Source organism: Vulpes vulpes, chromosome 2 (assembly GCF_048418805.1).
Source record: "Vulpes vulpes isolate BD-2025 chromosome 2, VulVul3, whole genome shotgun sequence".
In the NCBI taxonomy this organism is placed as follows: Eukaryota; Metazoa; Chordata; class Mammalia; order Carnivora; family Canidae; genus Vulpes; species Vulpes vulpes.
Genome location: NC_132781.1, coordinates 14,997,905 through 16,151,337, shown reverse-complemented (window position 1 = coordinate 16,151,337; position 1,153,433 = coordinate 14,997,905). Strand labels below are relative to the sequence as shown.

Sequence of the window (1,153,433 nt, the reverse complement as noted above, 5' to 3'; positions counted from 1 at the left end):
TTATTATATGTGTGATATGTGTAACTTTTATCCTCTCTACAAGTATCGTGGTTAGTAGTCTTTCCAATTTTGGATGCAAGAATGCAGATTCTTTAGACACACTCAACTTCTGAATAACTTCCTCTTACTAACACAAATAAATCTGAGCTATTATAGGCCATATTGCATCATTGCAATTGTATGGTTTTCATGTTTTGAATTTTCTTCTTATACATGCTTGTCTTAAAATAAAAATTGGGTAGAATACTAATTTGGAAAGTGTATTAAAAATATTTGTTAAATAAATATATAAAGCAATTAGAATGGGGCCTGACACATAGCAAGTGCAACTATTATAGTTGTTTCTATGTTTTTCCACAAAGTTTTGCATTATATCATAATATATTAGATCTATATAATATATAAGGTCTATAACATATAAGATCTATAATATAATATACTGTGATTTTGATCTTCTCCTATAGTTTAAGGGAAAATTCCTCTAGAAACATTGATGGAAAATGTCACAGATTTTACAGGCAAGTGAAAAGTTACCGTAAATTAGGATTTCAATTATCTACATTAAATTTTGTTTTTTCTTGGTATTTCCTAGTATTCTACCATTGACTTATAAATTGTTATTTCTCTATATTTATTAATGAAATATTTGCCTCTAGTGTTTCATGTATTGATATAAAATTGTCTGTTTTTGCAATGAAATCACCATACTATTTCTTGCTTTCAAGTTCTGTAATCTCTGTTGTTTATATTAATAATATAATTCACTTCACCAGTGTTTAATAACTACAGTGTAGAATGACACAGCAAATCAGAAAATGAAGCATAAAATTGATTGAGGTAATGTCTTCATTGTATTTATCATATAATTCTTATTTTTTTAATTAAAATACTTTTTCGGGCAGCCCGGGTGACTCAGTGGTTTAGTGCCACCTTCGGCCCAGGGCGTGATCCTGGAGACCCGAGATTGAGTCCCGCGTTGGGCTCCCTGCATGAAGCCTGCTTCTCCTTCTTGCCTATGTCTCTGCCTCTCTCTATGTCTCTCATAAATAAATAAAATCTTTAATAAAATAAATAAAAATAAAATAAATAAAAGACTTTTCAAAGAAAAATTCATGCAAGCATCTATTTTTTTAATTATTAGATCAAATTTTATTCCAAAAGTAGTCCCTGATTTTAGAAGAAACTTTCTTGTTCAAATTAAGGAAATAAATTTGACCTAACATCTACATTGATTCTGTATTTGAAAATGTCTTATTTTTACTTTAATCTTCAATCTGAAAATGAGATATTAATTATCCTAAAATAATGTTTTCATTAGAAATAACTACTGCTATGTAAAATGAAAATGTGTACCAAATTTCTTATTTTCAAAGGTGAGAAGATTGACTCAAGTGCTCTAAAAAAATGTTCTGGGAAATCTCGGAATTGAGCTTACAGATAAGGAACTAGAGAAGCAGCTGAAAATACTGCCAATCGATGGTGAGTCATACAAGTGTCTATGGAGCTTCCAGGGAACTTGGATTTTTGTAGATCTGTATGAAAATTTTAATTTTTTTCTAAAACATGATAGAACATTTTTTAAAAACTAAAATGTAAGCTACATATAAAAACTGTAAGTTTCATTTAGAGTTTATTTCAGAAGCCGAGAAATTCCTCAAATATAAGTTGCCTTCAAAGCTAACAAATGCCTACTATTGTCCTTCACAGCTTGTACCATAAGAAGTAAAAAGAGATAAGAGATTAGTGGAAGAAATAAAAGATAAAAGTCAGAATTAAAAAGAAAAGGAAGATATATTTATACAGTACAATAAGCCCACTCAATGAGACAAGTTTATCATATTGAAAAAGGCTTCTCTTCCTTAATTTTATTGTTATATAAAAATGAAAACTTTGGGTAAAACATTTTTAACAGCATTACTGAGATATCATCCACATACCATATCAATTAACCCAATAAAGTAAACAATTCAGTGAATTCTAATATATTTACAAAGTTGTGCATTCTTCACCATGATCAATTTTAGAATATTTTTATTATCCCAGAAAAGTACCCCATATCTATTGATAACCACCTCCCAATTTCTCCATCCCCTCAGCTCTGAGCAACCGGTAATCTATTTTCTGTCTCCACAATTTTCCTATTCTGAAATTTCCACATAAATGGAATCATACAATATGTACTCCTTTGTGACTAGTTTCACTTAGCATGTTTTCAAGGTTCATCCTTGTTCTGTTATGTGTTAATACAGTTGACCTTTGAACAACCTGGGGGTTAGGAGCACTGACTCCCTGTGCAGTCAAAAATCCGTGTAAAACTTTTGACTCTCCAAAAACTTAACTAATTGCCTACTGTTGACCAAAAGACTTACTGATAATATAAACAGTCAATATATATTTTGTAGGCTATCTATATCGTATACCCTATTCTTACAATAGGTAAGCTAGAGAAAAGAAAGTGTTATTAAGAAAATCATAAGGAAGAGAGGGGCACCTGGGTGGCTCAGTCTGTTAAGCCTCCAACTCTTGATTACAGCTCAGGTCATGATCTCACAGTCCTGGGACTGAGCCCCACATCAAGCTCCAAGCTTAACACAGTCTGCTTGAGACTCTTTCCCTCTGCCTCTGCCCTTTCACACTCCCTCTGCTCGTACTCTTTTTCTCTAAATAAAAATCTTTTTTTAAAAAAGGAAATCATAAGGAAGAAAAATACACTTACAGTACTATAAAAACTCCATGTATGATTGGACCTGTACAGTTCAAACCCCTATTTTTCAAAGGTCAACTGTACTTTGTTTCTTTTCACTGCTGAATAATATGCTATTATATGGATATACCACATTTTATTTATCCATTTTTGGTTAATGGACGTTTGGATGGTTTCCACATTCTATCTATTATGAATTATACTCCTCTGAACATTCATGTACAAGTTTTTTCATGGATACACATCTTCTTTTGTCTTGGGTATACACCTTAAGAGTAAAATTGTTGGGTCATATGATAACTATGTTTAACCTTTTGAGGAAGCCAGGCTGTTTTCCAAAGCGGCTACCCTACTTTACATTTCCACCAGCAGTGTATCAGAGTTCCAATTTCTACACTTCCTAGTTGACACTTGTTATTTGCCCTTTGATTATATTATAGTGAGTGTGAGGTAGTATGTTATTCTGGTTTTGATTTTCCTGATGGCTAATGATGTTAAGCACCTCATCATGCGCACATTGGTTAAATGTATATCTCTTCTGGAGAAAAATCTATTCATATCCCTTGTACATTTTTAATTTGATTGTCTTTATTATTGAATCATAGGAGTTTTTTATATATTCTAGATACAAGTTCCTTATCAAATATAAGTTTGCAAAAGTTTTCTCACATTCTGTGAATTATCTTTTTTACTTTCTTGATAGTATTCCTTGATGCGCAAAAGTTTTTAATTTTGATGATGTCCAGATTATAATTTTTTTCTTTTGTGCTTTGGGTGTCATATATAAAAAAAACCATTGTATAATCTAAGGTTAAGAAAATTTACTGCTGTGTTTTCTTCTAACATTTTTATAGTTTTAACACTTGTAATTAGGTCTTTGATCTATCTTGAATTAATTTTTTATTTTTTTATTTTTTTATTTTACAGAGAGACAGAGAGTGCAAGCAGGGGCAGCAGGAGAGGGAGAGAGAATCCCAAGCTGGCTCCACACCCAGCATGAAGCCCTATGTGGGGCTCAGTCCCATGACCTTGAGATCATAACCCCAGCCAAAATCAAGAGTCAGACACTTAACTGACTGAGCCACCCTGGTGCCCCATCTTGAGTTAATTTTTGTATATGGTGTGGGTTAGGGATCCAAAGAAATATTCTCTTTGCACATGAATATCCAGTTGTCCTAGCACCATTTGTTGAAAAGACCCTTCTTTCTTCATTGAATAGTGCTGATAGCCTTGTCAAAAATCAATTGACTATAAATTGGAAGGTTTATTTTTGGACCTAAATTCTATTTTTTGATTGATCTACATATCTAGTTCTATGCCTGTACCTCACTGTCTTGATTCCTGTCATTTTGTAGTTTTTAAACTGACAAGTGTGAGGGGTGCCTGGGTGGCTCAGTTGGTTAAGTGTACAACCATTGGTTTCATCTCAAATCATGATCTCATGGGTTATGGGATTGAGCCTTGTATGAGGTCCTGCACTCAGCAGGGAGTTTGCCTGAGATTCTTTACCTCTGCCTGTGCCCCTCACCCATGCACACTTGTGAGCATACATGCTCTTCTCTCAAATAAATAAATCTTTTTTAAAAAAAAGGAAGAAAGAAAAGTGTGAGCCCCCCACTTCATTTTCCTTTTCAAGATTATTTTTTCTATTTGGGGCTCCAGCTTTACCATATGAATATTGGGATCGGCTCATCAATTTCTGCAAACAAACCAGCTAGAATTTTTTATAAAATTGCATTGAATCCATGGATCAATTTGGGGAGCATTGCCATATTCACAATATTAAGTTTTCCAATCCATAAACATAGGATATCTTTTCATTTATTGAGGTCATCCACAATGTTTTATAGTTTCCAAAGTTTAGGTTTTGTACTTCTTTTGTTAAATTTATTCTTAAGCATTTTATTCTTTTTGATGCTCTTGTAAATGGAATTGCTTTTTTAGTTTCCTTTTTGGTTTGCTTTTTGCGACAGTATGGAAATACAATTGATTTATATATGTTGTTAAAAGGCTACAATTTCTGTTTCTGAAATTATTCCATTCATGCTCTTCTTGTGAATCTCATATTCATTCTACCATTACATGAATTATGACTTTTCTTACAGCTAATGGAAAGTTATATCATAATAGATTACTGAAGGCTATGAAGTCTCTCAAAGGTAAGTAAGAAACAAAATTATAAGGCATGTTATTTAGGTTCTCCAGATATATCATCCAAGCATGAATCTTGGCCCCATATAAGTTTTCACTTATGATTCTTTCAGCATAACTACATTTTATCTGCTGTTAATATACACTTTCTCCTGGCAGAAAGTCTAGAATCCTCTTAGATTTCTTTTCAACTTTTTCTCAGAAAGAAAAATCAACCCTAGCAAATACAAACAAAAAATGCTGGTCATTACTGAAGAGCAATGGTCAGCTACAATGTTAACTAATATGTCAAGTCAATTAAAAAAAAATTTACTACTACTTTTGTGCTGAGTAATTGAGTTAGTTGTCTGCAGTTCTATTTGTTCAAGCCCCTTAACCCTGTTTTATTATGTAGGTTTCTCAACAAAAATAGATGAAAGGAAATACAATTCTAATTCTGATTCTCTTGACTTTCTCTTTGGTTCTTCCAGTGGACAAGTCTATTTGGGGTTTCAGTCTTGTTGAGATGTAATGATAACGGAGGCATGAAATATATTTTATCTTTTGTCTCTTTTTTTATAATATATTAAACTATTAAAGTTAATAGTTTTACTAAAAATATTTTTTTAGTTTTGCTATATAGAACTTTTTTTCAAATGTTTCTTTACTGTCACTTTCCTAAGATGGGAAGATTAAAAAGAATAACCTCCATACTAGCTTGGAAAATATGGGAATGAGGCTCACAGAAGAGGAGCTTGCTGAATTGTCAGGACAACTACAAGTTGATGGTGAGTACTAGAAATAGCACTAGGGCATCTGTTTCTCTTTTATTTGAAGGAATGTCAATTAAAATTAGGAGGTGAGTCAAATTTAGCTGGACTTTATTATTCTATATGAATAATTTATATCTTTTTCTAAGCTAACGTCATTGATTATATGTATCTTTTGGACTTACATAGCAAATGGGAATGTTGATCTGCCTAATTTGATGGAAGTAGTGAAAGCTATTACAGGTGAATTTAAGTCACTATAAACATATAATTAATTGCCATGTTGATTCTGTTAGTATACTCCCCCTATTATAAATATTTGTCTAGAGTTGGACTTTGTGATATTCATGTTTTAGTAATAAAATTTTAGTTTTATTTCTTGATAGACCCATATTCTCTAAAAAAATTTTAAAATTAATAACCTTTTTAGTAACTAAATTTTCCTCACAGGCCTTTCTCTTTTTGATTAAAGGAAGTTTGACATCAAGAACCTGGAAACCATTCTAGGCAACATGGGAATAAATCTCACTGACAAGGAACTTGAAGATCTGAAACAAAATCTGCCAGTCAGTGGTGAGCATATGAGATACCATTGGTTTTTTGTTTTTGTTTTTGTTTTTGTTTTGTTTTGTTTTTTTACCATTGGGTTTTGAGCTTTAGGTTTTATGTACCTTTAGCAATGAAAGGAATGGAATACAGAATTTTTTATGCAGATGTCAAGATTGGAGATGAGGCAATAACACTGACAAAGAAGTTAGGAATGTAGAAGTTGGACACAGGTGGCATTGTCACTAGAAGAGTCTCCCAAATTCTGAAAACAAGATAGCCACGTTTGAATCCCATCTTTTCATCATCAAGTTCTAGTTGATATTTTATTAAATAGAAAGTCAAATTTACATTTTTTAAATAAATATATTTTAATATATTAAATATTTTCTTCTACTCTATGCTCATCACATATTCTGATTAAACATTTGTTGAATGACTATTTAAAGTGCTTAATAAAATGCCTGGGACACAAGTGCTGTTATAATCTGAAGGGGAAAAGAATGTTCTTATGCTATTTTACATCATTTTATGAGCTTCAAGTTACAGTTTTTTTTTGTTACAGTTGATAAGAAAGTTGCTCTGAAAACTTTGAAGGATGAAGTAAAAGCTTTTACAGGTAAGAATTTGTTATAAATGATTTGCAGTAAATCATGACTTACATTAAAATTTTAATAGCATTTTCTCTATAAATTGTATTAGTGGCTTATAAATTCACGTATTTTCAGTATTCATTTTAATTAATATTTGTATCTACTGATCGGCAGTTCAATCTAATATTACCTAGGTTTATAAGTAAAATAAAAGATAATTTCCTCATAAGAAGTCTTATATTCTTTGATGCTTTTTTAAAAAGATTTATTTATTTATTCATGAGAGACACAGAGAGAGAGAAAGGCAGAGACATAGGCAGAGGGAGAAGCAGACTCTCTGTGGGGAGCCCAATATAGGACTTGATCCCAGGACCCAGGATCATGCCCTGAGCCAAAGGCAGACACTCAGCCACTGAGCCACCAAGGCACCTGATGCTTTTTTTCAATGAAAGTATCTGGCTGGTACTTATAAACCCAAAAACTAGATGGACACAGTAAAAACAGGGTAGAACCCAAAAATAGTGAGTCCATTGCCAATAGCTAATCACATAGAGTTAACATATTCAGTAAAATATGTCGTAGTTTGTTAATTGTGTATTATATTATACTAACCATCTCTTGACCTTATTTCTGGATAATTATATGACCAGATTTGCTTCTGCACTATGTGGTATGATTCTCAGTGTTAAGAATACAATCTATTTATTAACATTAAGGGACAAATGCTGATTTTTATTTACCATTTGATTCTTTTTATCAGGAAATCCTTAACTTTGCCTTTTCCTTTTCATTCTGGTATTATAAAAAGACTAGAGCAGGAAAAATATATGTTTAGATGATTTTAAATAATTAGAACATCCCTTGGTATTTTAACTTATAACTATTCCATCTTTTCAAAGGAGAAAAGATTGATTCTAGTGACCTACAAGATATTCTGAAAGACATGGGGATTGAGCTTGCAGATAAGGAGTACAAGCAACTGCTGAAAACACTGCCCTTTGATGGTAAGTAAATAAATGCCATATAAATGCCAACATGCCTTCCAGGGAACTTGATTTTATGGGTCAGTGTGAGCCATTCTCAATATTTTAACAGTACAGTTTTGTCTTTAAAATGCCATAAATTAATATAAAGTCACATCTGACTTGAAAAGAAATTCTATCATTACTTCTTCAAACACAATTTGAGACATCACTACATTGCTGTATAGTTGTCTAGGTGACTAATACTACTCCCTCAGATCAGCATTAGTTTTGCAATAAGGGCAATGAAAAATAATGGAGAAATGGAACATCTGTGGAATAAAAAGAAAGAAAGATTTTAATGTGTTTTTGAGAATTGCACCATAAGAGAGTTTAACAAATGTCTCTACACCTAACTCTGGCAAATGAACAAGGGGTAGTGGAATGGGAGGTGGGCGGAGGGTTGGAGTGACTGGGTGATGGGCACTGAGGGGGGCACTTGGTGGGAGCACTGGTTGTTATGCTATATGTTGGCAAATTGAACATAAATAAATAAATAAATAAATAACTGAAAGGGAGAAGGTGGGAAGCGGAGAAATCAATTAGGAGACTATTTCAATACTCTAGGTAAGAACTGAAAGTGGGGATCCCTGGGTGGCGCAGCGGTTTAGCGCCAGCCTTTGGCCTGGGGCGCGATCCTGGAGACCCGGGATCGAATCCCATGTTGGGCTCCCGGTGCATGGAGCCTGCTTCTCCCTCTGCCTATGTCTCTGCCTCTCTCTCTCTCTCTGTGTGTGTGTCTATCATAAATAAATAAAAATTAATAAAAAAGAACTGAAAGTGATACAAACAGGGTGGAGGCATAGACATAGCAATAGGAAAAAAATGTCTCTAATTCCAAAGAATGGGTAAGTTTGTCACTGTTGAAAATACTTATATTTTTAAATGTCCGGTTTGTACAACTATAAAATAGATTATTTTTATAGCAAATCATTGAAATATATCTTTCTACAATCATATAATTGGTAATGTTTTGGTGAATCTTCATATCAATTTTCTAGAGATCTGAATTGTACCTTTTCTTACAGCTCATGAAAAGGTGTTTTAAAACAGGTTGCTGAAGGATGTGAGATTTTTATAATAAAAGTGAGTAAGAAGTGCGAAGAGGAGGCATATGAAATATCCTTAAGCATTAAGTTTTTAAATTTTTATTTAAATTCAAGTTAGTTAACATGTGGTATATTATTAGTTTCAGGAGTAGAATGTAGTGATTCATCACTTACATATAATACCTAGTGCTCATTATATCACGTGCCTTCCTGAATCCCCATCACTGATTTAGTTCATCCCCCAACCCACCTCCCCTCCAGCAACCCTCTCTATCTTTAAGAGTTTCTTATGGTTTGGCTCCCTCTCTCTTTTCATCTTATTGTATTTTTCCTTCTCTTTCCCCTGTGTTCATGTTTTGTTTCTTAATTCCACATAAGAGTAAAATCATGAAGTATTTTTATTTCTCTGACTGACTTCATTTAGCATAATACACTCTGGTTCCATCCACATCATTGCAAATGGCAAGATTTCATTCTTTTTGGTGGCTGAGTCATAACCCATTGTGTGTGTGTGTATACATCTGTATACACATATATGCATACCACATCTTCTTTTTCCATTCATCAGTTGAAGGACATTTGGGCTCTCCCCTTATTAGCATTCAATTTATATCAATAGAATATAACACATTATTTTGCTGCTTGTATCACATCTGTGGGGTTTTTTGGTAATAACCCTTACTTTATGTTAGATGAAAGCTCTCCACTGGTTTGCACTTTTCAATATTTCTCTAAAGTAAGATATGAACAGAAATAAAGATAGGAGGGAAGAAAGGGAGCAAAGAAAGAAGGGTAGGGAGGGAGGAAGGGAGGGAGGAGAGAGGAAGGTTTAGCATTTATTCCAAAATGTGAGCAGTAGCAGAGAAAACAATCTGAGAATAAGAATAGGAAACACATACAATCTCTATTTCTTTGTGGAGATTATTGATTAGTGCTCTTTAGTTGCAATTGTATAGCCCTGTCCCACCTAACTTTTTCCTAGGCCCATATGTTTAACATTCAAGGAAACAAATCCTAACTTTTAACTCTTAAATTGTGACTTTGCTCGCAAAGAATTGTGCAGATCTATTGTAGTTTTGTTCTTTGTTTGAAAATTTTAGCAGTTATACTAGATTATAAAGCAATTCTCTTTTAGCAGTGTATATTTATGTAACAGTAACAACTAGTACTATCTTAAAGAGATACTTGCACCCCCATGTTCATTAGAGCATTATTTATAATACCAAGACACAGAAACAATGTGTCTATGCACAGATGAATGAATAAAGAAAATAGGACGTGTATGTACACACTTACACACACACATACATACATACATAAATAATAGAATATTATTCAGCTTTAAAAAACAATAAAAGAGGGAAGTCCTGCCATTTACAGCAACATGGATGAACCTTGAGGGCACTATGCTACGTGAAATAAGTCAGACAGAAAAAAAACCAGTATATGATATCACTTATAATGTAGAATCTAAAAAAAAAATCAAACTCATAGAAACAGAGCTGACTGGTAGTTGCCAGAAGCAGGGGGATGGATGGGGAAAGGAATGGGCGAAGGTGGTCAAAGGATACAAACTTCCAGCTATAAGAGGAGTTAGTTCTGGAGATATAATGTACAACATGGTGACTATAGTTGACAACACTGTGGAAAACACTAAAAGAGTAAACCTTACTCTTACTCTCACCTTACTCTCACCACACACACACACACACACACACACACACACACACAAATATAACTATGTGAGATGGTGGATGTGCTAACTAACTATGTGGTAATCATTTTGCAGTATACATATATCAAAATAATTACATTGTACACCTTAAACTTATATAATATTATATGTCAATTATATCTCAGAAAATCTGGGTAAAAACAGTAATGCCTATTAGTTGAAGATAATAATTTGTGTTTATGAATTTTTCTAAATATTTTATCATCATTCCATTTTTTTCCTTTTCCTTTCATGTTTTCAAGGAGGGAAGGTTGATGTAAATAAGCTGGATCCTGTTTTAGAAGCCATAGAGGTCAAGCTTACAGAAGAGGAACTTGATCTGATAAAGGATCTTCTGAGGGGTGAGCACTGTGAAAAACAATGTGATTTTTAAACAGATGTTGAGCTTGCAGGATTAATTATGACTGTTTCAAAGGTTTAAATTATTTGTTGCCCAAAGCCATTTGAGCTTTCAGAAGAACTCAAGGGAAAAAAGGCTGTTCATTTTTGTTGCTTTAAAACCTGTAATCTATTTCTTTATACATCTCAGAGTAGAGATGGGTGCTAGTGAGAAGGGGAGGAGTTCTTGTTGTCTGGTTTTACAAAAATAGGATCTGCAACATGTTTTTTCATCTTTCTGCTTTATTATTAAATGAAGGAGTTTAAGGCCATACATTTTCTTCTGAATGCAGCTTCACTAAGTCCTGTTCATTTTGATATGAAGAGTTCTTACTTGTTACTTTCTACTAGTTGATACAAAGATACATTTCTTACTTTCTTTTTCTTTTTAAGTCTTTTAAGTTTTTATTATATATAAACTTTGGAGTTCTATCAGATAATGCGGCCACTAAGATATTAAGAAGAATCTCTGTTTTGATAAAGTTTTCATTAAAACCATTACTTAATCAATTTTTGTTAAGTTTGTAGGCATATAAAAATAATTTATAGTCTCTAGTGAGTACATGTGGACTTCTATATATGTATTATGAAATCAAGTTTATCAGTAGTATTATTCAATTCCTTTGTGTCGCGACTACTGTAGCAGATCATACAGGTGGTGGAGGAGGAGGAGGATGGAGAGCTGCTCAAGATAGGGATCAGATTACAGAAGGCAGTCACCTTCTCCTTACTATAGTCGTGGAGGATACAGATCACGTTCTAGATCTCGATTGTACTCACCTTGTGGCTATTAAAGCATGAAGATGAAGACTTTCTGAAACCTACCCTAAAGTTGGGATATTGTTTGTAGACAATATTTTTTATTGTCTCCTGTTTAAAAAGTGAACAGTGCCTAGTGAAGTTAGGTGACTTTTACACCTTTTATGATGACTGCTTTTGGTGGAGTTGAAATGCTGTTTTCATTCTGCATTTGTGTAGTTCGGTGCTCTGTTCAAAGTTAAGTGTTTTCAGAAAAGTATGTTTTGCATGTATTTTTTTACAGTCTAAATTTTGAGTGCTGAGAAGTTTCTATTGTACAAAACTTCATTTAAAAGGTTTTTCTACTGAATCCAGGGTATTCTGAAGATCGAAGCCTGTGTGTAAAAATGTTACCAAATGGTAAAAAGCAACAATAAAGTTTGGTTTTTACTTTTCTTTCTAAAAAAAAGGACCTTTTGTCCTATGTATCTTTTCTCTGAGTCCATGTTATTGTTTTTCTCTGATTAAACTTTGTCTTACAGCCTAGAAGAGAGTTGATCTGAAAATGCTGTTGGATAAAGTGGAGGCTGTTACAGGTAAGAAAGAAGTTATCAAATACATATGATTCCAATTCTTTATACATATTGTATATTCTTTCCTGTCATTCCCTTTAAATTATGCTATTTTTAATAAACTGATTGTAGTTTGATTTCCTAGACTTGGACTTTGATTTGTCAGTGTTTCAGCAACAAAACACAGTGCCACATTTTGTTAGGCCCTATGATCTCATTTTTTTTCCAAATTAAGGTATTTACTGAAAATATGTTAGTGTAAAAAAAAGAGACTAAAGTTTCATTACCTATTATTAATCTCTCATAATAGAAAATTATGAAATGCATTATTATGCAAACATATTTTGTCTTTATTATTACTAAAGTTATGGAAATAAACACTTCAGTGTTATGCCATAACTATACTGAAACAAGATTCATTTGACTTTATTATGCATTAAGTAGTTGGAGCTAATACTTAAACAGTATTAGAAGATTTCATCTATTTTAGAATAATTAGATGGTTCTTTAAAATCATACATTACTATTTCTATCCTTTTGAAGGAGAGGAAGTTGTTGATGTCAACGACATAGGAACGGTTCTAGGAAACATGGGAGTAGAACTCACTGATAAGGAACTCTTGCAACTGGTGAAAAACCTGCCAGTTGATAGTGAGTATTTCAAAATAAAATATAGTCATCCAGGGAAGCATATTATTAAATTGCAAAAATTTCTAAAATTGTCTCCATCTTATTGCTTATCAGAAGTAATCTTATGATCAATGTTATATAATTTAAAATGACTCTATTATATCTTGGGATGCCTGAGTGGCTCAGTGGTTGAGCATCTCCCTTTGGCTCAGATCATGATCCCGGGGTCCTGGGATTGGGTCCCACATCGGGCTCCCTTCAGGCAGCCTGCTTCTCCCTCTGCCTATGTCTCTGCCACTCTCTCTGTGTGTCTCTAATGAACAAATGAATAAAATCTTTAAAAATAATAAAAAATAAAAATAAAATAAATGTGTCTTTAATTTTATAAGAATCTGTTAGATATTTTTCCAAAGTGAATGTATGCTCCCACCAACAATGTCTGAAGGTTCTCATAGCTCAACTCCTCACCACCATTTGTTATTATCATTATTTTTAATTTTAGTCCTCCTGTTAGTGTGTGGTGCTATCTCAATATGGCCTTAATTTACATTTCCCTGATAACTAATGATATTGAGTACTTTTTCAAGTCCTTATTAGACATTTATACTTCCTTTATAAAGTATCTGTTCAAATTGTTTGCCCACTTTTTATCTAATTGTTTGTCCCACCACTTGGGGAATGCTTGTTTCTCTTTCATACCACTCTGCTAGGATTACTAAGTCTTAAAAGGTTATCTGTGCCGTTTAATCTTTTTTTAAGATTTTATTTATTTACTTGAGAGAGAGAGAGAACATGAGGGAGAGAAAGATTACAAGCAAGAGGGGAGGGATAGAGGGAGAAGCCGACTCCTGACTGAGCAGGGAGCCTGACTCTGGACTTGATCCCAGCCAAGAGCAGATGCTTAACCAAGTGAGCCACCCATGCACCCTGTGCCATTTAATCTTTAGTTTAGAATCAATAATTATGTCATCATGATTCCTATCATCAGGGTTTGATTATATCTTTTATATATCTTTTATAACTTTTGAGTCTATCAAAAGATCTGAAATTTAAGCCAGAATAAATGAGAAAAATAAAGAGCAATATAATAAGGGAAAATGAAAATATCACAAAATTAAAGGAAAAGAGATGTTTCAGAATGGTAGAGTGTCAGTATCCCTATGCCCTATAATTTCATTATTTGCCACTAAATCAGAAAATTTCTACAGTAGTTCATAAAATATGTCTTATTAAATTGCTGGTTTCTTACCATCTATGAAACTCCACATTGTAAGTTTCTATGACCTGAACAGTGCTTTTCCTTACAGATGGAAAGGTCTATCAAAGAAGGTTGCTGGATGGTATAAATTTTCTTAAAGGTAAGGGGGAAACTTAATAGAACACAAATCAATCTGAGATCATCACGTTTGGCATTTCTACAAATTTCTTGTAATTAAATTGTCAACCCTATTAACACATTATTACCTACTTTTGTTTTGTCTACAAAATAGATCTTCTATTAAGAGGGTTAAGATCTCTTACTTTAATTGAATTTTTATAAAATTCTTGGGACACTTGGGTGGCTCTGTTGGTTGGGTGTCTGACTCTTGATTCTGGCTCAGGTCATATTCTCAGGGTCCTGGGATTGAGCCCCATGTCAGGCTCCTCACTCAGCAGGGAGTCTGCTTGAGATTCTCTCTCCTTCTGCCCCTCTCCCCACTCATACACACTCACTCTCACTCGTGCTCTCTCTCTCTCAAATAAATCTTTTTTTAAAATTCCTTAAATTACTAATAGTCTTTGCTTTATAGGTCTATACTGTTATAATATTCTTCATAAATTGTACCTTTTGATGTCCTTCTTTATCTACATCTATTTTGATGATTTGACACTAAGTTTTACTTTGATATTAACAATTGCCAGCACTGGTTTCTTTTTGCTTGTATATGCCTTATATATCTTTGCCCATTCCTTTATTTCCAATCTTCTTTATCATGTCGTTGAAATATATTTTGTGAAATCATTATATAGCTGGGTTTTTAAGGAACCCATCTGATAATCTTTTCTTTTTTAATGAGGAATTTCAGTTTGTTCAAATTTAGTGTAATACTGGATATATGTATTATTTTCATCTTGTTTTATGTTTATTAGTCATTTTCTACTCTTGTTTTCTCTTTTCTCTTACTGGTTTGTTCAAGTTATCATTCATTATATTTCTTTTCTTCCTAATTAATTTTGAAGTTCCAGAAGAGGGTCACATTTCATTAATTCTTGCATTTCTTTTCTTTTCTTTTTTTTAATTTGTGACTATGTGGAGCAACAGGAACTCTTAAACACTGATGTTGGAAGCGGCAGTTGGTACAACTTTGATAGGCAATTTAGTAGTCTCCAGTAAAATTGAAAGTACACATACTTTATGAGCCAGATTCCACTCCTAGGTGTGGGGTTATCTGATCTGATGGAGGCTGTTGGTGCTGCCAGTGAAAGAGTTCACCCAAGGCAGAAAAAAAGAGATAGAAGTTTATCGAATACATGCAATACAAGATGACAAGATGGAGAGGGAAGTATAACAAAGAAGAGACTGCAATGAGGCTGTGGGGAGGGGCCACAATTATAGGGTAGCATAAACGAGTATGGGAACTTAGGGAATTTTCCCTTATTTGGTAATATTAGGAACTGTACCTGGGTGTGATTGGTCACTTAGGGCCTATGGCTATTTCAAGGTGGGTTACTTAGCCTGTACGTATTCATCTCCTTCCTGGTCGCTGCCTTGGGGCCTTTTGCCTTGCTGCCTTTTGCCTTGCTCAAGTTTCCATCACTCAAACCTGTTGCCTTTTTTTTTTTAATTTAATTTAATTTTTTTAAAATTTCTTTTTATTGGAGTTCAATTTACCAACACATAGCATAACACCCAGTGCTCATCCCATCAAGTGCCCCCCTCAGTGCCCATCACCCAGTCACCCCAACCCCCCACCCACCTCCCTTTCCACCACCCCGTTTGTTTCCCAGAGTTAGGAGTCTCTCATGTTCTGTCACCCTCTCTGATATTTCCCACTCATTTTCTCTGAATGGTAAAGAAGATGTGGTATATGTATACAATGGAATATTACTCAGCCATTAGAAACGACAAATACCCACCATTTGCTTCGAGGTGGAGGGACCTGGAGGGTATTATGCTGAGTGAAATAAGTCAGAGAAGGACAAACATTATATGGTCTCATTCACTTGGGGAATATAAAAATAGTGAAAGGAAATAAAGGGGAAAGGAGAGAAAATGAGTGGAAAATTGCATTTCTTTTCTTCTCATTCATTGTCATACTTACATACATAACTTAATTATTAATGGCAACAAAATACTGCTTTATTCTCCATCAGGATGCTTGTACCCATCAGATATTTCATTCACCTTTATCCCTTCTTCCACTCCATCCCCACCCCCAATCCCAATAAGCGGAAACTTTTAGAATACTCATTCCTCCCACCATTTCCCCTACTCCCCACCATGAGACCTTTGGAATGTCTTTACTTCCCTAGCTATACATTTTCAATTTTATAATCAATTCCTAAGATTTCTCTTACATAATTTTCCTTCAACTTCAAGATTCTTTATTTAGCACTTAATATTATATATTCCATAACACTGTTTTCAAACTTATAGAAAAGAAGGTAGCATTTGTTCTGGTATGTCTGTATTTCCACCACCTGAGGGAAATAAATGTTTCTGCCCACCTGTTTTATTCCTTCTTGATCTTTTAGAGGTCAGAGGAATTAGAATGCCCTCATGCTGGCCTTTAATTGACCTTCAGCAGGGCCTTCAGGATTCTAAACGCAAAGCATTTCCCAGCTTTCCAGTTCTGTTCATGTGTTCTGACACCTCTCTGATGCTTCCCTCGTATTAGAGTGGAAAGAAGCCCATTCTCATTCTTTCTTCCAGAACATAACCAGAACCCAAGTTTTGATATAGCCCTAGCAGCCTAGAAAGACCATCAACATTTGAATTTCAAAAGGCAACTGCTTTGAGGCAGTAAAAAAGGGTATGAGCCATGCTCCAGTCTCTATGTTCATAAAAGCCCTTCCAAATTTTTATTAAATACAGAAGAGTAAGAATAAAGTTATAAGTAAAATTGAAAATGACCAACTTTGGTTTAAAAAAATTTCCTTTATCACACAGATGTTTTAATTCCTACTACTAGGTTCTTCCTCAGCTGAGATGAACTTGGAATATTTTAATGAAAGAGAACTTCCCTGAATTAGATGGCCTATGGCAGAGAGCCCTTTCATCTTGGGTCAGAATTTTACCAGTAATAAACCAGATGGACAAAGAAAAGGATGAATAGACAACCATAGAGATGCATATACAAAGACAGGCAAAAAAATTGTAATCCCCTCCAAGGATCCCATCTCTTTTTCATGATAGGCTTGGTTCCCTATAATAGCCCAGATAAACCAACAGATGTTTTCCATTTTGCCCTGACTGTAGCTTTGTATTGATGCAGAAGTTATTGGTGGCCAAGAATACTTTAATATACAAAGAATAAGGCCCACAAATTCTCACCACAGAATTACCAACATTATTGGTAACTGATAGACTTTTTCTGGCCGTTCTACTGTTACTTTGTGGGTACTCAAAAACAAGTTCATTAAATTTATGATTAACTCTATTTTATTCCACGTTTCCTAGGTTACGGCTAGATTTTTCTCATCAACATGGAGTATTATTTTGCTGCAGGGGCGGGGAGCACTTTTCTCTTCAGAAATTAAATGACAGGAATTAGCCACTTTTCTTCCCTGAGCACAATATATTGGAATAATCACGCTTATTATCACTCAGGCTGTCATCCTTCCTCTTTTACCTTCCTGTAAAAGATGTAGCAAGAGGTTAAGTTTTCGTGTGTGTGTGTGTGTGTGTGTGTGTGTGTGTGTGTGTGTGTGTATGAAACCAGCTTCTGTATTTTATATTGAGGTATAATTGACAGTTTAGTTAAATAACATAATTTTTCAATATTTATATGTATTGCAAAATGATCACCACAGTAAGTCTAGTTAACATCCATCATTATACATACAGTTACAATTTTTTGTTGTGATGAGAACTTTTAAAATCTACTCTCTTAGATAACTTTCAGATATTATTTCAATATTAACTATAATCATCATACTATATATTACATCCCCATGATTTACTTTTTAACTGAAAGTGTGTACCTGCAAAAGGTTAAATTTTCTAGAGCAAATAAATATTGCTAAGTTTTTTGCTCCATGTTCTTGGCCTCATTGTCATGTTTCTATCCAATTAATTCCTTGTCTTACAGTTAAAGGTAAAGTTGATCTGGAAAAGCTGATAAATGAAGTGAAATCTTTTTCAGGTGAGTAAAACATTACTAAGACATTTTTAATTAAATTCTAACCTTGTATTATATTTTGCATAGTGTTTTCTCAATATTATATCATAAATTTATTAATGTTGATATTTTACATATTTTAATGAAATATTTATATTCAACTTTACTTTTGCCTTTGATTTTGAATTATCTAGGATTTGGCTGTAAAATAAAGGGGTGAGGGGCACCTGGGTGGCTCAGTTGATTAAGCATCTACCTTTGGCTCAAGTCATGAGCCCGACATCCAGGCTCCCTGCTTAGCGGGGAGTCTGCTTCTTCCTTTACCTCTTCCCGCTCCCTACTTGTGCATGCGCATGCACGTGCTCTCTCTCTCATATAAATAAATTAAATAAATAAATAATTAATTAATTAAAATATTTTAAATAAATAAAGGTGATGCTTAAGTAATAAATTATATTTTCTGTAGTTTCTGCCAGTATTTTTTTAAGATTTTATTTATTTATTCATGAGAGACACAGAGACATAGGCAGAAGGAGAAGCAGGCTCCCTGTAAGGAGCCTGATGTGGGACTTGATCCTAGGACCCCAGGATCACAACCTGAGCCAAAGGCAAATGCTCAACCACGGAGCCACCCAGGTGCCCCGGTTTCTACCAGTATTATACTGATCTTAACTAGTGTTTAAATCAGAGGTTTAACAAATTGGCCATCCATGAATTGAGTCCAATCTGTAGTCAAGTTTTCTAAGATCTAGTAACACTGGTCCTGTATTCCCTCACAATAACTGATGCATTTTCTTTTTGGACAAGGCATGTGCTGTCTAGTTTACCACAGCCAGTTTCACTCATTTCTTCTACTTCTAAGCTCCTACAAACTTTTGAATTAATAACTGCTAGCTTAAATAACCAAATGTAGGTAGGCACAGAATATAAGATGAATATTTTTATAAAATTAAGTTAGTAGGATTGCTTTAAATAATAATCACATGATTCAGCATTAAAATTTTTAAAAGACTAGATATCCTAAATTACAGGCCAATTATGGTATGGTATCTTGCCATCTAGGAGACCACTCTCTCTTTATGAAGAATCAAGAAATAAGTTCTGCCTCATTATCCTTAAACACTATTGAAATATGTGAGAATATATGTTAGGATGACATTCTTTAAACCAGCTTTTTCATTATTTTACATCATTATAATATCCTAAAGTTGCCATGTGTCAATACTCCATTTTTCTTTTAAAGGAGACAAAGTTGATGCTAATAAACTTGAAAGTTTTGGGAAACTTGGGGACTGAGCTCACACCTAATGAACATTTGAACTTGCTGAAGACACTGCCACTTAATGGTGAGTCTTATGGGTGCTATAGGCCTAGTTTTGTGGAACTATTTACATATGTGAGAAGTTATGAAATAAACTAAACATGCTAAACTGTTAAAACTAGAACTGTTTAAATCTAATGTTAAAAATCTGTTTAACTGTTAAAAATCTAATGAAAATACAAAGAAAAATCTCATCATTTAGATTTTCATTTAAAAATCATCAATCTGGGGGATCTCTGGGTGGCTCAGCGGTTTAGCGCCTGCCTTCAGCCCAGGGCGCAATCCTGGAGTCTCGGAATCGAGTCCCACATTGGGCTCCCTGCATGGAGCCTGCTTCTCCCTCCTCCTGTGTCTCTGCCTCTCTCTCTCTCTCTCCCTATGACTATCATAAATAAATAAATACATAAATCTTTTAAAAAATTAAAATAAAATAAAAATCATCAACCTGGGCAGCCCAGGTGGCTCAGCGCGGTTTAGCACCGCGTTCAGTCCAGGGCATGATCCTGGAAACCCAGGATCAAGTCCCATATCAGGCTCGTGGAGCCTGCTTCTCCCTCTGCCTGTGTCTCTGCCTCTCTCTCTCTCTCTCTCTCTCTCTCTCTGTCTCTCATGAGTAAATAAATAAAATCTTAAAAAAATAAAAATCATCAGTCTAACCCATTTCAGTTTAAGTTGCTATCAAAGGCAAAGTTCAATATTCAGCCCTCAAGTTGCTGATCAGCTGAATTTGAAAAAAAAAAAAAAAGAAGAAGAAGAAGAAGAAGAAAGGATTAAAAAAAAGAAGAGGGAGAGAGGCATCCAGTTTTCCCAGCACCCACTAATAATGTAGCTATGTGCGTTTCTGCAACATCAAATATATAGTTTACCAATAAATGGGTAATTTTGTACACTGAGAAAAGGCTTCAGTTCTTAACTTCCTCATTAGCTTAAATAAAACAAAAAACATTATTTAAAAATGCTTTTTAATCCCATAACCCAAAGATAACCATTATTAATATTTTGGTACACTTACTTTTAGTGCTCAGTAGATAATTTGATAGATAATATTTATGTGTATATTAATTTACTTATAATTCTTATCTCTTCACAATGTTAACATGCATATTTATCAATGGAAACCTTGATAATACAGATAAGTAAAAATAAAACATCTCTATTCCCAACTCAAAGTGATAACTACTGTGAAAATTCTCATGTGTATTTTTCTAGTTCTACATCTATGAATATATATCCTTCTTTTTATTTGGCAACCTGTGGATAAATCTTTGCAAACATTCTAAAATTTCTTAAGATTAAATTCCTTTAAGGAGAGTTACAAAATGGAAGATATTTTGTTTGTTTTCTCACGTTTCCTTCCAGAATATTGTAATTTGAACTCTCACAGCCAGCATTTGAGGATTTATTTTCTCTACATTGTCAATACAAAGAAAAAAAAAGAGCATCTCATACTATGTGTTACAATTCACTCCTTTACCACTGAAGTGAACATTTTGGCATATCTATTTATCTATTTGCATTTGAATGTTCCTTAGGCAAAGATTTCTAAATTCTTTCTTTCTGAAATTAAAAAATGTATACTATCTTTCTGACTCCATTTTCAAAATATCCCATTTGTTATAGCTGATGGAAAAGTATATCTAAAAAGGCTGATGAAGGACATAAAGTCTCTCAAACGTGAGTAAGAAGCATAGTGAAAAGATTGACTCTGAAACATTTATTTGTGTTGTTAAACTATGAATCATTGTTTCCTATATTTTTATTTATGCTTTCTTCAGTAGATCTGCACTTTACCAGGTAAACCAAGTAGTTCCTGCACTAGGATTTAGCAGAAAGTGTTAAACTTTCTTGGATTTTCCTAATTCAGCCCCAAAGAAACAAAATAAAAACACAAAGCAAAAGGTGAAGAATGAACTGTCAGATAAAGATTTCAGTCAAAAGCAGAGGCATAAAATTTGAAAATACAGACAACAAAAACAACTCCTGTTTTATAAAATACTAGTCCTCTCTAGCTCTCACTTTTCAAAATCCTAACATAAAATTGAGACAAATTTTTATTCTCCTATTAACTGAACAAAACTAGTTTCCTGGTATTCATCTTGAAAATCTTAACAATAATACTAAGAAATATGTGAACTGTTTTTTATTGTAATAAAACACATGCTTGATAAAGAAAAATAATAACAGAGTGAATGCGTGGTCCAGTTTAGAAACATTCAATTTACTATATTCCTTTCCTGCTCCTTACTTAGGAGGCAATTTTGATGTCAATAAGCTGGATACTCTTTTAGAAAACATGGGAATCAGCATCAAAGAAAGAGAATTCATGGACCTGATAGAAAGACTGCCAGATGCTGGTAAGCACCCCTGTGCTTTTTAAGGAGTACTTATTGTTTTCATCTTTACTGAGATATAACTGACATATAACATTGTGTAAGTTTAAGGTATACAACTGTTGATTTGATATACTTGTATATTGCAAAATGATTACCACTATAGCCAACACCTCTGAGACATCACATAATTATTTCTTTTTTTTATGGTAAGAACATTTAAGATCTATTCATAGGAACTTTCAAGTATATAATACAGTGTTATTAACTATAATCACCATTCTGTATTATGTTCTCAGAATTTATTCACATTAGAAATGGGAGTTTGTACCTTTTACCTAACATCTCTACATTTCCCCAACTCCTCCCTCTGCCCCTGATAATGACCATTCTGCTCTGTTTCTATGAGTTCAACATTTTTGTCTTTGTTCTTTTTTAAAGATCTTTTCATTTGAGAGGGGGGAGGGCTAAACAGGGAGAGAGAGAGTCTTAACCAGACTCCACACTGAGCTCCCTAAAATCACAATGTGAGCTAAAACCAAGAGTTGGATGTTCATCCAGCTGTGCCACCCACACACCCCAAGTTCAGCATTTTTAGATTCCACATATCAGTGGTATACAGTATTGGTATTTCTCTGTCCAACTTATTTCACTTAGCATAATGCCCTCAAAGTTTATCCATGGTGTCACAAATGGCAAGATTTCCTTCTTTCTCATGGCTGAGTAATTTTTTATTTTACATAATGCACCACATCTTCTTTATACATTCATCCACTGACAGACATATATCTTGGCTAATGTGATTAATGTTGCAATAAACATAAGAGTGCAGATATCTTTCTGAAATCCTATTTCCAAGTGGGATTTTGAATTACATGCTATGCTGTGGGATTAATGGCTCATATGATAGTTCTATTTTTAATTTCTTAAGGAACTGATATACTGTTTCCCACAATGACTGCACCAATTTATAGTCCCACCAAGAATGACTTTTTAAAACATTCTAGTCTGCTTTTATGATAATAACTCCCTTTTCTATTTATAGTTCATCAGTTTATATAATGTTATCATCAATTTAATAATAAGTACAACTCTTTATAAAAAAGCCTGGAAACAAACTCAACAACTCAACCCATAAGAACACAAATGCGCTGACTTGCTAAAAGTGTAGACTACTAATGCAAAGTTTAGCATGCCATCATTATCAGTATGTATGTTTTACAGTAGGAATGAAGAATATAGTTCAGGCCATCAGGGTGGATAAATGGAGGTCAATTAAGAGATCTCCTATATCAACAAACCTCTGCTGACACATACATTTCCCACTGGAAATCCAAATTCAACATAAAAAGTAAACTATCTTCCCGGTTAAATTCATTTATTCATTCATGTAAAATACCTATTGAACACCTAACACTTAGCAGTCTCTGTTTTGGTCTTAGGAATACAGCCATAAATAAAACAAATTAATGTAAATTTTGTGGAGCTAGGATTTTTATCTTATTTTTTTTCATTGCTCTATTCCCAAATCCAAGCAGTCTGATGTCAAAGTCTAAACTGTTAGCTCCAACCAATCTCTTTCAACTCATTTTTCCACTCCCTACATGGCCTTTTTCCCTCAAGCACAATTTAAAAGCTTTAGTTTACCACACACTGTGCTCTTCATTGCTCCTTTTCCTGGGCTTCTTTGTCTTTCTCCAATGATAAAAAAAAAAACAATACCATGAACAATGGTTTTAAATGTATACCAATCATGTGTTATCAGCCATTCCTAGAGAAATATGGAGTTAGGAATAGAATGAAACCAAAAGACTTGAGAGAACATTTTTCCTAAGGTAGACTTTATGGTTCAAAGAATTTTAGTGCCCCTTGCAGATAATGGAGCTATCTATTAAAATTCAAGAATTATAAATTTAAAAATGACAAGATATAGTGAATAGTTTTCAACTAGGCTCTATTTCATAATTTACATGTTTTGCGCTGTCTGCTTTTTTCCTGAGTTTGGATTACCAGTGTCTAAATTTTGTCTTGATTTACAGATGAAGGGAAGGTCAAACTAAATACACTGATGGAAGAATTGAATACTGTTCTAGGTAAGTGAAAAATTACTTAATTCTTTTTACTGTTATAATATTTTCTACCGTCCCTTAATTTCCTTGTTAATTTCACCATTTTAATCCTTCACTAATTAAACATTTTCATTAATTAACATTAATTAAACATTTCTATCTGCTCTGATAACCTATTTTTTTTTATAATCTATGCTTTTGCAAAAAAGGTACCAGGTCTTAGCATATGACAAGGAATTTTAAAATTCAGATTATAAATTGATACTATGTATAAACATAATTATTTGTATAGGTCATCAACAATATAATTTCTTAGGCAATTATATTAGCCTTATATTATTATATGTAGTATTTTTCTCTAATATTGTGAAGATATGCCTTTTATTATAAATAAGGGACAATGTTATATTTTTAAGTCTAATATTCACTCTGCATAATACAGCAGGTGACCTTAAGTCATTGTTGTTCCTCTAGCAATAGAAGATGGTACTGTACAAACACATCTTGTTTTTCATAATTTATATTCATTTGATAATGTTCTATTATAGTCATGGCAACAGCTTTTTCTTAATAATGTGGGAATGTTTTTATTCCTAATTCTACCTTTTGATCTTCATTTAACCAAAGCCATAGGAGAGATATGAGGAACTGTCCAGACTTTCACTATTGTTGATTTTCCCGAATGTCAGGATAATTTCATCTTGGTTTTGTCTTTGAATTATTTGTTTAATTATTTGTACAGTGACTACATAGAAGCATTTAATCCCTGAAAAACAGACCTCAAACAGCTCTCAGACAAACAAAACTAGCTGAAGGTACACTAGAATTTTAGTCCAATATTTCCTCAGGCCTAAAAAAAAAATAACTAGTCCTAATAATGCCTTGAGTCTATCTTACATACCCAAGTTGTCTGTTCCTTTCTTAGATAATTAAATCTATAGTGTAAATCCAAGTATAATATGCATTATGTATATGGTACAAATCCCCCTAGTTGGTGAAAAGAAAATTCAAGACAATTCTGTCATTTATCTAGGAAATTTTAATTGGCTTATTTTACTAAATAATAGGGCATGAACTGTATTATATGCTAGGTCAGCCACAAATGTATCTATTACTGTGAATAGAATACATTATACTTAGGAATCTCTTCCACCAGACATTATTTCCCCCAGAAAAGTTTCTGTCCCCTTGGACTAAGAAGACAAGATCCATTAGTACTGTTGGAAAGTCATCCACAATTCATACACATAAATTTTCCATTAACCCTACAGTAATTCTTTAAATTGGTTTACTAGTAAAAGGCTGAGTTATAGAGTTAGGATTGTCCTAACTCTAGCAAAGTGATTGTCTCTAGTAAAACTAGACATCATATGTCATTAGGGAATTGCAACTTAAAATAATGCAGGAATGCTACACACCTATTAGAATGGCCAGTAAGAGGAACTCTCATTCATGGCTAGTGGGAGGGCAAAATGGTATAGTTACTTTGGAAGACAGTTTGCCAGTTTCTTACAAAGCTAAATTTAATATTACCATAAGATCCAATAATCACAAATTAGGTATTTACCCAAATGACCTGAAAACATGTACACAAAAACCTGCTCACAAGTATTTATAGCAGTTTTATTTATAATTGCCAAAATTTGCAAGCAAATAATATGTCCTTGAATACAAAAATGGATAAACAAACTGTGGTACATCCATATAATGAAATATTATTCAATGATAAAAAAGAAATGAGCTATCAATCTATGAAAAGACATGGAAAGATCCGTGGTTGCCAAGAGTTTAGGAGGGTGGAATAGGGAAGAGAGATGAATATAAGGGCCCAGTGTTGCCGTGTGTGCCCAGGGAAGCCCACTGGAGACTCAGTGCCCAAGGTTTTTTATTTGGGGCTACTCACATAGGCACACTCTGCCTATCAACTACAAATATACCAGAATCCCAGAAGAAAAACAAATAAGTATTCACCATAAATCACATTGTTTACACAAGTCTAGACACAGTGAACTAGCCTTTTCAGTTGGTATTTTAGGGAACATTCTAAAATCCAAGTTCCCAGTGCCAGCCAAGTACCAACATGCAAGCAGGCTCTTCTAAATATAGCAGCCTCAGGCCTGTTTTGTTAACCCTTTTCTGTACAGTTTATTTAGTAAGATCTGCTAAAGCATTTTCTCTAGTCTTTATATAATCTGTTTACTGTGAGCTTCTACCTTTAATATAGCAATTTCTTTGAGCAGTATCAAAGTATCAAGTAATAATTACTATAAAAGTATATTGCCTATAATTTAGTTTACCAATTTAAAATCTCTAGAAAGGGCCAATGTTCAGACACTTGAACCAATCTTGTATCTGCTAAGGACTTGGATCTTTCAAAAGAAACTAAACTTTATTGCATCTTTAGCCTACAATGGTTCCTTTTCATCAACAAATAATATTAAGTCAGAATGGTGTTAAAATACCCAAAAGATCTGTTTAGGACAGAAATACTATTACAGAAATTAAAATAATAGAAGTAGAAAACTTCTTCATGGAGTAAAGGTAATAGAGTCACTGGATTGAGAGTATCATACCAATGGATAGTAATGTGGGGAGAAAGTAGCAGTATTCCATAATTAGTAACCAACTAGCCAAAAAATATTGGATCATTTCAGTCAGCAATAGAGATTATTGTTGCACAGTACCATAAGATTTAAATATGAATTTAATATGAGATTGAAGATGTTTTAACTAACTTTAGAAACCACAGTTGTGGGAACCCTGGGTGGCGCAGCGGTTTGGCGCCTGCCTTTGGCCCAGGGCCCGATCCTGGAGACCGGGGATCGAATTCCACGTCGGGCCCCCCGGTGCATGGAGCCTGCTTCTCCCTCTGCCTGTGTCTCTGCCTCTCTCTCCCTTTCTCTCTCTCTCTCTGTGTGTGACTATCATAAATAAGTAGAAATTTTAAAACTTTTTTTAAAAATTAAAAAAAAAAGAAACTGCAGTTGCTCTGAAGCAAGAATATAGTCAAGGCCACTGAATTAAGAGAAGCTATAATAAGTAATGGGTCTTTAACGTACACTATTGATGTACTCTGTTAACACTCCTGAAGCATGGCCTAAATTCATGCACTGATAATCTAGAATGAATCAATCTGACTCTCTAAAGGATACTGTTCTTCTTAAAACAAAATTTCAGGGCAGCCCCGGTGGCGCAGCGGTTTAGCACCGCCTGCAGCCAGGGATGTGATCCTGGAGACCCAGGATCCAGTCCCACATCAGGCTTCCTGCACGGAGCCTGCTTCTCCCTCTGCCTGTGTCTCTGCCTCTCTCTCTCTCTCTCTCTCGTTCTCTCTCTCTGTGTGTGTGTCTCTATGAATAAATAAACAAAATCTTTTAAAAATTTTTTCACATAAAGAGCAATTCATAGTTTAAAATTATTAAATATAGAAGGAAATGAGGCAACATGAGTGAGACACCCCTCATGAACAACAGCAGAATCAGATCAGCAAAGGTTTTAGATTTTGGAATTATCAGACCAAAAATTATTAAATAAGCATGCTTAATATAATTTAATAATTTAAGGAGAAGCTTGAATACATTTGAGAAAGAGCATGCAGATTTGATAAAGAACCAAATAGACTTTTGAGCAATGAAAATACTAAAAATTTAAAACATTTGAAGGATTTAACAGTAATTTATAAACAGCTGAAGAAAGAACTAAGGAACTTAAGAAATTACAAGGTATATAACACAGAAAGATAAAAGATAAAGAGAAAAAAAAATAAATAAAAGATAAAGAAATAGGAAATATAAAAGTAAATTTATATTACTAGTTATATTTTATAAAAACATAAAAGACACAGAGGATAGGTAAGAAAATCTAAGATATATCTAATTGAAATTCTAGGAAGAAAAGAGAAAGAGAAACAAGACAGAGGCAATATTTGAAGAGAACTTTCCAGAATAGGTAAAAGTGCCAATTTGAAGAAGCCAAGTAACTCCTAAGCATAATAAATAAAAAGAAATCCATTCTAGACATATACATTTAAAATATGCAACATATCTAATTTATGGATTAAAGTTTAGGATTCTAGAAAGTAAGCTTTCAGAGATTCAGTTTCCACTGATTTAAACCAAAAGACTTAATTAAACCAAAATTATTTTGCCTTTCTAAAGTTACAAAGTATAAAACTATTTACAATAATCAAAAGATTATTTACCATAAAAATAGTACAAAACAAAAAATTATTATGGAAGCCTGAGGCCCTGTTTTTGAAACATACTTTCTAACAAACATTAACTATGTGCATTTAATATATATAGTGTGTTAATTATTTAATTCATATAAGCATGTAATCTATGTATATGTCTATATTTATGTGCCTAACATCCTGCTCCTAAAGTAATTATAATTTCAAAGTATCAGGAAAACTACTTTTCTATTTTGTGAAGGAAAGACCCAAATTATTATTTGTCTCATTTCTTACATTTTATATAATCACTCAAGGTGACAATAAATTTTAATGTTTTTAGAATACATAATTGTTAACTACCCATGAAATTATTTTAATGGCACATAAGTGAAAATATTGCTAGTTAACAGCATTTGATTTAATAACTCATTAATTTTGTATTCTTAGATTCTCCTTTGTCACCATTTCTATCTTTTCTAGGAGAGCAGGTAGATGTCAATGATGTATGTGATGCTCTGAAAGACATGAAAGTTGAGGTCACAGACAAGGAATACTTTAATTTAGTAAAAACTCTACCACTTGATGGTAAGTATTTAAAATATATATATATATATTTCAAGGAGCTTTAGAATGCTGTAGGATTTTCTTCTAAAATGATACCAGATTGTTACCAGGTTGTTTTTGTTTAATCATTTTTGAAGACTTAGAATTATTTAATTTTTGCCAAAGAAAATTTGGGTTATTTAGTTTTTATTATGGTAGGCAATAGCTATTTCACTTAATCCTGCCAATAACATGTGTATTGTTCTCCTTAGTTCCATAAATATTCCTAAGAGTAAGTAGAAAGATGTAAAAATGGAATAAAGAGTGTAAGGAAAGAAATTAGAGATAAATGTAAATCAAAAGAGATATATGTTTTATAAGTTTTAAGCCATAATCCTTGCCTTTTATGCAAGAGTGAATAAATTTGCCTCATTAAAATATTTCTCCAAACAAATTTTGTGATTATTTGAGAACAAATTAGGTAAATTTCAGAAAAATCATTAAAGTCTATCTTTTTGAAATTTATGGAATTAGAGGAAAATTGTAGAATATTTATTGTTTAGGTGAAAGTCCCTTATTATTTTTCTCTGACCTGAATTATGCCTTTTCCTACAGCTGAAGGAAAGGTGTATCAAAAAAGGTTGCTAGATGGTGTGAAGACTCTTAAAAGTGAGTGAGAAGTATGATGAGAAAGCAGATAAATCTGAGATATTCTCTTATTTTTCATATATACTAGTTTATTTTTATTACATTAAAAAGTTCACATATGTATTTACAAATATTTATGGATATGGTACATATATGTATATATAACATGCATACATGTATACATATGTGTATACATATACATATATAACATATCTATACATATATAACATACATATATACATATATATAACATACATACATATATGTATGTTATGTATATAACACTTTCACTGTGTTGATATAACAAAAGATATAGTCAGAGGATGAAACTCTATATATGTTTTTAATATTGACCCTCCTTGTATGCCTAACTAGGTCTTACTGGACCTTAATGTCTTTATGATAATCTAGATTTAAAAAAATGTCTTTATGAGTAAAGTGATAACCATAATATATATGAATTAATGAGGAATTTTTCACATCTTGGTTTTTTATGATATGTTGTCTCCCCTAAGGAGGAAAGGTTAATATGAATAACCTGAACACATTTCTGAAAAATACAGGGATTAAGCTCTCACCTAAAGAACTTGAAGATTTTTCACAAGACCTACCAGTTGATGGTGAGTATTGTACATAAAAATGTATTCTCTTTAGGACAGCCTGGGTTTGAGAATATCAAGAGACCAGTGATAGTGTTTATTTAGTATCAACAGGACTTTTTTTTTAAGATTGTATTTATTTATTAGAGAGAGAGAGAGAGAGTAAAAGGGCATGGACAGAGGGAGGAGCAGAAGGAGAGAGAGAAGCATACTCCCCACTGCTTCTGGCTCCATCCCAGGACCCTGGGATCATGACCTGAGCCAAAGGCAGACGCTTAACCAACTGAGCCACCTAGGCACCTTTCAACAGAACATTTTTAAAGCATGTATCTGAATTCAGGTCTCAAATGAAAGCACATCCTGGCTCTTCATTAACAGAGTATATGAATAATGAAAATTAGAGTTCTGCCAAGCCATTCTTAGGTCAAAGCATGAAGAAGAAAAGGAAAGTAGAATGTGAAACATTTAAAAGGAATATTAAAAAGTAAGTAAGAGAACAGTCTACAATGAAGAATGATTAAATTGCCTGATGGTTATTTCCAGTAGGTATGCCTTGGCTGTATGCCTGGAAAGGGATAGAGAGAAACATACTAAGAATTTTAAAAGAGAGATAACTCTGGATATCGAACATAATACTGCTATGACAGTAAGAAACCATGTATAACATGAGATTAAGATGTTAAATATATTAGTAAAGTGAACACTTTTCCAGAACAAAAGAAATAAATTACCAATATTGATCAATAAGAAGTGAAAAATATAGACAGACCAATAATGATAGTTGAAAAAAGTATCAAATAATTACATCTATCAATTTTCCAGCACCGCTCAGCACTCTAACAAAAGGTAACAGACCCAGAGGGTTTTAAGAGTAAGTTCTTTCAAATCTTTAAGGAACTGTTTATAGCAGTTACTGTTTAACAGTAATGCTTACTGATCCAGAGGGCTTCAGTTTAAGATGATAAAGAAACCAAAATCTGCCTAGTTTTTCTTTCCTCCAATACCTAACAAAGTGAACGAGAACAAAAAAGTAAAAATCAGCAAAGGAAATTCAGCACCAATCAAATAATAAAAGGAGGCCAATCTAATGCCATAAATGTTTAATGAGGACAACCAAAGAAATAAAAGATTTTAGAGTAGTACAGCAGAACTAGCCTTCTCTTAGCCTTTCTCCTCCCTCAGAAACAAAAATGGTGAAATCCAGAGATTTCTTACTAAAATGCCCAGATCTGGAGTGAAGCAAATTGGATAAATTTCTCTCTCCTCCTTCTCCTCCTGCCTCCGTCCCTCCCTCCCTCCCTCCCTCCTAGGAAGGAATAGAAACCACTGCTGGGGAAAAAAATCAATAAAATGGGAGAAATGAATAATAGGAATCACTAATTAGTGAAAGTAAATGCCTCAGGACCACAGGCAGAATTGGAGATCTGATGTGAAGCTCAAGAATACCATCCCATGCACGGATCTATGGTTTGGTTAAATGTCTTTACCAGGGTTCATTCTACTTAATTAGAGCAATGAACCCTGTTGGGACATTTGACCAGACCTCTCATATGAGAGCAGGGCTCAAGTATAACACGTAATACCTCACCACACCCTCAGATTACGGCAGAAGTGAGTAGAACAGTTTTCCTCAACTGCATTTCACTGAGGAAAGCAAAGTGGCCTTGGATGCTACAGAAAGAGCAACTAAAGATCACATTAAACTCTGAAACTAAAATGAAGATCTGAACAGAACTGCTGAAGCCAATGCAATATAAAAAGAAGGGACAAGGCAACTCTCCTAGCATTAACATAGCAAAGAAAAATAGCCAAAGGGAAATAAGAAAGAAAGAAGACAGAATGGAAGGAAGATAGCATGTGAAAAACAAATAACCCAGTCTAGTAGTACAATCAGTATAACATAAGGAACAACCAAAAAGAAGTACTTGACAATTCATAATACAGAGCAACTTGTCAACTAAAAGAATCTAAATCAGATTGAGATCCCATCTTTGAGCAGACTTTACAGTGGCAAAAGAAATGTATTAAAAGACAAATATTTCTCTTTTTTTTAAGATTTTATTTATTTACTCATGAGAGACACATGGGGGCGGGGGGCGGATGCAGAGACACAGTCAGAGGGAGAAGCAGACTCCATGCAGGGAGCCTGATGCAGGACTGGATCCTGGGACTCCAGGATCACGCTCTGTGCCAAAGGCAGGCATTGAACTGCTGAGCCACCCAGAGATCCCCCAGATAAGTATTTCTTATCTTTTGATACCATAACTCAGAACTATTCTGCACTACCAATCAAGAAAATCTTTGCCTGATACTTTAATCGAATGGCTGCTTAAAAAAGAAGTCAATGAGGCATCAATGAAAATTTTTATAACAATGTAAAATGACTGGGCCAAGTTTGGATTAAAATTTTTTTTCGTGGGCAGCCCGGGTGGCTCAGGGGTTTAGCGCTGCCTTCAGCCCAGGACCTGATCCTGGAGACCTGGAATAGAGTCCCATGTTGGGCCGCCTGCATGGAGCCTACTTCTCCCTCTGCCTGTATCTCTGCCTCTCTCTGTGTCTCTCGTGAATAAATAAATAAAATCTTTTAAAAAATTATTTTTTAATTTTTTTTTCGTGATTGACAGGACTTCCTACCTCTGAATTTTATTTTTTTTATTTTTTTTTAATTAATTTTTATTGGTGTTCAATTTACCAACATACAGAAAAACACCCAGTGCTCATCCCGTCAAGTGTCCACCTCAGTGCCCGTCACCCATTCCCCTCCAACACCCGCCCTCCTCCCCCTCCACCACCCCTAGTTCGTTTCCCCGAGTTAGGAGTCTTTATGTTCTGTCTCCCTTCCTGATATTTCCCAACATTTCTTCTCCCTTCCCTTATATTCCCTTTCACTATTATTCATATTCCCCAAATGAATGAGAACATACACTGTTTGTCCTTCTCCGACTGACTTATTTCACTCAGCATAATACCCTCCAGTTCCATCCACGTTGAAGCAAATGGTGGGTATTTGTTGTTTCTAATTGCTGAGTAATATTCCATTGTATACATAAACCACATCTTCTTTATCCATTCATCTTTCGATGGACACCGAGGCTCCTTCCACAGTTTGGCTATTGTGGCCATTGCTGATAGAAACATCGGGGTGCAGGTGCTACCTCTGAATTTAAAAGCCATCACTCTGGGAGCACCTGGATGACTCCGTTGGTTGAGCATCCAACTCTTGGTTTTGGCTCAGGTCATGATGTTAGGATTGTGAGTTGGAGCCCCAAGTTAGGATCCACGCTCAACCCAGATCTTGGAGAGATTGTCCTCTTTCTTTATCCCTCTGCCCCTCCCCCTGCTCATACGATAGATAGATAGATAGATAGATAGATAGATAGATAGATAGATAGATAGATAAAATCTTTTTTAAAAAATAAAATAAAAACCATCACTCTGATCAGGATATCACCAAGGGAGATGCAATTTCAGGCCATTCAACAGAGATCTAATGACTGCACATCTATTAAGAATACACTTCTGGTAATCCTTCCAGAAAAGGCAACTGTTTTTTAAAGATTTTATTTATTTATTCATGAGAGACACAGAGCGAGAGAGAGAGAGAGAGAGAGAGGCAGAGACACAGGGAGAGGGAGAAGCAGGCTCCATGCAGGGAGCCCAACGTGGGACTCAATCCCAGGTCTCCAAGATCACAACCTGGGCCAAAGGCAGCGCTAAACCGCTGAGCCAACCAAGCTGCCCAGAAAAAGCAACTTTAATGAAATTAGTTTAGAAAGGATGCAAGGAAGTCAAGTGCAGTGTAAGATTTCGTGTTTTTTTACCTTTAAAAAACAGAAAAATGGGTGGGACAGATGGATGAGCTAGGTAAAGGAGATTAAGACTACAATTATCTTGATGAGCTCTGAGAAATGTATAGAATGGCTTAATCATTATATTATACACCTGAATCTAATATAATACATGAATTTTTAAAAAGGGGGGAAAACAGAAAAATAACCCCCCAAAAGCGATTTCTTATTTTCTCTCCCCTAAAAAGAATACAAACGTCATTTCTCAAATCTAACAGTGGCTTCATTTTCAAAATGCATCACTGTATTTTCCTCATAAGGCAGCCATACATTACAAACCTTCAGCACATAACAGTCACATGATTTCTTCAGTAAGCCTGAAGGCTTCCACAAACCTCCTGGAGCTTACATCCAGACTAGTTCTGAGGTTTCAAATATTAAAGTTTTTTCCACAGTCACAAGTTTCTTTCATGTTTGGGTTATTGAACACAAACTTGGGATAAGTTGTCTTCAACCTAGTCCAATTCTGTTCCTTAAAGTGTTAACTGTTCTTTCTTTTCTTTTTTTTTTTTAATTCTTTTTTTTTTAATTTTTATTTATTTATGATAGTCACACAAAGAGAGAGAGAGGGGCAGAGACATAGGCAGAGGGAGAAGCAGGCTCCAACACTGGGAGCCCGATGTGGGATTCGATCCCGGGTCTCCAGGATCACGCCCCGGGCCAAAGGCAGGCGCTAAACCGCTGTGCCACCCAGGGATCCCTGTTCTTTCTTTTCAATGAACATTCTGACTCCATCTTAAACAACTTCTCCATCCGAATATACTTTTGTCTTTGTATATTCTAGACTATAAGAAAAGCTATTACAACCCTCAGTTTGAAGTGTAAAAATTTAAGCTTCTTTTTAAGAAGTTCTTTACTGCTGAGAGTGTCAGGGTGAGGGCAGACTGGGCGGGTTGTCAGCTTCCTCTTGCTCACAGCCCAAACAGTGGCTTGGATTAGCAATGCCAACATCTTTACCTTCCTGGTGACTTAGTGCCCTAGACTGGCTATTTTATAATTTTATATGTAAAGTTTTACATTTAATTCAATGGGTTTATTCCTAGGTATTTTTTATATTATTGTAAATAGTATTTCTTAAAATTTTCTTTTTTCAGCTTGTTGCTGATACATAAAAAATTATTGATTTTTGTGTAATGAGCTTGTATCCAGCAACCTGTCTTCACTTTTATAAATTATAATTATCTGAATATTCTCATATATAATCATGTTTCCAAATAATAGACAGTTTTCTTTTTCTCTTTTCAATAATTATATCTTTTAGTCTTTGTCTTGCCTTACTGCATCAGTTAGGATTTCTAGTATAATATTGTCAAAATGCAATGATAATGGGCATCCTTATCTCATTTCTAATCTCAAAGAGAAGTATTTCCATATTTCACCTTAAGTATTACTTTGCTGAAGGTATATATATATATATATATATATAACTTTTATTAGATTAGAGGAGTTCTATTCCTATTTTGCTAAGAGATTTTTTTTTTATCTTACTGCTGTCAACAAAATTTTGTAGTGTTTGAAGTATGAATTTTGTGCTTCTTTTGTTAGATTTATTCCTAGGTGACTTATTCTATTGTGCTATTGTAAATAAAACTTAATATTTTTGGGTTGTTTTTTGCCATTGCTTTTAAATTTATTGAGATTTGACTTTATAATACAGGATATTGTCATTTTTTTCTAAATATTCCCTATGTGAAGAAATACATATCCTGAAATTATTGGGTTGTCTATATGTCCATTAAATCAAGTTTGTTAAATTTATTGTTCAAATTTCCTAAAGTCATAAAGATTTTTCTCTGCTTATTCTATTAACTACTGACAAATATGTATCAAAATCTTCAACTATAATTTTTGATTTTTCTATTTCTCAATGTAATTTTAAATTTTTCTTTATGTATTTTGAGGCCATATTATTAGGAGCATACAAGTTTAGAATTATGACATCTTCATGTTGAATTAAACCTTTTTGTTATCTTTAGAAATGCTTTTTCTTTTTTTCTTACAAATGCTTTTTCTTAAAGTTTATTTTGTTTGACATTAATATTCCTACACTATTTTACATATTTCTTTAGAAATGCTTTTTCTTTTTTTCTTAGAAATGCTTTTTCTTAAAGTTTATTTTGTTTGACATTAATATTCCTACACTATTTTACAGCCCATTTGTATAGTCCATAGTTATCCATCCTTTTACATTCAACCTCTCTGAATCCTTAGACTTAAGATATTTTTAATTCTTAGGTTTTAGAGGCTTAGATCACTTCCTTGATGAATTTTATCTAGTATATGCATAATAAATAATGCCCATGTTACTCAGCTCTTCAAAAACACAAAATCAAAGAACACTTCCCAGCTTGATTTATGAAACTATCATAATCTTGATATCAAATTTTGATGAAAACAATACAAAAAAAGGAAGATCACAGGCTAATCTCTCTCATAAGTAAATGCAAAAATCCTAAACAATTAGCAATCTGAAATCATTTACATTTTTACAATATTAGTAGTAATTATGAAATTACTGACATATCTGTTTTCAAATCTACTTTTACTGAATACCTGTACTTATATCACATGTTCAATATTCTATTTCCTTCCATTCTTGCCTGCCTTTTGGAATGATTATATTTTATTTTTCTTGTTAATTTGGAAGTTTTAAAGGTTACTGTAAAAATTACAATATGCATCCTTAATTTATCATAATCCAATTTTATATTAGATTTTTATCCTCATTCAAGATGACTGTCTTATCCCCTTCCCAATTTATTGTTTTTGTTTTATATAATGTGTTCCCTGAATTACTCACATATTATCATTTCATTTCTTCTTATCCTTCCCTGTAGTCCTATATTGAAAGGGAACACAGAGCTAAGTTGGATTACAAAACTTTTCCAAAAAAATTTTTTCATCCTATGCCTAAACATCCTTATAAAATTTAATAACATCAGGAACAAAGAGAAATTTATACATAACAGGAGAAAAAAACAGACTACACACAAAATAAAAAAAGATATGTATGAATACAAGAGAAAATACTGGGATGAACCAAAGTGGAGGAAAGAACTTTTAAAAACTTATATCTCAGGATGCCGGAGTGGCTCAGCGGTCAGGCATCTGCCTTTGGCTCAGATCATGTTCCCGTACACCCAGGATCAAGTCCCACATTGGGCTCCCTGCGTGGAGCCTGCTTTTCTCTCTGCCTCTCTCTCTCTCTCTCTCTCTGTCTCTCATGAATAAATAAATAAAATCTTAAAAAAAAACTTATATCTCAGTAAGTATGATGAAAAATGTAACATAATAGTCTAGAACTAAAATTCAAGATGATATCAACATTCTAGTGGAGGGACAGATGTCATAGGAAGAGAAAAAAGAAGGAACAGTCTCATTTTTGGTCTGTGACTGCTCTTTGTCTTAGAGTTGATGGGAAGGTTGATCTGGAAAATATGACACTGAAAATGAAAGATTCTACAGGTGAGTGTTCTATAATAAATTATATTTTAAATGTTATTCTCCCAGTAGTCTATTCATACTAATTTTGCCATCTTACCTACTTATTATAAAATATTTCTGCCTGATAAAATCCATTTGATCTTGGATTATCTATTTTAAAAATAAACCACAGAACTTGTTTTTGATAACAAGTCCTATATACTGTAGAGGTGTTTTTCTCACATATGTATATATGTCTTTGCCTACATGTAAATAGCTAAATTTTAGGTAAACACATGAATAAAATAAGGCAAAGTTTTATAAAGCTCAAGATAATGTGGATTTGAACTTGAACTTTTCTTACAGATAATAAGAAAGTTTTTCAGAATAGATTGCTATCAGCTTTGAAGTCATTCAAAGGTGAGTAAGAAACAATGAGAAAGTATGTAAAATTGAGATTTTTAATCTCTGTATTTATTTTCCTAGTTACTAGATCATGATTCCTCTGCCATTCCTTCTATATATTATTAATCTTATCATCTTTTTTTTTTTATCCTGTGTAGGCTTAATTCCAGGGTCAGACAAAAAAATCAGTACTCAGGATCTCCACAGTTATCTTTCTATGTACTTTTGGATAGGTCTAATTAGACTATTAGCCTTCATAGTACTGAAAATAATCATGATAATGCTCAACTGGGAATTGTTAGTTTTCTTCTATTTTTCTTTCTTTTCTTTTTTAGTTTTTTTAGAGAGAGAGAACAAGAGAGTAAGCCAGGGAGAGGGGCAGAAGGAGAGGGAGAGAGAGAATATTAAGCAGACTCCATTACCAATGCAGAGCCCAATGCAAGGCTCAGTCTCAGGAACCCTGAGATCATGACCTGAGCTGAAATCAAGAGTCGGACACTTAGGGCAGCCTGGGTGGCTCAGCGGTTTAGCACCGCCTTCAGCCCAGGGTGTGGTCCTGGAGACTCGGGATCGAGTCCCACATCAGGCTCCCTGCATGGGGCCTGCTTTACCCTCTGCTTGTGTCTCTGCCTCTCTCATGAATAAATATATAAAATCTTAAAAAAAAAAAAAAAGAGTCGGACACTTAAGCAACTGAGCCACTCAGGCACCCTTCTTCTTCTATTTTTTCAATATAAAAGGTGTTACATGACCAATAAATATAAATTAAGGATAAAATAATCACTCATAATCTTGCTATCCAATCATTACCATTCTTAATATTATGAAACCCTATATAGTTAAAATAGTAATAATCTCATTGAGTCAAAAGTGCTCTGAAATTCCATTGGAAGACTCTGTAAGAGATACCAACATACTAGTCACTTTTTCTTCCAGTGATGGAATACATTGTTATTGCTATAGTTAAGCAATTATATAGTTTACTTGCCTAAGAGCCATAATATTAAAAAACTGCATCTAATACTAGAATCGCATTGACTTAAGATACTTACAATATGATAGACATAGGGGAAATGAATCCATATGATGGAATAATAAATTGATGTTATCCACCTAAGGTTCATTCTATTTATGTGTTTGCTAACTACAGAATGTCAGAGTCAAATGCATTTACATTGTTCTTTTTATGTGTATTTTCACTGTGCATATGATTTTAATTCATATGTTAAATGATTGCATGATGGAACTTCATCCTATAAAATAACAGTTTTTTTGCCTCTGGTAGTCACCTTTTGTACCAGCTATGGTTATGTAACTTTCTGTAGATTGAAGATACATTGGTTTACTTTCCAGTACCTTGTCATTAGAAATTTAAATTGTGGGTTCTTTCTTTCTTTCTTTCTTTCTTTCTTTCTTTCTTTCCTTCTTTCCTTCTTTCTTTCCTTATTACAAGTAAGATTATAATGAACATTTCCCTCTCCCCTTTGGCATAGCCTTTTCTGCATTCCCATAAATGGAATTAGTGGGCTAAAAGTTATAAACATTTCAAAGAACCATAATAGTTACTACCAAACCACTTTCCAATAAGGTAATTCCAGTTAACATTCTAACCAGCAGCCAGGCCTATTGAGAATTGAATTAACTCATCAGCACAAGAATTATTTGTTCATATTGTGTCTTAACTGGTTTTTTCTTACATCTCCATCCCTTTCTAAGGAGGAAAGATCGATGTCAATAACCTGAACACACTTCTGAGGAACATGGGGATCAAGCTCAAAAATAAAGAATTTAAAAGTGTAGTACATCAACCTATGGATGGTGAGCATTGTAAACAATTATTTTGCCTTTTAGAGAACTTAGAATCTTGGGATCCATGTATAAGAATTTCTAAAACTAGGGCAGCCCCAGTGGTGCAGCGGTTTAGCGCCACCTGCAGCCCAGGGTGTGATCCTGGAGACCTGGGATCAAGTCCCACATCGGGCTCCCTGCAAGGAGCCTGCTTCTCCTTCTGCCTGTGTCTCTGCCTCTTTGTGTGTCTCTCATGAATAAACAAATAAAATCTTTAAAAAATAAAAAAAAGAATTTCTAAAACTAGATTGGTTTGAGGAGTTTAAGATATTTTTAAGAGTCATGGAGAAGAACTTGGCCTTCAATAAAAAGAAATCCTGTCTTTTTTCATTTGTATTCATCTGAAATTAGAACAAGAGAGTAGCCAGGGGGGGAGGGGCAGAAGGAGAGAGTGAAAGAGAATCTCAAGCAGTGCTCCCAGCACAGAGCCTGATGCGAGACTCAGTCTCATGACCCTGAGATCAAGACCTGAGCCAAAATCAAGAGTCAGACACTTATGCAACTCTTCTTCTCCTATTTTTTCAATATAAAAGGTATTACCAACGATGTAACGGTGTTACCAATTAATCCTACTCAACGATGATTACTGCTGAGAAGGTATTCACAGCTGTTATCATGCCAGAGAATGGTAGAGAGAAACAACATGGGAGCAGTGGGGGAAATAAATGCATGTCTAATCAAGAAAGCCTGGAATACTTGAGAGAAAAATATCCATAATAGGAACTAGTAGAAGATCATTAATTATTTCCTCAAATATCCAACAAGTACATGTCACCACCATTTTAAGATAGATTCAGGAGTTGAAATACTTGAGAAAAGCTTATTGCAAATAGCTGGAAGATGTGAAGACCCTTCCTTATCTGTGTTAGATGTAAGGTTCACCAAAAACAAACAAAACAAAATAAACTGACTTCTATAGATACCATCTTTGGCTGTGCTTAAAAGAAAACAAGAACTAGAAATATAATACATTTGTCATAGTCAGAGCCTGTGTTCAAGGGACATGGGCCAAATGCCATTGTTCTTCTTATTAATAAAGAATCAAGCACTCAAACAAGGAAATATAAATTTAAGGTGAACACAAATTATTTAATAGAATATATGGATTTTCATTGGACCCTATATCACATTTTTCCTGATTGGTGTCATTGTCCAAATTTTTTATTTTGTATTACAGCTGTTGGAAATGTTTCTCTGAAAAAAGTGGTGAGTGATGTGACAGCAGTTACAGGCAAGTTAAAAGTTATCATAAAGATTAAAATTCTAATTCTTTAATGACATTTTCCTATCTTGTCTTTTCAGTGAACACATAATTCCATGACTCCACTTCAACAAAGTGACTAGAATATTTCCAATATCATTGCATCAACACATGGTTGTTTCCCTATCCCTTTACCATGTATCCCCACTTTTTGAGATAACACTATCCTGAATTTTATATTGCCTATTCTTCTTTTAAAAAAATCATAGTTCTAAAAAAAAATAAAAATTTAAAAGTCATAGTCCTATTACCTACATAATAACAACATAGTCTTTCATTTTGCTTCATTTGCCTCTATAAAAATGCTATCATAAATAATGTGTAGTGTTCCATAACCCTAATAATGTGCAGGTTCTTCCAGAAACAATAACTTGTTTTCTTAAGATAGTTGTGAGAAGTGTATAGAGAAAAGCAAGAAATCAGTGTCCAAAAATGATAGTAATAAACTCTAGAGAAAGATTGTGGATAAGGATTGGAAAAGAGTATGAGAGACCCTCAGAGTGTTATCTGTGTTTTATTTCTTACCTAGATGGTTGTTACAAGGGTGTTGTTACAAGTCTTGTGTCTAATTGTGTCAGTCTTTGGGTTATCTGGATTTTAAAATTTTCTCATTTCTCCATAGCAAGTTCTATATCCTCTAAAATACTTATCAGTAATAATGCTTCTGGTCTTCACCACTGAAAAAACTGAAAATCTATATCAAGGATAAACAAACTACTGGTCACACAACAAATCTAGTCCTCTGCCTCTTTTATAAATAAAGTTTTATTGGAACACAGTCATATTCTTCATCTATGTATTATTAATGGCTGCCTTCTGCTAAAATACCAGAGTTTAGTAGCTAGAACAGAGGAAATATATCCTGCAAATTCTAAAACATTTACTGTCTGGCTCTTTACAGAAAAGATTTTGCTAATCCTTGATCTAGATCATTAGAATAATAATTAAAGTAAAAATTAGGATATTGGCCAAATAATCTAATGATTTTAGGAAAAACAGAGAGCAATATTAGGTTAACCTTTACATTCTAATTTATAAGACAATTACGTAAATCCCCAGTTTACTGAGAATTACACCTTCTTATCCAATGTTATGAAAGTGCATCTTTCCCTAGGGTCAAGGAAATATGTTCTAATTCTCTGCCTGCCTTTCCCCCTATAGCAGGTCTTGCTATATCTTTGTCTTTTATCTAGCAGCCAGGAATGGTGATGTGTAAACATGGGCAATTTTGTTTCATCTTTTTGAATAATTAGATAATTCTTAAAATTGTCAACTGTACTTGCCATTTCTCTTTTTTAAAGGAGAAAAAGTTAATATCAAAGATGTGAAAAATATTCTGGAAGGCATTGGGATAGAATTCACACCTAAAGAATACCTGGAACTGGTGAAAAATCTTCAAGGTGATAGTTAACATTTCAAATACTACTAGAGCTTTCAAGGGAGGTTGGTCCTGTGTGTTTAATACAACTTTTTAAAAAAACTATATTTATAACATATCCTTTAAGACAACAACAAAATGAATGTCTAAGGAATGTTAGCATGGCTTTGTTTTTCCTTTGGAAAGTGTAATTTAGTTCTTTCTTTGGGAATCAGCAACTCTATTTTCTTGAATCCTGCCTTTGGATGTAAAATTTTCAACTATATTGTTTTCACCTTCAAAACTAAAAGTAGAGGGAGTAGAAAGGAGTAAGAGAAAGAAGGAAAAGTCAAAGAAAGTAAAAGAAATATGGGTTCATATTCCATTTTGCTATTTGCCATCAATTATTGGCTTTGCCCTCCATCACACACAGCACTCAGAGAATTTTCCCCATTCTGTGGTTTCAGATTTTTTTTTTAATTATTTATTTACGATAGTCACAGAGAGAGAGAGAGAGAGGCAGAGACACAGGCAGAGGGAGAAGCAGGCTCCATGCACCGGGAGCCCGACGTGGGATTCGATCCCAGGTCTCCAGGATCGCGCCCTGGGCCAAAGGCAGGCGCCAAACCACTGCGCCACCCAGGGATCCCCCATTCTGTGGTTTCAGATACACTGAAGGGTAAAATCAAAGTTATCTCTAAGGCAAATCATTTAAAAGTATCTTTGTGAAATGATACATTTGTTCTGTCTCTTTAAATCTCTATATTACTTTATCTGTGATGTCAATTGTGCCTTTTCTTACAGATTATGGAAATGTATATAAAAATAGATTGCTAGATGATGTGAAATCTTTCAAAGGTAAGTAACATGATAAAAAGAAAGATAAATAAGATTCCCCTGCCTCATATTTGTATTATCATTTAGCTTTTCTCTTGTGGATCTTATTACCTCTCATCTGAACTAATTTTGCTATTTTGAATATAGCCTTGCTCAAAATCTTTCATTTTGCTGCTTAGTAAGTATGGTTTTTGTCAAATTTAGTTTAAGAGCAGATTTAAATCTGGGTCTACACTCTCTTTCACCATACACAAAGATAAACTCAAAATGGATGAGAGATCTAAATGTGAGACAAGAGTCCATCAAAATCATAGAAGAGAACACAGGCAACACCCTTTTTGAACTCGGCCACAGTAACTTCTTGCAAGATACATCCACAAAGGCAAAAGAAACAAAAGCAAAAATGAACTATTGGGACTTCATCAAGATAAGAAGCTTTTGCACAGCAAAGGATACAGTCAACAGAACTAAACGACAACCTACAGAATGGGAGAAGATATTTGCAAATGACGTATCAGATAAAGGACTAGTTTCCAAGATCTATAAAGGACTTATTAAACTCAACAGCAAAGAAACAAACAATCCAATCATGAAATGGGCAAAAGACATGAAGAGAAATCTCAGAGGAAGACATGGACATGGCCAACATGCACATGAGAAAATGCTCTGCATCACTTGCCATCAGGGAAATACAAATCAAAACCACAATGAGATACCACCTCACACCAGTGAGAATGGGGAAAATTAACAAGGCAGGAAACAACAAATGTTGGAGAGGATGCGGAGAAAAGGGAACCCTCTTACACTGTTGGTGGGAATGTGAACTGTGATGCAGCCACTCTGGAAAACTGTGTGGAGGTTCCTCAAAGAGTTAAAAATAGACCTGCCCTATGACCCAGCAATTGCACTGTTGGGGTTTTACCCCAAAGATTCAGATGCAATGAAATGCCGGGACACCTGCACCCCGATGTTTCTAGCAGCAATGTCCACAATAGCCAAACTGTGGAAGGAGCCTCGGTGTCCATCGAAAGATGAATGGATAAAGAAGATGTGGTTTATGTATACAATGGAATATTACTCAGCAATTAGAAATGACAAATACCCACCATTTGCTTCAATGTGGATGGAACTGGAGGGTATTATGCTGAGTGAAATAAGTCAATCGGAGAAGGACAAACAGTGTATGTTCTCATTCATTTGGGGAATATAAATAATAGTGAAAGGGAATATAAAGGAAGGGAAAAGAAATGTTGGGAAATATCAGGAAGGGAGACAGAACATAAAGACTCCTAACTCTGGGAAACGAACTAGGGGTGGTGGAAGGGGAGGAGGGCGGGTGTTGGAGGGGAATGGGTGACGGGCACTGAGGCGGATACTTGACGGGATGAGCACTGGGTGTTTTTCTGTATGTTGGTAAATTGAACACCAATAAAAATTAATTTAAAAAAATAAAAATAAAAATAAATAAATCTGGGCCTACATAGAAAATGTGAAGTGAAGAATTGGCAGTTATTCAAGGCATTTCAGTTGACTAGAAGAACTAAATTGGGCATCTATGCCCTACCTAACCAGAAAGAAGTTTTCAATTTGTTGTTCTACCATTATAATTCATTGGAGAATGAATTTGTACTTTGCAAGATTGCCCTCAAGCCTAAGGAAGAGGTTACAATTCTAATTTCATTTTGTCTACCTTTGTGCACTTGAATGTGTTGCCAGTGATATTTATTCTGCTAGCCATGGTGCACAGGGATTTATTGAAATTTTCTCCTTCAGGGAAGTCATTAAATTTCTCTTGTGTTCCTGATTCTTTAGGTGGAAAGGTTGATGTCAGTAACCTGGAAGACGCTTTAGAAAACATGAAAATCAAGCTCCCGGATAAGAAACTTAAAGATTTGTCACAAAACCTACCAACTGATGGTGAGCATCATAGATATTAGAGATCTTTTAAGGGAAATTTAGATTTATAAGCTTATGTCTGAGAATTTCTGGAACTAGATCTACTTGGGTGCTAATATGACTTTTAAACTCTTTATAACTCTTTGGACATAAAAGAATATTATGATTCAGGGTATTTTCATTAATCTCATGGTGCATGGTACAGGTGTTAGAGTGAGTTATAGGTGATAAGTATTTACTTGAAAGAAGCTGAAAGAGGACTTATTCTCTCAGAGAAGAGGTTGCTAATTTCAGATTAAGTACATGATTTAAATATCTTTTTAAAGTCTTGTCACCCAAATACCATATGATTTTTTCCATATATGGAATTTAAGAAACAAAACAGATGAACATAGAAGGGAAAAAAAGAAAGAGAGGCAAACCGTAAAACAGACTCTTAACTCTAGAGAACAAACTGAGAGTTGCTGGAGGAGAGGTAAACGGGGGTGGGTTAAATAGGTGATGGGTATTAAGGAAAGCATGTGTTGTGATGAGCACTGGGTGTTGTATGAAAGTGATGAATCACTAAATTCTATACCTGAAGCTAATATTACACTGTAAGTTAACTAACTGGAATTTAAATAAAAACTGAAAAAGAAAAAAAGTCTTGTCACCCAACTATACATTCCTATTGGAGGAGGTAATCAAAAGGTTGTAACTACTGGTTGACCCTTTAGCCAGACCCAGGCAACCAGAGGCTCCTCACTCCCTCCTCTGTCTCTGGAATGTATCCTCTGCCCTCCATTCTTACAGTGGGAGCCATGTTCAAGTATGTAATGTTGAAGGAGCAATGTGTTTTGAAGCCATCTGGACAGTATACATGACTGAACCTGGTTAAGGCCTCTATATGAACTTTTAAGATACCAGAGGGTAGATGCAAAGATCTACTCATCTTGTGGCCACCCAGGAAAAGTGTTGTATGTAAGCTCCTTTGCTTAATATATCTGCTGTCTACCAATCTGGATTGGTCTGCCTGTTCCTTTGGTCTTTCTTGATCACTGTTTATGGGGGCCAGTTTTAGACTTCATCCAGGTAGCTTTCAAGGTTGTGAGCCAACAGTTCCTCTATACTTTTGTGATAACCAACTTCTGATCCCTTCTCCCCATGTTTTGGCACTGGCTTACATTATTCCTTCCTGGTCTACCTTAGGAACTTTAAGCCACAGGTTTTACCTTCTCTTTAAAATAGCTTTCTAGGAGTACCTGGCTGGCTCAGTCAAAAGGACAGGCAACTGCTTGATCTCAGGGTTGTTAGTTCGAGCCCCACATTGGGTGCAAAGATTTCATACGTATATTATATATACATTTAAAAAGAGCCTTCTAGGGGCACCTGGGGGGCTGAGTCTGTTGAGCATCCAACTCCTGGTTTTGGCTCAGATCATGATATCAGGGTCCTGAGATGGAGCCCATTTTGGGCTCTGCACTGGATGCAGAGTCTGCTTGTCCCTCCCCATGATTGCTTACTCTTTTTCGCTTGCTTTCTCTCTCTCTCAAATAAATAAAATCTTTTTTTTAATAGACTTACAATTTTCTTACTCTGATTACCAAGAAATATACTCTTCATATTCATCAAAAATAATCCCCGCATTTCTACATTTTCTTTCAATACATAACTATCTTTTAACTTCTTTTACTGTCCAACTACTCTCTGTTCTCACCTGCTCTATAAAAATTTGCAACATTTGATCACCTCAGTCATTCAAATCTTCACTTCTATTGCTGAGCCTTGCTAAGGAAAATCATATAAACTTGCATATTAGAGCCCCTCCAAATTCATTTCCTCCTAAATAGTACAGGACCTGGGATCCCTGGGTGGCGCAGCGGTTTGGCGCCTGCCTTTGGCCCGGGGCGCGATCCTGGAGACCCGGGATCGAATCCCACGTCGGGCTCCCGGTGCATGGAGCCTGCTTCTCCCTCTGCCTATGTCTCTGCTTCTCTCTCTCTCACTGTGTGCCTATCATAAATAAATAAAATTTAAAAAAAATTAAAAAAAAAAAAAATAGTACAGGACCTAAGAACATTTTAACTCCAGGGGCACCTGAGTGGCTCAGTTCAGTTAAGCATTTACCTTTGGCTCAGGTCATGATCTCTTGTCCTAAAATCAGCCCCTTACCGGGCTACCTGCTTATTGGGGAGTCTGCTTCTCCCTTTCTCTCTGTCACTCCCCCCAATCATGCACATGCTCTCTCTCTCTCAAATAAATAAATCCTTAAAAGAAGGAACATTTTAACTCCATTTCCCCTTCCCTACATTAATATTGTTTCATATATTTTAATACTAACTTATATTCTTTTAACTCAGCAAAATATTATTAGTAACAATGTTTTATGAGGCCAGTATTCGTTCAGATTTATCCACTTTTGCCTTTTCTTTGCTATTAATCCTTTTTTATTTATTTATTTTTTTACTTCAGACCTTTCATTTGAGATAACTTTGCTTGATGTAACTTCCATATTTAGGATCTGCTAGTAACAAATAATGATATGGAAGGCATTTTGGCATAAAAACATCTTTATTGGGGATCCCTGGGTGGCTCAGCGGTTTGGCGCCTGCCTTTGGCCCAGGGCGCAATCCTGGAGTCCCGGGATCGAGTCCCACGTCAGGCTCCCTGCATGGAGCCTGCTTCTCCCTCTGCCTGTGTCTCTGCCTCTCTCTCTCTCTCTCTCTCTCTCTCTCTCTCTGTCTATCATAAATAAATAAATGAATCTTTAAAAAAAATAACATCTTTATTTTACCCTTACTTTTGAAATATATTTTCTCTGGGTTTAGAATTCTAGATGGACAGTTATGCTCTTTTAGCTCATTGAAGATATCATTCCACTATATTCTGCTTTATAACATTGCTGATGAGAAGTCAGCTGTGAATCTACTGATCTTTGGAAAATAATCTTTTTCTTTTAAAAAAAATTATCTTTAGTTTAAAAGTTTCACTACAATATGGAAGATAGGAATGGATTTTTTTCCATTTATTCTCCTTGGGATTCTTTGGAACTTCTGAGTCTGAGAATTGGGATCACTCATAAGATCTGGAAAATTCTCAGCCACTATCTCTTCCAGTATCGTCTCTATCCCATAGTCTTTTTTCCCCCTGGAACTCCAGCTAAATGTATATTAAACCTTTTTCCTCCATCTTCCATGACACTTAACCCCTCTTCAGTATTTTCTATATTTTTTTCCTGTGCATCATTCTGGAGGGTTTTGCCTGACTTGACTTCTAGTACACTAACTCTAGTTAGTCTAATTTGCTATTGCATCTAGCTATTTACCTCTTGATTTTATTTCTTGTATTTCTATTGTTTGTATTCCTTTTTTGCATTTTGCCTTGCATTCCTTTGTGTTTTATTCTCAATTTCTAGGAACTCGACTTAGTTCTCTTTCAAATCTAATAGCCTATTTTTTATTTTTTGCAGATATTTTCAAATTTACATAGTTATCTTATAATCTTGGTGTCATAATTCCAGTTAATGAATTGTTTGGGGGGTTTTCTTTACTCTCTGTTGTTTCTTCTGATTTTCACTTACAGTGTCCTTGTTTCCCTATGTGTTTGGTTATTTCCTGTATGCTATTCAATGTCACTGAAAAATTACTGTAAGAATTCTGAGACCTGAAATGAAATGCATTCCTCCAGAAAGGATTTGCTTTTCAACTATGACTTTTCATTTCTATCCCCTCATATGCTTTTCAGGTTATAATTTCCTTTCTTCAGCTGTACTAATTTAGTTATCACTACTTTACTTGCTTTCTAATTTCTAAATATTACTGAAATTTCTTGTTCATTGATATCTCCTCTCCTATATTGTTGCAATCTTTTGTGAGTGATCATAGTTTTTATTCCTTACCTATCATTTTATTGAAGTTTGCAAAAAGAAGAGAAAATAAATACTTGAGAATAGTAAAAAAAATAAAAAGTTTTGAGACATTACCCTAGTCAACAAATTGATCAAACTATTTTTTTCTGAAAAACAATTAAATAACTAAAATCCATGGGGCACCTGGGTGGTTCAGTTGTTGAGCATCTCCCTTTGGCTCAGGTCATGATCCCAGTAGTCCTGAGTTTGAGTCCCACATCAGCCTCCCTGAAGGGAGCCTACTTCTCCCTCTGCCTATGTCTTTACCTCTCTCTGTGTGTGTCTCTCATGAACAAATAAAATAATCTAAATAAATAAATACCTAATAAATAATACCCTATTTATTAATAAATAAATAAATATCCAGACTGAGATCTCCAATTAAAAATTGAGATATGATATACACTAATATAATGAGACTGAAGGAGAGAAATTAAGGAGTCAATCCCATTTACAATTGCACCCAAAAGCATAAGATACCTAGGAATAAACCTAACCAAAGAGGTGAAGGATCTATACCCTAAAAACTACAGAACATTTCTGAAAGAAATTGAGGAAGACACAAAGAGATGGAAAAATAATAATAAATAAAATAAATAATCCATGAGCATGGATTAGAAGAATACTGTGAAAATGTCAATGCTACCCAGGGCAATTTACATGTTCAAGGCAATCCCTATCAAAATGCCATGGACTTTCTTCAGAGAGTTGGAACAAATCATCTTAAGATTTGTGTGGAATTAGAAAAGAGCTTGAATAGCCAGGGGGATGTTGAAAAAGAAAACTAAAGCCGGGGACATCACAATGCTGGATTTCAAGCTGTATTACAAAGCTGTGATTATCAAGACAGTGTGGTACTGGCAAAAAAAAAAAAAAAAACAGACATATAGTTCAATGGAACAGAATAGAGAACCCAGAAGTGGGCCCTCAATTCTATGGTCAACTAATATTCAACAAAGCAGGAAAGACCATCCACTGGAAAAAGGACAGTCTCTTCAATAAATGGTGCTGGGAAAAATTGGACAGCCACATGCAGAAGAATGAAACTAGACCATTCTCTTATACCATACACAAAGATAAACTCAGAATGGATGAAAGATCTAAATGTGAGACAAGAATCCATCAAAATCCTAGAGGAGAACACAGGCAATACCCTTTTTGAACTTGGCTATAGCAACTTCTTGCAAGATACATCTATGAAGGCAAAGGAAACAAAAGCAAAAATGAACTATTGGGACTTCATCAAGATAAAAAGCTTCTGCACAGCAAAAGAAACTGTCAACAAAACTAAAAGACAGCCTACAGGTTGGGAAAATGCTGTGCGTCACTTGCCATCAGGAAAATATAAATCAAAACCACAATGAGAAACCACTTCACACCCATGAGAATGGTGAAAATTAACAAGACAGGAAACATCAAATGTTGGAGAGGATGTGGAGAAAGGGGAACCCTCTTGCTCTGTTGGTGGGAATGTGAACTGGTACAGCCACTCTGGAAAACTGTGTGGAGGTTCCTCAAAGAGTTAAAAACAAAGCTACCCTACAACCCAGCAATTGCACTACTGGGGATTTGCCCCCAAAAATACAGATGCAGTGAAATGCTGGGACTCTTGCACCCCAATGTTTATAGCAGCAATGTCCACAATAGCCAAACTGTGGAAGGAGCCACAATGTCCTTCAACAGATGAATAGATAAAGAAGAAAGAAGATGTGGTCTATATATACTCAGCCTTTAGAAAGGACGAATACCCACCATTTGCTTCGACATGGATGGAACTGGAGGATATTATGCTGAGTGAAGTAAATCAGTTGGAGAAGGACAATCATTATACAGTTTCACTCATATGGGCAATATAAGAAATAGTGAAAAGAATTATAGGGGAAAGGAGGGAAAATGAGTGGGAAAAATTAGAGTGACAAAACATGAGAGACTCCTAACTCTGGGAAACGAACAAGGGGTAATGGAAGGGGAGGCAGGCAGGGGGATGGGGTGACTGGGTGCTGGGCACTGAGGAGGGCATTTGACAGGATAAGCATTGGGTATTCTACTATATGTTGGCAAATCGAGCTTCAATTAAACATATATATATGTTTATACTTTATATAAACATATACAAAATATTTTATACATTTTATATATATGTGTGTATATATATTTATATACATATAAATTGAGAGGTGAGAAGCTATTGGGTTTGATCCTCAGGCTAGAGCATATTATGTTACACATGAAGCAAAAATAAGTATTTACACACGCAGATCAAATAAACAGTACTCTGCTTCCCTCAGTGATTCCCATCATATACATGATTAGCTAATATACCTTTGCAGTTGTTCCTAGGAAATCAGCACAAATTTTCCTTGATATCTTAGAATAAAAAACTGAAAGAGATTTCTGAAGGTCCGTCCTGATAGAGAAGCTGAAAGAAATTTCAAAGGTTTCTTCTTACTTAAACACAGTGAAATAAGTAATAAATGAAGGCTCTCTGAGGACAGGAGCCATTTCTGTGTTGCTCACTATTGTATCCCAGTGCCTAGCACAGGTATGCAGATATTTGATACTATATAAATACTTGTTGAATGAACAAGAAATGAAATTAATTACATAATGTGTTTAGCAACACTATTCAAGGCTTTCAACAACGACTTTCCAGTTAAAGTAATTAGTAGGTATTAACTGATAGTTAACTGGATATTTTATGTAAAATGACATTGTGCTATACATATAGCAAGAGCCCCCAAGGTGCAAATCTGCTAAATAAATGTATGGCGAGGAGGTGCCTGGGTGGCCCAGTCAGTTAAGAATTTGTCTTTGGCTCACATGATCTCAGGGTCCCTGTTCTGCAGGGAGTCTGCTTCTCACTCTCCCTCTGCTCGCTGTCTCTCTCTCTGTCTCTCTCTCTTAAATTTATATATTTATTTAAATGTATGGAGAAGGTATACTGGAAACTACTTCAAAAGAAGAAGGGCACTGGAGGGTATTATGCTGAGTGAAGTAAGTCCATCAGAGAAGGACAAACATATGATTTCATACATTCGGGGAATATAAAAAATAGTGAAAGGGATTACAGGGAAAAGGAGAGAAAATGAGTGGGAATATCAGAGAGGGTGACAGAACGTGAGAGACTCCTAACTGTGAAATGAACAAGGGGTAGTGGAAGGGGAGGTGGGCAGGGGGTTGGGGTGACTGGGTGATGGGCACTGAGGGGGGCACTTGACTGAGCACTGGGTGTTATACTATATGTTAACAAATCAAACTCCAATAAAAAAATATACAAACAGGGAGGAGGGGCAAGATGGCGGAAGAGTAGGGTCCCCAAGTCACCTGTCCCCAACAAATTACCTAGATAACCTTCAAATCATCCTGAAAATCTACGAATTCGGCCTGAGATTTAAAGAGAGAACAGCTGGAATGCTACAGTGAGAAGAGTTCGCGCTTCTATCAAGGTTGGAAGACCGGGAAAAAGAAATAAACAAAAGGCCTCCAGGGGGAGGGGCCCCGCAAGGAGCCGGGCTGAGGCCGGGGCGAGTGTCCCAGGACAGGAGAGCCCCGTCCGGGAGAAGCAGGAGCTGCACCAACCTTCCCGGGTGGATAGGGGCTCACAGGGAGTTAGAACAGGACCCAGGAGGGCGGGGATGCCCTCGGGCTCCCTGGGACACTAACTGGCACCTGCGGCGCGCGCAGGAGAGTGCGCCGAGCTCCCTAAGGGCTGCAGCGCCCATGGCGGGACCGGAGCAGCTTGGAGGGGCTCCGGCGGCTCTGCGGAGGGGGCTGCGCGGCCGGGAGCGCGAATCGAACAGCGCAGGCCCCGGAGCACAGGGCGCCGGGACACAGCCCAGGATCCGGCCTCCCCCGGGACAGGCAGAGGCCGGGAGGGCCCAGGACAGCGAGGACGCTCCTGCCTGGAACTGAGCAGATCAGCGGCCCCGCCCCGGAGCCTCCAGGCCCTGCAGACGGAGAGCCCCGGAGTTACTGCCGGGGCTGAATCCAGGTTTCCAGAGCTGCCACCGCCACTGTGGCTGTTCCTCCTGGGCCTCACGGGGTAAACAACCCCCACTGAGCCCTGCACCAGGCAGGGGGCAGAGGAGCTCCCCCAAGTGCTAACACCTGAAAATCAGCACAGCAGGCCCCTCCCCCAGAAGACCAGCGAGACGGACCAGGTCCAGGGGAAGTCAAGGGACTTAAAGTAGACAGAATCAGAAGATACTCCCCCGTGGTTTTTGTTTTTTTCTTTTTTTCTTTTTTTTTCTTTCTTTTTAATTTCTGATTGCTTCCCCCACCCCCTTTTTTTTCACCTTTCTCTTTCTCCTTTTCTTCGTTTTTACTTTTTTTTCTTCTTTCTCTTATTTCTTTTTCTCTTTTATTTCCTTCTCTCTCTCTCTTTTTCTCCTTTTCCCAATACAACTTATTTTTCGCCACTCTGCACTGAGCAAAATGACTAGAAGGAAAACCTCACCTCAAAAGAAAGAATCAGAAACAGTCCTCTCTCCCACAGAGTTACAAAATTTGGATTACAATTCAATGTCAGAAAGCCAATTCAGAAGCACTATTATAAAGCTACTGGTGGCTCTAGAAAAAAGCATAAAGGACTCAAGAGACTTAATGACTGCAGAATTTAGATCCAATCAGGCAGAAATTAAAAATCAATTGAATGAGATGCAATCCAAACTAGAAGTCCTAACGACGAGGGTTAATGAGGTGGAAGAACGAGTGAGTGACATAGAAGACAAGTTGATGGCAAAGAGGGAAACTGAGGAAAAAAGAGACAGACAAGAGACCATGAAGACAGATTAAGGGAAATAAACAACAGCCTGAGGAAGAAAAACCTATGTTTAATTGGGGTTCCTGAGGGCGCCGAAAGGGACAGAGGGCCAGAATATGTATTTGAACAAATCCTAGCTGAAAACTTTCCAAATCTGGGAAGGGAAACAGGCATTCAGATCCAGGAAATAGAGAGATCCCCGCCCCTAAAATCAATAAAAACCTTTCAACACCTCCACATCTAATAGTTAAGCTTGCAAATTCCAAAGATAAAGAGAAGATCCTTAAAGCAGCAAGAGACAAAAAGTCCCTGACTTTTATGGGGAGGAGTATTAGGGTAACAGCAGACCTCTCCACTGAGAACTGGCAGACCAGAAAGGGCTGGCAGGATATATTCAGGGTCCTAAATGAGAAGAACATGCAACCAAGAATACTTTATGCAGCAAGGCTCTCATTCAAAATGGAAGGAGAGATAAAGAGCTTCCAAGACAGGCAGGAACTGAAAGAATATGTGGAGCTCTTGCAGAGCTCCAAACCAGCTCTGCAAGAAATTTTAAGGGGGACTCTTAAAATTCCCCTTTAAGAAGAAGTTCAGTGGAACAATCCACAAAAACAAGGACTGAATATATATCATGATGACACTAAACTCATATCTGTCAATAGTAACTCTGAACGTGAACGGGCTTAATGACCCCATCAGAAGGCGCAGGGTTTCAGACTGGATAAAAAAGCAGGACCCATCTATTTGCTGTCTACAAGAGACTCATTTTAGACAGAAGGACACCTACAACCTGAAAATAAAAGGTTGGAGAACCATTTACCATTCAAATGGTCCTCAAAAGGGGGTATAGCTCAGTGGTAGAGCATTTGACTGCAAATGGTCCTCAAAAGAAGGCAGGGGTAGCCATCCTTATATCAGATAAACTAAAATTTACCCTGAAGACTATAGTGAGAGATGAAGAGGGACACTATATCATACTCAAAGGATCTATCCAACAAGAGGACTTAACAATCCTCAATATATATGCCCCGAACGTGGGAGCTGACAAATATTTAAACCAATTAATAACCAAACTGAAGAAATACTTAGATAAAAAAAAAAGAAATACTTAGATAATAATAACTTATACTTGGGGACTTCAATCTAGCTCTTTCTACCCTCGATAGGTCTTCTAAGCACAACATCTCCAAAGAAACGAGAACTTTAAATGATACACTGGACCAGATGGATTTCACAGATATCTACAGAACTTTATATCCAAACTCAACTGAATACACATTCTTCTCAAGTGCACATGGAACTTTCTCCAGAATAGACCACATACTGGGTCACAAATCAGGTCTGAACCAATACCAAAAGAGCGGGATAGTCCCCTGTATATTCTCAGACCATAATGCCTTGAAATTAGAACTAAATCACAACAAGAAGTTTGGAAGGACCTCAAACACATGGAGGTTAAGGACTATCTTGTTAAAAGATGAAAAGGTCAACCAGGAAATTAAGGAAGAATTAAAAAGATTCATGGAAACTAATGAGAATGACGATACAACCATTCAAAATCTTTGGGATGCAGCAAAAGCAGTCCTGAGGGGGAAATACATCGCAATACAAGCATCCATTCAAAAACTGGAAAGAACTCAAATACAAAAGGTCACCTTACACCTAAAGGAGCTAGAGAAAAAATAGCAAATGGACCCCATGCCCAGCAGAAGAAGAGAATTAATTAAAATTCGAGCAGAACTCAATGAAATTGAGACCAAAAGAACTGTGGAACAGATCAACAGGACCAGGAGTTCGTTCTTTGAAAGAATTAATAAGAAAGATAAACCATTAGCCAGCCTTATTAAAAAGGAGAGAGAGAAGACTCAAATTAATAAAATCATGAATGAGAAAGGAGAGATCACTACCAACACCAAGGAAATACAAACGATTTTAAAAACATATTATGAACAGCTATACGCCAATAAATTAGGCAATCTAGAAGAAATGGACGCATTCCTGGAAAGCCACAAACTACCAAAACTGGAGCAGGAAGAAATAGAAAACCTGAACAGGCCAATAACCAGGGAGGAAATTGAAGCAGTCATCAAAAACCTCCCAAGTCACAAGAGTCCAGGGCCAGATGTCTTCCTGGGGGAATTCTATCAAACGTTTAAAGAAGAAATCATACCTATTCTACTAAAGCTGTTTGGAAAGATAGAAAGAGATGGAGTACTTCCAAATTCGTTCATGAGGCCAGCATCACCTTAATTCCAAAACCAGACAAAGACCCCACCAAAAAGGAGAATTACAGACCAATATCCCTGATGAACATTGGATGCAAAAATTCTCAACAAGATACTAGCCAATAGGATCCAACAACACATTAAAAAAATTATTCACCATGACCAAGTAGGATTTATCCCCGGGACACAAGGCTGGTTCAACACTCGTAAAACAATCAATGTAATTCATCATATCAGCAAGAGAAAAACCAAGAACCATATGATCCTCTCATTAGATGCAGAGAAGCATTTGACAAAATACAGCATCCATTCCTGATCAAAACTCTTCAGAGAAATGCTATAATATGCATAATTTGTAAGTTGGAGGCATTGCCCTAAAATACACTGCATCTGCAATCCTGGAAAAATATACCGATAAAAGCTAATTCTGTCATTCTAACATGTTCCATTTCACTGTTTAAAATGTTTAATATTACCATGTGCAAAACATTATGCTACTTATTGGACTAGAATGTCTAGGTGGGATAAGGAATACATACATTCTTTTCATTTAAAGGCACTCGCAATCTTTGAGCATGCAATGAACATATCTACTAGAAAAAATGTAATAAACTAAGCTAACCTGGCAGTGTCTGACTGGAGAGTGTTAAATTGGGAAATTGCTAGACTTAAAATTCCACTTGCTCTTGTTCCAGGGATCTGGTATAGTAGGTGGTATAAAGTGAAGAGAACAAGCCTGAGGAGAGAGATGTTACATGGTGTGTAGAGTTGGGATATTAAAAGAAAGTAGAGAATAAATAATGAAACTAAAGTTAACGTTTTTAGAGGATAGTTTTCCTTTTTTTTTCTTTTTTTAATTTTTATTTATTTATGATAGTCACACAGAGAGAGAGAGAAGCAGAGACACAGGCAGAGGGAGAAGCAGGCTCCATGCACAGGGAGCCCGACGTGGGATTCGATCACCGGGTCTCCAGGATCACACCCTGGGCCAAAAGCAAGGGCTAAACCGCTGCGCCACCCAGGGATCCCTAGAGTATAGTTTTCCATTTCATGCTTATCTGCATGTGTGTATTCAACAACAAATCATAAAAAATTAATTCTTTTGCTCTACTTAACAATATTTCTCAATCAGTGCACAATTGTGTCTGTCTGAATTGTGGCTTATTTTTTAGCTTCCATGGGATGGTTGATCTGCATAAACTGCTAAAAGGAATAAAGAAATTCACAGGTGAGCAAATTGTTTTGTTAAAAGAAGTATAACTAAAATGCAAACACTTCGCATTCACAAACATATTTAAGGTTGTGTTTTCTTATTCTGTTATTGACCTTTAACTTCTACTTTTTTAACAATTAAAGTTTGATTCTAATGACATGAAAATTACTTTGGATTATTTATGTTTTGGCAAAAATGTTGTGGCACTCTCAATAACAAGTTCTATATTCTCTGAAACTTCATTTTTTAATAATAAATTTATTTTTTATTGGTGTTCAATTTGCCAACATACAGAATAACACCCAGTGCTCATTCCGTCAAGTGCCCCCCTCAGTGCCCGTCACCCATTCACCCCCACCCCCTGCCCTCCTCCCCTTCCACCACCCCTAGTTCATTTCCCAGAGTTAGGAGTCTTCATGTTCTGTCTCCCTTTCTGTTATTTCCTATGAAACTTCATTTTTTATGTTGTGATTCACTCCAATGGGCAACCTGTTCATTCACTTATTTAACTAACATCTACTATCACCCAGTTAATTTTAAGGTGAAATTTTAGCAGGGATACAAATAATGTGGGCAGTGAAGATCATCTATCTCACAAGTCAGGCAAAGTGAAGAGTAACAGATTTTAGTGATGATAATAAAATTTAGATTAGGTAGCTGCCTATACATAACTTAGATCACTTTGCCTCCTATATGTTCCTTTACTCTAATCTGGGTTAACTCCTCTGAGGTTATTAAGAGCATTAGAAATAAGTATTTTATTTAGAACTCACATGATAACTTCTGATAATTGTAGATAACCCTGTGCAAGCTTAGACACTTCATCATTTGGATTCAGAAGGCAATTCTCATCTGTTACCATTCCTGTCTTTTAAAGGAGGAAAAGTTGAAGCCAAAGACATACACAAAGTGCTGGGAAACATGGGGATAGAACTCACAGATAGCTCTGGAGGTTGTTGAAAATGTTGCCAATGACTAGTAGGTAGTTTACATACTGTGTATGTAAAGAGTATCTCTGTGCTAGTGTAAACCTCAGTGTGAAGCATAAAAGAATGGTTTCTTATAAAAGTCTAAAAGGCAAAAAGATCAACTTTAGTTGTAAAGAAATTATGACTTTGACATTTTAGGTATATATTTTTGAGAGAGTATAATATCTTCATACCTGGGCCCTGCCATTAGGAGTATCATTACTCTGGTGCCTGGCTGGCTCAGTCAGTAGAGCATGTGACACTTGATTTCATGGTTGTAAGTTAAAGCCCCACATTGTGTGTAGAGATTTCTTAAAAATAAAGTCTTTTTAAAAAGAGTATAGGGATGCCTAGGTGGCCCAGTGGTTGAACCTCTGCCTTTGGCTCAGGGCATGATCCCAGGGTCCTGGGATTGAGTCCCACATGGGCTCCCCTTGGGGAGCCTGCTTCTTCCTCTGCCTATATCTCTGCCTATCTCTGTGTGTCTCTCTGTGAATAAATAACATCTTTTAAAAAAAAAAAAGAGTATCATTACTCTGAGGTTAATGAAGCTTAATCAGGGCAAAGATAAAAAGAAGGCTAAATTAGTAGGTCGTAGAGGAAGGAAAAGGAGAAATCAGTTTGAGGAAAAAGGTATATCTGTTTCAGTGTAGAATGGACAGATGGTTCACATTAAGAATTTTACTTTTTTTCTTATTTATGAAGAGGTATGTGGGCCTGGGAAATGTAGGCATAGAACTTAAGATATTTTTAAAGTATATATTTATGAAATTATGCTCTTCCTACTCCCTTTTTTTAACTATCCATATAACCTTTTTTTTTTTTACCTTAAATGTATCTTATTTCACAGCTGATGGAAAGGTAAAGAAAAATACATTGCTCAATTATATAAAAGCTTTTCCTGGTAAGTGAGAATCTTAACAAATGGCAAGTAAAACTAAGATCTGCAGACTTTACCTTAATTTTTAAAAGACCTTACCATTACACAATAATTAGATTATTGATTTTACTATCCCTTTAGCCTGTAAATCTACTTTAGATGCAACTATATCCAATTAATTTATAGTTCTCTGACACTGAAAAAGTTTCAAAATTTATTTGCTATCCAGAGCTCTAGTTATTGTCCAAAATAATCAGGTTGACCATATATATTACATATATATATGTATAATATAATATAAAAAGATAGTATGTGGAATTGATATGTAAGTACAATTATATATAATTTATATATTATTTTCTTCTAAATACCTCTTTCCTGCAAACTATATAAAGAACCCCTAGGATGAGATTGGCAGAATATATTCTATTTCTGGCTTCCACAATAAATCTCTGTTGTGCAATGTGTTGAACATGTCCCACATGTAGCTGAAAACAGGTTTTGTGGGGTTTTTTAGTTATTGTGCTCTGGCTTTGTTCCATTCAGTTGGTGTGTGAATATGGCCAGTATTTTTCTTGGATACAGTTATTTTTTATCCCTATTTCTTCTTCTCTGAGGTGGAAAGTGTCGCATCTCTAAAATAGAAAGCATCCTGGAAAACTTGGGTTATGAGCTGGAGGGTGAGGAAGTTGAGGACCTGCGGAACCAACTGCCAACTGATGGTAAGCATGTTGTTGTGCCTTCAGGGAGAGTGAGCTCCTCTAATAAAATTTGCAAGTGTATTCATATGGGAAAAGATATTACCTCAGATCATTAGTGTCTAAATCAGAAATCAGTAATCTGTTAAAACAGTGACAGCCACCTGCAGAACTGAATTCCTAGATGCCAACTAGAAATTGACAGATCTAAGAAGCAAGTGAAGAAATGAAACAAAGGAAAGTCAAGAAATTTTACAGTCAGAGAAAAAAAAGTAAAAATCCCTTAAATCATCATAAATTTTAACTAGACTAAACAAAGGAACATATAATGGCAGAAAAGACAAGTAATCACTTCCCCAAATCTTTACTTATCTTGAAGATTATCTTCAGATGAGAGATATTTTTCATTGGTCCTGCTTATTTCTGGGATTTTCTCCAGCATTGTATGGATATACCTGCTCCATGCTTCTTGCTCCCTCTTCTGGCACAATTCTTTTTTTTTTTTTTTTTTAATTGAAGTTCAATTTGCCAACATACAGTATAACACCCAGTGCTGGGCAGCCCCGGTGGCGCAGCGGTTTAGCACCACCTGCAGCCCAGGGTGTGATTCTGGAGACCCTGAATCGAGTCCCACTTCTCCCTGTGCCTCTGCCTCTCTCTCTCTCTCTCTCTCTCTCTCTCTCTCTCTCTGTGTGTGTGTCTCTATGAACAAATAAACTTTTAAAAATTTAAAAAAAATAAAAATAAAAAACACTCAGTGCTCATCCCGTCAAATGCATGCCGCCCTCAGTCCCCATCACCCAGTCACCCCATCACCCCCACCCACCTCCCCTTCCACTACTCTTTGTTCGTTTCCCAGAGTTAGGAGTCTCTCATGTTTTGTCACCCTCTCTGATATTTCCCACTCATTTTCCCTCCTTTCCCCTATAATCCCTTTCACTATTTGTTATATTTCCCCATATGAGTGAAAGCATATAATGATTATCCTTCTCTGATTGACTGACTTCACCCAGCATAATACCCTCCAGTTCCATCCACATAGAAGCAAATGGTGGGTATTCATCATTTCTAATGGCTGAGTAATATTCCACTGTATACATAGACCACATCTTCCTTATCCATTCATCTGTCGAAGGACATCGAGGCTCCTTCTGTTTCTTCTCTGGTTCTTACAACACACCAGGCTGGCTATTGAAAACCTCTCTTTTGTTTTCCAAAATGTGGATATACAAGCTCAAATTTATGGTTTCTCCCTCGCCCACAGACCCTAGTGTGTTTTCTGAAGGCACTCACTGTTTACTCTCACCACTATATTCACGAATATGCACAAGGAGCTTGCGGCAGAGTGAGGGGTGTGGGGTTAGCACTATGGGTGTTGGAACTGCCCCTAGGCCAGGTGTGGGGTTCTTCCAGTGAGGTTCCTCCAACGATTCATGGACAGGCTTCTCTACTGAGTCTTGAAGGCAGTCAGCAGAGACTACACTTGTTTAATGCTCTTTAATGTTATCTGCCTATTCCTGATCTCCCCCTTTTCCCCAGTCATAGAAGTCCCACCTCAACACTTTGGGTGCTGCAGGAAAAAAACTGGCTTCTCTAGCAGCATTCCACACAGCTTGGGTAGCTAGGAAATCACAACCCTCCCTCCCCCTCATCCCCATCCCAGGGAAAGATTGCCACCAGCTGGTGCAGCCCAGCACACTGTTGCCTTAGGAGTGGGGCAGCACTGTCAGGATTCCCCTTACCTCTCCAATGCCTCCAAACTCATTGTTAGCTCCTGTGGAGGGCTGGAATCTCTCCTCTTAAAAGCTGGACCTCCACAAAGCCCTCTCGTTTGGGTGTCTGCCCAAGTCATCACTCTCCTGAATTTTCCCAACCACAACTGAGAGGAGCTGTGGCTGGTTTGCAAGTTCCTGCTGATTCTGCCGCCTGCACTAAAGTCTTTCTCCTTGTTACTCAATACCCATGTGGGCAAATTCCTGTGGGATTTCTTGGTATATGGTGCTGGATCCCATAATGCCCACAGAGATACTTTTGTTCATAAATAGATGCTGAATTTAGTAGTTTAAAAGGGGGACAAGGGGATCCCTGGGTGGCGCAGCGGTTTGGCGCCTGCCTTTGGCCCAGGGCGCGATCCTGGAGACCCAGGATCGAATCCCACGTCGGGCTTCCAGTGCCTGGAGCCCGCTTCTCCCTCTGCCTATGTCTCTGCATCTCTCTCTCTCTCTGTGTGACTATCATAAATAAAAAATAAAAAAATAAAAATAAAATAAAATAAAATAAAAAAAAAAGGGGGACAAGAAAGAGGGATGTCTTATGCTGCCATGATGCTGATATCATTCCTCAGTAATTATAAAGTATTAAGTGCCTGCTATATGCCACAAACAGTATTTGGCACTTGAAGTATGTTATAAATAGTCCTCAAACAACTTTGAGAAATAGATTGTTATCTTAGTTTCCCTGATTGGAAATTGAGGGTCAGCCACAGAAGTCAATTGACTTGCTCAAAGCCACGTGACTGCTAAGTGGCAGAGAGAAGATGTCAACCCTGTAGAAGTCTATATAGGTTTATATAACTTCAAAGTTTTGTCCTATCTACTAAATAATATAGCCTTGTATAAGAGAGGTAAGCAGTGCTTCAAAGACAATGATATGAGTGATACCCTCAGGGGGCTGTGTGATATGGCCTGAGAAATGAGGATTTTCAACCAGTAATCACACAAATTAAATGAAGGATTCAGAAAAGATTGGAAAAAAAAAGAAAAGATTGGAAATCTTGATGGCTGTGGAATTGTAAGCATAAAGAATGTGCTGAGTAAGCATTGCACATGGAAGTAGCCATCTACAATATTTTAGGTAGGTGAACCCACTGATACTATAATATACATTGCTTTTAAATCCTGTGATAGTAAGGTGGCCAAACATCAGAGTACTCCTGGATTCTAAAGTAGAATAAGCCGAATGGAAAGCAGGTCCAGCAATGCTTTTAAAACTTCCTAGCTAAAAAATAATGAAAGGGATTTTAGGGGAAAGGAGAGAAAATGAGTGGGAAAAATTGGAGAGGGTAACAAAACATGAGAGACTCCTAACTCTGGAAAATGAACAAGGGGTAGTGAAAGGGGAGGTGGGCAGGGGTTGGGTGACTGGGTGATGGGCACTGAGGAGGACACTTGATGGGATGAGCACTGGGTATTATATTATATGTTGGCAAATCAAACTCCAATAAAAAATATACATATATATAAAATAATAATAATAATAATAAAACTTCCTAACACTGCTGGTATTTACCAGCAAAGAATACAAAAATACTAATTTAAAGGGACACATGCACCACAATATTTATAGCAGCATTATCAACAATAGCCAAACTATGAAAAGAGCCCAAATATCCATGGATTGATGAATGGATAAAGAAGATGGGGTATGGGGATCCCTGGGTGGCGCAGCGGTTTAGCGCCTGCCTTTGGCCCAGGGCGCGATCCTGGAGACCCGGGATCAAATCCCACGTCAGGCTCCCGGTGCATGGAGCCTGCTTCTCCCTCTGCCTATGTCTCTGCCTCTCTCTCTCTCTCTCTCTCTGTGACTATCATAAATAAATTTTAAAAAAAAGAAGATGGGGTATGTATTTAATGTATTTAAATATATAATGGAATATTACCCATAAAAAAAGAATGAAATCCTGCCATTTGCAATGACATGGATGGAGCTAGAGAGAATTATGCTAAGTGAAATAAGTCAGTCAAAGAAAGACAAATACCATACAATTTCACTCATCTGTGCAAATGAAGAAACAAAACAATCAATCTTGGGAAAAGAAAAGAGAGAGGAAAACCACGAAACTGACTTTTAACTATATCTAACAAACTGATGGTTACCAGAGGGAAGGTGGATAGGTGTATGGGTTAAATAGGTGATGGGGATTAAGGAGTGCACTTGTGATGAGCACAGGATGATGTATTGAAGTGTTAAATCAGTAAATTGTACATCTGAAACTAAAAGCAAACAAAAAGAACTTCCTAACACTGCTATGTATAGAATTTTATGCTACAATTTTTTCTTCTGTGTTATATATTTATCATATTTATAATTTGATTCTTCAATTCCATGCTTATCTGGGATACATTTATAAAACAAATTTGGATAAATTTTTAAATTTCAGTGTTATTTTCTACAATATAAAGTTTTTATAATGTTTTCTGGATCTGAGTCATTATGGCTGGGTCTCGTTTGCACATTATCTTACAGGTGAAAAGGTTAAACTGAATACACTCCTGGAAAATGTAAGGCCATTCAAAGGTGAGTGAAATCTTATAGGGAAAAGTTATTTTAAATACCAATATCCTGATGCTTTTCTATTATGCTTTTAAACATTTTATTCCTGATACTGACATTGTTATTCTTGTTGGTACATTAGTGGTATATTTTATATAATGATCCAGATTGGTTTGGGGCTATATGCTTTTTGAGCAAACTACTGATTTTTTATATCTTAGTAAAATATCTTATGTTCTCTGGATTTTTTTTCAATAATGCATATCACTTTCCATTGTTTGAACAGCCAAAAATCTATGTTACCACAATAATTGGCATGATAAAACATTAGTATAAATCCTTTTTCTGAATAACTTATCACATAGGCAAATAAAAAGTAATATACATGCCATCTTTACAGAGTAATTTATATAAGCCTTTGTATAAGTGGTTCTAGTCTCTTATACAACTCCCACTTCAGAGTTTTTATTTATCCCACTTTTATTATATTAGAGCATTCAGAAAGTACTTTTTTCTCTCCAGAATTATGAGATTTAGTTCTGTTTTTGACATTCCCTTAGAGTACTGACTCAGCACTTTTATCAACCCTGCTCTCAATTCTGCAATTAAACTTCGATGAAATTCATAATTAAGAATCATTCATCATTCTTAAATTTTCATCAGTCATAATTTCCATCTTTTCAAAGGAATCAAGATTCATGTTGATGAAGTAAGTGACATTTTGAAAAACACAGGGCTAGAACTCACACCTAAGGAACGCTGGAAGCTGCTAAGAACTCTGCCAATTACTTGTAAGCATTTATGATACTGCTATGGCCTTTAGGAAAATATATTTTGAGTATAAATATTGTTGGGGTAGGTAGGGAATCATTAAACATTGATTAATCAGAGAAGGACAAACATTATATGGTCTCATTCATTTGGGGAAAATAAAAAGAGTGAAAGGGAATAAAGGGGAAAGGAGAGAAAATGAGTGAAAATATCAGAGAGGGTGAAAGAACATGAGAGACTCCTAACTCTGGGAAACAAAAAAGGGGTAGTGGAAAGGGAGGTGGGCGGGGTGTTGGGGTGACTGGGTGACAGACACTGAGGGAGGCACTTGACGAGATGAGCACTGGGTGATATGCTGTATGTTGGCAAATTGAACTCCAATTTAAAAAAATAAAATTAAAATTAAAAAATAAATTAATAAATTAAATAAAAATTTAGTAAATGTATATTTATATTCAATGTATTTATTGAGAACTTCTTAGGTTGTGGGATTAAAGACAAAAATCCTTGCCTTCATGGAGGCTACTGTAGGGGATGGAACTGACTGTATTGTGATTTAGAACTTCATAAAGAAATTAAGATTTTTAAAGTGATAAATTTTAATTCAGGATATTAACTTTGAAATGTCTGACAGTCCTAAAACATAGTGAGAAAGAAGTGGGACAAAAAAAGAGAGGAAATCAGGTAAAAAGTGTCAAATCAAAGAGATGTAAAGTTTTAGAACTGTAAAATGGATAAATTTAAAATCTTACTCTGTTCCTTCCCTTTATTCTTTTTTTTAATAATAAATTTATTTTTAAAAAAAATAAAAAATAAATTTATTTTTTATTGGTGTTCAATTTGCCAACATACAGAATAACACTCAGTGCTCATTCCGTCAAGTGCCCCCCACAGTGCCCGCCACCCAGTTACCCCCACCCCCCGACCTCCTCCCCTTCTACCACCTCTAGTTCATTTTCCAGAGTTAGGAGTCTTCCATGTTCTGTCTCCCTTTCTGATATTTCCTTCCCATTTCTTCTCCCTTCCCCCTATTCCCTTTCACTATTATTTATATTCCCCAAATGAATGAGACCATATAATGTTTGTCCTTCTCTGACTGACTTATTTCACTCAGCATAATACCCTCCAGTTCCATCCACGTCGAAGCAAATGGTGGGTATTTGTCGTTTCTAAAGGCTGAGTCATATTCCATTGTATACATACACCACCTCTTCTTTATCCATTCATCTTTCGATGGACACCAAGGCTCCTTCCACAGTTTGGCTATTGTGGACATTGCTGCTAGAAACATCGGGGTGCAGGTGTCCCGGCGTTTCATTGCATCTGTATCTTTGGGGTAAATTCCCAGCACTGCAATTGCTGGGTCGTAGGGCAGATTTATCTTTAACTCTTTGAGGAACCTCCACACAGTTTTCCAGAGTGGCTGCACCAGTTCACATTCCCACCAACAGTGCAAGAGGGTTCCCTTTTCTACACATCCTCTCCAACATTTGTTGTTTCCTGCCTTGTTAATTTTCCCCATTCTCACTGGTGTGAGATGGTATCTCATTGTGGTTTTGATTTGTATTTCCCTGATGGCAAGTGATGCGGAGCATTTTCTCATGTGCTTGTTGGCCATGTCTATGTCTTCCTCCGTGGGATTTCTCTTCATGTCTTTTCTCATTTCATGATTGGATTGTTTGTTTCTTTGGTGTTGAGTTTAATAAGTTCTCTATAGATGTTGGATACTAGCCCTTTATCTGATAGGTCATTTGCAAATATCTTCTCCCATTCTGTAGGTTGTCTTTTAGTTTTGTTGACTGTATCCTTTGCTGTGCAAAAGCTTCTTATCTTGATGAAGTCCCAATAGTTCATTTTTGCTTTTGTTTCTTTTGCCTTTGTGGATGTATCTTGCAAGAAGTTACTGTGGCCAAGTTCAAAAAGGGTGTTGCCTGTGTTCTCCTCTAGGATTTTGATGGAATCTTGTCTCACATTTAGATCTTTCATCCATTTTGAGTTTATCTTTGTGTATGGTGCAAGAGAGTAGTCTAGTTTCATTCTTCTGCATGTGGATGTCCAATTTTCCCAGCACCATTTATTGAAGAGACTGTCTTTCTTCCAATGGATAGTCTTTCCTCCTTTGTCGAATATTAGTTGACCATAAAGTTGAGGGTCCACTTCTGGATTCTCTATTTTGTTCCATTGATCTATGTATCTGTTTTTGTGCCAGTACCACACTGTCTTGATGACCACAGCTTTGTAATACAACTTGAAATCTGGCATTGTGATGCCCCAGCTACGGTTTTCTTTTTTAAAATTCCCCTGGCTATTCGGGGTCTTTTCTGATTCCACGCCAATCTTAAAATAATTTGTTTTAACTCTCTGAAGAAAGTCCATGGTATTTTGATAGGGATTGCATTAAACATGTAAATTGCCCTGGGTAACATTGACATTTTCACAATATTAATTCTGCCAATCCATGAGCAGCATATTTTTCCATCTCTTTGTGTCTTCCTCAATTTCTTTCAGAAGTGTTCTATAGTTTTTAGGGTATAGATCCTTTACCTCTTTGGTTAGGTTTATTCCTAGGTATCTTATGCTTTTGGGTGCAATTGTAAATGGGATTGACTCCTTAATTTCTCTTTCTTCAGTCTCATTGTTAGTGTATAGAAATGCCATTGATTTCTGGGCATTGATTTTGTATCCTGCCACACTGCCAAATTGCTGTATGAGTTCTAGCAATCTTGGGGTGGAGCCTTTTGGGTTTTCTATGTAGAGTATCATGTCATCGGCGAAGAGGGAGAGTTTGACTTCTTCTTTGCCAATTTAAATGCCTTTAATGTCTTTTTGTTGTCTGATTGCTGAGGCTAGGACTTCCAGTACTATGTTGAATAGCAGTGGTGAGAGTGGACATCCCTGTCTTATTCCTGATCTTAGGGGAAAGGCTCCCAGTACTTCCCCATTGAGAATGATATTTGCTGTGGGCTTTTCGTAGATGGCTTTTAGGGTGTTAAGGAATGTTCCCTCTATCCCTACACTCTGAAGAGTTTGATCAGGAATGGATGCTGTATTTTGTCAAATGCTTTCTCTGCATCTATTGAGAGGATCATATGGTTCTTGGTTTTTCTCTTGCTGATATGATGAATCACATTGATTGTTTTACGAGTGTTGAACCAGCCTTGCGTCCCAGGAATAAATCCTACTTGGTCATGGTGAATAATTTTCTTAATGTGATGTTGGATCCTATTGGCAAGTATATTGTTGAGAATTTTTGCATCCATGTTCATCAGGGATATTGGTCTGTAATTCTCCTTTTTGGTGGGGTCTTTGTCTGGTTTTGGAATTAAGGTGATGCTGGCCTCATAGAACGATTTTGGAAGTACTCCATCTCTTTCTATCTTTCCAAACAGTTTTCATAGAAAGGGTATGGTTTCTTCTTTAAACGTTTGCTAGAATTCCCCAGGGAAGCCATCTGGCCCTGGACTTTTGTGTCTTGGGAGATTTTTGATGACTGCTTCAATTTCCTCCCTGGTATTGGCCTGTTCAGGTTTTCTATTTCTTCCTGTTCCAGTTTTGGTAGTTTGTGGCTTTCCAGAAATGCATCCATTTCTTCTAGATTGCCTAATTTATTGGCGTATAGCTGTTCATAATATGTTTTTAAAATCGTTTGTATTTCCTTGGTATTGGTAGTGATATCTCCTTTCTCATTCATGATTTTATTTTTTTTTTAAGATTTTATTTATTTATCCACGATAGATAAAGAGAGAGAGAGAGAGAGAGGCAGAGACACAGGCAGAGAGAGATGCAGACTCCATGCCAGGCCCCGACGCGGGACTTGATCCTGGGACTCAGGACTCAGGGACTTGTGATCAGGTAGTGATCTCTCCTTTCTCATTCATGATTTTATTTTTTTTAAAGATTTTATTTATTTATTCACGATAGATAGAGAAAGAGAGAGAGAGGCAGAGACACAGGCAGAGAGAGATGCAGGCTCCATGCTGGGAGCCCAGATGCGGGACTTGATCCTGGGACTCAGGACTCAGGGACTTGTGCCCTGGGCCAAAGGCAGGCGCTAAACCACTGAGCCACCCAGGGATCCCTCATTCATGATTTTATTAATTTGAGTCTTCTCTCTCTCCTTTTTAATAAGGCTGGCTAATGGTTTATCTATCTTATTAATTCTTTCAAAGAACCAACTCCTGGTTTTGTTGATCTGTTCCACAGTTCTTCTGGTCTCGATTTCATTGAGTTCTGCTTGAATATTAACTCTCTTCTTCTGCTGGATGCGGGATCTATTTGCTGTTTTTTCTCTAGCTCCTTTAGGTGTAAGGTTAGCTTTTGTATTTGAGTTCTTTCCAGTTTTTGGATGGATGCTTGTATTGCGATGTATTTCCCCCTCAGGACTGCTTTTGCTGTATCCCAAAGATTTTGAACGGTTGTATCTTCATTCTCATTTGTTTCCATGAATCTTTTTAATTCTTCCTTAATTTCCTGGTTGACCTTTTCATCTTTTAACAAGATAGTCCTTAACCTCCACGTGTTTGAAGTCCTTCCAAACTTCTTGTTGTGATTTAGTTCTAATCTCAAGGCATTATGGTCTGAGAATACACAGGGGATGATCCCAATCGTTTGGTATCGATTCAGACCTGATTTGTGACCCAGTATGTAATCTAGTCTGGAGAAAGTTCCATGCGCACTTGAGAAGAATGTGTATTCAGTTGAGTTTGGATGTAAAGTTCTGTAGATATCTGTGAAATCCATCTGGTCAAGTGTATCATTTAAAGCTCTCGTTTCTTTGGAGATGTTGTATTTAGAAGACCTATCAGGTGTAGAAAGTGCTAGATTGAAGTCACCAAGTATACGTGTATTATTATCTAAGTATGTCTTAATTTTGGTTATTAATTGATATATTTGGCAGCTCCCCCATTCGGGGCATATATATTGATGATTGTTAAGTCCTCTTGTTGGATAGATCCTTTAAGTATGATATAGTGTCCCTCTTGATCTCTTACTACAGTCTTTGGTATAAACTTTAATTTATCTGATATGAGGATGGCTACCCCTGCTTTCTTTTGAGGACCATTTGAATGGTAAATGGTTCTCCAACCTTTTTTTTTCAGGCTGTAGGTGTCCTTCTGTCTAAAATGAGTCTCTTGTAGACAGCAAATAGATGGGTCTTGCTTTTTTATACAGTCTGACACCCTGTGCCTTTTGATGGGGTCATTAAGCCCATTCATGTTCAGAGTTACTATTGAAAGATATGAGTTTAGTGTCATCATAATATCTATTCAGTCCCTGTTTTTGTGAATTGTTCCATTGGACTTCTTCTTAATGGGGAATTTTAAGAGTCCCCCTTAGAATTTCTTGCAGAGCTGGTTTGGAGGTCACATACTCTTTCAGTTCCTGCCTGTCTTGGAAGCTCTTTATCTGTCCTTCCATTCTGAATGAGAGCCTTGCTGCATAAAGTATTCTTGGTTGCATTTTTTTCTCATTTAGGACCCTGAATATATCTTGTCAGCCCTTTCTGGCCTGCCAGGTCTCAGTGGAGAGGTCTGTTGTTACCCTAATACTTCTCCCCATAAAAGTTAGGGATTTCTTGTCTCTTGCTGCTTTAAGGATCTTCTCTTTATCTTTGGAATTTGCAAGCTTAACTATTAGATGTCGAAGTGTTGAAAGGTTTTTATTGATTTTAGGCGGGGGGGGGGAATCTCTCTATTTCCTGGATCTGAATGCCTGTTTCCCTCCTTCCCAGATTAGGAAAGTGTTCAGCTAGGATTTGTTCAAATACATATTCTGGACCTCTGTCCCTTTCAGCGCCCTCGGGAACCCCAATTAAACATAGGTTTTTCTTCCTCAGGCCGTCACTTATTTCCCTTAATCTGTCCTCATGATCTTTTAATTGTTTGTTTCTTTTTTCCTCAGTTTCCCTCTTTGCCATCAACTTGTCTTCTCTGTCACTCACTCGTTCTTCCACCTCATTAACCCTCATCGTTAGGACCTCTAGTTTGGATTGCATCTCATTCAATTGATTTTTAATTTCTGCCTGATTAGATCTAAATTCTGTAGTCATTAAGTCTCTTGAGTCCTTTATGCTTTTTTCTAGAGCCACCAGTAGCTTTATAATAGTGCTTCTGAATTGGCTTTCTGACATTGAATTTTAATCCAAATTTTGCAACTCTGTGGGAGAGAGGACTGTTTCTGATTCTTTCTTTTGAGGTGAGGTTTTCCTTCTAGTCATTTTGCTCAGTGCAGAGTGGCGAAAAATAAGTTGTATTGGGAAAAGGAGAAACAGAGAGAAGAGGAAGAAGGGAAGAAAAAGAGAAAAGGAAGAAAAAAGAAAAAGAGGAAAAAAAAGAAAAAAGGAGGGAAGCAAACAGAAATCAAAAAGAAAAAAGCAAAAACAAAAACAAAAAACAAGGGGGAGTATCCTCTGATTCTGTATACTGTAAGTCCCTTGACTTCCCCTGGAACTTTCCAGTGCTGCTTGGTCAATAATTTGTTTTTCCTCTGTCTGTCTAGCTGGTCTTCTGGGGAGAGGGGCCTGTTGTGCTGATTTTCATGTGTTAGCACTTGGAGGAGCTGCTCTGCCCCCTGCCTGGTACAGGGCTCAGTGAGTGATGTTTATCCTGTTTATCCTGTGAGGCCACTGTGAGGTTCAGTAGGGGTTGTTTACCCTGTGAGGCCCCAGGAGGAACAGCAACAGTGGCAGCGGACAGCTCTGGAGCCCTGGATTCAGCTCCCACAGTCACTACAGAGCTCTCAGTGTGCAGGGCCTGGATGCTCCGGGGGTGAGGCCGCTAATCTGCTCAGCTTGGGGCAGGAGTGTCCTTGCTGTCCTGTGCCCTCCTGGCCTCTGCCTGTCCCGGGGGGAGGCCGGATCCTGGGCTGTGTCCCCGGTGCCCCGTGCTCCCGGGCCTGCGCTGTTGGATTGGTGCTCCCGGCTGGGCAGCTCCCTCTCGGTGGGGCCGCCGCCTGAGCCCCTCCAAGCTGCTCCCGGGCTGCGGGGCGCATGCTGCAGCCCTTTAGGGAGCTCGGCTACGGGGTGTGGTGCTCTCCCCGGGGCGCAGGTGTCTGTTAGTGTCCCAGGGAGCCTGAGGGCATCCCCGCCCCCCTGGGGTCCTGCTCTAACTCTCTGCAAGCACCTTTCCGCCTGTGAAGCTCCTGCTTCTCCCTGACGGTGCTTTCCTGTCCTGGGGACACGCGTCCCCGCCTTAGCCCGGCTCCTCGCAGGGCCCCTCCCCCTTAGATGCCTTTTGTTTCTTTATTTCTTTTTTCCCCGTGTTCCTACCTTGATAGAAGCGTGAACTCTTCTCACTGTAGCATTCCAGCTGTTCTCTCTTTAAATCTCAGGCCGAATTCGTAGATTTTCAGGATGATTTGAAGGTTATCTAGGTAATTTGGTAGGGACAGGTGACTTGGGGACCCTACTCTTCCACCATCTTGCCCCACCTCCCTTCCCTTTATTTTTAAAGCCAAAGAAGAGAAGGATGTGTGAATAAGAAATGAGATAAATTTGTAAGGCCAATCATGGTACATTATGTCTTTAAGAAATAGTCTAGGGGCACCTAGGTTAAACATCCAACTCTTGGTTTTAGCCAGAGTCCTGGAATAGAGCCCAGTGTAGTTGGGTTCTGTGCTCAGCAGGGAGTCTGCTTCCCCTCTGCATCTCCCACTGCCCCTACCCCCCACTCATGCTCTCTCTCTCTAAAATAAATACATAAATGTTTTAAAAATAATAATCTGTACTCTTGTTATGAATTGCTGTTTTACTTTCTCTGTTACATCAATTATGACTTTTCTTATAGCTGATGGAAAGGTATATCGCAGTCGATTGCTAGATGGCTTAAAGACTTTCCAAGGTGAGCGATAAGCATTATAAGAAGTCAAGTAAAAATGAGATCTTTAAGTTTTGTGCTTCCTTTTGGAAATCCCTTTAATTGCTTAATGATAACAATAGCTAATTTCTCTTGGTTATAATGCCATGCACTATCCTAAATACATCTAGCAACTCATTTAATTATCACAAAACTCCTAAGAGATCATGTTCTTATATTAGCACCATTTTATAGATGGAAGATATTAACTCACTTGCGTAAGGTCACACAGTTTGAACTTGGGAAGAGGATTTAAACCCATATTTGAGCCTATTCTGTTAAATATAACAATTAGGCTATTAACCTTTTTCATTCTCCTTTATGACTTATAACTCAAGCTCAAGTAATCACTAAGTTTATAGAAATAACTTACTGTTATAAGAGCAGGCTACAAACTCAGTAGCCAGAATTATAGCTATTGTTTCTGACATATTCCTTTATGAATAATAAGTGAAGAAGGAGTAATAGGCCTCATTTATTTTATTTGCTTTAGAAGTCTACAACCAGTTTTAGCAAAGTGTATTATAACATGTAAAGGACATGTTCTTTTCTTCACATTCCCCAGCTCTATCCCTTGCCCCCTTAGTTTTATGTTTTCCTTGAACATCTGCATTGCAACTTTGCTTTTCTCTTTCCCATTGGGGTTTGATGCATAGACTTATCTAGAATTTTTAATTTTAGACATAGTTTCACATTTTAATTTTACCTCTTTATTAAGGTTGGAAAATTTTAGAGAATAAAATAGAATTCCTTCTGGAAAACTTGAACTATGATCTTGAAGAGAAAGAAATCCAAGATCTACACAATCATCTAAAAATTGACAGTGAGTATTTCATTTAACCACTTACCACTTCCTGTCAGAAAAAAATCTTTGAAATATTCTCATGAAATCTGAGTATTCTTATTCAATTCCACTGAGAAAGTTAGAAGTACTTATAGAGTTTTTATCCTCAGTGGTGAGAAATATGACTTCTGATTATTATTCTCAATATTGTCAGAGGACCAACATGGCACTGGTAGATTTAAATTTAGCTAGGAATAACAAAAGAGCTCTTAGAGGAAAATAACAGAAGTTATTGAAATAGATGTCAGAAAAGATCAGAGATTGACAAAACCAAGTGAGGAAGTAGGATTGTTTGGTATGTAATATACAAATAGAGGCAATCATATTCTCATTTAACAAATATGAATGTCAGGTTGGGTTGAAGTAGAGGCTCAGTGATATCTGACTTTAGACTAATAATGTGGCCCCAAAGAGATAGCTTTTAAGTGAAAAGGATCAAGTGGAAAAGAATTAAGATCTAATTTAGCATGTTAAAACAACTTCTTTAGAATTCTATAAGGTGGTTGGACATAAAAAAATTTTTTTAAAGAACCTATTTCCTCTATGTAAGGAATGACAACTTAGAAATTTTCATAGAAAAAAAGGGACCCTATTCCCAATAATAGTACATGTTTTGTTTAAATACGATTTATGATTTGCATTTTAGATAATGGAAATATTTCACTGACCTCCTTTATGAGTACAGCAAAGTTATTTTCTGGTGAGTGAGAAGTAATGATGAAAAGATATAAAATTTAAAAAAAAGAAAAGATATAAAATTAAGATCCTTTGTTGTATGTACATACCATATTTTAATTGCATATCCCAATATTCCAAAACTATACACAAGCCTTATTTTACCAATATGCTGATGGCATGTTTGTTTTTAAGAATGTAGATGGACTTTTTATTACCTGTGGTTTTAGAAGTATCATTTTTTTAAGAAGTATATTTTATTATAGGCTGGTTGGCTTGTCCCTGTTTTTTTAGAGCAGTAATAAAAGCATTCTTTTGACGAGGCTTAAAGGAAGCATGTTATTTCTTAACCCCTTCTTGTGATAGTTAGATAAGCTTCATTGTTTCCTTGTTCTTCTGCAGTTACATCTCTAGCAAGTTGAAATACTGCTCTTTTATTATAACTATCTTAAAGTAGATATGAAAATTTACATATTTCCCATCTTTTTAAAGGTGGTAAAATTAATGCCAGTGACAAACAACTCTATCTGGAAAATGTAGGAATTGAACTAACAAGGAAAGAAAGCCAGGATCTACTGAACATACTGCCACTGGATGGTAAGCATTTTAGGCACTGCATTTAGATTTTAGAGAATATTGGCCTTGTGAGTTATTATATAAAATTCTGGAAGTGTAACTATTTAAAGTCCCATTAAAATTTTTTTAAAGGAATGACATCACCAACATGGCACAAGTTGTTTCTCCTCTTAATCCCCCTTTTTTATCAATGAGTTGTACACCCACACACAAACAAGAGTACCTGTGTGAGTGTTTTGGAAACTGGCACCTTACCACAAGGGACCCAGGAGGAGTCTCACTCCTCACTCACCAATCCAATTGGTAAGAGAAAGACAACCACCCAACAAGGCTGCAGAACCAACAGTCAGCAAAACCGCCTACACCTCTCTCATTGCTGTCAGGCAAAGATCAGGTGAGTGCTGATCCAGGCATGAGAACTTGCAGAAATCCAGCCTTCCTGAAGGGAGACTCCAGCACACCATCAGAGAAAAAGAAAGAGAGAAAAGAAAAATATGAGTTTGGCCACAGTGGAGGCAGTAATTATCTCAAGGAGAGATATATTGGCCACCATGACCTCTCCCACAAAGGAAAGGAAAGCAGTGAGTGAGTGCCTGGCTACCCACCCCAGCACATCAGGACCAGCTGGAAAACCCTATTCCTCTCCACCAGCATCCGGAGCATTAAGGTGGTTGCTCTCTGACTGGGAAAGAGGCAGAGAGACAAATTTCAACTGGCTTTAAGGAGATTGTGCTCAGCAGGAAGTCGACCCATGGGCCTTTGGGAGTACCACTCCTTGGGATCTCCCTGTAGTTGTCTAGCATCTCCAATGGCCAAGTGCTAAACCCACACCTCCCATTCTGCTGCTAGGTCACAAGTGCAACCTCTAGAGTGAGCTACAGTAGTAAGCACGCTCAGCAAACAAGCTATCAGAAGTCACAAGGAAGAAACCATAAACTTAAGCTATATCGCCACCTAGTGGAAAACAAGTTTTCAGTAGCCAACCTGGTGAATTCTAAGAACCAGAAAAAAATACAAAGGCTTAAAATTTGGCCTCAAAGGCAGTCTGACAGTATAAGGTAACATCTCACTGTGGTTCTGATTTACATTTCCCTGAGATATTACCTTATACCTGTCAGAATGGCTAGAATCAAAAAGACAAGAAATAACAAGTGTTGACAAGGACATGCAGAAAATGGAACCCTCATGCACTATTAGTGGGAATGTAAATGATGCAGCCATGGTGGAAAACGTATGGAAGTTCCTCAAAAAGTTAAAAGGAGAAATACCATATGATCCAGTAATTCCACCACTGGATATTTACCCAAAGAAATACAAACACTAATTTGAAAAGATATGTGTACCCCTGTTTATCGCAGCATTATTTACAATAACCCAGATATAGAAACAGCCCAAGTGTCCATCAATAGATGAATGGATAAAGATGTGATACACACACACACACACACACACACACACAATGGAATATTACTCAGCTATTAAAAATGAGATCTTTCCATTTGTTTTTGTTTTTGTTTTTGTTTTTATTTATGATAGTCACAGAGAGAGAGAGAGGCAGAGACACAGGCAGAGGGAGAAGCAGGCTCCATGCACCGGGAGCCTGACGTGGGATTCGATCCCGGGTCTCCAGGATCGCACCCTGGGCCAAAGGCAAGCGCCAAACCGCTGCGCCACCCAGGGATCCCCCAGATCTTTCCATTTGTTTGGGGTTTTTTTTATTTTTATTTATTTATCAATGAGAGACACAGAGAGAGGCAGAGACACAGGCAGAGGGAGAAGCAGGCTCCATGCAGGGAGCCCAACGTGGGACTCAATCCTGGGTCTCCAGGATCACACCCTGGGCTGAAGGTGGTGCAAAACCACTGAGCCACCCAGGCTACCCATATCTTTGCATTTGTAATAACATGGATGGGCCTAGAGGGTATTATGCTAAGTGAAATAAGTCAGACAGAGAAGCAAATACCATTTGATTTCACTCATATCTGAATCTAAAAAGAAAATATTAAACAAATAAACAAAAAGCAGAATCAGACCTATAAATACAGAGAATACATGGTTGCCAGAGGTGGGGAAAGTGGGAGATGGGCAAACTGGATGAGGAGGAGATAACTGGAGATGCAGGCATCCAGTTATGAAATGAACTGTAACTGGAGATACAGGCATCCAGTTATGAAGTGAATGAGTCATAAGTACAGCACAGAGAATTTAGTCAGTGGTATTGTAATAGTGTTGCATGGTGACAGATGGTAGCTACACTGTAGTGAGAATATCATAAAGTATAGAATTATTTGAATCACTATGTTATATACCAGAAACTAATGTAACATGTATCAACTATGCTCAAATTAAAAAATAAAAATAAGATAAATATTGGGAAAGTTAAAATTAAATTTAGCTACAAAATAAACAAGAAGAGTGAAGGAAGCATACCTTCACAAAGACAAAGGAAAAATTCATAATAACAGCACCATAGAATATAACACTCCATCTGAAAGCACTAGGCAAAAAGTTAAGTTACCTACTTAACTTCAAATGCAATAGAAGCGAGGCATCTGGGTGGCTCAGTGAGTTAAGCAGCCAGTTCTGGATTTCAGCTCAGGTCATGATGTCAGGGTCCTGGGACTGAGGCCCACATGGGGCTCTGTACTCAGTAGAGAGTATGCCAGAGAATTCTTTCTCCTTCTTCTTCTGCCCCTTCCCCTGCTCTCTCTCTCTCTCTCTCTCTGAAATAAATAGATAAACCTTTAAAAAAAATGCAAAAGCACCAACACATAACTACAAGGATTATTTAAAATCAAAGAAATATGACATCACCAAAAGAAAATTATAATTCTCCAACTGAGCTCAAAGGCATGGATATTAAGATCTAATGGATAAAGAATTCAAAATAATTGTTTTGAAGAAACTCAGTGAGCTACAAGAAAACTCAGAAAGAAAATTCAGGGACGCCTGGATGGCTCAGCAGTTGAGCGCCTGCCTTCAGCCCGGGGCGTGGTCCTGGAGTCCCAGGTTCGAGTCCCATGTCAGGCTCCTTGCATGGAGCCTGCTTCTCCCTCTGCCTGTGTCTCTGCCTCTCTCTCTGTGTGTGTCTCTCATGAATAAATAAATAAAATTTAAAAAAAAAGAAAGATGGGATCCCTGGGTGGTGCAGTGGTTTAGTGCCTGCCTTTGCCCCAGGGCGCGATCCTGGAGACCCAGGATCGAGTCCCACGTCGGGCTCCCGGTGCATGGAGCCTGCTTCTCCCTCTGCCTATGTCTCTGCCTCTCTCTCTGTGTGTGTGTGACTATCATAAATAAATAAATAAAAATTTAAAAATAAATAAATAAATAAATAAAAAAAAGAAAGAAAATTCAATGACATCAGGAATAAAATGTATGAACAAAATGAGTTCTTTACCAAAGAAATTGAAATTATGAAAAAGAACCAAACAGTAATTCTGGAGCTGAAAAATTCAGTGAGTGAGATGAAGAATGCAATTGAATGCATCAGTAGCAGGGCATACAAGATGCAAGAAAGAATACATTATCTAGAGAATAGAAATTTTGAAATAATACAGAAGAAAATAAATAAATTTTAAAAGCAGAGAAAGCCTATTTGAGCTACAGAATTCTAATCAAAAGACAAACATTAGAATAATCAGTCTCCGGAAGGAGAAAAAAAAAAAAGGGAAAAGGGGACAGAGAATTTATTTAATAGCTGAGGGTACTTAGGTAACTTGGTTGGTTAAATGTCACACTCTTGATTTGGTCTCTGGTCATGATCTCAGTCGTGAGATCAAGCCCTGAATCGGGTTCTGCCTGGAGTCTGCTTAAGATTCTCTTCCTCGAGGGGGGAGGGGCAAGATGGCGGCAGAGCAGGGTCTCCAGGTCACCTGTCCTCAACAAATTACCTAGAAAACCTTCCAATCATCCTGAAAATCTACGAATTCGGCCTGAGATTTAAAGAGAGACCAGCTGGAATGCTCCAGTGAGAAGAGTTCGCGCTTCTATCAAGGTAGGAAGACGGGAAAAAAGAAATAAAGAAACAAAAGGCCTCCAAGGGGGAGGGGCCCGCGAGGAGCCGGGCTGAGGCCGGGGCGAGTGTCCCCAGGACAGGAGAGCCCCGTCCCGGAGGAGCAGGAGCTGCACCGACCTTCCCCGCGTAAAGGCCTCCCGGGGAATTGGAGCAGGATCCCCAGAAAGGCGGGGATGCCCTCGGGCTCCCTGGGACAGTAACAGAGGAACTGCGCCCCGGGGAGATGCGCCGAGCTCCCTAAGGGCTGCAGCGCACGGCGGGACCGGGAGCAGCTCGGAGGGGCTCGGGCGGCGGCTCGGTGGAGGGGGCTGCGGGGCTCCGGGAGCAGCTCAGCGGCGGGGGCTCGGGCGGAGGAAGAAGCTCCGCGCGGAGGGGGCGGCGCGGCTCCGGGAACAGCTCGGAGGGGCTCGGGCGGCGGCTCCGCGGAGGGGGCTGCGGGGCGGGAGCGCGAATCGAACAGCGCAGGCTCCGGAGCACAGGGCGCCGGGACACAGCCCAGGATCCGGCCTCCCCCGGGACAGGCAGAGGCCGGGAGGGCCCAGGACAGCGAGGACGCTCCTGCCCGGAGCTGAGCAGATCAGCGGCCCCGCCCGGGAGCCCCCAGGCCCTGCAGACGGAGAGCCCCGGAGCTACTGCGGGGGCTGATTCCAGGGTCCCAGAGCTGCCCCCGCCACTGTGGCTTCCTCCCGGGGCCTCACGGGGTGAACACCCCCACTGAGCCATGCACCAGGCAGGGGCAGAGCAGCTCCCCCAAGTGCTAACACCTGAGAATCAGCACAGCAGGCCCCTCCCCCAGAAGACCAGCGAGACGGACCAGGTCCAGGGGAAGTCAAGGGACTTAAAGTATACAGAATCGGAAGATACTCCCCCGTGTTTTTTTGTTGTTGTTGTTTTGTTTTGTGCTTTTTTTTCTTTCTTTCTTCTTGATTTCTGATTGCTTTCCCCAACACACACACACCTTTTTTTTCCTTTTTTCTCCTTTCTTTCTTTTTCTTTCTCTTTTTCTTCTCTTTTCCCCCCTTTTTTTCTTCTTTCTCTTTCTTTTTCTCTTTTCTTTCCTTCTCTCTCTTTTTCTCCTTTTCCCAATACAACTTGTTTTTGGCCACTCTGCACTGAGCAAAATGACTAGAAGGAAAAACCTTACCTCAAAAAAAAGAATCAGAAACAGCCCTCTCTCCCACAGAGTTACAAAATATGGATTACAATTCAATGTCAAAAGCCAATTTAGAAGCACTATTATACAGCTACTGGTGGCTCTAGAAAAAACCATAAAGGACTCAAGAGACTTCATGACTGCAGAATTTAGATCCAATCAGGCAGAAATTAAAAATCAATTAAATGAGATGCAATCCAAGCTAGAAGTCCTAACGACAAGGCTTAACGAGGTGGAAGAACGAGTGAGTGACAGAGAAGACAAGTTGATGGCAAAGAGGGAAACTGAGGAAAAAAGAGACAGGCAATTAAAAGACCATGAGGATAGATTAAGGGAAATAAACAACAGCCTGAGGAAGAAAAACCTATGTTTAATTGGGGTTCCTGAGGGCGCCGAAAGGGACAGAGGGCCAAAATATGTATTTGAACAAATCCTAGCTGAAAACTTTCCGAATCTGGGAAGGGAAACAGGCATTCAGATCCAGGAAATAGAGAGATCCTCCCTTAAAATCAACAAAAACCGTTCAACACCTCGACATTTAATAGTGAAGCTTGCAAATTCCAAAGATAAAGAGAAGATCCTTAAAGCAGCAAGAGAAAAAAATCCCTGACTTTTATGGGGAGGAATATTAGGGTAACAGCAGACCTCTCCACAGAGACCTGGCAGGCCAGAAAGGGCTGGCAGGATATATTCAGGGTACTAAATGAAAAGAACATGCAACCAAGAATACTTTATCCAGCAAGGCTTTCATTCAAAATGGAAGGAGAGATAAAGAGCTTCCAAGACAGGCAGGAACTGAAAGAATATGTAACCTCCAAACCAGCTCTGCAAGAAATTTTAAAGGGGACTCTTAAAATTCCCCTTTAAGAAGAAGTTCAGTGGAACAATCCACAAAAACAAGGACTGAATAGATATGATGACACTAAACTCATATCTCTCAATAGTAATTCTGAACGTGAACGGGCTTAATGACCCCATCAGAAGGCGCAGGGTTTCAGACTGGATAAAAAAGCAGGACCCATCTATTTGCTGTCTACAAGAGACTCATTTTAGACAGAAGGACACCTACAACCTGAAAATAAAAGGTTGGAGAACCATTTACCATTCAAATGGTCCTCAAAAGAAAGCAGGGGTAGCCATCCTTATATCAGATAAATTAAAATTTACCCCGAAGACTATAGTGAGAGATGAAGAGGGACACTATCTCATACTCAAAGGATCTATCCAACAAGAGGACTTAACAATCCTCAATATATATGCCCCGAATGTGGGAGCTGCCAAATATTTAAACCAATTAATAACCAAACAGAGGAAATACTTTGATAATAATACACTTATACTTGGTGACTTCAATCTAGCTCTCTCTATACTAGATAGGTCTTCTAAGCACAACATATCCAAAGAAACGAGAGCTTTAAATGATACACTGGACCAGATGGATTTCACAGATATCTACAGAACTTTACATCCAAACTCAACTGAATACACATTCTTCTCAAATGCACATGGAACTTTCTCCAGAATAGACCACATACTGGGTCACAAATCGGGTCTGAACCGATACCAAAAGATGGGGATAATCCCCTGTATATTCTCAGACCATAATGCCTTGAAATTAGAACTTAATCACAACAAGAAGTTTGGAAGGACCTCAAACACGTGGAGGTTAAGGAGCATCCTGCTAAAAGATGAAAAGGTCAACCAGGAAATTAAGGAAGAATTAAAAAGATTCATGGAAACTAATGAGAATGAAGATACAACCGTTCAAAATCTTTGGGATGCAGCAAAAGCAGTCCTGAGGGGGAAATCGCAATACAAGCATCCATTCAAAAACTGGAAAGAACTCAAATTCAAAAGCTCACCTTACACATAAAGGAACTAGAGAAAAAGCAACAAATAGACCCCACCCCCAGCAGAAGAAGACAGTTAATTAAAATTCGAGCAGAACTAAATGATATCGAGACCAAAGAACTGTGGAACAGATCAACAGAACCAGGAGTTGGTTCTTTGAAAGAATTAATAAGATAGATAAACCATTAGCCAACCTTATTAAAAAGAGGAGAGAGAAGACTCAAATTAATAAAATCATGAATGAAAAAAAATTAAAAAAATAAAATCATGAATGAGAAAGGAGAGATCACTACCAACACCAAGGAAATACAAACGATTTTAAAAACATATTATGAACAGCTGTACGCCAATAAATTAGGCAATCTAGAAGAAATGGACGCATTCCTGGAAAGCCACAAACTACCAAAACTGGGGCAGGAAGAAATAGAAAACCTGAACAGGCCAATAACCAGTGAGGAAATTGAAGCAGTCATCAAAAACCTCCCAAGACACAAGAGTCCAGGGCCAGATGGCTTCCTGGGGGAATTCTATCAAACGTTTAAAGAAGAAATCATACCTATTCTACTAAAGCTGTTTGGAAAGATAGAAAGAGATGGAGTACTTCCAAATTCGTTCTATGAGGCCAGCATCACCTTAATTCCGAAACCAGACAAAGACCCCACCAAAAAGGAGAATTACAGACCAATATCCCTGATGAACATGGATGCAAAAATTCTCAACAATATACTTGCCAATAGGATCCAACAACACATTAAGAAAATTATTCACCATGACCAAGTAGGATTTATCCCCGGGACACAAGGCTGGTTCAACATTCATAAAACCATCAGTGTGATTCATCATATCAGCAAGAGAAAAACCAAGAACCATATGATACTCTCATTAGATGCAGAGAAAGCATTTGACAAAATACAGCATCCATTCCTGATCAAAACCCTTCAGAGTGTTGGGATAGAGGGAACTTTCCTTGACATCTTAAAAGCCATTTACGAAAAGCCCACAGCAAATATCATTCTCAATGGGGAAGTACTGGGAGCCTTTCCCCTAAGATCAGGAACAAGACAGGGTTGTCCACTCTCACCACTGCTGTTCAACATAGTTCTGGAAGTCCTTGCCTCAGCAGTCAGACAACAAAAAGACATTAAAGGCATTCAAATTGGCAAAGAAGAAGTCAAACTCTCCCTCTTCGCCGATGACATGATACTCTACTTAGAAAACCCAAAAGCCTCCACCCCAAGATTGCTAGAACTCATACAGCAATTTGGTAGCGTGGCAGGATACAAAATCAATGCCCAGAAATCAATGGCATTTCTATACACTAACAATGAGACTGAAGAAAGAGAAATTAAGGAGTCAATCCCATTTACAATTGCACCCAAAAGCATAAGATACCTAGGAATAAACCTAACCAAAGAGCTAAAAGATCTATACCCTAAAAACTATAGAACGCTTCTGAAAGAAATTGAGGAAGACACAAAGAGATGGAAAAATATTCCATGCTCATGGATTGGCAGAATTAATATTGTGAAAATGTCAATGTTACCCAGGGCAATTTACACGTTTAATGCTATCCCTATCAAAATACCATGGACTTTCTTCAGAGAGTTAGAACAAATTATTTTAAGATTTGTGTGGAATCAGAAAAGACCCCGAATAGCCAGGGGAATTTTAAAAAAGAAAACCATAGCTGGGGGCATCACAATGCCAGATTTCAGGTTGTACTACAAAGCTGTGGTCATCAAGACAGTGTGGTACTGGCACAAAAAAAGACACATAGATCAATGGAACAGAATAGAGAACCCAGAAGTGGACCCTGAACTTTATGGTCAACTAATATTCGATAAAGGAGGAAAGACTATCCATTGGAAGAAAGACAGCTCTTCAATAAATGGTGTTGGGAAAATTGGACATCCACGTGCAGAAGAATGAAACTGGACCACTCTCTTTCACCATACACAAAGATAAACTCAAAATGGATGAGAGATCTAAATGTGAGACAAGAGTCCATCAAAATCATAGAAGAGAACACAGGCAACACCCTTTTTGAACTCGGCCACAGTAACTTCTTGCAAGATACATCCACAAAGACAAAAGAAACAAAAGCAAAAATGAACTATTGGGACTTCATCAAGATAAGAAGCTTTTGCACAGCAAAAGAAGCTTTTGCACAGTCAACAAAACTAAAAGACAACCTACAGAATGAGAGAAGATATTTGCAAATGACATATCAGATAAAGGGCTAGTTTCCAAAATCTATAAAGAACTTATTAAACTCAACACCAAAGAAACAAACAATCCAATCATGAAATGGGCAAAAGACATGAAGAAAAATCTCACAGAGGAAGACATGGACATGGCCAACACGCACATGAGAAAATGCTCTGCATCACTTGCCATCAGGGAAATACAAATCAAAACCACAATGAGATACCACCTCACACCAGTGAGAATAGGGAAAATTAACAAGGCAGGAACCCACAAATGTTGGAGAGGATGCGGAGAAAAGGGAACCCTCTTACACTGTTGGTGGGAATGTGAACTGGTGCAGCCACTCTGGAAAACTGTGTGGAGGTTCCTCAAAGAGTTAAAAATAGACCTGCCCTATGACCCAGCAATTGCATTGTTGGGGATTTACCCCAAAGATTCAGATGCAATGAAACGTCGGGACACCTGCACCCCGATGTTTCTATCAGCAATGGCCACAATAGCCAAACTGGAAGGAGCCTCGGTGTCCATCGAAAGATGAATGGATAAAGAAGATGTGGTTTATGTATACAATGGAATATGACTCAGCAATTAGAAACGACAAATACCCACCATTTGCTTCAACGTGGATGGAACTGGAGGGTATTATGCTGAGTGAAATAAGTCAATCGGAGAAGGACAAACAGTGTATGTTCTCATTCATTTGGGGAATATAAATAATAGTGAAAGGGAATATAAAGGAAGGGAAAAGAAATGTTGGGAAATATCAGGAAGGGAGACAGAACATAAAGACTCCTAACTCTGGGAAACGAACTAGGAGTGGTGGAAGGGGAGGAGGGCGGGTGTTGGAGGGGAATGGGTGACGGGCACTGAGGTGGACACTTGATGGGATGAGCACTGGGTGTTTTTCTGTATGTTGGTAAATTGAACACCAATAAAAATTAATTAAAAAAAAAAAAGATTCTCTTCCTCCTGGGGATCCTTGGGTGGCTCAGCGGTTGAGCACCTGCCTTTGGCCTCAGGCATGATCCTGGAGACCTGGGATCAAGTCCCATGTCAGGCTCCCTGCATGGAGTCTGCTTCTCCCTCTGCCTGTGTCTCTGCCTCTCTCTCTCTCTCTCTCTCTCTCTCTCTTTTTCTCATAAATAAATAAATAAATAAAATCTTTAAAAAAAATTTCTCTTCCTCCTCTCCTGCTGCCCCTCCCCCCAACTTGCACTGTTCTCGCTAAATAAATAAATAAATATTTTAAATCTTTAAAAAGAAAGGAAGGAAGGAAGAGCTGAGAACTTCCCAAACCTGGAGAAAGAGCTCGATGTAAAAGTCCACAAAGCTAATAGATCACCCTATTATCTCAATGGAAAAAGAGTTTCTCCAAGACACCTTATTTTGAAACTGTCAAAAATCAATAATATTAACTAGACTTAACTGTGATCACTTTGCAATATATACAAATATAAAATTATTATGTTGTAAACCTGAAACTACTATGTTATATGTCAATTATATCTCAATTTTAAAAATTAATGATAAAAAATCCTAAAGAAAAGAGGAAAAAGCAAATGTAACCTAGAAAGGAACCCCTACTATATACTATCAACAAATTTCTCAGCAGAAACTCCGCAGAGTTTAATCACAGATTCAAAGCATTGAAAGATAAAACTTGCCAGCCAAGAATACTTTATCCAGCAAAGTTATCCTTTACATATGAAAAAGGAATACAGGCTTTCCCAGACAAACAAAAGCTGAGGGAGTTCACCAATAATAGACCTGTCTTGCAAGAAATACTTAAAGGGGTTATTAAGCTTAAATGAAAAGACACTAACCAGTAACATGAAAACATACAAAGGTATACAACATACTGGTAAAGGCGGAAAATATGTTAGACTTAGAAAACTTTAATTCTACAATAGGATGGTATGTTAATCACTCAACTATAGCATAAAGGTTAAAAGAAAAGTAGTAAAAATAACTAGAGCTACTATAAATTGTTAACAAATATGCATATTAAAAATAGGTAAATTGTGGCATCAGTGATGTGAAAGGGAGAAGTATAACGGTGAAGCCTTTGTAGGTGATTGACGTAAGTTGCTATAAGCCTAGAGTGAACTATTTTATCTATAAGATATTTTCTGTAAACCTGTGGTGTCGTAACAAAGCAAAAATCTAAATTAAACTTAGATTAATTTAAAAGATAAAAAGAAGGGAATCAGAGGACAGCACCACCGAAACTTACCAATTTACAAAGGTAGGCAGAAACAGAGGTGAAAAGAAACAATGAATAAGCCAGAAAGCAATGAATAAGATGGCATTAGTAAGTCCTTGCATACCAATAATTACTCTAAATGTGAATGGATTGAAATCACCGATCAAAAGTAATTGGATGTTTAAAAACAAGATCCAACTATATGCTGCCTATAAGAGACTCACTTCAGCTTTAAAGAAACACATAGACTCAAAGTGAAGAGATGGAAAAAGGCATTTCATGTGAGTGGAAACCAAAAGAAAGTGGGGATAACTATGATTATATCAGACAAACTAGATTTTAAACCAAAAATGGTAACAAGAGACAAAGTCATTATATAATGATAAGGTGGTAAAATCATTAAGAATATATAATAGTCATAAATATATACAAGCTCACCATCAGAGTATCCAAATATAGTAAGTAAATACTAACAGATCTGAAGGGAGAAATAGACAATACAATAATAGTAGGGAACTTCAGTGCCCTGCTTTCAATAGTGAAATAAGTTCATTATCCAAAGACAATGGTATGAAACTAGAAATCAACATGAGGAAAACTGGAAAATCTACAAATATGTGGAAACTAAACAACATACTCTTGGTGAACCAATGGGTCAAAGAAATCAAAGGGAAATCAAAGAATACCTTGAAACAAATGAAAATGGAAATACAGCATACCAAAATCTATGGGATGTCTTAAAAGCAGTTCTGTTAGAGAAGTTTAAAGTGATGAATAGGGCAGGCCCCACTGGCTCAGCAGCTGAGCAACACCTTCAGCCCAGGGCCTGATCCTAGAGACCTGGGATTGAGTCCTGTGTCAGGCTCCCTGCATGGAGCCTCCTTCTCCCTCTGTCTGTGTCTCTGCCTCTGTGAGTGTGTGTATGTCTCTCATGAATAAATAAATAAAATCTTTCCCAAAAAAAGTATTTTAAAAATTTTTTAAAAATAAAGTGATAAATATGTCAGGAAATTAGATCACAAATAAACTATCTTATTTTATCTCTAAAGAAACTAGAAAAAAAAGAATAATTAAGCTTGAATTTAGCAGAAGGAAGAAATAACAAAAATCAGAGTGCAAAGAGTGGAAGTTTGACTTCTTTGCCAGCCTATATGCCTTTTATTTCTTTTCGTTGACTGATTGCTGAGACTAGGACTACCAGTACTATGTTGAACAACAGTGAAGAGAGTGGACGTCCCTATCATGTTCCTGACCTTAGGGGGAAAGCTCTGTTTTTCCCCATTGAGGATGATATTTGCTGTGGGTCTTTCACATATGGCCTTTATGATGTTGAAAAATGTTCCTTCTATCCCTACTTTCTTTAGGGTTTTTATCAAGAAAGGATGCTGTATTTTGTCAAATGCTTTTTCTGCATCTATTGAGAGGATCATATGGTTCTTATCCTTTCTTTTGTTAATGCAGTATATCACATTGATTCATTTGTGGATGTTGAACCACCTCTGCAGCCCACGAGTAAATCCCACTTGGTCATGGTGAATAATCCTTTTAATGTACTGTTGGATCCAATTAGCTAGTATCTTGAGAATTTTTGCATTCATGTTCAAAAAGGGATATTGGTCTATTATCCTCCTTTTTAGTGGGGTGTTTGGTTTTGGGATCAGGGTAATGCTGGCCTCATAGAATGAGTTTGGAAGTTTGCAGAAGAATGAAACTGGACCACTTTCTTACACCATACACAAAAATAAACTCAAAGTGAGACAGTAATCCATCAAAATCCTAAAGGAGAACAAAGGCAACAATCTCTTTGACCTAATCCACAGCAGCTTCCTACTAGACATGTCTCCAAAGGCTAGGGAAACAAAAGCAAAAATGAACTATTGGGACTTCATCAAGATTAAATGCTTCTACCTAGCAAATGAAACAATAAACAAAAATAAAAGCCAACCTATGGAATCAGAGAAGATATTTGCAAATAATATATCAGATAAAGGGCTAGTATCCAAAATCTATAAAGAACTTATCAAACTTGGGGATCCCTGGGTGGCTCAGCAGTTTAGCGCCCTGCCTTTGGCCCAGGGCATGGTCCTGGAGTCCCGAGATGGAGTCCCCCACAGGCTCCCTGCATGGGGCCAGCTTCTCACTCTGCCTGTGTGTCTCTCTCTCTCTCTCTTTCTCTCTCTCTCTGTCGTGAATAAATAAATAAAATCTTTTTTAAAAATTAAGAGAAAAGTAAATGTAGAAAGAGCCACTTCTGACATAAAATATTCTGTGCTTACCATTTAAGTCTTAATTTGAGAGTAATGTTCTCTCTGGGATATTCCTGTTATGGATAAACATTTTTAAATGTTGGATCCAGCATCTACAGCAAGTCTAAAGCTAAAGATACGGAAAAGGTGATAAAACAGTTGTAGAAAGGAAAGAAGGGACACTTTAGAAAAAGAAAAAAGAAAAGAAAAGAAAAAATCTGTTTCAATGTGTTGGAGTTCCACCAATAGTATATCTGATGCCAGAGAATGGATAGTTACCTTGAGAATCTTAGTCATTCCTTTGCTGCCTTCTTCGGATTATAACATAATAACTTATAAAATCTACAAATATCTAAATATTACTATCTTTCTCAATTTCCACTTCTTGGTAAACTAAATTAACTTTTATGTTACAGATCATATAAAAGTGTATAAAAATAGATTGATGGATGGAGTGAAGACATACAGAGGTGAGTGAGAAGCATGCTGGGAAAGAGAAAACATCTTCATTTCAGCTTTTGCATTTACTATTCTCAAATCTTATTTCTCAATTATTAGATAGCTAATTGTGTTACTCTTCTTTGTAATAAGCTAGCATTCTCAGTTGTATACAATCATATTTGGGAAAATTGCCTATGCTATTTTGTCATTGTAGCAAATTTGAAGTCTTATTTATTGGTAAGAAATTTGTGTATTGGTTGTCTCTTTGGCTATAACTCATCTGTCTTGCCTGGTTTTCTCTTTCTTCTGGGTAAACTCACCCTAGAAACTGCTGTGGTTGTGTTTTCTGGAAAATTGATAGGGAGAAGTTTTCCACTCCTAATCCTTAACTAATATTTTGATCATTCCAAGAGCTTTATGGTGACATTGCTTTTTACTTCCTGTTTCTGTTGGTCAATTTATATGACCAAACATTTTTTCCCTCTTTGGCATAAATACAAATTTATTTTATTCTTATGTCTTTCTTTCTTAAAGAGGAAAGGTTAATGTCAATAAACTAGATGATACTCTTGAAAACATGGGTTTCTCACTTGAAGAGGAAGAAATGGAGGAATTATGCAGTCACCTGTCAATTGATGGTGAGCATTTCAAATACACAGTGAAAGGAAGTTTTTATTTTTTTGTGGAAACCTCTCAAACATATTGATTTCATGGGAAAAACCAGAAGTTTATATAGATCCAATGCTAAAGAGTGGAGATATATTGTCTCAATATTAATCTTAGATAAAACATCAGTAATTGCTCATGTTGCTGCTTACAGAGTTCATATGCCAGAGAATATTAAAATGAGATGACAGTCAGTGCTGGGATCAAGTAAATATTAAAAAATAAAACAGAAAATTATATTTGAGGGGTGGAAGAGAAATTTATAAAGGAATTCAGAGGGCAACAAAAAGAAATGGGGTAGAAGAGTGCTGGAAACTATTAAATGCTATTTGTACTGTTGCAAAATATATATAACATATATCTAACAATTGCATTAAGTAAACTCATAGGTATCGAATTTTAAATTACACAGATATTACCCACTTCCTCAATACTATGATCAAGTAGCCCATGAATCTTAATTTTAAATAAGCAATCCCCCCTACAGTTAACTTGCTGAAATAGCTAACCTTTATGATATAAAGAAATACATATTTTAGTAAATTTATGTGAGATTAGTACTTTTTGGCATGATTATTAGCAACATCATCTGATCAAAGCACTCTATAAAACTCTTAGTGTCTTGAACATCTTAACATCATTAGCTTCTTGAAATGATTCTGTAGACTGATTAGTAGTTTGATAAGCACCTTAGAAGTGTTGGTTTACCTAAGCTTACCTAATATGATCTGATGAATGCTTGAAATCAAGACTTTCTGCTTGTCAAAAAAGTAATCTCCTATTTTTTTTCGAATTCTAACCCTTTTTCACAACTCTGTCTGTAATATATGAGCCAAGCAAGATTATATAAAACTCCTATTGGAATTGGAATATGGCCCCAGCTGAATGTCTCAAAATAAATATTATTGCTTCTGCTCAGTAAAGGTACCAAGAACTGAGTTTTAAATATATAACCAAAGAAACAAAGATACAGTAATAAACCAAAGAGATCCAAGGAACAGAGAGACAGTAAAAGCACTTTAAACAAATTTCTGCTCTAATGCAATGCTCTATTGTTTGATCTGAAGTTATTCATAAACCACTGGTTGCTTTGACATTAGCAATTGCTGCCACAGAAGCAGAGACTTTGTATTATTTGCTTTGTATTGCCAGCACTGAAAATAGGGCCTGGCATATAAGTAGGCATCCAGCAAATAGTTGATGAGTTAAAAATGAAAAAAATCAGCCTACATCTAGGTGTTGACTGAGATCCTCCATTTTGGGATGCTGACAAGAATTGGCACACCCTCAACTACTGTAGCTGCTGAAAACAAAGAAGGCAGCTTAGATAATCACAAAGGTTTGAGACAATAAGGAGCTCAGACTAAGCTGAACAATAAGGTTTATCTCCTACATGAGACCACTCTGTTAAGACATTGATGAATGGATAAAGAAGATGTGGTATACATATATCGATCCCAGCACCTGGGGATATATATATATATTATATATAATATATATATAATATATATATATCAAATAAATAAATTATTTTAAAAGAGTTTTCCAGACAAGCAGAAGCTGAAGGAGTCCATCACTACTAGAGTAGCCTTGCAAGAAATGCTAAAGAAACTTCTTCACAAAATAAAAAGAAACTTCTTTAAACTGAAACAAAAGGATGCTAATTAGTAATAAAAAAACATATGAAAATATAAATTTCACTAGTAAAGGAAAATATATACTTAATTTCAGAATATTCTAATATAATAGTAGGGTATAATTCACTAATCTAATGTAAACATTAAAAAAGTATTGAAAATTATAACTACATTAATTTGTTAGTGGACACACAGGTAAAAGATGTAAGTTGTAATAAAAACTTTATAAAAGAGTGGGAAAGTAAAAATGTATACCTTTGATATGCATTCTTGGTTAAGTTCTTATAAGCTTAAAATAGACTGTTATAAATATGTTTTGTGTAAGCCTCATGGTAACCACAAAGCAAAAACCTATAATGGATGCACAAAAGATAAAGAGAACAGAATCTAAGCATACCACTAAGAAAATAATCAAATTACAAATGAAGACCCCCAAGAGAAAAAAGGATCAAAGAAACTGTGAAACAGCTAGAAAGCAATTATTAACAAAATGGCAATAGGGCATAAACTCTTTACTAGAAGATGAGTAAGGTCAGAGGACCTAATGTAAAGCATGGTTGATAACACTATATTTATCATTGAAATTTGCTAAGAGTAGAAAATGTAAATATTCTCACACACACACCAAAAGACAAATTTGTGAGGTGATAGATGTGTTATCTAGATGGGGGATTCCTTTCATGTGTAGGTATATCAAATCACCATGATGGACACTTTAAATATATTACAATTTTATTGGCTGATTATACTTCAATAAAGCTAATATAAAAGACAAAAAATGAAAATAATTTCTCTTCTTCCATTCTGACGAACGAGGAACACACAAAAAAATTGAATAGATGTATCTACCATATTTAGTTTTTTTCTTTTTTCAACCTTATGCTTATATAGTGTGAAAATAATTAGAAAAAAAAGACTTTAGGCAACTAGTAAGTCCTTATACTTTATTCTACAGTTTAAGAATTTTATGTAGGGGACCTGTATTAGTTCACTCAGGCAGCCATAACAAAACACTGTAGTCTGTGTGACTCACACAACAGAAATATATTTTCTCACAGTTCTGGATACAGGGAAATCCAAGATCAAGATACCAGCTGATTCAGTTTCTGATGGGGATTCTCTTCCATGATTGCAGAGCCTGTCTTCTCACTGTGTCTTCTCATGACATGGAGATAGAAAAGATGGAGAAAACAGAGAGAGACACAGGGGGAGAAATACAGACAGAGAGAGAAAGAGGTATCTTACAATCCTGTCAGATTAGGGCCTCACCCTTATGACCTCACAACCTTAGTTACCTCTTAAAGACCTTATCTCCAAATAGTCATATCAGAAGTTAGGGCTTCAAAATATGAATTTGAGGGGACACAGTTCCATAGTAGGACTATATCTAAATTTTGTCTTATCTTGCAGAAGAGAGAAGAGTTAAACTGGATGAACTTCTGGATGAAGTACATGAACTTTTAGGTGAGTGAGAAGAAATGATGATGATGCATAATAAAAATAATCTCAATATTTAAGAAAAGTTATATTTAAGTATTTTCTGTTATTCTATGCATGACACATTAATCCTGTCATTATATATCTTTCAACTGGTAATGTATATATAACTAAAGAAACAGCCTTATAAATTAAATGTTATTATTATAATCAATTGTTACCTCCATCTTATTCAAAAGGCCACAGTGTAATACCTAAATAATAACCCCTATCTTCTTTGGAGTTTTTCAGTGATATAATTTTATTTTCTACTGTTTGAATAACAAAATGCCAAGGCAAATTACACATACAGGTAATATAACCATCTGAACAAGCTCATAATTTAGGTAAAAATAAAACAATAGTGCAAATACTACATGCTGGCAGAATTATTTACACCAGTTAATTTAGTGGGATGTTAAAACACCAACTTTCTGCATGCTGTATTAGTTCCTTGTTCCCAACATTAAGGAACTCCTTTTTAACAGAAAGAAGTTCCATTTCTGAAAAAAAAAGTTCCATTTCTGAATCTCCTGTCTAATTTTATGTAATTAGCAACACTTAATATTTCCATTGCTTTTTATCATATACTTGAGAATGATATGACACAGAAATAGTTGATATGATGATGGTGATGATGATTTAAAGCTTCAAATTTGACTTTTTACTATTGTTTTCTTTTTTAAGGGGAAGAAATTAACTATGAAGACCTGGAAAATATTCTGAAAAACATAGGGTTAAGACTCAAACTGAAGGAGAACTCTGTGTTGATGAAAAGTTTGCCACTTGATGCTGAGTATTTAATTTACCAATGAGGTATTCGTCCACCCAGTAAAAGTTAATTGGTTGCCATTGTACTAGACATAATACTAGGCTCTGAGTTACAAAGATGCATGAGACAAAGTCCAGTTTCTGAAAACACTCAGTGTAGAGATGGACAGCACATACAAAATGAAAACAGAAACAAATGCTATCCACTATCTATACTGCTATAAAAGTGTAAAGAAGTTGTTGACCAACTATGCCTGGAGTTTCTAAGACTTCACAGAGTGGTTATTACTTCAAATAGGCCTGAAAGGTTTGATGGTAAGAGGTGCCAAGAACTAAAAATAAAAGCATTGAAAAAGGCATAGACATACCTGACCATGGCAGGTATGCAGAACTATGTATAATTTCATGTTGATCTAATATAGAGTACACATTCACATTATGTGAAGATATACTTTATTAACTTGAATCAATCTGATCAATAATTTAGATATAATCTGTCTGTGAAATAGGATAATAACAATGCCCAGCTATGGTGATGGTGAGGATAAATAAAATGATAGGTATGGAAATCTGAGAAATTTATAAATTTTTTGAAATACAAAATAAAGATATTAGTTATTAGATTTTCTATTTCAAAAACCCAGTAATGTTTATTAAATAATTTCTATATTCAAGTCATTTTTCTAGATTCAGGAGCTATGAAGATATATGCCAGAATCTTACTATTCAAAATAACAATTTCTGCTTTTAAAAAGTTCATAATCTAGGGATCCCTGGGTGGTGCAGCGGTTTGGCGCCTGCCTTTGGCCCAGGGCGCGATCCTGGAGACCCAGGATCGAGTCCCACGTCGGGCTCCCGGTGCATGGAGCCTGCTTCTCCCTCTGCCTGTGTCTCTGCCTCTCTCTCTCTCACTGTGTGCCTATCATAAATAAATTAAAAAAAAAAAAAACGTTTAAAAAAAATAAAATAAAATAAAAAATAAAAAGTTCATAATCTAGTTGAGTAGATAAGACAGAAATAGATATTTTAAGCTTCTGGATAAACAGCACTTTTTTCAATATATGCATTAGCTTTACTTCTTCCTAAAATACTAAAAAGGCGCAAAAGAAATTAAAAAGGCATAATCCACAAAGACTAAGAGAAGAGAACATTATAGCAGATAAGAGATATCAGTTAAATTTCAAAAAACAGAAAGTGGATGAAAGACCATAAAGATGAAAACTGAGCCTGAAAGGGGAAACAAACAGAAGGCCACTGCAAGGGCACTTGGTTGACTCAGTCAGTAGAGACTGTGACTTCTGATCTCAGGATTGTGAGTTCAAACTCCATGTTGGATGTAGAGATTACTTAAAAATAAAATATTTTTTAAAGGCAGCCATTTCACATCACAGAACCATAAATGGGGAGATCCCTGGGTGGCTCAGTGGTTTATCACCGGCCTTCAGCCCAGAGCGTGATCCTGGAGTCCCAGGATTGAGTCCCACATCAGGCTCCCTGCAAGGAGCCTGCATCTTCCTCTGCCTGTGTCTCTGCCTCTCTCTCTCTCTCTCTCTGTCTCTCATGAATAAATAAATAAAATCTTTTTAAAATATTTTAAAAACAAAACAAAAACAAAACTATAAATGGCTCAGGAAGTGGAGTCACCAATTACCTCCAAAGTCAGGAATATGAGTATGGTTGAAAGTAGAAGAACTGATAGAAAATCTTTTAAAAGAGCAATGTGAGGTAGCGGGGGGTGGGGGGCCCTCAATCAGTTGCGCATCTGCCTTTGTCTCAGGTCATGATCTCAAGGTCCTGGATCAGCCCTGCATCGGGCTCCCTGCTCAGTGGGGAGTCTGCTTCTCCCTCTGTCCTTTCCCTCTGCTTGTGATTTCTCTCACCCTCACTCTCTCTCTCTCAAAAAAAAAAAATTTAACTGTAACAATAGGCATAGATCATTATATAATGATAAAAGTCAGTTAATCAAGAGGATATAACAATTATAAACGCATATGCACCCAATATCAGAGCACCTAAATATAGTTAGCAACTACAACAGATCTGAAGGGAGAAGTAGAAAACGTACAATAATAGTAGGGGACTTCAGTATCCCACTTTGAACATTAAATATATCATCTAGACAAAAAAAAAATCAATAAGGAAATAGTGGGCTTGAACTGTACCTTATACCAAATAGAACTAATAGACTTATACAGAACATTCTATCCAACATCAAGCAAAATACACATTCTTCTCAAATGCACAAACAACATTTCCCAGAAGAGGTTATACGTTAGGTGACAAAAAAAAAAAAAAAAAAAGTCTTAGCAAATTAAAGGTTAAAATCATAGTAAATGGAGCACCTGGGTAGCTCAGTGGTTGAACCTTTTGGTCAGGTCATGATCTTGGAGTCCTATGATCGAGTCCCACATCAGGCTCCCCACATGGAGACTGCTTTTCCCTCTGTCTATGTCTCTGCCTCTCTGTGTGTGTTTCTCATGAATAAATAAATAAAATCTTTTTTAAAAATCATACTATATTTTTTCACTGCAATGATATGAAACTAGAAATCAGGAAATCCCCTACTATTACTGTACATTTTTCTATTTAAGATTTACTCCCTTAGCAAATTTCAAGCATACAATGCAGTATTGTTAACTATAGTCACCATGCTGTGTATCTCCAGAATTTATTCCTTTTATAACTGGCATTTCTACCTTTGACCAACATGTTCTCATTACCACCTTGCTCCCTGGCTTGTGGTAATCCCCTGCTACTCTCTGCTTCTATCAGCTTGACTTTTTTAGAGTCCACATATAATTGAGATCATCTAATATTTGCCTTTCTGTTTTTGTCTTATTTTACTTAGCATAGTGTCCTCTAGGTTTATCTGTATTGTCAAAAATGACAGATTCATACATATTTATAGTGAAAATATCTTTTGTTCTATTGATCCTCTTACAGATCCTTCTGTCCCTTATGATACATATTTTGCCTTAAATCATATTTTGTCAGGTATAGTACTGTTACCCCAGCTGCCTTTTGGTTCATATCCATGCTTTTGTTTTCAAACTTTTGTATCTTTTTGTTCTAAGTGTGTCACTTGTAGACAATATATTCTTTGATTTTGTCTTTTAATATCATCTGATAGCTTATATTTTGTAGTTGAGTTAAATGCATTTATAATTGTCATAATTATTGTTATATAGGACATAATTCTGCTATCATATTTCAGTTTCCATTTATACTGTTCTTCTTTTGTTACTTTTTTTCTGCCTTTATATTTCCCTTTAGATTCATTCAGCAGGTTGAAAAATTACAGTGGTTGTCCTTAAGACCCATATTCATGGCCACTTTCCTTATTGACTTCTTAAATTTACCAATCTGTATCATCCCCCAGATAAGCCAAGGATTTTATTACACTCTCACATCCTATTTGTCACCCCTACCTTGCCTACTATCCCAACACATTGGTATTTATCTAGGATTTAAGTTTGGGTTACAATGGATAAGATGCCTTCTCTTCTTTTTCTTGATTTTTTTAAATCAATATACTTCACCAGATATGTGATCATTTTTTCTTTCCATACTTCTTGTAACATCCCCTAGATGTGTTTAACTTATTGAGTACTCTTTTTTTTTAAAGTATTCAGTATGGGTCTCTGTGTGATAAATCATAAACCTTGAATCCCTGAGAATTTTGATTATTATTTTGATTATGCCTTCATGCTTAAATAACAGTTTGTATTTAAGTTCAAGGCCCTTTTAATATTTCAGATAATTTTACTCCATTGCCTTTAAACATCTAGAATGATTGTTGAGAAATCTGATGTCAATCTGGTTTTTCTTCTTTTATAGATGTCCTCCTTTTCTCTCTGAAGAATTTTAGAAATTTTTTATTTGATATTGTTAAAATCACTATAATGTATATCTAGGTTAGGATTTTCCCTCTTTTATTTAGATTTATATGAGCTGTTTTAATATAAAGTCTTTCATGTTTCTTTAATCCTGGAAATTTTAAATGATAATTTTGTCCAGTAGTTTCTCTTCACAATTTTTTTTTCTCTCTTTTGGAATGCCTATTACCCAGAGATTAACACTGCTGCCTCTATACTCATCACTTATAATTTTCCTTTTTCCACCTCTTTGGCCCTTTTCTGCTGCCCTCTGAGAGAATTCTTCAATTGGATCAGACTACCCACTAATTAATTTTTCAGCTGTTTCCATTGTATTCTTTCTCAATGAAAACATCTAAAAAAATATCCATTTTCTGTCATGTGAAAAGCATGTAGATATATTCACTACTATTACTCAAAGATGTCCTGTCATGTTCATCAGGTTGGTAAGCTCAGAAATCATCCATCTCTTCGCTGATGAATCCTACTATATCTATTGTTACCCTCAGGAGCATTAATACGTGCAATCTTATGCAAAAGAGTAGAAAATGAGAAATAGATGAAAAGAGAAATATAAGAAAAGTATAGCAAGGCACCAATAATCGTTTCAATCGCCAAATCAAAAAGTGGGTAGATTTTCTTGAGAGCTTTCTCCCATTGGTCTAACTCTTAAGTTGGGATATAAACAGAAAAAAATGAATAAAATTATAAGAATTGTCCTTTCTGAAATTGCTAGATTTTGAATTATTACAACAGGTCCCCTTACCAATTACTGAATTGTGTCCTATCTTACAGCTGCTGGAAAGCTGTATAAGCATAGGTTGCTGGATGGCATAAGGTCTCTCAAAGGTGAGTGAGCAATCAGGTAGAATTGAGACTCTGTAATATGTTTTGTATTTACATTTTAAAACCCACATTTATTTTTGATGATGACAAATTTGTCAATCTAACCTGTTTTTGTCTCATCATTTACTCCATTTAACATAACCACCTTAGAATGAATTATTTTTGTCTTTATTACTTCATTTCAATTTCTATTTTTGAGTAGAATTTTAAAGGCAATGTTTTGGGACGCCTTGGTGGCTCAGTGGTTGAGCGTCTGCCTTCCGCTCAGGGCATGATCCCGGAGTCCTGGGATCAAGTCCTACACTGAGCTCCCTGTGGGGAGCCTGCTTCTCCCTCTGCCTATGTCTCTGCCTCTCTCTGTGTGTCTCTCATGAATAAATAAAATCTTTAAAAATAAAAAATAAATAAAGGCAATGTTTTACCAAATTGCCTAATCCTTTAGTTTTCTCCTTATAAATGTCTCATGAGAGCATAGTCAAATCCTCTGAACAAAAATGAAGAGCAGATTCTTTTTTTTTTTTAAAGATTTTATTTATTTATTCATGAGAGACAGAAAGAGAGAGAGAGAGAGAGAAAGGCAGAGGGAGAAGCAGGCTCTATGCAAGAAGCCTGACGTGGGACTCAGTCCTGGGTCTCCACGATCAGGCCCTGGGCTGAATGAAGGTGGCACTAAACCACTGAGCTACCTGGGCTGCCCTGAAGAGCAGATTCTGTTCTTGACTTCCATGATAGCTCTTTTCATTTAAACAAACTTAACTGTTTGATTGTCCTCCCTCTAATTAATTCACAGACATGCCCAGCATTTTTTACTTTATCATTATTGTTTGGTTTCCTCACTCCCATCCTTTTTTTCACTAAGGAGTGGAGCTTGATATTAATAACTTAGGACCCTTCGTGGAAAATATGGACTTTGACCTGAAAAAGAGGAATTTCATGACCTGCTCAGCAACCTGCCTGCTGATGGTAAGCTGCTCCTATAGTGAAACTTTGCATTCATTTATGAGAACTTCTGAGAGTATATTTAGAGCATGCAAAAACATTGAAAAACAGAAAGATAAGGAAGGACCAGTCCTCAAGAACTCATCAGTCCTGCAGTGGACTTTACTGAGTGCCTAATATACATTGCTCTTAGGAGCATGAAAATGAAAATGACAGGTTCTCTGTCCTATAGGAGTTCACAGTCTAGTAAGGAAGCTTACATGCTGACAGGTCATCATAACACTATGTGGTTGTTCTATAATACTAAAATGCATTTAGTAAGATCCTAAGGGATTGAAAGCTAAGTTGGCCAGGTAGAGAATTGGAGACAGACTTGTCAGAAGATATATAGAAATTCTCCAGTAAAATAAGACATTCTTTGGGAATTAAGGAGTATACTTGTCACGGTGAGCACTGCAAAATGTGTAGAATTGTTGAATCACTATATTGTACACCTGAAACTAATATAATACTGTATGTTAACTATACTGGAATTAAACGTTTTTAAAAAGCTGAAACAACCCCTAGAAAACAATCACCCACAAGAAACTCCAGCAGGCTACATGTATGAAGTACATATCCATATGTATGTATACATGCCTATACTTGCCTATACTTTCCTATACTTGCAAGTGCTTACTTACATGGGGAACCTCAAGGATAGGGGGGAAAGGCATTCCAGATGAGGAAAGCAATGCATACAAAAGCATAAAATCATGCAAAATCATGAATGTTAAGAGAGCAGCAAGTATTTCTTTGTGACTAGGCTATAAACTTCATGTTACAAAGTAGCAGGAAACAAGGCTGGAAAGGTATCCTGGTGAGACCAAAAAGACCTTACACCAGGCTGTGGAGTTGAACCTTCATCATCTTGAGATAGTTCACAGAATTCCTTTATAATTCTTTTAGTTAATGTAGAGTTGATGGTGATCTTATCACTCCTGATTTTGATCCGTGTCTTTTCTCTTTGTATTTGGTTACCCTAGCTAAAGGTTTGTCAATTTTGTTGATCTTTTCAAAGAACCAATATCAATTTTCCCTAGTGATTTTCTGCTTTCCTTTTTATTGATTTCAGCTCTAATCTCTATTATTTCCTTCTTTCAGCTTACATTGGGTTTAGTTTGCTCTTCTTTTTCTCTATTCTTAAAATGAAAATCTAGGTTATTAATTGGTGATTTTTCTTCTTTTCTAATTTGGTGTTTATTTATAACTATAAGTTTCCTCGGGATCCCTGGGTGGCGCAGCGGTTTGGCGCCTGCCTTTGGCCCAGGGCGCGATCCTGGAGACCCGGGATCGAATCCCACGTCGGGCTCTGGGTGCATGGAGCCTGCTTCTCCCTCTGCCTGTGTCTCTGCCTCTCTATCTCTCTGTGACTATCATAAATAAATAAAAATTTTTTAAAAAATTAAAAAAAAAAACTATAAGTTTCCTCAAAACACTCTAGTGCATTCCAAAAATGTTGATATGTTGTATTTTCATTTAATTAGAAATACTTTCTAATTTTCAATATGATTTCTTCTTTGATCCATGGTTACTTAGAAATGTGTTTTTTAACTTCCAAATATTTGTGAATTTCCCAAATTTCCATCTGCTGTTGATTTTTAATTAATTCCTCTCTAGTTAGAGAACATAGTTTCTATGATTTTAGTCCTTTTAAACTGAATGAGACTTGTTTTATGACCTAGTATATAGTCTATCCTGGAGAATGTTTCATGGTTGGTAATATTGTTCAAATCTCCTTTATCTTACTGATTTTTCTGTTTAGTTACTCTATCCTTTATTGAAAGTGGGATATTAAAGTCCCCAACTATTGTTCTTGAATTGCCTGTTTCTCTCCTGGATCTCAGACTTTAACCTACTGGCAGTGATATATCTAGAGTATTCCTCATTTAGAAATCAATACTGATGACAATGCAGGGGCATTATTGAAAGCAAAGGCTCAAATTTAGAAGATATCGCTATGCTCCAAAAAAAGATGATGAGGGCTTGAGCAAGAGAAGTACACTTAATAACAGATAAGAGATTAATTTGGGATACATTTTAGAATTAAATGAATAGAATTTGATGACTGATCACATGCGAGTTAGGAAAAACAAGAAAATTTTTAAGAAAACAAAGACCCTTTGGTGGCTAAGTCATCAGTTATATTATCATCCAATTAAAGAATTTAGGGAGACATTCAGGTTACAATGTCAAGAGAATAGTTTTAGTTTTAGACAGGTTTACTTTAAGAGACCTACATTCATCTAGAAATATGGATGAATATGGTTGGAAATGAATACTCTAATAATTCAACTTTACTTAGGAAGTTAGCAACCCACAGATTCAACAAAGCTTAGCAACATATCAGAGGGCTAATGAGATTATTAGCAGACCAAAAGAAGCAGTGAAAAAAATCAATGAATGAAGGAAATATTTGATAAGAAAAGTTTGAAAGTAAGCAAATCATATAAGGAGGAAATGGTATTAAGAGAAAGACAGAAAAACATTTACCTAGAGTAGATTCAGAACTAAGTTCAGAACAAATTCGAGACGGAGAATAATTTTCGAAGTAATATACATTTATATCAATCACATCTAGCATATGTTATCATGACCTAATAGTGAGAGCAACAAGTACCGACTAGGAAAGTTTCCAAGATAACAGTTCTCATGGGAAAAACAGCAAAAACCTGCGATTAATCTCACCAATTCCTCTGATTATATGCCATTGTGGAAAAAATTTAGGAATTGGAATAAGATGCCAATTTAAACCTCAGTTCTGAAAATTCCTGACTGTGCAAGATTGGTCAAATTAACCCCTCTGAGTCTTAGTTTCCTTTTGTTAAAAATAAATTAATGGCTACCTTTCATAAACAGAAGTTCCTAGTGTAGAGCTTTTATACTAGTAATAATAACCAGTATGCATTCATCTCAACACAATGCCACTTAATTATGCCTTTGCCCTGGCCAGAGAAAGTAAATTTTCCACAGGATAGTTATTTATTACTGGAAATATATAATTTCCCGATATTTTTGATCTGCCTGTGAAAGGATGTAGATATTTTTCTTATCACATTTTCCAGGTATCTTGAAAGTTTACTGAAATGCCACAACTGTGATTTTAGTGGTGAAAGGATAAGCCATCTCCCTGAATACTACTTTTCAGGTCAATAAGCCCACAGGAAATAGCATTAGAGACCTGCTTCAGACTATTATAAGTCTTCTGTGGGACTAATTGAAATACATGAAAATGGATGAGACATTTTCATGTGAGGCACTGACCACCTATCAGGCTGTTCCTTCTAAATACCCCCATTTAAAAGGAAAATACAAAATAAAGATTTAAAAAATAAAATTTTTTTAAAAATTGTTATTCAAGCCCAATTAGATTGATCAGAGCTTTTTCAAATATATATTGAGTGTGGATAGTAGAAGAAGACAGCTAAGTGTTGCCTGTCATTTGAGTATTGAAATAGGCATTATCAATGTTCCAAGTCAGATTTTCCTACTGTACTATTTGCCCCTTTTAAGATGCATATCAGCCTCATAATCAGTAAAATGTAGGTCTTCCAGATCTGAAAACAGAAAAGGCTACTCTTTAAATGTCAGTCCAGTGCTCTGCTATGTAGAGCTTATCTTAAAAGAATAAAAACTGAGGTTAGAAGTGTGAAATTAAGTATTTTTTTATAATCAGACCTTTATCTTTCCACATTTTCCATTTGATAAGAACATAGGATAAAATTCCAGAGCAAATAATTAAAATTTGCTGAATTTTGCGTTGTACTTCAATGTATGACTTTTATTATGTCTTCTTTTTTTTTTTTTTTTTTGACTTTTATGTCTTCTATTTCTCTCTATTACTGTTTCATGCATAAAATTCTGTCTTACAGATGAGGGGAAAATTGAAGTAAATGTGGTAATGGACGAAGGAAAACTTTTTACAGGTGGGTTAGATCTTTATTACCTCATTATTCAACATCTATATATCCCAAGTGTGGATCTACAAAAACCAACCTTCCAAGAGCTCATTTAGCTAGAGCAAGAAAAAAAACATGTAAATAAATGCAATAAAATGTTATCAGTGCTATGTTAAAAACTATACAAAGTAAAGAATGGCCACTTGCGCCTGAGGAAGAGAAATTGGGAAACGCTTTAATAGAATGGGCAACACATGAGGTGATCTTTAAACTATAAGTCAGGCTTACCAGGAAGAGTAGGATGGGCATACCTGATAGAGAAAAAAATAATAATAAAGGCACCAAAATGAGAAACCATATGATGCTTTAAGGAACTAGAAAAAATCTGGAGTAGCTAAAGCATAAATGCTATCAGGAGTTTGGCAAAGAATAAACTTAGAGAGTATGATGTAGGATGTGGTGGGCTGAGTAATGGCTCCCAAAGATATCCAGGTCCTAATCTCCAGAACTTGAGGAATGTTACCTTATATAGGCAAAGGGACCATGGTGATGTGACTAAGGATCTTGAGATGGGGAAGTTATCCTTGATTATACAGTTCGGCCCTAAATATAATCACAAGTATCCTTAGGAAAGCAAGGTGACTGTTGATAACAGAAAAAGTAGAGGGCAGTGCAACAGCAGAAGCAAGATGCTGCATTGCTGACTTTGAAGATGGAAGAAGGGGAGTAAGTTAAGGAGTGTAAGTGGTCTCTAGAAGTAGAACATGGAACCATCCCACCTAATACATTGACTTTAGCAGAGTAAAACTAATTTTGGGCTTCTAATCTCCAGAAGTATAAAAGAAACTGTATTGTTTTAGGCCACCATGTTTTTGGTAATTTGTTACAGTAATAGGAAACAAATATAAGAGACAAATCACAAATGGCCTTGAATATCTAGTAAAGGAGTATTAATTTCATCCTGCACAGAGTGGGGAGTCATTCTAGGATTTTAAGCAGGGGACCATGTGATTAAATTTACAAATTAGAAAATATTGCTCTAGCAGCAATTATATAAGGGATGGATGGAGGTGTGTGTACAAGAATAGAGTAAAGGAAAGTATCTAGAAAACATATTGTAACTGTCCAGGCAAAAGAAAATAAAGGGCAGAAGTAAATAATTCTCTATGAGACTTGAGAGGAAGGGACATATAGAAGAGATGTTACAGATATAGAACCTATAGAATTTGGTTACTGATCAGGTATAGAGATAGTGCAAAAGGATTGAATGAAGGATGATGCCTCAGTTTCTGAGCTGGGTAGTTGGATGGGTGACAGTGACATTGACCAAAATAAGGAATTCAGTAAAATAAATTTAGAAATAAAGATATAGTTTTCATTTTGTTCGTATCGAGTTTGAGGTTCCCGTAAGACATCTAAGGGAGACTGAACCCAGGCAGTTAAATATGTAAGAATCTGAGGCCACCTTTTTTTCTGAGACAAGCAGACTTCAAGTCAGGAAGGATACAGATACAGAGAATCTACATACATATGGGAATAAAATTCAGAGGACTTTACCTAAAAGCTTCAAGTTTCCCAATATAGTAGGAAACAATCATCTACTAAAAGAAAGGGCCCAGTGGTGGGGTAGAGGACTTTAAGGAAAGTGTTGATGATTTTGGATAACTCTGATAGAGAATAGGAACTAAAGTTGGTGAGGAATATATGAAAGCCTTGCTGAGAAGTGCCAAGAGTCTAACCAAAGTCAGATATTATAAATAAGTAATGGCAACTTTTCACATGATTATGATATTCTTCAGTTGGACCAAAGTAGGAGATTATGAAGGCAGATGTGCTGAAAGAGTAAAAGCATAGAGACATTAAAAGTATAGTCAAGAGAGTGGTTAAGTAGTCTAGAGTGGATAACAGAGGAAGTGAGGTTATGATGGAAATTATGAACTTGGAGAAAAGTGAGAGAGGAGGGAATGAAAGTCTCTATAGAAACACTATAATGGGTGTGGTAGGAGTAAGGAAGTAAAAGATTAGTATGAGGTTCTGGCCAAAAAGTAATAAGTATGTTAGAATTTAAGATTTTAGAGGCAAAACATCTCCAGGTGATGACAAAGTTCAGGATATCCATGACGGCTAACTAGTACAGAATTTAGGAGACAATCACTGAGAATAAAGAGCTCAAGAAATTTGGAAGCCATATTGTGGAGTTAACTATCCAGATAAAGACTGGAATTCCCTATAATGATGCCAGGAATTTGGGTGCAAGAAGTCTATAAGTAATAGGACAAGTTCCTGAAGTGACCAAAAAGTCAGTGACAATAAAAAGAAAGCCAAATACCATAATTCTAACAAGAGAAGAGGTTTGAGTATGGCCAGAAAGCAGCAATCTGGATCTAGGAGATTGCAAGCCCTAAGGCAAATGAGATATAGAAAAAAGAGAAGTTTTCTCTCAGAAGAGAGAAAAGGAAAAAGAAAAATCTATCAGGAACAGGCAGTGTTCAGTTGGGGAAGAAGAGTCTGTAAAGAGACTAAAGATATAGAGAAATTCATATTCAATGAAATAATGAGTCCAAGAAGGCACTTTGGAAAGAGTGAAAAAAAATCCTAACAATGGAAAGAAAAATCAAAGTGGTAAAACACAGAATAGATTTGAGAGGACATATAATTTTGCAGACTTACATTTTGAAGAATGGGGATGATACAGATAAAAGGTGTGATTAGACTGATAATCTTGAAGCAAAGGGCCCATGTATGTCAAAACATGATCAAGTTGGTAGACTAGGAAATTGCTCTGTTTTGTCTGAAGAGTTATTCCCTTGGCTGGTTACAGGGGGATAGTAGAAGTTCCAATAGTCCAAGGTGTCACATAAGAGGTCTGAAGCAGTTAGGGGAAAACAACTCTTGTGTACACTTCCTACCAGGCACTTATGCAGAAGACTGGCTAACTCCCTAGATATTATCCTCCCAATGGAAGCACTGCAGTATGGTTCCAGAGGACTACAAGCAAGAGTTTTCTTTTTCTGGAATTGGAAATGATTAGGAGGTCCAAACTGTCTACCTAAATGGCATCTTCCCCCCCCCCACACACACACACACGGGCTTTATTGAGATATAATTGATATATAACATTGTATAAGTTTAAGGTACACAATGAGATGATTTGATATACATATGTATTTCAGAATGTTTACCACAATATGGTTAACACATTCTTCACCTCACATAATTACCATTTTGTTGTTTTTGTTGCTAAACTGCATCTTCAAGCTAGAGGGAAGAGCCATCATGAAGGGAAGTTTCACATAACCATCTTACAAGTGGATTGGGAAATGGCTAAGGGGGGCAGAGCTAAGTGGTAATTACCACCCTTCTAGCCAGGAACTAAAACCAAGTCCATTACCAAACAAAACTTGTTAGCTTTGTGTGTTGTCCATTTTTAGGACAGTCTGGTATTCCCTTGTCTGTCTCCCTTTGGCACTTTACATTAAAGCCCTAAGAATAAAAATATCCATGTGCTAGTTTTTCTGGGACACTCAAAAGAAGGTAGCTTAGAAGACTACATCTAATTTCCCAGCAACACTTACTGGAAGTCCAAAAAGTATACTGGGCGATAGTAGCTGCCAAGAAGAGAAGAAACCAAGCCCACCAAATCCCTGAGGCATGACAGAGAGCCAGTCTGGGTTAAGAAAGTAGCCCCTGAGAAAAGCTCTGTGTGGTTCCATGTTATATAATTAAGAAGACTCTGCAAGGGACACCTGGGTGGCCCAGTGGTTGAGCATCTACCTTCGGCTCAAGGTCCGATCCCAGGGTTCTGGGATCAGGTCCCACATCAGGCTTCCTGTGAGGAGTCTGCTTCTCCTTCTTCCTATATCTCTGCCTCTCTTTCTGTGTGTTTCTCTTGAATAAATAAAATAAACCTTAAAAAAAGACTCTGCAAAACCAAGATTTTAATGTTTACACAAAATTATACTTCAATAGCATTGTTTTCCTTATTGATTATTCTCTCACTCTACCTATATATATTTACATCTACTGACTCCTAGCCTAAATTTGATCGTCACTGTTTTAGCCAGAAAGCTCTAGGAATATGTCTTTGCTAGCATTCTTGTCAGCTTTACGTCATTGTTTAATCAACAAATGCCATATCGGCATTTTTTTATAATATAGGATCATTATTCCTCAATTTTCAACCATTACCACCTTTTACTTTTTAAAGGTGAGAAGGTTGATATGAGTAACCTGAAAACCTTTCTAGGAAATATGGGGATAATGTTCACAGAAGATAAAGGCCTGAAACTACAGAATAAGCTTCCAGTTGATGGTAAGCACTAAAAATATCACAGTGGGAGGAAAAACAAATTACAGTGGCCTTCAAGGAAAGTTGAGTGTGTGAACTTTTGTAACTAATACTCTCTACTTAAGGAATGTTTCATCCCCCCAAGCCCCATCTCTAAAATGATTTCACCAAACTGAGAAATGTTTCCACCCTTAAGTTTTATTCCTGGAAGTGAAATAATATGAATTTTTAGAATAAAACACTTAAAAGTCTGTGTTTCTGAATTTATGCATGTTTTACTTAAATTCATTTAAATATCAACAGTACTGCCTGAAACTGAATTTTTCCCCTTCTTGCAGCCAAGGGAAAGGTGTATGTGAACAGATTGATGAAAGAGTTAAGGTTTCTTGAAGGTGAGTAAGAAGCATGATGCAAGGGCAAGTAAAACTGGTCATCAAGCTTTGCTTTTATTTTCAAAAACTCTTACTATTTTACAATTTTCAGATTATTAATCCCACCTACCCCAGCCGTTTAAGTCAGTGTTTATTCTTTATATACTTTAAGCACACTATAGTCACCAAAATGTTTTAAATATAGTAACCCAAAAGCAGTGGTTCCCAAATAAAATTGTACATCAGAATCATAAGGGGGAAAATACAGCATTCAAAACACTAGGCCCCTTTCTAGTCATATTGACCTTGAATTTCCAGAGATAGTATCTAGAAACATATGTCCTCAAAAAGTTTCCCAGAGGATTGTGATACAGTAAATCCATGGATTGCTGTCTATCTGGCTCAACAGATGGCTGGTTGAATGGGTGGATGGATGGATGGATGAATGGATGGATTTATAGTTAATCCATTGATTTAGCAAGTTTTGAATTCTGTGCAAACACACGTATAAAGGCTGATTTTTAGTCTTTGCCTTGACTTACAAATACCCTTAACTCCTTACTTTTTTCTCTTAGATATTTTCCTAAAAGTCCTAACAGAATCTCACAGATCAGGATTTAAGAATTTCTGACTTACATACCAAAACCACATTTACTTGGATAGTTTAACTGTTCTTTGCTCTTCATTGTATATGTAGTACTGATATCTAAGAATGACCTAGAATAACCCACTCTTTACATTACAAATATTTTTCATATCCCATCCCTTTCTCTCCTAAGAGGTGAAGGTATCTCCAAGTAAGGTAGACATTTTCTTGAAAAACATGGGAATTGATCTTAAGGAGAAAGAAATCAAGGAACTGAAGGATCGCCTACCAGTTGATGGTGAGAGTTTTGAGTGTCAATATATCCCTTAGCCAAACTTTGGACTTGAGGCTAGTCTCAGGCCTGGAATGACTGAAGATAGGATGTATATGAAAAGAAGAAAAACAAAGAGTGAGGAGGCCTTTATCATAGCTATCAAACTGGGCCCAATGGCTATCACTAGGGAAGGATCACCAAGAATCCTACCCCATATAGATGACAAGTGTCACTCTTCACAGGAAATGCCAGGATCTAACAGAATACTAAAGATTTTAATCTTTGAGTCCCTATTGCTAATCCAGCATTAAATAGAAATGGCCAACACTACAGTCCTGACACATTCAAGGTACTGTTTTAAGCATTTTACATATATTGTCTTATTAGATCTTGCAAAAAACTCTACAAGTCAGGTTCTATTTTTACCCACATTTTACATATAAGGAAACTAAGGCACAGAGAAGTCAAGTAGTGTGCCTACTGGAATTTAATTATTTAGTAAACATTTATGGAGCATCAATCTTGTGCAGACCTTTAAACTAATGCTGAGATAATTGGAATACAAATGATTCTTGGTATCTCACCCTTAGGGGAATTTACAATCTTAGGATTATTATTACACATAAAACAAGAGTGTGAACACATTTGAGTAGTGATGGATTACCACCTTGACCAAGTCATAAATGGAGAAAGAGCATGTCTCATAGGCAGCTTTAAGGTTCCAAACTAAATCTTGCCTATTAGAGCAATAACATCTTTTAAGTACTATCTTAACATTTCAATCCAGTCTTTCTCAAACTTGCAGGTTTTACAAACTACTAAAACTGTATCCATTGACTTCTAGTAACGTCAGATTTTGAGAAACAGACTAAAGGAACTAAAACTAAGTACATCAATTATGAAAAAGTCTTTCAACTAAGGATAGGTATTACAAAACAAAAGCTTTGTCATCATACTTAGGAACTTAACTGAATATATCAACATGATGATTATCATGTTGGCAACCTAAGACAGCCAGACAAGCATACCAGCATTCTGTCCTTTAAGGGGATCACTTGATGCCAAAGTGATCATAAGCCCAGAGGTAAAATCAGCACTGACAAAATGGAAACATAATTTTTAAATAAAATCTTTTAACTCTTTGTTTTTCCTTCTCATTTATAATTTTAATGAAGAAGAATTTTCCTTCTCATTTATTCATTTTTTCCTTCTCATTTATTCATTTTTTCTTACCTCTTTCTTATAAGCACCAAATTTTAATATCTAGGTCAATTTTGGGGGGAAAGAAACACACGTCAAAGAACTTCCCTCCAGAATAAAACAATGATGCTCATTCCTCCAAACAACCGAATTTGAAGTCTACTGAAACAAAACAAAAAAGCACCCCCCTCCACACACACACACAGAAAAGTAACAAAAATCACATTCTAGGAGTTCAGTGCATTTAGCAGCTTTCGCTGTGCTGTCTAATCATCCTTCAGCTGACTTTTTTTTAAATTGGAGTTCAATTTGCCAACATATATCATAACACCCAGTGCTCATCCCAACAAGTGCCCCCCTCAGTGCCTGTCACCCAGTCACCCCCACCCCCCCGCCCACCTCTCTTTCCACCACCAGCTGACTTTCAAAAAAATTAACACCCTAACGCATCAAAATATACATTTTCCATTTGCTTTGTTTAAATTAAAAATAATAATTAAAAAAAAGAAAACTTGAAGGAATTCACAATCAATTGCCTGACTCATTTCTATGTCATGTATAGCCTATGAAGGTCAGGAAGGCTATTTGCAGCACACATGATTAGAAGAGATTGGTCTTCAAGGTTTAGCTTTCTTCCAAACAGTGTAAAATACCCACAATTCCAAGTATGAGGGAACACAGATGATCTCCTTTGAGAATTCCACAGGACAATACAAGTGCCCAAGCTGTTCTTCATAGAGCAACAAGGCTTCTGTCAAATTCACACAGTTACCCTGTGTAAAATATTTCCCATCTTGTTTCAGTACTTTCATTAAGAGGTCAATAATCAGTCTGAGAAACTCCCATGTGGAATCTTCTTCTGGAGATGTGGAGATTGGAACAGCTGTCAAATCATTAATCACATAATCAAACTCTCTCCCTTCTTTGGCGTACCTCTTCAGTACTGGAATACAGTCTTCTATTAGAACCTGATAGCAGTCTCCTTTAAGATTGTTTAAGATGTCACCACATGTTTTCTGCATGTATTTCTTATATTCATCAATCACCATTTGGTCAATCTCTACCATAGTGACCATCTTTGGTTTCAGTTTGACTATTTCACATAATATGCCCCATCTCCACCCCTGAGAATCAGTACATCTTTGCCACTGTAGTCTTCTTTTCCACTGCCCATGATGGCCTGGGTATACGCCAAATCACTCTCCGCCAGATTAACATCCCCACTAAGGAGAATATATCCAAACTGCTTCGAGTATAGAATTTTAGTGTTCTGATAAGGTGAATCTTCATCATTCACTACTTCATCTATGTCATACTAACCAGGCGACCATGAGCAGTGGGCCAGTATCTGTCAATGGCCCCTCCTCAAAGTATGGGTGGTAATTGCTTACCTGCCCAGTACTGTCCTGACTCAGTCTTTCATTCTTTCTTCTACTTTGTTCAAAAGACTGTTAACTTCTTGGCCTTGCAAATCGCCATCATAACTCTGAAGATCCAACAACACGAATCCATGTGGGTAAATTATCAAATTGGCAAAGCTGCCATTTTTGTTTATGTAGGTTGAAAGATAACCATGGTCTTGCCAGGTGTGCACCAACTCCGTCATCCCTTGCTCCTGGAAAACGAACTGGAGGCCTTTTAGAATGGTCTCGCCATCAGCTCTGGCACCGAGCTTGAAGTCGAGCATGCTGTGCCGTGCTGCAGCCATAGTGAGGCGAGGCCCTGCGCCATGCCTGGGGCAGGCGGCAGTGGGAGACGGAGAGGGGGCGGGGGGCGGGGGAGGCCAGGGGTGGGGTGTGGCACGTTGGGATGCGGCGGGCGGGGAGTGGGGCGCGCGGGGTGGCCAGGCGAGGAGGAAATAAAATTTTTTAACTCTTAAGACATTTCAGACCCATGCCTGAAAAAGAGTAGCCTAATAAATAATAGATTGTCTTGAAGGAAAAGAGAGTGCTTTAAACCTTGCTAATGTGTTGTGCTGTATGGATTTTGATAGTGTAAAATACAGGAGCCATATTAATTTAAATTGATGACATGAAAAATAATAAACTTCTAGCAAAAATTTTTAAATGGTTGAATTTGGAGTTTCTATTTCACAATTTTTCTAAAAATCTTTTTGATGCTTTTTTGCCTTAAAGATAATGGGAATATTGACTTAAATGTGTTGATGGATGAAGTTAAAAATATTACAGGTGAGCAAGATGTTACAGTGATGATTATATTATGTGGTCTTAAGGTTTTATATGGAACTATATTTTTAACACAATAGTGTTTTATCCCTCCATTTATTCACTTAAGAACTGTTTGCTCAGCACTTACTACATGCCAAGCATTGTTCTAGACACTTAGGATTCATCAGCAAACACAGCAAAGATCATTGCTCCCCTGGAGCTTAAATATTAGCAGGGAAACAAGCAATAAACAATTGACATTATAAGTCATTATAAAATATGTTAGAAAGTGATAGATGCTATAGAAAACAATGAAAAGTAGACTGAAGGAGATTGGAAGGGCAAGGCATATTGGGGAAAGAGTCACTTGTGGCTTTAAACAGCTAATCAGGCCTCCTTGAGAAGGTGACATTTGAGCAAATACTTGAAGGAGGTGAGGGTTTTGTCCATGTAGAGACTTCTAGAAAAGGAATTTTAGGAAGAAGGGGCAGGGACTAAGACCCAAAGGCAAGAACAGGTCTGGACTATTCAAGGAACAGCAAGAAGACCAATGTAGCTGAAGCTGAATAAGGAAGGAAAAAAATAATAAGAGATGAGGAGAGGCAGGTGATGAAAGCAAGATTAGTCAGGACTCTGAAAGCTCTGCCAGGATTTAGGCTTTCTTCTGAGAGAAATGGAAAGCCACTGTAGGTTTTAGACCAGAGGCATGATATGATCTGATCTATGCTTTCATCAGCATCTTCCTGGATTCTGTGTGGAGAACAGACTCAAGGAGTGGGGGAGGAGTAGTGAGTAGAGCCCTAAAAGGGCTCTTAAAGTAATGTTAGAAATTATGGTGATTCATACCAGCATAGAAATCAATGAAAATGATAAAAAGTGGCTGGATTCTGAATATATTTTAAAAGGAGTTATTGTGATGATGGATTTTAACTAGACTTCTTGTGGTGGTCATTTCATAATTTATTCCAATATCAAACCATTATGTTGTACACCTGAAACTAAAATAATGATATATGTCAATTATATCTCAATTTAAAAAAATAAAAAGAGTCAACAGGATTTCCTCATGGAAACTAGATAGAGGGAGAAGTCAGGGATGACTCTTAAGATTTTTGTCCTGAACAACTGACTGGACAGACTTGCCCTTGGAGTCTGGAGAAAGTTGACAGAAATACAAGTTTAGTTGGAAAAAAACTAGGAGTTCAGTTTGAGACATTTTAAGATTCCTATTAGACTCCGAAATAGAGATATCAGGTAAAAGTTACCAGACAGTCACAAGTTCAAGAGATATCTTAGCTGAAAATATAGAATTGAAAGCAATAGGCATATAGATGGTATTTAAAGCCATGAGATTGAATGAATTCACCCAAGGAGTGAATATATATGGAGAAGGAAAGAGAACTAAAGAGTAATGCTAGAGCACTTCAACATTAAATGTTAAAGCAAAAGAAACCAAGAAGTGACCAGTAAAGTAGGTAGAAAACCAAGAGAATATGGTGTTCTGAAATCCAAATAAGTATATTAGGTCGGGTATCCCCAGACACAAACCCTGAGACAAGGATCATGTATACAGGTAGTTTACATGGGAGGTGAGCCCAGAAAACACAGGACTCTGAAAACTTCAGCAAACTTCAAACTTCAGCAAAGAGAAGTTTCAGGTAGTGAAGAGAGTTAAAGAGAAAATGGTAAGGTAAATATAAATCACAGGGGAGTAGAGAAGTGAAACGTGAATGAAGGCAGCAAATAAAATATGGGTTTATCAGGCAAGTTACCAAGAAGGTAACTGGAACTTAATTCCACTGGAGAATATCTGGGAAATTCTAGGTTACTTTTACACAAACCCCTCTCAGTCATTGGTTGAGAAATGCTCAAGGAGAAGGAGGCAATATTGCTCCACTGGCATTTCTAGCAGTAGAGCATAAGCAGAGTGAGCTCTGGCAACTGAAGAAATCCCTCAGACAAAGAGACACCAGCAATTGAAACTTGGACTAGCATGCATTAACTGGTAAGTGTTGAAGAGAAATGATCCAGGCATCTATAGCATCTGCTACAGGTATCAGCCAGGAAGACAAATCAACAGTCAAACAGATCAATAGGTCAAGTAAGATAAGACCTGAAAAGTGGCCATCGCATGTGGCCACGTTAGTGATCTCAATCACAAAATACCAAAAATATCATAAAATCAGTGATACCAAAAAGAGAAGTTTCAGGTAGTGAGGGTGGAAAGAAGCCTGACTGAAGAGAGTTTAAGAGAAAATGGTAAGGTAAATATAAATCAAAACCACCATGACATACCAACTCACATCAGTTAGAATGGCTAAAATGAACAACTAGGGAAACAACAAATGTTGGTGAAGATACAGAGAAAGGGGAACCCTCTTCGACTGTAAGTGGGAATGCAAACTGGTACAGCCACTCTGGAAAATACTATGGAGGTTCCTCAAAAATCTGAAAATAGAGCTACCCCACAATTGCACTATTAGGTATTTATCCAAAAGATATAAACATAGTGATTCAAAGGGGCATATGCACTCCAGTGTATATAACAGCAATATTGACAATAGCCAAAATAAGGAAAGAGCCCAGATGTCCATCAACAGATGTATGGAGATATAGATAGATAGATAGATAGATAGATAGATAGATACACACACACTAGAATATTACTCAGCCAACAAAAAGAATGAAATCTTGCCATTTGCAATGATGTGGGTGGAACTAGAGGGTATTATGCTAAGCGAAATAAGTCAGTTGGAGAAAGACAAATACCATATGATTTGTTTTTTAAAGATTTTATTTATTCATGAGAGAGAGAGAGAGAGAGAGGCAGAGACATAGGCAGAGAGAGAAGCAGGTTCCTGTGGGGATCCTGATGTGGGATTCAATTCCAGGACCCTGGGATCACAACCAGAGCCAAAGACAGAGGCTCAACCACTGAGCCACCCAGGCGTCCCAATACCATATGATTTCACCAACAATGTAGAATTTAAGAAATAAAACAGATGAACATAGGGGAACGGAAGGAAAAATAAAATAAGATAAAAACAGAGAGGGAGACAAACCATAAGAGACTTTTAACTATAAGAAATAAACTGAGGGTGGCTGGAGGAGAAGTGCCTGGGGGTATGGGGTAACAGGGTGATGGGCATTAAGGAGGGCACTTGATGTAATGAGCACTAGGTGTTAAATGCAACTGATGAATCACTAAATTCTACCCTTGAAACTAATAATACAGTATATGTTAACTAAATTGAATTCAGGCTAAATTTAAAAAAAAAAGAAAATGGGAAGACAGGATTTAGAAAAGGTGTAAATATCTGAGAAATTTTGCTGCAATGGGAGCAAAGAAGTGGAACAAAGAGGCAAGTAAGTTGAAAGTGGTGTCAAGAGAAGGCTTTTTTTTTTTAATTAAAGAGATAAAAGAATTTATGATCAAATGGAAGAGGAGGAAGTGGTGGTTTGAAAAGAAAAAAAAGTGATATAGTCAGCAAGAAGAGCAGGAAAGATAATACACTAGCAAAGTGTAATGTGGTCATCCAGAAGAATTAAGGACTCACCTGAGGTTCATGATCCATTTAAAATGAGAACAGTCAGCACAGTTCACTTCAACTCTAATTCAGCTGCCTGGCTGCAGCACAGAGTAAGCACAAACTTGTATTTAAACAGGATTGAGCTTTTGCCAAGTGGATATATTGAAAGCAAGGGCAGAGCAATTTCAATCCAGTCTTTCAAAAAACTTAAATACACTTAGCACTTTCTTTGCTCACCATTGCTTTTTACTTCTGTTCTTTTTTGGGTTCAGTTTCATTCTTCCTGAAGTACATCAGTCTTAGTCATTTCAACAAGAGTTAGTCTTTGAAAATATCTTTATTTTACACTCAGCCTTGAGTCATGCATGCTTTGACTATGTCAAAGACTCCTAGATTATCATTCTACCTAGAACCCTGAAGTGTGCTGCTAGTATCTCTGAAAAGTGTAATGATACTGGTTCCACAAAGTTGAAACTGGATTCATCTATTGCTACAGGGAAGGAACTTCTGACAGCTTTTCAGACTCTCTCTCTCTCCCCCTCTCTCTCTCTTTCCCTCCCTCCCCTGTCCCACCACCCATACATTGGCAGAATTTAATATAGAACCAGCCAGTGAAAGAGAAATGTGATCTAGAGTCCCAGCCTCAGCATCCCAAAGCAGAGGTTAGAAGGGTAGGATTGGAGCTAAGAGATAATAATTAAACAGCTGAAATAGCCTACGCTTTGGGCTACTCAGCTATGCACCCTTCTACACATATTTGAACTCAACTTCCATATAACAAAATAACTCTGCATTTCCAAGTTGTAAGAGGCAACTGTCCTTTATACAAATGAAGAGGTCTTCATTCACTCCCCAGAATGCGGAGAAACAAAGTTCTAACAGTCTCTGAGAGAGAGTCATGCTATCTCTGGGCTATGTTAATTCTCAAATTTAGTTACAGTCCCATCTGAATATTTAACCTAAAGACCAACCTGTAAAGTCAACCTATAATAAATGTGTATTCAAATTTAAAAGGGGGAAAAAAGGGAGAAAGAAGAAAATACACACAATATATGTAGATGATGGACTGTTTTCTGGCCTCTCTTTTTGCTGCTAAAAGTCAGCTGTAAGTCTTCATTGTTTGTTTAGAGTTAATCTCTTTTTCTCTTGTAACTCTTAAGATTATCTCTATCTTTGAAATTCTCATTATCATGTGGCCAAGTGTGGACTTCTTTTCATTTTTCCTACTTGGAACTTATGATTCCTGAAACTGAACATTTATGCCTCTCATCAAGTTTTAGAATCTCTCAGACCTCATGTTTCACATATTGCCTCTCTTTTGGAAACTCCTAGTACATGTTTGTTGAACCTTCTCATTCTGCTCTTCATGTCTTTCTTTCCATATTTTCCCTATTTTTATGTTTTTGGCTTTTCTTAAACCTCTCTTCCAGTTTGCTGTCTCTACAACTGTGCAATAAGTATATTTTTATTTCTAAATATTGTTTTAGTTCTTTTCCAAATTGGCCCATTCTTTTCCCTGACTTCTTGTTCTTATGGTTTCTATGCTTTCTTTTCTCTTCGGTGGATTTTTAGATATGTGATTTCAAATATATCCCCAATCTGATATGCCCAGCTTACAGTGTAATCATGTATATATAATTTTTTTTACATTTACATGAAAATTTTTACAGAGAACCAGGTTTTATTGTCATTTTTAAAACTAGTCCCATTATCCAGGTAAAAGAAGACGAGGAAGGGGAAGGGAAAAGGCACAGGGAGGCTTAGAGGAGGGGAAGGAGAAGAGGGAAAAGAGAGAAAATACAGATATTACATTAGTGATTGAATAGTTATTCATCAAACACATATAAATCCCTGTTTTATTGATTATATATGAAATTGTCTTACATTGAGGATATCCTCTTAGGTTAAAAAAATATCTGACTCCTGGGGCACCTGGGTGGCTCAGTGGTTGAGCATCTGCCTTTGGCTCAGGTCATGATCCCGGGGTCCTGGGATCAAGTCTCGCATCAGGCTCCCTCAAGGGAGCCTGCTTCTCCCTCTGCTTATGTCTCTGCCTCTCTGTGTGCATCTCTCATAAATAAATAAATAAATAAATAAATAAATAAATAAATAAATAAAATATTTTTAAAAAAGATTTTCTAACTCCCTTCTTGATTCTGAATAGCTAAACAAGGCTTCATTATGCCTAGCTCTTCCCCTGTACCTGAGAAGGATGTTTCATTTATGTAAATGTATTTCTTACCAAAGGAGAGAAGATTCCTACTGAGGACCTGAAAAATGTTCTAAAAGACATGGGAATAGAGATTACAAACAAGGAACATAAAAAGCTTCTGAAAACTCTGCCAGTTTCTGGTAAGCATTGAAGTTCTACTTCACTGATACCTAAAAACTTACTCATTTAAAAAAAAAAAAAACTTACTCATTTGACAAATATTTATTGAAAATCTGTTCTGTGCATGGCACTATCCTAAACTCTGGGAGAACAGGGACCATGTTTGCAATGACCATGTATCCTCATGGAAGGTTTCTTTTAAGGTTTCATATTAGAAATTTTACTATTTGGTGGCTCAGTCAGTTAAGCGGCTGACTCTTGGTTTCAGCTCAAGTCATGACCTCGGGCCCTGGGACTGAGCCCTAAATCAGGCTCCACACTCAGCAGGGAGTCAGCTTGAGGGTTCTCTCTCTCCCTCCCCCTCTGCCCATCCTCCCACTCAAGTGCTCTCTCTTGCTTTCTCTCTCTGTCTCTCTAAAATAAGTAAATAAATCTCATTTTTTTAAAAAAAGAAAGAATTCTACTGTTTGAAACATTTTATGTCAATTAAATCATTTTTTTAAAAGACTCAATCCTAGCATTTAAAAAAATTCTGTTCTTATTATTTAAAGAACTGGGACCTCTTCAGTCAGAGGTCCTATCATAAGACAAACGTATTCTTTTGTTCCTTTTGGGGAAATCTAAGGTCTAAGCCTGAAGAAGATGAAAGGGCAGGAAAGCTGAACAAAGAAAAGGTGAAGTCAAACTGGGGAAGAGAAAATGAGAAAGAAAAAGCTGTGTGTATTCAGCAAACTAGCTACGAACAATAGCCTTGTATACTTTGCATTTCATTGAAAATGAATTGTGATAAATTTCTAAATTTTCCCTTTCTGAAAGTAAAGACTTTAATTTCTATAATCATCAAAAACTCAGTAATGTTTTATCTTACAGCTGATAAAACGGTGTTTGAGAAAGAATTACTGGAGGGTGTGAAATCTTTCAAAGGTAAGTGAGGAAAAGGATAAGGACAATAAAATCAAATTGTCGTAACTATTTTTTCTGATAAACATTTTACTCAACAAATATCCAAGTCTCTACTGTGTGTTAGGTACTTGAGAAAAATCTGGAATATATAAAGTAGCATACAGAAAAAAAATGCAATTACCCATAATCCCAGGTAATAGTACCTTTTTCATTATAGCTCTCTCTATTCTTTTCTTCTGTGTATATGTATGTATAGATAATTAAACTCCTACTGTATATTTTATGTAACCTACACTTAATCCTAAAATTTGAGTGTAAGAATTCCACCATGTCAATAACTTCTTTAGAGGGAATCCCTGGGTGGCTCAGCAGTTTAGCGCCTGCCTTTGGCCCAGGGCATGATCCTGGAGTCCCGGGATCGAGTCCCACATCAGGCTCCCGGCATGGAGCCTGCTTCTCCCTCTGCCTGTGTCTCTGCCTCTCTCTCTCTGTGTCTTTCATAAATAAATAAATAAAATCTTTAAAAAAAAGAAGAAGAAACTGATTTTTTAAAAAAACTTCTTTATAAACACCATTTTTTAAAAAGTTTTTTTTTTTTATTTATTCATGAGAGACACAGAGAGAGAGGCAGAGACACAGGCAGAGGGAGAAGCAGGCTCCATGCAGGAAGCCTGATGTAGGACTCGATCCCAGGACCCCGGGGCCTGAGCCAAAGGCAGACGCTCAACCTCTGAGCCACTCAGGCATCCCAATACAAACACTATTTTTAATGACTCTATCATCAGGTTGTATTTATGATTAATCATTCCTTTCTTTTAAACACTTAGGTAGTCTCCAGTGTTTTGCTCTTATATATCTGTGATCTTTGTCCAACTTTAAGCCATTTTCTTTGCATAGATTCTTCTGGTAGATCCTGTAAATCTTACCATGTTTAAGGCTGTGATATATACAAATGGATAAAAATACTGGTTCCCATTATGCCCTGGCCACAATAAGTTATTTTCACATTTTTTGATCCTTGCCAATTTGAAAAATGAAAAATGGAATCTAATTAATGTTTAGATTTTTTGTTATCAATGAAGTTAAAAACTGCTTTTATATCATTGTCTTTCAGTCTTTTATTATTCGTTCCTGCCTTTTGCCCATTATCCTATTAGAATATGAGCTTTTTCCTATTAATTTGAGTGTCCTCTTTATAAATTAAAGATATTAGCACAATTGTCATAGCTACAGAAAATATTTTCACAGTTGGTTATTTGTACTTATACTTTATTATGTTGTATTTTTTACAACAATTTATTGAAATGTATTTTACATACCATGCAATTCACCCATTTAAAGTGTATAATTTGGGGCAGCCTGGGTGGCTCAGTGGTTTAGTGTCACCTTCGGCTCAGGGCATGATCCTGGAGACCCAGGATCGAGTCCCACGTCGGGCTCCCTGCATGGAGCCTGCTTCTCCCTCTGCCTGTGACTCTGCCTCTCTCTATGAATCTCTCTGTGTCTCTCATGGATAAATGAATAAAAATCTTTAAAAATAAATAAAGTGTATAATTCAGTGGTTTTTAGTATATTAACAATTGCATGACCATCAGCACTATCAATTTAGAACATTTTCATCACCCTAAAAAGATACTATATCCATTAGCCATCACTCCTCATTCCCCACAGCCCTCCCAGACTAAAAAACCACAAATCTACTCTCTGTCCATTATGTTGTATTTTGATATACATTTTTAATTTTTGTGTATTTAATTATGTCAGTCATTTCTTCTGTGATTTCTTCTTTTTCATATTTAGAAAGTCCCTTACTATCTAGATAGCATATAAAACTTATGTATATTTTATCTTTGATTTCCTAAGATTTTACTTTCTTCATTTATTATTTAACTCATCTGAAATTGACTCTGTAAGTCCTCCTATTTTATAGTGATTTGATCAAAACTACACCAGTAGTTTTCAGTCATTTTGCCTCATTAACTCGAATTTTTCTTTATGTATATATTATGAAGGCAATTTGTTGTTACTGTAGGGAGTTTCAAATCTTACTTTTTGGCCAGAATAACATGATATGGTTGTGTCTTTGCCTAATTTACCAGTAGCCAAACTTGTTCTTTACTTTATTTCTCTCTTGTATAAACTTCTCTCAAAAGTTTAGTTATGGTATCATGTGCTCTTCCTGACTCCCACACAACTTAATGTGAAGAGCTTCTTTTGCTTTCATTTCTAGATAAGGTTGATGGCCTGCGTTTTTCATTTTGTGACATCCTTATCTACTTTTTCTTTCCTGATTCTAGCTAGGAAATGTTCTACAAAATACTGGGTTCAGACTTGAGAAAACGAAATCCAGAACCTGCAGAGTCACCTACTACCAGTTATTGGTGAGCATTTTAAGATTCCTTGGTCTGGGGCACCTGGTTGGCATAGTCAATAGAACATGAAACTCTTAATCTCAGAGACATGAGTTCAAGCCCCATGTTTGTTGTGGAGCCAGATAGATAGATACATACATACATACATACATACATACATACATACCTTTATCCTGTAGATAATGACTAGTCTACCTCTCTCCAGCAGAGAGAGAAAAAACAGGGGCAGAGAGGCTGCTGCCAAGGTCCAGATGATAAGGGTCTTTATTAAGGAACTTCACTGGTGATAGAAGGGGAGGGCTGATGGGACGTGGTAGGTTAAAGGGAGAGGGATACTAGAAGTGTGAAGCAGAAGTTCATAGCTTATATGATTGGCATAAACACACACACACAGGCAGGGTAGAGGAGAAACAGAAAAAGGAGCAAAATGAAAATGAATGAATGAATGAGCAAAAAGTTTAGAATAGAGGTGCCTGGGTGACTCAGTCAGTTAAGCGTCTTAACTCTTGGTTTCAGCTCAGGTCTTAATCTCAGGGTTCTGTGATCAAGCTCCAAAACAGACTCCTTGCTCAGCAGGAAGACTGCTTCTTTCTCTCCCTCTGACCCTCCCTCCCCTGCTCAAGCTCTTGCTTTCTCTCATTTTCTCTCTCTCAAATGAATAAATTTATTAAATTTTTTTTAAATCACATTTGTTAATATCACCACCAATCCAGTCAAAAAAGTGTTTAAGTATTAGGAACCTATCAAGTCATAGGGTGGATATAAGATCTTCTAAATTTAAATTTTCATTTGAAAACTCAGACTCTACCATTAAATATCTACTGTCAGTTGTTTTTTTACAATAATAGGCTCACTTTGTTCATTTTCAGGAAGATGCTTCACAAATACCAAATACTCTGAACACCTAGATTTTGTACATTTTTGCAAATGAAAATAATGTTTATGAAAAAAGCAGCTACTTTGCTTGAAACTCAAACAATCACACAAGTTCTTTTTCTCAAGAAATCATTGTATTTTAGTATGTGACTGATGTGCTTTATACAAACTTTTCAGTTCATTATACAGAATATTTAAAAATGTGTTCTCAAGGGTTAGGATGTAATAAAATAAATACCTTTTGCTATATTATCAGGAACATTCTTTTTTTAAAAGATTTTATTTATTTATTCATGAGAGATGGCGGGGGGGGGGGGGGTGCAGAGAGAGAAGCAGGCTCCATACAGAGAGCCTGGTGCAAGACTTGATCCCGGGACTCCAGGATCACGCCCTGGACGGAAGGCAGGCACTAAACCACTGAGCCACCCAGAGATCCCCTATCAGGAACATTTTTTTATATATATAAATTTATACTTTATTGGTGTTCAATTTGCCAAAATATAGAATGACACCCAGTGCTCATCCCATCAAGTGCCCCCATCACCCAGTCACCCCCACTCCCTGCCCACCTCCTCTTCCCCCCCTCCCCCAGTTCATTTCCCAGAGTTAGGAGTCTCCCATGTTCTGTCTCCCTTTCTGATATTTCCGACTCATTTTTTCTATCAGGAATATTCTTAAGTGAAACTGACATTCTTTTACTACAAGCATGTACAGTGAAGAACACAATGACTGCAAGTATATTTGTTGCCATGGCCTTGATTTATGCACAGATGCCAGCAGTTTCACCCACCACTGCTTTTGCATCATCAGTGCAAATGTCAAAAGTATAAGAGACAAAGGATATTGGGCGACTCCAGAGGTCCCTGGATCACATTTTGAGAACTGTGGCTCTAACCATCTCAGCCTTCTACTCAGTGTAAGAGAACTAGGCCTGAAAGAAGGAAAACTAACATTTGGGATGGACCTGACTTCAAACAAACAAAACATTCCATTCATCATAACATTCTAAAGATTTTTAATAGCTCGTAAAGTAAAAAAAGAAGTTATATTAATTGAATGGATATATACTTAAAGCTCAGACTTTTTGTTATATGTTTCTGTGATTGAAAATATAATAAAAATTTTAGAATAAAACATGGACAATTATTGGGGTTTCATACACCAAATCTCTATTTAGGAATTTTATATAGGGGCACCTGGCTGGCTTAGTCAGTAGAGCCTGTGACTCTTGATCTTGGGGTTATGAGTTCAAGCCCCATGTTGGTTGTAGAGATTACTTAAAATTGTCTTTAATCTTCAAAAAAAAATTTTATTTAATTGTTCAAGTCTAGTTATCTTCAACTGAATCTAAATTCTGAATTTTCCTACAGAAAATGAAAAAGTTGATTTGGATGTGTTGATGGAAGCAGCTAGTGCTTTTACAGGTGAGTGAGAACTTGTATACAACATCATAAAATTGAGATCTTGATGCCTTGTAGAGAATTACCTTTTTAAAGCAGTAGTTTACCCCCTCTAGCCATCAATAGTAAGTTTGCTTTGCTCTTTTATCTATTTTCTTATTTATTGATGATTTTGTCTTATTGACAATAATTTAAATCATTAGAGATTTAGGAGAAGCATGGGCACTCTCAAATATTTTGGCCAGTAACGTGTCCATTTCTCTAGTGTTTAAAGAATCAAAAGGTAGGTGAACATAGTGAATCTCTATGTGAAGTTTTTGCATCAGGGGTTATGAGCACTATGAACAGTACAGTTAAGCCCCATAATTCAAGTCATAAAGCAGTAACAGAGGTATTACTTGCCAGCATAATTATGTCTATTCTGTATACCATCATAAGTCATTGGGCAGTTACACTCCATGCTATACTGACCCAGACACGGAATAGGAGTGTTATCTTCTTATTTTGATTAAAAATTTTTTCAGGGGAACCCTGGGTGGCGCAGCGGTTTGGTGCCTGCCTTTGGCCCAGGGCGCGATCCCGGAGATCTGGGATCGAGTCCCATGTCGGGCTCCCGGTGCATGGAGCCTGCTTCTCCCTCTGCCTGTGTATCTGCCTCTCTCTCTCTCTCTGTGTGACTATTATAAATAAATAAAAATTTTTTAAAAAAAATTTTTTCAGGTATTGAATTTTACAATAACTCATGTATTTCAACTTCATCCTGCAGTTAGAAATAATGCTGTACTGGATTATGTTTTTCATAATTTAGAATAATTGTATTTTTTAATATTGTCACCTGAAATGATTCCCATCTATTCAAAGGAGAAAAGGTTGAAGCCAGTGACTTAAAAAATGTGCTGGGAAACATGGGAATTGAGATTACTGAAGAAGAACAGTTGATGCTGTCAAAAACTGTGCCAATCTCTAGTGAGTATTTAATATGCCATCATGGTGCTCAGGGAAATGGGGCACTGTGGGCTTCTGGGTGAGAATTGTCTAATGCCCTAAGAAACCTCCGAAGGAAAATGCAATCCAGACATAATAAACCCCATTCTTGTCCCTTGTGTTTTAGTTTGGAAGTGAGAAATTTACAGGTGAGAAATTCCTGTCTTTTTCATTCAGTCAATGGACATCTTGCTATATATTATACATATTATGAATGCTACACAGCTAAATTCTTCTTTAGTCCCTTGAGTGTACTCCATATTCTCAGTCCTTCCCCTGAGAGCCCTCCCATCTCCCCATAATCCAGCAACTAAAAAATAAACATCTGAGAGCAGGGAACCTCCAGGACCATATGCCTAAGCTGTCAGTATTTGATTCTGATTGGTCAATGATCCAACCGGTCAGTCCCTCAAAAATTCTACCTCCTGGGCACCTGCATATACTCGCCCCCAGAGACCCTACCAGGCCAGCCTGTGCTTCACCTGGGCCTCCTGCCCAGTCTCAAGGACCTCTATGTAGACATCCCTCCACTCTCCAGCTTGTATCCCCCAAGCAAGAGCAAGCCTGATCACCCACATCAGGGTGAGTGCTAGCACCCCTTATGGCAGAAGCAGCAGCCCAAGCAACAAATGCTCAATGCCCATCTATATTCTCCTCACATATACCAAAGGCTGTGGCCACTCCCTATGTCTAGCATTCCCCCAGATTGCTCTCAAGGGGCCAATTATGAGAATTGGAGCATAGTTAGGATATCAGCTCTGAGCGAACAGGGTAGAGATGCCGAAAGAAGCAGATGGACTATAATGGAGATGGCCACGTACATATGCCAGGCGCTGAGTATTCAGTCAATGCTTCAGACACTCCTTCCACAGGAAAGGGCACTCTGAGACAGCACCTATGGAGATGGACTGGGCTGGCAAATGTCCCTTGTTCTCTGTCCCTGTTGAATTCCATTTGTGAAAAGAGTTTGCTGAGAGAACAAAATTTAAATATTGTTTTATACTACTGTTTGGGTTGATAACTATTTTTAATAAAATCCCTTTATAGGCTCTACCATCCAAGCTAAACATACATTTATAAGAATACCTTATGGGCCTAGAGCAGAGGCAAGAAAAAGAGAAAGACAAAGAGGTCAAAGTACAGTTAAAGAAGGGAAAAATTAGAAGCACATATGTGGGTGTATTTGTGGCCTGCATCAGCTACTGCCGTGTGTTCCAACTAGGAAATAGATTGACCACATTGTGGGCATTCCTTTTATTATTATTTGACGGTGAAACAATAAATTTCTAGGGAATTATATAAAATGTCTTACAAAATTATAGAGTTCCTTATCCTTTTTTTCTCTTGACTTGAATTTTACCCTATTGCACAGGAGATGGAAAGGTGTATAAGAAGAGATTACTGAATACTGTGAAGCCTCTCAAAAGTAAGAATCATGAGAACAGCAGCTAAAATGTATTATGCTTTGCATTTGCTTTTTTTAAATTTCCAATTAGAATAATGCTATTCCATTATTCCACTGGTTTACTGACACTGAACTTGAACTTTATAACCTACCACTCTTCTGTAGGTATAACTACATTAGAGGAAGTTATTCTTAGTAATATGCAGCAAGTTCAAGATTCTGATTTCATTTACGTTGGTTATCTTTATCAATTCATCAGACTTATCACTCTTCTTTTTCATCCATGACTATTTCAATTAAAAGTTATAGCACAAAAAAAAAAAAAAAGGTTATAGCACAATGTTGAGGGCGCATTTTCTCTTCTCAGCTCAAACACTGACTATCTGGGTTCAGTTAAATGGCCATTATTTCACTCTGCAGTTACAGCAGATGCATACTCAAGACTAGCATCTTCCACTTCTTGTACTAACTTGTATTATTTACATCCTCTTTTTTCCTAAGGAAAACATGTCAGTGTCAAGAACCTGAACGCTATTGTAAAGAACATGGGGATTCAGCTTGAGAAAGAGGACTACCAGGATTTACTGACCCAGCTGCCCATTGATGGTAAGTATTTCAGATACCACCATACCTCAGGGCAAATCTTAGGGCTTCTATATGAGGGCTTCTGAAAGTCAAGCTATTTTTTTAATCTCTTTGAAAAAATTTATGAAATATTTCAAACATCTATCAAAACAGAAAACAAACAGTACAATGAACACTTCTGTAGCCACTGGCTAGAGTTAACAAATATTACCATTTTGCCATATTTCTTTCATATATCTTCCTTCCTTTCTTTCCCTCCTTGAACACTTTTTTTAATAAGAAAGGGTTTCATTACTAATCAAATAAGACCAATTTAGTTGGATAAAAATGTCACACAGAGGCCAAGGAGAATTCATTAGAAAGAATTTGCTAAGGGGTAAGTCCCGGGCTAAAAGTCCCTGAATTAGAGAGCTCTTAGATTCAAACGCAGAGCCAGTGGCTCTGCCAATTAAAACTTGATGAAAGGGGCACCTGAGTGGAGTAGACCTAGGTGTCTGTTCATGTCATGATCTGGGGTTCTGGAATTGAGCTTTGCCTCAGGCTCCCTGCTTAGCGAGAGGAGTAGGCTTCTCCTTCTGCCCCTCCCCCTGCTCATGTTCTCTATCTCTATCTCTCTCTGTGTCTCTGTGCGTGTGTGTGTGTGTGTGTTTCTCTGTCTCTCTCAAGTAAATAAATAAAATCTTTTTAAAAATTTGATGAAAAACAACTTGTTAAGAGAGTCAGACAGCACATCTTTCAGCACAGCCAGCACAGGCCAAACCAAAATAGTTCTTCCCTAATTCAGGGTTTGTATCTTCAACCAATGGGAAGCTGGCAAATGTAGCTAAGGCAGGCCACTGTCAGCAGCAAACACCATTGCTGCCCCTCCCTGTAGCTGGCCTTACCATAGAAAATAGTTTTAGCCTACCCTATAGTTTAAAACTTCACTTCCCTGGGTGATTATTCATTAGGTTGTCTGGTGCCTCTTCTTATCATGTAAAAATCACTATGAATTATTTTTCAGTTGTGACATTGTCCCCACATATTAGCCAGGGCCCCTTAACATGCTTCATACCAGGAAAGGTGTTGTTACCGATGAGTATTTTGAGACCCTTGATTTAAAAAAATTTAAAAAGGGGACGTCTAGGTGGCTCAGCGGTTGAGTGTCTGCTTTCAGCCCAGAGCGTGATCCTGGAGCCCCAGGATGAAGTCCCACATTGGGCTCCCTGCATGGAGCTTGCTTCTCTCTGTCTGTGTCCCTGCTTCTCTCTCTCTCTGTCTCTCTTATGAATGAATAAATAAATAAAATATTTTAATGAATTAATTAATTAAAATAAAAAATTTTTAAAGAACAACAATTTTTTCTATTCCAAAAGTGACTACTGTAACCCTGGAATTTATTCATTCATTTAGCTAGCACAACTCTATATCCAAGATACTGAGCTGACAGTTTATACTTGGTTGTACAAAGAAAATTAAGGCATGATCTCTGCTCTCAAATAGTTTAATGTCGTGAGGGGTGGAGGTGAGGAACATAAAATTTAGAGAGTAAGATGATGGCATCCTGTTAAGGTTTAAGGGTCAGCTGCTATGTAAATAAATGATGTCTAGGTTTCAAATTCCATCTTGTCTATTGAAATATACCTCCTTATTGGGTCTGAAGAAACGGAGATCCTATTAGGAGGGACTACAGGTGATCCTTGAACAACACAGGTTTGACTGTGTGGATCCACTTCCATGCAGACCTTTTTTTTAAATAAATATAGTACAGTGGTATAAATGTCTTTTCCTTATGATTTCCTTAGTAACATTTTCTTTTCTCTAGCTTGCTTCATTGTAGGAATACAGTTTAGAATACATATGACATACAGAATATGTGTTAATTGATTGTTTATGTTATCTGTGAGGCTTCAGGTCAACAGTAGGCTCTTAGTAAAGTATTTGAGCAGTCGAAGGTAACACATGGATTTTGAACTCTGTAGGGGGGTTGGCACCTGTAATCCCCACATTGTTCCAGGGTCAACTATACTATTAAACCTGCTTAACCTCTGTGTTAAGGGTCATTTGATACTTTGTACAAAGTGGTATTCATTAAAGGGATGTTCACTTAAACTTTTTAATCTTTTTCTTTCTTCTTATTTTGAATTAAAAAGAGTAACTAAAGAAAACTATGAAAAACAGCTGAATTTGAACACTTTATATTACAACTTAAATTTTTCATATCATTTTTCCAAGTCTGTGCGCCCAAATTGTCTTTTCTTAGAGAATAAAATGGTTGAGTTGAATGTTGTGATGGATGACACAAAAGCTTTTACAGGTAAGAAGTTGTGGGAAAAGGGAATTCATTATTAACTAAGATGTTAATGCTTTTTTAATATCTTATTTTATTTAAATTCAATTAGTTAACATATGGTTAATGTTAATTATAATGTATCATTAGTTTCAGACGTAGAATTCGGTTCTCATCAGTCATACAACGCCCAGTGCTGATTATATCATATACCCTCCTTAATGTCCATCAACCAGTTACTCCAACTCCCCACTCCTGCGCCTCCAGTGACCATCAGTGTGTTTCCTATGATTAAGAGTCTCATGGTTTTTCTCCCTCTCTGATTTCGTTTTATTTTTCCTTCCTTTCCCCAATGGTCCTTTGTTTTGTTTCTAAAATTCCACATGTGAGTGAAACCATATGATATTTGCCTTTCTCTGACTAACTTATTTTGTTCAGATAATACCCTCTAGTTCCATCCACGTTGTAAATGGTAAGATTTCATGCTTTTTGATGACTAATATTACATTGTATATATACCACATCTTCTTTATCCATACATCTTTTTTGTTTTGTTTTGTTTTTTATTATTTTTTTGGAGTTCAATTTGCCAACATATAGCATAACACCCAGTGCTCATCCCGTCAAGTGGCCCCCTCAGTGCCTGTCACTCAGTCACCCCAACCCCCCGCCCACCTCCCTTTCCACACCCCTTGTTTGTTTCCCAGAGTTAGGAGTCTCTCATGTTCTATCACCCTCACTCTTCATACATCTATCGATGGACATCTGGGCTCTTTCCACCGTTTAGCTATTGTAAACATTGCTCCTATAAACATTGGGGTGCAAGTGCCCCTTCAAATCACAATGTTTGTATCCTTTAGATAAATACCTAGTAGTGCAATTACTGGTCATAGGGTAGCTCTATTTTTAACTTTTTGAGGAACCTCATACTGTTTTCCAGAGTGGCTGCACCAGCTTGCATTCCTACCAATGCTGTAAAAGGGTTTCCCTTTCTCCTCATCCTGACATTTGTTGTTTCCTGACTTGTTAATTTTAGCCATTCTGACTGGTGTGAGGTGGTGTTTCATTGTGGTTTTGATTTGTATTTTCCTAATGCCAAATAACCTTGAGCATTTTTTCATGTATCTGTTGGCCGTTTGTATGTCTTCTTTAATGCTTTATAGAAAAAATATGTTTTTTAAAATATTTTATTTATTTATTCATGAGAGACACAGAGAGAGAGGCAGAGACACAGGCAGAGGGAGAAGCAGGCTCCGTTCAGAGAGCCTGATGTGGGACTTGATCCCGGGACTCCAGGATCATGCCGTGGGCCGAAGGCAGGCACTAAACCGCTGAGCACCCAGGGATCCCCAAAAAGATATTTTTAAATAGTAGTTTTCTCTTCAGGCTATTATTGGCATGCTAAATTGACCCTCTACAGATTTACTGGTTAAATGTTTGTTTGATAACCTTACTGTTTGATTTGGTATTTTTCCTGTATAGACCTATATTATGTAGAGTTTGGGCCAATGTTTTCTGCTTCGCTATTGTTTAAACAATCAAACTATACCCTGAACACTGTTCAATCTCAAGATAAAGCCAGGAAATATGGTCACTATATCAGAAAACCCCACAATCCAGGAAATATAATGGCATTTGACTTAAACCTGGGATTATATATGCTTTTGCTTGAGTTAAAAGTATAAATTCTATTTCTGACATAATCTGTACACCCACATGTACTCTGAATCTACATAGGTTAACAAGTTTCACTGTCAATTTGCTCTCCTAATTAAGCTTATACCACATAGGTAATCTTTTTCATAATTTGAAATCCTTCCTAAAAAAATTTTTTTTAAGATTTTGTTTATTTATTTATAGAGACACAGAGAGAGAATGAGAGGCAGAGGGAGAAGCAGGCTCCATGCAGAGCCCGCCGCAGGACTCGATCCAGGGTCTCGAGGATCACGCCCCAGGCTGCAGGGGGCGCCAAACCACTGCGCCACGGGGGCTGCCCCTAAAATTCTTACATGTTAACAATTTCCATCTTTCCAAAGGAGAGATAGTTAATGTCAATGATCTGAACAATGTGCTGAGGAAAATGGGGCTAGTACTCACTGATAAGGAAAAGCAGCAGCTGCTGAAAACTTTCCCCATTCATAGTGAGTATTTAGCACATCTTTGAAACCGGGATTGATGGGCATGTGTGTGTGTGTGAAAACTGCTAAAATTATATGTATATGTCCAATAAAACTCATTTAGAAAACACAGTTACACATAAGAAATCCTATTCTTGTCACTCCCTTTTGAACATTGAAATTGGTAACATCTTTCACTGGTTTCCATCATCAAGGTTAAATTATCCTGTCCCCCTGGAGTACTGCGCCACCTTAGTCATGACCCAAGGGAAAGAGGAAAGGCAGGGGAGTAAGAGTAGGAAGAAAAGAGAGTAGAAAAGAAATAGGGAGATAAAGACTGTTTTTAATTCAACCACTAGGTAGATTTATATCCATGAAGGTTTTATCTTTGGTTTCATTCCTACTTGAGGGTAAAATAAAATAAAATCCTAAACAATTCTGAAGGGGTTTTTTCCCTCTGAAATTATGGATGTCATATTGTCCTTGTGCTGTCTTTGTTAACCTTCCCTTCACTTAATCTCTATTCTTAATTGTGTCTTGTCTTACAGCCAATGGAAAAGTACATAAAAATAGATTGCTAAAAGGTGTGAAGGCCATCAATGGTGAGAAACATAATGAAAGAGCTAATAAAAATAAAATCCTTATGTTTACCATTTGCTTTTAAATGCTCCAACTTTGTTTTTTCCCATTTAACATATGAAGATACTAACATTTAGTTGAGTTAAATTGTCAGCAATTTAGTTCCAGAACAAGGAGGAGGCCTCAGCACAAAGAAATACTATATACTATAGATGAGGCATGTATGCTTTGATTCACCAGGGAAAAGGAAAAGGATTTTTTATTTCCCGTGTAGATACTGCCAAATGACCTTTCCAAGTTGGTATCTAGCAATGGTAACTCTCACTTGAAATGTGTCAGGGAGTCCCTTCCCTCAGGGAAAAGGAAAAGGATTTTTTATTTCCCGTGTAGATACTGCCAAATGACTTTTCCAAGATGGTATCTAGCAATGGTAACTCTCACTTGAAATGTGTCAGGGAGTCCCTTCCCTCATATCCAAGTAGATGTCTTCAATTTTGCTAATTTTTGCCTGTCTAATGAGCGAAAATAATACTGTATTTTACTTGTATTTTCATGGTTATTGATAAGGTTAGACATCTTTTCATATGTTACTGGCCATTTATATTCCTCTTATGAATTATCTATTTGTATATTTGCCTGTTTTTCTATTCTCAGTATGTTTTTTTTATATATATATCAATGTGTGAGGGCTTTTTTTCTACCTTTGATGATGATCTTTATATAAATAAATAGATGAAATGCAACTAGAGTATGTTACAAGAAATAGCACTGGACTCACTCACTGTCCACTACTCCTATTCTTATTCTTGGCAACTTCAATATCTTCCATATAGATCAGAGTTTTTGACTTTACCATGCAATAGACCCCTTTGACAGTATGATGAATGGATCACTTCCTAGTATAATACTTTTAAATGCATAAAACAAAATATGTAAGATTACAAAGAAACTATATTAAAATACAATTTATCAAAACATTGAAGATATCAATTATTAGTACTTACTGACACATTTAACAAGTTCTAGTAGTAGATCTAATAATTATTAGAATTTTTAAATAGTGAGGAGCATAAGCAACATACTACCATATACCAATATACCAATATATTTGCAACAACTACCATATAATATGAAAATGTCAGTGATCTGTATTAGTAACAAAGTCATAGGTTTTGCTACTCCATGGTTTATTGCCTGCACTAATAATTGAAGAAAATGCTAGATTTAAGTTAGTGACTAGTGGAAATAAAGATGTACAGTTGACCCTCAGATGGTATGGGAATTAGGGGCACCAGTCCCCTTTGCAGTCAGAAATCAGCATATTACTTTGACTCCCCAAAAACTTAAAACTACTAATAGCTTACTGTTGACCGAAAACCTTACCAGTTACATAAGTAAACCAACACATATTTTGTTATATGTATTATATATTGTATTCTTACAATAAACTAAAGAAAATGTTATTAAGAAAATCATAAGAAAAAATACATTTACAATACTGTACAGTATTTACCAAAAAAGTCCACATAAAAGTGACCCCCTGCAGTGCAAACCCATGTCATTCAAGGGTCAACTATATTTTTTCACAAACTCAAAGATTCCTTGAATTCTATCATTAAACGGTCCATAACCCCAGGTTAAGAAATCCTGATTAAATCCTAATTAACTCCTGATATAAGTCACTCATCCAACACCCTGACCACCTATTCCTTGACCTCTCTAATTTCAGTCATCTTTTACTCCCATCCCCTTAATTGTTCCTCACATGGTGATGGCCTAGAGCTTATCCTCACCTAATACTTCATCAACCCCAAAATCTCTATTTCATATACCCACTTTCTGACCTTTATCCTTCCAGTTTATTTACTATGCAGACATTTCTGCCATAACACAATGTAGGAATGCCTGAAAAACCTCCCTTTCTATAAAACTTAAATTACCCACTAAAGTAATGGAGTTTATGGGGAAAATTGGAGAAGTCCATTCAAAATGTGTGCCATTTGTAACCAGAACACTAACAAAAGCAACAATACTGTGTGAGGAAGCTTAGCCCAGGTAAATAGCTCAGAGTAACTGGAGACTATTTAAAAAAATAGATATGCAGATCCACAAGGAAAGAGTTGAAAAGCTGGCTTGCAGCTCTGAAATAGTATAGATGAAAGCAGAACTCTGAGCCAATGAACCTGGTTCCCCTTCCTATATTACAGGCACTTATTTTAAAATTTTATTAAAATAGAACTGAAAAGGCCCCTGCTGTATCCAAACCAGAATTTTTTCTTTTCCTTCTGACATTTGTAATTCTAATTCTTTCACTTAGGAAAAAATGTGTGTGAACCAACACACCCTCCACATTGCTGTGACATTATTCCATTCAGCAGTTGAAATCTTAAACTGATGCTGTTGAACAGGTGTGGTAGCAGAACAGAATGCAAAACTTCAATTCGAGCTATTCACCAGCCACCTGTAATCTCAGCTCGCTTTGTAGGCTGGCCCTTCCACTTGTGCCCTAGATCTCCTTTCCACCTGCCTTCTCAAAGACTTAGGTCCTGCAGCTTTCCCCCTTTCTCTCTTGCATCATCAATTTCTCGCTCTATAGATTCCACTGACATGCAGATAATGCTTTCCTATTTCCCTTGTCCCCTGCCAGTTACCACTCCATCTCTTGGTTCCTCTTCACAGCAGAACCTTTCAAAAAGTTGTCTGGTGACTAATTGTAGCTACACTTGTGGTGAGCACAGCATAATGTATAAACTTGTCAAATCAGATGTTGTACACCTGAAACTAATGTAACATTGTGTTAAGTATGCTTCAAAAAAGAAGGAAGGAAGGAAGGGAGGGAGGGAGGGAGGGAGGGAAGAAAGAAAGAAAGAAAGAAAGAAAGAAAGAAAGAAAGAAAGAAAGAAAGAGAAAGAAAGAAAGAAAGAAAGAAAGAAAGAAAGAAAGAAAGAAAGAAAGAAAGAAAGAAAGAAAGAAGGGAAAGAAAGAAAGAAAGAAAGAAAGAAAGAAAGAAAAGAAAAAAGAAAGAAAGAAAGAAAAGAAAGAAACCCAAACTTGTGGTTACTCTTTGTCTCCACTTCCTCACTGCTCCCATTCACCCTTTAGTGCTCCTTTCCTACCTTGGAATTGAACCAGCTCTCAATCATCAATGACCTCTATCTCTTGCCAAGGTTCATGGTCAAGTCTCTGTTCTTATTTTACTTGATATCTCAGCAGCATTTGACATAGTGACTAACCCCTCTTTATTGAAACATTTTTTTCTCCAGACTTTTGAAGCCCCATACTCACCTGGTTTTTTCCTTTCCTCACAGAGAGCTGCTTCTCAGTTTCTTTTTCAGTCTCTGACTTTTTCCCCTGCAAGATCTGTAAATAATGACCTGTCTAGGACAAGACTCTTGGCTATGATTTTTTACCTGTATCTTCTTCCTAGGGGCTTGCATCCAGTCTCACTGGATCAGATACCTCCTTTAAGCTGATAAAAGCAAATTTATAACTCCAGTTCAACCTCCCTAAGTCAGGAATGGTATCTCAAACTAGCTATTTGAGTATCTCCACTTGGATGTCCAAAAGTCATCACAAATTTAATGGAATAGTAATTAATTCCCCTAAAAAGCCTTAAGCCCTCCTCATCTCAGTAATGGCATCCCATCTACCCTGCTGAGTGAGAAGGGGGGCGGGGTTAGGGGGAGATGAGGGGAAATGAATAGTTTTCTTCCTTGATTTCTCCTTTCCCTTATATCCCACATTTATTTTTTTAAAGATTTTATTAATTTATTCATGAGAGACACAGAGAGAGAGAGAGACAGACAGACAGACAGAGGGAGAAGCAGGCTCCATGCAGGGATCCTGATGTGGGACTCGATCCCGAGACTCCAGGATCACGCCCCAGCTGAAGGCAGGTGCTAAACTGCTGAACCACCCAGGGGTCCCTATATCCCACATTTAAATCTAGGTTCTACCTGAGAAATATGTCCTAAATCCATTTATCACCACCTATACTGCTGCAACCATAGCCCAAGACACGAGCATCCTTTTCCTGGGACACTCAGATCATCTCCTCTCTAATCCCCATTCCTCCAGTTTCCATATCCTGCATACAGTAGCCAGAGTGATCTTCTGAAAGCTGAAATCAGATCAAATTACTCCCCTTCTTCAGGGCCTCCAATGAATTCCACTACAACTAGAACAAAAATCACAACTTTATCATCAGGCCAACAATGCCCTTCACAATTTGGCCCGTGTCACACCAGCCTTTTCTCTGCCTCTCAATCATATCAAATTCTTCCCTGTCTTAGGGCTGTCACATGTACTGTTTTTCTAATTAGAATGCTCCTCCCCTAATTCTTTATATAACTATCCTCTTCCCAATCATTCAGGCCTCAACCCAAATAGATCCTCCTCAGAGAGGCCTTCCCTGACTTCCCTGTCTAAAGCAATCCTAACGTTACATTTTATTATATAACTCTATGTTATTTTTATAACATCTTAACAGTTTCTGAAATGATCTTTTTTGTTTTACATGTTGTCTGTTTCCCTCTGCTAGATGTATACTCCTTGACATCAAGAATTCTGCCAGCTGGTTTACTTTTGTATCCCCAAAGATTAGCAAAGTGCCTGACATATAGAAGCTACCCCCTATATGTTTGTTGATTAACTGATTACAATAAAAAAATACTCGAGGTCAGGTTCATTTGTTGTGTCTCCCTATACTGACCTCTAACCAATCACTGCTTAATTTAATCTTAACTCTGGTGGTCTCTAAAGCAAAGGGAAAAAAAAGAGATACAAGAATGATTCATTAGAAATTGAAAACTTGGGCAGCCCTGGTGGCCCAGCGATTTAGCGCCTGCCTGATCCTGCAGACCCGGGATGGAGTCCCACGTCGGGCTCCCTGCACGGATCCTGCTTCTCCCTCTGCCTGTGTCTCTGCCTCTCTCTCTCTCTCTGTGTGTCTCTCATGAATAAATAAATAAAATCTTAAAAAAAAAAAAAAGAAATTGAAAACTTTCTTTATTTCTAAGATAACACTATTATCTCTGAGTCTGTAAAGTTCTAAGGAAAATTTGGGGGGAAAATGCTGAATTCTTCTAGCCTTCATAGTTTCAGAATTTATGCATCATAAATTTTGTGGGTCTCAGTAAGACCAGCTTATCTGATTCTTAAGCTTATCCTATCTGCCTTACAGGTGATAGAACAATTGGACTGAATCACTTGATGGATGCTATCAGTTACATCAAGGGTAAGTTGCAAGCTATGATGAAAGGATATTATAAGTAACACCTTAATGTTTTGCAGTTGGTAGGGAAAAATATTTCCCCTTCATATATGTTTAAATTCTTGCATATATATTCCATTTTTATGGATGTTTCTGAACTTGGGTAAACAGTAATTACTGTATGTTTATGTAACAATGCCCATATTCTCTGAAATTTTCCCCAAAGAGTTTTTCAACATAGTAATAGGTATCAAGAGCCAAAGAACTATTCTTTTTCCCCCACAAACCCCACTCACAGGAATTTATCCTCTGAAAATAATTAAGCTGAATAAAAGAAAAAAATCTTGGCCTAAAGCCCTTCAGAGAAATTTGAAACAGCCTAAATATCTAACAGTATGGGATTCACTACAGACACCATGGCCTGTTAGGCTAGTGGGATATTTGTGTTGAAATGTTAACCATAAAGATTATGTGGCAACTTGGTAATACGTTAATGATATCATATTAGGTTGGAAAAGCAAAATACAGAATTGTGTATATATTAAATTTCCACACAGTGAAAGTATAGCCTTATTGTCAAAGGCCAGAAGTAAAATATGAAAAACTACAAATGGTTTTTGTGGTAGGGTAGTAGAATTATATTTTTACCCTTTATTAATCTTTAATGTTGTTGCATTATTTTTATAATGAATGAGAAAAAATTACTTCTGTGTTGAGATGAATAAAATTCTTGGAATGCATAGTGATCAGAGAAGCAAACTCCAAGCAAATATTTTTAAATAAAAATAAAATTTTAAAAAATGGTCCAGAGAAACTGAATTTTCAAGTAGGGTAGGAGGAAGGGTAAAAAGAAAACCAAATCCCTGTATGTAGTTTAACTTGCTATGGATTTTGCAATACCTCACCTGTCAATTCCTAACCTTGTAATGTACTTTCTTTTTTGTAGCCACCAGAATTAAAGACACAGGAATTTTTTCTTTTACGATTCATTCATTCATTTTAAAGAGAGAGAGAGAGCACAAGCGGAAGGAGAAGGGAGAGAGAGAGAGAATTTCCAGCAGGCTCCAGGTGCAGACTTTGTGCTGAACACAGATTCTGTCTCAGGACCCTAAGATCAAACCAAGAGTTGGATGCTTAACCAACTGCACCACAAGGGGCCCTGACACAGGACTTTTTCCGAACCTCCTGTTGATTTGGGGTATATATGTGGGCGATCATATGTATATAAGTACAGATAACATTTTTCATCTTTTATAGATAGTTCTATAATATTTCCACTATTTGTTTCTTAATTTTTCTAAGGAGAGGTGATTGATATCCATGACTTAGAAAACTTTCTAGCAAGTGAAGGAATCAAGCTCACAGAAGAAGACATGAAGGAGCTGATGCCTCATTTGACAGTTAATGGCAAGTGTTTTAAAAATTCTCTTCTCTTCCCAGAAGTGTCTTTGTTATCCTGTATATATGATCCTCAGAAATGATCTTTGTCTTTTTATCACCTCAACAATGCTTCTCAAACTTGAACATGCATATGAATCACCTGGGCATTTGTTAAAATGCAGATTATGATTTGGGTCTAGGTTGGAGCCTGAAAAATTCTGCATTTCTAACAAGTTCTCAATGATGCCAATGCTACTGGTCCATGGACCACACTTTGCCTATAAAGGTCCTCAAAGATGAAGAAATGATACATTAAGATTGTGCCCAGCCTTTCATTTTTTTAAGTCACAAGTACAAGCAATATGTTAAGGTATGATTCCAGTCCAAAAATAAGAATGAAAAATATTAGAGTAATTGAAATTTAAAAATAAAAATGAGTATTAAAGAAAGATATACAAGAGGAACCCAGGGAAGTTAAGGATTAATTGATTTCATTTATGTTTGCTCTTTGGTTTGCTTATTGCAATTTGTATTATTGAATCTGGCTACATGCTTATCTGCTGGCTCTTCTGTTCTATAGCTACTTTATTTTTTTTTCTATAGCTACTTTAGATGAGTCTTTTTCTTTTCTATTTTCTTTGCTGTTCTAATTTTTTTTTTTTAAGGTGATCTTGGAGCATTTGCAGAGTAGCATTTCTTACTATCATGCTTCAGTGATGTTTCTGTGCATCTCTGACCTTCAGTGTAAAAGATTGTATATTGACTTCTTCAACCAACAAATATTTATTGATTACTGAATATGTCCAGGCACTATACTAGGCACAGGAATATAAGAGTGAAGCAGGGAGTACAGACTTGGTTTCTCTGCTAAACCTAACTGAAAGTAGGAAGTAAAACACTGAACCAGTATGTTTCTCAAATCTTGGTTTTAAAGCAATAAATTTGAACTTACTCATTGCAAACATCACTTTCTGTTCTCTCCAGCTTCTATATCTTCTTATTCACCTAGACTTTCTTCCTCCCCTCTCTCCAATGGAGGAGAAGAGGCTCCTTTCAACACCTCCAAATCCATCGTTCTTGACCTGATCATTTCCTAGTTCTTCAAAAATTATTTTCTAAATTGAGATATTATTGACATATAACATTATATTTCAAGTGTACAACATGATGGTTCAGTTATTTTTATTTTAAAAGAATCGTTTCTTCAATAATTCCTTTCCAACACATTCAATTTCATCTTTCTTTCTTCTCTATGAAGAGGCCACATAGTCCACCACTGCTTTTTTTTTAAGTTGTTATTTATTTATTCATAAGAGACACAGAGAGAGAGGCAGAGTCATAGGCAGAGGGAGAAGCAGGCTTCCCTCAGGGAACCTGATGCAAGACTCAATCCCAGGACACCGGGATCACGCCCTGAGCCAAAGGCAGACACTCAACCACTGAGCCACCCAGGTGCCCCCTCCCACCACTGCTTTTAAAAACTAACCTTCAACTGGTTCTTCTGCCTTATAATCATAATCACTCATCCCTCATTCCTTTCTCAGCTCACTTTTATAGGAGCCACTTCTGCTCCCTCTGTTCACATTCTCTCTGAATCCTTGCAATTGGCTTCTCTGCTCACATAGCCCTTGACTCAACTGAAATAGCCCTCAGAATCCGAAATTACTAATGATTTTCTTTGCCAGCTTCACATATTCTAGCTTCCAAATGTGGGAACAACTGAGGGTTTATTTCTCAGTCTTCTCAGTTTTAATTCCTTCCCACCCTTGATTATATCACTTCCTGAGGTGGCTTCATTATCAACTCTCCATGGCAGCAGATCTCAATTCATAGTGCAGGGACACTCTCTCTTTTGAGAGGTCCATGAGATTGAAACTATTTTTAAAATAACAGTAAAGGGCAGCCCAGGTGGCTCAGCGGTTTAGCGCCACTTCAGCCCAGGGCGTGATCCTGGAGACCTGGGATCAAGTCCCATGTCAGGCTCCCTGCATGGAGCCTGCTTCTCCCTCTGCCTGTGTCTCTGTGCCTCTGTCTCTCTCTCTCTCTCTCTCTCTCTCTCTCTCTCTGTATTCTCATGAATAAATAAAATCTTTAAAAAAATAAAAATAAATAAAATAAAATAACAGTAAGACATTATTTGCCTTTGCCATTCTCATTCATTCACAAATGTACAATAGATTTTCTAATAAGCTACATGACATATCCACACATGATATCTGAAAAACCTATTAAAATATTTCTTTTCTGGGTGCCTGAGTGGTTCAGTTGGTTGAGCAGCAAGCTCTTGATTTCCACTCAGGTCATAATCTCAGAGTTGTGAGATCAAGTCCCACATCCAGCTCACACGCACATACAGCCTGCTTAAGAGTCTCTCTCTCTCTCTCTCTCTCTTTCTCCCTCTGCCCCTCCCTTTGCCTCACACTCTCTGCCTCTCAATCAAAAATAATAATAATAATAAAATATTTTTTTCTGACTACATAACTCTGAGGCCAGATTTTCTTCAACAGAAGAAATATATCATAGCAAAATAAATGCAGAAACAGATTGAGAATCCCAGCTGTCTTCTATTAAGCCAGACATTAAAGAGATTTGCAAAAATGTAAAACAATGCTATTTTAGTTTAGGCTGCTATAACAAAAATACCATAGGCCGGGTGGCTTATAAACAACAGAAATGTATTTCTCACAGTTCTGGGACCAGAAGTCCTGAGATCAGGGTGCCAGCAAGGTTGAGTTCTGGTGAGAGCCCTCTTCTGGGCTTCAGATTGTCACCTTCTTATGGTATCCTCACATGGCAGAGAGAACAGAGCAGCAGGCTTTCTCCTGACTAATCCATTCATAAGGGTCTGGCTTCACAATCTCATCCTATCCTAATCACTTCCCCAAAGCCCCGCCTCCTAATACTTTCACACTGGAGATAGGATTTTAATATCCGAATCTGGAGAGACACATTCAGTCAGTAATACTACCTTTCCCACTAAATTTTAATGCCTTAATTTTCTCATTTCCAACTGACACATATTTTTCATTAAAAAGTATGTTAACATGTACTGGATTTATTATTGCTATTTTATTTTATTTTATTTTTTTATTGCTATTTTAAAACCTTTTTGGGGAACGCCTGGGTGGCTCAATGATTGAGCATCTGCCTTTGGTCCAGGGCATGATCCCAGAGTCCTGGGATTAAATCCCACACTGGGCTCCCTACAAGGAGCCTGCTGCTCCCTCTGCCTGTGTCTCTGCCTCTCTCTCTGTGCTTCTCATGAATAAATAAATAAATAATCTTTAAAAAAGAAATAAATAAAACCTTTTTTAAATTTCTCAGTTTTAATATCTAATATGGTAATTATAACCCACGTAATAGCTATAACACACAAACCTTTTGGAGGTCCTCAAAAATTTTTAAGAATGTAAAGAAGTCCTGAGACTAACATGTTTGTTCTCTGATTATTCTTTCTCACCACAGTGTTTTCAGTTGCCTGCTAGATCTTTTTTTTTTTTCTTTTTCTTTTTTAAATGTCAGCTGAGTCTGGAAAAGATACTGCCAGATCCAAGTCCTGTAATATCCCTTCTCCACATGTAACCTTTGGAGTGTCATACCTTGAAACACAGAAAAGAGGAACTGTATTGAAAAAGTAGAGAGATTTGTCTCACTAAGATTTATCCTTTCTTCCAATACACTCACCTGAGGGAAAAATGAATCTAATTCCCAAGCAAACCAGTGTCTCTAGTTCTTCTAACTCATGGGAGAAGTTCCAGCCTGCCATGGCATTTTAATAATTTCACAACTTTTATCAGTTTTTATGAGTTTTTTTATTTAAATTCAATTAAATTAACATATAGTATATTATTAGTTTCAGAGGTAGAGTTTAGTGATTCATCAGCTCATATAACACCCAGTGCTCATTACATCACATGCTTTCCTTAATGCCTGTTACCCAGTTAACCTTTCGCCCACCCCCCTCCCCTCCAGCAACCCTCACTTTGTTTCCTCTAGTTAAGAGTGTCTTATGGTTTTGCTCCTTCTCTGATTTAATCTTATTTCATTTTTCCCTCCCTTCCCCTATGATCCTCAGTTTTGTTTCTTAAATTGCACACATGAGTGAAATCATATGATAATTATCTTTTTCTGACTTATTTTGCTTAGCATAATACCCTCTAGTTCCATCCACATTGGATGCAGAGAAGAGGAACCCTCTTGCACTGTTGGTGGGAATGCAAGCTGGTACAGCCACTCTGGAAAACAGTATGGAGGTTCCTCAAAAAGTTAAAAATAGAGCTACCTTATGACTCAGCAATTGCACTACTGAGTATTTACCCAAAAGATATAAACATAGTGATCCAAAGGGGCACCTGCACCCCAACGTTTACAGTAGCCATGTCCACAATAGCCAAAATATGGAAAGAGCCCAGATGTCTATCAATAGATGATCAGATAAAGAAGATATGGTATATATACACATGGAATATTAATTACTCACTTTTTATGTGACTTCTCTGTGTCTGATTCAAATGCTTTACAGGAAATGGGAAAGTTAGAGTACATTCAATAATAGAGGGCCTGAAGAAGTTTAAACGTGAGTGGAAATTCATGATTCACTTTATAAAAATGGATAATCTGGTGCTATGAGTTTATTTTTATATGTGTTTTCTCAGTTAAAAAAAGTAATACATATTCATTATAGGAAATTTCTATGTTCAAAAAGTGAAAGAATGAAAAAAAAAGTGAAAGAATGGAAAAGGAAAATTTTAATAATTTCTAATCCTCTCAATGATAATCTATAACTTTTCTCACCCTTAATTTTTCCCCTTATACATACAAAATTTTTGAACAAATTTGTGCTTTAAAGTCCTGCTTTCAAAGTACATTTCCATTTTCTTATTAATACTTGAAACTTACCTATTGATAGGTACATCTGATGACCCCAAATTCCTTTTTGGATGCCTGTGAAATTTAACACATAACCTCAGTACTTTCTGTTTGCAGGCCTCTTAACATGTTTATTTCTAAAATAAGTTTCCCAATGCCAAATACCACCGTCTGTACTTACTTAGAAAAGAATGAATGGGAGGTTTGAAAATGATGCTGTGAAACTCGTCAGGAGAGGCAAGTTAAAACTTGTCTTCTGCCCTCTTGCTCCTAACACAACCTCAATCCGTACTTCAGTCTCCAGTCATTTTGATTTGCTCTCTATACCAGCATTTTTCAATGAGAATGATTTTTTTTAATTGATGTATCTCTGAAAGCCTGCTTGTGTTTCAAAAAGAAGAACTTAAGAATAATTTAAGGTGTTTTATGTAAGTATCTACAAAATGAATCTTAATAAGAGAAGATAAATTTAAATTCTGGGCACCCACACTTAAATTTCCAAATGAGTCCTGTTGTCTGTTGTATTTTATTATTTGCAAAAGAAAAAAAGATGTCTTTGAATAGGTCCCATTCTATCCCATATATTGCTGCTTCTGACGCTGGTGCCAGAAAACTTTCAAAAATGTCTGCTTAGTAGCTTTTAACCCCAGCATTTAAAATCATGATGATAAATTTAGAGATATTAGAAGCAATCCTCTGTGATCCTGTATAAGATCAGTGTTCATCTGGGCAGCCCAGGTGGCTCAGCGGTTTAGTGCCACCTTCGGTCCAGGGCCTGACCCTGGAGACCCCGGATTGAGTCCCACGTCGGGCTCCCTGCATGGAGCCTGCTTTTCCCTCTGCCTTTCTCTCTCTCTCTCTCTCTCTCATGAAAAAATAAATAATTTTTAAAAATCAGTGTTCATCAATAAGCATTTATTGAGTACCTAGGCACTGTGAAAAAGAAAGTTCAGCAATAAAAAAGAGACAAGCTAAGTTCCTGCTCTCAGCAAGACTGTTTTGAGTAGATAGTATATGCTCAATAAATGCTTGCGGATTTGACTAATAGAAGTTCTAGTCTCCTGCTTTCAGATAATGGAAGATGCACTAACCCAAGCAGCTTTATCAAGGTCATTCTCATAGTAACCCTCCCAATCTGGGCCACTCAAAAGAAGTAGTTATATAACGCTATATAAAATCCCAGGGGACCTAAGTGAGTCACCCAAATCAGAATCCATCATTAAAAACCTTTTACAAAACAGAAAGAATACAACTTGCCAGTCCTGTCTGCTTGCTTTTCCATCCTTCTTTTTTATCCTCTTCCATTTCTTCTTTCTACCTGTTTTTCTTCTCTTTTCCCTGTCTCTATTAATAGACTATTTTTCTCTCACTCCTGCTGCCACTTGTTTCCCTAGTACTGTTGCCTTTTACTCTTGTGTTTCCAGTCTCTATTAAACATACATGTTTCACATGCCTACCCTGCTCTCCAAGCACTTGCTTTTTTCACTACATAACCCCATTCCACTTGTTGCCACCAAAAGTATCTTATTCTGTGAGGTCCACTGTGCATTAAAGAATATGTAGACATTGAAAAGTATGTTTCATAATTTTAGAAACTTCCAACAGTAGTGTCTATTACACAAATTCACCAGATACTACTTAAAGTCCACTTATTAACTTTTCTTATGGATATAGGTATTAAGGGAACAGATTTATTTCTAAATACAGTATTAACATTTTTTGTACATTCAAACACATGCTACCTATGATTTAATTTTTCACTCTCACATTTCTGATGACTAGACTCATTTTTTAGAGAGTGGCATTTTTTTTTACACTTATGTATCTTTTTCTCTCCAATTTCCATTTCACCATTTCTATTTTTCTAAGGAATAAAAGTAAATTTCAGCTAAGTGTAATAATATGAATATGACACTTCTATGTGAACATCAAGACCTGTCAATAATTCATGTCATTTGATGTTAAACATTCAAATTTCACCTCTGGCCTGCAGTGGTATAGGTTGTAGGGTTCTATATGAGATTTTCTAAAACCATACTTACTAGGTCTATAGGGGAAAACTCTAATATACATTTAGAAAAAGCCTACTGTGTAAAATCTGCCTCTTGTCAGAAACAGTAATCTTCCATGTCACATTGCTAACCAGAGTGGTACCACATGCAATATTCTAGGATGGCATAGGATGCCACCAGCAAACTAATATCTAGGCAGGGAGAAGAACCAAGCAATAGAGAAAAAGAGAAGAATGAGAGGGAAGGGAGGGAATAAAGGTGTTTGGTAGGTTTTTCTTAATCCTACGAATAATGTATTTTGTATTAGTATTAATCTTTCCCTTTGCATAAAGAAAATAAACCTATTTTATCTGTACTGCCTTCTACATGATATATTACCCTGTATAGCCTTCACAGTCTAAAGGTACTACCAAAACTTTTCCATGTTTCCATAGCATAACCTGCAACTGAGCTTTCTTGACATTAAAATATATATTATTGACTTTACCTGGACAAACTAAACCAAACTTAGGGAATTGAACTATTATACCCAGCACTTTTCTCCTGAGTTAATCTCCTTGTGTATATAAAATGAAACTACACAACATTTTGAGGGAAAAAAAGAAAAGAACCAGTAATATTAAAGTACTTGTTTGGTTGTTGTTCTGGCCATGGGATGAGGTAGAGCAAGGAGGGGAGATTTTATAGTCAATATTATAACATATATTGCATGCACACATTTCACAGGAGAATTCACTAGAAAGAAATCTCTATACCATTAAAAGGCATATAATTAGTCAACAGTTCATAACCAAAGCACTAAGGAAAATGAAATGGATAGTAGGTCATTCTCCTCAAGTCAACAAGTTTTCAAAGTCACTTCACTTCCTTTTATCCTAAATGATGATAAATGAATAGTCTTAGGGCAGTCCCTGTGGCGCAGCAGTTTAGCGCTGCCTGCAGCCTGGGGTGTGATCCTGGAGCTCCCTGCATGGAGCCTGCTTCTCCCTCTGCCTCTCTCTCTCTCTCTCTGTGTCTCTATGAATAAATAAATAAAAATCTTTAAAAAAAAATGAATAGTCTTACCTTCAATGTTGACTCTATAATGCTTTTTCAAAAACAAATTTTTGGAGTTTGATACATTAAGGCACCAAAAATGGCTGTATAAATTAAGAGGTTTATCACTAACCAGAGATGAAAGAGTGCACTTGTCATGATGAGCACCAGTGTTGTATGGAAGTGTTGAATCACTGAAACTGAATATACAACTGAAACTAATATTGTACTGAATGGTAACTAACTGGAATTTAAATTAAAATTATTTTTAAAAAAAAAGAGGTATGTCATATATTACTGACATTTTCTTCACTTTCCCACTCATCAGAAGAAAAGTTAAAAGAAAAATTATAATGTCCTCCTATACTACTTTTCAAAACTTTAGAAATGCATATAATTTTGACTCTTAATCTTGTCTTTAAGCAAAAGGGATGGTGCCACCACATAAGTTGGTGAAAACTGGACATGATACTGAAGGTGAGTATCAGACCTAATGTGAAAGCATCGTCATGATGGGATTTAATACTCCAGCTATTTTTCTGAGTTCCTTTTGCTTTTATAGTCCACACCACACTGCATCACATGTGATTTATCAGATATTTTCCATTGTTTTTTAATGGATTTGTTTGTGATTAATTTTTTTTTAAGATTTCATTTATTTGAGAGGGCAGAACAGGAGAGAGAAAGAGCCACGTGAGCGACAGTGGGGTGGGAGAGCACAGAGGGAGAGGGAGAAGCAGGCTCCCCATAGCAGGGAGCCCAATGTGGAGCTTAATCCCAGGACCCTGGGATCATGACCTGAGCAGAAGGCAGAGATTAATTTACTGAGACACCCAGGAGCCCCCATGATGAATTTCTTTTCATCTCTAGTTACTTTGTATCTTATTTGGTACAATTTATAGTGCAACTACACAGAGCAAATGATCCTAACTCTGCTACTAAAGAGATTAATTCAATTCACTGTGCTTTAGTGGTCTTATCAATAAAATGAAAAATGTGAATTAGATTAATGATGTTAGTTCTGTTTTCAGCTGCAAAATTCTAACTTTTGTGGTTGAAAAGACATCAAGAAAGTGAAACAACAACCCACAAAACAGGAGAAATATTTGTAAATTATGTATCTGATAAGGGTCTGATATCCAAATCAAAACATAACAATTTAAGACACTTGTAACTCAACAATAAAAAGACAAATAACCTAACTTTTTAAATGGGCAAAAGATCTAAAATCATATAAAAATGACTGATAATCACATGAAAAGATGTTCAACGTCATTAGTAGTTAAAGAAATGCAAATCAGGGCAACCTCCCCCCCCCCTCCCCCGTGGCGCAGCGGTTTGGCGCCACCTGCAGCCTGGGGTGTGATCCTGGAAACCCAGGATCGAGTCCTGCATCGGGCTCCCTGCATGGAGCCTGCTTCTCCCTCTGCCTCTCTCTCTCTCTCACTGTCTCTATGAATAATAAATAAAATCTTAAAAAAAAAAAAAGAAATGCAAATCAAAACTTCAAGCTACCACTTCACACCCACTTGGATGTCTACAAAAAAAAAAAAAAAAGACAATAACGAATGTTAATGGAGGCATGGAGAAATTGAGAGTCCTCATATATTGCCAGTGGGAGTGTAAAATGGTGCAGCTGCTGTGGAAAACAATTTGGTAGTCCCCAAAATGTGAAATATAGTTACAATATTACCCAGCAATTCCACTCCATGGGATATACCCAAGAAAAATGAAAACATATGTCCACACAAGAATTCTTACAAGAATGTTCATAGATAGAAACAAGACCTGTAATAGTTAAAAAGTGAAGAAAATCCAAATTGTCTTCAACTGATAAGTGGATACACAAAACGTGGCCTATCGATAAAAATGGAATATTGTTCAGCCATAAAAAGAAATAAGGGGATCCCTGGGTGGCTCAGCAGTTTGGCGCCTGCCTTCAGCCCAGGACGTGATCCTGGAGTCCCAGGATAGAGTCCTGTGTCAGGCTCCCTGCATGAAGCCTGCTTCTCCCTCTGCCTGTGTCTCTGCCTCTCTCTCTCTCTCTCTCTCTCTCTCTCTCTCTCTCTCTGTCTCTCATGAATAAATAAATAAAATCTTTAAAAAAATAAAAAAATAAAAAGAAGTATAGATACATGCCAATGCTGATGAACCTTAAAAACATTATGCCAAGTGAAAGAAGCCAGACATAAAGGCCACATATTATATTGTTCTGTTTATATTAAATATCAAGAATAGGCAAATTGATAGAAATAGAAGATAGATTGCCTACAGGCAACCATATGGGGAGTAGCTGCTAGTGGTACAGGGCTTCTTTCTACATGATGGAAGTATTCTAGAAGTAGATGGTGGTGATGGTTATACAACTTTGTGAATATACTAAAAACCACTAAACTCACCCTTTTAAAAGAGTGAGTTTTATGGTATGTGAATTATGTTTAATTGTCTTTAAAGTATAGGACTGACCAAAAAAAAAAAAAAAAAACCACAAGAATGCCAAATCTGTACCTGTTTACTTGTCAATCTCTATAAATGGAAAAAATAAACAATAGGCTGACCCCAAATATAAATCTTAGTCCCAAAGCACCTTCCATATACCCAGTGTATCTATCTGTGGAATCCCACTTATGTCCTGGAACTATCAGCCCCACAGATATCACACCAATCTACCAGTTCTAAACTACCTAGGATATGCCCACAAGTAAATTAAATGAAATTGCTCTTCATCCCATGTGGTTCTGGTTAGATAACTATTGGTGCACCTAAATTATAATACATGCCTATTCCCTGGGATATTTTAATTTCTTATGTATACCACCCTATTAATTTTGATGACTTCTGTCACCAATATTCACTCACAGATCATGGAAACCTGAATTTGGGTGAACTGGTCCCACTTCCCTGTCAGCTACTTTTGCCATCTTTTATATCATTATTCTTTGTTCCTAGCAGATACTAGGTATCTGCTGAAGGAATGAATGGATGCCTGTATCCATTCATTTAAACAATCAGTTAGTGTCTGCCATGTGCCAAGCATTATTCTACATGCCTAGGACAAAAATCCCTACCCTCACAGAACTCACACTCCAGTGAAGAGATATATCTAACAACAACAACAACAACAACAAAATAATAGTATGACAGAGACTACAAAGCATAAAATAAAGCAAGGATACTTTTCCAAAGAAGATATCCTGATGACATGAAAAAATACTCAACATCACTCATCATCAGGGAAATACAAATCAAAACCACAATGAGAGACTACCTCATACCCATCAGAATGGCTAAATTAACAACACAAGACACAGGTGTTGGCAAGGGTGCAGATAAAGGGGAACCCTCTTGTGCTGCTGCTTGGAATGCAAACTGGTGCAGCCACTCTGGAAAACGTATGGAGGTCCCTCAAAAAGTTAAAATTATAACAACCCTACGATCCAGTAATTGCACTACTAGGTATTTACCCAAAGGATACAAAAATACAGATTCGAAAGGGTACATGCACCTCAATGTTTATAGCAGCATTATCAACAATAGCCAAACTATGGAGATAACCCAAGTGTCTATCAACTGATGAATAGGTAAAGAAGATGTGGTGTATATATACAATGGAATATTACTCAGCCATCAAAAAATGAAATCTTACCATTTGCAATGATGTGGATGGAGCTAGAGTGTATTAGCTAGGTGAAATAAATCAGAGAAAGACAAACACTATATGATCTCATTCATATGTGGAATTTAAGCAAGAAAACAGATGAACATATGGGAAGGGAGGAAAAAAGGAGAGAGAAGCCATAAGAGACTTTTTTTAAGATTTTGTTTATTTATTCTTAGAGTGCCGGCAGGGGGAGGAGCTGAAGGGATAGGAGAGAGAGGGGAAAGAACCTCAAGCAGACTCCATGCTGAGCACAAAGCCGGATGTGGGGCTCCATCTCACCACCCTGAGACCATGACCCAAGCCAGAACCAAGAGTTGGATACTAGATAAACTAAACCACCCAGATGCCCCAAGATTCTTGACAATAGAGAACAACCTGAGGGTTGATGGAGGAAGGTAGGTGAGTAAAATGGGTGATGGGTATTAAGGAGAGCACTTGTGATGAGCACTGGGTGTTGTATGTAAGTATGTATCACTGAATTCTACTCCAGAAACCAATATTGCACACTATGTTAACTACCTAAAATATAAATTTTAAAAATGAAAAAATAAATAAAGCAAGGAAGGGGGGAATAGGGAACTCTGGGAGCGGGGGAAGATAATCAAGAAAGGCCTTGCTGATAAAGGACATTTAAGCAGAAATATAAAAAGGTAGGGAGTGAGCCATGAATAATCTGAGGCAAGAGCACTCCGTGTAGAGGGCAAAGCAAGTGTAAATGCCTTTTTATAAGAGCATGTTTGCAGTATTTGAGAAAAGGCAAACTGGCCATTCTGGCTAGAACAGAGTGAACAAGGGCAATGGGGGACATAAGATCATAAAACTAGGAGACAGGGCTATCATGTTTAGTCACATAGTCTATGCAATGCACAATTGCAGGGTTGTGCAATAAGGTATCCCAATAAGGGTGTAGTGCAGGTGCAACCAGTAAAGATCATATAAGTCTTGAAGGCTATTGTAAAGGTTGGATTTTTACCAAGTGACATAGGAAATTACTGGAGAATTTGAGCAGAGACATGATGTGATCTGACTTAAGTTTTGAAAGGATTATCCTGGCTTCTATGTTTAGGATAAACTTGACAGGTAGTGGACAAGGCAAGAGCAGAAGCAGGGAGACCTGAACAGCAGGTAGAGGTGGAGATAGTGGAAAGTAATTTGGTTACATTTATATTTTGAAGATGGAATCAACAATATTTCCTGCTAGATATATTCCCTGATGTATCCCAGGGCCTAGAACAAAATAGGCACTAATAAAATATTTACAGAATAAATTGATTGGATTAGATGTCAAATGCAAGAGAAGAGGATTGAGCATATTCCATATTAATCTTTATTAAGATTTTAATAAAATCTTTAAGAAAAAAGAATGAAATTGCTATTTCCTAACATGAAGAGATGAATGAATAGGTGACTGGATACATGGTGTTATACTTGTTGAGTTAGTAAATTCATTCAAATCCATATGGATACAAATATTATGAAAAGAAGAGCTATTAAAAATCAGAGCATTTAGTGGTTTTCAGAACATGGGTTAAGCAATTTAATATTAAAACTTGCTATAAAGTTGATGTGAAATTTTCTCATATTTGGGGGGGGCATTTAAAGATTTTATTTATTTATTCATGAGGGACACAGAGAGAGAGGCGGAGACACAGGCAGAGGGAGAAGCAGGCCCCATGCAGGGAGCCTGATGTGGGACTCGATTCCAGGACTCCAGGATCATACCCTGGGCTGAAGGTAGGCACTAAACTGCTGAGCCACCTAGGGATCCCCGAAATTTTCTGATATTTTGGATTAATTCTCAAGAATAAACCAAACAGGAGGAATATAGTTTATGTTTTCCCCTTATTGCCTTATAAGTATTATTCTTATAATCCCCCACACACCCTTGCACCGCATGCCTTGTTTGAATGGTATGGGGGCCAGGGTTTATTGCTGCTCCAAAAAAACCCATCCATGTATTTGTACATAAATTTTTAAATTATAACTATTGGTCTGAATGAGTGATAACTAAAGTCATATTGTGTAAAGGGGAGTAAGACTTTTAATTTCTGCAAATATTTCCATTATCCTTAATCTAGACTAGTCAGGAGGGAGCAAGAGAGGAATTGGGGCTCATCAGGATTAGGCCATCCCAGAGGATTTTGCCTACCCAGGCTACCAGAGTTGAGGGTAGGAAATAATATTTCCTTCATGCTGACATACCCTGATGATTTCTAGATCATAAAGATTAAGACAAGCCAAAGGGGAGGGAGTAATGATGAAGCACAATATCTCTGTCCAAAAAGGAAAGAACACCTTGCCTTTACCAAGTCATTCATTGAACACCTCCTATGATTCTGTCATAGAACACTGAGCTTCTGACCTCAAGGTGCTTACAGTCAGTGAAAGCAAAACAGCCAGGGAGAAAAAAGAGAAACTCTGCCTGTAAAGAAATTGGCCTACTGGGGCAGTATCTCTAACAGAGAGGTAGCTACTTTTTTATTATTCTGAAAAGTCCAGTTCCCATCAATCTGGTAAATGATAGAACTTGTAAAATGTTCGTCTCTTTAAGGCTCATATATCTTTATCTGTACAAGATGGATCAGATATTATATATTAGGTTTTCAGAACTTACAAATTATAAATCACACTGAGACACAACATTTTGTCATGCAGTTTTCCTGCTTTAGCAAACAGTACTACATAGGAAGAAGCCTAATACCAGATATCCTGCCCCATCTAATATTCACTTCCTTTTTATTACTTATAAGATCAGAAGAGAATATGAGCCTAAATAACTATTAGAGTAATATGGTTGAATTAATTCCCATATAAAACAGCTATATTCATTCAACATTCCTACTCAAATATCTTTAGGATTCCCCAGTACTAATAAAGTGCAGACTGCCTTAGCTTAACAATGAAGATGTGTATATGTCTAAAAAAAAAAAACAAACAAAAAAAAACAGATTAAATAAATGACATGCATGGTATAAGAAACTAGAAAAATTAATAGGGACTATGGCAATCAGGAATCTTAATGATTTTAGCTAAAAGGTTGACACTTGTTCTGCTCTAGACAATTACTGCTATGCCAGAATGTGAGCCATTTTCTGATCTTTGGGTTTTTCATGCAAAGTCCTAAACTGATAACTCTTAATTTATCCATGTTTTCATTTGTGAAATTTAAATCTTTTAAATGTTCTGTAAGGCAAATGAAACTTGTGTGAGACTCAGATTCACAATCTCTGCTTCTGTTTACCACCCAATCCAACATACCTAATCTTTTTTGCTTCCACTATCTCACTTCATGTAATGCTATCCTCTAATGTAGCTGAACTGTTCCTCATCTCCTAATCTTTATGATTATTCTACATGCTTTTGCTCTTTTTTCACTCTAAATTGCTCTTCCGGGATCCCTGGGTGGCGCAGCGGTTTGGCGCCTGCCTTTGGCCCAGGGCGCGATCCTGGAGACCCAGGATCGAATCAATCCCACGTCAGGCTTCCGGTGCATGGAGCCTGCTTCTCCCTCTGCCTGTGTCTCTGCCTCTCTCTCTCTCTCTATCATAAATAAAAAAATAATAAAAAAATTTTAAAAAAATAAATTGCTCTTCCCTCAGTGCTACATGTTAAAAATTCTGCTTCTCCATACATATAAGACCCAAAGCAGTAAACTCTTAGAAGAAAACGTAGGAGAAAAGCTTCATGACAGTGGGTCTGGGAATGAGCCCTTGGATATGACACCAAAAGTAAAAATTTTTAAATTGGACTGCATAAAAATCTAAAACTACTGTGCATCAAAGAACACAATCAACAGAGTGAAAAGGCATCCTACAGAATGGAAGACAGTATTTGCAAATATTTCAAATAATAAGGGATAAATATCTAAAATATGTAAAGAACTCCTACAACTCAACAATAACAACAGAAAAAAAAAGCGGACAAAAGAACTGAAGAGACAGTTTTCCACAGAAGATATACAAATAGCCATTAAGTATATGAAAAGATACTCAGGGTGTCTGGGTGGCTCAGTCAGTTGAGCCGTCAGCTCTTTTTTTTTTTTTTTTAAGATTTTATTTTATTTATTCATGAGAAACACAGAGAGAGAGGCAGAGACACAGGTAGAGGGAGAAGCAGGCTCCATGCAGGGAGCCAGATGTGGGACTGGATCCTGGGTCTCCAGGATCACGCCCTACGCCTAAGGCAGCACTAAACCACTGAGCCACCTGGGTTTCCTGAGCCATCAGCTCTTGATTTCAACTCAGGTCATGATCTCAGGGTCTTGGGATTGAGCCCCATGTCAGGCTTCATACTCAGCAGGAAGTCTGCTTGAGGATTCTCTCTCTCTTCCTGCCCCTCTGCCCCATCCCTGCTCATATGCCTGCTCTCTCAATAAAATAAAAAAATTAAAAATTAAAAAAAAGATTCTTAACATTACTAATCACTAGGGAAATATAATTTAAAACCACAGCGAGATATATCACCTCACACCCATCAGGGTGGCTACTGTCAAAAAAAAAAAAAAACAGAAAATGATCTAGAAAAATTAAAACCCTTGTGCACTTAGTGGAAGTGTAAAATGGTGGCAACTATGGAAAACAATATTTCTTTAAAAAACTGAAAATGGAATTACCATGTGATCCAGCAATTTACTTCTTGGTATATATCCAAAAGATTGAAAGCAAGGTCTCAGAGAGACATTTGTACACCAATGTGTCATAGCAACTTTATTCATAGTAGCCCAAAGGTGAAAGCAATCCAAGTGTCCATTGGCAGATAAATGGATAAATAAAATGTGGTACATATAATTAAATATAATTCAGCCTTAAAAAAGAAGGAAATTCTACAACATGGATGAACCTTGAGGACATTATGCTAAGTGAAATAAGCCAGTCACAAAAAGACAAATACTGTGTGATTCCACTTAGATTTCTAAAGTCAAATTCATAGAAAATAGAATAGGATTAAGGGGAAGGGTAAATGGAATGCTATTATTTAATAATTTTAGAAGCTCATTTTTGCAAGATAAAAAAGTTCTGGAACTTGGTTGCACAACAGTGTGAATATACTTAACAATACTAAACTGTATGCTTGAAATGGTTAAGGTAGTAGATTTTATGGTTTTTTACCACAATTTAAAATAATAATATTAATATTAATATTAATATACTTCTCAACAATCCCATCCAATAGGAACTGCCAGTATTTCCATTTTAATCCTGGTAGGCTCTAACAAAGTAGGTCCTTATTAAATACTTGTTTAATTAATTTATTAATTACACCATCCCTTTCTTTCCCTTTGCATCACAAAGCAGAATAGGAGGCAATGTACTAAGTTCAGAAACACTAGGGAAATGTCAAATTATGCTCACAATAGGGATGTTTGGGTGGCTCAGCAGTTGAGAATCTGCCTTCCACTCAAGGTGTGATCCTGGGTCCCGGGATGGAGTCCCACATTGGGCTCCTTGCGAGGAGCCTGATTCTCCCTCTGACTATGTTTCTGCCTCTCTCTCTGTGTCTCTCATGAATAAATAAATAAGGTCTTTAAAAAAATTATTCTCATAATAAATAAACTCTGAGAGCAGAGATAGGAAGCCTATAAAACTGCAGCTACTAAGTGAGGCCTGAAACAATTTTGAGGACTCAAGCTAAACCTTGGGTGTCAAAGGTATCTATCTGTGCTTGGTCATGAGGAAGATTAAAGACATGCCCAATTCCTGTGCTAAATGATTTATAATGCCATGAGACATTTAAGACCTTGAATATTAAAGTTTCTAATTTTAGAAATATTTTAGAATTTTTTTAGAAATATTTTTCTGTTAAAGTTTCTAAAGTTTCTAATTATACAGTAATAATTTTAATTACTTTTTAAAATTACTCCTTCCAATAATATTATAGTCTTCAACCCTATGAGAGTTTTTGTTTTGTCCTTCCTAAGCTTAAGCAATGAATGAAATGGTTCTTAATCACCATTCAATCAAGGCATTTAGGTAAAAATTTTCATTTGAACAACTTCAGCTCACTAATGTTTAACATGGAATACAAAATTAAAAAAAAAAAAAACTTCCCCTTCCCTGAAATCCCCACAATGTCAAAATGTTCTCATTCTGCAAATCACACCCACACATACCCCAGGGGTGCTAAGTAAACCACAGTGAAAACATGGTTGCTCTAAAGCTGGAAGGGGCTTGTAGGTCATTGTCACCTGGGCCTGAGCCTGAGAAGTGAATGAGGTCACAGTTGTATGATGGAACAAACCCCCTTATTGGATTCTTGATCTGATTGAAGCCCAGAGGTGGAAGGTAGCATGGCTTTAAAGTAGGCAAATATCTGGATTTTGTAGGAGTCTACGCTGAGTCTTTTTTTTTTTTAATCTATCATCTCTATGAGAGATTGAAGGTAGTTTTTTAAAGTAATGATTATTTTGCACTATGAGGATGATTTCACAGCACCTTTCAAGTGCCTAAATTATTGAGCCTCTCCGGAGTTCCAGCTCTGTGGTAGGTTTCTAGATTTTGAATACATGTAATGGAGTTGTTTAGAAATGACTGGCTTTCCAGGCTCTGAGATGAAGACTTGGGAAAATGGACCAAACTGTAACTAAACCTTCAAAGACTTTTCTTTGTGGCTTCCTAGTAGTTATCTATTATTCCTAAATCAGCAATCCAGTGTTCTTGCCAGTGAACCACCTAATACAGTCTATACTTTGGAAATTCCAATTGGAGAGGTAAAACCAACAATAAAAGGGGGAAGCCCTACCAACCCAGCTTCTGATCTATAGGCCCTGATGCCCAAACTCTGCCTAAGTGGAAAGGCAGGACGAGGGAGGCTCTAGTGGTTAAAAGTCCATTTGGGAGGTTTGAGAGTGGCAAAACAGCATTGTATCCCACCTCCACTCCTACATTTAAGAAAGACCAATGCACTCATAAGAATTGACAGGGCAGGGACAGACCTCCCAGAAGGAAATCCTGGGAAAATCTTACTACCAGGCAGGTATCCAAGATATAAACAATTAGGTAAATATTTTAGAAATGCTGTCACATTTTATTCTCTGTCAATTATGACATGAAATTGTCTACTGATTTCAAAAATAAATTTTGTTTTTACTTAAAGTTACTTAAATAACTTTTCCACACACTTCCAGGATGCTTTATCTATGTCACACGGTACCATTTACTTTTATACATGATCAGAGTGACACTATTTGAAGGGGGAGACAACAGTAAGATATTTTGCTTAGAGATCTCAGGACAGTGAAGGGGTCCTTACACATGGCCTTCCAACTTTGCACATACCTCTAACTTGAATTTGCACATATTACTGTTCCTCAAGGCCCTGGACTTCAAACTCTAGGTCTTGAGCTAGAATAGTTGCTAAAGAAAATAGAGGAATTCGGACAGCCCAGGTGGCTCAGCAGTTTAGCGCCACCTTCAGCCCAGGGTGTGATCCTGGAGACCTGGGATTGAGTCCCACGTCAGGCTCCCTGCATGGAGCCTGCTTCTCCCTCTGCCTGTGTCTCTGCCTCTCTCTCTCTCTCTCTCTCCCCTCTGTGTTTCTCATGAATAAATAAATAAAATCTTTAAAAAAAGGAAAAGAGAGGAATTCATCTGTGATTTGATCCTATTTGTATCTTCTGAATTCCAGACAGAGTTACTGGCCCCATGGCAGTTTCTGACATTAAATCAAAACTTAAGCTGAATCCTCTAACAAAAATACCCAGCTTCCATGGCAAGAGGTAAGTAATGAATGTCTTCAGGTGATAAATAGATTAAGGTAAAGAATTTTTTTTTAAGATTTTACTTATTTAGAGAGCACGAGCAGGGAGAGGGGCAGAGGGAAAGAGAATCTCAAGCCAACTCTGTGCCAAGCACAGAGCCTGAGTTGGGGCTTGATCTCATGAACCTGAGATCAAGACCTGTACTGAAACCAAGAGTCAGACACCCAACCAACTAAGCTAGCTACCCAGGTGCCCCAAATAGATTAAGGTGAAGAACTATTAAGGTGATAAAAAATTTTTAAATACCCACAAGGCTATGGGGAAACAAACTAGAAGGCTCTTCAAGTACCCAAAGATAAATTTATTTATAAAACTAAGCATATGAAAAAAAAAACTAAGCATATGAATTGAAGATAAAGTTTTTTTTTAAGATTTTATTATTCATTCATGGGAGACACAGAGAGAGAGGCAGAGACACAGGCAGAGAGAGAAGCAGGCTCCCTGCAGGGAGCCCAATGTGGGACTCAATCCCAGGACTTCAGGGACTCCAATCCCATGCCCTGGGCGGAAGGCAGGTGCTCAACTGCTGAGCCACCCAGGTATCCCAAAGATAAAGATTCTTTATGAAAAGAAAAAAATATATGTCCTTTTAGATTGGAGAAACAAAAAGTTCTCTTTCCTGTTCCCCTCAAATGAGAGGGAATTTTTGCATAAGAGGACAGACTACCCTAGAGGGTTTAAGAAGTTGTCAGTAATACATTAAGATATTTTGAGTGCCAGTTTAACAGAGAATAAAGTTAGAGGATCAGAAAGAAGACCTAATCCCTTAAGCAAGTCAGTCCAGAGAAAGGGTCTGTAGCTCAACCATGGCCAGAAAAATGAAACTGGGTAAATTGGCTGTGACTAACCTTACGTTAAAAATGGGAAAGGAGATATGTCTGTGACATTAAAAATAGCTTTTTTCAGGGCAGCCTGGGTGGCTTAGCGGTTTAGCGCCGCCTTCAGCCCAGGGCATGATCCTGGAGACCCAGGATCGAATCCCATGTCAGGCTCCCTGCATGCAGCCTGCTTCTCCCTCTGCCTGTGTCTCTGCCTCTCTCTGTGTCTCTCATGAATAAATAAATAAAATCTTTAAAAAAAATAAAAATAGCTTTTTTTCTTAGTCTGATAATTACAAATTCCAGTAAACTGTAGCCACGAATGACCAAAAGAAAGAGCTTGGTCTATATTTTATCACAGCATAAGAAAAAAAGCCTCTCTTCTCTCTCAAACCAACCACTTTCTGTGCCATTTTGAGTGTATTTCTCCTACTGTACTTGACTATGCCACTGCTACAGAAGTAGATTACCGACCTTTTTAGAGGGACGTGAGTAAGACAACCTTAAAGCTGCCAGATCCCTTGATCTCATTGTTCCCTTACCCTGAATTACAAGCTGTCTCTTGAACTAGTGACATCCTCGTCACGGAAAGTAGTCAAGCACAGACTCGATAATACCACACATAGAGGGAATTCCTCCATGAGATGAGAGGCTAGATTGGGCTCATTCCAAATCTAAGGTACTTCAAATCTTTGAAACATTATAAAATAAAAAGACTTTCCCATGCATGAGCCAAGGTAAGATTTGAAATTCTGCGAAGAGTATCCTTTTTAAAATATATATATATATTTTATTTATTCATAAGAGACAGAGAGAGAGAGAGATGCAAGGACATAGGCAGAGGGAGAAGCAGGCTCCATGAAGGGAGCCTGATGTGGGACTCGATCCTGGGACTCCAGGATCATGCGCTGGGCCGAAGGCAGGCACTAAACTGCTGAGCCACTCAGGCATCCCAAGAGTATCCTTTTTTTTATGTAACTAATAAAAACACACTGCCTGGCCTTCTACTTTCCTCTTGCTTCTTGAGAAATCCATATTTCTCCATCTACTGCATCTTTTATATCATGCAAAAGAAATTCATTTCTATTTAGAAACACAACAAATATAAAATGCCGTATCCGAGTAAGGGCCAACTTAAGTTTTCAGATAATAGAACAGAAATATCAGAAGAAGAAATCAGTGTTATTAAAGCAGAGAAAATTAAAGGTAAAATTCCACACCTAAAAAGTTAGAAATGGTACATTTTGAGACCTTATCACTTCCTTTTTTCCCAGGTGCCTCTTTAAAAATGAGTTGATGGGGGCACCTGGGTGCCTCAGTGATTGAGCATCTGCCTTTGGCTCAGGTTGTGATCCCAAAGACGGGGGATAAAGTCCCACATGGGGCTTCCCTCAAGGAGACTGCTTCTCCCCCTACCTATGTCTCTGCCTCTCTCTGTATCTCTCATGAATAAATAAATAAAACTTAAAAAAAAAGAAAGAAAAAATTAGTTGAACCTACTGGAGACTGTAGAGGATACTAAATTCATAAACCATAACTTTTTAAATTTACCCATGTTTAGTATTTCTTCCCCTTTTACTTTTTTAACTGCTTCCTGTAGAAATAAAAACAGAAGATTCCATATTAAAACTTTAAGCTTAGAAAAAAATTTAAAAATAAAACTTTTAGCTTAGGATCAAAGCTAAATGTATTTTAAGTAAAATTAATTTATAAAATCATGATTATTTAAATCTACTTTTAAATGACTGTATTATAAGCAAACCCAGTTTTAGGTAATATATTTTTATGTTCCTAAATTAATAACCTCCTGCAGATCTATACAAACTATCTGCGAATATTAATATGTTTTCTCTCTTTCCAGATTTTATTTTTCTGAGAAAATGAAAAGTCACCCAAGGTTCCAAACTTTTAGAAGCACTCTCTGCATCAGATGATAGATAGAAAGTTAGAAAGGTAGATGATAGATAGATAGATAGATAGATAGTTGATACACATAGAGATAATGTATAGCTATACTACCTCTATTTTATATGCTGGTAAAAATACAATTTGGCAGTTAAAGTCATAAAATAACTACAGTTACAAAGCTTTCAGTATAAAGATATTCACCATAAGATTATTTATACCATTTAAAAATTTAAAACATGGGGATCCCTGGGTGGCTCAGCAGTTTGGTGCCTGCCTTTGGCCCAGGGCGCGATCCTGGGGTCCCGGGATGGAGTCCCGCATTGGGCTCCCAGCATGGAGCCTGCTTCTCCTTCCTCCTGTGTCTGTCTGTCTCTCTCTCTCTCTCTCTCTCTATGTCTATCATATATAAATAAATAAATAAATCTTAAAAAAAATAAAATAAAATAAAAATTTAAAACAACTTATATTTCTAGCAATAGGAATAGTATAGGGCTTATATCCTTGACCTTTGGAGTCAGATAAACCTGAATTTGAATCCCAGGACTTTCACCTATTATCTGCGCAATTTGGGACAAGTTATTTAATCCCTCTGAGCCTCAGTTTCCACTTTTGTAAAATGAAGAAAATCAGATTTTTTAAGGGTATAAGGGCAACACAGGGATAGGGCAGATATGGACCTCAGCAGCCAGCATTTTTTCACTGCCCGTCCTGTAACTATTGGCGAGTGACAGTAACAGGTCCCTTAGGAGGTACACTGTGATGCTTACAGTCATCCCAGTCAACAAAAACTGATAAATGGAACTAATATTTGCTGGTTTCATATATGTATTAAATCTTTTCATGTCTTTTGTCAGGTATAAAGATTTACCAGGATCTCTCCCCTGCCAATTACAACACAAAGAAAAGAGGCTGAATACTTCACAAATTCAAGGTAATGAAAATTAGCCCTCAAATGAAAGCATAAACAATGACCCCTTGATAAATCTGATCACTTTTTCTCTAAGAGAGATCTGTGATTTCAAGAGTTTTCTGTAGTACTCTGCTATTTGAGAGCAAAAGTTCTAATTCAGTGCCTAATTTGTGGAAAGGAAGGGGGATTACTTTTAAACAAACATCTTCCTTGGATTTGGACAGTCCTAGATAAATATTTTTATTCAATTAAGAACTTGTGGGTATACAAAAGAAAAAATGCAAAGTCAAATGGAAATCAAGTAATGGGGCAGTATAAATAGCTATACTGTCTATAGTTTATTAATCCAAACAGCAAATATTTATTTAAAGCCCATAGTATACTAAGCATAGGAAACATAACAAGTAACAAATCAGACATGGTCACTGTCACTGCCCTGATAGGAATTATTTCAGGGAACCCGGACCATTAAACCATGAATTTTATTTTTTATTTTTTTTTAAACCATGAATTTTAGACTGAAACATTTAAATCACAATATGACACAAGTTATGAGGAAGTATAAAGTATTTGGGGAGCATGAAAGATAGTCTCCTGACTTAGTATTGGTCAGATAAGAGAGGAGTCCTAGAGAAGGCTGGATAGTGAGTAGGAAGCAAATAGTGCAAGGGAAGTATTCTGGACAGAAAGAGTGGAATCTGCAAAGGCCCAAAGGAAAGGGAAGGCATGACTCGCTAGAAAAAAGAAAAGAAAGAAAATAAATAAATAAAGTTAATCATGGCTGTTTTTGGTTCTGAGAAGGCTAATGCTTTACTCCTCCAAGCTTGGAACCAATTGAAAACAAAACAGAAATCAAAGAATCACGTTTATTGCTGGGAAAGCTGGCTTAAAAACAAGAGATTGTCAAAATCAGAATTGCATTTTTCATTGTAAAACTGAGCTAAATACCTTGATAATAACTTCTAAAACTTTAAGGTTTCTATCGTGCATTAATATACATTGGTGCTTGTTTTAAGGTTCCCAATATCTATTTTTTTAAGATTTTATTTATTTTATTTGAGAGAGAGAGAGCATGTAAGCAGGGGAAGGGACAGAGGGAGAGAATTTCAAGCAGACTCCACAGTCCATGCTAAGGCAGGGCTCAATCCCATGACCTGAACCAAAGAGATCTTAACCTGAGATCATTACCTGAACCAACCAAGAGTTGGACACACAACCAACTGATTCCCCAGGCGTCCCCCAAGGATCTATTTTAATCAGGTATTTTCAGACATACAGACACAGATGTGACTGTTAAAGAGGAAGAAGTGTTTTATATTCATAGATCCCTAGAGGTAAGAGACACAGCACACCATGAAGGGCTGTACAGGGGCAGCACCAGAGTCACTCAGGAGGCAAGGAGTGGGTAAGAGTGGGCAAGAGCCTTCCTTACATGTGGTTTCTGCAGGAAGGAACAGGTTCTAAACATCATCTATATGCTGACAATTCTCAAATGTGTGTCCAACCAAAGCCTCTCTCCCCAGCTCCAGGCTCATTTCTGACTGCCTCCTCAACATTTCCAATTGTATGTCTAGTAGACACCTCAAAATCAACATGTCCAAAACTGAACTCCTGATGTGTTCCTCATACTCTCTTTTCTATTGTAGCTAAATATATATAACATAAAAATTACAATTTTAACCATTTTCAAGTGTATATGTACAGGTCAACACATTAAATATATTTGTATGTTCTATAGCAATCACCACATCCACCTCCAGACATTTTCATCTTCCCAAACTGAACCTCCACACCCACTAAGCAATAACTCCCTATTCTTCCTTCACCTCAGCCTTTTACTCTTAAAATATGCTCTACCCATAGCCTTCCCCATCTCCTTTGACTGTTCTGGAAAAAGTTTTGGAGACATCCTTGACTCTTCTGTCTCAGCCTACTGATCAGTCCACCAGGAAACCTCATTGGCTCTCCCTTTATTTTTTTTTTTAATTATTGGAGGCTTCTTTTTTTTTAAGATTTTATTTATTCATGAGAGACATACACAGAGAGAGAGGCAGAGACACAGGCAGAAGCAGGTTCCATGCAGGAAGCCCGACGTGGGACCCAATCCCACCCCGTCTCCAGGATCATGCCCTGGGCGGAAGGCGGCACTAAACTGCTAAGCCCCCCAAGCTGCCCTGGCTCTCCCTTTAAAATATATCTAGAAGCAGCCAATTTGTACCACCTCTGCTACAACCCTGATCTGAGATACATTGTTGTTCACCCACAACAGCCCCCTGATGCTCCATACTTCTACCCAAACGTAATGACACCTAGAGTGATCTTGCTAAAACATAAGTCAGGGAGCGGTAAGGGGAGGACTGACCTGCGGGACTTTGAAAATAGTGTTTTGACTACAAACTCTAACACAAAACACAAAGGAACTATACATAAACAACGTACTCTAGACAGTACAGTTGTTTCTCATAGGGGTATAGCTTAAAAATTCTACAATTGTTATACTTGTATACTAGGATGGAATAACTCAGGAAATGGACGGTGGACGGTGAGAGCCAGGTTTCTCACTGTTGGAGTGGGAAGGTGTGAAGTTACAGAGAAACTGGGTGAGAAGGCTAAAGTGAACCAGCAGTACTGGGTTAGGTTTGAGACATCAGTGTGAACCCCTGTGAACTCATGTTTAGCTTCACAGGAATACACACAGGTAAATCAAGAAATAAATATGTGTATATATGTGTATCAGCATTCATACACATATTTCCTAGCTCTGTCTGCTGAAAGGACTTAAGCACTAACACCCCCACAGCAACAAGCATACCCACCACCCAGTACTTTAAATGCCCTTTTCCTATAAAAGAAGCAGAGTTGCTTGGATAAATGGTTGATTCTAGGGCCTGGGTAGGGAATATACAAGACAAACCTGCAACATCTTACAATGACAAAGTAAGGAAGTTCTCAAAAAACAAAAGGATGGGATCCCTGGGTGGCTCAGCGGTTTAGTGCCTGCCTTTGGCCCCGGGAGTGATCCTGGAGTCCTGGGATCCGGTCCTGTGTCGGGTTCCCTGCATGGAGCCTGCTTCTCCCTCTCTCTCTCTGCCTGTGTCTCTGCCTCTCTCTCTCTCTCTCTCTGTCTCTCATGAATAAATAAAATCTTAAAAAAAAAAAAAAAGGACACAGGAGCTTTTCAAAGGGATGCAGAAGCCAACCTCAAAGGGGGTTCACAGTGGTTAAGACTAGAGCAATTTGGGCAACAAAAATAAAATAGTATTGGATTATAACTAAAAGTATAAAATATAAATACCTGCAAGTCCCTACTGACAGAATGGAGACTGAATTTTTTAATGGAAAAGAGATAAATCTCTCTTACAAAAGAATTCCAGGGGATCCCTGGGTGGCTCAGCGGTTCAGCACCTGCCTTTGGCCCAGGGCATGATCCTGGAGTCCCAGGATCGAGTCCCACGTCGGGCTTCTGGCATGGATCCTGCTCCTCCCTCTGCCTGTGTCTCTGCCCTCTCTCTCTCTCTCTCTCTCTCTCTCTCTCTCTCATTAATAAATAAATAAATAAAATCTTAAAAAAAAAAAAAAAAGAATTCCAAATAATGAATGTAGATATTACCTCCTCCAGGAGGTAGAACTTAGATCTCCTGTCCCCAACTCTCGGTCCCTTGAGTATGGACTTCCTTTAGTGACTTACTCCAAAGAGTAAAATATGAAAAGGAGGGAAGTAACTTTATAGTGGAAGACCCCAACAGACACTCCCTCAGCCAAGGAATCAAGATAAATATCAGTGATAAGTCATATTGATAATACATAACCTTAATATAATGATGAGAATGGCACTTCACTTTGGTCTTCTTTCTAAAAATCCCTCATCTCAAGCAAACCATGAGAAAAACATTAGAAAACCCCAAACTGAGGGACTTCCACAAAATACCTGAACAATATTCCTCAAAACTGTTAAGGTCTTCCAAAACAAGGAAATCCTGAGAAGCTGTTACAGAAAAGAGGCTAAAAAGATAAAACAACTAAATGTACTATGATCCTGGAAAAGAAAAATGGCCTTAGGGAAAAACTAAATAAATCTGATTAATATCTAAAGTTTAGTTAATAGCACTAAACCACTGTTGGCTTCTTAGATGTGATAAATTGAATCAGAGTACTCTAAGATGCTAACATTAGGGGAAACTGGGTGAGGGATCTACAGGAATTCTCTGGGCTATCTTTGCAATTATATCTAAAACCAATCCAAAAGTAAAATTTGCAACTATATCTAAAACCAACCTAAAATAAAATAAAAAATAAATAAAATTGTAAAAACGTTACTGTGCATGCACACACACAAACACACACACACATTATCTTTCTGACCTCTCCAACTCCTCTCCTGTTGCTCACTCTGCTCCAGCCACACTAGCCTTTTGCTGTCCCTGGAACATATCAGGCCCATTCCCCTTTGTGCCTTTGCTCTTGCTCTTCCCTCTGTCTGGTCCTCTCTTCTCCCAGATATCCACTCCCTCACCCCCATCAAGTCTTTGCTCAGATCTCACCTATTTAATACAAGCAACTTACCCCCCAACTCCTGGAACCGCCAAGTCCCTCGACCTGCATTATTTTTTCTTTTTTCCAGAGCACTTAACATCTTCTAACCTTCTTTTTTTTTTTTAAGATTTTATTTATTTTTTCATGAGAGACACAGAGAGAGAGAGAGGCAGAGCCATAGGCAAAGGAAGAAACAGGCTCCATGCAGGGAACCCGATGTGGAACTCGATCCCAGGACTCCAGGATTACACCCTGAGCCAAAGGCAGATGCTCAACCACTGAGCCCCCCAGGCGTCACCATCTTCTAACCTTCTAACGTGCTATCCAACTTACCTAGTCATTTCATTTATAGAAGGGCAAAGATCTCTGTTTAGGGCACTAATGTACCCTAAGCACCTGAAGCAGCACCTGGTACATGCCTACTGACATGATAGAAATACTGGGAGAAATTAGAAACAAGTTAGAGATGACTCCAGCCCTAGAGAAGCCTTCCTTCAACCAAGGGAGAAAAATGTTACCTACTCACACAGTTTTAAGGCAGGTATCATTATATCTCCACAAGATGAATCACTCTCATACATACAGACGCTAACACTTGAATGTGATATGAAATAAGTTTTATTCTGGTGCCATTTGAGATATACTTTATTCTGGGTTAATTTCTTCATTCACTAATTTTAGAAAATACATGTCTAACTTTGGTTCCATTTAATGCCCTGAGTATGTCTTTGAAAAAAACCTTTGAATCTATTCAACACATTCACATACATATAATTTGGGTCCATTTTGGTGCATCCATTTTCTGTTGCTGCCACAACAAATTGCTACAAACTTAGCAACTTAAAACAACACAAATTCATTATCTCACAGTTCTGTGGGCCAGAAGTCCAGCTCGGCTAGTTCCCCTTTTCTGGGTCTTGCAAGGTCAGAATGAAGGAGCTGGCCAGCCTGATTTCTTATCAAGAGGCTCTGAAGGAAAATCTGCTTTCAAGCTTATTCAGGTTCTTGGCGGAACCTAGTTCCTTGTAGTTCTAGGGCTGAAGTGCCACTTCCTTACTGGCTATCAGCCAAGAGACTCTCTCACTCCTTAAGGCTCTGGCTCTCTGTGTGTCACATCACTGTGCCCCTTCCATCTTCAAGCCAGCAACAGAGTCAAGTCCTTCTCACATCTCTCTTGCTTCTAGCTGCCTAAGGGACCCTGTGATTAGATTGGGCCCACTCAGTAATCCAGGATGACTTATCTTAATTATATCTGCAAAGTCCATTTTGTCCTATAAGTAATACATTCACAGGTTCCAAGAATTAAGGTGTGGACAGCTTTCAAAGGCCATTTTAGCAATATATTTGGTTTTCCACCAAGTAGTTTATTCTAGTTCAAATCTCTTGGAAGGATGCTGTCCTTTATATGAGATATCTATTAAGGGGTGCCTGGGTGGCTCAGTTGTTTAAGTGTCTGCCTTTGGCTGAGGTCATGATCCTCAGAGTCCTGGGACAGAGCCCTATATGGGGCTCCCTGCTCATTGGGGAGCCTGTTCTCCCTCTCCCTCTGGCCCTTCCCCCTGCTAACGCACATACATGCACACTCTCTTTCAAATAAATAAATAAAATCTTTTTTAAAAAATGTCTGTTAAGTACGCATTTTTCTCTCAATACTTTTCCAGAACATGATCTCCAGTCAACCATATAGTCTGTCCTAGTTACTAGAATATGTACTTATTCTTGAATAACTGCCTAACTTAATTACATTTCCTCAGCCTTCCAAGATGCCTACAACTTCTTTAACAAGGATAAAACTGGCTGTATTGATTTACATGGAATGATGTGCACTTTAGCTAAGTTGGGAATGAATCTAACCAAGCGTGATGTCTATAATGAATTAAGATGTGCTGATATTGATCGTGAGTATTTGACTTATGATTATTTTTCTCATAAAAGGTTTTTATAAATATATTTTTTCTTTCATAAGAAATCTCATTTATTATCAAAGGTACATATATGTGTTTCCCTTTGAGGGTATCAATAAGGTATATGTACAAGTCACAAAATCAAAGTAAAGCAGAAAAAATCAAATTAATGCTACAAAATGGACTATTCTTTGAAAAATCCTGTGTGGAAACTAAAAGTGACTGTCACATTCAATATTAAATTCAGATTACCTGTCATGACATACATTTCCAAGGGTGCCTTGAAATAACAGATACAAAGGCATTGAGAATTTCAAAACTGACATGTTACCAAGAAAATCTAAGCCCTTTGTTTCCGTTTGAATCATATAGTACAAATTTTCCTTCAATCCTTAGATGCCACCTAAATTGAATTTTTAATGCTACAGCATTTTTGTTTATATTCTTATTTTTTAAAAGATTTTATTTATTTACTCATGAGACACACACAGAGAGAGAGAGAGGAGAGAGAGAGAGAGAGGCAGAGGGAGAAGCAGGCCCCATGCAGGGAACCCGACGTGGGACTTGATCCCGGGACTCCAGGATCACACCCTGGGCTGAAGGCAGGCACCAAACTGCTGAGCCACCCAGGGATCCCTTGTTTATATTTTTAAAGCTTTGAGATACTTCCTTTGAATATACTGACTAGTGATTACAGCCCAAGCTGATATGTTGTATGGAATATATATTCAGTGCATTATCTCCTTTCACCTCTCCCCACCCAACTACCAGTGCCTCATTAAATTAGCATAAGTTCCACCTATGAATCAATGTCACCAGTTAATTAAGGTGTCACTGGTTTCTACTAACTCTGCCCAATTTTCCTGTTCTTGCATCAAAACACACACACATGCCTCTAATAGCACTAGCCTATACATTAGAGGAGAGTGGGTACAATTTTGGGGTGTTATAATAATAGAAACATCAGGGGATCCCTGGGTGGCTCAGCGGTTTAGTGCCTGCCTTCGGCCCAGGGTATGATCCTGAAGTCCCAGGATCGAGTCCTGCATCAGGCTCCCTGCATGGAGCCTGCTTCTCCCTGTGCCTATATCTCTGCCTCTCTCTGTGTGTGTCTCTCATGAATAAATAAATAAAATCTTTTTTAAAAAATAATAGAAATAATCAGAGGTGGGTATGGAGTGGGAAAGCAGGAATGGATTCCTTGAAAAAATGGCAAGTCTCTAGGAAAGGAGTGAGTAGATAGGACTGCAGGGCTGAAACCCCCTAGTTTGACGTTTATACTCCCACCATTGCTTCTGGTGGCTGTGGGTCATTCAAATTCTGGTGCTAAAACCACTTCAAGACCAATTCTCCCCTGAGAAAGTCTCCAGCTTTTTTTTTAAGATTTTATTTATTCATTCATTCATGAGAGACACGGAGAGAGAGGCAGAGATATAGGCAGAGGGAGAAGCAGGCTCCCTGCAGGGAGCCCTATGCAGAACTCGATCCCAGGACCCCAGGATCACTCCCTGAGCCAAAGGCAGACAGATGCTCAACCACTGAGCCACCCAGGCATCCTGCAAGTCTCCAGCTTTAACATGCTGTCTGATTTTAACTATTGAATAGTCCAAGGTGTTTTTATTTTTTCTTTAATATATAATTTGATTACTGAAATGCATCTTATGTCCTTGTTCTGAGCCTTAGATTTCTGTTGCAGGAGATGGGAAGGTGAATTTCTCAGACTTTATAAAGGTGCTAACTGATAAGAACCTCTTCCTTAAAGCTGTGGGTAAGTAGAGATATTACTGAACAGATGGTGGTTGGGTGGCTGCAATTCACTGCATAGTAACCATTATTCATTTAGGCCTCAGATCAGGAGACAAGTGAGGAAGGCATATTCTGGGATGAGATTTACTGTCTTACTGCTTCTCCAAAACAATATTTGCTAAGCAAATTGATACAAGTTTAGAATTTTAACTTAAATGTGTCAAGTCCTTCTGCAGGAGACACTGCTTTTTCGCCTCCAATGCGGAACACTTAGAATAGTGTAGAAAAATTCAGTCACCTTTTATAATATTCTTTACCAAATGCATGTGCCACTTTGGGAGGTACTCTCTTTACAAATGAATTTTTTTTTTTTTTAGAAAAAGAAAAATGCTCTCTCTCATGCAAATTTGGGGTATAGACCATTCACTATTCCAAAAATATCCTCCTTACCCTGATGAAGTCTGCCCTCAGTACAAGGACTGGAGAGTCAGCTGGAGGTTAAAGAGCATATTCTCACACAAGGTCATAAATGAGGTGGAGGTGTCCTTAACATACTGTTATTAGTCCTCTGAGGATTTGTTTATGAGTTTAACAGTCCTCATGGGAAAACTAACTACAATTTGTGTCATGTTTTCTAGGGTAAATATATTCCAAATTCCAAATACTGTATATGGTTTTGAAAATACATTCATTCGTGACGCCTGGGTGGCTCAGCGGTTGAGCATCTACCCCTGGCTCAGGGCATGATCCGCAGTCTCAGGATCGAGTCCCACATCAGGTTCCCTGCCTGGAGCCTGCTTCTCCCTCTGCCTTTCTCTCTGTGTGTCTTTCATGAATAAATAAATTTAAAAAAAAATACATTCATTCATAGGCAGTGAACTGTCCTTAAAAGAGGCAGAAGCTACTGCTTCAAGTACTACTGTAATAATGAGGGTTTGCCTGCAAGCCTGAGATATGTTTATCAGCAATTCCTTTACCCAGAAGAACAAGACAATAGTCCTTAATGCATAGGTCGTGTTTATGTTAAATGTATTAACTTATAAGTCAATATTTATTTAGAAGTCATGGAACTAAAGTATTTTTTAATGATTAATCAGTCTATTCAGTAATCAAAATTACCTTTCTACCAAATGAAATGGATTTTGAATGTTTTTCTATAATTTTCTAGTACCTGGATTAGTATTAATATTGTAAATAAAATAAAAAGACTGTAAAAGGCTTATTACTTCTTTGGATAGATATTTTTTCAGAAGGCATTTTGAATTTTTTCCCCTTCATAGTTCCAGAAAAGGAGAAATGTTTAGATTTAGCTGGCAACCCAGGGATCCTGTTGTTTGAAATCCTATCAAAGCTTGTAGAGACTTCAGCTTTACCAAGAAAGGCTATAATGGAAATAGTAAGGTAAGTGGCAAAGAAGGATAAAATCAGCCTTCATAGAAGCACTTATGAAGATATTTACAAAGCAGTCACATCTGATTAACATCCTAGTCCACAGGGTATGCTCCAAAACAAAGGAGAAGGGGTCTGTGGCAATGCTCACATGCCACATGAGACCTGTTCCTTCACCCCCACTCTACTAACTCCAAAATCACTAGATAGACCTCAGACCATCTCAGGGCCTACTGAGGGCATAAGATGGCCAAAAAAGTTCAGACTCTCCTACCCTAGGCTACAGAATCCAAGAAGAGTAAGACTTTTCCAGGGATGACTTTGGGTGGCCTTGGAAATCTAGTTTGGAAGATGTTTCCATTCATGCTGGAACTACCAGGGGCTCCCAAGAGATCTTTTGACTCTGGGATAATGTAGAGCGATTCCAGACCTCCCAAAGTAGCCTTTGGACTGTAGCTGAGCCAGAACTGGACTTGCAAATAGAGGATGAGGAAACATTCTCACACCCAAATGTGCTTTATTCCAGTAAATACCACTAAAGATAAATTTCCTCAATCTATTTTCATCATTGTATTATAGATATTTAATATTGCTGTTATCAGTCCTTTTAGCTCATACTCTTTCAAAGCATCCTGCTTTCCCTCTTAGACTTAAAAATACAGAATGTTTTCAGAATCTTCAATGGGTAATCTCTCTATGCTATCCTATATCTGTCAGATATAGAATCAAAGGGTACATAAAATTCTACTCTTTATTCCAGTTCAAAGGCATTTATTAAATGCCTGCTATTGGTACACAAATTAGGCACATTGCTTAACTTCTCAGCCTTGGTTTCCTCACCTATAAAATGGAAACAATAATAATACCTACCTTACAATAATAAAAATAAAAATACCTACTTTATAGGACAGTTGTGGGGATATGTGATAATGCAGGTGAAGTGGTTCAATAAATATTCCTAGAGCTCAATAAATATTATTTTGTGGACTATTCTAGCTGAATAGTCATAGAACATATATATTATTTATTTTAATCCTCACCTCCTTAATGGATACTATTATCCTCATTTTACAAATGAAAAACCTGAAGTACAGGTAGTTAAGTAACTTGCCCAAGGAGCAATGGCACCTGGATTTTAGCACAGTCTAATTCTAGAACCCATGCTCTTATCCATTCCCCTAGACTGCCTTTCACACCCAGTAGTGCTCAGGAAATCTTAGCTAGTGTTTTTATTATGACAAGGATTTTGGCTGTTACTTATCATAAACCTGGTTTCTAAGGAAATCAAGTGTTTAATACATAGCATTTGCATGTAAGGAACTTAAAATATAAATTGAGAGAAAAGCCATAAGTATGTAGATAACTAAATATGCAGAAGTGAAGTGACACAAAATATATCACATAATTAATTGTCAAATGAGGGGCAAAGAATCATTCATTCCTGAGAAAGCTGATCTTGAGTTGGTTAATCCTAGATTTTTATAGGTATGCCCATAGTTGATTATAGCATTTATTGAGCATAGCATGCTGAGTGTGCACTTTACATGCATTAGCTTTTTTGTGGATTACTGTCTCCTCCCCACCTCCATGACTTGCCCACTCCACCATCTATTCTCAGCACACCCTCTGCCTACCTGATGTCTTGACACGTACAGCACCAAATGATCCTTTTAAAACATTATCAGATCATGTTGTTTCTCTGCTCAAAACCTTCAAAACTCTCCATTCCCCTCAGAGTACAAGCCTCACACTTTACATGACTTACTGGCCCTCTAGGTGATCTGCACTCACCTCTGAACTCTTTGACTTCATCTCCTGCTACTCTGTTCAACCCATGCTGGCCTCCTTGCTATTCCTCAAATAGACCAGACATGCTCCCACCTCCAGGCTTTTGCACTTGCTGCTCCCCCTATCTGGAATGCTCTTTGCCCAGATATCCACATGAGTCACTATCTCCCTACCTCCAGGTCTTTGTTCAAATACTGTCATATAGTAGGGACTTCTCTGTCCCCCCATCTAAAATTCAGCCCTCCTACCACTCCCTGTCTCCCTTTCTCTTTTTTTCCACACTATCACCTTCTAGTATAGTATATAATTTACTTACTTATTTTGTTATGTATTTTCTCATGCTGCTCTCCATGAGAACAGGGATTATTTTTGTCTGTTTTATTCACTGTTATATCCTTAGTGTCTAGAAAAAATTATTTATACTCAATAGCCCTCTGTTGAATGACCTCATTTAATCACTACTTCAACCATGTGAGGTAGGCTCCAACACCCGTTTGACAGGCAAGGAGAACATGGCGTAGAGAAGATCAGGCTGTATACCTAGCCCAGATCCCTCTCTAGGGTTCCATCTGCTTACTGGGCAGTTCCATAGGTACCTCAAACTCAAAATGTCAAAACCTAATTAATCTCCCTCACCCAACCCCACTTCTACTAGTTCTTCCACTTGGCTTCCAAATGTCAGTGAGTGACTCCACTGTCTCACTGTGTTTATCCAATTGCCAAAGACCCAGCATCCTTCTCAGCTGCTGCTGCTGCTCTGTCAATCCCCACATCCAACCAATCATGAAATCCTATTTGACCTCCTAAACCTACCTCTTAACTGTGCACTTCCCTCTATCCCCATGGTGGGGAGGGGGTGAGGAAAAAAGCAAAGGACTGAGGACAGAACCATGAGCAATTCCCATACTTATGGAATGGAAAGAAAAAGAGAAGTCAGCAAACGAAATATGAGTCAAAACATTAGTCATCATGAAGGGAACCATGACAGTGTGAAGTCAAAGAAGCCAGAGCCACAGAGAAATCCAAACCAGGATAGACCTTCCCCCAGTATTAAATGCTAAAGTGAGGCCAGATGAAGTCAGAACTAAATGGGTAGAGTTAGATCTGACAGTTAAGATGGTAGTTAAGAAATCATAAGGGAGGGGCACCTGGGTGGGCTCAATTAACTAAGTGTCTCCCTTCAGCTCAGGTCATGACCCCAGGGTCCTGGGATAGAGCCTCAGGTTGGGCTCCCTACTCATCGGGGAATCTGCTTATCCCTCTCCCTTTGCCCCTCCCCCTGCTTGTTCTCTCTCTCTCTCTCTCTCTCTCTCTCTCTCTCTCTCTCAGTAAAATCTTCAAGAAAATAAACTTTAAAAAAAAAAAGAATTTTAGAGGGCAGTTAGGGAAAACACTGGACAAGAGATATCAACATAATTTGGGAAACTGAAAAGGAAATGGATGACTGTTTACCCACTGGTGAGCTCAGAACAAGTTGACACCTGAACACCTGCTGTGGAGAAGGTCAAGAAGCCAGTTCTCATCATAGAACACCTGACAGGCTCAGGAACTGAGGCACCAACAACCTCTGAAAGTAGGGAGCAGGAGAATCCTGAAACAGAAAGACTGGTTTTTATTATGACAAGGATTTTGGCTGTTACTTATCATAAACCTGGTTTATGTTTATGAAAGTAACATGGAAGCATGTTACTTATGGAAGTAACATGAGAAGCAGGTTGACCCTTAGATTCTTTTCCCTAACCCCACACAACCAAGGGACTGCCTTGACAATTACCTTTCTGAAGAAGATGTACCAGAAGTATTGTTTGGACTCAGGGATATCAGACATAACTAAGTATGAAGGTATCAGAGTGGAAACCCAGAATTATGTGAAAGTCCACTTATTGAATGATGAGGCCCCCACACACACCAGTCACCTTCCCCTTCCCTAGGTCCCAATGTGCTGACAGCTAGATTCATACCACTCAATTAAAATATCAGACAATCCCTCACCAGGGTAACTGACTAGCCAAGAGAGCAAAAACCATGGATAATCACAATTAAAAGGCCTCTTAAGGGCATCTGGGTGGCTCAGTCCATTAAGCCTCTGCCTTCTGCTCAGGTCATGATCTTGGGAATCTCAGGATCAAGTTTCTGCATCAGGCTCCCCGCTCAATGGAGAGTCTGCTTCTCCCTCTGCCCCTCACCCCGCTCAAGCTCTCTTGGTCTCACTCAGTCTCTCTCAAATAAATAAAATCTTTTTTTTAATCTCTTTAATTGGGCTCCACCCAATTAGCTGACAGTGAAGTTCCCACTCAATACGACCCACCATACCAAAAAGCTTCTAATTGGTCTTAAAGAATGTTTACTCTCACTTTTAAATATGAATAGGCATCCAGGAACCAAAAGGGATTTCAGGAAAATCTGTGTTATTAAAGAAAGATCACAAAAGGAAATAAGGGAAGAAGAAGGGGAGGAAGCCACTAGTTATAAATACAACATGGTATGTAACCGGTGAGCAAAGATTAGTGTGTCAGGGAAGGGGAGAATATAGACTGCAGCAGTGTTCTCAAATTCTAGCACACATCAGATCATCTGGAGTGATTGTTTCAACATTGCTGGATCCTAGGGTTTCTGATTCAATAGATTTATGTGAGGATCAAGAATTTGTATTTTGAGGGGTCAGTTTCTTATTTTGGCTCAGTTGGTTAAGCTGCTGCCTTTGGCTCAGGTCATGATTTCAGGGTCCTGGGATGGAGCTCCATGTTGGGCTCCCTATTTAGCAGGAAGTCTGCTTCTCCTCCCTCTGCCACTCACTCGCCATGCTTGTCCTCTCTGTCTAATAAATAAATAAAATCTTAAAAAAAAAAAAATTTGCACTTCTGGCAAGTCTCCAGTGCTGCCGATGCTGCTGGCCTGCAAACCACACTCAGACCTGTAGAGTATGCAGAGGATACTTGGAGGGGAAGGAAAGGTGAACCTTGAAGGACCTGGTAGGAATTAAATTACACTAAGTGTTAATATGTTTTCAGAGAAGAGTGAAAGCACTGGGGATGGTTGGTTTCAAGGACAGGGAAGGAATTTTCTGATTATAAGCCAACGCTAGGAATTCCTGGGTGGCTCAGTAGATTAGACATCCAACTCTTGATTTTGGCTCAGATCATGATCTCAGAGTCATGGGATGGAGGCTTGTGTTGGGCTCTGCTCCCAGCAGAGAGTCTGCTTGGATTCTCCCTCTCCCGCTGTTCCTCCCCCACTCGTGCTTCCTCTCTCTTGCTCTCTCAAATAATCTTTTTTTTTTTTTAATAAATAAATAATCCAGGCTTCAATCAGAATGCTATTGGCACATCTACCAAACCACTGCTGCAGCTCCAAAGTTTAGAATGAGTTCTTTCCCTCTTTCTGAGAAGAAAAGAGAAAAAAAAGTTGCCTGTCATCATCTCAGATCCCATTGCTATAAAAGAAAAACCTGTCTACATAATGATGAGAAACCAAGGTGTTATATTTTGTCCTCTGGGACATTAAGAAGTGATGCTCCTCTGCCCAGCATGCTGAGAAGTGTGAGGTCTTCCACATTTGTACTGAAGCCCCACTACACCAAGTCAGTAAGAAACAAGTCCTTCCCTCTCAGCAGCCAGATCTCTACCACAGCTGCAAGGGAAATCCACCATTCTAGCTACAAGAAGGAATCTGATCTACCATTAATATTTAAGGCATGCATGTCTGTACATCAGATGTTATGTTTGGGGATGTTTGTGCTATGAATGAGAGTCCTTTAGCATACATAGCCTGATGTAATTTTAGAATTTATAACATAAATGCATACCAATAGATCTACTAGATCTGTTTATACACATGTTCATACACATACACACACACACAACTGCAAAGAAATGTAATCAGTAGTGATTTACCAAATAGTAAGATTACAGGTGATATTTTCTTTTTTATACTTTTATTTTTCAAACTCTATGCAATAGGATTTCTTTTAACTAAAAGTTGCATTTTAAACTCAACATAGGGCAGCCCCGGTGGCGCAGCGGTTTAGCGCCGCCTGCAGCCCAGGGCATGATCCTGGAGACCCTGGATCGAGTCCCACGTCGGGCTTCCTGCATGGAGCCTGCTTCTCCCTCTGCCTGTGTCTCTGCCTCTCTCTCTGCATCTCTATGAATAAATATATAAAATCTTAAAAAAAATTAAAAAAAATAAACTCAACATAAAGTAATATAATCATAGGTATGGGGATCCCTGGGTGGCGCAGCGGTTTGGCGCCTGCCTTTGGCCCAGGGCGCGATCCTGGAGACCCGGGATCGAATCCCACGTCGGGCTCCCGGTGCATGGGGCCTGCTTCTCCCTCTGCCTGTGTCTCTGCCTCTCTCTCTCTCTCTCTGTGACTATCATAAATAAATAAAATTAAAAAAAAAATCATAGGTATGTTTAATATTTGCATTCAAGCTGGTACCACTTAAGGTTTTGTCAATGATCACAATCAATAGATATTTTTCTAGACAGGACTGAGGAGTTTGGGGCAGAGGAAGGAAACTAAAGCCCAGAGACTAGAAATATAAACTAGCCAAATAGCCTGTGCAAAGTATTAATAGATAATCTATAAATGTCACAGAAATAAGCATTCAATAATATTGAACAAATATACAAATTAACTTTAAAATAAATATATTCATCATGCAACTTGCAACTGGACTTTTTTTTTTTCTTTTTGTCTAACAGACACTTTTTCAGTAGGACTATACAGCACTTTTTATTCTTTTATGGATTAATTTTTTTTTTAGCTATTTCCAAAGAAAATTCCAGGAAACCACATCAGGAATGTCGTGGAGCCCCTACACTACGGGTTATGGAAAAAGGAGATTTAAACTAGATATATGCACACCTCCAAGTTCAAGCACAGCTGCCTTTGCAAATGCTGCCCGGATTGCAATAATGAGAGAAAAGGATTTACTTAAATTTCTTGAAGAGCTCAAGAGTAAGAACCATTTGTCCTCTCCCATTGTTGTAAAGGACTTATCTGTACATTACTAGTCAGAAATAAATAGTAGAGGCCAAGTGCTATAAAAGCAGAACCACAGTCTATTCTGAGTGACAGATATCATTTGAAAACAAATCTACATCCTCACCTGAGTCCTCCTGATACAAGTGAAGCCTAGAGTCTGGATGAAGCCTAGATTCTGTGGATGGGGAGGGAGGTCAAAAGAGTGAAAAAAGGGGTCATGGCCACTGAGAAGACTAGGCACAGAGCAAAACAGGCACTGCATGCATGTCTTCTATGTAAATTTATTCCTACACTGTTCATAATACCATTTTTGTTTTTATTTTTTAAGGGTGCAATCCTCCTTCAGGTAGCCCATATTCAAAAATACCCGTCTTTCCATTGTTTCCTAATGTGGACGGGGTGGTGATGGGAAAGCCATTCAAAGACATACAGAAATTAGAAATGCTAAGGAAAAGAGAGCCGCTGAACTTCTTTGAGAACTATTTTTTCCATAAAAGGGATTGGAAAACACAGGTAAGATGCTGGTTATGTCACATTACTTAATTTAAATACTTAGGTTTTCAAGTCCTAATTTAACAGAAGAACATCTTTTTTGAGATTTTCGGTTTTCATTTATTTTTTTTTAATTTTTTGTATTGGAGTTCAATTTGCCAACATATAGCATAACACCTGGTGCTCCTCCCTCCAAGTGCCCCCCTCATTGCCCATCACCCAGTCACCCCAACCCATTTTTAATGACATTTTCAGTCATTATATTTCAAGATTTCTATTTATTCACGAGAGACACATAGAGAGAGGCAGAGACATAGGCAAAGACACAGGCAGATGAAGCAGGCTCTCTGCAAGGAGCCTGATGTGGGACTCAATCCCAGGACCCCAGATCACAACCTGAGCTGAAGGCAGACACTCAACCACTGAACCACCAAGGTGCCCCTTAGTCATTATATTTCAAACCAGATTCCATAGCTGTGCTCCTAAATTTAAGCCCAGGTATAAATATTTCATTTAATTTCAACAAATAGTTAAACTTACTGAAAACTACCTTACACTTGGGGATAGAGGTGAGGAGTATAAGAATAACAATAAAAAGCTCCTTAAATCCTACCTATGCCTGCTCTCCCTTCAACTTAGTGGCCAGAAGCTGCATTTTGGGCTCCCTCAACTGGCTCTAGATCCTGGTTGGGCCAGACACCATGGGATGAGAGGACCAGATCCTCAACTGAGTGGAATGATGCTGTGACAGAGGCACCACCCTGCCCTTGGACTAGAACTCTACTTATAGTCCAGCTACATCTTCTGGCCTCCTTCAAGCTCTGAGTTTTATGCTGTCAGGCCACCATGCCTTGGTTTCTAGAAATTCTCTGAGGAAACTCTGGCCTTACTCCTGGTTTATGACAGGCCTCCCAGCCTGCAAAACAACATCAAGATTTGACTGGAGACCAGCCCACCCTGTGAGGCATCTCCGGGTTCCAGAAGTCCACGTGGTGTCCACATCACAATAGAACCTCTTAGAAGAAAAATAAATAAATAAATAAATAAATAAATAAATAAATAAATAAATAAATAATAAATTTTAAAAAAAAAAGAACCTCTTAGAAGGCCTTCCAGGCATAGGGTTTAAGAGTCTCCAAGGCTGGAATGAGGGGGTAATGGGGAGTTGCTAATCAGCAGGCATACAATCTCAGTTATGCAAGATGAATAATTCTAGAGATATGCTGTACAACATTGTGCCTGTAATTAACAAAATGTACACCTAAAAAAAAGGGTTAAGAGCATAGATCTCATGTTAAGTATTCTTACCACAGTAAAATAAAAAATTTTTAAAGATTCTAGAAGAAAACAACAGGTGTTGGCAAGGATATAGAGAAAAGGGAAAGCTCATACACACACCCACACACACACACACACACATATACATAATGGAATATTGCTCAGTCATAAAAAAGAATGAAATCTTGCCATTTGGGGGCAGCCCGGGTGGCTCAGCGGTTTGGCGCTGCCTTCAGTCCAGGTTGTGATCCTGGAGACCCAGGATCAAGTCCCATGTCGGGCTTCCTGCATGAAGCCTGCCTCTCCCTCTGCCTGTGTCTCTATGTCTCTTATGAATAAATAAATAAAATCTTAAAAAAAAAAAAAAAGAAATCTTGCCTTTATGCAACAATGTGGATGGAGCTAGAATGTATTATGCTAAGGAAAAGAAGTCAGTCAGAGAAAGACAAATACCATATGATTTCACTTATATGTGGAATTTAAGAAACAAAGGGGGAAAAATAAGAGAGAAGAAACAGACTCTTAACTATGAAGAACAAACAGATGGTAACCAGAAGGGGATGGGTAGGAGGATACGTTAAATAGGTGATGGGGATTAAGGAGGGCACTTGTGATGAGCTCCAGGTGTTGCATGCAAGTGTTAAATCACTATATTGAACACATGAAACTGATGTTACTGTATGTTAACTAACCAGAATTTGAATAAAAACTTTTAAAAAAATAAAGACTCTTGGAACGCCTGGGTGGTGCAGCAGTTGGGCTACCTTCATTTCAGGTCGTGATCCCAGAATCTGGGATCAAGTTCCACGTCGGGCTCTCTGTGGCAAGCCTGCTTCTCCTTCTGCCTGTGTCTCTGTGTCTCTGCCTCTCTCTCTCTCTCTCTCCCTCTCTCTCTCTCTCTCTGTGTCTCATGAATAAATAAATAAATCTTTAAAAAAAATAAAAAATACAATAGAAGAGTATCACAGTAGCAGACTTGATCTTTATCTCTCCAGATGAACTCATCATATCCACAGGCAGATATTATGGACAAGTTGGACATTAGGGAAACTTTATTCCCCTTTAAATTTATTTCCCGGGATCCCTGGGTGGCACAGCGGTTTAGCGCCTGCCTTTGGCCCAGGGCGCGATCCTGGACACCCAGGATCGAATCCCACATCGGGCTCCTGGTGCATGGAGCCTGCTTCTCCCTCTGCCTATGTCTCTGCCTCTCTCTCTCTGTGACTATCATAAATTTTTTTAAAAAAAAGATATAAATTTATTTCCCAACACTAAGCCCTCCACCTGTGATCCTTATCTGTTTACTGTCAATCTCTTCAGAATATAAGGGTCATTTAGGCAAGTACTTTCTTTCACGATCCCTATCACCTAGAAGATTGTCTCTAATCATATCAGCAGAGAAAGTGTCAATAGCTTCCTAAATGGTCCCCTTTTATCTTTGTCCTCTGCAGTCTATTCTCAACACTGCAACCAAAGTGGCTCCACTAAAATCAACTCAAAACTTTCCAAAGGCTTTTCATATCATTCAGAGTAAAAGCCAAAATCTTTACTATAACTCACAGAATCCTACACAATCTAAGCCTGAGACTTCCAATAATGGTAGCCACAGTGGCTATTTAAATTTAAAGAATTGGGCAGCCCTGGTGGCTCAGCGGTTTGGTGCTGCCTTCAGCCCAGGGCCTGATCCTGGGGACCTGGGATCGAGTCCCATGTGGGCTCACTGCATGGAGCCTGCTTCTCCCTCTGCCTCTCTCTCTCTCTCTCTCTCAGAAATAAATATGTTTTAAATGTTTTAAAAAAATAAATTTAAAGAATCACCTGGGTGGCCCAGGAGGTTAAGCGTCTCCTGATTTTGGCTCAGGTCATGATCTGAGAGTCCTGGGATGGAGCCCTGCAACTCGGCTGTCCGCTCAGCAAGAGGTCTGCTCGCTCTCCATCTGCCCTCCCCACCCTACACTCTCTCTTTTTCTCTCTCTCTCAGTAAATAAATCTTTTTTTAAAAAGAGAAAGAGGGGCAGCCCTGGTGGCGCAGCAGTTTAGCGCCACCTGCAGCCCGGGGTGTGATCCTGGAGACCTGGGATCGAGTCCCAATGTCAGGCTTCCTGCATGGAGCCTGCTTCTTCTTCCTCTGCCTCTCTCTCTCTCTGAATGAATAAATAAATAAGTCTTTTTTAAAAATAATAAAAAAGGAGAAAGAAAAAAGAAGAATTACTGGTTTGGGGAGTACTAATCAACAAGAACTAAAATACCATACACCACAGTGACAAGGGAGATGAGGAGGGTTGTACTCAGAATTAAAGTTTTCCAAGATCATTTTATTGTTTGAGTAGAGACTTAGGATATTGGCCAAATCTATATTTCATTAAAGTTATAATAAGTGTTTAAAATGTGAGGATAATCAGTAAAATGAATCATGAATGATTTAATGAATAATTATTAAAACGAGTAACTCAAATAGAAGGGGAAAGAACAAGAAAAAAAGGGAAAACATGGAATAATAGAAAGTACAAAAAAAATAGGCAGAAAAATCCAAATATATAAGCAATCACAATAAAAGATAAAATATACTAGTTTTTAAAAAAGTATTAAAAAGGGAAAAACAAACAATGGATCATCTTTCAAAGTCTAAAAGGATACTAAGACTGATTTTTAATAATTTTCAGGCATATATTCTTTAAAGGAGACATACCTAAAATATAACACAGAAAGTTTGAAAGTAAAAGGACAGAAAAAGATACATCAGGCAAATACAAATCAAAGTGAGCCAGTATCAATCTATTAAATGGGGAAAGTAAAATTTAAGGAAAACATAACTAAAGATAAAGATGATATTTAATTTTTTAACTCATCAGGAAGATATATAACTATCCTGATCGTGTATGCACCTAGCAAATTGACAGATAAGGTGACAGTTAACAGAATTGTAAGGATTAGACTTTTTAAAGGCATTATGCATGCTAAAAAAGTGAATAGGTAAATCCATAGTCACAATGGGAGATATTTATCATGCATCTCCAGAAACATAAAGCAAACATAAAAAACACAAAATCTTTTATTTAAAAAATTAAAAATTAAAAAAGGAAATCAACTGATTTTACAAAAAAAAAAATGTTATCTGTTTAAGGAAAAGAGATATGGAACATTGCAGAATCAGAATCTAGGAAAAGTTGTTTCAGGACAGGGGGAGCTTGAATACATTAGTATCCGGGAAGAAGGGCCCTGAGAATGATTCTCCTTTAAAAAAATATATATTTATTTATTCATGAGAGACACACAGAGAGAGAGAGAGAGAGAGAGGAAGAGGGAGAAGCAGGCTCTGTGCAGGGAGCCTGATGTGGAACTCGGTCCCGGGACCCCAGGATAACAGCCTGAGCCGAAGGCAGACACTTAACAGCTGAGCCACCCAGGCTTCCCGAGCCGTGATTCTCAATCCTGGCTGCACAACAGAACTACCAAGGAGAACCTTGAACAACCCTGTGTTCAGGCCACAACCCTATCCAATTAGAGCTGGGGATGGGGCTTAGGCTTCAGTATTTTTAGAAGTTCCAACATGCAGCCAAAGCTGGCAACCACTGCCCAAGGAAGAGAAACTGAAGATGGAAGAGGGGGCAGGACTAGCTACGGAATTTGTGGAGCCAGGGGCAAAATGGAAATTTAGGGCCCCTTCTCCAAAAATTACTAAGAATTTAAAGACAGCAACAGCAGAGCAATAAACCAAATTCAGGGATCTTCTAAGCGCATAATCCTATGGGATTGCACAGGTCACACACCCATGAAGCCAGCCATGGAACAAGGAAAATCTAAGGGAAATGGTCCAGGAGGGGAATTAATAAAGATACAGGGGCCTTGGAAATCAGGAAAAACTCTTACATATAAGAGGCAAGGGCAGAAGGGTACCTGGGTGGCTCAGTTGGCTAAACATCTGCCTTCAGCTCAGGTATGATCCCCTGGGTCCTGGAATCAAGTGCTATGTTGGACTCTCTGCTCAGTGGGGAATCTGCTTCTCTCCCTTTGCTTCTCCCACTCCCCAAGCTTGCACACTTCCTCTGTGTCTCTCTCTCAAATAAATAAGATCTTTTAAAAAGAAGAAGCAACAGGGCAGCAGGGCAACCTGGGTGGCTCAGTGGTTTAGCGCCTGCCTTCCCCCCAGGGCGTAATCCTGGAGTCCTGGGATCAAGTCCCACATCAGGCTACCTGCATGGAGCCTGCTCCTCCTGCCTGTGTCTCTGCCTCTCTCTCTCTGTCTCTCAAGAATAAATAAATAAAATCTTTAAAAAAAAAAAAAAGAAGAAGAAGAAGAAGAAGCAACAGCAAAGAGGAAAAATCAGGCAACACAATGGAGAAATCCTAAGGTGCAAAAAAGAGTTAAAAGAATTAATGTTATCTAGTCCTGGTGAGACGATCATTAGCTGAGGGAGTGTGCAGATCTGGTTTTCTTTTTCTTTTTTCTTTTTTTTTTTTTTTTCAGATCTGGTTTTCCAGCAGCCACTAGGAGGACAGCTATGAATGTCTATAAGAGGGTTAAGAGCATTCAATGAAGAAAAGTAATGTCAATCAGTCCCAAGGGCCTGGATGAAACTGGGTACTACACGTTTTCAAAGAAAGCAATCTGGGGCACCTGGCTGGCTCAGTTAGTAGAGCATACAACTCTTAATCTCGGGGTTGTGAGTTCAAGCCCCACACTGGGTGTAGAGATTACTTAAAAATAAAATCTTTGAGAAAATAAAGAAGAAAGAAGAAAGAAAGAAAGAAAGAAAAAGAAAGAAGAAAGGAAGAAAGTTTCTACCAGCATTGTTCAGCAGCCCAGGAACAGGGAAAACAGCCAGTTCCCCAGTTGAAGTTTGGAAAGTAATTGAGGTTGTACTCTGTGGAGGGCACCTTCTTCATTTTTCAGTGCTTTGTGATGGCTTCGAAAATTTGGCCAGGACAGAGTTGGTTCCCCTCCACCCTACATATCTATCCCACACATAAACCATCTTCTGGTCTACATTTCTGAGTAAGTTTCATTATGAAAGAGAATTTGCTAAATGCTCATTTATACACAGCGCTATACCAGGAGCCCACAAAATATGGACAGGTGGCTTAGCAATAACCTTATAAATCAATACAAACCCCTTCCTAATATGATGTGTTTCTGTTTATTATGTCTTTGTTGTATAATTCAACCCAAAATATATCATTAATCTTCTTTTTTTAATGCATAAAGGCAGAAAATATAAAGCCTATCGACCCAGTCTCAGGCTATCCAAGTGACATCCTGGCTATTGACCAAATATTCAAGAAGAAGCAGAATTGGACGGTGATGGATGCAACTGCTATTAAACAGCATGTGAGTGTTCACTGTTGCATCCCTTCCCAGAATATGTTGACAAGAATATTTTCCACTTCAATACTACAACCATACATCCCAAAGATTTTTTTTCCAGCTCTACGTCTTTAAAATAAGACAAGATCATTTCTCATTATAATGATGCTTCTTGCTCTATGATCCAGTGGATTCAAATGTTAGCTGTTATAATTCATCCTGCTAATCACCCATGGAACCATACCTAGCATTGTTTCTGGGACATTTGTTTGTGTCTTGCTGGAAATAGCAACTAGTTAAAGCAGTAAACCAGCAGTTATAGTGAGCAGGTGTACTAAGGGAATCATGATTGAGTGCCATTTCTTATAGCAGCTAAAAGAAGAAGAGTTTAAGTGCACTTCCTAGGTGCCAGGCATTAGCACTCTACAAGTACTCTACAGGCACTAATTCATTTACTTATCACAACAATCCTTCCAGATGTTATCACTGTCACTTTATAGATCTGTGTAGAGAGATTGACTTGTCTAAAGGCAGAAGTAATAGAGGAAGTAATAGAGCCAGAATTATAAATATGAGGAGCTTGGCTCCTTGAATCCACACTCTTAACCATAACTCTACGCTGCCTGTCTACTTTTGTGTCCTGACATATTAGCAACTTTTGTACTCCACAGAGACAGACTAGGGTGTTAGTATTTCATGGCACCTCCCTTCTACATTTGACACTAACGATCAAACTCTCCTCGACATTTTCTGCTTCCTTGGCTTTTTTTTTTTAAGATTTTATTTATTTATTCATAGAGATGCAGAGAGAGAGAGGCAGAGACACAGGCAGAGGGAGAAGCAGGCTCCATACAGAGAGCCTGATGTGGGACTCGATCCAGGGTCTCCAGGATCACGCCCTGGGCTGCAGGCGGCACTAAACTGCTGCGCCACCGGGGCTGCCCTTCCTTGGCCTTTATAATACTGCATCTTGCAACTCTGTGTCCCTCCCTCTTCCTTTTCTTACTTGAATGTTCATCCCTTAAGTCTTGGTATTTCCTTGTTTTCTAGTCCCATCCTACTGCTCTTCCTGTTATATGCATTCATCCATTCATTTGTTTAGTAGATATTTATACACTATTAACAAAGTTCTAGGGCAGCCTGGGTGGCTTAGCAGTTTAGTGCCGCCTTCAGCCCAGGGGGTGATGCTGGAGACCCAGGATCGAGTTCCGCGTCGGGCTCCCTGCATGGAGCCTGCTTCTCCCTCTGCCTCTGTCTGTGCCTCTGTGTGTGTGTGTCTCTCTCTCATGAATAAATAAATAAAAATCTTAAAAAAAAAAAATGTTCTAGGAGCAGGGAATACCACAGCAGGGGGGAGGGGGGCATAGTTCCTCCACTCCATGAGCTTGGAGTGAAGGTGGAAGATAAGAGAAGGAAATATACAGTGGTGATATATGAGGATCAATGAAACTACAGGTGGTCAATACTGCATGCCACAAAAAGACAAAGGAGTGGGCCCAACCTCTGTCTCATCATGGTGCATATTCATGCTGAAGTACATGGAGGCTACTTATAGCCAGAGACCTCCAGCCTACAGCAGCAGCTATCTTAAGGGCTAAGAAGCTTGAGAAAATCAGTAAGGTGGCATACCTGTAACCCAGCAGAACACTGGGGATCTCTGAGTTAAGTGAAGGAAAAGCTAGGGCAAGTATTCTTCAGATGATCTCAGTCTCTACCCTCAGTGTTTCAGCTGCCACCTATATACTGATAAGGTATAAGTTAAGTTTGTCACTAACCTAGACTTCTCTCCAGTACCTTTGACTCATCTCAATGCCTGATGAACATTTTGACCTGTCTTAGCATATCAAACTCTATACATGTCCAATTCAAACGCATCATCTTGCATCAAACTGGCTCTTCATTGGGGATTCTGTATCTCAGGGGTTGATATCACCATCTACCGTGTCACTGAAACTAGAAGGCCAGGAGTCATCCTTAATTTATATTTTGTCCTTGCTCCTCATATCCATCATGACCAAATGTGGCGATTCTTGTTCTACTGAAGATTTTTCAAATCTCTCCCCTTCATCCTCTCCCTACTGCCTTAACTGAGGCCCTCATTAGGTCTTGCCTGGACGATACCCTCCAACCTCCTATCCCTCTCTCACAGCTGCTCACCTCACCCATTCTCCACACAGCTGCTGATCTAATGTGAAGCTCTAGCTACATCCCTGTCCTCCTTGCAGATGAATGTTTCCCTCTCCATAGTGGCAGGATTTTCAACTATATATTCTGCTCCACACACTGAGATTTGTCTTGCTTCCATCAGCAACAGTGGCTTACTACTACTACTTACACTCAGTGATTTTCACTTAGAAAAGGGCTCTCAGCCTCACTGAGATAAGTCTAAGGGCCATGACAGCAGACAACACTTTGCCCACCTTATCTTCATCATTCCCTCCCTCTCACTTTCAAAACTTGATATTTTAGCAAAACCGTGCTTGTGCCTCCTACCAACTCCAGAGGCTTATCAGCTTTGACCCTTTATTTATGCTGTCTCCTTTCCCTGGAATGGACCCCCTCAATCTGGTCAAATCCTTAAGGAACTATTCAGCATCTTCTCCCTCCCTGCCCTAGGTTGGATTGAATGCCATCCTTGGCACTCCTTTTAGAACCAGAGACTATTTCCATCCCACATTTCCTCCTTGGTTTAGTATATTGTGTTTTTAATATTGTCATAAATGTGTTATCTCATTATTCCCAAAGTGGACATTTTGATTGCCCACCAACTCCTAATTCACATGTCCTCAAGAGGTTCCACCCAATGTATAACCTCTCTGATTTTCAACTAGCCTGGAAATGTAAGTCTTGAGATATCTAGAATTGTGGTTCATAAGTCAAAGATATGTTACAGTAACTACTGCAAACGTCTGTTCTCTCACTGCAGGTGAAGAGGGCTACAGATACCTATAACTTGGGAATTGCCCTTGAACACCGGAAAAACATGCTAAACCTCTGGCGGAAGATCCGAGGGGATCTGATTGGAATAGACACTAAAAATGAGTCCTTTTATGACACCTTTTCTACCTATACGTGGTCCTGGAATGTTTGCCAAGAATTACTTTCACCGAAGGACTTAAGGTTATATGATGCATACATGAATAGGAATACCTACCACAACTTTGTATTCTCTTCATCCTCAGATATCAGTGAATGTGATACAGAGACAGGAAGAAAAAGAAAACAGAAAGGTTTCAAAGGGTCTCAACAATGAAATTTCTACATTTTCTAAACAGCTCACTGCAAACTACTTTTTCATAGATCTCAAAACTATGGTTTCTTGCTTTTGTCTAGTACATTCTTAGCACCTGGAAATGTTGACATCTTTTGAATTCTGACCAGTAAAAAAGTTTAAGTCATAATGTGGTTTCCGTTTCCTTTTAATTTTTTTTACATTTTTTAAATTTAAATTCAATTTGCCAACATTTAATATAACACCCAGTGTTCATCCCATCAAGTGCCCACCTTAGTGCCTATCACCCAGTTACCCTATTCCCCTTCCCACCTCCCCTTCCACAACCCTTTGTTTCCCAGAGTTAGGAGTTTCTCGTGGTTTGTCTCCCTCTCTAATTTTCCCCACTAGGTTCCCTTCCTTTGCCTTATAATCCCTTTCACTATTTCTTATATTCCTCATATGAGTGAAACCATATGATGATTGTCCTTCTCCATTTGACTCACTTCATTCATTCCATTGTGTGTGTGTGTGTGTGTATATATATATATATATATATATATATATATATATATATATATATTACATCTACTTTATTCATCTGTTGAAGGACATTGTGACTCCTTCCACAGTTTGGCTTTTGTGGACATTGCTGCTATGAACTGAGGGTTGCAGGCATCCTGGCATTTCACTATATCAGTATCTTGGGGTAAATCCCCAGTAGTGCAATTTTGGGGTCATAGGGTAGCTCTATTTTTAAATTCTTGAGGAACTTCCACACAGCTTTCCAGAGTGGCTGTACCAGTTCCCATTCCCACCAACAGTGCAAGGGGGTCCCCCTTTCTCCACATCTCTCTCCAACATTTGTTGTTTCCTGCCTTGTTAATTTTCCCCATTCTCACTGGTGTGAAGTGGTATCTCACCGTGGTTTTGATTTGTATTTCCCTGATGGCAAGTGATGCGCAGCATTTTCTCATGTGCTTTTTGGCCATGTGTATGTCTTCTTTGGAGGAATTTCTGTTCAGGTCTTCTGCCCATTTCATGATTGGATTGTTTGTTTCTTTGCTGTTGAGTTTACTAAGTTCTTTATAGATCTTGGATACTAGCCCTTTATCTGATATGTCATTTGCAAATATCTTCTCCCATTCTGTAGGTTGTCTTTTAGTTTTGTTGACAGTTTCTTTTGCTGTGAAGAAGCTTTTTATGTTGATTAAGGTCCCAATAGTTCATTTTTGCTTTTGTTTCCCTTGCCTTCATAGACATGTCTTGCAAGAAGTTGCTATAGCCAAGTTCAAAAAGGTTGTTGCCTGAGTTTTCCTCTAGGACTTTGATGGATTCTTGTCTCACATTTATATCTTTCATATATTTTGAGTTTATCTTTGTGTATGGTGTAAGAGAATGGTCTAGTTTCATTCTTCTGTGTGTGGCTGTCCAATTTTCCCAGTACCATTTATTGAAAAGACTATCCTTTTTCCAGTGGATATTCTTTCCTGCTTTGTTGAATATTAGTTGACCATAGAGTTGAGTGCCCATTCCTGGGTTCTCTATTCTGTTCCATTGATCTATGTATCTTTTTTTGTGCCAGTACCATACTGTCTTGATGATCACAGCTTTGTGATACAGCTTGAAATCCGGCATTCTGATGCCCCCAGCATTGGTTTTCTTTTTCAATATTCCTCTGACTATTCAGCCTCACTGAGATAAGTTTAAGGGCCATGACAGCAAACAACACTTTGCCCACCTTACCTTCATCATTCCCTCCCTCTCACTTTCAACACTTGACATTTTAGCAAAACCATGCTTGTGCCTCCTACCAACTCTAGAAAGACTCCATTCGGGGGTCTTTTCTTATTCCATACAAATATTAAGATTATTTGTTCCAACTCTATGAAGAAAGTCCATGGTATTTCGATAGGGATTGCACCGAACTTGTAAATTGCCCTGGATAGCATAGACATTTTCACAGTATTTATTCTTCCAATCCATGAGCATGGAATGTTTTTCCACCTCTTTATGTCTTCCTCATTTTATTTCAGAAGTGTTCTGTAGTTTTTAGGGTATAGATCCTTTACCTCTTTGTTAGGTTTATTCTTAAGTTTTGGGTGCAATTGTAAATGGGATTGGTTCCTTAATTTCTCTTTCTTCAGTCTCATTGTTAGCATATAGAAATGCCACTGATTTCTGTGCATTGATTTTGTATCATGCCACATTGCTGAATTGCTGTATGAGTTCTAGAAATCTTGGGGTGGAGTCTTTTGGGTGTTCTATATACAGTATCTTGTTATCTGCAAAGAGGGAGAGTTTGACTTCTTCTTTGCCAATTTGAATGCCTTTTATTTCTTTTTATTGTCTGATTGCTGAGGCTAGGACTTCTAGTACTATGTTGAATAACAATGATGAGAGTGGACATCCCTGTCGTGTTTCCTGATCTTAGGGGAAGGCCTCTCAGTTTTTCCCCACTGAGAATGATATTCACTGTGGACTTTTCATAAATGGCTTTTTAAGATATTGAGGAATGTTCCTTCTATCCCTACACTTTGAAAGGTTTTAATCAGGAATGGATGCTGTATTTTCCAGAAATGGATGCTTTCTCTGTATATACTGAGAGGATCATATGGTTGTTTTTTTTTTGTCTTATTGATGTGATCTATCACGTTGATTATTTTGGTTTCCTTTTCCTAATTCTTAACTAGTATATAGAGGTCATGCGGTTATCTCCCCAGCGAACAGCTGCGCTCTGCTGCCTCCACCTGGCTCAAAAGTGCCTGGGCAGAAGAAAAGCCAAATGCCGGCACTTATCTCAATACAGAGCCACTCCTATGAGCCCCTAATGGCTCCCCTAGTAATAAGCATCTGAGTTTATGTGACCATAAATCACATTAGGTTTTTGATTATTTGTAAAAGAGGCCAGAGGCAGCAAATGACATGATCTTTCAGTTCCAGGGAATAATATCACCATCTCCCAGGGACTCTTTTTTTTTTAATAAATTTATTTTTTATTGGTGTTCCATTTGCCAACATAGAGAATAACACCCAGTGCTCATCCCGTCAAGTGCCCACCACCCAGTCACCCCCACCCCCTGCCCACCTCCCCTTCCACCACCCCTAGTTCGTTTCCCAGAGTTAGGAGTCTTCCATGTTCTGTCTCCCTTTCTGATATTTCCCACTTATTTTTGCTCCTTTCCCCTTTATTCCTTTTCACTATTATTTATATTCCCCAAATGAATGACCATATAATGTTTGTCCTTCTCTGATTGACTTATTTCACTCAGCATAATACCCTCCAGTTCCATCCACGTCAAAGCAAATGGTGGGTATTTGTCGTTTCTAATGGCTGAGTAATATTCCATTGTATATATACACCACATCTTCTTTATCCATTCATCTTTCGATGGACACCGAGGCTCCTTCCACAGTTTGGCTATTGTGGCCATTGCTGCTAGAAACATCGGGGTGCAGGTGTCCTGGCATTTCATTGCATCTTATCTTTGGGGTAAATCCCCAGCAGTGCAATTGCTGGGTCATAGGGCAGATCTCTTTTTAACTCTTTGAGGAACCTCACACAGTTTTCCAGAGTGGCTGCACCAGTTCACATTCCCACCAACAGTGCAAGAGGGTTCCCTTTTCTCCGCATCCTCTCCAACATTTGTGGTTTCCTGCCTTGTTAATTTTCCCCATTCTCACTGGTTTAAGGTGGTATCTCATTGTGGTTTTGATTTGTATTTCCCTGATTCTCCCAGGGACTCTTGATTAAATTTGGGTGCTCCTATGGCTCCTTAGTCACGCGTCATCAGGCTCATCTCTTGGATCCCTCTTAAAAATAGTTGATCTCATCCATTACACTTGTTGCTGTTGTTCTTTAGTGCATTTAATAAAGATGTGCATGTATAACTATTACAAGTTTGGGAGGTGTACTTTTTTATTGTGGAAAAAATATGCATACAATTTACTATTTTAATACTGTTAAGGTGTATATCATCCATTACATTTTTTTTCCTGTTAGAAAAAGGAAAAGACATGTCCCATATTGATGGAGAAGTGGCTTATAATATGAAATCATACCATGCCAGAAAAAAACAATGAAGGTCGTGAAGGCTCCTAAAACTATTTAATGAATTGGGCTTGAAGCAAATTTATGTTACCTTGCATATTCAAAACTATCTAAAACTATTTACTATTCTTTACAATATTATGATGTTGAGAAACAGAACCTTGGGGCACCTGGGTGGCTCAGTAGGATAAGTGTCTGCCTTCAGCTCAGGTCATAATCCCGGGGTCCTGGGACTGAGCCTGGTGTCAGGCTCCCTGATTGGCGAGGAGTCTGCTTTTCCCTCTCCCTCTGCCCCTTGGCCTGCTCATGCTCTCTCTCACTCGCTGTCTCAAATAAATAAAATATTTTTTAAAAAAAGAATCTTATAGATAAGTGACCATGTTCCTACCTCAAAAACAAGTTTTATGGTTTGACAGATTTTTTTTGATATGGTTATGACTGTAATGGCAATCTAAGAGCTGTAATTTCGATGCCAAAATATTCAAATTCCTGGAATATTTTCTTGAATCAATAGGACAACAGGACAGAATATTTTTCTGTCCTGGAAATTCTAAAATGTACAGCAATATGGTCTATCAATCTGTCCCACACTGTGGTTGACAGTAGAAACTGGCATCTTGCAGATGGAATACAGTTTAGCAACAGGTATTCAGCCATTCGTTCAACAATTATTTATTGAGTTGCATACTGCATGCTGGCCCCTATTCTAGGACCTGGATATATAACAATGAATGAACAGATAAAATGCCCTGACCTTACAGCTGAGTAATGCAGCTAATTATAACCACTGACTCAGTACTTCCACTTCTAGAAATTATTTCTAAAGAAGCAATCGTGAATATACAAATCATTTAGTTAGGGAATCCCGGGTGGCTCAGCGGTTTAGTGCCGCCTTCAGCCCAGGGCCTGATCCTGGAGATCCGGGATGGAGTCCCACGTCGGGCTCCCTGCATGGAGCCTGCTTCCCTCTCTGCCACTCTCTCTCTCTCTCTCTGTGTCTCATTAATAAATAAAATCTTTAAAAAAATGATTTAGTTATAAAGATGTTTATAATGTTGGATTTATAAAAGTAAGAAACTTAAAGTAGCTTAAATGGCCAGTAAATCATGATACAGCTCTATTAAACAATACCAGGGTCATTAAAACAATGTTAGAAAAGAACATTCCAAAAAAAAAAAAAAGAGAGGGCAGCCCCGGTGGCACAGCGGTTTAGCGCTGCCTGCAGCCCGGGGTGTGATCCTGGAGACCTGGGATCGAGTCCCACGTTGGGCTTCCTGCATGGAGCCAGCTTCTCCCTCTGCCTGTGTCTCTGCCTCTCTCTCTCTCTGTCTCTCTCTGTCTCTGAATAAATAAATTTAAAAAGAGAGAGAACATTCAAGCAAAAGAATGATATTCACAAGGTATTATCAAGTTATAAAACAGACTACAACTGCTCAGAGCCATGAGAAAACTTTATGGGGTTGTTCTAGAACCTAATTATGGTGGTAGTTGCACAAGTATAGATTTTTTAATGAAAATCTGTCAAACTGTACACTTAAAATGGATGAAATTAATTGTATGTAAACTATACCTCAATGAAGCTGTGAAAAAAGAAGGCAGAAAGCAGTTCTAAAACTATTTTAACTTAAAAGTGACTTCTATAAATAAATTAGAAAAAAAAAAAAAAGAGTGGAAGGATACAAGCCAAAGAGTTTAATGGGTTAAATTAAGGATGGAATGGGGTAGTTTCTTTTTTTTCTTTTGTCTAAATGTTCTACAATAAACATGTATTTATTTTGCAATAAGAAAAGAACCACAAAAAAAAAAAAAAAAGAAAAGAACCACAAAGTCTGTTTAAAGTTGTTAAACCAGCTTACTCAATTATCTAGGGCTGCTACATGTTCTGTGAAACTTTAAGGAGAACAAATTAGGACACCCCTCCCCACCTTTCAGTTCCAGAACATATGCTTACACAGACCAGTATTTCCACTGATTGGAACTCAAAGGAAAGCATGAAATAATTAACTACCCATGTCCCAGGTTGACGCCCAAGGCCATAATTCAGTCTGAGTGTTCTTAACCTTTCCAGGCTTTGAACCCATGCCACCCAGCTAGAAGAGCTCCTGCAGCTCACCAGCAGAGGGACCCCATAGGTCCCCTGAGAAGTATTGCTGAAGATACAGTTCAGTATATAGTCTGATACAAAAAGGACTCAACAGCCATGTCTTCCAAATTTCTTCAGAAAAATGCTTTTGGGTGTTTCAAATTTCAGAGAAAAATAAGTTTTACAGGTCAACCAACCAATTCTATAAAAGTTAGGTTTAGGATACTTTTACCACATTTTGTCAAAAGGGCCCAAGTTGTTTGACATTTTAAATGACTGATTATTGGAACTAATATAGTAAGTGACTTCAAGTGAAAACAGAGTGAATGCTATGTGAGGAAATATGCAGTGGGGCTATTGACTGGGAGCATTAACAGCTTTTGGTGTAAGAAGAAAAAAGCATGTAGAAGAGACAAGATGCCAAGAATAAATATAAAGCAACCACTATATCAAACAATTGGCCTTGAGAAAAAAAAAATCCTTGTACTTGCTTTTTGGAAAGGAGGTTTTGTTCAAATGTTTCAGAAGACCATGAGCATGGCAGAAGTGCTTTCAAATAAAGTACAAGTTCTTTACTATCTTATCTTCTCGACTCACTCCCATATTTTTCTTTGTGATTAGAGAGGGTTTAGGGCTTGTTCGTATTTCTTTTCTGAGAAAGATTACAGAATCGCGCAGAGCTCCCTTCTGCCTGTGGAAAGAATCTGCAATGAAAATAAATGGTCACTGGTTACCAGTGTGCCGGCTAGTACTGTTCCACTTAAAAAACTAACCCTTTCCTTAACTTCTTTCAAATGGTAGTCGTTACTCCCCTGGAACTCTTCAATTAACCTTATACCGACAGGGTACTTTCTTCTAGATTCTTTTGAGAATCCATCTATAGTAATTATCGAAATAGAAATGGAAGGCTGAAAACGTATTAATCTAACAAACTATGTGCGTTATATTACAATGCAGATTGTGTGAACAAGCTCGGGTATGGGTAATTCCAAAAAGTAAGTGGTTACAGATTATGAACTTATAGGGGCGCCATGTGGCTCAGTGGGTTAAGCATCTGCCTTCCGCTGAGGTCATGATCTCAGGGTCTACTTCTCCCTCTCCCTCGTTCTCTCTCTCTAATAAGTAAATAATCTTAAAAAACAAAATTAAAAAAAAAAAAAAACAGAAACAAGGGATGCCTGGGTGCTGGCTCAGTGGTTGTGCGTTAGGTTCAAGTCCCAGGATCGTCCCACGTCGGGCCTCCTGCATGGAGCCTGCTTCTCCCTCTGCCTATGTCTCTGCCTCTCTCTCTCTCTGTCTCTCATGAATAAATAAAATCTTTAAAAAATATATCTTTAAAAAATTATGTAAATTAACCGCAGGTTCTCAGAATTCATTCTATAGCCTTCCCCAACAGAAACATCTTTTTTTTTTTTTCCAGAGCTTTCCACACTATAAAAAGCTGACTATAAAAGCTGGAAAACTCCCCTATTTCGTCAGCCAGCTTGCAATCTTGCTCAAATTCTTCTGCCATCAGGTCTACCATGAGACTACGCATCCTTAATTCTCAAAGTGATTCAAGACGCTTCCTGTCTTAAAACTTGAGGGATGGGGACGCCTGGGTGGCTCAGCGGTTTAGCGCCGCCTTCGGCCCAGGGCGTGATCCTGGAGTCCCGGGATCGAGTCCCACGTCGGGCTCCTGGTACGGAGCCTGCTTCTCCATCTGCCTGTGTCTCTGCCTCTCTCCCTGTCTTTCGTGAATAAATAAATAAAATCTTAAAAAAAAAAAAAAAAAAAACTTGAGAGAAACTAGCGAACCTGTTGGAGGGCCCAAGCACAGAAAGGAGCCTCAAGCCTAATGTCTCCCACTTTCCTGACGGCCTGCACCGTCACCAGCACCTTTTCCGAGTGGAGGAAAAATCCGGCTCTGACCAATTCCGCGGCCACGAGCCGGGTCCCCAGAGCGCGCTGCCCCGCCCCAGAGGCGGAGCTTGAGCTCCAACCCCGGCGGGGCCCTTCAGAGCCGCCCCGCCCCGCCTCGCTTTGCTCTTTTCCCGCCCAGACCCCGCGACTTCCGGAAGGGGCGTGGACTCGCAGGAAGTTCTCGCGTTACCGAAAGGGAGGCCCATCCGGCTCCGGTGTCATGGCCGACCCTTATCGTGAATGCGCGCTGGCTGCGGTCGGCGAGAAGAGGCAGCAGTTTGGGAGCAGATTTCTGAGCGATCCGGCGCGCGTCTTCCACCATAATGCCTGGTAACCGCCCTGCCCCTCCCGGCCTGTGGCTCGCCCTCTGTCCCGCCGCCCCGTGCGCTCTGAGAAGCCCCTGACCGCCGGCCACGAGTCCCGCTGCCCTGCTCGAGGCGCTCTCCTTCCACGGGAGAGGCCCTGTGGGGCCAGCGACTCATCCCGCTCGCAGCTGGAACGTGAGGCCCCTAAGCTGCTCGTTTGATTTTCCCAGGGACAATGTGGAGTGGTCGGAAGAGCAGGCCGCCGCGGCGGAGAGGAAAGTCCGGGAGAACAGTACCCAGCGGGTGTGCCAGGAGAAGCAAGGTGCGCCCAGGTGTGGACCCTCAGTGGTAGCAGCAGCCAGCGTGCCAGTGGACGCGCTCTCCCCTAGAGGCCAGAGACCGAGACCGCCAAGAGCCTTTATTACCGGACTGATACCGAACTCGGGGGTGGGATGGGAGGGACAGGGGATGGGTAAGGATGGCAAAGGGCTTCACCCAAAATCTTATTAGGGCAAAGAGGGACTTTAGATTTTGGCTTTATTCGAGAGGGAGGAACTGTATCCTGATGTATTTTCTAGCGGATACATTTTTAGTTAGGTCGACTAGACCCATATTAATAGGACTGGCCTGTGGCAGCCGTGTGGTCACGTGATCGACTTAGAGGCTGTGCTTCCCGTGATTACACTCCGGCTAAAGAAATGTCACTGAAGCTAGATTCTAGCGACCAGATTCTAAACATCGTTGGGGGAGGGAGCTAACTATGGTGAATTATATGTCTTTTTCTTGGATGATGGCTATGAGGATTTAGGGCTTCGTCCAAGGAAAGCTGGGTGAAGAGGAGTGTATGTAGGTAAGCCTCGCCAAAGTCAGAGAGACCCCTTTCTGTAGAGGTGGATGATTTCACTGCAAAACATCTCAAAGTACTAAAACTAGGACTGGCAGGTCCTATGTCCTAAAAGACCATTCAAAGCAGGACTAGAAATTGGGAGAGTGGTATCCCACAGTTCACGGTAACAATTAGAAGATTCCAGTTACAAAATATTCACCTGACATAGTTTGACAGGGACTAGTTCAAGGCAAATTAGAGCTGAAAGGGATTTTGAAAATCATGTAGTCCAATATCCTCTTTTTACAGTTAAAGAAACTTGGACCACAGGACATTAAGTGCCTTACCCAGAGGTAAGCAGTTAGTTAGTAGTAGGAGTGGTGGAACTAAAATCCAATTTGTTAGATTTTTGTTCTCTTCTACTACACTAATCAAAGCCCTGTATTGGCAAAGAGCAGAAAACTGAAGTCTGGGACTGCCAGCTGCCTTGATGGCCTTAAACTACGATGGAAGCAGTCTACCCTTAAGTCTCTCCTGTTGTCTCTCATCAGAACTCTTCTCACCTGAAGACATTTTTCCTTCTTGTCTCTGTTTTCTCCTTTCCTTTTAGCCTTATTTCTGTTTTTAGGATCTTTTAGTAGTATTAAATTCATTCCTTAGCTCTACTTTCGATAAGACCCACAGGCAGAGGAGTGTATATAAAACAAAAAAGCTGCATGTATCATAATCATTGAGTTCACATGGGGAATGACTGAAGAACCTGGTACGTTTCGCCTGTAAAAGAAAAGGTTTAGCGGTGAAAATAACTGCATAACCGCCCTTAAATCAAAAGAGTTGTTCTGTATGGCCCTAAGAAAGTAGGACTTTTGACCAGGAGACAGACTTTCTGCTTAATGTTAGAATTTTTTTTTCTCTCTCTCTCTTTTTTTTTTTTTCCTTAATGTTAGAATTCTCTAATAGCTAAGAGCCACCCAAAAACGTGGGTGGAGAATTGGTAGTAAGTTCCCTGGTAAAAGTTCCTCCTAAGAAGGGCAAGATACAGAGGGAATTTATGTAGGGTAGGTGGTAGAACTCAGAGATTTCCAGTTCTGAGGTTATGGCTCTACTTGAGGATACTTTTAGTATAAAATGACATTCAGTGAAGCAGGATGACGTTTGACATGAGGGACACATAAATATTGGGAGATGGTTTTTTAAATTCTTTCTTTAATATTTACAGTTGATTATGAGGTCAATGCCCACAAATATTGGAATGAATTCTACAAAATCCACGAAAATGGATTTTTCAAAGATAGACATTGGCTTTTCACTGAATTCCCAGAGTTGGCACCCAGCCAAAACCAAAATCACTTGAATGATTTGCTCCCAGAGAACAAGAGGAGTAAAGTACCTGAATGTAGAAGCAATGAGGATGGACCTGGCTTACAAATAGAAGAACAACACAAGTGTTCTTCAAATAGCCTTGGACATAAAATGCAGATGCCTCCTGTGGAAGAAAACGTAACTCAGAAACTCAGTCACCTGGAAATCTGTGTGGATGAGTTCCCTGGGTCCTCAGCTACCTACAGAATACTTGAGGTAACTCCCCTTTTTTGTCCTGATAGTGGGGTTAATGAGGCTGTTGTATTGTACATGTGGATGGTGCAGAGAGGCTGACCACAAAAGTGATTGTGTCTGAAGAAGCTGACTAGACTTGACTCATATTGGCTTGGAAACCCCTCGATTTTTGAACGAATGACATGTCTTAAATTCAAACCAGATATCTGGTGGGTGTGGCAAACAAAGATATTACCTGAGGTGTTACCTGGAAACATCCTGTTGTATCTGAACATTGTAGAATTGTGCTATACCTGCCACCTGAAGAGAGTCCCGAGTCAAAAGACAGATTCTTTTACCTCTCTTGTAATATAGGATGGAGGGGAGGGGTTAGTTGGGTTGGTGCCTGCTTCTCAGGCATGGAGGAGTTCATGTCTTCCTAGTTTGGATGGTGTTGCTGAGGTAAAGCTAGACCTGGAAACGTTGTCTGGGTGGGTACTGTGATGCAGATTTATAAGTGGTGACTGCACTTCGACTGGAAGCTCGCCTTGGGGTTGAGTACTCTAGCCTGAGCTTGTTATAGCCCCGTCCCCTCCCCAAGCAGAAAAGGACCTCTGCCTCGTAGTTATGAGAATTACATACATTGAGATAATGATGTAATATCACTAAAAATAGTGTCTGACATGTAGTAAGCCCTTAGTAAATGGTCACTGTCTTTTTTGGGGGGTTGGGGTTTTTTTTGTTTTTATTATTTTTTTTTTAATTTTTTTAATTTTTATTTATTTATGATAGTCACACAGAGAGAGAGAGAGGCAGAGACACAGGCAGAGGGAGAAGCAGGCTCCATGCACCGGGAGCCCGACGTGGGATTCGATCCCGGGTCTCCAGGATCGCGCCCTGGGCCAAAGGCAGGCGCTAAACCGCTGCGCCACCCAGGGATCCCTTTTTTTTGTTTTTAAAGATTTATTTTGGAGAGAGTTTATGAGAGCAGGAGGAGGAGCAGAGGGAAGGGGAGATAATCTCTAGCCAACTCTGCACTCAGCGCAGAGCCAACTGCCCCAAATAGTCACTGTTCTTAGTAGCACCCGGTTGAGGATAATGTAATCCATGGTTCCTTTTTTTTTTTTTAAGATTTTATTTATTTATTCATTAGAGAGAGAGAGAGGCAGAGACACAGGCAGAGGGAGAAGCAGACTCCATGCAGGGAGCCTGACATGGGACTCGATCCTGGGTCTCCAGGATCGTGCCCTGGGCTGAAGGTGGTGCTAAACCACCGAGCCACCCGGGCTGCCCCCATGGTTCCTTTTTCATGAATTTTTTCACTTAGCCTATGAAAGACATTTTTCCAATAATAAAGTGCAGTTCAGGATCCCTGGGTGGCCCTGGTGTGATCCCACTGTCCCAGGATCAAGTCCCACATCGGGCTCCCTGCATGGGGCCTCCTCCTCCCTCTGCCTGTGTTTCTGCATCTCTCATGAATAAATAAATAAAATCTTAAAAAAAAAAATTATCGTTAGGACTATTTGCTAAAACTCAAAAAGTAAAAGGAATTCATGCCCCTTTTTTTCCACAGCAGCTCCTTTGTGCTGCTGAGAGCCCATGCTCTTGTCTTTTATGGCTCCCCCCACTTTAGACTTCCTGAGATCAAAGTCAGGGTATGTCATGTGTACTGTTTAGCTCTGGTCTCTGCACTTTCCCTGCTAATACAATGAAACAAGATTATCTACTGTTGATTATTTATCTAGCTCTAGGGAATAAATTCTTTGGAACTTCCTGTAACTAAAAGTTCATTTTTGTCTGCAGGTTGGTTGTGGTGTGGGAAACACAGTCTTTCCGATTTTACAAACTAACAAGTAAGTGTGTTGTAAAGTTAAACTGTAGGACAGCAAAGAGGAGAAAGGGTGTGTGGTTTCTCAAAACTGCAGCAAACTGTTAATAGTGGTTATTGGGAATGCTGGGGATAGGAGATGATTTCTGTTATCCGCTAATGATTTGATTGAATTTGATTTCTCAGTTACCTTTGTCATCAGGAAAACTAATGAGCTTCAAAACCTATTCCACTTTAATATGTGGTCCCTTTGATATTTTAATTCTGCTACACAGGAGAGAGAACAGACATAATTCAGTTTGTAGTCTTAATTGTGCTGCTGTTTTTTCCGTTCATTTCAGTGACCCAGGACTCTTTGTTTACTGTTGTGATTTTTCTTCCACGGCTGTGGAACTGGTCCAGGTAAGTACAATGGCTCCTATCTGTAATTTTCACTAATTAACGGGGAAATGGTTTCCTAAAATTCAAGGTTTTTAGCACTTTTTTTTTTAATTTCTTATTCTTATGTGGTCTGAAAGTAAAAGATTTCCTGAAACAGCTGGGAGTAGAGGAAAGAACCAAACATGAACATGGAACCTGTTACTGACCAGCTATGGAACTTTGGTTAGATCTCCTGACCTTTCCAAACTTAGATTTTATGGATTAAAATGAGACTTTTTTTTTCTAGTCAGGGTACTTTGAGTTACAAGTCACAGAAACATCTACACAAACTCAACCAATGAAAGAGACAGTCATAGAACCCAAAGGCATAAAGTGTAGCCAGGGCTGTCACTCTGCCCTGAAAAGGTGGCAGATACCAAGGCAAGTTGGCTAAGCTGATAAGATGTTGCCACCCTCTCTTCTTCCTATCACAATACCTCCCTCAAGCTCATGGTTTCCTATCTCTCATAGCCCAGAGCCCATTTGTCCTTTGTCTACAGACCAGCTTTCTGTAATAAGTTTTTCATGTGACCTCTAACATGGCTTGCCCCCTTACAAGTCCACCTGTTCAGACATTCTCAGAACCTCACCAGAATTACTTATTGTCCTTCCAAAGTCCCCAGAGTCTGATTGACCCAATCTAAAACTTGCTCTGTTTTAATTAGCTGTGGTCAGTGAGCAACAAAGTCATTTTTGGGGAAGAGAGATACGGAAAGAGAAATTACCCTAAAATGTGTATAATCATGTCTAATGCTTATAGCACAGGGGCTCTGGAATTGGTAGTTCCCTGTCTTTCTGGAGTGAATTACTTTTATAGATCTAGACCAGGTGAATACTGGGCTTATTTTTAATTAATTATATTTTTTTCTTTAGTTAATTTTTTTTTTGTTTTTTTAAGGATTTTATTTATTTGAGAGAGCATACACTAGTGGGGTGAAGGCTAGAGGGAGAAGCAGTCTCCCCTCTGAGCAGGAAGTCCAATGCAGGGCTCAATCCCAGGACCCCGAGGTTGTGACCTGAGCCGAAGGCAGACACTTAACTGACTGAGCCACCCAGGCACCCCAGGAGTTGTTTTATTTTTTATTTTGTTTTAAAGATTTTATTTATTCATGAGAGACACGGAGAGAGGGAGGCAGAGACACAGGCAGAGGGAGAAGCAGGTTCCATGCAGGAAGCCTGACGCAGGACTTGATCCCAGGTCTCCAGGATCAGGGCCTGGGCTGAAGGTGGCGCTAAACCGCTGAGCCACCTGGGCTGCCTTCCCCACCCACCCCAATCCCAGGAGTTGTTTTAAATCATGCTTTAGGGCAGCCCAGGTGGCTCAGTTTAGCAGTTTAGCACCACTAAACAGTGGTCTCAGTGGTCTACCCACTAAGCCAGCCAGGTGCCCCAAAAACATTACATTTTATTTATTTATTTATTTATCTATCTATCTATCTATCTGTTTGTTTATTTATTTATTTTAGAAGAGAATATCTTCTTTTTTTTTTTTTTAAATACATGTTTGGAATAAGACTTTTTTTTTTTTTTTTAAATTTTATTTTATTTATTTATGATAGGCACACAGTGAGAGAGAGAGAGAGGCAGAGACACAGGCAGAGGGAGAAGCAGACTCCATGCAGGGAGCCTGATGTGGGACTCGATCCCGGGACTCCAGGATCACGCCCTGGGCCAAAGGCAGGCACTAAACCGCTGAGCCACCCGGAGATCCCAAACATTACATTTTAAAAGTACCAGTTGGGGCACCTGGCTAGCCCAGTGGGTAGGGCATGTGACTCTTGAACTCAGGGTCATAAGTTTGAGCCCCATGTTGGGTGCAGAGATAATATAATCTTTTTAAAAATAAATGTCATAAAAATACCAGTTAGATTCCACAGGCTCCTCCCTGGAATTGTTCAACATTCTGGGCCTTTGACTAAGAATACATGCCTTCATGATTAGAATGATAACCCTCAGCGGCAGTAGCAGCAGTTACACTTAACACAAGATAAGCTTTCCCTAAGGCTGTGTGAACATTTTCTTTTGTGTGTGTGTGAACATTTTCTAACCTATGTGACTTTCAACTGTCTGCAGACAAATTCAGCATATGATCCTTGTCGGTGCTTTGCCTTTGTTCACGATCTATGTGACGAAGATAAGAGTTACCCAGTGCCCAGGGATAGCCTTGATATCATCATCCTTATATTTGTTCTTTCAGCGGTTGTTCCAGACAAGTAAGTTTTAGGTCCTTTAACCAATAGTGTAACAAAAACAAAGCTGGGATCGGGGACCTTGATCCCAGAGTTGGACCCTAAGTGAGCAGGGTGATCTGATAGGCAGGAGGAAGCCACTCTGTCAGAATGATGGCAGTATCTCGGCCCTTTTCCTAAATCTGTGTGCCTCTAAACCTCTGCCAGTTGATTGCAGCGGGTGGGTTAGCTTTTCGATGCTGTGGTTGAACATCCGCCAGGAACGGGAGCACTGTCTCTAGTGGGTGTGGGGGCGTCCCCTGCTGATAATCTCAGCGTGCTGTTTTAGAACAGTGGGTGCACAGCTGTTTGGTACCATCCCCTCATTGGTTTTTTTATTTTAAGCTATTTCTAAGTAATCTCTTCACCCAACATGAGGCTCAAACTTACAGCCCCGAGATCAAGAGCCACACACTCAATCAACTAAGCCAGTTACTTGGGCTTTTTAAATGCTTTCAGTAAATCAGGCTTTTTTTTTTTTTTTTTTAATTTTTTTTTTTTTTTTTTTTAATGATAGTCATACAGAGAGAGAGGCAGAGACACAGGCAGAGGGAGAAGCAGGCTCCATGCACCAGGAGCCTGATGTGGGACTCGATCCCCGGTCTCCAGGATCACGCCCTGGGCCAAAGGCAGGCGCCAAACCGCTGCGCCACCCAGGGATCCCAGTAAATCAGGCTTATTAACAACACAGAATTTACAGTGAAGCTTAACTCAGATGTTCCTTTATGTTTAAGCTCTTCAGAAAACTGCAGTACTGGGGAATTCCATAAAATCAAGTTTAGGTGAAAGGAAAGTCCTTTGCTGAACCCTACAAGATACTGTTAAAAGTTGCTTAGATGTGGGCAGCCAGCTGTCCTAATGAGATACTGTCCTCAGGAAGCAGTGTCAGCTAGAGACCTAGGGGAATGATTGATTGTCTCTGTCCCACATTTCCTTGAGGAGAGCACTGAGTCATCTGACCTGACGGCATTATGAGTGTGTGTGTATAAAGGCAGGTGCAGGCCAGCCCAAAAGGCCGGGCATGGTTCTAAACTTTCAGAACTGCAGAAATCTCCGGGTGCCCAGCTGTCTCAGTTGGTAGAGCATGCGACTCTAGATCTCAGGGTCATGAGTTCAAGCCCCATGTTTGGAGGATAGAGATTGATTGATTGATTGATAAAATATCAGTAGAAGTTTAAACCCTACAAACTTAAAAACTGATGTGACTGAAACAAATCATTAAATTAAACTCTTTATTCTGTATTTAAGCAGATTTTGTAGCACTTATACTTCTGAGGTTAGTACAGCTAAAACCTGCACTTTTGTATGCAGAGTGCAGTCAGAATGTAAAGCTCTCTGCCCTTGGCACTCATTTGCATACTGACTCACCATGTAAATTGTAAGTTCTTAAAGTTTCGACTTCACTTAACAAATGGAAAGATACAGTCTCTGCCTTCAAAGCGCTCAGGCCTGGGGGGCAGGCGGATGAGTCAGCTAACTAGCTAGTCTGCACCGCAAGTTTTCAGGGCTGTGCTCCGGGAGCCCTGGGAGCACAGGGCAGGGATGGCTTCCCCGTGAGATAATCCCGAAAGGAATACGAAGTGAACCAGATGCAGAGTAAGTGGCGCACTCTAACAGAAGCAGGTTATCCTCAGGCCTCTTCATCCTGAAGGGAGTGGGTCAAAGCCACAGTCATGAGCAGACAGCAGAAGACACATGAGAAGCTTGGGTGTGTGCTCCCACTCTCACTGAAGCAGGAGCAGAGGAGCTAAGATTTCAGGGTTCGTGTGTCAGGGTTAAGAAGTCCACTGGCTTTTACAGACATGCTTCAAGGAAAAGGAATCCTGTCCTTAAAGGAGACCTGATCTTCATTCCTTGTTGTCCCGCAGGATGCAGAAGGCTATCAACAGGCTGAGCAGACTTCTGAAACCGGGAGGGTTGATGCTTCTGCGAGATTATGGCCGCTATGACATGGCTCAGCTTCGGTTTAAAAAAGGTATTTTGGTGCACCTGGGTGGCTCAGTCATTCATCTTCAGCTCAGGTCATGATTCCAGAGTACTGGGATTGAGCCCCACGTCAGGCTCCCTGCTCAGCAGAGGGCTTGCTTCTCTCTCTCCCTCTGCCCCTCCCCTGCTTGCACACATACTCTGTCAAATGAATGAATGAATGAATGAATGTATGAAATGAAATAAAATAAATTTTTTAAATGAATAATTATGGCATTTTGCTACTATAAGCAAAACAAGAAGTTTTGCCATCCTGTTAGACTTATGAATCAGTGAAATCGAATAAAAATTCTTGAATTAATAGCTCCATATATAAGGCCACTTAATACATGACAGGGTGGTATGTTTTTGAAGATTTGTATAATTAGATATTGGGGAGATCTTTTAACCAAGACAACTACTTTTAGAATAGCTACTTTTAGAAAAAGATTTGATTATATGAATAATTTTAAATGTGGCATGCCAAAAGGTGTCTTTAAAAAATTGAAAGAGGGCAGCCCAGGTGGCTCAGTGGTTTAGTGCTGCCTTCAGCCCAGGGCCTGATCCTGAAGACCTGGGATGGAGTCCCACGTTGGGATCCCTGCATGGAGCCTGCTTCTCCCTCTGCCTGTGTCTCTGTCTCTGCCCCTCTCCCTCCCTCCCTCCCTCCCTCCTTCCCTCCCTCCCTCTCTCTCTCTCTCTTTCTTTTTCTCTTGTGAATAAATAAATAAAATCTTTTTAAAAATAAAATAAGAAAAAAATTGAAAGATGGGACACCTGAGTGGCTCAGTGGTGGAACGTCTGCTTTTGGCTCAGGACGTGATCCAGAGTCCTGGAACTGAGTTGTGCATCGGGTTCTCTGCTAGAGCCTGCTTCTCCTCCCTCTTCCTACATCTCTGCCTCTCTCTGTGTGTCTCTCATGAATAAATAAGTAAATTCTTTTAATAAATAAAATAAATAATTGAAAGACAAATTTTGGTGCCTGGAACAGATAAAGACTTAATTATTATCTGTGTTCTTCAAGGCCCTGTTGGCAAATTGATAAGCAGATCAATAACCCACCCAAAAAAACGGGAAAGGGAAATTTTAGAGTTGATTCACTGAAGGGCAGATCCAAATGGCCAAAAACAAACTTCAAGGTAACAAAGCCTACAGTGAGATAATCACTTCTTAAAACTACTGCTGGCCAGTTCAAAGAAGGAGATATACTTCTCCATTACTGGTAGAAATAACAAGTTGTTAGTGGTGTTTGGGGCTTGGGGTTTTTTATTTTAAGCACACTGGTGTTCTCTACCCAGTCTTTTAACTCTTTTGGGAGTTACTCAAGACCTAGCATGTACTATGTGTGTTGCCAAAATTTTGGGAACAAAACGAATGCCTCTGGAGAGGGTAACACTGCCTGCTGCTTGAGGTAGACCCCATACCAGTAGTCTTGGAGGGGTTTCCATTCTGCATTCCCGATGAGAAAATCAGTGTGCAGATGTGTATTTTAAACTTGATTGCACATATAAGAGTAGCTGAGGAGAACTAAGCAAAGCAAGTAAAATACTGACATTCCAAAGGTGTAGAAGGATTACATAGTGGGTTGGTGAATTGGCATTATGTCAGAGGGCTTGGCAGCTAAAGGGAGAGTGTCCATGATAGAAACAGCAGATGTGTTGTATTGTGAATGTGCGTGGACACGTGCAGAGACATGGGACATGGTCATGGCGGCTATCTCAGGTTTCCTTTCCGTAAGTCACTATGGTCCCTGGCTTTTAGTTATTTATTTTTGTTTTACAAAGAGTACATGGTGTTTATTTAATGAGGGAGGGGAAAGAACACTGTTGTCAACCTGAAACTGCTCTCAAACAGAAGGCTGAGAATGTGTGATCTAAGTCTGAAATTGGATCACGCCACCCCTCTCCAAAGCACCGTTCCTTTGTAGGAGGGAAATGATAGAGTCCTACAAAGCGCCCACAGTAACCAAGACAGGAGTCTGTTCTCTAAGAAATCGGTATCATGATGCACATTTGATTGGCAGTGAAATTCAAAGAAGTGCTTTCAAGTTTGATTTTTATCACATTGCTCCACAGGTCAGTGTCTGTCTGAAAATTTCTATGTGAGAGGTGATGGTACTAGAGTTTACTTCTTCACACAAGGTAGGAAGACGTTCCTCTTTACATATGTCGGTGGTCCCCAAAACCCCAGCTGCAGTGCTGCTCTGTGTCCTCGACATACAGCTGTTGAGCCCCTCCTACCTTTTGCAGCCTTTTCCTGCCCTTGGTGGCCCAGGGCCCATTGTCCAAGCAGGCTCCACTTCAGTCTCCACCTTGCCCTTCTGCTGTGTGCTCTTTCTCCCTGTCACTTTGTCCAGAACAGGGGGAGCCTACCCCATTTTGCAAGATTTTGATGCAGTTGGCTTCACCCTGAGGCTGGGTTCTCCCGGGGTCCAGGTGTAACCCTGAATTGCTCTCCACAGTTTGCCCTGGTCATGTGTTCAGTGTCGTCCCTGGGCCCTTTATTGTGTCACATACTTTCTTAAGCTTTCAGTTAGCGTGGTGGAACCTCTCCCCTAAAAAAGTGACTGTGAAGTTAACATTTTTGTAGATTTTTGCATGTCATCTTCAGGTGCCCATAAAGCCCTTCTGGCAAATACCCCCCCATCAGCTGACTTATTAGGCTCTCTCTCTGGACACCAAGCTGCCCTTCCCAGATAGTTTGGCTTCTTCTGTGTAAATACGAATTTGCTATTACCAAGCTGCTACTGTGCTTATAAACAAACAGCCCGGCTAAAGCCACTTAAAATAGATAAATACTGTCTCACAGTGGCCCTTTCAACATAGGAAGTGGTAGGCAATGTTTTTTCTTCAGCAGAAAATATATAAACATCTCTTTCCCAAATCAGATGAGCTGGATACACTTTTCACTAATGCTGGACTGGAAAAGGTTCAGAACCTGGTGGATCGCCGATTGCAAGTGAACCGAGGGAAACAACTGACAATGTACCGCGTTTGGATTCAGTGCAAATACCGCAAGCCTCTCCTGTCCGGCACTGGCTAAGAAGCACCTGCTCCTGCCATGATAGGAGTTCTTGGGAGTTTTTTAAAAAGAACATTCACGAATGGTGTCTTGTTGATGTTGGGAAGTTCAAGGATTCAGACTTGAGCATTGAACCTAGAACAGGTTGCTTTTTATCAAGTTTCTAATAATTGTCCTTCATATTTGTGAAGTCCTTTTATATATACTTTCCTCAAGGTTGTTGGGCTGCTTTGGTTTTGGGGGTTTTTTTGTGGGCTCTGTGCCCGGCATGGAGTCCACTGCCAAGCTTGAAGTCACAACCTTGAGATCAAGAGTTGGATGCTTAACCAACTGAGCTACCCAGGCACCTCCTCCTACTTAAGTTTCTTTCTTACTTTGAGATCTCAAAGAATCTTTCTTGGCATTTTGTAATTAATTATAACAAACTTTCCTAAGAATCATGAATTTAAAGGCATCAAGAATTTATTATATATGAACATAATAAAGAAGTATTATGTATGATAAAGTGTCATTTGACTGGGAGTTACATTAAATTATTTCAGAGTTCACATACCTAAGCGAGGCAGTTGATACATTCAAGGGTAAATAAAAGTGTTGTTCAGCGAGAGACACATGAAGAACAATCATCTTTCTTTGGATATTTTCCTGACTCAAAAATACTACTTTAGGGTGGCCCAGGTGGCTCAGCGGTTTAGCACTGCCTTCAGCCCAGGGCCTGATCCTGGAGTCCTGGGAAAGATCTTGATTTTTGCAAAATTGTCTCCACCCCCCCCCTTTTTTTTTTGTGCCCTTAAATGTTTGATACAAAAGGAACTGAGAGAATTTTATTTTAGCCACATGACCGAATGAATGATAGAAGTGAGCATTGGCAGTATTACTTTCTTTATGTTCTGCTTTTTTTTAATTACGACTTTTACCTGAGCTGAAATCAAGAGTTGGATATTTAACCAAATGTGCCACCCAGGTGCCCCTAAAAAATTTCAAATTAAAGAAAAGTACCAATTACCAAGACTGTTGCAGGAATAGTCCTTTTCTTTTCGGAGTGATTTTTTTTTTTTTAAGATTTTATTTATTTATTCATGAGAGACACAGAGAGAGAGGCAGAGACACAGGCAGAGGGAGAAGCAGGCTCCATACAGGAAGCTGGACGTGGGACTCGATCCCGGGCCTCCAGGCTCACACCCTGGACTGAAGGCGGTGCTACACCGCTGAGCCACCCGGGCTGCCCTTTCTGAGTAATTTTTAAGAGTGGGTTGTAAGGTTATGTCCCAACACTCCCACATATTTTAGTGTATAATTCCTATAACTGAATATATTCTGTATCACCAAATAAATCCATCAGGAGTAAAAACCTGAAAACGCTACCACCCGCAGATTTTCCCAACATCCCCAATATCTTCTACCACCAGAGAAAAGTTGCACTTAGTCATGTCTCAATCTCCTGCTCTCTGGAACAATCCAGGCTTATTTTAATGACCTTGACATTTGAAGATTCCAGGCTATTTTGCAGGCTGTCCCTCAATTTGGGTTCCTTGATGCTTTCTCATGGTTTGGTTCAGGTTACACATTTCTGGCAGGAACATCAAGTGGAGCTTTGCCCCTCCTGTTACATCCTATCAGGATAATGTTTTGAATTCCTGATAATGTTAACCTTGATCACTTACCTGAAGTGGTATCTGCTGGGTTTCTCCACTGAAAAGTTACTAATAAGCATCTTGTGGGATTGTGCTTTGAAATCGGGTAAAAACCCATTCCTCATCAAACTCCAGCCCCTAATTCGGTATCTGTGATGCAGTTTCTTGGCTGAACTACTGCTATGATGGTAGCCTGAGGGGGTTTCCTAATCCCTCCATTCTTTCTATATTATTGGTTGGCATTCTATAGGGAAAGCTTTCTTTTTTCTATTCATTTATGTAACGTGGACTCAGACTTCTATTTTATTAAATGATCATTGTATATACTATCATTATTTTGATGCTCATATTATTCCAGATTTGGCCAGTGGGGGCCTCTTCAAATGCTTCTGTGACCTCGTGACTCCCCATTATTCTTTGAGCATTTTAAGCACAGGTTGTTTAGGCTCATACATTTTTTCTTGCCCCAGTCAATCTGCCATATCCCCCAAGGAGTTCTGGTGTCTTTTAGTGCAGAAAGGTATTTAGAAACCAAGCTAAGTGTGCTTATTGGCTTTGGCGTGTTCTATTCCCAACCCCCATCAGTGGATGGAGCCTTCAGGTATTTGCATATATGTACATACATACATGCATACTTGCAACTGTATTTCGATACTTAAACATAGATCTTGAAAACCATTCAGATTAATGCCTTCAATTCCAACCCAACACCACAAGATTTCTTCTGGTTGTTATTCTAGTTTTTCTCTGTACTTGTAATCTCTTTCCAACAATCCCAAACTCCCATGACCTTCAATACATTAGGTCAATGCCCGCATATATAACATTCTCCTTTGCTACCACTCCCATGTGGATGGCCTCCTCACCTCTTGGGCTCTAACACCTTGCTCCAAGTCACTACCACCACAGCTCCCTGCCTCCCACAAACACCCTCCTCACCCTGCCTGGGGTCCAACAACCTACCACCACCACCACCATCCCTTTGCCCTTGCACTAACATCCACCTTGCTGAGCTTTATTAGTGAGGTGTGGGGTTTTTTATTTTTATTTATTTGAGAGAAAGAGTGAGGGAGAGCTTGAGCAGGGAGGAGCGACAGTGGGAGAAGCAGACTCCTCACTGAGCAGGGAGCAATGTGGAACTCCATCCCAGGACCCCAGGATCATGACCGAGCCAAAGGCAGACACCCAACCAACTGAGCCACCAGGCACCCCTATTAGTTTTAAAGAGTGGGAGGAAAGGAGATTCCCATTTCTTCCATTACACTGAATATATTTAAAGCTAAAAAAAGTCACTGGAAGGGTATGTCATGAGGCATTCAAAGTAACAGGAAGAGCATCTTTGAAGACCTAGCTTAGGCTTTGGGCTTTAGGTATAAAAAATGAGCCTCTTCCTGCCTGCTGCTCTGCTTTCTTCTCTGACATCTACTAAGCTCTCTTCCCTTGCTCTTTGACTTTTTATCTGTCATGCTACCTTAAACTCCATTAGGGACTTGACATAATCTTTTAGCCTTGGAATCTCTAATAATGGTCAGAGGACAATTAAACATGGTGAAGGTAGGGCAGTCCGGGGGGCTCAGCGGTTTAGCGCCGCCTTCAGCCCAGGATGTGATCCTGGAGACTCGGGATCGAGTCCTAGGTCGGGTTCCCTGCATGGGGCCTGCTTCTCCCTCTGCCTGTGTGTCTCTGCCTCTCTCTCTCTGTATCTCTCATGAATAAATAATTAAAATCTTTAAAAATAAACATGGTGAAGGTAGATTAAAATATGATTTTGGTGTGCCACTCAAAAACAGTCTAGACTATGGCTCTGACTCCCAACAGCATCTCTGGTATTTTTTTAATCAACACACAATGTTGCATTAGTTTCAGGTATACAACATAGTGATTCAACAGTTCTATGTTATGCTATATTCAGTGGAGCTGCAGTCTCACCATACAACACTATTATAGTACCATTGACTACATTCCCAACACAGTGCCTTTCATCCCCATAACTTATCCATTCCATACCTGGAAGCCTGTGCCCCCCCCTCCCCCTCACTTAGTTTGTCCTTCCCCTCTACCCTTCTTCCCCTCTGGCAACCACCAGTTTGTACTTTGTATTTTCAGGTCTGATCTCTTGATATTCTTGGTGCAAGAAAAGTGCTGTGTTGGCGGGGAAGGTAACTCCACGTGTGAAGCTACTCAGGAAGTTATGTGGTTTAGATTCAAGTCTAATGGACAAGTTTCTCAAACTGCTCTGCCAATAGTAGTCATTTGGCTGAGGAGATAAATTCGATGTTGCTTGAAAAATGAATAATAGTTTAACTTGAGAGAGGTGCACTGGACCTGCTGGTGTAAAACCACAGTCGTGAAGGTGGTATGCAGGGTCAGGATGTAACCTGGGAGAGTGTGGATTTGTGCCCCAAGAACTCATTCATTATCAGAGATTCATCGTCCCATTTGTGTTCTTCATCTTGAGCCTGGCCTCTGCTAATTATGTCAAATTTATGCTTTGCCTTGCTTTCATGTAAGTTTGCACTCTCTTGGGCTCTGGTTGGCAAATAGGGTCTTAGAAACTTAAGAGGAAAAGGAAAAGCTGATGTATTAGGACATCCTACTTTCCTCCAATTGATTCCTATCTTTGCCTAAAGATGTCACTTTAGTAATAGTGGGGAGCTGTATCAGTGGCTTAAAAGATGAGCTCAGGACAAACAGCTTCTTTCACTCTGCTCACAAAGGTCTGTTCTCTGGTTTGTGGCTTCAGCTGCTATTTTTGGAGCCCAACTGCATCGATGCGTGGCAGGCTGTTTTATATGCTGCTTAATTTGGTGTGCAGGTTGATTTGGGAACCTGGGTTAGCAAGTAGAAGCAGCACTGGCTGTTAAGTTTCACAGGTAAAAACACTGAAATGGTGCGTCACAGCCACCCTGCTCTATTTCTGTGAATTTCTAGGTCCAAGATTGGACATCATCTCACCTGCCATCAGTGGAACACAGTGCATGATCAAGTTACAGAGCAAACAGCCATAGTCAAATTCCATGCTTGATGGGGGTGGGAGGTTGAGGAGTGGGAATCCTGAAACATGGTGGCCAGTAGACTCACCAAAGGCTCAAGCATGGCATCTTCACCCCAACATGAGCCCCAAATTGCATTCAGTCCTTCATTCCCCACTTTCCTGAGTTTGGATTTCTTCACTAAAACTTAAAATATCCAAAAAAATAATAATAAAAATAAAACTTAAAATATCCTGGGGCGCCAGTCAAAGTCCAACTCTTGATTTTGGCTCAGGTCGTGAGTTCACATGATGGGTGGGCATGAAGCCTGCTTTAGGAGTCTCTCTTTCCAAATAATAATAAAAATAAAATAACTTACATTCTTAAATTTATTTTGAAAGGAAACTTTAAATCACTACTAAAAATATAAAACAAGTATCACTTGACATTAACAGAAGGTATTTTTAAATATTTTTTATTGATGGGACACCTGGGTGGCTTAGCAGTTTGGGTGTCTGCCTTTGGGTCAGGGTGTGATCCTGGAGTCCTGGGATTGAGTCCCACATCGGGCTCCCTGCATGGAGCCTACTTCTCCCTCTGCCTGTGTCTCTGCCTCTCTCTCTCTCTCTCTCTCTCTCTCTCTCTCTCTCTGTGTGTGTGTGTCTCACAAATAAATAGATAAAATCATTAAAAAAATAAATAAGATTATTTATTGATTTTAGAGAAAGAGAGTGTGCATGCAAGTTAGGGAAGGAGCAGAGGGAGAGAGAATCCTCAGACTCCTCACCAAACGGAGAGCCCTTCTCGGGGCGATCCCAGGACCCTGAAATCATGACCTGAGCTGAAATCAAGAGTCGGCCACTTGGGGCACCCAGATGGCTCAGTGGTTGAGCATCTGCCTTGGCTCAGGGCATGATCCTGGAGACCTGGGATCGAGTCCCACATCAGGCTCCTACATGGAGCCTGCTTCTCCCTCTGCCTGTGTCTGTGTCTCTCATGAATAAATAAATAAAATCTTAAAAAAAAAATCAGACACTTAAATGACTGAGCCACCCAAGGGCACCAACATAAGGTATCTTTAAAAATAAATACAATGATGGGTGCCTGGGTGGCACAGTGGGTTAAGCATCTGACTTTTGGTTTTGGCTCAGGTCTTGACCTCAGGGTCTTGAGATCCAGCTCCATGTCGGGCTCCACACTCAGCACAGAGTCTGCTTAGATTCTCTCCTGTTCTCCTTCTGCCTCTCCCCACCCTGTGCTCTCTCTCTCTCTCTCTCTCTCTCTCTAGGAAGTAAATAAATAAATACGATGAAAACAAAACAGTCTTAGAAGTTCTAGCTGGATCCCACTGCTGCCCAAAGGCTCTGGACCCTATGCCTAGGAACAGTACCGCTAACACAGCAGAGTCACAGCTCTGTTGGAGCTCACATCTGGACTCTGAGACTCCAAGTAAGCCCATGATATATGACTCAGGTGGGCATATGCCAGAGAGAATTGAGCAGGGCAGGCAGAGGTAGAGGCGGGGAGCAGAGGAAAGAGCCCACTGAGATGTGGCCTCCTGGAGGAGGTGACATCCCTGCATGTCTGAGTGAAGAGCCTTCTAGGCAGAAGAACAGGCATTGTGCAGGCGGGGACGTAGACTCCCACACTCTCCACCCCCAGCCGGGAGTGCTGCATGGCTCACTCTTGTCATAAATGCATCTGCCTTTAGCACATTTTAATGAGACTGTTACTCAAATGCACTGTGTACTAAGAAATGAGTAAGTATGATTGTCTCCTACTGACCCTCACATCCAGGGTCTAGATTCTTCGAGGGACAATTAAGATTATGAAGCCAGCCCAACTCAAAATGATCTGGCACATAAAGCAGGATTATTGATCTGTGATCTCAAACATAACTGAGAGGCAAGGGGATCCCCCCAGGAAAGGAAGCTACTTGAGAAACTGAAGATCAGAAGTTGATTGTTAAGAACACACCAGAGCCCAGCAGTCAGGTGGCCTGGGGGTTTCTGACAAGCTGCGGCTGAACCAAGGTCCCCCACCTGCACCCATGAGGTTGCTGCTGAGCAGATCTGTAGTAACATGAACTGGCGTTTTAGACCTTAATACTCTTGAAAAAGCTTTTCATATAATTTAATCCTCACAGCACCCCTGTGAGATAGAAGTATAATTATCTCCATTTTACAGATGAGGAAATCTGATGTTCAGGGAGGATAAATGGTTTACCAAGGTCAGACAACTAGTGTTAATTTTAAGGTAATTCGCTTAAGATTAAGGAGGGGTATTTTGATATAAATGGTATTTGACGCAAGGTATGGGTCCAAACATTCTTGGCTCCAGCCAACTGTGCCTTCTGGAAAATGCTCCACCGGCTCAGAGGTGTTGCCTGCCATGGGCTGGAGGGAAAAGAAGGGGCACTGGCCCCATCTCTACCCACCACCCTCCCAAACCTCCCAGGAAAAAAGCTGCAACTCTCAGATGTGTGAATAATTATGGATTCTCCATGAAATCAGCTACATAAATTGTGCTGGTTTTACAACATTGTACAATTTGCAACATTTTCATCAAAGTTAGAAAAATGTAATCCACCAGGCTTACCCTGCACCCTGGGCCTATGAGGCCCAGCCTCCCCTGAGGAGAAAGGAAGACCTGCTCCTCATCTTCTCAGAAGGGCTCCTCCCAGCCCAGGCCAGGCCTCGGGCTGTGTCCTGTTCTGTCTCTGAGGCCAGGCACTCTGTAGGGCCAGGTAGGCTCAGTGCTCTGCTATTGCCATCTGGAAATTTTTTAAAAGATTTTATTTATTTATTCATAAGAGACACAGGGAGAGGCAGAGACACAGGCAGAGGGAGAAGCAGGCTCCCTGCTGAGCAGAGAGCCTGCCATGGGGATCAATCCCAGGACCCTGAGATCATGACCTGAGCTGAAGGCAGACACATAACTGACTGAGCCACCCAGGTGTCCCAACCTTTAAACCATTCTGACTGGGCCTCCTCTCTTGGAGAGCTGGGCAGCCTTGCTCCCTTGGTGGCTCTTGCTCCCTACTCTGTCCTAGGGATGGTCTGAGAAAAACCTAGGGGGCCCCTTCCATCCACAGGCCCAGGACTTCCATCCCCAGACCCACTACTCAGCTGGGTTAGATGACAGAATTTGACTTTCCTCACTTCAGTGCCTGACATGCTCTAGGGACCCAGTTCGTGGGTGACAGTCTATGTACTCACTCACCTCAGAAGTATTTACTGAGCACCTACTATGTACCAGACATCATTATAGGTACTGAGGATACAATTTTGATCAAAGTAGACAAAACCTCTGACCCCAAAGAGCTCATATCATAGTATAGAGGCAGGAGGTGGCTAATAAAAAATGAAGGACAATGCTGTATGTCATGAGGAAGGTAAGGCCACATACTGTGTATGACTGAGGTGGGGAGAGGGCTTGGGGTCGGGGGGATTGACACTGGCCAAGGGCATCAGTGGAGGACTCTCACAAGTTGGGAACATTCAAGTTGAAACCTGAATGAGGAGAAGCCATAAGTCATGAGAAGGTGGGGTACATGCAGGACCCTGAAGGCGGGAGCAGCACATCCTGAGGGGGCCGGGTATGGTGTATCTGGAAAGCCTACCTGACAGGAGAATGGAAGGGGGCTTGGAAAGGCAGGAAGAGCCCAAGGCAGGCAGGAGGTCCTGCCCTGGGCAAGAAGACCCAACCCAGGGCAGCCAAGGATCAGCTGATAGGTGGGAAGGGAAACGTAAGTCCAGTGAATACCACTCTTTCCTGAGGAAGGAGAAACAGGGAGGAAGAAGGAGCAAGAAGGAAGGAACAGCAGGACTGGCACACAATTTGCAAGGCCCTTTGTTAAAACTTATCAAGAATTTCCAGATGGTGGGATCCCTGGGTGGTTCAGTGGTTGAGCATCTGCCTTCAGCTCAGGTCATGATCCGAGGGTCCTGGGATGAGTTCCACATCGGGCTCCCTGTGGGGGAGCCTGCTTTCCCCTCTGCCTGAGTCTCTGCCTCTCTTTGTGTGTGTCTCTCATGAATAAATAAATAGAATATTTTTTAAAATATATTTTTTTGAATGGAAGAAAGGACCCGTGAAAGCAGAAATGCTTAGAACCCATGGAAGTCACAGTGTGGGGCAGAGTTGACAGAGGTAAATGTGGGTGAACCCCTCACTCCACCTTCTCTCTTTCCAACTCACACTGACTCAGGGAAACATATTTGTGGAATAAGTCTAAGTGGGAGAAGTATCTGTGGGTGAAGAGTTTGGCATGGAGGCACCCAGGGCATCAAGGAACAAAATCCAGACTTTTGCATTTATTCTTACAGAAATGATTTCTATTTATACGTTTCTTGCTATAAATTCCATGTTCTCAGAGCACAGAAAAGCAGGACTTCTCAGGGAGGATGTCACAAGCTGGTAACCCTCAGGCAGGGTCTTGGAAGGTGAAGTTTTTCGTTTGTTTTTTTTTTTTTTTAAGATTTTATTTATTTATTCATGAGAGACATAGAGAGAGAAAGAGAGAGAGAGAGGCAGAGACACAGGCAGAGGGAGAAGCAGGCTCCATGCCAGGAGCCCGACGTGGGACTGGATCCTGGGTCTCCAGGATCACACCCTGGGCTGAAGGCAGCGCTAAACCGCTGAGCCACCCGGGCTGCCCTGTGTTGTTGTTGTTGTTTAAGATTTATTTACTTATTTGAGAAAGAGAGAAAGAGAGAAAGAGTGCAAGCATGCACGCACGAGCAGGGGGAGGGGCAGAGCAAGAAGGAGAGGGACAAGCAGACTCCTCCTCCCTGAGCGCAGAGCCTGAAGCTGGGCTCAATTCCAGGACCCTGAGATCACCACCTGAGCGGAAATCAAGAGCCTGCCGCTTAGCCAACTGAGCTACCCAGGTGCCCCGAGGGCGAAGCTTTTCCTGGTGAACAGGGATGAGGTGTCTGATCAAAGGAATGGAATTTCACAAAGACCCATTTACTGGGAAGAGGAGCAAATGGACAGGATTGCCGATGTTCCAAAAGGACACTGCATAGGGCAGGTCTTGGAGTGTCACCTGAGAATACAAATGTCTTCCAGTCAGTTCCTCCCAGATAGACTGTGGAGGCCCCAGATGCCATGCTGAGGAGGTGGAGCTTTATCCTGTGGGCAGCAGAGGGCCACTGGAGAAACTAAAAAGAGGACAACAGAATTACATGGACATTCAAGAAAGTTACCTCTGGCAATAATTCAGAGAGATAACCACAGGTATATGAAAGGGTACATTGGGGGGGGGGGGGGGCAGGGGCAGGGGAGACCAGAGCCAGGGAGGTTAGGAAGAAGATTCCACTAGTTCCAACAAGATGGAGAACCAATGCTGTGGAAGTGAAGGCGGAAAGGTGGGAACAGGGCCAGCCACATTTAACCAGTACAATGGATAGGATGGATGATGGGTATGAGGTCAGGGAGGCAGGGAGTGAGAAAAACAATCATCTAGAAGTTTCTGGCTTTAACCAGGGGGGGGATGTTGATGCCATAATTAGAGTTTCAATTGAGAAAGAGGAAGAGATTTGAGGATTTGGAGGCAAGCCTATAGTTTGAGCCACCCACAGGCATCTAATGGAGATGCCAGGTCCAATAGACACAAATTTGTAATGAAGAAAAAGGCAAGAAAAGACTTTTCCTTAAAGGTTTGAGAGACAGAGCAAGCCCGAGAGAGCACGAGCAGAGGGGTGGGGCAGAGGCAGAAGTAGACTCCCCACTAATCAGGGAGCCTGATGTGGGGCTTGATCCCAGGATCATCATCTGAGCCAAATGCAGACACTTAACCAACTGAGCCACCCAGGTGCCCCAGCAGGGGAGACCTGAATGAGGATCACTAGCACAAAGGTGGTGAATTGAAGCCACAGCAGCAGATGAGTGAGAATTAGAAAGAATGGGGTTAAGAATCAGCTCCTGGGGAACTGAACTGGTCAAGCATCCAAGTCTTGATTTCAGCTCAGGTCATGATGTCAATGTTACCCTGAGCTCCAAGCTAGGAATGGAGCCTGTCTCAGGTTGTCGTCTGAGTGCCTTAATCGTTAAGCAACCCAGTCTCAGCTCAGGTCTTCATCTCTGGGTCTTCAGGTCAGACCCCACATTGAGGGTGGAGCTTCCTTAAAAAAAAAAAAAAAAAAGGAATCGCAACTGCGCTCTGCGGAAGCTAGGAGAGGGGCCCTTCCGGTTCACGGATGGAGATGGTCCACAGAGAGGACAAGAGCCGTTGGAGGCTAACGGTGCTTGTCATCAGCTGGTCGATATCTGGAGTCTCTTTCCTCACTATTTGCTGTATTTTTTAACTCTTTCATCAGTAACTATATATTGCCCTTTTTTGGTTAAAATATTCCTGGGTCAAACGAAAGAGGCTAAGCGCTGCTGACCGGCCCAGCGCCCTGATGCCTGAGCAGAGCGGTAGAGAAGGCAAACCGCGGCCCACCACACAACCCCCTTCTCCAGGACCGGGCCCCCCCCTTTTCCAGGACCTGCTCCCTTTCTCTAGGAACAGCTCCCCTCTCCGCCCTCCGACCCCGGAAGAACCCGGGCAGCCGTGTTCCCGCCCTATGACCTCTGTGGCCCCAGATGATTGGACGGGGGTGTGCATGTGACACCGGCCGAGCCAATCAGAGCCTCTCCCGGGACGGCGGCGCGAGAGCGCCCCTGGCGCTGGTGGCGGGTCCGAGGGCCTCGAGCTTAGGGGCTCTTGGTTGCCTTGAAGGTCGAGGACAGGACAGACTTTGACGTTGTGGGTGAGAGGGAGCCTGGCAGGCCGAGGGAGAAGCCCCTACCAACAAAAGCCCCGAGGGAGGCCAGGGTTGGGTCACCAGAAACAACGGTGGAGGAGGCGGGAGAGAGGCGGGGCTGAGTTGGGATGATTTCTCATTGCAATGAGAAGTTGCTGGAGAGTTTTTAAGAGAGGGAGTGGCCCGATCTGGATGACCTTCTAAAAGGTTAACACGGTGGGGTGGGGGGTGTATTGTGGGGGCGGGGCAAGGGTGGAGAGTTGTACGGTGGCCCCCGGGTATCCAGGCCGCTAAGGGTGGACCAGACTTCTGGGGTGGTGGCCGGGAAGATGGAGGGAGGGAGTCCATGCAACACCCGGGGCGGGTGTGTGTGTGGGGGGGGGGTGGAATCAGGTCCAGATGGGGTGATGGTGATGCTGTTACTGAGGTGGGAAAGAAGCCAAACATCAAGGCTTCCATTTGGACATTGTAGGTTGGAGGTGCATGTCCCAGGGAAGATGGAGAGGAAGGCAGTGGGGTACATGGGTCTGCAGTTGGGGAAGCTGGATGCCCGTGTGTGGGGTGGCATCCGTCTGCAGCTGGTGTTAAAGCCATGGGCCTAGATGAGACCACGTGGGAGCTGGAGAGGAGGGCCTAGCACAGAGGATTGGGAGAGGGGAAGGAGCAAGGAAGGAGGGAGGAAAGGAATGTGCAGCGACCCAGAGGTCCAGAGGAGACTGCCCTGGCCAAGCCTCCACAGAGAAGGACCCTTTGGATTTGGTGATGAACCTACCTGACCTTGGACAGCCTGGGTGGAGATTTAATCTGGAAGTTAAATTGGGGTGGGCTTCATCCGTCACTGGAATCTGGATTTAAAAATAGTTTTGAAGGACATTTTGGGGGCAAATGGCTAGATCTGAAAATGGATTTTATATAAATAATATTGTACTAGCATTTGATTTCTTGTAATAATGGTCTGTGGTTAAGTAAGAGAATCCTGCCTCTTAGGAGACATGCATTGTAGTATTTGTCGTGGTAATGAGCAGTGAAGGAGCAGGATGCGTGCAACTTTCCAATGGTTCAACAGTAACAACTAGATATAGCCACCTACGTATGTTTATATACGTAATTTATATATGCTCACCTATGTGTCTATTACCTATATATAAATTATATACTATATATAGGTGTCTTACCTGTTAGAGAAAAGGAAAGCAAATGTGGCAAAATGCTAATTAGGGAAAATCTAGGTCGAGGGTATTTTAATACTTTTCAACTCTTGTGTAGGCTCCTAGAAAAAAAAAATGGGAAAAAAAGCAACTTAGAAGAATGAGTGATAGGTGATGAGGAAAGGGAACCCACAGAATTTTGAAAGAGAAAATGGTACAGTAGCTGGAGGAGAATGCGAGGTCGAGGCAGGATTTTACACAAAATTTTTCAAAATGAAAAAAATTTTAATAAGAGCATGTGTATGTTGACAGACATGATCCTGTGGAAAGAGAAACTGATGATGTAAGAAAGTGCTGAGAGGTACAGGACAAGGTCCTTGGGTAGGAAGGTGGCAGACCAGGGCCACCAGCACACAGAGGGTGGCCTTTGGCCCGAGGGGATGCTGTTGCATGCAGGGCCGGGCTCTGGGGTCACTGGTGCTAGATGGTCCTGTCTGAAGGCTTCCATTTTCTTCACGAAGTAGATCTGGGGCTGCCAGCTGGCTGACAGGACCCCGAGGGCAAGTGAGAGGTTCAAGCAGATTGGGGCACCGGGCCAAGAAAAAACTGGCAAATTTGTTATTTTGTGTTTAGGATCTGAATGAAGGGTATTCGCTGGTTTAAGGAAGGAGCCAAGAGAGGAGAGATATAAGCCCTTACACCTCAGTCTTTCCGTCTGTAGCATAAGGGGATCATAGTGGGAGATCTCAAAGAATCTCACTCCTGTAGGCTCAGGGTCCCTTTGTGACAAGCACCTGCTGCGGGGCTTTACTGAATAGCATGTATTTGCATTGTTTAAGAATTAGAGATAGCTAGTAAAGACTGGACGCTTGCCTAGAGAGATTTCTAATTGAGGGTAAGAACGAATATATACAGAGAGACACTTGAAAGGCAGACTGGGTAAGCCTCCAGGGCACCCCTGGGGGGTGCAGGGGTGGCCCAGAGGTCCCTGGGCCTCTGAGATGCCTTGATGAGGCGCCGTTTGGGTGAGCGCAGCATGAAGCCCTTTGAGAGTAAATTCTGCTCTCTCCTGGCTCTCACTGAAGTTGGCATCACACAGCGTGAAATGAAACAGCAGATTAATGTGATTAACACTGAATAAACCTCTGTGTGCGAGCAAATATAGCATGAAGTGGGTTCGGGAATTTTAAAATATCTATTATTAAAGACAGCCCGCAGGGCCGCCGTGGCACCAATGACAAAGCCAGAGGCTGCCCGGGAACTTGATATTCCCACGGTCCTTTCCTCAGCAAGGTGCCGTTGCGGGGTGTCCCTACTGATGCTCTTTCCAGATCCTGTCGGGGGATTACCACCTGTACCCCATTTTAGAGAGGAAGAATCTCGAGCACTCAACAGCAGGTTTCCAGTATCACGTGAGCAGAGACCGTGGATGTCATCACTGGCTCCCTGTGACCCACTGAGCACCAGAGGGAGGGAAGGCACCTCTCAGTCCCCTCCCACCCCCACCCCAACCCCAGAGCCCAGTGTGCCCTACTGGGATGTCCATTTCTGGCGTGCTTGCTGGGCGCCGGGCTCTGTGCTGAATGCTTTGTGCAGATGGTCTCATTTGGTCTTGATGACAACCCTTGGCGGCTGGTATTATTATTATTTTTTTTAATTTTTATTTATTTATGATAGTCACAGAGAGAGAGAGAGAGGCAGAGACACAGGCAGAGGGAGAAGCAGGCTCCATGCACCAGGAGCCCGACGTGGGATTCGATCCCGGGTCTCCAGGATCGCGCCCCGGGCCAAAGGCAGGCGCCAAACCGCTGCGCCACCCAGGGATCCCGGCGGCTGGTATTATTAACCCCAAGAGGAAACGAAGGGCAGAGAGGTTAAATACCTTGCCAAAGGCCACAGGGCAGAATCACGATTCAAACTCGGATTTTCGGATTTGTCTGAACCAGAGCTTGTGCTCTTGTCTGCCCGGCCAGCTGCCATCTTCCAGGAGAGCACAGTGTGGTGCAGACATTGGAGTTCCTGAAACCCTTTGCTGGGAAGCCTTAGCACAGCGCCCAGTGCAGGTAACAGGGCGCTTGACAAGTACCAGGGACTGTGGACAGAAGGATGACAGTCCAAACGGATGAATGAATGAATGGGAATGTGACTGCCTGCTTTGTGGGGTCTTTCTCTTCCAAAGGAAGATTTCCCCATAGCTTATGAACAATCTAATTAAGGCAAAGAGGCATCAGAGAATTGCTGGGCCTTTCCTTTATTAACTGTCAGGTCCAATCTGTAGGCTGTTTATATGCCAAGGTCAGAGATCAGTCTTTAGCTGCTGCTCTCCTTTGATTCATTCTGCAAAGCCCTGAACATAAAGTTTATTGATGCAAAACTGATTGGCAGGTAGAGGTAACAAGGTGGCAGGGATAGGGCGTATTAGAGTCTCAGCCACTCTGGGGTCGGTCCCACTCCTTTGCTGTGTTCCTTTTTTTTTTTTTTTTTTGGTAGTCACACGGAGAGAGAGGCAGAGACACAGGCAGAGAGAGAAGCAGGCTCCATGCACCGGGAGCCCTACGTGGGATTCGATCCAGGGTCTCCAGGATTGTGCCCTGGGCCAAAGGCAGGCGCTAAACCGCTGCGCCACCCAGGGATTCCTTTTGCTGTGTTCCTAAGCCATGCTCCGGTTGCTGGGTCATAGCTGTGAGCACTACAGTCCAGATGAGCAGTAAATGTCTGGACCTTTGGCCGTGTTCAGGGAGCCCATCGAGATGAGGAGGAGAAGGAGTCCTTATCCCTGGTTTTGTCTATTAATTTGGCAAGGAGAGAGAAAGGAACAGAACTTACATAGGGATGGTCTTGAAACTTCACAGACCAAAGGAAATCCTTGGTAAGGCCTCCCTCAGACAGGCCTGGGAATCGGAAGGAGGGGGGTCATTGTTACATCTGCACTTTGCAGCCAGCGCAGGACTAGGATTACCCCGTTACCCCGGTGCTCAGCCCTGTCTCTCTGTCGCGCCCCTGCCAATGCGTCCTCCGCAAAGGGGGTGGGGGGTAGGGGAGCATTCGAGACTCCGCTTGCTCATGCTGCTTGCAGAGCGTCTTGGGATAAAAACCAGGAGGTAGGCTGTGAGTTCCAGGAGAGGGTGGATTCAGGAGTTGATGAAGCTCGTGCCATTCAAGATATGGAAAGGTCTCTAATATTATTCCCTTGTATCAAAACCAAACTTGATTCCGTCTGATCTGAGAAAAAGCCAGGCTGCAGTTCATTTTATTATTTATTATTATTTTTAAGATTTTTATTTGACAGAGTGAGAGAGCACAAGGGAGGGAGAGGGAGAAGCAGGCTCCCGCGGGGAGTCCGATGCGAGACTAGATTCCAGGACCTGGGATCACGCCCTGAGCCAAAGGCAGGTGCTCAATGGCTGAGCCACCTAGGCATCACCTCCTGCAGTTCATTTTATTTTATTTTATTTTTCTGCAGTTCATTTTAAATGTAATTTAGAAATAGTGGTTTTCCACAGCAAACAGCTATCTGGATTTAACCCCACCCTCCCTTACAAATTAAACAGTCCATTTAGAAGCAAAGTAACAATAATGATGATAGTAACAAAATTTAACCAACCCCCACCCTCCCTTTTTTATTTCCTTAGGAAATAATCCAGGTTCAAGGTCTAGGCTGAGCAGGGAATGTCTCCTTTCCTGGTCTGTTTCTGGACAGGTAGGGAGACAAAATTCCTTTCCTCTTCTGTGGCAGGGCTGGGCCCAGGTTGCACAGAGCTCCAGACCGAAATGTCCACCAAGGAGCAGGGAGGGACCTGGGGCTTCCATGGCTGTACCCTCCCTTGAATTCACTGAATGCTGAGCAATTGTTATTGTCAGGCACTGGGATAGGAAGGTACGGAAGGAAGGATCCCAGAGGGGTGCCAGTCGATAATACTCTTGCTCTCCTGGTCATGAGTTCAAGCCCCACATTGGGGGTCGAGCGTGCTCAAAAATTCTTTAGAAAAGGATTATGGAGACCCCCACACTGACCACTAACCATAATGGAACATAATAAATGCTATATTCGCAACAAGAATAAAGTGTTTTAGGTGCATAGAGAAAGAAGGAGAGTGGGACTGGCTACAGTGGTTCTGGGAGTGGTTCCCAGGCCAGCAGCAACAGCCATACCTGGGAAATTAGAAATGCAAATGACAGGCTCTACCACAGACCCACTGAATTAGAAACTCTGGAGGTGGGGCCAAGTGAACAGATTTGAAGAAGCCCCCAGGTGATTGTTATGTAAACTATAGTCCTGGGATTAATACAGGGCTTGGCAAACCACCTTGCACCAGCAGTTTATTTTTGCAAATAGAGTTTAACTGGGAATAGCCACAGTCCTTCATTTACACATCATCTGTGGCTATTTTCCTGCTGGCACATAGAGTTAAGTAGTTGTGACAGAGACAATAGTAGCCTGAAATATTTACAATATCCAGCCCTTTATAGAAAATGTTTGCTGCCTCCCAAGGAGTAGGGGTGAGGAGAGGTGGGTCCCCTGCTTGCCCAACCCCTCTCATGGCTGGTGCTGCTAGTGCCTCTGGCAGTCATACTTGAGGCAGCAGTGCGGGACTCAGCTCTAGTTTGGAGACTTCCTGAAAACTCTATAAACCAAGTCAATTCTATGTATCATAAATAGGTATCGGTCAACACAATTAGGAAGGTGGTTTTTTAAAAGTCAAATGAGCTAAAAGAAGTCTTCATTCCAGGAAGCCCCATGTTACTCCCTGCCTCTTTGGCCAAGCACTGTGCTTGATGCTTTAAGCATACCTTTCTGGATGGGTATCCTGTCCTCATTTTACAGATAAGGAAGTTGAAGCTCGGAAGATGAAGTAACCAGCCCAAGTTCACAGAGCTCAGCAGAGTAGAACTTGGATCAGATCCTGGTTCAGGCTTGCTCCCATGTCAGGATCTTTGCCCCATGCTCACCAGCTGTTTTCCTAGAGGTAGGGCAATGCCCCCAGTTGACAATGGGACACTCCACAGGAATCTGTTAACATACTACATACACTTTTCATACTTTTTCTAGTAAAAGAGACAAATCAGCAGGCATTGGAGAACCAAACCCAGGCCCACTTCTTGGGGGTGGGGTGTGCTCTGGGGAACAGGGGGAAGAGATGGAGGGCCTGCAAGAGCATAGGACCAGCTCCCCCACTGCAGGCGCCCAGTGGGGCAAGTGCTGCATCAGTGCCAGGTGTGATGCTGGCTTTCAGGCAGTGTGAACACCAGAGGCCTCCCAGCCCCCTTCCCTTTCCTCAAGTACCATTATGGCAGGTGGCTTAGCCTCTGCTCAGCTACTTGTTGTCAACGTGAAGGTATGTATAAGGGCGCCCCAGGGAAGAAGGACTTGGTCAGGTGAATCTCGTGTCCATGCGAGAAGAAAAAAGAACCTACCAGGGTGTTTCCTGCTCTGATATAGGAATGGAATGGATGGGCTGGTCTATAGGTGCCAAGTTTGCAGTTAGACTGAGGAAGTAGTTTCTGTGTGATATCCTTGCAAGGTTGATGCTAGAGACTAGAACAAAAGTAAAATCTTGTCCTGTGACCCCTTGAGCAACCTGGGAGCCAATACACCATTGTCTGGGTAGCAAAAGCAGTGACCAAGGAAGTCCACCCTCTTGTACACAATTACCTGTTTTGGCTTCCACATATTTTTGTTAGATTAGGAAGACAACATTCCTTTGTATGTGTGTGTGTGTGTGTGTGTGTGTGTGTGCGTGCGTGTGACAAAAACATTCTTAACAATAGAGCTTGGGATGTGAGGCAAAAGTTAAAACCTCAGAAAACAGCAAGTGGGTTTTTAAATTTATTTTAAAGGTTTTATTTATTTATTCATGAGACACACAGAGAAAGAGAGAGGCAGAGACACAGGCAGAGGGAGAAGCAGGCTCCATGCAGGGAGCCCGACGTGGAACTCGATCCCCGGACTCCAGGATCATGCCCTGGGCTGAAGGCGGGCGCCAAACTGCTGAGCCACCCAGGTGTCCCTGTTTTTTGTTTTTAAAGATTTTATTTATTTATTCATGAGAGGCAGAGACATAGGCAGAAGGAGAAGCAAGCTCCTTGTGGGGATTCTGATCCGGGACTCGATTCCAGAACCCCAGGATCACAACCTGAGCCAAAGGCAGACCACTGAGCTACCCAGACATCCTGATAGCAAGTGTTTTGAGGAGACTAATGATAAACTCTTTTATCAAACTAATCAGTGGCCATGATCAGACATTTTTATTGTTAATATTTTTTAAATGATTTTATTTATTTGACAGAGTGCTCACACATGTGCACGTGCTGGGGAAAGGGCAGAGGGAGAGAATCTCAAGCAGACTCCCCACTGATCAGAGAGGTGGAGGGGTGCTCGATCCCACAACCCTGAGATCACAACCTGAGCCAAAAATCAAGAGTCAGATGCTTAATTGACTGAGCCAGCCAGGTGCTCCTGATTTTTTATTATTTTAAACAAACTTCTTTGAAAAAATAAGCATCTCAGAGTGTCTTCTACATGCCAGCCTCCGTGCTAGTCTCTCTTAGCCTAGGTCACCCAGCCTTACAGCAACTCTGAGGGGTCCCTTTACAGATGGAGTGGCTGGGAAAAAAAAAGATGGGGTGGCTGGGGCTCAGTCAGGGGAATGACACTGGACTGGGCCTCACTGACGGGGAGGGAGAGCTGAGTTTTGAACCAGGTCTTATGACTCTGTGTCTTCTATTCCTTTCACAGCATCACATTTACTTTGCACCAAACTCTGGATTTGGGAGGCACCTGGGTGGCTTAGTTGGTTAAGTGTCTGCCTTTAGCTCAGGTCATGATCTTAGGGTCCTGGGATCGAGCCCCACATTGGGCTCTGTGCTCAGGGAGGAGTGTGAGATTCTCTCTCTCTGCCCCTCCTCCCTTCACATTCTCTCTCTCTCTCTCTCTCTCTCTCTCTCTCAAATAGATAAATCTTTAAAAAAAAAAAAATCAAGATACTGGGCAGCCTGGGTGGCTCAGTGGTTTGGCGCCGCCTTCAGCCGAGGGCCTGATCCTGGAGACCTGGGATCGAGTCTCGCATCAGGCTCCCTGTGTGGAGCCTGCTTCTCCCTCTGCCTGTGTTTCTGCCTCTCTCTCTCTCTCTCTTTCTCTCTCCGTGTCTCCCATGAATAAATAAATAAAATCTTAAAAGAAAATCAAGATACTAAAGTATATTTTAGGGTGGTGGTTCTTGGACCAGATGGAACCACACTCCCATCAATAACAGACCCTGGGGCTCTGGATAGTCTGTAAAGGCTGTACACTATGCGCAGGTTTCTGGGGCCAGCTGTGATGTCAACTTCTTTTTCCCTGTTGCAACTGTTGTTTTAGGGAGATCTTGCCTTGAAAAATCATTTCGTTTTGCATTTACATGATCCTTTTTTTTTTTCTTCCAAATCTCAAAAAGCTTTATTGTGTTAACAGGCTTCATCCTCGGAGCAAGCTTGGGAGGAGAACAGGTGTTAGCTGTCAGCTTGATAGATGAGGAAATTGAAGTAACTTTCCTAAAGTCTTCGGCTAATAAATGTTAAAGCAGAGCCTAAAACTGGAAGCCTCACCAAGATACCTGCAAACCCCTGAGAACAAGACTTGGAAGACTCAACAAGTGTAGGATGAGATCAGCCACCTACAAAGAAGCAGGGTTGGCTAAAAATGGGCGATCCAAATGTCTAAGAAAATGTAAGCCTCTACATTGCTTGTGGTTTCAGAAGAGCTGTCATCTGCCCACCCAGCATCTAAGAGAGGAGTCTAAAAAGAAGGGCTCTGGTGTAATTCCACAACAGGGACAGACCAACACCCTGGCTTTTTAGAAGACAGTGTCCTGTTTCGAGGAATTGGAAACGGCAGCTGAACGTAGCTTGACACAGTGGAGCCAGTAAGATTAGCCCAGTCATCCCCCTGGCCTGCGGAGGAACCTCCTGGTGTGGTTTGCCTTCCTGAGTAGCTTTTCTGTGAGCAGAGTCAGCTGGTCAAATGTCGCTGCTTGGCAGTCTTGTTCTTTTAAAGGGAGTGAGTTGACATCATGGGTGTGTACCATTCTCTCAGCATTTTCATTACATTCTTCCTGAGTTAGATTAACTCCGAAGCAAGGGACCTGAAGAACTGAGAACCGGGTTCTGAGTGATGTGACTTCGATAAGAGTTGTTTGGTTATTACCTAAATAACCAAACAACTGCCCATGCGTGGTAAGCCATCACAGGAAGTGCAAAGCAGCTGCCAGCTAGGGAAGGCAGGGAACGCAATAAATATGGGGTCATGAAACGAGACCCCAGAACGGGGTGGAAGAAAGTTAGAGTTAACTGAACCAAACTAGAAAAGTAGGTGGAACCTGGGACAGGCCAGGAGGGGCAGAAGGGAACCCTAGCCCCCACCCCATACAGCGGAGACCCCAGTGCAGCAGGGGGCCAACTGCACTGGCTTTGTAGAATCCCGGCCCCCTGCCTCTGAGCTGGCTGGGGACCTCATACCTCTTCTGCACTTTCTCCTCCTCATCTGTATGGTGGGCCTCCCTTAAGGTGGAAGGGATTAAATGTGATAATGAACATGCTCTCATTCTAGTGCCTGCCCTATAAATGCTCAATAAGTGCTTTTTGTCATAATCCCTATCCTTTGGGATTAGACATTAAACACAGACTCAAAACTGTTGAAACACACTACAGCATTAAGTACCCTGCTGCACCAGAACCTTGCTGCAATTGTGGTCTGCCTGTTTGCTGTGCTCCATGGCTGGCACAGTTCTCACTAGCACCAGAGAGCCCAGAAACAAAGTTGGCCTGCAAGTTCTGGGCCCGGGGCATTTTCATTTACTGTTTCCCCTTCCTGGAAGGCTCTTGCCCTAGACAGTGACAGGGTTTGCACGTTCATTTCATTTAGGCATCTGCTCAGATGGCACATTATCAGAGAAAAGCTGTGCTTGACCTACCTCTCTATAGAAAGTAGCATCTCTACTGCCACCAGGGCCTAGTGCTCTATTCATGTTTCCTGCCTGCTTTCTCCTCACACACTCATTACCCTTGACATTCAATCACGAGTTTATTGTTTCTCCAAGTGGCATGCACATGAGAGCAAGCATTTGATTTGGGGCTATGCTCTTCTTTTTAACATGCCCTCCTCACTTCCTTCTACTCAAAAGCCTAGAATGGTTGTCCCGTGAAAGAGGTGGGAGGCTCTTCTCATTCTATCACCTAAAGGCAGATACTTGCCAGTTCCATATTGTTATCACGCATACACAGAAGATAGGACACACTTCCTGTGATGTAAAAATCTGTGGCCATGCCAGTTAGGTAGCTGATGGACAGCATTCCGGGGAGAAGGATGGTAAGTGCAAAGGCTCTGAGGTGGGAGCAGACAGCGAGGCTGGAGTAGAGGAGCTGGGGGCTGAAGTAGAAGTTAATTCCAAGGTTCTGGTCTAGATGGTGAAAGAATAGAATTGACGTTTGCTAAAATGAGTCAGCTCTGGGGAAGAGCAGGTTTTGGGTATGTGAAGTTTTCAGATGCTTGCAGTTTGAAAGTATCTGCCACAAATCCAGTGGCATACCAAGTGCTTTACATACATTATGCCCATTGCACAGGTAGGAAAGTTGAGGCACCAGAACTTGCATCTCATAACATGTATATAGAAGGGCTAGGCTTTGAACCCTGGCTGTCCTCCAAAGGCCTGTCACTCTGAGAAGTGCTGGTCATTAAAGGAAAAGCTAAGAGAGGAGACTTGCCTCATTTTGGAAACATCAATAATTGGGTATGGTGAACTCACAAAGGTCTTTCTGGATTTGGAATGGTAACTTTATGGAAATTAAAAGGGAGCCTGATATCACGGGAGTTTTGGGGCTGCAATCCCTTTGGCCTCAGCAAGGTTGCTGGCAAATCCATTTCCACGTCCATCAGGCCATCATCACATGATGCCAAAACAATGGAATGAAATGTGGAAAATCTGTTTGAGGTTATTATCCTGGGTTATACTCCCAAGTTTTCATATTTTCTAAGATTTGCTTACTTAGAAATCATTCACAAAAATTAGCATTAAACAGACAAACCTTTCAAGGCCTTGATACGCAGTATGGTCTGCAGACCAGCAGCAAGAGCATCACCTGGGAGCTGCCGGAAATGCAGAGCCTCAGGTTCCATCCCAGACTTTCCTTTCTTTTTTTTTTTTTTTTTTTTAAAGATTTATTTGAGAGACAGAGAGTGAACGAGAGGGAGCATGAGCGAGGTGAGGGACAGAGGGAGAAGCAGGCTCCCCGTTGAGCAAGGATCCTGAAACCAGGCTCGATCCTGGGACTCTGGGATCATGACCTGAGCCAAAGGTAGATAGATGCTTAACCGACTAAACCACCCAGGGGCCCCCCATCCCAGACTTATTAAGTCAGAACCTGCATTTAGCAAGATGCCCAAGGGATACAGATGCTCATTACAATTTGAGAAGTCCTTGGCCCGGAGCCGACACGGACAAACTTTTTCTGTAAAAGACTAGATAGTAAATATTTCAGGTTTTACTGGCCTGTCACAATTATTGTTTTGTTTTTGTGGTGCAAAAGCAGCCACAGACAACATGTAAAGGATTAGTGTGACTGTGTTCTAATGAAACTTTTATGGATGCCAAAATTAGAATTTTATGTAATTTTCATGTGTCATACTATTCTTTTTATTTTCTTTCAACTGTTTAAAAATGTAAAGCTCATTCTTAGCTCAGAGGCTGTACCAAAAGGCACTCATTTTCTGACTTGCCTTTTGGGGGCTGACCATGCTCAAGCCTCCTGCCCCTCACTGGGTGATCCCCTTCTTTCCTCCCTACGAACATGGGGCTTGGGCTCCCATCCCCTCATGACCTATGTCAGAAGGTTGATGGCTTAAGCCTAATATAAAAAGCCATAGAAGAGGGGCGCCTGGCTGGCTCAATCAAGATCTGACTCTTGATCTTGGGGTCATGAGTTCAAGTCCCATGTTGGGTGTAGAAATTACAAAAATAATTATAAACTTTAAAGACACCTATTTTTGTTTTTAAAGCCAACAGAGGAACTGAGATTTTAAAAATATACTTTTGGGATCCCTGGGTGGCGCAGCGGTTTAGCGCCTGCCTTTGGCCCAGGGCGCGATCCTGGAGACCCGGGATCGAGTCCCACGTCGGGCTCCCGGTGCATGGAGCCTGCTTCTCCCTCTGCCTGTGCCTCTGCCTCTCTCTCTCTCTCTATCATAAATAAATAAAAATTAAAAAAAAAATACTTTTGCTAGTTACCACAAATACGGGGGAATCAGTAGCTAAGGGAGGGGGCTTGTGACATTGAAGTGCATTTGCTCTCTTTTTTTTTTTTTTAAGACTTTATTTCTTCAGGAGAGGGAGAGAGAGAGAGACAGGCAGAGGGAGAAGCAGGTTCCACGCAGGGAGCCCAACGTGGGACTCGATCCGGGGTCTCCAGGATCATGCCCTGGGCTGAGGGCAAGTGCTAAACCGCTAAGCCACCCAGGGATCCCCTCTTTTGCTCTTCTATTTGTCTATCTTGCATTTCAGCTGCTGGGAAGAAGGAACACACAATGCAGAGGAAAGACAATTATTAAAAAATAACTTTTGGGGAGGGAGTTGGAAGAGGAAATAAGAAAAGGGAGGTACTCTCCAGGAGAATAAGATCGTTCCGCGGTCAGTGGGCTGTGGGGGAGAATGGATTACTTGATAAATAAAGCAAATGGTGTCAAGGGCACTTGCTCAAGAGTTTGTGAAGCAAGCTAGGCGGGAGGAGGCTATGACAAACAGAGACAGGAGACTGACTGGCAGAGTCAGATGAAGGCCGAGACCTGAATTTTAAAAATCTGTAGTGTATGTTTATGGCAACCAACCACTTTTCCATTTGGTAGGAATGGGGAGAAGGGGGGAAATAAGGTTGACTCAACACTTACTATAGGTCACGTCAGGCATGGTTGGAAGACATTTCCCATCGTTTCCATTTTAATTAAAGCAACTCACGGAATTAGGTGTGCTGGCCAGTTTTTAGAGAACCCCAGAGGTGAAGAAGCAGGATTGGAACTGAGTTTGGTCCGGTCACAAATACTTTAGTATTTCATAGTGTCCTGCCTAGTGCAATGTCTAGCGGAAATACTGCCTTCATGAAATTCCTTATTTATTCTTATGTTGAGAAACCCTCAATTCTCAGGGTCTCAGGGGTGGGGGAACAATATAGAGACTGGGCAGGTGACTTGTTTTTCTCTACTCCCCGCACCACCCTGCACCCCCCCCCCCACCCCGGCAACAAATGTAATGCTTTCATTAAAAAGACGTTAAGTCCTTTTTCTTTATTTTTTGGTCCTTTTCCTGTTATGAAACAAAACATCTAAACAACTCAGAACACTAGCAGCCTGGTTTCCAAAGTTAAATTGTGCGCCCTTAAACCAATCTAATGGCAAACATACATAAACCCTTTGCAGAAATGTAGAGTTTGGTGGCCATTTATTCAGGAATTACTCTATCAGGCATATATATAGATATATCTCATTTAATCCTCCCAGAGTCCTGGGAGATGTTAACACCATTTTGTGGATAAAGAAACTGAGGCATGGAGAACTTAAGTATCTTGCTTAAGGCTACACAGCTGATAAGAGTCTGGAAGGATTAAAATCAAGGACCTTGCCTAGTAAGTTTGTCCTCTTAGCCACCACATTGCAGGCTCCTTTTAGAAAAGGTGCAATCACGCTAGGACTATCAACCTGCTCAGTATCATATGCCAGGATCTTTTTGTTGCAGCTGGTGGATATTGTGAAACATTCAAGGAGATGCTGGACAATCATTAGTGTGGTACAAGTCAAAAAGCCAAAGGTTAAACCAGTTTCTCCCGGTGTCTTCCTCAGAACAACACCTTTTCCAGGACTACACTCAACCAACCAACCAACCAACCCACCCAAACTAGAGTGGTAGTTCCAAAATTAAATGGAAAAATACTGAAAAACTCCACCTCCCTCACCTCCGAGATTGCTATATGCATATTACACATTTTAGGCTCCAAGTAGTACTGAAATAATGGATTCCATTTAGTTTTAACCAACAGTTTCCCAAGGACCCAAGTACAATGTCTACTCTCTTTAAAGCCTATTAACCAATCAAGGTTTGCAGAGTACATCTTGGGGAACACCAGAACCAGCCTGAGGCATGTCCAGCCAGTTCCACGGTCTTCTCTGTGACTATGGACATGAACCTGGAGGAGCTGTCATGCATTCCCCTGAAGACAGGAGCAGATGATCAACGTGCATGGCTTCTGACTGGATCCCTGTCTGAGCCTTCTACAGCTAATGGGAATTGGGCCTTTGCATGGGGCATGTCACCATTTGCCAGTCTGGGACAAGGGAGTCTGATAAAGTTGCCATGTGAGTACACACATTTTAAACAAGTTGATTCACGAACCCAAGGTTCAGTTGCATTGTGAGAGGTACCATCTGACAAGATAATTTACTTTGAAATTACCCATCTTTCTCTGGGAAAGGGTAAGGTTCTTTTCCCTCGCTGTTGATATTTGATATCTTCATTTCTACAATGCTTATAAATAGAAGCACCCAATCTTTGTGGTAAGCAAATTCATTAAATTCCTACAAGCAATTCCTAATAGGACCAGTGTTAAATCCAGAGTGGGGCTGTGAATAGATCTACACCAGTGTGAGTTCTTTGACACGCAGAGAAAAACACACCAGGAAAAGCGAAACTAAAAATATCACCTTTCCCTGTATTGCAATGATTATTCGAAATAATTACCTCATCAAATGGAATCCTAGCCTTTTCGACCTGGAAAGGCCTTTGTAAATCTAGTCCAAACCCTTCCTTCATAGATGAGGTTGGCAAAGCTTGAAAAGGGTGAGTGACAGGTCCATGCAGCTTGTCTGTGGAACAGCTGGACTGAACTCGGCTCTCTCTGTCCAGCGCTCTTTCTCCTAAACTCTTTTCTCCCCATTTAAGACATTCCAGTGTTGTTTTAAGGAGTTGCTTTCTTGATCATTCACTATAATGCAAAAGCTTGCCTCATTTGCTGTTTTTGTGTGTGTGTGTGTGTGTGTGTGTTGGAGGGGAAGGCAAGTCCTACCTATATCATCTGCCCCTTGGTTCTCTAGCTAGCCCTCCACCTTGACCTCTCCTCCTACCCTCTGCCCCCAGCTGGCTCTCCCCCTCCCCTTCAAACATTGTTATCTTTGGCAATATGTGTGTGCACTTTCCAACCTGGCTGGGATCTGGGGCAAGGTGACTCTTGGTTTAATGGATTTTTTTCCCACAGTGCCCGAATTGGTCCAAGGGTATGGAAGGTCAGACAAGGAACAAAAAGTAAACTGCCATCCTCGGCCCTTTCAGCAGGTCTGTGTTCTGTTAATACAACAAGAATTAAGAAAAAATAAGAGAAAAAGGCAGAAACTCCACTTGAAGTACTTGCCTACCCCCTGGAAAAGTTCAAGGCTGTTGTTCATTGTCTGAATTTTCCCCTTGTGATTCACTTGTATTCCTTAAATCATCTTCAGATGTCTGATCATGGAAGCGTCAGAGGAAAATACAAAGTTGAGTATTTGCGTTGAAGTCAGTGTCCTGGCTCCTAGGAGTCAGTGGAGAATGTGCTCCCCCCGCCCCCCCTTTGGGCTGAGAGATCAGAGTGGGAGTCTCTTCTTCCCACGCTGGAGGCCCTCCAGGCTGCGGGGGCTACTGGGCACAAGAGCTCACCTCTTCCTAGTTCTCATTGCCCAGGAGACATTCTGTGTGGGCCAGGCCTGTGTTTTCTATGCTAGTCCTACCCGCAGGTCCCGCTAAGTACCCAGGAGGGCCGTGTTTTTTTTTTTTTTTTTAATCAGAGGTTGCAATGGAACCTCCCCTTGGGTGCCCGGGGCGTCCCTTTGGGGTAGCGCCCCCCCTTCCGGAGGGCAGCATCCTGGCGGGGGTGGGGGCTCAGCTTTGATCCCTGGGCACCTTTTGTCCCTAGAGGCGCCCTCCGCCAGCCAGGTACGTGGAGGGAAAGTGCTGTCCGTTTTCCAGGGTTTGGGGAGCCGGACGGTCCCTTAGCAGAGCGGCGGGGCGTGCGAGAGGCCAACGCGGTGGGCACGGCGAACTCACTAGCTGGGCGTCTCCGAGGAAGTTCGGGCGGGGTCCGCCGGCTCCCGGGCTTTCTTCCTCCAAAATCCATTCCTGGGCAGAGCAAGCCCGCTTCTCACCCAAACTCGTGGAGGCGAGGGGCTGGGCGGGCGCGGGGCTCCGCGAGGCGGATCGGGGAGCGCCCGGCCCAGGCGGCGAGGCCCCTCCAGCGCCGGTCCGCGGCCCAGGGCGCCGGCCCGAGCGCCTCGGCCAGGCCGGTCGGTCCCGCGGGCGGGGGCCGGTGACAGACGATCGGCGGCGGGGGCTCCCGGACTCCGGCCCGGGTCGAGCTCGGGGCGGACCGTCGCCGGCGCCGCCCGCGCGCCCGCCCTCAGCCGCCCGGCGAGGCGGCGGCCTCCTCCGCCGGCGCGGGGTCCCCTGGTTAACCCCTGCCCGCCAGCCTGGCCGCTGATTGGAGGAGGCGGGGCGCCGGGGCAGCGGGGACCCCCCCACCTTCCTCGTCCCCTCCCCCTCCTCCCCCACTGCCGGCTCTTCCCCCACCCCCCCAGGACCCCCCCTGCCTCCCAGCCGTGCAAATCTCGCGAGGAAACACGCGGTTTCACTAGTGTGTTTACACCGATCACTACTAATCCGGACCGAACCGATCCGGATTAAGGGGCCGGAGGCGGGTCCTGGGCACCAGCGGTTCCGACCCCCCCCCCCCCGCCCTCCGCGCCGCACCCGAGTGGCCCCCAGCCGAGCGGGCCCCCACCTCCCGGCCCGGCCTGGGCCCTCTTGCGCCTCCCTTGGCCTTTGTCCGGCGCCAGGAGGCCGGTCCCGCGCCCCCCGCGGCCGCCCGGGCCCGGGCCCGCGTCAGGCGCCTGGCTCTGTACGCGAGCCCGGGGATCTGCGGCCTCCGCGGCCCCCCTCCCCCGCCCGCCCTCTCGTGGAGCCCGGCGCCGGCGGCGGCTGCCCGGGCGGGGGGTTGCGGCGCTCAGGAGAGGCCCCGGCTCCGCCCCGGGCCTGCCCAAGGGGAGAGCCGAGCGGTCCGCGGCCGGGTCGGGTCGGGGCCCCTCCCGGGAGGAGCGTGGAGCGGCGGCGGCGGCGGCAGGTGAGAGGCTGAGCCCGGGGCGGGGGAGGGCGCCGGGCCTGGGGCATTAACCGTCCGGGGGACCCCCTCAGCTGAGGAGGCTGCGGCCCGGGCCCACCCGGGGGCCGCCGCCGGGCCGCAGCTCCTCGGCGCTGAGGCGGGAGGGGCTCCCCGAGGGCTGCGGGTCGCCGAGGGGCCGGACTGAAGATGGGGGAGGCCCAGGCGGCCCCGGCCTGGGAGTGGGGCCGGCGGCCGGCAGGGCGAAGGGGACGCCCCGGCAGCTGGAGGCCCCGGCAGCCTCCCGGGCGCCCCCGAGAGCCGGCCCGCCCTCCCTCCGTGACAGGTGGGCCTGGAGTTGGGGAAAGTTTGGAGCCGGCGGAAGGCGAGGGGCGCCGGGACCAGGCCCCATCGGTTCTGCTTCCCGGCTGTGGGCTGCAGGGAGGATCCCGGTCCAAGGCCCTGCTGGAATGAGACAGAGTGGAGATTTCCTCAACATGAGTTGACATTAAATGGAATAACCGCTGGGGCGTTATTTTCCGGTCCAGGCCTGGGGATGGAGGTTTAGGAAATGTTCCGAGAGACCCTAGGGTGTGAGGGAGGCTGCAACCTCTGCCATTCAGGCCTTGATTAGGGCAGGGCGAGACGCGAGGAAGGCCACTTACGGGGAAGCACTCTCTCTCTCTCAATCCCCTTCTCGCTTTCTTTCTTTTTCTTTTTTAAGATGCCTTTCTGCCTTCTGGAGAATTTCCTTATTCCCTCGCTAACCTGCACTTGTGTGGGTGAAACTTTAATTTGTCACCCTTTCATTCCCCTTTGCCCCAGGCTCTCAATCCAGGAAGGGAAATGAAACTGGAGGACTGGTAGGGGTGGTTACAGTTAACGTGGAGTTGTTAGATTGCAGAGGAGAATGTTTAATTCATGTTCTCAGTGAACTTTTAAATCATGCCCATCGTTCCAAAAGCTGTTTAATAATATGTTCGGAGGGGTTCTCTGTAATGGTGTATGCTCCCATTCCACTTTTAATATTAGATTTCCAATGGGTTCTGCAAGAGCTGATCTCTTGCAATGGATGGACGCGTTTGCTGAAAGTAGCCTGTGCATTTATTTTATTGGTCGTGGAAGGAGTTTAAAAATGGTGTCCTCCTGCCCTTCCCTGCTTGGAAGGAGTGCTAAAAGCAGATGTCTAGAGAAACCTACTGCTCCAGGGAGTGGTCAGAAAAAGATTTTGTAAAGGGATGGTTATGGAGCTCTACTGATTTCCTGAGTGAATGCTGGTTGATGGTTTTACCATGGGTTCTCTATTAAATTTAAGATAATTAATTCCTTTTTTCATGAGCTACTGTGAGCTCTTCAGAGAAGGGAGCTATATAATAGAGTTATTTGAAGTTATTTGTGGCTTCTGATTCATGCTACATTATTTTTAAATTATTATTAGCAATTCATATTTTTAGTTTTAAGGACTAGTTCCTGTGGGTTGGGAAAACCTATCGAAAAGTACTTAAATTAAAAGGTCGATAGAAGGAATTTTTCTGTTTTTGTTTTGTAAGTTAGTCCTTGCTCAACTTTTACTGAGATTATATGAAGGGTTTGAGGTTTTTTGCTGTTAAAATCAGATCAGAACTGGACAAGGATAAGAAGCCCTCTGAAGAGGACTTCTGAGCCATTTTTAACTTTAAACGTATTGCTATTTGAGGGAGCATGTTGTAGTTTATCACTTGAATGCTGTATTTACTTGTGGTTTACCTATGTGTGATCATCCAATGAAATAATCACTGCATTTTCTTATATCTAAAAATTGGTACCTCATGTTTTAGCTTCTACGGTCTCACAACCTACTTTGTCTTTTTCAATAGAAATGATGGAAGAATTGCATAGCCTGGACCCTCGACGGCAGGAATTATTAGAGGCCAGGTTTACAGGAGTTGGTGTTAGTAAGGTGAGTAGAATGCTGATAATGAGCGCTGTTCATAGTCTAATTGAAAGACAATTAGAAAGCAATTAAGATCAGTTTGGGTGGGCCATACTGATCCATTGCAGGTGAGATGGGCTCATGATTTCAGCGAACTTTTAGATTTACCAGTCATTCCACTAACTTAACAGTATTAAAAAGATTCTAAAGGAGAGTATATGCTGCTCTTTCTCCTCTAATATGGGAGAGGTTTCCCATGGGTCTTGTTGCAAGGTTACTAATGGGATGTGTATCTGGATTTTGTGCCATGTTTTGTCAAAACTCCTCAGTCATTCAAAAAAAAAAAAAACCTGTTAATGAAAGGATTTTGGCATAGATTCATTACAGTGGGGGTATTTCAGATAGTTTTATACTAGAGTTCTGAAAAATCTGCTTCTGCGAAGTTTGTCAGTTCTCCCAATCTGCAGTTCAGCAGATTCCTCCTGGTTGCACCCCCAGACTGCCTTTTCTCTCCTCATTTTGTCCTTCTTGCTCACTCTTTATTATTTTTGTTCTGGGAGCATAAAGTAAGATCAAGCCCCTCTTGATGGTCAGGTGGTTCATTTAAGCAATGTTATGGCTTCCTCTGCATCCTCCTGTAGTTTACCCCTTTGCTTTCATAAGATGGTTTTAGTGGAATATATTTATGGTTTTAATACAACATGTAAAAGGTATTTGTGATGTCTTATTTAAAAACTTCAGGAGTCCAAGATTGTTGTATTACTTGGGCTTGAGACTTGTGCATTTTTGATCTTTGACTTCATGTGATACATTTCTTTCTGTGCTTTGCAAGAAATCTTATTTCTCATGGCAATCTAAACATTAGTCTCATGCTTCGGTTAGTAGCTTCTTAAGGGAGAAGGTGTCAAGGTTTAGTTGGAAAAACTGGCTGCTTTGAGAGATCTTGTAGATTTGGTGAACTGGAATAGCTTGATAATTTTTGTTCATTCAACAGCTGTTGAGTGCCTGCTGCATACGAGGCATTGTGCAGGGTATCAGGAATGACAGCTCAGTCTGTCCAAGCCTCCTTTGTGGAGTAAGTGAGAGGGAGATGGTACTGTGGTGAGATCTGTGTTAGAACTGTGACAAGGTGCTGTGGGAACACAGGATTCATTACACGTTTACAGTTCTTGGTTTCTCTGGCCACTTTTACTAAGTAATTGACTTGTGGTACTTTGGAGTGGCTATACTGACTGTTCATATATTAAAGATGTATGTATAAATGTGAGTTCTTTGATCTGGGAGAAGTAGCTTCAGCTGGAAGTGAGCAGTATATTTGAGTATTAAATTGATCTCTGATTCAGTTGATTACCTACAAAGAACTTTGATGTGTCTTTTAATTTGGGAATTCAGCAGATGGTTCATATCCAAATCTGTCTGTTCAAGTGGTCACCTATGGAATAAAAGTAAGTGTGTATTCAGGTTGTATGTGGTTTTGACTCATTGGGTTTTGTTGTTAGTATGCCTTTCTTTAGTTTTTAAGGTAATGATAGCTATATCCAAGTATACTTTTGATGGAGTAGGGCATAAGTGATGGGGATAATTGACGCTGTGAATCTTGTTGCCTAGGCCCGACTTAAAATCGTGTAATTAAGGTGTCAGAAAACTTAATCTGCCTACTTATTTATTTATTTATTAAAAGATTTTATTTATTTATTCATGAGAGACACAGACAGGCAGAGACACAGGCAGAGGGAGGAGAAGCAGGCTCCATGGAAGGAGCCCAATGTGGGGCTCAATCCCGGGAATCTGGGATCACGCCCTGAGCCAAAGGCAGATGCTCAACCAATGAGCCACCCAGGCGTCCCTAATCTGCCTATTTAATAGAAAATTTTTCCTTTTATATGTAATGAAGTTTATTTATATCCAAATGTTTTTATGTCACTAATTGTATGTTATTTTGATGTTTTTAGTCATAGTTAAGTATATTGATTACAATAAATGTTCAAGGGGCAGCAAGAGATTGGTTTGTTTTTTCCCTATAGCAAACACACTTGGGGGGAAAAAGTAAATTTTTCTGTAGTTTGGAGTTAGGAGGAAGAAAAGGAAATCTCCATTTTGTAGGACTTTTTTTGCCTGCAAGCCATGGTATTCCTCAGACCACTAATTTGAAATAGAACTGGGGAGGAGGAGGCGGCCATGGTCCTGGCAGAAAAGGTGCTTTGAGAAAAACTCCTCCTCCCAGCTTTGATTTCCTCATTATGGGTTGTAATTTCCCAATGAGGATGTCATTGAATTGATAGTTTTCAGTTTTGCAGAGATCAAGAGCTTTCAGCCCCTGCTCCAAATGGGAGAAGAGTGACTTTCCTGTGATAGTGCCATCTAGTGGGAGTGGTACGGCCTTCAGGGGCTGTCTGTTGAGTTTCTCCTAACTATTCATAACATTTTCAGTACTTTTTGATGTCCATAGAAGGAAGAAAGTTAGTGCCACTGTGGATTCTTTCCTAGTGGACAAGAGTGTTTTAAGTAGCTACGGTGTTTGAACTTCAGGTGGTTAATAGATCTTCTGTCATGTTGCTTCAAGTTTTTTACACCTGCAGATTAGATCTGTATCACAAAGTTAAGGCTCAAACAAAATGGTCAGGCTACCATTTAAAATTTTCTGTATATTGCATTTATATACAGTTCCACAATTAGTGTATTTAATTTATAATTGGTAAACCAGAAGGCTTTGTTTTGTGCCTTGGGATACACTGCATGGGCATTTATTTATTTATTTATTTTTTAAGAGATTCATGTTTTCTATCATTAGTGGATTGATGATAGAGGAAAGTAGCCTAATATGCACTAAGAAAATATAGCTGGTTTTCCTTCCCTACCTAGCTGCCACTTTTTTAGGAGGGCATGTAACCATCCTCTTAACATTTTTGAGGTGATAAGGTTAAATTGGGTTGTGAACCTACTTTTACATTTCTTTTTGACCTGATACGTGAGCTAGCCTACATTTTTTTTGTTTTAAATCTCCTCACTTAAGCACTGGATAGTCCACTTCTAGTTATGTGAAACTGACTCTACCTTATATTCATATGTTTTCAGTGGGGACCTATTGCAGCTTATATTGATACTCTGCTTTAGCTCTCTCTCTCAACATTTTATTTTTTTTATTTTTATTTTTTTTTAATTTTTATTTATTTATTTATGATAGTCACAGAGAGAGAGAGAGGCAGAGACATAGGCAGAGGGAGAAGCAGGCTCCATGCACCGGGAGCTCGATGTGGGATTCGATCCCGGGTCTCCAGGATCGCGCCCTGGGCCAAAGGCAGGCGCCAAACCGCTGCGCCACCCAGGGATCCCAACATTTTATTTTTTAAAGTAATCTCTACATCCAATGTGGAGCTTGAACTTAACCCCAAGATCAAGAGTTACATGCTCTACGACAGAGCCAGCCAGGAACCCCATTTTGACAGTTTAAGTACAGGTAGTCTCTGTGACTTCAGAGGCTGTGTAAAGTAGGTAGGATTCCACCATTGCGTGTACTGTATCTAGCTAGTTTAGTGTTTTTGTTTGTTTGTTTGTTTTTTAAGGTTTATTTATTTAGAGAGTGTGTGAGAATGGGGGGAGTGGCAGGGGAAGAGAATCTTCAAGCAGACTCCCTGCTGAGCATGGAGCCTGATGGTGGGCTGTATCTCAGGACCTATGAGATCATGACCTGAGCTGAAACCAAGAGTCAGCCACTTAACTGACAGCCATCCAGTCACCTAGTGTAATTTTGTTTTTGCTTGTTTGTTTAAATAACGTCTCCACCCAATGTGGACCTCAAACTCACAACCATAAGTTTAAGAAAGATTAAGAGTTGCATGTTCTTCCTACACTGAGCCAGCCAGGCATCCTTCTGTAACTAGTTTAGTTTTAAGGCTAATATAGTAGCACATACTTATATAATACTTACTATGTGCCAGGTACTGTTCCAAGTACAATAAAAGCAATAAGTGAATTTAAGTATTTTCTAACAGGTATGCTAGTCTTAATAAACTCTGTTCTCTTTTCGTAAGACATACTGATGCACACTGCATTGCTCGCACTGGTTAAATTATGGATTTACAAAGGATCACACCATGACACTTGCACTTGTAATTATATAATTTAATTTAAATTTCATAAGCCAAAGGAATATAATAGTAAAATATAAGAATTGTTGATTCTATGAAAACTAAGTTAACTATCTTGGAAAGACAGGCCAGTAAGGAAATGCATATAAATGTTTACAAATTACTGTTTTTTATAATCTAAAAGGATTCTTCGTTTAGATCCTTGGCAAGTATCTTTTAAGTCTCACTTCACTTTTAAAGAAATTGAAACTAGAAATTGTGGATGATGCAGTATGGGTGTGGTTTGTGTGAGACTAGAACTATAGTCATTGGATCTATAACTCAAAGGGCCTGCATCAAAAAACTGGCAACAGAATATGGATTTATAAGTTTCAAGTTTAAAGAAAATGTTTAAGGCGTAATTTTTTTTAGATTCCCCATCACAGTCTACTGTTTGGATTAGTATTATTAGTTTCAGTTGTATTGAATAAAAAGGATTATGTAGTATGTGATGATATCGAAAAGAAGAACAAAATGAGAAGCCATGAAGGTGGGACAGTCTGTTTTGGCACAGCAAGAACCTTATACATTATAGAGCCTGAAGTAAGATGGTATACTTTAAAGTATTATCACATAGTAGATTTTTGATGTCTTAAAGAAAAATCTATTTTCCTACCTTCTATAAATTTGTGTTACACAGTCACTTTTTTTTTTTTTTAAGATTTTATTTATTTATTCATGAGAGACACAGAGAAAGGGGCAGAGACATAGGCAGAGAGAGAAGCAGGCTCCATGCAGGGAGCCCGATGTGGGACTCGATCCCAGGACTCCAGGATCACGCCCTGGGCCAAAGGCAGACACTCAACCGCTGAGCCACCCAGGGATCCCAACAATCACTTTTTTTTTTAAATTTTTTTTTTAATTTTTTAAAATTTATTTATTATTTATAATAGTAACACACAGAGAGAGAGAGAGAGAGAGAGAGGCAGAGACATAGGCAGAGGGAGAAGCAGGCTCCATGCAGGGAGCCCGACGTGGGATTCGATCCCGGGTCTCCAGGATCGCGCCCTGGGCCAAAGGCAGGTGCCAAACCGCTGTGCCACCCAGGGATCCCCCAACAATCACTTTTTTAAAAAAAATTTTGTTTATATTGAGACAGCACACATGTGAACAGTGGGAGGGGCAGAGGGAGAAAAAGAATCTCAAGCAAACCCCACACTGAGCACCACATGGGACTCATCTCACAACCCTGAACTCACGACCTGAGATGAAATCAAGAGTCAGATGTTTAACATACTGAGCCACTCGGGTGCCCCATGATGATCACTTTAAATTTATTTTTATTTTATTTATTTTTTGATACATGATCACTTTAAATGATCAAATTTGACTTCTGAAAAGATGTTTAACTTAACTGATACCTTTTTCTCCTGCCATTTAGGTACTAATTGCATTAATTAGAATGTGTTAGTTATGGGGGTACCTCAGTGGTTTAGTTAAGCGCCCAATTGGTGATTTCAGCTTGGGTCACGAAATCAAGCTCTGCGACTTGCTCCATGCGGGGTATGGAGCCTGCTTAAGATTTTCCCTCTCCCTCTGCCTGCCCCTCCTCCCATCTCTCTCTTAAAAAAAAAAGATGTCAGAAAAAAACGTCAGTTATGGATATCTAGTGTTAGCTATTTTACATACCAATCCAGTAATTTAAAAAAATACATGTTTCGGTGTTTTACATTTAATACATAGTTAGACAGTGCTCAGTAAGCATAATTCTGAGAAACAGTCTACGTTTACACCATTGAATTTTAAGGCACTGTTAAATTTATTACTGTTTGCCTTTATGTTGTCTTCTCCCTTTCATTTACTTAGTATTTGTTAAATTCTCCTCTCATTTCACATGTAGTCAAGTATCAACTCATGTCTCTTCTTTTTCTGAAATGTTTCAAGCAGTTTTCTGTCCTCCCTGCCACTTTCTCAGTCCTTCCTCATTCATAACTCTAGTAGCCAGTTTCTCCTACCCCCATTTTTCTTTCTGTAAACTGTTTCCATTTATATTTCTAAGAATAGGGGTGTCTAGGTAGCTCAGTCGGTTAGGTGTCCGCCTCTTGGTTTTGGCTCAGGTCATGTTATGATCTCAGGGGTAGTGGGATTGAGCATTCTGTGGGGGCTCCAGTCTCAGGCAGGAATGTGCTTGAGGATTCTCTCTCTGTCCCTCCCCTTCCCCATGCATGCGCTCTCTCTCTCTCTAAAGTAAAGAAATATTTAAAAAATAGATTTTGGGGATCCCTGGGTGGTTCAGCGCTTTAGCGCCTGCCTTGGGCCCAGGGCGTGATCCTGGAGTCCCAGGATCGAGTCCCACATCAAACTCCCTGCATGGAGTCTGCTTCTCCCTCTGCCTGCGTCTCTGCCTCTCTTTCTTTGTGTCTCTCATGAATAAATAAATAAAATATTAAAAAATAAAATAAAATAAAGGGATCCCTGGGTGGTGCAGCGGTTTGGCGCCTGCCTTTGGCCCAGGGCGTGATCCTGGAGACCCGGGATTGAATCCCACATCGGGCTCCCTGCTTCATGGAGCCTGCTTCTCCCTCTGCCTATGTCTCTGCCCCTCTCTCTCTCTCTCTCTCTCTCTCACTGTGTGCTTATCATAAATTAAAAAAATTTTTTTTAAAAAATAAAATAAAAAATAGATTTCTAAAAATCCCAGCATTATTGTCTTAATCCCTTGCTTTAAAGTCTCCCTGTTACCTGTTGGACAGAGTTAAAGCTCCTATCCTAATTTTTCAACTTCATTCCCAGTTGTTTTCTCTCCTACTTCATTGCTCTACACCCTTAAACCGTGACTGATCTCCTGACCTGTAATGTTAGCAAAGAAGTTCATACTTTCTCCTTTTCCTTTCCTTTTTTATTTGCCGGATGAACTTTCAGCTTAACCTTCAAAGCATAATCTAGATATATTGTCTTTATAGCTTTTCAAGATATCTGCACTATTCTAGTTGCAATATTTTATTAGCACTGGATAACATATTTTTATTATGATGTATTATTTGTTTCTCCTATTAGTCTCCTTGGGAGAATGTTTGATATCTTTATCTCTGACTATTGAAATGCTCAGCATGTTGTATACGTTGAATAAGTTTTTGTTGAATGGAAAAGGAATATTGAGAAGATGAAAGTAGAGTTAGTTGTCATCCATATCGGTAGACATGGTCTGCTCTAGCTTATTGTTTTACTCCACTCAGAATTCTTATCTTTCAATTAGAAGATTTAGTTCATTTACATTTAATGCAATGATACCTTTAGGCTTAACTGTTCTTGGTGTTTCTTTTTAAATCTTTCTTATGCCTTTTTTACTTTCTTTTGAAATGATTTTTTTCATTAATTTTTTACAATGAAGGATAAAGAAATAAGCATTTAATACTTCTCTACAGATTTTTGTCAGTTATTATTTTTAACATTCCATTATTCCCTTTTCTACTTTGTTGTTGTTGTTGTTTTTAAGATTTTTATTTATTCATGAGAGAGACAGAGAGAGGCAGAGACATAGGCAGAGGAAGAAGCAGGCTCCATGAAGGGAGCCCGATGTGGGACTCGATCCCAGAACTCCAGGATCATGCCCTGAGCCAAAGGCAGACACTCAACCGCTGAGCCACCCAGGCGTCCCCCGTCTTCTAATTTGAAAATTATGTACTCTTCTATTGGTTACCACAGAAATTACATGTATCGATTATCAAAGATTAATGTTAATCATTTTGTCCTGTTGTTTGTCAGTACAAGGGGCTTGAAGATTTAATTCCATTATTTCTCTCCCAGCTAACATGCTGTATTTCATATTTAATTATACGCACATATATATATTAAAGATTTTATTTATGTATTTGACAGAGAGAGAGAGAAAGCCAGAGAGAGAGAGAGATAGAGAGAGAGTGCGTGCAAGTGAGCCAGAGAGCACAAGCAGGGGGAATGGCAGAGGGAGAGGGAGAAGCAGACTCCCTGCTGAGTGGGGAGCCTGATGTCGGGCTGAATCCCAGGACTCTGGGATCATGCCCTGCATTGAAGGCAGATGTTTAACCAACAGAGCCACCCAGGTGCTCCTAGACTTTTATTATTTCTTAAAGATTTTATTTATTTATTTGAGAGAGACAAGCGTGTGCACAAACAGGGGATAGGGGCAGAGAGAGAGAAGCAGTCTCCCTGCTGAGCAAGGAGCCCGTATGGGACTCCATCCCAGGATTCTGGGATCATGACCTGAGCCGAAGGCAGACACTTGCTTAACTGACTGAGCCACCCAGGCACCCTGGACTTTTTTAGAACAGTTTTAGGTTTATAGAAAATTGAGCAGATAGTACCCAGTTCTTGTATACTTCTTCACTGTTTTTCTAGTTTCTGCCCACTTTTTTTTTTTTTTAGTAAGCTCTGTGTCTAATGTAGGCTTGAACTCATGACCCTGAGATTAAGAGTTACATACTCCATGGTCTGAGCCAGCCAGGCACCTCTAGTTTTCCCTACTATTAATATTTTACATTAGTGTGGTAGATTTGTTACAATTGATGAACCAATATTGATATGTTAGTATTAACCAAAGTCTATAGTTTTGTTTTGTTTTTTAAAGATTTTATTTATTAATGAGAGAGACACACAGAAGCAGAGACACAGGCAGAGGGAGAAGCAGGCTCCATACAGGGAACTCAGCGTGGGACTCGATCCCGGATCCTGGGATCACGCCATGAACCAAAGGCAGACACTCAACCGCTGAGCCACGCAGGCGTCTCCCAAGTCTATAGTTTAACATTAGGGTTTACACTTTGTGTTGCACAATTATAGATTTTGGTGAAATGCAAGAAATGTCACGTATTCACTATTTGTCTATATATTTTTAAGAGTCTATATTATTTTTGAATCTGCTTATGTAGTCAGTGTTATTTTAGCCTAACCTGCATGTTTATTACCATTTTGTTCTTCATTCCTTTTTGTGTCTGACCTTTTATTTGGAACACTTTTTCTTCTAAGATATAATAAATATTTATATTCCTAAAATATATCTGTCCTTTAGTGTGGGTTTGCCAGTGATTGTCTCCCTATTTCATCTGCTTTAAATATCTGGGTTTTTTTTTTTTTTTTTTTTTGCTATATTCTTTTTTTTTTTAAGGGAGCAAAGGGACAGAGGGAGAGGGATGGGGAGAGAGAATCTTAAGCGAGTTCTTTTTTTAAAAAAAAATATTTTATTTATTTATTCATGAGAGACAGAGAGAGAGAGAGAGAGAGAGAGAGAGAGGCAGAGACACAAGCAGAGGGAGAAGCAGGCTCCATGTAAGGAACCGGATGCGGGACTCCATCCCAGGTCCCCGGGATCTCAACCTAGGCCGAAGGCAGTGCTAAACCGCTGAGCCACCCGGGCTGCCCTTACGTGGGTTCTATGCTCAGTGTAACTCAGGGCTCAATCTCACAACTCTGAGATCATCACTTGAGCTGAAATCAAGAGTCTGGTGCTTAACCAACTGAGCCACCTAGGTACACCTTTGCTGTATTCTTTAATAGTATTTTTGTGAGGTTTAAAATTCTAGATAGGCTATTATATTCTTTCAGTATTGTTCACTGTTGCTTTTAATTTTTAGGCTCGTTGCCATTCTGTTGAAGGTAATCTACCTTTTCCTTGCCCATTTTTGAGATTTTGTCTTCATCTTTGATTTTCTATATTATAAAGTGGGGTTGGGTGATATGTCTAGGTTGGATTACCTTTTTCCTTTATTATTTTCCTGTGCTTTATTTACATTTGAGTTTTTTGGGGGAACCTGAGCATACATACACTTAAAAAATAGATTTTAGGTGTTTGGGTTTTTTTTAGATTTTAGTTTTTTTTTTTTTTAACTTTTTTTTTTTTTTTTTTAATTTATTTATGATAGTCACACAGAGAGAGAGAGAGAGGCAGAGACACAGGCAGAGGGAGAAGCAGGCTCCATGCACCGGGAGCCCGACGTGGGATTCGATCCCGGGTCTCCAGGATTGCGCCCTGGGCCAAAGGCAGGCGCCAAACCGCTGCGCCACCCAGGGATCCCTAGATTTTAGTTTTTAAAGAAATTGTAGGCTCATGGCAAAATTGGGTGTAAGGTGCTTTCATTTAACCATCTACTCACACATGCATAGCCTCCCACAGTATCAACATCTACTACCAGAGTAGTACATTTGTCACAATTGATGAATCTATATTGACACATCATTATCACCCAAAGTCCATAGTTAACATTAAGGTTCAGTCTTGGTGTTGTACATTTTATGGGTTTCGACAAATGTATAATGATCTTTCTTTATTATAGTATCATACAGAGTAGTTCTACTGCCCTAAAAATCCCCTCTGCTCCAGCTGTTTATCCCTCCTTCCAGTAAGCCTTGGCAACTACTGATCTTTTTACTCTTGTCATAGTTTTATCATTTATGGAATGTTGTATAGTTGGAATCACACAGTTTGTAGCCTTTCAGATTGGCTTCTATCACTTTGTAATATTTACTTGTTTTTTCCGTGACTTGTTAGCTCATTTCCTTTTAGCACTAAATAATATTCCATTGTCTATATGTATTACATTTTATTATCCATCCACCAAGGGTATCTTGGTTGCATTCATTTTTTAGCAATTATTAATAAAGCTGCTTTAAATATCTATATGTAGATTTTTGTGAATGATAGAATTAGTTTTATTCTGTTGGGATTCATTGGGATTCTTGAATCTGTGGATTGTTGTTGATCAGTTCTAGAATATTCTCAGCCATTGTCTCTTCATATGTTGCCTCTGCCTTACTCTTGGTCTTCTCCTTGCACTCTCTTTAAGCATATTAGATCTTAGAATATTTGCTCTGCCTTCCACCCTTTTTTTTTGGATTACTGGTCTTTATTTCCCAGGGCTGAATACTAGGCAGTTTCTTCTGACCTATCTTCTGCTGCTTATTTTTTTTTAAATTTGTCTAATCTGCGTAAACCTATCCATGAGTTTCCACGAAGGCTGATTTGTTTCTGGGTCACTCTTGTCCTGTAAAGGTAGCCCTATGCTCCTTGTTGGATTTCCCAGACTCCCCTCTGGGGAGGGCCTGGGCTTTGACTTCATTCTCTCCCTACACCCCTAGACTTCCTAAAGTAGAGCTCAGTTTCACAGTTTTTTTTGGAATTAAGTCAGCAAATGCCCTTAAATAGAATTAAATTTTGAGTGCTGAGCTTACCTTTCTGAGTTGTGTCTTCTCATGGATTTTGGTACAGTAATTCCTGATTTCACTTTTTTACAGTTAGTAATACAAACCTATTTAATACTCATAAAATGTGCATGGACTCTTGTGCCATAGTAAGAATGCATACCTAGGTTTCTCCCTTGTGAGTTTTCACTTTGCATCTGCTTTCTTACTTTTTTTTTTTTTTTTTTTTTTTAATTTTTATTTATTTATGATAGTCACAGAGAGAGAGAGAGAGAGAGGCAGAGACACAGGCAGAGGGAGAAGCAGGCTCCATGCACCGGGAGCCCGATGTGGGATTCGATCCCGGGTCTCCAGGATCGCGCCCTGGGCCAAAGGCAGGCGCCAAACCGCTGCGCTACCCAGGGATCCCATGCTTTCTTACTTTTATTTTTTTATTTTTATTTTTATTTTTTTTATTTTTTTTTTAATTTTTATTTATTTATGATAGTCAAAGACAGAGAGAGAGAGGCAGAGACACAGGCAGAGGGAGAAGCAGGCTCCATGCACCGGGAGCCCGATGTGGGACTCGATCCCGGGTCTCCAGGATCGCGCCCTGGGCCAAAGGCAGGCGCCAAACCGCTGCGCCACCCAGGGATCCCCTTTCTTACTTTTATATAAAGTGTTGTCATTGTCATCACTCCTGGCCATTAGAGTCATTGGTGCTATTTCTTATTCTCTGTTTACTTTTGGTTAAATAAAGCAGGAATTGAAATATTCCTTAAAACTATTTTTTAAAAAGCCAAGGAGGAGAATTAATAAGGTATATTATCAATGATTTTGTATTTCAGCCCTGAGTCTAGGGATGATTGGCTTGATCAGTCTTGTTCTTCTCTACCTTGTCTAGGTTTCAAATTGCTAGGTCCCTTTTGGTGGTAGGTTTCACTTGACCTTGACTATTACTAGATGTGTTGGAATTGGATTAGTGTAGAATCTGCATCCTCGTATGTTAGCTTTGTTAAATGTTTCATAGGCTCTTCTCTTTGGCTTTTTTTTTTTTTTTTTTTTTTTTACAGGGCAGTTGCCCAGTTTCCCTAACTCAGACAGAAACTTTACTTTTTCTAGTCCCAGATATTCCTTCCTTAGACTTCAGACATACTTAAAAAAAAAAATTATTCCTGGAATATTTGCTGACTTTGCTCTACAGAGGGTCTTTCTTACCTTCCTCTCTCTCTGTTCTTTTTGGTTCATTTGAGGGTAGTCTTTTGGCTTAGTGTGGGCCCCCAGAGCTTCTTATCATAGGTTTATTTGTCTTAGCACCTGCCTGCCTGCCCCTGGTCAGCTTTCTTTTCCCTTACAGACTTTCATAGGAAATCCTATTTCAGGGATGCCTGGGTGGCTCAGTGGTTTAGCCCCTGCCTTTGGCCCGGGGCATGATCCTGGAGTCCTGCATCAAGTCCCATGTTGGGCTCCTTGCATGGAGCCTGCTTCTCCCTCTGCCTATGTCTCTGCCTCTCTCTCTCTTCTCTTTCTCTGTGTCTCTCATGAATAAATAAATAAAATCTTTAAAAAAAAAAGAAGGAAATCTTATAATTTGGACTTTTTTTTTTTAAATTTTTATTTATTTATGATAGTCACACAGGGAGAGAGAGAGAGAGGCAGAGACACAGGCAGAGGGAGAAGCAGGCTCCATGCACCGGAAGCCCGATGTGGGATTCGATCCCGGGTCTCCAGGATCGCGCCCTGGGCCAAAGGCAGGCGCCAAACCGCTGCGCCACCCAGGGATCCCACTTTTTTTTTTTTTTTTAATTTTTATTTATTTAAGTTTTTAATTTTAATTCCAGTAGAGTTAACAGTATTATATTAGTTTCAGGTGTATAATATAGTGATTTACCAATTCTATACATTACTCAGTGCTCATCAGGATAAGTGTGTGTTCTTTTTTTTTTTTTTTTTTTTTTTTAAGATTTTATTTATTTATTCATGAGAGACAGAGAGAGGCAGAGACACAGGCAGAGGGAGAAACAGGCCCCGTGCAGGGAGCCTTTCACGGGACCTGATCCCAGGTCTCCAGGATCATGCCCCATGCCAAAGGCAGTGCTAAACCACTGGGCCACCAGGGCTGCCCCCCCCTTTTTTTAAATCTTGCCGTCTGTGTGGGGCTCTAACTCATGACCCCAAGATCAAGAGTTGCATGCTCTACCAACTGAGCCAGCTGAGTATTCTGCGATAAGTGTACTCTTCGTGGGCTGTTCTTGCTTTAAACCCAAGGAACACTCCTTTGCAGATTAGAGCAGTCTAGAGGATCAGTAGTACCAGTGGGAGCGCTTCTCAGTTTGGTTTATTAGTTTTGCCTGTTTTCCAAGGTTCTCATGACTAAGTCAACCTTTTTTGCTTTCTTCCCACTCCCACTACTTTAGTTTTCTAGAATTTTATCTTTATTGTGTGTGTGTGGGCGTGTGTGTGTATTTTAAGTGAGCTCTGTGCATAATACGGGGCTCGAACTCACAACCCTGAGATCAAGAGTTGCACACTCCATTGCCTAAGCCAGCCAGGTGTCCCTTATCTTTACTGATGTTTAACAATGGAAATAGGTACACTACATTAGCTATCAGGTATAAGAAGTATCATTCCCCTCACAGATAGACCTTATGCTGAGGAATGCTTGTGGTCAAATGCTAAGTAAAAGAGAATTTTGGTTGTTTTGACGTTTTAGCAGCTTAATTGGTAGTTTCCTGTGCAGTTTGGGATATAGCTAAGGATGAAATTTTCATTGTAGTCCTATCTTACTCTTTTAACATAATCTTTTTTTTTCTTTATATATACCAAAATGGGAATAATTTATCTTTGGTCCTGAAACCGTCTAAGAAGTTAACTAGCTGTATGACTTGGAAGTCCGTTCGACTCTGGACACTTCCAGTTTAAAAAATTCTTTGATGAACTATACCAAAAGGGGGGGACCATATTTGAGATAGAGAAAATAAAATTCAAAAATTCCATTTAGAGGGATCCCTGGGTGGCGCAGCGGTTTGGCGCCTGCCTTTGGCCCAGGGCGCGATCCTGGAGACCCAGGATCGAATCCCACATCAGGCTCCCGGTGCATGGAGCCTGCTTCTCCCTCTGCCTATGTCTCTGCCTCTTTCTCTGTGTGACTATCAAAAATAAATAAAAATTAAAAAAAAATTCCATTTAGGAATTAATATTCTCAGAGAATAAGTAGTGGTGTTGAAATATAAAAGCCTCAGGGACAAAGGTAGAACAAAATCTTGCCAAAATCTATCTTTTTCTTTTCTTTTTCTCTTTTTCTCTTTTTCTTTCTTTCTTTCTTTCTTTCTTTCTTTCTTTCTTTCTTTCTTTCTTTCTTTCTTTCTTTTCTTCTTTCCAAAATCTTCTAATAAGCCTTTCATTTTGTATATGTTTGCTTTTGGGAATTTAGGTTACAAATTAACATAGGAACATGAAAAGTACCTTGCTCTATTAAGTGTACTCCAAAGACGGCAGGGAAGAAAATAGAACTGGAGCATTTTTCTGAAAATATTCTCAAAGAAAGGATGATGTCTGTTTCTTAATCTTAACTCGATGAAGGAGATAAAGAGGTTGGTCATTAAACTTTACTTTTTTATTGTAGTAAATACACATACAATTAACCATTTTAATTATTCTTCAGTGTATGGTGACATTAAGTTTATTCATTTTGTTGTACAGGTGTCACCACCATCTCTCTCAAGAACCTTTTCATCTTGCAAAAATGAAACTCTGTACTCATTGAATAATAACTCCCCATCTACCCCTCCCATCAGTCCCTGGCAACTACGATTCTGTTTTCTGTTTCTATGGATTTGACTACTTTAGAAATCTCATATAAGCGGATTTATATAGTATTTGTCTTCTTGTGACTGGCTTATTTCACTTGGCATTGTATCCTCAAGGTTCATCCACTTTGTAATGTCAGAACTTCCTTTTTAAAGCTGAATAATATTCCATTATATGTACCACATTTTATTTATCCATTTATCTGACGGTGGACACTTGGATTACTTCTTCCTTTTGGCTACTATGAATACTGCTGCTGTGAACATGGGTGTACAGAAGTCTGTTTGAGTCCCTGCTTTTATTTCTTTTGGGTGCACATGCAGAAGTGGAATGGCTGGATCATATTAAAATTCATTATTTTGTTGGAGTTTGACCTTCTCAGCCCTTATAATCGATCAAGGGTGGCTAAAAATGGTGATTGGGTTTGCCTGGGTGGCTCAGTTGGTTAAGTATTTGCCTTTGGCTCAAATCATGATCTCAGGGCCTTGGGGTCGAGCTCTATGTCAGGCTCCCTGCTCAGCGAGGAGCCTGCTTCTTCTTCTCCCTCTTGCCTCTTCTTCATTCATGCTCTCTGTCTCACTCACTATATCTCAAATAAATAAAAATCTTTTTTAAAAATGGCGATTCTTTTTCTTTTAGTTCATATCCAGCAAAAAGCCTTAAAACTCTTAGAAATTTCATTAATATCTATAGAAGAACTAGTAATAATACTCAAACTGCAGTTTTTGCAAATAATACTATTGGCCTGGAAAGTGGAAGAATCAAACCATCATGTAATTTGGTGAGTTACATAGGATAACCTTTTATTTTAACCAATTTTAGAATAATAATAGCAAGCTATCCAAATTTGGCGTCCTAGATTTTAGTTTAACCAGTATTGCCTTAATTGTTAAGTTCTATGAAGACTATTTGTTTTTTAAATTTATTTATTTATTTATTTATTTATTTATTTATTTATTTATTCATGAGAGACACAGAGAGAGGGAGGCAGAGAGACATAGGCAGAGGGAGAAGCAGGCTCCATACAGGGAGCCCGAGGTGGGACTCGATCCTGGGTCTCCAGGATCATGCTCTGGGCTGAAGGCAGCGCTAAACTGCTGAGCCACCCAGGCTGCCCCAGGTTCTCTGAAGACTATTAATGTTGACCACATAAAGATAACAAGATGTTGGTGTCTGCTGTAATGGATGTGACCTGTATGACTGATAACTTGGCTTATATGAAGAGTAAATATGTGACTTATCACATAAACTGCTGCCAGAGTTGGTGTTAATTTAGTTCCTGTTTTGTCTGACTCCGGAGGAATACTAAGGATTAATTGTGGAATTAAAATGTAATCTGAAGGGCCGTTGATCTCAGGAGATGGTGGCTCCAGTTCAGGATATCTTCTGTTAATTAACTCTAACAGACAGATTTAATGTTCAAATTTAGCAGAAGCTACTAGCATCAAACCAAAACTAACTTATCCAGTCTGCATTATATTACCAATTGACCAGCTAGTAACAAGATACAAAATATTCTATCAATATCTTATGAACCATTTGACCTGCTTGTGTGATAATCTAGATAAGATGAAGGAAAAGAGCTGTAGTGAAATTTTAATACTCAAATTTTTCAGCAGTTGAGTTCAACCAACTTTGAGTCTGTACTATGTCTAACAGGTGTTAAGGAGGGTTTTAAAAAAACAGGATTCACTGTATACTCTTGAAGCACTTAAAATCAGGCATACGTGGACTCATGTCTATGGCACATAGCTGAGGGTGGATAAAGAGATGTGAAAGTACTGTGAGCCTAAAAGAAGGGAGTGTAATTTGCTCAGGAGTCAGATTGTGTGTGGAAAGGTGAGACTTTTTCTATGTTGCTCAGAAAGATCACTCTAAGATACACTGTAAATAACCTAAAGAAAGTTATTTTTTTAAAATAAAGATTTTATTATTTATTTGGCAGAGAGCACAAGCAGGGGGAGCTGCAGAAGGAGAGGGAGAAGCAGGCTCCCCTCTTCACTGAGTAGGGAGCCCAATGCAGGGCTCTATGCCAGGACACTGAGATCATGACCTGAGAGCCAAAGGAGATGCTTAACTGACTGAGCCACCCAGGAGCTCTCTTAAGAAAAGGTCTGATAAAATATTACAGAGTAAGTCACAGAATGATAGTACAGATTAGCTTGGTTTTTAAACTTAACAAAACTGCTTAGGGTCTGGGTACAGGTTCTTTTTTAAAGAATTAATTTCGATTAGGTGATATAGTCAGTACAAAATTCGAAAGATTTCAAAGATACACAATGAAACATTTCTTTGACACTTTTCCCATGTCCATCTGATTCCCTTCCTTGGAGACAGTTATTGGTAGCAGTTTCCTTAATTTATATGATGGTATATGTTTATAAATCATATATATTTGATGTATATGTGACATGTTTTATATATGTGTGTGTGTGCATATGTGCAAATAAATTGGTATATTAGCCCCCTCCATTTAAAAAAAACACAGTGACAGATATTTTATACAGTATCGTATGTTTTGCTTTTTGTGCTTAAAATCTTAGAAATTGTCTTATAGTAGCATATGTAGGGCTTCCTTGCTGTATTTGCCAAAGGTTGCTTAATATTCCAAGGTACAGGGACGCCTGGGTGGCTCAGGGGTTGGGCGCCTGCCTTCGGCTCAGATTGTGATCCCGGGATCCGGAATTGAGTCCTGAATCAGGCTCCCTTCGAAGACCTGCTTCTCCCTCTGCCCAAGTCTCTGCCTTTCTCTCTCAGTCTGTGTCTCTCATGAGTAAATAAATAAATCTTAAAAAAAAAAAAATTCCAATGTACAGCTGAACCGTAATTCAGCCAATTTCTTGTTGATGGACACCTAACTGGACAACAGAATTTTGTTGATAGAAGCAAGTGCTGTAGTGAATAGTCTTGAGCATTAATGATATTTCACACATGTTCATGCATGTTTACAAAATACATCCCTAGAAGTGGAATTGCTGAGTCAAAGGATATGAATGAGCATTTGTAATTTTGGTAGTTAGAGCCATATTTCTCTCCATAGTGGGGAGTAATATATTTTTATACCTGTCAATCAGTCCAGCCATGTATGTATCAATGAATGAAAACATTGGCTTCTCCATAGTCGGTTATGGCAAAGGAGTCCATGGACAGGCATTAGGGTTCTTGAACCTTGTAAAATGGTAGGTAAAATATATATATACTAATGGATGTGTCTTAGGTAAAATTTATATATATTTATGGATGTATCGTTTTTAGGAGATAAGGGTTCCATGATTTTCATAAACAGTTTTGTGACTCAAAATAGACTTAAAAAGTACAAAACTGCTTAGGGTCTGGGTACAGGTTCTTTACTTCAAATTAGAACACATATTTGTCTTTTACAGGAAGTATTTGAGCATGTGAGTAGTTATTAGAGATATTGTATGGAGAGTTACTGTGCAAGAGACTTGCTTCTAATTCCCAACCTTTTATTATTACTCCCTTTACTCCCAGGGAGGTCATGTTTTAAAAGGTTATTTTTTTTCTTTTAAACTGAGTTTATTAAGCAATATTTTGTTTCCTTCATTTTATTAATCAGCGCTTTTGAGCTTTTAAGATGAGTTCTACTGCAAGGATTTGAAATTCTTTCATCCATATGGAGTCAGTAAAATTTTAGCTACTGAGTCAGTTTGACATTTTATTTATTTATGAAAGATTTCATTTATCAGAGAGTGTGTATGAGTGGGGAAGTGGGGGGAGGAAAGGGGAAAGAGAGGGCTCCTCACTGAGTGGGGGTGGCCCCCCGCAATGTGGAGTGGTCCCAGGACCCTGAGATCATGACCTGAGCAGAAGTCAGATGCTCAACTGAGCCACCCAGGTGCCCTTCAATTTGGCATTTTATTTTACTATCTATCTATCTATCTATCTATCTATCTATCTATCTATCTATCTATCTATATCGATTTTATTTATTTATTCATGAGAAACACACACAGAGAGAGAGATGCATAAGACACAGGCAGAGGGAGAAGCAGGCTCCATGCAGAGAGCCCGACGTGGGACTCGATCCCGGGTCTCCAGGATCACACTCTGGGCTGCAGGAGGTGCTAAACTTCTGTGCCACCAGGGCTGCCCCAATTTGGTATTTTAAATGGGCTGTGCAGATAAACAGTACCCTGTTGTTATGTTTGGTTCTTTTTGGAGGATCTAAGGAATAAGCCTCTACCAGATAACCTCCAAGGCTCTTTTGAGTTCTGTGTATGTGTCAATAATATATATTTTGTGATTTAGATGAGGACCTATAAGTTCTGCTACAAATGCTATTACAGATTTTATGTATTTTATTTTATTATTTTTAAAAAAAATTTTGTTATTCATGAGAGACACAGAGAGGAAGAGACATAGACAGAGGGAGAAGCTGGCTCCTCTCAGGGAGCCCAGTGCGGGACTCGGATCCCCGGACCCAGGATCACACCCTGAGCTGAAGGCAGATGCTCAACCGCTGAGCCACCCAGGGTCCCACAGATATTTATTTTAGAGTGAGAGAGAGATAGCGAGTGAGTGTGTAAGCAGGGAGGGGTAGAGGGAAAAGCACGCTGCTCGGTGAGCTGGGAGCCTGATGTGGGGCTCAGTTGCGGGACCCAAGGATCATGACCTGAGCCGAAGGCAGATGCTTAACTGACTGAGCCACCTAGGCATCCCTGTAGGCACTATTAAAGGTAAACTCTCACCATAACAAATTCCATAGTCCTTTCATGGTTTGGGATAATGGAATTAATTGGTGATATACATAGTATTGCAAGTCAGAAATATGTAAGTCCTGGAGAGAAACAGAAACTCCATATAATGAATTAGAAAGTTAAGAGATATTATTGATTGATTGGCTTCATGCCTAGTCTAGGACTTGAACACAGGACCCTGAGATCAAGAGTTGAATATGTTTTACTAACTGAACCACCCAGATGCCCTGAGATTTAATTTATTTAGAGATAGTTGATGGTGTTCTATAAAACTCTCTTTTTAAATACTGCATTATTATTTGGTGGCTTATTTTGAAAGAGGATTTTTCTAGAGGAATAGTCTATGTGGGAAAAAATGATGTGAATGTTTATGTCATGCTAGATAGTGGAGCAAAATTAAAAGGTCTTAGTTGTAATAGAACTCAGGAAAACTTTTATTATTATTATTTTTAAGATTTTATATTTATTCATGAGAGACACAGAGAGAGTCAGAGACACAGGCAGAGGGAGAAGCAGGCTCCACTCAGGGAGCCCGATGTGGGACTCGATCCCAGGTCTCCAGGATCAGGCCCTGGGCTGAAGGCAGGCGCTAAACTGCTGAGCTGAGGGATCCCCCTCAGGAAAATTTTTAAAAAGTGATTGTGACATACTCTGGAACAGAACTGGTAGAGTTTTTGTTATACAGACTTGTGGTAGATAGCTTATTTTTATTTTTTTAAAAGATGTATTTATTCATTTCAGAGAGAGAGTGGGAGAGGGAGAGGGACAAGTAGACTCTGTACTGAGTGCAGAGCCCAGGCGAGGCTTGATCCCAAGGCCCTGAGATCATAACCTGAGGTGGAAACCAAGAGTTCTATGCTTAACCAATTGAGCTACCCAGGTGCCCTGGTAGATAACTTATTTTAACTAGTTCTCTAAAGTCTTTTATTTCTGAAACAGAAGGTTGGGACCATATTCTTATAGAATTTTTTTTTAAGTTTTTTATTTAAGTAATCTCTACACCCAGCATGGCGCTCAAACTCAGAACCCCGAGATCAAGAGCCACATGTTCTTCTGCCTGAGCCAGCCAGGTGCTCTAGAATTTTTTATAGTGACATTTGTTATAATGGGATTCTGCCTTTATAACCAAGCCTTTAATTAGAGTGAATTTCTAAGATTTGGTCTATGTTACTGATTGCAGATAATATTTATTAGGTTATTTGATTGTCATTTGAAGGTAGACTGATAAATTAAATACCAATAAAAAAATAATACAACAAAGAAGTAATAGCTAATAATCCCTCAGTGGAGATAAAATGGAATACTTAAAGAAAAATACACCTCAGTCTTAAGGAAGGTAGAGAGGGAAAAGAAACAAGAAGATGTGATAAATAAGGGGATGCCTGGGTGACTCAGCGGTTTAGCGCCACCTTCAGCCCAGGGCCTGATCCTGGAGTCCCGGGATCGAGTCCCACCTCAGGCTCCCAGCATGGAGCCTGCTTCTCCCTCTGCCTGTGTCTCAGCCTCTCTCTCTCTCTCTCTCTCTCTCTCTCTCTCTGTCTCTCATGAATAAATAAATAAAATCTTAAAATAAAATATGTGATAGAGAAAAAATTAGCAATATGGCAGATCTAAATCCAAATATATTGGTATTAAATAAATTGTTAATGGTCTAGCACTCCCTTTAGAAGGAAGTGTCAGGGGGATCCCTGGGTGGCGCAGCAGTTTGGCGCCTGCCTTTGGCCCAGGGCACGATCCTGGAGACCCGGGATCGAATCCCACGTCGGGCTCCCGGTGCATGGAGCCTGCTTCTCCCTCTGCCTGTGTCTCTGCCCCCCTCTCTCTCTCTCTCTCTGTGTGACTATCATAAATAAATAAAAATTAAAAAAAAAAAAAAGGAAGTGTCAGGTTAGGTCATTGTTATATGACTCATCTGTATGCTGTCTACAAGAAACTCACTTTATTTTTTTTAACCTGAATCTCTGTAATTAAAAGGATGGGAAAAGATATATATAAACACCAAGGAGGCTGGAGTGACTATATTTGTATTAGACAAAGGCGATTTCAGAACAAGGAAAATATTACGAGGAATAAAAAGTACGTTTCACAATGAAAGAAAAAAGGATCAATTCATTGGGAAGACCCAGCAGTTCCAAATGTGTGTGCATCCAATGACAGCAGAGCAAAAACTGACAGCTGAAAGGAGTAATAGACAAATCCATAATTGTAGTTACAAATTGCAACAGTCTCTCTCAATAATTGATAGAACAAGCAGGCAAAAAAATCAGTAAGGATATAAAACAATCGGACTATCAGTGGACTGTACCTAATTGACATTTATAGAATACTGTGCCCACATTCTTTTCAAGTGCACAGGTAACGTTTATCAAAATGGACTATATGGTGGACTGTAAAACATGTTTCAACAGATGTAAAAGGATTTAAATTATAAAGGAGTACTCTGAGTACAATGGAATTAAATAATAAATTTTAAAAAATGATATCTGGGGGCACCCGGGGTGGCTCAGTGATTTGGCGCCGCCTTCAGCCCAGGGCCTGATCCTCTGATCCTGGAGACCTGGGATCGAGTCCCACGTTGGGCTCCCTGCATGGAGCCTGCTTCTCTCTCTGCCTCTCTCTCTCTCTTTCTCTCTCTCTCTCATAAATAAAATCTTAAAAAAAAAGAAAAAGATAACGGGGAAATTGCTGAATATTTGAAAGTTAAATAACATTTCTAAGTAAATGTATGTCAAAGAAGACTTCACAAGGAGGGAGGAATTCACAAGAAAAATTAGAAAATATTTAGAAATAAATGAAAATGAAAACCATATCAAAATTTGTGGGATGCAGCTAAAGCAATGTTTTAGAAGGAAACTTAAAGCTTCAAAAGAAAGGTCTAAAATCAATGACCTAATATTCTGCCTTCAGAAACTTAAAAAAAAAAAGAGCAAACTGAAAGGAAAGAAAGAGCTGAAATAAATAAAATAGAAAGTAAATCTGAATAACCTTGTATTTATTTTTAAAAATTGGATTTGTAATTAAAAGCTTTTCCACAAACGAAAGTTCAGACTCACGTGGTTTTATTGGTGAATTCTATCAAAGATTTAAGGAAGAAATAGTAACAAAATTTTTACAAATTTCAGAAAACTTATGAGGACAGCATAATCTTTTTTTTTTTTAACTTTTTTATTTATTCATGAGAGACACACACAGAGAGAGAGAGAGAGAGAGAGAGAGAGAGAGAGAGGCGCAGAAACACAGGCAGAGGGAGAAGCAGGCTCCATGCAGGAAGCCTGATGTTGATCCCGGGTCTCCAGGATCACAACCCTGGGCTGAAGGCGGTGCTAAACTGCTGAGCCACCTGGGCTGCCCAGGACAGCATTATCTTGTTATCAAATCAGGCAAAGACATGAGGAAAAAAGAAAACTATAGCTCAATATCCCTCATGAATATATACTAAAAAATCATTAAAAAGTGTTAGCAAATTGAATTTACATATATACACACACACACATACTCAAATATAAAGGATAATATATCATGACTAATTGGTTTAATCCCAGTTGCAAGGTTGATTTAACATTAGAAGTCAATGTAATTCACCATATTAATAAAATAAAGCAGAAAAGCCAAATGACCTTGTAACAGATGCATGAAAAGCATTTAAACAAAGTTCACTAATTTATGCTAAAAGCTCTTAGCTAACTAGGAATAGAAGCGAACTTCGTCAATTTGATAAAAGGCATCTGTGAAGAACCTACAGTGAACCTCATACTTAATGGTGAAAGATGGCGTGTTTTCAACCTGATGTCCAAAAGAAATCAAGGATATTTGTTTCACAACTTTTGTTTATCCTATTCTCAAGATCCTAACTGATGTATTAAGGCAAATAAAAGGAATAAGCTCACACAGATTGGAATGGAAAAGTAAAGCTATGTTTATTTTTTAGATGTCTTATAAATGACATGATTGCACATGTAGAAAGTTCTAACTAGGGACACCTGGGTGGCTGGGACACCTGGGTGGCTGAGCGGTTGAGCGTCTGCCTTCGACTCCGGGCGTGATCCTGAAGTCCTGGGATCAGGTACCCCATCGGACTCCCTGCATGGAGCCTGCTTCTCCCTCTGCCTGTGTCTCTGCTTCTCTCTTTGTCTCTCATGAATAAATAAAATCTTTTTTTTTTTAAAGGAGAAAATTCTAACTAATTTATATATAAAAAAAAGGGATGCCAGTGTGGCTCATTGCTTGAGCATCTGCCTTGTGCTCAGGATATGATCTTGGGGTCCTGGGAGCAAGTCCTGCATTGGGATCCTCGCAGGGAGCCTGCTTCTCCCTCTCCCTGTGTCTCTGCCTCTCTCTCTCTCTGTGTGTCTCTCATGAATAAATAAAATCTTTAAAAAAAATTTATAAAAAAAACACTAGAGGGGTGCCTGGGTGGCTAAGTCAGTTAAGCATCTGTCTTTGGCTCAGGTCATGATCCCAGGGTCGTGGGATCGAGCCCCCACGTTGGGCTCCCTGCCTAGTGGGGAGTCTGCTTCTCCCTCTCTCTCTTCTTCTCCCCCTGCTTATGCTCTCTCACTCGTGCTCTCTCTCTCTCAAATGAATAAATAAAATCTTTTTAAAAACCTATTAGAGTTTAAGTTTAGCTGGGATACAAGATCAATTTATGAAAATCTGTTGTAATTCTGTATACTAGTGATGTACAGTTGGCAGTAGAAATTTGAGAAACAATACCAGGGATGCCTGGGTGGTTCAGCGGTTAAGGGGACTGCCTTCGGCCCAGGGTGTGATCCTGGAGTTCCAGGATCGAGTCCCACATCAGATCAGACTCCCTGCATGGAGTCTGCTTCTCTCTCTGCCTTTGTCTCTGCGTCTCTCTCTCTCTGTGTGTCTCTCATGAATAAATAAAATGTTAAAAAAAAAGAAAAAAGCAATACCATTTGCAGTAGCATCAAGTAATATAAATATAAAAACATTCCCCAAGAACAGAAGAGTGAAGAATATTAGAATTCCTTATAATAGAATTTACCTTGTATTTTCGTTTCATTGATGAGGGCATTGAGGTACAAAGGATTATAGAACATTTGTTTAAGTAATCTCTACACCCAACATGGGGCTTGAACTCATGACCTGGAGATCAAGAGTCATATGCTCTATGAACTGAGTCAGCCAGGCGCCCTGCATTTTTAATTTAGGTGAATGGTTCAAAGTCTTTACCTTTTAGTTATACCTGAAATATTGCAACTTGTTGAATATTCTGGCCTGGCCTCTGTGTGGGGTAAACTATTTTATTGTAATACATGCTTGATGGTTTATAGGGTGATTAAAACTGGTTAGCTTGGTCTCTTAAACTGTTGGTGGGAATACAAATTGATGCAGCCATTGTTGAAAACAGTATAGAGGTTCCTCAAAAAATTAAAAATAAAACTACCCTACAATCCAGGAATCACACTATTGGGTATTTACATGAAAAATGCAAAAACACTAATTCAGAGGGACACATGCACCCCTATGTTTATTGCAGCATTATTTATAATAGCCAAACTATGGAAGTAGCCCAAGTATCCATCGATAAATGAATGGATAAAGCAGATGTGTGTAGATAGAATGGAATTCAGCCATAAAAAAGAATGAAATCTTGCCATTTGCAACAACATGGTTGGAGCTAGAGAATATAATGCTAAGCGAAATAAGTCAGAGAAAGACAAATACCACATGATTTTACTTACGTGGAATTTAAGAAACAGAACAAATGAGCAAAGGAAAAAAAGAGAGATAAATCAACAAATAGACTCTAAACTTTGGGGAACAGACTGATGGTTATCAGAGGGGAGGTAGGTGAGGAGATGGGGGAAATAGAGGATAGGGATTAAATAATACACTTACCATGATAAAAAAAAAAAAAGGATGTGTACCTTTGATTAATCCTTCTAGCAGTGAGTCCTTTTTACAGTGCTGTTGAAATAAACATTAAGTCGTGCAAAACTGATAACAGTGTGGAAAAAGAAAATTCGTTGGTTTAGTTGGTTAAAGTTTCATGTTAAAGATGGTCCTTGAATATCCTCCTGTACTCCCAGAGCGAGGGGAAAGTAATAACAAATCTTCATTGACCACCAGCTATATTTCAGGCACTGTTTTTCTCTTTTCCCCAATATATAGTATTATTTTATTTAATCCTTGCAATAACCATAGGTGGGTGTTCTTTTTTATCACAGATGAGAAGACCAGAGTTCATATATCATATAGCTTAAGTGATTTGCTTAGTTTCATGCGGTGGTTCGGTGATTCAGTCCTACATCTATCAAATTTTAAACTGTTGATACCAGCTGTTTTCAGTAATTTTGCTATTGTTCACACTCCTGGACCATCCCATTCTTTCCCATTCAGGAAATGCAAATAAGTGAGATTAATTTTTACAGTGCTAACTTGGAATCTGTTCCTTATTTTAGAAGTAAATCACTCAGAAAAAAAAGTCAGTGATGTAATTTGTGATATTTCTCACAGCTGATATGTCAAGACATCAGTTTTTTGTGTTTTTTTTTTTTTTTTTTTTTAAGTAGGCTCCAAACCCAGTCCCCCAGGCCCCAGTGTGGGGCCTAATGTGGGACTCAAATTCATGACCCTGAGATTGAGACCTGAGCTGAGACCAAGAGTTAGATGCTTAACTGACTGAGCCACCCAGGTGCCCCAAGACACCAGTCTTAAAGTAGTTTTGATAAAGTTTAATTCAATTCACTGTCTATATTTTTTAATTGTTGTGCTTAACTCTGAGCTCTAGGAGCTATCATGTGCCTTAGGAAATAATGTGCTTTAGAGGTATAATAAGTAGCAGTAACCTAGCTAAGAGTATTTTACTTGGGTTATACCAAAAAATTTTTTTAATATTTATTTATGTATTTATTTGTTTGTTTTTATTTATTTTTATTTATGATAGTCACACAGAGAGAGAGAGAGGCAGAGACACACACAGGCAGGGGGAGAGGCAGGCTCCTTGCACCGGGAGCCCGATGTGGGACTCGATCCCGGGTCTCCAGGATCGTGCCCCGGGCCAAAGGCAGGCGCCAAACCGCTGCGCCACCCAGGGATCCCCCTGAATTTTTTTTTTTTAAGATTTTATTTATTCATTCATAAGAGACACACACACAGAGAGAGAGACAGAGAAAGAGAGAGAGAAAGAGAGGCAGAGACACAGGCAGAGGGAGAAGCAGCCTCCATGTAGGGAGCCCAATATGGGATTTGATCCTGGGACCTCAGGAGCCGAAGGTAGACGCTCAACCGCTGAGCCACCCAGGTGTCCCGGGTTATACCAAATGTACCTCCCACTTTGATGATAGGTTAGTAGTGTAATTTTTGGAATTGGAGGGTAAGCAAATGAAGATTGCCATGGCTTAGTGGAAAATCCCTGAATTATTTTTTCCTAAACCAGATAGGTAGAAACTGGGAAGGGCTAAGATGTATGTGTAGGAGGTATAGTCATTGATTATATAAACTTAAAATTACTGTGTTAAATTCTAGCTTTTGAAGGGTCAGAGAGAGCATTAGGGTTGTCTGCCTGGCTTTTCTCTCTCTCTCTCCACCCCCCCTTCTCTTTTTCTCTTTTTTTCTCTCTTTCTTTCTGTTTGTTTCTTTTTTTCTGCCTGGCTTTTTGCATATGATTAAATTGAGGCTCAGAGAGCAGTTGACTTGCTTAAGGTTATGTCACAATCAGTATGCCAATATATTGTGTTCCTCAATAGAAATTTGTTATAGTTTCCTGTATGAGATGGCATTAGGTTTGTTTCTTACAGATTGAAGATCTCTTCAAAACAGTAAAAGCCAGGAGCTTAAACTTACTGATCATCAAACTTTCTTCAGGGTTACATATTTTTGGGATATTTGAAATCTGGATTATAGTGATCTTTATATTTAAGTGATGTTTATATTTTTGTTCTTAAGACTATTTCTTCTGTCTTGTCTTAACTGTGAAACTTCCATAGAACTTCTCTTTTCTATCTGTAAATATTGAATTTGTAGTTTTTAATCTGTGAAGGTGTTTCATAGCATAAAGGAGAAAGACTGAGGCTAAACTGCAAACTTTATAATGAAATACACAGTCCACATGACTGTTGCTTCTATATATTTTGAAATCATGCTCCTTTCCTCTACATTTTGCCTTTTTTAATGATTAATTTTTAGTTATATAAGGAATGCATACATACTTTTGTAATAATGAGAACAGTAATTGCTCTGAGAAGTTTGAGATATATCTATATTTTTAAATACTGTACTTATCCACTTGCATGCATATTTATGCATAGAAAACACCTTACTGATTTTTATGTGTAATTTTTACAGAAATTAAATTATACTCTTGTTTTGCAACTTATTATTTATTTATTTTTTAAAAATATTTTATTTATTTATTCATGAGAGACACAGAGAGGCAGAAACACAGGCAGAGGGATAAGCAGGCTCCGTGCGAGGAGCCTGACATGGGACTCCATCCTGGGTCTCCAGAATCATACCCTGGGCTGAAGGCGGTGCTAAACCGCTGAGCCACCTGGGCTGCCCAACAACTTGTTTATTTTTTACTCAACAGGTGATTTTGAGATCTACCATTTAGATGTGGCTACATGTTCTTTAAACAGTCATCCTATAAACACATCTGTTAGGACAGTGTTTTATCTCTTATGTAAAGTAATATGAGGGGCCTGGCTGGCTCAGCCAGTGGAGCATGGAACTCTTGATCTCAGGGTTATAAGTTCAAGCCCCACATCGGACGTGGAGGGAGCCTACTTAAAAGATGAGGGGCACTCGGGTGGCTCAGTTGGTTCAGAATCTGATTCTTGGTTTCTGCTCAGGTCATGATCTCACAGTTGTTAGATCGAGTGGGGAGTCTGCTCGAAGAGTCTGTCTGCCCCTGCCCCTATCCCTGTCTGCTCATGCCTTCTTTCTCTGAAATAAATAAATAAATACATAAACAAACAAACAAATAAATAAATAAAATATGAAGTGAGATAAAGGATTAAAAATTAGGGGGAGAAAACCTAATCCTTTCCATGGATGATCAGGATTAGGTTTGATAGTCTTCTCTGTCCACCACGGTTGCAGTGCCTCCTATGGTTGAAAGTAGCTTTCTGTATGGAGCAAAATTGTGCTGGATTTTTTTTTTCTTTTAAAAGCATTATTGAAACGTGATTCACACACCACACACACACACTTCGTCATTTATACAATTCAGTGGCTGGGTGTATTTACAAAGTTGTGCAACCATGATCATGATCAATTGTAGAACATTTTATCACTTCAAAGAGAAACGTTTATGCCTCAGATGTCACCCTCAAAACCCCCATCCCCCTCAGCTGTAGTCAACCACCAGTCCACTTTTTTGTCTCTATAGATTTGCATATTCTGAACATTTCATGTAAATGGAATCATACAATATGTGGCCCTTTGTAAGTGGCTTCTTTGATTTAGCATCTTGTTTTCAGGGTTCATTCATGTTATAGCATGTATCAGCACTTTATTTCTTTCCATTGCCAAAGAATACTTCACTGTATGGGTATGCCATATTTTTATTCATTCTTCAGTGTGATGGACATTTGGGTTTTTTTCCCCATTTTTTGGCTATTATGAATAATGGTGCTGTGAATATTCATGTGTGTATTTCTGGGTGCACATATGTTTTCATTTCTCTTGGCTGTATTCCTGGGCATAGAATTGCTGGATCTTCTGGTTAAGAGATACCCTGTTAAGGGCTAGAGCTAATGTAAGACTCCAGGATCTCATTTTTAGTCATTAGTTTAACCAAATTAGAAGCTGCCAGACTTTTCTAGTGTGGCTGCACCATTTTATATCCCTACCAGCAGTACATGATGGATAAACTTTCTTCATATCCATGCTGACACGTTATTATCTGTTTTTCTTTCTTTTTGTTATATGCATCAGATCCTGAATGAATTAATGTAGACTTTTATGAGGAGGTTTCCAGGAGAGAGGATAAAGGATTTCTTGTTTTTCTTCTTATTGTTGGGCTTGCTTGTTGTCTGGAAATGGGTTTTATTAAATTACATCGTTAGGATTTGGCATGACTAAAATATTACAAAAATCATTACTATTAATTAAGGATTTTCTTGACAGTGTACTGTAATATTTTTGTTTTCTTACTAAAACACAATTATCATTCATTGAAAATCATTTTCTTTTTTTTTTTTTTTTTTTGTTGAAGGGTGTTGTTTTGACCTGGTATATTCATTTTAAGTTTCAGTTAATCTAAAAGAAAAAAAAAAAGTTTCAGTTAATCTGATTTTTTGTTTGTTTGGGAGGAGGTTGGGCTTTTAAAAAAATATATTTAATTTTTTAAAAGATTTTATTCATTTATTCATGAGAGACACAGACAGACAGGCAGAGGCACAGGCAGAGGGAGAAGCAGGCTCCCTGCAGGGAGCCTGATGTGGGACTTTATCCTGGAACTCCAGGATTGCCCCCTGGGTGGAAGGCAGGCGCTAAACCGCTGAGTCACCCAGGCATCCCTGGGCTTTTTTTTTTTTTTTTAATTATTTATTTATTATTATTATTTTTGAGGTTGGGCTTTTTAATTTTTTAATCCACAATATAGTTAACATACAGTGTGATATTAAATTCAGGTGTACAAAATAGTGATTCAGTAGTTCTATATATTACTCGATGCTCATCGTAAGTGTACTCTTAAGGCTTTTTTTTTAAGAGGTGTAATTGACATACAACACTATATTAGTTTCAGATACATAATAGAATTACCCTACGCTGGTCAAAATCAAATGGAAGTAAAAAAAAAATGAAGTAAAAAATAAACTTCATTATATCTATGCCACCCAAAGTATGTTTGCTACTGTTATTATTAGAGTTAAACCAATTGATTGAATTGAATATTTTTCCTGGCTTTCTAGATAGCTTCACCTGGAATCGAGATTGATTATCATAGTAAAAGAGCTACCTCAGTTACATTGGCTTACAGTTATAAAAATTGTATTGAAATACATTAAAATGGTGCTGCCATCTTTTAAATACATCAAATTGATTTTGTTCTTTAAAAATAATTTTTCTTGAGAACGTTGCTGAAGATGGTTCTGTAAGTTAAGAGTATAGCAGTCCCTGCTAAATTGGGAACATTCCGGAAGTAGTGGGATTCTGCCAGTTGCTGAGTATGCTTATTCTGAGTATGCATTCTGCAGCTGGGGAAATAACCACATCAGTGTTCATGTCCCACTATTAGGTGGACCTGGGCTAAAATTCGACTGATCCCCTGACATCCCTAAGCCCCTCTTTTGACTGGTGGATCACAGTGATGTTTTGGGTCTTCTGGAATTAGTGTCTGTTCAGAGCCAGTGTCTAGTAATCCTCAAAGAATCTTTGATTATTTCATTTTACCCCATGCAGAATCACCTTGGTAGACAGTGGTAGTCCTTTTGGGGAAAGCTTGTGGAGAGAAAAATTAACAGTGTAAATTTTTCGTGGCATAGTGGGATCCTTCCTCAAGAAGACTGCTTCATTCACTGATTCTGGGTCTATAAAGTGACTCAAATCTTGGGATTAAGGGGCCCTGGCTCTGTGCTTGTTTGTTTCTTTTTTAAAAAAAAATTTATTTATTTATTTATTTGAGAGAGGAGTGCATAAGCAGGTGGAGGGCAGAGGGAGAGGGAGAAGTAGGCTCCCCCACTGAGCAGGGAGCCTGATGCAGGGTTAGGTCCCAGGACCTTGGGATCATGACCTGAGTTTAAGGCAGATGTTTAACTGACTGAGCCAACCCGGCACCCCCCACCCCCTGTGTTTTTAATGATTGAAATTAAGCTTTTGTTCCCTTGACCTAGACTCTTCTGCTTATACAGATCAGGTAAGAATTTAATAGATTTCCCTTGGGGCACCTGGGTAGCTCAGTTGATTAAGCTCCCCACTCTTGATTTCAACTTAGGTTATGATCTCAGAGTTGTGAGCCTGAGCCCTGTGTCAGGCTCTGCTTTGACATGGAGCCTACTTAAGATTCTCTCTCCCTTTCTTGCTGCCCCTCCCCCCTGCTTGCACATACATGCTCTCTCAAATAAATTCATTCATTCATTCATTCATTCTTAAAAGAAAAAAGAATTTATTAGACTTCCAATCTATTTCACTTTTAGTAAACACTGATCAACTAGCCAGTGCCCAGCATCTCTGGGAATCAGACTGTTCTAAATGCTGACTTAACTCTGCTAGGGTATGAAAGGGTGGTGCTACCAATGTTTAAAAAAAAGTATGAAAAAAAAAAAAAAAACGTATGGAGACCCTTAGTTTTTATTTTAGCTTTTTATTTTTATTTTTTTCCAAGTTTTTATTTAAATTCAAGTTAGTTAATGTATAGTGTAGTATTGGTTTCAGGAGTAGAATTTAGCAATTCATCACTTAAATGTAACACCTAGTGCTTATTGCGGCAAGTGCTCTCCTTAATGCCCATCATCCACGTAGCCCATCCCTCCACCCACCCACCATCCTCCAGTAATCCTCAGCTTGTTCTCTGTGGTTATGAGTCTCATATGGTTTGCCTCCCTCTCTATTTTTATCTTATTTTCTTTCCCTTTCCCTGTGTTCATCTGTGATGTTTCTTAAATTCCACACGAGTGAAATCATATGGTATTTGTCTTTCTTTGACTGACTTATTTCATTTAGCATAATATACTCTAGTTCCACCCACATTGTTGCAAATGGCAAGATTTCATTCTTTTTGCTGGCTGAATAATATTCCTCTGTATGTATACGTGTCTGTGTGTGTGCGCACAGATCACATTTTAATCCATTCATCAGTTGATGGACACTTGGGCTCTTTTCATAGTTTGGCTGTTGTTGATAATGCTGCTATAAACATTGGGGTGCAGGGGCACCTGGGTGGCTCACCTATCGAGCATCTGCCTTTGGCTCAGGGTGTTCATTCCAGGTCCTGGGATTGAGCCCCATGTCGGGCTCCATGCAGGGAGTCAGTCTGCTTCTCCCTCTGCCTGTATCTGCTTCTCTCTCTGTGTCTCTCATGAATGAATAAATTTTAAAAAATCTTTAAAAAATTGGGGTGTGTGTACTCAAATCGGTATTTCTGTATCCTTTGGGTAAATACCTAGGAGTGCAACTGCTAGATTGTAGGGTAGTTCTATTTCTACCTTTTTGAGGAACCTCTATACTGTTTTCCAGAGAGGCTATACCAGTTTGCATTCCCACCAACAGTGCAAGAGGGTTCCCCTTGGGAGGCCCTTAGTTTTAATTTCCATTAGGTATAACCTTTAATAGAGTATCTTAACTACTTCAGGTAGTTTGACCCTGTCATCAGCTATGTTCCTCTGTACTTAATCAAGTTTAACTTTTGTCTGTTGTTCTCAATTCTTAAATTCCTTTTAAGATGCCAATTTAGTCTACTAGAGTGAAAAAGATTAACCTTTGGCCCCTACTTCTACAAGTTTTTCTTAGTTTATATGGGCTTTATCATGTGCTAAAGTCTGGTTGTCAACATTTGTATTTTAACCTCAATTTTCATAGGTTTATAACTTATACACAAAGTTTTCTTTCTTTCTTTTCTTTTCTTTTTTTTTTTTTTAAGATTTTATTTATTTATTCATGAGAGACACAAAGAGAGAGGCAGAGGGAGAAGCAGGCTCCTTGCAAGGAGCCGTACGTGGGACTCGATCCCGGGACCCTGGGATCACACCCTGGGCTGAAGGCAGGCGCTATACCGCTGAGCCACCCAGGGATCCCTACACAAAGTTTTCTTTGGCTTGTGACTAAAGTACTCTTTTAAAGCTCCCTCCCCCCCAATACATTTTTAAGTATATTAGAAAATTTTTTATTTGGTTTTAGAAATCATACTTTTTAAAACAAGAAAATCGGCTTTTCAATTTTTTAAACCGTCCATTGACTTGTCTGTTTTTTACTTATGAAGAAATGATTAAACGAAGACAGGGTAGGGATCCCTGGGTGGCTCAGCAATTTAGTGCCTGCCTTCAGCCCACGGCATGATCCTGGAGTCCCAGGATCGAGTTCCGCATTAGGCTACCTGCATGGAGCCTGCTTTTCCCTCTGCCTGTGTCTATGCCTCTCCCTCTCTTTCTGTGTCTCTCATGAATAAATAAATAAAATCTTAAAAAAAAAAAAAAAAAACAAGACAGGGTAAATAGTTTAAATGTTGGCATGGAAAATGAGGCTTTTGCTAAGGAGTCTTATTATCATACATTGTTAAAAATTTTTTTCTAGCTTCTATTTGAACCTGAGATGACTCTTTGAAGGGACAGTTTCCCCTCCCCAGTGACTTGGATATTAGTAAGTGTTCTAAATAGCTATTGTATATCAAATAACAAGTGACAGACTATTTTACTTAAAAATATATGAAAAATATGATATAATTGTTAAACTTGGGTGGATGAAGATGTTCTTAATATACAAGAGTGTGAATTTACCATTACAGTTTAAGGTTTCAGAAAAAAAAAGAACAAAATAATAAAAGTAGAATAAGAAATAAATATACTGCAAAACAGACAACTAAGAACCCAGAGTTGGAAAATTGGGAAACACGGGATGCCTGGGTGGCTCAGCGGTTGAGCATCTGCCTTCAGCTCAAGATGTGATCCCAGAGTTCCAGGATGGAGTCCCACATCGGGCTCCTGCATAGAGCCTGCTTCTCCTTCCTCTGCCTGTGTCTCTGCCTCTCTCTCTGTGTCTTTCATGAATAAATAAATAAAATCTTAAAAAAAAAAAAAAAAAAGGAAAATTGGGAAACAGCAGGAAAAATTGAGGGATAAATTGGGATAACAAAAGATACTGAGGACTTACAAAGTGAAAAAACTGGAAATGGATGCATTATATCCTATTAATATGAAAGTCTCAGCGGAATAGGGATCCCTGGGTGGCGCAGCGGTTTGGCGCAGCCTTCAGCCCAGGGCGCGATCCTGGAGACCCGGGATCGAATCCCACATCGGGCTCCGGGTGCATGGAGCCTGCTTCTCCCTCTGCCTGTGTCTCTGCCTCTCTCTCTGTGACTATCATAAATAAATAAAAATTTAAAAAAAAAAAAAAAAAAAATCTCAGCGGAATAGATGATTTCACTGGAAGTAGGAATTCATGTTGACAATATGTAAAAATCAAGATAGATTCCTATAACCAAGTAAAAATCAAGATTTATAAAATTATCTTTTCCTCTCCTATTCCTTGAAGTAGAGCAAAAATCCAGTCCCTAGTTACATGCTTTCTCCTAATCTTTTAAAGAATAGGGAGTTTTCATGTTAAATAATAACATAGAAATAATAAATTCCAATAGCAAAATCTGACAAATATGAGGAATTAAAAATATAGCCTACTTTCATTTATGAATATATAGATGTTTATTTATTTTTTCTTCTAAAGATTTTATTTATTCATTCATGAGAATACACCCAGAGAGAGAGGCAGAGACACAGGCAGAGGGAGAAGCAGGCTCCATGCCGGGAGCCCGACGTGGGACTCGATCCTGGGACTCCAGGATCGCGCCCTGGGCCCAAGGCAGGCACTAAACTGCTGAGTCACCCAGGGATCCCCTGTTACCTTAAAAATTGATTAATATAGGGATCCCTGGGTGGCTCAGCGGTTTAACGCCTGCATTGGGCCCAGGGCATGATCCTGGGTCCTGGGGTTGAGTCCCACATCGGGCTCCATGCATAGAGCCTGCTTTTCCTTCTGCCTGTGTCTCTCCCTCTCTCTCTGTGTCTCTCATGACTAAATAAATAAGATCTTTAAAAAAATTGATTAATATATCTAGTGTGAGTATAGCTCAAAGGCTAGTAGCACATATTTTGAAGCCACACTGCTTAGGTCTGTATCCTGGCTCTGCTTACCAGCTGTGTGACCTTGGGGAGTTTAGTTTACTAAGTTTTCTTATGATTTCTTCATCTATAAATGAGAGTAATTACAGCAGCTGTCTTAAGCTGTGCATAGTGTGCTAGGACTGCCATAACAGACTGGGTGGTTTAAAGAACAGAAACTTATTTTTTCACTGTTCCGAGGCTGTTAAGTCCAAGATCAAGGTGTTAGCCGGGTTGGAGTTTTTTCTGAGGCTTTCCCTCCTTGGCTTACAGATGGCCACCTTCTCACTGTGTCCTCATATGATGTTTCCTCAGTATGTGTGCATGTCTGGTGTCTGTGTCCTCATTTCCTTTTCATAAAGACATCAGTCATACTGGATTAGGGCCCACTTTAACAATCCCATTTTAACTTAATTTCTTCTATTTATTATTTTTTTTAAGATTTTATTTCTTTATTCATGACAGACACAGGCAGAGGGAGAAGCAGGTTCCATGCAGGGAGCCTGATGTGGGACTCGATCCCGGAACTCCAGGATCACGCCCTGAGCTAAAGGCAGGCGCTTAACCGCTGAGCCACCCTGGAGTCCCTAATTTCTTCTTTTAAAGGCCCTATCTCCAAATACATTCTGATGTCTTGGGGGTTAGGTCTTCAACATAAATTTGAGGAGGACACAGTTGAGCCCATAGCAGGTTGTTACCAGGATTAAATATTATAGAATGCCTTGCCTCTGTAGCAATTCTTACCTAAGTATCGTTTATCATTATTGATTAACTATAGCAAGTAAATGATACATAAAAACTTAAAAAAACTTTATTTCAAAATAATTACAGATTTAAAGGGAATTGCAAAAGATTTGCATGGAGGTTTCATGTAGTTTCCCTCCCTAATGTAACCATTTTGCATAGTTACAGTACTAAAACTAGGAAATGAGCACTGATAAAATCCACACAACTCATTCAGATGTCACATTATACATGCACCATTTGTGTGTGTGAATGTACACATCTGTTTACTTTTATTATTTGTGTAGCTTCTTTTTTTATGAGTTATTTTAGAGAGTGGGGGGCGGGGCAGAGGGAACAAATCTTCAAGTAGACCCCCATTAAGTGTGAACCCTGATGCAGGGCTTGTTCTCACTCATGCAGTACTCCATCTCACGACCCTGAGATCACAACCTGAGCTGAAATCAAGAGTTGCCTGCTTAACCAACTGAGCCACCCATGTGCCCATGTATAGCTTCTTATAACCACAATCAAGATGCAGAACTGCTCCATCACCACAAGGCTCTCTTGCTACTCCTTTTTAGCTATCCCTACCTCCTCTTCTTTGAAATCCTAACCCTTGACAACCACTAATCTGTTTACATCCTTGTAAATTTATTATTTTGAGAAGTACATATATATGTTTTATATATATATATGTATGTATATATATATAATATACAAATGGAATCATTTAGTGTATATTCTTTGGAGATTGGCTTTTTTTACTTGGCATTATTTCCTTGAAGTCCATCCAAGTTGTTGCATGTGTAAATAGTTCATTCCTTTTGATTGCTGAGTAGTAGTCCATGGTGTGGATATACCACAGTTTGTTTAACCATTTACCCATTAAAGGGCTGGTTTCTTTCCAGTTTTTGGCTGTTATGGGTGTTGATTTTGTAAGTTCTTCATAGAGTTTGGATACTGACCCTTTATCTGATACATAATTTGCAAATATCTTCTCCCCTTCTGCCCATTTCTTAGCTGATTGTTTTTTGGGTGTTGAGTTTGATAAAGTTCGTAGTAGATTTTGAGGTTTTGGCTATTTAAAAAATTTTTATTCATGAGAGAAACACAGAGACAGAGACATAGGCAGAGGGAGAAGATATTTGGCTCCTCACGGGGAGCCCTATATGGAATTTGATCCCCAAACTCCAAGATCACGCCCTGAGCCAAAGGCAGATGCTGAACCACTGAGCCACCCAGACATCCCGAGGTTTTGGCTATTATGAATAAAATCATTATGAACATTTGTGTACAGGTTTGTATGTGAACATTATTTCTCTGGAACAAATGTCCAGTAGTATACAGTTCTTGGGATATGATATGTGTTAAGTACAATTTTAGTTTTTAAAGAAACTGCCAAACAATTTTCTAATTTGGCTCTACCTTTTTACATTCTCACCAGCAATGTATGAGTGATTCAGTTTTTCTATATACTTGGCCAGCATTTAAATTTGTCACTGTATTTTATTTTAGTATTCTGATAGGTGTATAAGGACATTTTGTTGCAGTTTGAATTTGTACTTCCCTAATGGCTAATGATGTTGAACATCTTTGTCATGCTTATTAGCCCATCTTTGTATCTTTGTCAGTGAAATGGCTGTTCATGTCTTTTGCCAGTTTTCTATTGGATTAAAAATTACTGTTTTAAGTGTTTTATATAGTCTAATTTTAAGCCCTTTGCCAGATATATGTGGTTAGGAAATATTTTAGTCTGTGATTTGTCTCTTTGTCCTACAAGGTCTTTTGCTGAGTAAAAGTTTTAAATGTTGAGGAGGTTCCATTTATTAATTTTTCCTTTTATAGATCAAGCTTTTGGTGTCAAGTCTAAGACCTCTTCTCCTAGTCCTGTGTTGTGAAGATTTTCTCCCCCATTTTTCCCCCTAAACGTTTTATGGTTTTGTTTTACATTTAAGTCCTTTTTTTTTTTTTTTTTTTTTTAAGATTTTATTTATTTATTTGAGAGAGAGAGAGCATGAGCCAGGGGAGAGGGAGAGGGAGAAGCCTACTTACTCCCTGCTGATAGGGAACCAGAAGCATGGCTGGATCCCAGGACCCTGAGATTATAACCTGAGCTGAAGGCAGACACTTAACGGACTGAGCCACTCAGGAGCCTCTACATTTAAGTTCTTGATCTCATTTTTTTTTTTTTTAAGATTTTATTTATTTATTCATGAGAGGCAGAGGCAGAGGGAGAAGCAGGCTCCATGCAGGAAGCCTAATGCGGGACTCGATCCTGGACATAGGCATAGGCATGAATAAATAAATAAATAGGCATAGGCAGACACTCAGCCACTGAGCCACCCAGGTGTCCCTTGATCTCAGTTGAGTTAGTTCTTTAAATAAGTTATGAGGTTTAAGTTGAGGTTCATTTTTTGTGTGTGTGTATGTCTAATTGCTCCAGCACCAGTTTGTTGAAAAGTCTATCAAATTGTTTTTGTGCTTTTGTCAAAAACTAGTTGGGCATATTTGTGTTGGTCTGTTTTTATCAGTTGTGAGAATTAAATATGCTAATGTATAATGCTCAGCCCATGCAAGTGCTACTACATAAGTGTTGGCTATTATTATTATTATTATTATTATTACAATGGCAAATAAGTAATAGCTTTTTAAAAAGCATTTGGATGAACTCAGTAGCCATCTCAACTTTCAAATTTAAAAAACAATATAGTTTTTAAAAAATATTTATTTGAGAGAAAGAGAGAACATGCGTGCATGTGTTCATGAGCTGGGGGAGGGGCAAAGAGAGAGAGAAATCTCATGCAGGCCCCTGTGCTCAATCCCATGACCTCGAGATCATAAGGTGAGCTGAAACCAAGAGTCACTTAACCAACTGAGCCACGCAGGTACCCCAGTACAGTTTTTATTTTTATTATTATTTTCTAAATTTTTAAAATATTTTATTTATTTATTCATGAGAGACACACACAGAGAGAAGCAGAGACAGAGGCAGAGGGAGAAGCAGGCTCCATGCAGGGAGCCTCATGTGGGACTCGACCCCAGATCCCGGCATCATGCCCTGAGCAGAAGGCAGATGATGCTCAACCTCTGAGCCACTTAGGCGTCCCTCATTGTAGTTTTGATTTGTTTTCCCTAATGATTAGTAATGTTGAGTCTCTTTGTGTGCTTATTGGCCTTTTTGTGTATCTTTGGGCAAATGTTTGTTCAGGTCCTTTGCCCTTCTTAAAAAATTTCTAAGTAAACTCTATCCCCAACGTGGGGCTGAACTCACAATCCTGAGATTTAAGAGTCACAAGCTCTACCAACTGAGCTAGCCCCTATCCAGTTGTTTTTTTAAAGATTTATTTATTTATTTATTTATTTATTTATTTATGAGAGAGAGAGAGAGAGAGAGAGAGAGAGAGAGGCAGAGACACAGGAGGAGGGAGAAGCAGGCTCCATGCCGGAAGCCCGACGTGGGACTCGATCCTGGGACTCCAGGATCACGCCCTGGGCCAAAGGCAGGCGCCAAACCACTGATCCACCGAGGGATCCCCCCCTATCCAGTTTTTAATTAGGTTGTTTGTTGTATTCTTTTTGATTTGTAGGAAGGAATTCTTTGTATATTCTGGATATTAACCCCTTATCATAGGGTATATGATTTGCAAATATTTTCTCCCATTTGCAAATATGATTACTCTGTTGATCATGTTCTTTGATGCACAGAGGTTTTTAATTTTGATGTAGTCCAGTATATCTATTTTTTTGTAGTTGATGCCTGTACTTCTGGAGTTCTCGATTTTGAATTCATTTCTGTATGTGGAGTAAGATAAGAGTCCAACTTCATTTTCTTGAATTTGGATATCCACTTTTCCCAATACCCACTTGCTGAGAAGACTGTCCTTTCATCATTGGATGGTCTTGAAAATTATCTTATATCGAGTCATTATGCAGTACACCTTAAACTTATGCATAGTCGTGTATCAATTATATCTCCGTAAAACTGAAAAAAAATCAAAAGAAAACATTGGAAAAAAACATATGAAAGGGTTTATTTCTGGGCTTTCAATTTTATTCCATTTTTCTCTATGTCTGTCTTTATGCCAGTGTCATCTTACTTTGATTATTATAGCTTTGTAGTAAATTTTGAAATTAGGAAGTGGAAGGCTTCCAACTTTGTTCTTTTACAAGATTGTTTTGGCTGTTTGAGGTCTTAATACAACTTTTAATGGTAAAGCACTAGAGGAGTTACCTTGAAAAAGAACAAAACCTTTATGCTTATTATTTCAGTCAGTAAAATGTGAAACATATGAGATATATATTGTGGAAAGGAAGATATAAACTTATTTACAAATGATGTGGTTTTATATCTAAACAACTAAATCAAAAGGAACAAACTAATAGATGATTAGAAAGAATAATCAGTAAAGTGGGATCTCATTTCGGTTCTGATTTGTATTTCCCCCTTACCTAATGATGTTGAACTTATTTTCATGTGCTTATTGACCATTTGTATATAGTTTTTGGAGAAATGTCTGTTCAGATCTTTTGCCATTTTTAAATTGTTTTTGCTCAGAAGTCAGCTGTTAATGTTACTGTGATTCCCTTGTAAGTGATGTGTTATATTTCTGCTTTCAAGATTTTCTCCTGTCTTTGCCTTTGAGCATTTTTCCTATGATGTGTCTCTTTGTGAATCTCTTTGTGTTTATCCTGCTAAGAATTCATTAAGCTTCCTGGATGAGTATGTTATTGCTTTTCAATAAATTTGAGAAGTTTTCAGCCATTATTTCTTTGAGTATTTTTTTCTGCTCCTTTCTTGCTCTCCTCTCTCTCTGGTACTCCAGTTTATTTGCATGGTGATGTACTTAACACTTTCCCACATTTCTCTGAAGCTGTTTGTGTTTGTTCTTTCTTCTATTTTTTCTTCTGTTCTCAGCTTGCATAATTTCTATTGATCTATCTTCAGATTTGCTAATTATTTCTTTTGACACTTCATTTCTGCCCTTGAGCCTCTTGTGCATTTTTTTTTTTAATTTTTTTAATTTATTTATGATAGGCACACAGTGAGAGAGAGGGGCAGAGACACAGGCAGAGGGAGAAGCAGGCTCCGTGCACTGGGAGCCCGACGTGGGATTCGATCCCGGGTCTCCAGGATTGCGCCCTGGGCCAAAGGCAGGCGCCAAACCGCTGCGCCACCCAGGGATCCCTGCTTTTTTTTTTAAAGACTTATTTATTTGTTTGAGAGAGCAAGCGAGCGCACTCTTGCCCACCTACAAGTGGGAAGGGCAGAGGGAAAGAGAGAAAGAATCCCAAGTAGACTCAGTACTGAGCGAAGAGTCCTATTTGGGGCTTGATGTCAGGATCTTGAGATCACAACCTGAGCCAAAAACCAAGAGTCGGATGCCCAGATGACTGAGTGCATTTTTTATTTCAGTTACTACAGTTTTCAACTCCAGAATTCCCTTTTTAAAAATATATATAATTTCTGTGTTTCTTTTGGTACTCTCTATTTGATACAACATTGTCATTCATACCTTTATTTACTACTTTAATTATGGTTTCCTTTGTCTCTGTGAACATTTATAATTGGCTATTTTGAACTTTTTTTCTGTTAAATTTAACATCTCACTCTCATAGTGCCTATGGTCACTCTCATAGGCAGTTTCTATTGCGTGCTTGCTTTGTTTCCTCCCTGTTATATGGGTCATACTTTTCTATTTCTTTGTATGCCTCATGATTTTTTGTTGGAAACCAGTCATTTTAGTTGATATGCCAACTCTGGGTACTGATTTTTCATCCTGGTATTGGGACTTGTTATTGCTATTTGCTTGTTTTTTTGTTTAGTGACTGAATTATTTTCTCTTTCTTGCTATTCTTCCAGTGTCAAGCCTCTGGGGGTAGCTTTAGGGAGTCACAGCTTTAAGTCGGTTTGGGATGACTGGTACTTATAGGGCTTTCTTTTCCTGACCAATGCAGCTGTTAAACTCCACTAATGGTCCAGATTGCTCTATTGTTTTCAACAATACCCTGAGACTTAAATTCCTCCACAAACTAATCAGATCAAATTGGGGCTCCCTGGAACGGAGAGTTTCTGAGGTCAATGTCTGCTATTTGTTCTTAACCCAGGAGTACTTCTCCCCTGTGTCTTACTCTTGGGTTCTCTTCTGCAAACTAGCTGGCTTACAGTCTAAGTTGTGTGTGTTTATTACCTCCACAGATCTTCCAGTTGCCTTTTACCACGACTTCCACCATTCTTGAGAATACCCTTCAGAGTTAAGCTTGTCTATGGTACTTTGGGAATGAAGTCAAGTCTTTTGGGAAGAGATTTGTTAGCATGTGTTCCTGCCTTTCTCCTGAGGCAAAATATCTGAGTCAGGGTTCTGGAGCTGGAGACAGGGACAATGGCAATCTTTTCTGAGTGACATCCTGGTTCTGGGAGCTGAGTGCTGGGGCTGGGCAATGGGAGTAGGGTGGGAGTGAAGTGCATGCAGCAACTTGCTTCTCTTGGTGTGGAACTCCCACCATTTCATGAGCTGGGCAGAAGGGCTTTTGGGGCCTCACTGTTTTCAGTGTGCCATGCCTGAGGTGTAGCCTCTGTTCCACAAGTAGGGGTTGTAAATGGGGAGCCCTTGCTTTTGATGTACTTGCCTAGGATTTAGTATCAGCAGCATGGGCTGGCGATAGTCCTGTTCCTTGCAGGAAGAAGGCTCTTGGACTTAGCTGGGGGAGGAGGTTGACCACAGCAGGAACTGGAACCTTGCTGAGATGGGAGAGGGTAGGAGTGAGAGTGATCCTGGTTCCAAAACCACAGGCTTTGACCTTTCAGTCTGAATTTTCATAGATTTTTATTGAATAGTTTTCTTTATTTACTGTTTGCACTCAGAGACCATTTCTAGAGGTTTTGAATGGTTGTTTTTTAAAATAATTTTCACCAATTTCACTGGGGAGTGGGCCAGCAGAGCTCCTCGTACTGTGAGGCTAGGAATCAGTCTCTTGTAACTTTGTTTTGTTGAGCTAGTGGTCATACCTCCTTAAAGCTTGACTCAAAAAAGGATTTCCTTCCTTATGGTCCCTGACCACTCCTCCTAACATACTCCTTAACATATCAAGTTTCAGATGATGCTTGTATGATATGGAAGGCCAAGAGAATTGATTTCCCCTGCTTATGTTCCTTAAAAAATGAATTCACTACATGTGGAGGTACTCTAGAAGGGAAAATTTGCACATGACTACAAGTTGGTTAAGGAAAAGAAAATAATAGTAGCTAGCGAATTTTTTTTAAAGATTTTATTCTTTTATTCTAAAGTAATCTTTACACCCAACAAGGGGCTCTAGCTTACAACCCTAAGATCAAGAGTCACGTGTTCTACTGACTGAGCCTAGAGAATTTTTTTTTTTAATTTTTATTTATTTATGATAGTCACAGAGAGAGAAAGAGAGGGAGGCAGAGACATAGGCAGAGGGAGAAGCAGGCTCCATGCAGGGAGCCTGATGTGGGATTTGATTCTGGGTCTCCAGGATCACGCCCTGGGCCAAAGGCAGGCGCCAAACCGCTGCGCCACCCAGGGATCCCGAGCCTAGAGAATTTTAACATGAGGGCACCTTAGTATACTTAATTTTTTTCAAGTTGGCTTGTAGGTGTTATAGTTAATTCTTGATTTCTTTGACCTGACTTACACATCAAAATCAGCAGGCTTCGTCCTCAGTTTTGCTGTCATCTTAAATTAGTTTCTTTTGATTCCTTTTTTATTTTATTTTTTTTCCTTTCCAGGGGCCACTCAACAGTGAGTCTTCCAACCAGAGCTTGTGCAGCGTGGGGTCCTTGAGTGATAAAGAAGTAGAGGTAAGAGGCCATGTTCATTGTGAGACTTTACATGTTTCCATACTTTCAGTCTGGGTTGAAAGATAGCACTGCATAACTACAGGACACTGATTCACTTGTCTGTGCCTTATATCTCCTTATAAGTTTGATATTTTGTACATACTCTCAAAATTTTATAATGTGAAAAATTTAACAAAATGCTAATTGTAATGTATATGGTGTTTAACAGACTCCTGAGAAAAAACAGAATGACCAGCGAAACCGGAAAAGAAAAGCTGAACCATATGAAACTAGCCAAGGTAGTAATAATTTCACACCAATAAAAATACTAAATTCTTATGTACTTAGAATTTTCCAATTCACGCTAAATAATTAGTTCAGATACAGGGATTCCTAACAAAGGAGATTTTTTTGTACCTTAAGGGAATAGCAGGCTGTTTATTATAGACTTGCCATTTGATATACACCTGACAAAAGTGTCAGTTCTCTGGGGACTTTTTGTTTTCCCTGTTGTAAGTTAACGATCTTCTCACAGGTTTTTCTTCAGATTAAGCACGTATTATACAGAAAAGAAGTTACTTTGGCGTTTTAACCATGTCTTGCATTAGCTCAGTGATTTGTTAATAAAAGATAACCAGAAATAGTTTTATTTACATGGCTGTCCTTTCTACCTCCTCTTCTTCTGTGGCAATTATCTAGTTGAACATTGGCACCCAGTGGGATCATTCTGTAAATATGAGGATTATGATGCTAAATATCCATATGTAACGAAGGAGGGAATAAATGGTTTGTTTCGCCCACCTACCCCTCTGAGGAATGGAAGTCTTAGTCTTTTTAACATTTTTCTTTTTTTATCTACAAATTATTTTTTACTTTTGAGGGAAAAATTTTCCCAAAGTGACATGGCCACACAGTTTTTTGTGGTGTAGAATAAACTCTTTAGTTCTGATGAGTTTGTTTTGAATTCTTTGTTCTCCTAATTGAGGGCATGGACTATAAATTAATTTTATTTTGATTCACAGTTATGGCATAGGTTTTGTTAGTATGTTATAAAAGAAAGATTAGCAAATCTTAAAGGAGAGCAAGCTCAGAAAAAAATCTTTTCACTGCTTTATTAAGTCTTTTTATTAGATGAGAAAACTCTGTTCTTATGAAACAGGTAATTTGGCTTTTATTTGTTAAAAGTAAAGCCAACATTTGAATTGATAACGTATGCAGTTATTGAATTCATAGTACATTTAGTGAATGATGGTTTACATATGTTATTGGAAAAACTATACTTACTTTGGTTTCATTTTCAGGGAAAGGCACTCCTAGGGGACATAAAATTAGTGATTACTTTGAGGTAAGTTAAATTTTTGGAAAAAAAATCTATAGTGATTTTTTAAAGAACTAAATCCTTGCGTTCATTTAAAGCTTTAGAAAGCAATATTTTGCCTTTACTGTGCTCTTCTCCCCTTCTTCCCCATCTTCATCAATCTGATGGTGCCCCATCTCTCTCCATTAAGAGGAAACTGCTGCTGACTTCCTAAATTTAAATTTGTTTATGATGTGTCTTGTCTGTGATGATATAAAAATTCACAAATGAAGTGATTTTTCTCTTGGCCAGACTAGGTTTTGGGTCTTACAAAGATTGAAATGGAGTGACTTGGACTCTTCTTTTGTCCTCTTCCCTTTAGTTCAGTGGGACATGTAGTGAGCTTGTTGACCAATCGTTAGTGGTTCCTAAAAAAGACACTAACATCCACTATATCACTGTATTCTGCTTTCGGGTGTTTTGAGACAAGAAGGGAAAACATTCTTCTCTGATGTCCTTTCAAAACCATGTGTACCTTCAGCTTTCTAGCCATGTTTTCTTTATATCTTGGTACATTTCTGCTGGAGCTCCTTCTTAAAATCTGATTGAAAAAAGCAAAATTTGACTTACATGGCATTTTTTCTTTAGCATAAGATGTATTGACTTATTAAAGGGGCCATATAATTAAGACCTGTTTGTGTGTTAATCTTTTACTCTCCTTATCTGAAGCATAGTACTGTTTTGAATTATTCATATCCATTTTTCCCTGTTGGCCAGTTTGCTGGGGGAAGCGGGCCAGGAACCAGCCCTGGCAGAAGTGTTCCACCAGTTGCACGATCCTCACCGCAACATTCCTTATCCAATCCCTTACCGGTAAGCATTCACCTGGAGAAATTTGACACCTGTTGTAGGAGACAAGAAGCCCAGGAACACTCAAGCAGTTTCTCTTCCATTAATTACCCAAGGGGAATGAGACATTAAGGAGAAACATTCATAGTATTACCTGTGAATCGCTTTAGATTCAAGTCTGTATCCGTAAATTTATGTTTTACAAGAGCTAACCCTATTTTGCAGTATAAGTTTCCTCTATGCTTACAGCTCGGTGTCCTGTCAAGGAAATAATTGCCAGTTCAAATATTAGGTTTTTATCCTTGCCAAGCTTATATGTTCCTGTAACTGAATTCTGTTTTTTTTTTTTTTAAATTGGTCAGCCCCTGGCATTTGATTTATTTTCAAGTCTTTCTCAGTGATGTGGTAGAGAAGCTAATGTTACACAAATTTGAGATAAGTTTGTTTCCTTTCTTCCTTTTTTTTTTTTCTTTTAAGATTTAAAAAAATAATCTCTACACTCAGTGTGGGGCTTGAACTCAGAACCCTGAGATCAAGAGTTGTAGGCTCTACCGACTGAGCCTGGCAGGCAGCCCTGTTCCCTTCCTTTAAGTGAGAATTGAAGGTCTTAAAAAAACATTTTAGCCAAGTTAGTGGTTCTCAACTGGGGGGTAATTTTACTTGTTAGAGGACATGGAGCAATGTTGGAGTAGTTTTTTATCACAACTAGAGGATGGGAGGAGGAGCTGTGGGCATCTAGTAGGCAGAGGCCAGAGATGCTGGCAAACATCTTACACAACAGGCCCCACAATAAAGAGTTACCTGCTCCAGGTGTCACTGGTGCCAAGATGGCAACTCCCTGAGCTACCTAACTAATACGGGGTTTTGTGTTAATTTACTTGAGTGCCTTTGGAAAATTTGTTGATACAAGATCTTTGTACTCAATCAAGAGTGTGTTCTGGCCGCTGATGTCTCAGGTATTGTTTTGGGATCTTGGAGAAAAGGGGTCTTCCAGAGATCAGCTTCTGTGCTAGGTCTCTTTTTAGGAATTTCGTTTAACTGTGCTGCTTCAGCAGAGTTGGGTAATAGTGTTCTTTTTCCTAAGTGATTTAGTTGGCTGCGTTAGAATATTCAGAATGCACTTCTTTCCCTCTTCCGCATCATAAAGTCATGCGTTCATTAGAGTGACTACAATTATTAAAGCACTGAGGAAAATATATTCAACTTGAAAATTTGGCTATCATTTTGTCATCCTTGTCAATCTTTAAAAATGTTAGAAATATTTGATATGTAGAACTGTTTGGTTAGATTTGAGGTTTGTAAGGTAATTGTCTAAGAGGCTTATGTACCTATTTTTTTTAACTATTTATTTATTAAAACGAAACAATTTTTTTAAAGTGATCTTTACACCCAATGTGGAGCTCAGACTTACAGCCCTGAAGATCAAAAGTCACATGTTCTACTGACTGAGCCAGCCAGGCACCCCTATTTTTCTTAGCTTTTCAACCAATTAAAGTGTTTAAAGTATTCCAACACAAGAAAGAAATATTACTAGCCCTCCTCCCAACCCTTTTATGCTCCCTGCCAGTTATTAGCCCCCTCCCTGCCACTGGGGATGGGCACTATCCTGACTTCTAACAGCATAGATGTTGTTTTTTGTTTTTCTGTTTTTGTACTTTGTATGAAAAGAATCATACGATATATAATCTTATGTCTGGCTTCTTTTATTCAACAGTTCTTCTATGAGATGCATCCATATTGTTGTATGTTGTTGTAGATCATTCACTGTCATTGTTGTGTGGTATAAGTTTAATATTTTTATTTAATAACATTTTTAACCATATGGTTAATCTGTTGTCCATCTTCTTCCACTAGAATGTTAATCCCATGAGAGCAGGGACTTTGCTTTGTTGTTTATTGCTGTTTCCATCTCTCAGTACTTCTTACATAAAGGTATAATTTTTTTTACTCTTTCCTCAACTTGACATGAAGAGGTAGTATCTTGTTCAGTTTTCAATCTCTAACACCCCAAATAGTACTTGGCACACACAGTAGATGCTCAAAACTGTGGAAAGGAAAAATTGATAGATAAAAGAATTACTTTAGCTTTTCTCCCCCTAAGTGACTCTTTTGTATTTTTTATTGAAAACAAAAAAGAACCTAAAACATGAGCCTTTTAATGCAGAACTTTGGTAAACTACACCCCATACCTGGCAAGCTAAGAATGAGTTTTAGATTTTTAAAGAATTGTAAAGACAGGGATCCCTGGGTGGCGCAGCGGTTTGGCGCCTGCCTTTGGCCCAGGGCGTGATCCTGGAGACCCAGGATCGAGTCCCACGTCGGGCTCCCGGTGCATGGAGCCTGCTTCTCCCTCTGCCTATGTCTCTGTCTCTCTCTCTCTCTCTCTCTGTGTGACTATCATAAATAAAAATTTAAAAAAAAAAAAAAAAAGAATTGTAAAGACAAAGAATATATCACAGACATGATATGTGGCCTTTTAAGAAGCCTGAAATTTTTGTCTGGCCCTTCACAAAAAAAATCTTTCCGGGAAATCATTATAAAGTTAGCTCCATGTAATCATTACTTAGGTCAAAAAGTAAAATATTTCCAGCACCCTGGAAACCTGCATGGTCTTTTCTGATTACAACTCTCTCCCTCTACCCTGGAATCAACCGCTGTCCTAATTTTTGTGATTATAATTTGCTATTCCTTACCAGTTAACTATGTATGCATCCCTAAACAAAATAGTTTCATTTTGTTATTAAATCAATTTTGTTAATCGTGGCATTTAATCACAGTGGTTAAATTTTCTGTATTCTGATTTTGGGCTGTTTGTTCTAGCAGTTACTAAGAGAGATGTATTCATATCTCTCATGGTTGTGAGAGTTCTTATATTTTTGTTTTGTGTATTAAGTGACTCTCTTCATCTTTTTGATACATTGTGTTCTAAATGCATTATTTCAGATATTCAGTATATCCAAATCATTGTATGATATAGATATTTCCATTTTTATCCTATTAGCTTTTCATTATTATGTTTTCAATATACCTGAAAAATATCTAACTGAATTTTTTATTCAGTCTAAAGTAGTTTTTTAACTTTAGCATTTATTTTATTTGCATTTAATTTAATTATCATTATATTGGGTTTAAATATACCATCTTTTTTTTTTTTAATTTTTATTTATTTATGATAGTCACAGAGAGAGAGAAAGAGGCAGAGACACAGGCAGAGGGAGAAGCAGGCTCCATGTACCGGGAGCCTGATGTGGGATTCGATCCGGGGTCTCCAGGATCGCGCCCTGGGCCAAAGGCAGGCGCCAAACCGCTGCGCCACCCAGGGATCCCCAAATATACCATCTTTTGATGTGTTTTATACTTATCCTGCATGTTCTCTGTTCCTTTTTCTTTCATTTCTTGCTTTTATTTGGGTTGGGTTTTTTTGTGGGGGGTAATAATTTCATATTCTCATCCTCTACTAGTAGCTAGGTCCTACTCTGTGTTTCTCTTAGAAATTACCACATGTATCTTCAGTTTACTTAAGTTTGATGTTAATAGTATCTTTAGCCTCCTCTCAGAGAAAGGATGACATCAGAACATTAACTCCATTTACTTGCTTCTAACTTGGCGGTGGTGGTGCATGTTTTTGTATTTTGCTTTTTTTTTCCAGCCTCATAAAACGTTATTATTTCATACTGTCAGTGTTCATTTACCTCAAAGAAGCAATAGCTTCTTTCCTTTTTGGATTTTATATCTTCCACTTAGGGTCATTTTTCCTCTGCTTAAAGTGCTCCTTTAGTATTCTTTTATATGTATCTGCTGCAGAGTTAACTCTTTAGGTTTTTGTTTGCTTAAATAATTTTATTTTGCTTTTATTCTTTCTTGTTTATTTTTTAAGATTTTATTTATTTATTTTTAAGAGATACACTGAGAGGTACAGAGACATAGGCCAAGGGAGAAGCAGGTTCCCTGTGGGAAGCTCAATATGGGACTAGATCCCAGGACTTCGGGATCATGCCCTTGAGCCGAAGGCAGATGCTCAGCAACTAAGCCACCCAGGTGTCCCGTTTGTTTTTATTTTTATTTTTATTTTTTTTTAAGATTTTATTCATTTATTCATGAGAGACAAAGAGAGAGAGGCAGAGACACAGGCAGAGGGAGAAGCAGGCTCCACACAGGGAGCCCGATGTGGGACTGACTCAATCCTGGGACCCTGGGATCATGCCCTGAGCCGAAGACAGACGCTCAACCACTGAGCCACCCAGGTGTTCCCAGTTTGTTTTTAATCTTGAAATACATTTTTGCTGTGTATATTAGTATGGCATTTTTTTCTCTTAATAATTGAATATATCATTACCATCTTCTGGCTCCCATTATTACTATTGAGAAAATGGCTTTCATTTACTTCTTATTTCTATGAAAGTATTGGTTTTTTTTTCCCCCCTGGCTGCTTCACAAATCTTTATATGTGGTGTTCTGTAGTTTCACTATGATGTGTCCTTTTATTTTTCTTGTCATTTGTTGGATTTCTTTGTTGGGTATCATACCAGTTCTGGATAATTATTAGGCATTGTCTCTTCAGATATGATCTCTGCCCTGTTCTCTTTTTCTTCTTCCTATGATACTCCAATTAATTTTATGTTAGACCATGTGACTTTGTTTACTTCTTTTTTCTATTTTATTTTTGTCTCCATAATGCTCCATTCTGGATAGTTTCTTGCCTTTCAGTTCCCAGATTCTCTGTTTTGTTTTATCTAATTGCTGTTAACCCCGGTTAATTCTTATTTTTGTTATTTTATGTTCCATGCTGATATTTTCAAGCTTGCCTTCTATTATCATTTTTTTTTAAATCTAGTAGACCTTGTTTTATAATCTGTATTTGGTAATTCTGACATTTGAAGTTTTTATGAATCTACTTGTTTCTTATTTTTCTTAGCTGTTGCTCTGGGCTTTATTTCTTTTATGCTTCATTTTATTGACTGTGTGCCGCTCATTGTTCCTGAAAAATTATTTGTGAAATTTCTTTAGGATCTAAGACAAAGATGTGTTCCTCCAGGGAAAAATTTTATTTGCTTCTTCCAAGTACCTAGAAATTTTACTCATCCAGTACTACTTTCAGTTACTGAATTCTTGGCTTTCATTTTGTTTGTTTGATTTATTTTGTTTGTTTCATTCACCCATTCAGTATTGATCTGGATTGTGTTAACATTTCTCAGGGGAGCCCTTGCCTCCTTCATTGCCAAGGCAACTTCCTTGTAGTTCCCTGAAGGTGGAGGAAAGTTTTCTTTGGTTTACACTTTCCCTGACTGAGTATAACACTTTAGAAGCCCTGGAAACTTGAAGTGTGAAGGGTATCCTTTTGAACCCCCTGCCATCAGTGGACCTGTGATTATCTGCTTGGCATATTATACCCTGGAAATGGAGATTCAAGATCTGCAGGTACCCGTAGGGCAAATGTGACTTTGGTGCTTCATTTATGTGTCTTGTATTCCTAATTTCCCTTAGAATTTGCCCTGGCAGATCCCTACTATTTTATCAACTCTTCAGTGCTTTTAATATCTTTTTTTCTTATTTTGCCCTGTTTTTATGATTATTTCCTAAGAAAAGTTTTAGACATTCTAGCCTGCTGTATTTCCAGAAATACTCTAAAATCTTTCAGCCCTTGGCAAATATTTATTGATTATATAACAGAATGATTAATTTTAGTATTGCAGCTTCAGAGATACAAGTAGTGCAAATATTGCCGTGATTGGGTATCCCAGTGCTTTGTAGCCTGTATTGAAATAGTTGCATTTGTTTGGGATAGGAATGTTGGTCTCAAGGAATGGGATTCTACTTACAGATTAAAAAACTAAATTCTTTTGTTGGGATCATTTCAGTTAGTTTCTTTTCTTTCTTTTTTTTTCTTTTTTTTTTTTTTTAGTTAGTTTATTTTCTAAAATGAGTGTTACGTAGTTTTTCCTAATGAAGTGATACATGCTGACTATGAAAGCCCAAGTCGAAGTAGTAAAATAGAAAGTCTCCTCCAGAAGAATTATTATTGAAGAATTTAGTGGGCATAAACATATAGTGTATGTTCACTTGATAGATTTCCTCATTTCTGTTGTTTATTTATTTAACCAATATCCTATGAACATTTTTGTGTCCTATAAATAGTGCTGTAATGAATGTACTTGTTATATATCTGTACTTTAGGCATTTCTTTTCCTTCGGATAAATTTCCAAACTGTAATTCCCTAGTCAAAGAATATGCTTACTTTAGGTGTCATCACCTAATTGCTAGCAGATTATCAGCAGTTTGTGGGTTCCAGTTTCTGCATAGCCTCCTAATACTGAAGTTTCATTGTAGTCTTTGTCAGTGAGAAGAATACCTTGTTTTACCTTGGATTTCTTCTTCAGTGATATTAAACATCTTTTTACAAGTTTAATGGCCTCTTTTAATGCTTATTTAGGCTCTTTGCCATTTATTTATTGGAGTATTTGTTTTTTTTCTTCCTGATGAATAAGAATACATTATTTTTTAAGATTGTTAACTCATTATCATTTATATGGTAAACATTTTTACCTGTTTGTACTTTTATCTTTTAACTTTATGTTGACTTGCCATTCAGGGGTAAAAAAAATTTGGAATCAAATTTATTGGTGCTTTTCCTTTATGTCTTAATGGTTTTGTGTTATTCTAAGATGTTCCTATATGGTTTGTATTTTTAACGTCTTGTTTAAAAAGTCCTTCACCACAGAAAATCATAAAAGTACTTGTTTATATTTTCTTGTAATTTTTATGTGTACTATGAGGAAGCAATCTACTTTTCCCATTTTTTCTAATACCTGCAAAATATCCTGCCATCTTTTTAGTAAGTTCCTACTAATCTGAAATACACATTAAATCACAAATTTTTTAAAAAATTTTTATTTATTTATTCATGACAGACACAGAAAGAGAGAGAGGCAGAGACACGGGCAGAGGGAGACAGGCTTCATGCAGGGAGCCCGACAAAGTACTCGATCCCTGGTCTCCAGGATCATATTCCAGGCCGAAGGTGGCACTAAACCGCTGGGCCACCAGGGCTGCCCTAAATCACAAATTTTATATCCAAATTATAGGGGTCTGTTCCTGATTTTTCTGTTCTGTGCCACTGATTGATCAGTCTGCTCACGTACCAGTGTTATACTGATGTAGTTATGTTGTTTTGTAGTGTGTTTTAATAACTAGTCAAGTTTCCCTGATATTCTTTTTTAAGATTTTATTTATTGATTCATGAGAGACACAGAGAGAGGCAGAGACAGAGGCAGAGGGAGAAGCAGGCTCCGTGCAGGGAGCCCGGGAGCCCAATGTGGGACTCGATTCTGGGACTCCAGGATCACGCTCTGAGCTGAAGGCAGGCGCTCAACTGCTGAGCCACCTAGGCATCCCATCCCTGCTATTTTTTTTAAGAGTTTTATTCATTTATTTGTGAGAGACACAGAGAGAGAGAGAGAGACAGAGACACAGGCGGAAAGAGAAGCATGTTCCACGCAGGGAGCCCGATGTGGGACTTGTTCCCGGGACTCCAGGATCATGCCCTGAGCCTAAATGCAGGTGCTCAGCCGCTGAGCCACCCAGGTGTCCCCATCCCTGCTATTCTTTATCAAAACTTATATGGCTAATTTTGTTTGTATTTCCAAGTGAACCTCAGAATTAATGTGTGAAATTCCACAAAAACAACCCTCCAAAAGAGAGCAAGAGTTAACCTCTATGATGATTATACCACTATAATACTTTTTCTTGGGGGTGAGGGAGAAACATGAAAAAGGAAAAAAAAAAAAAAACCAAAGGGAAATGAAAACCCCTAAGCATTGGGTTTTATTTTTTTAAAAGATTTATTTATTTATTTATGATAGACATGGAGAGTGAGAGAGAGAGAGAGGCAGAGACACAGGAGGAGGGAGAAGCAGGCTCCATGCCGGGAGCCCGATGTGGGACTCGATCCTGGCACTCCAGGATCGCGCCCCGGGCCAAAGGCAGGCGCTAAACCGCTGAGCCGCCCAGGGATCCCATAAGCATTGGGTTTTAGAGAAATTTGACATCTGTGAAATTTGAATGCAGGAGAGTGGTATCACTGTGTAGGTCATGATTTACATGTCTGTGACGCTGTGCTTTTTCTTTATATGTAACCCCCGTATTTCTTAAGTTTATTTCTAAACATTTCTATTTTATAGAATTTTTAAAAATTTGAATCTACTTTTTCTTCCATCACATGTTCTGATAATAATAAATTGTATATGGGGAAGCTATTGTTTTTTTGTATGTTTATTTAATATTTGGCCATCTTACCCAACTCTTTATTATTTTGCAGTTGATTTGCTTAGTTTTCTTTGTGAATACTTATATCATCCAAAAATGACACTTTTTAATCTTGTATCTCATTTTTCCCCCTTATCACATCAGCTAAAACTTGTATAATAATGTTGAGATGATTGTGATATTAATGTTAGCCCTTGTCTAGTTTTCCTAACTTTGATGAAAGTGTCTCTGGTATGACACCATTAATTTATGCTGTTTCTGAAGAAATACTCTCTTGTATTAAAGATGGATACTTCCAGTGTTTTTTGTTTTTGTTTTTTAAAAGTTGCCCAACAATGCTAATCCTTTTTGGCATCTAAAGGGAAGAATCTTGATTCCCCCCCGCCCCGTCCCCACCATTAACGTAATGAATTATATCAGTTTTGCTAAAAATGAATCAGTTTTACATTTCTGAAATAAACCATACATAATTGTGTTGTTGTTATTCTTTTAGTGTTCTATGGAACTTGTTTTGCTTGTATTTATTTTCAGTTTTTGCATCTAAGTATAGTATGGTGAGGATAGAATTGAGAGTGAAATAAGCTCTGCCTATTAGGGGACAAATGTGTTAATCTTCATTTACCTACAGGATAAAAATAACATTTCTTTTGTAGGTTTAAGGGAATTATGAAGTTGATTTGTTGAACTCTACAAAGTAAACTGCAAATGCAGTTATTTAAATACAGAACAATTAAAATGTAATTTTACAGGATTCAAGTAAGATAACACAGATTTATAGATAGGCTATAATCCAGTGGTACTTCTGTTATGCTTTCCATATTTGTTTTCAGAAAAGGTGTTTTTCAAAAATACTCTTATTTTTGATAACTGTGTTCTAGTCTGTTGACATATTTTGGCAGTTTCAGGTTTTCTTTCTCATGTAATTTGTGTGTTTTCTTTAATGTTTTTCAGCGGCGAGTAGAACAGCCCCTCTATGGCTTAGATGGCAGCGCTGCAAAGGAGGTGTCAGAGGAGCAATCTGCTCTGCCCACCCTGATGTCAGTGATGCTAGCAAAACCTCGGCTTGACACGGAGCAGCTGGCACAGAGGGGAGCTGGCCTCTGCTTCACTTTTGTTTCAGTGAGTACTGAGGCTGAGTTGATTGCAGATCCTTTCCTTATTGCTCTGGAGCTCCTTGATGAAGTTTGAGTAATTATTTTGGTGAAGAGATGATGACATTTCTAACTATGTGACTTCTAAAGGTAGTGTGAATTTACTCGTCTCCCTTGATATGAGGGGCTGAGAGAGACTGCTTTGTTAAAATCTGAGCAGATCAGGGGCTGCATTTTGGGCTTTGCACTCAGCATAGAGTCTGCTTGTCCCTCTTCCTCCCCCCCAACTTGTGCACTCTTGCTCTCAAATAAAATCCTTAAAAACAAACAAATTTTTAAAAGAAAAAAGTCTGAGTACATCAAGGGAGAGGAAATGTGGTTTTAGGTTGACAGAGAAATAAAGAAGGTACAGACCAAATTCCATTATAGCCAAAGTACTTGTCTAATTAAAAAAACAAACAAAAATCTTCAAACTCCTGGCATCACTTATTTGAAGCATTATCAGATCAGTTAGATTTTTAGCGTGTAGGTAGGCATCCTGTATCCTGTTTGCCAGTCATTCCCCTCTGTGGTATTTGGGTGACCTGTATGCTCTCACCTCTTCACAGTTACTTTTTCCAAAAATATTTGGCTACCCATTGGCTGCTTTCACCTTGCTGCTTCCTCTCTCCTTGAAGAATCAAGAATTTGAGTATTATGAAAATTTGACCCTGTTTGTATTTGCCAAATTATAATTTAGTTTGACTCAAAAGTTGTTATTTTTCTTGTTTTCTATGCCCAACCATGGATGGTGTAAATGCAAAAAGAAAGCCCCATTGCCCTATTCCATTTTTCGGGGCCTCTTTAGAGCTCATGTCACCACTGATCCAAATTTCTTTCTCTTCTGCTGGTTTACTTTCTCCACTTATAACCTGAATTTCCTCTTTATTTGCTCTGTGGATTCTGAGTCAATGACCCGCCTGTAGTTGTATATTCAAAGAGGCCATGAGAATGGTGGGTGTCTTAAGGAAAGGAAATAAAAATTATAAAATAATTAGCTAGGGACCCATTGTACACTCTTGGGTTTGCTTTCTTTCTTTCTTTCTTTCTTTCTTTCTTTCTTTCTCTCTTTCCTTCCTTCCTTCCTTCCTTCCTTCCTTCCTTCCTTCCTCTCTCTCTCCCTTCCTTCCTTCCTTCCTTCCTTCCTTCCTTCCTTCCTTCCTCTCTCTCTCCCTTCCTTCCTTCCTTCCTTCCTTCCTTCCTTCCTTCCTTCCTTCCTCTCTCTCTCCCTTCCTTCCTTCCTTCCTTCCTTCCTTCCTTCCTTCCTTCCTTCCTTCCTTCCCCTTCCTTCCTTCCTTCCTTCCTTCCTTCCTTCCTTCCTTCCTTTCTCTTTCTTTCTTCTTCCTTTTCTTTCTTCATGAGAGACACAGAAGGCAGAGACATAGGCAGAGGGAGAAGCAGGCCCATCGCAGGGAGCCTGGTGTGGGACTCGATCCTGGAACTCTGGGATCATGCCCTGGGCGGAAGGCAGACTCAACTACTGAGCCACCCAGGCGTCCCCTGTTTGGAGTACTTTCTTACAGTTATTGCTCTTCCTCAAAGAAGAGATACTACAACTTTTAAACTTACAGAATTTTTTAGGAATGGAGAGACTTGTTGTATGAAGACAGTATACTTTTATCTGTGGGTGGCAAAAGAAGCACAACATAAACATAAATATACTGACAGAGTGCCTCGGTGGCTAAGCGGAGGCTAAAGATCTGCTTTCGGCTCAGGTCATGATCCCAAGGCCCTGGGAGTCCTGCCCGCATTGGGCTCCTCCACAGAGAACCTGCTTCTCCCTCTGCCCCTCTGTGACTCCTCCCCCAAATAAATATATATATATGTGTGTGTGTGTGTGTGTGTGTGTGTGTGTGTGTGTGTGTGTATATATATATGTGTGTGTGTGTGTGTGTATATATATATATATACACACACACACACACACTCACAGCAGTATGCCATAGTTTGAGAATGTCATGGTTCTCTATAGTATTGTTTTAAAGAATCTGTCTGTGTGTGTATATGTAAATTACATTGTGTGTTTACTATTCACTGACTATTAAATCTTCATCTTAGATCTAACATTCTTAGGTAAAACCTTGGATAATCAGAGGTTTCTTTGCCTTAGAAGCTACCTCCATTTCACTTGAGGGGAGTTCCCTTTCTTCATTGCACAAATGCTTACTGAGTGCCCACTATTTGACAGACATGTTAAGTACACAGGGGGGCTCCTGGGTGGCTCAGTTGGTTAAGCATCTGCCTTCACCTTAGGTCATGATCTTGGGGTCCTGGGATTGAGCCCCACATCTTGGTTCCCTGCTTGGCAAGGAGTTTGCTTCTCCATCTCCCTTTGCCCCTCTCCACAGCTTGTGTTCTCTCTTTCACTCTTTCTCAAATAAATAAATAAAATCTTAAACAAGTACACAGGATTTTGATCAGCAAAACTCAGTCCCCTAATATGAGTCTTCCATAAAAGGTATGGGGATGCAGGCTTGGGATGGGTGCACATGGATAACCACCCGCTCAGTCCTATCAGCTAGTACACTCAGGCTGTCAGAGAAGTTGCAGATGCTACAGCCAGATTGTTCTCATGTATAAAAGACATGGCAGAGGAGTTAGAAAATGATCACGTCCGAAGAAGGAACAGGGAAATAGTATGAAAACCAAAGACCTAAGTGGTTTGGTACAGTTCTGAATCTCTTTGCTTCTCTGTAGCTCTAGCCAGGATATAAGCTTATTAATATAAAGAAAGCAGAAAGCAAAAGTTGACAATAATATATAAGAAATGTTTTGAATCAATAAAGACAGTTTCCAAAAGAATAGGCAAAAAAGGCCATGAGAGACCATTTTACAGGGAGAAAAAAGACAAATGACTAATAACATGAAAAATGCAAAATATAACAAAATAAAACTTTTGACCTATCAGTGTCAAGAATTGATATATTTGATAATTCTCAGTGTGGTTTATAGTTTGACACACATGCAGGTTTGCATGATTGGTTCAGTCACTTGGACCAATTAGTAATCTATCTGAGTGTTAAATTTACATATCCTGGGGTCTAGAAACTCCATTCCCATAAAACTATACGAAGATTTTTATTGTATTGTTTATAATTGCAGAAACCTGGAAGCATTTCCCTTCATCAGTGTTTCAGAGGAACTTAGAACAAGGATATTTGTGACCTCCACACTGCTAACCCCAGTGATCATTCTCAGAACTAATCTGTCCAGCATGATTCATAAGCCACATGTAATGACTCCCTTCTCCCAGCACATGCTTTTCTCTTGGCTTCCACTCTTGGATCTTTCTCATTTCCCAGACCACTAGACAGTGGAGTGTCCCAGGGCTCAGTCTTGAGACTTTTGTCTACCTTTACTCTCTACCTAATCTCATTTAGTTTCTTTGCTCTAATTATCAGCCATATGCGGATCATTTCCAAGTTTCTATCTCTAGCCCAGAGCCCTGCCCTGAATTCCAAACCTGTGTGGTCAGTCACTGCTAGTCTTTGTGTCTCATAAGTATATCAGATCTAATATGTCCCCAATGGAATTTTTCATTTTTGTGCCCTTGTTCCAAACCCATTTCTTCCATAGCCTTCCACCTCTCAGTAACCTTCAGCTCTCCTTTTAATTGTTTCAAAACCTTGGAGTCATTCTCTTTTTCTTTTTTTTTTTTAAGATTTTATTTATTTATTCATGAGAGACATAGAGCAAGAGGCAGAGACATAGACAGAGGGAGAGGCAGGCTCCCTGCAGGGAGCCTGATGTGGGACTCGATCCCAGGACCGGGATCATGCCCTGAGCCAAAGGCAGCTGCTCAACTGCTGAGCCACCCAGGCATCCCTCTTTTCTTTATTTTATATCCGAATTACAAGTCCATCAGCAAATCTCACTATTAAGAATATGTTCAGAATCCTCCTATTTCTAACCTTTTCACTATTACTGACTGCTTGAACTAAACCATTGTCTCCCACTGAGGATATGGTAGGAGCCTCCCAGCCTGATTGTTTTCTCTGACCTCTGTTTCCTTTTAATCTGTTCTCAACAGATTAGAGTGTTTCAGTCAGGCCTACTCAGAGGTGCTTAAAATGGCACAGAAAACTTTGCATGGGCGGTTTCCCCCATTGTGCTGTATGTTACTAGTCTCCCTTCCCTACCGGATTCCGTCCACACTGGCTACCTTACCGCCTCAAATACTACCTTGTCATGTTCTCACCTCAGGACCCTTGCACTTGATGTTGCCTTTGCCTTCACATTCTTCTCCCAGTTACTAAGCGTGCTCTGTTTCCTCAGTTCTCTAGTCTCTGCATCAATCTACACTATTAGAGGGGCATACCCTAACTACACTGTAGAATAACACAGCTCCTCTCTGCCCATCCCACACAGTGTCTAGCTCCTGTGTCTTGCTTTGTCTTTCTCCTTCGTCTTATCACCAGCTGACCTGCCATAATTTACTTCGTCTGACTCTTGCCCTCCCCCACTAGAATGTAAACTCCATCAGGTCAGGGACTTTGCTTTGTTCACTTTTGTATCTCCAATGCCAGAACTGGAACTACTCAAACAAGATAGTCCTATATTGCATGAATTGATAAAGGTATCCTTCATGTAGGGTCTAGTGAAATGCTGTATAGTGGACAGAAAAAGTGAGATAGGTGTATATAGTTTGTTATTTTTAAAAGATTTTATTTATACAAGAGACAGCATGTACATGTACAAGCCTGTACATATAAAGCATGTACATGCGCAAGGAGTTGTGGGGGCTGAGAGAGGGAGAAGACGACTCCGCACTGAGCAGGAAGCCTGATATGGGGCTCAATATGAGGACCCAGAGATCATAACCCGAGCCAAAGGCAGAAGCTTAAATAACTGAGCCACCCAGGACCCCCTAAGTATATATAGTTGACTTACATATTTGACTCTTGAACAACACAAGGATTGGGGCACCCACCACCCCCCCATGCAGTCAAAAATCATGCAGTATAAATTTTGACTCCCTAAAACTTAACTGCTGATAGCCTACTATTGACCAGAAACCTTACTGATAACAGAAACAGCTGGTCAACACAAATTTTGTATGCTATTTGTATTGTATATGGTATTAGAATAAAGTAAGCTAGAGAAAAATGTTATTAAGAAAATCATAGGAGAGGGTGCTTGGGTGGCTCAGTTGGTTAAGCATCTGCCTTCCAGGCTCTCAGGTCATGATCCCAGAGTCCTCAGAACTAGCCTCGTGTTAGGATCCCTGCTCAGCGGGATGTCTACTTCTCCCTCTCTCTCACCCCTCCTCCACACTCGTACTCTCTGTGTCTCTCTCTCTCAAATAAAATCTTAAAAAAAAAAAAAATTCATATGAGGGGGGCACCCATGTAGTTCAGTCAGTTAAGTGTCTGACTTCATTCAGCTCAGGTCATGGTCTATCTCAGACTCCTGGGATGGAGCACACCTTTGAGCTCTGCACTCAGTGAGAAGTCTGCTGTCACTCTCCCTCTTGCTCTGTCTCTCCCCAGCCACCTGCTGCTTGTGCTGTCTTTCAAATAAATAAATAAAATCTTTAAAAAGGGTGAGGGGGGCACCTGGGTGGCTCAGTTGGTTAAGTGTCTTCCTTTGGCTCTCAGGTCATCATACTGGGGTCCTGGGATCAGCCCTCAAGTTGGGCTCCTGCTTGATGGGGGGGTCTACTTCCCCCTCTCTTTCTGCCCTCCCCCCCACTCATGCTCTCTCTCGCCTGCACTCTCTCTTTCTCTCTCGCTGTCTCTCGCCCTCTCTCAAATAAATACAAACTTTTAAAAAATGGGTTATGCTTTAGTATTTTATTAATTTTTTTAAGAGATTTTATTTATTTATCCATGAGAGACAGAGAGAGAGGGAGGCAGAGACACAGGCAGAGGGAGAAGCAGGCTCCATGCAGAGAGCCTGATGTGGGACTCGCTCCTGGGACCCCGGGATCACACCCTGAGCCACCCAGGTGTCCTTGTTTTGGTATTTTAAAGTACATTTCAGAAATCCTGACTTCTTATCTTTGAATAACTTAACAGGCATTTCCTAAGAAATATTAACATTTTCCTGGATAGTGAATTAACATTATCACACTTTTATTGGTAAGTGTGATTTTTTTTTTTTTTTAGATTTTATTTTATTTATTCATGAGAGACACAGAGACACAGAGAGACAGAGACCTAGGCAGAGGGAGAACAGGTCCCTGCGGGGAGCCTGATGTGGCACTCACTCCAGGGACCCCGGATCACGCCCTGAGCCAGATCTGAGCCAGATCACGCCCTGAACTGAAGGCAGATGCTCAGCTCAACCACTGAGCCACCAGGTGTCCCTATTGGTGTCACTTCTTATGTAAGATAGAACTTTGCTCTCATCATCTGAGATGATGAGCCCTTTTTGGCTGCATTGACATATAGTTCCTTTGGAAAGGCAGGTTAAATGCTTAATTCTTACAGTTTAATTAACAATTTAAATTTTTTAAAGAAAATTTTAATTTTTAAAGTAAGGGATAATAGCTGTATGAAATGGTGACAACTTCTGCTTTCATTTTTATTTTATTTTATTTTATTTATTTTTTTTAATTTTTATTTATTTATGATAGGCACACAGTGAGAGAGAGAGAGGCAGAGACATAGGCAGAGGGAGAAGCAGGCTCCATGCACTGGGAGCCCGACGTGGGATTCGATCCCGGGTCTCCAGGATCGTGCCCTGGGCCAAAGGCAGGCGCCAAACCGCTGCGCCACCCAGGGATCCCCATTTTTATTTTGAATTTGTGGGCTTTCATGGATGTGTATCCATCGATAGAATTATTTCTTCTGGTGTTCAGCTGGTCACAGCCTTTTACCTTTTCATCAGTTGATGAACATTTGCATTGTTTACAATTTTTGGTTATTATGAATAGTACTGCTTTGAACATTCATGTCCCAAGTTTTTGTATAGGCATATATTTTTATTCTTTTAGGTACATACTGAGGAGTGGAATTGTTGGATCATATATAGTAACTTTCTGAGGAACTCTGAACACTTTCCAAAGCTGGTGTACCATTTTGCAAACCCAGCAGCAGTGTATGAGGTCCTCCATATCCTTGTCAACACTTGTTGTCTGTTTTGATTCTAGCCACCCTAGTAGGGGTGAAGTGATGTCTCATTGTGGCTTTGATATGCATTTCCTGAATACTAATGATATTGGACCTTTTTTCCACTTGCCAAGTATATATCTTCTTTGAAGAAATGTCTATGTAAATCCTTTGGACATTTTTAAATTGGATTGTCTTTTAATTGTTGAGTTGTAAGGTTTTGAGTTTAATTTCGAAGAAGTCTAATTTAACTTTTTTTTCTTTTGTGGCTTATGTTTAGTGTTGTAGCTAAGAAGGCTTTACCTGACATAAGGTCATGACTCTACTCCTGTTTGTTCTTCTCACTGTTTTTTTAGCCCTTACATTTAGGTCTATGATCCATTCTGTATCATTTTTGTATGTGTATGTGGTGTCAGGAATGAAGTCCAACTTTATTCTTTTGCATATGGATATCCAGTTGTCCCAGCAACATTTGTGTGAAAAGACTATTCTTTCTCCATTGAATTGTCTTGGCACCCTTGTCAAAAATCAGTTGACCATAAATGTAAGGGGTTTATTTCTGGACTCTCAATTCTACTCTGTCAATCTGTAAGCCTATGCTTATGTTAGTACCACAGTCTTAATTATTGTAGCTTTGTAGTAATTTAAATTTTGAAATAAGGCAGTGTGATTCCTTCAACTTTGTTCTTTTTCAGGATTATTTTGGCTGTGGGATCCCCTGCATTTCCATAAGAATGTTAGGATCAGCTTTTCAGTTTCTACAAATAAACCAGCTGGGATTTATAGCAGCTGTGCAGAATCTATTGATCAATTTGGGGAGTATTGCCCTCCTAAGTCTTCTACTTCATGAACATGAGATAAATGTCTCATGAACATGAACTTCATGAACATGAGATAAATGTCTCATGAACATAAATAAATTTATTTAGGTCCCTTTATTTTCTTTTAATGATCTTTGCAGTTTTCAGCGTATAGATCTTGCTCTTTTATTTTTATTTTTTTTTAATTTTTATTTATTTATGATAGTCACAGAGAGAGAGAGAGGCAGAGACACAGGCAGAGGGAGAAGCAGGCTCCATGCACTGGGAGCCCGATGTGGGATTCGATCCCAGGTCTCCAGGATCGCGCCCTGGGCCAAAGGCAGGCACCAAACCGCTGCGCCACCCAGGGATCCCAGATCTTGCCCTTTTATTAAAATTATTTCTGAGTATTTATTCTTTTTGATGCTATTGCAAATAAAAGTTTTAAAAATTTTTATTTATTTTCAGATTGCCCTGTGCTAGAGAAATATGGTAAATTTTTATATATTGATCTTATATCCTCCAGTCTTGTTGAGTGTGGTTTTTTTTGTTCTAATAATTTTCAGGTATGATTTTCTGTATAAAGCATCATGTCACCTGCAAATAGAGATAGTTTTACTTCTTTTTTAGTCTGGAGGCCTTTTATTTTATTTTCTTGCCTAATTGCCCTCTAATACAATGTTGAATAGAAGTGGTTCAAATGGATATCCTGTCTTGTCTTGTTCCTGATCATAGGAGGAAAGCATGTGATCTTTGACAGTGTTAGGTTAGCTGTGTATTTTTTTCCAGAGATAACCTTTTTTGGGGAAGATATATTTCCATTCTGAGTTTGTTGAGTGTCTTTATCATGAAAGAGTGCTGGATCAGAGAAATACAAATCAAAGCCACAATGAGGTAGCACCTCACACAGGTCAAGATAGCTAAATTTAACAAGTCAGGAAACATGTTGGTGAGGATGTGGAGAAAGAGAAACTCTCTTACACTGTTGGTGGGAATGTAAGCTGGTGCAGTCACTCTGGAAAATAGTAAGGAGGTTCCTCAAAAAAGTTAGAAATGGAACTACCCACAATTGCACTACGTGGTATACCCCAAAGATACAAATGTAGTGATCCAAAGGGGCATCTGCACCCCAAACTGTGGAAAGAGCCCATATGTCCATCAACAGATGAATGGATAAAGAAGATATGATATATTACTCAGCCATCAAAACAAAATTAAATCTTGCCATTTGCAACAACTTAGATGGAACTAGAAGCTATATATTATGGCTGAGCAAAATAAGTCAGAGAAAGACAATTATCATATGATCTCACTCATGTGGAATTTAAGAAACAAAACAGGATCATAGGAAAGAGAGGGGAAAATAAAAAGACGAAATCAGAGAGGGAGAACAACCGTATGAGACACGTAATCATAGGAAACAAACAGGGTTGCTGGAGGGGTGGGGGTGGAGGGATGGGGTAACTGGATGATGGCATTAAGGTGGGCATGTGATACAGTAGCACTGGGTACTATATAAGACTGAAGAATCACTGACCTACCTCTGAAACTAATAATACATCATATGGTAATTAATTGAATTTAAATTTAAAAAAATGAAAGAGTGCTAGATGCTTTTTGTATATCTGCTGAGATGATCATATGGTATCTTTTTGTTCTTGAAGTTTCTCCACTATTTTTTTTCTTCATTAATGCTGCTTGTCATATAGTAGGCTTTTTTACTCTTAAAACATACTTTTTTTAAAAAAAGATTTTATTAATCTGTTCCTTGATTATTTTTTCTCTTTATCCTTTTCCTCTGGAAAGTCTAATTGTTTTGGAGCTGTGTTGTTCACATTTCTTAACTTTACTTTCCTGCTTTATTTGAATTCTTGTTTTATTTTCTGGGAGATTTTCTTGATTTTCTTGTCTTCCAGATGACTGATTCTGTCTTCAACTATGTTCATTTTATTGTTTAGCTAATCTATTCAGTTTTCAAATTTTTTATAATCTTATACTTTGTTACAAGTTCATTTTTTCATGTTCTTTGCTGCTTTTTCATTTTTATAGCTGTAGTATCCTTCGGCCCTCTTTGAACTTAACTTTTTATTTTTAAAGTTGTTTTTATTGAATTATCTGTTTTCTCTTGGATCTTTGTCTTTTCATGTTGGATCTTCCCTTTTGTGCTGTTGGATTCTTGAAAATGTGTATTTAGTATTTGTTGAATGAATTTAGAGTGGTTAATAGAGATCTTTGGCATGGATTTTTCTGTACAAGTAACATAGTGCTGCTTCCCAAATGGTGAGGGAGCTGTGAGCTCTCTGTAGTGTCTGGTCTGGGCACAAAGACCAGCTCCTCTACAAGCATCAAAATAAGGAGGGCTTTGTTTTGATGCATAAACTGTTTTACTCTCTACAGTACATTCCATTTCTTTCTCCATTATATCAGTTGTGGAGGGCAGGAGTACTGTACATTCTTTGCTTTTTTTCTTCAAGCCACAATATTCACACCAGGAGCCCTCTGTCCCCTGGGCCCACTTTTTTTTTTCTTTCTAAATAATTTTGGGGCAGCTTCGGTGGCTTAGACTACCTTCAGCCCAGGGTGTGATCCTGGAGACCTGGGATTGAGTCCCACATCGGGCTCCCTGCATGGGGCCTGCTTCTCCCTCTGCCCGTGTCTCTGCCTCTCTCTCTCGAACAAATAAAATCTTTTAAAAAATAATAATTCTTTTTTTTTAATAACTACTTTTCCTCCCCACTTTTTCTATCAGTTTTAACCCAACTACTTTTGTTTGTTTCTTTAAATTTAAATTTATTATTTAAAAAATTTTTTTTTAATTTAAATTTGAAAATATTTCTGCGGACACCTGGGTGGCTCAGCAGTTGAGCATCTGCCTTTGGCTCATGGCATGATCCCTGGTCTGGGTTTTGAGTCCCACATCGGGCTCCCCATAGGGAGCCTGCTTATCCCTCTGCCTATGTCTCTGCCTCTCTACGTCTATCATGAATAAATAAATAAAATCTTTTAAAAAATAAAAATATTTCTGAACCTAGATGCTCTTTTATTTCTTAGTGCTATTATGATTTCATTTTAAAAATATGTTTGCATGTCAGGGGCACCTACCTGGGTGGCTTATCAGTTAAGCATCCCACTCTTGATTTTGGCTCAGATCATGATCTCAGAGTTGTGAGATCAAGCCCTGCATGGGGCTCTGTGCCTGGCATGGAGCCTGCTTAAGATTCTTTCTCCACCTCTCCATACGCCCCCTTTCCCTCCCTCTCTATTAAAAAAAAAAAAAACTTTGTTTATCAGTAGGACTTGGTAGATCAGCTTATCATCATGAATTAGAAGCCATGTTCCTTTTATATAATAGGAATAAAGAATACAGACATCTGGGGAGTTTTGCAAGGTGGGGGTTGGACTAAATTTACAACTACAGTGGCCTGCTTAGCAAGGCCAGCAACTTCTGTTCTTATTTGGGAGACTGTAAGCTCTCTTTGTTTTCCAGTTTTGCATTTTTAGAGTTTAACCAGGAGGTTCACAGTTAATATGAACGAATTCTGAATGATCAGAATTAAAGCATTTTGCTGTAGACTCGCTCGTCATAATAGGTCCTTCTTTATCTGTAGTTCTTTTACCTTTTGAAGGTATTATTTTCATTTTTATGAGGATTTGTTACCTTATAACCTGTTTCCATTTATTCGGCTAACTTTTTGCATTTTACTTATCATTGAGCTATTCGTACATGTTTTTACAGAAGGCTTTAATTTGGAAAGACCCCACTGAATTACATTCTTGCACCCCGTTTGCTGGAAGAAAACCTACAATCAGAAATGAGCACATATAAAAAGGGCATTTTAGCAAAGCTTGTATACCAAAGCCTAGAAGTTAATAGAAGAGCCTTTTAGTCATGTGATTCTTTTTTTAAGGGAGGAAGAGGAGAGAGAAAATCTCAAACAGGACATCACCCTCTCCCCCATGGAGCACAGAACCCTTTCATTCCTGGGGCTCAATCTCATGACCCTGAGCTGAAGTCAAGAGTTGGCTGCTTAACTGACTGAGCCACCTAGGTGCTCCAGTCATGTAATTCTTATTGACTCATCATAATTATAGTTCTAACAGTCATATTTGTTTAGAAATACGCTTTAAAGGGTGCCTGGGTGGCTCAGTCGGTTAAGCGTCTGCCTTCAGCTCAGGTCATGATCTCAGGGTCCTGGGATCAAGTCCCATGTTGGGCTCCCTGCTCAGGGGAGGCTCTTCCTCTTGTGTACTCACCCAAGTGCTTGCACTCACTTGGGCATATTCTCTCTCTCTCTCTCTCCCCTTCCCTCCCTCCCTCCCTCCCTCCCTCCCTCTGTCTCTGTCAAATAAATAAAGTCTTAAAATTTTTTTAAAAAAGAAATACAGGGATCCCTGGGTGGCGCAGCGGTTTGGCGCCTGCCTTTGGCCCAGGGCGCGATCCTGGAGACCCGGGATCGAATCCCACGTCGGGCTCCCAGTGCATGGAGCCTGCTTCTCCCTCTGCCTGTGTCTCTGCCTCTCTCTCTCTCTCTCTGTGACTATCATAAATAAATAAAAAAAATAAAATAAATAAATAAAAAAAAAATTAAAAAAGAAATACACTTCAAAAGGAAAGGATTATAAGAGGAATCTAATGATACCTAAAGGAGATAATGCTCCTATAGTTCAATATAATACTTGAGGTTCATAATGATGACCTTTATTAACTAACTAGTAAGTAAAAAATTTGTTGCATGATAGAGTAAAGAACACTTTCATTTTTTGAATTTTTCTATACCTGGCTCTAATCACAGCTCTGGCACTTATAGGCTGTGCATATTATTCAACCTCTTTGAGATTGGTTTCTCAGTTTTTACTTCTTTGATCCCCACATCAGTCTTTTCTCTTCCCCTTGTGTTTACATACATGTGCTCTCTGGGGAATGACCTGATCGTTTCCTTCAAGTCTTAACTCATACTATGTTCCTGAGGAATTCATCCCTGACTTTAGTTTAGATTATGTGCCCTGTTGTATACTCTATAGCACTTATCTCAATTGGAATTTTGTGTTTATTATATGATTATTTAAGTTTGTTTCAATAAATATTAGCTGAGTGCCTAATAAATCTTCTCTGGGATTGTAAGCTTTACTAAGGCAGAATAATGACTAAGTCTGTGGGCTTTGTGTCTTTAATTTTTAAAGATTTTATGTATTCATTCTTGAGAGAGGCAGAGACAGGCAGAGGAAGAAGCAGGCTCCCTGCAAGGAGCCCAGTGCGGGACTTGATCCCAGGACCCTGGGATCATGCCCTGAGCCGAAGGTGTCCCGGTTTTGTGTCTGTTTTACTTAGTCTTTGTGTCCCTGACACCTAACATATGCTTAGACATAGGGAGTGAGCAGTTGTTGAATGAACACAAATGGAAATAATACCATTGTTTACCCTACTTACAAAGCTGTTGTGAGCCTTCAAGATGATTATGTGGATGAAGTGTTTATTAGTTTGCTTGTGGTCTGGTTGGGACAGTATCCCTAACTTAATAATTAACTGCTCTGCTGTTGGCCCACAAGAGGCAGCTCTCGTGGATACAGGGAGTCCTGAATTCATGCTCTCCCACTTACTGGTTCTGTGACGCTGCATAGGTGCTTAATATCTTTGATTTGCATTTTCTTTATGTATAAATGGAAATAATAACTACCATAGGGTTTTATAAAGATTGGCGTGTGGCTATCACAGTGAAGCAGTTAGCAGACAGTAGCTATGCAGTAGGTAGTGGGCATAGCATTGGTCCTATGTTAATGAATAAGTGAAATAGTTTAAGGAATGTATAGAAAGTATCAGAAAATTCACATATATGGAAACATTATATTCTCTGATAGATGGTAACAGTGGATGTATTGTCATTAGCCCATAATCCTCAGAATATCCAATATTTCCTAATTATGCCTGTGATGGATTGTATTGTGTTAGGTTCAGTCTTTTTTAAGAGGACTTTTGGTGGGGGTGCCTGAGTGGCATAGTCAGTTAAGTATCTGACATTGGCTCAGGTCATGATCTTGGGATCATGGATCAAGCCCCCACATCTGGCTCCCTGCTCAGCAGGGAGTCTGCTTCTCCCTCTGCCTCAGTTACCCCCTCATCATGTTCTCTCTAGACTCTTTCTCTCTCTCTCTCTCTCTCTCTCATCCTCAAATAAATAAAATCTTAAAAAAAAAAAGTAGAAGGACTTTTGAAAGTATGATTGTATATTCCTAAATAGTTGAATTATATTAAGGCTTAGGCTTTATAAATTTTAAAATGCTTTAGAATGCCCTATCCATTGTGTATAAAAATTACAGTCAGCAAATGACAATATTAGAAATCATCCTGCAGTTTTGGACCACAGTGTGTTCATGGGTAATATTTGCAGATTTAGAAGATTATTCTGAATAGTAGTTCACAGTTCTTTTCTGCCCAGAGTCATGAACATTCCCTGTGCATGGAATGCTTTGCCAGCCTTTTCTGACAAAAGCATATTTCCATACAAGTGAAAAGGACATGTTACTACAGGAATAACATAATTTTCTCTAATTTACATATTTAAAAATTAAAAATTCACTTGGGCACATTTGATAATTCAGACTATTTATAGGGACATGATCCCGTGTTAGCTCTTGCTTCTCATTTAAATTGTTTTACTTTCATCTTGGCTATATAGCCCTGACTTCTGACTTTCATCAGAAGGAGTTTGTTTCCATTTATTTATTCATTCATTCATTCATTCATTCATGAGAGAGAGAGAGAGAGAGAGAGGCAGAGACACACACAGGAAGAGGGAGAAGCAGGCTCCATGCAGGGAGCCCGACATGGGACTCGATCCCGGGACTCCAGGATCACGCCCTGGGCCAAAGGCGGCGCTAAACCACTGAGCTACCCAGGCTGCCCAGGAGTTTGTTTTATATAATTGTTTGCATTCATACAAATTTGTGGCAGGGGATACCCGGCTCGCTCAATTGGTGGAACATACAACTCTTGATCCCAGGGTTGTGAGTTTGAGCCCTACGTTGGGTATAGAGAATACTTTAAAAAAGAAATAATAAAATCTAATAACAAAACAACAGATGTTTGTGGAGAAAGATGCAAAACTTTCTAGTGATTAGTGATACCTTTATTACAGGCTCAGCAAAACAGTCCCTCTTCTACAGGATCTGGCAACACAGAGCATTCCGGCAGCTCCCAAAAACAGATCTCCATCCAACACAGACAGACCCAGGTAGGTTGGTGATCAATAACAGGGGAAAAGATGTTCTTAGGAATAAATTTAACCACATGTAAAATATATGAGTCTTCTCTTTGTCTTTCCTTTATTTCTCTGACTTTGCCTCATTATTTGTGTATATTATACTCAGAACTTGCATTTTGAATATTAAAGTCTTTTGGAAGGTGCCTTAACTTTTTGAAGTGTTTCTTTACCAGATTCTGGTGTGTTGCAGAGAAATGCTTATGGTATAGTAAGTTATTGAGGAAAGAGCACTTACTTGGGAGACCTCTAGGCCTGGGTTCAAATTCTGGCTCTGCAACTTACACTATCTTTTTGGGCCTCAGTTCTTGAATACAAATCATCTGTGAAATGTGATTGTGATTATACTCTCAGACAGTGTATACAAAATGCTTATTAGGGCAATGCTTATAATATATTTAAGTGAATGTTAATTCCCTGCTTTATGAAAGTGGTTAATTTATTCCTTGTACCTGCTCATTTGACAATACCTAGCTAACTAAACTCCTTTAACATGTGGCACACTGACATAATTTTCTCCTTAAAGAGTTTTCAGAAACTATTTTTAATTTAGGGAATGTTGTGAACATTCAAAATTAGTATCTGAGAAGAATAGTGGATACACCATCCATTCTGTAGTGTTGAGCTAGCCAAATAGTACACTGTGTTTTCTTGAAGTCTCTGGCAATGTGTTACCTTCAAGACAAGATGCTTGGCAATCTGGGAGAATTTCTTAAATCTCAAGAGTAGGATTTTAATTTTATTTGAGTAGATTTTAATTTTATTTGAATTAGCAGCTTTTGGACAGTTGTTGAACAGGTTTTTACAGAAAACTTCTCTCCCCTTCTGAGTGTTCTTTGTTTCCACTAGGTGGCGTGTTTGTTCTTTAGAGATTTGGGTCCTCTCTGAACTCCTTTTCTATTCAAAGTTAGTTTCATTTCTAGAGTAGTATGTTTCTGTATTGCTCAATGCACAGTCATTTGAGAATTCATATATTTTATACCAGAGTTAACATGTATTTAAGTGCAGGTGTAGCAAAATATAAGACTTAAAGAATGGGATCAGGAAAGCAGATTTAATTTCTTAAGCCATGTGATTGCAGGCTATTTGTGTTAGCAAGTGCTTTTTTTCCCCCCAGAAAAGTAATGAGAAAATTATGAGATATAATATTTTGAGACTAATCTTAATTTGTTTCTTGTTTATATAGTCTGACCTCACAATAGAAAAAATATCTGCACTAGAAAACAGTAAGAATTCTGACTTAGAAAAGAAGGAGGGAAGAATAGATGATTTGTTAAGAGTAAGTATTAAAATGTGGTAAGAGATTTTATAACAAACTGATTGATACTGTGTGTATTTGGATTATGCACATACCATAATTATTGTCACCAAATAATAAAGTTAAATAATGGGCAGCCCAGGTGGCTCAGCGGCTTAGTGCTGCCTTCAGCCCAGGGCGTGATCCTGGAGTCCCAGGATTGAGTACCATGTCGGGCTCCCTGCATGGAGCCTGCTTCTCCCTCTGCCTGTGTCTCTGCCTCTCTCGCTCTCTGTGCTTCTCATTAATAAATAAAATCTTTAAAAAAAACTACAATAATAAACATTTGGATATTTTCCTTTATTTAATCTGAGGGAATCTCAGTAGGAATTAGGATCAAACTTATATCTAAGCACTATCTGCACTATCTTTAAATTGGAAATCTTATGTTGTAGAATTTTAATATTTATGTACTAGGGAAATAGACATGGAGTATTGTATTTCATTTGCAACTGTGGGAAACAACATAAAATATTGTTTTTCTATTGCAGAGAAGTTTTTGTAATCTTTTTAAAACTATTTCACAAGTACTTTTCAGCCCTGGTTTTGCATTTTGTATCTTTTATAAGTATTTGTCTGAGGTTTTTTTATACTTGGAAGAGTAACTTCAAAAATACCTGATCTGGGGACACTTGGGTGGCTCAGCGGTTGAGCGTCTGCCTTTGGCTCAGGATGTGATCCCAGTTCCAGGGATAGAGTCCCGCATCGGGCTTCCTGCGGGGAGCCTGTTTCTCCCTCTGCCTGTGTCTCTGCCTCTCTCTGTGTGTCTCTCACAAATAAATACTTTTCTTTTCTTTTCTTTTCTTTTCTTTTCTTTTCTTTTCTTTTCTTTTCTTTTCTTTTTTCTTTTCTTTTCTTTTCTTTCCTTTTCTTTCTTTCTTTTTTTTTTTTTTTTTTTTTTTTTAAATTCATGAGAGACACAGAGAGAGAGGCAGAGACACAGGCAGAGGGAGAAGCAGGCTCCATGCAGGGAGCCTGATGTGGAACTCAATCCCGGGTCTCCAGGATCACGCCCTGGGCGGAAGGAGGAACTAAACTGCTAAGCCACCAGGGCTGCCCAAAAATATTTTTTTAATATGCAATTTACCATATTGACTGACTCACTCTTTAAAAAACTTTGTTTTTTATTATAAAAGCAGTATATGCCTATTCTAATAAGTTTAGAGAATGCTGAAAAAATATGACACCCGTAATTCCATTAACTGAGTAATAACATTTGGTACATTTCCTTCAGTAATTTTGAGCCATTTGTAGTGTGTGTGTGTGTGTGTGTGTGTGTACACATATATGTAAATGCATATATAAATCAGTCTTCCTGATTTATAAATAAATTTGACTAGCATTTTTATCTTCTCCAATGATTTAGAAGGTGTAGGTTTGATCTCATTTGTACTAATGCAGTAATTTTCCATCTGGCTCCATGGGGCCCTGAAGGTTCTGTTGGAAGAACCTCCAGGGCTCGCATGACACAGCTGGGTGCGGATCTGCAGTCTCTCTCCCTTATTGAGTAAGACTATTTGAAGAAGGGTTTTGTTTATTAACAATAATAATAATGTTTAATAATAAAGGTAATAAAATTCACTGTATTGTGATTATCACCCTCCAAAAAATTTCACCTCTATTTCTGTAATTATCAAAATACAGTAAAACATAGTGTATTTGACTCCCTCGTGTATAGAACCTGGAATCGAGCACGTATCTGAACCATAAGCCTAGTCTGAGTAACATCTGATGTCTTTAGACTATTATTAAATTATTACTTTTAATATTTTTTATAAGAATAATTCTTATATTACAAGCAGTTTTATGACCTAATTTACAATAATTAGTAATGTGTTAAGCTCATTGGCAGTATTATTATTTTTTTGGTCTTATTTCATATTTTGGTTGACTGCAATACATTTAAGAAAAAAAATTTTTTAAAGATTTTATTTATTTATTCATGACAGAGTGAGAGACAGGCAAAGACAGAGGCAGAGGGAGAAGCAGGCTCCACGCAGGGAGCCCAATGTGGGACTTGATCCCGGGACCCTGGGATCACGACCTGAGCCGTAGGCAAGCGCTCAACCGCTGAGCCACCCAGGCATCTCAGTAATTATTTTTTAAGAAGGATATATTAGTGTTTTTTTGTTTCCCTGTAGATTTGAGAATTCTTTCTCTAGCCTTCCCATTTAAAAGGTGTTCTTAAAAAGAAAATAAAAGGTGTTCTTTTTGTGTCATAACTTGTTAGGCTTCTCCTCTAACCTCCTTATTGTATGACACAGACACACATGTGTATGCACATTTTATATTTTTCTTAGCATTTACTATTTCTGAGAAGACTATGACCAAAGGAACAAACCCTGTAATCTGTTTTCTATGATGGTTATAGGTACTTGCTCCTCTTATTCTTGTATTTCAAAAATTTTTGCCAGGGTACATCTATACAAGAGTCTCTAAATTTTTATTCTAGAAATGTGTGGTTATGCTTAATTTTTGCCTCTATCTTCTGTTGGTCTCCTCCTTGGTTTCTAGCTTGAATCCCTGATCTCTTCCCTTTATTTCTATCACTTCAAGTCTTCTTTAAACATGATTGATCTTCTTTTCTGAATCTCATTAAACATTAATTTGTCTTCCTTATATTTTCTGTTGTTTACTGTATCTTATATCAGTTTTGATTCTAATATTTACATTTTTAGTTTACTTGATTTTATTCCCCTTATATAATTCACTTTTTCTTTTTTTTTTTTTTTTAATATTTATTTATTCATGAGAGACATAGCCTGAGAGAGAGAGAGAGAGAGAGAGAGAGAGAGGCAGAGACACAGGCAGAGGGGGAAGCAGGCTCCATGCAGGGAGCCCGATGTGGGACTCGATCCCTGGACTCCAGGATCACACGCTGGACGGAAGGCAGGCGCTAAACCGCTGAGCCACCCAGGGATCCCCTCTAATTCACTTTCTTAATCCATCCCAAAACCACATTCCTTACAGTTTTTGGCTCTGATTTCATAGTTGTCATGTCTTTTTGTGTTTTATGGAATATGACATGCTGTATTCTAAAATGTTCTTTTGATTAGGGAGATCATTTTCATCATTCTCAAGCTAATACTCTTTTTCCTGACTCAAATATTTTTACTAGGTCTGGTTTTTGGTTTCCTTTTCTCCATCTTCAATGAGGAGAGGCATTTTTTTTTAAGATTTTATTTATTTATTCATGAGAGACACACACACAGAGGCAGAGACATAGGCAAAGGGAGAAGCAGGCTCCATCCAGGAAGCCCGATGTGGGACTCAATCCCAGGACTTGGGGATCATACCCTGAGCCAAAGGCAGATGCTCAACCGCTGAGCCACCCAGGCGTCCCTCCATAGGTTCTTTATTATGAATTAGTCACATTTATCCAAATGCACTTTTGCACTTTTGCTTTTGGTAGAGTGGTCCATAGAACTCTATACAAAGAACTGATAGAAATTATACATATAAGGAGAGTAGAAATTGGCGATGGAAGCTGTTGTACATTGGTCACTTTAAAAATGAAGCTATAAAGTCTCAAAAATTGCGTGCCTGTAATATCTTCCATTTGTGCTTTTTTATTGTTTCAGAAACACGTATATCATTTGATTGGGAAATACCAGATCTTTTTCACAACTCAAGCACTTTATTATAAAGTAGCATTTATTTGCTGAAAGACTAGAGATCTTTTGTTAATATAAGTTTAAAAATTGCAAGTCAAAATTGACCTTGGGTTAGTGGTTCTTCCCTTCTCTGTTATTGTAAGAGGTTTGACTTTTTCAAAGTATTTAGCCCTTTCTTCTGACCACAGCTAAGTTAACTGCGTATTTACATTGTGGCATTCTTGAGAACCAGGACCTTGTATTCATCTTGTTTGTTAGTTCTGTCTTATGCAGGCATGGGTGTGCCTGGTTTCCCTGGTAAGAAACATTTATGTAAATTCATGTCTCTTTTTCTTTGGAAACAGAATAAATAAACAGAGAACAATTGAACATAACATTATGTGGTTTTTAAAAATTTTTGTAATTTTTTTTGTATTTAATTATCATTTGTAAGTATTCTGTGAGTGCTTTAAAGTGTTTAATTACCTTTTGAATGTGTTTTAAACATCTCATTAATTGTAGGTTTTTGTTTTGTGACAGTTTAGGTATATGTGATGTACTTGATTTGCCTACAATAACTGCCTTTTGAGAGGAGTAAAACATGATCAGTAGAAAACTTGCTCACTTGTAGTAACAATTCATTTTTACTAAATAGACAAGTTTATGAAGAGAGAATAAAGGAATGAAGTATTTGTTTTTTAAATCTAGTTACTCTTAGCTCTTTGAACCTTAATTTTGCTTTTGATTGCACAATAGGAAATTATGGTTGGACTCCCTAAAAACTGCTTTTGTATTAATCTGTCTTCCTTGGAGCTAATTTAAAAACTGTTTTCCCCTTGAAGGCCAACTGTGATTTGAGGCGGCAGATTGATGAGCAGCAAAAGATGCTAGAGAAGTACAAAGAACGATTGAATCGATGTGTGACAATGAGCAAGAAACTCCTCATAGAAAAGGTGAGTGTCTTGGTTGGTGGCCAGCATCCCCGGGTGCTCAGGGTGTGGCATTGGTGTTGCTCCTTGTTCCTTACCTGAGATGCACATGCTGGATGGAGAATAGGGCTTTTATGAGAAGACTCATTATGGTTTGACAATTAGAATTCTTTCTTACATGGACACTGGCCCTAGTGTCCAGGGTGATAATTTGGGACGTTATTTCTGATTGTGCCTTGCTTTGAGTGTAATGTTGATTGCACAGGGATAGCTTGTCCCACTTGACTTTATTTGCAGTGTTGCTCTCCTGAATTCTTAACATTCATCCTGTTAATTGAAATGCACATCCTATTGCTATTACAAACATTTAGCAATACTTAGACTTCCATTTTAGAGATGGTATTTGGAGTAACTTTACATTTATAGTAATGTGATAATTAAGTGCTTTTTATGCTTTGAAAAAATTAAGTTGATATATACTTGAATGCAACTACTTTATTTTTTTTAATGCAACTACTTTAATTGGCTGGTGTTTCCTTTAATATAGTAATTGATTAGTTGCTAGTTATTAGTAACTCTTTCTTGAAAGTTTTTAAAATTATATCCCTAATATGTATTTATCATAGATGGAAACAGTATTGCTAATGAAATAAATTATTATAAGCTAGAAATTTCAGACCGATTGGTGGTTACTTCTGCTGGAATCTTTGGAATGCTGTTAAAAAGACAGGGAGCACTGATAAAAGGGAAGTAGGTTATTTTATTAATGTCAAAGATACTGAGGAGGACTTTGTTTTTAATTCATTAATTTTATAGAAAGGGAACCACTTTTTTTCATTTTTAATCTTAGAAATAATATCATACATGTTAATACAGAGAATTTATTTAAAGTTTTAGGGTACTTCCTGAAGACCACGTAGAGTCAGCCAGTTGTACTAAATTTTGATCAATATAGTACAAAAAATAAGCATCATGCTGTATCTGAGTTCTCATAGGAGAATAAAGTTATTTTCTATTTGTCCTTTCCCCTAAGTCAAAACAGGAAAAGATGGCATGTAGAGATAAGAGCATGCAAGACCGCTTGAGATTGGGCCACTTTACCACTGTTCGACATGGGGCCTCTTTTACTGAACAATGGACAGATGGTTATGCTTTTCAGAACCTTATCAAGTAAGTGAACTGCATTGATTAAATGAAATTGAAAAGTTAGTTTAAGTTTTCTGTAATTGTAGTCATTAAAAATTTTAGTAGTGGTAGGCACCTCTTCATTCAACTTCAGTCCTTACATGTGTAAAGAAACATAGGGAATGAGGTGAAGTGCTGGGAAAAATGACACAATCAGAGAAATAGTAAATGAGTTCTATATTAAAATTTAAAAGAATTAGAATTGCTGAAGTTAAGGAAGAAAAATCTAGTACTTTTTTTTTTTTTTTTTTAATTATGTAATGTATTTTCACAAGGAGTCAGTGAGCTTATTGATTCTGGGCCCACAGAGAAATGAAATAGGCAAAGACCTAAGGAAGAATGTCCTGAATTAGGTAGAAAGCAAAATAAAACCCTAGAAGAACCTTATAAGATATGTCTCTGAGGCCCTTTAAGGAGATGGTGTCTGGTGATTTGAGATAGCGGCTCCCTTAAAGTCAGAGGCTGAGCCAGTGGTCAGGCTAGGGGCCAGCCACAGTGTGTGTCTGTCAGCAGCTTGGAATCTTAAGCACTCATTCACTTTATCTTTTAACTTCACTTTTAACTTTGGTTTGAAACATTCAAGTGTCTACTTGAAGGAGGAAATTGACATTTAAAATCTTAAATTCCAACTGTGTAAATAGCTAATATTAGCTCTGGACTTAAAAAAAAAATATATCTTTATGTTGTACCTTTTGGTATATCTTATTTATCTTTATTTGCTAGATTATTTCCATCTGAGACTGGGGGGAAGGTCATTGTGTTTTTAGTTGAGGACTCAAACTTTCAATCTGTGGGTCATGGTGAATTGGATGGTTCCATAGACTGCTTTTCCTTTTCCTTGCTGATGTAACTTCTTGAGCAGTAATTGGAGAGTGTGGGCCTCCTTTAATAGCAATGCAACATAAAGAAATAACATTTATGCTTGAAATAAAGTGCAGATATTGATCTTATTAATAATCCTAACCTCTGGATTGCACATTATAGTCACTGTCTTATGTATCATACATTACCCTCCACTTAGCTTTGGTATGTTTTTGCCTCACACTTGTACCTTAAGTATGTGTAATTTGGTGTGATAAGAGGCTAGCTGTTGAGTGAAAGATACAATACCCAGGAAGAAAAACAAAGCCTTCTGAGTTAGGCCAGGTGCCAGAGGCTCAGAACGACATCCATTCTAAGTGCTAAGCATAGGTGCCTGGTGAGAGCAGAGATGCACCAGGGCAGTGGAAATGGCTGCTACATGGAGGCATGGCACCCTGACTAGGACGTGTAAATTGCCCTGAGATTGGCATACCATCCAGTTTCTTTCTTTCCTTTTTTTTTTTTTTTTTTAAGATTTTATTTATTTATTCATGAGAAACACAGGGAGAGAAAGAGAGAGGCAGAGAGAGAAGCAGGCTCCATGCAGGGAGCCTGACATGGGACTTAATCCTGGGTCTCCAGGATCAAGGCCCTTGGGCTGAAGGCAGCACTAAACCGCTGAGCCATCTGGGCTGTTCCCCTTTCAGTTTTTTTTTTTTTTTTTTCCCCTTTCAGTTTTAATGCAGAAGTTGAAGTTCTTCAGTTTTAAGTCTATATTTGATATCCTCATAAATGATTATTCTCTGTATATAAGAAACATGATACATATTTTGGGGATGAAGTAGCTAAACACCAGGTAGTAGTGCTAGGTTTTATAGGAAGAGACAAACCTCAAAACATTTAAAAATTTAATCAGATAATTAAATATAGTCTCAGCAGGACCCTCAGTGCAATTCTTTTGTTTTTACTTTGTTCCTCTGCTCTTTTTGAGTGATCTTTATTAATTCCCTACAATAGAAAATTTACCAGCTAGTAGGTAAATCAGAGTTGTATTGCAGTTTTTTCCTTTCCAAAGTATGTTTGAACCTACTGAAATAGTAGCTTATTTATTTTTTTAAAGATTTTAATTATTAGAGCAAGCACAAGCAGAGAGAGTGGCAGAGGAAGAAGGGGAACAGGCTCTCCACTAAGCAGAGAGCCCCATGTGGGTCCTCATCCCAGGTCCTGGGATCATGACCTGAGCTGAAGGCAGATGCTTAACCGACTAAGCCACCCAGGTGTCCCTGAAAGTGGCAAATTTTACAGTTCTGAGAATATAGTTATATTATATACTGTGGTTATTCAGTACACTCTTCCTTTGAAGTCTTAAAGTCTCAGTCAGTGATGAGGTAATCAAAAAAATTGCTTTTGGTGGGGGGTGTGGTTTTCATTTTTATTAAACAGATCTAAATTTCACCATTAAGTACTGAGCCTAAGTATATGCCGGCCTTATTTCTGAAATATAAAGCTCAAACAGATGACGTAAAGGTTGTTGAATATATTAATCAGAGAATCCGAGAGTTGGCAAGATCTGTCATACGTTTACACATTCAGTGCCACAAGTGAACTCCAGAGAGAGGAAGATACATAAAACTTTGGGTTAGAATTGGCAGAAAACCCATTTGGGACAGAAAGGAGATCCTTGTCACTGATAAGAAATTCTCTTTGACTTCAGACAAGCTAAAAGAGGCTGTCAGTTTACAAAAACCATTGATTTGTACAAAATCACCATCAGGCAAGAGAAACAGTATTGACAGGATAGATGAAGGCTTTGGGTTGTGGGAGTTGACTAGTCTGCAGACGGCAGGGCTGGTTGGGCTGTCACTCAAGTCCAGAATCTGTAGATTAGAAGAGCAGGCTGGAAAGTCTAGATGTAGAGTGGTTAGTGCATTCCTCAAAGGTCCTTGCTTTCCAGTTAGGTTCCTAGGATGCTTTCCTCAAACAGGGAAAAAAATCTTTATTAAGATTTTGTTTAGGGCCACCTGGGTGGCTCAGCAGTTGAGCGCCTGCCTTCAGCCTAGGGCGTGATCCTGGAGTCTCGGGATCAAGTCCCACATCAGGCTCCCTGCATGGAGCCTCCTTCTCCCTCTGCCTATGTCTCTGCCTCTCTTTTGCTGTGTCTCTCATGAATAAATAAATAAAATCTTAAAAAAAAAAGATTTTGTTTATATTGAAATAAACAATATTAAAGTCATGAGGTTTGACCATATACAAAATTGTGGTCACTTAAGAAGATACGGATTATCAACAGGAGTAAATTAAACTTCCTAGCATTGTAATGATAGTCTCGGTATTTATTCTGGTGTAGAAGGAGTAATAGAATCCACCACCCCTCCCCCCTTTTTAAGTAGGCTCCATGCCCAATGTGGAGCCCAAAGTGGGGCTCAAATTCATGATGCTGAGGTCAAGAGTCTGATGCTTAACTGACTGAGCCACCCAGGCGCCCCTAGAATCCCATTTTAAAATGATTTCTTGTGAACCATGTGATTCTTTGTCACATGATCTATGATGAAAAACAACTCTTGGTTGATGTTCTAAGTGTCAGATATCCGTTGAGTGTCTATACCATTACACAGTAGATAAAGAACACAAAATTCTGGAAATCTGTAAAAATTTTTATCTGGGATATTCAGGAGTTATCTGTAGATCATTACTAAATTTTTTTGTCCCTTTGGTTAAAATGATGTCTAAAAATACGTGCATTTGTTTTTTAATATCTCTCTTACTAGTTACTGTATAGTATGGTTGGAGTCTGGAATATAGTTTTACTGTTGAAGGTGTCTGTATTCATTTCCTAGGGCTACTGTAACAAAATATCATAAATTAGGCAGTTTATTTATTTTTAAAGATTTCATTTATTTATTCTTTTTTTTTTTTTAATTTTTTATTTATTTATGATAGTCACAGAGAGAGAGAGAGAGAGAGAGAGGCAGAGACACAGGCGGAGGGAGAAGCAGGCTCCATGCACCAGGAGCCTGATGTGGGATTCGATCCCGGGTCTCCAGGATCGCGCCCTGGGCCAAAGGCAGGCGCCAAACCGCTGCGCCACCCAGGGATCCCTCATTTATTTATTCTTGAGAGAGGCAGAGACATAGGCAAAGGAAGAAGCAGAGTAAGAAGCAGGCTCCCTGCATGGAGCCTAGTGCAGGACTCCATCCTGGGATCACGCCCTGATCCAAAGGCAGATGCCCAACCACTGAGCCACCCAGGCATCCCAAATTAGGTGATTTAAAACAACATAAATTTATTCTTTCACAGTTTAGGAGGCCAGAAATCCAAAACCTAGGTGTTGACAGACCATACTTCCTCTGAAGCTTCTAGGGAGGATCATTTTTTGACATTCTGTGGCTTGTGGCAACATAGCTTCAGTTTCTGCCTCCATCTTCACATGCTATTCCCTCTATGTGTCACAGTGTCTTCTCTCCCTTTATAAGGACATTAGTCATGTTGATTAAGGGCCTACTGCACTCCGGTATGACCTCATTTTAAGTAATGACATCTTCACTGACCCTATCTCCAAAGGTTATAATCTGAAGTCCTGGGGGTTAGAACTTTAACATATCTTTTTAGGTGACCGACTTCAATCTGTAATGGTGCCTAAGACTATGGTTGTCTTGTTTTCTTTTAGAGGTAATGGCTTTTTAAATAGGGTTATTTAGATTTGAATGAGGTGGATTATCAGATATCAATACCTCTATAAAAGATAGTGGAGGGATGCCTGGGTGGCCCAGTGGTTGAGCATCTGCCTTTGGCTCAGGACATGATCTCGGAGTCCCTGGATGGAGTCCCACATCAGGCTCCCCGCAGAGAGCCTGCTTCTTCTGCCTGTGTCTCTGCCTCTCTCTGTGTGTCTCTCCTGAATAAATAAATAAAATCTTAAAGAAAGAAAGATAGTGGAAATACTCTTTCTATGGGTGAAGAATGGCCATTCTCTAAAATTGATACAATGCAAGAGGTATTTAAGGATCAACTCTAAAAAGCAACTGTCATGTATTAGAGGTATAAGGCTTGATAGACATGGTTCTTTTCTAAGATGAGTTACAGTTTACTGACATAATTCCAGATTCTACTCCCAAAATAAATGTAAATGAAGTATCACTGATAGGACTGTCCTTAGGTGATTTTTATTTGTAAGTCTAAATAGCTAAATCATTTTAAGAATATCAAGAATTAATATAGGAATTGTTATTATATTGTATATAATTGTGATCTCTGCATTTTCACGTTCAAGAAAGTGTTCTTGTTCTCAGAATATGCAGTTTAAGATTTCCCCAAGTTTTGGCATCATTGTACGCTGTATTTATGCATTACGCATATGATGGCTGTGGGCCTCTTTCTTGATGAATTTAATCCAGGAGGAGACTTTAATCCAAATAAAAAATAAAAAGGCGCTTGGAACCTTTTGTAATTTTCTTATAGAAATAACAGGTTTTTAGTGGGGTCATACCAAGAGTTGTTTTCTTAACTGTTAAAAAGAAATCAGAAAATTCTTTCTGAGTCAGAAAATAAGGTTGCAGTGGAAATTGGATATTGTTCCTGCCTGCTTTCCTGGTCTGAGAAAAATTATAACTACCGTCTTAAAGCACAGACTCATTCCAAAACTTCTTTCTGTCATCAGTTATTTGGCTCTTCTAACCTGAAGTTAAAATCAAATCTTTATTGATTGAAAGGGGCTTATTTTTTCTGAAGCCTATCACATATATACATACCAAGATATTTATTCTACAGCCACGTTACAATTTTTTTTATCACCTTCTGTGCCGCATCTTTTCTATCTCTAGGCAGCAGGAAAGGATAAATTCACAGAGGGAAGAGATAGAAAGACAACGGAAAATGTTAGCAAAGCGGAAACCTCCTGCCATGGGACAGGCCCCTCCAGCAACCAATGAGCAGAAACAGCGGAAAAGCAAGACCAATGGAGCTGAAAATGAAACGTATGTTCTTTATTAATGTGAACTGTAAGAAACTATACTCTCCCCAAAATACTCATGTCCTGTTGAATGCCACTGGACAAAATGATAAATTATGCGGATTTCTAGAGCATTAGCCTTCTTTTTAGTTACATTTTTATGGATTTACTCACAACATATATATAAAACCTTGTAAAATTCATTTTCTTAGTCCTGATCTCAGGTATTTTTGAATAAGTGGGAGAAATAATGTCTCTTAACTTGGCGTCATGGTCTTTGGCCACCCTTGTAACAAATGTGATGTCATTGTGATCGTCAAATGGTATAGTTGCTTATGTGTGGATCTGGGTTATGGTACCTCAGTATCATCTTATGGGTATTACCCAGCCACTATTTTGTTTTTGTTTTTTAAGATTTTATTTATTTATTCATGAGAGACAGAGAGAGAGAGACCAAGACACAGGCAGGGGGAGAAGCAGGCTCCATGCAGGGAGCCTGATATATGTAGGACTCGATCCTGGGTCCCCAGGATCAGGCCCTAGGCTGAAGGTGGCCCTAAACCACTAAGCCACCAGGGCTGCCCCCAGCTACTATTTTGAACTAAAGAATGCACAGCTGAAGAATGCTCTTTATGGTCTAAACAGCACTTAGTTAACAGTCTCAAATTTTAGGAGTAAGCTAAGAAAAAATATATTATTTTTAGAAAAGAGTATTTTCCCAATAAGCCAAATCTTGACATCACCATTTTTTCCTCTTCCATGGACCTAAGGAAAACACCAGTATCTTCAGTGACAGTGTAGTCATCTTTTCCACTGCCAATCAGCAGTTAGTCTGCATGAATGTGAGGGGTAGAAGATCCTTAGTATAGATGCTATCTTTTTTATCCTTGCCATGTGTCACATTTCCCTAATTGATTATCACATTCTTGATAATCCACTCCGCTAAGAGAATCTTCTTCTAGGACAGTTGTTGACAAGATTTTTTAATAATGGTAAATATTTCAGGCTTTGTAGGCTAGAAGGTCTCTATTGCAGCTACTCAGCTTATCTGTTGTAGCCTGAAAGCAGCCACAGGAAATAAATAAATGAATGGGTATGGCTGTGTTCCAGTGAAACTTTATTTACAAAAATAGACTGAGCTGACTTGCTTATGGGCTGTAGTTTGCCAACTAAGCAGGAACTCCAAAACAAAATTGACATGGGAAATAACCTATATATATTACCTACTTAAAATATTCCTCATACATACCCCAAAGACAAATTTAAGTCAGCACTTCTGTCTTCAAGAAGCTTTCAAATAAAAAAAGGTAAAAAGATGTACAGATAGTATAGGCAGTCTCTGAAGAATTGATGGTGGCCGTGAAGTTGATTTCTCAATTGGATGCTTGAAATTTTATGTTTTAAAGATTTTATTTATTTATCCATGAGAAACACAGAAAGAGAGGCAGAGGGAGAAGCAGGCTCCACGCAGGGAGCCCGATGTGGGACTCGATTCCAGGACCCAGGATCATACCTTGAGCCAAAGGCAGACACTCAACCACTGAGCCACCCAGGCACTCAGATACTTGAAATTTTAAATACATTTTTCATAGAGACAGTTATTGGTATTGTAATCAGTGTATCTGGAGTGGGTGAATTGGTTTTTCAAGGGAAAAAGAAATTTGGTACAGCTGTCATTATGGGATTCTTTGAAAATAAGTTTCAGATCCAAAGATAGACACAAATAAAAGGTAATAATGATATTGTATGATTTATTGAAGAATGTCTTTTGCCTTTATGTTTTCATATCAGTTCTTAAAAAACATATTAACGTAATCCATTTCAAATATAATAATATTTGTATTACACTATTTTTAAAAGCCCATGATATCCCATTCCAGTTAGAAAGATAGCTTAACACCAGTCCTCACTCCATACATACCTGATGTGTTGGGGAGCCTTTACCTTGCCACTCATTTTGTAAATCTGTGTTAAATGCTTATTATACAGTTGGCCCTGTTCTGGACACTGGGGATACAGAGCTAAGAATATAGCCCCAGTCTTAGGAGCTAATGGTTTATTTAGGAGAAATGAACAGATGAATAATAATTACATTGAGTATAGTGATAAAAATACTCACAGTGCATAAGCTTGGGAAACATGTTCATTCTTACAAATAAATATTTTAAAACTAGATTCTAAATTTAAAGTCTTTCCTTTCAGAAAGTCCAAGTAGGAGCCCAGATTTTAAATTTTTCTGGGCAAATGTTATACACAGTAATCTGATCATTGTCTTCTTTTGCTACCACTCCCATATTTATTTTGTGGAGAGACTCTCCCTCCATTATTACTTGAAAATTATCAAATGTTAGTGCATAAGACCATTGGCTCAGGAGTAATAGAAGGCATAGGCTGTTTCCTTGCCATAGAACAATAATTAGAATTCAGTGCAGGCCAGTAGTGTGTCAGTAAGCAGTTGCCATCTGGAGTCCTGTGTAAAATCCAGGCTGGAAGGTTTTCAGTCCAGTGTTTAATTAGAGTATCTGTGACTTGGCTCATTCCTTTGGCCAGAAGCCAAAAACATTCCTCTGGAGCCTTAGTGTGAGTCACATTATCCATCCTGGTATTGAACCTATTTCAGGCAAGGAGAGTCCCTAGCTATGATTTTTCATTTCTCCTTTTTTAACTGGTTTGATACAGAATAATGGATTTTAGTATTTCTGCACAGTGAAGAGACAAGCATAACAGCCCTAGTGGATACATTTCTTCTTGCTATTCTTTTTATTTTATTTTAGTCAGATCTCAAAGGCTATTTTGTAGCCCTGCCTGGTTGATAGGATAGCTATTTCTTCCTTTAGCTATTTAGAATATATCTAAACAGTGACACCTGAAACTTTGAAGTATATGTGTGTGCCTCTAGAGTATGAAGAAAGTGAAGATAGAAGAGTAGGCTGTCACTTCTTAAATGCTCATTCCTTTTTTTTTTTTAAGATTTTATTTATTGGGACATCTGGGTGGCTCAGTGGTTGGGTGTCTCCCTTTGGCTCAGGTCATGATCCCAGAGTCCTGGGATCGAGTCCTACATCGGGCTCCCTGCATGGAGCCTGCTTCTCCCTCTGCCTATGTCTCTGCCTCTCTCTCTGTGTCTCTCATGAATATATAAATTTTTTTAAAAAGAAACTTTATACAATAAGGATTATTTCACATTTTCATTTAATAGGCACAGCAGCTTTGTTAGGTGGGGGGTCATTACTTGCTAAATGTTTAAGAAACTAAGATTTAAGTTAAAGTTGCTTTGTCCAAGGTCACATGGCCTGAGTTGCAATTTGAACTCTAGACCTCAGACTCCAAATCCTGGACTCTTCTACTGTGTTGTTCTTCTCCTTGTTATTATAGTAGAAAGGTCTAAGAGTTATCAGAAATAATCAAATCCATTGGCTTAATATTTTCCCCTCAAAAAAAACTTAGGCATATAATTTTTGGCTACCTCTCCCAATGAATTTTCATCTGAAATTGTATGGACAAAGCTCATTTCATAAATAATGTAAAAATATAGCTGACTTCTTTTCTCATTTTTTACAAATTAGTCTTCTGGCTCTGCAGACCTTTCTTCATGTCACATCTAAGAAATCACAGAAGTTTTCTCTTGTCAGAGGACTTATAGATAATCTTTTATTTTAACAGAGAGACTGAATATATCATATGACATGCTTTGTCATTTCTCTTAATAGGCACACTACAATTTCAAATAATTTACTGGGATTTCTGCCATTATTTTCCAGGTTAACATTAGCAGAATACCATGAACAAGAAGAAATTTTCAAACTCAGATTAGGTCATCTTAAAAAGGTAAGTGTAATAAAAATATGTCTGGAGAAGTGAGTTTACATGTGGTATTGAAGCAAATGTCATAGTTTGACACATTTGAGTAGAAATCTTCAGTAGTTAAGCTATTGCATTTTGTATTTTTTTAAAGATTTTATTTATTTGTTTGTTTTCGAGAGAGAGCAAGTGGGAGTAGGGCGGGGGAGAGAGTCTAAAGCAGACTCCCCACTGAGCTTAGAGCCCGACTCACAGCTCAGTTTTGGGATCCTGAGATCATGACCTGAGCCAGAATAAAGAGTTAGATGCACAACCAGCTGAGTCACCTGGGCACCCCTCCTTTCTTGTATTTCTATATATTTTTTAAAGATTTTATTTATTCATGAGAAGGGAGGGCTAGAGACATAGGCAGAGGGAGAAGCAGGCTCCATGCAGGGAGCCCGATGTGGGACTCGATCCCGGGACTCCAGGATCACACACGGGGGCCAAAGGCAGGAGCTCAACTGCTAAGCCACCCAGGCATCCCCATATTTTTAAATTTTTGAATCAACTCCAGCCACCCAATGAAAGCACTTTTTCAACCAATGATGCACCAGTGGATAATACTGTATATCTCATAAAGCTTCATAAGTAGTTATCCTTATAGTAAAAAATATACAATATGAGCAGGTGGTTCAGATTTGATATGACGACACTTAGGATATTTTAAATCACATAGTAGCTCTTATCTCTTGCCTAAACTGGCTGAGAAGGTTTTGTACCAGCCATATTGTAACATGAAGGCACCTACTTAAAACTTGTTATTGGCAATGTTCACAGAGGCATCTTGGATCTAGATTGCTTATCTCCTAAATTTAGCAGCCTATACTTTTTTGGTAGGTGCTACTTATGGTAATGATGGTCAATAAGCATCTAATAAACTGCTGTTGGTGTATGTGTTTTTCTCCCACTGGGTGCTCAGAACTTGTTAAATCAGTGGAATTTAAGGCACCAAGTATAATCTGTACTTACCGAGCAGAACCAGATAGTCTTTGGTTTTTGTATTTTTTTTAAAAAATTGTGTGCCTATATGTAAATACAGAGAACATTTCTGGAAATTTACACAAGACACTTAACAGCAGTTCCATCTAGGGGTATGATGGAGAGGAGGCGGCATGGGAGAAGAGGGCTTTTTTTTCTTTCTTGTATTCATTTGGATGGTTTGAATTTTATTATTTACTGTGGGTTTATTTTTTATGATCAAAATTCTAGTTCTTAAATCTTTTTCAGTGGAATAGAAACATTTACTTTAGTTTTTGAAAAGAGAAACGTCTACTGTTTTTGAAATGAGATTCTGAAAAGGTAGTGTCCTGTGTTCTGAGCTATTTCTTTCCTTTTCACTGTAGGAGGAAGCAGAGATCCAGGCAGAGCTGGAAAGGCTAGAAAGGGTTAGAAATCTACATATCAGGGAACTAAAAAGGATACATAATGAAGATAATTCACAGTAAGCAACTTGGGGGTATGTTGGGTTGGAGATTGCTGAACACTTTCTGACTTGAATTGAATGGTCTAAAATGATGTTTCTGCTTAATATAAATTGGATAAATAATTCCATGGTGTATTTAGCTGTATTGCAAGGTATAATACAGGTTTGTGAACACAACACAGCTATGATTTGCTTTTGTTTAAATAAATATATATATATATATTTCTTTTTTTACACACACACACACACATATATGTTAGATTTATATGTTAAATATCTGTATACGTATTATAGCATTTTTACACAAGTAGAGGTCACTAAAACAATACAGCTTTGCAGTTCTTAGTGGTTGGGATACATGTATATTTAGATTGCTGCAGAGCCTTGCTAAATGGAAGCATGGGTGACCATATGGTGTCATGGAAAGTTACTTGGTTGAGATGGCACCAGTTTTGGAATGACCTTTAAGGGCCAATTTGTGTGTTGAGATTTTAAACAAGAGACTCGTAAGTTCAGTGCATTAGTTGTAGATGAATGCCCACCTTTGTTTATAAGTTATTTAAAGGATTGTAACTGAAAAGTAGATTAAAGTGGGAAGTAGTTTCAGTCCATAATCTATTCTTACTCATGTTTTTCTGACTCCAAAATGTGATTTTCTTGGACATAGCTGTAGCTTGAGTAATTTTGTTTGGCCAGTGTGAGCCGTGGACTTTTCTTTCTGTGAAGTGGCAGCAGTTACCATGACTGAGTACTTTATGGCTGTATGGTGGCAGAGGTGGTGGTGGCTGGGGGGTGAGGGGGTGGCACAGCCCTGATGCTGTCATATCATCTTTATGGTAGCCCAGTGAAATTCAGTCAGCCCAACTGGGGACCTATAACTCTGTGACTGAACAAGGAGCTAACTGCCACAGTCATGTCACCTCTCTGTAGGCATGTCACTGTCCCAGAATTATTTCAGGAGTAACAGTTGGGCTGTTTAAGATTAGGAATTAGGTAGAAATATTTGTGAAGTTATTTTTGCCAGCATCCCTTCTTTCTTTGTCTTACTGTTAGAAAGCATGAGGTGGAATCTTCTGTGGGGAAAACAGTTATATTGTAAAACTGTCTTAGAGAAAATGAATGAACAGAGAACATGTGACTTGATAATTTTTAAGTTCGTGTAAAATATCTTTACATTTTATTGTATTAGTTTTGGAGTAGTGGGAACATGTGGCTCTTGAATACTTTGGAAGAACTAAATAGGTAGTACAGTTTGAAAATCCCTGATCTGGTGTAGTCTGTACCTTATAGCAAGTGGATGGTGATGGTAGTTGCACAACCACCTTTAAGAAAGGGAGGAAGGTCAACAAAGGTCACAGGTCCAGGTGTCACTGCACTGAGCCTAGCACCTATGCCTAATAGCGCTAGAGATAGTGCTGTGTGTTGTAATTGTGTGGTCTTTTTGAACTATATAACTTACTTCATGTTCACAACTAGCTATACTGGTATTGTTGCCAGACTGTCAGCAGCAGCTGTAATCATGTGTAGAGCATGTAAGATTCTCTGAGAATTTTGCCAGTGTGGAGATTATGTGGTCCTTAAACTCAGGATGTTCTGTATTCTCTGTTTCCACAGATTTAAAGATCATCCAACGCTAAATGACAGATATTTGTTATTACATCTTTTGGGTAGAGGAGGTTTCAGTGAAGTTTACAAGGTAAGTGTAAGAAACGGGGTACAGAGACTAAGGATTAAATTATTGGTTATTACCAACTTGAAAGAGCATTAAAAATAGTGATAATTGTGGGTTGATATCTGTTCGTTGAAGTTCAAAAACTTTAAGAACCTGTATCTTAGGGAAAACTGCTTCCAGTAAACTTCAGTGACTAAGGCAGGATACAGTGTTTTTGCACTGTTCTCAAGTTTGAAAAATAAAAAATAAAAAAAAAACAGAAAGGAAAACACTCATTTCTGGGTAAACTGTGATGATTTTTATTCTGGTTTTACATTTCCTACCTCACATTTGTTAGAAATAAGTATATGTTACTTTTATTCTTACAGTTTTATTTTTTAACAAAATAGATGTGTTAAAGTTCATTCTTACTTGAAAACCTGCTTTTTGTTTTTAAAATGTTCTCCTCTTCTAAGTCCCGAGTGTTTAGTAGCTCTGGCATTCTGAAGGAGCATCCCGGCCTCAGCTAGGCCAGTGAGTTCAGGCTGCTGTGCCTCCATTCCAGTTGGTTTGTGCTAAATGAGAAATTCAGCTGATTTTCAGGATAGCTGCAGATCCAATAACATGTTCACTAGTCACTGCCTCCTTAAGTTTCTTCCTAGCTGTTTCTGGCACCGGGCTTTTACATGCAGAATCCATTTATTAAATAGTCTTTACTATATGGCCCTGCTAAGTCTCTTCCTGAGCTGCAGCCTTCACTGCTAGGATTTATGTTGGGCCCTATGTATTTACATATGGGAAATCTTCTGAACAAAATAATTAGTTTTCATTTCAGGTACAAACAGTATAAACTAGTTCTATCCCCCACTTTTTATTGTTATAAAAAATATATTTTCCAAAACGACTAGTACCTGTGTGTGTGTGTGTGTGTGTTTGTTTGTTTTAATTGAAGTGTAGTTGGCACACAATGTTATATTAGTTTATGGTGTACAACATACTGATTGAACAGTTTTCCTTTTTTTAGTGTTAATATTTTACTGTGGCGATATATACATAAAAATTTACCATTTTCACCATTTCAAGTGTACAGTTCACTTGCATTAAGTATATTCATAATGCTGTACGACTACTGTTACTATCCACTTCCGGAACTAGAATATTATTTTTAGTGTACTATTGGGCTTGATTTTCTAATATATCATATTTTGTTATCTATGTTTGTAAGTGGGACTGGCCCATAGTTGTCTTTTTTGTGCAGGCAGCATTGTCTAGCTTCTGTGTCCTACTTATCCAGAATAAGTTGTGCCTATTTTTTTCCTATGCCCTGGAATGCATTGCATAGGAATTGTTGGTTCCTTGAAAGTTAAAGATATTATTTATTATTTGACAGAGAGCATAAGCAGGGAGAGCAGCAGAGGGAGAGGGAGAAGCAGGCTCTATGCTGAGCAGGGAACTGGATGCAGGGCTTCATCCTAGGACCCTGAGATCACGACCTGAGCCAAAGGCAGATGCTTAACTGACTGAGCCACCCAGGCACCCCAAGGAAAACTTTTTGACTACCTTTTCAATTCCTTCTATAAATACTGATTTATTCATATTTTCTTCCCCTTCTTAAAGTCACTTTTGATTAATTTTTCTGGAAAATCTTCTGTTTCACCTTGGTTTGTTTGTTTAAAGATTTTATTTATTCATGAGAGACAGAGAGAGAGAGAGGCAGAGACACAGGCAGAGGGAGAAGCAGGCTCCATGCACGGAGCCTGATGCAGGACTCGATCCCAGGCCCCCAGGATCAGGCCCTGGGCTGAAGGCAGCACTAAACTGCTGAGCCACCTGGGCTGCCCTCACCTTGGTTTAAAAATATCATCTATACCTTAGTTATTTTTCTTTTTTAATGAAATATTCATTTTTGCATCTTTTTTTTCTTTTTTTAAGATTTTATTTATTCATGAGATACACAGAGAGAGAGGCAGAGACACAGGCAGAGGGAGAAGCAGGCTTCATTGCAGGGAGCCTGATGTGGGACTTGATCCCGGGTCTCCAGGATCAGGCCCTGGGCTGAAGGCAGCACTAAACAGCTGAGCCACCTGGACTGCCCCTGCTGAGCCACCTGGGCTGCCCATTTTTGCATCTCTTGACCGATAGGTCAGAGAGGTTTAGTCAATAGTTTTTTCCCCTGCCAAGAGTCAACCGTTTTTGTTGATCTAGTCTACTCTTTGATTTGGGTTTTGTTTTTTAGGATTTTTGTTTGTTTATTTGAGAGGGAGAGAACATGAGTATAATGGAGGGGCAGAGGGAGAGGGAGAGGGAAAAGCAGACTCCTTGCTGAGCAGAGATCTCAAAGTGGTGGGGGACAGGGCAGGAAAGACAGGGGCTTTGCTGGATTCTAGGACCCCGAGACCATGAGCCGAGCTGAAGACAGATGCCCAACTGACTGAGCAACCCAAGCGCCCAGGGTTGCGTTTAGGGGTTTTTTGTTTTGTTTTTTTCCATTAACTTTTGCACTTTTGCTTTCGTCTTTCCTTTTACCTTCTTTGGTTTTGTTTTCATTGTTGAATCGTACACTTAATTTTTTATTTTTGATAATTTTTGAAATTGTGATAAAAACAAAATTTACCAACATTAACCATCTTTAAATGTACAGTAGTGTTAGCCATGTTTATGTTGTTTGTGAAACAGATCTCCAGAATTTTCTCATCTTAGAAAACTAAAACTTTAACTATTTAATCAACCACTATCTTCTTGCCCTCCCCCAGCCCCTGCTAACCACCGTTGTACTTTCTCTTTCTATGAATTGGACTACTTTCAGATAGCTATCTGGGTAAAATCACAATATTTGTCTTTTGGTGACTGGCTTGGCTCACTTAGCAAAATGTTCTCAGCGTTCATCCATGTTGAAGCCTGTGATAGGATCCCCCCCCCCCCTTTTATTTCCTTCTTTTAAGACTGAATAATATTCCATTGTATGCACATACTTCATTTTCTTTATCCATTCATCTGGCAGTAGGCATTGGGGTTGCTTCCTCTTCTGGTTTTTATGAATAGCACTGCTTTGAACATGTGTGTGCAGATATCTCTTGAAGACCTTGCTTTTCATTCTTTTGGCTATAAACCCAGAAATGAGACAACTTCTTTTTTAAAATACCAAAATTCATTCTTGGTACTTCCCAGTTGCTCATTAGTGATTTCTTCATCCCGTTTTTTCCCTAGTGTGTTCCTTAAACCTTTTAATATTCCTAAAATTTAGATGCTTCATCCAATGATGTGTACATTCCACGTAGTTCTTCTTTTGCTCTTCTCCACTCTCCAGAAGCCTTTCTTTTAATCAGTGGTGGATCCCAGTGTCTTGGATTCAGAAATATGGTGTGGTGGGTGGAAAAAAAGACACTTGTAGTGTCATTAATGTTCTTATGCTCTTATAAATCAGGTGGTATTTGATCTGGCTGTTAATGGCTTGAAATTGTTCTTTGCTGTAAAGCCATGATGTTATACAAGTTTGCAGGTGGACTTCAGAGTCCACTCTGAAAATAGAGTTCAGAAATTTCTATTTCTGTGAAATAAGATATTCTGTTTGAATTATGTGGTTTTGTATTTTTAAAACTACTGGTTTAATTTTAGTATAAATTGGGAGTTTCTTTTATAAGCAGCCCTCTCTTGCATTTAGTGTTTTCCTAGAGGTAGTTTTTATTTTAAAAGATCCATAGAACAGTAATCATCACTATTCATGGACTTTTCCTGTGCCTGTTACCTTCATCCGTTCATACATTTGTGGAAACTGGCAGATGGGTGGTAATAATGTTGGAACTCTAGTATTAAGTTTCTCATCTGAACTTTAAAAGCTAAGAAAAACTATTCATTCCAAAGGAATTCCTCCATGAATTCTTTTATATAAGAGAAATTTCCTATTATATTAAAATGCTACTCACTTTACCAAATTGTGATTTATACCCAGCATCCTCACAAACCCACCTGTTTGCCTTCTTCCCTTCACTGTATAGTACTACCTAGCTGATGGAGGACTTTCCAGCTGTGATGGTCTTTGGAGAAAGTCTGTCCCTTTCTTTGGACGGTGCTAGAGAAGTGACCTGGTGTGACCAACTTCAGACATTGTTGGCATCAGAAAGTGCTATTCATTTTACCCATCATATGTATATGGGTGGGACTGGTTTTTGTCTCTGTTTCTGTTTGTATTTTAATAAACACAATATAACAAATTACGAGGTTATTTTCTCAACAAACATGTATCTGGAAGGGTTATTTCTCAAGGAGGAGGTAGTCTGTGTCCCCAGCATTTCAGAAGTGGCAGGACACCCCAGTGAAGCCTGTCAAGTCCCAATGTCAGCAGAGGGGTAAGACACAGCCCAGGGGAGCAGGGTCAAAGAGAGGGCGGACAGTGTCCACAGAGAAAACTGTCTGGGAGTGACTGGTGAGGCGCGGGCCGGCCTGCTGTTTGTGGTGTGTGCCTGGTTGTTTCCTAAGCCCTTTGGTGCCAGTGCGTCTGGAGACTCTAAATGATCTGATCACAAGTTTTAAGAAAATGGTTGTAACTCTGAAACAAGTACGTTATGTGTTGTCATCCACGGCTGCTTATATTTAATAATGCATTTTAGGTTTTGAGTATATCCATGTGTTAAATAGAAGCTTCAAATGCATTACTTGCCTGTAATTCTTGTTAGCTTTTATTCAGAATATAACTTATTCCTTTTCTTTGTAGGCATTTGATCTAACAGAACAAAGATATGTAGCTGTGAAAATTCACCAGTTAAATAAAAACTGGAGAGATGAGAAAAAGGAGAATTACCACAAGTAAGTGATGCCAGAATGTCTGATTTGTCAGAGTTCAGGAGTAGTGGCTGTGGTGTGAACCCCAGGTTAATATGGTATGTGCACTGCTGTTGTGGTGTCACATACTCCTCTATTCTAGGAGAGTAAGTGTTCCATCTTACCACTGAACAAACTGAAACTTCCAGAATTTGAGTAATAGTTCAGAAATGGCTGAGCTAGTATTTAAACCTAGACTTCTTTCAATCCAAAATCCATACTCTTTAACCTCCCTTTCCATTATGTATCTAACCTTAGCTACAATAAACAAGTAAAGCCTCAGAAACCATCTTGCTTGTCTGTAGAAAGCAGATGGTAGTGCCCTGGGGCTCCTGGGGAGCTTTGGGTGAGGCTTCTGCTATCTCAGTCATTTCATCATGGAGGAGACAGTGAGGGTCACTAGGGGTGCCTCAATGGTGTTTACTTGACTCATTCAGCTCCTCAGTGCTGGGCTCATCTCCCCCTCACAGTTTCCCTTTTCAGAATTCTCCGTGTTCAGTGTCCTGCTTATCGTGCTTGCCTGTCTTCTCAAGGCTGCTGCTGGCAGTCCTCCTCCGCATGGAGTGGGGGTGGGGGGGGCATCTTCTTTAGAATGAATGATTATTACATGTACTACAGGTGTGAATTTCTCTGATCCACTAATGTCAGGTTTTGCTTATTTCCCTTACTCCACCCCAAGCTTCAGAACATTGGAATTCATGGCTCATTTGATTTGGAGGCCATGCATAATTAATTTGCTTTTAGGGGACCTCTCCCCCTGCCACCCTGAGCTTAGTTTTGTTTCCTTGTTGTAGGTACAAGCACTGAGTTAGCCTTGCCCTAACTCTGAAAGGAGAAGACAGCCCCTTTCTATTAAAGCAGTTGTTTTTTTTTTTTTCCTTACAAATAGTCCTTTGGAGGAGGGAAAAAGCAGTGGACTTTGAAGTAGCCTTTTAATTGGCTGCTAAATCTCATTTCTATATCACTGACTGGTTCTTGGGGCAGGGACCAAGGCAGCTCTTACTGTATAGATGTTAGTTCTCAGAGGTCCAGGAACGCTTCTTATTCCATGTAGATTGGCAGTAGCACTCAGCACTGAAAAAGTGAGGGTTCCTGGGGCATTAAGAGAATAGGACTGAGCAGAGGTAGAAAGAGGGATGATGTGTGCATTATGCATGGCACCCTGCATGTGTCTCTTACGTGACAGGCAGCTGCAGTCCAGATGCTTCTGAGGAGCAGTTCCATTATTATAAGTACATTCCAGTCACTTGGCGTGCAGGGACGAATGGCATGCCATAGTGAATGCCAGGAGCGCTTCAGAGAAGGAGACCACATGTTGTTCTGACCAGTTATAAATGAGAAATGTCCCTGGTATATATCTCAGAGTACATAAGAGGGTTGGAACTATATATGCTTCTCTTTAAAAATGCTCTTCACCTGTCCTTGGAGCCTGTTCTGTATCTTAGTGTGCATTGACCACTCTGAACCACTTGACTTCATGAGGGACCAGCCTTGGTCAACCTTGAGAAAATGGTTCTCTTTGCTGGGATTTACACACATACATTGCCTGGTCTTAGTGTGCAGCTTTTAGGCTGGCCCTAAAGAGAACACTGGTAAGGAACACTGTGGTAACTGTAAGTGGGGTGCTACTTGCCTTAGCTTTCTGCAACAGTAAGGGATTGAAGCCAGGACTATGTGCCTCTGTGACACATTTGGCAGGCTGTTTCAAATGCTAGTGGGTAGAGATTGAGTATTATCTCATGTTCCTCTACCAGGCAGGGTCGTAGAGTAAGTGAAGGAGGTTGTCTCATATATCTGAGCTCTTTGCTGGTCCAGCTCCAGGCTCGCAGGAGTGCCTTCCCACCCCTTTGTTTCCTCACCAGAGGTGGGAACCATGACACCCAAGTACCTTCTGTGGAGCCATCTCAACAGGGCCCATTTCCTAGCTGACAGACACATGGAGGAAGGGGTGTGTAGAGTTCTTGTGACTTCCATTCACACCCAGGGGAAATTCTTTAGCACTTCCACCTTGCTTTGAAAGATACTGCTTGGTATGAAATCATACTGATTAATACAGGCTATGTAGATAATGAATTAGCCAAATGTCATCAACTCATTTGAACTAAAAGAAGGTTTATATCAAGCACATAACAGATTTTACAGAGCGCTTTAAAAATTCAGTATTAAACTAAATAGTGGTACACTTTAGTGTTATGGTAACATTATAAAATGTGAAAATGTTCCTATTCTTCTGCGTAGTAGGCTTTGATTGCTTTTCCTATCGTGGGAGTGACTTCCCAATCCCATCTGGGATCAAGACATTTATTTAGGTAAAAAAGAAGGAAAAACTCAAAAGGTTGTTGTTTAATTTTGAGTTCTCTCTGTACCTCCTTCCCTGTCCTTCTCCCACAAACAAACAAAAAGCAAATTGATTGTTTTATTTTTGCATTATTAAAGCATTAGTAGGTATTACAAGATTTCTTTAACTCTTCCAAACTTTACCATACTCTGGAAAGTTTCTCTTTTCTGTGTTATCCCAAATAACATACTAAAAACTCCACAGTACGAAATATTTCATGTGAAGCTGTTCACAGAAATAATTGTATCCAAATTAGTAACTAGTGTACTCTTATGTGTGATACTCCCCTAATTTTTTAGGTTACAGTCATTTTGGAAGTCTAAGTATATACACTTACAAAAGAGTAAAAGACTGACATTTTAGTGGATAGGTTTCTTCCAGTTTCTAATTAAGGTTTATTTATTTGTAGCGCATTAATCCCTTAGATGAGAAATTAAAAGTTGAACGCGTGAGGGATGTTGCAGAACCACTGGCTTGCTTAATGAAGTACGAGAAGCAGGCATAGAGCCTGACAGAATGTTGAGGAAACACTTTCAGTGACCACAGCAAATGCCCTTAGCTGACGAGGACTTTGAATGATCCTTCCTTTGGTTCTTAATTTTTCCCCTCCTTTAATTTCCTCTATTTTTTGTACCGACAGAGAAATTGTCTCCTCTGAAGTGTATGACAAAATCAAAAACAGAATGGCAGAGAACTATAGAGTTTTAGTGTGCTAGCATAAGAAATTATTTCAGTGGTTATCTAGTTAGTCCTTAGCTTTCTAAACTTGTTTATTGTTAACAGCATCACCTTAATTATACTGAATGAAGTATTACATGGAATCTTGATACATGAAAAGCTATGATGCTGCTTAGGTAGAGTGAGAGATTGGGCCACAGCTACATTTGCTCAGCATCCACACAGGGCTCCAGAGGCCTGGGTCTCCAGGAAGGGTCCTTTGAAACCTCCAGGCCTGGGCAGCGGTTGGAAAGCCCAGAGAAGCGGCAGCACAGAGCTGGGACTCAGGGCCAGGTTTCCAGGTCCCAGTGTAGTGAGTGTCCTGACACTGCTCTGCCTAAGTGCTGGCAAGTCTTTTCTTTTGAGAAAGAGATAAAGATGATGAAATGAAATATCAGAAGAAGCAAAAACTGCTAAAAGTGGCAGCTTGAAAAATCAGCTTAGTCAAACCCAGTTTCCATTCGGGAAAAACATGTTTAATTACTTTTAGATTCCTCTTCCTCGCTCCTCCTTGCCCTGATTGTTTCCTTAGCTTTTCTTTAGTTGAGTATTTCCTATGTATTTTTGACATACTGGAATACACCAATTTCAGAAAACATCACCTTAAGTTTTACTTTACCATACTCTGGAAAGTTTCTCTTTTCTTACTGTTGGCTTATAAGAAAATGCCCCAAACTAAATGGTACTAGCTTAGTTAAAAGATAAAAATTTTCTGTTGCTCTTCTTGTAAATAAGAACTAAATACTTTTAAAATGATTGGTAATTATGTTAAATAAACTTGTTTGATAATGCTTTTAAAATTCAATGAATACCTAAGATTAGTTTGTTTTTGTTCCTAATCTAATTTAAATGGTTTTAAATTGGAAAAGAACTAAAAAAATGGATATTAATAAGTATATGTAAATTCTCATTCTAAGAAAACTAGGGTTCAGTCATTTTTTTTCTTTTTAAGATTTGTTTATTTGAGAGAGCAACTGTCTGCACGCTTGTACCCATGCACTGAGGGGGAGGGGCAGAGGGAGAGAATACCAAGCCAACTTCCCACTGTGTGCAGAGCCCAATGCAGGGGCTTGATCCCAGGACCCTGAGATCATGACCTCAGCCAAAATCAAGAGTCAGATGCTTAACGGACTGAGCCACCCAGGCACCTCCGGTTCCATAATTTTCATCAATTACACATTTTCATAGAAGAAAGTAATGCTGGTACCCTTTTAAATTCTTTTCGTAAAGAGAATTTAAAAACAAATACAAAGCACTGCTAATTGCTTTTATAATCTGTAATCCTTTAACCAAGGAGTTTACATGCCAAAATTGATCTCCTTCATGTAGCCCCAGGATATAAACATTTATAGATATGAAGTATCAGCTTTTGAGGAAAGAGAAAAATAAGATATCTTTATAACTTTTAAAGCTTTGATATTTGGATATTAATATCAAACAGGTGAGACTGTGATAGAATAAACTTGAAAGGGATAAGAGATTGGTAAAAGGTTGACACCCAGTCATTCAACAAATATCTGAACACCTGCTATTTTCTTAACAGCTTGGTAGACACCAGTAGTGAAAATAGGACGAGGGAAGATGGCGGGGGGGGGGGGGGGGGGGGGGGTGGGCAGCCAGACCTGAATGGAATGCGCATAGGCAGAGAAGCAAAGAGCAGTGAGAGAATGTGTAGGAGTATCCTTGAAGAGGTTGGAAAGACAGTCCAAAATACAAAATGTTAATTTTCCACTTTATTTACAGGCATGCATGTAGGGAATACCGGATTCACAAAGAACTGGATCATCCCAGGATAGTTAAGCTGTATGATTACTTTTCACTGGACACTGACTCGTAAGTGCTGTGCCATTTTAGCCTAGCAGTTGATACTGGTTTCTTGCAGTGTGTTGCTTATTCATGGAATAGAGTTTCAGTCTGGATTGAGGAAATACCCTCTGAGGGAACCAAGTGCATTTCTAGGCAATGATCCTATATCAGTTCACATTTGGGCCAGCAGTACATCTCTTAGCCACAGGATGTGTTTAGTTGTGTGCTGGTAAATGTTTAACAACCAGCTCAGTGGGGAGGCCTAATTCCTAGTATCTGACAATATCTGTGATAATAAATTTCTCAACATGTCAAATTTCACACTACTAACTTAAAAAACATCCAGCTTTATTGAGATGAAATTTAAATACCATATATAGTTCACCCATTTAATGTGTACGATTTAAGGCTTGTTGTAGTATATTTACAGATATGTGCAGTCATTGCCATAGTCATTTTTTAGAACATTTCACTACCTCATAAAGAAACCCTGTACCTTTTGCTAGCACCTCTTATTCTTCCCCGCATCGCCAGCCCTAAGCAGCCACTAATCTTTTTTTTTGTCTCTATAGATTTCCTATTCTGGACTTTCATATGAATGACTCATATAGTATATGGACTTTTATGACTGGCTTCTTTCATTTAATATGTGTTTTCAAGGTTCATCCATTCTGTAGCATGTATCAGTACTTCATTCCTTTTTATGACCAAATATATTCCATTGTGTGAATATACCACCTTTTGTTTGTCCACTCATCCTACCAGTGGCGTAATAACCAGCTCATAAAATTCCTGAAAATTTAATTATCAGCTCTTGATAACTGTCACTAGTTGGTGCCATCTACCTCTGATATGCACCAGTGAATGTGGACTCTACAAGAGTCTCTGCCCCAGCTGCAGAATCTGATAAACAGTAATGGGCCTTTTAAGGAAGGACCAGCAATGTGACTTTATCATAGAACGGGAATAATTGTGGCACAAATGAGGGCATAACCCAATGCTGCGTGTGAAAATATAGCCTCACAGGCATGTAGGATGTTAGAGTTGAAAGGGATCTCAGTTCAGCCTTCTCATTGTATAGATGGAAATTTGAGCTCCATAGAAGTTAAATGACTTGCCTGAGATCTTTAGTTCTCTTAGGCATTGTTGTATTTCATTACCTGGTATAGGTAAGCTCTGTCACCTCTGTGTTTATCCAGGAACTTAGAAATAATTTCAGCATTTGGAAACATTTTCTCTGTAAGAGTCTAAACTGAGTCAGGAGAACACACTAGAATCTGACCAACAGATACTCTTACTTAGCCTTGCAAGGTGATTTTGGATGTTTTGACCTATTCCAGACAGCAGCTGTCTCAGAGATTGCTATGCTGAGAACTGTCCCACATTTACAAATGCTTCCCAAAGGGGGAGACCTTAATTCTCTTTGGAAATGTGAAGTATCCCTTCTTCCACCTGCTCAGGGAAGTATCCTTTCCAGAAGTATGGCCCTTGAACCAGGCATAGTCAGTGTGTAGTTAGCATGGATGAGGTTCAGATAAATATCTAGGTAGAGAACAGGTACCTGCATGGTGGTCTTACCTTTTTTGCTTTGAATAAATGCCTTGAATACTAGGTAGACCACCACCCCTCAAAATATAAGTACATAAAAGTCTCAAAAATAATGACTTGGATTATCTGTGGTTTTTAATTATGTATACACTTTTAACTAATCTGAGGAATTGCCTTGGTTGTGTGCTATTCTTGAGTTTATTTTGTACCTTCAATTGTGTGTATGGTGAATTTTCACCATCATTTTAGTAAATCTTCTGAGAGTTGTTTGAGTGAGGTTTTATTTTAAGCTTGCATTTGGGTCAAAGAATACATCCACTAAGCACAAGAATCCATGTCTTAGATCAGAGAATCTCTAAATTTTTGCTATTTATCTTTAAATAAGGTGCTAGCATACCCTAGTATGTTTCTAAGAAACATAAGCTGTTCAGTTCAGGGGTCCCACAGGACTGTGTATGTCCACCTTTCATTACGGTGCTTTGTGAAGGCCTCGAATTGCCCAGAGGCCGTAGTGCTGGCTAGTCCTGAGCCTGTTTGCTCTCAGGTCTGCTCTTCACCCTTCCCCTGTTCTGCATCCTAGGTGAGTTGACCCTTGTAGGCTCCTACACAGGCTCCTGTGTCAGTTGTTGTTCAGCTGGATTCAGCTATTGGAGAGGCAGATGGTGGTGGGTAGAAACACACATGCACCCCTGCCCCCACTGTGATTCCAGTTTCTCTTGGTGACCCTTGGTTCCAGTTGCACCATCTCCGCCCTCTGGCCTTAGGGTGCTAATGGCTTCCTGTCTAGATGATCTCTGAGGTGCCTCACTGGCCAGTTTACCCTCTCAGCTCTTCCATCATCCATGTGATCAGTGCCCTGAATTAAAACCTCTCTGTTTTAAATACGCAGGTGGTTTTTATTTCCTGACTAGACCCTGAGTGATGCACCCACATTGTCACAGCTTCGGATAGCTTAAAGGCCTTCATCTCTCAGGAATACTCCAATAATTCAGGAAGCCTCACTTTGGTTTATAACTGCCTTGGAAGATAGGCACCACGCCCTTTAATGCTACAAATGGTATAGAGTTTTAAATTGGAGTCTAATATGATGTATTGATACAAATGAAGGAAAAAGCTCATACTGTGTAATAACACATTTGTTAGAACCACAGATACTGTACTTTTACACCTTGTGTTTCACAAGGAGACATTAATTATAGTACAGTATTGTGCCAGACTGCCATGAGACAGGACATGAAACCAGTTCTTGAGACCTGGGCAAACCCTAGATTCTTTCTGTCAGCCCTCGGGATCATAAGACATGTTACACTGAGAATTGTGTACTTGACCACAATATGCTTGTTTAGACCTGGAGCACAGTAGGGATACATGTAGGAGACTTTTCTAAAAGACACCTAGCTTATGTACATTATAGTTCATGGTAGTATTCTTATAGTCTGGATTTAAGAGGAGGTATGTCATGGGTGAGCTGTAAGCACAGCAGATTCCAGTGTGGAGGGTAGGAAGACTCTTCCCCAGGAGAGAATCCAGGTTCCTTCCTGTCAACCACTCAGGTAGCTGATACTGAATAAAGAATAGAAGAGTACTTTAAGGAAGAAAGAAGAATGGAGCAAGAAACTAATTACCCAAGGTTTTCAGTGCGGCTAGTCTAGGAAGCCTTAATCTCCTTGTTCTTTCCCACAGTCAAATGTTGGTTTATTTGTCTTTAGGTTTTGTACAGTATTAGAATACTGTGAGGGAAATGATCTGGACTTCTACCTGAAACAGCACAAATTAATGTCGGAGAAAGAGGCCCGATCCATTATCATGCAGATTGTGAATGCTTTAAAGTACTTAAATGAAATCAAACCTCCCATCATACACTATGACCTCAAACCAGGTATGTCTAACTTTTAGGTGACAGTATTGATGGCTTTTCTCTGGTCTTAGAAGTGACTTCTGAAGTTAGAGAATGTGGCGGGAGCCTGGAAGGCCTAATAATGTCTGGCTTTGCCTGGGTAGGTGTGGGAATAAGAGTTCTGGCCCCACAGTCTGGGTTTGAAAGGGTGAGTTGGATTAAATGCTCTGGAGAAACAATGCCCTTGTCTTTAGAGCCAGGGCAGTTCATGATGTCAGCCCAATTTAGAAAGAACTGCTTTGGCAAGCTCAGTTTTTTTTCCCCCCACCAATCACTCATAGTACATAGCACTTTCCTCTACTCCCAAGTATCTTTGGTAAGTGCCCCAAATTAACAATGTATTTTGCAAATATGCCTCCTGTTTCATTAAATTCCAGCAATTTTTCATTTTTCTGTATGGTTACTGTGTAACTTCAGTGGATCTCAGCAAACAGTAGAGGGCAGTTAGACTTTTTACCTATGTTTTTTGTTGTCGTCATTGTGGGCTGTTTTCAGAAGTCTGTGCATGTTTTCTGGAGACAGCTGGAACCAGCTTGGCTTGGGTGTTGGTTGCTAATTCTGCTTTCCTCTCCTGGGAGCTACATATTAAATCACACAATTTATTATTCTTTAATGTTCTAATACAGTTGAAATGACTAAAAAAACTGATTACAACGAAGAGATTTTTAAAACGATGGCCATTGTGTGATTGGGTTTCCCATCACTGAATCCGGTACATTTCCCAGCATAGGAGCTGTAGGTGGCACTGTGCTGCTAGCTTTGGTGTCCTTGTTAGGTGTGTGTGTGTGTGTGTGTGTGTGTGTGTGTGTGTGTGTATGTGCGCATCCGTCCTAAAACGACTGTTCTAAACAGAGTGGTTTAGAGATCCTTATTGAAAGTTTAGATGAAACTTTCTCACCATTTTTGACCAACTGTCCAAGTGATATTTTACTTTGGCAAGTTACTATTTTTTCCCCACTGCTCATCATGGTGGTTTTGGCACATCTAGCAGGTAGTTCTTGGAAAATGGAGATTTGCAGCCAGACACTGAGGACTCTCCTCCAGCATCCAAAGTCCAGATCATTTTATTCCAGGAATTTAGATGTTTGCTATTACGTGCAAGAATTTGAGTTCAGTTGTCCCCTTCTTGTCTGTTACTACCTTGAACTATTAATTAGTAAGTCTCTTTTTATTCATGAAGGTTTTCATCTTTTTAGGTAATATTCTTTTAGTAAATGGTACAGCATGTGGAGAGATAAAAATCACAGATTTTGGTCTTTCCAAGATCATGGATGATGATAGCTACAATTCAGTGGATGGCATGGAGCTAACGTCACAAGGTGCTGGTACTTATTGGTAGGTATTCGGGAGATCTGCCAAGGTGGCTGGTGGAGATGAGGCTGTGCTTTACTGAAATGTTGATAATTAATAATTAATATCTACATCCTGTCTTAGGTGAAAATGCTATAAACCAAAGTAGACTTTCCTCCCCAGATATTACTGTCTTTTTGGCAGTCTGACTCTTTCTGTTTAATTAATTTTTTTTTCTTTTTTGGAAACCATTGAGAGAGGTTATATATGGCCAGGCATTGGAGTTGTGTGTTTCGTCCTAGGTTTCACCCTATGGAGTAGGAAGAGAATGAGATTGCACATGTGTATTTAAAGAATGGCCCTAAATTTTTTTCAGTATAAATGCAGTTCTCTTATTTTTATTTCCCCAGGAGAGGGAGGGGGAGGGCTGGGGCACAGAGCAAGAGAGAGAATCTTTAGCAGACTCTATACCCTGTGTGAGCCTGATGTGGGGCTCAGTCTCATGACCCTGAGATCATGACCTGAGCCAAAATCAAGAGTCAGACAGACACTCAACTGACTGAGCCACCCGAGTGCCCCATTGCAGGTCTCTTTTTATGCGTTAATAGGATGAGGGATTCATCTCTAGAGTTGCCTGAGGATGGTGGGCTGTCAAGGACAAAGGAGTGGTGAAGATCAGTATGTAATCACAGCATCCCTTGAAATCTAAACAGGAAAAAAAGCACAGTTTGCTAAGAAATATATCCATCCCCTTAGCCATGCTCTAAAAGGTTTTGGGCCACATATCTTCCATCTGTTGTGACTCATCTCCCTATGGCCACCCTACCCCAGCTGTTTATGACCTCTCCTACTTTTGCCTAGTATTCCTTTTGACAGCAAGAACCATAAAACATACCTGCAGCCCAAGCATTTAACTTTGTGATTGTAAAGGCATGTTAACAGAGCTTCCTTTTCACTTCTGAGGTGGTGACACAAAGGTACTTATTGGACATGTGATTCCAACATGGAGGAAGCAGGGGGTCACACATGCTGTTAAACTCCAGGGTCTGTTGATCATATCACTTCTCTTTGAGATTGGAGGGCCCTGGGCTCCTGTAGAATAGTGACTGCTTCAGAGGATATTGTTTGGAAACAGAGAAGGGGGAATATCATTCACCACCCACAAGATGAGCTCTATTCTCATCAGTCTGATCATATGGAAGTTATCTTTATTAGAGAAACCATCAGATCCTGAGAAAAACACCATGTGCACAAATTTCTGTGTTTCATTGCTCCTTATTTTGTATGGAGATGGTACCTATAGTGAAAATCAGTCCCTAAATTAAAACTTTGAGATTCTAGGTTTAAAATAGAAGCTACATTTACAGTGTTTATTTACTATGGTGGTTATTGTGGGTTAGTGTTCCTGTCACTGAATGACACAAAAATATCTCTTGTTAGAAATTCTGGAAACAGGTCTATACCTCTGCTGTATAAATTCACTAGAACTTAGATTTTAGCTTTTTGTCTGGGAGCTTGTTCTTTGTAAAAAGTGAAGCCTTTTAACGTTGAAATTAATTTTCTCATTGCTACCTATTGCTGTATTTGCTAAGGTTTTAAAAATTTAGTGGTTGGAGTTTAAACAAAAATTATGTTTGGGATTTACTTCAAAGTAATCTGGGAGGAGGGGAGAGATATTATATGAACAGAGATCGACCCCATGTTGATAATTATCGAAGCTGGGTGATGGTTACTTGGGGGTTCATTTTACTGTTCTACTTCAGACTATATTTGAATATAGGTTTCATAATAAAAAGTGAGGTAGAGAGGGAGGCTACTGAGAAAATTTAATTCTGTGGGTTTCTTTGAAGGTTTACAAAGTCTTCATGTTGGTAGAAGCATTGTCATAACCAACTTCCTCATATGTAATCCACTTGTGATGTCCACAGATATATAAACAGGATAGGAAGACATAAAAAAAATCTAGGGACTGTTTGCAGTATGTTGGTTGTTGCACTATTTGGTAGAATTCTTCTGCGTTGAATACTACTTTTATTTTACAGTTTCATTTTTAAGTAATCTCTACAACCAACATGAGGATTAATTTTTTTTTCTTATTATTTATTTATGATAGTCACAGAGAGAGAGAGAGAGAGAGAGGCAGAGACATAGGCAGAGGGAGAAGCAGGCTCCATGCGCCGGGAGCCCGATGTGGGATTCGATCCCGGGTCTCCAGGATCGCACCCTGGGCCAAAGGCAGGCGCCGAACTGCTGCGCCACCCAGGGATCCCCCCAACATGAGGATTAAAGGCACACTCCTGAGATCAAGAGTCACATGCTCTGGGACGCCTGGGTGGCTCAGTTGGTTAAGCCATGGACTCTTGATTTGGCTTAGGTCTTGATGAAGGATTGTGAGTTCAAACCCCACATTGGACTCTATACCCAGTGTGGAGGCTACATTTAAAAAAAAAAAAAAAAGGAAAGAAAGAAAAAGAGTCCTATGCTCCACCAACTGAGCCAGTCAGGGACCCTGAATACTATTAAATAATTGATCTGACTAGACCTTGAGAAACATGTTTCTCTATGACGATTTTATCATGATGGAATATGCATCTAGGTTTTTAAACATAGCTTAGTGTAGTGTCGTAGAACTGTCTTCTCTCTCCTAAAGTTCTTGATATTGGAGCGCTTATTATTTTCAGTATTATTTGGGTGGAGAACTAGTTTATTTCTCCATTTACACATTGGGTAACTGAGACCTAGCTAGTATCTTACCTGACTTGTACTATCCAGTGGCAATCAGTATCTTTGTTTCTTTAATCAGTATCATTTATACTCTGAATATTTGGCTAAATTATTACTTAGCATTTGGATAAGTTCAACAACTTCTGTCCTTCCCTACCACCTCCACAAAAGAGTTATAAATACATTAAAATGATCATTTTGGAATCAAGGTTCTATTTATTTATCCAAGATCATATTTAAATTATATATGTTAAAGAATCAAGAGCCATGAAAAGTTGGGTTCAGGGAGGCTTTAGTAGCAATTGGGAAAGCTGTTCTTTTTAGTCTTTTTTCCTGTATTTTTATTTCTTTGCTTTTTTTCCCCCTCTTTGTGAGTTCAGTGTGTGTTTTGGCTAATAGTTTTCATTGTGAAATAATAATGTAGGTCAGTGGTCTTAATCATCCCAAAATGTCCATTAAAAGTAATAAATAAGAGACACAAACATGAGAATAAACTACTTCTTTTAAAAAAGAAAAAAGCCCCTCATCAAATATTTTCTGCCTCTCAACTCTTGTGGTCCCCTTCAAATTGTAAGTTTAGACTTTTATACCAGTAGCACAGCAGGGTTTAAAATAAAGAATTTTTCACAGAATTGATTTTGCCAGCATGAAATCTGCAGAAATCGATCTGTTATCTTCAGAATGCTGCTTTCCAGCTGCACCATGGGCTGAGACCCTAGGCAATGAGTGGAAGCATATTTGTTTGGTTTCCTAAATGCCAAGAGGCACTTACCTTCCACACCATACAATTTGGTGTGGTTAGCTGCCCATCTCATCTGTTTCAGAGGCCAGGAGTTGGTGGGGAGGGAAGGGATTCAGATGAGGTTTGAGTTGTGCTAACTACTAGTTTGTTTGGCTTTTTCTCCCCTACTTGTTAGACTTCCAGTAAGCCCCTGACCACCCTTCGAATGGAAAATGTAAAATACCTTTGATAATTTGGGCTGTAATATCACCATTTCTCATATGTTATTCCCAGTCCAGATTTTGCAAAGAGGTTACTTTAAAAAAGCAGACAGCTGGTCCCCTTGGATTTATAGTGGATCCTGAATTCATTTGGGCTTTTAGAAGAGTTCTTTTAGAGACCATCATCTTTCTCCATCAACATGAAAGCAAACCCATACCGCTTGGAGTTATATTTTTTGATGTTTGTTGCTGCAGCTCTCATAAAAGAGAATGTACTTCTTTTGTGTTGTCCCTCCCTTTCAGAACTTGTTGAATGACACTTATATTAGGCACAAGCCTGGGAACGGATCCTGGGGTAGGCGAAGCAGGGACTGAGGGAATATTTGCCCCCCTCAGTGAATTGAGAAGTGTATTTTAAGGCTTTTAGGGCATGACTGCCTCCTTAAGTTAAAGTATCTTCTCTCTGACTTCCCTCAGCTGGGCCCAAGTTGCTTTTTGGCAGAATTTCAGTTAAAATTCAGGTATTTAAAAAAAAATTCAGGTATTTTTATTTCCCACAAGGTCTTCTACTTTGCCTTTTTGTACATGTCCTAGATTTACACAGTCATTTTTCTAAGAATTTTTATTTTCCTTTTGTCCCAGGTATTTACCACCAGAGTGTTTTGTGGTTGGGAAAGAGCCACCAAAGATCTCAAATAAAGTTGATGTCTGGTCAGTGGGTGTGATATTCTACCAGTGTCTCTATGGAAGGAAGGTAAGGGGCAAAGTCGGGGACGGCAGCCTGACGTCTGTCTTGGGTGGCACGTGTGCACACTGGCATGGTGTTGGTCATTCTCTTGGAATTAATCATTTAGTTATACAGAACGGAATCCTGAAAGTTGTGGTTTGAAGAAAATACAGACGGTAATAAAAGCTTTATGCATAAGCAGAACTTTTCAACCCTAGAGTACTGAATGAATTCCACTGGCTATTGAAAACATGCCTTTTTGCTGTTTTCAATTAGATCCAGGATATGTTTTGTTTTTGATAATATGTACAAGGAATTATATGAAATAGTTTATTTAAAGTGTAGAGTCATCCCCAGGAGCCACTCGTTAAGGTCTCAAGAACTGAAACTTGAAATATCTACAGGACACTCTATTCCCAGTCATCCCCATTAGTTAAAACTATTATTAATAAAAGCATACTCTCTATTTTCCATACTGAGGATGTGTAGTGTTAGAAAGTATTCACTGTCTGTTACCTTTGGAGCAAGGTGATAGACCATTTGGACACATAGTAACCTAGGTGGTAAACCATACCTAATGAATTCTCACATTTGTGTTTTCCTTAAGAGCATACTATCCTATAAATAAACGTACACACTAGGATCCAGTGTATATATACTCAGATTTTTATTGTCAAGTATGAATAATTGAAGTTTGTCAGTGGTCCCGACAGTGTAGGTTGTGGGTATGAGCCATTTGAGAGTTCTACAGCTCCTCTGGACTCTTAATATTTTTATTACAATTCCCAGACCAAGCTCTTAGTTCAGATTTCAGCTTCCTCTAACTTCTCCTTGGTCTTTGTTTCTTTATCTTACTTCTGTAATATAGGGAAACTATTCAGAACCAGCCAGTAGGGGGTTATTATTTTTAAGTAATCTCTACACCCACCATGGGGCTCAAACCCACTACCCTGAGATCAAGAGTTGCATGCTCTACTGACTGAGCCAGCCAGCCCCCACCCCTCCCGCCAGGGGAGTTAATTATTATTTATTCTCTCTGATAATGTGTAAATGCTGCTGACAATGTTGGTAGTAGAGGTTACGTACAAAGAATTGTTTGTGATCTCTCAGTTGAAGCACTGTAGAGATGACGCTAAGCTTGAACTTCTAATACTTTATTAGAAAATTGGGGTTCCTGGGTGGCACAATTGCTTGGGCATCTGACTCATGATTTTGGCTCAGGTCAGAATCTCAGGGTTGTGAGGGCCAGCTGCTATGCTCCCCTCCCCCGCCAGCTTGTTGCTCAGTGAGGAATCTGCCGAAGATTCTCTCTCTCCCTTACCCTCTGCCCCTTCCCCCTTGACCCCTGTTCACTCTTGCATGCACACTTGTGTTCTCTCTCTCTCTCTCCCCTTCTCTCTCAAGTAAATAACATCTTTTGGGAGGCAAAAAAAGAAAATAGCACATTGGGGGCACAGATGAAGCCACTAAGTAGCCCTAGCTCTTTTCCCCCCCCTGCCCTTACTTCCTCTGTTGTTTCCTATTCCATCTCTCTTTACCTGTGTCTTGGGTCTGCCAGTGGCACATGTATGTAGTACTTAAGCCTACAGGTATCATTCAGGGCGGAAGAGGTTGCTGGTTCCTGCTGCAATGTTCTTGGCTATAAGCAAAGCTGAACAGAGGTGTTATGATATGGCCGATGCTGCTTCTAGTCCCAGCTCTGCCTTAATCTTGATGTTGCACCGTGAATATGTTACTTCAACTCTGAGCCTTTCCACCCCTCACCTGAAAAAAGCAAGAGTTAGAGGAGACCATCTTCGAAGTTCTTTCTAGCAGTTCTCACCAAGGCATGTCTTCTTTCCCTTCCCCGTGGTTTTGAATTGTGTTCTCTTTCATCTTAACGAGAGGCCCACCTCTGTTTTGTTTTTGTATGATAGCCTTTTGGCCACAACCAGTCCCAGCAAGATATTCTACAAGAAAATACGATTCTTAAAGCTACTGAAGTGCAGTTCCCGCCAAAGCCAGTAGTAACACCAGAAGCAAAGGTAAGCTGTAACCCACTGGCCAGCAGGAAACGACTGCTTTGCTTTCTGTATTAGTTCTCTGGGTAATAGTGGATGGATTATCAGTATAAACAGATCCATCTTAGATGGTGAAAAATAAATGCAAGAAAGGGTATGGAGGGGTTGGAATTCATTTTTTGCTGGCTTGGTCAGGGAAGGCTTCAGTGAAGTGATATGTTGAGCAGTCTTGAATGATGTGAAAGGTATAAGCCATGTGTAGGTTTGGGAGAATGTTCTAAGCCAGAGAAATGTGTGAAGCTGAGATGCAAGTGCAAGCTTAGCAGATCCACAGAGCTGTTGGAGCGGAGGGAAGGGTGGTGGGTAGGAGAGGTAGCAGGGCAGATGGTAAACTGAGATGGAAATACTTGAAGGTGTTACTCAGGACAGCTATGTGATCTGATTGCCGTTTCAAAGGCCTGTGTAGAGAAAAAATGCAAGGTGGAATTATTTGACCAGTAACTATCCTGTCCAACCTTAGGTAATTCATTTAACTCCCCTTTCACATCTCACTAGGAAGCATTCATTTTTTTTTTTAAGATTTTATTGATTTATTCATGAGAGGCACAGAAAGAGAGGGGCAGAGACACAGGCAGAGGGAAAAGTGGGCTCCCCACAAGGACCCTAATGTGGGACTCAATCCTGGATCCCAGGATCACGCCCTGAGCCAAAGGCAGGCAGACGCTTAACCACTGAGCCACCCAGGCATCCCAGAAAGCATTCATTTTTTAAGGCCAAGGATCATGAAGCTTATTTCCATGACTTGAATCAAGCAGCTACCTATAGGTGTTTTTGGTTTGGGAAAACCAGGATTGTTGCTATACTTTTGTCCTTTATTAATTAAACATGGAAAAAAGAAAATCATTACATCGCATGTTTATATTTTTAATGGATTTTTTAGACTATATTTTTTAGAGCAGTTTTAGATTCACAGCAACACTGAACAAAGTAAAGAGTTTCCATGTGTTCCCTGTCCTTCCACATGCACAGCCTCCTCCACTGTCAACATCCTGCACCAGAGTGGGACATTGGTTATAATCAATAGACCTATATTACAACATTATTATCAATCAAATATAAAGTATGGCCTGAAGGTGATAATGACATTTTAGATTTTTAAAAATCAGTTCATTTATTTAAAATAATTATGAGACTCTGATTAAATAGAACTCTTTCCTTAAAAAATAGGAAAAGATAGATCATCTGCTTGAGGGCCTTTGTGATAAGAATTGTAAACACTGAGCCAGTGGGGCCCTTCACACCTAGCACAAGGAAACTTCCATGGTGGTAGTTAGGATTCTGAATGAAACCAAACTCTGTATGATTCCAGGTCTGTAGTCCTCGTGGGGAGTCAAGTCCTGTGCAGGTTTTCCTTTACTACTTAGGTGTGTGTGCACCTAATCATTTGCTTGATGATCTTTCAAGCAAGAATGAGATTCACCAGTCTGTGACACACTGCAGTGTTAGTGTCAGTCTCCTCACCCTCTCTGTGGTGGTGGCTTGTCATCACAAGTTTTCACTTCCTTAGGAAGTAGAAAGTTCACGTGAGGCTATGGTTTGTATGCACAGGACCATGAGAGTAGATGTGCCTGGGTAAACTGACCAAGGCAGAAAGAGTGGTTTTTGTGTGGGTCTTTGTGCTTTGGGAGCAGAGATATTTAGAGGTCAGGTGGTGCCCTGTTCCCCCTCAGGAATGGCTTGGCCACCTCTTTCGGGGAAGTAGTCTGTGGCCACAGAGTGGTGCTGCTGCCCGTGCATCTCCTTGCCTGGTCCTGTCTGCGTGTGCCCAGTGACTCCTGGGAAGGGTCTGGAGCCCCTTCTCTGTAGAAGACTTCAGTTCCGGGCCCTGGGCCCTGGCAGCTGCTGCAGAGCCTCAGGGTTCACCCCGGGGGCACCATGATTATGTGCCTCAGGCTTCTTCAAGAATCTTTCCTTTCAGGCGTTTATTCGACGATGCTTAGCCTACCGAAAGGAGGACCGCATCGACGTTCAGCAGCTGGCCTGTGACCCCTACTTGCTGCCTCACATCCGAAAGTCGGTCTCCACGAGTAGCCCTGCTGGAGCTGCTATCGCATCAACATCGGGGGCGTCCAATAATAGTTCTTCAAATTGAGACCCACTCCTAGGCCGTGAACTGTTCAGCACACACAAGTGGACAAATGGCATTCAGCAGCGGGTTTGGAACATAGCGAATCCGAATGGATCTCATGAAACCTGTACCAGGTGCTTTTATTTTCTTGCTTTTTTCCCATCCATAGAGCATGACAGCATCGATTCTCATTGAGGAGAAACCTTGGGCAGCTCTGGCCAGGCCTCGTAGGAAAAGGCCCCGCCCGAGGTTCCGGCGTCAACGGCCACTATGTGTGGCTGCTCTGAGTGAGGAAAAAATTAAAAAGAAAAACTGGTTCCATGTACTGTGAACTTGAAAACATGCAGACTCAGGGGGGTCCCTGATGCAGTGCTTCAGATGAAGAATGTGGACTTGAAAATACAGACTGGGCTAGTCCAGTGTCTATATTTAAACTTGTTCTTTTCTTTTAATAAAGTTTAGGTAACATCTCCTGAAAAGCTTGTAGCACAAAGGCTCAGCTGGGGATGGTGTTTGACTTCGGAGGAAAAAAGTTGCTATTGCCCGTTAAAGGCACTAGAGTTAGTGTTTTATCCCTAAATAATTTCAATTTTTAAAAACATGCAGCTTCCCTCCCCCCTCTTTTTTATTTTTGAAAGAATACATTTGGTCATAAAGTGAAACCCGTATTAGCAAGTACGTGGCAATGTTCATTCCAGTCAGATGCAGCTTTCTCCTCCGTCTGGTCTCCTGTTTGCAATCGCTTCCCTCATCTCAGCAGGGAAAGCATCGAGTGGGAGGACTGAGGTGTGTGGGGCTTTTGCCGTCGGACAAAGAACGAGGTTAGAAGCCCGCAGCTTGGAGTCTCTAGGTTTTCAACTCTTCACAATTTGAACACTTGACGGTTGTCCCTTTTAATTTATTTGAAGTGCTATTTTTTTAAATAAAGGTTCATCTGTCCATGCAGTCCTCTTGGATTCTCTGAATGTAGTAACTATCAAAAACTGTTCCAGAGGTAGGCAGAAAATGGGCCGGGGAGCCAGATGCTCCAGGGATCAGGAGGTCCTACCCACGGTCTCTGTGTGCTTGCTAAGTGGTGTACCTTTCTTGTTAACCACGATATTAAAACTTGATCAGCTCATAAGCTTTCCTCTGTTAGATCTTTTGGCAGGAAACAACCTCCAACCCTCTAAATTTTGTGGGTGTGTGCTGGTGTATGTGTCTGTGTGTGCATGTGCACATGCACACACGCTTTGTCTAACTCACTTTAATAGAATAATCAAGTGGAGTTAAAGAATCGCAGGGAGATAGGTATTTTGAATATGAACATTCTTTTGGAACTTAAGATTTTATTATTTTTTTTTCCATTTGGTTGTTTCTGAGATGTGTGATCAACTGAAGACGGAGCTGAAATGGGAGATGCATGGCCCCACCATGCCCTTGAAACAGCAGAGCACTCAACAGTAGAGAGGGGAGGAGACCAGAGCCTGAGCATGTGGTAGCCAGCTTGGAATGTTACTGACATATGTGGCAAGAGGGCTCAGCCAGAAATATTTAAAGATGCAGCATTCAGGCATGCAAGTTCCCTGGGCAGGGGGAGGGAAGTCAGGAAGGGTAGAGAGCTCCCAAATAATTCTAGCCTTCTTTCAAGTGTGAAAAATGTCCCTGGTGACACTTTCACTGGCACCTGTGTTGGTTTTGTGGCTCTGCCCTGCCCCAGTCCCCTCAAGGCCAGGTGATCTCAGGGGAGGATGGAGTGATCCCAGTTGGAGAGATTATGCCAGGTAGGGACTATCTTACAGAACTCTGAATGGAAGGAAGTCAGTCCCGGAGCCCTTGGTACCCCCAGCTTTCCAAGTTATCACAGATAATTTTTTCCCCTGATTTCCATTTTATTGTGTTTATACACTTGTTACACACTTGATATATGTGTGTGTTGGGGGGGGGGTACCTTTTTTTAACCATGACTTTCAAGCTATTAAGCAGAGGTCCCTATGGGTCTCAGAGGTTGAACAGACCCCTGGAAGGATGGTATGTGCATATGTGAAGGGATGGATGAGTCGAGACTAACTCAAGAGTATTAAGTTCTATTCCTTGTTTTTTTCTTCTCATTCATTGATCTTGCAAGACCTTTTTTCAAAACAAAACAAAAAAACTTTTTTTAAGGTTGAAAGAATGCTGCATCTTTAAGCCTTCCCTCTAACTTCCTGCCTCCTCCTCCCCATGGGCTTGTAAGTGGAGCTACAGGACTTTATTTGTTGATCTACCTTTTCTGCCCTCGTCCTGAAGAAGGTATGCCCTCTCTCCTCAATCCCCTTGGGTCTAGGGCCTGGTTGGAGCTCACTAGGCTTGCTTGAGTCTGGGCAAGGCCTCTTTCCACTACGTGGACTAGCCCCAGAGCACATGCAGAATGTGGACTTTTTCTAGATTTTTCAGTAGCCAATGAAATCACTAAGTGGGGTTCTTCCATGACATTTTGTTAATATGGGTTTCACTTTTTCCAAGGATAATCCCTTATTGCCACAATTGATTTACTTTCAACAATGACAAAAAAAAAAAAAAAATGTATTAATTTGTAATTAAACCCAGCCAGACTGTTTTGGACTTTCCCAACTTGGGGGGTGGGGGTGGGTGGGAAGGATATTAAAATAAGTTTTAAGAAGTGAATCTCCCAGCCTCTTGATTTTACTCTAGTTCTTCAAACAGGGTTCTTAGCATCCAGGGGGTGGGTAGTTAGGAAAATCCTGCAGCTGAGTCCCAGTGGACTTTGCAGGCATGTTGGCAATGTGTTGATTCCTACAACACCTTTTGTAGTTCCACTGTGCCAGTAACGAAAGCTTGTTGGTGGGAAGACAGCAGTGAATAGGACAGGGAAGGCCTAGCTGTTAGCACACAATCCAGGGCTGAAGGCTCTGGGCCCCAAGAAGGGAAGGAAAACAGGTCTTTGATGGGAGGGAATTGGGCTCCGACTTCCCTAACAGAAGATGGAGCAGCTCTACATGAAACTTGCCCTTGAGAGCCAAGCATACCCCACTTTTGTGGCTGACCCAGACACACCAGCTAACTGCCTTAGAGGATTTGTGGCCCTCCTTCCTCTAGCACTGAGGATAGGTTTTCCTTCAGCTGAGAAGATGAGCAGGCAAGGAGCTCTTGTGTTTCTTAATTTAGAAAATAATTATCTTTAAACATAGTCATTTGTAGAATCCTAGAGCTAGAAGTAAGCATTGAGTCCAGCTCCTCGCTTCTGAGAAGGCAAAGTTTACAACTAGCTTGACCCCCACCTTGGTGAGTTTTGCTTTCTGAGAATCTCTACCCCCACCCCCACTTACCATTCTGCTTGCCCAAGCTTGCTCTGTCTATAATTAAAATCAGCCCTGGGGTAAGTGGAGAGACATGGTACACATACTAGTTGAGGTATGGGGGAGTCTCTGCTTCCTAAAATTAGCTGTTCTGTTTTAATTTCTTAAGGCAGAATTACCTGGAGGTTAAGAACCTGGGCTCTAGAAGTAGGTCTGGTTCAGATCCTACCTCTGCAAGCTTCAGGGATGATTCCTTGCATGGTTGTAAGGAGTAGAAATAGGGTATAATAAAATGCCTGGCATGTAAGAGGGGAATCGAAAAATGTGGTTTACAGAGATCACAAGATCCAGTAAGAAAGATTGCTGGGCCTGAACCCATCAAGTTTGCTAGTGGAGATTCAGAGCCCTTCTACTTGCCGGGTGGTCAGGAGATCCTTTTTTGCCTTGGGTAGGTGACCGCAGTCTTTGTAGGAGCCTTCCTCTTTGGTTTGAGATTCCCTATCTACCTTTATCCTATGAGGTCAGCAGTCTCCTCTGACCCCAATCCAAGACTGCTTCTGGCTAAATCTGAGAGGAGCATCTGGCCCCCAGGCCACCTGGAACCTGTTAGGAATTAATGCTTAGTAGCCTCTCCCCCAGTCTGTCTCCCAGGCAGCTTCAGCACTGAGGGTCACAAGTCCTGCTGATCCTCCTATCAACTGCAGCAATAGGGTGGGCCAGTTGGAGAGAGTGACCATCATGCCTTGTCTAAAATTCACCCAGCGGGAAGGCAGACATGAGTTTATTTTCTGTGTTAGGGATAAAAATCTTATCTTAAGCTTTAGGCTGTCCTAGGACCAATGTCATGCGTCTGCTCCTTGCTCCTTTACGAGGAGCCTCAGGAGTGCCCGTACAACACATCCCTTCCTTGTACTGGTGCTTTGATACTTAACCGTACATACAAGAATCATTCACTCCTTTAGGCAAAGCTTCTCACCCTTGGCCTTCTTTAAAATACATATCAACTCACCAGTACCTTATTGTGAATTAACTTAGCACGTTTTTCTTTTACCTGAGGGGTCCAGGGCTGTGGGAGAGAGCTGCGACCTGGGCTGGACCTGGGTGGGCTTATGAATACAGCCTGGCACTCTAAATCAGGGGTGAGGAGAGCCTGGGGCTGCAGCTCTTTGGAAAAGGTGAGGGTGGAGAGGGTTAAGTAGGGAGTGGTTAGGGACTCTGGCTGCTGTGGAGCTCTTGCGGGTGGGTTGGGGGAACCTGCCAGAGGCTGGGACCTGGTGAGGGTAGAGAATACAAGAGCCCTATTGTGCTGGGGTTGCTCAGCAGGGGCCCCAGACAGGCTGAAGTCAGCAAAAGGTTGTGTGTGTATGTGTGTGTGTGTGTGTATGTGTGTGTGTGTGTGTGTGTCCCTAGGCAAGAGACACCCATGATATGAAGGGGTCAGAACAGCTGGCTGGCTGGTCTCAAGGGAAGTGCCTTGTCAGAGAACTGGGGTAACCTCAGCCCTCAGTAGCTTCCTGGCACCTGTAGTTGGGCACAGTGTGAGGCATCAGCAAAGGGCACGGGCTCTAGCACTGGTGCTTTGTAGGGAGGTTTTGGCTGTGTTGGCTTCACAGCTGAGGTATAGACAAGGTAGGAGTATCTCACTGATTTTACAGATGAGGAAACAGAGTCCCAGAGAGATTTGGTAACTGGTAGTAGGTAGAGCAGCGCTGAATGGGCTTGAAATTTTTGTGAGGTGGAGCCCCTGAGTGCCATCCTTGGGCAGAGTGCTGTGGGTGACGCTGTGCCCTAGGTCCCAGTTGGAAGCTCTCTTGCCCTAACCTAGGGCTCTACTCTTCCAGACTCCCTCACAGCTAGCCTGAGAAGTCTAGCTGGACCCAGCTGGCCTGGGCATCAGCCTTGCCTCTGCGGTCCTGGGCCATGACTGAACTTAGGGCAAGTAGGGGCATGGCTTCACAGAACTACAATCTGATCAGGCCATCTCTGCAGATGAGGAAATGAAAATCCTGCCCTACCCCAGCCCTGGCCAGCTCTGTCTTCCCGTTCCTCAATGTCCTAATGGACAGGCAGGAATGGCCCCCTCTGCCTTCGCCGCCTCAAGTTGCTGTAAGCCTTGAAGGAGGTGGGAGACGTGAAGCTGTTTTTGGCAACTCAAAAAATTTAAGGCCAGAGGGCGTTTCTAGGTGCTGCCTTCATGTCACAAGGGGTCCCTGGAGAGAGATTTGCAGGATATAGAAGGTCCCCTGGTGAGGCCTTGTCCTGTTCTAGAAGGAACCTGTTCTAGAGCCAGACCTGAGCCCTGCAGCCTGGTTCCATGATGAGAGAAGGGCATGCCACTGGAAAACATGAAAAGAAAGGTCTTTCCCTACAAATTAATTTCAGAAGCCATTGGTTCTTTACATCTACAGACTTTTTTCAGAGCCCTTTTCACAACGTTAATACTGACCCTGCTCCTCATCCCACGTTAAGTAGACAAAACTGTATCCAGAACAAGCTAACAGGAGAGCCCCTAGTGAGGACTGTTTGGGTCATAACTCTAAACATGCTGTGTGATTAAGCCAGGTGTTCACACTTGAACTACATTTGCCAGTTCTGTAAGCTTCAGGCAACTACTCAAATCACATTGAGAGCCTTCTGTTTGGAATATGCTGGGCTAGGTGCTGTGGGAAGCAGAAAGGCACATTGGACTCAGCCCCTTCTCTAAGGAAGGTTATAATTTAGAAGCTAAATGTAATAAATGAAAGGTGGGAGCTGGTAAATTTTGTGAGAGCAAGATGAGGTCCCAGAGGAGTTGGGAAATGAAGCTGGGATGGGCTTTGGAAGCTGGCTGAATTGAAGAGAATGAGAAGGGGTGGGGATTTGCCGCACAGGGTTTTTCACACTTTGTGTTCTTCCCTTCCAGCACACCCCCACCCATTCTCTCACACCTCCAGGCATTTGCAAATACTGTTCACTTGCCTTTGCCATCTGAGCATCTTTGAAAACTCAGCTCAGGTGTCTCCTGCAGCCTGCCTGTCTCTGGACTGTCACATCACTTTGTACACCTCTCCAAACTCCTGCCTCATCGTGTGTGTGCTCTCTTGGCACAGTGCGAACTGGCCCCTTGATAAGCCCAGGGCATGTAGAACAAGTAGTTTGTCAAAGCATGGGGCCCAGGAAGGGAAGAGGTATGGCTACACTGGTTGTGGTGAGGACCCTCAGATGTGAGACACAAAGCGGAAGTTTTGGGCAGGTCAGGGAGTAAGCAGATGAGAGCTGGGCAGGGCCAACCGAGGGGCCTACATAGCAGGTTCCAGGTCTTCAACAGCAATATTGAAAAGATAGTATTTTTTTTTTAATTTTTTTTTTTTTAATTTATTTATGATAGTCACAGAGAGAGAGAGAGAGAGGGGCAGAGACACAGGCAGAGGGAGAAGCAGGCTCCATGCACCGGGAGCCTGACGTGGGATCCGATCCCAGGTCTCCAGGATCGCGCCCTGGGGCAAAGGCAGGCGCCAAACCGCTGCGCCACCCAGGGATCCCTGAAAAGATAGTATTAAGGAGCTGCTGGGTGGCGCAGTCGACTAAGCATCTGACCCTTGATTTCGGCTCAGGTCATGATCTCAGAGTTGTGATATCGAGCCCCTTGTTGGACTTTGTGCTAAGTGTGGTGTTTGCCTAAGATTCTTCCCCCCTGGCGGCCCAGGCAGCCCAGGTGGCTCAGTGGTTTAGCGCCACCTTCAGCCCAGGGCCTGATCCTGGAGACCCGGGATCAAGTCCCATGTCCGGCTCCCTGCATGGAGCCTGCTCTTCCCTCTGCCTGTGTTTCTGCCTCTCTCTCTGTCTCTCATGAATAAATAAATAAAATCTTTAAGAAAAACAAAAAAGATTCTCTCTCCCTCTGCCCCCAACCCCAGCTCACATACGTGTTGTCTCCCCCCCGCCCCGAAAAAAATTAATAAAAAATAAGAAATCTTAAGCAATCTCTACATCTAATACAGGGCTCAAACTCACAACCCCGAGATCAGGAGTTGCATGCCCTACTGACTGAGCCAGCCAGGCACCCCCAGATATTTTTCAAAGTGTGTTTGATGGCAACCCACAGTGAGAAACACTTAACATCTCAACCCAATACATATTTCACAGGATAGAATTTAGTTCACATGCAGTATACTCTGATATTTACTGTTAAACTTCATTTTTAAAATGCTGGTCATCACCCGCTGAAATCTCAGTCCACTTGCTGCTGTGTCACTTGGAGCCCTGGAAGTTCAGACTATCCTCTTGGAGCTGGGGTAGTAGGATGATGGGCCAGCTGCATGCAGCAGCCTGGCTTTTGTTCTGGTCAGGGGCTCTATTCCACCAGGGGCCTTGAGTGGAAAGGATGGATCGGCAAGGTTCTGCATCTTCAAAGCCACCTCCACCTCTTTTGCCTCCATGCCGGAATCAGAGCCACAGAAGGATGCTGACTGAGGCTGGGCCCAGTCTTACCTTGGAGGGTTGAGTACTGAGACTAGGGAAAACCTCCCGCTTGTCCTTCCTGAGTTGAGGAGAGGGAGGTAGGGACTAGGGAATAGCATCAGATGTCATCCTGAAGAGGGAAGTGCCGAGGCCAGAGTCCTGGACCAGGGCAGGCTTCACTGGCTCAGCCCCACCCTCAGTGCAAGGATAGCCTCAGAGGAATTGCAACTTCAGGTTGGGAGAGGCCTCTGAGAGCCTCTTGCACCAGTCAGGTAGGGCAGTAGAGGGTTTTGGGAGCTACATCCCATCCAACTGTAGTTGGTTCTGCAGTGCTGTCCCCACTTCCTTCTGGTACCTCAGGCCACCCTCTGTTCCTCTCTGAACCCCCTTGGCCAGCTTGGTCCTGACCTGCTAAAGCCTCTCAAGTGGAGACTGGAGCCAGCGAGAATCCTGGAGATACTGGATTTGTGGCCTGTGCTGCAGCCCGCAACCTGGGCTTGGCTAGTCCTGAGCCCGCCTGCTCTGAGTTTACTCCAAGGCCCTGCCAACTGCTGCGGACCTTCCATGGCAACTCCTCCACCTGGGAGTCCCCATCTTCTGGGGAGGGGGTCTGCACAGCCTGAATAGAGACCCAAGAGTTTCAGCTGCAGGAGGAGCTTAGGGAGAGGGCAGAGGTGGTGGGAACAGCATAGGCCAGCCTCTGGCTTGGAAAAGTTCAGGGTGAGGAAAATCTTAGTGCCCCTTTGGGTTCACACCCCTTTCTCTAGGTCAGGACTGACCACATCTTTATATCCTCCTATCCTACGTGGCCATCCAGTTGCATTCTTCTTGTGTTCTCCTTTCATAAGTTTTTGTTGTAGGCCTAGCCTGCTGGGGTTGTCCACAGGCTCCACCCCCTGGGCATCCTCCAGCTGCAGAGGCTGCTGAGCTGTAGAACCAGTGAAGAGGAGACTAATGGAAGAGGAGCCCAAAGCACAGTGAGTAATGACACCAACACTTGCACATCCAGGGGCTCTAGGATTCTGAAGGGAAGTGACTTGCCCAGGGACAGGTGGTGAGAAGTAACAGCAGGAGTTCCATTTCAGCTGCAGCCCCCAGGCCTGGACTCATCGCACTGCTCCATGCTTGGCTCTTTGTGGGCATGTATTTATTAGCCAGCCAGAGTAAGCATGAGCTGCTACTGCCTGGATTGGGTACACTCCAGAGTCCCAATTTTGTATATGATTTAGTATGAGATGTTCAGACAGGGAGGGGGGTTGTATTGTTTTCTCAGGCAAAGGAAAGCACCTACTGTTGGAGTCCTGCTCACACTGACCTGTGTGGCTCTCGTGACTGGTGGGGTGCTAGGCAAGAGGAGAGGCAAGTTGGATTAGGGAGGAGTAAGGGAGACACCCTGATGTTCAAGAGGTAGAGGGGACACAGGACACAGGGAGGGGATGAACATTCCCTGAACATCTTTATCCAGGAGCTGTGCCGTCCCTTTATATGTAACATTTAATTTTCAGAACAAGGTAGGAATTGTTGCCACATTTACAAAGAGGAATCGTGAACTCAGAGCTTTGAGTAACTCACTGAATGTCCAAACCAGTAATTGGGAGAATCAGAATTCCAATTGAGGTCTTTCTGACTCTATATTCTATCCTAAACTGTTTTTTTTTTTTTTTTAAGATTTTATTTATTTATTTATGAGACACAGAAGGAGGCAGAGACACAGGCAGAGGGAGAAGCAGGACTCGATCCTGGATCCCAGGATTACGCCCTGTGCTAAAGGCAGACAGTCAACCACTGAGCCACCCAGGCGTTCCATCATTGCCCTAAACTGGTTTTGATGAACTCAGCAAACCCACAGTGCTTGTTGCTGGCTGTGTCTGAGAGCCATTTCTCAGTATCGATTTCACCACAGTGGCTACCATCCTGGCAAAAAATCTCCTGGACCAGGTCACAGACTTCACCAAGTCCCCAGCACCTTGCCTGAACCTGGCACATAGTAATAAACGGCTGTTTATTATTATTATTTTTTTTTATAAATTTTTTTTTAATTTTTATTTATTTATGATAGTCACACAGAGAGAGAGAGAGAGAGGGGCAGAGGCACAGGCAGAGGGAGAAGCAGGCTCCATGTACCGGGAGCCCGACGTGGGATTCGATCCGGGGTCTCCAGGATCGCGCCCTGGGCCAAAGGCAGGCGCCAAACCGCTGCGCCACCCAGGGATCCCCGGCTGTTTATTATTATTATTATTTATTCTGCTGAGTGTTAACAAGAGTGGTGAGGAAGCTGTAGGCACAGAGCACACTAGCCCTTCTTTGGGAGTAGATGAGGGCCTGGGGGCTAGGGAAGGGTCCCTCTGAAAGCCCCAGCACTCTCAGGACACCCACCACTCCTGCAGACTGTGACCATGTTCCGGTGACAGCTGATGGTGTGCAGGAACTTTAAGCAGTGAGGGATGACTAGATTCTCCAGGGAGAATGGCCCAGACATAGCCCGGCTCTCTGCCCTGCAAGCTCAAGATCTAAGACAGATGGTGGCCGCAGATGTGGGTCCAGACAGTCAGCAGAATACAGTGTGTAACCCTGACACGCTGGAGCAGGAAGTCTCACGCTTGGCAGGGACTAGAAGAGGGCCTCAGAGACTTGGACAGCCATCTGTCCCTGTGAGTGCAATGCACTTGTGCTCCTCAGCCCCTGCCTGAGTGGCTGTCTTCTCTGCCTGGAATATGGTAAAAATTGGGTCAGTGCCACTAAATAAAAACTCTTCTAGAGCTGTGAGTGTTTTCCTAGCAGCTAGCACAGTCCATCAGTGGTTGTTGAGTGTGGGGCACCTCCTGCGTGCTGGGGACTTAGTGTAGTATTCAGGTGAGTAATGAACTTTATGGACCCATGTGATTCACTGGTGATGTGGGAGTTGGCTTCTGCCCTGCTGGTGGGAGGGAATGGTAGGGAAGGGAGATCCAGTTCTGTTGCAGAACCTGGAGGGCTCCTTGGGTGTCCTGCCTGAGTTTCCTTTCGGAGGAAAGGGAACCCCTTGGTGAGGACTGTGGCTGGCACATCCGGCAATAAGTGAGCAGGCTGAGGAAGCCTAGAAGATGACTTCGAGAAGGAGCATTTTGTGATTTGGTCTCTCAAGAGCCACTTGTTGAAGCTGGCCAATCCTCAAACCCCTTGTAGATAACAGGACTTTGAGGAAGAACAGGCCAAGAGAATGATCTGTGAGCCAGTGCCAGCATGGTCAGTCACCTGCACAGCACTGGGATCCTGGGACATGCCACACCAAGATGGTGTGTCCCAAAGGGCAGTTGAAGCCACAGTCACCAGAAGGAACTTGATTCTGTCAGACTTGCCCAAGCTAGCTGTGGAGTGCCAGAGGCTTCTTTGGCCTGGCTGCTATTTTTTAAGGCCAAAGTATGGATAGTGGGAACGTTTTCCAGGGGACTGGAGCTTTCAGTGGATGTTCCCTGTGGGGCCCTGCAGCTTCTTGACTGACATTTGTCAAGAGTCTCAGCCCAGTAGAGATAGAAAGCTCTAAATGAGTATCTCTAGCCCCATATCCTTACTGCAGAGATTTATCTAAGGCAGGGGTGGTTAAAAAAGAGAAAAAAAAAATTTCAGTTTGTTATTTCCAAAAATAAGACCAAGGTGGACAGCACAGGAAACAATAAAATTTATATTACAGTTTCATAGTGTTTTTATTTGATTACTCGTGGTGGGAAAACGTGAATCTCCTTTGCATTTAGGGTCTCTGAATGTCTCAGTCGGGCACTAAGCCCAGAGATCTCTAGCGACTTTTCCAGAGCTGCTCAGGGAATCAGAGGTAGAGCTGGGGCTAGACTCCAACATCCTGACTCGCAGTCCAGTGCTCTGCACTGCGGTGACCTGTTGCATAATACGGAATAACTGTGGATTGTCTTCCTTTTATAAAATTTCCATTTGGTCCTTTGCGACCGGCCAGCAGTGGCTTGCTAGTTGAGAGTGAGGATGTCTGTCTGCTGGGACGTTCAGTGCACAGATTTTCCCTTAGATTCTGGATACAGCCCCAGCTAGCAAAAGCACTGCACCCCTTTGCGCCAGGGACGCATGACCTAGGGGTCATGCAAATGCTAAAACAAGACGTGCTAGTGTTTGCGCTCCGCACATGGCAGGGGCCCTGCCTCCCCCTCCCCCAATCCTCGCCCCGGTGGCCGAGCCCTGGGCTCCGCCCCCTTCCCCCGCAGCCCGGGGGAGGGGTCCTCCTAGGCGTGATGCTTAGCGGAGGCTCCCCGGCTGCAGACGTCCGCAGAAGGCGGGATAGAGGGGGCGCCCGCGGCCCGGGTCTGGCCGCCTGGGTCGGCCGCGCTCCCCGCCCCAGCGGGCCTCGCAGCCCAGGTCCCGCCACGCCGTGAAGTTTGCGGAAACTTTTGCAGTTGCCTCCCCGCCCGCGCCAGCCGGGGAGCTGTGACGCAGCGTCTGGGGCTCCAAGCCCGGGCTGAGAAGAGAGAAGGCGAGGCGGGGAGACGGAGGGCAGCCGAGAGCGAGAGAAAGAGCGCACGCCGGGGTCCTCCTCGACCCCGCAGACCCTCCTCCCCGCCTCCCCTTTCTTTCCCCCTTGGCGCTCCCTCCGCGGCCCCGGCCCCGCGCCCGCCCGCGCCTCCGCCCCTTCCCCTCCCACGCTGCCCGCTTCCCTTCCCCTCTGCCCCTCCAACCCTCCTCCCGGCTTCTGCGCTCCTCCCTCCGCCCTCCCTCCACCCGGCCAGCCTCCTTCCCTCCTCCCCTCTTCTCCCCGGGAGGCATCACTTCGTCCCGACCGGAGGAAGACGCGAGCCCCTCGCGGGCGGTCAGCACAGCCCCGCGCCCGCGCGCCCTCCGTCCCCGCGCCCCGCCGCGCCCCGCCGCGCCCGGGCATGGGGCCCCGCCGGCCAGCGCCCGCGCCCTGGCCTCGTCACCTGCTGCGCTGCGTCCTGCTCCTCGGGGGTCTGCACCTCGGCCGCCCCGGCGCCCCCGGGGATGCCGCCGCCGCCGCCCTCCCGGGTAAGGCGCTGCCAACTTGGCCAACTTCGGGGGAGGGCGGGGGGCGGGGGCGCCGGGGAGCGGGCCGCTCTCGACTTTTCCCTCCTTTTTTTTTCCAGAAGCGCGTGTGCGTGCTTGTGTGTGTGTGCGTGTGTGTGTGTGTGTGTGTGTGACTGGGTTTTTAAAAATCGTCTCCGATTTTCTGGAAGCGGGTGAGGGGGGAGAGGGGAGGAGGAGTGCGCCTGGAGGTGGGGGAGGACCTGAGTGGAACCAGATGTGGCAGGCGGCGGGGGAGGGGAGCCCGGGGGTCTCGAGCGGCCTGGGAGGAAGAGGGCGGGCTCCGGGAGGACCCCCGCGCCCGCCCCCACCCCGGACCACCCGGCTCCGATCTCGCTCCAGGCCCGGCTCCTTGCTTTGCCCCAGGACCCCTGCATTATTACCGTTCTCAATTATTCGTCAGGGCTTGCTTGCCCTTCCTGGCATCTCGGGGGCGTTTCTGTTTTCCGCACTCGGCCTTCAAGGACAGCTTGTGGCATGTGGGCAGCCGCGCTGTCTGAAGGGAGCTCTGTGGGGCGATTCTGTGCCCCCCGGGTGCAGCGACAAGCTGGGCGCAGTGTGTGTGTGTGTGTGTGTGTGTGTGTGTGTGTGTCTGACCAAACTGGCATCCCTCCAGAGTAGACAGACCTTGGGCCCCAGAAGAGCTGCTAAAGATGCAAAAATCCAACCAACAAAACAAAAAACCCAAGTTGTGCCTTCTCTTTCTGCTGCTCTTTCATAGGGTGACAGTGTGGGGGACAGACAGACCCCTCAGCAAGAATCTGAGCCCTAAAGCGAAAGATTCACTTCCGCAGGGGGGTTGCAGGAGTCAAAGCTGGAACCGCTGCACAGTGTCATTATTCCAGCCTGAGGGCTGGGCCCAGCTTCATCTTACTGGGTGTTTAATTTGGGGACGGGGGGTGAATGAAAGGGGACAGTCAGTGCAGTGTTTGCAGTTTCGTGCAAAACCCAAACAGTCCCCTGGAGGGTCTGGGTCTGTAGCCATGGCCGATGCTTGCTCAGTTGGCCCGCCCGGTGTGACGTAGGGGACCAAGACACGTATTTGCACGACTGTGCTGTCCCGATTGTGCGGATGGGAGTGGTGGGGTTTGGAGTGACCCAGGTAGGCCCCCCACCCCCTGCTGAATTCCAGACCCACCTGGAGTTGAATGTTAGACACATACCAGGCGGTATTGCCCTACCCGCCTTGGATCTAGGCACACTGCTGTCCTCCTGCCTGCCTCTTGCTCCTCTGGGAAGGAACTCAGAAGACAGGCCGGGTGGGAGGGGTGGAGGAGGATGGCCATTCCAAGAGCCCCAGAGCACATTTTAAAGCCAGGCCCTGGGAGAGTCGTGGCTAGAGTGCTGACTCGGCCCTTTCCCCTATGGAGCTTTTGACAGAGGGAGCTGGAAATGCGTGGTGAGAGGCCCCATCAGGGAGGACGCCTGAAGTGGCCTCCCCCCCACCCCCGCCTCCCCTTCTCACTGTGCCCCCCCCACCGCCCCCAGGGCTGCATCTCAGGATTCTAGCCCCCACTGCCTGGGAGGGGCCCCTTCCCAGTGGTATTGCATTAATCACCCCTCAGAAGAAGCTTAGGTAGGGGTGGGGAAGAAGCTAGGGGTGTGGCAGTGGGGGGACTGGTCCCTGAGGCAGCTGTTGAGTAATAGAGTGAGAAGTTGCTACCAGTGCCATCCCTGCACATCATTGTTCCGTCTGCCCTGAATGCTCCTCCTCTAGGCCCGGTTCCCTCTTCACGCCCCTGGACTTAATGAATGTGGTAGTCCTCAGGCCTGATTTCCTGGGTCTGAATGGTCCAGGAAATGCTTGTGGGACCTGGATTGGGCTTGGCAGGCCAGTGCTGCTGGGGCAGAACTTACCTCAGGGCATGGGGTGTCTGAGGGGGGCTTTCTGACCTCCAGCAGGGGAGCCCAATGGGATGAGGGTATGGGGCACCCCAGCGCCCCTCGGGTGGCGGTGAGGCAGCAGAGTGTCCGTGCCTTGTGGGTGTGTGATGACAATCCATCTCCTCCACCTCCGGAGGGTGCCCCCCAAAATGTGACTGGAAGACCTCTTTGTTAATTGCAGCGTTGGTGTGTCTTTTGTGGAATTCTCTGCTCAAGGCCAAACCAACCACTTGGGGAGGGTGGAAGGTACAGAAGAGTATAAGACCCGTCCTTAGAGAAAATAAAATGTTGGAGGCAGGAGAAACGGTGTGGGGCCAAGGGTCACCAGGGCTTTCTGGAGGGAGGCTGGATGGGACCAGCTTTTGCAGAGGCAGAGAGGGAGACCAGGAAGGTGCGCTGGGCTGCCTGAGAATGATGTGGAAGCTTGCTGGGCTAGGGTGGAGAGTTCCTCATGGGGTGGAGAAGCTCGGGTGAAAGAGGAAGCTGGCCAGGTGCCTGGGAGGCCAAAAACAGGGAGCCACTTGCTGGCTGCGGCAGGGAACCCCTAGGGTTTCTGAACAGAGGACTGGGGTACAGATGGGAAGAGGGTTGCTGGCAGCACTGGGGATCAGGCGTCCAAGTTGAGGGGTGAAAAGACCTTGGGAGATCTTCCTGCAGGGACAGACGCTACTGTCTAGAGGACAGGCTTTTGAAAGGCAGCAGGTACTTGCTGCTACTGCCAGTCAGCCAGACAAATGGCCTGCATTTCCGGCCTAGCTCCTGGTGAGTCAGAGTTTGGAGGCTCCTAACCACCCCCCCACCCCACCCATAAAACCCAGTCTTCCTTGCTCCAACCCTCTGGTTTTCTGTGGGCTGTCAGGACCGGCTTGGTGCCTGGCTGAGCTGTGCCCGGTGCTGGGACCCGGCCCTCCCCCAGGCTCACCTGGACAAGGTGATGGTGCATTCAGGGAAAGAGGAAGCCCCGGTCTTTGTCCCCATCTGTTCACGTTCGAGAAACCTTGTCTTTCTGAGGCTTGCAAAGTACAGTGATTTGGGCCAATGAGATGATTTCAGAAATACCATGAAATTCTCAGAAGAGTACTCATTTGGATTCACCACTAATTTAAGCCCCCCGCGGAGGGATGAAGTGGTAACAGCAACGGCCACTGTTATTCATGTGCCGGGCGCTGTGCCAAGTGCTTTACAGGCAACAGCTCTTGTATCTCTCAACCCTGGGAGGGCCTTGCCACCCATCTTACACACTGGCAGTCAGCAGATGCGAGGCATCAAGACACTTGCTCAAGATCACACTGCCACACCACTCAAAGGTGAGAGAAGTCAGATTTAAACTCAGGTGTGGCTACTGAGCCCAAACACTTCAGTACCAGACCTTACTGTGTCTTTGAGAGTCAACACAGCAAAGATACAGGCAAGGCTGGGAAATCCTGCTTGATGGGTTTTTCTCCAATAGCACTAAGCCCTTTAGAACATCCTCTTGCTGTGTCCTCCTCAAAAGAGCCCTAGGAAGAGGGTAGAGTGGGAAACCCTCTGTTTATACTCTGGCTGTCAGTGCTTGTTTCTCTCCTGGTCCCACCGGGCCCAAGACACAGGGACCCAACCCCGCTCAGCGTCCTCAGGATGTGTGAGGTGCCCCCTCTGAGGAGACATCCATAAGCCTGTGATTGAAGGGGCCTGATGGTGGAGAAGCCAGTCCTACCCTGCACCCCAGCTTCCCAAAGGTCAGGGATTCATAGGTTCATTCATTGCTTTGATGAGCCTGTGCCACATAGCCAGCAGGGAATGATGATGGCCTGTCCTTCTGAGCCCACCTCAGCCTATACCTCCAGTGGGGGGGGTCCCTGGGCATTGCTGACAGGAAGTGTCCCTTCCTGTTTGGTCCTTCAGATGGGAGGGGCCACTTCCCATGACTGGATCCTATAAATCTGGGTGGGGTGGGCCATGGCAGTGGTGACGCAGCTCTTGGATCTCACCCTGGGCACTGCAGATCCCCGTTACTCCTTAGCTAGGGGTGGTGTCTGTAAACAGGCCGGCTGGATGAAGGCAGCATCGTGGCATCTGTGACCCCGGGGACCTGTCAGCATCAGCCAGCTTCGGCCACTTAGAGGACAGATTGGGTTGGCCCCCAAATATCACATGTGGCCTCATGGGGGAACTCCAGGGATTTGTTCCTTTCCTGCTCTTCCCCCTCCTCTCCTGGCCCCTTGACTGTACAGAGACCCCTCCCATCCTGCTTGGCAGGACCCATGCTCTCTGTCACCTCTGCCCTGCCCTACCCTCCTTGGGTTCCTCTGGTTGTGTGGCTATATGATGGCTATGAAACCTTAACTCCAAGAGAAAAAAAAAAAAGAAACCTTAACTCCTTCCCAGTTTCTCTGGCTCCCACACCACCCCCCCCCCCCCCCCCCGTCCTCCTTCACCCACCTTACCCCCCCTCCCCTGAATCTTCCCTGCCCACCCGCCCCAGGCCTTTGCACACAACTTCCTCTGCCAGGGATGCCCTTCTCTTTTTCCTCCATAGCTGTCACTGCCCTCCTTCCAAGACTCAGGATCTTGAGAAGGACACAGAGGTGTCACTGCCTTGGGCTCAGCTGGGCTATAGGGAGACCAGTACCGAGACCCTGCGTTCAGGGATAAACCCCAGCATAGAGGAGGGGCCCTCTCCTTATTGCTCTCTCTGGGATCACCTCTAGGAGGACAGTGATGAACTTTAGTCCTGAGCTTGGACAAGCTCCTTCCTATAGGGAAAAACAAGAAGCCAATGTCCCATCCTTTCCTGGGGTGGCATCTCCAGAGAGCATTTGGAAGGGGAAGCGGATGTGGTGCTCCCCAGTGTAGACTGAGGCAGGAGTGTGGTGTGGCCAGGAATGTTCCTGCTTCCTCTCTGGGCCTCCAGAAATGTAAATCAGGACTGAGGTAATGCCACTCACCAGCTGTAGAGACTCAAGTTTCTTCATTTGTAAAATGGGAAAGATAAAACAATACCCCCTCCTTAGGCGTATTGTAAGAGTGACACAAAAATGAGATAATATGTGTATGAGATGCATGCCTGGTAGAGTAATTTCTTAGCAACTAGTATAAATTATTGCTATTTTTATTATTAGTAGAGAGAACTTGAATATTAAGAGACTCAAATGTGAAAAAAAAAAAAAGTCCTCAACATACAGAGTCCTAACCACAGCATTTTTTTTTTTAAGTCAGAGCAAAGCATGTTACATCTTGGTGACATTTCACTAACTACTATAAGTGCCTAAAAGTAACCATACTTTTCCCTTTTCTTGAACATCAATTTAAATCCTAAAGAAGGGCAGCCTCGGTGGCTCTGCAGTTTAGCGCCGCCTTCAGCCCAGGGTGTGATCCTGGAGACCCAGGATCAAGTCCCACGTCAGGCTCCCTGCATGGAGCCTGCTTCTCCCTCTGCCTGTGTCTTTGCCTCTCTCTCTCTCTCTCTCTCTCTCTCCCCCCCCCCATATATATATCTCATGAATAAATAAAATCTTTTAAAAAATAAAAAAATAAATCCTAAAGAAGAAAAAAAACTCTACCCTCCACTGTTCTTGCTCCAAAACCCCTCAACTAGCCACCCTCCCTCTTCACTTCCCTTCATTATGAAGCTTCTTTAGCTGACCTCATCGGAACTGAGGAGTTTCCTAGCCTCTGGACTGCGTGAAAGCCTAGCCAGTTCCCGGAGCTGCTCCCTGACCCCAGGTCACTATAGGGTGCTGTCTCCTGCTGGTCACGGTAACTAGGCCCCCTACTTACTAATTTCAGCGACCCTCCTCATGCTTCACCTTGCAGCCTGGTGGGCGCTGTTGATAACCTCAGTTTGGAGAATGCATGCTCAGTGGAAAGCAGACCATATGGGAGTAAAGTGTAAACAATTTGAGGTCCTCCCTCCCTTCAGCCCACAGCTTGTAGTAACCCCTGTCAGCAGTTCATGACATAATCTTCTGGTTTTTATAATTTGCAAACGCACAAAAATGCCCTTTTACACAAATGGGACCCTATTTTATACTGTATAATGCGACAAAATAATGTTTATTTTATAATATTCTTGCGGATCTTTCCATGACAGGCTACAGAGCTGCTGCATCCTTAATAGCGCTCAGGATGTACAAAAAAGGCTGTACAAAAAACTGCTTTCCTAAGGATGGACACTTTTTGAAAATTCTCTCTTCCTCTGGCCTTTGTCACTCAGTGTGTGTCCATGGTCTCTGCCTCCTGTCTTCCCCTCCAACCTCAATCCAGAGCCAGCACTGCTGCCACAATTGTTCCTCAAAGGCAGATTTAATCCTCAGCAGAACAAAGTCTGAATTTCCAGAATTGAGAATTTGAGGCCTTCTGAGCTCAGTTTCTGCCCAGCAAAGCTTCTGCTCTTGCCTTTCTCCCTGCGAGGAGCTCCTGCTTCCTCAGATCAGAGCCCCAGCTCAGACCTGAGGCCTTCCAGTTGCCCTCAGCTCGCAGAAGCCTTTCCTTTCCAGAGCTCTTCACCTGCCTGGTGGAGCCACTTCCTCCCTCTCTAGACTCTGGGACAGGCATTTACAGTACAGCACAGCACCTTGGATACAGTGGCATTTAGGAAGTACTTAATGAAACAAAGAGGAAAGAACAGACAAGTATTCCAAAGACACCCCCCCACCCAGTTTTATTGCAGTATAATTAATTGACCTATAACATAGTGTTAGTTTAAGGTATACAGCATAATGTTTTGAGATGTGTATACACTGTAAAATGATTGCCCCCATAAGTTCATCGGCCTCACCTGATTACAAACTTTTTTTCTTATGATGTGAATATTTTATTGTAGTAGAAAGACAGTAAGGAGAGTTGTCCTTCCAGAGTTTTAGATGATGTCACAATCATGAAAAACATTTATCACTGAACTAAACAGAAAAAAACATTCAATGGACTAGAATAAATTCCAGAAGTAGATTTAAACTCATTGTAAGAACTTAACGGGAGATCTACCAGAAGCAACACGGTGATGGGGAAAAGAATCTTTACTTTTAAATGTCATTGGACAACTGGATTATCATTAAAAATTTAATTTCAATTAATAGCTGATCACACCTGAGGAACTTCAGATGGCAAGTTGTCACGTGGGAAGTGCAAAGATCACTAGAAATTAAAGGAATTAACTCTCTTTAAATTGTAATTAAACTAGCGAAAACAGAACACCTAATCTTGGCCGAGCTCGGAAGAAATCAGTATGTATGACTACGGCACTGTAAATTGGTGCTGTTTTTCAGGATTCAGTCTTTCAGATGATATGTAAGAAACTAGTTATGTAAGAGTTCATCTCCTTTGACCTCATAATTCCACTTTGGGGAATTTATAAATCCCTAATCCCAAGGAGGAAAAAAAATGCTCATAATAGTGCTATTTATAGCGGCAAAACAAACTGGAAAGCATTTAAATGCCAGATGATAAAATTATGGCTAAGCAAGCAAAGATATCTTAATATGACAATTTATGTAGCTCAAAGTGACAAATAGACAGCTAATGTCAATACACGGAAATGTGTCTAACTAGGCAAGTTCTCATGACCACAAGGCAATCTTAGAAAATAATGTGCACATACCAGTAACAAGTGGAGATGCATGCCTGACACTGACATTCATCTTTTCATTCATTCACTTCAACTGTTTTGGTTCTGTTTTCCTGAGCACTAACAGTATACCAGGAATAGTATTTGGGGCTGAGGACACCATGGTGAACAAGGTGAGCATGGTTTCTGCCTTCCTGAAGTTGCATTTTGAAAGTAATCTCCCCCAAACTGTGGAGCAGCATAAATAGAGCCAAATGTTTACTAATTCCATTTTAGGTGCAGTTCTTATTTATTTATTTACTTATTTATTTATTTAAAATATTTTATTTATTCATGAAATATACAGAAAGAAAGGCAGAGACACAGGCAGAGGGAGAAGCAGGCTCCGTGCAGGGAGCCCAACGTGGGACTCGATTCCAGGACTCCAGGATCACACCCTGAGCCAAAGGCAGATGCCTAACTGCTGAGCCACCCAGGCGTCCCCAGGTGTAGTTTTTAAGTTCATTAAAAGAAAGATGGGAGCCATAGACCTCTCTGAAATCTTAGATGTGGGGTTGGGAACCTCTCTGAGAGGAGAGAGAATAGCCCTGAGTGAGACCAGCCAGGGCAAGTAGGAATTCAACTGGAAACAGGCTTGTCGTCAGTCCCTGAGAAAGGATTTCCTGGTATAACCCCAGAGATGCTTAACCTCTCTGAAGGCTTTGAGGGTGTAATAGCAATGGCAGTTTAGAAAGAGCCCGGAAGCACTGTTTATAATAGCCAAAACAAAATACACATTGAAAAGATACATGGAGGACACCTGGGTGGCTCAGTGGTTGAGTGTCTGCCTTTGGCTCAGGGTGCGGTCGCAGGGTCTTGGGATCAAACCCTGCATCCAGCTCCCTGGTCCGTGAGGAAACTGCTTCTCTCTCTCTCTCTGCCCCCTGCTTGTGCTCTCTCTTGTTCTGTCAAAAAAAATAAATAAAATCTTAATATATATATTTTATATATATATTACATATATATCATACAACAATTCTTTTTCTAATATGCAGTCCATGTTTGGGTTTCTCTAGTTGTCCCAATAATACCCTTTTACAGCTGTTTGGTTTTTTGTTTGTTTTTTCAATCTAGGATCCAATTCAGTGTCCTGTCTCTTCAGTCTCTTATTTTAGAATAGTTACTTGGTCTTTTTGTCTTTTACAGCATTGCATTTTTGATGACTTCAGGCCAGTTGTTTTGTAGAATGTCCACAGTCCATATTTATCTGATGTTCACTCAATACATTCATGTTAAACAGTTTTGGAAAGAAATGTACATGGGTCGTGCCATGTCCTTTCCATCGTATCACATTAAGTATGTTTCCCTATTGGTAATGCTAACTTTGGTCACCTGGTTCAGGTTGTTTACCAGATCACTAAAAAGATATGAGATCCCTTTCCCCCTTTGTATTTAGTAGGTAATCTAAGGAACTCAACTAAAAAGTAACCGAAAAGCAGAGTTGTTTACAGCAGCTCTATTCATAATGGCCCCAAACTGAAATCCAGCCCCAACTGAAAACTACCCAAATGCCCATCAACAGAAGGGATAAATTATGGGAGCGCTACACAATTGAATAGTATAGAGCAATGAGGGGCACCTGGGTGGCTCAGTTGGTTAAAGCGCCTGCCGTTAGCTCAGGTCTTTTTTTTTTTTTTTTTTTTTAAGATTTTATTTATTTATTCATGATAGACATGCAGGGGGTGGGAGGGCATTGGGCAGAGACACAGGAAGAGGGAGAAGCAGGCTCCTCGCAGGAGCCTGATGTGGGACTCAATCCTGGGTCTCCAAGATCACGCCCTGGGCCAAAGGCAGAAGCTCAACTGCTGAGCCACCCGTGGATCCCAGTCTTTTTATTTATTTATTTAAATTCAATTTGCCAGGACGCCTGAGTGGCTCAGCGGTTGAGCGCCTGCCTTTGGCCCAGGGCGTGATCTTGGAGACCCAGGATTGAGTCCCACATCAGGCTCCTGCGAGGAGCCTGCTTCTCCCTCTTCCTGTGTCTCTGCCTTCTATCTGTATATCTCATGAATAAAGAAATAAAGAAATAAAAAAAAAATTTAAAAAAATTCAATTTGCCAACATATAACACCCAGAGCTCATCTCATCATGTGCCATCCTTAGTACCCATCACCCAATCACCCTATCCACCACCCTCCTCCACCCTCCTCCCCTTCTGCAACCTTTTGTTTCCCAGAGTTAGGAGTCTCTCATGGTTTGTCTTCCTCTCTAATTTTTCACCACTCAGATTCCCGCCTTCCCTTATGGTCCCTATTTCTTATATTTCACATATGAGTGAAACCGTATGATAATTGTCTTTCTCTGATTGAGTTATTTCACTCAGCATAATACTTTCTCAGCTCAGGTCTTGATCCTTGAGTCCTAGGATCGAGTCCTACATTGGGCTTCCTGCTCAGTGAGGAGTCTGCTTCTCCCTCTCCCTCTGCCCCTCCCTTCTCCCTTGCCCTGTGCCCTTCCCCTAACTCACGCATGGGCACTCTCTTTCTCTCTCTCTCTCTCAAATAAATAAAAATAAAATCTTCAGAGCAATGAGAATGAACAATCCACAACCACATGCAACAGTGTGGATGAAGGTCACAAACACTGAGCCAGATGCAAGGGAGCTCATGCCATATGATCCTATCAATACAAAATACAGGAGGGTGCTTGGATGGCTCAGTTGGTTAGGCACCTGCCTTCAGCTCAGGTCATGATCCCAGGATCATGGGATTGAGTCCTGCATCTGGACTCCCTGCTCTATGGGGAGCCTGCTTCTCCCTCTATTTCTCATGAATACATTTTTTTAAAATACAAGAAAGAGACTAATCTATGCTGTTCGAAGTCAGGAGAATGGTTGCCACTAGTGGGAAAAGTTGTGGCCAGAAAGGGTCGTAAAGAGAATTTAAAAAGAACAACAACCAGGGAAAAGAGGTCTGTATAGTGTTTATGGCAAGAAGCTCGTATAAGCCAATGAGGAAAGACAGGAATCTCCAGTAGTTTTCAGGTATCTAAAATCGTTATAGGTAAGATTGCAAAGGCCGTGAGCAGAGTTCACCAAGAAGAGAAGTAGCAATGTCTAACCAGCCTGTGGGAAATGTTTAAAATTGCCAGCAAACAAGGTACCATTTTCAACCTTGGAAATAGTGCCCACAAAGATCGATGTGACCCCATGTTCTGCATCGTGATAAAAACCTCTTTATAAGTTGAAGGCTATTAATAATGAATAGATGAAACGTGGTAGATTAGATCGCCTCATGGAATAGCATACAGCCACTAAAATGGTTCTTACAAAAGTTTTTGGAGACAAAAATCCTTTTGCTGAAATGTTAAGTACAAAAAGAATCAAAAACGTTTGTATAGATGTGTGATGTACCTGCATCTATCACATACACATATACGTATACATTACGCATATTTATCATAGATGTACACGAACATCTATTGTATTCTGACTATATAGACAAAATTGGTAGAAAAGTCACACCGAGATTGAGCCGAAGTTACAGAGCTCGCTTCGGCAGCACATACGCGAAAAACTAAGAGAAGGCGCAGGTCGTAGCGTACTGTACTGTACTGTATCGTGGGACTCCAGATGAGGCCTTTTTTCCCTTTGAACACGTCTGCAGGGCTCGCAACGGGGAGGCCGGGGGCAGCGGACCGCTCGCCTAGCCACGTGACGCCAGCGGCGCTCCCCGGCGCCCCCGCTGTAATTGGTCCGCCTGCAGCACGTGACTCCAGGGAACCAATCAGAGGCTCGCTGGGAGGGCGGTCCTTCCCCCGCGGCCGCGCGCCAGGGCGCCAGGGGAGCTCGCTGCGGCTGCGGCGCGCCGGGCGGAGACGGCCTGGCTGCGGCTGCGGAGCGCGGAAGGGGAGCGCGGTGGGCGGCCTCGCGGACTGGGACCCTGGCGGCCGTGCTCCCCGCCGCTCCTCGCCCGCTCCTCCCGTTTTGTTTTGTGGGTTTTGTTGTTTTTTTGGGGGGGGGGAGTGGGGCCTGCCCGCTTGCAGGCGAGGAGCCCCGGCGGGAGCTGGGCCAGGGCGGGTTCCCTGCGCCCCCGGAGGGTCGCGGTGCGGCGGCGGAGACCCGCCCCGGCGCTGCTGACCTTAGCAGCCCCCGGACGCCAGCCTGCTTCTCTTGGCCTCGCACTTAACCTAAGTGCAGTGTTCGCAGAGGGGTAAGGGGACGGGGGGACTTAACTGAGCTCTGTAAGCGCTCAATAGCCATACGTTTGTCCTGGACTGGAGAGCGAATCAGAACGGCGCCGAAGTCAGGGAGCAGGGCTTTTGGAAGGCTTTCTGCTTTGTGAAAGTCTCCTGACGTTTCTCTGTAACACTGTGCAAGAAGTGGAGGCCGCGCTAATACTTAACTAGAAGTGCGTAAGGTCTGTGGGAGTCCGTGTTGGGCAGTCCCACGTATACGGTTTGAAGCCTCCCGTAACTCCATTTCACAGATAAGGAAACTGAGCCAGAGAAATTTAGTCAGGATCACATAGCTGGTGAGTGGCAGAGCCAGGGATGCAATGCGGGCTTGTTTGGTTCCCTCCAAGGCCTTCTTTTATAAATTAATAAGTGTTGATTAAAACATCATGAACTGGGCAGCCCTGGTGGCTCAGCGGTTTAGCACCTCCTTCAGCTCAGGGCGTGATCCTGGGGATCCAGGATCGAGTCCCACGTCGGGCTCCCTGCATGGAGCCTGCTTCTCCCTCTGCCTGTGTCTCTGCCTCTCTCCCTCTCTCCCCCTCTCCCTCCCTCTGTGTGTCTCTCATGAATAAACAGATAAAGTCTTAAAATAAAAAAATTTAAAAAACATGAACATTGAGGGGCACCTGGGTGGCTCAGTGGTTGAGCGTCTCCTTTAGCTCAGGTCGTGAGCCCAGGGTCCTGGGATGAGTCCGCAACATGCTCCCCGCAGGGAGCCTGCCTCTCCCTCTATGTCTCCGCCTCTTCTGTGTGTCTCATGAATAAATAAGTAAAATCTTTAAAAAGAAAAGTAATAAGTATCTTGTGAACCCGCTACCTAATCCAAGACAGAACATTGCAATACTTCCCTTTAGCTATGTGCTTCTCTCCTGTCTTCCTCGTTCCCACCAACCCAATCTCTGTCCTGAATCTTGTGCTTATCAATCCCTTGTTTTTAAAATCTTTAAGTACAGGGAGATGAACATAGGAATGTTCAGTTCAATGAGTTTTCACAAACTGAACACACCCATGTAACCAGTGCTCAGATCCAGCAAATAGGGCCATTACTAGTATTCCAAGGGCTAGTAAAGATGTCCCATAGCCCAATTAGACATGACTATTTTTTTTTTTTTTTTTGTCAACCGTGTTCATATCCTTGATCATCATCTCTTCAGATCTTAGTGGCTTAAAATTTTCACGATATCTATATTTTGCTCATTGATTTATATAAGCTTCTTGCCGTGTTTTTTACAAATATCTTGTCATTTGTTATTCATTTTACGTTTTTCTTGCCATTTGTTTTTCACTTTACATTTTCATTTGGGGTATACCTGGTTGGCTCTGTAGGCAGAGCCTGTGGCTCTGGATCTCAGGGTTGTGAATCTGAGCTCCAGATTGCGTGTAGAGATTACTTAAAAATAAAAAAATCTTACATTTTTTTTTTTTTATGTGGGAAATATCTCTCTAATCTTCCTGCCCTCCACACGCGTGGTCTTTTTAGTAAGGTATAGAAAGCCCTTTGTGGTCAGATTAGGTTCTTGCCTTCATAGGAAGGCTCATGACAATACCCTTCAGCTCCCCCCATCTTCTCTAACTCTCCTGCCTTCCCTAGGCCCTTAGCAGCACATCTAAATGTGTGGAAAGCTTCAGTAAGTGAACCTAAATGAGGCTACAAAAAGACAATATTCCTTTTTTTTTTTTTCTTCAAGATAAGAATATATTTGCGGGAGCCTGGCTGGCTCCCTAGAGCATGTGACTCTTGATCTCAGGGTCATGAGTTCGAGCCCCACATAAGGCATAGAGATCACTTTAAAAAATACTTATTCATGGGGCAGCCCGGGTGGCTCAGCAGTTGAGCACCTGCCTACAGCCCAGGGCCAGATCCTGGAGACCCGGGATCTAGTTCCACATCGGGCTCCCTGCATGGAGCCTGCTTCTCCCTCTGCCTGTGTCTCTGCCTCACTCTGTGTGTCTCTCATGAATAAATAAAATTAAAAAAAAATACTTATTCATGATTATAAAAACTTGTCCTTATTTATAGCATACAAATAAAATAATAGGAATTTTTTTTTTATGATAGTCACAGAGAGAGAGAGAGAGGCAGAGACATAGGCAGAGGGAGAAGCAGGCTCCATGCACCAGGAGCCCGATGTGGGATTCGATCCCAGGTCTCCAGGATCGCGCCCTGGGCCAAAGGCAAGTGCCAAACCGCTGCACCACCCAGGGATCCCAATGATAGGAAAATTTACCAAAAAAGAAAAATTACTTGAAATCTCATCACTAAGAAACAACCACTGTTAACATTTTGGAGAGTATCCTTCTGACTCCTGGTTTTAGCTGGGGTCATGATCTCAGGGTCTTGAGCCTCATTTCGTGCTTAGCACAGAGTCTGCTTGTGCCTCTCCCTCTGCTCCTCCCACTGCTCACAGGACCTCTCTCTTTCTCTCTCTCTCTCTTTTTTTTTTTTAAAGATTGATTTATTTATTCAGAGAGAACGAGAGAGAGGCAGAGACACAGGCAGAGGGAGAAGCAGGTTCCCTGCAGGAAGCCCAACACGGGACTCGATCCCGGGACCCCAGGATCACACCCCGGGCTTCAGGCAGAGCTAAACCGCTGCACCACTGGGGCTGCGCTCTCTTTCTCTCTCTCTCTCTCTCTCTCTCTAGTAAATAAACAAAATCTAAAAAAAAATTTCAAATTGCCTCTCCTCCCTCTTCCTTGCTCTCTTTCCCTAAAATAAACAAAATCTAAAAACAAAAAGTTCAAATTGCCTTTCCTCCCACTCCTCTTCCTTTATGAAACTTGACATGTTTTCATGTTGTTTTGTAACATTCTTTCATGTGCCGATACATCAATATATTTCCACCCAATGCTTTTATTGGTTGGATGGGATTCCATTGTATGGATGTACCATAACTTATCCCTTATTGGCCATTTGGGTCATTTCTCATTTCATTGTTATGGATACCCCTGTATGCATCTTATAGCACATTGGACCTGCAGACTAATGGGTATCCTGATGCAAGGTGGGAAGGTGGCTTGATTCACATCAGTTTAATGGCTCTGGAGTCACCCAGCTTCTTTGTTGTTAGGGGTCTCTACTCCTTGGCACATGACTAGGTGTGTAGTGTCTCCCATCTATAGATTCTCTTGGGGAGCATCTCTTGATTCATTCCTTTAACTTCCCTTTACAGATAGGCTGAGTTTAATGTAGAACTTTGCACATATAAGTTGAGGTCACTTAGGGTTAAGTTTGAAACAAAGGAAAGACACGCACACGCATATTCTCTAATCTTTTTTAAATTAGCAAACATGTTCATTGTAGGAAATGCAAAGAAGAGGGCAGCTCGGGTGGCTCAACGGTTTAGCGCCGCCTTCAGCCCAGGGTATGATCCTGAAGTCCCGGGATCGAGTCCCACATCCGGCTCCCTGCATAGAGCCTGCTTCTCCCTCTGCCTGTGTCTGTCTGTCTGTTTGTCTCTCTCTCTCTGTCTCTCATGAATAAATAAATAAAAATCTTAAAAAAAAAAAAAAGAAATGCAAAGAAGAGTGAAAAAAATCAGCTATCCCATAAGTCAGTGATAACCACTGTTGACAGTGTGTATACAGTGGTTCTAGAATTCGTGTGTACCTGGGAATGTTGATTATAATCCAGATATTCCTTTACCCTGAGGTTCTAATTTGGTAGCTCTGTTGCAGGGCCTGGGCACTTGCATTCCTCCTCAGGCAATTTGGACACTCAAGAACAAGAAAGCAAAAATATTGTTCTAGATTTCCCTTGATTTAAAAGAAAATAGAAAGGAGATCATATTATACATTCGGGTTTTTTTTAAAATATTTATTTAAGTAATCTCTACACCCCACACGGGGCTTGAACTCACAACCCCAAGACCAAGAATTGCATGCTTTTCTAACTGAGCCAGCCAGGCACCCCCGCATTTGGTTTTTGTTTAATCAGAATATGAACCTCTATCCATGTCTGGATTCTCTTTTAAAGGTGTATTTCTGTTGTCTGCATAGTGTTCCATCGCATGAGTTTATTTCAGGTTACTTAGTCAACACCATATTGTTGGACATTCCCCCCCAGTCACTGCTATTACAAATAATGCTGTGTAGTTAAATGAGGGGTGCCTTGGTGGCTCAGTCAGTTAAACATCTGCCTTCAGCTCAGGTCATGATCCCAGGGTCCTGAGATTGAGTTCCACATTGGACTCCCTGCTCATCGAGGAGCCTGCTTCTCCCTCTGCCCCTCCCCCCTACTTATGTTCTCTCTGTCTCTCCCTTTCTCTCTCTCTGTGTCAAATAAATAAAGTCTAAAAAAATAATATAGTCAAAAGTTATGTATAATCCCAACCTCCTGGCACAACAAATAATTTTGTGTTTCCTTTATTGCCTTCGGTTCATTGTCCATACGTAGATCAGTTTTAAAGGAGGGTATAATTTAGAGGATGTTAAGCCCTTACCCATAGGACATAGTGCAGCTTGGTTTCCAACCCCCCCCCCCCCCCCCCCGGTCCAATTCAACTCAGCAGACACGTGTGGAACACCTGTTGTGTGTCCCACACCAGGGAGACACATGGATGAGACACAGCTCCTGTTCTCAAGGAACTGGTTAATGGGGGAGACAGACCCTAAAAGAATCACACCAGTATTCCAGTCCTCTCCCTGGAGATCTCCGCCAGGAGTCTGTGAAGAGGCAAGGAGGGTATTTTGTAATTCAGTTTACAGGTGAGAAAATAGAGTCCCCTAAGGTCATTTAGATTGTAATGACAGAACTCGTACTCCCAGGCTAGGTCTAAGATTTCCTATCCTCTGGTCCTTCTTGTACGTAAGGGGCCATGGAGCTGCATGACTACCCGAGCCCCAGAGAGGATCTCATGCAGCCTCTGCGCTCCTGTCCTGCACCTGCCAGGCCAAGCAGTGTAGGCGCTATCCGGCCTCCTTCCACACTCTCCCCTCTGGCTGCCTATTTTCTGACCTCATTTTCCCTTTACAACTGGCCTTGGAGTTTATTTCTGCAGAACCAGGATGTGGCAGGGAGCAGAGCACACCCCACGCTGCCCTGACTCTCCCAGAGACCCACACACGCACACATACACACCTTTTGCCCTGGCACACTCTTCTTCCTGCATCTCCCTTCCAAGCACACCTGGGGAGGGGTACAGAAGTCCAAAGGCCAGAAGCAAATGGCAGTTGCCAAGGTACCCATGGGAACTGGGGGAAGGATTCCACATCTGGACTGTGAATTTATTTTTCTTTTAATTCTCTTGAAGACCAGCTTAAACACTCAAGTTCTTGGCCTTATTTCCTCTTATCGTTTCCTCTCATCCAGATAGCAGTGTCTGCTAAGCCTGGTTCCCAGGCTCTCTGCTGTGAGACAAACAGATTCTTGAGCTCACAGCGCCAGTCAGGACTAAAGCTCTTACTTAAATATCAAATAGTAGTACTGGCCTTCCATTACTGAGTGTTTACCAGGTACAGAGCGTCTTGAAGTGTTTTCTTGCTGAATTCTCCCAGACACCCAGAAGATGGGCCTCATTAGTGTCCTCCCCAAAGTAAGGCTCGAAGTGAGGCAGCTGGTCCCGGGACCCACACAGGGACTCGAACCTGGGTGGGTATAGATTCCGGGGCTCCCCTCCTGACCCCTCCACTGTGGCGCCTCCAGGAGGTGTAAGGTCCTGTTGGCCTGTCATTGTAGAAGTCAACGAGTGTCTAATCTCCAGCATGTAGTTTTAGGGAGATCCTGAAGGTTCCCAAGCTAAAAGATTCCAAACTCAGTTAACTTTAAAGAGTGTCATGCTCTGCTCTTAGAACCAAACAAGTCATCCTTGGATGTTGCCAGGTCAGAAGGCCAAGAAATTGCCAGTGAATAGAGGAAGAGCTTGTTATGAAACGTGTCATGATTTCTCAGAATCCTGGTGTGCTTTATTTCAGAAATGTCTCGTGAAAGGAATGTCACAGGGACATGGTGGTTCCTGCGGAGCCTCATTTAGAGGACCCTCCCCCTTTTTTATTTTTGGTTTTGAAATAGGCACAGCCCTCTGGTCATTATTAATAGAGATAGAATGTTTCTCCTCTCTGCTAAAAACAGTCGTGGAGGGGGATCCCTGGGTGGTGCAGTGGTTTAGTGCCTGCCTTTGGCCCAGGGCGCTCTCCTGGAGACCCGGGATCAAATCCCACGTTGGGCTCCCAGTGCATGGAGCCTGCTTCTCCCTCTGCCTGTATCTCTGCCTCTCTCTCTCTCTCTCTCTCTCTGTGTGTGTGACTATCATAAATAAAAAAATAAAAAAATAAAAAAAAACAGTCATGGAAGCATGATAATATATGGCCTCTCTCATCTCACCTCAGTGTTGGGGTGGGGGCTGAGGGGCTTACAAGAGGGATGGGTGGGGACTGTGGCAAGCTATTGAGCCCCCTCTCAGTGAGTAGCTCCACCCACCAATGGGGACTGGCTGCCTATAGACACACTGGCTCAGTGTTGTCAAGCCTCCTGGTGTTTCCCAAGAGAAACTGGAAATCCAGGTTTTTATTATGTGAAATCTCTTGAGTTTTATTTTTTTTAAGATTTTATTTATTTATTCATGAGAGACAGAGAGGCAGAAGGAGAAGCAGGCTCTCCTCAGGAGCCCCATGTGGGACTCAGTCCTGGACCCCGGGATCATGCCCTGAGCCCAAGGCAGATGCTCAACTGCTGAGCCACCCAGGCATCCCAGTCTCTTGAGTTTTAAATGTTGGCTCACTTTTCTTTCGCACATTGTGAAGACTAAATATAACTCGGCTGTGGCTTATCGATACAAAGCACCTGGAACAGTTGTTTGGTGCTCAGCTTTGCAACCCGTCCTCCTGGGCTCCCATCTGAGCTCTGTCCCTTATCCACTGTGTTGTCAAGATGTCTAGTCTCTCATTTAATACTTGTTTTCCTCATCTGTCAAGTGGAATGGGAATTGTACCTACTTCTGAGGGTCACTCTAAGCCTTGGAACCCGGCACTGGTACCTAGCAACCCCACAGTAAACCTCATCATTATTTGTGTCTCTTAAAGTACAGGGTGACTTTAAGTCCTAGTTTGCATGGGATAGGTCTGGTTCAAGCTTGTTGCACTGGTGTAATTATTGTGAACTCCTCTTTACATTCTCAATATTAGACAGTAAAGTACACAATCCTCCTATATAAGCAAATCCTGGCATTGTGCTGTTGGGACTTTAACAAATTTTAGTTCAAATGAAAAGGTCATGTTTCCAGTTGCATGAGGATCCTTGGACAAGTCACTGAAGCTTTCTATGTTTCTGTTTCCACATTCTTGTCAAAGGTTCAGAAGACAGCAGAAGTAAAGCCAATGAATCACTGAAGTATAATTAGTAAAAGTTTCTTGTACACACCCCAAACAGATCATAAACCTGGAGCATTCAAACCAAAACGTGGAATGAGGCTCTCAGGTAGATTGTTATAAAGCAGCTTAGATGGTGTGGAGGCAGTAAGTGTTTATTCTTCACAGTGACTAGTTATAATATTAGAATTGTTTTTAATGAACAGGACTTGGGGGTCCCTGGGGGGCTCAGTCAGTTAAGCGTCTGCATTCAGCGCAGGTTATGTCTCAGGGTCCTGGGAATGAACCTCACGTCAGACTCTGCTCAGCGGGGCATCTGTTTCTCCCTCTGCCTCTGCTCATGCTCGCTCTCTCTCTCTCAAGTAAATAAATAAAATCTTTTAGAAAAATGAAAGAAAGAAAGAAAGAAAGAAAAGGACTTGGTTTGTGGTTACCTCATATCGATTTTGGGGATCCATTTAAGTTTTGCTTATGATGTTTCAGAGACATAAGTATTTATCCAGTTCAGGTTAGCTTTGTTTGTGTTGCCAATAAGCTAAATTAAGCTTTGCTCGTATGACTATACTGGTTTTGTCTGCACAGGGAATTTTCAAGTCTGATCATGGTTTGTGTTTGATTTTACTATTCTAGAGGATTGACAAGATGAATTCTAAGATCCTCGGTTCACATTCATTTTGTCACTTGACAAACATTTATTGAGTCCAGACCATGCCAGGCAAACACCCAGCACATGGAGAGGCCAGAGACAGAGGCCAGTAAGGTCCTCTTGTGCAGTGGAGTGGAAATCTCGATCGTATTTCAAGTATTATTTGAAAGACTGTTATCTGGAAATTGTTCACAAAATGTTTCTAGTAAATCGAAGGTTTATATTTGAAACCTCAATTTCTAACAAACCATTGCATTCAGCATAATTCTCTACACATTTCTATTTCGTGAGTGGGTATCTACATTTTAAAAAATTATTTCAGGGCAGCCCTGGTGGCTCAGAGGTTTAGCACCTGCCTTTGGCCCAGGGCGTGATCCTGGAGACCCGGGATCGAGTCCCACATCGGGCTCCCTGCATGGAGCCTGCTTCTCCCTCTGCCTGTGTCTCTGCCTCTCTCTCTCTCTCTCTCTCTCTCTCTCTCTCTCTCGGATAAATAAATCTTTAAAAAATAAAATAAATAAAAAATTATTTCAGTGTGGAAAATTGGAAAACAGAGAAAGGCCCAAAGGAAATTCTTTCTTCTGTTGATTGTGCAGTGAGCATGGGGGCTTCTAATGATTTAGCTTTAGGTTACTCCCCCTCCCCCAACCCGCACACACGCCTCTGCAGCCACTTGGTCAAAACTAAATTTTAAGGATTTATTTATTTGAGAGAGAGAGAGCATGAGTGGGAGAGGAGGGAGAGAAGCAGACTCCTGCTAAACAGGGAGCCAGATATGGGGCGGGATCTCACCAACCCTGAGATCATGACCTGAGCTGAAATCAAGAGCCCCAGACTCAACCCACAGAGCTACCCGGGAGCTCCCAAAATAAATTTTATTTATTTTTTAGGGATTTTATTTATTTATTCAAGAGACACACAGAGAGAGGCAGAGACACAGGCAGAGGGAGAAGCAGGCTCCCTGCAGAGTCCATCCCAGGACCCCGGCGATCACGACCTGAGCCAAAGGCAGCTGCTCAACCACTGAGCCACCAGGTGCCCCCCAAAACTAAATTTAAAAAATATTACTATCCCCAAATTTGCCTGAGAATTTCCTAATAAGTTATTTCTCTCACTCCTTTATTTATTCATCCTCAGTCGGCCGGGTATGGAGTACCCAACCCGGCGCTGTTGGGGGGCCCTTGTCAGAGGCGGTATGAACTTCTCCGTCCGGGCCTTCCTCCGACAGACAGAACCGGGGCGGCGCGGGGGCGCGGGGGGCCGGGGACCTCTGCGCCTCGGGCCCGCCCGCCCCAGTCCCTAGTCCTGCCTTCGGCGCGGCGCGGGCGCGTCGGTGGGGCTGGATGGTGCAGCCCCGAACGCGCTTCCTGCCGCGGCCGAGCCGCCCGTCCCGGTGAAAGCGGCCCCCTGGGGAAGGAAGTGGCTTTGCCGTGTTTATTTTGGCTTCGGGCGAGCAGACGGCGCCGGGGGCTACGGGCCGCGCGGGCTGGGGAGCGGCTGACCTCGCGGCCGGGGTGGGGGCGGGAGGCCCGGCGCCCAAGCGCTCTGGGGGGCGCTGCGGAGAGGGGGCGCCCCGACGGGGGGGGCACATCGCGGGGGGGGCGCACAGAGGGAGGGGGATGCGCACGGCCGAGGTCGGGGCCACCGCGAGAGGGGGCGCCGCTGACCGGGGGGCACATCGCGGGGGGGGGCCGCACAGAGGGGGATGCGCACGGCCGAGGTCGGGGCCGCCGCGAGAGGGGGGCACATCGCGGGGGGGCGGCGCACAGAGGGGGATGCGCACCGCCGAGGTCGGAGCCGCCCCGAGAGGGGGCACCGCCGAGGGGGCACATCGCGCGGGGGGGCGCACATAGGGGGATGCGCACGGCCGAGGTTGGGGCCGCCCCGAGAGGGGGCGCCGCTGACGGGGGGGGCACATTGCGGGGGGGGGGCGCACAGAGGGGGATGAGCACGGCCGAGGTCGGGGCCGCCCCGAGAGGGGGCGCCACCGACGGGGGGGGGCACATAGGGGGATGCGCACGGCCGAGGTCGGGGCCGCCCCGAGAGGGGGCGCCACCGACGGGGGGGGGCACATCGCGGGGGGGGGGCGCACAAAGGGGGGGTGCGCACCGCCGAGGTGGGGGGCGCGCCGAAAGGGGAGCCCGTGGGCAAGAAATGCGGTGCACCGAAGAGGAGGGTGCGTGGCCGAGGGGGGTGCAGCAGCGGCGAGCACCCAGAACCACCCCCACCCCACCCCCGCCCCGGGGTAAGGGAGGAAGGGGTCGCCCGCCCCTGAAATGCGCCGCAGGGAGCTGGGGAAAGGGCGGACGAGCTCCCTAGGAGTGACCAGTCGGACCGGAGCCTGGAGGACCCGAGCTTGGAGATCCTTGGAGACCGCTTCTGTCGCGGCCTGGCGGCAACCCCGTTTCATTCTACAAGATGGAGCCTGGGAAAGGACAGGACGATAAGATTATGATGCTTTAGTGTGAGGAGACAAAAGTCAGCAGAGGGGGAGATCAAACACCACGAAATCGCCGAGAGTGGAGGGATGGGGCCAGGGAGCCCCAGGGCCCAGCCCTAGTCAGCTGGCACCACCCATGGGATCCAGGGGACCCCGCAGAGTTGCCGGGAGGGTGAAAATTGCCTTTCCGGATTTAAATTTGTGTCTCATCCTGTTTCCCACCACCCCCTTCACATTACCCTTCTTTTGCATTGATTTAGTGGAGGTGAGGAACCCACCTCTCCACCCATTCCCTGCTCAGAGTTTGCTTTAACATCTTCCTGAAGCGGAGCATGTCATACATTTTAAGGGGGAAGAAGAGCATCTCCAGAAATAAGTGATGGAGGAAGCTCACCATGGCTGGAGGGAGAGACACACCACTGACCGTGTGACAGCGGCTGGCTGAGCCCAGTGGAGTCACATGCACTTTAAGTAATGGAGAGCAGGCAGTCTGGCCTGGCTGGAATGCAGGGGCAGTCCGGAGGAGGGAGGAGAGTGTGAAAAGCTTGGAGGGTGGAGGGGAGACAGAAGCCCGCAAGAGCCGGGATCTGGGTGGAGATATTGCAGAGTTGGACAAGGCATTGAGCCCTCGTGTCCTGTAACTGCCCTGTGCTAGGGAAGGGCCAGCCCGCCTCCTCCACACAGGTCCAATGTGTGCAGGGACATGCACAGAGCCTCTAGCAGAAGGTGGGGCAGGGTGGGGTGCTGGGTCCCCAGGGTTGGCCCTTCAACAGGGTGGGGCTGGCAGCTTCTGCTGACTCAGGGACATTTCCAGGCCTGGCCTCAGGGCCAAGCAGCTTATTGAAAACAGCTGCTCCTCTTGGCTGGTGGCCCTGCGGCCCCTGGCTCTCCCTGGGATGACCCTTTGCCTCTGCATGGCCTGAAGAGGCCTGAGGAGGCCTGAGGAGGGGAGTCAACTACAGAGAGGCTTGGCGTTGGAGGTCACCCTGCCATGCCCTTGGGGACCAAACCCAGTCAGTCCCTGCAGTTGGTCCCTAGGAGCTGAGCCAGGCTGGCTGCTGGGTTCCCAGTCTCTGCTCCTGCCATTCCCCCACCGTGGAACACCCTCCTTTGCTCTTGTCCCTGTGGGTGCCTCTCGGGCTTTTGTTTGACGTGCCTCTCATTCAGCAGATTTGAGAGTCTGCTGAGTGCCAGGCACTCTGCGAGAATTAACTTCCCCTCTGCTTCCTTCAGCACGATGTCTAGCACTTGTAATGGAGAGCAGCCGTCTTATCCAAGGTCAGACCTCTGGCTGCCTTCGCTCCTGGACTGAGTCCCGAGAAGCTGCTGGGACAGCTGAGAGGTTTGCTCCCGAGAGACAGACAGTTCTGAGCCTCTGCACTCAGCCTCAGGACTCCACCAAAGCATTGCGTGTACCTTACAGCAGATGGGAAAGGAAGAGAGGCCACAGTGACAGTCAGCAGGCAGGGAGGAGACGGGGGCTACTCAATGTAGGACACATAGCTGTAAACCTCTGAGCACAGGCACAAATGACCAGAGTGATGACCTGGATGTCTGAGAAGCCAGGAAGTGTGGACATTGCAGCAGGATTCTTGTTATATGTTAATAACCTGGAAAATCTGTTCTGTGGAGCACCTTCACCACCAGCCATGCAGTGTGAATCGGACCTGGCAGTCTTGCACACTGATGTGTTCCTTGTCACTATTTCATGGATTGCTTTGCGAGTTCTGCCTCCCGAGCTTCACTGCAAATGTCATGAGGCCAGAGGCCGTATTGTTTAATTCCCCTGTAGTACCAAGTATAAGCTTGTCATCTGCGTGAGTGAGAAGGCCTCTGGGGGAGCAGCCAGAAGGGTGATTAGGAGGATGGGGTGAAGCCGTGGCTTCCAGGCACCTCCTCTGATGAGCCCAGGAGGCTCATTTGCAGGTCTGAGGGTCAGAGGGAATCCTGGAAGGGTAGCTTCTGGGGAGTAAGGAGGCTGGGAGAAAGTCTCCAGCTCCAAGACATAGGGTTGTGTATTTGTAAGGATTCTTTGTTGCAAGGACAGCAACCCAGTGCACACAAGGTCAGCACAAAAGGGAAATGTGGCTGCTGATGAGCCAGAGTGGTCCACAGGCTGGAGGAAGAGCCACAGGAACTCGGGGTCTGGCACTGAGTGTTCAGCGCATGACCACTCTTCCTCCCCTTCCAGTGCTCAGCCGTGTCTCTATAGTGTCCCCGTTCTCGCCTGTAGCAAGAAGGTCTTTTCCTCGTGGTAGGAAACGTGGCCATGGGCAGCCCCAGTTTCAAGATCTCAACAGAGAGAGAAAACCACATATTCCAGTGGAGGCCTCCGATTAGCCTTGTTTGGGTTCTATGCCCAATCTCTGTGCCAGGGGATGGATGCGACTACTGGCCACGAGTGAGACCTCGCGCCCGCTCACGTAGCCAGAGCCCAGCGCAAGAAAATTATAAATAATAATAGGAAGGGATGGGAAATTGATCGGGCAAGCAGAAACCAAGGCCAGAGACGAAGGGCAGTTCAGTGAGGCTCATATTCATAGATTCTGTTACCATCTCCATATCTTCCATGCAGAGCCCAGGGCCTCCCAGATCATATGGTAGGAGGAACCAGGTTATGTCTCTGTTGCTCACCTCTGTACTCTCGGCGCCTGGCACCGTGCCTGGCATCTGTGAAATTCTCCATACGAATTTGTTGAGTGACTGGATGGATGCACTCAACGCAAAGTTCCCTGCCCGGTTTCATTCATTCATTTATTCACTCACGGAACAAGTATCTAAGGAGCCACATAGCCTGGTGCACAGCACTGTGCTGGGCGTGGTGTGCTTGCCAGCAAAATGCAGGTCATCTTGGCCCTTGATGAAGGACATACCACAACCCTAGTGAGAGGCATTCCACTCCCTGCCAAGACACCCGATGCTCCTCAGGCTACTGGGTGGGGAAGACCAGAGGGTCCTTCCCAGGTTGGGGACACCAGACTTCTGCGCCCTGAACTCCTGTGCTGCTTCTTGTGCACTGGCTGAGCACGGGGATGCGAAGAACACAGTCTGTTCCAGAAACACCTTTGTGCCCTTCCCTCTCACCCTTTGCATATACACCTCCTCCAGGGCCAGGCTCATCACTTCCTGCATTGGGCTCTGGAGAAAGAGCCTCCTTTCTGCGAGGGTCCAGGCACACCCCTAGCTCTGGGTGGAAAATGCTCTCCCAAGAGCCCCCGGCCCCCAGCTTGGCCGAGTCCCCAAGATCTACCTCCAAGAATCCCCCTCGGCCTCCCCTTTGCTTTGTAGATCTCCTGCAGTCCTCCCCTCTGCTCCCAAATTCCTTGTTATTTTCTCATTTGCTGCCAAGGCGTTCTGTGATGTGCATCCTTCACCCCTGCCTCCTCCAGACCCTCAGCATCTTCAGAGAGTCTCCCCGCCCCCAGAAGGCACAGCTCCCTCCTCTGCCCCCAGACACATGGATTTTAAGGACTTGTTGGCTTCAAGCTAGCGCTAGCTTCGGCAGCATAGATACTAAAATTGGGATGATACAGAGAAGATTAGCATGGCCCCTGCGCAAGGATGACACACAAATTCGTGAAGGACTTGTTGGCTTCATGTGCTCCTGTGCCCGTGGCAGGCACTAGGACAGTGCCATGTGTTTCTTCGTGGCCCTGGCATTTCCTGGGACGCGCCACACAGAGTAGGTGCCCCAGGGAGATCTATGGATTTGAACCCAGAACCTAGGACCTCAGAGGAAGAAGGGGACTTGCAGCCCCATTCATGTGACAGAGGAAGAAACTGAGGCCTTAAACAGTATTGCAGTTGGGTGTCCTAATCTCTTCCCCTCTCTGAGCTTCAGTTTCCTTACCTGTCAAGTGAGGGGCAGGCGGCCCGATCCTGGGACTGTCACTCCTGACTTACATGGACCTCTTTCAGACCCTTCATTGGCCACTTATTCTGGCTGTGCGGCCTGGTGGGAATGCTTCAGCTCATATGTGGGTTTTCTGGTTGGAGGGGAGTGAGAGTTCTATCCCCCTGGGCTGCTGTGGGCTCCTGTGACGTTTGGGGGCTGCATTGTCCAGTCCCATCTCTGAGAAAAATCTAGAAAAGCAAGCACTGTTTTCTTCCTCTTCCGGTCTCAGGCCCTTTTCCTACCCCCTGCCAAGGGCCACTTTCGGTTATTACTGACTGTCCTCACTGGAGGGGAGTTTCTGAGAATCAGATAGCCAGTCCTTAGAGTAGGCTCAGGCAGGCCTGGATCAAGTCATGGGGACAGTTTACGGTTCCAGGGGACAACTGAAAGAGAAGAAGCAGGTTGAGAGGAGGGGGCAGTGAGGACCCCGCCCCTCCCATTGGCGTAGTTGCTGAATACAGCGACTAATGTCCCTGCCCCATGAGCCTATTTACCATGGTGTTTTGAGCACTCATTGAGGGAGCTGCAGGTACTATGTTTTAGGAAAATCAATTTAGCAGCTGGGACAAGGAACAGAAAGATTGGCAGATTGATTGTGATTGTTACCTAGGCAGGAGATTCATTCATTCGTTCATTCATTCATTCATTCATTCATTCATGTGTTCATCCAGTTTTTATGAAGCACTATGTGTCAGGCAGAGTCATAGGTGCTTTGGACACAGCAGTGGAAAAGACCGAGAGAGTCCTTGGGGGCTTATAAACAAGAGGAGAGACACACAAAATAGAAGCATGTCAGAAAATGAGTTCTGCTTCTGGAAATGGCAGGGTTGCTGGCACCAATCTAAGTCTCTGGCCAAGGGTACTTAGAGACAAAGGATATAATATAAAATACAGTGGTTTGAGAGCAATCAAAAACAGCCAGATGCCAGGGAGGAAACAGTCTCCAAAAGGAAAGAAGCAGATGTGGTGAGAGGTTCAATTAAGCAGTGTCTCCCCCTGAGAGCATTGCCCCATTTGAGGACCTCAAACAGAAAGTGGCAATCTTACTGGCCAACATTTGGGGCTACCAGAAAAGCTAAAAATCAAGAGGAAGAATCCTGGAAAGAAAGAACCCATAACAGTGTTCTCTTACAAATTCTCCTCAAATCCTTGGCAACTCCTAAACTGTGTCTGGGCGGGGTGAGGCAATAAGAAACCCACCAGGAAACAGCAGCAGAGAGGCAGAGGTTTCAGATGCTGCCTGGTGCTGAGGGAACAGCGTTTGGAATTCAAGTTCCCACCAAGTTAGAGGAGCTTGATAACTGCCTAAGGTTTTCCTTTGAAACTGCAAAAGGGTCTCACCTTATGATTAAACCCAAGGCCAACAGCCACACCCTAAGACTACAGGCAAAACCAAAACAACCCCACCCTAGTAAAACCTAAAACCAAGCCTCTAGAGATTAAGATGATCCACCAGTAATTTAACTGCCTGCCAGAACAAAACTCAACATTCTTTTCAGGAAGATAAAAAAAATTCAGACTCCCTGTAACATGTCACCCACAACATCTCATATGCAATAAAAAAAATCCAGACTCTTTAGAACATTATCCACAATGTCCAATATGTAACAAAAATTACTAGACCTGCAGGTAGCTGGAAAAAGTGACCCATAATCAAGAGAAAAAAAATAATCAGTAGACAAAGACTCAGATATAACTCAGATATAGAAAAAAATATCAGATAATAATAAATGCTGTGAGGAGAAATACAATCAAGTAATATGATAGTAACTGAGTGGCTACTTTAGATTAACTCAGAATGGCCTTTTTAAAGATGTGACTTTAGGACACCTGGGTGGCTCAGTCGGTTAATCATCTGCTTTTGGCTTAGGTGATGATCCCAGGGTCCTGGGATTGAAACCCACCTTGGGAGTCTGCTTCTCCCTCTGCCCCCCCTCGCCCCCGCTTAAACACTCGTGCACATGTTCTCTCTCTCTCTCTCAAATAAATAAGTCTAAAAAAAAAAATAAAGATATGACTGTTTTGAAAAAGTCAAATACCAGGCAGAGGAAACCATGCAAGGGCATTGAGACAAGAAAGTACCAAGCCAAGGGTGCCTGGCTGGCTCAGTCTGAAGCTTGCGACTCTTAGACTCAGGGTTGTGAGCTGGAGCCCCACATTAGATACAGAGATGACTTTAAAAATAAAATCTTATTTTATTTTTATTTATTTATTCATGAGACACAGAGAGAGAGGCAGAGACGTAGGCAGAGGGAGAAGCAGGCTCCATGTAGGGGGCCCAAGATGTGGGTCTCAATCCGGGGACTCCAGAATTATACCCTGAGCCTAAGGCAGATGCTCAACCACTCAGCCACTCAGGCATCTCTAAAAATAAAATCTTCAAGAAGAAAAGAAGGAAGTACCAAGCCTGTTCAAGGAAGGGCAAGGAGGGCAATGTGACTTGAGCAAAGGGGAATAGTGTGATCCAGGATCAGACTGGTAGGCAGGACCAGACTATGTAGGATCTTGTGTTCATGGTAAGAAGTTTGAATTTTATTTGAAGAGTGATGAATTGCCTTTGAAGGACTTTAAGCAGGACTTATTTGATAAGAGACTTATTTGATGTTTGTTATTTCTTTCTCTTACTGTGAGTGAGCCCATTTCAAATATTTATGAGCCAATTGCATTTCATTTTTTAGCTGTGCATATGTATCTTTTTTGAATATGTTGTTGACATTTTCCTCATAGTTCATTATATTTTTATGGAAGCTCTTTTTATATTAGGGAATAAACTATTTGCCACCAATAAGTTATACATATTATTGCTATTGGAATTCTGGCTTTGCTTGTGGTATTTTTTGCCATGGAAAAAACTATAATGTCACTGAATTCATCACTGTTTCCTTTATGACCTTCAACATTCCAATATCATTTTTAAAAAATTTGGAACTTAATTTACATCTTTCAAAAAGCATCCTGATGGGCCATAGAGAGTGGCTTGAAGAGGGATGATAAGGCCATGGTGGAACAGAAAGAGCTTGGAGTTTGGACTCAGAAGACCGGGGCCAAATTTCAGCTCCGTCTCCAAACAGCCTCATGACTTGTCAAATCATTTCATACCCTTAGTCAATTTCTCTACCTGTAATAACATGGAAGAGTAACCATTGTAATGGCAACAACAGTAATTTACAGTGCTCTTACCATGTGTCACACCCTGCTCCAAACACTTGACATGCATTCTCTCATTTAGCCTTTACAATAGTCTGATGGGGAAACTGAGTCACGGAGAGGAAATGCAACTTGTGTGAGTCACACATTAAGGGGTAGAGCTGGGTTTTGAACCCTAGCAGTCAGATTCATGCCTTTAAGACATGGAAATTATCCTGAGAGGCTAGTGGCTAATGGATGCAATAATTCCTTGGTGACAGGGATGTCCTCTATGTGTGGGTTGTGTACTTCAGTGGCAGCCTGGGAATAAGTAGAAGGTGGTGAAACATGGGTGTCAGGCCTGGGTCTGCTTCCTGACTGCGTGACACTGTGAGCAGGTCACTTCTCCAAACCACGTTTCTCTTTTTTATCCCTCTCTCTCTCTCTCTCTCTCTCAGCTTTACTGAGATATAATTCACATATTAAATAACTCATCCATTTAAAACATACAATTGAGGGACACCTGGGTGGCTCAGCAGTTGAGTGTCTGCCTTCGGCTCAGGGTGTGATCCTAGAGTCCCAGGATCCTTCTGCCTGTGTCTCTACCTCTTTCTGTGTCTCTCATGAATGAATAAATAAAATCTTAAAAAAAAAAAAAAACATACAATTGATTGCGTTTTACTATAGTCACAGAATTTGGCAGCTATCATGACAATCCAACTTTAGAACATTTTCATCACCCCAAAAGAAACCATGCACTCCTGTGCAGTCACTTCCCATTCCCATTACCCCCAGCCCAGCCCCAAGCAACCACTATCTACTTTCCATACGTTGAAGTATTGATTTCTTAATCCGTACAGTCAGCGTGCTTGGGCACAGGCTGGATTCCAGTGCCTTGCCTAGAAGGGTCTGCACAGTGAGATGGTGGTGAGGACTGGGTGATTTAACATCTGAGAGAAGGCTTGCAACCTGGCGCCAGGCTCAAGGTCAGCGTCTGAAGGTGGCACTGGCCATTAAGAGCCAGCCCAGAGGGATCCCTGGGTGGCGCAGCGGTTTGGCGCCTGCCTTTGGCCCAGGGCGCGATCCGGGAGACCCTGGATCGAATCCCACGTCGGGCTCCCGGTGCATGGAGCCTGCTTCTCCCTCTGCCTGTGTCTCTGCCTTTCTCTCTCTCTCTGTGTGAATATCATAAATAAATAAAAATTAAAAAAAAAAAAAAAAGAGCCAGCCCAGAGCGCAGCCCCAGTGGCGCAGCGGTTTAGCGCCATCTGCAGCCTGGGGTGTGATCTTGGGGACCTGGGATCAAGTCCCAAATCAGGCTCCTAGCATGGAACCTGCTTCTTCCTCTGCCTGTGTCTCTGCCTCTCTCATAAATAAATAAATAAATAAATAAATAAATAAATAAATAAATCTCTTAAAAAAAAAAAAAAAAAAAAAAAGAGCCAGCCCAGCCCAGAGAACTCCTGTGATGGCTTCATGTCCTGCCTTTCCTTCCAGAGCCCAATGTCTTCGTCATCTTCAGCCATGGACTGCAGGGCTGCCTGGAGGCCCAGGGGGGGCAAGTCAGAGTCTCCTCATCCTGCAATGCCAGTCTTCCTGCCCAGCGCTGGAAGTGGGTCTCCCGGAATCGGCTCTTCAACCTGGGCACCATGCAGTGCCTGGGCACAGGCTGGCCGGGTACCAACACCACAGCATCCCTGGGCATGTACGAGTGTGACCGGGAGGCACTGAATCTCCGCTGGCACTGTCGCACACTGGGTGACCAGCTGTCCCTGCTCCTGGGGGGTCGCACTGGCAACTTGTCCAAGGCTGGTGGCCTTGAGCGTGGTGACCAGACCCGCAGCGGCCAGTGGCGCATCTATGGCAGCGATGAGGATCTGTGTGCGAGGCCCTACTATGGTGAGAGGCTTCTTGCAGGGAAGGGGAGAAGGGTGTCAGGAGGACTGGAGCCATCTCACTCCTGTGAGATGCAGGAGTGACAGGGCCTTTGGCCTCTGCGGACCTTTGGCAGAGCCATATCTTTAACTGCAATGGGAAACATTTGGGAATAATTAAGAAAATTCACTTCAAAGCATTTATTTTCAAGAAATTACAAAATTAATACATGCTTGTAAAGACCTCAAACAGTACAAAAGTGTGTAACGTAAAATTAAATGAAAATTCCCTTCCAGGCCCACTCTCCAGGGGAGACCCAAGCCTAACTCCCATAGGTGTCTGGATCCCGATTTTGCAGGGGTGACCGGGAACCAGAGTTACCTGGTGCGGGGCCTTTTCTGGTGGACAGCTCTGCACTGGGGGGAGGGGCCTTTTCCTGTAAGACGTCCTGATCTCTGAGCCGGAGCCTGGGGGGAGGGACAGCATTAGGGACATCAGGAGAACCTGATGAGAACCTCCTGGCCCTGTGAGATGGGCAGCAAGACCTACTCCCAGGCTCCTGCGCTGACCTAGTGCCAGAGGGAGCCTGAAAGCCATAAGCAGCACTTGGGCTGTAGCATCAGTGCCCCGGCCTTGGCTCCCTGGGAGAGGGGGTTTCCCCCGAGGGCTGGGGGAGGTGGGCAGCCTCTGGGGTCCAGATGCCAAGGGCCTGGCTCCCTTCCTGCAGAGGTCTACACCATCCAGGGGAACTCCCACGGGAAGCCATGCACCATTCCCTTCAAGTACGATAACCAGTGGTTCCATAGCTGTACCAGCACAGGCCGTGAAGACGGGCACCTGTGGTGTGCCACCACCCAGGACTACGGCAAGGACGAGCGCTGGGGCTTCTGTCCAATCAAGAGTGAGAGCAGGGTGGAGGGGGTGGGCCAGGGCGGCTCCTGGGGGTGGGCCCCGAGGGGCCTCGGGGCAGGTGGAAGAAGCTCAGGACTGGGGTGATGGAAGGCCCCTCAGTATAGCCGGAGCAGCACGTGTGTGAGGGCGTGTCTCTGCCCTCCTTGAGGGGCCTGTGTGTGGGACCCACTTGGCACTGTCGCGGTGGCAGGTAATGACTGTGAGACCTTCTGGGACAAGGACCAGCTGACGGACAGCTGCTACCAGTTTAACTTCCAGTCCACCCTGTCGTGGAGGGAGGCCTGGGCCAGCTGCGAGCAGCAGGGGGCAGACCTGCTGAGCATCACGGAGATCCACGAGCAGACCTACATCAACGGTGCGGCGGCGGGCAGTGGGGGTGGGGGAGGGGCTCTGCGGGGAGCCGGAGACCCGCGCCCCATCTTTGGAGGGCCCTGAGCCCTTTCTGCTGGTGGGGAGGGGAGGCCACCTGGAGGGGACACAGAGTGAGGAGGGCGTGGGGGGGGGGCGATCCCCGCCTTCCCGCGTCTGTCCTGCTGTCAGGGCTCCTCACCGGCTACAGCTCCACGCTGTGGATTGGCCTTAATGACCTGGACACCAGCGGAGGCTGGCAGTGGTCCGACAACTCGCCCCTGAAGTACCTCAACTGGGAGAGTGGTGAGGCGGGGGGTTCGGGGCGCGGGGCGGCCAGGGGGCTGCAGAGGCGTTTGGCCTTATTCCTGCTCCAGGCCGTGGGGTGGGGGGGTGCGGCGGGCAGATTTCCACCCCCTCCTGGACTGCCCCTGCCTCATGCAGTGCTCCCGTGGGACCGAGGCCCCGACGCCCTCTCCGCGGGGCGCGGGGCGCGGGGCGTGGGCTGGGTTGCAGGCCTGGCCGGGGAGGCGGCCCCGGGCCTGAGCCCGCGCTGGGCGCAGAGGTTGGGACCCCGTGGGCTCAGGGAGGAGGCAGCGGGAGGCCCCGAGGAGCGCCCCGGGGCCGGGCTGTGAGTTTCCCTCTCCTGGGGTGCCGGCGCCCTGCCCTCCCCACAGATCAGCCGGACAACCCGAGCGAGGAGAACTGCGGGGTGATCCGCACGGAGTCCTCGGGCGGCTGGCAGAACCGCGACTGCAGCATCGCGCTGCCCTACGTGTGCAAGAAGAAGCCCAACGCCACCGCCGAGCGGCCGCCGCCGGGTGAGCCGAGGGGCGGGGCCTGCGCGGGGCGGGGCGGGGCCTGCGCGGGGCGGGGCGGGGCCTGCGCGGGGCGGGGCCTGCGCGGGGCGGGGCGGGGCGGGGCCTGCGCGGGGCGGGGCGGGGCGGGGGGCACGTCGGGGACTCTGATCCCGCCTGTGCTGAGAAACAATTGGAATGCGCCGTTAATTCTTTGCGAGAACCTTCGTCGAGAACTGTGCTAAATGCCGGCACTTGGCACTGTCCTTGTGGCAGTCACACTCCGCCAGAGGGTGACAGACCTCTCAACACACAATTAGAGTATCCTGAGTTATGTACCATTATAAAAATATGTGTAATAAATTTAGAGATGAAATGCCTAGAGAAGAAGCCACTTAAAGCTCCTGGGAGTTAAGATGGGTTGCTGCGTGGAAGTGACAGTTGATTTGGACCTTTCAAGTTGACTGTAAGTTTAAAAAGGCATAAAGAGCTGTGAGGGAAAGGCATTCCTGGCAGAGGGAACCGTATGTGCGAAGGTGTGCAGGCCTAGACACAGACAGCTTCAAGTTTGGTGAGTACTGCAGTCCAGTTGGAGTATAGACTCTAATTACTTAAAGTGTGGTTTTTGGAGGAGCAGCATAGCATCCCCTGGGGGCTGGTTATAAATGTAGAATCTCAGCCCCCACCCCCAGCCCCCACCTGCATTTCATAAGATCCTCAGACAATGCGTGTGCAAGTGCAGCTGGTGTGCACTGGCTTAGCATGCATGCTAGAGACTAGTTGAGGGCAGCCCTGGTGGCTCAGTGGTTTAGCCCCGCCTTCAGCCCAGGGCCTGATCTTGGAGACCTAGGATCGAGTCCCATGTCGGGCTCTTTGCATGGAGCCTGCTTCTCCCTCTGCCTGTGTCTCTGTCTCTCTCACTCTGATGAATAAATAAATCTTAAAAAAAAAAAAAAAAAAAGAATAGTTCTGAAAGGTAGGTCGCAGCCAATCCCTGCAGGCTCTTGGCTGCTGGGTCCATTTTGGGTGGGGAGCCTCTGCAGGTTCTTAAGCCAGGGAGTGCCTTGCTCACATCTGTGATTCATGGAGATAGCTCTCTGGGCCTTTGGCGGCAGTTGGAGCTCCATAGTGCTCTGAGTGCAAATCACAAATAAACTCCAACCACTTGCAGGGCTATTGTAAGGGTGGAGATCTGGCCTGGCCCCAAAGGATCGTGTCCATCCATGTCAGAGGATGTTTATCTATAGGTTGGAAGAGCTACTACCGTAATCTGGTAGCCGTGGGAATGAAGAGGGAATTCTTTTTACAAGAAAAAAACATCAAACCCAGAAAAAAATCACAGGCTCACAGAAAGTAAAGAGCTTACTGAGCAACACTTCTGCTTCTGACCACTAAAGTATTGCCAAAGATTGATTCAGGGCTGTCAGCTGGCCACTGCTTTCTCTTCTCCTCCCCTAAGGGGTCAGAAGCAAAGGCTGAAAGCGCTGGTGCCTCAGACCTAGAGCACTTCTAGCTGGAGGGAGCCTGCGGCAGGCATCAATTCTAGGTCATCTCAGAAGTTGCTTTGTGAAGGAGGGAGGGCCCCACTTTGGGCAGGCCTAGCCTATCTGGCCTCCTTTGGGCCTGACCCCTCCCCGAGTCCTCTGTCCCTGGATATCCCCAGTATGGCCAGGGGAGAAGTCTCCTGTGGGGCCTCATGGACCCACAGATATGTCTGTGGCCGTGAAATGCCTCTTCCATCCCGCTCTGAGCTAATTCTTGGATGCATTCTGCGTTTTGGGTCTCATCCCACAAGGCATGTCATTCCAAAGTCATGCATCATTGTGCTCCCAACACATCCACATTTCCTGAGCTTCCCTCCTCCCAACAGCCCAAGAAGGCCCCCTCGGGTCTGAGCTGGGTTCTGTCTGTGGCAGCTGCCTCGGGTCTTAGATTGGAGGCTGAGATGATTAACAAGTCTGAGCCCAGGAGTGAGTGGGCCCAGGCTCAGCTCTCCCCACTTTGCTGGGCCTCCGAGAAACAGGGTGTTAGACCCTGGAGCATCTCTGGGAATGGAGTGGATCCCAGAGTCAGTCTAGAGTGATGCTTCGAGTGGGCACATGCTTTTCCACCTGGCCGGCGGAATCTTGCCCAAGCCTGACATTGTGGGTGGTTTAGTGAAGTCTTGTTTTCTCTTGCCAAGGCCCAAGTGAGGGCTTGTTTGCTTCAAGTGCTCTGGGACTCCAATCCTAGAAAGTGAACCTGAAATGAGTGGAAGTGGGAGTGAGGAAGAGCTTGTTACTGGTTGGTTTCTCAACCCTGGGTGGAGCCCCAGGTAGAGGAAGGAGCAAGAGGAGAAATCCCCACTAGGGGATTTCCTCCAATCAGCCATGACTTCCTGGGCCACTAGCCTGGTGGGCCCCACTTCCCCATCCCTTCATCCTGGACTGCCAGGGTCAGCATGAAGTCCACACTCCATATGTACTATTTGAGGTAGTGACAGTAGTTTCATTTATTAAGCAAGGTGGACATAAGCTAAGTTTGCACTATAGTAGGAAACTCCATTTACAGAGGAGGAAGCTGAGGCTCCCAGGGCTGGCCTGACCTGAGTCCCCACCCATCTGTTTCTGAAAGCCCCAGCTGGAGGGGTTATCCTATCTGGGGTGAAATCTGCCACCACCATCTGGGCCACCAGGCTCCCTGGAGGGCTTTGTCTTTTTTGCATCACTCAGCATTGAGAGCTGTTCTGGTGGCCAGGGCTGATCTGAGACGGGTTTGGGAAGGAGGCCCTGTCTGTGTTGACACTCAGCGGGTCTGAGCACCCTGGCTGGGTGGCTTGGTCCCTGAACGGCACCTCGTGGGTCTCTGCAGATGTGTGGGCCAATGTGAAGGTGGAGTGTGAGCCCAGCTGGCAGCCCTTCCAGGGCCACTGCTACCGCTTGCAGGCCGAGAAACGCAGCTGGCAGGAGTCCAAGAAGGCATGTCTGCGGGGCGGGGGTGACCTGCTCAGCATCCACAGCATGGCAGAGCTGGAGTTCATCACCAAGCAGATCAAGCAAGGTGAGGGACTGCTCGTCCACACTCCCGGGGCAGAGGGCAGGGCCTCCTCAGTGCCCATCCTATCCTGGCCAAGAGGTCCTGGGGCTCTTGGGGACTCCTGGGACTGTCTCTTCGTCCGTTGCCGGTGGCCGAGGCTGACCCCTCCCCGTCCTCTCTCCCCTCTCTCCTGCTGCATCCCAGAGGTGGAGGAGCTGTGGATTGGCCTCAACGATTTGAAACTGCAGATGAATTTTGAGTGGTCTGATGGGAGCCTTGTGAGCTTCACCCACTGGCACCCCTTTGAGCCCAACAACTTCCGGGACAGCCTGGAGGACTGTGTCACCATCTGGGGGCCGGTGAGAACCCCCTCTCCCCAGCCTTCTGGTGCGACCCAGACTAAAGAAGCGCTACTGTCAGCTCCTACCTCCACACCACCACCCTGTTGCCTCTCAGAAACCCCCACTTCTCCATCAACCCCTTCTCTTCCGCATGAAGTGTTCGAATCCTCCCTGCCCCCGACTGGCTGAGTCACCTTGGGCAAGTTACTTAACCTCTCTGTGCCTCTGTTTCCTCATCTGTCAATGGAACACTAACAGTGCCAACCTCAGAGAGTCTTTGGGGGGATTAGAGGGGTTAATTCTCATGGCGCCATCTTGGTCTGCCAGCTGCTCTTCCCCACCGGCAGGTGGCATCAGAAGCCGCATTTTATGGACACATTCCCTTGGCCGCTCGGTGCCAGCCCTACCCAGCCCAGGGTCCTGTCTCCTCAAAAAATGATGGGGTGGTGACTCTGCCATGGCTTTGGTTCTGATGCAATGTGGGGAGATGAAGGAGTTAGCGGAGGCCTTCGAGCACACCTAAGAGATCCTTTAAAAAGACAAAGTCTGAGAAACAGGATACTGACTCCGGGGACAGATAAGACATTCTGCTGTGACATACTGCACATGGTGCCAGGACTATGGAGACAGAGCCATCTGGCATGAGGGATGCTATTTAAAAATTTATAAACAGTTATTTGTTGAGTGTCTGCCACGTGCCAGGCATCCTCCTGGGGCCTGGGCTGTAAACACCTCTGCCCTCTGGATGGAGCCAAAGGCAGACAAACTGCTGGCCAGGAGCCGGGGAACACAGGACAGCCTTGGAACACAGAGAGGTCAAGCAAGTGGACGCAGGGGCAATTCTGAAAATCAACTTCACCTTCAAGGGGTTTGGGGGAGGGAGGGCTGAGACTCTCCCTCATCCTGTGTCCCTAGGAAGGTCGTTGGAACGATAGCCCCTGTAACCAGTCCTTGCCGTCCATCTGCAAGAAGGCAGGCCAGCTGAGCCAGGGGGCGGCCGAGGAGGACCACGGCTGCCGGAAGGTGAGGGTGCTTCTGGAGCTGCTCCTGGTGGTGGTGGTGGGGCAACCAGAGGAGTTCCCAGGGGAGGAGGAGGCAGATGGAGTCCTGCAGCCTCCCATGGCCTCCTCCCTTACTTGGCTCGTCCCTTCTTCCTGCTCTCCAAACTGCTCCGTTCCAGAAAAGGGTGATAGTGGATGAGGTGGGGTGGGGCCCCTCTCCATGAAGAAGCTACTTCCCAGAGGCAGCGGGGAATAGGAGGTGGGGGGGCAGGCCCCCGAGTCATCACCTGAGTGAGGCTGCCAGGGTGCACCCCAGTCCTGCTTGGCCACCTCTGCTGGCACACCCCTTGCCCTCTGATAGAGTGTGTGCTTGTCTGTCTCCCCCCTGGACAATGAGGCCATCCTGGTGTCGCCTTGCTGTGTCCCTAGCCCCAGGGGCTTCCAGGTGTGAGGGAGGGAGGGAATGAAGACTGACTGGGTTAGTGGGCCACTGCGTGTATGACTTAGGGTATGGGTGGGTGATGCCCGTGTCCTCCTCCAGGCCCTCCCCGGCCCCCCACCACCTGGCCCCCAGCCAAGCAGGGGGGTGAGCGGTGTGGGTGAATATGGGGAGGTTACTCAAAAAAGACACTTCATGGTGCTTTGGCCCCTGATGGCTCCAGCTGCCAAGGCCACGCTCCTGCCAGCCTGTCCCTGCCAGTTTGGCTTCTCATTCTGTTTTCCTTTGGATCAAGCCCCTCACCGCACCCTGCCTCCTGTGAACTCCAAGCTCTGCCCCAGGGGGAGGGGCCTGAAACAACAGGCATGTACCCACAGTGGGGAGGAGAGAGAGCAGACAGGGACCCTGCTGAAGCATCCAGGAGGCTGGCAGGGTCAGGGACTGGCCCAGCGGCCCTGACCTGGCTCGGGGTGAGGTGGTGGCAGGGGAGGAGGAGTGACCAGCTTCCCTGAGCATCCGGGCCACCCGACCTGTGTGTGCAGTGTTGTGCAGCCCCGGTTAATGCCCTGGGAGAGCCAAGATCTTTGCACAGTCCCACTGTCTACCCCAAGGCGTTCCCCGTCCCCCACCTTCTCTTTTGCTCTGGCTCCTGCCCACAGGGCTGTGTCTCTCTCCTAACCTTGAGTCTACCCTAAGGCTTCCCATTTCAAGGGCTCCTGGAGAGGAAGGCCCTGGCACCTGGTATCTCAGGAGGAGCAGGGCTGTGGTGAGGACAGGCAAAGCCTTCGCGGTGCGGGTTCGAGTCCAGGCTCCACCTTGTACTATCTGTGTATGAAAACCAATCACTTAATTTATCTGAGCCTCAGTTCCTCTTTTGAAAGGCAGGAGCAGAGAGCTCAGGGTGGCCCAAGGGGAGAGGAGTCTCCCTTGGGTAAAGGCTTGCTTGGTCTCATGGGGGTCCGATGGTAGAGAGCCAGCCCCTCAGGAGCAGTGGTCTCTTCCAAAGCTTCACTGCTTCTCACTGAGGGTCTGTCCCCCCACCCCAGGGTAGGTGCACCCTCCACTTACTCTACCTTTTCCAGGACCCAAGGATTACCTGGGCCCTCTGCATCCTGGCAGCCCTCCCAGCTTTTCAGCTCTGTTTCTTAGCCAACTGGCAATTTTCCCACTGTGACTCTTGGTTTAAATGCCCAGAGAGGAGTCCAGTGGGCCACTCATCTTTTTTCACCAACCCACCAGCAGATCAGCCACCCTTGAGCCATGCTCACCCTCTGGTCTGGCAGTTGTGGGTAACGGTAGGGAGGGGAGTGTGAGGCTGATGAGGTGCAGAACACAGCACGGGAAGAGCTGTCCCTGGTGTCAAACCAGTCCCCTCTGTCCTGTGCCCAGGCCTGTGGCACGATCAGTGATGCCACTGCTGGCACCCCCCACCCAGGATTTATGGGTGAAGGAGGAGAGTCCTCCCCGCAGACATCCCTCTTCTGCCCATCTCTTGAGCCAGGGTTGGACATGGCACAGCCCATCCTGCTACTGGCTGGGGGAGGACCAAGTAACCTACAGTGAGGCCCGGCGCCTGTGTACCGATCACGGTTCCCAGCTGGTCACGATCACCAACAGGTACAGGATGGGCATGTGCCCAGACCAGCCCTCATTCCTATCCTGGCCCAAACAGGGTGGCATTTGCCATCAAGCGCACAGGGACTAAGTCCTTGGAGCCTCAAATGGCTAATGTCATCATAAGAATTTTTCAAATATCATCACAAGAATGACTCCTATTATTTAGTGACCCCGTTGTGGGGCAGGGCCTGGACAGGGGCACAAACAGGTGTAGGTGTGGGCTGCCTGCCCAAGAGAGGGCTGGACTGTGTCTGTTTCTCTCTACTTTCTTCTCAGCCAGGCACAGAGGTGCAGGCAGTAGGGGGAAGGTCAGTTGCTGTGTGTCAGCTGCAGGGTCTCCATGGGCCCCCACTTGCCCTAAGCAAGTTACCGGGTATAACACTGAAGTTCCTAGGGCAGGGCATCTGGCCTGTGGTTCAGGGACTGAGGGGTAAGGGGTGGTGGGAGCTCCCTGCCTGACCAGCATCTCTCCCACAGGTTTGAGCAGGCTTTTGTCAGCAGCCTCATCTACAACTGGGATGGCGAGTACTTCTGGACTGCCCTGCAGGACCTCAATAGCACCGGCTCCTTCCGCTGGCTCAGTGGGGATGAGGTCATGTACACCCACTGGAACCGGGACCAGCCCGGTAAGCCCCTCCTCTGTGGCACCTGCTCAACCCCTTCTCTGACTTTCCTTGGGAAAGCCAGGAGGCCGTATGGGCCTGCTGCTCAGGACCGACTCCCAGAGCCTCCCAGGAAACTGATCATTGGTACAGTGTGGGCAAGTGATTAGGAGCCAAGGCTCTGAGACCAAACCAACTGGCGCATCTTTGAGCCTCAGTTTCCCTTATGCCAAACAAGGATAACGGTACTTTGCTCATAGGGCTGACGTGATGTTGAACTGGATAAATAGACATGAAGTGCTTAGAGTAGTGCAAGCGCTGGCCATCAGAATTGTTGCCATTTCACACTCACTGTCTCTTTTAGACTTTTCAATAACCTGATGAGACTGAGGATAAAACAGCCTCAGAGAGGTTAAGCAACTTGCCAGAAGATCTCCCAGGAGTAAGCACAGGGCTAGGACTGCCTCCATTCCCTTCCGGGCCCTGCAGAGCCCAGCAAGCTGGTCACCAGTGCAGGGGGCCAAGGCCGGGGAGGTGTGCTGTGAAGATGTGGGGGAGAGCGGGCCCATGAGTCCTCAGCAAGCGGGTCTCTGCTCCCTCCTCCAGGGTACAGCCGTGGGGGCTGTGTGGCCCTGGCCACGGGCAGCGCCATGGGGCTGTGGGAGGTGAAGAACTGCACGGCATTCCGGGCTCGCTACATCTGCCGGCAGAGCCTGGGCACACCAGTGACACCGGAACTGCCTGGGCCAGATCCCACACCCAGCCTCACCGGCTCCTGTCCCCAAGGCTGGGGGTCAGACCCCAAACTCCGGCACTGCTATAAGGTAGGCGGTGGCCGCTGGTGTGGGAGGAGGGAGAAAAACCAAGCCAGGGTCAAGGGCAGCCCCAGTGGGGCCCAGCCATGATCCAGGGTTCCAGGGCCACTATCTCCCCACCATGGACTGCAGACGGAGGTAATTTTTCGATGATGCTCTTGTCAGTGAAATTGCAGGTCTGGTACATAGTAGGTGCTTGATGAAGGTGAGGAACTGAGAAAAAAAAGACAAGGGAGAGAATTGATTTCAGAGGTTCCCAAATGTTGGGCCTGGGCTGGTGCCTTTCACAATCACCTGGGCAGCTTGATAAAATAAATTCTAGGCTGCCATTGTGGAGACTGGGATTCTTTAGGTTGGAGTAGGGCCTGGTCCTCTGATTTTTAAACTCTGCTGGGTTTGGGAGCCATCCTTATAGTCCAAGGTCTTTTATTACATGAGGAAATTGAGCCCAGGGAGGGGGAGGGACTTGCCCACAGCAAACAGTGGCTCCCTGGGATAAGAACCCAGGTCTTGGACTGGTTCCGGGATCTGGGCAGGGGGTGTTTTCTAGGAGCGGGCGATACTGGCTCCCCTCCCCTGAGGTTCATTCTCTGACGAGCAGGATTGTCTTAGCTAGCCTGCATTCCTGTCCAGTGAGGCCCCAGCCTCCTCCCTACTGCTGTCATAGGAGGCCAGGTGGACCAGTAGGGACAGCTTGGACCCCTGGACTTTGTTCCTGTAGGTATTCAGCTCTGAGCGGCTGCAGGATAAGAAGACCTGGGTGCAGGCCCAGGGGGCCTGCCAAGAGTTGGGGGCCCAGCTGCTGAGCCTAGCCAGCTATGAAGAGGAACACTTTGTAGCCAACATGCTCAACAAGATCTTCGGGTACTGAGCCTGGGGCAGTGGCTTGCATGCACCTGTGTGGTTCTTGGTTTTGCTGGATACAGGGCAGAGGGCAGGGTGAAGGCGCCCCCAGTGAGGCTTGTCTGAGGGCTCAGAATGACCTGTGTATCCGCAGCTAATGCTAGGATCGCCCTGTCCTCCTTCAGGCAGCCCTGGTTGGAGACTCTGTTGCTCACCAGTGTCAGGGAGCCAACAGTGTCCCCTGCAGACTCACAGACTTTTACGAAAGTAACTGCCCTCCCCAGCCCTCCTTGTCCATGGTAAAATCTTCTGCAAGTAGATCCAAGTTGAGCTTCCCCCCCACCCCCAACACCATCCCATAACAGCTCACTCTCTTCAATAAATAACTTTTCCTGAGAGACAGGAGGAGAAAAGCTACAGACCCCATGTCTGTCCTGTGGGCATCCTATGATACACAGCACCTGTAATCCCTTAGCAGTGGGAAACATCCGAATGGATCCAGGCTTCCCAAGATCTTAGTTCCAGGGACATGTCTTTCCAGCAAACATTAAGATTACGTTATTTGACTAGTAATTATAGCTCTCATTGATGGCCTCTTACCATGTCTCAGATTCTGCACTAAACATTTAATCCTCTTTCGGTCTTTTCTTCAGCCCTAAGAAGTAGACATTATCCTGGACCCATGTGGGCTGATAGAGAGGTTGGGTTATTTGCCCGCGGTCAGGGAGCTGCTCCATGGGTGAACCAACACTGGAATCTACTTTTATCTGATTCCAGAGCCCCAGGTCTATGCTCCAACTCCAGTGACTTACTAAACTCCCTGAAGTGAAAGCCTACAGAGTCTTGCTGGCAGAGCAAACCCCACCCAAAGGGAAGCCAGGGAAGGGAGCCAGGTCAGCCCTCCCCAGCCCCAGTGAGCTGGGCGCCTGGTCCAGCTAGGTCAGTTCTCTCTGGGGAGAGAACCCATAAAGGTGGCCCCAACAGTGTCTTGCTGGTGAGTGTGAAGCCCAGATGGAGAGGCCCCAGGACCTCAGGACTGCCCAGGTCACCTGCAAGGGGCTCCTGCCCCTCTCATCCCCATCTCTATTGCCCCCTCCCCTGGGTTGTGCTGAAGTGAATCAGAGCCCGAGATCCACGAGCAGAACTGGTTCTGGATCGGCCTGAACCGTCGAGACCCCGGAGCCGGGCAGAGCTGGCGCTGGAGCGACGGCTTGGGGGTGAGCCCGCCTGGAGGGGGCGGTCAGGGGTGGGCGAGGCCGCGGTGGGCGTGGTCTTAGGGACGGGGCGCCCAGCCCGGGCTGGGGGTTCCTAGCGCCTGTCAGGCCTTTTATACGAATGTTCTGGGGACGCGGAGGCCTGCGCCTCGTGCCCGACAACCTTCTCCCACTCCCGCCTCCAGTTCTCTTACCACAACTTCGACCGCAGCCGGCACGACGACGACGACATCCGGGGCTGTGCTGTGCTCGACCTGGCCTCCCTGCAGTGGGTGGCCATGCAGTGCGAGACGCAGCTGGACTGGATCTGCAAGATCCCTCGAGGTTGGGTGGGATGGTGCTGGGGAGCCGGGCAGGGGGCGCAGGGCGGTGGGGCAGGGAGTCCAGGGGAGGGTCTCCCTTCCCTGCAGCATCGCTGTCCCTGTTGTCCCCGTAGGCACAGACGTGCGGGAGCCCGACGTCAGCCCCCAAGGTAAGGCCCCCGGCCCACCGTGCTCCCCTTGGTGGTCGGGAGAGGGTGAGGGGCGTCACCTCTGGGGCCGGGCCTGGCGGGATGGAATGAAAGGAGTTAGGGATTCGAGCCGAGAGAAGAGGAATCGGGCGCCTGGAACCCGTCTCCAAGCAGGGACAAGCCTGGGCTTAGAGCGGTGTCTGGGGGGAGGGGGGGGGCATAGGCTCTCGCAACCCCTGCTGGCCTCCAGTCCCACGCTCACACTGCCCCCCGCAGGCCGGCGGGAGTGGCTGCGTTTCCAGGACGCCGAGTACAAGTTCTTCGAGCACCACTCCACGTGGGCTCAGGCGCAGCGCATCTGCACGTGGTTCCAGGCCGAGCTGGCCTCCGTGCACAGCCAGGCGGAGCTGGACTTCCTGGGGCACAACCTGCAGAAGGTGAGCACAGCAGTGAGCATGGGCCTGCGGGCAGTGGGAGGGCAGGCCCGGGGAGGCGAGGCCCTGCCAACCCTTATCTGCCTGACCGGTTTCCCCAGTTCTCCCGGGGCCAAGAGCAGCACTGGTGGATTGGCCTGCACACTGCAGAGAGTGATGGGCGTTTCAGGTAGGAGCCTTCCAGGGTCAGCAGGTGTGGGAGGGAGCCGGTGCCGGGACCTCCGGGCACCACCCCCAGATGGGAGCTAGGGAGGCTGCCCACAGAGACACATAGACCTGGATTTGAATTCAGCTCTGTTCCTCCCTGGCTGTGTGGCCTTGATCAAATGACTTAACCTTCGTGGGCCTTGATTTTCTCATCCAAAAATGAGCCTAATGAGGCCTGCCTGGTAAGATTGCTCTGAGGATTAGAAATAAGGTATGTGAAGTCCTTAGCATAGGACTTCATCCAGCATCCAGCACGTAATTGGGCACCAAATAATCGCAGCTCATATAATGCTGGGGCCACCCATGAATAAGGCCCCCTCAGGACACGGGCAAGAACATACGATGTCCAGAGGGGCCTCTTTGTATTCGATACCCTCCTACCATGCATGAGGGGGCTTGAGGCAGGAAGGATCAGGAGCACATGTTTATCTGAGCACACTGCTGCCCTTGCACCTCTGTTCTGGGATTCTTGGACTTTTCCAGTTAGCAAATGATTGCCCATGGAGGGCTGCACCTTACGTGGAGGCACCAGGTCTTTAGGTCCCCAGCTACCCTGAGTTCAGTAGCCTTACTCTCAGCCTGCAGCCACTGAACCCCTGGACTTGGGCCCTTCCCTGCCCCCATCTTGGTGGCCTTCATTGCTGTATCCAAGGTAGGTTGGGCCCAGGGACAATGCTGGAGCCTTCTCTGCTCGGTGTCATTGCAGGTGGACAGATGGTTCCATTATAAACTTCATCTCCTGGGCACCTGGTAAACCTCGGCCTATTGGCAAGGATAAGAAGTGTGTGTACATGACCGCCAGCAGAGGTGAGGGCGAGGGCGGGGCAGGGAGGGTACAGAAGCTGAGCAGAGGGTTGATGTTGGGGGAAGGGAGGTGAGCAGGCCCATCAGTCTCTTCTCAATCTCTTTGTTCCCGCAACCCCAGGGGGGCTAGACCCAGAGAGGGGGCCTGTGCCCCTGATCCAGCAGCCACAGAGGACTGGAGTTCAGAGCTAGACACAGGCACCTGACCCCTGTGTCCTCTTCTTAGAGCATGAGGCAAGGGTGCTGCCAGCCCTGCCCGGTGCTAGAGTGACTGCCCTCCTCTTTCCACAGAGGACTGGGGGGATCAGAGGTGCCTGACAGCCTTGCCCTACATCTGCAAGCGCAGCAACAGCACTGGAGAGCCACAGCCCCCAGACCTGCCGCCCACGGCCCTGGGGGGCTGCCCCTCTGGCTGGAACCAGTTCCTTAACAAGGTAGGGGGGCCACCTAAGGGATTCAGGGGAGACGATGTGAACATGAGAGGGCTGAGCTTTAGGAGTCCTGGCCCTCTGGCGACATTGGAGTCATGGCCTCTTGCCTATACCCATCGACCTCTCTCCTACTTGGCCCCAGTGCCTGGGCTAGACTCCTGAAAAATAACTCTGTATAGTAGCCCCTTCTAATCCACCAGGTAATGAGGGTGTCCACATAGGTTGGTGAGTTGTCTAGCTCAGTGGTCACCAAACATTTTGATAATGAATCTCCTACTAGTAAAACACAATATTAAACATATGAAATATGTGTATCTACATCAGGTATATGTGTGTAAAGAAATACATATTTACTTCCATACTAATGTAGCGAATGTTGTACATAGTAAACTATGCGCAAGAGCAAAAGAATATGCACTAAAGATTGAAAAGGAATATTTTTAAGTTTAAAAATTTTTTTCTTTCTTTTTTTTTAATTTTTCTTTCTTAGTGGAATGAGGAAAGTCCTCAGAAATGATCAATTATGAGAATTATTCACATTTAAATAATTTTAATAAGAGCCAGGTAATTGCATATATTTCATTATTTTAAAAAATCCCAGTCTGACACTTTCTGATTAGAGACTTCACAGGTCTTGTTTGAAGTTTGAATTATTTTAAAACATGGGTTTAATGGTTATTGTAGAGGAAAGTTGCCTCACAAAGGCAAATATATCAAAATGGAAAAGTTCATCCATCATCAACTGGGCTTTCTTTGTTTTTCAGTCCTTCTACCAACTAGACAAAGGTTTTTGTTTAAAAATCAGCTAGTACATCTCTGCATTTTAAATTAAACTGTCAGGCTCCTGGATGGCTCAGTCAGTTAAGCGTCTGCCTTCAGCCTAGGTCATGATCTCAGGGTCCTGGGATCGAGCCCCACGTTGGGCTCCCTGCTCAGTGGGGAGCCTGCTTCTCCTTCTCCCTCTGTTGCTCCCCCTGCTTGTGTGCAGGCTCGCTCTCTCTCTCTCTCTCTCTCTGCCAAATAAATAAATAAAATATTTAACCTGCCTCATAAACTAATCAGGAGACCCGATTAAGATGGTTTAAGAATAAGTCTTTGGCAGATTTTTTGAAACATTCAGGAAATTCTTTTCCCAAGGGTTTTGAGTGTGCGGACAAGAAAGTTGGAGGCAGTAACGGTAATCAGGAGGGATATGTTTCTAAACATATTTGCAGAATGTTCCTTCTAGAGTGTGAGTTTCTTTCCAAAAGTGGTTAGTTTTGTACTCATGGGCTGATTAGTCAGACCTGGTTAGATCTTCACTGTTCTTACATAGTGGCTCACAAGAGCTTGTCCCAGAAAGAGAGGAGCACTATCTTCTTGTTGGTGCTGGCATCTCAAGTATGAGCTTCGATCCGTGCTTTCTTTGCGGACGTTGTAAAAGCCATTTAGCCGGATTGTGAGGATTAGATTAGTTAACGCTAGATCATATAATCCGTAAATCTTTGTCCTGCATTGGAGTGCAGCCAGCCTCTTAGTGTCATAGAGCTCTTACTGTCTTCAGAATATTCAAGCGAATATTATATCTTTCCTACCTTAAAAGAAAAAAAGAAGAAAAAAAACACGTACAATATTAAAAACTTGGGGAAAAAACAGAAAGAACGAAAATAAAACTCAGCCTTTCCAGAAATAGCCACTATTAATATTTATTACTCTGCTTCCTTCCTTTTTCCATGTAATTGAGATCATACTACGTAACATGTTTTTGTATCCGGCCTTTCTTTGTCAGTATTACATTTTGAGCATTTCCTCATATCATTACATTGCTTTTTTTCCAGAAACTTATTCTCCTGGCTTCTTCCACCTGATATAAAACCGAATGTATTGTATGTATGTAATTAGTCTCTTTCTTCATGTGTGTCGGCATCATTGTAAAGATACCAGTTACTCCTGTGGCAAAAGCCTTTGAACTGTGCGGGGCCGTTTGCCCCTCCACTGCCTTGCCCCAGACACCTTGCTTCGTGAGTTCTCTACCCCCTGCTGCAGCCCCATAGCATCTGGATGTGGGGGGAGAGAGTGAGGGCCTGCCTCCCCTCCCCCAGCTTCAAGCTCCTGTAGGGCAGGACCACTGGCCTCTGACACGCCACTTAATACACTTGCACACGGTGGGGAGACCCCGAGTGTTGCTGAATTGAGCTGATACTTCCTCTCTGGCTGCTGACACTTGCTGATACTGATGTGACCTTGCTGCTGCTAATTTTATGACTAATTCCACTGATTGTTTAAAAGAGGCCTCAGAATATCTCTGAACTACTTCTGTGAAATCAAATGCATGCGCTTTGTGATAAACCTTCCCTCAGACTCTTGCATCATTTCTGGGTTTATAATGTTCAGCCCCAAATCTGACGTTTGCATCGGTAAGCTAATGCTAGAACTCGTGCTCTTACTAAGAGCTTTCACTTCTTAAGCACTTGCTATCATGTTGTGCACTGTTCTCTTTAACTCTTAAAATGACCCCAAAAGACAGATATTTTTATGTTCCCATCTTATGGAAAGTTTATATCAGATCTGGAGTCTGACCTGTCCATGTCCCCTGGCCCCCTTTGTGACTCCAAAGCTTCCTTCCTTCCTTTCTCCCCCATCAGACTGAGGAGAAAATCACTGGAAATCATTCATTTTCAGAGCCTTCACTTGAGAGATTTCCCATAGAGCTGCTGCCTCACAAAGATCATTCAGAAGAGAAGATGAGAGTGTCATACAGATGAACATTAAGTTCAAAGGAAAAAAAATAACAGATTTCAGGCAACATGCGGGAAGGTGTTGAGCTAAAATCGAGGCAGGGGATCCCTGGGTGGCGCAGCGGTTTGGCGCCTGCCTTTGGCCCAGGGCGCGATCCTGGAGACCCGGGATCGAATCCCACGTCGGGCTCCCGGTGCATGGAGCCTGCTTCTCCCTCTGCCTATGTCTCTGCCTCTCTCTCTCTCTCTCTCTGTGACTATCATAAATAAATAAATAAAATTTAAAAAAAATAAATAAATAAAATAAAATAAAATCGAGGCAGCCCTTGTCCCCATGCATGGCCCAGGTGCTGTTGTCATAGGTAGTAGAGTCTTTGGTGGCCCAAAGACATCCTGCCACTTACAGCCCCCCCACCTCCCGTCAGGCATAGGCAAGCGTACGTGACTGTGCTGTGTCAGGCTGAGAGGGTGCCAGAGCCTTGCTCAAGGAGCCCCAGATGTCCTGGTTCTATTCTGTTATTCTCACAGCCCTCAAAGCCTCGCAGGGCCTACCGCTGAGTGCTACACAGCAGAGTTTCTGGGTTTGTGGGACAGGGTGGTGGAGGTGGACATCACGCCTCTCCCTCCGCCCCAGTGTTTCCAAATCCAGGGCCAGGACCCCCAGGACCGGGTGAAGTGGTCAGAGGCACAGTTCTCCTGTGAACAGCAAGAGGCCCAACTGGTCACCATTGCAAACCCCTTAGAGCAAGGTAGGGCCAGCCCATGGGAAGGCCCCAGTAATCCTCTGACACAGTGCCCCCCTCCCCCGTCAAAATGGCTAGACCAGAACGAGCAAGGGGCTGGCTGCCCTGTTGCTCATAACTCTCTCTTCTGGGGGACTGTAGCATTCATCACAGCCAGCCTGCCCAATGTGACCTTTGACCTTTGGATTGGCCTCCATGCCTCTCAGAGGGACTTCCAGTGGGTGGAGCAGGAACCTCTGCTGTATACCAACTGGGCACCTGGGGAGCCCTCTGGCCCTAGCCCTGCTCCCAGTGGCAACATACCGGTGAGGAAGCCCCCTCCTTGCCCCCCTGACCTGCAGCACTTGCCTTCACTCCCATGGTCTCCCTCTTCCAGCCTCTTTGCTGGGAATGCAGCCTCAGGGCGTGGGGGGGGGGGACAGTGGCACAAGGGGAGAGCTGCCCGGGCTCCTCTGAGCAGCCCCCTCCCCCCAGACGAGCTGTGCGGTGGTCCTGCACAGCCCCTCCGCTCACTTCACTGGCCGCTGGGACGATCGGAGCTGCACAGAGGAGACGCACGGCTTCATCTGCCAAAAGGGCACAGGTACGGGTCTCCAGTGACCTCAGGGATGTCAGCACTGGGCCAGATGCTGTGGGCCGTCCCTGGAGGAATGATGAAACGTGGTCCCTGACGTCACTCCCAGAATCTAGTATCTGCTTGGGATGCAGAGAGGCAGAAAGACCAGGCCCCAGTCAGAGGAAAAGGCAATGAGCCCCGGGGCTCTCAGGTAGAAGGTTTGGGGGTCTGGAGGCCCGAGCAGGTGCAGCTGGACACTGGGCAGGCCTGGTGTCGGGGAACCTGCATTTGTGCCTCTGAGGCCCCTGCGGCTCCTGTGTGTTCTCCCGGGCCCGTGGGGTCCGAGTGGGTCATGGCTCCAGCGAGCCCCTCAGCTTACAGGCAAGAAGGTATTATTCGTCACAGTGGCTGACACTTCCATCAGTCTGGGCCTGCTCTCTGGCCTCCCCCACTTCATGCCTGGGAATGGGGTGAGGGCAGGCCTGGCCTGAGCTCTGCCCCCTTCCCTCCAGACCCTTCCCTGAGCCCGTCCCCAGCCGCGTCACCCCCAGCCCCAGGCACTGAGCTCTCCTACCTCAACGGCACCTTCCGGCTGCTGCAGAAGCCTCTGCGCTGGCACGACGCCCTCCTGCTGTGTGAGAGCCGCAACGCCAGCCTGGCGCACGTGCCCGACCCCTACACCCAGGCCTTCCTCACACAGGCCGCCCGAGGGCTGCGCACCCCACTCTGGATCGGTCTGACTAGCGAGGAGGTGGGCCCCCGACAGTCGGCCCAGTGCCAGGGCCGGCACCGCTCCCTCGATTTCCCTCCCTGTCTCCCCCCGACTCCTGGCCTTACCTCGCCTGCCTCTGTCCCCCACCCTCCCACCCTGACGGCCCCCTCGTGCCCAGGGCTCCCGGCGGTACTCCTGGGTCTCGGAGGAGCCGCTGAGCTACGTGAGCTGGCAGGACGGCGAGCCCCAGCAGCCGGGGGGCTGTGCCTACGTGGATGTGGACGGGGCCTGGCGCACCACCAGCTGCGACACCAAGTTGCAGGGGGCTGTCTGTGGCGTGAACGGTGGTGAGCGCCCAGCTGCTGGGGCCGGGCGGTCGGCAAGGCGTGGGCTGTCCCAGGGAGCACCCTGGGCCATCTGCTCAATCCTGCACCCCCACAGGGCCCCCTCCTCCCCGAAGAATAAGCTACCATGGCAGCTGTCCCCAAGGGCTGGCTGACTCTGCATGGATTCCCTTCCGGGAGCACTGCTACTCCTTCCACATGGAGCTGCTGCTGGGCCACAAGGAGGCGCTGCAGCGCTGCCAGAGAGGTGGGCCAGGGCCTGCTAGAGCCCATGGGGGGTCGTTTCAGGTGGTGGCCCCTATGGTGGACACCTACAGGCTCCATGGGTACAGTCCCTGTGCCACACTCTGCCTGTAGGCAGTGCTCCCACATACGTGCCCGGTCAGTTTCCAGTGCACAGAGACCATGTGTGACATTACCTGTAGATAACCCGTGCCACTAAGGCTGCTGGAGAAGAGGGCTGGGGCCTGCCTCTCTGGGGTGGGGGGTGTCTGTGCTCTCCCAGGGAGACCACTGTGTGTCCTGATGCGGGTCTCCCTTGTGTCCAGCGGGTGGGGCGGTCCTGTCCATCCTGGATGAGATGGAGAACGTGTTTGTCTGGGAGCACCTGCAGAGCTCTGAGGGCCAGAGTCGGGGGGCCTGGCTGGGTATGAACTTCAACCCTAAAGGTGGGTACCCTGGGTGTGGCATCAGGCGGGAGGGTGAAGCCTTAAGATGTGGGGAGGATGCCTTCCACCAGGGCTCGGTGGGGGTGAGGACTTGGGGGGAGGTGAGGATTGGTTCTAGAACAGGCCTGCTCTCTCCCACCTGCGCCTCTCCCCGCGCCCCCTCAGCACCTTGTCTCCCACAGGAGGCACCCTCGTCTGGCAGGACAACACAGCTGTGAACTACTCCAACTGGGGGCCCCCCGGCCTGGGCCCCAGCATGCTGAGCCACAATAGCTGTTACTGGATCCAGAGCAGTAGTGGGCTTTGGCGCCCAGGCGCCTGCACCAACATTACCATGGGTGTTGTCTGCAAGCTCCCCCGAGGTGGGTGCCTGGCAGGCACAGCGCAGCCTCCTGCCACCCCCGCTCAGCTGGCACAGGGCCTGGGCCGGGGGCCAGTGATGAGGTGGACTGGAGGGCAGGACCGGACAGGCCCGGGCCGCCAGGACCCTCCCCTGGGATAAATTGGTCTGTAGGAGGGACTGGCCCTTCCTACAAATTTCCAAATGAGACAGCAAACCCATCATTTTGTAGCGGTTAAGGGCACAGACGGGGTTCAAGCCCTGGCCAAACCACTTACCAACTCTGTGACCCCCGGCAAGTTCCTTAGAGTCTGTGGCCTCAGTTTCTTCCTATGTAAAATGAGGATGATGACAGTACCTACAAGATCAAATGAGCTAATAAAGTGCCGGGCACTCAAGAAGTGCCCTATACGTGTTTGCTTATTTTTACTGTTACTGCTTCACTTACTAACTGGTCCCTCCCTCTTCCTTGCAGCCGAGGAGAGCAGCTTCTCTCCATCAGGTGAGTCCAGGCCTGGGCTGAGACGAGCCCTCTCCCCGCTTTGCCCAGCATGTGGGGGCATTGGGGGGCACGGGTGGAGGTGCGGGTGGGAGCGGCAGGGCCGGGCTCGGCCTCACCCTGAGCGGTGGGCTTGCTGCAGCAGCGCTCCCGGAGAACCCGGCGGCCCTGGTGGTGGTGCTGATGGCGGTGCTGCTGCTCCTGGCCCTGCTGACCGCAGCCTTGATCCTCTACCGGCGGCGACAGAGCGTGGAGCGCGGGACCTTCGAGGGCGCCCGGTACAGCCGCAGTGCCTCTGGCCCCGGCGAGGCCACGGAGAAGAACATTCTGGTGTCTGACATGGAAATGAATGAGCAGCAGGAGTAGAGCCAAGGGCGTGGGCAGGGTGGGCACAGGAGGAATGGGGAGGCTGGGCCCTGGGTCAGCCGGGCCCCCCACCAGCTACCAGTCCGGGTGGCCTATGGAGGGGGACCTTTGGGTGCCGTTCTTGGGAACTGGGGCTGATCAGGGCCTGGCTGCTGGGGAGCCTCCCTCCCATATGAGGGCTGGGCTGAGACCTGGCTGAGTGCAACGTGGTGTTTCCCTCTTGGGGTGGGGGGACTAAGGTCTTGTCACCTGGGCCTGTGCCCCCACGGTGACCAGAAGCAGGACAGGAGCCTCTTTCTGCTCCTTTCTCCCCAGGCCCCCCTGCCCAGGCCTGCTGACCCATGCCCCAGGACCCCCTTTCTCATTGCAGAGCCTGAGGACCCTCCCCTGGGCCCTCAGCTAGCCTCTGTTGCTTCTCTCCTTCCTGGCAGCCTTGGCTCTGAGCCCTCCCACCCCCATTCCGTCTCCCTGCTTCTCATACAGCCCGTCCTTCTGAGCCAGGGCCCCAAGGTTTGGGGAGCCCTGTTGTTCATGGTGGGTGTCGGCTGAGGGGGCCAAGCATGTCACTCCTGTGCCTGCTGGGGTGGCCCATGGGACGTGGAGGAGGGGCCTGGGCTGGGCCTGAGAACGAGGGCCCCATTGGGGTGTCAGCTGCGCTGGAGACAGGACCAGGAGAGACACCCTGACCCCCAGGGGGTGACCGGGCTGAGGTGTCATCTCCTGCTGGTTGGGGGAGGGCTCTGTCCCTAAAGAGTCCCCTGTGGGGACCATAGTAAGTACCCTCACGTTTCCAGCTCCTGGCTCTGGTTGGAAGAGAGAGAGGAGGGGGTTGTCAGAGTCTTGGGGGGGGCGGGTTCGGAAGCAGGAGACCGCCCTCTAGTGGGGCCCAGAGGAACAGTGCCCGAGCTCCGGAGGGGCCCAGGCTGGGGGTGGCCAGCCAGTCCCTGTGCCACCGCTTGGGACAATGTGAACACGGACTCAAACACATGGTCCTTTTTTTGTAGTTCTTAATTTTTTTTAATGTGCCATTATTGTGAGGGAAAAAAGAAAAAAAGAAAAGCAAACCAATAAAACACCTTTAAGAAGCTCGAGAGAGAAGGGTTTCTGCTTTGTTCTCTTGTCAGCCTTGTTCCTTGCACCATCTCAGAGGTAAATGTCATGTTTGGAGTTCCAGTCGTGCGTGCTTCTGCAGTCTACCATTTTGCTTCTGTCTCTGGGCCTTATGGGGACACCTGCACTCTTGTCTCCTCTTCTGGGCTCTTGACCTTTGGGGCCTGCTCGCTATGTCCTCTGTGCCCCAGGGGGTGTGTGTGCGTGACAGCGCGGGAGCCACTGGATGGCTGTGAGGGCTCTGGCCACTTAGCTCACCTGAGTTCAACATGTGTGAGATGGGAGGCCGGGACACACTCCTTGGGGTTGCTCTACGGCTATTTGAGGATTAAATGAGATCCCCTGTGCCAAGCAGTTAGCCCTGCACCTCTGAGCTCGTGCAGTAAGTGCCCCATAAACAGCTGCTACTGTTATTTGGGGCTGTGGTTCCCAGGGGGCGTTGGAGGTGCCCTGGGTGGGGGCTCCACATCACCATCTTCCCAAGGTCGCTGTCATACCTGCCCCCGAGCTGTGAACAAGTGCATATCTGTCCTTGGGGAGTTTGGCTTTGAAACCCCTTGGAGGCAGGCGGTGGCCCTCAGGACTGCCCCTCCTGACTGTTCACTCTGGACACTTGAGCTGCAACGCAGCAGCCAACAGAGAGGACTCTGCTAGTAAGTGATGGGTGCCAATGATGCCAGTCGTGCTGGGTGCGGGCACCAGGCCATGGGGAGGGGTGTTAGTTTGGTCCCGGTGGCGGGGAGGGTCTCGTCAGAGGAAGTAGGATGAACCTGAAGGAGGTGAGGGAGTGAGCGATGCAGACACCTAGGCAGGTGGAGGCGGGGGGGGGGGGGGGGGGGGGGGGTACCTGGGCCAGCCGTGGTGGTTCTCGGGGTGTCCCAGAGGCCCCAAAAGGAGGCCAGGCTGGCTGGAGGGTACGGAAGGGGAGCACGGATGAGACTGATTGCCCGGGGCCTGTTTCTAGTAGGAAGTCCAAGGGAAGGGCTAAGCCAGCTGTCCCTTGAGGTTGGTGGTGTGGTTCAGGACCTCGGCGGTGGTCACATTCTGGACCTGTGCGTGTTTCGCACACCAGCTTTACTTTGTTCATTATTTTTTATTATTTATTTAAAGATGTTATTTATTGGGATCCCTGGGTGGCACAGCGGTTTAGCGCCTGCCTTTGGCCCAGGGCGCCATCCTGGAGACCCAGGATTGAATCCCACGTCAGGCTCCCGGTACATGGAGCCTGCTTCTCCCTCTGCCTATGTCTCTGCCTCTCTCTCTCTATCTGTGTGTGACTATCATAAATAAATAAATAAAAATTAAAAAAAAAAGATGTTATTTATTTATTCATGAGAGATGGCGAGAGAGGCAGAGACACAAGCAGAGGGAGAAGCAGGCTCCCTGCAGGGAGCCCAATGTGGGACTGGATCCCAGGTCTTCAGGATCACACCCTGAGCTGAAGGCAGAGGCTCAACCGCTGAGCTACCCAGGCCTCCCTCCCTCTCTCTCTCTCTTTTTTTTTTTTTTTTTAGATTATTTATTTATTTACTCATAGAGACAGAGAGAGAGAGAGAGAGAGAGAGAGAGAGAGAGAGAGAGGCAGAGACACAGGCAGAGGGAGAAGCAGGCTCCATGCAGAGAGCCTGATGTGGGACTCATCCAAGGTCTCCAGGATCACGCCCTAGGCTGCAGGGGGCTGTGCCACCCGGGCTGCCCCTAGGCCTCCCTCATTCATGATTTTTTAAAACAAGTTTCTATTTTTCTGAATAGGTAATACCACCGCATGCATGGTTCAAGGCCTAACCCTAAAAGATAGAGAGCTTACAGCCTGAACAGCAGGGTAAATGGGGCACCGTCTTTTGAGCCAGGGAGCCCCCAGCCAGGCTCATGAGCTGCTTCTCTGCAGCCCTGACTGAGGCCAAGCTGGAGGCCCTCCTCCCGCTATCTCCTCCCTGCAGTTCCAGCAGCGCTCTCCTGATGGCAGGATCCGGGGTGGACCAATCTGGTCACTTTGGGGAGGGTGCCCCAATCCCAGGGGGGTTCCTTAATGATTAATCCACTTCACCCTGAAGTGATTTGCTCCCTTTGTGAGTTAAGTGCCCTGCCATTATCTGCAGCTCAAAAGACTGCTTGACCAGGCTGCAGGGAGCCACCCGGGGCAGATGCTCTCTGGGAAGCCCAGCTCTCCGCTGACCCTTGCCCGAGGAGGAAGAAAAGCTGAGGGGTGAAGGCAAGGTCACCGGATCCCTGGGGGTGGGAGGAGCATCCAAGGGACCAGGGACACAATGCCCAGTGCTGCCTGGTGGGGCCGGGGGAGTGATGGTGAGGGTCCAGGGGTTTAAATCATTCCAGAAATACCTATCCTGGCTCCTCTCTCCCTCAGGTGCCTGTAGTCCTCACCAGAGCCCTGTTCCCCACCCAAAAGCATTTCAGACAGCTTCACAGGCACCTGGGGGCTCCCTGAGACCTCTTCTCAGCCTTTCCATGTGGGGGCTTCCCGGAGGAGGGTAGGGGGGTGCTCTGGTAGCTCTGTCAGGGCAGGAGGAAGACTCTGGGGGTAGGGGGGTGCCATTTGCCTGTGGCTCCAGAATAGTGCTGGTTCTAAGGGGACTACACAGATACCAGAACCTCCTGTCTTTCTGCTCATTTCATTTTTTAAAAGATTTTATTTATTTATTCATGAGAGACACAAAGACAGAGGCAGACACACAGGCAGAGGGAGAAGCTGGCTCCCCATGGGGAGCCCGATGTGGGACTCGATCCCAGGACCCCGGGATCATGACCTGAGCCAAAGGCAGATATCTGCTCAACTACCGAGCCACCCAGGTGCCCCTGTCTACTCATTTCAAGTCAATAAACATTCAGCGCTCCTCCGCTCCTCCGCATTCCACCTCTGCTGGGGGTGGGATGCCCTGAGACGGAGCCTGGTGGGCCCGACAAAGAGCACTGTATGCCAGACACCAAGGCCAACCGTCACCTGCAGGGCTAAGCTGGCTCAGCTCTGGCCACCTGGATGTTCAGCGACAGCTCACTGAATCCATGAATGAATGGGAGGATGGGGCCACTCTCCAGAGAACAGTGTCAGGCTGCTCACCACCTCTCCTCGTCAAGGCAGGGATGGCCTCCTCCCAGGTGTCCTGGCAGAGCCGGCCTGGCCCAGTGGGCAGCACTGTGAGGCCGCAGGGGTGAGGAGCCAGCCAGTCACACCACATGGCTTTCCTGGAACGGGGCTGTCTGAGCCCTGCCAAGCTGCCTGGAGCACTGGGCTTGAGTGTGTTGCAGGCACAAGGAAGAGAATTGCATCTTGAGGGCGGATCAGGAAAGGAGGGTGGGAGGAGGAAAGAGGGAAAGGAGAGGAAATAGAGAGGGGGGCCTCCGGTGGGGGGGAGGGGGGCAATGAGATGAACGTGTCCAGACTGTTCCGGCCTTTATCTCGGGGCCAAGGCTGCCAAGAGGCCTCAGGAGAAGGCTGACTTCAGTCTTGACTCCCACCAGAGTCGGCACCACTGGAGCTGTAGACGTCTGTCCTTCCTTGTCCGAAAGGCAGGCGGGCTGCCAGCGCAGGCTAAGCAGCAAGTAGGCATCGCCCCCTCCCTTGAAATGGATTCGTCACTGGTGCTCAATCCAAAAAATTGACTATCTTTTGATATCAGCAGATGGCAGGAGTTTGGTTTTTGCTGCTTCCAGGAAATCCAGCTCCTCTAAGGCTTTCTGGTCCAGTGTTTTCCCCTTTCTTCGCTGGCGCCTCTGAGTTCTGTGGTCCTGTGGAGTGTTCCTGGACCTGGTCCTTGGTCCCTGCGGGTCCCTGCTGGCGGATGCAGAGATGCCCTTCTTTTGCCCTTTTGTGTCTCTCTGGGATGTAGGAAACTTTTGGATGGTGGTTTTCCCCATACTGGGGCTGCCGGGGACTCAGGACACTGCTTCAGATATGCCATTCCTCCGTGATAATGATAAGAAAATATCTATTATTTACTAGGTAAAGCCCTTTCTCTCTCTCTCTCTTTCTTTTCTTTCTTAGAGAGGGAGGGGTGAAGGGGCAAAGGGAGAGGGAGAGAGAATCTTAAGCAAACTCCATGCCCAGTGCTGAGCCCAGGCTCGATCTTACAACCCTGAGATCATGACATGAGCAGAAACGAAGAGCTGGATGCTTAGTCAGCTGAGCCACCCAGGCACCCAATATGAATATTTGCGTGTGTGTGTGTGTGTGTGTGTGTGTGTGTGCATGCACGCGCACAGCCCTGTTCTGCTTGCCATGAATTAATCCATGTTATCCTTTCAACAAACCATAAAGCAAGTACTGTTGTCCTTTACAGATGAGGAATGGAGGCGCAAGAGGGGAAGGGCTTGCCATGCCACCTCTCTGCTTCCCCTACCCCCAGTCTGGAGAACTTGTCAGCAACGAGCACGGAGAGCCCCTGGGATCTTGCCCTCAGGCTCTGAGACTCAAGAATTTTGCCTCAACCTATTATTTCTGCTGAGAGTTTCAGAAGCCCATTTTGAGTTTCAGGGCTAAGAACGACCACTTTTCTTTTGTTCTTTCATGGCTTCCCTTCCAAGACAGGGGAGGACAGAGACTGGGCAGCCTTGGCTGGGGTAGGGCAGTGGGATGTGATGCACTTATTTCTTGCATAGAATGCATAGAAATGAGGTGGGGGCTCGGTTGACCTATCAGACCTTCACAGGGTTACGGATGTTTTAGAGCTCACATCCGCCTCCTCAGTGACAGTCAACTCACCCAAGGTGATATAGCGACAGGGTGCTCTCTCCTCCTTCCTACCGCCCTCTCCTCTAGGTCTCACTCTCCTCATCTCACCAGCCTAGGTTGTGGCTATGGAAGCTCCCTGCTGCCCACGTGTGGACTCTCAGCTCCCTGTCTTGGCCCCCTGGGTCCTCCCTCCCCCGGCACCCCGGCTCCCTTGCCCAGTGAACCCCTTCTAGCAAGCTGCTCCCACCACACCATATACCCCTGTTTGCCCTTCCTCCCACCACCTCTCTGCTCGCCTGAGGTCCACCATCGTTCAAGGATCTTTTCTACACAAACCTTCCCAGTACCCCTTGATTCTGATGACCACTGATTCCCAAGTTCTAGAATTGGTTAAGGATGTTACCCTCTCTCTCAGGCAGGCCAGGAGCATGGCCTTGGCTGACAGGCTGACTTCACCTTAAAAACTTGGACAGATCACTTCCCTGAGGTTAAGGTTTGTGATGGTTAATTTTATGTGTCAATTTGGATGCCCAGAGAGCTGGAGAAGCATTATTTCTGGGTGTTCTGTGAGGGTGTTCCCAGAAGAGATTAGCATTTGAAGGGGTAGACTGAGTAAAGAATATCTCCCTCCCCAGTGTGGGTGGGCATTCCCCAATCTGTTGAGGGCCCGAGTACAACAAAATGACAGAGGAAGGGTGAATTTTTGAGCTGGGACAGCCTTCTTCTCCTGCCCTGGAGAATCAGCTCTCCTGATTCTTGGGCCCTCAGACTTGGACGGGGACCCAGAGTGTTGACACCCCTGCTTCTCAGGTCTTCACGTTTGAACTGGAGCTACATCACTGGCTTCCCTGGGACTTCAGCTTGCAGATGGCAGATGGTGGGACTTGTCAGCCTCCATAACTACGTGAGCCAATCCTTCATAAATACATCGCTTTCTACATATTTATAAATATATCCCTCTGGTTCTGTTTCTCTGAGGAACCCTAATACAGGTTTCCTCTCATGTAACATGGAGTTAATAGTAACTGCCTCACGGGCTCCTTGGGGGTCCCCAGGCCCAGCTTCTAGAAAGTGCTCTAGAAGTGGCATCTGTAGGTTCATATTACCTTGATTTGACTTTTTCTATATATGACCTGTTGCCCCAATAAGACTATGCTCCTAGGGGGTGAGCATCATGCATTTTTCATGTGTCCTCACCATCTGGCATGTGATTGATGGTTGCTAAATGTTTGTCAGGATGAAGCCAAAGGCCAAAAAAAAAAAAAAAAAAAAAAAAAAACCTCGTGTTTTATCCACTGTATCTCTATCTCTAATAGATTGTGGCAATATTTACTCAGTTAGAAAGGGGGCAAGGTAGTCCTTTTCACCAGGATCTTTTTAATAAATGAGACTTGATTCTTTGGGTACCTCAGGCCATAAGAAGCCCCATCAGCAGACCCCTGGGCCACTGAGATGTGGAATTAACAGTGTGGGTAGATATCAGTTCCACCCCAGGCCTCAGAGGAGGCACTCCTGGCTTCCTGGGTAAACCCTTGAAATCGTCTTCAAAATCCCAGTGTTGGCTGACGTGAACCTGTGCCAGTCTTGGGGTTGCTGCCTCAAACACTGTCACATGTTAGGGCAGACTTGGCCTGTCAGATGTGTATCCAGTCACCTCAGATTCCATCAAGCTCTTTATAAAGCTTGCTTTTAAATATGCATTGTTCCTTCTCAGACATTTCTCAATATTGGCTCCTGGACAAATCTTTAATCTTCAGCCAGCCCTGAGAGTCCAGTTGGAAAATGAAGACCCAGTTTCTCATAGAATGATTAGGGCTGGGGGCTGTGTTTGTGAATGGAAGAATCTGAGATTTTAGTTTTTTGGTTTTTGTTTTTTTTTTTAAATCAGGGAGATATTTTCAACTGGAATGGCCCTTGTGAGTTCTGTTAACATTTGAGGGTGTCCCTTTGCTTGGCTCTTGGATCTGGGATCTAGGCTGCCTGGCTACATCTACCAGTTTGCAGGAATAGAGTCACTTTAACTGTGGAGCATGTCATGGATGGGTAAGATTTTGAGGGAATTCAATTAATTCCAGACTTCCTAAAACCGTGCTGGCACCACTGTTCATCTTGGGCGAAGTCCTCTTGGCTGCAAAATCTGCTGTGGCCACTCCTGGTCTTAAAAGAGGGAGGGAGAAGCACTTCTTTTTCCTCATTATCCCTTTCTGTTTCTTCTCTCTCTCATTCTCTGTCCTTCTCTCCATTTTTACTTTTTGAAAGATTTTTATTTATTCATGAGAGAGAGAGAGAGAGAGAGAGAGAGAGAGAGGGGCAGAGACACAGGCAGAGGGAGAAGCAGGCTCCATGCAGGGAGCCTGATGTGGGACTTGATCCTGGGACTCCAGGATCATGCTCTGGGTTGAAGGCAAGCACTAAACTGCTAAGCCACCTGGGCATCCCGCCTCCCTCCATTTTTAAAGAAAATTTATTGAGGTGTATCATAGAGCTCACCCATTGCGAGTGCTCAGTTCAGTGAGCTTTCGTAAGTTTGTCCCACCAGGGGACAGCAGCTGTAGAGCAGCCACATCACCACATCTCCTGAGCCCATCTGCAGACAGTCTCTGCTCCTAGTCCCAACACTGCAACCACTGATCTGTCCCTAGAGTTTTGCCTTTTCTAGAAATTGCTTGTAAATCGATTTATACGCTATGTTGTCTTTGAGTCTGGCTTCCTTCACTTAGCATAATGTTTTTGCATGTATCAGTGCTCCCCTCTATATTTTTTAACCATCTTTGTCTCTCTCTCTTATATACACACAGTTTTCTCACTAACCTTCTATGACTTTTTTTTTTTTTAATGCCCAACTCAGGGCTTGAACTCCCCACCCTGAGATCAACACTTGAGCTGAGATCAAGAGTTGGATGCTTCACAGACTCAGCCACCTACGCTTTTTTTTTTTCTTCTTTTTTTTTTTAACCTCATGCCTTGATCTGGTCTTTGGGCCCTAAGGTATAAAGAGGAGAGTAGTGTGGCGTCCACATACCACGCCCACTCGAAGTGGGTATGTACAGGGGCAGCCGGCCACGCAGCCTGTCACAATCCCCGGGGCCCAGGATGTGTGACCCCTCAGTGTAGTGATGGCGGTGAGAGAGGAGAAGTGGAGGCAGGGTGCGGGCTGAAATCCCCTCCCTTCTCCCCTGAGTTTGAGGCCCTGAGCCTTTCTTTGTTCAGGGAGATGGAAAAGAGCACAGAAGGAAGCTGGTGCATAAAGTCGTTTTACTGCAGATACAGCTCGAGTCCACTCGGGGTGGAGTGAGGCCTGAACAGGTGCCCTCCGTGGAGGGCCTCCAGGCTACCAGGTCACCTGGGGTCCCCTGGGCCAAGGGGCAGCTGCAGGGCAGCGGGCGGGGACTCATCCAGCCCAGGCTGCAGGCTTTCGGGGACCGCGTGGTGGCTGCTGTCCTGTTGCTCAGGCCAGACCCTGAGAGGAGAGGGGCGCGAGGTGAAAACGGTAACTGTCAACGTTTCAGTTTCAGTAAAGAGGAGAGGGGAGGGAGGCGCATGGGAACACAGAAAAAGCCTCCAAGGGGTGATGTCTCCGCAGGGCTCCGGGGCCAGCCCTGTGCTAGACAGCGTGGCTGCTGCTTTCACGTCCGTCCCCTAGCTCAGCATCTGGAAAGCAAGAAGGTGTCTCAGGCGGGGGAGCCAAGGTGAACCGTGAGCTCTGCCAGTGAGGGTGTGTGGCTGGGCTGCCCTTCCTGCCCCCGCCCCAGTCCTGGGCAACAGTGTCAGCAACAGAGGTCAGCTGTCTCTGGAATCCTCAAATGGCCAGGGCACAGGGGCTGTGAGCCCCTCAACAAAAGCACCCAGGTCCACTCCTCCCCTGACCTGGGGCAGCAAATGTCTGCAGGCTGAATCCCTGGAGGAACCCCTCAGGGTACTGCCCCCCTCTATACACTCTCCCTTCCTTAAGTTGGCAGGGCAGTGGGGGGAGGGTTGACCTAGGTCTTCAAGAAATCTTTCAGAGATCAAATGACTGGAGGTAGAGGGTCACATGATGGGAGCAAGGGGGGCAAAGAGGCAGGAGGATGACAGTGGGATCCGAGTGGAGGAGTGGGGCATGGGGGGGCAGTCTTTATTCTTGGGGGAAACTGTTGTTCTCAATATACTTTTCCCATTGGCTTGCATGAGTGCTCCCTGACTATCTGAAAACCATTGAAAGGTAAGGAGCAGGAGCAATGGACATCCCCTCATTCCTAGAGGACCCTCTCAGCCTCTACCTCTGCTACAAGGAAGCCCCAGCCCCACGAGCTGCCCCTTGCCTATCCTGTTCTGTTCCCCAAAACTAGTTGTCTTGACTTGTGTGTATGGGGTGAGGTGGTCTGACCCTGCCTTTAGCGCGAGGACCCTCAAGCCTGCTCCTGTCCACACCTGATGAATGGCTGCGGGAGGCACTGTTCCCCTCCCAGGCTTTGGACTGTGGTGACAGTCATTTGTGCCAGCTGGGACGCAGCCGTTAGGAGGGTTGGGTCACAGAGCCATGTGGCAAGTTGTCAGACCTGGGCACACCCACCCAGGAACTCTCCCCAGCTGCTTTTACCTGGCGCCACCTGTGGCATTTGTGTGTTCCAGATGCAGGGGAGGGGGCCCCAGTGAGAAGCCTGGCATGGGCACCACGGAGCCTTGAGGAGGCTGGCGTCTCCTCGTGCCCCCTGGTGGGCCCAGGTGTTTTGTCTTTTTCCTCCCTTTAGACCTGAACTGAGCTAGGGCAGCAGGTCACAGCTGTGACTCAGCTCTGGCAACAGCCCATCTTGACAAAGCGCTGCCAACCAGGTGAGGCACACCAGGCTGCTGGGGACCAGAGAAGAGTGTGGCCAGGGGCTAAGCGGGGAGGGAGGCGCCTCTGCCTCTGGCTGCCCTGGCTTGTCTTGATCTCGGCCCTGGCGGCAGCCGGGCGAGGGCTGCATGACCAGTGTGCCAGGACAGGCCCTCTGTGCCGGGATCTCCTCCACCAGTGTCCCGGGGCGGGGGGGGGGGGGGGCGTCGGGGGAGACCTGGCTGCCCCCACATTGGGGCCGCTCCTACAGCTAGTCCCGTCCTGAAGAGGACGGCAAGTGGCGGTCGGTGGGACCGTGTGCCTCTGAGCAACGCAGGGGGGCAGCAGCGCAGCGCCAGGCGCGTGCAGGGAGGGCCCGCCGGGCTCCTCCGTGGGGACTCGGTTTCAGCGGCGCCCCCGGGATGCTCTTGTGCCCTCCAGAGGGGGCCTTCCCCGAGCCGGGGGCTCGGAGGCCCCAGACCCTCCGGGGAAGGGCTGCGTCCCCCGCCCAGCAGGGCGACGGCGGCCGGCGCCGGGCACTAGGGGTCGCCCCCGGCCAGCCGAAGCGCGGGGCGCGCGGGCCGCGGCAGGTTTCCCGCGACCGGGAAGAGCCGCGGGCGCCTCCGGGGCGGGTGGGGGGGCCCCCCCCCGCCCCTCCCCGGGGCCGCGTCCTTGCGGAGCCCCGGCTCCCGCCGCAGGCCGCCCCGGGACCCGCGAGCGCGGCGCAGAGGCGCTCCCCCGAGACACAAAGGTCTTCGCCGGAGCTCCCTGCTCCCTCCCGCCCGCTCCCTTCCCGGCCGCCGGAGGGGGGCCCGGGCGCGCGCGGACGGCGGGACCCCGAGTGGTCCCGGGGGCTGGCGGGGGCGCGGGGCGGGGTGCACCCCGTGGTCGGGCTCCCTTTGTGAACCGAGACAGGCGTCCCCTCCTCCCCGCGTCTCTGAAAACGGGCGGCCCGGGCTCTCAGCACTGCGTGCCCTGAATCCTAAATCGGGTTCTCGAGGGTCGAAATCTGGGCCCCACCCTGGGGCGCTCGGAGCGGGTCCAGCTCCTCCTCCGGGCGGGCCTGCTGGGGGCTCCCCACCGCCCCATCGTGACCCGCTGCGACCGGCGCGCCAGGGGCCCACCCCAGGGTCTGCATCTGAATCTCCGGGACGGACCCGGGGAACCTGCATTTTTGGTAAATTCCCCAGGTGGATTCTGACGGCAGAGCCAGGGCGGGAATCCCTCTCCCAAACCTTACACCTGCCTTAGGGCAGGCAGTTGTAAAATGTCTCCCCTGAAGAACTTCTGGAGATGGAATTGTCACACCCGCCTCAGCCCACTGTGATGTTTGTTCTACCTGCTGATGGGGAAGTTCTTTCCAGTCTGGCTGCAAGCCCTCCTGCTTTAATCAAGCACATTTTCTTAGTTGGGTACTCTCTATGGGATAACGAGCCCGATGGAAGACAGCTGTCCTGCCTCCTGGAGCCGGGTGTACCTTTCTCAGGAGACCTGTTTTCCTTGTTCAACCTCTGGGTCCAGCAGGCCTACCTGACCCCCCTCCCCCACGCATGGTAAGAAGGATCCACCGCAGCCACTAGCTGGTGGATGAATGTGGCCCCTCCCCGTAGTGGCTAAACAGCACCCTTCCAGGGCTTAGAAGATCACCTAAGAGGCTCCCTGAGCACCTGGGATGCTGGAAAATCCCAGCCAAGGAAAAGGAAAAAAAAAAAAAAAACCTGCCACGAGTCATCCTGTGACTGCCTGACAATACCATCTTCCCTTTCACTGGCCCTTGACCTTGCTTTCAAGATGAATTAAAATTCTTATCTGCTCTGCATCCAGCGGGCTTGGGCCTCGCCTTCCCCCCTTCCCGAGTGCTGCAGCTAGAGCTTCCCAAGCTTTGTGGGACTATTTTTGCCTCTGGGTAGTGGTCATTACTTCCTTCCACCACACGAGGTTCCACACAGGGACAGAGAAAGAGTAAATTAGCAAACACCCTCAAAATGGCAGGACTGACCCCCAGACCTACTTTCATTTTCTTCCCGTCTCGGTTGTGGGTAATTTCTTGACAACTATGAGAAAGAAGACAATGAAAAATGAATGGTTTCCCCAAAGCAGTTGTGAACAGATGTATAATTCTCTGGTCTCGGGAACGTTCTGGGAACCCCTTCCCTCCCCTTAGAGGGGCAGAAGTGCCAAAGGGCAGTGTTGATATTTGGCACCTGCGGGGCTCACCCTCGTCCTAAAGACAGCGCAGAGGTAACCCAGGTCACCTTCGCCCGTGGTTCAGGGCTTCTAAATTCGGCAGTGTGAGCAGACCTGCTTCCTTTCAGCAATTGATCTGAACAGCAGAATCCCATTCTGAGGGTCCGAATCACATTTACAGGCTGTGGGGGTGAAGGCCGTGCTAATTGGCCACTTGCCTCACCACTGGCTTTTAAACAATCAGTTGTATTCTCTGCCCGGCAGGAAGCAGCAGGCCCATCAAGGCTCTGGGCTCCCTCTTTGTTCTGACTTTATGGCATTTTATGCCACAATGAGAAACACTGTGCACTCCGTGGGAGCCCATTGTGCCAGGCTGCAAGGCTGTGGGCTCCCGTGCAGAAGGGCTGGTGCTCTTCCCCCAGGAGAAGAGAGGCTTTGTGGCAGGCGGGAGGACAAAACAAGGGGTGCCAGACACTGTTACTGGGGCAACTGCTGGCCAGTGTGGAGGCAGCTGTGACTCCTGGGTCCCTGTCACCCGCAGGCCAGACTGAGGGCTGGAGAAGGATGGATTTTCTTCTAAGGAGCCATCCCGGTTACCTGGTAAGTTCTATGTCAGGACGGTGCTAACGCCTTCCCTCCCAGCTGCCCAGCCGGCCTCATCCCGCCTCATCCTGCCTCAGCCCACCTCTAGACTCTGGCCAGATGACCGCATCCATGTGCCAGGCAGCTTTCAGTCCTCCGGGAAATGCCATCTGGGTGAGTAGGGAAGTTTTCCCAGATGAGGGCCAAGCCTGCGCCTCAGATATTGTGGGTAGATTTGGTTCTTGGAGGCAAGAGTTTGGGGGTTTGTAGAAACAGTGTGAATGGGAAGACCTGGAGAAAGTCCCTGTGGTCTCATGCACAAGGAGGCCAGTGGAGTGTCAGAGCTCCTTGGAGACCCTGCCTGCCTCCAAGGCCAGCCTCTGCTCCCCTGCCCCTCCCCCACCATGAGTTTTCTACAGGTGGAAGTCTCCCCACAGGTGAAATGTTAATGCAGCATCCCTGGGGCAGAAGACCGACTGCGCTAGCTCCAGATCACTGTCCTGATCCCAGCAAGGCCTGGGGTCCCTCTACCGTTTGCCTTTCAGCCCATGGACAGAGGTCCTTTCTCCTGTTTTACCTAGTTTATCGAAGTAGGCATTTAAGGGGCATAGGGCAGGCAGGGAGAGGAATTCAGGGTACAGTACCGTTCATTGGGGAAACAGGGAGCAGGTATAGACAAAACCTATCACTAAGAGGAAGCCCAAGACGGGACTTTGGGGGTGCAGACCCTGAATAGTGGAGCATCCCACTTGGGGACTGAAAGGGGGAGAGGTGAGGGAAGGCAAGTCTGTTTAGCTTCACCTCACAGGACCGCCCTGTGTCCCTTCCCATCTCCAGGGCCCCCACAGGGGTCCCCTTCACCTGCCCCATTGCAGCAGCAGCTGGCTGGTTTCTTCTCCCTCCAGCCCATCCTCCGTGTAGCTGCTCCAGTTTTCACTCAAAAATGCAAATCTCCTGGCCTGCCCATCTCAGGCCGGAAACCTTCAGTGGCCTCCCAGAGCTGCACACAAACGCTCCACATCCTGCTTCCTGCCTCCACCTCCACACTCCCTTCCCACCGGCTCCAGCCACACTCAACTCCTTGACTCTCTTAATAGGCAGGTCCTCACTCCTCTAAGCCTTTGCCTCTCCTTCTGCATGGAACACCCTTTCCCTCACCACCACCCTTTGTCTGCTTGCTAAACTCTCCAAGATTTGGTTCAAACTATCACCTCCTCAGCAGATCAGGTGACCAGAGCAGGAGTGGAAGCAGCCTTGCTACCAGGCGCTCCAAGCCTTGAGAAAGCTGATGGCAAAGAGTACAACCCAACCAGATTAAAAGTAAGGCCTCTGAAACGTTAGTTTGGGTCTCTGAAGACCCTGCCTGGACAGTCTGTCCTGAAGGAGTGGAAGGAAGGGGTGACCTCACTGCTCTGTGCTCTTCCCCATCTGGCTCCATCTTCTGTCATAACACAAGGCACATTTTTTGATACTCTTGGTTACATGTTTGTCTCTCTTTAGACTCAGAGTCCCTTGTAGGTAAGGAGTATCTTAATCATCTTTGTAGTCTCAGAATCTAGTTTAGAACCTGGCACATATTAGGCACACGCAGAAAATCTTTGAATAAATATATCTATACCATGAACCTGAGAGTGTTCCTTTACCTAGAATACTATTCTCTCCACAAATTTGGACTATCACTTTCTCCAAAACATAACTCAAGATTCACTTCCTGGAGAAGCAGGTTTTGGTTTAATAGTTCGTTGATTTAGGCATCAAAGGTTAATGAACACCTACTATGTGCCAGGCATTTTCTATGCCCTGGAGGGTGGTGGGGTACAAAGAGAGATAAGAGTTCCAAGTCCAAGTTGCCTGTGACCCCCTCTGTCCCCAACCCTTAGCAGACCATGTCTTCATTTCCCAGTTATTTCGCATTTTTGTAATCACTCCATGCTCCTGGCATTCACATTGTCTGGGACATGGTCAACGAGTATGATTCACTGTATGGCCAGCATCATGACACAGGTGTAGAAGGCCCAGCTTTGCTTTCAGGTGGCTTACAACCTCGCTAAGGAGACAAACTGTTTGTTTATGGGATCACTGGACATGCCAGGAAGTCCCAGCCAGGGAAGATCTTGTGTTGTCAGTTCATAGCCTCTGGGAATTCACTGGGTCCACCGGTTCTCTTGATCCAAGTGCTACTTTCCAGTTACTTCTCGTCTTTATAAATATGTGAGTCTTCTCTTCCAACTTGTTCAGAGGCTTCTCAAAGAATGGGACAGCATGGCATCGTGTCTTGTAGCCACTTTCCCGGATCCCCATCTCAGCACCTGATACAGGCCAGGGCATGAATGAATGAGTGAATGAATGATTGTCATCATGGGCAAACATTCATCACCAAGTGTCCTAATAAGACACAACCAAGGAGCCCGATGTGAATGGTTTCTCCAGTTCTGATAGGGAGAGAGAAGTGTTTGTTGTTGTTTTCCCAACACAGTGCCTCTTTTTTTTGCTGTTATCCTCAGATTCTAAGTGTTTTCTACAAGAAGATACTGAGACTCAAATCCAGAAGAGCATGAATTTGACAAAAGCCATTTGTTTTCCTGCTTCCATTTGGGTCCGTCTTCGCTGGCTATCTGTACTGGTTATCGCTTGGTGGGTTTAGTGCGTGAGGCCTATTTCAGGGTTTCTCAAATTAAAGGTAAGCTTTAAGAGTGTTGCCCAGTCTTTCCTGCTTCCTCCCGACTTGGTGCCCAGAGTGTTCCCGGTGTCACTTACTCCTTCTCTGGGATAGTTTTACCAGAAACTTCTTTAGACCTAGTGCTTTAGGGCCTTGGTTTCCACCCATTGGCTTGTGCTGCATGTTGCTTGCTCTGCAGTCCCAGAGGCCAGCGTTGCTTACATTAGCTTGCTGACGTCATGGCCATCTGTAACCTGTATCAAACCCTGGGCGCTTTGAAGTTCAATGTGCAATAAAAAGTTCATTAAAAAAGATGGGGAATCATGAAAATAAGGTTATGGAAATGTTAACAAAGGATCATTTCCTGCTTCCTGTACATTTTTCCCTTTTTTTTTTTTTTATGTATTTCTCTGAGGAATTTATGTCACCATTAAAACTATGGAAGAGTTAAAGGAAGGACAGGCCTGGGTCAAAAAGAGGGTGAGATTCCTGCGGAGATATCTTGGCCAAGACCCAGCCTGTTCTCTTAATTGAGAGCTTGGGGTCTAAGTGGAGAATTTATGCCAGAAAAAAAAGTAGGGACAAATCTCGAATTCTTAGGACTTTTGAACCCAGCATTTTCCATAGGGATGGCTCTAAATGGATGCCAGCAGCTTGCTATCATTGCAAGGTCTGCGACAATGTCAGGAAGCTGTGAAATCACTGGGCTCCAGCCTCCGGGCAGCGACCGGTGCTGGCAGGTGCCTCCTATCCACCGGAGGAAGAAGAGAGAGATGTGAAGAAAGACGGGAAGCAGGAGGCAGAGAAGAGAAAGTGAAGAGAAAGAGAGGTACCTGGGATAGGGAGGCAGAGTCACTAGAACTGCCTTGCGGCTTGCCCGCTGCCACACTGGCTTGCTTGCCAGTCCTGACCTCCTGATGTGGGCAGGGGTCGAGTTTCAAGGCTGAAGGGGTGTTAAACACTAGAAGCATCAGTCCTTGGCATGGTGTTAAGATAAGGTAAGGGGGGAGGGTACCCTTGTCCTACCAGTGAGTGCCCTTTCCTGGCCTGGCTGCAGACAGGCATTTTGCCAAGAGGCAAGTCCCTTGGGGCTCTGCGTTCTGACTCGACAGTGGCCGAATGTACATTGTAGTGGACTTTGCTGGGGCCGGGATCCAGTTAGTGGAAGAGCCAGGCTTCTCTCCCCAAACTACCTGGCCTCCTGGAAGGCTCCTGGTTCTCTTTGTTAAAGGAAAGGCAGCCACAGATGATGATCCCTGGTAAACATATTGTCACTTCCCTAATGACAAAGGGAACCCCCATCAGCACCTTTGTTTCTTGGCATTCACCACACAGATGCTGAAATCACAAACTCTGGGAAGCAAAGCAAAACAAACAGTTCTCCTCAAAGGGAGGCCCCTGTTTTTCTGGGACCCTCCATGCTTGTGCAGTAGGCATGCCCATCCATGCATGCACAGTCCCAGCAGCTTTGCTGACTTTTGTTTTGGGGGGCAAATATCCCTAGAGACTCCCTTGCTTATATGACCATTAATGGCCACTTAATTACTACTCATGTTTAATAGTAAGCTATTGTGTGATTATCACTTTTTCAGCCAGAAGGCTACTGTGAGCACACTTACCCAGTGTATACACTATATCATAGTCCTGATGATGACAGTGCCATATCCTAGCAAGTGACCATGAAGACCTCAACAGATTGCACACGTAATAAACAACACTGCAAGGTCAGGGCAGGGGGAGGGGTACTGATGGGCCGCATCAGAGCCAGACTCACCCTCTCTCTTGCAACTCGGTTGTAATTGAGTCTCATGAGTTCTGCAAACCTCTGCTCGTAGAGGTGAAGCAGCAGCACCAGGTACAAACCTGAATTCATCAGCTCATTTTGTGCCTAAATATGGAAAAGAGACTTTTAAGTTCATTTATAAAATATTCGTGATCTAAATCATGGGGTGGAGGGAGGAAAAAAAGGATAAAGAATCAACAAAAACAATAAATAAACAACAACAAAAATATCACAGGGTGCAGGGTGGCAAGGGTACCAGGTGGCAAGACAACAGGGACAACAGCCTGTCCTTGGGGATCAGAGGATGGAGCAAGAGGGGATTCAGGGTAGAAGCTAGGCTGTCATTCTGGAATTCTTTACTACCTACTGGAGGATGCCCTGGAAAGGCTCCATGCTCCAGGCTCAGTCCCATGCTGTGAACATTTATTGGGCAGTTACATGTCAAAGCCTTGAGCTGGGTGTTGTGGGGAACCTGAGGCAAAAGGTCCCCGCAACCTGCTGGGAGCCCATCTAGCCCCAGCTGGAGGTGTCACATGCTACAGTGGAGACGCACAGGGGAAGAGAGGTTTACTGACACAGGGAAGGCCTCTTGGATGATCCTTAAAGGATGGGAGGGCCTTTGGTTGGCTCTGAAGGTTGGTGAGGGCCTTCCAAACTGAGGCACGGAATGCCAGAAAGGCACAGGGGAGGAGGGAGCAGAGCATGTGTTGGGCAACATTCCCTACTCACTAGCGTGGCTAGAGTATATGGGGAAGGTGTTTGCTTTGGATTTAAAAAATATTTTTGGCATGAGCTGGGGAGATGGGAAGGTGGGACCTGTCAGGCCAGGAGTCTGGATGTCATGCTGTGTGTGTATGTGTGTGTGTGTGTGTGTGTGTGTAGCCAGTGGCCTCTGAGCAGAGGAGTAAACATAATGAGATGTGTGTCTTAGGAAGGCAAACTTTTCTTAGGGAGAATTTGGAACACAGACACCACAGGGCATATTATTTTCCTAGATCCCTCGTCTGTCCAGAGAAGAGGCCCCAGGCTTTAGGTCTGTATGTTTCTCTATCTGTAATTGGGCTTAATGATGGTCTCACCAGGGGCCCCCCAACCCTGGCTGGTCTATTATTTAACTCCCAGACAGTGAGCGTGTGCCTGGCGGAGTCCTAGATGGACTGTGAATCTCAGGGCCTTGGCTCATCTCTTTCTCATTTGGTCAGTTAGCTTGTTTTGTGCTTCTGTTTTGAATGCCCCCCTCTCACCATCCACAGGCTGTGTCCACAGCTTCTTTTCCAGCTGTCACAATGTCACCTCTTTGCAGAAGCCTCCCCCATTTGTTCTAATCACTTCTTCACTCCCTGATTGCTAACTCTTGCTTTTGTATACCGCATCTTGCCCCTGTTAATATTTTTGCTTTTTCTTGGTGGGTGGGTTGTGTTTTATTTTTCTCACTGGTACTTGCAACATAAGGAGGTACCCAGGGAGGATGTGGCTGTCTGGCTGCTGACAGCTCCTGTGTCCTTAGCTCCTTGGCAGCAGTCTTCTCCAAGGCCTCACCCTGGGGACCCTTCCTAGACCTTCAATAAATTAGGAGCCATTAGCAATAACTCCTCCCCATCGGCTGCTTTGTTTCCCCACCCGGCTTCCTATCGAATGCCCACGGGTAAAGGATGGGGCTTGGGAAGCCTCTGGGAGACTCTGCATCACCCTGGGGAGAGGTCAGAAGTGTGACTGTTTCCCCAGGATAACTGAAGCTCAGACCTGACCCAGGGGCCGCCTCAGTGCTTTTCCCTTCCTTCCCATTCCATCCAGGGCAGCTCAGGAAGCTAGTGCAGGACACACCTCTTCCAGGATGAAATGGCTGCCAGGAAAGGTGCACTGATTTTTTAAAAGACATTTATTTAGGGATCCCTGGGTGGCGCAGCGGTTTGGCGCCTGCCTTTGGCCCAGGGCGCGATCCTGGAGACCCGGGATCGAATCCCATGTCGGGCTCCCGGTGCCTGGAGCCTGCTTCTCCCTCTGCCTATGTCTTTGCCTCTCTTTCTCTCCCTGTGTGACTATCATAAATAAATAAACAAACAAAAAAAAATTAAAAAAAAATAAAAGACATTTATTTATTTATTTATTTATTTATTTATTCATTCATTCATTCATTCACTCACTCACTCACTCACTTATTCATTCACAAGAGACAGAGAGAGGCAGAGACATAGGTAGAGGGAGAAGCAGGCTCCCTGCGGGGAGTCTGATGGAGGACTCGATTCCAGGACCCGGGATCATGCCGTGAGCCAAAGGCAGATGTTCAACCACTGAGACACCCAGGTGTCCCAAGGTGCCCAAATTGAGCAAGGATCAATGTGTTCTTCCTTCTGAGTTGGGTCCAACTCTGGATCTTGCCCACTGGTCCCAAGGTCATGGCTAAATGCCTCTCTGCCCTCCTAAGGCTCTAGTCAACTGTCCTTAGCAATAGGAGGCCCATCCTATTTTTAAACTTTGGCCATGTTTTCTGTGCTCTTCTGACCTTGGTCTAGAGCAGGCAGAGAGGAAGTCGCTTGTTTTCACTTTTTTTCTAATCGCCTCCTCCCACCTTCCCCCTGAGTCTGTGCCTCCTTGGCAACCTGTCTCGGAAGCCTTCCTAACCCACCCTTCAGCTTCTCCCCACACACCGAGGCTTGTCCCTCATTGGCTTTTCTCGCTGGCGCTGGCGGTGGCCTCTTGCGAGCTGCCACTGGTGTTCCGTCCAGCACTCTCTTCGCCAGTAAGCCTTGATGCTCAGAGACACTCTGATGCATGATGGCAAATCAATCAGCTAGAAAATGGCTTGGAACTATCGGGTTTGTCAAAGCATTCAGGGAAATCATTTACTTTTTATGACTCAATAAAGCCCGGAGGCATGCAGATGGGAAAATATCCACTAATGTTTTCTGCAGATAATTTGAAAAGTCACTTCTAGCAGATTGTGTCTCTTCTCTGGTCTGTGGGAGGGAACCTGTCACGCGGCGCCATAAATCTCAGCGGCCAGGCTCCTTGATGTGTGCCCTTTTGCAGAGCTTGTGATGCTGCATAGAGGGGCTGGGCTGCCCAATCAGAGAATGTGTTTGCTAGTGAACTCAGAGTCGGCTCATGCTCTGAGCCACAAGTGGGAGGGACTTGTTAGAGACTTCCAGAGCATTTGTTTGGCAAGGGCAAAATGAGCTAGGTTTTGGAGTGTCCTTGACCCTCCTTCCCTGATCTGCCATGGGGGGCATTGGCACCCATGATGCAGTGTAGGTGGGGGGTGGGAAGGGCGGGGAGGCTTGTGAGGGAGCGGGCTTGTGAAGCCATGGACAGGAGCCCTGGAGCACACAGGCTGCCTGCCAGATGTTTTTCTTTCTGTTCTCTTGCCCCCCGCCCCACTTCGTTTCGTTAATATTCATTTTGGCCAAGAGATTTGCTACCTATGGAAATTCTCAATAGAATCCACTCAAAAGAAGCAGACAGCCTGGCTGAATGTTCTATCAAGTCTTCAAATGTGTTCAAGAGATGCTCCCGGGTGTGAGGGTGATTAGGTGGCTGCATGTGTCCAAGGACATCTGTCCGTGGCTGAGATGGAGCAAAGCCAGGCCTGTGCCTCAGAGCAATGACAGCCAGAGGCCCGCTGAGACCCTCCTCTGCTGCAGGGCAAAGCTGGCAGAAGCACATCTTCGTCACGCAGTGGGCCTGGGCCCCCGGAATGGGCAGCCTGGGGGTCATCGAGCACTAAGACTTCAGGCAGAGTTTTAACTGTACATGGCCAAAGTGACTCCATTTATAAAAAGGGAACAGTAACCTTTATCAGGCCTGTTTCCCCAAGGTGTTAGAGCAAAATGAGCTAATATGTGGGGGTGTGGTATTTTGCAAAACAAAAATAGCCAAAAAGAGGCAAGAATGAAAGATAGGATGCAGGGCAAGGACCACATGTGTCTCGTTTGCTCCTGTGCTCCTCGTGGCTGGCTCAGCACCTGGTATACAGTATGTGCTCAACAAATGTATGTACAGATGACAGAATGACAAAAAATGTGTAATTTTAGCCCAGATAGTGGCCCATTCAGTCATGACTTTGACTCTAGTGACTCCCATTTGAATGTGCATCAGAATTACAGAAAGGGACTTTACAAACATAGCTCCTGGGCACCACCTCTCCCCCTCCCCCAGATTTTGATCCAGTGGGTCTGGGGTGGGGCCAGAGAATGTGTGTTTCTAACAAGTCTCCAAGTGATGCTGATGCTACTCATCTGGGGGCCACCCATCGTTGAGAACCGCTGCCCTAAACCAAGCATCAGCAATTAGTAGTCAATCAGCTGAATCTGGCCTGAGGATGCGCTCTGGTTGGAAGGAAGGAAGGACGGAAAGAAGGAAGGAAGGATGAACATGAACTTCTTCAGCTGCGGAGAGTACTCTCCGTTTTGCCTGCATTGCCACCACTATGTTGTAATGACTCTCGTAGGATTCCGACCATTTGCAACCTGCCTGGCCTCAAAGGCATTTAGGTGTACAATCTGTGATCTCCACTGTTCCTCAGCCTGCTTTCTCCTGGCCCATTTTGGAATTTGGAATATTACTTTGAGCTCTTCCTTGCCACTCAAAACTGAGTGCCCTGACCAGAATCAAGGATGAGGCCTACTTCCCAGTTAAGGAGCATGCACCCAGGACTCATCCTTCCTGCAGCACTCACAGCGGGTATGGATGCCTGGTGGGCTTAATTTTTGGGCATCTTTGAGTCAGGAAGGAGGGAGGGTTGAGCTGCCACAAGCCCTGACAAGCCTAGGATTGGACCACCAGGTGCCAGCAGCCCCAAAGTGCTGAGCCCCATAGTGCTTGGGGCCCCCCAGCTGTTTCTACCTCATGGGGCCACTCTGCACACCGCCTGTAAGAGGTCCTAATATAGCAGCTGGAAGCCTACTAATAAGCCTTGGACCTGTGGGGCCTACAGAAACCACCCAGTGTCTGAGAGATGGGGGATAATCAGATTTCAATGTTAGGGCCTATGGTCAGCATTCACTCTCCCCCGACTCCATTACATTGAGCCAAACCAGGGAAACACTCTGGGCTGAGCCCCTCCACACCCTCGAAGCCATTGACCATGCTGATTCAACATCCAATGGGCATGACTGCAGTCTGGATCAGATTTTGAGTCAGGTGTCTGTTCCTAATGTCTCAGATTTTGCCCTCCAGGGCACATGGATAGAGGGCTCCCTCCTCTTTTTCCTTCCTGGTCTTAAACGTCTCTTCCTCAGGGAAGCTTCTCTGGTCCTGAGAGTTGGTCAGATCTCTTTGTGATGGCACATCCCTCATTCTCATCCTTTGGGGGTACTGGGGGTACCCTCACCATGTTCTTCCCATGAGAAGGAAGTGACTGCGTTGGTCTTGGGCACCTAGGTATCTCCAGCATAGTATCTGATATACAATAGGCACTCAATATGTGTTTTTTTTTTTTTATTTTTTTTATTTTTTATGATAGGCGCACAGTGAAAGCGAGAGGGGCAGAGACACAGGCAGAGGGAGAAGCAGGCTCCATGCACCAGGAGCCCGACGTGGGATTCGATCCCGGGTCTCCAGGATCGCGCCCTGGGCCAAAGGCAGGCGCCAAACCGCTGCGCCACCCAGGGATCCCTCAATATGTGTTTTTAAAGTTAAACTCTTGGGCAGCTCAGGTGGCTCAGCAGTTTAGCGCTGCCTTCAGCCGAGGGCATGATTCTGGAGACCCAGGATCGAATCCCGTGTCAGGCTCCATGGAGCCTGCTTCTCCCTCTGCCTGTCTGCATCTCTGTGTGTGTGTGTGTCTCTCATTAATAAATAAATAAAATCTTTTAAAAAATAAAAGTTAAAAAAAATAAAAAATAAAAAAAAATAAAAAATAAAAGTTAAACTCTTATGTGTATTTTGATACTTGGCCCCATCCCAGATCAATTAAGTCAGAATCTCTGAGGCCCAGTACCGGGGCATGAGTACTTCAATAGCAAAAAAAAAAAAAAAAAAAAAAAAAAAAGACACTCAGCTAAATGTTAATTTTAATTATAGCAGGCTTTTATGTGTTTGTGATTTTTATAATCAAGGAAAAGCAAAAACGAACCAACCAACCTAAGTGAGAAAAATGCATAAGAGAATAAGTGAGTGAGTGAGTTAGCAAGTTAATTGAGGTTAAGTGAGACCTGGACTGAGTGGAAGTCAGTTCTAGACTTTTTTTGGTTTTGTCTCTTTCTTTGAATATGTCTTTTTTTGGCACCAGCTACCCAGCTTCTCAACAAGAGAACCTGTTTAACAGGAGTGAACAGCACGGAGCGTTGGCTAAGGTGGCCCAGAGGGCTGAGGTTTGGGAGTCGGGAAGGGCCCAGGCCTCAGAAGCCCAGGTAGACACATCAGCTCCAAGGCTAATCCAAAGGACCTCCCCGCTGGGGATGAGCCATTGATTCCATCCTCCATGTCTTTGTGTTAACAACAGTTATGGAGTGCCTGCGTGGCTTGGTGGTTGAGCTTCTGCCTTTGGCTCCGGCTGTGGTCCCAGGGTCCTGGGATCAAGTTCCACATCAGGCTCCCCACATGGAGCCTGCTTCTCCCTCTGCCTATATCTTTGCCTCTCTCTGTCTCATGAATAAATAAGTAAAATCTTTAAAACAAATACACCAACTACAGTTACTTCCGCCTTGCTTCATGGAGAGTTTCTGAACTTGTCCAAGTCTTGCTTCCCTACTGTCTCAGGTTTAAACTCACTGTTAGCAAACAGACCGTGGTAAATTCACAGTGGGCCATGGGAGTAGTCAGAACTGTGTAAAAGGGTGAGCCCTCCACTGTTTCCCATCAGCGGGTAAATGTCGCTTGTTGGTTCTTGGGACTGTTGTTCTCTCACCAGGGTGGGTCTGTCAATCTAGCTTCTACCTGTAATTATAATGAAGGGCATTTTCCAAAGGCTTTGATGGCCTGTCAGGTTCTTATAGAAACTAGTGTAAACTCCTTTTTGCCTCCATGGAGAGTGATTATGTGCTGGATGTCTTCCACGTTCCCCCCAGAGCCCCCTTCCACCCTGCGCTGTGGCCTAGAGGCTGATCTCAATGGACTGTGTTAACCAGCCCCCTCGTTCTCTGGCTTCTCACTGGGTTTGGGCAATGGGAGGCCCTGGCAGGAGACCAGAGGGCGGAAGGAGAGAGAGGCTGGGGTGGTTGCCCAACTTGTTCTCTCTCCGCGGGGCAGTGGCAAGGCTCTACCGAAGGTCACAGGCTGTCAATGACTCTCCTGTAACTACAGGCCTCCCCTTCCCGGTGATTGCCCCAGCCCCTGTCACTTCAGGCCTCAGAATGGTCACAGTGCCAGTCCCAAGAGGCTTTGTCCCACTTTGTTGATTTCTTTTCCCGCCCACTCGGGGCCTTTGTTCAGCTCTCCTCACTCACCCCTGCTGAGGGAGCCACCATCTCCTCTGCCTAGATCCTGGCCGACATGGTTCCTCTCACGGTTCCTGTTAGGATGTGCTAGTGGCCGCTTCTCTCAGCTGGAGGAAGCTGTGAAGCCGAGGTTATGAGTCTTACCCCTGCGTGGACTGGTTGGCTTTTTTCACTAATGGGCTCTAGCCTGGTCCTGGTGCACTTTTTTGAGTCCAGAGAGATTGGGCATCCCTGGGTCTGTCACATGGCGGTTCTCATTCCCTGAGCACCTTTCTCTCCACGGGCATCGGATTAGAGGATATACTCAAGTTTTTCCCTACATCTCATGCTGCCGGGGAGCAATGATCTCCTACTTCCCACAGGCGAGAGAAAGGAGAGTCAGAGAGTTTGTGTAGTTTCACACAGCAACTTTGGGGAAGGGAACGAGATTCAGATGCACACTTTAGCAAAATGGGTGTGCTGTTCCATGGGGCACGCTGCCTCTGGCTACTGGAGTGCAAACATTGTAGTATAGCTGGAAAAATGTGCCAGTAGTGAGTCAATTCTACAAATACCATGGGTAAACCCAACAGGGCCCTGTGGCAGCATCTTCACAGAGGGCGAACAATGCAGAGATGCTTGGAACCAACAGGTGTCTTTACTAGATAAGGCATTGCCCTGGGCTGTCCCGTGTTGGTGATGTCTGCAGACCATTCTGGTAGGATGCCACAGAACCTGGCCATGTCTGGACGTGTCCTTCCAGGACAGTCCTAGGGGCTCTATTTCCTGAAATAATCTTTGAGATGACCACATGGAAGCTGTTTGCACCCTAGCTGGTACCCTGACCGCAGGCGCCCACGGGGCCCGGTTCCTCTCAGTAGCGTGACTCCAGAAGCACTTCTGTTTCTCCTCTCAGTGCCTGGGGTTGTGACCGAGTGATTCAAAACCCTCGGGCCTCAAAACGGATGGACTTGAAGTACATTTATTTCTCAGGAAATTCTTTCTTCCTTTCCTTTCCCCCTCCCTTCCTTTCCACTTCCTAATGCCCAACCTCTTCAATGCTGGTGTGGCATTATCCCCCATTGTATCATATTCCTTGGTTGTGCTGGTCAAGTCTTTCATTCTCATCAATAGTTTATTCTTTGGTCTAGCAGCCTTAGGATTTTATCTTTTTAAAAAAAGATTTTATGTATTTATTCATGAGAGAAAGGCAAAGACATAGGCAGAGAGAGAAGCAGGCTCCCTGCAAGGGAGCCCAATGCAGGACTCTATCCCAGGACTCAGGGATCATGATCTGAGCTGAAGGCAGACACTCAACCACTGAGCCACCCAGGTGCCCACAACCTTAGGATTTTCAAAAGGTAACTAGACAATTGCCCAGACCCACATGTGGCATTTTGACTCAGCTGTGCTTTAGGTCTGGACACAAGCTAAAGATCTGAAAGCCAAAGTGACTCCTCTGAAGAATGATTATTTATGTACTTATTTATTTGCCTACTTATATACATATAGTAGGCTCCACACCCAGCATGGAGCCCAACATGGGGCTGAACTCAATGATTCTGAGATCAAGACTTGAGCTGAGGTGAAGAGTTAAATGCTTAATTGACAGAGCCACCCAGACACCCAATACATCTTGAGTGGAAGTAGCCACTTGTTCATTAGCCATAAGGGACTTATGGCTTCCATATTAGGCATTGTAGTTTTTTTGTTTTTAATTTATGATAGTCACACAGAGAGAGAGAGAGAGAGGCAGAGACATAGGCAGAGGGAGAAGCAGGCTCCATGCACCAGGAGCCCGACGTGGGATTCGATCCTGGGTCTCCAGGATCGCGCCCTGGGCCAAAGGCAGGCGCTAAACCGCTGCGCCACCCAGGGATCCCTAGCATTGTAGTTCTAAATAAAGGATTGTTTGCCTGATAACAATTAACTATTATTCTGAGCCTGAATCACCTGCCCACCTATGGTTAACTTTTTCACGGCATTAGAATTGCAAACCAGGGGTACCTGGGTAGCTCAGTTGGTTAAGCATCTGCCTTTGGCTCAGGTGGTGATCCCAGGGTCCTGGGATCGAGCCCCAAGTGGGGCTCTCTGCTCCTCCCACTGCTTAAGGGAGCACACATACTCTCGCTCTCTCATAAATACATAACATCTCTAGGGGATCCCTGGGTCGCTTAGCGGTTTGGCGCCTGCCTTTGGCCCAGGGTGCAATCCTGGAGTCCCGGGATCGAGTCCCACGTCGGGCTCCTGGCGTGGAGCCTGCTTCTCCCTCCTCCTGTGTCCCTGCCTCTCTCTCTCTATGTCTATCATAAGTAAATAAATAAATATTTAATAAATAAATAACATCTCCAAAAAAAAAAAAAAAAGAATTGCAATCTAAATACCCCAGGAGAATTAATTCACCGGGTATTAAAAAGCACACACTAGGGGCTAACGACCTTTTTATTAACCTTGAGTAAAGCGATTTATTAACCTAGAGTTACTTGATATGTAAATTGTGGACCATTTCCTTCAAGACCCTGATTTTTTCCCCCTTTTGCTATTTTATATTCTGCAAATCTGGGTGTGGAGCTTGCCAGACTATTCCTGTTTCTGTGTCCAGTCAGTTATTGTGGCTTCCTACTTTTATCCCTAACGATAGTGGGACCTCAACCCTGGGGGCTAAGACCTTTGAACACCCCTACCCATCCTGGCACTGTGGGCTGACGTAATAGCACACCTTCTTGGAGAAGTGAGCTTAGGGGACACTCCTAGACTCATCCCGTGCACAGGCCTTCTATAGTCTTATCAGGGAAAGCCTTTCTTCCAGCCTTGTGCCTCTAATGGACTTTGCCTTCGGAGATAGTGGTGTGAGCCTCTCTTACCCGGGATTGCTGGTGCTTCTGATAAAAGTCGGTCACGTTAAAATCATCCAGGTCAACCAGCAGGCCTTGCTTACACATCTCACAAGTTTTCACAGCACCTAGATCTGCTCCTTAAATTAAAGAATTCTTTGTTACATATAACCCTGGGTCTTTATGTGTTGACACTCTGGTCTCTTTGTGTTGACATTTTGGGAATGAACTCATGTGTATTATGAATTCTGAGTTTTAGCGACTTTTTTTTTTTTTTAAGTCAGCCATCTTCTGTAGAAAAGAAGAAAAAAAGCCCACTGCAACAAAGGAAAATTTTGAGATCTGGAAAATTTCCTTCATAATCATTTTCATTATTTTGCAAGCTTCATATAAGCGAAATTCCCAGGACTTTTAAATAACAGGTCTTGCTTTCTGTTTAAATATAAACATACTGGTTCATAAAATTGGAATCGCTACATGGAGGCTGAGTCTGTAACACAGGTGGTTGCCAAAAAGAGTGAATATTGTCCTCTGTTATTGCTCTTTTTTTTTTTGGACAGATCTAACACAGATCCAAGCAAATAAATATACGAGGACCAAATTGATGGCAGAAGCTATTCTCAGCTGTGGTTTAAAAATCTGCCTTTACTCTCACCCAGGTGACTTCCCACCTAAGAGAGCAAGGGAGCCAGGGGCCATGTGTGGGAACTAACCCAGTAGTATCTGGGGCCAGCACCTGAGAAGGAGCTCAGCCTCATCTGGGAAAAGAAATTTCCTTTGTTACAGTGGGCTTTTTTTCTTTTCTTTTCTTTTTTTAAAACATGCATTATAGATCGGCACTTTTCCACTGCTTGTCCTAGTCCTCAAAGCAAAACTGAAAGATGCAGGAACTGTGCTGTGTTGAAGCAAACGTTGTGTTCTGTGTCTTTTCCCCTCGCCTAGGAGCTTCACTTTTGCTAAGGATGTGCCACTGTTTAGTTTATGCGTTAGAGAAACAGGACTGATTAGCTAACACATTTATTTGGTAAAGATAGGGCTTGTGCAGCTTTAGACTTCAATTCTACTTTCTACTTTGCTTCACTGGGGGACATAAAGAAAGAGTAAATAATAGAGAACTTCAAGAGACAAGGATAAACGGTAATCTCATGTCTGCGTGTTGTTTGCTTGTTTTTTCTCTCTTTTTTTTTAGAGCCATTCTATAATACTTTAGGATTCTGAGTGTCCCTTGTGTCTTCCGATCTGATCCCACTCAGCACACCCCTACTGACATTGGTGTTTACAAGCATTTAGCAGGGCTTCCATTACACATTTCACGAGCGATTTTTTTCCTGTGTTAAATGTTTAATTGGCCCGAATTTGTAGTAAGTTAAAACATTGCATGGTAGGGCAGCCCAGGTGGTTCACTGGTTTAACACCACCTTCAGTCCAGGGTGTGATCCTGGAGACCTGGGATCGAGTCCCAGGTCAGGCTCCCTGCATGGAGCCTGCTTCTCCCTCTGCCTCTCTCTTTGTCTCTCATGAATAAATAAATAAAATTTTTTTTTTTTAAATAAAACATTGCATGGCAGGATCATTAGTAGCCGAGGTCCCCTTGTTTTTACCCTGTCTGCAGGACTGAGCACCCAGCACACTACATGGAGATGTGTTTCAGCAGCTTGGGAGGGGGTGTAGGTTTCTCCTGCCCGGGAAGATGCTCATGAGGGGAAAAGGGACCAGGGAGGACACAGTTGGTCTGATCATCCCACTATTCACTCCTCTCTCTCTCTCTCTCTCTCTCTCCAGGGGGCGCAGCCATATGCTGTGGGGTTGGGATGAAGCTCTTAAGTCTCCCTGGGCTGCCTGGAAGAGTGATAATCAAGGAGGAGAATGTAGAAGAGGAGAGAAAAAGGATCTAGGCTATGGGGTAAAAGGTTTTCAAAGAGATGTGTCTGAAAGACACAGTGGCTATTTGTCATTGAGTTCTTGCATTGCTGTTTCCTGTTTTGTTTTTCAAGTTGCCTTTCTTCCCAAAACCAAGTTTTAAAGAAACCCCCCGATTCTCTGCCAAAAAAGTGCCAGCTGACCTACTACCCATGTGGCCGTATTTAGGTTATAACCTCCCCAGGGAGCTGAGAAAGGGCTGTATATCCAGTTACAAGATCTGCAAAAGACAGAGCTGACAAAGCCAGCCCATGGAAATATCCTTATCTAAGATGGTTCTAGAAAATTAGATCAGGGCTCTCTTCCTGCTCCTCTTGCAAAAAATGCAGCTTTGCATAGTTTCTTAGATGACATCCTTCTTCCCCCATAAATAAAAGGAAGCCAACCAGTTTTTGCCAGGTGTCCATTAGTTGGCATGGCTTGCTGTGCACTTGCTGAGGTTTGACCATTGACCTATTTTATTTTCCTTCCTCCTGGGAAGGCATCTTAGCCTCTCTGCTCAGGTGCAGGTAGGGGAGGATCCACAAGCACATTCCAGGATTCTTCTCTCAGACTTGGAAAGCAAATTCCTCTCCCTCCCATAATTTAAAGGCAGCATTTCATCCTGCTGCTTTCCACTGGGGCTGTGAGCAGGAGCCCCTGGGTTCAGGGGCATAGTTCTCCCAGCCATGGCTCACGGGGCAGAGGGAGATGTCATCAAGGCTCTGCATCCCACACCAGGCGTCTCATTGATTATAAGTCGAGGCATGTTCCCATGCTTCCTTCCCTGCCTACCTGATGTTATTTTCACTTTCAGCCACTTTTTCAGGCACTCCTGATGAACGAACCGTAGGCTGCCCACACAGCCACAGGGCTCCAGGAGGGGGTTGGTTGGGGAACCCCCGGCTATCTGACAGATGCGACACAAGTCTCCATCCTCCTCCTCCGAGTCCTCCTGCAGGAGACTAAATGGAAAACAAGCCCTGATGACCAAGGGTCTGCACGGTTGCAGGTTCTGCAAACTACAGCTACACATACCATTTCCCAGGGCATTAAAGGGGGAGGCCCTGCCAGGGCTCCCCAGGATCACCCACTGCTCCCTCCAACCCTCCGAAAGTTCTTCCAGGTGCATGGGATCCTGTTATCGGGCTCCTCAGCAGTGACTGACTCATGGGAGCTGCCCATGAGAATGGCCACTGCCACCGGAAAACCAGAGGCCAAGGATGGGGCTACAGAGGAAAACCAGAGGAAAAACTGGGAGCCCCTCTCCCAGGCACAGCCATTGTGTAGGAGTTGGTAGTACACTGTGTTGGTAAGTGCACAGAGTCTACGGGCAGAGGGCCTGTGTTTGAGGTCTGCCTCTGAGACTTGTGAGCTTGATGACTCTAGACAAATTACTTAAACTTCTTGGGTTTTCCTCATGTGTAAAGCCATGTGATGATGATACCTCCGCCACCTACCTAACTGAGCTGTGGGCCGGATGCCATGATGGCAGTGCAACTGTTCTGCAGATTGTAAAGAGCATCTAGTGCCTGGGGAAGCATTTGCACAAAAAGATCACTCAATGGAGGTTGGTTGGGATGGGGATGAACCAATGAACCTAGTCATGAATTCACCAATAGCATAACACTTGGCCAAAAAATTATGCCAACATTCCAGAAGGTAAGCTGCTGGAATCTGATGCAGATGGAATTATGAAAATGTAAGCAAATATGTTTGTGTTTAATAAATAATGAGTGAAGACTAGCCTGTTGATGGTCATGTAAGGAGTCTCTTAAGAAGCCTAAGACTTATTCTTTAGAATCCTCATGGACTGAGGACTGTCTGGTAAAGGAAAGGAAACTGACTAGAGACTAAAATCAAAGAACGGGAAAAAATGGGCATTGCTCTGGAATAGAAGTATGTGCTCCATTTTTTCTTTTTTAAATTTTTTTTTTTTTTTTTTTTTTTTTTTATTTATGATAGTCACAGAGGGAGAGAGAGAGAGGCAGAGACACAGGCGGAGGGAGAAGCAGGCTCCATAAACCGGGAGCCCGACGTGGGATTCGATCCTGGGTCTCCAGGATCGCGCCCCGGGCCAAAGACAGGCGCCAAACCGCTGCGCCACCCAGGGATCCCTGTGCTCCATTTTTTCAAAGACCTTTCTCCCCAGGAAAGGGAAGTCAGTGAAGAGGAACAGAATTATAGTTTTCCATTATGGGCACAAACAAAAGAAGAGATACATTTTTCAAAGAAAGACTCAGTATTTCCAAGATGTCAGTTTTCCCCCAGAATCATCTGTAGATTCAACACAGTTTCAGTGAAAGTCCCAATAAGCTGATTCTGAAACATATATAGTCAAGGACTCTTTTTAAAATATTTATTTATTTATTGTTTAAGATTTTATTTATTTATTTGAGACAGTGAGAGAGCTTGAGCAGGGGGAGGGACAGAGGGAGAGGGAGAAGCAGACTTCTCACTGAGCAGGGAGCCCAATGTGTGACTTGATCCCAAGACCCCAAGATCATGACCTGACCTGAAGGCAGCAGGTTAATCAAGTGAGCCACCCAGGTGCCCCTATAGTCAAGGACTCTTTAGGAACAAAATGGGGAGGGAGGCTTTGTGCCACTGGCTACCGAAATATACAAAAGCCACAGACAGTAAGATGATGTGGTATTGGATTAGGAAAAAACAAAAAAGAACAGGCCAGAATAGAGAGCTCTGAAACAAACATGGTCATTTATAGTTATATGACAGACATGACTCTTTTTTTTTTTTAAGATTTTATTTATTTATTCATGAGAGACGCAGAGAGAGAGGCAGAGACACAGGCAGAGGGAGAAGCAGGCTCCATGCAAGGAGCCCAATGCAGGACTTGATCCCAGGACCCCATGATCACGCCCTGAGCGAAAGGCAGATGCTCAACTGCTGAGCTACCCAGGTGTCCCCAGACATGACTTTTCAGTTTAGCGGGGAAAGATCCTGGGACAGTTTCGCATTCATCATGCATAACCTCACACCACATATTAAACCTCACTTCACATTCAAGTCCAAAACTCATTTCATACTCTTAAGTGTGCGAAGTAACACTATGGAGATTTTACAAAGTATAGGAGGACTATCATAATGACCCTAAGTTGGAAAGGATTTCTTCATCGAGATAAGAAGATACAAATCACAATCCATAAAGAAGATGAATTCATTTGACTTCATTAAAATTAAGAATTTATTTTTATTTATTTTTTTTAAGAATTTATTTTCATTAAAAGATATCAAGAAAGAGAAAAGACAAACTGCAAATTGCAAAAAGATATTTCCAACACATAACTGTTAAAGGATTAGATCAGTGACTGGAATGTATAAGGGACTCCTAAAACAAGAGAGAAATATTCTAAAGGAAAAATGGACAAAAGATATAAATGAGTATTTTACAAAAGAGGAAACACAAATGGTCATTTGACATTTAAAAGAGCACATAAAATGCCTAAACTCATTAACAGTCAATGAAATTAAATGTAAATTAAGGCCACAATATCATTTGGTTCACATTAGAGAGGCAAAATTTTGAAAAGCCAATCAATGTAAGTGCTGGCAAGGATGCACAACAGTATATATTACTAGTGAGACAGTACACTCATTATTTAGCATGGTGGAAGGTGTGCTACCCTTTAGCTCAGCAATCCCACCCCAAGATAAATATCCCAGAGAACTCTTCCCATGTGTACCAGGAGGCATTTGCAAGAATGTTTATGTGGCACTTTTTGCAGAAAACAGCAGAGAACCCCAATGCCCATCAACAGGAAAATGCCAAATTGTGGTATATTCATACAATGGAATACTCTGTAGTCGTGAAAGTGAACAAGATAAAGCCAAAAATATCAACAAGGATGCCTCTTGCTAATGATGCTAGGGGGAAAAGCAAATTGTGGAAGAATAGATATTCTATTTCTACAGAGTTCAGAAATAGGGGTAATATTTCTACAGAATTAAAAAGTATGCACAACATATTGTTAGGAATATATATAAATATATATCCCTACAGGGAAGCCAGAAAGCAAAACACTTCCAACAACAACAAAATAAAAGAAGGGGCACCTGGCTGGCACAGTTGGAAGAGTGACTCTTGATCTTGGGGTTGTGAGTTAGAGCCCCACATTGGGTGTAGAGATTACTTAAAATAAATAAATACATTTTAAAAAGTTAAAAGCAGGGGATCCCTGGGTGGCTCAGTGGTTTAGCGCCACCTTCAGCCCAGGGTGTGATCCTGGAGTCCCAGGTGGGGCTTCCTGCATGGAGCCTGCTTTCTCTCTCTCTCTCTCTCTCTCTCTCTCTCTCTCTCTCTCCCCCTGTGTCTCTCATGAATGAATAAATAAAAATTAAAAAAAATAAAAATAAAAAGTTAAAAGCATAAGAATGACACTTGCAATGCAAGAATGGTTTCCTGGGGGCAGAAGGGGTTAGGAGGGTGTAGATGAGGGAGGAAAATGAAATAGGGTGGGTGAGGGGCTCAAGAGCTCCAGTAAAGTTCTGTTAGCTGGAAGGTAGGCACAGGGATATTTGGGTTTTGTTTTATTTAGAGTGCTCTAATTATTTGTATGCATTAAAGTAACTAACCAAGGGAAAATTTTTCTCAAAGTGTGGCTTTGAGAAATGGGCTTGAAATATTAAAATGAGGCATATTATAAAATATGAGCCAATGTTTACTAAAAATTGCATTTATATGCAAAGATAAAGGCAGGAAATGAAATTTTTTGTAGTGCTTATCTCTGGATTATAGGATTACAGGTGATTTTTCCTTTAAGTTTATATTTTCCATATTTCCTAAAGTGAACATTTTTGAGATAATAAAAGCATAAGGTTTATTATATATAGAGAAAAAGGGTGTCTGATAAAGAAAGTACACAACTCATAGCTATTTAATGCATTGCCACACTGAGAAGTGGATGAATTTTTAAAAGAAATCATTTTTAGCCCAAAGGCATCACTTTGGGATGGTGGAAGTCTAGACTCCTGACCAGCGGGTCTCAAGCTATATTTCTGGGTAGGTATAGATGGGTGTGTGTGAGGCCTTTTGGCCCTTCACCATGAGTCAGTGTGCTGGTAACTTGCATAATATGGAAAAGAAAAGGTCCTGCCAACAGGAAAGTTACTCATTCTTGCAGTTGGATAATAGATCTAGAGGAGTAGTCGGGGGTGCATCCTGTGTCCTGTCTTAGCCTCCTGCATTCTCATTCATTGCCATGGAATTTTTCCACTTGTGAATGAATATCAACTGGGCAATTAATGGCCCAAATGAGCAGTACTAACATACAGAAGGAAGGCTTGCATTCAAAGAATCCATTTCTAGATCCATAAGCCAACACTAGGGAGTGGTAACACCCATCATAAAGGAAAGGGTCAAATCCTTGACATGGTGTCTAATGAGGGCTTTACACGGTATCAAATTTTGTAGTTGTGAAATATCCCCAAATCACCTTACAAGACAGTGAAGATCAAAGAAACAGGTGATCCACAAAAAAGATCTTATTTCTCTCCCATGCAAGAGAAAGAAGACAGAAAATGGAAGCAGTAGTTACCCCAGCACAGTGGCCCTGCAGAGAACCAAGGTAACCATGGTAACTGGTTGGGACTGGTCTTTTGGTTGGAAAGATTCAAATTCTAGAACTGTTGGTTGGATTTGCACAAAGTACCATGAGAGAGAGCTAGTGAATTTCAAGTGTGGAGTGGTTCACTCTCTGGGGAGATAGCAGCCTTTTTGTAAAAAATCCTGGTTCCTAATTGCTGGTGAGAAGAGTTAGCCCTTTGTAGCAGTCAAAAACCCCTTATGTCTAGCAAACTTTCCTTCCTTAAAGTTATGGTATTCAAGGAAAAAACACTTTGGGAATCTTGAAGAGACTGAACCAGAACATCAAAGTTTTCCTCATACACAAATATTTTATGAGCAACAAAATAGACAATTTCCTCCATATAAGCAATCATTTAAATGCCAAAGAAGGGCCTATCTATGATTTAAAGTTCCCATGATGCTCTAATGAAGGCACTGCTTATTTCTACCTGGGAAACATGGAATAAAAAAAAGTATATATATCTAATTATGAAAATCCCTTACCTTTCTTGTAATTTCTTGAGTTTCTCAGGGTCTGCCTTTATCTTAATGGCTTCCTTTTCATCCTTGAAAGCAGAGACTGCCATTCTGTTTCCATTATCACTTTGATTTGGGAAATCAGAGACTGCAAAGAAAGTAAAAGGTATGTTTTCTTGCAGAGACCCAGGCACATGCAAATGGCCTTGTAAATTCATTCTTGATGGAGAGGAGCTGGAAGATTCCACAAAGGACAAACTGCTTTGAGAATTTAGTAAGAGGTCTTCTGCATATAATGGAGCCCCCTGTGATGGGCTTGTTAAAGTAACATCTGCTCCCCTGACATCAAATTCATGTACACTGTTTACTGGAAAATAACTTTGGTTTTCAGCACTGGCAAATGGATTCCTATTTCTAATGGGGGACAGTGGTCGACGAACATTAAATCTTGAGTTTCCCTCTGAGTCTGTACTGTGAATAAACGTTGACGACATTGACAAGTCTACTGGAATATCCTCTCTCATAGCAGAATGCATTAATGAGCCAGGAATGTTATAAGATGAATTCACTGGTGATCTTGGAGCTGTTGGTCTGCCAGAAAGAAAATAGCCAAGAGAATTACTAGAACTGTTTAAATAGGCATGCCAATCTCTTTCATAATAGTGAGTACCAGGCCTATCTTCCACTGAAGTACAATCTCTAAGTACATTTTCAGCATTGAGGTCACCATCTAGACTAGCTTCGGATTTGGTGTCCCATGAAGGAAAGGTGCTGTTCTCGTGTTCACCATTACCATTGTCATTCTCTCTAGGAGACACCCCATTAGGTGGCTCAGGGTCTTGAAACACCCTTGGCCCAAGAGGAGATGGCTCTGTCACTAGCTCCGTTGCACTGCTTATTCTTAATGAGCCATGACTGGACTCATTTCTTCTTACAGAATTAGCTCTGCAATTTTCAGGATTTTCTTCAAAATTTTTATTTTTGTCCTGAGTGGCCAATGTCCCAAGAAATCGACTTCTCTTATGATTGGGAGGAGAACGAGGTGGGCGCATACCAACCAACAAAAGTTCTTCTGCTATGAGGGTCTCCTCTTCAGTGTCATCACTTTCTCCTCCAGGGTCTAATGATAAAATGGAATAAAAATCTTCATCTCGGAACCTAAATGGTGCCCTTCTTGGTCCTCCCATGCTGGTGGTTAGGAGTGGTGGTCTCAAGGACTCACTCAACACCTGAGGGCTGTTTGTTCCTTGGAAGGCCTGAGGTAGGGCTGGATGTGGCTCATTCTGGGAAAGGGCACTTGAGCCAAAAGCTCGTTCAGAGGTATTCTCAGTCATGGTCATTAGCTGGGAGGATGAGACTACATTTCTTCTCTCTCGAGTTGGCCTCTTCAGCTTAGTGTCACTTGCCCACATTGGGCCCTCTTGTTGAATTACTGGATCTATATGGAAAAAAAAAAAACCACACAAGTTTATCATTCTCCTATAGGTGTCCATGGATGAAAGACCTCTAACACCAAGGGTGAGAGTCCCTCAAGGCAACAAGGAAGCCTAGGGAAGAAAGTATGCATGGTTAAAATGGCTGGAGGTACAAAAAGAGGACTTGCTTCTTGGATTCTCCTTTTGTATATTTACGGAGCTCAGGCTGGTTCTGGGGAGACAGGGTGACCCTGAGATTAGAGGTCTTTTCTGGAGGGACACCTGAGTGGCTCAGTAGTTGAGCATCTGCCTTCAGCTCAGTAGTTGAGCATCTGCCTTCAGATCCCAGGATCTGGGATCAAGTCCCACATTGGGCTCCTTGCAGGGAGCTTGCTTCTCCCTTTGCCTACGTCTCTGCCTCTCTCTCTCTCTCTGTCTCTCATGTTTAAAAAGAGGTCTTTTCTGGAGAAGCTTTGGGAAGGCTGTCTAGTCCAAGTCAGCCAGGGCTGATAATGGGTCAATCTCTCAAATCATGGTTTTCATTCTAGTATTTATAGAGAAGGAAAACCAGGAACACGTTCTACAAAAAACACCAGTGCCTTCTCATCTGGATTCATTCAACGTACGTTTATGATGCTCTCGCTTCACACACAGCTTTATAGAATCTTAAGGAAAGTATAATCTACATTGGCAGATTGGGGGGAAGGCTCAAGAAGCTGGTGTCCAGTTACTCTGATGATTTTGGTTACATTTACTGCTTAGTGTGATAAAAATTATAACTCTTGGGCAGCCCGGGTGGCTCAGTGGTTTAGCACCGCCTTCAGCCCAGGGCGTGATCCTGGAGATCCAGGATCGAGTGCCACGTCGGGCTCCCCGCACGGAGCCTGCTTCACCCTCTGCCTGTGTCTCTGCCTCTCTCTCTCTCTCTGTGTGTCTCTCATAAATAAATAAATAAATAAATAAATAAATAAATAAATAAATAAATCTTAAAAAAAAAATTATAACTCTCCAGTAGATTTGTAACCTCTGGCTATGATAGAATTCCTCCCCTACCCCCTGATTCTAAAGTATGAAGAGATGTACAGAGAGAAGGAGGCAAGGTGACCAAATGGGTAGGAATTTGTAGGGGTAAAATCACTTGGTCAAAACTTGCCTTATAAAATAATGATTATAGGGGCACCTGGGTGGCTCAGTTGGTTAAGCATCTGCCTTCAGCTCAGGTCATGATCCCAGAATTCTGGAAGTGAGCCCTGTGTCAGGCTCCCTGCTCAGTGAGGAGCCTGCTTCTCCCTCTCCTTCTGACTCTTGCTATCTCTGTCACTATCTCTGTCTCTCTCTCTCAAATAAAATATTTTTAAAAAATTATAAAATAAAAATAATAATAAATAAATAAATAATAAAAAATTATAAAATATAAACTATAAAACTAATGAATAAGTACTACTTCCTAATGGCTTATACTGAATAGTCCAGGCACCATTCTAACTGTATTACATACACACATTTGGGCCTCACAACCCTATGAAACAATCACACCACACTATGATTGAGGACACCAAGGCTTAGGGAGGTCACATAACTTACCCATCATCATATTTCTACTAAGTGATGGTGTTGTCATTCGAATTCAAGCCTGCCTGACACTCTGGCTTGTGTTCTTAATCCCAGCCCCGCATTCCCATAGAGAAACTGGCTGGACTTGCAATTGCCATGTGAAAATGAGAATCCATTTAATTCACTGTGATGTTGTGTGCACCGTTCAGGGTTTTTACCCTCTCGATGCGGATAGGACACTGAAAGTACTTTTCTGATTCCACTTCCTTTGTTCCCTCCAGGCATCAGCCTTCACGCCCTGCTCCCCTCATGCTGGCCTGCAGGATCTAAGGAGGCGCTGCTGTCCTTATCATTCAGCTTCTAAAGCCATCCACCTCAACGAGGGACAGAACTCTGTGGGTTTGGAGAAGGCCTGTGTGGTACTAGCTCAGGCAAGGATTTGATTTGCAAATCCTCGGAGCATCTGGCCCAGTCAAGGGCCAAGTCAATACTGACTCACTTTAATTGAGGGCCTCCCGGGGAGCACCCGTTCCTAATGTCCTAATACTCCGTAAGCCTCTTTTATTGTTAACTGCATGGGACACTCAGCAACGCAGTGTGAATTTTTACTCATCAGCTCTTCCAGAAATCAGTTAAGCTCTCCTATCAGGCCCCTCGTGGGTTTTATAAACTCCAGTAAGAGATGTATCAGCAATTTCAGGAGGCTCTGAGCATCTGGCTGTGTATGTATGGAGAGGAGCTGGTATGTCCACTCAGATCGCATATTGAGGGACAAATGCTTCTTTTTTTTTTTAATTTTTTTTTTTATTTATTTATGATAGTCACAGAGAGAGAGAGAGAGAGGCAGAGACACAGGCAGAGGGAGAAGCAGGCTCCATGCACCAGGAGCCCGATGTGGGATTCGATCCCGGGTCTCCAGGATTGCGCCCTGGGCCAAAGGCAGGCGCCAAACCGCTGCGCCACTCAGGGAGGGACAAATGCTTCTATCTGACCAACTGAATTGAATTCTCTTGATAATTTTTTTGGGGTGGTGGGAGGTGATATAGAAGATTTGGAAATGCAGGCTCTGATGGATTACTTTTCAATTTGAATTTGATAAAGGGCCTTGGAGATTAGCTAACAGGTGCTGGAACTTCTGGTCTGTCCCTGAACACACAGCTGTCTCTCTGCCCTGAGCCAATTTAGTTTGGGCTTCAGGAGATGCCTAAGCAAAATAAGCAGCTAGGGCAGCTTCTAAAAAATGGAACTAGACACTCAACAGGAACCACAAGCTTATTTCAAGGAAGCCATGGAGCTGTCACCCAGCTGCACTGGCTTCTGAATGCTGCAGGGCAGCTCCTGTGGATCCCAAAACACCCCAGGGAATGCATCTTCACCCTTCTTTGTCACCACTGCTGCCTTTCTCTTTAAAGGTTCAATCAGCCTTCCCTGGTATGTTTCCCCCTAAAGGTGGCAGACTGCGCCATTCTATATTTATGCTATTTTAACCCGATTTCTTACGTTTATCAGATAGGGAGCAGATTTCATAGCTCTGGGGTTGGGAATAAACACCCCATGTGGTATGCCAGGATGTGCTATTCATAGACCAGGCCTTACAGATTCTGCTGAATGCCTCTGGGGCCCCGTGTGGACTTCAGCTCAGAAGGGAAGGCCTCCAGGGGTTCAACTAGGTGCGGCTGAGTGTTCTAGATACAACAAGACAAACCAGAAAAAGCATCTGTCTGCCCTCAGGCTATGTCTTTGGTCTAGACTTCTTCATGTGCTTGACCAACCAGTACTAACCTGTACTTTCCTACATTCCAACAGCCATATATACTTTTAACTTTTTCCTCTGTTTATACAAGTAGTCACTATTCATTTTGGGGGAAATTTGGAACTTTCAGAAGATGAAGAAGAAGAAGAAAAAAATCCCATAATCCTAAACCTAGATGGCCATTGCTCCTGTTCTGGAATTCAGGGGTCGGCTGCCAACTCAAGACCTCTGGGCTATTCTCATCCTGCAGTAGTGCTTTGACTCAGCCTTTGAACACTGAGTTAACCACCTTTAGGTAGAGCCTGTATGTTCTGGTTTACCTCCATCCCCATAGCCTTGATTATCTGTTTCTCCTGCCATCCCTGCCTGTTCCCTGAAGGCATCTGAATTTATAACTCTCAGCTCTTTTACCTAGAAATACTTTTTAAAATATTGGAATATTGGGGTATATACAACTTTATGTCCTGCTTTGTTTCCCTCAGCTTTTTATTGTGAGCATTATCTCCTGCCATAAATTCAATTATTCTTTAAAAGCATGAGGGGCATGCTTTTAAAAGGGGGCATCTGAGTGGCTCAGTCTGCCCTCAGCTCAGGTCATGATCCTAGGGTCCTGTGATTGAGCCCCATGTTGGGCTCCCTGCTCAGCGGGAAGCCTGCTTCTCCCTCTCCCTCTACCTGACACTCCCTCTGCTTCTGCTCTCTCTCTCTCTCTCTCTCCTTCTGTCAAATAAATAAAATTCTTAAAAAAAAAAAAAAAGAAAATGATATTAAGAACAGGTTAAGATACATTATATAAATGTGTCATAATGTAACTCTTCTATTCTTAGGTACATAAGTTGTTTCACAGTTTTTGCTGTGCAAATTACACTGTGATAAATGTCCTTGTTCACACATCTTTGACTACATGTCTTATTAGAATAGATTCACAGGCGTGGAATTGCTACGTCAAAAGAAATGACCCTTCTGAAGACTTTTCACACGTGTTGCCAAATGCCAGTTTGTACCACATTACCCTACAGGTAGGATTTGAAAGCATCTCTCGTAGCTGTGTTACCAGCCACTCATGCCAAGTGCTTGGCATAACACCTGACACAACAGTGCCCAGGAAATGCTATTCATTTCACTACCAGTATTGAATATTGTTTTAAAAACCTCAGCCAATTTGGAGGGCCAAATTGATCTCATGAAAATTTACATTTATTACTTAGTGAGATTCAACTTTTTTTCCCAATGTTTATTAGCTACCTGCATTTCTTCTGTGAAATTGTCTGCTACATCTCTTCCCATTTTTCTATTAGGTATTTGTGTTTTTCTTATTGATTTATAAGAGCTTTCTATATATTACCTCTGTCACATTTGCTTCAAATCTCTCCCTGATATAATTCAAACATCTGGCTCCTACTCTAATTTATGCAAACCACTTTAGAATGAGAGAGAAAGAAGTAGAGACTAGTGAGGAAAAAATTGGGGAAAGACAAGGAGCCCTTACCCTTATATAAAACAATATATACCAGAAAATTGGGACAAATTCTCAGGGAATCTCAGGATAACAGAAGATGTCTTCTGGGTACAGGCAGAGGATTGTAGGAGCCTCATGGGTTTGGGAACATTTCGTGCATGCGGAACCTCACCTTTCAAATAATATTCAGGGGTATACTAGGGCCACTGGGGAGATGACAGGAGAGAAAATAATAGTAGTTTTTGTCCACTAGAGCTAGGTGCTGGTCAATGTATTATTTCCTTTAGTTATTATAGCAAGGCAGTGTAGATTTCATTATCTTGATTTTTAGACAAGGGAACTATAACTCAGAATGTCTACTTGACCAGCCTAGCCTCTAAGGCTGGGAGGAAGAAGATCTGGGAAGAATTAGAAGGGAGATCTGCCCTTCTTAACAGGAAGTGTTAGATCACTAGGAGCCTGTGACATCTGGTTGCTACAGATTCACATATGCTCTTGTTGCTCATAATTCCAAGCCATCCACACCACTATCACGTTCTTACAAGTGTCCACTAAAGCATATTTCACACGTTAACATAAAGCCTATTGTGTTCATTGGGTGGTGAGGAAGTGGGATTGTCGATGGTTTCTCCAAGGGGAAGACTAGGTCCATAGCAAGGTTGGCTGTCAAGTGTTACTTTGAGTCCCATGGAGGCTCCTTGGGTCCTATTTCTTCTGCCACCATAGAGGAGGGTAACATGGGTCAGTGGAGTGGCATGTCTTGGGCCTTGGGATGCTCAGGACTAAAAGAGGAGGTATCCACCAAACCAGTGTTTGGAAATAAAGCATATATTTATTTTGATGTTATTTCTTACAGATTGAGATCTTGACATCCCGGGTTGGAGATGAGAAAATCCCTGTGGGACGAGAGGAGTCTGCCACCCACAGGCACCCATCCACCCCTCCTGGGCCAGGTGAGATAGTCCCAGAATTGCACATTGCTTTCTCTATCCCTCATTCCCCACCCTGACCCACACCCCCTGCCATCTGCAACCCACCACCCAGATGCTCTCTCCAGAAGCCAAATTGCTGGACTCCACTCAAAACCATGCACAATCACGCTTAGTGGAATAAAGGAGAGAAAAAATAAAAACAGACTCCCTGCCTGCCCTACCCTTTCCTGCCAGCCTCTCTTGGTGAAGGAACTAGATTCAATAGTTTGCTCTTAAAACCTTTCAAGCATTTCATTTTAAGGTACACTCTCCTCCACATAAAAAGCACATACATTCTAAAAATCATAGAGAAGTCACCAGGTAACAGCACAAGTCATTCTGAGGACCAAGATGCATGAGCCACGAGTCCTTACCTGGTCCCCTGAGGGCCGGCACCTTGGCTGGCAGCTGGGATTTCAGTCTGCTCCTGGTCCCCAGCACCCTCAGGCTCTGCGTTTCTGGGCTGACGATCAGTGTCCCCAGCTTTGGCCTCCTCTTCCTTGATAAAATCTGTGGTTCCTGGGCTGCTGAAAGGTGCAAAATCTTTTCAATAATTAATTTTTTTATAGGGAAACAGCTTCCGCATAAAGAATGCTCAAGGGGCCCAGCAGTGGGGAAGGCAGTAGATTGGGCCCAGGTGGTCAGAAAAGAGTTGGATTTGAAACCTGGTTCTGAGGACCTTGGAGCTGGATGAGTTTGGACAGATCACTTCACCTCTTGAAGCCTCAGTTTCTCTACCTGTTAGTTGAAAATAGTAACGCCTACTTTGCAAGGTTGAAATCACTGTTAATGAGCACCTGTGACACCTGCAGTACAGTCTATAAGGGGTGTGTCCTTTTGCTAGAAGTGTCTAGCTTCTCCTTCATAGCTGTGGGGAGAGGCATGTTGGTAATACTGTCAAGAGCTTTCTGTCCAAGGTCCTCTCCCCAACTGCTCTTCCAAGGTTGAATCACAGCCTATTTTGTACCTCCATATCCTCAGGTGGTTTATTAGCAGCTCACAGGGCCTTCCAGAAAGGTTCCAGGCATTTGGGCCATCAAGTATACATGTTTTCTTGGCTATGTGCTACCCACCACTGTGCCAGGATGATAAATTCATAGAAAGATGCCAATGTGGATTGAGTTCCCAAAATTTTTTAAAAATCCACATTTTGAATTAGGTCACTAATTGGTTTGGATCATCTCACATTTCTTCTGAGTGTGTCTGAAGCAATGGTACACGTGGAGTTTGGGGCAAGAGTTCCAGTATTTTCCATGCCCCTCTGCAAGTTCTTTGGTTTATAAGGCAGTTAGATTGTGAATATCTGAACTCAATCTTTCCAAGAGAATTTGCCAGGCTCATCCCCTCTTGGACCATTCAGAAATTTCACAAATAGCCATAGCCAGCAGGCAACATGGGTAAAACTGGGAAAGTCCTTGAGTTGTGTGCAAGACAGCAGCTGTTCTTGGCCCGTGAAGACAACTGGATTTATGTTCCAGAGTGTATGTTGTGGTTGCGTGAGTAGTTTTCATCCAGATTCAGGAAATGAGTGAGAATTCTCCATGGCGGTTCATGAAGCCAAGTTTAATACAATGATTAGGTACTACCTGCTTCTCCTGATGGGCCCCAGGAGGGGAAGGTACTGGGTTCTGTGCCCCAAGGCAGAGGGGGCCATGTTCCCCTGGGGACGGGATAGAAAAAGGGGGCTGTTGGTGTTGGAGGCTCATATAGGGGAGGTGGTAGAGTCCAGAGAAGTTACGATCCTGACCAGAAAGGAGGGGAGTTCTCTAGAAAATGAGAATATATTCTTCAGAGGGTGTAGGGCGGTGATGAGACACAGTTTCCCCCAACCTCAAGGAGAGTGAGGGGGGCTTTACAGCACAGGACCCAGCACAGAGGAGGTGAGGGAGGCACTTTCTCAGCACTAAGAGATGCTTTCCTGCAATCCAGAGGTTTCTCCCTGGTCACTAGGACCTCATCCCTCTGAGCTCCCAGCAGTCAACAACTGCCTCCTGCCTCTCATCCGATGACGGGGCAGGACGCCACAGGATTTTTACTGAGGAAGCAACAGGAGCACTACCAGGGAAGGGGCAGGCTTGGGGCTCAGGCGCAAAGGTCCTGGTCACAAAGATTGCACTTTGATTCCTAGCAGGGATCCCTTCAGAATATTCACAGTTCCCTCACATCTGGGCAGCAGAACCTCACACTGCCCACAGCCCTGGCCCCCTCCACATCCTCCCACAGGTTCTTCCCTAGCCTGTGCCAGCCAGCAGGTCCTCTCAGGTCTGTTTCCAGTTTCATGTCCCTTGACTCTGCTTTGGCCAGTACTTTGAGGACTCCTAGGACCTTTAGTATTTACATATTCTAACATTGCCTGAGGTATGCATCTTTTCTCTCCTACTGGACAGTAAGCTCCTTAAGGATGAGGACCCCATCTTAGCCAGCCTTGTGTTGCCTTGTTTCCTATAGGACAAATAGTAATTGCTTTGTGTGATTTGAAGGGCTCCAGAAGATGCATTCAGCTACTATAGGGGACTCCAAATGTAGAACAAACTTTTTCTTGTACTGAACATTCAAGATGACTTAACAGATTATTTTGTCTTCTTGTTCAAAAAGATAGTTGCTTCAAAGCACCACATCTTTTTTTTTTTTTTTTAGCAGCACCAGATCTTTTAAACGATTTCTGAAAATTACCATAGCGTCTCTGAGTTTTCAGTAAACCAAAGTCATAAAGCTGAAAACCTAGAGATTGTTTTACTAGGTCTGGCAGTGAGGATGATAGGGTGGGCAGGAGCTGACTTGGGCAGTAACCTCAGTATCTGCAGCTGTGAAATGGGAATATTCCTACCTTGCTGAATTATTGCCAAGTTTAGCAATAACATGCATAATGGCCTCACTTAGTGTCTGGTGCTTTTAACTTGCTCTAAATGGTAGCTTCAGCTTCTACCATAAACAGTTTACTACTACTACTACTACTACTACTACTACTACTAGTACTATTACTACTAACTGGGAATCTGAAGTCACTCTCAAGAGAGAACTCTCAGGACCAGAAACTTGCTATGCAGGTTTCATTGGTTGAGAATAATCTATTCAGCTGCCTTCATTTCTGTGCAGTTCTGACTCCCTCCCTCAATCCTCTATAAAAATCCAAAAGGTAAATAGCAACTCCCTTTCTATTATAATCTGTTCAACAAATACCTGTGTGGCTTTGCTATGTAATAATTTGAGGGTTCACAGAGATGAGTAAGACATTTTGGTCATGACCTTAAAGATTGTAATCCAATTTGGCTGTACCGTTGACTTCTCTCTTGTGATAACCTTTGGATTCTATGGAAAGCAAATTCTTTAACAAAATATTCTTTTTTCACCACCTGCAACTGCAGTCACAAATGAGGTGCTAGGCTGCAGAACTTGTACATACCCTGATTCCGGTTCCTAATTACTTTATCTGTACCCAAATCGAACCATACTTCAGACCTCTGGGGCCTTTCCAGGATGGCCCTCCCTGTGGCATGGGACATGTATTAACGTGCAGAAAGACCCAAGTTATATTTACACTGGAAGAGGAAGTAGAACTTCCTCTTCAGAGAGTAGGACAGACCCTTGGCCTTTGAGACAAGTGAGAGATTTGTGCTCAGGAGTCTCATCACGGCATCTCAGCACCCTGAAGTCTGTCGGTGAATTTGGGAGAGACTTTGGTTTGCTTTGCACCTTCTTCTAGCATTTGAGCAAGATGATGCCTCCTGTAGCAAAGAAACCAAATGGCTATTTAGATAAAAGGTGTTTGCTCTAGGTCTCTTGATGATGCTGGGACATTCTAATTGTTGACTGAATAGTTCTTTTTTTCTTTTTTTAATTTTTATTTATTTATGATAGTCACAGAGAGAGAGAGAGAGGCAGAGACACCGGCAGAGGGAGAAGCAGGCTCCATGAACCGGGAGCGCGACGTGGGATTCGATCCCAGGTCTCCAGGATGGCGCTCTGGGCCAAAGGCAGGCGCTAAACCGCTGGGCCACCCAGGGATCCCTGAATAGTTCTTAATTTGACGGGGGGTGGGGGGTGGGGTGGAGTAGGCATCTCATATTGTTTTTTTGTTTTTGTTTTTGTTTTTAAGATTTTTATTTTATTCATGAGAGACACAGGCAGAGGGAGAAGCAGGCTCCATGCAGGGAGCCTGATGCGGGACTCCATCTGGGGACTCCAGGATCATGCCCCGGGCCAAAGGCAGGCGCCAAACCGCTGGGCCACCCAGGCATCTGCGGCATCTCATATTCATACAAGGCCCTGATGACTGAGAACCACATCCACCTAACAGGGCCTGTTAGTTCCGTGTGCCTGATCATCCTTCAGGTCTTGACATCACTTGCCATATACACAGACATAGTTCTTGATAGACAAAGTCGAAAAGAAACAGTGAAAATGACAATTCCTAACCCTTGACCCCCTCCCTCCCTCCTCGACTAGGAGGTGCCTAGATTCTCCGAAGATGCCTTTAAAAATGTATTGCTCCTTGGAGATCGTGGGAAGAATGACAGCTTAATCGCAAGAGCCGGGGCTGCCTGGGTGTGTAACAGGCAGCTTTCTGTACAGTCACAAACAACAGGTCGTGTCTACCCGCCTCTTTGGGTGAGCTGGAAGTTGTGTGCCGGCTCACATACCCAGAGGAGATCTTAATTAAAGCTTAATTACGTACCGTAAATATGTTTTATTTTGGAGCCCAGGAGGTGGGATTTTTTCTTTTTTTTTCTTGATTTGGGGAAATGGGGTGCCTAAGAAGTAGGCAGGGAAGGGAACGTACGCAGTGACGGAGTCCTCTAACCTGTCCCTCGTAAGCGCGGTTCCCAAGGACCGTCCAGCTGCGGTGTGAGCCTCGGGAGCACCTGCGCCCTCCCGCCCGGTCACGTGGCCACCGGCGGCCGGACGACGCGCGCATGCGTGAAGAAATCCAAGGAGTCTCGCGAGATGACGGGATTTTATTGGTCGCTTGCTCCTCGGCGATGCGAGGAGCTTGAGAGGCGGGGTGGCGGCTGTGTGGTCTTCCTGCACCCCTCACCGCCCGGGGTTGCTGGTGACCTCGCCCTCGGGCCTCCCCCCGCTCCCCCTCCCGTCCAGTCCACTGCCTTCTGGAAGCCTGAAGTCCCCCCTCACCCCGACTCCTCCGCTGTGCTGTGTGCCTGGCCGAGGGCGACTTACCACACCAGGTAAATTTTACTGGGCCTCCTGGGGCCGGGCAGGCACAGCACAGGGGTCTCCGCCGGGGCGGGGCAGGAGACGGGGAAGTAGCATAGGGTGGCCGGGGACTCGGGCACGGGCCCCGGGGACTCGGAGGAGGGGCTCATGAAGGAGGGGAAGGGCACCGGGGGCAGCTGTGGGCCGGGGGCCGGGGCCCCCGGGGAGGCAGGTGGCACGAGTGGCAGGAGGAGGCAGCAGTAATTGGTATTGGGCTGCGGGACGGGGGAGAAAGAAAAGACGGAGCAGTAAGGGGAATATTCAACACAGAACAGAGGGTGCTCGCTGCTGTCACCTGCACAAAAGAAAAAGAGCAGTCAGGAGGCAGCACTCACGGTGGGAAAGGACAATCTTAAAAAAAAAAAGAAAAGCCCGTGAATAAATCAGAACTCAAAAAGTGTTCTTCGGGGGTCACATGCCCAGGTGCCATAGGGGCAGGCGGGCTTGGATCTCAGAGTCACTTAGGAGTTAACTGAGGGACATGGCCTCATCATCACACCCTTTTCCAGCCTGGAGTCTCTGGTCTCCGTGCCAGACACAAGAAGGTTCTTCCCCCACTAAGTTCCTGCGTAGAAGCTCTGGGTCCCTGCTTCTCTTCCACAGCCACCCACAGCCAGTCTAATTAGCTGTGGCGGCTGCAACATACGGTGGCTGGCAGGGCCTCACCTAGGTAAGGCTCTCCCCCACCAGTCCTCCAGCTGCCTGCAGGAGGAGGTGGCGGTCATGCCCTACTCTGGCCTTTCTGCTGCAGAGAGGAGGCTTGGGAAAAAGAGAAAGAAGCAGAGAGATCCTGGTGGGATCGTGGAAAGGGAGAGAAGGACCAAGGGGGAAAGAAGCAGGTGGACGAGGGAGGCGTCCAAGTGAAGTTAATGATTTGCTTGCTAACCTCACACTTAATCTGCCAACCTTGCTGTAGGCAGAGTATGGGCACCTGATGGAGTCACGATCCAGAGAGACCCCCTCATGCGTGACAAATCTCTCAGCGATGCTGCTAACTAGGTGGGTCACCTTGGATCAACTGCTTACCTTCTCGAAACCTGTTTCCTCATCTGCAAAATGAGACAGGTGTTTTCCCTAGCCTTGCTCCTCCAAGGGCAGTCCTTTGACCACCAGCCTGGATGTCCTCCTGGGAACTTCTTAGACACACAGAATCTTGGCCCACCCCAATCTACTGAATCAGAACCTGCAGCTTATCAGGGTCCCCAGGTATCTCTCAACTTTAAAGTTCTAGAAGGAAGGCTCTCAGACAGATGTCTAAACCTCTGATGACAATCACTTGTAGTGCTTATTAAAGATGTGGTTTTGTAGGCGGCTTTATTGGAGAATCTGATGCTCTGGGTCAGGAATGGGACCCAGGAATGTGTGCTTTAATCAAGTACCTTCCTGGTGATTCTTATCATAGACATTTGGGAAAGACTGCAACTGAAATCAGTTCCAGTTCTAAAATGCCATCATTCGAACCATCCAGATGGAAACAATTACCAACAGTATAATGGAGGGTAGTGTCTCAGTCCTTATTTACTTGTATCTGCTCCTTCACTTCCAAATGCCTCCGGAGGCTCCTGGAGTGGCTCCTACTTCTCACATCCTTTCTCTGGTTGTCTTGTCCTTCTGTCCTGTCCTCACATTATTTCTGCTTGCTCCATGTACTCTCACAGGGAAGACACTCTTCAGCCCCCTTGTACTCCAGGCCTTTGGATTCCTGCTGGCGGCTAGGATCTCTCTGCTGAGCCACAGACCTGCATCCTCAGGTGCTTGCTGGCATTTCCTTCTGGCCAGATTGCCTGCCCCTCCAGACAACACCTACAGGATGGGCCCAACTCTCTTCTTGCTTTCTCAGCCTTGGCAAAGGCAACCTCCACTGGCCTAGTTTTCTGGGTCAGAACTCCAGCTTCTCTTTGGTTCTTCCTTTTAAGATTTTATTTATTCATGAGAGACACAGAGGCAGAGACATAAGCAGAGGGAGAAGTGGGCTCCTAGTCGGGAGCCCAATGCAGAACCTGATCCTTGGACCCTGGGATCATGGCCTGAGCCAAAAGCAGATGCTCAGCTGCTGAGCAACCCAGGTGTTCCAACTTTGGTTCTTTCTTTTTCCTTATCCTCACACCCAAAAGTCACCAAGTTCTACCAGTTCTTCTACCATGTTCTTCCTTGAACATCCTTCAAGCCTAGCTCTTTCCCCATCCTCTCTGCTTTTACTCCAGGTCCAGCCCTCGTTTCTCTCTGGTTGTACCACATCTACACTTTGGTGTCTCAGTCTGACAGATCAGACTTCCTTCATTCTCCACCAGCCCCTCTCCATGCTACAGTCCGCTTTTAAAAATGCCAGTTGGATGGCATCGCTTCCCCCTTAAATCCCCTCCCTGGCTGCTGCTCCAGTGCCTTCTGCTTGACATGCAAGGCCCTTGGGGTCCTTGCCTACCTGTAGGATGTTAGCTTTATACTCTACACTTCCTAATTCGTAGGCTGACCCTAAAGCAGAGCTTCTCAAACTCAAATGTGCATACAGATATCCCAGAGAGCTTATTATTAAAGGCAAATTCTGGTTCAGTAAGTCTGAAATGGGACCTGAGGTTCTGCATTTCTAATCAGCTCTCAGGGGATGCCTCTGCTCTAGTCTAGGGATACTTCAGGCCCAAAGCCCTAGACTACTTGTTGTTCCTTGGCTGTGTCTGTCTTTCTGCCTCTTGTCTCTCTCCTCCATGCCTTTGCATACTCCATACCTCCTATGGGGCACTCATTCTTGCCTTCCCCACCTGGCTACATTTCCTGTCATTTAGGAATTTTAACCCCACTTGTCCCTGCCCACAAGCTCATAGAACTTTCCTGTGTAGGGACATGATGGTATCCTGCCCTTCCACTAAGCTGTGAGCCCCTGTAGGGCAGGTTCTGTTTGTTTTATTATTTCTGTGTGCCCAGCACCCATGCAGTGCCTGGCAGGTAATTATGCATTAAGCAAAATGCTAAAGTGCAGAATGAATGGGTGATGGATGAGGAAATTAATGTATCTTGGTATCTTCCTCCTTGGGATAGCAGGGCCGATTGGATGGATTTGCTAACATCTCAGAGGTACCAGGTAAGTGGATGACCTTATTGCGAAACAAATAGTTAAATGTTTAAGTTTATTTACTTATGTAATCTCTACACCTAATGTGGGGCTTGAACACTCACTACCCACTGTAGAAACATAAGTGTGTTTATATTTTATGGCCAAACTATTTTGAATTCTGTTGTTCACACTCCCCCGTGCCCTGCCTTATCCCTCCAGGACCACAGCTCCCATCCTCCTGGCCTCCGGTCCTACCCCCGTGCGCACCCCCCTCCCGTGCCCTCCCTGGTTTCTTACGTAGTTGACTCTGCAAGATCAAGAGTTGCTTGCTCTTCTGACTGAGCCAGCCAGGCACCCCTGAAATTTTTTATAATAAAGTTATAAGCTCTCTTACATCTCAAATTAAGATGATTTTGGTTGAGCAGCTTATAAAAAGATGCCAACCCTGGAGGAGCAGTTGGTGGTGGGAGTAGGCTTCAGAAGTAAAGGGAGGATTGGGGACTGACCTTTACCTAAGGCCTAAGCTCTTCCCTAAGATGTTAATCCTCCTGTTTACCTGGTGAGGTAGGTAATAACTCGATTTTACTGATGAGGAAACAGAGTTTAGAGAATTTGCCAGCTCACATTTATAGGACTATAAAGTGGTAGACCAGGAGGATTCTGTGCCAGGACTTCAAATTCTGGACTCTGTGACATCCCTAAGCCTTACTGTCTTGGAAGCATTACCATAAACAATTATGAATTGATTCTGTATATAAAAGCAGGAGCATTCACTTAGGTTGGTTGTTTTCTATCTTGGGCAGATGGCCTGGAAAGTTGTTGGACACCAACAACTGCCTGGAAATTCATTAATCTTGGTCTGTTGAGAAAATCTTCAGGATTTATTTGCAAGGTAAGTTATGAAGATTTGGGATTTGCCTCAAATTTCTCTTCCAAGCTGCCCTTCAAATATTTCCCAACTTAAAAGAGACCACAGTTAATGTTAGATGTTTATCTTTTTAAATATGAATTCACTGTTCTTTCTTAGCTTTACAAGAATACGTCTTCACGATAAGCCATTATTAAGCTGAATAGGTTTTGCTACTCCCACAAATGTGAATCTGGTAATGACTAACACTGAACTCAGTAATAAGTGAGGATAATTTCAGAACGCTTGGCTTTGTTTTAAAGGGCAAGGTTTTGGAAGCAGGCTCCAGGACTCCATCCAGAACCATTTTCCTGGCACCTAACTTGAAGACAGTGCCCAAGCTCTAGGTGACAGGAGAGGGCACACTCATTTCCCGTGTGCCTGGCATTGAGGCAGGCACTGCGGGACTCACGCGCCAGAACCCCACAGCACAATGGCCTTTGGATGCCTCTACGTGTCCTGGAAAGGAGAGGTAGCTTCTTTACAACTCAGGCGAGGGATGGGCGGGGTCTTGGTTGTAGACAGGAGTCCAGGAGTTGGAGGCCACAGTTGCTGTCTGTGTTTCTCTTTCCCCCAGCATTTGCTGGGCCTGCGGACTGCTCTGCTTTTCACAAATCCATACCAAATTCTGAAGTAAGAATATGTAACTCTGCTAGGCTTCTATCCCACCCTGTATCAGTGTTCACCTTGATCATGAAATGGGATTTCTGAATCCATTGCACATCAGACGCAGCTGGGTCTTGACTCACTGCCTGAATTTTCCATGTCTTTTTGGAGATAAAGCAAATCTCTGGCTTGGTGAATGCTTTCTGATTATTCATTTTTTTCCCTTTTGTGTTTTGCTTTGGAAATTCAGGGTGTAGTAAAAGCATCTGTACCTGCATTTATATCAGGATTTTTAAAGTATAACTCTGATTTTTGGTAAAGAGAAAAAAAGGATTGTGGGGAGGAGGACCACATTAAGGCAAAGAAAACAAGGTTTTCTAGTTCATTCTCTTAAATACAGTTCTCACATCCTAGAGATCCTAATGCTGTAATTTACCAAGTGCTTATGGTATGGGGCACCATTCTAATGGCTGAGCATACGTTTTATCATTGAATCTTTACAGCAATCCCAGCAGGTAGGATCCATTTTGACGCCCCCCCGCCCCACTCCACTTTACAGATGAGGAAGCTGAGCACAGAGAAGTCACTTGTCCAAAGGCCACATAGTAAATAAGAAACAGGGCCAGATGCTAATCTACGCATTTTGACTCCAAAGCACTTGCCTGACACCCCACGGAGGGAGATAGCATAGAGAATCACAAGCCAACTCACTTAGCAACAGTTTCATGGAATATATGAACTTAATTTAAAATGTGTGAATTCCTTCTAATACAGTGTGAAGACCAATGAAAAGCTGACAGTTATAGATCTATTTGTAGAGGGTACCACTGGTTCCTATGTTGTAAATAGCCTTCTTAGGGGCTCTAGATGGTAGTTCACATGGATATAAGGAAAAACTCCTGTATGGAATGGGTTATCATTACATAGATCTGCATGTAAGGCAGGCTGCATTTCCTGGCTATATTATTGTATTCAGGAAAAGTTTAGCATAGCTCATTGGGGAAGGTTAGCCTATTACACAGATGTTGCAAAGGGATTTCACTGGGTTTGATGCTTCGTTTCTGCATAGAATCCCAGTTCTGAAATGGGAAGAAGTTTTGGCGATTCATTGCCAACTTTGGATCACTCTCAAAAAGCTTTAGGAAAATATTTCTCTACAGAGGTGAAGAAAAGCAGGAAACTCTGAATTTGCCCAGTGAATTGGATCAACATGTACAGATAATTTAGGCCCCAAGCCCTCTTTTTCTCCAACAGCAGGGTATGTGTTTGATTCTTCTGAGTTGCTAGTGCCACTCAACTAGACTTTTCCTGAAAAGACTCGGCTTAAATTCTCACCATGTCTCTGGGCTCTCATTTCACTGTGCTAATTAAGGAACTCTGAGGGTGCATCTACACATGTAAAACGAGTGGATCTTAACACACCAACGCTTTGCTTTTAGCCAACTTGATGAACGCAGTTTGCTGCACAACTGCTTCGACTTCCGTAGCAACTGGCATCAATCATCAGGACTGCTGTCCTCGCTGGACAGCCAGAGCCCAGTTCAGCTCCCGCCTGCATGGATCTTGGACATGGTCTAGGGTCATAATAGGATGATAAAGCTGGTGCTTTTTAAAAGCTTTTACTATAAGTAACATCCCTCATTTGATGAAATAGATATATTTCTGCCAACTTGGCTCTCTTGCCTAAACCTTGGTGTTTTCCAGGCTAGTAATTCTTCAAACGTGATGTTTTATAGAATGTAAAGTGAGTTAATTCTTCCTTTTGTCAGTGTTGTAAGTTCCATATGGAGTTTGCTCAGTCAGAAAAGCATCTGTATTAATCACACAGACCAAAATCATCTAGTGGACCTAAACTGTACATTTTAATGATTATTCTCCACAGATGACAAAGCAGCCCATTTGAATAGCTACCCAGTTTTAGTAAGAAGGCTAGGAATTATATCGAGTGAATGGAATTGCATTATTTAAGCTTAAATTCATTTTTTTTCCTATTAAAAATATCCCCAATTCAATAAATTACAACACGTATTTTGAAATATTTGGGGAATGATCTTATCTGCTCTATTCCATTCTTAAACAGCTGAATTAAAAACATACTTCCTACTAAGTCTTCAAAATGAGAAATTGTTAACTATTGATGATACTTTCCCTTGATTAAATAAGGAAATAGAATTCAGGCTTTGCTTGGAAGGACATCATTTCAGAAGCCAATTTGGTTTTTTTTTTTTTTAACTTCATTAAAGCAACAAAATGTGGGTGGTTAATCTGAGGGAAAGCTGCCATTTTCTAAAAATGCATTAAGACTTAACTGGACGGGTGGTTGCATGACAAGAGCTATTTAGGATTAGAAAGTAGTTGTGATTTGTATTTAAATGAATTGCACACTATTTACAAATTCTTCAGCAGTTAATTTGGATCATTTCCATTCTACTGCAAGCAGAAAGCAGACCTTTCTGCCTACTTACCCTAACTTCGAAGTCCGTTCCTGGAGGAATCAAGTTTGTCCTCCATATGTTGGCTTTGATGGGGATGAGCCCGAGGGACTCCACTCTTTCACTTGAATTTATCCTCTTTCTGGATACTATTAAATCACTTCTGCCTCAAGCGGAGGACTGATCTCCGCTTCAAAGGCTGCTAAAGAGTGAGTTATTTACCAAATTGCACAAAAGGGAGGATTTATCAAGCCTTTTTTCTCCCAGAGAGGACAACCTCAGAACCAGAGGACTTTATTACTCTTTCTTGGCTACAAATTATGGCATTCAGATGCTTTTGAAAGCAGCTCTTCATGCTCTTGCTTGAGTCATAAAATTTGATACCTGGGGCCAAATGCCTTTATCCACCCCTCACCCCTCCCCACCAGAGGGTGAAGAAGATGAAAAAAGTGCCAATTCCAGGCAAGTGCCACACAAAAACCAATGATTGGGCAGAAAATGTGGGCAGTGGGAACACTTACTCTACATAATTCACACCTCCTTGACCTGCTATTCTACCCTGAAATGAATTTTACCGTTTGCATAAGATCACTGGACCCTCCAAAACCTGAATTTACCATTTGGAGGACATTAGGAATAACCAATACCACCAATCTGACTGACTGTTGTCATTACCTATAATACTGGGATTTTAGATTTTGTGAATTTCAGTAAGTCAAGTCAGCCACTCACCTGAAGAGGGTTTGCTGGGGCCTGCTTTCTCCAGTTTCCTTGGAGTCATGGTACTTTTATGTTTCTGTTTGACTGATGTTTGGTCAATTGCTGGAAGTCTGGAATCACACTGAACCGCAGAACTCTTGGTAGATGGTCTTGGTTTGGCTAGAGGATCCTCCTCAGCAGAACTCTACCAAAAATGAAAGGTGTCAGTATCAGTGGCCAAGTGGGTCATCTTTGCTATGCAGAGGAGAGAAGAGCTGAATGCATGGCCTCCTTTAGCGCTAACACTGGAGCATCCTGTCATGCTTAATATGCCTTTTTACCAGTGAGATTTTGATGGACTGTATCAATTTAGAAGTACCAGTTAGAAATAATAGCAAAGTTAATGAGTCTGTTTTGTAGAACACCATAAAAAGAAGGCACTTCTGTGAGTCTGTCATGTAGAACATTATGGCAAGAATGCATTTCTGACCCTTATGTAAACCCAAACAGCTCATGTTAAAGGCTACATAAGAAAGCAGAAGAAGCAATCAATGCCCTTAAACTTCTTGTTTTTGTTATTTTTGTTTTGTTTGTTTTAAAGATTTTATTTATTCATAAGAGAGAGAGAGACAGAGACATATGCAGAGGAAGAAGCAGGCTCCCCACAAGGAGCCCGATGTGGGACTTGATCCCGGATCCCAGGATCAGGACCTGAGCGGAAGGCAGATGCTCAACCGCTGAGCCATCCAGGTGTCCCTGATTTTATTTGAACTGCTGGTTGGGTGAGGAAAAATATTCCTTATGGTAATCATATACCTGACAATGAAAAGGAAATTTTTTTAAAAGATTTATTTATTCATGGGGAGACACAGAGAGAGAGAGAAGCAAAGACACAGGCAGAGGGAGCAGACTCTTCGCAGGAGCCTGATGCGGGACTTGACCCTGGATCCCGGGATTATGACCCACGCTGAAGGCAGCCGCCCAACCACTGAGCCACCCGGGCCCTGAAATGGAAGTTTAGATAGTGTATTGGGGCTGAAAAGATTGAACCTCAGTTTAATATTCTGAATTACTGGGTGCAACCTATGACGGACCAATCTTTTTAAAAGTCTCCTACTTGTCAGTCTTCTGTAAAGAAGTCAGTATAAATCTATGCACAGCCAAATCATGATTCCTGCAGTGTCAGAGTATCTCAGCACAGCTTTTCCAACACAACAGAAATTATCCAGGCATTCAGTAGTTTTATTTTTTTTATTTTTATCTTTTTAAATTTTTAAAAATTTATTTATGATAGTCACACACAGAGAGAGAGAGGCAGAGACACAGGCAGATTCTCCGACATGGGATTCGATCCCGGGTCTCCAGGATCGCGCTCTGGGCCAAAGGCAGGCGCTAAACCGCTGTGCCACCCAGAGATCCTGGCATTCAGTAGTTTTATACTTTGCCACAACTACATCCACCAGAGAAATAATAAAAGCAGTGTAAATGGCTATGGAAAACCTGATCATGAGGAGGGAGTTAAGTCCTACATTATGATTTTTTTTTTAGTTTTTTTTTTTTTTTTTAGAAGATTTTTATATTTTAAGGGATGGGGCAGAGGAGGAACGAAAGAATCCTCAAGCAGACTCCTCACTGAGACCCAGGCTGGGTTTGATCCCAAGACACAGAGGTGGTAACCTGAGCTGAAACCAGGAACCAGACACTCAACCAACTGAGCCACCCACGGTGCCCCCCTGCCTTACAGTTTTAGGTCCTAGTGGTATGATTTGTGATACACCCTGGAACAAAACCCCAAGGTTCCCACCCCTCCCTCCCAGGGGAAGGATCACTCAGTTCTTCTTCAGGCACATTACTCCAGTATTAGAAAGTCCTCTGAAGATGCAGTCTTTTGGAGACAAAGTGCTACATTAATGCCCCTCCCTTTCCAACTGTGGCAATTTGTATTGATCTCGCTTATCTTTCTTGCTGACAGTTGTGGCATTTTCATTTCAAGGCTCCTGACTCGGGGAAAATACTCTGAGTAGCTTTGAATTATTGGGTGCAACATTAAGACAAACTGAATTGTAAAAAGCCCCCTACTTGTCAGTCTTCTCCAAAGAAGTCTGTATAAATTTGCAGGTGGACAGATCATTATCCTTTAAGATTATAAGTCATGTTTTGTAATTTAGAGTCTGGATACAGTCTTCAAACAAATAATTATTGTTTCTCCCAGTCATTTTAGAAAACAAATCAGATAAAGAGACAGGGAAAAAGAAAGGACTTAATGATTGGTTCTCCATTTTCCTTTTTGATTCTGGAATTTAATAGAAATCCTTGAAAATGATTGTGACATGTCAAAGATGAAGTATTAAGTCATTTCTGAGCAAGAGACAGGCTGTTTTCAGAGAAGGTAATGTGGGCAAATTTTAATTATGATGCCTAAAACTGTCACAATCAAGAAGAGCATCAGTGAACATGTGATGGAATTTCCTCCACACACTGCCCAGCACAGATACCTGACATTAGTGGGTAGAGAAGCCTGCTCATACAGGCTCATACAGCCTGTTATTCAGCCCTTTATTTCTAACCAATGCAAAGGCAAGAAAGCTGTTCTGGGCTAAGACTACCAATATCTGCAGTGACAGTGTCAGGAACAATAATAGTGTTCACCATTACTAGTGGGTCTGTTACCTTCAGCCAGGGCTGGATTTTTTGCTTGCCCAAGCAGTGGTGAACTGGGAGGAGTGAGTTGGTGACAAGATTTTTTTTATTGGGTGGGTGTTAAGCCATATTTATCCTTCCTTCACCCACTCATTATACTTCAAGCCTTTAATAACATGAAAGGTGAAAGAAAGTTTGGCCTTCTAGACAGTGCCTATTACATATGGAATTGTGCACCTGCATTCTGAGTACATCCTTTTCTGGTTACTGGTTCCATCAAACTTATTTCTGGTTGGTAATCATTCCAAAGAGTCCAGAAGTTATAGCTGAAAGAGGGTTTTGTGTTAGCAGGAAACTAAAGTCACAATGGCAGGAACTGTAATACTTATGAATGTGCTTGTTTCATTGAGTCATTGTAAGCAAATCATTTCAACTTTTTGTCCCTTTATTCATGCCCTCTTATGTTCTCTGTCATTCTTATCTATCTTCTCTTATCAAAACCTATCATACTATGCAGGGAGGATGATCCTTGATGGGACAAGTCAGAGTAACTCATTCTGGCACTAAAGTGTAGTATTTAAGACTTCCTTTTTTTTTTTTTTTTTTTTTAAAGAGTTTATTTATTCATGAGAGACACACACAGCAAGAGGCAGAGACACAGGCAGAGAGAGAAGCAGGCTCCATGCTGGGAGCCCGATGTGGGACTTGATCCCAGTACTCCAGGATCACGCCCTGGGCCAAAGGCAGGTGCTCAACCACTAAGCCACCCAGGTGTCCCTATTTAAGACTTCCTAGGAGGGGGTGAATGGGTGACGGGCACTGAGGGGGACACTTGACGGGATGAGCACTGGGTGTTATTCTGTATGTTGGTAAATTGAACACCAATAAAAATTAATTTATTAAAAAAAAAAAAAAGACTTCCTAGGAGGGAATCCTGGCCCTTTCAGAGTTGTTGTGTGACATAGGGTTAGTTTTATTTATTTATTATATATATATTTTTTATTGGAGTTTGATTTGCCAACATATAGTGTAACACCCAGTGCTCATCCCGTCAAGTGCCCCCCCTCAGTGCCCATCACCCAGTCACCCCGTTGCCCTGCCCACCTTCCCTTCCACTACTCCTTGTTCATTTCCCAGAGTTAGGAGTCTCTCATGGTTTGTCACCCTCTCTGATATTTTAGGGTAAGTTTTAGTTCATCTCTCTGCATCTCAGGTTTTTTCATCAATGAGCAATAGTGGTCTACCTTTTGGTGGTTCTGTGAGGATTAAATGAGTTAAGATGTGTTGGTAGCACTTAGAACAATGCCAGGCATGCAGTGCCATACAAGCATTGGCCTTTCAATTAGTTGTTCATTCATGTTCAGCCATTAAATTAACTAGCTAACTACTGAATATTAACTACCTATTGTTGAAAGCAAAAACCAAAATTCCCAATGAAAACTTTTATTGGATTTTCACCTCATCTGAAAAAATGTGAATAGAAAGGTGAATCAGTTCCTGCATTGGAATCTTGGTTTCTTTCAAAAACTATATAATTTATGATCATCTTGTAAGTGGTTGGAATTTATCTAGTCTTAAGAAAATATGGTACGATTTCTTTTTTGAGCAGTAAAGCTCTAACAGAAAATATTTAGCAATGTTTAGAGATTATCAAACAGTAATTAAATTATTTTGATTTGAAGTTGATTTTTAAAACTGTCTTTTCCTCTTGTAATTTTGAACAGTAATTACAATTTTCATTTCTTCCCCCATATGTTCCTAAGTTGAAATGTCACATGGAGGTGGAGGCAACAGCACATTGCTATTCCTTTGAGGGAAGAAAACCAGCTCTGTCTTTCAAAATCAAAGTCTAAAGCATTAAAAAAAAAAAAAAACTAGAAAAAACTTGAAAAAAATCGAGTTACATGATACATGTGAGGATTCTAAGTTCTCTATTCGTAATTTGCTGAGAAAGTCCTAATAAAGCCATGTGAACTAAAACAAGTTATTATCAAAATTAACATTTTCTAGAGTGTTATTTGTACTTAACATTTTCCAAAAATCCCCTACTTGCTCTTCTGGCATTATAAAGATATATTATTGTATATACATATATTATATATACAATATAGTCTCTCTCTCTCTTTCTCTCTCTCTCTCTCTCTCTCTATATATATATATATATATATATATATCTCCCAGGTCTGGGCTCTCTCAGAAGTTCAGAGAAAGAGTCAAACAAGGAAGAGAAGGAACTTCTGTCAGGGAATGCAGTGGCACTGGAGTAACAGCTCAGTCACACTATAATGGTTCTAGTTAGGCCTTGAAGATGGTAACCCAAGGGATGGAAATGGAATGCATTTCCTCAGGGATATGAAAATGATGAGTTGTTTTTTTTTTACCTGGGACCTAACAATGTTGAGTCTGGAATGGCAAGATGACAGTGAACAAAGCTGAGTAGAAGAGCAAGGAGACTAAAGCAGTAAGAGACAGACAAAACCAACTTTTCTCCAGCTCTTGCTTCATGGCTCATTTCTGAGACCCAAGGAACAGGTTCTCAACTGGTATATCACTTCCCTCCCTCCACTAGCGTGTGCTACTGAATTCTGATAGATGGAGAGACTAAACCCATTTTGCCACATCATGTGGTGGAAAGCTGGGCTAAGTAGATCTTATGACACAGTGTAGACCAGGATACAGCCTGCTGGAAATAAGAGGGAAGAGGCAAAGTGTAGTGTCAGCTGGTGCCAGAGAAAGACCATGTGTTTATGATATTTGAAATGAATGTGTTTTCATGAGAGTATGAAAAACAACGATCAAGATGGTGATTCTCGACATTCAAAGAGTAACAACATGGGAAGGGTGACCAAGGGACTGTGGGTGCAAATGTGTACCTTCAAACCTCCAAAGTCCCCATTCACATTGTACGTCAAACACAAAAACAGTCTTAGAGAATTTGAGGGTAGCTTCTATAAATAGCATTCTGGCTAGTATGGGCCCCTTTGTGTATTCAAGAACCATAAAGTCCTGCCCATGTTTAGGACAGTTTTGAGATTATTGGAATTATAAACTTCAACAACAATAAAGAACAGGGATCAGTAACCTTTTTTTGGGTTTTGGTTGTTGTTTTGTTTTGTTTTTGACTCCGGTACCGCCTGCCAGATTGAGATTGCTGCTTAACCCCATTTGTATCTCCTACCTGAAGATATGGCTGCTGGATGGGGCTGGGCAAGAGCAGGATTAGCAAAAAACCTTTGCTCTCCATTTTGCCATAAGATGCTTTTTGGAGTCAGGTGGTCTGCCATGTGTATAAATATTACCCACACCTGTCTATACCATTGACTTTGATAAAGAGCCCCACCACCACTACCACCTGCCACGTGATTCTCATGCTAGCAAGTTGGAATGACTCAGCCTAAGACACTGATCTGAAAGCAGTAGTGGCCTTGATTAAATTAATGTCTGATGGGACAGCCTGAGTGGCTCAGCGGTTTAGTGTCGACTTCAGCCCAGGGCATGATCTTGGGGACCTGGGATCAGGTACCACGTCGGGCTCCCTGTGTGGAGCCTGCTTCTCCCTCTGCCTGTGTCTCTGCACCTCTCTCTCTCTGTGTCTCTCATGAATAAATAAATTTTAAAAATCTTTAAAAAAAATTAATGTCTGATGACCATTGGGTCTGCTCCCTGAAGAAGGGGCATGTGAGACTGTAGAATTGGCTTTGTACTTTCCATCTCACTACGGAATGGCCTCTGGGTGAAACTCAGAGCTGCAAGCTACTAAAATAGCAAACATGACAGATTTCTTGACACTTGTAGGTATTATAATGCAAATTGATCCCTTGTGTGTTGTAGAAATCACTGTCAGTTTACACACATGTGGCAACACATTTTCATGCTTTTGGAAACAGTGTGTATGGTATTCTTTGGGATAGAGTTCTGTGTGGTGAGCAGTGGGTGAGGAAGTGATTTGTGGCCAGAAAATGTTGAATTTTAAAAATTTGAATACTACAGTGTAGTGTTTAGTAGCACATTGAGACTGCTCTCAGTTGGGTATTGCTCAGGTATAATGTGGCTACAATATATTTCTCCTCCATTCTTTATTTGAATTCATATTCCTCTTTTAGTTGAGAGGAGCATCTGAGGAATATGAAAGATTTGGCCATCAAATGGAGATCACCTACCTACAAAAATACCTCCTACTCAAAGTAAGGTGTCATAAAATGTGAGAATTAATTGAGAAGTATCATTTGCAAACCACTATGTCTTCAACCCCATGCTAGGCACCATGAAGGCATTTAAAGACACAAAGCTTGCAATGGGAGAGATAAGATTATATCATACTAGCAAAACGTAAAACAACATTTAAGCGATAAACGGGTGGCACCAGTTCTGAATTCCACAGAAAAAGATGTGAAGTCAAGGCAGAGCTCATGAGGAGGTGGTGGATTCTGGAACCTGAAGGATGAGTAGTAACCACTTAGGCTAGAGGCAGCACAGGAGCCAGGGTATGGATGGAGTAACAGGTAGGACATGATTCTCAGACAGGAGGGCAAGGGGCCAAAGCAAAGTGTGTAGGAGGAGGGAGGAGAAAAAAAGCTGGATAGCAAGGTGGGGTCATATGGTGGGGAAGGGGCTCTGAGATTCAAGCAAATGATTGAGAGTCCGTGTGGCAGAGACTGGGGTCTGAGTAGAAAACTGCTTACATGGTATTTAAGATTAGCATGTATGTTTGTTTCAGAGTGGGAAATAAAGCATCCTGCAGATTTGCCAGTGAAATAATCTTTTTTGGAGTTTCAGTGGCTTATTTTTATAAAGTGTAATTCTTTATTACAAAGAACATGCATGTTCATAATGGAAAAATAAAGACAAGCCTAAGAAAAAATTTAAAACATTCAAAACTCCACGAACCTTGAAATAAAAATTGCAAACTGCTTGGTCTGTATACTTTAAGATTCCCTTTTAAAGGGAATCTGTGATGGAGGCTACTAGCTTCCCACCTCCATCTGTGATGGAGGCTACTAGCTTTCCACCGAAATCCCTTCTCAAGCAGTGAGTTGAAGCTGGATATGGCCGCCCACCTTGAAGGTTTCCATCTCCCCTGTCACTAGATGGGAACTCAGGAGGAAAATCAGCCAGCGGGAGTGGGAATGATGTGTGCATTCTGCCTCAGTGCCTGGCTCAGCACTTCAACTTGGAAGGTAACAACTTTGAAAGTTGTACGTTGAAGACAACTGAACCCAAGTCTGAAAGTCCCGGTGGAGCTGCCTGCTGATCTGGTTCATCCAGCCTGAACTGTTACAGGTACAAGAATTAAACGACTTGACGGAGTCATCACGGTTTTGGTCCCATTGTTAACATCAGCTGACATTACTCTAACACATATTTATGCATATCTATGAATATAATTCAGAAATAGAATTGTACCATATATACTGTTTCACTTAATGATACATTGCATCAACAGATCCCTATTTATAATTTTTCAATCTTACTTTGAAACACGTCAGATCTACCGAGTTGAAAGAATAGTACAGATTACACCCATTACTCTTTAACTTGTCAATTTGCATGTGTGTGCTCTCATGTGCATGTTCTGTGTGTGTGTGTATGTATATATATGCTTTTCAAAGTTACTAGACTTGATGCTTCACCCCTAAGTACTTAAACATGCATCTTCTATCAAAATAGGCATTCTCCTAAAAAGCGACTATACCATTTATCTTACCTAAGAAAATGTAATAGTTTCCGTGACATTGTCTAATATGTAGAGCATATTTAAATTGTCCAAAAATGTCTTTTTAGCACTTTGTTTTGATCTATGAGCCAATCCTGGTACATGCATTGCATGCAATTTTTATGTCCCTTTCGTCTTTGGTTTTCTGCCTTTTTGCTTTTTCATGTCTTTTACTGTTTTGAAGAGTCCCAGCCTCATAGGTCTTAAGTTCCAAATTTGATTGTTTCCTCATAATAAAATTCAGGTTAACCATTTTTGGTATGTATATTCTATACGTGTTGTGTTCTTCTTCATAACATCACACCATCAGCACCTTACAATGCTATTTGGTAATGCTATTCAATTTCTAGGGAAAGGTGGTGAGTACCAGATTTCTTTCCTTTCTTTCTTTCTTTCTTTCTTTCTTTCTTTCTTTCTTTCTTTCTTTCTTTCTTCTTTCCTTTCTTTCCTTTCTTTCTTTCTTTCTTTCTTTCTTTCTTTCTTTTTCTTTTTTTAAGATTTATTTATTCATGGGGGGAGGGCAGAGACACAGGCAGAGGAAGAAGCAGGTTCCCTGTAGGGAGCCTGATGCAGGACTTGATCCTGGATTCCAGGATCACGCCCTGAGCCAAAGGCAGACATTCAACCGCTGAGCCACCCAGGCATCCCACTACCACATTTCTTTAAAGTTACATCCTCCCCTAATGTAATTAGGTAATCTATGGATGATTCTTTGACATTGAATAGCCTACATAAGCAACATTTTATCCAGTGCTTTTAGCGTCTTTTGATGTCCTTTTCCTGATTGGATAATTATTCAGGAGTAGCAAGACTGATTTTTCTAATTCTGTCATTTTTTCTACAATTAATAGCTGGCATTCTTCTCTAAAGGAGAACTCCCCCTTCTCTTTTTATTTATGAATGTAATTTATTTGTTATCATTGTGGTCTCAAGGATATATTTTACTCAGTTACCTCATCACATTCTTTGATTCTCCAATTGTCCCAAAAATGGTGAGTAGGTGAAGTTGACTTTTGACTTTAGTCTTTGAGCATTTCTTTGCTTTCTGGTACAATAAAAAAAATCATAGCTTCACCTTGTATTTTACCTATTTTAGACCTGGAATCCAAGAAGCTTTGTTCCTTTTAGTTAGTTAAAATGGTACTTAGGAATTAATATCTGCATGTGAGGTGTGTGCATTGCTAGTGTCATGACATTGTTCCTAAATACTTTCAATAGAATTAATTAGAAATATGTATTTAAAAAAATAATGAGTTCACAGTGATATTTCTTTTTTTTAAAGATTTTATTTATTTATTCATGAGAGACACAGAGAGAGAGAGAGGCGGGCAGAGACACAGGCAGAGGGAGAAGCAGGCCCCACGCAGGGAGCCCGACATGGGACTCGATCTGGGTCTCCAGGATCAGGCCCTGGGCCAAAGGTGGCGCTAAACCGCTGAGCCACCCAGGCTGCCCCTAATTAAAATGTAACACTATATGGAGCCTTCCCTTCCTTGAAAAAAATTATATTTGTATTTTACATTTAACATCTTTATTCCTTAATTATATTAATATTTTTGTGTCTTATTCTGTAGTAAACATGAAATGTCAGAATTACAATATAAATATTACTCTAGGAATAAACCCATTATATAAGGTTCATTCTTTCTTGGTAGTTCTCTTTGTCTTTAGAATATACTCCTCAGGGCAGACCTGATTTTAATTGTAATTTTTCCAAATGACAAAAATTTAAAAAAAAAGAAGAGTTGGAAAAGTTATGTAGAAACTAGCATTCTTATACACCTCTAGAAATGTAAATTGATACCAATATTCCCGGAAGACAATTTGGGAACAAAAAATTTTAAATCTTTATAATGCTTTTAATCTAATATAAATTCCCACTTCAGGAAACTTGAGATAATTAAAGATATGCATAAATCTATAAGAATATTCATCATAGCACTATTATAGCAAAAAGCTGGAAGCAAAGTATATGGCCAGCAGAAAGAATTATGACAGATCCATCCAGTAATTGATATATATATATATATATATATATATATATATACTTTAAAGATCTTATTTATTTATTCATGAGAGACACAGAGAGAGACAGGGAGAGAGACAGGCAGAGGGAGAAGCAGGCTCCATGCAGGGAGGCCAATGTGGGACTTGATCCCGGGTCTCCAGGATCAGGCCCTGGGCTGAAGGGTACGCTAAACTGTTGAGCCACCCGGACTGCTCAGGAAATCTTTTTTTAAAAATGGAACGAGAAAAGGCAAAATTAATTTATGGGGAAAACACTCAGAATGGCAGCTAACTCTGAACGGGACGGGCACAGGAATCAGTGAAAGGGGCATGAGTCTTCATGGGGTGAAGAAACCTTGATGGGGGTTTGGGTTACATGCACAGTTACATGCATTTGTCAAAGCTCATTAACTCACAGGCAGAGTTACTATTACTATTACTATTAAAATATTACTATTACTATTAAATACTATTAAAATAATTAAAAAACTATTACTATTAAAATTTGTATAATCACTGCAGGTAATTTCTGCCTCTAAAAAACTAGAAAATACATGAACAGTCAAACCACGAAAGCCATAAATATTCATAACAATGTTAATGATGTACATGCTGAAGTGTTTTTTTGGGTGTGTGTGTGTGCGGGCAGAGTACTGATGTCTGCAACTGGCTTTGAAATGCACCAAAACACAAGGTGGAGCAGTGGATGGATAGATGGGCAGATTGATATTCACTACACAATTCTGCCAAGTTTTCTATATATTTTGAAGCTCTCAGAGTAAAATATTGGGAGGAAATGGAGCAGTAATGTAGATATATAGATGTTGCCAGGCTGCCAGGATAAACTAGGTACTTGGTGGGAACACTGCCAGTTTTTTTTTTTTTTTTTATGGCTCATAATAAACATTTCATTAGATTTAAAATATTTCCTTCATGATATCATCTAGTAACAATGAGAGATCAAGGATCAATAAAGGAGAGTCAATGTGAGATAAATTTTAAAAGATATGTCTCATACTTGGTGCTTTAGGATGAACATAAATTTATACTAACAGGTGACCCTCCATGGAAAAGGCAGTATAGCCACGTATGTTGGGATATGGGAATGACGAGTAAAACAAAGACTTGGACCTTACAGAACTTATAGTCCTGGTAGAAAGGTGCATTATTTAATCAAATAATTATTTTAAAAATGTAAAATTACAAGTCCTAAATTAAAGCATATGGACAGGGATCCCTGGGTGGCGCAGCGGTTTGGCGCCTGCCTTTGGCCCAGGGCGCGATCCTGGAGACCCGGGATCGAATCCCACATCAGGCTCCCGGTGCATGGAGCCTGCTTCTCCCTCTGCCTATGTCTCTGCCTCTGTCTCTCTCTGTATGACTATCATAAATAAATAATAAAAAAAAAAAATAAAGCATATGGACAGCCACAGAAGATAGGACAGAAGAGTCTGAATCTAGTTGGAGGAGGGGGCAGTTTGTAAAAACCTGAGAAAGTAATCTGAGCTGATGTCTGAGGCATAGTGGGAAGGCAGGGTGTGTGTTGTGAGAAGAGAGCATAGCATGTACAAAGATTCCTTTGCTGGAAGTGGCCTGGCACATAGAAGGACCCAAATCCAATGTGGACAGACCTAGGGCAGTACAGAGGGCCAGATCCTGCAGGGCCTTATTGGCTCCATCATGGATTTTGGTTCCCATTCTGAAGGTCACAGAAAGGGTTAAAGGGGGCTAGGGATGTGATCTGAGTTTCAGTGGTCACTGTCACTCCACCTGTGGAAGGGAAAGTGGAATTTAGAGGGAGGAGTAGAAGTAGAAGTAAAGACTGGCCAGGTCTCTGTAGTAACCTAACTAGGCAACAGAAGAGAAGCACACACATATTAAAAAGCTACTGGAGAAGTAAAATGGGAGGGACTTGGTGATTGAATGGTATATGAGGGTAAGGAAGAGAGAGAGGGCAGATTCTGTTGATGCCACACACAAAAGGATGTGTGACGGGCCAGGTTGGGGACTGTAGCATTGGGCTTGTGGAACCTTCCAAGTAGACGTAATGAGTAAACAGTTGAATATTAAGACCTGGAGATTAGAAACGATTTCTGATTTGGATATGGAGATCTGGGAGTCATTGGCAATTAACATCTTGACTTTGGCAGTTAAAGTCTTGAAGAGGTGACCTAAGGAGAATTTAGAGAGCAGACTTCTTGGGGGTAGATCATGAACTTGGATGGGAAAATTATATGTTTATTTCTACTAGCCTCCAACTGAAATCTAAGCATGGCTCTCCCTTCTGAATGCAGGCAATGAACGACAGTAGTTATTGGCAGTACCTATGACTTTGTCACCAATAGCAATCACAGATATTTTCACATTTCATTAAAGTTGTTACAGATGTCTCAAAATCCCCTTCACGCCCATCACTTGTTATTTAATGTGTTAATAAAGAAGCACATAATTTACTGAATCACAGATTTCTAAAAATATTTTGGTGACTATTTTGATAAAAGTGGTTTCCTTTGAAGCCCTATGTATTATTATTTTATGCATTTGTGAATGTTCTGAGAAGAGGATCTAGGAGTTCACCATACTGTCCCAGAGGTCTGTGATCCAAAAATAGGATAAACCCCGAGATATGGAATGAGAAGAGAACCAAGCCTTGAGGAATATTGGGACTCAGAGCCTGGGTGAAGGAAGAGGAGAAGCCACCTCCAGAGACAAGGGAGGAACCTGGAGGAGAAGGTGGCTTTGCAGGAGCTCAGGGAATGCAGTGTTTCCAGAAGGACTGAGGAAGGAAGCCAATCAAAGCTGCGGAGAGGGCAAGCATGGTGAGGAGTGAAAGACCTGGCACATTCAGAGACATGGAAGTTATTTGACAAAGTGCCATTTCAGTGGAATGACGAGCATGGAAGCCAGATTGGTGTGGGTTGAGCAGTGAGTGGGAGGTGGGGAAATGGAGTCAGTCAGTGTAAATAATTCTTTTGAGAACTTTGGCTGTGAAGGAGAAGAAACCAGTGGAGGGGATGTGGGATCAAGGAAGAACTGTTCTTTTTTTTTTTTTCTTTTGGTAGGAGACCTTGGACCATGATTAGATGCTGATGGGAAGGCTGTTGGGCAGCTGAAGATGCAGGCAGGGAAAGCTGGATGGATAAGGGTCCCAATGGATCTTGAGCGGAGGTGGAAAGGCTTGGAACCGGTGGAGTGAGGGGAGGGTGGCACACAAGGAAGGGAGTGGGTGGGCAGGGCCGCAGTGAGCTGAGCAAGCTGTCTGAGGACCCCTGAGGTGTGGGGTGGAAGAGTGGAGGGACGGAAGACTGGACAAAGGGAAGAAGATTTGAAGTGGGAGAGAGAGTTGGACAGTTAAACTGGGCAGCACTGAGGGGTTCTAGGAGGTTGGTGGCCGTGACCTTTCAGTGGGCATCACATCTCACATTTGAGTGATTTTTTTTCTCCAGCAGCTGCCAGGGTCCTGGATTGAGACCCAGGGACCACAAATGGCTGGGGTTTTGCCAGAGAGATGAGAAAAAAAGACAAAGGGCATAGGAATTAGTAAGAGGATTTTTTTTCCCCAAGTAGTCTCCATCCCCAGCGTGGAGCCCAAAGCAGGGCTAAACTCACATCCCTGAGCTCAAGACCTGAGCTGAGATCAAGAGTTGGACACTCAACCACCCAGGTGCCCCTCATTAAGAAGATTAAGCACAGAATCTAGGCTGCTTAGGAAGAGAGAGTCAGGGCCCACGAGAGAGCAAAGGGCCAATGGACCAGAGATTCCCAAGAGGTAGAAGAGATGTCATTGTAAAAATGGATGAGCAGGAAGCTGGAAGTCTGGTGTGATCAGTGGAAATTGGAGATGGAGGCCTTCTGGTTGATGTCACATGTAGTCCAGGATGTGTAGGGGGGGTGGGGAGGTGGTAGCAGAGTAGAATGGAGGGGACACTTAAGATCCATCCAGAACTGAGAAGCCAGGGTGTGGCCTGATGATCCAGGAGGGTGCTGAAGTCATCCAGGATTTCGGCAGATGAGAAGATGAGTGGACAGAGAGCCAGCCACTGCTAGAGCCTTCAACGTGGAAGAGATAGGAGGTAGTAGGGATGATGAGGGGTGGGAGAGTGGATAGCAAAATAAAACAGCCAAGCCTTAGTGCACCTGTGTTTCCATCAGAGCCTGGGAAGCAGTGGTCTGGGAGCAGAACTAGGAGCGAGAAGGGCACCCTCCTATCTCCTGATCCTAAGGAAAGGGTGCAGGAGGGATATGACTGGTGCTCCCCTCGCCCCTCCTGGGAAGGGAGCTCTGAAAAGAGATTTGATGTACATGCCCTTAGCTGCAGGAAGACTGGACAGCTCACCCTGGCTCAAGAGTGCCCATATCTCTGACTTTGACTTTCCTGCCACCTGTAAAGCTGCCCTGCCTCAGCTCCCCAGATCCTGTCATGCCTTAAGATCCAGGGGGAACAACTACATCCTCTATCAGCCTTTCCAGAGTTCTTTTTGCTTTTTCTTACACTCATCAGATACTATTTTGAACTGTGGGCATTTCTGCAACATCTTATTTCACCAACCCTGTGAACTACCCAAGGTCAGGGGCATGGTTTATTTAGTACCCTATCCCCATAGCACCTACTAGCATGTCTTGGACACAAGCGGTTCATAATTCCTTAATGAATAAAGCAATATAAAAGCAATACCAAAGACTTTAGGATGAAATGCTGTATGTTGTAAATCATGTTTAATGCAGGTATGCACCCAAATAATATCTTGCAACTGAAAATATTTAAAATTTTGATAGCTGGAATTTTAATTGGTTTTTAACAAGTTTTTTGGTTTTAAAAATTAGGGCAATTTTTTAAAAGTAGGGAGTTTTAATAAAATACAGTAAACTGAAATACACAGCATTACATAAAATGGAAAAAAACTATTATAATTTTCTCATGCAATTTCGGAGCTGCTGAGTCCAATTAACACAAGGAACTCTCTGGGTCAGAGGCCACCGATTCTCGGCATCGACAATTTCACTGAGCTGGGATAACAATTGGTGTTTGGATCACCCGGCCACAGGATAAAATCACCCTAGTGGAAGGATTGACTTTAGGCTGTCTTGCTTATCTGTTAAAAAAGACAGGACAACATTCTGGAAGCAACTGCAATTTGAACTGACAGTTGCCCCATTTTACTGCCATGGCCTATTTTTAAATTACCTAGTGGAACTCAGACAAAGCACAGAAACGAAGGAGAAATGAAGCACTGCTGGCTCTGCCCAGCATACAGTTAGCAATTTATGTGCTCCTTTAATGCTGTTGAAGTCTCCAGCACCCTGGCTTGCCCACAGGCGGGCATGCATGCCAGGTATTCCAATTAATCTATAATCTAATCATAAAGGAAATATCCCATGTCGTCTGGTGAGTTCGCTGGTGGAACATAGGACATTCTGAGTTTCTTTTGTCCACAGAGAGCTTGAACCCAGACTTTCTTATGTCCTCATGTTCTTGCCTATCTGTGACAAAAGGAACTTACCCGGGGCTCTGAAGAAGCCATCTGTCCATGTGCAGAGGGGTATGCCTGGGAAAGAATGCTCTCTTCTGGTCACTCTCTGGTCACCACCAGTGTGGAGGTTTCCAAGTGGTTGATTGTAACTGACTCATCTTCAAGCCCAAACTGGCCATGGCACCTTGGCAGCCTCACTAAACTACTTGCCTCTCAGGAATTGCAAGCAAGGTCAGGGAGCACTCCAGTCCAAGTGACAGCATCTCCTGTTTTCTTTCATTCATGGGGAAGTTTCCTATTTTGGCTCTTACGACTATATAACTATGACTTCAACGTGTGTGCATTCCTAAAACACTCTTGTAGCTGTCAGCTGTCATCCATTCATTGAGCTCCTATTATGTGGTGGTCTCTGGAAATATGACAATAAACAGCACTTGCTCTTGAGTAGCTTCCAGCCTAGGCGGGGGAGGGAGATGAGAAGATGTATCCGAAGGTGGACTTGAACCCAGAGAGTGTTATGGGAATCCAGAGGAGGAACAACAGCAAAGTCCCCTGACCCCCAGGAGAAGCTCTAGAAACTTCACAGAAGAGGTGCCCTCAGAGTTGAGGGTCAGGCCATTAAGGGATTTAAGTACCTTGCTAAGGTGTTTGCGCTTAATCCCAAAGACAATGGGGATCCACTAAAGAATTTTTTTTAAAGATTTTATTTATTCATTCATGAGAGACACATGAGAGAGGCAGAGACAAAGGCAGAGAGAGAAGCTGGCTCCCCTCAGGGACCCCAGGATCATGCCCTGAGCCAAAGGCAGATGCTCAACCACTGAGCCACCCAGGCATCTCCCAGTAAATAATTTTTATTCTATTTTATTTATTTTTAAATATTTTATTTATTAATGAAATAGAGAAGCAGAGACACAGGCAGAGGGAGAAGCAGGCTCCATGCAGGGAACCTGACATGGGATCACACCCTGGGCTGAAGGTGGCGCTAAACTGCTGAGCCACCCAGGCTGCCCAAGAATTTTTATTTTTATTTATTTTTTATTAAAGATTTTATTTATTTATTCATGACAGACACACAGAGAGGGAGAGAGAGGCAGAGACACAGGCAGAGGGAGAAGCAGGCTCCATGCAGGGAGCCCGATGTGGGACTCCATCCCAGGACTCCAGGATCTGGCCCTGGGCTAAAGGCGGCGCTAAACCGCTGAGCCACCTGGACTGCTCTGCCCAAGAATTTTTAATAGGGGAGTGACATGATCCAATTTGCTTGCAGAAGAATCACTCCTACTGCAGTCTGGAAGACTGGCTGGAAGAGGTGAGGTGAAGAGAAAATGTCTGAGGAGGGCAGCCCGAGTTTAGTGCCTCAGCGGTTTAGTGCCTCCTTCAGCCCAGGGCCTGATCCTGGAGACCCTGGATTGAGTCCCACATCGGGCTCCCTGCTCCAGGAGAAGGGAGAAGTCCCTTCTCCATGGAGCCTGCTTCTCCCTCTGCCTGTGTCTCTGCCTCTCTCTCTCATGAATAAATAAAATAAAATCTTAAGAAAAAAAAAAGTCCAAGGAAATGAGTCCTACAATTTCCAGGCCGAAAAAGATGGCCCTGCAGAGGAGTGTGCTAATGGTCGGATTCACAACAAAGGAGACAAGACAGTTTGGCTTTGGTGTCTGATTGCTGCAACGTGTGAGAAGGAGCAGGAGAAGGAATCCAAGAGAATTTCTAGAATTCTGACTTGGGCAGAAATAAATTCAGGAAGAGGAACCATTTTGAGGGAAACAGATGATGCAGTCAGCATCTTGAGTCTGAGGTGCTTGTGGTACACGCCACGGTGAAGAGATCAACAGCTAAAATGGAAAACGAACTCAAATGAGAATTCCCACAGATCTACACTTGTCAGACCGTGGGCTGCACATTCCCTCTCCATGACGTACATTTGGAGCTTGAGATGTCGTGTGCAGAGCTATGTTATTACTCAGGTGCACCTTGAGGGTGCAGAATCTGAGCTACAGTCAAGAGGGCGGCTATGACAAACACCACACCAGGTGCTAACGATGACTCACAGCCTCCCAGGGTGGGGCCTTTTGGCAGTTAGAACCAGTGTGTGCGTGTGTGACCTGCTTCATCCGCACATGGGCCTGGAGCCAGAAAGAAGGGAGGCCCGACCCCCAAGGAATCTGACAACGGACAAGCAGAAGTTAGGGAAAATTAAAAGTGTGAGTCATAGAACGCTTATGCCATGTGCTAAACTCTGGCTGCTTTCATGACACCAGTAAGGGTGTTGGTAGGTTGACATTGACAGATTAATGGGAGAATAACTCCCTGAGAGCCGTTTGAAAGGGGAGAAGCAGAAGGTTTCACAGGCCTGCCTGAGATAGGCTGAATACCTAGGTAATGAAAGGAGGCATGCAAATATACCCAGGTCGCCAAAAACACAAAATGCAAATCAAGCCAGCCTTTTGGACTCCTGCACCATCATCAGAGAGTGAACATTTGCAAGGAGCTACTGTATGCAAAGCACTGAGTTGTGGATTTTGCAGGGTCAGTTTCTGGGAAACAAAGCCCCTTCCTCACCCATGGGCTCTTGTTTTGTTTTTTGAACTTGACCACAGTCTGGAGCAGCCCTGTCCCATAGATCTTTCTGCAGTGGTAGAAATGTCCTACATCTGTGTGGTCCGGTATGGTAGCCACGAACACATGTGGCTACTGAGCATGTGAAATGTGGCTAGTGAGACTAAGTAACTTAATTTAATATTTTCTTTTTTAAAATTTTCTTTTAATTAATTTAAAGTTAAAGGTAAGTAGTCACACATGGCTAGTGGCCACCATACTGGACAGCACAGTTCTAGATGTTTGCTGCCCTCATGTATAGATGGACATTCTGACTTTTTAAGCCACTGCAAGTGACTTAAAGAGGCTTTGTTTTTTATTTCAACCTCCAAAGTTAGTGTTGGATCATCATGAACAAAACAATTAAGATGCTTATGTTGGGTAATCACCTTTACACTTAAGGCTACCATGCCTTCCGGAAGGTTCAGGTGACCTCACCGGTCAACATCCCACCAAGCCAGGCCTGGGGACAAACCAGCTACTGCTGGTATCAGGTTTACTGCCTCCTTCCAATGTAATGTTGGGTCCTTGTGACCTGGAATCTAAATATTTGCCCATTGCTGATGGTAGAGGCCAATAATCCTGTTCCTAATTAGCAGAGTGAACGGTACTGTGAGTTAAGAGTTGGTCTCTTAACTGGTTGGTCTCCACCTTCTTTGCCCATGAAGAAGCAAATGCCATGACAACATGTCCTAAGTTCTTGAGGTTTGTGTATTTGGAACAGCGTCCCTTCCAGCAAGGGTGAAAGATGAGAAAAGCTCATGACGCCCCTCTTCATGGAAGGTTGCCATACTTCCATATCCACCCACAAGTCCTGGGCTAATCATTTTCATCATTTTCTTTGGGAAAAATCAGAGCTCCTGTTTCTTCTCTGTGAAGGCTTGGGAAAGCGAAATACCCTGTCAATTATAGCAGGCTCCTCTAGGCCAGCGGCTGTTCCAGGGATGCTGTTGCCTGCTCATATCGAGAGACTGCTTTGCTTTTTCATCTACTAATCATCCAATTCCTAGTTGATTAGGTGGTGTTTATTTATTCTACTCTGCTATTTATTTATTCTACTCTGATTAAACAGCTAACAAGGTTGTATATAACTTTGAAAAGGGTCTAAACCTAAGTTGCCTCTTAAAATTACATTAGCATTTAGAAATGTGGCCTGGGATTGGGCTGAGGCAAAGGAAGGTATTCTGGAAGCCCCAGAACCTGCTCGGCCACTGGTACCTATTAGAGCACCATTTATAAAAATAGATACCAAGGCAGCTTATAATGTAACCTAATGTTAGTACAAACGTTAAGAGTCTCACATGTTCTTGCATTGATCCCACAAGATAAGCATTAATAATAAGTATCTCCTTGATGGGAAATTGAAGTGCTCAGAAGTGGTTTGTCTGAATTCACACTGTAATAAGGGAGAAAGATGGCCCTTGATGATAAGTGTTCTTTCTGCTATGCCACACCACTAACTTAAATGTATTTAGGAGGTACTGCTTTAAAGAACACGAGCTTGATGGTTATTGCTTTATCTTGGATTTAGATGTAATACAACCTCTGCTTGAGGTGCTGTGAAAGCCACTGGTGGTGGTGAGGTCATTGTGCACAATGGAGTGGCCACTGCATTTACTGTGCATTTGGGAATCTGCCCTACTCTAGGCAGTTGTCTGGAAATGATAGCTTGATACTGGACCCATTACTTGATGGTAAATGTCTCACTAATTCCAGGTTCATCAGAATTGTGATCATCTGAGACAGGGTCAAGAGAGGAACAAGTGGCAGAAATTGCAATGTGAGCATCAAAATTTGGTGGTGGCACATTCATGTTGTGACTGTGGTAGAAGACTTCCCGTGGAATAAGCCATCCGCTCCTGTACTACCCACCAGTCAGAATGAACTCTCCTTTACAAATCAGAGGCAACATGTTCCTTGGAGTTTTCAGCCATAGGAGTCTCTAGAAGGGAATTAATTACTTAGGGGAAGGTTTACCTGTGGAGGGCTTTGGTTAGATTTACACCTGCTCATTGAACTGTATCTTTCTCCTGCTCTTTTCTTACTGATCCATGAATGATCTTTTGCAAGGGTAGTGCCTGATGTCATATCCAATACACTGAGCTCTGGAAATTGGGACTGATCTGGCCTGGATTCTCCTTTGTGAGGTGGCAGCATTCTTATAGCTTCCTCTAGGAGAAAGTCCTGGCTCCAGGACCTCCCTGGCACTGAGGATCCTATGAAAAGAGGATTGATAAATTCTGTATTTCCTCAGGATTCGAAATATAGCAGGGCAGGCCCAGACTATGAATGTTTAAGAACAACCAGATTTTCAAAGAAATTTGGGTGGGGATCCAAGCCTGGGAGGAGAACACTCCAAACCAACCCATGATCCTGGGGGCTGAAGAGTTCTGGATCTAGTTTATCTCATAAGGATCTCTGGCTTCATTTGTACCCAGCAAAAGTTGAAGGGCTGAGACTGTGTGTGAGTGTGTGGCCGGGGGGCGGGGGGGTGGTTGGGGATCAGCATTATAAGCACACAAGTCAGATGGCTGATGAGTGATGCATTTGGTAACATTTTTGTTCCCTTGCCCTTCCTGTGCTCTTGTATCCAGAGACGAATCCTCCGGTACACCCCAAGGAATATCTGTGATACAGACAGCAAAACAGAGGTGAATTTCACTGTGGAAAATTCTGATTTTTGTCACTCCTCTTGATAGAGAAGATGTGACCTTGAAGGCACTTGTATAACCAAGGCCCAGACCCTTGGGATAGCATTACCCAGGAAAAATTTGAGATTATGTAAGTGATGTTGTTTTGGGTTCTCTGGCAGACTGAGGTATGGTGACAGAGTGCAAACATGAAAAATCCTGTTCTTATACTTTAGAAATTGCCAGTTTTATGCCTCCGACCACATATTTTTGTCCTTATTTCATCATCACTTTTATCTATGCAACCGTATCCTTTTTTAGATGTGGTCCAAGTGTTTTGCAATGATGATTTAAAGAATGAATAATTTTTATAGCATAAAGAACACTACAGAAATCTGTCAACAGCCTGTCCCCCCAAACAAAGTTTGTGGAGAGGAGCACGAAATTTCAAGTCTTAGAATATCCCAAATGTGCAAGGACTGCTGTGCAAAATGGCCATGGCTAGGCACGTGAGTCTTTGTGTGAAAACAGAAGAACCCGGCTGCCCATTTATTTACCAGTCTAGAGAGATTGCTGCATGCTACTGTTTGACATACGTAATTTTTTTTTTTTTTTAGCTGTCCTTGGGTTTTGTTCCTATGTGCAAAAAAACCGTGAGAATTTATCTTCATGCTAAAATGTGTTGATTTTCGGATTAATCTCACTCCCTAAGTTTAATCAGCAGCAGGCATTGTATTTTGTCTTTGACTAACAGGAAACAATCCAGGCGATGTGTTCTTTTCGATGGTGCCAGTTTTGTAAGATAGTCTTTTCTCTTCAGACTTGAGGTGGAATATTTTATCCTGTGATTTTATGTTCCTTAATAGGGAGTATAGATCTCACCCAGGGATACATCCGCATCCATAAACATCAATCATTGATGTTTTTAAGGTATCCTTTGAACATTAAATAACCATGGTGTGAACATCCCAGATTAAAGGAGAAATCCCAATGAGAACTTGATGGATATCAAGTATCCAGGATCTATCTTAGGGATCCATGCTGCTGACAGAAAGAGAGAGTCCAGCCTCTAGAGTATATTGCAGGCATAAAATATTAAATAAGAATTCATAAAAGGCATATTACTCATCTTAAATCAATTCACCATGCTAACAAACAGTGTTGAATGCAGCTTGTGGTACTTAGTGCTTACATAGGATAAGTAAAATTCTTACTCAGATAAGATCTTAAACATGAAATATGATCATAGAGTTCAGTGGTTCGGAGCACCCTCCCTCAGTTAGACTGCCTGGAAAGGAACCCTGACTCTACCATGGACTGGCTGTGAAGTCTTGGATCAAATTTCTTATCTTTTCTAAGGCTCAGTTTCTCATTTGTAAAAAGAGGTAAATACATAGAGATTTATGAGAATTAAATAAGCTAGTATGGATAAAACGCTTATTAGCACAGTGCTGGAACATTGTAAGCACTCAGATTATGTTACCTACAACTATTATCATATCACTATCATGTTGATCTTATTATTTTTATTATTATCCAGACAGAAATATTTGAACAATTTCTAGTTACTAGAGGATGTAGTTATTACATTTTACTTTATTTTTTAATGATTTTATTTTTTTAAATTTTATTTATTTGAGAGAGAGTGACAGATAACAACAGAGATACTGAGAAAGAGCACGAGTAGGGAGGGGAGGGAGAAGCAGGCTCCTCATTGAACAGGGAGCCTGATGCAGGGCTCAATCCTAGGACTTTGGAATCATCACCTGAGCTGAAGGCAGATGCTTAACCAACTGAGCCACCCAGGTGCCCCCATTTTACTCTATTTAAAAACCAGACTAAGTAATACACTGGGTTAGGCTATAAGCCCATACATATATATATCTCTTTTATAAAAATTTATTCATAAGAGACACAGAGAGAGAGAGAGAGAGAGAGGCAGAGACACAGGCAGAGGGAGAGGGAGAGGGAGAAGCAGGCTCCATGCAGGGAGCCCGACGCGGGACTCGATCCCGGGTCTACAGGATCACGCCCTGGGCTGAAGGCGGTGCTAAACCACTGAGCCACCCGGGCTGCCCCACATATATATCTTTATATCTGTATCTTTTTTTTTTAAGATTTTATTTATTTATTCATGAGAGACACAGAGAGAGAGGCAGAGACAAAGGCAGAGGGAGAAGCAGGCTCCATACGGGGAACCCAATGTGGGGCTCATTCCTGGGACTCCAGGATGATGCCCTGGGCCGAAGGCAGGCGCTAAACCGCTGAGCCACTCAGGGGTCCCTTTATATCTGTATCTATCTTATGGTTATATGGACAGATCAGATAGGTATAGATGCAAGTGTATAGAGAGATTATGCTGTGCTTTAGAAGGCCCAGTGCCTCAACTGTTGAAATCAGAGAGCTGTAGCATTTCTAATTTAGATGGTACCTTGGAGACAATCTCCATTAGGCCCATGAGGAAAGAAGATTCCTGGGCCCAACTGGGTGAAAGGGGACAGTCACACAGCAGAGGAGCGACTCAGACAGTAGTCAGGATGGGAGCTCTTGCCCCTGCATCTCCCTGCCCTGACCTTTAGGATTCTCCAACACCTTTTTGAGTTGGCTATTTCAAAATTCAACCACACATACGCCAGCAGCAGCAGCAGCAGGATATCTCCCAGAGTTCTAAGTACCTGTTTGGAAGATGACCCATTTGAAAACCGGGATCTCTCCAAATTTGTCTCTTGTCCCCAAAATTGATCTCGTTTCTTCTCATTTGGGTCTTTTCTGTATTCTTGTCGTCTCAGACAAGCCTGCAAAATAAAAACAAATGTTTCTTTGGCTTAGGTCTACAGTAACTTTAATCTTTGATAATTTTTGCTTAATTCCTATCATGAGGAACATGAAATGCATAAGGTCCATCTCCAAGGGCTCACTGACACCTTTACTAAGTGTGAAGACGCCCAGCCTGGCATCATTCTCTCTTACCTCTGCCCAAAATACTAGGTCAAAAATAGTAGTCAGTGCTTTAATAAATTAAAATAACAAACCAATAGGTGTTTTGACAAAATAACAAACCAAGAGGTGTTTTGACAAGTATTTCCCCAACAATTGCCTTCTTGGGACAGGAAGTACCGGACGATACAGGATATTAACTTCCTCTTCTGTATTAATGCGCTTCAGAGCTCCCCTCATCCTACTGCCGCTCTACACGGGCTTCTTGGATCACACCTGGTTACAGGGTAAGACATTTCCTCCATGCACACAAGAGCTTTAGCATGTGCGCTTCCTTCCACTTGGAATGCCTTTCATGGGATGTTCATAGGATGGCAAATCCTGCAGATCAACTCAGATCCAGCTCACGTGGAGTCTTTCCTTGCCTAGCTCCTCTTCCCCAGGCCAAATTAATTGCTCCTTTATACATACACAGCTTGAATTATGCAAAAAAAAAAATTTTTTTTTTACTGTTGTATTTAGTTGTTTTGTTTTGAGCCTGTGTCTCCTGCTAATCAGTGAGAACCCTCAGGGTAAGGACCACCTCTTATCTTTTGAATCCCCCAGCATCTAGCATTTAATGCTAGCTGAATTGCATTATTGTTTCAGAGGGAAATATCAGTCCCCAAATGCAAAATAAAAAAATTAAAATAACTGACAAAAAAAATTTCCATTTAAAAAAAAAACAAAATTGGGATCCCTGGGTGGCGCAGCGGTTTGGCGCCTGCCTTTGGCCCAGGGCACGATCCTGGAGACCCGGGATCGAATCCCACATCGGGCTCCCGGTGCATGGAGCCTGCTTCTCCCTCTGCCTATGTCTCTGCGCCTCTCTCTCTCTCTCTCTCTCTCTGTGACTATCATAAAAAAAAAAAAAAAAAAAAAAAATTAAAAAAAAAATTAAGAGAAAATCTATCACCAATATTTTTCTCTTCCAGAATCAGGACCAAAAAAAAAAAAACCACCCCAAGGACATCATGTGCTGTTGGAGGTGTCAACTGGTATTTTAAATAGTTTAAAATAATAAAACTTCTTGGAGAATTTCTATAGATTCAGTGCCCGAATCCACCTTTGTGCTGCTAGAGCCAAATTATTCGCTGTCATGATAAAGAAACGCAGTGTAAAGACCAACAATACTGTTTCTAAACAGGGCCTGACATCTCCCCTTCCTGGCTGGGTTGAGAAAGGAAAGATTCCTTCTGCATTTTCCCCCTTTGTTAGAAGATGCATCTCCTTCCTTGATGTGGAAGGACTTGCCAGAATTTCACGCCTCTGGGAAAGCCTAATATTATGCTACATGGTTAAAAATAGAAATGACCTGATATTAACAAAACATTAACCACTTGGAATTGGGAACAGCGGTTTGGTTACACTGTGCTTCACAAGTGAATTGCTGGTGAGGCACTGGCCTCAGGGCTCATGCTTTGTGGCCAGGTGGTACCTGTGGCAAGTGGAATCCTGGAGAAAAAAGTGTACCATTCCACTCTGCCTTCTTTGGAAAGGGAGAGCACTCCAAAATGGTTGCCCCCCTCCCTTATTTTCCTGTCTCACTGTTAATCTTATTTTTTTTAAAAGATTTATTTACTTATTTGACAGAGAGCGCACACAAGCAAGGGGAGCTGCAGAGGGATAGGGAGAAGCAGGCTCCCAGGTAAACTGGGATTCTGATGTGGGGCTTGATCCCAGGATTCCAGGATCAATGACCTGGGCAAGGGTAGACGCTTAATGACTGAGTCACCCAGGCACCCCCTGTTAATCTTATTTTCAAAAACTATGCTAATATAGATAGCAAGCCATTTTAATAAATCCTGGGCAGTGGCTTTTTTTTTTTTTTTTCAAATTAATTAATTTAGAGAGTGTGGTAAGGGGCAGAGGGAGAGAATCCCAAGCTGACTCCTCATTGAGCACGGAGCAAACAGGGGGCTCAATTCCAAGACACTGAGATCATGACCTGAGCTGAAATCAAGAGTCGGACACTCAACCGACTGAGCTACCCAGGTGCCCCGGCAGTGTTTGTTTTAATAAATAATTTGAGCAAGAAGCTCCCCCAAAATACTGGACAGTAACTGTGATAAGTAAGTTAAACAAACACGGAGTAATAAACCAAGGTAAACTCGAAGAGAGTTAGCAGAGAGTTGAATGACATTCAAGTAAAGATGGGCCTCTTCTTTTCCAATGACTTCAGATCAGAGCCCGTTTGGGAGGAGCTCTGGCTCGGAGTGCTGTTTCCTGAAGCGGCAGATGTCTGTGTTATCCTAACCGACTGGGATTAAAGGCACAAGAAGCAAATGCTGATAGGCTAAAAGTGGAGGACAGTGTTAGCAAATGCACGCAAGACCAAGGCAGATTTTGTGGGATGAACAGAATTCTTGTGGGTTGAGTGTTTTTTGAAAATTCTCTCCAAGAATGCATGCAACTTAAATATTTCTTTACCAAAAGGGGAGGAGGAGTAGAATGGTTTGCAATGTCGAAAAAAATTTTTCCCCTCTGGTTCCTTATGTGTCTTCTCATAGAGGAGCCGGAGAACAAACGAGTGTCAGGGTAGGTAATTTTTATCTTAATACAGCCAAACAACCTCTCTGTGTAAATCAAACATTAGTCCTCTTGAAGTTATAGCTTTGCCGAGTTGAAGGAACACAGGGACAGAAGCAAGTCCAGACTTCCAGTCCCAGAAATAGCAAGAACCTAACCATAAGTAACTGCCCTAGGGGCTAGTTTTCTGGTTGTTTGTAAACGTGAATGATTTTTTTTTTTCCATTTTTGATGCTGGTGTCGGTTCTACTTTGGGGGTCCTGGAGTGACAGAGCAGAGTGTGAAATCCATAGGGTGAGGAGGAGGAACTGATTTGTAACTCATGATCTCCCAGGGCTCCCCTTCCTCTGGAACTTTAAAAATATTCCCCTTTCAATTCCACATGTCTGGAGCTAAATTGCTATAAATAAGTTTCTCTTCATGTGAGAGAACTGGCTGAGGACAGTCTTAAAATCGAAGGCTTCAGGTAACTCCTTATTTCCTCCTTGAGCGGGTGGGGGTGGGCTTTCTCCTTCACTCTTCCTCTGCCACCAGCCCCTAGGGCCCCGCCCCAGCCCAACTCTGGATGGCCCAGTAAGGCTGCCTCCCCAGAGCACAAGCTACTGGAGTGGGGGCAGAACACAGAATGTACATATATGCCTGTGGGGGATAACGTGGGTCTTGTGACTCACTGTAACTCAGTACGGGTAAACATGACAAACCCCAGCTCTGCCACTTTCTCGCAACGTGACCTCGGGCAGGCAGGCTAACTAACTCCATTGGTTCTTGCTTCCCTCATCTCTAAGAGGGATATGCTCTGTGCCGCCAGCCAGCCAGAGTCTGGAGGCCCTGTTGGCAGGATGCTCAGCAGGGTGACCGGCTCTTGGCCAGGTTCAGGGAAAGGCACTCATCACCACCGTCATCAGCTTCATCACCATTATTATCATTATTAGGCTTTAATTGTTGTTTCTGATCCCATTGCTTGGTCTACGTCTCTTTCTAAAGCCAGCCTTTGCCAAATCATGTGACTCTGATCAGGGAAGAAGAAAGACTCCTTCTGTCCAGGCCTGAGGTTTCATCCTTGGTTTTTGTGCCCTGGAGGCAGAGGTTTGTTTCCTAGGCCTGCAGTTTCCCTCCACCCCACCAGACAACTGAGGAGATCCTCAGTTGGGGTACCTGGAAAACCACCACTTTTTCTTTAGTGTTACAGCTTTCTGAGGGAGGGGGGAGGTAGCGGGGGGGGGGGGGGGGAGTGGAGGGGGATGATTGTGGGGGGGGGGGCTCAGTTTCTTCTGTATATTCAACTACCAGTCCCGCCTTCTGGTCCTCCTCCAGCCTCCTGGTGCCTTAGGAAGCCAAGCGCCACAGGAATGCTTTCCAGCCTCACAGTCCCATGGCCATGACCGTCTCTACCTCTCCAGTGCAGTGGCCTCTGCTGAGGTTATTGTTGCTCCAAGTCCCCAAGCATCGAGAGAAGTGTGAGTTGCCACTGCTTCGGTTGGTACTTTGCTGCTGTTCTTAAATTCAAATGTGCATAACCCCGAGTCTGGGGATTGGATGATCATTGGTGGCATTCTTCAAGTTCATAAGTTTGGAGGAGGTAAGAAATCAGAGGCGTAAAAACCATTTGACATGATATTCTCCTCAAATGAGTTTCTTTTCCTGTACTATTACAGAAGCACATACGTCAGAGGTGAGCAGGGCAGAGAACCCTCCCCTCTGGCTCCTGTGGCAGGGGAAGCTGAATTTTCTCTACTCCCTCAATCTGCCATCCCCTGCCACTGGGCATAGTCTCCTATCATGTCTTTGAACAAGTTTATAGTGTCACGTTCAGTTGTTTGCTCGGTACTTGAAAGATCGAGATGAGTAAATGACAGGAAATGAAACCCATCCGAACACATTTGATAGATTACAGAATATCATTCTGAAATGCCAAGTGTAAGCTTTCTCTCCAGCTTTCAGTAGACATTAATGGCTAAATTCTGCCTCAAGTTACATAAACACGTTTGACCAAAACAAGGAAGGGAAGAAAAAAAAAATCTTCGCAGCATGAACACCCTTGAAGAAATAGAGCCAAATCCTGAGATGGCATGTAATTATGTACTAGCTACCAGATTCTGAAATAGCATGTAATATGCCAAATAGATGTTTATTTCCTCTTGTTTTTTCAAAAGGGTCCCACCCAACCACTGAAAGGAGCAGCATCAAAATAACTCAGGGTGGGTTTAAGCCACCTCTCCTCTTGCCAGCACACAGACCTGTAAAGGCACTGCTAATTTGGTATGCACCAACCCATAGCGTATTTTGGGATGTAACAGGAATAGTGTACACAGGAGGTTTGTAAGGGCTTCAATTTGAGCCAGTTCATTAAAGGCGAGTAAAGCACAGGAAGGAATCTATGGCAAATATATATGATTTAGGAGTCATATCTAGTTATTAGGTCTTACATTATTTGTACACCCTGAAATGGGGAATCCCTAGTATCCAGGAAGGTTGCTGCACTGTGTGAAGGCTGGGATTCCTTGACCCAGGGTTTCAGTATCGACCTGATACAAAGTCTACCTTAGTAAATTATCTAGACACACACAGGTCTTTTATGGACCAAATTATTGAGGGGTTATAAGGTCATGCAATTGATTCTTAAACCCCTACTTTAAATCCTTTCTGGAACAAGACAAGGGAGAGACTAAATCATACAAATAGCTTACCACTGTTCCCTTCAAAGTCGTTTCTGTGGGTTGCTATATATTTAATTCAACAATACTCAGAACATATTAAAGACAGCCATATTTATTTTTTGCAGACTTTGTGGTGAGTGGTTTTGGAAATGCTCAATGAGGGTGGACTTGACCTTGAGAAATAGTTACAAGTCAGCTGAATCTAAGACTGATAAACAGAGTTGGTGGTCAGGTTAGGTAATGCGGGCTCACATCAATGACAGGCATTCGGTTCAACATATAAGAGTAAGAAGCTGTGGTCCAGATTGAGAGGAAGTCACCCAGAAGACAATTTCAATACAATTTCCTAAGCAATGTGAAAGAGGGATGAAAGGGCGCTTTGGTAATGGACTGATGGAAATCTTCTAAAGCTGGATGATAGGGATGGATGCAAATTTGGTAAATTTACTGTAAGTCATTAAATTCTACACTTAAAACAGGTGAATTTTATGATATATGAACTATACCTCAATAAAGTTGTTTTTAAAAGAAGGGTGTGGTGGGAGCACAGAGGTTCCATTTAGTTCTCAATGAAAACTGGTCTTTACCTCCCTTGTCAAGAGAGTAAAGAAGGGGAAAGAGATGGTCAGAGAAGTGGTGAAGATTTAGGCTGGTCTGGCTGTGGTTCTCAGGTCTTGGACCTGCCTTTAAGTGAAGGGAAACAACTCAAGGGTGTCATACATTCCAACTGCATCATCAAATTCACATTTTAGATAGATTTCAAAAAAAGCAATCTGAAAGATGCCAAGGTTGGAGGCAAGGGGACTGATAATAGGACATGGTAATAATCTTGGAGAGAAAATGTGGAGATGGAAACCAGAGTGGTGGCAGTGGGATGAAAAGGCAGGCACAAGTTCATGGACTTTTAGGTAATGGTGGCAGGATTTGGTCACAGGTGGGATGTGGATGGTGAGGGTGAGAAAGGAGTTGGGGAAGGCTTACATACAGAGGAGGGCAGCAGAGGGTGGACCTGCTGAGGTGCCTCTGTGACATCCAGATGGAAATGTCCAACAAGCAGGTGTGCACGTGATCGAGACACTCTGGGGACACTCAGGACCACAGGTGGGAGGAGATGGGTCACAGAGACCCTTGTGAGTTAGAGGGAAACTGGGCTGATGAAAACCGGTGGCGGGATAGGATGGGGGCGGGGGGGAGTTAACATTTGTAGGGCATGGAGAAGAATGGGAGACAAACAGAAGGAAAATCAGCAAAGTGTGAAGTCAGAAAGCCAAAGAAGTAGTATTTTGAGAAGGAAGGAGTAATAGTGTCAAATGTAAATGAAGCTTCAGAAGACAGACTTAAAAGTTGTCCCTTGAATTTGGCCTCTGACCTTAGTGAGAACAGCTTCAGGGGAGGGGAGGTGACAGGCTGCATTGGGTTAGGAATGAAGGGGGGGCAGGAGGAGTGGAGATAGAAATGTAGCAGTTTGGGGACATCTTGGGGACTGTGCCAGGGCTGTGGCTAGAGAAGGACTGCGTGTCCTGCAGCTTTGTTCTTTTGTTCTCAGTATAGGCGGGACTAGAGCATGTTTGCAGGCTGAGCCAATTAGAAGGAAATGTCAAAGATACAGACAAAAAGTCCCTGGATGGAGAGGGGCTGGGTACAGCGGGGTGTGGGCCCAGAGCTCAGGCCAAGCGCTGGCCAGGAGATAGTGGCTTCACCCTGAGGACCTGAGGGAGGGATGGGTGTGTAGCCTGGGATGGGGGAGGGGTGGTGAGGCTTCCCACCTGATGGCCTTGGGTCCTTTGCTTTGTTTCCTGTGTGTGTAAAACAGGAAGGGAAGTTCTTTGTTGAGAGTATGGGGACTACAGGTCTGAAAAAAGTAGGAAACTTTAAAACTGATTATAACAGAGGGAGTTGATGGACAAGTAAACACGTTCATGTGAGTCAACCTTCGCTCCTTTCTCTCCCTCCCTCCGCCTCTCCATATTTCAGCGTGATGTCAGTTCTGCTTCTGTTTCCTGGGTTGGGCCACTACTCACCACCCTCCACTCCTACGGCCTGGGTCCAAGCCACCATAATTTCTCTCCTAAATTTCCATCAGAGTTTCCTTACTAAGCTTTTCTGCTGCCTCTCTAGCCCCTTTTGGTCTTTTCCCCATAGGCAGCAAGAGGGATCTTTAAACGCTGTAAATCACCTCATGCCACTCCCTGCTTCAAATTATCCATTATTCTCCCTGAGATAAGAATAAACTCCAAACACTAAGTTTTGTCCTGAGAGATTCCACACATTTACCTCCCCTACCTTATCATACACCACATTCTCCCTTGATCAGTGTGTTTCAGCTCCTCTGGCCTTCTTTTGTTTTTTTCTAGGGCTCCAAGTTAGTTCTTGCCTCAGGGCCTTTGTACTTGGCTTTCCTTCTGCTCAGGATGCTCTGGCCAGCTCTTTCCCATCTTTTACCTCCCCAACCAAATGTTACTTCCCCAAAGAGGCTTCCCTGCCTGTGTAAAGGAGCATCATCCCTTGCCCATTACCTCTGTTTATTTGCCTCCTTGTATTTATCAGTAATTGAAACTATGTTACATATTTATTTACTTGTGTGTATTGTTTCTCAATCCCAGAAAAAGAACTCTGGGAGAAAAGGGACTTCATTTAGGACATTGTAGGCACGTGATAAGTATTGTTATTTATAAAGATAGTGTTGAAAGTATCCTTATTAATAAGGGCAGTGCTGAAAGTGCAGTGAAATTAGAAAAATAAAGCCTGTGACTTCAGGCCACACAGTGTGTGATTTTCTTCAGCAGAGACCATCAAATAATAAGACTGATTTTCTTATGTGTCTGTTCTGGAGACAATTTCAAACAATTATTTCCAAAGGAGCGTCAGGTGGCAGAGGCATCTTGGTGAAAAGCAGATGGGGATCCCTGGGTGGCGCAGCGGTTTGGCGCCTGCCTTTGGCCCAGGGCGCGATCCTGGAGACCCGGGATCAAATCCCACATCGGGCTCCCGGTGCATGGAGCCTGCTTCTCCCTCTGCCTGTGTCTCTGCCTCTCTCTCTCTCTCTGTGACTATCATAAATAAAAATTAAAAAAAAAAAAAAAAAAGAAAAGCAGATGGATTCCCAATGTGACCAGTTCAGATGTTTACGCTCTTATTCATTTTACAGAAATTCCCTCAATTTAACAGTCTTGTATGTGGGTTGGCAAGTTGTGGGAGGAAATTGCTGACTCTGTTTCCTGCTCCAAAGCTAAGCTATGTTATACAGGTGAAATCAGGTTACTGAGATAGGTCTGGTTTCCTTGGTGACCCAGGAGGTTTGGTTATATTTGAAATTGCTAAGAAGGAGAAAAATCTGATGACAGTTCTGTGTTTTCCTTGGGGAAGGAATACTTTTCAATCCGCAGCTGAAGCTGAGGACATGCCTCCTTGATTGGCAAGGGTCGACCTCTGGCCCGCAGACTGAGCGACACTTTCTGACTGCTCCCAGAATCTCACGCCCAGTCTGGCAAGGTTGTCCTATGCCAGCTCTGGGTAATTACATCATGACTCCTCAGGCTCCTTGTCTGTTTTGTTTTTGCACGTAAACACTGTAACTAAGGTGACGAATAGTTAGCTTATTGGAGAATGTATTAACCACCTTTCTTCTGGTGAGGTAGCAGTGGAAAGGCATATTATTTTATAAATACTAGGTTGACCCCATTAACTCTTTAATGTTTTTTTTTTTCTGGATAGCTGGTTTATCAAATTTTTAAGCCTTAATGTCATTCATTGACAAGATTTGTGTGCCAAGCTCTGTGCTTACTACTTTTTAAGTAATTTTTAAGTTATTTTTTGTGACAATATTATGGATACTATTATTATTATTATTAATTATTTTTTTTTAGAGAGGGTGGGAAGGGCAAAGGGATAGGGAGAGAGAGAATCCTAGGTAGACTCCATGCCCAGGACAGAGCCCTGATGCAGGGCTCGATCTCACAACCCTGAGATTATGACCTGAGCTGATATCAAGAGTTGGATGCTTAGCTGACTGAGCCACCCAAGCGCCCCAAGACAGGTACTGTTATTAACCCTATTGTAAAAATGAGGAAGCCCAGAGAGGTAAAGTGGCTTTCCATGGTCACACATCTAGGAAGTGATGGGTTTTGGATTTTAGAAAGTGATTACTGCTTATCCTTTGCTGATACTGTATCCTGAATTCTCTCATAATACTATAAGCGGAGGGGAAAACAATTCCAGTTTTTTGCAGTTACCTGATATTCAGAGTCCACCTTATGCTGCATGTCCCGCAGATACTGAACCTTACTCACGAACTTCTGCCTCTCCTTTGCTTCATGCAACATGATTCTTAATCCCCAACCTGCATATAAAAGATAATAAATGTGCTGTGACATAATCCTTTGTTGCCCTGCGTATTTGGATTCGTCTTAGTATAATTGCTTTTATTCTCTTATTAATCTACTTTCCATTGTTTGAAAGGCACGGATGCCCCTTTCAGAAAGCAAAGACCCTTTGTACAGGTGTGGATGCCCTCACAGCCCTCCTGTTCTGGGCATAAATAATGCAGCTGCACTTGTCAGCTGGCTCCAGGGACCCCGTCCTGGTTATTCGTAGGGGGTTAGATTGACAGATACCTGATGCAGAAGCAGTTCTGTGACTTGGCAAAAAGGAAAACCCAAGAACCGAGCTAGATTAGCAATGACTATGAGCCCCTGGTCACTTAAATCCACTTATTCAACAGTCATTGGGTCTCCATTCCAACTGAGGTGCTCTGCTGGGTGCTGGGATGTAGCAGTTGGCAGGAGGAATGCACCCCTGCTTTTGTGTTGCTTAAAGCAGGGGGTGGGGTGGGGAGGGCTGACAGTGGACATCCCTGCACCTCAGCCCCTTCAAACTCCACCAGAATTGTCTGAGGGGAATGTTCACACCACCCAGCAAGCTGATCAAGCCCCAGAACCTGGCTGGCTTCCCCCACATTCACCTCTCCTGCACCATCCTCAGAATCCCCAGCCCTGATGATCTTCTCCCCTTGAGTAGCCCTCTAATTCATCGTGGTGAGAGTGTGGGCCCTGGTGTGAGACTCTCTGGGTTCGAATCCCAACTCTTTAAGCATGGACAAGAGAATCCTAATTGTGATAAGTGCTATGGAGTAGAAACATGGGCTTCTTTGAGAGATGGTTATTATGGGAGGGCATGACACAGTCTAGGGGACAAGGTTTTCCTTAGGAAACAACACTGGGCTTGCTAAGGAGCCAGGCAAGAAGTGGGATGGAGAGTGTCTCAGAAAGGACAGCAGGTGCAGGAGCTTCGGGGCAACAGGGGCAGGTGTGGCTGAGGACCAGGACAGCCAGCACAGTTGACAGAGAGAGGGTAAAACAGCAAGAGAAGGCTGTTGGGTAGACAGGGGCCAGTTCACTTGGAGCCTGGAAGCTTATGATTGGAAGACCATATAACTGCTACCGGAAGGTTCCAACCCGGGGAGCAAATGCTTAGATTTGCATTTCATTTTATTTTTTAAAAGATTTTATTTGTGAGTAATCTCCACACCCAACATGGGGCTCCAGCTCACAACCCCAAGGTCAAGAGTCACACACTGCTCTCCCCATTGAGCCAGCCAGGTGCCCCTAGAGTTGCATTTTCAAGGGCCCCTCCAGCTCTAGTGTAGAGAATGAATGTGGGGGTAGAATAAAAATGAGAGTAGAAAGACATTGGGAATATATTACCATAATCCAGATAAGACAGTGACAACTCTTGGTAGCAACAGTGGGGGGGGGGGGGGGAGGAGAAAAAGAGGGGGAGGAGGGGGATCTCAGAGCTACTATTTACTGAGCCTCCTGAAGTGCTGGGCACTCTTCTCAACATTCACACACATTAACTCATTGGATCTTCAGGCCCATGCTTGAGGCAAGCACTCTTATTTCCATTGTGCTAATAAGGAAATTGGGGCACCAGGAGTAATTTGCTTAAGGTTACAAAGATGGTAAATGGAAGAGCTGGGATTGGAACCCAGAGAGTCTCGCACACACCAGGGCCTCCCACACTCTCACCATGATGGATTTGAGGGCTACTCACGGGAGAAGACCATCAGGGCTTGATGACTATGGACAGCACAGGAGAAGGAATGTGGGGGAAGCCGGCCAGGTTCCTGATTGGAGCAGCTCACTGGGCTCTGGTGCCTGGTCTCCGCCAACGTAACCCTTAGACAATTCTGGAGACATTTCTCTCTGTGAGAAAGCCATGCCGAGTCTGAGGTGGTGGGGGCGCAGCAAATGGGGGTGTCAAGCCAGCAGTTAGACATGGGACTCTGGAGCTGGCTAGAGAAGTAAAGATTTGGGCACCCCTAGCATTCAGTGACAAGTGGAAAGAGGAGGAGAACCCGGGGTGGGAAGCTGAGGAACACTCCAACCTAAGAACGTGGGGCGGAAGAGAAACTGCAGAGCCGCCAGAGAGGCAGGAGGAAAACCAGGTGGGTGCGGTTTCATAGATGCCGGGAGGAGCGAGCTGCAAGGAGCAGGTTATTTATAACCTTGGTGAGAGCACTGAAGACAGATTGCAGTGAATTGCGCAAATGAGAGGTAAGAAGTAGAGACAATGCTTTCAAGAGCTTTGGCTCTGATTGGGGTGGCCTAAATTTATGACCAAAATATTTCAAGTCACACAGTTATTAAACGGCGCGGTTCATGAGGCGTCTGCTGGACCTCCTCAGTAGGGTCACCTGAGGTCTTACACAGCCTGCTTTTTTGGCCAGCGAAGCACATTCAGTGATTTCTACACATATATTTTTTTTAATTGACATATCACATGACGTTCGCTTCATGTGTACAACATAATGATTCAATATTTGTATGTATTGCAAAATGATCACAGTAAGTCTAATTAACATCCATCACCCACAGGGAGTTAAATTTTTTTCCTCTTGTGATGAGAACTTTTAAGATCTATTCTCTTAGCTTTCAAATATACAGTATGTTTTTTTAAAGTTTATTTATTTTATTTATTAATCTCTGCACCCAACATGGGGCTCAAATTCATGACCCCCTCCCTGGCTCAAGTTCAAGACTCAGTGCTCTTCTGACTGAGCCAGCGGGGCGGCCCTCAAATATGCAGTATTATTAATTGTAGTCACCATACTGTACATTACACCCGCAGTACTTATTTTATAGCTGGAAGTGTATGCTTTTTTGACTCCCTTCACCCATGGTGTCCCTCCCACCCTCCACCCCCACTTCTGGCAACTGCCAGTTCTCTGAATATTCTCTGTATCTATGTATTTTGTTTTGTTTTTAGATCCACATACGTATGAGATAATAAATTATTTCTTTCTCTGACATAAATATACATATATAGATCTTACATTTTCATCCATCAATAGACATAGAATTTGCCTCCATGTCTTAGCTATTATTATAAATAATGCTGCCGTGAGTTTGTGTTTTGGATAAATACCCAGAAGTGGAATTGCTGGATCATAGGGTGGTTCTATTTTTAATTTTTTGAGGAACCTCCATACTGTTTTCCATAGTGACTGCAGCAATTTACATTCCCATCAACAGTGCACAGGGATTCCCTTTTCTCCACATCCTGACCAACACTTAATTCTTACATTTTAGATACAAGCCATTCTAACAAGGGTTGAGGTGATATCTTATTGTCAGGGTGATACACATTTCCTCATGATGAGTGATGTTGAGGACCTTTTCATGTACCTGTTAGCCGTATGTATGTCTTTTTTGGAAAAGAAGTCTATTCAAATCTTCTGCTCATTTTTAAATTGGATTTTGGGGGCTTTTTGCTATCGAGTTGTATACATTTGTAATATATTTTGGATATTAACCTATTATCACATACATGATTTTCAAACATTTTTTCTCATTCAGTAGATTGCCTTTACATTTTGATGATGGTTTCCTCTGCTGTGCGGAAGCCTTTTTTTTTTTTTTTTTTTTTAAGATTTCATTTACTTATTCATGAGAGACACAGAGAGAAGCAGAGAGAGAGGCAGAGGCAGAAGTAGTCTCCATGCAAGGAGTACAATATGGGACTCGATCCCGGAACTCCAGGATCATGCCCTGAGCCAAAGGCAGAGGCTCAACCGCTGTGCAGAAGCTTTTTGATTTGGTGTAGTCCCACTTGTTGGTTTTTGCTTTGTTGCCTTTTTTTTTTAAGTTTATATATTTATATAATCTCTGCACCCAACATGGGGCTCATATTCATGATCCTGAGATCAAGAGTTACATGCTCTTCCAACTGAGCCAGGCAGGCACCCTGCTTTTGTTGTCTTTGATGCTTTTGATATCAAATCAAAAAAATCATGGCCAAGACAAAGGTCAAGGCACTTACTACCTATGAGCATTATGGTTTCAGGTCTTATGTTCACGTCTCTAATCCATTTTCCATTTTGAGTTGATTTTTTGGTTATAATGTAATATGGTCTAGTTTCATTATTTTCCATGTGCCTGTCCAGTTTTCCCTGCACCATTTATTGAAGAGACTATCCTGTCCCCGTTGTAAATTCTTGGCTCCTTTGTCATAAATTAATTGACGACATATGCAAGAATTTTCCAAGGCTGTCTATTCTGCTCCATTGATATCTGTGTCTGCTTTTATCCCCAAGTCATATGATTTTATTACTACAGCTTTGTAATATTGTTTTGAAATCAGGAAGCATGATGCCTCCAGCTTTGTTCTTCTTTCTGATACACATTATTTAGTGACTACCATGTGACAGGTGCTGCTCTAGACTCTGGAGAAACAGCAGGATAAGATAGACAACATCCCTACCCTCAGGTGTTTGTGTTCTGAAGCTTTCCTCTCCCTCCCCATTTCTTTCAGTCGTATAGATATTTGCAAAATCAGATTGCCCCTGATTCATGGTGACTCAGTGTCTGGACTGGTCATTGTGAAATCTCACCAGATTTATCACCAGGCCCTGAGCAGTATCATTTAGAAACTTGTGCTGCTTCCTCTGGAGTTACTGTCTCTGAAGTATAGAGAGTTGGTCTTTGAGAGTCCAAATCTAAAACTACAATCCAACAGATAGTTCCACAGACTACACACAAAACCTAAATTTTGCCTCTGAGTATCTTTAATAGTCATTTAGGGAACTATACTTTAGATCACTTTTGGGGCTCAGTCAGTTAAGCATCCAACTCTTGATTTCAGCTCAGGTCATGATCTCAGGGTCTTGAGATCAAGCCCGGTGTAGGGCTCTGTGCTGGGTGTGGAGCCTGCTTGAGATTCTCTCTCTCCTCTCCCTCTGCTCCTCTCCCATTCTCTCTCTAATAAATAAATAATCACTTTTAACTTTTCATATGAATTTGTACCTGCATAGAATGAAGTTATGTTCCCACTCTTAGGAAAACAATGGTGTTAAAACAACAGAAAGATGAGCCCCTGCTGCTACTGTTGGAGAGAGAAGCCTGTCTGAATATTAATCAGGAAGAGAACATAAGGTTTCATAACAGAAATGTGTTAATGGTCACTAACGGGGCACATTCCAGAGTCCACATGGATGATACATTTTGGTTACAAAATTAGCATAGAAAACTAGCTAATATATCCTGGCTTTAATGCTGTGTTATTTGAAAGAGACTTATAAGTCAAGAGGCTTGAAAAAACTTTGTCTAACTGGGTAGGAAATAACAACTTTAACTACTTACTAGGTTACCTCTGACTTCACAATCACCTACCAAATAAAGGACTTGCAAATTACCTACAAAAGTCTTTTTACCCTCCCATAAACTCTCTTATTACTGTACTTTACTATAAAATGTGTATTTAGAAGCATCATGGTGCCACATGTACTTTACTTAAATGCATCAATACTCTGTGAGAGTAAACAAATACTCCAGGCACCGGGGAAAGAGATTATTAGGAGATCACCACAGTTTAGGTAAACACTCTTTAGCTTTCTGAAGTACCACTTGAACCCCATTCTCTACTGCAGGTTTGAAAACTGACCAGGACGAACCAGAAACAGAAATATCTGTATGGAGATAAATTCTCATGAGATAATGCTTAATTTGCAGATCTCAGTTTAGTGGGCCTACTCAACCAGATGGCCATTTGAAGCCCAAAAATTTTCCCTCAGCAAATACAGGCAGGTGGGGGAGGGGGGGTGATAATCAAATGTGGGCAAGGCGTATGTTTCTAAAATAGCATTCTGTATATTCTCTTCCGTTTCTCACCTTTGAACTGCTTCTCAATTTAAAATCCACTCATGGTCATGCACGTTTCTGTTTTAAGTCTCTGGTGACAATATATTGGGCCAGATTTGGGCTTTAAAAATCAACATAAGAAGTCATATTAAATTGGGAGAGGGAGAAGAAGAGGAGGGAGTAGGAGGGATGTGGGTAAGGGAGAAGGGAGTCCTGCTTTGCTGAAAGCAAGAGCGAGTGATTCTTCTTGGCCTCGAAATTCTACATATCTGTGAAATTTCAATGAGGAATATTCTAAGAACTTTGTGACATATGTATTCCTCTCTAGTGTAAGTTTGCAATGAATTCAAACCAAGTTTCCCTGACTAAGGAGAACAGAATCTGATTGCGGAATATATTTCTTTCGGTTCTCTAAAATGTCACATATACTGTCCCGTCCTTCTGTTCTATGACCACATCTGCCAAAAGAATCAAAGGGAGCTCTTTTTAATAACATCGAGCTATTTCACTGTTTTATTATTAGAAGTTTCTAATAAGTCCTCATATTAGAAGTATTAAAGTGAATATTTTATTGGTTCAGCAATAAAGAAAAATGTAATTCAAGCCCCTCTGTAGGCTGCAGGTTCCTTTAGACCAAAATCTAAATGGCTATATTAATACCTGACAATCAGGTTTATAACCCCCCCGCCCCAACACCTGGGTGCTTGGAAGAAGGAGCTCAGCACTTATTTCCCCCTTTACACAATTAATTTGTAAGGACAAAGGTACAGGATTTCTTTAAATCTTAGCTTTAAAAAATCTTAAGAGTTTTAAAATCTTATAAAAATGACTTGAAAATAAGCAACAAAGATGAGTGATTTGAGGCCAATATTCCTAACACCCCTCTACTGAGAGAGAATGCTGTGGCCGAAAGGAAAGAGGAGGAATTAATATGGATGGGGGTGGTGGTGGAGATAATCGGACTCTCCCAGCCCATTTGGTTTAGGAGATGAAGGTGTGCGGGGTGTGAGGGTCTTGTAAGAAAAGCTGGCAGTGACTCTTCGTTTTATTGTGAAACTGTGACAGAGATGGGCGGCCACACACTGACTTTCAAGCCTAGAAGAGAGACACTCCATGTGTAACTGGGAAACTTTTGGGGGTGGGGTTGATGTCAGAGGCTTGACAAGCAATTCGAGGCTCCCAACGATGACCGTAGCAACAGCTGCGCTCTCAGAAGCCGGAGAAGCCGGAGGGGCGGTGCGGTTCCCGTAGACCTACCCTGGACTTGCAGACCCGAGAAGCCTGCGGGGACGTTATGCCACGGTGCAAACAAGTGATTCCCCGGGTCCCCCACATCTGTCGCTTTGAGGCAGGAAAACACGGGAACGGCCGCGGAGGGGAGGCGGACAGCCTGGGCGGGGAGCCGCAGGGGGCGCGCGCGGCTGGGGCGGGCAGGCGGTTACCTGGCGGGTCAGTCCCCCACCTGCGAGGGCTGAAGGGGCCGAGGGGCGGGGCAGGCGGGCTGCTCCAGGGCGGAGGGGCCCATCAATCGCGCGAGGCCGTCCCTGTGCTCCTCTTCCTCCTCCTGTCTCGTCTCCCCTCCCGCTACCGGCCCCTCTTCCTCCTCCTCCCGGGAGGCAGCTTTCTGCGGCGGCGGCCGGGCTTTCTAGGGGCGGAGGCGGTGGGGGCGGCTGCCTGGCGTCCTCCCGTTCCCTTGGCAACGCGGCCTCCTCGGCCGGCGCGCGCGGGAGCTGGGGCCGCGGGCGCGCGCGTGGGGGCGGGGCGGGGCCGCGGCCCCGAGGTCCTGAGCCCGGCCGCTGGCGCCCCGCGGTTGCCGTGGGAACGGGATGCGGTCGCGGAGGCCGAGCGGTGATGGCTGCGGGCGGAGAAGACACGCTGAAGGAGGCCGCGGATTGGCTTTGTCTTGATGGCCAGGCCCAGACCCAGATATTGAGGCCATCGCCCCTGCTCTGAAATCAGTGCTGTGCTTTATAAAGAACGGGATTAGAAAACGAGAGGGGGAGGTGTTTTTAATTGAATAAAGTAGTATTAAAGGCAATAGATGGGTAGAGGAGAGAGAGCGGAAATTGCAGCCCTGGAGTCTGTTCAGGGGATCTCAGAAATACCTGCGTGAAATAAGAAATAAATGATCGAGGGAGGCACCCCGTCAGTTGCAGAACTGAGACCAGATTCCAGTTATCTCCTGGTTATCAGTGATCTTGGCTGCCTTTCCCAAGGAAGGACATTCTTAGAGGTTTAGACTAGTGCCCACAGATTTGGAAAGGACCAGAACCTGTGCTAGCCTCACCTTCTCTCTGCCAGGTTTATTTCTGTCTGTGGTTTTCCGTAGGCCAAGATGACTCTTCCATTCATTTTGCACATGTAGGCACTCAATAACTTGCCAACTGATGTCAAGTTACGGCATTTCTGATTGGGTAGAGAATAGAGAGGAAGGAGAATAGAAATTCTTGGATCTTTCATCAGTGCCCAGCATCCCTAGGTGTCTGTGGTGTGGGTGTCTTCTCAACAATCCCCCCAATCCAGTTGGCATCCATATTTCCTGCAGTATTGCACCCTTCCTTCTATTTTTATTGCCACCACCCTAGTTTGGGGCTCCAGGACCTCATGGCTGGATCATTGTAAGGACCTCCCCACCGCATCTGGAGCCCCTGTCTTCTGCCCTACCCACACCGTTTCCCTTATTCTATAAGCAGCTGAGGTCTCATGTTGTGGTCCGCTGTTAAGAAGCTCTCAAAGATTCCTCGCTGTGGAATAAAATCCAAACTCTTGACTATGGCTTTCCCTGTACCCTCCCCCTGGCTCGCTTTCTTGGTTTTCCTCTGTCAGCACTTCTTCATTCACACTTCAGCCAGACCAGACTGCATGTTATACTCTGAACATTACTCCCTGCCTTCACACCAAATTCTAAGGCATATCCTGAGCCAAGCAGAGAGGTAAAACCTTTGTTTTGGGCACTTTGTCACCCAGCCTTCCTTGGTCCTTCAGCAGTCGCTAGTACCTTTCCATCCATGGTAGCTCAACCCATGTTCTGTTCTTATTCTTAGCTATCAAGTAATCTTATTAAAGCATTAGTTAATACTTGAACCATTAACTGATAAGTAGTAACCTAAGACCTCTCCCCATGGTTTTCACCTTTCCATCTTTTTCAAATTATTTTTTAAAATTCAAGGATAGTTGACACCATGTTATGTTAGTTTCAGATGTACAACATAGTGATTCGACAAGTTTATACATAATGCTCTGCTCACCACAAGTATAGCTACCATCTGTCACCATACAATGCTCTTACAGTATCATTGACTATATTCCTTATGCTGTGCCTTTAATTTCCATGTCCTATTCATTCCCTTACTGAAAGCCTGTATCTCCCACTCCTCTGCACCCATTTTGCCCCTCTCCCCCTTCTTCTCCCGCAACCCGTTTATTTTCTATAGGTCTGATTCTGCCATTTGTTTGTTTGTATTCCACCAATAAGTGACATAATATGCTATTTGTCTTTCTCAGTCTGACTTAGTTCACTTAGCAGAATACCCTCTAGATCCACCCATGTTGTCCCAAATTTGCCTTTCAATTTTTTTTTAAATGATGATTGTAATTTATTTATTCATGAGAGACACAGAGAGAAGGCAGAGACACAGGAGAGGGAGAAGCAGGCTCCTCCCAGGGAGCCCGATGCAGGGCTCGATCCCAGAACCCCGGGATCACACCTTAGGCCAAAGGCAGATGCCCAACCGCTGAGCCACCCAGGCATTCCCCAAATTTGCCTTTCAATCTTTAAGACACACTGATCAAAACTATAATAGTGAAATGATAGATGGTGAGCTTGTTCTGTTAAGTTAGGACTCCCTTCAAGTAAGAATAATCATAATGATTAATGATAATCAGGAATTATTAATCACTAACAAACAGATGAGGAAGTGGAAGCCAAGGTGAGATAGTTGAAAACAAGTGACATGCCCAAGGACACAAGGTAAGAAGCAGACCGGGACTCAAAAGCAGGGCTTTCCATTCTCAGTTCCTGATGTTTCCTACTAGTAAGAAAAGCACCGTGGCACATATTAGATCCTCATTTTTCTCCTTCCACTTCAACATCTGTATAAAATAATAAAATCTACCTCAAAGCAGTACTGTGGAAATTAAACAAGAGACGGTGAAGGATTTAACATCATACTTGGTATACAGTAAGCACTCAATAATCGGTACCTTCATTTTCTGAGGCACATTTTAAGATTTTATTTAATGCACTTGAATGAAAACCATGAATATTTTCAGATTTTTACTTTTTAATTTTTTAAAAGATTTTTTTATTCATGAGAGACACAGAGAGAATGAGAGAGAGAGAGAGGCAGAGACAGGCAGAGGGAGAAGCAGGCTCCATGCAGGGAGCCTGGGACTCAATCCTGGGTCTCCACGATCAGGCCCTGGGCTGAAGTCGGCACTAAACCGCTGAGCCACCCGGGCTTCCCTTTATTTAATTTTTTAACTTTATTTTTTAAGTAATCTCTACAGCCAATGTGGAGCTCGAACTCACAACCCCCGAGATCAAGAGTCTCATGCTCTACCGACTGAGCCAGCCAGGCACACCACCATTTTCAGGTTTTTAAATAACGAGGTTTGGAGATGTCACTTTATATCTCAGTTTTAAATTCTTCCATGTTTTCAAAGTGTCTCTGAAAATTAAGTTCTATGAAAAGAATCCTGGTGCTCTTGAAAGAAGGTGGCAGTGCCAGGGGCTAGCCTGTAAACAGCTCCCCAGCGACTCCAACTCTGGTGTTTAATGAGTAAACAAGTTTGGCACGTCGATAAAATAAGATTAGTTCTAGCTTTAAAAAGCGATGTGCTAAGGAAGAGAAATATTAATGTGAGGGGGGAAAAAACAGCACAATTCCTGACTGGGGAAAGGAGTGTCCTCTTTGCAAAAATCTTTGCAAAATGTCCTTGGTAGATGATGAATAAGTGAAGAAAACAGAACTTAGACTCAAGTAAATCGTGGGTTCTAACGATTGAGATATTTGGTGTTTGCAAATAAGCGTCGGGAAGTTCTTTAGCTTAACCTACAAGTTCTGCAAAGGGCAGCTTCAAGTATAAAATGTCAGAAGTGTTCCATGTATTAAGTTTCAAAAATAACATTTTTTGAGGGAACATTTAATTCAGTGCAAAGAGGAAGCTGTCCAGAGGGAGTAGTTATGCATTTTAAGCCTCCTAAGACTCGGGACTACCCCCTAAGCCTGGGATATCCAGGAGCCTCATGGAGGCCTGGCTCAGCTATTCACCTCATCTGGAACAACACCAGTTCCTTGTCCACCTAATATTTCCTCTTCCTAATAGCGGAGTCTAACTAGGTCACTTTGTTACTGTCTAATCGGGAGCTCTCATAGAGCAGTATGCCAAATGGCCTCAGAACATGGTGGCCTCCCTTGTTATTATATACAACACAGTCAGTTTTACCTTGGGCCTCGCCATGACTAATGGGTGTCTGTTCTCATCAGCTAAGGCCAATGTGGTGATGTTGCTTTCATTCAATGCACAGAGCATGAGGCATAGCAGTTTGTTTATAGAAGGAATCTCTAGAAGTGGCTTTCTTGAGAAGGGACTGTGGGCATGATAGTCCTTGAAAGCTTCATAGGTTCTCCTCCAGAACCTCTTTATGTGGGGGGTGGGGGGGATTTATCTGTTTAATTTTATTTATTTATTTGTTTGTTTATTTATTTAATTTATTTATTCATGAGAGACACAGAAAGAGAGGCAGAGACACAGGCAGAGGGAGAAGCAGGCTCCATGCAGGGAGCCTGATTTGGGACTCGATCCTGGGTCTCCAGGGTCACGCCCTGGGCCGAAGACGGCACTAAACCGCTGAGCCACCCGGGCTGCCCTGTTTAATTTTTAAAACTGGCTAATGGCTTATTTAGTATGCCATGGGCTGTTTTGACCCTCTGCATTCATGCTGTAGCTATATTTGGCCAGACAAAGCATGCAATGTGACAGTCTGTTAATGTCACTTATTAAAAGTGGCCTGTATAGATCTCATTAAGGTGGCTAGAGAGCTTGGTAGGCTCTTTCAGGGTGAGCCCTCTGGGCATTTTAGGGCAGGTCATCCAAGATTCAAGATTTAGGTCCTTGATTTTGTATGATCAGAAATGCCATTTGAGTTCATTCAGAGCTGATCTTTTTAGGAACCGATTCCCAATAATTCCACACAATGGAGACTAAATGCTCTTCACTGGACCAAGTTATTATTTTACCTCAGAGAATATAAGTACTGGCTGACCAACTCTGGTCACATGCATAAAGTACTTTCCCCACCAGGGGAGAAGGCATCCCTAGGAGATCAAATTAAAGATCAGAAGGCTTGGTGAATATTGAATTAGATCAAAGGGACTTGAGTATTCTTAAGGGATTTCTCTAGCAAGCCGAGGAGGCCTTAAGGAAGAACATCCCTTCCCTCCAGAGTTGTTTCAGTCTGGATAACTGATTTGGATTATTCATCTCAAAGCCTTCAGAGATTTTACTACATCTTTGTTTCAGTTAACTGACTTTCTGCTTAACTTCACGGGACTGCTTCTGTTCCACTTATGCCATTAGCTTCATAGTTTGGAGTTGAGAAGAGCAGGGTTAGAATCCCAGCAGTGACACTTGCTGTGCGACAGTGAACAACTCTCAGGCCTCCACCCCTCAAAATCCTCACAGTTGGGGCACCTGGGTGGCTCAGTGGTTGAGTGTCTGCCTTTGGCTCAGTTCGTGATCCCAGGGTCTTGGGATCGAGTCCTGCATCGGGCTCCCCTCAGGGAGCCTCCTTTTCCCTCTGCTATATCTCTCTCTCTCTGTCTCTCTCTCTCTGTGTCTCTCATGAATAAATAAATCCTTAGAAAAAAAAAATCCACACAGTTAAAATGGGAATAGTCAGAGCATCCTTGCCAGCTTGTTGTGAGGATTAACGAAATAAAGTTTCTGGCATTCGTCTGCCCCATCATAGCTGCTCAGTGAAATGGTAGCTCTCATGATTATTTACATTATGTAGATTTATTTCTCCTTGCTGAAACACAGCAGGGCACGTCACCCTACAAATTGACAAAAACCGCTCCAAAGGCCTGTTATTTCTTTAAAATGTTAATCTCATGTTACTGATATCATGGTGGTTAATTTTATATTGATATTTTTTGTCCTGAATTTCAGAGACTGACATTTTATGACCTCATTCCTAATGGTGAGGGTGTATCCAATTTGGGGCTTGCAGCCATCCATGAACTATCTGAAATTTAGTAATGCCTGTTGGGCTTTCATAGGTCAAACAGCTGAGATCTGATTCTCTTGTGGAACAAAGTAGGCTCTAGTAAAGATTGGCAAACTCCCTACAATTAATTTTTAAAAAGCATGTCCTTTAGCGGATTCCTTAGAATTTTCCTCATTTGGAGTTGTAGCCGGCCTATTGTGCTGTTTTACAAAGAGAGGGCAAACTCATTAATGTTTTTGGATCCTACAATGTTGAGATATTTCTCAAAAGTTCAAACAGGCTTTCATTTCTTTATTCGTTTTGGAAGCCTCAGACTTTTCAGAGCCCTTCATTATGGCAATTGATGCATCTTAGACAAGATTGGATGTGATTATAAGAACTCTGAGGATATAAAACATACTGCTTTTCTAAATTTCTGAGCAGTTGTTACCAAAGGAAAGAATTTGACTTCTGTCCAGAAGGAGTATCTGATTTGTTTGGACTTTGGATAAACTCAAGCCATACATGTTTGGCCAAGAGTTTAATTTGTGGACTGATCACCAAGCTCTGAGCAAGACCCAGGCCTCAGAAAGCTATGACAGCATCGGGATCTCATGTGATCTTTAAACATGTTTCTGGACAGATAAATACTCAGGCCAAAAAAAAAAAAAAAAAAAAAAAAAAGAAAAGAAAGAAATTCCTTCTTATCAAGAGGGCAGAGGAGCATGAATGCTAAGCATGAACTCCTGGACATTCATGAAATGGATGTTACCCCAGGATATTTTGTTTGGATAAAAGCAGAATGACACCCCAAAGGCAGCTTAATAGAGGAGCAGAGGCAGCGCTGGTTTGGAAGGCAGGCAGGCTCCTTTCTCATTGCCCGTTTCCTGTCGGTGGCAGGGGAGCTTTTGCTCTGAGGAATGCCCTCTGCATGCACAGGGATGGAGCGGGGATCCAGAGGACACTCAGAGGACCGTACCACACAGAGGAACATTCATCCCTGACTAAGAACATTTCTAACCTCTGTGCTCTCTTTCTTTTGTGATGCTCTTTCTGCTTTTCTAATTATACAGAAGGAGCATCAGATTAGTTGCTAACTCTAATTTCCTTCTTTAATTCTTTGAGGCTTCTGATTGCATCTGCCCCGCCCAAGGACAGCTGCTTGCCTCCCCTTTAACTAGAGGGTGGCCAGGAAGAGCTTCAAGGCCAAGGTGGGAATGAGGTGTGGGGCAGCAGGGAGGAGGACGAGACATTCAGTAAAGAGGGGTTCCTGGGGGCTGCTACCAGTCCCCAAATCTGGGTATCCCATATCAGTGAATCTGGAACATTCCATTCACTTAATCAACAAATATTTGGGGAGCCTGGGTGGCTCAGTTGGTTAAGTGTCTGCCTTCCACTCAGGTCATGATCTCAGGGTCCGGGGGTTGAGTCCCACTTCAGTTCCTGCTTGGTGGGGAGTCTGCTCCTCCCTCTCCCTCTGCCCCTCCCCACTGCACTTATGCCTGCTCATGCTATTTCTCTCTCAAATAAATAAATAAAATCTTAAAAAAAAAAAGAATATTTGACTGGTAGGTGTCAAGGACAATTTACAGGTACACAAATCAATAAATATACCCTGACAAATGATACTGCCAGGGCACTAATAGTGTGTAGAGAGAGAATATTGAAGGTGATGAGGGGAGCATGGGAACCTATTGAGACAAAGTGGTTGAAGATGGCCTCCCTGGGTGAGGTGTAGAGATGAAAAGGAGCCAGCTCTTTGAGGGTGAAGGAGCACAGGCAGAGGAAACTGCATTGGGAAAGTAAGATTTATTTTATTTATTTATTTATTTATAGCAGGGGGAGGAGCAAAGGAAGGAGGAGAGAGACTCTCAAGCAGACTCTCTCCTGAGCCCGGAGCCTTACATGGGGCTCTATCTCATTACCTGGAGATTGTGAGCCAAAACCAAGAGTTGAGGGTTTAACCAATTTCCCCCCTGCAGACACCCCAACAATGGGAAAATTTTGAGGTGAGAGCTCAGGGGATTCAAGGAATTGCAAGGCAGCTGGTATGGCCACAAGGCTGTTGTGAGGGAAGGCTGGTAAAGCTGTAGGGGTTGAGGTTGGGTTTTTATTTTATGTTCAGTGGAGTGGTTTTGGAGTGATTTTTAAGTGTGCATGTACGTGTGTGTGACATATTGTGTGGGGACCTGTGAAGAGATTCTTCACCAGAATTGGTAATGGTGACCTCCTGATCCCTATCCCAATCTTTTTTTTTTTTTTTAAATTTTATTTATTTATGATAGTCACACAGAGAGAGAGAGGCAGAGACACAGGCAGAGGGAGAAGCAGGCTCCATGCACAGGGAGCCCGATGTGGGATTCGATCCCGGGTCTCCAGGATCGCGCCCTGGGCCAAAGACAGGCGCTAAACCGCTGTGCCACCCAGGGATCCCTCCTATCCCAATCTTTGAAGAAACTTGAACATGTCATTCGAGCACAAGTTTATCCATTGGCACAAGATTTATCCATTGGCACAAGATTGAAGATGAATTGCCAAAGATATTTCTCCTAGTTCCGGGACCCTGACATGACCAGAGGTGCCATATTGGGTGGCGTTTCCTGATTTTTCACTTCTAGGTTCTCATCACAGTGCATTTCCTCATAATGTCCCTTACTGATGCCTTTGTGTCACACACTGAGTCTTGCTGCTTTTACTCCCCTGCCTTCCTCCTTTCTCGCTCCCCTCTGCCTCTTCTTCTCTCCTTTCCTCCATGCTCTTCACCTCTGTTTTCCTTCTATCTCTGCCTTTTCCATTAAGGGTCGGAGCTACTTGCCAAACCACAGCTCCTAGATTTCTATTTTCCCAAATTTTGTGACTCATCATTTCTGTTTTGTTTTTCTCCTCTCACACCATGCTAGGCCCTCTTCTGTTCCACTCACTTCTCCTAGAGGGGTTCGTCTTCATCCATGCTCCCCTCCCTCAATGGGCCTCACTCCCAGGTCATGAAGTTTAATGAATGTTATCAGGAAAAAACGCTCTTGCTCTAGCCCTGTAAAAAGATGTGAAGGAACAAACCCCAGTGACATCAGTCTACAGCCATCAATACAGCTGAAGGCATTTCCTGAAAACCAGACAAAACAGAAGGTATCACTGTGCACCCTCCTTTCTGTGGCTCACTGTGCCCTCTGAGTCAGGATAATGAGAGAACATTCTTAAAACATGACTTAACCATGCTCAGTTCTCAAACAAATTCCCGGATGTGTGTGGAAGACGCTCTTCCAGCAAGCCTGAGCACAAATGTGCGGGCGGGCTTGTTAGCACTCTTCAGAGTTGCTACCTGTACAAAGCCACCTTCTGAGCCAGTTAGTTTGTATTAAAAAAAATAAATAAATAAATAAAAGACCAGCTGGTTAGTCTGGACAGCAGACACACTCTAGGGCCACTCATGGTTGCATTTACATGGTTTCTGTGGTGTTGACTGGGTCTCTGCTTGGGGTATTTGTGGCTCCTTGACAACATTACTCTTTAGCAGGAAGAAGTTATATGGAAAATCCTGGTCAGATATGGAAAAAAGAAACAGGATGTCGGGGCAGCCTGGGTGGCTCAGCGGTTTAGCACCTGCCTTCAGCCCAGGGTATGATCCTAGAGACCCAGGATCAAGTCCTGCGTTGAGCTCCTTGCATGGAGACTGCTTCTCCCTCTGCCTGTATCTCTGCCTCTCTCTCTTTCTCTCATGAATAAATAAATAAAATATTTTTTAAAAAAAGAAAACAGGATATTGCCCATTTCCAGAGTAAAGTGGAGGTAAAAAGTCACAACACGAGTGTCATTTGTCTTTCATTTCACCTACACCTGGAGGGGTGTGTGTGTGTGTGTGTGTGTTTAACATAGGCGGCTTATCTGAGTGGATTTTAAGAAATTAATTTAACTGAAAAATGATTAAATTACAAAGAGGAAAAAGCATTCAGTTGGCATCATGCGGGGTCAGAGGCCATTGCTAATGCAATATTCCATCAATTGACTCATTGCTATTCTTTCATTGATGTGATTTAGTTTCTCAAATAGCTCTTACCGTGGCAGGCTCGCATTGGATACATGGTACAGATGCCTTATAATCATTGCAGCGTGTTTACTTAACATTTTTAAAAGCAATTAGGCGATTTAAAATGTATTCGTGTATGAGTGTGTGTGTGTGTGTGTGTGTGTACACATCCGCGGAGAGATTTTATAAATGTTCGGACAAGGGTTCTCTGGGAACACTAGGGCAAGTGTTGAATTGATCCACTGTAGTGCCCTTCATGCATTTCAAAGAGCTCCATGCAGACTAATGTTAAGCTTTCTTCATACCCCTTGAATATACCACTATCTCTTTTGATACCCTGAAGAAACCAGAAGACAAAGAGTCTCCCTGTGTTCCTTCTCCAAGGCCACACAACTGTTGCTGGGACCTTGAGCTTCCTGAGTGCCGGCCACTTATTTGCAGCATATCCTAAGCGCTGGCAAAGGCGGTGGCTCAGTCTGTTAGAAAGTACAGTAATCTACTGTTGTGGGGGGAAGGTTTGGACATGCTCTGCTTTTTATGGATTTTGGTACAAAATAGAGCAAGACCAGTCCTCAGAATGGTTTTTCTCATAGAAACCCCCCGAGGTGGGTGGGGGGAACAGTAACACAGTCCATGGGAAAGGGCAGAGCAGCACTGGCAGCCGTAAGCAGGTGCGTGTGCCCACGGCTGGCAGTCTCCTCACGCCCGGACCTGCCCTCCGCCCCTCCTCCTTCACCCTTGCTTCAGGACCTTGGGTCCAGGGTTTAGAACGCAGGCGGAGCTCGATGCCGATGCCGAGGCCCGGAGTCCGGCCGCGGGACGCCAGGTGCTCCCAGAGGCGCCCTCCGCAGTCGCTCGCAAAGGCTGGCGAAGCCCTTGAGCGTCGTGCTAGGTGCTGGGGCCTCACGGAGGAGTAAGCAGGGCCTTTGTGCTTGTGGGGGAGGAAGGAAAACAAGACCATGAGTAAGTGCTACCGCAGCGGGGGGTGGGGGCCTGGGAGAGGGACAGGGGGACCCAGCACACTGTCCGGGCGCCTCCCCTGTCGTCGCCAGGTCCCCTCAGGCCGCGGTGGCCTTTCCCCGGCGCCAGACGCCGCCGCCCCCGGGGCTCCCAGCCTTCCTGCCCCCCACGCCTTGCTGTCCCTCCCTGCCTGGAGGGGGCGCCCAGCCGTCCCCTGCGGATCTGCTCAGGGCGCCGCGCACTGGGAGCCCAGGTGACCTGAACGGCCCTCACACGCGCGCGTCAGCGACCGGGGCGCGCCGGGCCTCAGAGGCCTGGGCTCAAAGCTGCGGCAGCTGAGGAGCCGAGGAGCCGAGGAGCTGAGGAGCTGAGGAGCGTGCCGGAGTGCTGCTGGCACCCGAACCCCGCACTCCGCACCGCCGCCTGCTCTTCCCGCGCTTCAAGCTGGCCCTGTTTCCCCACCCAGCCTTGCGCCCTTCCCCTCCCCGCCCTCTCTCCTGCGGCGGCCGAGAAGGCCGGGGCGGGGCGGGGCGGGGCTGCTAATCTGAGACCTTTTGGCTCAAAATCCCAGGAGACCGCGGACACCATCAGGCTGAAGCATTTGAGGCACCGCCGAGGGAGAAGAAAGGCGGGTGAGCGGGCGCTCCGATGTTGTCCCCCCTAAATGCTCTCGTTCGCCGAGTTCACCCTTCACCGTGTGTCTGTTTCATGCACAGAGCGCGGGTGGGTCTGAGCGGGAAACCTCGAGAACAGGCAGCCATGTTGAAGCCACATTTCTCACGTGAATTGGAAGGAAAGGGAAAAGACCAGGGACCACCCCATCGTTCTCCCCACGGTTCCACTAGGGTTCTCCCAAGGGCCAGATTCGGGTGCACAAGAGTGTCCTGTTGGTGTAAAGTGCTGCCTTTGATTTGTGTATTGCCATCCAGCTGAGGTTGGGTAGTTCCAGTCATTTCTATTAAGAATGGTCCCCTTGTAAAGAGCCTGTGTCGTAAAGACTAGTAATTAAATGTTTTTCAAACCCCAACTGGGCTCATTCCGAGGAGCTTTTTTTAAGATTTTATTTATTTATTTGAGAGAGACAGAGAGCATAAGCAAGGGGGAGGGGCAAAAGCCAGAGAGAGAAGCAGATTCCCTGCTGAGCCGGGAGCCTCATGTGGGGCTCCATCCCGGGACCCTGGGATCATGACCTGAGTTGAAGGCAGATGCTTAACCAACTGAGCCACCCAGGGCCCCTATTTTTTATTTTAGAGACAGAGAGAGAAAGTGTGTGTGTGTGCAGCAGTACAGGGGGGAGGGAGAAAGAGTCCCAAGCAGACTCGCACAGAGCCCAAGGCAGGACTCAATCTTACCACCCTGAGATCATGACCTGAGCTGAAGACAAATGTCCTTTGCTTAATTGACTGTGCCACCCAGGTGACCCTGGGCCTGTCTTTTTTAAAACTCTATAAACTTCAGTTAAAGTTTCAGAAAATGGATGTCTCTTAGCACTGTCCAATAGAAATATAACGGGAGCCACCTAAGTAATGGAAAATTTCTAGCAATCATATTTGGAAAAGAAAAAAAAAACAGGCGAAATTAATTTTAATATTATGTGAAACACATTCTACTAAAACATTATTATTTTGGGGATCCCTGGGTGGCTCAGCGGTTTAGCGCCTACCTTTGGCCCAGGGCACGATCCTGGAGTCCCGGGATCGAGTTCCGCGTTGGGCTCCCGGCATGGAGCCTGCTTATCCCTCTGCCTGTGTCTCTGCCTCTCTCTCTCTCTATGTCTATCATAAATAAATAAATCTTTAAAAATTTTTTTAACATGTGATTGATATAAGAATTATTAATGAGATATTTTACTTCTTTTTGTACTGACTATGGAAAGCTGAGTGTATATTTTTCACTTCCAGTGTATCTCATTGGGGACTACTGACATTTCAGGTGTTCAGTGCAATGTGTGGCTAGTGGTTACCTTATTATATACTGGGAAGATAATATGCCATCTTTCAAATGGCAACAGCATAGATACCTTTTCCAGATAAAGATATTTAAATCAGCGTGCCTTGGGCAGTGATACCTGAATGTGGTTGTAGAGAGTGAATTTAAGGGAGTAGGTGTTTGAATTTGGATTTAATGGTTTAATGTAAATGAAAAGCTATGACCACATCTTCTTCTTCATCTTTTTTTTTTTTTTCTGATGTGAAATGAATAGTTTTGACTGGCAATCTGACATAAATGAGAAATTAACAGAGCAAATAGCTATTTTCCTGGCACCACTATCAAGCCTTGAGACCATGAAATTGGAGAATGGGAAGGAACCTTGGAGATCATGTCAAACAGATCATGTCTCTCCTTGGAAATCATGTGGAATTGTCTCCCTTTCTGTGCCTCAGAATCATAGAGAAGAACCTCAGGAAAATACTGATTCCTGGGCCACCATATCAGAGAACCAGATTCAGTTGACCTTGGGTGGGGCCTAGGCATCAGTATTTTAAAGAGTTGCCCAGGTGATTCTAACGTATGGCCTGGGCTCTGAATGCAGAACCATCCCCTTCCTTTTATAGGTGAAAAACAGAGGCTGAGTTAAGTGAGTCACTTAAGGTCCCACAGCTGGGGGGATCCCTGGGTGGCTCAGTGGTTTAGCGCCTGCCTTTGGCCCAGGGCGTGATCCTGGAGTCCCGGGATTGAGTCCTGCGTCGGGCTCCCTGCAGGGAGCCTGCCTCTCCCTCCTCCTGTGTCTCTTTCTCTCTCTCTATGTCTATCATAAATAAATAAATAAATCTTAAAAAAAAAAAAAAAAAAAAAGGTCCCACAGCTGGTTAGAGACAGTGTGGGTCCCAGAATCCAGGTATTCTTTACCTCATCTCATATACAGAGAGACATTTTTTTAAAGTATACTCCTTGCTCAAACTCACAGCCCCAAGATCAAGAGTGTCATGCTCTACCCACTGAGTCAGCCAGGTGCCCCCCCAAAGAGACATTTCAGTAATACCTCCATCGTGGGTCTTTTTCTCTGTTTGATTTCAGAATTATTCTCATCTTGAATTGAGATACATTACCCAGCTCAACCTAGATTAGACATAACCTTCAATTAAAGACTCTGAACCCTTATTTCCCAAAAACTCTCCATTTCAGTGGTAAAACTCTGAGGTGATTCTGATCTGGGATGAGGGCCCTGAAAACCAGCCTAAAACGGTCCATTTGGGTTCTGCAACTGTACAGATAATATGGAGTTTTGTTGGAAGAGATAGGGAGGAACCCCAAAGGAGTAGACACCTGAACTTGATCTTGCCTTCATTACTCACAGCTGAAGCCAGAGCAACTGATTGAGAACCACCTTCCATGTAAATATATCCATGCACCAAGCTGGAAATACACGTGGGTCCAATGGACTAGGGAGGCTCTGGTAGGGTGGCCACCCTTGCCTAGCCTCCCTCTGATGCCTTGACAGAACGACACAGGAACTCTGTTGCCAGACCTTCCATTTGTTCCAGGAGGTAGAAATGCAGGTATGTCTTTGTTTCTGTGAGATATCCCAACCTGTGATGTTGACAATGAATTCAATTTTTAGAAAAGCACTCTAAGGGTCAAATGAAGCCCACACTTTCATAAGCTCTATTCTACCTGTAAGCCTTCTGAGTGAACCTTTTAGATAAGTCTAAGACTTCTTCATGCTCAGAGTTGTATTGATTTACAAAATGTTGGTCTAATATCATCATGCTTACATTTGCCCTACACCCTGTGAAACTGATGAATGTGAGCATCAGTATCAGAAGGAAAAATAGTACCTTGGTTCCTTTTTAAATTTTATTCATTTTCTCACTGACCACATTATTTCCTTTGGTTTTGGCACCTGTGACATGTCATAAATCTTTACGATGAAATTGAAAGTAAAGATCATGACAGTTCCGAAGATCTAGTATCATTTATTTTAAAATTCTTTTGGAACATAGAATGAGTCAGGCAATTACTAGCATTGCCATGGAGTAGACTTGTTCTGCTGTACATGTCTGTAGAAGGAAAATGTTTTCCTTCACTGTATAACAAAATGGAAGGTTCCATTGTAGCGCTAGGGCAACCTCTTAGCCAATGAGATGATAATCCAAATAAAAATCAAGATTACTCATAACCACATTTTTCATTTCAAGAAAAGAAAGAAAGAAAGAAAGAAAAAAAAACCTGGATAAGTACCCAGCATTTACATGGAAAGCCCTTGGTTTCAAATACTCTGAGGTGTCTATAACAGGTGAAGGCTTTTAACAATTTAATTGATGCTAAATTACCCTTTGATCCAAAGTATTCATTCAGCAAAAATAAATGTAAGTTATTCATGAAGTGTATTAGAGATTAACGTAAAATATATGTCGTTTCTATCTTGGTTCTTCTCCCTACACCTAACCTTGAATTTTGTCGCAGTTCTTTTTTTAAATGTAACAACTTTAGAATATGGACTTGTAAGAATCTGTTTCAGGTATATTTCTGTGAACAGTTCCACTGTCCTCAGATAACCAGAGGTGGGTAACAGTTTCTGACAAAAGCTGAAGGGAACAGGATTAAACACGAATTAGAGCGATTATATTTTCTTTATCTAAAACCTTCACGTCTTTGGAAAGCTGCTTGGTTTCTATTTTGAGCCATGCTGCCCACATATCTTAACGACAGAAATGTTGCATAATTTTGCTTTTCCCCTTTTTATCTCTGTTTGGGTGTATTTATTATTTCATACATGATGATGCAAAGCTCATTAAAAGGTCCATTTATATTCTTGTTATCTGTGTGAGGATCTAGCTATTTTTTCTCACTGTTTATAAAACCTCACTGTAATATTCAGATTTGCTGGCAATGGGCCCTTCCTAACACAGTATATAGTCCATTCCCCTGTGTGACTCTGTTGATGGGAGTCTGTGTGATTTACTCAAGGCTAACAAAAACCGTGTAAAAGGATGGGTCATGGATTTATCCATCTATGGAATTTTAGTACTTTCAGAGGGAGGTTTATCTTATGTTCTCTCTCTCTCTCTCTCTTTTTTTTTTCCAATTTAATTAAAACAACAACAAAAAAGCGTTAGTCCAAATGAGTGACAGTTGGCAGATCTGCATTATTCAACTGGAGCGACTCCAGAGCTTCTGATGCTTGGAAATGGACAAGTATTTACCTCCTGTCTGTGACTGTTTTCTACCAGGCTAAGCCCGATGTTTATTGTAAACTAGCTGCCATTAAAAGCTGTAATAGCAAGCCTTATGTTCCCACACCATAAATTTGACTTGCACTGTTTTTTTATTTACCTTCATGTTTTATTATATTCTTTGTAATGTTTCATTTTAAAGGAAGATAACAGAAGAATGAAAATTGAACACATTCCAAATTCACGCTTGAAAAAAGATACGCTTAGCACACATACTTTCTGCATACGCCCGGACAGCCTGATGGCCATTTTCTGGATATTGGCAGCTTCTGTGTGTTAACTATTAGATGCAATTGCTATTAGTACATCACTTGCCAAATGAGCCAGAAAATAGCCTACAAATTAAAGTTTAACTAAACCACCTAGGCCCAGGGCAGTGGTTTTTCAAACTTCTTTTGGTTTCAGAACCCCTTGATGCCCTCGAAAGAGCTTTTGTGCATGTGGATTTTATCTGTATTTCCTCTATATGAAATGAGAACTGAGACATTTTAAAAAATCGTCATTTACTTAAAAATAATGTTAAAAATCCATTACATGTTGACATAAATAGCATTTCAAACGAAAAACAACCATTTAGTAAAACAAAAAAAAGTTATATGAGAAAGGAATTTAGATTGGGTGACTTAACAGAGGACAGGTGGGTTCTCATCTGCTTTTCCCGTCAATCTGTCATGATCTGTTGCTTTAGTGGAAGTATATGAAGCAAATCTGGCCCCACACAGATAATGTAGCTGGAAAAGGAAGCATTTTAACAGCTTTTTCAAATAATTATGGATGTTATTCTTGGATTGCAAACCTAAATTTGACAAGTGGTAGTTTCCTAAAGGTTAGTTACAATGAGGGATCTGAAAACCTATCAGTGGATCTTTTTTTTTTTAGACAGAGTTTATTTATTAGATTTTTTAAAAGATTTTTGTTTATTCATGAGAGACATACAGAGAGGTAGAGACACAGGCAGAGGGAGAAGCAGGCTCCCTCCAGGGAGCCTGAGGTGGGACTCGATCCCAGGACCCCAGGATCACGACCTGAGCTGAAGGCAGATGCTCAACCACTGAGCCACCCAGATGTCCCAGATTTCATTTATTTTTAAACTCTCTACCCACTGTGGGATTTGAACCCATGACTCTGAGGCCAAGAGTCACACACCCCAACAGACTTTATTTTTTTAGGGTGGTTTTAGGTTAACAGAAAATTGAGCAGATAGTACAGGTTTCCATATTATATCTATACCCCAACCCCCCACCAAAGTTTCCTCTGTGATTAATATATTGCATTAGTGTCATCTAACCTGTGTTAGCCCATGAACCAATATGGAGATCTTATTAACTAAAGCAGACATTTAAAGTAGGGTTCAGGGCAGTTGTGTGGCTCAGTGGTTGAGCCTCTGTCTTTGGCTCAGGTTGCGATCCCAGGGTTCTGGGATCAAGTCCCACATCAAGCTCCCCATGAGAGCTTCCTTTTCCCCTCTGCCTTTGTGTCTGCCTCTTTCTCTCTGTGTCTCATGAATAAGTAAATCTTAAAAAAAATAAAATAGGATTCACTCTTCATGATGTATATACAGTTCTGTGGATTTTGACAAATGCATGTCCTGCATCCACCATTACAGTATCATCCAGAAGAGTTTCACTGCCCTAAAAATCGTTGTGCTCAACCTATTCACCCCTTCTCCATTTCCTCTGAACCTCTGGTAACCATTGATCTTTTTACTATCTCTATAGTTTTGCCTTTTCTAGACTATCCTATAGTTAGAATCATCCAGTATATACCCTTTTCAGACTGGAGTCTTTGAGCAATATGCCTTTAATGTTCCTTTATGTCATTTCATGGCTTGATAGCTCTTTTCTCTTTATAGCTGAATAATATTCCACTGAGTATATAACAATTTACTTCCCTTTTGAGGACATTTTGGTTGCTTTCAGTTTTTGGAAATTATGAATAAAGCCACTATAAACACTTGTGTGCAGGTTTGTGTGTGGACATACGTTTTCACCTCATTTGGATAAATACCAAAGAGTGTGATTGCTGGATCCCCTAGTAAGACTATATTCAGCTTTGTAAGAGACTACCAGACTATCTTCCAAAGGGGCTTTACCATTTTACAGTCCCACCAGTAATGAATGAGTTCATACTGTTGTACATCTTCACCAGCATTTGACAGTAGGTTTAAAAAAAAATTAGCCATTTTAATATATAGTAGTACCTGATTCTTGTAATTTGCAGTTCCCTAATGACCTATGATGTTGAGCATCTTTCCAGTGCTATGGTTCCTTTTTTTTTTTTTTTTTTAGCTTTTATTTAAGTAATCTCTATACCTAACGTGGGGCTTGAACTCATGACCTCTTTGTGTATCTTCTTTGGTGAGGTGTCTATTGAGATCTTTTGCCCATTTTTAAATTGTGTTGTTTATTATTGTTGAGTTTTTAAAGTTCTTTGTATATTTTAGATACTAGTCCTTTGTCAGATATGTGTTATGTAAATATTTTCTCCCAGTCTGTGGCCTGTCTTTCCATTCTCTTAAATCAATGGGCCTTTCATACTAGTATGGTTTCGTGCCACTGCCCTGATTTATGCTACAGCAGCAGCAGTTTTGCCCAGCATTGTTGTGTAATATCAGTGCAAATTTCAACACAGAGAAAAGGCAAATAATATTTTAGTAGTATTGTAAAGATAGTATTGTGGACACCCCCAGAAAGGCCTCAGATCCCTGGGGCCCACAGACCACACTTTGAGAACCACTGCCCTAAAGCAAACCAGTACAACTCCTACAATTTAGTTCAAGCCTCAGAAAGACCAAATGGAATTGGAAATTAGGAGTTTTCCAAATGTGAAATGTTAACTTAGGTTTCTTCAAAAAGGATTTAGAAGGAACCAAAGAAATATTATGCACCGAAGTTACTGTTCTAATTCTTGGGCAGAGTCAAAACCAATTTTGTGTAGACGTTTTCCCCCCCAGTGATTCTTGGCACAATATTTTCTAAGAAATACATCATAACTGTGTGTATAAAACAAACAAAAAACCAAAAACAACTAAAGTTTGTGAACCAATGTCTCCTAATAGCCAAAAATTGGTAGATGATGCCCAGTAATGGGCTTATAGTATATTTGTATATATAGACAATATATGGAGCCCCCAACTTTTTTACTCCTCCAACAATGTCCAATCAGCATAGAAATTGGGAAAGAACTCTAGCTTTGCAAACCAGACAGATTTGAATTTTAATCTTGGCTGTGTAATCTGACATAACTTCTCCAAGCCTTGTGTTCTCCATCTGTAAAAGGGAACTGATATCATAGCCAAAGCTGTGAAGATTATAGATGATATGTGAAGGGTCTGGAACCTCATGGATATCCCTCACATAACCAAAAGTCACCCATCATCACCAAAAGTCATCCCCTCCATTTTTTAAAAAAAGTTTTATTATTAGAGAGTGTGGGGGGGGGAGAGAAAGAGAGAGCGAGAGAGAGAGAGAGCGAGAGAGAGAGAGAGAGAGAGAGAGAGACAAACTTAAAGCAGACCCTTCACTGAGCTTGGAGCCTGATGTGGGGCTTGATCTCATGACCCTCAGATCAGGACCTGAGCCAAAACCAAGAGTCAGATACCTAGCCAACTGTGCCACCCAGGTGCCTCATCACCTCCATTTTTTTTTTAAGATTTTAATTATTTGGGATCCCTGGGTGGCGCAGCGGTTTGGCCCAGGGCGTGATCTGGACACCCGGGATCGAATCCCACATCAGGCTCCCGGTGCATGGAGCCTGCTTCTCCCTCTGCCTGTGTCTCTGCCTTGCTCTCTCTCTGTGACTATCATAAATAAATAAATTTAAAAAAATTAAAAAAAATATTTTAATTATTTATTCATGAGAGCTACAGAGAGGGCGGGGGTGGGCAGAAACAGGCAGAGGGAGAAGCAGGCTCCATCCAGGGAGCCTGACGTGGGACTTGATCCCTGGTCTCCAAGATCACACCCTGGGCTGAAGGTGGCGCTAAACTGCTAAGCCACCAGGGCTGCCCTCATCACCTCCATTGTTAATAATTTCATAGTCTATTCTTATTTTCTGGCCCAGGAAAGTATGCCTTCATGTGCATTTACTGGAGAAAATACTCATCAGTCTTACTGTACCTCAATAGGAATACTAAGTTTAGACAGGGACTAAAGCAGATAAATCTCTAGTATTGTCAGTTCCTAGAACAGGGACTAAAAATATAAATGAAAGTGAGAAGCAACTAGAACAGAACTGAAAGATAGGACCATAAAAGGTGTGACACACAACTGGTGAAGTGGCCAGGACCCATTCTAAAGGCAAAGGTCTAGTAATGGTCAAAAGCTCAAGATGAGGGGCACCTGGCTGGCTCAGTTAGTAGAGCATGTGATTCATGATCTTGGGCTTGGGAGCTCAAGCCCCATGTTGGGTATACAGATTACTTAAAAAATAAAATCTTTAAAAAGTTCAAAATGAGAGCAAATCATGGGGTATCCCAGAGGTAGGGGGAGTGAAAAAATCAGTGGCAAGGCACCAGGGAAATGTCATAGGGATGTACTTGCCCCCACAGAATTCCCATGGGCAAGATTAGTTGCATCTTCTCTCCATACGGAAACCCCTCAAGACTGCTTTGACAAGCATGACCTATCAAACAGCTGGAAGGTTTTTGGAGTAGGAGGAGGCCTTCTTGACGTCCTTAAAATTAAAAGTTTGGGTTCTGGGGACACCTGGGTGGCTCAGTGGTTGAGCACCTACCTTTGGCTCAGGGCGTGATCCTGGAGTCCCAGGATCGAGTCCCACATCAGGCTCCCTGCATGGAGCCTGCTTCTCTCTCTGCCTGTGTCTCTGACTCTCTCTCTCTCTCTCTCTCTCTCTCACTCTCTGTGTCTCACATGAATAAATAAAATCTTAAAGAAAAAAATAAAAGTTTGGGTTCTGGAGCACACTTCCTGTGCTTTATGTTTAGCTCCTTTGCTTGCTACTGTGTGACTGAGGGTAATCACATGAGGCAGTTCTGCCTCTATCTTCTCATCTGTAAAAGCATTAGGAGGACAATGCTCCATGGTAAGCATCCAGAACAGTACCTTATGTGAAGTATGGGCTCAGTAAATGTCAGCTTCTGTTATCATTAGTCTGCCACCCATGTAGCTTACTTGTCTGACCAGTGATGAGTACAGCTTTGTGCAACTTCTATGCAGTTTACCCGCAGGCCTGTCACAATGTTTTTGTGAAGTGACACATCCCACTTATGCTTTCACTTATTTCCAAATTAATGCAGGGCGAGGATACCAGTTAATTGACAGACAGCATGATGTTTTTTTATGGAGACTCTAGACTCCCCCTCTCTGCCCCACCCCCATGACCACAGCTTTAGGTCACTGAGTATTAAAAACTCTTTGTCTACCCTTAGAATGATTTTTATTTTGTTCTTTTCAGATAGAACATGGATATTTGTAAAAAACTTAGGACACTAAGAAATTTTAAACTACCCATAATCTGAATTAACCCTGGGATTTTAATAAATTTCTTCTAATCCTATTTGCACCCATACCTGGAAGGCTAAATTCTTTCCACCATAAAATGTAAATACTGATGGAGAAGGCATATCTCAGGTCTATATCAATTAATCTAATTTTTAGTCAATATCAGTTCTTACTGTTCTTATAAGTTCTTACTGTTGAGGTTTTAAGTCTGCTCTTGATGTGGTGAGAGTCTTTGGAGCAATTAAGTGCACACTAGGTAAAGAAGGAAATACCATGTTAGTCATGATGCATTTATTCATTCAGTAAACGTTTATTAGCTTGGCACTGCTGAGCCCTGGTGATACAGAAATGGAAAACAAGCAAATACCCAAACAATTGACTCTCTTGTTTATTGCAGCATTGTTTTTAGTAGGAAAAAAATTATATCTATTAACAGTCTAAATGTTCATCAGTAATTTATGGCATAGCCCTCCAACAGAGTCTTAAAAAAAAAAAAAAAGTAGCAGGAGGGTAGATAAACTTTTTCCTATTCCTTACACTAAGTACAACTAAAAATTGTAGACATTATGTATGAAATAAGTTCTAGGTAGTTTCACTGCAAACATTTTCACTGCTTAACTAATTTGCCATAAGGCAATTTTGCCATAAGAGATAAAATCATGAAAAATGAGAGGGCATCCATTAAAAAAAAAGGACCTAATTAAACATGAGAAATGAAGAACAAGATTAGAAGGCTTTATTGTGAAATACAGAATATTTGAATACATTTACAGTGTATAGAGATCCATGGCAATACTGTACAAATAACTGATTTGGTGGGTTGTACCAAAACTCCTGTCTTAGAAGTATTTCACTCAAAAAAAAAAAAAAAAACCAAAACCACAAAACAGTATAATACTGTTTTTTTCCCTCTTGTTGATTTATCTCATTTGGCATTGCATGTTTTCTTTTTTTAGGAGAGCCATCCATTTCCAAATACTAGGATGCACATTTTTAACTGAGCTTTGTGTTGCATTTTTGAAAGCCTTCCACAGGGTTGTTTGTTCCTGGTGTATATTCACATGTCTGTTGATAGCTATTTCAAAGTTCTATGGCAAATGTTGATTCAAACCTCTGTGCCCACTGTAAGACTGTTATAAGGGCTAAGATTGATATAATAGAAAGATGAGAGTACTGCATCAATGGAAAAAGGAAAGCACACTCTCCAGCAGTTGCTGAAACTGAACTGCCAAACCAAACTATCAACTTTTTTTTTTCTTTTCCGACAAAATTACCTTACAGTTAGTGTCTTTGCCACAAGCATTTTTGCCATGTAACTTACAGTGAGAGTGCCAGACATGACAGAAAACATAAGAAGACTCTGAAAGGTAGAGAAAAGGCAGAATGGTTAAGGACGTTAGGACTTGAGGAACAATAAGTCAGCAAGTTCCTTGAGTTTTCTTTTTGCCTCTTACATCCCATACTTGAAGCTGAAGAAGCCAGCAACCTTGAAATGCCAACAGAAGTAGACAAAAACACCCTAACAAAAGCCTACTGTCTCTAGCCAAAGGATTGGGAAAGGTGCACTCAGCAAGACCAAACTTCTAGACAATGCTATGGACTGAGTTGTGTGTCCCTCAAATTCATATATTGAACCTCTAACACCAATGTGCTAATCTTTGAAGATAAGGCCTTTGGGAGGTAATTTGAGTTAGATATGGTCATGAAAGTGAGGCTCTCATAATGGGAGTTGTGGCTTATAAGAACAAAAAATGTGAGAGAGGCTCTCTCTGCCTTGTGAGAACACAGCAAGAGGTGGCCATCAGCAACCAAAGAGAAAGCCCTCACTAGGCATGGACCCTGTTGCACATTGACCTTGAACTTTCAGTCTTGAGAACTGTGAGAAAAATGTTGCTTAAGTCACCCAATCTGTGCTGTGCATTTTGTTAAAGCAGCCCAAGCAGACTAAGATTTTGGTACTGAGAAGTAGGAAGTTGTGACTTTGGGTAATGAGTAGAAGCTGGAAGAGTTTTGAGATGCATGCTAGAAATAAAGATGTAAGTGATTCTGGTGAGATCTCAGAAATGAGGAGCAGCTATCTTGACACTGAAGGAAGGATGATCCTTGCTGTAACATAGCAGAGAACTTGGCTGAACTATGTTCTAGTGTCATGCGTGCGTGCGGAAGGCAGAATGTGTAAATGATACAGATACTTAGCTGTGAGGACATTTTGTACAAAAAGTGTCAATGGAGAAACTTGGTTCCTCCTGAATACTCAAAATAAAATGTGAAAGAGGAAAGATGAACTGAAGGAGGAATTCTTTTTCTTTTTCTTTCTTTCTTTTTTAATATTTTATTTATTTATTCATGATAGACATAGAGAGAGAGGCAGAGACACAGGCGGAAGAAGCAGGCTCCATGCCAGGAGCCCGACGCGGGACTCGATCCCGGGGCTCCAGGATCATGCCCTGGACCAAAGGCAGGTGCCAAACCGCTGAGCCACCCAGGGATCCTGAAGGGGGAATTCTTAAGCAAAATGGAACCACACCTTGAAGATTTGGAAAGTTCTTAGCCTATCCACATTGCAAAACATGAGAAATGTTGTTCCAAAGAGAACGCTAAGAATATGGCTGAAAAACCATTTGATAAAGAGATTTGGGTGTGAATCCACCATTTCAACAGAAGGCGGGGAAAGAAATGGGATTGTCAGCAATGACACTGCCAATGTGAATCAAAGGGAACATTTAAAAATGAGATGAAATGAAGGAAAGCTGTCAGATTTCTTAGTTCCTATAGGACTGGACCAGAGAGTTATTCAGCTGCAAATAGGTGCTTTTAAAAAAAAGGGGGTAAGGCGGTGGAGGGGAAAAGAACCCTGAAGGCAATTTAGCCATCCAGGCAATTTAGCCATCCAGGCTACCATCTGGGTTTCAATAGGCCACATGATCTGACTGAATTCAGCTAGGGGGATTGGACCCCTGAATCCTTGGGGGCATGATTCCTGCCTGGCTCCATCAGGTGGGACTGCTGTCCCAGTGGGTTCAGAAGGCAGAGCATCAAACCAAAGAGGATCATTCATTCTCAAGCCTTAGATTTAGTGGAATTTGCTTTGGTATTTTTGGGTTTTGCTTGAGATCTGTCACCCTATCCTTCTTTCCTCTTTCTCCCTTTTGGAATGGGAATGTCTATCCTGTGCCTTTCAGCACCCACAAAAAAATCCACAACAGTAATACTCTAGTTAAATGGTAAAAGACTGAAATTTCCCTTCAAGATTAGGAAAAGACAGGGCACCTGGCTGGCTCAGTTGGTGGAACATGTGACTCTTGATCTCAGGATCATAAGTTCAAGCACCCTATTTGGCTTAGAGATTACTTAAAAAATAAAACTGAAAAAGGGAACAAGCCATGGGTGTCCACTGTTACCATTCTTAATGAACATAGGGGTGGAAGGTCTAGCCAGTGCAGGAAGGAAAGAAAAGGTATGGAAATTGGGAAGGAAAGAATAAAAATCTCTATTTGCAGATGACAGATTGTCCACATAGGAAATCTCAAGTTGCAAAAGGAAAAACCAAGAAACAAAAAGCCATGTGAAACTAATAAGTGAGTTCAACAGGATGTGTGATATAACAGATTTTTGCATGTAGATATTATATACTAGCAATGAACACATGGATACTAAAAACAATACTATTAAGAGCCTCGTATAAATCTTAACAAAACAAATATAGGACTTGTATGTTGTAAACTATACAGCATGATGAAAGCTATCAAAGAAGATCTAAATAAATGGAGAGATAGTTGATGTTCATGGATTGAAGTCTCGGCATAGTAAAAATGTCTATTTTCCCCAAATGAATATAAAGGTTTAATGTAATTCTTACTAAAATCCCAGCAAGATTTTTTAATAGATATAGTCAAAGCTATTCTAAAATGCATGTGGAAAATCAAAAAGCTAAAACAATTTTGAAAAATGAGTAAACAGTCTACCTGATTTCAAGACTTACTATAAGGGTGTAGTAAGATTGTATAGTATTGGCACATTACACATCAAAGGACACATCAAAGGAATAGAAAAAAAATCTAGAAATGGACCCACACAAATGTGCCCAACTGATTTTTGACAAAGATGTTAAAGCAGTCCAATGGAGGAAAGCCTTTTCAAGAGATGGTACTAGAGTAATTGGACATCTATTGGTGGGAGAAAAACACAACCTTGACCTAAATCTCACACTTTATACAAAAATTAACTCAGTCACAAACTTCTATATGAAATGTAAAACTATAAGATTTTTAGAAATAAAAGAACCTTTGAGATGTAGGGCTAGGCAGGGGGTTCATAAAAGGAAAAATTGACAAATTAGACCTCATCAGATTTTGCTCTGCAAAAGGTTTAAGAGGATTAAAAAAAAAAGAAAAACTGGACACCTTTCTAGAGAGAAAGTATTTGTAAGCCTCCTATCTGACAAAGGACTAGTATCTAGAATATATAAATCTCAGAACTCAACAGTAAAATAGGCAAAAATCTTATTAAGGGATGGTCAAAAGACAGGAAGACCTTAAAGAGGGCAAATAAGCATGTGGGAGGATGTTTGGTATCATTAACCATTAGGGAAATCCAAATCAAAACCATGAGATGCATTTCCCTGTCAAATAGTGTCAATATCAGACAAGGATAGAAACTGAATCACTTATATATTGCTTGTGTGAACAAAATTGTGCACCCTCTCTGGAAATCAGTTTGGCAATTTCTTAAACATGTAACACCCCTACAACTCAGCCATTACACTCTTGGACATTTATTTCAGAAAAATGAAAATATGTGTTCAGCTCACACAAAACCCTGTATGCAAATGTTTTTTTTTTTAATTTTTGAATTAACCTGATTTACATTTTTTTTTTACACTTATTTATGATAGTCACAGAGAGAGAGAGAGGCAGAGACACAGGCAGAGGGAGAAGCAGGCTCCATGCACCGGGAGCCCGACGTGGGATTCGATCCTGGGTCTCCAGGATCGCGCCCTGGGCCAAAGGCAGGCACCAAACCGCTGCGCCACCCAGGGTTCCCCGCAAATGTTAATTGCAGCTGAAAACTGGAAACAACCCAAATGTCTTTCAACACATGAATGGTTAAATAAAGTGTGGTGCATCCAAAATACTGTTGAACAATATAAAGAAATGAACTATTGATATACACAACTCCTATATGACTCTCCAGAGGATTAGGCCTGAGTGAATAAAGCCAATCCCCAAGGTTATAAGTTACGTGATTCCATTTATATGACATTCTTCCAATGATAAAATTCTAGGAATGGATTGGTGGTTGTCAGGGGTTAAGGAAAGGAGAAGGGTAAGAGAAGCAAATGTAGTAGTACAATGGCTAACCTGGGAGATCCTTGTGGTAAAGGAAATGTTCTGCATCTTGACTGTATCAATGTCAATATCTTGGTTGGGATATTGGGCTATATATAGTTGTATAAGAAGTTACTGTTGGAGGGGCACCTAGGTGGTGCAGTTGGTTGAGTGTCTGACTCTTGGTTTCAACTCAGTTCATGGTCTCAGGGTTGTGAGATCAAGCACCACATTGAGCTCTGTGCTGAGCAGAGTCTGCTTAAGTTTTCCTCTCTCTCCCCGCCTTGCTTGCTTGTGCTCTCTCGCTCTCTCTTTTTTTAAGATTTTATTTAACACAGTGAATCTCGAGGACGAGTACACAAGTAGCCAGAGCGGCAGGCAGAGGGGTTCCCTGCTGAGCAGAGAGCCTGATGGTGGGGCTCGATCCCAGGACCTGGGATCATGACCTGGGCTGAAGGCAGCTGTTGAACCAACTGAGCCACCCAGGTGCCCCACTAATGAATCTTTAAAAAAAAAAAAAGTTACCACTGGATAAAGGGAATACAAGATGTCTCTGTATTACTTTTTATCACTGCATGTGCATCTACAATGATCCCAAAACAAAACATTTAATTAAAGAGAGTCAGATAATGTTTTTGGTGCTTGGGATATGACAGATGTCTTGAAGAGTCCTCCAACCCACCTCAGAACGACCAACTCCTCACCATCAGTGGTTTTCTGCTGACTCTATCTAGAATATTCCTTTTAATGCTATTGCAACCCTATGAAGTGCCATTATTCCCAGTTCTCTGATGAGGAACCTGAAGTCAGTGAGGTCCATTGATTTGCCCCAGGCCACACAGGTGCAAAGCCAGTGTTCTCAGACTCTCAAGATCATGTTCTAAGTCACCCTCAAGATGCAGAAAATTGAAATTAAAGTAAGGTAAAAAGTGGAGAAGCAATATAAAACACTTGAAGTGTTCAGAGAACTCAAATTAGGTAGTTACAAGCCCAGTTGTAGGTCTCCACTCATTCCATCCTGCTTTGATGGTCCTGCCCAAAGGCCACACCCTCCAGAAGGCCTTTCTCGAATTTCCAACCCAGTAACATCTTGCCCCCTTCTCCCAGACTTGAGAGCCTCTGGTTCAATGCAGTCCACACTGCTTGTTGGTCAACCTCAAGGAGATAGGTCTACTGAAGATGATAAACATGTATCCATGGAAAACATCCTATGTGGCAATGCCAGAGCACTCCAGGAGCCCAGAGCAGCCAGGTGCCAGCCCAGGGGAGTGGGTAAAACAGGACAAAACCTCCAGGGGCAGCGGTTCAAGGCTGTGGGTCCCCAGAACAACAGTTTGTCATCACACAGCTTAAGGGCAGAGGATGGGAGAATGAAGAGGTTGGCAGGGGCCAAGTGCACATTTTAATCACCTGGAGGGAGGTTTAAAAATAGCACCACTTGAGCACCACCTTCAGAGATCTAGAATACAGCTCCTCTGCAACCAGGGCACCCTGCTGGTTCTGACGTTCCAGATGGTGGGAGGCTGGCACACAGGCTGTTTGAGTTTCCTATGGCTTCCACATCCAGTTTTGTATGAAATTAACGGCTATGCTAACAAGAAAGTCATGGTTTAGAGATACAGAAGTATTTACAAATGAGACAGTTTCTGAGGAGTGAATTCCATGCTGAGGAGTTTGGTGTTTTTTGTTTTGTTTTTTTTAAGATTTTATTTATTTAGTGAGAGGGGGTGCCTGGGTGGCTTAGTCTGTTAAACATCTGCCTTGCGCTCAGGTCATGTTCCCAGGATTCTGGGATCGAGCCCCACATTAGGCTCCCTGCTCAGTGGGGAGTCTCTTCTCCCCCCTCCCCCCCACCCAGCTCCCAGCTGTGCTCTCTCTCTTGCTCACTCTCTCGAATAAGTAAATCTTTTTAAAAAAGAAATAGGGCACAAGGAGGGCAAGGGCAAAGGGAGAGGGAGACAGACTCTCAAGCAGACTCCCCACTGAGCCCAGAGCCCAACACGGGGCTCCACTCCACAACATGAGATCATGATCTGAACCAAAACTAGGAGGCATCTGACTCCAACTGAGCCACCCAGGCGCCCCTGGTTGTTTTGGTTTTTTTAAAGATTTTATTTATTTATTCATGAGAGACACACACAGAGAGAGGCAGAGACACAGGCAGAGGGAGAAGCAGGCTCCATGCAGGGAGCCCGATGTGGAACTTGATCCCAGGACTCCCGAACAATGCCCTGGGCTGGAGGCAGGAGCTAAACTGCTGAGCCACCTAGGGATCCCCACCTGGTTGGTATTTTGAAGGTAAAAGGTGTCTTTTGAAGTATTTTAAAGAGAAGTGGTTATAAGATAGTGGTTTTTGTAGTTTTTTAAGTTCTTTTAATTTATTCATTCATGAGAGACAGAGAGAGAGGCAGAGACATAGGCAGAAGGAGAAGCAGGCTCCCCATAAGAAGCCTGATGCGGGACTCGATCCTGGACCACTGGATCACGCCCTGAGCTGAAGGCAGATGCTCAACCGCTGAGCCACCCAGGCATCCTGATTTTGTAATTTTCAAAGGTTATTGATATTTGTTCCAGTCATGTGTTTTATAGCAAAAGAAAGTCCCAGATCATAGGTTGCATCCTGTTGTTAGATCTCTATAGTTACCTTTAACTAGAAAAGCCTCATGGCTTTCATTGCCTTTTGTGAACTTGACATTTTTGAAGGGTCTGTCCCGTTATTTTGCAATATGTGTCTTGAGATTTGGGCTTGTCTGATGTTTCCTCATGATTATATTCAGGTTATGCATTTTGACAGAAATATTCCAGAAGTAATGTGTGTGCTCCTAGTCCCTCACATCAGATGATGTCAATGGGTCCCATTCATTGTGATGCTAATTTAACTCACTTGGTTAAAGGGGTGCCTGTCAAGTATTTTTGATGGAAAGTTACTTTTCCCTTTGTAACTTATAAGATCATTCTCTCTTGGGGAAATAGATTTTGAGATGATTGTTAATATGCTCTTACTCCTCAAAATTTTCCCTTTAGTTCTAGTAAAAATGAATGATTCTTGCTTGGGTCTATTATTACCATGATGGTTGCTAAATGACAATTTTCTACTTCTATCATTCCTTCCATATTTATCAGTTGGCTTTATTCTGTAAGGCAGAAATTTCCCTCTTCCATTTGTTTATTTATATACACACAGAGACTGTATTCTTATTTTATTCAATGAATTTTTTTGACTTTTAATCTTTCAGCATCATGTTTTAGGTGTTTCTAATCAGCATATAGCTGGGCCTTTTCTTCCCCTACCTCTGACTTTCTAACCTTTGAACTGTAGGTTTTATTTATTTATATAAATTGTGAAAATAGTATCATGGATTTATTTCTACAAAAAAAAGAGAGATATATACATGAAGTGGTGTAGAAAGATGTCTAAGATGTAATCTAAGGGAAAAAAAATTACAGGTAAGTGTGCATAATATGAGCCCATCTGTTGGAGGAAAGAGTATATGTACATATATTTCTATAGTCCTAAAAGTCTGGAAGGTTATACAAGAAGTAAGTTAACTTTGATTACTTCTAAGGAGCTGGAGTGGAGTCTACTCACAGTTTTATATTTAAATTCTAACATCTGTAAACAGTTTTGGGGTTTTGTTTTTTTTAATAATTAAAAGGCCCAAAGTCTCCCTGCTAGAAGCTCACAGCACAGGACTGATGAGCACTTGCACCTCACATTACCTGAGGCCAGTGGAGAAAGGCCTGGGCAGGGGTATGCAAGAGCAACCAACATGAGAATTCAGGGGAGGCCCCACCGGAGTAGACATCTGAATACAGCTTTAAAGAGAGACATCTTGACTTCATGGAAAGAATGTAGGCACTGGAAATCAGGCAGGCTTGGATCGAAGTCTCTTTTTACCTACTCATCCACTGTGTGATCTTCAGGAAAGTCTGCAAGTCCCATAGGGTTGTTGGGAGAATTAGAAATTAAAAAAAAGGGGATCCCTGGGTGGCGCACGGTTTGGCACCTGCCTTTGGCCCAGGGCGCGATCCTAGAGACCCGGGATCGAATCCCACATCAGGCTCCCGGTGCGTGGAGCCTGCTTCTCCCTCTGCCTGTGTCTCTGCCTCTCTCTCTCTCTCTGTGACTATCATAAATAAATAAATAAAGCAGTGCTCTTTAAAAAAAAAAAAAGAAATTAAAAAAAATTATTTATTTATTCCTGAGAGACAGAGAGAGAGGCAGAGACACAGGCAGAGGGAGAAGCAGGCTCCATACAGGGAGCCCAATGTGGGACTCGATCCAGGGTCTCCAGAATCAGGCCCTGGGCTGAAGGCAGCGCTAAACTGCTGAGCCACCCGGGTTGCCCGAGGATTAGAAATTATAATATATGTATCTAATGCCAAAATAGTGCCAGCATAAACAGTCCACATATTTTTGAAGAATGAGGGGGCATTAAGGGAAGAAGGAAGAGGGTGGCCAAGAGGGGAAGGCCTTGTTCAGAAGAATAGCAGGTGGTTTACTGGGCCTGAGCTCTGGGTGCAGCTTGGGGGAGCAGAGGGCACACCAAAGACAGCTTATGAAGAGCACAGAATTCCAGGCTAAAGAGTTTGGTTTGCATTCTGAAGGCAAGTGGCATCTACTGAAGAATTTTAAGTAGAAATGGTTACAAAATCAGATTTGTAATTTGGAAAGGTCATTGGCAACTGATTGAAGGGAGAGTTGAAAGTGGAATTAGGAAGGCCAGTTAGATTTTTGTAGTAACCCAGAAGGAAGATGAAGAAGGCCTGGACTAAAGTGCTTAACTGTGAGGGGGGCAGAATCATTAAGACCTTAACACCTATTGGCTCTGAGAGTCAAGAAGAAGGAAGAGGTCCTATTATCTTTGTGTTAAGCATTATGTTTGGTGGTGAGCACAGGTTGACAGAGGAGCAGATGTGAAGGAAAGAAGAGTCCAGTTTTGGCCTGCTGAGTTTAAGCTGCATCCTAGTGATTTAGGAAGCCCCCTGGAAATGTGAGGCTGGAATTTAGAAGGATGTCTGTGCACATGTTAAACTGTTTCGTTTAGTGCAAGAGAGGATGAATGGCCAGAAAGACAATGGTCATTTTGGGTGATGATCAAGCATGATGGGGTATGGACTTGGTGGATTACTTGGTCTTAAAGTTCTAAAGAAAAGGCTGATGAGAAGTTTCCGTATCAATAACAAGACCTAAAGGAGTAGGAGAGGTTTAAGGATGACACCAAGAAGTCATTGCTGTTGAAATAACCAAATAATTTTGGATGTCTACAGCACAAACTCCAACTGTTTGTGCTTCCAAGGGGAGCCAGTACATATGACAACTGTTGAAACATGTGGCAAGTGGTAAACTTCACCTGAAACTGACTGTTATAGTGTTTGTTCCAATTAGAGACTTAAACATCTAGTTTGGAGGGTCTCTGATAAAGGTTATTTAATCAGACAAGAATCCTGAGTGAAATACTTGAAAGTCCATGCTCAAAACTCTGGGTGTGCTTCATTGGCTCATCTGTGTGAGAGTACAAAAAATGATCAGAGCAGCATTAAAGAAGAATCCAGAGTTTTGCTTCCACACCCAACACTATATAACTGATTGGGAAACCTAGGGTCATTGCTGTGGGCTACTGCCTTCCCATGGAGGTTTTCAGCCTGGGTCCCTAGGAGAGGGACTCCACAGTTACAAAGAAGAAACGATTTGCAGAGTATTGGGCGAACATAGATATGTGCATTTGCCTGGGAGAAAACCACCTCCTGCCCCAACTCGCCAGCAAACTACTGCTGTAGCCCATCCATCTATCCTTCCTTTCTTCCTCCCTCCCTTGATTTTATTTATTTTAGAGAGAATTTGAGCAGGGGGCAAAGCAGAAGGGAGAGGGAGGAGGAAAGACTCTTGAGCAGACTCCTTCTGAGCACAGAGCCCAAGGTGGGGCTTGATCTCACCACCTGAGCCGAAACCAAGAGTCAGTTGCTCAACTGATTGAGCCACCCAAGTGCCCCTCAGGTGATTTTTTTTCTGTCTCTGACTTCACTCCTCTTTCTCCTTTTACCTTGAGGAGGGAAAGGAGGCACAAACTGGGCTCTCCTGGTCGGTTGAGTTGTAGAGTATGATGTAAGCAAAATGGATGCTTCAGGCCTGATTTCTTCATTTCGAGCAGCTCCAGGTTGCAGGTGGACTTCTCTCCAGAGTGAGCTATTTGTGTGAGAGCTGTAGAGTAGAGAGCCACATGCAAATCCACCTGTGATGCTGGGGAAGAAGAACACAGACCCTACAAAACACTGCATATGATTTCTCAATTATGGAAAAAAAAAGTATCCTTTTGTATACGTGTGTCTTCTGATGGCTACCAGATATTTAAGAAATCATTAGGAATTCATGTCAAAGTCCTGAGTCCCTGTTCCATCTTAACCCTTTATTGACTGCCTATAAATGAGTACAGTTATCCTTACGCTCCTTCGTTGTCATTTTGGGACAAAGGAGGGGCCAACCAGATGATCTGGAAGGTTTTAAAGTAGTCATGGCTGATCCCTACCAATAGAAGTGCCGGACACACTTCCAGGGCATGGTGAAGCCATGTTGCCTGGCCACTTTCTTGTCTGGCCCTAGGTGAGGCCAGATCACCTGTCCAGCTCATAGCAGTCAGGTTGTCTTGGGGAACCTGGATATTTTCTATTCCCCTGGGCTTGCTGCCCAGGTAAATGGCCTAGTTCCTATACTTCTACATCCAGTTTTGGATGAATTCTCTTACATATATTTTATTTATTTTTGGGAGAGAGCGAGCGAACATGAGGGAGGAAAGGGGCAGAGGGAGAAGCAGACTCCTCACTGAGCAGGGAGCCCAATGAAGGGCTCAATCCCAGGACCCTGGGATCATGACCTGAGCCAAAGGTAGACTCAACCCACTGAGCCACCCAGGCTTCCGAATTATCTTATATACCTAACCAAGGTTCTCCAACCATCAGGGTTCAGCTCTGCAGCTGCTCTATGTAATGCTTCTCTCCCTCATGCTCCACTCCATCCTCTATCCAGGGATTTTTATCACCTGCCTGGACTTGCTCTGCCTACTTTCCTGCCACGTCCTCTCCCCTGCCTCTTTTCCTGCCCCCTTGCCGCCTCCCCAGGTAGATGTCCTCATCCCCTTGTAGGAGCATAAACTGCAGGGTCACTTGGAGAGGCAAACCCTTTATTCTAGCAATGATGGCATTGCCCAATAATTTATTTGTACATCTCTTCATGTATCACATTATTTTGAATATCTTTAGTGACTGTACTTCAGGGATTGACTTTTTTCAAATGGCCAGGCATTATTCAGGGTCATGCACAGTAACGAAGACTTGTGATCAAACCCAACACATTATTTGTGTCACTAAAGTAATAAAATTGATTTTCCTTTGCAATTTGTAATCTGGGCTCCAAAAGAAATTCTACTGCACTGTAAGTGTGAGGGCAGGTGCTGTGTTTGTTCTGCTCATCACTTTATGCTCAGCTTGGAAAACTGTAGGTGCTTTCTTATTTATTTTTTTGAAGATTTTAGTGATTTGGCAAAGAGAGAGAGCACAAGCTGGGGAAGAGGGAGAAGCAGGCTCCCCAATGGAGCTTGGAGCCCAATACAGGGCTCGATCCCGGGACCCTGGGATCATGACCTGAGCTGAAGGCAGATGCTTAACCAACTGAGCCACCCAGGTGCCCCTTGTAGGTGCTTTATAAATAAGTTGAGTGAATGAGGAGGACTTCCAAGAATGTCTGGCATGGAAGGTGCATCACTTGAACGAAGATGACCTCTCAAGGTGACAGCCATGAGAGGACCCCACCAGCTTAGCACAGAAATCCTGATGTGCCTGGTTCCTCTCCTTTATGCTCATGTGGAAATACTTCTGACAAGTTGCAAGTCCAGAGGGTTAGGAACAATTACATCAGGAGTGTAAACCTTGGGATCATCTACATGTTGGAGCCATGTGTGCAGATGTTCCCAGGTGAACTGCTACAGGGGCTCACAGTCAGTACCATGTGTCTAAGTCTTTCCATTAGAAATCCTTATTACCAGAAATTTAAAATTTTCAAGTACAGCTCAGTGCTTTAGATAGATTTGTTTTTCTCTTCATGTGGTAGACTCACATCTGGACATTAGTTAGATATATTTCATCTAAAAATAGCATTTATCCAATTTACTGTCACTTGAGGAGGAAAATCTTTTTTTTTCTTTGAGGCAGGGCTCCACTTACTCTCTGCAGTCTTTCCTGGCTCAATGCCATTTAATTTTTTTTTTTTTAAGTATCAGGTGTGTATTGTGTGTGTGTGTATGGAAGTACAATGAAATATTTATTTTTATAGACTGCAAAAATAGGACAACTGCATCTTCATTCTTTTTCGTCCTTTTTTTCTTTAAAGTTGTCACCAATCTTTCTGGTTATGTTGTTAAGCCCTCATCTCTGCATGGGTATGAACTCCATCAGACTTTCCTTAGTCATTATTTGGGGGCCATGGCAGATGAATTTGGGGATTCTTATCTGTTTTCTTTCAGACTGTCTTCTTTTTATTCTGATTGTGTCCTCTCATCAGTCTGTGGTTTGGAGTTTAGAAAGAAAGGGGAGAAATGAGCAAGGAGTCAAGAATGAGAGATGAAGCAGTGGGGTTAAGGTACCAGGCCCGTGGAGCCCTCTGGAGCAGTCTGCACACATTTAAGCCAGACACTGGAATTAAATCTGACTCGAGAAAAATCAGTATGTTGCTGCTTCATCCTAAGGCCCTGACATTAAGGAAGTCCGAGTTGGCTCTGGAAGGAGCTGGTTGTAAATGAGTGGGTCACTTACTAGTCAATCCCAATTTTACATTTGTTAAGGTCCTTGGTAGTTCTGGATAGATTTATCTTTGGGTACGGGAGTCAGACCTTTCTTGCTTTGTGACACTTGTCCGGTCTCCCTAAAGAGGACTCTGGCTTTTGCTCTTTTTCTCTGAAGGCACAGCCCTCTTCCCATGCCTCTCCACTTGCCAACTGGGATCATTATTTTTACTTATTGTATTTATTTAAAATATTTGAGAAAGTGAGTCAGGGGGAGGGTATATAGAGAGGGAGAGAACCCTAAGCAGACTCCCTGCTGAGCAAGGAGCCCAATGATGGTCTAATCCTGCAACCTTGAGATCATGGTCTGAGCTGAGATCAAGAGCTGGATGCTTAACCAACTGAGCCACCCAGGCACCCCAGCTGGGATCACTATTTTCATCATTGTGTTAGAGATGTTTGTTTTTTCCTTCATTCCTTCCAATCAGAGTTATAGGGTCTGGCCTGTTATTGTTAAAATCTGTTGTTCCTTGTGTGTTAAAGTGGCTTCCCTGGCCCTCAGTACAACCTGTACATGGCATTCCTTTCCATGCTGTGGGGAAGGGTTTACCTGACTTCATCCACATCCTCTGTCCTTCTCATTTGTCACCTCCCATGGAGGTGTGTGAAATGTAAAATGGTGGAGAGGTGTTAGGGCTACAGCCTGACCTATTAAATTGAGCAACATTGGCTGAGCCATATGGCCATTCAATCCAGGCCCTGGGTCTCATCAGTACCATGTTTAAGCAAGTGTGCCAATAGCCGACATGTCCACCCAGATGAGTTTAAACACATCTGCTCAGAGAATTCTCTTCCAATCCATCAACACAGGGCCCTTCCAGTTCCTAAGCATATTCAGTCTGTAGAAACATTTGTAACATCAACCCTGAGACTAGACCTGTTGAACCATTTTCATTTTGTGAAGTATTTTTATAGATTTTTCTTTGGATATGTCTTGGCATAAATGAAACAACAGACTTAACATTTTAAGAGGAATTCTCATCTGACTGCAGTTATTTGCAACCTTCATTTCTCAACTATAAAAATTGAACAGATATGTGAGTATCATGGGTGGAATGAAATTAATTTTACCACCCACAATAGTTCATTAGTGAAATAAAGAATGTATTTAATGGATCTGTGCTTGGTGTACCTAAAATTATTTCACCATAACAAAAGGTCTTGAAAGACTAAGAAAAAGTATGATGACAATTAAGTTGCTTCTCTGAACAGTATTCCTGTATGAAAGGAAAACAGTCTTAAAAATAGCTCACTGTAGAGTTGAAAGAGATGGAGAAATTCATAAAGGAAGCACAAAGGTGTTCCAAATGTAATGAAAATCATCTAAAAAAAATACCAACAGGGTACTTGTTCCTTGCTTACAGGGTCCTCAATTTTCACAATCGTTCAGGCTTCCATTTCATTTTTCTGGGAGTGTGACTTGCTTCAGTTAGAAGCCTCAGCTAGCTCCCTCTCTCTGCTCTAAAAGACAAAACTTCATTCTTCCCAAATGTACAGGCAAGCTTTATATTCTTCATGTTTAAAACCTACTAATTAAGAATTTGACATTATATAAAAAAAAATAAAGCTAATAGGACAGGGAGACAGGAGGGAATAATTCCACAAACCTTGCCCAGTCCTTTCATAGCGCCCCCTATAGCAGGTCAGAGGTAGAGGGGATTTTAGCAGCCTCTAGTGGAGACCTTTTACAGACAAAGACCATGGAGCAGGGAATGGGTAGGTGATTTGCTCCAGGGCACGCAACCAGTGAGTGGCCAAATAAGAGAATGCAGCCTTGTGCCTTCCTCACTGTCGCTCCATGATCATTTGTTTACTTGATAAAGGCTTTCGGGATTTCAGCCCGAATACATTTTTATAGTTATGTGTCTATTAATACATCTAATGGAAAGAAATAAAATTCCTTCAAAATGTCCTTGAATGCAGACTTTGCAGAGATAACATTTCAAAGCTGTGTCCTCTGCTCTCCATCCTGAGCCCAGGTAAATGTGGTATGAAGATGTTTTCCTACAGATGCAGCTGCAAGCTAGTAGGTAGGTAGCAGCCTCTGGTGTCCTAGGTCAAAGAATGGTGACACTGCTCAGATTGAGGTCTGGGTCTTCTTGGTCCCATGAGGCCTTTTGTCTAAATCTTCCTTCCCTCTGCTCCTCTTGACTCTGAAAGGAAAAAGCGAGGAATGAATCCCACATTTCTTTTTCATTATCTGGTAACACGTGCTGGAAGGACTATTGTACTTTTCTGGTTTTCCAGCTGCTTGGGTTTTTATTGTCTAGACTTAGTAATTTTTTTAAGTGACAAATAGTTGTCTTGTGAAAGATCAAGAGAAAGGTGGGTATGAAATGTGGATTTGGTGTGTGTCCTGCCAAGTCATGCAGAGTTCATCTCTGTGCTTGGCATTTGGTGTGTGGAGGGAGGGCTAAAAAACAACAACAAAATGAGACCAGAGGGTCCCTACACTCAAAAAATTTTAGGCTGAAAGAAACAAAAACAACAAACAACTAGAAATTATAGGTGGGTTACTGATAATAACCCTATGGCTGTCTCGCGGGAACTTTATAAAATGGGCCACATGTCGTCTCTTTTTCTCCTCATCGAGCAGCTCACCCAGATATAGAGAATGACAGGGCTGGAACCAGGGTGAGAGGCAAGTGAGTCATGTACCCTGGGTGTACAATTTAAGGGGACTCCCAAAATTCAGCCATCAAGATTAATATTTTAAAAATCCAAATTAATGCAAAAAAAATCCATGATGAACAAGATAGCAACATTTTAAATCAAGAGAAGACTAATATTAATGATTTTTCTTTCTTCTGTTGCCTCAGGCTCTAATGTGGCTCAGCATGGCATTTGAGTTAATATCCAGAGATAAAGCAGAAGCGTGTATGTATGCGTGCAAGAGAGACAAACAGATGAATCATAAAGCTGGAGGAAATCTTAATGCCAAAAGTTTAGTCCAATCAATTCTATAGGTGAGGAAACTGAGAAATAATTTACCTCAAACTAATCACATAGATCTTGAAAAATACTAAAGCCCAAGTGTCTTGACCACCAGTCCTGTAGATACTTGCACAGTGGAGTGGCTTTCAAGGCAGGGGAAACTCACCTCCCCCAAAAGGAGGCATGCTTAATGAGTTGGTCAAATTAGGGCATTTTAATGGGCCACAGATAGAGAGCTTTTAAAATAGAGGTTCAGAGCACAGCATCATCTGTTTGGACTCTGTACCTATAAGGATTCCTGAAAAATAAAGCATGGCCTGGAGACCCAGCCACTGCCTCTTTTTGGGTGCCAGGGCTTCCAGAGGGTAGAGGAATTATTGGGGGGGCGGGGTGAGGGAGTAGTGTCAGGCCCAAATGATACACCTAACACACTGGCTAGGAGACCTGCCTGGCTTGAGCCATTGGAGCAAATACTTTCTTGCTTTGTACCCCTACCTTGTTCTTTGGCTCTGTTCACCGGTGACTCTTCTGGCTTGGCTTTTCCTCACATTTCAATGGTTTGAGCTGAGATTTGGATTTTGTGCTTTGGTTCTGATTCAGCCAGAGGAATCCTTTTCACTGGAGTTTGACAAAACACCAGCTAGAATAAGTGTCTCTTTGCCCTCAGTGAGTCTGAATTCCCTTGTGACCTCGCAGGGAGGAATATAGGTGATGGAGGAAGAAAGGTTTGGGTGTTGCAGGTCCCTGGCCCCTTTCTTAACAGTCCCGTGTTTCTCAAACTACAAATAACTATCAACAGCCTGCATTGACAAGACTTAGAATGTAGTCCAGGTATGTGGTGATCGTGAAAATCTCTGTTCCTCCTTGCTCCTTCCCCATTGGAGTCTAGGGCGACGAAGCCTATCTTGTGTCCACACAAGGGTTCTGAATAAAGCAAATGACAGCTACAGCCTGCAGTTCCAGATCTAACTCTTTGTCACCCATGGGTTTTGGCAAAGCTCTGGGGCCCATGGATGCTGGAGAGCTGGTCTGGGAGGATCGGTTCTAGGTAACTTGATCAACCTATTATAGGTTGCTTGGGACTCTGCTGGTTTTAGCACTGAACCCAGGAAACTGATACAACTGGCCAGCCTAACCCTAGTGACCAGAAGCCAATAGAGGCGAGGCCACACAGCAATCTCTAGTCATTATGGAGGTGGAGCATTTGCCTTTTTCTTAAGAACAGAAAGGAAGCCCCAGTGTGTGGAGTAAAGGGGCAGGTGAACTCGCTTTTCAAGTTTAGGCATAGGAACTCTGGTAAAACCTGTCCTTCAGCCTCTGATAAGAATCAGTTGCGTTTGGCCAGGGTCTATGCTGAAGGCTGCCCTTTCACAGCAGTAAGAGTCTACCACTACCTCCATGGTGCTTAGGCTGCAGGCCAGAGGCATCTGGTGAGGATCCTTGGGTAATAGGCAAGCACTGATGTGGCAACAAGCAGACTAGAAAGTCCTAGTCATCTGATCCTTCCACCATTAGAATCAAGGCAGAGGGAATGAAGGCAGGACCTCCTGTACTCAACCTCCAGGGACGAGGTTTCCAGGATACCACTTTGTGGTTGGCCTTGCAAGACACTGTGTCTTCACAGTCAGTAACCCAAACTTTTCCTTGGTACTCAGGCTCTCTCCAAGGATGGGCTGATGAATATGTGTGAGTCAACACACGCATGATATGGAGCAGTCACTCACCTGGATTTTGAGAGGCTGCTGTGAACAGAAAGGTAAGAGAGAGAGAATGAGGGTTGGCAAACCCTTCAGAGTTCTCCTTTCCACTCGGATGTGCATACACACATACTCCAGTCTGATGAAAGCATGAAGAACTCTTATGAGAAAAATCAGAAATGTGAAGTCCTGAATGAAGCCGGAAACAAGAGCCCAGCAAGTGAGTAGCAAAAGGGATCCAGTTACTGCACAGCTCACACAAATGTTCAGTGTTCAGGATCTCCCTGAGAGATCTGCACTATATCAGTTAATTTAAGATATTTTAAAGGCCCCACTTAGCCTCCAGTCGTAACTCCCAACATAGTGGAATGAACAAACGCTGTAGAGGTTCCAGAGAGGCCACGTGCAATGGAAGATCTGCCAAGATGGGGCACAGAATGAGAGGATGAAGAGGGGGGTAGGTTTTAGACTAGAGATTGAGGGGGAGGTATGGGGCATGGGGGTGGTCAAAGGCTCTCGTCACAGAGCTGGGGGAAAGGGGAGGCTTAAGAAGGCCTTCCAATGTAGCCAATAACGATCTTTATTGCCTTATAGTTACTGGTATATACTTCTAATTGTGTCTAATTCTCCTTCCACATGCCCTCTCCACTTTCAAATTATAAGATCCCTAAAGACAGGGCTATGCTGTGCTCATCTCTGTACCCATATAAATGTTTAACATGGTGCCTTTAACATCATAGGTAGGTAGCCAGGAAACAATTCTGATAAAAACTGATTTGAAATTTAAGCACTGAAAATATGCATGGTATGCTACCTTTTGTATAATAAAGGGAAGAAGTAGTAATATAAAAAAAATAAATTTAAGCACTGATTTATTGGAGTTTAGGGCATATATTTTGGGACAAAGAATGGCCACTATATATGTGGAAATAAACCTTGTGAAGCAAAGTCAAGTCCATGTCAGTTATAGTAAACATCAGAGTAGCCCAAACTACAAGTATGGATCCTTTCTATCACATATGTAAACCAAGTTATTAAAACTTTAACATTAAAGTATAAAAAGTACATGGGGGTGGATGCCTGGCTGGTTCAGTTGGAAGAGCATGTGACTCTTGATCTCAGGGGTCATGAGTTCAAAACTTATGTTGGGTATAGAGAGGACTTAAATAAAAACTTTTTTTAAAAGTACATGGACTTCATTAAGATCATGCATATCATTTCAATGAATGTAACTTTAACTCTTTAAATATAGCCCATAAAATCAGAATATAAATTTGACCCTATTCCATGTAAATCAGAATGACCAATTCGGTTACTTGGAAGGGCTTTGTGTTTGCAACCTCATGTGTTCTGCAAGCTGGTTTCCATTGGGGATAGCCTATCTTCAGGGCCAGTGGGTGGCTGACTGCTGGCTGAAACATTTGTTGAGGACATTCCTTCACTGCTCAGTTTATGCAGTCTTTTTCTCTTCAGTTCCTGTATTTGGCTGCTTGACCCCCCTTCTTTCCCTTGTTGCCTTCCTACCTTCGAGAGACTAATTGCCAGCATGCCCACTCACTTGTAGGGGCATCTGCCTGCCCTTTGTCTACCACCTCACTCTCCTGCAACAACTGCTGCCTGTTCCCACTCTTCCTGAAGTTTCATCACTCAGCTTTCCTTGAGTCCATGAGCACTTACAACCATCGCCCTCTTTCACGTGAGCTTGTCTAAGTAGATTTCTGTTCTTCGATCCAACAGGGCTTCAAACCCCTTCCTCTATCATAGGTAGACCTGCCAGTCACACCCCGAGGTGTGTGACTGCTCAGCCTCCATAGTGTCATCTGGGGCATAAAAGAGATACCACCCAACCTGGATGCTATGAAGGCTCAAAATATTTGGAGATGTGTAGACCGTTGAATTTTCTTTTCATTGAAATGTTTTAGTATCTCGTGGACAAGGCCCCTGGGCAACATTTAAGCACCTTGATAAGACCATCAAATGAATCTTGTTGGGCAAAACAAGGAGGGTTCCCGTTGATATTGCCACTAAGCCCTGTCTATATGGTTCGTTTAGCTGCATGTAGGTGGTCAGGGATTTTGGCTATTTTTTTTAAGAATGACAAACATTTAAAATTGGGAAATAAAGTGGACTTTATCTCTGTAAAAAGAGTGGCTGTAGAAGAGCAAAACCTTTTTCTATCTTCAGAAGGAAATTGTGGCAAGAGAATAGAAGCTTTATAAGGGAATTACTGGTATTATCAAAGGCTTTTCAAAATAGACTTGAAATGAATAGTTGTGTGCTGGTTTTATTACAGCTTTGCAAGTTTATATTTTGTTTTTGTGTGGTATTTTCCCCCCGCCCCCCATGAGATGGTTGCTAGGGCATGAGAGCATATAACCTTTATTGTGTTAAATTTGGGACTGAATACAATTATCTTATAATTTGGGTTTAGAGTGCCATTTTTGACAAGTTATATTATGAGCTTTTTGAGGGAAATTGAGCCCACATGCCGTAAGCTGCTTCCTATTCAGTTGCCCTTCAGAGTTATGGTGTCTGCTCTCCCCTCCCCCATTGCTCTGACCAGATGCTGCTGGAGGCAAACCAGATGACCCAGTGCAGCCCCGCCAAGCTCCAGCACTGTGTCTTCTCAAAAGACCCTTGTCCCCCATCAGTGTTTTTCTGGATGACTCCACGGACATGAGTCGCAAGGGTGCTGCACTTGGTTATCCCTACAGGCATGCTGCATTTTTCTGGAGGAGAGGCGTAAGCAAACAAATTTTGCAAATCAAGTCAATGTTCCTAGTAACTCCAGGACCATTTCAGAGAGGCCTTGTCTCCATTTCTGACTGGTCTGTAGTTGGCAGCACTTCTTACCATAGCATTTCTGTAAAGGTAGGTGATGAGCTATAAAGAAACTCTTAAATGCACCATGGGAGCACATGCTTACAGACCTCCTCCTTTTGAAATACTATCATTTTTTTCTTCATTCCTTCCTATGGCCCTAGCAGAAGTTGCGGTTCCCCTAGTAGCAGGCCTTGAGATAGAAGGGTTTCTGTGCAAATGGCTTACTAGGGAGGTAATGCCAAGAAACACCAGCAGTGGGTTGGGAAGTAATCCAGGGGAGGGGAGGAAGGCAATTTAGGATAGGACATGAAGGGCAAGAGATGCTCAGTTGTGCTGGTAACCTCTGGGAGGCAGTGTAGAAGGCACACCTTGAGTTTGTACCACCTGAAGTGAGGGGGCCTAGGATGCTTCTACCTGGGCTCCCATGGTCATTAGGTGAGGGCTGCATTCAGAGAAGGAGGCGTTAATTTCCCAGCCCTTCTACCTTCTACATGGGCAGGGGCTACCACATCCAAGAAAGCTTTTGGATCGTAAGTGCTGGCAGCTGGAAGCCAAGCCAAATGTAAATGGCTGAAATGTAACCAGCTCTGGGCAGGACACCAACACATCTGCTACGCTTAGCTCCTCAGAGCACGTGTGAGGAGATGGGGCTCTCCATAGCTCCTGAGAGCCACTAACTACCCACTCCTGGTGTCTTCTATGTGAGTTATCTGCCAATCAAAAAATAATTTGGGGCTGCCGGCTGGTTTAGTCGGTAGAGCATGGGACTCTTGATTTTGGAGTTGTTGAGTTCAAGCCCCATGTTGGGTGTAGAGGTGTTTTCTTAAAAGGTTTTTAGAGATTCATTATTAGGAAAGTAAAGTATACCCCTTAAAATATCTGTGCAGAAATACCAGGAAATGTAACCAGCGGCCACTACCAACAGATTAATGTCAACTCTTTTCAAAATGTTCCCATCCATCACTTTCAGTGGGTGAAAGATATAGAAGCAAATATAGCCTTTATTCTCAAGATGATCTTTGATCTACCATTAGATTTCCAGGAGTAGCATATGCTTGCTCCTTAGATGTTTTTCAGAAGGGCTCACCTATCCCCTGGGTACCTTGTGGACCTGGTATGGGGGGCAGACTGTCTATAACTTGCCCAAGTGGGCAGGGGCTAAACAGAGCTATGTGACACTGTCCTTTATTCATGTTCCAGCTCCAAATATCAACGACTGAAAAGTATGATTAAACCCAGGTATCCTAACTCCGATGACGTTCTCTTGATGACTCTGGAATCTCAGGTCCTGCTGCTCTGTTTATCCCTAATGTCATTCTGGCAGGTGCCCCAGTTGGTATCTTGTTTTGAGAGTTGATAAGTCTAAGTTCTTCCCATAGCATCACAGAACTTGGTGAGAAACAGAATTACGCTCATGGAGTTTGTATTGCAAACAGATGCCACAAATGAGTGGAGCTGGGCTTCCCTTGAGAAACATATTGATGGACTGGCATCTTGGCCAAATGAAATTCAGAACACTTCACTATCAAGTCTCCCAAAGTGGCAGCCAGTATCTGTATCAGATCCATTGACCATTTCGACTAATTCCAGTCCCTGATATGTAATTTGTGAGGTTTCAGAGCTAGAAAAGACTTTACAAATCATTTAGCCAACCTAACTGATAAGGATGCTGCATTCCAATGTGGTTAAGTAATTTGTCCAAAATCAAACAGCTAGTGAAGAGGTGTCCCTAAGGGGGAAGGGCCAGTCTTTTCCCTCTTTGCTGTGAGGCTAATAAGAGAATTTCTCATTGGATTCAGGAGAAAGAAATGTTTGGTTCAACAAATTTTCTTGAATTTTCCTCAAGACAGTGCGAGGCATGGTGGGAGATTTGAAGAATGAGACATGGTGTCTTCGTGGCTTTTAGTAAAGCAGGTATAGAGAAATAACTATACAGTGTAGCAGAAGAGTTCTATTTTGATATGTGGGTCCATATTATAAAATGAGGCAGTCACCTTGTACTTCATGTTTGATGAGGCTACTGTTACTGGCAAGGAATCCAGCCTTCCCAATCTGTGCTTGACCCAGATGACTGGCAAGAAGATGCCCTGTCAACACTCACCTGCACTACTTCTTGACTGTACAACCTTGGGCAGGTACTTGATCCTAAAATTCAATTTCCCCATTTCTGAAATGCTGTAAATAACATCATTTACAGTGTTGGCTGGCATGAAGACTAAGTGAGGTAATAGCACTCGACAAAGATTATTGTCAAAGTTATTTTGCCCAGTTGCTACCATTACCCCAGCCCCATAATACCTCCTGCATTTTTCCACCTCTTCTGTACACCCTCCCACCCTCACCTTCTCTCCGGCACCATCTGCTTAAGCTCTTGGCTTCCTAGCTCTCTTTCCCTCCCTCTCTTTCTACATCCCTTTCCCTGGTCTTTATTCCTTCTTAACTCTTCCAGTTCATTCTTGATGCCACTTTCTTATAATTTGTGTCCATCATTTCGCTTGCTTCTCCCACCCCTCTCTGTCCCCATTCTACCGGGTTCTCTTGCCCTTCTCTGCTCCTATTTTATTTGCCTATCTACTCCCTTCAGCTTCCCCTAGCTGTCCCTTCCGGGACACCCCTCCTCTGCCTTCTCCCGTGTTCCAGGCCTAATTAGGAGCCTGATCTCCAACCCCTGGTCTTTCCCATTCAGTTTGGATCCAGGAAGCATACTTGATTATTGTGGTAGGCAGCCTCAGAGAGGGCCACCAATGGTCCCTACTTCCTCGTATCCATGCTGTCATGGGATCCCCTCCTTTTCCATATGTGTTGGATCTAGTAACTTGATTCTAATGAATAAGATAAAAACGATGGGATAAGCTTAAGTTAAAAAAGACCCCTACTTCCATCTTTGGTGCTCTTTGGCTCAGAGGAAGCTGGCTGCCATGCTGTAAACTGCCCTGAGAGTCACACATACCAAGGAACTGGTCTCCAGCCAGTGAGGACCAGTGAGGTCTACCAATAACTGTGTGAGTGATCCATGCCACTTAAGCCTCAAGATAACTGCAGCCTGTCTGCCATCCTGATGTACTCTGTGAAGGTTCCCTGAAATCTGAGGCATCCAGCCAAGATGTTCTGGATTCCAACCCACGGAAACTGGAAGACAATAAATATTTGCTGTTTCAAGCTGCTAAAGGGTAATTTATTATGCAGCAATATTAAAAATGTAGAGTTGTCCTTCGTAGATCACCCCTCAGCAATGTTTGTCTTCTATGACCTTGAGCAAATCACTGCTGTTCTTTGGGTCCATCTCCTAAGAGACTTGGGGGTTAGTATTCAGTGTCCCAAGTCTCTTGTCATATGGCCCATGATGTTACAACAGGCCTATATGTTCTATGGTTGAGTATAGGAAGCGCAGTTAAACCTGCACTTCTTTGTATTTCAAGCTCCACATCTTTATATTTGCCTCGCATTTTTCACTCCTATTATCTGAAGTCTGTTTTTAATTTCTGACAGAATTGCAGTGGCCTATTGTGTGCCGTGCTCTGCATGACATGCCAATTTCATTTTGGAGTCACGGCTATTGTCTTTTTCCCTGCTAATCTCTCTTGTTTTGCAAAATTCCAATAGAACGTGTGAACATAGAGAGTTGCCCTTGTGCCTGATCTTGGCGCTGTGTGGCCCCCAACCAGGGGTGGATGATAGACAGACAGACAGCCTGTCTGCCACCCGAGGCATCTTTTCTTGCTTAAAAATTTGCTTTCCAGATTGCAGACTCCCTTCCAACTCAAGCAAAGACTGGAACATATTAAATAAAAGCAGAGCTGAAATTGGACGGAATGTCTCAGCCACTTAGAATCAGACCTCTCTTTCAGGGGAATGCGTGGGGAAGAGGCAGGGCCTCGGACGTGCCTGCATGGAGAATGCAGGGGAAGAAGGCTTCCATACCTTTCTCATACCATTCAAGCCTTAAGCAGGGGCGTTTTTTCTGAAGCAGGGCCTGTAACCCAGGATCCATCACTTATGTATGGTGTCCATGGCAACCAGGCAATGGTATGGGATCCCTTTCTCACTGGGGAATTCCTTTTATGGCTCATTTCCGAAACCAGCATGGCCAGTACAGGAGTCTGCAGTTTCCCAGTTGCTTAGCAACCAGCTCCAATGCTCTAGTCACTAGGAAAAGCAGACAGGTTTTTTTTATTTGTTTGTTTGTTGTCAGAATCATATGTTACATTCTCTCTACTTTGTCTTTAGAATAAAATAATTAGTGTGTGATAAGGATGCGGGAAAGGGCAGCCGCTCCCCGTTGTTAATGCCTCCACTGCTCCTGGAGGGCTGTTGCAGGCAGGGAGAGGGATGGAAATGTTAGCATGCTTTCGGCTGGTAATTAAGCAGCGCCAGCCATCTGCACAGTGAAAGCTCTACATTTTTCACATCTCGTGGGGGCATCAAGTAAGTACAAGGCCAGCAATCTGTGCGGCGTTCCCTCCTCTGAACCAGAAAAGCCCAACCCCATCCACAGGTGTCATTGGACGACCTCACCTCAGCTTACACTGGGGTTGGGTTTTTGGTAGAAAGGTAAGGATATCTAGCTCCTTTGCCTTCTTCTGGTAGTGGTTTTCAACAAGGGGTGATCCCAGACACCATTTGGTTAAGGTCTGTGGACATTTTTGGTTGTCACAACTGGTGAGGGAGGGGGCTGTTACTGATATGTAGTGGATGATACTGCAGTCTGGTAGTCTAGAGACCGGGGATGTTGCTAAACATCCTACAATGCACAGGACAGCCCCCAACAACAAAAGAAGTATCCTGCTCACATATCCATATGCTGAGGTTGAAAAACCCTGAGCTAGAGTAATCGGAATATCCATCTGTCTTGTTAAAAACCAGCACTATAGCTGACTAGGAAAAATGTTGACAAGGTAAAGGGTGGGACTGATCACAATCTGTTCGAAACAATTCCAACCTGAATTTCTGTATAGCACAGAACTCCTCCACCCCCTACCAGCAGTGGACTTAGCAAAGGTGTAGAACAGACAGTCCTCCATGGTTTGTGGTAATGGAGGTAAGCTCTGAGGTTATAAGGAAAGAGGACAGAGATGGAATGATCTCTCCTTCCAGGGAGGCAACTTTGGGGCTAGACAGATTTAGTTTCACTTACTGGATCTACTGCCTGCCTATGCACCATGGGCCCTTAGCCATGTTACATAGTCTGAGACCCAGTCTCCTTCATTCCAGAATGGAGATTCAAATGGGTGTTATGAGAATTACATGTCAGAATCCTATTATGCTCTCCTCTTCCCTTTGTCTCAGCGCTAGGACCCTAACTGGCCCCTCTTCCCCAGCAGGGTACTTGGATCTGTAGAGGTATGTGAACAAAAGTGCCAGCCCTATAATGAAAGGTCATTTTTTTTCTAGCAAAGAGCTAAAAACCATTGCTTTTGGGATTTGGGGTGGCAGTCTTAGACTAAATTCAAGCACAAGTACAGGAAAACATACATGTGTGAGAGGAGAGGCAGTACTGTCATTAAGAGTATGCCTGGGGGGCACCTGGGTGGCTAGCGGTTAAGCAGTTAAGCGTCTGCCTTCAGCTCGGGGCGTGATCCCGGGGTCCTGGGATGGAGTCCCACATCAGACTCCCTGCAGGGAGCCTGCTTCTCCTTCTGCCTGTGTCTCTGCCTCTCTCTCAATGTGTCTCATGAATAAGTAAATAAAATCTTAAAAAAAAAAAAAAAAAGAGTATGCCTGGGCTTCCATGTCCCAGCTCCTAGGTACTAGGCATGTGACATTGAGTAGTTACTTAACCTGAGTAGGTACTAGGTATGTGACCCTGAGTAGTTACTTAATCTGAGTGGTTTCTCATCTATGAAATGGATAATTATTATCTCTTGCAGTATTATTCTAAGGATTAAAGATAAGGTATATACAAGTGCCTAGCATGATGCCTAATATTGGGTGATAAGAGGACAATACTTTTAAAAATAAGATTGGCAGGTATGGTCCAATCACTGAGGCTGAGGATAAGGACTGTATTTAGGAAGACACAGTGGCCTCCCTATTATTTATAACAATCAGATTTCCCTCAGTAACCTGGGATAGTTCCAGCGGCCACAGTGTGATGTAAGCAGTTTTTTTTTTTTTTTTGTAAGCAGCTTTGAAGCAGTTTCTATTTTCAACCTGTGCTACATCTTGGGGGGTAATGAGTTCCATACATTTAGTAACCTTTTCTTACTCCTTTGAGATGATCCGAGAATGCTTTCTAGTTCTAATAGGTGGGTTTTGGTTTATGTTCACCTTCATGCCTTTAAATTTTCTAGACTGGAGCATATCCCCTGTCAGGCTCCAGAAACCCCTCCAGCCCCCTGATCACTTAAAATGCCTTGTGAACTCCATTATTTCTTTCTTTCTTGAAATGCATCAACCAGAACTGCACATTCTTTACAAAGGTAAGGGAATACCTTCTTTGTACTTTTGTTGATTATTCTTCCTAATAGTTTCCAAAAATTGGTAGGCTCTTTGGGGCCAGAGTCTTTGCTGCAAACTCCTACAATGAATCCCAAGGCCTTTTCTGAGGTCACAACAGTTGGTTTATAGTTGTAGCCTTTCATCCTCTACAGTTTTACTTGCCCTGCCTGTCATGCTCTTATTCCCAGCAGAGTTTTGGCCATTCACCGAGCTTCATTTAATCTCACCATCGTTGGATTCTTGTTGAATGATACAGCCCGGCAATCTCTAAACACTTAAGAGATTTCACTTTCCCTTCTAGATTGTTTTGTGATCCCACCTGATTTTGTCCAATCAACAGAAGCTTCTTGGGAGTATAGCTCTAAACCTGTCACTGCTGTGATTTTTTCCCCCCTCCACCTGGGATAATTAAATGATGTTAAATTTAGATGCTGCTTGTTCATCCCTTCAAAGCAGAATTAGGGAATCTCACCTGGAAGCCACCTTAACTGGGAAAAGTGGCATAAGGGTATTTATTGGGCATTTATGAGCCTAGCCCCCTAGAATGTAGCACACAGGTGTCTTGTCTCCACAGGAGCTGGAGCAACAGTTACCCCAGAACTGTGAGCACCTGGAGACAGGTACCCCAGAACAGTGAGTGGCTGGAGCTGGGGCATCTGGAGGTTTACCAGAAGGACCAGAAGCACTCAAAGTATGTGGAGGTCAGGGCAGCAGTAAAGAAAGCATACAGGCAAGCTGAGGAGGGGTCAAGGGGCATCAGGCAGCCGAGGAAAGGGCAGGCAGCATGTTTGGGATCCAGGATGACAGATGGGAGATTCAGAACAGGGCACCATTAGAGCCCTGAAACAAGGCAAAATTTTATCAAGGCAGGAACAGAGCTCCAGGAAAGAGAGCCACTGGGCCTGGCTAAAGTGGGCGGGGCAAAGGGTCAGCAGCTGAAGGCAGAACCTTCTAACTGTAAAGTAGCAGGGGAATCAGGGAGGGAGGGGGTTGATGCTGCTTTGGGGGCAAATTTTCTCCCTATTCCTGCAACAATATAGATTTCTAGAAGATCAGTCAGTTGGTCAATTGGCAGGGAACATTGAATGTGTACTCTGCGTATCACACCACTCTATGGCCATTACTTTCACAGAGCTTCTGCAGAATGTTAATCTCATGAGGGGCTCCAAGAAAGACAAGTCTACTATCACTTAATTTGGGATTTTTGCAAAGTATAAGTTCCTTTTGGAAATTCATAGTGTACATTAGCATGTTAAAAGCTCTAAAACCTCTTGCATAGAAATTTGTTTTTAATTCAATGTTGCTCCAGCATCGTTCACAGCAGGATCCTTTAGTTACGTCAAAAGTATGAATGTCCTGTGGACACACCTTGAGAGACATTGTTCTTGAACATTCCTAATCTGGTGTTCCCAGGCCCTTTACAACCTAGGCCTGCCCTTATTTCTCAACTTGACCTTCCTTTTTTTCCTACAGTCCAGCCACATTGAACTTTCCCCTTGTATACACCACTGTTTCACATTTCCTTCTTCATTATGGCTGGTGATTCATCATCTGCCCAAAAGTAGGGGCGGGGGGGGGGGGACCTGAGCCTTCCTCCCTTCACCCCTGCCCCCCATTTCTATATATTCTTTAAGGCCTACCTCAGAAAGGACACTTGATCCATCTCTGCCCCAGCCTTCCTGTTACTATAAATAATCTGTTCTCTCTCCTGATCCCTTATGTCACACTATCTATTACTTTTACAGCACTTAGCACTTTCGAGTTTATGTAGGGCCATTTATGCTTTTCTTTTTAGAAGACAGAATCCATATCTGATTCTTGTTCAAATCTCCACCCCAGAATACAGCACATTAATAGGATTTTTTAGGGGGTGCAGAAAGTATGACCCCTAAGTTTGAAATAAATTTCTTAACACTTAGGCCAGAGATGGCAAAAAATCTGGCTTATCTGCAGCCAGCCCACACTCACCTGTGGTGAAAAGACTCATCAATCACCATGTGACTTCCCCTGGGGCCCAGACAGTCCCCTGGAATACTTCTCAACACAGTGCTTTCAACAGTCATAATCACTGAGTTAGGGCTGGCATGATAGAGAAAATCTAATTGTCATCCCTGATTTGGATTTTTCCATGAAGTGAAAAGAGAATTTAGCAAGCCAAACATGAGAGCTGTTAATACTTCAGATCAGGAACTGTCCATAACAGAAAAGAGCAATTAGCAAAACTATTCATTATACTTTCATGTTCATGTCTAGTCTCACAGCTAATTATTTGTATAATTAACATGTTACCAAAAGCAAATAATTGATGAGCCTGATTTCTTGGAATGAAACACGAGTCTTGTGAAATGTAAATAGCTGTGAATTATCAACAGCTTTCCTTTACTTCAGCTTTCTAATAGGGCAATGCCTGTAAATTAAAGAAACAATGTAAGTATAATTCTCATTTATGTTTTAAAAAAACTGACTACATAAAAACAATATGATGTGTTTAAATGCATAGAGAAAACACAGGCTTTCACTCTCTAGTACTTTCCAGCTAGGTGACCTGGGCAAGTTACTTAGTTTCTGCAGTTAGAGAATGGGTCCTAGGGAGCCCCTAGTTCACAGGGTTGTTGTGAGAATTAAGTGAGTTAACTCATTTGTAAAGAGCACAGAGTAAAATATGAGCCCTTGTTTTCACTATTACACTTAGGCACTTACCTATGGTTTTTACCTATAGGTAAAAAAAACCTATGCAGTCCAAGAAATACTGCAGGGAGAGGCATATAGATGTCTCTGCTGTCACATCATCTATTTGTTCCTGAAAAGCTCCCGTGGTCTACACTGTGGGCTGATGGGGACAAACCTGGGTTGGGGCAGACCACTCAAAGCCCATGCAACTTTGTAACCAGAGCACTATCAAAAACTGTCAAAACTAACAAAATGGGGACACCTGGGTGGCTCAGTGAAGTGTCTGCCTTCAACTCAGGTCATGATCTCTGGTCCTGGGGCTCCCTGCTCTTCCGGGAGCTTGCTTCTCCTGCTCTGCTGCTCCCCCAGTTTGTACTCTTTCTCAAATCTTTAAAAAACAAAAAACTAACAAAATGTGAGCTCCACCAAACCTCAACTTGCACAAACATCTGTACATGGTATCCTGGCCTTGAACTGGGGGCTCCTGGTGGTACTTCTGAAATAAAAGTCCTGGAAGGATGTTAGTTCCTCATGGGGACCAGTTGCATCACAATCCAACACTGGATTTAAGGAGTGGTGTTTATTTAAGGGAAATGTCTTCACAGTTTCATTTGTGTCCTCACTTCTTCAGAAAGTGTGCCAGGAGGATAACATGGGGATCTTAAAGTCACAACATCAGTCTTTTTCTGCAGGTAGAGAGGGCAGCTCTGTGTATTCTCAGCTTTTCTTAAAGGCCTTCTATAATGCTGAGTTTCTTATTAAAGAGGCCAGTTACTGTGAGAAGGCTGACTTCTGGTTGCCTCAAACGTTAAGATGTTAGGAAAAAGTTATATAGGAACCAACATGACTTCATGTTATACCAATTTCCTATTTACCTATGGTATGTGAGGTCATTCATGTTTAAGGGACACATGTTGTGGCAAAATAGTGTGTACTGAATATCTATCGCTTGCTGTGGTAGGAGCTAAATATAAACCATGTGATTTACTCTGCACATTAACCTAATGTGGTAGGTGTCCTTATCTCTGAGACTCAGGGACATTAACTTGCCTGAGATCACAAGTTTTTCAGTAGCAAAGCCAGGATTCCTAGCCAGCATCCAACTGACACCAGAACTCATGCTCTTTGAGACCACACTACCCCCTTAAGAGTATGAAGCAACCTCTCCACTCCCCAATGGTAATGACGGTAGGCCTGATTCCTAACCACAAGTCACTAACATTTAATCGCAGTTTTTAAAGACTTATTTGTTAGAGCAGGGAGAGGGTAGAGGGAGAGGGAGCAGACTCCTTGCTGAGCACAGAGCCAGACATGGGGCTCCATCTCATGGCCCTGAGATCATGACCTGAGCCGAAATCAAGAGTTGGACACTCAACTGACTAAGCCATCCAGGTGCCCCTTAATCTCATTAAAAAAAAAAAAAAAGGATTTTATTTTTTACTAATCTCTATACCCACTGTGGGTCTTGAATTTATAACCCCGAGATCAAGAATCATATGCACCATGGGCTGAGCCAGCCAGGTGCCCACATTTCATCTCATTTAATCCTCACAACCACCTTGTTACTTTAGGGATTCATTCCACTACTTTATAAATGAGGAAAGTGAGGCTCAGAGGAGTCACACAGTTGGCTGGTCATGGAGCCAGGATTCAAACCTAGACCAGCTGTTTCCTAAACTGGGGTGTTGCTCCCTATTTCCTATTTCTTTTTATGTCTTCATGTTTAAAGACACCATTTCCTGAACATCTTGGTGAGTCTGCTAGTTTCCAAAAAGCTACGTGAGTTGGACATCCCCATTCCCCCATTTTCTCATGTGGCAAATTTCACCGTATAAGCACATGTATTCACACAACTGGCAATTCTCACGGGTAGAGCTTATCAAGCATGCTTCATAGCGAAGCCATAAATAGCCTCTTTTTTCAGTGTTTAGAATATTTTCTTTTTGCTATTTAAGTTTGCCTTTAAACATACCAGAAAAGAATTCATAACTAGAAAAATATTACCTACTTAGGATCCAAAATAAGTTTATCAGGTAGAATATTATTTATTGATTCTGTTAATATATTTTTCCATTAATTTACTTTTATTTTTATTTATTTTTTAAAGATTTTATTTATTTATTCATGAGAGAGAGAGAGAGAGAGAGAGGCAGAGACACAGGCAGAGGGAGAAGCAGGCTCCATGCAGGGAGCCTGATGCGGGACTCGATCCTGGGACTCCAGGATCACACCCTGGGCAGAAGGCAGACGCTAAACCGCTGAGCCATCCAGGGATCCCTGTTTAGTTTACTTTTAAAGTGACAGTGCATTTGATTTTTTTTACCATATTACAAAATTTCATTGCCATAATGCAGTTCTTAACGTGGAAAAATGTTATCTACTGAAAGACAAGTAAATGAAATTAGAAAAACGATGCATGAGGAAAGAGTTTAAAGAAATAAAAAACGGGTACCTGGGTGGTTCATTAGTTGAGAATCTGCCTTTGGTTCAGGTCCTGATCCCGGGGTCCAGGGATCAAGTCCCACATCAGGTTCCCCACGGGGAGCCTGCTTCTCCTTCTGCCTATGTCTCTGCCTCTCTTGCTCTATCTCTCACGATTTAAATAAAATATTTTAAAAAAAGAAATAAAAACCATTGAAAAATCCCCATAGAAATTCTAAAACTGAAGAATTCAATAGAGAGTTTTATTTATGTATTTATGTATTTATTTATTTGAGACAGAGAGAGAGAGGCAGAGATACAGGCAGAGGGAGAAGCAGGCTCCATGTGGGGAGCCCAATGTGGGACTCGATCCCGGACTCCAAGATCACACCCTGGGCCAAAGGCAGGTGCTCAACCACTAAGCCACCCAGGGATCCCCAATAGAGAGCTTTAAAAGCAGACAGAACAATGCAGAAAAAGAATCTGTGATCTAGAACACAGAAAATTTGATATTATCCAGTCAGTGGAGCAAAGAGAAAGTGAAAAAGAATGAAAAAAACCTACAGGAATTATGGGACACAACAGAAATAATATCCACATTATAGGAATGCCAGGAAGGGAAAAGAAAGAGAAAGGGGCAGAAACTATATTTAAAGCAATAATGGCTGAAACTTCCCAACCCTGGAGAGAGAAATGGACATCAAGATTCATGAGGCCCAATGTCCCCAAGGAGGTTGAACTGAGTAGATTCACACCAAGATACATTAAATGGTCATGAGTCAAAGACAGAAAGAATTTTGAAAGCAGCAAGAGAAAAATGTTATATGCAAGTGTACCCTTATAAGTCTCTTGGAAGATTTCTCAACAGCAACATTTTAAGCCAGATGAGAATGGGATGATATATTCAAAATAGTGAAAGGAAAAAAAAAAAAAAACCCACTCTCAACCAAGAATTTTATATCTAGCAACAGTGTCCTTCAGAAATGAAGGGGAGAGAAAGACTTTTCTGGAAAAATAAAAGTTGAGGGAGTTCATAATCACTAGAACAGCCTTACAAGAAATGCTAAAGGGGGTTCTTTGAGTGGAAGTAAACAGATGCTAATTAACATTATAAAAAAATAAGGTAGTTTAAACTCATTGGTAATGGTAAATATATATAGTCAAAGTTAGATTCTATAATATGATAATGGTGGTGTGTGATTAGCTTCCAACTGTAGTTTAAAAGTTAAAGAACAAATGTACTAAAAATAACCATAACTACAATAATCTTCTATTGGCTATACAATATAAAAAATATGTAACATCAAAAACTAAAATGTGAGGGTGAGAGTATAAAAATTATACTATTATACTATTGAAATTATCACTTTAAAATAGGGTGTTATAATTTCAAGATATTTTATGTAAGCCTCATAATAACCAGAGAAAAACCTATAGTAATTCTACAAAAGAACATGATAAAAGAGGTCAAAACTTCCTGATGACAAAATGCATCACAACATACAAAAAGACAACTGAATGTGAAACAAGAAATAGAGCTAAAAAAGCCAGAAAACAACAAATTGCTAATAGTAAGTCCTGACCTATCAGTAATTAAATGTAAATAGATTAAATTCTCCAATAAAAAAATATATAGAATTGCTGAATGGACTTAAAAAAACAAACAAGATCTAATGAAAGCTACCTATAAGATTCACTTTGGCCTTAAAGATACACATAGACTGAGAGTGAAGGAATGGAAAAAAGATATTTCACATAAACTGTAATCCAGAAAAAGTCAGACTTTAAAAGTGGTAAAAAGAGGGATGCCTGGGTGGCTCAGTGGTTGAGCATCTGCCTTCAGCTCGGTGTGATCCTGGAGTCCCCGGATTGAGTCCCATATTGGGTTCCCTGTGAGGAGCCTGCTTCTCCCTCTGCCTGTGTCTCTGCTTCTCCATCTCTCATGAATAAATAAGTAAAATCTTTTTTAAAAATGGTAAAAAGAGACAAGGTCATTAAATAATGATAAAAGGATGAATCAATCAAGAAGAAATAACAGTTGTACATCTTCATGCCATCAACACTAGAGGACCTACATATAAAAGCAAAATCTTAATAGAGCTAAAAAGAGAAATAAACAGCAACACAAGAATTGTTATTAGTATTTTACTCTCAACAATGGTTCGCTCTGCCACACAAAGAATAAGGGAACAGCAGATTTGAACAATACCATAGACCAAATGGACCTAACAAAAATATACAGAATGTTATATCTTTGTATTAGCAGGATACACATTCTTCTCAAGTACACATGAAGCATTTTCTACTACAAACCCTACATTAAGGGATCCCTGGGTGGCGCAGCGGTTTGGCGCCTGCCTTTGGCCCAGGGCGCGATCCTGGAGACCCGGGATCGAATCCCACATCAGGCTCCCGGTGCATGGAGCCTGCTTCTCCCTCTGCCTGTGTCTCTGCCTCTCTCTCTCTCTCTCTCTGTATGACTATCATAAATAAATAAAAAAAATTAAAAACAAAAACAAAAACAAAACAAAAAACAAACAAACCCTACATTAAGCCACAAAACCAGTCTTAGCATACTTAATAAGACTGAAATCATACCAAGTATCTTCTCTGACCACATGGTATGAAACTAGAAATGAGTAACTGGAAAAAAACTGGAGAACTTGCAAAAAATATGGAAGTTGACACTCTCCTGAGCAACAATGATCAAAGAAAGGAAAAATGAAAAAGAATCTTGAGACGAATATGGAAAAACAACATACCAAAACTTATGGGATACAGCAAAAACAGTTCTCAGAGGGAATTTCATAGCAATATACACAAAGAAAAAAGAAAAATCTCAACCTAACAATGCCTTTAGAAACTAGAAAAAGAACAGGGGTGCCTGGGTGGCTCAGTTGATTAAGCATCTGACTCTTCATTTTAGCTCAAGTCATGATCTCAGAGTTATGCTATACACCCCTGAACCAGGCTCCACACTCAGCACAGAGTCTGCTTGTCCCTCTCCCTACCCCACTTGCACCTGTGCTCTTTCTCTCAAATATAAATCTTAAAAATTATTAGAATAAATGAATTCAGCAAAGTTGTAGGATACAAAATAAATATACAGAAACCTATTGCATTTCTATAGACTAATAATGAAGTATCAGAAAGAGAAATAAAGAAAACATTCCATTTACAATTATGCTAAAAAGAATAAAATACCTAGGAATAAACTAAACCAAGGTGGTGAAAGATGTGTACTCTGAATACTATAAAACATTGAAAGAAATTGAAGACAACACAAACAAATGGAAAGACATACCATGCTCATGGATTGAAATAAATAATGTTAAAATATCCAGACTACCCAAAGCAATCTACAGATTAAATGTAACCCTTACCAAAATACCAATAGTATTTTTCACAGAACTAGAATAAATAATCCTAAAATTTGTATGGAACCATAGAAAACTCTGGAATAGCCAAAACAATCTTTTTTTTTTTTTTAAAGACTTTATTTATCTATTTATGATACACAGAGAGGGAGAGGCAGAGAGAGAAGCAGGCTCCATGCACCGGGAGCCCGACGTGGGATTCGATCCCAGGTCTCCAGGATCGCGCCCTGGGCCAAAGGCAGGCGCTAAACCGCTGTGCCACCCAGGGATCCCCCAAAACAATCTTAAGAACAACAAAGCTAGAGGTATCACAATCCCAGATTTGTTTTTTTTAATAATCTTAGATTTCAAAATATATTACACATGACTATAATTTTTAAAAAGTATGATACTGGGGGACCTGGGTGGCTCAGTAGGTTAAGTGTCTTGGCTCTTTTTTTAAAAGATTTTATTTATTTTGACAGAGATAAAGAGACATAGACAGAATACAGATGCACAAGCAGGGGGAGCAGCAGAGGGAGAGGGAGAAGTAGGCTCTCTGCTGAGCAGAGAGCTCCCAGGACTCTAGCATCATGACCTGAGTCAAAGGCAGATGCTTAACCAACTGAGCCACCCAAGCACCCCAAGTGTCTGACTCTTGATTTCAGCTCAGGTCATGATCTTAGGGTTGTGTGATCTCTATCTGAGCCCATGATCAATCATGGGCTCAATCTCACGGGGTTGTGGGATCAAGCCCTGTAGGTAGCTCTGTGCTCAGTCTGCTTCAGATTCTCTCTCCCTCTCCTCCTGTCCCTCCCCCACTGTGTGCTCTCCAAATAAATAAAATCTTTTTTTTTTATTAATAAATAAAATCTTAAAAAAAACCCCAAAATACCAGTATGGTAATGGCATAAAAACAGAAACATAGGTCAAAGGAACAGAACAGAGAGCCCAAAAATAAGCCCATCTGAATATGGTCAATCTATGACAAAAGAGATAACATCTATGGGGGAAAGACAGTCTCTTCAATAAATGGTGCTAGAAAAACAATATAGCTGCATGCATAAGAGTGAAACTGGACACTTTCTTACACCATACACAAAAATAAACTCGAAATGGATTAAAGACCTAAATGTGATACCTAAGCCATAAAACTCCTAGAAGAAAACATTGGCAGTAATTTCTTTGAAATCAGCCCTAGCAATATTCTCCTAGATAAATCTCTTCAGGCAAAGGAAACAAAAGCAAAAATAAACAATTGGGACTACAAAATAAAAAACTTGTACAGTGAAGGAACTTATCAACAAAACAAAAAGACAACCTTTGGAATGGTAGATGGTATTTGCAAATGATATGTCCAATATGGGGTTAATGTCCAAAATATTTAAAGAACATCCTACAACACCAGAAAACCCCAAACAATCTGATTTAAAAATGGGCAGAGGACCTGAACAGATATTTTTCCAAACATGACATCCAGAGGGCCAACAGACATATGAAAAGATGCTCAGCATCACTAATCACCAGGGAAATGCAAATCAAAACCACAAGGAGATATCACCTTACACCTCTCAGAATGGCTAGTATCAAAGACAAGAAATAACAAGTGTTAGGATGTAAAGTAAAAGGAAACCTTGTGCAGTGTTAATGGTAATGTAATTTGGTATAGCCACTGTGGAAAACAGTATGGAGTTTTCTCAAAAAAATTAAAAATAGAAATATCATATGATCCAATAATTCCAACACTGGGTATCTAACCCCCAAACAAAAACACTAATTGGAAAAGATATACCCATCCTATGTTCATTGCAGCATTATTTACAATAGCCAAGATATGGAGGCAAGCCAAGTGTCATCAATAGATGAATGGAATATTATTCAGCCATATAAAAGAATGAGATCTCCCCATTTGCAACAACATGGAAGGACCTGGGGGGTATTATGCTAAGTGAAATAAGTAAGACAAAGACAAATACCATTACACTTATATGTGGAATCTGGAGAAAAAAACAAACAAACCAGTAACAGACCCATAATAAGAGAGAGAATAAAGTGGTGGTTGCCAAAGGGGAGGGAAGAGGGAGATGGGCAAAATGGGTGGAGGGAAGTGGGAGATACAGGCTTCTAGTTACTGAATGAACACATTGCCAGCATGAAGGGTAGCAAAGGGAATATAGTCAATGGTATTGCAATAGCATTGTATGGTGACAGATGGTAGCTACACTTGTAGTAAGCATAGCATAATGTATAGAGTTGTTAAGTCATTATGTTGTCTACCTGAAACTATTTAACACTGTGTGTTAACTATACTTCAATTTTTAAAAGTCATTATTAATATGGGATTTGAATAGACATTTTTGTTTTTAGATTTTATTTATTCATGAGAGACAGAGAGAGGCAGAGACATAGGCAGAGGGATAAGCAGACTCCCTGGGGGGAGCCTGATGCAGGACTCGATCCCAGGACCCCAGGATCATGACCTGAGCCAAAGGAAGAGACTCAACCACTGAGCCACCTAGGCGCCCTGAATGGACACTTTCCAAAGGAAGATATCCAGAAGGCCAATAAACATATAAAGTGTAAATCATCATAGTTAATCAGGGAAACACAAACCACAGTGAGATAGCTCTACATGTCTACTAGGATGGCTAAAACTGTGAACACTGATGACACAAAACTTTGGCAAGAATTTGGAGCAACTGGAACACTCATACATTGTTGATAGAAGCACAAAATTCTAAAGCCACCCTGGAAAACAGTTTGTGGTTTATCACAAATTTGAACTAATAGCTATCCTATGGTTTTGAGCATTCCACACCTAGGTATTTACCCAAGAGAAATGAAAGTATAGGTCCATAAAAAGTTTTGAATAAAAATATTTATAATAGAAAACTGACCAGTACAAACATCCATGAAAGATAGAACCTTTATAGTGGCGAAACTGAACAAACACACTGTCTAACCGAGTAATCACATTTATGTATTGTTTTTTTTTTAATTTTTAAAAAGTATTTTATTTATTCATGAGAAACAGAGAGAGAGAGAGAGAGAGAGAGAGGCAGAGAGACAAGCAGAGGGAGAAGCAGGCTCCATGCAGGGAGCCCGACAGGGGACTCAACCCTAGTTCTCCAAGATCAGGCCCTGGGCTGAAGGCGGCGCTAAACCACTGAGCCACCCAGGCTGCCCTATGTATTGTTTTTTAAAGATTTATTTGAGAGAAAGAGCATGAGTAGGAGGGGCAGAGGGAGAGAGAGAATCTTAAGCAAACTGCTGACTGTGGAGTCCAATGCAGGGGTGGGGCTGATCCCACAACCCTGAGCCAAAACCAAAAGTTGGATGTGTAACTGACTGTGCCACCCAGGCACCCTCAAGTGATCATATGTAATATTGACATTGGGACAAATTTCTGTGACATTTCCAACTTATTCTCAAGTTGCTTTGGAAATTGGATACACACAGGAAAGAAGTGAGGGAGGAAAGGAAAACAAAGAGGAAAATCTAATTGGTAAACAGAGGTATAATGCAGTCCCTTGCACTATTCTTGGAACTTCTCTATGTTTTCACGTATATCAAAATCAAATGTTACCCCAAAACATTGGAAAAGATGCTGGGAGACAATTCTCCATATCTCCCATGTTTCTCCCTGTCTTGGGAGCAGATGTGCTGATATCCTTGAAAAACTAGTCTGGGACAAAAGCTATCTGTAGTTAAAGAGCCTTGGAAGATATAGATTGGGGTACCTGGGTGGCTCAGTCGGTTAAGTGTCTGCCTTCGGCTCAGGTCATGATTCCAGGGTTCTGGGATTGAGCTCCAGATCAGGCTCCCTGCTCAGTAGAGAGTCTGCTTCTCCCTTTCCCTCTACCTGCTGCTCCCCTTACTTGTAATCTCTCTGTCAGATAAATCTTAAAAAAAAAGAAGATAAAGACTATCCCCTTGTAGAGCAAAGGGCAGGTTTGTTTACTGTAAGGTATAATAATATAATGTCTCCCACCAGGGCAAAGGTTGGGCAGGTTCACTGGTAGCCCATTTTTAAAGATTTGGATTCCCTAAACTCAGGGCCCTCAGCCTTGAAGCGAATCTATGTGCATAGCATCTACCTGAGCCTCTTTGTGTCACTAAGACTCTGGGAGCAAGAATAACAGGTGGAATTATGAAGTTCATACAGCGCAATCTGCCACGAGTAATAAAGTTTTTTGTCTCTGACCCAGTAGTCTTATGTCTTCTGTCAGCATTCATGATATAGTGATAGGCTAACTTAATTTGCACGTAGGGGGAAATCTCAGACCCTTCACCATTCTTGGCAAAAGGAAATGTAAAAACAAGCCTGGTCAACTAATTTGATAAAAGTGGATATGTGTTGTTTTACATTACCGGGCATCCAATGGAAGTCATGGGAGCTATATGTATTTGGGGAAAGTATGGCTAGGAAGGAGTCTGGAGAGAACAGGGAAAGGAGGAGGGAACAAAGCAGAACAGTCATGGGGGAGCAATTATTAAGGTCAGAATTCTGAGATCTATAATATAGAAGCAAATGTCCAGCAGTAATAATGGTAAAAAAATTTCATTTTGGGGGGAGGCTTTGGTTGGAATTGTTTATTTAGTTCTCATCACTTATATATATATAAAATAGAGACTCAGGAGAAATTCATTTGAGCTTTAAGTTAATTGGGGTCAGAGAATGTGAATTATGTTCCTTTATTTTATCCCTGGTAGCATAGTTTTTATTTATTTAAGTAATCCTATGCCTAACATGGGGCTCAAACTCATGACCTCAAGGACAAGAGTCACATGCTCCTCCAACTGAGCTAGTCAGATACCCTTATACCACATCTTCTTTATGCATCCATCAGTTGGTGGACATTTGGACTCTTTCCATAATTTGGCTATTGTTAATAAATACTTTGTAATTGATAAATTCTATATGAAATAGTCCTATTTTTGTGCTAGTAGTAGTGAAGAAAGAAAACAAATTTTCATGAATTCCAATCATACTATTTCACTAAAAAAATGCTTTTTAAATCCTCATTATTAGAGTAGTAAATGTTTCTTATAATAAACACAGAAAGTTAAAAGAAAAAAATTTAGATTGCCTTCATTCTATCTGGAGGAAAATCAGTTAATATTTTTGCTTATTTTTATTTGTACAAAATTAAAATTCTATTGTATATAATTTTATATCATGCTTTTTAACTTAATGTCATACTAAAATATGATTACATCATAAAAATTTTTAAAGCATGAATTTCATGGCTACCTAATGTCTAATGAATCTGCCATCATATGTTTATTATTTTTATAATGTTTCCAATTTTTTGCTTTTGCATGATAAACTGTTTAGGATTAATTTTCATGGGTGGAATTACTGGATAAAGTCATTGTCAAATAGCTTTCTAGAAAAGTTCTGCAACTTTGCCATTCCATATAGAAACACACAAGTATGAATGTATTGCCTGATAAAACCTTAACCACTTGGAATAACCAAATTTAAGTTAAGGACATGTGTTTTAAATGTGATTAATTATTAGTGAGGATTATACTTTAAAATTTCATTAATAAAACATTATGTTCCTGGCATAAAAAAAGTTACATAGATTGGTGGAACAGAATAGAGAGCCAAAGAATAAACCCACTATATATAGTATGGCCAATTAATTAAAATTTTTTTTTAAAGATTTTATTTGAGAAAGAGAGAGTGTAAGGGGGGGCAGGGGGAAAGGGCAGGAGGGGAGCAGAAGCAGACTCCCCACTGAGCAAGGAGCTGGACATGGGGCTCAAACCCATGACTCCAGGATCATGGTCTGAGCTGAAGGCAGATGCTCAACTAACTGAGCCACCCAAGTGCCCCAGTAAATTAATTTATGACAAAGGAGCCAAGAATAGACAGTAGGGGAAAGAGTCTCTTCAACAAATGGTGCAGGGAAAACTGGACAGCCACATGTGAGAGAATGAAACTAGACCACTGATCTACACCACACACAAAAACCAACTCAAAATGGATTGAAGACTTGAACATAAGACCTGAAAACCTTAAAACTCCTAGAAGAGGAGCTCCTTGACATTGATCTTGGCAATAAAAAATTTTTGGATTTGATACCAGAAGCAAAGGCAACAAAAGCAAAAATCTAATGGGAACTACATCCAACTAAAAAGGTTCTGCACAGCAAGGAAACCATCAACAAGATGAAATCTTAAAAAAAAAGAAAAAACCTGAATGAGAGAAAATGTTTGCTAATCATATCTGTTAAGGAGTGAATATTCAAAATTTATAAAGAACTTGTAGTATGCAACAGCAAAAACACAATCTGGGGATGCCTGGATGGCTCAGCCTTTGCCTCAGGGCATGATCCTGGGGTCCCAGGATCGAGTCCCACATCGGGCTTCTTACATGGAGCCTGCTTCTCCCTCTGCCTGTGTCTCTGCCTCTCTCGCTCTGTGTCTCTCATGAATAAATGAATAAACTCTTAAAAAAAAAAACCCACAATCGTTTATTTAATTAATTAATTAATTAATTTATTTATTTATTTATTTAGGTTAACATATAAAGTTTAATTATGGTTGCAGCAATTTTTAACACAGTGATGTTTGATATCCTGGTAAGTCAAAGGGAATTAAAATTATTGAAGAAACAGCCGAGAACAGCTGTCTAAGACCCAATGGAAGGAATAGGATGTTTCTCTGTTCAGTGCCAGGTAATAACCTATATATCCATCTTTCTGGGTTTCTGTCTCCATCATCAAAAGCTTTTCTTCCCTCTCCAGTTGGAATATAAGCTCTGGTTTGTAGAACTGATCCCCCACAGAGACCAGGTTCCTGAAATTCTCCAGCATCACATCTCAGTACAGCTTCCTCTGGGTGGAGTCCAGCAGCCCCAGCTCCTCTTCGCTGAAGACCACAGCCACATCCTTAAACATCACTGGCTCCTGGAACTTGATCATTTTCTCCTCCTTTTCCCAGGGAAAGGCCAAGACCTTTTGCAGAGCCCCACAATCTTATTTTTAAATGGGGGAAGATCTAATAGACATTTGTCCAAAAAAGACATACAGATGAATGTGAAGCACTGCTCAATATCACTTGTCATCAGGGAAATGCAAATCAAAACCACAGTGAAATAGCAATTCACACTAACTTGTTAGAATGGCTTTTATCAAAAAGAAGTAAGAAAAGAAATAAGTGTGAGGAGAATGTGGAGAAAGAGAACCCTCTCAACAGGGTGGGAATGCAAACTGGCATAGCCCCTATGGAAAACAGTATGGAGCTTCCTCAAAAAATTAAAAATAGAACTACCATATGATCCAGCAATTCTACTTCCAAGTATTTATCCAAAGAAAATGAAAACACTAACTCAAGAAGGTATATGCACCATGTTCATAATAGCACTTTTTACCATAGCTAAGACATAGAGGCAACCTAAGTGTCCTTTGATGAATGAAGAAAATGTATATATACACAATGGCATATTATTCAGCTATAAGAAAGGGAATCTTGCCACTTGTGACAATCTGGATAGATCTTGAGGGCATTATGCTAAGTGAAATAAGTCAGAGAAAGATAAATATGATCTTAGTTATATGTGAAATCTAAAAAAAATAAAAACCAAAAAAAAAAGCAAAACAAAACCTAAACTCATACATACATACAGAGAACAAGTTGGTGGTTGCCAGAGGTCAGGGGTGGGCAAGTGAGTGAAACAGGTGAAGGGGGTCAAAAGGCACAAAGTACCAGTTACAAAATAAGTAAGTCATGGGAGCATAATTATAGCATGGTGACTATAGTTAATACCGTACTTCACATTTAGAAGCTGATAAGAGAATAGATCTTAAAAAGTTATCACAAGAAAAAAAATTTTTCTGGTAACTATGTATGGTGGCAGATATGCACTAGACTGTGTGCTATAATGGAATACAGAGGGAGGAGCTCAAGTTTAGGAGCCAGAAACCCTGGAGTTTAATAATTCAGTGTTGTAAAAATTCAGTTAGATAACATTTATGAAGTATATACTGTATGCAAAGTACCTAACATAATGTCTGCTACTCACTCAGAAAACTGTTGGTTTTCTTCTCCTATCTGGTTTTCTGGGACTGCAAAAAGGAAATTCTTTGATAGCAAACATGGATAGAACATTTTATTATTTTTTTAACTTTAGACAGGCAAAGGAATGAAAGAAATGTGCCTTTCTGTGGAAAGACTGACTGCCCAGATCCCAATTTAACTAAATTTCCAAAAGGTAAACTTGATCTTGTAACATTTTTAATCCAATTTTCTATGTACTCACAAGAATTGTTTTGTTGCCTATACTTTATTGTCAAACTGTCAAAATAGTCACTTCTGACTTGTTATATTTATATAAGCATATAAAATGCTTTTTATTACATTTACTTGTGGTTGAATTAGATGGAATCTTTTAGAGGAAATAAATCATTCTTACAGCAGTAAGGAAGTTGACCTTATGGGCACCTTCCTGAGAATGATGTTTCATTAGTGCTGGAGCAGCTTTTGGTAGTTGCAAGACAATCTGAGGTCTGGAGACTTGGAGCAGTACCTCTCACATCCAGACTTTATCAGGCTTTCTGCCTGGGTCCTACCTACCTTGAGAGTGGCTTACTTTGTTTTCATTCTTTGTGCTTGTTACATAGACTGAAGTATTTGAGACAAAACCAATAAGGAGGCAAGGAGCAGGAACTGTCTTCAATCTAAGCATCCCACATAAGGCAAGCCTTTCAAGATGGAAATGATAAAGAAGCTGTTTACTATGGTCCATTGTGAAAGAGGCCATTTGGCACACAAACGGAGAATTAAAAAATGGGAGTGGAGACGGGAGATCGAAGAGAGGGATGTTTATATGTAGAATTACCAGAATTGAGGTACCGTGGCTTCTCTGCCTGCAAATGCTGCCTGTGGTCAGATTTGGGTACACAGCTTTCCAGAGATTGCTGGGGAAGAAATCACCTGCCAGCTGTGTTCTGCTGGTTGGATTGGAAAGGAATAGGTTTACCCAAGAACTCAATTTTTACTGCAGTTATATGTGCCAGCACCAGGGGAAATTGATGGTAACCAATTGTCTGTGTGTTTTTGTCAGTGCCTCTTTTCTGCTGGGCTGGGCTGCGTAATTACCCGAGCCCCTGAGAATGCTTATTGTCAATGCAAGTAATTTCACATCCTATCCATTTAGTGAAAAGATGTGAAAATTGATCTCAGTTCTGCGGTAAGATTGGAACCAGAGCGCAGGCTACAAATGCCTTGGAAATAAATATGTGCCCATCATTGTTTTCATTAGGTGTTGCTGTAGACCAGCCTCTAGGAAAATGAACTCGAGACGGGCTATCTTTCTGTAGAAGTTCAGATGCGTTCCCAATCTGGTGAAGTAGGCTGTCAGTTTCATTTATTGTTAAATTTTTGTAGTGGTTGTCACGTAAGGGGTTGCCAGCCCTGGAGAATACAGTTCTCGGTTTTATCCACAGACTGGAGACAATGTAATTTGACACTTACTGCCAAGGAGGAACCTGTCCTTCCAATTCAGCTTATTGTTTTTTTGTTTTGTTTTTTTACGGGCTCTGTATGATTTCAAAAGTCTCTTCAAAAGGGCAGCAAAATTAGCCTTTAATATAATTTCTTGGATTGCTTTTAACAATGGCAGTAAGGCCAAAGTTTCTAATATTGACAGAAATGGTTTCTTTACAACTTGTTTTTATCTTGGCAAAATAAGAAAAAACAAAAAAAAACCCTGTGAAAATGTGTTTTCATTAAGGCTAAAGACCTTGTTTTAGCTGATATCTCTTGCAAGGAGAGAACAATCTGTGAATTTGTTTGTTACATCTCTCTCTAACTTTCTGCTTCTAAGGCAAAAAGTAGGGGGTGTTGTTTGTTTGTGTTTTATAGAGGACTGGCCTTCACTTAGCACTATTAACATATCAACAAAAATTAACGTTGCCGAAAGTTCTGCATTTGGCTGCAAAGAATCTAACTTTTAAAGTGACATTCATTTACCAAGAGCTGTAATCAAGATAAAAATCTTGGGGCAGCCTGGGTGGCTCAGCGGTTTGGCACTGCTTTCAGTCCAGGGTGTGATCCTGGAGGCCCGGGATCGAGTCCCACATCAGGCTTCCTGCATGAAGCCTGCTTCTCTCTCTCTTTCTCTGTGTATGTGTGTCCTCATGAGTAAATAAATAAAATCTAAAAAAATAATAATAAAAATAAAATAAAAATCTTTAAAATTAAACTTGGAAATAAAAGGCGAATATAAACCATTTTGCAAGTCTTCTTCCCTCGCAGGTGACATTAGCCTAACTTTGATCTACAGACATGATATCATCTACAGGGTATACCCAGTGCCAAATGACTGCATTCTTTTGACCAAAACACTGGTTTTGTGCAGCCTTACAAGTCCGGCCTAAAGAGCTTCAGAGTTGGCCTGCATCTTCACAAACAGGTCAGAGCAGATTTGAGTTACACAACTCCTTAAGACAGAGCCTATTCTCCATGGCCAGCTGGAGAGTTTACATTTGTCAATTACTTCCTTCAGGGCCTGGCTCAAGATTCATTTCCTCCAAGCCTCCCTCTTTTACGAACTGACTTCACTCAGCCATTCCCTTTACCACATCTGCTTATTACTCATCTAATACTCTTTGTTCTGCCCTGCCATGCACTGTTATGTTTTACCTCGTGATCATTCTCTAAATTTTTACTTTATCCTTCAGCTAAATTAAAATTGCCTTGAAAGCAGGGCCTGTCTGCTACTTCTTTTGTGTACTCCTATGGCACTTAAGTATAGTGCTACACGTATAATCGTGTCTTCATCAAAGAGGAATGTTTTGTGGTTGTTGGGTTGGGGTTGGGATCCTGCCCTTGCCTTCTGTTCCTGAAAACCAAATTTACTGCTTCCACATCATGGGTTCTCCCATCATGGGTTCTCCCAAGTCTGTTCTAGCAATGGGATGTCACCTTCCTCTCTGTTCTGACCCCAGAAATTTCTCTAACATCTCATGGATTTGATATTTCAAAGGCTAGACTGTCCACAGTCAGGCAGGTAGGGGTGAGAAGGCAGAAGAGCCATTAAGTGTACAGTATAGGATCCAAGAGGGGAGGGCAATAAACCTGTAAGTGGTAGAGGGAACTGGGGTAGAGGGATAGGGATCGGTAGTTAGGATAGGACACAGCAAAGAGCTTGAGATCTTCCCAGGAGCCTCAGGTTGGGGAGGAACTGGGAAATTTTAGAGCAAAAGTGTTCAGAATCAATATTGATTTGAAGAATAGGCAGAGGTACAGTATGGCATCTCTGAAATAAAGATGTAGGGCCTCCCACATTCCTAAGGAACACATGACAATGTGCTGGGGGAAATATGAAGCCACGGGATAAACAAGGCACTTGTTCTGGAATGTCTATTTTACTAAACAATTTAGGAACCTTCCAGTTGCAAATGGACTAGCCTAAGCAAACCCACTCTGTCCTTTTATGGAGGGGTTTCACTTGACTAGAAAGCCTATGAAGCTTTAGGTATGGTTGGATATAGTGCTCCAATTGTACTCCCAGAGCTCTAACTCTCTTGCTTTCTGCTTTGCTTGGCTTTTCTGTGTGTATGCTTTCTCTAAATTGAATTTGTTAGCTGGCAACTCCAGATCCTTATTTACCTTGCTTAGCCACCCAGAAGAAGAAAAAAGACTTCTCTTGGGGCTTCTGGCTGGCTCAATTGGTAGAGCATGTGACTTCTGATCTGGGGATTGTGAGTTCGAGCCCCACATTGGGTAGAGAGATTACTTAAAAATAAAATCTTTTAGGGCAGCCCCGGTGGCTCAGCGGTTTAGCGCCACCTTTGGCCCAGGGCATGATCCTGGAGACCTGGGATCAAGTCCCATGTCGGGCTCCCTGCATGGAGCCTGCTTCTCCCTCTGCCTGTGTCTCTGCCTCTCTCTCTCTCTCTCTCTCTCTCTCTGTGTCTCTCATGAATAAATAAATAAAATCTTTAAAAAAAAATAAAATCTTTTAAAAAGAAAAAAAGGAACTTCTCATATCCATACACCTATTAAAGAGATTGCTGTGGGCTCTTGTTGGAGATAGGTGCCAGTGGGGTACCATGGTCAGCCCTGCCTGTGTTAGCAGCCCAGCCCTGTGACAAGGATCAGTGGCATCATGAATGGGAGCTCAACAGCAATGATGCAGTGGGGGACTATGATTTCATCCAAGGAAAGGATGCTATCAGACAAAAACATGTTCATGACATGTCCACGTTCAGTAATCTAACACATTTTTATCCACTATGGGCTACCAGCAGGGGTGGGGTACATGGTTTACTTTTTTCTGCCAATAATAGAACTTTGATGAAAAGGTTTGAGGAACACTGATCAATATATGAGCCTTTTTAAACCCACAGCTACTGTGTGGAATTAGGTGTGACTGTACTTATCACACTGGATGGCTGTGCCTTTCAGAGGAAAGCCTGACACTGTTTGCAGATGTTATAAAATTAAAGGGTGATAGAAATAAAACAGACGAACATAGTGGATGGAAAGGAAAAATAAAATAAGATGAAATCAGGGAGAGAGATAAACCACAAGAGGCTTTTTTTTTTTTTTTTTTTGAGGCTCTTAATTCTAGGAAACAAACTGGGTTGCTGGAGGGGAGGGGGGAGTGGGTAACTGGGAGATGGGCATTAAGGAGGGCATGTGATGTAATGAGTAGTGAGGTGCTACATGCAAGTGATGAATCCCTAAACTCTACCTCTGAAACTAATAATACAGTATATATTAATTAAATTTATTTTAAATTAATAAAATTAAAGGGTGTTTTTCAAATTTCATGGATAGCATCAATCTCCTTCCTCCTTGCATCAGACAGACCTGAATTGTTACTTGTGGGCAGCTGTGGTGAGAGCCAGTGACGGGTAGATCTTTGCCCTAGTGGAAAAGACACCCTAGAAAGTGACAGGAGGGTAGGAGTTAGGACTGGAGAAGCAACCGGAAAACAAAAACATGCAGAAGTATGAAGGACAATTGGTATGGAGGAACACATTGCTCTGGTCAGCATACAAGGTATCCCACTGCTCTGATCTGCTGAGCACCCAACCCACCATGGTTTTGTGCTCCCCAAATAAAGATAAAACCAGAAGAAAGGCATAGCAGGTGCTATCAGGCCCTACCTTTATCCCTTTGCCTCAGCAATTCTGACACAGGACTACCAGACTTCTAGTCTCCAGCACCTCCATTTCCTTGCCTGATGGTGCTCCCTGGCTACTGCTAGTGTGGTTGGCTAGAAGTGCCTGGGTATCATTTCTCCTGTGGCAGCCCTTAGCCAGTACCTGACTGGCAGGAACTGAAGAAATACCCCATCTCCTCATCTTTTGGACGATATTCCTCTGAAGTGCATTCTATGTTGGCTCTCAGATTTGTCCAGTGGGATTAAGTTCCTGTTGCTCACAGTAGTAGCCAGCTTGATGACACATCTTTCATGGCCTGCTATCCCTTCTTCTTGCAACACCCCCTCCCAGCACTCCTATCAGTTAAATAAACCACTTGCACTTGAACCTTTATCAACCCCTTTATCCTCCCCTTTATCAACCCCTTTATCCTCCCCTTTATCAACCCCTTTATCCTCCCCAACCTTTATCCTCCCCAAGGAGGAACCCAAGCCAAGATGGAGCTTTCTGGTAAAGTCTTGGGATATTTCCTTAGACTAGGGAAGGCTTTCTATCATTTTGGATAGGAATATCATGCAAATATTCACTAATATCTTTGTAGATTCATTTGGTTATTAACCCTTATGATATTAGGGCTATTCTGAGGTTATAGAACCACTGCAGAGCCGATGTGACCCCATAACACCTCTGTTGGTTAATTATTATTGAATAACAATAGTGATCCACCATAATAATAATCCCCTGTTATTACAGTTCATGCATCTAGGAATTGGTTGGGGTTGGCTGATCTAGACTGGGCTTGCTCATGCAGGCATAGTCCGTTGGGACGCTCTTATAGGCTGAGCTTAGCAGGGCAACTCTGCTCCACATATCTTTCCTCATACCCTAGGGCCAGTCAGCCAGCTTAGGCACATTCTTTTCTTGGCATTGACAGAGGTAGAACACTAACATGTCTATTTGAGTGAGTGCTTTTCTAAGCCTCTATTTGTATCATATACATGAGTGTTCCTTTGGCGAATGTAAATCAAATGGTCAGAGTCAAAAGGTAGGAAAATCTATCCTTTCCCTTTTGAGGGGGAATCTGCAAAGTCACATGGCAAAAGACATGAGAGAGAGAAGAATGAGGAATTGAGATCAAATCTACTCAGCGCCCAAACATTTGTTAGCATAAGTCCACTTTTCTATTTGTCCCCAGGAAAGCTCTGCAGGAAACACTTGGCTCTCATCAACTTAAAAAAAAAAAAAAAAAAAAAAAAGACTTTATTTGAGAGAGAGAGAGCTCACAAGCAAGCACACAAGTGGGGGGAGGGGAAGAGGGAGAAGCAGACTCCCCACTGAGCAGGAAGCCCAACCTAGGGCTCAATCCCAGGACCCTGGGATCATGACCTGTGCCGAAGGCAGACACTTAACCAATTGAGCCACCCAGGCGCCCCCTCATCAACTTTTATAACATGTAAATTATGTTCTGACTTGCCTCTTTTTCTTAAGAAAGGGCTTTTTATGTATTTTTCTCTTATGTAATAAACCGGTTTTTATAATTTAAAATGAATCCAATAAAGGTACCCATCTGAACTTGCCTTAGTACTGAACTAATGAATTTGAAATGATGTGTATATTTCAATAGCTGAAGCATGAAAGGAATAACCAATTAGCAACCAGGAGCACTGCTTCAAGACAACACACACATTTCCAGAAGTGTTTAATTGGAGGATTCCTTTTCATGATGAATCAGACAGCTTGACTTCTTAAACCTGACACAGACCATCTTCAGCCTTCCCCAGACATGCTGAAATGGCAGGAAAATGGAAACACCTATCATCAGTATTCATGCTAGTCCTTTTTTGTATGCTCTGTCCATCAGAAGAAGGGAAAAAAAAAGTTTTATGACTCATTGTTTTTCAAGGATGCTGCTTTCTCTGCAGTTTTTCAGGTTGTTTTTAGATAAGGTTTTCTCCTTGTTTATACACTGCCCACTGGAGTTCTTTTTATATCCCAGGTTTGTAGTTTAAGAGCCCATCAACAAACTTCATAATACTATTTTCTGCTCAGTTGCTTTTGGTGCTTTGAAACTGACTTGATATGCAAAAGAGAAAGAAAACGTACCTAGATTCAGCCAATGCCATTAAAAACAAGCCTATTGTTTGACCCATCCCTTTGTTGATAACCTTTTAGGATAGTTCTGTTTCCTTAGATCTGCTTTTTTGGGGGATGGCCTTTGGCCATTTCTAAAATGGTAGGTTTCTGGGGTTCTCTAGGGAATTGTCCCATAATCTGTAGGAGCCCAGGAAGGAATTTTACAGTAATTCTGCTACAGTGAAACATTTGCCTCAAGGCCAGAATCAAAAATAGCAGCTGGAAGGACATTTGGAAAGGGGGGGGGTGTGGGAGTGCAAGAGAGGTGGAGAAGGAGAGCTTTTCACATTTGGATTAAAAAAACACTAGCTTGAAGGCAAAACTGAGACAGGGCTGGCATCTTCAACCCTTTAAACTATCCCATCTCCTCAGGCTTGGCTCTCCAAGCCAGTGATTTCAGCGCCGAGAGCGCTGACCGGGGTCAGTGCATTGCGCTTGGCAACGGACAATGAACACCAAGATTCCTGGATGTTGACCAGCAGCACTGGCTTCTCTTCTACTGCACCAAGAAGCACAGAAAGACTGCTGCTCCTCCCACGCAGCAAGTTAGCGTCTAAAATGTAGACCAGTTTCCTGGAGTCACTAGAAATTGAAGGACTAATTTCAGCCCTCTGAAAACTTTGGGGGAAGAGATGCTCCAACTTTAACCAATAAGTGTCACTGCAATCAAGGACATAGATTATAGAAGGTTTGGGTTGGAGCCTAAGAGAAATAAAGAAAGGAATGCAAACCAGGGATAGACCCATCTATATAATCATGATAGAGGAGATGGTGGCAGCCAGTCTGCAGAGATGGCCTCCAGTGAACCATGTGTCTTTGTACTGGTAGTAATGCCCTTGTGAAATTTCCTCCCTTGAATCTAAGCTGCTTTGTGACTTGTTACTATGAGAATATGGCTGAAATGACATGTGGGACTTCTGAGTCTAGGTCATAAGCAGCCTTGCAGCTCTGCCTGGGTTTCTTAGGCAAAAGGAGATACTCCTTTGAGACACTGCCTCTCAAACCCAGTTACCAAGCTGTGAAAGTCCAAGCTACATGGAGCGTCCACAAGTAGGCATTCTAGTTGGCAGCCCAGCTGTACTCCCCCTTAACAGCCAGCATGAATGGTCATGTCAGAGGACTCCAGCTGCCACTTGATGGCAACCACATGAACTATCCCCAGGAAAACTGCTCAGCTGAACCACTGAACACACTAAACATGAGATAATGTTGTTTTAAGCCATTCAACTCAATGGTTTGTAATCCAGCAATAGGTAACCAGAACAGAAGTTATACATTTACACACATGGACATATACACTTATGGATGGACATATCAATTGATGGATTAGTTGAATGGCTTTTTATTTACTCACTTATTCCTTTACTCAACAAATATCTATTGAACATACATATGCTAGGCACTGTGCTAGTCTCTGAGGACTCAGTGATGAACAAAGTAATTGTGCTCCCTGCCTCCAAAGAGCTTATAGGGGGTTATGGGAATAGACAATAAATAGGTATATGCATAATTTTAAGATTATAAGTTATGTCAAGTTTTAGGATAAAAAAAGGCCTTGGTGATGTACCAGAACAAGAGAGGGAGACCCACCCTAGCCTGGGTGATCAGGTGATCATCTGAGGTGATGATTTTGAAGAGAATATCTGACATATATAAGGAGCTACCTCTCTTAGCGGTGGGGAGTGCAAAGAACTTTCTAGAATACGGGAATAATGAGGACCCTAAAGTAGGAAGGAACTTGAGGTATTGGAAGGACTGAGAAAAAGCCAGCATGGTTGGCCTGGAGGAATTCTCAGGGAGAGAGGCTGAGGAGGGAGACCTGGACCACAGTGTGTAGGCTTGTAGGCTGTAGGGAGTTTGGATTTTCTCTTAAACGCAATGGAAACAGTTAAAGGCTTTTAAACAGGAGTGACAAGATCCAATTTACATTTTAAAAAGGTCACACACAGGCAATCTTGTAGATAACAGATTAGAATGGGGCAAGAGGGGAACAAGGGAGGACATTGTGTGGGTGACAGGATAGAGGCCTCCTACACTCCAGCTGGAGCCCTAAGAGGCGCCACGTGGCATCTCCTTCCCACCCTGTCACTGGGGCCACTGCTGCTCAAATAGCCCCAGCAACATTTGTTCTAAGGCAGTTGCTCCATGGAGTGTACTACTGATTGATGACAAATGCCACAGGCCCATCAATTCTCATTCAGAGAATCTAAATTGTTTCAGCAATGCAAACAGTACCCTTGTTCTGGCTTGATAGATGAATAGCACTTATGGCCAATCCACCTCAGTGAGGCAGTGTCCCCAAGCCTACCCTCTCTCACCCACTTCTCTGGAGCATGCCTTCATTTTACACAGGACACCATGCCAGGGGTGGCTATGGGTGAGGGGCTCTAGGAATAGCACCACCACCACCCACAGCAAATCCTACATCTTGGGACTCTCATGGTCTGAAGTGCCAATCCATTTGGTTGACCAGATTTACTACCTGGATGAGGCCCTTTCCTGACCAACGTGGCCACTACTACCAGCAAATACTAGGTTCTGGTGCTGTTCCATTAGTTGTGAATAAAAGGGAACCCAAGTAACTAAAACCTACAATCCCCATAGGCTAGAGAAAACCTGTCAATAGTCATTATTCCCCAAAATTGTCATTGCAAAGATATTTAGCGCTGCATGTTCAGTTTCCCTCTGACTTTCTCAGGATTTGTAGACTGTACTTTCATAGAAACTTCCTGTTACATTTCTGACCAAAAAAAGCCCTTGTGTATGTCTAGCTATGTGTGTATGGCACGCACTGAACTAAGCCTTCTGGGGAATAGATCCTGCTACTTCTTCCCAAGCCTCCCCTCGACTTTGCTTCCCCCAGGTCTCCCACCTCCCCCAGCACCATCTGCCCACTGTCTGCCAGAAGTCTGAGAGTCAACCTTGACCTTCTTCTTCCCTCTTCCTCCCTAGCACCACTCACAGACTACCCTTCCAAATCATTCACTTTGTTACCTCAGCCCAGGGAGTTAGTGATGCCTACAGCAGCAGCCTCTCCAGTCTCTGCATCCAGACTCCTCCCACCCAATTTCTGCAGCCTCTTCTTAACTCCCCAGACCTCTCACCTCCTGCTCCCACTTCATCTTCTATGCAGGAGCCGTACTGATAAACTGTCAGTTTATCTCAACTATGCTTTTTCCCAACCCTGGGCCTTCCCATATACCAAGGAGTCAGGGCCTCCTGCCTGTTTTGTAAATAAAGTTCTTTTGGAACATATCCAGACTTGTTCGTTTATGGGTTGTCTACAATACAACATACAACACTCAGCACTCCACAGTAAAGTAGTGGCAACAGAGACTCCATGGCCTGCAAAGCCTCAAATATTTACTATCTGGCTCTTTATAGAAAAGCTTTGCTGTCCTTGCCATATACCATTCCCTCTGCCCAGAATTCTCTTATCTTTATGTTCTTTTGCCATGTCCACTCCTTCCCTCCCTTCACCTGGTTAACACTTACTTATCCTTCAGTTCTTGGCCTAGTAATAACTTTCTCCAGGAAGTCCTCCCTGACCACACCCCATCCCCTCTACATGTTTTTCAGGCACCCTATTTTTGTGTTACAACAAAGACTACATCCACCCACCAGTATCTCCCACTAGACTGGAAGCCCCTTGAGGAGCTGGAGACAGTCTGTCTTTTAGGCCTGCTTCTCCATTTGTGTCCATGATCTATTTGTTTAAATATTTAAGCATTATAGGGATGCCTGGGTGGCTCAGCAGTTGAGCGTCTGCCTTTTGACTCTGGCATGATCCTCAGGTTCTGGGATCGAGTCCCACATTGGGTTTCCTACGTGGAGCCTGCTTCTCCCTCTGCCTATGTCTCTGCCTCTCTCTCTCTCTGTGTCTTTCATGAATGAGTAAATAAAAATCCTTAAAAAATATTTAAGCATTATAAACCATTATAAATTTCAAGCTAACACAGTTAAATATGTCTTTATGTTCTTACCCTGACAGGTATTCCTTTAAATGTGATGAAAAATACACGTAAAGCTATGATTCTGAGGGGATTAAAAGTTGGCAAAAATAGTAAAGACAATTATTATGACTGTCTGAGTATTCTAATAGACCAGTCATGTTTAGATGAGTCATGAAAATGACACACAATTTAAGAACTAGCGTATATTTTATAAAATTTTTGTCTTCATTTCAGCATAACCGCTAATTATGTTACTATAATCTGATTTTTACACAATGTGTGTGTTCAGTTGCTCATAATCTAGAGGATTAAAAATAAGAGTAATTGTATTGAAAGTACAAAATTTGGGTTATTTTCATCAAAAAAAAAAAAAAAAAAGTAAATTGAAGTAGGGGCGCCTGGCTGGCTCAGTCAGTGGAGTGTATGACTCTTGATCTTGGCATTGGGAGTCTGACCCCCATGTTGGGTGTAGAGATTACTTAGACATAAAATCTTAAAAAAAAAAGTAAACTGAAGTAAAAATAAGCTAATTTTTAAAAAAGATTTTATTTATTCATGAGAGATACAGAGAGAGGCAGAGACATAGGCAGAGGGAGAAGCAGGCTCCCCATGGGGAACCCTATCTGGGACTCGATCCCAGGGCCCTGGGATCATGCCCTGAGCCAAAGGCAGATGCTCAACCACTGAGTCACCCAGACGTTCCCAAATAAGCTAATCAATATTATATGTGCTTCTCTTGTCAATTATTGAAAACTAGATCTTGAAAGACAATAATTAATGAATCAAAATTATTTAGGACTATATTTCATAAAAATAATGAAATCTTAGTAAATACATAAAATAAACACATAAATAAAAGGATTTCAATTCTAGTGAGTAATAATGTCTACTGTCTGACAATGTAAAGAATTGGTATCACTCTTCATAAACTATATCTAGACCTAGGCATGCACCAATATGAATTGATTAATACCATTAATATCATTACTATTTCATAATTACCTGTAGAACTATAAGTTAAAAGAATCTGAAGAGAAGCAAGGAAACAGATCTTCAGCCCCACTGGGAAATTATACTTTGTTTTGCAACAATTTATTGCATTCATGCTGAAAGGAAGTTCTGACAACTTATTTGCCTTTTCTCTTACCTAAGCTCTTGCACAGCTCAAATCCTCCCCACAAGCCAAAGAAGTATCTTCCTCTGACATTAGTGGTGGCACAGCCCATATCTTTGTGGCACTGACACAGTCTTTAGTGTTTTCAGTCTTTTTTTTTTTTTTTTAAGATTTCATTTATTCATGAAAGACACAGAGAGATAGGCAGAGACATAGGCAAAGGGAGAAGCAGGCTCCCTACGGGGAGTCCAACATGGGACTCGATCCCAGGATCCTGGGATCATGACCTGAGCCAAAGGCAGATGCTCAACCACTGAGCTGCCCAGGTGGCCTTTTTTTTTTTTTTTTAAGATTATTTATTTATTTGAGATAGAGAGCAAGTGAGAGAGATAAGGAGCAGGGGGGAGGGAAGAGGGAGAAGCAGGCTCTCCACTGAACAGAGAGAGCCCAATGCAGGACTCTGAGATCATAACCTGAGCCGGAGGCAGACGCTTAACCTACTGAGTCATCCGGGTGTCCCATAGTGTTTTCAGTCTTAAGAACATACTGTCAGGGATGTAGGAAAGAGTTTTCCCAGGGCCCAAATGGTATGAGCTGCAAGAATAGTTGTTCAGAGATATAGGTCATGCTGTGCCAGGCTGAGTGAGGGGTCCAAGTGATGGAAGCACCACATATTCTTTCATGTTTGTTTTTGTATGTATTTGTAACCTGCATAACCCTCTAAAGTGAAGGGGCCTCTGGGCTGAGTGTAAAGGTAATACAGCTTTTATCCACAGTCATATCCCTACTTCTTAACCAGAGTCTGGCACAAAGTAGGTACTCAGTAAGGGCTGACTTAGGTACACTGTGAAGAATTTTTATTCTTTTGGACCAACGAGGCACTAATATATAAATGACGATCTCTGGCTCAACAACCATTAGTGGCAAAGGTAGTGGCAATCTATTAGACAGGGGTCGGCAGACCTTTTCCATAAGTGGCCAGTCAGTGAACAGTTTAGGTCCTGTGGGCTGTATCGCCTTTGTTGCAAATATTCAACTCTGCTGTTGTCATACAAAAGCAGCCACAGACAATATATATATAAGTAGGTGTGACCATACTCCAGTGTGACTTTGTAGAAACAGGTGGTGGGCCAGATTTGGCCGGTGGGTTGCAGTTTGCCAACCCTAATACTAGAGTACAGGAGGAAAGGGACAGTGCTGTTGGTGAGGAGGCAGAGTCGGAAACTATTTAGGAGGTGGGATTATTAGGAGCTGGTGACTGCTAAAGGCATGGCCAACCTATTCTGATGGCCTTAATTACCGTGGCATGGTAGTGAGAGTCTCCAGCTTGCTTTCCCTCATCTGGGCTGCTCTCTCTCTGCTTCTCTGGCTTGTCACCTTGACTGTTGGTCTTTCTGTAGGTATCTGTTTTCTGTCTAGCTCAGCACTTCTCCAGTCTGGCTGTGCATTAGAATTGCCCAGGGAGTTGATGAGAAAGACCTGTCTGGACTCTCCCAAGTGTGTTACTCTGCTTGGGCTGTTGTAACAAAATACTACAGACTGAGTGGCTTAAGCAACAGAAATTTGTTTTCTCACAGTCCAGGAGGCTAGGATTCCAAGATCAAGGTACTGTCAGGGTTGGTTTCTGATACAGCCTTTCTCTGGTTTGCAAATGGCCACCTTCTTGCTATGTCCTTACATGGCCTTTTTTCCCTGTGCAAACGCTGGCGGAGACAGAGCAGGCTCTAGTGTCCATTTCTTTTAAGGACACCAGTCCTATCAGATTGGGGCCTCACTCATGTGACCTCATTTAACCTTAATTACTGCCTTTCAGGCCTTATCTCTAAATATAGCCACATTTGGAGTTAGAGCTTCAACATAGGAATGGGCGGGGGGCACAATTCAGTCTTGTGATATTGTGATTTATAAGAAATATATATTTGGCCCACTGTTCCTGGCACATAGCTCCTAAAACCCTAGCAAAGAGCCCCTTTGTAAGGGGGGAACCTTTTGTTATAATATTTAGTTTTTCCTGAAATAGCTTCAGAGCTGAAAGTGAGTGTCTTTTGTTATTCATAACAAGCCCCTTTCAACTACACTGAGTTTATGTTAATGAGGTGACTTTTGGAAAGCCCCTAAGGATGGGGGCTGGTTGCCAGGGGAACCAACCAAGATTAAAAGGTTGGAACTTTCAGCCTCCCATCTCTACCCCCCACACCGTTTCTGGGTAGGAAAGAGGGGCTAGAGGTTGATTAGATCATTGGCAATTTAACACAATCCTGCTGATGTAGTGAACCCTCCATAAAAATCCAAAAGGACGGGGTTTGGAGAGCTTCTGGGTTGGTGAATAAGCCTCCATCTGTGTGCTGGAAGGGTGACAAACTCTAGACTCCACTGGGACAGAGGCTCCTGTGCTCAGGACCTTTCTAGACCTTGCCCTATGTATCATTTCATTTGGCTGTTCTCATTTGTATCCTTTAATGTCCTTTGAAATAAACCAGTCATCTAGTAAGTAAACTGGTTTCCTGGGTTCTGTGAGCTGCCCTAGCAAATTAATCAAACCTGAAGAGATGAGTCTGAGAAGATCAGATTTATAATTGCTTGGTCAAAAGCACAGGTGACGATCTGGACTTGCAACTGGCATCTGAAATAGGGAGGAGGCAATCCTGTAGGCCTGAACCCTTAACCTGTGGTATACGACATTTTCTCCAGTGTCAGAATGAATTAGATTGTAGGACATGCAGCTAGTATTACAGAATTGCTTGATATGTGAAAACCTACGCATCTGGTGCCAAAAGTAGTGTTGTAGTATTAAAAGTAAGGACACATAGCCCAGCTCTGTCACCCTTCCAGGATAAATCCAGTTAAATAGCTCACCATTTCTGTGCTTGGGTGAGCTCTCTTGATTAGCCCTATATCAAGGGAAAGAGAATTGGACAGTATGTAGAAGGTGGCAGCAGGGTCATTTGCTTGGCAGAAACTCTAAGGAGGAATAGGTCTACAGAGAAAGGGGCAGTGTTTGGCTTCATCATGCTTTCAGATGCCCATGTGAGAGTCACATGCCATCTACAGGTCTGGAATTGAGAGGTCTCAGCTACAAATAAAGATTTTAAGTCCTCATTGGCAAAGAGGTAGGAATTAAGTATATGGGAGTGAAGGAGTGGGAAAAGAGGGTCAGAAATAGAAACCTAGAGAAATTTAGCACTTGAGAAAAGGAGAGAAAGTTTCCAGTGAACAAGACTAGCATGGAGCCATTTGAGTTAGTTGAAAAACTAGAGGAGGGGATATAAAGGAGAAGAAAATGATTAATTACTGGATTTGATAGTTAGGCATGGGCAAACTTCATGAGATATTTGCTTCAGATGGAGGGGGAGGTGGGGAGGTGGGGAGGAGGAAGAAGAGGAGGAAGAGGATGAAATAGGGGCACCTGGGTGGCTCAGTTGGTTAAGCATCTGACTCTTGGTTTGTGGATACCCTTGGTTTGTCCCTGCTTTGATCCCTGGGAGGCTGGCCTGTATGAGCAGCATCAGTGGATTTCCTGGCCCTCTGGCTTCAAGTAATAGTTGGCCAATAGGAAATATTAACAGGAAATCAGAGGGAGAAAGGAGAGAAGGGTCAAGGTGTCCATCTTGTTCGGCTCCCTTGACATGGGTCAATGTGACCTGCCTGCATGCCTTCTGAAGGCCCCCACTCTTGTTGGGTGGTCCTATCCATACAGTACTCTCTTAGCCTGTGCTCCTGTAAAGGTTCCTTCCCTTTTTCCTGCAGGCCTAGGGTAATGACAGCTTCCCGCTGTTACCAGCCCCTGGGGTGTCACACTATTCTTCTGGCTTCAGTATCCTGTCAGCATCTTTGTAAATAGTCCCTATATTAAACTCTCCTCAAATTACCCCATTTGTGCCCTTTGTTTCCAGTTGGGATCTTGACTGATGTAGGACACAGTCCAGACTGCAGTGGATTGGGAAATGAGCAGGAGAGTATGGAATATACATTATTTAGAAAAGTACAGATGATAGAAAACTATGTGCTACCAGAACGAAAAAAATGTTATTTTGCTTCAGATGGAGGGGGAGGTGGGGAGGTGGGGAGGAGGAGGAGAAGGAGGAAGAGGAGGAAATAGGGGCACCTGGGTGGCTCAGTTGGTTAAGCATCTGACTCTTGGTTTGGGCTTAGCTTGTGATCTCAGGGTCATGAGATCGAGCCCCATTGTGGGGCTCCACACTCAGCCTGGAGTCTGCTTGTCCATCTCCATCTGCCTCTCCCCTCACTCTCTTGCACACACTCTCTCAAATAAATAAAAAAAATCTTTAAAAAAATAGAATTAAGATAAGTTCCTTTGGTTTTCCATCCCAATTCCTTTCTTCTCTCTTAACAGAGGTCACTGCTCTCATGAATTAGGTATGAAACCTTCTAACCCTTTAAAAAATATATACTTTATTATTAGTATGCCTGATTGAAATTTACCTAAATGCTGCCATACTATATATATATCACTCAGCAGATCCTTTCTTTTTTTTTTTTTCAGCAGATCCTTTCTTTTCTCACTAGTACATCTTTGAAAATGAGCCATGTGGATATTTAAAGAGCTAGGTCATTCGTTTTAACTTTTGCATAGTATTTCATTTTTTCTATTTATTCTTCTGTTAATGGACATTTTTTAGGATTCCAGTTTTTCTACCTTTAAACAATAATGTAATGAACATCTTGTACCTTTCCCCTGATAGGACGGTTTCTCCAGGGTATATACATAGAAGGGATCATAGGGTTTATATATTTTTAACTTTAAAGGGCATTACCAAATTGACACCCTCCCCAAGCCCCCAAAAGTAGTTCCACAAACTCCTATAAGCAGTGGGTACAAGTTATTGTTTCTTCATTTCATGGTCAATATTTTAAGTCATCAAAGTTTGTGATTTTTAAAAATCTGATGACTATAAAATCAGTATACAAAAACCAGTATACAACCATTGCTATTAAATATAAATGTATTGGGGCACTTGGGTGGCTCAGTCAGTTAAGCATCCACCTTTAGCTCAGGTCATGATCCCAGGGGGATAAAGCTCTACTTGGGCTCCCTGCTCAGCAAGAAGTCTGCTTCTCCTTCTGCCCCTCCTTCTACACCTCCCCTGATCATGCTTTCTCTTAAATAAATAAAATCTGTGTGTGTGTGTGTGTGTGTGTATTCCGAGTGGGTAATACATGAACATGGTGTGGAATTCATAAGGCACAAGAGCATATGGAGTGGAAAGTGACCTTTCCCCAATTCCTGTCTCTTAGCCAACAGAGGACCACACAGTTATCAGCTTGTGTTCTTCAGATGCATTCTGTAGTTAAATGTGTGTAACACTAAAATATTTGTATCTCACTCCTTTGGCTTTAGTAGATTCTACAGTTTTATAGACTCCATGTTAATTGTGTTTGTTTTACTTATTCCTCAGATCCTGCAATTATAGGTTTGGGTGACAACTTCTGAAGAGCTCCCAATCCTGGACTCATCACCTCTAAAGATCCCATGACAACTGTTCTAAGGGGCTTCAAGAACCTCTATATTAAGTTCTAGTTGTCCTAGGGCTTCCAATAGAAGCTTGTGGACTAGGTTCTTTTATCTGTCATGGTTAAGTCACCGCTGTATGTATTTCCAATAGGAAGGGGTTTAGCACAGGGAATTAGAGGCTTTCACAACTCTAAGAAAGCTGCAGGAAGGATGGAGTTTAGGAATCCTTTCAGAGAATCTGAAGTGCAGGGATCAAAAGGAAGTCACTATTTTTTTTACGATTTTATTTATTCATGAGAGACACAGAGAGAGAGGCAGAGACAGGCAGAGAGAGAAGCGGGTTCCCCTCAAGGAAGCCCAGTGTGGGACTCCATCCAGGGACTCCAAGATCACGCCCTGAGCCAAAGGCAGACGCTCAACCTTTAAGGTACCAAGGCATCTCAGGAAGCCACTATTATTGATCTCAGCTGCCTTTAAAACAGACTCTTAGATCACCTAGAAGCAAAAATCCCACATCGGCCATTCCTGCTGCTGCTGCCCACACTTGTGCCTATAATATCCCCTAGAAAACAAGCCCTTCTCCTTCTCTACCAAGTACCATACAAGTGCTTCTCATTAGTGGAGTCTAAGCAGACCATGCTCTCTTGTGGAAAAAGAGGAGCCAGTGCCCAGAAAGGCAGATAGAATACCAAGTATCCATAAATGGCACCCTGCAGGGTTCACAACAAACTCCCCTCTCTCCATTACCTTCTGTCCCTAGTGGGGACAGACACCATGAGAATTTGTGGGACAGCTGTAATTTAGGTCATAGGTTTTTATATAGGCCAACTAGGACTAAGCACCTATTTTACCTTCCAAACGGCCCAGTGTGTGAGAAAGATTTTGGGAAGAGTAACAGAAAAGGAAAGACAAGACCCAGCTCCTGTCCTTAAGGAAACATCATTCATTCAATAAACTTTGAGAACCTAGGTGTTCATATCAGAAATCCTAGGAAAGGCAGCACTTGATAGGGACACATAAATATGCAGTCAAATGATTAAAAAAACTGCATAGGAATAATAAACCCAAAATTCAAGATAGAGATTACTTATGGATGGGAGGGGACACGGCTACAGTTGTGCAAATACTATTTTAAACCAGATGGAGTATAGAAGTTTGTGTATTTATTTTTCCCTCCAGTTTTTTCTGTGGCTGAAATATTTCACTAAAAAAAAAAAAAAAAAACAAAAATAAAAAAACGAGGCAGGGTCTCTGTCCTTGAGCAGCTTACGTTTTCATGGGAAAGGTCTCTCACATAAACACACACACACACACACACGAAATGGAGTAACAATGTCAAAAATTGACATGGGGTTGAGAAGCTCTCTTGGGTAGAAGAGCTTTCTGAACAACAACCTTTGTGGAGTTAATCAACTAGATGAAGTAATTATATATAAACTCTGCAACAGGGACCCCTGGGTGGCTCAGTGGTTGAGCCTTTGCCTTCAGCTCCGGGTGTGATCCTGGGGTCCTGGGATTGAGTACCATGTTGGGCTCCCTGAGGGGAAACTGCTTCTCCCTCTGCCAATGTCTCTGCCTCTCTTTCTGTGTCTCTCATGAATAAATAAAATCGTAAAAAAAAAAAAAAAAAAAAAAAAAGCAGCGGCTTCCTTCTGATCCCTGCACTTCCAGATTCTCTGAAAGGATTCCTAAACTCCATCCTTCCTTCAGCTTTCTTAGAGTTGTGAAAGCCTCTAATTCCCTGTGCTAAACCCCTTCCTATTGGAAATACATTCACTGGTGACTTAACCATGACAGATAAAAGATAATGGATGTAGGGTGTAGCACTGGAAAAAGAAAGGGAAAGAAAAGAAGAAGGTAGACATTAAAAATTCACTTGCAGTTAAGACTCCAGTTTAGAGGTCACAGAAAGCTAAAAGGATAAAACAGGTTCCCTGGCCTCAAAAAACTTAAGTATTTGCCCAAAGGCTAGGACTGCCTTGAATGGTATTAAATATGCTATGTGCTTTCCAAGGATGGGCTCAGTTAATTCACCCACTAACCCCATGAAGTGACCACTTCTAAGCTCACATTCAGATGAGGAAACTGAGTCACAGAGCAGTTCTATAACTTGCTTCCCTCCATCAAGAAGTGGAGCCAAGAGTTTGTCAGCCCTGTTCTTTTTTTTTTTTTTTAATTTTTATTTATTTATGATAGTCACACACACACAGAGAGAGAGAGAGAGAGAGAGAGAGAGAGAGAGAGGCAGAGACACAGGCAGAGGGAGAAGCAGGCTCCATGCACCGGGAGCCCGACGTGGGATTCGATCCCGGGTCTCCAGGATCGCGCCCTGGGCCAAGGCAGGCGCCAAACCGCTGCGCCACCCAGGGATCCCTGTCAGCCCCATTCTTAACTGCTGTCCCTTTCAGGCAAGAACAATTTTGGCAATGGAACTGATGAGGTCTTGAAAGATTTGTCTTTCAAATCTACCTCAGAAGGTAGATACATAACTTGTTCATTCTTCAGTCTCCTCCCCAGGACCCATAGATTTATCATCCGACTCTGTGCTATTTTAAGTTCCATTCCCTTATTCTCCTGCCCTAATCCCCGTTCTTCCATGCTCATTTTCTCCCTGTGTCCCTCCCCTCTCCCAAAGCCTCTCCAAGGCAATACGTATATACCAGCCAGCCAGCAATGCTTTTAGGTTTTCCAAACTGGTCTTCATTCTTTGGGTCTTTGTTTGAAGGAGATGCAACAGGTAATTCTCTCAGACTGTAATTTTCCCCTCTGTCCTGCATCATTCCCATCAGATTAGAAGCATAGTTTAGTTCTCTTACCTAAAAAAAAAACAAAGGAAAAGAAAGAGTGGTGCCTAAGTGGCTCAGCTGGTTAAGTGGCTGCCTTCTGCTCCCGTCATGATCCCTGGGTGCTGCTCAGCAGGGAGCTTGCTTCTCCCTCTCTCTTCTGTTCCTCCTGCTTGTGCTCTCTGGCTCTGTCAAATAAGTAAAAAAAAAAAAAAAAAATTTTTTTTTAAAAGGAACTCTTTTCTAAAAACCTGTCCTTGACTCCACGTACTCTGGCAACCCTATTTTTCTATTCTCCACTTCCAGTGTCTTAGGAAAAGTTGTCTGTAGCCACTGTCTTCATTTCTTACCTCTCTTCAACCCACTTCATTGGCTCCTGTCCCACTCTCTATGCTGATAACTCCCAAATTTATATTTCCAGCCCCAACCTTCCTTCTTAACCAGCTGCCTACTTCACATCTAATTTGGATGTTTAATTTCCAAATTAACATGCCCCAAGGCAAACTCTTGTTTTCCCAGCCTGATCCACTCTTCACCCAGCTTTCCTTATCTGGCAAATAACTTTAACAGGAGCCCAAGCTAGGAATATGGGGCTCACTTAACACCCCCCCTCATTAAATCCACCACTGAGTGCTATCTACTCTCTTCTACCTCCAGAATATCCCTAATGTGTCTGCTTCTCTCCATCTTTATCCTCGTCCAAGCCACCATTATCTCTCACCGGAGTTACTGTTATAGCCACTTTATATAATCCATTCTTTACATGGTAGCCAGAGTAATATTTTAAAATGTAAGTCAGATAATATCATGCCTCTGCTTAAAACCCTTCAAGGCCTTTCCATTACATTTAGCATAAAATCTATCTTTCAAAACTATACATGATCAGGTTTCTGGTCCTCTGACTGGATCACCCCCTTCCCTGCTCTCTAAGCTCCCAGCCATACTTGCTGTCTTTCTGTTTGTTGAGCATATTAAGTTTTGGAACTTCTGTACTATTTTTTCCCTTTTCCTAGAATATGAATTCCCCTGATCTTCCATTGTTGGCTTCCTCCCACTATTTGGGTCTCAATTCAAATGTCACCTTCTCAGAATGGCCTTTCCTCATGACCCAGTTTAAAACACTCATTTGCTGTCATCCTGTCCTATTTTCACATTCACACTTGTTACTCCCTAATGTTCCATATTTGTGTGGGTCTAGTCATATTAGAGTGCAAGCTCTGTTAGAACTAGACCCGTGGGTTTCTTGCATTTTGCCACATGCCCAGCACCTAGAATGGTGCCTAGCACATAGTAGGCACTCAAATATTAGTTTGATAAATTAGTGAAAGATAAGATCCTTGAAGGGTACCTAGATGGCTCAGTCGGTTAAGGATCTGCCTTCAGCTCAGGTCATTATCTCAGGGTCCTGGGATCGAGCCCCACATCAGTCTCCCTGCTCAGCAGAGTCTGCTTCTTCCTCTCCCTCTGCTCCTCCTCTTACTCATGCGTGCACACATGCACTCTCTCTCAAATAGATAAATACGATTAAAAAAAAAAAAAGATCCTTGAAACCTGGGACTCAAGGTTTTAATATTTATTATGACTCAAACTTTTTAAAAAAAGATTTATTTTTTAGAGTGAGAACAAGAGAGTGAGCTCAAGAGCAAGTGGGGGCAGAGGGAGAGGGAGAGGGAGAGGGAGAATCTCAAGCAAACTCCCCACTGAGTGCAGAACCCAACCCAGGCTCCGTTCCAGGACCCTGAGATCATGACCTGAGATGTCATGACTTAATGAAATCAAGAGTTGGATGCTTAACCGACTGAGCCAACCAGGTGCTCCATGACTGATAAACTTCTATATAATTTTTGCCAACTGCCAAATGACATTGCTGTACCTCTTAAGAGTTGTCAAAATAGGATGACAAAAATATGCAACTCATCTACCTTAAAAATTCTAGTGGCTAAGGCAAACTGAAAACTTTAATGTTTTAACAAAGCTTTCCAATGAAAATTTATTGTGATAAATGAAAGTTATACTAGCTACTCTCCCCTGAACAAGAGAACTTTTTCTACATGTGGGGTTCAAGTCTTAGAACCAGAACAAGTCCCAAAGGCAAAGCACTCCCCAACTACCTTCATCTGTCACCCTTGGCCTCTTTTCTTCCTCTATACTGCGAACTATAGGAACAATGAGTATTTAAGAATTCTTCTCTTCCATCAAGAAACAGTGTCAGTAATTCCATGCCCTGGAGAATTTCAGGGTTTCAGAGTCCATATTATGAAACACTTTTTAAAAAGTGGGTTATGGGTACTTTTCTATCCACTCTGTATAACTCTCATAGATTGTGTAAGCCTTACGAAGGGCCTGGATGCTCACCACCCACATCTCCAGTCTAAAACTAGGTTATGAGTAAAATGAAAACTCTGCAAAAAAAACCTCCTGCTTCTCATAAAGTCCTCAGCTCAATTCATATCTTACAGCCATGGAAATCCAGAGCATGTAAAGAGGTCAAGAACCTAAATAATTATTCAGCTAATAGGGCAGCCCCGGTGGCTTAGCAGTTTAGCACCACCTTCAGCCCGGGGCATGATCCTGGAGACCGGGGATCGAGTCCCGCGTCGGGCTCCCTGCATGGAGCCTGCTTCTCTCTCTCTCTAGTAAATAAATAAAATCTTAAAAAAAAATTATTCAGCTAATAATGAACAGTAGCAGACACTCCCTTTGAAATTGTGGAAATTCTCATTTCCACACTAAAGCCAAAGAGAACACAGCCATGATGACCAGCAGGCAAGAAGACCTAAGAAGTACTTTCCTTATTCACCTGGTAGCTCTTGCCCTACTTCATCCAGAACAAAGCCAGCCTGCCACACCTGAGGCTCAGGAAATTTTGGAGGGGTGGGGGTAGGATGGAATGGAGAGGTTTTATCTAGTTGAACTATGCATAGTCTGGGAAAGTGCCCACATGAAAACAATCGACTATCAAATCATTTTTTCCCACAAGGCTGGTAAGGGTCTCCAAAGACTCTTAAGCTTCAACTACTCTGTAAGCTCTAAGAAGAATTCTTTAAGGCCCCACTTTCTTCCCCCTTCTGGGGAGAGGTCTTCATTCCTCTTCTAGAGGTTAGCCTGGGAAGATATGGTTATCTTCAAACCACAACAAAGCCCCTTGTCCCCTCCTCCCATAGTTCCTGCGCTCCACCCTGAGTTTAGGAAACTGATAAGGCAGCTGTGAAAATAGAGTGTAAAATGTTCTCTTCCATTCAAGGCAGCTGGCACAGTATGCACTTTTTTAAAAAAGGGGCCAGGAGGTGGTTATTTTCCATTTTTAAAAAATGGTTATGGATCAAAGCACAACTCAGCAACCACACTTACATTGTAGAGTCAGTTTGTCTACTCATTAGTTCATATGGAGCTCATAGGTATATATATTCATTTAGAACTTTGTCTTATATTTAAAAATGTCCAATGTCTTGATAACCTAGCTTCAGCGATTTATCCACGTAAATCCATTCCATTTTAACGTTGTTACAACAAAACACAAAATTTCGTTATGAGAATGTGCCCATGTGTCTTATGGGCTATAACATTTAATTTGTTATGATACATAATAACTTTAGAGTTTTGGGGCAAAAGAGTAAAACTCTAAAAATTCTAATTGGCAATAATTCTGTCCAAACTATTGAGAAAACTGCATTATGCAATTTTTAAAGGCAGTTTTACCACTTCCAAGTTAAAGAGGATCATAAAAGCATTGGCAAAGAGAGGTCCTATCAGTTTTGCTTTAATGAACGAATACGCAAATGGTAACTGTAAAATTATTAATTATCTTTGCATGCAAATAGGTACTTCAAAGTAATGTAAGATGTATTAATCAGCTCACACTGTCACAGCAAAACAACACAGACGGAGTGGCTTAAACAACATAAGTTAATTTTCTCACAGTTCTGCAGGCTGGAAGTCCAAAATCAGGTGCCATCGTGGTCAGGGTTCTGGTGAGAGTTCTCTTCTTGGCTTACAGCTACTTCTTGCTTGGTCCTCACAAGACCAGAGAGCAAGCCAAGCTCTCTGGTAAACCTTCTTAACAGGGCACTAATCCCATCATGAGGGCTCCACCCTCAGGACCTCATCTAAACCTAATTGCCTCCAAAAGGCCCCACCTCCAAATACTAGCACACTGCAGACTGGGGCTTCAACATATGAATTTGCAGCACAGGGAGGGGTGATGGATGCAATTCAGTCCACACCAAAAGACATGTTTTATTCCTTTATGTTTAACATCCTATTTCTTTGCAAATTATAATTATGTAGATATTACATATTTGCTGAGCACACTTTTTTTATTCATGGTGCAAATACAAACTTCAGACCACTTCATCACATCACAATTTCTGTATTAGGTAAATTTTATTGGATAGGTATACAATATATGAAATAACTATGCAGTCAGTACCTGCCACGCTGTTATTCTTCTCTTTGCCCAGATATTTCCCCCTAAGTAAATTGATAGGGGACAAGAAGTAATAAGGAATGGGTAGGCTTTCTGAGTCTGGGCCTGAAGGTAGAGGGAGAGTAGGGAAGGCAGAGCAGTTTTCACAATGAATAGGCTGGTTTCAGGTTTATAGAGACAATTATCAAAGCTTACCTAATAATACTCAAATGAATACTAAGATTTTCTAAAAGTAACCTTGATTTAAATCTTGCTTGTGTTTTTCTAAAGTACAGTGATTTTTTTTGACACAAGTTAGGATGCTTACCAGGAAACCTGATAAAAATCCAGGCTCTCAAAATTCCCCTTGAATTTTCAACTAGATAATTCATTCTGCTCCTGTCCTGTGGATGCCCAGCTACTTACTCTCCCACCCAGGTGACCCCACTGGAGGAGTGAGGGCATGGTTGCAGAGCGCTGTTGAGAGCTCACCTTGGGATGAAAAGGCATCAATTCTCTTCATAATGCCTCTCTGACTGGAGATGAAAGTGCTTTGGGGATTTGGGGCCCAACCTCATGAATTAAGAGCAGGAAAAAAGGGTACTTGGTGACAGATATTTGAGTTGCCAACACCCTAAACTAATTTAAGAATGATCTGTAACTGATCATAATAGAATTTTGTCTTGACATTTTCCCTGGAAGCTGGAAATATTGAAAATCAGAATGCTTAGTTTGAGGAGTAGCAACAAATTAACTGGAATATAGCTCATTATGATATATATATCATTATTATTATAAGTATGATAATGATAAACATATATCTCCTTATTATACCTAATAATATTATTGCTTGTGGGGCCTGGAAGTTTAGGAAGTTCTGAGTTCAAATCCTGACTCCAACATTGATTAGCCATGTGACCTCAGGCTAATTTCTAGGCCTCTTCATTTTTTTTTTTTGTTTGTTTTCATTTTTTAAATCTGTAAGACAGAGATAACAGTACATATTTTAATTAATTGGCTGTAAGGAATAAAAAATATATGTAAATAGCTTGGCATAGTATCTGGTATAGAGTAAGAGCCAAATACATGGTGGCTACTATTATTAGCTTAGCATAATTGAACTTTCAACAATTATAATTAACTACAGTACAGTTGAAAGATTTGAGTAAAAGATTGCTTAACTTACTTATCTCAACAACCAGAAACACTTTCTCAGGGGAAGGGAGGGAGATTTTTTAAACTCTTCTTAGTGTTCAGTTTGCATATCTTTGGAGTATTTTAAAAGATGGCAAGCAGTTTTTTTCTTTAGCACTTTATAGTATCCTTCTGGTTCATAGGATATTGGTAGCTTATTTGCCACTTACATAAGAAGCTGTGTCTTAAGTCTCACTTTGCAGGAAACAGTAGGAATATTCACCAAACACTTTTGTGAAATAAAAGGTAAGACATTCAGCCAGGGTTCTGGGGATACTTAAACAGTCAACAACATAAATAAAAGGTTTCAATGTAATATACAATCCAACTCAAAATAAGAGCTTATTCCCTGGTGGTATAGGAGTTGCCTGAGTGGGCTACTCTGTTGCAATCACAGTGAAAAGACCAGCTTGAGTTGATTGTAGCCCTGGGTGCACCCAATGAGATAGCCCACCCAGCCTTGATATGCCTCTGTGTCTCATTTACGGTGAGGAAAGTAGTGTTTGCCTCTGAGAGTGTAAAATTCATCTATAGATTTCAAGGGGAAAGCTGGAGGCTGAAGACTACGTGAGAAGACACAAAGTCTTTAAGGAAAACATTGTAAAGTGGTAATATGAAAATGATGCTCTTGAGTCCTATTTCCCTCAGTAAGGTACTTGAGAATAGTTGGTCTGATTAAAACAGAGAAAAAATATCCATGTGCCAGAAAACGAAAAGTGGATCTTGCCTTGTGGTCTCCTTGCTCACTACAAACACTCTTCTGTCTATTAAGAGCTAGGAAGGGGTAGTGCAAAATTCTGTATTTATGAATAGTGTAAATCAAGTTTTACTAATTGAATTCTAAAACGGGGGTGATTAGAAAATTGTGGAGTAAAATGTTTCATCTATGTGAAGCCTTGCCAGCTGCTGCAGTTAGTATTATAATATATCTCTGGGTACAGTTATGGCATACGAGTGCCAGGAGTGCTCTAGTTAATCTGGATATGATAGGATACTGATAATCACACATGATCAGTGGGCCTGGGACTGTGTTACAGGTGATGTGTTTAGGTTCCTTCATTCTGAAGGCTTTCACAGTGTTTCTCAATCTCAGGTAATGTAATGACCCCTTCTAAAGAGAAATGAAAATTCTCCATTGAGCCTTAATATTTGCTTAAATTACCCCTAGTATGTTATCTTAATGTACAAAAATAAAACCAGGTGCAAACTCCTAATAGATATACTTCTTATGAACCAAAGTCTTTTTTTTCAGATTAAATTTAAATCAAACTATCAAGCCAATGATATTTAAACTGACAATACTAATTTAATGAGATGGATGATATTATTTTGCTGAAACTGTAACTGATTACAAAGTAAACATGCTACTGATTGCCCCAGGGCAGGTTCTTTTGATTTCAGTGCATTTATTAATGGCAATTTTTCTTTATTTGAACTATTAGATTACGTTCCTTAATGTAGTGGTAATGCATCATTCACATACTAAGGCCAACTGTTCTTTTCTGCCTAGGACAACTGGAGAATGGTATATTGTACCAATCTGATCACACACAAAGCAAACGGGCAAAATTGAGGCAGTCCTCAGTTATAAAGTGGTCATTTTATTTTTAATGAAAATGTTCTGTCTCTGCACTGTCCAATGCCATATGTGGCTATTGAGCACTTGAAGTGGATAAGAGTAACCCAGAGACAGGATTTTTAATTGATTTTCATTCAAATAGCCACATGTGGCTAGTGGCTACTGTTGGGCCAGTGCAGAATCCTAGTTCATGCATTTACTATATAGTTTTTTAGGTTATCAGTTAAAATGAAATCACTAGTTGTGTGAGCAGGGCACTGTATTTAACCTTTCTTTATTTTCTTTTCTTTTAAGATTTTATTTATTTATTCATGAGAGGCACAGAGAGAGGGGCCGAGACACAGGCAGAAAAGGAGGCTCCCTTTTCTGATTCCGTTATGGGATCAGGTCCCATAACGGGACCCGTTATGGGACCTGATCCCAGGACCCTGGCTGGGATTATGCCCTGAGCCAAAGGCAGATAGAGGCTCAACCACTGAGCTACCCAGATGTCCCTGTATTTAAACTTTCTAAACCTCATTGCCTTCATCTATAAATTGGGGATGAGATATAACACATTTAATCACGTAGTACAGTGCTAAGTGAAAAGAAACAACATTTAATCCCTAGGGATGCAAGTGGGTGATAACCTGAGAGGACCTTTTTCATGGTCTCTGTCACTGCCCTCTCAAGCCACCCCTGGTTGTACTTCTTTGAAATATACATTAACATTTTCTCCATTTTATGTGAAGTGCCAATAAAGGCATCTTTAGACAACATTGCTATTTTTATTACTCTATAACAGGCAAAATAAAAACTGTGTTTATTATGCAAAGGTAGCTTTGATTAGTCACCTGCCTTCTATGTAGATTGTCCCCATGATGCCTGGGTGGTTTAGTGGTTAAGTGACCCTTAATTTTGGCTCATGTCATAATCTTAGGGTCCTGAGATCGAGAGCCTTGGGCTCTTTGCTCAGTAGGGAGTTGGCTTCAGATTCTCTCTCCCTTGCCCTTTGCCCCTCCCTCCCTAAAAAGTAGTCTCCCTGAGCCCCTCCTATATTGAAGTTTTGCAGCTGCCAGTGATCTTGAATAAATGTCACAGATGTACCAAATATAGCCAAGGTGTTTAGATCTCATTTTTATTTCTCTGGAAAACAGGAAGCCTAAACCCCCTTCAGGGTATAGTGGACCATTATGAAATTGGTTACATCACACTACTTGCTGCTGCTCCTGCAGGGGATGGCCCTTCCATTCCCCAGGTCCCATATACCCCATTTGGACCTGGCAAACATCTGGCATCATTTTCCAGAATCTGCTCAAACTTCACCTCATCTATGGAACCTTTCCTGATCCTTCCAGGTAAAACTTACCTCTTTTATCACTGCCCTCACCTTGTACTTTTACAGAGACTTGCCTCATAGCAACCACAGTTCTCACATTGATTTTACATTTATTCTTACTTTATGTTACTGACTGAATTGTTTCTACTCCAAAAATATGTTGATGTCCTAACTTCTAGTACTTCAGATTATGACCTTATTTGAAAATAGGGTCATTGCCAGTAAAATCAGTCAGGTGAAGAGGAGATTATATTGGGGTAGGATGGGCCCTGAATCTGTCATGACTGGTATCCTTATAAGAAGAGGACAAGAGAGACACACATAAAGGGAGAACATCATGTGACGACAGAGGCAGAAATTGAAGTGCTATAGCTATAAGCCAGGGAATGCTAAGGATCGCAAGCAACCCACCTGAAACTAAGAAAAGACAAGGAAGGATTCTCCTCTACAGATTTCAGAGGCAGTACAGCCCTGTTGACACCTTGATCTCAGACCTCTAGCCTCTAGAACTGTGAGACAGTAAATTTGTTTTTTTTTAAGCCACTCAGTTTGTGGCTCTTCGTTAATATACCTTACTAAAATCATAAGCTCCTTGAGGACAGGGATCTTGCTTGATTTATTTATATGTCCTTTATAGTTGTCAGTATCTGAACCAATATGTTGGCTGGATAAATGAGAGAACACAATGCATATTCCTTTGCCTTAATCAGGTCTCAAATTGGAACTGGAGAAAAATCACTTTAAATAAATTCAGTGCTGCTGCATATGCCACACAGGCTAGGCACTGCGTGATTCCAGAGTTATGTGATGTGCTGACCTTCAATAATTTCTTATTGTATAACTTAATCTACATAAGGAAAGTCAATAGAACAGTGAGCCCCCCATGCTATCTTGTTAGAAGAACTACTGCTCTTGTGAGGTTCAGCGCCTACTTTGCCCAACAGCAGAAAACCATAAATAATTATCCTCTAGATCGGGGATTGGTAAACTACAGCCCTGAGCTGCATCCAACCTGCTTTTGTAAATAAAGTTTTACTGGAACACAGCCACATTCATTGATTGACATTGTTTATGGCTGCTTAAATCCTATAATGTGAGTGATGAGTGACTGTGATACAGCCCCACAAAGCCTAAAACAGTTACTGTCTGGCCCCTTACAGAAAAATTTGCAAAACCCTGCTCTAGATAATATAAATTGGTAGACATTGCCAGAATGTTTTATATTAAGTGGTAAAAATCCCACCTTGAAACTGAAGCAATTCATTTTATCACACTTTGGAAGATTCTATACTACTACTGTTAACGTCGGCATGCCAGAAAGAAAATTATGTGCAGAAAGTAATTTATTTCTTCCTCGAAATGGAAGCCAGGGATTAAGAAAAAAAGAATGTATGAGTTTATTTATGTGTATATGTGAATAGGGTGTGTGGGTAGAGTAAGTTCCAAGCAAATATAACATATGTAACATATACAATTAGGTGCTCTATACAGGAATTTTTTGGAACTGTGTCCAGCTCCCCAACTTGGAGAGAGGTGAGAAGTAGAGAAATGGATGGAGATCTATTACAAAGTCCAAGAGGAGAAATGCTATTCCAAAGTTTATGAGAACAGTCCTGCCTGCAGTTTTATTCTTTCTGGAAAGTATTGTGGAAAGTCTTAGGCCCCTTATGCATCAGGCCTGCCATGTGACCCCATCACCCTGGTTTCAGCTGATTGGGCCAATGCCTGATCCAAAGGTCAAAGGCTTAGGTAATGGCCTGGTACAAGGGCTTTGCCCACCTGGGGTGAATACTGGCCACACCAATCACGTGCTCTTTTACAGAGGTGGGGGGCGGTTAAGAGACTTATGGAGACAGTGAATCTATTTATCAAGATTAGCAAAGCAGGAAGAAAGCATTCCTGTTACCACAATGACAGGGCAATTGTTACCTAAGGAGAAAATCTGCTTACAAAAGTAACACTGCATCCTGAGTGATGTTGTCATTTCTAGAAGCTGACTGTGCCACTGGTATGGTCCAGCTCATACAATTTTTGTGTTACTGTTAGAGGATGGGTTTAGTTCACAGTCAACTCAGATTCTTGATTTTGTCACTACACCCACTTTTTCCCCATCCTCTGCTCCCTTGCTTGGTTGTCCTTTATCTGCAACTGCCTTGCAAACTCTACCAACTCAACCACATACTTTTCTACTCTTCCATGTGGGCAGTTAGGGCTTACCCAGCCCTAAATATAGTACCTAGCCACTGTGTTGGTGGGGTTATAAATGCATGGTTTCCAACTTCAGCTCGACTATCTCAAAGTTCCTTTATGTGTCCATATATGACTCACTCTCCTATTCCTTGCAGCTGATAACACAAACCTTCAACTCTTCCTGGGCTCCCATCTCCATTGCTCACCTGTATCCTATTGTCAGAGAAAACAGAGCTATCTGGCCTCAATTTCTAGACTCTCCCCAATGACTTTTATAAATTATCATCCTTTCTTTCTTGCTTTCCTGTTTCTTTTTTTTTATTTTTTTTTATTTTTATTTATTTGTGATAGTCACAGAGAGAGAGGGAGAGAGAGAGAGAGAGGCAGAGACACAGGCAGAGGGAGAAGGCAGGCTCCATGCACCGGGAACCTGATGTGGGATTCAATCCTGGGTCTCCAGGATCGCACCCTGGGCCAAAGGCAGGCGCCAAACCGCTGCGCCACCCAGGGATCCCTGCTTTCCTGTTTCTAAGGAAGAGTTGAAACTCTTCTGTTAAAGCTAATCCTTTACCTAGGTTCCAAATTCCAGGATCTTCCATTCTTGATTCTATAGCCTTGTTCCTGTGTGATTGATCATTCCTTCTTATTTCCATATCTGCCATTTCTCCCTTGGCTTTTTTCTTCCTTGCCATTTCTCTATGGTTTCTTTCCTTGAACATATATAAATGTTCATGTGTCCCCTTTTTATTTATTTATTTTTAAAGAAGATTTTATTTATTTATTCATAGACACACACACACACACACACACACACACACAGAGACACAGGCAGAGGGAGAAGCAGGCTCCATGCCGGGAGCCTGACGTGGGACTCAATCCCAGGTCTCCAGGATCACACCCCGGGCCAAAGGCGGTGCCAAACCGCTGCGCCACTGGGGCTGCCCTGTGTCCCCTTTTTAAAGCTGTTTCCTGACACTTCATAACTTGGTAGCTATCATCTTACTGAACTCGTTTTTAAAAAATGATTTTATTTATTTATTCACGAGAGACACACACACACACACATAGAGAGGCATAGACCTAGCAGAGGGAGAAGCAAGCTCCTCACAGGGAGCCTAATGTAGGACTTGATCCTAGGACCCCAGGATTTCGCCCTGAGCTAAAGGCAGATGCTCAACCACTGAACCACCCAGGCATCCCTGAACTCATTTATTTTAAGGCTATTCACCTTAAAAAGGACAGGAAATTCTGGTCAATATGGAGAACTGAGGTCACTTAAAAGAACTCCACCCCTAAGCCTAAGCACATAGAAATGCTTAAAATACAATAAGCTATGTTTCTCAAACTTTGTTCTGCAGCATCACATAACTCATCCTGAGTGATATAAAGAAAATGGCAAGCGGAGGCAAAAGTCATCACTTTAAAGTACTAATGAATGAGAATTTTCTAGAATTGAAAAAATAAAAGTTTTCAGATTAAATGAGAATATTGAGTTCTGAGAAAGACAAAAACAAATCCACAATCACACACATACTAATAAAACTGAAGAACCTAAAAGCATTCTTCATCTAGTTAAATCCTCATAGCAATCCCATTATATAATATCATTATTCCTATTTTATAGGTGAAGAAGCCAAGCCTTAGTCAATGGCTACAAGGTAAGTAAGCTACAGAACTGGACTTGAAAAACAAATCCATCTTCTAAAACTCACTCTTTTTCAAATTTCATTTGAAATCTCACTTTCACTTTACAACACTCTTATTTTTACCACTTTAAGATGAGAAAACCGAGGCTCATAATGCTAGATGATATGTTCGAGCACAGAAAACTGGTGAATGGCAAGCTCAGGTTTGATCTCAAGTCTTGTTGGCTTTAAAGCCTAGACTCCTTTTCCTATATCATACTGCCTCCCATACTTTCTGTGAAATTTGGCTTACCTATTTTGACTATTAAATGTTTATAGATGCCTGGTGGCTCAGTTGGTTAAGCACCTGCCTTTGGCTCAGGTCATGATCTCAGGGTCCTAGAACGGAGTCCCTCATCTGGCTGCCTGCTCAGTGGGGGAATCTGCTTTTCCTTCTACCCTTCCCCCTGCTCATGCTCTCTCTCTCTCTTATTAAAAAAACAAATTTTTACACATTCTCTCTCCAACCACATTGGCCTTCCTCCTGCTCCATGAATACACCATGTATGTTGCAGCCTTGGGGGTCTTTACATGGACAGTTCCCTCTGCCGGGAATGCTCTTTCCTTAGGCAGCATGATGATACTCAGGTTTCAGTTCAAATTTTAGAGTTAGAGGCCTTCCCTGGCCACACTCCTCCCTAATGTTCTATCCCCTTACTCTGTTTTATTTTCTTTGTAGTATGTATAGTTATCCAGCATTAGAAATCAACTAGTCTAGCGGTGCCTGGGTGGTTCAGTTGGTTAAGCATCTGACTCTTGATCTCAACTCAGGTCTTGATTTCAGGGTCATGATGAGTTCAAGCCTTGCATTGGGCTTCATGCCTAGACCTAGCAGAGGGAGAAGCAAGCTCCTCACAGGGAGCCTAATGTAGGACTTGATCCTAGGACCCCAGGATTTCTCCCTGAGCTAAAGTGATTTCTTTATATCACTCAGGATGAGTTATGTGATGCTGCAGAACAAAGTTTGAGAAACATAGCTTATTGTATTTTAAGCATTTCAGGAGCCTACTTACTCGGAGCCTACTTAAAAAAAAGAAAAAAAGAAATCAACTTGTTTATTGTCTGTCTCTCCATCTCTAATGAAAGCTCTTTAAGGGTGGGTTCTTTATAATTTTAAAAGATTTTTATTTATTTGAGAGAGAGAGAAAGATAGCAAGAGAGAGAGAGAGAGAGAGAGAGCATGAGTGGGGAGCAGGGGAGAGGGAGAAGCAGACTCCCTGCAGAGCCAAGGACCCCAGGACCATGGCCTGAGCTGAACGCAGACGCTTAACTGACTGAGCCACTCAGGCGCCCTGAGAGTGGGTTCTTTACTTTGTTCTACTTTCTCAGTGCCTAGAACAGTGCCTGGCACATACAGGTTGCTCAATAAATATTTGCGGAATGAACAAATGAACCACAGAGTGTCTATACTTAGCTGTGCTGACCCTCATAAGAATAACATGAAATGCGATGGGAACATGGTAGGGAGCACAGTTTGTCATACATCAGGATGGGGTATCAGGCAGCCTAGAGGCAAGTGCAAGGTATTAACTACATCCCTGCCTTTGAATTTAAAGAATATCAAATGCTTTTTACTTTAAATTGACCTACACAGGATCATGTGAAGAGGTTTACTCACCTGCCTTTGACCACACAGCCTGACACCTTACCTGAATATTCAGGTAAGGTGCCTGAATATTCACTCATTGAGTCAGAAGTGCTTATTCCTACAAAAGAGCAAGTCTGCTGAGCATCTCACTCTCCCCCATATGTGCTCCTTTCTTTTGTCCTTTTCTACTCTTCCATGTGGCAACAACCCTGTGAGTTAGGGATTATGACATCCCCTACCATTTCATTTCATAAATAAGGAACTCTCAGCTTAGAGGGGTTTATCCAAGACCCAAAGCTAATACGTGCCTGAGCTTGGATTTAAATTCAGACAAGATGGATGGTGTTATGGGTTGAAGTGTGTCTTTTCCAGAAAAGGTATGTTGAAATGCTGCCCCCTTAGTGCCTATATGATGGATGTCCTTATAAAAAGAATGCCATATGAAGAGACAGAGGGAGAACTCCACGTGATCATGCAGGATTAGAGTGATGTGTCTATAAGCCAAGGAAAACCAAAGATTGTAGGCGAGGGACCAGAAGCTAAGACCAAACAAGGAAGGATTCACCAACAGGTTTCAGAGGAAGTGTGATTTCAGACTCCTGGCCACCATAACTGTGAGACAATAACTTTCTCTTGTTCTAAGCCACCCAATTTGTGGTTCTTTGCTATAGCAACTAACCAACTAGGAAACTGATGCAGATAGCAAAGCCATCTTTCCTCTGTGCCATACCATCTTAGATATTTAGGGCAAGATTGACCTATAAGGAATGAGCAGAGAATGAATGTATGCTTAAAGAATCTAGAGACTTCATTTCAGCTGAAATCCCAAAAACAGAATCAGAAAGTACCTAAACCATTTTATTCACATTATGATATCCATGAATGTGAAGAAGCAGGTCCTCCAGTTGACCAAGTACAAGTTAGTTCACCAGGAGGGACGCCTGGGTGGCTCAGCGGTTGAGCATCTGCCTTCAGCTCAGGGCGTGATCCCGGGATCCAGGATAGAGTCCCACAACGGGCTCCCTGCAAGGAGTCTGCTTCTCCCTCTGCCTATGTCTCTGCGCCCCTCTCTCTCTGTGTCTCTCAAGAATAAATAAATAAATCTTAAAAAGAAAAGTTAGTTCACCAGGAAGAGGATGCCAGGAAATATTAGATGTCCCTCTGGGCATCCTTCCCAACATGTGTTTGTCATTACCCACCTCCTCAGCCCCAAATTCAGGATGACACCTGGGGACTTCCCTAATTACATCCAAGATACTTTTCTGGGCAGCCTCGGTGGCTCAGCGGTTTAGCGCCGCCTTCAGTCCAGGGCCTGATCCTGGAGACCCAGGATCTAGTCCCACATCGGGCTCCCTGCATGGAGTGTGCTTCTCTCTCTGCCTCTTTCTCTCTCTCTGTCTCTCATGAATAAATGAATAAAATATATATATTCTTCTTTTTTTAATTTTTATTTATTTATGATAGTCACACAGGGAGAGAGAGAGAGAGGCAGAGACACAGGCAGAGGGAGAAGCAGGCTCCATGCACCGGAAGCCCGATGTGGGATTCGATCCCGGGTCTCCAGGATCGCGCCCTGGGCCAAAGGCAGGGGCCAAACCGCTGCGCCACCCAGGGATCCCCAAATATATATATTCTTAAGATACTTTTCTCTTTTTGTCTCCTTTCTTGTCTTCACTCCCTAACTTCAACAACTACTGTTTTTTCCTTCAGCTTACTCGGGTTTTGCTTTAAATCTGGCAGGGACATCTAAAAGCATTTCTTTAATCCCATTGGAAGGAAACAGAGTATCAGAATATCTAATCCCTGCTCTACCACTTCAGTCAACATGTATTCTTTTGGATGATGTGATAAGTCTCTCTGGTGCTGCTGTCAAGACAGGGAATTGGGGGCAGAGAAGTCAGAGAGAGACAGAATCTGTGTAGCCAGGCGAGGAACAGAGAGGGTAAGAAGGAACATGAAAGTAGACATGGAGGTGGGTGATGCTTAATGTAAGCATCACCCAACTTTCCTCCTAGAGTGGATGTTCTGACCCTTGGGAATAAACATTTTCCAATGCTTCCTTGCCTTCTGCTCTAAATTTCTTATTCTGATATTTAGAAGTGAAAAAAATATTTTGATTTAAGCCATATGGCCTTTTTCTCCTTACGCTGGAGCTGTAGAAAACTCAGAGGGGCAGATGTGGAAAGCAGTGGTGGGTGGGTACATAGGGTCTGTGCGTCTAGAGCTTGTGCAGTTCTGTAGCTATGGCAACCATGTGCAGTGTCACTTGTGTAGCATCATAACATGGCCCTAGAGTTACCCTGGCTCCTCAACTATTCCTCTTCAATGTACTATCTGTGCTGTTGTTTCCTAGCTACCATAGCTCTGTTACATTTTTTTAAAGTATTGTTTCTGTCTGCTGTGCTGCTTGTCATTACACTTTAGTTCAGCTGGTAGCAAAACCAAAAACCCATCTCTTATAGATAATGTTAATTGTTAAAAATTGTCAGTACTTAAACACACTGAGTTATAAAGATTCTTGAGCCTGTGTCTGGACAAGATGACCACTTGAGACTGTTTCTAGTTCTAAAGGCCCATGCTGGACTCTATTAGAGCTAATGATAGTATCAATTGTCAGTATGCCTTCCTGCCTACTGATAATTTTCTTTTTTTTCCAGTTGTTACAATTTCCCAACTACAAAAGTAGTAAAATTAAAATTTACAACAGTAAATGCAAATATATCTATGGAGCTTGTACACAAGAAATTTATGTATATGTACCCCATAAATGAAAACTTCATTGTGTTAATTCTGAGAATGTATACATGAATAATCTCTGTTATTTATTAAGAACAATCCCCAAATCCTCAGAAATATTTCTGCTATAATTAAATTTAAATGCTTTTTAAAAAATTCATGTGGGTTGGCAATTTACTATGTTCATATTTTTAGCTTCCTTATGTTTGGTCATTAATTGTGGTATCATAAACAGCTAAGATTTAAAGCCCTTAACCTTCCCAGGCCCAGCAGAAGCAAGATGTCAACACCCATAAGTTATGAGCAGGCTCCCAAAGGGACTGTAATACAAAATACACTTATAATTGAATTAACTCTGGAGAGAATTCTGGGAAGATGACAGCATCAGTAATTTTTCATTCTCTCTGAATCCTTACATAAAGACAGAGAGAAAACCTGAAGAGCAAAACCCCAAACCTGTGAACAATATTTACAAAAGACCTAGGTAACAAGGTACCCCCACAAACTCCAGAATATAAGTGGAAACCACCATGAGCCATAAGACCTGCATGGTATCAGTGTCTGTGTGGGAGAAAGGATAAGGAAAATATATATGATGGATCTGAGAACACGAAAACCCCCAAATAGCCAATGGGCACTGGCTGGTAAGAGGGCAGGTCAATTTGAGAATAGCAGCTGAAACTGGGAGGGGTTTTGACCATATCAGTATTGAGCCCATGGGCAAAGGTTTGATGGGGCTCCTATGAACTCTCAAAGTCAATCCCTTTGTAGGACAGAGACTCACACCAAAGAGAAAGTACTTAGGGTGAAATAAAAGTTTAGGAGATCCCTAGGTGGCTCAGCGGTTTAGTGCCTTTGGCCCAGGATGTGGTCCTGGAGTCCCGGGATCGAGTCCCACATCGGACGCTCTGCATGGAGCCTGCTTCTCCCTCTGCCTGTGTCTTTGCCTCTCTCTCTCTGTGTCTCTCATGAAAAAATAAATAAAATCTTAAAAAAAAATTTAACGGGACGTGAACAGAGATGAGAGGAAAGAAAAGCCCCAGACCAAAGTGGTGCAATATCATAGAGTAAACTGCCTTATTTTTTAATACTTTCCAAAATCAACAGGGGAAGCTCTGTGAAGTGAGGAAAGCTTTCCTGAATGCTACCTTTTAACAAAAGTTCAGGAAAACTGAACTAGTGGTGAGGGGATGCCTGGGTGGCTCAGTGGTTGGGCACCTGCCTTTGGCTCAGGTAGTGATCCCAGGATTCAGTATCGAGTCCCACATCGGGCTCTCTTCAGGGAGCCTGCTTCTCCCTCTGCCTATCTCTCTCTCTCTCTCTCTCTCTCTCTCTCTCTCTCTCTGTGTGTGTGTCTCTCATGAATAAATAACTAAATCTTAAAAAAAAAAAAAAAAGAGCTGGTGGTGAGCATTAAGAATTACCAGTATAACTAAGACTACGTGGTGCCAAAAAGAGATTATCATATATAATAGCTATATACTCTGATAATGTAGATATAGCCCAACTATAAAATATAGAAGCAGGGCACCCCCGGTGGCGCAGCGGTTTAGCGCTGCCTGCAGCCCGGGGTCTGATCCTGGAGACCCAGGATCGAGTCCCGTGTCGGGCTCCCTGCATGGAGCCTGCTTCTCCCTCTGCCTGTCTCTGCCTCTCAGTCTCTCTCTCTCTCTCTGAATAAAAAAAAAATACTTATAAAAAAATAATAAAATATAGAAGCAGAGCATATAAAAAAATTGGTGGTGGTATTATTACCCTAAGATTGCGGAGACAAAAGTCGGGCTTCAGGTCTCTATTAGGATTCTCCAGAGAAACAAAAACAACACCGGGATATATATAGAGATATATATGAGAGGGGATTTATTATAGGAATTGGCTCAAGCAGTTATAGAGGCCAAGAAATACCATGATCTGCCATCTGCAGGCTGGAGAGCCAGGAAAGCTGGCAAAATAATTTAGTTCAAGACTTAAGGCTGAGTACCAGAAGAACTGATGGTGTAACTCCCAGTCTGAGGCCAAAGGCCTAAGAAAGGAGGCCTGCTTGTATAAGTCTCAGAGTCAGAAGGCCTGAGAACCTGAACTGCTGATGTCCAAGGGCAGGAGAGGATGAACATCCTAGCTCAAGGGGGGTGGGCAGAGAGAGAGAGAGAGAAGTCACCCTTCCTCCACCATTTTGTTCTATTCAGGTCCTCAACAGATTGAATGATGCCTGCTCGCATTGGTGAGGGCACTCTTCCTTACTCAGTCTACTGATTCACATGCTAATCTCATTTGGAAACATTCTCACAAACACTCCCAGAAATAATATTTTACCAACTATTTGAACATCCCTTAGCCCACTCAAATTTGCACATAAAATTAACCATCACAGGATCCATCAAGGAGAAAGAACTCTGATAAACAAGGGCTTTAAGTCCCGAAAAGGCTATGCCCTAGGATCAGGTAAGTTAGTCTTACCTGGATAAAGGTGATGTGCCTGAAGTCTGTCTCACTGCCAGAAGAAAATGAACTCTTCTGTGGAGAGTCTTACAATTTTGCAGTCTTAAAATTTTTCATATACAAATTCTAGCATTCAATTAAAAAATCAATAATGCTGGGAAACAGGACTAAATGACTGAAAATCAAGAGACAAAACAGACCATGGCAATAAACCTACAGGGAACAATCATGCTTATTTGTTATATTATAATAATTTATTATATTATTACATTATTATAATACAATAAAAAATATGATTAGGATGTTTAAGGAACTAGATGAAATGAAGAATCTCACCAGAGAATTAGTATTAGTAAAAGATAAATAATTGTAAATCTTAGATGTGAAAGTATAATGATTGAAATTCAGAATCCAATAGATGGACACTTGTGCACTCTTGGTAGGAATGTAAATTGGTGCAATCACTGTGGAATGTATGGAGGTTCCTCAAAAAATTAAAAGAAATACTATGTGGTCCAGTAATTCCACTACTGGGTATTTACCCAAAGAAAATTAATTACGATTAGACACTATCTTTTCATTAGTATCTTTTATCATATAACATATTTATTGAGTTGCCTACTCTAAGCAGTGGGTACTATTATACACCATTTTCTTTTAATATTTTAAATTCTATTATTAGATAAGTATACTTTAATATCTTTATTATTACAAAATGTAATTACAGAAGTCTGAGATCGAGTTTAGCTGTATAGTTCCATATAGTGTCTTTGGAAAGATCAGATTATGTGAAAGACTTCTGTGCCCTAAGTAAGCATAGTTTAATGATTATTTTAGAGTTTTGAGTGAAAAATTGTTAAATTCATAAGCATTTATGAAATCATAAGCATTTCAAGTGTTTGGTGTGCACAAGTTTATATCACACATTCTACCTGGAATTAACAGATGATTTGGACATTCTTAAATGTCTGGCTAAGCCACATAACTCATTTGGGTGGTGAATTGGTCCATATTTGTCCAAATATGTAAGCATCATATAAAGAGAAATCTCTTCCACAAAAAAAACCTAAAACACAAATTCAAAAAGATATATGCACACTTATGTTTACTGCAGCATTATTTATAATAACCAAGATACAGAAGCAATTCAAGTGTCCATTGATAGATGGATGGATAAAGAATGTGGTACACACACACACACAGGAATATTACTTAGCTATATAAAAGAATGAGATTTTGCCATTTGTTATAACATGGATGGACCTAGAGTTATTATGCTAAGTGAAATAAGTCAGACAAAGACAAATACCATATGATTTCACTAAATGTAGAATCCAAACAAACAAAAAGCAGAATCAGATCCATAGAAAATAAACAAATGGTTGTCATAGGTGAGAAGAGTCAGGGAGATGGGCAAAATGGGTAAATGGGAGTGGGAGATACAGGCCTGCAGTTAAGGAATAAATAAGTCATAAGGATAAAAGGTACAGCATAGGGAATATAGTCAATGGTATTCTAACAGTGTTGTATGGTGACAGATGGTAGCTACACTTGTAGAGAGAACAGTACAATGTATAGATTTGTCAAATCATTATGTTTTATACCTAAAACTAATATAACACTGAGTGTCAACTATACTTCAATTAAAAAAAAAACCTGCAGGGGATCCCTGGGTGGCTCAATGGTTTAGCACCTGCCTTTGGCCCAGGGCGTGATCCTGGAGTCCTGAGATCGAGTCCCGCATCAGGCTCCCTGCATGGAGCCTGCTTCTCCCTCTGCCTGTGTCTCTGCCTCTCTTTCTCTCTCTGTGTGTCTCTCATGAATAAATAAATAATTTTTTTAAAAAAAATCTGCAGATTAGTCAACTAGAAGATAGGTTGATAGAAAATATCCAGATTGAAGTATAGAGAAAAAAACTATGGAATATAGAGAAAAGAATGTAAGAAACATATGGGACATTATGAAAGATTTTGTTATTATGATTGTCACTGGAGTCCCAGAAGGAGCAGAGACAAGAAATGTGTCAGGAGACATATTTGAAGAGACACTAGCCAAGAATTTCCCCAGTCAGAAAACATTAAGTCACAGAATCAAGAAGCTCTATAAATCTGAAGCAAGATAAATACAAGGAAAACTACACCTGGTCAAATCACTGAAAACTAAATGCTACTATTAAAATGTTCAAATCAGCCAGAGGGGAAAAAAGGTACATTATTTTCAAATGAACAACAATAAAACTGACAGCTAACCTTTCCAACATAACTGATGGACCAAAGCCAATGGAGTTACCTCCAGACAACAGAATGACCAGAAGATAATGGAGTGGGGAAAAATTATGGCAAACTTAGAATTCTACATCTAGCAAAAATATTCTTCAAAAATTAAGGTAAAATAGACATTTTCATAAAAATAAGAATGTCAGCAGATGTGTACTAAGAGAAATAATAAAAGGAACTCTTCAATAAAAGTCAAAAGAATGAACAAGGAGTCCAGAAATTCAGGGAGGGACAAACAGCATCAGAAAGAGGACAACTAATTTAGTATTGGTCATTTGAAACAACAATAACAATGTTTTGTGGTGGTTAAAAACTTTTCATGTACCTTTCATACAGATGAACCAAACACCCACTGTCACTCAAGCACAGCATGTATATTCTTGCCTCTGTGCCTCTGGTCTCTTCTTGCTCCTCCCTTGAAGCCAGATGTACATCATCACATCTTCAGGAAGAGTTCATTGGCTACTCCTTCATTTATGTCTCCTCCCCACCCCTCTAACTCAGTACCATGTTGTGTGTGTCCCTTATTCAGACTGAAAATGGAGGCAACTTTTTGCTCTATTTTTTATTTCACTTTGTGTTTTTGGTTTCTCACATAGAATGTAAATTTAATGTCCTTTCAAAGTGGCTACTCTATGTTATCTATATAGTATGGCTGAATAGATGTCTGTTGAAGAAAAAAATGGTAATGAGTGGGCTAATCTTGTTGTTTTCTAAGATAGAATCTTCCATCTAGTAGTTATTATTCTGAGATTTGATAGAGGCATCTACTATAAACATCTCCAAGAAACATTTTAGTAACTTCTTGGATGGAAGATCCATGAGGAATGGATTGGATATTCACACTATGTATGTAATTTTTTGAAATTGATTTTATGCCTGTTTTTCTTTTTTTCTTTTTCTCCTCTCCCCTCCAATTTTATGCCTGTTTAATAAAATCCTTCTTGGTATCATTGTCCAATGTATAAGGCTGGTTGCAGTATTTCACAGGTATGGTATTTATTTCATTTCATTTTTTTATTTTTAAATTTTATTTATTTATTTTAGGGGGGGCACATGCACATAGCTGGAAAGGATGGTGGGGAGAGGGAGAGAGAGAATCTCAAGCAGACTCCTTACTGACATGGAACCCGATACTGGGCTCAATCTCACAACACTGAGATCATGACCCGAGCTGAAATCAAGAGTTGGAGGCTTAACTGACTGAACCACCCAGGCACCCCTTAATGTGAGTCATTCGAACTATTCCTGAATGCTAAAGATATAAAAGTCACAACTCTTGAGTTCCCCAGAGGATATAAATTCTAATTGGAGGCTAAAACATATATACATATATACAAAACAAGTTGAGATGAAATCTAAAGAAATATTTTAGTAACTGCAAGAAAATAAGGTATCGTGTAGACTAAAGCTACAAAAGATAAGAAAGCTAAAAATACTAAGTGATCACACTCAAGATGTGATTACTAGGGAAGGCGGTGAAAAGAGGTAATGTTCTGGTTTTGAAGGTTAGATGGAAATACATAGAAGAGAAGATGCACAGATTTTTTTCTAAGCAAGGAGAAGAACATGCAAAGCACAAAGGCAAAATAGTAAGTCATGTTCAGGAAGCTATATACAGACAAGCTTGAGGAATGGAGGGAATATGTGAAGCTAGAGAAAGGCAGAGGGGCAGAGGATAGAAGACATCAGATGTGTTTATTTTTGAAATATTGTTGAATTTTAGTTTTCTTTTCAATAGGAATAATCTTCATGTCAACAGCCCAGTCAGAACCCTTAGCTGATATAATGATGATCCCAGCTTTCTAGGCTACTATTTGCAATAATTTTAGCCATATGAATGTAATGGGGAAAACACACTGCAAGTGAATTATTTTTGAAATGTATTGCATGTTGACATTTGGGAAATTAGATCCTGAACAAAATGCATCCTGATTATTTGAGGTGCCTTCCCATCATGAAAAGATAAACCCAGTTGAACAATTAAACAAAAGAAAATCTGCATGTTAGATTAACTTAAAGTTCTGTCCTTTGGCAAGGTTCTTCTGCAAGGTTCTTCTCTAAACTTTGGTTACTATTCAGATGAATACCCGTGGGCAGCGATTATTCCTTGCTTAAACAATCTGGTCTGAGGTGTCCAGATGCCCTCATTTAAACACATTTTAGGCCAGCGCCTGGCAGTAACTGCCAGCCTAGCCCCATCTTGTGAAGAATTCTGTTGTGCCCATTCTCTATGTACCCCATCAAATGTGACCCTGCTCAGCTACTTTCTTTTTCATTTTCTGGAAAAAGCATAGCCATACTCTCTTATGAAAAACAAACAAGTCTTCACTTCTCCATTCCCACTCAGAAAATTCCTCTGGCACCACTGGCCCATCTCATCATGAATATACATTTGCTTTAGCCCTTCCTCCTCCTCCAATAAGTTTTTGTGTTGATGGGTTTCTGGGCTGAGCCACAGTCAGTTCAGCAGCCCTAAATCCAGAAGCACAGATAAGGAGTGAGCTTGACAAAGGGCCTTCTCAGAGATACCATAAATGCTATTTCAAGGCAAAGCCTTCCTTGTTTATTGAATGAATCAAATTTGTGTGCTGAATAGAGCCATGTGATGAGAGGATAGGAAGATGGACAGGGAGAAAATGGGACTAACACGAAGAGTAGAGCATGAATCTGGAAATTAACTGGGAATGCTAAAGAGGAATAAGGATATAAATGGAATTGTGAAGGGTCCATAGTTTCCAAATTATTTTGATCATTGAACAAAGCATGCACCTAACCATGGTTTAACATATAAAATAATAGCTCCTGACCACGAGCCTATACTTTGGAGTCAGAGAGACCTGGGTTTGAATCCGGGCTTTACTGCACACCAGATTAATGATTTTGATTCCGCTACTTAACCTAAGTCCTTGTTTCTTTATTTATAAAATGTGAATGCTAATAGTATCTCCCTCAATGGGATTATTGTGAAGATAAAAAGATAGTACTGGCAAAGAGCATAGCACTTTGCCTAATATGAAGCAAGCACAAAATAAATGTTACTTTTTTTTGAAATTTATGTTAGTCTAATTTCTCTATGGCAAACTGGTTTATACTCACTAGGAGGAATGCCTAATTAAAAGAATCTTACGCTGAATCTTTGGGGGCAGCAAATTATTATGCTCTGACTGACCTTTTTTGGTGCTTCTGTATTTTCATTGAGTTGGCTTAAATCAAGTTGCACCTGTAAATATAAGTGTCCCTATGGTGCCATAGAGTAATCTTTCTTGTAGAAAGCTAGGCATATGTTTAATAAATGGTTAATAGAGTTTGTAATTTCCACAAAGCAGATTTGATGAATACCTCTAATACTCAAATTCTCTTCTGATTTTATATATAAAAATATATTTCTATTTTATTAGTATATTGCATATACTAATATACAATAAATAATAAAATTGAAATATAAAATATAATATATAAAATATAAACATTATGAATTATTATAATATGTAAATACACATAAAATACATATATTTTATAGATCGGGAAACTGCATTAGAAAGAGATTAAAGTTACAGTGCTTGCTGGATATATCTGTTTGATCATTTTCCAGGTGATTTATACCTAAGTATTGTCCAAAACTGAACTCATTATTTTGGCCCACAAACTTCCTCTTCTTATATTCCATTTCTCAGTTAATGGTGCAGCCACCTACCCAGCGACCCAATCCAGAAATCTGTGAATCATCTCAGACTTCTCCCTCTCCCACACTCGTCATCAATAACTATTGAGTTATTGAGTTTTAACTATTAAGTATTTTTTTGAGTCTGACCTCCTCTCCTCCATACTTAGCACCACTGCTTTTATTCAAGCTTCCCACCACTTCTCGAGATGATATGCTAAAACACACTAATCATGTCAACTCCCATCTTAAAAACTCAATGGTTCCCTACTTCCTCTAGAATGAAGTCCAGGTTTCTTATTATGGCCCTCATGATCCCAAAGCACACCTCTGTCTTAATCCCAACCAAGGGGATTTAAAATGGGTGTGTATATGATTGTCTCCCCTTTTGGACTCTGGGCTCTTTAAAGGCAGAGGCAAAGTCTTTTCAATCTCTGTATCTCAGCATCTGGCTGTGTCAATAAAAAATTGTTAAATTCAAATGAAATGGTGACATCAGGTTTGAAGTCAGGTGGATGAGGTCACACTTTTTAAACATGGTCTTTATTCTTTAAAAAATTGAGATTAAATCTAGCATTTTAGTATATTCAGTGTTTTTTTTGTATATTCATAGTTGTATAAACATCACCACTGATTCCAAAATACTTTTTGTCACCTGAAAAAGAAACTGCTTACCTACTAACAGCTATTCTCTCTTATCCCCTCTTCCTTCCTCTTCACCATCAAGAAAGTGGAAAGGTAATCCACAGAATGGGAGAAAATATTTGCAAACCATATATCTGATGGGGGACTATTGTCTAGAATATATAAAGAACTATTACAACTCAGTAATAAAAAGACAACCCAATTAAATAATGGGCAAATGATTTTGATACCTATTTTTCTAAAAGAAATATACAAATGGCCAATAAGCACAGGAAAATATGTTCAACATCATTAGTCATTAGGGAAATGCAAATCAAAACCACAATGAAATACTACTTTACACCCAGTAGGATAGGTATAATCAAAAGGACATACAACATGAAGTGTTGGCAAGGATGTGGAGAAATTGGAACCTGCATACATTGCTGATGGGAATGTAAAATGGTACATACAGCTGCTCTGGAAAATAATTTGAGTTAAATATAGAGTTACCACACAATGCAGCAATTCTACACCCAGTATATATAACAAGAAAATTGAAAATGTATACCCACATAAAAATATGTACACCAATGTTCATAGCATCAATATTCATAATAGTCCCAAAGTGGAAACAACTCAAATACTCATAAACTGATGAATGGATAAATAAAATGTGATATAGCCATACAATGGAATATTATTCAGTTTTAGAAAAGAATAAGGTACTGACACATGCTACATTATGGATAAACCTCAAAAACATTATGCAAAGTGAAAGGAACCACATACAAAATACCACACACTGAGTAATTTCATTTATAAAGTGTTCAGAATAAACAAATCTATAGAGACAGAAAGTAGATTAGTGGTTGCCTAGGGCTAGAAGGGTTGAGAAGAAATGGGAATGACTGCTAATGGGTAAAGGGTGTCTTTTTGGGGTGATGAAATGTTCTAAAATCTATTGTGGTGAAGGTTGCACTACTCTATGCATATACTAAAAACCACTGAATTATATACTTTATTTATTTTAAAGATTTTATTTATTTATTCATGAGAGACACAGAGAGATAGAGAGGCAGAGACACAGGCAGAGGAAGATGCAGGCTCCATGCAAGGAGCTGATGTGGGACTTGATCCCGGGACTCCAGGATCACACCCTGAGCCAAAGGCAGACACTCAACCACTGAGCCACCCAGGTGTCCCTGAATTATATAATTAAAATGATGAATTTGATGGTATATGAATTACAACTCAAAATATTATAAAGGAAAACAGGCAAAAAAAGCGCAATGTATAAATATAAAACTGGCCATTTATACCTGAAAAGGAAAAAAGCAAAAAGAAAAAGATGGTTAGCCTGCCTTTCCTGTCTTAAGTAGGGCTAAACTGAGGATCTGATCAGGTTGGCAGGAATTATCACTATAAGAGACCATAGGGATTGAGGGTGGTAGAGAAGGAATTGTACATTTTCAGGTTCACCCCAAAACTCTGGTTTGAAGAATTGTTTCCAATTTGGGCTGCTAAGCCACTCTTGGAAACAGATATCTAGTCCTGCTTATTCTGATCAAGATCTTGAAAGCATAACTGAAAAGTGCTGGCACAGTTTATCCCAGCCCAAGATCTGACTTCCATGCCAAATTTAGCCTTTGGCAACTTCTTTCTGTTGAGAGTCCCTGGGGACTTGTTTGACCTCCTTTTGGAGTGCTGCAAGGGAATTCACTTCTGGATGGTGGCCCGGCAAGCAGGGAGTGGCTCAGCAGGCTGCCTAATCCTCTATTAAATTAATGATAAAGTGTACCCGGTCACAATCCACTGAAAGGCCAATTCCCTATATGTGGGGTTTGGACCAGGAATTTTCCAGATAACCAAAGGTAATTCCCAGCATTTAATATTATAATCATCTTGAGAGGAAATCTTTCGGAATGCATTGTTTTTACTCCTGCCTTTTTGTACTTAGGCTTTTTCAATTGATAATGAAAGTATTATGTGGCTGCTATGGAAAACTTGGAAAATATAGTGCCATTTTCTTTCCCTAGAGTTAACCATAGTTTGGTGTGTATTCTTACAGACATTTAAAAAAATCTTTTTATAAGCATAAGATACACACACACATGCACACACACTTTTACCCATAGCAGGTTTTTTTTTTTTTTTTTTTAAAAAGCTTTTTTTTAAACATAAGTAGGATCATACTCTACCTCCTAGTCTATCACTTGCTTTTCTACTTAACAACATATATGGGAGATCTTTCCATGACAGTACATATAAATCTACCTCATTCTTTCTTAGGCCTGTATATCCTTCTATGGTATGGATATACTAAATTTAGTCACTCCCTAATGATGCATATTTCCTTTATTTCTAATTTTTCTTTATGATCAACAATGATGAAATAAGAACTCTTATACAACATCTTTGTGTGTGTATATTGTGTACATACAAGGTATTTTGGGGGAATGTATTTGAAGAAGTGTGATTATTTGCATTTTTGATACATCTGGAAATTATTTTTTAAAAGTTTATATTTTGAAATAATTTCAAATATACAGAAAAGTTGCAAGAGTAGCATAATAAACTGCCATATCCTCTTCAGCTCAATCCCCCAATTGTTATCATATACATACAATATTTGTTCTGATCCATCTGAGACATCTGGTCCATTGTGGGCAAAACCCTTACTTCTAAATACTTCAGTGTGTACTTCTTAAACACAAGGGCATCATGCTCTTATGTAACTTTAGCACAGGAATCTGAATCAGGACATAGAATTATAACTTTGAGTTCACACCAATTTCTCCAATCCAACATCACAGAGTTCTTTTTAGGCTTCTCATTTTCCACATTTATAACTCCCTTCTCCAACAGAGAACCACTTTCACCATTCTTCATGTACTTCCTCATTTGTCCAATACCTCTGAATATGACAGATTTCCCTGCCATGCCAGTTGTCTCCTCTGCCCTACCCGTATAGCCTGCTGCTTGCTTGGCTCCAGCTATGCCAATTCTAGCCATGCCAGCTTCTACCATGCTGGCTGCTGCCTTTCCAGGCCTTGGCCCTGACCATGCCAATTGCCAGGTAGGGGAAGTTAATTACTTTCGAATGAAGTGTTGTAAGATATACTTTTTTTTCTTTAAATGAATTACCAGTATTCTCAATTATTTGAAATTCTTTCACATATGTTTGTGTCAGTAGCTGAGGATCTATCTTCTTTGATTAATTTATTCTATTTATGAGCCAATATGCTACTTTAATTACTGCGATTGGATAATGTATTTTGATATTGGGTAAGAAGACCCTCATGATACTTAAACTCTAACTATTCTTAAGTATTTACTCTTCCAGATAATTAAAATTCCTATCGTAATTTTGGTTGGAATTACATTGAATTCATAAATTATTTGGGTAAAAGAGCATGTTTACAATACTGAGTCTTCCCATCAGGGAACATGGTATGCTTCTTCATTTATGCATTTTTTCAGTTCCCTTCAGTGAATATTTATAGCTTTCTTTGTGTGAGTATTGAACATATAGTTTGTTCCTAGGTTTGAAAAAATGGTGTGGGTGTGGAGGTGCAGAGTATCTTTTCATTTTCTTTCCAAATATTTTGTATGTTGTTGAGATGCTTCATATCCAATTCTATATCCTGTTTTTTAACTTAATATTTTGCCATACAAATTTCCTAATAAAAGTATAGTTTTTATGGTTGTATAATTATTCAACAAATATTTATGTGCCATAATTTATTTAACCACTCTTTAGGGTTGGTAAATTAGATTGCTTCTGATTTTTAAAATGCTAAATACTACTGTGATGAACATCTTTGTGCATAAATCTTTGTTCTGTTTTGGATTATTCCCTAAAATGTATTCCTATAAGTAACATCTATCTTATATATAACATAGATATTCCCTGAAAAGTCCTGCATAACACAAAAAGGGTTAGTTGAAATTATCTTCATACTTTTTAAAAGTTTTAATATTTTGCTCTTATTCAATTGCTTATTCTTACAAACTGGACCTGTATTTTTTCTAACTCTTAGTCACTTTTTGGACATGACTAGGAAGTAACAAATGTGGCATAAACAAATAGCAGTGCCATAACCGAAGCTGATGCATGAAAATCTATGTGGGAATAAAAGCATGCAAGACTGATCATGGAAGGTCATTATCTCCTTGTACCTGCAACTTCTGCTCTTACATTCTTTCTTTGCAATGTTCATTTGCACACTTGACTTCTTTGCATTTCTCAATGTGATATAAAATCTCTCACATCTTCAAAATTTTATTATGTGCCTTATGGAGCTATTTACATAAAGCTGAGTGCTGCATAACTCAGGGAATGTCTTTATACTGAATGTAATTTAATTTTCTTGATTCCTCAGGGTTAATATAGAATCAATTTTTAAAATTTCTTTCCCAAGGCCTGTGGAGGTATGGAGGACTGTTTTCTCCTATGCTAAAGGCACTAAATGGCTGTGTTTTTTGATCATGAAGTCAATTTTTATGTCTTTCTTCATCTCTGCCCTGTTTAAGACTTCCAGCTTTCTCTTCTCACTGCTATCTGCATGCCTGCATGCGATAGTTTCTCCTCTCTCTTCTACTTTACTGCTTTTAATTTTTTATGAGTTTGGATAACAGATTGCCAGGTCTTTTAAAATCGAATCCAAGTAAAAATTAATAGCCTCTGAGAAAGGGCATCGATGAATCGAATCTCTAGCAGTAATGGGCATGATCTTTAGGGCATGGACTTTTGTGATTTCTGTTTTGTTTTTGGAGAGGTCTTTTTTCATCTCCTTTATTTCTCTGGGTCTTTGCTGTGCTCCAGATAGATGGGATTATTAAATAACCAAGTTCCACATAAATGAAGCTCCATTCAATTATTATGTTGGTAACATTAAGATGCCTCTTCTTTTCCTCTACTGAGCTTTGATTCTTTCTTTTGTTCTTTCACATTATGTGTCAGGCTGGTTGACTAAATCTAGAGAAAATGTTAATTGGGCTTCAGATGTGCGAGATAAGGTCCAATCGAAACCTTCACTTTCCCTATGTTTTCTTCCTTGCACTTTTTTATTAATTAAAACTTCTCTATATTTCACATCAACAAAACTACAATTCCCTTAGATTAAAAAAATTCATTTCTTATCTAAAGAGTCTTTTGATTAAAAAGAAGTAAGTGTATTTCATTATATGAAAGAAAGCAAAGACAACTTACACAACTCTACTATGTTCTTTTTTTAAAAAAATATTTTATTTATTTATTCATGAGAGATACAGAGAGAAGGCAGAGACATAGGCAGAGGGAGAAGGGAGCCTGATGTGGGATTCGATCCCAGAACTCCAGGATCACACCCTGAGCTGAAGGCAGAGGCTCAACCGCTGAGCCACCTAGGTGTCCCACTCTACTACATTCTTATATTTACTTTTACTCATGGCTAATTGGTAAAGACTGTGATACTAAACCAAGATTGTGTGGTCATTCTCTATAAAGGCCAATCATTCTTCCTTTGCTTCTAATTGCCTGCCTAATATTTATTAACTACCTTATAACTACTTAGGTGCTTCGAGTGAGGGAATATGGCAGGTTCAATAAAACTCATGCAATACTGGAGAATCAACTAAAACATCATGTCTTATTAATGGTGGGTCAGTGGCTTCATCTTTGTATTTGGGTACAATAAATGCCCTTGATGATGATAATGTTTTTATGACTATTAGATTAAATTAAATAATGTAACATATGTGGGCGCCTGGGTAGCTCAGTGGGTTAAGTGTCTGACTCTTGGTTTTGGCTCAGGTCATGATCTGAGCGTTGTGAGATTGAGCCCAGCATGGGGTTCCCCACTCAGCAGGGAATCTGCTTGGGATTCTCTCTCTCCCTCTCCCCTCCCTCTAAAATAATAAATAAGTAAATCTTAAAAAAAATAACATATGCAAAATGCCTATGCATAGGCCTATTATACTGAATGGTAATAGTCCATAGAGACTTGCTATGCATAGGCCAGGCATTTCTACATGTACCAACTTAAAATCTTCACATCAACCCTATAATATATAGTTTTTAATTTCCAATTCACAGATAAGTAACCTGAGATCTAGAAATGTAGAATAACTTTGAGATCATACATTTAGTAAATAGTTAGCTTAGGATTTGAGTGCAGTCAGTCTGGGTCCAGGGTCCTTGCTCTTAAAAGACCTGTGCTATCAATAGTCCCTCTGCATGAGTATTCATTTTCTTCCTTTTCTCACCTAACTTCAACCTGTTTACTGGTCTATTTCTACTTGGGTGACTTTCCATTATCTTAAATCAAGGATTCTTACCTGGAGCCCATGGGTGGGTTTCAATTTATATTTTTAACCCTTGAATTAATCAGGACTCTCATATATAAATTGCAGAAATGCAGCTCAAACAAGCTTAACCATAGTGGAATTTCAATGAAGAACTAGGTTATCTCCTGAGATCCAAGGATAGAAATGTGGTGGATCTATGAACTCAACTGCAATTAAGGTATGTTCCCTCTTTTACTTCTGAGACTCTCTTTGCTCTCATTCTGCATTTAAGCACGTTCTCTTTCTCAGGCTCATGTGTTAGGAAACAGATCAGCTAGCTAATAGTATCCATAGCTTTAGCTACTATGGAGAGACTGATTTGAACCTCTAGATATAATGTACAAAAATTCCAGAGAGAGCTCTGATGGGCCCAGCTTGGGTCAAGAGTTCCTAGCAGTTAACTCCAAGGGTATCCATTACAAATGCATAGCATGTATAAGCATGAATAATTTTTTTCCTAAAAGGGAGGATCCATTGGTTCCATCAGATTCTCAAGAAGTGATTTGTAATTCAAAAGCAATAAAAAACTACTATGAACACAAAATATGCTGACACCATCTCTTTCTGTCTTCCCTTTCAAAGCAATCCTGCTGACTCCCCTGCTTCTGTCATAGGGAACATGGTCTTCTAGAGTCCTGTTACCTTGCTGTATTTTTATTTCTCACTCTTCTTTATCCTTTGCATTCGTTATTCAGTAAGTTTTAATTCTTCCATGCAATATCCATTGGAACTTTTCCTTTATATTCCCACTGCCACAATTCTTAACTATCAGCTGTCACCTTCTTTAGCTCATAAAATAGTAATATCTTCTTAACCAAGTCCTTATCCGTTGTCCTTCTATGCTGAAATCCATCCTATTAGATAAAGTTTTGAACACTGTCTTCTTATCATTCTGTTCAAAGACATCATGGTGTCCTCCTTTTCTGGACAGCACCCTCTTCAGTTTGGTCCTGAACCACTTTCCCAACCTCTTATCAGCCAGATATTGGTAAGATGTTACCAGATGCTTTATCTCTTGAGTAGTAAATTCTACTCATCTACACTTGTTGCTCACTGGTCTGTTTTTTAGATTTGTACCAAGTCTATTTGTAGTTCACACCAAAGCAACTCACTTCCAAAAGGGATTTATTCTTTGATGTGAGAATTGTTATGCTTGTTCCCTGCTTTAAATTTCTGTTGATTCTCTAGGGCCCTCCCTGGAATAGTCCTTCCTTTTTTCCATCTATATTTTTTCGTGTTCTACTTTCCTCAAGTAGCAGTCCCATACCATTCCAGGCAAACTTATCTCTCTCTCCCTTCTATGAATTATCACAAAGCCTACTGTTTTACTCATGTTTCAACACTTAATTCTATATTATATTAATATTTAAATGTTTGAAGAATTTTGTTTCCTACATTATAAGGTTCTAGTAGGCAAGACATCTCTCAAATTAGTTAAATGTGCTCTGTGGTACTTACCACAGTTATAAGCATCAGTAGGCACAAATACTTGTTAAGCATTTATAAATGTCAATATAAATATCTATGGAGTTTTGCTTCTTCATACTGTACATGAATTTTTCACTTTCCCAAAAAGAGATTTACTGGAAACTTCTTTTAAGTAGTAGATCCTCTATGTGGAAATGCTTTAAAGTGTTAGTCTTGAAATTATTAAATATTTATCAAAAGACCGAGGTGGGAGTTAGTGGGGAAATGTTGAAGCTATTGAGTTTGGAATTATCAATTGCAGATAAAAAGAAATGAGATTATAAAAAACAATCAATGAGAAACATCTTTTACATCAACCTTCCAGAGATACTTTCATTGTGTAATATGGTTCACATTTTTCAAATGATGTATTCTCTGTTCTCATTTATATTTTACAGGCCTTTATCTTGAGGGTAGCTGATAAGAGGATAAAGTTTGTTTGGGTTTAGATTGTGGCTCTGCCTACCATTCAGTGTGATCTTGGCCTGATCATTTAACCACTCAAAGCCCCCCATCTAGAAAACTGAGATATTGGTGGGATGTTGCAAGAATTATGTAATATAGTATATATAAGGCATTTGGAAAGCATTTACAATCAGTAGGCAATCAGTCAATGGTGATGTCATTATTCTTTATTCAGTAGGGGGAGAATTGAGGAAAAAGGGTAGGCAATGTGAGCCTAATGGTTTGCTTAAGAGACTTGGAGGTACCAAGGGAAGACATATGCAGAGGTGAGTATTAGTGGGCAGAATTGATATACCAAAACGGGCATTTTGAATAGTATAGATGGCATTGACAAGTTGGGAGGTATAAGGAAAGGCTGGGCTAATTTATGTATATTTGCATGTTCCTCTTACATGGCATACATCATGTTTCCAAATTTAAGTCATAGACTAAATGATCATTTTGACTAGAATGGATTTTCAGTAGGTGTAAAAATGAGCATTCTCAAGATTTTAGGTATCATTGATGGAAAAGAAAACCAGGGAGAAGAGCTGAAAACGGGTGACTTCTCTCTACAATGTTGTTCACCACCCCAACTATACCCCTCTGTCAGGGACAGAGGGTTTCCTCCAAAAAGTTTAAGTATAACAGCAAATTACAAGACTTAACAGGAGTATTATGTGGAAGAGAATGGGCTGAATAGAATTATGCCGGATGATCAAAACAGCAAGGCAGTGAGTTCATTCAGTGGGTACTAGCACTGCTCAGTGTGAACATGGGATCTGGGAAAGGTCAGCCAAAAGAAATGGAGACTGATCTTTGGGAGTGAGATGAGGACAATGAGTCAGAGTTACTCACTTCATCCGAGCAAGAGACCCTGTGGGTCACAGCTATTAGAGCTTACTGTGGGAAAATCTAATAAAGCAAGCTCTGCTGCTAAACTGAACAATTACAGTGTTTTTTTAATTTCCAGGAAACATGGACTTCAAGGTTTTTATTTTGTGAATTGTTATTAAACTTTTGGTGCTTTCTACTTTGTGAAAGTTGGAAACAAATTTTAAAGGAAAAACACGGGCCTATTCTCAAAAATACAGTTTTTGAAATATGTGAGAGATTTGCATAAACATTATATAGCCAGATTTAGTGCTGGTAAAATTGTCATGTCCATATGGCAGAATTAAATCTATCAATATATATTTTTTAAAGATTTTATTTATTCATGGGAGACACACAGAGAGAGAGAGAGGCAGAGACACAGGCAGAGGGAGAAGCAGGCTCCATGCAGGGAGCTTGACGTAGGACTAGATCCTGGATCTCCAGGATCAGGCCCTGGGCTGAAGGCAGCCCTAAACTGCTGAGCCACCCCGGCTGCCCCAAATCTATCAATATTTCATGGTGTTCTACAATGCACACAATAATTTGTACTATTTGTACTAAGTACTGCCACCTAAACTAGTTTGAAAACTAACACATTACACCCCGGACTGCCTTTCCTTATTTCTTGTGGGAAGAAATGTTATTAGCTTCAGTGAAACTCACAAAGGTTGAGACACAAAATAATCTTTGAAATAAGCAAACAAACAAAAAAACCTCAAAGGAGAATTGAATAGGGTAAATCTGAGTGCCAGAAGAATAAGGTAACAATAGCTACTGCTTCCTAAGCACTTACTACATACCAGGCTCCATGCTATTTTTCAAAGATAATCTCATTTAATTTTTACAACCATCCTGTGAGGTATCATTAACCACATTAGAGAGATGAAGAAAAAAAGGCTCAGAGACTTGCTTAAGGTCACATAGCTGGTAAGTGGTGGGTGACACTGAGATTTAAATCCGTTTCCAGACTCCAATCATGATGTTGTGGTGCTTCTTTGTGTGTATGAATAAATCTTTTTGCATATATATTAGCCCTCGTAATCATTAGGTAGGTCAAGATAGTGAACATCTCCACCAACCTGGAAGGCTCCCTCCTTCCCTGTCAAATCCCCCGTAAATAATCACTACCATGCCACTAGCCCTGTCAAGTCCCCCATAAGTAATCACTACCATGCTACTATCACCACAGAGAGGTTACAGCAGGAGTAATCTAAGGTTTTGGAGTTATCTCCAAAAGATTCCATATATCAATCCTTTACCTTGCTGTTTTAGCTGTAGTGTTCAAAGCTGCTCTAGCTCTAACTTTTCAAGCATTCATTATAGACTAGCTGTTGAAATGCCTTCATAGTCAATTTCTTTTATTATTCTGAAGTTAATACTTTTTTTTTTTTAAACCAAAGAAAGTCCTGGATGAAGTAGATTCAAAGAACTGTGAGCAAACAAACAAACCAAACTATCTTAGAAACACCATAGACACAGATTCCTTGACTGAGGTAATTTGGGGCATCTATTTCCGGTCATGGCATCTCATTAGGAAACATCACCAGGAAAGGTGGTTTGACTTTAGGGAAGGGAAGAGTAGCCAGGCGGAGTATGTAATAGTGATTGCTCTGCATCATCTTACAGCACACGAAAACACTGACGTCCAGATATCTTCCACAGTTGACTTATGACACAAGAGAAAGAAAAACGGGAAGAAGATCTAGGTGGAGGGGTAATGGGGGGAAGTAAGACCTCCGAGGAGGCTTTATTGTGGTGGCTTTCCGTGCCTTGCCCACTAGCTCCGAAAACCACATTACTTCTCGTCCAACCTGGCAGGAATAGAAGCAGCGTCACAACTTCACCTCAGGCTCTCAAGCTGTGGTTGGTGAATTTTCAGCAATTATTCTGCAGAACTAGTCTCCCTTCTCTCTCGTCCCTCCCCACCCACCTACTCACCCATAATGGTTGTGCGCCTCATTCTGATTCCCACCATAGCCAACTGTGGCTTTGGAAGCAGTTTATAGAATATAATTGAGGATCAGGCAAGGAACAGCCGACATATGTAGGGTTTGGTGACTCCAGGAGTGATGTGTTCGTAAGGTGACTGAAGTGGGGGAAACCTAGGGGGACGTTTTGCCCAGGAACAGCAGGAGGACAGGCCCAGAAGTGGGCGCACGTGACAGCAGCAGCACCTCGAGAGTGACATCACCCTCCGGGGGGCGGAGCCGAACTATTTAGGGCCTTGTCTGCTATTGAGCTTCCACCCCTCTTTCCCACCAAATGCCCTCGACCCCACCAGGCAGAGCCCCCTGAGGAAACGAGAAATGCCCAGACCTCACAGAGCTGCAGAGTCAGGGCCCGACCTCTCGGCGCAGGGAAGGGTTCGGTCTTCAAGCTCTCTTCCAGCCGCTCCCCACCCCCAGACTGTGGAGGGGGCGGGGGCGCGCGCGCTCCACCACGCACGCGCCCCCACGCACGCGCTCTCCCTCCGCGCTCGCGCTCCTCCCCACCCCGGCCCGGAGGGGGCGGGGCTGCGGGCGGCCTGGGAGGGTGCGACGCCCCCGGCGCGGCGGCGGCGCTAGCGAGCGGCCGGCCGGGCGCGGGTTGCTGGGTGCGCTGCTCCGGCGGGGCCCGCTGGCACTGCCGCCTCGCGCTAGCCGCCCGCCGGGCGGGGGAAGGTGCGAGCACTCTGAGCGCGGGGGCTCGGGGCTGCCGGCGCTGCCCTCCCGCCGCCGCCCTCCGCGCCTCCTCTGGGCGGCCCCGCCCCCGTTCCCATCCCCCTCGCGCTCACCTCCCGGCTGTGCCGCGCGCGAGGCGGAGCGAGGCGCCCGCCGCAGCTGCCGCTGCCGCCGCCGCCGCTGCCGCCGCCGCTGCCGCCGCCACCGCCGCCGCCACCGCCGCCGCCGCCGCCACCGCCACCGCCACCGCCGCCGCCGCCGCCGCCGCGCTGAGGGGCGAGAGCTTGCACCCGCGCCGCCGCTGACAGGAGGACCGCCGCGGGCTGCGCTTGCCCGCCGCGAGGCCCCGCCGCGCCTTTCCGGGGCGCAGACCCACCGCGGGCGTCGGAGCGCAGCGAGGTGCTCTGGGAATCGCGGGCGGCGCCGGCGGGCGGCGCGGTCCTCACTGGGGATCCCGGGGACTGGGGCTTGGCCCCGAGGTGCAGCGAGCCCCTCAGAGCCGCAGGTAAGAGACCGAGGGAGCGGCGGAAGGAGGGGTCGCCTTAGTGACAGGGGCGTTCGCCTCCACCGCCTCGGCTCCTGGGAGAGGGGCGGGGGCGAGCTGGGAAACAGCGAAACGGGCAGCGAAGTGCCTCCGGCGTCCAAGGTGTGGGGAAGGTTGGCTCCAAATGTGGCACCCAGGGTGGCTTCCGATGGGGCGGGGGACGGTCACTTCGATGTCACCGAAGGTGTCGTGGAATTCGGTACCGAGAGAGGCTCTAGATGCCGGGGACCCAGGGTGAGATGCGAGGCAGATTGCTAAACGTGGCAGGCAATGTGGTGCAGAGCGAGTTGCAAAATGTGCCCCCAGAATGCAGCATAAAAAGTAGTTGTGAAATGTGCCAGGTAAGGCGCAGGGTGGGTTGGCCTGTGTGGCATTGAAATTCATGGTAGAAGTGTTGTGAGCGATATTAACAGTCCCCCTGGGAAAGGAGATGTGGTGTAAGAAAAAGATTAATAAGGCTCATTGCTAGATATTTTATCTCAGGAAATCGAGAGGAGCTAGGATATGCTATTTTTTGAGATAGAGATAGTACGTACCCACGTGAAAGAAAAAAAAAAAAAGCATATCGTGTCTGGTTGTGAGATGGGAAAGAAAAAATAGGGCTAAAATAATTCCAAGGTTTTGCCGTCAGCTTGTAGAGCACCGATATAATCGTGTCCTGTCTTTTATTTCAGTTGTGGAATGTTTAAAATGGGTTTCACAAAATATAAACAGTGATAACATTAGGAAGATTGGGTATTTTGGGTGTCTTTCTACTCTGTTCTCTGCTCCTCTCCAGGAAAAGAAAAACAATAAACAAAAAAACCCCACACCACATCCTGATTGTAATTCTGGGTTCAAGATCATTAGGCAAAGGGATTTATTTTTTCCTATGTGCCCCTGTCTTCATTTTCACACAGGTGAAAATATCTGGAATGAGGAAAACAAAACAATATGGTGAACAAAAGGGATAAATTTTCAGGCATTTTGAGGGGTTGGAGCCAAAAGCTATTGCAGTGGTTAATTACAGTGAATGACAGTAGTGCTATATTCTTGCATGTTCTTGGTGTTGAGGTGGCAAAATAGGGGAAAAAATTGAATACAGTAAATGTAGCATAAAAAGCAGCAACATGGATACTGTCAGTGGAGCACTTCTTGCAGCGTTTCCCAGGTATATCATCCTAGGAATGTGAGCCCAAGAATAAAATATTAAATATTCTTTCTCTGTTTCTTTCTCTACGTATGAAATTATCCACATCTGTGAAACATTGTGACTTCCACTTAAGAAGAATATCTGTGTTTTGAGAGGATTGTCAGTAAATAGCTGGAATTTCAGAAGTAACAAAAGATAGTTCAATGAGCTATGTGATATAACTTACATATGTACGTTCAATGAGTGTCTACATGCTATGAAACAAACAGGAATATCCGAATGTGTTCATTAGGATATAGTTAATGATTTAAATTTTGGTGTTTTATGTTGTGATTACTGTAGAGAAATTGAATTACTTGCCTGAAGAATGTTGTTCTTATAATAGCAGTAAGTAATTTGCTAGATAATCTGAAAATTCATACTGATTGGCTTCCTCTTGCATCCACATTCAGCCACTAAGGGATCATTTGCTTCAAAGACAAAACTGGATTTTCCTTCGTGGTTAATTTTGGGTTTTAGTGTTTTCTATAGATACGGCCCTCACCTTGAGGCTATGTTGGGGCTAAAGCAGAGAGGAGAGGGCCAGAGGAGAATAAAGAGCAGTTCTGTTGGGTCTTCCTGTTTTGTTCTGACTGTAAGCCATATGTACTGCCACCCCCTACTGTCTGTAGGAAGAGGTGTTGCAGAGCCCCATTCTTTTCTTGTTATCACTGCCCCCTTGTGTAAGGGAAGAAATTGATAGTTGCACTTGGGAAAACCACTTTCCCCAGATTGTTCTTGAGAGTGGTTATGTGGCTCTATTAGTCATCTATTCTTTTCAGAGTTGCAGGGGTTTAAACTTACTGTTAATCAGGCTTCAGATTTAATGTCTGTTTTTAATAATACCTAGTTTTAGTCAGTAATTCAAATTGTTCAGAATGTTTTTAATATGCTTGGAAAGATGGAGTACTATTACTAGTAGAAGTAGGTGTAATAGCTCACCCTGATATAGCACTTACTCTGTACTAGTCCTGTTATTCATGTTTTAATCAATTTCAACACCCTATGAAGTATGTCCTGTTTATTTACGTTTTACTGATGAGAAACCGAAACACAGAGATGTTCAATAACTTGCATTGGCCAGTCAAGAATCAGATTTAGCTGGCAAGTGGAAGAGTTGTTGCAATTCAGTAGGTATGTAGTAAGACATATAAATGTTAAGCCTACGAATATACCAAAAATAGTTACTTATAGTATGAACATTTCTCTTACAGGATTTACTTTTGTAATTTATCTCTGGGATTGTGAGTAGAGGAATATTAGTACTTTTTATGTGATTAAGGAAATATTTGCAATGGAGGTTGGTTTGGGGGGAACTTTAGAGATACAAAGTTACTTTCAAGTAGTTTGGTGTGTGTGTGTGTACATAGTGTGCAATAAAGGTTTACTGGTGATTTTAAAGAGATAATGCAGCACATACACAGGGATCTACATACTATCTCTTTAAAAGCACCAGTAAATCTTTACTTTCTCGAGGAAAATTAAGGAGAAATGATCTATTTCTCCTACATCTTCATACTTTTATCTCTATTTTATTTTGAAAAGTAGAAAAAATGGCTTGGATGCTGGTGTACATTTTACCACTTCCATCAATAATCTTGGCTCAGATTTTCAGAAATACATATTGTTTCATATATATTACATATGAATTAGTATTTATTAAACAATGTGTAAATTATAAAGAACAGTAGGGGCAATTGGGTGGCTCAGTTAGTTAAGCATCCAACACTTGATTTCAGCTCAGTTCATGATCTCAGGGTTGTGAGATCGATCCCTGAGTTGGGCTTATGTGCTGGGTGTGGAGCCTGCTTAAGATTCTCTCTTTGTTTCTCTTCTCCTAAAAAAAGAAAAAAGAAAAAAGAATAACAATCAAGGTACCTGGGTGGCTCAGTGGTTGAATGTCTGCCTTTGGCTCAGGTCGTGATCCCGGATCCTGGGATTGAGTCCTGCATCAGGCTCCCCATGGGAGCCTGCTTCTCCCTCTCGTTTCTTCTTTCTGTGTCTTTCTTGAATAAATAAATAAAATCTTTACAAAAAACAAAACAAAACAAAACAAAAAAACAAACCAAACCAATCCTCTCTTATACTTGTAACAACTATTTTCTTCTGTAAGCCAAACTTTCTGCCATTCTGTAAATCACATATCTCATGTAATCAAACACTTCTTTCATTTTTATATACATTTATTGGTAGGGTATTCAAGATAATCTATTGATTATGGCTAAGATTTATTTAGGATTTATGTTTATATACTTTAGTGTACTTAATAAATTGTCATAGAGTTAGATCATTCTCTGTATTTTAGATTGGTTGATAGTTCCTTTTAGCATACTTCACTTATGAAACCTAATTTGATGTTTACATCTTTATCATAAAGTTTTACTAATAACATTGTTAAACATTCCATTATTTCCCTCTTCCATGTTTGATTCTTGGACTGTCCCATGCTGGCTCTCTAGTTTTCCCCCATACTTCCCCATAAATACTTTTGCTTTTGTCATATTTTTTGAATGACTTTGTGTGCATTATTTTGAATGGAGAAGAAAGTAAGCCTAGAAAGGAGAACAGTAATCCCCCCTTATCTGCAAGGGATACATTCTAAGACACCCCAGTGGATGCCTGAAACCGTAGATAGTACTAAACCCATATATACGGTTTTTTTTTTCTATGAGTACATTCCTACAATAAAGTTTATTTATTTATTTATTTATTTATTTATTTATTTATTAAAGTTTAACTTATAAATTAGGGATGGTAAGAGATTAACAGCAATAACAAAATAGAACAATTAGGGATCCCTGGGTGGCGCAGCTGTTTGGCGCCTGCCTTTGGCCCGGGGCGCGGTCCTGGAGACCCGGGATCGAGTCCCACGTCGGGCTCTCTGCATGGAGCCTGCTTCTCCCTCTGTCTGTGTCTCTGCCTCTCTGTCTCTCTGTGTGTGACTATCATGAATAAATAAATAAAATCTTTAAAAAAACAACAACAAAAAAAACCAAAATAGAACTATTAAAACAGTGCATTGTAATAGTTATGAGAATGTGGTCTCTACTCTCAAAATATCTTACATTGTTGAATTTATTCTTCTTGTGATGACTGAGATGATAAAATACTTAGGTGATGAGATGAAATGAGGTGAATGACGTAGGCGATGTGGTGTAGCCTTGGGTTATTTCTGACTATACATCGGAAGGAGGATCATCTGCTTCGGACTATGGGCAGTTTAGCGGGGGACCACCATATACTAAACCAGTATAGTTACAAAAGGGGAATATTAGCGTAGTTGATCTTGGAAAACAAGTATACATAAAAGAAATGCATCAAAGTTCTCTCCTTGTTATATTTCTTCCTTTTACGATAGAATTAAAACTGAATTTCTGAATCTAGTGATTGGGCATAGTAGTTGAATGTACTTATACAGAATCACCAATGTTAGCTGGAATATTTACTCATGGTTCCCAGATTTTATTTCAGGGAGCTAGAACAAGCTGTTGCAGATGGCTGTTTACTTATCTAGTACTAGTCTGATCAAGGTAACAAATATAAAATAGTTTGGAAGTTAGTTTAATTATTTGGACTATTTTTTCCTTTGTGAATGAATTGAAACTCAGCATTGTCCTATCTGCTGAGTACTTGTAGTTAACAAATATCGCTATTATTTGGAGAGACAGCATCATATAAATATACTGTATAAGTAAATAGTCTTTGTTATAATATGAAAAATATCACCTGGTTTGTTTAAATAACATCTTTTGTAGTAATTTGTATTACATGAAGATTGGTTACAATAAAAAAATGAGTTGAGCTCTATATGATGATGGAGGGTACATATTCCTGATGAGTCTCTTTAAAAAAATCCATGGAAAGAAATGGGTTAAAAGAAGAGTTTAAAGACTTAGAGCAACATTTTCTCAACCAGTGGCCCTTTTCCTTTCTTTTAGATGTATTTTACCTTGAGTATTTAAGATTCAAGGTAATGTTAGATGGAGAACAATAAATTTGGGCCTGAGTTTTAGAAGGTTTAAAGCAGGGTGAGGATGAAATACATGAAAAAATTTTCTGGTAGGGATTATTCTTATTTTGGAAAGCTCTGTCTAATTACAATACCATGATTATTTCTGGAAACAAATTTATTAGGTCAGTTTATTTTGTTTAACAAAAATCTTTATAAGTCATTTGAAAAGTGTGTTTGTGGATGTTTTAAGTATCAGATAAGTTGCTTTTTTATGGGCCCATATGTTACAAAAATATCTTGTTATGTTCAGCTTCTGTTTGTCTTTGAATAGTTGGAGGTAAACATGACTAGGTTTAAGAGGCGAGAGAATTAAGTTTGTATTAGTTTTAATCATGCTTTTGTTTTACCCTTTTCTTGCCCATAATATTAATTTCTGTCTTTATTCAGTGAATAGTAGGTATATCCTATCTCTCAAACTCCTTTTTATCAGAACGTGAGAGATTCTGATGCCATTTAAATGTTGTTGCATTATAGTGAGCAATCTTGTTTTTTTTTTTTTTTAAATCCAGTTGCCCTTTAGACATCTTTACTTTTTTATTTCACATTTATGTATCACATTTATGTACCTTTCTTTCTTAGATACTTTGCTGCCACAGGGATCTTTCTAACATGGTCATCTGATTATGTCATTCTTTTCTTCAGAATCTTATCACCTCATCACTTAATGGATAAAATGGAAACTCCTTAGCAAACCATGTAAGGTCCTTCATGATGGTCTGATCTTTGCCTTCTCTTTAGACTCATTGCCTGCCATATTCTTCTTCAAAGTTCTAGGCATCAGGAGATACATGTAGAGAAATACACATATGTACACCATCTAGAATATTATTCAGAGTAACTCCTGGACTATAGTTAAAACTAACTCTAAAGACTCTTAATCATAGGAAACAAACTGAGGATCACTGGAGGGGAGGGAAGAGAGGGGTCGATGGGTGGATGGATGAGGTATCTGAGTGATGGACATTAAGGAGGGCATGGGATGTCATGAGTATTGTAGAAGACTGATGAATCATTAACCTCTGTCTCTGAAACCAATAATACATTATATGTTAATTAAATTTAAATAAACAACAACCACAAAAAACTAACTCTAAAGATAAACCAATTTTTATTCCTTTTTTATTTCCTGGGTTGGGGGAGGAAGATTAGAAGGTTCTGTGTATGAACTTTAGCTGATTTTTCATTATATATATATTATAGGGGGTGGCACACTACGGTGCATGGGCCAAACGTAGCCCAACGTCTGTTTTGGTATGATCTGCAAGCTAAGATTGGTTTTTATATTTTTAAGTGATTGAAAAGATATCAGAGGAAGAATAATGCTTTGTGATATGTGAAAATTATAGGAAATTCAAATTCACTGGCCATGAAGGAAGTTTTATTGGCATATGGCCATGCTCATTCATTTACATTGGCTATGGCTGTTTTATGTGTACAGCCAGAGTTGGGTAGTTAGCACAACAAAACCTAGATATTGACTGGCTAGCCCTTTACAGATAAAGTTACCAGTCCTTAGGTATTTTATAAGTGGTCATTGAATGTCATAAGTTGGAGATAGACCAACTATGTCTGTTGAAGTCTCTCGCAGCCCATAATTGCTTCTATCGACTGAGAAAAGATTGGCTACTTTGCCTTAGTAAGGATTTATCTGACAGTCTCCTATTGCATCTTCGTGTTACAACTGTATAATGTCTAACCCTGAAGAAGTTTCTAACAAAGCATATTAATTGATCCTATTCCTGAGAAGAGGAACCCAAGTAAAGAGTTTTGGAGCACAGCATAGAAGAATATTTTTCTTTGTTTGCCCCAGTCTCTCTTATATGCATATTTTGTATTAATAAAGGTTGTTCTATGAAAAACTTGATTTTTTTATATTAATTTGTTATACAGATACCTTGTGTTTAAGGCATATGAGCTGAGTTAGATTAGGTACATTGGAAAAATTGGGGGATTTTTGCACATTAAATTATTCACTTAAATTTTGTGGACTACTATGTATAAGGAGTTTGACTACTGTAGTCTTTCAATTGAAAGTGGACATTTCATATTCTTCCTTAAATAAAAGCTAATAGTATAATTCAGAATTCTGTGTCCTAATATTCATTCTAACCTGGGCAAAATATAGTTTAAAAAAAACCTCCAGCGTATTAAAGTTTAAAGTTTAGTTTTACTGTTTTCATTAGGTGGCAAAGGTATTATGAAAAGACAGTGATTTAAACATTCGTTTTTATAAATATCAAAAATATTGCAGACCTAAAATTCATAAAGCAATACATAGACACACACATACACACACGATAATAATGGAAAACTTATTTACTCCAAACAGATCTCTTTGGATTAGATAGCCATGCTTATTTGCTTGTCTGTAATACCATACTTGCACTATCATATCTGATTATATCAGATGACATCCGATTATAGAGATTGACAACATGAAGGATTATGGCACCACTTTTTTTATTGCATGGATACCCCACCTGTGGATTGTAAGTAGACTAGTTAGTTACTAAACTTGAAAATGGGTGGGCATCTGGGTGGCTCAGCAGTTGAGCATCTGCCTTTAGCTCAGGTTGTGATCCTAGGGTCCTGGGATCAAGTTCTGCATCAGGCTCCCTACAGGGAACCTGCTTCTCCCTATGCCTATGTCTCTGCCTCTCTCTGTGTCTCTCATGAATAAATAAATAAAATCTTAAAACGAAAAACAACCTTGGAAATGGTACTGGATGTGTAGACATTGTGATTTAATCATTTTAGTCATGGAGGATGCCTCAGATCTCGGTAAATTCCTTCTGTCTCAATGAAGGAAGTCTTTTCTTAAGCCCTTTGCAAACTTGGGTTGTGGGGATTCCACAATGTTTAGCTTTAATTGCTGAAATTTGATAGGGCAAAGCTAGTCAGGTTATGGAAGCTTGATGGGTATTATTACTCTACAAGTCTATTTTTGCTCCAATTCCAAGGAATTCTTTTGGGCTCCCTTGGATTGGGAATTAGGGTGAATGGAGGTAGCTGGTTTCATTAGACATGTGGGTAAAGATTTGCTACTTAAAAAATCCTGTTTTAGCATCAGAGAATCTTAGCTCTTTCTCTAAAAAGAGCTCTGAAGAGGGAGAAAGACTTCTTTGGAAGTTATCAGATATTCCTTTATTTTATTTTTGGGGGGAAGGGGCAGAGGGAGAGAGAGAATCTTAAGCAGGTTCCATGCTCAATGCAGACGTTGAGGTGGGGCTTGGTCTCATGACTCTGATATCATGACCTGAGCCAAAATCAGGAGTCACATGCTTAACCAACTGAGCCACCTAGGCACCTCACACATTCCTTTATGATAGAATGATAATACAGTTGTTTAGTTGTAAGAAGCTTTTGAAATTCTACAATCATGAGACCAATTTTATAGTAGAAAAAACATGAATTTGTGAGTTTTTGAATCATGAAAACAGATTCAAATTATCACTCTGTCACTCACTCATTAGATACATGAAGGTCTGAAATCTATCTTGCAGGGTTTTGATGATGAGAGAGTAAAATAATGTCATTGAAAATCCTTAGGACAATGTCCAGTATTTAAGGAATGGTTATTATTTTTTTTAATTGATTCATGAGAGACAGAGAGAGAGAGAGAGAGAGAGAGAGGCAGAGACACAGGCAGAGGGAGAAGCAGGCTCCATGCAGGGAGTCCAACGTGGGACTCAGTCCCGGGTCTCTAGGATCACACCCTGGGCCGAAGGCAGCGCTAAACCACTGAGCCACCCAGGCTGCCTGGAATGGTAATTTTTATTAAGCCATGGAAATCATCCTGGATTGCTCTTTTTTGATGCATGCTTCATCCAACTCCTCCCTTCAGTTCTTTACTAGCATTGTCAGTCCAGCTTTTCTTTGTTATCTTGTCTTGCTCTCTTATTCAGCCTGGCAAGGCATTTAAAAGACCCATGGTAATTCAGCTACTGATTTATTTTATATCCTGAAATTTTCTCTTATGAAAGATTTGAGGAGAGCTGAGAGAAAGAGTTCTTAAATAACTGTAAACTTAAAAATAAAGACACCTAGAAGTGAGATGCTGTTGGGCAGACTCCTGGTGTGCATACCTTTTGGGACTATTTCCCTTTAAGTACTACAAACTTGACAAAAAATCAGTTTTTGATCTCCCCCCAAAATAGCAAACCACGGCATTTCTTGAGACCGTGAGCCCTTTGACAGTTCTTTTCTCAGTTTGATTGCAGAAACGTCAATTTTTATAAGCCTTTCTTACTTTTGTTTATAACTGGAATTTTATCTTTTTTTTAAAAGATTTTATTTATTCATGAGGGACAGAGAGAAAGAGAGAGAGAGAGAGGCAGAGACACAGGCAGAGGGAGAAGCAGGCTCCATGCAGGGAGCCTGACATGGGACTTGATCCTGGGTCTTCAGGATCAGGCCCTGGGATGAAGGCAGTGCTAAACCGCTGAGCCATCTGGGCTGCCTTGTAACTGGAATTTTCTTTTTTCCTTTTCTTTCTTTCTTTCTTTCTTTCTTTCTTTCTTTCTTTCTTTCTTTCTTTCTTCCTTCCTTCCTTCCTTCCTTCCTTCCTTCCTTCCTTCCTTCCTTCCTTCCTTTCTTTCTTTCTTCCTTCCTTCCTTTCCTTTCCTTTCCTTTCCTTCCCTTTCCTTCTTTCTTTCTTTCCTTTCCTTTCCTTTCCTTTTTTCTTTCTTTCTTTCTTTCTTTCTTTCTTTCTTTCTTTCTTTCTTTCTTTCTTTCTTTCTTTTCTTTCTTTCTTTCTTTCTTTCTTTCTTTCTTTCTTTCTTTCTTTCTTTCTTTTCTTTCTTTCTTTCTTGGAATTTTCTGTGATAACTTTATCTCCCCATCACCCATGCTACATGTTGATAGCTTTTTGTAATTTTTCTTTTTTAAAGATTTGTATGTAGGGGATCCCTGGGTGGCGCAGCGGTTTAGCGCCTGCCTTTGGCCCAGGGCGCGATCCTGGAGACCCGGGATCGAATCCCACTTCGGGCTCCCGGTGCATGGAGCCTGCTTCTCCCTCTGCCTATGTCTCTGCCTCTCTCTTTCTCTCTCTGTGACTATCATAAATAAATAAATAAATAAAATTAAAAAAAAAAAAGATTTGTATGTGACAATCAGTTAAGGCAGTTTGCTTTCTTTAATAAAAAGGGTTTTCTATTTATAGTGTAAAATAATACATTAGAAAAAGTTTACTCCTTTTACTTTAGCATAGATAACTAGTTAACTATCCAAAATCTCATTTTTTCCCCTGAGTTTCAATTACTTCTGTAACATTTTGCCCATTTTTGCTAATTGGTGTATCATGCATACAGTTTTCATTGAATATTTTTTTTTTGGCTTCCTTTCTCTTAGTTTTATCCTTAGTTGTCAAAATATCCATGACCTGATAAGTTTGCGCTAGCTATAAATTAAAAACTAGTTCAACCTGAAGACATCTTGCTTAACACACTTGAGAAAGACCACTTATATGCAACTTTAGTTCCAGATTGGATTATTTTCTATTTTTAAATAAATGAACTTCGTAATAATTCCTCTCCTTGCTTTACATAATTTAATTCTAATTTTGTCTTTGGATGTATTAAAGGTAGCCATTTATTAGTTATCAACTACTGTTTATTGTCATTACTTTTAATAAATAACTATTCTCCTCCCCTGTTCTACCTTTATAAAAAGTTATAAAAGTAATACTCTGTTTGCAACCAGGGAAATGAACAAACTAGAGGTGAATAAAGGAAAAGTTAGTATTTTCCTCTCCTCTCAGGTCTTTCCCTTCTCCAATTTTCTTCCTGGAGTAGCCAGTGTTAACCAACACTGAATGTTTTTCAGCATCTTTTTGTTGCTCAAAAACATGTAAGTATATATACACACACATATACAGGCTTTTTGTAATTTGCTTTATTCTTTTTTTTTTTTTTTTGCTTTATTCTTTTAAGAATGTATCATAGCGTGTCTCCAGTTTAGTAAATGGAACTCTAATTTTAAAAAGCTAGATAACATTCCAAAGCGTACTACACCATCATTTATTCTGTTGTTCCACAACGGATGGACATTAAGATTGTTTGCCTTTTTTCTTTCTTTTTTTGGAGCCACTATGAACAGTCCACTCTTACTCATGACCAGAGAAGCAAACGTTCTTCTTCTTCTTTTTTTTTTTTTTTTAAAGATTTATTTGTTTATTTTAGAGAGAGAGAGCATGTGCAAATGGGAGGAGGGATAGAGGAAGAGAGAGAATCTCCAGCAGACTCCCCGCTGAGCATGGAGCCCAATGCAGGACTCAGTACCATGACCCTGAGATCTCAACATGAGTCGAAATCAAGAGTTGGATGCTTAACTGACTGAGCCACCCAGGCACTCCAGAGAAGCAAACATTCTAAATAAAATATTAGCAAGATAAAACTAGTAGTGTATTTAAAAGATAATACATCAGGACTCATTCCAGGAAGGCAAGGACAGTTAAATATTAACATAATTTACAATATTAAAAAGTTACTAGATCAAAACCATATGATTACCTCTCTCTTTTGGGATGAGTTAGGAGACTCTGTATTGTATTTATACAAAATAGCATAGAGAGATGCCTTCCCATGTGGACAGTAGTCCACATTTTATACAGTTCTTTGACCCTCAAAGTTGATAGAAACCTTTTTTCTAGAGTCTTTGGGGGTACTTTGTGGGGTCTGGGCCTCAGCTTTGACTTAGGCCTGACTACTGGATTTTGGTTGCTAAAGCCTGGTACCTTTGACACAATGGAAATATGTAAACTTCCTGAGACTGGGTTGCATGATAAAAGGTGAGCCTGTCCAACTTTAGGGCTGGCATCTTTTAAGATCTTGTATTTGATTACTTTGAGCTTAATGAACACTTGTGGCCTCTGTATTGGCACTCATTGTTTGGAAATATTGCCCTAAACCTTTTTGAGACCTTTTTTGTGCTTGTTGGCAAAGTATGCGTTCCTTGGGATCTAAGTTTCTTGAAGCTTTCTAGGACTGGTTGTATATGATGTTCTTGGATTTGGCCATTTCTGTACTGCCCGCCACAACTTTGGGAGTGGTAGAGACTGGAAAAAAAGAAACACATGACTATCTTAATAGATGCCAGAAAAGCATTTGGAGTAATTTCCTCAGTGGATGTGGCACAATTACTAAATCCTTTCTTGAGTGAAAATGTCTGTCTTTTATCTAGGCTGAGTAGTGTTGTTGGATCATCATCCTCCCACCCTTTTTTTCCTACTATGTAACCTATACACCATCATTTTCAAGCTTGTGCAGTAGATAAGTCTGATGCCAGTCTGATTCTCCTTTCTTTATAATAAACGTGTTCTTCATCTCCTACACAAGTAGTCTTGCCACCCTTATGTACACTGAGATTATCAGATCTAATCTTCTTGCGCATTTTAACCCTTTTATGTCCTGGGAAACCCAGTACTGCCGGTTCATATCACATCCCAGACTCCTGTCTGTAGTTCTGTATTTCCCCCTTTCTGACCCCAGTTTCCCCTCCTCACCTTTTTCTTATTCTTTAATGTTTAATAATAGTATAGTAAAATAATTTAGGTCATTCTGAGTTGATTTCTCCAGGTACATACTGTGCTCTTTCAAAATGTAGTTTCAAATATTTATTTCAGGAAAGTTTTTTTGAATTACTATTATTATTATTCTGGTCTTTGCTTCGATTTTTCTTCATGGGTTCCTATGACTATATTCAATCTTTGCCTGTTTTCTTTTTTTTTTTTTTTTTAATTTTTATTTATTTATGATAGTCACAGAGAGAGAGGCAGAGACATAGGCAGAGGGAGAAGCAGGCTCCATGCACCGGGAGCCTGATGTGGGATTCGATCCCAGGTCTCCAGGATCGCGCCCTGGGCCCAAGGAGGCGCCAAACCGCTGCGCCACCCAGGGATCCCTCTTTGCCTGTTTTCAATAGTTGTCAATTTTTCTCAAACCTTTTTGATCTCTTTGGGTTTTAAAACTTTCTCCTTTTTTTTACTTTGTATTTTTGATAAGGGGCTATCTGTTTTATTCACTCTTGTCTTTATTTCTGGAATGATTCTTTCCTTTTGTTTTTAATTATTTAGAATTTTTATAGTTCTTACATCTGTTGTTCTTTCATATCTTGTATCATTCTCTTAAGGTCTTTAGTTCATTTTGAAATAGCATGTTACAGTTCTGATCTGTTATGTGGGCATGTCTTTCTGGCACGCTTTCCTTGTCTGTAGGGATGTTATTCTGCCCGTTATTCTCTCTTGTAATTAGTATATGGATTTGACCTTAATACTTTTTGTGACTCATTTTTATTTGAAATTAATTTAAAAAAATCTTTTACAAAGTGGCTAGATTCAGGAAAGCCCTTTCTAACTTCATAGAGCTTTTCCTGTGGTTGTTTTTGTGTAGTGTTAAAAAATATGGTGCTTGTGTTCTGAGATTTCCTGGCCTTATTCTCCTCCAGTAGTTTTGTCTGGACCTTTTCTTTCCTTTTTCTCTCTTGTGTGATCCCAGTTTTCACCCCTTATGATCATTGAACCCTTTTCTGTGCCTTCTGGAGTTCTTGGTTAGTCTGCAAAATTCTGATCTTGTCCTTCTGCAAAATTCCCTTTATCTTTAACCTGTTCTCTAAACATGACTACCTTCTTACTCTGAGTAAATTTACCTCTTGAGTAAATTTACCTCTCCCCTGAGGGTGTTGCGTCCCTGTGGAGTTCTTAAGTGCTGGCTCCTCCTATTGACATGGGTTAAGTGTTCTCTTTGCTTTCTCTAGCTGCAGCTTTGGTACTCTCCAACTACTCCAGTTACGATTGTTGGTGATTATAGTATCCACACAGATGATCCTTCTGGTATTGTGGTTGTGGCCTCTTTACTTACTCTCCTCTGCTGATCCTTTTTTTTTTTTTTTTAAAGATTTTATTTATTCATGAGAGAGAGAGAGAGGCAGAGACACAGGTAGAGGGAGAAGCAGGCTCCATGCAGGGAGCCTGACTTGGGACTCATCGATCCCGGGTCTTGAGGATCACACCCCGGGCTGAAGGCAGTGCTAAACCGCTGGGCCACTAGGGCTGCCCTCCTCTGCTGATCTTGTCCTTTACTTTACCTCAGCCATTCATGCCTTTCTTTCTTTTTTTCTAGATTTTATTTATTTATTCATGAGAGACACAGAGAGAGAGAGCCAGAGACACTAGAGAGAGAAGCAAGCTCCCTGTGGGAAGCCCAGTGTGGGACTTGATCCCAGGACCCTGGGATCACATTCTGAGCCAAAGGCGGACACTCAACCACTGAGCCACACAGGCATCCTGTCAGCCATTCAATTTCTATGGCATATCCTATGCAGATGGTTTTATTTTTTAATTTTTTAAAAATATTTTATTTATTTATGCATGAGAAACATATATATAGAGAGAGGCAGAGACACAGGCAGAGGGAGAAGCAGGCTCCATGCAGGGAGCCCGATGTGGGACCCCAGGATCCCACCCCAGGCTGAAGGCAGTACTAAACCGCTGAGCCACCGGGGGCTGCCCTGTGCAGATGTTTTTAAACCCTCAGTATATCTGCATTAACTGGGGGAGCTTTGAGAAACTACAGGGGCGTAGGATTCACTCTCAGAGATTCTGATTTGGTTAATCTGAGCTGTAGCTTGGTATGTTATTTTTAACAGTTTTCCAAGGTGACTTTCATGTGTGGCCAGGATTGAGTGTTACTGTTTCACAAATTGTTATTACCAATAGCTACAGCTTTCTATAATGTAATTTCTGGCATTTTACTCTCCAACTACCACTTCCAATTTTTCTGGTTCACTTTTAAGTACCCAACAACCTTAAATCTTTGACTTCACTGGGGCCTTTTAATTTACCATCTTTTCACTTTTCCTTGATACATATATGTCCTCAGTTCCTTTTCTGACTTGGTGAATTCCCTTTTCACTGTCCCTCAGCGCATACATGTTCTCAGTTTCTTTTCTGACTTGGTGAATTCTCATTGTAGTTGCTCTTCGGCATCTATACTCAACCCCCTTAACCCCTCTCCCTTTGTTGTTCTTGCCTAGCAAAACCTAATCCTGGTTAAAACCAGCTCTACTTTTTTATACCTGTGCACTTTTAGCTGTATATGGCTGGAGCAGAACAACTATGTTGACTTTAAATTCTTAGTTAGTACCCAGGGACTTTAAAATTCATTGCTTAGTGCTGCCAAGCTATCCTACTTGATGATTCTAGTTTTTCCACACTTCCATTTGCTTAGATGATTATATCTTTTCTTGCATGTCAATCTTCAACATTTCCCTTTGCATCCTCTCTTTCAGCTGGTGACCTTCTTTTCTATTTCATTAAGAAAATAGAAACAGTCTTCCTAACGCCTGCATCTTTACCAGTTATTGTAAAGTAACTGGTATTGTAAATTAACTTCTATTGAAGGTCATTCACACCAATTGTTCCTTTGAGCCCATCCCTTCTTACCTTCTCAAGGACATTCTTCCTGTAATTCTAACCTGTTTTTCCTTTTCTGGATCACTGTCAATAGCATAAGAGCATATTGTAATTTTTTTCATTGGAAAGAAACACTCTCTTAACCTTACTAACTTTTGTCTACTACCCCATTTCTTTTATCATTTATACTAGACTCTAAAACAGTTATCTGTGTTTACTGTATCCAACTCACTTTTTTTTCAAAGCTTTATTGAGGTATAATGTACAAATTTCAGAATTTACCTATGGTAACAGTACAATTGAATGATGGATGATAGGGAATTGTGCAGTCATCACCACAGTCCAGTTTCACAATATTTTCATCACTCCCCCAAATTCCTTTGAGCACATTTGCATTCACTCTCCATTCCTAATGCTAGCCTTAGGCAACCATTCATCTGCTTTTCTTTCTATAAATTGGCTTTGGACATTCATATAAAAGAAATCATAAGTATGTAGTATTTTATAATATGTAGTCTTTTGCTTCTGTCTTCTTTCACTTAACATAATGTTTTTGAGGTTAATCCATGTTGAGTATGTCAGTATTTCATTCCTTTTTATTGGTATTTCATTGTATGGGCATACAAATCCACACATTTGGATTATTTCTAGTTTTATTTTTAGTTTTAGGTTTTAATGAATAATACTGCTATAATCATTCATGTGCAAGCCTTGGTGTGGATGTATATTTTAATTTCTTCTGGATAGATCACTAGGAGTGGAATTTCTGGATTTGTGATCCATTTTGAGTTAATTTTTGGATATGGTATAAGGTAATGGTCTAAGTTTGTTTTTTCTACATATGGATATCCAGTTGCCCCAATACCATTTCTTGAAAAGACTATCCTTTTTCCCCAATGAATTGTTTTGATACAATTAAAAATGATTACTTTGGGCATGAGAATAGGTGATCATCTTCTTATGGCTGTTATCACTACTTGGAACTTCCTGTTAAATCCCTAGGTAGTCCATTAGTTTATTTCTTGCTCCAAACAGTGCTACAGCCTCAGGCTAGGAGATCTGACAACTGCCTCTGTTCACCTGCCACTGAGATGGCTACTTTAATTCACAGTGCAAGAAATTGAGTCCTGTTTGGCACCAGCAGCAAAGCTCCTGGTTTTTCATGGCCTACTCTACCATGCTGCTATTTGTAGAGGGCAGGATTAGGAGAATGAGAGTAGCCCCAGGCAAAAATGCCACAGGTTTACATCGTTCTTACCCAATGTGGCGTTTGCTTAAATAACCATGTCTTAGTTTATTGTATGCCTTTAGTTGATTTCCAGAGTGTTGGAAAGTCAGAGCTCTACTCTCTTTGAACCCATTCCAACCAGGCTTCCTCTCCCACTTTTTCACTGAAACTTCTTGTTATGGTCATCAGTGACTTTCATATTGCTCCATCTGTTGGTAGTTTCTTAGTTTCTCTTGCTTGATCTATCAGTATTGTTTGATACAATTGATTGATTACATTCTCTTCCTTGAAGTCTTTGACTTTCAGGATAATACTGTCACTTGGTTGTTCTCAGTCACTGGATACTCCCATTTTCGTGAATTTCTTTCACTTAGTCCTTATTCTCACAGCCTATAAAATTTGTAGTGTATTGGGAATTTTATCTTTTCTGAGGACATTATTACTCTTTCTGCCGTCTCAAGTGATGCTCTTCCCTTTTTTTCTTCTCATAACCCTCATACCACTGGAGGTGGAGATAGATACTCTTTTCATTTTCCCCTTTCTGTATTGAAATCATTCTCCTCTCTTCCTAAAATTTTCTGGTTTTGAAATTCATGTCATCACATTCTTTTTACTACAACCTCTATTGCTGTTGACTTTATTTCCTGGTTCATCCCCTACAATGACTTCTGATGGTTACTACCTAAGATTAGACCAAACTTCACATATTAAGGGCACAGTCCTCCTCCACAGGACAATTTTCACTTTAGACACCAGCTGCAGGCTAGGGGGTTCCCAGAATCACTCTCACTTGTAACCAACTGGCTGCAGATGTGGGAGTTCGTGCTATACCTCTGTCAGGTTCTATAATCTAGAATAGCTATACAACTTGGGAAAGTGCTACACTTACACAGTTTTACTGTGGCAAAAAAGATACAAAACAGAACCAGCCAAAAGAAGGGACACATAGGGTAAGGTCTGTCAAAAGTGCAGCTTTTGGTGTCTTCCCCCTTAGGAATCGGGATATGTCATCCTCCTCCTGGCACATCAGTGTATTTGCGGTACACAGAGTATTGCTAACCCTGAAGCTCACCCAGACTTTGGTGTCTAGGGTTTTTATTGGGGTTTTGGCATATAGGCATGATTGATTGATTCATTGGCCACTGATTAAACTCAGTCTCCAGCCCCCTTCTCCTCACTGGAAGGAAGGCTGTGATATTGTGGATCAAAGCCCTAACCCTCTGATTACATGGTTGGTCTCTTTGGTGTAGGCAACCCCCATCCTGAGTCATTTTATTAGCATAAAGTGTTTAGGGGCCCACCATGAGTTATCTCCAATGACACTCCTGTCATTCAGGAAATTCCTAGGATTTAGAGACTCCCTGGAACCAGGAACAAAAGCCAGCCAAATTCTTTATTTCACAGGATTCCTTCCTTCTTTTTACTTTTTTGTTTATACTTCCCTTTTCTCTCACCAATACTATGTCTGATCTCAGTTCTTGGTGATTTCAACCATGTAGATATTTTTTCAACATTCAGATCTTTCAGTTCTTTGAATTTCAGTTCTTTGAATCACCTTCATTGATCTTGTCTTCCACCTAACCTAAATCTTTCATTACCAAAGCTATACCCTAGATCTTGACATAATTACAACCTCCCCATAATTTTAATTTTCAGTCCCACTCTCTGATCACCACTTGCTCTTTACAAATCTTTTTCCCCTTGGTACCCCAACTCCCAATAATTCATTAACCCCATTAGGAACTCTAATCTATTGATTCTATCACTATTTCATTGTCTCAAGGGCTTGATAACCTCTTTCCTTTCCTTATTCAAATCACTCATAATCTTAGTTTTCCCTTGTACATACCTTTGACATCATTTCTACTTTATTGATTAGTTGTCCTTGCTGTGCCAAAACCACATTCCTAGTTAAATCCATTTCTGCCTGTTCCATGCCTGCACCCATGAAGCTGAATGTGGTTAGTGAAAAACATACAATTTTGTTGATTGGTTTCATTTGAAATTCATGACCATAAACCTCAAATAGAACCCTAATGCTTCTAGGAAATCATGTTATATATCCTTAGTCTAGTAGGAGGGAGAATGCATGGATGATTATTTTTTATTTTTTCCTTCTTTTTTTCCCCTTCACATCTCATTTCTAATACTTCCATTCTTTTTCTCAGCTAATGACTTTTCTTCCTACTGTAATTGAAAAAGTTGAGGAGAACTTCTCAAGAATTCCAGTCATATTTACTCATTTATCAGCATAAGTATTCACATATTCTTAGTTACTGTAGAACTGTGCCTACTTCTGTCTGAATGCAGTTTCTCTATTCCTGTACTAGATCATATCCAATTTTGCCTACTCAAGAACATTGCCTCGATTATTTTCTCCTCCTTCAGTTTTTCTTCTCTGACTGATTCATTCCCATCAGCATTCAAACATATTATTTCTCTCATGTTAAAAAAGAGTTTTGTTGGGACACCTTGGTGGCTCAGTGGTTGATCTGCCTTTGGCTCAGGTTGCCATCCTGGGGTCCTGGGATTGAGTCCTGCATCAGGCTCTCTGCAGGGAGCCTGCTTCTCCCTTTGCCTATGTCTCTGCCCCTCTCTTTGTGTCTTATGATTAAATAAATAAAATCTTTATTAAAAAAAAAGTTTTCTTGACCTTAGTTTTCCCTCCAGCTACCACCTAATTTCTCTGTTCCATCTTGTAGCAAACCCTTCAAGAGTTGTCTATAATACTGTTCCATTTTTCTCCTCCCGTTCTTTTTTTTTTCAATTTTTTATTTTGAAATTAAAACATACAATGAAAGTTGGGAGGAAAAAGAATTTCCATCATGCAGATTCACCAATTGCTAACATGTGCATTACTATTCTATTATGTATTTTCTCTTTTTAAAGATTTATTTATTTATTTATTTGAGAGAGAGAGAGAGAAAGAGAGAGTGCATGCGCAAGGGATAGGGGTAGGAGGAGAGGGGCTTAATCCCAGGACCCTGGGATCATGACCTGAGCTGAAGACCGATATTGGCTTAACTACCTGAGCCACCCAGGTGCCCCTCTATTTATGTATTTTCTGAATAATTTGAGAGTAGGTTGCAGTGTTCATGTGTTTGCATCTAAATTCTATGGTGTTAGGGCACCTGGGTAGTGCACTGGGTTAAGCATCTGACCCTGGGTTTTGGCTCAGGTAGTGATCTCAGGGTTGGGAGATTGAGCCCTGTGTTGGGCTTTGCCCCCTGTCTCAAAAATAAATAAATAAATAAATACTATGATGTTTGTTTTCTTTTTTTAAAAATAAGATTTTATTTATTTATTCATGAGAGACACACACACAGAGAGGCAGAGACACAGACAGAGGGAGAAGCAGGCCCCATTGCAGGGAGCCTGACATGGGACTCGATCTCAGGATTCCAGGATCATGCCCTGGGCCAAAGGCAGGCGCTAAACCACTGAGCCGCTGAGGGATGCCCTGTGGTGTTTGTTTTCTAAGGACATTCTCCTACATCTCTTGGAATTATCAAAATCTGAAAATATTTATTTAATATACATATTTATAAATATTTATAAATGTTTAATATTGGCATATTATTTCACCCACAGTCTGTGTTTAAATTTTATCTCTTTTCTAATATGTCCATATAACATTTTGCACACTGCACTCCCCCAAGTCTAGGATTCATTCTAATATTCATTCCAGCATTGTTGTGAATTTAATCTTTAATCTAGAGCAATTGCTCAGCCTCTCTTGTTTCTTAGCATTGATACTTCAAAAGAGTACAGCTAGTTATTTTGTACACTAGTACACTATGTCTTGGCTTGGTTTGTCTGTTTCCTTGAGTTTTTTTTTTTTTTTTTTAAAGATTTATTTGTTTATTCATGAGGGACAGAAAGAGAGAGAGAGGCAGAGACACAGGCAGAGGGAGAAGCAGGCTCCTTGCAGGATCTGGGATCCCGGGCTCATAACCTGAGCTGAAGGCAGCCGCTCAACTGCTGAGCCACTCAGGCATCCCTGTTTCCTTGAGTTTTTTATTTTGGGGGCAAGAATACTATATAAATGATGTGTGTTTTGGTGCATGCACATAATTCTGACTTGATCCATTATTGGTCATGTTAACTCTGATCACTTGGTTAAAGTGGTGTCACCAGTTTTCTCCACTGCAAAGTTACTATTTTCTTTTTGTGGTTTATAATAATTTGTTGGAAGATATTTTGAATTTGTAGATGACCCTTGGATGGCGCAGGGGTTGGAGGTGCTGACCCCTTCATACAGTAGAAAATCCAGGTATAATTTGTTTTGGGGAAAATCCGAGTATAACTTTTTGACTCTCCAAAAACTTGACTAGTAACAGCCTGTGACTAGAAGGCTTACCATTAACATGAAGTCAATTAAAACATATTTTGTATGCTGTATTATTATGTACTGTATCCTTACAGTAAGGTAAGCTAGAGAAGAGAATATGATATTAAGAAAATCGTAAGGCAATGAATATGTCATGGGAATAAAGGGTATAGTATAGGGAATATAATCAGTGATATTATAATAGTGTTGTATGGTGACAGATCATAGTTAACATTGTGGTGAGCATTCCATAACATATAGAGAAGTTGAGTCACTGTGTTGTACACCTGAAATGAATGTAACATTGTGTGTCAACCATGCTCAAATAAAAATGTTATAAAAATTAAAAATAATTTAAAAAGAAAATCATAAGAGAAACTATATACATAGTACTGGACTGCATAAAAAAAATTCTATGTAAGTGGACCCATGCAATTCAGACCTATGTGGTTCAAGTGTGAACTATATGTAAATCACACTTTTACCTACTCATTTTAGTATTGTTAATAATTCTCACTGGAATTAGAGGCTCCTGGGTGGCTTAGTTGTTGAGTGTCTGACTCTTGGTTTTGGCTGAGGTCATGATCTCTACTCAGCAAGGAGTCTGCTTGGGATTCTCTCCTTTCTCTCTTCCCCTCCCCTTGTGTGAGAGAGTGCATGCATGACTCCCTCTGTCTCTCCTCTAAAAATAAATAAAGAGAATCTTAAAAAATAATATTCATTGGAATTATTACTAGGATGACTGAAGAATGATGATTCTCTAGCTTAGCTTTTTTTTTTAATATTTTATTTATTTATTCATGAAAGACACACAGAGAGAAAGGCAGAGAAATAGGCAGAGGGAGAAGCAGGCTCCCGTCAGGGAGCCCGATGTGGGACTCAATTCTGAGACTGTGGATCATGCCCTGAGCCAGGGGCAGGTGCTCAACCGCTGAGCTACCCAGGCATCCCTAGCTTAACTATTTTGTCTATGTATTAACTGATATTTAAATTGGAAAAACTTGGGATCCCTGGGTGGCGCAGTGGTTTGGCGCCTGCGTTTGGCCCAGGGCGCGATCCTGGAGACCCGGGATTGAATCCCACGTCAGGCTCCCGGTGCATGGAGCCTGCTTCTCCCTCTGACTGTGTCTCTGCCTGTCTCTCTCTCTCTCTGTGTGACTATCATAAAAAAATAAAAATAAAAAAAAAATTGGAAAAACTCAGGTTTTTTTTTTTTCTTCTTGAGTAGGGAAAAACCCATTTTACTTACATAGTAACTCTCTGACACCAGCTGAGTGTCCTACAATTTAATTCTGACATTATTTACCCAAACATAGTGTCAAATCTCACAGGTAAGTGCTCAGTTTTACCAGACTGCTCCACCTTACCCCAACTTCAGATGCCAGTCTCAAGTTCAGGTTATCACTTGTGCTTCTGATCAATGGGCTGTAAATTAGAGGTTCCAATACTCCACCCCCCCCCCCACCTTTGATTCAGTTAATTTGCTAGAGTGGTTCATAGAACTCAGGGAGACACATTTACCAGCTTATTAAAGGTCATGATAAAGAATACAGATGAAGAGCCGGATGAAGAAATACATAGGGTGAGGTCTAGAAGGGTCCCAAGTGCAGGAGCTTCTGGCCTGGTGTGGTGTGTTTGCTACCTCCCTGTATGGTGTATTTGCCAGCCAGGAAATTCCCTGAACCCCATGCTATTGGGATTTTATAGAGGCTTCTTCATGTAGGCATGATCAATTATTTACTTTTTTATACCTTGTGCTCTCTTTGGAGGATGTGGGGTAAAGGTGAAAATTACAGGCTTCTCAGCCTGGTTTGGTCTTTCTGGTGACCAGCTGCCATCTTAGAGTCATCCAGGAGCCCATCCAGGAGCCCACCCAAAGTTGTCTCATTACAACAGAAGATGCATGCCTAGTACTGTTATTATTTAGGAATTTACAAGGGTTAGGAGCCCTATGTCAGTGATAGGTCCAAGACAAATATTAGAATAAGAGATGTTCCTAGTGTTGTATCACTTAGGAAATTATACTGGTTTTAGAAGCTCTGTGCTAGAAACTGGGAGCAGAGACCAATATATATATCTTCTATTATTTCACGATAATCTAATATGGAGGAGCCAGCCAAGCCTTTGTCTTCCATTCCTTAATTAATAATATGAACTCATGGGTTCCTTCTTTATTTAGTGGGTTATGATCTATTTCTATCATTTATTTGTTGCTCAAATTGTTCCTGGTTTGCCTAGTGGGAGCAGCTTCAGAGTAGTTCCTTGCTACATGCACTGGTCATTATTTTGAGCACTTTCTTGGATTTTGGAACAACATGATATTCCCAGCAGTAGAATCATACATTTCCTGATCAAGCATGGAACCTTGGATTCCTTTTTATCTTCCTTTTAATTGAGGTATGATTTATAAAGAATCAAATGCAAAGATATTAATGTTTAGTTTAATAAGTTCTAGCAGTTATACATATCTGTGTAACCATTACCACAAACATGGTATAGAACATTTGTATCATCTAAGAAAGTTTATTCATGCTTCTTTCAATTGAGTCCTCCTCTGTTCCCCCAAACAAGAGGCAGCTTTTTTTTTTTTTTTTAACTTCTGCTACCGGTATTAGTTTTACTTTTCTACATTAAGGTTTTTTTTTTTAATTTATTTTTATTTTTTTTATTTGGCTTCTGTATCAGTCTGAGTCTAGTTATGAGAGAGAAACTACACAGTAATTTGAATAGAGAACATTTAAAGAATTTCTAACTGTAACAAGAAAATGGAGTAATGTGGCTAGTCAGAAGAGAAATTAGGAATAGCAGAAATATAGAGAAGACACTACTAGACTGAGTGAAATAGAGTATCCAAGGAAGAGTGCTCTCCCCAATCCCCAAATGACATCTACACTTTGTTGGAAAGGGCATGGTCATGACTCACTTGAATGGCAGAGAAATTGCTGTGATGCCACACTGAAAGAACTTTTTGGAAATCTACCTTCCAAAATTGCTGGAAATCTGCCCTGCTGAGGAAAGGAATGTGCTCACTAAAGGTACTCTACTATAAAACCACCAGAGGGAGAGTGTTTGGGGAAGGTGCTGGTTGCTGGGTACTCTTGTCTACCCTGTAGCCCAGGGGCAGGGCATTGGATAAGTGCACATGCTGTAGTAACTTGATGTTGGAGAAGCTACTTTTGCTGCAGGAACCATGTGCTGGAGAAATCCTGTGTACCGTAGGAGTCTGCTGAGCAAGCACAGTGAAACATAGGAACAAAACTTTGCTTCTGCAAAGTCTCTCCAGTGACTCCTGATAAAGCTTAATTAACATTGTGTCAGCTTGCAAACGAAGAAATACTTAAAGGTCTCAGATCGTTTTTCACAGAGCAGGCAAAAAGGGTGAATTTGGAGCTGAGAGTCAGAAGTTTTTAGTGGTCACATTTTCTTTGGAATCTCCTGATTTTTGGTTGTATGCTAGGCATTTTGTATAAAAGTAAATTAGAGACCTAGAGAAATATTCACCTCCAGAGAGGGGCATGCTGCTATTTCTGTCCCATAACTAGAGCAGGACTCTCAGTCAATCTGATTTATCTTTGACCTATGACTGGACTTTGTTATTGTTTAGTTAATTTTATTTCACCATTGGCTTCAGATATATTGAGGATGATGTCAGGACATTTTTTTTGGTAGGAGGGCTTAATATCTAAATACTGACAAGTTTTCAGAGATCTCTGTGCTAAGCTGTAGCTTAGCCCCCAGATTCCGAATGCAGATTTCTCACTGTTTTATGTTCTTTCTGGCTGCCAAATGTTTTTGGCTTATCCTTCCTGTATTCTTCTAAAAAATTAGCATATACATTCATATTTTTTATTTCTTCTTTCTTACAAGAAAGGTAGCATAATATAATACTCTTTTGCATTTTGCTTTTTTTGCTTAACAATATACCTCAAAAATCATTTTATATTTTATAGAGCTGTTTATTTCTTTTGTTTTTACAGTTCTGTATAGTACTTCATAGTGTATATGGACCTTCTATGTATGGACATTTACATAGTTTCCAGTATGTTGCAGTAAAAATTGTAATAATAATCTTTTGTGTATGTATTTTTATATTGTTGGAAAACATCCTGTTTCCAGCCCCCTTTAAACAGAATTTTGCCCTTGTTATTCCAGGGAAACTTCTTATCAAGGACTTCAGTGATCTCTATGTTGCTCAATACAATAGTCCTACCTAAGATGAAGATTTCATATGATCTCAGTTTGTACTCATTCCTTTGATAATCTCAATCTTATGTCTGTATTTACTGTCTATATGCTGGTAACTCCTAGGTATATGTATGTAATCCAGATTTCTTTCCCAAATTCCGAACTCCTATATCTAGCTGCATACTTGACGTTTTTACTTGTATGTCAAATGGACATTTCAAGCACATTTGCCCCAAATTAAACTTCTCACTATTCCCCTCTTCCCTCCCAACTATTCTCCCTGTAGTCTTTTCCATCTTGTAGAAGCTCCTTCCTTCTATATGTTCAGAATGTTGGAGTCACCCTTGATTTCTTGTTTGCTTACCATATCCAGTCTATCTGGAGAACTATTGGCTACCCTCAAAACATACTTAGAATCTGACTGCTACCTACCACTTCCACCCAGGTCTGAGCTGCTGGTATCACTTACCTGAATTACTGTAGCCACCTTACTAACTAGTTTGCTTCTGTAATTTCTCTTCAAAAGAGCAGCCAGACTGATCTTTTAAAAATATGTCAGATCATGTTTTTACTCTTATTAATATCTGTCCTGTGAATGTTCGTCTTACTCAGAATAAAAGCTAAAGTTCTTACAAGAGCCAATAAGGCCCTACTACACATTTTGGCATAAGTTCTCTGATCTTACCTACTGCTTCTAACTCTTCCCTCCTGCTCCTGAAGCCCTGGGCTTTAGTTATGCAGGCCTTCTTGCTGCTCCTTGAATAAACTAAGCATGGTTCTGGCTTATGACTTTTGCTTTTACTGTTTCTTCTGCCTGGTGTTTTATTTCCCTGGGTATCTGCACAGTTAATTTCATTGTCTTCAGATTTTGCTTGTCCAGTTTACAGTTGCAATGCTCCAATCTTCCCTTCTTTCAACCCCCAATATTCCTGTCCACCTTTTCTACTTTTTTTCCCCTTCTAGGGTTTATCATTTTCTGACATACCATGCTTTACTTATTTATTTGTATAAATATATATATATTTTAAAGATTTTATTTATTTATTCATGAGAGACACACAGAAAGAGAGAGGCAGAGACACAGGCAGAGGGAGAAGCAGGCTCCATGCAGGGAGCCCGATGCAGGACTTGATCCTGGAACTCTGGGATCATGTCCTGGGCCAAAGGTAGATGCTCAACCGTTGAACCACCCAGGCATCCAAATTTATATTTGGGGCACCTGGGTGGCTCAGTTGGTCAGCTCAGGTCATGATCCCATGGTCCTGGGATCGAGCCCCACATCAAGCTCCCTGCTCAGCGGGGAATCTGCTTCTTCCTCTCTGCCTCTTCCCTTAGCTTGTGCTGTCTTACTGACTTCCTTGCTCACTCTCTCTCTCAAATAAGTAAATAAAATCTTCAAAGTATACTCAGAAAAAAACCTATTCATTCTTTGATTCTCTGCTATTAGAATTTTTATCTTAGTGAATGCATTATAATAACCTGGTTTTTAATAACTGGGCTGTGCGTGTGCACGTGCATGTGTGTTAGTTGACATCCCACTGTTTCATTACTTTACTGATGAATAATTTAACACTATTTTACTGATGAATAATTTAATGCATTCTGTTAAATGAGAAGTTTTGTGAAATAATTACCTTTACTGGTCTTCTGGGTGTTGGATTCTTTTCCTAGGCGCTTTTATATACTCTGTTAGGATTGTGTTCAGCTGCACGTAACAAACTCAAGTGCGGTGGCTAATTAAATTGGACTTTTTCTTTAGTAACAGAAATCTGGATATATGCAGTCCAGGGTTCGTGGCAGTTACACAATGCCATCAGGCACCTTCTTTGTTTCTTTTTTATCTTTGAAGTGGCAAGATGGCTGTTTTCTCCCCATTCTAGTTTTTTTTATTAGCAAAACAGTGGATTTCCTTTAATCCTTGCTCATAAGCCTTATGCTTTCATCTCATTGGTTACAAATGAGTCACATGGCCACCATAGGATGTGTGGGAGACTGGGAAGCTGATACTTGAGGCACATTACATTGTTACTCCAAAATCAGTCTGATAACAGGGAAGAGAATGAGAATTTGGGGTAGGTAACTTTAGCAGTTGGTAGGTGGTATCAGATCATACATCTTTATTCTTTAGAACAGCCTTGCAAGTTAAATGGTGTTCTTTTCATCGTAGAGGAGAACTGGGGGGGGTGGGGGGGTGGTGGTGTCACAGAAGCTAAATAATTTGTACAGATAAAGTAATTGATAAAGCCAGGATATGAATGTAAGTAATCTCTGTCCAAAGACAGAGATCTGTCCATTATAATCTCTTTCCATTATATTGCATGATCTCTTTATATTGTCTATTTAGCAGTCTGATTTAGGTAAAGATTTTGTCTAAATCATATTTAAGATTTTTTTTTTTAGAATGGGATGCTCTTTTAGAACCGCTTATTGGTTTTTAAAAATATGTAGTGCGTATAAGAGGGTTCCTGCTGCTTGATCTTTTGGATATATAGAAATAATGAAATTATTGTATCAGAATCAAGATAAACTGTGAATGCTGTAACTTTATTGAGGTCTCCTCAGATAGAGGATTATCACAGCATCTTAAAAGGACTGTAGCTATCTTTTCAAATTAAACTAGATACAATAATAGTAATGCAGTAATTTGGGAATTGTCATAAAGTAGATCATTTCGGGTTTCTGAGTTCGTCAGTATTCTGTAATTTATAATCACCACCTGCCTAAATACTAATATTCCTTAGCATGTCTGACTAGAAAATCTAATGTAGCAAATCGTAAAGTGTCACCAATTTGATATTTTGATAAATGCCTTTATTAAGAATAAACTTATTCTCACATTGGCAAAATGGTCCCCATTTTGCTTTACATAGTTTTAATTTTTAATTGGCAAATTCTGGTACTTTATATACTTGTTTGAACCACATTTTTCTTCTTTGTCATTTTATTGGTAACTACTCATTAAAGTGTATTTGTGTTGTTTACTTATAAACGTGCCAAAGAGCTTATAATATGTGTAGATAGAGATATCAAAACAAGTAGAAATTACTATTTACATTGGGAAAAAAACCTAAGCTCTCTTCTCTTCTGCCTTCTTCCCCCACTGCCAGGTTTTAAATTCTGTGGATCCCAGTGATCATAGTTTGGTTGGGAAAACTGGTGGTTTGCATTAAGAAAGAGTGGGAATTTCATTTCTTCCAGTGGGGACTTTGAATATCAGAATAATTAAACTAAACTTACTTCTCTTTCAGAATATATTTATTGAATGTTACAAAGCAGACAATGAGTGACTTGCTAAAGATACAAAGATGAATTTAGGGAAAAATATTATCTCCTAGTATATAAGTGATTACAAGCACAAGTTTCGGAGTCTTGACATGTCTGAGTTCACATTCTGATTTTATTTGCCAGGTATGTGATTTATGACAAGTTTTTTGACCCCTTGAAGCCTCAGGTTTCTCATCTGTAAAAGACTTATGTCATGCTGTTTTTGGGTTAAACAAATGAATGCACCTAAAGTGCTTATTAGCAGAGTTTTTGGCATATAGTAAGCACCTCAAAAACTATTAACTACTACTATGATGATATGAAGATACAGTAAGGAGTAAATATGCAATCCAGTGGAGAGAAAGTGGGGTTTTCTTAGGGGGCTGGGGGCAGGAGACTAAAATGTATTAATAAGAGAAGTCACATGTCACATAATTTAAAAAATATGTTAGATAGATATCTTCCATAGTTGTGATAGTGAGTATAGTAAGTCTCCACTAAACATAGTCTTTTTAATTCACCTGTAGTATTTTTGTTTGGTGAGAGTAATAATTTTCATACAAGATAAGAGACAGATCTATAGGAAATCAGGTTACTTCAATTTTAGGAGGTCTTAGACTGGACCTGCTTTCTTGTTTTAATTACTTTTTTGTAGATTTTCTTCACCACTTAAGCTTTGCTCATACTATAATGAGATTTTCTCTTTTCATGTTGAGAATAGTAATGGTGTTTATGTGTAAGAATAATTTTTGAAGTTTAAATGCAGTTGATGTATAAGTGAGATCATGTATTGAGGTATATAATTGCTTTGGGTTATAGCCCAAAATAAGCAAATCAGGAATTTAGAGGAAAGTAGATAAGGAAAAAAAATTTTCAGTGGTATACAATCAGGGCTACATAACTAGGGCAAAAATAATAAAAGCGATTCTCACTGAGTGTGATTTAGATATCCCAGATTTACTACAAATCCAGTACTCAGGCACAGCTGTGAAGTTTGTCAGAAGACCAAATCAGCACCAGCTCTAGTTCTTCAGCATGCCCTGGAACTTAGAACAGAAAGAAGCAAGATGGAGAAAAGGAGCCATGGTTTATATGTAAACTTTCCCTTGAACTTTATTTCAGGGAAGCTAGGAGAAGTTATTTTACTTATGCACAAACAAAAGTCTACTTCTAGGAAGGTGACTTTTTTTTATTTTTAATTTTTTAAAAGATTTTATTTATTTATTCATGAGAGACACAGAGGCAGAGACACAGTCCGAGGGAGAAGCAGGCTCCATGCAGGGAGCCCAGTGGAGGACTCGATCCTGGGATTCTGGGATTCTGGGATCACACCCTGAGCCAAGGCAGATGCCGAAACCACTTAGCCACCCAGGCATCCTGTAAGGTGACATTTTAAAAAACAAGTAGGCAGCCAGTGTAAGAGACATGTTATAAATGAGCAACTAAGGAATATAGAAAAGTGATGATGTTTTGTATCCCCAGTGAATACAGATTTTCATGTTAATACTTTCATGTTTATCAATTGCTTAGCAGGTCCCAGACTGTGCTAAAGTCCTTTATTTGCTTTAATTCCCTTAGTTTTTAAAACATATGAATGGAAAGTCACTTTAATATTACTAGCTTCAATTTATAGATGAGGAAACTGAGCCTTTTAAAGGCTATTTAGTATGCTCACAATCAGGAAACTAGTAAATGGCAATGGAGAATATCCCCCAGAACCCCATTTCTTGCCATTACACTAACACAATCAGCTGTTTTGTTTGGTACGAAGAGAGAATCAAGTATGACAGTGATAATTAAAGATAGATTTGGGAAACTTGATTTCTGATGTTGCTTCTGATGGTAAAAATTCTTGGGTAGTTAAATAATTTGCCCTGAGCCATCTTCTTATCAAGCCTGGCTTGTCTTCAGATATCTTTTGCTTCCTATGTCTGTCAACTTCAGAAATTGGACGCTGGTCCTGGCATTATCTTTAAATGTCCAAAGTAGATAGCTAGGAGTAGCATAGAAGCTAAGTAAAGGTTGTAAGTAGCATTTTCAAAAATTAGAAGATGAGGTGCCTGGGTGGTTCAGTTGGTTAAATGTCTGCCTTCCGCTCAGGTCATGATCCCCAGTGTCCTGGGATCAAGTCCCTTGTTGGGCTTCCTGCTCAACTGGCAGTCTGCTTTTCTCTCTGCCCCTCCCTCCTGCTTGTTCTCTTTTTCTGTCAAATAAATAAGTAAAATCTTTAAAAAAAGAGAGAAAATTTGGTTCATATTTGGAGGATTAATGGATTTACCTTTGTCCATATTTCATGTTGAAATCATATAAAATTGCTTTTAGAGGACAGATATTCTGATAAGAGTAGTTGATTTCTTACTATAACTAATCATTATAGTTATCCCTGATATTAACTCTTTTGGTCAACAAAAGTTAAAGTGTTCTTGTGGGTAACTTACTTTGATCTCCTTAATGGCAATGTAGTTATACTGCTAACTGCTTATAAAATATGAGTTTATTGACCATCTTTGTTTGGTTTGCAATCTTTATTGCAATGTCTAAGAATATCCAGTCATTGCTTTCTAAGAATGTTCATGAGAAAACAGCAAATTATTTCCCATCCTCAACACTCTAAGAATTGAGATTTGAGTATTTTGGTGGACATAAGTACTAATATACTCAGTTCTGCTATATCACTTTATTTTGAGAATGTGAATTTATTTTAATATGATTGATATATCAGGGAATGATTTTAGCATAATGGGAAGTTCACATGCTTATGCACAATTTCCTCTGTGAGAAATACTAGATAAATGCAGAAAACTGTGCCCAACCCCAGTATCAGGAGCCACATGCTCCACTAAGCCCGCCAGGAGCCCCTGGGCTATAAAATTCCCTTTCCCTTTCCCTTTCCCTTTTCCTTTTCCTTTTCCTTTTCCTTTTCCTTTTCCTTTTCCTTTTCCTTTTCCTTTTCCTTTTCCTTTCCTTTCCTTTCCTTTCCTTTCCTTTCCTTTCCTTTCCTTTCCTTTCCTTTCCTCTTTTCTTTTCTTTTCTTTTCTTTTTTTTTCTTGATTTTATTTATTCATGAGGACACTGAGAGAGAGACAGAGACACAGGCAGAGGGAGAAGCAGGCTCACGGCAGGGAGCCTGATGCGTGACTCAGTCCCAGGACCCTGGGATCACGACCTGAGCCAAAGATAGACACTCAACCACTGAGCCACCGAGGTGCCCCGAGGCTGTAAAATTAATTTCTTTTTTCTTTTCTCCATTCTCTTTTCTTTTCTTTTCTTTTCTTTTCTTTTCTTTTCTTTTCTTTTCTTTTCTTTTCTTTTCTTTCTTTTCTTTTCTTTTCTTCTTTTCTTTTCTTCTTTCTTTCTCTCTTTCTTTCTTTCTTTCTTTCTTTCTTTCTTTCTTTCTTTCTTTCTTTCTTTCTTTCTTTCTTTTCAGATTTTGTTTATTTATTCATGAGAGACACAGAGAGAGGCAGAGACACAGGCAGAGGGAGAAGCAGGCTCCATGCAGGGAGCCCAGTGCAGAACTCGATCCCGGGACTCTGGGATCACGCCCTGAGCCAAGGCAGACACTGAAACCGTTGAGCAACCCAGGCATCCCAGGCTGTAAAATTTCTTGAAGGCAGTTCACTGTTGCTATCATTAGTACTCAGAATGATACTGGGCCCCTTAGTAGACACTTAGGAACTATTTACTTAAACCCTCTTACAAATTCCCATCACACTTTGTATTTCTCTTGTAGTACCTAGCACCTTCTATTTTGAATTGTATTTCGCTTCAGTTTTTCTTAACTCTCATTAACAGACTGGATGGTCTTTTTAAGCAGGAACTATTATTAACTTAAAATTTTTTTTCTTTAGTACCTTCTAAAGGCCTTATACTTAGTTGGTTCATAATGAACATTGAATAACTAGAAGATTAGAAGATGTTTTATTTTAAAATTTATTTATAGGTTAATACTAGAAAAAGATTTGAGGCAGCCTTGCCCATCTGTATTTCACATGTTTTAGAAGTAGAGAAGCCTTCCTAAGCCCAAGAATATAATTTGTAAAGAATTTTAGGTTAACATATGTTACTAAAATAAAGTTTTTACTGTGTAGATGTGTTTTGGTTGTTTCTTGATGTTATTTATAAGAATGCTTAATGCCTGGACTTAGTCTTCTAAAATAGCAGGTTAATTTTAACTTCATGGTCCTGCTGGACTGGTTCATTATATGGTTTGGAGAAACCAAGGGAAAGCAAATGATGCAGGAAGTGGTAGTGGTAGTTCTGTAAATACTCTTTTGATTTGAACTTTTACTGAACCTTTTACTGAACTGGTGACAAAACAGTTGTATTGTGTAACTTTAAAATGTTTTATTAGAAAATGCATATATTAAAAAAGATCTAAATTTTTAAACTTTGTTTTTGTGATTTTGGATTTTTTTGTTTTGTTTTCCTTTTTTGGGTGTATGTGTCACTGTATATGCATTGAGACATTGTAGGTTGATGGGATAACTCTTTGAGAAGCTAGTCAACTTGAAAGGCAAAGATTTTCTAGAGTGCTCTCTCATCCTTCACCCCCTGAAATCTTATCTGCTTTTGTGGGGATTCACAGAAATTTTATGCTGACATTAATAATGAATAAATACTTTTGGAGTGATGAAAATGTTTTGGAACTAGACAAAGATGGTGAATGTAGTACATGCCATACTGAATTTCATTTATTATTATTATTTTTTTTAAGATTTTATTTGTTTATTCATGAGAGACACAGAGACAGAGGCAGAGGGAGAAGCGGGCTCCCTGCAGGGAGCCTAATACGGGGCTTGATCCCTGGACCCTGGGATCCTGCCCTTAACTGAAGGCAGATGCTCAACCACTGAGCCACCAGGTGTCCCTCATTTATTTTTTAAATTAAGATGTGTATTTATAAAAATTTCACCTTTATCTCCCTTTTCATACTGTACTTATTTTCTGTGGGAATGTTTATAAAGTTTATGTGTATTTTCTCACAGTTCTAAATACACACACACACACACACATATAGGTCCATAAACACATAGTTCTAAAAATTATAATAAGGCCATACTTTACATATTGCTCTGTGACTTATTCTTTCTTTCTTATTTTAAATTTTTTTATTATGCCTTACATTAATGCACTGCATCACTTTCTAGAAGGATAGATGAACATAACTGAGTTATTTTAAATCAATCAGGAAAATACTTCCTTAATGGATATTCTCCAAACCCTTTGACATATAGTAATGATTAACTCCAGAGATGCGCCTGTCTCTTTGCATCAAACTCCACGGATATGGTCAATAGGCAACTCTTTTTTTCCTTGCCCCCGTTCCTGAACCTGTGGATGTGTGCCATGGCTGTGCCAGGGATGACCAAGCCACCTGGCCATGACACCAATCCCAGGCAGAATCTTGAACCACATCGTACTGCGGTTGCCTGGGCCAAACCTTTCCTTTTTGGCTGATAAAGGTGACCTGGCTTTGACTTCTTCCCAGTAGGCTCCCAACTTGCTTATTTTCACTTAAGTATAATACTTGGAGAATTTTTCATCTTACAACAGATGCACTATATACTATTTAAACTGTACATCATGATATTCCATGGTTCATGTATTTCATATGCCAAAAATTTGATCATTTCCCTAGTAATTGATCCTTCCTTTTTCCATCCTTCCCTCATTCTCTTCCTTCTTTCAGTTTTTAAAAAACAATTATTTTTTGGAGTGATTTTGGATTCACAGCAAAATTGAAGAGAAATCACAAAAGTTCTCATGTCTCCCCTGTCCTCAAACCTGTGCAACCCTCTCTACTGTCAGCATCCCACACCACAGTTGTATGGATTTGTTAAAATCAATGAACCTACATCGACCCATCATTATTACCCAAAATCTGTAGTTTGCATTAGGGTTCACTCTTTGTTCACTGAATTTTTCACTGAATTACAAAGTAGAAATGGCTGAAGGGAGAATTAGTGATTTGCAGATCGATTTGAAGAAGTTGCCAGGGTGCAGTGCAGATAAAGAAATGGAAAATATGAAAGAGTGGTTAAGAGAGAAAAGGCCTTTCCATTCTGTAGTAAACACTATAGGTTCCTGCTCATGTTCCCTTAAGCCTACTTTAATACTTAAATGAAATAGATGGCTTAAAAAATGCTTTTCACAAATTGGCTACTCAAGAAACAGTAAACCTGAATATACCAATAACCATTAAATGACTTGTGTCAGTAGAGATGGATAGATAGGCATAGGTGAGAAGACTCAGTCCTGTTACTCTCAGTTGAATCCTGTGACTCCTTGTAAGGGAATACTTCTCCCTCTTCCTTTAGTAGAGTGTATACTCCACTGACACTATGTGTCATTGTCAGGCCACATAGAATGCATACATGCTGGGCATCCTCAATTCATAGATTAGAATTTTGGTTGGATTCTCTGATCCAGAGAAAAGTGTTGCCACTTATTACTGAACTGCAATTTCTCCGCAGCCCTTTCCACTCTCAATCTTCCCTACCTTTTCCCTGTCCTTCTGTTGTCCTGTTACCATTCTCCTATTCTTGATCTATCACAGGCAGAATCTACTGTCTTGAGTCTTATGCATTAGAATCAATGAAAGGGAACTCATTGCTACAATGTATGGTAATAAGAGGTGTCTTCCTTTTCTTTAAGAAGTAACTAAGGACTCCTCCCTGAGGCATTAAGTATTCCCTCCCCCTCCTTATGGTTACTGTGTCCTACCTCATTTGTGGGTTGGTGATATGTGTTGTTAATCTGGTCATTGAATGAAGCTCTTGCTCCCCCTTCCAGCACTATTGGCTAATCTTTGTTTATTAGTGTCAGTTGGCAGGCAGGGATGCCTCACCTCTCCCTTCTTCTCCCTGCCAGTTCTGGCCCTAGTTTGGTTGTACTATTTTATGCTGGCAAGTATCTCTCCGAATTATTAGATACTACTTCTGAGATAGTATACAGCTGTTTCCAAAACCCATTTTACTGGAGCACTATAGTCCCTTATACAATATCCCATGGAATCCCCAGGTGGTGCAGCGGTTTAGCGCCTGCCTTTGGCCCATTAGTGATAATTTCTGACATTACTGGAACAGAAAACATTATTACATTTAGTCTCCCCTATGAGAAGTATTCACTGTTTACTTTCTCCTCTTTACAGCTATAGGATGTACAGATCTTCCCACTTTATGCCAATATTCCATTCTCATTTGGGAACAGTGGCTCAAGTTTTAAGGATATGTAAATAAAGTCTGCTCCAGATACATATACAGAACTCAGATGACCTCCACTCCTAGATATTGTCTCAGTGGTTTAGAGGTGGATGCAGTTTATTATGCACTGCTAATAATTAATACTGTGATTGTAGTTTTTATTTTTTCTGTGATTGTAGTTTAAGGGTCATTCTTGTTGCCCTGTGATATTCAATTTAATGCTAGTAAGGACATGTATGAGGTTTTTATCAATCTGTGTTTATGAAGGTATTTCTATACATACTCCTTATGTTTTGGGCTAATTATTTACCTCAGTGATAAAACTTAAACTTCCTAATGGTATATTAGTCTTTCTCTTGCATGGTTTCTGAATAGAGAATGGCATATATTTATTTTTTCCTGAATCACCTTGATACAGTATTGCCCCCTTGGTCATCTGAGGTGGCTGTATAAAGGGTTATTGTGCAGAGGCTTATGGGGGTTGTAAAAAAAAAAAGTTACAGGGGCATTGATTTTTCCACCATTGTTAAAAATTGCTGCTTACAGGCCTTCCCCATCTCTCTCCAAAACTAGGCCATAGATTGAGTACCTGCCTTTTAAGTATACATAGTTGCCCCTGCTGTTTTCTTGCTGATATAAAATGCTGAGGCCCAGCAGATTGTCTCTAGTCAGCTTGGCAAGGGGGTTAGTGAGATACATGTAGTCTGTTTTATCTGCTTAGTCTCAAATATCATTTCTCGAAAGATGGTGCACTTATTAGGCCTTTGAGCAAAATGTTCTCTTTGTTCCTTTGTTGAGAAATTATTGCTCTGCCTCATAGTTTCTTAAACTGAGCTATGGTAGAAATGATACTCGTCCAAGTGATGGGTTTTTTATTTTTAAAGATTTTATTTATGAAAGAGAGAGAGAGAGAGAGAGAGAGAGAAAGCATAAGTGAGGAAAGGGGCAGAGGGAGAGGAACAAGCAGACTCCCTGCCAAGCAGGGAGTTGGACACGGGGCTCGATCCCAGGATCCTGAGATCATGACCTGGGCTGAAGGCAGACACTTAACCAACTGAGCCACCCAGGTGCCCCCAAGTGATGATTTTAACTATCTCCTGTAGGCAGTATAGCACTGTGGGGGACACATTGTTGCTTGTCTCCTTAACTTACATTCTGTTTTCCCTTTGGTTTGGTAGCTTTAATTTTAGTGTGAGATGTATTTCTCAATATTCTATTCACCTGGCCTGAGTGGGATGGGCTAGAGGTGGAGGACATGACATAGGCCTTAGCTAACCAGTGTATCACATTGCTTTGTTTCAGTAGTGCACACCTTCAAATCAGAGAAAAATCTCAGAACCAAGACCTTACTCTTCTGCTGGCCTGCATGTGCTAATGAGTGAGTTTGAAGTTGTTGGGGACCACAAATGTGGAGACTGAGAATAGATCCAGTATAGGTGAAACAGAGTCAAGAGTTGCATCCTTGTCATCTTCAAGCCTTGGTTGCAACAGAGGTCAACCTTGCTTTTTCTTATTCTCTAAAATAAATGGCGGATTCTCTATTTTGGTTAAGCCAGTGAGGATTGAGTTTATTTCCTCGTTATAGAGTCTTAACTGCTGAGAGAGTACCTTAAGGAATTGCTTCTCCTATTATTTGTAAGTCCTTCCAGAAAGTTATGTCTTAACTGGATGTTGGGATATTTGTATAGACTCACACTTGGATGTCATGCCAATTTTTAAAACAAACTTAATATGGTCCCTTAAATAATTGACTTGTCACAGAGCAGTCTTTTGAAAATGTCCTCTAGAATTCCTGAGATTTTTCTAACTCTGTTGTTCTCTTTTTTACAAAAACTATATTTCCACTAATGGGAGTGGGAATACATTACTTCTGCCTTACAGCTGTTTCTTTCATCCCATTTTTGTTTTGGTAAATTGCTGAGATCAAAACTGTTTATCATCACCCTTTGGAAGGTTCTGGCTAAGATATGTAGGTGGTGGTCCCCTGGGCCCTCAGAGCTTCTGATTGTATATAATTAGAATACAGAGCATATTATAGAGCTTGGTTAGATATTGCACCCCATTTAGTAACCAACAACATTGATGTTATTATCTGACACATCAGTTGGTCAATCTGATGTGTTTTTTTTCAGCACCACTGAGCAGTTATCTTAATTCTTTTTTTTTAATAATAAATTTATTTTTTATTGGTGTTCAATTTGCCAACATACAGAAAAACACCCAGTGCTCATCCCAAGTGCCCCCTCAATGCCCGCCACCCAGTCACCCCCACCTCCCGCCCTCCTCCCCTTCCACCACCCCTAGTTCGTTTCCCAGAGTTAGGAGTCCTCCATGTTCTGTCTCCCTTTCTGATATTTCCTACCCATTTCTTCTCCCTTCCCCTCTATTCCCTTTCACTATTATTTATATTCCCCAAATGAATGAGACCATATAATGTTTGTCCTTCTCCAATTGACTTATTTCACTCAGTGTAATACCCTCCAGTTCCACCCATGTCGAAGCAAATGGTGGGTATTTGTCGTTTCTAATGGCTGAGTAATATTCCATTGTATACATAAACCACATCTTCTTTATCCAGTCATCTTTCGCTGGACACCGAGTCTCCTTCCACAGTTTGGCTATTGTGGACATTGCTGCTAGAAACATCGGGGTGCAGATGTCCTGGCGTTTCATTGCATCTGTATCTTTGGGGTAAATCCCCAGCAGTACAATTGCTGGGTCGTAGGGAAGATCTATTTTTAACTCTTTGAGGAACCTCCACACAGTTTTCCAGAATGGCTGCACCATTTCACATTCCCAGCAACAGTGCAAGAGGGTTCCCTTTTCTCCAGAACGACGATCTTTTCCTTCAGCTCAGCAAACTTGCAAGCAATGTGAGCTGGGTGACAATCCAGCACAGGTGCATATCCAGCACTGATTTGGCCTGGATGGTTCAGGATAATCACCTGAGCTGTGAAGCCAGCTGCTTCCATTGCTGGGTCATTTTTGCTGTCACCAGCCACGTTGCCACGACGAACATCTTTGACAGGTACGTTCTTGACATTGAAGCCCACATTGTCCCTAGGAAGAGCCTCACTCAAAGCTTCATGGTACATTTCAACAGACTACTTCAGTTGTAACATTGACTGGAGCAAAGGTGACCACCATGCCAGGCTTAAGAACACCAGTCTTCACTCGACCCACTGGGACAGTACCAATACCACCAATTTTGTAGATGTCTTGGAGAGGCAGATGCAAGGGCTTATCATTTGAACGAGTTGGTGGCAGAATGCAATCCAGGGCTTCAAACAGTGTGGTTCCGCTGGAATTCCCATCTTTACGGGTGACTTTCCATCCCTTGAACCAAGGCATGTTAGCACTTGGCTCCAGCATGTTGTCACCATTCCAACCAGAAATTGGCACAAATGCTACTGTGTCGGGGTTGTAGCCAATTTTCTTAATGTAGGTGCTGACTTCCTTAACGATTTCCTCATATCTCTTCTGGCTGTAGGGTGGTTCAGTGGAATCCATTTTGTTAACACCAACAATTAGTTGTTTTACACCCAGTGTGTGTAAGCCAGAAGGGCATGCTCACGGGTCTGCCCATTGGAGATACCTGCTTCCAATTCACCAACACCAGCAGCAACAATCAAGACAGCACAGTCAGCCTGAGATGCGCCTGTAATCATGTTTTTGATAAAGTCTCTTTATCAGTGGGGCATCAATGATGGTCACATAATACTTGCTGGTCTCGGATTTCAACAGGGAGATATCAGTGGTGATACCATGTTCACATTCAGCTTTCAGTTTATCCAAGACCCAGGCATACTTGAAGGAGCCTTTTCCCATCTCAGCAGTCTCCTTCTCAAATTTTTCGATAGTTCTTTTGTCGATCCCACCACATTTGTAGATCAGATGGCCAGTAGTGGTAGACTTGCCCAAATCTATGTGTCCAATAACGACGATGTTGATGTGAGTCTTTTCCTTTCCCATTTTGGTTTAGGTTTAGTGGTGGTTTTCATGACACCTGTGTTCTGGCAGCAAACCCGTTGCAGAAAAGCAGTTATCTTAATTCTGACCCTACCTATAGATAGGCCTCAGATCTCACAGGTTAACGGCTTAGTACTACAAGTTTGCCCTATCCCTCCCAGAGCCCACTTCAGATGCCAATTGCAAGTCTAGGTTGTCACCTATGCTTGTGACCCTATTGGCTGTAGATCGGAGGTTCCCAAGACCCCTTCCTTGTGTTCAGTTAATGTGTGAGAGTGGCTCACAGAATTCAGAGAAACTTTTTACTTACGAGATTACTAGTTTATTATAAAAGATTCTAACTCAGGAGCAGCCAGATAGAAGAGATGCATAGGGCAAGGTATGTGGGAAGGGGCATGGATCTTCCCTGTTCTTTAGGTGCACCACTCTCCCTTAATCTCCATGTGGAAACTCTCTGAACCCCATCCTTCTGGGTTTTTATGGAGACTTCATTATGTAGGCACAGTTGATTAAATCTTTGGGTATTGGTGATTGATTCAACCTCTAGCCTTTCCCTTCTTCCCCAGAAGTCTGTGGGTGAGACTAAGTTTCAACCTTATAATCACAGGTTTGGTTCTCTTGGCAAACAGCCCCTATCCTGAGGTTACCTAGAGGCTTTCCAAAAGTCATCTTACTAACGTAACAAAGGAACATTACCACTCTTTTAGCAAATTACTAGGGTTTTAGGAGCCGTGTGTCTAGAATAATGGTCAAAGACTAAGTGTTATATTTCTTTTTATAAAATCAGAGTGTCGCAATTGGTACAATTCATTGGTATGGTCAGACTTGGAGGGTCTGCATGCTGCTGAAGTGTAGTAACTTCTACTTTCTTAACCCCAGAAATCTTTTAGAAATTCCAGGTATTCCATAGCATACCTCACCAACACCACCCCATTCAGATCTTGTGGGTATGTGTATGTGAGCCAGGTACAGCAGATAGACCAACTGAAAAGTGGTTGTGGCTTGTTCATCATAATGAGTTTGATATAGCTTTTCTTCTTATTGCAATCTTCACTTGTCCCATCAGCCTTAGGGAGGATAGGAGATATTGGAAGCAATGCTATGGGGTTGAGTCTTAGGCAGTGTGGAGTCAGAGTAGTTTTAGTTTGGAGTTCAGAGATTACTTCCTGATCTCTTTTTCCAACAAATGAGAGGAGTTCTTGTGGTGGACTTAATCTGTTAGAACACATTGTATTAGACAAAAGGTTAACAGAAACTAGGTTACCCTTACCAAGGAGGCCTCTGAGTACTTCCCACCTTCCTGAAGATAAGGCCTAGAGTAATTTTTCACTGTGTTTATTATGGCTGTTAGCACAGTAATGTGTTTCTCTGAAATCATGTCTTTCTTTTTCACTAAAAAGGGTATTTTTGTCAAGATAGGCGTAGAGGTGGTTAAAATCCTGCAAATAGCTAGTTCAGTCTCAGAATGATATATTGACAAGGTAAATCTTTATCTTACTAATATGGTCTCTTAGAGAAAAACTCTGGTGAATTATTATTATATTGATAATTTCTATATGCTGGTTCTGGATCAGGGTCCTGGTGTGATGAAGTGTGTGTGTGTGTGTGTGTGTGTGTGTGTGTTTTGCTCATTGTCCTGGGAAGGAATGGACTAGGGAGAGATGTCATTGCAACTTATTCTTTCTGTAGTCTAGTTATTACTGTTCATTCTGCACATATTTACTGAACACTCCCTTTTTAAAAAAAGATTTGTTTATTTATTTTAGAGAGAGTGGGGGTGGGGGGTAGAGAATTAGAGACTCCTAAGCAGACTTCCCACAGAGTGTGGAGCCTGACGCAGGGCTCAGTCCCATGACCCTGAAATCATGACCTGAGCCGAAACCAAGAGTTAGATGTCATGATGGTAATCCTCATAATCTCTTACTTGAGCTACTCCAGAAGCTTCCTGATTGATCTTGCCTGTAATCTTTTCATTATGGAGTAGCCTTTCATGAAAATTCTCTAGTGATTTCCCATCATACTGAGAATAAAATTCAGTCTTTACCAAAATCTACAGTATACTTTATAATCTGAACCCTGGCTACCTCTGTGACCTCATCTACCATTCCTTCTTACTCTTCTCCAGCCACACTGGCCTTCATTATTGTTCCTTGAACATTCCAAGCTCGTTCCTGCCTCAATATTTTTGTAATTGCTTTTTCTCTGGCCTAGATCTTCATATACATTCTGAAGGATTACATCCTCATTTCATTCAGATCTCTGCAAATGTCATCCTCTCAGACAAACTTTCCCTAATCTTATTTGTGTAAAATAGTACCCTATTTCACTCTCTAAACATTGCCATTCTTTATTTGTCTTCATAGCATTTTTCACTACTTGAAATTAGATCATGTATTCATTTGTTTACTTACTGTCTCTTTTCACTTCTAGGTTGGAGAGCAGAAATCTTGTCTGGCTTTCTTTTTCTCAAGCTTTATATTTCCAATACCTAGAAGATTGCCTGATAAATAGCAGAAAATGAGAATTCTTAGTTGAAGGTAGGAGTGAAAAAGAGATCTAACAGAGATTAAGAATAAGAGAATATTGCATGTAAGTTTTGGTTAGCAAATTGAAAAAAATGATAAGAAATGATTTTTCCAAGAAAAAGATAAATTATATTTAAAAACAAGTGGAAATCTGTATGAAGTATCTGGAATAGGTGAATCCATAGAAACAGAAAGCAGTTTAGTGTTTACCAGTGGCTGGCTTCTGAATTCTGGTATATCAAACTGTGCCCCTGCACTGCTAAATTGATTGATTTTTCATAGTATTAGCTCTTCCTCATATATATCAACTGTGTGTTGTGTACATGTGTGTTTGTGTTACCTTTTAGGTAAACCTTCCTTATGTCAGTTATCTCCCTTTTTGTCTTTTAATTTCATTCTTTTTTTTCCCTAAAGATTTTATTTATCTGAGAGAAAGAGAGCAAGAGAGCACAAGTGGGAGAGACGGGCAGAGGGAGAGGAAAAAAGCAGGTTCTTCGTTAAGTAGGGAGCCTGACTTGGGGCTCAATCCCAGGACCCTGGGTTCATGACTTGAGCTGAAGGCAGATGTTTAACTAGCTGAGCTACCTAGGTGTCCCTCATTCTTTTTTTTAATGATTGTTTTCAGTCCCTGTTTTATGAAAACTATATCTTACTGTACTATCTTTTGGATTTGAATTCTTTTAAAGAACATCCCTTTCCTTTGGTTAGCTAGATCATAAACTCCATGAGGAAACAGACTACTGTTTTGTTCATTGTTGTATCATTAGCACCTAGGACAGTGCTGGAGCTTGGTAGCATGAAAATGAATGTTTGCTGAGTAAATGAATGGATACATGCCCCCTTTATTCTGCAGTGTTTTAGAAAATATACCTCATATTGATTTATGATATTTAAATATGTATATCACCAGATGTAGGGTATGGCTTAGCCTTGATTTTGCCATTCATTTATTCATGATTTATTGAGCCTCTAGTATATACCAGTCAGTGTGTAAGTATAGAGGTGGCAGTGAACATGACAAGCATGGTCTGTTGCTTCATGGGACATACATATGTTTAGTGTGGAAGTCAAACACTAAGTTATTAGTGTTATAAAAGATCAAGAACAAGGTGTTTAAGTTTTGGGAGTTATGATTGCCAGAGGTAATCTAGTCTGGGATATGAGTGAAGATGTATGCTGACTGGTTAGAAAAATTAGATGAGTGAGAAAGAATAAAGGATGATTGAAGAAATTAATGGTGATGCTAATGAACTGGGCTAGAAAGTACTAACTAAAATCAGAGGAGCGTGAGATTTGGTTATTGAGATAATAGATGACAGAGTCATGGTAATGAATGAACTAGAGAGGGAGGGCGTTGAGAAAGGATGTTTTTATTTTTTTAAGATGGGAGTATTTTGAGTGTAGAGAAATGCTGATGGAAGGAGCCATTAAAAGAAGAAGTTCAAAATCTAGAAGTCAAATATAAAAGATCCTAGGAAGAATGGAAGGGAGTGGGATGCAGGGCAAAGGTAGAGAATTTGACAGTAATACATTTATCTGTCTGTCTGTTTTTAGTGTTAGTGAGAGTGATACATTTATTTTTATCTTATTTAGATTGATAACACATTTCCTTCTGGAATGAATTTATATGCTTTTCTTTTTTAAAAATTTTAATTCCAGTATAGTTAACATACAGTGTTGTATTAGTTTCAGGTGTATGGTATAGTGAGTCAGAAATTCTATACATTATTCAGTGCTTATCAAGACAAGTATACTCTTAATCCTCTTCATCTAAGTAATACACTTATTTTAATAGGAGGAGAAGCTATGTGTTGATGGGCTTAAATTTGTATGTTTATTGGTAGGTAGTTGAAGTTCTTTCTGATAATTTTGAAGACATGTAATTTTCTTACTGTTTTAGGAGCCAAACATTGGCTGAGTGTGATAGAAATGGAAAGTCAAACAATGTTCAGAAGGAATTGACTAGAGAAAAATAGTAGATTACTGAACAAGTAAAAAGGGTCCATGAAATTTGCAACCATGGATTTCTAGTGTATCAGTCCAGTCTGGCTAATTATGTAACTTTCTGCAGTAGTGGTTAGTGGCCTTGGTAGAACGAATCAACTTGAATTTTGATTTTTGTCTGGTGTGTGGAACCAGAGAACAAAGGTGCTAGGGAGTTTTGGGATTTTGGTAGAAGAGTGATTGAAATGGTAGATCCAGTATTCTCATTTGGAGATTGAGAACTAAAGACCAGAGGAGACTGATTCCTAGGACTCAAAAGCCTTCATTTATATCTCCATATTTGTTGAAACCACTTCCTAAAATCTTGGGGGGTGGGGGGAAGTTCTGTGTATATTTTCTTGTGTTATTGCATGCCACATTTTCATTCATGTGCTCCTCTTTTTCTTTGGTAGTCTAACTAGAAAACTTTAACATTTTATAAGTTGATAGCAAGATTTGAGGCTAAGATTTAGGTTTCTGTACACCTTACATGTCCATGTCATACACCAGTGCTCTTGTTATGTGGTATGAGACTCTGGTGTCTGTGAACTCTTTAAGTACAGTGTAAACATTTTTTTAAGATTTTATTTATTTATTAGAGGCGGGGAGGAGCAGGGGAAGGGGCAGAGGGACAAGCAGACTCCCTGCTGACCAGGGAGCTTATCCTGGGGCTTGATCCCAGGGCCCTGAGATCATGACTTGAGCTGAAGTCAGACTGAGCTACCCAGTGCCCCAGATATGGTGTAAATTTTTAATCAGTGTGTGAGGTTTATTTTTGTCACAATTGTGTATTACTAGTTCATTGTCTTTCAGTTTGACTGTTAATCTGAGTTATAAATGATGTGGAATAACTTGCTATAAGAAGTATAAAATCATTTTAAACTGGTGACACCTCCCCTCCAAAAAAATCCAGTGTTTTTACTGAGAACTGAAAACTTTGCTCTTGCATATAAAAAGATAGACCTGTAGAGTAGTACAGTAAACAGTTTTTAAATAACACAGCATTTGGACAGCCACATTAATAGTGTAGTGACCCTGCATGCTTTCTTTCTTTTTTTTTTTTTTTTTAATTTATTTATTTACGATAGTCACAGAGAGAGAGAGAGAGAGGCAGAGACACAGGCAGAGGGAGAAGCAGGCTCCATGCACCGGGAGCCCGATGTGGGATTCGATCCCGGGTCTCCAGGATCGCGCCCTGGGCCAAAGGCAGGCGCTAAACCGCTGCACCACCCAGGGATCCCCCCTGCATGCTTTCATAGGTGTTTGAGAGGTTGTTGTAACAGTAACTATGTTATACATGTTGGTTGCCATTATGATTGTATTCGGTTCCTATTGCTCTTGTAACAAATAACATAAATATAGTGGCTTATTTCTTACAGTTCTGGAGATCAGAAGGTTGAAATGGGTCAGATACGGTTTTAGCATAGTTGCGCTCCTTCTGGAGGTACTACCAGAGAATCTCTTCCTTGTCTTTTCCAGTGCCTGGTAGCCACCTACATTTTTTGGCTTATGGCCACACCACTTTGATCTGTCTTCTGTCATTACACCTTCTGAGATTCTCCTGCAGTCTTTTCCTGTTTTAAGGACTCTTGTGATTATATTGGGCTCATCTAGATAAAATCTAGGATAATCTCCCTTTATTAAATTCCTTAACTTAATCACATCTACAGAGTCCCTTTTGCTGTGTAAGGTAATAAATCCTAGAGATTAGAATTTGGATACCTTTGGGGGGGTGTGCTTTACTGACTTTGTTCTTTTTAAAGAGTGTTTTGGCTCTTTTGGGTTCCTTGTATTTCCATATGAATTCTAGGATTGACTTATCAATTTCTGCAAAGAAGGTACCTTGAATTTGTTAGGTTATTGCATTGAATCTGTAGATCAATTTGAGGATTATTGCTGTCTTAACAATATTAGGCTTTCTAATCCATGAACACGGGGTGTCTTCTGTAAGTCTTTTTTAAAGTTTTTTTTCAATGTACAAGTCTTACGCTTTTTTGTTTTATAAATTCCCAATTTTTTAAATAATGTTTTTGATGCTATTGCAAATGGAATTATTTTCTTGATTTCATTTTTGTATTGTTCATTGCTAGTGTATAGAATACAAATGATTTTTGTTGCAAGTTTGTTGAATTCTTTTATTAGCTCTACTACTGTTTTGGTGGATTCTTTAGACTTATATAAGGTCATGTTATCTGTGAATTTAGACAAATTTACCTCTTCCTTTCCTCTTTGGATACTTTTCTTTCTTTCTTTCTTTCTTTCTTTCTTTCTTTCTTTCTTTCTTTCTTTCTTTCTTCTTTCTTTCTTTCTTTCTTTCTTTTCTTCTTTTCTTTCTTTCTTTTCTTTCTTTCTTTCTTTTTTTCTTTTCTTTTCTTTTCTTTTCTTCTTTTCTTTTCTTTTCTTTTCTTTTCTTTTCTTTTCTTTTCTTTTCTTTTCTTTTCTTTTCTTTTCTTTTCTTTTCTTTTCTTTTCTTTTCTTTTTTTCTCATCTAATTGTCCTGGCTAGAACTTTTATAATGATGTTGAATGGGAGTGATAAGAGCAGTTACCTTTGTCTTAATCTTGGGAAAATAGTGTCTTTTAGCGTTAAGGATGATGTTAGCTGTGGGTTTTTCATAGGTGCTCTTTATCAGATTGAGGAAGTTTCCATCTATTCCAAGTGTGTTGGGTGTTTTTGTCATGGAAGAATATAATCTTTTGTCAAATGATTTTTCTTTTTCTATTGAGGTGATTATTAGGGTTTTGTCCTTCATTAGTATGGTGTATTACATTGATTTTTCAGTATATTGATGATTTATTTCTATCAATGACCTTACATTTCTAGAATTTACTTATTGATTATTGAATTGAATGTGAGAAAATTCATCTGTTATATGGTGATCTCAAGACTCACAGTCTGAAATTTCCATTACATGATCAATTTCATCTTCAACAGAGTTTGGGCACTGTCATCTGTTTTTTTTTTTTTTTTTTTTTTGCATTCATCCTCTCATTTAATAATTTTTTTTAAAAATTTATGATAGTCACACAGAGAGAGAGAGAGAGAGAGAGAGAGAGAGAGTCAGAGACATAGGCAGAGGGAGAAGCAGGCTCCATGCACCGGGAGCCCGATGTGGGATTCGATCCCGGGTCTCCAGGATCGCACCCTGGGCCAAAGGCAGGCGCCAAACCGCTGCGCCACCCAGGGATCCCTCTCTCATTTAATAATTGTAAAACATCTTGCTTTGACAGTATTCTTTTTTCTTTGATATTTTTGGCAGAAAATGAAAATTCCTGTATTCTCAAATATATTCTGTGAAAACTTAAAAAAAAAAGTCTTTGTAGACTTTGTAGCTGGTGTCTCCAAGCTTTTATTGAAAGTTGATGCAGCACTTTTCAGCAAAGTGATGAGACCAAAGGAAGATTAATAGTGATAATTTATTTCATTGTTGAATCATTCTTTTTGAAAAGAATGGTTCAACATTCTTTTCTAGCATACTTTTTTTAAAAGAAATTTTATGATTTTTTAAAGATTTTATTTAGCTATTTGAGAGAGTGTGAGAGAAAGGAAGGAGCAGAAGGAAGGGACGAGCCGACTCCCCATTGAGCTTGGAGCCTGACATGGAGCTTGATCCCACCATCCTGAGATCAAGACCTGAGCTGAAATCAAGATTCGGATGCTCAACCAATTGAGCTACCCAAGCACCTCCAGCATGTTTCTGTTTTCTTCTTTCATCCCCCGTCTTTTATTTTTTTTAAGATTTAATTAATTAATATATTTATTTAGAGCACAAGCAGCAGAAGGAGAAGAGGGAGAGAGAATCTCAAGCAGACTCTGTGCTGAGTGTGGAGCCTGTTGTGGGGCTTAGTCTCATGACCCTGAGATCATGACCTGAGCTGAAATCAAGAGTCTGATCCTTAACTGACTGAGCCACCAAGTACTCCATTGTTTTTCCTATCTTTAACAGTGAACAGACATTATATAATAATAAAGCAATTTTTTTCCCTCAACACCACTCTAAATATTACTATCTTATCTGCCTATGTCACATTGTTTTTTAGGCAGTGCAGCCTGCAGGGGCTCAGATGATGCTGGTAGCTGTGTTTGGGTAGGAGTGGCAAACTGGGGACTTACTGATCTTTGGCCCATGATATAAAGATTCAGAATCTGGGATGAGTTGAGAGTTCACTCATTTGTAAATCTTCTGGACAGACTACTTGATAAAATATTTGATTGAGTTGAAATTTAGAAGTTAGGCAGCTTAGCCTAATGGGGAGAAATCTGGGGAGGGTGTTGATACACATACATACATATATGTGTGTGTGTGTGTGTGTGTGTGTGTGTGTGTACAGAATTATACTGTCTTTTAGATATTTAAAAAATACGTGTTTTTAAATTCAAGGATATGTATTGTTTGGTATCTCTTTCATTAAAACTGTGTACTATAAAATATTACCCATTTGTTCCATTTCCATCATGTCTTCATCATTAACTACAGCATCCTTTCACATAATGTTTAAAAGTTTTCTTGAAATTTTGTAAATGTGTGTGTTTTGTTGCGTTACAAAATTTCTCAGAAGGAAGCTCTAAATTGAAATATGCTTGAAAATGGGTAGCATTTACTTTAAAGATACTTAGTTTATTTTTTGTAGGTTTTTTTTTTTTTTAAGATTTTAAAAATTTATTCATTCATGAGAGACAGAGAGGCAGAGACAGGCAGAGGGAGAAGCAGGCTCCATGCAGGAAGCCTGACATGGGACTGGATCCTGAGTCTCAGGATCACACCCTGGACCGAAGGTGGCGCTAAACCACTGAGCCACCCTGGCTGCCCTATTTTTTGTAGTTTTAACAGGTTGTTTTCAAGGGGATTCTAAAGGCAATATCCAAATTAATATTGTAGAGAAAACCATAAAAGGAGATTTTTGTTGGTTGCCTGAGTAAGGAAAGACAATACTTAATCCGTCATTTGAATCAGTATGCATTCTTGTTTTTGTAATTAGTGTTCTACAGACAAAATCTTCCTTCTTACTTTTCCTTGCTTTTTATTTTCTTACTATATGCAATATTTTCTTCAGATCTTATGAACTTTAAAAGCACTTCAGTGGTATAGTTTTATCCATTAGGCATAGTTCTAATGTTGAGAAACTTGTTTCTAGAATTGGAAAACAAAAAATAAGAATAAACCCATCCATCACAAAGTCAAAAATGAGAAAAAAAATATCATCCATTCAGAATAGAGAAGGATATAGAAAAAAATATATATTTGTAAAAAGCTTATAGAGTAAAAACAGCCCTGCGTGGAAAAGCTAAGGGGAATACCATGATTATTTAGCCTGAATAGTACAGAAGTGCTTTATACTTTTATTTCATTATTATTACATAAGCATTTTTATGAAGGGGGATATTGTTCTCCTTTTTTTGAATAAAAGGGTAAGAAAAGGTCTTTATGAAGGAGGGATGAACACTGAAAATGAAAATTGATCATCCACTAATAAAAATAGTGCAAGAATATATTGAGTAATATTTTGAATATCCAGCCTTGGTGGACCAATTAGAGGAGAATGGTCAATACTTTCCTTCAATGGTTTAGATCAGGTGTTGTAATCATAAAAGCTTAGGGACTATGTAGATAACATAAGGTTTGAATCAGTTAAGTATAAGACAATTAGAAATGATTGGGGGCCTGTGAATGGCTTCTTTGTTACCTTCTGCCAGAAATTTTTCACTTGCCAGGAGTTTATTTGTTGATTTCTCTTGAGAGAGTTAACCATTTTAAAATTTGGTTATATAATTTGGAAAAGTCAGATGAAATTTAGCCATATATTACTATCATAAATCCAATTAGATGAAACTGCCATTTCCCACTTAGCTTCAATTTTGTGGAGTTTCTGTATTAATATTTTATTACAATAAATTTTCTGGTGGTGTGTTAACTTGAATAAGAAAGTCATTTTATCAAAGTGTAACTGAGATGGATAATTAGTTTTAAATAAGTATTTTATGTTTCATTTCATTCTTTATACACTTGAGTCAATTTTTAGAAAATATTTTAGGACAGGCAAGGAAAAAACCTATATACTTCAAAAAGTGATTATTGTAATTATTTTATTGCACCTATCATCCGTTTTTTACTTAGGTTAACTTTATTGTCTTGGTTTATTTTTAGACATGAGATTTTAAATTTATTTTTGGCTCCTAGTCTTAGTAAGTTTTAAATATTGGTTCTAATAATCTGTGCTGTTAAAAAAAAAAAACAAAAAAAAATAATCTGTGCTGTTACTTTTTTTCTTTTGAAACTTTGAAGAACTGAACATATATAGGTAGGTTTGAGGCAGAAGTTTGAAATATGACTAGAATTTCTTGTTTTTTTTTTTTTTTTCTCATGTAAAAATTTAAACTTGCCTAGAATAGTAGTTTCCCTGACAGTTCCTGGTATAATATGACCCTAGGTAGTGCCCATTGTTACAGTTAATTCATAACCTGTTCTTGTCTTTTGAAATTTACATTGTGCCCGCTTACCTCTTTAACAGGTTAGTACTCTGATGAATCAAGTCTTTGCTCAATTTTTCATTCATTTATTTATTCATGCAAGAAGTGTTGAGAGCCTCCCATGAACTAGGCATTGAGGATAAAAAGAGTAAGACCAGGTTTCCCTCAGGGAATTTGATTTAGAAATATAATTGATTAATTTAATTAATGACACCTCTGTTTACCAGGCGTTATTCTTCAGTTTGCAGCAATTAATTAAGCAAGCAGTTTCCATGTCTTCATGGCAATAAACAGGTATATATCATTTACAGATTAGAATTTGAAGAAAAGTAAAGCATAGGAAGAGATGGGTGAGGGCTTTGGGGAATAATTCATGCCACAAAAAATTGGTCCCCCTTGAGTTAAAGGAGCTGTTCTTTTGTACCCCTGTATTAGTAAGTCATTGGTGGCTATATTGAGCTTAGATCAGTTCTCTGAGGCTGGGAGCAGCTCTGAGCCATTAACACCTGAGGAATGAGTGCTCTGATCTTATAGTGGGGATCTGGATAGGACATCATAGAGTCCACTAATGCAGGATATCTTTTCTTTTCCTCCTCAGTGTGTTTTGTCATAATTTTTCTTGGATTTGTGAAGACTAATGCCAGCCTATAACACTGCTACTACTACTATTTTTTTTAATACATTAGATTAAGGTAAAATAAGTTAAAGTATGTGCTGGTGCTACACAAAATAAAAAGCGTTATTTCAGAAATGGGACTCAAATGGGGTGATACTTCTGAGACTTAATTTGGATCACTAGATTTAGATATTTATAGTTTCAGTTAATGTTTTAAATAGATTTATTGTATTCCTTATATAAGCATAGGCATTGAGGAAGAAGACAAAAAGCATGGGTTCAAATATTAGCTGTATAACTGTGAGCATGCTATTTCACTTTTCTTTACCTCAAATTTTTCTTTAAAATAAAGCAAATACCACCCATCTTAAGGGGGTTTTGATGAGGGTTAAATGAGATCATATATGTAGAGTATTTTACATATTTTGTTTATACTTGGATACACAGAAAATCATGTATATAAAAAATAATTGTTCATTCTCTTTCAAGAAAATACAAATTGAAGAGTTAAAAGACTTGCTGTTTAAATGTTATAATATATTTTAAAACATGAAGTATATATAAAATTGTAAAATATAATTTTTTCAGGTTTTTCAGTTTTTAGTGAAATATAAATATCAAACTTAGAATTTCTACATCCCAGTCTCTTATTTATTTTTTAAAAATATTTTATTTATTTATTCATGATAGACACTGAGAGAGAGACAGAGACACAGGCAGAGGGAGAAGCAGGCTCCTTGGCAGGGAGCCTGATGGGGCTCTGTCCCTGACCCCAGGATGATTCCCTGAGCCAAATGTGCAACCGCTGAGCCACCCAGGTGTCCATCATGTAGTCTCTTAAATAGGGGGCAAAAGTAACTAAGCATAGCTCTTAAGATGAATATATTTCTTAAATGCTTGAAACATTTTTTTTTTAGAATTCATCACCTTATTTATCTTCAGTGATTAAAAGGGTAAGTCATTTACTGGTGTTCACCTGTTTATGTTTTTTTTTTTCTTTTTCACCTGTTTATGTTTTACACCGTATTGGCGACCTTACTAAGCTCACTTATTCTAATAGTTTATAAGTTCTCTTAGATTTTCTAAGTATATGATCATATTGTCTGTGAAAGTAGCATTTTTTTAAAAAGACTTTATTTATTCATAAGAGACACACACACAGAGAGAGGCAGAGATACAGGCAGAGGGAGAAGAAGCAGACTCCATGCAGGGAGCCCGATGTGGGATTCAATCCTGGGACTCCAGGACCACACCCTGGGCTGAAGGGAGGCACTAAACCACTGAGCCACCCAGGGATCCCTGAAAGTAGCATTTTTAGGGCACCTGGGTGGTCATTTGGTTAAGAAGTCTGCCTTCTCTTCTACTCAGGTCATGATCCCAGAGTCCTGGAATTGAGCCCTACATCAGGCTTCCTGCTCAGTAGGGAGTCTGCTTTCCCCTTTCTCTCTACCTACACCCTTGCTCATGCTCTCTCTCTCTCCGCTCTCTCTCTCTCCACTCTCGCTCTCAAATAAATAAATACACTCCTAAAAAGATAGTAGCATTTTTATTTCTACTTTTCCATTCTTTGTATTTCATATTCAGAATGATATTGAGTGTAACTGGTGATAAGAAGTGGTCATATCATTTATCTCAGGCAGAATATTTTTATTCATTCGCCATTAAATAATGTTTACTACAGGTTTTTAAAAAGGCATACTTTTATAATATAAAGAATTTCTCTTATTTCTAGTTTTGTACAAGTTTTTTTAGGTCATGAATGAGTATTTCATCAATTACTTTTGCTTTATCTATTGATAGTATGATTTATTTCTCTTGTTAATGTGGTAAGTTATATTGATTTTCATATGTCCAATCACTTTTGTATTTCTGGATTAAACTCACACTTGGTCCTGATCAGTGTATTGATAGATTTCATTTTGCCAATATTTTGTTAGAGTTTTTGCATTTATGTCAAAAGAGAGGTCTGTAATTTCTTTCTTTTTTTTTTAAGATTTTATTTATTCATAGAGACACACACACACAGAGAGAGAGAGAGAGAGGCAGAGACACAGGCAAAAGGAGAAGCAGGCAACATGCAGAGAGCCTGATGTGAGACTCCAGGGTCTCCAGGATCATGCCCTGGGCTGCAGGCGGCGCTAAACCCCTGCGCCACTGGGGCTGCCCTGTAATTTCTTTTTTGTAACTTATTTCTTGTAATAACCATATTGATGTATGTTATTAAGCTTATGCTGTCTTTGGAAAACTAGTTTGGAAGTGTTCTTTGTTTTTACTCTCTGGAACAGTTTGTGTAAGATTGGTATTGGTATTCTCTCTTAAATGCTGATAGGATTCATTGTTGAAATGATCTGGACTTAGAGATTTTTTTGTGGGTGTGTGTTTTTACTGTACATAACAAATTTCAGATATATAGAAAATTTAACATAATTTTGCAGTTAACATGTGTATACCCACTACTTAGAATCTACTGTTAACATTTTGCTGTAATTGCTTTATTATATATCTGCCTTACCATCATCTCTCTATCCATCATTTCATCTTATTTTTTTTTAAGATTTTATTTATTTATTCATGAGAGAGAGAGAGAGAGAGACAGGCAGAGGAAGAAGCAGGCTCCGTGCAGGGAGCCCAACATGGGACTCGATCCCGGGTCTTTAGGATCATACCCAGGGCTGAAGGCGGCGCTAAACTGCGGGTCCACCAGGGCTGCTATCATCTTATTTTTTGATGCATTTCAAGGAATTGGAGATGTCAGTATGCTTCTTCTAAATATTTAAGCATGAATGTCATAACTAGAGTTCAGTTTTTACTCTTTTTTTTGAGGTAAAGTACATAGGCAGTTTCATTCACAAATCTTATGTGAACATTTGCTGAATTTTGACAAATGCATACATCTGTGTATTCCAAACTTCTTTTTTTTTTTAAAAGATTTTATTTATTTATTCTTGAGAGACACACACACAGAGAGAGAGAGAGAGAGAGAGGCAAAGACACAGGTAGAGGGAGAAGCAGGCTCCGTGCAGAGAGCCCGACACGGGACTCGATTCCGGGTCTCCAGGATCATGCCCTGGGCCAAAGGCGGCGCTAAACTGCTGTGCCACCCAGGCTGCCTTATATAGGGTTCTTTTATTCAGCATATTATATTTTTAGATTTATATTGTTAAATATGCAAATAGTTCATATCTTCTTATTGTTGAGTATCATACTATATGAAAATCCCACAGTTTATCCATTTTCCCATGGACACCTAGGCTATTTTTGGGCTGTTATGAATAAAGCTGCTATGAAAATTGTTATACTAGTTTTTTTATGCACATGTTTTATTTTTTTTTATTTTTATTTATTTATTTATTTTTTAAATTTTTTATTTATGATAGTCACAGAGAGAGAGAGAGAGAGAGAGAGAGAGAGAGGCAGAGACACAGGTAGAGGGAGAAGCAGGCTTCATGCACCGGGAGCCTGATGTGGGATTTGATCCCGGGTCTCCAGGATCGCGCCCTGGGCCAAAGGCAGGCGCTAAACCGCTGCGCCACCCAGGGATCCCCTGCACATATGTTTTAATTCCTCCTCGGTAAATATGTAATGTGTGGAGTCATATGTTAGGAATATGCTTAGTTTTAATAAACTTCTAAACTTCTGTCTAAAGCAATTGTACTATTTACTTCTGAAACAATGTATTAAGAGTTTCAGTTGCTCTTTATCCTGGTCACTATTTGATATTATCAGTCTTTCAAAAGTTTGCTCTTCTGGCAGAGCATAGTGGTAGCTATGTGTTTTCCCAATGACAAATTGTGTTAATCTCTTTCAATATATGTATTGGCCATTCATATATCTTCTTTTTAAAAGTGTTCAAATCTTTCACCCATTGGAAACTTTGATTGTCTCTTTATTGGATTGCAGGTGTTCTTTATATATCTTGGATATCAGTCTCTGTTAGAAACATGTTTTGTGAATAATTTCTCCCAGTTTGTAACTTGCCTCTTCATTTGGTGATATTTTTTATGTGCAGATGTTTTTAAAATTTTTAATGAATCCCAAATGTATCTTTTTCTCTTTTATGGTTATTACTTTCTGTGCTCTAAGAATCTTTTGCCTATCTCTAAATAATAAGGATGTTCTCCTGAGTTTTCTTCTAAAAACTTTATGATTTTAGTGTTTGTGTGATGTTTGATGCTTGATATATTTTGACTTAATTTTCATGTATAGTGTGAAGCACAGATCAATGTTAATTTTTTAAAGAATGGATATCTGTTTGTTCCACTACCACTTGTTGAAAAGACTTCTCTTTACTCAATAATGACTTGGTCAAAAAAAAAAAAAAGCATATCAGTGTAGGTCTTTTTCTGGACTACATATTCAGTGTTGTTTATCTTCTGATGATACTTAGGAGAGTACTATACTGTCATGATTTCTGGAGCTATAGAGTAAGTATTGAATTCGGATCCTATAAATACTCCAGCTTTTTTGTTAGTTTCCATGATTGCTTTGGGTGTTCTAGGCTCCTTGTATTAGTGTATATGTTTTAGAATGAGCTTCTCAATTTTCTATGAAAAAAAAAATGCCTACTGGAACTTGAAGTTTTGTTACCTCTTTAGGACATTATGGAGAGAAACAACATTTTGACAATATTGAACTTTCCAATCTATGAACATGGTATATCTTGTTTTATTCTTTCTTTCTTTCTTTCTTTCTTTCTTTCTTTCTTTCTTTCTTTCTTTCTTTCTTTCATTATTTTATTTTTTATTATTTTTAATTTTTAAAAATTTATTTATGATAGTCACAGAGAGAGAGAGAGAGAGAGGCAGAGACACAGGCAGAGGGAGAAGCAGGCTCCATGCACCGGGAGCCCGACGTGGGATTTGATCCCGGGTCTCCAGGATCGTGCCCTGGGCCAAAGGCAGGTGCCAAACCGCTGCACCACCCAGGGATCCCTATTCTTTATTTTTTTTAAAGCAACCTTTTATAGTTTTCAGTGTCTTTTATTTTTTTATTTTTTTAAAGATTTATTTATTTATTTATGATAGACATATAGAGAGAGAGAGAGGCAGAGACACAGGCAGAGGGAGAAGCAGGCTCCATGCAGGGAGCCTGATGTGGGACTCGATCCCGGGACTCCAGGATCGCGCCCTGGGCCAAAGGCAGGCTCTAAACCACTGAGCCACCCAGGGATCCCCTTCAGTGTCTTTTATTAAGGATATTTTAGTCTATGTTCATGTGGTATATGGTCTATAATTTTTCATAATTTCTGTTAGGTTTTGGGATTATGGTTATACTGCCTCATAAAATATATTTGGAAGTATTCCTTCTATTTCCTTAAGGAAACTATAAAAATTGATACTGTTATACCTTAAATGTTCAGGAGACTTCAGTAATGAAATAATCTGGCCCTGTAGTTTTCTTTCTGGGAGGAGTTTTGATAAGTTCAATTTCTTTAATAGAGATACAGCTGCCTCAGATTTTTTGATCAGTTTTGTGTCAGCTTTGGTAATTTGTATTTTTCAAAAAACCTGTTTTGTATAAAACATTAAGTTTGGTGTAAAGTTGGTATAGTATCTTCTTATTTTAAAAAGCCTTTAGTATCTGAAATGAAGTCCCCTATTTCCTTTCTCATATTGGCAATTTCTTTCTCTCTCTCTCTCTCTCTTTTTGATTAGTTTTGCTAGGGATTTTTTTTTTTTTGGATTTATTAATTTTACTACTTTTCAGAAATCCAGTGTTTTGCTTCATTGATTTTATCTGTTTTGGATTTGTTTTCTATATCATTCATTTCTACTCTTTACTCTTCTGTTTTCTTTGATTTGCTGTTTGTTTTTGAACTTTTTAAAATAGAAGCCTAGATATTGATTTCATCCTTTTCTAATTATGTGCATTCTTCTCTACAATTATTTACAAGCATTGTTTTAGTTTCATTCTCTGTGTTTTTATAATTTATATTTTCATTATAATTTATTGCAAATATTTTAAAATTTCCATTGTTATTTATATACTTTATTTTGACTCATATATTATTTAGAAGTATGTCACTTAATATTCAAGTAGTAGGGGAGTTTCTCAATTAAAAATTACTCACTTTTAGCTTAATTGCCTTGTAGCTCGAAAATATATTCTTGAAGACTTAAGATCTTTGAAATTTGTTGAGACTTGTTTTATGTAAGTCTGTGATCCATTTTGTTACGTATTTTGTGTATAATTTGTATATTCTGTTTTTATTTGGAAGGATATACTATGTATATGAAATCTAGTTGGTTAATCATGTATCAAACCTTATCTTAGTAATTTTTTTCTTCCTCTTGTAGCTGTTGACAAAGATGCGTTAGTTTCCCATGTGATTATGGATTTGTCCATAACCTCTGTTAGTCTTGTATATTTTTGCTTTATATATTTTTAAGCTTTGTTATTGGGTTCATTCATACTTAGAAATATATCTTTTTGTTGGTTTGACTTTTTAATTATTAAGAAATGTGTCTCTTTATTTTTAGTAGTATTTATTACCTTAAGCTGACTTTGCCTGATATTAGCATAGCTATAACAGCTTCCTTTTAATTGTTTTTTGGATGAAATGCTTTTCCCCATTATCTTATATTTAATCTTTCTATGATAATAAGTAGTCTTATAGTGGAGTGAATATTTAACATAATAACTATAATTTGAATTTAAAGCTACCATCTATATTTTTATATTTTATTGGTGTGCACTATGCTTTTTCTCTCACTTTATACCTTCTTTGGTTCAATTAAATATTTTAATTATTCTTTTTCTCACTTCAGTTAACCTTAATGGTTATCCTAGAAATTACTACATTAATTTTGAGTTATTGCAGTCTGATGCAGATTATTAGTTTTATCACTTCCTGCATAATGCAGATATCTTAGAAACTTTAACTCTATTTATCTCAGTTCTAACCATTTTTTTTGTTATTGTTATGCATTTTAAATCTACATAAAATGTAAACTTAACGAGCTGGTAATATAATTATTTTTATGGGTTTTTTGTGTGTATTTTTTATTGGAGTTCAATTTGCCAGCATATAGCATAACACCCAGTGCTGGTTTTTTTTTTTTTTTTAAGGTTTTATTTATTTATTCATGAGAGAGACAGAGAGAGAGGCAGAGACTGATGGGGAGGAGCAGGCTCCCTCTGGGGAACCTGATACGGAACTCCATCCCGGAACCCCGGGATCACTCTCTGAGCCAAAGGCAGACTCTCAACCACTGAACCACCCAGGCGTCCCTATAGTCATTGTTCATCCATGTTTCCCAACATTTACCTTTTTTATGACTCTTCCTTTTTGCATTTCTATGCTTTTTTTTCTAGTATCATTTTGTGTCTGTTGCTAGAACCCTCTTTTAGTATTTCTTTTACTAATAAATTCTTGTTTGTTTTTCTGAAATCACCTTTATTTCATTTTCATTTTTCAAACATATTTTAAGTTGTGAATAGATTTCTTGATTGGCACCTATTTTCTTTCAGAATTTTTAGGAAGTCATTCCATTGTCTTCTGCCATTCTTAATTTCTGTTGAAAGTTATTTCTGTGTGTTGACTGTGGCTTATTTAAATTATTTTTTTTCCTCCAGCTCTTTAAAGATTTGACTTTATGTCTATCATTAATGTTAAGAAATTCTTTGTTGTTATTACTTCAGATATTACTTGTTATTTTCTCTCTCCTTTCTTCTGAGATTTCAATGATAAGTGTGGTAGAACCTTTCATTGGGTTCCAAAGGCCTCTTATTCTCTCTTACATTTTTCAACCTTTATTTTTCAGTGTTTTGGTTTGGATATTTTTTGTTAACCTCCGTTTTAGTTCATGTGTATTTTGTTCAATCTGCTGGAGGCACCAAATACAACACTTTCTGGAAATTTTGCCATGAAGTCTAGGGATAGGAGCAATAATTGGACCATGTGGGAATAAAGAGAAGGGCTTACTTACTTGTTTTTGGTTAGGACATACTGGCATGTTTATGTTATAATGGGAATGATTTCAGTAGAGAGAAAAAATTAAAGCTGTGTGGGAAAGAAAAGGCAGATGTTTTTTGGCTAAAAATCCTTGAGGAGGTGAGAGAGGACATAATCTAAAGCACAACTGGAAGAATTTTCCTTTGATAGAACTGGGATATAAGGAGGTTAGGCACTCATTCATGTATATATTGGTCTTTGAGGTGGGATTCTGGCTTGACCAATGGAAAATATGCACCTGCCGTAAGTTTCTAGACTCTTAAACTTTGGGATGTGTGTATTGGGCATATGGGAAAATTGTCCAAGAAAAGAAGAGTCAGGTGGAAGCGGAAGGGAAGACTGTATGGCTACTTAATTCTTTCATCTATTTCTGTGTACCCTTAGTGATATCTACTTTTATCTCTTAGGATACTCAAAGTATTAGAGTATATTTTTAAGGAAATACTAAGTTGTTTAAGTTAGATTAATTAAATGTTTTTGTCATATTGTTAATATTTCTGTAGTATATGCTTAAACATAGTTAATTCCTTATAGTGCATTTAAAATTAATTATTAATAGTGTTTTGAATAGAAAATCAAGTTTTCTAATGTATCTTCCCATATTTTCTTTTACAGTTTTGTGAGTACTAGAATAGCACAACCATGTTTCGGAATAGTCTCAAGATGCTTCTTACTGGAGGGAAATCAAGTCGTAAAAACAGATCAAGTGGTAAGTGACTATGTTACATTTATTCTGTGTGATACTTTAGAAAGAGAAGTTCTTTTAGGGGTCTGAATTGATGCTACAACTTCATATATTTATTTATTGGATGGTTTATTTAATTTAGAAAAAAAAGTTTACATTCCATTAGGCTGCCATACTTTTTTTTTTTTTTTTTTAAGATTTTATTTATTTATTCATGAGAGACACGGAGAGGGAGGCAGAGACATAGACAGAGGGAGAGGCAGACTGCCTGTTGGGGAGCCTGATGTAGGACTCAATCCCAGGACCCTGGGCTCATGACCTGACCCAAAGGCAGATGCTCAACCACTGAGCCACCCAGGTGCCCCTTCCCTCCCCACCCCACCCCCTTTTTGAAAAATACTTTTATTTATTTGAGAGAGGGAGAGCACATGAGCAAGATAGAGCAGAAGCAGGGGCAGAGGGAGAGAGAAAGCAGGCTCCCTGCTGAGTAGGGAGCCCAATAAGGGGCTCAATGCCAGGAATCTGAGATCATGACCTGAGCTGAAAGCAGACATTAACCATCTGAGGCAGCCAGGCACCCCAAGGCCGCCATACTCTTAATTAAGAGGTAGGAACACTTGAATACTTATCAGGAAGAGTTAGGTAAAGGGAAGTTGGTAGAAGAAACATTAATTTAAAATATAGGAGAGAGTAATGCTTCTGTGCATTACTTATTACAAACTTTCTAGACCTAAATTTAGCTTTTTTTATTTTTTAAAGATTTTATTTATTTGAGAGAGAGGATGAGAGAGAGCATGAGCCAGGCGTAGGGGAGAAGCAGGCTCCTCACTGAGTGTGGAGCCTGACATCGGGCTCCATCCCAGGACCCTGAGATGATGACCCAAGCCAAAGGCAGACCCTCAACCAGCTGAGCCACACAGGTGCCCCTAGACCTAAATTTACTTTTTGAATTAACATGTGAAATTATTTCAGTCCTAGGCACTCTTTGGAGAATGAGACTGTAAAAATAGAAACCGTCCTCAGAGAGTTTTATGGAAAGTGAAATATAAATTTTAGATTTTTATAGTCATTAAAATAAAGTTTATAAAGGTTGGTTTAAGAATAGGAGATAATTCTCAGGCTTTTAAGGTAAAAACAAGCTGAAACTGTATACTTTTTTTGAGAAATGTTGAGAGATGTACTAAATCTTTGTTTTCTGCTAATGAGTTGTAGATATTATATCCTTTTAATCATTTCAGTTTCCTAATTTTTCTACATTTTACAAGTTAACTTTATTTTTTTTAATAGTTTTTGAGGTTTGCCTTATAGCTCAGCATATGATCAATTTTGGTGAATGTTTTGGATGCACCTGAAAATAATGTGGATTCTGCAGTTATTGGGTGCAGTGTAGTTAATGGTGGTACTCAAATATTTTAGATTCTTACTCATTTTAAAGAAATTATTTACTGAGAAAGCTATGATTAAATCTCACATTATGGTTGTTGAATTGTCTGTTTTTCTACTTCTTGTTCCTGACAGCTTTTGTTTTATATATTTGGAAGCTATTTTATTAGATACATTGAAATTTAGAATTCTGCTATCTTCCTGGTGAATTTGGTGGTTTCACCATAATGAAATATCCTCTTTATTTCTAATAATGTCTTTTGTTTGAAAGCTGACTTGTCTAATATTACTATAGCTGTCCTAGCCTTTTCTTGATTCGTGTTTGCATAGTATGATTTGCTCTATTCTTTTTACTTTCAGCATTTCTATATGGTTATACTGTTAATAGAATATAGTTGGATTTTCTTCTTTTATTCATTCAGACAGGTTTTTTTTCTTACAAAAGATGTTGGTTAAGCCACATTAATTCAACCAATGATACATTTGAGTGTAAATATAACTTATTACAATGTGCTTTCTCCTTGTCCTACCTGTTCTTTGTTCTTTCTCCTTTCTTGCTTTATTTTAGATGGATCAAAAACATTTTTTATTATTCCATATCTCTTCCTTTTGACTTGGAAAGTACATATTCTTGTAATTCTTTCTGTGGTTATCTTAAAGACTAAAATATCAAAGTTTGATGTTGATTCAAACAACTTTTACTTTCTTCTTGGACAATGCAAGAGCCTTAGATTCTTTTCACCTGTATGTATCTTAAACTCCATAAGACGGGATCCCTGGGTGGCGCAGCGGTTTGGCGCCTGCCTTTGGCCCAGGGCGCGATCCTGGAGACCCGGGATCGAATCCCACATCAGGCTCCCGGTGCATGGAGCCTGCTTCTCCCTCTGCCTGTGTCTCTGCCTCTCTCTCTCTCTCTTTCTGTGACTATCATAAATAAATAAAGAATTAAAAAAAAAAAAAAAACTCCATAAGACAATTGTTGTCTTATGTAGTCACCATTATTTAGGTTTACCTACATACTTGATTGTTACATTGATTTTCTTTTCTTTTCTTTTTTTTTAGATTTATTTATTTATTTATGAGAGAGAGAGAGAGAGAGAGAGAGAGAGAGAGAGAGAGGCAGAGACACAGGAGGGAGAAGCAGGCTCCATGCCGAGAGCCGGACACGGGACTCGATCCCGGGACTCCAGGATTGCGCCCCGGGCCAAAGGCAGGTGCCAAACCGCCGAGCCACCCAGGGATCCCTTGATTTTCATTCATTCCTTCCTTCATCCCTCACTTTTTTCTAGATGAGATCATTTTTCTTTTTGTCTGGAGAAGACTATCATTTCCTTCCTTTGGCAAATTTACTTTGCTTTTCTTTATGTGAAAATGTCCTTATTTTGCCTTTATTTTTTCTGGGATATTTTTGCTGGGAGTAGAATTCTAGGTTAGCAGTTATCTTCTTTCATGACTTTCAAATATAGTTCATTGTCTTCTGGCTCCTTGAATTATTTCTGGTGAGAAATCCATTGTTAGTCTAATTGCTGCCTCTTTAAAGGTGATCTTTTTTCTCCTTGTTTTTAGTTTTCTGGATTTACACTGATGTGCCTAGGAGTGATTTTCTCTTTTCTTCTTTTTTTATTATTATGGTTGACATACAATTTCATATTAGTTTCAGATATGCAACATACTCATTGCTCACTATGGTAAGTGTAGTCACCATCTGTTGCCATACATTATTACAGTATTATTGACTATATTCCCTATACTGTACGTTTTATTTCCGTGACTTATTTATTTTATAACTGATAGTATGTACTTAGTCTCCTTTACCTATTTTGCCCATCTCCAACCCCCCCCCTTTTGGCAGCCACCAATTGATTTTCTGTATTTATGAATTTGTTTCTGTTGGTTGGTTGGTTGGTTTTGTTTTGGTTTTTAGACTCCACATATAATTGAAAATAAATGGTACTTGTTTTTCTCTCTTTCTCTGACTCATTAAGCTTAGCATAATACCCTCTTCCATCTTTTTTTTTTCTTTTTTTAAGGTTTTGTTTATTTATTTGACAGAGAGCATAAGCAGGTGGGTAGTTGCAGTGGAGGGAGAAACAGGTGCTCTGGGGAGCATAGAGCCAGATTCAAGGCTCGATCCGGGACACTGGGATAATGTTCTGAGCGGAAGGCAGATGCTTAACTGAGCCACTCAGGCGCTCATTTCAGTATCTCTTAAAGACAAGGAGATTCTTTTATATAACCACAGTATACTTATCAGTCTCAAACAGTTTAACATTGATACAGTACTTTAATCTACCATTTATTTTCCAAATTTTGTCAATTTACCCAGTAATTTCCTTTGTAGAATTTTACCCCTTGTTTTTAAAATCTAATTAGGATAAGGCATTGCATTACTTGTCATGCCTTTTTACTCCTACTCAATTTGAAATAGTTTTTCTGCCTTTCTGGACATTTTTAAAGAATAAAGACTCTCTCTCCCTTTAAAAATAAGCAGAATGCCCCTAATTTTGTGTGTTTTTTTTTTTTGTTTTTTTAAATAATCAAGAGTCAGGATTTGGTCTGAATGTTACTTAAATGTATGTGTTTTCTTTTTGGGGCATCACAGCTGGAAGCACACAATGTCTGTCATTCATTAGTGATTTTGATGACCAAATCAAGATATTCTCCAGGTTTTTCTGCTATATGGATACTGATTTTCCTCTTTCAATTTAAAAACAATCGAGAGATGGACACCATTTTATTCTTCTTATGGTTTCCAATTCTTGGTCAGTATTCTTAATTTTGTCTCTTATCTCCCCAAGTGTAGTAAATGTATATTTATATTTATATCTATATTTATCTGTCTTAAAATCTATGTCTTGGGACGCCTGGGTGGTCAGTGGTTGGGCACCTGCCTTCGGCTCAGGTCGTGATCCCAGGATCCGGGATCAAGTACTGCATCGGGCTCCCTGTGAGAAGCCTCTGCCTGTGTCTCCCTCTGCCTGTGTCTCTGCGTCTCTCTCTGTGTGTTTCTTATGAATAAATAAATCAATCTTAAAAAAAAAAAGAAATCTGTGTCTGATAACTAAATGTGTCTGTTTTTGTTGTCTCTTTTGGTTTTTACTACTGTTATTTCATTTCCTCGTGTGTCTAGTTAATTTTTTGGAGTAAGCATTTTATTTTGGATTAAATTTAGACTTATAGAAAAGTTATAAAGATAGTACAGACAATTCTCATGTACCCCTTACCCACTTTTACCCGTTGTGACATCTTACATTATTATGGTACATTGTCTAAAGTAAGATACCAGCATTGGTACACTACTCTACCAGATTTTTACTTGGATCTCATTAGTTTTTCCATTCATGTCCTTAATTCTGCTTCAGAATCCAATCCAGAGAACTATATTGCGTTTAGTTGTTTTGTTTCCCCAGTTTGATTGAATTTGGCAGAAACAATAATTGGCATCATTCCACTGGTCACTTTTTGATTACACACACACACACACACACACACACACACACACACACCCTCCTCATATATGTTGGAGATTTAAGCTGCCTCCAAATTTGACATTTAAAGAAATGATTTGTCCAAAATTTGTTTTCTGGCCTAGAGCCATGATTTTCTTAGACACCTTTAGTTCACTTTTGACAACAGCACTAGCATTTTCTCTCACTTCATAACTATCATTTCATATACTACTAGATGACTAGTAGAAATCAATAAGGCATAATAGGATGCAGTTATGGATAGTCTTTTTGACCTGGGTACCAGATAAGTAATATGTGTCATACTATCCTTACTAATGGTAGGCTTCCTATTTGTACTTTAGCAAAATTACAAATTATTACATGCTAGGCTTCTAAGTACTGCTCTAGTAGAAATATTATTAAATTCATACATGTGAAGTTTCTACTGTAGTATTAAAGCTAATTCCTTTGATTTACTAGGTATTTAATTATGTCAGTAATGATTTTGGGGGGTCTTATTTTAGTATTTATTCTCCATGGTTTTTCATGTAAAATGTTTATAATTTAGAGTAGTTATAAGTTAGAGTAGTTATAAAAACAGTGGTTTGTATTCTGTATGAAAAGAACCCTATTTGTAGAGAAGCAGTACTTTTTTTCAAACGTTTTCCAAGGCAGGAAATTCTAGAGCAAGGATGCATCTTATACATATATTTTTAAAGTGTACTTATGGAATGATATCATTAGTGTTTTCATCATTACTTCTCTTTCTTTTATTGTTAAAGAATAATTGGGTGGACTTGATTCTTTATATTAACTTTTGTTCATAGCTTATTTTTAAGATTAAAAAGGTGAGTTTTCATATATGCATAATTATTTGTTTTGTATTAGGAAACCAACTTAGTATTAGTTTAAAAAGAATTTGTAATAAAGGGACATTGTTATAATTTGTCTTTTAAATAGCTGATCTGAACTTTTATGTGGCCACTAGATAAATATTTCACAGATAGCGATTTTATATCATATAATAACAAATGAATTTTCTCAGGCAATGTTTTTTCCCTAAGGACATGTGAATATCAGGTTTCAATTTTATAACTTAACTCTATTTTCTGTATAAAAATTGTTCTTGATGAGTGTAGGACTAGGTACTCCTAAGTTTTACAAAAAAACAATTGTGTGACTGTTTTGAATTATGAGTTTCAAAGGAAATATATGTGTTTCTATGCTATTTAAAAATTATATGTTTATATCGTTTCTATCTTTTCTTAACCTTATTACTTAAAATCATGCAAGTATGCTTCATTAGTATGTGTTAACGCTATTACTTGATATCATTGTAATGGTAAACTATCATTCAAGTATGCGCAGGGAAAATAACTGCTAATTTCAGATATTCAAGGACTCAGTAAGTATAACACTCTAAGTGTAACAAAGCTGTTGGGAGAAAAAAACTTGAGGCTGTCTCCTAGCAAAGTAAAAAGTAAAGGTGAAGAAGGCAGGAAGTATAGAAAGAAAAGTCAGCCAAAGTAAGTGAGTAAAACTTATAGTTAAATGTAAATAATCAGGCAGCCCTGGTGGCACAGCAGTTTGGCACCGCCTGCGGCCCAGGGCGTGATCCTGGACACCCTGGATCCAGTACCACGTTGGACTCTCTGCGTGGAGCATGCTTCTCCCTCTGCCTGTGTCTCTGCCTCTCTCTCTCTCTCTCTCTCTGTGTATCTCTATGAATAAATAAATAAAAAATCTTTAAAAAAAATAAATGTAAATAATCACCAGGGGCACGTGTGTGGCTCAGTCAGGTAAGCATCTGCCTTCAGCTTAGGTCATGATCTCTGGGTTTCTGGGCTCGAGCCCTGCGTCAGGCTCCCTGCTCAGCAGAGAATCTGCTTTGCTTTGCCACCTCCATCTGCCCCTCTTCTCCCCCACCTCATCCCTGTTCGTGCACTCTCTCTCTCAAATAAATAAATAATTACTGATAATGTACTACAATAAGTAGAATTTATGCCAGGAATGCAAAGATGTTTGTATATCAGAAAGTCAACAGAAGTTTTTAACTTAGAAAACATTTAAGAAACCGCATTGTTTTATCATTATATTCTAAAATAGCATTTTATAAAACTGAGCAGCCATTAAAAACATCATCAAATAGGAAAAAAAGTTACTTTAATAGACTAGTCTCCAAATCCAGCATCTGAACAAAGAAATACAGCAGTCATTTTTAATTAGAACAGAAACATGATAGTGATTTATCCTGTTACCACTCTTTTTGACAGTTATTTGGAAAGTTCTTGTATATATAAAGACATGAAACTAAAATTATTAGTACGAATATTGGAAAAGACAGTGTCATCACTGTATTAAAAGCATTTACTAATTACCGTTTTTTTCCTTTCCTTTTTCTTTTCTTCTTTTTTTTTGTTCACAAGCCATTGAAATTATTTTTTAAAAAATTTTTTATTTATTTATGATAGTTACGCACAGAGAGAGAGAGAGAGGCAGAGACACAGGCAGAGGGAGAAGCAGGTTCCATGCACCAGGAGCCCGACATGGGATTCGATCCCGGGTCTCCAGGATCGTGCCCTGGGCCAAAGGCAGGCGCCAAACCGCTGCGCCACCCAGGGATCCCAAGCCATTGAAATTAATTAAAATCTTCATTGCTCTTTGAATAATGAATACTCATAATAAACTATAAATAAATATATACAATAGTATTTAATGCATATATATTTATACTGTAAAAATATCTTTTCCCTTCCTGGGACATTATGCTTTATTTCACTGATAAGCCATGAAATTACAACATAAAGTTTTTCAAGCGTTCTTACCTCTTCTGTTATCGTTCTAACAAAATTTGGTTAAAAAACATACTGCCATTTAATATAAGGAAAGGATTTTGCTTTTTTAATTTAGAACTGTAAAATCTTTTGTAATACAACCTAAACCTGTCATTTTTTTTGTTCTCTGCTTTCTGCTTCTCTGCTCATCAATTTGTCCAATTTATGGTTGGCTGTTGAGATACTTCTTATGAAATTCATTTGTCCTTGCCAATTAAGATAGATTGGCATGGTACTTGAGGTGAAAAGTCATTAGAGGAAGTGACAGAATTTGGTCATACAAAAGAGAATGAGGATTCTTATTTGGTGATTAGAGGACAGTGAGCTATAAAAATAAATTTAGCTGGAGAATGAAAAAAGTGGTGAGAACCTTGAAATTGCATCTTGAAACAAGTCTGATTTGAGTGGTTTTGTTTATATTTCTGCATCTGGTAGCAGTTCAGTAGTTAATGACACTTCTCACCAGATAAACACACACTCATGTTTTCACATTTATTCCTAGTTTAGTTTTCATCCTCTTTTTTTCAGAGTTGTTTTAGAGTTATGCTAACTTCACAAGATGAATTGTCATGGTTTCAGTCTTTCAGTGTGCTTTATGTATCCAGGATCATGCATGCCCTGGGCTGCCGAAGGCAGACTCTCAACTGCTGAGCCACCCAGTAGTCCCTTGACAGTATTTTGTATTTTATTGTCATTCATAGAATTAGTTTTTCTTTAGGCAGTTTGGATAGTTTGTTATTTTTCTAAAAAATCTTCATTTCAGGGGATCCCTGGGTGGCTCAGTGGTTTCGCGCCTGCCTTTGGCCCAGGGCGCGATCCTGGGGTCCCGGGATCGAGTCCTGTGTTGGGCTCCTGGCATGGAGCCTGCTTCTCCCTCTGCCTGTGTCTCTGCCTCTCTCTCTCTCTCTCTCTCTCTCTCTCTCTCTGTGTCTATCATAAATAAATAAATCTTTAAAAAAAAAAAAAAGTCTTCATTTCAGGGACGCCTGGGTGGCTCAGCAGTTGAGCATCTGCTTTCAGCTCAGGGTATGATCCTAGAATGCTGGAATTGAGTCCTACATTGGGCTCCCTGCATGGAGCCTGCTTCTCTCTCTGCCTGTGTCTCTGCCTCTCTCTCTCTGTGTCTCTCATGAATAGATAAATAAAATCTTAAAAAATTTTTTTTCCATTTCATTGAGGTTTTAAAATTTATCTGAGTAAAGTTATGTATATTATGGCCATTTGAAATTAATTCAGTTTCTCCTTATATTGAATATTTTCATATTTCTTATCTCTTTGCTTCGAGGCATATCTTTATTTGGTTTTTCAAAAGATGCAGCTCTTTGATTTACTAATTTTATTTTTTTCTTGTGTACATTATGAATTTTCCTGATACAGCTTTTACCATATCCCATTAACTTTGATATGTAATCTTCTCATTACTAACTTTTTACATAGTCTGTAATTGTTGATTTTCTTTTTGACCCTGTAATTTAATCAGCTTAGTATTTCCCAAGTGATTGATTTTTGGTTTGTTAACCCTCTGTTACAATTTTCTCACTTAATGCACAGTGGTTAGAAAATGTGGCCTGATCATTTGCTTCTCTTTAAAGTAGTGATTGGTGAACTGCCTCCTGCAAATAAACCATCCATATTTATAAATAAAGTTTTGTTGGAACATAGCAACACATTTGTGATAGATACTGTACAGTCCACAGTTTGGAAATATTTGTAGCCTGCCCCAATAAGAACAAGCTTGCTTTGCTTTGAAATATTGGAATTTATTTTTCTTGTCTGAGTCTTGATCAGATTTTATAACTTGTGGGTTCTGGAAAACAAAATGTGTTTTCTGTTAACAGGACAAAGTTGATTATATTTATTATAAACTAATTTCTTAACTGCTAATTCTTAAACTAGTAATTTCATAACTCCTATGTGGTTTTCTTTTTCTTAGTTGAGTGTCCAGTACTTCTTTGCCTTAAGTCTATCTGGATCTTGTATTTAAGGTGTATTTCTTGTAAATATCATGTATTTTTTTGTCTTAAATCCAATTTGCTTTTCCATTTCTAAACAGTATAATTAGTCCATTTACATTGATTGTATAACTTGATATGATTTGGTTTTAGTATCTCACCTTGCTGTTTGTTTTGCATTCCATATGTTCCTTATTTTTCCCCTACTTCCTATCTTTAAGATTTACCAAAATTTTTTTTATATTTTTTCCATTTTCTTGGCCTTTTATGTATATCTTCTTGGGACTTTTTAAAAGAGATTATATAAGGGATTACAACATGCATCTTTAACTTATTATGGTTTAACTTGAATTTTTATTTTACTACTTTGTTAGTGTAATGACCTTAACGGTATTTTATTCTATTTATATCCAACTCTTCTTTTTTTTTTTATGATTTTAAAAAATTTATTTATTCATGAGAGATACAGAGAGAGAGGCAGAGACATAGGCAGAGGGAGAAGCAGGCCTCCTGCAGAGAGCCTGATGTGGGACTGGATCCCAGGACCCCAGGATCTGAGCCAAAGGCAGACAATTACTGAGCCACCCAGGTGTCCCCACTCTTCGTTGTCTTATATTTTATTTATATATGATATATGTTACAATACGTTGTATTACTTTTGCTTTAAGTAGTCTGTAGTCTTTAAGATGTTTTATAAAATGTGTTGTATATTTACTCATATTTACCTCTTCTAGTATACTTCATTCCTTCTTACAAAATGATGTTTTACCTGGGATTCTTCACCCTGCAGAATTCCCTGTGCATTTCTTAAAGTGTAGATCTGCCAGCAGTGAATTATCTCAGTTCTTGTATTCCCATGATGTTTTTATTTTGCCTTCATGTTTGAAGGATATTTTCCCTGGGAATGAAATTTCAGATTGGTAATTTTTTCTTTCAACAGTTTAAAGATGTTATTCTATTATCTTTTGATTCTTACTGTTTCTGATGGAAAGTCAGCCATCATTTGCATTGTTTTCCCCCACTCCAGACTTGGAATTTAATGACCTATTATTTAATTTGGTTGGGTTGCTTTAAATGTTTTTCTTCATTTTGGCTTTTAGCATTGAGCTATGATATTGCCTAGGTATATAATTTTCTTCCTGTTACCTTTTTTGGGTTTTGGAGAGGTTTAGTTTATGTGTTGATGTCTCATCAATTGTGGAAAACCTTAGCCATTATTTCTCTAAGTATTTCTTCTTTTTTTTTTTTTTCCATCTGTGTTTTGGAGCTTTAGTTTGTATACATTAGATTCTTTGATACTATCCCTAATGTACATCACACTGTGTTTTGTTTGTTTGTTTTGTTTTGTTTTTGTTTGTTTTTGTTGTTTTGACTTTTTTCCCTTTTTGGTTAACTTATGTTGGCCTGTCTTCACATTTATTGGTACTTTTCTTCTGCTGCATTCAGTCAGCCTGTAAGCCCAGTTAATCAATTGTGATTTACATAGCAGTTTTTGGTTATAGAATGTTCACTTAGTTCTTCTAAACATAATTACAGGACACCCAGGTGGCTCAGCCATTGAGCATCTGCCTTTGGCTCAGGTCGTGATTCTGGCATCCTGGGATCAAGTCCCACATTGGGCTCCTTGTATGGAGCCTGCTTCTCCCTCTGCCAGTGTCTCTTCCTCTCTCTCTTTGTGTCTCTCATGAATAAATAAATAAAATCTTTTAAAAAAGATAATTATTTCTTTATTAAAATTTTTAATCAATTTTTTCTGTTTTTAACCTCTTTTTTCTTATACATAATAGCTAAAAGTAATAGTTTAATAGCTGAAGTCTCTGCTAAGACATGTAGGTCATATATGTATCTGCTTCTATTAATTATTTTGCCACTTGCTTATGGATAATGCTTTCCCACTTCTTTATACATCTCAGCATTTTTCTTTTGTTTGCCAGATATTATGTTTAAAAAGAACTGTAGTGTCTGGAGTAAATCATATTTTTCCCTAGAGAAGGAAAGACTTTTCCTATGTAAGGCATCTGTGATGAGAGTCTGATCCTTTGGGTTTGATGGACTAGTGAAGTGGATAAGGGTTAAGTTATAGATTAGTTTGTTTCAGTTCACATGTATTCCATATGTCTAGGGTGAGCTCTCCTCTGTGTGTATGTCAGTTCTTACCTTTTAGCAGGACTCTGGCTATTTCCATCTGATTATGAAATTGTGATCAACTCTATTGTCAGGGTTCTAGTCCTCCATGTTGTTGCTACCATGAACATGGTAGAAATCCTGTGTGGAGAATCAGTGGGTATGGAGACCTAGCTTTGAATAAAGGATTCCTTCATCTTCTATATCATGAGTTGGTGAACTGTGGCCTGCCGGCTAAATCTGGCCTACCACCTATGTTTGTAAATAAGATTTTATCGGGACATAGCCATACTCACTTGCTTATGTATTGTCTATGTCTGCTTTCATGTTATAAGAACAGAAACTAAAATGTTTAATATCTAGCTCATTACAGAAAATTTTGCTAACCCCTGTTTTATACCATTATAAATGTGTAGGGTTCTCTGCTCAATTCAGCATGGAATCTGCTTGGGATTCTTTTCCTCCCTCATCCCCTTCCCCTGCTTGCACATGTGTGCTAAATAAATTAAAAAAAAAAAAACTTTTAAAAACTAGACTTTAGGGGTACTTGGGAGGTATAGTTCATTAAACCTTCACCTCTTGGTTCCAGCTCAGGTAGTGATCTCAGGGTTGTGAGATTGAGCCCTACATATCAGGCCCCATGCTCAGTACAGAATCTGCTTGAGAGTCTCTCTCCTCCTGCCCCTACTGTTCATGCTCTCTCTCTCTCTGTTTCTCTAAAATGAAGAAATAAATCTTTTAAAAAATTGACTTAAAAAAAATTGACTTTATTTTTTAGTTTAGAGCACTTTTAGGTTCATGTCACGATGAAGGGAAAATACAGAGATTTGCCATAAACCTCTGCCACCACACATGTGTATAATACTCACCAGCCTTTCCTCTCAGTATCTCACAGGTCTTCCTTTTTAGGCCTACCATGTTCAGACTCCATCCAATTACCATTTCTGTCCTGAGAGTAGATACCTTTTTTTGAGATATTTTACTTTGTTTGGTTTAGATTATTGTCTGTTTTCCTTGATAAATGTAAGCCCTACAGATTCACTGTCTTATTTCTAGCATCTAGAATATGCCTAGAAATTAGTAGATCTACAAATATTTGTTGAATGAATGAACAAATATACTATTTTCTCTGACTCACCATCATCTGCCCTCACTCTCATCCTGCTACCATATTAATTTTCTTAGGGTGCTAATTTTACCTAAGAAAATTCTTAGCTTGGCTGGACCTGACCTTACCTAATTTCTCAAGCCTCATTCCCTGTAATTCTTATTGAGAAACTTTCTACTTTATCTAAATCAGACTTCTTAATGCTATATATTATTAATGCTGGACCCCTTTGATCATGACATTCACCCTGTCTGGAATAAACCTTCCACTTATCTTCCAGTTACCTCTTTAATCCTATCTAATTAATCATTAAAGTCCAGCTCATGTCTCATTTTGGTTCACAGTTGTCAGTCTTCTGCCTCATGTACTATATATGCTTATTGCCTGTATTCCTAATATGAAACTTTTATTGTTTATGAACTTTCTAGAAGTATTTTCCTAAAGAGTTTAACTGTCTTAAGTGTAAGATAGTTTCTGTCCTCCCATCAGTTCAGACTGTCACTGTATTTACATTTACATATCCATATTTCATTGAAAGTGAATTTAAGGGGTCCTGTAAAGTTATTGTCCTTGATGAAGCATGTATTGACTGATGGTTACCTTATATTTGCATATGGTCTCTTTCACAAAGGCAGGTGACTTTAACATATTTAACTTTAACATATTCTGTATAGCAAATGCCATGTCATTTTACAGGTGAGAGAAAAAAGATTTACCCAAGACAAAAAGACTTTCTTATGTGTCTACAGCTAGTAGATAGCTGTAGTAGAAATTGTTGAATTTTAACTCTTCATATATTGCTGTCACTGAATAAATGAGACTGTTAGTAATGGAATTAAGTATAACTGAGATCTGCAAACTATGTCTTTTCTTTGAAGTAGCAAATTGGATGTTATGAGATCTTAAACTACTAAGGATTCTATCAAAGTAACAAGTAGGCAAGAGTTTAGTGGTTTCTTGTGGTAGTTGAGAGAGATTTTTTAAGTTGTGGGCATTTTTGCTCTTTGATGTTTTCCCCTTGTTTTTTTGTGGAAACGTTACAAATGCATACCAGTTATGCTGTGAGTTGACTTGTCAGTTTCATGTATGTTTATTGTTTGAAAAATCGCCTTATATGTAAACTAATATTAGCATTGCTCTATGTCTTTCCTGATTGTTTTATTTTATTTGTTAGAGAGAAAGAGTGTGAGCAGGAGAGAGGGGTATCGGGAGAGGGAGTGAGAGAATCTTAAGCTGACTCCATGCCCAATGTAGAGCCCAATGCGGGACTCCTCACAACCCTGAAACCATGACTTGAGCTGAAATCAAGAGTCAGATGCTTAACTGACTGAGCCACTCGGGTACTCTGGCTTTCCTGATTATTAAATGTACAGTAATACAGTTGATGTTAATTAAAAACATTTTTTTTCATGCAACAGAATATTGGTCTCATTTTTCTGCTCATACATTCCTGTAATATTTACTGAAAGTATTAGGAATTTTCAACTAGAGTGGCAAATATGAAGATTAGAATTGGATGAGTTAGGTTAGATTATGCTTTCCTTCCAATTGTGGATGTTTTCTTCTCCATTCTTACTGGCTTAAGGTAGAGTATTTGGGAATGGGCAAATGGGGGAGAGGGTTGGAAGGCAGAATGAAATGATAAATAGTGAAGGCTGTAGTGAGGAATTATAGCATGGAGGCACCCTGTACCCCTTTTTTATGTCCCTCTGCTTATTTTGTACCTGTTTTATATTTAATCTGTGTTGTAATTACCACTTTTTACTTTATTATATATCTTGTTTCTCTGTTTTATTATCTGTCTTTCCTTTTTTTTTTTTAATTTTTATTTATTTATGATAGTCACAGAGACAGAGAGAGAGGCAGAGACACAGGCAGAGGGAGAAGCAGGCTCCATGCACCGGGAGCCTGACGTGGGATTCGATCCCGGGTCTCCAGGATCACGCCCTGGGCCAAAGGCAGGCGCCAAACCGCTGCGCCACCCAGGGATCCCTATTATCTGTCTTTCCTAATGGAAAACAATTTTCATTACAAGTTCATACTCTTTTCCACTGCTGTATCCTTAGTATAGCCTTGGTACCTAGTAAGCACTCAGTGTACTTGTTTTATGCATGAATAACATTTTCAGGAAGATAACTCTGGGGTTAGTGCATAAAATGGACTACAGTGAGGAGCTATATTAGTTGGGAGATGATAACAAGAGTAAAGAAGTGCCAGTAGGACTAATGAGGTTACGCAAGGAAGACATTTTTGAGGTAAAATAAAAAGGACTTGGTTATTAGAGTATCTGGGAAAGGAAAAGAATGAGCAGAAATAATTTGTTCTGAAATTCCTGGCTAGGGAGACCAGCTAACTAGTGACATTGCATCATTTCAGTCTCATATTATGCACACAGTGATCATATATTAAATGAATAACTGTCAAGAGAAAAGCTTTTACCTTTTGCACGGAATTTTACTTTTAAATGTAATTTATTTAACTCCATGACTTATTTCTATTCTTCTGGGTCTCTTTGTAGTTTACCCTCATTTGAGCTTTGGGATTATGCTTCCCCTGGACTTTAGGAAAAATTAATGTTATAAGCCCTTTTAGCGCTGCACTGCAATACATCAGCCCCAAAATTTGTTTCCAAGCTTGTCTACTTTCACAATATACTGTTTCCATCCTTGTTGCTGAGGAAGGAAACTACAGAAAGCTATGTAGGGTTTTGCTGTCAGCAGAAGTCATTTTGTGACTAATTCTTTAAAGGAAGTAAGTTTTAATTCTTCTAATTAGTTTGTGCCTGTCCTCCAGGTATTCATTCTCTGCCTGTTGCACAAGGTGCTTGAAATTTAAAATACTGATTGAAGTTCCTCTGATGACACTATCTTCAGTTATTAACCCAATCATATATTTTAAGCAACAATTTTTTAAAAGATTAAATCATTTAAACTGGTTTTAATTTGGATGTTTTTCCTGTAGATCAGTTACTTTAAAAAGCCAGGTATATTTCAAATATGCCACTTATAATCCTCCATTAATCAGAATGTGCAATGAAGAAAAATATTTAAGAAATAGATTGTCATTTCTGATTTTAAAAAGGATTTAAATAGTGTTAAAATACATAATTTTCTTTTGAATGCTTTTTTTCATATAGCATATTTTGATATACAGTAATGCTTTCAAGCAAGTTAAATAATAAATTATTTTAACACTCAAATTTTCATCTAAATATATCTAATTTTTTGTTTTCTTAGAAAACTTTAAATATTTCATATAAAACCTCTAGGTTATAGATTTGTGCTTTTACAAATTTGTGATATTCAATATTACCTCATGGTTTCCTCATATATAATATAATCATTCTTATTTGTGGTATATGGTAGGGTTTTTGTGGGCGGGGGGGGGGGGGCAGGTGGAGCGAGAGAGAGAGAGAACATCTTAAGCAGTCTCCAAACCCAGCATGGAGCCAGCCACAAGGCTTGATCCCAATAGTCCTCAGATCATGACCTGAACTGAAACCAAGAGTCCAGTGCTTAACTGACTGAGCCACCCAGGTGCCCCTATATGGCAAGTTTAATAAAAATACATACCATATACTCATGATAGTAGAAGGTTAATGATAGAGCCATGAGATTAGTGAGATGCTGAAAGGAGAAAATATCTTAAATCGCTCTGAGAATACTTTCATAGACTCTTGTCCTGACTTTTGTCTTGTCTCTGAAATACACTTCTGAAAAGGATCATTTTTGGTGTAAATTGTATGTCTTTAAAGAAACTCAGTAATTGGGGTGCCTGAGTGACTCAATTAAATGTCCAACTCTTGCTTTTGGCTCAGGTCATTATTTTGGGGTTGTGGTATCAAGCCCAGTGTCAGGCTCCATGCTCAGCACAGTCTGCTTGAGATTCTCTCCCTCTCTCTCTCCCTCTGCCCCTCCACTTGTGCATGGGTGCGTGTGTGCTCTCAAATAAATAAATAAGAAACCTCAAAAACAAAAAATTTAACATTACATTATATCATTATATTCAAGTTTTATTTGACTTCCTGGAGAAAATAGGTTACCTTAATTTTCTCCAGAATCAGAGTATTCTAAGAGTCATGATTTTTTTAAAAAAATTTTACTTATTGGGATCCCTGGGTGGCGCAGCGGTTTGGCGCCTGCCTTTGGCCCAGGGCGCGATCCTGGAGACTCGGGATCGAATCCCACGTCAGGCTCCCGGTGCATGGAGCCTGCTTCTCCCTCTGGCTGTGTCTCTGCCTCTCTCTCTCTCTCTCTCACTGTGTGCCTATCATAAATAAATAAAATAAAATTAAAAAAAAAAGAAAAAAATTTTTACTTATTTATTAGAGAGCATGAGTAGGGGAAGGGGCTGAGAGGGAGGGATAAGCAGACTTCCCACTGAGCAGAGAGCCGGACAGGGACTCAGGGCTGGATCCATGACCTTGAGATCACAACCTGAGCCTAAAGCAGGTGCACTTAACCGACTGAGCTACCCAGATGCCCCAAAAGTCATAATTCTCTTTCATTCATCCCTACGTATCTTCCATTAAATATCCTGGTGCTTTAAAGAAGCTTCATAAGGATCTTTCATGTCTTACCAAGATATAAAGTAAACTGGTCATGTTTTTAAGCTAAAGATGAACAGGCTGGGTTTTGTTTTGTTTTGCTTCTTCCTAAATCACCATAAGTTTTTTAATAAGTTGAAGGAACAAGTAACATTGAAAATGTCATCTTTACTATTAGAATGATGGAAATTCTTGTGTGGTAGCTCCATGGTTCAACAGTTTTCAAATGAAGTGTCTTTTGTAGAATTACTTCATATTATTAAGAGGATTTATTGGTAATTAATAGGTTACTTCAGATATATTAGACTATACCTGATAGGATATATAGGATATATACATATATATATATATAAAACTATATATGGTAAAGATACAGCTATAACACTAATTCTATTTCTATAACAAAATGGTTTTACTATCCTCAGATAAGTCTGTGGTATTGAAATGTGGTGGTATTGTCAGGGAGCAAAACTTCCTGTCCCCATCAAGATCCTTTTTCCCAGTTTAAGAGTCAAATTGACAGGAGACAAATTAACAGGAGAAGATCAAATTTAATAAACTAAGTGGGCTCCCTGCATGGAGCCTGCTTCTCCCTTCTGCCTGTGTCTCTGCCCCTCCCGCCCCCCCCCCCCCCCCGTGTGTCTCTCATGAATAAATTAACAATCTTCTAAAACATTTAATAAACTAAGTATGGAAAATCCATATAGATATGGATATTCCAAAGACAGGCATCATAAGGTATATATGACATTCTGAACTAAAGAGTAGAGAAAGGGGTTTGGGGCTTCAAAGGGAAGGAATGCACTTCACAGGAAGATGAAAAAGAGTAAATGTTTAGTAAACAAATGTTTCCTGGGCCACTCAGGCACAGTGGGACATAGAGAACTTTCATCAAACAGGTCTTGCTAGGTTCCTCCCTGTATATCATACTTAGCTTAAATAATGTAGTTATCTATGGGGATAGCTTTCTTCCTGTAGTAGATTCTCTGTCTAAATTCTTTTTAGGGGCATCTGGGTGGCTCAGTCAGTTAAGCATTTGCCTTCAGCTCAGGTCATGATCCTGGTCCCTGGGCGATTGAGTCTCAGGTAGGGCTCCTACTTAGTGGGAAATCTGCTTCTCCCTCGCCCTCTGTTCCTCTCCTTGCTTGTGCATACTCAATTTCTCTCTCTCTCTCTCTCTCTCTCTCTCTCTCTCTCTCTCATTCTCTCTTTCTTAAATACAGTAAATAAATAAAAATAAGTCTTTTTTTTTTTTAAGGTAGTGTATGTGTAGGGGGGGGGGCGGGGGGAGAAAAGGAATTTTCCTGAATTTACTGGGTTTTGATTGCTTTTTAACTCAAAATGATCTTTATGCTAAAGTGGTCCGTCTTGGGTCAGCCTGCCTTTGGCTCTTACAATATATGAAGATATAAAACTTGGAATAATACTTTGTTCATCTGCATACAATAGATTCAGATTCAGCATACATTTATTGAATATTATGTGCCTTGTACTCTATTAAATACTTAAACTAAAATTATACTCATGTATTAGTCTACATTAACTTGAAATATGCGTAAAAATTTGAAAATTGTGGGATGATTTCCTTATCCTTTTGCTTTTCCTTTTGCTTATTTTAGGAAGCTTATCATTTTAATTAGGAAAGAACTTGGTGTAAATATTATTGTGGGTTGTTGTAAAGCATTTAGGTAGTAGTCTGTGCTCACACCAAGAATGTTATGGGGACAGAGCTTTGTATCCTTGGTCCAGGTTGTTTAGTAAATATTTGTCATGTAGCATGAATTTTTCTGAAAAAGCCATAATATCATTTTGTCTTACATTGAAACTTAGTGACCCTTTAGAGTAATGCTATGCTGTTCAATAGAACTTTCTGTGATGATGGATATGTTTTTATAAGTTTGTATCCAATATTGTAATGGAAAGAACTTAGGACTGCCCCCCCACCCCCCGTGTGGTTAATTAAATCATAAAGATTCTTTTTTTTTTTCTTTTTTAGTGTTTACTTTGTATTAAGCATTGTGATACATGTTGGGGATCTTCCTATTCTCAGGGAGCTCAGTTTAATACAGGATAAAAATTCCTAACCTAGCAGTGATAATACAGTTGGAGGATAGGCAGGAAGGAGAGGAGAATTCAAGTTGGACACTGAAGGATAAGTGTGTGTTAGGGGTCCACATGGAGAAAGTAGCATTTGTCAGTAGATGAAGATAGGAGACTATATGATGCATTCTAGCAACTGTAAGAATTCTTTATTCTTAGAACCTATGGTGATTTAGAAAGTTGCTAAAAAAAAAAAAGGGCAGTTAATCACTCATCAGCTAATGAAGTATTTTGTGTGCCCTGCTAATGAGTTTGGGTTATATCTTTAAAGCCACAGAGGGGGGCACCTGGGTGCTCCGTCAGTTGTGTCTGCCTTAGGCTCAGATCATGATCTCACGGTCCTGGGATTGAGTCCCACATTGGGCTCCTTGCTCAGCAGGAAGTCTGCTTCTCCTTCTACACCTCTCCCCTACTTGTGCACTCTCTCCCCCTCTCTCATGCTTGTTTGCTCTCTCCCTCTACCCCCCCCCCCAAATAAATAAAATGTAAAAATCTTAAAAAAAAAATAAAGCCACAAGGGGAATCCTGTGCTAAAAAAAAGATTTTATCATCTAAATTCAGTATCCCTGTCCCAGAGTTATTAAATTTAAAATTTCTGGAGAAAATGAGAATTTTCTGCTAAAATTTGCATTTGATTAGATCTCATGTAATCTTTTCCCTGGTCAGTTTTATTTGCTGTTGTAGTAGTTAGAATGGTTAGAATTACCAAAGATCCAATTTAGAATGACTGAGATATGAAGGGAATTTATAATTTCACATAATAAAGAATTCTGGAGGTATGATGATTATAGATAAGTTAATTCTGAGGCTCAACAGCATCACTAAGGACTCAATTTCCTTCCATTTTTCTGTTTTGCCATTTTCAGCATATTGGTGGTGGTTTTCCAACTTGTCCATACATAACTGCAAGAGAACTACCATACCTTCCACTTGTATATCTGCATGCATCGTTGTTCAGAGACGGGTGGAATAACTGACTTTCTTGGGTCCATTTTTAAGATTGAGGAAAACTTTACTGAAATCCCTCTCTCTCTCACTCCTATTCACATTCCATTGGCCAAAGAACATAGCTTTTCTTTAACCAATTAATAGAATTGCAACTGTTAAGATTCATTTAGTAGTTAAGGTTCACATCCTAAGGCTAGGGAGAGAACCAGTCTAAAATACCTAAAGTAAAATTAGGGTTCTATTATTGTGAAAGAAGGGATTGAATGGGCATCAGTAGAGCCTCCCACTTTGGTTTACTAATCTAGCTATGGGTTTTTCTGTTCGTTTTTAAAATTAGTAATCTTTTCCATACCAGGAGTTAGAAGGACAGCCCATATTTACCCCTAAATAGGAAAGACAAGACCTCCTTATGTTTGTCAATAATGTCAATAACTTTGCTATGAAGTTTGTCAGGTGACATAGAGCTATAGTGGCAAAAGTCAATCTCTTTGCGTCTTAATTCACTTTGAAGATGTATCTTCTTTAAAGACTTGGTTTCTGACCTGCAGAACTGAAGATTGGGCCCTGAGTCATAGGATTTTTCTGTATGAGAGGCCTTGGGGGAAACAAAACAGCTGATCATACTAGAATATAGATTTCTTTATTGTTATTGACTAGGGTAATTCTTTTCTAGTGTAGAGTAGGAGTACATGGGTGATTTTCTCTTACTTTTTTCTCCTGCATATGTATTTTTTAATTAAAATTTTTAAAAAAGATTTTATTATTCATGAGAGAGACAGAGAGAAGGCAGAGACATAGGCACAGGGAGAAGCAGGCTCCCTGCAGGGAGTCTGATGTGGGACTTGATCCTGGAACTCCAGGATCACGCCCTGAGCCAAAGGCAGACGCTCAACCACTGAGCCACCCAGGTGTCCCTGAATATGTATTTTTTTTAAAAGACTTTACTTATTTATTCATGAGAGGCACAGAGAGAAAGAGGCAGAGACCCAGGCAGAGGGAGAAGCAGGCTCCACACAGGGAGCCCTATGTGGGACTTGATCCCTGAACTCCAGGATCGTGCCTGAGCCAAAGGCGGACAGACACCCAACCGCTGAGCCACCCAGGCATCCCTGAATATGTGTTCTTAATGGTATGAATCCTTTGTGTGTCTTTGTTAAGGGTCCAGATTTTCCAAACTCAAATATTTGAAACATATTTGCTTTTTTCTGTCACTTCCCATCCTAACCACAAGATTTTGCTTGAATGTTGACAGGAGAAAGATAATATTGAAGAAAAAATTAATTTTTTCAAAATAATGCCTAGTTGTACTTTTTTGCTCTAAAAATTTACTTCGTGCCTCTTTCTGTTACCTCTGATATTCATGTGTGAGTTAGTGCAATCGTTACTCAGAATATTGTGTTGACTTGTGATTATTCTTTGTTACCGTCTTAAAGACTGAACTGATGGCCAGACTAGTAATAAGTCTCCTGTTAACCTTCTAATCACTTTATACTCTGAGGCTGAAGTACTGTTAGATACTGTTTAGATATTTCTTTACCTCCTGTCTGTGTTCTCTTTTCATCCTTGATTATATTGTGAGCACCTACTATGGGTCAGGTAAAATACTGAGGGATATAGTTTACTTAGAGATATAAGACATAATCCCTACCAGATTATACTCGATGGTATAAGTAAACCATTAATATTAAAATATTGTGTGAGCAGTATTATGCTGAAGTTCCACCAGGATACTATTGGAGTATAGAGGGAGAATATCTCAAATTTGAGGAAGATGGAACAGTTCTTGGAGGAGGTAGTGACTATCATTGTTCCAGGCAAGGGATACAGAAATTATAAAGCTTAAAGTTGTGAGGGATTTTGATACATTTAGGGAATTACATAGAGGTAGTTTGGTACTTTGGTTGGCTTCCATTTTATATCTGCTGCTTTCTGCATGTCTCTTTTATTCTTTTCAGACCTAAAACTTTAGTTTCCTCTATTATTCAGTACAAATAATGAAATATACCTAATAACAACATTGGAGTTATATATCTTGTAGTTCAGGCTGTCCTAATTTAGGTCTGGTATCCATACCTGAACAAATCATTTATACTGTGGAGCAGGGTTTGGGTAATGTTTGTCATCATGTCAGCTTGGGTTAGATAATTTACCCTAGTGGAAAACAACCATGGCAGAAGGAGTAAATCAGTAGATGTAATGAAGGTTAGTAAAGGGCAGTTCCCAAAAATGGTTATGTATGAAGGTGGATAGGGCAAAACAACACATGTCCTTGTTAGGAGCAGTGGCAGCAGTGTTCAGGTGAGACATTATGAGGGCTTGAAATAAGAGGATGGCAGTGGAGATGGAGAGATACCAAGAAAGAATCAACTAGACTTGATTGATTGAGTTTCGGCTTAAATGAAGGAGGTGCTGTAGTTTGGTTTATTCATTCAACAAAAATATTTGCTGAGTGCTTCCTCTATACTAGCTACAGTTAGAGGTACTGGAAATATAGCAGTGTTATATATCAAGTTATGGTCCTAGTTATGTAGTAATTTACAAAATTTATTCAAAGATGATGCTTATGTTTCTGGCTTAGATGATTGGGTGAATGGCAGGTTCCATTCACTTTAAGTTTGAAGGGGAATGTAATGAATTAATTTTTGGAGATATTAAGTTCGAGATGATAATGGTATATTGAGGAGAAGTTAGATATACGGGCAAGAGGTTTAGGAGAGGGTGGAACAAGGGGTCTAGAATTGGAAGTCACAACCACATGGTGGTGGCAGAAGTTTTAAAAACTTACGTAAGATAAAATTCGCTTTGTATGTGTGTATGTGTAAGTTAGTGAATTTTTAAAAAAATTATTTGAGAAAGAGAAAGCATGGGTAGGGGGAGGAGCTGAAGAAGGGAGGGGGGAGAGAGAGAGAGAGAGAGAGAGAGAGAGAGAGAGAGAGAGAAAATCTCAAGTAGTTTTGGTGCTGAGCACAAGCCTGACAGAAGACTTGATCCCATGACCCTGAGATTATGACCCAAGCTGAAACCAAGAGCTGGATGCCCAACTGATTGAGCCACCCAGGCGTCCCTATATAATTCAGTGAATTTTAACATGCATATGGTTGTATGTTGCTGCCACCACAATTAGTATACATGATGGTACAAGTTATATTATGATACCCTTTTCTAGTTACACCCTAATCCTACCCCTCATCCTGAAAAGCAGGGAACTCTTTTTCTCTGTCTCTATAGTTTTTGTTTTAAGAATGTGATATAAATGGAAAATGGAATAATACAGCTCTTAAGACTGGCTTCTTTTTACTTAGCATAATATCTTTGGGATTCATTCAAGTTGTATCCAGCAATAGTTTGTTGCTTTTTATTGCTGAGTGGTATACCATTGTATGGATGTGCCATAGTTTCTTTATTCATTTCACCCACTGAAAAACGTTTGAGTTGTTTCCAATGTGGGGCAGTTAGGAATAAAGCCACTTAAAAACACTCTTGTATAGATTTTTGTGTGATTGTGAGCTTTCATTTTTCCGGGGTCAGTGGCTAGGAGAGAGATTATTGGATTATATGGGAGGTATATATTTAGCTATAAGAAACCGCCAAACTACTTTTCAGACTGGCTGTACCATTTTCATTCCAACCAGCAAAATTGAGAGTTTTGATTGTTCCATATCTCTGCTAGCACTTGGTATTATCAATAAACTATATCTTTTAATTTTAGCTATACTTTTAAATGAGTTGTGGTATCTTGTAGAGTAATATGCATTTCTCTAATGGCTAATGATACTGGACATATTCATATATCTTATATGGTCAAGTGTCTGTTTAGATTTTTTGTACAGTTTAAAAAAAAGAAAAAAATTTTTTTGTACAGAGCTTAATTTTGTGGTTTTCTTACCATTGAGTTTTGAGGTTTGTTATATATTCTAGATACAAATCTTGATGCTCAACCACTGAACCACTCAGGCGTCCCTTGATTTTTGTTTTTAGAGATTGTACTGTGACCTTGCTAAACCCAGCTCTTAGTTCTAAGGGGTGTTGTGGGGGGTTTTGTTTGTTTTGGTAGAGTACTTTGAATTTTTAAGTGGACAGTAATGTCTTCTGAGAATATAGTTTTATTTCTTCTTTTCCAGTCTGTATTGCAATGACTAATACCTCCAGTATGATGGTAGCTAAGAGTGGTAAGAGTGTGTGTTCTTGCCTTGTTCCTGATCTTAAGTGCGAAGCATTTAGTCTCTGCCACTAAGTATGATGTTGCTATAGGTTTTTTTTTGTAGGTGTTCTTTATCAAGTTGAGGAAATTCCCCTGTATTCCTAATTCTCTAATTTTTTCATGAATGAATATTAGATTTTGTTACTTTCTTGCATCAAATGATATGATCCATGTGGTTTTTCTTCTTTGAATCATTAATGTGATAGATTACACTGAGTGAGTTCCAAATATTAAACTGTTGAGCATGCCCAGTATAAGCCCCTCTTGGTTATTGTGTATGTTTGTTTCTACACTACTGTAGTTGATCTGCTAATATTTGTTGAGGATTTTTGTTCTGTGTTCAAGAGGGATACTGATCTATAGTTTTGATCTGCTTTGATATCAGAGTAATTTTGTTCTCATAAAATGAGGTGTTTCCTTTGGGAAGAGATAGCGTAGAACTGGTGTGTTCTTTATTTAAGCGCTTGGTAAAATTCACCTGTGAAACTATCTGGGCCTAGAGATTTCTTTTTTGTAGAAGTTTTTTTAACCACAAGATTTATTTAATAGTTACAGAAATATTCAGGTTACTATTTAATTTTGGGTGAGTTTTAGTAGTTACTAACTATTTATTAAAAGATGTATTTTGAAGACAAAGTTTTGCTGCTAACTGGCTATGTGACCTTGGGAGAGGTATCTTAGTGTTAACCTCTCTGGTCCTTAATTCGTTCATCTGAAAAATTAAAAAGATTTTTTCGATTTCTTTAAGGTTTCACAAAGTTTTTAAATTCTGTAATTAGGGTAGGATAAGAGTGTATATGTTTGAAGTTTATGTGAAAGGATTGTGAGCCTCTGTTTCGTGTTTCATCTGTTAGTGTTTGAACATTGTTTTAACCTTGATTCACTTAGCCTCTTAACAGATAAGTTCTGTATTTTCTTCTTATCAGTGGATTATTTGGTGATGAAAAGGTATGGTCAGAGGCAGGCCTTTTTTTGCATTTATACGTGATATACTTAAGGTGTATGAAAAATTACTTTTATAAGCTAATTATATAGGAAGATGTAAGGTATGTCGTATGCTAGTTTTTAATGTTATATTTTTTGAATAATTAAATTACCAGTTTAGAATTTATACAGTGTTAGAAATGCATTTCTCTTTTGGTGATTATCCTTCTGAATCTTCATAATTTGGTGATTATCCTTCTGATTTAAAGTCATTCATTTTTAGCCACTTGATGGAGACAGTGTCTATTTAAATATTTTATGAAAATTTCATTTTTAAAAGGTGCACACTCCTGTGCATCCTGTCCATTTATTGGGTTAAAGCAAAGTGAAAATAGCATACAGATCTGCTGCCGAAGAAAACATTAAGTTGCAGGCTGCAGCTGGAGGATTTTACGTAGGCACCTGTGGGTTTGAGTGCGTTCAATATACAGACTGCAGTAGGAGGCTGGCACTGCCTCTGCTGACTCCAGTACACTCCTTCACTGCTGTCTGCCGATTTCTCCACTGTCCAGAAGACAAACAAAATGGTGCAGCACGTAGAGGGCATGGGAAAAAAATAACCGTCAATATGATTCAAAGGTGGGTTTGCTGCATTGAATAGTAGAGAAAATTGTTTATCAAGATTAAAAGCTTGGATATAGTTCAGTATGTCAGAAATCCTTAGCTGTTTTAATGTTTGTGACCATTTAAGAATGAAAATGTATAGTTCTGAAATCTGCATGCCACCTATATATAGTGGTTTCAGATATATTGCATGTGTGACATTAATAAATATATCCATGGTGATTATAAACAGATTTATATTTGTGTCAAATATGTGGAATGTGTGTGTGTCTATATATATAGACATGAATGCATGAAGGGTTTTTTTTACTATTAATACTAGGTTGTTAAAAAAGTAAGAACTTAAAGGTTTAATATTTTCTCTGTTGCTTATTTGTCGCAGCTCCTACCAATGTCTTTTTCCTTATATTGTTCATTTTATAATAGTAGAGAGCATTAGTAGATCATTCTCTGGTGAGATGGAAAATAAGTAGAATGAACACTGGAGTTGGCACTTCATATTTTATTGATGACTGTAATGCAGTGTGAGTTCGCATTGCACATAGTCATGATTTAAACGATTACCTCTTTTATGAAAGCAAAATGTTTGTAAGAACGGCCATGTTGAGGACAGTGAGTATAAAATAAGGAGAGGAAGTAGGACAAGTAAAATTTCTGTCCTTGGTTTCTTGAGCAATGTTTAGCATTGACTCAAGACACTGTCTTTTTAGAAGGACAGTATAGAAACAATTGAACATCAAGCATTAAAAAAAAAAAAATGGAGGTTTAGTTTCCCACCTCCTCCCGGAAGCGCTTTACTTATGTACTCATATATTTTGGGTTTCAGTGGCTGCATGTTACTGGGGGAGAGCTGTCCAGTTGAGACAAGATATATTTACTTAAGCCACACCCAACAGATTGAGCTTTTTTATGCTTGGGCACTATTTTAATCCTGTGCTGATTTGTAACCGTCATATGTGGGATGCCTTTGAGTTGTGAAAAAAAAAAAAGAAGAAACTACTAGATTCACAGGTTCCAGCTTAATGTGTTCTTGAATATCTGAGTTGTTATATTAATAGCACAGAAGAGCGTATTTAAGTTATGTAGCATTATCTCTATCTGAGAGAGAGAGAGATATTGAGAGAGGAAATATTTGTATGGTGCCAGTACAAGTGCACTGCAAGTATTCTGATCATATAGGGAACAGGGCTGCTGGCATACTATTTTTTAGTTAATATTGTAGGTGTTAAATTGAGGGTTGACATTTAGAGTTCAGATTTTCTTCTTTGAGAGAATATTTGGCCAAGTGTTTTAAATATTTCACTTAATTTTTCTGTGCCTTAAAAAATTACAAAAGATTAAGCCTAGTTTATAAAATCTACTTATAATATTTTATTCTATACCAATGACATGTTGTATGTGATAAGAATTAACAACTGTATGGCTGTTTGCCACTGTTGGATTACCTCACCCACTTTACTATAAACAGAAATAAAAAGGATCAACATTCATTTTAGTGGTCTGTGGAGTGCCCATATTCTGTATTTTCACAAACTCCTTCTTTTAGACAAAGCAAATTCACTCTTTTTCCCAAAAAGAAAAATAACCCTCTTGTCTGTACTATATTCCTTTGATTTTATTGAGTAACATAGAAGAACAATACAGGATTTTTATATGCTAGATTTACAATAAATAGCTAAATGTAAATTGAAATATATTATATTATTAGAGTGTTTCATGTATCTAAAATGTTATATAACCCTGATGGAATGTTGCAGATGAAACAAAGAAATCTGATTGGTTCCTTACAAGACACAGCAGCCTTGAAATCTGTTCTAACCAGAGGCTTTTACAGCAGACTGGATGGCTAGTTAGTATCACAGTGAAAATATAAAAAAAATGCTGTGGTGACAAGGAAGGGTTTGGAGGAGAACTGAAGTTATTAAAGCACTTCAGTAATTCCTGTCTTCTGAGCATTTTATTTCCTTGCAGGGCACCACCCCACCTTTTTTTTTTTTTCTCGCTTTGCTTATTGTTACTTCAAGGGTGTTATATTCTATTAGGTTAACAAACTTTCTAAATAGTATTATTTAATCAACTAGAAGAGCCTGTCTAAAAAGTTTCACATTAAATGATAGGGTTGGTTAATGAGTAATATAATTTCAGAACATTTATTAAATATAGATGAGTGGGACTTGTTGGGAAGGAGGGAGGATATGATAGATAAGAGTTCTGAACTCTTTCTCCGTACCCTTCCCCATTCTATTAAATTTGTATTAGATGATTTGTCATCTAAGACTTAAGTGATGCTTGGTGAGGGCATATTGTTATTGACATTCAAACAGCAGCCTATTGCAAGTCAAAACAGGTGGAGAATTGTTTGCTGTCTGCTGGCTATTAGAAACACCCTTGAGATGTGAGAACAATATATGTTAGCTTTTATGTACTTATTATTCTTGGCTAGATGGTCTGCTGGAATATAGTTGTAAATTATAGTACCAAATATCCAATCCTTTTATCCTATTACAGAAAATATTCGAAATATATGTGTGGTTTATTTTATTAAAATTTGAAATTCTTATATTTAAATAGTAGTAGGTCAACTTCATAGGATCTGGGGAGGGAAAAATTAGTGTGAACAGGAAGTAAGCATTTAAATTAAGAAAATTAATTATATTGAAAGGAATTAGAGAAGCATCATAAAGCATAAAGAGTAGTATCTAATATATAGATATATTCTGATAAAAACCGACTATATCTTTTAGGTTCCATTTCTGTGCTCATTTTCTAAATTATCCGATATGCTAATAAAGTCAGGCTAAAGGCAGCTGGCTGCTCGTGTTACAAGCTGAAAACAAAATGGCTGGCAAGGATTAGTACTGTAAATTTGTAATAGAGAGCTGGATGCAATTAAGCTATCTTTTGTTGAAGGAGATTGTTACAAAGTAAGTTGATGAGGGAATGACTTGCAGTAGATATTTCGGATAATAAAGAAACATCTTTTTATTAAAGAAAATGTAAAAATTGTCTATTACAGCATAAAAACAAAAGATTTTATGCTGTAAATAGAGAGTAATTCGTTTTAAACTAAGCAATAAAAAACTCTTATTAATATTCATTTAACCATCATTGTCTTTGTAATTCTAAGATCCAGGTAGTTTCTGGGTGTATTATTTATGAATCTTTCAGATTCACAGTATGTTTATGGGTAAAAGAAATAAGTGAATACATTCTTAAAGTGAGGGGGGAATTTAGAGTTAAGTTTCTGGGAGTTTTATAAATTAATGAGTCTTTTAGATTAACATTAGATTTATTTATTTATGAATCTTTTAGAAGGATAAAAGAGAATAACAGGAAACTTTAGAGACAATGAAAATAGGAGTTAGAAAATGACTTCATCCATAGGTTTGTGTATTAGTAAGCATTTTTCTGTGTAACTCTAAGCCTTTTCTCTTGATATTTAGCAATTGTCGAAAGATTAAATGACACTGAAATGGTTAATAGGCTTCAAAAGATTGAGAAATAGCTTCAGGAATTCCTAGTTACTTAGGTCAAAGACCATACATTAGCTCTCACATGTCTGTCTCTCACAGTGTCATGGCTATGTACTGTGAGAGGGCAGACAATATAAATTTGTCATCTCTGCTTCTTCAGGACGTAATGCAATGCCCCAGCACTTACTGGGTGCCTAGTAACTGATGAAGAAGTGTAAGAGCACTTTGTGTGTGCATATAGAGACACAGATACATGTAAATACATATGTAATTATACTCAAGTTTTAGAACCTTATGAAATCAATTCTATTACAGTTGGCCTTTGAACAATTTAGGGGATGGGGTACTGACTCCTGCACAGTTGAAAATCTACAAATAACATTTGACTGCCCCAGAACTTAATTATCAATAGCCAACTGTTGACCAGAAGCCTTACAGATAACACAATTGATTAACACATGGTTTATATGTTACATATTGTATTCTTATATATGAAGTAAGCTAGTGGAAAGAAAATGCTACCAAAGTCATAAGAGAAAAAAAAAAAGAAAGTCATAAGAGAATATATATAGTACTATATTAATTTTAAAAACTCATCTATACATGGGCCTACACAATACAAATCCATGTTGTTAAGGATCAGCTGTACTTTATTTTACTCATTTAGCAGATAAAGAAACAGGCAGAGAAAAAAAAGAAGAGACCTGGCCAAAGTTTTACAGTAAGTGTGGGAGCCAGTATTTGTACTTGTATGGACCCAAAGCCTTTTATTGTCTCTTCCTCCAGTAACTGAAGATTGAGATGTTAGTATTCAACAGGATCCTTTACCCTCAGGAGGATGCATTGTGCATATAATCTGGCAGAAACTGCAAGCAGAGAAAACCTTCCCTACATCTCTTTCAAATTGCTTTTAGCTGATACTTTGTTTTCTAAAGTCCTTTTCTATAGCTATAGTTGATGGCCCATTATCATCACTGCTAATGGAGATGTCATTTCTAAAAGCTGCTTAAAAGCACAAAGCGGGTGTATTCAGGAAGCAGTTGGAAAATACATGAAGCTTTCTGCATTCCCAAAATGGCCGCCAACATCTAACCCGTTTTCATGTCCAGTTGATTAGAACTTCTGAATTATCTTCAACTTTGTTTTCTCTTGTCCTCTTCCATTCTCACTTCCTAATTTAGAATTTCCTTTTTTCCTACTTAAATTATGATGTCTCCAGGCTCAGTACCCTTAGGTCCATTCTCTATTTTGCTATAATAATGAATTTTCATAAATGTAATTTCCTATAACTTTCAAAACAAAATATAATATGTCTTTTCACTAGTTCTCATTGTTATAACCATATCCTAACAGATACACACAGATGTAGATAATATACAGACTCCTACATACAAATATAGAATTTGGTTAAAAAAAAAAAGTTGATGTTTGAATCTCCTTTATCAGAGATGAAAAATTCCTAATATAAATATATCCATGAACAATTTTCAGTATTGTATGTGTTCTAAAATTTACTAAGTGTGGGCAGCCCGGGTGGCTCAGCGGTTTAGCGCCACATTCGGCCCAGGGCATGATTGTGGAGATCCAGGACTGAGTTCCATGTCAGGCTCCCTGCATGGAGCCTGCTTCTCCCTCTGCCTGTGTCTCTGCCTCTCTCTCTCTGTGTCTCTCATGAATAAATAAATAAAATCTTAAAAAAATAAAATAAAATAAAATTTACTAAGTGGTATTATGGTCTCTGTAGAATTCTGTATCTTGCTTTTGTTTGGTATGTATGGATTTGGTTTATTTCTTGTATGTGTTGTGTAGTATTCAATTTTATGAGCACATTTCTTTTACTCATTTCTTTCCTAATAGAAATCTGAATTTATTTCAGTGTTTGTTTTGTTCTGTGTTATTACAAAAAATGCTGCAGTGAATATCCTTATACACCTTATCTGAATTTTTCTAGGGGCTATACCTGAAAGCGGATGTAGATTATTTGCATTTCACTTTTGCTAGATAATCCTGTGCTTAGTCACTGTATCAGTTTATAATCTTCTCAAAAATGTTTGAGAGTTCCTGTTTCGCAGTATCTTTGCCAACATTCATATGGTCAGACTTCTTCATTTTCCTAAACTGGTATATAAAAGGTAATATCCTTCTGATTTAATTTTTATTTCCTTAATTTCTAGTAAAGCCAGATATGCTTTGATGTGTTTTGGCTTTTCAGATGACCTCTTTTCTTAATAGCTTCCTTATATTCTTTATACATTTTTTTCTTGGATTATTTATCTTTGTCTTTTTGGTTTATGGATATTTATATATTCTAGACAGGGTTCAGCAAACTATAGCCCATGGATCAAATCTAGTCCACCACCTGTTCCTATACAACCTGTGAGCTGAGGATAGTTTTTACAATTATTTTATGATTCAGAAAAAACAGAATAGAATGTTACATGTAAAAATTATATGAAATCCAAATTTCAGTTCTATAAAGAAGAAAGTTTTATTGTGGAATACAGCCATACTTGTTTATTTACATATTGTCTGTGGCTGTTTTTGTCCTACAATGGTGGAGTTAAGTAGTTGTAACAGAGAACATATGGTCTGCAAAGCCTAAAATATTTATTCTCTTTACAGAAGTTCATAGATCCCTTTTGTAGATTGATCTTTAGTCTGTGACATTTATTGCAAATATCTTTTCTCAGTCTCTATTCTGTCTTAAGACTTTGCTTTTGGTTATAAGACTAAAACTCTAAACCTCAATTGAATGTAAGTTTAAAATTTTAATGTATTCATATTAATCATTCTTTATTCCTCCTATATTGTTTCAGAAAATTTTCTTTAATGGTTAGAGTTTTGATTTTTACTTCTGGATTTTTTACTACATTTTAATTTTTTTCCCTCTTAATTTTTTGGTAGTGAGATTATAGTATGACAAGGGGATCTAGTTATTTTTTTCTCATATGGAAAAAGTTAATTTCTGTACCCTTTTTGTTGTTGAATTTAGCCTTTCCTTTCTCCAGTGCTATATATTGCTATTTTCTCATATATGAAATTCCTTTATTTACATGTGAGTCTATTTTCTTGATTCCTTATTCAGTTACTTCTTTATTTTTTGATTAAATATTTCTTTTTTTTTTTTTAAATATATTTATTTTAGAGAGAGAGCATGCATAGGTAGGGGTAGGATGGGGAGAGGGAGAAAGAGAATCCCAAGCAGACTCCCTGCTGAGATCGAGACCTGAGCCAAAGTCAAGAGTCCAATGCTCAAGAGACCAAGCCACCCAGGTGCCCTGATTAAATATTTCTATATTCTACTAGATCCTAATGACTCCTGTTATTCAACCAGTTAATCATTATTGTATTTATGTTTCCTCGTAACTTAGGAGAAAAATATAAAACAGTAATACTCTAGTAAGGACCTTACTAATGACAAGTTTAGAGAAGGCAGTATTTTTCTTGAATTTTATATATTATATATACCAAGGTGTTTCAATTGAAAAACTATTTTCCTTAAAACATTTTGATCTTAAATTTTTTATTTTCATTGCTATCATTGTAATCAAATAATATAGGTGTGTGGGATAAATTAAAATTTGTGAAAAAAATTGAAGCATAGTTAGATTATATATATATAGGTTTTTTATTATTTTATTTTTTCAGTGAGTGTCAATACATTTAAATATACTTCTCAAAACAGAAAGATGTACCTTTTTTGTGGGGTGAGGTGAGGGGGGGAAGATTTTTAATCTGTCAATAGCTATCATTCTATCTTTTTAAGGCATAAGAGGAATAAATATAAGGGTTTATTTTATTATGAACATATGACATAAAATACAAATTTTCTCTTACTTGTGCTTTTGAACTTATCCTCATATATGAAGGTAGGAATTTGGGGTCAAGATCATACTTTATCCTGGCTCCTTAGGTATATAGTGGTTGTTTCGCAGGTTTCCACTCTAGATATCCTGAGGGTAGAGATTAAAAAGTGAACAAAAGCCAATATTAGGAAAATAAAGGGAGATCTAACAAGAAATGAAGCTGGAAAAGTAGAATCTTATAGACCATGTTAAGAATTTGTATCTCTTCTTGGGCACCTGGGTGGCTCAGTCAGTTAAGTGTCTGCCTTCAGCTCAGGTTATGATCCTGTAGTCCCAGGGATCTAGTTCTCACTTGCTCACTCTCAAATAAATAAATAAATAAAATCTTGAAAAAAAAAAAAGAATTTTGATACGTTCTGAGGGGGATTGCTTTAACATTTTAAACATTAAATGAGAAAACTAATACATCTGCATTTCTAAATGATTACTCATTTTGTGGATAAACATTTAGAAGAGAATGGGTATAGGAATTGGAGACAGGTTAGGTATGGATTCAGGGACATTTAAGGAGAAGAATCAACAGTATTTGGTGATGAATTCATTGAGATGAGAAGCTCTGATAGAGTATCAGGTTTGAAAGAGTCAGGGGAAAGTAAAATTTCCTGTTCAGATATTTTGAGTTTGAGCTATATAGGAGACATTCAAGTAGAGATTTCAAAAGGACAATTAATAATTAATAGATGGACCTCTCCAGTTTTTACACAAAGATGAATAAAAGGAGCTCCTTTTACATTAGAATACATTAGAATCATGTATTTAAAAGTAAAACACAAGCATTTGTGTTGAGAATTGAGAATCATTACAGAGTTCCTGATTGAGAATTACCTGTTTGGTTTAGAAAAAAATCAAGGGATTAAATAATTTCATTTTTGGCTGTCTGTGTTTCCCTCCTTCTAGTCCTAGATCTGGAATTGATGAGGCACTAAATAGAGGTTAAGATTAAATCAGATTGTAAATTAAATCCTTGATTTAAAATAACTTCCTATTTCTCCATCCCAGTCTCACAGCTTCTGTTTCTTTATCTTGGTTAATGGAATTATAAGAAGTCCAATGAAATTCTATTCTTTATCTTGGTTAATGGAATTATAATAAATCCAATGAAATTCCCAAGTTAAGAATTCTAAGGCATCCAGAATTCCCTTCTTTCACTCATTTCACTCATGCAAATTAATTAATTCAACAGCTATCTTTTGAGCAACTACTACCTATCAGCTGTTGCCCTAGACATGGGGAATGGAACAGTGAATACAAAATTATTTGCCTTTATGGAACTTACATTCTAATAGAGAAGATGGCCAAAGTTAAAATAAATAAGTAAAATATAGACTATGTTAGTGATAACTACTAAGGGGAAACAAGCAAGGAAGGGAGAAGAAAGTATGTCTATGTAAATCTGGTATCTAGGGGGAGTATGATTTTAGATAGGGTACTGAGGGAAGATGTCCTTGAGGGGACACTTAGATACCTATCTGAAGGAAATGAAAGAATAGGCCTTACTGATAATCTGTGAGAGAAATATTCCAGGCAGATGCCTTGATACAGGTATATTTTTGGTGTGTTTATTTACTTATTTATTTTATTTTACAATATTTTATTTATTTGAGAGAAAGCGAGAGAGAAAGAGCACAGGCAGGGGGAAGGGCAAAGGAAGAGGGAGAAGCAGACTCCTCTGCTGAGTAAAGGAACCCAAAACGTAATCACAACATGGGGCTGGATCTCAGGACTCTAGAATGATGATCTTAGCCGAAGGCAGACACTTAAGCAGCTGAGCCACTCAAGCACCCCTCTTAAATATATATATATATATGTGTGTGTGTGTGTGTATTTATCTATTTATTTAAGATTTTATTTATTTATTCATGAGAGACACATACACACAGAGAGACAGAGACATAAGCAGAGGGAGAAGCAGGCTTCCTGCGGAGAGCCTGAGGCGGAACTTGATCCCAGGACCCCAGGATCACGACCTGAGCCAGAGGCAGACGCTCAACCACTGAGCCACCCGGGTGCCCCTCTTTGGCATGTTTAGAACATGACAGGAACCAGTATGCTTCAGTGAAGTCAGAGGCGCAAGAGTAGTAGGAGATGATGTCAGAGAGGTAATGGGGGCCAGATCAAGTTGTGCTTTGATCTAAGTACTTTGACTTTTACTAAGATGGGGAATCTTTGAGGAGAGAAGTGTCATGATGTGATTTGTGTTTTAACAGAACCATTCTAATTGATGGGTTGAGATTAAACTCAAGTCCGGCCAAGACAGAGCAGAGAAACCAGGTGATAGATAAAGGTGGTTGGGACCAGGGTGGCAGGAGCAAAGAGTGAGAAGTAGTTTGGATAGGTACAGCTGACAGTTTACTGTTGGAATGAACGTGCAGTGTGAGCGAAAGAGAAGAGTTAAGGGTAACTCCCAGGTTTTTGACTCGAGTAACTAAAAGAATGGAGATGCTGTCCACAGATATGAGGAAGACTGTGAGAGGGGAAATGTTAGGCTGTGTCAAATTTTGAGATGCCTGCTTGATGTTCAAAGTTGAGATGTAGGGTGGTCAATTCTGGAAGTACTGTGCTTTTGTTCACAAGGTTCAGGCTGGACATACAAATTTGGGAATCGTCAGCATCTAGATGAAACATAAAACCAAGAGTCTGTTTGAGATAAACAAAGGAATGTACATAGCAAAGAGTACAGATTAGAGAAATGAGCCCTGGGCACTGGGCCATATAGGGACTGCGGAGAAGAGACAGAACAAGCCAGGGGGAGCCACAGAGGTAAGAAGGGGTAGGGTTTTGGAAGTTAAGTGAAAAGAAAGTTTCAAGGAAAAGAGAATGATGAATTGCATCAAATGTTGTTATAATAAGGCAAAAAATAAGAGAACAGAACTGACCACTGAAGTTAGTGGACTTTATAGGAGATCTTGGTAAATGTGAATTTGCTGGAGTGGTGTGGTTGAAAGCCTGATGAGAGTGGATTCAAGGAAGAAAGGAGAAATGATCATCATTAGAGCACCTCTTTCAAAAGGATACAGAGTCTTTGGAGTTCTCAGTCCCAAATATGCCACGAACCTGTGCTTCCTTCTGTGTTCTCAGCGTTAGTGCATTTAGTCAGGCTTTCCTTTCATCTGGGCTTATTGCAGTGATCTCTTTATCTCTGTGACCCCATGGTGACAACTATAGATGCTTGCCAGATTTGTCTTTGCAAATACTGTTCAGATCATGCTACTCTCCTGCTCAGTGTCCCTCATTTTCTTCCCCACACTTAGAAGATGAAGTCTAATCATGAATAATGATTATGCCTTTTGTTGTGATTATGCTTCTGCCAACTTTTCGACTTTCATAATCTTGTGTCTTCCCCATACTTTCTGTGCTCTAGTATATCAAACTCTTTGGATTTTCCTAAGTACACCATGGTCTTTTATTCCTGTCTGTTTTTATAAATAAAATCTGCTACTGTTCCTGAACATCCCTTCTTATATTTTAGGGAAGTGGCTTTCCTTAGACCAGGTTAATGTGAAGAGGCAGAGGCTATTCTAGTTTTAAGAATCTTAGGAAGCGGGCAGCCCCAGTGGCTCAGCCTTCAGCCCAGGGCATGATCATGGAGACCTGGGATCGAGTCCCACATCAGGCACCCTGCATGGAGCCTATTTCTCCCTCTGCCTGTGTCTCTGCCTCTCTCTCTCTCTGTCTTTCATGAATAAATAAATAAAATCTTAAAAAAAAAAAAAAGGATCTTAGGAAACTTTACATCTAGGTGACATCATCATCTTAGTAGCATAACTTCTCAAGCCCAGCTCAAAAGAGTAATATTTAGTCATATTTAGTCTAGTTAACGATAGGTTAAAACCTTCTTTGCTTTATACAATATTATCCCAGTTTGGTCCAAAAATCCCCCAAGTCACCAAAATCAGCAGTAAACAAGGAGTGAGTGTAACCTTCGTCTTCAGTTTAGGGATCATATCTTTCTGTACAATTAGTACTTCTTACCTATAGTATCTGTCTCTGTTAGCACTGGGAACTTACAGATGGATCCAGTTCATTTCTGTATCAAAGCAGCGCATAATCTCTGTGAATGTTTCTCAACTTTGGCTGCAGGCTGAATCATCCAGGGAGTTTCAAAGAACTAGTCATGCTTGGGTCTCACTCAGTATTCTCATTTCATTGATCTGGGGAAGAGGGGTAGCTTGAGCATAAGCCGTTTTTTAAAAAAAATACCTGGATTTCTAGATCAATCTGGTATATGGCCAAGATTGAGACTCCTATGTATCCTCCTCAGCATCCAGTTGCAACAGATAAGAACATCAAAAATAAAGTGTGTATATGTGCATATATAATACACCTATTGTTGACATTGTTTTATATATATATATTTTTTTTAAAGATTTTATTTATTTATTCATGAGAGACAGAGAGAGACAGAGAGAGAGAGAAACAGAGACACAGGCAGAGGGAGAAGCAGGCTTCATGTAGGGAGCTTGATGTGGGACTCCATACTGGAACTCCAGGATTATGCTCTGAGCCAAAGGCAGACACTCAACTGCTGAGCGGCCCAGGCATTCACATTGTTATATTTTTAACTGTTGTTAAGTTCCTTTGTTGGGCTTTTTTTTTTTTTCCAAAGCTTCAACCTCACAAAATGTTTAAAAAGTATAAATTGACAAAAATAAACTCAAAATTCTTTCTTAGCTCTATCATTCTGTGAATCTAAGAAGTTCTTATTTGTAGAGATATCTGTGCTTACTAACAACTCCAAGCAAACTGTTAAACTCAAGAATTCGAGTGAGCTATACTAAGTACCCGATTTGAGGGGAAAAAGTTTGAAATCAGAGATTATTTCAAATTTACCTTGGAATTTTTTCTTTCTTTTCTTTTTTTTTTTTCTTTTTTCTTTTGGTCTCCTACCAGCTGTACTGTTGAGTTTTCTAACATGTCATGATAGGTTTTTTGTATAGATAGAAAATGGTGGAGAAGAGAAGGGCTTTAGAATTAGGCCTAATTTTAGATTCTGGATCCTGCAGTTATGACCTACAACTGTGGCCATGTTTGCTTGAATCTCAATTCCTGTTTCCTGATGTATCAAAAATAAAAATGATATTTATATTATAAGGTTTTATTGAGGATTGAATGACATAAATTTGTAAGACATTTAGCACAGTGACTGTGCCTGACACATAGTAAGAACCAAATAGGTAATGTCTGTTTTCATTAATGTTGGCACAGCTGAAGAAGAACTTCAGTTTTCTTTTTCAGTTATATAGAATATGTAAACATATATACCTATTTATTTAGTTTCAATATAATGATACTATGCATTCTTGAAATTAAATAATGAAGATGGCAATTTGCCTCTTGGTCTTCCTCCTCTAAACCTATAACCCAAGTCTAATCTGAGAAAAACATTAGACAAACCCCACTGAGTGCATTCTACAAAATTCCTGACCAGTACTCCTCAAAACTGTCAAAGTTAAAACAAAAATTCCTGAGGAACTAGTCTAAGGAGTCTAAGAATGCATCATGACTAAATGTAAGTGGTATCATGGGATGGAAAATAGACATTAAATAAAAATAAGGAAATCTAAAGTGGACTTTAGTTAATAATGTATCAATATTGATTCATTAGTTTTTGGCAAATGACTAATCTAAGGGGGAAACTAGGTGTAGGGTTTATGGAATCTCCCTGTACTATCTCAGCAACTTTTCTGTAAATCTAAAACTATTCTAAAATAAAAGTTTATTAATTAAAAAAAAAAAAAAGAAGGGATGCCTGCGTGGCTCAGTGGTTGGGTGTCTGCCTTTGGCTCAGGGCATGATCCCGTGGTCCTGGGATCGACTCCCACATCGGGCTCCTGCATTGAGCTTGCTTCTTCCTCTGCCTCTTTCTCTGTGTCTCTCGTGAATAAATAAAATCTTAAAAAAAAAAAAAATCTTAAAAAAAATAAAAAAATATGTAATTGAAGATACCTTGATTTTTAACAGTTGCTCTATTTAATTCTGTGTTTGGGTTGACATTTTATATATTCATTGTACACCTTGAAAGCACAGTCATCAGGCTTAAAAATACTGACATTATTACTGGTGATTGCTCCATTTACAATTAGCAAGTCTATTTGTTTTCCTTTTATTACTCATCATCGTTGATGCATAGCTCCATCATGAGAATCAAAGTGTTCTGTGTTTAGAACTTTTCTCGAGCTACAGATCAGACTTTCTGGGATACTTTAGGCAATGTTGGATACCTTAGGCAAATATAAATTGATAACTCATCATAGGGAAGTTGATTTTTGTACTTAGAGTATATGAGCTAGATCTATGAGAATCTGAAAAGTATTAGCTACAATATTGGTGGCATTGTTAAATCCTTTTTATTTGGGATAGCATGCTTCCTTTTTTCTTTAGAGGAAGAGACACTATAGATGTTTTCTTAAGAACGAAATAACTTTTAGGTGGGTCTGGACTTACCTATGAAAAATAATTAAGATCATTGAGATTGTTGTGGAGGTTAAAGTCTTTGTGCTTTAGAATAATGCCACTTTTCTTATTATAGTAATAGTTTAGATAAGAAAAGTAAAAACATTGAACTTCTTAAACTGTGTCTCAAGCCACATCAGGACCACTTGTTTTTCCCTTGAACTTGGTTTGGTTTTATGAATGCATTAATTTTAGAGCTGGCTCTTGGCAAAATTAATTCAACAGTGTTTTGTTTTGTTTTTGAGAATACCCATGCCACTTTGAACCTTAGCCCAAAGATAGTCATGTAAATAATTAATCTTTATGTAGTATGTTAGTACTATAAAAACAGATATCCATAATGTGTTGTGCCCAAGATTGCGAATCCGAGAAACCACCAAGGAGCCAACACCGATGCAAGCGCACGAGGGTTTATTAGCAAGCTCCAGCTCGGGTCCAAGTATACCCAACACAGCGGAGCAGGGACTTGGACCCCGAAGTGGGTTACAGCTGGGTTTTTTATAGGCTGGTCTAGGGGATTTCCAGAAGGGATGGAAGAATTCTAAGATGGTACTTTCTACTACGGGCGTGGGCTCTGTTGTCTTTCTGATATGGGATTGCCTGCCAAGGACATTGAGGACATTCTGCAGTTTTTTTCCCTTTAAAGTTCAGCTCTTATTCACAGCCTAAGATGGCTGTACTTGTGCTAATGCTGAACTTTAGGTGGGATGGCCTTAATTTTTCTCGGCCTCCACAAATGTACTATAGAAGCTCAGAAGTGGGAACAATTAATTCTTAATGGGAGTCATCCCAAAAATCTTATAGACAAGATAAGAAAATGATATATATTTTTTAAAGATTTTATTTATTTATTCATGAGAGACACAGAGCAAGAGAGGCACAGACATAGGCAGAGGGAGAAACAGGCTTCATGCAGGGAGCCTGACATGGGACTCGATCCCGAGACTCTGGGATCATACCCTGAGCCAAAGGCAGACGCTCAACTGCTGAGCCACCCAAGGTCCCAAGAAAATGATATTTAAGCCATCTTTTGGTGAACGGATGTTGTTACTGATCATGATGATGATAGATAAAGATTCCAATTATCATTTAATAAGTGTTTACTTAGTGCCAGATGGCATGCTGTGTTTTATATACATTACCACATTTGTTTTTCACTGCAACTCCATAGAGATTACTAATATCAGCTTTACAGATAAAGAAATTGAGGTTCAGGGAAGTTAATTAAATTTCCTAAGGTCTTAAATTGAGTCCAGCTTAGTTGTGCTAGACACCAAGCCCCGTTAATATGTATTGGATATGATTTCCTTATATTGTTAAGTAGAGGCAACTGCATTTTAGGTAGATGAGTTAATGTGAGTAAATTGATAGTGTTAATAAATTAATGAGGAGGCCTCATTAATCCATTTCCCCTTTGAATATCATCAAGTAGTTTGGTGCTGCCAGAGTATAGGAGAATGGCTGCAGGTAATAGAATATTTGTCTTAGAATTGCTTATATCAGGGGTTAGCAGACTTTCTCTAAAGGGCTAGATAACAAATATGTTAGGTGTTGCAGGCCATAATAGTTGCAACTACTGAACCCTGTCATTATAGTGTAAAAGACACCATCAACTGCATATAAATGAGTGATCATGACTCTGTGCTAATAAAACTTTATGGACATTCAAATTTAAATTTCATATACTTTTTATGTCACAAAATATTAATCTTTTAATTTTCAGTCATTTAAAAATGTAAAAACTATTCTTACTTAGCTCATTGGCTATCCAAAAGTAAGTGGCAGGCCAGATTTGACCTCTGGTTTATATGATAATAAGGATTTATTGGTTTATATAACTGTAAACCAGAAATAGGATAGTTTTCTTCAGTAATCCAGTGTTAATAAGGACCTTAGTGTCTCCCTCTGTCTTAATTTTCATAGTGTTAACTTTATCCTAGTGTTTATTCCCCTTGTTTTTCAAGATGCCACCCAGAATATCCAAGGTCTCCATGGTTTGTCTTCCATGTCTAGAGAGAGATAAGACTTTTTCAGGAAACTCTTTCTAATCTCTCTTGAGCTTAATCCCATCAAATTTCATATCTACCACTCCACAGGAACCATGTTAAATCATCTACATTGACTACATTTACTGGTCAATTCTCAATCTTCATGTTACTTGACCTATCAACATTTGATCTTTTCCCTTTGATGAAATGCTGGTGCTGCTTCTTTTTCTTTTTTAAAGTAGGCTCCACGCTTAGCATGAAGTTCAACATGGGGCTTGAACTCGCACCCTGAGATCAAGACTTGAACTGAGATCAAGAGTTGGGTACTTAACTGACTGAACCACCCAGGCTCCCTCATGAATCTCTTTCTTTACTTGACTTCTGTATTCTTCTAGTCTTGTCCCTGTTCTCTGGTTGCTACTTCTTATTGTCTGCAGTTTTTTTCTCATACCACCAGCTTCTGCATGTTGGATTCAGGCCCAAGGTTTAGTCTTTTGACTTCTCTCTTTCCCTCTCCCCTTATCTATACTCCCTTCTGTGGAGATGTCATACAGTTTAAAAGTGGTTTATGAAAAAAAATAAAATAAAATAAAGGGGTTTATGTACTGGTGGCATATGTACGTTCATGTCTGCTTTAATACGAAATGCGCATTGCAAGATTAGTATGTCCAGACCTGACTTCCAGATACTCTCCTCATCGCCGAACCTATTCTTTCACAATTTTTCCTATCTCAGTAAATTGCACATCCATTGTTTGGACCCAAAATATTGGAATTACTCTTGATTATTTCTTTATTTTTCTCTTCTGACAGCAGATTCTCTCTGCTGTACCTTCAAAATATATCCAGAATCTGACCTCTTCTCTCCACCTCCACTGCTCCCTTGCTCCAAGTGTTCATTCTTCTGGATTTTTGTAGTGGCCTCTGAATTGAATTCTGTCCACTTTTGCTCCCTTTCCCCCTCATGGTGCCCTACCACCATCTTAATGACTTCTTTGTTACAGTAGAGAGCAGCAGAGATTTTTGAAACTAGACAATTTGAATTATAGGACTACAGTGTGATTTGGAGGGAGTCACTTTACTTCCCTGAATCTCAGTCTTACATTTAAAATGGGCATCATACTTGTTTCATAGAATTGTTATTAGTATTGAATGAGATAATGTTGTAAATATCTTTCTGATACTGTAGATATCAGAGAATAGATATTGGGACAAATAAATTGTGGTTCCTTTTCCCTTTTCTACCCCAGACAGATGAGCTGCTTTTCATCTTTTGTCGTTATTAATGTGCTTATGTAGCCAGGAAGCATCTTATCTATGTACCTATTCATAAGTGACTTTTGGCTAATAAATAAATCTAGCTTATGTTCCTGGTCCTTCTTTTGCATATTTATTTATTTATTTATTTATTTATTTATTTATTTATTTATTTATTTATTTATTTAAAATTTTTGTTTATTTATGATAGTCACACACAGAGAGAGAGACAGAGACATAGGCAGAGGGAGAAGCAGGCTCCATGCACCGGGAGCCGGATGTGGGATTCGATCCCAGGTCTCTAGGATTGCGCCCTGGGCCAAAGGCCCTTGCGAAACTGCTGCGCCACCCAGGGATCCCCTTCTTTTGCATTTTAAAAAGATCCCACTCATACCTTCCAGTTACATCTGCCTTTGTTGGCACTAAGTGTATACAGTTCTTACAGATTCATGCCTGACTAGTAAAAGGCACCAGAGTTTACACCTGAATAGTAAAACTTTAATCTATTTGAATTGTATTCCTTACAGCTTTAATACCCCTCCCATGCCTTCTATTAGGGTTGTATATTTAAGTTACCAAATGAGGATTGAAGGCAACCAACTTCAAAATCTTAATTCATAAAATCTAATCTGTTATTTATTCTAGCGCAGTATTTAGCTGAGAACACTCAAGATGAGCTTGGCTTACCAGATTCAGGGTTACTTAAATTGCTAATTTTTCAACTCTAATATTTTGATCCTGGGTTGAGAAGAAGAATCATTTAAAGTATCCCCTTCTTATAGGAAAGAAAAAGTTTTTCTTGGAATTATTTAGGCGCATTGCTACTAGACTTTCTCTAACTTTAAAGTTCCTTCATAGAAATCACTACATATTGAATATCCCTATATGGTTAGTATTTCTTTAGGAGGACTATTTTGCTGCTTTAATACACCTCATTTGAAAGACATCTACCCTATGAGGTAAATTCTCCAGTGGCATTTTCCTCTTTGAAATAATGGGCATAGCAAATCCATTATTGTTTCTTAGTATTAAAAGTATATTGTTGCATATTATTTGCTGGATTTAACTCAGTATGCAGATAAAAAAACACAAATGTTCTTTGCTGACTATCTCAGAACCAGGAAAATTAAGCTCTGATTTTAAAGGCTAGCACTTGAGTTGCAGTGAGGTCTTTTTATTTCTGTACCTGTTACATCAGGGTGTTTTCCTCTGCAAAATTCATAGTATATCTGAAGTAAGTCTTTAACTCAAGTTTGATGAGTAAATTCTTACTTCATAGACACAGCCTAGTCCTACCTTCTACACTCAGGTATGAGGTAATCAGTCTTATGCAAATTACTTGATTTGCTTGACAACTGAAGGTCTTCTGTTTTGTCCATAAATGTAGATACAAATGTCTTGTGTGGGAGGTCTTCTCTGCACTGAAGGAATTGTGTGTTAAGCAAAGCAAAAACATTTAAAGTACTATGTGTCATTGTAGTCTTGCTATATTGTATAATGGATTCTTGGTTCCATAAGCATACCACAGGCACTTTTTTTAAAAGAGGTTGAAATTATTTTCCTACATCATGTTGGGGAAGAGATGAGTTTCTTCTTAAACAATCTTTAACTCTTTACTTTCACCTAAGAGTTAATCTCAACTCTTATGCTTAGTTTCCACTGGAGTAAGACACTGTTGGTTATAGGGTTTCAGTCTTAGGGGAGTGAATTGCTCAAATTTATTGCAATGTATTTCTCACTTAATTTTGAAAATTTAGGCAGTTAAAACATTTTAGATTATGATGGCATCAAATTGGTGATTTTTTTTTGGTCTTGTTTTCTACTGGCGTGCTCACTCAAAACTATGTCTTAAACCATTTCTTGCCTATATTTCTCCTGTGAATTGTTTTATTGATACCCTGACATTCCACAGATCATGCAGATTTAATACTATTTGAAGCCTAAGTTTTATTTATTTTTTGCCTCTTATTGTTTAGGAAGACAGTGCTGGGGCACCTGGGTGGCTCAATGGTTGAGCATCTGCCTTTGGCTCAGGTCTTGATCCTGGAGTCCAGTGACCGGAATCAGAGTCCTGCATCAGGCTCCCTAAAAGAGAGCCTTCTTCTCCCTCTGCATATGTCTCTACCTCTCTCTCTGTGTCTCTCATGAATAGATAAATACAACCAAAAAAAAAAAAAAAAAAAAAAAGGAAGACAGTGCTGATAAGAGGAAATGTCTGTGTTTTATTCATATTACTTTCTCTCATACTTTGAGCATGTTTTGATGTTAAAACAAACAAATTATATGTATAAAATTTTACCCACATAGAAAAAATAAAAATAATGAAAATTTAAGACCTGCCTAAATATGAATGTTGTTCATTGTAATTGATTTCCAAGTAAAGGAAAAGAAAGATACTTGCATTTAAAAATTAAATAATTACTAGGAAGGAAAAATGACTAGTACTGTATTCATACATCCTGATTTAAGATGCCACAGATTTCTGGTACAGTTTTGTATTTTGATAAAATGAATGTTTATTCCACAATAATTTAGGACTGCATAATACTTTTTTTTTTAATCTGTTGAAAGACCTAGGTTATTTGACCTGTAAAAATTTCCACAGTCTAATTTTTATTGATTGTGCGCTCAGAAACAATTCAACATTTTCCTCTGTCCTTCATTTTTCTTGAAAAGTAGTGACAGCTACATTCAGAGGTTTGACCAGACTTAAGTTTGATTGAAAACTAGTTGTTATGCTCCTATCATCAAGAGGTATGTAATGTTTGGGTTTTATTTACTCTTTTTTTTTTTTTTTTTTTTTGGTTGTTAGTCATTGGTACCTCGTGCCTCTGGAGCTATTAATTCATTGTGAAATGGTGATATTCTGATTTTTTTTCTTTTATTTCCCATTTATTGTCTGGAATGATTTTATAGAAGATCTCTGTTATATACTCATTGGCTACCAGTATAGTTTATGGTGGAAATGTAGGACAAATTGCTTAATTCTTTCCTTTTTCCCAGATTTCAAAATAACAAACTGGGTTCCTGTTATCCTTAGAAAGTGACCGGTTAGTGTAGTGTTGTTTTTTAAACATCATTGTGATCTCATGACCAGTGAGTGCTTCTTCACTGAGTCTTTTTGGTATGACCCTATTTGTCTATTGTCTTTCATAGCTTCCTTACAACTAAATTTGTCAGGATAGTCCAGGTTCACCTAATACATTTCCTTTGCTAAACCAGCTTTCTTTTTTTTTATAACATTTAAAAAGCCCAAACATTAGAGTATCCCATAATTAATCATTTGCTTTATCCCTCTTTATAAAGACAATGGCTTCAGAACATCTTTGCCACCAATTTTGTTTACTGAAATCAATTAATTTTTTGTTTTTTTTTAATGCTTCTTCAGTCTCCTCCCATTTGTTAAATGATTGTCCTGCTTCTACATTGTCAGACTTTATAGCCTTTATATTCTGTAATCTCTCTCTTTAAAAACTGTTTATTCTTTTAGTCTTAATTCTATGATCAGCTGTATGTTTAATGCTCACTACCTGCCCTTATTTTGATGTCTCTCCTGTCACTTTGATTGCCTGTAGCTAGTTGTCTAGTAGAGCTAGGAGGAGCTCACAGGAAGAGTATCTTCTGAGTTTTTGCATGTTGATAGCAGTTTGTCTTTGCTCTTTATACGGACAGGTAAGTTTTACTGGATATAAAATCTTTGGCTCAAGTTTTCTTTGTGTATTTTAAATATACTATTTCATTTTTTTCTGTTATTTTCTCTTATGAATCATGTGATGCTTTTACCTAAATGGCCAAAGGATTTGTTTTTTCTTTGAAGTCCAATAATTTTAGTAAAAAATGTCTTGGTGCATTGCTCTAAGTTGATTATCTCAAGTACACAAGATACCCTTGCAATATGTGGTTTCAAATATACTGTAGATACATATATATGTGAGAATGTATATATGTATTTACACACATATATAACTATATCATACATACATATACACATTTTTTTTCTGGAAAGCTTTCTTGTATTATAGATTTTTTAAGTTATTTATTTATTTATTTGACAGGGAGAGAGAGAGAGAGAGAACAAGAGCGAGCACACAAGCAGGGGGAGCAGCAGGCAGAGGGAGAGGTTGAAGCCGACTCTCCACTGTGCAGAGAGCCCGATGTTAGGCTTGAACCCAGGACCTTGGGATCATGAGCTGAGCTGAAAGCAGGCTCTTAACCAACTGAGCCACCCAGGCACTCCTTGTATTACAGTTTTTAATATTTGGTTTGTTCTGTCATTTTGGTTTTCTCCTTCAGGAACTTCTTTTTTTCCCCTTATTTTCTTTCATATGCCAAATCTTTACCTGTCCTTGATATTTGTCACCTTCTTGAAAATCCTTTTTAATTTCTCTCTTTCAAATTTGTTAAAGATTTCTTTCCTTTCTTTTTTTTTTTTTTTAAAGATTTTATCTATTCATTTATTTAGAGATCATGAGTGGGGCAGTGGGGTGGGCAGAAGGAAAGGGAGAGAGAGCATCTTAAGCATACTGTGCGAAGGGCAGAGCCTGATCTGGGGCTCAGTCTCAAAATCGTGAGATCATGACCTGAGCTGAAATCAAGAGTCAGCACTCAACCAACTGGGCCAGCTGGATGCCCCAATTTTCTGTTTCTTTTAAGATCTCTTGTTATGTTTATTTACCCTTGTTTTCTAAGCTGTCTTCAGAACTGAAATGATTGTTTTATTTCTAGTATTTTCTTGGTTTCTGTCTCCTCATTTCTGAGTTTTTCTGATTCTGATTTATATTGCTCTTTCATGTATTATATAATTTTCTTATTATCTCTCATGAGGCATATAAATGTAGTTTTTATTAGTAAAACATACAGCCTGGGGGATTACTTGACCTACTTTAAACAAATAAGCAGCTGTAATTAATTTAGACATTGTTGTAGATCTTTAAATCAAGGCTTCTATACTGGAATGTGTGAGTGAACTTCAGAGTTGATAACATTATTCATTACATGCGAAGTAGAGTGTATATGTTTGGGGGTAGGGAAAAAGAACACCTTGACTTTCTCTACGCTTCCAGAGAAGAGTGTAAACTGTCCTCACAATAATATGGATAAGAACTTCTGATTTATATAGGAAAAAATCCTCAAATATTTTAATGATTAAGATAATAAGAAATGAAAACAAATGATAAATATAGTTTTTTTAAAATTTATTTATTTTAGGGATGCCTGGGTGGTTCAGTGGTTAAGCACCTGCCTTCAGCCCAGGGTGTGATCTTGGAGTTCCAGAATCAAGTCCCACATCAGGCTCCCTGCATGGAGTCTCTCTCTGCCTGTGTCTCTGCCTTTCTCTTTCTGTGTGTCTCTCATAAATAAATAAATAAAAATCTTAAAATTTTTAAAATTTATTTTAGAGAGGAGGGCAGAGCTTGTGCCAGGTGGGGGAAGGCAGAAAAGGGAGAAAAATCCAAGCAGACTCCTCACTGAGTGCAGAACCTGGTGCAAGGTTTGATCTCAGAACCCTGAGATCATGACCTCAGCCAAAATCAAGAGTTGGACGCATAACCGACTGAGCCACCCAGGCACCCCTAGGTATTATAGTTTTAAGATACAGATGGTACCATAGGAGATACTACATCAATTCCATGATCTATTTGCTTATGCCCTTTCTACTTTTATACAGATGGAGGGAGCGAGGAACCACCGGATCGAAGACAGTCAAGTGTAGACTCTCGCCAAAGCCGCTCTGGGCAAGGTAAGTTTTCGTTAAATTTATTATTAGATTTAAAAGAAAAGATATCAGCTATTCCTTTCTAGTACTTAATCTGAAGTTTGAGATTTTCCCTGGGTCTAGTTTAGATATTCTAGTTTCTCCTTTAGGGCTTTAAGTGTAGCATTCTAAAAGTTATAGGATATCATTTATTTAAGATAAAATGAAAATTTTTCTCATGTCATTTTTTAAATGGTAATACCTTAATAAGGTTTAAAGTAATTTTGGAGCATTGTGATATATATTTGGATATCACTTTTGGAATATAACCAAAAGTAAATTTTTAACAGTAACATTCATATCAACACACTGGCTTTTAAAAATTTCATCAATACAATATTTGTTGTCTTAGCTCTCTCAGAAGAAATTATTTTTGTTTATATTGCTATCTTCAGTTAGGATCTTATTTTTTCCTTCTGTTTGAAATTTAATATGTGCTTTCAACTGTTTTTTTGAAATAACTTTTAAACTAGGTAAAAACATCCTGTATTAGTGAAATAGGCCTTCCCTAATTATCTTATTTAAAATTGTATGACTAGTTCCCCCACATTCCTTTTTCTTCATAGTACTTATCATCTTTGTATTTATTTTATTTACAATCACGTTTCATAATTGTAGAGATTTTTGTCTGTTTTGTTCATTACTGTTATTTCCACTGCCAAGAATAAGTACCAGGCATATAGGAGTTACTAAATAAATATTGCTGAATGAATGAAATGATCTCTGAGAGAAAGTGAATTGAGAACCCAAATTGATGAATATATTACAAAATTTCAGGCAGTCATTTTGACTGATTTATGATTTTTAGAGAATCTTTACTTATAAATAAAAGAAAGCTTTGATTTACAAATGTTATGGTGTTTTAATCCTGTAAAAGTTCCTGGTTCATTTATCCCATAATCCTATTACCTTTTTTCTCCAAGTTTGCTCTTCCCAAGTTTTAGATTGTGCTATATTTATAAAGTTGTTGGAGAATGAAAAGAGTAATAATATATGCAGGTTGGAAATTTTAACTTTTACTAGTACTTACTCATTTTTAAATAATGTACATGGTATTATATCAGGAATTTGTCTGATTTTTCTCCTTAAACATATTTTTATATGAAAAAACTTAAAATGAATTATAGATTATATCAAGTCAAGCTTAAACTTTCATAATGTTGTGTCAGTTATATCTCAATAAACCTGGGGGGGGGGGAGAAAGAAAATAAGCTCACGTATGAGAGACCTTAAAAATAATATTAGTAGAAATTAATAGAAAAATTATACTAATTTTTATTAAATATCATCATTTATATTAAATGTCATAGAGATGTGGGCAATTATTCATTTATCATATGGCCTCTGGGCTGTGTCAGTTAAAATATTTTTCAAATCAATAAGTGTAGTTGAGTTTTAATAACAAAAGCTGAACTTAACATCAAAATCAGTGATCTCCATGACCTTGAACACAGCTACCTGATCTCAATTAGAAATTACTGGGAATTGAATCATCATCAGAGTTAACTAATAGTTAAAACGTGTTTCTTACCTTCTCGGAGATTTTGTTTGTAGTATCTCTTTACTTAAAAGACAGAAATAAATAGAAAGCCATCTATATTGAGCTGAATGAGCATCTGTACTAAAGGAGTAAAGAGATGGGATAAACACAGACTTGTGCTTTTGCTCCTTCCAGAAACCTGCTAAAAGATCAGTAAAGGGGGATTGGTGAAAAGCCAACATCAACACAATTTTAGAAACTGGAGAGTATATAAATAATTAAAAACTGAACCCTAAGCTCAATAGCAGAGGAAATCAAGAAAACAACGTGATTTACCCTCCAGAAGCCGCAAAAAACCCTCAAGAATGGTAGCATATGGAAATGGAGATGAAGGGAAGATTGGCTGAAAGTCAGTTGAGGAAGCACTTGATTCCTGAGACCTCTTCCTCAAAATTAGGTAACTAGTCAGCTGGGCAAGTGCCCAACTCCCCACTCTAAACCTTGGCAAAACCCAGCAATTTATTCTTTGGAATAAAATAGAGATTCTAGACTGGGAGACATCTACCAGGCATAGTTGAGGGCAGTCCTGTACTGAAAATAAGACAATTGGATTCCAGTTGTCTTTATCCTACTGACACTAGAATATTGGCAGTTAGGCCTTCATATTTCAGGCAGGAGGTTGGCACAGTCTTTTCTGAAAAATCTGACTGAAAAGAAAGACACAAAATGTAACCATCAGAGATTCCTTAAAAAAACAGCCCAGCTAGATAACTCTATGTATCAAAGCTCTCAGTCTCTAGTTCTCTTCTTTTAAATATTAGCAACTAACCAAGGGTTACTTTAGATATTTGAGGAAACCCTCTATTGTATGAAGATAGGGATTAAAATAAATAGAATAAAGCAACTTGGAGAGAATAGAAATTTTGCAGAGAAAAATAATGGAACCATTATTAACATCCTTAAAGAAATAAAAGAAACTAATACAGTTTTATAAGACATATAAGGTTTTGCTTGTTTGTTTTGTTTTGCCTGCCTTGTACCCTTTCTTAGGAATATGTAGGCTATGATCCATCAAAAATGAGAAATGAGTTGTAGGAAATAGGAAATTCAACAAAGGAGAAAAGTAAAGAAATCTTTAGGATAACAATGAGAGGTGGGGTGGGGGAGGCAATCAAACCAGATTGGATTTAGGTTAGAAACCTCCGGAAGAGTTGTCTCAATGAAAATGAGATTGATAGAAACCTGATGCGTTTAATTATCTTCAGAAAAAATTTAAACAATTGGCAAAAAGTTTAGGGTTGGTGACAAATATATGAAATAATAAGTAAAAAACAGTTCTAAATTCAGGGGAAAACAAATAATGTGTAGGAAAGGAGATATTCTTTAGAATAAGTGCTCAGTCCTTGGGGCAGGGTCTGGGGTAGCTGATGCCCATGCCCGTCTTATCACTTTACTCCAGTGTGGTACAAATATTTCCAGTATTTGATTTGGGCCATTATAGTTGGGAAACAGTACTCTAGAGCCCAGTGAGCAAATCAGGTGTATGTGGCCTCTTTTTGTGCAGTTGATGGATTTGATTTGCTTAAGCAATTTTTATTATTTTTGTATCTATGGTCAAGTGGGATATTGACCTTTAGTTTTCTTGCCGCACAATGCCTTTATCTGATTTTGGTATTTGAGTAATGCTGGCCTGCTAGAACCAGCTGAAAGTTGAGAAGTTTTTTTTTTTTTTTAAAGATTTTATTTATTCATGAGAGACACACACACACACAGAGAGAGAGAGAGAGAGAGAGAGAGAGAGAGAGAGAAGCAGAGACACAGGCAGAGGGAGAAGCAGAGGGAGAAGCAGGCTCCCTCAATACAGGGAGCCCGACACGGGACTCGATCCCAGGTCTCCAGGATCAGGCCCTGGGCTGAAGGTGGCGCCAAACCGCTGAGCCACCGGGCTGCCCCGAGAAGTATTTCTTCAATTTTCCTAGAATATTTTGTGTAGAACTGGTGTTATCTCATCCTTAAATGTTTGATAGAATTTCTCGGAGAAGCCGTCTGGGCCTGGAATTTTCTTTATGGGAAAGTTTTAGGATACAAATTAAATTTCTTGAATAGAATATGACTATTTCAATTATCCTTTTTTTTTTTTTCAATTATCCTTGAGTAACTTTTAAAAATGGGTAGAATCTTCAGTGATGTCTCCTCTTTCATTCCATTTTTCTTTTTTAAAGATTTTATTTATTCGTGAGAGACAGAGAGAGAGGGAGAGGCAGAGATACAGGCAGAGAGAGAAGCAGGCTCCATGCAGGGAGCCCGGTGTGGAACTCCCTGGGACTCCAGGATCACGCCCTGGGCTGAAGGCAGACTCCCAACCACTGAGCCACCCACACTGCCCACTTATATTGATTTCTAATTTAATTTCGTTGTTGTCAAAGAACACACTCTTTGAATTGAATTACTTTTTATTGAAACTTGTTTTATGCTCCTGGAAATGATCTATCTTATTATGTTCAGTATGCACTTAAAAAAGGTGTATTATATTCTTTTGGGGTGGAAGGTTCTATAAATATCAGTCTGGTCAAGTTGATTAATAGTGTTGTTCAAGTCTTCTCTACTTTTGATGATTTTCTGTCTGCTCATTCTTTCACATATTAGGAAAGGAATATTGAAATCTCAAACTCTAAGTGTGGATTTATCTATTTTATCTATTTCTCCTTTCAGTTCTGTCGTACTCCTTATAGCACTGTTCTGGTCCCATCCCTCAGAGAGAAAGCAGCCAATAGTGAAATAGGTTTTGGGGGTTGGGGGTGGTGCGGAAGAGCTGGAAGCAAAAGGTAAAACAAACAAACAAAAAAAAAAGCCAAGGAATTTTCCGTCAGTCCCATATGGAGCCGCCCTCACTCCCTTCATTCATCCTGCCTAACCAGGTAGAGACTTGTCTTGCATCTTTCTTTCCATCCCTGCTCTGCTGTTCCAGGATTTGGATTTCCTTTGAATTTGAGCTGGGAGTTTGGGGACATAAAAAAACATTAGGAAATGTGCCACTGAATTGGTTGTCCTACAGATTAGTTACCCTTCAGATTCTGGTTTCTTCCACAGTTTGCCTGCTACTATTTATTTTTCACAGTCTTCAGATTGCTGTTCTACTTTCCAAGGTTTTTATTTACATTCAGGGGTTTTAGTTACATTCAATTAAGGTGGAGTGTGCTTATTCCATCCTAACCCAGAACTAGCACTCTTCCATTATATTACATTTTGTGTTTGCCTGTCAGGAGGGATGGTACTCAAATTATTTAACAGTTAATATACCATAGATATCAATGAGTCAGAAGAGATGGCAGTCTGTTCAGAACAAACACTAACTTTAAACAACTGTTGTGCCTCTATAGGTACATAATACTTGATAATCTGCCCTGCCTGATTGTGGATTCAGTTTCTATTTAGTATCTTCTCCAATAATAATAGCAGACATGTAAGGAAAGGTGTCTGGTGAGATGTCTTTTCTTTGTGTGATAGCTCTCTCCTCTGTGTTAACTTTAGGCATGGAGGGCTCTCTCCTGTGTGTTAACTAGCTAGCTTGGCCTCTGATCTGTCTCTCAGGTACAGTGGATTCTGACTCAAACATAACCACACTTCCTGCTCTAGCTTGGGTCAGAGACTTATGATGTTTTTTGCTTATAAAATGGAGATGGGAGATGCCTGTTTGCAGTGAGTCCGGTCCTACTGTACTCATTCAGATTGCCACCCCTGGGCACTTCCTGCTCTTTGCATCTCTTGCTTCTGTGCCTAAAACAGACCTGGAAACACGCTCATCTTTCACAGTTATCCTCCTACACATGCGCTGGGCTATAATTTCCTCACTCCAATTGCATCTAGTTTCTGTCTTCCATGGATTTCTTAACATTTCTCCTCTATTATTGGCTTTTTGTTTTATTTTATAATGCTTTAAGAATTTACTCTTTTTAAAATACTTTTGTGTCATTCTGCGCCACCTGTGTTGTTGCCATTTTAGTCTGAACTATCGTTATTTCTTTCCTTTACTACTGTAATAGTGTCTTAGTTGCCTTGCCAACTTATAGTCTATTATCCATGTGATAGCTAGAGTGCGCTATTAAAATAAATTAAATCACATATTTCCCCAGACTTGAAATAAAATTCCTCAGTAGCCTCCTATCACATTGCCTTTATCATTCCCTATAGGATGCTACCTGAATTGCCCTTTTCCTAGTACTCTGACTCTGTGCCCTCCCACTCCCTCCATTGTCTACTTTGTTTCCTCTATGCTGGCCTTTTTGTTTAAACAGTTAAGAGTGTTTTCTTTTTAAGGCCTGTAAACTTGTCTTTCTTGAATAAAGGGCCATAGATTTCTGTTTAGGTCAAGGAGGCCTTCTGTGACCAAATACCCAACCCTAACCTTCATAGTATTTATCACTACTTGAAAATAATTATTTATACATTTACTTATATATGTGTTTTTTCTTTTTTAGTCTCAGTTACTAGAAAATAGGTTTCATTTGAGCAGACTTTGTCTTGTTTGCCACTCTTGCCCTAGAACACTTATATATATGAATTTGTCAGTACTTGTTGAATGAAAGAATGAGCAAGAGGCACTTAAGGTGTTTGGGAAGGAATGTGGATATGCCCAGGTCGCATACTGATTCAGTATTCACTTCTGTTACTTAATGTAACTTAAAAAAAGTAAAGCAGTGTAAGGAATTTTGTTGAATGTAGAAAGCTTACCAGAATATCAACTATCTATTGATTTGTGAAATGAGGCTCTTGGCATATGATTTTTTTTTTCTTGGCATATGATTGTAAGACTGATTGTGCTAGTTAAGCTTCTTCTAAGTTAAGGTCTTCTGAGGTTGAGTGATTATTTTCTGCTTTCCAGTATAGCATATTGTATATAACTGAGATGTATTATTTATTGCATTTAGTCTTGTCTGTTGAATCTCTATTTTTCCTGGTAATTTAGGAGTTTGTTAACAGTAGGATTTTTGCATCTAGCACAGTGCTACTGTCTTACAATTAGGCTATCAAATTGACTAAGGAAGCTTATCAATTCTAGGAATGCAGGTTCTGTATTTAATGTGTTGCTTCATCAGAATTGGTTTTGATGTACTAGCTCCATATTATGCAGCAAATGAGTTTTCATTAGAGTTCCTCCATATATAAACAGAACTTACTTGGTTCTAGATATTAAGTAAATGCATGAGCCAATGTGATATGATTGAAACCCAATTTTTATTTACTTTTGCAAGGATAGCATTATGCAGACATTAGGCTTTGATATACAAAATGTGTATTGGTATAGTAATGTTCCAGTAGTAATGACCAGTTCCAGGGTAATGACCAGCTTGTGCTGGAGACTGAGAAACTGTATAGTGTTTGACTTTGCATGATTCCCATTATCTGTAGCCAGTTTTATTTGATTAGTACATGCTGGTGCATTTATAGTAAATAATACACTAAATTGTCAAATGTGATGTCTTCTGATTATTTTTCTTTCCTTGCTAATAAGTAAAATATTTAGTAGAAATGAGATGTTCATGCTCTTAAAACATATACAAATTATTTTTGTTTGATAAGTTACAAAGGTACCTTTATTAAACCAACAGTGTTTTATTATATAAAATAGTAAGGAAAATTATTTCAGTATTTAGTGTGTCATTTGTGTATCATTGTAAGAGTATATCTGGTTAGGTGGCATCACTAATGAACAAAATTTTGTATTGTGTTAGTAGTTTATCATTGTGATAAAAAATTTACTTAGTTTTCAACATATATTGCTTTGAAAATTAAAAAAAATAATAATAATACATATGTGCCAGGCTCTGGGTGAGGTGCTTTCACATAATCCTCATTTAATTCTCAGAATAATGCTATGAAGTAGGTATTATTTTCAGTAGGAAAATATTTCAGGCTTTATACTAATCTATACCAAAAGTTTCAAGTCAGCTTTGTTGGTATCATGTACTTAGAACCTTTCTGTTCTGATGTTTAAAATACAAATTTATTAATGGTTGGATAAGGCCTGGAAGAAAAGATCTGACCTTAAATGATAAATCCCTCTGAAGTGCCTTTATTCTAGTCCTATATTTCTTCTGAGATTTAACTTCATGTTGATTATTCTTTGTATAACACTCATTTTTCATAGAATTAAACTTGAAATTGAACTTTTAGCCAACAATTTTTTATTATCTTGAACTTCTAGGGATGTATCAGAATGTGTTTACATACACTTCAGTCATTTTTTTAAATGTGAGTTATAATAATTTTACTAATTAAAAGATTACTTTTTACCAACAACGTACACATTTAAAAAGAACATGTTAAGTAAGGCTTCTTTCCCTTCCACTATCCTAATGTAACCAAGTCTATATCCTTTCATGCTTTTCCCCTGAGCTCATATTGGCATATGCAGCAGTATGTGTGAAGGTGTATGTGTGTGTGTACTGAAAGACTTAAAAAATAAAATGCAGGCAGCCCCAGTAGCCCAGCGATTTAGTGCTGCCTTCAGCCTGGGACCTGATCCTGGAGACCTGGGATCAAGTCCCACGTCAGGCTCCCTGCATGGAACCTACTTCTCCCTCTGCCTGTGTCTTTGCCTCTCTCTCTTTCTCTCTGTGTTTCTCATGAATAAACAAATAAAATCTTAAAAAATAAAAAAAAATAAAAATAAAAATAAAATGCAATTTTTAGTTCTGTTACCCCCTGTTAACAGTATAGCATGGCCATCCCTCCAGGAGCATACTTAAATTCTAATTTTAAAAAATCTGTACAATGTTTCACAGCATAAGCAACCCATAATTTATTTCACCATTTCCTCATATATGAGTGTTCAGATTTTCAAAATGATTCATAATCATTTATCTAGTAACATCTTAAAATCTTGGAATTTGCAACCCCAAGCACATTTTGTGTCAGAACATACTAAGTATCCTACTTAGTTAGCATTATGATAATTGGCCTAGTTAACACTAGAAACATTGTAGAAGCTTCTCCTTGCTTATCCATATTTATGAAAGAAAAGGAATAAAAGCAGGACAGTGAAAAAGGTTGGAAAAGGTTATCTTCCCAAACATCTAGAAAGATTTTGATTAAAATATTCTTTTTTTTTTTTTAATGGAAACTTACTTTTTATTTTAATTTTTTTTTTTAATTTTTATTTATGATAGTCACAGAGAGAGAGAGAGAGGCAGAGACACAGACAGAGGGAGAAGCAGGCTCCATGCACCGGGAGGCTGACGTGGGATTCGATCCCGGGTCTCCAGGATCGCGCCCTGGGCCAAAGGCAGGCGCTAAACCGCTGCGCCACCCAGGGATCCCCCTGATTAAAATATTCTTAACTAAGTTTTTCTGGCAAGAGATTAAAAATCATAAAACCTCTTTGATAAACTTCGTGATCTTTCATGAAAGGCCATAAAAGTTAAAAAAGAGTGAAGAAGAAACGTGTTAGTAAAGTCTCGGATAAAGTTATTATTGAGTAAATACATTTTTTTTGTTTAGTCATGTTGGATGTAGTAAGTCTTTTTCCTAGTGAGAGATTAAAGACCTGGTTCCCACAAGGGGGCAGAGTAAGACTACCTGAAAACCTTGATATTATAAAGAATATTTATTTTAAATCTGTAGTTGATTTATTAAAGAAGGAAGAGGAAATTACTAGGGCTAGAAATGACCATCCTGTGAACAGAACCATATATTGAGGGCATCCACCCACCTCATCCCCAGTGCAAGCATGGACTCTTGACATGTTGGACACTCAACTGTGGCTCTGGTCATATTGGCCTTGGTGAGTGGAAGTCCATATTGCTGAACCCATGTATAAATTCCATCCCTGCTACCATGGCAGCTTTGTTAATGAGCTCTTTGAGCAAGGTTAGAGTGGCTGGGTAGAAAGATGGACTGTGTCCCCCAAATAGATCATCTAACCTGCTGTGTTGTTAAGCACCTTCTCTGCAGTTTGTTCTTTGGTAAGCATTCACATGGGACATAAATTGCTCCATATTCTGTGCCCTTTCAAGTGGTCTATTCACATACCTCATCCCCAGATTTCCTTGTCACTAGTTTCCTAATTATTCCTTTCAAATCTCTGAATATCCATTAAATACTCTCCACGAGTGAGTTCCTCTGTCATCTCTTTTCCTAGGCAAAGTGAACAACAGGGTACCCTGTTCAAATTTCTGCCACTAGAAAGGTTTCCCTTCCCTAATGCCTTCAAGACTACCACAAAGTGGGGCTGTAGTGTTGTCATCTGTAGTGTGTTGTTGTCTTACAGAGCTATCAGTAAATAAGCCTGACTTCTTTCTTGTCTTTCTTTCTTTTCAGTGAGAGGGTACTAGAGAATTTACCAGATTAAGATCTTTTAAGTGAAAAGAAACTATAGCAGGAGTAGAAACTTTGGGCATCTTAGGTCACTTGCTCATGTGAATTATTTGTGCCTTTAGGACCTGTTCAAGCCTAATCTCATGTACACTTTTTGCTTTTGCTGATGAAGTGCTGCAATATACACCCAAGCATATTGATTTGTTGGTTCAACAATACTTAGTTCATGATGGCCTGCCAAGGGTCACATGCATTTATTCTAAGGTCCTATGGTAAGCCAAAAGCTAATTTTCAAGAAAGATAGTAGTTCTTACATAAGATAGCATACGTTTTGTTTCTTTTATAAAATAGTAGAGGTCTACCCTGAGATTTAACTAAAGTTCTACAATAATGATGCAAGAGCCCTGTCTACCACAGAAACCTCAATTAACATTGGATCTGGTGGGTTATATAACCCAAGAGGCAGGGCGCCGCCTGCAGCCCAGGGTGACATCCTGGAGACCTGGGATCGAGTCCCACGTCTGGCTGTCTGAATGGAGCCTGCTTCTCCCTCTGCCTATTCTCTGCCTCTCGCTCTCTCTGTGTGTCTCTCATGAATAAATAAATAAAATCTTTAAAAAAAATAAATAACCCAAGAGGCAAAGTAGCCCATATTTGTTGCAAAGCCCCTGTTCTGGGCCTCTCTCACATCCAGCAGTGTTGGTAAATGGTTCACACAGTAGCATGACCAAATGAGGTACAGGTTGCTTAAAAAAAATCAAGGAGGTCTACTAGGCATTGTACCTCTTTCTCAGTAGTAAGGGAGAGTAGATGCAGCATTCCTTGGAAGGGATATTTTGAATCGCTCAAGACCATAGGGCTTAAAGAAATTTCACAGTGTGGAAGATCTCTGATTTTTTGTGGGGTTTATTTCCCACTCTCTGGCATGCATGTTTTACCACAATATCTAGATCAGTTGCTGCTTCCTGTTCAAGTTTAATCATCATGAATTTATCCGTATAATAGAACAGTAAAGGTGTCCTATGAAATTGAGGGACAGTTAAGGTAGGACAGTGAAAATATATAGCTGATCCTGACAACTGAATGCATACTGCATATGATTATCTCTTTCTTTGGTCAATAACTGCAAACCGGGTGTCAGGGATATGGTAATTTGCTTTAGCGAGAAAACCACATCTAAAATTGTAGTAGCAGTGGGAGTCACAACCTGAATAAGTTACAGAAACACACTGTCATTCTTCAAGATTTGTCTATCTTCTGTATAGGCCATATAGATAAGTTGAATGGGGATGTGGTAAGAGTTATTACCTTTGGATCTTTCCAATGTTTACTGATTGGATCACACTTTTACCTTATCTCTAGAGACTGAACTTAGTTATGATATAGTTATAGAACTTCACTTGTATAGTACAGTAGTCACTGGCCACATGTGGCTATTGAATACCTGAAGTGTAGCTGGTCAGAAGGGAGATGGCTGGTCAGAAGGGAGATGTGTTGTATATGTAAAATATACACCAGATTTGAGACTTTCTTTTTTCTGTACATTTCAAGAATATTTGCCTTTACTTACTGAAGCATTGTTATAATAGTTGCTTTAAGGTCTTTGATTTTGATTCTGACATCTGTGTAATCTCAGGAATGCTGTTTAAGGACTTTTTTTTCTCAGCTGAGCTTTTCGTGTTTCTTCATATGCCATATGATTTTGGATTATATTCTGAACATTTTGAATATGAGTGTGGGTTTTATTTAAGGCTTAAGGAGAATGTTGATTTTTTTTGGTGTGGTCAGTGGCAGTCAACCAGAATTTGTTCAGGACACAGGTTCCTGCCTGCCTTCTGGGGGCTGTAGTTCCATTGTCAATTCTGTTTTCTAAGCATCTGCAGTACTATTTAGATGGGTCTCATAAATGTGATCCAGTGTCCCTTCTGGGATCAAAGTAGTGGTACATCTTGTTCAGAGCTCAGATGAGCCCAGAAGTTCTTGTACAACCTGATGGGATTTTTTTCTTGATATCCCTTCTCGCCTCAATCTCATGAACAATTTCCAGCTTCCTTTCTCCTCAGCACTCTTGCTAAAACACAGACTCTAGTTTTCCCATTCTGCTGTTCAATTCCTATTTAACTGTTTGTATCTAGATCAAGAGATAAAAGGACATAGAAAGGGAAGAAAGCAGTAAGGATTCACCTCAGACTTGTGGGATCACAATTTTTGGGGTCAGAGAACAGGGTTCCTTCTCCCAGGTTGTTAGGTATCTGCCCAGTCACCATCTCTGTGTTGCTGCTGAATAGAATTGCCTGGACACTGTGATAGAAGATGAGGGGGGGAAGAGGAATTTCCCTAGTCTCTCAAACCAATAAGGGCCCCCTTTCCTACTCCTTACCAACTAGGTAGAGATTTTCTTGGAGCTTTTTCTTTTCTTTTTTTTTTTTTTTAATTTTTATTTATTTATGATAGTCACAGAGAGAGAGAGAGAGAGAGGCAGAGACACAGGCAGAGGGAGAAGCAGGCTCCATGCACCGAGAGCCCGACATGGGATTCGATCCCGGGTCTCCAGGATCGCGCCCTGGGCCAAAGGCAGGCGCTAAACCGCTGCGCCACCCAGGGATCCCTTTGGAGCTTTTTCTTACCTGGAATGTACTTCTGAGTTTTAGGTGTCCAGGTCAGGAGGTATCTGAGGAAATAACGCAGTATAAACTCATCACCACTTCAGTGGAACTTAATACTCTGCACTCTTTTCCCAATCCTCTGCTACTATTTATTTCAGTCCTCAGATAGCTACCTGAGGCATTCTTTTTATTTTATTTTTTTTTGTTTGTGCATTTAAATTTTTTTAAAAATAGATTTTATATTTTAGAGTAGTTTTAGGTTCACAGCAAAACTGAATGGAAAGTACAGAGTTTTCAGATGCCTCTTGGACCCACATGTACATAGCCTCCCTCATTATCAGCATCCCTCACCAGACTGGTACCTTTGTTTATAGTAGATGACCCTACCTTGGCATATCATTATCATCCGAAGTCCATAGTTTACAATAGGGTTTATTCTTGATGTTATACATATTATGGGTTTTGACAAATGTATAATGACATGTGTCTACCATTATAGTATCATAGTTTCACTGCCCTAAGAATCTTTTGTGCTCTATTTATCCCTCCCTCCCCCTAATCCCTGCAAACCTCTAATCTTTTCACTGTTTCCATAGTTTGGCTTTTTCCAGAATGTCAGACTATTGGAATCATATAGTATATACCCTTTTCCAGTTAGCTACTTTCACTTAGTAGTGTGCATGTAAGGTTCCTCACTGTCTTTTCATGACTTGATAGCTCATTTCATTTTATTATTTTTTTTAATTTTTTAAAAAATATTTTATTGATTTTTTCATGAGAGACACAGAGAGAGAGACAGAGAGACAGGCAGAGGGAGAAGCAGGCTCCATGCAGGGAGCCCGACATGGGACTCGATCCCAGGTCTCCAGGATCAGGTCCTGGGCCGAAGGCGGCACTAAACCGCTGAGCCACCCCGGCTGCCCACTCATTTCTTTTTAGTGCTGAATAATATTCTCTTTCCTGGATCTACCACAGTTTATTTAACATTCACCTACTGAAGGACATTTTGGTTGCTATCAACTTTTGACAATTATGAATAAAACTGCTATAAACATCCATGTGCAAATTTTTGTGTGAATATACTTTTAACTCATTTGGGTATATATGAAAGAGAGTATGTTTAAGTTTAAGTTTTAAGAGTATGTTTAGTTTTATAAGAAACTGCCACACTGTCTTCCAAAGTGGCTGCATCGTTTTGTATTCCCATCAGCTCTGAATAAGAGTTCCTGTTTCCCCATATCCATGTCAGCATTTGGTGGTGTCAGTGTTTTGGATTTTGACTATTTTAGTAGATGTGTAGAGATACCTTACTGTTTTAATTTGTAGTAACATATAATGTTGAACATCTTTTCATGTGCTTATTTTCCATCTAGATATCTTCTTTAGTGAGGTGTCTATTCAGATCCTTTGTCCTTGTTTTAACTATGTTTTTCATCTTCTTGTTGAATTTATTTATTTTGGATAATGGCCCTTTATTACACATGTCTTTTGTAGAGCTGCAGTTTAAAATGTTAATGAAGTCTAGCTTATTAAGTCTTTCATGGATCATGTTTTTGGGGTTATATCTTAAAAAGTCAGTGCCATAACCAAGGTCATCTAGTTTTTCTTCTATGTTATCCTCCAGGAATTTTATATTTTTACATACTACATTTAGGTGTATAATCCTTTTTGGGTTAATTTTTTGTGATGAGTGTATGGTCTTTGTCTAGAGTTTTTTTTTTTTTTTAATTGTGGATGTCTAGATCTCCTAGTATCATTTGTTGAAAAGACTATCTTTTCTCCAGTGTTTTGGCTTTGTTCCTTTGTCAAAGATCAGTTGACTGTAGTTTTGTGGGTCTCTTTCTGGGCTCTCCATTTTCTTACATGGACTTGTTCTTTTACCACTATGACACTGCCTTGATTACTGTAGCTCTCCCTCTTTTTTTCTTAAGATTTTATTTATTCATGAGAGACACACAGGCAGAGACATAGGCAGAGGAAGAAGCAGGTTCTCTGTGGGGAGTCTGATGCAGACTTGATCCCAGACCCCAGGATCATGACCTGAGCCAAAGGCACTCAACCACTGAGCCACCCAAGCATTCTGATTACTGTAGCTTTATAGTAAGTTTTGAAGTTCAATAATGTCTGTTCCCTAGCTTTATTCTTCTTCAAATATTGAGTTGGCTTTTTGGGTCTTTTGCCTTCCCGTTTAAACTTCAGAATCAGTTTGCTAATATCAACAAAAATAACTTCCTGGGATTTGATTGGGATTGCTTTGACTCTGTCAGCTCAGTTTGGGAAAAACTGACATTTTGACAGTATTGATTCTTTCTATCCATGAACGTGGAATATTTTTCGATCTATTTAGATCTTTTAAAATTCCTTTCATCAGATTTCTTGTAGTTTTCCTCATATAGTTCTTGTATATTTTTGTAGAATTACATCTAAGTATTTCACTTTTTAAATTCACAGTTTGATAATTCTAGCACCCTGCCATATCTGGGTCTAGTTTGATGCATTTTCTGTCTCTTCAAATTGTATATTTTTGCCTTTTAGCATGCCTTTTAAGTTTATGCTGAAAGGTAGATACGACACTCTTGGTAAAATGAGCTGTAGTAAATAGTAGGGTAATGGTAAGGTATGGGGAGGAGAAGTGCTCTGTAGTTCTATTAAGGAAGCTGGAAGTGAGCTCTCTGCATTCTTTCAAGGATTTAAAGTTACATTCAGTAGAAAAGTAAAGGTAGAATGTGCTTATTCCATCTTTCCTGGAACTGGAACCTTACTGATACTTGTAAAACACTCATATGATTTGTTTCCTTGTATTTATTCTCTTACATAGAACAGAGGAAAATTGGGATTGAAGGCTTTCCCACAGGGTATATATTCATGGATTTCTCTCTAGGGTGAATTCTTATGTCTGTAAAGGCAAAAGGGATCATTGAGTATATAAGGCTTCTCTAATATATATGTGCTCACATTTTTCCCATGGCATAAGTGACTTCTAAAAACTTTTTACAATCCATTGCATTTATAGACTTTCTTCCCAGGATGTACTTACATGTGTTCAGTAAGTTTAAAGTTTCTATAGAATGCTGTTCTGAATTCATCATAGTCATGTTGTTTCTCTTCTGTGTCTATTCGCATAGGCCTTCTGAGCTTACCGTTTCTACTGAAGGCTTTTTCTCTGTCATTTGTGTTTGTAGAGTTTCTCCTCAGTGTGGATGCTCTGGTAAGAAGTAAAATGAGTGATCCTGCTGAAAACTCTCTCCTAGTCTTTCTGTTCATAGAGTTTCCGCCCAGTATGTATTCTCTTGTGCACCACTAGACTAGAGATGTTTCTGAAGAATTTTCCACACTGTTTACATTAATAAAGTTTGTCTCCAATGTGAATTCTTATGTATATTTTGGAGATGACTATAGACCAGATGCTTTTCTACTCTGAAATTATTTGAAGAGTTTCTCTTCATTTTAATTCTCCCATGTCTCTGAAGAAAATAATGATTACTGGAGGCTTTCTTAGAATTCTTACATTCATGATTTGTTTTTCCTTTATGATTTCTCCTGCACAATAAGATTAGTGCTCCTTCTGAAGGCTTTTCCACATAGACTACATTCAGAGAGTTTATCTCATTAAGATTCCCTTCTATTTGCATCTCATTTATGCAGTGTAGTGAAAAGCTGAAAGCATTCCTTCTAATGTCTGCTATCACTGCTTTTCTTCAACTGTATCTGTGGATTCTAGTCAGTGCAGTAAAGCCTCTGTATGGAGAGATGTTCTTTCTGTACTAAGATCAGAACAGTAAGAAGAAAAAATTGACAAGAAACCTTAGGGCAGAGTACCCCAGGCAGATGGAAGGGCCAGACTGGGCCCCCACAGAAAACTGGGAGCCTGAGTCAGGTATGCCACCCAAGGGTGATCCTAGTACACAGGTCTCAACCAGACCAAAGGGCAGGAACAATAAATAAGGCAAAGAACATTTCTACTGTTATGATGCTTTCATTCTAGAGGAGTGAGACAAATAGCCAGATAATTTCAGGTCATGATAAGTGCTATCAAGAAAATAAAATAGGATTGTGTGATATAGAATGAGAAGTGGTAGAAAAAGTGAATGGTAACTTTAGGGTTAGTCCTGATAGACCTCTCTGAGGAGGGAATATTTAAGCTAGGATCTTTCAGACAAAGGAAAACCAGCTTTGCAGAGGTACTGGGACTCAGCAATTTGGGCAAAAGAAACAGGCAGAGGCCTGAAGTTGAGAATAAATTTGGCCAGAGCAAGGAATTGGAAGGCCAGTTGACTGAAGCGTTGTGAACTGGGGGGAGAAGTGGAAAGTGATGGCATCAGAAAATTAAGTAGGTGGGGCCAGATGTGGGGGGTGGGGCTTATAACTCTGGTAAGGATTTTGAGTTCTAATTGTTTGCTAATTGACTACATGATTCTGTATTAGTTATTAAATTTCCTGTATCTCCTTTCTGATTAATACACGAACATGTGAGAATATTGAGACGCACAGTGATATAAATCTTGCCTTGAAAGGTCCTTAGGAGTAATTTAGGCCAAATCCCTTTGTTGTAGAAAGTATATGAAAGCCCTTTGACAAATTATGCATTGTTATTATGTATATAATCTTTTATATGTCTATAAGTGTTGTAGGGGCTAGTTTATCACCTATGTTATTTTTTCTGTATACTTTTGAAAAATAGTCTTTAGTGAAATAAAGCATGCAATCAGAAAAGTTTATAACTTATAACTATATACAGTCAGTATATTATCACAAAGTACTATAGGGTTTTTTTTAAGTCAGCTTATTGAAGTTTAATTTATATGTAATAAAATTTGCCTCTCTTAAATTTACAATACCATGAATTTTTGCAAACATATGGTCATGTAACTATCACTAAAATCAAATATAGCTCATTTCCACCATCATGTAAAAGTTGTATCATACCCTTTTGTAGCCAATCCCTTTCCTCTACCCCAATCCCTGTAAGCTGTTGATCTGCTTCCTGTTACTGTAGTATTTTCAAAATATTCTATAAATGAAACCATACAGTATGTATCCTTTTGACTCTGACTTCTTATATTTTAATGCTTTTGAGATTCATCTATTTTTTGGGTTTCTTTTTTCATTTTACATATGTATTTTATTGCTGAATAATGTTCATTTGTAGGTATATCCTATAATTTGTTTATCCATTCACTAGTTGGTGGACATATGGGTAGTTTCCAGTTTTTGAAGATTATGAATAGGTCTGCTATTTGTGTGCTTGTGTGGTGATGGTGTGTGGGTAGGGTCAGTGTGTCTTCTTTTGGGTAGATTTCTAGGTATTGGATTCCTGGGTTGTGTGGTAAGTTTATATTTAAGCTACCAGAATGTTTCCCAGCATTATATACCATTTTATCTTTTCACCACCAATATATAAGTGTTCTAGTTCATTCTTCCCAGCACTTGATTTGTCAGCATTTTGTTTTTAATTTTAGCCATTCCGCTAGGTGACATCTCTAATTTGTATTTCCCTAATGATTAGTGATGTTGAGTATCTTTTCATGTGTTTATTAGATATCCATATCTCTTACTTGATGAAATGTCTATTCAAATCTTTTCCAACTTTTTAAATTGGAGTAGTTTCTAGTTGTGAGTTAAAAGAGTTCTACTTAGGGATGCCTGGGTGGCTCAGCAGTTGAGCGTCTGACTTGGGCTCAGGCCGTGATCCTGGAGTGCAGGATCAAGTCCTGCATCAGGCTCCCTGCAAGGAGCCTGCTTCCTCCTCTGCCTATGTCTCTGCCTCTCTCTGTGTATTTCTCATGAATAAATAAAATCTTAAAAAAAAAGTTTTACTTACGTTCTAAATACCAGTCCTTTATCATATATGTGTTTTGCAAATGTATTCTCTCACTTGGTATTATTTTTATTCATTTTGTAACAGTGTCTTTTTGAAGAGTAGAAATTTTAAATATGTATAAATTCCAATTTACCAATTCTTTTTATGTAAATCTTTCCTTGACACAAGTTCATCCAGATTTTCTCTTATCATTTCTTCTAGAAGTTTTATAGTTTTCGGTTTTACAATAAGGTCTATGATCCATTTCAACCTGATTTTTGTATATAGTAAAGATTTAGGTCTAAGTTTGTTTTTTGCATATGGATAGTCAGTTGTTCCAAAGCTTTCTGTTGAAAGGAGTATCTTTTAAACATTGGATTGCCCATACACTTTTGTCAAAATTTAGTTGACTGGGGTGACTGGGTGACTCAGTCGGTTAATTGTCTGACTCTTGATTTTAGCTCGGGTAGTGATCTCAGGATATTAGATTGAGCTCTGTTTTGGGCTCTACACTGGGCATGGAGAGCCTGCTTGGGACTCTGTCTTTACCTCTCCCTCTCAAAAAAAAAAAAAAATGTTGACTATATTTGCATGAGCCTTTTTCTGGACTCTATAGTCTGTTCCATTGATTTTGTGTCCATGCTTTTGTCAGTACTACATCCTCCGGATTACTATAGTTTTACAGTTAATCTTGGAATTAGGTACTGTGAGACTTCAAAGTTTGCTTTTCCTTGTTCAAAATTGTTTTGTCTGTCTTAGTTTTTAAAAATTTTTACACACAAAGTTTAAAATCAGGTGCATAGCTGGCTCAGTTGGTAGAGCATGTGACTCTTAATCTTGGGGTTGTGAGTTCAAGCCCCATGTTGGGTGTAGAGATTACTTAAAATCTTTATTTTTTATTTATTTATTTTTTTAACTTAAAAATCTTTAAAATAAATAAATAAATAATTTAAAAAAGTAAAATCGGCTTGTTGATTTTCACCAAAATACTGCCTGCTGGATTTTCATTGGAGTTGCTTCAAACCTGCTTTGAGGAGAATTGCCATCATAATGATGGGAATCTTGAGATCCATGAACACATTATATCTCTCCATTTAAGTCTTTGATTTTTCATCAGTGTTTTACAGCTTTTATCATATAAATATTGTCTGTGTATTTATTTTGTCAGATTCATTCCTGATTAATTTCATTGTTTCTAATGATGCTATTTTGATGCTATGGTTTTTAAATTTTTTATTTTCCAAGTGCTTACTGCTAGAATGTACAAATACACTTGCTTTTTGTACTTTGACTCTTTAGCCTTTGAATTTGCCTAACCCACTTATTTTATTCTAGCAGGTTTTGTGTGTGTGTGTGTGTGTGTAGATTCTTTAGAATTCTCTACAGAGGCAATCATGGTGTCTGACTACATGATCCTGTTCTAGTTATTGTATTTCTTTATGCTGGTTTTCTGCCTAATGTATGGATCTGTTGTGAGAATATTGCCAAGTTGCAGAGTGATTATAAGCTTTGAGATAAAAGGATGTTTGAAGTAACTTAGGCAAACACCCTTTGTTTCTAAAATATGTAAATAGGGGCTATTTTTTCACTATGCTTTTTAAAGATAAACATTTATAAAAGTATAATATGTAAACTGAAAAATTCACAAATCATGTGTATAGTTCAATGAAGTATCATGCTAGAGGTTTTGATTTGTAAGTTTTATTTGTGGTTATTCATGTAACTTGAAATATTAGAAGGCTGTTCTGTAGTATAAATACTGCATTTGGCTAAAGAATTTATTATTAACTTGAACTTTAATATCTATTAATCATCCATATTAAATATAAGACTTAATAGCGACTGAAATTTTTATTGAATTATAATTACTCCTAACACTTCTTTAGTGTCCACCTACTTGATATCCTTGTGCTTTCTTAGTTTAGCTTTTGAACATTTAATCACCAGGTATCCAACATAACTGAATTTTTTTAGCAGTTTATTTTATTCTGCCATATTTTCATCACATTATTTCAGTAACTTTTATTTGGTTGAATGAAGCAGGAAAAGTGGTAGGAAAAAAAAAAGTAGAGGATGAAGGTGAATAATTTGGAATACCAGTAAATATCATCCTACATGCTTGGTAAATTGGACTCCCAATTTCACTTTATTCCTGTTACAAAATTAGATATCCATTCCTTTTGCTGTGCAACTTTTCAGTAGTTCCCACTGAAGTAGGCCAATTGGAATCAGTGAACAGAGGTCTTAAATCTGCTCCTCTGGTTTGACTTGGCCACTTAACACTCTTGTGATCTACCATAAGAGCAGCCCCACATACTCACTGCCTTTTTAGTGACTAGGCCCAATATTGAAGACTCATTAGAGTAGTTCTGAACCTGATAGCCCAGCTTAGATCAGCTGACCTATGGTGAATCTGCAGACTCATGAGAAAAGTAAATGTAAACTGCTGAGAGTTTTGAGGTTGCTAGTTACTCAAGAAAAACTGGCTCATATAGCCAAATTCTGTAAATGCTTACCAATACTTTTCTTTACTTGAAATATATATTTTTAGTTTTTTCTCTATAGCTACAATGAGTTCAAGCACAATTTATAGGACAGAGAAGATGGAAGAAAATATTTTTAAGCAGAAAAGTAAACTAGGACATCCAGACTGGGCTAATTGCAGTATTATTCCTTAAGGAGTATTATTAGATTCTAAAATTATCAGCCAAGTTTTAATATTGGAACAAGTGAAGAAGGAAGCTTCACTAAATCAAATGCATTCTTCTAGATATATTGCTTTTAAAAAATCTAATGCTGATTTTTCTCAACAAAAGGATTCCTCAGGTAGGAAATTATATTAATGGCTCTTTGTTTGTAAACCTATAAAATACCGTAGTTCCATATAAATCAGTCTTGAGTCTATTCAAGAATGACCAAAGATTAGAAATTATGAAAGAGACTTCAAAAATATGTCTAGGAGATGCAATATCCATCTGATCATAGTTCCAGAGAAAGAAAAAAAGGACAGTTGACAGAGAAGAATTAGTCAACATAGTAAAAGAAAGGACCCAGAGACTAATGAGAAGAAAAAAGGAAAATCTTGGTAAAATTTCTAAGCTCCAAGGATAAGGAATAAATTCTGTATTTCTACCAAGAAAAGTTTAGGGGAAAATAATAGTGATTTAGACTCTGGTAATGGTAGGAGAAATGGAAAAAGCATAGGTGATTTGAAATCTATTTATATTGATAGTCTGCAGAACTTCTAATGCATTTGTTGGGAAAGGGATGTGTCAGGAAGAAATTAACAATGATTTACTAGGCTTCCGTTGCTTTTTTTTTTTTTTTTTTTAGGCTTCTGGTTTTAATAAATATGTGAGTAGATGGTAAATATCTGCATAAATTTTATTAAGATTCATCATTAAAAAATGTATAATTCAGTGGCTTTTAATACATTTATAATGTTGTACAACCATTACTGCATTCATCACACCAAAAGTAAATCCTATATCTTGTAAGCAGTCACTTTTCGTTCCTTCTTCTTGTAGTCCCTGGCAATTGTTAGTCTACTTTTTCTCTATATTTGCCTGTTCTGAACATTTCATATAAATGGAATCTTACATGTGACCTCTCGTGGCTATTTTTTTTTTCTTTTCACTTAAACGTGGTGTTTTTAAGGTTTATCAATATGGTAGCATGAATCAGGCCTTGCTTTTTATTGCTAAACAATATTCGATCATATAAATATGCTACATTTTGTTTATCCATTCACCTGTTCATGACATTTTAGATATTGTGAATAATGCTGCTATGAGTATTCACGTTCAGGTTTTTGCTTGAAAACTTGTTTTCATTGCTCCTGGGTACACACAATAGTGGGATGGCTGGTTATTCTGTGTTTAACTTTTTGAGGAACAGCACACTGTTTTACACAGCAGTTGTACCATCTTATATTCCCACCAGCAATGTATTAGGATTCTAACTTCTTTACATCCTCACAAACACTTTTTTGTTGTCTGTTTTCTTTTTTAAAACAGCTACCCTACTGGGTGTAAAGTGATAGCTCATAGTGACTTTGATTTACATTTCCATAATGATTAATGATGCTGAGTACCTTTTCATGTGCTTGTTCATTTTTATATCTTCTTTGGAGAAATGTCTATTCATATCTTTTGCCTATTTTTAAATTGCATTGTCATTTTGTTCTTGAGTTGTAGGAGTTCTTTATATAGTCTGGATTCTAGACTCTTTTCAGATATGTGATTTGCACATATTTTCTGCCATTCTAGGTGTTGTCTTTTCACACTTTTTTTTTTTTTTTTGAGAGAGAGAGAGCAAGAGAGAGAGAGCACGTGTGCATGCATGCACAAGCTGGGGGAAGGGGCAGAGGGAGAAGCAGACTCCCCTGCTGCGCAGGGAGCCTGTTGGTGTGGGGCTTGATTTCAGAACCCTGAGATCATGACCTGAGCTAAAGGCAGACCCTTAACTGAATGAGCCACCCAGGCCCCCATTCACACTCTTGATACAATGTCTTTTGATGCCCAAACTTTTTACCTTCCAGTTTACTAATTATCTCTTCATATCTGTCTAATCTGTTTTTCTTTTTCTCTTTCTTTTTTTTAAAAAGATTTTATTTATTTATGAGAGACACACAGAGAAAGGCAGAGACATAGGCAGAGAGAGAAGCAGGCTCCCCTCGAGGAACCTGATGTGGGCGTCAATCTCAGGACCCCGGGAAAACACACTGAGCCAAAGGCAGACACTCAATCACTGAGCCACACAGGTGCCCCGATTTCTGTCTAATCTGCTTTTCAATTAATCTGTTGAGTTTTTATTTCCATAGTTTTAATTCTTTGCTAGAATTCTAAACTTTTATTTTCTCCAAGTACTAAGCATACTATTCCCCTGCTTTTTTTAATATGCAACATGAACAGACTTTTTTTTTTTTTAAGATTTATTTATCTATTTGAAAGGGAGAGTGAGAGAGATCGAATGAGTGGTGGGAGGGCAGAGTCTTCATGTAGACTCCCCATTGAGCACGGAGCCCCGCATTGGAACTCTATCTCATGAGCCGTGAGATCATGAAATGAGCTGAAACTAAGAGTTGGCCACTCAACCAACAGAGCCACCCAGGTGCCCCTACACAGACTTAATACAGCATTTAGTCAGTATTTCTCAGTAGAAACTCTCAGCACTTTGGCCCAATAATTCTATATGTATCATCTATAGAAATACTATAGAAAGAGCTGCATAAGTTGCCATTAATAAGATACTAGTTATGTTATAATGCATGATATAACACAGTAGTTTTTAAAATGAGTTGAAATTGCATATGATGAAATTACAACTGTCACACAATTGGGAACCTGAAGTGAGACACTGCTTTAATTTTACTTCTCAGTGTAGACCACATTATCATCATTTCAGGGAAGACCATATGCTTGCTTTTTAAAATTTTCTGCTCTTTTCCCCCAGGTCTATTGAAGTATGATTAACAAATACAAATTGTATGTATTTAAGGTATATAACATATCATTTTGATAAATGTATATATTGTGAACTGATTACCACCATCACACTAATTATCCATCACTTCACACAATTACCCATTTTGTACGTGTGTGAGAGAACACTTGAGATCTACTCACTTAGGAAATTTCAAGTATATAGTGTATTATTATTGTTAGCTGTAGTCACCATGCTGTACATTAGATCTCCAGAACTTATTTATCTAATTACTGAAGAGCATCTCTTTTTTTCCCTCTCCCCCTAGCCCAGGTAACCATCACTCACCTCTCTTTACAATGAATTTGACTTTGTTTTTTAGATTCTACATATACCTGAGATTATACAGTATTTGTCTTTCTGTGTCTGGCTTAGTTGACTTAGCATAATGTTTTCCATATTCATCCATGTTGTTATAAGTAGCAGGATTTCCTTCTCTTTTATGGCCAAATAACATTTATTCATGTGTATGTGTTTGTGTGTAAAATCACATATTCTTCTCTACCTGTTGACAGACACTGAGGTTGTTTCCAAATCATGGCTACTGTGAATAATGCATCAGTGAGCATGGGAGTGCAAATATCTTTTTGGGATGATAGTTTTATTTCCTTTTGATATGTACTCTGAAGTAGGATTGCTTATCATATGGTAGTTCTATTTTTAATTTTTTGAGGATCCTCCATGCTCTTTCACATAATGGCGTGTACAGGTTTATGTTGCTACTAACAGTGTACAAGGGATCCCTTTTCTCCACATCATTGCCCACACTTGTTATCTTTTGACTTTTTGATAATAGCTGTCCTCTCAAAGGTGTGAGGTGATGTCTCATAGTGGTTTTGATTTGCAGTTCCCTGATGGTTAGTGATGTTGAACACCTTTTTATGTACATGTTGCCTATTTATATCTCTTCCTTAGAAAATACTCATTCAGGGTTTTTGCCTTTTTTATAATTAGATTATTGTTGAGGGGGGGTTGCTACTGAGGATGAGTTCCTTATGTATTTTTGGATATTAATCCCTAAGGATGTGTGGTTTGCAAATATTTTCTCTGATTCCATAGGTTGCTTTTTCATTTTGCTGGTAGTTTACTTCGCTGTACAGAACCTTTTGGTTTGATGTAGTCTCACCTGCTTATTTTTTTTTTAAGATTTTATTTATTTATTCATGAGAGACACAGAGAGAGAGAGAGAGAGAGAGAGAGAGGGGCAGAGACACAGGCAGAGGGAGAAACATGCACAGAGCCCAACATGGGACTGGATCCCTGGTCTCCAGGATCACACCCTGGGCTGAAGGTGGCGCTAAACCGCTGAGCCACCCGGGCTGCCCCTCACCTGCTTATTTTTGCTTTTGTTATCTCTGCTTTTGGTATCAAATTCAAAAAATCATTGCCAAGTCTGGTTTCAGGGAGTTTTTCTCCTATGTTTTCATCTAGGAGTTTTATGTTATCAGGTCTTATGTTTTAAGTCTTTAACCCATTTTTCAGTTGATTTTTGTGGATGTGTAAGGTAGAGATCCAATTTCATTCTTTTGCATGTGACTATTCAGTTTTCCTGGCACTATTTATTGAAGAGACTGTCATTTCCCTATTATGTATCCTTGATGTCCTTGTCAAAGACTAGTTGACTATATATGTGTGGGTTTATTTCTAAGCTTTCTATTCTGTTCTCTTGTTCTGTGTGTTTGTTTTTATGCTACCATCAAACTCTTTTGATTACTATAGCTTTGTAATATACTTTGAAATTAGGAAGTTTGATGCCTTCCTTTTTTTTTTTTCTCAGAATTGCTATGGCGTTTTAGGGTCTTTTGTGATTTCATATACATTTTAGAATTGCTTTTTTCTACTTCTATAAAAAATGCTCTTGGAATCTTGATGGGGTTCCATTGAACGTATAGATGACTTTGGGTTGTATGGACATTTTAACAATATTAATTCTTCTAGTCCATGAACTTGGGATATCTTTCCACTTATTCTTCAGTTTCTTTTTCTTAGTTTTCAGTCTTACAGTTTTCACTGTGCCGATCTTTCACCTGCTTGGTTAAATTTATTTCAAATTATTTTAATCTTTCTGATGTTAAGTATACTATTCTAAATTCTATGCCATGAGGCATAGATTGCTCTGTAATCTCTATCCCTTGTGAGACTGTTTCTTTTAGGTGGTCTTTCTGATTTACTTTATTCATATCATTTTACCTCTTTGTTTTTGTTAATTAAGGGCTAGATATTGTGTATGAAAAATTGTGAAAGTAATTTGAGACTATGATGATATTGTGTCCCTCTAAGAAGATTTGTGTTAGTTTTTGGCAGGCATTAGCAATCCAGGATTGCCTTAATTTAATTTTGTGGTAGACATTTGGAACTGAGCTTTATTCCTGTAAAAGAACAGACTAGCTTTGGTTCATACTCCTAGAGTGTAGCCCTTCGGGCTTCTAAACAAAAGTGTTGGGAGTTTTACCAGCTTCCCTTCTGCATCTTGTTTTTTTCTGCATTTCATTATTTATCCTTTCTGTTCTTTAAAACTGTCAATACCTTCTTAGCCTCTCATGCCACTAAGTAAAAAGTAACCCCAAATGCCAGGCTTCAGCCTTTTCTTTTAACTTTATTTTTTTTAATTCTTTTTTTTAAAGATTTTATTTATTTATTCATGAGAGACAGAGAGAGAGAGAGAGAGGCAGAGACACAGGCAGAGGGAGAAGCAGGCTCCATGCAGGGAGCCCAACATGGGACTCGATCCTGGGTCTCCAGGATCACGTTCTGGGCTGCAGATGGCGCCAAACCGCTGAGCCACCCAGGCTGCCCTTTTTTAACTTTATAATCCTTCATCATGCTATTTACTTTTTAGTGCCTTCAGAAAGATTTTAAAACATATACGTTGTTCTAGTTTTTCTTAGGGAAAAGTTGGTTTGAAGTGTGTAACCTGCCATTATTGGAAGTAGAAGTCAGCAGTGTATAAGTAGAAATGAACAGCATATAACTTAATCTTTTTAAGGTCTTAAAGCAGATTTAAAAATCACCATATAATAATGTCAGTGTTACCTACTTGTATTTTCACATACTTTCTTGAGAAGGGGTAAGAAATAGAGTTACATTGATCGTACTAGCAATTCCACATATTAGATTATCAAGCAAGTGAATATCTTCTTTCATGTTTCTTATCAAGGAAAAAACTGAAAACCAGTGCTCTAATTGTAACACTTACTGCATTGTACCATAATTTTTTAAAAAAATATTTTATTTATTTATTTGACAGAGCCCAAGCGCGCACGTGCACATGAGCGGGGGTAGGGGTAGAAGGAGAAGCAGGCTCCCTGCTGAGCAGGGTGCCTGATGATGTGGGGCTCTATCCCAGGACCCCTGATAACATGAGTCGAGCTGAGGACAGACACTTAACTGAGTGAGCTACCCAGGCACCCCCCTAATTTTTTCTTTATTGGACTGTCGTTCATGAGGCAGTCGGCCCCTGACCAGGAAGAACCTTGTTTTACCTAGATTTAATTTCCTAGTGCTAAACCTGGTGTTGAGTGTCCAATAAGTACAGAAATGAATGTAGGTGTTGAAAAATACCTTATTTGACTTTTTACAGTGAAATTTAACATGGATATATGCTGTTCTGAACCATGTTAAAAGGTAAATTTTAACAGAGTAGGAAGAATCTTTTCTGACCAGCTCTTTTATTCTGTCCCTTTCTATTTTAACAGGTGGCATCTCCACAGAAAGCGACTGTGCTTTTGAGCCAGACTACGCCGTTCCACCACTTCCCGTGAGTGAAGGTATGCAGCACATTCGGATTATGGAGGGCATGTCTCGCTCTCTTCCATCCTCCCCCTTACTCACACATCAGTCTATCAGTGTTCGGCTCCAACCTGTGAAGAAGTTAACTGGTAAGGACTTTACCTAAATTTAGTATGTTTAACAGGAAACCTAACATGCCACTTTAGGTCATATCAGATATGTTTATATGCATCTCTAGGTTTTTCTGCTTTGGCCTTCCTAATGTCACAGACTCTTGGAAAGTGGAACTCCTACTGATTTTAATTCAGGGAATTAAAATAGTACTCCGTTTGACAGATTGATGTATTTATTTCCTAAGTGATCCATCTGTTGTGGACATATTTTTCTAGGCTTTCAGGAAACTTCTAGTTTTGCCAGAATACACTGTTGTTCTGATTTCATTTATCAGCTTGTTCATGTCAGATTAACAGATGAAGATATTGTAATTTTAAGAGAATAAGAGCTTCAGAGTTCATCAGTCATGTATTCTCTTTTTAATCCTAATCTATTTCATATCTATTTCTAAAAGTTGATTTAGATACTTTCCTCTCCCATTGTACATTCCTCCAACTTCTTAGGGTACTTAATATAATTCATAAGTTTGTGGATTGCATTGACTTTAGTATGATCTCACGATATATGTTACCCATTCAGATCAAGTGATTAGGTGTGAAACTGTGTCTTAATTATTAAATGAACTTTTGTCCTTTAAAGCTTTTCAGAGAATAAATTTTAATGTGTTGAATGATACTTACATGTGAAAATATATAAGCCTGGGTCGCTTTCTTAAGTTTCTTTTAACATTATCAGTATATATCTGGTGTCATTAAGTTGACTGAATATTGGTGGATTATGAGTGATTAGAGGTGAGAAACTAAGTCATTCTCAAAGGATACATTAACTGCTTCCTATATGTCTAGCACTGAGCTGAACAGGGGGGAGGATTGATTATTATATGACAATTCAAAAGAAAACAGGAGAGAAGGGAAAATGGAATTTTTAGACTTTTGTATCAGTGTTGAATGAAAAATTTACAATGTTCATAATTCTCATGAAAATAATAGTATTTCTTTATTCTTTAGTTTTACAAGGCATAAGTCATTCCTCTTATATTTATTGTTTTTAGGCTTCTTCAAATAATGAGTCAAAGTCTACTTTGATTCTTGGGTCATTTGATAAAAATCAGTAAAATAGCCTAGTAACATTTTACTGAAATATTTATTCCCTCTGATATCTAAAAATAGGATAAATTTTATGTGGTTGGACTTTAATAAAATTTCTTTGCATAGAAATGTCTCCCTTTTCTTACAGCTTAAGATATTATTGATTAGTGAAAATACAAATAACCAAATATGAGATGGCTATCAAGTGATGTGTTTCATTTAGCACACTTCGGAAGAGGTAGGAAGAAAAGTTCAATTTCCTTGCAGAAATAAACTGGATCACCGAAGTTTTGAAGATAACACTTTTTTTTATCCTATTGGCCTATCCCAGTTTAAGCTTCAACTTAAATAGGGAACTTTATTAAAAGATAAGTACATTTAATAACAAAGTCAATTACATGCCTGATATCACAGAGGTGAGACAGGGAAGTGGTAATAAGAGGCATACTTGGTTAATTACATGTGTGAACTATTCAGTTTTAATTTTTTAATATTTGAAGTATTTGCATGCTGTCAAATAGTTTTATTTGTCAAAGGATTGTCAAAGGCCTAAGAATTTGAAGATTGAGGATACACTGTAAAATTTCTGAATGAGAGAAATCTGTCTCCTGAAAAAGGATGCCATGAACATTTTCCTGTGGGCATTTTTCTGCCGAGTGAAGCAGATGATAGGAATTTTTTGGTTTAACCTAGAATGAAATTACTTTGAAATTTAAATTTAAAACCTTACTTAGTAGATTTATGAGTTATCTTTCCATTTTCAATTATATTTTGTTATGAACTAAAAAGAAAGTTGAATAGAGAAAGATTTGCTGACCATAAGTAAATGTCCTCCAGAGAATGTTTTTTTAGCAAAATGCATTAATTTAATCCAGCCATTAGGACTGCACTTACTGATTTACCCATTTCCATGCATTTAAACTTCCAATTACCTTATATTCCTTGTATTCATATTACCAACCAAACTGAGTAAATAGGGCCAGATTAGTCATCTTATTCTATTTTATTTCTGACTTTCTAACATTTATATCCTGTCTTTTCTATAGTCAAAGTAGTTTACTTATTATTTTTCTGTGCTTTTCACTTAATCGTTCAGCAAATATTTGTTTAGGACCCGTAATATGCCAAACACTGCTCTAGATGTACTTAACAGGGTGTTGAAAAATTTTAGATAGTGACAAGTAATATGAGGGTAATAAAATAGTAAATGGGAAGGAGAGAGAGTGGAGTGGAGGTAGGATTTCTTTCTGTGGAGTCATCAGGGAGAGTAAGAACAGGAGGTATTTGAACAGAGGTGTGAATTACAAAAAGAAGCCAGTTGTGGGAAGATCTGGAATCAGAGCCTTCTGAGCAGAGGGAACAGCCAGAACAAAAGTTCTAAAGCAGAAAGCGGCATTGGCATGTTCAAGGAATGGAAAGAAGGCAGGTTGGTTTCAGCAGAACAAGTCATAGGGAAGAGCAGTAGAAAATAGTTGAGGAGGCAGACAGAAACCAGAGTTTTTAGGTCATGGTAATGAACCTAACTCTGTAGGATTTTAAGCAGAGCCGGAATGGGAAGTAATATGATTTGATTTACCTTTTAATTAGATCTTGTTGGCAAACATGTAAAGAATGGCATATGACGGACTAGAGTATGTTATGTTTGTTGACCTTGTATCTGTGTTCTTCATCTTTAAATCTTTTTAACTTCTAATAAGTTAATAGAGTGGTAAGAAAAAATCTTTTTTTTTTTAATCTTTCGAGATGTAGTGAAGGGATAACTAACTTTTTCCTATCATTATTATAGAACCTTCGTATTCCTAACATATTTTTCTTAGTCCTTCACACAGGTATAGATAATGACTCATTTGGTGTATAAATTAAGACTTTTTTATTCCAAGTTACAGAAGATATATTACAAATGATTTAAGCAATAAAGGGAAACTGGAAAACCTAAGGTTGGGCAAGCCTCATTGTTCCTTTGACTTATTTGGATGTTGCTGTGCACTGGGGAGGTATGGAGGAGAGTACGCAGAGACACTATTGGCTCCTGTTACAGTGGTGATCGTATCGCCCCAGTTCTCTAGATTCTTGTTTAGTGCTTTCCAAGATGTTCTTGTTCGTAATATCCTAAAGCCCCTTAAGCATCCTTCTTAAAATATAGATAATTGAGAGTGCCAGTAGTTCATTCAACCTTATTGAGTTTATACTGTTTGCCTATTATATACACTATAAAGTTAGTAAAAGATAGATCATGAGTATTTGCAATTTTGGTAGGGTTATTAAATCATTGCAGCCTTTTTGTAGGGCAGTTTGATAGTATGTATCAAAATTGTAATACACAGGGGTGCATAGGTGGCTCAGTTGGTTAAGCCTCTCTTAATTTTAGCTCAGGTTGGGTGCACACACACACTCTCTCTCTCTCAAATAAAATCTTTTTTAAAAATTGTAACATACATACTCCTTGACAGAAATTTTATTGCACAGTTTATTTTAAAAATTAATTTGAACAAGTTTGAAACATGTATGTATGTGTATATATATGTATACTAAAAAACTAAAATCTAAATATTTATCACTAATAGTAATCCATTTGTATGGCACACAAACATACACAGATGCATATATATGATGGTGATGTGAAGATAGAATAACTCAATAGCTTGGGAGAGGGATGACATAAATTTTGTTGTGTACTCTTTTATGATGTTTATATTTTTTTTTTTTTGATGTTTATATTTTTTTACCACACATAAAATCTAAAATCTCACGAGGCACTAGAACAAAATGGGCCTGGACTGCTATTTCTTAACCGTATAAACTTAGGCAAATTTGCTGGAAGTCTTCTAAAATAAGGTTAATAGGACTGTTACAAGCATTGGATGATTTGGCACATATAAAGCTCATAAGACAGTGTCTGACAAAGAATAAGTAGTCAATAAATGTTAGCCACATTTATTATAATTCTAAAAGAAATTTGAATGACTTTCTATCAGCTATGTTAAATATGAGTTCTGAGCTTTTGGAAGGTGATCTTCAAGAAATTTGTTTAATTACTGTAGATAAGCCCTTTTTCTTTTCAGAAGAGTAACCCTCAAGTACTGATATTCAATTGTACTTGAATATCAAATTGCAGTATTTACTCATGCTACAGAATCATGAGTACATTGCAATAAATCAGCTACAAAGACTAACATAATCTCTGTGGTCTTGTATTTTTAAATTGGCTTTTCAATAATTTTATCAAGACTGTGTTTCTATTTTATCCAAGACAATAAATGAGAAGAAAAGTAACATTTATTCAATGTATTATATTGTAAGTTTAAGAAATCTTATTCAATCGTCACAGGAACCTTGAATTTTTTTCTAACGATAAAATTCACTAAAGTATATCTTGAATTCGAGTGCTTCCAAAAACTGCAAGTAAATTATCATGTGAAAAATGTACCATAAGTACACTAAAATATATCAGAATATGTAGAGTTGGTTAAGCCTCTCTTAATTTTAGCTCAGGTTGGGTGCACACACACACTCTCTCTCTCTCTCAAATAAAATCTTTTTTAAAAATTGTAACATACATACTCCTTGACAGAAATTTTATTGGACTATTACAAGCATTGGATGATTTGGCACATATAAAGCTCATAAGACAGTGTCTGACAAAGAATAAGTAGTCAATAAATGTTAGCCACATTTATTATAATTCTAAAAGAAATTTGAATGACTTTCTATCAGCTATGTTAAATATGAGTTCTAGTATTATCTAGTTTGGGAAATTTTTTTTGACCTGATTTAAAAAGTATTTGCTACATAGATTGGAATGACTATGTGGTAGTACAATTTAGATTGTAAATAAATCCTAATATCTCATCTGATCATACTGCAGCCTAGTTACTTTAGATGCTAACTGTGGCCAAAATATTATTTTCATCATGGATAAAAAGGGAGATTTTCCCTTTCTTCCCTGCTATAAGGGAATCATTGACTTGTTTATGAGACATCCTGGGGAAAAGATTTAAAGCTATTTTGACATTAAAAACAGCCTTATGGCAGCCCGGGTGGCTCGGCGGTTTGGCGCTGCCTTCAGCCCAGGGCCTGATCCTGGAGACCCGGGATTGAGTCCTGCGTCCGGCTCTCTGCATGGAGCCTGCTTCTCCTTCTGCCTGTGTCTCTGTCTCTCTTTCTCTCTGGGTCTCTCATGAATAAATTAAAAAAAAAATCTTTAAAAAAAAAAAAAACAGCCTTATGTGATATTAGCCTACGTATTCTGATATATTTTAGTGTACTTATGGTACATTTTTCACATGATAATTTACTTGCAGTTTTTGGAAGCACTCGAATTCAAGATATACTTTAGTGAATTTTATCGTTAGAAAAAAATTCAAGGTTCCTGTGATGATTGAATAAGATTTCTTAAACTTACAATATAATACATTGAATAAATGTTACTTTTCTTCTCATTTATTGTCTTGGATAAAATAGAAACACAGTCTTGATAAAATTATTGAAAAGCCAATTTAAAAATACAAGACCACAGAGATTATGTTAGTCTTTGTAGCTGATTTATTGCAATGTACTCATGATTCTGTAGCATGAGTAAATACTGCAATTTTAGGAAAAATATTAGAATTCAAGATCTATTAGTGAATTTTATTAGATTAAAAAATATAGTAGATATATATGATAGTCTAAGCTCCATCATTGCTAATGTTAAATATTTCTATTTTAATTTCCATATGGATAAAGTATCTTACCAAATATATTACTGTGTGGTCCCTAGACCACTCACATTAGAAATACTAGAAGTTCTTTCAAAAATGCATATCCCTAAGTATCCAGGTTTACCTAATCAACTTCACATCGGAGATTCTGTCTCATTAAGTCTGGAGCCCCAGAATCTGTTTTTTTTTTTTTAAGGTTAAATGAGAAAATGTATATGAAGACTTTTAAGCTCTTTGGAATGATAGTACTAATTAAACTAGGTCTGGACCTCATTACTGTTTCTAATTCAAATTCTCTAGTTTTATGGGTTAAAGATTATGCTGTTTAAAATTCCAGGGTTTACTCAGTGGCAGGAGTAGAGAAAAGAGGGCCCTTACTTCCCTTACTGTCCCTGTAGTCTTCCAGACCAAAAGTAGAGAATGTTAAGGGGTTGTTACTTAATTCAATTTAGATAATTTCAGTTTTCCTTAGTCAGTATTGTAAAAATCAGAGCTGCCCAGTAGTTAATATTCAGAAACTATTGCAATGGAGAAAAGAGACCTTAGTGCAGACCTGGGCTCAATGCTAAATATAGTAAAGAAAGCTAAGGACTTATAAGCCAAGGATCAAGGTGAGGTGGGCAGCAAGGTGGATGGAAAATTCCTAAGAGGAAGACATCAAGGATAGGGGGATTTTTGCTAAAACCAGTTTAACAGGACTCTTGCTAGATAGGCCAGGGTGATCAGAGGTGGATGGAAGGATTCTTACTAAATGGACTTACCAGGATCCTTGCTGATGCTGATCTAGTCAGTAGAAAGGAGCTCAGAAGAGCCTTGATAAAGTAAAGTTTAGTCAAGGAGAGAGTCCTTGTCAGTATGCATATTTTGAACAACTAAAAGTCAACATGTATTATCAAATAAAGAATCCTTTGTGATATTTACACATGCTGGATTTGCAATATAATTAAGTCTCTTTTTAGATTTTATAAGAACATAACCTAAGAATTTGTATGTAAGAAAATAATTTTATTCTACTAATTATTTTCATAATTGAATGGAAGTCACTCATATAGAGTAGAACTATTATTTATAGTATTGTATTTATAGTAAGATTATTTATAGCAGCTGTAGTATTGTATATATTTTATTGAAATATAGTAGTCCTGTCTTCCTACCCTTTTTCAACCACTAGTATGGAAAGTTTGCAAATACCACAGTGTTCCTTAATGGAGAAGGGGCCAAAATAACAAATTATTTATATTTTTCTTATGAAATGGTGTTGTTTCTATCAGGTTAGATGATTTATTTATGGAGACTTTCTCACGCACAAAACTTACACCTTATTATAGAAAAAGCAAATGAGGAGTGCCTAGAGGGCTTAGTGGGTTAAGCATTTGACTCTTGGTTTCAGCATGGGTTGTGATCTCAGGGTCATGGAGTAGAGCCCTACATCGGACTCTGTGCTGAGCACAGAACCTGCTTGTCCCTCTTCTTCTGCTCCTCCCCCTGCTCCTGTTCTCTCTCTCTCTCTCCATCTCTAGAGTGAATAAATGAAATCTTAAAAAAAAGAAAAGAAAATGAATTTGACACTTGGAAGAGTGGTATGTTGGAACGCACACGCAGTGGTGGTTTTGTAGAATTGAAACAAGTGCGAAAAGCCCAGAGGTCTACCTTTAGAAACTCTTCATCCATTCCTCACATATAAGAACCACAAGTATAATGGAAATAAATCGGCTTTGCTCCTAAACTAAGCTGAATCCTAGCATTGCCTCTTTCTGGTTGTGTTGTACAAAGTATGTTAATTAATTTATGCTTTCTTTGCTTTCTTCTGATACAAAAACATGGTAACTTACCTTCACACAGTTGCTGTTAAAATTAAGTAAGATACCTGTACACACAGCCTGGCATATAGACATTGAATAATTGATACTTCTCTTCTAATTTTATATACCTTCTCCAATACCCACGCATACACACACACATACACACACATAGAAAAAAAGAGAAAGATCAAATTTGTGACTATAATACTATATATAGTAAAACCTTTACCTATGTAAAATGCTTATGGACAGTGTTTCTCACTGTGTGGTTCCCTAGACCCCTTGCATTAGAAATACCAGGAGGACTTCTTTGAAAAATATAAATTCTTGAGTATCCAAATTTACCTAATCAGCCACACTTTCACGGATTCTGTGTTATTAAATCTGGAGCTCAAGGATCTCTATTTTTCACAGTCTGTTTTGCTCACTAAAGTTTGAGAAATACTGCCCTGAGGAGTTACTTCAGATGTTTTATTCTTTTTTTTATTTTTTTTATTTTTTTTTAAATTTTTATTTATTTATGATAGTCACACAGAGAGAGAGAGAGGCAGAGACACAGGCAGAGGGAGAAGCAGGCTCCATGCACCAGGAGCCCGACATGGGATTCGATCCCGGGTCTCCAGGATCACGCCCTGGGCCAAAGGCAGGCGCCAAACCGCTGTGCCACCCAGGGATCCCCAGATGTTTTATTCTTATATTGAGTTGTCTCTTCAGTCTTTTTCACTAAAAAAATCCCAAAAAACCAGAACAAAACAAAACATATTTTCGAAGAGTTTCTTTTAAAAATGTGTTTAGTTAAATGCTGAATTTAACCTTTTCTTGATGATTAAGAGTTGTTACTATGAACATGAAAAGCTGAACTAGACTCTAATATATCTTAGGTGACCTATTGGAGATGTAACACTTTGCTCCTACACCGTGTACCCAAACCCATTATAGTTTTTCTGTTCTCTTCTTTAATCACATACTCGTTTGTCAGCTTTCACAACTCTGTTTTTACCATTACAGTTCTTCATCTCCTTCTAGTTTGAACTTAATGACGTGGACTTAGAAATCACATCTGTTAAAAAAAAAAAAAAGAAAGAAAGAAATCACGTCCGTTGACCTGGTTGTGGAATTTACCAGGATGTTCTTTTTATATGCTACTTTGGTATCTCTCAGCAGAGTAAGGGAGTACCTGGACCCAGATACTCATATTTCAGAGGCCGAATTGACTTAGCCATGTCTGTGCAAGGTTATAAGAAATAGTGATGGTACTTTCCAATAGAGCTTTTTCTTCTCCTTTGTTTCCCATTTCCTTGTAGCTCCTGAAATGATTGTTACCTCCTACAATGTATTTCTGTTTCATTTGAGGACTAATATTTTCTAGAGGAAAATAGAATCTTCCTGGGAAAATTATAGCATCTGCTACAAATGAGGATAATTCTCAGGAAGGTTTTTCTATAATTTTCCTGTGAAATGGTTATTAGTAGGCCTCATCTGTATAAAAAATTCCTATTATGTGTTCTTTGAAGTACAATTTAACTGGTAAGCTAATGAGCTGACCCTCTAGTTTCTTTTTCTTAGTAGTTGTTTTTGTTAGGATCTCAATCATAGAAAACAGTTATCTAAACAGAAAGACATGTAGTGAAGGGTTATGATAGCTTTCAGAATCTCCAAGAGGGCCTGAACAATGCAACCAGAAACTCCTACCACCCTGCATACCTGAAGGAACACCACTGCCTTCTTTATCTCTGTTGCCTCCAAGGAATCAGGTGCCTTGACTTTAGGGATTTCCAGAGAGGTAATCTCTCCACATACAGCATTCTCTTTCTTTGTCATTGAAGGCATGGGAGGTAGGATGCCTGGGTGGCTCAGTGGTTGAACATCTGCCTTTGGCTCAGGTCATGATCCCGGCATCCTGGGATCAAGTCCTACATCGGGCTTCCTGCATGGAGCCTGCTTCTCCCTCTCTGCCTGTGTCTCTGCTTCTCTCTCTGTGTCTCTCATGAATAAATAAATAAAATCTTAAAAAAAAAAAAAGAAAAGAAAAGAAGGCATGAGAGGGCAGGTCTATCCTACTGGTAAAATCCTAGGCTGTATATCTGTACCTTAACTCAAGGGAATCTGAGAAATCTAGATTTTTGGCTTTCTAACCATGGTAGTATAGGAACACAAATTGGAAGAGGCTGAGTAAACCAGCTTATAGTGTCTGCTTCACTTTGCTCTTGAACTTAATAGTTTCATTTTTTCTACTCTGTTAATGAATGAATGCACCATCACCCGCCCCCCCCCCCCCCCGAAGGATAACACATCTAATCAGAATGGTATTTAGGAAAAAAAAAAACCCAATCAGTGAGTCTTTATGAGCTGTTATGAATATATCAGTGGTGACTTAGTCTATTTAAATTTAAAATCTTTTCATATTTCTCGTAGATCTTCTCAGTGATGTGAGTGGTGTTAACTAATAAGTAATAATCTTTTTTATTCTTAATGTACTTACAGCTGCTCTGGTACTTAGGGATTAATAATTGGTTTCTATTGGTGATTTGAAGTATTTCATAGTTTAAAAGTTGATGTAATTTTTACCAATCTAATTAGCACAAATATAGTTTTGTAGATGATTTTACTTTATCATTCAAGTAACTTTTAAACTATCATAGTACAGATTATTTTTAGCAATTACTTTATAATGATTTATTATTAGGATAGTGGTAATGTAATGCTGAAATGAATTTCTTTAAGAGTAGCCCTTTTGAGAGGGATCCCTGGGTGGCTCAGCAGTTTGGTGCCTGCCTTTGGCCCAGGGCGCAATCCTGGAGTCCTGAGATTGAGTCCTACGTCGGGCTCCCGGCATGGAGCCTGCTTCTCCCTCTGCCTATGTCTCTCTCTCTCTCTCTCTCTCTCTATGTCTATCATGAATAAATAAATAAAATCTTAAAAAAAAGAAAAAAAAAAGAGTAGCCCTTTTGAAATCATCCATCCAAAGGTAATAGTAACATATTTTTACTTCTATATTTGCCTTCATTTGTAAATTGCAGATACAGAATATTATTTTTTCTAACAAATATTTAATAACATTTTTCTATTATAAAATTTTGGCAATTCATATTATTTTTGATGTGTTTAATTATCAGAATATTCTAATTATAGTCGATTTTTTAAATTAAAATATAGTTGACGCACAATGTTACATTAGTTTCAGGTATATAACATAGCGGTTTGACAAGTCTACATTATACTGTGCTCATCACAACTGTAGCTACCATCTGTCACCATAATTTTTACTATAGTACCATTTACTGTGTTCCCTATGCATAATAGGAGTATGTTTAGTTTTCAGAGCAATGTTAGTGGATAGTCAACAGCTTCTGGGCGAAAACTTTCAATGAGGATAAACTTTCGACTTTGTAGCATAGCCTATTCCTTTGTTGAACAGTTTTAACTATCAGTATTCTAATTTACATGGATGGAAATCTCCTCTGTTGCTCCCATCCGTTAGTCCTAGTACTGCCTGTTAAGCTGTGTGACATAAATGAACCTCCCCTTTCCCATGGCAGTCCTTTATGTCCTGGAAAGCAACTATCAGATTGGCCTTTCTTTAGCTTACAGAACTTTATTTAAGACCTGTCCAATATCAAGATGACACTACATCTGTGTTTTTCCCTCATGTTCTGTATCAAAATGGACATGAGGTTATTTTGAAATTACTTTTCCTTTTGATCCCTTACTGTCTCTTAGTGTTTCTCCCTTTGTAAAGATTTTATAGAAACTGTCTCATATCCATATTTTGCCACTGTCTAGTCCTATAGCCCTCCTAGTTTTCTGTATGGTTTTGCAAAGACTGCTATTAGTATTTTTATGTTCCTATTCTCATGTTCTTTTTTTTTTTTAAAGATTTTATTTATTTATTCATGATAGTCACACAGAGAGAGAGAGAGAGGCAGAGACACAGGCAGAGGGAGAAGTAGGCTCCATGCAGGGAGCCCGACGGTGGGGCTCGATCCCGGGTCTCCAGGATCGCGCCCTGGGCCAAAGGCAGGCGCCAAACCGCTGTGCCACCCAGGGATCCCCCTATTCTCATGTTCTTTTAGAATATTCCTATTCTCAAGTTCTTTTAGAACTCAAATGTCAATTGTGTGGGCCTGGATTTTGAGTATATGTTTTTTTATAACTTATCTTCATAAGTCATAACTTACAACTTCAGTAATTCTTAACAATATTTATTCTACCCTTTCTGGTTTAGATATATTTTCCTTGATGGGGAAGATTAAAGGAAATTGAGGGTTGAGTAATTAATTGTTCTATGAGTGGAGGTAGGATGTTGTTAAACATGGCAAACTTTGGAGTCAGTTATACTTGAATTCAAGCCCTGACTCTGCCACCCATTAGCTGTATGACTTGGGCAAGTCACTTATTTACTCTTAATAAGTTTGCTTATCTGTATTATTACTATTTTTTTTAATTCTGCCTCACAGGGTATTGTATGGATTGAATAATATGTATGCAAGAACATATAGTTTAGCTCATAGCAGCTGATTCATAAGTGGAAGCTTATAACAGAATCATTTCTTTTGTTCTCTTTCTCATGCACTGGATCTGGCCTTTCCTTGTCCATCTTTTTATTCTAACAATATCCAAACAATCCTTTATGCTGTTTTAGCAACATAGCTCTTCTCAGCTTGGGCTCTGTTCTTCCTTGACAATATAGTTAGAGGGTTTTCCACTCTTCATCTTTGATTATGTCCTTGTCTCTTTGTATGTTTCTTTTTTGGACACAAATCTGTCTTTATCAGAAAATTCCTGGTATGTCCATATTTATTTATTTATATTTTTCCATACATTTGTGATTGTATAAATTACTTATTAATTTTTAATCTGTACCCTTAAGCTATATTTCCTCTTAGAACGAAATTACCAATCATTGGCTCATAGCTTCTTTTCTCTGCATTTTTTAAAAAGAAATCTGTTGCCTAAAATATGAAGTGAAAATTTGACTTTATCCAGCATTCCTGTTAGAGTGGTGGCCCACAGGAGGGTCACACCAGGGACGCCTAAGATCTGGGGTGGAGGAAGCAATTCAGTAAGATGCAGTCTGGTAGCTATCACTAAGTGAAGACCTATCAGACCCTAAATACTAGGGTGATCAACAATAAATAATTGTGTGTCACAGGAAGGGGATGGAGCCTGTTAATCCAAGGGAAGGGAATCTAGGAGCAGATGACAGGCAGAGTTCTAGGAGGGCAGGTGGCCAACATCAGGAAGGATGTTTAACAAGGACAACACACCGTAAAGTAATGTTTTCGACAGATCTTTATGGAATAGAGGTATAGATGTATCTATAAAATGGCAGAATTAACACTCAGAACTCTAGGCCCTAAAGAACTGATAGTGCCATACTGGTCAAGAGCCAGGTTCTCTTGGACAAAGAGGTTAAAATTCCATGCTCATTCATTTGTAAATTGTATACCTGAATAGATGAACACTTTTTGAACTTTTATTTCCTCATATGTACAGTAATTATAATAATGCCGTAGGGCTGAGAGGAATACAGAAATGTTTGTAGAATTTCTCTGTGTGCCTAGCCCCTACTGTTATAAGATGTCAGTATGCATTGACAGTTACTTTTTATGTATTTTGAAAGATTTTATTATTTAGCACAGTATGGGGAGGGGCAGAAGAAGAGGGGGAGGGAGAGACAGAATCCCAAGCAGAGTCCCCAGTCAGTGTGGAGCCTAAGGTGGGGCCTCATCCCAGGACCCTGAGATCATGACCTGAGCTGAAATCAAGAGTTGGATATGTGACTGAACCACCAAGGCACCCCAATTACTTACTTTTTAAATATCATTATCCTTACCACCATTGAGCTCTGTAACATTCAGTATCATATTCTGCATATAATCCTCAATATTTAAAAAAGCCTCAAAGAAAATACATGTTTACTTATCATAAAATTACATGGGCTAGCTTACTTTGCTTTGGATGAAATGATAGCACGTTATTGTGATCAGTTCGTATTTATTTGAAACTTCAGAAAAAATAAAAAATAAAAAATAAATAACAAAAAATTAAAAAAAAAAGAAACTTCAGTTAATGGTTATTGTCTCTGTTTAATAAATAAAATTTTTGATACATAAAATCTTTCAAACTGTTAAGTCTGTATAAATGGAGAAAATAATAAAAGGAATCCTAATAGGGTGGAAAGGTTGGCAATCACTTGGTTTAATAATCTCTGACATCCTTTTTATCTGGTATGTGGTGGTTCTAAAAGTTGTGTATCACTTTCATTTTTTTTTTTAAGATTTTATTTTATTTTATTTTATTTTATTTTTAATTTTATTTATTTATGATAGGCACACAGTGAGAGAGAGAGAAGCAGAGACATAGGCAGAGGGAGAAGCAGGCTCCATGCACCGGGAGCCCGACGTGGGATTCGATCCCGGGTCTCCAGGATCGCGCCCCGGGCCAAAGGCAGGCGCCAAACCGCTGCGCCACACAGGGATCCCTTAAGATTTTATTTTTAAGTAATCTCTATACTCTACACCCAACATGGGGCTCAAACTCACAACCCTGAGATCAAGAGTTGCACACTATAGCTGAGCCAGCCAGGTATCCCAGATATCACTTTTAAATGTGGCAAATACCATAGACGTTACAGGAAAAAATACAGGAAAAAAAATTATTGTCCATACTTTCTGTTATCTTCCCCAGAAAACTCACCACAGTTTTATGCCACAGTTCCTAGAAAGTCTTAAGTTTATGCTTAATTGACCCCTTTTTCTTACTTGTTTATCTGCCTACCTGCTGTGGAATGTAAGCAGTTCAAAAACTGTCAAATGTTGAATGTAAATACTGAATAGTATTGGTCATCAGTCATACTTCTCAGTCACAAAGCACTGTAAAAGGCAAAAGGTAAATATCCATGCTCTTAGTGACTCAGTGCTCTTAGTGACTCTCCAAACAGGAAGTAAATTATAGTATGGGATAATAGAAGGCTCAGCCCAGAATATATGTTGCCATTATAATAACAGAACTTATAATACTCAACCATGTTTTTTTCTCATTATAGAAAATTATGTGCCCAAATTGATGGATTTAGCCCACAAAAGTAATAAACATACGGCTTGACAAAGTACTCCCTCTCTGATGAACATTTTAAACAGCAGAGGGCAGAATGTTCCAAAGGACATTTTTTTTTATTATAAATATATCATCTTATTGTCATCTTTTCTTTCATGTCACTGGCTACATTAAAAATAAGAAATATGACCATTTTGGAATTGTCTATGTGTATGAATGGTTTGGTTTTGTTTAGATGACATAATGAACAGTGTTCTGATATATATCAGAGTTGATTCAACATCTGTGTTTTCCTTCCTTTCTGCTTAACGTCAATATTTCTGGCTTCTAAAAGGATTAAATTTAAAAATTACATATAAATATATTTATATCATTTAGTGAATTTCACAAGTTCACTTAGTGAATTAAGTAAAGTGAGAGGACAGAGGTTTGATATGTATATCTTATAGCTCAGTATGCTCTTTTATGTTCTACTAATCAATAAAAAAATTCTGAAAGAGCCACCTGCCATGAAATGATCTTTTTCAAATGTTGAGATTATAATTTAGAAGTAGCATCACACATTTGGGAAATTTTACTCAGGGGTTAGGTAATAGAGTCAACATATCAAGTAAAAACTGTATATAATGAAAATAATTCTCAGATATCTTTTAAATACCATTCATGGCATCCATTAAACAAATGCTGCTTCTTGATATGTCCAACCTGACAGTTTATCTTACTCTTTTATTACCCACCAAATGAATAGTTATCTTATGTGTAGAGGCCACATTATATGGTGTTTAGGAATATATTTCTTTCTCTTTGCTTAGTCACCACTCTGCTTTTGCAAACTGTAGTTCTAAGCTGAAGCGGTAGTCGTTCCTAGGAAAGGAAATTAGAAATCTGGCCAGTGATTGGAAAGGGTGCCTAAGTGACCCAGTTGGTTAAGCAATCCAACTCTTGATCTCAACTCAGGTCTTGACTTCAGGGTCATGAGTTCAAGCCCTGTGTTAAGCTCCATGCAGGGCGTGGAACCTACCTGAAAAAAAGAAAGAAATCTGACCAAAGCCTGAATTGCTATAACAAGTAGGATGGCTATTTCTTACTTCTGTGAGAAAGAGGATTTCATATACTCACCTCTTCATAAGTATTACCCTACCTTTAAATGCTGCAGAATTTAGCGCTGATATTTACTCCTTAGAGGAAGCTTATAAAGAGGGAAGATTTAAAAAAGAATACAAATAATATAAAACTCTTTATAAGTTTTAGAATGGTTTACCTAAATTAAGTATAAGGGAAATTAAAGATTAATAGCCAAGTAGCACCTTAAATCAATCTCTCCCTTTAAATGAAACCCTCTTTTATAAAAGCAAAATGAAACCTATGTATTTTGTTTCTTAAAGTATCTCAACCATGTCCACTTCCCAATCAGCTCCTTTAGAGGCATAAACAATGATAAAATGAATGTTGGTGGAAAAATGATTATTTCTCAAATTTCACTTTTTTTTTTTTTTTACAAAATTATTTTGGAATCCTTTTAATGTGTATCAGCTCAGCTTGATTTGGGACAGACATGGACTTGCCCTCTTTTTTCTAAAGGTATCGAGTTCTTGGTAGTCTAAAAGTAACAACTAAAGAGAATTTGCCTCAAAAATAACCATTGGGCAAGACAATATTTGATTTTAAAACTACTAGAGAGAAGAGGTTATCAAGGAATGGAATTTTAAAATCTAAGATAAATGCTTATTTTTAAGTTTGTCCTACAGTTTTCTGTTATGTGAGATAAAAACTAGTTGAAAGTAATTTGAAAGAATTTCTTTGCACGTTGTTTAGTATTATCATCCTATCAAAATTGCTTATTCTTTATTTCCAAGTTATAATTTTCTAAAGACATGAAGAAATCGTATTGGGGTAGTGGAATATTAATTACTTTAACATAATTATCTTAAGTAATCTGTTAACATTAGTCCACAGCATCTCTGTTTACAGTAATCTTAAAATGAAATGGCTCCTTGCAACAAATACGTGCATTGCAATGAGACCATACATTCAATCAAACATAAAAAACTAGCCTGAAATATATTTTTTCTTAGGGGACATTTTCTGTCTGTTGACTTCTATGGAAATCTATTTTCCCTTTTTGTCTTCACTGTTTTGCTTAATTAGGTATTTTTAAATAAGATAACAGATTTTTAGAATTTCAAGACTTTACATTATTTTATTTCTACAGTTTCTTTAGGAAGAAGTAGAAGATATGTTATTACTCAGATTTTACTGCTGATGAGTTTGAGGATTGGAATTAAGTGACTTACCAGGGTTATGTCTCATAATCAACTAAGCCATTATTACAACTACAATCTGAAGACAAGTCAAGGGTGTGTCCTTTCTATTAAATTGCAGTCCTTTTCATTCACATTGTACTGAGGTTGTCATCATTTATGAAGATTAAAGTATCATAAATCCATACCTAACAAATATATAGTTATACCAGAATTATTATAATAGTCCCAGTGCTACCCACATAAGAGAATATTGCAATAAATGATTTACCTAATTGTTTTTTGCTTTATTCGTATCTTAACATTTCATTAAATACGCTGTGCTAGGAAGGAAGCATACATCGATATAACACAGAACGATTTCATGTAGAATTGCCTTATCTAAATAGATAGCACCAGTGGATCATGCTTCCAGCAAGCCTAATGAAATTTGGCTCAGAGCTACATCTGGAGTACCTCAAGGAGAGTACCATAACCACTGCTCAATTCATGCATTGACACTTTTCCTAGTTTTCTCTTCTCCCATGATTCTTTTTTTGACACTGCCTTGCTGTCTACAAGAAGGGTAGGGCTTCTTCTGGATTCCTGGATTCTCACAGGAGAAACTGACATGAGAAAGGTTCTCTAGGGCCAGTAGGGAAAGAAAGGCCTTCAGAAGCATGGGGTGGGACAGTAACCCTGTCTCACAGTGATTGACACAAGGAATTTCCTTGATCATAAGTAAAGGCTATGGGCATTTTCAGGGAAGTTAATGTCTTTTGAATCTTTCTACTTCTAGAAGGAATACAGCAGGTAGTTTGCCTATCTTTGAAATTAATATCATTTTTACTATATCAGTCAATTGATGGTTATCTAGGTTTGGTGTATCTGAAGCTTACCATCTGAATAAAAGACATTTAGTCTGGTTTTTAATATCTCTAAGCGTTTAAAAATAAATTTTCTGCTATCACATTCTTGACAGTTTTTTACTTGTCACTGTCTAATTTTACCATTTAACCCAATAAATTATGAAGCTACCACAAGTATGTCTTAGCTTGCTAAAGTGTTATTAATCTTTTTAGTTACCTTGGTATGTGTGTGTGTGTTTTTTTTGTTGTTGTTAATTTACTTAGTTACTGTATTTTGCAATATTTATTTACACACTTCTGGTTTAGGAATTCAGAACAGAAAAATCTGAGGAGGAATTAGTAAGAGAGGAATTTATAGCTTTAAGGCATGAAGAGCTTACAGCTTTTTAATATAAATTGTTCCCAGAATCCATGTCACTGTTCCTTATATGGCGCTGCTTTTTTTTTTTTTTTTCCTCTCGGTTGCTATGACAACAGCAGCACTGCACCATTCATCAGCTCTGGACCTGGGCTGCATTGCTAGCCTTCCGTGATACTCCTGAATGTTAAGAACATCCGTGAATCATTCACTATGTTAATGCTGCGCCATTAGAAACCTAAGAACCAGTTTTTCCAGCAGTTTGCTTTAACAAGGGTAAACTAAACTGCGCCATAGAGAAAAATTATATAAAAATATTTCTTTTTTTTCCTAAGGTAATCATACAATCTATATTTGCTGCAGTATTCTGAAAGGATAAGCTTCTGTCAGGCAATCTCATGAAAAGAGCTCGTCTGTGTAATCTTTCTTGAAATCCTTAGCTGTTCAAAACAAATATCATGTTGCATCTCTGGATATAAAAAGAAGCAGGTGATGTTGTTAGGGGTTCTAAGCTCCTTTGGGAGCATCACTTGTGCTTTGGGACTGTAATCAACATCTGCTGTAAGAAGTATCACCTGTAACGCACAGTAAGTTCTGGGCAGTGTGAAGAGCTGGCTGGAGAAGATTAAAGTGTGGATCATTACTGACGTCAGATCTGATAACATCATGACCATTGAGTAAGAAGAAGCCTTTCAGGTTTCCAGGAGAAAAGCCTATATAGTATTGACTAATGAGGAAGAAAAACTAAAGCCTGTGAGTATGATGAGTAGAGTATTTGTGTGTTACGTGGATTTCTGAACTCTAATAAGGCCTACTTTGAGATTTGTAAAAAAAAGAAACGCAACCTAAGAGAATTTGACACTTAGTTTTTAGGGAAGCCATTAAGAAATATTATTAGGCACATTTATTTAATTTTTAATTGTGTGTTATTTTACTCTGTGTATATATGAATCTTTTAAAATAGCTTCATATTTTAAAAAATATTTCGTTGTGAAGAAAGATACTAATTTTTTAGTGTAAATGTGACAGTTAGGTTGCTTTTTTTGTTAGATCGTGATTCCAGAATAGATTTCTACTTCTTACTGCAATATCCTTATAAGTGAAATACATTAAAAAAAAAAAAAAAAGTAACAGTATGAGAACCTAGAATTGTTTAAGCCTGCTTCCTTAATAAATCACATCTTCCTTATTTCATTAATGGGGTGCTTACAAATGGATGTTCTTGCACAGTTTAAGGAATTTTTTTTTAAACTTGACATTATTTGCTAGTTATGTTGATTTATATTGTCTATTTTCCCAATTGAGAAAAGTAAATTATTTAACATTCCTGTGTTTTTAGACCATTTAGTAATTATCAATTTAAGGTAAATTGGATTTATAGATTGAATCTTCTCATAAGACTCGGATCTCTTTTCTGGCTCTTAATTATTTTCTCTTTTTAGTTCTTCAGCTAACCATGGTAACTTAGAAATGTACTAAAAGTAGGAACTTTGGTTTTTCAAAATTAGAATATTTAAACTAATGTTCAGCTGCCTCACAAAAGAAAAAGGCATTTCATCTGGGCTTATACTTTCAGTTAGTTATCTTCCTGAATTACTCTTCTTAAATGCACGTTGTTCACACAAGATATACTATAGGGAAATAACTGTGTTCCTTTAATTTGCACAATTAAGGGGGGAAAAAGATTTTTGGTTCTTTGTTGTTACTTCATTTTGATTTATATTCCTTCTTCCATTTTTGAAATTTTTGCCTATTGGCCTACACATATGACTTTGCCCAATGTTTAAGAAACCTTTAAATAGGGAGAATTGATATATTAAAGAATAATAAAAGTACTAATCACTTATACTTACTGTTATATCTGTCTTTAATGAAAGGATTTTACATTTATTTGAAAGCCTGTAATTAATAAAGTAAATTGAATATTCACACCTTAACCATTGCCTTGTAAGAAAATAGGAATTTTAAATTATATGTATATTTAGTAACTTGTACATTGTAAGTTGATACTCTTTTGACTCCTTACAAGCGTATAAATACAAAAGATTTTGTATTGTATTATCTCTGAAACCATAATTCCTATTAATAATAACAAAGATTAACTTGACCACTTTTTTTTTTAAAACAAAGATAGTATTTTTAATAACATATTTATTTATTTTAAAGTAATCTTTCGTGGCATATCCTGTGATGTTTTTGTATTTGAGGCCTTGCCCAATGGGTACATTCCAGAGAGGTTGTATATAAGCATATTTGTTCGTTTGTATATTGTCTAAATTAAAATATACCCTTGAAGCTCCCTACTTTGAGGGATTCTGCAGTAAGTTAATTTGGTGAATCTATATATCATCTGTAAGAGCCATCTGTTTTTTTCAGTATATAAAGATTAAAATTACAGATTTAACTGGCAGCATGCTATGAAAAAAAATTAAACCTCATGCTTTGGATTTATAGTTTAACCCCTCAGTTTCAAAATCTTCAGGTTTAGTTTCTGAAATCCTTTGATATCTTTTCAGTATTTTTTTAAAAGATTTTATTTATTTATTTATTCATGAGAGACACAGAGGTAGAAGCAGAAGGAGAAGCAGGCTCCTCACAGGGAGCCCAATATGGGACTCAATCCCTGGACCCAGGATCATGCCCTGAGCCAAAGGACTCAACCACTGAGCCACCCAGGCGTCCCAACATCTTTTCAGTATTATTCATATAACAGCTGCCTAAAATCCTAATTGATAGTAGGCATTGCTTTTATTTGGGAAGAAATGTGCTAGTAAATAACTAATATATAAAATTTATAAATATAAAAGGCTTAAGTTTCTTCCCTAATTTCTACTGACTAAAACTTAAACATGTCATTCAAATAACACTTGTGAATATTCGTTAGTACCACTAATAAGGTTTTACAAGGAAATAGGTGCTTCATTTATGTCCAGATCTACATTAAAACTTAAAATCTCACATTGGCGGTTATTTTAAAAGAATGATTCCTAGTTATTTTATTATTATGGGAGTCAACAGTCATAGTATTTCTGTGATAAACATGTCTTCATTATCACTTCACATTATCTAGTAAAACCTTTTAACCACTTGTCAGTGTTGCACCTTAGGACATATTAACGTCTCCGAAGTCTCCTTTCTCTACAATGAATGAAATAATGCCTTTTTGCAGTATCATTGCAGACATTGAGAAAGATAATATATGTAAAGGATTCAGTATAGGACTTAACACAAAGAAAACATTTTCTAAGTAATTCTCTTCTCTACTTTCCTCTCCATTGACCTACTTCAGTGGTTCTTGGGCTTTTCCTTGGGAGTGGCTTTAAGACAGAGGAATTTGAATGCATATCAGGGGGGTGCGGGATGTAGCTTGAAGGGCATCCAAAAGCAAATGTGGAGGGTTGCCTGGGTGGCATAGTTGTTTGAGCATCTTGGTTTCAGCTCAGGTTGTAGTCTCAGGGTGGTGAGATTGGATTTGAGATTGGACCATTCGGCCACATGCTCAGGGGATTTTCTCTCCCTCTCCCTCTACCTGTCCTGCTTGTTCTCTATCTCTAAAAATAAATAGATAAATCTTTAAAAACAAGCAAAAGCAAATGTGGAAATTTCCTGAAACTCCTTTTTTTTTTTCCTTTTAAAATAGTGTACATTCTACATTTTTTATCATAGAAAATATTTTCCAAAAATGTCATAAACTCACTTTTCAGGAAAACATGCTACATTTCTTCCTATTAATGTGCATGTCCCAACATACTACTTCCTGTCTCTATGGATTTCTAAATGTAAAACATACTACTTAGATCTCTTGGTCTGGGTATCATTTTTAGGAAATAAAGATCGTGAAATAAAATAAGCATGTATTTCTGAAGAAATAGATTGAGAATCAACAGACAGGGATGAAAAATAAATCTGGTTAAAGCTGAAAACTGGGATCCCTGGGTGGCGCAGCGGTTTGGCGCCTGCCTTTGGCCCAGGGCGCGATCCTGGAGACCCGGGATCGAATCCCACGTCAGGCTCCCGGTGCATGGAGCCTGCTTCTCCCTCTGCCTGTGTCTCTGCCTCTCTCTCTCTCTCTCTCTCTCTGTATGACTATGATAAATAAATAAAAATTAAAAAAAAAAAAAAGCTGAAAACTTACTTAGTTCAAAGGAATGAGTGGTGGTATGGAGCTAGGTCAAGCGGTAGTGAGATGAGAAAGGAACCTTCAAGCCAGAAATAAAGAAAAATGATAATGGAGAAACTAATAGTTTAGCATTTTTAAAGCTGTGAGAAGTCCTGCAATAAAGGGACCTATTTACCTGTTTAATCTTGCACCTCTCAAGCTTATTTTGACAACAGATCCTTTTTTTTCTTACACAAGTCCAGCAAAATCATGACAAGTAAGTGTTCCAAGGAGCATACTTAGGGAAATAAATGACTGAAGGAAGTTATGTTATTCAGAAGGAAAGAAGAGGGGATCCCTGGGTGACGCAGCGGTTTGGCACCTGCCTTTGGCCCAGGGCGCGATCCTGGAAACCTGGGATCGAATCCCACCTCGGGCTTCCGGTGCATGGAGCCTGCTTCTCCCTCTGCCTGTGTCTCTGCCTCTCTCTCTCTCTCTCTCTCTGTGACTATCATAAATAAATAAGTTGAAAAAAAATTAAAAATATTAAAAAAAAAAAGGAAAGAAGAATTGGTAACTGTACAGAACAAAGTTTGGCAGGAATCATTTCTGCACTGCAGAAGATTATGGAAGAGTGACATTTTACTCCTATTCCTCCCCAAAAATTGTGCTTTAATATGTTAGAGATTAGTTTTTTTTGTTGTTATTGTTTTTTAACGGGAGGAAAGATGGTCATGTGGATTAGCAAATGGAATGAGAAAGTGACTTGAATAAATACTTGAAACAAGAGTGTATAGGACACATTCAACTGTTAGACAAGTAAGTTTGTCTGGAACGAGGATTTCATGAAGGATGCTATGGAAGAGGATATTAGGACCACATTGAAGAGGCCTTTAGGGTGATGGTAAGCTAAGATGGTAGCAGTGGGAAAGGAACAAGGAGAGAAAGGCTTTAAGAAATAAAGATATTGGTGACTGACCAGTTCTAAGATCCAGGAATGTGGGAGGTTTGTTAAAGGTGATGACAAGTCTTTAAGAATGGGACTTGATGACCTCATCAATAGGAATAGAGGGACTAAGACAACTGATTCTGGAAGAATGAGGCACTTTGAGTGAGTTCAAGGTGACTGCAGGGTATGAGTAGAAATTGTGATTCCAACACTTAAAAAAGGTTTTAAGATATAAATTTGTAAGTTATAGAGAGTAGTTAAAACTGTTAGAGTAGGTAAAAAAAATCTCTTGAAAATGAAAGTAGAACATATAAACAGAAAACGTGGGAAAACAGTATTTCATGAGCATTTACTAGACATTTCACCTTAATTTATTTGATTTTTTTTTCTGTAGCAGTTTAAATTATTATGGCCCTGATTTTATAGATAAAGGGGAAAAAAAAAACCTAAGCAGGTTAACCATTAAGTAATTTAAGCATAAGAGATCAGGATTCCAACTGAGGTCTTTCTCTAACTTCAGTACCTACTCTCACGGGTCAAGAAGTAAATCTTAAGGAATATCCACTTATGGGAAAATCCATCTTAAAAGACAGATAAGGGGATCCCTGGGTGGCTTAGCGGTTTGGTGCCTGCCTTTGGTCCAGGGCGCGATCCTGGAGTCCCTGGATTGAGTCCTGCGTCAGGCTCCCGGTATGAAGCCTGCTTCTCCCTCTGCCTATGTCTCTGCCTCTCTCTCTCATAAATAAATAAATAAGTAAAATCTTAAAAAAAAAAAAAAAGATGAGATGAATAAGGAGCAGTCTGAAAGATCCTGGGAGAACCACGGAGGTATTACGGAAGCTGAAGTTTGAGGGGGTTTCTAGAGAACATTTAATCACCATTTTCAAATTCACTTAGAGGTCAAGAATACAAATTCATATGGGACCATCAATCTATTGTAGTTAAGTGATTCAGCTTTTTGTTTTCTGAAACTGTGGTCCAGACTCTTAGCTGTAGTGATCTGCATTAGACAAATAATTGTATTATCTTTCTTTGAAGAGGAGAAAGGGATAGAAGCTACCCTAAAACAGGTGGGAGTGGAGATGGGAGAAGAAAGCATCTAATGAAAAATGCACAGCCAAATATGCTTCTTGGAGTTCTAGTTGTTATTCTGGTGTCTATAATATATAGTTGCAAAAAGGACTCTTCGAGACTCTTGAAGATAAAATAAGTTTCTCTTCATTTAACATCACCCCAGTGAATTTCCCATTTTTATTTTAACATAGTTAAAGCAAGATGACTATTTTACGTTAATTCTGCAGTATGGTGTAGTAGTTCACATTCTGCCACTTACTAGCTTTGTGATACTGGATATGTTCTATAACCTATCTGTTTCATTTCCCTCATCTGTGAAGTAAGTACAACAGTCGCCATAGGGTTTGTAAGGATTAGATGTGTTTTTACAAGCAAATGCTTTAAACAGCCTTTAGTACATAGTAAGTTACTCAGTAGAAATAATTGATGATGATATTACTTTATTGGCGATTCCAACACCCCATTTATTTCTCCCTGTACCTTTCTTTACTTTTCCAGTTTTTCCTTTGGTAATAAGGGAAACTTTTTACTGTTTCTAATTAGGTCATTAAAGTGATTGGAGAGTAGTTAAAGCTCTGATCAGAAGGTTTAGAGCATGCTTGGATTTAGAAAACATCTTGCTGTCTGTAGTGGTGGGTACTAGTATGGGCTTTTTCTCTGGAACACTGTTAAAGTAATCACTAATGTTCAGAATATTTCAGTGTGAATTTATGTTACTTCCAGTAGAAATTAGTTTCATGTTCAAACTAAAACAATTGATAAATGTTTTCCTTCTCTTTGAAAGAACCTCCTATCCCAAAAGTCTGAACAAACAAATATATTGTCATTTTAATATATAATGAGAAGCTTAGAATCATGGTAAAATTGTACATTCGGTACAGAGTTGGCTTTTGATGTTAGCATTTATGAGAGATAGAAGTTTTAATTATTTAGTAGTATAGATTAGCATAAAAGGCTATAAAACATAGTTTGTGGACTCTGTTACCAGACTGCTTGGATTTGAATCCTGACTGACATTCATTAGTTTTGTATCCTTGGGCAAGTAATTGAACCTCCCTGTGCCTCAGTTTCCTCATCTATAAAAAAATAGGTAATAATAATATCTACTTCATACAGTTGTTGTGAGGACTAAATGAGTAAAATACTTTGTACAATTTCAGATCAAAATTGCCCAATCATTGTTAACTTTTATTATGATTTAGTATGTATGTAATTTAGGGCTTGTTTCCTTAAAAGGCAGAAATGGTATCTTCTTTATTATTATATTCCCAGTCTTTAGCACAATGCCTAGAATACAACAGATATTCATAGTAGATGTTCAGTACACATTTGTTGAATAAATCACAAAACATTCTGACCTTACATAGCGCTTCAATAACATTCTTAGCTTGAATACTTTCAGCAAAGCAGGCCAAAGCAGATAACCCTTGTATAATGTAATATGCTTTTGCTCACTAAGGTTTTAAGTGAAGTCTTGAAAGTGCCTGACCTACCATTTTGTTTATTCAGCAGATGGATGATGGTAAACACTTATAAACTGAGGTTAGAATAAGTATGACAACTCAGGGTCTTCCTCCTCACCCTGATTCTCAGGATTCTCTGAAGTTCTTATAGTGCCTAGAAAAGAAGAAATAGCATTCTTTATGCCAATTTTGACCGGGTTTAAGAACTTCCTATTGAAAAGTTGCTCTGATGTATGAGGTCAGCTTACTTAAGTTCAAGGCAGGGGGCATGCTACAGTTCTAAATCTCTCATTTTTAAGTACCAGAAAAGGTCACGTTTAGTTTGGCAAAGCTGAGGTTAAAAATTACTGGTTTTTTTTTTTTTTTCCCCTCACCACTAGGTCTTCTCTTTTGTTGTGTAATTCTCCTTATTATACCAAATTTCTGATATTTTCGGCTCTTCCTCTTTCTGGGGATAAATCCTTGCCTTAATGAACAGTCTTTAGAGCTATGTTAGTATCTAATCTGTTTAGCTTAGATTCTAAACTATGAGCTACCTCTTCTAACTTAATTTTATTTTGATTTTAATTATATAATTTTTCCTAAATTATGCCTTGGATTTTTAAAAGACTTTTTTTTTTTTTTTTGGTTAATGTTAACTATCTGAAGTAGTTTTGTTTTATATTTATATTTCTAGTATTGCTTTTGACACTTTGCTTCTCAAATAGTTTATTGTTGTGAATATAGTTAGTAGAGCACCAGGTATTGTTTGGAAGTGTTGAATCACTAAATAGTACATGTGAAACTAATATTGTACTGTATGTTAACTAATTGGAATTTAAGCAAAAATGTAAAAAAAAAAAAAAGAATATAGTCTGTAGAATGTCAGTAACTCCCTTTTATGGAAATCTTTTCATGTATTCATTTCCTATTCCATCACTGTTGAGGTCATCTCTGTCCTTTTAAATATGGACACTGGCTCTCATCAGTCACCATAGTAGATTGACAGGATTTTATACTCTGTGTTTTATTTCCAAATCTAAATCTTGATAAATTGTTGCCTTGGAGGCATTTTGATATCTGAGGATGTTCAGTTAGGATTCTGAGTCCAGTCTTACATTCTCATCTGCATTCTACATTTAACTGTGCTCTAAGCAAGATGTGTTAGCTCTGCTAGTAACAGGAGAAGCTTTATTAATAACCTTCTCTTAACCACTTGCATGATTAATTAATATTCTCCATTCCTTTTTTGACACCCCTTGACTGTTGGGATAAGGTGGATATTACAAGCCAGTTGGCTACCTTCTGATTTACCCACGTACTTCTGTTATCCTATGGTGACATGTACTTATTGAGAGGCAGTTAAATTAATGCCATTGTACTTCTTATTATGATCATATAACTAAATCTTATATATATTAACTAATGAGATATAAATGCAACAAAGAGGGACAGCCCTGGTAGCTCAGCGGTTTAGCGCCACCTTCAGTCCAGGGTGTGATCCTGGAGACCTGGGATCGAGTCCCATGTCCGGCTCCCTGCGTGGAGCTTGCTTCTCCCTCTGCCTGTGTCCCTGCCTCTTTCTCTTTCTCTCTCTCTCTCTCTCTCTCTCTCTGTCTCTCATGAATAAATAAATAAAATTAAAAACAATAAATACAACAAAGAGGACATTTATAAGGGTACTATTTCTGGAAAACTATATTAAAAGACTTGGAAAAAATCAATTAAAATGTCAGCAAAGGTAATTTGCTTAAAAAAGTGCCTTAATGAATTTGGGTAAAAATGCTGAGGGGGATAAGATTGATGGTGTTTAAGAGTACAAACGTGTAAAGAGTGGTAAATACGCCATAGATATCTAATGCATAGTATAACGAATATCAACAATAATAGATTAATTATGTGACAAATATTGCTACATCAACAATCAGAATATATAAATGTATCAATAACACACTAGAAATTTTAAATTTATACAGTGTTACATGTCAAATTTATTCAATTAAAAATACTTTAAAAATTCATCTGTACTAAGGTTGTCTAAATTTGTTTTATCTTGTTTTTTAATTTTTTTTAAAGATTTTATTTACTTGTTCATGAGAGACACAGAGTGATGGAGACATAGACACACGGAGAGAAGTAGGCTCCCTGCGGGGAGCCTGATGTGGGACTCAGTCCCAGGACTCTGGGATCACAACCTGAGCCAAAGGCACACGCTCAACCACTAAACCACCCAGGCGCCCCTAAATTTGTTTTATTTTAAAGAAAATGTATACATTAAACATTTTAGCATAGTTTATGCCAGAAAGAAAAACTATAATTCATGTTCAAACAGAAAGGCCTTGGCTTTACATCAGAAGTTTGGTGAATAAATGTACATTTATATTTTAAGTTAAAGTTTCATATATATATATATATATATATATTGTTTGCAAATAGTTTGTTCAAAAATTTTTTTTAAACTGATCAGCTACTAGTTCCTATCACTGTAGGATCAGAGGACTTCTAGTATATATTACCATTATATATTTCAATAGCTCTGACCACATTTGGGAGAATCATGAGAAGAGCCAAAAATTAGTGTGGAACAGACCTGTGAATTCTGGTCTTATCTGTATAGGACTTAGGCCCACATTTAACTGTGAGTGGGGATTTGTGCTTAGTAAAACGTCACCCCTATCCTTTGAGCCTAAATGCCATAAGTCAAAATAGAGAGCTATGTAAAAAGAATATTCTGTTCCTTTCGGTAGAAGTGCATACTTTAAGGTAGTTTACAGAAGTAGTTAAGTTCCTGGACTTTATAGTCAAACATACAAAGTTCCGTTTCCAGCATTACCACTCATCAGCTGTGGACTTTTTACAAGTTATTCATACTCTTCTAATTTCAATTTCATTGTTTATGAAATGTACGTAATAAGAGTAACTGCCTCATAAGAATGTTATGAAGATGAGCAAACAATGTATGTAAAATGCCTGACATTTTATATAGTGAGCACCATGTAATACCTATGCTTAGACCATTAGTATATGCTCACATACACACTTTTCAATGATCTTTATTATTAAGTGTAATTAATTTTGAAAGCTCATAGGAAAATAAGTGATAAAACTACTAAATCTGAAGTAGACCTATGTACAGAAACACATAGCAGCAGCTAGCAACAAGAGAGTTAGTGTTGTATCTACTTGTTTTAAGTCCAATTAAATTGAAAAAATAAATTATAGTTACCATCTTCTATTTCCCTTATAGTAATTGACGTCTACACAATTACAAAATAGGAAATAAAATCTAGAAAGCTATTTATATTTCTCCTTCAGTATTAAAGAGAATTATTTTTTCATCTTAACCAAATATTTTTCTCATTAATTAGTGCTGTAAAAGATTTATTATATTTTGTTAGCTGTTTTGTTAATTCTTTTTTTTTTTTAAGGTTTTATTTATTCATGAGAGACACAGAGAGAAAGAGAGGCAGAGACACAGAGAGAGGGAGAAGCAGGCTCCTCACGGGGAGCCCGACGTGGGACTCGATCCCAGGTCCCCAGGGTCCCAGGCCCTGGGCCAAAGGCAGCACTAAACTGCTGAGCCACCCAGGCTGCCCTGTTAATTCTTTTCTTAAAAGAAGTCCATACTTGACAAGTACTTTATAAATCTGTTAATTTACTGCTTACAATTCAGGGGGCATGGCCTAATCTAACTTATAATTGAATCTATATAATAATAAAATGTTTTCTTAGGGGTATTATTACCAAGCAATTCTACATATCTTTATTAAGAGCAAAATTCGTTTTTCTGCCATGAGGCTTCCTTGAGAATTTAAAGTGCTGATGTAGTACACTTGAAATTATATTAAAACACTAAATTCAGAACCACTTGTAATATATATATATACACACCTCAGTGCAGCTTACATTGATATGCACAAACACCACTAAAATCTATAAATAATTAATAATCAGTTTATTTTTCAGAAATCTGAAAACAAAACATTAACTTTATTCCTTCACATTAGTGGGAAAATGAATATAGCAGAGTTTATAAGATTCAGACAACATCAATGAAGAATAAGCTTCAGGTGATTAAAATTGAGAAACATAGAGCAGATCAGAAGACACAAAATACTGACTAGAAATTAAAAATCCAGGAAAGGTTTTTCAAGAATTGTGATGAAAAAGAATTTACTTAAAAGAAAATAGCTCTAACCAAAATGCTTTGGAATATGTTGTGTTATAGCAGTAGGAATAGAAGACCGATTCTCCACAGTGCTTTTTTTTTTTTTTTAGCTCACAGCATGGTTTGATAAAGTAAAATGTTTAAAAACAAGAATGTAATTAGTGCTATATAATATGCAGATTAAAAATTGGTCATAATAGAGATCTAGATTAAGAAGAAAGTCTGTGGCTATAATGGTCGAGGGTACATAAAATAAAAGCTGAGGGTATGAGGTAACTGGGTGATAGACATTAAGGAGGGCACACGATGTAATGAGCACTGGATATTATATAAGACTGATGAATCATTGAACTCTACCTCTGAAACTAATAATACACTCTATGTTAATTAATTGAATTTAAATAAAACATATATTTTAGAAAAAGCTGTCAGGGAAAAAGAAAGGGGAAAAGGAAAATTTCAGGTTCCTTTGTAGAATGGTTGTTTTTGTTGTTTTTTTTTAAAGATTTTATTTATTTATTCATGAGAGACACAGAGAGAGAGGCAGAGAGAGACACAGGCAGAGGAAGAAGCAGGCTCCATGCAGGGAGCCTGATGTGGGACTTGATCCTGGGTCTCCAGGACCATGCCCTGGGCTGAAGGCGGCGCTAAACCGCTGAGCCACCAGAGCTGCCCTGGTTTTTCTCATGATAAAAAGGAAGGGAGAGGGGATCCCTGGGGTGGCGCAGCGGTTTGGCGCCTGCCTTTGGCCCAGGGCGCAATCCTGGAGACCCGGGATCGAATCCCACGTCGGGCTCCCGGTTAATGGAGCCTGCTTCTCCCTCTGCCTGTGTCTCTGCCTCTCTCTCTCTCTGTCTATCATAAATAAATAAAAAAATTTAAAAAAAAAAAAAGGAAGGGAGGATAAAACTTATATCTCTTACTAAATATCACATCATCATTACTTTTTCAAACCAAATTTCTTTGTTTTTTCTCTTTGCATCAGTTGTGTGGATTTGTGTGTGAATTGGCTTCGTCACAGGACTGATAAAATATCCAGGATTAATGGTTGTTCAAATCAAGTGTAAACAACTTACTTTTAAGACTTTTTATATGATGTTATTTCATAGCTCTTACATTCTGAAGGAATTGGAGATCATCTGGATTAGTGAGCTTAGAGGATGGCCTATAGACTGGCACCACGAGCATTACCTGGAAACTTTTTAGAAGTGCAGACTCTAAGGCCCCACACCAAACTACTATATCACAAACTCTGAGGTTGGAGTCCACCAATCCGTGTTTTAACAAGCCCTCTAAGTGATTCTGACACATGCTGAAGTTGACATTTACTTAGCTAGACACCCTAGCTTCTTTCACCAGACTGTCTCAAATAGAATTACACACCACTTGCTTTTGGGATCAATTGGAAGAGGAACTCTTTTTTGCAGGCAGTAGGTACCTTTGTATTATATCTAGAACAAAATGCTATCCTATGTGTGTTAGGCTGCTTGGCTATTCTCTCTGTAGTTGGAACGGCCTGGATATAGTTTTGGGGACAACAAAACTACTCTTTGCCAGGGTTACACATCAGGTTGGCGGTACGATTGACTTTCCTTGTAGGGAAGAACTTCAAAGCTCTTAATTACTTGAGCCTGCTTTACATTAGGATTGGTAAGGAGTAAGTGGATTGGCCAGATTTTCCATAGAAAAGAAACATATATCAGTATTTCCATAGGAGTAATAGAGACTGAGGTGACATTACCATTGCCATTTGTTAGACTCCAGTAAGCCTCTTAAAGCTGAAGTTTTGGCAGTTCTTTCTTAATGAGTTCCTCAGGATGGCCTATTTTCACGTAGCTGATTTTATTCTTTCTTGTGTCAAAGAAAGGAAAAGAACCAAACATTAGAAGCTTAAAAAAGGCAGGACTGTTGGGAAAAGTGATACATTTATTTTTCTGTCTTTTTCATTCTCTCTACCCTGTGTTTTTTTTTTCAATTATCTAGAGATTAATATAATTTTTAAGTGGATACTTATTCCATTTTAGTACACCTCGTAATACAGATTGTGCTATGAAAATGTTACTATAACTTGGTCTTTGAAAGTTCTGTTATGGGGTGCCTGGGTTTGCTCGATGGGTGAGTGTCTGCCTTGGGCTCAGGTTGTGATCTTGGGGTTCTGGGTTCAAGTCCCACATGAGGCTTCCCATGGGGAGCCTGCTTCTCCCTCTGCCTGTGTCTCAAGAGCCTCTCTGTGTCTCTCGTGAATAAATAAATAAAATCTTAAAAAATATATATGTGTGTATACACACACACACACACACACACACACACATATATATATATATATATAAGTTCTGTTATTTATTTGAGAATAAGATAAAAGTGACTTACTGGTAATGTTTACTATTCACAGTTACATTACACTGACCATTTATGACAGAGATCAGCAAACTTTTTCTTAAAGAAACATAATTTAGGCTTTGTCGGATAAAAGATTAAGTCAAGAATATTATGTAGGTGTTTATATAACCATTAAAATGTAACTGCTTAAAAATTGAAGATCATGGGTCATTAAAAGGTAGATGGCCACATCTGGCCCACAAGCCATATAACTTATGATATAGAGAGGGTCCTTAGCTATTTACCCTTCAAACTTTGAAGTGGCAGACTTCGGTGATTATGTCATATATTAATTATGTAATTTCACAGTATGGTTACACAATAAATTCGATCAATAAATACTACTTCTCCAGAATATTTTAAGAATATAAATATCCCTCTTCAAACAAATTACCAAGCATTCCAGATTATAGATTTAATTTCATGATATTTTACATTACTAGAAATCAGGGAAGTGGGTTCTTGGAGACCCTTCAAGAAGATAACTTTTGAATACTGTGAAAGTATTATAGAAATATATGTAAGTTTACGTCAACTCATAAATAAGAAACTCTTAAGAAATTTGATAGAGGGAAAAAATACATGATAATTTGAAGAGAAATTAGTTGTGTTTTACGAATATGCAAAAAAAATCAGATGTTTGGAATCACGGAGTATTCAGAATTTCACAGCCAGGTTACAATATCTAAATGCATAGGAAGAGAGAGATTTGAGAGACTGTTTTTTGTAGTATTTTGGAAAAATAACCCAGCATGAACCATTTTCCTCAGCCAAATACAATAGGGACAAAATATGCATCAGTAGGACACTGGGGCTAGATCTGACCATAAGTCATGAAAGGAATTGTAGTTACTTGAGAAGAATGTGCTGTTAGAAGACCTGCCTATCATTCCTCTTTCTGGGAGATCTACTACATTCCCATGACTTGAAAATATCTATATGCTGATGTCAAGAGCTCAGAACTTTCTTATGAGCTCCCAATTATTACCAGTAAACTTAGCTGTCTTTTTTGACAGTTCTGTACAGATCCTGTAAAAGACAAGGTATTGAGGAAGAGAAAAAGCAAATTTTAATGCCTATCATAATGTCTTGCATGTTAAAGTTACCCAATAAATACTTAATGTTTTAAATGTTCTGTTTAAATGGAAGAAGCATTTATTCCCTAATAATTTTGTGTGTGGTTTAAAAAAAGATTATTTATTTGAGAGAGTGTGTGCATGTGCAAGAGAAAGAGAACAAGCAGGGGTAGGATCAGAGGAAGAAGCAGACTCACAACTGGGCTTTGGAAGCCTGACTTGGTTCTGATCCCAGTACCCTGGGATCATGACCTGATCCAAAGGGGGATAGTTAATCAACTGAGCCACTCAGGCACCTCTGGCTATTTCTTTTGGTAGTTACGCCCACATCTTTAGTTAACATGCTTCTGCTGATGTTTCTTGATTGATCAGTTTTAAAACATCTAACGAAACAGTAAGCTTATTTACACTGCTCCCACATTCCTCCCAACATAATTATGTAACTTTTTTGTTTTATTGGTTATAGCCATAAATGATTTGTTTTTTATTTCTATATTTCTTGTTCCATAGGTATAAGACACTATTTCTTGATTTCCACTTTGTAAGAAGATGTTAGTACCCTTGCCTTACCCCTCCCTCTTTCCACTTCCAAAATTCTGTCATCTGTAATTTATGGTTCAAAGACTGACCCTGTTTACATTCTGCTCCATAATCATAATTAAGTCATTTGTGTTTTATCTCTAGATTAATTTTAGAACTTGAAAATCAATATAAGTGTTATTCTGATTATGTAAATGTTGTTACCTGCGGGGACAAGTAATGTAGAATGACAACATCTTCTTTGCTATATTATTATTTGTTTTTCCTGTGGTTTCTAATCATGTTTCTTTTTTGTACTGCCAATGTTTTTCAAATTCTTCATCATATAAAGTATCAGATCCTTTTTTTCTTTTCACCAGAAACCTTCCTAATGTCTTCCAAACTCTTACACCCAACTGGACTGGTTACTGTCTAGACTTAAAGTTCTCCTATCCTCCTCTGTCTTAGCTTTTTTGTTTTCTTGGTTGAGTATCCCATTTTCTGGATCCCAGATATTTCTCTTTCTTGGTTTATTCACTCTTTTCCTGTACTACTCCTTCAAGCAATTTCTCAAGAAATGACGTGTAGGAATTCAATTTTTTGAGTTCTTATACATCTGAAAATGTTTTGTTTTGTTTTTTAAAGATTTTATTTATCTATTTGACAGAGAGAGAGTGCACAAGCAAGGGGAGCAGCAGGCAGAGGGAGAGGGAGAAGCAGGTTTCCCGCAGAGTGGAGAACCTGATGCAGGGCTCAATTCCAGGACCCTGGGAATCACCACCTGAGCAGAAGGCAAACGCTGATTGACCACCCAGGCGCCCTTGAAAATGTTTTAATTTTGCTATCACACTTGATGTAAAATGTAGAACCTTTGGAACTATATGGATCTATTTGCACCTTCTGTCACCCTTCATGCTATAGCTGTCAGGTCTCACATCTGTGTACATTTTAAATTTCACAGGGGTGTGTAAAACAGTCACATATATTGGAATGAAATTATGAGTAAAAGAACAGTCTTTTACATTTACTCAGATTTTTATCATTTTTAATGCTCCTCATTGTTTTCTGAACACTTATGATTCCATGTGGTATCACTTTTCTTCACCTAATACCCTTAACATTTTGTAGTATGCATCTGCTATTGACACATTCTCTAAGTTTTCTGTTATCTAAAAATGTCTTATTTAGCTTTCATTCTTTTTTTTTTTTAAGATTTTATTTATTTATTCATGAGAGACACAGAAAGAGAGAGAGAAGCAGAGACACAGGCAGAGGGAGAAGCAGGCTCCATGCAGGGAGCCTGATGTGGGACTCGATCCTGGGATCTCAGGACCACACCCCGAGCCTAAGGCAAATGTTCAACCACTGAGCCACCCAGATGTCCCTAGCCTCCATTCTTGATATATATTTTCACTGGATATAGACTTCTGTGTTGAGTTTTTTTTTCCCCCTTCTCTCTCTCAGCCCCTTAGCATAGGGATGTTACTTTATCGTCTTTTGGCCTCCATAGTTTCTGATAAGAGGTTAGATATCATTCAGATTGTTGGCCCTTTAATATAATATCTTGTTTTTCTCTGGCTGCTTTCAAAATTTTCTCTTTATTTTTTTTAGCAGTTTGACTACAATGAGCATAGTGTGTTTCTGTTAATATTTATCCTGGATTCCTTGATAATGAAAATTTATGTCTTCTACAAATTTGAGACATTTAACCAGTATTTCTTGAAATATTTTATCTGCCTCATATTCTCTTCTTCTGAGACTCTAAATACATCTATGTTAGACCTTTGGATATCATCTCACAGATCCTGAGCTGTTTTTGTTTTTGTCTGTTTTGTTTTTTGTTTTTAGTCCTTGTTCTCTGTGGTCTTCAGATCGGGTAAATTTCATTCTTTTGTCTTCAAGTTCATTGATTCACCTGTCATTTTATATTTTTCAATTTACTATATACTATATACTATTTATGTGTGTATGTGTGTATATACATATATATACACACTATATACTGTCATTTAAATTATCATATTTAAATATTTAAGTATGCTGTTAAACTCATCCAGTGACTTTTTATCTTAAGTATTATGGTTTTCAGTTCTAGAATTTGCATTTGATTCTTTTTTACAGTTTCTGTTTCTCTGCTGAGATTTCTTTGCTTTTTTTTTTTTTTTTTTTTAGAATATGTATTCCTTTACCTCTCTGAAGATAGTTAAAATGGCTCCTTTAAATGGCTATAGTGTTACAGAGTTATCTCCAACTTTTCTCTTGATGGTGGATCCTATTTTCCTGGTTCTTCATGTGATGAGTAATTTTGTATCCTAAATATTTCATTTTGTAGATATTCTGGATTTTTTCATATTTCCTCAAAGAGCATTACCAGTTTTTTCTTTTAGCAAGCAATTAACTTGGTTTGATTTAATGGAAAACTGTCTTTTGGGCATCAGTTCAGTTCAGTTGTTTTAGACTTAGCCTGTCTGCCCCATGCAATGCATGGTTCAGCAATTAGCCAGAGGTTTAAGCAGAGTTTATACGCAATTTTTGCTACCTCCTATAGCGCTCTCTCTCACTCGCTCTCTCTTGAAAACCTCTTCCCCATAACTTTTCAGTGACTTACTCCTGCAAGCTTCAGAGGAAAAGAATTGTAGGTTTTGTCTTGGAGTTTTAATGACCCCATGCATGCTGTGGTCTGTTTTTAGCCCAGAAGCCAAAAAAATTAAAATTAAAAAATAAAAAATAGATTAACTCATATCACCCTGTTCATTTTTTTGTAATTATTAGCTCTCTTCCAGAATCTATTATGTTTAATCTCCACGGCCTTGAGGTAGTTGCTTTTTATATTTTGTTCAGAGTTTTTATTTTATTTTTTATTTATTTATTTATTTATTTATTTATTTATTTATTTATTTATTTATATGTTCAGAGTTTAAAGTTAATTTGTGAAAGGGTCCATCTAGTAGAAGCTTATTTGGCTGTAGAGTAACAGAACCACCCTGATAGGATTTTGAGATTTTCATCTTTCATAATATTGAAATTTCTCAAAAAAAATTTTTTTAAGATTTTATTTATTTATTCATGAGAGACACAGAGAGGCAGAGACCTAGGCAGAGGGAGAAGCAGGCTCCCTGCAGCAAGCCTGATGTGGGACTCGATCCCAGACTCCAGGATCAAGCCCTGAGCTGAAGGCAGACGTTTAACCACTGAGCTACTCAGGTGTCCCTCTCAAGTTTTTTCTAATTGTAGAAATATTTATGCACTGGGGAACTGACATGTAGGTTTAGGACTCAAATTTATAAAAAATGACCTTAGAGTTTTTTTCCTTACCACTTGTTGTTTCATACTTAAATGTAATTGTTTTCCATACATCCAGTGAGATACCTTATTAAAATGACAGAACTCATATGGAAAATTTATAAACTCTTAAATTTGAGATTTATTTTTTGGCTTCTATTCCTCTTTACTGTATTATTAAGCACCACTGCTTCTGCCTCCATCCAGCTGCCAGAATTTTTTTTCTTCAAATCTTAAAGTAATGTGATGAATAGAACAACATGTTTTAAAAACCACGAGTTTAAAAACCACGAGTGGGAGGAGACCTATAAAAACTCTAAGAAAAGAAAGACCTCTAAGCTAAGTCAGTGTCTACTTTTGCATATTCATAGACCACCCTCTTATTAATATACAACCAAGAAGAGTAAAACAAGCAGTTTGTTTCTTTTGTATACTTAAGGAAAGTCCAAATAAAAATTCCTGCTTTTATCTCTAACTCAGATCGTTGCCTGGTAGAATAGTAGTTCTGTTCCTCCAGTTAACCCTCTCTTGCCATGATTAACTTTCCATCCGAGTAGGCAACTCATCTTTCCAGAATATGTTCTTGTCAGGAGTTAGTCATCTTCTTATATCCTTCTCTATTCCTTCTCAGTCAGATATCCCAAGGTTTCTGAGAGATGAAAAGCAACTTATCCTGTTACAAAAACTGGGAATTGTTTGGAGATATTCTAAGGTTAGAGGAATGCTGATTCTTTCCCCGTGGTTAGTGGGTAGTGAAGCGTTCTCTGTTGTGAGTTCTTTATTATAAGAGTAGCAACTGCACATTCCAAAAACAAGCCAAAATGTTATTGGTCCCTCACAGTTAATCTCTGAAAATGTCTCAATAGTCATTTTTGTTCATGGGACAAAGACTTAATTTGTTTTTAATCTACCCTTGTAGAATTTCATTACAGTCTGGCACAGTGTTTATGTTTATGCAGATCTTAGCAGTTTTCCTGCCGCCTATATTGACTGCCTAGGATCTTTTCCAGTTTACTGTCCTGAAGTTTTGAAAAAGAAGAAGGTTTTAATTTCCTTCCCTAATTTTAACTTTTCTCTTTCTTTGTTAGCCCTAGACCTTTTGGATCTGCCTTAGAGAAATCCATTTGGAGTTGTCAGTAAATGATGGTGAATCATTATTTACATGCTTAAAATCCAAGTTTATTTTTCCTCTCAATTATTAAGTATATATAAAATTATTTTTTCTACGGAATGTTATTGTTATTGTATTTAGCGTATTTTCAGCCATTATTAAGAGCTGGTGCAAAATGGAAGATAGCATTATATATCATTCTCAAACACTGTTCTGAGATGATTATTCTAGTCCTTGCCTCCAAAGAGCTTATAATCTGGTAGGCTTTGATAATTCACATAAAACAGTAGGGGATAATGGAGTTTATACTTCAAATTTACAATGCCAGAATCCTATATCCAATGTCCTAAAACATATATACATACATTGATTGATTGATTGATTTAATATAAGCTCCACACATAGCATGGAAGGGCTTGAACTCATGACCCTAAGATCAAGATCTAAGCTGAAATCAAGACTTGAGCTGAAAAAAAAAAAAAAAAAAAAAAAAGACTTGAGCTGAAATCAGAGTCAGATACTTAACTGCCTGAACTACCCTGGTTCCCCCCTATAACATACATTTAAATAATGGTTTTAAAGCATTCAGAAAGAAACTAACCACTGGCTTATTCATATGATAAACACCTCTTCTCCAACTTACTGTACCTTTCCCTGTCATACATACAAGAGGAACTGTACTAGTACTCTTGGCAGAATACATGTTCCACTAAATACATGTTCCACTTCATCTATTAAATAACAGCTATCCTTTTGGGTACAGGGAGATAGGAGACAGAATTCAGGCAAGAAAGTGTGAGTAGATTGCTTCTTGCAGTCTGATGTCATAAATCATCCCCTCCAGATGCCAAACACTCTGATCAGCACCTTGAAATTTACTTTGTACATCTCCATGTCCCTCCATTACCTATTACATCATCATCACCATCATCATCATATACTAATAACCACATCTAGTAGTGAGCACATTCAGTGTGCAAGGCACTATGCAATTGATTTACAAAATCTTTACAATATCCTTGAGAGGTAAGTGGCATATTATTATGATAACATAGGCCACTTAGTTTAGAGATATACAAAGCATCTGTTGTGTGCACTCTGATTGATCCATGAGTCTAAGATCCACATTTTAGTTCCTGTTCTGGGATAGCTCAGCCTGTGGTCTTGAGGAGCACATTATACTTCAGCTTCCTATTTCTAAAGGATAACAAATTTTAATATCTTTTTTAGTCTTATCTACATTATTTTTTAAATGTGGCCCTCATTACAATTCTGAGAGATTGTGGCCCACATTTTAAAGATGCAGAATCCAAGCTTGGAAAAGTTGTATAATTTGTGAAGACCACGTAACACAGGCAATGTGATGCAAGTCTCACTTGAAAGCCCTTTCTTTTAATCAGTGTGTTCTTTATTCTACAGTTTCTTTCCCCCTGCTTTCTCATAGGTGTAGATGAGAAGATAGGAATTATAGATGTAATATTTCTGTCTTAAAGGTGCTAAAGATACATATTTTTTTTCCTCTAATTTGGGGAGAAATGGTAGCACATTCATGAATTTATAGAACATTTACAAGTACATCTAACCTCATACCCACATGTCTGCTCTATGTTATGACATAAATTACATCTCTGAATATGTTACATTTTTAGTTGCATTTTTCATTTTGAGGAGATAAGAGTCATTTAATAAGGAAAAAACTGGCTAATATTCAGGTTCATATTAATAGTGCACTGTTTTCAGGCATCACGTGATCTCCCTTTATGTCAAATGTTGCTCAGTGATTTCACTTGCCACTTTTAGGGTCTGAGTATTAAATAAAGAAGTCTGGGCACTGAAGTGGGGTTTAGTTGGTTGAGCATTCAGCTCTTGATTTTGGCTCAGGTCATGATCTCAGGATCCTAAGATGGAGCCCTGTATCAGGCTCCCTGCTCAGTGGGGAATCTGCTTGAGTTGCTCTTTCCCCCTCCCAATACCCCTCCACCCACTCACATGCTTTCTCATGCTCTCTTTCTCTAAAGTAAATAAATAAGTTTTTTTAAAAAAGCAAAAGGAAAAGTCATTAGTTATTTTTATCTGCTTTGGGTTGGCATTAATATTTTATATAAAATAAAATATCCAAAAATTTGAAATTTGTAACTCTCTTTTATCAAAAGCCTGGTGCTTCTTCAGATGTATGGAAATGAAATCCAGTTGGCTTTTGAGTATTGTATTGGCATATTTAAAAAGCCTTTGTATCTGCAAAGATATTAAAATAGGTAACTGAAATTTACACTGCCTTATTTTATCTCCTATACCCTAACTTTTGCCATACACTAATAAAGAGGTAACATTTACAACAATGAGTTATAAGCTACAATAATTTGCTTTTTTCTTTGTAATAACATGTATGGGTAAACAAAGATTTAAATCCCAATTTCTTCGTGTATTGAGAATTTCTATTTAGTTTATTCAAAATTATATTAAGTAATGTTTTGTAGGAATGTCCTAAAAGTTGTTGCAGTCATTTTTGGAGTAACTGTTTCTTTGGAGCACCATGTTGTTTCCATATGCTGTGTGATCTATCTATATATCAATGTGTCTAGTATATCCTTTTTTTTTTTTAGTATATCCTTTTGTAACAGCACATCATATTTGCATGAAAACAGAGATTAGGTAGGAGGGTCAGACTTACTCTTGACTTACCTTGAATACAGCTTAGAATCACCTATTTTCCTAGGCCTTAAGCACTAAATGGATGAAGGACAAATAGATCACTTATGCCTCCAAAAACACATGGATAAACAGAAATAGATCATTGAACAAATAATAGTATTTGCTCTATACCCCACACCATTACAAATATTGCTACAACATTATATAAGACAGACGAATGTTCTGCCTTTTGTTAGCCACATTGTGAATGGTAAACATCTGGAAAATGCAAATTTTAAAATAGCAGTGAGATACTTCTTCCCAATATGATGGAGTAACCAGTACTGGACTTGCCCTCCCACTAGAAAAAAACTGTTTTCAGACATTAGACAGTTAACAGCATGGTAATGTGATCCCTGAGAGAGAGGATAGGGGAGAAAACTAGGTGAACCGTGGCTTTTTGCCCATAGGTTTTCCCTGATGATGGAGAACTCAAAGAAGGAATAGTCTTACTAAACTGAGGAAACAGATCAGAAGTTGGGGCAGCCAAAGCAGCTGAAATTTACAGAGTACTGAAGAATAGGAAGCTAGCAGGAACAGAACTACAGAATTCTGCAGAGGGTTCCTTTTGAATCTTTAACTTAATATAAGTTGCATATAGATGAGGTAAGACCCCATGGCACTGGAGAACAAATAAATACCAGGGAGCTGTAAACGAATCAGTTCCTAGAGTTCCCATAGGAATGGGAGATTTTTTTTCATTCTGAGCAGCTAGAATGTAGAGATCTTGTTAAAAACCTGGAGCATTCAGTAGAGAGCCAAGAAAGGACACACTTTGGTTACAAGGCTAACCTAGCCTTAGAGCAAAAAGTTACTCCAGACCTGCCCAAACAAAGCTGTAAGAAAACGGCTCTAAAGGATCAGACTGATCCACCAGTGATTTATATGCCTTGGGTCAGAAAGCATCTGCTTAGCCTTCCTGTTGAAAGTTAAGACTAAAAAGGCTATTGACTTCCTTTGTTAGTGCATCCTTCAGATATCCCTGAGTGGGCACAGCCAAAGTGTCTTCTAATCTTTTCCTAACTCAACTATATTCTCAGCATATTTTGTTGGGTTTTTAAAATTATTATTCATAAAAGACACAGAGAGGCAGAGACTTAGGCAGAGGGAGAAGCAGCAGCAGCAGGCCCCCACCGTACTCCAGGATCACACCCTGGGCTGAAGGCAATTGCTCATCCACTGAGCCAGCCGGGCATCCCTGTTGGATATTTTTTATGGAAAATAATCCAGTCATTAAAGTTAGAAATTAAATGATTATAGTCTGATTATAATGATGATTTATATAGCATTTGTTTTATGAAAGTCTGAGTCTCTCAGATAATTTATATTATGATTAACATTTATAATATCCAATGAATGCTCTTTAAAACTCACTTTTAAAATAATTTGCTTATTAGAACTCTTATATGTAATGCTTGTCTTTGCTTTGCTTTTTCTACTTCATACTGTTCATTTAGCAAATAATTATTACCTAGCTACCATATGCCATACAGTATTCTAGGCACTATAATCTAAAGCATTATATTTGAATGAAAAAAATGTATAGATTTAGGCTAATTTTTGATGATGTAAGTTCAGCCCATTTAAAAGAAAGAGGGCTAAATTTATATAGAATTTGCTGCTTTGTTTTTTAATTCTGTGTCTTTCTTTTGTGAATTATCAAGCTATTATGTAGAATATAACAAAGAATACTATGTGTTCACCAAGTTTTATTCCCTTTCCTCCTTGGGACATATGTAAACCATATATCCCAGCCTTTCATGCAGATAAGTGGGTCATGTGACTGAATTTTTAACAATATGAATAGAAATAATATATACAAATTTCAACTAAGCTATAAAAACTTCATATATGCAGTTTTTCCCCTTCTCCCCCCTGATCTTTAACTTGATGTGGGGAACCCGCAAGAGAACTCTAAGGCTTAGGATAAGGAGCTAATTACTGAACCCCTGGATTGACTTGAGAACTCTATTCTGTTGTGTTAAGCCACTGAGATTTTAGGGTTGTTTCATTTCTCAGCCTACCCTAGTACAGGGAGGAAACATGATTGTAATATAAATGTGGTGGTGTGTCTATGGGAGGGGACATACGTAAGCGAGTTGAGAGACTGGCCTTTTTCACCCAGTCTGTTGTGTACACCAGTTTGCTAAGATGAAAACACTGCTTACTTCTTTTTGGTTCTGGTACTGGCTCTTGTTCTCCTTGAGCCTTTGGAAGGGCTGCTTTAATCTACTCCCATATCATCTCTTGATCTCCCTGTCAATCTGTGGCCTTTCTTCCATTTCCCTAAAATCAAATACTTCCTTCTCTTCTCTTTCTTATCTACCTTTCCTTTTCTCTTTCTTAGAAATCAGGGGCAAATTTGTTTAAAGGTTTTTCCTTCAGTGCCAAGTTTAGTGAGTGACCATGATGAGACACCCTTTACATATTTTTAAGTATGGTAGCACAATTTAGAAACTGTGAGTGTTAGAACACACTAATCACCCATCACATCTAAGAACGACCTCATGATTTACTTGCGATTTAATGGAGTAACTAAGGCTTTCCTGTATCACACTTGTTTAAGGATGCCACGGTACCCTACATGTGGTTTCTTCAAGGTTATGTATTATATATATAACTGGTTTACTCTGTGCTTCCTCTTTCTCCACTTTTTTTTTTTTTTTTTGAGTTCAGGTTTTTATTGAATATGTTACAGAAAAGGTTTAGTCAAAAGACCAAAGCTCATGTCATCATCATACTCCTCAGATTCTTCTTTCTTTGCTTCTACTTTTCATCTCCTCAGCTGGGGCAGCAGTGGTGGAGGGGACAGGACCTCCTGTTGGTGCAGGTGGGGCTCCCAGTGTTGATATTGGCGAGGGACTTTGTAAATTAACCTGGCCAGAAAGGTTTGACATTTACACTGGCTGCTTTAATGAAGGCATTGAACTTAATTGTCATCTCTGACTGACAACTTTTGTCTTGCAAGATGAGGGCCACATAGATGCAGGTGAGCTCCAAGGTGGAGGCCATGGTGTGGGCAGATGATAGGTGGGTGCTGCTGGGCACAGTGCGAGTTACCCAGTGAAGTGAGGGCCTCACACCAGCTCATCCCAGCTTCTTCAGAAGGAGGGAGTACCTTAGTGGCAGCTAAGGAGAGCCTCTTTCCCCTCTTTTGACCTCTGACTGTGCCATCAGTGACTCTTATAAATATATAAAAAATGGATTGGCTCTCCTGAAGAGATGGCAAAAAAAATGTTAAGAGGAGACTGCCCTGTTTAATCAAAAGACTAGATTGCCCAAATGTCCTTAAGTCTATTTATATGAGAAGTCGTTTCTTAGCTTAATTTATTTTCACTACTTAACCTGTTATTTCCCGAGTCTTTTACTATCTTTATTGCGTCACCAATATCTTGGTTATGACTAGACTAGATGGTTATTATCTGAGTATTTCATCAGCTCTATCCCTTCACACCGATACCAGTTTAAATGCAATTGCCTAAAGGCTCAGTAGTGGCTTAGGGATTGGGCATCTGTCTTTGGCTCAGGGCATGATCTCGGGGTCCTGGGATCGAGTTCCGCATCAGGCTCCCTGAAGGGAGCCTGCTTCTCCTTCTCCTTCTCCCTCTGCCTATGTCTCTGCCTCTCTCTCTGCGTCTCTCATGAATAAATAAATAAAATCTTTAGGAAAAAAATAAAATAAATGCAGTTGCCTAAATATTTTGCTACCATCTGAACACAGAATGGACAGAAAATAGAAAATTAAGTTACCCAAATTGAGAAACAGTTTAGTACAGTGCATGTTTCTCAGATTTCCTTGATTGGCATAGTTCCTTCATGATTTTTGCCATACCTACTTATAACCATACTTTTAAAACCTAATATTGTCTTTGAACTTCATGTTTTTATTTAAATAAATTTACTTTCAAAGGTTGTATAGGGACACCTGGGTGGCTCAGTGGTTGAGCGTCTGCCTTTGGCTCAAAGCATTGATCCCTGGTCCAGGATCGAGTCCCACGTTGGGCTCCTTGCAGGGAGCTTGCTTCTCCCTCTGTCTCTCTCTGTCTCTCCTTCTCTCTGTGTGTGTCTCTCATGAATAAATATTTTTTAAAAAAGAAATTGTATATTCTAGTTAACCTGGAGAGTCACTATCAGACACTGTAACTGTATGGTTATCCAGAACTTTGGTTCTTGCTAAATACTTTACTTTCAAATGGCACTGATATTAAAATTTTTCCCTTCTTTGTTAAAAAGGAGGATTAACTAATATTAGCACATTAAAATTTTCTTCTGGACCTATTCAAAAGGATGGAAACATAATTGAAAAAGGAATAACATTGTAGCCATTTCATTAGAATAATCTAGACGTTGCTGTCATAACAATGGCCTTATAAATCTCAGTGGTTTAACATAACCAAGGTCTATTTCTAGTTTACCCAACAAGCCTGGGCAATTCTTCAGGACAGCTGTTCTTGATAGAGTAACACAGCAATTCAGGTGGCTTCAATCTTATATCTGTATCATCTCAACATGAGACTTTACTGACTTGTGTCATAGGACGAGACAGACTATAAAACCATGCAGGGCTGATGTCACCGTTGTTCTCATTTCATAAGCCAGAACCAGTCACATAGTCCTTCCTAAACTTCACAGGAGCTGGCAATTGTAGTCATCCTTGTGCACAGAAAGAAATGGAGACTAGGATGTTGGTAGGCACTAGTACAGCCCACCATGCTGTATAATTCAGTGCTATTTACTGCCAATTTTATAGATCATTTAAAATCATTTCTTGCTATAAAGAGTTCCATACCTTGAAGAACAATATTGTTGATGAAATAATACAATATTCTAAATCGAAAGACCTGGGTATGGTTTTATAATGTACCACTTAAATGCTGTGATCTTTGGTAAGAGATCTTGTGATTCTGTTTTCCCATCTGCAACAAAGTTAATGTGTTGTATTTCTCATAGAAAAATTATGAAATATAAATAAAAGCATAAAATAAACTTACACAAACGTTAACGGGGCACCTGGGTGTGGCCCAGTTGGTTAAGCGTTTCTTGATTTTGGCTCAGGTCATGATCTCATGGTGGTGAGATCAAGCCGTGTTGGCTCTACACTCAGAACAGAGTCAGTTTGAGATTCTCCCTCTCCGTTTGTCCCCCACCCCCGACGTTGATGTGCATTCTCTTTCTCTCTCTCAAAAAAAAAAAAAAATGTTAGCTGTTACTTTATTGGTTGTGGCATAGCTTTTTTGAAAGTAAGATATCTGTTTTTACAGCTATGTACCTAGCATTAGAATTTGGCTCTAGCAAGAAGTTAGTTTCACTAACAAAAGAGACTATGCAAGTCCCAAACAGAATTACCTGTTCCCATTGATTTTTCTAAAACAAAGCTTAAGTGTATTTTTCTACAATTGAAATCCTCTTTCATAAAAATTCTCTTATACTTCGTTTTGTTTTGAATTGCCAAATAAGAGCAGAGCAAACTTACAATTTCTTATAAAGCTCTTTAAGAAAACAATCATAGGGATCCCTGGGTGGCTCAGCAGTTTAGGGCCTGCTTTCTGCCCAGGGTGTGATCCTGGAGTTCCCTGGTCTAGTTCCGCATTGGGCTCCCTGCATGGAGCCTGCTTCTCCCTCTGCCTATGTCTTTGACTCTCTCTCTCTCTCTCTCTCTCTCTCTGTGTGTGTCTCATCAATAAATAAATAAAATCTTTAAAAAAAAAAATCATCAATAAATGTAATGTTAGAAAACTCAGTTTTTAAACTTTTTGCTTTGATAAAATTTAAAACAATGTATTTACTAATTTTTAAAACAGTAATACTTAAATGATAAAACTAAGAATAAATTCATAAATCAAATGAATATTATATATTTCTTATATACTGTGATATAAAATCTAGTCATGTACCCAAAGTAATGTTTTTCTAGGTCACTTGCTCCTGTCCTACCTTCTTCCCTAATTTTCTGATAGAGTTTATAAAGGAATTCTATTTCTTCTTTAAATAATTGGTATAGTTCACTAGTGATGCCACTTGGGACATGGCTTTTCTTTATTGGAAGATGTTAATTCAGTTTCCTTACGTGTTATATATCTATTCAGATTTTCTATTTTTTAATGTTTTTTAATGAGTCAGTTTTGATCATTTGTGTCTTTCCAGGAATTTATTATTTTCTGTTTTATTGCTTTCTGCTCTAATCTTTATTATTTCCTTTTTCTCCTTGATTTTAATTTTAGTTTGCTCTTTTTCAACTTTTTAAAAACACGAGCTATTTCTCTAGTAGCTTTTTGGTTTTTTTTTTAAGATTTTATTTATTCTTGAGAGACACAGAGAGAGAGAGAGGCAGAGGGAGAAGCAGGCTGTATGCAGGGAGCCTGATGTAGGACTCGATATCAGGTCTCCAGGATCATGCCCTGAGTCCAAGAAAGGCGCCAAACAGCTTGACCCACCCAGGGATCCCTCTCTAGTAGCTTTTTAACTGTTATAAACATAAAACTCTTCTTTGAAACTTTTTTTTAAAAAGGTAAATTTAAAAAGACCTAGTAATTCTCTCCGAACTAGCTTTTTAAAAAAATATTTATTTATTTATTCATGAGAGACACAGACTGAGAGAGAGAGAGAGTCAGCAACACAGGCAAAGGGAGAAGCAGGCTCCCCTGAGGGAGCCCGATATGGGACTCGATCCCGGATCCCGGGATCACGACCTGAGCCAAAGGCAGGTGCCCAACCACTAAGCCACCCAGGCATCCCTTTCCAAACTAGCTTTTTGAAATAACATTGTAATTTTGATTTTAATATAAAATTAATGAACATTTATTAAACTTTGTGCTGAGTTGGGAGGCATTCTGAAATATATTTTTCTCTTCTTTAAACCCAGTAGCCCCTGTTTTATACCTCTTTTGGCACTTAGCTTTCTCTACTTTATATCATAGCTATTCTTTTTTTTTTTTTTTTTTTTTAGATTTTATTTATTTATTCATGATAGTCACAGAGAGAGAGAGAGGCAGAGACATAGGCAGAGGGAGAAGCAGGCTCCATATAGGGAGCCCGATGTGGGATTCGATTCCAGGTCTCCAGGATTGCACCCTGGGCCAAAGGCAGGCGCTAAACCGCTGCACCACCCAGGGATCCCTATCATAGCTATTCTTACTCTGCCTTTTCTCCATCATTGAGTTCCTTCTGGCCAGAGACTGTTCTAATGATGTTTGAATCCCCTGAAGCATCTAGCTCTGCACATGGTAGGTAGAACACAGTAACATTTTACTGGATTGAATGGAAGAGCTCTCTGGTACATTTTATGGTTCGTTTACAAATAGTTGTATTCAGTTTTCTAACAAAACAATTCTCATTTTTTTGTTGAAGATTTTTATTTATTTCAGAAAGCACAAGAAAGAGTGAGCATGAGCTGGAGGGGTGTGGGGCAGAGGAAGAGGGAGAAGCAGGCTCCCCACTCAGTAGAAAGCCCAATGCAGGGCTTGATCCCAGGACCCTGGCATGACCTGAGCTGAAAGCAGATGCTTAATTTACTGAGCCACCCAGTTGCCCAACAATTCTCATTTTAAAAGTATCACTCTTAATATGTGAAAATTTCATTAAGCATTGAATTTGCATTTTGAGTAAATGATGTATCTTAATACTGCCAAATGGTTATGATAATCCTTAAAATGTATCCTGATGGCTGTTTTTGTTTATTACATAGTTTTTTTTTTTTTTAATATATACTCTAGTGGTGAGGTGGGGGACTTTGCCGTGTTTTGCTTTTTAAACAAGATTATTTGAATAAGGGGATAATTAAACATGAAAAAATACATAGAAAGTAATTAGATTCATAATTAGAGTTTTTAGCAATATGTTGTCTATATATAAACTTTCACCTGACAACTAGAACTCCTGGAGTAGAAAGTACAAGTAAAGCATTTAGCCTCAATATCTCAACCTTTCTGTTTTGATCAGTAGACAGCTTTATGAATATTTTTGTGATAACTCATTAGTCTTGAAGTTGTTAGTTGTGAATAAATAAATACACTAATGTACCTTCTCAAATTCCATTTCCTTTTATTTCTGTGTAGCAGTTTGCTTTGTCACTGATAGTGAATAGTTCTATCCTTTATTGAATTATGTACAGATTTAAAATTATTAATGGCCTTTCAGTTATTTGGATGTTGTTACTTTTGAGATTTTTTTGTTTTCATCATTAGGAAGTTAATATTAAATCGTTACATGGTAGTTTCTTTACAAAAACTTATTTTGATTTCCAAATTGCTAAATTTTTTAACATATTGAAAATCGGAAAGAATATTTTCCCCACACTTGGATAGCTTCTAAATTCTTTTTGTGATATTCAAGCCCCTTCTTTTCACTGGGACCATAATGCCATAAGTTGATGCGGATTAACTAGCTTTCTTTCTTCTTCTTTTTTTTAATGGACATAATTACTGTTATCCTTTGAAATGTTAAAACTATGTAAGGTTGCTTTTTTTACTCAAATAAAATGAATTCTGTTTTTCCTCCTTCCTGAGGCTGTTCACTATAATCAGTAGAGATAAGAAAGGTTCATATGTGAGCCTGTCATGGATAACTAGGGGCCATACACTAACTCATATTTGTATTGGTAAGCAAAGTTAACTTTACTTTGCCAAACTGCTCACGTTTTGTATTTCATTTACATTTATATGCTTTCACTATTATTTATATTCCCCAAATGAATGAGAACATATAATGTTTGTCCTTCTCCAAATGACTTATTTCACTCAGCATAATACCCTCCAGTTCCATCCACGTCGAAGCAAATGATGGGTATTTGTTGTTTCTAATGGCTGAGTAATATTCCATTGTATACATAGACCACATCTTCTTTATCCATTCATCTTTCGATGGACACTTGTTTTTTTTTTTTTTCTTTTAAATTTTATTTACTTATGGTAGTCATACAGAGAGAGAAAGAGAGGCAGAGACACAGGCAGAGGGAGAAGCAGGCTCCATGCACCGGGAGCCCGATGTGGGATTTGATCCCGGGTCTCGAGGATCGCGCCCTGGGCCAAAGGCAGGCGCCAAACCGCTGCGCCACCCAGGGATCCCTGGACACTTGTTTAATAGTTCTCCAGTTAATATCTTTTTTCTCCTATATTTTCCTCTAAGAGTTTTAGAATTTTAGTTCTTACATTTAGGTCTTTGATCTTGTGTTAATTTCTATATATGGTGTAAGATATGGATCCAGCTTCATCCATTTGCCTGTGAATATCCAGTTTCCCCAAGACCATTTATTGAAAAGATTGTCCTTTGCCCATAAAATGGTCTTGGTATCTTTGTAAAATCATTCGCGTATTGGATTTATTTCTGGAATCTCTGTTCAGTTGGTCTATATGTCTGTCTTTATGACAGTGTACTATATATACTGTTTTGATTACTTTATAAGAAGCTTTATAGTAAGTTTTGAAATCATGAAGTATAAGACCTCCAACTTTGTTCTTTTTAAGATTGGTGTGGTTATTCAGGGTTTCTTGAGATTCTTTATGAATTTTAGGATCGATTTTTCTATTTCTGCAAAAAATGTCATTGGGATTTTTATTAGGATTGCATTGAATCTATAGATTGCTCTGGCAAGTATTGCCGTTTTGGCAATATTAAATAGTCTTCAAATCCATGAACAAGGGATGTCTTTCCATTTATTTGTGTCTTTAATTTCAGCAACAGTTTATAGTTTTTCAGTGTTTAAGTCTTTAACCTCCTTGATTAAGTTTATTCCTAAGTACTCTTTTTTATTGCTACTTTAAATTGAATTGTTTTCTTAATTTCATCCTGGGATTGCTCATCATTAGTGTATTTTGTGTATTGATTTTATATCTTGCAATTTTGCTCAGTTTTATTGCAGAATCTTTACTTCATTTAAGGTTTTCTACATTTAAGGAATGTCATCCGTGAACAGAGATGATTTTATTTACTCCATTCTGACTTGGATGCCTTATATTCCTCATTCTCACCTATAGCTAAAATCTGTTTGCTCTGCTTTCATATTTGGCAATTAATTTGTCTTAGATTAATCTTGCTGAATATGTTTTTTATTATAAAACCGACTTTATGAAAAGAATTTCTTAGTACTTTATGATGTTCTCATCCTAAATATATCCTTCAATTCCCATTTTCCTTGTCTTTGCTTTGGTTTGGTCTGCCTCTGTACCTATCTCCCATAATTATCTGAGTCCTGTGCCAGCTCCATCCTAAAAATTCCCATTTGCTGGATAAGTTTATCAAAGACAAATATCTTAGTAGTTATTTAAAATCCTTATTTTAGGGATCCCTGGGTAGCTCAGCGGTTTAGCAGCTGCCTTCAGCCTGGGGCATGGTCCTGAAGTCCTGGAATTGAGAGGCCTGCATTGGGCTCCCTGCATGGAGCCTGCTTCACCCTCTGCCTGTGTCTCTGCATCTTCTCTGTCTCTCTCATGAATAAATAAATAAAATCATAAAAAAAATTAAGTCCAAATAACTGATAGAAAACATAAGAGAAATGTTCTCAGCTAAGAAGAAGTGGAAGAGATGGAATCTCACTTAAGCTTTCTCTTAATTCTTGTGTTATCCAGCCCCTTGCTACCCTACTACCATATTATATCACAGTAAAATATCTAGTTTGGTTTTATGATCCTTCTACCCATCTCATTTCAACCACTTTTTAAAAAACTGATAAACCCTTTTGACACAGAATTGTCCTCTATCCGAGGACAATATATTAAATGGATTTTTGGAGCAGGGAGATGGAGATGGAATAGGAGCTTGCTCCGTCCACTCTGCGCATCGACCTGGTATTGCAGTACCTCCAGGAACGGTGCATCCCCTCGGGGGAAACACTCGGTTGTCAAACAGAGTCAAGAAGTCGTCTGGAGCAGCGCTTGGGGAGGCTCTTTGCTGTTCTTGGGGAGAGTTGGGAAAGCTTAGAGCGATACTTGAACAGAGTTGATTGCTTGCATTTTTTTTTTCCTCCGGCTTTGCTAATCCCAGGCGTAGTTTCTCGGTTTGTGAGAACACTGACAAGTTGTACTACTGTTTTTCTCTTTCTGGTTTAAGTTGTTCATTTCCCTAAAGCTGTTTTTAAGTTTTATTTGTATCTTTTTTTTTTTTCTTAAGCTTTCATTTACTTATGAAAATCAGAGAGAGAGAGAGAGAGAGAGGCACAGACCCACACAGAAAAAAAAAAACTGATAAACCCTTTTGACACAGAATTCTTTTACCCAGCTGAATCATCTTATGTAACATTTTTTTTACAATGAAACAAATTAAAATTCTAGTCTTGCGAGCAAAATATTGTGTCCTATATTCCAAAGTGACCTTTTATGTTCTTCACCAAGCAGTATTAAGACTATAGGACAGCCTGTCATAACTGTGATTGCACCCTCTGTGTTTGGACTTATAGACAGCAGTAGTTTTCTATGATTTGGGTAAGAGCAGCATTATAATCTACCTTTAAAAATAATTTAAAGTAATTATTAGACATTTACAGTATCTCATGAATGAGGGTAGAGATGAGGTAGGAAAAAAGAATCAAATGTCCACTATGGGCTGTAAAGATAACCTCTTGGAATTCCTGAGAAGGGAAACACAAGAAGTCTGCGTGGCATTGAGTTTACAGAATCCCTGGGATCCTGATTTATCCCCTTGATTCCCATCTCATAATTCTTATACTTTCCTTATACCACCCCCTCAGTTTCTCCTGCCATCCTTCAATTTCTTCCTTATATCTCTACCCTGAGTTGCTGATTTCTGTCTACTAGCCTACTATTTTCATTATAAAAATTGTTATTAAGATTTTTAGATATATGGAATCCCTTTAACAGGGACCAGTACTGTCTTTGTCAGAACTCAGCAGGTGAATAGTTACTCTGCTGCCATGATAAAATAAAATAATAAAATTCTAGTAAAGGACTTAATAGCTTTAAGAATTAAATTATAATCATTTCTTCTATACAAAGCAATACTGGATAAATAAAATGTTTCATTATTTTTGAATTGGTTGGTGAGATTATAATGAAAGAGACGCTAATATTGGTTATTAGTAACCTGCAGATTTGCATATAAATCACTCGAGATCTTTGTGACAGTGACTTTTAAAAATAGGCTCAATTATTACAGTTTTAGCAGAGGTGAGAGTTCTGCTATTTTAAAGCTTACTTTTGGCAGAGAACCATACTGTTAACACCCTAAGCTCTTGTTGCTATGGAGAAAGTAACAGGATTTATTTTGTTTTTTAACATACCACTTAAAATATATATGCATATCTTAAGATTTAAAATGTGATTTAGTTGCTTGTAGGTTTTGAGTATCAGCACATTTCAAAAGTACTTCTATATTTTTTAACACTTGATTATTTTTATCTTCCAGAGAAAATAGAGAATAATTCTGGCCATTATAATGGCAAAATTTTATATTACTTTTTTTTTTATATTACTTTTTATAGGGTCTTTTAGGAATAACTTAGAATCCCTTGTGGATCATTAATGGATGAGGATTTTGAAGAACATGCAGAAACTTTTGAAAAAAGTAATATAATCTTAAGCCCTCACATGTCTTGGATACCTGTAGTTATGACAGAAATATATAATGCATACAACTCAATTTCAGATTCAAATGATACTTTTGAAATAATGTTATGCTAAGCACTTTCATCCTGTTGTAGTTTATTTAATGGAACTCAGTTTGAGAGTACCAAAGTAATCTTCATAATTTCAAATTTTAATGTATTAAACTGATTACTTAAATGTTTATCAGTAGTGTTCCATAACTCTTCCTCCTAAAAAATTAGTAAATAGAATTTATACAAGCCTTTAATAAGTAGAACTTTTTTTAAAAAAAGATTTTATTTATTTATTAATGAGAGACAGAGAGAGAGAGAGAGAGAGAGAGAGGCAGAGATATAGGCAGAGGGAGAAGCAGGCTCCAGGCAGGAAGCCTGATGTGGGACTCGATCCCAGGACTCCAGGATCATGCCCTGAGCCAAAGGCAGACACTGAAACCACTGAGCCACCCAGGCGTCCTATAAATAGAACTTTCAATTGTGAATTATACTTTTTATTTCATTCCTTACAAGAATGAATGGATTTCATGACATGGAATATTACTAATCCATAGACCTCCTGATTATATGTATAATTAAATCACCTCTCTCTACCTTTAGCATCCAATGTCACACTGACATGGCCTAGATAACATCTTAGTCCAAAAGCAGTTTGACTTTTTACTTTATAAGCTGAACAGTCAGGTGATTGATTTACTTTTAAGCTAGGTAGATTAATCCTAGTTATGGTATTTATCACAATTGAGTGTCATAACAGTTATTTCTGGATTTAAAAAAAAGCTTTGATTACAATTGTTATAAACAGAATTTTAAAACCTAGCTCTATACTTTCCTCAGCACCTTTATTTAATGGCAAAGAAAAAATAGCTCTTTGCTTTCTAAAGAGAGAAAGTAGCTAAAGGTAATAAACAATTGCAACTTAGGCTCATAGTTTTGAATATTATATTTTAGCTGTTCCAGTTTGCAGTGACTTTTTAACAAGACCCATCTTCTCTATGAAGAATGCAGTTAATTTTTTTTCTGGCACAAAAAAATAGGGTAACCTGATCTGAGTCTGACAGAGTGTGTCGTTCATTTAAGTGCTTCCATCTGTTGCCTGCTGTTCCCCTTACTCATGACCCCTCTGTGTTTCTCTCTTTCCCTTCTCTTTCCCTGTTTCCCTTTTTCTTTCTTCCTTCCTTTTTGTTTTCTTCTCTCTCTCTCTCTCTCTTTCTCTCTCTCCTTTTTCCCTCTCCCTCTCTCTGTCTCTTCTTTTGTTCTTAGCCCCTCTGAGGAAGGCAAAGTTTGTTGAGAGCCCACGAATTCCAGAATCCGAGCTTGGCTCACCAACCCTCGCTTCAGCTCAGAAACTGGATGTGGATGCATACTGCCCTGGTAAGCATGCATGCAAAGTGTCTGCTTTGACAGAGGGAGGTTTGGATCAGGCCCATCCAGCAGAGCAGTGTTTTGCATGTATACTATTCATAAAAACATACTGTAACTCCTTTTGCAACTGATTGCATATTTTCCTTATTAGAAGATAGTTTTTATTAAACATCCTTTTTACTACTGATACAATCAAGAGTAAGTATTGAAAACCATTTCAAGGATAATTCTCAAAAGAACTAAAATAATTTTGGTAGATAAATAGTTTCCAGAATGATTTTTGTGATTTGAGATCCTTGAAGAAATATTGCCTTGGCCGTGTACAAACAAAAATATTAAAAATATGAATAAAAATGTTCATTCAACACTTGTCCTTTATACACGACCTACTTTTTTGAATGCCTATTGGATTTCTGGACAGTTACAGAAAATAGTTGTGATGTTGGAAACATTAAACTTAAATTAGAAAAGAAACCTTATAGGTTCCCAATTTGGACTCCTGGACATTCACTTGTAGAAATACCTCTTCTCATGAATGGCCTATGAGCACATGTGGGAGTTCACTAAACCCTTCTCTTGTGGGAGCCAAGCTGAGACAGAGTCATTATCAATGCTTAGATTCTTGCAAACTGAGATGAGTTGCCTGGCAACATCCTTTGCACTCACTCTACAGTGAGTCTATAGAGCTGTGTCAGAAATGTTCAAAGATCTAGTTGAGTATACAGATCAGAGCTTTAGTAGAGGGCCTTAGAAGACTTGGTTTTAGGTCTTTTGTTTATTCCTGCTCATTAAAATTGATGGTAAACCACAGAGTGAAACCACTACATATTTACCACATTAGGGATCAGCAGAATAAAATGATTTTTAGTTCTAGGGAAAGTATCAATAACTCCAATCTGAAATGTCAGGGTAATATAGTTCTGAAGGCAAATAAGACATGTTTAAAAAAAAAAAAAGATAATAGGCGAAAATCTGAACCAAACCTAATCAGAGACATTGTATGGATCAGTTTTAAATATTGAAATATCTTGGGGATTTTACTTTCAGGATGCAGAATCCTAGTTTTCATCCACTGTTGGAGATGACTTTTTTAAAATCAATCACAGTTATGTATTAGGAGCCAGCTTTTCTGTTTCTGAAAGGAAGAAAATAGCTCTTTAGATGGCATGATAGCACATGGTTAGAAGAATCCTTTTCATGTTTTGAGGTACTGTCACACTTCTTGGTAAAGGGAATAATGTGCTTTGCATTTCTTCATGCAAATTTTAATATAATAAAGTAAAACAAATAAATACACTAATTCCCTATTCCTGTGTAGAGTTTTGGAAGAGAAGCTCTGTCAGAGGCCTATTCTTTTTCAGATTTGCAAGTCAGAGTGATTGTCAGGGAGACTAATCTTTCACTTCCTGATTGTCCATCTGACATCTTTAATGTAATCTAGCTGTTATTGTCAAAGAAGCAAGGTAGCTGCTGTTTGTTGGAATGCCAGTGCTGAATCCCTGTCCTTTTAAAAATTATCCATGTATTTTCCACCAATATGAATCTTTGCTGAATTGGAATTGAACCAAACTAAACCTCAGTTGAAATTTTCAGAAAGCCAGGAAGAAACTAAAACATGTTGCCAGAATGTTAATTGCCATACTCCTCAGTCTCTCCTTTTCTTATCTGAACAGTTTTAATGCACGGAAACTTCTTAGTGTTTTACTCTTTTATAATAAAGTTATTAAACTCTCTGAAAATAAGTTTCTATTGAAATAAGATTAGTGACCTGAACGTTGAAGCTGTTATCTTCTACATAGTACCAAAACTTAACGACAAACAGATAAATTCAGTGTACTCACAAAGCAAACAAATAATCCATTTCTTTTGAATTTCTCTTACGTAGGATATGCTAACAGAATAGTGATTATATTTTATTGTATACTTATATATAGTAATTCAATTAAAGCTGTTTTCTCTTCTTGTCCACTAGCTGTATTCATTATCACATACTAATTTAGGAAAATAGTATATTTCACAGAGACAATAGTCATAAACCAAAGGTTCAAACAGTGACTTTCAGATTTTCACATGCTTCAGAATTACTAGGAAGACCTATTTAAATGCAGATTGCTGGGCCCACCCTCAGAATTTCTGGTTCAGTAAACCTGGGTTGGGTTGAGAATTTGCTTTTCAGGTGATTCTGAAGTTGCTGGTTGATGTTCCACACTTTGAGGGACAGCTGGGTTACAGGACTGCTGCAGGCTGCTTACGGGCAGTCCAATGAACAATGCTGAATTCTGTAGGGTTCATTCTGCTATTGACTTCTGAGAGTGTTGTTTCTGTATTTTCTAAACTTTAACCTTTTGATATTTATATTTTAGGTTGGAAGAGTAAAACTTTTGTTCTAAGAAATGGCCATGTCTTTTTTTTGGTTTGTCCTTTTGTACCTGGTATCTGTTACCTGTGTCTAGTTTTCAAGATTATCCTACATATAAAAGGAAATTGTGGATCAAACCAGAGCAGATTATTGATATTTGGTCTGCAAAGTCTAGTGAAAAGTACACTGAGGTATAGCTGTGGATCAGAATTTGTCTAATAAATTAAGGGATTCAGTCTTCATAGCTTTGGATTCTTTTTTTTTTCTTTTAAGATTTTATGTATTTATTTGAGATAGAGAACAAGAGCAGAGGGGAAGGGCAGAAGGTAAAGGAGAAGTAGCCTCTTCACTGAGCAGGGAGCCCAGTGAGCAGAAGGCAGATGCTTAACCCACTGAGCCATCTAGGCACCCCTAGCCTTAGATTCAAAATACCTAACTTACATTTTACTATTCCTCAAATCAAATTTGTTGTATGCAGAAAATGTGAGAAAACCACAAGTAAACAGTATGTTTTGGTTCTGTACTTAAAATCATGGGACATGATTGATCATGTTACATAACTGACCTACCAGAGCAATTGTTAAGTGAATTGTGTTTGGTAATTGTCTTATGGTGGAGAAATTAAGACTTAGAAAATTTAAGTGGTATGTATAGGATCACAAACAATTTATTATTGAACTCTTGAAGTGGACGCAATGTAGTCCAGAGATAGATTGCCTATAATTCTGGTACTGTTTAAATTCTATAAACACCCCCTTAAACTATCCTTAAATTAAAAAGCAGAAAAATCAGTTTTTAAGTATGAGACTGGATTATAATCCATTTTTAGGGTAACCAACTGATAACCCGTGATTTCAATAAAAGCAGTTCCCAAGGTAAGAGAATAGATTCGTCCTATACTCTTAACTTTCCTGCTTATGGCATTATTTATTAGCTGTGTGGTTTTAGGCAGGTCATTTAACCTTTCAGTTTTCTCATCTATAAAAATGGTAATAATAATCTTAAATCCAACTAATAAATGTAAAGCTCTTACAAGAAGCTTGATTCATAGTAAATGCTTATAAATAAATGTTAGCTTATTTTGTTATTATTATAGTGATAATCCTGAAGTATACTGCAGGGTTTTAAAGTGTTTTCTAAATAATGGGGCAGGAGGAGAGATGTAAAGGTTTAGGGTCATTTTTAATTATTTTTAATTATTATTTATTTATTTTAGACAGGAAGGGGATAGGGGAGGGGTGTATGGAGAGAGAGAGGGAGAATCTTAAGCAGGCTCCACGCCCAGCCATGAGTCCAACTCTTGGCTCAATCTCACAACACTGAGATCATGAGCTGAGTCAAAATCAAGATTCGGGTGTTTAACCGACTGAGCCACACAAGTGTCCTAGGATCATTTTTAGTTAAATGTATCTTAATTACGTTTCAGTTCTGATTTCCCCCCTACTAGTCATATGATCCTAAACATGTGATATAATATCTCTGTGCCTCAGTTTCCTGTCACAGCAACATGACATATACTATGATGTTATTTCTAACATTTAACATACTAAATATGTATTTGTATATATATATATGTATATATGAACATATATATATATATATATTCATAGGGAAAACATTGGTTTCCTAAAGAGAGAGATAATTGGGATTGGTTGGGAAGTCAGGAGAGAATGGGATTGGTGAGAGAATGGTCATGTTAGCAGTGGTTGTAGCTGGTTGGTGGGATTTCAGTGGTTTTAATTTTCTTTCTTGGGCCGCATATATCAATAAATGAGAGCTCAAATTCTGGAGTTAGATCTGGATTTAATTTCTGACATCCACTAGCTATATCTATGTGTTAACTTTCATAACCTTAAATTCCTTGTAAACTGATAAAAACAGGTCTTTAATGATAGGTTTATTTCTTAGGGTTAAGATCAAATAGAATAACACATATGCCAAATGCTTATTACTTCAGGCAAAATAATAAGAACACCTTTCCTGTTGTTGTTAATTCATCATCATCATTATACTTTGTTCAGTTTCTAAAGTTTCTGCATTGAATTTGTATCCAAAATTTTTAGCAATCATATGCCACTAAAGGATGGTGATACTCTTTATTTATGCCTTTGTTTCTTAACTTTCTGTATTGGATATTATAGTAATACATCATTTCAACTGTAGAAATGAATCTTAACCCAGATGGCAGGCCAACTCAACAGTTTTATAGGACTTTTGACTACATGTGCGAGATTAAGGGCCAAAGTCCAGACCAGTGTTCTGAAAATAGATAGGCTTTTATCCACACTGAATATTTTCAGAGAAATTTGAGATTAATCTTTTTATAATAGATCTTTTAAATCTCTTTAAAAATGGCACTGTCCTTCAAAGGACAGTGTTATTTAAGGTGACAACAAGATTAGGATGTATTTGAAACTCAAGAATGGGGGAGAGTTTTATAATAGTTATTTGGGACATACTCATTTATATATTTCTTGAATTCGTAATGATTTTTCCTCTGGATTTCCTATCAGCATTGTACATTCTGTTGCACAAGTACAAGCCACTGTAGATAAATGTTTTATAAAAAGTGACTAATTCCTTGAACCTCTTTCCCCAACTTCTATATAGTTGTGGTCATTCTGTTTAAAAGAAAAGGATGATTTATTTTCTCATCTTCTCATCTTTTTCTTCCCATTTTTTCCCCTGAAAACATTATCAAATGTTATCTTTGTTAGTTAGGCATGTTTCATTTGTTTTGCTCAAATTTTATACTTAAAATTATAGTTTAAAACCCTCTGTATGATTTTGATTGACATGTAGATACAAGGAGCCTTTTCTTGTCCTTCACATCTTATGTTATGTTCGTATTCCCTATGTCTGTGTTGTAAACACAATAAGTGTAAAGCAGGGTTTTAACCTGACTTAAAATGATGAACTTTAGGGGTGATCTAAACTCCTTATTATACACAAAGATGATTCTATAAGGTACCTGTGTGCTTCTTTCTGTAACAGGTTCCCAAAGCAGTCTGTGACACATACTTTACCCACCCCAAGTAAAGGAGAAAAGAAATACTGTTGTGGTCTTGAAGCTATGTGGTATAGCTCTAGTAGCTATGTGGTGTAGCTACTAGAGCAACATCAAAGAATATATGTGTATACACACACACACATATGTATATATGGACAGTGAACAGACTTGTAAATGGAATGAAGGGGATACTTGACAGTGCTGCTCTAATCATACAGTGTGAAAGTCGGTATAGAAAGTAGAGCTCAGAAGCAGAGAGATAAACTGAACATATTTCAGTGTATTTTAAGTATGAGAGACACTGCCTGATTACTGGTTACAAAAATAAGCATGCTAAAGAACTAGAATATGAATATGGATAGCTTTTCTTGCCCAGACTTCTTTATCCACTAGTAAGTTCTTAACATGTTGGGAAGTTATTTCAGTGTACAAATTTTTTATCAAATAAAATGTTTCATTTTGATCATTTTTAGTTGTTTTCCTGATTTACATTTTATCATTGTTTAAAAGATGAATAGTGTCATCCCATAAACTTTTAGATTAACTTTTCTCAAGGTGTTTTGCTTCATAAATTCAAAAGACTTGGCCTATGAATGTGGTACTTAGACCCATAAATTTAGATACGCAAAAGAACAATTTTCCCATTAACTGAAAAACATTTTAATGTAGTTTTTGAGGAAGTAAAATGCACTGGTTTAGAGTAAAATGCACTAGTGTAGACTGCAGACCTTGGAGCCAGAGTGCCTGTGTTCAAATATTAGTTCTGTCACTACTTGTGTGAACTTGAACAAATAATTACCAAAAGAAATTAATTTCCTTATCTGTAAAATGGATATTATAATATTACCTATACCATAAGAATACTGTAAAGATGTATTAAAATATGTAAAATAATCAAAACAACCATATTTGTGGTCCATAGTGCTATATAAATCTTAGCTACAATTATCATAATGTTGTAGAACCTTTAATGCCTTTTATCTAAGAATGCTGTGGATAAGGCTATCATCCTTTTTAGAGTACTTTGCAGAGGATAAAAGTACACCTGCAACCTGTAGTTATTGGTTGTTTTTACAAGCAATCTATGTATATTCATAGATGCTAAGGTGTGTGGGATTTGGTTTTCGTTTTTTTTTTTGTTTTTTTTTTTTTTAATAGAGGCAGTTTTTCACAGTGGTAAATAGCTTGCGCCCAGGATGAGACAGCTTGGATTCAGCTCTAGCTGTGTCATATATTAGCTGCATAATTTTTATTACTTAATCTTTCTAATCCTCTGTTTCCTCATTTGTAAAATGAAGATAGTAATATCACCTACTCCATAGAGTGTGATGATTAAAAAAGATAATATGCATAGTTTACTTAGCTCAGCATCTGGAACATCAGTTATTATGACTAATAACTTGTCTCTCACATGTATATATTATTGTATTATTATAAATTTATTTCTGAAAATAAATGTTGTTTTATGTTTCTCTTTTCCTAAGCTGTATATTCCTGTAGCCCAATGTCCATGAAAAGTTCTATGGGAGGAAGGAAGGGATGGAAAGGTATTCCTGATTTGTGTTTTGACACCCAGAAAACTCAAGATTTATGAATTCTTTATGATATCACCAGTGCCATCCTTTATTTCTAAGTCACTTAAAATCTTCCTTGTCTTTTTGTTTGTGTTTTGCTTATCTAGAAGTTATACATTATTAAACTTATGCTTATAAGACTTGCAGGAAGTTTTGGTTAAATTCTGTTTATTTTCACTGAGTACCCTTGAGAATAGATTCTGTATTAGTGATCTGTTCCTGTATAACAAATTACCATAAAATTTAGTAGCTTAAAACAATATCACTTACTATCTCATAGTTTCTGTGGGTCAGGAATCTGGTTGCAATTTAGCTCCTTTCTGTGGATTAATGTTGCTCACAAGCTGCAGCCAAGTTGATAGCATGGGCTATAATAATCTCAAGGCTTAACTGGGAAGGATCCTCCTTCAAGGATCATACATATATGATCATGTATGATCAACAATCATACTTATATGATTGTTGGAAGGATTTGGTTCCGTATGGGCTGTTGTGACGGTCTTAGTTCCTTACTGGCTTTTTACCAAAGGCTGCCTTCAGTTCCTTCCCATGTGGATTTTTCCATAGGGCACCTTACAACATGGCAGCTTGCTTCACGAGAGCAAGCAAGCAAGAGGCAGAATGAGTGCAAGCAAAATCAAAGTGACAGGCTTATCGTATAATCTCAAAAGTGACAGGGCACTGGCTGGTTCAGTCTGAAGAGGGTGTGACTCTTGATCTTGAGGTCGTTAGTACAAGTCCCACGTGGGGTATAGAGATTACTTAAATAAATAAAACATTTTAAAAAGGTGACACACTATCAGTTTTTGCCATATTCTCTTTGTTAGAAGCAAGTCACTGTGTCCAGTCCACACTCAGTAAATTGGAATTTTGAAGAAAGTTATTTAAGTGAAGCAACAACTTTTTCTTGCTTTTTTCTACATATTTGATATGCACCATTCCATGGCCTGGAAGCATAAATCTTTCTCATCCTTGCATTCCAACAGAAAAATTCCATATATCCCTAGTATCCACCCTTTTTATATTCAGAAATTTCCTGTTGTCCTTCTTATAACTATCCATGTCTTTTCCCTTACTTTACCAGTATAGATTATTTACAGATTACAAATTATTAGGGTAATCTGTACTATTAAGCAATTTATAATCAGTGCTATTATACCTTTAAGTTTACTGTAATGTGTTTTGACTTTTATAGAAAAATATATTCAACGAAAATAGCTAATATAATTTATGCCACTTTCATGCGATTTGGCCTTGGAAAAATCTGTCTTATGGTGTCATATTAAGATTCTGATGCTGCAGCTAACATTTGCTTTTTTGTTTTTCTTGATCAACATAGAAAAGAAGAATAGGGAACAAAGACAACTTACCACCCTTTTGTAGTATACCTTTCTCTCCTATTCTCACTATTCAGAAATTTTTTTCAAAGTATAACATTATTCCTTACCAAGATGTGGCCAGTATTTAAACCTATCTGTGCTTAAAAAATGCATAAACCATATACATTATGGAAGATTACTGTATCTGGTTATGATCTTAGATTGTATTTACTATATTAGAACAGATACCTTACTTAGAACAGGATTTCCTAAATTGTGACCCAGGGAATGGAGAGGTTAGTCTATTGCTATATGAACTATGCTAAACTATAAGATCTGTGAATGTAGGACTTGTCCAGTTTTTTCATTACTGTATCCCTACTGCTCAGACTAGTGACTGCTGTATAATACTCAACAAATATGAGATGAATAAGTAGTCAACTATAAAACAATAACAACTACTAAAAATGGGAACATCTTGCAAACAAGGAAAAATACCAGAATAAATGGTAGAGGTAAACACTAGAGATAAGTAATAGTAGATGCTAACGTTAGGCAATCAGGAGTGTATGAAACATACTGAAAATCTAATAAGAGCTGCTGTGTCAGATACCATGTACACACCAACCAAAACATTCAGATTATTTGGAAAATAGTAGAATTATTTGAGGAACAGCTTATGCTACAAGCATATCTTTTGGCATTAGATAAGCCAATCCTTGAAAAGGGGCAGCTACTGCAAATACATACCTTCAGCTGGATTCTCCACTCCTCATCCTTCAACTTACTCAGGGAGAGTAAAAGAAAATACCACATTTAACATCTGACATCTGACGGACACCTAGGTGGCACAGTTGGTTAAGCATCCAACTCTTAGTTTTGGCTCAGGGTCATGAGATCGAGCCCCATGTTGGGCTCTGTGCTCAGCGTGGAGTCTGCTTAGGACTCTTTCTCCCTCTCCCTTTGTCCCCCTCCCATGCTCATGTTCTCTCTCTCTCTCAAAAAAAATAAATCTTAAAAAATAAACAACTGAAGGAAGAATTAAATTCTTATGTACAGGGATCCCTGGGTGGCGCAGCGGTTTGGCGCCTGCCTTTGGCCCAGGGCGCGATCCTGGAGACCCAGGATCGAATCCCACGTCGGGCTCCCGGTGCATGGAGCCTGCTTCTCCCTCTGCCTGTGTCTCTGCCTCTCTCTCTCTCTGTGTGACTATCATAAATAAATAAAAATTAAAAAATAAATAAATTCTTATGTACACCAACAAGTTTTTAAATAAGACCTGACCCAGGAGAGTCCATTCTAGACCATTCCCCTAGTTTCTTCCCTAACACTTCACCTTTCCATTTCTCATTGTCAAACTGTACCAATCACTTCCTTTGTTGAAGTTTCTCTAGACTCTGAGGTCATACCACTTGTTCTTTAAGGGTTTTAGCTACTGGTTCACCAGAATTCCTGTTGTCCTACCAATTTTATTTTCAAACCTCTCCTTCCACTTAAAAAATAAAAATAAAAAAAAAAGTAAATTCTACCCCTAATATGGGGCTTGAACTCACAATATCAAGAATTGCTCACTGAATGAGCCAGCCAGGTGCCCCTCACCTGCTACTTTTCATATAACTATCTGTAGGTCTTTCCCAGTCTGTACTATTAACAGTACAGTAAAAGTGAAAGAATTCTTTCTAGAATGATGCTTTTCTCTTTAAGCCTGCATGATTACATCGTGTTATTTTAGTGTGCAATTTCTAGAATAAATCCCAGATTTGAAAGCCAACAGAGAGTAAATTTGTTATTTAGACAAACATGAGTTTTGAGGATAATCCTTTTTCTTACTGTGACCAATATATACATACCTAGCTTTCTACATTAGAATAAGTTTGTGCTATGGATGAGGAAGTCCAGGCCAATAAGGGAATAATAGGGAGAATACTGCATTACAGCAGTAATGCTTCTTTACCATAACTTGTATCTCAAATATATGTCTATTCCAAGCAGACATTAGAAACCTCAGTTTAAAACCCAAAGGAGCACTCAGTGAGAAACATCAGTCTTGGAGATTTCAGTGAAGTATTTAAGGCTTTTGAGCTTGTCAAATAGTGCTTTTTATCCCAGCCAAATAGTCATCATCTTACATCAGTGTGCACATACTACTTGTTGTACATTGGAAGCAATTATTAAGCAATGAAACACTGTAAGTGTTGCCAGCAGTGAGTGCTTTCTATCTCTATATATCCTGTCTCTGTAATGATTCCTACTTCAGTGGGAGAGAATCAGAAGTAGGGCATTGTGATAGGAGATTATTAGCTTTTAAAAGCCCATTTTCTTAGCTAAGTGCCAAACTAGTGAGTTAAAAAATATGCAAAGTCCAGGGATACCTGGGTGACTCAGTCAGTTGGATGTCTGACTCCTGATCTCAGCTCAGGTCTTGATCTTAGAGTTGTGAGTTCAGGCCCCAGGTTGGGTTCTACTAATTAAAAAAAAAAAAAAAAAAAAAAAAAAATATATATATATATATATATATATATATATACACACATATATATATATAATCCCTAATCTTTTAGAAATTTAATTTCTGAAAAGCAAAAGGCAGAGCAACTATGTGTGTATATGTGTGGGTGACTTTTTTGCCCACTTATGTCTAAGTTATCAGTAATAAGACTGCAGAATTAAAGATGGGATTTAAGTTTACTTACTGTTTTTTAGGGAATCTATTTGTAAAAAAAAAAATTTTCCAGCTTTTTTGAGATATAATTGATATATAACATTGTGTAAGCTTAAGGTCTACAATATGCATGATTTCATATACGTATATATTGCAAAATGATTCCTGATGAAATTTATGGACAATGTCTCCGGAAAATTACACCTACATAAAAAATTTTGCATATTGTCTGGGTTTCAAAAAAATTAATAAAACAGGTTTGTTGCTTTATGTAAATAGTTTTATCTGTAAACTAGTTGAATAAACCAAAGTTAATAAGAAAGACTAGAGTATTCTAATGGATTTGCATTATTTCTAACTCCCATTCCATACCCTAAAGCAAGGCATCTAAATACTCCTCTCTGTAATTGGAGAGATTCCCTAAAAGTTGATTCTTGATTCTTTAACTTAGGCCCTAGGTGAGTTAATTTAAAGAAGGCAGTAATTTGGAAGAGAAGGAGGGATAAGTAGGAGAGATTTAGACCCCTCCATTTTCAAGAAGTGGGGTCCTATAATTAAAATTCCTTAGATTTTTATGTACGTGCCCCAACTTAGGCAATTTTTGCTCTCAGACTAACATGGATCTAGTGTTCCCATCAATCGCCCATTTTTCTATTGTACTGTCTTCTGAGCCATGTTGAAAGGTAGTTCTTAGAACTATGGAAAGCATCTTAGACCACCATCTTAACCTCCAAACTTATGTTTAACCCTAAAGCAGTAGACCAGTTTTTCTAGTTAATCAAAAACCTGTTTGGCAAGCACTTTTTAAAAAATTAGTATTAGAATGCTCTCTTGGTGGCAGTTCAATATATATTTTATCACTTCCTGTTACCATTAACCCAGTCATGACAGACATATTAAAACTGCTTGTATCCTGAGGGTATTTGAGTTTACAGTCTCTGCTATGGGTTACTGGGAGTTGTTATTTTTTTTTTTAGGAGGTGCAGAGAAGCACTGGAGGATAAAAGAATGAAATTTTCCTTTGAGTAAAGGAAAATTTCATTTCTCTCCCTTTAAAACATACGATTTCAGGCAGCCTGGGTGGCTCAGCGGTTTAGTGCCACCTTCGGCCCAAGGCCTGATCCTGGAGACCCAGGATCGAGTCCCATGTCAGGCTTCCTGCATGGAGCCTGCTTCTCCCTCTGCCTGTGTCTCAACCCCGCCCCCCGCCCCCCCAGTCTCTCATGAATAAATAAATAAAATCTTTTAAAAAATTTTAAAAAATTCAACGTACGATTTCAGGGGATTCACAGACTTTCAATAGAGCAGGTAGCAGAGGATCTCGGATCAAGAGTTCCTGATTTAGGTCCTTTATTAGCTTCCATATACTACCATTTAGAATATCATTTTGTTATTAGCTACTGTAGTTAGCTATACCAGAAGAAAACATGCATGATTAAATAGTTGAAATGTGAAGTTACTTTGTAAAGAAAAGAACTGAGGAGACTTTCCTCAACCAGTAGCTTCTCGGAGATCCCTGGGTGGCTCTGTGGTTTAGCACCTGCCTTTGGCCCAGGGCACGATCCTCGAGTCCCAGGATTGAGTCCCACGTGGGGCTCCCGGGTTGGAGCCTGCTTCTCCCTCCTCCTGTGTCTCTGCCTCTCTCTCTCTCTGTCTATCATCAATCAATCGATCTTTAAAAAAACAAAAAACAAAAAACAGTAGCTTCTAGTGGTGTTAGGGAAATATTTGCCATCTCCAATGGTGTGATCATCATTCTTGCAGCTCTTCCATTACTCTCTCCTTCCTCCATCTCCACCAATCATCGTCCCACAGACACTAGCTCTTTTCTACCACAACTTTATGAGATATATTAAGAATTATCTTGGGCAGCCCCAGTGGCCCAATAGTTTACGGCCGCCTTCAGCCTAGGGTGTGATCCTGGAGACCCGGGATCGAGTCCCACGTCAGGCTCCCTGCATGGAGTCTGCTTCTCCCTCTGCCTTTCTCCCTCTCTCCCTCTCTTCCTCTCTCCCTCTCTCTCTCCCTCTCTCCCTCTCTCTCTCTCTCTCTCTCTCTCTCTGTCATAAATAAATAAATAAATAAATAAATAAAATCTAAAAAAAAAAAGAAGAGATCAGCTGTAGTACTGTACCCCATCACCTGCACCACTATTACTTTTGTCCATTATTTCTTCAGATTCTTTTGTGTTCTCATACTCCTAATTATTTTTATGTACTGGATTTAATATTTGAAAATATGTGTAGAAATAACGTAAAGATAGGATGATGATTTTTTTTTTCCTCTAGAGAAGATTTGTATTGGCTTCTGCCACGTGGGACCAGTTTGATCCAAGTTCAGAGTTTGTGGTTTCAGATGACTTAAGGCAAAATTTCAAGGCCTAGTTTACTTCCGGTTTATCTTTACCCCCAGGGTACAGTTAAGATTTCAGCCCAAAGTGTAGGTTGCTTTACTAGATTTCCCACTCTTGGCAGATCCTAGACTGCAGTTTTGGTTCCCTGACCTCATGAGACAGACAGAAGCACAGCTCAGCTGCTCAATCACTGCTTCTGCTTCCCCTGGTTAAAGTGACCGTTGGTGCTGGACGAGATCTCCATTCTGGATTTTCATCTTCTTTCTGTTCTTATCTTTTGATTTGTCACCACCTTGTTTGGTCTTTAATGTTTTTAAAAAGATTTTTAAGGTATATTTTGTTCAGTTTTTATTAGTTGTCATAAGCTAGAGGGTCTCCAATTACTGAAAGGTCTTTGACACCACCATTTCCTTTGGGGTGGGAAGATAGAATTTGAGCATTTATATTTTTAGATTGCATACATATTCTAAAGTGTATTAAAAAAATCTTTATTTTTCATTCTGTGCTCTCCATGAAGCTAAATGGAAGCAGACTGTATACTAAAACAGTCTTAGAACTTAACCTCTTTGAATAAACCAGTCTCCTTAAGTCTGGGAGCAATATAATAAATTGAAATAGTAGTATTAGCCAGGTGATTACTTGAAATATAAAGAAGTTCCCTTTTCAAACAGACTTTTAGAGTTGATTCATGGTCCATCTCTTTGAGCAAGTTGTCTCCTCTTTGGACTTGGGAACTAAAGATTTGTATTTTGCATCAAAATTTTGTAAGTTTTGCCTATTGTGGTTATATGACCCTTGATACTAAATTGTTGAAAAACTTGCCTTTCTGCTCCTGATCTCCAGCAGGCCTCATTTGACCTCTTATCATTAGTTTGGAAAGGAAAATGTCTACTTTATTGAGCCACAAATCTCAAATATATTTCATAGATCATTGAGATAAGTTCAGCATTACTATGTTTTCTGCTTTTATCTTAACTTCTATAGTAGCCATAAAAGTTCAGTTATAAATGTGAGTAGATGAAACTGATGTTTCTGTTGTTGCCAGAAAAAAGAAAATTAAATAGGAAATAGGAGTCATCATGCAAAATGATCAGAGAATTTCTTTTCATGTTTAAAGAGGATCATGAGACATAAGCTTACTACAGTCTAGCTTTCTATTTCTTGGCTCTGTTGCAAACCAATTTAGAAGGAATGTTCTTACCTGATGGTTAATGTTTGATTAAAACATTGAATTTTAAAAGCCACACAAGACATTTTTGTGTTTTACCACAAAATGACTAGTGTATTTATTAAAGAGTTAATCTTCTGTTAATCCATGTAAATCATCTTTGGCTACTATAGAACAGAAGGTTATCCTTAAAATCTAAAGGTATTATTTTTTTTATACAAGTAATTTTTCTATTTATAAGTCTTAAAGAACATTGGTTAGAATTCATTTGTGTACAAGTAAAACTTCCATTATAGTCAAGGGCACAAAATACGGATTTTTTTTTTTTCTGGTAACTTAACAGAACAATGATATTATTTTTCTTAGTTAAAATTCTATGCAATGAGTTCTCTCATACATCAGATGCCTTATCTTTCCCTAACCAAGTGACATTTTTTATTATGACAGAGAAGATATGCTGTTTGCCCTAGAGAAAAGAGTTAAGCTGTAGGTGAATCATCATGGCATTTTTCCAGTGAAAGCTTTTAATTATTTTCTTATTAATATTTTGTGTATTCAGAGAGAGATAGGGTCAGAGACACAGGCAGAAGGAGAAGCAGGCTTCATGCAGGAAGCCTGATGTGGGACTCGATCCCAGGTGCCCAAGATCACACCCCGGGCCAAAGGTAGCACTAAACCACCAGGCCACCGGGGCTGCCCAAATGAAAGCTTTTAAATGATTAATCCTCCATCATTTCTTCTCAGGTATCCAACCAAGAAAAAATAAACACTAAAATTATCAAAAACACCCATCTGGGGGGGGGGGGGGTCCCTGGGTGGCTCAGCAGTTTAGCGCCTGCCTTCAGCCTGGGGCGTGATCCTGGAGACCCGGAATCGAGTCCCAAGTCAGGTTCCTTGCATGGAGCCTGCTTCATGTGTCTGCCTGTGTCTCTGCCCCCACCCCCCGCCATGAATAAATAAATAAAATCTTAAAAAAATCCATCTGAACGATTTAATATATTTTCTTCCTTATGCTTACAACTAAATCCACAGTGCTTAGTGTGGTGACTAGTAAGTACACAGTAGATGTTTATTTAGTGTGTGTTGAATGAATGAGATGAACCCAAAACATCAGGCAAAATGAAACAATTGAGTACATTATAAATATATGTAAATGACATTGATTTCTGTCTACTAAGAATCTATCTTTTCACTTTCTAATTTACTACAGAGGGGTTCACAAGCTTGAAGAACTGGAGCTATATAATAAAACTGGAGCTCCATTTTGGGAGAATGTGGCAGAGCCTCCATGCCGACTTCAGCACTTACTGTGACAAATAACAGCCCTGATTTTAACAGCCACGCATTTTCCAATATTCATTAGAGAAGGAAAAAGTTTAGGTAATCATTTAAGAACTAAGAATTGAAAATATAACCAGGTTTGCTTTGGCAATTGGGCCAAGCTAATCATAGGTTTTAGAACGCTGTTGGAAAGAAAGAATGGGTTTCTTTATTTGATTAAATGTGGTACAAATTTCTGAGTTTTGAAATAGATGAGAGCAAGCAGTTTATAATTAGCAGATCATAAAGGAAAATGTAAACAGCTTGATGTGAAAATGCTAAGAGAATGCAGGGAATTAAGAGAGTCTATACACTGAGACTGTGTAGCCTGCCATGTTAGGGATGTAGATTAGGGGTTTGGATTCATTGGCTATTAGACACTCATTTTTTGACACAGCTTTAGTCATTGTCTAACCCCTCTGTGGTTTGCCTACTTTAAATAAAAGACACTTTTTTTTTGCAAATTTAAAGTGTAAACCATCTCTGAAAGGAAAATTGGTGTCATCAAGGAAAATACGAACCAAAATGTTCAGCACTTGCTTTTTTTACAGCATCCTATTTATTGCCTGCATTGTATTTCTCACATAGTTTAATTTACTATGATTTAATTGATTGATTAATTTTCTGTTTTCCTCCATGAGATTATAACCTCCTTAATAATAGGGGCTGTGCCCCTTGTTCATAAATATACATGTAACACCTGACACAGTGCCAGACACACAGAAAATACTCAGTAAATATTTATCGAGTTAATGAATGTTTTCCTATATTGTCTATCATCAGGACACTATTAAAGATAAAAGTAAATAAAATAACCATATAAACAGTTTGTATTCAGCAATCATATATTTCCTGACAAAATAATGAGGTGATTGAGAATACAAACTCGGGAGCCAGACAGCCTGGATTTCACTATTAACTCTGTCACTGACCTAACTGTAACCATGGGCAAGCAAGAACTTAATCTCCATGGGCCTCTCTTTTACTAACTATAGGGTAGGGAACATTGTGAAGATTAAGTGATTTAATACATGTAAAGCACTTAGAAAAAAGTACTAGACACTAACATCCCAGTAAGTGTTAGTTATTGTTGTTATTACTACTAGTACTATCAGTATTATTATTCTAGAAATAAATTTAAAACACCCCTTTAGAATAGCATTAAATATACTGCATTTAATCTGTTTTGAACTTAGAGCTCTGTATTTGAACTGGTAAGTTATATAGAATTTGAATTTGAAAATTGCTCCCTCTGCTCTTTTTCCTTAACTCTTCTGTTACAAAACCAGCCTCATCTATTATAAGAATTTTGAGTATAGCCTCCTCCAAGAGGTATCTTCTCTCCTTTTCCTGCCTCCACCCTTCTAAGACAAGTTTAATTGTTTTCTTTCTCTGTGGCCTCCAGCACTTCCTTTATTTATAAAATATTTCTTGTTTTCATTGGCTTCTCTCTACCTGTATGTCATTGATCTGCTTTAATTTGATGAGCGGTATAAGAGGAGTGGCCAAGAAATTTTTAATTTTATACTAAATTTTAAAATACAGCATTGTTTCTTTTTTCATAATTTTAGACTTCTTTCTTGGAGGGAAAAACCAGATTATTGTGAATATTGTTTCATTCTCAAACCCAGTGTCCTTAATACATTTTATGTAATTTTAAAAAATTAAACTATAAGTACAGAAAGGTGCACAAGTCATAACTGCATAGTCTTGATGAAATTCTATGACACGAACACACCCATATAGCACCCCATATAGAACACACCCAGAACACACCCATTACCCAAATCAAGATATAGAACATTACCAGCACTTTTAGAAGTTTTCCTCATGCTTCCCCTGCATCATTATCCACTCTATATAAATATAACCACTATTATGAGTACCATTCTGTTATTTCCTTTCTCAATTTTCACACTTAGTACAAATGAAATCACTTAGTATGTATTCTTTTGAATCTCTCTTCTTTTATTCAATACCATATTTATAAGATTGTCTTTTATTGCTGTCATATTTTATTGTATATCTACTCTTGATGGACATTTTCAATTTTGCCTATTATGAACAATTCTACTAGGAGTATTTGCTACACCTTTGTATATTTTCCTTTTGTTATATACCCAGCAGTGGATATGCTAGAGTTTCAGTATGTTCGGCTTAAAATTTTTCCCAAATTCAGTGCTACCAATTTACATTCCTACCAGTATAGCAGTATCTAAGTATTTTTTTTACCCTGTATTATTCAGGGTTTGTTTATTTTGTGTGCTATTCTGCGCTATACATATGTAGTAGTATCTCACTGTGATTTTGATCTTCATCTTCCAGTAATGTTGAACCAGCTTTTCATATGCTTATTGGACATTTGGACATCCTCTTTTGTAAATTCTTATATAGATTTTTTTTTGTTCATCTTTTGATGAAATTGTCTTTATTTTTCTTGTTGTTTGTATGGGTTCTCTATATATTCTATAAGGAAATCCTTTGTTGAGTATATGAATTAAAGATATCTTTTCCTGTGATGCCTGGATAGCTCAGCAGTTGAGCCTCTGCCTTTAGACGGGGCGTGATCCTGGAGTCTGGGGATCGAGTCCCACATTGGGCTTCCTGCTTGGGGCCTGCTTCTCCCTCTGCCTGTGTCTCTGCCTCTCTGTCTCTCTGTGTCTCTCTATTCATGAGAGACACAGAGAGGCAGAGACATAGGCAGAGGGAGAAGTAGGCTCCAAGCAGGGAGCCCAATGCGGGACCCAATCCCGGATCTCCGGGATCAGGCCCCGGGCCGAAGGCAGCGCCAAATCGCTAAGCCACCCAGACTGCCCTAAATAAAATCTTAAAAAAAAAAAAAAAAAGATACCTTTTCCTACCTTATGGCTTACCTTTTTACCATCTTAATGCTGTCTTTAGTGAACAGAAGTTTTTCTTATTAATAAACCACTAAAAACCAATCTTCTTTTGTGGCTAAGTACCTTTTGTGTCCTGTTTAAGAAATCTTTGCCTAGTCCTAAGTCATGCAGATATTCTATTAGTTTATCTTCCAGGAAATTTATTGTTTTACCTTTCATATTTGGTTCTGTAATCCATATGGAATTGATTTTTGTATATGGTATGAGGTAGGAGCAGGTTTTATTTTTATTCATATATTGATCCATCATCAATTTTTGAAAATACCATCCTATGACTCAAATATGGCAGTGGCTCACCCATGGCCAAAATCAGATGAATTATATGTGTATAGATATGCTTCTCAGTTCTTTTTTCTGTTCCATTGGTCTTTTTATTTATGCTTGTGTCAGTCATACTGTCTTAAGTGCTTTAGCATTATATTAAATCTTGATATTAAGTAAGAGAAGTCATTCTTCTATAAGTTTTCTTTACTATTCCTGGACCTTTCCATTACCATGTAAATTTTAGTTCTTATGGTGCTGTATTCTTCTTTCAGTGTTCTGGGAGCAAAGCCTAATACATAAATACACTCCTCTCTGATAGCCAAGATAAAATAAGAGCTGTAAATTTAAATAGTTTTAATCTGCAGAGAATGTATGAAGGTTGTAGGATTTATTTTGTGTAAAATAGTCTTACAGTGATCATCTCGTTTTGTTTATCATACTCCAAATTCATCATTATTAAAGAAGTCACAGTAGAACTCCACTCAAGGAAAGTACTATCTTTGTTTAGGGATATACCTTAATTGGTGTGTTTGGTTATAAAAATGACATCCTTTTCATGTTGCCTGAATGATCATGGATGAGACAAAAAATGGGTAAAACATTTGGTATGAAGATTGAAGAGGAATTTTTTTTTTAAGATTTTATCTATTTGAGAGTGAGAGAGCATGACCACAGGGGAGGGACAGAGGGAAAGGGAGAGGGAGAAGTAGACATCCCACTGAGCGTGTAGCCCACCCCAGGGTTTGATCCCAGGACTCCAAGAGCATGACCTGAACCAAAGTTAGACTTACCCAACTGAGCTATCCAGGTGCCCCAAGAGGCATTTTGACAGCAAATATTTGATATGAGGATTTAAGAGGAATTTTGAGAGTTACAAGAGCAGGTACCCTAGGTGGGGTAGGGGGAGCAGAATTGAGTAGCGCAGAAAACAAACCCCACACTCAGGAGGGAAACAATCTAAAGACTAAAAATTCAATATGAGCCAGAAATTGAAGTAATTCTAGGAATCCTCAGAAATAACAGATTGAGGGTACCTGGGTGGCTCCATCAGTTGACTGCCTGCCTTAGCCTTAGCCTCAGCCTTAGCCTTAGCCTTAGCCTTAGTAGGTCGTGATCTGAGGTCCTTGGATTGAGCCCCGTGTTGGGCTCCCTGCTCATTGGGGAATCTAGTTCCCCTCTGCCTCTGCCCCTCCCCCTGCTCTCTCTCTATTTCTCTCTCTCTCAAAAAAAGAAGAAGAAGAAGAAGAAGAAGAAGAAGAAGAAGAAGAAGAAGAAGAAGAAGAAGAAGAACAAATAAGAATATATACAGTTTGACAGATTTTAAGGGTAAAGTGATTTTAGCTATTTCAGGGTTTCTCAGCTTCAGTACTGTTGACTCTTGAGGCTAACTAATCATTCGTTAGGGGGAGCTCTTTTGTATAATGTAGTATGTTTAGCAGAATTCCTGGTCTGTATCTACTAGAGCTTATGTTCACATAAAACATTGTACGTCAATGTTTGTAGTAGTTTTATTCAGAATACCCAGAAACTGGAAACAACCCAAATGTCCTTCAGCAGGTGAATGGTTAAACAAAATGTGGTACATCTATGCAACATATTATTACTTCCCAGAAATAAAAAGGAACAAATTTTGAAACAGGCAACAATTTGAATGGATCTTAAAAGCATTATGCTGAATTTTTTAAAAGCCAATCTCAAAAGATTGCATACTACATAATTTTTTATGTATGATATTCTCAAAAATCACAAAATGGCTTACAGGACTCAGGAAGGCACTTCAGTATTACCAGTTTATCAAAGAGATTTCTCTTCTTTACTTTTCTTTTCTTTTCTTTTCTTTTCTTTCCTTTTCTTTTCTTTTCTTTTCTTTTCTTTTCTTTTCTTTTCTTTTCTTTTTTTCTTTTCTTTTCTTTTCTTTTTTTTTTTTTAAGTAAGCTCCATGCCTAGCATGGAGCCCAACATGGGGCTTGAACTCATGACCTTGAGATCAAGACTTGAGCTGAGGTCAAGAGTCGGACGCTAAACCAACTGAGTCACCCAGGCAACCCTTATAAGGGATATCTTTAATGATACAAATTAACATTTAGATAAAGAGGTATGTAAGGGGAGGTCCAGAAAAGTCTTGAGCACAGAGATTTGGGTTTTTGTGGAATTTAGATGCACCATCCTCCCAGTATGTGGATATGTTCATCAACCTAGAAGCTCTCCAAACCTCATATCCATGAAAATATTAAACATGTCCATTATGTAGACATGATTGATTAATCATTGACCATGATCGATTTACTCAATCTTCAGCCCCTTTCCCCTCCCTGTAGGTTGGGAGGGTGGGCGTTGAAAGTTCTAACCCTATAACTACATGGTTGGTTCCTCTGGCAACTAGCCTCCATCCTGCTGCTGTTTAATGACCCACTATGAGTCACCACAGAAGGGCATATGGAAAAGAAAAGATGCTTCTCTGACTACTGTCACTCAGCCAAGTCCAATAGTTTAGGAGCTTAGTTCCAGCAACTGGGAACAAGGACCAAATATGTATTTGTTACATCACAATATCATATATAAACAATGGCTTATAAGAAGTTGTCTTTTATTTAGACCTATTTATAATATTACTTTCCAGTGAGGGAGCCATATAACATACTAGTTGGGAGCATTGATTCTGGAGTCAGGGAGCCTGGGTTGTAAACATGGCTCTACCATTTATTGCTTGTGGGATATGAGGTGACTTAATTTCTCTGTGCCTGAATTTTCTCATCTGTAAAATGAAGATAGCAATACCTATTTCATAAAGTTGTTATAGAGACTGAATAAGTTAATATTTGTAAAAGTGTTCAGTGATTTGTATACAATAAACACCATGTTAAATGAATCATATAATCTGTCTTATTTTCCATATAGATTATAAACTTTTTAAAGTCAATGACTATACATCCTTCATATTATATAAATCCTCATGGTACCTAGTGTTAATGTGTACATAGAAAATATTTGATAATTATCAGAATACCTTCTTAGAAAAAAACAAAATGGAGCCCCAGAATGTATAGAGGTCAGGAATCTATGTTAAGAAGAATTTGGAAGAGCTTAGCTAGTTTAATCTTTAGAAAGGGAAAGGGTAATTCATCAGTTTGAATGTAGCAGTTACCTTTTTATTTTATCAAGGAATAAGAGGCTTTCATTCTTGGGGAGGGCAGGAGGGCAGCATGAACTATATAAACTTAAATATTTCTAAATAAAAATAACATCGATTCTATTATATCTGTTCTATGGCAAGAAATCTATTTTTGTTGACTTAGAAAGGAAGTAGGGAAGAGGAAATAGAGCCTATTTTTCAACTCCGACATAAATTCAGTGAAAGTTCTATATAGATTTTCCACAGATAGAACACTTGAGTTCAATAATAGTATATAAAAATACACATATATTCCATTCCTCTGACCCCAGCTTATAACTTTAGTAGAGAAGCTAAGATAAATGTAAACTGGATAATAACCATGTAAATCATACTTTCTTGCCATATGAAGTGGTTTAATGTATAAGACTGAATATCCTAAAAAATTAAGAAACTGTTATATTTTGGCAACCATGTAAATCATACTTTCTTGCCATATGAAGTGGTTTAATGTATAAGACTGAATATCCTAAAAAATTAAGAAACTGTTATATTTTGGCATTGAACCAGATGACATTATGGCTAATGCTTGCTGCATTGAAAGGATATGTCTCACTGAGAAAAAAATAAAAAAAGATTTTTGTAATGTCCTATGGGATCTGTGCTACCTAGATTGTTACAAAGTCGGACTAACAAAATCTGAAAAAATGTTGAACATGAATCAAGTTAGTTTAAGCAGATAGTTTAAATAAATTATTTATACATCACATTTAGAGTAGATCATCTTGCATTCCCTGGCTCCTTTTTGTATGATTTCTGTAAATTCTCTATTTGTATTTATCTTAGCCAAAAGGCCAAAAAATGATTATAAATTCTCTACTTGGAAATAAGTTTCTCTTGAGGGTGAGTCCAAGTAAAAACCTCATACTGACTTTGTTTCGCATCCCTCAGTCAAAAGGTTTTAAAAGAGGAATTCCTATAATTGGTAACCATTGAAAAATAGCCTAAATAGAGAACCTGAAAAGCAAATTATATGGAAAGAATGTAGCAGTCTGGAAGCAGAGTGAATGAATACCAGTGATCAGGCATTTGGGGGAGAGGGGTCTAAATTTCAGGGCAAAAATGAACCTTAATGGGGTTTCTTTTTGGGGTTTTTAAAAAATTAGAATTATTATAGATAATAAAATATTAGTATTAGAAAGTGATGGTGGAGTACACCTGGGTGGCTCAGTCAGTTAAGTGTCTGCCTTTGGCTCAGGTCCTGATCCTGGAGTCCTGGGATCAAGCCCTGCTTCCAGCTCCCTGCTTGGCGAAGATCCTGCTTCTCTCTTTCCCTCTGCCATTCCCCCTGCTTGTATTCTCTGGCACTCTCTCCCTGTCAAATAAATAAATAAAATCTTAAAAAAAAAAAAAGTGAGGGTGGTTGTATAACCTTATGAATATACTAAAAGCCATGGAATTATACATTTTTAAGAGGATAGAGTTTATGGTATATGAATTATATAGCAATTTAAAAAAATGACCATGGGGGCCTGGATGGCTCAGGTTTAAGTGTCTGACTCATCATTTCAGCTCAGGTCATGATCTCATGGGTCCTGGGATCTAGCCCTGCATCAGGCTCCGAGCTCAGCAGGGAGACTGCTTGAGATTCTCTCCTTCTGCCTCTCCCCCAACTCACACCCGTGCACTCTCTCTCCCTCTCTTAAAAATAAAATAAAATAACCCTGACTGTGGGAAAAGTGCTAGTCCAGCTCCTGTGGCATGAGATAGGATTCCAATGAGGGAGAGTAGAGCAGGGCAGCAATGAACAGCGGTGACATTTGTATGTGAAGGGGGAACAGATTAAGCATTGGACAAGGACATTGAGAGCCAGATTTCTCACTATTGGAGTGCAAATTTACAACTTTGGGAAAAAAACTTCAGAGGAAAAAAAAAACCCTAGAATGTACCTTATGGAATTGAATTGGAATTTGAGCATCACCAGGAACTTTTGGGGAGTGTATTTATGTACAGATTTATAAGTGAAAATGAATATAAAGATGTGTGAATGTACGTATATATACATGTATGTATGTATGTATGTGCATGATTATACTGCCTATATCTGTCCAAGTGGATCTGGAGGATGGTGGCATCCTAATTGCCATGAGTATACCTGATATTCTATATGCCTTTCTCCACCAAAAAGAACCAGGGCTTCTTGGAAAAGCATCTGATTCTAGAGCTAGGACAGGGAAAGTAAAAAATGAGCTTGGAACATCTTGTACCAGAAAGAAAAATAATGCTCAGAAAATGACACGGATTTGTTAAAGGTTACAAGAGCCAAATTCAAAGGGCTTCCCCTGTCCAAATCTGGGACAATTGGAGCAACAAAACAAATAATGAGAGTAACAGATTATAGCTTATTAGTGGATAGGAATTGTTTGGTTCAGATAAATAGGTAAGGAAAAGAAACTAAACTGTAGAAAGAGTGATGGGTTTAGAAAAATCACTACATGACAAGCATGGTAGTAATTAATTTAACCAAGAAACATTAGTGAATGATAAAAAATAGTGGGCAAAAAGTTCATTGAAAGATTCAGACTGATACTTTTACACCAGTGTTCATACTATCATTATTAATGATACCTAACAGATGGAAACAACCCCAGATGTCCAACATCAGTTGAATAACCTATGGTAGTATACATACAGTGGAATATTATTTATTAATAAAAAGGAGTGAAGTTCTGATACATGCTACAACATGGATGATCCTTGAAAACATGCAAATTCAGATAAGCAAGACATAAAAGGACAAATATTGTGTGGTTCCACTTATGTGGTACTGAGAATAGGCAAATTCATAGAGACAGGAAGTGGGATAGAGGTTAGCTGGGGGGCTAGTAAGAGGATGGAATGGGGAGTTTTTATTTAATGGTGCTGTTTCTTTGAGGGAGGATGAAAAATTCTAGAAATGGACGGTGGCAGTGGCTGTACAACACTGTGAATGAACTTAATGCCACTGAACTGTACATGTAAGATTAGTTAAAATGGAAAATCTTGGTAAGTATATTTTATTGCAAAAAATATTTTTTAATTTAAAAATTTATTGAGAAGTGAGATGTATTTGCATGGATGCAAAATGTCCCTCCACAAAATACTTATTCATTACAAAGAGAAAAATATAATTTTGGAGTGGCAACATCTAGCAAACACTACCTTAACCAAGTGAGCAAAGTTAACACAGCATTATAAATATAATATATAAATATGTCACTTTCAGGACATACATACTAACTAGGGATAACAGGACATGTCTGTACCTTCAAATGGTTAAGAAAAAAATATTTTTTGTATTATTGAAACTTTCTTATAAGCTTGAACTGATTTCTAAATCTTTTGAAAAAAAGATTACATAAACTGTAAGAGGAAAGAAAAAGAAAATAAAAGAACCTGAATGAAGGTGGGGATCGTGGTAGGAACTAGATCCCAAGACTAGGACTGAATTGGAAGCCTAACTGCCAAAGAACTGGAAACTTCTATTCAGTAAATTACAAGCACTCTATCAAACTCAGGTTTTAAGTAGATACATTAAGGATAATCCGAGAAAATGTATCAGTTATAATATGCCAAAGTGGGAAAATCAGTGTCTAGGCAGGGACCTTGTAATTTTGGATTTAAAATGAAAACAAAGGGAATGACCAAATTGAATGTAAGAATAGTTGCAGAATGAAGCCATTTTGTTTTGAAAGATTCATGTGTTTCAATGTCTGCCTGTTATAGGTGATGCTGAACAGGAACTTGGTCCCCCTCCATCTGTAGATGAGGCAGCAAACACACTCATGACTCGTCTGGGTTTCCTCCTTGGAGAGAAAGTCACGGAAGTTCAGCCAGGTGACCAATACAACATGGAAGTACAGGATGAAAATCAGGTAAACTGCATGCTGGCACCTGTGAAACATGGAATAAATCAGCCTATTATACCAGGAAAAATGTTGCAGGTTGTGTGTAGGTGTGTTTCCCAATTGTTGAACGACTTTGAGCCCTAAAGATACAGCTTAATTTTCCATAATCTCTGTATTTCTTTAGTTTATGAAACACCTTTTAGTTTCAGTCTTAGATTTAAAAAGCCGCTTTAAAGGTTTGATTCATTTATGGAGTGAATGAGGAAATAAATAAGTGTAAAGCCAAGAAACAATTGACATTTTAATATGAACACTACATCCAGAAATTATGTAGGATACACTTCATTTTCAGGTACATATGGATTATTTACCAAACTGACAATATGTTGAGCAGGTCTCAGCAAATTTTGGATTACAGTTGCTGTGATAATAGTAGAATTAACCAGTTACAAAATAATAACCTTGAAGATGGTAGCTAAAAGATAATTTAGAAAATCCCCTAAATTTTTGACTATTAATATACTTTCAAATAGCATTTCAGTCAAAGAAGAAATCACAAGAAATTAGAAAATATTTTAAACTGAAATAATTACAAAATATAACAAAATAATAACAAAATATAACTACATATTTGTAGTATATAAAACTTGTTAAAGATGTGCTCAAAAATTTTAGTTTTGAATTATATATATTAGAAAGTGAAAATCTGAAAAATTAAGAATCCAAATATTCATGTCAGAAAGTTAAAAAGTATCAGCAATTTGAAAAAAAAAAAATATTTCATAGATTTTTTTTTTCGTTTGACTAATATTTAGTTTAAATGTACCAAAGTAAGTAGACTCAGATTCATTTGTGTGGTCTTAATTTTTAAAATGTATGTCCTGTAGTGAATCGTTTTATTCTACAAGATGACAAATTGATTTCATCTTATATATTCTTAACAAATATTTGTGAAGAGTCTATGTCATATGTTTTGTCATAAAATCATAGTCATCAAGGATTATTCAGATATATTTATAGATCATATGTTCAGGTGTTCCGGAGCTCTCTCCTCACTTCTCTGTTTATGTCCTCATTCCCTCAATCATTGGTTTTGCTGGCTGCACATTATAATCACCTGGGCAGTTTTTATAAAATTCAGATGCCTGGAGAGTCTAATCATACTGAAATTCCTCCATTCTTTTTTTTAATTCTCTCTTAACTCCTGAATTACTCTAACCCTGCCTTTCCCCTTAACTCCTGTGTATTTTTAGCTACCTGTACTCCCTTTTCTACCTGTGTGTCCAAGATACAGCTCAAACTTAAAATGTCAAAAACTGAACTCTTAGAGTTTTTCCCAGAACCTGCTCCTTCTGCAGTGTTTTCTATCTGAGTAGGTTCTATTACCTATACGCTTAGGACAAAAGCATTGGAACCATTCTTGAGTGTTTTCTGTCATATTACACACTCACTTCTTTCAGCAAATCATGTAGGCTTTGTCTGCTCAGTAAATATTTACTGAATGAATAAACAGCCTCCTAATATGTCTCTGCTTCCACTCTTGCTCCCCTATAGTCTGTTCACACAAGAGCCACAGTGATCCTTGTAAAATGTGAATCTGATCCTTTTCCTTCTGGGCTCTCAATCTTCCACTGTTTTCCCATCACATTTAGAATTAAATCTAAAATCTTCAGCATGGTCAGAAGGGCACAACCTGATCTGACCCCTTGCTTTTACCTTTCCTACACTGCCTATCCCTTCTCCCTTTCAGGCAGCAACACTGGCCTTCCTGTCATTCCTCTGACACAGAGCATTCCCTTAATACTGGAAAGTGCTTCCCCCATAACTACTTGCTCATTTCATTCAGTGCTCTGCTCAGATGTTACCTCTTCAGGCAAGCCTTCCTTAACTATTTTTTGGTAGCACCTGCCCATCACAATACCCCCTTATCCTACTACTTTATTTTCTTTTGAGTTCTTAATCATGACTATATTTTCTTCCATATTTAGTTGTGGGTTTTTGTTTTGTTTTATTTTGTTTTATTGTCTGTATCATACAAGAGTGTAAGGTTCATGATGGTAGGGATTGATGATTTTGTTAATCAGTTTATATTATAACTCTTTTTTAAGACTTTATTTATTTATTTGAGACAGAGAGCGAGAGTCTGAGAGAGCACAAGTGGGGGCTAGGAGCACAGGGAGAGGTAGAGAGAAAAGCAGACTCCTTGCTGAGCAGGGAGCCTGATGCTGGGCTCGATCCTAGGATCCTAGGGTCATGACCTGAGCTGAAGGCAGACACTTAGCCAACTGAGACACCCAGGCCCTCTATACAGTTTATATTGTAATAGTGTTGGTATGCTATGCCCTGTGAATAAAAAATGGGAATGATATATATTAAGGACTTTTTTAATATTGTTATAAGTAAAATATCCATTTTTATTTTATTTATTACTTCTTTCTTGGTATATATGTCAAGTTAAAATGTGACTGTTCTAATAAGGACCAAGGAATGTGATGCTACAGTATGAGTATTTACCAAGGATCCTCTTGTTTCTAATAATAGAAAACTCACATTTGTGGTGAGCATAGCATAACATAAACTTGTTGAAATCACTGTTATACATCTGAAGCTATATGACATTGTGTGTCAACTATACTTCAGTTAAAAAAAGAAAAATAAAAAAGAAAAGCCCCTGAACCCGGAAATAGGAAATCTGTGTCCTGGTTCCAACTCTACCATCTATGATTTTTTAAATTCAGACATGTCACTTAACCTTTTTGAACGTTAGGTTTTTCATAGATAATAACAGCTGACATTTAAATGCATTTACTAACATGCTAATCATTGTACTATTTGCTTTATTTGCACTATTTTGTGTAAGCTTCCTTACAACTCAATGTGGTAAGGTCCACTGATATTCCACATTTCAGATAAAAATGTGGAAACACACTGCCACAAAATGATGGAATAGTATTTAAATACAGACAGTCTGCTTTTTACAACCTCTATTCTTTACAACTACACCATACTGTTTCAGTGTAATATGAAATAATAATACCTGACAGGATTGTTGTGTGGATCAAATTAAAGGATGAATATGAAATTACTTTGTAAGCTATAAAATGCTATATAAACAAAAGATGTAAAATACTATGCAGTATAATTAGTGTATAAATATAGGCAGGAACTATGATTTGAGGAAATTATTTTATAAGTTTCATTCTTTAGGGCAATTTTCATATTCACATTACTTAATGAGGGAAATAATATTCATTTTGCCTTATACTTGGTTGATAAGGAATAAATGAAATAGTATATTAAATCTTTTAAACTGTAAAGCATTGAACAGATGTAAAATATTAACATGATAGCCTTCTTGGAATATAATATACCATGAAACTACCTTGGAGCCACAGGAGGAAGTGACTAAATTGGAATTTCTGGTCATAGGAAGGTTATTAAAAATTAGGAGGCCATGTTCATTTGGTGACTTTCCTCCGAGCTAAACAGCATGCTAACAAAGATAGATTGCTTTGTTTAGGAAGGCCTGAATAGTAGTGGCATCCTAGAATTATACTAGAAAGGACGAATCCAGCACAGGCAAGTCAGTGTGTATCATTTTTTGCAAAAGACAAAGTACTGAAAGTGATAGTCAACCACTGTATTTCCTTCACCTAGTAGTTTCTGGAGTAGTAGGATGTAGCTTAGGAATTTCTTGCATCAAGTTTTTACCTTGTACATTTGTAGAACCTTTAAGAAACCAGACTGGGAGTTTGTGATCCTTCCAGAGAATACAATGAAAAAACCACTGAAAGGTTTTATGAGTGGAGTAGTTTACTTAGATGTCCATTTTAGCTTAAAGCATGGAGAACAGTTAAGGTTGTCTTTCTGTGCCTAGAAAAGATTTCTATATCTCATTAACTAGCCTCTTTAAATAAATATGAAACCTACTTTTTAATTCATAACTCATGAACAAATATCTACTTTCTAAATGGTTTAATCTTTAAGCTTTGCTTTCAGTTAAAGCTTTTTTTTTTTTTTAACAGTTAAAGCTTTTAAAGCATACATTCTGTGATACAAGCTTTATTTTATAGAAAACAACTTGTAGTAAAAGTAGTTAAGTGTTGTTTAGGCTTAACCTCAACAGTGGCTGTATTATGTATATAATACAGTTTCCTTTCTCAAAGAACAGAATGAGAATCTTGTCTAAAAATGGAAATAAGTTGCTGTGGAAGTAATAGATTCATACCAAAATGGAACTTTTTCAATATGGAATGACTATAGATATATTCAATGTAAAAAAAAAAAAAAAAAACCAGCAAACCCTAGTATAGTTCGTTTCATCTACCCACATATTTTTTAAACTGAGAGTGAGGAGGTTAAAAATTGCCATGTTAGATTCTAACTAGGGAGAATTCTAATTCAGTAAGTCTGGGGTGTGGGGCTCTGTAACTGTCAATTTCATTGGGGAGCTTACTTTTTACATTCTACAGGTGATTCTGCTGCATGCCCAGTTAAAACTCATTGCTCTGGTACGCCAACACCATTTTATAAAAATAGAGGACATTACAAAGAAATTGAAACTCTTTCCCCCTCTGGAGAAAAATTACATAGTAGAAGAGAAATGACATAGATCTGAGGGCTTATGGTATGACTAACAAAAATCAGTTCCTTATATTATTAATATTGTTGAAAAGATTTGCTTGGTTGCAAGGTTCTGAAAATGTCACTTGTACTTTAAATTGAATGGATCTTTTATGACCTGGTTATAGCATTTAAATTAAAATCAGAACCTGAATTCAACACATGTGATTAAATACAAGGGATTGTATTTGAAACTCATTTTAGGATAAGTAAAAGAGCCTTAATATTATCATATCTAGTGATTAACACATTTTCTAGTCAAGTTGTTAATTGTAAATCTTCAATTTTAGTGGAAGGAATGTAAATAGTGACTCCATAAGTGAAGAAGTTGAAAACTTTCTTTTAAATTTAGCACTTAAAGATGTCAAATTTATCATCGGTGTTCCTTCAAGTAGTTTTGCCACTGATCACTTAACATTTTGAAAAGGATAAAATTTTTTTAGTATTTGAAAAAATACATGCTTTTGTTCATTACTTCAGTGTATTTAGGTAGACAAGAGCTAAAGAAAAGTGGATTGTCAATAAATTAGCTAAGCCAGAATATATTGTCACCAGTCTTTTTGGTGATTATTCATTCCTTCCCATCAAAAACATTGAAATGGCCTCAGATATAAGAATCATTTAAGATACAAAGCACTCTCAGTCTATAATCAGTTTCTACAGAGAAATTTAGTTCTATTTGAAATGAATGTTGTTTGATAGACTTTTAGAATAAGGCATTTTCTCTGCATTCCCTTACTAACTCAGGGCAGCCACCTATATATCAAAAAAAGAAAAAAAAAAGCTTTTTTTTGCATTAAGAACCTTACTTTTATTTTTTCTTGACTGCACTTATATTTTTTTCCATCCGAAGAAAAGTATTAACAAGACTAAGTTCTGTGCCTTCAGAATAGCTTTATTGATAGGAAAAAAAAGCAAGGACAACTTGTGCTTAATTAAAAAATCCCTCTATGAATTCATGGCAGTGATAAAGAATACCTGTCACTAGGAATTTCTTAGGCAGAAAAACTGGCCATAGTCTCTGCTTGTGTTAAATGTATCTAGTTGCACTTTAATTATACAATGCAGAATATCTTATCTTAGAAGGCAAAAAATAACTAGTACCTCATAGATGTAAAAGCTATGTATGTAAGATTTTTCTTCTTTTTCTCATCAAAGCGTATGTTTTGCCATAAGATACATTTTACTTTAACAGCTGATCAGTTTATCTTGTTTTTCATTCCAATTTTTCAGACCTCAGCAATCACCCAGCGGATAAGTCCCTGTTCCACCCTGACAAGTAGCACTGCGTCTCCACCAGCCAGCAGCCCCTGTTCCACCCTCCCGCCAGTCAGTACAAATGCAACTGCCAAGGATTGCAGCTATGGGGCTGTTACTAGTCCAACCTCTACCCTTGAAAGCAGAGATAGTGGCATTATTGGTGAGTTCATTTTTATGTTAATCATTTTGGATTTTTTTTTCTTTTTAAAATAATTACACAAGCTTAAGGTTTTCAAAAATTCTGCTTTTGAGTTGTTGATATATATATAATGTATCCTTTTCTTTTTAATGATGTTGGAAAGAGAAATAAAGGTAAACAAACTGAAAGGCATCCCTCCCTGCTTAACCACTTCTTTAAAGATATTACTTGATAAAAGAAGGGGTGGATAGAAGAAGTTTTGTCTACCTCTTCCTGTAAATTCATCTATCTGCTAACAGAAGTGGTTTGGAAAATGTTCATTCCTCACTGAACTAGTAGAGCTTCATGGAGGCTCTCAGTTCTTTATATATGTATTGCTTATTGTATACTTACTAAGGGGAGTCAGTCAAATGGAAATGAGTTAAGTTTTGAGAAATGAGGAATCTGAAGAAAGGAGATGCACAGAGAAGAAAACAGGAGTGAGCACAGAATCTTAGGGCACATTCAAATTGAGCAGGAAATGAGAGGTGGGAGAATGAGCCAGTGGACAGGAGTACTTAGACAAATAAAAGAATTTGGTCAGTGTAATGTTGGCAAGTCAAAGAAGATAAAAGGTTCAGGGGAAGGGATGAAGGAGAGGTTGGTCAACAAATGACAAAAGCTGAAAAGGCCAGACATAAAGAAAATATTTCTTCCTCATTTGGCTTCCTTCTAAAAGTTATCAAAGCAAAATATTTATTTAGATGGTATAGCAGATATTAATACCATGGCAAATAAATATATCTCTACTACTTAAATGCATATATATCAACATGTGAATTTTTTATTTAAAATAAGTAGATGAAAAGAATATTTTTTAAAGATTTTATTTATCTGAGAGAGCAAGAGAGTGCTCACTACTCATAAGTAGTGTAGTGAGGGCAGAGGAAAGGGGATAAGCATACTCCCCGCTGAGGAGGGAGCCTGATGTGGAGCTCAGTCCCAAGATCTTGAGATGATGACCTGAGCCACCCAGGTGCCCCAATGAAAAGAATATATTTTACAGCAAAGTTGCAGGATATAAAATGAACAGCCAAGAACCAGTTGCATTTCTACATGCTAATCATGAACAATTCAAAAAGAAAATTAAGAAAATAATCCTATTGTAATATCATCAAAATGAATAAAATACTTAGAAATAAATTTAACCAGGGAGATAAAAGACTTGTACACTAAACAGTACACTAAACTTAGACCAGTACATTAAACATAAAATATTGCTTGAGAAATTTTAGAAAATTTAAATAAATGAAGATATATTCTGTGTTTATGGATTGGAAAACTTAATATTGGTAAAGTGATAATATTTCCAAAGCAATCTACAGATTCAGTGAAATTACTATCATAATCCAAAATTCTTTGCAGAAATAGAAACACTCATCCTAAAATTCATGTGGAATCTCAGAGGACACTGAGTAGCCAAAGCAATCTTGAAAAAAGAGAACAAAGTTGGAGGACGCACATATCTTGATTTCAAAACTTATTACAAAGCTTCTTAAAGGCAGGATTCATGTCTTACAGTTTTTATATATCCTCAGGACTTAGCATGATAATTTCTAATTTGTGATTTATTTATAGAAGTCTTTACAAAGATACAGTCATTAAGTGACTAAATATTTTAGCAAAATAAAATAGAGAAATAAAATGTGGAAGAGTAGCCTCTTTTTCTAACTTCTGAACTAGTTTATGGTAGATTAGAATTATCTGTTCCTTGAATATGTAGTAGGACTTGCCATTAAAATAATCTAGACCTGATACTTATGTAGATTTTTGTAACTACTATTTCATTATGTGTGTGTGGTTTCTTTTTAAGATTTACGTATTTTATTTTTGAGAAAGAGAGAGAGAACAATGGGAAGGGGCAGAGAGAAAGAGAGAGAGAATCCCAAGTTGACTCCTCACTGAGCATGGAGCCCAATGCAGGGCTTGATACCGCAAACCTGAGCTGAAACCAACGGTTGGTCACTCAACTCACTGTGTGATGTAGGCACCCCTAACTACTACTTCATTGTATTTAATACTATAGGACTTTTTAACCTTTCTCTTTCTTCTTTAATCTGTTTTCCTTAGTTATGGCTTTTATCTTTTTCAAATTTATTGGTATAAAGTTGTCCAGAATATTCACATGCACAGGAACCTAAGCTAGAAAGCTGAGAGGAATCCTTCCCACTTCCCTTCCCCTACCCTAAATTTCTCATCCCTGGATTTGATTTTCATCTTTCTTAGTATTGCCTTGGCAGTCCTCATTATCTTTGGCTTAGATTAGTGCAAATGTAAGTCTTGTTTCTGCTTTTTATCTTGTCCTTTCCAAGTCTGTTTTTCACACAACCACCAAAGTAAATTAACTGAAAATCACTTACTTTGATTCTGTTACCTTTAAGGTGGACATGAACTACCTGAAAAATCAAATCTGATCATATCACTCCTTTGACTCCATTTACCTATAAAACAAAGTCCAGACCCTCCTGATCTGACCATGGCCAATTTCTCCAGCCTTCTTTCCTACTACTTGTAGCCTTGTGTATATTGTTCTAGCAACATTAGACTTTATCATTACCTGATGCGTTCCAGTTGTTTCACCTCTCTGCTTTTGCTCATATTGACTATTCTGCCTGTAATCTCCTCTCTCTTACATATGAAAGACTCCGATGGATTTTTTAAGATTCAGTTACATATTCTGTCACTACTACTACCACCATCTTTCTTCAGTTTTCCATTCCCAACTCCTATCCAATATATATTATTACTCCATGTTCCCAATAACACCTGAGCATATAGATGTCATGGCATTTAATGTGTGGTGTAATAATTACATTTTGGACCTGCTTCCCGCCATTAATCTGTTAATTTCTTGTTAGCAGAAACTTTGCCTTACTCATTTGTATCTGTAGCACCTGATCCAGTAACCGGCATGTGGTAGCATAATAGGTGCTTAAGTAAATGTTTACAAATGAAAGAAGAGCTGAAGGGAGAAGGGGAGGGCACCAAGGACTGACCTGGCAATTTGCATTATTTTTTTGGCAGTACTTAGAGTGACCATTAAGTACAAGATCGGTATTAGATTTTTTAGATTTTGAATAAATAGTAGAGATTAGAATTCTCCATTGACTAATTTTGTTCTCTTAAATTTTCTTATGATTAATTTTAGCAAAATGACTTTTATAATCCCAGCCACACTTCTTCTTGGGTTCTTCTGTTGATTTTGTTAAAGTATCTATCATTGCCTATCCTCTGTGTTGGCATATATAAAACATAGCTTTAGAAATGTTTTTATCCAAGCAAAAGAGATGGTGCTGACATATCAGACAAAATCTGTTTACAAATAGTTACCTTTCAAAGGGAAACATAACACATGTAATGTTCAGAATAAATGTTCGTATGTTCTGAAAATTAAAAAGGGGATACTGCTTTGACTTATAGCTGGCAGTGTTTCTCTATTTTTTCTGGTAAATTTCCAAAATTGTGTTCCTTGTACCATAAGTGCCTTTGTGGATAGCAGATCTAATTTAAAAGAATGATGAACTTCCATTTTTTAATGTGTATAAATACTGAAACATTTGCTTGCAAAATTAGAAGAATGAGAATAATATCTGGTCATAAAATTACTTCAGCTGTAGAATTGTTAACAAATTATATATGAACAGTTTATCTTGAGAAATGATTTGTTTCTCTTTTTTCTTTGTGCAATTTCAGTTGGAAGAAAATTGAATATGACATAAGTAATAATAGTTGAAGATACTGTTATTGGAAATCTCACAACTGACCTGCCTTAATTATTAAATGTGCTTTCTTTAAGTATTTTCCCCTCTTATACAAACATCTGCTTTTCCAAATTACGTATTGCTTTCATTATTTCAAAGAAAAACTTCCAAGATGGTCTGTTATCAGTGCTGTTTTTAAATCCTGCCCTGTTAACAAAATGCACAAAAGTTATTAAATGTTTTAATTTATGTATTTAAAAGTCCTTTATAGGTCAGTTCAGTGTGATCCTTTATGATGCACTGCATTTTCCACTTATAGTTATCAGAATTTTAGCAATTCATGTGCCTGACTATATCACTCATACAGCATACCAAAATATGTAGAATCCTAGTTATAAGAATCAGAATACTAGAAATGCACACTTCCTGAATTTTTAAGTTTATAAATGTAAAAAGTTCCTCTCTAGGGTTCTAAGATTTTAAATAACTGTGACTTATGTTATTCTGTGTAGTCTGGATTCACTCCAGACATGAGTTAATTTCTACCACAGAAAGCATTCTCTGTTCCAATCATAGCTTCCCTCTCCAGATTTACAACCCTTCTTAAATATGTGGTGAAATGTCACCAACACAGTTGTCAGGTATTTGTATGGTAATTCTATATCTATGACTCTCCCTTTTTATTTTATTGGTATAACTCTAGTAGTATAATGGTCTTATATATGTGCCTAGTTGATAATACTACATATATATAGATATAGTTTCAAGCAAAAATCTTAATAATTTAACCTCCGTGAGATATATATTATTTTTCTATACTATTCCTTTTTCATGTTAAATTTTAACAATTCCTTTTTGGTATGGTTTATATAGCAAAATGAACTTAAGCATGGGTCCATTTTGTTTCTCCTTTTGTTTATCTGGAGGTCACAGTTCTTTCTAGAATGGTATAATTCTTTCTTTTAATTTCTTTTAATCAAATTATTATTTCTTTTAATCATATCTCAGAATGTTTTTAAGTCCTGATTTTATTGCCAAATTTGGTCTTATATCCTATAGTCTTACATCACTTAACACCTACAAAGATGGAGTATCTGTGACTATGCATGTTGTTTGTGATGATGTTTTCCTAATGTGAAACATTAGTAAGTAAAAAGAATCAGTACCAGACTGGCAACCCCAGAGATAAGCATAGGGCTGGACCAGTCCAGTTGTAAAATAACTCTGTCTTATATAATAATGTAATAATCTTTCTTTGAATTAAAAAAACTGAGATTCAAAAATAATTAGTCTCAAGTCATACAGACAGTAGGAGGCAAAGCTGAGATTAAAGTTCAGGTCTGAAAAAAAAAAAAATAAAGTTCAGGTCTGAAAAAAAAAAAAGAAAAAAAAAATAAAGTTCAGGTCTGTATGACTTCAAAACCCCTGGCCCTAATTATTACAGAACAATGCATAGTTCTAAAATAATTCTGTCTCAGGACAGATGACCTAGAACTATTATATGGTATTAAAAATTTAGTCTCTATCAACAAAAGTACAGTAATAAGTCAAGATAAAAATTAGTCCTATTAATTTTAAAATATAGAAGACAGACCAATTTTATTTTTATATATTTGAAAAATTTTAGTATAACTGACACACAACGTTACATTAGTTTTAAGTAAACGGTGTGGTGATTCAATACCTGTATACCTTATACTGTGCTCACTGCAAGTGTAGCAGTCATCTGTTAACATACACTGTCACTGTACACTGCTACACCATACACATACACAATTATCATTGACAGTTATTCCCTGTGCAGTACGTTTCATCCCCATGACTTATTCAGTCCATAACTGGAAACCTGTATCTCTTTCTCCCCTTTTCTCCTCCCCCTTCCCTTCCCTCTGGCAACCATCAGTTTTTTCTCTGTATTTATAGGTCTGATTCCACTTTCTGTTTGCAAATAATCCTATTTTAGAATGTACAAAAGACATTGGATAGACATTTCACCAAACAGGATACATTGTATAACTAATAAGCAGAGAAAACGATCCTCAATATCATCAGTCATTAGTAAAGTGCAAATTAAAACCATAATGAGACACTACCACTCACCAACTAGAGTGGCTGTTTTTAAAAAAAAGTACCAAGTATTGGCAAAGGTGTGGAAAAACTAGAACTTTCATGTATTACCCTCATGTGTTACTTTTATGTTTATGAAGTAAACAGAAAATTACAATATGACCTAGCAGATCCCACTCTTTGGAATAGATCCAAGAGAAATGAAAACATGTCTCAGAAAGAAGCATTATTCATAATAGCCCAAAACTGGCAACAGTCCAAACGTCTGTCACTTGACAAATGGAAGTACAAAATGTGGACTGTCTGTACAGTGGAATACTATTTAGGCAATAAAGAGGAAGAAATTATTAATGCTACAGAATGCATTGGACTCAAACATAAGGACTACATACTGTGTGATTCTGTTTCTATGAAATTCCAGCCTGGTACTGGGATGAGAACAGAAATTAACTGCAAACAGCATGAAGAATCTTCTAGGGGTTATGGAAACATTCTAAAACTGAATTGTAGTAATGATTGCACTGATCTATAAATTTACTAAAAATCGTTGAATTGTGCATTTACAGTGGGTCCATTTTATAGTATGTAAATTGCACCTTGCTAAAATTGGTTTAGAAAGATATAAAGTTAATTTTATTCACAATAAGGCTGTGTGTACACCTGTGATTCCTTCTTCCTCACATTATCTCCTCCTGGCCTGTATGGCAGTATGAACAGACATGTCACATAAACAGTTCTTTATACTAAGGCAGCAATTTTTTTTTTTTAATTTTTTTTTTTTCTATATCAAAGAAGCAAAATGGAGAAGGTCTCAGAAAAATCTCTTCAGTTACTTGAGACTCAGTATTTTCTCCCTGTTCCACCTGGTAATTATTCAAAATAATGATAGATTAGGAAACAAATATGTATATATTTCAGTGAGGAACTGTGTCCAACTTCATTTATAGAAACTTCACACATATGAGTGCTTAATTCATCTAGGCCAGCTTATCTGGCACATAGACTGCATGCATGGGCTTTGGGCTTTTGAAACTTTTAGTAACCACATGCATGAAAATATTACTGCTTTCTCTGATGCTTCAGTTACCTTGATGACCTTAAATTATATAGGGTCTCACTATAGAGGAATGGTTGAATAAAATAGGATGCATATATAAAGTTGAAAAATATACAGACATTAGCCTGTTGTTATTAAAAATAACATTTCATTTTGCGATTCATTTTTCTGTGTATGATCTCTTTTGTCACAAAATTGTCCTTCTTCTAGGATTAAGGATTTAGGACCTATCTTGTTCCTATAGCCTGATACATATTAGTTGCTCAGTAAAAATTTATTGAATGGAATTAGCCAAAAGCCACCAAGTTCAGTGAAAAGCATCAATGAAGCAAAAGTGTACAAAATTTGTAAGTGGGAACAGTTACCTAGAGAATTTTATTTCTGGTATTTTGTGTAAGTTGTCTATTTTTACTTTTTGTGCCCCCATGATTGTAGACCATTGTGCACCAGAAAAAACTAAAGTAGGATCCTTAGGCCACTGAATAATTCCATCTTTATGTACCACAAATTAACTCATAGTTTCTCTAATCTTTCTACCACTGATTAGGACTTTCATAATTTTTGTTGATAGATCCTATAGTTTTGAAAAATTTTTCAGCATCACTCTTTTAATTATCAGTTTCTCATGTTTAATTTATCAAACATGCATCTCTGCCAAAGCTTCTGTTTAAATGAGATAACTATTATTGTCATCCTTGTTATAATTTAGCTATGTTTACAGGAGTTTGATGTTTTAACTAGCTACCAGTTTTAACTAGCTACGTATTATTTATAAATTACTTGAGATACTTAAAATAGTGAATCCCACTGCTACTTTCTCAGACCTGTAAAGGCGTACTGAATATGCTCACAGTTTATCTGGAGTAAAGGGGTATATTTCTGGGATATATATCAGGCTAAGACCACATAGATACAGGTACATCTTAGCCAAATCTGATTAGGGACTTAATAATGAAAACTTCTGTTGAACACAACACACAAAAAATATAAAAGGTAAGGGGTTAAATAACAGACATTTTACATGTAGACAAGTCCTCTGGGAAACAGTTTTCATTCTCTGGATTGATTCAGCATACTGACCATAGCAGTTGTGTGAACTCTAAGCTTCTTGCAAGAATTATAAAGCCAGCTGAATCACCACATCTTTATTACACCAAATGAAATATTATTTCAGTCAAATTTTACTGAAAAAAAGTTTATATTTTATAAATTAATGAGACAATTTTCAGAAATTAGGATACATACGTAGCATACATCTATTTTTAAAGAACACATACAGGTACATGCATACATAATACAAATACATTATCACTGAACACATTTAGAAATTATAAAATATTGCTGTAGAATCCGTAATAATCTCATTGGAGAAGGTACAACATTATGTTTGGTGGCAAAAAAAAGTTAGTAACTATTGGGCTACTCATGACTGAGTCTGTATATATAAAATGAATTTTTAAAGTGAGTAGTTTTGACTGTATATTGAAATAATCTAGTATCTTAACAGACTTGAACACTTGGATGAGCTTTAAGAATATCCTATAGTTCCAACATTTTAATCAATAAGACTTCCTTAGTGTAGATTTCTTAGAAAATAGAGCCTGAGACTAAAAGTTATGTGCTAACACTATATGAATGAAAGAGGAGTAAGGCAGAAAAGGAGGAGAAGCAAATATAAGGAAAGGAATTACAGAGCTGGCAAAGGTGATTGCCTGATTCTACTGAAAGTCTTCAGAGAGATCATACATTTCTGAACTGTGGAAGGGGGAATTAGAAGGTGATATTACTGCTAGTTCCCTTCTCACATTGGTATGTTAGCCCTAATACGATACTATTTCCTCCACTCTTACAAGTGCATGAATCCAATAGCTCTACTGTATCTCATATGTCTCAGTGGCAACCAGGAAGTCTAGGGTCAGAGGAGAGAGGCTATAGGGCAGTATACAAGACAGATGTTGGCTTGTGCCCATGATTATCCCAAAGGGCCAGGAATAGCCGTTATAGGCAACCCTTCAGTTTGGAGCAGGATGTTAATAACAGGGGCCCAGCTCCAACCCATGGGAATAGTCCTCACCTTGCTAGAGTCAATGTAGCCAGACAACAGGCAGGTGAGTAATTTAGAGTGGCAAATCCAGTTTAACCCTTGCACTACATAGATTGATCATTAGTATTCTCTTTTGGCATCTAGTCTCACTTGGGAACATAATATTGTGATACTCTCAATTCTTTTCTGAGAGGAGAGATCCAAATCCAGTTCTTCAAGAGGATAACTAGTTGCAGTCTCCCAAAAAGACTTAGAAAGGGTTAGTAAATGAAAATTAAGTCCCTGCTGCTCCTGCTGGTTCTAAGGCCATCATGTATGTTCGTCATCTCCTTCCTTCACCCATTTCAGAACAAAGAATATCAAAATAGATTTCAGAGCAAACAGTGATGACCTATCAAGGAAAATCATTTCATAGTGCTAAATGGATCATTTCATCAAGAGGAAATAATGATCCTAAATGTTTATGCGCTGAATAATGAAGCTTCAAAGTGGCAGAAATCTAGCTTCAAAATGGCAGAAACAGAGATTTTTAACTCTTATCTCTCAGTGGTTGAAAGAACAAGTAGGAAATCAATTTGCATGTATAAGACCTAAACAATTCTATCAACCAATTTGACATAATTATTTTTTATAGGACAGTCCACCTAACAATAGCATTGTTCAGATTCTTTTTAGCTATACACAGAAGATTCACCAAGAGACCATATTCTAGTTAAACAAGTCTCAGTAAAGATAAATGGACCTAAATCATTGCAAACTGTGTTCTCTGACTACACTGTGTTTAAACTAGAAACCAATAATAGAAAAATATTGGGAATTTTCAATAATGCTTAGAAATTAAACACATTTTTAAATAACACAGGTCAGAAAAATGACAATATTTTGTGAAATTTTAAAATATTTTTAATTGAATGATAATGAAAACAACATCAGAAATTTTATAATGCAATAAAGAAGTGCTCAGGAGAAAATTTATAGCATTAGATGCTTATTTTAGAAAAGAAGGAAGTTATTTAATTAGCAAACTAGTTCTACTTGAAGAAAAAGAACTTCAAATCAAAGTAAACAAAATAGGAAATAATGAACAGATATCAATGAAACTGAAAGCTGGTTCTTTGAAAAAAACATTGATAAACCTCTAGTCATATTAACCAGGAAAAAAAGGAGATATAGATTATCAATATCAGGAATGAAAGAGGGGACGTCACTACAGACCCCACAAACAAAGGGTAATGCAATGTCATGAACAACTTTATGCCAATAAATTTGACTGTTTAGATGAAGTGGACAAATCCTGGAAATAACAAATGACCAAGGATCATTTGAGAAGAAAAAGATAACCTAAAGAGCTTTCTAGCTGTTAAAAATGAATTGAATTTGTTGTTTAAAACTTTCCCACAAGGTAAACTTAGTCCAGATGCCTTCACAGGTAAATTCTATCACAATTTAAGGAAGAAATAATACCATTTTCCCACAAACTGCTCCAGGAGGTTGAAGTTAAAAGAACAATTAATGAGGGAGGCCAATATTACCTTAAGACCAAATCATACAAAGAAATTATATAAAAAAGTAAGCCACAGACCAGTGTCTCTCATGAACATAGACATAAAAGTCCTAACAAAATTCTAACATTGAATCCAGCAACGTATAAAAAAGATAACAGGGACAATATATAAAAAGGATGTGTCGAGGCTCCGGGGTGGCTCGTTGATTGAGTGTCAACTCTTGATTTCAGCTCAGGTCATGATCTCAGGGTCCTGGGGTCAAGCCCTGCATTGGGCCCCATGCTTAGCAGGAGTCTGCTTGAGGATTCTCCCTCTCCCTTTGTTCCTCCCCTCCCCTCTGCCCCCTCTCCTCCTTCCCCTCCCCTCTCTCAAATAAATTAATAAATCTTAAGAAAAAATAAAAGGATGTGTCACAAGTTGGTATGAGTGGGGAGCACTGTCATCTTTGAGAAGTGTAACAGTGACTACCCCCTCTGACAGAATTGACAGGGAGGTGTTGCCATAAAACCAGACTCCCTTACTATCAGTGAGGATACAGAGACTAGTTTGTAGCAGTTAATTCTCAGATGCAAGGAAAACTTATTACTGTAAAGAGCAACAAAGCTTGAAGGCAACCAGGGTTTCTTCCTTTATAACTCATATTTTCCCTTATTACTACCAAGTCCAGAACTCCATTTAAATTTCCAAAGAGAAAACCTCACTAAAAGGAATCCTGGAAAGTACCCAATAAACTTAGGTTTCTTCTTTTCACAACAGGTACATTGAAAATGTAAGAAGAGAATATGCACTAACATATTAAAAGCTTTCCTGAGATGACTTCTTTTATTCTTAGAATTATTGCTAAGATTTTTGTAATCTTGATTTTAATGTTTTTAATCCTTGCATTTCTATGGCTGATGAAAATTTTTGTTTAGAAGTCCTGTTTATAATTAGTGGTAAGACTAGATAAAATTCTAGAAGCCCTTTCAATTTTTGTTTGATTTCATTAAGGAACATAGAGCTAGAACTGCAGAGGCTACCTGTTCAAGGCCCTGTACTGTCTCCTTATTTGGACAGATTATTTCTCCTATATTAACATCTACTTAGGAACCATTTGTTTTTTCTAATTCTTAATTACATATAAGGGGCCAGGTAATAAATTTAAATGAGGGAAAATATGGGTTAAAAGAGTATAAAGATCTTTTTGAGACTTTGGGAGCTCTCCAGAAATCCCTTTTTGATGAAATTCTGAAATTTTTAGCATTGATAGGCCCTAGCTGTAGATCTTTTAGCACTGATGTATGAATGTATTTAGTTTCATTTAAATAGAGTTATTAAAGTAAAAATAGGAGAGATATGACAGAAAATATTGAAGAGATAGTTAAATTTTGCTTCATGATAGAGATAAAATGATCATGAATAATTTTTTAAAAATAATATTGCTACTACTCTTATTAGGTATTTATGATTTTGGATAGTAGTAAACAGCTTAATCTGTAGGTTTTTAGGTTTTTTTTTTTAACTTGTTTTACTCTGTCTTTCAGCTACCTTGACAAGCTATTCTGAAAACGTAGAACGCACAAAATATGTTGGGGAAAGCAGTAAAGAATTAGGATCTGGAGGAAACCTAAAACCTTGGCAATCTCAAAAATCCAGCATGGATTCCTGTTTGTATCGAGTAGATGAAAACATGACGGCTTCCACCTATAGTCTGAATAAGATCCCAGAGAGGAATTTGGAATCAGTTTTATCACAATCAGTACAGTCTATTCCTCTGTATCTTATGCCACGACCAAATTCAGTAGCAGGTAAGATTTTTTTAAAAATTGACCATTTTACTGGCGTATATACTTAAATGAAAGTAAATTCTGCTTTAATAGAATTTTCCATTTGTGTTCTTTGACTAAGCTATTCTTTTGTGTTTCAGTAATATGTATGTGTATATCTTTCTGAACCAGGGGGATGGCTCATGTTCAAGTGGTTGTTTAGTTCTGTTTCCAAAATGTGTAACAGCATGCATGGAATCAGAAGTAAAACCTATAAAGTATATTGTTGAATTTCTAACAGTATTTTTCACTTCTGAAACCTTTGAAAAGATTTCAATTTGAGGTTTTTAAAAACATCAGCTTTAAAAAAAATTATTAAATTGAAGTATATTTCAGTAGAAGTTGTATTATCAGAAATCATCATCCATAGTTTGAGGGAGTGACAGGCAGGCAAGAATTCAACTTTCCAATCCAAGAGCTCAATATTTTCACAATACCCTGGCCATCTTATCATTGAAGAATCACCAGGTACCAGTTATTACTAAAGAATAACTCAGACACTCCTAGCAGTTTCAGTCATAAAGTCATAAAGGAGTATGGAGTCATTATTCTTTAGCAGCTATTCAGAACTGATGTCAAAGGATATTTTTTATACAGCTAAGTTGCTACTTAATAATTCAGACCAGGAGCTTTTGCAGAATAGTTTGGCATTCTGGCATTTTCAGAATGCCATACCATCTAGACTTTGTCTCTACTACAAAATCATAGTTATGGTTGTCTTTCTTACTTGCCTGATGAATGCCTATAAAGTTTGTCCTACACCAGGTAATAAAATACTTTTTGTAGTTAGAAGCTCTTATTTCCCAAGTGTAATAATTTATGTTATGCAGATGATAGTGTGATGCTTCTTGCCTTTTTATACCTTTTCTAAAACATTACTCTTTGTTCCATCATCTGGGAGGCCATCAGCATCAGTCATCACATGGAGTAATATAATTATGGCTCATCTGGAAGATGGATAACTATAGGCAATTTTAATACTAAGTTTTCAAGATTATTCACTTTTGTATAGTGCCAGGAACTTTTCTTTCTTAGATTCTTTGGAATATATTGATCCCCACTGATGTCATATTAGAATCCTAGAATGCTATAACTTAGAAAGTACTAAACAAATACAGTCTTTCCAGAAGAGAAGCATTTAAATCCTTGCCTGCATAAAATTTGGGAAATACAGCCACCAGCCTTAATGGTACATCCCAGTATACTTCTTAACTAAGCCACCAGAAATCAGTGATTTCTAAGAGAATTTTTTACTCTGTTATTTGAGAATGGCACTGAGCACCTAGTAGGAGTGAGAAGTATAAGCTTCTTTTGTCCTCTTTTTTTAGTTTACTGGAGAGATTATAAAATACTTTGCTCTCCTTGAGCATAAATATCTGTAGATTCATTATTCTACCCTCTGCAGATACTAAACTTATTGTGTACAAAAGCTTGTCCAGGACTAATTAGCCAAATATTATCCTTCCCTTACTTTCTCTGAAGTTTTCTAACACTATTGCCTTCTAGAAATTAGCACAAGGCAACTGTCAGAAGTATCACTGAGTTACCAATTATTTTTCTAATACATTTAAAAGAAATTGACTTCATAGCTCTATTGCAGAGACTAGAGCCCAGGTTTCTATACCAGATATTTTAATCACCAGGTAAAAAAATACCATTTGAAATGTTTTTTTAAAAAACTTTACAAAGGACGTAACATTTTAGCAGGCAAAGAGTACCTCCTTTCTTTTGTGTGGATTGTAAGATTTTTGTTTATTTAGAATCTTATTTTGTAAGAGCTGATATTCTAGTTACTTAATAAAATCTTTTAAATCATGGTTAGTTTTCAGGGAATTGTAATCCAGTCTGTGAATTTGGGGGGGCTTCTAAACTATCTTTGAGGTGTATTTTTGCTAACTGCCATTTAACAACTCTACCACTCGTAGGCATCAGTATATTTGCGGCTACACTTAGACTTCAGTAACTTTTTGGGTATTCTTTGGGACACTAACTCCAGCAAGTAGTAAGATAGGAATTTTATGGAGAATTACAGGATGGAATTCTAATTGACATCCATTGTTGTTTTTGTAGAATAGTCAGCTACAATGTGATAACTGCTATAACACAGTAATTTACAAAGTACCATAGGAACACAGAGGATGGAAGCATCTGAGTGCAAAGGGGAGAGGACAGGGCACCTGGGTGGCTCAGTTAAGTGTCTGCATTCCCCACAGGTCATGATCAAACCCTACATCAGGCTCCCTGCTCAGTGGGGAGTCTGCTTCTCCCTCTCCCTTGGCCTCTCCCCACAGCTCACACTCTTTCTTTCTTAAATAAATAAGTAAATAAATAATCTCATAAAAAGGTGGGGGAGAGGGTAGAGAGGAATAGAAGATATCACAGAAAAGGATGAGTGAGAAGTCACAAGAAAGACAGAAAAAAGAGGAAGGCACAAAGAAGTTAAAGAACTTGGCACATTATTGGCATTTCAGCATGACCAGAACCTGGGTATAGTGAAGGAATAGTGAAAAGTGATGCCAAAGGTGATACCAAGGAGCTTAAGTGCTCTGATGTTAAGTATTGAGGGTTTTTTGTTGCTAGTCATAAGCAGGTGCTGTATTATGAAATTTGCAGTTTAGAAAAATGGCTATTATATACCCATCCATTTAGGAGAAGGAGGAGAGCCTGGAGTTAGAGATAATAGTTTGTCAACAGCTTGTGGTAATGTGCAGAATTATAGGGAGTGAATTGCCAGGTATTTTGTAGAGTTGAGAAAATGGCTTGGGAGATTTTCTTCTTTTTTGCCTTAAAAAATAACATATATTAGTGTTTTTTTAAGTTACAAATACAAGAAGAAAACAAAACAAAAATGAGCCACAGGGATGCCCAGGTGGCTCAGTGGTTGAGCACCTGCCTTAGGCCCAGGGCATGATCCCAAAGTACCGGGATCGAGTCCTGTATCAGGCTCCCTGCATGAAGCCTGTTTCTTCCTCTGCCTGTGTCTATGTCCCCCACCCCTCTCTGTGTATCTCTCATGAATAAATAAATAAAATCTTAAAAAAAAGAAAGAGCCATAGTTTCCTTGCCTAGTGGTTCCTGCTGACATATTCTAGGAATTAAAGATTCATATATGTTACATAGTATGTATCTAAGTAAAATATCCAAATTCAAACAAAAATACAGAAGAAAAAGGAAAAACAACTCCTTTCTCTGCCTAGTTTCCCTCTCCAAAGGTTATTACTTAAGAATCTTTAAAATATGTATCATACATATAATATCCATATTACATATGTAATACATAATATATACCTATATAGTTATAATATATGTAAGAGACATGTGAGGTCAAAAAATCAGGATTTATAGAAAGGAAATGAAAGTATATATTCTTACAAAGATGTATAGCTTTATTTGTTAATAGCTCAAAACTGTGAACATCCCAAATAACAATTAGCTGCTGAGTGGATAAACAAATTAGAGCATATCCTTACAATGGGTTCTACCTAGCAGTAAAAAGAAATGAACTATTGATACTGCAGCAACACATACAAATCTCAGAACGGTTCCATTGAGTGAAAGAAGTCAGATTAAAAGGAGTATATACTATATGATTCCATGTATATAAATTCCTAGAAAACACAAACTAGTTTATAGGCACAGTGCATCTATCTGCATATGCCACTATCACCCACTTCTTGTATTGATTGCCCTGTGGGAACTGGGCCTCAGAAGAGTGCCACCAGTGTTGATACTCTGGCTTTTGCTATTCTTCTGAGTAATGAAATCTCATTCATCTTAGATGTCTCATGTCTTCTTCCACCATCCAGGCGTGTTAGAAGTAGAATAAAATATTGGACCTTCCCACTTTGTGGCAGTGAGATACCACTATACCCATACCCACAAAATTAAACGGAATGACAAGTGTTAGTCAGGATGTGATGCAATTAAAGTTGTTAGACATTGTTAATGGGAGTATAATAATAAACTGGTACTAGCACTTTGTAAAGGTGCTTGGCAAGATCTATTAAAGGTGTATAAAACTATATATGCATATTACCTAAAACCTGTCAATTCCACTCCTGCATAGAATGGCCATCAAAAATACATCATTCTGGGGTGCCTGCCTGGCTCAGTTGGTAGAGCACATGCCTCTTGGCCTCAGGTCATGAGTTCAGGCCCTGTGTTGAGCATGGAGCCTACTGAAAAAAAGAAGTCCTTATATTCACCAAAAACTAATAAAATAAATATAAATAAATATAAGAGTGTTCATATCCATTTTATTCATAATAACCCAAAAGCTGAAAATCATCCAAATTGTCCATCAACAGTAGACTGGCTTAATAAATTGTGTACAGCAGTGAAAAAGAATGTACTACTGCTATAGACAACATCATGGGGAGGGCATAGATATGGAATATGTATATTTCTATAAAGTATAAAAAATCATATAAAAACTATGTAATTTCTAAGGTGATAGTACTAAAAGTAATGTTACCTTTGGTGGGAATATCAAGGAAGCCTTCTGTATCTTGATTGAACAGTGGTTGCATAGGTATGTATATTTATAAACATTTATTGAGCTATACACTTAAGATTTATATACATAAGGTATATAAATCATATCTCAATTTAAAAAATGTATAAAGTATTTAGGCTTCTGTCTTTCTAGAAGAATTTCCCCTTTAGTTTAGAAATAGTGGTTCTTGGTGATAACTAGATCTTTGAAGAAATACCTATTTTTAGTGTTGATTAAAAATAACCTAGGAGGCACCTGGGTGGCTTAGTCTATTAAGTGTCAAACTCTTGATTTCCGCTCAGGTAATGATCTCAGGGTTGTGAAATCAAACCCTACATTGGGCTCTGCACTGGATGTGGAGCCTACTTAGGATTCTTTCTCCTCCCCTCCTCCCTCAAGAGAGAGAAAAGAGAAGAGAGGAGAGGAGAGGAGAGGAGAGGAGAGGAAAGGAAAGGAGAAAGCCAGTAATGTCAGCAAACGGACAATTAAAGTGTTCCATTTATTGAGAACATAAACCTAGGATCAATACCCAAACTGGCCAGAAATGATTCTAATTAGTTCAGTGTTAGCCTAGGTAAAGTACTGAAGCAGCAGTCTCTGTGTGACTTTATCCTTTTCTTAAAAAACAATTATTTTGAATTATATTTTACATAAAATTCACCCCTTTTTATATAATCCACCCAATTTAGTAATTTATAGCATATTTACTAAGTTATGCAGTCTTTGCCATAAATCACTTTTGGAACATTTCATCATCCCAATAAGATCATGTCATGATGACATGGTCCTCATGTCTATTTAATACTAATTTCATTCCCACTCCCAGCCCCAGGCAACCACTGATCTATTTTCTATCTCTGTAGACTTTTTCTGGACATTTCATATAAATGGAGTCATACAATCCGTGGTGTCTTGTGTCTGGCTTCTTTCACTTAGCATAATGTTTCTGAGATTCATTTATGACATAGTATGTATCAGAAATGTGTTCCAATTTTTTTTAAGGATTTTATTTATTTTTTCATGAGAGACACACAGGCAGAGGGAGTGGGAGAAGCAGGCTCCCTTGGGGAGCCCAATGTAAGACTCAATCTCAGGACCCTGGGATCATGCCCTGAGCCATTGGCTGACACTCAACCACTGAGCCACCCAGGTGTCCCAGTTTGTTCTTTTTTATTGCAAATAGTATTCCTTTGTATGCCTGTACCACATTTTATCCATTTACCAGTTGATGGACATTTAGATTTTTCCCAATTTTTGGCTGTTTTGAATAGTGCTACTATATTCATGTGCAAGTCTTTGAGTGGTTATATGGTTTCATTTCTCTTGAATAGATACCTAAGAGTAGAAATGCTGCATCATAGGGGAAATTTATGTTTAATTTTTTAAGAAATTGCCAACCTGTTTTCTAAAGTAGCTGCACGATTTTACATTCCCACCCATAACGTATGTGTGGATTCCTGTTTATCCACATTCTTCCAACCATTTGTTATGGTCTTTTCTCTTATTATACTTCCTCAGGCGGGTGTGAAATACTATTTTGTTATAGTTTTAATTTGCATTTTCTTGACTGATGGTGTTGAGTTTATTTTGTGTGTGTATTACCTACCTATTCATATATCTTCTTTGGTAAAATATCTTTTCAAACCTTTTGCACATTTTTTTTGTTGGATTGTTTGTCTTAGTGAGTTGTAAGCATTTGTTGTGTATTCTGGATACAATGATTTATCAAACGATGGGTTTGCAAAATATTTTCTTCCAGTCTGATGCTTATCTTTTCATTTTCTTATTGATGTATTTTGATCACATCAATTTATCAAATTTTTCTTTTCTTGGATCATGCTTTGGTGTCATTTTTTTCTCTATCTTTTTAATAGAAAGTACACTTTATATAAAATATTAAAAAACTATGATTTTTCTTTGTTATTGGAGTTTATTTGTTTTAAATTCAAGTATTAGAAAATATTTTCTGTCCTCACTTAAATGCTTTCTGCGGTCTTCTTTTCCCTCTTCAGCCCCTCCCTCATGTTAAAAAAAGTAAAAGGGATAACAGCCTATGTTGTTATGCTGTTGATTATTTTTCCACTTATCACAGTGGTCATACCACAATATGCCTTTTCTGGCTAGCATAGATTTTCAGATTCTTAAGTAGTACTGATCATGCTTGTTCCAAAAAAGGTAAAAAGTAAATGTACCATCAGAAGCCAGATAGATCACAGGATCCTGGGGTGGCTCAGTCAGTTAAATGTCTGCTCCAGTTACGATCCCAGGGTCTTGGGATGGACCCTAGTGTCTGACTCCCTGCTCAGCAGGGAGTTTGCTTCTCCTTCTCCCTCCGCGCCTTCGCCTGCTCGTGTTCTCTCTCTCTCTTTTTGCTCAAATAAATAAAATCTTAAAAAAAAAAAAAAAAGGAAGAAGAAGAAGAAGCCTGATCTGTCCTAGAGTGTAGGATTTTAGACTGTCGGAGTAGTATAAATTGTATTAAAGTATGAACATAGAGGATCCCTGGGTGGCTCAGTGGTTTAGCGCCTGCCTTTGGCCCAGGATGTGATCCTGGAGTCCTGGGATCGAGTCCTCCATCGGGCTCCCTGCATGGAGCCTGCTTCTCCCTCTGCTTGTGTCTCTGCCTCTCTGTCTCTCTGTGTCTCTCATCAATAAATAAAATATATATTTTTAAAAAGTATGAATATACTTCATCAGAGAATTATTTCTTCTCCTTGTTGAATGTAATATAAACAGAACTAGTGTTGCCTACAGGGTAAGTCATAGGTCAGGGAATAGTTTGTACTGGATTGTTTTCTGTATCTGGAAACCATGGTTTCAGTATCCTCACAAAGAAGCAGGAAAGTGAACTATAAACCAGAGGACTCAGTTATCTTCAAAATTTAATAGATTATAGATTGAAAATGTTTCCAGAATGTAGAGAAATAAAATTACTTTTGCAGGGTATTATCCTGCTAACTATATAATGTGTAAATATTTGGTAAGACCACAACCTCTGGTAGTTTAAATGATTAAGTATCTACATTGTTTTTTAAAACAAATTTTCTTAGCTCTGGAGGATCCTTTCTAGTAGATTCTAGATAGAGCTCTCTAGATAGAACACTCTAGATAGAACTCTAGATGTACTTATATTTTCCTTTGCTTTCTAATGGGCACATATAAGTGGTATGGGAAGTGTGGGAAGATCAAATACTCGAATCTCCTTGGTGAACAGGAGTAACTGAGGATTTCAAACACAAGATAGCTTAAAATAGAGGGGGGAGAAAAACCAGTGTATTTATTTATTCTTATTAAATTATTCTAAGCATATAAATAGCTAAGGGAAGAAATAATGTGAATGCCAGTTATAAAAGGCCTTGTTCAAATCCAGCTCTTAAATTTCTCTTTTTAAAACTTTATCTCAGTATGAATAATATAGTTATTTTAGAGATGAAATAATGTTGAATAATGAGGTGAAAATACTATTTGCATCACTTCAAAAATTCTGGGGGAATAATTGTTTAAATGGTCTTGCCATGTTACAGACTTTTCCCTACTTGTGGAAGAGAATCACCCGTTTTGGCTTGAGCTCAGTATCTTTACGGGGCTACAGGACCAGGAAATTGTCAAGAAATTATTTAAATTAATTTGCTGCATTGAACTCTAAAGAATAAAACTGCTTATGTTATTCCATAAGACCCGTGATTTAAAAAAAATCACTTTTATAACACTTTACTTAGAAGAAGTGGGGTCAGTACATATGCATATGTTTATGATGATTTTATTGAAACTTTTTTCTGAGTTGTGAATTCACCTGCAACATAAATGGAAAAAATATATCTAATAAAAATTTTAAAACAACCATATACTCTTTATTACCTATTAAAATAGAAGATTGATTATTATAAGTATAAATATGTTGATCCATTAGATTGATCCAAAAGCTGTATACTTTTAGAAACAAAGATTCAAACAAGTGAAGTCTCTATACTTAGATGTACCATTTAAAAGCTCCTCCTAGGGCAGCCTGGGTGGCTCAGCGGTTTGGCGCCTGCTTTCAGCCCAGGGTGTGATCCTGGAGACCTGGAATTGAGTCCCACATCAGGCTTCCTGTGTGGAGCCTGCTTCTCCCTCTGCCTGTGTCTCTGCCTCTCTCTCTCTCTCTCTTTCTCTCACTCTCTCTCTCTCTATGTCTCTCATGAATAAATAAAATCTTTAAAAAAAATAAAATAAAAGCTCCGCCTATATTACATATGAAGGTAGTGCTATTTACTGAAAGTAAAAACTTTTAACTCAAATGATAAAGTGATTAAAGCTGATTTCGGGCAGTCTCTACCATCAGGGCTTGAGTTTTTCCTGGAGTAGCTCAGTTTTCTGAGTCTAAAGTTAGATGTATATATACTTTTAAATTAAAATTCTAAGATATGAAAAAATACTACTGTCTTTTATTGTTTTCAAAATGTAAATCACTACCGTGTGGGTTTTGGGTTTTTTTGCGTGTTTTTTTTTTTTAAGCCTGTTGTGTTGGAAGAAATGAGAGAACATTGTGGACTTGCAGTTGCATGGCAGAAATTATCGTAGAGTAGGATGTCTATTGTCATCCTTGATGTCTTAAAATGAGATTGGCTGGGCAGCCCTGGTGGCTCAGCGGTTTAGTGCCACCTTCAGCCCAGGGCGTTATCCTGGAGACCTGGGATCGAGTCCCACGTCAAGCTCCCTGCATGGAGCCGGTGTCTCTGCCTGTGTCTCTGTCTCTGTCTCTCTCTCTCTCTCATGAATGAATAAATAAATTTTTTTTAAAAAAAATTAAAAATAAAATGAGATTGGCTGGGAATTGGAAGGATGTGGAAGCAGGAAGTACTCACTTGCAGCAGCTGTCCTCAATGCTTTGTGTGAAAATGAGGAGTCTATCAAGAAAACATAAAAGCAGTGGTAGTCAGTTAAAATATAAACTCTTACCATCTATTTGTTAAAGTTTGGAGTTGCTCATTTTCCTAAGAAAAGGATCTTAAGAATCAGGTAAATGGAAAATTGGAATCATGAGGGATTTAGATGAATCCAATCAGAAGCTATAATCAGGATTTTATAAAGAATAAAATATGGGCTTTTCAGCAGTCAGAATGTTGGCTTTATGAATCAAGGGTGTAAGGACAGCAGAGTGGCTTCTTGCCCAGGCTATAGCAACATAACATCATTCCAAACTCCCTTCTCAGCTCAGCTAGAACGACAACTGTGCTACCAAAATCTCTTTGCACTAGTGACAAATGATATAAGAAGAAACAATTCAAACTGGTTTCATACTCAATATAGAGTTGCCTCTGGAATGTTTTGTACCAAAGGTTGTCTGCTGGATTTTTTTCTGCCTGCTTATTTGTTATTTTGACTTCAAAAAAGTATGTCAGTTAAATGTTATATGTAAATGAATCAACTGTTTCAATCTTTTGATTGGATCTCAAAAATATATATATATATGCTCTCTTTTTCCACTTCCCTCATTCTTCTCTGAAATCAAGAATTTTTAATGAAATAAATTTTACTTAGAGATAGATTTTACATAGACGTTTACTTTTTAAAGCATTTTCTTTTCACATAAAATTTTTTATTGTAGATTTGTTTTTCCTCTTTCTTCAGTTCACTTTGACTTACCTAATTATCTTCTGTGCTTGTATCTGGAAAGTGTTCACTAAATATTTTATATTATTATTATTATTATTATTATTATTATTTATGATAGTCACAGAGAGAGAGAGAGAGAGAGAGAGAGAGAGAGGCAGAGAGACACAGGCAGAGGGAGAAGCAGGCTCCATGCACTGGGAGCCCGACGTGGGATTTGATCCCGGCTCTCCAGGATCGCGCCCTGGGCCAAAGGCAGGCGCTAAACAGCTGCGCCACCCAGGGATCCCCACTAAATATTTTAGTATTAATTTAACTTGATGGAACTATCTCAAAAAAATTTACCAGGACAGTTTCCCAGTAAGAGTACCACTGTGAAGTAGTAATATGTGTGTCCCTGTAGATCTGCCATGTACACACACACACACACACACACACACACACACAACTACATTTCTTGGTTTTGTGAAATAAAGCAATAGAACAGTTGATGTCTGTTTTCCTAGGAATTACTAAGGTGAAGATTCATTTAGCAAAGATTCATTTAGCTTGTTAACTTTACACTAAGCGTTTTTATTAACAAATGCTGCCAGAAGCTCTTTGAATTGGAGGATGAACCTATCTGAGGCTGCGGCTAGTAGTACCTGCCAGCAGGTCTTTTCAGTAAAGAGAAATTAAATGAATTATCTGTTACTCAGGTCTGTACTCAGAGTATAGATCTCCCTGAGTTTAATCTTTAAAAGATTCATAGATGAATATAATATAGATAAAGGGCTTTTTCCCCTTAACCACAGCTTTTTTCCTCCACCGTATCATTCCACCCTCTATTAATGAAATATACATTCTCTTTTTATTACAACATATCAAACTATTTTAGTGCATTGGCATATAAAACAGTTTTAATAAGAGAACCTTGCTTTAAATTTATATAATGTACTGTTAATATTGCCGTAGCAGTAACCCAAAACTTACCACACTTTCAACTATTAAAGATTTCATTTGAATTTTGTTTTAATGTGAGTAGAAGATTCTACTTGTCATTGATAATTCTTTGCATATTACTCTTCAGTTTATCAGCTTTAGAAAGTACCTTATATGTATTTTTCCTATTAAATAATAACAAATTTTGGAGCTTTAATTTGTTGTTTCTTACTGTGGGAAATATTTGAAGTGTGGAGATTTATTAGTCTGCGCTACACAAGCACCTTCACTTTGCATTACAAAGTCTTTATTGCCCAGCTTTGATTACTGCTCTTTGAAGCCATAAAAAAAAAAAAAAAAAACAGGGAAAGTGACAAAGATGTGGAAGGGCTGAAAAATAAGACTTTTAAGGGAAGAATTAAATCCAGTTAGCTTTAAAGAATGGTAAGAGGTGTAGTACAAATACATAGCACTCACTGGATTAACAGACCAGATAGCTGGTTTTGAGGCCTGGATCTACCATAAATGAGTGTTTCACTGTAGACAAGTCACTCTACAGTACTTATCTATAAAATGAAGGGATTTGACTAGTTTGGGATCAACAAACTTTTTATTAAAAGGCCAGTTGGTAAGTATTTTAGGCTTTGTAGGCCAATATGGCCTCTCTCACAACTACTCAACTCTGTTGTAAATGAATGCTTAACAAACAGGGAAGAAGGCTGTGTTCCAGTAAAACTTCATTTACAAAAATAGGCATCAGGCCAGATTTCATCTACAGGCCTTAGAGTGCTGGCCTCTGAACCTCTGAACTAGATGAGCATTAAGATAATTTTCACATTTTCATGCTGTGTTATTACTTTATTTATTATCAACATCACATATATGTAATGATTGCTCCTAGTTATTTTCTGTGGTGTATCAGTCAGGGGCTAGCCAGGAGACAAAAACCACAGTTATTTTACCAGAAAATCTGATATGGAAAGAATGGTTGACTATGTTTAAATGAACTGAAAAAGTAAAAAGAAAACACCGAGGTATCATGGACTGCAAGAAGCAGCTACCACCTCTGAGCCCATAGAACAAGAAGAGGTTGGAATTATTAAACCATAGAAAGTGGAGGAAAGACCCTACAAAGCTGAAACTCGTATCTCTGTGCAAGGGGCCCTGCTCAGCTGATGCTGATATTTCCCAGCTCCAAGGAGGGCTCTATGGGGATAGTAATTCTGAGGGTCCTTCCTTCCTTCCTTCCTTTCCTTCCTTTCCTTCCTTTCCTTCCTTTCCTTTCCTTCCTTTGCTTCCTTTGCTTCCTTTCCTTCCTTTCCTTCCTTTCCTTCCTTCCTTCCTTTCCTTTCCTTTCCTTTCCTTTCCTTTCCTTTCCTTTCCTTTCCTTTCCTTTCCTTTCCTTTCCTTCCTTCCTTCCTTCCTTCCTGCCTTCCTTCCTTCCGATTAAAGCAGGAGGGACTAATAAACATAAGAAAGAACCAATTCACAGAACCACATTAGAGTACCAGTGGGAATGGTGTAAGAGTCATTGTCTTCAGTGGTTTTAAATGAAAGATTATGTAATCTTTTCTGGATAGTTTTTTAGTTTCTGAATGCAGAGATCAAGAATATCTCTTATTCCTCTGTTACATTCCCAGTGGGAATGCTGTAAGAGTCATTGTCTCCAGTGTTTTTAAATAAAAGATTAAATAGTAATCTATACTGGATAGTTTTAATTTCAGAATGGGGAAGTCACGATTATCTCTTATTCCTCTGAGACTTTCTCCCGCTGATGTGTAATGTGGCATTTGACTTCATTCTCTTGGTTAATTCCCTAGACTAGCTTTCAGAGACTTTTATTTCCTAATAGAAACTATATCTATAAATTTGGATAAATTCCTTTTGTCTAGATTTCCAGTAGACCCAAGTAACTGAAGTAATTGCAGTAAAGAATGAAGAGAATACATCTCTTGCACATATTCTCTTATTCCTTTCTTTCTCTACCTCTGTTCTGTTTTTTCTGTCTTTTCTCCTCCTTTTTCAGCTCAGAGAGCACTTTGTGACTTTCTTTGTGCCACTTAGTCATACTCCGCCTTAGATTGTTGTTTGTGTCTTATCTCAACTGGGGATATGGACAGTAAGTACTTCATTAGAGCTCTGTGGCCAAGAGTGATCTCATTTTGCTTCCTCTCACCCACTCAAAACAGTCACCAAAGGTAAACTGGCAGCTAAGCCAAGAAGGGCATCAGGAACAGGGACTGGCACACTGTAAGCTCTTGGTAAATAATTGCCATTGAAGAACTGAGTAACCCCTGGCACGATATTGTACATAACTGGCAACAAATTGAACCATTTAATTAATAATTTATAAGCTCTAAATTATTATATTCTGACAGAAGTTTGAGGGTTTTGTTGTTGTTGTTGTTGTTGTTATAGTTCTTGTTATTAAAAACTGTTTTGTCTTCAGCACTTCCTTCTTAATTTCTTCACTTTTTGGTTCATTGTGAATGGACCTAACAGCTCTTGATATATAGCATTGCAAATACCCATGCCATTTTTCCTCTTTCTGTTGTCACAAGATTGAAGGGTTTATACATGTAACGGGGGCCATTATTACCTATGTTCAGAGGGCAACTAAATGTTTTTTGAAATTCGTGGACATTGGCAGTTCCCTAAACACTCTTTAGCAATTCTCTATCTGTTGTCCTGGTGCCCGTCTCTCCAACAGATATACACATGTGAAACATGTTTTTAGAATGTTTTCATATTTCATTCTTTAGCATGAAGGGAAGATGTTGAAGACAGAGCCTCCTGTTTTTCTTATAGCTAAATATAATTTGGAACATGTTTCTCCATTGATGATGTTTATGCCTTGTCATGTAAAGGTATTTGTGACCCCAAAGAAGGTAAAACTAATAATTGTTGCTGTCAGGTACTAATGTGTTTGCCAACTTGTTGTTAGTACTCTTCATAAGTTCAGGCAGTTGATAGTGATGAAGGAGCTGAAGACAACTCTTAACACTTTCCCCCAGCACATGTTCTGGATGCTGATTGAGGACTGTGAGTTCAGCAAACTCTTAGTAAATGTATATGTCAGAGTAAGCTCCGATTCCCAAGTTTGGGAGATATAGACTAATGATAGGTTTCTAAACTTACATATTTTGACTAACCTTTTCTGTCTTGTCAGCCACAAGCTCTGCCCACTTGGAAGACCTTGCTTACCTGGATGAGCAGAGACATACACCTTTGAGAACTTCTCTTCGAATGCCGAGACAGAGCATGGGTGGTGCTCGCACGCAACAGGATTTAAGAGGTTAGAACCCTAGAGGGGCTTTGCCTAGTGATGCCCAGGCACAAGTGGAAATGGGCAGTAGGCAAAAAGTTTGTTTTCTGTTTCTACTCTTACTGAAGCGTCCCTTAAGAAATGAACGTGTCACCATAGAAGAGAAAGATAAACACAAATACATTATACTCATCATAGACTTTGTAATTTTGAACAGTTGAAAGCACTGATTCCATGAAATTCTCCAAAGACATAGGGTAAAGTTGGTGATGGAGGAAACAACCTTTTTAAGGTTCTGTATTTCAGAAGTGTTGATTCACTTCAGCCCTAGTCCTCCAGGTGAGCTTGGTGCTAGTAGTCACATGTTTCATAGAGAATTTATTTCATCTTCATCTTAGTTGCCATTTCTGGAGACATACACTTTTATTTACTTGGAGTTTGAGACAGTGCTTCTACTCCTCTCTGACAACATCTAAACAACTTACCCTTTTCCCACTCAGGCACCAGTTTCTTTATACTTTTTATGCATACTACTTATTTCTACAATCAGGAACCTAATCTTTTTCAAAGACTTTTCATTTTGTTGATCATTTCAAAGGCAGTCTAGTTGAGGACCTGTTGGTGATATCACTGCTTGTGCTTCTGGTTTGTTCAGAATGAACCAAACTATCTCTGATAACCTTAACAGCTAAGTGGTCTACTTTCCCTAGTATCTTGTAATCCATAGCTCTGCTATCCCAAGTGCATTTTTAAATTTTGTCTCCTAAATTTTATTCATCTTCCCTTTGCTCTCCTCCTCACCCTTGCCCAGTGCTAATCTGTGTTATATCATATGCATGATTCACACAGGAAGGGCTATTTTCAATGATGACTAGGCAATGAGGAGCATAAAATAATTGATTGTATTGCTGCAGTTACCATACCTCCCACGGACTATAGTGAGTTGACCACCGCAATCATAGTTTTAGTTCCCAGTCCTATTCATCCTGTTCACCATTTCTTTAGGTAAGCCACGTGCTAGTTGCTTAGTATATACAGTTGTGTATTTTCAGCTTAGGAAGTAGAATTATATTAAGCATTACTTTAGTATAGCAGTATTTTAGTATATATACTTTAGTATATTTAGCACTACTGAGTGCTGATAGATTGATTATATCCAAAGCCTGAATAAATCTAGTCAAAAGACTAAATAAATGATTTGTTCCAAAACCAAAATGCATAACCATAGTAAAGAAGATTGAACACATACACATGACTCACTCATATGTGGAATTTAAGAAACTAAACAAATGATCATGGGGGAAAAAAGAGAGAGGCAAACCAAGAAACAGACTCTTAGCTATAGAGAACAAACTGATGGTTACCAGAAGGGTGGTAGGGGAGATGGGTTAAATAGGTGATGGGGATTAAGGAGTGCACTTGCCTTGATGAGCACTGGGTGTTATGTAGAAGTGTTGAATCACTAAATTGTACACCTGAAACTAATATTACACTGTACCTTAACTAGCTGGAATTTAAATTTTAAAAAAAGATTGGATACAGCTATTGACCTTCAGATTTGGCTGAAAATCTGCATTGACATCACCTTGCATTTCATTTCTGGAAAACATACTGACACAATTTATTTTATTTTCTGATTTGCTTGCCATTGAATAATGGATTTTATAGTACTGGCATACTTTAGAGATCTTGTGGGTTCAGCTTCAGACCACTGTAATAAAGCAAGTACCACAATAAAGCAAGTCAAATGGATTTTTTGGTTTCCCAGCACCTATAAAAGTTATGTTTACACTCTACTGTAATTTAGTGACTAACAGTTATCTAAAAAAAAAATGTATATACCTCAATTTTAAAATACTTTATTGCTTAGGGGTGCCTGGATGGCTCGGTTGGTTAAGCGTATGCCTTCAGCTTAGGTCATGATCCCAAAGTCCTGGGATCAAGTCCCATGTCGGACTCCATGTTCAGTGGGGAGTCTCCTTCTCCCTCTCCCTCTGCCCCTCCTACTGATCATATTCTCTCTCTCTCCCTCTCTCCTTCTCAAATAATAAATAAATAAAAATCTTTAAATACCGTATTGGTTAAAAAATGGTAACCATCATCTGAGCTTTCAGTGAGTCATAATCACTGATCACAGATCACCATAACAAATATAATAATAATGAAAAGTTTGAAATATTGCACAGATTTCCAAAATGTGACAGAGAGACACAAAGTCAGCAAATGCTGTTGGAAAATGGCATCAATAGACTTGCTTAATCCAGGGTTGCGAAAGACCTTATTTGTTTAAAAAAAAAAAAAAAAAGCAATTATCTGCATGTGAAGCAAAACAAAACAAGGTATGCCTGAAAGTAGAAAACAAAATCCATTGACAAATTGCAGCTATATCTTTTTGAGAACTCTTTGTGTGTTGGGTTCTATTGACACTTGATGGTGTACCTCTGCCCTGGTATCTAAAGATTTATTAGTAAGATCTTTAACAGATGCATTCTAATGGGCTTGATATTTAGATATAGATATAACTTGTATCTAGAAAAAAGCAAATACTTTTCTATTGAATTGAGCTTTCAACCTAAACATTCAGTAAAACCAAAGTACATCCAAAGATTTTTCATAGCATGCCTAAATCTTTAGAGAACTCTTTGCCTGAATAATGGATTCCTAACAAAACTAATTTTATAGCTCTTGCAGATAATGTCTCAACTTACTGTCTACACTACTACTTAAGATGCAGTTTTTCCATTGATAAAGGTGCTATGATATGAATGTTTTAGTTTCTTAAAGTTGTCTTTTCTTTCAAGAGCTTTTCTTGTAGTAGTCTAAATGGTTAGAACATGCCATTCATTTGAGTACTTTAATCCATAAGGGACTGGGTGTTTACTAAGCAGTATTTTGCCTTCTAAAATTAGCATACTAATCTTCCCTCAAAAAATAACATGTTACTTTAATTACTCTTTATAAATGAACTCTGTGTCTTCTGATATGACTTAAAACATGTTAATAAGAAAGGAACACAAACTTGGATTGGCTTTCCATGTATTTCTATAGACCTGCTTGGCGAGCCTTTTATCATTTGTGCTTGTTATATCCAAAACATTGCACTTTATTGTGGAAACAGAATCATATTGTTTTCCTGGCATAATTTTTTTTCCTGGCATAATTTTAGAAAACATGTCACATTGTGCTTTCTATTTAATTTAAAGAAACTTACAAATTTCAATCATATTTGGATTTTATATATTTTTCTTCTGGCTGTGGTTGAAGTAAGACCTACCCTAAAAAGTAATAAAATGATTGAAACCTTTTGTAGTATACATTAAGATAAATCTTTCTACATGAGAGAGAGATCTTTCTACATTTTAAAATACCAAACAAGTCCTATGAAATAGTTTTTCAATCACAAATAAATGGGTTTTAAATCACAAGTGATGAGTTTTAAATGACCCTGAATCTTCAGAGAAGGTAGTTAATGGTCATGTACACTGTAATGTGTCCTCTGGCTACTAAATATACTGACTTATTCCAAGTTAGAGATTATCTGAAATGTTGTCTTTTGAGGATATGTCTAAACAGGTAGCAAGCACTTATTGGGCACTTCATATAGGCATTCTTGCATTATTCTATTTAGAGTAGTAGCTCTGAAACTTTTTGGTATCAGCACCCTTTTATTTTTATTTTTTTTAAAGATAAATCTTTTTCATTTTTTAATTTTTATTTTTTAATTTATTTATTTATTCATGAGAGACAGAGAAGGGCAGAGACACAAGCAGAGGGAGAAGCAGGCTCCATGCAGGAAGCCTGATGTGGGACTCGATCCTGGGACTCCAGGATCACGCCCTGGGCCGAAGGCAGGCACTAAGCCTCTGAGCCACCCAGGCGTCCCTCAGCACCCTTTTATACTTAAAAAAAAAATAAAAATACTGAGGACCTTAGAAGCTTGTGTTTGAGTTATACTTATTGATATTTATCATATTAGTAGTTAAAGCTGAGAAAGTATTAAAATATTTGTTCATTTTCAAAAACAACAATAGACCCATTATTTATTAACATCATATAAGCTCTTGAAAATTCTGTTGTATATTTGTGAGAGAATGAGCATGGAAAAAGACAAGTAACCTCTTTGTATTAAACAATGTTGATTTTTTGGATTCCCTGAAAGTGTCTTGAAAGTAGCCCCCATGAGTCCCCAGATCACACTTTAAGAATCACTGGTTTCCATTGCAATTGAAGATAAGTGCCTTTACATCTTTAAGGACCATATAGTCTATTTAGAGAAATGCAAAAAAAAAAGTTTAGTTTTAGAATTGATTAAAAATCATCTACAAACATTTTTAAGAGTATAGGCATAGAGCTGTACTTTTCATCTCTGATTTATTTATTTTATGACTGGAAGTTTATACCTCTTAAATCCCCTCTATCTATTTCTCTCTTCTCCCTACCCACTCCCCTCTGGAAGCCAGTAATTTGTTTTCTGTATTTATTTTTGTTTTGTTTTTTTGTTTTCTGTATTTAAGAGTATATTTATTGTTTTTTGATTCTATATATAAGTGAAATCATATATTTGTCTTTCTCTGTCTACCTAAATTTTTCACATCTTTCTATATTTCCAAGCCAGCGGGAGCTCTTGTAGCTGACAGGCTCTACTCTTTCAACTTTGCATGGAAGCAGTTTTTGAATATTTGTCCGGAATTCACTTAAGTTTCAAGAGATACCTTCATTCTGGAATTCTAAGCTATCCATGTATAATTCTTTCATCATCTTATCACTAGCATTTAATTATGCTAACTTTGTGTTAGAAGGGCCAGCCAGTTTTCACTGATATTCTTTAGTTGTGTTACTTAAATGCAATGACTAAAACCTTAGAGGTTATTCCCAGAGTTGATGCAGAACAGCTCTGTCATTGAGTAATGACCATTCTGCATGAAATCCAACACTTAAAACAAATGTCATACAGAGTTACCTGTGTAATAAATGTTTATTTGAATTTTTTAAAAAAGACTACAGGCATAGTTCATTTAATAGTTACCTCAGTAATAACTATGGTTGATCATAATGGTAGTGTTTTGACTACTGAAGCAGAAGTTACCGGATAACATCTGAGCTAGAATTTGGATCTTAAGTGGGGCATTAACTTTAATATTTGGAGCAAAAAAAGAAAAAAGAAAAAAAAAAAAACAGACCAGAGCAAAGATAAAATACAGAATAAAAAAGCAATAGAAAGAATTTTGTAAAAAACATTCACATTTGCTTCATTAGTAGTCTTTTTTTTTTTTCCTCAAGGCAGCTGTTTTGAACAACTGTTCTACCAAAATTGATGTTTCCAGAGACCTAGCCCAACAATGGGGAGAAGGTCACATAAGTGTACTGTCCAGGATCTCATTGCAGCAAGTTGGTAGATTCCTAGCTGTCAACCATCCAAGAGCCTGAGCTCTAATGGTAAAACAGTTAAAGAAGATTGTGTACCAGTAGTGCAGAGTATATAGCTGATAACCAACCAGAAGTGCCTTTTCTAGTCTCAAAGCCTAATGTCCTTGATAGATATTAATTTGAAACCTTATTAAAGTTAAGTCAAGGTTTAAAAACTATTTTGAGGTCCTTTTTTTAAAAAAAAAAAAAGATTTTTATTTATTTATTCATGAAATACACAGAGAGGCGGAGACACAGGCAGAGGGAGAAGCAGACTCCTGGCAGGGAGCCTGATGCAGGACTCAGTCCCCAGATCCCAGGATCACTCCCTGAGCTGAAGGCAGACGCTCAACCACTGAGCCACCCAGGTGTCCCTCAGGGTCCATTTTTAAAAGTTTAATCAACATTGTGTTAATGTAGAGTTATACTAGAAATAACCAACCTGAAAACTCTCTTTCTAACCATCTTAATGGATGGTCTCTTTCTGATCATCTTAATGGACTCTCTTCCACAGAGAAAGAAACTAACTTTGCTGCCTAGGTTGTGATTTTTATGGATAAATGTAATAAATCTTATGATGGAATATGTAAAGGGAACAAGGGGGAATTAGAATACACAAAACAAATCTGACTTCTAATAGTAGCTACCGGGGCAAATTAACTATGAATTATTAATGATAATATTCTAACACTGTCCTGCCTGAAGAGATTACACATTCCCAATTAAAACTTATTTCCCGATACACATTAGTTTCCCTAGGATTTTTATACTAAATCCCAATACTAAATGGCCATTCACAGGCATTGGCTTTAGTTAATAGCTCCTTTAGTAGATAGTAGGTGGGAGGGCATATGTGCAAATGACAATCTGACTCATTGGCAGAATTTATATGAAATTGACCCTGCCACGTGGCTTCATCAAAGCAAAATACTGAGTTTTCAAAAAAAAAAAAAAAAATCAGTGCATCACAATATTTGTGAGTCCCTTACTTTTCCAAAACAATGAATCCTTTATGAAGATGACTAAGATGCATGTCATGAAGCTAATACTCTTACATTAGCCCACTGAGTCACACACCCCCGAGGTTCTTAGTCATCTTGATCATGACCTGGCTGGCTCTTACATTTACAAGAGAATATTTCCATTATTGTCTTCTGTCTCACTGATCACTGTTTTATTTTTACAAAATTAGATTTCTTTTAAAATCCTGAAGTAAGGTTACATGTACATTCTGCCTATAGATAAATATTAGATGGGTAGATAGCAATCTTTAATTGTATGAAATTGACCCTCAAAACCCCAGCCACTGTTTTGGAAAGTACTTTAAAATTTGAAAATGTGGTATTCAAGCTGTATGTCTTTGAATGTCTGCTAGAAACTAGTTTATGCTTTTTGTAGTAGTCTGGCTGTGATTTTTTTTTTTTTTTTAAAGCAGATCACTACTTGTTAAAGTAGCTCCAGATAGCTGCACAGACCTGGTTTTCATTTAAGCCAGCCTTATTTAGTAAATTTCACCTTAAAGTTTGGGAATCCAAACAGTAGCTAGTATACAACAAAGTTCTCCTGCACAACCCACAAAGGAGAAATAACCTTTGAGAAAGAGAAAAGACTATATAAAACATGGTCTTCTAACAGGCACATATTGACTCCTTTGCATTAAATAACACAACTACTAAAGTCTGTGGAGTAACATGAAAGAGATTCTAAATACGATTTCTAATCCTGCAGGAACAAATCACTGAAAATATTTTTAAGTGCCTTAGGTTCAATAAAGGAAAAATAAGTAACATTATGACATTTTGATGTTTTGATCTAAATGAGATTTAAAGAATCAGTTTCCCAGTTAACCTATCATTATTTTCTCCAAAAGTAACTAAATATTATTAAGTAACCATATTCCAAATAAATTTACTTAGGTAACCCTTTGCAAAACATTTCTGACTATGTAAAATGATTTAAACTTTCCAATCTTGTATATGAAAGTTTTTTTAATGAAATAACCTCCCAAGATATAATAAAATAGAGAACTACAGAATTTCCTTTGTAGGACCATAGCTATTTCATCACTGAGCGTTCACTTAAAAATGTTTACTTTTAGGGGCATCTGGATTGAGCGTCTAATCTTAGGGGCTGAGTTGGTGGAGTGTCTAACTCTTCATCTTGCCTCAGGTCTTGATCTCAGGGTCATGAGTTCAAGCCCAATGTTGGGGCTCATGGAGCCTACTTTAAAAAAAAAAGTTTAATCTTAAATTTCAAGTCATTAACCAGTTTTGATGCTCCAATCAAAATAGATCTCATATCTCACATTCAAGGCCAACAATTTAATAGCGTAAAAATGTGTTGGCATAGTTATATAATTATTTTATCAAATGTTTCACATTTTAGAAACTTTGCTGTTTTTATATTTTCCCTAAATTTTGGAGTATTCAACATGAGGAAATGTAAAAACAGACATTTGAGTTATGCTTTCCCTGTTTCTTTTACTGTTTTCCAAAGGGAAAATCCCTTCCTGAAAATTCCACTCAGCAGTGACTCCAGGTTTTTCTCAACAAGTGTTTTCCTATAAGACCAATGTCAGAAAGCTGAAATTTAATATACAGTTATTCAAAGACTCAGAGTATAATTTTCCAGAGTAAAATAAGTGTGTTCCCTTTTTTACCCCCATATTAATAGAATAAAATGGAAAACACTAAGACAGATGTTGAGAGTGGTACACTTTTAGACTTATAAAAAGTGATAGCATGCATTTATTGGAGTTCTTATTCTTTGTAGACACAGTGCTAAGAGCTATAAACATGTTCTTATTTAATCCTCACAACCCTTTGATCTAAGTAGTGGTAATAAGGAGACTGGGATTTAGAGAGGTTAAAAACTTGCTTAAGGTTACATGTCTAGTCATTGGCAGTGCCAGGATTCATTTCGTATCTGGCCGACTTCAGAGCCTGTGCTCTTAACCACCATAATATACAATGTCATAGACAGTATAATATAAAAAGCAGTAAGTAATGTAATTATGTACCAACACAATGGCTAATTGTAGATACTCCAGGCTCTGGGTTGTTAGGTATGGTAAAGAGAGCTGCATGCATATCAACACTAACTGCCAGTGACTGTCCTTTTGGCGGTGGCTCCAATCAGCTAGGGTACCACTGTGATTCATTAGCCCAAACTAGCTCTTATTTCCCTTTTTCTATTAATAGTGCCCCAATTTTGCTCTCACCTAGGCTTTATTTAACTCTTGAAGTCAGCTTTGAATCACTGTCTTCATTATTTCCTACACCCAGTCAACTTAGGAAGCCCTGAGGATTCTGCTCTCCCAGTTTCTCACATTCTTCCCATGTTCTCCATTCTCCATACAGCTAATTAGCTTGTCTCCCTCCTCTGGCCTTTCCAAGTTCAAATCAAGCTAACCCCTGGCTTTCCAGATTAGTCCTTATAAAATGCAGCTCACATAATGTCATTTCTCTGCCTTATAGTTACCATTGCTATCATCCTTCTCTGGTACAGATATTAGAAAAATAAAAAAATAACTTTGGAGAAGACAGGTTATGCTTTGTTAGTACCTTTAAAAATTAGCTTTGTTGAAGTGCCTGGGTGGCTTGGTCAGTTAAATATCTGCCTTTGGCTCAGGTCATGATCTCAGGGTCCCTGCTTGAGCATCAGGCTCCCTGCTCAGTGGAAAGCCTGCTTCTTCCTCTTCCTCTGCTGCTCCCTCTACTTGTGTGCGCTCTCTTTCTCTCTCTCTCTGTCAAATAAGTAAATAAAATCTTAAAAAGTAAATAAATAGGGCAGCCTGGGTGGCTCAGCGGTTTAGCGCCACCTACAGCCTGGGGCGTGATCCTGGAGTCCTGGGATCGAGTCCCACATCGGGCTCCCTGCGTGGAGCCTGCTTGCTTCTCCCTCTGCCTGTGTCTCTGCCTCCCTCTCTCTCTCTCTCTCTCCTTTCTGTGTATTCTCATGAATAAATAAATAAAATCTTTGAAAAAAAGTAAATAAAAATTAACTTTGTTTTTGCTTATGCAAAGCTAAATAATATTCTTTAAAATGGACACTGCCAGATGGACCATGAAACAGAACATGTGGTGGACAAGAACTAAAGGAGCAAATATACTAGATAATGTATGAGAAGTTGCCTAGACAATGCTTAATGAATTTTATTCATTCATTCAAAAACAAAGTCTAAAATCTCAGCTCACGTCTTGATCTCAGGATCATGAATTCAAGCCCCACATTGGTGTTTTGTCTTGTTTTTAACATTTCTTGTATTGTGGATCTGCTGGTGATTAATTTTTTCAATTTTCATATGTCTGAAAAAGCATTTCACCATTACTTTCGAAAGATAAATTTTCACTGGGTTTATAATTTTAGATTCACAGGTTTTATTCTTTACATAATTTAGAGCTGTAGGTCCACTGTCTTCTCATTTGCATCGTTTCTGACAAAAAATCTGTTGTTGTCTTTATCTTTGTTCTTCTGTACTTTGTAAAGTCTTTTTATTCTGTGGCTGCTTTTAAGATTTTCTGTTTATCTCTGGTTTTGAGCAATTTGATTATGATGTACTTTGGCATCATTTTCTTTATATTTTTTGTACTTGGGGCTCATTGAGGTTCTTAGATCTGTGAGGTTATAGTTTTCATGAAATTTAGAAATTTTACAGCTATTATTTCTTTAAATATGCTTTCTGTCACCCACCTTCAAGAACTCTACATACCTATATTTGGCCACTTGGAATGTATCACAATTCACTGATGAATTCTTATTTTAGAGGATTCTTTTTTTCTCTGTATGTTTAATTTTGAATAGTTCTTATTCCTGTGTCTTCAAGGGCACTCATCCTTTCATTTTTGTTGTTATAGTTTTTTTTTTCTAATAGTTCAGTTGGATCTTTTATATCTTCCATTTCCCTACCTTTCGAACACATAAAATATTGTTATAATTACTGTTTTAATATCTCTCTCTCTGATAATTCTAACATATGTGTCAGTTCTGGGTCAATTTCAATTAGTTGATTTTTCTGCTAATTATGGTTCCTTTTTTTCATGCTTCTTTGCATGCCTAATAATCTGTGTTTGGATGCCAGACATAGTGGATTTTACCTCACTGGATGTTGGATATTTTTGTATTCTTACAAATATTTTTCAACTTTTTTCAGGAATATTGAAGTTATTTGGAAACAGTATAATTTTGGGTGTTGCCTTTAAGATTTGTTGAGTAGGAACAGAACAATATTTATTATAGGTCTTTCTATTCTATACTACTGAGAAAAGACCTTTCTGAATATCCTACCCAATGTCTGGGAAATTGTAAGGTTTTCTATTCTGGATGCTAGTAATGGGCACTATTCAGGCCCTCTTCCCTCTAATCCTCTTGAATAGATCATCTCCTGGCCTTGACAGTTTTCTCACATACATGTGCCAGTCAGTACTCTTCTTTCCACAGATCTTCAGAATTATGTCTGTTCAGTACTCACCTCCTTAGAACTCTGTCCTTTGAGAGTTGCTGCGTTAGTCTCCCTGGATTCTTGGTTTCATCTCCTCAACTCAGGGAATCTGCCAGAATCTGACTGGGTTTTCCCCACCCTATATTAATGACCTGGAAATTCTCTTAAGGCAGTAAGTGGGCATGGGATATGCTTATTTGTTTTCCATTCTCAGGGATCATTATTTTTCATTGCTTATGTTTAATGTCTTGAAAATCATTGTAAATACTTTATCTAGAAGTTTGGGAATTATTTTAGGTAGGAGGATAAATATAGTCCTTTTTACTCCCATCTTGGACAGAAGTAGAAATTCATGTCATGTATTTTTTTAAAATTATAGATGAAGTGGGCCTGAGCATAAACCCATCTCATTAGAAAATGACTGGTTTAGAGGCACCTAGTAGCTCAGTCAGTTAGGTATATACCTTTGGCTCATGTCATGATCTTGGGTCTTGGAATCAAGCCCCACGTCGGGCTCCCTGCTCTGTGGGGGGCCTCTCCCTCCCTTTCCATCTCCCTCTGCCAGCTGCTCCCCTTCCTTGTGTGTTTCTCTCTCTCTTTCTTTTTCTCTCTCTCCCTCAAATGAATGAATAAAAAAAAAGTCTTTAAAAGAAAAAAGATTCTCCCTCTCCCTCTCCCTCTGCCCTTCTCTTCCTATTCTCTCTCTCTCTCTCTTTCTCTCATAAATAAATAAATAAATAAATAAATAAATAAATAAATAAATAAATAAAATATGGCTTGGTGGTTATAATTGGGTCCTCTGTGAACTAAACTACGTATTGTACCTATAATGATGAAAAATTAAATATGGTCATTTGTTGTACAAGAATAAATCTTACGTGTAGTGTTAGCAAGACCTCAGTCACTAAATGGATTTGTATAGATCCAGCCTTTTCAGTAACTTTTGTAAACGAAAACAAGAATTGTCTTTAGAAATATCTGTCCTGTCCTCTCTCGACACTAGCTCTAAGACACCATTTTCTCCCTTCCCCCCGCTTCCTGTAGGAAGAATATTCTTTGATTGTTGGTCAATACCCAAGCCTTGCCTATGATATGTGCAGAGCTTGGAAAATAACATTTTTCTTTCTATCTTGTTATTTAATGGCCCACTTGTTTGTGACATTTGCCTTTTAACAGGAAGGTATCCCTGAAAAGTGCCAAACAAATGACTCATTTCTTTTTACTATTATCATACAGAGCAGTGATTTTCAAAGACCTGAATTTGCATCTTTTTTTTATTATAAATTAATTTTTATTGGTGTTCAATTTATCAACATACAGAGAAACACCCAGTGCTCATCCCATCTAGTGTCCCCCTCAGTGCCCGTCACCCATTCCCCCCCCGAATTTGCATCTTATAACTGTCTTCCTTGAGCCCTCCTGCTTTATCAAAGTGAAGTATATATACTATATCTCCATGTAGTTGGAGAGGAAAAATCCATATTGACTATTTTCATTTATGAATTCATTTATTAAGTGTTATTGAATATACCTACCCTATGACAAAAACTATACTAGTCAATAAGTTAATAACTTAATGAGTTAGGTGACTTTGGTAGGGCAAGTTGATAACATGTGAGGGTAGAATGTAGAGGTTGACATGATCATGATAGATAGATTGATTGATTTGGTAGCTGTATACAGAAGGAATAATAGGCTATTTAAGTACATAGTAAAAGCAAGAGATGTTGAGAACCTAAACTACATGGCTGCCATTCACTGAGGATTAAGGTTCTGAGCTAAGACCTTAACATATATGTTCTCATTTAGCCTAACAGGATACTTTTACTGTCCTCATTTACACATGATAATATTGAGACTTAGAATGATCAGCACCTCCCCCAAGGTTATACCTCTCTAATAGCAGTAGAATAGGAAAGAAAAAGGGAATTATATCTGAGAGATCTTCCTCAATAATTATTTTTTTAAAGATTTACTAATTTATTTGAGAGAGAGAGAGAGAGCATGAGCAGGGAGAGGGACAGATGGAGAGGAAGATAATCTCAAGCAGATTGCCTGCTGAATATGGAGCCCAACATGGGACTAGATCTCAAGACCCTAAGATCATGACCTGAGCTGAAACCAAGAATCAGACACTCAGCTGACTAAGGCACTCAGGCACCCCATTCCTCAAGAATTATTGATAAGATTTGTGACAAAGTAGATACAAAGATTAAGGAAGAAGAAATCTTGATGAGTGTCAAGTGTCTATCTGGAAAGACCAGGTAGATTGGTGATATTTCATTAACTGAGATAGTAAATGGAAGAGAAAGAATAGATTAAGGTGAGTGAGACAGCAAACATTTGACATTTGAGGTTTCTATTGGAAATCCAAATATATAACTCTTGTAAGTTGTTGGAGATACTGTATAGGAATTTGGTAATGAGGTAATGAGGAACAGAAATACAAACCATCACCACTTAGATAGTTGTGAAAGCTATTAGTGTATTTCTTTGAGATTATGCAGGGAGATCATGAAGAAGAAAAAAATAAACAATTGAACCTAGAATTGGCAGTATCTTAGGGATGGACAGAAGAGAAAGAATCATTAAAGACACATCAGGAAAAAAAAAAAAAAAAAAAAAGACACATCAGGAGGAGAAGACCAAAAGAAAACTAGAAGGTTAACAAATCAGGAAATGACAGATGCTGGCAAGGATGTGGAGAAAGGGGAGCCCTCTTATATGGTTGGTGGGAATGCAAGCTAGTGCAGCCACTCCGGAAAACAGTATGGAGGTTCCTCAAAAAGTTGAAAATAGAGCTACCCTATAACCTGGCAATTGCATTACTGGGTATTTACCCCAAAGATACAAATTGTTGATAGCAGCAATGTCCACAATAGCCAAACTATGGAAAGAGCCCAGATGTCTATTGACAGATGAATGGATAAAGAAGATGTGGTGTGTATACACAATGGAATACTACTCAGTCATCAAAAAAGGGAAATTTTGCCATTTGCAACGATGTGGATGGAACTAGAGGGTATTATGCTAAGTGGTAGAAGTCAATCAGAGAGACAATTATATGATCTCACTTGTGGAATTTAAGAAACAAAACAGGATCATAGGGGAAGAGAGGAAAAAAATAAAGCAAGATGAAATCAGAGAGGGAGACAAACCATAAGAAACTCTTAATCATAGGAAACAGGATTGCTGGAGGGGATGGGGTGACTTAGGTGATGGACATTAAGGAGGGTACATGATGTAATGAGCACTGGGTATTATATAAGACTGATGAATCACTGACCTCTACCTCTGAAACTAATCATATATGCTAGTTAATTAATTTAAACTAAAAAAAAAAACACACATTCTAATTAAAAAAAAAAAAAAAGGAACTAGAAGGAAATGCTGCCATGTGAAGCCCAAGAAAAGAATGTATTTCAAAAAGTGGATGTTAGTTAAAAGTGTTAAATACTGAAGCATAAAGACCAGAAAAAGAAATCATCATAATTAACAATTAGAAAGTCTTTAGTGACTTTAACCAAAACAATTTCAGCAGATATGTGGCTGAATAATACAGGAAGAGGCCAGGGTAGAATGCTTGATTGCTGTGGAAGTGAAGAGAAGAAGCAGGGCTCTTTCAAATGTTGGGTAGTGAAAGGAAAAAGGGAGATAAGTCAGGGAAGAGGGCTTCAAGAAAGTTTTAGTATGTTCTCAATGTCCTTTCTTGCTAAGTTTTGTTTTAAAGAAGTATGTATGGGAGATGGGTGATTTTGGTTATTCTGGATGTCTTTTTGGCTTAATGATGTTGGAAGTGCTAGCAGCTAACACAGTTAACCAGCAGACACTATCCTAGGCATATCACATCTATTAACTCATTTAATCCTCATAGTGCCAGTGTTATCCCTATTTTTAAAATGAGGGAGACTGAGATATCCAGAGCCAAGTAATTATCTTAAGGTCACACAACCAGTAAGTAACAGGATACCAGCTAAGGGATCCTGGCTCTGAGTCCCAGTTTTTCCTACTCTATTTTTCCTTATTGACTCCAAAAGTGATTCTGCTTTATTTAACCTTTTTTTCTTTTAAACAGAAGTTATCTGGCATGAACATTTCTCAGACTGTTATCTTTAGATTGTCTTTAAGACCTGCTTCAAATTGCTTTACATTCTTTAGAAACTCATTTCCTGGTGTAGAAATAGCTGCCTACTCTAGTCCTATCCAGAGTAGTAAGAATAAACAACAGACCCTAAAGAGATTTGACTCTTGTAAATGGGAGAGTGAACCTTCTAGAAACTCAGTAGACAAATCACCCCCTGCCCTGGCTCAAACATTTCTTAAGGAAAAAATAAGGGTGTTTTTTTTTTTTTACTTAAATTTGGTGTGGATGTGACATCACGTTTTGTCTGAAGCACATGTGGTTTTCTTCTCTGCTTTGTGTTGAGAATGGCATTCATGTCGTGAACCCTAAGAATGAGCCTCAAAGAGCCTGAAATTATCTTTTGTTCTGAGGAACAGAGGTGCTTCCAGGCTAGACTTTACAGTCATTGTAGAAGAATGTGAGGAAACACATCTCTGCTCCAGTTTGCACCAGACCTTGGCTGTTTTACACACAGCCTTTCTTCTGCCAGTCCTGTGACTGACTTCTTTTAAGATGATTCATGATTGTTTTCCATGAGTAAATATGCTTTAGTCTAAATCCAGTTAGAGCTCCTTTGCCTCCACTTCCCTTTCCCCCCTTACTGCAGCTGTTTATATTTGCATTTGGGCAAGCTGATCTCTTACCCTTAATGCACTTTGGTGTTGTTGTTTTTTAATGTTTACACTTTGCCTTGGTTAAAGAAAGGTCTATTTTCTCCATAAGCCTAGGTATATAATTACACTTATTGATGGTCTCACAGAGACTGTTTCCTAGAGAGAACTCATTCATCTGCCACAAGTCTAATTTGCATTGAAGAGATGCACACACTGAAGAAATGCCCACACTGATCTGAGTCTGAAGTGGTTATTAAATCCTTTTTTAAATTACTTTCCAAAGCTTGTCTTATTTGTGTACCCTATTGAAATGTGATTCCTTTCTATGTTTTTTTCTCCCTTTTAACATTTTATTAGGAAAATTTTCAGATATATCAGAAAGGAAAGAATATTACAATTAATACTTACATACCCACCACCTTGATTATATCATCAACATTTTGCTATCTTATTTTATCACCCTTCTATCCACCTGCCCATCTCTTTACCCACCCATCATTTTTTATGAATTTTTAAGTAAATTACAGATATCAGTATGTTTTTTTAAAAAAAATAAGATTTATTATTTTAAAGAGTGAGGGCATGCCCATGAGTTGGGGTGGGGCAGAGGGAGAGAATCTTCAAGCAGACTCCATGCTGAGTGCAGAGCCTGACTCAAGGCTCAGTCTTACAACCCATGAGATTATGACCTGAGCTAAAACCAAAGAGATGCTCAACTGACTGAGCCACCCAGGTGCCCCAGGATACTTTGTTAGAATGCTTTGAAAGGACTGGAATGGTCTTGCTTTACTGGGATTACCAACTCTTGAGTGCCAGAGGTAAGAAAGCTACATCTGTTACTAAATGGTATGGATTAGCTCATCTTTTTTTCCTTAGCTCAGCAGTAGTTGCAGTGGTAATTTCTCATGGATTATTTCGGTGTTTCTGCCTTAGAAAATCTCTTGGAAGCCAGCTGATATCCCCAAAAAACATTTACTTAGGAATATGAACCCCACAGAGAACATCCATTACCTCCATGTCCCACAATGCAGGCCAAAATGCTTTCTTGTTCGTATGTCCTAAATTTATTATTGGTACATAGGAAGTAGGGCTCTCTTTCATCATATTGAGCTGACAAAAGCCTTAGGTTCTGAGGTACAGAAATTGTTTCTAGCTGTTCTTGGCGTCTACAGTTGTTTTACCATATGGTACTGCGCTAATTTTGTCTGTTCTTCCCTTGAGGCTTTTGTGAATTGATTACATTTTTAGAAAATTTTTTAAATAACTTTTTAAAATGTCAAAGCTTTCTCAGTAGAATAAAACATGATGGGAGATGACGTCAACATGAGAACAAGTTATCTTAAGAGAATTTTTCTCAAAAACTTAAGCATTTAAATGGAGTCGATACTTAATTCCATATTATAAATTAGCATCGGTCATATTCCTAAAAGCCTCTTTGATAGAAAATATAAAGTAATCTTGGACCTGAAGAGATAAGTCTGTTAGTTTAGAAATCAAATAAGAGTTTTTATAGCTCTTCTCTCTCTGGAAAGGTTATTTCTGGCCAAGCACATGGTTCCTAAAGGGAAGCACAAGAGAAGTGAAGGAGAAAGAAGACAGCTTAGCCTGTCAGCTAAAGCCTAATCAGTCCTGGTCATCAGTAGGATCATTCATGTCACATTCAGATTTGAAAGTGACATCCTGTAGAGCAGCTGCAACATAATATAAAGAAAAAAACCTGGATTTTTTTTCATCAGAATTAGGTTTTGTTTCTATTTCTGACACCAACTGTATGACTTCAGGTCTTGCTATGCCTAATTCGACTCATCTTAAGCCAACTGATCCATTTTCTCCTTCTTCCCGGGGAGTCCTATCACTGCTCATCCTGATCTCATAGGGTGTTTCTGGGTGCCTACCGAGTGCACTCAGGTACCCAGGAAGCACTAAGTGGGTAGCAGCCACCTCCCATCAAGTGACAAGAAAAAATGGTGGAGTAAGGAGCTCCAAGAGTCAATCCCACCACTGACACAGCCATTAAGCTGGCAAGTCTCCCAGAATTAACTTTATCAGAATTCTGGAATTGCTAAGTGAAAAATGAAAAAAGGAGAACAGGATCTAGAGTTAAAAATAGAGCTACCCTACGACCCAGCAACTGCACTACTGGGGATTTACCCCAAAGATACAGATGCAGTGAAAAACCGAGACACCTCCACCCCAATGTTTATAGCAGCAATGTCCACAATAGCCAAACTGTGGAAGGAGCCTCGCTGTCCATCGAAAAAGGAATGGATAAAGAAGATGTGATCTATATATACAATGGAATATTACTCAGCCATTAGAAAGGGCAGCCTGGGTGGCTTGGCGGTTTAGCGCCACCTTCAGCCCAGGGCCTAATCCTGGAGACCCAGGATCGAGTCCTGCGTCAGGCTTCCTGCATGGAGCCTGCTTCTCCCTCTACCTGTGTCTCTGCCTCTCTCTCTTTCTGTGTCTCTCATGAATAAATGAATAAAATCTTTTAAAAAAATTATAGAAATGACGAGTACCCACCATTTGCTTCAACATGGATAGAACTGGAGGGTATTATGGTGAGTGAAGTAAGTCAACCGGAGAAGGACAAATGGTCCTATGGTTTCATTCATTTGGGGAATATAAAAAATAGTAAAAGGGATTAAAGGGGAAAGGAGAGAAAATGAGTGGGAAATATCAGAGAGGGTGACAGAACATGAGAGACTCCTAACTCTGGGAAACGAACAAGGAGTAGTGGAAAGGGGAGGTTGGCGGGAGGATGAGGTGACTGAGTGATGGGCACTGAGGGGGGCACTTGACGGGATGAGTACTGAGTGTTATACTATATGTTGGCAAATCAAACTCCAATTTAAAAAAATATACAAAAAATATATACATTAAAAAAAAACAGGATCTACAGTATGATCCTATTTGGAGTTTTTAAAATAAGTATTTATGGTACAGAAAAAAATTCAGAATATATGTAAACAGTGTTTCTCTTTGGGTACTGGAAATACAATTATTATCTTGTTTATCTGCTATTCCTAAATTTTCTATAGTGGATATGTATTACTTCTGTAAAAAAATAGCAAAAAGCAAAATAGGACAGTTTAGCACTTTCTCAAAAAGTTAAACATAGAGTTTCCATATGACTCAGCAATACCACTCCTAGATATATACCGAAGATAACTGAAAACATATGTACACAAAAATTTGTACATGAATGTTTATACCAGCATAAAGCATAATAGTCAAAAAGTGCAAATAAATTAGATGTCAGATAAATTGATAAACAAAATGTGATATATCCATATAATGGAATATTACTCAACAATAAAAAGAATGAAGTACTGATAAATGTTTTGATATGAATGAACCTCAAAAACATTATGCTGAATGAACCAGACACAAAAGAGCACATATAACAAAATAACATTCACTGTGTATGTCCAGAAAAGGCAAATCTGTAAAGACAGGATGTCTCTGGTTTCCAGGGTCTGGGAGGAAGTAGGTCTAAGGAATAACAGCTAATGCGTATACAGTTTTCTCTGGAGGATGATAACATTTCAGGAATTAGATAGTGAGTGATGGTTGCACAACTTTGTGAGTATATAGTTGACACTTGAACACCAGATTTGAACTGTGCTGGTTGTCTTATATGTGGATTTTTTTACAGACAGTACTATACATGCATTTTCTCTTTATAATATTTTTCTTACTAACATTTTCTTTTCTCTAGCTTACTTTATTGTAAGAATATAGGGCATAGTGTGTAAAACATACAAAATATGTGTTAGTTGACTGTTTATGCTACCAGTAAGGCTTTCAGTCAGATAGGCTATTAGTAAAGTTTTGGGGAGTCAAAAGTTACACATGGATTTTTAGCTGCATGGGGCATCATGTCCCATAACCCCCAGGTTGTTCAAGGGTCAACTTTACTAAAAACCACTGAACCATATACTTTAAAAGGGTAAATTTTATGATCTGTAAAGTATAGGCCAATAAAGTAATTATTAAGAAAGTTAAAATAGACTATGAGCTAGCTATAAGACATTAGAATTATAAAGAATATACTTAGCAAGTGGATTCAGATTTTTCACTGAATTCTGTAATTATAGTTATGAATTTTTTAAAAATTTTTATCTTAAGTCCAGTTGTTAACATACAGTGTTACATTAGCTTATATTCATGGATTTAATTTATTTATTTTTTTAGTTATGGATTTTAAACGTAAGTTTTGCTAAAGAGATGAGAATCAGGAAATTATAAGGGATTATGTAGCTAAATCTCCAGGATTTTTTAGGTTGTTTTGTTTTGTTTTGTTTTTTTAGTGAAAATTTGGGACATTTTAAAACTAATAGAGGAAATTATTTTCTCCTCTTTTTAGAGTTTGGCTTTATATTTTTAATTATTTGCACTATTTTTTAGAATTGTTATCCTTTTTTTAATGAGAGCGTGTACATGTATGCTTTTTGTGAGTAGATTTTCTCAAGTAAGCTGCCATCTCTAGATCCCATTTAATGATGTATAAGTGGTTTTTTAAAGTATGTTCTAGAATAATATGAGCAGCATAAATAGATCTCATCTCCCCCTTTTATAATTTCCCTTTCTCCTATCTTCATTCCCTTCCCCTGGGCTTTATTCTTCAAAATATAAAATGTGGTTCGTGGAATACCTTATTTTTAATTAATTCTTTCAGTAAGCATTTATTGAGTACCTGCTATATGTCAAAGCACTGTCTAAGGTTAAAGATAACAAAAATAAGATACCTGGTTCCTGGGGCACCTGGCTGGCTCAGTCAGTCAGAGCATGTGACTCTTAACCTCTGGGTCATGAGTTCAAGTCCCCAATTGAACATAGAGCTTACTTTAAAAAAAAAAAAAAAAAAAAAGATACCTGGTTCCAGACAGATGAAGTGACACATCTTAGAGCTACTCTCTGAACAGTTAGAAAGGCATTAACCCATATAAGGGAGGTCATAGACAGGACTTCTTTTTACCATCAATAAAATTAGAAGGCTGATCTTTGAAACTAAGTTACATCTATTATACATTTTTAGAAAAGTATTGAAAGTAGAGCTCATACTTGGCTCTTAGCACATCCCACAACTACAGAAGCACAGGAAAAGATCTTGAGAAAAGCAGTAGGATCTGTCTCCAAGACATGTGTATATAAGCCAAAAATCTTTGTTGGGTTTTTTTTTTCTTTTTTAATTGGCATGAATACAAACAGTAGAGAAGCAAGACCTGAGGTCAAAGTTTGGTTTCTGCTTCCTTGACTGCTTAACATGTTGAAGACTTTTTAAACTATCAGAGCTTTGAAAGGCTTTGCTTATCTTAATATACCTACTAAATTAAAAAGAAAAATACCATTATGAACTTAAAGGGAATTACTATTCACTGATATTTTTAAAGAAACAGGCATGTCCTCTTTGCATTGTCTTTTGCAAGACTGATATGCACTGATTAGTAAAGTTTTTGGGTTTTAGCCACATTAGTTGTTAAATATTGAAATATGTCCTTGCTGGTTGGTAAAGAGCTGATGCTGTAAGCCATCTGGATGCTCTGCCACAGCTTGGACTCTCTCCCAGGAACTCCAACCCTGTATCTTCCCACAATCCTGCAGCTAGAAGGTTATCTCCAGTCATAGAAGGAAGCCGTAAGGACCCTGCTTCTGTACTACTTTCACATCTATTCTGATTGCTCGTGTCAGGCATTCCCCACTATTTAATAATTTTGAATATCACTGTGTCTTTCTGACTATTCCATAAATCATTAACATTTTAAACATGTTTGTTTTGTGCCAACTAGGGTATCAAATGACCCTACCTCACCTGCTATCTGTGTAGAACCCATTTTGAGTTGTATTATTTGCTGAGTAACAATTAGAGCTACTCAGCAATTATTTGCTGAGTAACTGTAACAACAGTTACAGAATACTATTGTACTGTAACTAATAGTCTCCTAAACCATGCTGCTTTTCTTCTGTATTTCTTTCAGTGATGACAGTTTGGCCTAAATTCTGTGTTCTCTTATTGTTCCTTCCAGTTCACTTTGCACCTTATAGGCCTCCAGATATCTCCCTGAAGCCTCTGCTTTTTGAAGTGCCCAGCATCACTACAGAGTCCGTGTTTGTTGGTCGGGATTGGGTTTTCCACGAAATAGATGCTCAACTTCAGAGTTCGAATGCCAGTGTGAACCAAGGAGTAGTGATTGTGGGAAATATTGGGTTCGGCAAAACTGCCATCATCTCCAGACTGGTGGCCCTCAGCTGCCATGGAACACGGATGAGGCAGATTGCCTCAGACAGCCCACATGCCTCCCCCAAACGTACGTATTCCTTTTTTGTACTACTTCATTGTTCTGGATGTTTTTCTGACATATTAAGTCTAATATCCTTTTTTTATTTTATGGTCTGCAAAACCTGACTTGCATCTGAGGACCATTAATTCAGATTTGAGACAAAGAATGTAATACCCTGTTTACATTTAACCCACATATCTAGCAGTCACCTAAGTGTGACTGAGAAAACCTTTCTCTAGAAATAAATTTATGGCTTCCCTTCTGGCAGTCTGGCTAATCTATCCTTTGGACAATGACTATAGCAATCGCCTGTAAGAGCCATTGCATCTATCGCTGTCAGCTCTTGCTCTGCCGGGGCCCATGTCTTCTTGCTACTAGCCAGCACAGCCTGTTCACAGCCTTCATTTCCTCGCTCTTGATGTCAGTACTGCACTGTTTGGGCTTGAACTTCATTGTGTCCTTGAAGGGTTCCTTCTAATTCCTTGTAAAAAGATGCTGAGATATCATATGTATTCATACTTCTTTCATCACAGGCAAAGCACAGCTTACTGATCACCATCAGGATCTTATTTGTTTATTTTTAAAATACTCACATGGTCCTTAGTACCAGGCACTCTCTAAGACCTTAACAAATCTTAATTCACCCAGTCCTCTTATCAACTCAGTAAGGTAGTTCCTGTTATCTTCATGTCACAGATAAATGGTCTGAGGCTCAAAGAGGTTAAGTAGACCTCCCAGGTTTCAAAGCCAGTAAATGGTGAAACAAGAATTTGAGCCTAAGCAGTCGGTTTCAGAGGTCAGTCTCTTACTCATTTTGCTGTCTGGCCTCTCCGTGTTGGAGAAACTGACCTGAAGAAAGAAAATGTATAGTTGTTCTTCCTTATATGCCCTATATGTATAGAACAGTCTATCTGGCTTCTGATAGTTATAAGGGAACAAAACCAAAAAGTATTGCTCTGTTAGTCCAAATCAATAATGTAGCTCACGGCACATTTTCAGACAGCAACCACTAGAGATGGCTTGAAATCATAGTAGATACAGAGTCTACCATATGCTAGACACTCAACAGGAACTCTACTGAGCATCCTGTAGACATCCTGCTTCCTGATGAAATTAGCAGCCTCCTGTCACTGTGCAGGCAGATTACCTTTGGTCACCTTCTGGACACCTCACATGGAGATCTAGTGTCTATGGAGAAGGCTGGTGGAATTGAGAGTCGCTGTTTACCAGGGTGTGGTGAAAATGGGTATGGAAGAGCTCCTTCCTCACAAGCAGTAGCATTGTTAGTTTCTACATGAAACTCTTCAGAGGTAGATTGGCGTTGGGTCATGGAGTTGGAGTTCCAGCACTCCATTGACTACATACTTTGTAACTTAAGGCTTTAAATTGGAATTTTTAGACCTGTTTTCTCATCTGTAAAATGAGGAAGTGATCTTTAAGATTTGTTCCTGTGTTAGGATTCTGTGGTTCTAAAAACATTTCGTCTTGAAGTTGAAAAGTTGTTGAAATTAGCTTTCCAGTCTATTCCAGTGTTTTTCTGTGAGTACTTAAATGTCACACCAAACTATATCTTATCGGAGTAATCCAAGAGGTTGACTCTTTGAGTGTGTCAAAAAGGAAACCAGACGGCTAATAGCCTCTCTGAGTCCTCTGTGTATCACTGTTGCAGATAACAGAATGGTAGAGTCCTGCAGGACAGACTAAATCCCAAGTGCAAGAAGAGCTGCTTTCTCAGAAAGCAAAGGTAGCTGGGAGAGCAAGAGTTAATAGAACACAGCCCATGTGCTCCCCAAAGGAGGGGTTCCTTAGAGGTAGTTCATTAAGTTATTCTCTGACATCCATCCACTGCCTTTTATCTCCAGAGATACTCTAAAAATATCAGGACGCTCCCATTCTTGAGATAAATGTCCATATGTTGTTACTGTAGATTTGGCCTGATAGTTAACTATGAAAACTTGAAGCCAGTGTGAAAGGAGATAGAATATGTGGTTATGTATTTATCAGAATTACACCGAACCAGTAGTTGCTTTGTACAAAATAATTTTTGTTGTAAGCTGCCGAAGTCCAAACTACATTCTACCTCTGCCACCTTCCCAGAGCCACTAGCCCTTAAGAAGGGTCAAGAATAAGTGACTGATAAAGCATGTGAGCTGTTTTTTGGCATTAATCTGTTATTATGTAAGCCAGCACTGGGAGTTTTGCTGGCAATAGCAGAATTTCTTTCATTAATGAATAAGAATGATGTCTGTATAGAGAGATGGCTTAATTTTTCAGAGTTTAATTTACATCAAGCTTGGATAGGTTTATTTGAATTCCCAATGGTTTTCCTAACCCTGAGTCAGTGATACCAAGGATACAGTTGTAGAAATAATGAAAACAAGGTGGAAAATCATTGGAGCTCCCATCTTCCATCTCTGTATCATCTGCCTTCTTTCTTCCACCCCTGCCTCCTCCACACTGTGCAGTGCTGCTGTGAAAGATGTGAGCAGCTCCGCCTGCAGGACTTCATTGCCTAGCTCTGTCCTTCCCCCACAGATGCTCAGCCCCCGGCCACCCCCACCTTGTCATGTCCCTGGGAAGCTGTCAAGACCGGCACTAGCCTGTCATCCTGCCTTCCACCTACACCCTTTCCCAAACCTGACTCCCCCGTCAGTCTCCACCACCACCGTCATCACCCACCCCCCAGTGCAGACACCCAGAGAACAAAAACATTTTGTAAAAATAGACCTGTTGTGTAATTTAGGCATTATTACGTTAACTATAGGTATACTCAGTACAGTAGTTAGGGAAGCTCTGCTTAATATGAGACTCTTTTTTTCCTGTCTCTAAAAGTCTCAGTGTAGGTATTATTTGGACTTGACATTTGCCAACAGCTGCCAAGCCTCCAAACAGCTGTTAAGTAAGCCACCTAGTCTGCTCGTTTCAGGAGTCTGGCTAGTTTGCTCGTTTCAGGAGTCTGTTTGGCTAGTTTGCTGCGCATATTGACTGCTGCCTACCTATAAACTTATTTAAATTCCTGTTCTCTGAGTACTGAGCGGAGAGTGAGGATACTCTGACAAAAAGGAGTGCTTCTCCAAATGGCAGTAGCTAGAAGACAGTATTCAGTCAATAACAGCCCACAAAATCAGATAGAAATAAAGGGGAATAGGGCAGGGAGAAAGTGCATAACAGAAATGATACAGTGACAGTCACTGAGCTTTACCTCAGGTCACACATTTTCAGTCTTTTTCCATTGCTGTCTCCCAACCTCTGTCTTCCAAGTTATTCTAAACTGGCTCCAATGACCGGAGAATTGACTCTCCCAGCTGGATGGAGGAAGTCTTAATTCAGTCCTACTGGTGCAGAGTTGAATGAGGACTTCCCCTGTTCCTCCTGCTTTTCAATGGCTAGTAACCATCAGCAATCTCCTTATTTTAGTTCCCATTTTTATACTATGATCTGCATCCATATATATATAGTCTATAATTTCTAGTAGGAGATAAGACACTTTCTAAATAACATTAACAAATGCAATTTTAAAAAAAGATTTTATGTATTTATTTGACAGAGGGAAAGAGCACAAGCAGGAGCAGCAGAGCAGGGAGGAGAAGCAGGCTCCCCACTGAGCAGGGAGCCCCATACCCATACAGGGCTCGATCCCAGGACTCCTGGATCATGACCTGAGCTGAGGCAGATGCTTAACTGACTGAGCCACCCTGGCATCCCAAATGGATTTTTTAAAAACAGCTTTATTAAGCTACAATTCACATACCATTCAATGCACCCGCTTAAATTGTTCAACTCTGTGCTTTTTAGTATATTCACAGAGTTGTACAGCAATCACCATAATCTATCTAATATTAGAACATTTTTGTTCTCTCCCAAAAGAAATGCCTACTAATAGTCAATCTCCATTCTCCTCCTAACTCCCTACTTCCACCCCTATATAACTACCAATTTACTTTTTGTTTCTATGAATTTCTCTACTCTGGAAATTTCATTTAAAGAGAATCCTATAGTAGATGGTCTTTTGTAACTGGCTTCTTTGAGTGAGTGTAATATTCCATTGTATGGATATTCCATATTTTTGTTAAAGATTTTTTAAATTTATTCATGAGAGAAACAAAGAGAGGGGCAGAGACACAGAGAAGCAGGCTCCCCATGGGGAGACCAATGCGAGACCAGATCCCTGGACCCCGGGATCATGACCTAAACCAAAGACACTCAACCATTGAGCCACCCTGGCACCCTGGATATTCCATATTTTAAATCTTCATTAGTTGGCAGATATTTGAGTTGTTTTCACTTTTGTGCTGATATGAATCTTGATTTTTGAACAGTTGTGTACAGGTTTTTCTGCAGATCTAAGTTTTTACTTCTCTTGGAATAGAATTGTTGGATCATAGAACAAGTGGAATTTAACCAGTACTCCTTTAATTCAGGGTTTTATGATTATCTTATGCAAACATCTCATCTTTTTAATCCAGATGTGGATGCCAACAGAGAACTGCCACTCACCCAGCCACCTTCAGCCCACTCATCCATCCCCAGTGGAAGCTGCCCAGGAACCCCAGAAATGCGCAGGCGGCAGGAGGAGGCTATGCGGAGACTAGCCTCACAGGTACGATAGGGTTTCCAGGGTGTGGTCATGCCAGTTCCATTTTAACATCAAGGGGCAAGGGTAGAGGGCCCCTTGGCAAAGTGGACAGAAATGTGTACAGCTATAATACCATGAGACCATGGAGAAAAGTTTCTCTTTCTTTGCTGCTCCTAGAAAAATACTTTGTCATTACAGAATCAAAGCCTTATCATTTGAAAGGTCCTCAGAAATAACCAGAGTCCCATAATGAATAGATAAGGAAGTCGAGACTCAAAGAAGTTATATGATTTACCCAAGTCACAGTATAAGCACTCAGTAGTTTTTTATTTTCATTCCTGGTTTAAAACTCTTCCTGCTATACTGTCCATATTATTTTTTACATGTCTGAGTTTTAAGTTTCTATTTAAACATATGCATGATTTAGATATGCATGATATCTATTTCTATCATATGCATGATTTTCAAATGAAATATGTTCAAATGTTCAAACATATTTGAAATATGTTTCAAATGTTCAAAGACTTATAATAAAAACCAGCAATTCTTTTCCCCATCTCACCCCATCCTCTCCCCAAAGGCAGCCACTTTCAACCTCTGAGGTTGTTCTGATCTTTACCTCTACTGTTTCTAAATAATATTCATATACTGTATAACTTTTTCATCAGTTTTATTTTTTTTTCCTCTTTTTTTTTTTTTCATCAGTTTTATATGTTATCTCTTGCTGCTTCTTAAGGATGATGAGAATTTTCATACTTTCCTTCCTCCCTCCATCATCTCAGTACAATTATATCATGATTTTTGTGAATCTGCGTTATAGTATTTTCAGTATTAGTACTGTGCACATATGGTTTATTGTAGAACCAAGGATAACATTTCCTCCTTGAGCAATTTTGTTTTTCCTAGGATTATGAAATGCCTCATTTTTAATTTTTCTTATTCTTGGCCGAGCACCTGGCTGGCTCAGTTGGAAGAGCATGTGACTCTTTTTTTTTTTTTTTTTGAGCATGTGACTCTTGATCTCAGAGTTGTGAGTTCAAGCCCCACATTGGATGTGTAGCCTACTTAAAAATGTTTTTAAATAAAGTAAAATTTGCTTATTATTTTTCAAATCTACAGCAATAATCCATAATCCTTAATAGCTTTATAAAATGCCTCTCAGTACAATTTTCCACGTCTGTTGCATTTCCCCTGAGACATCCATCTAGAGCCTTCCATCAAGCTCAGTCTGGACATAGGATACTCTTGAGGCTTACCACCTAGTTGTTATTACTTCTCTTCTGTGTTTGATTCCATGTCATCATCTTCTTTCTTGATTTTATTTCTAATTTTGGTGGAGCACATCTGCCGGTGGCTTCCTAAAGCATAGGAAGTAAGTTTTTAAACTTCCTAAAGCATAGGAAGTAAGTTTTTAAACTTCCTAAAGCCTAGGAAGTAAGTTTTTAAAACTTAATGTTTCTAAAAGCATCTTTATTCTATTTTCATACATTACTGTTGATTTGAAAAAATGTAATACTATGTTAAAAATTATTTCCCCTCAATTTCTAAGGCATTGCTCCACTGTCTAGAGCTAATAATTGTGTTATTAAATGATATACCTAGTTCTTTATACTATTTTTTTCTCTCCAGAAACATTTAGGATTTTCTTTTTTATCACCATTTTTCTTGGTCCTTTTTTCCATTTATTCTCTTGGTACCTAGCAAGCCCTAGAGATATTCTCTGATTCTAGGAAATGCTTTTGTACTACTTATTGATAATTTTCTCACCACCATCTCCTCTGTTCTCTCCTTCTACAATTTTTATTTTTTTATTTTTTTTATTTTTAAGATTTTATTTATTTATTTAATTTATTTATTTATTTATTTATTTATTTATTTATGAGAGAGAGAGAGAGAGAGAGAGAGAGAGAGGCAGAGACACAGGCAGAGGGAGAAGCAGGCTCCATGCAGGGAGCCCAACATGGGACTCAGTCTCGGGTCTCCAGGATCACACCCCGGGCCAAAGGCAGCGCTAAACTGCTAAGCCACTGGGGCTGCCCCTACAACTCTTTTTAATAAAAAATTAGATTTCTTATTCTACTTTTCTGAAGCTTTCTTGTATTCTATTTTTATTATTCTATTTTTATTTACTTTAAAGAGATTTTTCTCAACATTACCTTCCAGTCTTTTCACAAGGATTGGCTATCATTCATTATAGCCAATATCATTAATTTCTAATAGCTCTTTCTTTTGCCCTAGTTGTTCCCTTCTTTTTTTTTTTTTCTAAGCACAACTTAGCTTCTTTCTTTTATTTATTTATTTTATTATTTATTCATGAGAGACAAAGAGAGAGAGAGAGACAGAGACACGGGCAGAGGGAGAAGCAGGCTCCATGCAAGGAGCCCCATGTGGGACTCGATCCCAGGTCCCCAGGATCACGCCCTGGGCTGCAGGCGGCGCTAAACTGCTGCACCACCGGGGGCTGCCCTGTTGCCTTCTTTTTTTTGTAGCATTCTGTTCTGGTCTTATAGGTGCAGTATTTTCTCTTATCTCTTCCTTAGTAGTTAGGCACTGGAAAACCGATTGGAAGCTTGTATGTATAATAGAAAGCTTAACTATTCAGCAGTAAGATGACCTGCCAGTCTTTATTGGAAATACTCAAAAGTCAGTGTTCATAAATTTTTTCCTTGTGCTGTTCTTTTGTAGCAAACATCCTCCAGTCTTTTTCCTGGAGGATATATATCCTGGAAATATATTTAGAGCTAGGCAAGAGAAGAGCTAGAATTTCACCATTCAGTATGTAGACTTTCACTTAAGTCTCTTGTTTTCAGTCCTGCACTTGTCCCTTACCTATTCTGTGTCTGATATCCCTAGGCCTACTCTCCTTGGTTTTGTTTCTCTAATGAATATAATTCTCTTTCCTATGGGTATTGGGGAAGGTAGTCACCTGGCTGGGCAGGGTAGGTGTGGCTATCTGGAGATCTAACTGCTCCTTTTTTATAAACTTCAAATAATTTCTGTATTTTCAATTCCGTTCCTCACTCTCATCTTCCATAGTACCTGGTGCTTCTAACTCCTGTGCTTTCCTGAGGTTTTAGAAATGATTTGGCTTAGTCCTGTTGTCATTACTCCCAGCAGGCATCTGTTTCACCTTCTTCTATCTGTTAAGTCATTTATAAATCCTACATCCACTTCCCATCCTTGTATATTATAATCTGAGATTATAGATAGATAACCATACATGGAGTTTGCACTTCTCTTTCTTGTTCTCCTTATTTTTGAGGATTTCCAAGAGAAGAACAAGAGTTTTAAAATGTCTTTTTCCAGTATTCAGAGAAATCTCTTGTCATGGTTAATTAGTAATGAGGAATGGGGAGTCATCTGTAATATCATAGCGTTCTAATTTCTTCATAGACATACAGTTCCAGCCTAGAGCTCAAAGCAGCATATTTCCCCGAACTACATTTTTAACTGTTCCCCACTTATCAGCGGGCTTCTGAAAACAGTCTCAGATTTCCTTCATATTCATCACTAACTCAGTGCAACTTTAAAAGACATCTGTTTTTTTCTAAATATTTTGTATAAACTATCTCTAGCCTCTTCTTTGGAAGAATCAGAATGAATACCACCTTGGAAATACATTGAATGCGGAAGAGCTTCCATCATCATCATCACCCATTTACTCATTTAGAATGGATGTTTAGAATGCCTCTAAAGAAGACTGAAGTTAAGGCAATGAATAAAACAGACACAGTCTCTGCTGTTACGTAGCCCATGTTCTCATGGTGGGAGAAAGCCAATAAACAAATGTAATATGTCAGATCGTGATGAGTGCTGAAAAGAGCTCCAGGAATTACATCTCTCCATATTGTCACTTCTTAGTCTCTCTCTCATCAAGAGAAAGTCTCAAGATGTTTATGTTCAATATTTGGAAAATGTTACATATTGTTAGTAGGAAATTAGTGATTACACTTAAGAAGTGATCTCATTTTAAATTCCACAGTCATGTCTATCTTAAGCAAAGTGTAAATAAATCCCCCAAAGATATTTTATTAACTACAAAGGGAAAGAGAGTAACTTTATAGTAGAGAAATCTGGCAGAAACCTTTACTTTAACCAAAGTGATCAAGGTCAGCATCGCCAGTACCAAGACATGTCAACATCGTGGGCCCCATGATATGATACACTAAGAAGGACACAACATTGTTTTTGTGGTATTTTTGCCCAGAAATCTCAGTTGGATTATGAGGAAAATATCAGACAAGCTCAAATTGACAGTCACCAGAGTAACTGATCAGTATTCTTTAAAAGTGTCAAGGTCATGAAAGACAGATGGAGGAGCTCTTACAGACTACAGGAGCCTGAGGAGAAATAACAACTAAATACATTATGGGGTCCTGGATAGAATCTTTGAACAGAAAAAGGACATTAGTGGAAAACTGGTAAAATTTGAATAATGCCTTTAGTTAATAATATTGTGCCAGTGTTATTTCCTAGTTTTGATAATTAGGCTATGGTTATGTAAGATATTAATAAAAAGAGAAGCTGGGTGAGGAATATACAGAAACTCTGTGTACTACTTTTGCAACATTTCTGTAAGTCTAAAATTAGTTCAAAATAAAAAGTTAAAAAGTAAATAAAAGTTCTACTGCCAAAAAAAAAAAAAAGTAGACCTCCACACTGGAAAATTACTGGCAAAACCCAAGTCTGGAGCTATTCTTAGCTTCCAGCCTAAGGGTAAGGATTAGAGTCAGAGTTGAGGGACAGAAAGGCAAGAGAAGGTCATAATTCAAACTAAGTAAGCCTCCAGGTCCCTGGAAATATTAGAAGTCACATTAAGTGTTGGAAGGGGATGTATTGAGCAAGAAATCAGTCAGTGGAGATGAGGAAACTCAAGGAGTGATGAAAGGAGACATGGAGCAAGATTATGAGAGCAGACCTGAAGGGAGGGCATTTGCAACATTAGAAGTTAAATGGTACAAATGCCAGCCATTATGTAAGTCAAATTTTTATTTCCAAATGAATTCCAAATCAGAGCTGCCTTTTCTTTATGTGAGATTAGCTTAATCCTGTCACAGATTATTCATTTGAAGTAGAAAATGGTCTTGGATAGTGAGGGTCTGGGATTTTGAAGAGGAGCCTGACAGATTTGCTGCCACTTAATCATTTGATTAGGCTCTTTGATAAGGATTATACTTCATTTTATGATTTCTTATACACAGCATTAAATCAAAGCTTTTTATTTTTTTAAGATTTTATTTTTTAGGTAATATCTGCACCCCACATGGGGCTTTAAACCCACAACCTCAAGCATGCTTCAGACTGAGCCAGCCCCAGATCAGTTTTTTTATACCCAGAGCTATACTGACCTCCAGTCTTGTCTTTTGCCTATATAACCTACAAACCTGCCTTTTGCTTTCTTCCCTCATAGGAGTAATCTAAAATTTAACTTTCTATTGAGGCACCTGGGTGACTCAATCAGTTAAGGGTCTGACTCTTGATTTCAGGTTAGGTCATGATCTCAGCACACTCTGCACTAAGTGTGGAACCTGTTTAAGATTCTTCCTCACCCTCTCTAAAAATAAGTAAATAAATAAATAAAATTTACTCACTGTCTTCACCAAAGAATTAATATAATTCTGGTCATATCAAATATATTTTGGGTAGAATTATTTTAATAAAAAGTAGAGGGATTTAACTTAAGAAAACTTTGAAATGGAGATAAATTTATAATATGAGAGGCATAGCTCAAAATGAAATTCCAACAAATCATCATCAGAGACAAGAATTCAAAGAGAAAGTTTCTACCTGCTGATTTATTGGACGTAGACTACTTCCAAATCATTTCCAAGAAATTGAAATGATAGTGACTGCATATAGGTGGCCTTGATAACTTTCTCAAAGCTGTAGGGAAAAATCTAATACCACTGAACACTGTGAGAGACTGAAGAAGACTACATTACCAGACGTGTTTCTATTTGTATATGTAGGAAAAGTAGATGGTGTCAATAGACAATTTGGAGGAAGTATCAAATAGGTTTGACGAATGAACGTGTGTTTGTCAGTTAACTGTGTGTGCATATTCTGTGTATATATGCTGCATAACTACTTTGAAATGTGTAGTAAATAACCTATTTTGAGCCACAGTGCAAATTTTGTGAAGATGTTGAATGGTCTTTCTGCCTGAAGTCTGTAGAGCAATTGAGACTTTATATTTGGAATGCTGAGGAAATATTTTAAATTAAAAGAAAGAAAGGTAGCCACAGAAGGGGTAACTTTAGCAATGACCTTTGTTAGATAAAACCTCAGTCAGCCAAGAGCACAAATGATTTTTAATAAAATCAGTAAGAGAAATCTCTTCCTAAATTTCAGAATTTTTAATCTTCAAACTTATATCCCATTACTTTAGATAAAGTATAAATTACAGCTGATTTCTCAGCCGTGCTTCACCTTGACATGTGGAATCAATCAAGGTAAAATATGATGAAAGTTCATATTGATGCAGAGATTGGCTGTTTGCTTTTTATGAAGTGGATATTTGTATCCATGTGGACATAACCATTGACATTCACTGTTCATTAAGAGGACAGATCAGTTGCTGCCAGGTTTTCTCTTTGGGTCCTTATGTTGTGCTTAAGTAGGTAGTAATAAAGCAATGAGCAATCTATCTAAAGAAAAGAGTGGAGATTTTTTTATATATAACTTCTCATTTCCAACTCCATATTGTGTTCAGATATCATTGCTTCACTCACAAGTAATTCCTATCCTCAGCTTTCTATGGTTAGTAACATTTCCTGTATTAAATTTTCTGTGTGTGCTAAATGAGAAGGATTTCACGTGTTTAAAAAAAAGTTTCAGGTGTTTAAAAAAAGTTATATTTATAGTGTTTGTTAAAGAGCAACGATGACCATAGATCAGGAGTCTTTTCAAAACAGAACACTTTAGTGGATGACTGTTCTCTGAGAGATGATAGAAAAGCTGGACTAGTATATCTATGAATGCTCTTAGGGCAGTTTTCACCTGCCTAAAGGCACAAAACCAGTAGCCAAAAAAGAGAGTATACAGAACCTTGATGTTGATGTTGATGATGATAATGATGATGATTGATGATGATGATGGAGAGGAAGAGGAGGGGAAGGGGGAAGGCAACAGCTGGCATCACTGTGCATTTTCCTTGTGCGGAGCACCATGCCAGGTGTCTTCAATACATTCAAGCTGAATCTCCCCTGCCAATTTCATGTTATCTCATCAGTCCCATGACTTCTGTGAGTACTGAGCCAACAGAGAGCTATAGATTAAAATCACCCTTGCCCTTGAGGCAAAGAGAACAACAGAAGGTATGGAATGAGTTCTGTAAAAATTCAAACCAACCAACCCAAAGGTTAAAATCAGGTTCTTGCCAGATAGCCCAGATGCTGAATGGTACTAAGACTCACGTATTTTCTAACTTCTTTGAATTTAAGATCTGAGGCTAACAAAAATCTTAGTCCTTTCCTGTCATCTAATTCTGATTGTCTCTGGTGCTAGAAAATATATAATGCTAATTCTTAAATCCAAATTATTTTTTATAAAGCTATTGTAACAACATTAATATTAAAAAGTAAGGATTTAATAAGTGAATGTGTTTATTGAGATTAACATGGCTTTTCTGTGATCATTTTATTCCTAATGCTTTATTACAAGATTGGACTTTTTCTTGTCCTGTTCCATGCTGAATAAATATTAAAGAGATAAATGTAAATCTTTATTCTCAGGGGTTTTTTTTTGTTTTTTTTTTTTTATTCTCAGGTTTGTTTTTATTTCTTATAATCCAAAACCTGAATTCTACAAAGGAATCTTACAATCCGAAACTCAGTTTGCATTAAAAATTTTAATTATGAATTATGATATTGTATACAATAGAAATATTTTTTTAAAGATTTTATTTAGTTATTCATAAACACACAGAGAGAGAGGCAGAGACACAGGCAGAAGGAGAAGCAGGCTCCATGCAGGAAGCCCGATGTGGGACTCTGTCCCGGGTCTCCAGGATCACACCCCAGGCTGCAGGCGGCACCAAACCGCTGCGCCACCAGGGCTGCCCCAATAGAAATATTATATCAAATTTCTGATCTTAGATAAAGCAGGCAGTTTCTGAATAGGAGCTTTTGTTTTTACTTGAAAAAGTTGAGGAATGGAGAGACAGAAGACAGTGTTAGAGAATGATCATATAGTAACCATGGCTGTTGCTCTTGCTCCTGATAAATCTGTTTGCATTCTCATCTTTCCGTTGTAGGTGGTTGCCTATCACTATTGCCAAGCAGATAATGCCTACACCTGCCTAGTACCAGAATTTGTCCACAATGTTGCCGCCCTGCTCTGCCGCTCGCCTCAGTTGGCAGCCTATCGGGAGCAGCTTCTTCGGGAGCCTCATTTACAGAGCATGCTGAGCCTTCGATCCTGTGTTCAAGACCCCATGGCCTCCTTCCGGAGAGGAGTCCTCGAGCCCCTGGAAAATCTCCACAAAGGTACAGCTGAGGTGCACAGAAGGCGAAAGGTGGAAGCTTTAGAGCCCCAAGTTCACCTAGAACATGCCATGGAAATGATTCTTTTTATCACATGGCCAAAACCAAATGTGCCATAGCTGATGTCCCATAGGATACAGTTAACATAGAAAAGATTTTACTTGAAAACATGAGAATTCCTGCAGGAACTTCCACTTCACCCTAGCTTTATAAAACCTCTCATTCTCGCTTCCAAAGAGAATACACTTTTCTTGTACTAAAGATAGTAGAGCCTCTAGTCCTTTCTGTAGAGTTCAAAAAATCAGTAAAGCCATGATTCTAACTCAGTGTTGTGGAGTTTGTGCAGTTAGAAACTTCCTCATCATTATATCTGTTCGTTTTACTCCACAGTCAGATAAAATGAAATGGCATCCATGGTTGTACAAATCTGTGTATGTCCTAAAAATCAGCTTTCCGCTAAAAACTGTTTAAAAGGTATTTAAGATATATTTAAGAATGTGGGGGGGGAATGAAATGGAATCCATCTTCCTCTCATGCTCATGCCTTTCCTCCCTCTTTCCTCTGCAACTCTAGCATCAGCTGTGGCCTACGTGCAAGCATCTCCTCCTTCACCCGTGTCTGCCCCATCCCCTTAACAGTGTTTTATCAGTGCTGGAAGCCCAAGAAAAGGACTCAAGTGAGCATGAGGTTCCTGAGCGATCGTGTTTATTCCCGACAGACTTTTATATCTTTCTTGAAGGTTTTGGAGGTACTCAATAAGAAAAACTGATTATAATTTTCTTTTTTCCGGCCACCATCTTCAGTTTCTTTCAACCTCCATACTAATTACTTGGATATCAGAGTTTCTCTTCTCAACTCTTATGACCTCTCTATCCCTGTATTACCTATTAGTTTCTCCGTACTATACTTTTTTCAACCTTGGAATTTCTCTATAGATATTTTAAAACATAGTTTTTGTACAGTCAGTCTACATCCTGCTAATTCTGCCTTCATGATGTTTCTTACATCTATCAATCTCAAATTCATTCCTGCCACTGTCACCCCACAAGCCATTCAGCTGCTCATGACATCGTATCTGTATTACTACCCTTCCTGGTCTTCTCTGGCTTATTGGTTTAGTGCTACTTTCACATCATAACACACTTAGAAAATTATAAAAATTTGTATAGCATACTGGAATAGAAAATCAGAAATCCTTATAGCTAGACATGACTGACCTTGAGGTTACAGCTGTGCCAAGCCCCCCAGTGCCTGAGGGCTAACAAGATTCCTTTTTAAGCACACCTCAACCATTCTTGATACAGCTGGTAGGGAAGCTGTGCCCCAGCCTCTGCAGTCTTACAGACTTTATGTACTACTTCCAAATAAAGCTTCATGAAGTATCACTTTCATCATTCAGTTTTATCTGTATGAATCCTGTGTTTACATGCAAAATACTCAAACAGTTCTTAAACACTCACCTACATTTTCCTGCCTCCATATATTTGCTCATTGTTTCTGTTTCTTGTTATGCCTTTCGCTTACATCTCTGTCAGAACTCTACCCATCTTTCAACAACCAACTTAAATGCCACCTCATTTGTAAAAGGTCTGCTGATCTACCTGCCACCCTCTAGTAAGATACAGTATCCTTCCAAATTGATATTAGGGTTTTAAAAATTTCTAATTTATGTTACTTAACACATTGTTATATGCATAATAAGAATTTAAAATTTTATTACTAATATTTATTGAACTATGTGTCAGATACTATACTTTGTGCTTAAGAATTAGCTATTTCTATACCTATCCTATCCCTTTGACTAGTTTATATGCTACTGAAGTTAGAAGCTTTTTCTAAAAGATGAATATCTTTTATCCTTTGTAATGGTTACCTCACCTTAAACATAGTAGACATTTCAGGAAATATAGTTTGAACAAATGAGTGAACATAGAATTTGCTCATATACTGAGTGCCTTGAAGGAAGGACAGTGATACGAGGATCTACATCTTATAGCTAATTCACAGAAAGTATACAAATTCTTGTAGATTCAGCTCTAGATTCTCAACTTGTGTTTCAGTTTTGCCTCTTATATATATCTGCTGCTCATGTAGATCTCCATAAGCAGCTTTAGGTATCCTTATTGATAAATATTGCTCTAAGTGAATTTAATTATTCCTCCTGATTCCCAGGTTCTTACTTTTAAAACAAATCCCCATCATAAGCAATAGCTGGAAATATAATTTATAAAAATAAGTAAAATACTAAAAATTATTTTATTAACCAAAATGAAGGCAGGAAAGAAAGAACAGAATAAAAGTGTTTTAAAAGATGGAACAAGTGCGAATAAAAGGCACAGCTAAGAGAATGTAGTCAGTGATATCATAAGTGTTGTATGGTGACAGATGGTAGCTGCATTGGTGGTAAACATAACATAACTTTGAGAAGTTGCACTATGTCATAAACCTGAAACTAATGTAACATTATGTGTCATCTATACTCAAAAATTTTTTAAGTTTTTTAAATTTAAAAAAAAATGAAATATAAGAAAACAAAAATGAGTATAGGGTTAGGCTACAGTAAGTGTTAGAAGCAGAAAGTCAAGCAAAGAAAGGAAAATACTATATGATCTCACTTATGTGTGGAATCTTAAAAAACCAAAACCCAAAAATCAATCTGCTAGACACAGAGAACAAATTGGTGGTTGCTGGAGGTAGGGAGGGTGGGGTATGGGAGAAATGGAAGAAAGGGGTCAAAAGAAAAAAACTTCCAATTATAAAATTTGTAAGTCATGGAGATAAACAGCATGGTGACTATAGTTAATAATACTGTATTGCATATTTGAAACTTGCTAAGAGAGTAAATCTTAAAAGTTCTCATCACAAGAAAAGAAAGTTTATAATTGTGTAAGGTGATAGAAGTTAATTGTACTTGTGGTTATCATTTCACAATGTATACAGATATCAAATCATTATGCTGTAGAACTGAACCAAAAACACAAAATCAAATTAATTTTTTTAAAAAAGCAAAATGCTATACATAAAATCAGTCATATCAATAATTATATTAAGTTTAAATGGACTGAGCATTTCTACTAAAAGCAGAAACTACCAGACTAAATAAAAAGCAAGATCCAACAATATGCTATATCTACAAGAGAAGTTATCTGAATATGGAGACACAGATTGAATGTGAAAGGATAGAAAAATATATACCCTGTAACCAGGAAGCATAAGAAAGCTGGAGTGGGAATATTAATGTGAGGCAGAGCAGGCTTCAAGATTTAACACAAATGGGGATCCCTGGGTGGCGCAGCGGTTTGGTGCCTGCCTTTGGCCCAGGGCGCGATCCTGGAGACCCGGGATCGAATCCCACGTCGGGCTCCCGGTGCATGGAGCCTGCTTCTCCCTCTGCCTGTGTCTCTGCCTCTCTCTCTCTCTCTGTATGACTATCATCAATAAAAAAAAAAAAAAAAAAAAAGATTTAACACAAATGTTAACCAGAGGGCCATTTGAGATAAAAATAAAAGGATCAATTTCTGGGAAGATAAAATCCTAAATGTGTAAATGCCTAATAATGGAAGCTCAGATTACATGAATCATTGTCAAATCGCTATGTTGTACACTTGAAATGAATATAACACTGTATATCAAATGTACTTCACTAATAAATGTTTTCTAAAAAGAATTTAAAAATTGTTTCAAAATAAGTTTTTTAAGTGAAAAAGAACACGAGTCAAAAACTGATAGAACTAGAGATAAATAGGCAAATAATCATAACTGAATTTTTTTTAAAGATTTTATTTATTTATTCATGAGAGACACAGAGAGAGAGAGAGAGAGAGAGAGAGAGAGGTGGGGGGTGTGGGGAGAGGCAGAGACACAGGCAGAGGGAGAAGCAGGCTCCATGCAGGGAGCCTGACGTGAGACTCGATCCCAGGTCCCCAGGATCAGGCCCTGGGCTGAAGGCGGCGCTAAACGGCTGAGCCACCCAGACTGCCCCTGGATTTTTTTAAAAATATTTTATCTATTTTTTCATGGGAGATACAGAGAGAGAGAGAGAGAGAGGCAGAGACATAGCCTGCAGGCTCCATGCAGGGAGCTTGATGTGGGACTTGATCCCAGAACTCCAGGATCAGGCCCTGAGCTGAAGCCACCCAGGCATCCCCTCCCTCTCCCCTTTTTTTTTAAGATTTTATTTATTTATTCATGAGAGAACACAGAGGCAGAGACATAGGCAGAGGGAGAAGCAGGCTTCATGCAGGGAGCCCTTTGTGAGACTCCATCCTGTCATAACTGGAGATTTTAACACCTCTCAGTTAAGTATTAGAACAAGCAGATAAAAAAATGTGTAGATTTCAACAACACTGTCAACCAATTTGATCTACTCGCCATTTGTAGAATACCACCCAATAACTGCAGAATATCTATTTTTCTCAAGTGCACAAGGACCATATTCTGGGCCATAAAACCATGTCTGAAGGTTTCAAAAAACTCAAATCTTAATAGAAATTATCTAAGATAATGGAACTAAATGAGAAATCGATACAAATAAAATCCCCAAATATTTAGAAATTTAACAATATACTCCTAAATAACCCATTAAACAAAGAAGAAATCACAAAGGAAGTTTATAAAGTATCTCAAAAAGAGTAGTGTAAAATCAGTGTCTAAGTTTCTGGCTTAATAAACCAGAAAAAAATGAGGAAAATAAACTCAGAGTAAGCGAAAGAAGGAAATAGTAAAAACAAGAGCAGACATTAATAAATAGAAATTAATATTTAAAATGAATAAATCCCTAGCAAGACTGATCAAGAAAATGAGGGGAAAAAACTCAAATTAACATCAGGTATATGGGCAGCCTGGGTGGCTCGTTTAGCGCCACCTTCAGCCCAGGGCGTGATCCTGGGAACCGGGGATCCAGTCCCATGTCTGGCTCCCTGCATGGAGCCTGCTTCTCTCTCTGCCTATGTCTCTGGCTCTGTCTCTCATGAATAAATAAATAAAATCTTAAAAAAGAAAATCAGGTATAAAAGGGAGATAGTGGGACGCCTGAGTGGCTCAGCACTTAAGCATCTGCCTTCAGCCCAGGGTGTGATCCTGGAGTCCCAGGATGGAGTCCCACATCCTCCCCTGCAGGGAGCCTGCTTCTCCCTCTGCCTATGTCTGTGCTTCTCTCTCTCTGTGTCTCTCATGAAGAAATAAATAAAATATTCAAAAAATTTTTAAATAAAAGGGAGATAGCACTACAGTTCCTATAGACATTAAAAGAAAAATAAGAGATTATTATAAACATCCTTATAACATAAATTCAACAACATAAACTGGACAAATCCTCTAAAAAATACAGCTTACCAAAAGTGACTCAGGAGAAACGGAAAATCTGAATAGCCCTTATCTATTTAATTTTAATTTATAACTTGAAAGGAAAAAAAATCTTCAACAAAAGAACTCCAGGCTTCGTTTCACCGATGAATTGTTTTCAATATTTAATGAAGAAATAATATTTCTGTAAAAGCAGTAAAATTGGAAAGATAAAAAATGTCTATCACACATTTTCAGAAAATTGGAGGAGATGGGAACATTTCTCAACTTGTTTTGTTAGACAAATGTTACACTGAAACCAAAATATGGTAAGGAATTTGTAAGAAAAGAACATTACAGATCAGTATTCCTCATGACCATAATAGCAAAATCCTAAAAAAAAAAAAACTAATAGCAAACCAATTAGTCCTACTCAATGAGAAATGCAATGTTAGTTTAACATTTGAGAATTTATCAGTGCAATTCATCATATTAATGAGATAAATGAGAAAATCTATGTCTTTATATAAATACATATTTATGTAAAATATATGCATACATGATGTTCTCAAATACAGTAAAGCATTTAAATATTACAATTAATGACAAAAACTATCTGCAAACTAAGAATACAAGAAAAGTTAGTCTAATAAAGGAAAACTCCAGAAAACATACAGCTAACAATGAAATGTTAAATATTTTCCCCTAGTATCAGGAACAAGACAAGAATGTTCTCACTCACATCACTTAAGTTAAGCATTCAACATTTCACTAGTAGCCCAAGTTTAGCACAATAGGAAAGCAAACAACCAAATAGTTAAGATTGGAAAGGAAGAAATAAAACTGTCTTTATTTGTAGGTTATTTACCTAAAACACTCTCAGGAATCTACAAAAGAAAAAATAAACCTACTAGGAACTAATAATAAATACAGCAGAACTCCAGGCTATAAGGCCAATATGCATATATCTATTGTATTTTTATACTGGAAGAAAACAAAAACTGAAACTAAATAAGGAATGTAGCAGGGTGGGGTTTTTTTTTTTTAAATTTTTTTTTATTTATTTATGATAGTCACAGAGAGAGAGAGAGAGAGAGGCAGAGACACAGGCAGAGGGAGAAGCAGGCTCCATGCACCGGGAGCCCGATGTGGGATTCGATCCCGGGTCTCCAGGATCGCGCCCCCGGCCAAAGGCAGGCGCCGAACCGCTGCGCCACCCAGGGATCCCTAAGCTTTTTTATTTATATAAGTAATCTCCACACCCAGTTTGGGACCCGAATTCATGATCCCAAGATCAAAAGTCACTTGCTTCTCCAGTCTAACCAGGCAGGCACCTCAGCAGTGTGGCAGTTTTAAAAGATGGCTGCAAATTCTTTGACATTCCTCCCATCCAGAGTTGGGGATCTGTAATTCCTCCTCTTGAATTTTAGCAGGCTTATGACTGCTTCAACCAATAGAATACTGCAAAGTGATGCTATATGATATCTTGAAGCTAGGTCATAAGTGTCCATGCAGTTTCCATCGTGTTCACTGAAACACTTGCTTTTGGAGGATTGCATTGTCACATGAGAAGTAAAGAAGTACAAACTACATAAGTGTTCTAATTGACTATTCATTCTAGCCCTGCAATGTGAGTTTTTGTTCCAGATGATTTCAGCCCAGAGCTATTTGAGTAACCCCGCTCTGTTTGATGTAGCAGTAGATAACTGGAACAAATCATATTCTATGTAGAATCAAAATACTTAAGAATAAATTTAACAAAAGATTTAGAAGACTTCCACAGTGAAAGTCACAAAACATTGCAGAGTGAAATTAAAGAACTTAGTAAATGGAAACAATATACCATGTTTGTAGATAAGAATTTTTCTCCAAACTGGTCTGTAGATTCAATATAATCCTAATGAACAAAAAATTTAGACACTTCACAAAAGAAGGTAACACAGGTGTACCTACAAGCACATGAAAAGGAGTTTAACATCATTAGTCATCAGGAAAATGAAAATGAAAATCACAGTGAGACATCACTTTACTCCCACTAGAATAATTAAAAATTTTTAAGTCAAACATCAAATGTTGGTGACAATGATAAGCAACTGGGACTCTCACACATTGCTGGTGGGAGTATAAAATGGTACAACTACTTTGGAAACTATTTGGCCATTCCTTATAAAGTTAAATATAAAACCACTTTATGACCAAGAAATTCTATGCCTATGTGTTTACCCAAAAGAAATGAAAACATTTATCTACATTGTTAAAAAAAAAATTGTACAAGAATGTTTATAGCAGCTTTTTTCGTAGTAGTTAAAAACTGGTTTCAACCCAAATGTCCATCAACAGAAGAATGGATTGTAGTATATTCACTCAATAGAATACTTCATAGTATTAAAAAGAAACAATCTAATAATATACTCAACAAAATAGACCAATCTCAAAATCATGTTAAGCAAAAGAAACAAGTGTGATAGAAGAGTGATTACCTATGATGATTGATTAGGAGAGAATCTAAGAGAACTTTTTGGAATGATGAAAGCTTTATATTTTGATTGGGATGTTAGTTACATGAGTATATATATTTGTCAAAACTGATCAGAGTGTATAGTTAAGATCTTCACAATTAAATATACTAAATTTTATCACAAGTTTTAAGATTAAAAAATTTTAAAGGTAGGGAAGCTTTCTTTCCAGGAAAGTTCAGTAGAAAACACTTTCAGTTTAGATTCAGAAGCTAAATTTCAAATTGTACATTTTTTTCTTTTAAAAATGAAAGTAGGGCAGCCCCGGTGGCTCAGCAGTTTAGCGCCACCTTCAGCCCAGGGTGTGATCCTGGAGACCTGGAATCAAGTCCCGCATCGGGCTCCCGGCATGGAGCCTGCTTCTCCCTCTGCCTGTGTCTTTGCCTCTCTTTCTCTCTGTGTCTCTCATGAATAAATAAATAAAATCTTTAAAAAAATAAAAATGAAAGTATTTTCACAACACTTTAAGGTTCTACAAGTGTGATGACTAAAACACAAATGGGGGCACCTGGGTAGCTCAGTTGGTGAAGCTCAGGTCACAATCTCAGGGTCATGAGATTGAGCTCCACATCAGCGTCAGCACTGGGTGTGGCTACCTTAAGATTCTCTCTCCCTACCTACCACATACATGTTCATGCTCTCTCTCTCAAAAAAAAATTTTAATAGTGAAACATACATATAAAGCAAATGGAAAAGTTTTGAAGTTTTATGGTGAGCTTTTGCTTCAGCCACCAGTATGCAATGACAGGAGATACTAATTGGTTGTCACAACTAAAAGGAAAATCACATGTAATGGGCAGCTTTTCTGAACAGAAATGTTCTCTGATATGAGCCTTTTTTTTTTAACTTTTGATAATTCCTATACAGTATACCAGTAGTAAAATCCCATGCAGTAGGATTTAGTTCTGACTTTAGTACTAGCTACCATCTCTTCTCTTGTAGCCTCAGATACCTAGGTCCAGAATCTCAGAATGGGGCTGCTAAGCAAGTCAGTTCCAGCATACATTAAATGTATATATAAGCAAGGGCAGTAGGGAATCCCTGGTGAATATATTTTTACAAGAGAATAAAAACAAAGGTTAAAGAGCTTAAAAACTTCCAGGGACTTGTCAGCTAGGACAGTGGCTTCCGAGTACCAGTCCATTTGAAGTTTTCATTTGTCCATTACAAAATAAGAAAACAGAAACAGCCTAGAATGTGTGTGAATATAGTTTTGTATATACATGTATGTAAAGGTTAGATAGATTAGGTCTTTCCTGTTTTTTAAATACTAAAATATTCTTATTCTACGAACTAATGGTGATAGTAGATGGTAGTTGCACTTAAAAAAAAAAAAAGATTTTTATTGAGAGAGAGCACACAAGCAGAGGAGAGGGAAGAGTGAGAGGGAGAAGCAGACTCCCCACTGAGCAGGGAGCCCAATGCAGGATTCAATCCCAGGACCTTGGAATCATGACCTGAACCAAAGGACTTGCTTGACTGAGCCACCCAGGTGCCGGTAGTTGCACTTTAAATTTTCCTACATGACAGGGCACCTGGCTGGCTCAGTTAGTAGAGCATGCAACTCTTAATCCTTGGGGTTGTGAGTTCAAACCCCATGTGGGTGTAGGGTTTACTTTAAGAAATAATAATAATAAGTAAGAAGTAGCAATCCTTTGTTAGTCCCCAATTTTTAAAAAATTTTCATTTGTCTGTATAGTCTTTTAAAGCTGATGATCGAGTATGTATTTAAATAACCTGCATAAGTTTAGAGATGAACATGCAGAAGCATTCTTGTAAAGCTAGTTGCATTTGAGAGATGATATCTAAATATCATTAAGGCCTCATCTCTTAAATTTATAACAGATACCTTATCATTTAGCAAAGGAAAAGGAAATTTTTTATGAATACTTTTCATTGTTTTACAGTATTAGCAACATTTGGAAATCCTTTGCATTCTTCTGAATTTTAAAAAGGTAATAATTTTAGACAAACATGATGTCCTTATTAAAAGATGAAAAATTTTTGATACCTCATATCACCTGTATTAATAGATGACTTCTAAGTAACTTCTTCAAGGAAGCAAATATCAAAAAGGGGAAAAATAGGCAAGATTTGGAACAACATAATTTTCTTAAGTAGGGCACATATTTCCTTTTTTTAAAGAAGAAATGATGTATTGTCTACTTTACTCATGGCATGAATAACATCTACTGGGAATTTATGCAAATGAGAATTTGAGTTTATTAGCAATTGAATTATTTCATTCATTAAAATGTCCAGATCATAACTTAGAGCATGTTCTTGATCTTTCATGCTTAAGAATGTGTTTGAAATGTTTTTCCCAATGAAAATCCCAGCACAAAAAAAAAAAAAAGAAAAGAAAAGAAAAAGAAAATCCCAGCACAGATACATTATCACCAGACTTTATCCACTGGAAGATCATGGCTTTCTTATAAAGGAGTCTGGGTGAAGTTAAGGGAGGTATAATTGAAGTTGTGGAGGCATTGGCATTGCTGATAAAATTTTAATAGCCAGCTGGGGAAGGAGGGCTTGTAATATTTGCAGGTTTCCACTGTGTAAATAAATATTCCCACCTTGGCCAATTTCAGGCTACCAGATGTTTAACAACTTGTCTCTTAAAAATACTGCAGTGAGCTCTCCTGGACCCAGGAGATGGCTTCAGCACACCACTTGATGGGGCAAGGTGATGGTGCTCAGGAACAATGGATAGATTTATTACAGCTGCCAAGAAAACGTAATTAGAAAATTCCTCTCTGGACATTAAAGACACAATTATGCTTATGGATGCCATGGTCCTCAAAATAAAGAACATAAGAGCCCCCAGATTTATAGGTCAGTCTGTTAGTTCCAAACAACTTTTTTCTCTCAATTCTTTGGACTCCCTATAGGTATGTTTTTTCTTAGTACTATGTCACCAAAGGATGTTATTTCATTAATAATCATTGTTAAGAGAGCTGGAATCCATAGTTTATTTCAAAGTCACCAGATGAAAGTAATAGTTAAAACTCTTCATAATTTGAGAACTGACTTATAGTCCTTAGGATATTGAAGTTAAATTCCTATAAATATAAAGCTTGTAGTTTTTGGGAGAAAATAAAAAGTTTTATTAATCTTAAAAATCTGCATATTTTCAAATAGAAAAACCAAAATATGTATTTTCAGTTGGTCTTGACTCTTTTAAAAGAGCCAATCTTGTACAGAAGTCCACAGACCTCTTCTTCTGTCACCAATTTCCTCTTTTCCTCCTCAGATATAACCTATTTTCTACTTCACTTATCCAATAACTACTTTCTTTCCCCTACTACCTCCCTTCAGAACCTGTCAAGTCCTACTAACCACAGTTAATCCTTAAACAACCCAAAGGCTAGGGGCATGGACCGCTACAGAGTTGAACATCTGAGTAAAACTCGTGACTCCCCCAAAACTTAACTATTAATAACTTCCTATTGACCTAAAGCCTTACCAATAACAAATAGTCAGTTAACGCATATTGTGTCTGGTATATGTATTATGTAATATATTCTTACAAGAAAGTAAGCTAGAGAAAGAAGTTATTCAGAAAGTCATAAGAGATATTTACATTTATAGAACTTGTACTATACAGTACAAGATATAGTACTATAGTACTATATCTAAAAAAAAATTCTGTGTGTAAGTGTACCCATGCAATTCAAAGCCATGTTGTTCAAGGGTCAAATGTAGTAATTTTTGCTTTACTACTTGCAATTCATTTGTACTAAAGTGTGCATTCCAGCCTTGGGATTTTTTAAATCTCTAATTTGTCCACTATGGTTCAAGAATCACTAAGCATTTAATGAAAGCTGAAGCCTGAAAGTTTACCAAGCCTTTTTCTACAGCCTAGCCCTAAAGATAAACTGATTTTGTCAAGTTAGGAGAGTACAGAGTTCAGGAGGGAGTGCAACACAAAAGTGGTGGGTATCTTTCCCGTGTGATTCCTTCATCCTAGGAAGATCACACAAGGGCTTGGTCTCGTTGAAGCTGCAATAGATATAGTCTGGGAAGCTGCTAGTTCTGTAAGATCTTGGGATCCAATCTGCGTAATTCGAGATCTCTTTATTGGCTGGGATTCCTTTTCTCCATTCCACAATCCTTCCTTCCCACTACACATTCATGTGAAGTCATATATATTGCTTTGGACTTCACATTAAACCTTTCTCAAAAAAAAATAAAAAATAAAAAAAATAAAAAATAAATAAAACCTTTCTCGGGGGGAGTGGAATTCCCAAAAGAACATGTGATTCTATTCTCGTTAATGCTATCAGATAGAAAAAAACCAACGCATTATATTCAGCTTTTTTAAGTATAGGAGAAAAATTGAATTTCCATGTGCATATTTTCATAAATGTGGTGTTCAGGCTGTCTCACAATTGATAACATGGGGGAGATATACACTTCATACATTACATACGTAACAAAACTTACACCCCTGGTAAAAACAAAATAAATTCATTACATGAATTATGCTTTGTCTTTATAATAAATTATGTACCTGAGCATTTAGTAAAAAAACAGAAGAGATCTTCTCTAATTTTTTTTCCCCAAACAGATACGTGATCAAAGACCCAAAAAGAACTCAGTTATCCACTTGGTAATTATTAAGTAATCTGTTTCTTTCTGTCTTAGAGAGAAAAATCCCAGATGAAGATTTCATCATCTTAATTGATGGATTAAATGAAGCAGAATTTCACAAACCGGATTATGGGGATACAATTGTATCGTTTCTGAGTAAAATGATTGGAAAATTTCCTTCTTGGCTCAAACTAATTGTAACAGTTAGAACCAGTTTACAGGTATGTGTTTGTTTGCTTTGGGACCATAAATTATTTCCTGGGGGAGTGCTTAAACAGAAAAAGTTCTAGATCCTTGTTCCCTTAGTGATGAGTTTTTTCTAAACCTCTCCTGTGTCCTGGAGCACACAACTGGGAGAGAAGTTGTTTTTTTTTTTTATCTTTTTTTTTTTTAATCTTTTTTATCTTCCATCCTCACTCACTGGTCACTTAATGGCCTGAAAGAAGGACTAGAAATGTGGAACAGAGCCTGCAAAGATATATGGGCTTAAGGATAAATGACTTCATCCTCTCTGCCATTCTCATTGTAGCTGAGTCAGTATCCCCCATTCATACTTGGTTTGGAATAGTTTCCCAATGTTTTTTTGTCTAACCATAGCTTTGTTTGATGAGCATCAAAGGCTTATACATTATATATCTATCCCACTATTTTAATACAACCACCTGTAATAATTACAGTCTACAGTTTCTCCCTCCTTTTCCCCTCTCCCAGGGACTTAGTAGTATTCCTACATGTTGACCAATTAGCTGTGCTGCCTTCTTTGATCAAAAACTATACTTATAATCCTGGCTATACCACCTTGCAAATGTTTGTTATTAATCTCAAAGTAACTTTAAGAATGTGGATGAATCAACATAAATGCATCTTTATGACTGAAAATTACGTAATATACTATTACTGGTCAGTAGCTTGATTGTTAAAGATGAAGGATGAATTAAAAAAACTTCCAGGAACACATTCTCTGACTAGTTTTACTAAATGTTTGCTTAGGAGATGTTATCTTCATTTGTATTTTTAAGTAATGCCATCTGCAATTTCAAAAGACATTTTAAGTATGACTTGAGCAGATGACTTTAACTTTTCAGCTATGCCAAAGAACAGGAAAAGTGTTATACATATTAATGTACAAAGTCGAAATTTCAATATTCTCATAAATCAAGACCTGTAATAACTTCCCAGATACTTTATTCACTTCAACTAAGAATTTTCTTATTTTCATTCAGTTCTGACAGTGAAATAATTCATAGGTCTTAAAAAAAAAAACAACCCTCCTATTTGGTCATTCATTATTTCCACAAACATTTCTTAAGTACTTCAAGTGTGTCAAGCACTTTCTAGGAGCTGAAGATACAACAGTGAACAAGGCAGACTATATCCCTGCCCTCATAAAGCTTATATTCCAGTGAGGAACATAAATAAAAACTAAGTGAAAAATTAAACATATATTAAAATTTTAGGTAGTATCAGTGTTATGAAGACAAATAAAATAGATATAAAAGGATAAATGGAGATGATCGTTATTTTTGATAAGGCAATGGGAAAGCCCTCTCCAAGGAGCCTGGCAAAGTAATGCTATCTGCTTTACATTTTAAGAGATTCCTTTGGCTGCTGGCCATAAAGATCATAAAATGTAGGGGATCAAGAAGAGGAGCAGAAGTACAGGCAAAAGGTGATGGTGACTTACACTAGAGTGCTAGTGGTAGAGACCCTGTGATGTGGTCATACTTGAACTATACTTTGAAGGAGAATCAAAAGGACTTAATGATGGGCTGAATGTGGGGTAAGATAGAAGATTCGAAAGTGAAACATGGTGAGCAACTGGGTAAATGCCAGAATGAGGAAAAGAAAAATATCACAAAGACCCGTAATTTGGTAGTAGGTTGGTGGTAATATGGTTTATTGACACAGAAAGGCTTTGTGGCACTGGGCAAAATTCATTAGTTCTGATTTGGTCATGTTAAGTTTGTCTATGCAACATCACAATGTCAAAGTCAAGTAGACAGAAGTATGCAATGAGAGCTCAGGGGAGAGGACTAAGCCAGAAACACAGGTTAGGCCTCATTCCCAGATAGATTATATTTAGAATCATGGACCAAAGAAGCTGTTGTAGGGAGTAAGAATGGCTAAAGAAGAGAAAGGAGTAGAGACCCCAGCCCTGGATGCCCTGAGAAATGAAAGAAGAGCCAGCTAAAAAGACTGGTAGGAGTGGCCAGTGTGCTAAGAGTAAAATGAAAGTATTACTGTGGAACTAAGCTACAGAAAATTACTCAGAAGGCATGATCACCTTGTGAAACACTGCTGAGAGGCTGAGGAAGATGAGCCCTGAAACATGATTATTGGTTTTGTCAAGGTAAAGTTTACATAAAACCTTGACAAGAACCATTTCAATGAAGTGATGTGTTTGAAGTCTGATTGCAACAAATAGAGGACGATGGGAAGGAGGAATAAGAGATAAGAAGTAAGGAGGAAGAACTCTTCTGTGAAGTTTCCTAAAAATGGGGACAGAGATTTAGGATAGTAGATGAGGGGAGGAATTGTGGTGTCATTCATCTATGTGATCCAAAAGAGAAGAAGAAATTGATGCAGAAGAAGGCAGATACTTACAGGACCAAAGTCTGTATGCCGATAAGATAGAATCCAGAGTATAAGTAACCATAAAGCCCTAACACCTTTCCCCAGTATAATTTCCAAGCAGATCACCAAGGTACCAAGCATATTAGAAGTATTCCTCTGGGATAAGGCATCTCCAAAAAGTCTGCATTAAAATGTAGTCATCTTATTAGGAAGGTTAGAAAGGTACATTTTTATATGACATTCTTTTGAGTCCTTATGCATTTCTCTTACTGAATTGTGCTTTGACTTTATGCCATTGTTAACACTGAGAAAAATTACAACAACTACAAAATTACATGGCATTCCATTTTCTATTTATGTAAGGAGTGTTATTTAGAATATTGACCATTAAATCACTCCTAAAGTACCCTTTATGAAGACCTCTAAAAAATGATCCCAAGTCTCAATATTAGGAAAAAAATTGTGTCCCATCTGTGCAACAAATTTGTTTTAACCTATGAATACTAGTACTTGATCATATTTCCCTCTTTGGCCACTTGGAAGTTTAGAATAAATGTGTGGACCTCATAGTGTATCACAAGAGTTAGGGGAAACTGAAGGTCTTTCTGTCTCTCTCTCTCTCTCCATCTGTTTTAGGAAATTACCAAGCTGCTGCCTTTCCATAGGATTTTTTTGGATCGACTAGAAGAGAATGAAGCCATAGACCAGGACCTGCAGGCTTACATCCTGCACCGGATACACAGCAGCTCAGAGATCCAGAATAACATTTCACTTAATGGCAAAATGGACAATACTACATTTGGCAAACTCAGTTCTCACCTCAAGACCCTCAGTCAGGGGTCCTATCTATACCTGAAACTCACATTTGACCTCATAGAGAAAGGCTATCTAGTGTTAAAGAGCTCTAGCTACAAAGTAGTTCCTGTTTCGCTCTCTGAGGTTTATTTACTCCAGTGCAATATGAAGTTCCCAACCCAGTCTTCCTTTGACCGGGTGATGCCTCTCCTGAATGTGGCAGTAGCCTCTCTGCACCCACTGACTGATGAACATATCTTCCAGGCCATCAATGCTGGTAGCATTGAAGGCACCCTAGAATGGGAGGATTTTCAGCAGAGAATGGAGAACCTCTCCATGTTCCTAATCAAGCGCAGAGACATGACTCGTATGTTTGTACATCCTTCTTTTCGAGAATGGCTTATCTGGAGAGAAGAAGGAGAGAAAACCAAATTTCTCTGTGATCCCAGGTAAGCCACAGACCTGTATAATAAGCAATTCTGAGCCTATTTTGTATTGATTGCATGGAGCATGGGTATTGAAAGCCATGAGAAGTGTTCTTCATTGAACATTTCACACGAAGGAAACATCATCTCTGTTTCTTTCAAGACAGGGCTTTAATGAAGTTAATTTATTTTTTCACATTGTTATTTCCGTAAGACTTAAAATCTGTATGGATATTTAGAATACTCTCCTACATTCCTGTACATTCCTAAATAATTTTCTCTGTGCTAATGAACCCAGGCTATAATTAATTTAGCCCTTTCACAGATTTCCTCAGTGTTCTTCAGATATGAAGAAAGAATTGATAACATTATTAATCTCTGACTTAGAGTAGAATCATTTTAAAATTGTAATTGCCCCTTTAAAAGCCATACCAATTTTAAAGCCACCAGTGACTAACCCCATTAAAGTCCAGCCAGTGTGACAAGGTTTATGCTGGAAAACGGAATCTTAAACCTCACAGCTACAACGGACTTGAAGAGATCGAGTGGCCTAGCTGCCCTCCCTATAGTTGAATAAGGTGCCATGGTTCCCATTTTACAAATATCCCCTTTTACAAAGGCCTTAAGATGCTAAATCAGTGCTGGAAGTCATCAAGTTAAAAGGTGGGGGAAAGAAGGAAGGACTAGAAAAAGAATGGCAGGGCAGCCTGCATGGCTCAGTGGTTTGGTTCCACCTTCAGCCCAAGGCGTGATCCTGGAGACCCGGGTGGAGTCCCACATGGGGCTCCCTGCATGGAGCCTGCTTTTCCCTCTGCCACGTCTCTGCCTCTCTCTCTCTCTCTCTCTCTCTCTCTCTCTCTCTCTCTCATAAATAAAAAAAATCTTAAAAAAAAAAGAATGGCAAATATGTAGTATGTACCATCACTCCCCTGCCCTGCAACCATGCATGCCCAGCATTCCTGCCTGATGAGCTGGACTCTGATTTGATGATCTTTCTCAGCTCAACAAACCAGAGTAGTGTGAAACTGTTTCCTGTTCTCTTGGGTAGAACCTAGATCTCTAGAATCCTAGAGGGGTGTGCTTTCTACTCCATACTATCTTTTTAAAAGAATTATTCCTTTAACAAAGTTGGTGTTTTCAAAAGCAGATATACCTCTGACTTACTGGAAGAAGACACCAACAGCATAGCTGGCCAGAGCAGAGCTTATTCTGGCTCGTAAAGAAGAGAGACCAGATGTGACTGTGCCTCTGTCCATGACTTATCAGAGAGACTAAACCTCTCTGATCATGCTGGGGTTTTATTTCTCTCTTGACGTGTTCTTCACCCAGTCTTATTAGACACAACTGTGCTTATGGGCATGCTGCTTAGCCTACTCCATGCCAGTTTGTTAGAAAATTAGTTCCAGATTCTGATAAAGATATTAAGCCAGGCAGCAGATTTTGTGGTATTTTCCCTGAGGTAGAAACTTTTAAAGAAACAAGCTGTAGTGGAAAGAACATGGATTTTTGAGTCATTACCTGCATATAAATCCTGTTTCTTCTAGGAACTGTGACCTTTGGAGAGTTTAGGTTTCTGAGACAATTTTCTTATCTATGTAAAAGAGATAATAATAATTCCTAAAGTTCAGAACTAAATGAGGTCATGTAGTATAATACCTAAAATAGTACAGAATACAAAGAAAGTGTTCAAGGAATGTCCCTCCTTCTCCCCACCTTTGGAGTAATAGACCCTTTAGATACACCTTAACTACATCCTGTAGCTAATTGGATAAGCAGTAGTAGTCTTCTGCTATTAACATTCAGGGGCACAGATTTTTTTATTGGAGTTCAATTTGCCAACATACAGTATAACATCCAGAGTTCATCTCGTCAAGTAGGGGTGCAAGATTTAAAAAACAAAACAACAACAAACTTGAGTCTGAGTTCTTTGTGAATTATATGGCATTCCCAAGAGTATTTTACTATAAATCTCACTAGTACTGCTACAATAGTTAATTCATAGAGTTGGCAACCTAATGTTAAATAAAAAGAGACCGATCTAGAATTGCCTCATGAACACTTTGAAATCAGTTTCCAGAGAAACTTTGCTGGTTGATCTGCTCTCTTTCTTCCTGCAACATCTCAGAGAATTGAATGCTGAGATCCAAGGCAGCCAGGCTACCACTGAATTAACAGTATCTTTACAACAGATGAAACCTTAGGGACTCTAAAAGGAGAAAATATGGTATTTTGCAGTCATATCATGACTTTACAGGCTTACCTTCTCAACATGATTTATTAACTAGAAGCATTTTGGCAACAAGCTGATACACTGGGACAAGCAAACACTTCTAACTTCAGATGCTATGTAGTCTGTTGCCTGGTGATTGAATAACACATGGAGCTGCTGAGGGATCATCATATATCACTTAATGACACAGAGAGTAAAATAGTAGGACCAGGAGTTATCACAAAAGCTTCCTTACATTTCATTTCAGTTGGAATTCAGCCTTCTACCCAGCACTGTCTGGCACCAGCTTTGTTACTAAAGTATTGATCTCAGAGTTCGAGGCCCCCTGGGTCAATGAGATGGAAATTCACTAAGAATTTAATGCTGTTGGCAAAGCCCAAGCTGGCCTTTCAAAGAAACTGGCTGTAATTGCTTTCCATTTCAGGCAAGTCTGATTAGCAGAACTCTTTGAAAGCAGGGTTTGTCTTTGTGGCCTTCAGCCCCTGCTTCCTGTACATTCCCCATCTGCTCTCCTGTTTCTCCCCATTTTCTTTCTAGAGCATCACGTGTATTTCACTAGACCAGAGAGACCAACTCAGTGCCTCTGAAATCACTCTATGTGACCCAGTGCTGACAGGCCTGTCTCAGTATAAGGAGAACTCTTAGAGACAACAGAACATCTCTACCTCTTCTAGTCCATTTTCCTGGGCTTTCAACACTTTCTTGTTCACCCTGAACTTGCTGACCTTATTAGAGAATTAGACACAGATGAGAATATTCTATCCTGAAGCCAAAAAGTAGTTGATCTTCATCAGAAATAGGCCACCCACAGAGGTACTTCTGTTAAACTGAAGAGGGTCAATAATCTGAAGATGGTGCTGGAAAGAGGAAATAGCTGAGCCAGAGGTCAGTGCTACAACTGAGATAGAGTTTTCCTTATTTTAAATATCAGATGGCCTGTTTCCCAGGATGTCAGAGAACTGACATCCCATAGAGAATGACCTAATGTTGCATAAACATATAACTGTCAGAAAGAGATGAGTTATAGATGTCTTTTCTCAGTTTGGTAACAGGACTGTGAGGGTGTGTGTGGGGGGGTGGGTATCAAGCTATAAGCAAAGCATCACTGAAAAAATTTTTATGACATCAGAATTTCTAAATTTTTGGATTTGCATTCTAGATGAAAAAATGCCTCTTGAAGCCCTGAGAAACCTTAGATCTTACCACCTTATTCTTTCCATTTCCCACTATTCATCACTGTCATATCCTGTCCTACTCTGAAATAAATCTAGTTTATATTTTATTCCCTTGGGCATTGAGATATCAGATTAACTCACTAATCTTATAAACTAATCTCTGCTATTATGCTAATAAGAGGTAGATTGCAAACCCATTTGAAGCAACTTGTGCATTTCAGTAGGCATTTGAGAAAAGAAGTCATCAGTCTTTATTATCTAACCTATTGATGACTTTGATAGTTGAAATTTGAGGCTGGGAGAGTAAACAGTTGGGGGCTGCTGGCCCTGTACTATTTAATATTTCTTCGGAGTTGTTAGGCTAGCCCTGCATGAACCCCCACTCTTTTTTGTTTCCTTTCTTCACTATCTTTGTCTTCACAGTATCTAGCCTCTCCTTCCATAGGAACAGCTCACAGATCAACATTTTTATATAGGAATATATATGTAAGATTTTTATCTAAAGATCAGAAGACTCAGCTACCATATTTTTAACTGTTTGAATAAAACACATGAGGCTTGTGAACTTTTGAGTACTGAGCTGATGTGACCTAATGAAGTTATGATTTGGGACCCTAATTTGGATTGATGTGATTTCCTCAAACTAGGAGAAGCAAATTTTATGGCGGGTGAAAAGGGGGAAGAGCTACACGATCCTGTGGGGGTAGTTGAGTACTTATTTGACTCTGTGACTAGAGTTGATATCTTACAATACATGGTCTGTTGAGATCTTTCCTAATTATTTTGGTGATGTTTGTCTATGAATTACACACTGGAGACCTGATGCTCCAAAATGCATGCCACAGAGCAGACTGTCAGAGAAGAAGCAATTTGCCTAAGGCAAAAAGAAGGCATTCCCCTTAAAAAGGAAATCTAACTCTATGCAGAGGACCCGCACAGCCTGGCTTCTTCTGGAACACATGGGTCTGAAATAACCACAGAATGGTAAATTGCAGGGTTAAGGTGATTCTTTTTGTTTGTTTTAATCTAAACGTGAGCCTCCAGGAAGGATGATGTTTAACTTTGACCTCTGAAGCACAGATTCTAGGTTACTGCTAATAGCCATTGCAGGCTTCCACAACAGACCCTTAAATTGGGAATAAGTTCTGCTTTCTAAAAGCATTAGAAAAGAAGTCAGCAAAGTGATGGATCATGGGAAGGAAAAAAGGGTCTAGAACTACATCCCTTAGGAGCCCTAAGGAGGTTAGGATCACAGCAAGGAAAAAGATGGTATACCAAACATCCTTTACTAGCACTTGACTATTAGTAGAGGATCTTACCTGCCTGGAAATACTAACTTTCTGATCTCTGTGCTGGATCTGCATCTGCTATACTTTTAATTCCTTTCTATCACTGAGGAGAAATTAGTCTTCTAATGTCAAATTTGGATGTGTAATTTTGAAGAAGAGATTTCATTGATGCATAATATTATTAGAGATTTGTCTAATTCACCAATAATTTTTTTCTTATTATCTAATTCAATTTCTAACTCCCTATTGGTATCAAGAAAAATGTAGGACTCATATCTGAGGCATTACTCTAGTGACCTAAGGTCATGGTTTTGTGATTTAATGCAAGAGAGAAATTAGATAATATCTAATGTGTATCTTGGACTGTGTCCAGTTTGCCAATTGCATGAATGTCCTTCAACTTTACAAATTTGTTTGTAAATCAGATGGCAGTATAAACCGGGGACCCACATCTATTAGTCAAATAGGCAAACTGTTCCCATCTTTAAAACTCTTATGCCTTTGAAGATGGGCAACATAACACTTTTTTCCTTTTCCAAATCCAAAATTAAGTTTAGAAAAAGCTAGTATTCTTACTGTCATAAAAACTCTTATGAAATTTGCTAAGTTAATAAATATACAGAGAAGTATTATGATGGGTTAGAGAGAGAGCATTGTTTTATGATTTGGAAGGCATACAGAAGAGTCAACTAAAGAAAACACAGAAAGGATTTTTACTCTCTTCTTTTGGTTTTGCTACAAGAAAGTGATAATAGCTTTATATGTTTAAAATTTGTGTGTGTGTGTGTGTGTGTGTGTGTGTGTAGAGAGAGAGACAGACAGACAGACAGACAGATAGGTACAGATTTCTTTTAAGTGGGTGTGCCCTGAATTTTGAAGCAAATTTTGAAAATCTGAAATGGAGGGGCAGCCCTGGTGGCTCAGCAGTTTAGTGCCACCTTCAGCCCAGGGCCTGATCCTGGAGACCAGGGATCTAGTCCCATGTCAGGCTCCCTGCTTGGGAGCCTGCTTCTCCCTCTGCCTGTGTCTCTGCCTCTCTCTCTCTCTCTCTCTCTCTCTCTCTTTCTCTCTCTCTCTCTGTCTCTCATGAATAAATAAATAAAATCTTTTTTTTAAAAAATCTGAAATGGAGAGAAGTAGAGCAAGTGATTAAGGAAAAGTTTTGGTCCTGAAAGTAGCATAGGAAATAGAGGGCAATTTGTCCTATTAATGAGTCTCTCTGAAGCAATACTAGCTGAATGAAAAGATGGGAATCTCAGAGGCTTTCCAAGGTTGTCAAACCAAGATTAATGGCATAGCAATCAGAAGTAGTTACTGCCAGCTTAGGGGGACATGACAGGATATGTTCTTTTTTGTGAGTACAGCAACTTACTCAGCTGTCTCTAGAGACTCAAAAGCAGCTAGATCTCCACATTTGGTAAAGTCAGCATTAATAGCCTTTTATCTTCTCAACCATAAGAACCCACAGCTATGAGACATGTATTCACTTCAGCATCAGCATATCCAGTTGGTTCGACCCATTCAAATTTTACTTGTAAGTATTCACTTACTTACTTCCACCCCTACGGACCACACCCTAGGTTCTCACATGAACTGTGTTAGCCTCCTAAACAGGGAGAGCCTCCCCTCTGTCCATTCTCCAACAGCATCCAAAGTAATTTTTTTTTAAAGCGTAAATCCACACAAATAACCTCCTTCTGAAAAATCATTTAATGGCTACTTCAAAGCCCTGTTATAACAAAGATATCTTCTGCCTACCTTTTTAAATTGAGCTCATTCATTCTCTCTCTTATTCATGATATTCTGGCCATAACTGATCATCTGCTAATTCCCAGAACTTGATAAGCTCTCTCCCACCTCTGGGCCCTCACACTTAACAATTCCCGCCATCTGGAGCTCACTTTCCCTGGCTCATCACATGGCAAGATCTCTCTCACTCCTCCTTCAGATCTCAGCTTAAAATGCCATCTCCTCAGAGAGACTTCCACTTGGCACCTTATATAAGTAAGTCTGTCCTTGTTTTCTTTATCATAACAACCTATATACTTCCTTTCTAACAGTTGTCATACTATTATTAATTTGTTATGTGTGAACACTTGTTTACGTTGTCCATTTTCCCCCCTAGAATGTGAGTGAGCTCATGAGGACAGGAACCTTTTCTATCATGCTCACATTGATCTTCATAGAGATTAATACAGTCAATACCTAGGCACACAGTAAGCACTCAGTAAATATTTTTTAATGAATTAAATAAACAAAGAAATGATAAGTGGTACTAATTTTAAGATTGCAACTAAAAATATTTGAGAAACTCTTCTGACAGTTCAAGAGACAGTGTCTTTTATTCACTCTGTCACTATGTGTCAGGAATAAGTGAAGTCATGCATTTCAGCAAGGATTCAAGGAACAGTTACTAAGTTATTTTCAAGACTGTGTTAAAGACTGCAGAGGATACAAATGTAAGTTAGATTTGTCTACCAGGACTTAACAGGTTAGTTGTTTTAACAGATACATTTATAACTAGCTATAAATCAAGGGAGAGTGCTATGTTAGAAGTATAAACAATAAGCTGAGCAATAGGGGGGAGGAAGAAAGAAGTGATAAATCTTCAGTGCCTGCTGTTACTGTTTTAAATTGTGACAATTCAATGGAGTCATAGCTCTTTTGCTTCATGAATCCCTGCCAACTGCCTAAAGACTTTATTGTCAGAGGACAGGTGTCCATATTCTTCAGGCCAATGATGCATTAACAGTACAGAAGGGCTATAGGAAACTGTGGAGCTAAGTGGAAGAAAGCAGGGAATTTCTATCCAGCTTCCATGTTTAAAAAGAAATAATGCTGCTCCACTCATTTCTACAAAGGTATATCTTTGGCACACTTTACCTTTACAGTCTATTATTTAGGGTTGACTTTGAACAGGCTCTTTCATTTCACCTCCACATTGAGTATGAAACATTAGGACAAGCTTTCTAGAAGTATGTTTTCTATTCAGGTTCCATGAGAAAACCATGACAAGAACATGCCAAAGCAGTTACTGTCTAATAAGCTAAAATTGGAAGAAATTTTTGCAAAGATGTGTGGGTGCCATTTGCTGAAATTTGATAACAAGAAGCAGACTATAAGGCAGCAACCACCAAAGTATGGCTGCAGGCAGAATTTTTAAGATGAAAAGTGAAAAAGATCAGGATTGTCGATCTCTTCTCAATATTTGAGTTAATAGTTAAATTCATTTCACAAACAGTAGCAATAGAGATGCCTGCAAATTCAAGACAAAAGTGAGTTAGTGAATTAGAAAGCGAATCTGCAAGTGCTTGTATTGCTTTTCCTTGAGCCCATCTGCTTAGCATGTATTCATTGATGAAATGTTTATTGAACTTCTACTTTACACCAATGACCATGCTATCCACTAGAGAAACTTAGATGAAAGAGACACCTCCTGACACTAAAGCCATCATCTTCCAAAGGGAAGTTAGACCCAAGCAACCAACAGTAGTGCCATAATACAGAGTACCCTGGGAACCTAGACAAGGGGAGATACTTTGCAGAACAGATGACACTCAAGTTGAGCCTTAAAGGATGAGTTGATCCCATGAAACAGCGCTGGAGTGGGAGACCACTGTAGGCAGGCAAGAAAAGGTCATGGCAGGAGCAAAAGCAAGTGTGAAGATAGGGATTGCCTTTGGGAAATGGTGAGAAGATGTGATTAGAGGATAAGACACATGATCAGAAAGAATAAATGGAAGTATCACTAGACAAAAAGGCTTTGACTGCTATGTTTAAGATTTCACAGTGTATTCTGTAGGTAATAGGGAGTCTCTGTAACTTTTTAAGGAGGAGGAGACAATGATCAAATGACTCTGATGATGTGAAAAGTAGCTCTGACAAGTGATGTATGGAAGGTGGGTTGAAGAAGAGGAGAGAGTGCAGGTAGGGATACTAGTTATGAGGCTTAGCGGTACTGTAAGTGAGAAATGCCAAGACCTGCAATGTCAGGATAGACACTTGGTCTTTTTTTGTGTTTAGTCAGTGAGGGTGGAGGACTCAAAAATGACTCTAAAACTTATCTTGAATGATGGAGGAGTGACCAACATAGAGCATTCTGATGGAGGAGGGCTTCTAGCATGAGCAAAGGCAGGAGGAAGAATAATAATAGGGTTACTGAGGGAGAAGGTGAGTTCTGTTTTGGAGATGTTGTTAATGAATTACCTCCACGGAAAGTGCGGAAGTATGTTGAGAAATGTGGCTTTGAAAAATAGGGAAAGAAAAAAATCAAAGCACAGGGTTATGGATTTGGAAGTCATTAGCAAATAAGTTGTAGGACCAAACAAGGTCAAAGAATATAAAGCAGGAAACTTAGAAGCATTGAAACAGAATAGTTAAATTTAAACACTAGGGGAAAATGATGAACCAAATAATTTACAAGGGCAATATTAGAAGAAGAAACAAGAGAAAGTAAGGTCATGAACGGCAAAGGAGAAAATTTTTCTTGGCCAGGTCTGAAGTGATTAATATAATTTCTGCCTATATCCCATTAGCCAGATCTCCATCTATGACCCCCACTTGAATAAGTGAATGCAGGGTTCCTGGCAAAGTAGCCACCTCCCAGCAACAACTATTGGCTGTGAATGGGAGCACAGGTCTTTTGTAGGTAGTTATCCCTCCCTGCCCCATAATTCTAATTTCACTAGGTCTCCCTGAATAATCCCCACATCTACTTATATACTGTAAAGACATCCCACAGCAGCAGCAAATGTTTTTTTCTGCCCAAATTATTAGATTAGCTGGCTTTAGATTGTAAGCAATGCCTTGCCAATGGTCTGTAACTGTACTACTTTATCACATCTGAGCACTGCACAGAATACCAAAACACCTAGGTGGTGTTTCTCTGAATACTAAAGTGTTGTATGTCAACTTTCAATATAAGAGCTAATGAAATCTTTGTGACTACACATCAGTGACTGTGACTAGAACAATGGAAAAAACATCCATGCCAGAAATATTTGAGTGAAACGTTTGTTAGCATGTTTCCCTACTACAATTAGAAACTTTAAGTCTAGCTGTCTCCCTGGGGTACTAAGTGAAAATCTATTAGAAAAACACAGTGCCATTATATATTTTGTGTAAAACAACTGTTCTTCAGTTTTCAAACTGTTAAGTGGGTGGAGGGAAGGGAAGGTGATTCCTGCTTTATGAATGTTTTTTTTTTTCCTCCAAAAGACTCCATAGCTCTGAAGTCTTGAGATATAGGGAAACAGGGTTATCATGTAAGAGTAGCTTCTCACTGCCTTATAATCTATCATTGTCCAAGGGTAAGCATCACTTGTCTCCAGTAATACATATCAAGGGGCCTACTGATGCCTGCAAAGGAGAATGGAGGTAGGATCTACCCTCTGCTCTCTTTTGTCAGAATATATACATCCAGGATAGGGGAGAGGGGACAGTGCTGGGAGAAAAGTCTTCAACTCTGACCTGTGGTTGGTTCACTCCTAAAATATCTAAAAGCAAATCTATCTTGAATGTAAGGTTTAATATCCTCTTGAAAAACCTCTGGTCTACATGAGAAATTAAACTGTTTCCTTAACTTTTATGGTATTTCTAAGGGACCAGTTAGCTCTGTCTTTATCTCCCCTCTCTGCCTGAAATTACACTACCAAGTTTTCCTGCATTGACTAACATTGAATGGCACTCATATCCAATAATTGTTCCCTGATCTGTGGATTTCTCTTTGGTTGTGTAGGTATTGGGGTCAAGGCATGGAGGGGTAAGGATTGGGGTTAAAGAGAAAGGTATCGCATTTCAGGATTAAAGTTCTGTTTGAGCATGCAGTCATCTTCCAGTATGTATAGTTGTGTGGTTAATATTCATTCCTTAAGTATAGCACTCTGCTAGTTCTTATGGAGAATATAAAAGAAATATAAAATACAGCTCACTTAATATAGCTCACTTAATTCTTACCACAGTCCTGAGAGGTCATTATTACTATTCCTGTCTTATAGAGAAGTTAAGTACCTTTTCCAAGATTACAAAGCTTCTAAGTGACAGAACTAGGATTTGAAACATGGGCCTATTTTTATTTGTTTCAGAGATGAAGAAGCAGCATTGTGAATGCAGACAGGAAACTTGGCTATGTAACTTTGAATCACAAGATGATCTCATTATATATAAGCTATGTGGAAATAATTCTGCCTGCACCCCTGCCCCCCCCCATTTGGACTTTATCACCACATATGAACCCACACTAAAGTTGACTTTGATTGCCATCATATTTAATTATAGAGGGAAGACATAGTTGTGTTCAGTCATACCTAAAATCATGTGACACTGATGAAGGTTCCCTCTGTTTCTTAACTAGTCTCTCCCAAAATGCCTATCAAAAAATGTCAAAATTAATTGCTGATTTTAATTATGTTAAGAATTCAGGGTTTATACCATTACAAATGAATACATTGCTCTTTATATTGGCTGATTTTTTCACACAGATATGTCCATTTTTCAGAGAAATAAAAATCAAGTTGCTAATCTCATCAGTGTGTTAATGGAACTGGGTCTCAGAAAACCCTGGGTTCTCATCCCAGCTCTTAGATCCTAGCCACATGAGCTGGGAGCTATCCTTCAGTCTTGCCAAATTTCCGTCTTCCACCATAATATTAGGAGTAATATTTAGACCTATGCCTATAGTATTGGTGTTTGTGAGAATCTAAAAAAACTGTTAAAGATTTTTAAAACCATAAGGTAGTTTACAACTTTACAGTATTACTAACTCAGTCATTCTACAAATATGTATTCCTATTGCCTAGGAGTACATATGTGAAAAGGCTTCCAGCCTCCATACAATCTCGTGGGAAGACTGATGTGCAGACAGATAGTGTAATGAAAGTGTGTACCAAGTACAAGAATCTGAAGGAAGGAGCCCCTGAGTCTATCTGGTGGGACCAGGGAGGCTTCACAGAAGAGATGGTGTGAACTGAGACTTAAAGAATAAGAAATAGTTTGCCTGATGAACTAAATGGGAAAGAGAATTATAGGCAGACGGAGAGCGTGTTTAAAACCCTAGAATAGGGGATCCCTGGGTGGCTCAGCGGTTTAGCACCTGCCTTTGGCCCAGGGCGTGATCCTAAAGTCCCGGGATCTAATCCCACATTGGGCTCCCTGCATGGAGCCTGCTTCTGCCTCTGCCTGTGTCTCTGCCTCTCTCTCTCTCTCTCTCTCTCTCTCTCTCTCTGTCTCTCATGAATAAATAAATTTTAAAAATCTTTTTAAAAAATAATAAAATAAAACCCTAGAATAATTTACTCCATCTGAAATTAGAAGCAGAAGGTAAGTAGGTAAAGACAGACAAATAAATAGACAAGGGACACATATGGAGAGCCTTTGAATACCATGCTAAGGAGTTTAGATTATGTATGGGAGGAGGTATAAAGCCAATGAAGAATTTTGAGCAGACTTTTTATCAGGTTTCTGCACTGTAGATTATTGGCATGGGCCAGGGAGCAGGCAGTGGAAAGGATAAGGCTCTTGCAGTTATCCAAGAGAGAAAGTATAAAGAGAGGAGGAAAACAACTGATAGATTTTAAACCTGAGTGACTGGCAATATATTAAAAAGTAAAGAAATCCTAAATGGATTTGGTTCTCAGAAAGCTTCAGCTTCAAATAGTGTCATATGACAGGTTATTTGAATGATCATTTGAAGGAAGATAGATCCAGTAGGCAATTAGAGAAGCAAAACAATATGTCTGTGCTAGAGATGTCAGTGCAGTGAGAGCTGAAGCCAGGAGACCTGTGAAATAAGAAGAAATGGGAAATAAAGCAAAGAAATTACATCACTGAAGAAAATGGGAGAAAAAGTACCAGGGTGGTGTCACAGATGTCAAAAGAAAAGAGTTCCAGGGGAGGTAGTCAATAGGGCCTACTGCTGAAGGAAAAAAAGAAAAAGAGTTCAAAGGCTAAAATACACCAATTACAAGGCTGCTGGTAATGGCGAGGCTAGGAGTCAAAAGGAGTAAGGCTTGGGGGTGAGCAAATAATCAGAAAAATAGAAATAGGGGCACCCGGGTAGCTCAGTGGTTGAGCATTTGCCTTTGGCTCAGGTCATGATCCCGGGGTCCTGGGATTGAGTCTCGCATCAGACTCCCCACAGGGACCCTACTTCACCCTCTGCCAATGTCTCTGCCTCTCTGTCTGCCTCTCTCATGAATAAATAAATAAAACCTTTAAAAAAAATAGAAATAAACACAGACAAATGTAGTGTAACACATTCAGAGGGTAGGTTAGCCAGTGGCACCATATCTTATCAGAACAGTAAGGGACAAATGGAAATGTTAGTATATGACATAAATTGCTGTTTTCCTTCATGTCCTGAACACTCTAAACTCAGAGTCCAATCAGAACCATTCTTTCATGAATAATGAGATATGCTTATGTCCAAAAAGAAATGAACCACAGTTCTCACTTCATCTTTTCCTTGATCTGTTTTGCTTGCTGTTTCTCCTCAGTGCCAGATCAACAAAAGCAAAAGCAAACACTATCCTCTCTAGCTAGCTAAAATGCATACTAAAGAAATGCAAACATCTTACCAGAAATTCTTATTTATGGTAGTAAAATGAAAGCAGTTCAACATCAATTCTGTATCTAATTCATTTTCTTGTCAGATGTGAGTTTTTTTTTATCTTAACTCTGCTGGGCATGGCCTGAAGCTTAGGTAGTGGGTCAGAGGCCTGTATTCAGGGGTTGTAGTACTATGTAGATGAATCTGTGGATGAGTCACTTGAAGTAATAATTCTTATACTAGGGAGGCTACAGTAATTTCAGTGTTAATAACTGGATAGGATTTTGAGAACTTGAGATAGGGCACTTTATAAATATTGCATGTCATTTTCTAATATACTCAAAATAGCCTACCAGCTAAATTGGGCTTTCAAATGATAAATAAAAGTTCAATAGCAATTCCCAGACTTTGTGAATGTGAAACAATCTGGGCTCATACCTTCAGATGATACCAATGACTCCATGCAGGCTACACTTCTCTGAGACTTTTTTTCAATTTAATAACTTCCTTTCCATTATGGTTGATCTTATCCAGTGAAATAAGTTGGAATGGCATCCACTAGAACTCAGAAACTCTTGAAGCTCAAGGTTAAAACATGGTAGAATTTCTTTTTGAAGTCTTTTTGGAATGAAATCTCTTTGTAAATATTCTTGAGTAAGCTGTCCCATTCCCTAGACTTCAGATACTGTACTGAAGCTTGAAAAAAAAAAGAAGAAGAAGAAGAAGAAATTTAAAATGTATATGTTTTTCAGACTTTGGTGTGAGGTATCTCCAAATGTTAAACCTGGCAGAGTAGCCAGTGTTCAATAGGAGAGAAAATCATCCAGAAGATATTTGGGCCTCTTTTCAGGGAAACATCATCAACAAAAATGTACTTGCAATTTTTCCCCTTCTTTTTGATTAATTCATTAGACTTGAAACTGATATAATGGTTTCATTTCCCTCTTCTATGGCACTCCAAGTGAAAGGAATAGAAGTGTTTTGTTACCAGTAACATAAAGAACCTGGTGGTTTCTAATGACCACTAACCTGGTGGGCAGGAGAGACAGTTCTAAGTGTCTGCAGTTCTTATAGGCTAGAGCAAGAGTGGTAAGAAGCCATATCCCAAAGGTGATCTGGCGTCCTTTCTTTAATACCCAATTTTCTCTTGCTTCCAAAAAATGTTATTGAGAACGTTTATATGCAATACACTGTGTTAGGCATTCCAGGAAATATAAATAACTCAGAATTTCTGTCATAAATGTAAATAGAAATAAACACACATCTTATATACATACACATATATACATACATTCACATTTAAAGGATTAAATCAGAGATGCCTGGGTGTTGCAGTCAGTTGGGCCATCAGACTTGTTTTTGGCTCAGGTCTGATCTTGGGGTCTTGAGACTGAGCCCTGTGTTAGGCTCCACACTCAGCATGGAGTCTGCTTGGTTCTCACTCCCCTCTCCCTCTACACCTCTTCCCACTCCACCCCATCCCTCAGATAAATAAATAAAATCCTTTTTTTTTTTAAGATTTTATTTATTTATTCATGATAGTCACACAGAGAGAGAGAGACAGAGACATAAGCAGAGGGAGAAGCAGGCTCCATATAGGGAGCCCGATGTGGGATTCGATCCCAGGTCTCCAGGATCGCGCCCTGGGCCAAAGGCAGGCGCTAAACTGCTGCACCACCCAGGGATCCCTAAAATCCTTTTTTAAAGGAAGAATTTATCATTAAGATGCTTTGAGCTAGAAGAACTAGAATACTCCCAACTCAGATTTAAACAAATAAATGTGTTACTTCATATAACAAGTCCAACCTTCAGGCAGCTTCTGATACCATAAAGTCAGGGCTTATACTTCGTATTTCCACAGTTCTCTTAGTTTAACCCTTCTGTTAACTTTATCTTCAGACGAGATGACCACATGATTGCAAGAGAGCCATCGCAGTTCTGAGTATCATGAGCTGATAAGACAACATGCAGAGGCAGAAAAGAGAGTTTTCTCTTTCTTCAGAGATTGGAGATCCATTATCAAAGAAATGGGGGAGTGGATGCCGTCAGGAAACCTTCAGTCGAGTAGAGGAGAGAGCATGAAATAGTGTGCTACTTACTTTACTACACAGATACACAATCTATAATGCTTGTACCAAAAAGAAAATACTGCCTGTTTCTTGGCTACGGGAAAGGTAGAGGGGATCAAAGAAGACTTCACTTGGGAAAGAGGTTGTTAATTCATCTGGGGACATGTTGAGCTTGAGGTACTGCAGGACCTCCAGGTAGAGAAATACAACAAACAGTTGAGTGTATATTGTTGTAAATCTTAGAAGTCTAGATTAAGAAAAAGATACAAGTGGTGGTGAAGGCTCTCAGGATGGATGAGCTGATGGAGAGGGGACAGACTAGAACCAAAAAGGAGATCCTAAGGAGCACTGACATTTAAAGCACGGGTAAAATAAGAGGAGTTCACAGAGACAGAAAATAAAAATGCATCTTTTAATGCCATCTGTGTGTGGGATGGGTGTAAGCCAACTAGAAATGACATTTTGTGATATTCACACATGTAATCTGGGTAAAGGACTGGTAAAAGCTAGGGACCTTTCAATACCCATTATTTGCCCAGCAGCAGGTCCCCTCTCTTAGAAACTGGTTGAATGAAAATGTTTCATTGGAGGTATGAACAATACCCCACCCAATGCAGAATTGGAGCATTAAAATTCTAAAATGAGTCTCTTTTTCTTTGCAGGAGTGGTCACACATTACTTGCTTTCTGGTTTTCCCGCCAAGAGGGAAAACTAAACCGACAGCAGACTATTGAACTGGGACATCACATCCTCAAAGCACACATTTTTAAGGTAATTAGAGAAGTTAAGTTTTCCTTTCTAGCTCCAGCAGGTTTTCTTTAACACTATGTATGAAGTTACTCTCATTTCAGTGTAGTCCCTGCTTTTTGTTGTAGAATTGATCCATCCCCTAAAATTTGTGGCCTGTTCCTCTTCAGGCCTTTGGAAAGAGAACCACATTTGTCATCTCCCAGTTTAGCAGATTGCTAGGCCTTTTCAGGAGATGTACAAGTATAATCATTTAGGTAAGAAGTAGACACACATATATATGTGTACTCCATATATGACTTACCGTCTCCTGAAGACAGTCGTACTATAACAATTAGTTGCAGATTTTCACAATGTCTGAAAAAAAGGCACTGAGAACAATTACTCTCTCAATTTTCTTAGAGTTTTATAAAGATTTTAATATTCCTGATGTTATAGTTTTCCAATTGTTTATGTGGAACCAGCAATAACCTTTCTTTGAGCTACTTCTCCCATTTCTTCATTCAAATTATAATCCTAATTTTTCTCCCAATAGTTTCAAAACTTTTAAGAACTCTATAGGATCAGCATCCCTCTCTCTTGGCATTCACAAGCCTGGAGTAGAGCCTTGTAATCCAGACAATGGCACATAATTCACCTATTTTTTGTGAATGCATTCATTTGTTTATTTAGCACTTACGTGGGCACTGTACTAGGTCCTAGGGATACAAAAACAAAAAAAATAAAGTCCCTAATTTCAAGGAATTTACAGTCTAACTAATAGTTGTGGGATAAAGCACAAAAGTCAGGAAAGAAATTTGTCCTCCTGGTTTTTCTAGCCCACAGTTTGCTGTTGCATCTGCTACCTCCAACCCTGCAATCTCTTCAGAGTGCTTTTCCTGCCTCGGGATTGAGAAATACAAGTATCTCAAATAGTTCTCTGTGTCGGATTTCCCCCGAGGGATACTGTTAAAGATAAAACAGTTCTCTTCAGAGAGAAGGATGGCATTAAGGGCAACTCCAAGAGCCTAGCAAATTCTTCCCAGCATATAAGCTCACAGCCAGAGAAACCTGTTCAGCAGAGGTACAGAAGTGAAACCCACAGTGACAAGTCCTTTATTTGAATCATAATTGTCTTATCTAACAAATCGCTGTACCAAAAATGACTTTACCCGGTGACCTTACTTAGCGGGAGCAGAGCGAGACTAAAATAACAGGCCAGGTGTCTCATTCCAACTTCAAGTGGACCAAAAAGTGTCTGCTACTTCTACAAACTCTGAGATCATTATCCTTCAGTTAGATAGGAAAGTAACTTAAGTATTAAGCATTACCACTTTAAACACTTAAGCTTTTAGCTTCACCATCTGCCTTGGATCAGATGCAAAGAAGTTGATTCCTGTCTTTTCTGCACTATAAAATAAACAAATAACACATTACCAGATAAATGATATGAAGTTTCTTTGACCTAGTGTGATTATATCCAATAACCTAAACCTACATTTAAACAACACACTCCTATCGTTGACACAGTTTTATCTTATGTTGCTGCAGACAACATGGTTGCTGAGATAAGACTGGCTCCATGTGTGATTCAGGCCATAAATACTCGGGTGCACAGCATATGGTGATGACATTACCATGGGCTGAAGAATGTAGACATGGACTATGACTTTTCTGCTGGTATACTTTTCAGGGTCTTTTAAATGCACAGTGTTCCCTGTCGATACACTTTAGCTTCTCCCGGAGTACTAGAATTTTCAGTCCCTACAGTTGAAGGTCATGAAAAGGCAAAGACAGACTCTATGATTAAACCAGTACATTTAGGGATCCCTGGGTGGCGCAGTGGTTTGGCGCTTGCCTTTGGCCCAGGGCGCGATCCTGGAGACCCGGGATCGAATCCCACGTCGGGCTCCCGGTGCATGGAGCCTGCTTCTCCCTCTGCATATGTCTCTGCCTCTCTCTCTCTCTCTGTGTGACTATCATAAATAAATAAAAATTTAAAAAAATTTAAAAAAAATAAATAAATAAACCAGTACATTTAGAACTCCCAATCAGCAATGACATATAGTCCAATTTATATTTATTTCCAATTAATTTTAAATTATCTGCTTTATCTTTGTTCATGAAAAGTTGCATACAGTATCATTAACAACCTTAAAAGCACAAGATTATAGACCTGAAATTCTGGATATTCAGCTGGCTAAGGAACCCTTTTCATTCTTTCTGGTTTTTTTTTTTTAATTTTTATTTATTTATGATAGTCACAGAGAGAGAGAGAGAGAGGCAGAGACACAGGCGGAGGAAGAAGCAGGCTCCAAGCACCGGGAGCCCGATGTGGGATTCGATCCCAGGTCTCCAGGATCGCGCCCTGGGCCAAAGGCAGGCGCCAAACCGCTGCGCCACCCAGGGATCCCTCTTTCTGTTTTTAACAGCTTTATTAAAGTATAATTTATTTTTGAAGTATAATTTTTATACCATAAAAGTAACCCATTTTAAGTATACAAATAAATCAGTGACTTTTAGTATATTTACAGAGTTGTGTAACTATCACTACTAATAGTACATTTCCCTAAAAATAGTACATTTCCCTACAGTACCCTAAAAATAAACCTCATGCCTCCTTGAAGGTACTCCTCATACTTCCCTGGCAACCACCAACCTGCTTTCCATCTCTATAGATTTGACTTTTCTGTGTGGCCTTCTGTGTCTGGCTTCTTTGAGGATTTTTTTCAGGGTTTATCTGTGTTATAACAGGTATCAGCACTTGATACCTTGTTTTTTTTAAGATTCTTAAAAATTTATTTATTTTAGAGATAGAGCGCACACATGCAGAAGGTAAGTACAGAGGGAGAAGGACAAGACTCCACGTTAAGCACAGATCCCAATGCAGGGCTGGATCTTATGACCCTGAGATCATGACCTGAGCCAAAATCAAGAGTTGGATGCTTAACCAACTAACCCAGGCACCCCACTCGATTCCTTTTTATTACCAAGTAATATTCTGTTTTGTAGATATGCCATATTTTATTTATCCATTTACTAGTTGGACATTTGGGTTATTTCTACTTTTTGGCTATTATGAATAATTTGCTGTGAACATTAGCTTACAGATTTTTCCCTTTTTTGATTTTTTTTTTAAGATTTTATTTATTTGGGATCCCTGGGTGGCGCAGCGGTTTGGCGCCTGCCTTTGGCCCCGGGCGCGATCCTGGAGACCCGGGATCGAATCCCACATCAGGCTCCCGGTGCATGGAGCCTGCTTCTCCCTCTGCCTGTGTCTCTGCTCTCTCTCTCTCTCTCTCTCTGTGACTATCATAAATAAATAAAAAAAAAAAATTAAAAAAAAAAAGATTTTATTTATTTATTCGAGAGACACACAGAGAGAGAGGCAGAGACATAGGCAGAGGGAGAAACAGGTTCCATTCAGGGAGCCCAGTGTGGGACTCGATCCTGGGACTCCAGGATCACACCGTGGGCCAAAAGCAGGCACTAAACCACTGAGCCACCCAGGCGTCCCTTTTTTTATTTTATTTTTTAAATAAAACTATCCATTTAAAAGTGAACAGCTCAGTGACATTTAATACATTTACAATAGTGTTTAGGTTTTTATATGAACATGTCTTCACTTCTCTTGGAAATATACCAAGATGGAATTACTAAGTCCTATAGTAACTCTTTAACATTTTGAGGAATTGCCAATATATTTTCCAAGCTGCATACCAACAGTGTATGAGGGTTCCAGTTTTTTCAAGCCCTTGCCAACACTTGTTAGATATTGTCTGTCTTATTGTAGCCATTTTAGTGCAAACTGGTATCTCACTGTAGTTTCAATCTGCACTTACCTAATGACCACTGGTGTTGCACACTTATGGTTATTTTGTAATCCTCTAATTGCTATTTAGATTTTTTTTTTAATCTGTGAAAAGAAAGCAAGCTATTTGTAAATTGTGGCCAGAGATATTTCAATCTAGTTTGTAATGCAGGGTGTTTCATTGGTTTGAGTCTGGTCACCAAAAGAGTTTTGGAATGCTCTTGCGATTAGCTCCCTAAATGCTGCCTTCTAAAATGTTTCTTTGATTGTTCAGTTCTATAACATTTCTTACTAGAACAGAACTGTTGACCGGGAGGAAAGATGCTATAAGTAGGCATCTGGTGGGTAAAAGAAAGATCCTTCGACATCAGTCAAAAGGCATGGATTCCAGTACAGACTCTACCATTTCAGTTAAGCAGTCTGTTTTCTCATCTGTAAAATGGTAACAATATCTAACTCTCAGGATTGTTAAAAGAATCATAGATATATATAAAAGAAAAGTACTTAGACATATATCTAATATAAGGTTTTATGATCAAAATTATTAACAGAAAAAAAAAATTATTAACAGGCCTTAGATGCCTGGTGGCTCAGCGGTTGAGCATCTGCCTTTGGCTTAGGGCATGATCCCGGAGTCCTGGGATCTAGTCCCGCATGGGACTCCTCCCAGGGAGCCTGCTTCTCCCTCTGCCTATATCTCTGCCTCTCTCTCTCTCTCTCTCTCTCTCTCTCTCTCTCTCTCTCTATCTCTCATTAATCAATAAATAAAATCTTTTTAAAAAATTATTAACAATAATGTCTTGCCTGCTAATAAGAATTAATAATGAGCATAAATTCCAGATGGTAATATAAATTTTTCAGAGGTTACCTAGCACCCTCTATGGCAGTAATCAGCAAATATGGCTTTGCAGTCCATATAATCTGAGTTGAAACTGCTTAACTCTGCCATTGTAATTCAAAAACAACCAGAGGTGGTGCAGATATAAATTTATATGGTCATATTCCAGTAAAATATTATTTATAAAAACTAGTGAAAGGCTGGATTTAGCCCCAGGCCATAGTTTGCCAACCCCTTTGTTTACTAGGATCCTTTTATTATAACTCAACATAGCCACATGGATGGTCAGATAAGAATAGTAATGATTTATTTAAGATGGTTGAATAACTACAGGTGGATCACTAATGATATACTTTTAAATAATTTGCCTTAAAAAACCTCTTTGGATGAGCCACCTAGGTTAGTTTTGCCTAAGATACCTGAGCCATAGCTAAGATCCCTAAAATGAGATTACTGTCATTTCTTTATGCTTTTCCTGTTTGTATTCACAACTACTGAGCAGGCTTTCTACCAGCTAATAAACAGTGTTGTAAATTTAGACTCTAACAAATATTTAAGGAAGGGACTCCATTACCATCTATCTCTGACAAAAAGAGATCCCTTGTTGCTTGGGCAGTAGTTACAGATATTAAAAAAACACTTTTTCTGGTTATTTGAACCAAAAGTTCTCTTTAAGAATCCATCAGCTCAGAATTAATTACAAGTTATTTTTGGCTATATCCTTCCTAATAACGGGATCCTTCCTATCACATTTGTTGGGTACAATTTAACTAAACTGAAACTCTTTCCTCTTATATCTCATAGAAACAAAGAGTCAACCCCACCAAGCAGAAGAAATCAGTAGAGCAAGTCCATGGCACATGTAAAGCTCATATTCCAAATCCTAGAGTCTAGCTCTATTATTTCAGGCTTCTTTCCTGTGTATCTACTTCAGCCTCATGGGGACCCTCAGTGCTGCTTTGCCACTTATTTACTGGACCATTTCACTGAAGTTCATTGACCAAGGTCTATTTTTACTCAGTTCCTTTTCCCATTTCTTTTTTATCTGGCTCTCAACTAACTCCACAAACAACCTGACTTATGAGTCACTGAAGAAATCAAAGCCATTGAGTGTGACTTCCCTTAACTACTCCCTTCCTCTCACCAAAAAATTAGTCTACAGTATCATCAATTCTTACCTAGGGAAGAAATATCCCTATTCCCCTCCTTTTAAAATGTTATTATATTTCAAACATACCAGAAAGCACAGAAAACTGAATAATTGAATACTATCTACCAGATTTAATGGATGTTAAGATTTTTCCATATTTGCTTTAAATAATTTTCTTTATTTTGAAGAAATGAAAATGTAACACATATAGTAGAAGCTCTCTCTTAATCCTGTTTCTCTCCCTTTTCAGAGATAATCTCTACCCTGAAGTTCACATGTGTTCTTACCCATATTTTATACTTTTCCAACATAGAAATGTCTTTATAAACAATATACAGAATTATTTCATTATGTTTTAAACTTGACATATACAGAATCCTACTCTTCATATAATTCTATAACTTTTTCACTCAACTTTGTATATTCGAGATTTATCTATAGGTTATCATTGGCTTTCAACTTTGGCTATACATTAGATTCTCCTGGAGAACTTTAAACATATGTACACACACACACACACACACACACACACACACACACCTGAGCTTTACTCCCAGAGATTATCATTCATTGTTCTAGAATAGAATCCAGGTTTTTTTGTTTGTTTTTTTGTTTTGTTTTTTGTTGTTGTTTGTTTTTTATTAATAGACTATTTCTTAGAGCAGTTTTAGGTTTAAAGAAAATACAGAGAATTTCCATATACTCACTCTCCCACCACAGTTTGCCCTAGTATTATCTTCTTACATTGGTGTAATGTATTGCTATAATTGATGAACCTATATTGACGCATCATTATTAACTGAAGTCCATAGTTTATGTTAGGGTTTAAATGAGTTATATGCTTCTGTCGATTTTGCCAAATGGCTAATATGTATCGACCATTACAGTATCATATAGAAGTGTTTCACTGCCCTAAAAATCCCAAAGCTATCAAAAATACTCCTTGCTAACTCTGCAGAAATGGCAAACACATCAACAAGAAAAGTAGCTCTAAACTGCTCTCCTGGGCTCCATCCTATCCTTCCTTGGTCTAGTAATTCTCCCACTTATTATTCCTCCCATGTCATTAATGAAGATAATTTTTAAATTTTGTACAGTTCTTTTCTAGTTGTCTTAGCGGGATCAAGTTTAGATCCACCATGACCAGAATTAGACATACACCCAAGTCTCCTTAAGCAGAAATTATGACTTGGTATTCTGAGAACATCCAGCTTTTCTCTAAACATCTTAAGGTTTTTCATTTAAAATTCCTTTGGTATCCCTAAATGACCAAACTGTCCTGGGTATCATACAGAAAAAAGAAACAATTTACATTCAAGAAAATTAAGCCCAAACTTATAGGCCCTGAGCAGAGGAGTGAGTTGCTCTATCTTCCCAAGAAGCTACATACAGCATTTTCTGAATTCCCTGTGTTGCCAGAAATCTTGAACAAAAATAGAATTGCCATGTAACTTTAATAAACACTGGTCCAGCGTTATTCTTCTGTAGGATAATTCTTCATAATATTCTATGGATTAAGTGAACATATCTAAGGTATTTCACATAAGTCAGTGTTAAAGAGAAAGTTGACCATTACAGGTCATAGTCATAGTTTTGCTTTAAATATCATAGTTAGAAAAGAAAGAATGCTTAGTTGAAATCGTTAAGAGTTGGATCCCTGGGTGACTCAGCAGTTTAGCGCCACCTTCGGCCCAGGGCATGATCCTGGAATCCTGGGATGGAGTCTCGCCTCAGGTTCCCTGCATGGAGCCTGCTTCTCCCTCTGCCTGTGTCTCTGCCTCTCTCTCTCTGTGTCTCTCATGAATAAATACATAAAATCTTGAAAGAAAAGAAAAAGAAAGAAAAGAAGAGAAAAGAAAAGGAAAGGAAAGGAAAGGAAAAGAAAGAAAAGAAAAAAAGAAAAGAAAAGAAAAAAGAAAAGAAAAGAAAAGAAAAGAGGGGATCCCTGGGTGACTGAGTCCCGGGATCGAGTCCCACGTCAGGCTCCCGGCATGGAGCCTGCTTCTCCTTCTGCCTGTGTCTCTGCCTCTCTGTCTCTCTATGTCTATCATAAATAAATAAATAAATAAATAAATAAATAAATAAATAAATAAATAAATAAATAAATCTTTAAAAAGAAAGGGAAGGGAGGGAGGGAGGGAGGAAGGAAGGAAGGAAGGAAGGAAGGAAGGAAGGAAGGAGGAAATCGTAAGAGTAAAGGTCATAGCCAAGAGTAAAGCCTATAGGATAAAAAAAGGACAGTTTTGGAAAAGACACTCAGAGGTGGAGAATGGTTAAGAATTAAAGGTAAAGGGAGAAGCCAACAATCAGCTGCTTCGTTTATTTTAGTTGCTACTTTCCAGCTAAGAATTCAGAATTGAAGTCCTTACTCAGGTTTAACTTGGTCTAATGGAAGGAGCATGAACTAAAGGTCGTGTTAAAAGAACTTGGCTTCAAATTCCAGCTCTACTTTTTAATGGTTCTATGACTTTGGACAAATTACTTAGCCCTCTCTGCATTGTTTCCTCCTATATAAAAATAGTAATAAATTCAACTTCATAGGCTGTCATGGAGATTAGACTAAAGGAGCTAATGTATCAGAGGCCCTAGTACAAAACCTGATACATGGTAGATACTGAATAAATGCTGAATTCCCTTCCTTTTTTTTCCTTCAACCATAATATATATAGCTTGTCTTCTATTACTAAAAGCTCCTCTATTGGACTATAAATATTTATTTCTAATGATTTTTCTGTATAATTGATTAATGTAGTTTACTTTTCTCTCAGAAGATCTGATGAGGCTCACATATAGTCTAGATTAGGAGACTGAAGCCCAAAGAGGGAGTCAGAGCTAAGTTCCTGGTTTTCCAGGATCTACAGTGGAGGTAAGCTCTAGAACCTAACTCATCTATAAGTAAATTTTGATTATGATATATCCATATAACGGACTACTATGTCTCTCTTGAAATAAAATGAGGCAAAACCATGTGTACATGTATGAAATATGTGCACAATATTTTATTTAAGAAATTGATAGAAGAATATCTCATTTTTCTTTACATTTTTAAAGTTTTAAAACCAGTTACAGTATGTGGACCTTCTATAGATCACAACTTAGAAAAAAATTATTTCTCTTTTTGATACAGTCAAGGAAATTTGAACACTAGGTATTTCATATTATAGAATCCTTGTTAATTTTAGGTATGATAATGATGTTGGGCTTTGTTTTAAAAAGACCCCTTATTTTTTTAGAGGCATTTACTGAAATAGCTTCAAAATAATTCAGTTATGGGAAAAGGGGAGAATAGGGTTAGGAGTATAAATAAAACAATGTTGGCCATGAATTGCTATTTTGGACATAAGTAGGTATTCTAGGCAAGAACAACCTGCATTTCAAGGAACAAAGCAGGCAGAAGTAGCTTAAGTTTTTTAAGAGAATACCTCCCCAGAGCCACTTTATTAGGTACCATTCATTGTTAGTACCTTCCTTCCCTTGGGATTTCCTGCTTTACTCACTTCATCCACATAGAGACAGAATAGTAAAATGATAGAATATCTGACTATCCAAAAATTTTTTTTAAATTTTCTGACCTTTGCAATTGGAAAAGGACGAACATTATATGGTTACATTCATATGGGGAATATAAAAAAACGGTGAAAGGGATTATAAGAGAGAGGAGAGAAAATGAGTGGGAAATATCAGAGAGGGTGACAGAACATGAGAGACTCCTAACTCTGGGAAACAAACGGATTAGTGGAGGGGGAGGTGGGCCGGGAGATGGGGTGACTGGGTGACGGGCACTGAGGGGGGCACTTGATGGGATGAGCACTGGGTGTTAGGCTGTATGTTGACAAATCGAAATCCAATTAAAAAAAATACCAAAAAAATTTTTTCTGACCTTGGAAGAAGCCACAATGAAAGGAGCAAACATTAGTACATGCAATGGAACCTATGCCAGTCATACTAAAGAAAATTTATTGCTGATGGCGATCAAACCTATGTTGTTTTCCTAACATAAACAGATGTGATCACTTTAGAGTGTATTAGGCAGGGTGAGGAGTGCTAGCTTCTGTAACAAACCTGTAAGATCTCAGTGGCTTTGTTCATTTCTCTTTCATATTGCAGTCCAGGGCAGATTAGGCAGGCTCCCTCCTTGCAGTGATTCTGAAATAGTCTAGAACCTCCAAATCCTCCACTGGATCCTTCATCCTGCAGTCAAGAGGAGCAATATAAAATGTGGGACTTTAGGGCCATCCCTGGACACAACATACTATTTCTGCCCATACTTCAATAGCCAGAAGTCAGACACATGGCCCACTCCACTAACTGTAGAGACTGGGAAACTTCATTTTCCCAAATGCCAAGGAATAAAATGAGATGGAGATCAGTGACCACATTGCATTATCTTTGTCACAGTGTGTACTTTAGTAGCTTGAATTTAAGGGAGTGATTCAAGAAGACTAATAGAAAAGGTATGGGGAAAGAATTACATCCAGACACAACAGAAAAAGAAGGGTATTAAGTAGATTTTTTGCCAGAGACTACTAAGGTAGGGACAGTTTAAATCAGCCTGTTCCTACAGGACTAGTCTTTGTCCCCATAGGTGGATTGGTTTTGCTGGGCATGGACGTAGTTAGGGCAAGACTTTACTCTCATTTCTTAGTACCACAAACCTAGAAGCCACTAACTACTCATGGTACTCTTCAGCTGGGCTAATAATTTAATTGTCTGTTTCTTTTTCAGGGTTTGAGTAAAAAAGTTGGTGTGTCATCTTCCATCCTCCAAGGTCTCTGGATCTCTTATAGCACAGAAGGTCTTTCCATGGCATTGGCATCTTTACGGAATCTCTACACTCCAAATATAAAGGTAAATGCTTGTAAATTATAGACAGATTAAAGAATTAGCTGTGCAAAAATAAAATTAGGACATTTAAGTAGCTTTTTTTTTTTTAAGATTTTATTTATTTATTTATTAGACAGAGAGAGAGGCAGAGACACAGGCAGAGGGAGAAGCAGACTCTGTGTGGGGAGCCCAATGTGGGACTCGATCCTGGGTCCCCAGGATCATGCCCTGGGTTGAAGGCAGCGCTAAACCACTAAGCCACCGGGGCTGCCCTTAAGTAGCTATTTAACTGATCTTTTACTTAACCTTAGACTCTTTACTGTCAATCAACATTTTATTGATAATCTAATATATTTTAATTGTTGTATTTTATTCTGTGAATTGAAGACCACACCTGTTGAGCTACTGCCTTATATGAACTAACTCTGATTTATAGGATTAGGTCCTCCTGCTTCTAGGCAGTAAATCGATCTTAGGTAGGCTTTGTTTTGGTAGGAGCTTTTCTGACCAGCAGTTCACTTAGTAGAGACTATGTTCATTCAGCACTATAGTGTGGTGGCATTTGCTCTTATGACTGAGCAGTTCGTGTAAAGGAGACCTTTTACATCCCTTTCTGAAGGCAAGGTACCAAAAAAGGTATAAAATAAAGCAGTTACTGAATGCTACTAGGTGCTGTTGTATGGAGTCCCGGGTGGCTTCATTAAAGGACTGAAAGGATGCAACTGATACTTGCCTGAGTGTAATTTCTGTTTACTTATTTCTAGGTCAGCCGGCTGCTGATTTTAGGAGGTGCCAACATTAATTACCGGACAGAGGTTTTAAATAATGCTCCAATTCTGTGTGTCCAGTCTCATCTTGGCTACACAGAAATGGTGGCCCTGCTGTTGGAGTTTGGGGCCAATGTGGATGCCTCTTCTGAAAGTGGCCTGACTCCCTTGGGCTACGCAGCAGCAGCGGGCTACCTGAGCATCGTTGTGCTGCTATGCAAGAAACGTGCCAAGGTAATGTTTCCCCACCCCGCTACTTGTCCTTCCCCCACTTTTTCTCCCTGCCATAGAGTCTTCCTTTTCCTCTGTGTTACCTCATGAGTCTGGGCTGAGCACATCAGACCCAGCGGGATCAGGCCATGGGGAGTACTGCTTCTGCAGACATCTCAGTGTTTGCCCATTTGCCGCTGCCCATTCCATACCGCCTCTGGTAAAACCCTTGGGAAGCATTTAGGAAACTGCACTTTAGCAGCAGCCACAGAAAGTCCCCACCTAAAAACCAAGGAATTCTCTGCTGAGCACAGAGCGAGAAAGAAGTGAAGATGCAAAGAGGCTGTGGGAAGTCTGAACTGAACCGTGCCCATAGGCACTAAGTCTTTCATGTGTAGAGAAGAGAAGTTAGCCGTGGAGGTAAGAACATAGGCCAGACTCCCTCACCTTAGCCTTGAAGACCCTCATCGCAGAGGTATGAAGAGAACATGATTCCCTGTTTATACTCAGACCAGCCAGGGGCACTCAGCAGTGTTTCTGCTACTATACTTTAATTCTCTGAAGACCATTCTGGGAAAGTGTTTGCTTTATAGTATCTCAAGAGCTGCTAATATAAAAGAACTCAATTTCAAAATTTCGGTGAAGAGAAAAATACTGGTCTCAAAATTGTAAGCCTCTGGGGAAAATTGTAGCCTTGTGGCATTTTGTTTCAGACTTGAAAACAGACAGAGGATTTTGGTGGTTTTGCAGTGAAATATAAATAATATGGGCAACCTCGTGCTGAGGTGTCGTCCATTGTTCCTACCAGAGAAGAATGGGGGACTGCTGAGACCTTTGGAAAGTGGGACATGAGACTCTCAGTGAGATCCTAGAGCCTTGGGTGTCCACTGTGACACGGACCTATAATGTCCTATTCATTTGAATGAACATCTGTAAAACCAGAACAACTGGGCCTTATTACTGCTGTCAGTTCATATTCCAGCTGCAGTTGGGTCTTTCCTCCTGCCCAGTTATCATTCTAGCCATCTCCCGTTTCCCCCAGAGCAGATAGGGAAATCATTTGCAGTCTTCTCAAGACCCTGTCACACCTCGTGCCCTTCTGGGTTACGAAGATTGAGGTCATCTCCATGTGCCTCTGTCTCAAAACTCTTAAAATCCTACCAACACTCACTTCACTTCTATCTCAGAGAAGGAAATGTTTACCCTTCTTTCCGAAGGCCTTGCCTCCATGTATATCTTTTTATCTCTGTATGTTGCCCTTTTCTTACAATTTGTTTCACTCTTTTTCTGATTTCTCAACAAACCTATGAATGTCTCCTGTAACCCAAAAAGGCAACTTCCCTGTCTTCTGCTAACCAGAAGCTACCATCCCATCCCTTCCCTTCCCTTCCATGTCCACCCATCCTGCCCTAAGAGTCATCTCTACTTGCCACTTCTGCTTCCTTACTATCCCTTAGCCACTTTTAGTCCTGCTTCCATGAGAGAAAGAAGAGTACAATCATTAAAATGATAAACATTGGGATCAGACACAACTTGATCAAAACCTCCATTTACACTTCCTTTCTCTGAGGCTTGGACAAGTCTTTTAACCTCTGAGTCTCACTGTTTTCATCCATAAAAGGCATTAATGGGGTCACCATGAGAATTAAAAGTGAGGAAACCTTTTTAAAAAGAGGTAAAGTCTTGGGACACCTGGGTGGCTCAGTCACTTAAGCTCCGACTCTTGATTTTGGCTCAGGTTGTGATCTCAGGGTCATGAGATTGAGCCCTGTGTTGTGCTCAGTCTGCTTCCTTCTCCCTCTCCCTTTGCTCCTCCCCCTGCTCACACGTGCGAACATGAGTGCACGTATGTGCTCTCTCTCAAATAAATAAACTTTTTAAAAAGAGAGATAAAGTCTCTTTTCATCTCTTGCAGAGCCTTATAAATAGTATTTAAGAAAAATAAGGGCAAAAAAAAAAAAGAAAAATAAGGGCAGGGGGCACTTGGCTGGCTTAGTCAGTAGAGCATGTGACTCTTGATCTTAGGGTGATAAGTTCAAGCCCCATGCTTAGTGTAGAGATTACTTAAAAATAAAATCTTTTAAAAAAAAAAAAGAAAGAAAACACCTAGCCTCTTGGCGTTTAACTGAAACTCTGATCTCAAAAGTCACAAACAACTGCTGATCACCAAATAAAGTAACTTTTTCTCATTTCTCACCCCTCTAATAATGTTGGCGATATTGACACAACACTTCCCAGAATTCTTTTCCTGCCTGTCTGGTTGCTCTTCTCTTTTCCTTCTCCTAATGTCACTGTTCACTGAGATTTTGTCCTCTGGTCTTCTCCATCCTCAGACTCTCTCCCGTGGTGTCAGCACCAAAATACTGAAGAATACTAGCCAGTTAGGTGTAGAATGTTCTTCAGTTTTAGTTTGATATTTTCTCATTGTTAGGTTGAGTTTATATCTTGTCAGCAAGAATATCATAGAAGTGTTGCTGTGCCCTTACAATTGCAGCACTTAGGAAAAAAAAAAAAAAAAAACAATTGCAGCACTTAGGAAGGTATGTAATGTTGCTGTGTGCTAACAGGGGGTGCTGACCTCTATTGCTTGGGTAAGATTGTGTCCTCTAGGTTTCTCAGACCTGAAGTTCCTCTTTTTCCCTTTGTAACTAAGAAGTATCTTTGAGGGAGTTGCTTTGAGACTGGACAAAAATCTTGTCTCTCATGCTTTTGTCCACTGATTTTAGTATCCATCAGAGATTCTTTCTGCAATAATGATTGCTGTGGTGTTTTTGCGATTTTCTATTTCCCTCAGTCCTTCAACATTTATTAGTCAGAATTTTAATGCAGGGATGAGCTATCCCTTCTCCCCAATAGATGTATTTGTTTATTTGTTTATAGCACTATGGATCTCTATATTTATTTTATACTATGACCTGTAACTCATTGCCATTATTATTTATTTTGTTGCTCAAATTGCCTAAGATTTGGCCTTTGGGAGCTCCTTCAAGTTGGCTCTTGTGTCCTTTCAACTTCCACTAAATTATTTTATCAGCATTTCTGTACTTTCTGGCACCACAGAATGAATGTTCCACATTCATCGTTTACTATTAATGCCTCAGCCCAGGAATTAATCATTTCTCTAAGGAGCCAAAGCACCTTTTTATTTATCCCCTTAGTTTTTGAAAATTTAGTATGAGCATGAAAATTCTCAATGACTCTCCATTACCTCTGACTAAAATTCAGACCATTTAGCCTAGCATTCAGAAATATCCATGCTCTGGTCCCAAAAGACCCTCTCAACTTTGTAGTTTAAGCTCCCCCTCCATGTACCTCACCCTTTCAAAAACTAGAGTTAATAATTTCCTATCTCAGCCAGTTGAGTTGGGCCTTTTCTTAGTCTGTTTGGGCTGCTGTAACAAAGTACCATAGACTGAATAAATAATCGGCAGCATTTATATCTCACAGTTCTGAGACTAAGTCTCAAGATCACGGTGCCAGATGGAGCATCTGTTGAGAGCTTCCTGGCTTATAGACCATACCTTCTTGTTATGTCCTCCCATGGTGGAAGAGAGAAAAGCAAGCTCTCCAGGGCCTCTCTAGTAGGACACTTATCACTTCCTCAAAGGTCCCCTTTCCATTTAATATCATTACATTAGGAGTGGAAATTCCAACATACGATTTCAAGGGGACAAAAATGTTTAGACTACAGCACCTTTCCTTCAGAATCGGTTACTGATTCCAGGTAGGAATTCTCTCCAGTTTTATTGCACCTGTACTTTCCTTACATCATTCGTTATCCTTTGTTGGACAGGTTTTTGTCCTGTTGGTCGCATCTCCCCTACCTTGATGAAAGTCCTTGGGTACAGAATAATCTATGTTTTACTGCCTTACTCGCTTTTCATCCTATGTGGTACCTTGCACAAAGTACCACATTCAGTAAACATTTGTTAAGTAGATTGCTGGGTGGAACTAAAGCTGAGGAGAACCAGATGCACAACTTAGGTGTCAAGTGTTCAGCCCACCTGCCAGATAAAGCTACTCTTCTGTTGAAGCTTTTGGCTGCCTTCTGGTAGATCAATCTTAACCAGGCTCCTTTCAACCTAAACTTGCAACCAGCACTGCAACCATAAAAGCTGCTATTGGAACATAGTCCAGCATTAAGCTCCAAGTACCTCTAGCCATTTTGACCAGAACTTGGAGATTCTGCTCTCCCATTGGAAGAAAAAAAGCAGCCTCTTCCAAAGTTTGGTGGTCAAAAGTATGATTCATGATACGAAGTATTTTGCTTCTTTGGAGACCAAAAAATTCGAGCTTCAAAATGTTTTTCTTTCCTTTTATGATTTCAAAGACAGTTTTTTGTGCCAGCAGAGCTACAAGTCTTTGAAAGCTTGGTCTGAAAAGAACTATTTGAGGACAAAAGGGAATGTACCTCAGGAAAACAAAGCTGGAGCCGGGAATTTTGTTTTTTTAGTTCCTTTTTCTATGGAAACAAAGGCTGACCTTATGAGAAGAGGTTCTCCCCTGACGGACATCTGCCAGAGTTCTAGCTCAGCAATGATCTAGCCTGAGTAGGAGAGAACTTTCAAATTTGCCCAGATATTGGTTCACGGTATGGGAAGGGATGACTCTTGGTAGTCTAGTCATGTGCAGTGGACCAATGTGACTGGATTAGGAGTATGGCTACAAATCTTTGTTCACATACATTTCTCTGTCCTTCCCCTTAGGTGGATCATTTGGACAAGAATGGTCAGTGTGCTTTGGTCCATGCTGCTCTCCGAGGTCATCTGGAGGTTGTCAAATTTTTGATTCAGTGTGACTGGACAATGGCTGGCCAGCAGCAAGGAGTATTTAAGAAGAGCCATGCCATCCAGCAAGCCCTCATTGCTGCAGCCAGCATGGGTTACACGGAGGTAAGAAAGCAGGTGATAAGGTTTAGGGTTTTTAAGTTTTTTACAGGCTATGTATTGAAAGACCTAGGAAACAGGAGGAAAATGGTTGCGTTATTATAAAATTATCTTACTAATTAATGTGAATTAGCTTTTTGGTCACTGTTTTGGGGAATAGGAGACTGAACTCCATGAAGCACTTGAATTCTCAAATACCAGCATATCTAGAATTATGAACATAGCATGTCAGAATGGGAAAGAAGTTTGGAAATCATCTAATCCAATTCCTCCCCATCTTGCCACCCTTATTTAACAGACAGTGACACTGAACTCCTAGGGATTATTTATTGACCTGTACTCACATGGGTAGGCAGTGTAGAATGGGAAGAACACAACATTTGAAATTTCAGAAGGACCAGGTTTGAGTCCCAGTTTGCTACATCATTTGCTCTGGACCTTGGACAGTTTACCTAATCTCTTAGAATCTTCATTTCCCATCAGTAAAATGACTCTAATAAGTTCTTTTTTACGAGCTGGTGTGAAAGGGTCTTAGTGAACTGTTAAACACTATACAAATGATATTTTTACTAATGATAGTAATAATATAGTGGCAAATGTATGGAATTAATAAATGCTAAGAAATATTGAACATCCAGTTCCAAGACGATTGTGTAATAGAGCAGAAGTGTGTGCGTGTGTGTGTGTGTGTGTGCATTCATACTTAAATTAGTACAAATTTTAATGATATGAAGAACATATAGCACACAGTTTATAAATGATGAAATATGCAGTACTCTTAATGGAATGCTTGATTTTTGTGACATTTATATTGGCAGCCAACCTATGGTTGCAACTCATGGATCATTTATAGATGATCTTTTTTGCTTTTTTCACAATAACTTTCTTGTCATTATATTTGATATGTGATCTATGTTAAACTACTTCTCACCCTCATACAAATCATACTCATTAAACTGGAACCTCTTTGAGACTTTAGCACTAAATCAAATCTTGATTTGTAATGTTTGCCAATTTCCCAGCTACCCCCAGAACTGATATAGAGCTGCTATTGTGGTATTGCTAAACACAGAGTTGAGAAGAGACGCATAGTAGCACACACCATGATGTGATATTTCCACCATACAGACACAATACATATAAATAACCTCAAGGGCATGGATAATGTAAAGTGTAGTTAAATAATTAAGAAATCACAAGAGTTTATATTTTTTAACCTTTTTTAAAATATAATTTATTTGTTATTTAATTTTTAATAAACAGCTTCGTTTAATAACCGGCTTACAAAATTCCTGAAAACGTAGTGCTCAACTTTCATGGGTCAGTACACGTTGGCTTACCACTACATGGGATACTTCCATGACACAGCTACCCTGCCAACTGACCTGATATGTCACCAAGGGAATATTAAGTAAAACTGGGATTTCCAATATCTCTAGGTTTTAAATTCTCTCTACAGGCACTTTAATGCTAGTAGTCGTTCTGCCTTTTTTTTTTTTTTTTTTTTTTTTTTTTGTTCATGAGAGACACACAGAGAGAGAGGCAGAGACACAGGCAGAGGGAGAAGCAGGTTCCCCACAGGGAACCTAATGCAGGACTCGATCCCAGAACCCTGGGATCATGCCCTGAGCCAAAGGCAGACACTCAACCACTGAACCACCCAGGTGCCCCTCGTTCTGCCTTTATTATCCCCAAAGCAGTCCTTGTACTTGCAAGCAGAACAAAGAAGATCATTGCCTGACTCTGATGAAGTACAGGCCCTCAGTTTTCTCCATATTTGTTTTCTGGTTTTTATTTATTGATTGGGTTTTTTCCTCTTTATTTATTGATATTCTTATTGGGAGAATGAGAGGTTGCTTCTTTAACTTAAATGTGAGGAATAAATAATTTTTTTAAAAAATAACATGCTATATAAGTGAGTCATGTTCAAGAGAAACTTATAAACTGTAGCTAATAAAATAAATGCTCATCATGGCAGCTCTCATTTCTTTGTTGGGATAGTCAGTTCTGGTTTCTGTGCAAGAGTTTTCATCATACTTGGGTCATCCAGGTATCTTTCAAACCTCACAGACTAGAGTTGGTAGCATAGTTTTCCACCTGAAGTTTGAACTGACACAATTTCTTGTTTCAGATTGTCTCCTACCTACTTGATCTTCCAGAAAAAGATGAAGAAGAAGTAGAGCGAGCACAGATCAACAGTTTTGACAGTCTCTGGGGAGAGACAGGTACTTCTATAAACATTACTCTCTTTTCTCATTAATGTTGTGTGTTCATATGGAGATACTTTGCATCACACACCCTGATTTTTTCCTCTGACATACCTTTAGCAGTCTCCATCTAATGGCTTTTTACTGGAAATTGATTCAGCCAAAGTAAAATGTCAAGCGCTATCCTTCTTCCAATCCTCTCTCCCTTTGGATTCTCCAAATCATTAGCACCAGAGTCTTCTTTCAACCAAAATCTTACCCTGCTCTTGTTTCCAAATATTTTTAAAAGACTGAAAGTTTCCTTACAGCGTGCCAAACCAAAGCAAAAAATGGTTGTGGCCTCTCTCTTTTATATGATCCTTGTAGCAGTTAAGTATAAATATTGCTCCCGTCAAAATAACTCCACCTGCATTGTAAACCAGGAGGTTAAGTTTTTATCCACACCTCTGACTTAACCAAGTTAGTTATCATGGCAGAGTGGTATCTGACGTGGTTAAACTGATATAAGTAAAGTTTCTATCTGGATGCAAAATGAAGGTACCACCCTATAAGGCACAGCCCCATGCATCCATTTTCATCTGTAGCCAAGAGATTTCTATGTTGCTTGGTACTTACTACAGAAACAGAAGCTTCTTGCTTTTTGGCCTTTGCAGGAAATGATTGCTGTCTTTCCTCCAAGTCTAAACTAGAACATCTGGAGAAACATTAGTAACCTTTTCTATGTTTTTATGAAATCAGGGCAATGAAAGCTTTAGAGTCACCACAGATATGTGTCATATTAGCCAGGAAAAGTAGACCAATATTGAGATGGCCAAGTTAGGGGGAATATTTTATTAAACAAGGAGGGTATGTGTTTTGGTTAGTCAGAGTGTTATTAAAAATAAAGGAGGCACTTGAATTCATTTAAAATTTATAATGATCTATCAAATTGTGATGTTTCCTTTCATGGCAAATATCATAGGTAGGTTTCATGGCTTCTTTAACATCATGTAGAATGATCCAAAGCTCAGGAATTTACTTCTCAAACAATCCCTCCCTCTGTAAGACTAAAGGGAACAGATGCCAGGCAGCTGCAGCTTATGAGCCCAAGACAGATTAAAGGAAAATGTGCAGCTGGAAACAGCTGCCGTCTCTGGGACCCTACCCTGTGGGAAGCCAGAGGACAGACTGAGGGGAAGGAACTGACCAGGATGCCAGCAGCTCTGGAGTCCATGTCTTCTGAATAAGAACTGTGGGAGGGACATGTTGCTTTACTGCTCCCATCAGCACAGCCTGTCCCAGCACACTATTGCTGGGCCATGCACATGGAACCCAGGAGGATGAAAAGCACTATGGCCTGATGAGGACAATGTAGAGGAATTATAAGGCTAGCAATCATGGTGATGAATATCATACACATTCTAGTACTGTACTTGAAAGAATTTCTTAAAAACATTTAAGAAGGGAGTGACCTAAATGGAAGATTTATTTTTATTGATATGAATTTCTTATCAGAATAAAATTTTATGGGGGCACCTGGGTGGCTTAGTCGGTTAGGCATCTGACTCTTGATTTTGGCTCAGGTCATGATCTCAGGGTTGTGAGATCAAGCCCTGTGTTAGGCTCTGCACTGTGTGTGGAGCCTACTTGGGATTCTCTCTCTCCCTCTCTTATACCTCTCTCTCTTTCCCTCCCACCCTCCCTCTAAAAAAAAGAATGAAACTGTGGCCTCAGGACTTTTTAAATATCTAACTTTCACATGCACAATGAAGTTTGTTACATTAATTTATATAAATATGTACCATATCTTAAGATTGTAAAAGAAAATCAGAGCTTCATGTCAGTTGGCTTGTAATCAGAATTGTATTGTGTTTAACTTGATATTTATATGAAATAATTACAGCATTATAAACATAAAATGCTATTTGAATAGTGCTAGAATGAAATGCGTCTGTAATACAGTTTATAGATCTATAAACAGTTATTTGGCTTCGGGAAAATTTCTAGGAAATAATGTCTGTGCTATGTAAGAATGTCCCTAAACCTCTCTACTGATATAGAACAGACTATGAGTTGCTTTTCTATCTATAGTGATGGATTTACTAAATATACATGTTCCTTTCTACCTTATAGCACATATGATTTAAAACGTATAATAACCCATTGAATTGTGATGTTTTCTCCAATGGTAGAATCTTACACATGTCCCCCTTATTAGAGAATGAAGGTGTGTGACCTCTAGCCATTGGTTGGGTCTTATACCTACAGCCCTGGTCTAAACAACAAAATCCAATGGTTGTGATGTCCCCAACAATCTGTATCATTTACTGTATCAAATCTAAAACACCATTAACTATAGGAAACTATATAGCCATTATTTTTTTATGTGCCACTACAAAAAAAGAAAGCCTCGGCCTATTAAACTGACACAGTTCTTTATTATCACAGCAATCACAAGATGCATCCCAGTTTTAGAGATGTTAAAATGTGAAGGGAAAAAAGTACATCTTAGAATCAATGAAATTTATCTTAGCATATAGTAAGATAATAATTGAGTTTTTACAGAGCAGATTTTCTAAAAGCAGGTCACTAGAATATACTGGTTGCCTTTGTCCTTCTTTTTCAGCCTCTTTATCCTTCCTGATAGCATCTGCCTACATCCAGCCACCACCATCTGGCTGGCCCCCTCCCATCCCACAGGGTTTTTACAGACTTCTCATGGAACAGTACAGAAGAAAAACAATTAAGGTGATAAGATTGTTCACCATGCCCTCTTTCCCTTGTCTAACAAGCTTAAACCAGGACCAGCATTAAAAGCTTCTAGCAACTCTAGAGGGCCTGAACCATCCTATGACCCAAAAGAAGCAAGAGTTCACAAAATAAACAAGATACCCATAACTCATGCCCTTATCATTTTTTGCCTACGTTATTGCAACTGCCTGCTCGCTGATCTTGTCACCCTTTCATGATTCATCTCCCTTGTGACTTCCACCAGAGTGAACTTAGTGAGCCACAATCTGTTGGTATCACTTTCCTGCTTACCACCCTTTAATGACCTGTATTATTAATGAAGTTATTTAGTATAATCTAAGAAGACCAGTTGTGATCTCTAGGCTTATCTTTTGCCCCGCTTCTCTAGTAACTCCAGTAACAACAAACATACTGTCTCCCACCTCAGTGCCTTGTAAGTGTTCTCCCTGTGCCCGGCCTGCCTCCCCTTGTCCTTGCATGCCTTTGAGACTTCTATTTCTCTTTTAGTATCTAGCTCAGATGAACATCTCTTTCTGAAGACCTTCTCAGACGCTTCTTCCTATTATCTCCATCCCACTTATACACTAGATAGTAATGTATTTTTTATTTGTCTATCATCCTGACTCAACCTTGTGTTCCTTGAGAGCAGAGACAGTGTCTGATAAATAGTTCAATAAATGTTTAGTTAGTGTTTTGGATAGCAGTGATCAGTTTATGTCTCCCCAACCACCTCTCTCTCATTGGTCTTGCATGACCTAGTCTGTGCTATATATACTCTTTCACAATTGAAAACAGATACACACAAGAACCACTAGCTTTGCCGCATTCTGTTGAGTGTTACCATCCCATCCAAGCAGACTGGCTGTTTCCCCATCTCTGAGCTGCATCCTGTCTGCCTATTCAGACTCCTTAGATGTTCCACTTTGAAGAAGGACCATTTATGTCAGATAATCTCATCAGCTGCTGACAAGCTAGGGAACAAATTCTGTAACTGGTCTCTCAGGAAGAGATTTGGCTCCAAACTGCTGTGTTTGCTCTAAGAATCAGTTTGTTGCTTTATGGAACTGACTTTACCTTAATCTTCTTTCTTTCAAAAAGTTGTAACACTTTTTGATAAGACTTACATAAAATCCAGCCAAAGCAGTTTTTTGCTCTTGGATTTTGAAAAGTACAGATCCCATTTTATGTAGTTGTGTTGTTCTGAGATGAAATTGGCCAGCTGTTTTAATGACCATGTCCAGCCATCAGCTGGAGATTCCTACCAAATTACATCATAACCTAAGCAACAAAAATGATACAACAAAGAAAAAAGCCAAATGGAACATTCCCTCTCAGATTAATGTGTTATCCAATGAGCTGAAATGGGCCAGCCAGAGCAGTATAACTCCAGATTAGAGTGAACAATATAAGTTTTAGCTTTCAAGATGGGCACTGGTTGTAAATTTTCAGCAGTGTTGTGTGAACTGGCATCATTGGTGTGAAAGGCTTGATTCTGAAATACTGTTTGTATTTTCTCCAACAAGCTACAAATTCTTTTATGAAAAGAATGTATTTGCCCTCCCTCCACCATACACAGGGCATTAAAAGGGAGGTTTGCTGCAACCCTATCAACTCGTAGCTACTTTAAATGGAATCAGAGAGTAAGAATTAGAATTTTTTCTAATTATTTGTTTTATATACCAACAATATGATTCTGGTGGTTTCTAATGAGTGTCTACCCCAGTCAAGTTCTTTTTTTTTTCCCAGCTTTCCTAGGATCTAATTTACATATAACGTGTAAATGTAAGGTGTACAACATGATGAGTTCTAACCAATGTCTTAAGCTACTCTCGTGTTCTGACCCAAGAATTAAAGTGGTTTTTTTCCTAAACTATTAGAAGTATGAAGTTGGCTAAGAGAGAAGATCACTTTGATGTAAGGAACAAGACACAAAACTTCTTTGTCAACTTAATAATCATACCCATCGATACCTATACTTACTCATTGAAGGCTTGGAAATGATGCTCACCTCAGATAAACCTCTGCCCTCCTGTTAGGAATAGGACAGAAATGCCAGTGTTAAGAGCTCCAAAATTGAAACTACACATAAGGCAAGACACATACATCTAGTTTGAGTAAATACATCTTCTAAAACTGTCACATTTTTTTCATAAGCCCTTCTTATCCTTGAGGAAAGAAAAGGTTACTTAAAAGTTTATCTTAGTTGAAATTACAGGTAGTTTGATTTTGCATATGAATCAGTTGTGGATGAATTTGACTAAGCCCAAGGACAAAATGCCACTGGTTGCACTTAAATGAAAAAAATTTTCAAGTGACCATTTGATTTGAATTTCAGTTGCTTTCTTGATTAGATACCAACATTTGCAAACTGAAATATGATCTGCACTTACCAAATACTATCTTTTTCTGATTTGCCATTGGAGTAGGTGGCCATGATCAAGGAAGGACTTGCTGGCTACCACATCAGCTGTCCAAGTCAGCATGGTAAAAAAAAGTTCTCTATCCTCTTTTTTTATTTTTTTAAATTTTTAAAAAAAGATTTTAATTATCTATTTGAGAGAGAGCAAGAGAGGGAGAGAGAGAGAGCACAGAGGTAGAAGGAGAGGCAACTTCCTGCTGAGCCCAACATGGGACTCTATCCCAGGACCCTGGGATCATGACCTAAGCCAAAGGCAGACACTTAACCAACTGAGCTACCCAGGCCCCATCCTCTTTCTTTAAAAGCATAATTCCTGCTGCCTTGTAACCATGTTTACCATCCACCCCACCCTCCTCCATTCTTTAAAACACAGAACCTATGCATTTGAGATGCCATGATCAAATGAAATATATATATTTGTTCAAATATGAACTTAATAGAAAATCTATCTCCAAATCCCTCTTGCTACTATTGAACCAGGCTCAGAGAATGAAATAGGCACTCAGAGAATCTACTCTCTGAGTGGACAGTAGCACAAAAAGAATGTTTAAGTTTCGTCCTGCTGTGTCCCTTATAGTCACTATTGCTATTTTTATTATTTGTGACTCCATTATTTTATAATCAGAACCTTTGTCACACCTCTTTTCTCATCTTTAAGACTATTAACTTTAACATCTCCGACTTCCATATGAAAGTGGCTGCAAATGTACTAGAAACTTCTGTCTCAACTAATGAAGAAAAAAAGAAAACTGGCCCAACTGAGACTGCTATTCTTGACTTTGGTTCTTTAGGTTTAAGGGCCCAGGAGTAGAGGTTGGCCAGAAGTGGTTCCTAGCTAATTTTAAAAATTACTTACTTGGGGCACGTGGGTGTCCCATTTGGTTAAACATAAGGTCAGGTCAGGATCCCAGAGTCCTGGGATGGAACCCCATGTCGGGCTCCCTGCTCAGTGGAGAGCCTGCTTTCTCTCTCTTTCTCTGCAGCTCCTCCTGCTTGTACCCTCTCACTCTCTCTCTCTCTCTGCCAAATAAATAAATAAAATAATAAAATAATAATAAAATAAAAAGACCTTACTCTGCAAAGGCCCTTCTCTCTACATTTCACCCATGCATACACACCCATGTGAAGTTTGTTGCTAAGAAGAGGTGCCAAAAAAAGAGGTAAGTCAAAAGCAGGGAAGACAGTCTAGGTAGGAAAAATGAAACCAAGTAAGTTTAATCAAAGGTGATTTTCAATAAATTTATTATCTACAATTGTCTCCATATATTGTAAGCCCATTTAAATGTGGTTCTATTCATGATTTTTCTTTAAAAATTTCATTTGTGACAAAAGTAGCTTATAACCATTCTTGGAGGTGAAGTAGCAGTTCCATTAATCTAACACAGATATACTGCCATGCTCACACAGAGGGCTGGAGAGGGAAAGACCCACCTGTTCTCAGTCTGTGTTCTCTGCCCTCAGCACTGACAGCTGCAGCTGGAAGGGGCAAACTGGAGGTATGCCGTCTGCTCTTGGAACAGGGGGCAGCAGTGGCCCAGCCAAACCGCCGTGGGGCAGTGCCCCTGTTCAGCACTGTTCGCCAGGGCCACTGGCAGGTAAGCAGGGTAGCTACTTCCAGTTCTTCGGATAGGGCTAAGTTCTAGGAAGGGACTTCAGAAGCAGAGAGGAAAAAAAAAATCACAAAGTTCAGGTTACTCAGCAGTCACCGGGCTTGAGGACTTGGGCCTTTGTTAATAATACTCTGGTTCATTGAGAATATGTCAGAAACCTAACATTCAAAATCATCATCATTTAAAAAAAGATCATCATCATGATCTATATTGTATAGAAGGACCAGCTACCTTTTGCCTGGTCATGGAGTGACCTGCTTCTCACATTTCACAGTATCCACATGTTCTCTAAAAGATTCATATCCCAAAAGACCCCTGCCAACAGGTGTCTTGCAGGTGTCTCAGACTTGCCAAAAGAAAATGTGGTGTATGTAAATTCTAGCTATGCAGTCTTTCCAGATGTTTGAATTCCAGATAAATTCCACTAATTTATACACTTAGGATGGAAAAGAAAACATATTGGTGATAATCTTTGGAAGTATTTGTGTAGAAGAAAGGCTCCAGAAGCCAAACAGTATAGAAGAGTTACAGAGGCATTTTATTGTATTCACTTCAGTCAAAGGTATTCACAACAGGCAGCCTTGAAACCTCTAGAAGTCAATAAAATGGCACTGGCATAGGTGGTGACTTGTGTTAGAGCTTCCATCATGGGATTGCTTAGTCTACATCTTGGCCTTTTGTATCTTAAATTCTTTTTCATTTAGGGGTTGAGTCAAACATTCAGAGTTGAATTCTTATTTTGGCTATCCTTAGGAGAGTCAGAGATCAAATAACATGGTACTAGGACTGTGCAGGAACTAAGGAACTCTTGCAGTAGACACTTACATGTAGAGATGACTCGCCTGTACAGCAGGAGGAAATCCTTCAGTGGAGGGAACAACAAGCACGTGGCTACTCAACAGCTCTTCCTGGCTCATTTGTCCCTGTTTCTCTACACTTGCAGATTGTTGATCTTTTACTCACCCATGGAGCTGATGTCAATATGGCAGACAAGCAGGGTCGTACTCCCCTGATGATGGCTGCCTCTGAAGGCCATCTAGGAACTGTGGACTTTCTACTTGCACAAGGTCAGTCCTGGGATGCTGGAGCTGCATGGTCAGTGCCTATAATAACCTAAGGAATTCATGATTTCCAGTGATGGATTCTAAGAGATGTTAATAGATATTATTGGGGCACCTGGGTGGCTCAGACAGTTGAGCATCGGGACTCTTGGTTTTGGCTCAGGGCATGATCTCAGGATCCTAGGATCCAGCCCTGCATCTGGCTCCATGCTCACCAAGTTGTCTATGTGAGTCTCTCTCCCTCTGCCCTCCACCCTGCTCATGCATGCGCTCACACGTGTTCTCTCTCTCAAAATAAGTAAATCTTTAGAAAAAAGAATATGTATTATTAACCTAGTTGGCTAAAATGTGAAAGTCCATCTCCTCTCCTCTTATATACAGTGGGACCCTTCACTCTGATACTTTTTGTTTCCTTATGGTTTGAGGGATTTTTGGTATTCTAGTCAAATTAACATCTTCTGAATTTTCTAATTCAAATTTGTAATCTCTAAACTTTGATTTTTAATATATACTCAATAGACATTCATCTTCCAAGGACTATGCTTTTTCTTTATCAATCCTTTTGTAAGCCTGAACAACTAATATTTTTCTTGTATCTAAAGGAGACAAACAGAGGTTAAGACAGTTGCCAACAGTGGGACCCTGTTTGAGAATTCAGAATATTATATTATCTTCTTGTTGTAATAAATTGCTTTTGACATTAACCAACATTCACATACCCTAGTGAATGGGAAATGAATTAAAGGAGATTGTGGTCACACCACCTTCAAAAGCATTTCAGGCTCCTTTTGATTGCTCTGACTTCATTCACTGATGCAAAACAGGGGTGAGTGATGGAGGACTTCTAGAGAAGGAAAACTCATGTCACTGATGACTCTACAGTACCATCTAGTGGACTTTGAGCATTTATAGGAAGCAGGAGATAGTATAATTGTGACCAGCCTAATGACTCCACTCCAGCCAACAAACAAATCTGGTTTTATGATATCTATCCTTACTTCTGCCAAGAGGGGGTTGGAGGAGGATAGAGAGTGTACCTTGATTCTCAGGTTAAGATGTGGCAGGAATAAATGTCCCAGAACAACCTAAGTCTACTGGAAAAGGCAGGACCTCTTCAGCTACTGATAACCTTGAGATCACTGCACGGAGTCTGCCACATGCCAGTGGAAGCTTATCAGACACAGATATCAGAGATTTGTTCTCCCTTACCATTGCTTATGATGGGCTTATGTCCTGATAAACCCAAGTTTAAAAAATCATAAGTTGAAAATATCTTAAGTTGAAATACATTTAATACACCTAGCCTGGGGATGCCTGGGTGGCTCAGCGGTTAAGCTCTACTTTCGGCTCAGGGCGTGATCCTGGGGTCCTGGGATCAAGTCCCACATTGGGCTCCCTGCATGGAGCCTGCTTCTCCATCTGCCTGTGTCTCTGCCTCTCTCTCTCTGTCTCTCATGAATAAATAAATAAAATCTTAAAAAAATACATCTAGCCTATGGAACGTGGTATTTCTATAGCTTAGCTTTGCTTACCCTAAATGTGTTTAAATGTGTTTACAACACTTACATCAGCATACAGTTGGACAAAATCATCTAACACAAAGCTTACTCTATACTAGTGTTGAATATCTCAGGTAGTTTATTGAACACTGTACTGAAAGTGAAAAACAGAATGGTTGTACAGCACATAATGGCTTTATCTGTTGTTTACCTTTGTTGTTTTGTGGCTAATGGGGAGCTGTAGCTCGCTATTGCTGGCCAGCATCACGAGAGAGCATCGTACCACACATCACTAGCCTGGGAAAGGGTCCAAACTCAAAATTTGCTGTACATTTTCTACCAAATACCTATCACCTTTGTACCATCATAAAGCTGAAAAATTTTAAGTCAAACCATTACAAGTCAGGGATGTTCAGTATTTCCTTTATTCACACTTAAATCAGAGACTTCCACTAAATCAACAAATTCTGCAAACATTTATTTAGCTTACATTATTTGCAGAACACAATACTAGTGCTATGTCGGTGAGTGATTTCCTTTTAACTAATACACTATAATCCGTGCCCTCTAAGACACTGTATCTGGCAAGGAAGAGATGAAACAAAGATAAATACCTGGAAAGCAGAGAACCCTAAGTGCTCTGATAAAGGTATTGGAGTTAGGAAAGGACATACTTTGAAAGGTGAATAGGAAAAAAGTTTCAAAAAGAAAAAAGTTTCATATTTAGGGAAACGAACATAAATGAAAAGTCAGGAAGGAGAACCAGCACACAACAGGTTTGAGGAAATAAGCAAGTTGTCTGGTAAAGTACATGAGTTGCTTTTGGGAAGTAAAACTTGAAATGTAGGTAGGAAGAAAGTGAAAAGGAACAGATTAAATGAGGTTTTGGATTTAATTCTGAAGGCAGTGGGGAGCCTTTCAGTATTTTTTAAAAGGGAATAAAAAATGTGCTTTAAAAAAAATCTCTCTGGCAGCAGTGCAAATAGTAGATTTGATGGAGGAATTATAGTGGACCAGGGGATCAATTAGGAAGCATTGTAATAGAATAGATGAGAAGTAATGATGCTCTAATCCAGGTGCACTAGCTGTTAGAATAGAACAGAAGGGCCAAGAACAAAAACTATTTTGATTACAGAGTAATTACACGTAGGAAATAGTAATCGTTGAGTTATAGATCACTCCAGAGTTTTAGTTTTTTAAAAGATTTTATTGATCTATTTGAGAGAGAGAGAGAGAGAGAGAACACATGTTGAGGAAGGGCAGAAGGAAAGGGAGAAGCAGACTCTCCCCGGCAAGTGGAGAGCCTGACGTGGGCTCTATTGGGGGCTCGATCCCAGGACCCTGAGATTATGACCTGAGCCAAAGGTAGACACTTAACCAGCTGAGCCACCCAGGGGCCCCAGATCACTTCAAAGTTTTAAAATGGATGTTTGGAAGAAGTGTGATTACATTAACTCCAAGGGGAAGAAAAGAGAGAAGGGGAAGATTACTTACTGAATTTTGGACCCATATTGAATATATGGGTTTATTTCATATGTATCTCCTATTTCTTAGGTTCCAGCTTTCCTTATCTCTGAAAAATCAGCTTATCTGTAATATACATCCAGAACCTTCTTATCCTGCTTCTTCCACCTTTGGAGTCTGTCCAGGAAATTTATAGATGTTCCATCTAAGAAAACTCCTTAGATTCTGTACCACATTCAAATTCATTCTGTGTTAGAGTCAATGTTTTAATTGCAAACTATACCATTATGAAAAGGGAACCCAGTACATAAACAGCTGTCATCAGAGTTAGAGGTATGGTACCTTCCAGCCCTTCATCTTGCTGTGGGAAGCCACAAAGTCTGGTTGTCTGACCTCTGGGAGTAAAAAGATAATAGGCCAGATAACTGCTGAGTGGATCCTGAGCCTAGCTATGGCACATCCTAAGCTTGATCTGACATCTGAATCCTGTCTAGCTGGGAAGGCAGCCTGGAAAGTGTTCTGAACACAGTAAGTTGATCCTACTTTAGTTAGTATGACATGTCAACTGTGTGAAAAGAATTGTCTTAGGTACTCTTCAAACTAGCAAGGAAGTGATAGGCTCTTTGCCATCCAAGAGCTTACAGTCTAGGCTAAGAACCAAATGTATACTGAATTTTAGACTAATTATACAACAGTGTATCAAGTATGCTTGATCCTTACAGATAAAAATAGAAATGTTGAAGAAAAACAGTTATAGAATACCAAAAAGGCTAAGAGAGTAGGGATGGGATCATTGAAGCCTGGTGAATTTAATTAAACTCTGAATTTCCTTGTGACTGGGGCTCAGTTTCTTCCTGTGAGTTCATCTCCCCCATGTGTAGGGAGAAAGAAAGTGGCCAATGATAACCATGATAACCATGTACTGAGCTCCTCCTGTTTTATGAGAATCTCTACAGGAGTTTACAGTGTTGTCACTCTGCTGAGTTCTGAAAACATTCACTGAGAATTAATTCTGTGCAAGGAGGATACATTAAAAATGATTAATAACCAAATAAGGTCATATGTTAAGCACATTCAAGATGAAGTGAACAGTGAACCAGGAGAAGCTTCCTGGAAATAGGGGATTTGGAAATGGTTCCTAGAGAATGAGTAGAAATGAGGCAGTTTGTGGGGAATGAAAAGATTGCCCACATGGAAGCCAACATGAACAAAAGTGAAGATACAGGAATATTGTGGAAGAGTCCAGAGGCAGTGAGCCTATCTGCTGGCCAAAGTAGAGGATTCTCTGAGGGGCATAATGAAACTTAAGCTGGAGAGTAAGCTTGGGGTAGATTGTGGAGGGCCCAGAATATCCAGTGAAAACAATGAGGCTCTCTTCTACCAAGTGCTTATAGGATCATTTTTTTAAAAAACAGTTTTATTGGGATCCCTGGGTGGCTCAGCGTTTAGGTGTCTGCCTTCGACCCAGGGCGTGATCCTGGGGTCCTGGGATTGAGTCCCACTCACATTGGGCTCCCTGCATGGTGCCTGCTTCTCCCTCTGCCTCTGTTTCTGCCCCTCTGTGTGTGTTTCTCATGAATAAATAAATAAAATATTTTTTAAAAAATAAAAATAAAAACAGTTTTATTGAAAGATAACTCACATACCAGAAACAAAAGCTGTGCTTTGGCCAGAGTGTACAGCTTAAGCACCAGCTTTGCCTCCTGCTCTGAGTGGTTCTGGGTTCTATGTTTCCTCAGCCCTCTGTTACACTTGCTCTTATAGGTGCCTCCATTGCTCTAATGGACAAAGAAGGATTGACAGCCCTCAGCTGGGCTTGCTTGAAGGGTCATCTGTCAGTAGTCCGTTCTCTGGTGGATAATGGAGCTGCTACAGACCATGCTGACAAGAACGGCCGCACCCCCCTGGATCTGGCAGCTTTCTATGGTGATGCCGAGGTGGTGAGTGCCTTTACAGAAGCCTTTGCATAGCATAGGTAGGGAAGGTTCTCCATCCATGTCATCTGGGATTAAGGGTAGAGTAACATGTTGATGATTTCTGATAGAAAGTTCGTGGACCTGTACTTGCTAGAGGACAAGAATATTCAAAACACCACTGAAGACCAAGAATACATGTATGGCCTGAAATACCATGGCTCCTCAGCCTGGTTCAGAGCAGCAGTTGAATAAAAAGCCCAGGCAGCAGCCAAAGCCCTCAGTGGAGCTCTGCTGAGCCACTGCACTTGTGTTAACTGTTCTGTTTGATCCATGTTCTAGGTCCAGTTCTTGGTGGATCACGGGGCCATGATTGAACATGTTGACTATAGCGGAATGCGCCCTTTGGATAGGGCAGTGGGGTGCCGGAACACTTCTGTTGTTGTCACTCTTCTGAAGAAAGGAGCCAAGATAGGTAGGAGAAAGGAAGAAGGTGCTGGCCATCTGTGCCCGGGGGCCAGAGTGGCCCAGTGGTCTGGCTGCCCTGGGTGTTTGGTGTGAGTGTGTATAGTTTCCCCTCTGTCCTGGCCCAGTTGTTGTCAAGTGAACAGAAAGGCTCTTGGCCCAGAGAAAGCACCATCTGAGCCACGGTCTACACCACTCTGTGTCCAGACTCACATGGTTCTCTGCCATGCCCTTAGGGGCCTCAGCCAGGAGGCTGCTCTGACCTCAAGCACATCTTAGTGCTAATGCCTGTGTGCCAGCCCCGCCCTGTGAGCATCCTCGATCCCTGCACTGCCGTGAGCCTCTGCTTTCCCTTGCTCTGTATGTGCTTCAGACTCTCCAGTCCCTGCTGCTGCCGCCCCACCTGCTCCCCCATCCCTCAGACCCGTAGACAAGGGTTGGCTGATATGCTGGCTTTTTTGCTGCCTGCCTCTCACTGCTGCTTTTTCCTTCTTTTTTTTTTTTTTCACCTTCATCCATTTTTTTTTCCTCTCCTACAACTTTTTGTTTTCTCCTTTCTTTGAAGGTTGTCAGACGTTACCGAGTCGCCCACGAGGTATATTTCACCGCTGTCAGCATCAGGCGTGGTCTGATGGCTTGGTCAGCTTTGCCTTCTCCTCTTTGATTTAGCCTGCATGAGTTCCCTACACCTCTAATCTTTTAATTTACTTCACCTTAAAAGAAGATTTTTTTTAATGACTGTTGTAGAGAATAACTTGAACTTTTGATAACTAACCCTGGAAAGCTTAGTTGGTAAATAATTCAGGTGTCTATAAACTAATCAGTTTAACCTCTTCTTTCTCTTTGTGGGTAAAGTAGTCCTCAGTAATGTCGGCTTGTTGGCTTGTTTCACATCTTTTGACATTTGAACTGTGCTCCTGGTTCAAAGTAAATCCCAGGGAGGCCTATTCAATACTTACTCCCAATTAAGGGAGCCTGTAGAATCTTTAATGATTCCCCTTCTACAAAGTACATATTTTTAAATTAAGAGACTAAACAACTAGGGATCATGAGTCCCAAGGTTGCCTTTTTTGGATTTTTTAGATCTTGTGGTAACATTTAATGTAAACCTTCTCCTAATGACCTCATTTAAAATAACTCCAGAGTAAGCCATGGCCTGCCCAAATACAACACGTTGGCAGGCTTTGCTGCCCTCTTGTGGTGCAAGCTCAGACAGTTCAGACGTTCTTATTTTAAGGTGAATAGAAATCCAGCGCAGCTTCTTGGCAGTGGGAGTCCCTAAGATACTCCCAGGTCTAAACGATGAGGAAATTGTTGTGGAGCAAGTTGTTCTCTCAGCAGAAATCCCCCAGGATGTTTTTTTCACCTAGCTTCCTGCCACCCTTACATTGTCTGAGTTTTTTACCCATCATGCATCCTGTACACTACAGGTCCAGCCACATGGGCGATGGCCACCTCCAAACCAGACATCATGATCATCCTGTTGAGCAAGCTGATGGAAGAGGGGGACATGTTTTATAAGGTGAGGGGAGGAAGAAACAGTTTCCTTAAAGCAGCCACTGACTCTTTTCTACATGTAGAATTTACTAAAGTCTTGACAGTCTCATCTTCGGCTCTAAGGCAAAGGGAGACTGCTACCCCTCAGTGATGGGCTCATAAGTCGAAGACACTGAGTTTTTAATTTCCCAACAGGAGAGCAGAAGGGCCTATATATAAGCCTGTAGCTGATCAACTTGAAGACCTAATTTTAACTGGTCACTAGTAGGCAGTTATATAAATCATGCATGGAATCCGCTAAGTGGGACCTGGAAACTCATGGGACAAGTGAAGTAAAACTATGTAGTAGAGATATTTCTAGTCCATGGGAAAGAGGCATTGATCTTTGCTTTCATATTTAATTTATACATAGATTTAAAAGTCTGTAGTAATAATAGCTTGTTAACATCCCTGAGTAAGATAAGGAAAGCAAGACAAATAGCAGTTATAAGATTTGCTTAAGTCACTCACTGAATCACAACAAAAAAGCATGGAGTCTTTTTGTGCTCCCAATTTTAGCTGAAGGCCTATAACCCTAACACAGACTCTCTCCCATGGCCTATAGGAAGTCCCAAAAGAACATTACAGGTCAGGGCACCTGGCTGCCTCAGTCAGAAGAACATGTGATTCTTGTTGTGAGTTTGAGCCCCACGGTAGGTGTAGAGATTACTTAAATAAATAAAACTTAAAAAAAAAAAAAAAAAAAAGAACATGTCACGGTTGTCTGGTTAAGATTATCAGCATCTTCTCCTGAAGGTAAATATAAATCCAACCTCACTGAGATATTTCCCAGGCCCAAAGATGGGAAATGATCAAGAAGCGCATTATTATGTAAGAAACATACAGAGTTCCTGGGAGCAGAGTTGTGTTTTCTGAGGATGAAAGTCATGGTAATCTAGGACTCCTGGACTCCAAGGAAACTGGAGTCCTGACCCAACCAGTATTTCACATGACTTCCAAGAAGTCGTTACTCTGGGTGTTACATTTATGGACTTGGGGATAGCATTGCTCTCAGGAATCTAAGCCCTGGTCATAATATAACCTCTGATATTCCAAGAAAAGGAGTCCTACCTCCTAAGGAGAAGAGGCCCAACTACTGCTGTTCCCACCCAGAATTCTACCTTGGCGTACTCGAGATCCCTCCTTAATGAAAGGTGCTGAAGACATAATCAAAAGATCAGGATCCTTGGTGGAGTTACAGCTATACAGAAGAAATGGAGCAGATTAAGATCAGTGGAATGAATGGGAGATGCCTCCTGCATTATTCTGAGTTCAGCTTCTAGATTTTCCTTTATTTTTTTGTGTGTATGTATGTATGTATGTATTAGCTGATAGATTTTCAGATACAAAATGTGAGGAAAATTCAAGGCCCCTGTTACCAGGTCCCTAAGTTGATCATAGACTTACTGCATCTTGGAAAATCCCTCCTACATAGATCACAAATTCTAAACTCCTCTACTACCACCCTATCCCCAGCCTTTTCTAAAAGCAGGGGAACACTGACATACAATTTTATGCATTGAGATTCAGGAAGCAACGGCTAGACTGTTTTAGCTCCCACCTCCTTTGTGAGGAAGAGAATGACCTGTTGTACAGGACTGGCAAGGACAGGAAGTATTCCAGGCAAGCCAAAAGTAAAGAAGTAGTAATAACTCTCTAGTGGTTGGGACTAGGAAATGATATGTGTCCCAGGGATGTAGGGTCAAGAAAAAGCTCCTTTGAAATGAGCAAGATCGGTCTCTTGGGAATCCAGTCAGGAAGCCTGAGGTTCCAGGTGTTGGTTCTCTGGCTTGTGTCTTGGGGTATCCTCTTCAACCTTGCCCTTCCTGCCAGGTGAATTTCCTGTTGAAAAGACTGGACCCTCTGCTCTCACCGCCGGGGCCAGACCTCATCCCCAGCCTGGTGTTTGGGAGGGTGAACTTAATCATCACTGCAGAGAGGAGGAAGGGAGTGGGGGCCGGACCTCCTCAGTTGCTCAGCAGACCAACTGTGTGTTTTGCCATCTTGTACTCCCATTAGAAAGGTAAAGTAAAGGAGGCTGCCCAGCGCTACCAGTATGCTCTGAAGAAATTCCCCCGAGAAGGGTTTGGTGAGGACTTGAAAACCTTCCGGGAACTAAAGGTGTCTCTCCTCCTCAACCTCTCTCGATGTCGCAGGAAAATGAACGTAAGTCCCTCTCCTCCCAGCTGCTTTCTACAGCCCTGGAAGCTGACAGTCCACATCACTCACTGGCTCTTACCAGGCCCCTGAAATCGTTCTCTGCCCCATTTGGAACTTGGTTGTCCTTCACAGAGCACTGACATTTGCAATTTGAAAGAAATCAAGTCTGAGTATGCTCCGTATCTTAAACTATAAAAAAGTTAATGCTATGGGCACTTTTGGAGCTTTCTGAATTTTTAGTTCCCACCAAAAGTGATTGAAATACCATCATCATCGTCTCCTATCCCCAAGTCAGTTTTCCAGTCTTTGGGAAAATGTGGAAGCAGTGGTCACTCGAATTCCAGCTGCAATTGGATATGAATTGTAGTCACTCCCTTCCTTTCTGTTAGGCCCATCGTCACTTAAGGAAGGGCTGGAAAGACGGCTCAGGACCATGGACTTCAAGGTTTATTTCAAAGGCTAATCTAATTGAACTTTTCACTCCTTTCCTCATCTTTGTACTCCAGCATGCCCTGGCTCTTCTGTCACGGAGGGAACCGTAGGACTCTTCCTGCTCCTCTGTTACCTCCCAAGTAGTCCTTGGTCCTTTTCACCTGCCATGCAGAAACAGTCTCTGATGCCCTCAGCCACTGCTTCCGTGACACACAGATACTCCCAGGCCGAGAACCCTCTCTCAGAGATTGGCAAGAGCTGAGATTGTGTCAGAAACCTCTGATAACCCCCTGCCTGAGGTCTCACAGTTCCTCAGGAGCTAAAAACAATCCACCCTGAAAAAGAATGCCAATGAATAGGGAGCTCAGCTGTGCAGAAGTGAGATTTCAGCTGCAGGGGCAAGAGGCCTGCTGTCAGTTCCAGAGAGAGGTTGTTTGTGTGTACAACCTTCATCTCCTCCAGCTAAACCCTGGCAATCAGAAGAGCCCTCGTGTCAACATGCATGTCTCAGAGAACAGAGTTATGGCCCAAAGAGGCAGAGTTGCCCAGGGTGCTAAGGAGAGTGGGGACAGGGTAGCAGTTTCTGTTGGGAAGGGGATGCCCCAAGGAAGGCACTGAGGCTCTTCTGTGAAACAGAACCAGACCAGTGGTACCCATGCCCCCCGCAAGGCACTAGCCAGTGAGAATGAGACAGTGCTCAGGAGCCGCTACTAGCCTGCCGCCTTCTTTTTTGCCTAAACAAATAATCTACTTCTTAAAAGCATTCTAATCTTGCCAAAAATGATGATTGTCCAAAGAAAAAAGATAAGAATGGAGACAGTAGCAATAGGAGAGGACTTCCGTAAGTTGGAATACTTCCTCGCTAGCTTCACGCTTGCTCAGAAACAGTTATCAGTCACCTCCCATGACCAATACTGTACGAAGCACCTGAGGTCCATCTTCTTCCGTCCGAGATAGCTTGTCACTTTTCCTTGTTAACTTCTACCTATGCCCCAGGCCTTCATTCTGCCTCAGGAGCCATGCATGTCACCAGAAGTTACTGTGCTGTCCTAAGGCTTTGACATTGAAAGAAGAGAAAGAACTCTCCTTTTAGCTTAGTATGGAAGAGTACCTTTACAACTCTGGCTTTGTTCCCCAGAACCCCCGTTCCCAGGGTTCTCAGATGAGGACAGATGAGAATATGCTCCTTGAGGGAGCCTCAGTGATCAAGGGATGAAGTGACAGCACAAACCCTAGTCACAGCCAGGGCCCTCTCTTAGTTTATTTTTGTTGTTTTAAATGCTTCCTAAGTAAGGAACCAGTTATGAGGAAAAGACCAGAGAAACCCCTGTGAAATAGAAGGGAAACTACCATTTACTAAGCATCTGCTATGTGCCAGCAACGGTGTTGGGTCTTTCAAAGGTGTTCTCACATTTCATCCTGTCTGTGAAGTAGCTATGGATGCAAAAACACGCCACCCCCTCTGAGGGGTTGTGGGGTCGACCAGAGGACTGAACCCAAGTCTGTGTGGCACCCCTACCCCATCTAGTTAAGTCTCCATGGTCAGTGCAGTTCTCCCTTCCACAAACCTCATCCTGCTGGATCTCACTCACCCCCTAGAGGGCGTGACAGGAAGCTGGGGGATAGGATGAGGCCCCCATGTTTGCCTCACACACATAACGTGTAACGAGTTCAGGTTTCTAACTTCAGGAGCCTCATTGGGTTAACATTTGGCTTCTGGGCTAGAAGGAATTTCATTAGAAAAGCAGAGGAAGGCAAATGAAAAGTATTTTAATGCTTCTGGGCAGGTAAATTCCCGGGAGTTGTTGCAGGCCACACAGGGCAAAGGCAAAAGGAGCTTCTAGCCTAGGCCACATGGCTAGAGCCATGCCAGGCATGTCAGGAACCCCATGTGTTCCATCCATAAATGTCAAAGAAATGTACATATAATCTGTTTTATTCCCAAACTGTCTATTTTTCATATCTCTTCAATGACTCATTTGCACACCTATTGTAATGACAGGATTTTGGAATGGCGGAGGAATTTGCTACTAAGGCCCTGGAGCTGAAACCGAAATCTTATGAAGCTTACTATGCAAGAGCAAGGGCAAAACGCAGCAGCAGGTGAGGAGAGAGAGAGAGGGTGACGAGCAAGATGTCTCTTTTCCAAAAATCTGGCCAAAGCAATGTAGGCCATCCTGGGGCATATGTACCCAAATGTGTCTCTCCCTGAGGACTTTGAGGGCCATGCTTTGGGGATGGCTCCCATAGCATAGAACTCCGCTTGATACTGGCAAATCTTCAGGGCTATGGAGATCTAGAACATTTTACTTTGGGAGAAAAATGCCTTTGTGTTGCTAGAGAATGGTACCTTCTTCCATGAAGCCTCTGCTATCTCTCAATCGCTTTTAACCCCTAGAGCAGACAGCATGAAGAGACACTGGTGCCTTAAGAAGAGGTCACTTAAGCAAAATATCCTTCTGGCCCTTTTAGAAGGAAAAGTAGAATGGGTCACTTATATGGCAGGCTCCTCTTTTCCTGTAGGCATTTGAGGAGTCCCTGGGTCATTTAATCTTCCTTCTGAGTCTCTCCTCAAGTCTGGTAGCATCAGACCTCCTCCTCACCTAAGTCATCACCACCACACCACACCCTCGCGGAGACAGGAGGTCCCTGCTGCCAGGATTGAGGGGGCCCAAGAGAAACTGCATCCCTCGTGTCCATCTGCTGTGGCTTGGCCAGTGGACATGAAAGGCTCCAGAAAGACCTAGAACCTGCCATCACTGATCTTTGGATAACTTGTCACTGTCCTTGATGCCTCCTGCCCAGTGCCCGACCCTTCTTCCCAACTCTGCCCAGGAAAGAATTGCTTCAGGTGCACTGTTGTGGCCAGGGGAGGATATGGTCCTAACAACCAAACCCAGGTTAAGTCTAGTGACAACGGTGGCAGTAATATTAGTCTTAACTAGCTGGGGTAACAAAGTCCTTATAGAAGCTTAACTGTCAAATTCTCTTTTTCCCCAGATAATTCCTTCCCCACAAGGGCAGTTGCCGCTTTCCTGGGCGATATTAATAGGATGGGAATATGTCTGAGAGTTTGTGTCCTCATCTGTAAATTAGAATCTGAGTTGCCTAGTCAGCAAGCCTAATACCTGCCCAGCTCTGATGTAGCAGAACGGAGGAATAGCAGTGCTGTGGGGCGAGGGGGAGAAAGGGGCAGAAGACAGGCTTCTTGCCAAGGACTGAACAGGCCTGAAATTTGGAGCCAAAATATTGAGAATACAAAGAAAAAATTATGCTGGATCAGCAAGATTTTTAAATATTGTAGTTACTGTTTTGTTCCTAAGCTAATTGACAGTGACCCTGTAAATGACAACCCCACCCAACCCTCATACTGCCTGGTGTGCATTTGCGCACTTACAGAATCTTCCGGAAGGGCCTGGCGGGACTAACAAACGGGGCCATTTTTCTGCTAATCCCAGAGAGGCCAGAAGGAAGATGGAGGCTAAACAGGCTAAGGAAGCATTCTGGGCTCTTCCAGAATGACAGCCTCCCTGTTTCCTTCCTTACAAATCAAACGAAAGCAACCCCAATGCCCGCCCAGACTCCCACAGATACTATCCCCAGTTCTCTGAATAGTGACTGCCTCCTCAGCTCTTGGTAATTCCTGTTGATTCAGAATAACTCCAGTTCCTGTGTTTACATTTTGTCAAGCAGACAGTTTGCAGCAGCCTTAGAGGATCTGAACGAGGCCATCAAGCTCTGTCCAAACAACCGTGAGATCCAGAGACTCCTGCTGCGAGTGGAGGAGGAATGCCGCCAGATGCAGCCGCCGCCACCGCCTCAGCAGCCGCCTCAGCCGCCGCTCCCAGAAGAAGCGGAACCCGAACCACAGCACGAAGACATATACTCTGTACAGGATATATTCGAGGAGGAGTACCTGGAGCAGGATGTTGAAAATGTTTCCATTGGCCTCCAGACCGAGGCTCGGCCCAGTCAGGGGCTCCCAATAATCCAGAGCCCGCCCTCCTCTCCGGCCCATCGGGACTCAGCCTACATCTCTAGCTCACCACTTGGCTCGCATCAGGTTTTTGACTTCCGTTCCAGTAGCTCTGTAGGTTCTCCCACCAGACAGGGCTATCAGTCCACCTCACCCGCTCTTTCTCCGACTCACCAGAACTCTCATTACAGGCCTAGTCCTCCGCATACTTCCCCGGCCCACCAGAGCAGCTCTTACCGCTTTAGCCCCCCGCCCGTGGGAGGACAGGGCAAGGAATACCCAAGCCCCCCTCCTTCCCCTCTCCGGAGAGGCCCTCAGTATCGGGCCAGCCCTCCTGCTGAAAGCATGAGTGTCTATAGATCTCAGTCTGGCTCACCCGTGCGCTATCAGCAAGAAACAAGTGTTAGTCAGCTTCCTGGCAGACCGAAATCCCCATTATCCAAAATGGCCCAGCGGCCCTACCAGATGCCTCAGCTTCCTGTGGCAGTTCCCCAGCAAGGGCTTAGGCTACAGCCTGCCAAGGCCCAGATTGTGAGAAGCAACCAGCCCAGCTCAGCGGTTCATTCAAGCACTGTCATCTCCACAGGGGCCTATGGCCAAGTAGCCCACTCGATGGCTAGTAAATACCAGTCTTCACAAGGAGACATGGGAGTAAGTCAGAGCCGATTGGTTTATCAAGGGTCAATTGGGGGGATCGTAGGAGATGGGAGACCTGTGCAACATGTCCAGGCTAGCCTAAGTGCAGGTGCCATCTGTCAACATGGAGGGTTGACCAAAGAAGACCTTCCACAGCGACCTTCCTCAGCATATCGGGGTGGTATGAGATACAGCCAGACGCCACAGATTGGGCGTAGTCAGTCTGCATCCTATTACCCAGTCTGTCACTCAAAACTAGATCTGGAGCGTTCCTCCAGCCAGCTAGGTTCCCCTGATGTGTCACATTTAATCAGAAGACCTATTAGTGTCAACCCTAATGAAATCAAGCCCCATCCACCCACTCCCAGGCCACTGCTGCACTCCCAGAGTGTAGGCCTCCGCTTCTCTCCATCCAGCAATAGTATCTCATCAGCCTCCAACCTCACTCCTACCTTCCGGCCATCTTCTTCGATTCAACAAATGGAGATCCCACTAAAACCGGCGTATGATAGGTCATGTGATGAGCTGTCACCAGTGTCTCCCACTCAGGGAGGTTACCCCAGTGAGCCCACCCGATCCAGGACCACACCATTCATGGGGATCATAGATAAAACAGCCCGGACTCAACAGTACCCCCACCTTCACCAGCAGAATCGGACCTGGGCCGTGTCATCAGTGGATACCGTTCTCAGCCCCACGTCTCCAGGCAACCTGCCTCAGCCCGAGTCCTTCAGTCCACCATCATCCATCAGCAACATTGCCTTTTATAACAAAACCAACAATGCACAGAATGGCCATTTGCTGGAGGACGATTATTACAGCCCCCATGGGATGCTGGCTAATGGGTCCCGTGGAGACCTCTTGGAGAGAGTCGGCCAGGCCTCCTCATATCCTGATGTGAAGGTGGCTCGGACCCTCCCTGTGGCTCAGGCATACCAGGACAACCTGTACAGGCAGTTGTCCCGGGACTCTCGACAAGGGCAGACATCCCCTATCAAACCAAAGAGACCATTTGTGGAGTCTAATGTTTAAAAGACGTTTGTTGGAGTGAGACCCATATGTTTTCACTGCACATTTTCAGGCTTGGTTTCCACATTTGAGGTAGTTCTCTGGCTTAATTTCTCATGTAGTTTCTGTGTGGTGTTCAGAGGTGGCAGCCCACATGCCGGAGTTCTTTGCATGCAGCCGACCGGGAAGCTGGCCTCCAGGGAGCCAGGACTTCGGTTTCTCTCGTCTGTGCCCCAGCCACATGCTCTCTCCCTCTCTTCCGATGCCAACGAGGAGATTGTTGTGCCGTGTGCTTTAACCCAGGGAGATCAGACACACTGGTCAGCTTTTTCCAGGAGACAATCGCTTTCACTGATGTTCTTGTTGTGTGAATGTCTTTCTCCTTTTTTACAAAAATAAGGTGTTCTTGTTTGTTTTCTTCTAGGAACTTTAGAAAGAGTATGATGCCCCTTTGCCTTTGCATTCTTATCCAGTGTTATCCAAATAGCCAACCCCAGTGCATTCTTGTGCCATGGTCTCCTCCCCAGGACTGCCAGCTCCCTGCAGTCATCAGGTCTAGAATGTTCATTTAGGTTATTGCTGGTCTTCCTACGGGGGCAGAAGGATCAAGGAGAAAGAGAAGAAACAGGTCTATTAAATTGGAAGAAAAAAACCAATATGATTATTTAAAATGTCACTACATTGATTTTCCAAGAAGTGTTCTATGAGTATTTAGAAAACAACCAGCCCTTTAAATATTTTACTCAGCCAAGGAAATCAGATGAGGATCATGGATATTTTAAAATAATTCACCAAGAGGTATTCTTTAGGTTTTTAGCCAACAATTAACTATTAAAATCTACTGATTTTTCAGGGGTGGTGGGGGCAGCATTGGGGAGGGCAGGAATACATAAATAGAGCAAGAAGAAGACTGTTCTGGATTCTCAGTGAAAGGCTAGAGAAAAATCTTTGTCTTGGAGAAGTCTGCTCTTTAGGTCCTGATGTATCATTGAGCATCATATTCCACAAAAGCAAGCCCTTCCTGGAGTGTGACTGGTACAATAATCCTGTCAGTGGGTCTTCACCCAGAGCCCGATTGTGTTCTTACCAGCCCTCCTCTTTAAAACCCACGTGGTGTAGTGAAAAGATTGGTTCTCTGAGAAGCAAACAATACTCTTGGAACTCTATTCCTGAAGTTTGCACCCAGGGCCATTGCACCCTGTGCCAGATGTCATCTGATTCCATTTCCAGATCTAGTTTCATTATCTATTACTCTAGGAATTGTTTCTTCTTTTCTTTTTCGAGGTAGGAGTGTTTGGGGAGTGATCTTTGAAAACCAGACACAGCAAAGTGTTTCAGGGAGAAGACAGACCCCTTTCAGCCTTGGGTGGGGGCACAGGAGACAGACAGCAGGTCTTCTGATCCAGCTACCCTCCACCCTTCTGTGTCTTGTGGTCATTTGCTGACCTGTCCTGTGCGTGACTGAGGCCAGCATGAGATGGACAGCAAGAACACTGAAACCAAAGCCTTAGCACAGGCCTGGTACTGACTGCACATCAGCTCTGAAAACTTCAGAAACTGGACAAAAGAGAATTTGTTCTCTGTCCTTAGGAATCATTCTGCTCTTGTTCGTAAAGGGCTATTGGAAGGGCAGTTTCCTGAATAAAAATCCAGACGTGACCAGACCTGTTTGTAATAGTAAGTGTCCTCTGAAAGTATCACTAAGACACAGGAAGCATGAAGCTGAGATCAGAAACGTTTTGCTACTATTTTAGATTCTGCCAAATAGATGGACCCTCCGCCCCCAAGCCTGAAACAAGCCAGGACTTGTCTCTCTGTGCTAGAAGCAGACAGTTGGGCCAGCTCAAGACCCAGACTCTTTCCACTCTCTCTGATGCCTAGGGACTGTCTCCTACTCAGCTAGCCGAGGGCGGGTGCCAGTGTCTTATCCCTTCTCTTCTCCTTCCACCTCTCTCTCTCTCTCTCTCTCTCTGAGAAGATGAAGTGTTCAGCTGTAGCACCAGCCTGCAGCCAGGAGCCAGCTCCCGCTTTGTCCAGGTTTCAGCCCTACGGGGGGGGGGGGGGGGGGGGGGCTTTTGCATCTCCTCCCTTCCTCGTCACCTCTCACTGAGGAGCTGCTGCTACATTCTGAGAAAGTTCTGTATCTGTCAGGAAAGTGCCCCAGCTTATTTGAAACACCACCACACATACCACCCGTACTCAGCTGTCTAGGCAAGTGAGCAGGTTCTGCATTTTACAAACATGCCACTGATGCCACTTGTCCCCAGGGTCTTTCGATTTTCCTGGACAAACCGGAGATTGCGGGTCTATGCCTTACTGGGCAAAACACTTAAAACAGTCAAAATGCAATTCTTTGTTAGCCATTGTAGGAGGAATTGAATATCACTACTGGGCTCCAGTTGAGTTTGACTAGAATATGCCAACTAGACCATACTGGGGACAGGCGACTGTTTTTCCCTGTAAGCAGACTGCCTGTGCTCTGTTGCACTACTTCACTGCCATGGGCTGATCTTAGTACCGAATCTCCGAGATGCCCTCTCCCCCAGCAGCACTTGCTGAATCAATGTCTGGCCTCCAGTGGGGGAAGTTTTTCAGATGAGCCTGGTAAGTTCCACTCACCCAGTTCACATCACCCTGAAATGGAGACAGTAGTAACAGACTTCAGCCTCTAGATTTCTCACCAAATTGTACGTTTCGTTCACCCAGAATTCTTGCACTAATGGGTTCCCATCACATGTCTATAAATGGGTGCACTTTACTGTTTGAATTTGTAACTCTGATAAATACTGGATATTTAAGTGTGCGTGATGTCTTCATTAGAAAATAGCAAAACCGCTCTTGTCTTTTAGTGTATCTTTCAAGGAAGAAAAAAAAAAAGGAAAGAAATCAAGCAGTGGATCACAACATTTATAGCACAAGAAATAACTGTTGTATATAAGCATCAAAAAGATTAAGGATTTTTAAATACAAAAAAAATATTTGCAGTGATTTTAAAGTGCTTTTCCAGCAATTTTCTTAGGGACTCCTGAGACATGGTTACTTTATTTACTGGATCAGTAAGGCACACAATTAACAATTAAAAATTAATGTTTATTTACAAAGTAAAGGGAAAACCTGTGTAACATGAGAATTTGGCACGGACAAAATGGAGACCATTTTGTATCTGCTGTTGTATCTTGTCCGGGTTGCAGACGTGCACTATTAAAGCCCCAAGTTAATAGAGCACAAACCCTTCTGTTCCTCTCCCATGTGCCCCTCTTTCTAGATGTGTTTAACTGAAACTCGAAGGCTCAGGAAAATCCTACTAATTAGAATCCTGTACAGTACCCCAGGTTGTTGTCCAGAGATACAAGTTTGCTAATTTAGTCAAGCCTGGATTATTAAACACTTTTCCTAAATTATTGTAAACAGATCAGCCTAGAGAAAGGTATTCTCGGTCCTCATATTGTATAGTAGTTTATGAATCCCTCTCGAAATATTGGTATTTTTATATTCCAGAGATGTACCCAATATAAAAATTAACCAGTATCTAATTTAATATCCATAAGTATTTTCCTTAGATATTTAGTCCTGTACAGTGGGTTATGTGGACATCACCTTGCTTCAACCACATTCTACCACTAGGTGTCACTGTGGCTCTGCACCAGGCTTGTCTGGTGGCAAAGGAGGGCAGCGTGTCCCCCTGGAGGAGCCACCTCCAGGGTAGCCCGCAGGCCCAGAGGGTTCAGGAAGGAGGGACAGAGGCCTGCAGAGGTGTCTTCACGGATCTGTGCCAGTTGTGGCAAGATAAGCTCTTTGAACACTACCTGCTTTGGACCTTGAGCCAGGCAGAGGCTGGGAGAATGCTGACTAGAACTCACTTGCTCTGGTGGATGGGTGGGTGCGAGTAAGACTCCTTTACTCCCCACAAGCACCCCTCTTAGTTCCTCTTGGCCTCCAACTTTTATAACTCCAGAGATGTCACAGTTGGGTGGTTTGATTCAAAAATAGTTATTTTTCTACTGCAGAAATGCCTTGGACAAAACCAGTTGCTCACTGAATCTTTGCCACAAAACGGAACAGGCTCCCCCTCCCTGTCCCAGCCTCTCCCACCCTGTCTGTCTGTCCTTGGGCTGCCCACTTCTCAAGAAACCAACTTGCAAAGGCAGCCTGCTGCTGCTTCCACACCGAGGCCTGTGCTGCCCCATTGAGTGCACATTGGGAGGTGTGGCTTTTTCTCCTTTTCCTCTAGGAATTCCAGACTGACCATCTACCATGACTAACAACAATGAACAAAGGGCTTAGGGGTAAGAGCTACCTACAAAGATGTGTCATGGAAACCTTCACCATGCAATGCCTTGAACTCAGCTCTGGCTGCTCCCAAGAAAAGGTGGCGGCGGTGGGGCGGGGGACCTGGACACAAGCACAATGGGAATGGTGGAGCCACTGTGCAGAGCTACTTGAATAATCACTGGGTCTTCATCAACTCTTATAACACAGACCACTCAAGGGCTGAAGTGTTGGTAACCTGCATTTCGGTGTCCAATGCCTCACAGCTGCTGAACCACCCTGAGATGCTTGTGGCCACATAATGGCCACAGTCAGAGCTTTGCAAGTCCGTACCAAATGAATGCGTAATTGGACACCAAAAATCAAGTGTTACTTTCATGTTTCCTCACCCATATCATCTCACTTCTTCCTGCTGACTCTGATAATCTCCACTAAGCTGACCTGTCAGGTTTTAGCTGAACGCATATAGATGCAGGCCAGCATCACTCTCGTTTTTCAGACAGACTTACCCTCTGGAAAGGAAGGAGCCTAGCTGCTTTGTTTTTGTAGCACTTACTGGCTGGAGTTTTCTTTTGCCTAATCGCTAACCAGAACACATGGTTAGGGGGACTCAACTCAGTCCCTTCGGTCCCCAGGACCAGACAGTTAATTCTGGAAATTCAGTACTTGAATGTACCTGCCTTATTGTGTACCAGCTTATTGGAAAAAAAAAAAAAAAAGAGTTAGAAATGCTGGCTCCAGATCTCGCCTTCATTGACAGGTTATTTTGGGAATCCTGTAAGTTACACTTCCTGTTCCGGTTTTGTTTTGTTTTTGTTTTTGTTGTTTTTTTCCTTTGGCTGATTCCTGCTGAGTGGGGCCAGTTCCTCATCAGGCTCAGGGCAGGTGCCATCCTCAGGCATGGCCTCCTTTCCATTTAGCGCAGCATCTCCGTCTCTGTTCTGTCTCCTCCAAATCCAAGATGATTTTAATTAGTACAGACATGTACAGTCTACAATTACAGAGTGATTTGTACTAATATGATTTTGATTCCTCCTCCTCTTTGCTGTCCTTTCAAGACACTTGCTGGAAAAAGCTTTAATGCACTTAGTTTTCCTTTAGGTTTTCTATGATTCAGATGTAAAGGACTTTCTCTGTACAGTATATTATCCAATGCATGTTTGTTCTCTCTCCCGATATATTGAACACCACGCAGTTGTGAACTCGTGCAGTGGGGATGTCCCACACCCAACAGAGGCATTTAGCCCCCTGTGTATAAGGAAAGACATTTTCCTTTGCTGTACTTGCTTGAGCAGTTGTATTGTCTGTACATGTGAGCTGTGTGAGATAGATGTGAAAAGTTCAATGAATGCATTTTCCTGCCCATGTGTACAGATCGCCATCCGTACAATGAACTGTATGTATGAAAGCAAATGTACTTATTTATAAAGGGTAACACTTGGAAAAACCTGGTATGGTGGTGCTTTCTCCTTCCGTTACAGTGCCTCCCCGGGGAGCTGACTGGAGCCCTCACTGAGGCCCTGGGTGCTGAGGAGCCTCCCGCTGGGGACGGATTCAGCAGGTTAATAATAAGCAAAGGCCAAATGCCAAATTCTGGGTGATTTGGTTGGTCTCTCTTGGGACCTGCAAGCTTGTATTCGAGCTTGTATTCATTCATTCAGTGAAGTGACTGAGCACCTGCTCAGAGTTGGGGCAGCACGATGGGCACTCAAGAGAGCTGTGGCTGAGAAGACAGTTCTGTGCAAAGGCTTGCAGTATCCACTGAGAGAGGGAGGCTTTTTCTTCAGTGATTTTCTCTCCAGCCAAATCAAGGGAGCACTGAGCTCTTCTTGTTTCATTTTAGTAGCTGAGGCTGCACCCTTGTCCTGCTGCCAGTGAAAGCTGTCACGTCCAGAGGCTGCATGCCCGGGGCGAGGGGACGCCCCCTAGCTCAAGTTCTGAAGGAAAGTGGTCAAAACTGGAAGCCATTACTTCCAGACCTTTGCTTTTTCTTCCTAAATCAGGATAAACTTTCCCATCCTTACCGTCTAGAGAGCTAGGCCGCTGCATTGTAGAAGCTGCAGGGTTCCTGAAACCAGCTGGGGATTTGATACCTTTTTCTAAAAAGTGGCTAGCATGGAGTCCTGCAGCCCTTCCTGCCTAGCAGGTACCTGTCTACTGTAGGGACGAGCTGTAGGGACACAGCTTCCCCTAGACCCCAGTGTGTGCTGAACAAACATCCCTATTGTGTCAATACATCCATTTCCCCCAAACAGCCAAAGCTGGAAAAGCAGGAAAACCAGGCACGCAGTCATCCCAGCCTGGATGCCAGAGTTACCTTCAGAAAAGAAAGGAGAAGACTCTTGAATGAACCACCTACTGGTTCATAGAAAACCTCGTGGTTTGAAAACTTTGAGACCTCCAGGGGTTCCAAGCCCAGTTAAGGTGAGGGGCATCCTGAGCAGGTAAAGGAGGCAAGAGGTCCATCTGCAGGGAGAAGAGGCACCACCTTCATGGCTGGGATCTTTTGAATATTTACAAACTTAGGAGACCCTTGATGCAGAGGCAAGCACAAGAGTTGGAAGTGAGATGGGACGCTAACAGGGTCAAGGTGATTCTGTCCTCATTCTGAGAGCCAGCTGTGACCTTGACTGAGCCATCGGCTTGTGACACATATGAAGTCGTGTGCTTTGCAAGCTTTTAAGCCAATGAAGGTTCAGGCAGAAGCTTCATTCAGGAGAAAGAACATGGATGCAGAAAGCAAAGACCTCTCAAAAATATGGAGAATAGGAGGCACTTGGGTGGCTCAATGGTTGAGCCGCTGCCTTGGCTCAGGTCATGATCCCAGGGTCCTGGGATCGAGTCCTGCATTGGGCTCCCCGCAGGGAGGCTGCTTCTCTCTCTATGTCTCTGCCTCTCTCTCTGTGTCTCTCATGAATAAATAAAATCTTTTTTTTTTTTAAAGGACAGAGAATAAAGTAAATGTCAGAAAGGATTCATGTTACCCAAGGATTACTTACCAGAGGACTTGCTGTAGGATTCCTTTAAATAGTATTTTAAGTGATGATGCTTTTCTGGAGCACACAGAGCATCCCGTCGTGAGATCACCATAAACACACCTCCTGCCTGAGCCTTAGGGATTGTTCTCAAGTGGAATCTCAGCTTGTTCTCAAAGCTTTGCTCCTCTTCTTAAGGAATTAAGAGACAGATTTTCAAAAGGTAAAAAGTGAACAGAATACTGGGGAGAACTTCTTGCCAAGGCCCTTATCGGGGTACACCCTCCAGGCCACTCTCTCTGGGCTGAGGAAAGGGTTTCTCTAACCCTAAGGGAGCGCCTCCCACACTGGGGTCAGACACTGAACAGCCCCTGGGCCATTTCAGAGCCTGTGCCATGACAGATATCTTTAATCACTTTACCTTCTGTGCCCAGCGGGGGGACATTCAATTTCTGTTGAGCCTAGTAAGACTAACTTCATGTATCTGACTCCACTAGAAGCACAGGCTTCTCTTTTTTTGTCACAGCAAATGAAGACAAGTCAGAGATCGGCTGTAGACATTTATTGAATCATCTGTTACACCAATGCTACATTGTACTTCACAGAAGACTGGCCACAGGCAAAGTAAAATAAACCACCACGCATCAGCTTGCAGGGGGCTTCCTGAATCATCCAACATACACTTCGGCAAGCAGGCCAGTTTACAGATTTTGACTACAAATCTAAGGTTCCATTTCTCTATGTGGCATCTGGCAAGGGAGACACACAATTGTACTTTGGTAGTTTGTCCAAGGGGGCGTTTCTCCACGTGTAACTATCTGGCTATACAGCGTGAGCCAGGCCCTGGCAGAGAGCACGGTGTAACCAGGCGAACACCCAGTCCGTCCAGGCAAGCTGCAGCAGAGGTGGAGGAGGTGGGGAGAGGCTCAGAGGGGACTGGGCAGCCCTGCGGGGAAGGGGGGCAGCTCCGGACCCCAGCCACCTGCTCAGAGAAGTGGCAGCAGCCGGAGGCAGGGCCCAAGGCCAAAGTTGAGAGTTAGAAATCTGAGAATTGGAGGATTGGAGGAGGCCAGCCCCATTCTCTAAGGCAGCACTGAGTGAGAAAAAGGCAACCATCAAAGGAACAGTAGTCAGGTTTGGAAATCTCATTCATTTCTTCATGTCAGTAAACTGTGTCTGTCTCAAACTGGGTCATGTTCCTCAAAGCCCAGAAAACAAGGAAAACAAGAAGAGAGCATTCACCAAGTCCAAGAAGCACAAGGTCAATGCTCTAATCACGTTACTTCGAGACTGAAGCCAAAGAGTGACTCAGGAGGCAGCACAGCCTGCTTATGCAGCTGGGGGATTAACCCGATTCCAACTCAGTCCCAACTTCCTGCAAAATGGGCCCAGGTAAAGGGATGAGGCTTTCCTCCAGAACACAAGCAGGCAGCCTTGCCTTCCCCGCTGAGCAGGAATAAGACTACAGCAGCAGCCATCTATTTAAAAAAAAAAGAAAGAAAAAAAAGATCCATGCCCTTGGCCTCAGGGCAGAGCCAGAGCAGCGCCTAAACCAGCTGGTGAGGGCGGGGACCCTGCGGGAGTAGCTGCAGGACAGCCCACCCACCGCCCAGGGGGCCATCTCCGCCCTCCCCTGTCGCCCTCAGCGCCAAGTACAGTTTGTCTCAGTCCTGTGGCCCGTCCCCCTCCCAGTAGAGCCGTCCTGGGGCTGAGGACTGAAGAAAGGGAAGGCGAAGCGCAGACGGGGCCAAAGCCACATCTCCACTGCTTCCCAGGGGCCCGTCCCTCCCCTCTCCGGGGGAACCCTGCCCTGAACACCAACATATTTTATACATAATATCACTTGCTCCGCTGCCAAAGCCTAGACCCATTCTCACCACGTGTTATTCAGACTAGCGAGACTCCTGCTTTGCATTCAGTGTTACACAAAGCAAGTCTTGGCCTCGCCAGGCCTGTCACTAAGGTCCAGTTTCTCCCACAGCTTTGTGCTCTTTGCAGCCCCTGGACGCGGCCCAGCATCCGCTGCTTCAAGAGGAGAGCCACTCTACGTCTTTAGGGATCTGTGCTTTTGTAATCAGGACTGACCACCCAAAACCCTACCCAGAGCTTCTCGATTTGAAGGGGGGAGCGGGGGGGTGATGGTGACACAGGGGCAGGGGTTGGTGGATGACTGACAGGACTCTAAAGCAGCAGCAAGGAGGGAAAGCAGAGGAAGCCAAGTCCTTCACCCCAGAAGTCAGACCTCAAAGTTCCCGGGAACGCAGCCCCCACACTCCCTACCCACCCTGCCGAGCCCTCCCCAGGAGCCGCTGGTCCTATGGGCAGCCTCGACGGGGCGTGGGAAAGACGCCTATCCAAACCCCCAGAACTGAGGAGGCCAGCGCCCTCCCTGTGGTGGGGCAAGGGCAGGCGGTCACTGGGAGCTGGGGCTGTCGCCTTCCGTCAGCGTCTTGAAGTCCATGGAGAGAGCCTGTTCTTCCGCCTGGGGTGGCCGCTTCCAGTCAGCGCGAGTCAAAATGTAGAGCACAGTCACACCAAAGCTGGCCAGCAGCAAGCCCAGCACGTTGGCCAGGACACCCTCAGCCTCAAACGTGCTGTACTTGGCCCTGCAGGGTTAGGGCGGAAGGGAGAAGCCACCCAAAGGGTCACTGTCAGGCCCAATGCCATTTGCACCCAGGCCAGAAAGATGGAGGGTGTTCCAACCCGGCCTCCCCGGGCCCCCCAGAGAGGAGAACTACCACTCCACTAAGTCCACCAAGAGCTGACCCAGAAGGCAGAGGTCTGGGGAAGCAGAGGGCAGGGCTCCATCTCTGCTGGCCCTGGAGACACAGGACACTCACCCAAGTTTAAAAAGCAGCGCCTCCTTCAGGCCCAGCAGGGCTGTGCCCACAGACAGGACGAAGATGGTGGCGCCAAAGAAGACGTGCTGGGGGCGGTAGCGGCTCCGCAGTGAGAACGAAGCTCCAGGGAACAGGAAGAAGCTGAAGCCCACGAGCCACTGCAAGAAAAGGCGGTGGTGCTGGGGACTGAGCTGGCCCCCGGCTCAGCCACCCCAAGGCCACCCCGGTAAGTCGTGTCCACACGCTGTCTGGGAAGTCCTCCATCCACCCACTTGGCTTCCTCAGTCCCGGGAGCAAGGGTGAGGAAGCAGCAAGCACCCACAGGAAAGGTCCTGGCCCCGGCAGGGCACTCCAGGCCTGCTCTCAGTTCACCGGGCCTGTACGCTTGCTCGGCAGCCTGGGCCAGAGGCCAAACACGTGCGCGGGGTCAGCTGGAAGGCGCCTGGGTCTGAGGCCCCCTCACCCATGATCCTGGCTTTGGCACCCATCTCAGAATCTGAAAGCACCTTTTTCACTTTCAGGCACATGCCTTGGAAAATGGGCCCCCTGGTGGCACTCACGTCCCCGCCCCGGCCTCCCCACATCGTTGTGGGGCTGAAGGACTCACCTGCACAAAGTAGAGGACAAACACGAGGATGCCACACCAGCTGTGCAGGCTGTACAGGTCAGAATAGCCCTTCTGCCGGTGGTAGTTGAACACCGCCACCAAGCCTGGAGCACAGTAAGGGGCCATGTGAGGACAGGGCTGTGGGGCGGGGAGCGGGTGAGGTGACCCAAGGGAAACCCCACTAGCTGGGACTTCTGGGATCTGGTCCCAGCTTGATGGCTGCCAGCACCTAGTGTCCCGGCAGGGGACGCCAGCAGGGGGAAGGGACATGGGGAGGGGGCCACAGCAGACCTGGAGGAGACCAGACCTGTCCCACAGCCTCTTCCCCCAGGTCAGAAGCAGAGGGAGAGGAAAGGAAAAGCCGTGCCCCAGAACTCACCCACGAGGGCGATGATGAGCGCGAGGACATGCAGCAGCCCGTGCAAGACTTTGGTTGTGCGTTTGGCTTCATTCCTGAAGACACGGTAAACCAGCAGGGCTTATGGGGAGTGAGAAAAGGAACGTCAGGCCTGCGTGCTGCTGGCACCAAGGAGACATGCCTTGGCTAGGAAGGGCGATCTGAATTAAGGGCTTGTCAAGGTACCTCAGCCACATTAAACAAGGTTCCCGGGGGCCCAGCAGGGGCCCTCGGGTCTGGGTCCGTGTGCCTTAGCACTCCCCCAGCCGCCACCTCCACTTCCTGGTCAAGTGTCCTGTGTACTCCAGGTTGTGTTGTAGGCTCATCATGCGGTCACAATGAGGGCCCACCAAGCTTCTGAGGTCACCTCTTAGCTATGATGATTCTCAAATAGTCCAGTATGGAAGCCTGAGCGGACATTAACTACCTGTAGCAAGCAGGCTCCCTAGTTGGGGGGGCCCCTGGTTCCCAAGCTAACCCCCTCATTCGGCTGAGTGGGACAGGGCCAGGCGGCATGGGGAATGCCTCTGAGGATTCCGCTGCTGAAGGAGGGGCTGTCACCAGGACCTCCTCTAGGAAGAATGGGTCAAATAGATCCAGATTTGGATTTCTTGTTACCAGAGAAGAAGGCCACAGAAGGCAGGGTGGGAGCTAAACATGGCCTCACTCCCACCCCAGAGAGCTTTAGTTCGGCCACAGCCAGTATCCCCCCGACATGCACACACACACAGTCACCCTCTTTCTCCCAATTTCAGCTCAAGGCCCAGCCCCTGGGCTGGCTGCTCTAAGCAGCGCGCAGCTCTGCTTGTCGAAAGAGCCAGGGTAAGTAGGAAAGGAGTTGCCACCCACCAACCCCAGGCCCCTGGATTTGGATGCCTGGGATCCCCAGGCTCCAAGCTAGCTTCCTTCATGTCTTTTCTGGAATCTGAAATGTGCCCAATTACAGGAGACCTCAGGGCTGAGCGACATCTGCAAACGGCCTCCCCTAGGAGCGGCTCCAGAAGTGCAGGCAGCGGGACTCACCATCTCCCTGCAGGAAGATCAGGCCTATAACCATGCAGAGCGGATGTACGTTAAACTGCAGGGCGCCCTCCCAGGCGATGCCGCCCCTGTACAGGCCGAGCCACGCACCGGTCATGGCCACCACCGTCAGGCCCAGCAGCTGGGAGAGCGCCACGTAGTAAGGCAGCGCTCCGGGGGTGGCCGCCACGCCGGCCCGGCTCTCCATGCTGAACAGCTGCTGCAGGAGAGACAGGAGAGCTCAGAGCAGCTGGCACCCCACAGGCACACCCCTGGCCTCTGAGGCCAACCGGCGCCCCCTCCGCCCACCTGCCCCCAGGGCCACCCTGTGCTAAAGCCCGGTATCCCCAGTCTCAAGGGTGGCGGGGCAGGGGTGCCCCACTTCCCCCAGAGACAGGCCAGATGCCTGGCTGTGAGATGCAATGAGGGTGCAAGTGAAGGCCCTCCAAATTGTGGAGGGGCAGAGGGCCCTGCGCCTGGGCTTTATATTGTTTGACGAGGCCCTGGGTCTTCTCAGGGGGGGCCTCACAAATGAGGTACAGAGAAGTGAGAAAACCCCTTGAAGGACCAGGGTCTGTCCCCGGGGGGGAGGGGGGGTCATGAGTACATCCAGGGAGGAGAAAGCCGACCCCCCCACCCCAGCCCCCCACAGCCAGCATGCCTGCGGCAGCCTGAGATAAACAGCCATGCCCTCCCTGTGGGCCTGGGCGCGGCCCCCACAGCAGGTGCTTGCAGGAGAGATGTGCTCTGACCTGCTTGCCTGCAGGCCTGCAGGAGTGGGGAACAGGAGCAGCCAAGCAGCCTGCTCCCCCTGCTGCCCCCCCTTAGGGCTGCACGGCTCAGGTGAGCTCTCCAAACCTAAAGGCACCAGAAACCTACAGGGGCTAACACTGGCCACTCAGGGCTCCTGGCATGTTTCCTGCGTTTCACTGCACTCCCCGCAATGCTGTCGGGACAGGAAGCAGGGGGTCTGGTCCCCTGCGAAGGACGAAGGCAGTTCGGGGAGGTGGGAAAGCCCTGCTCAGGGCGCTGTGTGTGTGTGGTGAGCCCGTTTCCTGGCTCCTCTGTGCAGTCCCCCCCATGTTAGCCTCCCCCAGGGTCAGGATGGCCCTCGTGCCAGCTCTTCATCCTGAGCCAGTGGGTTCTCCTGACCCAGAGCCCAGCCCTGACCCCTACGCCCAGGAGGCAGAGGCACTGGGGCACGAACGAAGATGACTTCCACCCCCCTCACCCTGGTGTTGGGCATCCTGTGCCCACAGAAAGGTGCTCTCCCCTCCCCAGCGTCCCGGCCTCTCCTAGAAGCACTGGGAACATCCCAGAAGAGGACAGCTGAGCAGAGCCGTGGCCCAACAGGCTTCTGGGCCCCGCTAACAGCCAGCGGGAGCTCGCTCTCTACCCCTTGCTGCACAAGAGCTCTTGTCTGGTTGGTGGGCGGCGGGGAGGGACTCCTTTTACCTCCCTGTTCTCTCTGCCATACCCGACAAGTGTAGGCAACTTCACCATGAAAAAAAAGGCGGGGGCAGTGGGGAGTGTTACTAATACACACTCCCTACAGTAAAATGCAGATTAGCAAAAAAAGGTAAAAATTCCAAGTAATTAGCATTTTCACATGTGTCCTTACATCCCTTTTTTCTAGAAACACATACAGTATTTTATAGAAACAGAATCGGTATGACCTGTTTAACTTCCCAGTAGGTCATGCATATCTTCTCATGTCGAATATCCACCTACGCCATCGTTTGCATGACGTCACAGGATTCTTCTGTGCAGCTGTTCCATGCTGTAACCAAGGCCCGATCCCTGTTGTTCAACATTTAGCTAGCTTCCAGTTTTTCGCTAAATGAACCATACTATGTGGCCATCTCTGCACGTGTGTCTAATTCCTAACCGGAGAAACGGAACCCTGCAGCAAGCTACATTCTCTTTTACTTTTTTGACATTTTATCAAATCATCTTCCGAACACACTCCCATGGCAGGGAGGCACATCTGTTTCCAGAAGGCCTGGCAGACTATGAACCCTCATTTCTGAAACTCTTGTCTCTGTATCTGTCACCTTTCACAGGTAAATCTAGGCCCGGTTCCAATCTCTTCCCCAAATACAAACCCTGTTTCTAACTACCCACTGTGTTCTCTACCTACATCCCACAAACACTTCAAACTCAGCACATTCAAAGTCAACTCACTTGCCCATTGCTACCAAGTCCCTTCCTGACCAGGCAGGTGGCCAGTGTGGCTCCCTCCTGGGCCTGGCCCTGACAACTGTGCAAATGTCAGTGGAGACAGGTCACCGAGTCCAAGGGGATTTCCCCCCGCCCCAGTCCCCCCATCACTTCCCTCCTGGCCCTCTTCATCACCACCACCCCAGCCAGGGCATGGAGCTTCTACCCCAATCTCTGTACCCCCTTCAACATGCCAGACCTGCCAGGGACGAGCCAGCTCCCCAGTCCTGATGCCCTACCCTGCATGAAAGGGCCACTACCTGCTGATGAAAAGCCAATCCTGTAACATGATGCTGACTCCCTTTCCATCTGTGGCCCTGGGTTTTTTCACCAAACACACTCAGAGGATACCCTCGCTTCCCACTTCCCGGCCCTCACAACACCCTCTGCCTCACACTCCCCATGCCTCCCTCCCAGCTCCCTGCTCCCCACCACTCGCCCCTCCTCCACTCACCCTCCCCTCCATCCATCTGCCCACAACCTGAAATGGGCATTTCGCTCACCTCTGCCCCTCGAGACTGGCCTGCAGCTCACTTACCAGGTGGCGTCCTGCCCCCCCGTTAGGCTTGCCTGTGCCTCTCTGCTCACGGGCCCTGTGAGCTGGTGCCAGGCGGGGATGCGTCCTGCTCCTCTAGGGCCTCCTCAGGATCTATTCCCTTGCACAGACTCTAACAGGAACAGATGCTGTCCTCCGGTCACTTGTTCTCCGCCCTCCTCCCCTTTATTAGATTCATATAGCCCCGGGGCACGGTCGGAACCTGATTAGCTCCGAATTAGAAAGAGCAGAAGGAACGTGCTCTGCCGCGGGTCCACCTGCCACGCAGATTAACCAAGGACAGCAGTGGGAGCTCTTGGATCTCAGAGCCACTCTGCGGCCAGGCCAGCCAGCCTCCTACTGAGACAGGCAGAGATCAGAGCAAGGTTCTCCTCAGAGCTGTGGGTTGTGACTTACAAGAAGTATATAAGATGGAGCTCCTAAAACCCTTGGAATTTCCCAAGAAGGCCATAAAGCAGTCTTTTGTTAAGTTACTGAGCCTTTAGATAACCTGGGGATGGGGCTGGTTGCCAGGGGAACCAACCATGTGACTGAAGCCTGGAATCCTTAGTTCCACCCATCAACTCCCCCCCCCCCTCCCCCAGAGAGGTGCTGGAGATTTGAGTTCAATCACCAATGGCCAATGATCTAATCAACCACCTCTAAGCAACCAAGCCTCCATTAAAATCCAAAAGGAGCTTCTAGGGAAAGACAGCTCCCCCAGTCCCCAGGGATAGAAGCTCCTGCACTCAGGACCCTTCCGGACCTCACCCTCCCCTCCGCTCCTCTTCATCTGGTGGGTCCTAAGTCATATCCTTTTATAATAAATCTAATAAGTAAAATGTTTCACTGAGTTCTGTGAGCTGCTCTAGCAAATTAGTTGAACCTGAGGAGAGGGCCATGGGAACTTCCTATCTACAGCAGGTGGGTCAGAAGCACTGGTGCCAACCTGGATGTGCAACTGGCATCTTTAGTGGGGGGCAGTCTTGTGGGCCTGAGCCCATAACCTGTGGGATCTGATGCTGTCTCCACGTAAACAGCGTCAGGACTGAGTTCACTTGCAGGACACCTGGTCAGTGTCCTCTGAGAACTGGAGGAGTGGTTGGTGGTCCTGAAAAGAAAACACACATTGGAGTAGTGAAAGGACTAAATGGGGGGCTTGAACGTTCTGCACTGTAAATTCACACCCTGAGTGCCCCCAGGAAGTCAGGCCCCTCGTGCTCTTTGCACCCCACCTGCTGCCTGCGTGTGTTGGGAGGACAGGGGCCTCACGGCGGGCTTCCAAGCCCCAACTCCGTACTCGGCATTCTCTCCTGTAACCTTCGCGATACCACCATGATAACAGGAGTTTTGGCTCAGTTTAATGGGTGAGGAAATGGAGGCTTAAAGAGGATAGGTGACATGCCCCAAATTATCAGCCGCAAATAGCTGCTCAATGATTTGTTCATGAAGCACCCTTTGTATGCTGGCAATACGCCAGATACTGGATAAGCCGTGATCCCTGCCTTCAAGGAGCTTGCAGACAAGTTACAGAGCAGACACAAGATTTTTTTTAAAGAGTAGCAGGAATTCAAGCCACGAGTTCAACTCAGGCTCCAATGGCCCTTTCCACCATACACACTGAAGACAGTGTCCCCCTACTTTTATACATTGAAGTGGCACAACCCAAGCAGTAGTTGTCTGGCAGGGGTATGGCTGTGCCCCGCATCCAGGGTGGACTGTCTTGCTTTCCAAATACTGAAGTCAATCAAGGATGTATCTGAATGGGCACTTGCCAAATATGATCACTCTGAAGCAGAGCTCCAATGGGTCCCTCCCTGTCCCATGCCAGTCCTCCCATGTCCCTCACCCCTCAGGAAACCAGGCTCCTAAGGCAGTTTAAGCCATCAAGTACTGGTGTCCCCTGTGGGCTCTCCTGGGGGAAAAAGAGGCAGGACGGAAACTGGTAGTTAAGAGAGAAGGGGATGGGACACCTGGATGGCTCAGTGGTTCAGTGTCTGGTTGAGTGTCTGTCTTCGGCTCAGGGCGTGATCCCGAACTCCCAGGATCAAGTCCCACATCAGGCTCCCTGCATGGAGCCTGCTTCTCCCTCTGCCTGTGTCTCTGCCTCTTTCTGTGTCTCTCATGAAAAATCAAATAAAATCTTTTTTAAAAGAGAGAGAGAGAAGGGGACGCAGGAGGCTGAACCAACTGATCAGTGAGCTTTTCACAGAGCCTCCAAAGGCAGCGCTCCTGCCCCATCTGTCTGGGGAACTAGGCATCCAGGAGAAAGCCATAAAGATTAACCTGTGGAACTTCAGAGGCCCAAGCTGTCTCCCCCACTCCCCCGCCCAATGTGAAGGTTGATTTAAGTCCAAGGAAGAGGGATGCTCAAAGCTCACACCAAGCAAGACCATCCTGCCTCAGGCAGGCCTGTGCCTTGCCTACAGGTGACCTCATAGTCAATAAGCTCCAAGGGGGAAAAATCCAGATTCACAAAAAAGATGAAGTAGTGAGTGGTTCAGTGGTTTACAGAACATGAGCAGAAAGATTCCTTCAACAATGGCATTCCCCCATTCCTTATTCCATTCAACATCATTGGCAACCTCTCTTTGTGCAAAGGAAGGGCTGCTTCCAATGCTGGAGAGAGAACACATTACAGGGACTCTGGCTGGAATCTGACCTGCCCACAAAACAGATGGAACATGTGCAAACCTTGAAGTCAGTTGAGAGTCACTCCCTACTAAGCAGATGCCTTGGAATCATGCTCCTTGGGTTCATCCAGACAGTGACAAGACTCTCTTCCTTCCCAATTGGGCTGTCCCTCCAGAATGCTGGCAGTCCTTATACCTCCTTTGTTCCCAAAGCAGAAGCATGGACAGCAGCATCAGGCCTGGAAGCAGCCACTCTCCACCCCAAAGGCCTCCTCTGCCTCACACACCCGAGTCTTGGAAGCAGGGGAGGCTCTAATAGTCCCTTGCCCAGCCACCCTCCTTGCTGTCAGAGCACAAGATGGGGGTGACAGTTCTGGCAGCTTCTGGAACTTTGGGCTGAGACAGTCACTCCCTCCCCTCCCACACACTTGCAGTCAGGTTCCACTTAATGCAATCAAACAGGGACAGGAGCTACCCGCAGGGCTTGAACGTGCTGAGAATCACTGTTTCTCCCCCAGCCCACAGTTTCATTAAAAGGCCACGAGGCCTAATCTCATTATGGGGACCAGACATCGACTGTGTCCTAAAGCCTGGAAGCTGGCAGCCTGGCCTGGCCACAGCCCTCCTTGTCCACAGCAGGGTTTTAATTGAGTTAGAGAAGATTATATTGGGGACTGAGGTTAGAGCTTTTCTTGATGAGTGAGTGGGGGAGGAGGGAACAACTCAATTGCCCTAGAATGTCCTAGAATGTGATGGAAGAGAAGGCAAAATGAAGGTTGAGCTGTCAGGCAGAGCTCCAATTAGCCTGCAGGAAGAAAGCAAAGCTTGAAGTTAGACACTGGGCCTGGTTCTCCATTAAGTACAGCGGGCTTGGTGCCAGGGCTCCCAAAACTTGTAGGGACCCACAAAAAATGTTATGATTTCTACCAAAGTCAGGAGGAAAAACAAATTTAGCGTTGAAGAAAACGTTCTAATTTTTAATCCAGCTTGGAATACATTTGTCTTTATAACAACACAGTTGTAAAAATATACAGTGTTTGTTTGTTTGTTTTACTGTTACTATTTTTAATGGAAGAAGGGTCCCAGCAAGGCAAAAGTGCCTAGGACCCATGAATGCAGCTCCGGTCAAGCAGATGTGATGTTAAAGCCAGTCCCACTGTTTATGACTCTGTGCTCCTGGACAAGCCAAGTCCCCTCCCTGAGCCTGCTTCCTCATCCACAACATAGGGGATATTGAATCTCACCTGATTTACTCACTGGCCTGGAAAAATCTAAGTGGGATAAGTATGTACTGGTGCCTAGCAAAGTGCCCGTCACATGGTTGGCATTCAGATAACAATCTAATAAAAACAAAACCTTGGGAAGAGTCGCACATCCAAAGTTGTTAACATAAGAGGTTTGGGGCCACAGAGAGCCAGATGGCAGCAGACAGCCCTACCACTTCTCATAAATCCACACTCCTATCTGCTCCTGTCCCCCACCCTGGATCTGGGGCGGATTCCTCCACCCATGCCTTCTGGTGTTGCTGGTCCATATTAGAGAAGCCAAGCTCTGCCAGCCAAGAAAAGGTGGCCAGGACCAGGGCCAGGGCAAGGTGGGGCAGGCAGGGGTGGCTCCACCTCCCGGCTTCCGGCTGCCTCCTCCCGCACGGAGGTGGGGGGAGGTTGCCGAACCCTTTCTCTCTGTGGGTCTCACCTTGGCATTTATAAGTTTTCGTTCTGTACTTTTCTGCCTCAAATCCAACTTCACAAGAGAAATCAAGGTACCTGTGAGAAGGTGGGATTTCTTCATTTGGTATAAAAACAGAGTTAAAGAATCCAGATGTCCTGAGATGGAGCTTCATTTAATGAGACTTAGAAACCCCTCAAAGACTGGCAAGTTAGGGAGCATGAGAGGAGAGGGACAATCTCAAAGAGAAAGGCTGGGGGTAGGGTCCACTGGGATCCCTCTCACTGTGACGCCCTGGGGGAAAGAGCAGGCCTGGGGGGGGGGGGGCCCTGCCATCACCTGGGTGTCAAAGGCAGCAGCGGGCCCCTCCCTCCGCTCAGTTCTGCACCGGTACTCACAGCTCAGGGCCCCGCAGGGCCGAGCCGGCGAGCCAGGGTTTCCCAAACGAGACGCTCCTACCCTCCACAGGAAGCTGCGGAGGTTCCAGAACTCGGTTCTCCTAGCTAGATACTTTTCAACCCCAAAGGCAGAGAGGCGAGGCTGAGGAGAGAACCAGCAGAGCAGTCCGGCGGGTCTCGGTTTCAGGTTTCAACACAACAGTCGTAGCAAACGGTGGCGGGTCCACGTCTACCCTCCCGAGTTTCTAGAACAGGTGAGGCCACCTGGCGCTCCGACCTAACTTCCGCAGTGGCGCGGAGGCCGACAGCTCCCGCGGGGCGCACGGCCCGCTCTCGCCGGTCCCGACCGGCTCCGGGGGGCTGGGGAGCGGGTGAGGTGCGGGGGGCGCGGAGGCCGGAGCCGGCGGGGGGGCGTCCCGCTGCCGCACACCTGGGCGCCGCCCCGGCTTCGCGCGGGGGCTCGGCTCGCACCCACCCGCCGGGCGCCTACCTGGCCGGGCGCCGGGCCCGGAGCTGGTCCCCGCCGCGCAGCACCACACGGCGCCCCGGCCCGCGAGCTCCCCGCGCCGCGCCCCGGCGGCTCGGCCGGTTCCGCCCGCCCCCCGCCCCCGGCGCGGAAGCTACGGCGTCGCCATGACGACGGGGCGGCGGCCGCGGGGGCGGCGTGGGGCGGGGCGGCGGGGGCGGCGTGGGGCGGGGCGGCGCGGGCGGCGCGGGTCACGCCCAGGGCGCCGGAAGTGCCCCCGCGCGCGCCGGCCGGGCCCCCGCTAGTGCGCGGCGCTCGGGACGCGGCCCTGCGCTGCCCGGGCCCGAACCTTGACGCCGCGCCCCGGGGGCTGCGGCGCCGGGCGCTGAGGGGCCGCAGCGCGCCCACTGCGACCCCGGCCTTCTGGACCCGAGCTCGGGTAACCTTCGAGATCCGGGGCTCGCGACCCGGGGCGCGTTCAGGGGTGCAGGGGGGCTGCGGCCCAGGTGTGGGGACCTCTTGCCCAGGCCTGACGCGGAGGCCGCGGGCGCTGCGGGGGAGGGGGGCGGGAGCCGGGCCCGGGACGGGGACGGAGCCCGGCGCCGAGGGGAGGGGCTGCCGCCGGGAGAGCCGCCGCCGGGCCTCGGCCTGGGCTCCGCGCTTCCTGGTTCCTTCCACGCCCTCCTCCTCCCCCCTTCCTCCCCTTCCCCGCGCCCCCCCGGGCTCAGGTGGCCACTAGGTGTCAGACACGGCCCGGGCCTGGGCGCACGCCGCGGCTCCTGCAGCCCTTGGGGGATGCGCCCGCCTCCCTCCCGGCCGAGCGAGAGGTGACTGGACCGGGTGGCTGGGCTCACTCCTTCCCCAGTACCAGCACCCCAACACACACACACACACACACACAAAGGTGACATTTTTGCTCCCTTTTGTCAGGGAGCTTTGCCTGGGACTGACTGCCCACCCCCCAAGCAAAGAATAGATGCCCGTTGTCGCCAGCCCCGCCGCTGATGAAGGCCTAGACCTTGCCAGCGGCAGCCTCCCCTGTCCCCAGAGCGGGAGAGGAGGATGCCAAGGCCAGAGCTGGGGGCCAGCCTCTACTACAGCCCCCTGTCCAGGAAATGCTGTGGGTAGATAACAAGTCCAGCTCAGACTTCTTACAAGCTCAGAACAAAAGGTCCTTTCCTGTCAGATGCCTGGCAAGGCTCCCCAGGAGCCTGAGGGTAGGAGGGAAATGGGGTTTCCTCCCCTGGAGATGTAAAAAGACACCCCTCCCCCACGGGGTCGCTCTCCCTCCCCCTGCCTCCCCGACTGTGGGCTTCCCATGGGCAGTGGCCAAAGGCTCCTGAGGGACTCTGGCCAAGGGGGGGCCTTGGGAATCTAATTCCCCCGTACAGAGGGAACACACTCTCAAGCAAGACACCCTTGCTTGAGAGGGTGCCCACTGCCCTAGGCACACCTTCTAAGGGGACAAACAGAGCAGGGCCAAGCATAGACCTGCCACGGCATAAATTCGTTGGAGTAACTGTCCAGTTGGAGGAAGCTAATGGACATTTTAAATTAAGCAACAGCTTCCTTGGCGTGCCAACAGGCAAACAGCAGGCAACAAATGCTCTGTGTGTTAAATGTGGAACTGAGCCATTTCCCATCGTTTGGCCTGTATATCTGGGCTTGGAGGAGGACTGGAGTGGGCAGGGTGGCACAGAGGAGCAGAGCCTGCTGGGAACTCTGTGATTTGAGTGCTGAGCTTCCCGGTATAGGGCTTTCAGCCCCTTCCAAAGCTGTAAGAGATGCCTGCTGAGGCAGAATGGGGCCCCTCGGGTCCTTCTTCCCCCTGCCCCCATGATCCCATGGCCCTGGGCAGCCACATTTTCCTCTTAGAAGGGAGAGACTACCATGCCAGCTTAAAGTGGGGAAGGGATGGAGGTGGGCCTCTGAGTGAGGTAAGGTACCTCCATGGGGACCAGCCATGCGGGGACTTAGCTCTAAGGGCTCATGGCTCCACTCAACCATTTTAAAGAGCAGGTGATCCACTAAACTGCCACTGAGCACCAGAATCCCCAAACCAGGATGACAGACACTCCTACTCTCTCCCCACTACCAGCTGCTGAGGCTCCTGCCACAGAAGCTAGAGAAGCTTCCACTCTATAGCTGGGGTCAGAGGTGGGTAAAAGCAGGCTAGTAGAGCAGCACCAAGGAGCCTTCTTGAGGACTGAAGATGTGGTCCAGGACATTTTCCATGCAATCCCCTCCCTTCCTGCACTCACAGACCTACACTAGACTTACCAAGTTCACTCCTGCCTCTCTCTTGGAATGCCCTGATCATCACTTGGCTCATTCCTTCATATCTTAACTCCTGAGACTGGCTTTCCCTAACCCCAGTCTAGTACCTGGAGTTGAAGTTGAGATGTAGGGGGAGACTTTGCATTAAGGGTGCTCATGACAGGTCTGGGAAACCACACCTGGAGCTCACCCTGTTCTTTGGCCAAAAGTGTTTAAACAACAGGAAGAACCCAGAGAGTGAACAGAATGTACCGCATGAAAAGGACCTCAGATCCCCCTGGGGAGCCAGGCTGATCAGGGCTGCCCTTACTAGGGTTCCTAGGTTGAGAAAGATGGATTCTCAGTTAAATTTAAATTCAGTATTTTTCTTGGCATAAGTGTGTTCCACTTATTACATGTAATATACTAAAATGTGTTTGTCATTTATATGAAATTTAAATGTAACTGGATATCCTGTATTTACCTGGCAAGCCTACCTTGCTCCTGTGTGGGAAGGACAAGAGGGGCCTCCTAGCCATTCTGGCCCCTTCCAGAGAAGCTTCTTCCACCCCTACCCCCCAGCCAGGCTGAAACAGCCAGTTAACTCCTGTTCAGAGTCAGGCCAAGGTGCATCCAAAGCACATTCCTGTTCAGCCTGGGCTGCAGGCAGGGGCCTTAATCTTGGACAACAGAGAATACAAAAGTCATAGGAGACGGGGTTCCACAGGCCAAAGGCTCTGTAAGATGCATGCACACAGAATTCATTCACGCTTTACGACAGTTGATTTATCAAGTCCCTTCTGTGTACCAGGTGCTGGGCGATCCTGGGAGTGTATCAGTGAACACGACAGGCATGGCCCTGTTTTCTCAGCTCATAAAAAGGCAACTCAGATCATAAAAAGGCAACTCAGATGGGAGGGTCAGGGGAGGCTTCTGGGGCATGTGACATAGACTCAGAGAGCTACAGGGGTTCACCTGGCAAAGGAACAGCAGGGAGATGGCAGGAGTGTTCTGGCCAGAGAAACAGTCGAGTGGCTAGCGGCTAGCGCATCATGCAGGATGCCTAACCCGTACACCCTCGGGGCTCCTGGGCCATTGCCAGGATCTGCATGCCTGAACCAAAGCCTGTGCCCGCCCTGGGAGCTGGGCCTTGCCTTAGGAGGGCAAATCACTGAAAGACACATACCCTGACAGTCTACAGAGGTGGGAGCAGCCTGCTGCTCCAGGTGGCACTGTCAGGCCCACTCCCTGACGAACTTGTTCCAACTTCCTGGGAAAAATAGTCTGATTCTGAGAGTATGTGGCTACTTTGGTGAGCTTAAGATGGAAATAGAATCACTCGGGGAGAAAAATCAATCTTTCTACTTCAGGGGCAGCAGCCCCAGCACAAACAGTCCAGTGGAGCAGCAGCAATGGTGAAGGGGTGGCTGGGGGGCAGGGACCTGGCCACTGATGAAGACAGTCAGTCACCTAGAGCCTCCAGAATTCAAGGGGATTGGGCTGAGCAATGTCACAGGCTGTGGGTTCCAGGCTGAGGAAAACAAGTGGGTCTCTGGGTCCCAGAGCTGGTCCAAGCCAGGAAAACAAGACTCAGACAAAAGAGTAACCTGCTCACAAACCAACTGAACACCGCAGGGCGGGATCCCTGGGTGGCGCAGTGGTTTGGCGCTTGCCTTTGGCCCAGGGCGCGATCCTAGAGACCCAGGATCGAATCCCACATCAGGCTCCCGGTGCATGGAGCCTGCTTCTCCCTCTGCCTATGTCTCTGCCTCTCTCTCTCTCTCTCTCTCTCTCTCTCTCTGTGACTATCATAAATAAATAAAAATTAAAAAAAAAAAAAAAAAAACGCAGGGCAGGTGGAGAAGCCGTGAGAATCAGCATAGTCAGGCCACCTCTTCCCTCTGCCAGGCTCCAAGGGAACCAGACGTGGGTTGGATAAACAGTGAGGACCGCCTGGAGCAAGAGGTGGCCCTGGGTACCCAAGGTGAGAGGCAATGAAAGCGGTGGGTTTTCCAACCTCCCATTGTGTTTCTGTGCAGCCCCCTGAGGGAGGGAGGGACCAGGAGGAAGTCTGTTTTCCCTCCTCCAGCTCACCCTCCCTCCTTCCCTTCCTCTAGCCTGCCTTCCCTCCCTCCTTCCCTTCTTTTTTCCTTCCTTCCTCACTTCTTTTCCTTTCTTCCAGCAAAGGTTTATTGGGCACCAATTTGTGTCAGCCACTGTCTGGGCCCTGGAGAGATAGTAATCAATGAACAGAAGGTCCTGCTTTTATGTAACTTATATGAAGTGGGGGTGACTTAATTAAAAAGTAAATGAGTAAATGACACATATACACACATATGTGTGTATGTACACCCACACACAGACCCTAATTGCCTGTAGCAATAAGCATTATGAAGAAAATAAAGCAGGAGAAGGGCTGGACTGTCACAGGAGGAAGGCTCCGCGAGGAGAGAGGGGTGCAGGCCCTGTGAAGATCTAGGGGAAGGGAAGTCGACCAGAGGGAAGAGGGAGCAAGGGCAGAGGCCCTGAGGCAGGCATGTGCATGGTCACCTCCATCCTGCCCCACCTCTAATGCTCCTCTTCTCCCAGCAGAGGAGACGATGTATACAGAAGGGGAAACAGGATTGCAGACGGGTCCTCAGGGAGGGAAGAGGTTGAAGATGTGAGGTGGTGTGCAGGGACCTGCAGTGGTCCCTAGGCGTCTAACAAGTGTCTGTAGGCCCATAGTTGTAGCTGTGTGATTCCTGAACGTGTTCTTCACACAATGGGGAAACTGGATGTAGGGCCATCTACATTGGTAGGGCACACTGAGCTCCCCTTGTCCAGCCTGGCCTGAGCAGGAGGCTTTGGAGCCCAACTCCAGGACCGAGCTCCCCTGGGCCAGCTCCCCCCTGGGAAGAAAACATGAAAAGGTTTGTATCCCAGTGGTGTCCTCAGTCCCCACCTTCCTGCTTTTCTCCTTTGGTAGATCAGTTGGTCAGTCAATCAAGAAACACTGAAGACGATATGAGCGCTAGGGGCATTTACTGTGGAGAGCGAGGGCATGAGGCTTGGGGTAAAGGGTGGCCAGAGCCTTGGTGTTGTCAGCAGGGGCATGGAGAGAGGGGAAATACTGCTGATAATGATAGCCACCTAATCAGCTCCACAAACCAGCCATAAACTGCAGGTCTGCGACTCTTGCACTTTGTTCAAAGCACTTTGTTCAAAACTCTGAGTTCTCAACTTGACTCTGAAAGCAATGCCACTTCTGGCTTCATACCCTCTGGATCTTGGCCAACCATCTCATGACAGAAGTGCAGCAAGGGTGTGATGGCCATGCTGAGCCGAATGTGAGGGGGGACCAAGCCATGGCCCAGAGGGTGCCCCCAGTGGGAGCTGGGCAGAGACTTAGGCAGCATCCCCCAGTGGTGGCTTTATGGCATCTCTCTCTAGGTCAGACCTCAGCTGAACCCAGAAGAGCAGAAAAAAGGGGATGCTCATATAAGGCACTGTCTCTGATGAGTCCAGTAAGGCTGATGACTCTTCCAAGGTCGTAACAAGTTAGCAGCATACCTGTCCTGAGTCAGAGGTGTCCCTTAACCTGACTTCACCCCTCCCACCTCCATCCTTTACATTTCTCTTGACCTTGGCCATCGCCTCCTACCTTGAGTTTCCTATCAGGCCAGCTGGTCCTTTTTGAGAGCAGATTAGATTTGAAGGCATCTTGACCTTAGAACCTCCCTTACCCAGGAAGCCATGCCCCTTGATCCCTCCTGCCAGTCAGTGGGAGACGCTAATAAGCGAACTGCAACCAGGGAGAATCACCCCCTCTTAGCTGGTCCCCCAGTTCGGATTGATCCTTATCTCTTGCCTCATTGCCCGATGTGAGCCAGTCATGCCTCCTGCTCTAGACGGTATCCGAGGCGCTTCTTCTGGAGTAGGGCTAGAACTGGGGCCTTCTGCTCTGACAGCAGCAGGTAACTTATGTCTCTGGGGTAAGCTTGCTTCAAAGTCTCACCCTAAAGCTCCAGGGTTCAAGAATGTTACCCAAGGGGGACACCCAGGTGGCTCAGCGGTTGAGCATCTGCCTTCAGCCCAAGTCGTGATCCCGGAGACCTGGGATCGAGTCCCATGTCAGGCTCCCTGCATGGAGCCTGCTTCTCCCTCTGCCTGTGTCTCTGCCTCTCTTGCTCTGTGTCTCTCATGAATAAATAAAATATTAGAAAAAAAAAAAAAAAAAAAAGAATGTTGCCCAAGGGCTGGCTCTTAGGTTCCAGAACCTAAGACTGTATTTTTGAAAGGCAAAGTTACTACTTGGAGACTTAACTAAGTCATCCATCCCAACATCCTGTTGTCCACTGTGCCCTTTACAGCTTGAACGGCAATGTCACATCCTGACATTGACAGGACTTTGAGCACTCTCAGCTATGGTGAGCTTTTCTCCCCTCCCAAAGGCCTCTCCTCATTTGATAAAGTACCCCCAGGGCTTATTTTGGCCAAGGGCTCAGTCTTGGCTTCACTTCACTGAGAATTCAAGACCCAGCTGCACCTGCTTGCCTGGGCAGCTGGACACAAGCAAATGTGATGGCCCCATATTAGTGAGTCCAGCTCCTGAGCTCTAGAGTGGCCCAGTGCTGTTTACAGCCCCTGTGGCATCCCCAGTATCCAGGTGGCCAGGCCACCAGCCATCCCTTCCAGAACCAGGCCACTGCAGGGACCTCCACTGGCCCTATGCAGGTTTCTCCATGGAGAGGCTTCTCCCAGAAGCCCTAGCGCCTGTCTTGCCAGCTGATATCAGAGGAGGTTTGCTAAGATAGAAGGGTCTCAGCTCACATTCTTTCTTCCTAGGCATGTTGGCCAACTATGTCACCCTCAAGGGGGGTGACATGAGGTGGCCCCTGTCTAGCCACAGCAGGGCACTGCCATCTTGTCAACATATGCCTTTCTGACATCTGCTTAAAAGGCCCTCTCAAGAGGTACTTCCTGAAACAAACGACTACAGAGTAATGGAAAACAAAATGTCATATTCTTCTCCAGGAGTCCCTCTGACCATCTCTGATGCCTTCAGGGAGTTTATCGTAAGGGCCCTCAGCGGTGGGGAAGCCAGGCAGGGTCAGGGTGCTGCCCAGCCTGACAGCAGTCCTGGAGGCCCTTCAGGGGTCCTGGTGTTCAGAGGACTTTGCCAGGACCCTGGACATGGACAGGTGAGGGCTGAACCCGGAAAGGAGTTTGCCTCCTATGCTCTGGGTCCCACCGTGGAGACTGTGTTAGAGCCAACTGGCAGGTCCTTTCCCCAACCCCGGGGGAGGCAGGCCAGACCCCGAGCTCCAGCCCCCCACCCCCCGCCACCCTGATGGCGGCTGCCCCCACCTTCTCTGCGGGGCCCTGTGTTTCTGTCTCTGCTGCCACCCTAGGCCTTGTTGTGCTCCTCTCCCCCTCTCTGTCTCAGCTTCTCTCTCTGGTCCCTCTCCCTGTCCTCCCTCCGTTTCCCTGTCTGGCCTGAGCTTCCCTGGAGGCCCGGGAGACAGATGATCATCTCCGGCACCCCAGAGAGCAGGCAGTTCCTGGCCTCTCGCAAACAAGGGGGGCCTGACCCTCAGCCTGTGCGCTCCCCAGAGGCCCGCCGGGACTGGTGGTGGGTGCTGGGTGCGTGCAGAGGTCCGGGCAGGTGCAGAGCCCCTCGCCCCCACCTTGGCCGCGCCTGCTGCGTGGGAGGCTGGAACACATTGGTTCTGGTCCGGACGTCAGGAAAGCTGCTGGGTACCTGGGTGGCCGCAGTACTGGGCTCGCTGGGCAAACGTAGATGTGAGCACAGGAGCACAGGAGCGTGCCTGGCGCCCCAGGGTTGGGGGGAAGAGAGCATGCAGATGACCCGTGTCCCCGCCGAAGGCCGAGGCCCCGCTTTGGAAAAGAGGTGCAGGACCAGGCCGCGGTGGGGGGCTGGGCAGGACAGACCCTGGGACAGCTTCCTTAGACCACTGAGTCACCAGGAAAAAGATGGAGTCTGAGTGGAGTTGCAGACACTTTTCATTTTTCCATATAAAGATATTTTTAAAAAAATAACAGCACTTTAATAACCACCATTTTATGAAAGAAGTAATATTTTAACAGCAAAAATATATATATATAGAAAGGATCCTTGGGATAAAAGATATTGTGACCAAGGAAGGACAGCTGGCAACTTGGCTGATATATGCTGATGGACTTTTTATATCTGACTCTTCTTATTTTGCTCCCTTTATTGCTGACTACCAAACACTTTATCAAGGCTGGAGCTGTCAGCGATGAACCTCAGGGGCACTGATACAGGGACCCGGAGAGGTAGGGGCCACACAAGGAAGGACTTTGGCCTTCATGCTGAGGAGTGCAGATTTTATCCCTTAGGTGATGAGGCGTGGAGAAGGATTTTGCCAACAGATGCTGTTTTCAGGTTTGTGCTTGAGGACAGGCATCCATTTCCAGGCTGCATGTGAGAATGGCCCCCAAGGGGAGAGCCCTGTCTGGCCTGAGCCCCGTGTTAGTGAGCCCAGCCCCAGAAGAGGGGCCCGTGAGAGGTAATGAGGGTCTGTAAGTAGAGACAGTGGCGGTGGTGGGACTGGAAGGAGGACAGGTGGAGCAAGAGGAGCCATGAGAAGCCAGGAAGGGGAAGGTGTCTGTCTGTCCACATTCATGTGGGGACTGCAACAGAGATACCTCATCAGGAGCAATACCAGGAGAAGTGAGGTTGAGATACGGCATCCAGAATAAGAACATCCTGACTCTAAAGAGTATGGCACTTGACCTATCCTGTGAAAGTAGACAGAGACAGCATTCTGGAGGGGAGAGCAGGAGGGAACAGTGCGGTGGCTCACAGTGCGGGCATTTATCTGACTTTGCATTTGGGCTCCACCACTTGTGTGACGTTAGTCAACTTATCAACCTTTTGGTGCCTTAGTTTCCTCATCTGTAAAGTGGGAATCGAATAGTAGCTAACCCATAAGGCTGCTAGGAGATTTAAATGAATTAAGATATATAAAGCACTTAGATGCCTGGCTCAATGCACATGGCCTGATATCATGGTACATTGTTGTATCTCCAGCACCCACACGGCATCCACAGCATAGGAGGAACCATTCATGTTGGTGAAAATGGAGTAAGAAGGTATGATCAGGGAAAATGCCTGGCCTGGTTTTGTGAAAGGACAAGGGTCTGGGACAGGACTCTGAATGCTCCTCAGTCCTCTGCAGGGAACCTTTACCTGCCTTTCCACGTTCACTGAACAGGGATTGAGAGAGAAGATGGTGGGCTTGGGGAGGGGAAAGCACTCAACACCTCCTGAAGGCTCTCTGGGATGGATGTTCTCTGGCATCAGCAGCCTCTCAATAGGCAGAAGGCAGGCAGAGAAAAGGCACAAAGGATCCCGTGGAGGACCCATAGAAGTGGACCAGAGGATCCATAGCTGCTGTGGGAGTGAGGAGCTGGCTCCCCAGTCACCCACCTCCTCACACCAAAGGACCAGCACCCTCCGAAACTGAGTCATTTCCTTTCCTTCCCACCCCCCAAACCTGCTTCTAGAATGTTCCCCTCCAAGGAACATGTCTTTCAAAGCATTGTCACCTCCCTTGTCTCCTCCTCCCCCCTTCCACTCCAACCAGTCAGTTCCTGTCCCATGTCCCTTGGCACACTCCTGAATCTACCACTGCCCTAGGTGTCTGGGGGGCCCTAGCCCATTGTCTTCTTCCACCACCTCCAGCCCTCTAAGTTTGCTAATCATATCTTCACTGCTGGCTCTAAAGTACAAATGTGGCCAGGCACTGCCCAACCTAAAGCCTTCCTTAGGAGGGAGGCTGACCACTCACCTTGGCTCTGACAGCCTCACCCTGCTTTTCTAACCTCTGCTCACATCCGAATGCTGACTAGCATAACTTTCTGTTTCCTCTGCTGGAAATGTGCCTTCTAACAACTGGCCCGATCGACTCCTATCCCTTCTGTCAGGGTTCAGCTGGAGCAATACTCCTAGCTGGGGCTCAGGGCCCATCAGGTCTTTGGAATTGCTTGTTAAACATCCAGGTAGTCTGTGTTAGTGAGACCATCTCTGGCAGAAGCACGGTGGTCTCAGGAGAAATGTGCAGAGGAACAAGTGAGAAAGAAAAGCAGGGAATGTTTTTAATGAAGACCAGGCAAAATTAGGCAATAGGAGACAGGACCGCTATGAGTCAAAGATTACTCAGAGGTTCCTGGCCTGGGAGGCGGAGATGGGTTGTCACTGTCCGTGGCTATGGCAAAGCTGGGCTTCACCCTGGGCCCAGAGTGAAGAAACACCCCTTCCCCTTGGCCCTGCTTCCAGGGAGCCGGGGGGCCTGATGCAGAATGTAATACAGAGAGTCCAAGGATGCATTCTTTGGAATATCAACATTAAAAAAAAAAACAAAACACTGTCTTACTTACTAAAAATGTGCTTGACATGAAGCTGTGGAGAGAGCTAAAAGGAGACACAAACGTTAAGAAAACTTCCTTAAAAGAGAGGAGTGCTGAGCCCAAGCAGAAGGGTGGATTCTGTAGATGCTCTGCATGTAGATGGTAACGAGGCGCATAAACAAAGTGGTTTCCGTCAGCTCCTGGGTTCTGTGGGAACGCCAGGGCTGACGAGCCCGCCAGCACAGCCACGGCCCTCTGCAGCTGCACCAGGAGACTCCCGTTAACTGGCTCAGGGCCCCCCTCTGCACTGTTAGACCGGCCCCGAGGCTTTCCTCAAACAAGGATATACAATGTACACAGGATGCAGAAAATCTGCAGTCTGTTCACAAGAGGGTGATCATGTGCAGAGGAATCTGAAAACTGTCTCTTCCCAGGAATCACTGAAGGTGATAGATTTCTCCTGGAGAAAAGGAGACACAGATAGACATGGAAGCTACCTCTCATGTTGGAGGGTAGTCATGTCAAAGAGCGAAAAGACTCACTAGGTGTTTCTCCAGAGAGCAGAGTGAAGAACAGCAAGTATAAATGACGAGGCAGGAGACACAGCATAAGACACAGTTTCTAACAACTAGAGCAGTCCAGCCCCCAACGGTAGTGAGCTTCCTGTCCCCGGAAATGTTTAGGTGGAGGCAGGTGGATGTCAGGACTACCATAGGCATCTCTGGTAAGAGTTTCCAACCATATTTCCCCTCCCAAACATCCCACCGTTAAGGCATCCCATGTTTTGAAATACTGTGTTTAATAAACCTTGCTTACTCAAAGTGAAAGATCTTCCATTTTAATAGTCAAAAACCTGTCTCCTGTCAATCACCTGATGCTTAGGCAGACTAACCCCCTGAATAGAGGAAGAAGTGACTCAGCCTTGGGGGGCTGGAACACTTCTAGGAGGAGGTGTGCCTTTCAGCCAGAACCCCCTCTTCCACCAAGGTGCCAGAACAACCAGCCCAAAGGGAAAGAAGAGAGGCACCACTGTATGCTCTCTAGGCCTTTTAGAAAACACAAGAGTTGCTCCTTTGGCTGCATACATGCAAATCTTCAAGAAAGGTGAAATTGTAGACATCAAGGGAATGGGCAGTGTTCAAAAAGGAATGCCCAACAAATGTTACCATGGCAAAATTGGAAGAGCCTGCAGTGTTACCCAGCATGCTGTTGGCATTGTTGTAAACAAGTTAAGGGCGAGTTTCTTGCCAAGAGAATTAACCTACGTACTGAGCATATTAAACGCTCTAAGAGCCAAGATAGCTTCCTGAAACGTGGGAAGGAAAATGATGAGAAAAAGAAAGAAGCCAAAGAGAAAGTTACCTGGGTTCACCAGAAACACCAACTTGCTCCGCCCAGAGGTGCACATGGGGAGAACTGGTGGAATGGAGGCTGAGCTCCTGGGACCAGTTCCTAAGAATTCATGGCTTAACAGGTGTAAAAATAAGTAAGTAAATAAATAAACAGAAGACCACTGGACTGTTTTTTTAAAAAAGGAGCTTGTACCAGAGTTTGGATTTAACTTGGGGTTCTGCAACCAACAAGGGGGTCCAAGGAGCAGAGAAAGATGGGTGAAAAAATAAAAAAGCTTTATTTTTTTTTAATATTTTTTTTAAATTTTTATTTATTTATGATAGTCACAGAGAGATAGAGAGAGGCAGAGACACAGGCAGAGGGAGAAGCAGGCTCCATGCACCGGGAGCCCGACGTGGGATTCGATCCCGGGTCTCCAGGATCGCGCCCTGGGCCGAAGGCAGGCGCCAAACCGCTGCTCCACCCAGGGATCCCTAAAAAAAGCTTTAAAATAAACCACTGAGTATAAAGTGGGGCTGACATGAGGCTGGGGGCAGGAGGGTCCATATTAAAAGGGGTTGTCCATGCTCTGCTCCGGAACTTGTCAGTTCAGTGGGGGCCATGCTGGGGCTTTGACCGTGATCTGCCCGAGGCATGATCTACGAGGAGTGAAGAGGAGCTAACCAAACAGATAAAACCCAACTGCTTTAAACGTAAGACCTTCAGGGTGCCTGGGTGGCTCAGTCAGTTAAGCATCTGTTTTCGGCTCAGGTCACGATTCCCAGGGCCTGGGATCGAGCCCCACGTTGGGCTCCCTGCTCAGTGGGGAGCCTGCTTCTCCCTGTCCCTGTCTCTCGCTTGTGCTCACTCTCTCGCTATCTATCTCTGTCTCTCTCAAATAAATCTTAAAAAAAAAAAAAAAAAAGTAAGACCTTCTGTGATTAAGACACACCAAGAAAATGCAAACAAGGGCAGCCCGGGTGGCTCAGTGGTTTGGCACCACCTTCAGCCCAGGGCCTGATCCTGGAGACCCGGAATCGAGTCCCACGTTGGGCTCCCTGCATGGAGCCTGCTTCTCCCTCTGCCTGTGTCTCTGCCTCTCTCTCTCTCTCTCTCTCTGTGTCTCTCATGAATAAATAAATAAAATCTTAAAAAAAAAATGCAAACAAGTCACAAACTGGGAATTATATCTGCGGCACATTTAAATGACAAAGGACTACTAGCTAGGATATTCGAAGAACTGTATGAATCAAGAAGAAAAAGAAAAGAAATGAGAAAAGGAAACAAACAGGAACAGCTTGGAAGAGGAAGCACAAATGCCCCCCAGATACATGAAAAAGTGTTTGACCTCATCAGCAGCAGGGGAAGGAAGGTCTGTCCTACCCACAGAATTGGCACAAATTTAAAAATTGGACAATAGTAAGTGTTGGTGAAGATGGACCAGTGTAGGAGCTCTCATCCACTGCTGGTGGGAGTGCACATTAGTACAAGTATTTTGTTTTGTCTTTTACTTACTTATTTTAATTTTAAGTAAGCTTCACACCCAAGGTGGGAACCCACAACTCTAAGATCAGGAGTCACATGTTCCACTGACTGAGCCAGCCAGGCGCCCCCAATATAAGTATTTTAGAAAGCAGTTTGACATTTGAACACCCTTGAACTTTTACATATCTTTGAACATCTGCATACCCTTGACTCAGCAATTTTACTCCTAGTGTATTCCTGACAGCAGTGTTTCTCAATGAGGACTAGTTTTGTTTTTGTTTTACTTTTCAATGCTGGGGAAACAATAGTTTTATAAATTATAATACTAATGAATTTCTGAAAAATGAAGTGAAAGAAAAGACATACAATATATACAAGCCCTGATATTTTATTATTCAATTCAACATACATATAGTTATGCATACCATGGAGACGTGTACAAACGTGTTACTGGCATATTGTTTTGTAATAGCAAAAAACAAGAGGTAACTCACATATCCAGTGACAGGATTAGAAGCTGGGGAAATAAATTGTAATGTCATCACGATGGGTGAAAATAAATGAACTACTACTACTCTTTGCAACACCACCAGTAGAGTCTCAGAAACATAATTGTGAGAAGAAAACAAGCCTCAGAAGACTAATATGTCTTTTTGAAAAAAGCTGTATCAAAATATTTTTTAAATATTTAGTTATTTATTTTAGAAAGGGAGAGAGCACAAGAGGTAGGGTAGAGGGGCAGAGGGAGAGGGAGAGAGAGAATCTCCAGCAGACTCCCTCCTGAGTATGGAGCCCAGGTCGGGGCTTGATCTCCTGACTCTGAGATCATGACCTGGGCCAAAATCAAGAGTCAGACGTTCAACCGACTGAGCCACTCAGGTACCCCTAAAAATATAATTTAATTTACACTTCCGTGTTATAGCATAAGTCAGCCATTTTAAGTGTGCAGTTACTAGATTAATATAGAGAATTGTGCAACTACCACACTATTTCAGTACATTTCCATCACTTCAAAAATAACCCTCATGCCCATTTTTGGTCACCCCTCCCTATTACCATCCCCAGCCCCAGGCAACCCCTGATCTATGTTCCATCTCTATAGATTTGACCTCTCTGGACATTATATATATATATATTTTTAATTTTTATTTATTTATGATAGTCACACACAGAGAGAGACAGAGACATAGGCAGAGGGAGAAGCAGGCTCCATGCACTGGGAGCCCGACGTGGGATTCGATCCCGGGTCTCCAGGATTGCACCCTGGGCCAAAGGCAGGCGCTAAACCGCTGCCCCACCCAGGGATCCCCCTGGACGTTATATATAAATAGAATTGTGCAATATGTAGTCATTTGTGTCTAGTTTCTTTAACTTAGCATCATGTTTGGGATTCCGTCCATGCTGTAGCATGTATCAGAACTTCATTCCTTTTAAGGTCCAATAATATTCCATTATGTGGACATAACCACATGTTGCTCACCCACTCACAAGTTGATGGACATCTGGATTGTTCTCACTTTTCGGCTACTTTGAATAATACTGCTTTGCATGCATGTCTTTGCACAGCCATGCATTTTCATTTCTCTTAGGTATCCTCCCAGGTGACACGTTTTTATAAAATTCTAAAACAAGCAAAGCTAAACAGTGTGATGTTTAGAAATACACAAAGTACTGAAACTATTCTTTAAGAGTGAAGAGAGGGGCAGCCTGGGTGGCTCAGCTGTTTAAGCGCCCAGGGCATGATTCTGGAGTCCCAAGATCGAGTCCCATGTTGGGCTCCCTGCATGGAGCCTGCTTCTCCCTCTGCCTGTGTCTCTGCCTCCCTCCCTCTCTCTCTCTGTGTCTATCATGAATAAATAAACAAAATCTTAAAAAAAAAAAAAAGTGAAGAGAGTAGGGGCACCTGGATGGTGCAGTCAGTTGAGTGATAGACTTTTGGTTTCTCGGCTCAAGCCATGATCTCAGGGTCCTGGGATGGAGCCCTGAGTCAGGCTCCCGAGCTCAGTGCAGAGTCTGCTTGGGACTCTCCCTCGCTCTCTGCCCGTTTGTGCACTCTTGCTCTCTCTCTCGAATAAACAAATCTCCAAAAGTGAAGAGTAATAAACAACATTCAGAGAAGCCAAATGGGGGTGCATGTGGGAGCAGAAAACAAAAAAGAGAAGGACGGGTCTCAGCTAGACAATAATATTGGCAAAGGGAGTTTATGGTGTTCATTTAATTATATTTCTTAACACCCATTACATTAGATATCATGTATACATATTTATATTATTTATAATGTATATATTATATAAAAAGACATTTTTAAAAAACGAAAGTCTATCTCCAATACTCTAATTCCATTGGGTTCTCATCTCAGGATAACCAGGTCCCCACTCCAGCAGGCAAGATTAAACACACTCTGACCTCCCGTCTGCGCTTAGCCCGTCTATGGCTCCTCGTGCTCCAGCCACACTGGCCCAATATCTGGCTCTTCCTCAAAGATGGGGAGCAGGTCCACAACAGCCCCTCCCCAGATGTCCACTGGGCTGCTGGTTGTCCCCCTTCAAGGCCTTTCTTCCCTGAAGCCCTTGGTGGGGAGGCACGTCTGTGGGTCCTCCTCTCTACTCCAGCCCCTGCCTCAACAGAGCATCGTCCTTCCCGGGCCACAGACACATGCACAGCTGGCCTCTGTTTGGCTCTGTGCTGAGACCTCCGCATGCAGAGGTGCCTGGCTGTAACAGGGTCTCAGTAAATACTTACAGAGTGAAATAAAGCAGCCAGGCTTGTGATCAGATGGAGACTACTAGTGTTCCCAACCGAGCTGCTCTGTGTCCACTGAAAGTGCAAAATGGCATGCTGTAAGTAACCTGTGCAGCACCTGCACCTTGGGGAAATGTATGATTCCAGTTGGAAGTGGGTATCTGACCTTCATGAGCACCTTCAAGGACCCCAAAGGGTCCAGGATCCCATTTGGAGGCAACTCGGCTGGGTGAGCCCTAAAGTACTCTGCAAAGCTAGGATTCCACATTTCCTTGTGGGGTGGCCTCTGGGGGAAAGGAGTTGATAGTACAGTCATCACGATCATAATCCAGACCCCAGACAGAAACTCTGGAAGGCAAATGAGCACTTGCCTAGAGCCCAAGGAGGTCTGGGCTGGAGGTGTGGATTTAGGAGCTGTCTCCAGCTTCAATCCTACAATCTACCCTCATAATTTTAACTCTAGGGCTGCACTGACCAACATGAAAACTAATAGCCCTAAATGAAATGTGGCCAGTGTAACTGGATTTTAATTTTATTTGATTAATTATAATTTAAAAACAGAAGCAGGGACACCTGGGTGGCTCAGCAGTTGAGCATCTGCCTTTGGCTCAGGCCATGATCCTGGGGTCTGAGATCGAGTCCTGCATTGGGTCCCTTGCAGGAAGCCCGCTTCTCCCTCTGCCTGTGTCTCTGCCTCTGTGTGTGTGTGTGTCTCTCACGAATAAATAAATAAAATCTTTAAAAATAAATAAATAAATAAATAAATAAATAAATAAATAACACAGAAACAGTACAAAATATTTTTTCATTGAATACAACTCCTTTGCTTTGGTAGGATTACATTTCACTCTCTGTTGAAAATTTAGCATCCAAAACGTGATGTGTAAAATGCACACAGGAGGGACCCCTGAGTGGCTCAGTGGTTGGGCACCTGTCCCTGGCTCAGGGCATGATCTGTAGTCTCGGGATCGAGTCCCACATCAGGCTCCCTGCCTGGAGCCTGCTTCTCCCTCTGCCTATGTCTCTGCCTTTCTCTTTCTGTGTCTTTCATGAATAAATAAAATCTTTTAAAAAAATGCACACAGGATTTTTAAGACTTAGCATACACACAAAAAGGTAAAATATCTCATGACTTATTTTTATAACTATTGCATGTTGAAATGACTATTTTGGATATATTGGTTTACATAAAATATTAAATTATTACATGAATGTTATTAAAATGAATGTTACCTATCTCTTTTTGTTTTGTTTTGTTTATTTGAGAGAGCACAAGTTGGAGAGGGAAAAGCAGGCTCCCCGCTGAGCAGGGAGACGGATGCAGCTGGACAATGAGGGGCTCCATCTCAGGACCCTGGGATCATGACATGCACCGAAGTCAGATGCTTAACCAACTGAGCCCCCCATGCCCCACTTTTTATTTATTTATTTTTAAATTTTTATTTATTTATGATAGTCACAGAGAGAGAGAGAGAGAGAGGCAGAGACACAGGCAGAGGGAGAAGCAGACTCCATGCACCGGGAGCCCGACGTGGGACTCGATCCCGGGTCTCCAGGATCGCGCCCTGGGCCAAAGGCAGGCGCCAAACCGCTGTGCCACCCAGGGATCCCCGACTTTTTATTTTTTAAATGTGGTTACCAGGGCAGCCCCGGTAGCTCAGCGGTTTAGCACCTGCCTTCAGCCCCAGGCATGATCCTGGAGACCCGGGATTGAGGCCACGTCGGGCTCCCTGCATGGAGCCTGCGTCTCTGCCCGCCTCTCTCTCTCTCTCTGTCTCTCATGAATAATAATAATAATTTATATATATATATATATATATATATATATATATATATATAGGATAGATCCCAAGCAGGGATCAAAAAATATTTTTTTTAATAAAATAAAATAAGTGTGGTTACCAGAACATATAAAATTCTAGGGATCCCTGGGTGGCGCAGCGGTTTGGCGCTTGCCTTTGGCCCGGGGCACGATCCTGGAGACCCGGGATCGAGTCCCACATCGGGCTCCCGGTGCATGGAGCCTGCTTCTCCCTCTGCCTGTGTCTCTGCCTCTCTCTCTCTCTCTGTGACTATCATAAGTAAATAAAAAAAAAAAAATTAAAAAAAATTAAATATTAAAATTCTATATGCAGCTCTCATTATATTTCTGTTGGACAGACATTTCTGCCATCATTAGAAAGTTCCACTGGACACAGCTGGCTGGCTTTAAACAAACCGTGCTGATCTTGGCTTCTCGGCATCTTTGTTCTCACCCTCTGCCTGAGGGGCCTACCTCTCTCAGATTCCGCCCTCCTTCCCCTCCTGCCTGCTGAAGCCTTCTTCTTCCCAACTCCTTAGCACCTACTACTGATGGGAGCCTTCAGCAAGTGGCCTCAGGGACCTAATCTTCTCTTCACCCCATTTTTTACATTAAAGGCAATAAATTTGTATTTCTCCTTCAGCCTAGTGCCTTGCATATAGCGAATGGGAGCTGATGACTTTTATATTTTATTTTTAACATCTTGTTTTTGTGTGACAACAGACAAGAGATCTGTCTTCATTTTCTCATGACCCTTGGAAGGAGGATGGGTAAAAGTGCTTACAGCCATTTACACACACTCGGAGAGGTTATTTTGCACAGGTCATAAGACTTGTGTGGCCCAGATTTTTCTGGCTCCTAATCCAGTGCTATTTACCCTACACTTTGCTTTTGGTGCCTGTGTGAGCTAATGCTGAATAAATATGGAAAAGAGATTAGCGTGGATTAAAGAAACTAGAACTGTTTATGGGCTGGGCTTTGAGAGATGGGTAGGTTTTGGCTAAGCAAATGGAGTAGGTGGGTATTTTCAGTAAGAGAAGCACAGCTTCTCTGAAAGCCAGTCAACACCAGAAAATTTCTTGATGACTGTAGAATGACAGAAGTAAACATTTGGGCATATTTTTTAATAAACAATTTTATTGAGATATAACTCGTGTACTATAACATTCCCCCTTTTGAAGTGTACAATTCTGTGGTTTTCAGTATACTTGTAGTTATGCCACCATCACTGCTAATTTCAGAACATTTTCATCATCCCGTAAAGAAACTCCTTTCCATTGGCAGCCACTCCCAATTCCCGCCCCCCCAGTCCCTGGCACCCACTCGTCTACTTTCTGTCTCTACAGATTTGCTTATTCTAAAAATTTCATATAAATGGTTTATTAAAATATGTGGCCTTCTGTGACCAGCTGCTTTCACTCAGCATAATGTTTTCAAGGTTCATCCATGTTGTAGTATGTAATAGCATCAATACTTGTAGCATATAATCAATATTTCATTTTTTTTGTGGAAGAATAACATTCCATTGTATGAATATACTACATTTTGTCTACCCATCAGTTGATGGACATTTGGGTTGTTTCCCATTTTTGGACTGTTGTGAATAACAATATGCTGCTTTGAGCATTTGTGTAAAAGTTTTTGCGTGGACACATCTTCAGTTCTCTTGGGTATATACCTCAGGATGGAGTTGCAGGGTCACGTGGTAACTCTAAACCAACAATTTGAGGAACTGTCAATCTGCTTCCCAAAGTGGCCGCATCATTATACAATCCCACTAGCAATGTGTATAAGGGTTCTGATTTCCCCACATCCTCAACAACATTTATTGTCTTTTTAAATTAAAAAAAATTTTTTAAAGATTTTATTTATTCATGATAGACACAGAGAGAGAGAGGGAGGGAGGCAGAGACACAGGCAGAGGGAGAAGCAGGCCCCACGCAGGGAGCCCGACCTGGGACTCGATCCCGGGTCTCCAGGATCTCACACTGGGCTTAAGGTAGCACCAAACCGCTGAGCCACCCAGGCTACCCTAAATTTATTTTTTAAAAGCAACCTCTCTACCCAATGTGAGGCATGAAGTCACAATCCAGAAATCAAGAGTCACAGACTTCTGAATGAGCCAGCCAGGTGCCCTATCTTTTTTATTTTCGGCATCTTGGCTAGTGTGAAGTGGTAGCTCATTTTGTGGTTGGATTTGCATTTTCCTGATGATTAATGAAGTTGAGAATCTTTTTATGTGCCTGTTGGTCATTGTGTATCTCTTTGGAGAATGTCTATTCAAATCCTCTGTCCATTTTTAAATTGAGTTATTTGTCTTTTTGTTGAGTTGTAAGAGTCCTTTAATATTCTGGACACAAGTCCCTTATCATATGCATGCTTTGCAAATGTTTTCTCCCATTTTGTGAGTTGTCTTTTTCATTTTCTTGATGGTGTCCTTTGAAGCACAAAAGGTTTTAATTTTGACAAAGTCCAATTTACGTAATTTTTCTTTTGTCACTGGTGTTTTGGTATCGTATCTAAGAAACTACAGCCTAATATAAGGTCACAAAAATTTATATCTGTGTTCTAAGATTTTTATGATTTTAGCTCTTACATTGTCTATGATCTATTTTGGGTTAATTTTTGTAAATGGTATGAGGTGGGGGTCCAACTCTATTCTCTGCTAGGTAGAAATCCAGTTGTCCCAGAGCCATTTGTTAAGAATTTCTTCCCTTTCCCTCCACCCCATTTAATTGTCCAGACACCCTTATCAAAAAATCAACTGAATAAATATAAGAGTTTATTTACAGACTCTCAAATTGTATTCCATTTGGGGGCATATTTTCTAAGTTTTTTTTTTTCCCTCCAACTGTGATAGCTGGTGATTTCTCCTTCCTTGGAAGAGAGGTGGAGATAGTGAATGTCCTTCCAAGCAGACTGCATTTCCTTTGTTGGGTCAGGCATCCACAATTCTTTGCACTGGCCTAATCATAATGACTCCTCCTATAGGAACCAGAACCCCCTCCATTGTTTTGATGGCAGACAAAGAGTAAATGACCAAAGGACAGTCTCTCCTTCCTAACTCTCAGGGATAGTATCAATATCAAATTAGTTAATTCCCACAAAAGAACTGAGGAGGTCTAAAGTGCTATCTAAATGTAACATGTATTCTTATTATACCTCTCCCTTGTGAATAAGACCCTAAAGAGAGAGAAAGAAGTTATTTTTAACTTGTACTCATTGGGATCAAGGTTGTGGCGTCAATATTATTGCAAATTCCAAATTAGTGAGCTTCAGCTCTTCCTGTTATTCTTGCAGGAGGCTGGGAGCCTGCCACCTGGAAAGTGAATATGAATGATGTTTATTCCTTTTATCCCTTCCTTAAATGAGGGTCTGCTTTGTGCCAGGCACTGTGCTAAGCTCTGGGAAAACCAGGGAATCAGACCCCGTCCCTGTCTCCTGAAACCGATGGTGTGGGAGGAAGCAGACTATTATAGTAAATGTGACCGTTAGGGAGGCACGGAGTGACGCCTCCAACCAGCCCTGGCATCAGTTTGCTCCATGTAAACCATGGGGAGGAGATTATCTTCCAACCCTTTGCTTCAATTATTTTTCAATGAGGCAGAAGCCGTCCCATGCTGAACTCAGTCTCTAACCCATATGTTCTATAGACATCATGATGCCACACAGACCTGAGAACGGACTGGCCTGCTTGCCTGTCCTCCTACGTAGGTTCTCAGTGGGCAGCTCTTCAGACGGAAGTCGGGACTGAAATCTCCCTTCAGCCTGCTTTCCTTGGGTTCCTTTTCTGATGACAGAGAAAGGCTCCCAGGTTGCAAGATAAGCCTTAGGCTCTTCCTCCACTCCAACCATCCTGCACCCCCACCCCCCACCCTGATCCTTCCTTCAGGCCTGAGGGGTGTTATTCTCAACACAGCTCCCCCCCACACACACACACTGCAAACCAGCAGTGGAGACTCCTCCCTCCCAGAAGACAGCAGCTCACTTGTGTGCAACGGGGCTCGAAGTGTGGAACACCAGGCAGTTAGGACCACCTGAGAGCCACATGGCTCTGAGAAGGAGAGCCCCAGCCCACTGCTTCACCCTCCTCCTGGCCCCTCACCCCTGCTAGGGCTGCTCTGGTCACAGGGGGCCACTTAACCAGCCCTAAGGTGCCCCAGTGTCCCTTGGCATGAGGGAAAGCCACAGGGCCCCCAGCTCTCTGTCCCCTCCCTCTGCTCAGTCTAAGGACAGCACCAATCAGCCTCCCCCTCTGGAGCAAGCATCTTCCTCCCCACCTCTACCCCATCCTCCTTCACACACCTGTTCCTGGCCCCCTGTCATCTGATAAGCCATCTCAGGGGTTCTCGGGTCACAGCCTCCTGCACATACTCCATATGACAAGGGGAGCCCATGTGTCCCTCGCAGCCTCAGGCATCGTCCACACGCAGATCCTGGGATTCCTTCCCAACTGCCTCAAGCTGCTGAATGGGTTGGGGAGCCACCCAAGCTGTTCCTTTCCTGCTTCCTCTGCCCCGCCTCCTGCTTCTTCCACCATCCCCTCCCACACCCTTGTCCAGGTCTGCCAGGGTATAGAGTTCTCCCACCTCTGAGGACGGCTGCCCTGGTGCTGAGGAGTTAGGAGCTTCCACAGCCACCTCAGAAAGATGCCACTCTCTTCCCTCCCTGTGCTCCTCACTTGGAGGGACACGTGGATGACACAGGAAAAGATTGACGGGGAGTGTGGAGGCCTGAGGTGACTGGGAGCAAGCCACTCAAACCCGAGTCTTAATTTCTTCGTCTGTCACAATGAGGGGGTAGCTCTCTGGTGACAGAGAGGCTGGAAAGGGGGGACCTCCCCCGCGACAGTTCATCTTGCAGTTCTCAGAGGCTGCAAGTCTGTGGGGTGGTTTCTGCGGAAGCCACTGGCGGCCTGTGTCCCCAGTGGGAAGGGGGCATGTGTGCCAGCGCTCCCGTGCCTCTTTACAAACCCTCCCGGAGCAGCCTCTCCGTTCCCCGCTCCTTTTCTGGTAAGTCCCCCCCTCCCCCCTCCCCTTCACCCCCACCTCGGGCCACAGGTGAGCCCGGGGCTCCGAGCCCCTCTCGAAAGCCAAAGCCGAAAGCCGAAAGCCGAAACTTCCCCCCGCGGGTGCAGGCCACACCCCGTCCCCCAGGCCTGGTGGAGAAGCTGGACCGGGCGACAGATCAGCACCCCCATCTCTGCTGCACCGGCGGCGCCCGGACAGCTCCCCCACGTCGTCGCTCCCGAGCCCGGAGAGGCCTGGGGCCGGTGGGCCGGGAGACTGAGCCCCGGGCACCGCCGGGCTCGGGGTCCCCGCGCCGAGGCTGGTGATGGCGAGGAGAGGGCACCGTGTGCAGACTTGGGGCGTTGCAGCAAACTGCGGGCCCCTCTGCCTCGGAGGGGTGTGCGTGTGCGTGCGCGTGTCGCGGGGGCGCTCCCCTCTCCCGCCTCCTCCGGGAGAGCCTGACCTGAGCCCCCCCGCCCCTCCCGGGCTGCGGCTCGCGGGGTCCGCCTTGGCCCCTCCCCGGGCGGGCGCCCCTGCCCAGGCGGGCCAGGAAGCGTCGGTCCCCGCCCCGCGCTAGGCCCGCAGCCGGGGGACTTTGGAGTCGAGGAGGAAGCGCGGCGGGGCGGGGAGGCGGGGGTGTGTCGGAAGGCGGCGGCGGGGTTTTATAACCCGCAGGGCGGCCGCGGCGCGGGAGAAGGGGCAGCGCCGCGCACCGCGCTCCGCGCTCCGCGCCATGGGGGCCGCGCCGGGCCGTCCCGGGCGGGGGCCGCTGCCGCCGCCGCTGCCGCCGCTGCTCCCGCCGCTGCTCCTGCCGCTGCTCCTGCCGCTGCTCCTGCCGCCGCCGCCGCCCGCCGCCCTGGCGCTCGACCCCGAGCTGCAGCCCGGAAACTTTGCCGCCGACGAGGCCGGGGCGCAGCTCTTCGTGCAGAGCTTCAACTCGAGCGCCGAGCTGGTGATGTACCAGAGCACCGTGGCCAGCTGGGCGTACGACACCAACATCACCGAGGAGAACGCGCGGCGCCAGGTGGGCGCGCGGGCCGGGGCGGGGGCGGGGCGGGGCCCGGGCGCCCAATCACAGGCCCGCGGCCCGGCGCTGGGGGGCGGGGAGCCCCCGGCCCCGCGCAGCCCCGCAGACCGCGGAGGGGTCCCCGCGCGGTGCCGGGCGCGCGGCCGGTGCCCAGTACGAGCACCGAGGGGATGGAGCCGGCTGCCTGGCCTCGAGCCCCCGCGGTGGCGGCGCCCCGGGGCGACCTCGGGCTGGGTCAGGGTGCCCGCTCGCTCCGGCCCGCCCCTCTCGGTTCCCGTCCCTGCTCATCGCCGCCCCCTCACCCTCCTCTCCACCCGCCTCTCTTCTGGCCCCGTTTCTGCTCCACCGTCTGCTCCACCGTCCACCTGAGGCCGATTCCCCCAGTTCCTGACCCCGCAGGCCCGAGGGGAGGCCCCGAGCCCCCCCGCCTTCCTCCCGTTTAAGGAGCCACGGCCTCCCTGTATCCCCCCGGTGCCCGCAGGAGGAGGCGGCCCTGCTCAACCAGGAGTTTGCTGAGGTCTGGGGCCAGAAGGCCAAGGAGCTGTATGACCCAATCTGGCAGAACTTCAGCGACCCAGTCCTGCGAAGAGTCATCAGTGGTGTGCGCACCCTGGGCCCTGCCAACCTGCCCGTGGAAAAGCGTCAGCAGGTGGGCCCACGGGACCTGGGCAGCGGAGGCAGAAGCGGCCAGCTTGCCTTCCAGGGCCTCCGGGCGCTGGCGGGGGAGCCTGGCAGGAAGGGACCCTGGGTGGGAGGCACCCTGGCTGCAGGAGAAGCCTCCCTGAGCCCAGAATGGCTTCCTGAAACATTGATTTCTCTTGGAGATGGGGTGTAGAAAGTGAAATTCAAGTAAGCGGATGAAAAGGGGGTTTTCAAAGTGTCTCCATCGTGGGATTTTGTGTATGGGTTTCTGAAAGACAGAGGACTGAGAAGGCATTGAGGCCAGAGAGTCGAGAGAGGGGTTTGCCCTCATTGCAAGGCCATGACTGAACTTGGACTTGAACCCCATCCCAAATTCTAAGGACACTTGTTTCCGCATCCACAGGCTGCCCCACTGGGAGGGGGATCAGTAGATTAGTGATCAGAAGTGTCCTGAGTGTCCTAGCCACGTCCCCTCCCCAGGCCTCCTTTTCATCCTAGCAAAGAGAGGAGAGGGGCGCCACCAGATTGTCTCTGGGGGTGTTCACTGCTAACATTTACTCAACTCTAACTCTCCAGTACAACGCTCTGCTGAGCAACATGAACAGGATCTATTCCACAGCCAGGGTCTGCTTCTACCCCAACAAGACTGCCATCTGCTGGTCCCTGGACCCAGGTATGGCTCTGTCTCTATTGTCTCTGCTGGGGCTTCCCAGCCCTACCCCAAGGCCCAGCTGCACCCAGGAAGAGGGTGTGTTTCATGGGAGGGCCCTGAGGCACCTGGGTGGCTCAGTGGTTGAGCATCTACCTTTGGCTCAGGTCATGGTCCCAGGGTCATAGGATGGAGTCCTCCATCAGGCTCCCCGCCATAGGAGCCTGCTTCTCCCTCTGCCTATGTCTCTGCCTCTCTCTGTGTGTCTCTCATGAATAAATAAAATCTTAAAAAAAAAAAAAAAAAAAAAAAAAGGAGGGCCCATGGAGGGAGTGGGTAAACCCAAAGGTATTGACCTCCAACGAGGGCTGAACAGTCAGATGCTCCCACGTCCCTGCTTCTCCCGGCAGACTGATTTCTGAAACTCCAGCCTCCAGCTCCCACACCATCCCTGCCTCCATGGGTGCTTTGGCCTCTCCTATTCCCACTAGCCTTATTCCTGGCCGCCTGTTTTTTTTTCCTTTCATGGGTCCTCTCAGTCTCCCCAGAGCCCTCCACAGGCCTTAGACCCCTTGTGACCCTTCTTCTCTCCTCCCACACCCACACCCCCCTCATCTACCAGGTGGCCTAAGGTTAGCACTCCAACCAATGAGCCGTGAAGGATCTGTCTGGGTTTTGGCCTCTGGACACATCCTCTTTGTATCCCCTCCCTTAGAGCCTCACTTCCGTAGGGACATGGGTCTCTCTTGAGTGCTTGCTTTGCATAGCTCCCAGCCCCATCCCACCCAGCCTGTGGGGCAGCCCTTGCCTTTGGGGACACTGTGATATTGAGGAAGCAGATAGAGATGGTGAGGACTGGCATGCGAGCTCTACTGTAGACCGTTGCTGCCTTGGTGGAAGCAACTGACCCTGCTCCCCTGTGTCTCAGAGCTCACCCACATCATGGCCATCTCAAGAAACTACGCCCTGCTGCTCTATGCCTGGGAGGGCTGGCACAATGCTGTGGGCACCCCGCTGAAGCCCCTGTACCAGAACTTCACTGTCCTCAGCAATGAGGCCTACCAGAAGGATGGTGAGTTCGCCCACCCCATCCATGGTGGGAGTGAGTGCTGCCTTTCCCACCTTGCTGGGTGCTCCCCCATCCCCTGGCCCCACGGAGCCCAACCCCCGAGTCACACAGAGCAGCCATTACAATGACTCCATATACTGACTCAAGAAGGCACAGGTAGTGGATGGTGGAACCGACTCAAGCCCCACCTGCCTTCATCCAGGCGGCTGTGCGGCCCTCACACTGCGCCTCCTGGCACACTTTGAAGCCCTAGCGCTCATCTTCACCTCTCCAGGATGTATCTAGCTGGAGTTGGAACAACCCCTAGTTGGAAAGTCTTAGAGCAGCAGCCCCCAAGCCGTCTTTCCTAACTAGCTGGCAGATACACGGGCCCGCAGCCAGAATGGTGAAGCAGTAGCTGGGTGCCCCAGCCTGGGGCCTGAGCTGCACCCCCAACACTCCCCACCCGCCCCCCAGGCTTCTCAGACACAGGGGCCTACTGGCGCTCCTGGTATGAGTCGCCCACCTTCGTGGAGGATCTGGAGCACCTCTACCATCAAGTAGAGCCCCTCTACCTGAACCTCCACGCCTACGTCCGCCGCGCACTGCACCGCCGATATGGAGACAGATACATCAACCTCAGGGGGCCCATCCCGGCTCACCTGCTGGGTAAGAATGTCACCTTGCCTCCCTCCACGCGTGTCCCACAGATTGTCCTCCACCTGTGTCACATTCTAGAGCACTCCTGCACATGAGCCCATGTGGCTCACTCAACAACCCCTTAAGGCAGGTGGCCCTTCTCAATCGTCAGTACTGTTCCTACTTTTCAGACAGGGTGCCCAGGGCTGGAGGCACATCGACTTAGCAGAGGGCAGAGAACTAGTAAAAGGTGGAGCTAGGAGACACAGTGAAGACTTTGACTCCAGGTCCAATGCGGGAGGAATGATGATCTTAGACTATGTTCCAGGAAGCAAGCCCTTTGGAGGGCCTGCCTCAGCATCAGGAGTCGGGGACCCTGGTAGCATCGGGAAGGAACTTAGGCTCCCACTGTCAACCCTGGGGAACCCAGAGCATTTGGGAGTGTGAGTGGGCCTGAGATGCTGAGCAGGCTGCTACACTTGAGTGCCCAGGCTCCAGGTGCCAGGGACCCAGAGTCCTGCTCAGTGACACACCTGGGGAAGCGGGCAGGGAGGACACTGGCCAGGCAGGGAGCTAAACTGTCTGGCCTCCCTCCTCTGTCTAGGCGACATGTGGGCCCAGAGCTGGGACAACCTCTATGACATGATGGTGCCTTTCCCCGACAAGCCCAGTCTCGATGTTACCAGCACTATGGTGCGCAAGGTAAGCTCGGAGTCAGGCTGGGGTGGGGGTAGCACACAGGAGTCAGACATGGGGAGAAGGGGAGAAAGAAGTCACGTGAGGGAGATGGGGAGGGGAGGGACCTTGCTCCGTCCCTTTCTACGGCCTGGAGTGTATGTACAAGCCGCGAGTTGAGGCCTGTGTCCTGGCTGAAGTGCCAACCCCCCCCCCTCCAGGACCCCTCAGGTGAGTGGAGTGTGGGTAACCATCTACTTTTGTTTTCCCACTGTGGTTAATAGGGGCTCTGCTTCTGGGAAGGGAGGCCGCAGAGCAGAGTCTCCTGTCATGGGAAAGGAGCCAACCCTAGGCCTGCCCCCCACCCACCCCAGGACAACCACAGTGAGCTCCCATAGCTGGTCCCTGACTTGTACCTGCACACCCCCCACCAGGGTTGGAATACTACGCACATGTTCCGGGTGGCAGAGGAGTTCTTCACCTCCCTAGGGCTCTCGCCCATGCCTCCTGAGTTTTGGGCAGGGTCCATGCTGGAGAAACCAACCGACGGGCGTGAGGTGGTGTGCCATGCCTCTGCCTGGGACTTCTACAACAGGAGAGACTTCAGGTCTAGACATGGGAGGGAAGGGGGGGCGGTCTGGAGCTCCAGGAAGGGTGGGCTCGCTGGGCACGGAAAAGCCAGTTTCCAGGTCCACCTCCACCCCAGCCCCAATACTGTTTGGGGGCCGCTGGGTCTCTTCCAAGGCCATTGGGTGTATGAGACCCTTTGGGCTGCCCTCCCTTGGCAGCTTTGGCAGGTGGCGGCTCTGTACACTGGAGTGGAGGAGAAAGACCTGAGTGTGGGCTGGGCAAGGCAAAGCATTTATATGTTTCCACCAGCTCCTTGGAGGCGCAGGGCAGTGTCCGCTTGGCTCCTTTCCCTTAGGTGCCAGCCTCCCTGTGCTCTGGCCCTTGCCCTGCCCTGTCCCTCACCTTCACGCTCACCATCTCTCTGCCCCAGGATCAAGCAGTGCACGCGGGTTACGATGGACCAGCTGTCCACGGTGCACCACGAGATGGGCCATGTGCAATACTATCTGCAGTACAAGGAGCAGCCTGTCTCCCTGCGCCAAGGGGCCAACCCCGGCTTCCATGAGGCCATCGGGGATGTGTTGGCGCTCTCTGTCTCCACTCCTGCACATCTTTACAAAATTGGCCTGCTGGACAATGTCAGCAATGACATAGGTATGGGAGGTGGAGAGGACCCAGCCCGGCCCCACCTGGACCCTATTCCAGCCCACAACAGGACAGCTTGCCCACGCTCCCACCTGTGCTTCCTGGTTCTTCCTCTCTGCCCCAGGTCAGGAGGCTCTGGGGATCCACCTGGAGCCTCACAGCTCACCCCAAGTCCCAACTGGACACTGCCCAAGGACCCTCTCCCAAGCAGGGCTCTATGGTCGTGAAGGCTGGCCTTCCCTTCTCTATGTCTGCCGACTCCGCCTCCTGCTGGCTCCTGCCCAGGCCCACCCTATCCAACTGGACTCCCATCTCCTTCTGACCTCACTCTTCTCATCTTGTCTTCCAACAGAAAGTGACATCAATTTCTTGTTAAAGATGGCACTGGAAAAAATTGCCTTCCTGCCCTTCGGCTACTTGGTAGACCAGTGGCGTTGGGGGGTCTTTAGTGGGCGTACCCCCCCTTCCCGCTACAACTTTGACTGGTGGTATCTTCGGTGAGTAAAGAGGGAGCAGGAAAGGGCCTAACCCCAACGTGGCTGATGTTGTCTCCACCCTTTTCCCTACCTATTCTTTCCTACCTAAAACTCCCTCCTCCAGGAAGTCTTCCACCATTCACCAGAAGGGGAAGGGGACAGGCTGGTGGGAACACCTGCAAGGGCCAAAGCAGCAGAAGTGCACAACACTTCTGTCCAAAGACAATTGAACCACTCTCTTCTAGAACCAAGTATCAGGGGATCTGTCCTCCAGTTGCCCGAAATGAAACCCACTTTGACGCCGGAGCTAAGTTTCACGTCCCAAATGTGACACCATACATCAGGTACTAGCGGCCCCCTCCTACCCAGTTCTGTCCCACCATTTGTCCCCATGATCCTCTGCTCTCTCGCCCCCAGAGCCTGAATTTAAGTAGGCCTCTCTCTTGCGCCCACTGGCTTCTCTCTTCTCCCCTAAGGCAGCCCCTTCCTTCCCCCCCCCCCCCGGAGGAGCTGCATGGGGCCTGGGCGAGGCACCCCGCCCCCGCCCCCGCCCCCCTAATGCCCCTCCTGTACTGGCAGGTACTTCGTCAGTTTTGTCCTGCAGTTCCAGTTCCATCAAGCCCTGTGCAAGGAGGCAGGCCACCAGGGCCCGTTGCACACGTGTGACATCTACCAGTCCACCCAGGCGGGGGCCAAGCTCCGGTGTGTAGGGGCATGAGGAGGGCCAGTGGGAGGCGAGGGGAGAGGCAGAAGGGAGATGTGTCTGGAAAGCGACAGGCTGCTCATAAGAGAGCCACGGGGCTCCTGGTGGAGGGTGCCTTTCTTCCTTTCCACACCCGTCTGCCTCTCATCAAGTATTTACGGAGTCCCTGCCCCCCTGCCAAGCTCCTAGTCTCCAGAGTCCTGCTGTTGCTGTTCTGGGAGGTGGGCCAGAGGCCCGGCTGGGATGCAGGCCTGAGCCTCATACCCACCATGCCCACTCTGCCCGACAGGGAGGCACTGCGGGCAGGCTCCTCAAGGCCCTGGCAGGACGTGCTCAGGGAGGCGATTGGCTCAGACACCCTGGACGCTCAACCACTGCTCGACTACTTCCAGCCCGTCAGCCGATGGCTGCAGGAGCAGAACAAGCGCAACGGCGAGGTGCTGGGATGGCCAGAATACCAGTGGCGGCCACCGATGCCCAACAATTATCCACAGGACATTGGTAAAGCCCTGAGTGAGGGTGGGGCGGATGCTAAAGTGAGTTCTTAATTCCCGGCTCTGGACCCAGGCCCCTTGGTTCCTGGTTCCTGGTTCCTGGTCAGCAGCAAACAGCTGGGCCCCGGCACCCTACCCCAGAGGACTGTGCAGTGCCCTTAGCTCATCACAGGGACCTGGGGGGGGAATGGGCATGTTTTTTTCCCCAGCATTCTAGGGAGGGTGTGCCTAGATCTAAGTGCCCCCCCCGGGGGGGGGGCAGGCTGGTGGGCACACTGCTCTATGAGGTCACATTACAGGCTCCACTCTTATTGGCCAGAGGGCTGTGGCTACAGGGCTCTGCTGTCCTGCGGCCATGGGCCAAGGTTGGGCTGCTCCAGGACTGCCTAGCCTCTTTCTCCTCCTGCTCTGCTGTGGGAACCCTATGCTGGTCCCCAGCCAGGAGGCCACCCACCAGGTGACAACCACCCAGGGAACAACCAGCCAGGCAAAAACCAGAAGCCAGACAACAACTCGCCAGACAACTCACCAGGCAACAAGCAGCAGCCAGATAACCCAGAGCCCAAGTGGTAGCAGCTGGGGGGCAGGACGGGGCCTGGAAGGAAAGGAGCAGGAGGTGGGGGCAGTTCTGGGGGCAGAAGCAGGCCAACCTGCAACAGAGGGCAAGGGGAGGCCTGTCTGTTTCCCTCTCTGTTCCACAGGCCTGGTGACCGATGAAGTTGAGGCCAGAAGGTTTGTGGAGGAATATGACCGGAGATCGCTCGTGATATGGAATGAATATGCTGAAGCTAACTGGAACTATAACACCAACATCACCACAGAGACCAGCAAGATCCTGGTAGGGGGCCCCCTCCATGCCCTGGACTCGCACGGGCACCCACACTCACGCACACGTACAGCACATATGTGCTCCTCCCCTCAGGGACTGATCCTCCAAACCCAAGGCAGAGCCAAATGCCCCCTCCCTCCCTCAGTGTGGCTGCAGAGAGGTGGGGCGAGGGGAGCAGAGCTGTCAGAATTTGTGAAAAATCTAGATGGAATATCTCAAATAATACTCGGCTTCAGGTTTGGGTGGGCATCTACTCAATGCCTAACAAAGTTGTCTTTCATTAGCAAGTAATCTGCTGTTAGTACTAGAATGGTTTGCACATAAACAGGTGATGCTAAGGGTGGATTTTTAGATTGACAACCCCTTTTTGCCACCACAGTGAGGGCTAGCTTCCCCTCAACCCCTTCCCCGCCTGTGTGGTAAGCGCAGGTTACACCGAGGTGAGCCACAGAGAGCTAATGTTTTTTGAAAACTATTGTTTGTTGGCCACCATTCCTTGGTGCTTTACGTCTCCTGCCTCCTTTGTTCCTCAACAGCCTTGCAAAAGTAGTGATCTTATTCACATTTTACAGAAGGGACCCCGAAGCTCAGAGAGGCCACAGAGCTAATACCAACCTTCTCCATCCTAACAAGTTACAGGCTGGGCTTCCCCTTCTCTACCCCAGCCAGGATATGTCTTGTGTGACTATGGGTATCTGTTGAGGGACATGTACCGCGTGCAAGACATTACAGACAATCCAGGTTGAAGAGCAAAGGCAACAATCTGATAAAACAGCCCCCCGCCATGGCAGCCCCCAGTCCCCTCCAGTAGTCCCCCTCTGACACAGCTCCTGGACCTCACGACATGCCTCCCCCTGTACCTTCAGCTGCAGAAGAACATACAGATGGCAAACCACACCTTCAAGTTTGGCACCTGGGCCAGGCAGTTTGACGTGACTAACTTCCAAAATGCGAGCATCAAGCGGATGATAAAGAAAATTCAGGACCTAGAACGGGCAGCGCTCCCTGCCAAGGAGCTGGAAGAGGTATGTGGCTTGTGGCTTGTGGCTTGTGGGGAGCAGGGAATGGAAGATCCAGGACCAGGACCAGGTCCTGGCTCAGGGGAGTGAGCCTAGTACAAGGTCTGGCCTTCGTGCTGCTTCCTCTTCCTCTATCTGTTGTGACATCTGCCGTGGTGACATCACCCACAGAATTACTGAGAAGGGAGCACCTTTGGGAACACACTCCCCCAGCTCCACAGTACCCCACCCCCACCCCCCGGGTGGTGCCTGGGGCAGAACGGGTAGCAAAGGTTGCAGCTTGCTTCCTGTCTTCTTCCTCCTGCAGTACAACAAGATCCTGCTGGACATGGAAACCACTTACAGCGTGGCCTCTGTGTGCCACACCAACGGCACTTGTCTGCAGCTGGAGCCTGGTGCGTGCACGTGGGGAACGAGAGGGAGATGGGGGAGGCTGGTGTTGGCAGTGTTAGGGGTGCTGGCCCTTGGAGAGGGTCAGGTGCTCCTACCTCGTGGGGGATTCACTCGCTGTTTTCTACCAGTGGGGCTTCTCTGCCACCACTTAGATTGGGCACGTACTTCATCTCCAAGCTGATCGTAGCCTTGTATCCACCCTTCTGCCCCCTCTGGGCCCTCCCTGGATTCCTCTCTATTCCTCTCTGCCCTCTGCCCTTCAAAGTAGGAGGTACCTCAGATTTGTCTGTTGAGTGCTTAGATCCCCAACTAGGGATAGTAACTCTAGGTACCTTCCTTCCTTCACCCTATCTGTGTCTTTCCCATATCCTCTGGCCTCCTCCTTGCTCCCCCATCCCTCAAATTGAAGCCACAGCTCATGGAACCCATTCCCGTCTTGAAGGAATTGACCAGTTCTTGCTTATCCCCTTTCTCTCTCTCCACATTGGCTGGTCCTTTTAACCTTCTTCCCTTTGAAAGAGCTCACCCTGGACACCCAAGTACCTGCACACAGATATGTTCCCTTCTCCCTCCTGACCCATTCTCCCAAGGGATGGGGAGCCAGAGGCATAAACATTCTTCCTGAGGAATCACTACCCAGAAACCATCTCTTCCTGGCCCTCTGCCCAACTCCCACATTAGAACAATGACAAATAGAGGGGAAATGGAAAATAAACAGGAGAGAGAGACAGTTTTCCTGAGACAGGGTTTGGCCTACGGTTTGTATACATGGGGATGCACGCACAGTGTTGCGGGGGCGTATGTGTGCTGTGTGCATGTGTGTGCGCACGGTTATGGAGAAGAGCGTTAAAGGGAGTGTAGCCTTCAGCCTCTCCCCCACCCCCCACCAATTAGCCTCTTAATCCAGACCTGGGCCATCAGATCACTGCCATTAGTAAGATGAAGAAGCACCCACAAAACAGAATACTCACATCAGCAGAGGGCAGAGGTGAAATTCTCCAAATATGTTTTTTTTTTTTTTAAACAATTCATTGGAATGTACTTTCTCTGTGAGAAGGAGGTATCACGAAGCATATTCCAAAACAGGGAGAGAGAGAGCACAAGTCAGATAATGAGGTGTGCATGGCCCTGAATGGCGCAGGCTGGTGGCCAGGAAGGGGAGCCACCACTGGTCTGCGTGGGGCTTCGGAAATGACATGTGAGCTCAGGCCATTCTCGTTCCGGCTCCGCCCCATGCATGTCAGCTCCATGCAATCCATATGGAGGAGGCTACACACGCGGCGTGGCTTTGACAGGACACAGAGCCAGGACTTCTGGCTCCCTGACGGTGCTGGGATGGCTCTCTGTACTTTGTCTCCATGGCTGTCCTTGTATTCCGTCCAGTTCACGAGCAGTTCGTGAAAGATGTCCTGGGTCCTGTGAGGACGCAGAGACCAATGAGGCACACACCCTGCTCAGGGGCCTCATGCTCCCATTAGATTTTTTCACCCCCATGAATGTTGGTTTACCCCCATTTTACAGATAGTGCAAGGAGGGTCTTGTGACCCGTGAGGTTATTCTGGGACACTAGACAGGAGCTTGGGTCTTGTGACCTCCAAACCATTTGTCCTTCCCACGGAGGGATGAGCAGGGAATCAGTGGGCACCAGCAGCAGCTCCAGGGTCTGGACCTTTGCTTTGTGCCTGGCTGGGCCACTTCCTGGCTGGGGGGACCTGCCATGTCACCAAAACACTCATGTGAAAACCAGCGCACCCCTCACAGGAGTGTCGCAACCCCAACATGGTGTTGTGCCCCCTAAGCCTGAGGTGGCTGCCCTGTGGAGGCCTTTCTAGAAAGTGCACCACCCTTTCTCCCATTTCACTAGACCTGTTGCCTGTACAGGCCTTTTCAGGAGTCTCACCATGCTTACCCCAGCTCCAAACCCCTGTGACTGACTTCGCCTTATAAGGAGGTGGGAGGGGAGTCAAGGGCTAGAGGCTCCAGCCATTCAACCCGTCCCTGCAGATCTGACGAATCTAATGGCCACATCCCGGAAATATGAAGATCTGCTGTGGGCCTGGAAGAGCTGGCGAGAAAAAGTGGGGAGAGCAATCCTCCCTTTTTTCCCCAAGTACGTGGAACTTGCCAACAAGGCTGCCCGGCTCAACGGTAAGTCCCTCCTGCCAGTGTCACTAGCTCTCTGGTTCCAGCCCTACTAGGGGCCTCTGAAGCATCCTCTGAGCCCCAAAACTTGATGAGAGGGAGGTCCCTAGAGGAGGTGGGGCTGAGGGCACTCCAGGACTGGTCGGGTGTCCAGAGAGCCTGGCCACATCCCCTCTGCAGGCTACGAAGATGCAGGTGACTCCTGGAGAGCCATGTATGAGATGCCGTCCCTGGAGCAAGACCTGGAGCAGCTTTACCAGGAGCTGCAGCCACTCTACCTGAACCTCCATGCCTACGTGCGCCGGGCCCTGCACCGCCACTACGGGCCCCAGCACATCAACCTGGAGGGCCCCATTCCGGCTCACCTGCTGGGTGAGGACAAGTCCTGGGGGGAGGGTCAGTGCTGTCCAGAGGGCAGAGGACAGGCTGGGGGGGATCTTTGGACAGCATGTCAGGTGGCTGGAATGAAGATGTGAGGCCGGAGCTGGGGTGGGGTGGCTGCTGGGTGCAAGGAGATGAGCCCCCTGCTTGCTTTGAGCACCACAATTGCTACAGAGTCACATGGGGCGGGTCACCCGGATGGATCAGTGGAGGAATTTATAATAATGATGCAGGAGACCATACCACCCAAGATGGCAGCTCAAGATGGCATAACAGTGGGGAGGCGGGGGGTGAGGAAGGGCTGTGAGTTAGACCTGGGGCCTCCCCATAGGTGGCATGTGACCAGAGCCTTGAAAGATGACAGGCTCGGACAGATGGAATGGGAGATGTAGTGGGAGGAAGGAGAAGAGCAGACACAAAAGGCTCAGGCTAAGGGGAGTTAGGAGAACAGAGGAGAGTATGAAGAGTGTAGATCCATCCCAGCTTTTGGACCCTCGTTTTTTTCAGGGGTTGTAAACTGAGATGCCCTGAACACAGGAAGTAGGTAGTGGAAGACAGAGAGGGGTGGTGGAGAGAGCAGCAAAGCCAGAGACTATCGGGTTCTTGTCCCCGTCGGGCCACTGAGAACACATCCCTGGAGGGCTTGGTACTGTGAGCAGAGGCCAGACAGGGCCACAGACCATTCGCCAATCATGAGGGAGACCCCAGAAATTCATCCAGGTTTGGGGACCTTGTAGCCTAAGAGACCAGCCATCCTGGATCCCACTCAGGTGAGACCAAGAATATCAGAATGGACATCAGCTTGATGACTAAGGAACACAGAGCCCAAAGGGGAAGCCCTGTGCCCAATGGCCCTGGGAATGGGGGCAGAGCTGGGGCATAGAGCTCAGACCTTGGCACTCAGAGCCAGTAATGACCTGGTGGGCTGGATGTGCAGGCTGGAGACAATGCATAGCAAATGCCTAACACAGTTTGCAAACACTAGGTGCTCAAGAGACACTGTTAAGATCCTAAGACTGGGATCTGGTTCCTTCTCCATGGGTGATGGTGCTGAGTGTAGGAAATAACATCTGTCTCTCCCCTCTCTCTTCTCTTCCCCCATCTGCCTCCAGGGAACATGTGGGGTCAGACGTGGTCCAACATCTATGACTTGGTGGTACCCTTCCCTTCAGCCCCCAAGATAGATGCCACAGAGGCCATGATAAAGCAGGTGCACACTGGGCCCCTGGTCACATTTCTGCTCCTCCAGGGCAGCCCCAGGGCACAGGGGAGGGGAGACCTCTGCCTCAGTGGGACAGGAATTCCCTCTGGCTTGGCCCTCTTCCAACCCCCACCCTGTCTGCAGCACACAGTCTGCTCCCTTCGTCCCGCCCCCAGTTTTGGCAGAGCTCCCTCTGCTTGCAGGGCTGGACTCCCAAAAGGATGTTTGAAGAAGCGAACAATTTCTTCACCTCCCTGGGGCTGTTGCCTGTGCCCTTTGAGTTCTGGAATAAGTCAATGCTGGAGAAGCCGACTGATGGGCGGGAAGTAGTGTGCCATGCCTCCGCCTGGGACTTCTACAATGGCAAGGACTTCAGGTGTGTCCAGGTGGCAGCCAGGGGACCATATCCTGAGCCCAGTGGGCCAGGAGATGAGCCAAGTAAAGGTTCTACTATTGTCCCCTCAGCCAGAGCAAGCAGAAGCAAGTATAGGGACCAGAGCTTAGGATGAGGGGTCAAGAGCATTGGGCCTGACCCTGGCTTGGCCATTCGCTTCTGGCAGGGGCATCTTGTCTACCAGGTGAGGGTCTTCTCCGGCCCTGACCAGTCCTGGGTGAGAGCACTGTGTGAGCTGCCTAGCTTTCCCTCATTCTGGGGCGGCCCCTGCATATCGCAGGCCATCTATATGGGTGTGTGTGCCTTGATACAGAGAAGAACCTGAGGGCACTGAGGACTTCACACAGATCCACCATCGTCAGAGGCTCAGAAGTTGTCTTCATCAGAGAATAGTTATTTATTGCTGCAGAACAACCACCCCAAACTTAGTGATATAAAAAAAATTGTTCATGTTCATGATTTTATCAGTCAGGAGAGCAGGCAACATGAAGTGGACATGGCTTGCTCCTGCTGTACAATGATGGAGACCTCAGCCGGGGTGGCTCTGATGGCTGGAGATGGCGGGGTAGCTCAGTGGGGCCATCTGTCTGGGGACTCGGTTCTGGCCCTTGGTTGGGTTCCTCATCTTTTCTCCATCTGGCATGCGCTGGGACAGAAGGGATCAAGTTGGCTTCTTCATTCAGATGCTGGGTCCTTGGACTGGGATGATTGGAGCAGTTGGGGGTTGGTGGGACATCTCTGTCTCCAGGCTAGCTTGGGCTTCCTCCCAGTATGAGAGTCAGGTAGATTTCCTACTGGGCACTTGGCATCCCCCAGAAAGAAGGCAAAAATAGCCAGTCCTGCTAAAGGCTAAATCCAAAACTGGCAGTCACTTCTGCCACATTTTATTGGCTAATGCAAGTCACACGGCCAACCCAGATTCAAAGGAGGGAAAGAAGACCCCATGTCTTGGGAGAAGTGGCAAAGATGATCTGCCACTATTGACGAAGTGTCTTCTTATAAGAGTGGACACAGAGAGACTAGAACAAACCAGCCAAGGTTCACTGGATTGCCTGCCCTTGGGCCCTTCCTCCAAAGGTATGAGGACTTCAACTGTAGGGCTAGATGTAGACAGAATCTGGGGGTCTTCCCTTGTATGAGGAGTCATAGGAGAAGATGGACAGACCCCATCCTTGGTGTAATGGGGATGCTGGGAAGCTCTTCCCCTCCCAATACAATGACAGAAAAACAGGGTCAACTGAACTGAAGGGCTCTGAAATCCTCATTGAGGATTTCACTGGCTCACAAAAGAGAATGAGGAAAGGGACACCTGGGTGGCTCAGCAGTTGAACGTCTGTCTTCAGCTCAGGGTGTGATCCCGGAGTTCTGAGATCGAGTCCCACATCGGGCTCCTTGCATGGAGCCTGCTTCTCCTTCTGCCTATGTCTCTTCGTCTTTCTGTGTGTCTCTTATGAATAAATAAATAAAATCTTTAAAAAAGAGAGAGAAAAAATGAGGAAAGATAGGAAGGTGTGATCTCCAGCGTGGACAGCTCTGCAGATGACATTTCAGCCCTAGCCATAGACGTCCTGGGGTGAATATGTTTGCTGGTGTTGGGCACATGGGATGCAGAATAGCTCAGAATAACTGTTGTTTGCTCCAGGAAGCCTAAGTCTTAGAAGAGACAAAATGTATGCATGAAAAACAACGGAACCCACATTCTAGAAACTCCTACACTAATAACTGAGTGTCCCAATGCCTCTAGAGCATGTACTTTGCACAGTTAGAAAACATGGCAGCAGTGAGGGCTGGAGTTATTGAGGGAAGTTGGAGGCAGAGAGTGACCTGAATGACCATGCTTTAGGGGCTTCCAACCCTCAGATTCTCTCTTTCTCAGGCTTACTCCATGCCTCCTTTGGTTTTCCTTCCCATAATGCTGTGTTTCCTGCACAGAGCATTGATGGGCATCTGCTCTGTGTGCAGTAAGGACAGCAGATGCCTTTGCCCCACCCCCGTGTTCCAGGATCAAGCAGTGCACCACTGTGAACATGGAGGACCTGGTGGTGGCCCATCACGAGATGGGCCACATACAGTATTTCATGCAGTACAAGGACTTGCCTGTGACCTTCCGGGAGGGCGCCAACCCTGGCTTTCATGAGGCCATTGGAGATGTGCTGGCACTCTCCGTGTCTACCCCCAAGCACCTCCACAGCATCAACCTGCTGAGTAGCGAGAGCGGTGGCTACGGTGAGACAGGAACGGGAGGTCCTGGTGGGCAGAGGGGCTGAGAGGGGGCAGTGCGCTTGGGAAGCAGGGAGAGGACACTCGATGGCTCATAGACAGAGGCTGAGACAGAACAACGGAGAACAAGGATGCCACCAGCAGGGTGAGCCGGGAGAATGGAACCCACATACCAGCCCAAGAGGCAGGTTGCTAGACCCAGGGGGATATAGCCCGCTCCTGCCCTCTCCACCCGCTGCATATCTGTCCTGGCTGAGCCGCTGTGAGATGGCTGGAGATCTGATGACCAGCGTCCCTTCCCTCCGCAGAGCAAGACATCAATTTTCTAATGAAGATGGCGCTTGACAAGATCGCCTTTGTGCCCTTCAGCTACCTGGTTGACCAGTGGCGCTGGAGGGTATTTGATGGAAGCATCACCAAGGAGAACTACAACCAGGAGTGGTGGAACCTCAGGTGCTAGAATGCTCCTGTGGGGGCCTGGGGTGGAGGGTGTCTCCATGGGTGTCTGCATGTGTGAGTGTTCAGGTCACTGTGTCTGTACACATAGTGCATGTCTGTGTGTGTGTGTGTTTGTGTGTGTGTATGTAAGTGATGAGGTGCACAGGGGGTGATTGTGCAGAGAGGCACAACATACCAGAGTCTGGGGTGTTCTGTGTAGCTCCAGGGGCAAGGACTACCCTTTACTTAAAAAAACACCAACTCTTCCTGACTTGATTCTCCCCAAACCCTCCCTTCAATGTTCCTTTCCCCTTGGCAGGCTGAAGTACCAGGGCCTCTGCCCCCCAGTGGCCCGTTCTCAAGGGGACTTTGACCCAGGGGCCAAGTTCCATGTTCCTTCAAGTGTGCCTTATATCAGGTAAAGGGGAAGGGAAGAGGTCATTCCGTATTCAAAGTGCCATCGCGGCCCTGTCGGGGGCTCTCTGTCCAGTGACCTGGGGGGCCTGGCTGAGTGGCACGCTGTGCTGAGGCCACTCACCTGCAACTAAGGTTCACTCTTGTTTCACACTTTTGATGTGATGAGAGCCTCCCCCTCCAGGAGTTGAACACAGAAACTATTATAATTGGCTAATGGTTACAAGACCTTGGTTGGATAGTTAACATTATTAACTGTGACCCATAACTTTGGCTAGATCATAACCTAAGCACTGCTTTGTTTTTAAACAAGATTGTTATTCCTTTACTATATATTCAACATATTGCCCATGATATCATTTGAGTTGTACCTGGAAGAATGTCTATATAGTAAAGCAAGGGTTAGAGACCCAGTTGGATCTGGGGCCCTCCCTGGGAGGGAAGAGTCTGGAGAGACCTCAAGGGGAGGGGTCCAGGTGTCTCTGAGCTGCAGGTAGGCTGAGGCCACCTGTGAGACAAAGCAGAGGGTGGTGAGGGCTGCCCCAGGAGGGCTGTAGCCACCTCTAGCCCTTGCCACCTCTATTCCATGGAAGCCCAGTGAGGGAGGGCTTGTGATCACTGTGCCCACCTTTCCACCTTAGCATCTGACATGATGTCAGCATATAGTCAAGAAACAACTGTAGGGTGGGTGAATTGTGCTCCCAGAGTCCAGGAAGGGAGAGAAAGCCTGCTCAGATGTTCCAGAGAACATTAGGACCAAGGGGGCCCAAGGGCATCTCAGAACAGGCCCAACCTGGGCAGTGGACGAGTATGACCTGTAAGGAGCACCTGCCTTTTCTGCTGGTTTCCCAGCCCCCAAGCCAGCATTAGCTTTCACATGGAAGCCAGTTGAAGATAATTCTCTAGACAGGGTGGGCAAAGGAGACACATTCCAAATTCTGACCAGCAACCTTGGCAAAGCACTTTTAAGAAATGCCAGGAAAGTCAGTGGCACATGGCTTGTGCCCAGCATTCAAAGTGGGAGGCCTGCCCTGGTGGTTTGGGACATTCTGAACCCAGGGTGGAGAGGTTGCTCTGGACTTGACTGGCAGATTTCTACCAGGGAATCCCTGCTGTTTGGGATGAATGCAGGTGACCCTTGAGGCAACACCTGGCCTCTACTTACATCGACCCCAGGAATCAAGACCTCACTGCCTCGGAAGCAACCTGCCAAATCTTTGAAGGGCTCTGCCCTGACCCTCCTCACCTATGAGTGATCCCAGAGGCCCTCAGAACAGGTCCTCCTGAGATGTAAAGGGAGCCTCTCGGGTGGGAGGCATGGAGATGGGGAGCCTTGATGATCCTGAAGACCCGAGGGTGAGCTCACCCTGACATGCTGGCTGCAGTGGAAGATGAGGGGCAGCCAGGGCTCAGGGGCTCGGGTCCTCAACCACCCCCACCTCACCCCACGCTTCCCTCCACTCCAGGTACTTTGTTGGCTTTGTCATTCAGTTCCAATTCCATGAGGCTCTGTGTCAGGCAGCTGGCCATAAGGGCCCCTTGCACACGTGTGACATCTACCAATCTAAGGAGGCCGGGAAGCGCCTGGAGTGAGTCTTCTCTGCCTTTCTTCTGACCATTCCCCACCCTCTAACTCCTCAGCTTTGAGGAACCCGGTGGGGCTCTTCTGGAAACACCCACCAGTTTGGTGCCTGGACTGGGGATCCCAGGTGGAGCCTGTGCCAGGCCTGCATGTGGCATCCCAGTAGGAAACTAGAGCCTCTGGGCCCCAGTCATCCCTCCCCTACCCCCGCTCCCACCCCCAGACCCAGCCCTGCCCTCCCAATCCCAAAGGAGGTTTAGACTATGAAGGGGGGGATGGCCGGTGGGAATTAGGCTGGGCCAGGAGCAGTGAGCCTCTCCACCTGTCCTTCTGACTCGGTTTCCCTTCTTTGGCGCTCCCCCCAGGGATGCCATGAAACTGGGCTTCAGTAAGCCGTGGCCGGAAGCCATGAAGCTGATCACGGGCCAGTCCAACATGTCTGCATCAGCCATGATGAACTACTTCAAGCCGCTGCTGGACTGGCTGCTCACTGAGAACGGGCGGCACGGGGAGAAGCTGGGCTGGCCTCAGTACAACTGGACGCCAAACTCTGGTACTCCCCCCCCCCGGGCCGGGCCCTCCCCGTTGAGGCGGGCTGCAGTCCCAGAGCGAGGGCAGGGAGCAGCCTAGGGAGCCCTGGCCTCGGCCCGCCCGCCGCCGGCCCACCGTCTGCCCCCCTTGCTTCTCCTGCCCAGCTCGCTCGGAAGGCCCCTTACCGGGCACCGGCCGCGTCAACTTCCTGGGCCTGGATCTGGAGGAGCAGCAGGCCCGCGTGGGCCAGTGGGTGCTGCTCTTCCTGGGCGTCGCCCTGCTGGTGGCCACCTTGGGCCTCACCCAGCGGCTCTTCAGCATCCGCCACCACAGCCTCCGCCGGCCCCACCGAGGGCCCCAGTTTGGCTCCGAGGTGGAGCTGAGACACTCCTGAGATGCCGATGGCCGGGCCGGGCCTGCCGGGGAGCGTCCGCCACCGAGAGACCCGGCCGGGGCTCGGGGCCGTGGGCTGAGGACCCACCACTCCTCTCACGGCTCACCCCAGCGCGCCCGCCTCCTGTCACCCCGTCCCTCCTCACCACGCCTCGATCCTGTGCTGACGATGCGCCCTCCGGACCACAAACCCCCGTGGCCCCTGCCCCCGAGTCCCCGGGCAGCAGGCCCCCTAACACGGAGCCCCCTCCCAGTCTCTCTGCGAATACAATTAAAGGACCTGCCTCCCCCATCTGAGTCTGTGTCCCTCGTGGGGAAGCAGGGACAGGGACAGGGATGCTCTCCGCCTCCGGGCAGTCAAGTGGGTCACTTCGCTGGGCGTCTTCGTCATCCTCCAAGAAGAGCCTGGGAAAATGCCCCCGAGCGCTGGCCCCAGCGCCCACCTCTAGCCCAGGCAGCCGGCCAATGTCCTGCCATGGCAGGCGGCCCCTGCCAGCCTCGGCACCCGCCCAGGAGGACTCTGGGAAGCAAAGGGGGAGCAGACATTCTGGGTCTCCGGCCTTCCATTTCCACGAGCTTCAGGAGCCCTGCCCCAGCTGTTCCCATAAAATGGCAGGTCCTGAATATAGAAGGCTCCCGGCTGTCCTCTGGTTGCCTGGGGGAGAAGCCTTGCATGTGTCTGACTCACGGAGGGTGTGGAACGGTTCCCTTACACACCTCAGGCTCCTGCCTGCACCAGCTCCGTGTCTCCTTGTGTCACGAGACAGTGTTCCCTGAGTATTGCCCGTGGGCTCCAGGGCCAGATCCCTCCACCTCAGCTGGAGAGGGCCCCAAAGCTGGCAGGGCTAGTGCTCACGCAGGGAGTCACTGCCAGAGGCTGCCCCTGCCCTTCCCCCGAACTCACACTCTCGCCCTGAGCCTTCCCTCCAGAAACCAATGTGGGCTGGACGAAGTAGAATTTCGAGGGACACTTTCATGACTTTAATCTACATCTTTATTATAGAAAAATGAGAAAACAAACTATGAAGAAAATAAAAGCCCTTTATATAAACCTCAAGAGATATTCACCATTGACAGTTTTGGTGTCTATCTTCCCACTGTTTTTTCTCAGCACATGTTTTAAATGAGATTATAGTATATTCACAGTTATTTATCCTTTTTCTAGTTAACATACAATCTATTTTCCGATATTTAAATGCCGAGTCTTGGGACACCTTGGATATCTCAGGGGGTTAGGCATCTGCCTTTGGCTCAGGTCATGATCCCAGGGGTCCTGGGATCGAGCCCCACGTTGGGCTCCCTGCTCAGCGGGGAGTCTGCTTCTCCCTCTGTCCCTCCCCCTGCTCATGCTCTCACTCTCTCTCAAAGTCTTTTTAAAAATAAATAAATGCCAAGTCTAGAACCTGACCAAATGGAGTTTGGCAGTTTGCCAGGACCAGGGGCTTCCACTGTAAGCCTGGCCCCCTCTATTAGGACCCTGGGCTGAGAGCCTATGCCTAGCTTTGCTGATGCCTTGACCCCAGCCAGGCCAAGCCTCAATAACTGTCCCCTAATATCCTTTAGTCCTCAGGGTTTTTTAACCCCGCAATCATCTCCAGCTGCCCTGTGTGTTCGTCTCTGGGTGTATTTATGTGTCTTTGTGTACATGTGCACGCGCGCCTGTGTGTGTGTTGCACATAGACTAGGTTGTACAGGCCTAGTCCATGGAGCAGGATGTGGAGCTGCGGTATTTTGGATATGCAATCGGGGAGAAGTTTATGAATACTTAGGACAATGGAATTTATAAACATCTCCTCTAAATAGTTCCAAGCCTTCTACTACCAATGACTTTTTAATTACTCCCCTTCCCAGCCTGATGTTTCAAAAGCTCCTTGTCTGCTAGACAAAGGTCATTGTCACAACACCCGGTTTCCTATCCTTGTGAACATAGGGGTTTATACTGCCTGTCACAGCTGTTAGAATAGCACGAGGACACCAGCATTCAACACCCAAAGGTCTGAGCCACAGACCGAAGAGAGCAAAGAAATTTAACATTGGGACATCCTGATCAGCCTTATCCCCTCAGTCTTTTGAAATATTAAAATTGCTTAGACTCCTGTTGCTGCCTCCTCAAGTGAGGAGGATAAGACTGGGTCTACCTGGAAGAAGGCAGAGGAAGGGGAGGGAGTGGCAGTAGAAAGAGAGACCATTCTGGCATCTTTTTCCAGTGACCCTAAGATCTGAGGCCTTCCCTGTGGTACCTCTACTGATGTCTGACAGTCGATCTCTCCTTAGTGACCAGCTCTTACCTATGAGGACGAAAGGTAGGTCTGGTGGCTGGACGGTGCCTCTGATCTCTCAAACCCCCTTTTGTTCCACCCTGGCTCTAACATTAGTATATCTGGTGGCTTTGGATTAGGCCCGAGTCAAATCTTATCTCTGTACTTACTGCTTATGTGACCCAGAGAACTCCATTTTCTGAGCCTATAAAACAGTTCTTACAAACCCTCTCATGATTTTTTAAAAAGACTTTATTTATTTATTTATTTATTTATTTATTTATTTATTTGACAGAGGGAGAGAAAGAGAGAGCACAAGCAGGGGAGGGGCAGAGGAAGAGGGAGAAACAGACTTACTGGCTGAGCAGGGAGCATGATGGGACTCAATCCCAGGACTCTGAGATCATGACCTGAGCCCCAGGCAGACACTTAACTGACTGAGCCGTCCAGGTGCCCCCTTGCTCATGGTTCTCATCTCCTTCTCTGTCCTGAGTTCCAGGAGATTCCCCAGTCATGTCTTCACAGGCCCCAGTTCTGCATTTCAGTCTGCTGCTCTACCTGTCCATAGGGATTTTCACCGTTCCAATTTAATAACTCTATTTTTCATTTTCACATTTCTCTTTCAAATCTCCTGTGTGTTCACAAAAGCCTACTCTTGCTTCATGGGTTTTATTCCTTTTTATCACTTTAAGATCTGTATTTTTTTTAAGGTGTGGTAAAATGTACATACCATACAATATACCATTTTAACCATTTTTTTTAAAGATTTTATTTATTCATGAGAGACACACAAAGAGAGGCAGAGACACAGGCAGAGGGAGAAGCGGGTTCTCTGCAGGGAGCCTGATGTGGGACTCCATCCTGGAGTCATGCCCTGGGATGATGCCCTGAGCCAAAGGCAGATGCTCAACCTCTGAGCCACCTAGGTGTCCCCATTTTAACCATTTTTAAGCGTGCAGTTCAGTGGCATTGAGTACATTCATATTGTCCTGCAACCATCTCTACCTATCTGTTCAGGTCCTTGCTGAGGACCTGAATCAAAAGAATTGATTCTTTTGAATATGTGCCCCAAATTGGAGTTGCTAGATCATATGGTAATTCTATAATTTTGTGAGGAACCACTATACTACTTTTCATGGTGGCTGCACTATTATACATTCCCAGCAGCAATGTGCAAGGGCTCCCAGTTTTTCCACATATTCACCAACAGGTGAGGTTTTCTGGGTGGTTTGGTAATAATCATCCTAGTGATATCTCATGGTTTTGATTTACATCTCCCTAATACTTAATGATACTGAGCATCTTTCCAAGTGCTTATTACCCATTTATGTCTCATCTTTAGAGAGATGTCTATTCAAGTCCTTCTCCCACCATTGAATTGAGTTGTTCATTTTTTTTCATTGTTGCATTTGAGAGTTCTTTATATTTTCCAGATAGTAATCACTTACCAGATACGTGATTTACGAATATCTTCTCCCATTCTGTGAGTTGCCTTTGTGCTCCGTTGTTAGCATCCTTTGATGTGCAAAGGTTTTTAAAATTGATGAAGTCCAGTCCGATTTAGGTTGTCATTTTTGTCTGTGCTTCTGGTGTCCTATCCAAGATGGCACTGCCAAATCTAATGCTAGGAATATTTTCCCATATGATTTCTTCAAAGAGTTTCATGATCTTAGCTCTCTGTTTAGGTCTTTAATCCAGTTTCATTTCATCTTTCCATATGGTATAAAGATCTATATTTCAAGTCTCTTTCAGATTGCTCTAAGACTCGTCCTTCCTGAGATGTGTCTGTCATCTAGCACAGGCTCTGGAGACAGAGCATGTGGACTTGAGTCCCACCTCCACTATTTGCTAGCTGTGTGATGGTGAGAAAGTTTCTCAAACTCTCTGTGCCTCGGTTTCCTCAACTGTAAAGTGGGAGTGTTGATCACGGTACTTACCTCATCTATTTTTCATGAGGATCCATATACTAAAAGCTCTCAAAGGGTCCCTAGCACCTGGGAAAGTGATCAGAGGGGACTGGTTGTCAGTCACTATTGAGCCTCACTTGTACTTTGTAGTTCTGACCTATGAGCCATCTCCAGTGGCAATATTCTTCTGCAAGGTCTCATGCACACAGCATGTGGCATGTGTTGTGAACATGTCCCCAGGGTCAGTTTTTTTTTCCCTAAAGATTTTATTTACTTATTCATGAGAGACACACAGAGAGAGCGAGAGAGGCAGAGACACAGGCAGAGGGAGAAGCAGGCTCCATGCAGGGAGCCCGACGTGGGACTCGATCCTAGGCCTCCAGGATCAGGCCCCGGGTGGAAGGCAGGCACTAGACCACTGAGCCACCCAGGGTTCCCCTCCAGGGTCAGTTTTATGATTGCTTCTTGCAGAGCCCCCACTCACTGCTACCTGAACCCTCTCTGTCTCCTCAGCATCTGAAGAGTTCTCTTTCTTGCTTTGCATCTCAACCCTGTATTTTGCATTTTAAAAAGCACATTTTGGGGACCTGAGTGGCTCAGTCAGTTAGGTGTCTGCCTTCAGCTTGGGTTGTGATCTCGGGGTCCTAGGATCAAGCCTCGTGTGGGGCTCTCTGCTCAGCAGGGAGTCTGTTTCTCACTCTCATTCTCCCTCTGTGTTTTCTCTCTCTTCCTCTCTCTCAAATAAGTGATTTAAATAAGATATAATTTTTTTAAAAAAGCACTACTTTTTAACCTCAAATAGCCAAAGCAATCTTGAGAAAGAAGAATAAAGTTGGAGGTGTCACCCTTCCTGTCTTCAAACTACCCTCCAAAGTCATAGTAATCACAACAGTGTGATATCAGCATAAAAACAGACACATAGATCAATGAAACCAGAATAGAGAGCCCAGAAATAAACCCACCCATATATGGTTGATCTATTTAGGATGTCAAGAACATATGATGGGGAAAGGATAGTTTTTTCAATAAATGGTGTTGGGGAAGCTGTATAGCCACATGCAAAAGAATGAAACTGGATCCCTATTTTATACCATACCAAAAAATCAACTGAAAATGGATTTAAGACATGAACATAAGGCCAGAAATCATAGAACTCCTAGGAGATAACATAGGTTGTAAGCTCCTAGACATTGGTCTTGGCAACGATTTTTTGGATTTGCCACTAGAAACAGAGACAACAAAAGTAAAAATCAACAGGTGGAATGACATCAAACTAAAAGACTTTAACACAGCAAAGTCAACCATCAACAAAATGAAAAAAGGCAACCTACAGGGTGGGAGTAAAATTTGCAAATCACGTATCTAATAAGGGATTAATGTCTAAAATATATAAAGAACTCATACAACTCAAAACAAGCAAACAATCCAATTAAAAAATGAGCAGAGGAACTGGGTAGACATTTTTCCAAAGAACATACAGATGGCCAACAAGTACACGAAATGGTGCCCGATATCACTAATCATCAGGGAAATGCAAATCAAAGCCACAATTAGATAGCACCTCATGCCTGGTAGAATGGCCATTATCAAAAAGATAAGAAATAACAAGTTCTGGCAAGGACATAGAGAAAGGGTACTCTAGTGCACTGTTAGTGGGAATGTAAATTGGCAGCCACTATAGGAAATGGCATGGAGGTTCCTCAAAGAGTCAAAAATAGAACCACTACAGGATCACAGCAATTTCAACTTCTGGGTATTTATACAAAGAAAATGAAAAGATTTCTGCACCCCATATTCATTCATTCAACATAATTTACAATAACCAAGACATGGAAACAACCTAAGTGTAATGACAGGTAAATGATAATGAAAAGGTGGTATACGTATACACAAAAAACTGAGGCGTAAACTTCTGGTTATGAGCTAAATAAGTCCTGGGGAATGTAACGTACAGCATGATGACTATAGTTAACAACAACAAAATACTATATTTTATCAAGCATTTCTATATGCTTGAAGCAGACCTCAGTTGCCCACCTTAACTGGAAGTGTCACTGATTTTTTTTTCTTTGTATCTTAAATAATTTTGATCATAGCATCATATTTGGAGACTTATTTGATCAGTTTCTCTGGTAATGATGTCAGCTCATGTGCAGAGGTGAAGCATCTGGGGGGTTGTGGGTGCACCTGGGTCAAGAAGGGGGAGTAATAAGACTAGAGAGTGGAGGGCATGTGAGTGTGGAAGAAAGTGAATATGAGGAAGAAATCCCAAAGTGAGATAGAGGGACTCATCTCCCCCAAACTAAGTGTGTCAGGCTAGTGGTGAGTCACCAAAGGCTAGCAGAGAGCCGGGGTCCTGCCAGCTGGTGCTCAAACCAGGCTCAGGTACTTTGGGACATGCATCCCGAATGGAAGGTACCAGCCACACATTCCCCCACAGCCCCCACAGCCCTCTGCCTTCTGTGCTTTCGCTGGACTACAAACTCATAGCATCACGCTATCCCTGGGGAAACAGATATAAGGACCAGGGGAAGGGAGGAAGGGCCCTGCATTGCCCCAGGAGAGATTACACATACCGTAAGAGAGAAGGAGGCCAAAAATGAGAACATAGGAGGTCAAGTCAGAAGAACAGGGAGAGACAGCTGTGCTGCCGGATTCCAGAGACCCAGAGATGTCACTTCCATACATCTATCCATCCACTCATCCATTCATCTATCATCCTATCATCATCACCTTCTCAGAGACAAGCCTGTGGAGGGCGAGGGTCTCCTCAATCCCAGGCCAAGGTCCAAGGGTGGTCACCAAGGAAAGGTGACCAAATAGACTAGAAGAAGCTTTGGCTTAAAAGTTAAGAGCCCTGGTTCTCTCCTTGGTTCTGTGACTATCTAGCTGTGTGAACCCTGTCACATGACTTGACCTCAGTCTCCTCACCTGTAAAATGGGAATAGCCAGACCAGAAGGTGGGTGGGGGTTTTCCAGTTCTGACATTCCATGGCTAAGCCTTCAGCCCCTGATGTCACAATATGGAGCTGGACCTTGATTGGCCCATAGCCTCACTCAGCTCTGCTGTTCTCTTGGTCATGGGCACAAGATGGACTTGCCATGGACCTTTCCTACTTGTTCTCTTCTGTTATGGGCAGCTCTTGCCATGGCTCAGTACCAAGGTCATCAGAGCTTAGGTGGGGCTGAGACCTGGAGAAATATGGGAGCAGACAAGGGGACCAGTCGGGGGCAGGCCCCTCCCGGGACATCATGATGTCCACCTCCTTCTCCACAGGCAGGTTCTACAATGAGACCGTGGCAAAGGCGTTCCTGCAGTTTTATGACCAAACTGCCCAAATTGTGTGGAGCCAGTTCATGGAGGCCACCTGGAACTATGTCACCAACATCACCAAGAAAAATCGGGAGGAGATGGTGTGATACCACTTCAATTCCAGCCCCTTCTTCCTTGCTCTTCTCGGGGATCTTGGGGGAGGGTCCACATCTTCTGCCCCTGTCCAGACCTAGAGGAAAGAGGGAATCCCTAAAGTACATGTCAAAGCAGGCTGCAAGCTCTGGGCCTCTTGGTGGCCCCCAAAGCTCTCTGAGCAAGAATCTCATGTTTCTTTCCCCTCATAAATATCATCTCCTTGCTTTTAAGGACCCAGACTCCTTCTCTTCTTGTAGCAAATCTTCAGTGATTCTGAACCCTCAAAGGAGGCTTGGGGGGGGGGGTGGGCGTGACCCTGGAGCTCGATGTGGGCCCTTTCTCCCTCCACCACCTTCACATGGTAAGTAAGTAAGACCCTCATTCCAGCTGCACAAGGACTCAGAGAGATCCAAGCACATGCTGTACTTTGGCACCCGGGCCCGCCTGTTTAAGACCTCCAGGTTCCAGGACCCGGATGTGAAGCGCCTGCTGAGTAAGCTGCTGAACATAGACAAGGCGGCCCTGCCCCAGGACGAGCTCCGGGAGGTGATGGACGGAGCCCCCAGGTCTCCAGGCACATGCTCCCCACCCCAGGGGTGGGTGGGCTGGCCGGGCGAGAAGCCAGGGTGTCTGGGCAGAGGGAGGTTGGCAGGCAGGGCCAGAGCTTCCTCTGGAGGAGGAGAGGAACAGAGGCTGGTGGGAAGCTGCCTCAGGCCTGCCCCTCCCAGCTGGTGGGGCTAGCATTGGGGTGGGCCCCAGGGCACAGGCCTGCCCTAGGTGACACCTGCTCCCGCAGTACAATCAGCTTCTGGCCTACATGGAGACGACATACAGCATGGCCCAGGTGTGCCTGAATGAGGGACCCTGCATGCCCCTGGAGCCTGGTGAGCACCCAAGCCCAGTCCCCTGTCCAACCGCAAAGTCTCTGGCAGCAGCCCTGTCCTCGAGCCTACCCCGACTCCCATTGCCTCCCTGCCCCAACCGCACTCACTTGTTGGAGAGTGGGGGTCGGGGGGCTGCTTTAGGCAGGTGAGGGCGGAAGACAAGCAGAAGTGGGTGGGTCCTACCTTGGCTTTTCTGGGCACAGACCTCCAAGAAGTCATGGCTACCTCCCGTGACCAGAAGGAGTTGCTGTGGGCCTGGCAGGGCTGGCGGGATGCTGTGGGTCGTCAGCTCCGTATCACCTTTGAGCGCTATGTGCAGCTCAGCAACAAGGCTGCTAACCTCAACGGTGAGGCCCTTACACTACCACCCCCCATCAAACCCCCCAAACCCCTGCCACCAACCCATTCAGCCCACCCTGTACAGATGGCACACAGCACAGGTCTTGGTGGAAAGGCAAAGCAGAGTCTGCAGGGGGTCAAGGCAGTAGTAGGACCTGGAGATGGAGACCCTGAGCCCTGCAGTTGGGAGAAGCAAAGGTGGCTCATTCACCATTGGTCTGCAAACATTGCTTGAGCACCTGCTGTGTCCCAGGTCCTGGAGAGGTTCTAAGGTTACATAAGTGAAAAGACAGAAAAGATGCCTTGCCCTCCTAGGTAGGGCTTATGGTCTGACAGACAAGATTTGTGCAAATGCACATCTCTGGACAAATGCTGAGAGAGGAGAAGGGGAGGCCTCTAGACACTTCCCCAAGGCCTGAAAGAAGGCAGACAAGAAGTCAAAGAGCCTCCTAGGCCCCACGATGGGAGAAGCCAGTCTTTGGGAGGATTGGAAAGGAGTCCAGTGGTCTTAGGGCTTGGACGGGTGGGGCTCAAGGTGGGTATGAGGACCTAGGCCTTACCTGGGTCCTATACAACCAGGTACAGTGAGGAGCACCGAGGGTGTACTTTGCTAAGTGCTTTTCCACCCCTGATCTCATCCAATCTGAACGGTGACCTTGGGAGGCACGCTGCCCATTTGGCAGATGAAGACCCTGAGGAGGAGGGTCAAGTGCCTTCCCCCAAAAAGTGCCTGTGTCTCCTGCCTGCCAGGCCAGGGCTGAAGGGAGGGTGGGTGGTGAGTGCCTCTCTCCTGCCCTAGGTTACAAAGACATGGGGGCCTTGTGGCGGTCCAAGTATGAGTCTGAAACGCTAGAAGACGATCTGGAGCAGCTTTACCAGGAGCTGCAGCCACTCTACCTGAACCTCCACGCCTACGTGCGCCGGGCCTTACATCGCCACTACGGGCCCGAGCTCATCGACCCAAGGGGGCCCATCCCTGCCCACCTTCTGGGTAAAGCCCCAGCTGGTGGCAGGGTGGGCTGGGCGGAGTCGGCCTCCCAGCTGGCACTTGGTAAAGGGAGAGATTGTCTCCTGCCTCCCCTGAGCCCCTCCACTCTCCTTCCAGGGAACATGTGGGCTCAGTCCTGGGTCAACATCTTAGACCTGGTCCTGCCCTTCCCGAAGAAACCCCCTGAGGATATTACGAAGATCATGAAAAGCCAGGTTAGTACACTGCCTCCGTCTGCCCCTGCCTGCTCTGCACCCCCGGGCAGGGCCCCATGTACCCACTCTTCCCCACAGCACTGGAAGCCCTCAAAAATGTTCGAAGAGGCTGAAAAGTTCTTCACCTCCCTGGGGATGCTTTCCACCCCTCCCAGCTTCTGGAAAAACTCGATGATGGAAAGGCCAGCTGACGGGCGAGAGGTGGAATGCCATGCCTCTGCCTGGGACTTTTACAACGGCAGGGACTTCAGGTCTCACCCTGCGTCAGCACCAGCCTCCTGCCCCACTCTCACTCTTCTTCTACTCCATCCACTCTCCCTCTATCTGCCTGTCTTGGGAGGTGTGTAAGGAGGGGTGTGAGCAGGACTGGAGCCAGGCAGCGGAGGGGGATGCAAGCTGGCACGTGGTGAGGGGGACCTGGAGTGAGAAGGGACAGCACCCAAGGCCTCGGTGGTCGCCAGCCCAACTACACCAGTCCCTTAATGGAGTCCAAATAGAGAGACCTCCCCTTCTCCCAGGGCCTCCCCATGCTCCTTGACCCCTGCCATTTAACCCTAGGATAAAGAAGTGCACCGAGGTGACCGTAGAAGACCTGCTCTCCATCTTCCACCAGATGGGCCATATCCAGTACTTCCTGCAGTACAGGAACCTCTCTGTGATCTTCCGCGCAGGCGCCAACCCAGCCTTTGAAGAGGCTGTGGGGTCAGTGATCACCCTCTCAGCCTCCTCCCACAAGTACCTGCTCAACAGAGGCCTTCTCAGTCACCAGCACCAAGACTCAGGTGACGGGAACCAAGAGGACCGTAGCAGGGCAACCAAGCCTGAGGCTGCAGCTCCGGCCCTCTGGGCAAGCCTAAAGGGAGGGAGAGCCAGGAGCCACCCCCTGACTGCCCCACCTTCCCCAGAGGAGGAGGTCAATTTCCTGATGAGCGTTGCCCTGGAGAAGATCGCCTTCATCCCTTTCTCCTACCTGATGGACCTGTTCCGCTGGAAGGTCTTTGATGGCACCATCCAGAAGGATGTCTACAACCAGGAGTGGTGGAACCTCAGGTGGGGAGGACGGCTTTCCGGGCAGCTTTAAGGATACTGCCCATTTGCTGTAGGATGCTGTTGCCTCTCCTTGGAGGGCAGTGTTAGGTGTGCCACACTGGTGACTTGGGGACCATCGGGGGTAGTGTTGGCTGTTTGCTGTCACCAGATAAAAGCGTCCGTACTACAGTGGATAGGGCCAGCATGGGCAATTATGAGGCCTCACGCTGCATCTGGCACCAGCACTGAGCAGACCTCTTCACCTCTCTAGGGTCCCTAGAAGTGGCCCTGTCTGTTCCTGGGTGGCTGGGAAGCTCACATGAGGGTGCACCTGGGCTCTTCCAAGAACAAAACATTGACCACTGGGGAGGCCCACCTGCTCCTCCTCTCCCTTCCTATTCCCTTCCTAGTGGGGCTAGCAGGAGCGTGGCGGCTGAGCTCTTTCCTTTCCATAGGGAGTCCCCATGGGAGAGAGGCAGGCCCACCGCCCCTTTTCCTGCTGCCCCAACACACACGCACAACTGCCTCTGGTTTAGCAACCTCAGGCATGTCCAAGGTGAGAACGGGCTGCCAAAAGAGCCCACCAGCAGTCAGGGAGCACCACTCTTGAGTGAGGGGCATCCGTGTTGCATTTCCTCACCAACCACTGGCTGTCTGATGGGATAATGAGTGCCCATGGCCAGGGCGTTCCACCTCCACCAGGCTTCACTCAGACTGACCTGTTCCCGTCACAGCATGGTCTGGAGTGGCTGTGAAGGGGCTGAGAGCTCTCCACGAGGCCTTTACATTTCTTTGAACCTGTGCAACATCCCATGGTCATTTACAGAAGAAGAATGTGTGACCAGCCCATGGTCACACAGAGACCCAGGGTGGCAAAGCTGGGTGCTCCTTTCTCTATCCACTTATCCTCCTACGCCCACCCCAAATTCAAGTCCAGTCCTCACTAGTGAAGCTGGCAGAGTCTTGACTTTGTACCCTTCTAAGGGCAACCCTACCAGCCATCTAGGGTACTTGCAGGGGCCCCTTTTCTCCCAGGGTCAACGGCACCCACCACTATCAATGATGGAAGCCAGGGCCTAAGGGACAGAGGTGGCAACTTCCTGTATCTGAACAAGAAAGGCTCTGTCAACTGGGAGCTACCTTCTGACTGTCTGGCAGCCCCAGAGGATGGCTTGGAGGCAACCAGTGCACCAACAATCAAACGATGAGAACCTTTCATAGGCTTTGTCTCCTCCCCCAAAATGGACCATTTTATCCCATTTACAGACAACATTTTGCAACAGGGATCAGTGACAATCATTAACTTTTGCACAGTCACACAGCACAGAAGTACAAAGCCAGACCTGAACTTGAAAGTTAATGCGATCTGCCAGTGACTAGTTCTACGACCTCCCACCAGTTCCCTGACCTCTAAACATTGGTCTCCTCATCCGTAAAATGGGAATAATAACAGTGCTATGCCACAGAGATGCTATTCTGTTTCTCCTTGGCCCTTCTTGTCAGATGCCTTGTTGATTGGTCTGTAACCATCTCCATTGTTAGCATTAGAAGCAAGACCTTGCCCAGCCCCTTCCCTCCCATGTCCTGAGAACCAAGGCTGTCAGTGTCTTAACATGGTTCCTCCACAGAGGAAGTCGGTGTTAACTACTGTTACTATTTGATTCTGATTCCCAATCCCATGTGTTTTCAACTCATTTAATCTCTAAAAATGCATTAAGTGTCCTGTGCCCACCGAGTCCAGTTTTGATGGCTGTGCAAATACGTCGAAGGGTAAGGCTCTAAGAACCCAGCTGGGTGGTACTAGCATCCTATTCTCCCCGGCAGGTTGAAATACCAGGGACTGTGCCCCCCCATCCCTCGGACAGAGGAGGACTTTGATCCTGGTGCCAAGTTCCACATCTCTGCCAGTGTGCCCTACCTACGGTAACAGTCTGGGCCCTGCCAACAGAACCAGCTCTGGGAGTTGGGGGTTGGAGACCTAGGAATCAGGCTGAGGATTTCCAGGAAGGCCCTAGATCCAAAGGTCTCCCTGTCCCCCCTCCCCCATCTCTTCCATTGGGTTGAAGAGCCTCCTGAGGGCCACACCCTGGGATAATTTGGGCTTTTAGATCAGGTCCCGCATGGAGGGCTGAGATGTTGGGAATATTCTAAAGCACCCCTGCTGTCCCCAAGAGGAGGGCAGGAGAGGAGGAGGCAAGGGCTGCTTCAGAAGGAAGGAGAGCCCCTGCAGTATTCTCAGGCCAGGCTAAGGTGGGACCTTGCCAGAGGAGCCTCTGCCCAGCAAGACTGGGCCCTAGAGGAGCCCTCGTACCACTGCATGTGAGAGTTGCCAGGCTCCAAATGGCTCTGGGCTTCCCACCCCTGACACCAGCTCCCCAGCCTGCCCTCACATTTCTCTACCCAGGTACTTCCTCAGCCTCGTGCTCCAGTTCCAGTTCCACGAGTCTTTGTGCAAGGCCTCAGGCCATATAGGGCCACTGCACCGGTGTGACATCTATAACTCCAAGAAGGCTGGGAAGCTCCTGGAGTGAGTGCTCTCCTTCCTCACTTGTTCTCAACTCTTCTGCTGCTGGCTGGAAGCCTGTCCCTGGACCCCTCTCCTCCCTAAGCCACCCTAGGCACCCTGAGCAAGCCTTATAGTTTGGTGGAAGTTTGTCTTTGTGTCATACTGTAGTCTCTCCTACAGTAATTGGAGCCCATTTCCTTGTGTGTAGCCCTTTATGGTCAAGAGAAATGGCTTAGCCCCTCCTGCCCTCTCTCTCTCTGTCTCTCTCTGTCTCTCTCTCTGTCTCTCTCTCACACACACACATACACAGAGTCATTCTCACACCCACATACATGCACACACTCACATGCAAACTTCACACAGTCACCACCACACATACACACACGTGTGTACATGTGCACCCACATGCACAGACTCACACTCGCACATACCAATAAATAAGACTATCCCAGGTGGGAAGTCACTGCCGGAGTCCTGCCTCAGCCTTCAGACTTTCATCTGAATCCCTTCATCCTTTCCTCTCAAGGTGCTTGCCTACCCTTAGCAGCATCTGATGCACCCTTGGGTGCATACTGCTTTTCCCACCTCTTCTTGGAGGTGCCTGCATCCAGCTCCCAGGCTGATCCGGTTGCTTTCACACCAACCTTCAGGGTGCTCTGGTCAGCATGTAGTCCACTTCGACTCCCTACCCCAAATCTTTTTTCCTGCACTTTGCCTCCAGCCATCCTTTCCATTCCTGCCTCTGTGGGGTTGGTTTTGGTCCTGAAGCAAACATGGAAGGGTGGGAGGCTGACCCGATGGTGGGAAGCATTTGCTAGTAGAGGCTAGGCTCTCTCAGGAGCACTCTTACAAGGTCTCACGTTAGCAGCTTATAACGTGCAAAGTGGATATGATTAGCCACATTTCATAAATAATGAAGCTAAAGCTAAGAGAAATAATGTGATTGCACATCACTCATCTAGCAAATGCAAAATCAGACTTCGAGTCTCAAATGGACTGTAGAACACATTCTTATCCATGCTGTTGCCTCCACTAATCAAGGGATACAGGTCTGGTCCGAGGTTAGATCTAGGTCTCTAGATCTCGGTCTAGAGCAGCTAGACCTAGCAGGTCTAGGTCTGCTGGCTCTAAAATCAGTGCTCCAACCACTGAGATGCAGCCCACCCACTGACATGGTCTTTTCCTCACTAATTTTCAACCCATTTCAGTAGATCCATTGCCCTAATTGGTCAAGGTCATCTTGAGTTTTACTCCTCTATCCCAGAGGATTAATATAGCCACATCATTTGGTATCCTTTGTGAATTTAATGAGCATATTTGTGATTCCACCACGCAGTTTGTCAGTAACCACTAGGCCAGATGGCGTTGCAGAACTGATCCCCTCCCTGGCTTTGCTCCCAGGGAGGGCTGCACCTTGCATGCTGATTATCAACCTAGTCTGTTTGCTTTTCCATCTTTTCACACTATGGGGGTTTATTGTAGCCAACTGTCCATGTTTGAGCTTTCCTGAATGTGTGGAACATGAGGGGCCTCTCTGCTCTCTGCATTCGTGTCTCTAGCTGCCCATCATTTATTCATTCAGCAAACATTCACTTGTGCACATGCCAATCAGCCTACCCTGTGTCCAGCAGGGGGCAATGGGCCACAGGATAAATCAATACCATAATATAAGAAAGGAGCAGGTGCAGTAGGAAAGGGCTTTGGTGAACATGCAGAGGGTGAAGAGGTCATGTCAGGCGACCAAGGAGGGATCTCTCTCCCCAAAAGTAGGTGTGCAAGAAATAGCAGACATGTTTTCTACACATCAACTCACTTTTAATGCTGAGCCTTCACCACTTGATTGGTGGGACATTTGACCTCGGTCATCCTCACTTTCCCCTCTCCTACCACCACCCCACCAAACCAGGCCACACAAGGCTCACAGGATCTGACTTGGCACCAAGGCATGTAGAGGCCCTGCCAGTCATCACTGGTCATTGTTCATCCATCCTCACACATTGACATCAAACCCCTGGATTCCAGGGAAGACCCCAAGTTCCACGTTTAGGACTTTGAATGCTATCTCGATATCTTCTGGGCAGAGGGCAGAGGAGAGGGCTCTGAGAAAGGGGGATGTCGTGAGATTTGGGGAAGTGAGACAGCAGCAGAGTGGAATATAGGTTGTGTGTGTGGGGGGACGAGTACTTGTGGAGGAGAAGAGGGAGGGCAAGATTCTTGGCTGCTCTTTTACCTAATATATCTTAGAATTTGACTCATCTTCCTATATGTGATTGCTCTGGATTGGTTCTGCTGGGAATGGAGAGTTGAGGTGGACTTGGTCCAAGTTCCCAAAGCCCTTGGCTCGTCTGGCCAGCCATGGTAGGCCTGACCTTGTCCATGGGGCCCGTAGCTGGCATCTTGGAGCTGAGGGTTCCAGGAAGTGACCAGTTGCTACCTTTGCCAGTCTCGCATGCTGGCCACATTGGCTGTGAGCTGGGCTTTAGTCAAACCTCTTGTCCCACCGAGCCTGAAGGACTGTTTCAAATAGGTAGATGATTTCCAAAGTCGAAAATTTCATCCCCCATCAGATCCTTCCTTGCCCCCAGGACCCAGTATCTGATAAAATCCTCTTACCTGCAGTTAGTTGTGAGATTTTGTTTTGTTTTTCTTTTAGTCTTGATAACTTTTCTCCTGAACTTCTCTAGGATCTTTTTTTAAAAAGATTTATTTATTTATTTATTCATGAGAGACCCAGAGAGACAGGCAGAGAGATACAGGCAGAGGGAGAGGCAGCCTCCATGCAGGGAGCCCGACGTGGGACTTGATCCCGGAACTCCAGGATCACGCCCTGAGCTGAAGGCAGACGCTCAACCACTGAGCCACCCAGGTGTCCCTCTCTAGGATCTTAACTATGTATTTCCCTCATGGTTTCTGTCAAGGGTCCACTAAACTTTAGTTTCCCTGTCGATCTTTCTCCTCTGGTTATGAAGCGATGCATGCAAATATGTGCGTGCTACAAAGCCCTCTTTCACCACCAACATGTGGCTTGATCTGCACCACAGTGAAAGGCGGATATTAATAGGGCCCATTTTACTGATAGAGAAACTGAGGTTAAGAGGGGATGAGTTGATGGCTTGAGGTTATAGGCCCATAAGTAGCACTGCTGAATCTTGAAGCTGTTCCTGTTTGTCTAGACTCCATGATCTGACTTGTGGGTCTCTAGAGCCCATCTCTCTCCTGGTTAGATGGGGATACAGATTAAGAAGGATCAATGAATGCCTCCCCACTGCCTCCATAGGGGGCCCTGGTGGGGAGCAGCCCAGAGCCCTGGCTTCAGCACATTCTGTACCCCCACCAAGCCTCAGGCTGGTCCCCTTGCCACCAAACACTGGAGTACTTTGAGACACAGCTGACATTTGTGCAGTGCTCCAGGCAGTACACAGAACACATCCCACGCTCTCGATCTCCCTAATCCTCTCAAACGCTCCCTGTGAGACCAGAAAGGAGTGGCTCCTCCCCTACTGACACAGAGCACCTTATGGGAAACAGCGCCTCAAGACTTTATGCCTATCTGAGTCCAGGAGAATAATAATCATCACAGTGGCAATAACAATAACAAGCAGCTAACATTTATTGCCTGCCTACTATGATCCCAGCATTGTGTCTATTTAATCATCATGCCAGTCCGAGGAAATAGTGCTGTTATCTCCATTTTACGAATATGAAAACTGAGACTCAGATAGGTTAAGTCACTTGCCTGAGGCCCCACAGGATTCGAACCCAGGTCAGTCTCATTTCAGAGCTTGTGATTTTATCCACTGCACTGAGCTCTATGGGAAGATGTCTTTTCTCCTGAACTTCTCTAGAATATCTTTTTTAAGATTTTTTATTTATTTATTCATGAGAGATTCAGAGAGGCAGAGATACAGGCAGAGGGAGAGGCAGGCTCCATGCAGGGAGCCCGATGTGGGACTCGATCCCGGAACTCCAGGATCATGCCCTGAGCCATAGGGCAGGGTTGGGCACACTGAGGGAATCTCAGCAACACCAGCTGATGCTCCCACACAGCCTCACAGCTGTATCCACTCTCCCAGGGATGTCCTAAAGCTGGGTTCAAGCAAGCCCTGGCCAGAAGTCCTGCAGAAGATAACTGGGCAGACCCAAATGTCTACAAAGGCCCTCATGACCTACTTCAAGCCCCTGCTGAATTGGCTGGTCACCGAGAATGTGCGGCAGGGGGAGATCTTGGGCTGGCCAGACTTCAGCTGTACCTTTGAAGGTTTGATAATCTGACCCTGATGCCAGCTCTGGTATAGCCGCAAGCCCTACTCTAGCCTGCCCTGGGCCAGTCCCCACCCCAATCCAGCCTTAACCCTTAGCCTGTCTATGACCTGGCTCCAACAAACAACAGCATTGTTCCTACGTGACCCCATCTGCACCTGATGCAGCCTTGGCAAGACCACGGCCCATGGCCTAGCCACTGGCTCAGTTGCTTCCTTGCACAGCATTCAGTTAGAGTGCCAGGTTGGCATCTGAGCACAGGGTGGGCTTCTTTTCTCCTGAACCTTGCACGGAGCCACCACTGGGCACCATGGGGATGGAGCGCTAGCTATGCCCATCTCCCCCTCCTCTCCCTTCTACTCCTTTTTCTCACCCTCCTTCCAGGGCAATGCCCTCACCTATGCCTTGGAAGGTAGGTGCCTGAGGCTGAGGGAGGAGGCCAGTGGCAGTCAGGTACTCTGATTTCCATGGGGCACCCCAAGGGCTCCCTTCCTCATTTTATCTGTTCTGTAAGACTCCCGTATCTTCTACAGAAAAAGACACAGAGAAGGTGGCATTTCTGAATCTAGAGCTGGACCCTGACCAGGCCAAATATGGGCAGTGGGTGCTGCTGGCTCTCAGCTTTATCATGTTCCTGGCAGCCCTAGTGCTGGCCTACAGGCTATACTTCTTGGAAAAAAAGTCACTGCCCCAGGCAACCAATGCTCCGGCCACGGACGCCCAGGCCAGCGGTTCCCGGGATACCAGCACACCTGAGACACAGCCTAAGGCCTACTTCCTGGGCATAGCCATGGACCCCCGCCTAGTTGCCAAAAGACAGTGGATCCTGCTAAGCCTCTGCCTCATCCTGATGCTGTGCTCAATCGGCCTGACCATTCGGGTTTTCATGCAGCACTACAGGAAGCCTCCGTGGATGAGAGCTGAATGGTGGAGCTGGGACTAGACACCCGTATGACTGGTGAGGCTGGAGGGCAAGAGGAGGGTGACCAAGGCAGAGAGGACTAGAACGCTGGAGAGGGGACAACTTGCATGCATAGTGTCTAACTGCAGTGGGTGCAACTGTGGCAGATCTGGGTACATGGGGGTTTGTAATTGTGTGTATGGAACTGATGTATGTGAAGCCATGTGCACCAGCTACTGATTCTGTGAGTCCATGTGTACCTTGGATGCCAGACCAACCTCCTTCCCCTAGGGAGGGCTCAGGAACCATGGTTTTAGTGACCCAGTGATTGTCTCCCTCCAATCCATCCCCTACCCCAATTCATGTCCCAGACTTCTTCACACAGTCTTGTTTTCTTCAGGAGCCCAGCTGTGGGTCTGGGCCAGGACTGCAGTGCCCAAGGTTTCTGGCTAGAAACAGGACACTGCTTCAGTCCCTGTATAAAATGTAGAACTGGACATTCTGTACACATCACTGGTGCCCAGTTCACAAGTACTGTGCTCTATATGCTATCCAGCACATCTTTCTGCTGATTCTCTGGTCTATTCTGTGTTGAGCTGCATAATCCAACCCCAAAAGCTGCTTGTCAGCTTTATGAGATGCAAGTATCCTCACAAACTATCCCATGGCCCTCCCTGCCCCACTCCAGGCCCTCTCAAATAGAGACAGTGGGTAGCTGGGCACCAAGCCAGGCTTGATTAATGATTGACTTATTTAATATTTAAACAAAGCTCATCTCCAGCCACTCTGCTCCAGAGATGGCCTTGTTCAACACACACACCTGCTGCCTGGACTGTTGCCCTGGGAATCAAGCACAGGGCAAACAGCACCTTTCCACGCTCAGTGGAGGAGGGGGAAACAGGATGGAGAGAGCTGTAACAGGACATTTGGGAAGGGACAAACTTGAGAAGAGAGAGAGAGAGAAGGCCTGTACTCTTTCCCCTTCTAGCCCTTTCTTTCTAGCCTGGGTCTTATCACCATGGGGATGCCACATCCAATATATGTGGGCTCCTTGAGTTTGGGAGTCAGGCCCCAAGGAGCTCTTGGGGAGGCTGCAAATCAGTGCCTGTGAGAGATTAGGGGAGTCTTGAGGCAACAAGCCCCATAGCCAGTAATCACAGAGACAGGGCACTAGGCTACAGTTGAGTTGGTGGGAGGGTGGTCAAAAGGTAGGACTGGCTCGCTCTAGATTAAGGATCTGAACCCAAAAGTCAAGAGTTCAGGGGATAAGAGGGACTGGGCTGAGATCTCCATGGACCCTACCTCTGCCCCAGGTTTCAAGAAGTCTTCATCTTGAGTTCTGACTGAGGCCAAGCCAGCTACAGGCTCCACAGCAGTCTTGTCTGATGTCTCTGTCACTGCTCTTGCTTTACTGTGCTATAATGTCCTCATTTATCTGCATTACTAGCTGTTAGCTCTGTAAGGGCAAGACACCCAGAGGGTCTTGTGTCCCCTGTATTACTGTCTTCAGGTAGCACAGTTCCAGATAATGTGGTGGAGACTTGGAAAATGTTTGAATGAGAAAGTGAATGAATGAGTATCCTACTGCCCAAGTCCTTCCTCAGAGCCCACGAGAAACAGCCCCACCTTTCATCCACAGCCAGCCTGCACCCCCCCAACAAGGGGCAGCCAGGACAACTCTGCCCCCCTAGGAGGCCACACTTGCAGCCCTCCCATTCCCCAGCCACAGTGGCCAACCAGGCCCCCATCAGGCATTGTGGCTCTGCGTGGCAAAGGCACACCCAGCCTGGGACTCCAAGCCTCTCATCTGGACTCCAGCAAAAACCTCACTGAGCCTCCTTGTCCATCCTCTCTCCCCCACCCGCCATTGTAAAGTTTCTTTCACTGGAATATTTCCTTCGTGTCTAACTGCTTAAGAACTTCTTTGTCCATCAATTAAATCTAGATGTTCAAAATGGCATCTGAGGGTCTTTATCAATTTCCCTTTTGTCCAAACCTCACCTCTCCCAGGCCTCTGCTTAGTCCACTTGCCCTGATTCCACCACTGGCCTTTGCCTAAGGTGTATGCCCCATGTGAATGCTTGACTTACAAGGCCTGACTCAAAACTGTTCATTGGACCTTCTGCAAAGCTCCAAGACCACCGAGATGCTCAGTGAATAATAATCCTCCTCTTTAAGAAGCCTCTTTCAATAAACCTCACCCCATTCCCATCTGCTCTTTTAGTGTATTCATTTTCAATCAGTACTCAGACACTTTTCTCAGTGGTCACTCACTAATAGGTGGTTTTCAATCTGTTCTCCCCCTAAGCAGTGCCTATATGCTAAAACAAAACCAAAAACAAACAAAACAAAACAAAAAAACCTCTCAGGCCCCCGAAGAAAGTACCTTATTGTGTATATTTTTTGTACACCTTCGTATGTACTCCTACCCCATTTTCCCAGGGCCAGGGCCGCGTTGAGCTTGCCATTTAGGAGCTCTGCATGGGCACTGGGATTCAGCTGGAGGGCACGCGGTAAGGGCGGGTTAAGGGTTGTTTAACCCTGAATGAAACAGCAAAAGACCACCTGAGGGCTCTAACAACTCTTGCTCCTCCTCTCCCCACCCCCCCCCCCCCCCCCCCGCCTAAAAAGACCCGGCCAGGCAACGTCTGGGCTGCCCTTCGGTAGCCGGAGAGGGTCGGAGAGGGGCTGAGGCCACTGGCCAGTGGGACAGGAGCAGAAAGAAGCTCCTGAGAGGAGCCCTGATCTGTTCCTGGTGCCGCACTTCTGCCCGGCTCCGCCCCTCGGAGTCAGGGCCCGCCCCTGCCCCGTCGGGTCGGTGAGAAGTTGCCCCCGCCCCGCGAACCCCGCCCCGCCGCCGCGCGGCTTCTTTCAGCACCGCGGCGCGGACAGCTCCGGGCGGGCGCCTGGGGAGTGAGGCGCTCGCGGAGCCGCCGGCCTGGGAAGGCCGTGCAGGGCCGCGGGGGGTGGGCGCAGGCGGGCAGCAGGGGCGCGGGGCCCCGCGGCCCTCCCCGGGGCGGCGCCCACCCGGGACCGGACGCCGCTGAGCCCGAGGGCAAGCGGAGAAGCAGGGAGCCGGGGCCCTGGTGGCCGGGAGGAGGCTGCCGCCGAAAGATGCCTGTCCGCAGGGGCCACGTCGCGCCCCAAAACACGTACCTGGACACCATCATCCGCAAGTTCGAAGGCCAGAGTGAGTGTGTGCGTTGAGGTGGGGGCCGATCTGAATTCCTGGTCCGGTGGCAGGAGTGGAGGAGACCCTTTTACTTACTTCGAATGGATCAGGGTGGGTCGGGGTCGGGGGTACTGATGAATGCAAAATCCTTCGCTTTAATGTCCCCGGACACCTTCTGTGCCAGCAAGCCCCACTTACCTCAAATGCCACGCTCTCTGCTGGAGCAGCAGAAGCAGAGTGTACTCCCCTCCACCCCTGAGTTGATTTCTTGGTACCCCAAGGGCTTATCCCCCCTTCTATCACTGTCTTGCTTCCTCCTCCTGAACACCCGCCCCCCATTTCCTCCAGAGATTTCCTTGATCCCTTCTTTTCACTGCCTGACCCTAGCCACTCTAATTTTTCTAGGAGCTCTCACCAGGCCTGGGCCCCATCTGATCACATCCTGGCTCCCTCTTCCTGACTCCCTGCACTGACTCCAGGAAGCCTTGGGCCTCCTTCCCAATTCACTGACCCCATTGCTGCCCTGGTCTTCCCACGACTCTCAGGCCTGACTCCTCCTCCTACACATTTCTGGTCATTGTTCTGATCTCCCATTCTAACCATTACTCTCATTACTTTCAGGAGTCCCATAACCTTCCCCCATCACCCTGGCCTTCTAGGCCCCTCCCCCCCATCAGACCTCACTTCTCTCCCTCATTCTGGTTATTGCTCTGCTCCCCCATCTAGACACCCCTCACTGCTGCCAAGAATCCCTATGATCTTTCCACCCCTGATTGCCCAGTCTTGGTTGCCATGGGCTTCCCACATCCCACCCCAGGTCGGAAGTTCCTGATTGCCAATGCGCAGATGGAGAACTGCGCCATCATTTACTGCAACGACGGCTTCTGTGAACTCTTCGGCTACTCCCGAGTGGAGGTGATGCAGCGACCCTGCACCTGCGACTTCCTCACAGGCCCCAATACCCCGCGCAGTGCCATGTCCCGCCTAGCGCAGGCCCTGCTGGGGACAGAGGAGTGCAAGGTGGATATCCTCTACTACCGCAAGGATGGTGAGGCTCCCTCAGACTACTGGTTCTGCAGGACCTACTCAGTCCCTGTCTTGTACAGCCAGAGTAGCCCTCAGCAGGGCGCTGACCCAAGGGCCAGAGGCCCTGACAAATCCTGTTCCTCTCTGCTCCTCAGTTTCCTCATCTGCATTGGGGGAGGTGGGGGGAGCAGTGGGCATTGAAGTCAATGAGGTCCTTTCCTGAAGCTGCGGACCAGGCTGACTCACCAACTGATCCTTACCCTAGGCAGGGCCTCCACCATCCCTCCCCCATGTTCCCAGTCTCCTGGCTACCCACTCTGTCACTGTCAGCCCCAGCTGTCAGGCAGCTGGAATGAAAATTAACCTTTCCTCATCTCCGTCTGCTCTGGGGATTAGGGGAGGCGTCACCCCCTCAATGCCTCTGTGGGCAGGCCAAGCTCAGTGGCTGCTGGCTAGGAAATAGGAGTGGACCTGGCTCACCCAAGCCTCAGATCCTTGGGGAGATAGACTCTGGAGTTTGCCCTTACCCAGAGGTCCATGCAGTTTCGTATGTCACTGCCAGCCCACGTTTATGGCAAGCAGAACAGAAGCATAGGGCAGGGGCTAAGGACAGAGCTCTTTGGCCCTTTAAGACCCTCCCCCTAGGACCTCAGAGTCTCCACAGTGGGTGGGAGGGAGGGGAGAGATGAGTGGGAACCAGGATTTTGAAAGTCCCTTTGAAATCACTTAATGGCCCCCCAATCTGGTTCTGCATCAGAATTACCTGGGGCGTATTTTCCAAAACACACCTTCCCTAGAGAGAGGCTGACTCAGAGGTGTGAGTTGAAACCAAAGCAGGTGCATTTGGAGAAATCTCCCTGGCGGTTCTGATGTTGTGCCAAGTTTAGGAACCACTGGCTTAGATAAATCCCTTCATTTCATGGATGAAGAAACCAAGGCCCAAGAAAAGGGAGAGACTTGTCCAAGATCCTACTGCTGGGGTCCAACTTGGGGCCAGAACCCAAGTCTCAGGATTCTTTCAAGATATTTGTTTGGAGTAATCCCACGAGGGGAGATGACCCCAACTGCCTCTGTTCAGAGGCGGCCTTTCTGGAAAAGGCAGGGATGAGAGTCATCTGAGTAAGTGACAGATGAAAGGTAGGCTCCTTTGGATTGGGACTGAGGGGTACCGAGAACCTGGGGCCTAGGGGGCTGGGGCATGTGCGGGACATGGATGGGTATGTGTGTGCCTGTTTGTGTTTCAAGGCTTCTAGGGTGCTTCATGGGTGGGTCTTGGCTGTCCCCTGGCTGTCTCCTGCTGCTGCCAACCAAGCAGATGCAGGGCTAGTGATTAGGGGACTAGGAAGAATTAGGCTTAGTTTGGCAGCACTCACAGGGTTAATGAAGTCAGAATATTTTTAAAAGCTGTGGCCTCACCTCCTCACATCATTGCAGGGAGGAGGTGGCAGTCAGAAGAGTGAGAAGGGTTCCCTAGGAATAAGATGGGACAGAAGGAAATGGGGGGCGGCAGGAATAACAGATCCTTTTCCTTGACCCCAGAGCTCTACCTGGGCCCCAGAAGGGTCTGGACTGATATCAGCCTCCTAAAGATGTCAGATCAGGTCTTTTAGGGTCTCCTCAGCACTTTGCATGTGCCCTGGGCTGGGGCCAGAGATCAAGACCGGGCCTTGGCCCTCTGAGATGAGGATTCAGATCTTCAGAATCTTGCTGGGGTCCTCTGACTATCAGAAGAGACTCCAGGACCTAATCTTGGATGCTGGCTCTGGGTAAAAAAGGAAAATTATCACATATCTTATGCCCCCAAATCCCAGTCTATGCCACCCAAACCTAAGCCCTTCTCTGTCCTGTTACCTATCTACCTACCTGAGACCTACCGGAGATTGGCCTGAAACCTAGAAAAGAGAGCTTCTTGCCCTACATTGCTCTAAGGAAAGGATGTGGTGCTCAGATAGCTTATGTTCGCCTTATGGTCCACTCTGACCACATGATTCTTTTTTTTTTTTAATCATATTCACATCTTTTAATCTTCCTGGCAGGCATCCTAATGGTGATTTCTTCCCTTCTTCAGTCAATGCCCCCTCTCACCCCCTCCCCCTGATTCCAGGGAGGTAGAAAAGTGTCCTAAACAGAACTCTAGCTGGTTTGTTTATAATCCTCTTTTCCTCTAAAAGGGTAATCCACTGACAGTTCTCCAAGTCAAAATGAAAGGTCTGTGTTCATGTATCTCCACATTATATAGCAGTACAAAGTTGGATTCAAAGAAGCCAGGGCACTCGGCAAAAGTTGCCCCATGAGATAGGGCTCAGAGACCCCTGAGAACCTGGCTTTTCCTCCATCTGCCTTTACTAAGGAAAGTAAGAATCTAGCAGATAAGGCGGAATGGGGATGTTCATAAGACTAGAACTAATGAGAGCCTGGAGGGAGGGATGAGAGCATTCACATCTCCCTTACCTCCATGCCTGCCCCTGCTGAGCACCTGCCAGAGAAGCCTATGCCTGCCTGCCTTTGTTGGGGCCTCTTGTCTAATGACCTCAAAACCAGCGAGTCTCCTAATCTCCAAGCCACACTAGAGGATGCCTGGGCTCCTCCAGTCCTCAGCTCTGGAGGAGGAGGACAGGGTAAGGACCGAGGTCAGAGGCTCCAGTGTTTCCCCACATACTCCCACATGAATGCAGAAGCACCAAGCAGGAGGCCACCCTCCCCTGCTACCCTTTTAGTGGCAGCTTTCTTCTGAAGCATCAGCTTCTCCCTGAGGGCTCACTGCAACCCTGGATGGGATGGGCATAGAGAGATGGGGGTGATAGATAACAAGGAGGCTTTGCAAAGGAGAGCAAGGGCCGGGGCAGGAGGTAAGAACAATGGGACACTGAAGAAAGGAGCACACCCAAGAGTCAGAGAAGAGCGGAGAGAAGGGCTGCATCTCAGGGAGCAGACAAATCTACTGCCCTTGGTCAGAGAAGAGGTAAGCACTGGGAGGAGCCCCTGGAAGGGAGAAAAGGCAGAGACTGTGGACCCCCCACCCTCCAGCAATGGGGCAAGAGCACAGGGACATGGCCCCTCCTGGACACAACCTGGGGTGACACATTCACCTACTTCTGGTTGCCCAGACGCAGTCACTTGTGAGCAAGGACAGCCGAGGGATATGGAAAAAGAATGCTCTGAACTCATCCAAATCCTCATAGCCTCCTGTCTGCCCACCCTACAGGCAGCAAGAATGAAGTTTGGGCACAGGGTGCCATCCATAGCTCCCCTCCAGCCCTCACTGCTATGATGGATCTTTGTTCCCAGCCTCAGTTTTCCAAAGATAGCAACAGTGGATGGGTCCAGCCACTTGAACACTGGGCCTTGACTGTTCCCAACAGTACAGAGAGCCTGAAGGCCCTGCCGCTCTGCCCAGCTCTCCCCTCCCTGTCCCCTCCACCAGGCCAGATCTCTTAGTGCCAGAGAGTGAAGAGATAGGCTGGCTTTGGAGGGAACGTCTTGGACCACTGGCTAACAAGACTTCCTGGCTAGGTCCCAGAGTCCAAGCCTCCCCACATCCTGGGCTGACAAGAATGCCAGGCTGTGGTCTGGGAGGCTGAGCCTATAGCACTGTGAGCCCAGGGCTGGTCCCAGAAGCAGGCGGGTGGCCTCTCCTCGGTGTGGATGTCTCCCCCGGGACCCAGTGCAGCAGCTGGCAGATGGCTGCCTGGTGCCTGGGAGTCCGGGAATCTGATCCAGGAGATTCCTGTTCCCAGGGAAGAAGGTGGGAGGGAGGATGGGGGCAGCTCAGTTGCACCCCAGCACTGAAGGTGTGAGGAGGCACTTTGGGGAAAGCAGGATCCTAATGGACCCCAAAGTAGCAAGGCTCCTGCCAACCAGCCTCGCCCCCACTCACATTTACACATTCTTTCATGTACTCAATCAACACAAGCCACCTGGGTTAGGTGCTGGCCCCTCACAAACGAGACAGACACAAACCTGCCCTAAGGAAGGGGCGGCTCTGCCTTCTGATTTGCATATTTACTTGAGGCCCCTCCCCCTTAGCATCCTGCCCTTTGGGCCCCATAACACACCAACAGCTTGAGCAGAGAGACAAGGGACCACTGGGTACCTTGCAGAGAGGGCTCATGGGACATCCACCCACCCACTCAGTCCATAGGGCTGGGCTCTGGGGGGCATGTGGCTGTCTTAGCTTTGATTTGTCCCACTTGCCTATGTGGGGGAGACCCTGAAGCCAAGAAGGAAGAACATAAGGCCAACATCTAGGTCTAACCTGTCCAAGACCGTGTGAGAGTGGCAGGAGGGGGCTGCCCTGTCATCACCTTGCTGTCTCATTCCCTCTCTAGACCCCAGGCTATTGCCCTGCCTGCCTTCCAGTCCCAACACTTCTGACCTTCGAGGCCTGGGGCAGCAGCCTGGCCTTCACGCTGGTGTCTTCCTCATCCTGGACCATTCCCTTCTCACCCAGCTGTTATGTGCTGAGTGCCCAGGGAGCCCCACTCCATGTCCCCTTCCAGCCCCAACCAGGCAGTTTCTTAGAACCCCAGGCTCTAGAGAATGGGGGTCTATGTTTGCCTCCCTCCCCGAGGATCCACTGGACACCAACCATGGATCTTTGAGGCCTCAAGAGTCAGATGGTTCCATGCACAGCACTTAGTGTGTTCTCAATGAGTTTCTTCCAGCATTGGGGGAGCGGGGCATTTTGTGGAAAGGGAATATGGGAACTGAACCCAGGGCTAGCCAGTGCTACATGGGAGTAGAATGTCCGGCCTCACCTCCCCACTTAATCCATCCCATCTGCTCAGCTTTAATCACAGCAGAAGCAAACCTCAAGGTTAAACCCTAAGCTGAGGGCTGGGTGTGGACTTGGGCCCGATGCTACATTATCTCCTAATGAGCAGCTAAGCTGCCTTCCTTACCTCTGCCCTGTGGGTGGGACACCTGCTGAGCAGCATCACCAACTCCCTGCCCAGTAGTCCAGGCCTCCTCACCCCATGGCTGTCTTTCACTTGACCTCAACCCAGCCCCCTCCCTGGCTTCCCTTGGCCATGTTTCTACAGGAGAGGATCCCTTCTGTGACCCCTCCCAATGGTGTTTGCAGCCTCCAGCTTCCGTTGCCTAGTGGACGTGGTGCCTGTGAAGAATGAAGATGGGGCTGTTATCATGTTCATCCTCAACTTTGAAGACCTGGCCCAGCTCCTGGCCAAGAGTGAGCGCCGCAGCCTGTCCCAGTGCCTGCTGTCCCAGAGATTCCTGGGCTCTGGTGAGGTGGGGTGCAAGTGGTGGTGGGGATGAGTGGGGGGACCAGAGGAGGCAGCTGGTCCCCTGGCCCTGGCTGTTCTGACCCTGGGACTGGTTTCAGAGGGCTCTCATGGCAGCAGGTCGAGTGCACAGGGGCCTGGCACAGGCAGGGTCAAGTACAGGACCATTGGACAGATTCCACAGTTCACACTCAACTTCGTGGAGTTCAACCTGGAGAAGCATCGCTCGGGCTCAACCACAGAGATAGAGATCATTGCACCACACAAGGTGGTGGAGCGGACCCAGAATGTCACCGAGAAGGTCACCCAGGTACGGACTGCAGGGCAGGGTGGGCGGGGCTGTGCTGGGCCTGGAGGGTCCCTTCTCAGGCCTGGGGCTGGAGGTGGCAAAGGCAGTCAGCTTGTCCAGCCCCCAGTGTCTGGTCTGAGCCCCGGGCTTCCTGTCCTGCTGAAGTCTGATTCTCTAGACCTAAAGGCTTACCCTGGGGTCTCCACCCTGATGGTAGAGCCAGGGGAGGTTGGTGTCAACAGAGCCTGGGAATAGTGCCACATCCTAGGTCTGGAGGCGTCTGGGATGAGGGAACACACAGGCTACCACAAGGGCCTGTTCAAGCCTCTGCCAGTCACAGAGAAGCAGAAGCATAGAGAGGAGGTGGCAGGACCACACTGAGCGGAGATGAGGAGGAAGGATGGAGGGATGCCCCCAGCCCTGCTCCTGACTCTTCTCCCCACCTCCCACCCCCCACCACACCACAGGATCCTTCTGCAAGCCAGGCAGAGGGGAGCTGGTCCTGGCATCTTCAGTTCTCTTTGAGCAACTTCCTGGGGATCATGCCCTGAATGCCTCCCTCCCCTTAAGCCCCTCCTTGGACAGCCCAAGGCAAACCTCCTTGGGTTTTCTGTTTCAGCTGACCTCAGTGTTCCCTCACATGGGGCCTGATGCCCCAGTCCCCCCAACCATTCTAGAGGGAAATGCAAGGTTCAAATGACGAGAGTCCTGCCACTGACTTGCTATATGACCTTGGACAAGTGATCATATCCCCTCTCTGGGCCCCAGGGCTCTCACATTAGGCATTAAGGGGGGGGGGGGTGAGGCCAGGGCTGAGCAAGGAAGTACAGGTCATGGGGAGGGTGTGAGGGCCTCCACCCAGCTTTCTCTGAAGCTTTGCCTTCATGGGGGATGGGGGCCATTCTTCTTCCTCCCTGCCTCCTTTCACTTGTGATGGAGCAGGTGGGATGGAAACTCCCAGTGACCCAGCCCCTCCCCAAACATGAGAACCCTGGAAAGCAAGCACCCCGGGCTGCAGGGCTGGGCCCTCAGAGGTCAGCAGGGTGGCCCAGTAGCCTGACTGCGGGAACTCCACCAGGACCACTCATCCCAGGGCCCTCAGGTTGACACAGGGGTGATGGGGACTGTTAGACTGGCGAGTGGCCCATGAAGACTGAGAGGCCTGGCTGGGGCCTATGGTCCCTGCTCTACCCAACCCACAACCCACCTGGTCCTATCCGACTCCCTGCCCCGACCAGTCTTGGCTTTGCTAGCTCACCCTAAATGGGCCCTAAGGTAGGAGAGGTGCCTGATAGAGCTTAGAGCAGAAAGCTGTATGAGCTCAGAGTAGGGCAGTCACCCTCACTTCAACTAGGGCTCCAAGGGCTGGAACCTCACATCTGAGTTCCTACATCCTGAGAACCCTGCACCTCTGGGCAACACTGAGAAGGGTCCTCATGCTGGCTTCAGAGGCAATGGGAAATCATGGAGGTGTGTGTGGTGGGGGAGATGGCACCCCTGTCTGGGGGGTCCTGGGGAGGTGGACATCCTCTTCTTATCTACCCCCAACCCTCTGAATTCCTACCTCCTCCCCTCTCAAGCCCTATGATTTGCTATTCCAACTTGGTGTGGTTTGTTTGTTTTTTCATATGGTGTGGTTTTTTTTTTTTTTTAAAGATTTTATTTATTTAGGAGAGAGAGAGAGAGAGAGAGAGAGGGAATGAGCTAGGAGGAGCAGCAGAGGGAGAGAGAGAGAAGCAGACTCCCCACTGAGCAGGAAGCCCAATTCAGGGCTAGATCCCAGGAGCCTAGGATCATGACCTGAGCCAAAGGCGGATGCTTAACTGACTGAGCAACCCAGGACCCCCCATCTTGGTGTCTCTTGAGCAACCAGGGAAGGAGAGGAGTAGCTATGACAACTCAAGCTCTCATGACTCATTCAGCTCAGTTGGCTAAGGTCACTGCCTTGAGTTGAGCCCCAATGTGGACTAAGTGCTGGGCATATAAGATGGCCTGTTGTTCAGTGGAGAATAACTGTGTTCAGGGGTGTTTACAGGGGACAGGGAGAAAAGTCAAGAAAGAGGGTCAGAAGAGGCTTCCTGAGAGGCAGAATAGAAGCTGAGGCCTGAAAGCCGAGTAGGGACTCACTGTAGGGTGGGGACACTGTGACCCCTTCTAGGTGTTTAGATGGCTGATTAGGGACCCACAAGGTGAAACCAGCTCTTTAATGGATCTTGTCTGTTAATGGATTTGGTTTTCAAGGTCAGAACCTTATATTGCAGATTTTCTTGAACCAGGGCCATCTGCCCAGGCCAATCCAGTAGTGGTGGTCCGGTCAGCGGGCAACCCCTCAGGCTCCATCTTTGTTGGGGCAGTGCTTGACATAGGATGAGTCAGGAGGAGGATTTACCGTAGAGTAACACATGCCATTGAGATGCACCATGTCATTTAATCATCTTTTTATGGAGTTGGTTATCCTTTGTTATTCATTCTGCATGAGGCTTAGAGAGGTCGTAAAATTAGCCCCAAGACAGACATATTGCAACATCAGAACTGGGATCAACCTGGAAGTTCTGGCTGGCTTAAAACACATGCCCTTCTTGATGCCCCGGCTGTTTCTTGTGTTGGGTAGCTGGCCAGAGCCTGGGAGTATTGGGCTGAGCCTGGGGACCCTATGTTGGCCATAGTCTCGGAGGCAAGGGTGGGAGGGGCAGAGCAAAGGGGGCTCAGCTGGAAAGTAATGAGCAAAGCACCCTTGTACATGTGCAAAATAGTCGGGGCTCTGTTGTGCCCAGGATGTATCAAGGGCTCAGATTAGCTACATGCCTCCAAGTTTGACTCTTCCCATGGAAGGCTCTGTGAATCAGCCCTAAGAAGGCCCCTCACTGGTCTAGACTCCACAGGGCCTTCAGAAATGAAGAGGTTATTCTGGGAATGACTTGTTCCCATCAGAAATCCTGACCATGGGGAACCAAGCCCACCGGAAAGGACCAAACCACCAGCTACCCCCTCGTCTAGGCTCTTCAAATGACCCTGAGCCTAGTCCTCCCCTGGCCTCCTCACCCTCCTCCCCCAGCCCTGTCTTAACTCCAAGTTGGCCTGTTTGTGAGGGAGTTGGGGAGCTTCCAGCCTGGGATCAGCCTTCATCCTATAGCCCACCTCCTCTCTGCACTTCCTCCCAACACACCTATCCCCTTATGAATTTGCCCCATACACACTCTACCCCATCTCTGCTTCATTCCCTCTGTCCCCACAGCCCCCTTCCCAGGCCTCATCCCAAAGCCTTCATCCCTCCCAATCAGTTTCACTAGTGACGGACACCCTGCTGACTGCCCTGTGGCCCCCACCCCCAGGTTCTGTCCCTGGGTGCCGATGTGCTGCCGGAGTACAAGCTGCAGGCACCACGCATCCACCGGGGGACCCTCCTGCACTATAGCCCCTTCAAGGCCGTGTGGGACTGGCTCATCCTGCTGCTGGTCATCTACACGGCCATCTTCACACCCTACTCGGCTGCCTTCCTACTCAGTGACCAGGACGAGTCTCAACGCGTGGACTGCGGCTACACCTGTAGTCCACTCACCGTGGTGGACCTCATCGTGGACATCATGTTCGTTGTGGACATTGTCATCAACTTCCGCACCACCTACGTCAACACCAATGATGAGGTGGTCAGCCACCCTCGCCGCATTGCCGTCCACTACTTCAAGGGCTGGTTCCTCATTGACATGGTGGCCGCCATCCCCTTTGACCTGCTCATCTTCCGCACTGGCTCTGATGAGGTGAGCAAACCCTCAGGCCAGCTGCTGTGGCCATCCCCTGTGCGCCAGCCTGGGGCCTCCCAGCTCCACAGTCCTGCGTACAGAGAGCACCTGGCATTGGATACCTTTGCCAAAGCAGGTGGGGGGCCTCAAACATGTGCCATCTCCCAGCCCTGGAGAAGGACCAGCCAATTATGATCCAGAATTCTGACCCTTCTGGGATGGGCACGCCTATAGTCCCAGCCCCTTGTGCTGGCTTCTAAAGCCCACTTACCCTGGAGTTGCGAAGGGAATCCATAGACTGCTTCTGCAAGGCAGCCTGCCACCCCCTGCCACCCCCAGACCCTCCATTATGCCCACTCACTCCTCACAGCTGACATGAAGGCATTTTCAGGCTCTTCTCATAGCTTTTAATCCCACTGAGTCCTTTTGCCCACGTCCTTGGGATCAGCTTTCAAATCAGCTCTGCCTTCTGTGCTCCAGCCACCCCCTCAATAGCCTATCCAGTGGGCAGTGTCCATCTGACTCCCATGCCCGCCCACTTCCAGCCAATCTATCCCCGTTCTCTCCACTTCTGCTGCCCCTGGCTGAGCACTGAGGAGCCTTCTTAACCACCTCTGCCCCACCCCTGCACCTGCCAGCCTCACCCCTCCACACAGAAGCCAAGACCAGCTTCAGATAATCTATCTGACACTGTAGAACTTCAGTGGCTCCCCAGTGGCTTGAAATAAAAGCCAAGCTCTTTTTGGGCCTCAAGGTCCATAGGAGCAGCCCCTACCCACCCACCTTCCAGGCTCATTTCTCACCACCATCTTCCACTCTGCACTCCAGGAGCAGCACTACACTTGGTTTCCCACATGGGCTGTGCTGTTTCACACCTCCACACCTGGTTTGGCTCACTCTACTCCTGTGCCTAGAATGCCTTTCCCTCTCCCTCCTGAGGCCTGCAGACTCAGCCTCATCTCTCAAGATTCAGCTCATGTGTCACCTTCTCTATGAAGCCTCCCCTGCCCTGCACCGCAGAATTGACCTCCCTTTTCTCTGCACTCCCCTGGACTTCTGTCCTCACAACCATAACACTGTTTTGAGCTTTAGGCTGAGAATTCCTTAACGTCCTGCCCTGGGCTGCACTGTGCTGTGCGAAGAGCCCAGAGCAGCTGCTCTATAAGTGTTTGTTGAATGACTGTGTGACCATATGCACAAGTGGACAAATGTGGTCCTAAGGGCAGCCTTTCCAGGGCTGACTCTTGGCCCCATGGTCCCCTCCCTGCCCCTTCAGACCACAACCCTGATCGGGCTGCTGAAAACGGCAAGGCTGCTGAGGCTGGTGCGTGTGGCAAGGAAGCTGGACCGCTACTCTGAGTACGGGGCAGCTGTACTTTTCCTGCTCATGTGCACCTTTGCACTCATTGCACACTGGCTGGCCTGCATCTGGTATGCCATCGGCAATGTGGAGCGGCCCTACCTGGAGCCCAAGATCGGCTGGCTGGACAGCCTGGGCGCACAGCTTGGCAAGCGCTACAATGGCAGTGACCCAGCCTCTGGCCCCTCGGTGCAGGACAAGTATGTCACGGCCCTCTACTTCACCTTCAGCAGCCTTACCAGCGTGGGTTTCGGCAACGTCTCCCCCAACACCAACTCTGAGAAGGTCTTCTCTATCTGTGTCATGCTCATTGGCTGTAAGTGCCCAGACCTTACCTATGGCATTCAATTTTTAGTTTCATAATGAGACATAACACAGTAACATTGTGTGTGATGGGGAAATACCAAGCAGGCAGCACAATGAAATTTTGCATTTGTACACCTACTATACACAAAATTTACCATACTTACAACCCTTGCTATGTGCCAGGCACCAGGGCCAGCTACATTATTTGCAGGGCCCAGTACAAAATGAAAATATGAGACCATTATTTTTAAAGTCTTTTTTTTTTTAATTTTTATTTATTTATAATAGTCACATAGAGAGAGAGAGAGAGAGAGAGGCAGAGACACAGGCAGAGGGAGAAGCAGGCTCCATGCACCGGGAGCCCGATGTGGGATTCGATCCCGGGTCTCCAGGATCGCGCCCTGGGCCAAAGGCAGGCGCCAAACTGCTGCGCCACCCAGGGATCCCCATTACTTTTAAAGTCTTAAAGATTTCAAGAATGGTGACTTCAGAGCCAGGAATCAAGCATGGGACCCTTCTTAGCACCCAGGAAGCTGGCCCCTGCCAGGCACTTTTGTAAATGCTTGTCCAATGTGCACACTTCATTTTCGTCACTATCCTATGGGTGCCATATTACAAGCCCAGTTTACAGACCAAGAGACTGAAGATCCTAACTTGCCAGGGATTACATAGAGACCCAATTTTATCGCAGGGGACCAGCTCCCCTGGCTATGTGTGCTCCCAGGCCCTGCACTGTGCTGCCTACTTCCCAAGACACCTCGTCTAGCAACACAAGAGTCAGTGTGGAATTTTACACATAGATTAAGTTGTCATGTTCAGGGTATTTAGAGATGTGAAAGCCCAGAGAAACAAAAACAAGAAAAAAAAAATGGGTGAAAACAGAGACCCAGAGTTTTCCTTTTATTATACTTTTTTTTTTTTTTTACAACTTGAAGGACAAAACAAATCTGTACTAAAAAAAATCATTGCCCTAGTTCTCAGGAGTCTGGCCTCTGGGCCCAGGAAGGTGCCAAGAGACACAAGACAGAGGGAGGAGGGCAGGAAGCCCAGAGGCTTTTGTCCCTCGTGTGCCCTGGCGCTGTTCTGGGCACTCTGACTTGGCCCTGGACAGCGGGGCCCCTGATCAGAGAGGGCTTCTCGGGAGAAGGATGTCTGGAACAGGCCCTGGGGTGCTATGGCCTGGTGGGGCTGTGGAGGAGCTCACTACCAGCACCCCATGTACGGCCCCCCGGCTTCCTCACCCCAGCCCTCATGTACGCCAGCATCTTTGGCAACGTGTCTGCCATCATCCAGCGCCTGTACTCCGGCACTGCCCGCTACCACACGCAGATGCTGCGTGTCAAGGAGTTCATCCGCTTCCATCAGATTCCAAACCCCCTGCGGCAGCGCCTGGAAGAGTACTTCCAGCATGCCTGGTCCTACACCAACGGCATTGACATGAACGCGGTGAGCCCCTGCCGCCCTACCTCGGGTGGGGAGGGCGGTCCAGCTCAAGTCCCAGCTCCGGCCCAATGCCCCGGGGGAGGCCGAGGTCCTGCGGGCACAGGGCACCCCCAGACCCCTCCCCACCCGTTCCTCCAGCCTCCCGCTGGACGCGGCCGCCCCCTCGCAGGTGCTGAAGGGCTTCCCCGAGTGCCTGCAGGCCGACATCTGCCTGCACCTGCACCGCGCGCTGCTGCAGCACTGCCCTGCCTTCCGCGGAGCCAGCAAGGGCTGCCTGCGCGCCCTGGCCGTCAAGTTCAAGACGACGCACGCACCGCCCGGGGACACGCTGGTGCACCTCGGCGACGTGCTCTCCACGCTCTACTTCATCTCCCGTGGCTCCATCGAGATCTTGCGCGACGACATGGTCGTGGCCATCCTAGGTGGGTCGGGCAGGGAGGCCAGAGCGGTATGGGTGAGTGTGATGGAAGTAGAGACGTCCTGCGTCCGGATGATGGTGGCACCTTTTACGGGTCTGCCATGTGAGCATGCCCGGTGGAGAGCTTTATACCCAGCTGACGGAATCCTTAAACCCAACCATATGTTCCATTTTCCTGATAGGGAAGTAGAGGCTCAGAGAGGTCATGCTGACAAGTGGCCAAACAGGGATTCCAGGGCTACGTGTCCGACTCTGAGTCCGGGAAGGGTACTACCTTCTTCCACTCTTGGGGAGCTCAAGAGTGAGAGGGTGAAGGTTTACCTTGGGTGGAGGGAGGACCCCAGGCTACAAGGACAGCTGGACACTTTGAAGGAAGGATATGAGCACTGGACAGGGGACAGATTTTGGGGCACACTCAGCCTCAGCTACTCACCAACCATGTGACCTTGGGCAGGTCACATCACCTCTCTGAGATGATTCTCATCTTCCTTGCCTTCTCTCTGTCTTTAGCCCACCCCAAGACCCTGATCAGGATGTCAGCCTCTTCTTCCTTTGGTCTACATGGCTGGGCTCTCCTCCAACCCCAATGTACAGAACCCCTCCAGTTCCTCTGTTCAGTACTCTCCCTTTGGCCTGGCCTTGGCTGCTGTTCACCAAACATGGGCTCAGCTTTCTTTTCCTCACCCTATACCCTCACCTGAGCTGCCTTGTTGCTCCTGCAATCTTAGTCTAATCTATGCCTCAAGGAGCCCCAGAGTGTTGTCCTGGCCCCAATCTCTCCTTAGACCAGAATATTCCAATCCTTCTTGGGTATGGCCACCATATATTCCATACACAGACCAAACAACATGTCTCAGTCTGAAATCAGCATCTTTCCTCAAAAGCTGTTCCTTCAGAATCCCCATCATTGTGAACTGTCTGTTTCCAGGGCCAGAGATCTGGGGGTCAACCAAGGGAGCACCCCTCATGGGGAGACATGGGAAGATTTTGAACAGAAAAGGAATATGCACAGATGTGAATTTCAGGTCACTGGCAGAAGCTGGAAGATTGGGGAGGGGGTAGACCAGATGCAGGGACACAGGAAAGGAGCTCTTGACACCTCTCCAGGAAAGCTCCACAGAGGGCTGGAGCCAGGCAGGAACAAGGGGATGGATGTGGGACAGAGGGTATTAATGAGGGGAACAGACAGGAGTCTGTGGCTGCCTGGATGGTGGGACTGGGGGAGGAAAGGAGAAGGACACATGCTGCCATTCTGCTTGGAGCACTTGCCTGGCAGATCCTGGGCATCCTTTAAGGCTGAGCTCAAGCCATGCCCTCCTCTGTGAGACCTTCCCTCACTCTCAGCCTACCTTAGGACAAAATGAGAGGATTTCAGTTCTCTAACTGAAACTTAAATTGGACTAGCTTCTTAATTATTAAATATTCATCATCCTTCCCACGTGGATGGCATTTCTAAGTGGAAATGGACATTAGATAATAATCCTTCACCTGCTGAATCACCATCATTTTACAATGCTGCCCAGATTTTGAGCTTATGGGTTTCCTATGTGACTCTGGTAAGTCCCTTCCCTCTCCGGGCCTCATTCCCCTCCTCCAGAGCAACCTTTGATCCTGTTCTCTTGGGCAACAGGTCTTGGCTTTCATCCACCATTGTCCATGCAAACCATTAGCACTCCTGGACTGAGGGGCTGCACTTTCCTGTGGGGAGTGGACGTCAGGCAATCATGGTCCCTGGCACCCCAGCCCTGGGCTCTCTGTCTGCGCTCACTGTGCAGCACACAGCTATTTCTTCTGCTCCGATTGCCTTTCTCCTGGGGGCTGATCCCTCATTGTCATAACCCAGCCCCCACTTCATGTCCTCTGTAAGTCCCTCCTCCCTTCCTCCACCATCCCTGGTAGATTTAGCCCTCCCTGTTCCTTAGCTCCTTAGCTCTTGGTTCTCCCCTGTCCTACGGCTCTGTAGATCATCTGCAAACCAGCTGGTTGTTTAGGTGCCTGTCTTATGGAGCTTTGGGGGCTCTTTGTGGGTGGGACAGCATCTTATTCTTTTTTTTTTTTCAGCATCTTATTCTATGTTAACATCCTATGGCCAGCACAGTGGGCCTGACCCCAGGGGGGCTCGCTATCCTTGCCACATGCCCCAAGTATCACCAGCATATGTCCACCCTGGGATATCCATCCCCCCCATTGCCTTGCATCAGCCTGTCTGGTGCCTCTTACTATTTGAGGCTGTTTCTCCAGCATCACATCTGTTCCTCTGGACGGTCCAGTGTGGCAGGCAAGGCAGATATGGTTATACGGTTATACCCATTTTAGAGATGAGAACACTGTGGTCCAGAGAGGGGAAGTCACTTCCCTTGGCTTCCTCTGCTAAGGCCATGCTGGTTACCTGGCCCCATAGCAGGGTGTGGGAACACAAAGAGACAGGAGCCTCAGATCTTGCCTGGGGAGCACTGGGGTGCTCTCACAGTACCACCAGGCTGAGGATCGAGGAAGAGATTGAGGTGGGAGCCTTTGGTGTCCCTTCCTGCCCATTGTCCCCTGGAATGGGGGGTGGGGGGCTGGACAGGAACAGTGCCAAAGAACATGGAAAATAAGAGGGGGGCATATTCTGACAGAGGGTGGTCCTGAGAGGCCTACAGACTGGTTTGTGTGTGGGGACCCACATACTGGGACAGGTATGTGCTCCCTGCAGAGCTCAGAGAACAAAGGAAAGGCAGGTTTCACATCAAACCACTCTACATCCCCAGCCAGCACAGCCAACCTTGACCCCAGAGCATGATCCCGAGCACCAAGCCCCAACCTGATGGGATCCTTGAAGTGGGGGAATTGGTGGTACAGGATCAAGGGTCCCTCAGGGAGGCTCTTCCAAGGAGACCTTGGAGCCAGACCCTGGAGAGACTTCCTGCTCCTCTGGCAGGAAAGAATGACATTTTTGGGGAGCCCATTAGCCTTCATGCCCAGCCGGGCAAGTCCAGCGCAGATGTGCGGGCCCTGACCTACTGTGACCTGCACAAGATCCAGCGAGCAGACCTGCTGGAGGTGCTGGATATGTACCCTGCGTTTGCAGACAGCTTCTGGAGTAAGCTGGAAGTCACCTTCAACCTGCGGGACGTGAGTCAGGGCTGGGTGGGCCAGGGAGGGGAATGGTCTTGGCCAGCTGGTAACGGGCAATGGAGGCTGCTGAGCACTTGGGCTGCCTGGCCTGAGGGAACCCATTTGACCACCTTCCTTGCTCTCAAACCCATCCTGCATCCCACACCATAATTTCTTCTGTGTCTACACCATTATGGCCAACATAATGCTAAGGATGATGATTATCAAGTACCAACTCCATGCTGAGCACTGGGCTTCTTTTACATGATCTCATTTAGTCTTCTCCTGGCACACGGTGTTATTTTTCCCACTTTCCAGATGGAGAAACTGAGTATCAGAGAGGATGAGTAAATTAACCAAAGCCATACCTCCATATAGTAAGCCAGACAGTCCAAAGGTTGGACCCAAGTTTGTGCGACTCCTTGGCTGAGGCTTTTTCCACCCCATGGCACCAAGCTGGAAGGGGAGCAGTGTCTACCATCCAGGGGCTCACAGAGCCAGGTCCCAGGGGTGCAAATAAGTGATAAAGCAGCCTCTCCTCTCAAGCTTATCACTCAGTGGAGGAGTTTATAACAACTCAGGGAAAATAAAGAGCCTAGTTAAATAACCAAGGAAGTCATGAAGAGGTGTGGGGAGACCAAATTTCTATGGAAACTGGAGTTACCAAGCAGTGGGACAGCCAGTACAAACTGGAAGTGTCCAGAAGGGACTGTATGGATGAGGCGGGGGGGGGGGGGGGGGGGGGGCGTCTGGAAACAGTTTGTGTGAAGGAGGGGGCAAGAAAGGGAGGACTGCAAGGAAGGCTTCTCCCCACCCACCCCCACCCCTACCAAATCTTGCTACTCAAGGCTGCCTCTTCCAAGACTCATGGTTGGGTGGGGGCAGGGCAGGGGGAGATCTGCACATCTCCAAGCCCCTGTTAATCTCCTGCCCACCCACACAGGAGACAACCTACAGGAAGCTGCCGGGAGCTTCAGGGGGAGCCCGGCCACCTGTTACCACTTTCTCACCTAGTTGTCTCAAGGGCCTTGGGGGTGGGGGTGAGGGACAGGGGAGAAAAAAAGATGCCTCGTCCCAGCTTTGGTACCTATTACTTGATGCTCTTGTTCCCCACAAGGCAGGTGGGGGTTTCCAGTCATCACCCCGGCCAGCTCCAGGCAACCAAGACCACCAAGGCTTCTTCCTCAGTGACAACCAGTCAGGTAGGCAAAGCCAGCCCCCACCAGTGCCTGCCCTACCCCAGCCCGAAGCCCCTGCCCAGCCTCTACCTCTTTCAGGTCCTTCCCCGATCTGCCTCATCTTGGGAGAGGCCTCCTTAGCCCCTTGATGAGAGGCGAGGTGCTTTCTCTCCTAGGCTCAGTAATAGACACCCTTGTCTCCTTCCTGCCCCTGTGTACTCAGAGCCTGAGTGAGGGCTCTTCCCAGGGATGGATATGGGCCAGCCCACTGGGGTTCCACATCAGAGCACCAGGGGATTGGCTGGGCTGCAGGCTCCTGGACAGTGAAGCCAGGGCTGGACTGTCTCCATCCATCTAGCATCCCCAAGCTGGAGCCCTAGCTCTCTTCCCAGGGCTACTGGGACTTTCTGGGACCTGGAAGGCAGACCTTTATGGGGATAGGACCTTATTATACTCCAGGGGGCCCAGGTAAAGAGATCCAATTTTCCCATCCTGTGTTCCCATGGCCAGTAGGGGAAGGGGATGGGCTCTGTCTAGGCCATGCCTGTGGATCCAGCCGGACCAAAGCTCAGGCTTTCTTTTCCCTCCTACAGCTGCAGCCCCTTCCCTGAGCATCTCAGATACATCTGGCCTCTGGCCTGAGTTGCTGCAGCAAGTGCCCCCAAGGCCAAGGCACAGCCCCCCAAACCCTCAGGGAGACCCAGACTGCTGGCCTCGGGAGCTAGGCTCCAGGCTAGAGCAGCTCCAGGCCCAGATGTACAGGTGAGTGTCCTGTGGGCCAGGGGTCCCAGCGGCTGCAAAGAGCAGACCCAGCAGTGGGCTAGCCACGGGTGCCCCCTCTTGGTGACTCAGGGACATCACTGGGTACCCTGTGGGTTTTAGAATGGCAAGCCCTTCTCTATGTCACTAAGACTAGTTCTTTGGATGGCTTGTCCTAACAAACCCCGGAATGGGCCAAGGAAGCCTTTTTGGAAGAGGGGCATAATGTGGTGCAGAAACAAATTCCAGGGGCTCTTGGAAAGGGGGTGTGGCCCGTGGATGGCAGGGCTGTGGTGGTAGAGTGAGGGCTTGGGGCAGGATAGTCCTAGGCTCCAAATCTACCTCTGCAACTGACTAGCAAGAGTGTGGACAAGTTACTTAACTACTCTGAGCCTCCATTTGCCCTTTCATGAATTGGGGATAATCAGAATACCCATACCAAAGCTTCCTTATGAGGGCTAAATGAGTGTGCACAGTGTCTGGAAACTGTTATTATTGAAGTCCGGGATATGCTAAGGGAAATTTTGGCAGGGGCTGTGGATCACAGCAGGGAAATAACTTCTAGTAGCTCCCAGGCTATCATTCAATCCAGCAGGAATGGCATGCAGGCTACAAAATTGAGAGCTGCCCTCAGGCCCTGAACTGTCCTCCCTTACCCTGATGCTGACTCTGACTCTGACCTTGACTGTGGGGCTCTGTCTGGCAGGTTGGAGTCCCGCATGTCCTCAGACCTCAGCCGCATCCTACAGCTCCTTCAGCAGCCCCTGCCCCCGGGTCACACTGGCTATATCCTGGGAGCCCCTACCTCCGATGACCCGGCCTTGTTTCCTACAGCCTCAGCCACTCAGAGTCCAGGAACAAGGTTGCCCCAGGGCAGTCTGACTCCTGCCCAGGTGAGCAGATGAAGGGATCCCTGGGGGCTTTCCTGGAGGTAGCTGTGTGTCTGCCCCACCCTGAACTTGGTTTCAATGTGGCATCAAGCCCAGGGCCCCTGGGGTCTGAGAGCTGCTGTGGCTTCTGTTGTCCTCCTTTATGTCATGACAAGCAGCCCTGACAGGTGGTGGCAAAGCCTGGACTGTGACCACAGACCCCACAGCTGGGGCAGGGGCAACAGGACACAGCTCCTGCCAGTTCCCATCTCTGAAGTTGGTGGCCTCTTCCTTTCTTGCCCTCCACCCCCATCCCCAGGTCCCAAGCTGTGGTGACTTGGACGAGTTTAGGCTGAAGCAAAGGAACTCCTCCTCCAGGGTGCCTACCCTGGTCACGGCCACAGACAAAATTCTCACACTATCCTCAGAACGGGAGCAGCCTGAAGGGATCCTGTCACCCCGAGCCTCACCTCTTCATCCCCTTGAGGTACAGGGACTCATCTGTGCTTCCCGCTTTCCCTCCCTTCCTGAACACCTGGGCCCCGTCCCCAAGCAGCTGGAGTTCCAGAGACATAGCTCAGATCCTGGATTGACAGGGAGTTAGAACTATTGAAACCCCAAGAGAAAAGATACCATGAGGGGACTGAAGGTGGGTGAGAGTTAAGGATTTGGGGGAGGCAGACAGCTGCCAAATTGGCCTCTGAAAAGCATTCCCCTACCCTAGCTACAAACTGCCAACCCAAGTGACCCACAATGGCATGGGTGAAGAGGCTTGGGACTTTCCTAGACTCCTCTAGGGCTCTGTTTAGACAGTAGGCCTAGTGGAGGGTGGGTGAGGCTTGGGGGTTGAGGTAGCTTACAGGCCAGAGGACTCTGCAAAGAAAGAAGTTTCCGATCTGTGTGAGAACCTTGCTCTCGGCTGGGTGCTATCACAATGTGGCTCAGAACTAGCCACCTCTTCATGGCCTAGCACCCAAGGTTAGTGAGATCTCCTGTCAAGGGACTTTGAACTGGCTGGGGATGAAAATGTCCTCTGTGGTGAACACATCAGGGCACAGAGCTCCAGCCCCCAGCCACTCTGCCCCTCATGGTTCTATAATAACCTTTGGGACTCTACCAAGCAGTGGAATATCTCACAGCTAATAAAGTCTGCACATTTCACGTTGGGCAGGGTGTGTTATTTACCTGAGGGTCATCAAGTCCTTGACTGTGCTGTGACTCCAACAGCTGTGGTCTTCTTCAAGCCCCTCTCACAGGATTTGTGTGTTGCGGACCTGAAGGTACTCTCCTGGGCCCAGGAGCCCCAGGAGCCCCAGGAGCATGGGGCTTTTAACCGGGCTGGGGTAAAGGGAAACAGAGAGGCTCTGTCTTAGTCACCATCAAGAATCATGACACGAGCCAGCTTCCATAGTGCTCACCCCGTGCCAGGACCCTGCTGACAGCTCTGCAGATATGAGTTCACTAAGCCTCACCACAATCCTATGGGGTTCATATTGTTAGTTCCATCTTAGAGATGAGGGATCAGGAGAAGAAAGGCTAAGAAAGCATAAGGGGAACTTCTGGGGTGCTAGTATTGTTCTTTTTTTTTTTTTTAAGATTTTATTTATTTATTCATGAGAGACACAGAGAGAGACAGAGACATAAACAGAGGGAGAAGCAGGCTCCTTGCAGGGAGCCCAATGTGGGACTCCATCCCTGAACCAGGGATCACACCCTGAGCTGAAAGCAGACACTCAACTGCTGAGCCACCCAGGCATTCCTGCTAGTACTGTTCTGCTTACCGATCCAGTCTCTGGTTACAGAAGTATGTTTCAGATTGTAAAAATACATGCACTTCTTTTTTTAAAAAAAGATTTTGTTTATTTATTCATAGAGACACACAGACAGAGGGGCAGAGACACAGACAGAGGGAGAAGCAGGCTCCATACAGGAAGCCTGATGTGGGACTCCATTCCGGGTCTCCAGGATCACACCCCAGGCTGTAGGCGGCGCTAAACCGCTACGCCACCGGGGCTGCCCAATACATGCACTTCTATGTGCAAATTATACTTCAATTAAAAAAAAGGAATCTTGCCTAACGTGGGAAAAGAAGGACACACTTTCAACCCAGATGGTCTGGCTTGAAAGCACGTGCAGTTAATCACTCCAGTGAAATAAGCTGGCCAAAAAATACCTGGTCACCGATCCTTAGTCCTTTTTTGGTGTTCTTTGAAAGAATTTTGAAAATGAATCCCTCCTATCACATACACATTTTTTAAATTAACACTTGAAGTATTTTATTGATAAGCTTAACCAGTTGCAAGCATGTAATTTCCAGGGTATTGTGAATATTGATACTTTAGAAATTGCTTCATTTAAATTGATCCAATTAGGCCCACGTAGCATAGTGATTTGAGAGCCAACACCATTCTTTTTTTTTTTTTTTTTTTTTTTTTTTTGTTACGTAGGCTCCATGCCCAATGTGGAGCTTGAACTCACAACCCTACGATCAAGAGTCACGTGTCTACCAACTGAGACAGCCAGGGGCCCCTAACATCATTCATTTAAAAAATATGAGAATAAACTTTTTTTTTTAAATTTTTATTTATTTATGATAGTCATACAGAGAGAGAGAGGCAGAGACACAGGCAGAGGGAGAAGCAGGCTCCATGCACCGGGAGCCCGATGTGGGATTCGATCCCGGGTCTCCAGGATCGCGCCCTGGGCCAAAGGCAGGCGCCAAACCGCTGCGCCACCCAGGGATCCCGAGAATAAACTTTTTAAAACATTATTCCTTTTCCTCTTCTCATAATTCCATTCTATTCCTACCACAGTTTATGCTACATGTAATTTATTTTCATGTTAAGGTCTATTATTGATAACTTGATCATAACTGTTTGCAACAAATATACATATATATGCATACATCTTAAAATTAAATTTTTGGAGATGCCAGGGTTGCTCAACAGCTGAGCTTCCGCTTTTGCCTTCCACTCAGGGTGTCATCCCTGAGTTCCTGGATCAAGTCCCACATCTGGCTCCCTGCAGGGAGCCTGCTTCTCCCTCTGCCTATGTCTCTGCCTTCTCTCTGTGACTCTCATGAATAAATAAATAAAATCTTAAAATTTTTTTTTGTAAACTTAACAAGGCTTTAAGGATTATGCTTATTAGTACAGAGTTGCTCAATAGAAATATATTTCAAATTTTTTAAAATTACTTTTTTAAGTTTTTTGTTTGTTTGTTTAAGTAATCTCTACACCCAATGGGTGGCTTGAACTCAGGACCTGGACATCAAGAGTCAGATGCCCTACCACCTGAGCCAGCCAGGAGCTCCAAATATATTAAAATGTTTTATAGAAATTAAAATTTTATTGGAAATGCATGCTTAGGGTGGGGTATTTTTCCTTTCATTAGCTCGTGTGTGGATGCACATCACTTTCTTATTAGAACGAGACAAGGTTTAGCAACACTTTTATACCCATTTTCTTTCCTTTTTAAAAAAAACTTACGCAAAGGGGCACCTGGGTGGCTTATTGGTTGAGCATGTCTACCTTTGGCTCAGATCAAGATCCAGGGGTCTAGGGATCAAGTCCCACATCAAGCTCCCCGCAGGGAGCCTGCCCCTCCCTCCCTCTGCCTGTGCGTGTCTCTCATGAATAAATAAAATCTTTAAAATAACACACACACACACAAACTTAAGCAGAGAAAACGTGCTCAAACAAGAAAGTAGATGGACCACTACAGGGTTTGTTATATATAGCAGCCACTCAATTCTTTCTGAGTTGTTCAACAGTCCACTATATTTAAATCCATATTGAATGATATCATCTAGTCCTACGATTCTCCTTTCATTGTGTTGAAAGCAAAGCATTGGAAACCATTTAAACTATAAAGAGATGTTACCTAGATTAGGCCCTTCTCCATTACATTTTTTTTTAAAAGATTTATTTATTCATGAGAGACAGAGAGAGAGAGAGGCAGAGACATAGGCAGAGGGAAAAGCAGGCCTCATGCAGGGAACCCGATGCAAGATTCGATCCCAGATCCCAGATCCCAGATCCCAGGATCACGCCCTGAGCCGAAGGCAGATGCCCAACCGCCGCTGAGCCACCCAGGCGTCCCGCCCTTCTCCATCTCAAACTGAGGACACAGATCTGTGCAAGGGCTTCATCAGCTTTTTCCTTGGGCTCCGCTGCGGGGAAAGGCATGGAATGAAGGGGGAACCGACAAAAACTTAGGGCAAGTTGGGTCGCTGACTTAACTTTGACCAACGCTGAAATTCGGAGCATTTCTAGAATGGCCAGGAAAGCATAGGAAAGCCTGACTACACATGCAGGTCGGTCTGCAAAGGCGTGTCTGCCGCCTGCCCTTTGAGGATCCTGGGAGAGCAGCTCCCCGGTCTACCGGAGGAGATTAGGGTGATTCCCGTTGGCTCTGGCCAGGCCGTCAGGCCGCAGGCCCCCGGGTAAGGGAGACTGTAAATTTCTACTGGACAGCGTGGAGAAGCCGCTCGGAATGTCAGCTGCAGCGAGAAAGTCAGAGCAGGTCACACAGGAGGTTTCACTCTCAGAGACTTGGCCTAGAATCTGCAGGCCTGCCCCCGCCGCAGCTAGCTCGCCCCCAGGCCACTCACGCCCCCATTCACCCGCACTGCGCCGTTATCTCTCTGACTGACATCCCTGTCAGCCAATCACCTTTGGGGTTGAGAAAGCGCCTGCCCCCCCGAAATCGGGCGGGGCAAGTCATTGGAATGACAGACATTTACACCAATAGGAAAGAGTTTCAGAAGCTACGGCTGCCCTAGCCAATGAGGAGAAGGAACCTTTCGAAAGAACAAGTCAGGCAGCCAACGGCCGGCGCCGCCACGGGGGTCGCGTGGCTTCCGTTTCAGGAGGGCGGGGCGGGGCTTCAAACGGAAGGTGGCTGTTGTCCGAGCCCAAGCAGGTTGGAAACTGGGGGTCGGGCCCGGCAGTCGTTGTCTGTCGCCGCGGCCCCGCTTCCGGGCTAGGCCGTCCCTGCCCGCCCCCGCCCCGCCTCCCTGCGGACCCCTCAGTCTCAGGCCCGGCTCCCCGCCTGACTCGCGCCCGGCCCGCAGCAGCTCGCTGTCGTCCCGGCCCGCACTGCGGCCCCGCCGCCGCCACCATGTCCCTGCACGGCAAACGGAAGGAGATCTACAAGTATGAAGCGCCTTGGACCGTCTACGCCATGAACTGGAGCGTGCGGCCCGACAAGCGCTTTCGTCTGGCGCTGGGCAGCTTCGTGGAGGAGTACAACAACAAGGTGGGCCGGGCAGGGGCTCGGAACCCAGCTGGCGGGGAGCGGGCCCCGGGAGCACCCTTTCCGGGCCGGAGCCCAGACCCCGGGACCCTGCCGCGGACTTGCCTTAGCGCTCCCGGAGTGGTTCCTCAGAGTCTGGCCCAGTGCAGAAGCTTTCGCACTCATTGTCTCGTTTAATCCTGACAGCATTCCTATGTAGTCAGGAGTGTAATTACCCCCCCACACACACCCCGTTTTACTTATGGGGAAACTGAGGCACCGTGTTGTGACTTGCCCGAGTCAGACAGCTATTTCGCGGGGGCAAATGGCCCTCAAACTCGACTTTATCCCCCCAAGGGCTACGTCATTTATCACTCCAGTCCTCTCTCTTCCCGCCGCTTTGCTTCAACTTGGGGGGCGGAGAGGGATGGCTGTGAAGAAAGGTGCTGGCGCCTCAGTCGGTGGTCATACACTCTTGGCCACGCTAGATTTCTGTTAGGGCTGTTCAGTGTGCAGGCTTCCCCGCCTCCTACTCCCATCCTCAGGTGCTATTCATGGATTCCCCCTCCCCGGCTCTTCTGCTTAACTGCTGTTGCTGCCTCGTATCTGTCCTCTTAAAAGCGATCTCTTTTTGGAAGTTTTGTTCTGTGACCGTGATCCTGCCACATTTTCAGATAATTCTATTTCAGAATAGAGGAGGACACGTTCCTTACCTTTTCTTGGCTTCTTTCATGCTGATGCAAAAGTGTAACTTGAGTAGTAAGTCTTTCTGGACATTGACAATTTGAGGATCTTTCATAGATGCACAGACAATAGGAAGAATCTTTTTAGCTGACATTGCAGCATCAATATATTTTTGAAAGTTGTTGAATGTGTCCGTGGGAAGAGTTTTATTTCCTTTATCCCTTAATCTTTCTACTTACTGTATTAAACACTGTGAGAGTGAGAACAGAGCAACTTCAGAGCCTTGGCTAGTGGTGTTTAAAGCCTTCTTCAACTCCTGCTTGACACCATGAACATCAGGACTTAAGAATAAAACTGTGTGTACAGTGATAGGCATGGTGCAGGGGAAAAAGTCAAGTGGAATTTGGTTCTGTCTAGTCCACTAACTAGCTGTGGGGTGTTGCACAGGTTAATCTTACTATTTCTGACCTACAGTTTGTTGTAGGAAGAGTTCTTTTTTACACATAAAGGTCTTATCAAAAAACATTTGTGCATTGTAAGTTTGTTTACAGATTTCTGGAAGCATTTCTCTAGAGTCTAGGTCTCAACTTTGCATGCATGAGCTGGGGGTGCGAGAGGGAGAGGGACAAGCAAACTCTCCCCGCTGAGCAGGGAGCCCATTGTAGGACTTCATCCCAGCACTCTGAGATCATTACCTGAGCTGAAGGCAGATGTTGAACTGTTTGAGCCACCCAGGTGTCCCTCTAGAATCCCCTTTGAGAAACTGATGAAAACGAAGGACTCTCATTGCCCAGATATAATATACACAATTTACACACAAATCCCAGGGACTGCACATTGATACTGAAGTCTCCCTATTGTCTACAGAAAGCAGAGAGTCCTGAGCAAGACATAGTTTTATTTTCTGTATTGGCTCCCACTTCCTTATGCCCCATAGTGGATAGCAGAATGGAATGGAATTCAAGGTCCTGATGTGGAAACTATGTTAGTAAAATTGAGACCGCTAGAACTATTATTTAAGAATATGTGTTTAAAAAAAAAAAAACAGTAAAATATATCTTTCATAGGGCTTGAGTTTTTTTTATTCAAATTGGTGGCCCCTTTTTTCTCATAAGGTCTTCCAGAGTCAATTTGGGTAAGATGAAGCTGCCTCATTTCTAAGAAAGGAGGAGCTAAGCCACAGTTAGGCTCCTGGTACAATCAGTGAAGTAACTGGGGTTAACCTCACTTATAGGAACTCTACCCCAAAGTTTGTCCTTTCATTTAGCAACCTAGTGGAACTCCTTTGTGCCCGGCACACCGGAACTATGGGTCTCAGTAGTGAAATGTAAACAGATAATCCCAGTAATCATGAGATAAGCAGTTATTTCTATCTTAACTCGTGGGCATGATGTAGGCAAGCCAGTACCTTAAAGCTATTTTTGTGCCCCAACTTCTCTAAGTCAGGGTTCTTAAAGTGTGTATGTATATATGCGGACGTATGCATGCTACGGACACCTTGGGAATCTGAAGCCAGTAGACCTCTTTTCATAATTACATTTTCAAATGCATAAAATACATAGGATTACGAAGGAAATTGATTATATTGAACTACGGTTATCAAAAACATTTTTTAAAAAGTGGAGTTATAGTAACAGGTACTTTTTTTTTTAGGGAGTGGGGGAGGTCCAGAGAGAGAGAGAATATCTCAAGCAGACTCCCTGCTGAGTGCAGAGCCCCTGGATGGGGCTTGAGCATGATCCTGAGATCATGACCTGAGCCAAAACCAAGAGTTGAACACCTAACTGACTGAACCACGCAGGTGCCCCTGTACTTTTTAATTAATTCATTAGATTACACCATCCAGTGTAAATATGACTATAATTTTAAAGTAGTGTGAGGATAAATAGCATTTCAAGATGGTTAATTATAGTAATGTGATATGATAAAAATATGATTTCTGTTAGTGACAAAGTCAGATATTGACTTGGTTGTCAGTAGTTGTCTCCCTTCATAATGGAAGGAAATGCTAAATTTCAGCCAGAGGTTAGTGAAAATATGAAATGTGATTTTCCAGTTCAAGTTCATGGACCTCAAGTTAAACCCTGATATAAAGGATCTGTGCCTAGGGGCTGGTGAGTAGTAAATACCGCTCTAGCACAATGCCTCTTAGGCTCAGTTTTGGACAAAACTTTTACCAAGGAGGTGCTGGACTTCACAATTTAGAGAAATTTAAAAGTTATTGGTTGGAATTTTCAGATCTTTGTTACCTGCTTGCTGTCGATAGTGATTACCAGCAGAGGGCAAAATAAATGGACACAGCTTTTAACATTGATGAAAAAAAGAAATGATGAAAAAAAAGATGATCCAGAAATGGTCATCTTTTTTATTGTGGAGACACTGACATGAGAATACATGATTATAATTTCTAAAAGGTTTGTAGTAATGTAATCATATTTTTCCTATAGTAAAATTATTTGTATTTGTAGTTCAGTAGAAATAAATTTTATTAGTATTTCAACAACTTGACTTTCAAGTGTTCCATCATCTGAATAAATTTGGGAATTGTTTGAGAGTAAAGAGCCAGATTCTATCAACTACATTTGGAATAAGAAGTCTCATTATCAGTATTTGTGTTTCATCTTTTTGTGGTCTCTACTGGGGGATATAGCAGCATTGGTGTTGGAGTGATGGTTTTCTAAATTTTAGTGTGTTTGAGATTCCTCTGAGGGATTTGCACATTCCTGGGCTCCACCTCTGAAGTTAACAGACGCTCAACTGAATCAGAAATTGGTGGTCCAGATGGCACTCTAAGAACATTACCCTAGGATTACTTTGGCATCTGCTGACCAGAGGCAGGAATCCTATCTTTCTGTATCTAACATGCACCTGAACTTTGATTCTGCTCTTCTATCCCATGCAAAAAGCTCTATTACCAGATAGTCCCTTTGAGGTATTTGGTGTTGAGGTTTCAGTCCTGCCTCTTCCCAGTTTTGTGTGGCTTTGGGCAAGTTAATGTTTGTGCCTGTTTGCTCATCTGTAAGATGAAGGTAATAAGTAATACTAAATGGAGTTAATATATATGTAATGCGTTTAGGAACTCTGCCTGGGACATACATGGTAAGCAATTTAGAAATGTTGGCTGTTGTTATTTAATCATCATTACTGTATCTGTATCATTGAAATATAATCAAGGAGAATTATATAGGTGTTATATAAATGTTACTTATATTTTCCAGAGAGGAATCAAGACCCCAGGCCAGAAAGCTACCTTAAAATATCATGTTCATTACTCTGCTTTTTAAAGACCTGGAGGAAAAAATTCCCTTGATTCCTTTCAACTAAATCCATTTTTGTGGTCTAGAAGCTTCTTGTAGTCAGACTCAGGTACTGTAATATACCAGTTTATGCCCATTTTCTCTTATTCTACCTGGCTTAGACACAATAGCTGGTATTAGAATGCTGGTACATCTCCTGAGTTTTGACCATATCTATGATCTTTAGACAGGTGGTAGTTGCTGTTTTAGGGCAAAAGATGGTACCAGTTCCTGGGCTTCTTTTCACTTATTTGCATGTTTCAGGGTTGGTTTTGAATAGAATTGGCAGATTGATAGGGGTTTATTTTTTCCTAATATTTATCTAGCTGACCATCATGCTTTAAGATTTAGCATCTAGAAAACATTTTGAGGTTCTGAAGAGAGAAATAGGTATACCTGATGCTTTTTGAAAAATACTGGTAGTGAATCTGGATAAGACTATCTTGTGCTTGAAATACACATGGGATGACTGCTTGCCTTTTCGGCCTGTGTTGATGCCTCTGAGATTTTAAAGTAGTTATTTTATCTATTTGGCACATAATGATTTTGACTCTGGCATATAAATTTTCGTTCCTTAGTATTTGTGGCAGCCCTTCAGGAATCTCTTCATTTAATCCAACAGATATGTACTGAACACATACTTAAGTGTTTTAGGCACAATTATGATACTTAGTAGCCTTCTGTGGCCTTTGCTACCAGATAGAAAATTGGCAACAAAAAAGACAAAGTGTTTTAGTACACCTAAGTATTTATGATAGATAGAATTTTGCAGTGCTCCATCAGTCCCTGTCAAGACTGTCAGCCAGGGGAATTTAAAATATAAAAGTCTTCTGATTTTAACTTCCTCCTTTCTTTTTTCTAGACAGTGAGAGGACTAATTCCTCCATGGGACCACTGGATAAAAGTGCTGCTGCTTTATTACTTTTTGTCCTAACCTGGTTCATACAGACTTACTGGAGAAGCTGTGATTTGAGCAAGGAATGAATCTGTGTTCTGTAGGTAGTCTGGCTTGCCTGAGGCCAGGATGCTAGAGCTGTTGGCTTAGTCTCTGAGCTGACAGGGTACTATGACAGAATTCATCTCAGAGTTTGACAAGGCAAGGCTCCTCTGCAGACATTGATCAACAATACTCAGTCAAGAACAGGCTTGAAGGGATGACAAATGGAAAAGATTAAGAAAAGCTGGTTTATTCTCACAGGATTTTGCTTAGCTGATTTTGGTTATATTAACAATCATAGAAAATGTTCCACTGACTGGAGTGGCCTATTGATTTGCATAACTTGGGGCTTTAACACAATTACATATATACGGAGGTGCCTGAGTGGCTCAGTTGGTTAAGTGACTCTTGCTAATGGTTCAGGTCTTTATCTGAGGGATGTAGGATCCAGCCCCACTTTGGGCTTCATGCTGGGTGCCTACTGGAGCCTACTTAAAAAAAAAAAAAAAAGAAAGAAAGAATTACATGTATATACACATTCATCTTCATGTTCTGATATTAGCACTGTGTGTAATAAAGTGAAATACGGTTTCCTCTCTCAGGGAGCATGAAATAACAAGATAGGCATGACATCTTTTAAATTTTTTTAAAATGTAAGATGTGAATTTTACTATGTGAATAGTAACTTATGTTGTTACTCATGAAAGCATTTGAAGGTGAAGATGTGGTCATGTCTCTTTGCAGTAAATATTTTATGTTGCATATAGGCTTATTTAGAGATTTATTTACTTATTTTATAGAGAGATTGGGGGTGGAGGTGTGGGGGCAGGGGCATAGGGAAAGAGAATCTCAAATAGGCTCCACACTGAGCATGGAGCCTGACATGGGGCTCTATCCCATGACCCTTAGACCACGACCTGAGCCAACCAAGAATCGGCTGCTCAATTGACTGCACCACCCGTGCACCCTGCATATATGTGTCTTAGGAGACATTTGACATAATAATATCCATTTTGACATAGTAATATCCACAGTTTAGGGCAGCCCTGGTGGCTCAGTGGTATAGAGCCTACCTTTGACCCAGGGCATGATCCTGGGGTCCTGGGATCAAGTCCCACATCAGGCTCCCTGCATGGAGCCTGCTTCTCCCTCTGCCTGTATCTCTGCCTCTCTCTCTGTGTGTGTCTCTCATGAATAAATAAATAAAATCTTTAAAAAAAAAAAAGACTTTATGGAAATAAAAGTTTAAAGTAATGAGTTTAAACTCTTTCTCTCAAGAAAAATGAACACAAAACATTGACATTGAAAACTTTCCTAGGAAAGTTGCTCAGTTTTAAGGATGAAGAAAGAATTGGGCAGCCAGGCAAAAACAGTTGAGTCCTCTTGAAGAGGAGAAATTAGGTGTACCACATTTGATGACAGAAGGTAATTGAGCAATGTCTACAAATGTGCAATTATTATAGATTGTGCCACTATAAATACCTGAGAATATGCTTAAAAATATAGATTTATGTTGTAAAAATAATTCACTTAAAAAATATTTTATTCATTTATTTGAGAGAAAAAGAACAAGTAGCAGGAGCCACAGAAGGAGTGGCAGACGGACAGAGAGAAGCAGGCTCCCTGGTGAGCAGGAAGCCCAATACAGATCTAGATCCCAGGAACCTGGAATCATGACCTGAGCCAAAGGGAGATGCTTAACCAACTGAGCCACCCAGGCACCCCAAAATAATGCACTTTTAGAAAAGATAACTCAATTTACAAAAATGGGCCATGTACTAAGAAAATAAATTTTTTAAGTTAAGGGAAGTCAGTTGATTAGGAAAAATTACTACATATCAAAACTTAAGGGAGGATGAGAGAACTGAGGCCCAGATATGATAAATGACTTACCCAAAGTGACATAGATGGTAAAAGCAGAGCCAGAATTGGAATATTGTTTGTCACCAGAGCCTTAAAAATAAATATATACAAATGTGGAAAAAAAAAGAGAGAAAAAAGAACGTGTTGAAAAACAAAGGGAAACAATTGCCCTATCAGAATAAAATAGAATAAATACACTGGATTGGTATAGTTATAGCCAGAGAGATTATTGGAACCACATAGAATGTTCCAAAATGGATCTAAGTATATATAGAAATGTAGTATGTGGTAAGATAAAACCTTAATTCACTAGGAAAAAAATTAATAAATTATATTGGCATAATTGGCTGTCTACCAGAAAAAATTAGAGCCTGCTAATTAATGTATATTAAAATCAATTCTAGATCTAATATTTAAATGTTAAGAAAAGTCTCACAAACAATAATAGAAGAAAACTGATTAGGAAATTTGTACTGAGGCAGTAGGGGTGAGCAGAAGAGAAGACAATCTTAAAACCAATCGCTAAATCCAGAGTCAAATAAGGAAAAGATTGGCAGATCATATTACATACAAATAAAACATTTCTATGTGAGGAGATAATGCTGTGGATAAAGTCAAAAGACAAATGGTAGGCCAGGGGAAATACTTTCAAAACATGACAGGTTAATGTGATAGAGAAATGGAGCAAGTATAAATAGCTAGTTCATAGGAGCAAGTATGAATGTTGAATAAATAGGAAAAGATGCTCAACCTCACAGTTAAGGGAAATGAGAATTGACCAAGTAATTTTTTTTTCCTTTTAAATTGATAAAAATAAAGTTAACTGCTTCTAGTGTTGTTGATGGTTTGAGGAAATGAACACATGCTGGTAGGAGTGTGAATTGCTATATCCTATTTGGAAAGTAATTCAGCATCCCATAAAACTAAAAATGCACATATCTTGGGGTGTCTGGCTGGTTCAGTTGGTAAAGCGTGTAACTCTTGATCTTAGGGTCATGAGTTCAAGTTCCACATTGGGCTTGGGGATAGAGCCTACTTAAAAAATAAATTTAAGAATTAATTGATTAAAAAAATAAAAATTTAAAAAAAGAATTAATTGATTAATTAAAGCAAGTATTGCTGCATTAAAATGAATAAATAAATACAATATGCATACCTTCTAATACAGCAGTCTCATTCTTGGGATTGGCCTTCAGAAATAAAGATAGCAGTATATAAGCACACACGTATGGGGCATGTTAAGTAGTGGCAAAAAAGGGAAACAACATGCATCATTAGGAGAGTTGTTGACCAACATAGTATGGTACATTTATTCCACGAAATATGTATGCATCAGTTAAAGAATGAGTTGGATCTCTTTATTTACCTGAGGGATGTCCTCATTTTGTTAAATTAATGAAAAGATTATAGCATTGGATATAGTATAGTATTAATGAAAAGATTATAGCACTGGAACTTGTCTTTTTTTTTTTTTAAGATTTTATTTATGTATTCATTCATGAAAGACACATACACACACACACAGAGGCAGAGACACAGGCAGAGGGAGAAGCAGGCTCCATGCAGGGAGCCCGATGTGGGACTCGATCCCGGGACTCCAGGACTACGCCCTGAGCCGAAGGCAGGCGCTAAACCGCTGAGCCACCCAGGGATCCCCAGAGTATTCCATTTTTCTAAAAGTTGAGAGAAAACCCTATACTTGTGTGTATATATGTTTGAGCATAAAGAAGCAATATACAGTAAATAATTGTGATGTTGTGCCCAAGATTGCAAATCTGAGAAACCACCACGGAGCCGACACCGATGCAAGCGCACGAGGGTTTATTAGCAAGCTCGTATACACAACACAGCGGAGCAGGGACTTGGACCCCGAAGTGGGTTACAGCTGGGTTTTTTATGGGCTGGTCTAGGGGATTTTCAGAAGGGGTGGAGGAATTGGAGGAATTTCTCAAGTTCTGTTTACATTCTGATATGGGGCTTTCAAGGGCATTGAGCTCTGTTCTCATTCTAACATGGGACTTTCTGCCACTGGCTTGGGCTCTGTTCTCATTCTGATATGGGATTCCCTACCGAGGACGTTCTGCAGTTTTTCCTGTAAAGTTCAGCTCTTATTCACAGGGGCCTAAGATGGTTGTACTTGTGCTAATGCTAAACTTGAGGTGGAATGGCCTTAATTTTTCTCGGCCTCCACAGTGATATATTGGGTATGGGATGAGGGGAAGTTATTCACTTTTTTGTGTACTTATACTTTGGTCTTATACAATGGTCATACATTTTATAATTCTTCAACAATCTACAAAAGTTAATTTATTTTTTATTTTTTAAAAAATATTTTATTTATTGGGATCCCTGGGTGGCGCAGCAGTTTGGCGCCTGCCTTTGGCCCAGGGCGCGATCCTGGAGACCCGGGATCGAATCCCACGTCGGGCTCCCGGTGCATGGAGCCTGCTTCTCCCTCTGCCTATGTCTCTGCCTCTCTCTCTCTCTCTCTCTCTCTCTCTCTCTCTCTCTGTGACTATCATAAATAAATAAATAAATAAATAAATAAATAAATAAATAAATAAATAAAATTTATATATTTATTCATGAGAGACACAGAGAGAGAGAGAGAGGCACAGACACAGGCAGAGGAAGAAACAGGCTCCATGCAGGGAGCCCTATGTGGGACTCGATCCCGGGACCCCAGGATCATGCCCTGGGCTGAAGGCAGCGCTAAACCGCTGAGCCACTCAGGCTGCCCTACAGAAGTTAATTTAAAGAATAAGATAAACCCAATTAAAAGATCATGAAAAATTAATTTAAAAAGGTCATTTAGTTGGAACTTGTAAGTCTGAGCAAGAAAATATAGAAGATGTAAGGTATTAAGGGTAGAATTTTGGTGTCTAAATTCTACCAGTCACCACCTTTCCCCTTGGGAGCTTCTTATCAAGGAACTTATATACCAGTAGTAATAATAGCCAAAGGAGAAGTCTAGGCCCACCCACTCTGCTAATGGCTGAACAGGCACCTCCGGTATGATGCTACTCCCTGGTAAACTAAGTTGGAGAAATGCAGATTAGCCTTAAAACTTAAGTGAGACTTTCTGCTTTTCCACGTCTGATTTATGGGCAGATGCAACCTGACCTCACCTCCTCAGGTGAACGTGGAGAGAAACTGGAGCAAAGGATGACCAGATCCATGATGAGTAGCTGGTTTGCCTCTCCATCTAGGAGCAGGCTGGGCAAGAGCAGGTGCAGTTGTGCCTGCCTAACAGCAGTCAGGCCCCCTAGTAGGACATGTACACATGCCTGGCTCATGCTTTGGTCAGTTTAACAGTTGGAGCTCATTAGGGGTGGGGATGCTAGAGCAGAACTCCTCACCCTCAGTATTTTTTCCCATGGGGGCAGGGACAGAAACTCCCTTTCCTGTGGACATATGTGGACATATGGAGTAGGAGGGAGGGTGCAAGGATTGAGAGTGCTACTAGGGATCCCTGGGTGGCGCAGCGGTTTGGCGCCTGCCTTTGGCCCAGGGCGCGATCCTGGAGACCCGGGATCGAATCCCACATCAGGCTCCCGGTGCATGGAGCCTGCTTCTCCCTCTGCCTGTGTCTCTGCCTCTCTCTCTTTCTCTCTGTATGACTATCATAAATAAATTAAAAAAAAAAAAAAAAAAGAGAGTGCTACTAATGGTTTTTTAAGACTATAGTCAAAAGCCTAGGTGAAGCATAGTTTTAAGGCAAAACAAAGTGCCAAACTTCAGGAGAATATCTGAATAATTAAATTCCTAAGGATTTTTTTTTTTTTTTTGGAGAATTGAAAATGTAGTCAAAAATCTATTCTCAAAAAAGCACCACTCTCAGAGTTTTATGGACAAATTTATCAAAGGCATAGTAATCATCTATAAGAGTTCCTATAAATCAACAAGAAAAAGACAGATACAACTCAGTAAACTGGGCAAATGTTTTAGGTCGGTGTTTTTATAGCATAATAGTGAAGAGCTTGGGCTGTGAGACAGGATTACCTATATTTAAAAGGCAGCTTCATGGCAGCCCGGGTGGCTTAGTGGTTTAGCGCCACCTTCAGCCCAGGACCTGACCCTGGAGACCGGGGATCGAGTCTCACGTCAGGCTCCCTGCATGAAGCCTGCTTCTCCCTCTGCCTCTCTCTCTCTCTCTCTCTCTCTCATAAATAAAATTAAAAAAAAAAAAAAAAGATTTAAAAGACAGCTTCAGGGGCACTTGGATGGCTCAGTCAGTTTGATGTCTGACTTGATTTTGGCTCAGGTTGTGGTCTCAAGTTCATGAAATTGAGCCCTGAGCCTGAGAGTCTCTGTTTCCCTCTGCCCCTCCCCCAGCGTGCACATGCACTCTCTCTGTCTCTTAAATAAATAAATAAATAAATAAATAAATAAATAAATAAATAAGTATTAAAAATCTTTAAAAGACAGCTTCATGATTGTTGGCAGGATACTTACCGTCTCTTTTACTTAGTATCTTAGGAAAGTGGAAAGAAGAATAGTACCTACGTCGTGAAGATGGTGAGAAGATTAAATGAGGTAGTGCTTGCAGTAAGCACTGTGCTTGTACTTGGCCCACCATAAGCACATAGATGATTAACAATTGTTACTATTAATCAGAAGTAGAAATAGTAAACAAATATGCTCAGCATCAAGAGTAAAATGGTGAAATACTGTTTTTATCCATCAGATTAGCAAAAATGTAAAAGATTATTTTCAGTGTTTTAAAAGTTATGGAGAAATTGGCACTCTTGTATACTGTTTAGGAAGTATACATGGGGGGATCCCTGGGTGGCGCAGCGGTTTGGCGCCTGCCTTTGGCCCAGGGCGCGATCCTGGAGACCCGGGATCGAATCCCACATCAGGCTCCCGGTGCATGGAGCCTGCTTCTCCCTCTGCCTGTGTCTCTGCCTCTCTCTCTCTCTCTGTGACTATCATAAATAAATAAAAAATTAAAAAAAAAAATTAAAAAAAAAAAAAAAGGAAGTATACATGGAAGCAACTTCAAATCTCTTGGATCAAATCTATAAACTTTTTAAAGCTTAACACTCATAGTTTCTGTGGTACTAACATTTAAAATGTAATGCAATAATTATACCTCTAGCAATCTATTCAATAAAGCATTTGCACATGTGCACGAAGTATAATAGCAAAACAGTGGGCTATAATCTCAATGACTGAATGGTTAATAAGTTACGATGTTCTTAACATGGCCTGCTACAGAAGAATGAGGTAAACATAAGAATACCTTCCAAGATAAGTTAAGAGCAAGTTGCAGAATACATTATATGGTCCAGGCTTCTTTATGTTTTTTAAAACACCCTACCATGTACATATACATACAAATGCACCGAAGACCATTGGGAAAGCTACACAGCAAATTGGTTTGAGAGTAAGTTGAACTGGGGGGTGGAGTTAATGGGAGACTACCACTTCACTCTCTATTATGTGAATATTCACAGAAAACTTCCATTTTCTTTCATCATCTCATTTTAAACATGTATTTGTTTATTTTATTTTATTTTTTTAAGATTTTATTTATTCACGAGAGATAGAGAGGCAGAGACACAGGCAGAGGGAGAAGCAGGCTCCATGCAGGGACTCCAGGAATCGATCCTGGGACTCCAGGATGTAGTCTTCACGCCCTGAGCCAAAGGCAGACATTCAACCACTGAGGACCCAGACGTCCCTTAAATGTATATTTGAACAAAAAACAGTAACAGTGAGAGCCAGTTGTTATTCCTCTCAATAGTTAGAGAAAAGAGCTGAAGTCCGGTTAAGGATAAAACAGGTCTGTGCAAACTTGTGAAGTCTTTGGGAAGATCAGGAAAGATGAAATCCCAGCCATTACCTACTTCTTTCCTGGGTTAGGTACTGTTGTGCAGAGGTGGTCAGACCTTGCTAAATCAGTCATCCAGGGAGGTTAAGAATATAGATAGATTCCTGGGCCCTACAAGACACTTGTTGAGTCAGAATCTTGGGCTAGAGCTAGGGACCCCAGGAATGTGTAGAGCACTCCAGGTAAATCTAAGGGGCCAGATTTGGAGACCACTGCTGTTTGCAGTAGAAGCAGAAGTAAGACCAGCCCTGTTTTTAAGGCATTTACTGGGTGAAATAGCAGAAGACAATAATGTAGGTACTTCCATTTGGCAGTATGGGGTTAGTCACCAAATGGCATAGATCAGTACTGAAAGATCACACTGTACCAGGGAGACTATAGATGGTTTATGAAGGAGGTGAGACGTAGTAGTAATATTAAAAGCTCATACACTGAGTATGACACTAGCCTAAGCAGTATACACACAAAGGGTGTTTACATACAAAGAATGTCACAAAGAACTCTGAGGTAGGTACTGTGAATGTCTTCATTTTACAGATTGGAAAACCAGTTTAGCAAAGTTAAGTAACATGTCCAAGGTTCTACAGCTAGCACGTAGTAAGTAAGGAGCTCTGGATTCCTGAAATTGGGTGGGATTTAGTTTGACAAAAAGAGGTAGGGTTTTACAAGCATAGAGGGCAGTGTAAGGAAAGGAACCTGAAAATATAAGCAGCAGTGACTAGATAAATAAGAGTGGAAGTAAGATAGGCTAGGGCCAGGTAATAAAAGAGCCTTGCATGTCTCATTAAGAGGACATAAGGGGAAAAAAAAAAGGATATTAGGGGCAAATGCTCACAGGATCTGATATTTCAAGGTTGGGGGAATCTGATGACCTGAAAGGTAGCTTTTAGAAGGGTATGTAGTGTTTTCTGTAGTTTAACCCCACAACGTTACCTGCGTGATTAGGGAGATTTTTGTCTCTTGAGCTTGCTGCCCTATCCTCAGAACTTAGTGCCTGGCACCTAGTAGCCACTCATTAAAATTCATTGAATAGGTACATAAATGAAGTATCTGGTTCAAAATCTGTATGCGAGGCTTATTCTTTATTCTACCCAATGAGCCCCCAAATTTAACCTTTCATGTTTTCTCCTCCCTTCCCCACCACGGTTGATGCAAATTTTCCCTGTTCCATCTAGAATCTTCCTTCTTTATTATTTTCTGTAAAGGTCCGAATTTTAAATCTCAAAGAACTGTTCATTCAGCCAAAATCCCTCTAATGGCCATCCCTGGTTGTCCCCTGCCATTCTTACTACCTGTCACCATAGGCCCTTAACCTTTTCCAGTTTTCCTGTGGGTCTCTGGGTTGAGCCCCTTGCCTGGCAGACAGTCCTGCCCAGCATTACCAGGACTCATATCTTACCTCCAAGGCCTCATAGTCCTATTACCACCTTCTCAGACACATTCATAGGGGAAAGCCTACCTAGGTCCTCAGTTTGCTTTCAGGGCTCTGCAGCCTGCCCAGGCATACCTTCCCAGCACCATCTGCACTGCTGTCTCAGATGGTTCCTCTCAAACAGGTTTTCTTGCTGCTCCTAGGTGGGTCATTTAGTTTGCTGCCTTAGTACATTGATTTGTTCTTTCTCTCTCATCTCTTGAGGTGGCTTCTCTTTCATCTTTGCATCCCCAGAGCCTTTACACATACCTTTGGAGACTGCTCAGATCCTATCTCTACTTCTCACTTGCCCCCTTCGAATTATTGCTCTTTCTTCTAAACTTTTACCAATTAACTGTGTTATAAATAAGCAGCCTATCATGTATTATCTGTGATACCACTTTCATTGCTGTCTTAGGGTAGTGTTACTGACTTTTAGAGCCATGGTTTTTTTTCTCCTTTTATGTCTTCATACATCATCTCCTTTAACACATTATATTTTTTGATTTTTGAAAGCCTATAGATGTCCCATAAAAATGAATATTTAGATTTAGTCATCATCAGGTTTTTAAAAGGCATGGATAGATATATAAATACACGTAGTAAAATCCTTAGGAATCTACCAAAAAAGCTACTAAAACTAATAACTAATTTAGCAGAGTTACAGGATTTAAGAGTAATGTGCCAAAGTGAGTTCTATATAGTGGCAATAAACAATTGGAAATGGGATTTTTAAAATAATTTCATTTCTAATAGGATAAAAAACACTTAGGAATAAAGTTAATGAAAAAAATGCATTGAAAACTTCAAAACACTGCTGAGAGAAATTAAAGAAAGCCTACATAAGTGGAGAAAAATGCTATTTATAGGCTGGATGACTCATTATTGTTAAGAGAGCAGTTTTTCCAGACTGATTTATAGATGCAACACAATTCTAAGCCAAAGCTTAGCAGGCTTTTTGTAGAATTTAATAAGTGGCTTCTAAAACTTACACAGAAAAGCAAATATATGGAATAGCTAAACCATTCTGAAAACAACAAAATTGAAGAACTCACACCATCTGATTTCAGGACTTCACTGGAAAGCTGCTATAATCAAGACAATGTGGTGCTGGTAAATGGATAGGCATGTAGATCAGTCGGACAGAATAGAGTCCAGAAATAGATGTGCAAATAGACGGTCAATTGATTTTCAGCAGAGTGGCCAAAGTAATTAAAAGGAGAAAGGATAGTTTTCATCACATGATGCTGGGACAGTCAGATATTCGTATGGAAAAAAAAGCGAACTTTGATTCATACTTGGCATCATATAAAGCAATTAACTTGAAATGGATCGTAGGCCTAAATATAAAGCCTAAAACTCTAAAACATTTATTTATTTATTTATTTATTTATTTATTTATTTATTTATTTATTTATTTAAAACTTTTAGAAGAAAACATAAAAAATGTGTGGCCTGCAATGGGTCAAAGATTTCCTAGCAAGGACACAAAACCATGAGTTAGAAAAGAAACAATAAACTGACATGATCAAAATTTATAATTTCTGTTCTTTAGGTCGCCTGGCTAACTTGGTTTGTAGAGCATGTGACTCAATCTCGAGGTTACGAATTGGAGTCCCACAGGGTGTAGAAGTTATGTAAATAAAACTTCTAAAAATACAATTTCTGTTCTTCAAAAAACGCTGAAAAAAAATGATGGAATAGCCATAGACCATTAAAATATACTTGTAAAACACATAACCGGGGGGGCTTATATCCAGAATATGTAAAGAACTCTAAAAACTTAAGAAATAAGAAAACAGCCTGGTAAAGAATGAAGTGAAACTATTCTGTAGGATATTGTAATGGTGGACACATGTCATAATCTATAGATTGTACAACACAAAGAGTAAACTTTATTTTTTTAAGATTTTATTTATTTATTCATGAGAGACACAGAGAGAGAGAGAGGCAGAGACACAGGCAGAGGCAGAAGCAGGCTCCATGCAGGGAGCCCAATGTGGGATCCCATCCCGGGTCTCCAGGACCACGCCCTGGGCCAAAGGTGGTGCTAAGCTGCCAAGCCATCCAGGGATCCCCAAAGGGTAAACTTTAATATAGACTAGACTTTGGGTGGTTATGTGTCAAAGTAGGTTCATCAGTTGAAAATGTACCACTTTGGTACACGTACTTTGATAGTAGAGGTGGTGTACACGTGTTGAGGGCAGGAGGTAGAACACTGTACTTTCTGCCCAGTTTTTCTGAGTCTAAAAAAGCAAGTCTTTTTTTTTTTTTTTTTTTTTTTTAAAAAGGACAAAATACCTGAATAGGCTCCAGTGGAGAATAAATAGGGATGGCAAATAAGCAAATGAAAAGATACATAGTATCACTAGTTACTAGGGAAATGTAAGTGAAAATATTGTTATATACCTGTTAGAATGATTAAAAAAAAAAAAACTGGCAATACCAAGTGCTGACAAGGATGTGGAGTGTGTGGACCTCTCCTATATTGCTAGTGGGAAGGCAGAAGGACATAGCCACTTTAGAAAACAGGTTGGCTGTTTGTTTTTTAATCAAGTTAAACATACATTTACGAGGTGACCCAGCAATTCTACTCTTAGTTGTCTACCCAAGAGAAATAAAAGCTTATCCAAGAAAAATGTATGCAAAAATATTCATAGCAATATTTATAATGATCCCAAACTAGAAATAATCTAAAAGTTCATCAGCTGGTAAATAAATGGGTACCCAATTATAGTATTTCCACATAATGCAATGTTTCCAGTGATGAAAAAGAAAACACTACTGATAAACCCAGTAACAAGATGATTCCTAGGAGCATTGTATGAAAAATAGCCAGTCACAAGACTCATTGCTGTATGATTCCATCTGTATGGTATTACAGAAAGGGCCAAACTGGATTAGTGGTTGCTTGAGGCTAGAGGTAAGGGATTAACTGCACAGGAGCCCAAGAGAACTTTTTAGGGTAATAGAAATGTTCTATATCTTAATTATCATGAAGGGTTTCCCAACTATATGCCTCTATGAATGTATACATTCTAAATCATTAAACTGTACATTTAAAGTGAGTTTTATTGCATGCAACTGTACCTAAATAAAACTGTTTTAAAAAAAAAAGGGAGGCAAGAAGATAATGGTATCTGAGATTGAAGTCAACTAACAGTAGAAGGAATTCTGCTTTCTGCTGTGTGGTTTGTCCTTAACCACTTGTTATGGATCTTTACCAAAGATTCTCCATTCCATCTTCCAGTTGGTGGAAGTTCATAAACAACTGTATACTGAGTGGCATTTCTTATTGAGCCAGATTGACTTTGACAGAAAAGAATGGAAGTTAATATTGGTCTAAACTGGCTAAGAAAAAGAGGCTGGAAACCAGGGAACTTTGCCATCAGTAGCAGCTGCTTTTTTGTGCCAGTTGCAGTGCTTTGGGTTGTTTTTTGGAGGGGGTGGGGGTAGAGGATGGGGTGGAAGGAGAGGAAGAGAGAATCTTAAGCAGGCTCCACGCTCAGCACAGAGCCCAGCACAGGGCTCAATCTCACAACCCTAAGATCATGAGCCGAAATCTAGAGTCAGACACTTAACCAACTGAGCCACCTAGACAATCCAGTGGTTTGGTTTCTTGAATGCTCATTTGATGCATGTTTTTTTTTTTTTTTTAAAGATTTTATCTATTTATTAATGAGGGAGAGAGAGAGGCAGACACACAGGCAGAGGGAGAAGCAGGCTCCATGCAGGGAGCCCGACGCGGGACTCGATCCTGGGTCTCCAGGATCAGGCCCTGGGCTGGAGGTGGCGCTAAATTGCTGAGCCACCTGGGCTGCCCCATTTGATGCATGTTTATGTGTAAGCATGTTACTAGTGTTGGGAGGTAGAGGGAAAGATATGATGTATTTGATGCTGCTCCAGAAAAACAAATGTTTACGTGGCTCAATTTGATTGTGTTAAAGGTTCAGCTTGTTGGTTTAGATGAAGAGAGTTCGGAGTTTATTTGCCGAAACACCTTTGACCATCCGTACCCCACTACAAAGCTCATGTGGATCCCTGATACAAAAGGCGTCTATCCAGACCTACTGGCAACAAGTGGTGACTATCTCCGTGTGTGGAGGGTAAGCAGGTGCTCGGTTAGCACTGGGCTTTCTCCCTTGCAGTTGTTTTTAAGCAGTGTGGAGTCAACAGAGAACAGACTGGGATTGGAAGCTGTGAGTGTCCTTGTAGCCCCAGGAGAAACAAATGGTAGCAGATCTAGAATGACCTCATTTGGCTCAGCAGATTTCCTAGTAAATCTAGCCAAGATTCCTTGAAGCCCTGCTACGGTCAGGCTACAGTCAGCCCTGGAAACTTGAGGCTCAATTAACCTGATAAAATGAAGAGAATCTTCTGGGTGTGGGGTGGGAGGGGAGGATGCTTGGGGCTTCTTACTCTGTCCATAGCCAAGATATTTTGAGTAAATTTAAAAAACAAAATACTGGGCCACTGATTCTAGTAAAATACGTGAGTGGATTGTGGAGCCTCATCTCCTCTCTTAGTTGAGTTCGTCAGAGTATCTCTTCTAGCCTGGAGGTATAGTGCCCAGCAGGGTGGGTACAGAGGTTCTGTGTTGGACAAGGTAAGAAGACCTCTCCTCTAGGAGAATCTGGCGGTGAAAATTTGGAAAACAAAATGGACAGAGGAGAAAGCGTGGATAGAAGTAGCATTCAAGGAGTTCCTCTGGATTTTATTGCTCTATGATAAAAATGTTTTTCACCCATGTCTTTTCTTTAGTAACATTGTGTAAACAGAACTTTTAAAGGTTTTCTGTGAAGATAAGACTGGCTGATTTTTAAAAATTATTGTTCTTCAGGTTGGTGAGACAGAAACCCGGCTGGAATGTTTGCTAAACAACAACAAGAACTCAGATTTCTGTGCTCCTCTAACCTCCTTTGATTGGAATGAGGTGGATCCTTATCTGTTAGGTAAGGGATGGGTATTCCAGCTTGAAGAAGCAAAGATACATTTCCTCAGATAGAACACTGGGCCTGAGGTACACGCATCAGCCCAGAATGGGCCAGAGGGAAAGTGGCTAAATATAGAATGTGGTCATTAATTCCTCATAGGGAGCTGAGTTTCCCACGTGTGTGTATCTGGTCTCTCCAGTAAGCAGAGTCTAAAGGTCCTGGGATAGGAATTGAATACTTGACCCTTGTTGGCTGGCAAGTGTCTGTGGCATGTCGTCTCTTGGGCTACACAGAGCAGTAGACACATGGAGGGAAACCTCACACCTGTCAGCCACTGACTTGCACTGGTTGTTTCCAGGTACCTCCAGCATTGATACGACTTGTACCATCTGGGGGCTGGAGACAGGGCAGGTGTTGGGGCGAGTGAATCTTGTGTCTGGTCATGTGAAGACCCAACTGATCGCGCATGACAAGGAGGTAATGATGCTGTTCCTTTCCTGCTTTCCTTAGCTGTTTTCTTTGCCTTCAGGTCAAGGTCAGACCACCTTCAGGTCAAGGTCAGACCAGTCTCACTATTTTGCAAAGTACGTGGAAAATCATAATATAATGCCGATGTCTGGTTGCTGAAATTGAAAGGAGTGATGTGTCCAAATTAGCAAAAAACAAACCTATTTTTAACTATAGTGGGTTTTTGGTTTTGTTTTTTTGGCTGACATAAACAACTTAATTTATATCTATAGTTTTCATGTCAGAGATTGCTGTTTTATAATAATGAACTCTCTAATTGGATTTGATGTGATTAAAAAATAACGTCTTGAAATATATTTACTTTGGGGGGGGGGGGAAGGGAGAGTGGAGGGAAACCAGAAAGGGAGAATTTCTTGGCAGTAAAAAAGAATCACCATTTTTTCTCCTAACTTGTTTTATGAAATTCTAGTATGTTTCTTAATATTTTTTTACAGTCTGGAATGGAATATGGTTTATTTTCATGGTAATGTTTCTCCTGTGTTTATTGGAAAAGCTGAGGAGAACTATTTGTGATTGTGTTTTCATCAAAGCATTCTTCAGAGGAGAGATTTTGGAAACTGGTCATAAATTTTTTCCTCCCAGAGCTGCGGCATGCTCCTTGTACTCTGATTTCCTGTGGGTAGTGTTTCCTTTTCTTTTCTCCCTTTCCCGGCACAGCGAGGAATATTAGTGCAGATAAAAAGAATGCCTTGACCTTAGGTCAGACACTTGAGGTTGTCCTCAGAATGGGAAGATGGTGACCAGGTTATTGCTCTTAGCGTGGGGTTGGTTGGTCTTTGGCTTTCTGCGATCCTAAGGGTAAGCTCTGTTACAAGACTGTTGGACTTGGCTGCTACTAGGCCAAGGAGCAAAGGAAGAGTTTGTCCTATAGAGAGGACCAGTAAGGAACTTCTGGAAATCCTCTGGACATCATATGGAACAGGTTGCTACATTTTGGTTATGTGATAACTTAGTCTCCTCTTCTCTGTCAGGGGCCAACCCAGAAGAATAGAGCTACTCTGAATATTTAAACTTGGGATTTAACCTAGGGCATTTCTTACACAGATGATGGTGAAGCTGGGAAGCCACACTGGCAACAGTGAGGTAATGTGGAGAATAGGAGCATCAGGAAACTGCTACTGCCTGTAGGCCAGGGGGGCAAAGGAAGGAAGCAGGGCTCCTGGAGCCCAGCGCTGGATCTCCCTGGCCAAAGCTAAAACCAGGGAGGGAACACAGCCATTGCCAGAGACACTTGAGGGAACAGAGAGAGGAGATGAGAAATCCCTTTAGCTTCTCCTTAGGACAAGGGCCAGGGATGGATCTTAACAGCAAATGGGCCCTGGGCCAGCACCTCGAATTGAAGAAACAAACCTGGGAGGGTGGCTCTTAGAGAAACAGAGACACCTCTTAGACCTTTGCTCTTCCTCAGTCCACCTCTCTCTGCCAAAGTGGAGACTTGTTTGGGGGCTCTTGCTGCCTGTACAGGGCTTGACGTGGAAGAGGGTAGTGTATATCCAGGAGTTGTCACCTTCCCTTGGTTGAGAAGGAAATGCTTTTGAACCACTCCTAATCCCTACCATAGGAAGAAAAACATAATTTCATAGTCAGCCAGAGAAAAAGGAATTTATGAGGTTGAATAGAAATTAGTGCTCCTTGACAATGTCCCTTAGCAGGCAGAACTTCAAGAAGGCTAGAATGATGGTATTTTTTTTTTTTAATTTTTAAATTTATGATAGTCACACACACACAGAGAGAGAGAGAGAGAGGCAGAGACACAGGCAGAGGGAGAAGCAGGCTCCATGCACCAGGGGCCCGATGTGGGACTCGATCCCGGGTCCCCAGGATCGTGCCCTGGGCCAAAGGCAGGCGCTAAACCGCTGCGCCACCCAGGGATCCCTAGAATGATGGTATTGAGTGAAGTGAGTGAAGCCACTCCTATCTCACCAGAAAGCAGCTGTTACTATCCTTGACCCCGGGAGATCTTTGGCTTTGGTTTTTCCATTTTTCTCTCTCTCCACTCTGGTCTGGCTTTGTCTCTCTTCATCCCTTTCTTTCTCTGAAGCTCTCTGCCTGTGTTGTCTCATTGATATTAGTGGTGTGGAATGTTTGCAGCAAGTAATAAATGCAAAAAACAATGATTCAAAACCTAAATTGATTCACTTATGAATACAGACCAACTAGGTGAAGAAATAGAGCATGTCCTAGGGACAAGAGAGTGATACTAAACCTCTTTGTGAAGACAGGAACATCTGAGTCTCCCATGATTCAAAACTGCTATTGCTTCTTTCTTGAAAACGAGTCTTAGGTCTGGGTTTCACAGCAGAACCAGCTTGACTGCTATTAAGTGGCCACAGGAGGGCTGCTCCCGCCTCTCAAATTAATGGCCTTAACTTGGTCATGGATCTGTCTCTGATCACTTATAAATGAAAGCCACAAAGGCCCAGGAAATGAATGTCTCAATTCTATAGTGTTGCAGAAGATACCCACTGGCTGACAGCATGCAGAATACTTGCTCTGACTTGTGCCCTGCTACTCAGCAGGGTATATGCTCTTTGTCTTATCACAAGGGTTGGAGGCAAAAGGCTCAGAAAGCAGGAATGCAGGAAGAAGCCATCTCGTTTGTATAGCAAAATGATCTTCGTTCTTTGGAAAGTCACTGATGTTAGAGCTCTTAGGCGCCAGGACTACAGATATTGTGAAGGGGTTTAGGTGGACTAGGGATAGTAGAGTTCCCTGCTCCAGGAAAAGAAGGTCACGGATCTGAACTGACAGAAGCTTCTTATTCACCAACAGGTCTATGATATTGCATTTAGTCGGGCTGGGGGTGGCAGGGACATGTTTGCCTCTGTGGGCGCTGATGGCTCGGTGCGGATGTTTGACCTCCGCCATCTAGAACACAGCACCATCATTTATGAAGACCCACAGCATCACCCACTGCTTCGCCTCTGCTGGAACAAGCAGGACCCTAACTACCTGGCCACTATGGCCATGGATGGAATGGAGGTGAGTACCCTGCTTCAGGCTGACATAGGCCTGGCCACCTAACTGTGGCATTACTTAGTATAGCTTAGTATAGAGTGGTTCTCCACTGGTGGCAGTTTTCTCTCTGGATTTTTGGAAATGTCTGGGGACATTGCCCTAATTTGTGGGCAGGGCGCGGTGCTACCAGTGTCTTGTGGGCAGATGCCAGGGGTACTGCTAAACATCCTGCAGTATACATACAAGAATCATCCCTCCCCCCCCCCCCCCCCCCCCGCAAAGAATTATCAGACCTGGGGTGCTTAGGTGGCTCAGTCTGTTAAGCGTCTGCCTTTGGCTCAAGTCATGATCCCAGCCCCAGTTGGGAGTCTGTTCAGTTGGGAGTCTGCTTCTCCTTCCCCCTGCTTGTGTGCTCTCTCTGTATCTCTCTCTATATCAAATAAATTAATAAAACCTTTAGAAAAGAATTATCAGACCCAAAATGTCAATAGTGCTAAGATTGAGAAAGCCTGATCTAAAACAAGGACTGTGTGTTAAGAACTTTTAATACTTGGAGCATTGGAGGTGGAGCCATGAAAATCAATGTCTAAAAAGTAAACCAAATCATTATGTGCTTATGGTGCTGAGTAAAGAAATAGGCAGTTTTCCCCTTCTCTAGTCTGGACAGATTGTTCCAACTTTAGCAAACAGACATAGAAATGACAACTCTTCATTGCCTGTTAATACAAGCAGTGAAGTGTGGATGGAGATGATGCAGTGATTAACTTTTGGTGAAGCTGGTACCTCAGACTTCTTACATTTCAATTTCTACTTTGGGGGTTGTGGGGAGAGGCCTCTCACTCTGTCTAGCCAAGCACGCATGGAATCCATAGTACACGCACCCAATAGGACTTGGTGGATTATCCAAATTCATGTTACCTACTCCTGCTTCACTCCTTCCTTATCAGTCTGAAGGCCTTATGTTGCTTAACATATAGACTATATATATATTTTTTAAATTTTTATTTATTTATGATAGTCACAGAGAGAGAGAGAGAGAGAGAGAGAGGCAGAGACATAGGCAGAGGGAGAAGCAGGCTCCATGCACCGGGAGCCTGATGTAGGATTCGATCCCAGGTCTCCAGGATCGCGCCCTGGGCCAAAGGCAGGCGCTAAACTGCTGTGCCACCCAGGGATCCCACATATAGACTATAAACTGCCTGTTTTTGTTTTCTTTTTCCTCAATCCTAAGACTGCTTTTGGGACCAAGACCCTCTGCCTCTAATGGTCTTTAAATCCACAAATGAATATGTTATACTTTAGGATCTTTTTTTCTTGTGTAGTGTCTTGTTTGTTTTCCTGTTATACCCAGGGGTTTCCTGGGCCTTTTACTTGTTATTTCTGCAGGTAGTGATTCTGGATGTCCGAGTTCCCTGCACACCTGTTGCCAGGTTGAACAACCACCGAGCGTGTGTCAATGGTATTGCTTGGGCTCCGCACTCGTCCTGCCACATCTGTACTGCAGGTAATCATGGTGGCAGGGGTGGGGTGGGGTGGGGAGGAGCCAGGGGGAGGACAGGGGAAGGAGATCTTCCTCTTGTCTCTTTAGAGCTATAATCGTTACTATTTACTAAGAGTGGTTTGAGAGATTTAACGAAGTAGCTCAATTGAGAGCCTCCCTTCACCTGTGAAATTGAAGTAGTCCAAATTTCCAGATGATCTCATACCTCAGTGATTTCAGGGCTTTTGCCATATACTGTTGGCATCATGTATCAGTTAAAGGCTGTGCCTCCCTGAAATCTAGTTGGCACAGAGGACCCAGCTCCAGGACTGTGGAGGAGGGGGCAGTCACTCTTAGATGGAACAGAATCTTTGGGAATAGTCAAAGTTGACAGCCCCCTGGGGAGACTGGACATGGTGCAGTAGCCTCTGAGTTTGTTGAAGGCCCTGTGTGGCTTGATCAGTGCTGTGTGACTTGTCATCCCCACCTCACCATTTGAATACCAAAAAGAATATCCCTCAAAAATATGCTGGCTGTCAATGTGCTTGTATTCTAGGAATAATACAAATCTGTGATTAAACATTAAAATAATACTGAGGTATATAAAATAGGAAGGTGAAGGTCCTCTTCTCTCCTTCCTGTCCTAGTTCCACCCCAGTCTCACTCTCCATGGGTATGTCTCCTTCAAGAACTTTCTATGTGGGCCCATGCCCACATATGCTCCCAGTACAAATGTCTGCCCCTTTATTTCACACAGACGGGATTCCGCTCTCACCCCAGAATATTCTCTTCATGTTTTCATTTTCGCTGCCTCAGGTTTCTTTCTAACATACTTTTTCCCCTCCTCGTTAATCAGTAGCATCCTCATTTCCTTGTTCATGATGGAGCCAAAGGAGCAGAGTAGTTTGTTGGTTTTCTGCTATTTTATATTAATTTGAAAGGCATGAAACTTTTCTGTTTTGGACCCTCTGCTCACTCCTGTATGTCACTTAGGGCCTTCTGCCTTCCTCTGCGCTTCAGGTTGTGGTCCGACCCCTTCATTATTGCCTCTTTTCCCACCAGGGGTGTGGGTAGGGGAGGGTGGGAGGAGGAAGAAAGGATGGTATTAACCCCTGTCCGTGGAGAACAGTACCAGTGCCCTCACCAGAAGCCCATCTTCTGCTCCTGGCGACTGCCTTTGCCTGGGTCGAGTCCCTGCAGATGAAGGAGCTGTGGCTGAGGAGTGGGCATGGTTGAGTGTGTTACTGAGAAGGACTTCAGTGCTCTAGAGGCACTGAATGTTTCAAGTAGCTCCACATAGCTCCTGACAGAAGTGGTCCCTCAGAAGGGCATCGTGTACCTCGCCCGGGTTACATGGCCGTGGCAGGAGGCTAGTGTTGCCCACATGAGCCTGGCCTCTTATGCTCCTCAGCTCTCCTGTGTATCAGAGACGGGTTTTCACATCAGGATGGGCTGATGAGATCAGGGCATACTGTGGTATTGAAGGTCACTGCCTTTATTCTTCTTCCCTTAAATTAAGAACTTATTGTTCTGATTATAAAAGTAAATGACAACCTTACAGAACTTACTAACTAGAAGAAAGTAAATATAACTTTGCCATTCTCGTAGTACCGCTGTGCTCATTTTGGTGTATTTTCTTCTAGTCCTTTTTCGTGTGTTTATGTATTTTTTTTTAAGGCGATTACCTTCTTTCCAGTATTTCCCAGGGAAAGAAGGTAGCTTTTCTGGGGAAAATTGTTTTTAATAGCACATGTCCACTCAGCACTTCATATCATCTGTGTAACACCTCACTGAAGTATAAAACTCCATAAAATGGGGTAAAATCCCATTAAGTTGAATCATCAGAGAGGGATCTTTAATTGCTCAAGTAGTTTGAGTGGCTACAAATGACATGTTTGGGGATCACTTTTATCCCATCGTCCTTTCCTGATACCTGCCCCAGGTGAGAGGCACCCATCTAGGTCCCTCCACGGGCCTAGCTCTATGGCAGTGACTGGAGCTTTGGGACACCTCAGAGGCCTTGCTCTATGTCCTGGCTCTGCCATTCACTGGCTGCATGCATAGATAGCCCTGTGGCTTGGGGAAAGTGCCTTAACATTTCTGAGTCTCAGTTTCTTCATCTATAAAATGGGGACTTGAAATAAAACCTCCCTCAGTGGGATCTTGGTGAGCAAATGTTTTGTAAGCTACAATCCCCCTACCCACCCTGAATGCAGGGATCATTCCCCTCCTTGTCTGAGTTGTGACCTTGCTGCTGGCTTTCTCTGTCATTAGCGGATGATCACCAGGCTCTCATCTGGGACATCCAGCAAATGCCCCGGGCCATCGAGGACCCTATCCTGGCCTACACAGCTGAAGGAGAGATCAACAACGTGCAGTGGGCATCGACTCAGCCCGACTGGATTGCCATCTGCTATAACAACTGCCTGGAGATACTCAGAGTGTAGCGTTGGCAGCGCCTTGCCCACAAGGCGGGGGCTTGTGTGTTTCCTGCCTCTGCCCCATCCCCAAAGTAAGAAGAAACGTGTTTCTGGTGGCCAGTATGTCTCTCATTGCTTTGCACCACTGTTACCAGAAGCTGCTCTAGGAGTTCCTGGTCAGTCATCCCATCACTATCTGTGCCAGGCTCAGTGCTGTGTGGCACCTCCTCAGCCCAGGGCTGAGTTTTAAGATTTTCTCTCCTTTTCTCTTCTCCTTTGGTTCCTCCATTAAAATTTTATGTATATTTGTTTGTCAGCTGTTGTGTTAATAAGCATTGCAGGCACCGGCTATGTTTGTATTCATCTGCCCCAGATGTCTCTTACCTGTCTGCTGCCCAAGGCAGCAATCTTGTGTCCATGTCATGTCAGTACTTAAGTGGGAACAAATACCAATCTGGAGTTGTCTTTCTTCCTATTATCAATGTCTTTAACAAATTTCAACTTTTTATATTTTTTACCTATCAGGCTAATTTTTTTATGAAAAGAATTTTACTCTTCCTGGTTTCTTTGTTTGTCTCCTACTCCACCCCATTAGCACTTCCTCTCTGCCCTCAGTGCCTGGATCTAGCACTGGGCCCTCGACCCCATGAGCAGTTTGCCTTCTTAAATCACTGCCTGAGTGCAACATACCTGACCAGGAGTCCCAGACCGCCTTGGTGCTCTGAAGTGGGCCAGTCTTCTCACTTTTTCTCAGCCTGGCTCTTCTCAAGGGCATTCTGGGCTCCAAAACAGACACGTGAAGCCTCCGGTTCCTTCCTGAAGCACCTTTGTTCGACCCCACCAGGACCTACAGGGCATGTGTTAGAGTTGAGAGAGACAGCGTGCCTGACTTGGAGGGAATAGCTTCAGAAAAGCTGAGCTCAGAGTGTATTTCCAGTACATCATTTCTGAGTCTGTTTTTCCCTCTGGGTGTAATCCCCAGGCCATTTACTTTCATGTCTTGAATGATAGGCAAGCACAATCTGTACGCTGAATCTTAGTATCTCTGTTTGGTTAGTTTACTATGACTGATGGTTGACCGCTCTTTGAGTGAGAGAGTCCTGCTTGAGAGACATGTAGTCTGTTTGTCTGATTCTGAACAAGATCTCTTTGAGAGTGTGGGGGACCGTCAGCTCCTGGAAGGAGTGGCCTGATGGGCTGCGATAATCCCAGGCCATCAAATACATAGATACCTATAGGGCCAGCCAATCATTGCACACCTGTCAACCACCTCCCCCCAACCCCCATTAGGCTTTGAGCAGTATTGGACTTGCAGGCTGCAGTGTCTGTTTCCGTTACATGAATGAGTTTCACACAGGGGGCTTGTGTGTGATTCCAGTGGTAGATGAGTCTTTGGGCTGGCAGGGTTTGGGACATGCTTAGAGTCTTGGGGGACTTTGGTCTGTCGTGTTCTGCCATAGGGTTTTGAGCCCCTCTGGACTGCACAGCTGTTAGGTAGGAGAGTAGCAGACCTTGAGGCTGGTGGTTTTGTCCACTTGGGTTCTCATCTGCTCTTGAGAAACATAACAATTTTGTTCTCCTGGGCCCTTAAACTCTTGGCTGAGTCTCCTTTTCCAGAGCAGATGTATTTTTATCTGCAAAGTTACAGCTCTTTGCTTTACTACACAGGCACCTGTCCAAAGAAAAAGGCTCTCTTCTTAGTGTATTCTCCCTTCTACTTTTTCACTTTCTTATTCTGATTTTGAGGCTCTTTAGCTGGTCATCCACTTGAGGTTGACTTTCCTGCATTTACTACCACATTTGCACTGTGTCATTCAGCAGTGTAAAGTGAGCAGTTCTTGGTTAGAACCCTCCTCTGCTTGTAATTGTATTGGTGGTTTGAGGGTCCTTCTCTTAAGGGTGGCAAGTCTAAATTGATGGTTGGTCGCTCTAGGAGGCCATTAGGTTCTTTCCCTGGAAAGCAGTCTGAAATGGAGGTCAGCGTGGTAGGAGGGGCTGGTCCTGCTAGGGCAGGATTTAACTGCACTGAGTTCTTAGTTAAGATTCCTTTCCTGAGCTACACTTAAACATGGTCTGAATGGTGAGAAGATTTGTCAACTGGAACTGGAAAATAATCAGGGGGAAAAATAGTAGTAATTAGAATATGTTTGCATAAAGTTGCTATTTACTATGGAACCAACAACTTTTGGTGTTTTTTTCTTTGCCCTTTGGGCTCCCAGACCTTTCCACCCCTCCCTAGGATGAAGTGGTCCTCCTTCTGGGCATCTGCCTGGGGCCCAGTTGAGACTCCCCAGTCTCCTCGAGCAAACACATTTACAGCTGCTGAGATGCTGGTATTTTGAAGTGCCGGCTCTCTTAGCCTCTGTTTATACCATAGGCCAGGTGGCCTCATGGTGGAGGAGGAGATTTGTATATTCTCAAGACTGAGAAAGCCTCTTAGCCAGACATGCTCCGAGAAGCAGAAATCTGTTGTAGTTTCAAAAGCAAGTATCTGTTTAATTTGTTTAGGTTTTCAAATTGACACCCAGAAAGAATGGGTGGGAGGCTCTGGATCTGCTCTCCCTGACTGTGAGAAGAGCAGTGGCCAGGACTCCCCTAGAAAGGCCATGTGGCAGCATGTCTGGGCTCTGGCTCTCCCAGTAGAGGTGGCCCTTCCTGCCCCCTGGGCCAAAGCTGTCTTTGTTTTCCTTGTCTGCTTTGAGGGGAGGGAGAGGTACTGAAGAAATTCGGCTTCAGGTTCCACATCAGAGAGCTGGTGAATGGGTACAAGTCCTTCAGGGGCTTGAGTATTTATAGCCAAAAGAGTTGGAACCCTCTCCTAGGAAGGAATGAAGCTGCCCCTGGACTTGAAGAGGGGAGATACTTGATAAATGGGTGAGAATTTATCAGAACTGGGATCAGCTCTCAAAGAGAACTGGTTAAGATCTGGTAGAAAAGAGAGAGAAAAAAAAAATTAGACTCCTGCAAGGTTTTGATGAAAGTTTTGGCTGAAATTTTCAGAGATTTAGAATATAGGAGAAAGTCAATGGTTTCTTTAGATCAAGGGAGAAAACATTAGAAGGCATGAAAGGTCTGGGGTGGCCCTGGAATGAGTCTGCGCCCTCAGCCTGTATCAGCCTTTTTGGACCATTCATTAGATATCTGTGACAGTGGGTAACCATGGGGACACAATGCCAGCTTGGGCAGAGGAGTCCCTTCCTGCAGCAGTGCAGCCATAGGTGATGTTTGGTGGCAACAGTCTGCAGGTATTGGAAGCCCTGTGACCATTCCAGATCATGGCTCTTCTTGGTTGTAGGTTTGTACAGAGCAGAGGAAGCAAAGGTTTATAAAGAGTCCTGTCAACTTTCCTCCCCTCCCTTTTCTTTTCTCTTTCTCTGGCCTTGCTACCATAGAATGTTCTCCCTGCTGCAGCTTAGGCCTCAAGTCTGAGGCAGTATGGACAGGTGGGAGCTACAGGGTATACCACACATGTACAATCCTGCCACCTTCCCCAGTTTGAGAATATGGCAGCTTCTTTGCCTGGCTGGCTTGGAGTAAGGGAGACCATTTGAGTAGATGCCTCTCAGAGCAGATGCTTCCCTCTATTCTCTGCACTCCAGGATGAGGAAGGAAGGTCGTGCCTGGCACTTAGGTTGGGATTTCCCAGGGAGGAGAGCTGAGCTGAGCGTCACTGTGAACCCTGGACGAGGTTCTCCGTACTGCCTGGGCCATCTGCCCAGTGTCTCCTATTGCAGAGAGTTGCCTGCCTCTCCCACTTGCACCCTCCTCTTCTCCCACCGTTGTCATTGCTGCTGGCTCTCAAAGTCAAAGATGTGACTACACAGTACAGGCCTGGTCCTTTTAGGCTACTTTGTGGATACTATTTTTTAAGTATGGAAACATGCAGGTGCCTTCTCAAAGAGGCTTGGGCTGGTATGTCAAACTAGAAACAAATAAGCTAGTGAAAGTAAGAACTCAAGAAGAAAGGTGTTGGCAGTCTGTGTAACAGTTAGACACCTAACAAGGACCCACCTTGTGGACAACTCAGTGGAGATGGACTTGAGGTGTCTGCTATTAAGAGAAATGCTCTCACCTGGGGTTGGTTGTGGTAATCCAGTGTGCAACAAAACTTGTTGAGCTAAGGTTTTGACTTGCTTGAGTTGAGTATGAATCATTTGCTTTGGTTCCTGTGTATTTTATGACCCTGTTGGTGACTTTCCCCCCACCTCCTCCCGAGTGTGAACTTGTAGCATGATTGTACAAACCTCTGTGTAGAAAACGGAGATTTCTTGTTCTCTGAGATGTTAAGCTCTAGCCAATCAATTCTGTCCTCTTTAGCCTAGTACGTCTGAACTTAATTTCTTGTTATATATTTAAGCTTTTCCTCTACATTCTAGGTTTTGTGACCTCCCATGGTCAGGTGGAGAGGAAGCTGCCCCCTTGCAGAACTGTACTATCACCATTTTTCTTTTTAAAAATTATTATCACAGGACTGATTGTACACAGGGCTTGTAATAAAATGTTAACACTGTGCTGTGAAACCACAATGGTAAATCTCCATTGAAGGCTACTTCAAAAGGCACCTGAAAGTGGAGTGTTACATCTATGACTTTATTTCTTGCTTCCTGAGTATATTAAACCTAATTTTCACCCTTTCATTCTGTTTCAGCCTCCTGTATAAGAAGTACCGTATTTTCTGCCCATCATACTTTGTAATAAAACTTGAACATGTATAGATTGACTGAATTTCTTCTTGTGATGAATTCAGTTCTCCCAATTCTGCCACTGTGCTTATGTTCCGGAGACACTGGCTGGGGGATTAGAGTCTGCCCTAGCCCATTACACTATAGTGATAGCCTGAGTCACCTCTATCAGTTAAACACAGAGCACCTACTTTATGCCAGGGGCCATGACCCTCAACTTGCTTGCAGTCTCCCACATAAACAATTCCTGGCCATGTTGTACAATACGGGTGTGTTTAGTCTTACTGGTTGTCCTGAGGAGGTGGTGATCCCCTATGCCTGGGTAGGAGCCAGGGGAGGTCAGAGAAAACTTCACAAGACAAGGGATGTTTGAACTGAGTTTTGAAGGCTGATTAAGAGTTCTCTAGAAATAGGGAAAGATACTTAAAGTAGAGGGAACATCCATGTACAACTCTGTAGAGGCAAGAAAGAATAAGACCACATTCAGAGAATTATAAGTTGATGTGGGGTTTTAATGGGGAAGGGTGGGAAATGTGGCCAGAGAGGTAAGCAGAAGCCAGAACAGGCAGTCTTTTGTGGGTTGCAGAAAGTTTAGATCTTACTCCTGTATGAGACTTTGGAAAACTTAGGTAGAGGGAACTCATGCTTGGAATTGCACTTTAGGAGGCAGTGAAGAAAATGCCCGAGTAGTGGGTGAAACAGTGAGTCAGTTCACCTATTAAAATAGGATGAGAAAAACTAAAAGCCTGAACTAAAGCAGGAGCAGTGGGGGATGGGAGGACAGGGCATAACTGAAGAGATTTAAGAGACGGGGTAATCAGGATTCAGTAAACTACTGGCTATGAAAGATGGCAAGTGATAACTCCCACACCCTGTGGGTTTGGACACCAGGTTCTGATGGCTGGCTAGGCTTCCAAGTCCAAGCCAATTTCCTCAGCCTATGCCCCAACATGGTAAGACGGAGGAGTACCAATCCCCACTGCTATTCAGAAGCTCTAAGTCCTGGTTGGATACTCCCTCCTTTTATTTATTTATTTTTTTCATTCTGCGCTCATGTTTAATCATTTCAAGGGAAGAGAAGAGGGGCAAATTGTGATTGATTCCATGAGCCAGTATTTGGCAAGTAAACACCTTTTTTTTTTTTTTTTTTAAAGATTATTTACTTACTTACTTACTTATGATAGCCATAGAGAGAGAGAGAGGCAGAGACACAGGAGGAGGGAGAAGCAGGCTCCATGCTGGGAGCCCGATATGGGACTCGATCCCGGGACCCCAGGATCGTGTCCTGGGACAAAGGCAGGCACCAAACCGTTGAGCCACCCAGGGATCCCCTAGGAACCACCTTTGTGTCAGAAGCATTGAGCTGGGGGTATCAGCAGTGGGTCTGGGAAAAGAAGTATGTACTCTAAGAGTTTATGGGGCACCTGGCTGGCTCAGTGAGTAGAGCACATGACCCTTAATCTCAGGGCTATGAGTTCAAGCCCCATGATGAGCCTACTTAAAAAACAACCAACCACTTCCAAGAGTTTAGACTCTATATGGCAAAATGAGCACCTGCTGGCTCTGTTAGAACTGTGCTCTATGGTCTGACAATATGTATTTTATGAGAAATATGAGATTCCTGCTCTTTGGGTTTTAAGGGGATCACTGGGAGAGTCACACTGGCATTATGCAACCCTATAGCCTGTGCTAAGCTGCTATAACCCCCAAATCGCAGAGACTGAACACAACAAATTTTTACTTTCTGCTTACATGAAATCCTTTGGAGGTTTGTTAGCTACATCATCCAGAACATGTGGCTTCCAAGGTTGCTTGGGGAGGGGAAAATATTTTAGGATAGTTCTGTCCATATCTGCCAAATTTAGTCACAGGATTTCAACCTAACTGCAAGGAAGGTCAGGAAAGATAATCTGCCTGTCTGCTTAAGAAGAGGAAATAAAGTTGTGGATAACTAGTTATACCTCTGCCATACCATCAAATCAGCAACCAAGGCTTGATGTTAATGATTTCAATGATCCCGAAAACCAGGCTTTAGAGATAAATGTGGATTTATCTTCAGACAGTAAGTATTAGCTCAGACTGAGAAAGTAAAATTCTGCCCTGCTGTTCATCACAGATGAACAGACACAGAACCAGCTGCAAAGATAACAGGAAACAATACTTCTCCCAAGCGCACCTGCAGCTTAAAGTGTCATTACAATTTCCGTCTCTGAGTGACTTTTTTTTTAATTCACTGAGAAATTTTGTTCCCTAAAATCACAGACTGTCAGAAAGTTTGCTATTTGAAATTATATCAGTGAAAATGGTCTTGCTTGGAGAAGCAGCCTTAATTTCCAACCCAGAATTTCAGTGCAGTGGTTTCTGAACGCAATGTTCCCCAATTTAGCTTTGTAGTTTCCATGGAAACTGAACTTGGTCTGTTTTGCAGTTCAGAGCTGACGTTGATCCACTTTTCATATAGCTCTGTGTTCCTTTGAGCCTATCAAACTCTATTTCATTGACATTTCACCTAACCTCCACCTATCCCCATAATCCTATAATAATTATTTTTTCCTTTGGTGGGACACCCCAACCCCATCCCTCTGGTGTGCAGTTTTCCTTGCTGTACTGAGTCCATAGCCTGACTTTGTTGAACTACAGGTTTGCCCTGGTAGACTTAAGCTGATAGGACTAGGGCATTCTCAGACTTTACTTTGGCCTTTATGCTTATTTGTGATTATAAATTCCCTTAATTTGCTTTTTGCTATTCAAAGTAACATATTAAAGTATATTTTAAATGGCAAAAAAGTAATGCCACATATAAATAGCTAGTAAGCACACGAAAAGATCTTTGACATCATTAGTTATGAGGGAAATACAAATCAAAGCTACAACGAGATGTCACTTTATACCCACTAGGGTGGCAACAGCTATAGTAAAAAAGAGATGATGAATGTCGGCAAGGATGTGGAGAAAAGTGGAAATCTCATATGATGCTGGTGGGAACATAAAATAATCCAACTGTTTTTGGAAAACAATCTAGCAGTTCCTCAAAAGGTTAAACAGTTATTACACAACCCATCAAACAAAAACATGTCTATGTAAAAACTTGTTCATGAATGTTCATGACAATGTTATAATAGTCAAAAGGTGGAAACAACCCAAATATCCAACTGATGAATGGATAAATAAAATGTTGTGTGTTCATCAGTGGAATATTATTTGACAATAATAAAGGAATGAAGTACTGATACATGGTACATCAATGAACCCTGAGAACATCATGCTAAGTGAAAGAAGCCAGTCGCAAAGAACTACGTATCATGATTCTTCTATTCATGTGAAATATCCAGAATAGGCAAACCCATAGAGGAAGAAGTAAATTGGTGGCATCCTAGGACTGAGGGAATTGTGAAGAAATGGGGATGAGGGTACCTGGGTGGCTCAGTGGTTGAACATTGGCTTTCAGCTCAGGTCGTGATCCTGGGATCCCAGGATCAAGTCCCACATCAGGCTCCCCGCATGGAGCCTGCTTCTCCCTCTGCCTGTGTCTCTGTCTCTCTCTCTGTGTCTCTCATGAATAAATAAATAAAATCTTAAAGAAAAAAAAACCCTAAGGAATGACTGCTAATGGGTACAGGGTTTCTTTTTTGGGGTGGCTAAAATGTAAAATTGTGATGGCAACACAAATCTATGAACGCATATACTAAAAACCATTATACACTTTAAGTTGATGACCTGTATGACATGAATTATGTCAATAAAACTTATTTTTAAAAAAAGAACTGTGCTGGACACAGGGGTTCTGTCCTGCTCTCTAAGAATTCTCTAAGAATTTTAATATTGTGGCAGAGACATAAACATTTTTATATTAAAAAGTTAGGTACTAGGGTATAGGCGTGTATGAAGGGTCATGTGAGCACAAAGTAGGGCATCTGAGCCCAACTGGAGAATTAGGGGATGTTTTCTTAGGTGGAAAATGATGTCTGAACTGAATCTGGAAGAAAAAGAAAAAACTTAGCCAGGTGAGGTGAAGTGGAACAAGGATCAGCAAAGACCCAGGTTTGTGCTGAATACAGGAACTGGGGAAAGTTCTAGGCGCAATGTGATGTTTCTAAAATGGCAAGGTACAAAGAGGAGAATGCCGAGTCCATCACAAAGTAGCTTGGATAATAAGCAACAACAATAATAATAAATCCCTAAGTGAACTCTTCGTTACAGCTAAAAAAATGTGAGTTGGACTCTCAAAGTCGCTCCCACCTTGACCCCAGCTCAGCACCAGGTGCGAGGAAGGAGCAGATACCGTTAGGCGGAACGGAATTTGCGGTCGGTGGGGGCGCGGTTTTGGAACGGACCGGGAAAAAGGAAGTGTGCTACATTATCCAGGGCACCCAACCCCGGCTTCCGGGGATGGGAGCGGGTGGTTCGCGTTCCGTCCCGGGCCCGCCTGAGCCCCGAGGTCTCTGGTGACGGGTGGACGCGGGTGGAGGCGGCCTCAGGCTCAGGACCTGCTTGCTCCCGCCACGGACGCCACGGGCTGACCTTGGCCGCCGCTCATTGGCTGCTCTTGTTGACCTTGGTCCAAGGTCGGGGTCGATGGCAGCTTGGGCCGCCTCGAGCCTGAGCAGGGTCGCTGCCGGGTGCCTGCGGGGGGCGCGAGGCCCCGGGGTCCGGGCGGCTCTTCCTCCCACCCTCGCGGCCTCCCAGCCCGAGCCCACGGGCCGCACCCCCGTTCCGGGCAGGACGCTGCACCTGACCGCGGCGGTCCCCGCCGGGCACAACAAGTGGTCCAAAGTCCGGCATATCAAGGGTCCCAAGGATGCCGAAAGGAGTCGCATCTTCTCCAAGCTCTGTTTGAGCATCCGCCTGGCAGTTAAAGGTAAGTCACCCGCTGCTGCCCTCTCTGCGCCCACAGCCAAATCAGTGACCACCGTGAGCCTTGGTCCTTCGTGAACACCGTTGCCCGCTTCATAAACGCTCAAAACACCTGCCGACATTGTAGGACTCCACTCGCCTTTCCAGATGCTGAGCGCCTGCCTGCTTGGCGGGGAGTTGCTATTAGGATGATAATGGTAAAAGTGACTTCATTCTAGTGTGTAGCTGGGTACTTCATAGAAACAGACCCTAAGAGTAAGGTCACTTGGGTATCTTGCCTGAAGAGACCAATCGAACCCTCTAGCCCCCTCTGGTAGCACATAAGTTGTGGCAGGGGCATTGAGGAAAGCTGTTACTTGCCCAGCTTCAGTTTCCCAAGACACATTTTCTCAGAAGGTAAGTTTGCAACCATGTCTTTTCCCATTGTGTAGCCACTACAAGAAGGCTTTTTTTTTCTTTCTTTCTTGGTTTTGTTTTTGTTTTTGTATTTAGTGTTCGATACCTGTAGGAGTGGAGAAAGAGTCCTGTAAAAATCATGGATTTTGGGCGTAAGAAGACTTGGTTCCTGTCACTTACTGACTGTAGGACCTTGAGCAAATTGCTTAACCTTGCTCAGTTTCAGTTTCCTTCTATAAAACAGGGATAGTACCCACCTTATGGAGTTTTCTGGCACATAATAGGCACTCAGTAAATACTAATCTACCCCTAGAACTCACGCCTGATATTTCTCTTTGCTTTCTTCTAATTCTTGATATTGAGTGAGATCAACACTGTTGAGTATTTGTTATGTGCACTGGTGACACAGAATAATGAGGAAAACCCCCACCCCGAGAGACGGCATGATTACATGCTGTCATATGAGCATTTCAGTAATTACACACAAAATAATAGAGTCAGAACAAGGGGTATTAATAAGTCCAGGAAGTTTTGGTACCATTTTCATCCCTTACCTCTTCATCTGATGCAAAGTGGTCTCTGAAACCTAACAAAAAGATATTCATCCTTACAGAGTGAATTAGAAACTTCTTTTCCAAAATACTTCTCCATATTCCATTCAAACACTGATTAAATGTTCAAAATTAACTGAGAGACAAGTGGTGACTTTCTACCTTTTTTGCTGGGGGAGGGTAGAGAGGCAGAAAGCCCTTCTTTCTCCTGGCTGTAATGAGATGTCTTCACCCAGTCTTTTCTCTCTTTCTCAGAAGGAGGCCCCAACCCTGAGCTCAATAGCAGTCTGGCCAACATCTTAGAGGTGTGCCGCAGCAAGCACATGCCCAAGTCAACGATTGAAGCATCGCTTAAAATGAGGGTATGTCCTCAGTTTCACTTCTTGTTATTGATCACAGCCCCTCCAGGGCCCATGTCTGAAAGGCCACCAAACAGGCCTTAGATTATCAAAAAGAAGGGTAGCATTGTGGTTGACACTCTCAATGCAGAGCCTTCTGGTGTCTCTCTGACTTTGGACATTGGTTTTGGGAGCCCAATCAAGGATAGGATGAGTAGATAATGTACAGAACCAGACGGCCTAGGACTATTCAGCCAGAGTGTGAGGTGAGGGTAGGAAAAACAGGCACAGTGTGGGGAATGTTAGATTGAAGAAGGGTTTGTTTTTCAGATATTTATGCCCTAAAGGAGAAGAGCCAGTAGAAAGGGAAACAGAGCAACAGTGATGGTAAGAGGGGCAAGGATATAGAGACCAGTTATGGGAATTGTCTTTGAGCCCAGGTGAGAGGACATCTCTTCCTCTGGGACAAGTAGGAAGGATTTGAGGAAGTAATTTTTTTTTTTTTTTTAAGTTTTAATTTATTTGACAGAGAGAGAGAATGGGAAGCGGGAGGGGAAGAAGATGGGCCTGCCTGAGCAGGGAGCCAGACATGGGGCTTGATCCCAGGACCCTGAGATCATGACCCAAGCTGAAGGCAGATGCCCAACTGACCTAGCCGCCCAGGTCATCTGAGGAAGTAATAATCATCTTAATAGCTAATAATTATTGAGTGCTAACTCTAGGTCAAGCACTTTGATAAGAATTTTGTATACATTATCTCGCTGAATCCTCAAAACAACTTTAGGTGGAAACTGAGACACATAAAGATTAGGTGACCAAGTCAAGATAATGTCAAGAAAATTACAGATTTAAAACCAGACAGACCATAGAACCTAGTCTCTAACCATTATACACACTGCCTTCATGTAGGCTGTGATGCAGTTAAGTGTAGAGGATTTTCACATACCTGGTGGTCCTTTATTTCCTTTGTGAAAGAAGAAGGAAGAAATTGTCATTTGAGGGTTCCTGGAAAGGCAGCAGGGCAGGGTGCTTGGAGAAAGTGGTGAAGGTCAAATCTGTGGGCAAGGGATAAGTAGTGGAGGTGGCATGGGAGGTCCTATTAGATTAGTCACTAATCTGTTGATCTATTGTTTGAATTTTGTGACCATGCTATTTTCAGTGGTTCTTATGATAGGCCCTGGGTGTGCTATTTCCTAAAGCAATACTTAGCACCCCAGGGGTAGGAGACTTCGCAAGTGGGTTTCATGCAGGATGAGTGTAGAAGGATGAGTCTTGGTGGAATTGTGGGGGCTGGTATGTGTGTTAGATGTGGGATTAGCTGGGACAGGAAGGAAATGAAACGAGGTGACGGCTAATTGATTGTTCAGGGACCAGAGAAACAGACTCCCTTCCCAGTAAGGGGTCATACTTGCAATTACCTCAAAAGTTGGTCCCAAAGGGCCACCTCTCAGAGGCAGGGGACAACAAGAAAGACTTGAGACCCGAAGCTGTACCCCAGAGTGCCCATCCCATGGAGTCAGTATCTGTGTTCTGGGCTGGGATGCAAGAAGGAATTGAGAAATAGGAAAATGTGCTCATGTTGTTTATTGCAGAAAGCCAAGGATGTTTATTTGCTGTATGAGGGCCGAGGCCCTGGTGGCTCTTCTCTGCTCATTGAGGCATTATCTAACAGTGGCTCCAAATGTTATTCAGACATCAGACATATCCTGAACAAGAATGGGTAGGTATAGGTCTGGGGAGAGTAGAAAGGTATGAAGCCTTGAGATTCCAAATCTTTGCAAGGAAAGAACTGTTGTTCCTGGTGGTGTTTCAAGTTTTAAGCATACTTTATCCTTAGAATCCAAAGAAATGATCATTTCTTCTCCCTTATTTCATTTTGTATGAGGCAGGATCCAAAAGACTTTTTCATCAAGTGTAGGAGGGGCCCTCTGTTCCATTTTCCCTATCTGTAGCGATATGATGTCCAGGTCTTAAAATGTACCACCAAGACTGGAATCTTAAATGATGACGTCTTTGTATCTACTAAACTCCACTCAGGGCAGAAAGAAGGGGATGGGGGTATGTTTGGGTTTTTCTCTTGCCCAGGGGTAGCTGCATATCCTCCTTCAGAAGTATGTATAAACTCGAAAGGCTGGGTGAGAAATAGAGTATTAGAATGCAGTGCTATGTGGGGACTGAAGTGTCTCCAGGCATTCAATCTGGTATGTTTCCTTTCCTTTGAGGGGAATGATGGCTGATGGAGCTCGCCACTCTTTTGACAAAAAGGGGGTGATCGTGGTTGGAGTAGAGGACAGAGAGAAAAAAGCTGTGAACCTAGAGCGTGCCCTGGAGCTGGCAATTGAAGCAGGAGCTGAAGATGTCAAGGAAACTGAAGATGAAGAGGAAAAGAATGTTTTTAAAGTGAGTATGAAGCCTTAGTGTTTGGTGAACTTTTGAGAGAGCCCTAATAGATGTGTTAAGGCTTGCTTCTCTGTTTCTTCTTTCTTGTGCCCTGGGGTACAAGTGACATAAAGAGTTCACATATTGCACAAACATTTATTACACGAATACTGGATAGGGCTTACTTTATTGAGGACTATGAGAAGGATTCAGAAGTCTGAAAACTGTATCTCTGCTAGTAGAATTATTCATTATAGTCATTCCATTCAGGTTTTGCAAAGTTCTGACTGGCTTTATCCTTTTTATCTCTTGGCTCCTCACCTCTTGACTTTCTTTTGTCCCTAGTTTATATGTGATGCCTCTTCACTGCATCAAGTGAGGAAGAAGTTGGACTCCCTGGGCTTGTGTTCTGTGTCCTGTTCACTAGAATTCATCCCCAACACAAAGGTGCAGCTGGCTGACGCTGACCTGGAGCAGGCCGCCCTTCTCATCCAGGCTCTTGGCAACCATGAAGATGTGATCCAGGTCTATGACAACATTGAGTAACCAGGCTCTCTGTGCCCCTGGGGTCCTTCCTAGGCAACCTGCAGCTCATTCTGGAGCACAGGCTTCTGCAGCAACTCTGAGATTGAAGCAGATTGGAGGCCTAGCAGGTTAGGAGGCATAAAATAAAGACCTGGAGCTTTGTGGCCAAGGGAGTCATTGCATCTCCATGGGGCCTCTTTGTCAGCTCTGCTGGTGTCTCGTAGCCCTGTTGGATGCGAAGTGGAGCCAACCAGCTAATCAGATTCTGATCTTAGGAATTTGGCCCTTGTGGAAATGGCAGGTGCCCTGAAGGCCCTTGTACTAGAAACTGCTCTTATATAATATAACTGATCTGGGTTGCTAAACTCATAGTGTATAGCTCTTGCATTTTCCTGGGTTTTTGTCCAGCTATTGGGACCCTCTTGACTTCCTTTGAAGGTTTAGTTCCACTACTCCAGTCCCAGGACTTTTTTTTTTTTTTTTTTTTTTAATTGACCAGAGAAATGTAGATCTCTACAGGCACCACTCTGTGCTGGTCTGGTGGCCCAAATCTGTCATTTGTCATGCAAATAGTATTTGTCAAACACCTATGTACCAGGAACTGTATTTAACAGGAGCACAAACTGTTCAGTAGGTACTCTGTGTTAGATCCTGCTCTAAGACATAGGACCTCTGAGGTCAGACACAGGACTGCTGTCTGCTGGAGCTATCCTAGGGCAGCAGGAGCTATACATGCGTCCTTGTTATTTTCGTGTGGTCTCTGTGCCCTCCTTCTGCCAAAGAGCTTAAGGCTCTAACTCAGTAGGAAATCCAGTGCCAATGTTAAGGGACTCCCAGGCCCTGCTTCATCCAGACCCCCTTGTGTTCTGAGATTGATCAGAGCAGACCTTTCAGCATATTGGACTACTCTCAGGAGAGGTGATGACAAGCTGGTTCTCAAAGCTACTTGGTTACCAGAATGCCACTCGAGCTCCTTTTCATCCCTGCTGGCAAATGATGGGGCACTGGCAACTGGAGAGGAAATGAGAAAAGAAGGAAGGGTGAAGGACTGACTCAGATCCTGGCAAGCTGGGAAATTGGGCGCTTCATACCTTTTCCCCTTAAGTGTCACTTTTGAGTTTAGAAAGACCAGGAGTGCCAATCACCTATGCAGGAGCCCATTAAATATGTCAGGCCTGGAATGGCTTTTTGATCCCTGTTATTTACCTACTCATAAGTTGTTTAAACCATTTCTGAGATCAGAATAATTTTCCTGAAGGAGCTTCAGGTAAATGAGGAAAAGAATAAGATCCAAATTGGCTGGCTATAAATAATAACTTCAGCTTCTAGGAAAAACCGGTTACTAATTCCATGATGACTTTAACAGTTGGAGAGCAAAGGCTAAGGGAAGAAAAAAAACAATGAAATAATCCATGAAAATGCCAAAGCATATCCTCTTACACCTCATTTCATAATCATGATACTACCTGGCATTCTTTAGTTTGTTTTGTTTTTTCAAATTGTGTGTGTGTGTGTGTGTGTGTGTGTGTGTGTGTGTGTGTGTGTGTGTGTGAGAGAGGGAGAGGGAGAATCCCAGGCAGGCTCCATACTCAGTACACAGCCTGATAACCGGGCTTAGTCTCAACCTGGAGAACATGACCTGAGCCAAAATCAAGAGCCAGACACTTTTACTGAGCCACTCAGGTGCCTCACATTCTTTAGTTTTTATAGGAGATAACTCATCAAAATATCTGACGAGCACATTCTTAAAATAGTGCAATTTAAAGTTTAAGTGCTGCTTTGTAATTTATAGAATACTTTCTTATGTTATTTGATTTTCACAGCAAAACTAAAATAATCAGGCCAATTATTTTATACACAAATGGTCACATAGCAAGCAGGTGAGAATAGGCCTAATACTACATCTTACATTGATCTTGGTTTATAAAAATAGCTGTTTTGTAAATGTTGATTATAATTATGATATAATTAGGAAGAATCTCCTAATTTCTGGTCTGAGAAATCTGCACCAGGAGAGCCTACTGTGGAAGGGAACTTGGCTACTCATGTACTCGTGAATAGTCCTCTAGTAGGATTTAAGGATTTTTGTAACTAGTTTTCTTACAGCAGGGCTTTGGATGGCTCTGCACTGACCCCTGGTGGTGCCCTGCAGTCTTTCCTGCAGCTAGCCTGGCAAAGGCAGAAATGAAACCTTATTTGGACCTGTACTGCCTCTAACTCTGCTAACGAGACCCTTAGCTACATAGGTTAAATAACTATTTAACTGAATAGTTAAGCAGAGAGAATATGAGTTATTCTGCCACTAAAAATTATTTTCTAAAAAATATTTTATGTCAGAAAATGTTTACAGTGTAATGTTAAATGGAAAACAAAGATGTAAAACTCTATAGTATGATCCAAATTTTAAAATATAGTCATACTTTATGGACTTAAAAAGACTAGAAGGAAGTGTATTAGAATCTCAAAGCTGGTTATCTCTGAGTGGTGATGTTGTCACTTTTCTACAATCATATATTTAATCAGGGGAAACATTAAAAAAAAAAAAAAAACAAGTCACATTATTGTCCACCTAGGGAGACAGCATGTGAGAGGCCAGGAGTCAGGCATACCTTAAAGTCAAAAGAATGAGATCTGGTCTTGGCTTGCCTTTGCCTTATCTTTGGTCATTGTCTTAGCAGACAGAATCATTCAATGCCTTACAGCTGGCTTCGGCTCACTTTCAAGTGACCTTTCCATGGGATGGAAATATTTGTGATAGGTTCCATCCATAGCCTTGACTCTTACAGGAAGTGTTCACATGGTACATAGCTGCCTTCCTTCTGCCAGAGGCCTCAGCCAACAGTGGAAATTCAGCCATAGGCTGAGTTACTCTTTTGGGGTTTTTTTCTGTTTTGTTTCTTTTGCTTTACTCTCTGATACTTAGAGCACAAGAGTCAATAAAACTTCACACTTGAAGAGACCCCAACTTGTAGACTTTTATTTGAATTGCTGGGGACACCTCTGGAACCCTTTTGAAGAGGAAATAAATGACCCATTAGGTCTGGCCAGGGCAAGTGTTAGGATAGATACCACACTAGTTTTGACCCAAACCGCTTTCTTCCTTATGCCCTCCCCAGACACTGAGGAGGATAGTAGTTTTTACTTTTCCTCTTGTCTTTCTTTTGTCCATGTGAAAGAGGTAACATCTCTGGTTTTTGAATGAGTAAGTGAACCTCAACTGGAGGGATTCCCTTCCTCCTAAGATATAACCACCATTAACAATCTACTCTGTATTCTATTCATTGGAACCAATCTACTGGGGAACAGATTTCAACTCTTAATTGCCAGAAACCTTGGACAAGAACTTAACCTCTTTGCACCTCTTTGTCTATAAAATTAGGATAATAGTACCTATCTCATAGGGCTGTTTTGAGAATTAAGTAAGTTAACCTATGTTAATCACTTAAAAGAGTGCCTGGCAATAGTAAGTGCTCAATAAATGTTGGCCTTTTTCCCTCCACTAAGTTTGAATGAACATTTTTTAAAAACTGAAATGTGATCACCCTGTACATTTCTGCTTTATGAGTTTTTGTTTTTTTCACTTCACAATGTATCCTGGATGCTGCAATGAACATTACTTATCTTTGCTCACTTGCAAAGTGTTCCTTAGGATAAATTTAAAGAAGTAGAATTTATAAATGAAAAGCAATTTTTTTCTCTATTAGTTAATGTCAGTAATATATAAAATATCATGGTTGTAAAAATCTTCAGTGGTATACTAATCATTCATTAACAATGCAGATAAAATAACTGGTTGAACTGGTGATTGAATATATTCTTTACCTCTGAATTAAAGGAATTGTCATCAGGGGTGCTTGGGTGGCTCAATTAGTTAAGTGTTTGCGTTCAGCTATGGTCATGATCTCAGGGTCCTGGGATCAAATCCCACTTTGGGCTCCCTGAGTCTGCTTCCCCCTCTCCCTCTGCTCCTCCCCCTCCCACCCCCCACCTCTGCCTGCCATGCTCTCTTTCTCGTTGTCTCTCTTCTCTCAAATAAATAAATAAAATCTTTTTTTTTTTTAAGAATTTTTTTTTGGCAGCCCAGGTGGCTCAGTGGTTTAGCGCTGCCTTCAGCCCAGGGCATGATCCTGGAGACCTGGGATCAAGTCTCATGTCGGGTTCCCTGCATGGAGCCTGCTTCTCCCTCTGCCTGTGTCTCTGCCTCTCTCTCTGTCTCTCATGAATAAATAAATAAAATCTTTAAAAAAAATTAAAAAAAATTTTTAATCAAGTCAGATGATAACTTTTTTTTTTTTTTTTTTAAAGAGAACATATACATAAGCAGGGCTAGGGGGCAGAGGGAGAAAGGGAATCTTTTTTTTTTTGTATTTATTTATGATAGTCACAGAGAGAGAGAGAGGCAGAGACACAGGCAGAGGGAGAAGCAGGCTCCATGCACCGGGAGCCCGACGTGGGATTCAATCCCGGGTCTCCAGGATCGCGCCCTGGGCCAAAGGCAGGCGCTAAACCGCTGCGCCACCCAGGGATCCCGAGAAAGGGAATCTTAAACAGGCTTCACACCCAGCCTGGATCCTGACACAGGAATCAATCTCAATCCTGACATCATGACCTAAGCTGAAAAGAGTCTAACCCTTGGGGTGCCTGGGTGGCTCAGCGGTTGGGCATCTGCCTTTGGCTCAGGTTGTGATCCTGGGGTCCTGAGCCTATTCCTCCTCTCTGTCTCTGTGTGCCTCTCATGAATAAATAAAATCTTAAAAAAAGAGAGAGAGAAAAGAATCTGACCCGTAACTGACTGAGTCACCCAGGTACCCTTTGTTTTTCCTTTTTTATACCAAATTCATTGAACTATTCCTGAAAATTCATTCATGTTTATTGTTCCCTATCTAGTGTCCAAGTGTTCTTTTTTTAAAATTTTTTTAAAATTTTTATTTATTTATGATATATAGAGAGAGGCAGAGACACAGGCAGAGGGAGAAGCAGGCTCCATGCACCGGGAGCCTGACGTGGGACTTGATCCCGGGTCTCTAGGATCGCGCCCTGGGCCAAAGGCAGGCGCTAAACCGCTGCGCCACCCAGGGTTCCCTATGTTCAAGTGTTCTTATGCCCTGGAAAGAAAAAAAGAAAGTATTCAGCTGGTATATCATAGGATGCTTGAGGCCCTAAGCATTAGGAGCAGGTTGTGATCCTTGGGGTCAGCTATGGCTTTAGTATTTAACCAGGGGCATCTACTCTATAAAACCAGGGGAACAGACTTGAGAAGGCATGGCCCAGATGGGAGGCTTCACATAGGGAAAATGAAGAGTGAAGAGAGAAACAGTATAGAGAGAGAAAAAATATACAACTACAAGGGCACACTTGTGGAGATCACATTCAACTACTAACATCCCCAGTTCAGGTTCACTTACTTATTCAAAAAAATACTTCTTTTTTGAATGTACTGTGAAAGATGCTAGGCATACCAATTTGAATGACAGCTTTTGTCTCTATGCTTACTTCCTTAAAGGCAATTACGACAGTGGGACAGGTGATTTGATGAAGAAAGTACTAGGTGCCCTGGTACCCAGAATTGTGAGTATTTGTCTGGAAGGGCTTCCTGGAGGGAGTGATGTTCAGGCTTAGTTCTTTCCTGAAAGAATGAGAGGAGTGGGGAAGAGTGGAGGAGAAGAGTGTTTAAAACAAAATAGCAGATGCAGAGATAGAGAGGTAAGATGGACTCTAGTAGTTCCCCATGGCCAGAACATAGATCTGAATGATGGGGTTGGCAGAGATGGGAAGTGGAAAAACTTGTGGCTGGAGAGGTATAGCCTGGGTCCTGAAAGGCTTTCTTAACTACATCCAGGTATTCCACTTATCCTAAGGGCAATAGGAGACTATAAAGATTTTAAGCAGAGCATGACAGAATCAGGTGTGCGGTTTTTTTTTTTTTTTAAGATTTTATTTATTTATTCATGAGAGATACAGAGAGAAACAGAGGCAGAGACACAAGCAGAGGGAGAAGCAGGCTCCATGTAGGGAGACCGATGTGGGACTCACTCGATCCTGGATCCCCAGGATCACAGCCCTGAGCCAAAGGTGGCGCTAAACCACTGAGCCACCTGGGCTGCCCTGAGTTGTGCGTTTTAGAAAGATCACCCTGTGATGTAAGCAGACACTGTTACATGGGGTTTGAAGTAGGATGGTGGACCTGAGGATGGGAGAGAAATGGACAGATTGGTGACATGGTTAAGATTAGCCATGGGCACAGGGGAAATGGAGAGGAAGTTCTCTAAGGGAGAGAATTCACAGGCCCAAGTTGGGAAAGTGTTGATGGCAGAGGAAATACAGAACTATGGAAGAAAATGATGAATTCAGTTGGGACCTGTAGAATTTGAGGTGCCTATTGGAGGCTAGAGGATAATATCTTGGGAGCTCAGAAGAAAGTCTAGTGTGGTAACTTCAGCATGCGAATGTTTGAGATGGCCAGTTAAGGGACAGACAATGGAAATGAAGCCCTCAAAGAAAGCAGTTGCTAGAAGGAGGGAAAATCAGAAGGCTGTTTTTTGACTAAAGACTTACATGGTTGTACTGTAGTTCTTTACTATGTGCAAGCATTCTAAGTGCTGGTGATAGGATAAGGCAGTGAACAGGACAAAATCCCTGCTGCTGCATAGCTTATGTTCATTATAGAGGAAAGACACACCTACAATTTTAGTCACTATGAAGAAAAATAAGGCTGAATATGGGGCTAAAGAATGATGGAGAGAGAGGCTATTTTGGATGGGGTGCTTAGAAACTCGGAAGAGTTGACATTTGAGCAAAGACTCGAATAAAATGCAGGAATTGGCCATGGGAACATCTTCAGGAATAGCATTCTAGGTAGAACAAATGGCAAGTGCAAAGGTCCTGGACTTGGTAGGTTCAAAATATGTTAAGAAGGCAGTGTGGCCAAAAGAGTAATTGTGGGAGAGAGGTAGGAAGGAGGTGAAGATGGCAGGGCCAGCTCCTATTGAGCCTGAAAAACCATGACAGAGTTTGGGTTTTATTCTTAGTGTAATGGGTAGCCATTAGAGGGTTAACAGAAGGGTGATAGCGTGATCTGAATTACATTTTATAAGGATCACTCTGGCTGCTGTGTAGAGAATCATTTTTCAGGTGGCCACAGAGGAGACCGGGTTAGGAGACGAGGGCAGTCATCCAGGAGAGGGTGGCAACTTGGACCAGGATGGTAGTGGTGAGGGGCAGCCCCAGTGGCGCAGCGGTTTAGTGCCGCCTGCAGCCCAGGACGTGATCCTGGAGACCTGGGATCGAGTCCCACATCAGGCTCCCTGCATGGTGCCTGCTTCTCCCTCTGCCTGTGTCTCTGCCTCTCTCTCTCTAGCTGTGTCTCTATGAATAGATAAATAAAATCTTAAAAACAAAACAAAAACAATTAAAAAAAAGAAAGGATGGTAGTGGTGAGAAGTGTTAGATTAAGATACGTTTTGAAACCAGAGGTGGAAAAAAAAAAAAGAAGGAAAAGAAACCAGAGGTGAGAAGACTTAGATATAGGGATGTTAGGGAAAGAGCAAAACCAAGGAAGACTCCTCCTAGGTTTGTATTTCAACAATTGGGAAAATAGAAGAGCAGGGTATTTTAGGGGGAGCAGGAAAGTATAAGGAGTTCAGTGTGAAACTTGTGAAATTGGATCTGTGTTTTAGACATTCCAAGAGAAGCTGCTGAATAAACCATATAGGCAATGGAGTAAGTACTAGATTTCCACTTATTGTCTTTTTGTTTTTATTTTTAAATTTTTAAAAAATATTTTGCTTATTCATGAGAGACACAGAGAGAGAGGCAGAGACCTAGGCAGGGGGAGAAGCAGGCTCCCCCCATGTGGGACTTGATCCCAGGACTCTGGGATCATGCCCTGAGCTGAAAGCAGATGTTCAACCTCTGAGCCACCCAAATGTCCCCACTTGTTGTCTTTTAAAAATATTTATCTAACAGGTCAGTAAAATTAAGGGTCAGATATGAGCCCCAGATTGGGAGATAAGGACCTCTAGCACTGGCTTACTACACACATTCTCACCAGAGTGATACCCCAGTGGGGTGAAAAATGATTCCTAAGGGGTGAAAAAAAAACTTAGATAATACAATGGTATATAGCCTTCAGAGCTCAACCCTATTTGATGAAATCTTATTCTTTAGTATTTAA

General features: G+C 41.3%; 13 protein-coding genes, 6 long non-coding RNA genes, 3 other non-coding genes and 4 pseudogenes across 78 annotated transcripts in view; 19 read left to right on the top strand and 7 right to left on the bottom strand.

Annotated features, from left to right (window-relative positions):
* The window catches only part of LOC140595972 (uncharacterized), an 8,863-nt gene extending 8,340 nt beyond the window's left edge, over positions 1-523 (top strand). Inside the window, exon 3 of the long non-coding RNA XR_011997993.1 lies at positions 465-523. This is a non-coding gene — a long non-coding RNA (uncharacterized lncRNA). The remainder of the gene's footprint in view (positions 1-464) is intronic.
* Positions 524-34,393: 33,870 nt separating this feature from the next.
* On the bottom strand, positions 34,394-34,671 carry LOC112920639 (iron-sulfur cluster assembly 1 homolog, mitochondrial pseudogene; annotated as a pseudogene).
* Positions 34,672-37,504: 2,833 nt separating this feature from the next.
* On the top strand, positions 37,505-39,366 carry LOC112920624 (uncharacterized). Its single transcript, XR_003235106.2, has 2 exons — positions 37,505-37,563; positions 39,265-39,366. It is a non-coding gene; the product is annotated as an uncharacterized lncRNA (long non-coding RNA).
* A 3,451-nt stretch (positions 39,367-42,817) lies between these two features.
* LOC112920594 (uncharacterized) lies at positions 42,818-57,039 on the top strand. The gene is made up of 3 exons (XR_003235099.1): positions 42,818-42,872; positions 44,664-44,768; positions 56,793-57,039. It is a non-coding gene; the product is annotated as an uncharacterized lncRNA (long non-coding RNA).
* Positions 57,040-59,199: 2,160 nt separating this feature from the next.
* On the top strand, positions 59,200-64,431 carry LOC112920595 (uncharacterized). Its single transcript, XR_003235100.2, has 3 exons — positions 59,200-59,403; positions 63,625-63,675; positions 64,338-64,431. It is a non-coding gene; the product is annotated as an uncharacterized lncRNA (long non-coding RNA).
* A 45,355-nt stretch (positions 64,432-109,786) lies between these two features.
* Positions 109,787-111,062, bottom strand: LOC112920598 (spermine synthase pseudogene; annotated as a pseudogene).
* Positions 111,063-123,922: 12,860 nt separating this feature from the next.
* EFCAB3 (EF-hand calcium binding domain 3) lies at positions 123,923-187,231 on the top strand. Its single transcript, XM_025999454.2, has 19 exons — positions 123,923-123,959; positions 124,373-124,501; positions 125,292-125,345; positions 125,826-125,930; positions 128,152-128,205; positions 130,215-130,319; positions 130,844-130,897; positions 136,057-136,110; positions 137,389-137,493; positions 145,806-145,859; positions 156,667-156,757; positions 160,380-160,456; positions 166,723-166,866; positions 168,569-168,640; positions 169,899-170,019; positions 176,565-176,758; positions 177,114-177,298; positions 183,762-183,884; positions 186,787-187,231. Exons 1-19 carry the CDS (start codon positions 123,923-123,925, stop codon positions 187,111-187,113), a joined length of 2,085 nt encoding a protein of 694 aa, XP_025855239.2. The 3' UTR covers positions 187,114-187,231.
* An 8,040-nt stretch (positions 187,232-195,271) lies between these two features.
* On the top strand, positions 195,272-207,741 carry METTL2A (methyltransferase 2A, tRNA N3-cytidine). Of its 2 annotated transcripts, none has more exons than XM_025999538.2 (9): positions 195,272-195,437; positions 195,643-195,734; positions 197,458-197,816; positions 199,578-199,627; positions 199,944-200,004; positions 202,096-202,235; positions 204,119-204,225; positions 206,291-206,356; positions 207,103-207,741. In XM_025999538.2, exons 1-9 carry the CDS (start codon positions 195,328-195,330, stop codon positions 207,255-207,257), a joined length of 1,140 nt encoding a protein of 379 aa, XP_025855323.1. In that variant the 5' UTR covers positions 195,272-195,327; the 3' UTR covers positions 207,258-207,741. The 2 variants fall into 2 exon arrangements, with proteins under 2 accessions (XP_025855323.1, XP_072603015.1); XM_072746914.1 differs by having other exon boundaries at positions 195,293-195,437; positions 195,643-195,744.
* A 26,718-nt stretch (positions 207,742-234,459) lies between these two features.
* Positions 234,460-352,041, top strand: TLK2 (tousled like kinase 2). Of its 7 annotated transcripts, none has more exons than XM_072746912.1 (23): positions 234,675-234,720; positions 237,733-237,815; positions 271,738-271,803; positions 281,794-281,865; positions 282,074-282,143; positions 283,146-283,189; positions 283,919-284,014; positions 293,205-293,372; positions 308,369-308,464; positions 309,678-309,770; positions 314,224-314,334; positions 315,344-315,480; positions 321,117-321,269; positions 325,006-325,072; positions 326,431-326,528; positions 328,125-328,206; positions 332,873-332,964; positions 337,778-337,867; positions 341,098-341,267; positions 342,482-342,620; positions 346,884-346,995; positions 348,885-348,992; positions 350,947-352,041. In XM_072746912.1, exons 8-23 carry the CDS (start codon positions 293,289-293,291, stop codon positions 351,118-351,120), a joined length of 1,806 nt encoding a protein of 601 aa, XP_072603013.1. In that variant the 5' UTR covers positions 234,675-234,720; positions 237,733-237,815; positions 271,738-271,803; positions 281,794-281,865; positions 282,074-282,143; positions 283,146-283,189; positions 283,919-284,014; positions 293,205-293,288; the 3' UTR covers positions 351,121-352,041. The 7 variants fall into 7 exon arrangements, with proteins under 7 accessions (XP_072603011.1, XP_072603013.1, XP_072603010.1 ...); XM_072746913.1 differs by lacking the exon at positions 234,675-234,720 and adding an exon at positions 235,846-235,900; XM_072746910.1 differs by lacking the exon at positions 271,738-271,803 and having other exon boundaries at positions 234,460-234,720.
* An 11,534-nt stretch (positions 352,042-363,575) lies between these two features.
* MRC2 (mannose receptor C-type 2) lies at positions 363,576-417,087 on the top strand. Its single transcript, XM_072746908.1, has 30 exons — positions 363,576-363,815; positions 394,405-394,806; positions 395,510-395,683; positions 395,885-396,049; positions 396,235-396,348; positions 396,720-396,863; positions 399,690-399,878; positions 400,059-400,213; positions 401,111-401,218; positions 403,137-403,252; positions 403,730-403,878; positions 404,461-404,678; positions 405,391-405,533; positions 406,627-406,729; positions 406,912-407,050; positions 407,163-407,198; positions 407,454-407,614; positions 407,713-407,780; positions 408,525-408,625; positions 408,914-409,056; positions 412,405-412,519; positions 412,655-412,818; positions 412,988-413,096; positions 413,582-413,820; positions 413,960-414,128; positions 414,223-414,372; positions 414,674-414,793; positions 414,976-415,155; positions 415,609-415,635; positions 415,778-417,087. The coding sequence occupies exons 1-30, from the start codon at positions 363,689-363,691 to the stop codon at positions 415,996-415,998; spliced, it is 4,449 nt and encodes a 1,482-aa protein (XP_072603009.1). The 5' UTR covers positions 363,576-363,688; the 3' UTR covers positions 415,999-417,087.
* Positions 389,376-389,482, top strand: LOC112920937 (U6 spliceosomal RNA). The gene has a single exon (XR_003235156.1). It is a non-coding gene; the product is annotated as a U6 spliceosomal RNA (small nuclear RNA).
* LOC112920952 (small nucleolar RNA SNORD66) lies at positions 404,814-404,890 on the top strand. The gene has a single exon (XR_003235168.1). It is a non-coding gene; the product is annotated as a small nucleolar RNA SNORD66 (small nucleolar RNA).
* Positions 417,088-428,570: 11,483 nt separating the features above from the next.
* MARCHF10 (membrane associated ring-CH-type finger 10) lies at positions 428,571-513,059 on the bottom strand. Its single transcript, XM_072746907.1, is given in 11 exon segments — positions 428,571-428,596; positions 428,599-428,644; positions 433,793-433,906; positions 444,021-444,130; positions 446,685-446,854; positions 451,978-453,388; positions 459,477-459,626; positions 472,040-472,211; positions 495,741-495,860; positions 505,460-505,566; positions 512,806-513,059. Coding segments are annotated over 10 exon segments (2,409 nt in total). The 5' UTR covers positions 505,550-505,566; positions 512,806-513,059.
* On the top strand, positions 429,123-447,635 carry LOC112920695 (uncharacterized). The gene is made up of 3 exons (XR_003235112.2): positions 429,123-429,377; positions 431,864-432,039; positions 445,773-447,635. It is a non-coding gene; the product is annotated as an uncharacterized lncRNA (long non-coding RNA).
* On the top strand, positions 452,133-480,624 carry LOC140597714 (uncharacterized). The gene is made up of 8 exons (XR_011999574.1): positions 452,133-452,224; positions 455,201-455,350; positions 458,988-459,084; positions 462,961-464,285; positions 465,230-465,312; positions 467,350-467,389; positions 468,166-468,254; positions 479,734-480,624. It is a non-coding gene; the product is annotated as an uncharacterized lncRNA (long non-coding RNA).
* Positions 513,060-523,363: 10,304 nt separating the features above from the next.
* On the top strand, positions 523,364-1,001,540 carry TANC2 (tetratricopeptide repeat, ankyrin repeat and coiled-coil containing 2). 20 transcript variants are annotated; one of them, XM_072746841.1, is made up of 31 exons: positions 523,849-524,189; positions 552,947-553,208; positions 611,590-611,623; positions 631,374-631,485; positions 697,232-697,325; positions 746,199-746,270; positions 773,667-773,849; positions 828,531-828,641; positions 854,439-854,587; positions 860,417-860,603; positions 872,519-872,782; positions 886,978-887,103; positions 908,689-908,970; positions 913,410-913,543; positions 921,774-922,005; positions 934,449-934,615; positions 937,605-938,212; positions 954,159-954,267; positions 964,747-964,869; positions 965,610-965,846; positions 970,529-970,714; positions 972,840-972,933; positions 979,526-979,659; positions 980,618-980,741; positions 985,463-985,638; positions 985,954-986,086; positions 986,642-986,671; positions 987,507-987,598; positions 989,632-989,778; positions 992,207-992,307; positions 993,898-1,001,540. In XM_072746841.1, exons 5-31 carry the CDS (start codon positions 697,259-697,261, stop codon positions 995,846-995,848), a joined length of 6,219 nt encoding a protein of 2,072 aa, XP_072602942.1. In that variant the 5' UTR covers positions 523,849-524,189; positions 552,947-553,208; positions 611,590-611,623; positions 631,374-631,485; positions 697,232-697,258; the 3' UTR covers positions 995,849-1,001,540. The 20 variants fall into 20 exon arrangements, with proteins under 20 accessions (XP_072602944.1, XP_072602942.1, XP_072602943.1 ...); XM_072746842.1 differs by lacking the exons at positions 523,849-524,189; positions 552,947-553,208; positions 611,590-611,623; positions 631,374-631,485 and adding an exon at positions 637,132-637,259 and having other exon boundaries at positions 773,667-773,738; XM_072746840.1 differs by lacking the exons at positions 523,849-524,189; positions 552,947-553,208; positions 611,590-611,623; positions 631,374-631,485 and adding an exon at positions 637,132-637,259.
* LOC140596239 (uncharacterized) lies at positions 549,441-638,336 on the bottom strand. Its single transcript, XM_072744502.1, has 4 exons — positions 638,306-638,336; positions 636,411-637,440; positions 599,313-599,467; positions 549,441-550,510 (listed from the first exon to the last, which is right to left on the bottom strand). Exons 1-2 carry the CDS (start codon positions 638,334-638,336, stop codon positions 636,467-636,469), a joined length of 1,005 nt encoding a protein of 334 aa, XP_072600603.1. The 3' UTR covers positions 549,441-550,510; positions 599,313-599,467; positions 636,411-636,466.
* On the bottom strand, positions 671,100-671,314 carry LOC112920643 (NADH dehydrogenase [ubiquinone] 1 alpha subcomplex subunit 1-like; annotated as a pseudogene).
* LOC112920589 (large ribosomal subunit protein P1 pseudogene) lies at positions 817,413-817,800 on the bottom strand (annotated as a pseudogene).
* On the top strand, positions 825,353-825,535 carry LOC112920944 (U2 spliceosomal RNA). The gene has a single exon (XR_003235161.1). It is a non-coding gene; the product is annotated as a U2 spliceosomal RNA (small nuclear RNA).
* Positions 1,001,541-1,003,615: 2,075 nt separating the features above from the next.
* Positions 1,003,616-1,016,407, bottom strand: CYB561 (cytochrome b561). Of its 26 annotated transcripts, none has more exons than XM_072746902.1 (7): positions 1,011,637-1,011,798; positions 1,009,579-1,009,712; positions 1,007,936-1,008,152; positions 1,006,895-1,006,993; positions 1,006,516-1,006,619; positions 1,005,909-1,006,066; positions 1,003,616-1,005,674 (listed from the first exon to the last, which is right to left on the bottom strand). In XM_072746902.1, the coding sequence occupies exons 3-7, from the start codon at positions 1,008,138-1,008,140 to the stop codon at positions 1,005,482-1,005,484; spliced, it is 759 nt and encodes a 252-aa protein (XP_072603003.1). In that variant the 5' UTR covers positions 1,008,141-1,008,152; positions 1,009,579-1,009,712; positions 1,011,637-1,011,798; the 3' UTR covers positions 1,003,616-1,005,481. The 26 variants fall into 26 exon arrangements, with proteins under 26 accessions (XP_072603003.1, XP_072602986.1, XP_072602990.1 ...); XM_072746885.1 differs by having other exon boundaries at positions 1,009,609-1,009,712; XM_072746889.1 differs by having other exon boundaries at positions 1,007,936-1,008,149; positions 1,009,609-1,009,712.
* A 22,925-nt stretch (positions 1,016,408-1,039,332) lies between these two features.
* On the top strand, positions 1,039,333-1,058,650 carry LOC112920698 (angiotensin-converting enzyme). Its single transcript, XM_025999549.2, has 25 exons — positions 1,039,333-1,039,877; positions 1,040,362-1,040,529; positions 1,041,099-1,041,195; positions 1,042,100-1,042,243; positions 1,042,697-1,042,888; positions 1,043,463-1,043,560; positions 1,043,968-1,044,140; positions 1,044,534-1,044,757; positions 1,045,101-1,045,245; positions 1,045,470-1,045,568; positions 1,045,804-1,045,926; positions 1,046,217-1,046,428; positions 1,047,123-1,047,259; positions 1,048,117-1,048,275; positions 1,048,577-1,048,664; positions 1,050,667-1,050,810; positions 1,050,985-1,051,176; positions 1,052,298-1,052,395; positions 1,052,590-1,052,762; positions 1,054,783-1,055,006; positions 1,055,309-1,055,453; positions 1,055,758-1,055,856; positions 1,057,319-1,057,441; positions 1,057,800-1,057,987; positions 1,058,130-1,058,650. Exons 1-25 carry the CDS (start codon positions 1,039,587-1,039,589, stop codon positions 1,058,357-1,058,359), a joined length of 3,966 nt encoding a protein of 1,321 aa, XP_025855334.2. The 5' UTR covers positions 1,039,333-1,039,586; the 3' UTR covers positions 1,058,360-1,058,650.
* Positions 1,058,651-1,060,447: 1,797 nt separating this feature from the next.
* LOC112920644 (angiotensin-converting enzyme-like protein Ace3) lies at positions 1,060,448-1,079,014 on the top strand. Its single transcript, XM_072746862.1, has 13 exons — positions 1,060,448-1,060,661; positions 1,065,801-1,065,937; positions 1,066,320-1,066,478; positions 1,066,729-1,066,816; positions 1,067,020-1,067,163; positions 1,067,955-1,068,146; positions 1,068,261-1,068,358; positions 1,068,437-1,068,609; positions 1,068,917-1,069,408; positions 1,071,212-1,071,310; positions 1,071,792-1,071,914; positions 1,075,967-1,076,151; positions 1,076,687-1,079,014. Exons 1-13 carry the CDS (start codon positions 1,060,607-1,060,609, stop codon positions 1,077,094-1,077,096), a joined length of 2,355 nt encoding a protein of 784 aa, XP_072602963.1. The 5' UTR covers positions 1,060,448-1,060,606; the 3' UTR covers positions 1,077,097-1,079,014.
* Positions 1,079,015-1,079,997: 983 nt separating this feature from the next.
* On the top strand, positions 1,079,998-1,101,114 carry KCNH6 (potassium voltage-gated channel subfamily H member 6). Of its 3 annotated transcripts, none has more exons than XM_025999550.2 (13): positions 1,079,998-1,080,244; positions 1,081,044-1,081,274; positions 1,086,336-1,086,497; positions 1,086,597-1,086,805; positions 1,090,117-1,090,542; positions 1,091,801-1,092,200; positions 1,093,437-1,093,636; positions 1,093,803-1,094,055; positions 1,096,972-1,097,165; positions 1,098,265-1,098,349; positions 1,098,919-1,099,087; positions 1,099,791-1,099,977; positions 1,100,273-1,101,114. In XM_025999550.2, exons 1-13 carry the CDS (start codon positions 1,080,169-1,080,171, stop codon positions 1,100,555-1,100,557), a joined length of 2,877 nt encoding a protein of 958 aa, XP_025855335.2. In that variant the 5' UTR covers positions 1,079,998-1,080,168; the 3' UTR covers positions 1,100,558-1,101,114. The 3 variants fall into 3 exon arrangements, 2 of the variants coding, with proteins under 2 accessions (XP_025855335.2, XP_025855336.2); XR_011999573.1 differs by having other exon boundaries at positions 1,080,087-1,080,244; positions 1,098,269-1,098,349; XM_025999551.2 differs by having other exon boundaries at positions 1,080,087-1,080,244; positions 1,099,919-1,099,977.
* A 3,713-nt stretch (positions 1,101,115-1,104,827) lies between these two features.
* Positions 1,104,828-1,136,247, top strand: DCAF7 (DDB1 and CUL4 associated factor 7). 2 transcript variants are annotated; one of them, XR_003235113.2, is made up of 8 exons: positions 1,104,828-1,105,212; positions 1,123,163-1,123,321; positions 1,124,056-1,124,167; positions 1,124,508-1,124,626; positions 1,127,450-1,127,659; positions 1,129,022-1,129,139; positions 1,131,390-1,131,627; positions 1,136,184-1,136,247. XR_003235113.2 is itself a non-coding variant. In XM_025999554.2 (7 exons), the coding sequence occupies exons 1-7, from the start codon at positions 1,105,075-1,105,077 to the stop codon at positions 1,131,560-1,131,562; spliced, it is 1,029 nt and encodes a 342-aa protein (XP_025855339.1). In that variant the 5' UTR covers positions 1,104,848-1,105,074; the 3' UTR covers positions 1,131,563-1,136,247. The 2 variants fall into 2 exon arrangements, 1 of the variants encoding a protein (XP_025855339.1); XM_025999554.2 differs by having other exon boundaries at positions 1,104,848-1,105,212; positions 1,131,390-1,136,247.
* A 4,326-nt stretch (positions 1,136,248-1,140,573) lies between these two features.
* Positions 1,140,574-1,152,973, top strand: TACO1 (translational activator of cytochrome c oxidase I). Of its 3 annotated transcripts, XM_025999556.2 has the most exons (6): positions 1,140,582-1,141,075; positions 1,142,274-1,142,380; positions 1,143,949-1,144,076; positions 1,144,579-1,144,756; positions 1,150,764-1,150,828; positions 1,152,937-1,152,973. In XM_025999556.2, exons 1-5 carry the CDS (start codon positions 1,140,793-1,140,795, stop codon positions 1,150,791-1,150,793), a joined length of 726 nt encoding a protein of 241 aa, XP_025855341.1. In that variant the 5' UTR covers positions 1,140,582-1,140,792; the 3' UTR covers positions 1,150,794-1,150,828; positions 1,152,937-1,152,973. The 3 variants fall into 3 exon arrangements, with proteins under 3 accessions (XP_025855340.1, XP_025855341.1, XP_072602982.1); XM_025999555.2 differs by lacking the exons at positions 1,150,764-1,150,828; positions 1,152,937-1,152,973 and adding an exon at positions 1,145,081-1,149,110 and having other exon boundaries at positions 1,140,574-1,141,075; XM_072746881.1 differs by lacking the exon at positions 1,152,937-1,152,973 and having other exon boundaries at positions 1,150,764-1,151,179.
* The last annotated feature ends 460 nt before the right edge of the window (positions 1,152,974-1,153,433 follow it).

Excerpts from the sequence above, each read along its gene's own strand:
- EFCAB3 (XM_025999454.2), top strand. The coding sequence starts at position 123,923 with ATGGTGCTCAGGGAAATGGGGCACTGTGGGCTTCTGG. Across the intron at positions 123,960-124,372 it reads GGGGCACTGTGGGCTTCTGG|AGACCCTACCAGGCCAGCCT; the intron begins GTGAGAATTGTC and ends ACTCGCCCCCAG. Across the intron at positions 170,020-176,564 it reads GCTATAATGGAAATAGTAAG|CTATTTCCAAAGAAAATTCC; the intron begins GTAAGTGGCAAA and ends TTTTTTTTTTAG.
- METTL2A (XM_025999538.2), top strand. The coding sequence starts at position 195,328 with ATGGCCGACCCTTATCGTGAATGCGCGCTGGCTGCGGTCGGCGAGAAG. Across the intron at positions 195,438-195,642 it reads GTCTTCCACCATAATGCCTG|GGACAATGTGGAGTGGTCGG; the intron begins GTAACCGCCCTG and ends TGATTTTCCCAG. Across the intron at positions 197,817-199,577 it reads CTACCTACAGAATACTTGAG|GTTGGTTGTGGTGTGGGAAA; the intron begins GTAACTCCCCTT and ends TTTTGTCTGCAG.
- TLK2 (XM_025999539.2), top strand. The coding sequence starts at position 236,087 with ATGGGGGAGGCCCAGGCGGCCCCGGCCTGGGAGTGGGGCCGGCGGCCG. Across the intron at positions 284,015-293,204 it reads CCTTATCCAATCCCTTACCG|CGGCGAGTAGAACAGCCCCT; the intron begins GTAAGCATTCAC and ends AATGTTTTTCAG. Across the intron at positions 342,621-346,883 it reads CAAGGTGCTGGTACTTATTG|GTATTTACCACCAGAGTGTT; the intron begins GTAGGTATTCGG and ends CTTTTGTCCCAG.
- MRC2 (XM_072746908.1), top strand. The coding sequence starts at position 363,689 with ATGGGGCCCCGCCGGCCAGCGCCCGCGCCCTGGCCTCGTCACCTGCTG. Across the intron at positions 395,684-395,884 it reads GGGCTTCTGTCCAATCAAGA|GTAATGACTGTGAGACCTTC; the intron begins GTGAGAGCAGGG and ends TCGCGGTGGCAG. Across the intron at positions 407,051-407,162 it reads GATCTGCAAGATCCCTCGAG|GCACAGACGTGCGGGAGCCC; the intron begins GTTGGGTGGGAT and ends TTGTCCCCGTAG.
- LOC140596239 (XM_072744502.1), bottom strand. The coding sequence starts at position 638,336 with ATGCAAGAATATAGCACTACTGTCATTCACT. Across the intron at positions 637,441-638,305 it reads TAGCACTACTGTCATTCACT|CCACCCTGGGTGCCACATTT; the intron begins GTAATTAACCAC and ends CCCCATCGGAAG.
- TANC2 (XM_072746841.1), top strand. The coding sequence starts at position 697,259 with ATGTTTCGGAATAGTCTCAAGATGCTTCTTACTGGAGGGAAATCAAGT. Across the intron at positions 972,934-979,525 it reads CAGTCTCTGGGGAGAGACAG|CACTGACAGCTGCAGCTGGA; the intron begins GTACTTCTATAA and ends CTCTGCCCTCAG. Across the intron at positions 989,779-992,206 it reads GATGTCGCAGGAAAATGAAC|GATTTTGGAATGGCGGAGGA; the intron begins GTAAGTCCCTCT and ends TTGTAATGACAG.
- CYB561 (XM_072746885.1), bottom strand. The coding sequence starts at position 1,009,632 with ATGACCTACTGGGAAGTTAAACAG. Across the intron at positions 1,008,153-1,009,608 it reads CCTACTGGGAAGTTAAACAG|CAGCTGTTCAGCATGGAGAG; the intron begins GTCATACCGATT and ends TCTCTCCTGCAG. Across the intron at positions 1,006,067-1,006,515 it reads TTGTCCTCTACTTTGTGCAG|TGGCTCGTGGGCTTCAGCTT; the intron begins GTGAGTCCTTCA and ends CTTTTCTTGCAG.
- LOC112920698 (XM_025999549.2), top strand. The coding sequence starts at position 1,039,587 with ATGGGGGCCGCGCCGGGCCGTCCCGGGCGGGGGCCGCTGCCGCCGCCG. Across the intron at positions 1,039,878-1,040,361 it reads AGGAGAACGCGCGGCGCCAG|GAGGAGGCGGCCCTGCTCAA; the intron begins GTGGGCGCGCGG and ends CGGTGCCCGCAG. Across the intron at positions 1,045,569-1,045,803 it reads AATGTGACACCATACATCAG|GTACTTCGTCAGTTTTGTCC; the intron begins GTACTAGCGGCC and ends CTGTACTGGCAG.
- LOC112920644 (XM_072746862.1), top strand. The coding sequence starts at position 1,060,607 with ATGTCTGACAGTCGATCTCTCCTTAGTGACCAGCTCTTACCTATGAGG. Across the intron at positions 1,060,662-1,065,800 it reads CTTACCTATGAGGACGAAAG|GCAGGTTCTACAATGAGACC; the intron begins GTAGGTCTGGTG and ends CCTTCTCCACAG. Across the intron at positions 1,066,479-1,066,728 it reads CCCAGGACGAGCTCCGGGAG|TACAATCAGCTTCTGGCCTA; the intron begins GTGATGGACGGA and ends CTGCTCCCGCAG.
- KCNH6 (XM_025999550.2), top strand. The coding sequence starts at position 1,080,169 with ATGCCTGTCCGCAGGGGCCACGTCGCGCCCCAAAACACGTACCTGGAC. Across the intron at positions 1,086,498-1,086,596 it reads CCAGAGATTCCTGGGCTCTG|AGGGCTCTCATGGCAGCAGG; the intron begins GTGAGGTGGGGT and ends GACTGGTTTCAG. Across the intron at positions 1,092,201-1,093,436 it reads CTGTGTCATGCTCATTGGCT|CCCTCATGTACGCCAGCATC; the intron begins GTAAGTGCCCAG and ends TCCTCACCCCAG.
- DCAF7 (XM_025999554.2), top strand. The coding sequence starts at position 1,105,075 with ATGTCCCTGCACGGCAAACGGAAGGAGATCTACAAGTATGAAGCGCCT. Across the intron at positions 1,123,322-1,124,055 it reads ACTATCTCCGTGTGTGGAGG|GTTGGTGAGACAGAAACCCG; the intron begins GTAAGCAGGTGC and ends ATTGTTCTTCAG. Across the intron at positions 1,124,627-1,127,449 it reads TGATCGCGCATGACAAGGAG|GTCTATGATATTGCATTTAG; the intron begins GTAATGATGCTG and ends ATTCACCAACAG.
- TACO1 (XM_025999555.2), top strand. The coding sequence starts at position 1,140,793 with ATGGCAGCTTGGGCCGCCTCGAGCCTGAGCAGGGTCGCTGCCGGGTGC. Across the intron at positions 1,141,076-1,142,273 it reads CATCCGCCTGGCAGTTAAAG|AAGGAGGCCCCAACCCTGAG; the intron begins GTAAGTCACCCG and ends TCTCTTTCTCAG. Across the intron at positions 1,144,077-1,144,578 it reads CATATCCTGAACAAGAATGG|GGGAATGATGGCTGATGGAG; the intron begins GTAGGTATAGGT and ends CTTTCCTTTGAG.